At 41.6% G+C, this 1,153,433-nt stretch overlaps 4 protein-coding genes and 1 long non-coding RNA gene across 6 annotated transcripts; 3 read left to right on the forward strand and 2 right to left on the reverse strand.

Annotated features, from left to right (window-relative positions):
- Positions 1-52,400: 52,400 nt before the first annotated feature.
- FERD3L (Fer3 like bHLH transcription factor) lies at positions 52,401-52,895 on the forward strand. Its single transcript, XM_045003038.1, has one exon. The coding sequence runs from the start codon at positions 52,401-52,403 to the stop codon at positions 52,893-52,895; it is 495 nt and encodes a 164-aa protein (XP_044858973.1).
- Positions 52,896-76,877: 23,982 nt separating this feature from the next.
- TWIST1 (twist family bHLH transcription factor 1) lies at positions 76,878-79,138 on the forward strand. Its single transcript, XM_045006487.1, has 2 exons — positions 76,878-77,787; positions 78,499-79,138. The coding sequence occupies exon 1, from the start codon at positions 77,184-77,186 to the stop codon at positions 77,742-77,744; it is 561 nt and encodes a 186-aa protein (XP_044862422.1). The 5' UTR covers positions 76,878-77,183; the 3' UTR covers positions 77,745-77,787; positions 78,499-79,138.
- A 44,983-nt stretch (positions 79,139-124,121) lies between these two features.
- HDAC9 (histone deacetylase 9) lies at positions 124,122-783,473 on the reverse strand. The gene is made up of 29 exons (XM_045006744.1): positions 783,368-783,473; positions 782,034-782,209; positions 732,078-732,206; positions 664,042-664,176; positions 477,393-477,455; positions 410,978-411,219; positions 409,544-409,694; positions 407,573-407,699; positions 404,713-404,834; positions 378,533-378,664; positions 373,127-373,242; positions 363,814-363,936; positions 360,754-360,964; positions 360,115-360,332; positions 347,904-348,173; positions 303,390-303,567; positions 298,209-298,342; positions 287,770-287,890; positions 282,202-282,251; positions 262,180-262,287; positions 249,749-249,804; positions 249,420-249,507; positions 244,731-244,850; positions 244,320-244,417; positions 198,048-198,166; positions 151,645-151,778; positions 139,397-139,481; positions 133,640-133,793; positions 124,122-124,331 (listed from the first exon to the last, which is right to left on the reverse strand). The coding sequence occupies exons 3-29, from the start codon at positions 732,097-732,099 to the stop codon at positions 124,292-124,294; spliced, it is 3,417 nt and encodes a 1,138-aa protein (XP_044862679.1). The 5' UTR covers positions 732,100-732,206; positions 782,034-782,209; positions 783,368-783,473; the 3' UTR covers positions 124,122-124,291.
- Positions 783,474-865,986: 82,513 nt separating this feature from the next.
- On the forward strand, positions 865,987-1,031,844 carry SNX13 (sorting nexin 13). 2 transcript variants are annotated; one of them, XM_045006178.1, is made up of 26 exons: positions 865,987-866,197; positions 917,381-917,493; positions 927,442-927,544; positions 932,153-932,242; positions 943,126-943,247; positions 946,281-946,402; positions 946,571-946,672; positions 950,048-950,136; positions 950,939-951,022; positions 958,365-958,503; positions 959,180-959,268; positions 960,767-960,866; positions 962,231-962,424; positions 972,060-972,164; positions 974,004-974,136; positions 977,874-977,911; positions 984,335-984,404; positions 997,714-997,853; positions 1,003,280-1,003,387; positions 1,005,132-1,005,242; positions 1,007,118-1,007,279; positions 1,015,704-1,015,775; positions 1,018,931-1,019,076; positions 1,024,454-1,024,522; positions 1,026,797-1,026,909; positions 1,028,164-1,031,844. In XM_045006178.1, the coding sequence occupies exons 1-26, from the start codon at positions 866,186-866,188 to the stop codon at positions 1,028,409-1,028,411; spliced, it is 2,874 nt and encodes a 957-aa protein (XP_044862113.1). In that variant the 5' UTR covers positions 865,987-866,185; the 3' UTR covers positions 1,028,412-1,031,844. The 2 variants fall into 2 exon arrangements, with proteins under 2 accessions (XP_044862113.1, XP_044862114.1); XM_045006179.1 differs by lacking the exons at positions 984,335-984,404; positions 997,714-997,853; positions 1,003,280-1,003,387; ... (5 more) ...; positions 1,026,797-1,026,909; positions 1,028,164-1,031,844 and adding an exon at positions 978,691-978,821.
- Positions 1,031,845-1,032,250: 406 nt separating this feature from the next.
- On the reverse strand, positions 1,032,251-1,038,301 carry LOC123362950. The gene is made up of 3 exons (XR_006576656.1): positions 1,038,200-1,038,301; positions 1,033,642-1,033,728; positions 1,032,251-1,032,273 (listed from the first exon to the last, which is right to left on the reverse strand). It is a non-coding gene; the product is annotated as an uncharacterized LOC123362950 (long non-coding RNA).
- Positions 1,038,302-1,153,433: the final 115,132 nt, after the last annotated feature.

The following is a 1,153,433-nucleotide window of genomic DNA, read 5'->3' on the forward strand; positions in this document are numbered from 1 at the left end:
AATCAGAGACCCTAGGGCATCCAGGATCTGCAGGTCCAGGACAGCATACCAGGTTGACTGCTTCAGGTCAAGGACCCCCATGCAGAGTCCATGGCCCCAGGGCAGCCAACCATACAGACAGCCCCAGACCTGGGACAGCAACCACTTTCATAGGAAATTTCCAAATTTGGGGGTTTAATTCCAAATCAGAACAAAGCCATATTTTGAAATAGCAAAATCCTCCACAAGACAGAATACATCTCCTCCGCCCATCTCTGCTTTTGAGTGCTTGATTTTGCTATCTTAATAATAATTTTTTAACATAGCTGTTTTGGGTGTAATTCATATTGAAGGCCCCTAGTAGCATTTAGGAAACATGTAGACCCCTGATGTTGATTATCCTTCCTTTCTCCTCCCAAGGGGCCCGAGCCACCACCCATTCTCCTCTTCATCAGATCTCTCTTTCCGTTACCAAACCAAGCCCTCCTTACTTGCTGTAACTTGTCATCTGGAGGGGGAGGTCTGGTGGCCTTTTAATGTCCTTCCAAAAAGAGTTCTGGTGCTTTCCTCTATTAATTTTGGATGAATAGATCTGCGTGAGTAATAGGAGAAAAATACAAAAGACAGATGAAGCTCCATTAGATCTGATTCTGAAAGTTCTTCCAACTTAGGTGGGGGTGGAAAAGATCTCCAGCTTTGGCAAACCCAAGTGTTTTCACCGTCTATGTGTTTTGGCAGAAAACCTTAAGGTCTACTTGAAAAAGTGCTGGAGTGGGCCTGGGAAGATCTGGGTTCAAATACCAGCTCAGCCACTGACTTCCTGGGTGACCTGGTGGAAGTCACTTAACAAACCCTGTGCCTAGGCTCCCTCTCTGTGTAACTGGGATAATAATCCTTCTCTTCCTCACAGGGGTGTCAGGAGGTGAAATTGTTAAATCTCCTGATGATTGTGAGGGGCTCAGACACTGTGGTGATGAGGGCAGATGGTGGCTGCCCCTTACACAGCTGTGTGGGAGGCTGGCATAAGGAGCCTGGATAGGGACAAGCTGCAGTTCAAGGCTCAGTGCTCAGGGGAGTGCAGGAGCTGCTTTAACCAAATCACTCCCAGTAGTCCCCAGCGCCCCCAATGCTATGGGGAAGTGTAACGGGTTGGACTCACCCCTGCAGCGCCTCCTACTGGTTGCTCTGGGAATTAGCTCTCTGCAGCGCTGGAGCGCCCTCTGCAGGCCGGTGATCCACCTGTCTTCAGGCCCCCCGTGTCCCTCCCTGGACTCAGTGCCCTCTTACTCTGGGGCAGACTGCAGTATCAGCCTATTCATCACAGGCAAAGGGGTTTGGACCTGCTGCCTTGGCCTACCCCTGGGCTGCCCTCTGCAACCCCTAGTACCTATTGGCCCTGTGCTAGGCCGCAGCCTGGGGCTTCTAGGCTGGAGCTCCCCAGCTCCTCAGCCGCTCCCAAGCCCTGCTTCACCCTAGGTACCTTGCCTATTAGCCCCTGCAGCCAGGCCCTTCTTCCTCTTCAGGCAGAGGAAGACTGTCTGGGCCTCTCTTCCCTGGCCTTTTTATAAGGCCCTTGGCTCAGTTTGGGGCGTGGCCCCACCTGCAGCCACTCCCTCAATCAGCCCAGCTTTTAGAGCAGCAGCTCTCAAGCCCTGCCAGGCCACTTTTAAACCCCTCAGGGCCGGAGCACGGTCCACCCTGCTCCAGGGAGCGCTCTGCCTGCTTGGGCTGCCCTGCTGGCTGGAGGGCTCCCCCTTCTCTGGCTGCCTTGCTGGCTGGAGCTCCTTCTTCCTTTCCTGGGCTGCTGCTGCTGGCTGGAGTGCTTCTTCCCAGGACTGCTGCTCCTGCTACAACTGCTGCTGAGTGGGTGAGTGAGGGGTGGGGGGGGCCTTGCTGGCCAGCCCCCACTCCCCCACCTCTGGAGGGAGAAGCCAGGACCCCACCACCACCACTACAGCTACCACCTGGGGGGTCCTTCCTGCCTGGCCACCAGGGCTGCTGGAGGAGGGGAGGCTGCTGCTGCTGCTGGAGCTGTGTTTGTCCCGGGGAGCTGCTGGAGCCTGGAGGAGGACTGAGAAGACCACCGGCTGCTGGGAAGTGCACAGGAATCTGAAGACCACTGTGGAGGGGGCCTTAAAAACTGAGTAACTTTTTGACTGTGCTCTAGTGGTGGGGGTTTAGACTGTGTTTGTGGGGACATGGGGGTGTGGCGTGGAGCCTGCCCCCTGGTCCATCTGTGTCCCCCCCCCCCAACCCCCACCACCACCGCTGCCCCCTCCACCACCCCTGCAGTCCCTTACCATCTGCCTCAGTTCCTGCCTCTGGGACTCAGCTGCTCGCCTGGCCTGCCACGCCCTATTGCCACCGTTTGGGCCTCCAGCGGCAGCCAGCTAGCCATTGACTGTGCACAAGTGCTTGTGGGTGCACGCACCCCCCCCCTTCCCCTGGACTGACCCCTTCCCCTCTGCAACAGGCCCCCTGGCTTTGCCCCTTGTAGCCTTCCCCCTCCACCCCCCCGCCCAGCTTCAGTTTGTTTGCCTGCCCCGCCCATCTCCCTTTGCAGCTTTGTTTGTCCTGCCCCAGCCCTGGAGCCAGCCCCTTGGTCCCTCTGCCCCACTCCCAGCCTGGTTGCTCCCCTCCCTCCGCGACCCCTCACCCTGATTAGCCCCTCCCCTCATGCGCCCATAGCCCCATCAGTGCGCTTGTGCCTCTCCCCTGTTTAAGTTGCCCCTCTTGCACTGCACCCCCATTGCTCTTGTTTCCCCTCCCTCCCCTAGTGCAGCTAGAGGAGCCAGATTTCAATCCTCTGTCGGTGACTGACCCCCCCCCCCGAAGTCCTCGATAGTCCCCATATCTGCCCCCCCCTCCCTATTGTTGGCACCCTCCTCCCTGCCCACAGCCTAGCAGGGAGGAGTAGGTGACCTGTCCTTCCCCCCCGACCCCCTTTCTCTGGTGTTTGCCCTCCCTCCCCGTTCAGCATGGCGGGGGGCGCGGCGGGTGGGATTCCCAGGACAACGTCTGTCCCCCCTCCCTCGCCTGCTCCCCCCAAATGCCTCCCGGTCTCGACCTCAACCGCCGCTGCCGGACCACCTGCCACCACTCCCGCTGAGGCGCCGGCAGCGGCGACCGACGGGGTGCCCTCTGCTGCTGCCTCGTCCCTCGCCCCTTCCGCCTCTGGGGGAGCCCCCCCGGCCGGCGGAAAGGGTCGGGGCAAAAAGAAGGGAAAGGGCCCCGCTAGGACGACTAAGCCCTCCATGGCGGAGCCTGCCACCACTGCCGCGGCCCCGCCACCGGCCGCGGCGTCCCTCCCCGCTGTTCCCTCCACCAGCTCTGCGGGTGTCCCTCCCTCGGCCCCCAGAGCGTACGCCCAGGTGGCGGCGGCCCCCCCGCCCGCCGCTACGTCATCTCCCCCGACCGCCGCCTCCGCTACCATCTACAGCGGCCGGGGCCCCTTCCCCACCTTGACCCGGAAGCACGGCGTCCGTTGCCTCCTGGTGCCCGCCTCGCCCCACGTGGAGACCTACGTGCGGGCGTTGGCGAGGGTGGTGGGGCCCATGGCCATCGTGGTGGCCTCCAAAATGTACGGCAAGGCGGTCTTCTTCCTTGCCTCGGAGGCCGCCGCCCAGGAGGCGGTGGAGAAGGGCCTGGCGGTGGGGAGCGTGTTCGTCCCCCTGGAACCGCTGGAGGACCTGGGTGTCCGAGTGGTCCTGACCTCCGTCCCTCCCTTCCTGCCCAATGTCGCCCTGTTACCCGCCCTCTCTACTTTGGGGAAGCCCATCTCTGTGGTGAGCCCTCTCCCCTTGGGCTGCAAAGACCCCGCCCTCCGTCACGTCCTCTCGTTCCGCCGGCAGGTGCAGCTTCAACTGCCGCCGGCGGCGCGTGGCGGAGAGGCGCTCGAGGGGTCTTTTCTGGTCCCCTATCAGGGGGCCCAGTACCGGGTGCACTACTCCACGGGGGAGGCCCGGTGCTACCTCTGCCGGGCGACGGGGCACGTCCGGAGGGACTGCCCCTTGGCCCGGCTCGGAGGAGCTCTCGGGACCCCCGAGCCCCGGCAGGGTGCCGGCCCCGCCATCGTCGGTGCCCCTGACCGCCCGGTACCCAGAGCCGCCCCTCCTCCCCCTCAGTCCATCGCTGCTCCCGCTCGGGCCTCAGGGGTACATTCTCCGGGGCGCCCAGATAGGCGGGAGAGCCCCGCCTCCGCTGCCTGCACTCTGGCGGGGCCTGTGGAGGAGGGTGCGGCAGGGGTACTGCCAGGCGTGGGAGAGGGCTCTCCCCAGGGGGATTCATCCCTCCCTCCTGTTGTTCCACCAGTGCCTCTCCCAGCCCCCAAACTGTCTTCTCTGCCCCCTGACCCAATCCTTGTTGACCAGCCCGCAGGCGATGCCATGGAGGGCTGGACCCGGGTGGAGGGTAAGCGGGGTAAGCGGAAGGCTCGGGCTCCGCCCGTGCCACCTGAGGCGGAAGCCCCCTGTAAGACCAGACGGGGGGCCGCAGGCACCGAGCCTTCCGCCATGCCCACGGGGACAACCCATCTGCCGATGACGGCTAGGGCAGACGTGGCAGCGCCGGAGGGTACCACCATCCCTCCTCCGCAGTCCCTTCTTGCGGAGGCCTCCTGTTGCATCGCGGGAGCATAAACGGAGTCTGACAACCAAATGCGATCGTAAGCAGAGCCCGAGTTTATTCTATCCCAGCATGCTTTTATACAGAATTTGATTCAGCAATCAGGCAATAACAAATTGATTAATTAAATTAACAGAAACAACTGTAACCAATTGGGATAATTATCATCCAACACACCTGTCTAGTTATTTATCCTAATTACAGTTAAATGGTTAATGAAAACAAAACCTAGAGCCAGGTCTTCACATGCAGTTCCAGCACAGTAATTTATCTCAGAAGCCCAACAACCTCGGCGTCTCCTATTGCTTATCCCACACCTCCCCCCTGTATTCAAAATCAAAAAAAAAAGGGGAAAGAGAGAGGAAACATTCCCAACTCATAACAACATAACGCTATAACCTCTCACAAACAAAAAATTAAGGATTAATAAAATCAACCTGTATGACCATACAATCCTTAACATAATTCCAAAAAACATCAAACGAACAAAACACAGCAAACAAGAAAAAATGATGTAAAATCTGCAGGACCCCCCCCTATTTTCTATTGAAACATCCCTCAGCTGTCAGGTGATCAAACTGACACTGAGGGTGGGGGGTCTTAAAAAGGACACATCAAACCACAAGACAACACAACAGCGATTCTGGCCAGAAAACAAACAACACAAAACATAACAAAGAACACAAAACATAAATCTTAGTTCTAAATAATAATTGCATGGTACACTAAATACCTATATAGCCACACAAATTTTCTTTCAGACACAAAAAATCATCTTAAGCGAGTAACTCATTCACGGAGGATCAGACAGAAAAAGTCCTGGCAGAGCTAACAAACAGCTCTCCTCCGGGGGTTCTGGTTCCGCGGTGTCTGAACGTGTCTCGTGAGGTTCCTCCGCATCTGCCTGCCGTTGCTCCGGAGGACGCAGCCAAGGCCGGACCCACTTCGCCGGTATCCACCTGGGACCTGCATCAGTGGCAACACATGCATAACCCCTGCCCCATGTTAGCAAGTCAACTGGTCCTTTCCATATTTGCTGCTGGTAATCAAACCATTTAACCAAGGGTCGGGGGGCCACACCCTGTTCTTCCCCAGTCATCCCGCTGATATGTTTAATCGCGGGGGGCACCTGGCTGTTTTTACTAAGATGTAGCCAGTTAAGCACATAAAGAGCTTTCAACAAGCGAGCGGCAGGCGTCTTGTCCAAAACGTCTGCCCGCTCACTGCGAATCCCCCCTTTTTGTCTTAAGAGGAGCGCCTTCAGAGAGGCATGAGCACGCTCAATAATAGCTTGTCCAGTAGAATTGCCAGGTACACCCGTAGAGTGCTGCACACCCCAGTGGGAAAGAAACTGGGCAGTGCGATGTGAAACATAACCCCCGCCATTGTCAGTCTTGATGAGGGCAGGAACCCCCATCACGGCAAAGCATGCTTGCCAATGCTTAATCACATCGCGAGAGCCAGTAGAGGCTAATGCTGTCGCCCAAGTAAAACCAGAAAAGGTATCAATGGTAACATGAAGATTGCGCAAGGTGCCAAACTCAGTAAACGTGGTAACATCAGACTGCCAAACTTGAAGTGATAATAGGCCTCGGGGATTAACACCAGATACAAGGGGCAACACATGCTGTTGACAATCAGGGCAAGAGGCCACAATAGCACGAGCGTCATTAATAGAAATCGCAAACTGGCGTGCTAAAGCACGGGCAGACTGATGAAAAAATTAATGGGAAACCCGTGCCTGGGCAAATGAATTCGGAACATGGGCAACGCCAACTAAATGATCAATCAGTGCATTGCCCTCGGCAAGACCATCTTGTAATCCAGAGTGGCTCCTAATATGCATAACAAAATAAGGGCACCGTCGAGCATTTAAAAGATGCCATAACTGAAGAAGAGCAGTCCATAAAACAGAATTCGTAACACGGCCCAACAGAGAGCGTTCTAAACGTTGAAGCACACCTACAGCATACAGAGAGTCACTGACAATATTCAATGGGGTATCGGGCCATTTTTCAAAGGTGCGAACAATAGCACGAAGCTCTAGAACCTGCAGGGAGCCTTCAGCAAGAACGAACTCGTGGTGCCAGTGGTCGTCAACAAACCAAAGAAGTCCTGCACGCTGGGCACTACCGCTGGCATCGGTGAAAACGGTGAGACCAGCAACTGGACTAGACTGCAACATCAGGGCTTTTTCCAAAGGAAGCGCGGTAGCAAAAATTCGGTGCGAGGGAAAATGGCTACTGAAGTGACCGGCATAATCCATGGTGGCAAGTGCAAAGGAAAGGTGAGTAGCAAGCAACTGAGTCACAGTAACATCATCAAAGGGCAAATAAATGGTATGAGGGTCAATACCTGCAATGGCCAACAAACGGTATCGGGCCATGTAAATAAGATGAGCAATCGCATCAAGTCGCGTAGTCACAGTCGTGGTATAGTGCGAAGGTGGAAAAAGCCATTCAATGCCCACCAATGGATCGGAAAGGGCCTCATGCCATTGAAAAAGTAAAGCTTCCAAAGAGGCATCTTTAGAAAAAATCGCCAAAAAAATGGGCAAGTCCGGATAAACACGTCCCGAATAACGTGTTGCAAGTTTACCTGCAATATTTTGTAAGGCAACCTGGTGCTGATTTTGCAGAGAGCGAGGTTCATCCGGAGCACGTCCGCCCTGAAGCAGTTGAACCAAGGGCGCAAGATCCTCATTAGTTATACCACAAAGACCGCGGACCCACTGCAAATCGCCCACCAAGCGCTGAACGTCATGTAAATTATGAATGTCCATCCGAAAGGTCAAATTCTGCGGGCGTACAATCGAATCCGTAATTTCCATACCAAGATACCGATATGGAGCTTGCCGCTGAAGTTTTTCTGGAGCAATCACCAGCCCAGCCTTTCGCAAAACTGAGTCAATTTCAGCAATCGCCGCATCCATAGCAAAATGGGCGCTAGTAAACAAAAGATCATCCATGTAATGATAAATAATCCAATCAGGATGCGCCAATCGCAGGGGTGCTATAGACCAAGCAACATAAGATTGACAAATGGTAGGAGAATTTTTCATACCTTGTGGCAGAACAGTCCATTGATACCGTCGGGCAGGTGCAGCCTTATTTATAGAAGGCACAGAAAAGGCAAATTTCTCGCGGTCCGCGGGATGCAAGGCAATGGTAAAAAAGCAATCCTTAAGATCAACAACAAGTAGAGGCCATCCGTGCGGAAGCATAGTAGGTGTGGGCAGCCCAGGCTGGAGGGCGCCCATATCCTTCATTACAGCATTGACAGTGCGCAGATCTTGTAACAAACGCCAATGCCCAGACTTTTTAGGTATAGTAAAAATAGGGGTATTCCAAGGGCTAACAGAAGGTTCAAGGTGGCCCATAGCCAATTGTTCCTGCACAAGTTCATGCACCCGGGCGAGCTTATCTTTGGGCAGCGGCCACTGAGCGACCCAGACCGGTGTGGTGGTTGTCCATTCCAGTTGTAGGATCGGCCACCCCTCAGTGGCCGCTAAGCAAAAGGTGAATTTTGCAACACAACGCCCCACTGACTTAAACAGTCCCGACCTAAAAGCCAGATCGGAGCCGGCATTACATAGGGACGAACTTTTGCGCTCGTGGCCGGATCTTTCACATCAGCAATGGTAATGAAATTCACACTAATGCGAGTCAACTGAGTCCCACCAATGCCGGTCACAGGTGTGGCGGCATCCCGCAAGGGCCAAGATTCCGGCCAAAACCGAGCGGGGACTATAGTCACATCGGCCCCCGTATCCAACAAGGCTTCATGAATAATCTGCCGCCCATCGGACCCTTGAAGCCGAACAGTGCGGGTGGGCTTGCGCGAAGTAATGTCCATAGCAAAAGCGATTTGGGGAGGGCTAGTGGATCCAAATCCTCGAGACCCACGATCAATCGGGGTCGATCGGGGTACACATCCCTTGAAGGGTATCAATTGAGCGATGCGAGTGCCAGCAATTATAGTTACAGGGGGGCAGAGGGCGCGTACCATTATCCCAATGTTCCCCGTATAATCAGCGTCAATAAGGCCAGGCAAAACAAAAATACCTTGTTTTGATGTTGACGAACGGCCAATTAAAAGAGCACTTAGTCCAAATCCTAATGGGCCATCAGTATTAGAAGGAAGAACTTGAACTTTGTCAGTCTCTAGAACTATATCTGTTGCTGTGGCCAGGTCCACTCCGGCACTGCCACGGGTTGCTCCGGTGAGGTGTTCCAGGCAGCCGGGTTGGTAGGTGGAGGTACTTGTATCGTCGCGCTCCTCCGAGGGGTGCTCCGTGATCCGTTTCCCGGCAGCGGCGTTCCATCCTTCTTGTAACGCGCCCAGCAGTCAATGGCATGATGTCCAAACTTATTACATCGTGCACAAGCACCAGTTGCAACGTTAGGAGACATATCAGAGGTTCGCTGCCCAAACCTATTACGTCGTGTACAAGTGCCTGTTGCAGCTCTAGACGACATATCAGAGGTTCGCTGCCCATTTTGCATTGGGCAGTCCCGCCAGAGATGCCCGGGTCTTCCACAACTAAAACAAGGGCCGGCTGGCCGGGTCGATCTTTTAGCCCCCCACCGTCGCCCGAGCAGAGGTCGTAACGCCACGGCTAGTGCAGAGGCCTGTGCCTCAGCATGAATTGCTGCCTTATCCGTCTCCTCAAACATAGTGGCCTTATTACATGCCTCAATCATTTCCATCAGGGACGCAGTCTTGGGCAAGGTGGCTAAGATACGGCGGCAAGTGGAATTTGCATTCTGGGTGGCAAGATCAAGTCCAACTGCAGTCCTGGCTTCTGGCGTCAGGTTAGGGGATCTATCAATAGCCTCTCGGAGGCGATCCAAAAAGGTGGAATATGGTTCCGATAGGCCTTGTGTAATTTTAGCATAGGGAGGGTTCGGCTTCCCCATCTGGGTCACTGCCTTAAAAGCAGCCAAAGCTAGTTCCTGTGATTGCTGCAGGATCCGGGGTTCAAGACGAGCTTGCAAATGCGGATCAGCAAAGCGGCCGGCTCCCAAAAGCATCTCAGTAGTGGCCATGCGCCGGGGATCATCGTCCGGCAGATCCAGATTGCGGACAAGGGCCAAGTCAATTCTCTTGGCCCAATCATCTTTCCACAACAGTTTCTGCGTAGGTGTAAGAAGCAGATCAGCTAATTTAATTGCATCGTACGGACACATCGCCTGGCCCGTAAATACCTGTTCGATAAGAGACTGTACATATAGATTATCTAGTCCATAAGCCATAATCGATTTCTGCGCCTCACGGATCAACTTCCAATCCAAAGGGGCCCATTGTCGATGATTAGGATGTTGAGGGTCTGGCGTAATCACTGGAAAGGCCTCAGGTGTTAGCCCTTCAAGGATGGCTTCCTTTATGACCCCATGCCAACGCTGTACTGGGTCCGGAGGGTCCCCGGGGTCAGGCGGAGCAGAAGGGTAAGTCGGATGAAAACACTCGTGAAGATGTGACCGTGATGATCCAGCTGGAAAACCTTGTATTTGATTCAGTTTGTTAAAAATGGCCTGCAGTTGTCGACCCTGGCGCTCCATTTCCTCATAAAAGGCATCAGACCGAGTAAACTGAGTGAAATCAGAATATGGCTGTGATGGCACATGTTCCACCCGAGCCTCCTTTGTTTCCCCGCATTCATGACATCCCCAAGTCCCATGGACACGACATGACTTTGAAAGGGGTGCATATGGCGAAGTTGTCTCCATAGGCTCGGGTGTATCGGGGGGTAGCGGGACCGTAGCAGGATCAATCATGTCAGAGCCACTAGCCACATTGGAAGGTAATGGCATCGTAGCAGAGGCAACATCATCTATAGGGAAGGGGTCGGAAGCCAAGGGTATCACTGTGTCCTCACCACCAAAAAAATCCCTGGCCCCAACCGGTAAAACAGAAGGTATTCCGGGCGTTGGGTGACAAAGGTCAGATAGGGCCGCCTGTACTCCTGCCTCGGCTGCAAAGGCTTCCACTATCTCTGTTGTCTTCTTCCATACTGGACTCAGGGAGAAGGCTTCCTTGTTACCCTGAGCCACTGATTTCCAAAGTTCACAGCCCATCCGCTCCCACACAGTTTTATCAAATATTGTATTGGGTGAAACAGAAAGTCCCCTTGAACGTCCCCACTGTAGTAGGCAGGATAATGCATCAGAGGGGAACTTTTCTCCCAGTCGCTCCGCGGTGCGTGTCAGAATTTCATGCACCATCTTCTCCTCTGCAGACGCAGCGGCTCCCATATTAACTGCTCACCTCTAGGTTCAGGCGTGCCTCCCTTTTTTTTTTTTTTTAAACGCCCTGCAGCTTACCGCTCGGCGCTGGGCTTCAGGTGCGCCTCTCCTTATGGACGCTCTACGGCTCCCAGCCGTACAACTCTGTTCAGGTGCGTCCTTCTTCTTCGGACGCCCTGCAGCCGCCGCTTGACACTCAGGCGTGCTTCTCTTTTTCGGACGTCCTGCGGTTTTTTTTTTTGTTTTTTTTTTTTTTGCCGCTCGACGCTGAAACTTCAGGCGCGTCCCTCTTTTTTCTTATTATCGACTCAGGCCACCAACATTATCTTCATTAATCACATCGGGGTCACCATTTGTTGCATCGCGGGAGCATAAACGGAGTCTGACAACCAAATGCGATCGTAAGCAGAGCCCGAGTTTATTCTATCCCAGCATGCTTTTATACAGAATTTCATTCAGCAATCAGGCAATAACAAATTGATTAATTAAATTAACAGAAACAACTGTAACCAATTGGGATAATTATCATCCGACACACCTGTCTAGTTATTTATCCTAATTACAGTTAAATGGTTAATGAAAACAAAACCTAGAGCCAGGTCTTCACATGCAGTTCCAGCACAGTAATTTATCTCAGAAGCCCAACAACCTTGGCGTCTCCTATTGCTTATCCCACAGCCTCCGATGCAGCCCCTCCTGTCCCCTTGCCACCTGCGCCCCCCGCAATACCCGAGGCGAGCGTCGCCTCGGGTGCGTGTGGGGAGGACCCCGGGGTGGTGGGAGGTGAGCTCCCCTCCATCTTCGCGGAGATCGAGGCCCTGGGTCTAACCCCGGTCACCCTGGGGGAGGACGACCCTCTACCCACGGGCCTCAACTTAGCAGACCTCACCCCAGCTTCCCCTTCCCCGTGCTCCACCGACCCTCCCGCTGCGTCCGCTCCCGCCTCCGCGGGTCCCCTGGACTCCTCAGCCTGCCCGGCTGCAGACGGCACCCTGCTGCTGGCTGCCGAGCCTGCTGTGGCGACGGCCGGTGCCTCGTGGCAGGGTGATGGGCTACCGGGGGTGTCCCTCGGTGGTGCGGAGCAATCGAGTTCCTTCCCGGGTGGGGGCCCCCCTGAGGGTTCCACATCTCCCCATGCCGAGGCTGCTCTACCTGCCATTGAGCCCGAGCCCGGTGTCACTGGGGACCCCCTCCCTACCCCTCAAACCCCCGTACCTGGCCGCGAGGAGCCGCTTACCGATGGTCCTGCTCCTGCGGCCCAGGGTCCCATCTCTGTCCCTCCCCCCAACACTGCTCCTGACCCCAGCCCTGCCCCCTCCACCTCCTGTACTGTTATTGCTGCCCCTGGGGCTGTCTCCTTCCCTTTCCCGGAGGATGACTCCCAGGGAGCGGCCTTTGAGTTCCACAGTCCCGACCCACTAGGGGCTGCGCTCTTCCCTCCGCCCCCCCCCATTGAGCCAAGGTCCGGGGCGGACCAGGTGGCGCCGGTCCATCAGGCGCCACATCGCGGGTCCGCCCCTTGTTTACCCATCCCAGCGGGCCACGGGGCTGCGCCAGAGGCCCCACCGGTGGACCCCCGGAGGCCAGTGACCCCGCCCCCCCATACGCTGCAAGAGGAGTTGCGGGAGTTCTTGGAGGACGTCCGGGGCTCCCGCAACAAGGTCGTGCTTGCTCTCCAGCGCTGGGGGGACTTCCACCGGATCCTCCTGGCCACGCGGGCCCTCATAGGGGAGGGCAAGGGGACCGGGAAGCAGAATGTCGCGGCTTACCACCGGGCGCGCGGCTTCCGTGACTCCCTGCTCACCTTCGGGGTGGGCCACGGTTTGCTGCGCGGCCCAACGGGGGCCGTGAGCGCCCCTGCTGACGTGGATCCCCCCCAGCCCTCCTCATGGCAGTCATCACCTTTGCCACACTAAACACCCGGAGCTGTAGGGTGGGTTTCCGCAGGAGCCAGGTGCTCTCCTTCCTTCGGGAGGGGGGGTACTCCGTGGTTTTCCTGCAGGAGACCCACACGGATCCGGCCGCCGAAGCTAACTGGCGGCTGGAGTGGGGGGACGGGGTCTACTTCAGCCATCTCACCACCCATCAGGCTGGAGTGGCTACCCTGTTCTCTCCCGACCTACGGCCAGAGGTGCTGGGGGTCGCCGAGGCTGTGCCGGGCCGCCTGCTGCACCTCCGGGTCCGCATGGCGGGCCTTGTGGTCAACCTCATCAACATCTATGCCCCGGCATTTGCCCCGGAGCGGCTGCGGTTCTATCGGCAGGCGTCCGCCTTCCTCGGCTCCCTGGATCCTCGCGAGTGCCTGGTCCTGGGTGGGGACTTTAACACCGTCCTCGAGGAGCGGGACCGCTCGGGAACCGAGCAGAGCCCGGCCACCGCGGACGTCCTCAGGGAGATCGTCGCCCATCACTCCCTGGTGGACGTCTGGCGCGACCACCACCCGGACGACGCCTCCACGTACACCTATGTCCGGGTGGAAGCCCATCGGTCGTGCCACTCCCGGTTGGACCGCATCTATCTGTCCCAGTTCCATCTCTCACGGGCCCAGTCCTCCAGCATCCGGCCGGCCCCTTTTTCGGACCACCACCTCGTCCCCGTGACGGCCTCTCTCTGCGCGGAGAGGCCGGGGCCGGCCTATTGGCACTTCAACAACAGCTTGCTGGAGGATGGGGGCTTCGTGGCGTCCTTCCGGGAGTTCTGGCTGGCCTGGCGAGGGCAGCGGCGCGCCTTTCCCTCGGCGCGGCGGTGGTGGGATGTGGGGAAGGTGCGCGCCCGGCTCTTCTGCCGTGACTACACCCGGGGCGCCAGCCGACGGAGGGATGCGGTGATAGGGCAGTTGGAGCGGGAGGTCTTAGAGCTGGAGAGGCGTCTGGCCGCCAGCCCCGAGGATCCATCCCTTTGCGGAGCGTGCCGGGAGAAGCTGGAGGAGCTCCGGGTCCTGGAAGACCATCGGGCCCGGGGCGCCTTTGTTCGATCCCGCATCCGCCTCCTTCGGGAGATGGATCGCGGCTCCCGCTTCTTCTACGCCCTGGAGAAACGGAGGGGGGCCAAGAAGCACGTCACCTGCCTCCTGGCGGAGGACGGCTCCCCCCTCACGGATCCGGCGGAGATGTGCGAGAGGGCCCGGACCTTCTACGCGCGCCTTTTCTCCCCGGATCCGACCGATCCTGCCGCTTGCAAAGTGCTCTGGGACGGACTCCCGACGGTCAGCGCGGGCGACCGGGACCGGCTAGAGCTGCCTCTCACTCTGGCCGAGTTCTCGGAAGCCCTCCGTCGCATGCCCACCAATAAATCTCCGGGCATGGACGGGCTGACCGTGGAGTTCTACCACGTGTTCTGGGATGTCCTCGGCCCAGACCTAGTCACCGTCTGGGCCGAGTCCTTGCGGAGCGGGGTCCTCCCTCTCTCGTGCAGGCGAGCCGTGCTCGCTTTATTGCCGAAGAGGGGGGACCTCCGCGATTTACGGAATTGGCGTCCCATCTCGCTCCTCAGTACGGACTATAAAATTGTTGCAAAGGCCATTTCGATTCGGCTAGGGTCCGTGCTGGAGGACGTGATCCACCCAGACCAGACCTACACCGTCCCGGGCCGTACCATCTTCGATAACCTGTATCTGGTCCGGGATCTCTTGGAGCTTGGGTGCAGGGATGGTCTGTCGTTATCCCTCCTGTCCCTGGATCAGGAGAAGGCGTTCGACAGGGTTGACCACGGGTATCTCCTGGGCACTCTGCAGGCGTTAGGCTTCGGGTCCCAGTTTGTGGGTTTTCTCCAGGTGCTGTACGCTTCCGCAGAGTGTCTGGTCAGGCTCAACTGGACCCTGACCGAGCCGGTCAGCTTCGGGCGGGGAGTGCGGCAGGGGTGCCCCCTCTCGGGCCAGCTGTACGCCCTGGTGATCGAGCCCTTCCTCTGTCTCCTCCGCAGGAGGTTGACGGGGTTGGTGCTTCGGGAGCCGGAGCTGCGGCTGGTCCTGTCGGCGTACGCCGACGATGTGCTCCTCGTGGTCCAGGACCCGGGCGACTTGGCGCGGGTGGAGGCCTGCCAGGCCGTGTACTCGGCGGCCTCCTCCGCCCGGGTCAACTGGGTCAAGAGCTCTGGCTTGGTGGTAGGGGACGGGTGGCAGGCGAGCTCCCTCCCACCCGCGCTTCAGGCCATCCGGTGGAGCGCGGGTCCGCTGCTCTATCTCGGCGTTTACCTTTCTGCCACGCATCCCTCTCCGCCGGAGAACTGGCACGGTTTGCAGGGCAGGGTGGCGGAGCGGCTCCGGAAATGGACAGGACTCCTCCGGTGCCTTTCCCTCCGAGGGAGGGCACTGGTGCTCAATCAACTGGTCCTGTCCATGCTCTGGTACCGGCTCAACACCCTGGTCCCGGCCCCGGTGTTCCTGACCGACCTCCGGAGGGTGGTGCTGGAGTTCTTTTGGCCAGGACTGCACTGGGTCCCTGCAGGGGTGCTCCACCTGCTCCTGGAGGAGGGAGGGCAGGGCCTGAAGTGCCTCCGCACTCAGGTCCACGTCTTCCGCCTCCAGGCACTGCAGAGGCTCCTTTATGGTGCGGGTAGTCCGGCATGGAGAGCCCTGGCGCACGCCTTCCTGCGCCGCTTCCGAGGGCTCCGATACGACCGGCAGCTCCTTTATCTCGACCCGAGGGGCCTTCCGCGAGACCTCTCTGGGCTGCCGGTCTTCTACCAGGACCTCCTCCGGACCTGGAAGCTGTTCTCTGCGACCAGGTCCGTGGCGGCCACCGAGGGGGCAGACCTCCTCGCGGAGCCCCTGCTACACAACCCTCAGCTCCGTGTGCAGGTGGCGGAGTCCCCCGCGGTGCGCCAGAGGTTGGTCCTGGCAGAAGCCACCAGGGTCGGAGACCTCCTGGACTATGACCGGGGAGACTGGCTGGATCCCCTGACGCTCGGTCGGCGGATGGGGCTCTCCAGACCTTGTACTCCCCGGCGCGTACTACAGGAGGTGAAGGCCGCTTTGCCGCCCGCTGCTCGGGCTTACCTCGACCGGGTCCTGCGTGAGGGCACGCCCCGCCCACCCCCCACCCCGAGCCCTCCGGACCTCTTCATCGGGCCCCTGCCCCGTGGACCCGACCGGCCCCCCCGCCCCTTCTCCGCCAGCCGGCTGCACGATCTGCAGCCGGTCCGTTTCCAAACCGCGCCAAGGAAACAACTCTACGTGCTCGTGCTCCATACCGTTCACTTCCTCACCCTCGTGTCCCGCCCCAACACCAAGTGGCGGGACCTCTTGCCACCTGTGGAGGGTGAGGAGCCCCGGTGGGCCGGCCTGTACTCCACCCTGGTCCCGAGGCCCGCCGGGGATATCAGCTGGCGGCTCCTTCACGGGGCCGTGAGCACGGGCGTGTACTTGGCGCGGTTCACCCCTGTCCCGGACACCTGCCCCTTCTGCGGCGTGAGGGAGACCCTGGCGCATGTTTACCTAGAGTGCGCCAGGTTGCAGCCCCTATACCGGCTCCTCACCGACATTCTGTTACGTTTCTGGCTGCACTTTTCCCCTCACCTCCTTATCCATGCACTCCCTATCCGTGGCCTCACAAAGTCGCGGGACCTCCTGGTCAACCTCCTCCTCGCCCTGGCTAAAAAGGCCATCCACGTGACCAGGGAGAGGAGGTTGGCCGACGGAGACTCCTGCGACTGTGGGGCTTGTTTCCGGTCCCTCGTCCGCTCACGTCTCCGGGCGGAGTTCCTCTGGGCAGCGTCCGCTGGCTCCCTTGACGCCTTCGAGGAGCAGTGGGCGCTGTCCGGGGTTCTCTGCTCGGTGTCCCCATCAGGCTCCCTCCTTATGACCCTTTGACCTCACTCCTGTCCCTGTTCTTTTATTAGTTGTCCCCCGCACTTAGTGGGTTTCCGTGGCCCTGTGGATCCTCCCCTTAGGCTGGGGGGGGGATCCGTTAGCATGGGGCGGGCTTCCGCCCGCCCCCTCTCCCGGATAACCCAATAGTACAGGAGGAGGCATGGACATGACCCCACCCTCCTTTACACTGGCCCATAGAACAGGCTGCACTATACTAAAGCATAGTGAACTCTACTCATCCACTGTGCACCCCAGGGAACTCTGGGAATGATTGTGTTTCCCTTGGATTAGGGTGGTTCTGCACTATTGCAATGCAGGGTTGTCCTTTCACTGCCTGACCTGGCTGTAACTGTGTGGTGCTGACCAGAAACTTTTATGTTTAGAGGTCAGGACTCAGACAGTCTGAATTTGAAATGAAGTATTTAAACCTGGGTGTGGGGTGGGGTGGGGTGGGGTGGGGGAAAGGGGGAAATCACTGTCATCCTATAAATTCATGAAACCCCATAAAAAGTATTTACAAGTCACAGCTAATCTGAAGATAGCTTTTTTTGGCCCATCATTATAATGAAGTATATTTTTGGTTGCTTTATTTTAGTTTGCTTTTTTACAGTTAATATTTACCAAGTCCCTGGGCCCTGAAATTACCTCTGTCTTTTCCTTCAGGTCTATAGCTGCAGTTTCTTGCCATCACTATAGCAACGCTTGGAATGCAAGCATTGTGTTTGCTTTTCTGTTAGGAAAATAAGTGAAGTTAAAGTAGCAACTACTACCAGGAGACAGATAAATGCCTTTATAAATGACTGTAATTAAGAATTTAAAGTTGCATGGTTATGGGGAATACAAGAATGACTTCTGAGTACTTTTGTTATGCTAACAGGCATAAGTCAGCTACAACACATTGCATATCCTATCGTGCCCTCAAAATAGACATTCAGCTAGGTTTATCGTGTAAACATCAGCCAAGATTAGTTTACAGAGTTTGTACGGAAGAGAACTATTGGCCTTTCAGAAGTGACTAGTTATTTTGGGTTCCTCAATCTTTAGGTGTCCAATTTAAAAAAAAACTAAAAGGGAACTGAATTTCAGAGGGTGGGCCATCAAGTTTAGCCTCCAAAAATTGAGGCACCCAAAATCACAATTCACTTTGAAAATCTTTGCCCTTGTCTTTTTTCGGATAGAAAAATCTCACAAATAGACTAAAGCTTTTTCCCACTGAGCCAATAATCATATTTTTGGATCATGCCAAAAAGTGAGTTTGAAGGAGTTGAAATAGCTTGAAGTCCTGGAGCTGATAGGATTTTGCTCTGGATAGTCCTCTAGGGTCAATCACAATTTGTTGTTGTAGTGCCATATGACTAAAAGAAACTATGAGTATAGTGTATTGGTAATTATCAATGATGCTTTACTTCTTCATTTGTGTTGCCTTTGCTGTGCATGTATTTAATGTCAAGGCCAAGCAAATAATTTGTCAGATTTGTTATTAGTTGGACAGAGGAGATATTGTTCATACTTTGCATTTAAAACAGAGATGAACTAATTATCACATTTCTGTTGTTAGCATGGCTCAGCTAGTATCACTCTTCTCTTTGGACTCACAAGGTCATGGGCTCAAATTTGAAACCAGCCCTTGGACACAGTAAATGCTGACACTGTAGCACAGGGGAATACCAACCCCCTAGGAACACAAAATGTAACACCGACAGACCCCAATCATCAGCAGGTGGGATCGGACCTCTGGAGCTAAATGCATGAGCCTCTACTGCATGAGCTAAAAGCCACATAGCTCTTAGCTAAGGCTGTAGCAGACTCCTTAATCTCTAAGTGGTTCAGTGCCACTAGAGGGGACAGAGTACCACATCCAGGAGGTGTGTGGGTTACAAAAACACTGGTTATTTATCTAGTTTTGAATTTTAAAAAGCAGCAATGACATCTGTAAACAATCTGAAAATCTTGTGTCCATTTGATGAACCTGACTTGGGCTGCTTGAAGAAATGTGGAGACAACACCATTACATGTAGCATCACTTGGCCATATATAGAGATGGGCCTGAGCTGCAAAGCTGGCCACAGCACTTGCAACTTCCACAAAGTTCAAGGATTATTTGGATCCAAGGGATTTGTATGGTCAGTTACAGGATTAGGGGATCTCCACAGGTCAGATCTGCATCCAGATCCAAACTTCCCCATCGATTGGGGTTGTTTGGATCCAGAGGTTTGTTTCAGGCCCATCTCAGTCATATCAGCATTGGCTTTACCATACATACCAAACAGAAAGCTATCATGGCAATCAAACACGCAGGGCAGCACAATGTTCGGTAGCTCTTAGACTGTACATTTTTCTGGGAAGGGACTGTCATTTACTATGGGGCCCAGATCCTTTGGCGCTGTTGCAATACAAATACATAAATATTAATTGATAATAATTAATAATAAATGTTTAGGTGTGGGGCAAATATTTTATGGATTACTTACAACAGCATCTACAACTCTCTCAAAGCCACAGCATTGATAAGGGAAACAAAATTATATATTAGACCTCCTCCCCCTCCCATTAAGTTCAATGGGAGCAGACCTTAGATCTTTTACTTTATAACTACTATATGAAAGTAAATAACGTAGAATCATGCTTAATTCCAGGTGACAGCTTACTAGACCCCTATACTTTGCTGACAGGAAGCATAGAAAAGAGTTATTAAAATTATGTCAGTTTGCTTGGCATATCATGTCTTCATTCAAAAAGGTTGCAGAAGACAGGATGAGGAGCAGGGCCAACACACACACACACACACACACACACACACACACACACACACACACAGAGCTAAGTTCTGATCTTATTTACTCCATTAACTTCAATGGCATTACTTTGCATTTATGTTGGTGTAAATGAAATCAGAATCTGGTCTTGTGGGGCCATTGTTAATTAATATTTTTTTTTGCCACTGCTGGACCATGAAACCATTAAAAATTGCAAATAAGGTAGAAAAGAATTTACTTTCCCCATAGTTCCAGTGGGTAAGCATTTACATATCCATGCCAGCAAATAAATGAAAAAGGGAAGCCAGCCACAGTATTGAGTACTAAGTCAGCTGGATCAGATAATTCTGCACTCTATAATAAACCTATCATATGGGACTTAATTACCTATGATGCCTAAAGTACTGCCAGCCATACACTGATTCTAATCACCCTTTAACTTGGTTCCCAAGAATATTTTAAGAATTTGTTTTGTAATGTATAAGATTTTAGTTCAGGGGAAAAAAGCATACTAAGTCTCTTAATTTTCAGAGAGACAACGTAGGTGAGGTAACATCTTTCATTAGACCAACTTCTGTTGGTGTGAGAGACAAGCCTTTATATAACAGAGCACTTCTTCAGATCTGGGAAAGATATTCAGAGTGTCTCAGCTAAATACAAGGTGGAACAGATTGTTTAGCGTGAGCAGTTAACACATATTCTTAGAACCATTCAAGGTGAAGTGGCCTGTTAACAACCCTGTAGTCATTGGACAAAAAAGGTGGATTAGTGCGTTACAGATTGTTATAATAAACCATAAATCCAGTGTCTTTATTAAGACCATGATTTTTAGTGACTAGCAAAATTTATGAATTTAAGCTCCCAAGCTCATCTTTTGAAGGTGTTGTACAGGTTTCCATTCAGGGCTGAGGACTGAGAGGTCAGATATGGAATGATCGCTTTGTGAAAAGTTTTTCACCCATAGGTGATGTGATGTTTTTGTTTTTTAATAATTATTTCTGTGTGAGTTCATTCGAGAGTGTAGTGATTGGTTTCACCCACATGGTGGTTGTTGGGGCATTTGATGTACTGTATGAGGTACATCGCACATGTGATAGACATCTGTAGGACTCATGGATCTTGAAAGGTGTGTTGTAGGGAATATTGATCATTGTAGCATTGGAGATATGTCTGCAGGGTTTTGCATCTGTTTTTATGGGAGGGTCTGGTGCCCCTTTGAGTTGGTGGGTCCTGGTCTGTGGGGAGCTTGTTTCTGTTTATGAGCTTGGTGAGTTTGGGGGGTTGTTTGAAGGCCAGAATAGAGGGTTCAGAAAAGCTGTCTTTTGGGATGTGGTCCCTATCAAGTATGGGCTATAATTGTTTAATGATACCCCATATGGTTTCCAGAGGGAAGGTTGGTGACAACTAGGGGTGTGCAGTTGGACTGAGGGGCGGGGGCGGTTTCTGTATTGAAGCAGGTTCTCTTATGATACTTGGGTGCCCTGTTCCATGATGGAATCTACTTCTCTAGTGGAGTGTCCTTGTTTGATGAAGGTGGTTTTAAGTGTGTTAAGGTATGTATCCCAGACTTTCTCCTTGGAGCATAATCGATGTATCTGAATGCCTGGCTGTAGATAACAGATTTCTTGGTGTGTTTGGGGTGGTTAATGGATCTCTGAAGGTAGGTGTGGAGATTGTGTGTTTCTTGTATATAGATGCCTGGAGGGTTGAAGCTGATTGTGGTGTCCAGGAAGTTGATGCTAGTGCAGAGGGGACATGGAGGGTATGATCCTGTTCCCACTGAAGCCAATGACAAAAACCTCTCATTGATTTCAGTGAAAGCAGGATCAGGCCCATACTCTGCGGATGTATTTTTAACTAGATATCAGCTTTCTAAAACTTTGATGAATAATAAATAATGGGTAATTCATCTATATCTCCAAAATGCCATACAAACATTAATTAAATCTCACAACAACCTTACAACCCTTTGTGGTAAATTTTCTTACCTACATTTTTAGATGGAGAAACTGAGGTAGGGAGCTGATGTGATTCACCCAAGTGCACACAGTGAGTCAGTGGCAGAGCAGCGAGTAAATCACAGGAGTAATACAGAGAAAGATCAGCTTTATTAACTACCCCTTGCTCTATGGAAGCTCCATCTCCTTATTCAACAAGTAAAACTCCCAGAGTAATGTCTCCCAGCATGCAACAGAATTTAGGTAAAGCCTAGAGTGGCTCCTTCAGTGTTTCTAGCTTTGTTTTTCTAATGCCCTTGAATAGAACATAGTGGGGATCTTTCATACATCACACACTACCACAATCTCTTCTATCCTCCTACCCTGCGCAAAATGTCCCATTAAAAGTGGAGTCTGGTTCACAAAAACATGACACAGTGAGCAGAATATACCCAGCAAGCTTCAGCTGTCCTTGCCTCTAGATCTTCTTCCACTCTTCTTTGGTTCTGAAGCAAAAATCTTAAGCATATGAAATTCCATGCCTTTACACAGCTCCTTATCGCCATCCCTCATGCCTAGGAGCTTTGATTACATGACCATGTAGTGCTGATAAGTGGGATAAATGTTTATTTTACAAATATTCTTTAGCTAGGCCAAGAGCAGAGACACATTTCCTACACTAATTTTGGCATGTTATCAGATTGTACAGGTAAATTGACTTCTGAGAGGTTCCCTATCCAACAGTCCTATCTTAATATATATTCACAAGGGATCCAACATAAAGGTGATGTGGGAAGAGAGATGTAAGAATACTGATGGGGGGAGACCAAGGAGAGGGGAGAAATCTTATCTTTGAATTTCCTGACCTCTGCAGGGTTAGATCTCACTCTTAATATTCCATGCATGTAGCATTTGGAGCTGAATTTCCTTAGTTGTGCTTTCATTTTAAGAAAAGAAAATGCAAAATGGTGAGAGAGAAGGAAAAGATAAGAGAGCAAGCAAAGCAGAAGAAAGGCAATAGGAGAGAAGAGCGAGACTGATATCTTCCTAAGGATATATCTACATTGCAATTAAAAACCCGCAGCTGGTCCATGCCAACTGACTTGCACTTGCAGGACTTGGGCTAAGCAGCTGTTTACTTGTGATATAGACATTTGAGCTTGGAAAGCCAGGGCTCTAGCACCCTGGGAGGCAGGAGGGTCCCAGAACTCAGGCTGCAGTTCAAGCCTGAACATCTACAACTCGATTAAGCAGCCCCTTAGCCCAAGCCCCGCAAGTCCGAGTCAGCTGACGTGGGCCAGCTGTGTGTGTCTAATTGCAGTGTAGACATTCTCTAAGTGTTCCAGGGTAGAGCTACATGCCCTCTACAGAATGTACAGCTTTTTCTTCTGCTAAGGAATGGTCAGTATGCTTATCAATAGCAGCAACATTGGGAACCCTCTTAAAGGGTTACATCGTATTGAATTTAATGGCCAAACTTCCATTGGTTTCAATGGATGCTGGACTGGGCTTATCTAAGGTGCCTCTGCGTACCATGGCCCTAATTAGCCATTTTGTAGCAGTGCTTTTTTATAGCTAGCATTTAAAAATGTTATGTCACAGACATAACTAGGTGTGAAATTCCACTGTGATAAAAATCAATTTGATGAATTAAAATAGCCTAGGGAAGGTGCAGCCTGCTCCTTTCTCTGTGGTTGGCCAGTCTCCAAGGCCAGAGTAGAGAGGAGTGTTACGGTGTGTTAAGGCAACCCAGTGAGTTAAATATCAAATTAAGAATTATCTTTATTTTCCAACACTATAATTACCTATAAAATTGTCCGATGAATGATTGTCCCCATTTTCTCATTTGACACTTCAGCTTATGCCTCGGTCTCAAGAGACGAAGGTCTGAGCCCAAGTCTAGGTGCTGGGAACCTTTGAGTTTTAACACTGGTGAACCTCAGGCCTGGTCTACACTACGATTTTTGTCGAATTTAGCAGCATTACCTCGATTTAAGCCCAGACCTATCCACACGACGAAGCCCTTTTTTTTTTACTTAAAGGGCTCTTTAAATCGATTTCTTTACTCCACCTCCGACGAGGGGATTAGTGCTGAAATCGGCCTTGCCAGGTCAAATTTAAGGTAGTGTGGATGCAATTTGATGGTATTGGCCTCCGGGAGCTATCCCAGAGCGCTCCTTTGTGACCGCTCTGGACAGCGCTCTCAACTCAGATGCACTGGCCAGGTAGACAGGAAAAGGCCCGCGAACTTTTCAATTTAATTTCCTGTTTGGCCAGTGTGGCAAGCTGATCAGCACAGGTGACCATGCAGAGCTTATCAGCATGATGTGCACATTGCCAAGGCACATTGCCCGGCCCGTACTTTGTGAGAAGTCTACGTCCATGTCTATGTACTCATCACTCTCGTCACCACGCTGCTGTTGCCTCCTCGCCTGGTTTTCCTTTTGCAGCTTCTGGTTCTGCACTGAAAAAAGGCATGAAACAATTATTTCCCGATGCTCTGACAGAGGAAGGGGCGACTGACGACATGGCTTACAGGGAATTAAAATCAACAAAAGAGGTGGCTTTGCATCAAGGAGAAACACAAACAACTGTCATACAGAATGGCCCCTTCAAAGATTGAACTCAAAACCCTTGGTTTAGCAGGCCGTTAATTTCACAAAACAAATTGGGTCAATTTCTTGTTTTGATCCACTGCATCTATCTTTTACATCATAGGCTGGCGGCAGATGGTCAGTACAACTACTAGCCATTGTCATCTCCTGGGTGATCAGCAGAAAATGGGAATGACCTGGCTGAGTCACTCCCATGTCTGCCCAGGCACCCCTGACCAACCTCACCAAGGTCGGCTAAAAGAGCACCCAGGAGTACGACAACGATGGCTACCAATCGTAATGCACTGTCTGCTGCCAAAAGGCAATGAGCTGCTGCTGTGTAGCAACGCAGTCCCATATCTGCTAGCACCCAGGAGACGTATGGTGGCAGTGAGCTGAGCGGGCTCCATGCTTGCCATGGTATGGCGTCTGCTCAGGTAACCCAGGAAAAAAGGTGTGAAGCCATTGTCTGCCATTGCTTTCACGAAGGGAGGGAGGGAGAGGGAGGCCTGACAACATGTACCCAGAACCACCCACGATACTGTTTTTGCCCCATCAGGCATTGGGATCTCAACCCAGAATTCCAATGGGCAGCAGAGACTGCGGGAACTGTGGGATAGTTACCCACAGCTACCCACAGTGCAATGCTCCAGAAGTCGACAGTAGCCTCGGTACTGTTGATGCAGTCTGCCGACTTAATGCACTTAAAGCATTTTGTGTGGGGACACACACAATCTACTGTATAAAAACGATTTCTGAAAAAAGACTTCTATAAATTCGACCTAATTTCGTAGTGTAGACATACCCTTAGTGTTTAAACCTTTTCAGAATGAAATCATGGGATCCAATTAAAGTGTTGAGTTGTCACTTAGTAGATGCTGGCAACTTAAATCCCAAGCAGAGCCTCATCACTAATGCCAATGGATGAGCTAAAAGTTCCACTCTTTATTCGTGCAAGTAGAATGTTATAGAAATTACTGTGCAAGATTCCCAGGGCTTATTGTCTCCTAACTCTTAACAACTAAAAAATGGTCTTTGAAATACTTGCAGGGCCAGATATGCCAGCATATGCAAAGGTTAAGGGGTAGAAGGGTTAAAGGAAGGATGTCAACCGTATCATTGAAAAAAATAACTGCAGTGGCTCACCCGAAAGCGTTATGCTTGACAATCTCCATCATTATCTTATTTCTTAGTATCTCAGGCTGTAATTAGGGTACAGTTGCTGTGCTGAGAAATATTTTTCCACTGTTTACAGAAATCAGGGAAGTAGTCCTTCAAAACCTTCCAAATAATGGAAGTACTCCTTCAAAGGCGTCCAAATGTTTTATTCAAGTTACATGCTAATTTCCCTAGATATTTTTATTAGGAGAAATTTATAGGCTCTTAAAGCAATACTGTTTATTAGTATTCATGTATATTTCCATATTTATATTTACCAGTCTCAGCAAGACACAACATAGGTGCCACTAGGTAAGAAATATCATCCTTGTCTTGTGAAATACTGAAACTGCTCAGATGCAGCTATAAATTTGTTTTATGTGATGCACTATTTAAAATTACTTATTTGGCATTGAATTATAAAAAGACATATTTTATGTTACAGCTGGAATGCTACATCTTTGTTGTGGTCTTTCTACATTCATTTGCAGCCATCATTTTTGCCAGGGTATTATAAACCATTTTTATTTATATGAATATAATGTCAAAACTGTAGCAGCAGAAAAAGCTAGCCTAAAACACCTTAAAGCCCCCCTACAGTACAAGACATGAGATTTATAGTACCAGAGTGAGCTCACATAAACACATTTACCATATGAACTGTCTGACAAGCAGATAGTGTTGCCTAGGACAATTATCAAGGGGCTCCTTACATTTTTTTTATCATGTCCCAAACTGTATCATGTCTCACAAATAATGTAACCACAGCAATCCCTGCAGAGTCATTGAGACAAGAAAATAATAGAAGCAGAAAGCATTGGTAAATCCTTTCTGTAAGTTAAAAGTTTTGCAATTTGGCACAGACTTTACAAGCAGTGATATAATGAAGTTTGTACTTACATGATACATGATCTAAAAGAAAGTCCTAGAGTTAAGAGCCTACGTCTTTTCGGGGACTAAATTCCCAGGACTTTCAAGACTTGAAGAGAGAACAGCCCGACTACTGAAATGTGAAACTTAACATTATCATCAGGCATATCCATCACTTTTGTTTGTTAACCTATTTGAAATGACAGCAATTAGAGGGAGGAGTGGTGGTGAGCATCTGGCATGTACTATAGTAGCCTAGCCATCTTCAAAAGAACCAAATCCTGAAGAGAACATACTGACAGAGACAAAGTAGCATGAACATGAACTCCTTTCAGTTATAATTCAAGCATCAAGTGTCCAATTCAGTAAAACATGTGGAGTCTGTTTGTGCCCCTCTGAAGCCCTGATTTTAGATTCCAAGCTTACACAGGCTTTTGAGCCATGAAGACTCGATGTATTGGGCCAAATCCTCAGCTGGTGAAAACTGGTATATGCCAATTTATACCAGCTGAAAATCTGACCCAGTATTTAAAGAATATATGGGCTTGGATCCATGAGACATTGAGCACCTCCTGAGAGGTGCTTATTGCCCATAACTCCTACTGAAGTTGAGGGCACTCAGCACCTCGCAGGACTCAGCCCTTTGACCATATCAGAATAAACAGCAACATCCACATGAGCTGTTTGTTCTTTAAAGCCTGTTTAGTGATCATAGCAGAGAACACTTGACTTTCCAAGAGCTCTATCAGGGGCAAATCCAGCCCCAGTCCTCTGGGGGAGGCTCCTCAGGCTTTGGAAGTGGTCAGTGTCAGTGTATAGAGAGGAGGCTGGAAGTAGTAGTGCTCACCCCATGCAGTGTGAGCCTCTGCTCTATGCAAGCCCCTTGAGAAGAAGCATGAAATAGGTGGTGCTACAAAAGCCCCTGCTACAGGGACCCTCTGATCTTCTGCCCCACAGAGAAGCCATGGAAAGGCTTCTGAAGGCTAGACCAGCCACTGGAGATGTTGATATTACAGAGCTGGTCTCACAAGGTTTTGGCATCAAACAGCAGAAATCTCATTCCATCAGCTGAGCATGTGCAGTTTCTGCTGTCTTGAATTGGGAAATCACATGAGCTGTTTCCATGAGATTACTGCATCCTGGGAACTGCATCCATGCTAGAACCAGACAATAAGCTCTTTGGTCTGTATGGTCTGGGATCAAACCCAGAACCAAAACCATAAGGGCAAGTTCAGATCTAGGGATTCAAACCCAAACCCCCTTTGAATCAAGTTTCAAAGTGTCTGGTTTGGCTCATATCTAGTGCTGAGGAAGCCAGTGCTACTTTTGCTGACTCAGCAAAATGTTGATACAGCAGTAGTTGGTAGACTCATCAATTGAGCAATTAAAAGGAAAAGGAAAAGGTCAAGTAAGGACTCATTTATGAGTGCTTTGAACACGTACCTAAGCAATGACATTGTCAACAAATTCATAAATACTCTGAAAGTGAACCCACTTTATTTTACCACTTTGATGTCATGTGGCATCAAAACAAGGTTATACAGGTTGCATGTGTGATGGTTCCATGCTTTAAGTACATATTTTTATTGTTTCTGATGCCAAACATTGGGATGCAAAAGCAGCTGCTAGAAGTGTTGCTGATCAAAGCTAAGAAATATCATTGCCACTATTTTTGACAATAAATTGAAATCCAGAATAAAGAACATGCCAGAACAGACTGTCAAGAAACCATACATGGCCACTGGAAGCCTATAGAGTTTTTGCAACAAAACTGTACAGCAATTAACATCCTGCATCACCAACAGGGGTGGATAAAAAGCTCATATTGTAATTATGAATCTCAGTTACAAAATCAGGAGCTCAGATAGTGTGGGTGATGGGCACCATAGGAATACATTGGTGACCCTATTGAATGGTGAAAACACGTCACTGTTAGTCCTCAAATAGTGCTCCTCTCCTTCATTGGGATGCAATATATTTGATGTTATTGTTTTTATGTAGCGTATACTTCAGTAGTAACCAGAAGCAGAATCTGAGCCCCACATGTAAGGTGTCGTACAAACACACAAGAGACAGTCCCTGCCCAAAACAGCATAAAATCTATGATCATTTCCAGTGCTGTTACTTGTTGAATAATATTCTGAAGAAAAACATGAATAATGAATAGTTATGTGAACAAAAATGTTATTTACTTAAAAATTAAGATAGGCACCAAAAATCTAGCCAAACTAGTAATTACAAATTCCAACCCACCACAATGATTTACTAAATTATAACTCCTCCTTTTCAGAAACACTTAACAACCACAGCCCTTCAAGTAGATCTACGACCCATTAAAACTACAAATTTTTGAGTGAAAAATCTGAAAGGTTCGAATTTTGTCTTCAAGTCAAGACATTCCTTCCCAAGTTCATTCCTTCCCAGTGAATAGAATAGAAACCTTTCATCCACATCTTTATCTCAAACAATAGTTCTGTTTTCAACATCTGAAGTGAGAACCTTTTCTACATGTAATTTTATTATGCTTCTGACCCAGAAACCAAGCCATGGAAATACAAGAAAAATTATATATTGTTTTCTGTCCTAGAAACCTGGTTTTGGTTGTTTTATTTGTTTTTAAACTATCTTGGATCTAACCCAGTTTGTTTGTGTGCACATCATGGCAGAAACCTTAAGGACATTTTTGCATGGGACCCAAATTTCAGTAGTTCAATTCTTTTAAATATTGATGGGCCACTATCAAAAGGTCAAGAGTATGAGTCTGATTGGGATAAGCATCCAGAATTACAAATTCTTAACCTATAGGAACAGACTCCATATGGAGTCCCCTTCCTTTCATGTCACAAAAGCCACCTCCCACACAGGCCCTTCCCTTCTACCTGGGTCAGCCAATCACCAGCATAGTTCCTTTTTTCCTTCTTTTCCAGAGGGACTAAAGCACTTATCTTACAAAGCCACTACTTTAGCAAAGCAATGTTATACTCTTTGTGCTTTGTAAATTTGTTCTCTTCAGTTACCGTAAAGATGTAATTAATCTTCCCAACAGTCAGCATGATGTGTATTATGGTTTTGCACACTGTGCCAGGGTGGCATGCAGTACCCAGGATTCATTAGGCCCATTTCTGTGCTGTTACATTGCTGTAAATCTGGAGTAATTCCATTGAGATCATAGCTGATATCAGAATCCTGGCCCATTAATGCCTTATGAAACTATGGCAACTGAAAGCATTGCTCCTGTGAAAAAGCCAGTTCATTCTTGTGCTCTCTCTGTCTTCTTGCCACAGTATTCTTGTTGGATACATGTCAGAAGCTCACTGTAATGTGTTGGTTACAAAGAAAGAACCAAGTGCTTCTCACTGAATTTCATCCTGAACTTGTGTGCAAATATTTCCTCAGTTAACACATATCCCAATTCCCACTAGGATTAGATCACTGTACCTCTAATATTTCACAAGAATTCACTGCTGGTTTGATAAATTGAAAAGATGGCATTGTCTTTACCACAAAGTCCTTTGCCCCACAGAAGAACCATACTGTAATAAATAATAAATATACAGTACTGCTTCTGTAGCCAGATTCCAAGAATTTTATATGCTGTAATTTAATCCTTAGAAAACCAGAGGATATTAAATGAACTAAACTGTCTTAGCCAGAAATCTCTGATTTGGGCTGCTCTTTGATGTTGGTTTCTGAAACTCTTTGATGTCTTAAAATTGTTTCAGAAATTAGAAAAAAAATCTTGACTTTGTAAATCATTTTGGGATTACAGCAATGGCAATATGATGATGAATGGCAGAGAGTTTGAAAAAAGAATAATTTCTCTGAATATTATATTAAGCACAAAACCAAGACTGTCTAGCATTAGTTCCTGGTGACTTAGCGATTCTTTGGCATTCCAGATGCACAATGAAACAAAAATAGTCCAACTTTATTATGAGCACCTTTCCACATCTGCAGTCCTGTTATACAATAAAGTCTTGTTCTTTTGTTGCAGGATTGCACTGGTTCTTTATGTTTTTATTATCATTAATTTAAAACATGTGGGCAGAGGGTAATCCAGTAAACCATAGGCATTTCATATCAGAGCTTTCAGACAATCACATGTAACATCAACCATCTGGGTGGATAGCTAGATAGAGATTGTCTTGTATAGATAGATTGTGAATGATAACAAGGTAGACAGACAGCAGTGTTCAAATGGATATAGAGTATATATGTGTATTTAGTCACTTATATACATTTATTATTACATAATTATAATTCATTCGGACAATGTCCCATATATGAACAAACACTTCCTCTCTATTAAATAAAATAGCAAACACATTTATTTATGCACATAAACATCTATGATCCCAATTCTCATTTAAACTAAGGCCACTTTATGCTGTTCCAGCAGTATAAAGTAGTTTTAAAGAGGATGTAAATTACATTTCTACATATATTACACAATGTAAAAGGGAAAAGGCAAGGGAAAAGGTGTGTGTGTGTGTGTATACAAGTAAATTACATTTTATATATTACATAGTTAAAAGGGGATAGTCCTCTGTCTGTCTGTGGTCTGTGCATGTAAAAGAGAAAGAGATTCCTGTAAGCAAAATATTTTTATGATTGAAAAATAAATTCCCTTCTTAAAATTCCACAAATATTTGGATGATTCAGCTGACAAGAAATAATGCAATAATTTTCAGACAGGATCTCTGCTTTAGTTTTCAACAGACATAAATTATCTGTGTGAATACATTCATTTATCACCTATTTCCAACGTGAACTTCAAAATGACCAAAAACAAAAGTGTTTGGAACAGAGTAAAACAGTCATTATATCTGAAAGGGATAAAATGTATTTATCTTTTGCCTTTTTGCCATCACAAGATATCTTACAGCAAAGCCTTATGGAAAAAAATTAACATTTTTCTTTTATGATTGATAATCCTATTTGGGAGTTTTCTGAAAACCTGGTTAAAATTCAATAATTTACACATCAACTCAAAATGGACTAAAACTGACCATCAATACAGACATTTTCTACTTTAGTTATTTATAGTACTGTAAAATCCAGCCTGCAAGTGGGTGGAATACTGCATATGATTTTTAAAGGGCTGCACATTACAAGGTATGGAAAGAAAATTGTAGTTGTATCTGAAGATTTGTTCCTTGCTGAAGCAGAAAGGAAAAACATATGACCTATGAAGTACCTGCTGCAACATGGTATGCATTAGTGAGTTCCCAGTGTGTTTTGTAGGTAATATATCGTCTAGTCATTAAGGTTACTCCAAGCTGATGTGTTATTTTAATTTTGTATTTCAGATACTCCCTATTTCACTATGGGACCTGTGTCCATACTGGCACTTAAAGTAATGATCTGGACACTAAAAAGATTCTGGCTTGGGTGGTTGAAATGTTTGGCAAACAAGTCATCTCAGGGCTTGGCTACACTTACAAGTTGCAGCGCTGGGAGTTACAGCGCTGGTCATGCAGCTGTGGAAGGGCCAGCGCTGGAGTGTGGCCACACTGACAGCTACCAGCGCTGCAGTGTGGCCACACTTGCAGCACTTTCCAGCGCTGTATTGAGAGGTGCATTGTGGGCAGCTATCCCACAGAGCACCTCGTCCCGTTTTGGCGCCGTTTTGGCGCTGAGTATTGTGGGAAGGGGAAGGAAGTGTGCGGGTCATTCCGCTTCCTGTTTGCCAGCGCCCCGTGGTGCATCGCTTCACATCCCAGCATTCACTCTTTCCAGCAGCGTTTGGCGCCATTGTGAGTGTCTTTCTGTTACTCTCTGTGTGAATCGCGATTTCTGTGGCAAATGGAGCCCGATCTGCTGAGGACTCTGCTGATGAGTGTCACCAGCACAACACGTTTGGCAGTCCAGCTATTCCTTCAGCTCCAAAGTGACAGTGAGGATTCCGACGATGATATCAATATGGATTTGCCTGCCGCGTGTGACACTAAAGTGCTTGCGGCATTTACGGAAATGCTCAGCACCGTTGAACGCCGCTTTTGGGCTCGGGAAACAAGCACTGAGTGGTGGGATCACATCGTCATGGAAGTCTGGGATGACGAGCAGTGGCTGCAGAACTTTCGTATGAGAAAAGCCACTTTCATGGGACTGTGTGCTGAGCTCGCCCCCACTCTGCGGCGCAAGGACACAAGATTGAGAGCTGCCCTGACGGTGGAAAAGCGAGTGGCTATTGCAATCTGGAAGCTGGCAACTCCAGACAGCTACCGGTCGGTCGGGAACCAGTTTGGTGTGGGAAAGTCGACCGTGGGAATCGTTTTGATGCAAGTTTGCAAGGCAATTAATCGCATCCTGCTAAGAAAGACCGTGACTCTGGGGAGCGTGCAGGACATTGTGGATGGCTTTGCACACATGGGTTTCCCTAACTGTGGAGGGGCAATAGATGGGACGCATATTCCTATTCTGGCCCCCCCCCACCTGGCATCAGAGTACGTTAATCGGAAGGGGTATTTCTCTATGGTTCTCCAGGCGCTTGTGGATCACCGCGGGCGTTTCATTGACATTTACACAGGCTGGCCTGGAAAGGTGCATGATGCACGCATCTTTCGGAACAGTGGCCTGTTCAGGAAGATGCAGGCAGGGACTTTTTTCCCAGACAGGAAGATCACAGTAGGGGATGTCGAAATGCCCACTGTGATCCTTGGAGACCCCGCGTACCCATTACTGCCTTGGCTCATGAAACCCTATACAGGGAAGCTTGACAGGAGCAAGGACCGGTTCAACTACAGGCTGAGCCGGTGCAGAATGACTGTGGAGTGTGCTTTTGGGCGTTTAAAAGCCCGCTGGCGTTGCTTGTATGGGAAGCTAGACTTGGGGGAAAGCAGCATCCCCGCGGTTATATGCGCTTGCTGTACCCTCCATAATATTTGTGAAGGGAAGGGTGAAACATTCAGTGAGGCATGGACCACCGAGGTTCAAGTCCTGGAGGCTGAATATGCACAGCCAGAGAGCAGGGCTAATAGAGAGGCCCAGCACAGGGCTACAAGGATTAGGGATGCCTTGAGGGAAGAATTTGAGGCTGAAAGCCAACAATAATGTTTGCTGCCTTGCATGGGAGTGAATTGCACTGCTTACACTGTTATTCTATTATCCATAATAATAATATGATTTGTAGTGCCTCTTTCTTTACTGGGCTAAGGTATCTTTCACTATCTGCTATAATAAAGACTGTTTTCAAAGCCAAGAATTGTTTTATTGAAAAGAAAAAAACTTCCTTGACAGACAGACAGACACACAACATTTCATGAACACAAGAGGGCAGGGGTGTGGGTTGGTGAACTGTACAGTCACAAGTTTGCATATGCCCTGTCTGGATTGCTGTTTAATGAATCCTGCACTTCAGGGTTCATATACTGCATGGTGATGGGGGTTGAATGCAGAGGGTAAGGGTGGTGGTAGGTATCAGGGCTGGTTGGGGAACATACAGGTGTTGGAGGCAGCTGGTGGTGGTAAGAACCTGGATGCTGGGGAAAGGTGGTTTGAGCTGACATTGGGGCACAAGGCACAAAGGACGGGGCGGGTGGGGGAGTAGCACGGTAGTGCTCTGCTTGCATGGCAACGAGTGACTCTATAGACTCCGCTTGGCGCTCCAGGATGCTTAGCAGCCGCTCCGTGGTTTTCCTCTTGGCCACTGCATTTCTCTTGCGTGTCCTGCTTTCTTTCTCTCGCCAATCCTTCAAGTCCTTACTCTCTCGAGCAGACTGATTAAGAACAGTTTTCAGCATGTCTTCTTTGCTCTTTCGGGGATTTTTTCTCAAATTTTGAAGCCTCTGTGATGTTGAACATCTGGGCAGTCCAGTAGTCAAGGTCACTGTAGAAACAGAAATGACAACATTTAACACGGGCAGCATTGTATCCACTATCTCCAGACATGAATTGTTACACTGAGGGAGTGAGTTCTTATTTAAGCATTCTTTTACCCACACGCATAACACTACAGAAGCCACGACATGGTGAGTGAGCAGTGCTTATATGGGGAGAAGTGGGGCTTGGGTGATAGAGGGAGCTGGTTGCTTCGGGTAATCTGGAGTGCTAGAGGGTTTGAGTGAAATGAAGATGCAGATGCAGGGGTGATCTTATCTCCCTATCTCTTCACTAAAGAGTCTCCCAACATTTTTCACAGGACTTAATCCTGGAAGATGTTTCCCTACTGCGAGTCACTAGGGAACAGCGGGGGGCTCTTTTAGAGCAATGTGGATTCCGCCCGGGACCCTATGCGGCTTGCCTGTGTTCAGAAATGGTCCCCCCACCACTGGCAGAAGAGTGGCGCGGACGCGTCACCGTCACTGGGACAAGGGACACAGTGGCTCTGCCTATAAACCTGCGCAGGCATATTGCCCACGCTCTGGATGAAGCTTTTGCTGAGATAACTGAGGCAGATTACCGCGACGTGATAGACCACATCAACGGGCTATTCCACATCTAGAGGCTGGCATGCATGCATCCATAACCCCCCCTCCTCTCCAGAAACATTTCACCCAGAAAATAAAAGCCGCTTACCGGTAACACGCTCCTCTGCTTGTCCTTCTGCAACTGCTGGCTGCTGCGATTGGGTGCTTTCCTCCTGGCTTGAGAAGAGCTCCTGGCTGCATGCCTCCAGGGAATCTGCGGTTTCTTCCCCCATGCCAGGAGCTTCACTCGCGGTTTCCTCCCCCCCCCACGCCTCCGCCTCCGCCTCCTCCTCCTGTCCCCCAGCCTGCTCAGAAGTGTCCATCGTTATCCTGGGATTGGCAGTGGGGTCACCCCCAAGTATCTCATCCATCTCCCTGTAAAAACGGCAGGTCGTGGGAGCAGCTCCGGATCGTCGATTCCCCTCTCGGGCTTTGTAATAGGCACTCCGCAGCTCTTTAATTTTCACCCTGCATTGTACTGCGTCCCGATCATGGCCCCGATCCAGCATGGCCCTTGATATCTGCTCAAAGATATCGTAATTCCTACGGCCGGAGCGCAGCTGTGCCTGAACAGATGCCTCACCCCAAACACTGATGAGGTCCTGCAATTCACCAGTGCTCCATGCTGGGGCTCGTTTGCCGCGTGGAGGCATGGTCACCTGTAACTGATTAAAACTGATTGCACTCCACACCTGGCTGCAGCAAACAGGAAGGAGATTTTTAAATTTCCCGGGGCATTTACAGGGCGGGTCACCTGAGGCAAGAGCAGTAGAGTGCAAACTGATGTGCAGAGTGGCTGAACAGGAATTCTGGGATACCTCCTTATTCCCTGGAGGACAGGTAAAGCGCTGGTGAGTGTCCACACCTGCTGGGCAGCGCTGGATCACCAGCGCTGCACTCCTTATACCCCTGCCGGGATGGGTTTTCAGCCAGCGCTGCAACCAGGGAGTTGCAGCGCTGGTTGTGCCCTGCAAGTGTGGACGGGGTGTTGTTGCAGCGCTGGAAAGCCTCCACCAGCGCTGCAACTTGTAAGTGTAGCCAAGCCCTCAGTCAGTATCTGGAGACTTTTTGTCTCTCAAATGACTTGCTGAAATCATTATTGATTTGACTGATTTATTTATTTTTACTCATGAGCTTTGAACATTCAGCCCCAGCCCCCATAGAGAACACACAAGAGAGAAACATTTTAAAGAAGGAGTAAGGCAAATCACTTATGCACATGCTTAACTGTAAACTGTTATGGGACTTGAAGTTAATGGGATTACTCATCTGTCTATAGTTAAGCACGTGAATAAGTGTTTTGCTGTATTGGGACCCAACTGCTGTTTTTGAATCTCTGCTAGTAAAGTAGCAGGCACATAATTTTAATCAGTGTCAAAGCCAGTCAGGATTAGAACCCAGGAGTTCTTGGCTTCCAGCTGCCCCATAATAGATCTATGTATAAACATTCACAGTTCAGAATTTCCATCAATACCTAGGCACAAAGAGCCAGACCATCCCCACCCAGTGACTAACCCATGGGAGGAGGACAAAAAGGCTGGCAAACGCCTCAAGATTCACCATGTGGAGTTTTCTTTTAATGCTTCCCTCAGGAGGAAGAGATTAGGGGGTCCAGAACTTTGAAGCCCAGGAATCTAGAGGGAACATTAGCACTAAGTCTTGTGCAGATATCTGTCAGGAGGGCTCACACAGTGGAACGTGGCTGCTCTTGCCTCCCCGCTCTGCTACTTCCTGATCTACAGAGTTCAAGGCCATGTCTACACTTACCAGAGATCAACGCTGCTGTGATCAATGCAACGGGAGTTGATTTAGAAGGTCTGGTGAAGACCCGCTAATTTGATGGCAGAACGCTCTCTGGTCGACTCTGGTACTGCACCGGAACAAGAAGAGTAAGGTAAGTCGATGGGAGAGCATCTCCTGTTAATGCAGTGCAGTGAAGACACTAGGGTAAGTCAACCTAAGCTGTGTCGACTCCAGCTACATTATTCACGTAACTGGAGTAGCGTAACTTAGGTCAACTTACCACAGTAGTGTAGACAAGGTCCAAGAGGAGGTAGGGCTTCCATCAGTTTGGGGGCAAGAGGGTCATGCTCATCCTGCTATGCCCCTTTCACAAAGCCACCTGGTGGCTCCTCTCTGCTACATTTTTAAACTGTAGTACCCCATTATCATGCTGTCCTTGCAATCTATCATGTATTTATCCTCACACCAGCCCTGTAAGAAAAGCATCATTATCCCCATTTTAGATATGGGGAAACTGAGGCACTACCTGACTTGCCAAAGCACCCACAGGAAATCTGTGTCAAAGCAGGGAATTGAACCCATGTCTCTTGAGTCCCAGTTAGTGCCCTAACTACTGGACCATCCTCCCTCCCTTTCTCTATCATTGTTGGAAAACTTTCTGTTGTAACTGTGAATACTTAGCTTCTGCTGGTTTAAATCAGATCTTCTCTTGCCCCTACATTTTGACTCCAGCAACTTCAAAAGTGGAAGTCTAAAATTAGCTGCCCATCTTTGAATATCTTGGCCAGAAAACTTTGTAGTGGATTTTATCTGTGACTTGGAAAATATAGCAGGATATTATTCTAATGCTGGTGTTCTCATCCCTGTGCACATAAAAAATCAGGGCTGGTCTACACTAGAAACTTATATCGGCACAGCTACATCTCTCAGGGGTGTGAAAAATCCATATCCTTGAGAGATGCAGGTATGCCAGCCTAACCTTGGTGTAGCCATTTCTGGGTCAGTGGAAGAATTCTTGTAATAACCTAGCTACCACCTTTCAGGGATGTGGATTACCTATGCTGACAGGAGAACATCCTCCCCCCATCAGAGTAGGTGGTGTCTACACTGAAACACTACAGCCGTGCAGCTGCAGCAATTTAAGTATAGACTTATTCTCAGTTGCCAAAAGTCCTAATATGTGACCTCTGGATCTGTCATGGGAAATTATCCTGTATCCACTGATATTGGATGAAATATGTCACAGGGTATCTGTTTAATAATAGTATGCAACTTCCTAGGTTTGGGAAAGTTGTTTTGTTTTCCTACATTCATTAGTTTTTAACTTAATTAGTGATGGGATAATTGCTTTGAGTATTAAATAGCTTTTGACGAGGACCCTTTGTTCCACAGCCTTTTTTTTTTAAATACTCACTGGGTGTGTGACTTACAATAACCAATAAAATTAAATTAATACTTTTTATCAAATACATGATGTAATTAGGAAAAACGAGTGCATTCATTAAAATGTCCTAAAAAAGTTTCTTCTAGCACTAAAGAGGAGGGAAAAACCTCACAACTGATATGGATTGCTTCTGAATGCACTAAGAAACTCCCTTTCAACAGAGGCTTAAAGGAATGAGTCAAGAAATCCTGGAAAAAAATCTCTCATGGTACTAAAGACTAAACCATAACCACCATGGCTAATCTCTAATGTCCTAGGACACTCCCTTTCAATGAACAGTATGTACTCCTGTATGTCAGTAACATAATTCACAGGGCTGGTTTTATAAATGTACCTGAACTAAGCAGTGGGATTTCTATCCTCTATTTCTTCTTATTTCCTTTTCTGTTTCCCTTAACCCTGAAATGATTTTTTTCCATTTTTTCAGTCTTTCTGGAGCACCAAATAAAATGGGACATCTCATCCCCAGTTTCTTTTTGACTGGATCTGACCTCACTGCCAAAATCACATAATCTTGCTGAGATTTAGTACCTCAAAGGTACAAGTTACTGATTTCCACTGCAGTTGGCAGGTAGCATTGCCTAGTGATTAAAGCAGCAAACTAATATTCAGGAGCTAGTGATTCTGTTCTCAACTTTGCAACTAACTCATTTTGTTGATTTAAGGCATCATTTACCCTTTCTAGGCCTCAGTTTACCCCTTTGTAAAATGTATCATGTACAATATATAGGTATCACTCAGAGGTATTGTGGCCTTTATGGTCAGTTTATAATGTGCTATGAGATATTTGAATAAAAGACACTACAAAGGTGCAAAGTAATGTAATATTATTAAGCTATGTAACTATTTTTATACCAGTCATAACCAAAAGATTCCTATCCTGTAGTTAAGGCCCTGTGTATAATGTGATTCCACAATTATGTAAACTGATGTATAACTGCAGATTATTTTTAAACAACTGCATTGCACTGACATTCCAAAAAAAAACTTATAAGGGCTGGATTCTCTCTCCCACCGTGATCCCCTGTATCCCTGTGTCTCTTAGCTGGCCTGGAGAAAATCCCTTCAGGGCTGGCACTGCATAGGACAGCTGTAGGTTGTTTTACACAAAACCCCACAAACTATGGTGTGGGGAGTGTGCTGGGCTGGGTCTAGAGCAGGGGGAGCATGTCAGGGATGGGAGGGAATGCAAATATAGCGCTAGATTCTGGGACAGCTCTGGGTTTTGGGACTGCCCAGGGGCAGCACAAGGGAGGCTGCCATAACTTAGAGCAGCACATGGACTGCCTAACTTACACCAGGGGGCCATTTTGGCCCCCAACCAGCCCAGAATCTGGAGATCCTAAAGCTACATTAATGCCACTTTTGCTTGCCCTTCCCTGGGCTGCCTCTGTGTGCGCTGTGCCTCTTAGAAGGATAGCACGTAATCCCACCCCAAATCTCTAGCCCTTGTGGTTGCAGTGAGAACTTTTGAATTGTGAGCTGAGTGTAAACCGATGCAGCTATCTCTGCCTGAGCCTGCAAATGGCCTGAAACAATAGCCCTGAGAGAAGTGTGAACTGTTAATATTATGGCAATTCTCAACTGGCCCAATCAAATAATGGGGCAGCCCATTTTGCTAACTCTGTACAAACACATGGGAAGAGATGGTCCCTGCCTAGAGATATTATAATCCAGTGCAAAACAAGAAGCAGCAAGGGATTGAGATAGACAAGAGGCAAGATGGAGAGAAGACAAGACTAATAGTATTAAGATCAAGCGGTTACACTGGTGAGATATCTGTGCAGCTTGGTGGTCCATTTAAATACATAAATAATACTCAACTAAACACCAGTTGCCTCTCAGTCCGTCCATCACTATCTGTCTGATTTCTTGTAGGCATCACAGCAGAAGTGAAGAGCTCAGGGGTAGCTGATGAAGGAGAAGGGCATAGTGAATTTATGAGCCAGTTCAGGGAGAACGTTCCATGTATATGTGAAAGAAGCTTGGGAGAAAGCACAAAGATAATAATGGGTGGCCATCATTAGAGGACTGGAGGGGATGGGACAAAGCAAAATGGGCCTGGTCCATTGAGGATCCCATTGACTTCAGTGGGCTTTGGGTCAGCCCTAAAGAGACAACAGCAGATAAATTGGCAGGGGCAGGGCAAAGATGTGAAGGGTCTTGAAGATGAGGTCATGAAGCTTGAATTTGCCACACAGGGAAACAAGGAGCTAGAGGGTAGATTCAAAGAGGGGGTTAATATGGTCAGAGCGATAGGCAAGGCATATGATTTTTCAGATGCCTTTTGTATCTCAATGGACATTCAGACTGAAGTTTAATGCCAATTTAAACGCCACCATTAACTATTTCAATGCAGGTCATTGTAACAAAAATATCAGATTAGGGCGCTAATCCATCCTTGTTTGATGTTATGGCAGGTTTTGGGGCAGGTGCAGTAGGACAGCTAGTTGCTTGGAAGAATTGACAGTGTAAGGAAAATGAAGAATTCATATTCCCACAATAAACCATTTAAAGTAATCCCAGGTTTCCTAACTGGGAGAGGAAAGAATGAAATGTACCTCCCCACCAGTAAGAAAAGCTTCAGCTGCTTCCTAGATAACCAAAACCACCTCCCAGGCCTCTCAGTGCTAAAAGACTCAACTTTCCCCTACTCAGCTGTGAAGACTTCCAGCTTTGTCCTGGCAACTTCCACAGTGCAATTACTTGTACTTGTACTTTGTGCTTTTCAGTACGAAACTGAAGCACACTGCAAATTTAGAATTTGGCATAACATAAAACAGCAAACTAAATAACATGAGGGGCACTGTACTGATTGGACTGGAGTGGGGAGAAGGAGAGGTCTTAAGATGACTGTGCTGTGTAATTCCAGGGTCCTGATCCATAATTTAAGTATAATGTTCTCTGCAGGACATAGTGTATGAGCTATGCTAGTTTGCTGTCACCTAAAACAGAGGAAAATTAGAACAGATTAGACACTGTGTACTGTGTGGATTACAGTCAGGTGATTGGGAGGCAGTTCCATACGTTTTCCTTTGCTGAATAAATAATGCCACCATGGGGCCTCCAAATTAGCTAGCAATGAATTTGTAGGGGAAAGAAGGTGAAGGGAGGTCATGAGAGATGTAGACATATGAAAGTCTATATGTAAGTTCACCAAGAGATAATGAATCATGTAATGGGGCAAGGTGAGCCCAGGCCAGAATTTAAAAGAGCCTGATGCTCCCCTCCCCCCACCAAGTTTTCCCTCTTCCTTGTCCATCCCTGATGGTTTGGAATGTGGTCCCAATGCACATCCCTCCATTAAACATGCACCAAAGTGGGACTGGCCAATCAAGCCAGAGGGGATAAATGGCTCACGTGAAAACCAACAAGTCCAGGATCTCGCCTGGTCTACTCAATCTCTTTCTGTGCCTCAGGGGGAATAAAGGCAGCTCAGCTGGACTCAGAAAATACTACAGAGAATCCATTAAGAGGTTCATAATACTCTGTCTCAGACAGGGCAGACTCAAGCTCTCTATGTGTTATTAGCCTTCATTGTTCAATACGAAGAGACTCACACAGGATCTTAGAACATGGTCATAGCTTTCCTGAGTATAACACTGAGGCTAGGGGATGAGACTGTAGTGAGATTGAGAATGCACTAAAGAATGTGTGACAAATGGTAATGACAAGGTAGCCTGTGAAGCCATGAAATGGAACTCTTGCCCAACAGCACGGAGTTCAGCCCCCAGAGTAGTACAACCGGCAGAGCCCCTGCACCTGCATTTGAAAGTCGAGACTACTCTCACAAGAAGAATTCAGTCTGTTTTCACAAGCAAATAGCTCATGAGTGATATCAAGGCTCCTGCTGGCCTTCAGATCAGGGAGCAGGTTACAGCTCCCTGACAATCCCTAAACCCTCCCCTCCTGCACTGAGCAGAGCTTTGGCATGAGAGAATCAAACACCGCTTTTGGTCTTCAAAACCAGTTGTGGCACCAGAAGGGAGTGTGACCCAGGCTTACTGAGACTGACCCTGGGTGCAGCCATTATGTACTTTAATCCTTGAAGATTGAGCACTTTGCAGAATTCTTACACTGCTGCCACCTATGGCACAGGCCAGGAGGACAAATAAATCTGAAATAGAAATGAGACCATCTCACAATAAGGAAGTACACAATTTTAGCCAACAGGATTTTTTTCCCTGTTGTTCTTCTAGAATATTAGAGATCTAAATGGCATCTCATAACAATTAAGGAGAACTTTTCCTTCTTTGGCTTGACACACAAAACAAACCAACTGAAATGTGTCTTTACTATGACATCAAATTCACTGAACATTTCTTTTTTGTGAAAGGATTTGTCATACAATAAAGGTGTCAAAACATGTCACAATGAACTATCCTTGGGATCTTCACATACTTATTTTGTAAATCATTAAATAGATCACCTTGTCTCTTGTCCACTTGGTAATTCTAATCAAGTTGCAGAAAAGATTATGCACCCAAAATCTAATGCTTCTACTTTGGCTGGGATTCAATACTTCTTCTTTTTGTTATTATTAACAGGTCCAATTAAAATGAACACATTTCAATTTATATTCTTTATCGAGGAAAAGGCTTTTCTTGGCTAATCCAGATATATTAAGTGCATTTTATTTAAAAACATATTGTAAAACATTGACATATACCTATAACCTGTTTTCTGTGCTTTCCCCCAGGTATTACACTCAACTCCTGCTAAGTACCTTTTAACCTTACAGACAAAATATTTGTATAATCAGAATATATTAGTATGTGGGGTCTAATCCAAAAGTCCATTGAAGTCAGTGGAAAAGATTCCCCAAGGCTTTGGATGGGGCCTGTGGAGACTAACAATGATACAAATGTAGCATTGATTAGTCAAACATTTTGAAAACTACAAAGTCAGAAAGTCATGATTATCTGATAAAAGATAAATCCAGTACAAAAAATAATATACTTCTTAAATGTTGGTGACTTCAGTACAAGCTGAATGTATTACCAGAAGCATGTGATTACATACATACAAGATTGACTATGTTTCCATGGTTATTTTACTATTGCTAACCCAAACCAGTCAAATATTGAGTGTCAGTCAGGCCCTTCAAAATTGTGCAGTTGGCTTAAAGATCATTAGATTTTTTTTAAATAATACATTTGGGGGTTCTTGTCGTTTATCATCTTGGTTCTGAGTCTGTAGGGTGCACTTGGATAACATTTTCCAGCTTTTCTATGCAGTAATGAGGGCTAGAAACGTACTTTAACAAAAAGAAAGCTGAGATTCCCATGTATTCACATAACTCCAAGAGCTGGGGGCTAAATCCATAAAGGGACTTAGGCACTGTAAGGCTGAGCATTGCAATGCCTAACTTCTAGGTGTCTAGCCACACAGTGAAATCCACAACCCAGTGAGGTTCTCTATACAACACATGGGGACAATTAGGCACCTAAGAATGGGAGCTACAAAAGCCAGCACACTGAGCAGGGAGCTGGTTAAGCAAGCCAATAGCTCCACCCCTCAAAGGGACTTAATCACCTAAAGCCAGGATGGAGGGAGGTGCCTATCTTTGCCTGGGATTCCTAGCTGTGAACCCTCTCCTGAAATTAAGCAACTAAGCAGTTCCTTGCAAAAAACACCAGAGGAAGAGGAAGTGGTGCCTCCTCTTATAAGTTTTAGCCCAGTGGTTAGAGCACTCACCTTGGATATGGGAGACCTGGGTTAGATTCCCCCCTCTGTATGATGTAGAGAAAAGCTTAGTCTCCTCCTCTCTCAGAAGACTGCCCTAACCACTGTGCTATGGAATATTCTGCTTTTAAGCTCTCCTGTTGAAGCTGTTCCACCATATACCAATATATATATATATATATATATATATATATATATATATATATATATATATATATATATATATATATATATAATGCATTAGGCCATTGAGAATAAATGTATATCCCAATGGTCAGAGCATCCACTTGGGATATGGAGTTCTGATTCCCTTGCTCCAGACTGGGGCTCTGCAGGGGTGGTGAGACTAGGACTTGTGGACGAAGATACTGGTACTGGACTGAGAAGTCTGAGGAGTGGAGACTAGGACTAGCGAGGTGAGGTGAATGGGCCTGGGATGAAGAGCCATGCATGGGGAAGAGGCAGGATTGGGACAGGGAGAAGTTGCGGGGGGCAGGACAGAAGGAGGCAAGCTTGGAGGGAATGAGTAGAAAACCCTGTGCCCACTAGAACACAGTCCCCTCCAGACCTCATAATGGAACCCAAGATTTCTGAGTCTCGCCATTTGTGTGCTGTCAGTAAATGCTTGTGAAGCTCACTGACAAAGTGTCCCATCCCCCTCTAGTGCTGGTCCACTTAGAGGATAACAACCTACTATTACTATAATTTACTTCATTAGCTCATGTGCCAGAAGTCTGTGTAGTGGATCCTGTTGATTACCCGTGTGGGTGTCAATCTGATGTCACATAATGGAATTTCGGAGTGGGGGGCTAGTTTGCTTTTTAAAAACCTAGGAAATTGCACACACAAAACTATATTAAAAGACCTTCTTAATGTTGCAAAGTTAAATATTCAAAAGTTAAGAAACACCATAATTAAGGTTGCTTGTGTAACCTTAATTCAGTCCCCCTTCTCCTTTGTACATATGCATTATGATATTGTCTTTAATTACATGATCGCATACTATTTTTTCCACAAGTCCCTTGCTTGATTCAGTGCATAGGATGAATTTGTTCTGGGAATGAATCAGGGCTGTGTGGTGAAAGAGGCCATTGTCTGTAGGATCCCTGCCTTATTTGATGCAGAAGCTGGAAGGTATGTAGCGAATGAAGCAGGGGATATATAGGGAGAGAAAGAACAATTTCATGGTTAAGGTTATTGAATGCTGCCCTGGAGAATTAGATTCTTTCCCTGGCCCTGCCACAGAGTTCTTATGTGACACTGGGCAAGTCAATTTTCACAGATGGTCACTAATTATGTGTTCCTCATTTTCTGGGTGCCTCAAGGCTTTGATTTCCAGAAGTGCAGATCACTCATGGCTATAATTGAAGTTAATGGGAGTTGTGCATTAAACATATAAAGTGCTGCAAAGTACTTTGAAAAGTCAAGTCCTAGATGTGTCAGACTGGGCACCCAAAATTAGTGGATACTTTTGACAAGCTCTTGAAGCCTCAGTTCCCCATCTGTAAAATGAGGATAATAACACCCCTCCATCTCAGAGGCGTGTTGTGAAAAGAAATTACCGGTAATTAATATTTGTGAAGTACTCAGAAGCTATAGTGATGAGTGCCATAGAAAAAACCACTAGAAAATTAATAATTCTGTCTTCAGAGCAGCATTTGAATAGTGTGCAATAAATGGGCCCACCCACTGAGCAATGAGGATACAACAAAATATTGAATAGCTGCTCGATAAGTGCACTGGAATGAGGCATGGCCTGGTGGAAAAAACAGTATGTGATCATGTAATTAAAGACTATATCATAATGTGTATGCACCAGGGGACCAAGTTATGGTTGCACAGGCATCCTTAATTCTGGCATTCCATGGCGTTGAGTGCTTGACTTTACAATCTTAATTATATTCTTTTAGCATAGGTTATTTTTGGGGTGGGATTTTGGGTGGGGGGTTATGTTTATATATATATATATATATATATATATGTGTGTGTGTGTGTTTCAAGGGATGCTTTCAAGGTTTAGGCAGAGAATTTGAGCTATCTTCATTGCTATAAATTAATCATAAAGGTTCTCCTTATACAAAATATTTTTCTTTGAAAAAACAAGTCTAACGGTCCATTGTGAAGAAATAAAAACACCAAAACATAAACAGTTTCTTCTTTTGTAGGCCCTACAAAAACCAGTGTTATGGTGATCCTCTGCTGCTGCTGATTCAAAAAGCTAATACTATTCCCAAAGCAGGGTGAAAATTGCTGCTGGTTCTGTTGTGCATAGATTGTTTGGGACAATGAAGCGGTGACTAAGCCAAATGGGATATCAACCAATAACAGATGTCAGTTTCTGCTCCATTCAAAGCACAAGGAAAACTCCTCTCTGAGGCTGTTACTGTGATTTAGTGAACTGAATATCTACATCCTTAGGAATTGCACATGCATAATTGATGGGACAATCAAACCCTCTGATTCTAATTATTGCTCTGATACTAACTTGCTATGTGACCTTGGGCAAGGCTTATTCAAATGTGTAAGGTTGTAGGATCCCTAACGTCTCCGTGTCTGAGCCTCCCATCAGTAAGATGAAGATATGTGTTGATCTACCTACCTCCCAGACATTTTTTAAGAGTAAGCAATAATTAGTTAATGTCTGCACACTGCTTTGAAGATGGAAAGTGTTACGTTTTCCTACAATTATTTTATTGCAGGAGGGAAAGAAGCAAGATGGGCATGGAAAAAATATTTCCCAACTTCTAAGAGGGTATCATAAACAATGGTGAGTGAGACAACTGGCTGGCTCAGTGGTTTCACAAAGGAGATATAATCTTTGTGTCAAATCAGTTCAAATCCCAGCCTACTTTGTTAGTGGCAGAAAGTAAATGTCATGTGATGGATGATCTGTGCTCTATAAGAAACAAGCTTGTGGTCTACCTCCCTCTAGTTCTCTGTGGACAAGTCTCCATATCACACCAAAACAATAACATTGTAACTGTCATATGTGCAAGGACAGTCTCCGCAGAAAGTCCAGAAATTAAGCAGTTACCCATTCAGCCTAGAGATGGTCCTACCGGATCAAGGTTAAGGCACATTGGTAGGGTTGGTTGGTGAGTCTTGTTCTGCCAGTATTTATGCTGTACCTGATCTGTTTAGTAGATAAACAAAGGACTTCAGTCTCCAGAGCTTTCAATCTGGCATTACTCTCACATTCTTTCAATGGTAAGGAGAGAAAAAACCTATAAAGAAATAGTCATTTATATAATAATAAAATTAATGATTATAATAATGACATGGAGAAAAAACATTCCACTCTCCTAGGTAAACAATATATGTTTATATTACATTTCAGTTTCCACAAATTACAATATAGAGAAATCAAGATGAATGAAGCTATGTTTAAATTACATTACAGTTTTCACACAACCTGATAAAAAGCCAGGAAATTCAATAATACATGCCCTGTTCTCATTTCCCCCAGTCCCAGGTTACGGACTAAAGAATAAAGTGTCATTCATAAAACTGTGCACACATGATGAATCACATCACACCCCAACCTCAGCTATACCTTTAATATGTCTGTGATTTACCCCAAACTGAACTTTTGACATTCATTCTTGATCGTTCAGTCCCTTCTGGGGAAATATCAACAAGTATTTTCTTAAAACCTTTCAAATGCTGTGTAATAGAATTGTAAATAGAAATGAATTGAACATTACTGGCAGAATGCTCCCTGCTTTAATTTCTTTTACCCAGAATGCACATTTTGCCCCTAGTTTCCTATGTCAGGGAGCTGCACTGTAGTGAATGTCACATTTCTCAGGAAACTCCCGATCCTTCAATCTGATCTGTTCAAGCAGATGCCTATACCCTTATAGAGTCCTACTGACATCACACAGGTATGTGGTGGTCCAGCCACACAGTCAGGATTGTGGGATTATTGCCTAAAATGGTCTCAGGGATCAGACTCTGACGTCAGTAAGAGTGTTAACTTCTTTAACTTCAATGAAGTTATTCTGGATTTAGGCAGAGATCAGAATCTGTCTCCTGGGCTGAAACTCCAATAATTCACTAACTCTGAAAACAGATGGTGCTGAAAAGATATGTCATCAACACAAGGAATTTATACTGCATGTTAGGGTCAAGCTTTTGCAGAAAGCTAATCTGAATCTTGGGATTTCAAGAGGTCTCTTACAGATTCCAAGTTCCAATCAATCCAGTTCAACAAAAACTCTGGAATGGTTGCTTTTATTTCTTTCAATAAGTTGTAATGCTTACATACAATCTCCCAGGTCTGTGTCTCTATTTTGTCTTCCCCAGCTGGTGTAGTTAAGCAACTCACTTGGTGTGTGGCAGGAGCTTGCAGAGGGCTAGTTGCTTGAGGCCCGGCCCAGACAACTCAGCTCTCTCGCTAGAGCCCTATCTCTAGGCTGTGTCTCTAGCCTGTGTGCTTCTATTTCCATAACATTTCAAAGGCCTTTTCTGGCTCTCCAGATTGCAAAGGGCCTCCATCATCTTGCATCTTGATTTCTGCAATTTCCTTCATGCCAGCTACATTGTCTCCTTCAAATCCATTCAGAGCACTGCTACTAGGATCATCTTTCTGACCCGTTGCTCTTCCCACATCACCTGCAGCTTTTGGTCACTCTTGGCTTCCACTCCACCACTGGATCAAACACAAGCTCTTTGTCTTTGCCTTTATGATGCTTCTCCATTTAGCCACTTCCTATCTATCAGATCTACTAACTTATTAAGACATCAGCCCTCCCCTTCACTCTTCCAGGAATGCCAGCCCCAGTCACCTGATTTTCTCCATGCTGCCCTCTATGCACAAGAAAAGTTCTGTCAAAATCTGTGAAGCCGCCTTCTATCCTCATTTACATCTTAATGCCTACTCTGTGGTGATCCCTACAAATCACTCCCATCTGCCATTTGTAAGGCACGTGATGAGCTGAGAGTTCTGCTAGACTTTATTCATCATTTTATTGCACTCTCTAACTCACACCCACGCTGCTTGGCTGTTCTGTCCATCCGTTGCATTCTGTCTGACATGTGAACTGCAGACTCTCTGGAATAGGAGCTGTCTTGTTTATTTGTACATCAACCAGCACAATGGGGCCTCAATTCTTGATAGGGTTCATGAGTATTACTGTAATGTTAAACAACCATAGACAAGACAGAGACAACGGAGAAAACAACTGGAATATCTAGTGGAGACTACATCAGATTCCAAGAGCACCCCTGCCATTTGATATTCAGAGTCACAGATTGAGAGTTGCGTAAGACCTTTGGCAGCTCCTGGATCAAGTGTAGCCAAGGCTACTTTTCTCCCATGTGAGTTTAGGAAGAAGGGTGGGGCCTTTTCTTTGGATGCAGCTCTACCTACATTTATCCATGACTTTTTCGCTTTAAGATTAGACTGTTGTAATGCATCTGTGCAGTATTGCACCTTCAGAAACTTAAGTTACTGCAGAATGCAGCTGCCTGTCTATTAAATAGCATTTCACAGAGAGTGCAGGTTACATCAGAACTTTGGGATCGACACTGACTTGCAATTAGTTTCCAGGTAGAATTGAAGGGATTGGCTTATATCTATAAAGCCCATAATCTTGACATCTGGCTCTCTGAATGACCCCTCTCCTCCTGGTGTCACACTGTGCCAGTTGTGATCAGCAAAATGGCTGACTGTCAGCACCCTGCTTAAGAGGGAGGCAAAGGGGTATTTCCGAACCGGTGCCTTGAGCTCTAGAACTCATCCACCCCATTTATTTTGGTTCAAGAGACATCAGATTTGCTGTCTGAGTGAGCGAGCTGTTATTATTTTGTTGGGAAGCCATTTTTTTTGTAGGTTGGGATGGGTTGGTCAGGCAAGCCATTGTTTTGTTGGTTTTAATCCTTAATCCTGCATATCGTCAATGATTCATACAAGCACCTGGACTTGTGGGGTAAGTGCTTTTAAAGAAATGTGAATAACTAAATGTTTGCACAGCTCTTTGAAGATGTAAACCGGCTACAAGTGCTAGATGTTGTTTTTAAACTATGTGGTATCTGTGACTGAAAAAAAAACAACCTTTGACACACACAAGCTGAGGTTCAAAAATTAATGAGAAGCACTGACAAAATTTTAAGGATCAGAGTAATAATTTAAATGATCACTGAGCAATTACGCTCTGTCTGGTTAAAACAAACATAGAACATAATAATCTAAATCAACCACAGAGCTGTTCTGGGAAGGTTTCAAAGCAGCTTCTTAGAGAAAAGTATCTTCCTCCCCCCACATTATTTCAGCTGAATTGGAAAACTTCTATACAAAAGTTTTGCATGGACATACATCATATATTTCATCCCCTCTATTTCTCTCAACCTGTTACAATCTGATGCATTCAAAATGTGTTAAAATATGTCGGAAATGATAGCTCACTGAATTTACTTTATACTCCTTTGAAATAAGAAGAAAAATTTAGCTTATGTTCCTTGGAAAGAGCGAAAAACAACCTTACAGCTGAACAGAATTTGACAACACGATCCCCTTGGATTATAGCCATGTACCTTTTCCATTAGAACGTCTCATTTGTCCAATCAGAATACTATATTTTTATTCAAACCTTAATAGCAGGTGGACTCTGTAATAATCCTTCCCTGTGTATGTTACTGTATTCTGTTCCCATTGTGATGCAATCATAGGGTTTTGGTTGCTTCCTTGCTTGCTTTACTCTGTGTTTTGTTTCCTAATTTTTTTTAATTCAAAATTTGGACCAGAAACCAACAAAAACCTCGGAGAACATCAATCAGTGTTTGAGGAGCCTAGGCTAATCATCTGATACTTCTTCCGATCTATTTTAGCTTCATACCTTCAAACCATCCCGGTTTGTTTCATTTTCTAACGTAAATATATTACTGGTAAGGAACTTTGCAATGGAAATAATTTGAGGTCAGCTAACCCCCTTGCCAAACAACTTTAAACTAATTTTACTTGTGTATCTTTAAACAAAACAAACTGAAACTAGGTAAAATGAAAGTGAGCATGTGTAGTTCCTTTTCAGATAAATCGCCCTATGCGTTTAATTGCTCATCTTCCGGTCTTCAGACTATCCTGAATCATTGAACCCTTCAACTTCTTGTGTTAGTTTCCATAGTCCTCTGTGATGAGCTTGGTTTACAGCAAATGTTTACTTAATTATAAATAACCACACTGTCGTGGTACGCTCTCTCCTTTTTTAATGTAAACCCCCTAACCACGTTAGTGAGAGTGAACTGAATCTCTGTGTTATTTCTGGGTTTTTTATTATTATTAGATATTTAGTTAAGTAATTTAAATGCACAAAAAGCCGTTAAACAGTTGAAATAACACTGGGACTATTAATAATGCGGGTGTAATAAGATGAAGAGAGGTGCACTTTAATTTGTGAGTAAAAGGGCAGGATAAAAAAGCCAATGCACTAATTGATTTGAAAATGGCGTATTTTGCCTCTATTTCATACTGGCACTCAGACAGTGAGTACTTGCAGAAATGTTGCTTACCTGTTGGGTCGCTCATGAACGCGCCTAAGTTCCGGGAGCTGTCCAATGTACCTCTCCTCTTGTCAGTTTACCTTCAGGATGGGGTCCCAAACCAGGTGATCTACCAGACTCCTCTATTCTCTCCTGATCACATCTAACTGTGCGGGGTAGCTCTTTCCACTTTTCTCTGGAAGCCCTGGATTGCTTCATATACAAATGTAAGGAGGAGTGGGAGAGTCATGTAGGGGACATACTTCCAGCCTCATCTTTCGCAGAAAAAGCTATTTGGTTTGCACAGCTGCTCGGTGTGTTGGAAATGGGAGGAGAGCTTTGTCATTGGAAATGTTTGCAGTCCTGTAGCCAAACAGGAAGGATTTTCCCCGCTGTTTTTTTGTTTGTTTCTCGGAATTTTTTTTTTGGTGGGAGAGGTGTTGGGGTTTGAAGTTCCCGCACAAAAATTAAAGGCTAATTAGCCCCAAAGAGGACGTGGTGTGCTGATGATGCATGATAAGGATTAAAGAAATTACCGATACGTGTTTGTTTTTCAAAAATAAACTCCAGTCAAGGCCAAAAGGTACCTTGTGTACAAACGATGCACAGCAGGAAATCGATAAAGAGATACCATTCCAATTAAAGAATGGTGGGTCTGACAAATCATTATACCCCTAGGGCCAGTGTGCATATCTAAATACAGTAGGTGGTGTCTGAACTGCAAAATAAACCCTTCTGCCCCCTAAAAATGCTAGCTCGACACGTCGAAGGTAGCGGGATTCTGATAAAAAAAAATCGTATTGTTCTCATTGCGTGACTTTAGCTGGATTCGAATATGCCCAGGCGTTGATTGGGATAAAAGCCTACATTCGTCTCAAGTGCAGGAAGAAAGAGTTTCAGATCAAGTGCTTTGAGACTGGCTGAAACAACACGAGCTTTACAAGCCGGTGTTTTACTGCCCCGCTGGATAGATGTTTGAACTGTAGTTGGGGGGTCGGGGGGGGAGAGAGCCGATTCCAACAGTTACTACTGGGAATGCAATATGGGGTCCCCTACAATGCTTGCTTAGGCTAATGGAGGTCCTGTCATTCAGCTCTCCTTGCACTGGGATACAGGGTAAACATTCCCCCGGTGACCCTTTGCATGCAGGTCCCCTCTTCAGGACATCATTAAAAGCCTACATGCACTTGTCTGACATCAATTGTCAGGCACGGTCGCAAGGTGCAGAGATCCGTGCAGCGAGCAGGGAAACGAGCCCAGGGGAGAACAATCTTGGCCGCTCGGGCTTGAAAGAGGCTGAAAATCGTTTGGTTGCGGGGGTGTCAGAAGAGACAAAAGGGCGCAGCAGGTAAGAGCTAGGGACGGTTGCCAAGAAGGAACTGCCCCTGATCGCTGTGACAGGATTGAAGCCCTGGGGACCTCTCTCCTTGGAACATCCACGTGTCCCCGAGGGGCTGCCTGTCTCCTCTCATCAGCATCGCGGGGAAACATTTCATAGCCTTCCTCTTTGGTGCCGCTAATCCGGTTATCTGTTGGGTTATAAATATTAATGCCCTCGCGCCGTTCGGCTGGGGATGGTACCAGCCAAGCCCTCTGTGAAGTGAGATATCAGCCTCTTCCCAGCCCGCACAAGCCCTGGGAGAATCGATGAAATACCCAGCCGAGCCCAGCAAATGGCGTGTCAGGAAGGGCCGGTGGGCGCCTCGGTGCTGGACTTCGTGGCCGATCTCTCCCTGGGGTCTCCCGAGTGCCACCCCCGAGGGGTGCCCAGCCTGGACCTGTACGATTTCTCCTCCGGACCTCCGTTTGGGGAGAGAGCCCTGGCTCTCCGAGAGGGCATGGCCAGGGGGCTGCCTCTGGCCCCCTTTGGTGATGGAGACCCCGAGGAAGAGGAGGAGGAGGAGGAGGAGAGACTGAGGGGCACCTCTCTGCTGGACAGACCCAAGAGAAAGCGAGTCATCACCTATGCCCAGCGCCAGGCCGCCAACATACGGGAGAGGAAGAGGATGTTCAGCCTCAACGAAGCGTTTGATCAGCTGAGGAAGAAGGTGCCCACCTTCGCCTACGAGAAGCGGCTCTCCAGGATAGAGACCTTGCGCCTGGCCATTGTCTACATCTCCTTTATGACTGAGCTCTTGGACAGCTGCAACAAGAAGGAGGCGAGCTAGGGAGCCGAGGACGCAGGGCTTCTCCATCCAGGGATAGAGGCGGACAGCATCCCAGCCCGGGCAGGCGGAGGAGAAAGGACGGGGGCGCAGTTTAGCACAGGCAGTGCGCCGGGCTCTCCGGCTAGTGCCTGGGGTCACGTAGAGGATTCAGGGGATGATGGGATGAGATCAAATCAAGGGGCACTCCGGGAGGGCGGGGCAGGGAGGAAAGCGTCACCCGCTGTACATTCATTGGTATCTAATTGGGGCTTTTGGCAAGGAAAGGAGTGATGAGTTTTCTTTGTTTCTTTGTACTTAAAACTTTGCCACCTGCTGCCTTTGGGAAAAGGTCTGAGGCTTCCCCGCTCACATAGACCTGGCGGCTTTCAACGGGATTTTCCTGGGAGGCATCCCTGCCTCACAGTGACGAGGAGTAGATGCTTTCCACATGCCGCCTACTGAATACCTTCGTGTTAGCGGGGTTTGCCTTTCAAAAGTCCCTACTCTCTTCTTCTAGCCGGAAAAGTCAATCTAAAGCATCACATGACCCCCCCCCCACCCCCAAAGCGCAGAACGGACCGTTTGAACAGGGCTGGGAATTGGCCCGGGGTCTTCCAGCAAGTCCAACCCAGTTTCGTGGGAAAGGACCGGGGCTAGGGTAAGGTGTGGGAGCGAGTCCAGCCGATGTTGGAAAGTCCCGGAGTGAATGAAAGGGAACAGGGGCGGGAGGGAGGGAGAGGAGCCTGGGTGAGAGGGGAGAACGGCTCCCCGAGCGAGCGCTGCTCCGCGTGAGCAGGGAAACCCACGCCCGTGGGCCCGATCCCCGGCCTCCCCCGGGGCTAACCGCCGCTGAGGCGCTGCGCTGAAGGAGCCGGCGAACGAGGCAGGCCAGAGGGATCCGTCCTGCAGGGATCGCTGCTCCCTCCCTCTCTGGCTCGGCTGCCGAGGCCGGCCCGCCTCCCGCGGGCACATAGCTGGGCGCAGCGGCCGGGCGCCCCTAGAAACCCCGGCGCTTCCTCCATTGTGTCCCCTCGGCCCAGCCCAGGCTAAGTGGCTTTCGCTAGCTCGCTCGCTGCCGTCTCTCCGCCTGCAGGTGGGGGCGGGCGGACGCTCCCTCCAGGCCAGGCGAGGGGCGAGTTTAATTATTTTGGCATTATCTGAGAGCGCCGCCGGGGTCACCCGCTCCCATGTGCCCGGGGCCAGGGACGAGCTGAGCAGTGAAGGGGAAAAGCCCCGTCTCCTCCCAGCTGCCTCCGCTCCTGCTCCCCCCTTTGCTCGCGGCTGCTTTCCCCAGCAAGAGTTCTGGCCTTTGCCCTGCAAACTGAGTCCCCTGCCTGCAGGGGCTCCCCGGTGCTTTCTGAGCTCAGTTCTGGCCCGAGTCTCGCGCCTTATGTGCGTTCCAGCTCCTCTTCCAAAGCAATGGGGAAACTGGCAGAGATTAGTCACCCCTGGCAGTTTTTACATCAAGCCTGGATGTGTTTTTAAAAGATCTGTTGTGGGAATTGTTTTGGGGGAGTTCTATGGCCTGAGTTATGCAGGAGGAGGTCAGATTAGATGATCACAATGGTCCCTTCTGGCCTTGAAATATAGGAATCTGCCTAGTCTATTAGTATCACTGGAATTGCATGTGGTCTGGGGAAAGGAGGGTGGGCGAATTTTTTTTGGGGGGGGGGAGGAATGAAAATTTGACTCATCTAAAAATAAATTTGAGATTTTGAAAAGTTTTTTTAAAAAATTGAATAGCCCTAAAGGTGATTTGAAAACAGAAAAAAATAAAAAAAAATTTCATGTAATTTCCTCCCACTTTTTAAAAAATTCAAAATGTTGCAATTCAGAAAATTCCAAACACCTGTAATCTAAATCTGGATCATCCATATCTACACTGCAGCCAAATTTCTTTCTATCTATCTATCTATCTATCTATCTATCTATCTATCTATCTATCTCCACATACATTCTAGTGTTCCTGCTCCCTCTCACCTTCCTTTCTCATGGTTTTCCTTCAATTGATATGTTATTACTTCTTCTCCAGTGAGATAAATAAAACAGGTTTATTTACCCCCACCTTACATCAAAAGCATCTTGATAAACAGTTTAGGGCCTGAGTGTGCCCTCACTGAAGTCAGTGACAGAACTCCCTTTGAATTAAGTGGTATAAATCTGCAACAGTGCCAAACAAAAGAGTGTCTCTGGTTTTTTGCCAGTATAACAAAGATCAGAATCTGGCCCAAGTATCTATGATTTATAGTCCATGGTTTTGTTAACTCCCATAAGGATTGTTATTGCTCTGTCTCATTATGTTTATTATTTACTATTAATATTGCTATTAACATTTGCATTGCCAAACGCTTATTCCTTACCTGTGCTGACCTTCCTGATTCAGATATCAGTTGCTTTGCAATATATCTGCTTTATGAGTTGTTGAAATGTCTTTTCTAAGAGAGGGCGGTCTGGCTAATACAGCCCAAACCTCACTATAAAACTAGGGTGCTTCCTGTATTAGAATATATTCTGCTAAACATGAAAAATTTAACTAGAAGTGAAGATTAAACCTTTCAAATCAACAAATGGCCCACATGTATATTGTTGTTACCACTGTATAAAGAAATCAAGATGAAGACAGGGTCTTTAACTACTCTATATTATAATCTGTATATAACTGTGCTTTCCATAGAAATGCTGTGTATCTCTTCATGAGTGTTCATTTCTGTGTCATTGGATTAAATTAGGTCTCTATAACCCATTTTATTTTAAGTTAAGAGCTTCAAAATGTAAACATGTCTGTGTCAGATAATTCAAAAAATATTGGTTTTCTCTTTTTGGCTTAATAACAAAACATTGGAACATTTCAAGATCCAAATTGTTTTCATACTTGTGTTAACAATTAGGAAAAGGCAGAAAGCAATGTCTGTGTTTTATTATTTATGTATGACCCAAAATCCTGATCCTCTATAATTAATTATTATTAAAGAATTCACTGGAAAATTGACAATGGTAAGTCAGAGCTATAGTGAAATTCCTGTTTGAATCATTGATTTTGAAGAAAAAAATGCCACTACAGTTTATGCTAGGGGAGAAAATGTATAAACAGCGCAGGGCAAATGTCGAGGACCTCCACCAGTTTAAATTGCTATAGCACTATTGCCTTCAAAGGAGCTACTCCAATTCTGTGTTGGTTTACATGAGGGGAGGAGCTGACAAATGTCTTCCTACAAACCAACTATCTGGCTTTGCTTGCTTCAGTTGATTCATCGCTGGCTTGGATGACTTTATAAAAAGGACTTGGGGCATTATTTGATGCAATAGTATCCTTAGTGCAATGCTCTCTTGGGCTCCCATCAACAACGGTAATTAGATCTGTTCACCCATGTGGGACTCCACTGAAGGCAGTGGGATTCCACATGGGCCCATCTATCTGCCCCTGTGGATCAAGTTGCAATACTGGGGCCATGGTGTACCAGGCATGTAAACACATTTTGGAACCATATTGGGCAAGTTTCCAACTGCAGTATAATCCCCTCTCATTGCAATCAAATGTACAATGGGCCTGATTCTCATCTCACTTACCCTGGTCTGATTCAGGGGTAACACTACTAAAGTAAATGGAGTAGTATAAATCTGGTATATCTGGGATCAGAATGAGATCCAGTGAAATCCTGGCCCTATTGAAGTAAATGGCTAAACTCCTATTGACTTCAATGGTGGTAGGATTTTAGCCAGTATATTTAAAGGTTTCCAAAACACAGCAGCCACCAATGCACAAGCCACAGCAGCCTCCAATGCACAAGCTAATCACAGCTATTGAGTCTCCTAAAGGACCATGCCTTTATCACCGCATTAAAAAGAAAAACTGACAGTGTCAATTACTCCTGGGAAAAGATAATAATGGGGTTTTTAAAGTCTTAGAGCTGTTTGAACAAATACCATTTTTTAGATCTTGCTCTGAAGCGGGTTTGTTTATGTTCTCTTTGCTCACTGAAGGCTGCCTTTTGGTAGAAAGCTGAGTTCCCTCATAGCTATCGGGTTACTCTTAGTATTCAGACATGTAAACCAAAAAATAAGTCTAAATGAAATCATATTTGAAAGACATTACCACGCTTTCCAAGAGAAGGAAAAATAATCAAAAGACTTTACAATCTATATTCAGGCTGATCTTGTTTTACAACTACCCAACCTGAAAGCAGATTTAAGCAAATTAGTGCTGGAAACAGAACAAAATATTATGATAGCATTGAAAACTCCTGCATCCACATTCTGACTAGCTACTAAGGCCCCATGATTGGTGTTTATTATCACATTTGTCAGCATTTCCATTATAAACACACTAGTGTGGAGGGTTTATAACTCAGCTATAAAAATTCCCTCCAGGATGAAACTTGATAAGTGAGGTCTTAGCCCAACAACTCATTTTTTTTCCTTTTACAAACTTTAAAAGAAATTAGGTTTTAAAGTCACAGGGATACTAAGAATAGATGGGATGGGGGCTTTGACTTTTTTTGTTTGGTTGGTTTTGGTACTTCTTTTACTTCAGATCAGCTGTATTTCTTAAGATGATTTTCTCTGCAGCCATTTTGCTCCTTAATATGAACGTGAACCCTTTGGTGTATTTTTAAAATTGCAAATAGCAGAGATAATGAGGTTTAAAGGGTGACTGCTGCGTATATGTAGGACCAGTTTTCATAAGGATTTTTTTCTATGCATTGGCATTAGTGATCCAATATAATGAAAGTGCAGCAGCCTCAAGAGCGTTTCATATTTTAGCCCTGTGCGTTATGCCTGCACAATTGGTGACACAGGCTGCCGCTCAAGAATAGGACTTTTTAGCCACTCATGACACTTCAGCATGACACATAGGGCTTGTCTTCACGTACAGCACTATAGCGGCACAGCTGTACTGGTGCAGCTGCACTGCTGTAGCACTTTAGTGAAGATGCTACTACACCGATCACTGGCGATCTTCTCCCATCACTGTAGTTAATCCACCTCCCCGAGAAGCAGAAGCTATGTTGACGGGAGAAGCTCTCTCGTCAACATAGCATTGTCTACATTGGGGGCTATCTCAGTATAACTACGTCACTCAGGGGTGTGGATTTTTCACACCCCTCAACAATGTAGTTACACCTATATAAGGCTGTAGTGTAGATCAGTCCAATGTAACTGCTTTGGCTCTTGTACCATCATCTTTCGAGAAGGACAGTTGTGATCTAATAGGGCAAACCACGCTTTTGCTATTATGCATACACCATAACAGTTGCAAAGGCTGTTGGGTAGGCTGAAAAAGTTGTTAACAGTTCTACATAAAACTTTTTAAAGAACTGCTACATCTAGAGCATTCTCATTCAGGCCTTGATGCAAAAGAACAGACTGATCCCTAACAGCCTCTACAATTGACATCAACCCTAACAGTATGCCCAGGTAAAACTACCAGTGACTTCATGGGATCAAGAATTCAACTGAAATTGCCTTCAAGACTTTGTCTGTTTAAGAACTGTAGGATGGAGTCCTTCATGGAATATAGACCTGGTTGATAAAAATTCCTCAGGAAGGTCTTTGTGTTAACATGATAGACCTTAGAAAAAAGAACAGGAGTACTTGTGGCACCTTAGAGACTAACAAATTTATTTGAGCATAAGCTTTCGTGGGCTACAGCCCATTTCTTCAGATAAAAGTATCCTCACACCTCTTGTGAACTGTCTGAAATGGGCCATCTTGATTACCACTACAAAAGTTGTTTTTTCTCCTGCTGATAATTGCTCATCTTAATTAATTAGCTTCTTAGAGTTTATATGGCTACTTCCACCTTTTCATGTTCTCTGTCTGTTTATATATCTCCTTACTATATGTTCCATTCTATGCATATGTTGCATTCTAAGAAATGAGCTGTAGCCCATGAAAACTTATGCTCAAATAAACTTGTTAGTCTCTAAGGTGCCACAAGTACTCCTGTTCTTTTTGCAGATACAGTCTAACACAGCTGCTACTCTGAGACCTTAGAAAGTGATTCAGCTGAATAACATATGAATTTAAAATTTGTCTGAACCTCTTTACAAAGACTTTTGTTTCTCACTTTTTTCTCCCCTAATTTCAGAGATGACTCTCAGGTCTGGTCTACAGCAGGCTTTTATCCTCTAAATTTTTCCACTGTTGCTCCACTGGTGGTAAGAATAGTGAGAGTCCAGTCCAGCAATCCTTGGCCATTTGAAATTCCCATTGACTTAACCAAAGAATTCAAAGTTAAGGGGGTGATCCTATAATAACCCTTAGTCTTGGGACGTATAATGTTAATTTTCACATGTATATATACTTATAAGAGAACATATGAACTGTAAAGGTATCCAAATCTTTATGTATATTATCTTAACTCAGAATTGTTTGCATACATTTTAATGGTTTTGATGCTTTAACTGTAACATTCTGGCATTCAAATCATCTCCTCCCATGGCAAAACATTTAGGAGGAGGATATTTCTACAAAGATCCCTTCATGGAATTCATCCCCATTGCAGGAGCTTGAGCCTCACTACTGTGAAGTAGGCCAGGGGGGTTAATGATAAATCTGAATGATCTGAGGATGGATGGTTCTCAGAAACCCATGAGAGGCCAGGGCCATTCATGCCTCTGCACCAGCTCTGTCACCTGCATATTCTCCCTCCTTCCAGAACCCCACAGAAAATAGAGTAGAGCTTCATGCTGTATCACTTTTCTCACCTCAGCTCCTTGGGCCAGAAGGAGACAATGTGTGACCACTCCCTTTTCTGGCCCACCTAGTCTCTTCCCTCTAACCCTGCATGGACCCAGGACCCCAAAGGTGGGGACTGATGCTGTGAAGGCAGCTGACCTTTCACAGACTTATACATGGCAAGGGGGAGATCTATGTATAGAGGGTCCTTTTCCATGCACAGATCAGGAGTTGATGATCCGAACTTTGATATATATTTTTTCTGCTACATGTTACTTGCTACAGCATCCTTTACTTTGTTAATGGCTTTATTTTTTACATCTGGAATTTCATACACCAGAGGAAAAGGGGGACAACATTTCTTATTAATGATGACTGTAATATAAATATAGAATCTCAAAATCTCGAAGCAAGCCCCACCAGAGCTTCTTCAACAATTCTGATTTATCCCTAATATTGCAGATGATTCTTTCTCAATGGATAAACAAAAATTAGCCAAAATTTTCAAAGGTGACCAGTGATTTTGGGCGACCTTCATTTTTGCATGCTCAGCTTGAGACACTTTAGTCACTTTAGAAAATGTTGGTCTTTATTCCAAATAATGACCACCCTTCAGGCCCAAATGGATGTGTGCAACTGTGCTTGTACACTTCTGTATGTCTGAATGATATGCCCAGTGCATGTATGTAAGTCAGACAAATGCTGAAGTGTTCAAACGCACTGGAAAGTGTTGAGCTAAGAATCTGTGCATATTGAAGCTGATGTACATGTCTGACTTGCACAACAAAGATTCTGTGTAATCTAGTCAGCAGCAGCCATAAATCGTAGATACTTTTGCTCCACTGGGTTAAAGGTTATCATTTCTTCTTCACTCACTGTCACCATTCCCAACGTTTGCTGTTCAATTAACAAACATGTCCAGAGTGGATGGAATGCTAGCATGTATTTTACCTTGCCCTAATGAACTACATTAACTAACACTTCTACCTCCTCTGGAGATCAAGGATGGAGCAGGCATAGAGGTATGTGTAGGGTGGGGAAGAGCCAATGGCCACATGGCTCCTAGAACTAGTGACCTGGAATGATTTGAAATGGAACATTCCATCCTGCGTAGTTGCTCCCAAGCTCCACCTTCTCACCCACAACCCAACACAATGAAACAGAACCTTGGCCAGACAATATTTATGGGGGAATGGAGGGGGAGGGGCTTCTGCAAGCTCAGGGGAATCATACAGCATAGTCTCCCAGCTTCCAAGCTCTTGGAATTTTTTTCTTCACTGCTTCACTCCTCTTTATACTGTCAGCAGATGGGGTGCATAGAGCCCTGGAAGGGTGACTAACATTAATTCAAATAAATCTTTTTAAATAAACATGAAACCCCTTAGGGCTAAATCCAGCAACAATGCATGAGATCTCATGTTGCAACAGGGGTCAGATTTCTGTGAAAACTGGCACTAGTGCCCACATTCTGCCATTCAGCCCACACTATGTAACTCCATTTCCCGCCCCTCAATAAGCCAAACAAGTGATGATCTGAAATCAGCCCCTTCATGTAGCTGACAATCTGCCAGAAATATGACATCTTCCAAAACACAGAGATCCATCTGTTATCTGCTTCCAGGCAGGGAAGTGGATTTCCAAAGAGAAGTGGGTGTTGGCCCCGAATGGCTGGAATTATCCAAATGCTGAAGTTCTTCATAGGTTATCATGTTTTCGAGGTGCATTTGGACCCAGTCTTGGCCACCTAAGTTACAAGTGACGTCTTTTAGAATAATGTATATAACTGATCTGTGTAGCTAATGGAGCTGCAGAATACATATGTTTTTAAATATCTTTAAGCTGATTCAGAGATCCTGTGAGATCTAGGACTCAGGCCTATTCCCTGGAACACTTGGGAGTCCTTAGATGTATAAATAGTGTACACTGCTTGGCTTAAGAAGATTATTGTAATTATATATACAAAAGAAAAAAGTAAAGAGCCATAATAACAGAATATACAGAAAAGTTGAGAAACCTTTAAATCCCCATTTTAAAAGATGTGTTAGAATATGTATGAATAGCATTAATGAAGTGATTCCACAGTATCCTTCAATCTTACAGTGAGAATAATTAAATCCAAGAGAAGTTGGAGGAGGGTGAATAACAGGCAAGAATAAAGTGACTGAGAGACAGTTAAAACAATAGTTTTCAGAGGTCTTCTCTTGTTATACTAAGGGAAGCACTGAATTAATTCTATCCTGTGTTTGAGTTTTTTTAATTTCCAAGTCTTCTCAGATATCTTGAAGTATTGCCAAATTATCATTAAGTTGATATTTTAGCTCTTTATAAGATGCTATCCCATCCATACATAAACCCAATTCTTAATTGTGGATGGAGGTGGATTTCTTCATCAGCCTAACAATATGCCCGTCATGTCTCGTATTGCTAGAGCAAGCCTTGGTTAGATGCAACATATAGTTCAAACCCTTAGCAGTCTTAACAATATCAAGCTATTAGATCTAGGGATGTTTTCTCCACTATCCTGTCTATTCTTTTACCATGCCAGCCGTACATGCTTCCATAAACAGTGGGTCAGTTCTCACAATCATATGTTTGATACCATAAGTAACTAACAGGCTTTATGAAGGCCACATCTAATGTCAGCTCAACAAGTGGGCAAACATGGTACCTTGGAAGCTCCACAAGTTTCAATTCATGAAGTTTCTGAGTATTGCCTTTGTGAGTTTTTCTGCAGGAGGGCATGATCTGGCCCGGTATTACTGGCAATACACTTACAGATTTGAAAGTACCTCCACAATATCTGCATATCTTTCTTGAACATGGCTAAAAACATTAAAGTGTCATCCACATACAAGTCTCATATGCACTTGGGCTCAAATCCCCTCTCCAGTGCTGAACCCAAGTAGTTGACTGGGGATTTCTTTGGGGACAAGGATTAGAATTCTTCTCTCCAAGCTGTCGAACCAAAATGGATAGTTAGGAGCAGGGGCAGGGGAAGTACTGATACACATGTAGTGCCAGGCGCTCCAACCTCTTTGCAACCTCCACAGGGCCACTATTTGTGAATAGGGAAGGGCTCCTGACACACACACCCATGCCCTACCCCACACAAGCACCCAGCATAATCACAGTGGCTCCACTGGGTCCTGGGCCTCTGTGTCCATGGGAAAGGGTGGAAGGATTTGTGCCCATACTCCTGTCTTTTACTATAAATGTCACTAGCTCTGTTTTTCTCCATTTATTTGAACAAGAGGTGTTCTGCATAGAGAGGTTTAACATTTCTATTAGATACAATCCATTCAGGGCAAACCTACTGCTTGTATTGTGAAGATTTTTTAACCAATGCAGTGAGATTGTGAGCTACTTTGGCTTTTATCTCCCGCTAGCATGCCAGTGCTATGATAGTGTCATGTCATGCATATATTACGGAAGACCGGTAAACGAGTTCCCCTGAACCATGAGGATTTTTTCATGGTGTTTAGTCCAATCTTGACTTCAACCTCAACCTAAACTGTTTTAAAATATGTTTTAGCAACTTTTACTTGCAGCTTTTTAGCTATATAGTAATTTAGCTACAAACCTGAGTTAGAGGCAATGTCAAACCTCTTTGCTCAAGTGTCTGACAGACAGTGTCTGAAGAAATACCCTACTCCTGTAGCTTCAGGGACTATACAGGGAACGCATATGCTGAACTATCCTTTAGAATGACTCAGCCTGCTCCCCGTTTACAGTGAGCCTCTGCAGATGGTCAGCTTTGCACACCTGGGGTGAAGGGTATGGCCTGCAGAGGTGATTGGTTGAACTGGCAACCTCCATCCCACTGATCTGCATCCCACAAACGGGGTGGGGGGAGAGGGGAGATTTGCACTTTCATTGCCCCAGGTGTTTGCACAGAATGTTTAGGTGAGTATGAAGGGCGTTCCCCCCTTCCTTGCACAATTAAGCTAGGGTTAAGGACTATCTAGCCCAGTAGTTTTCAACCTGTGGTTGGTGGACCCCCGGGTGTCCACAGACTATGTCTAAGGGTCCATGAAAAATTGTTACTATATAGCAGTGGTTTTCAATGTGTGGTCTGAGGACCCCTGTGGGTACATAGACTCTGTCTAAGATTTCCAAAGAGGTCTGAACCTCAGTGTGAAATTTTTTAGGAGTCCACAAATGAAAAAGGTTGAAAACTACTGATCTAACCCATAATTTTCTAAACACAATTAAAATGTTTTTCAAACACCATCCCCGCCCCAATTTTTTCCCCCTTAATGAAACTTTCTGCCCACAATTTATTGTGGGTTCAAATGGAAACATTTAGATATTTAACTAGGTGACTTACTCAACAGATCAAGTAGTTTGACATCTAGATGGAATCATTTGTTCCTGCAATTAACTGCAGTGAAAAAACAAACAAGCAAAGAAACAAACAAAAACAGGCACAATTATTTAGGGTTGAAAAATTCTGCTTCCAAATTGGAGGCCAAATTCACCCTCCACTAAAATGCAGCCACCTCCAGAGGAGACTGCAGGAGATGTTTCACCATGCACAGCAACACGACACAGTAATTTAGGACAGGAAGTATAGAAAATTACCACAGCTGATTGAAATGTAAGCTAATTGGACCATACCATAGCTAAGCAACTATTGGTGCTAAATTTAAATAGACAAGCTGTATTATCCATCATAGAATTTGGCCAAGACATTGGGATTAACACCTTTACTCGTTCAAGGCTGCTTTGTGATTTTCAATGACCAAAAGAGATCTGCTCCTCAGTTTAAGATCTTGACTGATAATGGCTAAGTTGAGGGGTATTTGGGGATAGTTGAAATATATTTTAAATGGGATTGTATATTTTATCCCTTTCCCTCACCCTTCATATGCTACTTGCCTTTTTAGACTGTAAGGTCTTCCTCCGATGCAGACAGCACCTAACTGTGCACTCTACTATAATGCAAATAATATATAATCATCATCAATGGCACCTCCAGCACCATATATTCTAATATCATGTGAGAGCGTTGAATCAGCACTGACTCAGAGAGGAAATGCCACATCTACGGTATCATCTGCACCACTTCCTCAAGTCGTGTGGATTTTTACTAGAGGTCACCCATCTAAGTAGAGATCAGTCCTAACCCTCATTAGCTTTTCTGATCTTAAAAGATCACAACATGAGTTTGTATGGCTTCAAGCCATAGAAAGCTATTTGACCAGACAAATATTTCTCTGTAATGAATGATCATAGCATCATAGAAATGTAGGGCTGGAAGGGATCTCAAAAGGGATGTCCTCTAGTCCATCCTCCTTCACTGTGGCAGTACCAGGTATACCTAGACCATCCCTGACAGGTCCTTGTCTAACCTTTTCTTAAAAATCAATTAAGGGGATTCCACAACCTCCCTTGGTAACCTATTCCAGTGGTTAACTGTCCTTATGGTTCCTAATATCTAACCTAAATATCCTTTGCTGAAAATTAAATCAATTACTTCTTGTCCTATCTTCAGAGAATATGGAGAACAATTGATCACCATCCTCCTTATAACAGCCCGTAACATATGGGAGGATGGTTATCAGTTCCCTTGTCCATCTTCTTTTTTCAATACCAAACATACATTGTTTTTTAAAGATTTCCTCATAGATCAGGTTTTCTAATTTTTTTATCATTTTGTGTCCTTCTCTGCACTCTCTCCAATTTGTTCACATCTTTCTCAAAGTTTAATGCCCAAAACTGGACACAGGACTGCAGTTATGGCCTCACCAATCCAAGTAAAGAGGAATAATTACCTCCCATGTTGTACATATAACACTCCTTTGAGTACACCTGAGAGAGATATTAGCCTTTTTTGTAACTGCATCACATTCTTAGCTCATACTCAATTTATGATCCACTATAACACCAAGATCCTTTTTTGCAATACTACCACTTAGCCAGTTATTCCCCCATTTTGTATTTGTGTATTTGATTTTTCCTTCCCAAGTGTAGTACTTTACACTTGTCTTTACTGAATTTCATCTTGTTGATTTTAGATTAATTCGCCAATTTTTCCAAGTACTTTTGAATTCTAATCCTATCCTCTCCAAAGTGCTTGTAACACCTCCCACCCTAGTGTCATCTGCAAAATTTAGAAGCATACTGTCCACAAAAAGATGGAATAGTACCAGACCCAGGACAGACTGTCTTATTAGTTATGACTTTCACCGAATAATCAATGTTCAGCAGAAACTCCAGGAGACATGTTTCTTTCAAATTACCCAAACTTTTGGGATAAGGAGTAAAAATAACCAACATTATGATCCTAAGTCTGGACGAGGGAGACATTGAGGTAAGTGTTGGGAGGCTGGAATTTGGATTTATAATGGTTTTCTTTTTAATATGTGTATTGCTATCCACTGTGTGTCGCTGTGGGGAAAAGGATTACTGACCCAAGAGATGACATAAACTTCACTCTGCTTCATACTGGAACTCTTAGTACATTCCACTATAGATTCTTTACCTTCTAATTAATTGCATTTGCTATCACCGAGGGCTGCATTAGCCCATTTACAAAATGTGTAACAGCAAAGAATAACATTAAATCAGACAACAGAAAACTTCATAACCTGTCTGAGTATGAACACAGACATAAACTTGGAAATATTTCAGTGGCAGGAGAATATTTTGGAATGAAGTCCCTGCTCCACCTCTGGCAATCTAGGCCATATCTTACAATTTAGGGCCCAGCCCATACACATATCATTAAAATAACACTTTGCACTTACTTGACCAACATACTTTAAAAACAACGTTTTAAAGCACTAAGAAACTTGCAAGTTCTCAAGAGTGCAATTGAGCTAGAATTCTGATCAAATGAAACATTTTGTTCAATCAGAGGGAAATTTCATCAACTTGCTTTAACTAAAATTAAAATAAATATTAATGAACATTGGGTGAGTACCGAATGGACTAATTTGGGCCCTATGCTCCAAAAGGGACCTCTCCAAACATTTTTTTCACCAGCATCAGTCACCATCTATGAGCCCCAGGAAAGCCCCTGTTTCCCTGAGTGATACAGGCCACACGTCATTTTAATTTACCCATGTTAGGGCCTGATCTAAAGCCCTTTGAAGCCATTGGAAACACTCCCACTAACTTCAGTGGACTTTGGATCATGCCCATTATGATCACTGACAGCAAACGTCTTAAAAGGGAAAACAAATATTTCTTTGCTCCTGATGGTAACTATTTTTAGTGCAGCAAGGTCAGATAATGGATTTGGATATGAAAGTATGTTCAGTACAGTAGACAAATTTCAGGGTAGAATCTGTATTAGTATGCTATATATATAGTCACGCTGTCTGGAGTGGATCACAAACATGAGTGTCAACCGCACGGCAGACACCCCAAATTGGTTGTATGTTCTATAATTGCTAGATTTCATCAACCCAGTAACAAATGTGAACTCCTGATGCACTATAACAGTCTTACCATGGAATCACAGACAGTGGATATATCTACTCCAATTTATCTTGCCACCCAGGCAATCTGTACTGAGTGACAAATGGTCACTTGCACCAAAGAACACAAAATATTCAGGTTGCTCCCAGTCCTAAGAGATCAGTCACTCACCCCAAGTCAATTTGTACCTTAGATCTCACACCAAAGACAATGCTTGTAGCCAGTCTTGGGATTGTAGCCAATCCTAACTAAGGAGTTATTAACTAGGAAAAAGGAATTTGAGAGTTATTTACAGGTTAAAGCAGGCAACATATATACACAAATGAGTTACAGGCTATGGTTCCAATCTGTCAGCACCAAATGTCTTTTAGGGCTAACCCATGCCAAACAGCATGGGGATTTCTTGCACATGCTTGGAATCGTTGCCCTCAGAGTCCAGACAGACTAAAAGATGAAAAATGTTCATGCCAGCTATCTTTATTTCCTTCTTTCAGAATTCAAGCTGATGGGACAAGCTTTCTTGCAGGTGGCACCTTCATGGGTCTGATGGGACAATTAACAAAGCCTTTGCTTTGTGGCGTCCCACTATGGCCCATTTGGATTCAATAGTCCTTCCTGATGAGCTGGAGATAACACTTTTTGTAAGAATTCAGCGTTTTGCATTGAGTTAATAGTTTGGAACAAACATTTTATAGTTATGGAGCAAACACTTAAGTATTATCTTATAGCATTTCAAGCATTTCATAAAGTCTAAATACTAACAACATTGTTATAAGTCCAGTCCCCAACCTAACACATAGGTGAGCTAGACTGGTTTCCAACAATAAATTGGTCAGTGCTCAGCTGTGGCCTAAAGCCTTGACCAGAGCTGGAACATGGTCTGCCAGCATCACACGTATCTATAATGCTAATATGCCATCAGCCCTGCTAGAAAACATTTTCCTTTAACTCCTGTCGAACTGTGAGTTAGTGAAAGATGGTATCTCAAAACAAATCATTGTGGATTCATAACTCCAATATAAAATAAATAGAATGGATTTTTCATGCCCAGAATTAAACCATATTCATAAACGAGCTCCCTGTGCAAAGAAGGTTCCCTGGCTGAGTGTCTTTCAAGGACTGTCTGGAAGGAAGCAGGTTTTCATCATGAAATAATGTTTGTGTTTGTGTCTCTAAGATGTGCAGCACAGAACTCACAGCCAGTGGGGAAGGGTCTTTGTACCTTCAGTCCTAAACTGCCATGGGGGCTGGAGAGGCCCCTGGCCTTATCTTAGAAAGCCCTCAGGGCCTGTCTAAGTTACAGCAGCCTTCCCTAGCTGTCCTATGGTCACAGCACTGCCCAGGATCTCCACAGTACTGCATGCTGTGGCCCCATCACTGACATACCTCTCTCATCCCCCAGCACATCCCCTACGCGCCGGGATGTGTGAGGGTCAGGGGTAGGCAGCCTATGGCTGTCTTCTGCAGTGCATCTTATAGGAGGATCCTCCCCTGGCTTTGTAGCAGACTTTCAGGGTCTCTTAATGCTATTCCAGACCTTTCATAAAGTGTAAATGGGCCAGAACCAGGGGAGGGTCTCACCCCTTGTCTTCTAGCTGTGTACATCATCACAAACACTTAGGGTGAAATTCACCTCTGTGCAGAGGGCCAACACAAGGCAACCACTATTTTGAGGCTAGAGTGGGATTTAAGTCAGACTCCTTGCTCTTCCCACCCTGTCAGACACTGTGAAAACCATACTGCATCGAGGGGCTCTGTGATGGCTTGGACAATGACAGAGTTGCACTCTCCCATCCACAGAGACTTTATAGTTTCTCCTTTCCACAAAGGATATGTCTACCCTGGCATAAAAGGGGTATGTTAAATAGCCTGTTACCTAACACATTTACTCACACTTTAAAACCCTGGTGTAGACAGGCAAGTTGTATTTTAACATGTGTTGACTTGTGGAGGTGAACTCTGCACTATTGTTCCTAGAATATTAGAGGAAGGTAGTTTGTGGTCCCATAACTAAGTGCTGTAGCTATTCCTTGTGCTGATCTCCCACTGGAATCAACAGCAGCCTTGTATGTAAAGAGACTGCGGGATTGGACACTAATGTATCATGGTTTCATTTCTTTAAAAAAAAAAATCTGTGTTCAACTAATGATTAGGACCTGACCCTTCCAGGGACTGAGCGTGCTTACTCCCATTGATTTCAGTGGGATCTGTGAGCACTAAGCTAGTCACAAAAGCTACTTAGCACCCTTTGGGATTGGATCCCTTGAAAGGAAGGATGATATTGTGGCTAGGGCACTGCACAGGGAGCTGGTTAACACGGATTCTGTTACTGACCTACACTAGGCTTCTTGGGTGGCCTTGGGCAAGTTGCTTAATCTCTCTGCCTCCATCTGTAACATGGGGATAATAATTTTATTAACCCACCTCACTGAAGAGTTATGAGATTAAATTCATTCCTGTCTGTAAAGCACTTACAGATCCTTGGATTCAAGGTGCAACATAGCAATGGCAATTATCTATCTATCTATCTATCTATCTATCTATCTATCTATCTATCTATCTATCTATCTATCTATCTAAAGTTTTTACATTAATAAATAAGATTTCATACTTGATTAGTGGTAATTATTTACTCATAGAACATTTGATTACCACTCGTCTATTCTAAAGCCAGGCGCTATGTTTTGTTAGCATTTGGACTACAGCTGTTATAAATTTAGTCTCTGGCCTCCAATTGTCCAAGACTCCGGGACATTAATTCTGTATTCACTTACTACCATGGTTTATATTCTACAGCGCCCTGGTGGTTCAAACAGATTTAATTGGGTCCCGTATACTCCATGCTGGTTCAAAACACTCTTGTATCACCATTTGATTGATTAAGATATCAGCATGCTAAGGTAGCAGTAGTAGTAATGTAAACATCTCCTTTCTGTGTCCCTTTAAATTGGTGGCAACAGCAAAAGGAAGCAAGTGGCTGCACATTCCACAGCTGAACTATGAGGAAACTTGTGGGTATCACATTTGAACATTTCCACTGCAGCATTGAGCAGTGTGGCAGGGTTGCACAGGACACAGGAGAGCAGAAGTTTACATTTTGGTCACCCAATTCAACATGCTATCCTGTTGTCCAAAGGCAGGCAAATGAGATCCAGGACCATAAAGTGGTCCTGGATTTAGAAGTTATGCTCCATTGTAAAACCTCAAGGTGTCAAAGCAGAAGGCCCTATGCAGCACAAAATATTCATGATCTTTCCATCTACAGAAACCTGTTGATCCTGGCACTACTGTCCCAGGCAGACCTAAAAGAAAGGATAACCTGACACAGACACAAACAAAACCCCTTCCCTAGAGCTATTCTGGCCCTAGAAAGGAGTCAGGCTGTCCTGAGAACCAGGTTAACTGGGGAAAGTATGAGGTACATGTTCATTTTCAAAAGCTTTGACTTCCCCTAGTCAACTCCTTTCATCCACAGGGCTAGGATAATCTCCTTTTGTGGTTCCTGGGTGGGAGGAGGAGATGGATGGGATCCAACCTGGCTTCCAGTCAGCCAGAATTCCAGTCAGGAGAACATTGCCATTTACCTAGGAGAACATACATGTATGGTGTGACAGCCTTTCATTCCATCTCACTCACACCCACCTTCGCTGTCTGCTTTAGCAGAGGCGGGGACTCCACTGACTGGTGATCTGCTGCAGAGTCTTTGCAGTCACTGTCCTTTTATGGCCCCTTTCTTCATCTCTGTATCTCCCTACGCGCAGCTATCAGCCAGACAGAGAGACCCTTTGAGCAGCAAGTTCTTGACGTTCTCCCCCAGGTGGCTACTGTTGTGTCAGCAAGAGAAGAGACTTTCACCCTCACATTTTGTATGATTCTAACATGAATCCCATGGGCTCAGGGGGGAGTCACAGAATCTACAACTTAAAAGGAAAATATTTTGCAATGCCCTATCCATCATCTGTGTCTAAAAAAGAGAGGCTATTTTCCTCTATGGACGAGAAAGTAGCTTTGGTGGCTGAAAAGACCAGGAGTCTCATAGTGTTTCCATGAGCCCACAGCATTCTAGGATGGGGCCTAGAGATCTGAGTAAAATGTGGGAACAGTAAGAATACAGAAAAGGAAATATATGGTTTAACAGAGGTGGAAAGGGGAAAAATCCAAAGAGATTAAAATAGCAAATAAGATGCATTATCAACATAAATAACCATTTTCCTCTGGAACGTATAAACTCTCAGCAGTTAAACCAGCTTTTAATTGATACTCTACTAAAATTTAGGCATAAAACCACATACGTAAGGTTCACAACTATAATTAGGAGTTCTGCCCCAGTGTAATAACCATTGCCACAAGACTGTGGGCTTAATTGTGCCTGGCCCTGGGCTTGCAAGGGGGAGGGGGATGAGAGTGAGAAGATGTAAGGGGGAGAATGCACAAAGCCCAGGCACAAATGCGGTTACACACTAGGGCATTCTTCCCCACATAGCAGAGGACATGTGTGAGTGCATGCTCCCCCAAGGCTCCTGTAGCTTTGAACCCTGATACCTCCTGGAGTTGCACCCCCTCCTGCTGGATATGGCTCAGTGCCAGAGCTGAGTCCTGTATGTGGAACATAAATCAGGACTGATGGTCAACAAACAGCCCATTATCCTGGCTACCTGCTATAAGCAAATAAAAACAGAGGCAATCTACTATGATATGCTCTGAGAAATATGACAAACCAACATTTTGGGGTGGGGCTCTAGCTAACAGGAGCTACCATAGTGTTTTAAAGCGGGATATCTTCACCCGTAGGGAAAACAGAGCCCAACACAAATCTGGCTCTGAAAATACAGTGATTGGCTTTAAAAAAAAAAATTAAAGTCCCGGAGAAAAATAGAGCTCAAAACGGAAGGGGAGTGAAAGTGAAACAAACACTGTAAAAGGTAAGCACATGTTGAAAGGAAGTGATTTCTGTTCAAAGCAAGAGAATCAATGGTGCAGTAACATTCTATTCTGTGCTATGAATCCACAGCTAGTCAGAATTTTAGTGACTCAGAAAATAGATAGCAGAATTCCATATTTTTTTTAAAGTCCTGTTTTGTTTCTTTTGGCAGTTAACTAAATTAAATGACTTGATTTCCTTCAAATTTTCAACAGCTAAAAAATGACTTTCAGTATAAGAAAAATATTAGAAATGTCAGCGGTTCCACTGAAATGTAGAAGTGTCCAAACGCAGATGAAGAGCATGGAAATGCCTCTTAAGCAATCACTAAAGTCTAGCTGGTGGCATCATTCATTGGTACTTATAAGAAAAAGCGAATTTGCATTTGAAGAGAGTGGGAGTGAGTTTGTAGGACTAAGAAGAAATGGTGGTGGTGAATTAAAATGTAGCCACTCTGACTTACTGTACCCCTGATATTTTGATGTTCTTCAAGCCCAATGTTAATAGAAAGACAAAATACAGGATCTAACTCTGCTCTCAGACACACCTGTGTAAATCCTATGTAACTCCAATGAAATCAGTGGAGTTATTCTGGATTTACTCAACAGCAAAAAAGTATATTCTTTGTATCTCTTTATACCAACATTTTAAGTAGGAAAAAGAGATAAATTATTACCATTTCCTCCACTGATGTCCTAGTTAAGCTCTTCCCCAGCTACCTTTATTTAAAACGGGGTTCTATAGGAAATTGTGCCCTCTTGTGGTATTAGCATTACAGCACAATACCTTTGCAAGTAATGTATACTTACAACTGGATAAAAAAAATCACACACTTTGGAGACAGTGTCCCAAGTGAACACAAGTTGAACTCATGAGTCTTTGCTCCCCCAGAGCAGTCACTAGACTACCTGAATTTTAAAGTTTATATAGCGATAGTTTCTGAACAACAATAACAATGGAAAGACTGAAAGATGAAACAGAGTAAAAGAAGAAAGGGAAAAAAACTGAAAAATGGGATCTGTCATGTTCACTTATACTTTACCACATCCCTCTGTTTTGTGCTCCTCTGTATCTGTCTGTACTGTAGCATTATAGAATTTATGCACATTTTCCCTCTACACACTTTGAAAATAGTGTACAATATGAAAGTATGTGGGTGTAATCCAGGCCCTATTGAAGTCGTGGGACTTTTGCTATTGACTTCAAAGGACCACAATTTCACTCTGTGTCTTTAGGATTAGAATGTATAGGATTGACCACAGTTCATTGAAACCAGTGGAAAGATTTCTCCTGTTTTCGATTGGCTTTGGATCAGGCCCTAAATGTACAAAATATCAGGAAATTCTAAAATTAAGGCTTTTCACATCATCATTAAGGCAACCACCTTGTATGTGTGTCATATGTTGCATTACTGGACATCCTGTTAAATCTGTGCGTGTGTGTGTGGTAATGAGTTAGCACTGGTAGAAACATTACCTTTCTAATTCATTGTGTGTTTCAATCCGTATACTTTCTCACTGATTTTCATGGATTTAAAAAAAATGTAAACTAGAATTCTCATGGTCCCATAACTCATAACTGAACGCTGAGCCACTACACCTAAAAGCAGTGGGGTTATCGATTAAGCTAAAGGAGAATCTGATTTTATTTTTCAGTCTGGGGTAGTCCTACACTGGGTGGTGCCTAAATTGTACACGTTTCACAGACTCTGTTCCTTTTGAGGCCTTCCATCCAAATAACCACCCAAGACAGTTTTTAAAACCCAAATGAGCTCAAGGTCATACTGACCAGCACAGACCTGATCTTTCAATCATCAGGTTGCTGCAAACACAACTTCCACCATTTATTCATTTCAATATGCACTTACACATCTGTAATATAGATTTTAATATTACAGTGTTATAAACTACTGCCCAGATGACAGAATAAGGAAGTCATTGCTGCTTTGTGCTGAGCAGCTTACCCCATCTCAGTGTAAGATCCAATCTCATAAACGCCCAGGAACTGTTTCCTTCAGTCCTCGCGCAGGCAAACCTCCCATCGAAACCACGCGCTGAGGAATCCCAGTTGACAGGTTTTAAATAAAGACAGTTTCATGTTATCTGAGCACACAAAATGGCCAAGATATATTTTTGAGTGGAAAACTCTGCATTTCCCCCCCTGCAGTTGCATAATTCAAAAATACTGAACTGATTCTCTTTGAACTTTACACACACAGAGAGGAACCTCTCACCTTTGGGCCGAAATCAAGAGAACTTTCAAACTTCAAAAGGCTATTTTTGAAAACTTTCAGACCAGCTGAAAAGAAGGGTTTAGAATGGAAAGTCCTTCGCCGTTTTAACTAGTCTGCCTAGCAGCTCGCTTATAATACCTTTGCATGCTGTGAGAACATACATGCATTCGATTTCCAGACTTGTTCTTGTGCTGGCAATACCTTAAGGGACTTAGCTTAATTCTCTTTCTAGCAACTGATTTGTGGTTTATTAAAAATCAATCTGATGTCGATTGTTGGGTGGTTATAGCAGATCGGAGGGTATAAATTACAGATAATGCAACCGTTGGCTAAAAATCCCCTATGCGGTTAAGAAAACAGAGCATTTCACACGAGTTGCAATATGAAAATAACTGATCTTGGCACACGTCAGCAACCCCATAGTTAGGAGATTTTCTTTCTTTTCTTGACCATTTTTAACATTTATTCGGCTAGCTATGGCCATTTGCTTGCCCTGAGTTTTTCATTAGATAGAGAAGACTGACCCTAAAGTCCATCCATCCAAAAAGATCACTTTCTCCCTAGCCACTGTTTTCCTTTCCTTTGAGGTGGAAAATAAAAGAACGTTTGTTTAGGATCCTCACATGGGTTTTCCTCTCAACGTGTTCTTTGGATTAACGAATAACACGCAGACTAGACTCTCCTGCCCCATCCACTACCGCCATGCGCTACTAATCGCGCTCGAAGTTCAGTGCTCTGGTGAACGATTTGTGTCACTTCTTTCAGAACCAAGCCACGGAGATCAATGATTGCGAAGGCAAAACTGTTTTGATTGCATCCTTTTAGGCTACAGCGTTTTACTCTTTGACTAGCTTACTAATACTATGGACTCTCTGTCCCTCCCCCCACCTTCCTTCACCATTTTTTTCTGGTTAGATAATATTTAGATTACATTTTGCCCTCCGATACCACTCACTTTACAGTTTTACTACCTGTATCATAGTGAAAGAAAGAAAGAAAGAAAGAAAGAAAGAAAGAAAGAAAGAAAGAAAGAAAGAAAGAAAGAAAGAAAGAAAGAAAGAAAGATATGTCATTGTCATCCTAGCAAAGGTTACTCTTGCATTGCCAGCTTCCATCAAAGCAGAAGTACTAGATTACTACTGGGAGTTGGGCAGATACTCCCTTTGGGAACAAATGATAAAATAGTCCCACCCAGGCAAGCCCTCATTCTGAGGAAGGATGACCATGTCAAATGGGAAAGGCCTATTGGTCATTGTAGCGGGCCATATTCGCAAAGCCAATGAAATTATGACAACTAGCGCTTTGCACTTGCACCTTGCCAGCGTGTGCGAGGCAGCTCTTGGAGCTGTGTGGTGTCTTTATCACTCCTCAGTGAGTGACCCATCTGCTTTTCACACCCCTATTTATAAAGGATAGAGCAATTTTTTGTTTAAATCAGCGGGGGAAATGCAACCACGAGTCCAACTTCATTGTTCGGAACTATAATAATAAAATAACAACGAAGTAGCCAGTTCGCACAGTTATTTCTAAACGCCAACTAGAATAGTATCTATTATGCATGTCTACGATAAAGATTCAAGCCATGCAAAAAGAAATCAGGGCATTGGATTCCGATTTTTATCAATGAACGCTTCCCTCGCAAACGGCCTCGACATACAAGCGAACTACGTAAATTCGGGACTATCATGGTACTGTCCTGTTCTTTGACTTTCGACAAAGTGCCCAGGCAGACAGAGAACTCCACTCAAACGGCTGAGAAGCGAGATCTAATAAAGTGTTGTGTAAACCCTGCATTAAAGCCTCGCGCTCTCCTGAGGCAGTGATCTAAAATATTGACTGGTCGCATTGCAACTCCTCGCTTTCCAACGCAGGCTTTCTAAGGTTTGCAGCTGAGGTGTTAAAAAACCACAGCACCTGCGCTTTTCTGGTAGGGAACTGGGAGGGGAGGACCAAGACCTGTGTATGCAAACCTAAAAAAACCCAAATGTAAAGCAGATTGGCGCTCTGTTCACCCCACAACACATCTTTGAGAGAGGGAAAACTTACTGCCCGATCACCAGTAATGAAATCTCAGCGGTGAGGAGTTGTACAACACAGTCTCCTCACTGACTTCCCTCTGAATGCGAAGGGTTTGTTTGTCAGTACTATGTCAGTTATGTATTTCCCCCCCCCCCCAGGCAGAAGCAGCACTCCAGGATATGCGTGAAATGAGCTAATATCAGTATTTCTCCATATTTACATAGAAGAAGGCTTCCCCCTCGCAGATTACATCACCCTAATAGGACAGACCGCCCAAGAAATCCTTGGCTCCCCCGGAAATGCAGCCCATGCACCAGAGGTGATGGGAGCGAGTGGTGTGTGTGCCAGCACCGCACACTGCGTCTTCTTGTTCATTTCTTCTCCCTCCCTCAGTTCTGCAAGCCGCTGCCCATGCATGGCACGGGGGACATGGGAGAGGGGCAGAACGCCCCAGCTGCTCGTGCTGCTGCTGCTGCTGCTGGGACAACGAGCCCTGTGCAGCCCGAACAATAAGGGCCGAGCTCCCAATTATTAATGGGGCTCAGGGCGCATTGGCAAAGCCCCCCGAAGCGCCCGTGTAAACGGGAAGAGCCCGAGAGGAAGGGACGGACGGAGGAAGGGGGGTAGATCACTTGTGAATGGTTTGGAAACATAATTGGGGGAAGGGGGAGCGGAAACGTCCCTATAAAGCTCAGCAAAGTCCCTCCTCTCCACGTCAGGCCGATGACACCGCCGCTGCCCCAAACTTTCCGCCAGCAGGAGCTATAAGAGCCTCCAAGTCTGCAACTTTCTCCCAATCCCAGACACCTCGAAGGGGCTCCAAGGAGGGATCGGGAGGGGTGGGCTGTGGTGGGGTGTTTTTTTTCTCCTGGATCCTGATGCCATCCCCCCACCCCCCGAACTGAGGTCCTCCTCCCTCTCCTCCTCCTCCTCGCAGGCCCGCAAGCCGCGATCCAGGGGGAGCTGGCGGGTTAGGTGCCCCCCTCTTCTCCCTGCCCCCCTCCGGGCCCGCGTCGTGTGTCCCCCCCCAGAGATGATGCAGCAGGACGAGTCGAGCTCTCCAGTCTCCCCGGCCGACGACAGCCTGAGCAACAGCGAAGAGGAGCCCGACCGGCAGCAGCAGCCCAGCGGCAAGCGAGGGGGGCGCAAGCGGAGATCCAGCCGGCGCAGCGCAGGAGCGGCCGTCGGAGCCGGGGAGGAGCCGTGCAGCCCGGCCCAAGGCAAGCGAGGCAAGAAGTCCGGCGCCGGGGGAGGCGGCGGCAGCAGCAGCGGCGGAGGCAGCCCCCAGTCCTACGAGGAGCTGCAGACCCAGCGGGTCATGGCCAACGTGCGGGAGCGCCAGCGCACCCAGTCCCTGAACGAAGCCTTCGCCGCCCTGCGGAAGATCATCCCCACCCTGCCCTCGGACAAGCTCAGCAAGATCCAGACCCTCAAGCTGGCGGCCAGGTACATCGACTTCCTCTACCAGGTCTTACAGAGCGACGAGCTGGACTCCAAGATGGCCAGCTGCAGCTATGTGGCCCACGAGCGGCTCAGCTACGCCTTCTCCGTGTGGAGGATGGAGGGCGCCTGGTCCATGTCCGCATCCCACTAGCAGGGAGGGGCCCCCACCCGCACCCCCAGGGAAGGAGACCTAGGTAAGGCAGGACGCGGCCCGCGGGCGAGCCCATCCCTGCGCGCGTGGGGCTGGAGGAGGGGGGGATCGTGGGGGGAGGGAGCCCCGGGGCAGAGCTGGGAAATAGCTGGGCCTGGGCCTGCACCTAGCGAGCCCAACGCTGGCGATCTGGGAGGGCTCCGCTCGCTGGGTGCCCAGCGGGGGACGTCTCGAAGGGGCCTGCTGTTCAGCCAGTGCCCCGCCAAGCGGCCCCGGGAGGGGGCTCGAGCCGGGCACCAGAACCACTCGGGACTTTTGCAAAGCGTGGGCGGGTGTAACATACAGGCGGCTTCCGAGGGGGAACGCGGGCGCTTCAGCCAACGTTGCATGAGCGAAGGTGGGGGGTTCGGATGGTTTCCTGTGTGTGTGTGAGAGAGAGAGAGATTATTCCTCCACCAAACCTTCAGTGTAAATTCGCTTTTTAAAAAGAGGAATCGGTGTCTCTGGTACACTTCCCAGTGTGCGTTTCCCAATTCCTTTCCCCCTGCTATGGTCCCCCCGCTCACCCCACCCCCACCGCCGGGTGCTTTAATTCCTCCTGATTGTGTTGCTGTGCTAGATCACGGTCAGTTGTGTCGCAGGCAAAACAGCACCGCTCGCTCGCTCGCTCGCTCTCTTCCCTTCTGCATACATTTTTTTTTAAATAAAAAGAATCAGTAACAAACCTTTCCTCCCCCTCTCTGGGTTTTTGCAGATGACATTGTTCCCAAAGAAGGAGAAAATGGACAGTCTAGAGACTCTGAAGTTGGATACCATTTAAAAAAAATAAAATAATAAAAAATAAACTATGCCAAGGATTTTCTTGGAAGTGAGAAGAGCTATATCCAAATTCAAAGCAGGGCGTGGGGAGCACTTAAAGAAAGAAAGAGGCAAGGGTGCTTGGACAGTGACCACCCAGATAGGCATCTGCACAATCCACACATCTCTGCATTCTGATAGAAGTCTGAACAGTGTTTTGGGTTTTTTTTTAATTTTGACGAAGAATGTTGGAATTTAATTTTTTTTTGCATGCATGCATTCCCAAGAGGTCGTGCCTATGAGCCATTGATGAAAGGAAAATACATTATTGTGGACTTTCGCCGTTCTTGAATGGTCATAATGAAAAAACAAAACAAACGTTAGAGATGAAAACTTTTTAGGGGGAAAACAAACTGGGCTCAAATTGTTATACACAAACCTACCCGGTTCCTACTTTTTTATTATTATTTTTTCCTCTGAGAAAAAAAATAAACATTTTATTTATTTATTGATGACCCATGTTAAAATGCAGATAGATCCGGTGTCTAAATGCATTCATATTTTTATGGTTGTTTTGTAAATATCATTGTATATTATTTTTCTGCAATAAATAAATATGATTGAAATTTTAAGAACCTTAAAGTTTGGTCTATATGAAAAAAGCTGGGTTGAAGCTGGAGATAAATACCTGCTTGTTGAGCTGTAAAGACACCCAAGAGAGAGGGGGCACTAATATAAACAAACGGGGCGAAAAACGCAAATAAACTAGCTACTGACAGACACAGGCGAGTTATTTATAGAGACAGGTTTATTATTCTACTTTAGTGCTCATTGGACTTTGGGGTCGGATATTCTCTGTCTCTCCTTATTTTAATAAGAACTCCAAATAATGTTACATTAAGTGAAGAATGGAATTGTTTTAGCCACCGAGCTAAGTAATGGCATTCTTTTCCCAGACCATTTGCCTCCGAAATGTAAGCCAGAAAGATGGCACATGCCCCCTGCCATCGCTCTGTGCACAGCAAATTGTATTGATTTAACTAAAAAAGAGTCGAGGACAGGGAGCGCATCCGTTTTAAAGAGGCCCATAAACCGACAAGGGGAAGTCAAAAAAAAGGCTGGAATAAGAAACCAAATGGATATTTGGGTTTGATTAAGTAGGGGGTGTTTTAATATTTTAATTGCACGGTTTACAAGCCTTATTTTTGGTTGTAAGAGGGGGTGGGATACAATAGCCTAACGCTGTTTTCCTGTTCTGACTATAAACAGGAGTGCTTCGCCATTTAGGAAGCATCCTCGTCTTTATTTTTTTCCGCTTTTTATGGTTTAAAATCTAACGTAGGGTAAAACTACAATTGTAAAGGAAAATATATCTTCGGGCTTCAATGATCAAAATAATTGCGGAAGGGGCAGCTATTTAAAATACTAAAAAGAGCCAGTCTCTCTAGTATAGTCATCGGTAGCATTGTATTTGTATTGTATTCCACCGATTAATCTATATAGCTAGCTATAGCTGTTATTTCTATGTAAAGCAAACCACAACACTGACAAGCAATGCTTTGTTTATTTTATTTTGTAAATTACAGGTTGTGATCAATATGCTAATACTAACAGGAAAGTGGGCGGTCACTGTTTAGCTCCTAAATAAGACTCTAGATCAAATTGTAGTACTAACTTACAAAAGGCGTTTGGGTTGCAAACTATAATTTCCTTTTGCTGAACAGATTCAGTCAATGTCTAGGATAAATAAGAGGGTGTGTTTACTCAAAACAAGTCATGTTTGCTTAGCCCAGGTTGAGTTTACTTTATTGCCCGACTGTTTTTGTTTCCATATCCACATATTACCATATATTGCTGACATAACGGTATTATGAATTTAATATCGTGCATATTTTAGACCAGTGCGCAATGTTTACAGTAGAAAGCCTGCAGTGTTTGTTTATATTAAAGGATTAGCGAGGACTTTGACAATTGGATTGGGGTTGTGGTGGTCCCAGCACTAAGCATCGGAAAGAAGGGTGACATTTTTGTGTGTGCTAGAGAGGGATTCGCTATTTTCGGTGGTCCTACCAAGTGGATTTCTGACTGCCTCCATCAAGGTCTGACCGCTTGATATTCAGATTTCTTGAAAAGCTCCAGCAATGATGAGAGCCCACCATCAAGGAGAAGGTAATGCTTACTCTGCTACCTTTGCTTACGTAAAGGGATGGTGAAAAGAGGAATGTCTTGTAGCTTTTGCTTTTTTTCTCTTAGAGAGAGGAAGGTTCACCAGAAAATGTGTTGAGTATCATGACAAATGGGTGAAAAGAATAATTTGTCCTAAATTTGCAAAAGAGAGAAATAGGTAACTAACTGCTGGGTAATTTGGAAGGAAATGGGGAATTTACGGAACAGATTATTTACTAAAAATAAAAAAGCAGACAAGTGGATAATAACATGGGGGAGGGGATTCTGCTCGCACTTTACTGGTGAAAAATCCAGAATAAATCAGCTGAGTTGGATGTCGTTTGTCCTGATTGACACCATCATAACTGAGTGCATAATTTGGCCCAATCTACATCAACTCTTTCAAGCAACTTGAAATACGCTGAGGGGCGGGGGGAATCAAGTAACTTTCAACATTTTTAATTACTGCATATACTATCTTTACTTGCCTTGTACCTTTTTTAGGAGGAAATGTAATCTATCTTTTGCAGTGATCACTATAAAAAGGTGGCAAATACCATATACCCAATATGTGTATTGTTCCCATTAGAATGGGTCTGTTTTCTTTGTCTAGTATCAATCGTTATCTTTATTTAAAAAAAATAACGAGATGATCCTGATTTAAAACTACAAACGTGACCTTTCCCGTTTGGTATTTTGTTACTGTGTGGCCCCCTACACTTGAGCCAAGAGCTATTAAATCAGATTCAGCCTTATTGAAGAAAATATTAATTCGTCTTCTGGGAATGTTAAGCACTCCTGCGATCAAAAACTGACTCTGTCTTTGAAAGTTATGATTTCTGATTGATTCTTTTTGCAAGGCACAAAGCTGTACAGTTTATTTCCAGAACAAAATGTAGCATAGATGAGGTTCCCATACATAATGTTCCCATGTTTTGTTACCATAGCTATGAACAGACTAAACGTGGCCTGTTGGCAATTCATGGACAGTTGTGCAGGCTAACAAACCCAATGCTCGTTACAAGGAAAGCCAAGGAACAAGGGGCCGGATCCTGGAACCTTTACTCACGCCTGTAGGCTAATAGAGCGAGTACAGGTTCCAGGATTCGGCCCCAGATGTATAGCTTGTATCTCTCTGCCCAATGCAACAAGCTCACGGCTTCGCAATTTTGAGGTTCAGTTTATTCCATAGAGATTCTTAGGGCGCTACCCTCGGCCTTGTGCAAGAGAGTGGAGCATTTTGCACATTCCACGGTTTGGCAAGCTCAGAACTAGCTATTTTCTCTAGTCCGGTATCAAATTCTTCTCAGGCATATGATTTCACTTGAAGTCCTGCCCAGGAATCCTTCAAAGTGAGCGTTTGTCCCGCTCTCATGATGTCAGGCGGTTTCCCCTGCATCTGTAATTTTAAGAAAAACAAACAAACGTGCGGGGAACAAATGTGACGGAAAGCCAAACAAAATTCAGTAGAGAAAAGGGGTTCACCTGCGGCGTGGGTAAACAGCACTGCCCCTGCGTGTGGATAGGGAGGACCTGGCGGGTAAATACAGTGCCGATCCCTCCCACAGTTAGCAACCGAGTTAGCAACCGAGGGGGTGATGCTGTAGCTGGGACAAGCTCTCGTTAAAAAGAGAGACCAACAGACAGAGGATAAAAGATTGTAAAAGTTGGGGAAGGATCCTGGTCCCTTTGCCGTCAAAGGGCGTCCACGGGGAGCAGGATCGGTCCCTGAACCCCCAGAATGTATCGAAAGAGAACGGTAAAGAAACAGAGGCGGAAGCTACTTTGGGGCCATTCTCCAGGGTCCTGGGTGCTCTTGTTCGCACGATCAGTCACTTCACCTGCATCCCTGCGAGCTGGGGGCAGACCCCTGGTGAAAAGCGGGCTCTGCCATAAATTAGTATCTTTTGGAAGTCGGAGGGAAAAAATGACCCGAATCAACTGCCATGGGATGCATGTGGCTAACAGCGAAGAAGGCGCACACATTTAGCTCGCGCCAGAGCTTGTTTTATTTGCTGAACAACACAATCCGCCTGCAGTAAACATTGCACAGGATGCATTTTACATTAACTTCTGCGCCAGTTTCTTTAGACTTCAGTCCGCTTAATGTTCTTAGCAAATCAAAGCACGTGTCCTTTGAAGAAGGTGTGTAATTGGAGTTTAAGGCATGTATGGAATTCCCAGATGTCTATAAAATAAGAAAGAGCATTTGGCAGGTCACTTGAAGGTGGAGCAGGTTAAAATCACTTGCACGAATTCCCCCCTTGCCCTGTTTTTAAGCCTACCATTTAAAAGGGCCAAGTGATAAGAATTCTGGAAGGCTTTGTACAGTTATACAAAGTAGGAATAATAAAGAGCTACAAATAGTAACACACGTTTTAAAAACCCAAGAGAAAATAGCAAAATCGTTTGGAACAGCCCAGTGGGGAAACTGCAGTGAGACCCTGCCCTGCCTGTGTCTAATGTCCTCCTTGATAGGATTATACCGTTTTTATTTACATCGCTTTGTCGCATATAGTAACCAACACGTCGGTAATGACTTTTATAATGTGATCTGAAACTTAAAGGAACTGAACCAGTTGAACTCGAGCTCTTTGAGAACACCTACAAGAGACCGGGGTTGAGTTTCATTCCCAAAACATCTCGCTGCAAAACAAGGCGAAAACATTAATAACAGAATAAAAGTGTCTCGCTTTCGGATTTAGCCGATTAAGCTATCAACACCTGGCCTGCGGAGTGTTTCCGACAGGGAAGAGCGCAGGGAAGATATTAGCATACGCCAGAATTGCGGGTGTGTGTTTTGTTTCGAATTCCGTTGTTTGGTCCGGAGCAGAAACCAACGCACGAGTATTACACTGGGGTGGTGTGGGATGTTACCTTTGGTAATCCAAGCAAAAGATGGGATTGTTGGGGGGTCAAAGCTGGGGACAGGGGCGGGGGCGGGGAAGGGGGTTGGCACTTTAATATTTCACAGCAAGAATTTATTTTATTTTATTTTATTTTTTTGCATTGTGAGGAAAGAAACAAACCATCGGGGGAACGCAACGCACAAAGCAGCCGTGGGGGAAAGGGGAGCTTCAGAGGTGGAGGGCTTTTGACATGTGAAAAGTTAAGCAGGTACCTGAAAGAGGTTTATTTTGACCAGATGTTCGAGCTTTTAGGAAAACGTCACGTGAAGGGAACAGATGTACAACTCGCAAATGGAGCCACGCCTTCTAACTACACGGAAGGAAAATCGAGCATAAATCAGTTTTGCCTTCTTTTCCCTTTATAAATGGGCTTTATTTAAACATTGTTTGTTTGTTTGCTTGCGGAATGGAGGACGCCCATGTGCGATCCCGGTGTCCCTCTGTCTGAAGATTAGGAGTCTTTTAAACTCCACTTTCCCCCTTTGTTGTTGCTGGGGTTTGGGTTTTGGTTGTTGTGTGTGTGGGGGGGGGGTTATTCCCCCGCCCCTTTCAGGATCGTTTGATCCTGAGGAAAGTATCGGATCTCGGTTAGGAAAAAGCTGAGACTAATCAATTTTTTTTGAAGGTGGGTAGCGGCTGATAAGAAGAGTGGAGGAATGCCTCTCCGGACAGAGCCTAAAACTTCAAACTCCAGGGAGGAGACTCCTGGCTGGAAGGGATCACAGGCGGGTATGCTCCTTCCAGGCTGCAGAGCTCTGCCCATTTTGTCGCGCGTTTAGCCTGGCTGTCACTGCCTGCGATCTGCTTGCCAGGAGCAGATACATCTCTGGAGTGAGTGAACAGCAGGTCTGGGACAAAAGAAGCAACGCCACGACTATGCAGGAAATCAAAAGCTGCCCAGAGGTTGACACTATCAGTCCTTTGCCACTTGAAAGAAGCGCATAAATCCTCCGTTCTAGGCAGCATTCTAACTTTAAAAAAAATCAGGCATATTTTAGTGTAAAGGAGAAAGTCCTGTTAAACAGGCACTGTCAGTGTAATTTCATAGGGTTTATTACATCCTATGGATGGGGGGTGGGGAACCGCAGTTTTTTCAGTTGTTGTCGCTTTAAAAAGCGAACAACCTGCAAAGCCTAAAAGATGCGTCACTCTCAATCCCAGTGCAGGAAAGGAATCGTTCCCTAGGTGTGCGTGTTTTCAATAGGGCTGGTACAGCCGCGGCTTATCCTTTCGGCGCGTTGCAGAAAATGGAAATGAACTGTCCATACGCCTTATTTATTTCTGCATATATATTCATATACTCAGGCGACTATCCAGAGCGAGTCTATCTTCTGTCTTATGTATTTGGGGACAGACGCTCTGTGTAATGTGTGTCTCTATTAAATAGCAACAACCCTTTTGTTGAACTTCGACATCGGGGGTCTACAAAGGTAGTCAGAAATGCGCCCAGACTTACTGTGTCTTTTGAACGGTAACAAAAGAAAAGAAAAAGGTTAAAAAACGGTAATTGATCACATTAGCTTTAGGGATGACAATGTAGGTATGTATAATACCAGATGAATAGTCTGCTTTGCTATGCACTGTTTATAGTCTATAGCATCAGTCTAAAAATCCCTCGGGATTCTTAATCTAGATTTATTGCCTTTGAGTCTCTCTTATATGATCTCGTAAAAAGTTTTAAGCGAACGCACATACAAGATTTTGAAAATAAAAGATTAACTATGGGGTCTTTCTTCCCTGTTATCCACCGCATAATATAAATGATGCACTTCAGTTATGCAGTGACACTACTCCTTTCCGCGAAAGCCAGTTTTCCTTACAATACATTATACACTTGACAAAAATATGGGAGAGCAGCTTTTTTTTCTTTTGCCTTTTAATTTAACAAAGAACGAAGACCTTTTCTCGTGCGTATGTACCATACTCTCTCTTTCTCTCTTGGACCCCGGAGCTATCAAACATGTTTAGTGACAGGGTGATGTGCTGTCTATAAAGGAGTTGTTGATGTAGGGGCTAAATTAGTGTTAATTTCAAACAGGCGGCTAATTCTTCCATGGAACCTCAGCACTTTCAAAATGTGTTGATGTGCTTCAAATTTAATTTCTGTCGATGGAAAATATGTCCTTTTCCCACGTGGATAGTTACATGGTTAATTATTTAATTTTGTGGTTTTCTTTCTTTCTTTCTTTCTTTCATGCATCTCGGAGCACCTTTCAACTTTAAATTTTTTACACCAGTATAAACCAGAGCCAAAACAGAGACTCCCCCCCCTTCAGATCTAAACTTAAAACATATATCATAGATCAGTTTTCATCCAACGAATTTAGGCACAGTGCTCGACCTGTACTTTCAAAGAGAATCGAAGCTGGAGTCTGCAATATTTAATCCAGTCAGCTATTAAATGTCCTCCGGCTTGAACCAAGAATTTAAACAGGAATCTGTATCGGGGATAATGACAGTAAAAGCTGGGGAGGAGGGGTAGGATTGGGGGGGCCACAAAAATAAGACAACTTTTGTGCCTTTGATTTGGAAAATACCTGATTTTAGGAGACCTGTCAGACTAATAAAGAGAAAACATGAAAGAAAATCCTTTGTTCAAGGATATGGTTTTAATGAAAATAATTGTCCTATTAATACCTGACAATGCCTGCTTCGGCGACTCCACTTTCTTCCCAGCCCCCAAATTATGATAAAATACGTATTTGGTTTGCCCTCTTCCTCTCTATAAATATTCCGCTGCTTGGAATGCGTGTAACGGTGCGTTTCTCTGATCATTCCCTCATTTCGTTCCCATCAGAAATCCTCATCTGAGGCCTCGTGTTCCCTCTTCATTACTAGACTCATTTTTCATTTCCAAGGGGCTGCACCTTGAGCTCATCTTGGAGCAGTGTGGGAGTTAGCTGTGTGGCTGAAAGGGGCACTTTAGACCGAGAGGGCATTTTTTTTAACCTGGCAATCAATGTCTAGAGTTACTCTGAAAGATGATTTTAAGAATATGGGGCATTAATAAAATCTAATCAGGCTTCAATAGGAGGGGACTTAAAGGGGGACGTGGGAAAGAGGGCTAGGCTTGGTTTTTATGAAGCATATGTCTGCTCCTGCGGTTAAGACAATTAAAACTCTTTTCTGATCAAAGGGCTGCATAAATCACCAGAAGAAATGGATTGGAAAGAGGCATTTTGTCTGTGTGATTAGGACCCGGGTTCAGGCTTTCCTCTGTGCCTTTTGGATACTGCGTTTAACTTACACTGCCCTCAGTGCTTCTCATTTCCAGAGTGGATTTATGACACTGTTGTTTGTTTGTTTGTTTGTTTGTTTGTTTAAAAAACAGCAGCAAGAATGGGAAACCTTCCTGATCACTAGTGATAATAAGATCCTGTGTACAAGAAAGAAAAGAAAGAAAGAAAATTAAAACCGGCACTGTTGGTTTTTGGATAGAAGATAACAATACTGATAGCCAAGGAAGAAAATACACAGAAACCTTATTCCCTGGTCCCTTAGAATTAATACCTGTACCCTGAAATAGCGGGTATTCTCTTTCTCAGGAGAATAGTGCCATATATTTGGGTTACACTGAATATGTGTTAAACCCCTCTGCAGCAGCAGCTCTGCCAGCTTTGTTGAACCCCTCTCCCCCTAGAATAATTTTCTCCTGCCCCATGGAGGGCTTGTTCTTCCCCAGGGTGTTTTGATTCTCCTGGCGGGGTTGAAATCTAAGGCATCTTTAAAACGTGGCTCATCTGACCGGCACAGTGGTCTCCTCGCCCCGCTTGTGTCTGAGCACCAGGCTAATGGGTGGGAGGTGGGCCAAGGGTGAAGTGTATAGCTCTGCTGAGTGAATGCGCAGCACCTTCTTACCACCAAGATCCCTGCAAGGCGAAGACGAGTTCGCTGCAAGGTCTGTTCGCTGCTGGGTGTTCGCCAGCTTGTGGCATTTCCTAGCTCTGGGGTTCTGTGGCTGTAGGTTTCAGAGTGGTAGCCGGGTTAGTCTGTATCAACCGCCCTCCCCCATCTTTACTCAATGCACCCTCTCGATAAGTTGGCCTTTGCATCTAATAGGTGTTTATGGCTGGAGGGGATGCTCTTTGATCTAGGCATTTGGAGGTGAACCTCTTAGGGGTCTCAAGGCGCTTGTCTGACTTGAATGCTTCTCAGGGTGATTTATGGCTAAAGGCTCCTTCCTGACACCTCCAGATGCCAAACCTCTTACCTTGCAGGATGGGGGGACGGGGGGGCTGAAAACCTGTTTCCAATAGCCAGGGTGAGTGGTGGCTGTTGCTTCAGTAGCTGGCTGGGTTAACAGGAGGGGCAACAGCTCTGCAACAGATCACTGGCAGAAGTGGTCCTAGCAGTGTCTTCCAGACATGCTCGTGCTTGATTGGTGTCTCTCTGGTTAACACACACAGAACTGAACCTGTCCTCATGGAGCCATGAAAGACGGAGGCCCCTGCATGCCTAGGGTGACTTTCCCTAACGCTTTGTTCTGGGCAGTTCACAGCCCTCTCTGGGACCTGGTTGTGCATTTATGATTTTTCTCCTTTAAAGTATTTGAACCCCATGATCCCATTACCACAGGAGTTCCCAGGCGAGGCAGAGCCAGGCATTCTCCGCACAACAATCCCTGAGGATATCTAGTCAGTGTCAACCTGGGCAAAGGAGATGAAGGGGATCCACATGCATTCAGAAGGCACCAGGCAACATGAGGCCTGTAAGAATGCTAGAACTGCCCTGGAATCCCAGGAGAAATTGATTCTGGTTGAATTACTGATGACCCACTAATTTAACAGGTTTGTCCAATTGCAGTGAAATGGGCTAGATGAACATCCACAGTAAAACACTGCAGCAGCCCTGCTCTAATGCACTTCACACAGACAATGAGCAGCAGCTGCATTCCTTGTTCAGCCCAAATTCCCATTGATATCAATGGGAGCGAAGCAAGGGAAAAAAAACCCACTAAGTGTAAAGGACATCAGAATCTGGCTCAATATTTGGAAGCCTCATCAGATTTCTTGTAGTGGTGAAAAGGTGGGAGAAGATAATTGCCACCCACTCCTTGACTTCTGTCAAAGAGGAAGAAATTCTTTTGTCTGAAATGTAATGCATACTACCAACACCGAATAGATCAGAGACAACAAAGAGCCTTGGGTGTTGAGAAGAATAGCCCAGGAGGAGAGTAATAGCAATATACAGACACTTACAGTTAGTATTTGTAGTGGAAGTTCTGGGGCCTGAGCCTTTCCTCATTGAAGTCGATGGAGAGTTTGGTATTGGGATTAAATAAAAAGGTTACCAGATGATCTAAAGTCCCACACTGGTATCACCAAATTATTACAAAACTTAATGCTATAAAAGTTAGCTGGCCAGCCACCTAGACAGATATAACTACATTTGATGATAGCGTTCCAAATTCATATTACAAGCCTATGTAATGTAGCCCATGTCAGTTTACCTGTCATCAGTTTATCTGCAAATACACAGATAAAGTTTTCCTGGGTGGAAGGTAGAGAACAAGTTAGTGTGGGGAGGGGGACAAACACTCTAAATAGATTTAATTTTCTCTCAATATGCAGATGAACCTGTTTTTTCACCTGGAGGATGATTGAGGGACTGAGTCACTTTTTATCCGTTTGTGGCTAACAATGTAAAAACATTAATCATAGGACAAAAGCCAAGTAAATGTAACTAAAAATGGCGACTGGCCTTAAAGAAAAAGGCTGCTTCCCCCCACCCCCATCCCCATGTTTGCCAACCAGATCAAATGGCTTGGATCACTTTTGTCCTGCTGCATGTATATTTTCAAGAAAATTAAAAGAAACTCCCCTAAACTTCAAACCTATCGAATGTTTAGCAGCTGAAGGATATTCATCTTTAGGAGCTAGGCCAAAATGTCAATAACAATTTAATAATTTCTGAAACATATGGGAACACTTACAAGACCAAACCCGTGATAGTAAGTATTGATACTGGGAGGAAACTCAACAATATACTTTCATATTTGCTGGTCAAGACCTTGTCCCCCCAAAAGGCAACACAAGCCACTGAAATTGTAATTAATCCTGACAAGGCCTCTAAAGCTAGTACTAAAGATAGATCAGTGACCATGGGGGTTACCTGCATGCAGCTTAATGATAGATTGATGCTGAACATCTATGTGCAGGGAACAGCATGTGTTTAGCGTTTATTAGTATAGTCAATAGGAAAAGAATATTTGCATGGGTGAGATTCTTGCTGTCTGAAATGAGTTATCTCCTTTGTGTATGTGGGCCTAGGAAGAGAGTGAAACTTGGAGACAATCATTTCATAGTGGAATAAAAAGGAAGGACCTGGAGGAAACTATTTTAAAGTTAGAAATAGTTTCAGCATAATGATTTCTCAAAGGTATTGTCAAGCAGGGGATTGTTTTCCAAGGGCTGGATCTGATGGCTGTTGGAGTCTTCCACTGACTTCTATGGGTGTTGGATCAGGCCTCTGGAAAGTGACTATGACATAGCTGAGACAAGGCGTTAGATAAAGGAAAGAGTTGTGTAAAGTTCTTCTGGCTAAATGTAGGAGGTTGAGATAAAATAGTTTGAGAAGGCCTTCTCAACATTTTCATCTGTGAATTTTTACACGGCTGCTAGGCCTGCCATATTCTTCAGAGCCATTCCAATTCTAAAGGTTTCAGAGTAGCAGCCGTGTTAGTCTGTATCCGCAAAAAGAACAGGAGTACTTGTGGCACCTTAGAGACTAACAAATTTATTTCAGCATAAGCTTTCGAAAGCTTATGCTGAAATAAATTTGTTAGTCTGTAAGGTGCCACAAGTACTCCTGTTCTTTTTCCAATTCTAAAGAGTCACTCTTTCAAATTGAAGATTACAATCAGATTATACATGCCAGAATTAGCAGGAATAACACTACATACACATCACTTCTGTCACTGTTTTAACTCCTGTGTTTTAATAGACTGCAAGTAAAGGGGAAAATAGTAATATCACAACTGTTACAACATAGAAATTCGCACCAACACAACCCGCTTCCCCTTCCATCATGTGATGGAGATATCTATGTGTTAAATTGCAAAGCTGTGTGACAAATTGTTTTTAATCATCCTTCTTTGATCGTCTCACCTGCACTCTGCCCAATAATCTGTCTACACCGGGACTGTTTTCAATATTCCAAATACCTGAGTTGCTTCAAATAGGCATCATTACAAGCAAAAGAAAAACAAAACACTGCCAGACAAATGTGGACTTACCCTTTCCCTCACTGTCCCCCTCCAATCCCACAAACATGCCATCTAAAACCAATCCAAGACAACGGAGTGAGGTACAGTTCAGGAAATAATTAGGCCTGGAACAATGGCAGGTTTATAGTCTGTTATCACTGAAAAACACAGTTTGCCAGCTTTCCAATAGAATACAGCACTTGCCTCTAACCTGGCAGGTCCTGAAATAGTGGACAAATTGTGACATTATGTATGAAAAAAGGTTATTTTATTTAGTGTGTCGAGGTTTCTAACATTTATTAGCTATCCCCTTTCTCTTCCTTGGAGACCTGTACAGTTGGATTCATGGTAATTAAGGGAGCCTGGCTTCACAGGAGCTGCCTTAATTGCCAGGAATATGAAAAATAGCCCCCTTCCCAAATGTTGAAAACACTCTAAATTTTTTATTATTATTATTATTCCAAACATGTGGAATTAAGGATACATGATGGTCTGGTATGATAGAAAGGTTTTATTGATGCCCATTGTGAAGCCCTGCCTGAGTCACACATAGATTTGCCATGCCTGAGTAATGCAGCCATCCCAAGTTCATGCTAATAGAATCTTTATACTTTACCATGGCGTCATGTATTTTATGGACAAAGAGAAAGGATAATCTGGTATTTAAGGGAGAGAGTTAGGAATCACGGGATCTGTTTCCGCCCCCCGCCCCCAGATCTGCCATAGATTTCCTGCATAACACAAGCAAGTTATTGAGGGCAATAGTACTGATTAATCTCAAAGGATGACACAAGGCTTAATTCATTAATATTTGCAAAGTGCTTTGAGATCCTCAGCTGGAAGATGCTGTCAGTGCAAGATATTATTTTATTATTCTCTGTCTCAATATATACTACACCAGTGGGAACATAATCTATAGGCTTTATAACCTATAGGTTATGTACCACTTGTATATATTTAGCTAATTTAAAGCAGTCAGCTATTATGAAGATTCACAAGAGAAGATGACTATGCCATTCTGAATACTTCCCTTTATGTCCCCATATTATATAGAATTCTTTTTGTGTTACATTAAATATTTTTATTTTCTTCCTACACTCCTGTTTTGTTTCATTCTTTCTCATTTCCTAAACTGAAATGAAATCTAGTTCAAGCTGAACCAAATGTGTTGATGTTACCTTTATCTGTATTCGTTGTAAGCAAAATATAACATAAGGTATGAGAGGACAGTAGGGGGTCGTTTCGCTGCTTGTTTTATGTAGCCAGTCATGCAGCATGCTACACTTACCTGACCCTGTAGTGACCTCTTTACTCACATTGAGTAGCACCTCACTCCATAAATAGGCTAATCAAGCTGTTCATGGAGTCAGGTATTAGGACTGTCTTTTTGTTCTGTATTTGTATAGCACATAGTGTGATGGGGGCCTGATCCATGACTAAGGCTACTACTTGCTACAGTAATGAAAATAAATAACCAAATAATAATTCAATGTGGGTAGAGGTCTTGGAATCTGGCCCTTAGCATTTCTTGTTTCTATTTTTTTTAAAAAAAGAATTAAAATCTACAAGAAATGGCAGAAACTCGCATCTATTGAGGGCTTTTGGCAAGTCAGAATAGGTTTCCAAGGCAAGAGGGAAAAAATAGATTCACAAAGTAGAATGTGACTGGTGGAGTGATTTTTGTACAGCACCTTGCCAGTAATAACATGTCTTCCAGTCATAGTAATGATCTTGTAGCATAAAGTGAATAATTCTTGCAAACAGAGGGGTGGCAGGGGGAACGATGACCTTTTTACATTCTTTCCAACAGAAGTAAAAGAATAATTATGGGAGTTCAGCTTCAGCTAGGAATATTGGAACGAGCTCACATGTCATTATTTTAAAATGAACTGTTAATATTTCTAATTAACTTATTCATTTCTCCTGGGAAAACATTACAAATTCAAGGAAGTGGTGTTTGTATAACTCTTTTTTAGACTGGACATCACGCAGGCTCATGGCCTAAAGTGAGTTTGGCTTTGCAGATATAGATGGCCCAGATCCTCAAAGGCATGTAGGCCCTCTTTGTTGTGTGTAGACCCTCCTCTTGCCTTGAGACCATGAAGTTAGGCAGACTCTTCTGACCTACAGTATTACTTCACTGTAATACACTGTAAGGAAATATGAAAAAACAATGAATGTGACCATCCTCTGAATACCCATCTCTTCCCACTCTTTCACGGATGGAGTGAGGAAGCTGAATGTCCCTCTTGAACCCAGTCCACCAGACAGTTCAGCCAGCCCATTATTCTGTGGTTTCCCAGATTGCTTCCCAGACATATTTTGGATTAAAAACTAAGCTCTGATCCTGCTCCTGGATCACTGTGGGTGGACTCTGAAGCCTAGTGGAGCCCCTTGAAGTCAATGATTGGATGATATACACTTTATAAACAGGAAGCTTCTCTTTCTGGTCACAAATTAAGAGTAAATGTTTGTAATTGCTCAGCAAATCTATGATGTAAATAACAAAAAGAGCTTTTCAAAATGGCCGTGCGAACAAGCCCAGTGTGAATACCCTGCTGCAGATCTAGCTGTGTTAATTTTCCCCGCTGTTTTTGCTTCCTGAAAACAGTCTTGTGAACAAACACTCATTCTCCCAAATGTTTGCAAATAAGCAAATAGAAGATATTACAGGCACCAACAAAGTGGGTTTATTGGGCTTTACGCGCAACAGGTGAAATTCATCTAGAGCATGGAGGGCCCAAACAAGGTTCTCTGCACCACTGAAGTCCCATTTTCAATATATGCAGAAGGTCTGCTGACAGTGATTGCAGCAGGGATATCTGCCCACCCTCTATGCATCATGGCAAGAGAATGTTCAGCATTAGTTCTGCATGGGTTGACAGACCAGTTGTAGGTGAGGGGCAGGCGGGAAGAGAAGTTACTGGACATTTATACAGGTCCAGTAACTTGTTCAGTTGACATACAGGGGCTGAGGTCAATATTCCAGCCCAGTGGTTGGAATAGCAGCTGCAGAAGGCTGGTCCTTGGTTGGGGAGATAGATTTCACCACTTCAGTTCCCCGGACTTCACCCACATAGAGTTTGAATTCACAGGCTCTCTACAGGTGGAGTAAATTTCACCCAATAATATCAGTCAGCTCTTTGAAATCTCCATTCTCTCAGCTCTAATAAAAACACTCTTGCAATTTCAATTATGAATCTTGTTCTGTTTCCCTTCCATGAGACTGACAAAATATGGACATTTAATTATCTGGTAGAACCAAACAGTAATAGAAGCCTTCTCAGTTCTGTCTTTTCTTCATCACTTGACAGTAATAGGACTTATCCTCACTAGTCAGGATACATTTGTTATTCAGCAGCTCGTTTTTATGGTGTGTATGTATGGGAGGAGGGCAGTGTCTCCGATTGTTTGCATGTATGTGCAGCAGGAGACAAAAAGCTTTTGTACCGATAGGCAGAGATGATGTATTCGGTAATGTTTATTTGCAACTATGCTTCATAAAGGTATTAGTCATCAGTTCTGCACTGAACTTTCCTTTTCTATGTGTAACATCAAAGTCGAGGTTTAAAGCACTATAACCTTTTCTTGAGAAGTGCACTCTTGAGTATTTCTGTTTCTTGTTTTGCTTTGTGGTCACTAACCACAGGAGAAATTTGTCTTTTTTACATACGCTGGAAATAATTTACTGCCCTTAGAAATATTAAACCACAAAAGAAACCTACATTAAAGTAACGTTAAGGGTCTGTCTAAAACCCACAAAAAGCCAGGAAATTGAGAGTTAAAGCTGAAACTCTGCTCGGATACTCCAGCCTTAATTTACCTCATAGTGCCTAGGTACAGCTGGCATCTCAGGCCAGTGAGTGACTGTTGTCGTGTAGCATACCTTGTATCTTCTGCAACACCTAAACACAACAGGATAAGTTAAATAAATATTTACTCTTCATAACCCACGTATACTCCAGAGTAAGAATGTGAAGCACGCACTCCCTGCAGCCACTGTTAATTCCATTACGAGCAGCAGTAGCATCCTTAGCCTGCCACATAGTTTTGGCCAGCAGATCTGCCCATTTGCAGATACACAGGCTTCCATTCCAAATCCCAGCTCTGTGAGATGGTCAGAGATTTGCAGCTCACACCCAGAGAGCTTTGCTTCATTGCACCCAGGGAGTCAGCAATCCCCCTACATGGTCTGCCCATGCCCTGTTCTGTCCTGTGCAGGTTTCAGTGAATTTTGGATGTTCTACAATCCTTCCATGCCTGGGAAAATTCTCACACAAGGGTCTGATCTAGCACATTGGATACAGAACCTTCCAAAACATATCTGCTCAAGAAAGATGTGTACTGGGAGTGCACACACCACACCTCACTGTTCAGGAGGGTCAGTGGAATGTAAGGGCCAAACTAAAAACAAATGGGCAAAAATCCACTGCACAGCCTGTGGAGTTGTATGAGGCTAGGTGGGAAATGCATGACAATGAATCTAGTGCTCTGAAGGACAAATGTCTCTGTCCCCATGACACTTGCCCTTATCTCCTGCCCATTGCTGGCTCCATTTTGGGCCTGTCAGCCAAGGAGATGTCTAGCCTTGTGGTCCCTTCAGGAACTTCTTCAGCTTACTGACAGGATGGTCAGTTATTGATAAAAGGGAAGGACTGATCCCATTGTAGTTTGTCACCTGCTTTGCTTTTCCAGAAGAGTTGCATTTCTTACACCCTAATCTACATCATTAGCCCATGATTTTGATAACAAATGGCCAGTTTCTGGTTGATTGTTATTTAGTCTCTTATTGCATTTGTGATTTGCTAGACTGAGCCATTAGGCAAAGCTCATGTAAGAAGTGGCATGGAACTACTCCGCCCTGGGGGCAGCTTTGGGAAAGAAAGATAGACTGGTGCTCATCTTACTTAGCTGATTAGCCCCTCCCTTGTTTGTCCTACTAGAGTCTTGGTCCTCAGCTCTTGCTGTCTGGATACACTGCCATACGAGCCGGTAGGTAAGGGCAGGATGGAGAGAGCCTGTGTGTGTGTGCAGCCTTGCTTTTTGTTCTCCCCCCTAGTCACTGGCCAGAGTAGTTGGTGAGGAAGAAAGCGGGGACTAAGTTGCACCCTTTCAAGGTGCAAAGGGAAGAATTGTGCCGGAGAGGAGTATCTCTGAGAACTACAATCTCTTGGTCTGCTTCTGGGGTCGTGTGTCTTACTCACCAACCCTTGCTCAGGGCCATGCCTGAAAGCACCAGATAGTCCCGAACCTTTACAGTGCAATTCAGAGTGGCCTGCTACAGGGGTTTTCAACCTGGGGGATCATGAACAGGGCTCATAAGTTGCCACCACCCTCCCTTTCCCATGGGATAGAAATCCTGGGTAGACTGGCTAGGTAGAAAGGTGGTTTGACGGGGATCTGTTATGAAAAAGATTGAACCCCACTAGTCCATTACACAGGTTTCATCGTCTCAAACAGGATTATCCAAAAGGCACCTGTATGCTCCCAATCCTGCTTCCAGTGAGGTCAATGGCAAAACTCCCTTCAGTGGGAGCAGGCTTGGGCCAGTGCAGTGGAATTTTATAATGCCCTGCCTAGTGCTAATGATGGATATTTCATTCCCGAAATGAGTGGAGCGGGAGGGTTGGTAAGGTATGTAATCAATATTGAATATTTAAAATTACAGTGTGTTCTAACCCCAGATGCATTATCTTCTATAATACATTAGGCCACTAATAATGTTACCTCTGTGCCTCCTCAGTGTGGAAAGCTGATCTCTGCTACAGAGAGGCCACCAAGCTGTTGAATCTCCGGGTTCTAAACTTGTGCTGTACACAGATAACGGGCTTTATGAACATATCATGATTTTAACTCCTCCCGCTAGCAGTATCCTTTGGATTTTTTAAAAAGCTTTTGAGAGGCAATAATCCTAAATACCTCGCATGGAAATGATAAACTGCCTGTTGTGCCTTTACTTTGACCGAGTTCTCCTGCAGAGTATCATGTTTAAATAAATTGCCATTGAGTGCAGCAAGCAACACAATCATGCACATTCAGTTGGAGCCTTTTGATCATATTCTGCAATGCAATCAAGACTCACATGAGGATTCAAGTATACACCGGCCTCATTCTATGCTAAATAGGTGATAGGGAAAAAGGAGTATTAATTGTGGATTATGACTAATTGGCTGATGCATTAGAGTACATCTGTACCCATAGAACCTTAAACTAGTTACATATAGTACTATATAATTGCAAAGGGATCATATTCACAGCGCTGTACTACAAATGTATGGTCATTCACTGCTGAAAGATTATTAACATAGATTTTTGTTCTGTCTCAGTTAAAAAAAGGACTTGGGGGCTTTTAATCCACAAGGCACATTAAGGTCACCAATTGGGAATTGCTAACTGATGGATTAATTGAGGAAACTTATGGATGCTGTTGAACTCCAGCCAATAATTTAGCTGATGGATTTAAGTTGAGGCAACAGATGTGGAGTGGAACCTTTCAAGGAATGTACTGCATTGGTAGAGTGGTATCTCTGCTCTCATTTAAATTACAAATAAGAAAAAAAAATAGTGAGAACATGAGAACTGATGCTGTCTTAAAATATTACCTGCTTGACAAAGATGTGCAGTTTGGAGAACAAATTCTTTGCATGATCACATAGAGATAGGCTCTGCCGGTGATAACAGCCTTGTCTTCCCTGTTTGTCTGTCTTGCATACATTTCTTGGTGCATTTCTTCCATGCTGTCCTTTATGAATGGTGTGCCCTCCTGAACTGATCTGTAAGGCCACTATTCTCTCCTACCTCTCTTCAAGACCCACTTCTTCCAGGTTGCCTGCAAGAAGTTAGCCAACTAGCGCCGTCTTGGGTTGAGGGGCATTTGGAGACTGTTGATGTTTCTTTAATGTTTGAAATGGATACATTTTTACCTCATGTTTTATTCATCTTCTCCATCCCTTCCTTTGTCTTCTGAAGCTGTGAGCTTTTCATGGCAGGCTATGGGTCAGCTCAGTGGCATTGAAGTCCCATTGAAGTAAGTGGCAAAACTCCCCTTGACTTCAAAGGGGCTGGGGTTTCACTCTGCGTCTGGACAGCATCAAGCACACAGGGATGCCACGACAGCACAATTAAAGGAGTAATAATGGGCCCAATTCTACCACTCTTATCCACACTGAGTAGTCCTTTACTGTTGGATGGTGCTGGATGCAGGCATGGAGACAACCTTTTCTGGCTCACTCCTCAGTAGGAGGGGAATCTCTGCCATTCCTGTTCCTACTTAGCTGGGGACAAGAAAGGTTGTGTCTTTCACCATGCCCTCTCTCGTTGCCCTTCAGTGAAACAGATCTCACTCAGGCTCTCCCGCCTCTCGTGCTGAAAAAGGAAAATGGAGGAGGAAAGATTCTCTGGCTTGCTCAGTCTGGATCTTGTTTTCCTTCACTAAAAAAGATGGGCCAAACTTAGCCCTGGCATGAGTGGGTGCAGCTCCATTGACTTCACTTGACTTCATCCCAGCAACATGTAATCAGCTCTAACTGAAGGGATAACCATAGCTCTGCTTTTTGCAGAATCAATAAATAATTGTTTGCTATGATGGCTATACACTGCTTTAAACATTTAGGAACAGAAAGCATGACATGGAAAGACTTTTCAGCTATGTGGTATTTTTCAAGCATTATTCATGTGTGGGGTTCTCCTGGGCTTTACTTTTCTGTATTTGCTGGGTTTTTGGGGGTTGTTCCCCAACTCCCAGTGTAACCGCCACTATGGGACCCAATCCCATTGACATTAATATGAGCAGGATCAGACCCATAAACAACACTGTGTGCAACTTGAAACCCTACCTTCAAAGTGGAGGAAAGAAAATTGTCTTTTAGAAATGCATTACCTTGACTTCATCTGCATTTGGTTTCAGGAATGATCAGCAAAAAATTCTTGTGGTTCATGGGAAAGGCACATTTAGTGTCAGAGCTGTAGCATCTTTATATCCTGCCATCAACGCCAAGAGATAGGAGACATAGTTGAAAGTAAATAATGTTGTGCTTCTTATTGGTGGGGAGGAAGGAGTAAAACAGCTTGATTTTTTTCGTTAGCCTAAGAGAGATGTATTTAAATGTCTCTGTTGCTGAAGGCTATTTGGCAGGCCCACACTGTTAAATTTACATTTGTTCTTAGACTTAAAAGGGGTTATTTCATATTTGAAATATTATCCACTATTTCTTGAGCCTCCTGAGAAGTTTTTGTTAGATTGTACGATTGCTGTTTGGTAGGTAATAATTCTGCTGCATCTCTCCAGCAGTGAGGTCATTTTCTTTGTAATCTTTATTACATTTTTCTGGAAATTCTTAGCAAATCAGATCAATTCCCTTGTCTCTCTGTATTTCTGGAAACGCGTCTTCATTTCTTGCTCCATCTGATGAACTGATTATCACCCACATTGGACCTGTAGTTGCATGTTCTATGTATGTTAGGTACTAATGTGAACCCCTCACAATCTTTGATGCATTGATCTTGAAAACAACACTGTGAGCTAAGGAAGTGCTATTATCCCCAGTTCACAAATGGGAAACTGAGGCACAACTGGGCTGGAATTGTAAAGGTATTTAGGCACCTAAAAATCTTAGTGGGATTTTCAAAAGCACTAAAATAAGTTAGGAACCTAATCTGTTAGGAGCTTTTGAAACTCCCACTAGGTACACATTTAGGCACTTAAACACCTGGTTCTAAGTAACTGATCTGAAGTCATACAGGACACCTGTGGCAAAGCAAGGATTTGAACACAGCTTGGCCACATGGTAGTCTTGTACTCAAACCACTAGACCATCCTTCCTTTTAGAATCAGGAGAGCTTAACTTTGTAAAAGGCCACTTGTGCACACCTGCTGGTACACAGGGATGCATGTTTAGCGTACCAGTGGCTACCCTGTACATGGCACTGGTTTGCACAGTCCATCCTATTCCCGTCTCAAGTCTGCCTGCAGAGCAGGAAAAAATTGTTGTGTTTGGGTGGAAAGGGATGTGACAGGGCCTAAGCAGAGATTCTTCATATGCTGGATGCCAGAACTGGCTGCTGTTAGCTGGGACTCCAATATTTACTTCACCCGCACATTAAGCAGTTAAGTGCAGTTAAGCCCCCACTCCAGTAAAGCATTTAATTGTAAGCATGTGAGCAAGTCCATTGATTTCACTGGCTCATTGAGACTACTAACATGCTTACAGTTATGTTCAAAGGGGTTGCTGCATCAGGGCCTTACTTCTGATGGGAGTCAAAATATATATGAGTGTATTACATTTCCCAGATCACAGAAATGGGTACACAGATCCAAGGTTCCTATCTGAGCCCTCAAATAGAAGGCTTCCTAGAGACAGCTGGGACAAGCCCGTCAAATCTGCCGTCATATAAGGGGAACCCAGGTCAATGTACATGTGCACACATGGACTGAATGTGTCTGGCCTAAAAAAATGGGATGAAGTGTTTTTAGTTGCAGTCTTATGGCTGCACAGCACCCCCTGAACTGCTGCTGCTAGTGCTAGCTCTGGACTAGCTGATGGCAACCCCCCCCCCCCCACCCACCCACCCACCCACTTCAGTAGCTTTAAAAATTTGTATACCTATTACTTGTGGTGGACATTGCTCTTCTGACCTGGGGCCCATATAACTTCAGACTTCCTAGCCTGAATCTATTGGTCCTGTGGTATTGTTAGTTTTTTCTGAGGGGGTTCATCTGTAATATTGGGGAAGGGTCATTCCATTCTGACATTTAACAGTAGCCCTTTACCAAATGATAGCAGAGGAAACGTCTTGAATTTGAAAGACCCCAAAGAATAAAAACCTATATGGGTCTGCCAACCCATCTCCTGCCAGCTGCAAAGCTGTGGCTGGTGGAGGATACACCTTGTGCCGAGAGACAGAGTGAGAGCGCACACATCTTCCCTAGCCGGGCCACCCTCCCTCAGGCTTCTCACAGCCAGATGTGCAAATATTGAGCTTCAGAGTCTGATACCCTTGATCACATTGAGTAGTTTCTTACTCCACCATTAAGCCAATTGATTTATCACTCATGAACTACACATGTATGGAAATCTTGGCCTTTGGTTAGTTCTAGGACTTCTGCTGGTGGCGATATAGGTATACCCGACTCGGCACTGGGCTACTTGTTTATAAGGGAAGTGTTGTTTGTAGGGAGTGACAAATCCCTACAGGAACCCCCCCCAAACAAACAAATGAAAAAGCAGCACATGCTGAAGAACTCACCTGGTACTTTAGCTTCTGAGTCTGGGATATCACTGGTGGTCAGCTGTGAAGTTATTTATAAATCCACTTCAGATGACAAAGCCTTTGCTATATGAATGCAATAAACAGAATAAAAGGGAAATGCAGCAGGGAAAAGGTAAACAAAGATTTACACCTTCCCCAGCTCTCGCCAAATACCAAAAGTGCTTCTTTAACTGCTTTTTTTAAGTGCTACATCCATCATGCATCCAGCAAAATTTGGAGGGTAATAATTTGTTCCCAGCTTGATGTTAGTGATGCTAGAAGCTTTCTGGAAACTCAGTTTAAGGAAAGGAATCTCTGGGTGAAACAGGTGTTGAGGATGAATCATTTCACTTGACAACTTAGACCCCTGTAACCCTGCCTGGGAAAGTAGGATCCAAACAAAGAATAACACAACTCTAAATTCATTTTTTTGTTGGTTGCTGCCTGCAGGCTGGTTATTTGTTGTCTCTTAATATTTCCCTACCAAACAAGTAGTACAATGAAGAAGTGTCTCTTTTTGCTTGTGTCTAATATATATACAAGGGTTAAACTAAGGGGACTTTAGAGCAGCACAGATCCCGACCTCTGCTATAAGATTCCTTTCTTCTCCTGCGTTCCAGTAAACAGTGATCCCTCATAACTCCCCTTTTTGCTGCTACTGGTAGAGCTCCCCCTGCTGTTTCAAGCTAATTTAACCACTGTATATACATACCATGCTAGATTGTGTAGATGCACAAGAATGGGACCTCCCTTCTACCCCTACACTGGGACTGAGTATGATAAGAGTCCTGGGACTCACCTGAACAATGGTAGTGCTGCTACTGGCTCTAGTTGTTTTAAGGAGGCAAGAAAGAGGTAGGATCATAGTCCTGCCCCCACCTCTGTATATGCCGGCTGCTGAGGGATGTGTACAATGAACCTTTTTTAAAAGGTGGCACGACCGCCTAACTATGTTAGTCTTCTAACCAGCATGGAGCAGTGCCTACATGGCATGAGCCAGGCTACAGTATACAACATCCATGAGTATTTAGATTTGCGTGTGTGTGTGTGTGTTTAGCATATAAGGGTGTTTAGAACTTTTTTAAGGACTTATTTTCAATTTGGGCAGGAGCAGCTGAAAGCTTTCCTCAAAATTGTAGCTGGCCTAGAAAGCATGGCCCCTGTTGGATTCTGTCAGAACGCTTTCTTTTTCACTTCGCCTCTTTTGGGAGACACGTCACTGCATATTTTGCAGCAGAGCTGTTACTTTTTTGATCAATTGCTTGCATGGCAAAGCCTGTGTATTAATTGATCTCTAGTTGGCCTGAAGGTTTCTTGGCCCATCCCAGCTGTTTGCTGGGAAAGGCTCCTTCTCGGGGAATTCAGTTTGATAATAGCACTATCATCTTAGCTTCAGCTACAGTAACCATGAGTGTTACACTCTGTCCAAAGCTATCATTTGATCTATATTTAGCAGGCCAGATTCACCCTCCCAGACACAGGGGTTGCAATTTATGTTGCTGCCCCTTCCCCTCACACACCCATGGAGCTACTGCACTAGAGAAGGGATTCATTCCAGGTGAAAGCAGATCATGGAGCTATTATTGCTCTTCTCCATGGGCTTCTGATGCGGGACGAGAGCTGTAAATTCTAGCCTGGGCTCTTTAGGGGCCCTTCCTATGGAGGCTGCTTGGGAGTGGCATGGAGTGAGAGCATCTCCTGTCCTAGCTGGCCTGGGTTTCACCCGTCTTCTGCCAGCCCCAACCCATTTTGATGCTATGCAAGTCAGCCACAAGCCCTCTAGCAGAACTAGTGTGGTGTGTAGTTTACACCATTGTGCTTCTGCCCCAGGTGGATTTTCCATCACTGAGAGCCCAGAACATGGTTACCTCTGGCTTGGAGCCATGCAACCCCTGGAGTGAATCTGGCCGTGTTTCTGTTATCAAGCCATCATTTAATCACCTTCAAAACATTGCCAGACTGAACCGCAGTCTAAACAGGAAAGATGTGAAATGTTATGTGAGACATTCATCCTTTCAAGGACAGATTACTGTAACTCACTGCTGGATCTTCCACAATGTGTCACTGACAATTTGCTGAGGCTATGTCATGCTGCTGTGGTGCTGTTACTGGCTGTTGGTGATTCGGTCAGATTACTCCACCGGATCTGTGACAGCAGGAGAGAAATGGATATGTATGCACAGAGATCTGTGCAGGAGAACTTGATATGTGATATGGTCTGCAGTGTAGATCTAACACCAGATCACCCACCTCTATTTGCTGGAAGGGTGGGGTGAAGACTATAGCATCATATAATGGAATACAGAATTAGCCGGCCTATAAGCAACATGTTCAAATTAAGGCTGGCTTTGGAGCTTTAACTAGAAATGTCATGGTCTTTTGGGGACAGATCCTGGCCCCTTGTTGCAGCTGCTTGAGGTTTGGCTTAGCTGGCACCTCAAGTGTTCCTCCAACATAGGGGAAATCCCTGGATTAGCTGATTTAAGGCCACCTTCTCTTGGCCTCCAGTGTATGGGATAGTTCAGGAGAAGGGGCTGCATTCTGTGGCCATTACAGCTGAGTGTAAGCTAGAGTATCTCTGAGGTTGCTCTAACTTGTGTTGGAGGCCAAATTGGCTCTAGAATTTGGAGGTAAACAAAGCCCACATACCATAGCCTTTACCCCACCTTTCTTTGTGTCTCACACCAAACAGAGCTCTGCCAAACCAGAAAATTGAGACATTCGGTTTAAAATATCTACTTTAGTAAGAAAGGATATTTGCTGTAAGTTTTTTTGGGGGAAGTGTTTTTGTCTCTAGGGATTTTCATGTGATTTGGATAAAAAAAACCTGCCTGGATCTCTTATTCAGATCATATAAAGGCTTATTGCCTTTTTGCCATGTGGCATGCATTCCAAGAAGCTTGGAAGTCACATGAAGGGAGTGTGGATAGTGAATAGAGGTCAGTGATGACATATAAAGGGGGGGAAGTTGTCAACATGAACAAATTGCACGTATTTTCCCCTCTGAAAACATTCCCAAAATGTATGTGCCTAGGGTAAAAGCTTGAGAGAAGAAAGCAAACGATCCAGCACACTTTGTTTCTAATATCTGGCTTTCAAAGTAGATCCAGACGTTGGCCAAAGAAAGTCTATAAATTCTGGGTTCTATTCAGTGGGAGGTAGGAATCCCTTTTGGATTCATAACTCAAACTGAAAACCATCACTCATGGAATCGGCTCCATTTTGTGAAAAACATTCTTTCCATCTCTATTTTCCAAAAAAATATTTTAAAAAAGCTCTATCCTAGACCATTTTGTATTTACACACCAAGATCCATATGGATGGATTTGAAGCAGAAGTGGAACTAGTGAGCAACTATTATGCAGCTCCAGAGCTAAGAGGCAGCATACAATCTTGAGCTATCTTGATTTGGACCATAGCTTTGCTAGTCTGTCCTTATGAATTTGTGTAAGTAAATTGAAAATAGTCTCTTATGTTTATTTTGGAAAATGGAGTTGAAAAGAATTAATTTGCACTAAAAAGGAAGGCATTCTGGGAACTATTGTTTTCATCAGATAAAGTTTTTCTTGGCCACATTTAAGTAACACAATAAGCTTGGTCACAACACTAAGCATCACCTCACACCATAGTCACTGTATTTATTTAATTAAAATTGCTACTTTATAGGATATTCGTTAAAGTTAGCACCAAGCAAAACCACCATCTATTTCCAGAGACGACAGACACTTATGGGAATTTGGTCAAATTTTCTGAGTGACATTTTGGCACAAATGTTGGAGAGTTCTCTTCTACTTATCATCAAGCTTTGAAATTTCCATGGGCAATTTTCTTTCTTCTCTTTAATTCTCATTCTTGTTGGTCTCACTAATATCAGAAATCAATACAAGATAGAAAGATTTCAAATATTTGATGTATTAAATTCAGGTTTTTAAAATTGTATTCCAAGTAAAGATAATTTCTGGGTCAAGAGGAAGCTATAGGAAATGCTGACAAAACCTGGAGAAGTTTCTCAGCACAGTTCTGTGGAATACACATTTAATAGAATACTCCATGATATTAGAATATTCCACTTTATACAGTAAACTGCTCTGTAGCCGTATTTATAATAGATGCAAAAATGGAATTACAAGGGATGAAGTCCTGGCCCCACGGAAATCAATGGCAAAATTCTCATTCATGGTGGTAGGACCAGGATTTCAATATAAGGGCAGATCCTCAGCTAGCTTTGACTTTGATGGAGCTATGACAATTTACTCCAGCTGAGGATCTATCCCCTATTGTTTACATACTGTGATGGTCCAGATAGCACATTTATTGACGCAGTATGTACAGCTAGAGATAGGAAGACTTATATGGAATATTTTAGCACTCTGGGTCCCAAATAAATTGTCATGAATGTGGGTAGCTAACCTAAATGTGCCCAGGGTGGTCTGGCAGTTATCCAATAATTCCCAGGTTAATTTGCTTCATTTCCAAGAGAAAAGACAATTTTTCTAACTGCCAGACCTGCAAACTCAATTTTGGATCTGAAAGTCAAGCTGTTAGTTCTCCCATATGAATCATATATAGCCATAATAAAGAGTCGGCAACAGAAAGGCAGAGCTAAATTGCGACCCCTTTACTTCAACTGGTGAACAGTTACTCCCATGAGTTGTCCTACTGACTTCAATAAGATTGCTTGTGGGCTGCTGACCAGTGAAAATAAGGCATTCACAATCTGGCCCTAACATAACCATTTTGTCTATGATGCTTGAAGCAGTGTAGAACATAGTTCTGTCTCCCACAGATGTGTTGCTTCTCCAGGGCTGATAGGAATACATGCTTTTCAAAGCAGACCAGCACTTTGAAACTAATTTAGCAAACAGTTTCCCTTCAGAACACTTCAGGCTGGCTCCACAATCAGAAAGGATTAAAAACAATTTTATTTAAGGTACAACAGTTTCTACAGAACATCCAGCTGGATTTCTATTCTATTATCCCCACACTCTCTACTCACCTCATAACACACTTAACATCCTCACCTTCAGTTTACACTTTTAAAAACAGGTTCGTGTTAATTCCTTTGTGAAGCAACATTTGTACAAATGGAAAATGGGCTGAGTCTAACGTCTGCTCTTCAGATTTACTGCAATACATTACTGCAGCCAACCACAGTATGTCTTGAGGCAAAATAATGCATGGAGATATAAACAATAAAAACACAAATCTGGCACATCTGGGAATATCATATTATAGAGGGCACACTCTAATTAGACATGATGAAGAAAGCAGACAGCAAAGTGAGACAAAAATGATGATGGTGAGACAGAGTGTATAATGCAAGTGATACCATGACAGAAACAGGGCAATGGACAACAACATATATAGAAATACAAACAGTACTCCAGTGCATATTATTACATCCCCATAGAAACTTACATTGTATATATTAAGAGACTACACTTTCTCCTCTTATATGCACAAAGAACTCACCTACTTGTAGCTACAAATAGACATCATATTAGGAACCTTAGGAAGTTACTCAGGAAAAATATAACATGTTAAATTCAATTGACAGCTGCATTCAGTAGTTGTTAAGTCTTTCAGTAACCATGGAAAAGATAGACATCTGCATTTGGAGAGCCTCTGATCATTTGGGGCCTGATCCAGAGCCCATTGAAGTAATTGGAATAAGACTCCCATTAACTTTAGTGTACTTTGGATCATTACTGAGTACTGTCTCTAACAGTAAGTCTGCAAGCTCTTACCCTGGCACATAGCCCTGTTGAAGTCTCTGAGATTGTTTGCATGAGCAAGGAAGTTTCTGTCAGTCACACTGACTGCATTCAAGAAATGAATCAATACATAATAAGAATGATGTTGTTTACAGAAGTGGGCTAGTGTTACAGGTAATAGCAATACTCTTAAACACTCTCTTCTCTCCTCACTTGTTTTGACTTAACTGATCCTGGTGTCTGCAGCAACCATTTTGAAAATTGTTTGGGCAGCTGCCTGCTTCCTGTTGCCTGTGTTGGCTTATCTGTCTTTTCACCAGTAGTGACGTGAATGGGTGAAGTTCAGGATCAAGATCCATTTCCTTGTTCAAATACAGAGCAAGCTATAAATTGCTATGGGTTGTCTGAAGAGTGTGTCACTACTGCCCAGATCCTCAAAGATATTTAGATGCCTCACTCCCATTGATGTCAAAGTAACTTAAGTAAGAACATAAGAATGGTCACGTGTGTCAGACCAATGGGCCATCTAGCCCAGTATCCTGTCTTCCGACAGTGGCTGGTGCCAAATGCTTCAGAGAGAATGAACAGAATAGGGCAATTATCAAGTGATCCAGCCCATCACCCAGTCCAGCTTCTGGCAGTTGGAGATTTAGAGACACCCAGAGCATAGCATTGTATCCCTGACCATGTTGGCTAATAGCCATTGATGGACCTACCCTCCAGGAACTGAGCTAATTGTTTTTTGAACCCAGCTACACTTTTGGCTGCCACAAGATCTCCTGGCCAGAAGTTGCACAGTTTGAGTGTAAAAGCAGCAAAGAATCCTGTGGCACCTTATAGACTAACAGACGTTTTGCAGCATGAGCTTTCATGGGTGAATACCCACTTCGTCGGATGCAAGTAGTGGAAATTTCCAGGGGCAGGTATATATATGCAAGCAAGAAGCAAGCTAGAGATAACGAGGTTAGTTCAATCAGGGAGGATGAGGCCCTGTTCCAGCAGTTGAGGTGTGAAAACCAAGGGAGGAGAAACTGGTTCTGTAGTTGGCAAGCCATTCACAGTCTTTGTTTAATCCTGAGCTGATGGTGTCAAATTTGCAGATGAACTGAAGCTCAGCAGTTTCTCTTTGAAGTTCTCTGGTCCTGAAGTTTTTTTGCTGCAGGATGGCCATCTTAAGATCTGCTATTGTGTGGCCAAGGAGGTTGAAGTGTTCTCCTACAGGTTTTTGTATATTGCCATTCCTAATATCTGATTTGTGTCCATTTATCCTTTTCCGTAGAGACTGTCCAGTTTGGCCGATGTACATAGCAGAGGGGCATTGCTGGCATATGATGGCGTATATTACATTGGTGGACGTGCAGGTGAATGAACCGATGATGGTGTGGCTGATCTGGTTAGGTCCTGTGATGGTGTCGCTGGTGTAGATATGTGGGCAGAGTTGGCATCGAGGTTTGTTGCATGGATTATCAAGTGATAAGTGATAAATTTGAGTGTGTGGTGTATGAAGAAGTATTTCCTTGTGTTTCTTTAAAACCTGATGCCTATTAATTTAATTGGGTGACACTTGATTCTTCTGTTACGGGAAAAGGTAAATAACATTCCCCTATTCACTTTCTCTACACCATTCATGATTTTATAGACCTCCATCCTATCCACCCTTAGCACTCTCTTTTCTAAAATGATAATCCTCAGTCTTTTTAATCTCTCTTCATGCTGAAGTTGTTCTATACCCATAATCATTTTTGTGGCCCCCTTCTATATTTTTTCCAATTCTAATATATCTTTTTTGAGATAGGTGACCAGAACTGCATGAACTATTCAAGGTGTGGGCATACCATGGGTTTATATAATGGCATTATGATATTTTCTGTTTTATTATCTATCCCTGTCCTAATGACTCCCAACGCTCTGTTAGCTTTTTAAGCAGCCACTGCACACTGAGCAGATGTTTTTCAATAACTATTCACAATGATACCAAGATCTCTTTCTTGAGTGATAACAGCTAATTTAGCCCCCATAATTTTGTAAATATAGTTGGGATTATGTTTTCCAATGTGTATTACTTCACATTTATCAACACTGAATTTCATCTGCCATTTTGTTGTTCAGTCACCCAATTTTGTGAGGTCCCTTTGTAACTCTTCACAGTCCACTTTGGACTTAACTATCTTGAGTAGTTTTGTATCATTTGCAAATTTTGTCACCTCACTGTTTATCCATTTTTCCAGCTCATTTATGAATATATTAAGCAGCACTGGTCTCAGTCTAGATCCTTGGGAGACCAGCTATTTACCTCTCTCCACTGTGAAAACTGACCATTTATTCTTGCACTTTGTTTCCTATCTTTTAACCAGTTACCAATCCATGAAAGGATTTCCCCATGACTGCTTCTTTTGTTTAAGAGTCTTTGGTATGGGAAGCTTGTCAAAGGCTTTCTGAAAGTCCAAGTACACTATATCCATTGGATCACTATTGTCCACACGCTTGCTGAAACCCTCGAATAATTCTAATACATTGGTGAAACACAATTTCCATTTACAACAGCTGTGTTGACTGTTCCCCAACATATCATATTTATCTATGTGTTTGATAATTCTGTTCTTTATTATAGTTTCAACCAATTTGCCTGGTATTGAAATTACACTTACTGGCCTATAATGGCCAAGATTGCCTCTGAAGTCTTTTTGAAAAAAATGGCATTACATTAGCTATCAGGTCATCTGGAAGGAGGGTCCCAACTATGGGATTGTTTCTCTTTGCTCCAGCTTGATGGCCTCCTTCCCCAAGACTTTTATCCTCCTCAACAACACAAAGGCTGTCAGAATGGGATGGGACCGCTTTACTATGTCCTGGAAAGTCTCATCTATGTATCTCTGTCTCTCTTAGCTCTGGACGTTCAGCCACTCTGGTCTCAAGAGTCTCTGAGGGCCATGAGCTGCTTGCACCAAATGCACAAATATACCACCTGCCCACAAGGCAGGTAATCATACATGCTGCATTCAGTGCAGTACACTGGATAGCCCCGACTCTGCTGTTGGACTTGTGCCTGCATTATTTTGATTCTTGCAGGGTTCTTTTTGTTTGTTTGTTCTTTGGGGATTTTTGAGGTGGGGTTATTGGCCTAAGTTTAGGGTATGTTTGTTAGGTGTATCTGACTCACACTCCCTCCCTGAACTCTCTCGCAAAATTCCCCTGTTTCTGTTGCTCTTTGCTTGCTTTGTATAGCAAACAAGTCAGCACACAACAAACAATCTAACAAAGTCACCCCAAGGGTCATGTGGTTGCTCCTCATTCACTTGGAGAACGTCCTTGCAAAACTGCTCCTCTGATTGCTTAGGAGCTGGCTTTTTAAGCCTGTTCTCTCTGAGTTAGATCTGCTCCCTTGTCAAGGGATCCTAAAGGGATTAGGGATCAAAACATAGTGGGCTAGAGCCTCATTAGGAAGCTCTCGGCCTTGCCTAGCAGGTCACTAGGCTCAGCACACAGCATCCAAAACAGTCCACAATACAAACGTCAATCAAGGAGGCACGTGGCAAGCAAGCACAAAACAAACACATGGACAGGCAACAAATTCAGGTACCTTAACAGCTTTGAAGGTCTGGACCTAAGCCACCAAAGCTATGCAATGTATGCAGTTTTATAGCTGTAGTATCACCTAAAACAGTAGAAGTGGAAGTGATGTGCAGTGCTGGATCATCAGGAAGAGAGGTTTTAGGGTCAGGGCCTCCTAGCGTGGGGTGGCACCCACAGGGAGTATGTTCTAGCTTACCTTCATTTCTGGGGCATGTAGCTAGCAGAGTAAGGATAAGTGTAAATTGCTGATGTTGATTGATCTATAAAGAAAAAAAGTAGTTGTTTTCTTCACCAATATTTGTATTTGTTGGTAAAATGTGCAACAAGATAACTGCAGCAATACTTTACTCATTTGTATAATTTACAGTCACAGGTTCTGATTCATCTTTGCCTTAAGGTCCCTTAGCATCAGTTATCATTGATGCTAAGGGGCTGGAAAGCAAGTGTAAGGACCCTTCCTGTGAATACCATTGGTGCAGGGGATCTCCCCACCAGGCACAGAGTTGGTCCTGCCCATCGTGGAGAAGCTCCTAGCACAGGAGATGTCCCAAGGCAAATCAGGGAGAGCGGGGTATGTGTTAGATGTTTCTAGGGAGTTCATCTTAGGACTGTCCTAGCATCCAAAACTGTCCTCCACTGCATCGTGACTGGGAAGGTGCAAACCATCCTACCTCTGTCCCTGAAAGGCCTCACAGCTGGCTCTTCCCCAAGAGATCAGGAGATGGAGCAGCTGATAAAGTCATCCACAATGAAAAAAGAAAGTTACTCATAAACACACACAAAAAACCAGGCAATTCTCCTAGTCTTCATGTGTGGCAGAAGGAGATGGAATGAAAGGGAAATACAACACTTTGGTGTATTAAAAGAAGTAATTTTAAGTTGGTGCTAAGTTGAAGCAAAAGGCATAATGCCTAACTGAAACTATAGTTCCCCAATTTTGGAATTATCTTAGATGAAATGCAGCCAAATCCCTGCTGACTTCAATGAGAATGGGAGTTGGCCCAACATCACTCTGTAGTTGTTAAGAAACTAAATTTATTTTAGCACCAGATATGACAACCTTCTGTTTGTGATGGCTCTCTATAGAAGAGATTCCCGTAATAATAAGAGCTGACTTTGGTATTTCCATTCTAGCAAAAAGTACTAGACACAGTCTACATAGTTCAAATTGTGCTTAAGTCATTAAAAAAAAACAGGATACCACACCCAGTTCATAAACCAAGGATTCTTAACAAGCTACTCTTTTAGGCACTCAGCATGATTTTCACTATGAATACTGGTTGCTAGAAAGCAGTCCTGAGACTCCTTTTTACTGTTGCAAAATTGTACAATATTTTAAGAGGTTGAATATAGTGAATTGCGGGAATCATTTGAACATATTTTTGCTGCTGTTGCTATCAAGATGTCACCATACATAAAGACTGGTAGAAAATGGTAAACTAAGTGTTTCTAATTTTAGTTAAGGAAGTTTTGTTAAGGCTGTACCTGCAAAAATACACATACAGTACTGTACTTTTCACTGTAGCTTTCTCACTGAAATGATGAGGCTGAGATGCTGAATGGCAGCAGTATGCAGCACTTTACACAGCCAATAGAAGCCACAGTGTCCAACATAGTTTCATAGACTTCCCATTTAGCGTTTTATAAATATGCAGCCTGATGGCAAATTAATCTAGCATGATGAGCTGGTAAAGAGTTACTTGAAAAGGTAAATAGACATAAAAGCACTTGGAAAAGTGAGCCTTGTAAATAGTACTTATACAACTGCTTCCTGAAAAGATGTCACTTGGACTTCTCCGGAGCTCTCTTCTGGTTTTTTTTGGTGCGCACTTAAAGGTCTCATGCATTTCCCCAGCCAAAGCCTAGCTTTAAGCCATTTTAGTACTGCAATTTGAGGGCTGCCATAACATTAAATTACACCCACTTAAATAATTACATCTCTTGAGCTACAAATGATAAAATAAACGTATCAGGTTTAGTGCACACAAGTTGCATGCATTCATACAGCAGTTTACACATAACAACGTTCCCAAAGTAAGTTAGGGTGGGCGGGAGGGAACCCTTTTGGAAATCTTTACCATTCTGTTAACATATTTTATTGTGGGAAACAATTGCTCAAACAAGCCAAAAGTTTTGGTGGAAAAATAAACTAAATCAAATGGGAATAAGATACAGCTAAAAGGACAAATTTCAGTCAACATGCCCTTTATTTTCATTCGTAACCTCAATTAACTGTTTAAGGGCATCTGCTTGTTAAATGATATCGTCTGTTGACTTCACAAGGTTCGTTATACATGTTTGCCCTTTCAGGGCACATAAGACTGTCTCTCATTCAACTTTATACTTGGGATCATCATTCATTTTACTGAAATATGACAAAAGATGTGTGGGCAGGAGAAAGCAGATGGATAATTCGATGCCTGGCTGTAGTTAACAGATTTCTTGGTATGTCTGGGGTGGTTGCTGGATCTGTGGCGGTAAAGTGTGGTGATCTCTAGGTTTACTGTATATAGTCATTTGTAGGGTTCCTTTGCTGAAACTGATCATGGTGCCCAGGAATTTGATGCTGGCATGGGAGTGTTCTAGAAAGTTTGATGGATGGGTGGTGATGGTGATGGAAGTTGTGGTGAAAATCTATGAGGGAATTCCAGAGGATGAAAATATCATTGATATATCTCAGGTATAGTGGTGATTTTGTGGTGCATTTTTCCCCCCAGAAATTCTTCCTTGAGGTGGCCAATGAAGAGGTTGGCATTTTGAGGCACCATCCTAATACCCATGGCTTGGAGAAAGTGTTTGTTGTTACATGTGAAGTTGTTGTGGGTGAGGATAACATGGATGAGTTTGGAAATGTGTTTAGGGTGGATTTACAAGCATTTTACATTATCTTGTAGGTATTTGAGGCAGACAACGATGCCATGGTGGTAAGGGTAGTATTCAGAGGGGAAGGGTGGAGTTGGTGAAGTTGCAGTAGTGTCTTCAGGAAGTTGGCCTTTTGTGTGGTGAGTTATTTGAGGATGATTTCTGTAAGTTCTGATACTCCCTCAGTGCCATGGCCCAGATATGATAGGGCTGCCTTGGTTCCCTTGTTCGTGTATCTTGAGAAGCATGTAGAAAGTCCCTGGGGTGGGTTCATGTGGGATGAGGCTATAGAGTTTTTCATGGCATTGGATTTGATGGCATGTTTAAATTCCTGTGTGAACTGCTGTGAGGGGTCTTCTCTGAATTCTTTATAGTAGGTGGTGTCAGAGAGTTGTCCATTGACATTATTAGCATAGTTATTGTGATTAATTTTTTTTGTTATTATTAATTATTCTCTCCTATATTGTCCTTTCCTAAAACATATGCATATTATGGAGAGATTATATTGTTATCATATTTATGGTTTGCAGCCTTATTTTTAGTCCTATAACTTGGCTATGCTTTCCCTTTTCTCTGGGCCTTCAGAAACCCTTTTACCCCATGTACCTGGGCTTGGAGCTCAGCTGGTCAGGAAGCACCATCTGCTTGTACAACAGTCCACACTTCCCTCTGGACTGCTTCAATGCCAGTCTGCTATTCACACACAGGGTTAATGATTCATTCCTGGTTGGTTTCAGAGTAGCATCCGTGTTAGTCTGTATCCGCTTATGCTGAAATAAATTTGTTAGTCTCTAAGGTGCCACAAGTATTCCTGGTTGGGCCTGGCAGAGCATCTTCCTTTTCCCATAGATTCCTCCACACTCCTCCTCTGCTAGGGGATCATTCCAAGAAAATACTGCAAGATGAACTTTACAGAATTTCCTAGACTCTCCAATTCTCAACCCAAGTGTTTTACCACAAGACAGCAAGATATTCCCTTTGGAGAGGTTTGGTCTGAGGAGCCAGCTAGTACATAATATGGGCGGCTTAAACAAATGGCATCCTGAGAAATATACAATGCAAAGGAAGGCGAAACAATCAAAAACAGGCATGCAGAGGGAATTCTGAGAAATCAGCTTCCTACAAAGAGCCAGGGTTTTATGAAGCTCCTACGGGCCTGATCTAATTTCCAGAATCAACACTCATCCCTAGGGCCTTGCTCTACCGTCTACTATGTCGTGGTGAGCCATGTAGTTTGTAGCTGTTATGACTTGTGTCTGTGTGCTGCACCTTTAAGGGTAAAGAGTACCCCTCCCCCACCCCCACCTGTCTGCAGTGGCATTCCCCTTTAAACAGTTCAAGATGGGTGCTGTTACAGAGTGAGCCTTATATTGTGTGCTCTCTCATGGAGACCTTACCTGCTGATGATCTTCTTGCGCTCAATGTAAAATAAAGCCCCTTTCAGACTGAAAGGCTATAGTCTTGCAATATTTAGCCCAAGCTCCTGGCGTCATGTTATGAAGTGAGAATCTCAGCTTTCTTTATTAAAAAAAAGAAAAAAGAAAAAAAAAAAGCTACTAGCTGTAATGGCTGCAAGGAAATGATTGAAGATGTGAACTTTGAAAAGTTCAAAAACCAGAAGGCCAAATAACTAAACCGTTTTAAACATTTTTAAGCCACTCTTGAGATTTTTTTTGGGGGGGGGGATTTTTTTCTGACTCATGACTTTTGAATGCTTGGGGTTTGCCCACCTATGTAGATGCAAGTAGAGAGGCCATACAGAGGCTGCTTCCCCCTCCCCTCCATCCCTCAAGCTGTGACCCACCTTGTGGGAAAGCAGGAGAGGGGAGTAAGGCAAGTAACAGTCTTGCTCTATTCTGTAATTATATGTAGACCTGAAAGGATGGTGGTGATCCAATTTCCTTTCAAATCCCCATGTGCACTGACAGCAGCATCATAGGAGACCCAAAGTAGTTTGGTTGCCATTATTAAAAACAAAGGCAGTATTTAATGATACGTGTTTGCTCTTCATAACCAAAATTCAAACTATTCCTATCAGTTTATGTAATAAACTGAAGGAATGATCTAATTCAGTATATTTAATTCAGTTATTCCTGCATTTCGTACACAGCCCAAATAGCTCTTTTTTGGTTTTCCTGGAGGTCATTCTAAAAAGGTGGCAGTTAGAAAAAACAAGAAACTACAGGATATGATTCATAAAAATGCCTTCCCTATATGCTCTTATATTCTTCTTTACTCATGCACAAAAGCTTGTTGTCAATGTTCTAGTTAGCAGTTGGCTACCCTTGCTTTACATATCCAAGGGGGCTCAAAATGGGGAGCTAAAATTAGAGGAAGAAGAACATTCAGTGGCTAAAGAAACACATTTAAAGGCCCATATGACTATACTGGGGCAGAAGGATGGGCTAGTGGCTTAATTGGGCATTAGATTAGGTTTCAGGATTGGGTTAAGGAGTTTCCTGCATCAGCCACAGGCTGACCTTTGACAAGTCCCTTAACTCACCCTATTCGCCATCTGTAAACTGAGGCTAATACTTCTCTGCCTCATGGGTGTTGTGAGAATAAAAATCTATTAATGATTGTGTAGCACTTGGGCCGAGATCCTCTCCTGAGTTAGGTACCTAACTCACATTGAAATCAATTGGACTTAGGTGCCTAAATGCCCTTTGAGGGTCTGGGCCTTGGATAATACAGACTCGAGAGCCATATAAATTAATGTTCCTAAAATGGTGTTTTCTGTAAGTAAAAACATCATTCATTAAAAGTTATTGTAGTTAGTAATTAATAGTTGATAATTATTAATTTAGTTATGGTAGTGCTCACCACATGATGAGCGTTTGCACACATTAGAAGTGAGATTCTCTGCCTCAGAGAGCTCACAGTCTAAGGGCAAATAGGGCGATAGCTGCACAAAACATTGGCACCAATAGCCAGCTCTGCCACATAGAGAATCTCATCCCAGCCTTGTAGTTGCGTTTACTCAGAATCTGGCCCCCAGGCAGAGCCAACCCCCACATTGTCCCCAGACAAAGTGCAATAAGCATGGAACGTCACACATGGATCCTACATACCTCTCACTTCAAGCATCCAGGCTGCCTGTGGGGAAGGCAAAATGACCCATAGTGTCTAGTGAGGGGAAAAAAATCCTTCTCAGCCCTCCTTCTCTCTCCCCCACCACACACACACACAAAGATGATTGGCATAATACTCACAGAATCCCCAGAAATTTAGTGTCAACTCACTCTGGTTGGAGGGGAGGGGAAAAGCAAGTTATCAAACATGAATGTGCAATGCAGACATAAATAGCCCTTCAAGGTGGAGTGTATCTCCTCTGAGAAGAAAGGGGCCAAACAGCTCCCTCTACCCCTTGCAAAGCAGCCAATGGCTGCCATTGCTGAGAAGAAAACCTCTCTCCAGTTAGGAGGAATCAAAGAGGAGGCAGGGAGGAACTCACTCCCAGTGGCAGAAGGATCTCAGGAGTGTCTTTACTTCTGCCTGTCCACCAGAGTGCCTCCCTTTTTCAGACAGAAGAGCATTTCTGTGGCAGGTTGGCTTTAAAACAGAATTGGTGTCTGTTTGAAGTTTCTCAGAAGTTTGGAATGTTAGAAGTAGTCCCAGGGGAGATGGTCTAATGCACAGTGTGCAGGTGAGGCTGCAAAAGGAGACTGATGAATGCAATTTATCACATAGCACTGCAGTTTTTCATATGGATATCACTAACTACAGACAACCAGAGAAGCAGATAGATGAGACAGATAAGCTGTTTGAGGGCATGGAACATGTTTTTTAATATTCCATGTAAATTATAGGGCTACAAATATAAATGTTATATAATCATAATATGTTGTACAGGGCAGATTTCCCCCCACCCTCCTCATCAGAATGATTAAGAAGTAAAAAGGCTGAAATAAGGCTTTTTTTTTTAAAATGGCCTCTGAAATGGTGCTTGCAAAATTTCTATTTGTGTAGGTAAACAGGGATTTGCCTTTGCAAATCAGATACTTGTGCACCCAGCTACCCATTTGTATGCTAGATTTTCCAATTCTGTGAGCACAAAATACCACACACAGGAGCGGATTTCATAGCCCCAAATTCAGAGGCCACTTTGAATTATGTGAATATGATGAAAATTTATTCCAAGTTAAATATGACATTTTTTTATTTATTCCACCCTGGTCTTGAGCTCTAAATGAAAACTAGTATGCTATCATACAATAGTAACCCCCCAAATTATAGTAATATGGTAGTACACTGTAGTGTTTGTACTATTACTGTGCTATGCAGTATATTTCTTCCCCAAAAGGAGTAGGTTCTGAAGAGCTTATTTCAATAGGGGGAGGCTTGGGCCCACTGCAAGTTCCGCAGTGCCTCAGAACAATGAGCCAAATTAAGTACAGAATATGAGCTTGGTGTTTCAGCCTTAACTCTGAGTCTCTTTTGCCTTATGTGGGTTTTAGTCTGACATATAACATTACTTTTACATTAACGTTTGCGGTTCAGTTTTTTATGCACTCCAGCTTCATCACACTCAACCCTTTATGTTTTATTAGTCAAATTCCTCTGATTCAACCAGGGTGGCAAGTTCAGATGCTGAACGTCTATTTAATCCAGATTTTTAATAACAGAAGAAAAAAACCCCAAAACCAGAGCAGAGTATGAAACAATCTTATTTCAAATAGCCTTTATTCACACTAGAACAAGATTAATAGTCAAATAATTATACAAAACACAAGACAAAAAGAATTTTTACAACTTGATTGAAGTCTACTTATACCAGTCCAATGCCTATATATGTACAACCAACACATTTTTGGAGCACAACACTACTCAAAGTCACCCAATGGATGCTTTCAGATACAAAAATGTATCAGGACTAATAATGATCCACTGGCTCCTCTTAGTTGTACAGCAATACTAATATTAACCTTTTATTCTAGAAGAGTTTTGCACATTTGGAACGATCCCACTGCTTTCCAAACAGGTTTGGCAACTTAAATTTTTCTCAGCAGCTCCTACTTTAATGAAGCTGGAAAAACAAATGACAGATGAAACTTTTAATGCACAGCGAGCACAACGTATTGCTTTTATTATAGAAACAGATAGCAAACAACAATTTAAACTAAAAATTGACATTTCAACTGTGCATCTTTAGACCAGAGAAAAAAGCAGCATTGTTGACAAGCTTGTTCTGAAAGATTTAACAATAAATGTACTAGGTGTTGCTTTTTGCTGTTCTACTGCATCCTTATTTTAAAATGTTAAACCTAACAGGTAGTTTAACACAGCAATAAATAAAGTAGCAAGGCTGAGGCGTATGGAGAGGTTCCTCAGTCAAACTAGCATACTTGTTACAGGGCTGACTCAAAGCCCACTGAAGTCAATTGAAAACTTCTCATTGGTGTCAGTGTGTTTTGGGCCAGACCTCTAGTTAAGGTAGAAATGGTGCTTCATATAGAAATGGGCCTGACCTGTTCAGTTCAGATCTGAATCTGGTTCTGAACTTTTCCAAAGTTCAGGCATGTTTGGATCCAGAGTTTAGGTCTGGGTCCAGTGCAGCTTAATGGACCTCATCCAAAGCACATTGAAGTCAATGGGAGATGTTCCATTGTCTTCAGTGGAATTTGGATCAGGCTCCATGCAACTTTGCCTTTACAGATGTGCCTACAGGCAGCGAATATCCAGAAATACCATGGGAAGTACCTTAAAATTCCAGAAAAGCATTTGGAGATTTAGCAAAGAAGAATCACCTCTCACATAATATAGTGACAGAGCTCCTAAGGTTTATGGTCCATATTTCTCTAGACCTTATGCACACTCCAAGTACTACATGACTGGACCCACAGTGTTACAGTTTAATTATTCACATTCAGCTATTAAAACTGAGCAGCCTCATATGCAGAATACTTTATAAATGGTCATAAAATGCTGAGCTGCAGAATCCAGCTCTATGAGGAGGGACTGGAGAGTATGTACAATATGCAGTACCAGCTGGAAAGTTCTTTTCGTTTTTAGCTTTTCTCTAGTGGTGTGCTAGTTACTGGTGCCTAAAACTTCGCTTCTGCTGAGCTGGTAGCAAGATGCCATGGAACAAAAATCCCTCTTTCGGACCAAATGAAAATATTACATTGCTAGTCCCCAAATGGGCCATTTGTGAGGTTAGAGAGGAATGTTAGTTTCAAAGTCACAACAATCAGCAGACAGACAGTGAAATCGAACTAATAAAATACTGACTCCAGTTTGGATCTGTTACAAAACTAAGCATTTAATTGCAAATAAAGAAGACTGTTTATTCTGTGAGAAGTGACGGAGATAAGTTATTCCCACATCAAGCACAGAGGCTTCTGTCAGAACGAACAGATTTTGTACTCTGCAAATAAAAATATAGTTAAAATGAAACACATAATAAGTGAAGTGAAAAAGTAAAAGCTGAAGAAACAATGAAATCCCCAAACCCTTCCAATTCCAGGTAGCAGAGTTAAGAGACATTCTTTCCCAGCAGGTTTCCCCTATCAACATATTTATTCTCTTTTACTTCCATATGGAGTCTGAAAAAAAACAACCAACCAAACCAACACCACCACCCCCCGACACACACACACTTTACAGTGGTTCACCAGGCCCTATGGGTGACCTTTTAAAATAAAACAACTGTGCACTGTTATTTAGGTCTTTGGAAGGAGCAGAACCAGTGGAGCAGAACCTTCTATTTCTCTAGAGTTCTCACGTTAGACTGCATCTCTCCTCGAGGCTTGTGCATTTTGGGTGAGAGGGATGACTACATGGAGCACATTTTAAGGGGAGTGCACCTAATTGTCACTATTCTTTTTTTTTTTTTTTTGGAAGGGGAGAGGAATTTTCAGAGGTGTAGATGGCAGTTAGGCACTTTGCACTACAAGTTAATGGGAGTTAGGTGCCTAATTGCCATTTGTGCCTTTGGAAATCTTCCCCTGGGTTGCTAGTTCCAGACAGATTGCCCTGAAAGTGTTTAGCTGTATGTCTACACAAACTAGTCTGTCTCCAATTCTTGGTCTCTACAGTACCTCTGGAGTTGGCTGCAGCACAACCTTTCTAATATTTCATCTCCAATTATGCTTCCCAGCTTTTAAGGGAGTTTGTACTCAGACAAGATATCTGCAGGAAAAAAAAACCCAAGATATTCCAGACAGAGAATAATTTTGCCACCGTATCCTTAGCTGTGCTTTGTTGGTTTTTTTTGTAATATAAAAGACAAAGTAATCTTTGCTTATATAAGAGTTATTTTTATTCTCTAGTTATTTTATTAGTTTTATATAAGAAAGGTTAGTGGATTTTTCAGGTTTGATTTCCTCAAAGTAGTTTCCTCACTTTCATGGTAAGTAAAATTAAGTAGGTATGCAAGCAAAGGACCAATCCTGCAGTCCTCACACTGGCCAGATTTCTGTGGACTTGGATTACTTTTGTGGGAAGTAAGAACCACAGAATCAGGCCCATAATTGCTGCAGCTTGTACTAAAGCAAATTAGTACACATATGATTCCCACAAGAAAAGTCAGAAAATGAACCACAAGATACACTGAGTTATTAGCAGTTGAATATTCATCGTTATTTCCACCCCAGTCCGGTAAAGGTATTATAGTGGAGAAACACAAGTTGGCCTTCATATTGTGCTACATGCTTCCCCATCTGGTTTATCAGATACAGGGGCTTGGAATCACTATGAGTTTCTATTCTGAATTTCCTGCAAGGTCTCCCACCTGAACCTGGGGTTTACACCTATAGATATGGTGGGGGAGTGATTGTCCCCAAAACTTGCTGAGGTTCTGACTTCCATTGTGGGTAGGAGAATCACATGGAGGTCCAGGGCCTCTGTATACCTCCTTTGACTCCACCTTCTCCATGACATCATGGCTCCCGTAGGAATGTCCCATTGTATGACTATTTAGGCCCACATTTTCACAAGTAATCTAATTTTGTGAGCCTCCTTTTTTTGGTGGCCAACTTTAGATACTGGGGGCCTAATTTTCAGAAGTGCCAGTCGTGTCCAACTCAAGTCAATGGGTGCTACAAGTCTGCCATTCCTCTGTAAATCAGTTCTTAGGTGTCTAAACTTGGAGACTGAAAAATGGAGATACCTAAAATTAGCGAACACTTTTGGACATTTGGGCTTGATTTCAATCAAAAACAAGCATTTGTAAGTGGGTGGGTGTGATTATTGACCAAGAGATATGGCTAAAATCTGTGCTTAAATAGGAGAGAGTCTAACAGCATCCTATGGGGAGCTATTGTTGATAATAAAAATTTAAAAAAACCAAGGTGAGAATAAAATAGCAGCAAGTGAAACTACCCTCTGAGAAAGCACTGGTTTGTTTTAAAGAGAGTGTTGATATTCTCCATAAGCCTCAGTCATGTCCCACAGGGCTATGGTGTGTCTTGTAATGGTATAATCAAAAAGCAATGGTGCTCTGAACTTGCAAATACAGGGCCTGATCTTCCTTCCATTGAAATCAATGAGAGTTTTGTGATTGACTTCAGTGGGAACAAGAGCAGGCAAACGTTCATCTGTAAATAATCCTACGTGTAGTTTATCTGCACATTTGCTTATCCAAATGATTCTAACTGGAACCAACAGTGTACACTTATATTTGAATGTCTCTCTATAGGAAAGCATGAATGTGTGATTGATTTAATAATGTGTTTTTAATCCAAATGGTCTTGGAATTTGTAAAATGATTCCAATTACCAAGACTGACTTAGCTGATGCCTGCACATCCCCCCCGCACCCATAAATACAGAGTTACATTAGTGTAGATCAGTAATTCTTATTTGCATATCTGCTAGAAAATGCAAATAGATTTTTAGGTTATTTTTAAATCCTCCCAACTATGTATCCAATTAAAATATTACACATTGTTTTAAACCAGGACAAACTTTTTAAAATACCCAATCCATCAGCCATGGTTCTTGGTTTCCTTGAAGCATAGTTTCTTTGATGATTACTAGAAAATTGCAATAACTGACAGGTAAGATGGTTGTGACAAGCTCCTTTGATAATACAGGACCAAATCCTGATTGCTTTATTTATCTGAATAGTCCCATTCAAGTCAATGGACTATATTCAGCTTTGGTGTAATTCCATGGGAGAGAATTACACCCCAATGAATTTAGCCTGCTGGGACTATTTGCATTAGTAAAACAAGCAGGAATTAGTTCATAAAAGTGTGGGTAGAATTTTATTTTATTTTAAAAATTAATGAATGGTATATATCCATTTTAACATAACTCTTTCAAAACAGAAGTCTACTTCATGTTATAGGAAATTACATTCCTTTCAGATTTCCTATTTCAAAGAGTGCCTCAAATTTCCAAGATTTCCAAGAGAGTTTTTGTATGAGTAATAAAAGTCTTTAAAATTAAAATGCTAATTGTAAACAAACCCCAATGCATGAAAAATATAGTCTGACTGCATAACAAAAGAGAATTATATAATTCTATTTGAGTGAAATCTTTCATCTTTGATTTACAGGTTTGAGTCCCCTATAACTGAAACCATATTGTTCCATATCTTTCATATCATGGCATTCCCCAAAATCTTGTTTTAATTAAGGTTTCTTTCAGATTTCTGAATAAAAAGCATGACAGTCTTCACTTATGGCTTTAATATATCCTTTGAGTTTGGAAAATATATAAAAAATGAACATCACTTACTTTCAAAAGCAAAGCCAGCTTTCAAATACTGCAAGTAGAATTCTTCAAGGTAAGTAAAATAGCTCCCAGGGTTCATTGGCGGGGGTGGTGGGGTGGCAGGGAGTGGAGTTGTAAACAAAACTAAACTTGCTGTATCACAATTTGTGTTCATTTAAAGTATTCTACATAAATGCCCTGTTCCCTTTTACCTTCTCTGACAGTAAGGCAACATGTGTAATAGTTTAAGTGTTCATTATCAGGTAAAGGCACAATTCTATGTTACGCTCTCAAACATTAATTTTAAGGAGTTAAAGTCACTTTTCAAGGACATTTTGCTACTTTTAAGGATCTAAAATATAGACTAAACCCTTTGAAACTTTTTAAGCAACACTAACTTTTGTGGGTCTGCAGTAATGAAAATAATCTGTTTGCATTCAGATGGGGATGTAAAAAAAACCTCTCAACAAATTATCACTGCAGAAACACCTGAGCTTCCAATGAGCTGCACACAGATACTTAAGCTTTTTCTTCTTAAAGTCAGGCTGCAAAACAAACTAAAACAACTTTTGAAAAGTCATCCATTTTTCAGAGACTATTTGAGTCTCTAATGCACATATGCTGAAAGCTACTGTCAACTATGCAGAGTGCAGCATTTTTAAAAAGGCAGAAGATCACTCATTGTAGAGAACCTTGATTATGGTGTAATTGATATAAAATTATACATTAAACAGGGAGATAATTCTAGAGAGAGAGAAAATAAAATAAAACACCACTAAGCACAGTACTTTGGGGGACTGAAAGTACAGCAGGCAGTGCTTTCTTTTTAGCTAAAATTCCCTCATCCTAATTTGCATGTCTTTAATTTATCCAAACAAGAATTCAGTACATTGCCTTAAAAAGACACAGTTTATGAGCTATCCATTATTTCATTACACTGAGCACAGAAAACAAATTCTATTAACAATTTAACACAGTGTGAAAACAATTACCCAGTAAAAAGTGTTTCAGAATGTCAGGAAGAGTGATTCGTGGAGTTTCTCCAGAATTTTGCTGGATGTTGCAATTCTTGTAGCGATCAATAATCTATCATGTAGAATATTTGAATATTTCTATTTCGCAATTTATGTCAGTGAGTGGGTCACACAGCATATTAAAAGCATGCACTAGGCTCTTTCTCTCAAGCCTGATTTATTGTAACGTTAGAATTGTAGCGGTTACATTTAAGGAATCTTTAGGGCCCTTTCAAGTCCATCCAAAGAACAAGTGAAGCTGCTGTTCAGAGTTTTGTGCCCAGTGTTTATGTTCCATCTGATCTGTGCCACCCAAGCAGCAGACAAGACATGTCTGAGGGTGCTTTGGGGGGATACACAATGATGTCACACACAGGAAATATCAGGGAGGACTTGGCACTTCACAAGGCTGGCTCTTCTTCCATGGCCTCGCCAGCAGCTCTGTACAAATAAACAGGCAATCAGAATACAGCGCAAGAGTACACAATGACATTGTAGATTTTCATGCATAATCAAAGCTGATTTTTCAGCTCTCGCTGATGTTTATTTGTGTTATTCAGTTATCCATAAATAGAGTTTCTTTCTTAGGAAGTATAAACACATGTCAAGTGGAAAAACATTTTAGATCTAAGCAATCACTGCAAATGTTCCTGTTTATATTAAAATATGTCAGAATATTTTATAACTTTAGGTTCAGAAATGTACATGCATTGTGTCAGCAAAGTCAAATAATTTGATGAAAAAAATTAGCTGTGATACTTTTATTTTTCAAGCATTTGCAACTAAAAATAAATTATTATTCTTCAGATGGGACCATACCATTAAAACCAAATAGTTACCATGTAGTTAGCTGACATGCCAGTCCTCTGATTTTTGCTTCTGCACTTTCATAACTACAGTGGTTGGTTGCATGTCTTCCTAACATTTCTAAGACCAAATTCTTAATTTGATTAGCACATCACTGCCATACAGCAGGCAACTATTAATAATATAAAATCAGATTAGACACCTATCCTTTATTAGAAATCATCTGGGAGACATTCCGCTCAGGCAAAACCAAAACCGACTGTTAAAGATGTACAGCTGGTGTAAATTGCCATAGCTCTATGACAAGTTATGCCAGTGGAGGATCTGCCCCACTATCAGCATCCACTATTTAAGGGATTGTCAGAGATTATATTAGAAACCTCATTGTTGAAAGGCTTAAGAATTTGGACATGACCATTTTTTTCCTAAGAAATAATTTGACAAACAATATCTAAGCTTGGAACTTCAGTTGAAAAAAGAAAGGCAATTTAAGCCATTTTTTACATGAGAGGAGGGCTAAACCAAAAAGAAGCTTCACCAGTAAATCTCACTTAACGTTTGGATTCAATAAAGCCTCCCCCAGGAAGTGGAAGCTCTCATGCAAGCTCTAGAAAATTAATTATGTGGGGCTTGCGTAGCCATACATGGGTTTCTGCAGCAAGGAAGCCAAAGAACTTTAACTGAATCTGGACTTTATTTAAGGCTCCTTCAATGAAAATTCAGTAGTGTCTCTTTAAAGGAATTTATACAGGTTATTAATCCAATCACTAATCACTTCTGGTATTTTGAAAAAATAAAATAAAACAAGTGTGATATAAAAAAGCAAATGTCTTGTAACTAACTACTTTCCATAAAGATTTTTACAATGTGTTTGGATTATTAATCCATAAAGTGCAAATCCTTCCCCCTTCCCCACGCTGTGGAGGGTCTCATATGCAACGTAACCACTCACCTTCTGCTGCTCCTGGGAGTTGAAAGAGAATAGAATTTATGGGAGCTCTGCAGAAGTGTACACCCATGCATACAGCTCTGTGTAGGTATGTTTGAAAATGTGGCAGGAGCAGAGCTGGATAGGATTGGTGTATCTATTTCCAGACAAACTGACCATTGCCACTCATGGCATATGTCTGTGTTCATGGAAATTTTAGGGAAAAAGTAGGTTCCATTTTTCACTGGTGTTTTTCAAAAGCTCCAACCAGCTACGCAGCTGTTCTGTGGCCTGATGAAGGAGTCCCAATCCCCTCTTGAGGTCACTTACACATGGCTCACTACTCACTGTGGTGCACTGAATTCCAAGTGATAGGGTATAAATGCCCGACTGACTCCATGATAAATATGCACTCATTATAACATCTCAAAGTGAGTCATCGCTGCGTATACAACATGTATATTAAGGCTAACAGAGAAAATGTACAAAAATCAAGGTACAGATAGACAAATTGTCTTAGGCTGGTTGATTTGTGTGATAGAGTAGGGGTGTGTTGTATAACATAGGGCTTTCATAGCATTTGCCCCCAAGACTGCACATCAATTGCAATGGAAATGGGTCCCAGAACAGAAGCCTATCTGCTACCACTGGAGGTGAAAAGAGAGCCTCCCAGCATAACCTCTCCACAAGGCTTATCATAGCATTCCTATGATTCTATACTCGATGTATTGGCTTTTTTATGATTCTATGATTCTTGACTGTCTCACCTGAACTCTGCTAATCCATCTCCCAGGAGGATGCATCTAATATTTCAAACTTCTGAGCCATTTCAAATAGCTGCCATTTTGTGCCATAAACAGGCCAGCTAAACAAAACCATCTTTCTCCCAATGTATATTCTCCCATATTCTAATTTATCCTCCACCTGGGGGCTAATGTCAGAGTGTCTCCCCCTCGCCCCTGCTCCTGCACCCCGCTTACTCCATCATTGGAATTACACAGATTTCTCAGCTCAACATCATCACATTGAGATTAAAAATAAATGGATAAGGTATGTTTCTAGGCAACAGAGAACTGTCAAATGCTCAAAGAGCATAAGAACATAAGAACAGCCATACTGTGTCAGACTATTGGCCCAGTATCCTGTCTTCCGACAATGCAGGTGCTTCAGAGGGAATGAACAGAATAGGTAATCATCAAGTGATCCGTTCCCTGTCGCTGATTCCCAGCTTCTGGCAAACAGAGGCTAGGGCACTTCAGAGCACGGTTTTGCATCCCTGCCCATGCTGGCTAATAGCCATTAATGAACCTATCCTTCACAAACTAGTTTTTTTTTAGCCCTGCTATAGTCTTGGCCTTTACAACATCCTTTGGCAAAGAGTTCCACAGGTTGACTGTGCGTTGTGTGAAGAAATACTTCCTTGTGTTAGTTTTAAACATGCTGCCTATTAATTTCATTTGGTGATCCCTAGTTCGTGTGTTATGAGAAGGAGTAAATAACACTTCCTTGTTTACTTTCTCCACACCAGTCATGAATGTATAGACCTCTTTCATATCTCCCCTTAGTCATAGCTTTTCAAAATGGAAAAGTCCCAGTCTTATGAATCTCTCCCCATATGGAAACCGTTCCATACCCCTAATCATTTTTGTTGCCCTTTTCTATACCTTTTCCAATTACAAAATATCTTTTTTTGAGATGGGGTGACCAGATCTGCACACAGTATTCAAGATGTGGGAGTACCAGGGATTTATATAGAGGCAATATCATATTTTATGTCTTATTATCCATCCCTTTCCTAATGATTCCCAACATTCCGTTAGCTTTTTTGACTGCCACTGCACATTGAGTGGATGTTTTCAGAGAACTATTCACAATGACTCCAAGATCTCTTTCTATCCCCATTATTTGGTATGTATAGTTGGGATTATGTTTTCCAATGTGCATTACTTTGCATTTATCAACATTGAATTTCATCTGCCATTTTGTTGCCCAGTCACCCAGTTTTGTGAGATCTCTTTGTAACTCTTCTCAATTTGCTTTGGACTTAACTATCTTGAGTAGTTTTGCCACCTCACTTTACCCCTTTTTCCAGATCATTTATGAATATGTTGAATAACACTGGTTCCAGTGCAGACCCCTGGAGGACATTCTGAAAACTGACCATTTATTCGTACTCCTTGTTTCCTATCTTTTAAGCAGTTACCAATCCATGAGAGGACCTTCCCTCTTATCTCATGACAGCTTACTTTGCTTAAGAGCCTTGGGTGAGGGACCTTGTCAAGGGCTTTCTGAAAATCTAAGTACACTATATCCACTGGATCCTCTTTGTCCACATGCTTGCTGACCCCCCTCAAAGAATTCAGTAGATTGGTGAGGCATGATTTTCTTTTACAAAAACTATGTTGACTCTTCCCCAACAAATTATGTTCATCTATGTGTCTGATAATTCTGTTCTTAACTATCGTTTCAATCAATCTGCCTGGTACTGAATTTAGGCTTGCAAGGTTGTAATTGCTGGGATCACCACTGGAGCCTTTTTAAAAAATTGGCATCACATTAGCTATCCTCCAGTCATCTGGTACAGAAGCGGATTTAAATGATAGGTTACAGACTGCAATTAGTAGTTCTGCAATTGCACAATAGAAATGCATTCTCAAGAACATATTTTCTGGTGTGGTGTGGCTGTTTCTGTGCACAGCAGAATGTGGCCCTAGCCTAGCTCAGCTGTGGAGGATCACTACTGTGTAAAGGTGATTTCTGGTGTAAGGCTCTTATCTTTGCCATGGAATAGCAGGACAAGAGCGGTATGGCCAAAGGAAAGGGTTTGGCCAGAATACCTTGTGCCATGCCAATCCTAGAGTGTGGTTTCATCCCACTCGGGCTGTTTACAGCTGGCATAAATTAGAACAGCCCTCACGATGCTCTAACTTGATGCAGGTGGATTAGTCCTGCACAGAGATGACACTAGGGTCAAAAGAGTGCAAAGACCAGTGTTATGCACCTCTGCGTGTGAGCGTGCGCGTGCGCGCGCACACACACACACCCCATGACTGGCAGTCTATGAAAAACAGTTGCATCTCAGGATCTGGTCTTTCATCTTTCCAACAGAAATTATAACATGATGAAAATCCCAGTCATTAGTTCAGAAACCACAGAATCCTCTAAAATGGATTTTAATCCAACATCTAAGAATTACATTTCATATCTCATTTCCAGTTGGGTAAAATCTATATCCAGGTAAATCAGGGCCATGAAGTCAAATTCTTTTAAATGTATTCCTAAGATTTGCTTTAAAATAATTAAGTACCAGATAGCCCCTGCTCCTTTAAAAAAAAAGAAGAAGAAGAATCAAGGAGACTATTGTACTGAACTTTTTCAAAACAAAAGTTTTGTGAAACAACTGTTGGCCACTACAGAGCTCTAATCAGTTATATGTGTATCTCATTTTGATAACAATGTGTTGTGGTTAAACATGTTTATAGGACCATGCCTATTTATTTAATTGTCTCTGTATTTAAATTTGTATTTACATCATTCATATCTTCCCTTCTGTCCTATCCATAAATCACTTCTCCCTTATCTATTCTCTCCTGAAGTCTACAATTTAGGTTTAAATGTATACTAAAATGCATAGAGAATTTTAACAAAAAAAACACCAAGAACAAAAATAGCTTTTCATAATGTCTGCTTCACTCAGCATGTCAAGGCCAATCAAATTGAAACAACTGTCTACTTTGTGTTGTCATTTACCACCGCAAAAAAAAATAAAAGGGAAAGAAAGAAAGAAAGAAAGAAAGAAAGAAAGAAAGAAAGAAAGAAAACTAAAAAAAAAAATACTTAGAATGGTTCTTAGCCAGGAGCATTTTATCCTTTATTCATCGGTGGTAAATGAGTCAGATATGAGTTGGCCAGAAAATGAGCTGCTTTACCCAAAATCTGAGTTTAAAATGAGTCATCTCACTCCAAACACCAATATATCCTCCAACACAACTGGCAAGAGTTTCCTACAAAGAGACTCTCCTCCTATTGCTCTCTTCATCTGGAGGCCTGATTCTACACAGCTGAAGTCAATGGGATCTTTATCATATATTCAGTGAAGCAGGATTGAGTCCTTTGGATGATGCTCCTAGAAGCACAGTATAGCAGCTGTAGGCCAGATACGTGTGTGCATGCAGGGAGGGGATTTAAGCCACCTTTGCATCCTCTCCAGTTGCTCTGAGCTTTGGAAAGGCTCTTAGCATAACTTCTACAGTTCTGGAGGCCTGTCTAAGTTACAGCACCCTCCCTAGACTACCATGTGGACTGCAGCACTGTGTGCTTTGGCCCTGTGTTCAACATGACCTGGCACACCCTGTATACCAGGGCTTGCTTGGGGATCCTCTGATGGCAGCCTTACAGCTCTCTTCTTCAGTGCCAGTTCCAGTGCAATGCTCACTCAGCTGAAACCAGAGTTTAGAGGGGTCCTTTACATCTGGCCTAAAGGGCTGGAGCAGGGGTGAGGCCCTCCTCCTTGGTCTGTAATTGTTATATGTGTTACTGCCCTGTATGGGTCTGTCTCACTGCAGTGTTACTTCAGTTTTATGCTGCTGTACTTCACAGAACTTAAGGGAGTTAAGATGGTGTAAAATTGGAGTAGTGCAGTGGTAAATCAGGCCCTGTGTTTCTAATGCTGCTTTAGAGCTCCTCCATGTCTGTGCTAAGCGCACACAATTCCTCTCAGGAGGCTCCCAGCATCTCAAAGAAAGCAGGCCCTAGAAAGCAGATTTTAGAAGTAACTATTTTTGTTTGTCTCTGTTAACAGGAAGTGAGGGGTGGGGAGGAGGAAACATGGTGGACAAAACTACTGGAGAGCTTGGCTATCAGTTTGGTCCAACAGGATAGGTCCAAAGTTGCCCCGTCATTCATTTATGGAAAGGCTGGTTTTGAGTGACCACTGTGCAGGTTATGAATGTGGTAGTGGAATCAGCAATGTAGGTATGCAAAGGTTTTATTGCGCTGCTGAAAACCCTCTACAACACCCCAAAAGATATTTCAAGTGGAGCCATTTTTCCACAGAACAATTCATGCCAGATTCATTCCTATAACCATCCAGAACTGATGAAGTGTAGTGAACCTGGCAGCCAAATGAATTCCATTTGTATACATATCAGTACATCCGTTTTTCTCACACTCCCTTCAGCTGCACTCTCAATTCATTCCACGTCAAGAAGGGGTGGAAATTGCCACAGGTTATCAGTAGTCAGGTGATATATTTACATAGCATTAAGAATATACATTGTTAGCAGAAGTACTGCTTTATTGAATGACTATAGAATCAATTACTGTGAAGTGGCTATAATTTTAGATTAATATAGGTTTATAACATGACTTTTAATTACTGATTATTCTAACCTATGTCATTTTATATGCAAAATGAATTACATTTTATTTAAGAGAGCCTAAAACTTGGCTTTATTTCATCATATTAATTAGTTACTGTATCAGGGTGCTGGCTAGGAGAGCCAAGCCAGGTTCCTGTTAGCCCAGCTTCGCTTAAAAGGGGGATTAGTTAGGACTTCCTGGGGAGGCCACCCCCTAATCACCTGAGGGGATGCACCTGCAGGCCTGAGTGGCCAGCCTGCTATATAAAGCTGGCTGGGAGGAAGCAAGGGGAGAGACAGGAAAGGGAGGAGCAAGGAGCACTAGATCCCTGCTGGCAGGAGACGCTAGCGGTCTCCCAGGGTGTTGGTCTGTAAGATATGTAAATAGTAGGTGGTGGGAATATGCACGAACAATAAAAGAGCACTGGTGCATGTACTTTGGAGCAGTCTCTGACTGAGTTTGTGGAGGGGCCGGGAGCCAGCACCGCTACTGTTACCAAACCCTAAATTATAGTCCCTTTACATTAGCCCCTTACTCACATGTGGAAACGGTTTTTACATCCTTGGCTAACAAACAAAAGCACTAATTGCCACACACTTAGATTATAAACATTTGGGTTCATTCCTTAGCTGAGGGTTAATTGACAACGTTGTGGATCAAAAATAAGATCGCTCATATGGACCAACTGTTTGTCACTGAGAGAAAAAATGGTTCCTGCCTATGCATTTATTATTTGTAATAATAATAACAATAATCATAATCTATTATTTAAGTGCAGTTATAGTGAATACTCTACTCGCTAGATCTGTGTCTTTGAGTCACAGCTGCTTACTTTGCTGAAAAACCCAAGGTTTTACTCTTGTGCGAGCCAATACAACTACAGAAGATTCTATAATAGTCTGCTGAGTTCTATAGTTATCCCCCTTTTGCACAGGGCCGCCCAGAGGGGGGCGGAGGGGGCAAGTGGGGCAATTTGCCCCAGGCCCTGGGCCCCGCAGGGGCCCCCACAAGAGTTTTTCGGGGGCCCTGGAAGCAGGGTCCTTCACTCCCTCCGGGGCCCCCGGAAAGCTCTCGCAGGGCCTGGGCCCCCGGAGCGTCTTCCGCTCGGGGTCTTTGGCGACAATTCGGTGGCAGGTGGTCCTTCCGCCCTGGGACCCGTCGCCGAAGTGCTGGGTCTTCGGCGGCAATTCGGTGGCGGGGGCCTCCCGCTGCCGAAAACTCCAGTCCCCCTGAATCCTCTGGGTGGCCCTGCTTGTGCATCATCAGTAAAATTGTCAGCTGAATTCAGATTAAAACAGCCAATGCAGGTTTTGAAGGGACTAGAACCCTACCACTCAGCCCACAGGCAGCAACTGCCAGTACATTTACATAAGTCATGGATCCATTGGCTACATTCCCACTGCTCCTTTGGCCCACCCACAATTCCCTCCTCCCTTCAATGCTCCTGTGGAGAGAGCTGTCATGGAGCACAGCTTCACAGTGCACAGGGAGCTGAGGAGTCCCCTTGTATGGCCTCTCTGTCTCCAGCCCCTTTTTCTCTTGTCCAGTGGAATCACTGCATTTTTGGGTTTTTCTCCACTGCAGAGAGGCCGGGAGGTGGTGGTGCTAAAGGAGAATAAATAGGAAACTCCATAATGCAATTTTTATAGAGTGACTTTTCTGACTCCAACAGTTCCTTAAAGAAACATTGTACTGCATATGGCACTATTCAATAGGGATCAGTGCTTCATTTTGAAATACTGTATTGACAAAAGTGCATTAGCAGTTATTATTCCATTTTATAGAATTGTTAAATTCACGTCCAAGTCAGCCTTACTGGATCAGTGTGAAATGTCAGCTGACAGGCAGGGAAAACCAACACTCTTTATTTGATGACCTATCTTCATTGTGGTACATTAAATACACTGAGCCTGATTCTCCACTGTCTTACTCCAGTTTTACATCATGTCACACACTGAAATCAGTGGAATTACATTAGTGTAAAACTGAAGTAACACAGCGCTGATTTCAGTCTATCATTACTAAGTATAAGAGGGGTAGCCGTGTTAGTCTAGATCTGTAAAAGCAGCAAAGAGTCTTGTGGCACCTTATAGACTAACAGACGTTTAGGAGCATGAGCTTTCGTGGGTGAATACCCACTTCGTCGGATGCATCCGACAAAGTGGGTATTCACCCACGAAAGCTCATGCTCCCAAACGTCTGTTAGTCTATAAGATGCCACAAGACTCTTTGCTGCTTTTATCATTACTAAGTCTGTCTGAAAGAAGTTTAAATGCATTTTTTTAAAGTCAAATCTAAAATAGGTCTGAATGTCCTCTCAGGAGAAGACCATGATCAACTATGCTTTGGCAATTTGTGATTTTTCACATCAGTATTTTGCTTTTTAATTTAGTTTTTGAGGGGGAAAGGGGTGCATTTAGTAATTGTGAATCTTAATAAATATTTTACACAAATTTTCAAAGGTGATCACTAATATAGGGTGACTCTGGTTTTTGGATGCCCAACTCAATATACTTTCCTAATGGTCTCAAGCTGCGGAGTCAAAACCCAAAGCACCCAAAATTATCAGATACTTTTTAAAATATGAGTTCTGGTTCTTAAAACACCAGGGTACAAAATCTTGCCATCTAGGTTTCCAACAACATACACTTACCTGCTGTCTTCCTGAGAAAAAGACTGTTCAACATCCACTGACAGTGAGGCCATAGCAGAGACAGTCTCCGTCTCCTCTCTCTCTTGTTTCTGAGTCTCAGCCAGGGCATAACCCACTAGCACAGGATACGGCTTCACTGACTTCCAGTACTTGCCTAAAAAAAAAAATCACACATAATAATTTATGGGAATTTTAGCTACCATGGTGGTATAAGCACAGTAATCACTTTGGTCCAACACAGAGTGATTATAAGTTAAAATCACTATACTGTAAGCAGTTGTAATTGGGATTTCAAACTGCCACGATGAAGTATGTTTCTGGATCTAAGAATGCCAAATTGGCAAGTGCTCTCATTCCAAGGACTGTGTCACACCCTTCCCCAGAAGGTAATAAACTAAAGGAGTAACACACAGCCTAAAGAACTCATATTATCAGTCAGCCTGTTGGCTATATATATGGTAGGGGAAGGAAGTTCAGAACAGATAGGTATGATATTGCCTGGCAATAAGTGTATTTGTGACAAATGGGAATAGAAAAATGAAAATAATTGTACAAAGCGCTTACATAGCACTGACTTTTTGGGGGTGGGGGGAAGTCATGAATGCCAGCATGGCCTGCAGTTATGTCGCCAGAACAATCAGGTTTGTTAGTCCTGGATGTTCTTTCTCCTTCAACCTCAGGGTGTGTACTAGAACAATAATTTATTTAAAACATTCATATACGCACTGGCTTTTGTTGGAATGCTACTAGGTATTATAAAAAAGACATTTTTCTGGTTTTGGGGGTAAAAACACACCATTGGAATAAAAATGTGAGAGAGTTGTCAGCCTTCTGCCTGCAACAGAAAAGACTTTGAAAAGCTTCCCAAGTGAAGCAAAAAATAATGTGCAGGTGAGTAGGAATGAAAAATAATCACTCAGTAATATGTTATTCAAGAACTGGGGTCAATTAGTGGTAACCAGGTGAACAACTTAAAACTTACATACATATTCCTAATAGTATAATAATCCATAGAATTCTTACTAAATTCCAGGTGGATGCCACCTGGAAAGTAGGGGCTGGAAGGGGGCTGGAAGGGAGTTTGGGACCAGCACTTATCCAGTGGTTGGCAAGAGGCTTCCAGCAGCTGGGCCAGCGGCAGGGTCAGAGCACTTATTTGGGAATTGGTGGAAGGGTTTCAACAGAGGAGGGCTCAAGTAGGGGATCTTTTCCAAGGACTAGGAGGAAGATTTTGGCAGCTGGGAGGTGGGTTGGGTCAAGGTGCTTAGCCATGGGATAGCTGGAGGGTTTCAACGGCGGGCAGGCAGGGCCAATTGTAGTGCTGTGTATTCTGGACTGAGAGTGTTAAAAATTCCTCCTTTGATAACATGGCATATAACACCATTTCAGGCTTTTCAAAAGATGAGCGTTTTAGTCAAATGAGACAGCAGCTGTCAATAAAGATAGCAATAACCTTATTTAAAATATACTCAAAAGATGAAAGCATGAGTCAATCTCCATGATTGACAGGCAGCATGGCAGACAGGTGTTCCTTTGAATCCTAGTACTGTGAATGTTTGAATAGTTAGCAGGATCTTTAAATAATAGGGATTGGTGGGAGGGGGATAAAATCTAAAGTGTATTAAGTATCCTACAAAGTTAAGATTAAGTGTTAGAAGCTGGCTTTTCCTCCAGCTACATGCAGGGGCGGCTCCAGACCCCAGCACGCCAAGCGCGTGCTTGGGGCGGCATGCCGCGGGGGGCGCTCTGCCGGTTGCCGGGAGGGTGGCAGGCGGCTCCGGTGGACCTCCCGCAGGCGTGCCTGCGGAGGGTCCGCTGGTCCCGCGCGGCTTCGGTGGAGCATCCGCAGGCACGCCTGCGGGAGGTCCATCGGAGCCGCGGGACCGGCGACTGGCAGAGCGCTTCCCACGGCATGCCGCCCTGCTTGGGGCGGCAAAATGGCTAGAGCCACCCCTGGCTACATGAGAGCCATGGCTAAAAAACTGTGTTCATAACACTAAACCAAATGGCTGAGGCCTGGCAAATTCTATAAAAACAAGACAAACATATTCAATAGAGACCATATTCTCTAGTCATTAAAATAAAAAAAAATTAAAAAAGTTACTTAGGCATTCCATAATGTTCTCACTGCGGTTATATGTAAAATCAGACTGTGCAATACACATGCCATAATTTATGGGCTAAATGTTCACAAGTGGATGGGGTTTTCGCTGTAGAAACAGATGTGCAAGAAAATCAAATCTGTTGGTATGGGAATAATACACAGTTTTGCCCGTAAAAGAAATGAACCCACGTTCACTGCTTGAGTTTTCAAGGTCTCCTATTCATAAAATAAAATATTAGTAACCAGCCACTACTGTGCTGCTCTCCTGCAGCAACAATAAAACAGCATCAGAGAGGCCTGCTACAGCTCTCTCTCTCTCTCTCTCTCTCACACACACACAGAGTAGCTGCTCCTGTGCCTTTCTTCTAACACTGAAACTAACAATCACATTCAAGCATATCAGTTAGTGCTGTGTATCCATTTTACCTTCCACCCCATGTCATCATTCATTACCCTCTCCCCTTCCCTTTCCCTACACTCAATTAAAATTGTGAAAGGGGGTTTAGAGGTGGAGAAGAATTGCAGGGACAGGAAGCAGGTGGCAGTATCCAGGTAGCGGTCATAGTATCTAGGTATTGCTATCTGGGGGATGGAATGAGGATTGTTTGGGGAGGCAATTTTGAGTCCCCATTAGGACAGCATCCAGTTAGCAGAGGGTACACTAAAGAGGCTCATGGGCTAAATGCTCCCTGATACTTACAAGAAAATGTGAGAGAAATTTCTTAAAAACAAAATGCTGTATCCTATGCCAAGACAATTCTCTTTGGAAAAATGAGGATTGTAGGATTGTTTTTATAACAATGGCATGATCAAGGCTGTGCACAAAAGGCATGTGCAATGTATCACCTATTTTTCATGCACAACTACAACTGAATGTACAAATTGGGCCTCTGTGTATTTTCAACTACTGATGTGCAGGAACAGGCTCATCAGTTGTAAATGCATAGCGCAGGCAATTGCACAACTACTTTTGCTAGCAGCCCAAACTATCCTATGGATTAAAAATCCAGCTCTGTCTGAAACAAAAGCACCAGGAACAAACAGCTCACAACTGACAAAACTGACATTTTCACTTTCCAAGGCAGGAATGTGAAATTCCACTAAGCTTGTTATATTTTCTAAGAAGAACATTTGGGAGTTTATGAAGTGGGTTGCCGGTCCCAGACATGCGCAGTTTGTGGCATCGATTACTTCTAAGAATAAACTACGAAACCAAATAAGTAATCTAGGTATGCTTTTGTTTGATGCATAAAAAAGTGCTCAAGTCTCCAATAAGGCAATGGGAACATTTCCCATTCACAAAGGAAATAGTAACAGTGAATGTTTATATCACGTATTTTTGTTACAGACATTGCAAAGTACCCTTCCTTGAAGTACGTGGGAATGTTGTATGTGGCTTAGGCTGACATTTTCCCTGTATAAAGAGCTTGGTTGAGGGGTGGTGCCTAAGCGAGGGAGAACAACTTCTTTAGAAATACATATTGTATGGTTGTGGGGAATACTAATTCCAATTGTATCATATCCCCATAAATACATGATACCATTGACACAAACAAAGAAGTTTATACAAATTCCATTCTACTTAGAAACAATTTGGGTTTTCTCTTTGTCTGATCTAAAATCTGCAATTTCCAGCCTGTTTTTGAAACAGAGATGGAGCAAAGGCAATCCTTGGACTAAAACACTGATCAGAGGTTGTAACATTTAAATACTTGACATCAGAGCTGTATCACAGAAACAAAGCATTAAGTAATGCACATGCCAAAGCAGGATTTGTCAGTATTTTGTCCTGTCTAGTTTTAAATGTTATACGTGATGGACTTTCCCAGGTTATAATTCTACAGCTTAACACATTTCACCCACAAAAGTTGTCCCTGATATTCAGCCTATATTTCCCTTCATCCAATTGTTCCTACTGAAGTAATTCCCCCATGTAACATTCATACTCGTTCCTCTCCATCACTAGTGTTTACTCCTTTCAAATATTAGTAGACTGTTATATCCTCTCGGTCATCGCTTAGCCAAATTATGCAGATTTGGCTCTTTTAAGTCAATTCCTCCAATCACAGCCATCATTAATATGGCTCTTCTCTGAACTGCCTCCATTTTGTCAAGATTTTTCTGGTTATATGTTGCGCAGAACGAAATGCAAGATTCAGGTTGCATCAGAGATCTATAGAAAAAGACTATTGCCTTTGTGCTCTGTGATGAATATGGCACCTAAGTTGTTTTGATATTTTTGCTGCTATATTACCTTGTACATGCATGGCTTATTTTTGTCCACTAGTATCTCGAGGTCTCTTTCAGCATAACTGCATTCCAGATTTCTCTTTCCATTCAACCGTTTTGTTTTTCTCAAATATTTCTTCTCTCAAATTGAATTGTGTTTTGTTATTTTTTTGTCCAGGTTTCTAATCTCTCTAGCTCCCTATGTATTATTTCTCTTCCCTCATTAGCCTTTGCAGCTTACCCAATTTTGTATGGTATGTGATTTTCATTAACAAGCTGCTTACTGTCTCCTCCAGATCATCAGTAGAAGATATTAAAGAAGACTGAACCTAGCACCAGCTCCTGCTGTACTCCACTACACATATCTCCTCAAAACTGACACTGACATTTATCACGAATTCCTGAAGAAAGCTGATTTAATTGTGACATTTATTTACCTGAGTGCATAAATGGGAGCAGGGATAACTTATCAGTTATGTAGCTACACATGAGTTTTCCGATATCTTTTCGCATGTGAAGAAATATATGAAGAACTGACCAATTATTCAGTATTATTCACATTTTTAAATATGATGAATCTGCTTTTTTTATTCACCCAATACTAGCAGAACATGTGGTATTCAAACGAAATCTAAATATAAATGGCACCAGAGGGTGATGAGAAAGAACTGGCAAATGATAGGTAGGAAACAGGAAGCCCCCCCCCCCCACTTAGCCTGTCTGGAAGTAGCACATGGTGGCAAGTGGAGGAAGGTCTCTATAGCTGAGTTGAGGTAACTGGGAGCAGGGCAAAGTAGGAAGGTGTAGGCGGAAAACTTAGCAGTGAAAAGTGGGTAGCAGCAGTGGGCCACAGACAGTGTATGTAGGGGAGGTTCAGGACTGGTGTTGGGATACATAAGTGACATGCATAGGGAAGGGGTGGTGGGAGGGAAGCACTGAATATTTTCCCGTGTGGCAGCAGCCATTTTAAGTATCCAGATGTAGTTTTAAACTCACGTCTATCTCAACATGAATACATTGAAAAGGTATTTGTCTGCAATTTGAATCCAAAGAGACTATGTCATATCCCTAATATACCCACCATAGATCTACACTCCCCCTTCCCTCCCCACCCCACACACGTATTTCTCTCACTGGATTGCAAGACTAAAATGCTTGAAATGAGAGTTGTGCAAATGAAAGATTTTGGACTATATGGGAGTAGGAAAGCTTTGATTAACGTTAACAACTCAGCTTTCTAAGTGTTAAATCATCAGTGAAAGAAAAGATGTGCCAAAGAAATGAGCACAAGCATACATGTTATAAACATGTATTGTGTATATGCTCAGATATCATATTTTTGCTTATTCTTTACTCTGTAACAAAAGTTTAATCAGTTGTCTCTGACATAAATTAATAACAAGAGAAAAAACACTGAAACATACTTTGAATTTCAGTGGCCTTTTGTAAAGAAGCCATTGCATTCATATTAGGGGTTTGGTGCAGCATATCTTCTGGGAGAGGCTCCAGCTGCAAGAATAGAACAGAATAATATGAGCAGAATATTATGAATTTTCAATAAGACACATGGAAATAAACCAAACTGAAACAGCCTAATCCTCAAGAGAAGCTCAGCCCAAGAACTAGTTAACATTTTGCTGGTATCAGTTCTAAAACTATAGCCACAATTTTGTTTTCTGTTTTTCAGCCATGTAATTGAATTCCAAGGGGCTTTTCTATTGGCTGCAAGACTAATCTATGGAGTCTCTGAAGCAGGTGCATGTCTGTGTATTATTCATTAAAAAAAATGTTAGTTATTTGTGTAATTTTTGTAGGTTCCTCACAAACCAAATTCCATTGCGTCTGTATGTGCAGCTGGGCACTCCAAACAAAACCTTGCTGAAGCCGCATTGGGACTAAACAAAAGTGTGCACTCTATTATCTTTATTTTTCTAGTGTTATTACATCTAACCATCTTACACATTTCAACATTGTACAGTGGAAAATTATAAAACACAGCTGCTCTTAGTAGCCTTGTGTTAATTTCAAGTAAAGTAGTAGACAAAATCAGGGCCGCCCAGAGGATTCAGGGGGTCTGGGGCAAAGCAGGGGAGCTGCGGCGCTTGTACTCACCCGGCGACGGTCCGGGTCTTCAGCGGCATTTCGGTGGTGGGGGGCCTTTCAGTCACTCTGCGTCTTCGGCAGCACTGAAGGGTCCCCCACTGCCGAAATGCCGCCGAAGACCCGACCGCCGCCGGGCCAGGGCTCGCGGGGCCCCTGCAGGGCCCAGGGCAAATTGCCCCACTTGCCCCCCTCTCTGGGCAGCCCTGGACAAAATGCTTAAGCATATCAACAATAAAAGTCATATAAATTTTATTTGGGCTCCACTGTACTTTTCCTGGCTACATTTACTTTCAATACCCTTTAGTTTGTTTATGTGTTTGAGTTTGCACATGCATGAAACAAAATGCCAACATTTCCCCCTGTGATTCTATTTTCAATGGCTCTAACTAGTCTAAATGGAGAGCTAGTGTGGTGGTTAGGGGCCTAACTTGACCTTTATAAACCTGGGTTCAAGTCCCCCATAAACCACAGATTTCCTGTATGACCTTAAGCAAATCACCTAGTGTCTTGCTGCCTTGGTTTCCCATCTGTAAAATGGGAATAATAGTACTGCTCTATGTCATACTGATGTTGTGTGTTGCTCAGATAATACCGAAATGGGGATAGAGGGCTAATAAGTACCTTAGATAGAGAACCTAATATGTCAGACATGAATGGATCCTAAATTAAACACTGGGACCTGTGAAATATCAACATGTCATGATATTGAGCACTGACATGATGACATTGTATCATGATGCATGATGATATATCATCACAAGAGCCAAGCAAAAAAGGTAACTCATGTTCCATCTACATTCATTTCAATTTTTAGATGAATTCAGCTGTGCTCATGCCCCTTTCTGTACACCTTCCATTCTACACACATTAGGGCAATTAAGTTTTACTGGCACAAATGTTCACAGCCATCTGTGTGAGTTCTCATGGAAACAGCAGCTGCAATTTGTACATATAGATATTGATGCCAGAAGTATTTGCACACTCATCCAATCAAAGGGCTGGAATAACATCATGTGAGTCATCTGCCCAATCATGACTAAGAAACTAGCTCTTCTTTTGAATATTTGTAAACGAGGTAAACAAATTCAAAAATATATTTGTTGAATAAATTTGTATGATGAATACACTGGAGAGAATTTCAAACTTATATGGATATTCTGTGGGCAGAAAAAGAGGCAAACTTGGCTCACTAATTCATTGTCAATGATTAAATCAGCTCTAGTCATTACATCAAGGAGGTTAGCCTGGATTATAAAGAGGTGACAAACTAAGCAAATTTACCCAAAGTCCCAGAATTGCTGGGATTCAGGTAAAATGATCAGCACGGAAATATTTTAATGCTGATGAAATTCCAATTAGGCTTTTGGGTTAATTCTCATGAGATGAATGGCGTTATTCATACTTGTTTTTATCTGCCTATGGTCCTGCATTGGGAATCTACCTGGAAGATTTTCTTTGAAACCATAAGAATTAGCAACATAATTTATATTAAAGTAATATAAATGTTGGAATTCATCTTGATTGCCAGAAAAAGGCTGCTACAAATGTCAGCCTGTACTAATGCCATAAAACCACTGAGGATGCCAGATTGTAATGGTGGATTGCTGCTTTTTTAAATGATGCATTAAGACATGCCAATCCAGCTTTAGGATTAGAGCTAGTTGAATAATAAAAATCAAAGAAACTGATATGTTTGCAATTAACAAGTCAACTTTGCTTCACTGGTCTTCATAGGTCATAGCATTCGGTTATTTGCAAGAACTTGGATAAAAGCTGAGTATTTGTGAAAATGTTCATAGATCACTAATTTCACAGATTTTAGCCCAAGTGATTATTCATCTGAAAATTCATACCGGAAGTCTGGTATTTGTTAATAACCATTATTCATTTTTGTCATTCATTATTCTCTATTTAAAATGTTTCAGACATCCAACCAGGAAGCAGAAAAAATACTATGGGCCCAATGCTCAGGTCCAGCTGGGCTGAGCTCAGCACAGATCCACAGGCAGGAGAACAAAGGAGACTTAAAGCCACATTTTTACACTCTTCCAATCCTTATGGCTACTGGGACCGAATTTAGCTCCTGGAGTAAGTTAGAACAGATTCAAGGCTACTCTAACCTGCACCTCTGGGAGCCATTGCATAGGCTGTGGAAGATGCTCCAGCTGTGCTTTGTTCCACCCTCAACATATCCTTCCTGTTCCCCTGCAAACTCCTTCTACTGGATAGGAGTTGGTGATGTAGACATAGCTATTGTAGCTCTATGCCAACCAGTGTTTCTCCTAATCAAGGAAATCAAAGGGAATCTCATCAGGCAACTTTCATAAATTGGTTGGACTGGGGTCGAATGATATGTCCTTGTGTGATTTAGGAGGCCAATCACACACCTTAATTAACCGGTAATGAACCATTAAAGTGAAGAGTTCACAAATAACTCATAAGCTAACTCATCTAAAATGTCTGATCAATACTTATGAATAACAAATACATGCACAGAAATCAGGTTAGGTTCATGAATCAATCGCAAACAGAAAAAAAGGGCCAAATTTGCAATCATTATTATTCACGATGAACATTTTGGTCAGCTCTTGTAACAGACCTGTAGCTGACATGGATTTTCAGTGTTTGTTATCTAAACTTCCCCCCCCTCCCCACCCAAAAAACCCCCTCCCTGTAACTATTCTAGCTTGGTTTCAACTGCAGAAATGTTCTCTGTCTCCATATTCTTTGCAGTAGCCAGGCAGAATGCTGGATCCTGTTCCATATCAATAAAACCACATCAGACTCCAGACGTAAGTTCATTACATTATACACCCTGTTCAACCCTGATGCACTATTGTTACAAAAACACTGTAAAAATAAAGCCAGTGGATTATTACAGCTATTTCTATACTCCTTCTGCATCAGGGAAAATAATTTCTGTTGGCAGTGATCCACTTTTTGGATATAGCTACATAGACATAGGGGTGTCCCTGGAAAATATCAGGACACAGACCCAACAGTGAACAAAAGAAATCACTCTACACCTGACAGTCATAGCACCATCACCTTCACTCCTACACTTCTTGGCATTCAAATCATGCAGTTTATTAGATCTGGAGCCGAAGAGAATAGAAGTTGTAAAGAGCACTGGAAATACATTTGCAGAACAGAATCTTTCAGAGAGGAATGACTCAGGTCAGTCCAGGACCAACAAAGCCACTTAAGGGAGAGCTTGGATCATTTACAGAAGGCAAAATTTTCAAAGGATTTGCACCAATAAATTGGGCTTTTTTGTGCCCAAGGGAATGTAATGGAATTTGTGTCCAATAAGCATTTTCAAAGGAAAAAAGCAACTGTGCGCCACATACATTGGATAGTCAAAAGTTGCTCCAAATGAACTGTACTCCTATCAGCAAGTGGCATAAAAATACACTGCCTATCAAATTTTCACAGGCTTGGAAGGTGATGGTAAGGGTGTAAGCAGTTTGCCAAAATTTGAGACAATTGCCATCTCCAGTGGATGAGCAGCCCAGACTTGGCACCTGACTACACTGCTTCCTTAGCCCTGCCATGTTTTAAGGAGCAGAAGCTAGCTTTATTCATGGGTGTTGGTGAATTTGTTTAGAGAAAAAAATGACACCCAGGAACATTTTAGTCACCCTCAGGCTTAAAGCAAGGGTTCTGGAGAAGGAGATGGTGATGGTAATAGATATGGGGTCCACAGATTCCATGGATGCCTGAGAGTCAACCATACACTTCAAAGTGGGTCTACAGGCCATGGGGGCTTTATAGACTTACTGGAGATGGGATTTCTCTTGTACAGGTTTGACCTGATAACCATTCTACAGCTGTGTGAAGAGGAGCCAGAAGGGTTTGTGGAGAACTACACACATAGAAGCCATGACTGAGGTGGTCAAAGTCGCCATTGTTCTGGATAAGTCATAATAGCAGACTGTTTGCTGCCTCCAACTCCATTCAACAGTGTCTGTGAGCAACTCCCAGGAGTTTTAGTAATTATATTGGCTTCCCTAGGGGCAGACATGACCAACAGTAGGTTCATGAGAGAGATCTTTGACACTGCACAGCTCCTATTCCATCCTGTGCAGATGTTGACCTCTGACAATATTCCAGTGATCATAATTTTGCACTTTTGATAATTTAGCCCCTAAATATAGGGGAGGTATGCTAGGTGATAATAGAACTGAGTACAATATCTGCAGTGAGAATAAACACATTTTAAGTTCATCCCCTTTCAAATATGGAAGGCTTTTACCCACACATTTTTTTTTAAAGTCTGACTCTTAATCTCCACTGTTTCTTCCTCTAAAACTGCTCAAAGCTTCCCTTTGAGGTCCTGTTCCTTATACTACCCTTTATTTGGATACCTTTCTTTGCTTGAACCAGCTTTTGAAATATTAGAAAATCCCTGTATGAGCCAGGCTGGGCAGTAAGCATGTCGACATAAAGCTCTGCCATAACGATAGCTGTAGATATCCCCAAGTTGTATCAGAATTGGAACAATGCTTTTCCATGTAGTCTTTCAATGTGGGAGAGATTTCATTTAGGAGTCATATATCCTTCTTATTTTGAATGTTAGGAATTTTCTGAATATTTCTATATTTTAGGTTTATATAGAAGTATTTTTGGGTGGAAATTTTTCAGTGCTCCATAACTGATATGTACAACATGAATAAATCCATTTTCATTAGGGAGTATATTTTTAAAGGTCTTAAGGGTGGCTAGGAACATAATGCCCAAGGACAGTCAGTGGGAGTTAGGCACATGACTCCAATTTATGTGTTGGAAAATCTCCCACTAGTAATATATCACTTTTGAACCAGTTCATCTTCAGTCTTCTTGGCCAAGCCACCTCCTGGCTAGCACTGGCCACTTCTGGGACTATAATGTCACCCTATTGGTGCATACTTTGCATTATTGTAGACTCCTCCCACTGCTGACTTTCCATTTTGGAGCACCTTCTCCCAGGTTTATGCCAGCCAGAGTTGACATAAACCTCAGGTGAACCAATGATTGTAATTGTATTAATTATTTGGTAATAATGACAGATTCAGATTAACAATGAAGATATGGGCTGTGACCAGGCTTAACTTTCAATTTAAAATTGATCTCCGGCAATTTTCACTTATGTGTATGCTATTTGGGAAATATTTCCATTTTAGAGAGAGAGGCATTTACCTATTCTGGCAAATCACACACACCAACTCCTTTCTTTTTTAATGCAGTGTCTGCGTTCTTAGCAGAGCTCTTTGCATAGCTGGCAAGCTTCCCCAGATTCACACCAAATTCCACAAAAATGGGGAAATGCCAACTTTTCATCATCTGGATGAAAGCTGCAGAGCACTAGTTTTCCATTTAAATTGCCAAACACACCCAAACCCAAGATCCACTAATTGCAAGAAAGCAGCACATATTTCATACATACAGATTTTTAAATGCCCTTGGTAGCCAACCAATCACAATTTTTTGTCAGATTACCCTTCAGAAGAGTAATTCAAGCAGGAAGAATATTTACTAGAAGATGTTAAATTTAGCCATTTAAAAATGTTTTCCTACTTTGGGCCAAATCCAGTCTTGGCCAGCACAGTAAGAAAGAGTAGACACACTTCCTGATGTGTCCTCTGCTACAAGGATCCTGCTGGGTGGAATCCACCATGGACTACACTTTGCTGCTTCCTCTGAGCAGGAGGACATCTGGTAGTAGTTAGCACTTGCTACAGACTCTGGGACACTTGCTACAGCATATGGGGCTGGCTACTAGATACCTCCTTAAGCCTTAGACCGTTTCTTCTTGGGGACAAGGTGCATAGGGTACAAGTTAGCACTTGCTCCAGACCATGGGACTAATAGATAACTCACAGAGCATTTCTTTTGTGGGACAGGGTTCATATTGGTTTGGCTGTGTGCTATGGGGAGATCCTGCATGGCTGCTTACAAAGGGGATTGGGAAGGTTGTTGTGGAGAGAAGAATTAAGCCTATGACTTCAAACCAAAGTAGTCTGGGGAACAAAGGCTTAGCAGATATGTCACTGCACTGATATATTATTAGCCATCACCCACCAAGGCATGGTGGTGGAAGGGCCAGAGAGGCTATTCTAGCCCAATGACTGGAGTAGAAGCCATGGTGTGGGACCACTTTTACTTCCCAGCCTGGGCATAAGATTCTCACCACTACCACCCTCACAGAGATGCCCAACACCTAGTCCAAATACATATATAGTAAAGTAATACAATTAATCTGTGATGGAAAAATATGGATTAATTCAGGGGTGCCCAACCTACAGCCCGTGGACCATACACGGCACACAAGAGCGTTTCATAAGGCCCACGGCCTGCTTCAGCACAGTACATTAACAGTTGATTCATCAGCGTTTTGTCATCATGTTAACATCATTTTAGTTTACACAAGTGTGTATACAGACACTGCTGTACATAGAAACAACCTATCTAAATACATACAAAACAAGATGAACTTAAAATATAAATTGATACAGGTGACTTTAAATCTTATTAAAATATGTAGAATGTGTTTGGCCCACACAAGGTTTGTGCTTGGGTTTATGTGGTCCTCCTGTGTAATAAGGTTGGGCACCACTGGGCTAGTAACGGAAGCCAACAGGAAAAAAGCACTCTTCACAGAAAATGAGGGAGCTGAATTTTCAGTGCAAGGCTGCATCAACATCTCAACAGCTTCCTGGTTTAAAAGTAATTTCTCTTTTCTAATTAGCTAAAACCATCATTTCTTTTGTTTTGACAGGTGCCCATGTAATGGATGTGATCTAAAACCACTAACAGAAGACGTCTAGGACATTTTACAGCAACTTAACCTCATCCTTCTTTCTTTACCTGCATGAAGGATTTCACTGTTTTGATTTTGGATTTCAAGGGAATCCAATTGCTTAATCACTTCTCGCCTCTTCGGAAGATTTCCTTCCTAGGAGGCAACCCACGGTGCTTCTAATTAGCTTTGCATTTAGTTCAGTAAATTGTCTTTAAAAGAAATTCATGTTTTTCTTTTTGTGCACAAAGGTATGAATGATAAAAACTGAAATCTAGATACATTTATGTCTTTGTTTATGTCTACATTGTTGAATTTTTGCTTCATTTATTGTCTTTACAAATAAACAACTGCTATGCTAAGTGTTTCTGATAAAAAAAAAAGCCAATGGCTTTTATTTTGTAGAGTTCCATATATGTTTTTGTAGAATTTCCAAAATGAATGTTCACAACACTTCTGTGGAGAAGTTCAAAAGTATTCATCACACATTGATTGCCCTGATAACTCGTTTAAATGTTGAGATCTTCCAAGAAAAAGAGACCTTCTGAAATGGATTTTTTGGTTAGTCTTCAAAGTCAACATTTGTATGAAGGGACTTTCCTTTACCATGATCAAATTATTTAACAAAGGTTAATTCAATAGCATATTCTTTTCATATTGACCCAACTCATAATTATTAAGGGGAAAGTAAAAGCTATCTTCCTAAATAGATCACTTTCATGAAGGCCACATGTAATTAAAAGCAAGTTTGGGTTTAGTTTTGGGGTTTGGTTTATTTTGGGGGGAGGTTGGGGGTTGGTTTTGTCTTTTTGGGGTGTCAACTTGTTTTTCTTGCAGCGATTCAGAGACAAATTAGTTAAAGCAAGCATTTCTAGCTTGTAAGTCTGTTGTTTCATCTACGTCTGACTGGCTCCCCATGAAAGTTGGAAGTTACTGCTAGTTTTACGGTTACTCTTTTTGTTATAAGTTATTCTGCTGATAATAAGACATACGAAGCAGTGTATTGCTCTACTGACAGGTCCTGGCCAAGAACAACATAGGCAAGGAAAAAAGAATTTAAAAAAACCCTGCAAAATGTTTATGAATTCTAATCCTCAGCACATGAATAAATACAACTGACAAACTGCAGAGTACCTTACAAAGGCCTTTCCTGACCTTTCTAATTTGAGTTCAATTGCATGTGCAGTGTTTAGAAGCCAAAGTGGGCCTTGCCAGTGTTTTTAAACTACGGTTGCAGTACGTATCATTATTTGTAAAAGTGAAGTGCCAGATAATAAGTTATAATTACCCTATTAATCACCTGTAAAGAATTGCATTCAAGGAAGAATGCATCTTCAAATTACAATAATTGGTGACTTAAAGAAACCAATTTTTTCTGTCCTTGACTGGAGGAGACTTTGTACTTGGCTGTGCAAATCTACAAGCATTCTGTTGAAATGAGGCAGTGTACACCATATATATGCTATGGTCCATATCCTCATCTAGTATTGATTGGCATAACTCCATGGAAGTCGATAGAGCTGTGCCAATTTACACCAGGTGAGTTGTCTTTACAAATAAACAACTGCTATGCTAAGTGTTTCTGATAAAAAAAAAAGCCAATGGCTTTTATTTTGTAGAGTTCCAAATTCGGGACATCTGGTCACCCGAGGTGGGAGCATAGTTTCATTAGCATTATTTATCTCCCCACAAGGCTGCAAACGTGCATCTACATGCCCTCCCTTATCAGCCTGCCCATCTCAGCAATAGTCACCGATTTTCTTTGAGCAGTTTCTTATGGTGGTGATGATGACATAGTTTCTGAATCTTCCATCTCCAAAATTAGCAGGAGCAGTATATGCTCTCTCCTTGCGGTAACATTGTTCAGTTTTGGTTTGGAGATGTGTGTCTGCCTGTTTCCTGCATGTCCCTAGTTAGATTTAATACTTGGAAAATAAACATGCTTGTATTATAAATTATAATGTAAGTGTACATGAGAAGAATATTTATTGTGTGAGAGGTTTCAAGATCTTAATGTTCATGTCTTTCCTCTAGTGAATTATAATGCACATGCACTCACACTTGTCTTCATCTTCCATTATTAAAAGTCCTCCCTTCCATTTATTACGCTATATTTTGCAAACAGATAAACTCATTGACTCACCCAGCCTACTTTACTGGCCTCAGATTACTGGTCCCCCTTAAGAGCCAATAGAGTTAGGCCAATGTTTCAGTACACTCACGCATAACTCACAGTGAAATACATTTCATGTCTGTTTCCAACTGTAGGTATTTTTCTGAGAATGCAGAGGGTCAGCAGCTTTAGAAGCAGTAGCAGGTGTGAGCCAACATTAAAACAAAACGAGGCCTTTCTCACAAAGAAGCAACATCACTAAATGATCATCGTTGGCTGTGGAGAGTCAGGCCCCTGGCATAGTGGTGGGAGTAGGGCGACCAGACAGCAAGTGTGAAAAATCAAGACGGGGTTGGGGGGTAATAGGAGCCTATATAAGAAAAAGACCCAAAAATCAGGACTGTCCCTATAAATTCGGGACATCTGGTCACCCGAGGTGGGAGCATAGTTTCATTAGCATTATTTATCTCCCCACGAGGCTGCAAACCTCAGAGAGATATTACCTTAAATGTGTCCAAGCTAACCAGAGCCAAGCAGAAATCAGGCTGACACATCTCCAGTCTAAAGCTGGGCAGGGTTGCACTGTGAGAACATTGCTGTTGTGGCTGATTTTGAAGGAGAAGGATTCAGAGGATGTGCCACCATCACCATCACCACCACAGGAAACTGCTGTGTCGGATATGAAGTTCATGAATGATAGTGTGAGTGAGGATGGGCAGGAGGGCAGGCTGATCAGGAGGGTCAACAAAATTTTATGACTAAGATTTTCAAACAGAGATGCCTGAAGTCAAGCTTCTAAATTCATATTTCAGCACCCAAATAAGAGGCCTGGCATTCAAAAGTGTTGCTCCTCCTTCTCAAAAGAAGACGCTGGATGTTCAGCACTTTTGAAAACTTTTCTTTATAGGCCATATCATAGGTCACCCAGCATGAAACTCAAATAGGGCTGAATATTCTGTTATGGAATGCTTGTTCCCACAAAGTGCAAGGGGATGGGGAGAAGAGAGACCTTTCCAGCAACCCCAACCATCTTCACACAAGGTAGCATTTTTCTTTGCTCACCCCTCCACAGTAGCACTCCCTTAATGTATTAATTCCGACACCATCCCTGGTGCCTGCAAGGGAGTAGGCTGAGGAACTGTTTGGGGTTGCTCCGGGGAGTTTCTTTGCATTAATTTCCTGTTCCCAAGAAGCTCTATAGCTCCTTTTCCTGGAAGAGGTACCTTGTGCCTTCTGAATCAGGCTACTTGTTCTCAAGACAGGCCACTATGGTGCAGAGCCCATGTATGCAGCCTGTTGGGGTGTACTATGTTGCCATGTAAACTAAGTTCAAGACTTGCAGTACAGTAAATTTTCCTTAACCTGCAAAGGAAAAAAATAATGGGCTTGTGTCCTTCATTGCTTTTTTGTGATACATAAAGAAAGCCTGAAAGGTTTTGGCTCAAAGTAAGGGTGGAAAGGCATAGGACCACAAATTCATGTCTTGTCTACTTTGGAAGTTTCTATGGACACTGGAGAATTGGTGAAATTGAGACTTCACCAGAGCCAATAGCTTGAAAACTGAGCAGCTGAAAGGGGGAAAGGATTTTTAGATAAATTGTTTAAAATTGTTTGTTTTTTAACATGTATTCAACTCCAATGCTTGAAGAACGTTTGAGAGAAAAGATGTCTCAGTTAAAGGTTCATTACCAGTACCCTTTTGATTCAGGCCTGAGAACTCCCAATACACATCTCTGAGATGCTCAATAGGTTCTTCAGCAAAATTAGGGAAGGCCTCATGTGACATTTTTGTTATCTATAAAGTAGAACACAAGCAGAAAAAAACCCTTTCAGGCATTCTTTATGTATCATTAAAAAAAAAAGGCATAAAGGTCTTTTAAAAGTCCTTCATAGGTGATCTTATAGGTTATAAGCAATTTCCACTATAACAAACAGCACTTCACACCAATCTAATAGGCCTGAAATGGTGCCCTGAAAAGGAATTAGGAGACTAGTAAGCGAGTAAGTACACTAAAAAATACTGATTACTGGGGCTGTCAGTTTCCAGTAAAAATAATGACTTGGAACCCTGTTCCCCATAACAAGATTTCACAGACCATGGCATGAGAACATGAGACAAGGTCACAATTTAAGGTAAAGGTATGTTGCCTTTATGTATTTGATTTTTGTATGTGCCTTTAGCAGGTTTACCCTTTATCATTTTCACCACAGAGTGAGCATATGCAGAGAGCAGAGATTTGCCAGTGGACGGTGGAAAGAGAAGTATCAAAATACTGCATGAAAATGTGCTTTTGCTATTTTCAGTCCAAGAAATTACCAGCAATCTTGAGAGAAGAGCCTGTTTTCCCACAATAGCTCGCTCAAAACGTGATCAAGGATGAGCATCAGTGACCCCCACTGATGTCAAGGCAGGTTCTCAGCAGGTTCTCAGCACAGTGTATTGAGTCCTTCTCAGAATCAAGAATAGTTTTGCAAACCCTAGAGATTCATATAAACATCTGATGGTGGGGTGCTAATCAAAACCAAAATAACGTCCAACTCTTTTGTGTTTTGCTCATTACTAAGACATGTGCAAAAGGCACTTATTTCTACACACCAGGAAAATTAAAAGAAAACAAAAAGACAGAACTTTTTGAAAACATGGATTGTCCTCTGAAACCCTTGGACTTGTCTTTTACCTCATTTCCTAGAAGGGCATTTACACAGGCTTCAGATGCATCACAGATGGCAGTAAGGTCATGTCCTCCCTCCAGTGCCAGCACCACACGACCAGCTGCTAGCTTCAGCAACTGCTTCGTTAGGTGACCAAAACCTAACATGCAAAGACAGTAGTGCAAATTATTAAAGCAGAACAGATATTAATGACATATTTTACATCGGTTGTATCAGAAAGTAAGAAACATGAGGATATTGCACAAAAACATAAGATCAGAACCATAGTCCATCTATTTCAGTAACCTGGCTCCAACACTGGTCAGCCCTAATACTACAGAAGAAAGTGTAACCGTGTACCTCTGTATTCACACCCTACTGCAATGATATTTGTACAAAATATGCCTTGTGAGGTATCATATGAAAGCTAATAACACACTGGTTATTAATATCATTGTAAAATGATACACATTCACATAGTTATAGGTGAAGCTATGAATTCCCACTGGGTGATGTTACTAGAACATGTTTACAACCAGACAGGCTAGCCTAGGAAAAGGTGATAAACAAGTCTGTCCTAGAAAAGGCATTGCAGATTTACCACAGTTTACATATTAGCAGTAAACAAAACCATCAAGCTAAACCAGTGGCGTTTATCCTGATCCTGAACTCAAGAGGTAGAGATTTAATATGATTCCTGTACCCCGGAGACTAAATCCCCAGGAGGCCTTCCTAACTTTTAAATACACATACTATTGGGGATATAAGGAAAAAAGAGAGAATCCACCTTTGTCCTTCAACAAAGGAGGCAAACAACAACAACAGCCCAACAAGTGATTTGAGCTCTGTGATGGATCCTGGCCAGACTGGCTAGTAAAAGCTGAAAAGGAGCCTGTGGGTAAGAGATACTATCTTGATCAAAGACTGTATCTTGCTAAATTAAGTTTTAGACTCTTGGATACATTTTTTCGCTTTGTAAAGGGACCAGCAAAATGGACCCTGATCTTAATGCACTACCACAGTGTAAAAAATAAATCATACTATACATTACATTTTGGTGTTTGTTAAAGTCAGTGCACTAACAACACTCTCTGAAATCAGGCTTAGTGCAGGCTGGAACTGTTCAAGGTTTACCAGACAGTTCTGCTAGTGTTCCTCAAGGATTGATCCACAACACTTTGTATCCCTGTATCACAACCAGAGGCTGCCAATGGAGCTCCACTGTATCCAGCTTTCGGAGGGTATTCAACTCAGGTAACACCACTACTTAAATTTCATCTGAGATTAAAGTTAGGTGAAATTCTTTCATTTTTGTTTCATCAAATTTCATAAAAAGATGGATAATTTGGGGAGGACAATTTTGAAAATGGTTGTGTAATTTCCAAGGGCAGTTTTTGCTTGACCTCCCTTCCAATGGTTAATGGCAGGTAAGGCCTTGAGACTTTTTAAGTTAAATTCACAACACACTTGCAGCCTGAGTCTCACACTCTGTTCTAGTTGCTCTTCTGACAGTGGTCCCTACCAGCTCCAGAGCACGGCATGTCCCCTAGGTTTAATAAACAGATTGACAAGACACCCAGGAGGTTTACGGCTCCAGAAAGACATTTTTACTGTGCTCCAGTGAGAATGGAATGTAGAAATTTGACATTTCAATAAATGAAAAAAGTATTCTGGAGAAATGTTCTGAGGCACAGACTGAAGCCCTGACCCTGCAAGCATTTATGCAGATGCTTAAGAAGTAAGCACATGAGTAACCCCATTTACTTCAATGGGACATATAGTTAAGCATGGCTATAACTGTTTGCAGGATTGGGTCCCTAATTATTCCACATTTTGCCTAATTGTTCACAAAATTCTACTTGCCACTTGTCCCAGGGCTGATCCCAGAACCCTTAAAGTGAAATGTTAATTCTTTAAACCAACTTACAACCTAGTGTAGCTCTCTAAGAACTGCAGTTTTGACTCTACTGAAGCCACTACACTGTGGTTCAAATTACACATGGTTTGAAAAACAAGCAAAAATTTAAATCTCTCATTTAATGTCAACCTTCACTTGTAGTGGGGAGGGGGGAAAAGCTTTGCAAAAGACCAAATTTAGTAGGATAATAAAAGTGAAGGAAGGAGTGGAATGAGGATAACCTTTGATCATTAGCCAGTTTCCACTTTCTTTTACCTAGAGGATTTATTTCTGTCTGCATACTACACATGTGATCTTCAGACTCATATCAAGACAGTGCCAGCAGTGGTACCATGAGATGAACACAGAGCATTCAAAGGAAATGAAGAAGAATGAATAGTTCATGGGCTCCCCACATCCCCATACTATATAACTCTCCCTTCAGCTTTGTGAGAAGTGCAACTGGATTTTAAGATGCTATTATCCCTCACTTCACACAGCTTCTGTCAGGAAGGGAAAGTTCTACTGAATCCAATACCCTGCACAGTTTGAAAACAATATACGACCACAAGGGTCACTGCAGCCACAACATAATTTTCTGGCAATAAATTCAGAGTCTCTCCAAACAGATTTTTCTTCTTTTTGAAAATTGTACACAGTAATTGTGATAGAGATCATTACCAGGTTATTTCACCTGCTTGCTTTCCTCAAACTACTAGCAAATATCAGCATTACAATAGTCACTACTGGCTTACTAGGAGATGTCTATACAATCAGCCATACAAGACATACCACTCCCAGTACAATTCCAGGATGGAATTAATCGGACAATAAGAGCAAAAATCTGGTAACATGATAAAGGGTTACCAGATGAAACCATTATGGAGGGGGCTTTTCTTCAGCACAATTACCCAGAAAGTCAAGATGACTTGCTGCAGGGAGAGGAAATGACTTTAGCCAACAGTACCAATGCTTCTTATGACTGAATGAGTTATGGAAATTCTTAACAAAGAAACGTAGATCATGTGCCATTATAGCAAGCTTAGAAAGATATTAGCTTCCTAAAGGAAATTCCCTGGAGTACAGAAGTAACAACATGGAAATAAGGAATCCCAGTCAAGTATAGTTTTAAGGTGGGCTGAAGTTTATGCCAAATTAATAAGGGGAGTGGGGGAGGAAGGGGAAACAAGCACTGTGAAAAGAAGCAGTCATCTCTCCTGGTATAATGAGACTGAGCATGTCTCTGAATTCCCAAGTGACCAGGTACTTGGGGCAAGGAAGGGGTCAGACAACCATTTTTAATCCTAAACCTTCAAACTCACCCGAATCCTTAAAACCCAATAGCAGATTCAATTCTTGGCCTCGCTGCTAACATTGCTGACAATGGTGCCAGTTGTGATGGTGGCTTCAAAAACCAGTTTCAGTTCGGCCTTGCCATACTGTAAAAGGGTCTGCTTTTGCTGTGGTGTACAAGATTTACAGTATGGTAGAATTTTATGTGAACAGAACAGGTTCCGATAGAGGTTTAAAGTGGAAAATCACATTAAAAATACTAAGAGCTTGATTTGCAGTTTAGCCTTAAAGGGACATCCCTTTTTGAGCATGCAATTTGGTGGACAGAAATAACTGCAAGGACAACTCAGGCCATTTAGACATGTACATACATGAACTGGTGGGTACAGTCCATTACTTAGATGCGTAAATGGCTTAATTATGCCCACAATTACTTGAGCCCATGAGTAAGGGTATAAAAAGAGGATGTCATTTTGAAAACATCCAGCTTGATGGATGTTAAAAATTGATTGTTTCAAATGGCTAAATAATAAGGAAAAGATTAAACACAGACTGGTATTTCCCAAATGCTACTGTGAATGTGCTGCATCGGTACATTTCTTAATATTTACACAGCAGTAGCCAGATTTTTTTAAATAGTCTAATTTTTTTTTGTGCCAGGAAACTGTGAGCTTGGTTTTGTGCCAACAATTATTTTCGGGCACACTTTATATATTGAAGTACCTGTTTCCCTCTCAAGTCCAGTACTTAGATATCCAGGGTGTGGTTTGCAAAAGTGCTCAAAAATATAAAAATGTTGAGTAGGGGAACTAAATAATAATGGTGTAAACAGCAAATTGTAAATTTGACCCTGAAATACATGGTTAGCAACACAAATCAAGGATATGCACTTCATGGATATTCTTAACTAAAGACCCACACCTGCAATGATTTATGCACATGTTTAACTTTACACACTACAAGTGACCCCATTGACTTGAACTAAATGTCCATATTACCCCCCCCCATTCCCTCTCTCCCTTCCTGTCCCCCCATTTTCTGATTAAATATAGTACTGGTTGGAATTTTAACAAAATTCCAAATAAAAAAAATCACAAATTATTTTCCCTTTTCCCCCCACGCTTTATATTTTAAAGTGGGCCCTGTTAAGGGGTGCTGGATTCTACTGCACCAGACAGGATACAATCCTAGGCTGGGGTGAACAGCCTGCCATACTGCTCCCTGATGAAGGTCAAAAGCAGAGTATGCAAAGTTACCCCGGTGTGGAGACTTGCACAAGTGAACTAGCTACGTGGTGGTCACCCTCAAAGCACTCTGACGTAATGAGCTAGTGAGTAGGGAGTAAAAAGACAAATCATTTCCTAATGTTAACCAAATTAGCTCACCCATCCATAGGATAAATCACATACTTTTATGATATTGTATTCCTAAATGCCTTAAAGTAAAGTCTCTCCTATAGTCACTCTGAGAAAGAAATATTTAAGAATATATTGTATCATAAATTGTAACCATGGAGGAGACCATAAGGAACACTTGTTAATGCACAGTGTCTAGTGCTCCTCTCTCCAATCAGATGGGAGAGTCACATGTGGAGGGGCTGCTCGAGGCCAGTATTGTGCTACTTATGTTTTCCATAAACTGTAATATGCATAGTCTCTATTCTCTCATCAATTCACATGCAAAACTCATATTCAATAGGCTCATAGGTCCCAAGGCCAGAAGGGACCATTGTGATCATCTAGTTCAGGGATTAGCAACCTTTGGCATGTGGCCCATCAGGGAAATCTGCTGGTGGGCCGGGACAGTTTGTTTATCTGCAGCGTCCGCAGGTTCAGCTGATCACAGCTCCCACTGGCCGCGGTTCATGGTTCCAGGCCAATGGGGGCTGCGGGAAGCGGCATGGCCGAGGGATGTGCTGGCCGCCACTTCCCGCAGTCCTCATTGGCCTGGAACCATGAACCGCGGCTAGTGATTGGCCAAACCTGCAGACACTGCAGGTAAACAAACTGTCCTGGCCCATCAGGGGATTTCCCTGATGGGCCGCGTGCCAAAGGTTGCCGATCCCTGATCTAGTTTGAACTTCTATATAATACAGGCCATAAAACTTCCCAAAATAATTCCCAGAGCATGTCTTTTAGAACAACATGCAAAATTGGCAGTGATGATGAATCCACCCCAACCCTTCGTAAATTGTTCCAATGGTCAACTATTCTCAGTGTTAATAATTTACAGTCTGAATTTGTCTTGCTTCAATTCCCAATCATTGGATCATGTTATACCTTTCTCTGCTAGATTGAAAAACACATTATTAAATATTTGTTCCCTGTGTATGTATTTATAGACTGTAACCAAGTCACCCCTTAACTTCATCTTTGTTAAAATAAATTGATTGAGCTCCTGGAGTCTATTACAATAAGGCATGTTTTCTAATTCTTTAATCATTCACGTGGCTCTTTTCTGAATTTTTTCCAATTTATCAACATCCTTCTTGAATTGTGGACACCAGAACTGGACACAGTATTCCAGCTGCGGTTGCACCAGTGCCAAATACAGGGGTAAAATAATCTCTTTATTTCTACTCAAAATTCCTCTGTTTATGCATCCAAGGATTGCATTAGTCCTTTTGGCCATAGCATTGCACTGAGAGCTCACGTTCAGCTGATTATCCATCACAGCCCTCAAATCTTTTTCAAAGTCACTGCTTCCCAGGATAGAGTCCCCAGGGGCGGCTCCAGGCGCCAGCATGTCAAGCGCATGCTTGGGGCGGTAAGCCGCGGGGGGCGCTCTGCTGGCGCCGCGAGGACGACAGGCAGGCTGCCTCCGGCGGCTTGCCTGCAGAGGGTCCGCTGGTCCCGCGGCTTCGGCTCCCGTGCCTGCAGGAGGTCCACCGAAGCCGCGGGACCAGCAGACCCTCTACAGGCACGTCTGCGGGAGGTTCACCGAAGCCACGGGACCAGTGGACCCTCTGCAGGCAAACCGCCGGAGGCAGCCTGCCTGCCGTGCTTGGGGCGGCAAAATCCCTAGAGCCGCCCCTGAGAGTCCCCCATTAGAAACAAATCTGCTTGATGATTTCTCATTTACAATTAGATTTTGACACCTATCAGGTAGCCAGTTTTTAACCTTTTTAATGTGTGCCCTGTTAATTTTGCATCATTCTAGCTTGTTAATATAAATGTCATGCAGTACCAAGTCAAATGCTTCACAGAAGTCTAAATGTATTACCTCAACACAATTACCTTTATCAACCAAACTCGTAATCTCATAAAAAGATCAAATTAGTTTGACAGGATCTACTCTTCATAAACTTGTGTTGACTGGCACAATTATATTACCCTCTTCTAATTCTTTATTAATAAAGTTCCATATCAGCTGCTTCATTACTTTGCCCAGAATCAATGTCTGAATGAAAGGCCTATAATCACCCAGGTTCCTATTTTTCCTTTTAAGATATTGGTACAACATTAGCTTCCATCCATTCTTCTAGAACTTTCCTGGTGTTCCAAGTTGCAACTGATAATCAACATTAGCAGTCCAGTGAGTACCTCAGCCAGTCATTTTTTTAAATTTTGGATGCAAGTTATCTGGATGTACTGATTTTAAAATGTCTGACTATAGTAGCTGCTGTTTAACATCCTCTTGAGATACTAGTGGAATGGAAAGAGTTTTAGTTATTATATGATATGACTACATCTTCTGTTTTTTCCCAAATATGCAACAGAAATATTTATTGAACATTTCTGTGTTTTCTGCATTATTATTGATAATTCTACCATTTCCATCTAGTAATGGACCAGTACCATTGTCAGGATGCTTTTTGATACTAGTATCAGAGGGGTAGCCGTGTTAGTCTGGATATGTAAAAGCAGCAAAGAGTCCTGTGGCACCTTATAGACTAACAGACGTATTGGAGCCTGAGCTTTCATGGGTGAATACCCACTTTGTCAGATGCATGTAGTGGAAATTTCCAGAGGCAGGTATAAATATGCAAGCAAGAATCAGGCTAGAGATAGCAAGGTTAGTTCAATCAGGGAGGATGAGGACCTCTTCTAGCAGCTGAGGTGTAATAACCAAGGGAGGAGAAACTGCTTTTGTAGTTGGCTAGCCATTCACAGTCTTTGTTTAATCCATTGCTGGCATATGATGGCATATATTACATTGGTGGACGTGCAGGTGAATGAACCGGTGATGGTGTGGCTGATCTGGTTAGGTCCTGTGATGGTGTCGCTGGTGTAGATATGTAGGCAGAGTTGGCATTGAGGTTTGTTACATGGATTGATTCCTGAGTTAGAGTTACTATGGTGCGGTGTGTAGTTACTGGTGAGAATATGCTTCAGGTTGGTGGGTTGTCTGTGGGCAAGGACAGGTCTGCCACCTAAGGCCTGTGAAAGTGAGGGATCATTGTCCAGGATGGGTTGTAGATCCCTGATGATGCGTTGGAGAGGTTTTAGCTGGGGACTGTATGTGATGGCCAGTGGAGTTCTGTTGGTTTCTTTCTTGAGCTTGTCTTGCAGTAGGAGGCTTCTGGGTACACGTCTGGCTCTGTTGATCTGTTTCCTTATTTCCTCGTATATATCTTAGTTTTGAGAATGCTTGGTGGAGATTTTGTAGGTGTTGGTCTCTGTCTGAGGGGTTGGAGCAGATGCAGTTGTACCTCAGTGCTTGGCAGTGCTGTAAACCATGGATCGTGCGGTGTGTCCGGGATGGAAGCTGGAGGCATGAAGGTAGGCATAGCGGTCGGTGCGTTTTCAGTATAGGGTGGTGTTAACGTGACTGTCACTGTCACTTATTTGCACTGTGGTGTCTAGGAAGTGGACCTTCCATGTAGATTGGTCCAGGCTGAGGTTGATGGTGGGGTGGAAGCTGTTGAAATCATGGTGGAATTTTTCCAGAGTCTCCTTCCCAAGGGGCGTGAGTGGACGAGAGCTGAGGAAGTGTTGTTCCAGGTCAGCCAGTAAAATGTTGGCATATTGTGGGGCCATGCGGGTGCCCATAGCAGTGCCACTGATCTGGAGGTATATATTGTCATCAAATTTGAAATAGTTGTGTGTGAGGAGAACACTTCAATCTCCCTGGACACACAATAGCAGATTTAAAGGTAGCCATCCTGCAGCAAAAAAACTTCAGGACCAGACTTCAAAGAGAAACTGCTGAGCTTCAGTTCATCTGCAAATTTGACACCATCAGCTCAGGATTAAACAAAGACTGTGAATGGCTAGCCAACTACAAAAGCAGTTTCTCCTCCTTTGGTGTTCACACCTCAGCTGCTAGAAGAGGGCCTCATCCTCCCTGATTGAACTAACTTTGCTATCTCTAGCCTGATTCTTGCTTGCATATTTATACCTGCCTCTGGAAATTTCCACTACATGCATCCGATGAAAGCTCATGCTCCAATACATCTGTTAGTCTATAAGGGGCCACGGGAGTCTTTGCTGCTTTTTTTATACCAATACACTTTAAAAAAATTAATTGGAGCTATGTTTGCATCTGGGAGGATAGCATCTCTACTGTATACAAGGAAGACAGTCCTATCTTGTACAGGCATTGCTCCCTGCTAGTTGGGTAAAAAGGCAGAGTGAGATCAGAGACATGGTCCTATTCCCCCCTTCCTGAGGAGGCGGTTGGTGGAAAGAGGAGGGGACATTGCAGCCACTGAAAGGGTGGTGGAGCTGCTAAGTTACCCAGAAAACCTCCCAAGAGCTCCACTGCAGCAGGACTGTTGTGCACCTCCTCCCTCCCCCCAGCATAGGCAGTATTTTAAAAGCCACAATCTGACCCTAAATTACTAGCAGACAGCTGGTGATCTCCTCTGGCTATTCAGCACAGTACAGAAAGAAATACTCCCAAAACACAAAAACTCCACAGTCTCTGTCCTGGACCTACAGGCATGCATTTAACTATTATTTACCATTTAATCATGTCATTACTCTCTAATTTACTTGAGAATGTGTTTTCCTCTCATTAAAACTTTTGTGATGGTCACTGCCAAGAATCTACCCACCAGTGTTCTGCACTCTATCCTTGTGGTTCTTTCATGACTATTTGATTATTTTTCATTGATATTCTTCCAACAATAGCATCTAAAATTAAGTGGGTCAGTTTTTACATAACTTCCTGAGTCATCAGGCTACGTGTCCTAAATAAATATGTCCATACAGGAGTCAAATGATAGTTGACCCTTCCAGTGCTGGGATACAGCTAAAGCATTTTGCAAAGCTTGTGCTGTGTTAGGAGAACAAGTTATTCTTTTAGGGTTTGATCCTTACTTTTACTCAAGCAAAACTTCCTTTGAAGTCCATCAGAGGTTTGCCTGAGTCAGTAGGATCTGGACTTTGAGTGAATGAGGGAGAGGGATTCTCCATTTAATGCCAAATACATTCTTATGAAAGGCACTTTCCAAATGGCAGAAGTTCTTAATGCCAGTACTAAAATACCTGCGTTTAAAAGACAAATACTTAACCTCCAGGCAGAGCTGGTGACTTCATGGTTTTAATACCACAGAAAGAAGCTCGGTAACACTTTAAATTACATGTCTCAAGCAGGCATTTAATTTAGATTAAATTAGACAGTAATTGTTCATTAAATAAATACCAGCATTCTGAGAAATGTATTTTTTGAGGATTAACAATTTCTATAATAGATGTTTTCCTACACAGTTGTTAGTCCTACAGTAATATGTTTTTCATAATTAATTGGTTTTTAAGTACTACCATGTACCGATCTTACATTATCAAATCTCTATGGCATACATACTTCAGGAGACACAAGACACCTAACTGAAAGCCAAATAATATTGACCCATCTCACCAAATATGTGCTGGAATGAGGGAGAAGAATGGCATTAACCAAATGGCGAGTGCAGAAGCTAGCCTGCCCCATTGGGCATGATGGCTCAGGCTTCAGAAGCCACATGCACTGCAATACCCCAGTCTTTCTAGGTACTGCAATGGTGGCCCACATCCCCTGAGTGCTTGCTTACTATTCCTACCGTAAGGAGCAACTTGTGCACCTCTATCACAAGGCAGCCCCTTTTGGGTAGTGCAGACATGTCAGCCAACCTCTCTCCAAGAGACAAAGGTAATGCATGAGGGAAGAAGCGGTTCCCCCCACATCTTCCTTCAATTATCTTTTGCACTGTCTATCTCTATAATTATAATACAAAAAATTAATGGGAAGGTACAAGATAAGGGAACTATTGCACTTTTAGTGCTGTTATAACATTACGTTTGTAACTAAATACAGTGGAATAATGCAATGCATTTTATCATTGTGTAGTATCCAAAATACACAATAAGGCTACAATTTTCACAGAGATATTTATAGGGCTAACGAGAAAATGAAGGTTTTAAGGAAGTGTTTAAAGAGCAATTGCCTCAGTGGCTAAAAGAGAAAGAGAGTTCTAGGAGGATCAGCCAGAACAAGAGTGAGTGACCCTCTGAACAATGAACAAGGGTCCACATTCACAAGGAGGGGAAAGAGTTGCCAGGACAGGAGAACTGACAGGAAAGTACTGCAAGTGGCTATGAAGTCAGAGAGGTAGAATGGAAGGGATAAATGGAGAGGTCTAAAAACCAGAAAACCTGGCTTTGCTACTGACGTCAATAAATCTTAGGGCTAGATCTTGGATTTTATGCCTCAGCTACGTGTAGGAGGAAGTTCAGAGCCAGCCCAGACCAGGAGAGAGAAAGGCACACTAAGTAAAGTCATTAGGCTGGCACAGATTGCTCCACACAGTGAATTGGCTTAAAGGGTGGACTTCCGCCTGGCCCCTTTTCAGGTGAGTTGCTTCTCATGGGGACCCTGAGTGATGTCAATGGAGCTACACCAATTTACACTAGCAGAGGATTTAGCTCACCCAAATTACTGGTCTAATCCTGCAAGGTGGTATATATCCCCTGTGGCTTGCCAAGGGCTCTAGCACCCACTGACTTAAACTAGAATTGTAGACTATTATGATCAAGAAACGGCTAGAGGCAAAAAGGCATCTTTAAAAATTAGAAGTTAAATCGTACTGAGGAAAATAGAAAGAAGAATAAACTTCAGCAAGTCAAGTAGGAAAGTATAATTAGGCAACCCAAAAAAAGAATGTGAAGAGCAACTAGCCAAAGACTCAAAAACAAACAGCAAAAATATTTTAAGTACATCAGAAGCAGAAAACTGGCCAAACAATCAGTGGGGCCACTGGATGTTCGAGGTGCTAAAGGAGCGATCAATGAAGATAAGGCCATTGTGGAGAAGCTACATGAATTCTTTGCATCAGTCTGCACTGCAAAGGATGTGAAAGAGATTTCCACATCTGAGCCATTCTTTTTCAGTGACAAATTGAGGAACTGTTCCAGACTGAGGTGTCAGTAGAGAAGGTTTTGGAATAAATTGGTAAATTAAACAGTAATAAGTCACCAGCACCAGATGGTATTCACCCTAGAGTTCTGAAGTAATTAAAATATGAAACTGCAGAACTACTAGCTGTGGTATGTAACCTATCATTTAAATCAGCTATCATAAATCTTAGGAATACATTTAAAATAATTTGATGTCATGGCCCTGATTTACCTGGATATAGATTTTACCCAATTGGAAATGAGAAAAGAAATGTAATTTTTAGATGTTGGATTAAAATCCATTTTAGAGGATTCTGTGGTTGCTGAACTAATGATTGAGATTTTCATTATGTTATAATTTCTGTTGGAAAGATTAAGGCCCAGATCCTGAGATACAGCTGTTTTCCATAGAGTGCCAGTCATGGGGGGTGTACATGCAAAGGTACATAACACTTGTCTTGCACTCCTCTTACCATAGTGTCATCTCTGTGCAGGGCTAATCCACCTACATCAAATTAGAGCAGGGGCTGGCAACCTTCGGCACACGGCCCATCAGGGTAATCCACTGACGGGCTGTGAGACATTTTGTTTACATTGACCGTCCACAGGCATGGACCCCCGCAGCTCTCAGTGGCCATGGTTCCCCGTTCCTGGCCAATGGAAGCTGCGGGAAGCAGCGCGAGCCACAGGAACGTGTTGGCCGCCGCTTCCCGGAGCTCCCATTGGCCGGGAATGGTGAACCACAGCCACTGGGAGCTGCAGGGGGCTATGCCTGTGGACAGCCAAAGTAAACAAAATGTCTCACGGCCCACCAGTGGATTATCCTGATGGGCCACAGGCCGAAGGTTGCTGACCCCTGAATTAGAGCATCTTGAGGGCTGCTCTAATTTATGCCATCTGCAAACAGCTCAAGTGAGCTGAAACCACAGTCTAGAATTGGCATGGGACAAGGTATTCTGGCCAAACCCTTTCCTTTGACCATGCCTCTCTTGTCCTGCTATTCCAGGACAAGGATAAGAGCCTTACACCAGAAATCATCTTTTCACGGTAGTGATCCTCCACAGTTGAGCTAGATTAGGGCCACATTCTGCTGGGCGTGTGGCATAAAACAGCCACACCATACCAGAAAATCTGTCCCTTAGAATGCATTTCTATTGTGAAATTGAAGAACTACTAACTGTGGTGTGTAACCTATCATTGAAATCAGCTTCTGTACTAGATGACTAGAGGATAGCTAATGTGATGCCAATTTTTAAAAAAGGCTCTGGAGGCAATCCTGGCAGTTACAGGCCGGTAAGCCTAACTTCAATGCCAGGCAAACTGGTTGAAACTATAGTCAAGACCAGAATTAACAGACACGTATGTGAACACAATTTGTTGGGGAAGAATCAACATAGTTTTTGTAAAGGAAAATCATGCCTCACCAATCTACTAGAATTCTTTGAGGGGGTAAACAAGCATGTGGACAAGGAGGATCCAATGGATATAGTGTACTTAGATTTTCAGGAAAGCTTTTGACAAGGTCCCTCACCCAAGACTCCTAAGCAAAGTAAGCTGTCATGGGATAAGCAGGAAGGTCCTCTCACGAATCAGTAAGTGGTTAGAACAGACATGGGCAAACTATGGCCCATGGGCCACATCCGGCCCGTGGGACCCTCCTTCCTGGCCCCTGAGCTCCTGGCCCAGGAGGCTAGCCCCTGGCCCCTCCCCTGCTGTTCCCCCTTCCCCACAGCCTCAGCTCACTGCTCCTCCAGCGCAATGCTCTGGGTGACGGGGCTGCGAGCTCCTGGGGCAATGAAGCTTCAGATCCCGGCCTGACCCAGTGCTCTGTGCTGTGTGGTGTGTTGCATGGCCCGGCTCCAGCTGGACGGTGCAGCTGTAGCGCCACCAACCACCAGTGCTCCAGGCAGTGCAGTAAGGGGGCAGGGATCAGGGGGGTTTGGAGAGAGGGCATGGGAGTTTGGGGTGGTGGTCAGGGGTGTGTGTGATAGGGGTCGGGGTGGTCAGAGGGTGGGGAACACGTTGAATGGGGCCAGTCAGGAATGAGAGAGGGGGTTGGATGGGGCAGCTGGGGAAACTCAGGGGCAGAGGTTCTGGGGGCTGTCAGGGACAGAGATCTGGGGGGGTGGATGGGGCAGGGGTCCCGGGGGGCCATCAGGGAATGGGGGGGGGGGTTGGATGGGGCAGGAGTCTGGGGAGGGGAGGGCTGCCAGGAGGCAAGAAGCAGGAGGGGTTGGACAGGGGGTGGACAGGTGCCCACCCCTGGGTTAGAACACAGAAAACAAAGGGTAGGAATAAATGGTTAGCTTTCCACTGTGTGCAGTGGGGATGGGGTGCACTCAGGGGAGGGGGCGGGAAGAGCTGTTCTGCAGTGTGCAGGAGGCGCTGGGAGGGAGGTGGAGGAGTTGATCAGCAGGGGCCACAGGTGGGCAGGAGTGGAGTGGAGTGGAGGAAGGGGAGCTAGCTGCCGGTGGGTGCTAAGCACCTACTAATTTTTTTCTGTGGTGCTCCCTAAAGATTCTGACTTAAGCCCACAGCTCAGCAATTCAGAACGGATTGGTGCTGACTGAAAGTGGTCTATGTTATTCTGCCAAAAAGGCAGAATGGACTAGATACCTCCGGTCTGACCTTTCCACTGTGTGCAGATCTATCATTCTGTGAACTAAGGCTCTCACTTTGTCATATATTACCCAATCACAGCTACATAATGCATTAAATTCAGGGACAAATTCTCAGCTTGTGTAAAGCAGCGCATGCGTATGAACAGCAGCTGAGGATCTGGCCCCCATATGTAAAATCATGCACCATGATGAGATTATGGCAATACCTACAATGGGTACTTCAAGGATGGGTTTTCAATGAGCAGGTAGCTTCAGAGTTAATGTTGAATTTCCTGGCTCAGATTGGCACCCACTCTACCAGTGAAGCCAACATGAGTTGTGGGTGCTCTGCATTTCCTATGAGTTGGTCCCTTATGTTTAATAAACTCGATTTCCTACTAGCAAGAGGAACTCAAGGAAGTGCATTTCTAAGGGATTACTGGGTAGTTAGTCACTTTGTCTCTGGCTTTATGCCTTTGAACACCACCTGACACATATTATAATAACCCAGAAATGCACTGCCTGTCATTTCTTATTGCAGAAGTAATGTGTAAAATTCAGCAAAAGAGAGGAAACTGTGTTGAAACTGGATTTGGGTCTGATTAATCGTAATTTCCAAATTAAATACACTGAGCACCTTTCTGCTGTAGTCTGTTAAAACGATGTATGAGAATAGAGGGTCAGATTCTGCCTCATACAACAGCCATTTGTGCCTCTCTGATGGTTCAAAGGGACGGTAAGGATACACTGAAAGGGCAGGTAAGGAGTGTGAGGAAAACCATGGATGGCATATGAATGACATAGCTGGATCTATACCACCACCTCCCAGCTCTCCTAATGTAGGAGGAATCATGTCAGTGTCTTGTCAGGTATATTGTTATCAGACAGCAGAGGGTGGAGGAGCCCTGAGGCTGGCCTAACTTATGCTAGAGGCCAAACCAGTTCTCAGCTGCCCCAGTTTCTTCAGCAACAATAAAAATAGCTTCCTTAAGGGAAGAAAGGATCTTGTCTCTTGCAATCAATTACAACTAGAGCCACCGTGTCTCTACTGACTTTTACCAAGTAGGAGGGACAAGGACCTAGCTCACAGACCTGAAGGTCTCCAACAACTCCAGGACCTTCGTGAACAGCACTTGCTGAATTGTAGCAAAGAAGACTGCATTTGTGCCCTCCACAGACACAGCTCTGCAGCCACAGAAGCTGAAAGCTTAATCCAAAGCTAAACAATCCTATTTGTAAAGCACCTCAAAAATTCCTGGTATGGGAGAAGGGATAGTTCAGTGGTTTGAACACTGGCCTGCTAAATCTGGGGTTGTGAGTTCAATCCTTGAGGGAGCCATTTAGGAATCTGGGGCAAAAATCTGTCAGGGATGGTACTTGGTCCTGCTAGTAAAGGCAAGGGGCTGGACTTGATGATCTTGTAAGGTCCCTTCCAGCTCTATGAGATAGGTATAGCTCCATATATTACACAGCCATCTGGGCTCCAACAGAGGATCTGTGCCCAGGGCAAGCTCTAGCTTTTTTGCCACCCCAAGCAAAAAAAAAAAAAAAATGGCAGCCAGACTGCCAAAGAGAAAAAAGGCAGCTGCAGGGAGCGCGTGGAAGGTGGTTAAGTCAGCTCGCAGGGGGGTGAAGGGCGGCGCTGCAGCCGGGCGAGAGGGGCTCCCCTCTCCGGCCATGGGGTGCTTCTCCCAGCCGGGCAGGTGGAGCCCCCAGGGCTGCAGGAGGTACTGGCTCAGCTGCTCCTTTAAAGGCAGCTCAGCCAGGCCAGATTCAGAGTGACGTGGGAGGCACAGGCCGGTGCAGGCGGCGGAGAGTGGCACGTCCCGGTGAGCCCGGCGGCACAGTGAGCGGCGGGGATCGTTAGTTCCTTCCCCCCGGCTGGGCTGGGACTGGCGGAGTGCAGGGAGCTGGCTGGGGGCTCCAGAACTGCGGTCCGGGCTGCCAAAGAAAAAAAAAAAAAGGAACCATGGCAGGGCTGCCCCAAGATTGGCTGGAATGCTGCCCCTTACAATGTGCCACCCCAGGCACGTGCTTTCTCGTCTGGTGCCTGGAGCCAGCCCTGTCTATGCTCCACAGAGCCAGACCGAAGGACTGTAGCCAAGGTTCAGAATTTACTTCAGTTTATTGTGATTCACAGGCAGGTGAACATAGTAGAAAATGTTCTTTCTTGCTACTTCCTGAAGTAAAACATGGGATGCATCACCTCAGATGCTTTGGATTTTAGAAAAACTAGAGCAAGGGTTTTCTTGTTGTTTCATGCTGTAGATATGTACATGAGAATGAAATCCTTCCACAGAATATCCCTCGCCCAACCCCCAGTATGTGTTCTCAAATGTTTCATTCTGTGCACTACTGAAAACCAATGGCTCCAGGGACCACAGCCTGAGGATTGCTATTCTCAGTATTTAGAGCTTTGTCTGGAAATCCTCATCCATTACTTTTCCGGTTTTCCAAAGGGAAACTTTGAAATAGTGCTGGCATCCAGTTACATATACCCAGGGGACTCCCGCATGAGCAAGGCCTTGAGGCAGATGAGCAATTGTCTGACACTACCCACTGGGTCTCGCCACTTGAGTTACTGCATCTTCCCCAACAGGCTCTGCAGATAGGTTAATGGCCTCTATCTGTCTAGGCCCCTGTCACCATAGTATTGGAGTAGCATCACAGGCAGCTGACAGATCTCTAAAAGGAAATCAGTAGGGATGCCTAATCTTCATTCATCAACCAGAAGGATCAATCAACAATGCAGTTTCTGTACCATACCCAGGCCTAAACCCAAACAGTTTGGTATTGAGGTGACCTGAGGAATCTAGATATTGCTGCAGCTGCAACCCCACAGTCTTCTCAGTAATTCTTCCTAAAAGCAGAAGATTCAAGATAGGGCAAAAAACGGAGAGTTTCTCTGTGTTAAGATATAGTTTCTTCAGCAACAATAACAATAGCTTCCTTAAGGGAAGAAAGGATCTTGTCTCCTGCAATCAATTACAATAATAGCCACCGTATCTCTACTGACTTTTACCAAGTAGAAGGGACAAGGACCTAGCTCACAGACCTGAAAGTCTCCAACAACTCCAGGACCTTCGTGAACAGCACTTGCTGAATTGTAGCAAAGAAGACTGCATTTGTGCCCCCCACAGACACAGCTCTGCAGCCACAGAAGCTGAAAGCTTAATCCAAAACTAAGCAATCCTATTTGCAAAGCAACTCAAAAATTCCTGGCAGCAAGAAGTCTTTGACTCTCTCACTAGGTACAAACAGACAAGATCAACTGAATTGTTGTAAAACTGGAGCAGTTCCACAGATCACAACTTTTCAAATGTTCTACTGCATGCAGGGAAATTATTTTTCCCTTCTCAGTTTTGGCAGAATACTTAGTTTCTTTTTATGAGAGAGATAGACATGAACCAGAATTCCAGATCTAAACACCACCCTGCTATTCAGATCCAAATTTCACAGCTGGACCCTAGTGTCTATGTGTAAGACAGAGAGGATGTGGGTGTGTCAGAAAACGGATAAGTGTGTGTGGTGTGTCAGTGAATGAGTATGACAATGAATAAGTGTGTGTGTTTGTGCCAAAAAGACAATGTAAGCAAATAAGGGAGAATACTAGATATCTGAGTTCCTGTGTGGGTGAGCAACATTAGAAATGAATGTATGTATGGGGCCAGAATGATGACAATTGTATTTTCCTGTATATCCATCATGAGATTTGGAAGGATGAGGGAGCAGTGAGGGCTTAGAGATAAATCATTTCCCTCTACAAACAGAGGGGACCTAGATTCAGACAATCTCCACAGGGGGATGAATAAGGGGAGATGCTTTGGTAGCTTCACATGGACTGAGCAATATGTGTTTACAGGAGGTGGGCTGGAACAGGAGGTGGTGGAACCTGGGAAGGAGTCATGAGTGATGCTTTCTGCAACATTAGATCCCACAGGCCCAAGCAGCATCACAAAGCAGGAAAATGCTGACCCAATCCAGCACTATCTTGACAGTGTAGATCACTACACAGTAAATCACACGTTCTGAGGGAGAATTCAGGGGCAACAATCAGCAAGGAAGTCCATGGAGCTGTGCCGCCATAGAGCCTTGAGGTCAGTGTTGAAGTGTGGTGCTCCTGTGGATCTTGGAGGATGTGTTTAGGGGCCAACCCCCAGCCAGTTCCATGGGATGCGCAAATCCCACCTCCCATCAAGACAATTCTAATATAACCTCCAATGTAATCGATGAGGACTTGCCTATGAATAGCTGATGAAAAAAAAAGAAAAAATAAGCAGCAGTGTATCATTTCTAAAACTTTTATGCCAAATATGCAGCTTGGCTTCTGATTTTACACAGCAGAATATATTGAGCACTTTTCTTATTCACTTTGGAGGAGTGAGTTGGTATCAGTCATTATTACCAATTGTTTGCTCAACTCTCCTTGGTATGCCAACCAGTGTGGGGAGCGCTCCTAGACTTAGGGCTTGGCTCATGCTATCTTTGACCAAGTGTGAGAAAAGTCCTGATCAGATACATCCATTAAGTCTTCACTGCAGGGTTAGCCTGGGTGATCAGCACCAGGTAACCAGATTAGCCTAACCTGCGTCTGAACAGCCACACTGCAAAGTTATACCTGAGTCACTATGTCCTCACTGGTGCTGAGCGATCTTCTGTGTGAGTTGGCAGCACTACTGGGGTCATTGCCCATGGCTCTATGTGCTGCAGTAAGCTGAGTTGCTCTCTTTGTCAGTGAATTTTCGGAGAACTCGTCTGTCGTTCTGGGCACATGGGGGGATTTGGAGGACTGGACTATCAACACTTGAGTGGCTCAGCCTGCATCCTCACTGCAGAGTGGGCGAGTTACCAGCCCGAGTGAAAGTGGAACCTGAGTTCTAACCCACATCCCCAGCTGTGCCAATTAGCCCTGTTTCAAAGCATCTCTTAACTCAGGTGAGGGGTTAGTGTGTTGAGGGGAACACCTGAGAAAGAGGCTGCAGTGAAGACATAGCCTAATAGCCAGGCCCTTGACAAAGAGTATGTGGCCCAAGAGGAGATCTCACCCCTTGTCACTGCTTCAGCTATGTTTAGAATCATTGCTTTAGTCAGTGGGGGACAATGTAAATCTGGAGTAATCCCACTGACTACAATAGATTTACACCTGTGTAATGGTGGCAGAATTTAGCCCAATAATTGCAATATCTTCCCCATTCTTTAATCATCACAAAAATAACCCTAGAAATTGTGTGTGACATCTATGGTCAAGCCAAAAGGATAGAGATGCATGTTCTGGGAACCAGAATACAGACTATAGCAATCACAAGGCATTAAAGATTTTCATAAGCTTCTGTAATTACACCTAAACTAGACAAAAATCTTAATAGCATTCAAACTTTGGTCCTACAGTTCTGTAGGGCAGATGCTCTTTCAAACTTGTTATCATGTATGTTTTTACATATTGTTTTTTAGTTCTGATGTTTCATGGTATAGAAACTCAAACTAACTTTGATGTGTGTGAATCCTTGAAAGCAAGGGAAAACAAATGAAAAAAGAATTTTTTCCTTTCCTTGGTTGTGATTCAATTTGTAGGCCGGTTCCACCAGTACAGAAGCCCTCACGCACAGCTCACCTAGCCTGAAACACCTTTGAAGGTGAGGTAGAAGACTTTTTTTTAAAATTAGCCCAGTTTTTTGCACTTACAATAGTGCAAGGTGCTGCACTGTACATATCTCTTAAATGGTTTTGGTGCTGTGCTCTAGTAGGATAACATGAGTGAACACAAGTCTTTCCATGTAAGTAAAGAAAGAACTGGTTTTCAAATGAATAATGATTACTAGGAACAGTAACCACTGACAACAACACACAGCTATCTGCAAATCTACAATGTGCTTTATGGGACACAGAGTGAGATACAATTCCTGCCGCTTACAATCGAACACATATAGACAAAACATGAGACAACCTTGAAAGGGAAGTTTGAGGAGATCAGTGGTGCACTGGCCAATCCTGGAAAGATTCATGAAGGAAGTAGGTGTTGAGTGAGAGAAACTGAAGGAGAAAAAGGGCTTGGGGGTGGACAAATGCATTCCAAGTGTTGGGGGCAACAGGGCAGGAGGTGCAGGGCCAATATGAGGTGAAGTGAATAGTAAGGAGTCATGAGTGGGAGCAACATAAAAAGGGAGAGGGGCTGTAAGAGGAAGAAGCCTGTGGAGCACAGGGAAGGGCATGTGTAATTTGCTGGGGATTTTTTTAACCTTTTAGGCACAGCCCCACACTGGGACCACATCATCTTAGTGGGAGCTCACACCCTTGTACAGGGTACAGCACACTACCCCAGCCAGACAGCACCACTGGGTGGCTGGGTGGGTGGGTGAGTGTGTGTGTGTGCAGTGAGGATCTGTGGCTCTGTTTCCTCCCTGCCTCCTTTGGGATACTCTGTGTACTCAAGGAAGCAGGGAGGGAGCACCAGTGCCTGTGCTCTTTGAAGAGGGGGGGATTGAATTTCTTCCTGGTTCTTATGCACTCTGTGCTGTGGATATCAGCTCATTACTCACATCTTTGTCCTATTTTGCACCGGGATAAGGCCCAGACACAATTTTACTCTTTGATTTGAATATTATCAGCCCTGCAGGACTAGCACAGGTCTGGGAGAGTGAACTGAGTTATTTTCTGCCTTGAACATTATCAAAGATTTTTAAACTAAATTCCATTGGCAAGGCCACCTGTGCAGCCCTACTTTCACCTTCACATTATCACCCCACTCATATACGTGCAATCAGACTGTCTTCAAATTATGCACACAGTTAACCTGGTGGCCCCCACAAAAGCAGTACTAACTATAGTAGCTGCTAGTAGGAGAAGGCTGTTATCCTAGGGGAGGGAAAGACCCACTGATACCAAGTCCTGGTGCTGGTTGTGGAGGAAGCCCACCCCAGCTTTCTCTCCCCCAACCTGTAAGATGGAGGAACTCCTGCCCCATGTGATGCCCCAGAAGGGGGAAGGGATGCTGGGGCCCATGCTGAGTCTGCTGGTAGCTGGGGGGAACCCAGTCCAGCATTCATTCTCTCTCTCCCCTCCACTGGGAATTGAGGAAGCCCAGCCCCATGTGGTGTCTCCAGAGAAGTGGGGGCATGGGCCTCTGGGGCTGTGTGCCACTTTCTGGGGGAGCCTAGTTCAGCAATCTCTCCCACCCAAGTCCAGCTGCTCTGGCAACTCCCAGTGCAGTGTCTGCAGTTGCTGTTTTAGCGGCAACATAGGTCTAGCTTTAGGATGTTCATGGGTTTATTTTGCCCGGCTGCTAAAATTTTACTCAGGAATGAAAGTGGGAAAAGGGAAATGACAATTTTTAACAGTTATACCTCATCTGGTATAAATTGTCTTAGCTTAATGGATCCACATGTAGATCTCAGCAAAAGCTCTACAGAATTTTATGGGACAAACAAAAGGCATTTCCCTAGACTGAGGGTGTTTTTGCTGCCAGATATCAAAAGTCTGCTGCAACTAATGGAGGTGTGAGAGTTTCTCAAAGAAAAGGTCAGAGGAATCCTTTATAATGGAAATTGTTAGGCAACCTAAATAAAGAACATCACTTTCATTACACTGCTAGAAGTTGCACAAGTGCACTGAAGCAGTGATAGACCTCTCTGCTTGGGTACGGTTCTTCAAACCCTTACTAGAAAATTTACCGTGAATAAAAATCAGTATAAAGATCAGTGATGCCCACCAAACATCTCTAAGGGTCCAGGATCAAAAAGAATCTTGGGCTGTCCAGGGGGTTGTACATGGGAGAAGAGAGAAAAATTAGCTAGCACATAGTAAATATCTCAAAGTCTGCAATTCACCCTGAGATATACTAAAAATGGTCCCCAGCCTGACAGGCTTTTGTCCAATATGAGCTGAATGCTGTTTAAGGGCCCAATCCTGCTCTCATGGAAGTCAGTGGAAGTTTTTTCCCACTGACTCAATGAGAGCAAGATCATGCCTTAAATGACTACAACTCACTGAATGATTCATTTGAAAATAAATTATGCACCAAATTTAACTCTGACTTATGTTCATAAATCATTCGTGAATGTACTTGCTAGTATTTGCCAAATAGTTTGGACAAACTTCAAACTATAGGTTGTTTGCTGTTTGCTTTGACCATTCACCAGTAGTTATTCATGGCACATGGATGATCACCAAACTTACATCGTATTGTTTCTGCTCCCTGAGTAGGGTATCTGAAGCTTTACACACAGCAGACTAGGGACTAGAAAAGACAATAATAAATACAAATATTCCTGTTCACACACATACCCAGGTACTCATACAAGGAACAGCTGCTCCTCACACATTAAAGGGAACAAAAGTTTGTGCTTGTAACTCTTCTTAAATAGGAAATAAAAAAGGGGAAGATGGCTGGAAGGGACAGAGGTTTGAAATTCAAACACACGTTTGCTGACTAAACAAAGAACATTCACATTCAACCAGCTTTAACATTAACCCATGTCACTAGCCTCCTTTTCAGTCCACCACCTGATGAAACATAAAGAATGTGCTGATAAAAGTAAAGACAACTTGGCAGAAGAACAGCAAATGATAATTGTACAAGTAAATACTGTCTAACGAAGGACACACCAAAGGCTCCAGCATTGTGATTGGATACATGCAGGTGGACTGGTACACCCACATGGAGCCCTTCAATGCGGAGACAAGCAGATACGTCATTCCCTTTGAGTACAACAAACTGCAGGATAAGTTATGAAGAGAGTAACAGAAAAGGCATCTGTAACTAGGGTTGGTCAAAATGTTCCAAAATTTGAAGGCTGTACTGTTTGTTTGATTGATTGATTGATTAATACAAAACAAGGAAATTTTCACAAACATGTTTGTGTAAAACTTATCCCATTTTTTATCCAAATCTATCAGTAACCCAGCCTGGAAAACATATTTAAAACCTTGTTTTTAACTTCATAACTGTACTTCCATTCTTTATTTCAATATTTTACCCTGGCTATCAAACAAACCCTCGGCAAATTGTGATTTTAAATAGTTCATATTCACAATCAGACAAATCACTGAAAAGTTTCATTCTCTTCCATATGTTCCTTCCAAACTTCAAAATAGCTCCGATACCAGTGTTCAGACATATTCTGACTTCTCTTTCTCTATTTTTTTGGTCTTTACCATGGTGAAAATGCCATGCTTGGTGTAAAGTAAGATCAAACCAATACAGCTGATTTACAAAAAAAAATTAATTAATTAAAAAAAATACACCCTGAAAGGAACTGAATGCATAAAAAACAATTTGGGGGCAATGTGGGAGTTTAAACAGCACATTTATTTACATCTAATTTTTGTGCTGTCATATATCAGCACTGAAGGCCTGATTCAGAACACATGCAATTTCCCTTTGAAGTTTTGGCTGCTTTTTTAACAATGGCAAAAAAAGATATAAAGAAATAAAAGTACAACACAAATCCTAAAACTGGGCTTTCGTGCTCTTGATTTACAAACTGTTATTATTTCATATTTGTAAACAAAACAAACAAATAAAATAAAATATAAACACCACACCTTTATTCCCAATAATCTTTCACATGAAAAGTCACTGCTATACCTTTCTACATCAAATCCTTCTCTTCTGAATTTAGCTCTCTTCTTTTTTCCTCTGAGTCTTTCTGCTTTTATTTTAATTCACTGAAAACAGTTTATTGTAGTTTTCTGAAGACAAAAAAGGGACTAGAAAATCTGCAGGGTCTGCACATGTCAAACCCTTATTGTGTCAGTGTTTGCAGTACTCCCTGTACTGCATCCTGACTGAATTTGCAGGCTAGTTGAATGAAAGAATAGTGTACTCAGTTTTCTTGGTCCAGTTACCTAGTAGTGGCATTTTCCAAGGCTCTGCATGAAAACTGATATTTACAGCTATTCAGTGTTATTGGTGCTGGTTTAATGATGTCATCTATATGGCTTTGAAGCATAGCTACATAATAATAATCTATATGCCTTTGAAGGAAGAAAATTTCATGAAGGAAGAGGAATTATTGTTTAAGGAATATCTATGGAGATATAACTAGGAGCAAATTCAGAATAAATATTAGTTAAGTTTAAGTGGACCCGTCTCCCAAAGAAAGTTGAACAAGCACCATTACTAAAATAATTTAAAATTAGAATGGACAAGACAATCAGTAATATGATATATAGAGGAGGGAATAATGCTGCACTAGCAGAACAGATCTTTTCCTTCTCTAACTTCTTTGATTCTGTGATTATTTATGGTTCTTCTCCAAAGCAGTCTCTTACAAACATGAGTTTTTCTTAAAGAGTGATGCAAAAACGTGAGAACAACCAAAATCACATGTGGTATGGCCCTCCCACTGTAGATTTGATAAGGTACAGTGCACCTGAAACCATAACATGCTGACAGTGTTATTCATTGTCATAAACTAGGTAGAGATGAGTCAGGTCAACAGGATGAAAAACCAGACCTCCAAGGAAAAAGTGGGTTATTTAGGAAGTAGGGTAGGTGATTTAGTCTGTGGCACTCTTCCCTCTGAATCAGTATTGATCTAATGCCAAAGGTGTGCTGGAGGAGCTGTTACCTTCTGGACGAGATATAACAAAAGCCTGGACTATTAAAGCATTGAAAATATCTCCTCCCAGTTTTTGTTTAAAATAAGTGTATTTACCTTGGCATCCATTTTAATGGTAAGTTACTCCTCATTTCCTCTCTTTAAAATAATGCGTAGTGTGACAAATACAGATTGGTTGACATGTACCACCATAGAGGAGGTTGCTTTACCAAACTAGCCAAATGCTGTCTGTGTATTATGTGATATGCCCACTCCAGTATTAATTGAAGTCAGCTGCAAAACTCCCATTGCTTTGATGCAAAAATAAAGTCAGGTCAGTGGTCTGTAAAGCACTTTCAATGCTTTCAGAACAAAAGATGCAGCTTATCAATATTTTTTCTTTATTTACTATTGATTTCTATTTTTAACCATGAAAGTCAGACTATGTAATACAATCTGGGGATCTACTTGATCTTTAGTACATTGTTTAGAAGACAAATGGGTGATTCATTGTATGTTTTCAGTGTGTATGTGTGTGTATTTCCCCCCCCCCTTAAACTTTACTATGTCTGCGATAAAGCATTAAATGTGGTCAAGCAGATTTAATTTCCCGTTCTCTTTAAAAGCACTAGGTAAAAACTTATCTTCATTAAGTGCCACTGGGAGTCTGGCACCACATAACTAATCAGAGAATTCAGTAGCTTCATGTCCATGTGATGCCTCAAGTTCAAAGGGGACCAAGACATCCTGTTTGGTGTTTTGTTTCACTCAAGCTATTAAAACTGCCCAGGCCTCCTTAAGTGTATTTTTAAGGTAATCTTCTTTATTCCTCATCAATAACACTAACCATTATAAAATCCATTGTCAGCCTAGATAATTTTCAAATTTGCAACATGATTAAAAAAAATCAGTAACCATCAGTGGAATGGAAGGACAGAAACTCTTGATGCATGCTCCCATTTCTATTCTATTATTATTTTCCATAGAGCTGTAAGCATTTTGGTTCAAACTTTGTGACCCTGATGCCTCTACACCACGATGTAGGTGGGCATGCTGGGAAATTTGCCAGAGATGTGTGTTGTATGCAGGAATGTACACATCCAAGAAGGGTCAGGCAAAAAAAGATAAGCGTCAGTACACATACCCTCTTTTCTAAAGTGCTCTTTTAAAACAACAATTAGTGGTAGCTGATACAACTAGAAAAATAAAGTTTTTCACATAAGGTCACTTTCTCTTCATAAGGTATATAAACATCACAATTTTTATACACTCTTCCTTTGATCTAGTTAAATTAAATTATGAGATTTGAATCAATATGTTATCACTTGATCCATAGATTTACTTCACTCTGTTCCCATGACCTGATAAAGACTGTGTAGCTTTAACAAACTTGCTTACTTATTTATGTTTAGTTTAATAAGAAAATATTACATTTATCTTGTTTGTGTTAATTTTTATGGTATAGACTAAATACGAGATTAAATACTATATACAACTTTTATTTCTTACACTAAATGTTCCGAAATATTGGAGAAAATGGGTATGTACATTTTAAAGCAGCCCCCCAGGCACTGTTTTTTTCAAATCTTACTGAACTTGTTAGCATTTACAGAAATCACATTCAAGCAAATAACCTGATCTTAAACAATTTCTCCAGTGTATGAAAGTTCAAAAGTTCTCATTTGGAGTAAATTATGAACAGTATTTGAAAATAAAGGATTTAATTTACAAGGCTCATATCTGAGACTATAGGTAATGGTTAGCTTTCTAAAAAAAGAAAAAAAGATAGCATTAGTAACATCAATAGTTAGCTTGGAGAAGTTGGAAAGTATTTTCTGTGAAAAATCTTGAAAGAAACAAAAATTGCTCATTTTTTCAAAAGTTTTTTTGTGTGGAAATTTTCCATTTCTTTGGATGGAAAAATCAAAAGGGTTTTGTTTTCTTCACTGAAAAATAAAAATATTTAAAAGGAACTAAAATTTTCCAGGAACATTTTTGATTTGAGAAAAGGCCATTTTTTACTGAAAAAAAAATTCTGGATGAAAAATTTCAACTGGTTCTGGCAGCATAAGAATCCCATACAGAAAATTTTAAGTTAGGGTTTTTTCCATGCTTTAAACCTGATTTGGCATAGAGAAAAAGAACCTTAGAACCGGATTTTTTAAAGAAGAGTTGATGCAGAACTGCACACACACAATGTCTGTGCAATCACACATGTAATGTGCATGACTGCAGGCAGAAATTGGGTAATAGTATATATGCAAGTGAGTATCTGATTCATACCCAAACACAGTAATGACGTGCAAATTAGGCATGCAATTGTGCACCTACCACTTTTAAAAATCAGACACTTTATGTACAAGGAAATCATATAAATGTAGGACTGGAAGGCACTTCAACAAATAAATAAAGATATCCTATCTCCTAGAACTGGAAGGGACCTTGAAAAGTCATCAAACCCAGCCCCCTGCCTTCACTAGCAGGACCAAGTACTGATTTTGCCCCAGATCCTTAAGTAGCCCCCTCAAGGATTGAGCTCACAACCCTGGGTTAGCAGGCCAATGCTCAAACCACTAAGCTAGCCCAAGAGGTCATACAGTCCAGCCTTTCAAGCTTGAGGCAGGACCAAGTAAACCCAGTCCATTCCTGACAGGTGTTTGTCTAGCCTGTTCTTAACCTCTAATGATTGGGACTTCATAATCTCCCTTGGTAACCTATTCTAGTACTTAGCTAGTCTTACAGGTTTTCCTAATATCTCACCCAAATCTCTCTCGATGCAGATTAAGCCAATGACTTCTTGCCCTACCTTCAGTGAACATGGAGAACAAATTGATCTCTGTCCTCCTCTTCACAACAGCCCTTACAATAGCTGAAGATTTACTCTCCATTTTTAACGGTAACGTTTTGTGGGTTTTTTAAGATTGCAAAGAAAGTACAAGTAGAACTGAGGCTGCTTCACAAACGCATGAATCACCACGAATTTGCACTACCCAAAGGATGGTGTGTAGGCAGACGTTTGTTTGGAAGTTTTTGGCAGTGCAACCAAAAAGCCTTCCTTCCACGGTGTATCTAGGGGATGAGGATGAGAAGGCTACATGACAAAAGAGACAGAGGAAAACTCAATACATATCAATAATTAGTAAATATGAGTAACCAGAATGGAAGAGAACTTTGATGGATTGGAAATATTTAGTTGTTTTTGTACAGTATCTTATTCTTGGCTTGCTATTACTTTACTGAACAATCTTCCAGAAATCTGCCTTTTGGACAAATTTGTGCATGCTGTTTAGATCTCAATCAATGGGAAAAACTGAACATAAAAATGTGCTTCTTTTTTATGCATTTTAAAGTACACTGCTTTTTATTAGGAAAACTGCTTCTGCTTCTTCCAAGTTATCTCCATGAAACTGAGGGAAATATTAAATCATTTTAATATTTCTCATGTGATTTCTCATGTGAGAAGGAATGTGAAGTTTCCCGCCTATAGTGAATATTTATATATTATATTAACACTTACAAACCTGGTGCCTGTTTCTGAAATTATTACAGTACTCGTTTCAATTAAGCTTAATCATGTTGGTAGAGTAGTCCCACTTAAGTCAGCAGGACTACTCAAGTGAATAAGGATTTGTGGACTCTGACCGTACATTCTAGCACTTCCAGCAGTTTATGGTGGTTCATTGATAGAAGCATGAACAATTTCCTTTTGACAAAATGTATTTTAAATATTGATAAAAAGTAATAATTTTTATCATGTTCTGATATTGCCAACTTTCTCATTTTGTTGCAAACCTCATCAGATTTGATACTTATATTAAACTCCAGCGGCTGGAATGAAGAGATTGCATGAGAATTTCAGTTTTCCTTAAAAAGAAAGTTTCGAGTTCTCATGGCTGCAGAGAAAAGCTTGAAAATGTGGAGCAAGCGTATGTTAAGAGTTCACAAACAAGCAGACAAAAAAAACCTCCCGCCAAATTTCTTATTTTTAATATATCTAATGATTTTGGGGGACTTGACTCAAGATTTTTTAACTTTTGGACTGGAAATACTAGTATTCCATTTTAATTATTGGTTAAAATTCAAGCATAATGCACACTGTTGCACATAAGGTAGATTTCTACAACTACACTGTCCTGGATAGGATTGCAGGATTGGGCCCCATCAGCGAATGTTCAACCAAAACAACTCCAGTTATGAGTCCATGGGTTTTTCTTTTCTATTTAATCTCTAAATGGACACAAAAAACTCCTTCACTTTTGTTTTAAATTTGATATCTCTTTGATTTTGAATGTTTTACAAAAATAACAGAAAACAAGATAATTGTTTGGATCAAACGTAAATGAGTCTAGAAAATATCATTAGACAAATGAGGGATCCCTGGTGCTGACACCAATCAAGCATGAAGTGTACTTGATACTGGGACAGTGTGAAAGAGATGAGTTCACAGACCAGAAAACAGATGGCCCCTTATCACCCCCTGGGGCTAAACACACAACAGCAAACTTCAGAGATGCCTTTACCTTTACCCTGTCTGTCCCTATCAGGATAGGATCTGTTATATTAAGGGTTATTGCCTCTCTAGCCCTCCCTGTGATCAGCTTTTGAAGTCCATGGCCAAGAGGCCAGTGTGAGAATATCACCACAGATAAGAGGTGTTTGCTTTGTGAAATTTTCAGGACAAGAATCCATGGAACCCTTCATAGTCCAGCAGGAAACCACAAACTCAAGCTAATATCTTCTAATCCTCTGTTGGTTTCAGAACTACCCACCATACAAAGCCTAACTGGCTGTTTATTCGTGCAGCCAAGCGATAACATCTTAAAGTTACAGTCTGCCTTAAGTAGTGGGGATATGAAGCCCAAGAAATGAACCATCCAAGCTCATAATCAAAATTGTGTGTGCTCTCTTCTTCTCTGCCTAATGAGATGTAAACATTTTGGACACTGTCTTTTTTTGAATATTAATCAAATATAGTGGTCAAAAATCACAAAGGATAGCTCTGCCCCCAAATCAAATGTCTTGCATTGTAGTTTTTTGAAGCTTTGGACAATATGTTAAGAAATGTTCCCATGACACAGCCAAGTAAATATTTGTGGCACATTTCTATTTATTACAAAGAATACTTCAATTCTTAGACATAAGTCATGCTCTTCTAACAAAGGCTTCACAAATTCCCAAAGAGAAGCTGAATTCCCAATGCACCAATGCTGCAAAAGATCAGGCCCTTCCTTTTATGTAGAAATTCACATTTTGGAGACTTCTGTCAACATTTTCCTCTGAGAACCCAATCCTGTGGAATGCCAAGAAACTCATGCAAGTTGCTGAGCACCCTCAACACCCTTCAAACAGGCCCTAAAACTTTTATTGGTTTTCTTTGCCTCATAATTTTGTCAAGTTTAAAATATCCTGACTGGAACAAAATCCTTCTCCATCCCCCTCCCTCTTACAATGGATTACCCAAATCTTTTTGATATCCGGCAAAAGTGTGGATTGACTGAGTTTAAGTTGCAGAACCTAGAGAATATGCCACCAAAATATTTATTGCATGGGTTGCATTAGTTATTATCTCATCATCATTCAGTGCCTCTATCATAGCACAAAGGGAAAAAGAATGTGAGTGAGAGAAGAGATAAAGGAAGAGCAATGAGAGGGAAAAATGTTTCTTAATGGTGCAGTGGGTTCTCTTCCCACTGTAATCCATCCTCCGCCCTGTCACCAGCAAACTACCTTAAATCAAGTAACTGGCACCTGATGTATTCTGCAGATGGGTCAGCACTATATATCTGGAACACAGTATACAGGTGGTTTTTCACTTGTGCTTGTTAGTTAACTAGCTAGAAGACACATCTTCTATTTTTTTGGGGGGTGCGGCACTTGGAAAGGAAAATATCTCCTGGATGATTCACAAAAAGTAAGAGTAAGTGAAGGAGTAAATCCATTCAGTGTTTATCTATTAACATCATTTAGTTGTCTTCACTTCCTCCTTAGGCAGCCTCTTCCTGGAAGAAGTAAGTGACAGTTGCAGAGATAAATCTAAGTATATTAGTTAGCCAGATGAATTTTTGAAAATGTTGGACACAACAAAATCAGTGCTAAGAAAAGTTCTGTATAGTTCAGATACTCTTTGGATAAGCATCCAATTGGGGCATGTAGTACAACCACCAATTTATGAATTTCTCCCTTCCCTAGTTCTAGCCAATTGTTTACTTCCTTTACCTGAGGATTTCTCTTGCCTTGGCATATTAGGTAAAATATTCAGAAAAGGTTTGAAAAACAACTCCCCTTGATGCTGGTTCCTTTGAGGCTGGTTATGGTGGGCAATACAAACCATTAGCACCAAACAGATTGTGAACTGGCAGAATAAGACTGTATGTGCAGGCAAACTAGTCAAACATCTTTAAAATAGTCCAGCATTGACCTACATACAGGGCTGGCTCCAGGCACCAGCGAAGGAAGCAGGTGCCTGGGGTGGCCAATAGAAAAGGGCAGCAGTTCTTCCATTGTTTGGGCGGCACGTCCTGGGCGACAGCGGTGGTACTTCGGTGGCAGCTTAATCGGTCCACTTCAGTCTTCGAAGGCAATTCGGCGGCGGGTCCTTCACTCCATCTTCCTCTTCGGCAGCACTTCAGCAGCAGGTCAATGAGGTTCTTCTGATTTTTTTTTCTTTTTCTTTTTTTTTTCTTGCCACTTGGGGCGGCAAAAACACTGGAGCCAGCCCTGTCTACATATAATGGCATTTGTTTCTCAAAGCACTAGGGCCTTAGAATGAAACTTGTTTAAGAGTTCATATGTTCATAAGAGCTCTTATGTAGCATCACCTTGAAGTTTCTTTATATGGTATACGGTAAATCATCTAGAGCAGTGGTTCTCAAACTATGGGGCAGGCCTCACAAGGGAGGCATGGGAATGTGTCAATGGAGGTTCAAGCTTTGTGGTTTTGGGTTTTTTTAAGAGCTCTGGTTGTCAGCCCTGGGTGGCTGGGGCTCGTGCTGAAGGACCATGGACACGTTGGAAGTTGGTCTCTCCTCTCCTGCACCCCCAAATCCTCATCTGGAGGTGGTGTGGCTCCGGCTGTCAGCCCCAGGGTGGTAGCAGCAGCACAGAAGGAAGGGTGCCAATGGGGCGCTAAGTCTGCTGTGAAAAGTGATATTGCTGAATATCACTTTTCACATTGCCGCCCTTCCTTCTGTGCTGCTGCTGCTGCAGCACTGCCTTCAGAGCTGGGCACCCAGCCAGCAGCTGCTGCTCTTTGCTCTGCTTTCAAAGCTGGGTGGAGCTTTATGTGCTTAGGGGGTGGGGGGCTGTAAATGACTACAGACACAAAAAAGGGGGACCCGGTCAAATAAGTATGAGAACCACTGATCTAGAGAGGATCAAAACAGTATACAGCTAATTCATATATCAGTTCCACATCTAACAGAATAAATTTCTCAGTTCTGATACAGATAGAGTTTTGGAATCTTCTATATTTCAAATGTATTACACTAGAAATGCAGATTATGTGTCTGATCCTACACTCACGGAAATCAACGGCAAAGCTGTAACTGATTTCAGTGATGTAAATTCAGGCCTTAGAAATGGAAGATGTGAATGAGTGATGGAATGCTGCCAACAAGCTTGACAACTGCTTTGATGAGAAGAATCTACCACCCACTCTATCGCATGCAATAATTCAACCAGTATTAAAGAAATTGCTGCAAGAGCTCTCAAAAACTCCCATTGTTTAACCTCCCTTTCCTAAGCAAGCTAATGGAGAAGAAGCCAAAACTGCGATTATCCCAGATCTCTCTTGATCAAGCCTGGGTATAGTAAAGGAGCCAACACTTGTTGCTTTGATAGATAACCTTCTCTTGTCTGTAACAGGGGAAGTTCATCCAGGTGGGCCTCTGTGGAGCCTTTGATACCATCAGTTACCAAGTCCTCCTGACCCGTCTCCAAGAGGCAGCAGGAGTGAATGGAAATTCACTGGTGGAGCCACCTTTCTCTGAGATTGAGATTCACATTATGGACAACTGTCCCTCCATTTCCAAGTTCTCACCTGCAGAGTTCCACATCTCCTGTACATCAGAAGTAAACAACACTGTCTGCTTTCCAACCCAAATCACCCCTTAGATGAAAAGCAGCAGGCTAACAGGGAATCCAGAAAAAAAAAGTAATTCTGAACTCTCAAAGCTCATACTCTGTTGGGATGGCTGTTTGCTTGTAGAGAGAGGAAATATAATACAGCATCAGTGTGACACAATGGAACCCTACAATTTACATTTTTTTGTAAACTAGAACTGCACTTCATTCAACTGCACCAACATTCATTTTCTATGTTATCTATCATATATTTATATGGGCTTCCCTTGCCGGTCTCCTTTATAATAATATTATGATATATGTATATTACAGTAAATCCCAGAAGACCCAATCAGTATTGGAACTCTGTTATGCTAGGTGCTGTACAAACACAGAGAAACACATGGTTCTTGCCCTAAAGAGTTTACAGTCAAGCTAAGGTACTTGGTATCAGACTTTACAACATTCTCTTGTGAGCCCTCTGGACAATGCAAAGTACGTCAAAAAACCACAGAGGATCAGTTATCGGAATAGCCAAAATAGTTACTGAGAACAATTTATCAGTCCTGGTGAAAGAAAGCAGCAAATTCATGCTTACAGAGACAAGCCTGAGCAACTAAGTTTAACTCCAGATCAAATCTCCCCAAAGATTAAGGGCTTTAGTTCAGATCCACCCCTTTAAAACATATTACAAATCTAATGCCACAGACAAACTGAAGAGAACTTCAAGAGATGATGTAGCAATTTTGAACCTGGGAAAAAGCTTCAGGAGGCCAAAGATGACTGAAGAGACACAGAGAAAGAACCAAATAATTTGTTTTGATGTAAGACAGCAGCTGTAATGAGCACCCAACAAAAGAGCAAAATCCACACAAAAATATTATTTACTACCCCCTGAGACTTCATAGATTCTAATGTTATAAGAGATCATTATGATCTAGTCTGGCTTCCTGCATAACACATGCACCGTAGAATTTCACCAAGTAATTCCTAGAGCAAGTCCATAACTCCTGGATGGGCTAGAGCACACCTTTTTAAAACACATATAATCTTGATTGAAAGGGTTCAAGTAATGATGGATCTATCATACTAGATAAGTTGCTTCAAAACATGTGTCTTATTTCTAGTCTGAATTTGTCAACTTCAGACATTGGATTTTACATTAAAGACCCCTCTACTGGCAGAGCAGAAAACAGGGTTCAAATTACCCATTCTACCTCTGAGATCTGAGAAGCACCACCAGGACCCAATAAGGATGAGGGATTGATCTGCAGGATGTGTGCACAGCTAATCCAAGAAGTGGGAGCTGCAGAGCACCCCTAATTTGCACATTAAGTTTTACAGCAGAAGGCAATATGTCTCTTGGAAAAATATTGATGCTTAGGATGTTAGTGAGTCCCGTGCTGTGATTAATGAGGCAGGCCCTGTGCTGACATGAGAGGGTGCCCCATTCCTTGTGCTGTTATAGGAGAGTTCCCTATTCTCTTTGCTGTGAATGGTGGGATGTGTTCAGTGCTTTACAACTGTTTTCATTAGTCACATTAGAAGTATCCGATAATGCAATATTTATTTCAACAAGCTTAGAGAAGTCAATTTGACTTTCTTCAGGAAAAATGCACAAGAATAGCAAACCAACACATCCTGGGCAATATAATGTGCCTGCAGCACAATAACTTAGAGTGAGTTGGCACCCATGGATTCCATATACTTGAGCAACCGTGCATCACTAATTTGACACAGCAGTAAGTAAGTATCCAACCTGACACTGAATGATTTACTCTTTAAATGCCTGCAGTGGCATCTTTTCCTACTGCTAATTGTTGATCTCATTTTGCACCCTGGTGTCAAATAGTCTCCCTGGGATAAGAGAGTAAAAGGACAGGAAAACTTCAGCAAATCATTATAGCTCTTAATGAAATGCAGTTCTCAAAGAAGATAACAGACCCCAAAACATCTTAAGTCTTGCTTGACACTTCTGTTTATAGTTTTTATGGAATGATCACCATTTAATGACCAATTGCCAATAATACTTACTTAAGTGGTAAAATGGTATCAGGGACTTTACTGCAGACAGTATACTAAGAACTATACTATAAAACAAAGAGAAAGCAATTCACGTAAAGATATTACAGGAAGAAATTCTCTATGTATGATAGCTAAATTTGAAAATTTTCAGAGTGGTACCGTGTCTGTATCAGCAAAACGATCAGGAGTACTTATGGCACCTTAGAGACTAACAAATTTATTTGGGCATAAGCTTTCGTGAGCTAAAACCCACTTCATCGGATGCATGCAGTGGAAAATACAGAAGGGAGATATATATACACAGAGAACATGAAAAAATGGGTGTTGCCATACCAGCGATAATGAGACTAATCAATTAAGGTGGGCTATTATCAGCAGGAGAAAAAAAACTTTTGTAGTGATAATCAGGATTGCCCATTTCCAACAGTTGACAAGAAGGTGTGAGTAGGGGAAAAAAATTAGCATGGGGAAATAGTTTTACTTTATGTAATTGTTGCTTTTACTAGATTCAACAAACTGCAAATTTATGACCAGATCTGGCAGTCCTTTCTTAGATCTGTGTGTCTAGTATATTCAAATGGCAAGAAAATATGTCCTAGCACAGACTATAGAAATTAACTATAAAACAAAGTACAGGACATACCAGCTACATCTCAGCATTCCAGATAAGGCTCAGCAAGCCAACCCAGAATCTTAGAATATCATACACTCAATATCATTTCTCCTTCCTCTATTTCATCCATAATGGAGATTTTTCATTACTCCAATATCAAAAAAGATAATTTATGCTCATATATTTTTTATAATAAACCATGTATTATACTGATTTTTTTTATGTTACATTATTGAAAGTTTAATAAAAGGTTAGTCATAAAAGAGAAATACTAAGATTATTCAGTAACTGACATGGGCTTTCCCCTTAAATGTTTTTGGATTGTATTAAAATGAAGGTTCTTATATTACACTTGATCCACACAAAGAACTTCCAGTAATATCAATAGTTGCTCTGTATGAAGATCAAAGGCAGCAGTATATGGTCCTAATATTGGTAAATCTTTTATTGAGTGCTACAGTAAATGGCCAATGGAATATCCATAGTAGTACACTGTGTGATGAAAGGTGCTATGGAAAATGGTCCGATTGATAGATAACATGTATAAATTTATACAAACTGAATAGACAATCTATATATTTGTTTTGCATTTTTCATACAACTGTGTATTGTGCAACAAATTAATTTCATAAAGAGTCAGGCTTCAGTATTACTTTTCTTCAACCCAGTAATATATACGCACATACATACTTGATGGTGTGGTGTACAGATTTGATTGGCATGTACCCTGTCATCATCTCACTTCTAGTCAAGCTTTTGGGCCAGATCCTCAGCTGAGGAAGATTGGCATAGTTCCACTGACGTGGGGATACACCAATTCACACCTGCTGAGGATAATGCCCTTAGATGTTTGTGCATATATTTACAAGTAGCATCGTTAAGGAAATAATGCTGAAAATCTCTGCCTGCTAAGCCGGTAGAGGCTGTCAGCTGCATAGGAGTGCCATTCTATCTGGATCATGATAGCTTGCTGAAAGAACAGCAATACAGAGAGAGAGCCTCCCACTGCATAGGGCCTCTCCACAAACAGTTTTTGTAATTGATTTAACTCACCAGTGTAGATAGAGTTATACCAGTACAAAGGTGTTTTGCAAACTCTGCACAAACATTATGGGGTTTCACTGATTTAACCAATTAGTTTTTCTGTCAATTTAGTTAAATTGGTACAAAGGTGTGTGCAGACAAGCTCTTAGTAACTTCAGCATAAGAGTAGTGTTCAGATGTACTCCAGTTTGGGAAAGTACTAATGCATATGCTTAAGCCGGGGGTGAGCAAACTAGGGCCTGCTGGCCGGATCCGGCCCCTCAGGGCGTTGGATCCTACCCGCAGGTTTGCCCCCCATGGCGCTGTGGGCCCCACGCCACTCTCAGAAGCGACCGGCACCATGTCCCTGTGGCCCCCGGGGCGCAGGGGGAGAGGGCTCCGTACGTTGCCCTTGCCTCCAGGCACCGCCCCCTGCAGCTCCCATTGGCCGGGAATGGGGAACGGTGGCCATTGGGAGATTCAGGGGAGGTACCTGGAGGCACGGCAAGGGCAGAGCATGCGGAGCTCTCTGCCCCCTCTCCCGCAGGGGCTGCAGCTTCCTGGAGTGGCGTGGGGCCAGGGCAGGCATGCAGAGAGCCTGCCCTGGCCCCAGTGCGCACTTCTGCCACCCCGGAGCTGCTTTAGGTAAGCGGCGCCGGGCCAGAGCCTGAACTCCTCCTGTACCCTGTCCCCCAACTCCCTGCCCTAAGCCCCCTGCCTGCACCTCACATGCCTCCTGCACCCCAACTCCGTGCCTTGAGCACCCCCATACACCCCGCACCCCTCCTGCACCCCAACCGCCTGCCCTGAGCCCCCTCCTGCACTCCGCACCCTTCCTGCACTCCAAACCCCTTCCCTGAGCCCTTATACACCTCGCACCCCTCCTCTGCCCCAATGCCTTGCCCTGAGCCCCTTCCCACACACCGCACCGCCTCCCATGCCCTGCACTCCCTCCCACACCCCAACCCCCTGCCACAGCCCTGCATACAATTTCCCCACCCAGATGTGGCCCTCAGCCCAAAAAGTTTTCCCACCCCTGGCTTAAACCCATCCCAGTTCAGGAAAGCACTTAAGCACATATGTATGTATTACACTTAAGTTTAAGGCTTCAATTCTCTGCTATATGTGAATTCAGCTTGGAGATACTGTAGTAACAATTGTAGGGAGCTGGGTGTGGGTCCCTGATCCTCAGCTGTCTGGTCCCAATAGAAGCTAGAGAACTATATGGCCTACTCTAACTACTACTGCTAACACAAGATCCATAACAGACCCTATGCCAGTGGAGGATCAGGCACCATGGCTTCACCATGCCTCCTCCTGTTTTGTCACGTAACTGAACCACCCCTTTCCCTTTCCTTACCCTGGAGGTGGTGTAGCTGGTGCAGAGGACACAAACAACTTTCCACCAGCAAAGAGTTCCTGTGCTTAGAAGGAAGTACTCCACTGGTTATTTCCAGTTGTTTAAAGCCCACTTTGCACTAAGCAGACCAAGGAATCCAGCCATAAACTAGTGCAATGGGATGTAAGCATGTGTTTAAGTATCTTCCTGAATTAGAATCATGGAGCATGAGGAGCATTTCTGTGAGCAAGGAGACTTGAATAAAGTGGGACAAAAAAAGGCAATTCAGAGTGAAAAGGGGGTGAAATCTTGACAACTGGGAATGGATGGACTAGTTTGGTAACCTCCATCCAGCCTTCTTAATTAATCAAATCAGAATCTTTGGAGGACAGAGAAATTTAAGTTAAAGATCAATGTCTTTTGCTCGAAAGATTAAACAGTGAATGAAGGAATGTCACAATTAGTTGGGGAAGAAGGATTGCATGGGAAAGTAGGTTCAAAAAAAAAAAGGAGGGAGAAAAAAAGGAGAAAATATCAAAACCAAAATGTTTCAGTTTTTGTTTAAAATCATAACCCAAAATGTTTCAGCTATATCACAACATTTAATAGAAAATACTATATTTTCATTCAAAAATAGATTTTTTTTAAAAGTTAGGGCTTGTCTACACTTAAAACTCTATAGCAGCACTGAAGCGCTACAGCAACAGCTACAATTTAGATACTACCTACACTGACAGGAGAAATTCTTCCACCAGCACAGGTAATCCACCTTCTCCATTGACTTAGTGCTGTCTACACCCCTGAGCAACATAGTTAGGCTGACCTAATTTTCTAGTGTAGATGAGGCCTTAGATGAAAAGCCATTTTTCACCAAAAAAAAAATTGAGACAAATTTATTTATGAAACCTGTTGGGAGGAGGGAGGATTAAGATCCTTTAGGAGATGTTAGAAATATGGATAGTCTTCATGTAAGCATCTACTTTTTATTATATATTTATCCACAACCCACCCTTTGAAACCTTTTCATCACTGATTTGGTGAGGTAAAGGTTCCTTAGAATACATTTTAACTTCAGTTAGGTTGCCTACCTATACAATAAAAAGAATTAATAAATAAGATCATATATCTGGTCAAAAACTGGAAAAAAAATCATAATTTTTTTCTAAACAAAATTTTTAGTTCTCAAAACATTTCAACCAGCTCTCAGAAATTAAACTCAAATTATTTACAGCCAAATTTAAATGAAAATGGCATACGGAGCAATTGTGAATAGAAACTCTTTCTCACATTTTTTTCATTAGCAGCTTGAACCCCGAATACACAGCTGTATTGTGTTCCCATGCAACACATTCTATGTTGTGGTCCTGCATAAAGCCAAATCTTGACTCTTTGGCAAAGCCTAAGTAACAGGGTTTGTGCACCCCTCTGAGAGGAGTGGTGGATGAAGGAATCCTCCCTTCAGCAGCTGGCAAGATTAACTGGGGCCACAATTGCAGCCTCAAAACTGCAGAAACACCTGTAGCCCCTCTGCATTCTTTTCATAGAGTGTTTTTACCAGTGGATCCACATGGCCCACTGGTCATGCCACCTCTCTCCCTTATTGCCTTCAAAACCCTTCTATAGAATTCCACTTTATGGTACGGCTTCTCCATGGCTCAGACCCCCATGAACTGCAACTGTGCCACCTTCTTCCACCTTTGACTCCTTCCACATCCTTTCAACAGACTGCTGGATTTGGCTCATAAATACTTGGTAAGCTGACCAAAAAAGGAATAGCTCTAGCTGTGGACTGTGCAATAAGTTAGTCTGGTGACAGATCCTCCAGCACCAGCATTACTATCATCACAGGACTCAACTGTGCCTTTAAACTGCAGTGCTATATTAGGTATGGCAAGGAGCACCACCACCCCATGGGAATAACAGAGAGAGACTCTGCTTCACAGGCCATGCCTGGCATTGAATGGGAGCCAGCTGAAAGGGTATGGAGTAGTCGTTTGCTGCTGATGTATTCATTTACTGTTCAGAAGCTGGGACCGGGCAGTGGCCCAGACTACACTTATTTTAAATAAAGTAACATGCAAAAATGTGTGATTGCGTTAATAAGGGCTATAAATTAAATATGCTTCCCAAAATAAACAGATGTAACAGGCTGCATTCATTGGACACATAGCTGATGAGACGAAGGCAGCTGGGAGTCTAAGTGAGTTAGCCAGCTGAGTTCACCAGTGGAGGAAGGTTTTTTTATTTTGTTTTCTTTTTCCCCCCCTTCCCTTAACTTGCAGGTAACTCCACAAGGAAGAACCCATAATGGGAGAGAAATGATGTGTTCCCAACACCACTGCTAGCTCTTTCTTTTCCTGAACCTGTGGGGTACCGAGTCAGACAGGTATCCTGACCCTGGAGGCATCTACCAAGATCCTGGTTTTGACTTGCTTGGAATGCAGCCTTCATGTCCAAGTCAATGAAAGCCAGGCCAGGGAAATCACCTGGTGTGAGAGATGTCTGTTGGTGGAGTCCTTCAGGAAGCAGGTAAGAGAGCTGAAGGAGGAGGTGGCTCATTTGTGTAGCATCTGGGAGCATGAGGACTACATTAACAGGATGCACATGGAAATATCTGGGATGAAGGATTCTAGCCAACTACAGATGACTACAGCAACACCAGAGGAGGAAAGAGAACTGGCTGCTCTGTGTGGAGGAGATTGGCTCCCTGCCACCTAGGGTAGGACACAGTGCTCCATCCTCCACGCAAGTCTCATTTCCAACATGGTCAAGAACCAGTATGCTGTACTGGCAATGGGAGGTGACCCCAATGACTGAGGAGGAGGAGCCATCTGACATTAAGCCTGGGAGGCTCACAGCACCTAACAGGTGGAGTGCTGGTAGCTGGGGACTCCCTTATGAGGGGGATGGAGGCATCCATCTGACCAAGAAAAGGAAGAACATCTTAGCCCATCAACTCACTAACCTAGTGAGGAGGGCTTTACACTAGGTTCCAAAGGGGGCAGGTGACAAAAGCTTACAGATAAGCATAAAAAGGCAACCTTAACAGACAGATGTTGGGGGGTGGGAGATGGAAAATTACAATAGGGTCATAGGAGCGAAAAAATAGAAATCAGTGGGGGAATCTGCTCAACATCTTAGATGTCTATACACAAATTCAAGGAGTATGAGGAATAAACAGGAGGAACTGGAAGTATTAGTGCATAAGCTAATTTATGACTTCATTAGCATCACAGTGACTTGGGAAATCTCATCACTTCAGTATTCATATAGAGGGGTATATCTTGTTCAGGAAGGACAGGAAAGGAAAAAATAGGGAGGAGCTGTTGCATTATACATCAAGAATATACACATTTGTTCTGAGGTCCAAGGAAGGAGGTGAGAGTCAGACCACTTGAACGTCTCTGTGTAAAGATAAACGGTGGGGGCGGGGAAATAGGGGTGATATCATGGTTGGGGTATACTATAGACAACGAAATCAGAAACAGGAGGTGGATGAGGTGTTTCTAGAACAAATAACAGAAATATGCAAAACATAAGACCTGGTAGGAGTGGGGAAATTTAACTACCAGATGTCTGCTGGAAAAGTAATATGGCAAAACACAAAATTTCCAATAAGTTCTTGGATTGTATTGAGGACAACTTTTTGTTTCAGAAATTGGAAGACATAAAGACAACAGGACAGTCATTTTAGATTTTATTCTGACCAGTACATAAGAATGGGTTATGAATCTGAAGGTGGAAGGCAATTTGGGTGAACGTGATCATGTAATGATAGGTGTCATGATTCTAAGGAAAGGAAGGATTGAGATCAGCAGGGACAATGGACTTAAAAAAACCCAGACTTTAAAAAACTCAGAGAACTGATAGGTATTGCTGCCCAAGAAGAAAATCTAAGGGAAGGCGTTCAGAAGAACTGTCAGTTTCTCAAGTAAGCAGTATTAAAGGCACAACTTAAACTATTCCAATGTGAGGGAAAGAATCATAGAATGTCAGGGTTGGAAGGGACCTCAGGAGGTCATCTAGTCCAACCCCCTGCTCAAAGCAGGACCAACTAGGAAGAATAGTAAGAGGCCAATATGGCTTCATCAGAAGCTCTTTAATTACCTGAAAATAAAATATTAATCCTACGAAGAATGGAAACATGGACCAATTGCTAAGGAAGGGAGCAAAAGATTAGGACAAGCATGCTGTTACAAATCAGAAAGGCTAAGGCACAAATGAGTTAACCTAGCAAGAGACATAAAAGCCAATAAGAAGAAATTATTTAAATACATCTGGAGCAAGAGAAAGATGTAGGAAAGTGTGGGCCCTCTACTTAGCAGAAAAGGCGAGCTAATAACTGTCAACATCAAGAAGGCTGAGGTGTTTAATGCCTATTTTGCTTCAGTCTTCACTAAAAAGGTGACCAGATAATCAATACAATTAACATTGACAAGAAGGAGGAAGGACTGCAAGTCAAAATAGGGAAAGCACAGGTTAAAAACTTTTTAGATAAGTTAGATGTATTCAAATCAGCAGGGCCTAATGAAATTCATCCTAGTATACTTAAGGAACTAGCTGAAACAATCTTGGAACCATTAGCAATTATCTTTCTGAACTCATGGAGGACAGGTAAGGTCCCAGAGGACCGGAGAAAGACACAAAGAGGATTGGGGAAATTACTGACCAGTCAGCCTAATTTCAATAGCTGAAATGACACTGGAACAAATTATTAAATGATCAGTTTGTAAGCACGTAAAGAATAATAGGGTGAGAAGGAATAGCCAGCATGGATTTGTCATGAACAATTTCCTTCGGTGACAAGGTTACTAACCTACTGGATAGGGGAAAGCTGTAGATGTGATATATCTCGATTTTAGTAAAGCTTTTGACACAGCCCTACTTGACAGTCTCATAAGCAAACTAGGGAAATGTGGTCTAGATGAAATTACTATAAGGTGGCTGTACAGTTGGTTGAAAGACCATACTCAGAGTAAGATATCAACTGTTTGCTGTCAAAGTGGGAGGGCATATCTACTGAGGTCTTTCAGAGGTTAGTTCTACTCAATATTTTCATTAGTGATTTGAATAATGGAGTGGAGAGTAGGCTTATAAAATTTGCAGATTACACCAAACTGGGAGGGGTTGCAAGTACTTTGGAGGACAGGATTAGAATTCAAAATTATCTTGACAAACTGAAGAACTGGTCTGAAATCAACAAGATGAAATTCAATAAAGACATATGTAAAGTACTTCACTTAGGGAACAAAAATCACATGCACAGCTACAAAATAGGGCATAATTGGCTAGGCAGTAGTACTGCAGAAAAGGTTCTGGGGATTATAGTGGACCCCAAATTGAATATGAGCCAACAATGTGATGCAGTTGCAAAAAAAGACTAATGTCATTCTAGCGTTTGTTAACAGGAGTGTTGCATGTAAGACAATTGTTCTGCTCTACTAAGCACTGGTGAGGACTCAGCTAGAGTACAGTGTCCGTTTCTGGGTGCCACACTTTAGGAAAGATGGGTATAAATTGGAAAGCATCCAGAGGAGAGCAATAAAAATGATAAAAGGTTTAGAAAAACCAGACCTATGAGGAAAGGTTAAAAAAATGGGCATATTTAGTCTTGAGAAAAGAAAACTGAGGGGAGACCTGATAGTCTTCAAATATATTAAGGGATCTTATAAAGAGGATGGTGATCAATTGTTCTTCATGTCTACTGAAGGTAGGACAAGAAGTAACGGGCTTAATCTGCAGCAAGAGAGATTTAGATTAGATATTAGGGAAAACTTTCTGGACTATAAGGGTAGTTAAGTTCAGGAATAAGCTTCTAAGGGAGATTGGGGAAACCCCATCATTGGAGGTTTTTAAGACAAACACTGGTCAGAGTTGGTCTAGGTTTACATGGTTCTGCCTCAGCACAGGGAGCTGAACTTGATGACCTCTGAAGGTCCCTTCCAGCACTACATTTCTATGATCCCATGAGTACAGTTGAGTTACACCAGGGATGTATTTGGCCCAGTGATTTTCTCATTTGGATCATCTATCTTCATCCTTTTTCTCCCAGTTCTTCAGAACTAGAACTTGCTGGTCTGTTTACAGCTATTCCTCTGTGACTGTGCTCTGACTGAAGGCCATAAAATGCTCTCCACCCATGGTACAGCATCTCTATATTGCTTCTTTACCAAGTGGGGCAAATAGTCAAAGAATCAGTTTTCCTTCTTTGATGTATATGTCTTAATTCTCAAAGATTGTACTGGCTCACTGGAAATCAGGGAGACCAGTGTATTAAATAGGTGCAAAGCACTAAAAATATGTAAATGAAATGACAATAATAGTTTGGCTACAAGCTACAGTTCGGCCTGCAAAAACATGCTAACATTTCTCTGTGCACTTGCTTGTATTGTACATGTTTTACAAATCTGAGAAGTAATCAATGATATAACTATTTCTTCATGGATCCATATTTCGATTACCATTGTACTTCTTTAATATGGAGCTTGTCTCTCAAATGTTAGATGATTTTTTGTTATAGGCTGTACGCACTTTTCTCTACACCATATACAGTATGATATGCTCTAAAAACGTATGGTGGAATGTTGAGTATTTTGTTTTGGGGAAATAATAAATTCCTTTAGCTCTGTACAAAGAACTTTATTCATCCTTTAGATACGTGATTATTATCTGGGCCTATATTTGCTTTTCCTTTACTTTAAACAAGAGCCATTTACTGTAAATCATCTTTTTGTTTACATTTATACTGGTGTGTATGTGTGGCCTCTTGTACTAAAATTCTAAGATGATTTCAGGTTCTGTAAGAGCTACGTAAAGGAGGTAGAGTGGATTCAGAATGCAGAGTGAATGAAGAAAAATTTATCTGAGTTGATTTTAAAAAACAAGATATTCCTTTTCTTCACTCTCAGCATGAAATTCACTCCATTCTCCTTCTCGAGGTTGGGAGGGGTGGGGGGGGGAGGAGAAATAAGATACATCCTCCAATATAGTGGTAGGTTGTGGAATTGCTGCACAGCCCATCCTGCCTGGAACAGCAAGTGGTACCTCTCAAGCCCACTGAGCAAGGGTTCCTGGCTGTGTCATCCAGAGAAGTAAGGATCCCTCTGGACCAACAATTTTAGAGTCATTGTGAAGCCCTCTTGCCCTGCACACTGAGAGTGTTGAGCTCATGCAATCACAACTCTACCCATTCCCCTTATTTCTAAAGGATAATGATAAGGACAGTGTAGCATGGAGGGACGTGCATGAGTCCTCCGCCAAGGAGGGATTTCATCCCCGGTGCATATCTTTGCAGAAGAAATTTAGAGATATAAATTAAAGGTAATTTTTTATTTGCACTCTGCATGAATGTCACAATGCAGATAACATCTCAACCTTAAAGGAGTTGGCAGTCGAGCTTCTGTGGCTGGTCAGCTCCTTACCATGGCCAGGTTCTTGTTTCCCTTCCATTCCCACTGCAGATTAACACCTCTCACTGGTGTTCAAGGACTTATTGAGCTAACCTTTACACAGTGCTCCCTCCTTTGCACATCAACACACAACTTCCACTGACTCCTATGGAGTGCTTTTAAATTACACTAAATAAGGATCTGGATTAGAAAACAAGTCTGTTTTGTATTCCAGCATAGAATGCCAACAGTGTCATATATATTGCAAAGCTACACTGCACATTGCTCTACATGTTGTTATTGGGCCAGATTTGTAAAGGTATTTAGGTGCCTAAAAATGTAGCTACCTAGTGTAATTTTCAAAATCACCGTGTCACCTAATTCTTATTGATTTCACCTAGACTGTTTTGAAATTCCCACTATATGTCTAGCTGCATCTTTAGGCACCTAAATACCTTTACAAATCTAGCCCACAGGCAAGAAACAGATTTTGGCCAAGATTTTCAATAGTGGTTAGTGATTTTGGGGTCCCCGAATGGAGACACCTTAAAGGGGTCTAATGTTTGGAAGCTGGTGAGCACCCATCCTCTGAAAATCAGGCTCCTTCAGGGGCTTAAACTGGGCATCCAGAAACTGAGGCACTGCAAATCAGTAGTTTCTTTTGAAAATCTTGATCTTCATGAACAGTGGTATAAATCAGGAGTAACTCATTCAGTGGGTTACAGTGGTATAAAAACAATGTGAGATCAGAATTAAGCCTCCAAAATTTAACATGTTCTACACAGTTTAAAAATGACTAATTTATTACTGCATTTGTAAGTGAGGCTTGTTGAAAAAAAGTATGAAATCACTGAAAGGTTATTTGAATGCCAACAAAATAAAGAACAGGAGTACTTGTGGCACCTTAGATACTAACACATTTATTTGAGCATAAGCATGAGCTGTAGCCCACGAAAGCTTATGCTCAAATAAATTTGTTAGTCTCTAAGGTGCCACAAGTACTCTTGTTCTTTTTGCGGATACAGTCTAACATGGCTGCTACTCTGAAACAAAATACAGCTTTCAAACCTAGATGAAAATATGTCAAGAGGCTCTGCAACAAGGAGTGAGCTAGAAAAGCTAAGAAATAATTTTATTTGTATCACATTCAAGTGGTTCTTGAGAGTTCTATGGCTACCCATGGATTTTAACTAAAGGACAAATTCTTCTGTCAGTTACACCAGGGCAATCTCATATGCCTATAAATGAGGGCAAAATTTGGTTCTAAAATAAAGATCCATCCCAGAAGAAATTATCAAGCCAGAAAAAAATAACCACTTTATGACTATACATACATTTAGCTGTGACTTTGTACCCGCCTAATGGAGCATCGTGGCCTTCCACAGCATCAAATCCAGCTGATACTAGGACAATGTCCGGATCAAACTCATTGGCAATTGGCATAATCACAGTCCTGCAGAATAAAAAGGCAGCCAGTTACAAACTACAGGTCATACCTTCATGAAGCATACTGCTTGGCATGATCCCCAAAATCCACTATACAAAAACAAAAGTCTGGGCATCAAAAACATTAATGTCTTCCTTTAACTAAATTCATCATCATTATATGTAGTCAAAAAATTCTACTTTTCCCATCTCTGCTTTTGTTCTTTTTCTTTTCCAATTTTCTAGGATTTCTTTAAAGTACAGGTACATGTGAAAACTTCTAATATTACACACACATCTGTGCCTGTTTTATCCCACTGCCTATAAAAAGCTGTCTCTTCCAGGGGAGTGACTAATGGTTTACAGAGAATATTCAAAGCCTCAGTGGAAACCTGGACTGCTCCAGTGAGTGCGAACTTGGTGTAAATTTGAACTATAAATTTCTGTTGGGAAAATGTTTGCTTTCCAAACATTTTTTTTCTTAACATTTTAAAATGTTTGTCAAGGTGGGGGGTGACTCTAGCAAAGGAAAAACATGAAATTCCCTTAATCAAATCCAGGCTACATTGTCAAGCCTTTCCAAGGTCAAGCATAGCAGGAATGTGACAACCACAAAATAGTGACAGCAACCCCTGCTGGTTTCAGTCAGATAATTCAATGCTTCACATTCCCAAATGTTCTAGTTTTTTTAACCCTTTCCTTCACATAGGTTTTATCCTGGGTTAGGATTTTTATTGTTTAGCTTAGCTTTTATCAGCATTTAAAGATTTCTTTAAAGCAAATTTATTAAAGAAAAGGTAAAACTCAAGCTGGATTCACAAATATTTTCTTTCACTTGACTTTTCAGGATTCATGCTCATACGTTGGCTTAAAAATTACAGATTCAAACACTGATACTTTATTATTGTTGACTGTTTAATTCTGAAGGTCTTCAATAATATTAAAAGTCAATTGTATTAATTAAGATGTTAATCTAAATTCACTAACTCCAGAATTCCAGACTTCAGACTAAAAGTCTTCTTAAAATTAATATCTTTATATACCATGTATGATAGCACCTGCCTCATTTTAAATGACATGTGCATTCTCTTACTGATACTGCACATAGGAAAAAGAAGAGCATGTTAAGGAGCTAGACTTCATGTTAAATAAGTTAGACTGTTAACAGTTCTCGGCCATTCAGTGTGATTTTTGTTTCTGCATTTTAACTTCCTTTGTTTTGTTCCAAATTGCTCAATAGTACGCTTAACACTAGGGACCATATCCTGCACTCTTTACTCCCACAAAATTGAGTTGCAGTCAATCAGAGTTTTATCTAAATAATAAGTGTAGGGTCAGGACACTAGAGGATCAAATTGCTGTCATTTTAGCTCAGAAAAGAGGGTAGTTCAACTTTACTGCAGGTCTGTTATGCTTATTCCATTGATATTGCACTAAAGCAATACAATGCAAGTATACAGAAAATTCCATAAAGACACAACAGTTATTACATAATTACCTTTAAAGAAAGCTATGTTGAAAGAACGTTAAGTTTGTAAAGCAAGTAGTCAAAAGTTAGGAAATGCCTGGGCAGCCTTAATCCAGCCCCTGGTACATATTTATTATGATACAGTATTTAAGTCCATGATTACTGCTTCATTCACCACACACCTTCCAACTTCTGCAATAAATGAGGCAGGGGCCCTACAGACATCAGCCTTCTTCATTGCACAGCCCCAAATTCACCCTGAGAGCCTTGTGCATCCTGCACACTGAATGAGACAGGGATGATGTGAAGTCCCAGCCCAGGTCCTGATTCTAACTCCCTTCTCCCTCATACTCCCATCTCCTCAATCTCCTGCTCTTGACCTATAGCACTGCATCTCTCCTGCCACCCTATCACCACCCCGCTTCCTCATCCCTCTGCATTCCAGTCATATTCCTTATCCAAGCTGCCAGCCTGCCAGCAGAGGCAGCATTGAGAGCACAACAGAGAACAATTGCAGGGTAAGTCCTGCTCAGGCTCGCAGTCCTGCGATGGCACATGCCTCTGTGGGGAAGGTGCATGAGTAAAGCTCCATGTTCATCGCAAATGCAAAAAACACAAAATGAAAAAGAACATAAAAAATGGCATAAAATGAAAATGCACCCTACAGTAGCAGCTCCTGCAGCTCTTGTCCTGCAGGGCTGGATCCAGCCCTGCTCCGAGTGTTGCAACCTGGCACCCGGGATCATAGTGCTGCTCAGGTTCGCCCTGCCCTCTCTGATGAAGGGGCAGCCGGGTCAAACCTGAGCAATGCTGCGAACCCACGTCCAAGTCCAGGGTCGGCTCCAGGGGTTTTGCCGCCCCAAGCAGCCAAAAAAAAAAAAAAAAGCCGTGATCGCGATCTGCGGCAATTTGGCGTGAGGTCCTTCGCTCCGAGCGGGAGTGAGGGACCCTCCGCCGAATTGCCGCCGAATATCTTAAAGTGTCGCCCCCCCTCTGGAGTTGCTGCCCCAAGCACCTGCTTGGTAAGCTGGTGCCTGGAGCCGGCCCTGTCCAAATCACAATGCCAGGCGCGGGGAACTGTCTAGACCTGCAGGACAGGAGCCACTGCTACAGAATGAGTGTGGGTGGCCTTTATCTGCAACCACCTGGGGCCTCCCAACCCCCAGGTGCAGGACCTAACCCCCTTCCCCAGAGTTTTCCACCTCCTGCAGGCAGGACCCAACCCCTCACTAGGTCCCCCAACCCAGAGGACAGGGAAAATATATAAGGAGGAATAAGTGAGGGGTCCTCAAGACTAATGAGTGACCTGGAGAGCTGGGATTCAGTAGGGGAGGTGGAATATTTAAGGGGGGTAGGGAAGGGGTTTCTGGACCTAATGGGATTGGGCAGGCTGAAGGTCAATAGGACAGGGGTGTGACAGGGTGTTATCAGTAGCATTCTGATCACTGACATTACTGTAGCTTGGAGAAGGCTGCAGGCCCAGCTGAGGGCAATTGCATACTTTCTGATGGGGAATTGTGAGCACCTGGGTGACAATCACTAGGTTAACAAGGTAATTGGGGAGAATAGAAGGAGAGGAAACAGGAAGCCAGGGGAGCTCAAGAGGAGCTCAGAAGGAAGCACAGAGAATCAGCCTGGGCTGGGCTGGGCTGGGCAGGGCAGGGCAGTCAGGGCTGTAACCCTGTATTGCACAAGTATTGTTATGTAAGAGGGAAATAAATGCACACCTTGGTGAAAGATAAACAACCCAGTGTGTATGTTTGTGACGGCAAAACCATCTGAACTGCCCAGGCTGTGAGGTTCACCAGGTACCAGTGGAGGCACTCTGTGACAAGGAGAAATATATAGGGGGGCATGAGGGTGCCTGGATAATGGGTAAAATAAAAATAAATCCCTAAAACAAAAAAATATATATAAAAAATAAAAAGAATATCATGGGCTGTACACACGAGCAGCCTGGTCATCATCTAGTAGCTGTAAATGGATGGATCATGCTCACTACAGATTGAATCTTTGGAAAATTTAGCTTCCAAATTCTAACCAGTTTCTAGTGAGTGAGCATATGCAAACTGAGACTATTACTCAGGTCCTTATAACTTGACCACATTTGGTCACAGTTCCATTGGGAAGCCAATAGGCTTATCCCTGATATCAGGGCATCCCACCCCATCCCCTGACCAAATTTCAAGTCCCTGTTCCAAAGCCTGGAGACACTAAAGTGTCTCAGTGAAATGGTTATAAGAATTGTTTAGCTCAGGCAAAACGTGTTTTTCCCCAATCTTGTTCTCAGAAACAGCTCAATCGTTTTAGCTGAAACTTCCCAGAAAAATTCAGACTGAAGCAAAAATGCAGCATGGAAAATTTCAGCTCAAATGGTTAAATTATGGGAAAGTTATAAGTAACTGAAAACAGCATCTTCCAATGGGACGTGTCAGGCATCCATACTTATAGGCATCACTATTTAGCACTATCTATAATGGTAGTAAAAAATTTGTACAGAGAAGATATATGGAAACCTCCAGACAAAAGAAAGAGATGGTGATTACAATTATAGTAACTGGAAAGGTGGGAATGACATTTAGAACGGTTCCGTCAGTGATAGCTGAGATAATAAGGGTGAGTAAACATCTCAAAATGCTTTTCTGAACATTAGCAAAAAGAAAAAAAATGAGAAATTCTGCTTTTGAGAATGCAGATATAAAGCGTCAACTTGGATGAATGTATTTCACAACACAGCAGTACCGCCACTCCCTCCACAAAACAACAAGGTTACTTTACTAACTATGGCAGACTTTTGCTAGTATGATTCAGCTTATTGCACACAGAGCTGGCTTGTGAAGACCAGAAAAGCTATGTCATTGCTTCCTCTCCCTTTCATCCCTCCAAATTTGGGGGTAACTGGAATATCAGACTTAATCTAATTCATCTTTCATGTTTTAATAATAAAAATATATTTATAGTTCTTTTCTTTGCAAAATACTAAAGGAAAGTATAATTTGATTGCTAGGATAGAAAGTTAGTCCCTATTTCCTTCTAAAAATCATTAGTTGTTTATGGTTCTCACTACAGCAACCCAAGGCTGATCTTTGGCTTTCAAGAAAACCATGGCTACAGGTTCACTGATTTTTGGGAGGACCCACATGGTAATGGATTCCAGTGCTCCATAAACTACTACTGATAGCACTAATGTTGCTCTCCCCCTCAAACCTAGCAGCATGAATCTAAGCTGGTTCCTGTGTTGAACAACCAATATGATGTCTGTAAACATGAAGGGGCAGTTCATCATGAAGGTATAATGCACCTGGTCTAATGGACTACATGCAGAACTGAAAGCCAGGGACGTCTCCTCTCTGAGTCCAGCTCCGACAACAACTCCTTCTATGGCTTAGGCAAGTGACGGAAGATCTCTGCCTACATTCCTCCATCTATAAAACCAAGACTGTGACACTTTCATACCCTATGGGGTTGCTGTCATGAGTAATTTGTTTGACTTGAACATATAGATAATACATTTCACCAGAATGCACACCAAACCCTGTCGTCACAGTGGCTCTCACAGATCCCCAACTCCTTGGCTTGTCTGGACAACTGTCCTTTGCAAAACCTTTTAGAAGTTGACCACCATGCAGAGCCCTGTTCAAGCAACTGGGCTGCACATCACCAGGAGGCTGGGGGCCCTTTAAGATCCATCCCTTCCCCCACGCATACTTGAGGTTCAATTCTTCCCTGAACCCAAGTTTTGTTTAGCTAAGGGGAGAGGGAACAGTCAGAGAGCAGGTTACAGCTCCCTGATCCTGTGCTGGCCTGGCCAAGCATCCGAGAGAGCAGCCCTGGGACCTTGTGCTAGTGAAGGATCTGCATAACACAGAGAGCTCCACTATGACCTACCCTCCCTCAGGTACACCCATGACACCAGTGTGGGGTGGGGTAGTTGGCTGCTTCACTGAGTTTGCACCAGAGTGAGTTCACCCATGCCATGGCCAGCTTCAGCCAAAATATGTCTTGATCTGAACATTACAGAGGAAAAAAACCCAGTAAAATTACATTTGGGTGTATTCTAAAGAATCATCTTGTTAGCCATCCCTAATTCCTCAGGACATATCTATGCTCAATAGTATATCACATCTGACAGGTTCTGGTTATGATGAATGTCAAAACACTTTCTTACAGTCCCAACAAAAATACTCTAAAAGGCTCTCTAGACAGAGGCTGTATCCAAGATTAAGACTAAGGATAGTTATTATTTTATCTGGAGGGGAATTAAGAATTAGATCCAGGCAGTAGTGCCCTAGGGGCCAAATTCTTCTATCAGATGCAGTAGTGCAACCCTATTGAAGCCAGCTGGGCTGCATGGGTGTAACAGAACGCAAAATCTATTACTAAGATATTTCTGAGACTTTAGATGGAATTACCATTGTCTGACTAGATCTGACTTTTATATTTTAACTATTACTCATACCCTCCACTTCTTCCTTCCCTCGCTAAAGAAAAAAAATCCAAAAGAGAGAGTTATTTTCTGTTATCCTGTGTCATACAGAGCCATACTTATTGGATATAAAGTATTCACCTGAAAAGAACAGTAGGATTCTAGGGACTTCCCTGCTCTTTCTTTCCTTTTGCTGTGTCACTAATTGCATGTCACATTTTAAAATCTTGAGCGCTCGGCTCATGGCTTATATCACACCAGAGTTTACTTCACTCCATTAAGCCTGACAGGTATAGTGAAGCTGTCTCCTCTGACTCAAGACAATGCAGCCCCTCCTTTAGTTTGATGGCGCTGGAAGTGGACCATGTGACTGGGAATCTGAAGAGATAAATTTTAGATCCACAAAAGAGATTTCCCCATAGAATTAATGCATTCAATTTGGGCATGCTGCTGTCTGAAAAGAAGCCATGGGACAGCTTCCAGTTGGGTGTAATCCTAGAGAAAACATCAAGCATGTGTTCTTTCCCCTCCCCAGCAGTATGAACATCAGATGCAAGACATTATAGAGACTTTACCATTTACTTGATCTTATTCCTTTTATTCTTCTATTCTATTTTTGTGGTTTTACAGCACATGCGAAGCATGCTCCCAAACATTTGTTCTCCCAGAAGACATGCAGAGAAGTATCCAAACCAGAAATTCATCTGGATGTGCCACCAAACAAAGCCAAAGATCTCCAGAGAAAGGGCTAAGTTGACATAAATGACCACTCTAATTGGGCAGTATTTATAATTTAAGAGGAAGCAAGAAGGACAACCTACACAGAACATTGAGGATGGTAATAGGTATAACTGAAAGGGCAAATCTAAAGAGTAGCACTTTCCACCATCAGTTCTCAAAGTACTTTATACATGTTAACTAAGAAACACAATGGTCCACATCCTCAGTTGGTGGAAATCAGCATAGCTATGATCTGGCCCAACATTCCTTTAAAGTAAGCATTATTATACCCATTTCACAAATGAATAAACTGAGGCAGAGTGCAGGTAACTAACTTGCTTAAAGTATCACAGTGATCATAAGGAAAAACCTGGACAAAAAGCAGAAATAAAGAATCCAAGTCCACTGTTTTAGTTACTAGACAACACTAAGTATTATTTATTCAGTTTCTCCACTCCCACCTTTTGCTGAATATACATAACACATTAGTTCTAATATGCCTAGTTTTTGATCCAAGAGGGGCCCTCCCTTAATTTGAAGTATTATACTGCTATCTACTAAGACTCTCAATTTCCCATCTCAAAGAAACAATATCAGAGTTGCCTCCACGGGACTGAAAGTTACATATGTTCAAGTATGTTGCTGAACCCAGGCGCAGTGAATAGATCAGTGAAGCCCAGGAGGCTGAGCCCCAGCATTTCAAAGCGTATGCAATACTTGTTGGGAACAGTGCCTTATGGTATCTATTACTTTTATGCATTGTTTTCATGTATGTTTTAATGTAATATAATATCACGTAAGTTACTTACTTACATGAAAGAAAACTATGTTGTATTCCCACACACACAAACTTCAGGTTAATTTTTTCTGTATTATTAAGTACAGTTATATCTCCCAATCAATCTAGCTAATCTCAGATATGGCACTAAATCAGAATAAATGGGGTTTTAAAACCGGAATGAATCTCTAGCATAATTACTGGACTTTCCCTTCTTAGACCCCAATCCTACCAACAATTAAGCGAGTGCTTAACTTTATTACTGTGAGCAGCCCCACCAATTTCCATTGAACCAAAGGGTTTAAAGGCACCCTCAGCTTTGCATCTTTTATTGTTCTTTTTATTTTATTTTTTTCGCTTTTGCACCTTACATTTTTGAGCCTGAGATTATTATTCATAGGTTTCTTTTTAAATGAATAATGATTTAGGCATCCCGCCTGAAATTTTCCTAAGTTCTGTTACAACTGGAATTGCAACATCAACAGCAACCAAAAAACATAAAAAATATTTACTACAATATGTGCTGATCCTTCCATTTTTTAAAAATTATTATTTACAAAGGTGGTTTTCATGTAATTACCAGGGCCCTTCTATATTTGATCTATGGCATGCCTAAATCCGATCCACTGAATTAGTTAAAAAATAACCAAAGATGGGCAAAATAAATTAGCAAACAGAGGAAAGATTAGAAAAAATATTACTTTGAAGTTTTCAGAAACTACAAAGAAGGAGTTTATGGTATTGTCACACAAAAATATCCAACTTCTAAAAGCTATGACATACAGACATCCACAAAGAGAATTAATATCTATATTCAGATTTGCTTAGCAGTGTTTAGATATAGTGTTTTAAGATTGGCCCAATATGGAGTCAAATTTTAGGGAAGTTTAGATCCATAACCATGGCCAAGCTTCAGTGTTCAAATATGTGACTGTAGTTCAAACCGATCCAGAATTTACAGTTTGATATTGAACATAGACGTCCATCTCCGTACAGAAGTGATATGTGGACGATATCTGAAAAGAGGCAAAGAGAACATATACAGTAGTATGCCCCCTTAAAGAGCAGTTTTATTCTGAAAGGTCAGTATATAAAAATAGCACCTGCTTACTCAACAAGCCTGCTCCTGCATGTATTCATAGTTATATGTGTTTACGTATTTTAGTGATAGAAATATGTGTTTTCTGTCTTCTCCTCTGCAGAACCAACGCAGCTAAAAACTGATCACGCTGGATATCATTCCATCATATATATCATAAACAAAAGTATTTAAGTTCCTTTCAGCTGGAGACCATGGTATTGACAAGTGTGACTGCGGGATTAATTTGACCTTGACGATCTTTATTACTGGTGAAGATGCACAAGAAGCAAGAAATCCAGCTTAACTTCTAGAGTCTGTCTGCAAGGCTGGAGGTTAAAAAAACAACATTGTGTTACCTGTAAACTGAACACCATGAATAAGGAGAAAGATGATAAACATGAAACTTTATAACCACACTAACATACATCACGTACATACACACACACACCCTGAAAATTTTGCTCTCAGTAATATCTTAGGCCAGAATTTACTCCATGTAGTGTAACATGTGCCTATTGGAAACTCATTTACTGCCCATCTGTTATTACTTTATTTTTATATATATATATATACACACACACACATATATATATAATCCCTAGAAGTTTTTCTGAAATAAAACATAAAAGTAATAATAGGGATTAAAAAAGAGTTTTCTATTTTAAAATTTGGATGGAGTGCAATGTGGAGCTTAACACTCATATTTCACTTCTGTGAAATCTGGGTACAGTACAGTATATCCTCTTTGGTAGTCTTAAATAGCTATCAGTTTTGTCTTTCCGTTAAATCATTTCTTTCAATAGAATTTTATCACACAAATCAATGGACTTGGCCTAAATCTTTGCCACAATAAGCCAACAATACCACTAAAATCCCCACAGTAAACCTAAATATTACATACTAAACGTTAAAAAAAAATCAAAATTTATAATAATAGAAATAAGTAACTGGAGAGGTCAGACTTTATGGTAAGTAAATGTAGTGTGGTTTAGGAATGCACAAAACAAATGGCAGCTTGTCTATGGAATTGTTTATTTCTATGGAAAAATGTGTATTTTTTTCAATAGAGGCTACCTTTTAATTTAGTCTTTCCAAAGCATTTGACATCAAGAATTCCCTAACTACATAACAATCTAAGCACGGTACAATAGAAAGGATAATTTAGTAGCTAACTTACATGCCAGAAGAATATTGAATAGGTGGGTAGGGAGAAGAAGGACAAGGGTACTTCTTGGAATAAACTAAAAAACATTCTTGCATCCGACGAAGTGGGTATTCACCCACGAAAGCTCATGCTCCAAAACGTCTGTTAGTCTATAAGATGCCACAGGATTCTTTGCTGCTTTTACAGATCCAGACTAACACGGCTACCCCTCTGATACTTAAAAAACATTCTGCTTTCATGACCCAATGGACACTTTATTTGTTGCAGAGACTATACAAAGCAACAGTCCAAGCCACAACTTAGAGCCTAAAATTCCCAAAAGTTCAAAGAGTATTAGGGTAGGTCTACACTGCAGTCAGGGGCTGTAACTGCAGCTCATGTATACATACCTGAGTTAGCTTTAATCTAGCTAGCTTGAGTAGCGGTAGCAATTAAGCCATGGCAGCACGGGCTAGTTGCCTGAGTAATTACCATGGATTCTCGGCAGGCTTAATCCCAGATCAGGTTTATGGACATTTGTGAAAATATCACTTTTCACATCCACTAGTCAGGAACAATGTTATGCATGGAACTTAATCAGTTATCTTTTTACATTTTTTCCCCATATTTCACATATTCATTTTCCTAGATGTAATGAATGCTGAAGTTGGAAGTGAAGTGAAGTTGGAAGTGTCCTCATAGTTTATCTAGTCTGGCTCCTAATATACTTATCTTGGTAGTCTATCAATCCGATGATGACAAATCTGTGCAGATCATCTATTGTTGGTCTCATAGTGTGCCCTCTGATGACTGTACAAGCCAATTCTAGAGGCGCACATTTTGCTGCAGATGGTGCATGGCATAGCTTCTAAAGGTAGTTCCTCTGCTTCTTTTTTTCTTTCTTGCCTTTAAAAGCTCTTGTGGTAAGGATTTCACAACTTTCCTGGGCTGCCTATTCCATTGCTCACTTTTCCCTTGAACTGATGGAATTCAGAAGTTGCTTTTATGTGCTTAAGCTGATTTTGTCAACTCTTAAGAGTTATTACCTCAAAGGGAAGAGGTACGGTATGTATATGTTATTTCCTCCTACTTTGTCCTAATGTATAAAATAAAGCAATTGAGAAGAGTGACATGGAGATTTCCTTACACCCAGGCCAAATTCACTATGAGGGAGTCTTTCTGATCTACAGTAAGATGATGCTATTGTCCGGCTATACCAAAAGAAGGACAGAAGACACTTGATATGGATTTAATCAGGCCACAACTTTATTATTAGATGCCTGGGACTACCCAGTGGATAAAAGTGTGCAGTGCAGGCAACTCAATGTTCATTCAGATAACTACCCAGGACTTCCATCAGCCCTTCTTCATTTTCCAGCCAGGTCCCCCAGCCAACCCATAGCTTGGACCTTACCATCCCTCCTCCCCGCTCCTAGGAGGATTAAGGTGGGCTATAAGAAAGTGGGGTTTGCTCCTTGCCATACCAATCATACAAGCTCTGAACACTCTCCCCCCCTCCCATTCCGTTCCTTTCCTTTAACCAGCACCTTTTTAAAATTCCTTTACCGGGCCATTTATCTGGTCACTGGATGCCTTCCAAATGGAGTACTTGCACTGGACATCTGCCACAAGGAGGTGCCAGCAATTAGCTTGGCTGCTCCCCTCCACCCCAAACCCAGTCGGGTTCCCAGCCATCTCCCAATGGCCTCTTTTATAGCATCTAAACATGCCAGCTCCCAAGTCTGAGAGGTGAATCGCCATCCTCCCAAAATAACTGGGTTGCCCCTTGCACTATGCCAGGATTGTCGAGGACACCAGCAGCTGGATTGCCAACGACCATGTACTGCAACACCCGCCCATCTCTGACGAGCCATATTGGTGACTAGCATTCCAGATCCTGAAATCAGAAGAATTCATTAAAACTTCCTTCATAACTCAGCATGTGCCCAGAACCAAGGATCTCCATACCACTGACAACATCATACGCTGAGACTCCACAGTGCCAGCGGCATCTGCTCAGGTTCATTGCTAGCTCCTGGTGCAAGCTCCCGAAATCTGTGGAAGTGAAAATGAGACAGGGCATCTGCTATGCCATTATTCACCCCAGGCACATGCTTGGAAGAAAAACAGATGTTGAGTCTTAAACATTGTAGCACAAATACCCTCACTAACTTCATAATCCTGTATGAAAGGGACATTTGGTGACTGATACCACTGCCATGTTGTCACACCCAGAAGCACATCTTTTTATTAGCTAACTTTGGTCCCTAGATAACCACTGCAACTAAAATGGGGGAAAATTTCAGGAAAGTTATGCCATGCAATACACACAATAGACTGCAGGTTTTGTCGCATGAGTTTCTTGGCTCCTACAGCTCTCCTGAGCAATCCCAATAGCTCCTGAAGCTTATCCTAAGGGAATCACAACATGCTTTCCCGGGTGTCCAGCTCCATCCCCAGGTAGGTCAATGTTTTCTCTTCCACTAGGGGTACCCCCAACTGTTTAGCCAGGCCTGAAATGTATCCAACAGGTGAACACACTCATCTGACCCACCTCGTCCTACAAACAAAAAGTCATCTAAATAATGCACTACAGCTGCCCACACCACTGCTCAGTGCAACATTGTACTAAATTTTTCAAATGTTGAACAGGATACCGCACAGCTCATGGGCATAGCCTGGTCAAAATAAAATTGTCGCTCAAAAGGGAAACCCAAAAGGTTGAGGTCCAACGGATGCACTGGCAGCAGTCAAAAAGCAGAACTGATATCGCACTTAGCCATTAGTGCCCCCGGGCCACAAGACCTAACCATACGAATGGCTTCCCCAATGGAGGAGTAGTGCACAGAACATAGCACCAGGTCTGTTCCATTGCTAGAGAGCCACGTTGTGGGTACGACAGGTGATGAAGTAATCGGTATTCTCCGGGAGTCTTCTTGGAGACCAACCCAGGGGGAAACCCGTAAGTACTCTATATGTAATTGATTAAATGGCCCTGCCACTTTACCCTCATTTAATTCCTGTGTAATCTCTTTTTGAACAATATGTTCCATCCCAACTACTGACTTCAATTTTTTTTATATTACATGGATCCTACTTTCCGAAAAGGGGATCTGAAATCCCACAGTAAACCTCTGTCACATATACACCCCATCTGCTTTATTAGGGTAATCCCATAGGAGAACCATTAACACCTCCGGCCTAACTGGCATTGGTGCCCATGTCCATTGCACCGCCCCCGGCTTGCCTGCCCTCCCCTGCTTGTGTTCTGCATGCCATAACCTGCTCCAACCAAGCCAAACCTGAAGTTGGCACTTGACCCACCCCCTAATCCTGTTTCCCCCTTGCAACCGTCCCCAACCCCTCTGGCAAGAACGGACTGAAGCAGTTGAGAAAGGTGTCATGGAAATTTCCTTACACTTAGGCCAAATTCACTATGAGGGAGTCTTTCTGATCTATAGCAAGATGATGTTGATGCTACAGACAGTGTCAGTGTCTAACATGTCCCTTTTAAGAGATGCAGGATGGTTGGCTCTTCTCTATCTCAGCAGGGCTATGAACCTTTCACTGAAACCATGACACAATTTTGCCAAAGGAAAAAACATTACATTACTACATCCTTTTCCAAACTTGCATTTAAACAGAGCAGCAGGATTTCACACTCACAGCGCTACAGCTAGGATAGACGTTAATGAAGTACACAAACCAAACACCAGTTCTGCTAATGTGGGCTGTGCAGAATTCTGCATAATTAGACATTTCGTAGAGACACAGAGTCAGGTCCTTACCGTGATGTGCTGTAATCAATACAACTTTTTGGCCTCTGGTTGTTAGACTACATAAACCCCCTTTCCTTTGTTCATGGGACAAGGAGGAATGCTACAACCTCTAAATACTACACAGTGTTGGAAACTACTACTGATTCTGTAAAAGTTCCAGCTACTGTTCAGCTAGAAATCTGACCTCTTTTGGCTCTGAATAACACTGTCGTCCTGCTTTTCTCATTTTCTCTTTTTCCCCTCTCTCTTTTTGTTCAGCAAAAGAAAATAAATTATAACAGATCCCAAAGTAGAAGGGAAATTCAGTGTCAGTGATCACAAACCAGCTGAATTAGGTATATTAAGAAGGGGTGGTATCACAGACAGCCAAAGGAAAGCACTACACTTCAGAAAGGAGGAGACTGCTAATCACAATGAGCAATATCAGATTGCTGGCATATTAAAACATAAGTACACCATCCTGCAAGGTGTTGGTGGTCCTTGTATCTCACACAATGTGCTCACCATCTTAAAGGATGGGGTCCAAAAAAATAACTGGAAGGATGGGAGACATTGGCAGATTTGAGGCCTGTTTTTGAATAGTTGAAATAAATGGGAATTTTGCCATTGACTTCAGTGAAACCAAGAAATCAATCTTTATCACTGAAATATAAAAGATAGATATCTCGTATAGAAGGAAAGCCTGACTAGAAAAGAAACACTGTCACCAAAATAAAGTCTCATAAAAGTCCAATGTCATTCAAATGATTTCCTTAAAATTGTTATCTAAAGCAGAAAACAAGATAGAGGTCAAGAGATAAACTGGGAGATTATGAGACGCTAAAAGAAAATCAATGAAAACCTGTTGACTAAAGCAATGAATGGAAACTAAATGTTTTTCTCAAAGGTATCAAGCAGAAAAGAAAGAATGAAGACAAAGTAAGACCTCTGAAGAATGAGGATGGAGAGCAATAACAGAGGAATCAGGAATGGCCGAACTCCTAAATAAATATTCCCCAATTTTTAACAGGAAAGAACGGGGAATAGAGACATACACTGGGGAGCTCAATACAAGAAACAGGGAAAATACAGAGCTAAGTGGCAATAAAATGATGTTAAATAAGTATTTAATTAAACTGCTGTTGACTTCAATGAGATCAGTATTTCACCAAATGGGTTTTATTAAGGCTCTGCCAAAAAGGGAGAAAGAGATGCATTGCTAATGCATGGGGCCCTGTGGCATTACACCTGTGAAAGCTAGAGCAGACACAATTCTTCCAGAAGTACTGTGAGCTGGAAGCTTTGAGCAGCACCACCAGCAGATTCTGGACAGAAAGCCAGTACATCTGGCACTGGGAGGTTCACAATAGTGCAGTGGGGTGGCATTTGTTCTCCTATACAGAGTAGGGGAAAGTTCAGAGGAAAGGGACATGGCAGGATTTGGACAAGCATCCAAAGTCACTTTAAAAATGGTGTTGCTGAATTTGCCTTTCATTCATTCATTCACTCACATGGTCACTGCACTCCTCCTGTGAAGCCAAACTGCTCACACCTCTTTCAATCATTTTTTCATTCCTATTTGAAGTGATATATTGGGCAGCCCCTTTCATGAGCATTTTTTAAGTCACATGAAACAAGAAATACTTTTTCTACCATATGTTATAGTTAAAAAACGTAAAGCTGTTTCCCATTATTGGCTGGTCCATCTTTGTGTCGTCAGTTGCCTTGGGAACTGAGATTGATCATAATTTCAATAACATTTAAGAATGAATTGAATAGCATATTTCCTTATACAACGTGCAGTTATATTTATATTATATGTTGGAACTGTTGGCAGTGTATGCAAATAAGCATGATTTCCACTTTTACCTACATTTTTCACACACTTGTCTCCCGCAGTTATAGAGAAAATAACATATTAACATAGATTAGATACATGAATAAACGACTATAAACTTCCAGTAATTTATTGGGAAAACACCGTAAGGAGGATGTATATTCTAATTACACAAGACTTCTTGTATACCTGTTAAATCCTCATTTTCCAGTTTGAATATCTGGAGCCCGTGTTATCCAAAATCTTTATCTGGTCTTATGTCAGAAATTTTCATCGAAACCAAATTTGGTTTTATTTGGTTTATTTTATTTTGATTTTCCAAATATTCTGGAGGTCCTCCAAATTGGGGAATTACGTGAACACATACCCATCAGTTACATAAGTTCCTTCATAAACATTTATTAATCCTGAATGATGAGTTGTATTTAATAGGCTTCAATGTGCTTAAAGCAAACAGGAGAAAAGCAAGCATTTGCTGATTGAGACAATTTTGCCATTTTAAATCCTTTGCATGAAATAGCCAGTAAAGCTTGTAAGCTGTGCTGAAGAGCGGCAGTTTTCAAACTGTGGTTCATGAATTACCAGCAATCCCCAAAGTATTTGCTGCTGCTCTGAAAAATCCAGCTGCTGAAATAGAGAGCTCTTCATTTCCCTCCTGCCACAATGCATTTAAAGATAGGTAAAAATTCAATTCCCGTCTTGGATCAGTTCCTCAGGTGACATCAATGAAGCATTGCCAATTTGCACCAGCTGAGAATCTAACCCATGTATATTTCACTAAAATGATTTTTTTCAAGGAAAAATTACCATAGTTGCTACAGGGAAGTTATGCAATTACAATGAGTGGGAAGATGCTCTATGTGATCACAAATGGATGGGGAGATAGTCCTCTAGCTAATCTTGGTTATGGCCCACACAGTGGAAAGGACTGAGGACCTCTGCCTCCAGAACCAAGAATTTGTCAGCAGTTCAGGATGAATAGCTATAGATTTAGTTCTGTTTTACACTTTTTATTCTTTGTTGTATTTTTCTTTAAGAACAGTCCAGGAAATTATATTTTTTTAAAAACAAATGACCCTGCATATTTGTAAAATGTTAAAGGTAAAAAGATAAAATCGCAAAATCTTAGGTGATTAAGAGTTACAAACAGGATATATAATATGGCCAAGTTAAGGTTGTTTTTGGAGGGATCATATTACCATCTTCTGACTTTTGTGATTTAAATTTGAGCTGATCAGATAATATCCAGAGTTTATTTGATGCACTTTGCCTCTTAAATTATTGACAAATAAGTTTTCACATTATTCAACCAGCTGCATAAGCAGGTCAAATATTATTCATCAAGTGTTTTATATGATGAATTTTTTCCTATCATTAGTTAAATTATTTTGAATAGTTTTGATGTTTATTGACCAGTTTTAACTTTTCAAGGTATCTTTCACATTGCAGCAACACATTTTTTGCATTTGATGTACATCCTCATTAAGTAGTTAACAATCCCTTCACATTACTGTACACCTTGAGTTCAAATAAAAAAATGGAGCTGTTAAACCGTAAAGCTGGAACGTTAATGTCACAGTCCAAAGACAATTAGTTCCAAGACATTTGCAAAATCCTGGCAACTTATCAAACCAACTGGAGACCCACAGTCAGGAAGGAAATGGACATCTTTGAGGAGACTTGATTGGAGAACCTGAAACTGGAAAAGGCTTGCTTGTTATGAGTCAGAGCAAATCAGCATCATTTTCCCATCACCTTGCTGCTCTGTTTTGTTAGCTAACAAGGCAAAGATGGTGATGGTGATGGTTGTTAGCTAACAAGGGAAAGAGGAGTACCAAGAAGCAAACAGTACTTTAAAAGAAGCCTGTCCTGCAAAGACTGGTCTTATCATCCTCCCCTTGGCTCTTCTCCGTTCTCTTTAAATGTTATTGAATCGCTAAAGGTATGCTCTGCCCTGATTGTGGAGAAAAAAAATCTGGTAATTAGTGTGATGTGTTGGATCACAGAACCCCCCTTGGGAGCTGCCACCCGATGTGCCAAGACTACTTCTGCTCCCTGCTTTCTCTGCCAGCTGGGGACCCCAGCACCCTGTCTTGCTGAGCCAGACACACCGGTCTGCTCCAACAAAGACCCAGGGTCTGAATTACTTGCCCCCAAAGCTGCAGGTTTACCTGAAGACAGCTCACAGAAGTGTGCTTGTCTTCAGCACTCAGATGCCCAACTCTCAATGGGGTCTAAACCCAAATAAATCCGTTTTACCCTGTATAAAGCTTATGCAGGGTAAACTCATAAATTCTTTGCCCTCTATAACAGTGATAGAGAGATATGCACAGTTGTTTGCTTCCCCAGGTATTAATACATACTCTGAGTTAATTAATAAGTAAAAAGTGGTTTTAGTAAATACAGAAAGTAAGATTTAAGTAGTTCCAAGTAGTAACAGACAGAACAAAGTAAGTCACCAAGCAAAATAAAACAAAACACGCAAATCTATGTCTAATCAAACTGAATACAGATAATCTCACCCTTGGAGGTGGTTCAGTGAGTTTTTTTCTCAGACTGGACACCTTGCAGGCCTGGGCACAATTCTTTCCCCTGGTACAGCTCTTGTTCCAGCTCAGGTGGTAGCTAGGGGATTCTTCATGATGGCTCTCTCCTTTGTTCTGTTCCACCCCTTTATATATCTTTTGCATAAGGCGGGAATCTTCTGTCTCTTTCTGGGTTTCCACCCCCCCTCACTGGAAAAGCACCAGGTTAAAAATGGATTCCAGTTCATGTGACGTGATCACATGTCACTGTAAGACCCCCAACCCTTCATTCCTCCCAGCCTGACTCACAGGGAGGCCTGCAAGCAAACAGAGCCCCAGTCAATTGTCCTGGTTGATGGGAGCCATTAAGATTCCAAACCACCATTAATGGCCCACACTTTGCATAATTACAATACGCCTTCAGAGTTATATTTCATATTTCTAGTCCCAGATACAAGAGTGGTACATTTATACAAATAGGATGATCACACTCAGTAGATTATAAGCTTTGTCATGATACCTTACAAGAGACCTTTTGCATGAAGCATATTCCAATTACATTGTATTCACTCATTACCATATTTTTATAAAACCATATAGACTGCACAACGTCACAACTAGACCAAGTATTTCTCCAGAATCAAAAGTACTCTGCCACCTGTGACCTAAGCAGCACCACTTTTAGCTGTATTGTTGAGTACTGATGAAAATTTATCAAGAATGTCTTAGCAGGAATTAGGAGACCGTGCTATAGTTTTAAAAAGTGAAATACCACTAATTAAAAAGACATACAGTACAAATGAAAATTTAAAAAATGGAATGTGATATGATGTTGTTACACCAACCATAAGGTTTAAATGAATCTTCCTATTTGTCCCCCTCTTTAGGTGTAACTGGATTAAACTTCTGACCTACATTTCCTGTAGTATTGTTGTGTGCCCTTTACCAGTTGCTGCACTGTACGCCAGAGGTGGCTGCATTTTAACAAAGTAATTGTAAAGATAGATTACAAACGTCCTTGGGATTCTTTGGGCTAAAAGTCACCATGCAAATATAAATTATGATATATTATTAGGATACAGGAAATTACTCTCAAAATACATACTGTAATTATGAGACTGGCCTGTTGTGAGATAAAATAGATATTTGGTGTTTTGGATCAACTGCTTGAAAAAATAGGTTGTGTTTATGTAATTTATACATATGTTCAATTTTAGGTTCAGCTTAACTTCAAGAGGAAGTGTACATTAGCAAAGGACAGATCTCAAGAGGTTTGGTTTGAATAAACATGTAAATGTTTTGATGTTTATCTCAAGCTCATCTGTGAGGGGTCACCAATATCATCAGAATATCCCTCTCTCACAGTATCTCTGTTTCCGGTCCCAGGATGAAGAGGTTCACAATAGTTTTGTTTTAAGTTTCCTAAACTTTTTCAAATCTTGTCAAAGATTTGGTTCATTTTGAAGTCTGACTGAAGGTATGCTTTGGTTTTTATTTTATCCAGACTAGTTCTTCCATCCCTTGTGTAAATCAATGTGTTCTTGTCTCTCTCACTTCATTGGCTTTTTTTGCCTCCATCTGTTTTCTCTCATCTTTTCCTCTCCTTTCCTCTGTCTCATCTATGTTCTCCCCCTGTTTTCTCTCATCTCTTTGCTCATTACTGTTTCCCCACTCCTTACTCTTCTTGTTTCCCTTTTTTCTTTTCAAGTATCCTGGAGTGAATGAAAACGGAGGCCTCAATCCTGTAAGGTGCTAAGCACTTTCAATACCAATTGACTTCTTTTAATGACAGTCAGTCAATGACTGTCTTTTAATGACTGTTGCTTCAGTATAAATGAAGCATTTGAAGTAACTCATACTATGTAAAGTTAAGCATGTGCATAAATCTCTTCTAGATCAAGGCCTAAATATCTATATTAAATTATTGGTGGTGACCTAACACTGCAGGCCAAATTCTGCTTTATATGTCACCGATGCAGCACCATGTATGTTGTGATTTGGATGGCAGAATCTGTCCCACCAAAAATGTGCTAGAAATAATCCTTAATCTGAATTCAATCTAAAACCTAAATTAGAAGTCACTCTAACACTTTTTCGCTTTCTTTCTAAAGAAATACTATTAACTAACACTACAAAATCCTGCAACTGTCAATGGTAGCAGTAGGATATTGAAATTTAAGAAGCATAGATGTGATCTCCATCCACTCCATTTGCTATTTGTGCACCTCGCATTCACTCATGATATGCTGAAGATATCGTTTGAGCACCTACAACTCACTAGCTTCCATTGAGGTGGATGGGATGCATCTCAGGATTTGGCCCGTCATTTCCACTGGAAGCGAAGATTTCCCAGAGCATTACCTATATGTTTATATATCTCACTCCTTATCAGTAACTGAGCACCTAACAAAGCTATCACCAACACAGCAAGATCCAAACATTATTATTATTAAAAATTAGTTGTATTACCATAGTGCTTGGGAGTCCTTATTATGGACCAGGACCCCATTGTGCTAGGTGCAATACAAAGACAGAATAAAAAGACAGTCTCTGCCCCAAGGGCCAAACAGGGGCTACTTTCCTCTCTCCTTCCCCTGCAGCAGCTGCTGGAGCTTCTAACTGCATCAAAGGAGACCACCTGCCATGTCCAACAGCTAAAAATTTCATACAAGGAGCCAGTTTTTGTTTTGTGGGACCCACAAGCTCTGCTCTGGTGCCAGCAGTTTATATGAGTGTGGAACCTTGGCTCACTCGCACATGGAATCTACAAGTTCTGCAGATCCAAAGAGCACAGTCTGTGGACACCCCTGAGCCAATGGGGGCAGCTCAGAAAGCAGAAAAGCATGACCACTGCTTTGCTCTGGATGTTCTATCAGGCACTGCGTGCTTCCAAAATGTTCAGGGGTTTCCAATAAGGCTTTAGAAAGGAAACTGTTTATCTTGAACCTGGAGTTGCTACGACAGTTCCAGAATTACGAAAACTTTCAAAGATTTACCCCAGGGATACAAAGGGCCAACTTCTCCCATGTACAACTCCCACTGAATTTCCAAGGGCTACACTGGTATCAGTGGAAAGAGAAATTGACCGTATTAAATTCTACACAACAAAGATAGCTTGTTTCATTCCATCTTCCAAGGCACATCATATTATAATGAACACTAGAATTCAGTAGAAACTAGGGCTACTGCTAATTGTCAGTGTAAGCGTAGCTATTTGCAGTGGAAGCAGTGACAAGCATTTTAAATTTTCCAAGAGGAACCATCTGAAAGTGTCTCTTGCAATAAAATGTTGGACTCATGAAGTTGAGTGATTTGGCAAAACCCTATTTATAAACAGTTATTCAGGACAGCATTTTTGGAAGGCAGCCACCAGAGTGTACTGTATTACAGAATAAATCACACTAAAAAGACACTCTCTGTCAAGCTGCAGATGATCACAGAAAATCTCAATTACAGAACCCATCACATTTATGTGACTATTTCTATCTTTGCAAGTGACACAAGCTTATTTCATACATATCACAAGATCGCACATGATTTCCCATAAGATTTCACACTGATCACTGATCTTAGTTCTATTGGAAAGGACTTGTTCATTCAGTAACATGAAGTGTAACTAAGGCAAGATCTTCATTTGACAGATCCTATCTACCTCCCTGGGGAATGTGCTGCTGTTTAACTATTTTAAAAGCCCTTTATCCACCATTTCAGCTACTCTGAAACTCACATAAATATTATCAGCTGTGTGTACAGTCCCTTTGTGAAGGTATGGCTCAGCAATGGCTATAATGCAATCTCACCCCAAAGTTTTATTTTGTTCATTAGTTGTTTTAAGGTAGTGCCTAGTGGTCCCAGTCTGGATCAGGGCCCCATTGTGCTAGGTGCCATAGAAACACCCAACAAAAAGACAATCCCTGCCCCCAAAGAATGTACAATCTAAGTACCTGTCCCACCATTTACTTACTTCATCAATGACCTGAAGTGGTTGTCCTGCCTAGGTAAGGGAGATGGGTTAGGGTTAAGGTTAGGGTAAGGGAGATGGCTCTGTCCTCATCCCTTCCTTCACACTTGCTTACGCTTGAGCCTCTCCTGTTGGACCCTGTTAACTGCCCTCCTTTTAAAATATCATCCCATAATCAAAGGCACCAACTTCCACTGTTCCCAGTGGGTGCTCGACCCCCCCCCGCCCCTGGCCCCACCCCTGCACCACCCTCACCCCGTCCCCATTCCACCCCTTCCCCAAAATCCCAGCCCCTGCCCCACCTCTTCTCCCCCTCCCCCTTGAGCGTGCCACCTTCCTGCTCCTCCCCCTCCCTCCCAGCACGCCGCCAAATAACTGGCAGAAGCCGGGGGAAGCACTGAGAGGTAGGAAGAGGAGCAGGGATGCGGCGCACTCGGCGGGGAGGAGGTGGGGCAGGGGCTGAGGGGAGCTGAGGGGGCTGCCAGTGGGTGCAGAGCACCCACTAATTTTCCCCTGTGGGTGCTCCAGACCCGGCGCACCCACGGAGTCAGCGCCTATGCCCATAATTGTGCTCTAGAATCCAGCCATTCTGGTTGTGAAGTTAACCTTCAACATGTGGAGCAAATATAAACTGATGCAGTGATGTCTGCCCAAGTCTCCTGATGGACAGCCTGAAATATTAGCTCTGAGAGAAGTGTAAACTACTCCCATTATCTTAGACCTAGTTCAGGAGCATCCCTGTTCAGGACAGCAAGTTTGACTGAAGCACAAGCTTAAAGTTAAGACTATGCATAAGTATTGTCCTGAATAGAAATGGACTACAGCAAGTGTTGAAATGTTTTCCTCTATCAGGACCTAAATATAGTGTTAAATCTGAAGCCTAATGATCTCATTTACCTTTTTGGCCACAGCGTAGGCCTACGGGCTCATGTTCAGTTGATTATCCACCAAACCCCCCAAATATTTTTTCATAGACTTTAAGGCCAGAAGGCTAGTTTGGATCATCTAATTTGACCTCCTGCACATCAGAGGCCACAGAACCTCACCCACCCACTCCTGTAATAGACCTATAACCTCTGGCTGAGTTACTGAAGTCCTCAAATCTGATTTAAAGACTTCATATTACAGAGAATCCACTATTTACTCTAGTTCAAAGCAGCAAGTGACCCATGCCCCATGTTGCAGAGGAAGGCAAACCTCCCTCAGAGTCTCTGCCAATCTGATCTGGGAGAATTCCTTCCTGACCCCAAATATAGCCATCAGTTAGACCTTGAGCATTTGGGCAAGACCCACCAACCAAGCACCTGGGAAAGAATTCTCTGTAGTAACTCAGAGCTTTCCCCATTGAGTGTCTCATCTTCGGCCAGTGGATATATCTGCTAATATAGATGAGCCATATGCCTGGTAGGCAACCTTATCATACTACCCCCTCCATAAACTTATGAAGCTCAGCCTTGAAACACCTTAGATTTTTTGCCCCCACTACTCCGCTTGGAAGGCTGTTCCAATACTTCACTCCACTTCATCTAATTTCAAGCCTAACCTTATTGTTGGCCAGCTTACATCCATTTGTTCTTGAGCCAATGTTTACCCTTAACTTAAATAACTCCAATCCCTCCCTGGTGTTTATCCTTCTGATGTATCAATCGACAGCAATCATATCTCCCCTCATCCTTCATTTTGTTATACTAAACAATCCAAGCTCCTTTAATCTCCTCTTGTAAGGTAGACTCTCCATTCCTCTGATCATCCTAGTAGCCCTTCTCTGCACCTGTTCCAGTTTCTTGCCTGATGCATTCTAGAATTATATTGCCCTTTTTCGTGGTCACATCACACTGGTGGCTCATAGTCATCCTATGATCAAGCAATACACCTGGGTCTTTCTCTTCCTCCGTTGCTTCCAACTGATACATCCCCAGCTTATAGCAAAAATTATTGGTTTTAGTTCCTAACTGCACGATCTTGCACTTTGTACTATTGAATTTCTTCTGATTTCTATTACTCCAGTTTTCAAGGTTGTCCAAATCTTCTTGTATAATATTCCAGTACTCCTCCATATTGGCAACACCTCCCAGCTTTGTGGCATCTGCAAAATTTATTCACACACTCTCACATTTTGTGCCAAGGTCATTAATGAAACGTTAAATAAGAGTCATTGCTTCCCAGGATACAGGGAAGCAATGGCCTATGTTCTTTGTTCCTAAATGTATACATTTACATTTAGCTGTATTAAAACACATATTGTTTGCTTGAGCCCAGCTTACCAAGAGATACACACTGCTTTGTATCAGAAACCTGTCCTCATTATTATTTACTACTCCCCCAATTTTTGTATCAACTGCAAATTTTATCAGTGATAATTTTATGTTTTCTTTCAGATCATTGATAAAAATGTTAAATAGCATAGTGCCAAGAGCCAATCCCTGCTCGATGATTTCACATTTATAATTAAATTTTGACACCTATCAGTTAGCCAGTTTTTAACCATTTTAATGCATGCCATGTTAATTTTGCATCATTTTAGCTTGTTACTATAAATGTCATGTGGTACCAACTCAAATACATTCCAGAAATCTAAGTATATTACACCAACACTATTGCCTTTGTCAAACAAACTTATAATTTTATCAAAAAAGCTATCAAGTTAGTTTAACAGGATCTATTTTAAATAAACCTATGTTGATTGGCATTAATTTTGTTAACCTTCTTTAATTCTTTACTAACCAATTCCTGTATGAGCTGCTCTTATATCTTGCCTGGGTTCGATGTCTGACTGACAGGCCTATAATGACCAAGGTCATTCAATTTACATTTTTTAAATACTGGCACAACATTAGCTTTCTTCCAGTCTTCTAAAACTTGCCCAGTGTTCCAAGACTTATTGGAAATTGACATTAATGGTCCAGTGAACTCCTCAGCACCTCTTTTAAAATTCTTGAATGGAAATTGTCCAGATATGCTGATTCCAACTAACTTTAGTAGCTGCTGTTTAACTTCATCCCAAGATATTAGTGGAATGGAAAGAGTGTCATCATCATATTATATGACTACATCATCCGGCTTTTTCCAGAACAGAAACATTTATTGAACACTTCTGCTTTTTCTGCATTATTATTGATAATCCTACCATGTGCATCTAGTAATGGAACAATGCCATTGTTAGGATTCTTTTTGTTCATAATATACTGAAAAAAATTACTTCTTATTGTCCTTAAGTACTCTGCAAGCTATAGATTTTTCCTTGTGTCCCTTTGCTTCCCTTATCAATTTTCTGTGATTCCTATCTTCTCATTCATATTCATTACTATAATTATATATAAAATAGCTGTCTTTACTTCCCGCTAAACGAGGTCAGTGTTTCAATCCATACAGCCTTCTTCCTGGATGGGAGATTTTTGGGCATTTAGTAAAGTGTCCTTAAACAATTCCCAATTATCATTCACTTTTTTCTAAGTAAATTCTTCCTCACAGCTGATTCAGCTGATAATTTTTTCCAGCTCTTTGAAATTGACCCTTATAAAGAACCAAGTATACATATTACTGGTCTGGACTTTACTCTGTTTACACATTACAAATGTGATCAAGTCATAAGTCTGTGATCAACTCCTCTTTATCTGTCAAGACAAGATCTAATATAGAATCCTCCTGTGTTGGATGCAACATTTTCTGAGTTAGAGCAACAAGAAATTCCAATTCCTCTTCTTTGCTGTCCTGGGCTCCTAGCACTGTCATATAGGCAATTAAAGAATTGGGATTAAGAAATAATTTATTCAAAAGACAGCACACCATCCTGTTGTTTGCCTGTCCATTGCAGAATGTTCTTTCAATTCTCCTTTGTACAGAATCCACATCAACGATCATCTGTCTTCCTTAAATGGTTGGAGATCTCTGTGGGAAAGCTTGCTTTTCTTACAGGTTGGGTGACAGAATTGCTAGACAGCCAGCTGAGGCAGAAGTAGATGCAGGCTGGAGCAAAGGCTGGCTAGTGTGGAAACAGGCACAGGCTAGAGCGGAAGCAAAGCAAGGGCTGGCTGCCTCAGGAGCAGGATCAATGGCAGTCTATCAGAACTATAGGCAATAGGAGTGTTCCCATCCAGGTAGCGATGTTGAGTAGACTAAATAGACAGCTTCTCTTAGGAGCCTATAGCCTGCCTTGGCTCACTTGTGGATTGACTGAACCCTGGTTGAATAGTGTGGGGCCTGTCACAAGACCAGCAGATAACTGACTCTGATGTCTTATCACACTCTCTGGCTCAGGGAGAACTCATCTGGCTTAAACAGGCTTAGGTTCAGAGATAATTCAACGTTAGGCAGGCTCAGGCTTAGGCTCAGGGTAACTCAGAGATGAGTCATCACATCAGGCCAAACAGCTGTCAGCAGGTGTGTCCCATACATCTCTCCATTCCCTTGGATCAGCTGGATTTTGAGAGATATCTTCCACAGTTTCCATGTTGAGGACCTGGTACTGACTGTAAATTCCTAGCTGTGTAAAATTCCTCCTGGTCCTCCTTCCTCTGGTGGGCACAGCCTGACAATCCTTGTCTATCTCCAGCTCTGTACAATGCCACTTGGCCTCTTGCCTCTCGAGTTTATGAACTGCCAAACCTCCTCTCTGACTTCCTTTCTCTCTGACTCCTTGGTGCCCAGTTCTTTTCTTCCTTGAACTTGGGGTATTGATGTTTCCTGAACCTGGCTATTTAGGAACTTCTCGGATTCTCAGTAGCATTTCTATCTGCCTATACAATCCAAGATTCTTTTCTTCCAGCACAGCCACCAACATTCACTTCAGATACAGGAAGTCCCTTCTGGCTTTAGGCAGGAAAGAAAATATGGCACATCTGCTGAAGGTCACCACCGCTATTCCATTGCTGGCCACTGTGAAATCACAAAGTTAGAGCTGGACCTGGAGGGAAAGTCTCTCATACTTATATCTCCAAACTCCTTCCGAAACTCTCCTGTTAGCTGCTTCTGTTCATGGCTCTTGAGTTTGCCTAGCAAGTGCCTTTTTATACCCAATCTTCCTGCTTAGCTCAGCTCCACCCCACCCCACCCCTCATTACTAGGGAGCAATTAACCACTAAGAGATTTCAATCAGCAGAGCTGATCAAAGGTCTGAGGGTCATGGCGACATGGCCAAAGCCACATGGCCTTTACTAAGACACCAATAAAAAGACCTGTCTCAGCTGCTAACTTAGGGACCCATAGCCCAGCATACAGTCCATACGCAGATAACTAACAAACAGCAAACAAACATCCCACAGATGGACTCAATGCACCACTCCCCAAGTCCTGCTACCTCTAAGCACTGAGTCTGCAGCTATATCCTCCAAACTTCCCTTTTAGGTGCCTCTGTTTGCAGCTCCCAAGTTTGCCTAGCAAATTACTTATTATACTAAATCTCCATGTTTAGCTCAACTCAGCTCCACCCCTCACACCAGGGAGAAATTAATCACTCAGAGACGTCAAACCACAGGGCTGATCAAAGGTCCAACAGCCAGAGCCAAACAGACGTACCAAGACACCAACAAGCAGACCTGTTACTCCATCCTCTCTCAAGGTAGAGGGGGCATTTAGTAGCTGTGAAGCATGCCTGGGGTGAAAAATGGGCAATTCAATTCCTCTTCCCAAATATAAAGTTATCTTTGCTCAAAAGTGAAAGGAAAAGAGGAGGTGAATCCCATCCCTCAGATCAAATTCTTCAACTAGTTCCTGGGTGCCGAAAATAAAGAAATAAATAAAACATTTTCCTGAATGCTAGTAATATCATCTGTCACCTACACAGCTACTAAAAGCTTAGTTTCCTTTCCCTGATTTCTGCATGCATACATTTTCAGTTCAAAAATCATTGGTAAATCTGGGCAAGTAAACTGAATTTCATAGTGATGTAAATAATCAACACCAGGGCACTGGACTGGAAATGGAGTAGTGTTCTTTTAAATTGAGGATCTCTGCCACATAATTTAAGTCTTGTATGCTACATAGAACATAGGGCCATGCCTCAATGGCTGAAGCAACTATTAGATAAAAACTGGATTTACTGCTAATCTCATCTGAATTACTGTACTCTTTTTTTCGGAGGCTCAAGAGAGGACCCCTCACAAATGTAAACCATGGTTCTAAGTTAAAGATAGAAAAACAACATTTCCCATTTGCTAAGATTTTTTTAAGTGTAATAAAAATGGAATCTAATAGGAAGTCTCTTGTAATTTTTAGCTTCTTAAAGAAACTTTGAATTCCTGGATGTTTTCCTGAGTTTCATTACCGTACTATCAATCACTGCAGTTGTACATATGAATTAAATTAAAGAAACTCAGTACATTAAGAGAAAACACTGCAACAAAAAGTACCCCATGCTTTTTCTTAATCCCAATTTTGACCTTGTTAACAAGCAGGTGTGAGTCTTCACACCACCACTAAAAATAATAAAGAAGCATGCTATTCTTTAAACCACACTTGCTACCATTAGTTTTGTGTGATGTTCCCCATTATCCTTTTTTTTCACATTTACTGTAGTCAGGAAAGTAAAAATACAGTTCTTTGATCTCCTACATCACACAAAAGTAAGCTATGAGAATACAGCATGTGCCGTGGTATGAGAAATGTGTCCCAACGGAATTCCAGAGTCCAAAGTATAACCTAGCTAGAATATCCTCTATGCACGTTTTCTGTAGTGAATTACTCCCACTGCTATTACTGAGTACAGCAATGAAATATCACAGCCAAAAAAAGCCACATTTAATACATCAGCTAGATAATTTCCTTACATTATAGTAACTCTTTCATTCTCCCTTAGCAGCACAAATATACTGTTATTTTAAGGTAATTTGGAATTAGAACAACAGCTGAAGCATCTACACTCCAGTTAATTTAACAAATGGAATATTTTATTATGTTTTACACCTACCTAGAGAGGTGAATCAGACTGTGTGTATTAAGTGGTTTTCTGATTCAATTACTACAGGATACACTTTGACAATTGTGTATTTGGAAGGGGCACAATAAATATTAGTAATGCACTTCAAAGATAAAAAGTTCTAAGTAGATATAAAACATAATTAAATATACAAAAATCCTAATTAAGCACTTTACATGTAACATCACTGGCAGGTGTAAAAGAAGAATAATTCCACTGAAGTCAATGAAATTACACTGATTTAAAGGAAGAAGAGAAGCAAACCCTAAATTCAGAAAATGTAGGAAGGGGAACAGGTTGCTACATCAATACATAAAGTGAACATGGAACAAAAGGATTACTACAAATAATCACTTTTAAAACTACTGAAAAGTAGGCCATAAAGACAACAGTAATGTTTTGAGCATAAAGAGTAGTCAGGAAAACTATTTGACCTGCAGGAATCAGCATAGAGTTGATTATACTTCTAATCCTGGCTCGGCCAGTGATTCACTGTGTGGTCTGTTCAGTGCTTTAAACATACACAGTGTTACAGAAAGACTATTTTACTAATATTTTTATTGTACTTTGCTTTTCAAGTTGTAGTCTTAAAAAATGGTTTTTTGACAAAAATTGTTATAGTTGAAAACATGACTTAGTGAAGTGGGAAAATTATCAGAAAAGTGAGAAAATTACCACTTATATAATGAATGCTCTACTCATTTAAAAAAAGTGCTGTAAAGCTTGGAAATTAACAGAATGAACAATGGAATGCTTCATTATCACTCTACCTGACTTCTATCATTCACCCAGCCTTCACTTTGCCCCATAAAATTTGCAAAAATAAATGCAAAGGCAAATTAAATTACTAGTGGATTATAAAATCAAATCTCCTATTCAAAGGATCACTGTCCGATATAGTATAACATTAACACATACTACACAGACACATTCCCTAAAATCACATTAGTTGCTACAAAATACAGTCAATATAGTTAAAAGAGGAGACATGCAAAGTTTACATTCAATTAGACACACGCAACCTCCTCACAAACACATATCATTACAGCAAGCAGATCAGTTATTCCAATTCTATTCATAAAAGTATTCTACTTCACCGGTACATTACAGGACGCGTATGATCAGGCTTCTATCTGATTTTGTTAAGGGATTCAAACTGCATCTTACCTGGGCAAACATGAGTCCAGAATATGTTGGTTTACTGAAGTGGTAGTTTAAACTATCTCTTATATCAAGTATGGGGTCAAAGAGGAAGTCTCTTGCATTTTTTTATTTAGCCACTAAAATGAGAGCAAATAAAATCTGCTATTTAATAAAAAGCATAACATCTGTCCATCTGGAAATATTATCTATTCAAAATTATAACCATTCACTCTATGACACATAGAGCACATTTTCTCATCAATTATACTATTATTGTTGGATTGTACTGAATTAGAAGAGAAATCATTATATGCTGAATATTTTACTGCATTATCACTATATAAAGGGATATTTTGTCAGCTCGCTGCATAGAGTTTTACGTGCAAGTTGCTTATTAATAACAATAAAATCTCCATCAAGATAAAAAAGCTCTCTATAATGCTACCTATGTATTGAACATGCTACATGGTTGTAAGGTATTGATTAGACTCAGACAATGCTGATTATCTTTAAAGCATTATTATTTCAGCAGAGTAAGATGCATTAAAATTATAGAACATCCAAAGGGAAAGGAAAAAACAGGCTTCTTATACATGGGTCATTTGTGGTAAAATATTTTTCAGTTACAAGTAGCATGGCTGCATACAGAATATTTGAGGTATATCACAGAATGGCATAATTCCAAATTACAGTGTCTTGATATAATATTGCTGGAATAACAGAGGATCTATGCAATGTATACATCCCATCTCATCGATGTAACATTAGAACATAAAAAAATTCAATTCTTTCCCCCAATGGAATCTAAAAATGTTGAGAATATTAAAGAACCCAGGAATAACTAAGGGAGACCTTGCAATTCTGAGATCCACAATTTAGTTTGCACCCACAATTTTGTCCTTTCCTGTTTATCGAAAGACAATAATTTTAAGGGGCTTGGACAGTGTGTTATGATGAGATTTACAGTCACCAGCGCACAAGTTATCCTAACAGTAGCCCTGGTGCTCATTTGGCTGGACAGGGAGAATGATCACTGCAATGGGTGATGTGTCTTTGTTAGGCTCCACTAAAAAGACAAAATAGATGCCCTTAAAAGTGACTCTTCAGTCCCTTATAACTTCTTTATTTTTATGTTTCTCCCTTTTTTTTGTTTTTGTTTTTTTTGGTGGGAGGCGGGACAGGGGAGGAGTTTGGATCTGGATCTGAGCTTTGTAGTTTGGACCCCGCCTCCAATTAATATTGCTTTTATAACATGCCAGTGGTGGTAATATAAAATCTGGCTCAAATCTGCCAACAGGATAGACTTTTCTTCTTGAGAGGCCTGATCCTGCAAACGTTTATGCAGATGTGTAATTTTACTGATGCGAGTAGTCTTATTGATTCCAATGAGACTACTTGCACAAATAAAGTTACATACAGCTTAAGTGTTTGCAGGGCCCATTCCAGGCTTCTTAACTGCTGTCTTCCCATTGACCTCAATGGGCTTGGGACTTAGAACACTCTCCCTGCTTTGGTGTGCCAAGATCTGGACACTCATTGATTAGCATGAGTGCAGATCCTTATTTATCCAGCAGCTGCAGCAGCAGCAGAAGCAGCTCTGGGGCTAGGACCATATTCCAAAAGCAATCATCCTTGAAAGAGTAACTCACAGCTAACAGTGCTGAAATGCTGCAGTTGTTTTTGTGAGTTACAGTATTTCACTTTAAAAAGCACAGATGTGCTCTGCATTCACTGTAGGGGTGTTCACAGGATCATTTCTGCTTTTGCAGAACGCCTCTGCATCCCTTCATGCTACCCTGAAGATATCAGGCCAGATATAAGGGAGTTGGTTCTTTAGGGTGTCAGGTCTGCAAACACACCACAGGGGTTTCTTCACTTATTTCCACTTCAAAGAAGCATTAAAAATAATTTCACTTTATGACAGATTTTAACTAGATTTCTTTCCTCTGTGATGATTAATTAGGCATTTGTTATAATTTGCCATCTTTGCAGCCCTAAAAAATAAATGTCCCCTTTCGCAAATCAGGCACAAACAAAATGTTTTGAAAAGTAATCACTTGTTAAAAAAAATGGAAATTGGGCTTCTGTGTTGTTAGGAATGTACACACATAACAGAGTGAAATTTAACACTGGTAAATGATCTAACTACCTCAAAGTGAAGTTTTTGCCTTCCTACAGTGGCCTTTCACCCTGCCCTTTCCTCCAATCTGAAGAGAGCTGATGTTGATGGAACATATAATGGCTCCTTTCCTGTGTAGTAAAGTCAGCAATAAAGCTTAGTAATTAAGGTGACCGGGGAGGCCCAGCCCAGCAGGCTAGTGGTGTGGCGAACACTTTTAGAACTTCAAACAATATCAAAGTCACTGAGAAACGGACCTAGTTCAGGACTGGTTTGAATTAAGCCTCACTTCCACACGCACTTTTCAAATCCAAGCTCAAACAAGAAAGCCAAGGCCTTCTGGATTTCATTAGAGCCAATTATCTTATCTGTTTCATCTCAGGCCTGACCCTAAGGCTGGCAAACAGCTATTCAGTGCGTTTGTGTGGCTGTTTGAGAAAGCCTCCAGCCAGCCAATGGCCTGAGGAACTGCTAATTAAAACACTGTTGCCCCCTGCCTCTAGTGATTAAATATTTTCAAGCTTTTGTAAATAATTTTTCCATTCTTTGCCCCAAGCCTCGGAGGTCCAATACATGCAGTAATTTATTTAGTTTGTCAGAGAATACTGCTGGAAATCTGACTATACTACAAATTTAGGAAACTTTTATACCTCTCAACTTCTGAAAGTGACATTTTATAAATGAGCAATCTATGTATACTGTTTCTGATGTAATTAAGTCCTAATGACCTTATTCTGTTTGAAGTGATATAGTGTATAACAGGGCTTACATTTTGTCGATGATCATCATATTTCCTCAAATGTCAACATGATATCTAGGCTCAGGGGCTTAATGAGATCATACATATCCTACAATAGATACTGAGGTACATATATGGTCTTTAGAATTGTAACTAGAGGGTGGGGTCAGTGTTCCAAGGCCTGGCCTGGGAAAGATTGGATCCCAAGACACCATATTCAAACATAAAAATCTGCCAAGCTAGCCTGAGAATTCCTTATCCATTATTATTATTATTGTTATTACTTGTATTACCATAGCCCCTATGAGCCCTTCTCCTGGACCAGGACCCCATTGTGCTAGGTGATGTACAAACACAGAACAAGACAGTCTCTGCCCCAAAGAGCTTATAATCTAAGTATAAAACAAGAGATAACAGACAGATGCAGACAGATTGGGGAGTAAAAGGAAACAATAGGACAATATTGGTCAGCATGATAGGCAGTGGTATCAGCTTACCTGTGGCATAACCCTGGTCAACTTTTTTTTTTGTAGGCATCATAAGGGAAAGCTTTAAGGAGGACTTTGAAGGAGGATGAGGTGGTTTTGTGGATGTTTACAAGGAACTCCTCCTAAGCGTGAGGGGCTGTGTGGGAGTAGAGAGTCCACATATCCAGACAGTCCTTCAGTGAGAAAGGACTGAAGGACTATCCAGACAGTCTCACTGAAGGACTGTCTGGATATGTGGACTCTCTACTCAGACCCTATGCCACCAGCACTCCCAGCTATCTCCGTGACACCACTGATTTCCTGAGGAAACTACAATGCATTGGTGACCTTCCAGAAAACACCATCCTGGCCACCATGGATGTAGAGGCTCTCTACACAAACATCCCACACACTGATGGAATACAAGCTGTCAGGAACAGTATCCCTGATGATGCCACAGCACAACTGGTTGCTCAGCTCTGTGCCTTTATCCTCACACACAACTATTTCAAATTTAGTGACAATATATATAGCTCCAGATCAGTGGCACCGCTATGGGCACCCGCATGGCCCCACAATATGCCAATATTTTTATGGCTGACCTGGAACAACGCTTCCTCAGCTCCCGTCCACTCACGCCCCTTCTCTACCTACGCTACATTGATGACATCTTCATCATCTGGACCCATGGGAAGGAGACTCTGGAAAAATTCCACCACGATTTCAACAGCTTCCACCCCACCATCAACCTGAGCCTAGACCAATCTACACGGGAGGTCCACTTCCTAGACACTACGGTGCAAATAATTGATGGTCACATTAACACCACCCTATACCGAAAACCTACTGACCGCTATGCCTACCTTCATGCCTCCAGCTTCCATCCCGGGCACACCACAAGATCCATTGTCTACAGCCAAGCACTGAGGTACAACCGCACCTGCTCTAACCCCACAGACAGAGACCAACACCTACAAAATCTCCACCAAGCATTCTCAAAACTACAGTACCCGCACGAGGAAATAAGGAAACAGATCAACAGAGCCAGACGTGTACCCAGGAGCCTCCTACTGCAAGACAAACCCAAGAAAGAAACCAACAGGACTCCACTGGCCATCACATACAGTCCCCAGCTAAAACCCCTCCAGCGCATCATCAGGGATCTACAACCCATCCTGGAAAATGACCCCACACTTTCACAGGCCTTGGGTGGCAGGCCAGTCCTCGCCCACAGACAACCTGCCAACCTGAAGCATATTCTCACCAGTAACTGCACACCGCACCATAGTAACTCTAGCTCAGGAACCAATCCATGCAACAAACCTCGATGCCAACTCTGCCCACATATCTACACCAGCGACACCATCACAGGACCGAACCAGATCAGCCACACCATCACCGGTTCATTCACCTGCACGTCCACCAATATAATATATGCCATCATACCAGCAATGCCCCTCTGCTATGTACATCGGCCAAACTGGACAGTCTCTAAGGAAAAGGATAAATGGACACAAATCAGATATTAGGAATGGCAATATACAAAAACCTGTAGGAGAACACTTCAACCTCCCTGGCCACACAATAGCAGATCTTAAGGTGGCCGTCCTGCAGCAAAAAAACTTCAGGACCAGACTTCAAAGAGAAACTGCTGAGCTCCAGTTCATCTGCAAATTTGACACCATCAGCTCAGGATTAAACAAAGACTATGAATGGCTTGCCAACTACAGAACCAGTTTCTCCTCCCTTGGTTTTCACTCAACTGCTAGAACAGGGCCTCATCCTCCCTGATTGAACTAACCTCGTTATCTCTAGCTTGCTTCTTGCTTGCCTATATAAACCTGCCCCTGGAAATTTCCACTACTTGCATCCGAAGAAGTGGGTATTCACCCACGAAAGCTCATGCTGCAAAACATCTGTTAGTCTATAAGGTGCGACAGGATTCTTTGCTGCTTCTACAGAACCAGACTAACACGGCTACCCCTCTGATACCGAACTAAGGTAGTTCGACTTCAGCTACGCGAAGCGTATCTTAGTTCGACCCCCCACCCTAGTGTAGACCATGCCTTAGAGAAGTTATACAAAAAGAATCTGCAAGGCAGATATAGCCTAGATATAAGGACCTAGAGAGAGGTCAAGTCAAAGAAGACATATTGGTTAGGGGCCTGAATGACAGACAGAATGATGGTGTTATCCACAGTGAGTGAGAAAGGAAGAAATGAGGAAGACTTGGGGGGAATATTAAGAGCTCTGGTTTAGCTATATTAAACTTGAGCTGATGGCTAGATATCCATGAGGAGACGTCAGATAGGCCAAGATTTTAGTTTAGACAGAGGGAGACAGGTCTGGAGTAAAGAGCATACCATAAAAATGGCAGCTGAATTTGTTTGTGGATGTAATTACCCAGAGAGAAAGCCCTGTGGAACCCCCAGTGAAAGATGGAAGAAAGATGAGGAGGATCACCCAAAGAACACACTTGATTAAAAGCAATTAGAGAGGTAGGAAGAGAAAAGAATCACGAAAGTAAAGAGGGGACAAGATTTCAAGAAGTCTGTCAAAGGCAGCTAAAAGATTCCGTTCACCAGAGTGATGAGGGTCGAGAATGGAATTGGAAGAGAAGAACTCCAGATAGAGATCATATGCAGCGCACTCGAATTTATAGATGAAAGAGAGATGGGGCAGTAGTTGGAGGAGCAAGTGGAGTTTAAGGTAGGGGTTTTATGATGGAAGAGGCTAAAGCATACTTGTATTGTGAGGGGAAAGAGACAGAGGAGAATGAGAGGTTAAGGAGAAGAGTAAAGAAGGAGATGAGAGTAGATGTGAGGGAGATCAGATGGGATGAGATGGGGTCAGTGGGGCAACGAGACAGTTTAGAGGAAGCAAGTAGATGAGAAACTTCTGTGTGTGTGACAGGGGAGGTGGGGAGAGTTGTAAGAGCGGAAGGGGAAAAAGAAGACAAGCAGATGCTGTTTCAGAGAATTTAGTGAGTGGTTCCAGTAAAGAAAGAAATGTGAAGGGAAAAGGGTGGAGAGGAGTCTTAGCAAATACATCTCCATTGCTTAAAGGAAAATGCAAATGACTTGTTCTAATCATTTACATAGCTAAATAGTCAATAATATATATTGAAAAAATAAATGTTAAACCAGAGGGCCCGATTCTCCCTTTCACTTCAACTTTTACACTTGCTTTGGATTGGTGTAAATGACTGCATATCTTACTACCATTCTTATTCGGTAACATCTTACACCCGATTGCATGGTGTACATGACAGAGAATCGGCCCAGAATCTCCATTTGTTGAATGGTGTCTCTTTCAATGGCAGCTGGCATTTTGCTGAGCTTCCCTAAGCATGCACCTAATGGTGCAAAGTAGGAGTGAAATAATTGCCTTCCTTGTCAGTTACTGTTAGTCATCAGACAGTATCCCAGCCTTGTAAATTCTCTATTTTTTTTTCAGTTAATTTTTTGTTAGCATTGATTATATGAAAAAAATTATAGCAACAATATTTAAACTGTTGATTTCCAGGGTTATTGGTGGTTGATTAGTTTTTTGTTTCTTATTGAAGAAAAGGCCTCCATTGTCTGATAAATGGATATTGATTGTCATTTGCAAAACTGAATCAGCTTCCCCAGGGAGTTAGTTAGTGGTGGGGGAGGGGTGGGGTGTGCTGGTGCTCCTAAGCCCTAGGGAATCATGATACCTTATCTTGTGAGAATGGAAGGGGAAAGAGATTATCATATTCATGGCCACAGTTCCTTCATCCAGAAACCTCTTGCTGGGTATTTGTGAATAAACCCAAAGAGTTCCTTATCAGCCCAATAACTCAGGATCACTCAGCTAGGAGAGAGAAGTCAGTCAAAGCTAGTAGCATTTACAGTGCTACTGCTGTCTAATGCATTTTCTTTATTGTCATTCTTTTTTGACATGTGTGTATTTTTAAATGTATTGTTAATGTGCCTACAGAGACTAAGATAGGCAAATCATATAAGTTAAATAAATAATTAAAAGGACAGCCAATTATTTCAGCATATGTTGATGCAGGTGAATGCTTGTGCATATTTTTTTAAACTTTGGTTAGTTGAACAGTTGTTTAAACATAGCTAAAATAACCAATTTAAAGCCAGATTCTACCACCTTTACTCTGCAAGTAGTTCCACTGCTTTCACTGACATTAATGAGATTACTTCTGGAGTAAGGTGTTATTCGGTGTGAGTAAAAGTATCAGAACTCAGTCCTTAGAATAGATATGTATAGAATTTACTCTGTAACAATGCCTTCTTATGATACAGCTGATTGATTCAGTCTATGCCCTGATCCTCATGTGTGTAAAATTCTGCAGGTGTGTGGATAAAACAGAGGCCCAAGTTTGCATCATCAAAAATTGAAGATGGTAGCTTGCTGTCTGAGCATTCTTTTATTACTATATGTAAAAAAAACCCCAATTAAACTTTAAGACCTCATTCTAATATGCTACTTCACGCTGAGGAGCATCTTACTGTAAAAATAGTTCTATTCACTTCAATGGGGCTGTTTGTGGATTAAAGCAGTATTACCAATTTCAATAATCATGAGCCATGTGCCCCAAAAAACATGAGACTTAAAACAAAATGGGGTTCTCTTTTTTGTGGTGTGTTTATGAGCCCTTAGGGATCATGTTTTCAAGATTTTCTGCACAACCATATGGGCTACAAATTTATGTTAAAAAAATAAAATAAAAGCTGAAATTCTCACAATCACAGGATTCCAGGGGCTGGGGCTTTTAATAAAAACAGAATATATCATGGGACTCAGGATAAAAAATCACAAAAATTGGAAACAATGAATCAATTTCTTCTCAGCATAAGACAGCATTTTAGAATATGGCCCTTAGAGATTTATTCTTCCTTGGAATTACTGGACAGGCATTGTTCGTAGTGACCTGAGGAAGAGTTCTGTGGCGCTCTAAAGCTTTCTCTTTCACCAAACAGTTGGTCCAATAAAAGGTATTACCTCACTCACCTTGCCTTTTTCACGTATAGGTACTGAGTAGAATATCTTTTGTATGAAAAAGGATGGAATTATGGCAGGGTTTCTAAAAAGGGGTCGCCGCTTGTGTAGGGAAAGCCCCTGGTGGGCTGGGCCGGTGTGTTTACCTGCCCCGTCCGCAGGTCCGGCTGATTGTGGGTCCCACTGGCTGTGGATCGCTGCTCCGGGCCAATGGGAGCTACCGGAAGCGGAGGCATGATCGGTTGGACCTGTGGGCGGGGCAGGTAAACACACCGGCCCAGCTCGCCGGGGCTTTTCCTACACAAGTGGCGACCCCTGTTTGAGAAACCCTGAATTATGGTATGAACAATCCGTGACACCACCACTCAATTCCTCTAGGATTAAAAAATACAACCCCAAGATGTTTGTGCCACTCAAGCATTAGTACACCTATGTGCACATAGGAGTACACACACACACACACACACCACAGATGTACACACACTGACATACACACTGATACAGGTGCTTGCACACACTTCTATGCAATCCAAATCATGTTTTAATGGAGGCAAATACAAATTCCACTTCTTTTTTCTTCTTGAAGTATTAAAAAAAATGGTGATCTCATTAGCTAAACTAACTAAAGCAAATATGAAAAAGAACTATGTAACTGAAAGGCTTCTGTTGCTGCTGTTCTTGAAATAACACTTCTGTCTGGTTCTGGATAATGGGCTTTTAATAAAAATGTCCACCAAAGGAAAACAATTAAACAATACATAAAGCACTAGGGTGCAATCTAGTGGTTCTGTTACAGTCTGGAGCTCTGGAGCTGTTCCAGAGGTGAACATGTGTGTATATTTATTTATTTATTTATTTATTTACAGGCTATAGTATAGTTATCATCAATTATTATAAAGAAACACAATTTTAAATTAGGGCTGAACAATTACACAATAAGCCAGTCTTGGTGCAGGACTTTACATTCAGACCTGAGGTTTTGCCTGACCTAAATACCACAGATATTTTGACGATCAAGGAGAATCCTCTAATACCACTTTTTCTATTTAATTTCTTTAAGGACATATCAGGTGATATTTCTTACCTCTTCACCAGAGTATTCAAAACATTGGCAAATTCATTCACCATACATCCCTATTCTTTCATCTTTTTGGCTTGACAGAATTTGGAAAATACTAATAGTGCTAAAAAAGCTCAGGTACATTCCTGCACTTTGAAAACCATGGACATACATGGCTTAGGGTTTTAATCAAATAGTTTTTTACCTGAACCCCATAAACTTGACACATGCCATATTTTATTATCCTTTCTCCCCTACCCCCTAGTAGGCCATGTTAATAAAAGAAAGTGTGCAACTGCAGGAAAGTAAGCCGACACTAATTAATTTATATAATTAAAGGTTTCATTTCTGTAGTTCCAGTAAGTTACAGGAGCTTCATCGGCAATTTTAAAAAGCTAGTGCAGTTAGAGAGACAAGAAGATTTAGAGTGTTTTGGTGAGAAGTTGGGATTTCCAAATAAAAATACACAAGGAGGAAGAACAAGAGGTCACAGGATATAAGCACTGTTGCCACTTTTAGTTTTATGGTAAACTTGGAAGTACAACAAAATGATGAGAGGCCATTTTTGCACTGTTTCAAATGACTCCCTTCTCCTTTCCTTATCCAGAGCAGAAAAAAAAAATCCCTCTTCCTACCCACCAATGCAAATCTAGTGAAATGGCACTGGTCAGTCTGAAGTTCTTCTGATCCAGAGGAAATATCAGAAAACAAAGAAACCAGCACAGCTCCAAAATTTACCACTCACACTTTCAAAAAAGTTACTAGAAAATATCAATTCTCATTCAGGACAACTGAAAAGACCCCATTAGAAGCTAATACATTAAGCTGTTTTGAGAGAGATCATTCCAAACAAACATTTACATAGCAAAACAGCTATGCGTTTTAAAACTTTCTCTTTCGTAGATGCTTTGTCCAGTTACCTTTAAATTTTCCCCAAAATATTTTCTCTGGCAGAAGAACACACATGAGAAATTTCAGTTGAAACAGTTTTATTTTGATAACTATAAGAGAAGGGGGACAAAATTAGAGATGCAATGGAAAATTAGTTGCCACTTTTAACTTCTGAATCACAGCTGAAGTGCCAGAATACTGTACCTAACAACACACATTGCTTATGTGGCTATTTTCCCTTTGCACAAATTCATCTGCAAAACTCACTCCTGCAATGCCTTAGTATGATGATCCAGAAAGTAAGTAAATTACATATTTTTAGCCTGAACAGAGGTGCGAATACTCTGACTGTAGAGTTATTTGTGACACCTCTGTACTGTCTTTCTAATTTAGGGTTACATTGTGCAATTTACACACAAACCAGTATACGCATCGCATCTATTTATACTGTAAACGATTCAGGATTGAGACTATCTCGTACCATGTGCCTGGCACAATGGGGCTCTGATCTCAGCAGTACATACAACAACACTGATTAAAGGATATATAGTAATAATTTTCAGAAGAGGAATTTTCCTCTACAGGGGGATATCCATAGTGGAATTGATTACATGTAGTCACCATACCAATGTCCTAATAGTTCACTTTATTACTATGCTTCTAAAAATAGCTAGGGAAAACACTATCTGTTGTCTCATATTTTATTTTATTATTTTATCAGAAAAATACTCATTCTCAGCTAGCGATTTAAGCAGCATTGTAGAATGGACATACTACAGTACTTATTAAATAGTACCATAATAATATTGAAAATATTATAAAACCATTATATAAATCAATAGTACGCCATCATGTGGCATGTTATGTTCACTTCTGATCTCAAAGATGACATTGCAGAAAGAGAAGGGCTTCAGAGATGGGTGACGGGTTTTAGCTATATGGGTAATTTGAAGAGTCTGTATTATTTCATTACTGGGGTTAAAAAAAAGTCTGGCATCAGGTGCTAAATTTCTTGAAAGACCCATTATTTAATTAATTTTAAATATCAAACTAATTAATGGATTTACTTGTAAATTCTCAGAAAATTCAGTCTATTCTCAAAGAATAAGTGCTGCATTTTTAGGGGAAAATGCTATATTTCTCCTATCTAACAAAGAGGAGGGTGCCTGCTTTAAGTGCAAAACTCAGCTCAACCTTAAATCTGAAGCCACAAATGGCATCTCCGTAATACCCAGCTATGTGCTGGTCAGCCAAAAGGTCTGAAAAAGGTAGTGAAAGTACAAATATATGTACTTCATACTGACCAATAACTTAGAGCAACATTTCCCAAACATGAAAGCTGAACCTCACTCCACATATAGGAAAATGAAACCAATCACTTCAATCCTTCTAGGTTAGTAGGGTAACATGGAGGAAACTAGCATTGCCACTATTCCTCACTCTGTACTTTTGGAAATCGCTGTCTTAATGAGATTCTCTTCTTCCCATGAGTGAAATATCCGGAGAACTCTAGGGATAACAAAATTATTGATATTATTTAACACATGGGGCACATACTTTTAGGCAGTTTTGGAAAAATGAGGCACCCATGAAGTAAGAAACTACACGTATGAACGGATACAAACATCTAAGTACTATTTTAATAAACAATTAGCCAATTTGCATGTACAACTGAATAAATGAGAAAGAATGTTAGGCCTCATATTTATCAAAATCTGTCCCTCAATATTATTAACAGTTGCGTTTTAGTGGAGCCAAAACTAGCAAGCATAAAATAAAAACTACTTGGCGGAATGAAAACTCTGAATTACTTTCAATATCAACTTTCCTACTTGTGTTCTAGAAAGCTTTTTCCTTCTGTCTTTTAGCATCGAGCTAAATTTTCCACTTATCTCTTTGTGGTCAACAAACCAAGCACTTCAGTATGTGTTAAACTTAACATGAATAACCATACAAGCAACAGTCTTAGCAGAAACACAAAAAGAAACTAAAGGAAAAATATTTTCTTTTACACACTAGAGTATTACATTTTCAAGCTGGCTGCATACATTTAAAACTTTTGTTTGCATTGAAAAAAATATGTGATCTGAACTCTATCTATGCTGAAATGTGTTTTTGTTTTGTTTTGCACATAAATGAGTATCTGTCAGTTTAAAGAAGTGATAAAACAGCATGAAACCAACATGGCAGCCACAAGCCAGCATGGTGGTTTTTCAGAGAGTTCATAGCACTCCCATGGGAGCCACTCATCCAGCACACGTTTAAAGTGACTGCTCTGTACCAGGCTTCTAGCTCATCTGCAACTGGGTTCATAGGTTCTTATAAGTGGAAGGTGGTTTGTTTTCATTTCTTCTGCAAATACTAATAGGATTTTCCTAGGCTGCTTTAGAGGAAAGAGATTGAGATTTACTCTAGTTCAGCACAAACAAAACATATTAATTGGATTCATCTGGTGATAGATCAGCATATAAGATGAGATATGCATTTGTGGGTGGGTGTGAGTGTGAGTTCCTAAGAACAGATACCTACATAAAGCATTACACTCATGGCATTGAAAGTATCACTGAAGCCCAAATACCTGATTATAAACAAAAATCTAATAGAGGAAAAAAAGCTGGTGTCTGTTTCTATGGCCATTATTGTTTAGAAGGGCCTCTGTTGTGGTCAATCAAGCAATTAGTGGTCAATCAAGCAATAATGGACACCCTACGCCATAGTTGCCAACATTTCAAAAAATGTGCCTAGGGCAATTCTGGGAAGAAGCCAGAGCTCTGAGGGCTCTTTGTATTATCGTTATTGGAAGGGGATTTGCTTCTACCCTGTCACTGCCTTCATTCTGTTGGGTGGCACCATCTTGGTCCTCTGTGTTGCTCATATACCTCTTTTTTTTTTTCATTTGTCAACATCAGACCAGCTGAAAGCTGATGCCCTTTCTAGGTCCTCTTGGTCCTGGCTTTGGCCCTGTCTGTCTGGGTGTGCCAGCTGACTGCTGCTACTCCGACATTGCTTTGGTTTAATCTCTATCAATATCCTGAGTCTGTTGCTACTTCGTACAACCTGTCCCATTGTAGCTTGAATAGTTGCCTTTTCCCATTGCTTTTGGACTATATGACAGTTGGACTCAGACCTGCTCACTAGTGTGTAACAGCCTCAGGTCCTCGGCTTGGTTGTAGTGGACTACCCGCTTAACTTGGCATTCTCTTAACTGCTTCTGTTCACCTGTTCTGCACTAGTGGTTGGTATTGTTTTGATTCTTTCCCTGAGCATTTAGCTGCCCTTGCTATTTGGAGGCATTTCTCTAGGGATTTCTCTGTTTCTCTCAACAATCATTTCTGTAAGCTGAGAACTTGTCTTTAATTAGGGACTGTTTAATGTCACCAATGTGGATGTAACCTAAGAATGTATCCCCTCTTCTGCTTCGTGGTTTCAGGTAAAAAAAATCAGAATCTTTCTACATTCCGATCCTGTTTGGGTCACAGCACTCATCAAACACCTTTATCAGCTGTTCCAGTGTTTCAGGCATTATTCCAGGCAAAAATATCTTCGTGAAAACCTGGGACGCTGGGGACAGGCATTTGGGAAGAGTGGTGAATTGCTAATGAGTCTGGTTTACAATGAACCCAAGAAATCTTCTGTGGCCACAGAAGATAGAAATATAAAAGTAAGCATCCTTCAAGTCAAGGGCGGATCCAGGGACGGAATGACGGAGGCCAGGAAGACCATGCAGAACCTCATTTTCTGAGATATCTGTTGAGGCAATGCAGGTCCAGGATGGGATGAAGGCCCCATTAGCTTTGGGATTAGGAAATAATGGAGTAAAACACCTTCCCTCTCAAGTTTTGAGGTATCTCCTCCACGGCCCCTATCCATAGGAGGGTCTGCACCTCCTGGGCAAGGAGTTGCTCAGGAGAAGGGTCCATGAAGAGCGACGGGAATGGAGTGGGAGGGAGGGGTGCATAAAAATTGCATAGCATAACAAATCGCCACAGTATTTAGCATCCAGTGGTTCAATGTTATGCAGGACTATGCTGGGCTGAAGTGGGACAGTCAATCCAAAAATAAAGGGGAGGAAGGATCTGAAGCAGGAACCCTGGGGCACACCTTCTAAAGGCCTGCTTGGGCCCACCAGAGTACCTATGTGACCCTGACTGGGAGGTTGAGGTGGACAGAAGGGGTTGATTGCACTTGTAACCTCTCTCTTTTCTTTCATAGGGGTCCTGTCTTGGAGGTGGAGCTGAGAAGTATGGTGGCTGTTGGGGCCTGAAGTCCTTCCTCAAATCAGATGGAGCACACTGGACTCAACAATCTCAGCAGAGTCGATGGTGCCACCATGGGACCGGGGATGGAGGAATGGCCCAACGTGTGTCACACTCCACCACCTTCCCCTTGCTTGCCTTTCTTTGGCACCAGCGGGTTCCCTCTGTTGGTGCGCTGCTTTTTGTGCTTCTTCCTTGGCACCAGGAATGGAGAGCAGTTCTGGGATGCGCACAGTGGTGGAAGAGCACTTTGCACTGAGGCTGATGTGCTCAGTGCTGAATCCGAGGGGCTTAGTTCTGGAGCTGGTCTAAGAGCTGCTTCCATTAGGATAGTCTTAAGTCTGATCACTCTGGCCTTCTTTGTGCAAGGTTTAAAGTCCCAACAAATTTGGCAGCCATCTTACATGTGAGATTCTCCCAGACACTTCAGACAACTGGAGTGTTGGTCGCTCATGGGCATAAAAGGCACAAGAAATAAGGGGAGGGGATACAACTATCCACACTAAAAGTATTTCCAATATCTACACTAAAACTAAACTATGAAACAGGGAGTCAAATTTTGGGGCCTACCACCTTGATAATGTCCCTTGAAGTAACTGGCTGTTTGGTTAGACTGTTTTAAATAAGGCAAATGGTGTAAGTAAAATTAAAACCCATTTCACAAAAACAAATTGTGATTTTCTTAGCTATTTCTATGTTTGGGGTTTAGGCTTTGAATTTAGTTGTGTGATGTCTAAATACAAAACCTTCTCGGATACTGTACATACCACTTCACGGACCACCCAAGAATGTTACAGGAAAAAAAGTTTTATGTGTTTGTGGTATATTTGCTTTACAGTACAGGTTTAGAGGTATATATTTTAGATAAATCATTTCAAATTATAAGTCTTGACAGGGTCAGAGGTACAAGTTAGTGGTCTCACTGCCATTTTTGAACTGCAGCCATTACAAATTGAAGCCTGGTATTTCCCAGCAGTTACAGTTTGCCCAGTCTTGACTGGCTATTGTTCACCAAGCCCTTCCACAGCAAGAAGACAAAATGCATTCTGCTTTACTGTGAAAGGAAATGATATCTGAAATGTAGGGCTGCTGAAAGTGAGTACAGTAGGGCATGTTTTAAATAGGTTCTTCCTCCTCTGGCCCCATGAAAACAGATTATCAAAAGCCAGTGCTTCATGGCTGAAAGAGTGATCCATTTAGAATGAGATATTTCACTGATTTGATGTTTCACAATTACTTATTTTAAAGCAAATAACACCTTATTGTATTGCACAGAAGATACCATTCTTGGCCAAATCCATGAACTTTAGTGGGAGTTTTACCTGAGTAAGGAGTGAAGAATTTGGCCCAGATTATATTTTACTTGGTATTTTCTATACTTCTATACCATTACAATTAGGTTAAAACTAAGTATTTTTCTCATGCCGGGTAACATTGTTTAAATTTAACTTTAATAGTGGTAGATGTGAGGAGGTAGATGTAAAGTTGGTTTACTGTTATCATATAATAATGATGTTTATCAGTGACTGATTAAATCATCAAACATTTTCTTGTATATTTTGAGCTGATGGCCAGAACAAGTAAATAACTTGTTTATTAAATAACCTATAACATTTCCGAGAATCATGAATTTTATAAAAAGTCAAGTTTTATATATTTTGTAGTATATTTGCTATATAGTGCAGGTATAAAGTTGCATATTCTAGATATAACTTTTCAAATTCCAAGTCTTGACAGAGGTCAGAGGTAAAAGTTAGTGGTCTTGTTGCCATTTTACTTAAACAGTTATTTTAAGCTAGTTCCACCCTGGGTCGTTTTTTACGTCTTTCAGGATTACTATAGTTGTTACTTGTGTGAGCTTTCATTCTACTGCCAGTTTTGGCACTTTTAGAAGGAAACAAGTACCAACCTGAATGCTGTTAGGTACTCTACATCTCCCATGGGGGGATCCAAGCCACCTGTCCAAGCAATATTTACATTATATCCTTTGCCAAGGCCTCTTCCAACCTGAAAAGACAGGGGAAAGTGCCAAAGGAGGAGGGGAGCAGGAAAAGGGGAGACGAAAAAAATAAGAAAACATACAAATGTGTGCTTTTGAAACAAACATCAAACACCATGTCAAATCAGCCCAGTCTTGTTTGACAAGGACTGTTCTGGGTTATACACTTGTTCTCCACTGGTCCTCCAGTCCCTATGGACAATTTGGTAATCTGGTGTAATTTAAAGCACCAGCAAAGGACGAGAAAATTAGGGGTAATCATGCAAAGCAATTACCTGAAAGATGCAAATAAAAATGGGTCTCTAAAGAAATAAACCTAACCTCATTTGGGGCTCCACTGCCAGGGAAGAAGTTGCCTTCATCATAGCGATGGAGGGAAACATACAGGATGCTGGGGTCAGCATAAAAAGCCTGCTGTGTACCATTGCCATGGTGAACATCCTAAAGGGGAAATTAAATAGATGACAAATGCAATAATGTCCAATTCGATGAGTAGAGATAAGTTCTCTCTCTCTCTGTCTCTGTCTCTTCCCCTCCCTCCTCTTTTCTCTTTCCCACTCCCTCCACCACCCCTATACTTCCTGAACTTTCAGGCAAATTACTCTTTAATGCACTCATTTTTTAAACTGGCTTCTAAAAATCAGGAAACCACAGTGAGCGTGCCCTGGAGACTCCAGATGAGCAGTCATTGAGAAATCCCAGTCCTTTTGTACAATTAGATATTTATACACCGGCTCTTTGTACTCCTTGCCTCAGTGATGGAATCTAGCATCCTGTTTTATGGAGGAATTTTATGACTTATTAACTGCCAACAGTTCATAACCCCTCAGGCTTAATTAACTAGCCTCACTGGCCTCTGAAGAAAGACTAATGTTTAAACTACAAACTAGTATTTTGCAGAAGGATCTATGGTTTACAGAGCATTTTCGCAATTCTTGACAGAACACTAACCATAAGTGTGTTCATTGATTTGCCAAGTTCCACTACTGAGGTCAAAGGCTTTGCGACCAGCTGAGTAAATTGGCTCTCTTGAAACATTCAGTTCAGTTAGCAGTCCCTCAGCAGTTAGATCCACATCAAAAGATGCCAGATGCAGAAGGACTTCATACTTCATTTTTGCAAAATCATGACGGCAACAGTCAAAGACAAAGCAGTATGATCTCATTAGCTATTAAATCATCTGGCAGAGAAGAGCCAATAGTATGGTGCCTTCCACAACCAGGGAATGACCATAGCCAATTTGCATATTTCAAACATTATATAACAGCCCAAACACCAGTGCACAGGAAATCTCTTTCTTTAAATAAAATATTTAAAAAATATTTAGAGAATGAGCATGTGATAATGGATAATGGTTTAAACTTTTTAAATTTATTTTTTGTTTCTTCACAATTGTCTCATTGTACAATATATGGTTAGATATATACGGGGTTTTATAAGCGAAAAGGGAAAACCCAGGTGCACTTGGTGGAGGAAAACTGAAGTGGTTTTTTTTTCTAATCTTCCACATTGAAGCTTATAAGAGGCTGAAAGATTTTAGATGTTGATTCTACTTCTTTACTCCATCTGAGTAAAAATATAGATTTCAAGAAGCTATTCCGCAAGGAGAGTAAACAAAATATTTTGAAAAGCAACCCTAATGCCTTGACTGCATTTTCATTACAAGCGAGTGTCCTTGGGTCTGGGCTGATATATAGTCTTCAAAAATATTTTATTCAAAAACTCTCAACAAAATTGCCATCTGTTCATCATTCATCTATTCACTGTGATCTCTAGGCACCAGATACAAATGAAAGGAACAGAAAAATAAATTCTATAAAGGCCTGTGCTCTCCACTCCTAAATTGGCTTCTACTGTGGTAGGTTTTGATTTTTTTAATCTAGTCTTGCTCTTACGCTACAATTTTTAAATTATAGGAATTAAAATAGACACTTGGGACTTTTATATGCTTCTTGATCTTCTATACTGCAAAAATAATTTTCTATTGTAAACTTAAATTTTGCCAATGAAAATAGTCCAGAAATGCCATTGAGTAGACAAAGATACCTGCATGGTGAGGATAGTGTATTCTACTATTGATCAGTTATAATTTTTGTGCATGGGCTCGGTTCTGAGCCTATCCTTCTTGGATGAAATGTATGACTTATTCAGAAACTATGGATCAATCAAAAAATGGAGATTTATTCATCGGAAGGAATGAAAAAAGGAAAGCAGAAAGGGAGGTTTTTTTTCTGTGGTGTAGATGTAAAAAAGAAGAGGAAAGTTTCAAAATGAAAAACAGAGAAGTTAAAGTTATATATACAAACATTTCTGAACATTAAGGAATGCACTGGACTGAATTTAATTAATTAATTATTAATTAATTATTATTATTATTAGCATTTTTATTGCAGTAGCACCACTAGGTCTCAGTCAGATTAGGGCCCCATTCTGCTAGCCACTATAAACATATAGCCCTGAAGGTCAATTAGAAATCTCAGGGTACATCTACACTTGAAATGCTACAGCGGCACAGCTGCAGCACTGCAACTGTACTGCTGTAAGTATAGACACTCACTGCATCGACAGAGGGATTCTCCCATTGCTGTAGTTAATTAATCTCCTCAAGAGGTGGTAGCTAAACTGATGGAAGAATTTTTCCATAGACATAGCACTGTGTATAGTGAGGATTAGCTCAGCAGAGTAGCATTTTTCAAGGATGTTGATTTTTCACACCCCTAACATCTACGATTCTATGTTATCTTTCAGGTGAGACCATTTAGGCCAGTTCTCTTTTGATCTGAATGGACATTAGAGCTCTCATAGGTAATTAGTTACATTTGGATTGTGGCTTTGCCTCTATGTTCATAGAAGGAGCAACAGGTCGCAGGGCCGCCCAGAGGATTCCGGGGGCCTGGGGTCTTCGGCAGCAGGGGGCCCTTCCGTTCCAGGACCTGCCGCTGAAGTGCCCTGAAGACCCGCGGCGGAGGCCCCCCCGCCGCTGAATTACCGCCAAAGCGGGACCCGCCACCGAAGTGCAGCCCGGTCTTCGGCGGTAATTCAGCGGCGGGGGGCCCCCACCGCGGGTCTTTGGGGCACTTCGGTGGCGGGTCCCGGAATGGAAGGGCCCCCCGCCGCTGAATTACTGCCGAAGACCGAGCTGAACTTCGGCGGCGGGTCCCGCTTCAGTGGTAATTCACTGGCGGGGGGTCCTTCCGCCCCAGAGTGGAAGGACCCCAGCTGGCGAAGACCGGGAGCAGAAGAAGCTCCTGGGCTTGGCCCCACAAGAGTTTTCCAGGCCCCCCGGAGCAAGTGAAGGACCCCGCTCCAGGGGCCCCGAAAAACTCTCGTGGGGGCCCCTGTGGGGCCCGGGGCCTGGGGCAAATTGCCCCTCTTGCCCCCCCATCTGGGCAGCCCTGACAGGTCGTTGCATTGACCCTCGAGGAGATCAGAGACCAGACTGTGACTGTTCCAGGGGTGAAGTCATCTGTGCCAGCCCTCCGTACCAGCTCAGCTCAACATGTTTGTGGAGGAGAGCCAGAGTGGAGCTGAGCGTTACTTGCTATTCAAAATTCAAGCTGTGTTTCTTAGTGGAGACTGGTCAAATAGGCTTCATGTTTATAATTCTCTTCCTGGACTGGATGACTGTATCACATAAGCAGATATCCACTGCAAACATCCACAGAATCTAAACTTTGCATAGATTTGCTAGGAGTTTATAAACTTAAAATTTACTTCATGCTAGTAAATCCTAATCACCTGAACAACCCCAGTGAGCAAATGGACACAAAACACAGTGGAAGTGAATTTGTTCACAAATCCTGATGAGTTTCTGCAGAAATATGTTCACACTATTCTTTCTCTCCATAAGTGCATTCCTAAACCGTAGGGTAAAACTTCTGATAAATATTTGAAAACTATTCCAAGAATATCAATATTACTTTTATATTTATTTTAGCCATATATTTCTTCATTTGCTATTTCTCTTGTTCACACTCTCCCCCTCCCCCTCTTTTTCCTCAACTACTAGTATGCACACTTAACTGAACAAAAGTGCTATATGGTAAGGCCATGACTTCACAATAAGATTTAATTATGAGTGCAGATATGAACAAGATTTAGACTATTAAGCTATGCACTTCAAAAAACCTTTAACATATTTTGTCTTTAAATCTTTTATCACCTGCAAAAATTAATTAAGTGCAGATGTAACAGGTTAGGTTTTGATGCCAGGGTTCATTTCCTGTCTATGCTTTGTCAGACAACCTATTACACCTCCTCATGAACTGTAGGCAAAACAAAAATGGTGCTCATAAATCAACATTCAGCTTTCTTTGGGCTGTGTATTGGGCTGATCCTTTAAGTATGAAGCAAAGCTCCAATTCATTATTCATGAAAATAATATAGACAACATGCCAAATGTCATCTGTATTTAAATAAACCATCAGTTAAACAAATTAGAACTCTATTGTGTAAGAATGCATTCTATTAAAATACTAGATTAATCCAATGAAGTTGACTTTTAATCATTTCGCTCTCCTGCAGGGAATCATCCAAAGCTGGCATATATGATTTGAAAACTTTTCAGAGAGAATGACTTGTTGATTTGTTTTCATAATATCATTGTTACTCAACAAGCAGATGGGGGAAGTGGCCAATTTGGTTACCAAAGCAACAGCATTCTTTAAAGCATATCAGACTATTTAAAGTCTGAATTCTGTAGGGAAAAGTAAACTTGGGTTCTGTTGGGTTATTTTAACAGTGGAAGTATCAATTCATTTAAGGACCATAAATGTTGCCCTGATCTGTGCCTTCTTCTCATTAAATTGCAGTTAACACCATTAAAGTGAAACATAGATGTTTATAGTTTCAGTACTGCCATCCTGGCTTTAATGAGTTCCCAAATGCAAAGGAAATACATGCCTTTATTTCTTGTAAGTATTAAAAGCAGGAAAGCCTGACGTACAGATATAAATTCATTATCTTTTATCTAGATGCTCTGAAAGTGTGATGCTTGCCAAGAATACATACCAGATCTACAATCAATATCTTGCCTATATTTAGCTTGTCTCTCAAGTATTTGGCAGTAATTGCAACCGAATTAAAAAAGCAGAACCCCCTGTGGAATAGAGAAGAACAGAAATAAGAAAGCAAATCAGTCAGGAAAACAGTTATAAATAATGTTCAGGGCATTTAAAAAATGCTATAAGATCTCTGAAGCCATAAATCTGCTTCTGGGAGTACCTAGAAAGCCTTTTCAGTCATCTGCTAACAATTAGAGTTCTTCAGAGACATACACAGTGCAGGTGATTGCCAGTAACCCTAGCGCTCCAAGATGGGCAATATTCCCTGGTACTTACATGGCTGTTGATTCTTCAGCATGATGGCCTGGGGGCCTTACAACAGCAAAACCATTCTGTAAGAACAAGATAGGTTTTCAATTATCAGATTTTTTTTTAAAAGGTGGGTTTTCTGTGTAACACAGCACAGCAGGCAAACAGAATTGGAATCTACCAGAGGCTCTTGAGCACGTTTTGCTGCCCCCATTGCCCTTTCATAGAATTAGCAGAAACAATATATGTGATCACAGCTGCATATATATCATGACTTAAAGAGAAGCAAAGAGACAGGCTCTAATATAGCCAGGATAAAAATAAGATATTTTGGAGCTGGCAAATATACACAATAGCTATTGTTCTGTATGACACAAGCATAACTGATTTATTCATTTAAGTCCAGAATCCATAGCTGGTAGAGAGAAAGTATCACTGATCCACCCCGATGAACATTTGATCCAAATTAAATTGCTCCCTGTCGATCCATTTCAGACTATAAAACAGTAGAAAGGAAAAAAGCCTTGCTATTTACATACAGTGGTTTGGAAATGTTGGCTCTACCTTCTGCGTAAACTAAATGATAAAATTACACTCGCACACAAAAAAGGCAATTCCTAAGAGTAGAAAAGAAGGACAATGGAAATCTCATTCTTCTCGTCTATAAATTAAGCTTGGAGGCCTGCCAAAGCTTGCAACTTTATTGAATTCCCTCTGTCAATTTCTAACACACATTCTGGAGTTTTATAGAACATTTTCATACACAGCAGCTATCAGAAGTAGTGATGATCAAGGAATTCCTTAACCTACAGATTCACTGCAATGCATCATGTAAAAAAAATGAAGTTCCCCCCTACATGAAGCAAAGGAAAGATCTATAAATCCTTGCAAGACAGCTGCTGTTCAAAAATGTAGGCTGGATAGTCATGAACATAATTTGCTATCGTAAGGAAAAAACTGTTAATCAAAACCTGGGCCAAATTCCACTCCCTGTTATACCAGTGTGAATCAGGAGTAACTCCACTATTTCAGCAGATTTACGCTTGGTTTACACAGATGCGACTGGGAGCAGAATTGGACTCGTGTGTTCAACTATTGCATTATAACCATAGGCAATGGAGATTTAAAAAAAAATGACGTTCTAATCAATACATAATTCTGGCAGCCAAACCTCTATTTTACGTAGTCAACAAGGAGTGCCTCAAACCCCTCATACAAAATGCAGCAATAGATTTTAAGAAAATACTGTAGAGTACTGTTGAATACATATGCCTTTTATTGATAAATTATTCTAATTAGAACTAGAGAGACTAGTTAGGCTGCAGTGCTGCAGTCCTTATCCAGGAAAACAACTGTGCCAATGGATGGACCTGATTGTCATTTCACTTCCACAGGTGTAAATAATGAGTAACTACAAGTAAATCAAGGGAGTTACACTGGTGTATGTGAGATCCATTTTCTTAGACCAAAATGCCATTGAACATATAAATAGCAGTTGCCTTACTGAAGGCTAACTGAGCCGCCAAGCAATCCTTCAACAGCATCTAATATAACCAGGGGCGGCTCATTTTGCCGCCCCAAGCACGGCAGGCAGGCTGCCTTCGGCGGTTTGCCTGCGGAGGGGACGCGGGACCAGCGGACCCTCCGCAGGCAAGCCACCGAAGGCAGCCTGCCTGCCACTCTCGCAGCGCCGGCAGAACGCCCCCCGCGGCTTGCCGCCCCAAGCACGCGCTTGGCGTGCTGGAGCCTGGAGCCGCCCCTGAATATAACCTACTGTTAAACACAATTCAAGAAGCCAATTACAATATTTTCTAGAGTCTAGGCTATTGTATTATCAGTCTAAAGGGAACCCAAGGCAGCTGCAAAGGGAGCTGCAATATAGTGATCAATTCCACTGATCCTCATTTAGAAACTTCAGGGCACTCGGCAGTATCGCTCATTGTCATACCCCTCATTTGCATATAAATGTTCATACTTTATCAAAAAGAGACACACACTTCAAATATGTGTGTCAGTTCTTAGCTATATCTCCCTTGGCAATTGAACAGAAATTGCCTGTAGATTGAAGTCACCACCAATGAAAACCAAAAACCAAGGCAATTACAAAGCCATTCGAGAGGAATATCCAGGATTGCCTACGCTCAATGGGTTTGTTGTTTTTCATACAGCCTCAGATCTTGGAATCAGGTGATTTTTAAAAAAAAAAGTTTCTAGCCCTCATAGTTGCTAAGAAAAACTTGAAAATGTGACCTTTAAAGGCTCAAAGGCCAGATGGCAAATTAAAAGTACCCCAAATTTACTATTTTTTTAAAATCTCATCATTTTAAAGCCAATGTAATGGATTGTGGGGATCTGACTCATGATTTTTGAATGCTTAGGGTTGGCAATACTGAACAGCACTGGCTGTTTAACTTTAAAGTCATTAGTCTGCTGATTGTACTTAATATAGAGTATAGTGAATCAGAAGGAGGATGGGGGCATTTAGCCTATAGCTGTCAAACCGCATTTATACTGCTAGCTAAAATCTTGGTACTCTGCCCACATAGGCTTTTTGTGGCCTCGTTTTTCACAAAATATGTTTCACAGGTGAGTGTACCAAATTTCATTCTCATTCAGACAAATTCTGGGATGTGTTTCTCCCCTCTACCATTTGTGAAAATCTAAATAATATATACATTCAAGTACATGTAGGTAGAGAACCAAGAGAACACATAGTCAAGGAGACACCATTCATCAAATTATGACATGTGTATTTTGCTCTTTCAATACTAGAAAACAATTTGGAAATATCAGTGCAAGAATTATAGCTGCCCCTGCTCAGTTCACAGCTCATTATTATCTAACCCCTATCAGCATTCCCAAAAGATCGATATAATTAAGATGATTATCTCGCAGAGTACATCATGGGGGTATCTAAAGGGGAGAAAATGGGACACTTTCCTGTTTTTGACAGCATGACAGATACATTGTACACTCCTCTCGTCTGTTTCTTTACTGTAGCAATCCAGAAAGGCAAAGGGAATTGTCAGAATGATCTGTATGGAGATCTAGTTTCCTTACCAGTGGCTAATTTCGGACATCTTAGGGTAGTTAACCCTGTCAGTCCCCTATGAGCATCCAAAATATCTGTGTGACCCCTCTGGGGAATACATTATATATCCGTACATTACAGTGAAATTCAGTGCATTACAACAGGCATTTGGGGAAATATTTTTCTTAGGAAAAAACCCTATGCTGGTGATCAAGCAGTTAATTTAATCTAATCCATATTGAGCAACACTGAACACTGATTATCAGCTAACACACAGTATTAAAAAACAACATTCAGGCAACTGATAGAACTCCCTTCACAAATCCTTTAGTTTCAAGCTTTGCACAAACATATTAGCACAACTGAATGTTAACTAATTTATTTAGGCAATGTTTAAATGCCAAACTGTAAGCTCTGAACAGCTCTGGCTGAGGGTTAGAAGAAATGCAAAAATACACTGTAGAGATAGACAGACTAATGAAGAACAATATGTTGAAAATGAAGAGAACACATACATTCAAAACATTTTTTTACATACACCTATTTATACTAGGATACAGGAACCATTACATGTAAACTGACTGACATAAATGCACATTAAAGGAAAGATTCAGGTCTGTGGCATTATATACTTAGTTCTCTGGTTAAACCTAAAGATAAGGAGTAGAGCTGCAACTAAGATGGTATTAAAGCAGTGGCTCTCAATCTTTCCAGACGACTGTACCCCACTCAGGAGTCTGATTTGTTTTGCGTACCCCAAGTTTCATCTCACTTAAAAACTACTTGCTTACAAAATCAGACACAAAATACAAAAGTATCACAGCACACTATTACTGAGAAATTGCTTACATTCTCATTTTTACCATGTAATTATAAAATAAATCAATTAGAACATAAATATTGTACTCACATTTCAGTGTATAGTATATAGAGCAGTTTAAACACATCATTGTCTGTATGAAATTTTAGTTTGTACTGACTTTGTTAGTGCTTTTTATGAAGCCTGTTGTAAAACTAGACAGATATCTCAATGAGTTGACATACCCACCGGAAGACCTCTGCGTACCCTCAGGGGTATGTGTACCGAATCACTGGTATAAAGTCTACACCCGCTCGAACTGGGAATGACAGAGATGTCGTATATTCAAACTTCCAATTTACAGAAAAGATGCATTTTAGATCTAAGTGAGCCTGTCTCCTGGCTATTGGAGAGAAAAACAAGGAGAATTCATTATTCCCTTCCCATACTAATGTAAGTATTTTGCTCCCTCTCAATGATATACATGTGGCTGGATGCTTACTTTCCAAAGAGTAACTGGGAGATCAGTCATATATGCTAGCATTCTTTTCCTCTGTGTTTTATTTAATTCCTTGATGCTTTGAAACAGCACAATCAGACATCCATCCTGTTTCTGCTGAAATGGGCAGTTAAGGATAGTTTCCATCACATTATTGGGTTCTCTGCTGTTTATGTACTGGTTGTCTGCACTGATCTTCTATGGTGGATCCACAGCATAATGAGGTAATATAGGCCTAAGAAGCATTTTGCCACAATGTGAATTTGTCCATTCACAGCAATGTGTGAGAACAAGATCATGGTTACTAATGTTCTTCTCAAATATCCTGTACCCATACTCAATGATTCATGTGTTTATGGACACATTCCTACAAAGTGCTGAATGACTTCTAGAGGTGCTGGGCACCATTAACTCTCACTGGCTTCAAAGAGAGTTTAGGATGATTAATAACTTGTAGTCAGGCCCAGAGAGGGTAAAATTGACTCAGCAGTTGAAACCATTGCCAGCCAACATTGACTAGCTAATTGATAAATATAACTTTTGTATTAAAATGAATGGTATTTAGCATATTATGTCTTGTTACAAAAACTGTATAGCATTTGTAAAATATATCTATTATGGCAAGAAGCAAGGGTTCCTTTGGAAAAAAGATATCTAATCCTCTTTTGCTATCCTCAAGTTCAGTACAAAACTGGTACTGTATGATATTTATAAGCCCACTTGCACATTGACTGAAAGTACCTTTCAGATCTTTACAAATTAGTTTCACATGACTTCACCCTACAGGACAAATAAGTGATCCCTGGAAAGTGTTCCAGTCATTTGCAGTGTCATGCATGCCGCTGCATCCCAATGGGACCACTTGTGTGAAAAATCTAGCCCTATTGTTTTTGCAGACACAGCTTAGCTGTCTAATTTTGAAAATTTAGCCTTCGTTGTCTTTTATTTTGACTGTGTAAACAGGTAAAACAGTGTGAAGCTGGAACCTAATGCTTAACAATAGTAATATTCAAAGTGCCATTCTTGGTCATCCAAACATCCCTTTGACTTTAATGGGAGGGATTTAGTTCTGTTTTAACAAATTTTCTGGATTTTTACATAGTAATTAGGTGCACAGGGCTTCTGGATCAGGCCAATATTGACGTAAGACACTATTACATTTCTCTGTTTAGACTGCACTAGTTGAGTATATGACAAGTTCACCATGCTTTCATAAATAAAATCCTATACAGTAGCACACTTTAAATACCTTTACTTTTAATATAGTTGGCCTATGCGATTTAAAAAAAATAATTTTGTAGCCAGATTTGCAGCTGTGCAGGAGCTCCATTCAGCTAGCCGATGGGAGGAGGCAAAGGCGGCCTTAAGCCACCTTTGTGCTCCTCCAGTCTCTGACACTGTCAGCTCCCTGGCATAACAGGGCTGCTCTAAGTCCCACCAGCTTGTAATAGTCCCTTTGAACCTATTATCCTGGATGAGAATCACTGTGTTCCAATCATCCTGCTTCAGCATGACCCCAAGATATGCCATACATCATGGTGGAAGGAACAAGACTGTAAGAGGTGGGGGAATCTTCACATGTCTGTTTAGGGTAGCTTTAAAGGCTATTTGCCAAAGCAGGAGCTAACATCTGGCCCTTGGGGTCTAAAAATGCTGGGTACAAGAACCCATGATATTAACAAAGCAGTACAAGCAGCATGTAGATTTGCCAAGGAAACAATAACAAACGTGCGGGAATGCCATTATTTCTTACAAAAGAAGCCAGCAGAGGCCAGAAACACAAGAAATCACCATTAAACACGTAACTGTATGATAGAAACAAAGAGCAATGCACAGCTGCTTGTCTGCCTCTATGACGATTCTGTAAAGATGACAGCACTGGAGGAAACTGGAAACGTGGGACTTGTAGTCTAAGGAGGCTGTACCTGTGTTGCTTTGTCTAGCCATGTATATTAACCACCCTAGTGAAAAATCAAACAAACAATAGGAAGAGGAGGACAGTTGCTGTGAAGTTCAAGTGAATAATTCAAGTTGTATTGCTCTATAAAATAATAGCAATCATTTAGCTATGAACATAGCCATAATTACTAGGAGAAAACATCTAAGAGATGTTTTTGAATGCATTTTTTAAGAGACTAAAAGTAGAGCGCATAAAGGAAATGGTGTTTATTTAAAAAGCCATACTAGGCAATTATAGTTGCCAGCTTTTATTAAAACAATACAAACAATATAACAATAACTACCAGCAAAGCAATTATGATGACAGCAATTTACTCTGTTCTTGTCTTTTTTTTTAACTCAGTGTGCATAGATGCTGTTGCAATAGACACAGGGAGAGATTTTTCAAAGGTAAAAAAGACAGCTAAGCACCTAATCCTGAGTGTCAGTGGGAACTGGGCACTTTGCGCCTTTGAAAATCTCTCCTGCCATGGACATTAATTCATTCATTAGGAAGATGAGAGCTGGTGGCGGTAAGTCCATCTCAAATAAGTGGCTTGTGTTGTTGCACTCCCACAGAGCTGGGCCAGCAGAATCCCAAATGTGAGTGGGGCCACGGCCACTAAACTAAATCAGTCTCTCTGCTGAAAAGCCTCTGTTACAGTGGAGCTGTGACTGGATTTTAAAACTGCCATTCCCCAGCGGAACTCCTTGGGCAGAGTAGCAGTGGTATCACCATCTTCCTGCCCCAGTGGGGAATACAGCCTCTGGAACAGCGAGCCCAGGAGAAGGTGAAAATTGCATCTGCAGGGTAGAATCTGGCTCATTTTCTTTCATGCTTCATACCTTAACATTTCTTTCATATTTGGGCATTGTTCTTCATTTCCCCCTTTGCTATGACATCTGAGGTTGCCTTACAGAACTACTTATCAGTAAGAGAGTATCATACGAATACCTGCTAAAGTAAAGCATGAACCATGGAGAAGTTCCTTAAATAATCAATATATAACATACTCTATAACTGCATATGTAACACATTAGGAAGATTGGTACAGATTAAGTTAATTTGTCATGTTACTAACATGCGTCAGTCATTTTATGTGATATAACAAGCAAAAATAGTATAGTTCTATGTACCCAAATGGTATAACTTGTCATATTACAAAGATGAGAGGAAAAAATAAAAACATTTTCCCCAGTATCTATTATAGACACCAAAACACTTTTAGGTAACACCACTAATTAAACTCTTTCGTGATGATTGAAACAGTATGGACATTACAACATCCCACTCTATCTGCAAATCAGCTGGTACCCAAGTTCAGTGCTGGCAAAAAATATCTGACAAACTGGCACATTTTTTGAATCTCATGCACTTAATCTTGTCTGGCAGTATACTTTATAGACTGAGATGAGACAATGGTTCAGAAAACAACACCATATTCAGGCATCTGGGTCTAATCCAAAACCCACTGAATAGGTGGTCTCCAATGAAGTTTGAATCAGTCCCTATGTTCCTAGAATGGTCTTTTAAAGAAGTGTTTTTTCCTAAATTGTTTTAAGAGATTAGGAGTAATGCTCTTGTTGTGCTTCTCTTTAGCTTGTCTTGGACTGATTTCACAGACTCTTATAAAGATGCTTTGAAGCAGAGGCAGAGCCATATTCCAATCCATGTTCCGCCTATCTTTTGACTAGTAAATAACTATGCGGTCTTCTGCTATGTACAGACCTCAGTACCTTTCTCCCATGGTAAAGTCTGAAGCAACTTTTTGCATGCTTACCTAAATTGGATTTTAGCAATGCATCTGAACTGAGGGTATGGGCAATTTAAAAAAAAATCTTTAGAGAGGTGCATTATTGAAGGGGAAAATGCACAATATGTACATCTCCTTTTTAAGAGTAAGAAAGAAAGAGAATATTTTGGGACAAATTGTGCTTACCCTACTCACATGAATAATATCATTGATTTTATGGTGCTAGTTCCATGAGCATGGCAAGCAGGATCTGACCCGGTATGATTTGAACTTTGAGCAATATCAGTATCCAAACTTACTTGGAATGACAATTTCAAGTTCAATTCCAGTTATCCAGAAATAGCAGGGAAACAGCACAGTAACAATGACTGAATACAGCAAATTTATTTTGTTCCTGATGCATGCTGACATGTTGCAAAGCACCATTCCACAAAAGGATACCATTTTTGTTTCTGAGGATATTAATTTCAGACCATTTTAATTCAGTTAAATGATCCCTGTCTACTAAGAGGGTAATTACACAATACCCACACACCTGAAGATATGGGAAGGGGCTTGTGTTTGTTTTGGTTCAGTTTAACTGGATATTCAAGATAGTATCAGACCTTGTCATCTTTTAACTGATTTGGCCTTTTTCTTAAGTGTCCTTGTGCATAATTGACTCTTAACCCATGGAAACTTTTAAAACAAAAAAGAATAACCAGACAAAATCCACCAGTTCTTCACAGTTGATTGGAGAGGTCTCTTCTGTTTCATATTTGTCAAATTAAAAATGTATGGTGCTTATGTGTTTCTCGCACAGAATAGAATGTTGCAATTGACAGTGTTGACATACTTAATGGATATAAAAATAAAATGAAGAGAAATCGTCATTTTGAGTATTGTGCTTAAAATAATTAACTCCAACTTAATAGTACTTAATAGGGATATTGGAAACTGCAGAAAACAATATCAGAAATATTCCTGTAGATTCTAAAGGCCCAGTTTTGCAATATTACTCACATTGAGTAGTACTTAAATACAAAAGGCCTCCCCCAGAAGAATTTGTACCCAAATTAGGCAGTCCCTTTCTTCAGCTACATTAGCTCAAGAATTTACCCTTTTCACAGCTAGTAATTTTTGTGTCAATGGGAAGGTGTGAAGGGGTAGCCAAAAAAATCCAGGGCACCTTAAGTAACTGGGAAAGACACTAAGAGATTGCATTTTCACAAGACACTATCCAGTAAAATTAATATTGCAGCACCAAAAAGGTATTTTTTAAGAATAATATTATTATCAATCTGTAAACATAACCAATTATAGTATTAATTTACTTATTTTTATATACTTATAAATTAATTTTAGAGCCTTAAAAGCATTACTAATATAATGAATAAGCACTGACATAAATAATAATAGTAATAAAATATCTAGTTTTAAAAAGTTACCAGTATTAGTAATGACAATTTGTTTATCACTAGGGAAATATCAAAGACCCAAACACTACCACAGAAAGGAATTATTGGCTACATTAAGTATTAAGGGTGAAATTCTGTGCTGTGCCGCTAAGAGTGCAGTATAGAATTTACAACCCAGAGGAAGAAAGCAAAGGTGTTCCCTTTTGATGCTGGGCTCCTCCAGGAACTGGCGAAGTCCCGGACATAATTTAAGCTCTCTCTGGGGGCTTCTCTAAAAATATCTCTACACAGCAATCAGGAGTTGTGATTGCAGTATGTATAGCCACACCTGAGCTAGCTTTGATCTAGCTAGTTCAAATAATGGCAGCATGGGCAGGGGCATGGGCTAGCTGCTTGAGTACATACCAGAGTCCCTGGAAGGCTTATACTTAGGCAGCAAGGCCACACTGCCACCTGTACTGCCACAGCTGCATCACTATGCTTATTAGAGCTATCAAGATCAAAGCTACTCTGGATATGCATACATGTGCTGCAGTCACACCTCTGATTGCCATGTAGCCATACCCTGAATTATGGCAGCATTCCTGGGTAGTTCTATTAGTTGTAGCACTGCAACCCCACTCACAGCACAGTGCCCTATACTCACTCCCAGCATGCCTCTTCCCTCCTACTACAACAGGGCTTGCACTGAGGGAATGCTCCCTCTGCAGGACAAAGGTCTTCTTCCACAGGAATGTTTGGTCCCGTTACTTGTCTTAAAGGGCCCAGGACAGGGGGGAGGATCTCATCCCAAGAGCCTGATTCATCAATGAAGTCCATGGGCCATGTTTGATAAGATCTCACACATGTGAAGAGCTACACACAAGAAGTTATTTGTAGTGCACAACTACGATTGGTCCTAAAACCCCCATGAACTATGTTCCGTATTCTTGAGCACCATGTAGTGAACCTTATCTATTAATTATTTACATAGACATCTTTCATCTACAGAGCAACCTGTAACAATATTCACCTAGGTTTGACACTGGCCTCTGCTTACATACACCCAAGTTGAGGGTCCATAGCTGAGAAAAGTTTACCAGGAATTGTATTGTAGTGCCACAAGTCTCCACAACCTCCCCGCCACTAGGGGTCTACAGTCAGCCAGTGTAGTGCCAAAAGTTGATGGTGCTGAACAGTGAGAGGAATGGGGGATGCAGCAGGGCTGGCTGGGGAATGTGCTGATTCAATACATCTAAGGTGCAGACTTCATCAGCAGGGCTCCTAACAATTGCATTTTGTGTCTCTCAAACAAATATATGACAATGTTTTGAGTATCTGAATTCTAGACAAATGCAATTTTGAATTTATTCTTTAAAAAGTAATTAGCAGATTAGCATTAGATTTAAAATATTGACTTCCAGACTGCAGCCACTTCAATGGCAACTGAGGTCTTACAGTGGCTGACGCTTTATTCTTCTCAGCCACTCGTTACACACAGATAAACAACCAAGAAGAATCACACAGTGTGAAAGACCCCATAAATCCGTGGAGATAAGCAATAAAGGTCTTGCTGCAGATCCTGGTCATGTCAACTGCACATAAAGCATATCTGATTATTCTTATCTAGTCCTCCTTTTAAACCCTGTTAAATTCTGCAGGGCAACCTACAGTCAACAAAGATAAAAGCTTGCTAAAAATCCCTACAGGTCCCTCATTGGTCCCTCTGGCCAGGAACAATGCACTGTAACTGTATATATGGCACTAAACAGGGCCCAATTTTCAAACTTCTGTGCATAAAGGCCTGACATTTAGTCAGCAGGATTACTCTTCAACCTGAGTAGAGGGCTCCACAATATGGCCGTACGTTTGGGTGCCCCAGTTCTTCATTTGGTGCTTTAAATCACAAATACTTATTATTTAATCATTTATTTATATTATCAGACCATGTAGGAGCCCTAGTCCTGGACCAGGAACTAAGCATTGTACAAACACAGAGCAAAAGAGCTTACCTAGCCCACTCTAAGTAGAAGACAAAAGGCAACAGATGGATTCAGACAAACTGACAGGAGAGTACAAGGAAACAGTCAGAAAATACTCATGATTTAAGCACTTAACGTCAACATCCAGGTTTGAAATTGAGCTAAAAAGGTCCTGTACTTAAGTGAACTACGCTATATAGAGTATAATTGAAATACTGACTGAAGTAAAATTGAGATGAAGGAAATTCACCATAATTTAATTCCAACTTATATTGTTGGTCCTAAAATATTTACCTCCTACCTAGACTTTGGTCATAAGACTAAGTCCACCAGTATCTGGACAAGAAAATGTATACACAGTTGCATTAAGCCATGTTAGCTCCAGCAATATTTATTGGGGTAACTCTGCATTCAAGCTGCACATGGTGTACCTTAAATAGAGGTGTTAAAATACCAAATAAAATGTCAAAGTCTGTCACGTCTGGAGCTTTTATAAATTGTTTAGACTGGGAATAATTTGGGTTTTGTACATCATGCTTTTCAGATCATGTAGAAAAGAGAAAAATAAGGTGGGAGAAGAAGAACAATGAAGCATAGTCAGTTTGAAATTGTTTCATCGAAAGGCATACTCTGGATCATTACCTCCCTAATCAACAATTTCCCTATTCCTCCGTAACCTGCAAGTCCACTAGTTACCTTTCCTCTCTCTGGGTGGTATTCTGAGGTTACACATACTACTCAATAATCATATTAAAAATCACTTCAAAAGGGAATTCCAGTACAGCTTGCCAGATATGTACATACTATGAGTAATTTTAGCTTGGACTGTAGCTCCCTAAACACCTCTGTGTTAAAAAAAAAATACTACAGTATACTGACAGCAAACCCTTCCCCTGTGACCAGAAGGCTTTGAGTAATAAAATCTGCCAACTACCTAGCAGAGTATTTAGATTACCACACCTTAGTGACCATCTTTCCCACTCTCCCCTCTTCCACCCTCACCACAACTCCAGAAAAATAACATCTCTCTTTCAGCTTCTTCCCTCGTTTTCCCACACACCACGCAACCCAGACCTCACCTTCAGCTCTCCAGAGGCTACTTTGGAAGCCAGTTCGATGACACAGCCAACAGCCATGCGTGCAGCGCCGGACGAATGCAGCTCATTCCAAATGGTGTCACTGTCCACCTGAGCAAACAGTCGGCAGAGAAGGGGAGAAAAAAAAAGAAAGAGAGAGAGAGAGTATAAGAGAAAACAAATCAGTGAGGGAGGGCTGGCAGGGTGACAGCCAATGTACAATAACATTAGTCTTCCGCCTTGGCCAGCTGAAAAGGCCTTCTGGACATGGCTTTGCTTATACTTTTTCTCTACACTGACTTCTCCAATGGAAACACATTCCTGTCATGCCTCACTGCCATTCCCTGTTTAGATTTCTCATTACAAACAGCATTACATAGGCCGGATCTGGCCTAGTTACAGGCCCGTTAGACACCAGGCCCCAGTAGTAGATACAATATATGTTGAGGGCCCTTAGTTATACATGAAAATGAGTTTTGCAAGTGCCAGGACAAAGAATTTAAAAGAAATTTGTGACTACAGGCATTAGGAAAGCAAAAGCTTGTGTTATTAAGAAATCAGTAGCACATATTCTACACAAGACGACAGCTACAGTTCATATTCCTTAAATAAATGGAAGGAATATTTTAGATTTACTGAGCACACTCGGTAAAGCCATTTAAAAATCAGAAGAACTAAAATAATAAATCAGATAAAGAGATGCATCCTCGAGATAATCCTACATTTTTACAATCCCAATCCTATTTTCTATATGCTTCTTTGCTAGGATTTGGCTAGTGGAAAATAGAAATCTAATCAAATAGTTTGTTAGATTTCTAAATGCAACTATACATTTACGATTCATTTGATTCATGCTTGACATAGGAGCAAAATAAAGAAGAAATACAATGTGAAAAATTAATCTCTGGTGCAATTCCACTGAATTTAATGCAGTTATATCAGGGATGAATTTGGTCCAGTATGTTTTAGCTACTAACATTTAATTAAAGATAAACAGGATTGCTGACTCTTCAAATTATTTTCTATCATAAGTATTAAATGAGAGCCTGCCAGCTAATAAAAAAATAAGGGAATACAGCAGAGATGAGACAGCATAGATTAAGAACTTCAGTAAATATGTTTAAAAAGTTATACTTATTCAATACTTCTGTTTTCAATAATCCAGTAAATTGCATAAAGTAATGAATGCAAAAGAGAATGAAAATTAATGAATGAAAACAGTGAAGGGTTGCATTTACATTGTCTGATTTCATACCAAGTAGACACTTTAGTATGAAATACTTGAATCTGGCAAATATGCAGCCTTCTTTGATGTTGTATAGGAAGTACCTTTAAATGGGAAAAATATCACACAAGTCCATTATGAAAAGAAAAAGCTTTAGAAATGCCGATTTTAGGTGGCAGATCCTATTTTTAAAGTTTCCAAATACACTGAGACATGTTTTTAATCTGAACTTCTGTTCTTAATTTCTCAAAAACTAAATCAGGTACAGTAATTGAAAATAGATGCAACTGTTCCTTGACTCTGGAATTTCTGAGGAATTCTCTGATTAGTCAGTGGAAATAGAAAGAAGTTTGATCTTCTATACACCTGTCAAATGTCTTCACCATTGATGTTACATTACTATTAAATTTCAAGCTATCATAATGATCTCATTTTTCAGTGTATTGCGCCTGATTCCTCTTTCTCTTTCACCAATTTACATTGGTGTAACACAGCTGACTTCAACTGGGTTAGTCCACAGTCTCATCAGTGTAAGAGGAGAATTAGGCCCTTTGAATAGTAAGACTGGCATTTGCTTGTCAAGCTTAGTATAATGAAGATATTTTGTATTTTCATCTGAGGATGTCAAAGTGGAGGATGTGCACACATGAATTAAGCCTCACAACACAAGTAAGTAATGATTTATTATGCTTCTCTTACAGATGGGTAATATTAATTTTTAATGAATTAAGCAGTTTTTCCAAGGATACACAGTAAGTCAATGGGTAGATTGCGGAATAAAACCAACAAGTACTAAGTCCCGAAGCTTTAGCTATTAGACAACACTCCTGCGGCCTTTGTCTCTAATGCTTCATATGAAGCAGGTGTAATTAAAATCTATTTTAAGTCTAAAAGGGGAAAAAATAGAAGGTATTTGTTAAACACAATAGAGTAGGATAAACACCGTACGGTATTCACTTTGAATGCTTATTAACAGAAGGGCTAAAAGGGAGCATTTTCCTACCATGTGCAGGACTAGCAAATGAAGGTTAAAAAACCAAAGCAGTGGTTGATGAAAATGATTCAACTGCAGTTCAACGTGCCAAGGTACAAGCAGGCAGGGAGCCTGCAGCCTTGGAAGGGCTATGATTCATTTCCAGAGTTGCTTGTTGAGTCTAAAATTGTAACCACAGTTTGTGAATGTATCCGCCCTTTAAAATGGTTGTCTTCTCTAGAACATGAGAAAGGGATTGCTAGCAGCTGAACACTGTCCCTGTTGCCCAGACTATTTATTGTGTTAACTATTTTCTGTGTTCTACTGTGGATGAGGAAAATGAATTGGAACAAGGCCCAATATTTACCACTGGAAATTTCCCTATTCCCACGAGAGGGACTTGAGATATTAGTGGGAGATTGGAAAACAAAACAGCATGTCTCAAGGTATTTTCAAATATGACTAGCAGAGAGTATATGGGAAATTCAGCACTTTAACAGATGAATTGGGAATGGCACATATCATGCATTTGGATCTCCCAAAGCAGCAGGCGCACACTTCCAGCCGCAGAACTGTGTGTGCTACAAGAAGGGTACAAGAAAATTAACACACACACACAAAAAAAGAATGATCAATATGGGGAGATACAGCATTACATTTTACCCCTTAAAAATTAAATTCTGGAGTCCACACTCCTGCAAATCTCTATTGAACTCCATGGGAGATTTCCCTGAGAAACAACTAAAGAAGATATTGGCATATAAAATTTAATTCCCGATGTCAGGAATGGAAAAGATCTATTAGATAATCTAGTTCATCCCTCTGCCAGTGCAGAATTGTTTCTTTCCATATTTTTACTAGTTTTAAATACTAGTTTTAAATATCTCAGTTGCTTGGGCCTGAGACATTTTCTTAGAGGCCATTTACTCAATAGTTTATTCAGCAGCAGGCTATTGAACTACCACTGTATAAAAAGGCAAACATGTTAAAGTTCTGTCTGTTAGCTTTTTAGACATCACTCTTTAATTGCAATACACTGGGATGTAAAAGAAAGCAGAAGGTAGCTCTTTGTATCTTCTTGACTGTACACCATGGGCCAAATTCAGAGGTGTCATAAATGGGCAGGACTCAACAACAACCTAGTGTCTGAATGTAAATTTATGTGTGTTACTACTGTAAGAAATTGGAGAGGAAGGAGAAAGTTGTAATAGAAAAAGTAGCCAGGATGTAGGAGGGTGGGAAGCTTCTTTTTTCTTTTGTGCACCTCGTGTTTATTTTTCCTGTTCTAACCCCACTCTTCTGCGTGTATTAATGCCACCTACATATACTCACACCAATGTACTGAGAGATAACTTATACCACCATTTAAGTATCTTCTGAATGTATCAGTCTGAAAGAGGTATTTGAGGAGAAACAATTCTGACTAAATTGAAGGGCAATGTTTACAATTATTTTGACTCTACAAATAAATGATTATTTATTATACAGGAAACTGCTCCCGAGAAAATGTCTCAAATGCAATCCCCTGAAACATTTAAAACTACACAAATGATGTTGAATTTAAATGTTTTACTGGGTGTTGCCCAGTGAAACGTGAAGACAACCGGTGTTAAAGTCCAGTCAGGTATACAAGACCAATTTTTGTTTGCATTACTTGTACAAGATGAATACAACAGGACAACATATATGAATAAGTGGAGTAGGATTTGACTCTTTGTGAAGTCCATCATTACTTCATGCCTACCTCAGGTCCACCTCATAGACAAACTATATACTTAGTGCATAATACTTTTGCTAAAGATGTCATAGTTTCTGAATCATTGCTTTATGGAAAAGTCCTATAGAATTTAATAGAAAGTGATGCCTTTTCCATAGGTTTTTTGGACCATCCTATAGAATTTAATAGAAAATTTTATCCCTGTTAGATATGCCTACAGAATGATTTAAATTAAAACCTGTATTAAATTTAGCATTTTATACTAAGTTCAATTGGTTTCTAGCACAAGATCCTTTTACTTTAATCCCTATTAAATTGTTGTTCTTTTTCCATGAGGAACATATGCTTTGGATGTTTTGAAATTAACCTAGAGCATTCAGTATCTTGATAGAATAAAATATACATAACATAAAACTAAAAGGGGTTTTAATGGGATTTTGAAAGCACCAAAACTTCAGTATTAAAATGTAACTATACTCAGTGTTTTGGCATCCATGTTGTTATCATTTATGCAGCCCTTCAAAGAATAAGAATCATCTGTGATAATGCCGTGAGCCAGAAAACACAACCCCAATCTCAAGAGTAAAGTTTTTAAGACCCATATGTATTTATTTCATTCAGAGTTTTCTGAATGAACACTGTACATTGCAGGCTCTTTCAAGCACATCTATCATAGCTCAACCATTGGTATGTATAGCAGCACTAATACTCTGTAAAGCTGCAAATGATAGAAATTAAACTACTTATTCTTGAAGTGGATGTGGCGACATTAAAAAGGAAGAGAGAATGACTTAAATGAAAAGCATTTGTACTGTCTAAAAGCATCTAATGTTTCAAGTGTTGGATGCAGAAATACTATATCTTACACTACCAAAAGGAACTTGATAGGAATGTATTTCTTATGATCAATTTATAGCTGATATCTTGAGGCCTAAAACGAAACATCCCAAAAGCAAGCAAACAAACAAACAAAAAACCTCACAGCAACACAGAACGGTCCAGTTTATAGGGTACTTGTTACAACAGCAAGACTGGGACATTCTGTGTTAGGTTGGATTGGTTAGTAGCTGAAAATTGCTGTTACCACTATAAATTACTGCCAGATGCAGTGTGTGGGGGGAGGTGGAGCGGTGAGGGAAGATATATCTGAGTGGGGGGGGCTGTTTATGTTAATGGCTATTTTAATAACAAAACCCTGAAATACTATATGCCTAATACTGTAAATATACGCTCATATTTGGTGGCCTGGATCCTATCTGAGAGATGGGGAAAGTGATGAAAAAATTCTAAAAACAGTTTAAAAAATTCTTGCAACTTTTCTCTCTTCTCTCTCCCGCATCCATACCCCAGCCCCCACCACTGACCTCTATTCCAAACTCTCTCTCTCCTTAAGAAGGGTCCTTTCTACATCCTGGCACCAACTTTACTCTGTGGACATTTGGGATCCAGATTTTCCAATCATAATATAACAATACAAGTGTGTCATTTCCAGCGATCAGAGAGAGAGACAGGCAGGCAGGCAGGCAGAATGTTCTACAGCTTATCCTCTTCTCTGAAACTAAGCTCAGTCTCAAATTCACATATAGCAATAACTGGGAAATAATACAAGACAAAGGCAATGATCAGAGCCATTCTTTAGGTCCCACACATACAAGCGCTGTAGGTTCTTCTGATTCATCAAACAGAGTCAGAATTGCAGGGGCACAACTGCCACTGAATATTATCCTTTAAAAATCAGAGTGCATCCAACTCAAATTTTAAGGCCGGGGGGCTTGATTCCACTACAGCGTTAGCTTGAATTATCTACACTTGAATTAACAGCTCTTAAATTAGCCTCGCTCTAGTGAGAGCAGTCACACTACACAAACAACACTCAAGCCACTCAGAGTGATGGTAGCAGCAGTTCGGAGTAGCTGAGACCCTACTGAATTAGTAGGTCCTGCATCCGCAGCACTTGAGCTTGAACCCACACCCCGTGACAGGCCAGCTAGCTTGAGTTTAAAGTGTCACTTAACTGGAGCTATTTGTGTGTGCACAGGAGTTGGGTTAGGGGCAGGGGTGAGCTGCAGCGGGTTCGCACGGGTTCGCGGGAACCCGTTGTTAAATTTAGCAGCCATTTTAGAACCGCTTGTTAAGGGCTGCTAAATTTAACAAAAGTTCCCGCCCACTCCTCTCCTGCTCCGCCCCCTTCTCCTCCCCCTCCCCTGCTTCCCGCGAATCAGATGTTCGCGGGAAGCCTGAACAAGCAGCATGGAGGCAGCCAGCAGGTAAGCTGGGGCGCGGAGGGGGAGGGGAGGTGCGGCTGGCTCAGCAGCTCCCGGTCGCAGACCGCGGCTCCCTCCAGCCCAGCGCCGACCCGGGGAGTCGGGCCCCGCGGCTGCCGCCGAGCGGCCGGGCCCCGGTGCCGGCCCGGGGAGTCGGGCCGAGCGGCGCCGGTCGTGGTCCTGGCAGAGTGGACCCGGTCCCCAGGCAGTGTGGTAAGGGGGCAGGGAGGGGGTGGGTTGTGGGGGGGGGGATAGGGGTCAGGGCAGTCAGAGGGCAGGGAACAGGGGGATTGAATGGGGGCAAGGGTCCCGGGGAGCAGTCAGGAAAGAGCAGGGTTGGATGAGGTGGTGGGGGCACTCAGGGACAGAGAGAAGGGGTAGTTGTATGGGGTAGGGGTTCTGGGGGGCCATTGAGAATGAGAGGAGGGGTTGGGTGGGGCGGCAAGGGGCAGTCAGGGGACAGGGAAGGGGGGGATGGGTCAGGGGTCTCGGAGTGTGTGTGTTAAGGAACATGAGGGGTTGGATGGGGCACGACCCCCCCCCCACGGAGGGGGGGGGAAGGAGGGAACCCGTTGTTAAAATTTTGGAGGGAGGAGGGAACCCGTTGTTAAAAAATTGGCAGCTCATCACTGGTTAGGGGTAACATTTGAGTTACACCTTGAGCTAAAACTGCAGGGAAGGCAAGCTCTAGATCTCAAATGCAAAGGACTAGAATATCTTCTTGGTACCCTCTGACTCCTAATGCATCTCTCTCTCTCTCACTCACACATACACACACACATACACATTTTGAATTAAAATGTATGCAGCTCCCCGAGTAGGATCTTGTGACTTCCATCCAATTGCCAAATATAAGTAGACGTAATAATACACTAAATCTCTCATCCTATGTGCGATTCACTGTATAATAACTGCCATTAAAAAATCAAAATTTGCCAAGTGTTACCAAACAGTACTATCAGAGTTACTGCATATATTCCCTATTCTAAATATAGTAGGAAAAGTGGTATCTCATATGCCGGTCAGTGGGAACAGTTGGCAAAATATGACCTTTTAATGGCAGTTACTGTGTATTATATGCACAGTATCTTGGACAAAAGCAAAAAAGGGTAATTGTGGTTCAAAAGTAATAGCTCTTTGGAGTGATTTAAAGGGACTTCCCTCTCATCCATTGAAGCAGTAGGAGTTGTGCTAAAATATTCTCAGCTGGAAGTTGTACCAACATACATTTCAGGGGAAATCGGTAGCTGAACACACACTTTGGAGAACCCATTGCATCGATTGTATGTTGTGGTCAGACATAGTAAATATAAAGATGGAATGCAATAATGTAATATTAATTAGCTAAGTTATTGGCCTTCATGGAATGGTCCAACAGAAAACTGTAAGAAATACACTCGAAATCACAGCTTTCCCATGTGACCTTGTGATCCACAGGCATTTGTATATTGCTAAGTGAATTTATGTGCCTTAGCAGGTATAAAAGTTTTCAGAGTCTCACACTCTGCCACTTGCGCCAGAGCAAACATGTTTCCTTCACTGGTTTTTGTTACTGGCAAGTAAGTACCGTAGTAACTGAATATTTTCCTGAAGTATTACAGCCTCTAAAACTTGTGTGTGGCATTTTGATATGACTGCCAGCAACGAGCCTGTCATCATTGGAATGAGCTAGTGCCAAAGAGTGTTAATGCCCTAGCCTGCAACAGTGTGCCCAGTGCTACACTCCAGCTGCCATGCTAATAGTTCACGTCTCCTATCCATATGGAATCACTGGTCACAGTGATCATTCATCATATCCATGATTTCACTAGGAATCAAAAGATCCTCTGTCTTGCTTCTCTGCTTCTGTTTCATCTCACCATGACTAAAGAAGCTAAGGTGTGTACATCATAACCTAGAAACGATCCTTAATAAATGGCCTGTCATCCATGTCTCTCAATAGTGAACAAAGGAGAGAAAGTATGTGTGCCTGGCCTGGTGTTTCCTTCATAAATTTCACTTATCTGAAGTGTGCGAGTAGGATACTTTAGAAAGAATATATTCCAACATTGGCATACTGGGCTTCTTATAATATTATAATTACTTATAAAACTGCAGCAGTTTACTAAGATTTTGCTTTGATAATGGCTTCACTAACTAGTTTCCCTGATAAACAAGTACTCAGAATAGCAGCTATTCAGGAATGTACTTGTACTTCCAGTGTAATTCATAAGGAAATAATAAACATTATGCAACCTTTTGAATCTGAGCTGGGTAAATACCTCAAAATATTTTCAGTTACTTAAAAAAAACCAAACCAACAACATAAATTCACTTGGGCTGTGTTCACTCCCCATTTGTGTTTGCTCCCTGATAATATTCTAGTAAGTGAGTTTACTGGCTGGGAAAGTTAACAGAAACAGCAAATTTTAAGATGATTTTGGAAAATGTTTGCATTGTTGTAATAGCCTTGTCAGTCCCAGGATATGAGAGAGAGAAGGTGGGTGAGGCAAAATCTTTTATTGGACCAACCTCTGTTGGTGAGAGAGACAAGCTTTTGAGCTTACACATAGCTCTTCTTCAGGTATTATTGGAGAATATTTCCAGAGAGTGAATTTTGAATTTAGAAAGGCAACTATTTGACAAGAAATGTGAATATAATGGTATGTCTACACTGCAGTCAGAGGTGTGACCACAGCACCTCTAGAGGTAACTGAGCTAGCCTTGATCTAACTAGCTTGAATAACAACAGTGATGCCACTGCAGCACTGCCCAGGACTCTAGATTTGTATTCAAATGCCTAGTCCAGGCTACCACTTGTTCTATCTTGGTTTCACTGCTGTTATTATTTAAGCTAGCTAGATCAAAACAAATTAGCAAAGTCACACTTCTGATTGCAGTGGAGACATACCATAAGAGTATGGTATATATATTTGGAGCTAAGCCACTGCAAACAAGGAACTGAAAAAATGCCATTTTACCTATGCATCCACTAATCAAGACTTCTGAAGTTTGGAATAATAAATACAAATAATTAATTACTCATGAATGATCTACAGACCAAAATTTATGTAGAGAAAATATTTCTGCTGAAGAAAAAAAAGAATGTCCAGGGCCCTATTTTGCACTGTTATATTGGTAATTGGGCTCAAAGTTTCATTGTGAATTCAACTTCTGAGCCATAAATACCTTAAGAAGCAAGTTTATAACAGCAGCACTAATAGATCTTTAAAAGTGAATTGGAAAACATTTCATTTTTTTAATTTTAAATGATCTTCTCTGGCTTTCAAATCACTAACAAAAATATAGCTATATAAGTACAATAAAAGTATTAAAATAATGATATCTTTAAAAGAAATATCTGAACTTAATTACCCTCCTTAAATTCTTGCAAAGATTCAAGTTCAGGGTTCTATGTGTCTCATGCAGCAGCTGAAGATATTACAAACACCTAACAAAAACACAAATTCTTGAACCCACGTTTGGATGGATATAATGGTGATGCTAGGATCATTTATTTTGGGGAAAGGATAGGGTGAATTAGAATTGATTTTTAGAAAAAAGATCATAAATAATACATCTAGGCACAGATTAAAGTCTCAAATATGTGGCTCATATCACCAGATGCTTGTAAAAAAAGTTACTGCACTTGCAGACCTGGCCCTGAGTATTCTATTAATGTAACTCTATGTTTTCTTCAGTTTTTGGTATTGGTGTGCAAAAATCCATATGCAATTACTTCCCTGTATTTGATTATGCAGTTCCTATGATTTCATGTGCAAATTGATTACTAAATGTTTATTAAGCCATTTGTGCATGCAATCACAGTAACTGCAGATACTTACATGTAGAAACAGGCCTCCTCTTTGAAAAGTTTGACCTCTTACTACAGAGTTCATTTTTCTGATGCATCATGTTTCAGCCCTCTTCTTGGATGTAGATGATATTCTTTCTATTAGGAGTCACCATGGAGCTATTATGGAGCCTTGGTATTTTCTATGATAAAAATTACATGAAAAATACAAAAAAGTTCTTGTGCCAATTTTGGAGTCTAAATTTGATCACTGAAACATGTCACAGTGGAATTTCAATGTACAAATGCAGAAAGCTAAGGAATTTCTATCAAAATCTCATATGCGTGTGTGTGTAAGCTTGTTTGGGGGCCATGAACATGTGTATGTGTGCATGCATGTTTGTAAACCGTATGTAATGTAGTATAAAATTATTTATAATTAACTTACGTGTAAAATGTTCAATATCATCCTTATAAATAAGAGGGATTCTCTATTTTACATAATACTACTCTATACTTTGCAAGCTTTGGGTTACTAGATATTTTTGTGGAAGCCATAAAATGAAATAAAATCCTCAAGGGATTGAATTTGTGACACTTTATCAGCTACACAATAATTCTTTGTGTTCCACATGATGCTTGGTGTTTTATAATTTGAGTTATCTTAATACCTGTGAAATAGTGAATGCAATTAAGAAAGAGCTTCATTATTAAAAATGAGGCAAAAATAGATCTAAAGGGACAGATTATTTGCTTTACTGAGATTACACCAGGCAAAAAAGTTGTGTTGGAAAGGGTTACACCTCCTCAGTTTTCTGTCCAGTTCCCAGTCAGAGGCCTGTACAAGATTGAACAAATTGAATCTCTTCTAACTTTTACCCATTGGCAACAAAGCAAAGGGACTATCTGCTAGTTAAACAACACACGACATCTCTCACTACCCCCAGCATGACTCTGTGCTGGGGACCATGTGTGGGGAAGGGAGGTGGCATAGGAGTGTTACAGAGGGAGAAGAATGGAACAGAGTATCTGCCCTTAAACCTGTATAGACTGGTGAATTGTGCTGTGGGCAAGGCACTGCAGGTACAGTCTCAGCACCATCCATTCAATGGGGAAGAGAAACAGTTGTGAGATCCCAGACTCAGCAAATTTGGTCTATGTCCACAGGTTTGTCAAATGGCTGCTTCAGGACATGAAAAATATCAACATTATCCCAATTACAGATTCCTGCTTTGTGCCTCTACCCAAATGAGGTCTTACATGTACACAATTTTGTTTTCTTATTTTCTTTTTCATATAAATTTCACGCTTGAGAAAGATGCTAGCCTGATAGCCCTGAAGAGTGTAGTCCTCTATGTGTGGACTGCTTGAATTTGCACAAGTCCAGCCCTGTCCTACAAATAATTATTCATATGACTAGTCCTCACTAACAGAAATAATTCCATTGCCCTAAGAAAGCAAACTCACGTGAGTAAGGACTACTTACATGACCCAGGATTTTCAGAATTGTGCAGCTACCAATCCAAAATAAATACTAATAGCTATTGAGAAGTAAAACTGTATCACTGAGAGATAAGATAATACCAATCAGACCACAACATTAATTAAAACCAGAGACAAAAAGAACAATACCTAAATAAATTATTCACCCACTTGATTCAGTATTTTAAAAGATAGTAACTTTAGGAAAAAAGCTGCATGCATTTTTAAAAACGTATTTATATAAACACACACATCTCTATACTTTCTTCTTCTGGGTAGTCAGAGGGTAAAATTCTCCATTGGTGTAAATGAGCAGGACTCCACTGATATCAATGAAACTGCACCCATTTACACCAGCGGATACTTTGACCTATGGTTTGTATATATGAAAGCAAAGTTACATGAAATTCACTGTGCACATACAGAATAGCCACAAACCCATTGTGCATTGCAGAGAGTGGCTAAACTGATCAAACTACATCAATATTTAGTACATGGACTACTGTTCTGTTAGTCTTCTCAACATTGATGCTGGGCAAGTCTGATTTCATGCAGAGTATTGTTTTGACTCTTCCACAGCTCCTCCTCTTCCAATTTAAAGATCTGACTTTGCACATCGCAGGGTGGTGGTGGTTGTTTTTTTCCCCATATCTTGGTATTGGATGACTGCCCTATTTCATGATAAAAGTGGAATTCTCTTCTGTCTGCAGGGCAGTCCCCAGGGATCAAAGTATGAAACCCAAACTTAAATAAAATCATATCCTGTTTGCAAACATCATATTCCCTTTGCTAGTCACTAATCTGGACCCATAAACCCTAGCACAGCTTGAGAGCCCATTCCTCATCTAAACAAATGCCATAAGCCTCTTTATACTTTTACAGCCATGTCAGAAAATAATATTGACTGCCAATAGTGATGTGATCAGAGCTGCCTCCTCTGAGCTATAAAAGAAGTGGTCTGTTATCAATTTCTCTAAATGTATCAAGGGAACTATGGGTTGATTCAGTTCCAAGTTATAAATGACAACTCAAAAGCCGCAAAAGCTTTTGAAGCTTGGAGCCGATGATGACATTATCATAAAAGCCTGCTCTTCCTTACTTTTGTGGTTTTTTTGCCTATCAACTGGACAAAAAATATGGCTGAGAAATGATTTCAAGATTTCTTCACACAGCAGCAAGTCATATGGGCAGGAAAACAATCACTATGTTTTAGTGACGTACTGGAAAAAAAAAGATTAAACTTACCCACATTAAAATTAGTTTCTGCTTCCCATAATTATCAATTTCATAACACAATTCATAGGGAGGTGTTGTAATAAATCAATCACAGCTCAGGTGGCATCATGTAATGGTCAATCACATCTCAGATGGTGATATCCATGTAAAAAACTGTGGAACTCTTTGATAATTATCAGAGCCACAAGATAATTTGCATTTAGAATCCTCTTTTGGCCATCTCACCTGCACATTACTCATTTTTCCTGGTATACTCCTAATATCCTAAACCTCTGAACAACTTCAGGTAGTCATCATTTATTATCAAAACCACAGGCCTTAAAATAGTCTTTTTCTTTCTCCAACATGTGTAATTTCTCCCCAAAATTACAACAGCATGAGGTATGGAATTGATAATACTCAGTCCTGGAACAGTATAAAGTCCAAAAACTTGCATTTCTGAAGAAAAAAATTAGGAGCACCACTGGAAAGCGGAGATTCCCAGCCATTCAACAGTTTCAAACTGCTAGTCCTGGAAGGTCCTGAGATATAAAACCTTAAAAATTGAAATATTTGTGTGAAAGAACCTATTTCAGGCAAATTTTAAGAGGTTAGAATTCATCATCATTTTTCACTCCCTGTGAGACCTGTACAGTTTAGCTTGCAGTATAAGGCAGCCTGATTTTGTAGGAAGAGGAACAGATTTATTTCTAATACAGTTTCTTATAAAAGTCTATAAATAGCTTTAAAATATTTTGTTTCTGCAAAATATTTGGCACATACGGAGTCCAATTCACCAGTGACCTGTACTTTGTCTGATCGTTTTCACTTCAGGAAAGTGAGGGCAAAGTAGATATAAAATGCTTACAAAAGGTAGCATTTTATACCTATTTTGCTTCTGTACAAAAGATGCAAGACAAAGCTGAATCACAGGAAATATGGGCTTTATTTATTTATTGATTTATTAAATATGGCCAGTATTTAGACTGGCTTTTATTTTGATTATAAGATCTTTGGGACAGGTAGGGTGAAAAATGTGAAAAATCAGGACAGGGGGTGGGGGATAATCGGAGCCTATACAGGGCCGGCTCTACTGTTTTTGCCCCCCCCAAGCAGCGTTCCGAATTGCCACCACGGACGGTAGGGGCAGTCTGTGTGCCGTTAGGGCGGCACACGCGTTTCCGCGGTGGCGGTAATTCGGCAGCAGCTTTTGTCTTCAGCTGGAAGACAGAAGCTGTGTCGCCGCGGACTGCTGAACATAGAAGCTGCCGCCAAATTGCCGCTACCGCGGAAACGCGTGTGCCGCCCTAAAGGCACATGGACTGCCCCCGCCATCTGCGGCGGCAATTTGGGGCGCTGCTTGGGGGCAAAAACACACAGACTGCCACCCCTTGCAGATTGCCGCCCCAAGCAACTGCTTGGAATGCTGGTGCCTGGAGCCAGCCCTGAGCCTATATAAGAAATACACCCAACAATCGGGACTGTTCCTATAAGACCGGGACATCTGATCATCCTGGGGACAGGGCCTGTCTCTTACTATATCTATACATAGCACAAAGGGTCCCTGATCTTGGTTAGGATCTCTAGGTGTTGTAGTAATACACATAAGAATTTGACAGGATAATGTGTCATGAAGGTTGTACTGGCCCTCATTTGGGGCCATTTGTAAATAATCCAGGCCATCCCAAACTACTACTTCTTGCTTTAGTCCTATCTATATGCATCAGCAGTTTGAGTCACTCTTCGCCATTCCAGTCTGTCTTGAAGCAGTTCCCTGGAAAGTCTGCAGCTAATCATATCCTTTTGTATGACATCCATCCATCTAGTTTTGAGTCTTCCATCCCTTCTCTTACCCTCCACTTCTAAATTTAATGCCCTGTTTCCTACATATTCTTCCAATCTTTTCACACACCCAAACCATCTAAACCTGGATTCTCTCAGCTTTTCTACCATCTTCACATCACCCCTAATCCATTCATTCCATGGTCCATCCTTGTAACTCCAAGCCTCCATCTTAACATCTTCATTTCTACTATATTCAAGACCTGCTCCTGCCTCTTCCTCAGTGACCAGCATTCAGAGCCATACAAAAGTGAAGGCCTAATTACCATCTTGTAGATCTTAATTTTTAATGAGATAATTCTCCTATTGCAGATCACTCCCTCAATTCTCTCCTTTTAGTCCATGTCTTTCCTATTCTACTTATAAATTCATCTCTGAGTTCGTCATTATCCCATACTTTCAAACCTACATACTTAAACAGCTGTACTGTAGTAGTAGCTGACCCCCCAGACTTATAGTATTCTTTGTCTTCCTGAAAGGTATCATCGAATCTACAGACCACAAACTCTGTTTTATTTCTGCTAATTTTCATGCCATTTCTTTCAGTACACACCCTCATCTCGCTAAATTTTCTTCCACTTCCTTTTTGCTGTCCCACATAGCACAGCATTCTCTGGAAAGAGCATGTGCCAGGGTGCCACTCTCTGGATGTTTTCTGCTAGTGCACCGTGAACAAAAAGGGGCTAAGTACTGAGCACTGATGTACTCCAGTTCTTACTAGAAACTGTTTAGTTTCTCCATATGGCTTTCTAACTGTGGTAACAGCACCCTAGTGCATGTCCTGGATGAGTCTGGTATAGGCTATGTCTACATTTATGGCAGCATGTAGTGTACAGGCACTACACGTGTAGTAACATGCCATAGTAAAAGGCAGGCTGCATCAACACTTGCCACTGTGGTGTGTCACATGTCAGCTGCAAATCATAATGAACTACTCTGGCAGGGGGAGACAGTTTGGGAAGCAGTGGGGAAAGATTCTGGCAGTGGGGAGCCTTTCTCTGCTTCCTCCCCTGACCAGTGCCTTTCCCCACTGCCAGAGCCTTTCACTGTGGGGCGGGGGGGGGGGGGAAGGTTCCAGCAGACAGGAGGCAGTGGGATATTACACTGGTAAAATTAGCTGTGCAGACACAAAAGACATTGCTTAAGTGTGCAGAGAGCCTATGTATGGTACATACTCTAGGCATTCAGTTGTGTAGGGCACTTTATTCTCCTTGCCTCACCTAAGCATGCCAAGCTATTTATACCATGCTAGTGGGGCATTCAGTGTTTGTACTCTACATGCTGCCATAAATTTAGACATCCTTACAGTCTTCCGGTATCTGTTCCAGTCTCATAAGCCATCAGATGACTTCTCTCTGAATGTGGTCATAAGCCTTCTCGAGACTGATAAATACTACATACAGGGATTTCCTCTTTTCTCTATATGTTTCCACAAGCAATCTCAATGCAAAGATAGCAACCATTGTTGACTTGCCTGGCATGAATCCAAATTAATTGTTACTGACCTTTACTTCTGTTTGTGGTCTCTTATCAATAACTTTCTTCCAGATCTTCATTGTGTGGCTCATGAGTTTAATGCCAATGTGGTTACCACAGTCTTGTACATCTCCTTTTCTCTTTAATACTGGTACTAATGTGCTCTTTCTCCAGGCATCAGGCATCGTCTCAGTCCTCATGATACAATTAAACAGTTATGTCAATATGTTCATGTCAGTTGCTCCAGGCACTTCCATACTCTGCTGTATGCCACCAGGGCTGAGATTTTTCTTATTTTTCATGTGTCTCAATGCTTTTATAACTTTTTCTTTTAGGTCTGGTGCCATCAGACCTTGGTTTTGTTTTATCATTGGGCATAGTTCTACTAGTTTCTTTCCATTCATTAGCTTTTCAAAGTAATTTCTCCACTGTTCCTTAATCTGTTTCTCATTGATTAATTATATCCACTTTCATCTTTAATTACTTTGATCTCACTACTGTCTTTAGTTCACTTATCACAGGTATTTGCCAATCAATATATTTATTTCTCACCTTCCTTCATGTCAAAATGGGCATTTAAACCTTCCATGGCTTTAGCCTTAGCAGCTGCTATCTCTTTCTTTGCCGCCTCTCCTTTTTTTTACTTCTGAAAATCCTGCTGTTGGAGCATTGCTTGCCAAAGTTAAAAACACTTTTTCTTTTCCTTCTCAGCCTCTCGAACTTTCTCATTCTGCCACCAAATCTCACTGGGGACAAAGGCTCTTGCTTCTGTTCTCATTCTTGAATTTTGCTTGCAACATGAATCTACCATTGATGAATTCACATTTTCTTTTAAGCCTTCTAAAGAGATCTTCTCCAATACTTCCTGCTAACTTTGTTAAGCTTACACCACTTGGTTTTCTGTACTGCTTTGGACTGTTTTCTTCTAATGTACTATATGTATCCATAGTCAAGAACCAGCATTCTATGTTGAGTTGCAATGCTTTCCCCTAGGACGACCTTACAGTTTTTGATGGCCATCTCAAACTCACATTGACAAAAACTTTATATCACACCAAATCATCATATATTCCCTATATTTTAATGCAAGAAGAGTTTATAAACTTGATAAGTATCAAGACAACTTGATAATTTTCTATAATTCACTAACTATAATAACCCGATCATAGAATTAATAATTAAACCTGCACAAAAACAATATTTAACGTAATAGAGCTGGCCACTAAGGCCCCAATCCTACAAAAATGATGCACCTGCAGCATGTGCACAATTCTTTGCAAGATCAGGGCTTAAATTCCAAAAATACTACAAGGGGAGGTCAACAAAATTTGCATCTTATCATTTTCTCCCCTGTGCAAGGAACTATGCTTAAAAAGAGGTTATCCATATTATTATATTAGCATGGAAAAGAAAATCACATAAAAACTGCTAAGCACCCTGTGCATACTAGTACTAATAATAATAATAACAGAAAGAAAGGAAAAAAGATACCTTCTTTGAATAACAACACTGTGTATAATATACTTAGAATGAGCAAACTTTCTCTGAGCTAGAATCTCAGCTGGTGTCAATGGACTTCAATGGAGCTATTCCAATTGACGCCAGCTGACAATCTGGAACTAGATATTTCCATTTGCAAGTCATTTCTGATTATTTATCAATGCCCCAAACACAGAACAGAGAACTCCACACAGACGCAGAACTTTTTAAAGAAGGGGAGTCTTTCATATATTCTTTCCCACTATATTCTCTACTACAGGATACAGACTTGAATTTCATTTTCACACAAGTAAACAAAAGAAAACAAAGATCTGCTCACCAGCAAATGAGAAAACTACAAGCAAACTCATCCATCCCATCACATAAAACATTCAGACAAGAAGTATGCTGGTTTTACTGCTTTATGCAATACTATCCCCCTTATCCCAAAAGCTATAAAAAAACAGTGACCCTTCACTACTTCCACCCTTATAATAGAAAGAGCTCATTTTAACTAAGAGACAACTAAATTCAGCCAAAAAAAGGTCTCCTAAACTGACCATTTACTTTGGAAAAGGTCATAAACTCCTTCCTCCCTCTCTAAAAAGAGTCCCTAACCAAACACGAAAATAAAATAAAAAGAGGCAAACTAACTAGCGGTACACTAAATAGAGTGTAATACAACAACATATATTTCTGTTTATATGCTTCTTAGTCAGAAATGAGTCAAATGAGTTTGACAAAGTGCAGGTTCCTCTAAACATCTGAAAGAACAAAGGTTGGCTGAGTATTTCCTGACCTGTGTTAGCGGTAAACTTAGTGCAGAACAGCAAACACGCCTCTCATTTCTAGAAGCACTGCAAAGCCCCCCTCTCTCTCTCTCTCTCTCTTCGCTGATTTTTCTCATTGCACACATCGGTCAATATCTTGATGACCTATTTCTCAGAAGTAAGAGTTTTCAAAATTTTACCAAACAAACAAAATGTTTTCCAAAACATTGTGAGCACATGGCAACCTTTATTAGTTTCCCATGCTCTTGAGCAATCCTAGGTATCAGGTACCTCTTATTAACTACTTTTTGCTCATAAATGCAGACAACATCTCCTGAAGTTGTTCCTCATTTCTTGCTCAGTCCTTTCTCAAACAAAATCCCCAATAATTATAATGACAGTTTTGCCTCAATAGGACCTGATTTGGCCATATATATATATATATATATATATATATATGTGTGTGTGTGTGTGTGTATACACACACACACACACAACCTGAATATATATATAGAATGTCATTACCATTAGTCACTAGGCTTAAAATACTGGACCTGATCCTCAGCTAATATAGCCACAATGATTTACATGCTCTGAGAGTCTGTTCCTTAATTCCCATTAGTGAAATCTTTAGAAATTACCAAATAATAATAACAATTATAAAGTGAAATTGATTTTTTGTTAAAGCCCGTAGCCTGGATATGTTTTTTGTCAAGTTCATGCTTCATGATAATATCTCATAATAAGAAAAACCCACAGCAAAGATTCTAGTGGTATGGAAATTATCCTATGTGGGGGACAAAAGCATATAAAATGTGTTGGCAAGCTTCAGTAGAGAAAAAGCAAATTTGTAGTATTTCAATGGAAGTTGGCCTCTAGCTCCAATTGCACTCTAGAGACTGTGGTTTCACTCCTGAAGACAAAAACAGTGAAAGGGAGCTAGAACAAATGTGCTACACTCAGCCAGCATATCAATGGCCAATAATCTCAGCATTGCACCTTAATTTTACTGACAGTGATTGTTTACAGTTCCATTTAGACCACAGAACATAGGGTTGCTAAAGGAACCAACAGTGAAAAAAATTGTAGATGGAAAATCGTTTCTAACTGTTACGACCTTCAATAGTAAATAGCAGGAGAATGTTAACAAAAGTTGATAGAGCTCTCTTCTGTGAGGAATTTTTTTTTTAATTTTGATTCTTTTCCTAATATTGGAACAGTTTCTCCTAGAAATCTGGACCCACTAGCTCAAAATGTAGCAGAATAAATAGTTTCCATAATTTGGTATTAAAAAGCTTGGTCAAAAATTCTATTTAATATTTTATTAACAAAAATTATGCCCTGACATCTAGTAAACAATGCCCATTATGCAAAGTGCTATTTGTGTGTACTTTATTTTTTTCCTTTCTGTGGAACATAGTGCTGTATTAACTATTCAGTACTCTTTATCAGGCTTTCGCTATACCCAAGAACATTTTACTACAATACAGCCCCTCTAATTATCACATTACTTTTCTCAAAAACCCACGCACAAAAGAAAATATGTACAAGGACAGACAAGTAACATACCTCCTATTCAGGACAAAAATATTGCCCCATAATACTGCACTCTAAGATTATGAATATATTGCAATGCACAGTGTCTAGAAAAAATCAGTATGGCACTAAGACAAAAGCTTCATTTTTATTTTCTGTCATTGTATATTAGCTCCACAAGTGTAGGACCTGCTGAACATGAGTCTGAAGATGACAAATTACTTTAAAAATCTATTTATGTTGTACAGATTACATTGGAACAGCCTCTACTTACCCCAAGTCCCCCACAAGGCAACAAGGAAAAGATTTTTTGAGACACGCTGCCTATATGTTAAAGAGAAAAGACAACAATAAGCATAAAACTGGAAAAATAATCTTCATTAATTCAATCCTAATGTATTAATCTCTCTCAATAATTAGTCAGCTAAAATACTGTTTGCAGTGTTGCTGTAGCTATGTTGGCCTCAGGTTACGAGACAAAGTGAGTGAGGTAATATCTTTTATTGGACCAACTTCTCTTGGTGAAAGAGACAAGCTTTCAAGCTTCTCAGAGCATTTTTTTCAGGTCTTCCTGCAGGAGAAATCTGTGGAGCTGGAAAGCTGTCTTCTTCACCAACAGCAGTTAAACAAAAATACTATAACTTTAGAATAACACTGTGATTAGTACTAAAAAGATTAAAATCAGTCTTTGGATTTTGGGGTTAAATTTCGAAACACTAATAAAGCTGTTAAACTGGTTAGGCTGGGATTTCCAAAAAATGGGGGTTAGGCATGAAACCTCACTGAAAGTCAATATGAATGCTGGTACTCTTAATGGTCCAGACAATTACAGTATGAGCTCATTTAATGTGTAATTATATGAGTATTTTAATAGCTTATAATTAACATAGATAACTGTATACTTCAGCAGTACTATATGAATTGATAGCATTACTATACCAAATGGAATTTAGATAAAGAACATACAGATTACACAGTCTAATTTATTACTTCCCTTAATTTACACAATATACTACAATATGATGACTCAATATATCCTGAAGTTGTTACTTAGTTTTAAGTCAGTCCTATATTCAGTTTTTACTACCTCTGAACTCAGAGGTTAAAATTAGGTAGGAATCTTAAGATCTGACCCATTCATTGTTGGAGTATGTAATTTGGCTCTAGGAAAATCTTTGCAGGGCAATTGTGGAAGAGAACATAGATTTCCCCCAATGTACCACTGAACTAGTTTTGTAACTTCAACACAGAGGAAATGCTAGATGGTGGATCAATTCAAGCAGCCTAGAAAGTAGCAGTCCATTGCTGAGCAAGAGGCAAAGGCTAGAGGTGCTTGTGTTTAACTAGTATAAATGAAGTGTATAATGAAGATTCTAAACTATAGTCTTTCAGCACTGAGAGACCAGATTGGAAAGTTGGAAGAAAGTGCCTTAGTCTGATAGTAAAATCCAAGACACACTGAATTTGCAGCTATTTCTAATCAGCAGAACAGGGCATATTGATCAATTAACATAGGGTGAAAATAATACAGGTACAGAGGGACTAAACAAAGCCATCTGCACCAATTTAAGAGCTCCCATGTGGCTATGCAAGGGGACTGCACGTGCAGTAGCTGTACAGAATATTTTCTCACAATATGCCATAGAGGGATGATTACCCCAGATATACCAGGGTAGGTAGATGCTCTGGGGCATGCCAGAAAGGGGATATGGAAGGGGGTCATCAGGTCACTTGTAATGCAGATCCAGTGGCTGACGTGGAGGGCACTTTTTCACATTTTTCTGATGAGATGATGGAGAAGTCTGGGAAAGGGTGCTAAAAAAATACATAATTAAAAATAACAGGTTTGAGGTGCTGTCAAAGTATTAGGAGGGGGTGACTAAAGTTTCATGTAAAATAAAGGATGACATTTTGAAAACATTGTATAACTAGAATTTTTTTCAATAAATCCAGTGGCTAACTGATGGAACGTGAGAGAGGAAAGATGAATTCCCAGATATCTTAATGCTAGATGCATATAGGAATTGTCACAAAAAGAGAGCAGATGGTGAAGCAAGATGTAGAAATCCATCAACAGACAGTATTCAACACTGAAGTATCGACACAGGGGAAAATATGTACAAAGACTTTTCAACACATCAAGAAATTTACCAGAAACACTCATTCCCTATTGCACAATTGTCAGAGAAGCAGATAGCAAAGTGATAACAGAACAGGAAAAACATCAAGATCTCTTTGAAAGCACAGTATGAAAAGGTTTTGCTAAGAGGGAGTAGGACGGTCACCTAATGATCCTCACAGCAATGAAAGAGCCTCCAGCTTTGTTGACAAAACAAAAAGACAAAAACAAAAAAACCCCAAAACCAGCAGTAAAAATTTTCAAAATGAGACAATGATATTTGGAAATTATTCAAAAATACTTGGCAAATGCCTACTGCTTGATTTTTCACATAATGTATCAAAGGAAAAAAAAGGATTTGAATATATCAGATAAGGTGGAAGGAGAATGAAAACTTCATAGTAAGTTCTTCAGTCTTGCATCAGGACATGTCTTGTAAGATTGAGAGCCAAACCCTTGAAGAAAATGACCATCAGGCGAAGATCTGAGGGATATGGTGTTGGAGTGGTCTGCTCTATTAGTCATGGATACAATATGAGCACAAATAAAGGAATATTAAAATAGGAGAATCACAAAGGAAAGGATTCTCTGGTGAACTCTCATACAAAGGAAACTGTTTTGAGAAGAGGATTATGATGCAAAGTTAAGTGTCAGGACAGTAATCCACATGGATGCTGCAGTCTGTGTGAGTGATTCACAACGCAGGATTGAGGCTTTGGTGAGCAAAAAAATAGACAGCAGCAAAACATTACTTTGTGGAAAGATGGACAGTCTAGTAATACTGTATGAAAGCTTGTAGTACGCAAGGGAGGTTTGGGGACCTTAACTGTTTTCCAATATCAACCCTCAGATTGAAGAGGGTACTGCTGAGTGATCACATAGGAATGCACAAAAATTGTAACATACTTGCATATGCTGTCTAAATATATCTTTTTGTTCGACTTTAAATGAAGCATATAAACTGACAGCAAATTTTTCACATTTACAAATTTGTGGTAATTGGAAACTTACTTTTTCAGAAACATTTTCATAATGATGGCGGGAGAAAAAAAAATTCACACTGAACTTGCAGGATCTACATGGAAATGACTGATTGTTATGCATTTGTGCTCATTCAAAGAAGTTTCAAATAGTGTCATATTAGACCATAATATAATATGACACATCATCTCCTGTATTAATTTGCATCACATCAAGATGTAATGCAACATGTCTTGTTGTTTAACACACTGTAGTGAAACGTGAGTAATCAAAAGCTTAACTTTTTCATCGTGCAAAGTTACATAATTTCTAAAAGGTTACATAATTTGTAAAATGATCATTTGTAATAACTGAACTCCTAGGCCCTGATTCAGGAAAAATGTAACCACGTGTATAAATCCATCCCTCTTCAGGAAAGCACTTAAGCACCTGCTTAACTATAACCATGTGCTTAAATCCCATTGATTTATCAGGACATAAGTATGTGGCTAAGCACCCTTTTTGAAGATAGATGTTTTCCCGAATCAGGGCTTTAATATGTAATTTGTAAAACACACACTTAATTAGCAAATACTACATTTCTCATGCTAAATTTACCCCATCTCCTGTAAGTGACTTTTAACACTAGCGCCCTAAGCGGTTTCTTTTTTTATTTTTAAGTTACAAAGAAAGGTTTGGATATTTCTGAATATAAAATAGTTTAATGCAATATAAATCTGTTGTTTCCACCAGACCTACCAGCTGCGGTGTTCCACTGAAAAGGTCTACCATGCATGACTGTGTGCATGGTCAGTGAGGGTGGGGAACAAAAGACTGGTTGATTTTGTCAACCATTACCTTTCCTTTGAGTTAGCATGAGGCCAAATTGTAGAGCTAGTCAAAAATATCTCAACAGAACAGTTTTCTGTCCAAAAAATGCAGTTTTGTTTACATTGAAATGCGTTGCGGGAACTTATCAATTTCATGAAGTTTTCAATGGGAAATATTTCACATAGACTTTATAATCTCAATGTATTTTGCTTTGACATTTATATATTAATTAATTATATTACATTACATTAAGGCTTGGAAGGCATACATTTTTATCAGTGAATTTTAATAAACATTGGTTTCACTGTATACACACAAATAGATGAAAAAATATTTCCATCAATAATAATTATTTACAGGTAGGTAAAGTAAGAAAAATGATGCTTGAGAACTTATTAGAATTTGATTTAAGGATATTTACTTTGTATATGTTGACATGTGATGGTGACAATTCATGTTTTAATAGTTATAAAGCTTTAACATTTTGAATCTCCAACATGTTGTCTGACTCACCCATCGTGTGACTTTCCCCATAATTTCCCACAACTCTGAAAATTTAAATCAATAAAAATAAAGAAGCTTAAAAATAAACACAATTATCCATCAAAATTATAAAAAAAAAATCAAATTCTGGCAAGCCTAATTATATATAATGTTAAAAAATTGTGTGTATATAACATATTACAATTAATACAGTACAAAAGTCAAAACAAAATTGATCAAAATGACAAAGTCTCAGTGAAATATTTCAAATCTTCAATGGTCTAGAAGTGATTTTTTTGGGAATTTTTGTTTTGTGTGAAATTTCAAAATTTTGAATTTCATTCCAATTCGGACCAATTTTTTCCTAAATGTTCAAAATTTCCATTGTTACAAATTCGAGTTCCTGACCAGTTGTATCAAATTGTTGTCGTTTTTTATTTTTGCCATCCCACGGACCTGGCCTAATAAAAATATAAACGCTCACAAAAGATCATTGTGTTTTTCTTTATCTATTCTAGCGCCTCACTGCAGAAGCAGTTTATCAATGTTCCTGAAGAAATTATTAGCATCACCATTTCTATAGCAAAATAACTGTTCTATTTTAGTGTAGTTGTAGACATAGTTACTAATGAATCTCTGGAAAAAAAAAAGCTTCTGGTGGGAAGGGTATGTTATAAATATAAAGCTCCATGACTTATACTGTGTGAAATAAAAGTAGCTAAGAACTCTAATGTGCAACATTCACTATTATAGGTTTGTCAAGATACATTGCCTTGTGCACTACTTATATGAGTTTAGAATCTAACCCTACTGTTCCTAAAATTAAAGTATATGCTCAACACTGACCATGCATCCGAATATAATTCTTGGGACATATCAGTGCTGATGGCTTGTTTTTATTTTTACATATCCATTAAAAACCATTTAATACTTTAAATATGGTTTTATGTTACTCAAAGATATTCTACACTGCATATGCACAATTACACAAAGTTCAGTTATCAGCAAAATCTGATGAATGGTATCTATATTCAACCCGGCTGAAATAAAGATTAAAATAAATAAAATGAATGAGAACAGCAGAAGAACAGTTTTGACAAGCAAGTGTATTTTTAACTCTTATTTTTAGATGAAGGACATAAAGAAATAGAAGATCTACTGCATTCCAAATTTCCATAGTTACTGACTTCTAGCGGAAATGACTTAAAGGGTTAATATTAAAATGATGTAAAAGCAAATGTGGAGAAACTTCTATTGTTGTTTTCCAGCCAGTGCATTTTACTAATGTATATTGGCTTCCACTGTAACATTCTCATTTCACTTAGCAATGCATTTGGAAAAAGTGAATTTTTGTCACACTGCTTGCCAAGTATTTTAAACTGACACCAGCTATGACTAATGACAGTGCTGGAATGTGCTGTTCTCAGTAGAATAGAGGCCTGTACAGACCTAGGAGTTTCCTGGGGTCCAGCTTCTGTCTGTTCAGGGGGCTGGTGCCATATAGCAGTGAATGATGTTCAGAGTGAACCAGCTGTATTTCCTCCAGACTGGCTTTTCGACCTCGAATTCGCTGAAAGAAAACAGCAGAGGCCTACAATATTCCACTGACAATATTTGGGGGGGGGAAGTAAAGGTCCAAAATAACATTTAGTATGATTAATAATGGGCTGAAATTGCGTCATGCAGGAATGTGACACTGATTTGTTTATTAAAGTACACTAAAGATGAAAAACAAATGCATGTGTGGTTTATCACAAATGCTCTGGTTAAGTATTAACTTATAGTTAGCAAGATACAGTATTTCACATAACAGAAAAAAGAAGTCTCTCTCTCTCTCTTTTTACAAGCCAATAAGAGTTAGAAAACAAACATAGATGTGTTTTCTATAGTACTCAATCCACTTTGAATATCTCAGTATTAAAGAAAACAGTGTATTCACACCTGGAAGCCACAGATGAGTTTTGCTAGTGCCACTATTACTTACCATAGTGTCAATTTATTCTTCTAGAAAGGAAAATATAAAAGTCATACATTTAAAGTTAGCGAAAAGTACTTTTTTTCTTGAATTTAGGATTGGTCTCCATAGAGTTTCATTCTGCCAGACTCAGATTCATTTGCTGCCTCTTTTTTATTTTTATGGCTTCTTTACCTATTGTAACTGGAGTTTGGCCCTTTAAATACTTACCCAGCCTTTACCTGTCTGGTACCGCATTGTTAAACTTCAAGGATATTCTTCTAGCTCCATTAGTCAGTTAAAAAAACTGTAAAAATGACACTTGCTTACTCAACAGATCTTCTCCCTGTGTGTATTTAGTTATATTTGCTTACTACAGTGACATAAATAAGCATTTACTACTTTCTACTCCTGTTAGTACTGCACTCAGTCTATTCTGGTTTATGCATAATCAGCAGCAAGTTCTGATAATGATGTCTTTATTACTGTAGAAGCAGAAAGAAAACAATTCAACTTAAAAAGCCTAGGTTTTATTTGCAGTGTTGACAACTAGAAACCACATGGGTCAAATCCTCAGCTGGTGCAAACTGTCATAACTCAGGCTGAGGATCTACACCCATCAAATATGGTCTGTATGTAAGTAAATAGATATGAAACTTACTGAGGGACAATACACATGTAACCCCCATGATATTTTCATGGAGTCATTTTTCAAAGTATATACTTCCAGGATTTGGATGACTGTTCTTTTTGATAAATTTCATTTAGGAACTTATTTTTTCCTGGAGGTGACTTTCTAGCACTCAGTATTACATAACAACCCCACTTCCTACCACCACCACCACCACCATCACCACACACACATTGCAAAACACTAAACTTTTCTCTTCATCAGGGCACAAAAGCAACAATTACATATATTTAGTGCCCTACCAAATTCACAGCCATGAAAAACATGTCACAGACCATGAAATCTGGTCTCCCCCGTGAAATCTGATCTTTTGTGTACTTTTATCCTATACTATACAGATTTCACGGGGGAGACCAGCATCTCTCAAATTAGAGTCCAAGCCCAAAAGAGGCTCATGGAGGGTGTTGCAAGGTTATTGTATTAGGGTCGAAGTATTGCCACCCTTACTTGTGTGCAGTCTTCAGAGCTGGGAGGCTGGAGAGCAGCGGCTGATGGCCAGGCACCCAACTCTGAAGGCAGCACCTGGCCAGCAGCAGCAGTGCAAAAGTAAAGATGGCAATACCATACCATGCCACACTAACTTCTGTGCTGCTGCCTTCAGTATTGAGTTGGGACCCCTACAGTTACACCACCATGAAATTTCAGATTTAAATATCTGAAATTATGAAATTTATGATTTTTTAAATCCTATGACCACGAAATTGATCAAAATGGACCATGAATATGGTAAGGCCCTACATATATTTGAAGAGAGCAAGTTCTGAGGAAAAAGAGGTGTCTAGGGTGGTCCAACCAGACTGGGCATAATTTATACTAAGTTAAGCAGAGGCAAATTTTGCTGAATAATCAGAAACATATCCCTAAAAATTAGATCTAGAGGACTGTGGATTAGTCTCCCAAGGGAAATGGTGGAAGTCCTATTTGGTGCATAATTTAAAACTAGACTGGACACAGCAATGGAAAATAAAATTTAGGGAACAATCCATGGACTAAATGACAAGCTCTTTTTTCACCTCCAAATTCTCCCGGCCTCTCCAGTCTCACGTGAGACTTCGTAGCAGCACATTCACATCCTTTTGACACACTTTTCCACAATCAAAATCAGCACATTATGTTTCTTCATGGAGTCAATGATAAAAATATTTTTTCTTCAAAAGTGCGGTGACTGGTAAGATTTGTTTATTCATCCATTCTCTCTAAAAACTGTATATATTTCTATCAATTGTTTCACAACATATGTACACAATTCTCTACAGAGATAGGGAGGGAAGGATAGTTTTTAGGTCAGCTAAAAAAATTTTCTAATCTGATAGATAAACAGATGTGGTGTCAATGTTTTATCAGAATGAGCTTGGAATGGCTGCATTAGTCACAAGTGGCAAAGGCCCAAGTGCAATAAGCAGGTCATCTCAAATAAGTACCCATATACCCTTTACGCTGCATGTTCATACACTTAGATCACAGAGAGAGCTTGTCAACATGAACATTCAGTTTCCAGCAAGTCTGGGTATAAATCCACCCCACATCAGTCTGCCATGCAACAATTGTCCATGTGAACGCTGCTGCCACATACTAACAGTTCCTTAGGGTATGTCTACACTTACCGGTAGATCGGCACTGCTGCAATCGATGCAGGAAGTGTCGATTCAGCGGGTCTGGTGAAGACACACTAAATAGATGGGAGAACAATCTCCCATCGATTTGTGTACTCCACCTCCCCGAGAAGCGTAAGGGAAGTCGATGGGAGACGCTCTCCTGTCGACACAGTGCAGTGTAGCCACCGTGGTAAGTTATTCACGTAACTGAAGTTGCGTAAGTTAGATCAATTTACCATGGTAGTTTAGACCCGCCTTTAGTGCATTTTGATCTACTTCACTTTGAAACGGGACTAGACCACAGAGCACTAAAAAACTGTTAGTGACTGTCAGAAGATTCCACATAGTTAATGTGCGGCAAGCTAGTGCAGGGTGGATTTATACCCCAGCTTGCTGCTAACTAAATGTTCATCTAGACAAGCCCACAGATTACAGAAAAACTATTTTAGAAATATTTAAGAGGGTTGGGATTTTTTTTTAATTGCCATTAGTTGTCATAATCTTTTGCCTGTAGAGTCAGTTTCCATAGTACCAAAACTCCCACTACTCAGGATTTGGGTCAGAATAATGTCATGATTTTCAGGTCCAATATGTCAAGACCTAGCAGGTTATATAAGTAAATGCTGTAACCCCATTATAAAATTTGGAGTCTCTGTTTTTTCATTGGTGCAAAGTTCCTGTTTTAAGCCCTCATGGGCAACAAGAGGTCAGACAGCATACTGTAGGCATTTTTGTATCTTTATGTATACACAAGTATATATTTATTTGTTGGGGGGATAAACAGAGATGTGAACTGCTTTATCTGCGTCCCCTAATACTTTCAAGGGCTGAAATAGAGCCAATGTAATGTCCTAATTAGTTCTGATTGGCCCTGGAGGTATCTAAATTGTTTTTAAAGTGCCCATACAGATTTTCCTCCTGATGCCCTATCGCCCGCCCCCTTGTCTTTTGTGTCTTCTTTAAAGTGAGATTATGAAGACGGACTCTTTATTTCAAAGTTCAATAAAAATAATCTGGGAGTCTCAGGCCTCTTTAACAAAACTCTTTCTTTTCTCCCCTCCCCTCCCCTCACGAACTGGCCAACGCATCCATGCAGTAAGGCAGCAACAGCCACGTAAAACACCCATTAATCCCCCGTGAGAGCATTGCGGGTCACAGCGGGAGCTGAGCCAGCAGCCAGCGCTGGACCCCTGGGCAGTGTTTGTACGAGGCGGGAGGAGGCTACGCTCCCCACATGGGGCAAGAAACGCCGGATGCGGCAAAGCCCCCGCTGGGGGCGCACGCTCCTGCCGCCTTTGCAGCGCCGCGGCCGGCAGCTCTGGAGAAGCGGGGCCGGACTGTGGCTCCGCCCCGAGGCCCCGCTCCCGCTCCGCCGCTGCCCCCGTGGCCCCGCCCGCACTGCGCCTCTTCCCGCTGAGGCCCCGCCCCTTCCTGCCCCCTCTCTTCCCCCGCCCACTGCGCGTCCCCACTGCTCGCTCTTAAGGCAGGAGGGGGCAGAAAGGAGCAAGCGGTGGGTGGGGAGGGAGGAGCGGACAGGGGGCTTGGGGGAGGGGGTGGTGCCACTAGGGAGGACGTGGCCTTGGGCTAGAGAGGGGGCGGGGCCAAAGTCCACGCACCAGTGGCCCTCCCACTTTTTGGAGCTTCCCGCCCTCGCGCCAGCCTCCCCAAGCACAAGAGGTGCGGGCCGCCTGGGGCTGGGCTGCTACTCCCCATCTCACGCCGGGGGGGGGGGGGGGGGGGGGGAGTAGCTGCAGCCTTGGCTCTACTCCCCCCCCCCATGTGCCAGCCAGTGTAGCTGAGCCAGTACATGTGGGGATGTACTCTTCTGTGCCAGCAAAAGAGTTGGTACAACTTATTCTCCACCCTGGAGTAAATGGGAAGCAGGAATCAAAGCGTTATTTGTGAGTCACAATTCAGTCACTGTTCTGGCTCCTGAGACAGCACAATTGTGCACTGCCCTGATGGTATTAATTTTGATGGAATATACGGGAACAAAGAGTTAAAGGTGTCAACATGACCCTTTCACTGTCCAACATTAAACAGTTTTAAGTAAGGTTCAGGATTTGGTATATAGAGTTCTTAGGCTGCTTAGCACCATGGCAAGTATACTATTAACAATCTTCTTAGCTTTTTATAGTCTTTGGAAGGAAAAGACGCGCTAGTCTGACAGGCTCTTGGATGGTAGTAATTGGCCTTTAGGGGAAAAATAGAAAAAGTTAGTTGAGATGGGTTGGAGTTGTTATTAAAATCCAAACCTATTTCCTAGAACACAAAACAAGACAAACACAAGAGGGGAAAGAAAAGAATAGCACAGATAAAAAATGCAGCTTCTGTCTCTTGTGTTGACATTCACTTGCAGCCTTGCTGCTGGAATAAACACGTTCATGGCACACAGTTGTATTAGCCACTCTGAAAATTAGCAAATTTGTGCCAACATCAGGCTGTTCAGGGAATTGCTTTTAACTGCCTCTTTCATGCAGGCTTATAACAGTGTTGCAATAGATACGGTCTTGGCTGACTGAGTCAAACTCTTACTAGATAGAAGACAAACGGAGAAGGAAAGAAAAAGGAAGAAATAAGGTGGGTGTAATATTTTGAGGTGCAACCCAGACCGGTGAGAAGTTGTGTCACCGCCTGCTCTGTAAACCCAAGTGCCTTAAATGCTCTGCTGCTGTGTTCACAGCCTGTACACCATCAGCCAGTAGACAAGCATGTAGTTCCCTGAGTGTCTGTGTGTACTATGCAGCACTGGCTCAGCACTCTGACCCCAACAGGTTGCCTACAACACAACAGCTCTACCCTGGTCTCCAGCAGCTTCGGTGACTACTTGCAGGGTGACTCCAATACGCTCAAACTCCCAAAATTTCCATCTGCCTGGAAGTTTCGAGCCCTGTCCTGGAACACTCAGAGAAGTAGGAAGGTTCATTGAGCCTTAAAAGAGATAAAAGTGCACTTTATCATTTTAACTGGAGTGAACAATCTCTTCAATTCAAACAGGGCACTGAGCTGAATTATAGTAAAAATAAAACAAGTTTATTAACAAAAGGACATAGGTTAAGTGATACCAAATAGAAGGGATTGAAGGTAGAACGGGTCAACAAATGAACAAAAGTAAAAATACACTTTCTAATGACTAAGACCTAACTTAACATGGCTGACCAGATGCTCTGGCCAGGACCCAACACACGGACCACAAAGCGCTAGGTTTCTTTGTCTTCTCAGGTGTCAGATAAAGATGGAGTCTCTCTTTGACCCTTATGTTCCAAAGGAATTGTCTTTGTCCTAAAAGTCAGGAATGCCTTCTGGTGAGTCAGTCTCCTGTGTCTCTCTGGGATGTAGGAGCCATGTTCATTCTCTGTCTCTTGAGTTCAGTCTCAGGATAACCCCTGCTCATTTAGCTTGATGGCTTTGTTTCTACTAATATATGAACTGAAGTCAACCCACATTCCTTTGTTTATGACAAACCTGTTTGTTACTTTTACCTAGGTTAGGCCGTCTGGTTTTAAACATGTTCTAGTAACAGAGACAGAGACAATTCAGAACTTTACATATGATGTGGTTACATTCATTTTATAATGATATTACTGACCAATATGTTATTAGATTTCAAATGATACCTCACAGGGCACATTCTGTATAAATATCCTTGCAGTAGTGTGTAGTATGTGAATACACGGGTGCCTAGGTTCACAGTGGGGAAGAAAAATGACACATGAAGCGTGGCAATGACAAAGTTTCACATCCCAGGTGTGGTTTAGCCAAGGCCAGTGGATGTCATCTGGGTCCCTCTTTCTGGCCCGGCCTGGTCAGGACATCTTTCAGGATCAGAATGACAGAGGCCCAGCAGTGTTAAAGAAGATCCCAGTGTCCCAAGAGGTAGCCATAATGTTGAAGCTTGCTGCAGTGGTTGCTGGCAGACAGCTTACTTCTTCATTTTTCCCCAAAAATCTTTTCTTTTAAGATCCCCAAAGGGAGAAAGACTAATTCAGTCTTTTTTCTCCCATTTGCACATTTTCCCATCAACATTTATTGCTGTAGGCCTCTGTGTCATTTTATAAACTTTCAGTCACTTCTCATACACCTCTACCCCGATATAATGCGACCCAGTATAACATGAATTCGGATATAACGTGGTAAAGCTGTGCTCCGGGGGTGTGGCTGCGGATCAAAGCAAGTTCAATATAACGCGGTAAGATTTTTTGGCTCCCGAGGACAGCGTTTTGTCAGGGTAGAGGTGTAGTTGAGGCCATAATTAGGGTACATCTGTAGGCCCAATTATCAAAACATCCGTTACTTAGGATACATTGCAAAGTCCAATCTAGCAGCTAGGTACCACTCTGCAACTTTCAGTTGCCCTGTTCTGATGTATCACATGACACTTACTTGGTTATCCTGTGCTCGTAGACCTTTGTCAGACAGAGTAGGTGCATCAATAAATGCACAAGCAACAGCTCATCTTATATGAAAATATTATGTCAATGTGTTGCACACAAATTAAAGTCCCCAGTATTGTAAATGCTATATAAATTATTCCATTCTAACCCTCTGTTTTCAGTCACTAATAAAAACAACCAGGAGTCCTTGTGACACCTTAGAGACTAACAAACCTAATAATTTTCTAAAACTCACCATTCAAACTAAAATTTTCATGGCTTGGTCATGGGCTGAATGGGAATTAATTATTTTTCTTTAAGTTGATGGTAAAATGATCCAGCCATTTTGGAGTAAAAGCAAAGTGGAAGGAGTAAAAAACACTCCTGCTCCATTCAACAATTATTTTTTGTGTGCAAATCTTTATATGAACAGCTAAAATGTCTAAGGGTAGCCCAATGCTGCAAATGCTTTGTTAAATAAAGTTAGACTTAAGCATATGCTTAATGTTAAGTATGTGCTTAAGATGCTTTGCTGAAACTGGGCCTTAGAGTTCATGAAAAGTAAAAGACAGACTGGACTGTCAAATGAAATCCTCTCTTTAGCCAGAGAAAAAGTTCAAGACAAACACCTGCACTGTGCACGTCCCTACATCTCCCTATCGAAGCGCCTCAAACTTGTATCTCTTCAGCTTTCAATTTATTGGATGAAAAGGCTATTTTTATACTGGAACCATTAAAATAGCAATTTCTCAATAGTTTAAACAAAGAATATACAACAAGCTATGAAATTCCATTCATAAAACGTAAGTAAGCTTTCGGCAACCTCTGGCACACTGCTCACCAGGGTAAGCACCTTAGTGGGCCAGGCCAGTTTGTTTACCTGCCGCATCGGCAGGTTCGGCTGATCGCGGCTCCCACTGGCCACGGTTTGCCATCCCAGGCCAATGAGGGTGGCAGGAAGACGCGGCCAGAACATCCCTCGCCCGTGCTGCTTCCCGCCACCCCCATTGGCTTGGGGGCTGCGGTCCGCCGAACCTGCCGACTCGGCAGGTAAACAAACTGTCCCGGCCCGCCAGGGTGCTTACTCTGGTGAGCCGCGTGCCAGAGGTTGCCGACCCCTGCTGTATACAAAAGAAAGGAAACCATGCAGACCACCCATGATCAGTCAACTATTATGGCAGCTGCTCCAATAGTGTTTGTAAACAATAAGGCTTTTTTCTTTTAGATGTCTCTCTGATTATTTTTTACATGCTGCTTATTGCAGCTTCATGTAACCTGTTAACATGCCAGTTGCATTCTTCTGTACATTTTCTAGTATGGATCTGAACCACAAAGTTCCAGATCCAAATTTCCCAAAGTTTTAGAAGTGTTCAGATCCAAGTTTTGGGATTGGCTCTTCACAAAGGTAGATAGGGGCCACTCATAACATTTCTATCCAAACCCAAAGTTTCCCAGTGATTGGGAGTGTCAGGAATCAGGGTTTCAGTTTAGGTACATCTGTAATATAAAAAGTAACAGCAAACTCCAAGATATGCTGTTGTAATGAGATATGCTGTTGGAACTTCATGGGTTCTAGGAAACTACTGGACTACTGAATTATAATGTACCCCAGGCATGTGACACAGACCCTAAGAATCAATTTACACCACATTATAGGTGCTGCCTTTCCAAGATTCAACACAGTTTGCTGATTAGTAATGTCAGCTTCTTTACTGCAGAGATTATGTAACTAAAATCCACACTGCATCTTCCTTAGGTTCTTTTTCTGTTCATTATGACCCTGAGTCAGCAAAGTAATTAGGCCCCAAATTTAGCAAAGGGCTTAACTTTAACTTATTCCTTAAGCATATGTTCATGACCCATTGTAATCAATGGAACAACTCGTGCTAGAAGTTACATGTGTGCTCGAGGACCTTGCTGAGTCACAGCCTACTAAAACATTTTAAAAAATGAAAGCAAATGAAAAAAACAGCCTGTTAGAGTGTTGCCATCTAGTTAAATTAGCATATATAACAAATCCACTGCAGTGCTTGTTACATCATAGTTCTATGTGCTCAGTTCCCTACAGAGCAGAAAATCTCTGTGTATAGTTAGTGTTTCCTGAAGAAGTGACCTATAGTGCTAGTTCATGTGGATTTGCAAAAACATTAGTAAACAACACAATGTAATGTGAAAAACAGAGTATATGAGCTGAGGAAATGACTTGATCCTACAAAATGTAAGCACCTGCTAACTTTACTTATGGGAGTAGTGTCCATTGAACTCTGCTATGGCCTGCTCCTGAGAAGCAGTCAGCACCCTCAACTCCCAGGGACTTCAATAAGATGTGTGTTCAGCACCTTTCAGGAGGCATTAAATGCCTTGCAAGATTGAGCCCCTTGTGCGTGTTTCCAAGATTTGCAAAATGATGAATGGAGGCTGTTTTCAGTCCACTTTTAATTAACTTATTATGCTCTAATACACAATCATAGAATCATAATAATGTAGGGCTCGAAGGGATCTTGAGATGTCATCTAACCCAACCCCTGTTTGGAAACAGAACCAAGTAAACCTAGATCATCCCTGACAGATGTTTGTTCAACCTGTTCTTAAAAACCTCCTATGATAAGGATTCTACAGCCTCTGTTGGAAGCCTATTCCAGAGCTTAACTTCCCTTATATTGGACAATGTTGTAAATGTAAAGGAAATTAAAATATAAATACGTTAAATACCAAAGTTGCCCAGATATTGTCTAGAGAACTGGGCTTCAAGTGCCTTGATTTTCTGACCGAATGCCCATTTCACTCCTGGGACAATAAGAAAAGCTTATGAATGCAAGTTTTATATGCTGAAACATGACAAGGTGAAACATGCAATTATGGAGATAATGGAGATGATTAATAAATAACACAATGTTCTTATGCTGTTATGAAAGCGAAATTGTTAGCTGTCTAAAGAAACAAACAATGATCCTATTGGAAGGATTATAACTCCCTTTTGATATCTATCTATCTATCTATCCTTTACATTATCTCTCTCTAGGTATCCCCAGGTGAACACAACTAAAGTCTGGATTTCACGTTATATTACATGTAGAAGAAATTTACACAACTACAGGTGGATAAATTAATGTCAGTGTGCAGATCCCATTTTAGGAGAGGAAAGCAGGCATCAGAATGTGCAATATTTTAGTAGTCAACCAATCATTATAGAGACAATGTATTCTATTATTACGGAAGTGACACAGATTTAGGATTTATTAATTTGCCATATGAAGCTATCTGGTCTTTATTACCTCACACTTGTTTAGCAACCCAGTTTCTTGCAGCCTTGACCAGATGCTTTGTATTCTTCCAGCATGCTCAGGATGGTTGGCGTAGTTGCCACACATGCATTGGTGCTTCAGCATTAGACTGTCATAGACAACACCTTCAGCACAAAGACAATACAACAAGAAAATAGAAGTAAAACTGAAATACAAGGTATAATATTCTATACAATGCTTCCATCATGAACAGATTTTATTTAATACCCAAATTTACCAAAACCAAATTCCTAGCTCTTAACATCCCTTAACTTTGGGCATATCAAAATTTGGATCCCAAATGTGCATATTAATTATTATGACAGGACCTAGGATCCCCAGTCATAGACTAGCCCCCATTGTGCTAGACACTATACACAAACACAGAATATCTTGTCCCAGCGTAGAAGATAAAAGTAGAATCACTGAGGAATAATGCTACCAGACCACATAATCTGAAAAGAATGATATTGAAAAGTACTGTACCTTGTGAACAGTTTTTAATAGGTAGCATAATTCAATTGAATTACTGAATCCTTTATTTACAGTTTATTCAATTGATATTTTTGTGGCATGGCAAGGGCATATATTTATTGCAGAGTATGGGAAAATCACTCACACGACTCCTGAAAGCTTGATTCAATGTGTTGAAAAAGGCCCCTAAAATGGGACAGAACAAGTCCTTATTTTTGTTGTTCGAAAATAAAAGAAAATGTAGATTTTAAACCTGCTGTGTACGACATTTAAGTGAGTGGTACAAACACAGCAGCTGGAGCCAAAACCCTTCGTTCATCAAAGAAAAGAGTTATACCCTGCATGAATTTACGACTAAATTTTGCAGTCAGGTCCAAATGCAAGGCTCCCTTTGAATTTGGTTTACTCATATATCCAAGGCCAGAACAATTTAGCACCAAACAACTCTCAGTATCATGTCAGTTTTAGTTGCATCTTGGGAGCAAGAAGCTTTTAGGGTATTTTGGTCACTGGGCTCAATGCTAGCCTTTCATTTCAAGTCATGATTTAAAGCCAAGTCTAAGACACTGACAAGTCATTTTTATTTATTTATTTATTTATTTTAATTCTGGTGTTTGTATTTCCCTCAGAAATGACTGAAATAAAAAATATTTTCCTAACCATTTAGGATCTTTTTCATTTGGAAAAACTTTGTATTTTTTTCCCTCTTGCATTTGGATGGGACTGAAATTAACAACTTCTGTAAATTACACAGTTCAGCACTTAAAACTTCCCTCTTATGCACCAACATCACTGATTATGCCAACACATTTCTGGTAAAATGTATTAGTCTGCTGTTTCTGAACAGTCAGCCAGTGAGGAAAATATAAAATTAAAGGTCAGATTCAACAAAGCAATTAAACACATTCAGTACGTGTAAATTAATCATAAGCACATGCTTAAGTGCTTTGCTGAATCGGGGCCTGTTTGCACTATGGGTAATGCAAAGTTAAGGTTGTATTTAAAAGGTAGAGCATTCCAAATTATGGTGCTTCTGATACCTTAATTCTTCTATATTACCAATCCTGTGCACTTTAAACCTGATCCTGTGCTGGGAGATTTTCTATTCACTTCAATGGCTATGAATGTCGGATTTGTACACAAAATGATAATACGCTAGTAAAGTTTACATATAACATGAGCAAGAAAAACGACCTATATGCAACATGGCGAAATTTATGTTGATTGAGCATCCTTGGTGTAGCAAACTTAAAAGTGCATTAACGCTAACTTTTTGCATTGACTTACCTGGTTTGTTTTCTTTTAAAGGAAAAAAGGAAATCTGGAGGTAATCATCTAATACAGCTTAAAAGCTCTGCTGGCATTGCCGATTCAGTTTAGAATTTCTTTTCTCTACAGCTATTTGCATTGCACAGTTTACAAGCTTTCCTGCCTCATCATCGGGGCTTATAAATTCTCAGAACCAACAAATGCACACTTATGTAGGTGAATACTCATGTGTTATGCATCTCTCTTCTATGCCCATATAGCTTTATTTTTATGCTCAGTATACAACTTTCCAGTGGGCAATACTTGATTAAATAAAGCACATTTTTTTTCAAACTAACTAAAAGCATATGTCTGGTAAGTATTGTGGCTAGATTTTCAAAAGGTATTTAGACACCTCAAGATGCAAGTAGGTACCTAGTGAGATTTTCAAAAATCACGTAAGCAAGTTAGGTGCCTGAGTCCCATTGATTTCAGTGGTTCTGCTCACAGTGCCTAAAGCTAAGCATCTGCAAAGTCTTTACAGGATCGGGGCATATAAAACTTAGCCCTCGCTCCACCTGGGATTTGTCCTGATTATTCTAGTTCCCCAGAGGGTCTCCCAGAGTAACCCCAATTCTAATCAACAGAAATAAAAATACTATTAAAAGCAATTAAAAGATGCTGTGTAAATAGTTACTTTTTTGGAAATTATAGAGGCATATGTGGCTTTGACAATTTTGAGGCTGTTTGTTGATGATGCCTTGCAATGCAGATAACCATGCAAACATTACATTTTTAGAGGTGACAATAATGTTCCATTAGCATGTTCCCTAATACAGAGTAAAACAAAAATGTAATTTTTATGGTAATGGAGTTATTTTCTCCAAATCAAAAAATGAATTCAGCTTGGTTGAAGTAATGGGTCACTACTATAATTTTACAATGGAAACATCTACCCCAAAATTTTAAATGGTAAGATATTCACACCACCAAGTGCATAATTTACTTCTAAACAGGATTATTTGGTTTAAAAAGAGACTGAAATACACATTTTCATTTACTGAAAGCATCTAAATTGATTTAGGATGTGCAAATAATTCAGTGACACACAGCACATGTGTTTGGTACAATTCCACAATGCAGCAGCAGAGCTCACTGCTAAAAATAGCCTGTAGGATTTCCCCAACAGCCAACAGTCTCCCCACCCCCACAGAAGAAGAGACAACTGTTTTCAATTGCAGGCTGCTGTGGAACATTAGTAAAAGACGGTTACTCTGTCTTTCTAGAAAAAATGCCTAGGGCCAGATTCAGATCTCATATGCCTTTGTCTAAATCCACTGAGGCCAGTAGAGTTATTCAGGGTTTACACCAGTGTAACTGAGGTTAGCATCTGGTCCTTAGTGACGGAATGGAATGGTGACCTCACTCAACCATGCAATGATAGCTAAGGAAACAAAGAAATCTAGCTTTCATTTGGGTCAGAAAAGTTGAGTTGCTCTTAGTCAGGATAGAATGAGATTTATGCTATTCCAAAATTCCTTATCTGGATCAACTTTTTTAATACCATTTGAAAAAATGGTGGGGACACCTAAAATTGTGTCTAATAAATATCTTGATGACAATGTTTTCTATGAAGCTGCAACCGTAAGATGTCATTGAGAACAATAATACCAATAGCAAAGCCCAAGAGAAAGGGTTCTAATAATAAAACAGCATAACAATCTAAAAAAATGTCAGAAGTCTGATATAAACTGACTAAATGAATGTTCATCAGACAATGCTGTCGTTCCCCATCGTTAGCTCACAGCCGTGTGCTTGCATGACAGTATTCTGAATCCCAGGTTTTTGCTAATAGTGGTCTCTCCCACATCTCACAGACCAATGGCAGTTTTAAGTCAAGCATTCAAAGGTTTGGAAATGCCAAAATTAAGGTTGACTCTGCAACCTGAATTCGGCCCTCTTGTGTGTATTTATTATCCCAGACTCCATCCCTAGCAGCACCACCTATAACACTATCACCTATCACACCTATAGCACTACCAGCATTATCTATAATTACAACTCCCTCTTCACACTATTGGCATTTGCCTTATTGCAGCTGCTCATTGCAGGTTTATACGCATTTCTTTTGGGACATCTACAATCTTCTTACTCTCCGAGAGTGAGACTCCTATACCAACAGTATCTTTGGAGAAGGAAAAAAATGTTTAAATTGTGATTTTGTTTCTCTGAGGATGTTGTCTTGCAGTCATTAACCCATTCACCCACTTCCCTTTAGTTTTTACAGGTTACCTTTTTCAGGTATTTTTTCTTTTGCATCATTTTTCATTTTTTCTCTGAGGCACATTTTTTATATCATGCTGATCACCTCCAGTTGTCATTTCTCTCTGCAAACTTTATTTCCTGCATAGTCAAGTAACTGAAATATTTGGAGGGCAGTGACTACACTTGGCAGGCTGATCCGTGGTGGCCATTAAGGGGTCTGGCTCGCACTCTGTTCCACTACTGTGCCCTCAAGAATTATAAACTTTAAGAGCTAGAGTAGCTCTGCCAGTCTTATGCTAAGGAGCTATGACCCAAGAGAGAAACCTAAGAAATAATATTTTAAGAGAAGCAAAATTACAAGTCATTTTCCCTTTCTTCCTATCAGAATAAGCAAAGCATGATTTATCTCCCACCTGTAGGCACACACTGTATTTTTAAATTTATATTCCTATTGGTTAGATTCTCTTTCTTCTGATTAGCTGCAATTGGGGAACCAGGCTTTCTGTTTAAAACATTTTCTTCCTATCATTGGAGACTTTCAGGCCCCTCAATCTTTCTGTGGATCAAATACTTATGAGCTGCTCATTGAATGTCTGGAATAGATGGTGTCTGCCCAAGAAAACCTCTCCATCGATAGCTTTCACACAAAACTGTTAAAAGACTTGAAGCCTGTAGCCGATATCACTGTCCCGTGACTGATCACCTCATTTGTGCTGCCATTACTTTGTTTTTCATAGTGAAGAGCACACCCCTGCAGGACTGACTGATATTCCCACTGGAATCAAATGAAGATGTTGAGAATCATATCCCAGCCTTGCCACTTACTGGTGGTCTCTTTTCAATGCATTGGTGGTCTCTTTGCAAAGAGAACATGAACAAGAGAGGCAGAGGATGGGGAAATAAAAGAAAAAATTGTAAATGACTTAAAGACACCAAAAATGCACCTGTTGCTACATTGCCAGAGCCAGTGGACGATAATAATTTATGACTGTGTGAATATTAACCCTGTGATTTATCAGCTGCATTGGTTGATTTAATGCCAATAAAGCATCATAAAACCCAGTAACTGTGAGGTTAAAAATGAATGCATTGCTACAGGAGATATTCAAGGCATTTAAATCAGTTGAGCCCACATGAACAGTGCATTTACTCTGCCTATTAAAAGAGGTCCTTAGGGAATCCTACCAGTCATGTAGACAGGCTGGATGGGCCGGTCCATTGCTGGATGAGGTAATGTGGAAGCTGCAGGGGAAGACTGGGTCCTGGAAACAGGCCGATGTTTATCTAATCCTGCCATGCCAACTGTAGCCATCTGAGCCTGGTACATTTGCAACTGGTGGATACGCTGATGCTCCAGGATCTGCTGTTGCCAAGAAAACAGCACAGTAGAAAGAAATGTGAGAAGGGATCAAGTAAGACACTGAGAGAAACATGTCAACAAATTAAGTTCATTAGGTCAGGGCTGTAATAAACAGTGTGAAAAAAAACCCCACCTAAGACCTAGTCAATAAATCCATTCAACAGATGTTTTCACACTGACACTAGGGGCTGCCCGCATTGCTGAGTACTATGTGATGGCAGGCAATCTTTCAATTCTCACTGATGGAAAGAAACAGCTCTACCCACACAGAGTAACATTTGACTGAAGACTTTTCTAATAAGTTGATAATATTAAGCAGGCTCTGTACTGTTATAAGTCTATGTGAGGGAGAAAAAAAAATCTTCCTACAGTACCTCATTCTGAGAGAAGGATCCTAAGCACTTGCACTTAATTTGTTGAATCTAGTGGGCCAAATTTTACAAAGGCATCAATTTAATTTTCATCAAGATGGCTGGAAAATGAGAAACATTTGAACAGAAATTTTTGTGAAAAATTCAGGAATGTAGGAATTGCCATACTGGCTCAGACGTAAAGTCCATCTGGTCCAGTAACATGTTGCTGACAGCACCAGATGCATTAGAAGGAAGTGGAAGTACCACACAGTAGACAGATGTGAGAAGATAAGAGAAGGTAGATTTATCCCTTTTTTGTTTGTCAAAAAATGTGGAAACTCAAAATTTTTCAGTGCACTCTTGGGTGAAACTCTAGCCTTACTGAAGTCAATGTGAGTTTTGTCATTGACTTCAGTACAGCCAGAATTTCGTCCCAGGTCTTAATTTGTTATGCACATTCCTAGGCCCACAACTGATTGCTGATGCAAAACTGATGGTGTAAAACTGAGATTTTTACAAAAATATTTAGCTCTAAAAATAACTGAAATATAGATCTCCATTTTAGGGCTATAAGCTGCATTTTTCTTCACCAGGCGCTTATGTTTACTGATGTTCTTTGGAACTAAGCAACATATAATCAATGCATTGGCTCATTTAGTTCTGCTGCAGACCTGGGTGCAATAGCAAGTCCGGTTTGCCAAAGGTCTGGACTGCCATGGAAGGTATTTTTCAATGCTCAGAGAGCGGAAGTAGAGTTCAGTTTGTACACAAAAGCAGGCGGGAGCACACTATTTCCCCTAGCTAGCTATAGAATGAATCCAAGATTTCTGTGAAGTGTAAGTAGCGGTCCTGTGGGAGAGGGAATTAAAGCTTTTCCAAGCGACAGATACTCAAAAGAGGGGTATTCAACAAGAGATTAAATGGGAACCAACAGTTAACAGACATGAAAGCCCCCTCACCCACATTAATACCCAGAGTCCCCACTTCAGTAAGCTGTTGTTGCATCACAGAGTATAAACTGCCTAGTTGTATTGCCATAAAATGATGCAACATAGAAAGAAAATGCAAATAAATAAAAAGAGCTTTTACAGAAAGTTGCTTGGTTTTAGGTCATGAACTGTTTTCTTTCCTTCTTTCAGTGGTGGTGGTGTAGGGTGTTATAAATTCACAGTTACTTGGTAATAGCTCAAGAAATCACTTCACCCAACTCCTTTATGAACATATCACAGGCACCAGACACATAAAGGAATCCCCTTGATAGTATGTTGTTTTAATACACCTACTGAAGTGGCATAATGTGATAGTGAAGATATGTGCTGTGCACCAGATTGAATGTGTCTTTTGTAGCCATCGCTGTGTGAAGTGCTCATCGAATGGACGGAATAGTTGTGCATTGGCAGGATAAAGAGGAAACATTCTATCTGTGGAGGACAGAGGCAGACAGAACAGAGGACAAAGGCAGAGTCGATCTAAGTGAGTTTATTCTGTTCACATCTAGCTATGGTTTCCTGGGAGAAAGCAGGAGCAAAGTCTGAGAACTTGGATATGTGAATTCAAGAGGAGAGGGACATTGGACATCCAATATTTTTATGTGCTTTTAAATAGTTACGGTACTTTTGACCTTAGTGCACTCTATATTTGTGTTTGATCTACATGGGTATCTATAAAGGGTACTGTTTTCAGTTGTAGCCAGAAGGACTGATTTTTCTACGTGTACCACGCTGAGTGTATTGTATCTAACAGCTTGTCTACCAAATATTTTAGCAAGAGTTTCTGGTAAAATTTGCTGAAGACCGAGAGAGAAGCTAATTCCTGGGTTTCTTATCCTGCTAAAGTCTGTTCTCACATAAACCTATACAAGTATCTAGAAATTGCAACAAGCCTATTTGACGTAACCAGTTTAGAAAAGGAAGAGGAATCGTGGTAGGATATTCATTTTAACAGCCACTGCTCTACTGCTAGGTTAACACTAGAACTAATAATCTGTGCATAGCTTCTAAAATGTGTTAAAATAACTTGTAGTAATTTGTATAATGGGGATTCATTTTGGGGTGGATTATTCTTTCAAGATATCACAAAGCCCCTTTTACTTTAAGAATCAAGATTTTAGATACCGAGCGGATGTCCTCTTATCATCATGGCTTCTGTTTTAGGTTTGATTAGTTTTGAGCCAGAGATTTAGACTGAATTCCAGAATTAGGTTAAAGAACACAGCCACTGAGCTCTTTGATTTTTTTGATAAATAGCAGTGCATTCAGAAATTCCCCCCCCCATATATTTATGCCCTGAATCCGTGAATAATGCTGTATCACACTGGTTAGGGGTTTAATTGCTAATGTATAGAGTAGCGGTGTTAATTAACACCCATCTGGTTTCCCATAAAGTGCACCTGGACTTGGAAGGATGATGCTTAACTCAATACTGTGAATTCATCCTTGGATTCCCTGTGCTGTACCACTGTGAACATATGTCCATGTGTCCAGTGATAGGACAAGAGAACTGTCTGCACATCTGTAGTTAGTGATTTGTGTAAATATATCTGGAACATATCTTAGGTTATCTGAGCCTTGTCCTCCCTGCATGAAGCCTGTTTGTTCCAGGTGCATGAGATTAGTTCATTAGAGAAGATAGGCAATTAGGGCCTGATCCCACAACTATCCAAGGCAGTGAAAAGATATCCATTAAAATCTCTTGAGATTGGATCGGGCCCTTAGTAATTATTTTGAGGAGGATTTTCAAAGCAGTATCTAAAAAAGAGATGGGTCTTTTGGAGGTAGGTAAGTTAAATTCTTGTTGTTCTTCCAGTATTACTATAATAATTGTTGCTTGTAGGGAATCAATCTCAGTTTAGATTTGCTGTGAGTGCTCCCTGTAGGGGCTTATGTATTTTTTCCTAGGAAGGTTATATAAAAATGTGATTCATATCCATCAACCTAATGCTTTGTATAGACTATGGATTTCAATGAGAGCTATTTTCTTTGTTTCCAATGGGTCTAAGTTGCTACCTGATGTTCAGCAAGGTAAGTCAATTTTGTTGTTGTCAGGAAGTTATAATTTTCAAGATGAGATCAGGGGTTCCTTCTGTTCACTGTAAAACTGCTATAAGGTTTAGTACCACCTGCAGTAATTTCTTCTGCTCTGTTGATTATTTTGTTCTGTGCATAGTAAAAAATAGGTGCATTCATGCTCTTCTGGAAGATTGTTATTTCTTCACCTGGAACCCTACCAGCCTACTTGCCATTGTTCTAAACAGTTATGTAGTTTCTGTACTGTTTTATTTGTTCAATTTATCATGATACACCTCTACCCCGATATAATGCTGTCCTCAGGAGCCAAAAAATCTTACTGCGTTATAGGTGAAACCGCATTATATCGAACTTGCTTTGATCCCCTGGAGCGCTGCTTTACTGCGTTATATCCGAATTCATGTTATATTGGGTCACGTTATATCAGGGTAGAGATGTAGTTTTAGTCTACAGATTTGAGAACCTCCCCTGGTATATTTAGAAATAGCACAACAATGAGCTCAAATTTCTCTTTCCAATATTTTGTTTATTTTCTGATTATAATTATTTTACACTGAGAACTGCTTTTCAGGCTTTGCACGGGATTATTACTTCATTGGTTTTCAGGGAAACCTTTTTTATTTATATCCCTATAAAATGTTGAAAATTTGAATTTCCTAAGATTGAAATCAGTGTTAATGAATTGTATCAGAGGGGTAGCTGTGTTAGTCTGGATCTGTAAAAGCAGCAAAGAGTCCTGTGGCACCTTATAGACTAACAGACGTTTTGGAGCATTTGCTTTCGTAGGTGAATACCCACTTCGTCGGAGGTATGTAGTGGAAATTTCCAGGGGCAGGTATATATATACAAGCAAGAAGCAGGCTAGAGATAATGAGGTTAGCTCAATCAGGGAGGATGAGGCCCTCTTCTAGCAGCTGAGGTGTGAAAACCAAGGGAGGAGAAACTGGTTTTGTAGTTGGCAAGCCATTCACAGTCTTTGTTTAATCCTGAGCTGATGGTGTCAAATTTGAAGATGAACTGAAGCTCAGCAGTTTCTCTTTGAAGTCTGGTCCTGAAGTTTTTTTGCTGCAGGATGGCCACCTTAAGATCTGCTATTGTGTGGCCAGGGAGGTTGAAGTGTTCTCCTACAGGTTTTTCTATATTGCCATTCCTAATATCTGATTTGTGTCCATTTATCCTTTTCTGTAGAGACTGTCCACTTTGGCCAATGTACATAGCAGAGGGGCATTGCTGGCATGTGATGGCGTATATTACATTGGTGGACGTGCAGGTGAATTAACCGGTGATGGTGTGGCTGATCTGGTTAGGTCCTGTGATGATATCGCTGGTGTAGATATGTGGGCAGAGTGGGCATCGAGGTTTGTTGCATGGATTGGTTCCTGAGTTAGAGTTACTATGGTGCAGTGTGCAGTTACTGGTGAGAATATGCTTCAGGTTGTCTGAGGGCGAGGACTGGCCTGCCACCCAAGGCCTGTGAAAGTGTGAGATCATTGTCCAGGATGGGTTGTAGATCCCTGATGATGCATTGGAGGGGTTTTAGCTGGGGACTGTATGTGATGGCCAGTGGAGTCCTGTTGGTTTCTTTCTTGGGTTTGTCTTGCAGTAGGAGGCTTCTGGGTACACGTCTGGCTCTGTTGATCTGTTTCCTTATTTCCTCGTGCGGGTATTGTAGTTTTGAGAATGCTTGGTGGAGATTTTGTAGGTGTTGGTCTCTGTCTGAGGGGTTGGAGCAGATGCGGGTGTACCTCAGTGCTTGGCTGTAGACAATGGATTGTATGGTGTGCCCGGGATGGAAGCTGGAGGCATGAAGGTAGGCATAGTGGTCGGTAGGTTTTTGGTATAGGGTGGTGTTAATGTGACCATCACTTATTTGCACCGTGGTGTCTAGGAAGTGGACCTCCCGTGTAGATTGGTCCAGGCTCAGGTTGATGGTGGGGTGGAAGCTGTTGAAATCGTGGTGAATTTTTCCAGAGTCTCCTTCCCATGGGTCCGGATGATGAAGATGTCATCAATGTAGCGTAGGTAGAGAAGGGGCTTGAGTGGATGAGAGCTGAGGAAGCGTTGTTCCAGGTCATCCATAAAAATGTTGGCATATTGTGGGGCCATGCGGGTGCCCATAGTGGTGCCACTGATCTGGAGATATATATTGTCATCAAATTTGAAATAGTTGTGTGTGAGGATAAAGGCACAGAGCTCAGCAACCAGTTGTGCTGTGCCATCATCAGGGATACTGTTCCTGACAGCTTGTATTCCATCTGTGTGTGGGATGTTTGTGTAGAGAGCCTCTACATCCATGGTGGCTAGAATGGTGTTTTCTGGAAGGTCACCAATGCATTGTAGTTTCCTCAGGAAATCAGTGGTGTCACGGAGATAGCTGGGAGTGCTGGTGGCTTAGGGTCTGAGTAGAGAGTCCACATATCCAGACAGTCCTTCAGTGAGAGTGCCAATGCCCGAGATGATGGGGCGTCCAGGATTTCCGGGTTTGTGGATCTTGGGTAGTAGATAGAATAACCCTGGTTGGTGCTCTAAGGGTATGTTGATTTGTTCCGGTGTTAGTGTAGGGAGTGTCCTGAGTAGATGGTGCAGTTTCATAGTGTATTCCTCAGTGGGATCTGAGGGAAGTGGCCTGTAGAATTTGGTATTGGAGAATTGTCTGATGGCCTCCTTTTGGTAGTCAGACCTGTTCATGATGACAACAGCACCTCCTTTATCAGCCTCTTTGATAATAATGTCAGGGTGGTTTCTGAGGCTGTGGATGGCATTGCGTTCTGCACGACTTAGGTTATGAGGCAAGCGATGTTGTTTTTCCACAATTTCTGCCTGTGCACATCTATGTATAGGTCCAGACTGTCATTTCGACCCTCAGAAGGAGTCCATGTGGAGTTTTTCTTCTTGTGCTGTTGGTGGCAGGGTAACTGTGTATCAGTGGGTTGTTCAGTGTTATCCTGAAAGTATCTTTGAGTCGGAGACAGCGTAAGTAGGCTTCCAGATCGCTGCAGAACTGTATCATGTTAGTGGGGGTGGCAGGGCAGAAAGAGAGTCCCTGAGATAGGACAGACTTTTCTTCTGGGCTGAGTGTGTGGTTGGATAGATTGACGATATTGCTGGGTGTGTTAGGGGTACCACAGTTGTGGCCCCATGTGGCAGGTAGTAGTTTAGACAACATACAGTCCTTTTTCCTTTGTAGAGAGGTGAAGTGAGTAATGTAGATCTCCTGTCTTATTTTAGTGAAGTCCGTTTGTATGGAAGAGTGGTTATTTATGAGAGTCTCCAGGTTGGAGATGTTTTTGATGTTTTCCTGTTTGCTGTATAGGATGCTGATCAGGTGGTTCCTCAGTTTCTTTGATAGAGTATGGCATAATCTCTCACTGTTGTCTGTGTAGTATGTAGATAGCAGTGGATTTTTTACCTTTAGTCCATTTGGTATGATGTCCATCCGTTTGCATTTGGAAAGGAAGATGATATCTGTCTGTATTTGTGCAAGTTTCTTCATGAGGTTGATGGATTGCTGTCAGAAGTCAAGCAGGTGAAACAGGTTGCTTATGCCCATGCTTTATAACCATCTACAGCACCTTCTACGAATGTGCTTCTAAACACAGTGGTTATTTCAAATGGAGGCATAGACCCCTTTGGAAATCTTAGATATTGTTCCGTGGACCCCTCGGGGTGCCCAGACTAAGTTGAAAACCATTGTTCTAGCACATTGTGCTGAGAGCTGTAATATGCGTAAATGTCCATTAATCATGTTAGCCCTTTTTAAAATGTGATGGCCTCAGTGTTGCCAACCCTGCAAGTTCAAAACTCGTGATCGGCATAAAAATGTTTTCAACTCTGTGGAAATGGCCCCTTTTTGTGCACTGGGATTTCCAGAAACCACCTGGAAATGCACAGAACTAAATACATGCACAGGGTGGAGCCTCCTCCTCTCACTTCTGAGGGCTGATGATGACCCTGCTTCCCCTGCTGCAGGCCAGTCCCCTTCCCCTGGCCCTGAAGGCTGTTCCTGATCTCTGCTCAGCACCCTCTCCTCTTTCTGCCCTGGAGGCCTGCTTGCAGCTCCCTCTCCCTGCACACTGTGCCTGGAGTGGTGCAGGAGAGGGGTGCTAGTGACGGGAGGGTCTCTGCCACCCCGTGCCCCTTGGCGTCTCCTCGGCGCATGGAAGCCAGGAGGCTGCTAGGAGCTGCGCCTGCAGCTGGCCCACGCTCTGCACGGGCAGTGTGCGAACCCCCGGCCTCTGCTGCCCCCTCAGCTCAGGCTGCCAAGAGCAGCAGCTGGCGGCAGAAGGCGGAACTGCAGCACCCGTTTCGGGTCAGCCCGGAACCTGCGCGGCCGACAGAGGCAGCCCGACGGGCTCCGGCGGGACCAGGGGGCTCGCGGAAGGCAGTAGGACGAGGGGTGGCACATTGCGTGGCCAGGCTAGGCTCCCACAGGCAGCGAGGTGGTGTGGGACCAGCCCAGGGAGCAATGTCTAACCAGTTCATGCTTGGCTGAGCCTGGTGCAAAGGGTGTGCATGGGAGAGATGGGACTAAGCCCAACTGCCTGGCTGGGCTCTCTCCAGCCACCCTGGCCTGGCTAGTTTTACCATCACCAGATCAGAGCTTACGTGGTGCTGAGTCTTCGTCTCTGCTGTGTCCCGCGCCCCGGCTGTGGAGTTCAGAGCACGCACTCTCCCAGGCAGGGCAATGTAGGGATCACCTGTGGGGTGGTGAGTTCCACTCCTACTAGGGATCTTGGTGTGGTGCACCTGCATTTAGTAAGGAGAAGAGACCTCTTCTCTCCAGGTTCTCTGAAATGGAGGAATCTTATGCCCAGGTTTCCCAGGGAATGATGGGTGACTAGAAGACTGTATTTTTCTAATAAGTGACTGTCAACTTCTTTTTCCTGCTTAGGATTCAGAATGAGAAGAGCCGGAAACTTGTCCTGTCCATCTCCTTTTTGAGATTATATGTTCTTGCCTAGTGTAAAAACTAACACAGCTACCACTCTGAAACTTGCCAGGTGTGTTTCCTTTAAGTAGTAATGGAACAAGTTACTGATTAAATCAGCTGAGAAATCTGCGTTATTGAGTCAGGGAAGCAGTGTTGCTTGCAGGAGAGAGCACCAGACTGGGACTCAGAAGACATGGGGTCTGTTCTCAGCTCTGCCGCCGACCTGCTGTGATAGTGAAGTAACTTCACTAGCCTGTGCATCGGTTTCCCTATCCATAAAATGGTAAGAATGAGACTTTGTAAACTGATTTTCAGATCTACTGATAAAGAGCTAGGACTTATCTGTAAGAGCTAGGAATTATCTTCTCTTATACGGTACCCTATGTGGACCTAAGCCAAACCCCCAGATCTGAACAGCCCCAAACTTTGAACAAATATTCAAAGTTGGGGTCAGGTTACAATCCAGGACTTGGATCCAAATTTCACAGCTGAGCCCTATCTTTGTCTTTCCCGAAGAAAGTTCTAGATGCAGACATTCCTGAACAAGAATGTTTATTTAAAAAAAATCCTATTTGCACTTAGAAATTTTGCAAAAATAGTTTTTGTGCACATAAATAAGCACATATATGTTCACAAGTGAGAGTGCACAAATATTTTTCACACAAGTGACTTGTCAATGCAAAACTACATACAAGTGGAAACCCATGAGGAGCCTTTAATAATATAGATCTTAAGGTTACATTTTTAAGTTGTCCTATCATTTGAAAAACCACATGTAAAACTGCAAAACCCCAGCAATGCCACTGTAAAAAAGGAAAACAAATACAAAACTGCAAAGAAAACCTCAGAAATTAACCATTTAAAATGTATGTATAGCAATCCACACATCATTTAAAAATAAGTAAATAACACATTCACAAAAGGAGGGAGAGAACAAGATTGGGGCCCTGACCTGATGGATGTGAAGGAGTCAGGCTTTTGGAGAAATAAGGAACAGGACTCTCTGGTACCCTAACCCAAGAGAGGCAATACTTAGTGGAAATGGAGGAAACGTGTGTGGCCCTGACTGTGTGGAAAAAGGAGACAGCAGGAAAGAGTGGGACTGAAACAGGCACTAGGCTAAAGGAAGACTGGAATGAAGAGGAAAGCCACAGTGGGAAGTGATGTCTGGGAGTGACAGAGAGATCCTGTGGTAAGGAGGCTCCAAAGCCACCCAGGGCTTTTTTTCCATCCTGTTTAGTGTAAGACCTGATTTTTTCCCACAGGTGTAGCTGCAAGTATTTCACTTCTGTCATCTTTACCAGAATACCAACTTTACGGAAACTGAACACACCACGCACTCTCGTAAATGTGGTATTTCATCTAAGGTTGGATTCCTGACTCAACCGTCTCATAAATATTTTGACATTCTGGAGGTAAAAAACAAAACAGGGTGGAAATCTCATGAATAAAAAAAAGTTTTACAAGATTTTTGGTACCTTCTCAGGCTATATGTAGCACAAGGATCTCCCTCAGTATTTTGATGCTTTCCATACCAGAAACAAGATATGCAGAGATGCACAAAAGTGAACACTACTAGAAACTAATGTATCTCCATATTTTACATTCAATTCAAACTACACCTCTACCTCGATATAACGCTACCCGATATAACACGAATTCGGCTATAATGCGGTAAAGCAGTGCTCTGGTGGGGCGGGGCTGTGCACGCCGGTGGATCAAAGCAAGTTTGATATAACACAGTTTCACCTATAACACGGTAAGATTTTTTGGCTCCCGAGGACAGCGTTGTATCGAGGTAGAGGTGTAGAAGAAAATATATATTTAAGATGCATATACAAGGCTCTACATGCACTAACACATAAATAATATGGTCACGTAACCCCAGCAGCATTAAAAAAATCAGATAAGAATCTGGCCAGCCAACCATCTACAAAAGCCTCTTGTCCACCTATTCATGGTTACAGGAAGTTTATATCCTCCATGGTCTCCAAAAATCCTGTCAAACCTGTATGAGTGGGTTATTTTATCTGAATCACTTCATCCCTGATCATAAGCATAAAGCCCTTTCATTTTTGTTTCTGCTCAGTTAATTCATTTTTGGTATTATAAATATGTTTTAATAATGAGCACCATTTAAAAAAAAAAATATTTGGCCCTCATTCTGTGTAGAAAGTAATAGTCTATGGACTAAATTGAGCAATAGGCCACGTGCTCTGCTAATATACATGGCCTAATCCTACTTTTACTTTATTGCTTTCATACTGGTGTAACTCCACTGGCTTCAAGATTTCCTGTGATACAAACAGGAGAAGTCTCAAGCCCCATTGTATGAAGGAAATACTGGGAACTCTTTGTTCAATATACCGCCATACATATGAACACACAAAGAACCAGATTCATAGTTGCCTTAAGGGAGGCATAAGCCCCCTAGCAAAGATTCTCTTCTGTCCTGTGCAGAAGACTGCTATGCCAGAACTGCATCTCCTCTGTAGGAGCCCTCTGCTCAGAGGGCATTCTGGAGAGAGATAAGTGGCCAACACATTTTTACAGCTCAGCAATCCTGTGCCCTGGCCACTGCAACTGGAGCACAAACTCAGCCAGCCTTTAGGGCTGCCATCATCTGTACACAATTGTTTTCTGTGAATAATAAAGAAAGCCTTTTTTTTTTTAGCATGGTCTTACCTTGTTTTTCTGGAGGATTTTTTGCGAGTTTCAGATTCATATTGTTAGTTCTCATGCCCTACTTATGGTGGGATTTGAATCCTTGACAGACTTCCTTTCTCCAAAATATTAGTCATTGGAGTTTAACAGGGGGTTAATAATAACAAAAACACACACAATCCCGCCCCCACCCCACAAGGAGAATTTTAAATAGTCTGACTCAAAATCCCTTCCCCTCTCAAGAGTTCAACTTTCACCTCCTTGGCTTTTGTGATGTCATCACTTCACTAGTTCTTCAGTCATCATAAAGTCTTTCAGGACACAAGATCTGATTTTCCCCCCCTAATATAAATAAAAAACATACGGAGGGGGGACCCTTGAGAAAATAAAACTGAAAGCTTTCCAGACCTTCTCTATACATCATTATGAATGAAGAAAGAACAAAAGCCTGCTCCCCACCTTTTTTTTCTCACTTGTAACCACCAGCAAGTATCAGTTGATGGGTAGAGTAGATGTTTAACTGAAGTTAGAACAAAATTGTACTGGAAACCTTGGGGAGAGTTTAAAATGTTCACTAAAGACCAGGATTGTCTATTACAAGTAAAATCCTCAGGTTTCACTGTATTTAATATGAAGAGAAAATAAAACACTAGCAGAGGGGGTTAATTGAGGGGAAGGGGTGAAATCTATACTTGCTGATCTAGGAAAAAGTAGAGGATAAAAAAAGTTGGAAAATAGTGCTGTGTTAGCACATACTATATAACAGACTGCAAAATAAAGTGTAGTCTCCAATTTCTTGACTCTTCAACCGATCTTCGACCAAGGAAGGCAGAGTATATTTCAGAAATAATCATAATATTTATTATGTTGCATGGTAAGGATGGGTGAACTTGTTTGAACTTTGATCTCACACAAACATAACGTGTTTGACTATATTAAACATTAGTAGATGCATATTCCACTTAGGACAAGACTTAAAAAAAGACTAGGGGTTGACGTGAACCAGTGAGAGCAGTATTGCCAACTCCAAACATTAAAAAAAAAAAAGCCCCCACAATAATGAGATGAGCTTAAAAATCAAGAGATGTTTTAAAATTAATATATTTGGAGTTCTTTCTATTTGCCTTCTGTTGTTTGAGCCTTTAGGGTGCATTTGGGTCACCTTTTCAGACTTTTCTCTAGCTCATGGGGACAAGAAACTTATTTTTTATGTAAATGAAAGCTGAGTTTCTCACATAATCAGGCTTCTCAAAAAGGTGGGACTTTAGTAAATCCTCACATATCACAAAACTTTCATTAAAATCACAAGAATTGGCAACCATTAGAGAAGCTGAAAAGGAGCAAACTAGAGAAGAAGGAACAGAATATATATTTTTAAATATTTTAAAATACACACACACACGGTGTAAATCTAGATTAGCTCCATTGAAGTCACTAGAGTTACTCTGGATTTACACTAGGATAAGGAAGTGCAGAATTTGGCCTTTACCAGCCTACTCTTCAAAACAAAACCCACAAAAGAAAAGAGAGAGTATTTCTAAAGCCCAAACAAAGTTAGAGGAAAAATGTAATAGAGAATATTGCCATAAGTCAAAAACCACAATTTTAACTGCATATAGTAAAAGTGAAAAGAGCCTTAAAAACCAGTCAAAGCAAAATGTTAATTCTAATTGTTCTATTTAGTTGTCCTTGATTTGTGACAGGTTTGTTATTATGCAGATTTCCTACATGCCACTTTCCATGGGGGTGTTTACCAAGTGAAGTTATGCAGACGATTTCCCCTCGCATCTCACGTCTTTATTCCTAATTATGTTGGCCCTGTGTTCACTCAGGGTAATGTTACAGTTGTCCCCAAGTGTTCTTGATTTGGGACCAGTGACAAACTAAATCATATAGTTTATGCAGAATATTTAAATAAAAAATCATAAAAAGTAAATCCTGAGATGCTGAAAAACAGGGTTGGGCTTGCTTATTCCTGCCAACAGATGTTTACCTGTTTATTGGCATTGTTCCATTACATTTCTTAACCCCTTTTTGATTTTCTTGTTCTGTCTTTAGGATTTAGTTGTTCAATAATTTCACCTGAACTATGTTTCCTAATAAAAATGTACCTATATAACTACCGGCATGCTGCAGTCCATGGGCTGCAACCAGATTCAACCGGTGACAGCTAGACTGGGCATTATTGTATGCTATGGTATTTGTATTGCACTTGGATGTTCTGCCTATGAAAGTGCAGAGCTGGTTTTATTGGTACCAGCAGACCCCACTGGCTAATGTCTCACAGTGGACTGAAGAGTACTTAGTGTAGAGTGTCCTGAGAAGCCACCATGCCCATATCTGAAGTCTTGAATGCTGGAACAGATAGCCAAGCAGACTAAGGAATCACTGTGGATAGTGTGATGGATCAGGGAACTCAAACCAGGTAGTCAGGAGGACAAGGACTCATGGTGTGTATCTAGGATGCCAAGCTCAGACCTTCACCTGTGATTGCAGTCACTGGGCACTTGCCCATGAAAATTAAGGGAACAAAAATGATCAGCCTGATTGCCACAGGGATCTGTTACCAGTGTATGACCAGCACATACAGTATTAATCAATTCCACCCCTCGTTAGAGTGTGATTATTCAGAAATGTGTGCTTCTACTACTGTATTAATGGATGATGCTCTCAGGATCTTAGTGATCTCTGTCCATAGAGGTTTGGAATCCAGGATATAGTGGACATTCACTGCAATGTATTGTTTGTTTGGGAACTCAGTCATCTCTGGATTGGCTATAGGCCATGAGGACTCCAATCCCAAGATCACATACCGTGGTAGCTGGCTCTTCAGGTTTATGCCTTATCTGTTTTGCACTGCCTTGGGAAGCTAATGCCAATATCATTGGGATAATGGCCCTTAGAAAGTTATCAACTTTCAGACGGTTTTGTGTGTATGGAGCATAGAGGTCCATTAGGAATCTAAAGGAGTGGACAAGGAGGCCTCTGGAACCAAAACCACACTGCGCTTTTTTTAATGACAATAGTGGGAGGTGGGTGCAAAGGAAACAACCTGCAGGAAATAACTGGGCACAGTGGCTACCTCCTTCCCTCTGGTTATGGAAAGGGAGAAGGTACCAGTGGGTGCCAGGACGCAGACAAGGAGAGAAGCAGGTGGATCTTGTTCTTAATAAAAGGAGCTGCTGTGGTCTAAAGAAAGGTGGTAGAGAGATGCAGGGATAATGTTTACTTGGGTGAATGGTTCAAAGCCTTGGAGCTTCTTTGCAGGGCAAGAGAGGATTCAGATCGGAGTCCATTTTTGTTTGGTTTGTGTCTAGACTTGAGTCTGCTGAGAACTAAAATAAATAAATAAATAAATAAAAATATTCTTGGGGCAGGGTGGCCCAGTGAACAGAACACTAGATTGGGAATACTAAAACCTGGGTTCTGTTTGCAGCTGTCACTGACCAGCTGTGTGACCCTGGGCATGTCACTTAACTTCTCTGTGCCTTTGTTTCCCCTTCATCTGTGCTGTCAATTTAGATTGTAAATGTGTCAAGGCAAGGAATGTCTTTTACTGTGCAATTGTTCCATGTGTAACAAAGTGGGCTCCTAACCTCAGTTAGGGTCTTTACATGCTACTGTAATACAAATTATAAAATAATGAAAAAAGGATCTTTTTATTGTTGAACCCACCACCAAAAAAAAATGTGGTGCATTTCTCACAATTTGTTCCTGCACAAATCTTGGCCCTCCCACAAGAATTATCTGGGGTTATCTAGATAGGGCTAATCATATAATAGATATAAGAGTTAAAAAAAACCAGTGAGATGGAACTGAAGAGCAAGGTCAGTGGCGGAAGAGAAGTTAGATTGTTGCTTAGTACAGGTCTGACTGCAATATTCACAAATAATGTAGCTCCCATTGCTGAGAATGTGAATCCAATCACTGACTGTCTCATGTGACTTGGAAATCTTCCTTTAACCCAGTGTTGATGTGCAGGGTTCCTAGAAACAGGATTACTTGTTGTCTTGTTTTCAACTATTACTGTGAAACATTTGACTTCCTGATTAGAGACAGTATTCAAGGTCTTTCCTTTTTCTTTCTTTCTTTTTTTCAATCTGGCTTGTCCCTTCTGTAGCTATCTACTCGAAAAGTCAGTGCACGTTTTAATAAATGTCACTACAGATCCATGCATGGATTTTTGGCCTCCAGGTACTATATAAAGTGTTCTGAAGAACAGCCCCTCTGCCTCACTTCAACAAGTGCTACAAAAATCTTCAAACATAAACATTGAATAGCCTTAAATATCAGAGGGGTAGCCATGTTAGTCTGTATCCACAAAAACAACGAGGAGTCCGGTGGCACTTTAAAGACTAACAGATTTATTTGGGCATAAGCTTTTGTGGGCAAAAAAACCCACTTTTTCAGATGCAGCTGAATTGAATAGCCTTGTTCATTGCAATGTGATGCTTTCTGAATCTGCGGCTGGCTTTTTTCAGAGCCCCTGTTCTGATCTAGCACACCTCTATAACATGGTAAAGACCCGGTTTATTTGAAGTCTGCTAAAAAGAGACGGTAATTAAACTACCACAAACATAATGACCCTGTGACAATTAATAGTCAAACAGAATCAGCTGAGAAAGCAGAGCTGATTTCATGCTGACTGCAGCGCCCACCTATTGCTGACCACAATAACCTTTTTGGGAAAAGTCACTTCCATCCGCCAGGCCACTGCAGGGCACTGGCCGCAAGGCAGCAAAACAGTACTTGGAATAATTCTTTGCAGATGCCAGGAACCGGAAGTTTCAGGAGGAAAAATGAAAGCCATTCACTCTTCCAATGACACAGGCCTTTGATACCACAAAGTCATTTGGGCAGAGAGCTCCAAGGTCAGGAAGGCACGTAAAGATTGGTGATTAGAGAAATACTATATCAGCAAAGTGTGGCAAGCTATTAAAAGAAACTGTAGCTTTTATGATTGTGTTGCTGAAGCTTCCCCAGGGCTATTTGCATTAGATATTGAGTTAAGCATAACTTATTTAGTCCCAGCATTCCAGAAAACATTTTGATGTCAGCTACTGCAGGAAAGTAAACACGAGGCGAAGGAGGAAACAGTACTGATCCCAAACAGATAAAATATTGTAATTTAATTTTTTGAACCCATGCATTTCAGAGCATTAAGAATGAGGAATTTTTAAAAGGCTCTTTTAACTTTTTTTTTTAAAGCGTGGAGGAATGAGGGAAAGCTTTTAGACATTTTGTTGGGTGGGGGGAGAAGAGAGAAACCAAGTCATGATTTATCATCAAATGTACACTAGTATCTGCCAATACATTTACTCTTATGAAGGATTTTATGCACAGCTATAGATCTCTTCTAATTTTATATACTTGCGCACACATAGTATTTTTTAATTTCTTTGTCCAATAGCTCTTCTGCATGTCTGCTGATGGGGACATACAGCAAGTAAAAAGAACCTCTAAAATGGAATTGCAGTTTGGTGGAGCATGTATGAGGAAGGAGATCCTCCTTTTTGGATTGTGCTGGCAAACACTAATTGGACACTGTGTGCGGTACTTATAGAATAAGAACTAGTCCCTTACAATGTTGTGCACAAAATCTGGTTGGATTCAATGCACAGTGTAGGGGTTCTATCTCCATCCCATCTGCTTCATGCGGATACTCCCAGCTGTGCCACTCTTGCTGCCACCATGTTTTCTGCTGTTGGTGCCACTGCAAATCCTCAGCTGGTGGTATTAAAATTCTGGATCATTGGTCACTAAATTGAGATTAACTGCCATAGCCAAAAGATTGAACTCTCGGGAAAGGTGGTTATCCCACAGATTACCAGCTCCTATACTGCACCAGAGTTGATTTGTTTTAAAGAGGAAGACAATAAAGCAAACAAGGAATTTTGTACAGAAGCTCCCCGATTTACGCAAGTGTTCTGTTCCAGAACGTCTTGCGTAAGTCGAATTTAGCATAAGTCGGGAACGTATCACTGACAATTACACAAAGAAAAAAAATCTTATGGCACTTTTTCCGTAAATCCGGATTTCCGTAAATTGGGTTTGTGTAATCTGGGGAGCGTCTGTATATGGATTACCTATTGAATCATTGTTCTAGGATACCACAGCAGGGATATAAGGAAACCACAGTCTTAAATGGATGGTCAGATTTTCCTTGGATTGACCTCAATAACTGTATACACAAGAGGGGAAAAGCTGGAACCCCAAAAGCCATACATACCTTATGGCGAAGAATAGTCTCTCTCTAATACATTGGAGACACTGTTCAAGAGCAGTTTATTTTAACATAAAGACTGACCTTGCAGTGTTAACAACGCTTTGCTTACTTGCTATAGAATTGTTAAGGCCACAAGTTAAAGTAGTCTGTTCACCTCACTGATGTGTAGGATTTTTGGTAGCTTTGTGTTCATTCACTGGTGTTGCCTGCTCACGGCTGCCTCCCTTCTCTGCCTGTCTGTAAATTTACACACCCTCCCCAGACTCATCATTGTAAGCAGAAGTACAGGGTACAGAATATTAATTTTGCTTCAAGGGCCAATTAGAGTCTGATCTTGAAAGATGCTGAGCTCCTTCTCATTCGCTTCAATGGAAGATGAGCTATTTCAGTACTTTGTATGGAGTGTGCGGAACCTGGCATGATCAGTACAGTGCTTTGGGGAAAATTGTTCTTTTGTAACAGTGACCTCTTTTGGATCACTACAATCCTCATTCAGGACTGGAAAAGAAACCTCTCAGAAGAAGACCTGTACTTTGTTGGGGGCTGTTGTTTGGGAGATGTTTTATTTTTTTTCTGTATAGTGTGCTCTAACTACTTATGTAGTTCCTTTCCAGTGAAAATATAATTATAATCGCAATATCCTGATTCTGCAGGCAACATCTCAGTGATTAGTTCTCCCAGACAGAGGGTTGTATTCCACTTAGAAATGCAAATGCTTTGACTCCTGATTATCAACATCTCCATACAAGAATTAGTCAGCATATTAATTCCTACTACGCCCACTGCCTGGAAAGATACTGATTAATAAAAGGGCACCAATGAGAAATATTCTGAAATTATTTTATCCAATTTTAGATATTGCAGCTCGAGTAGAACCTCAGTGTTACTCCTTGGGAATGGAGAGTGTTCATAACTCTGAACAAAATGTTCTGGCTGTTCTTTCAAAAGTTTACAACTGAGCATTGACTTAATGCAGCTTTGAAACTTTACCATGCAGAAGAAAAATGCTGCTTTTAACCATCTTAATTTAAAAGAAACAAGCACAAAAACACATTCCTTACCTTGCCAAATCTTTTTTTAAACTTTTCCTTTATTTTTTATAGTTTACATTTAACACACTACTGTACTGTGTTTGCTTTTTTCGTTTTGTTTTGTCTGTGCTGCTGCCTTATTGCGTACTTATGGTTCCAAATGAGGTATAGGGTTAACTGGTCAGTTCGTAACTCTGGTGTTCTATTGTATACCCTTGCGATATTAAGTTACAATTATATGATAATGTCTTGATTGTAAGTCCTTCACTTTTAAAATACATTGTACTGTACTTAACCACTGATAAAAAGGAAACGAAAAAAGTATGGAACACTTCAGTAACTATAGAGTTTAAGTCTATTACTTTCAGAAAGTGCAACTGGTGGGTTTTTTGACTCAGTGGAGGCATATTTGAAATTGTTTACCTTGGAGGATATAGGTAAGTGTCCGTTTTTTGGTTTTGAGCAAGGGAGATCAGCAGGTGGGTGGCTTAACAAAGAGAAAGCAGGAAAGTTCTTCGCTCTGGAGCTAGAGTGAATTACTTCTGCTAATTTTGGATGACAGCTGAAGGATTTTCCAAGAGGTCGACAGGACATATTTAAGTTAAGTTCTCTTGTGTTAGAATTAGTAATGTTAAAGTGCCTTTCGGTTTTTTAGGAGTTTTTGCATTTTATAGTAATCTGGGGAAGGTAATACAGTCCCAGTTCTCCATTGTATATGTCACCTGTCTTGGTCCTCGTATGCTCATTGGGCTGCTTTAACTTACACTGTGGCTGCAGTTGTGCTCTGTCCTGCTGAGAATAGCAGTGTGCAGCTATTCTCTTCCTCAATACACCCCAGGTTCCTCCCTTACTCTGGAGGTCAAGAAGGGGCTGGCATAGAGCCATCCTGGGGAGGTTCACCATGCTGGTGATATTTGCCAGGGCCCAAATCTGGGGTATATTTTAGTTTTATTTAACTCTTCTGGTTTTTTACTGCCATGAATTCTTGTATGAAAGTTACACACTAACGGTCGGTAATGTGTGTGACTTGCAAATGGTGTTGTCTTCATCTCTGCTCTTATTTTGCTAGGCCCCTTACACTCTCCTCTTTTGGTCTTTCATTCCTAGGGTAGACTTAGCCTAGGCTACACACTCCGAGAGAAGCTAGACTGGTAGCTTCTGTCGGGCTGCTGCCTGTGGGCACCTGTATGGAAAGTACCATAACGTGTCTAATTCAGTATTTGAGGGCTGTACTTCATGCCACTTTTCCCCCCTTTTAAACAAGACTAACTACAGTTCAAGTGAAGGAAAAATCTGGAGCAAAGTTGTAAACGCAAAGGAAAAACTAGTAATGTATTTCATGTTCACATTCTTTAAATAGGAAATAAATTCTCCTTTACTGTTGAAAGATACTTGCCTTTGAAGATAAAATACCATTTGCAAAAACTGTAAGGCCCTCTCTAATGTAGCTTTCATTATCTTCTGTTCCCCTCTCTCTGAAAACCAAATGACTGATGTCAAGATCAAGGGAGCCAATCAAAGTAGATACACTCCAGGACCTGGCCAGGAAATAAATCACTCCTGCCCCTATCCAAGGTAGATACTAACTAAAGGAGAGAGTTTACGTGTTCACTATCCTGCAGGGGGAGGCCAAGTTTCTCAATCAGTCACCAATTGGGGTGCTTAGTATCACTTATCAAATGGGCTAATCAAAGTTTGAGATAAACCAGCTCTTGACCACTTCTTGCCCTTTGAACACTCCAGGGCCACCTCCTACCCTTAGACTTTTATCTCATTAAAGTTAAAGAGGGAAAATTAATCCATGGAAGAAAATGAGATAACAGCCACTGTAGCAGACCATCCTACAGACTGTTTGGCTTTCATCTATTGCTACCTGACAATTAACTCTTCAGTCGCACAGGAACCCTCCTTCATTAGACATGGATCTGTCCCTTAATGCAGCTACTCTTTGGTTTGTCTTTAACTCTGCTTCAGCTGTTTCATTTATTGCTCCACCCTGTAGTTCTTCGGACTTGTAATGGGTGCAGGTGAATAAAAAGGTCATCATTTATTCTGTGTTTCTCAAGCTTGACTTAGTGCTGTTTTCACTTACAAAATACAAAAGTGAAAACTGTAATTTATTATAGTACTACCAATTCAAGATATTTTGCTTGGATTCTGTGCTTGCAATTGGTTACCAACATTCCAGCCCCTCTTGCTATTTTTGGCTACTAGCTTATTGCCCTTAATTTCATTTCTCTCAATCTGCATTTAAAAAACAATTTAACACTTTGATTTTGTTTGGAAAAAATAGTGGTGTTCCCTTTGCTAATGCACTGCAAATTTTGTACTGTGGGAGTGGTTGTTTTGGTTTCTTTTAAAAGCCATTAGGATTCTGATGACTCTCAAAATCAAAAGACTCTTCCCTATCATCAGTTTAATTTCTCATCTACTAAATTTTTTAGCACAATGAATGTCAGAAGTGGATTCACTCTAGTAAAACTGCAGCAGTCAGTTGCACTGCTAACAGAGAGACCTGCATTTTATAGAGGACTTGGGAGTCCCACTGATTGTACTTGCTTCTCTTGGAAAAAAGTGCAGGCCATGCTGCTCTTACAGCAACACCTGCTGGACACTACACGGTGGTGTCCTGGGACTAGCTTCAGAGGGGGCTCTCTCAGTGGAAGTTTAGTTTATGTGAAACTGAAACGGCAAGGGAGAGCTATTTAACTTTCAGTCACTTCAAAGACATGACAGATTTGCATTTCCAACATCTTTAACAGGAAACATTAGATTATAAAATCTGTGGGGCAGGACACTGGGGCAAATTCAGAAATTATGCATAATTCCTCCTTACACTCAGACTCCCATCTGCCCACTGTAGCCTGTGATAAACTATATAAGTGGTGTCATTTACAGGCCGGGGAGCCCAAAGTGAGAGTTAAAGTAGCCCCCTCCTTACACCCACTTAAACTCCTGCTCCCAAATAGAAAACTGGTCTAATTTATACCGCCTTTTGCATTACTTCTGAAATTGGCTACTGCCATTTGTTTTTTAGTCTGTAGAAACCGCACCCGTCTATGGCAAAATAGCCAGTGACAGCCATTAAATTCCCCACAAAGCTATCTTTAATATTGTCCTTGACTTGTGTGTGTGTGTGTGTGTGTGTGTGTGCACGCGCGCAATTCCCCACACTTAGTATAGGGCACTAAATAATACAATTAATTACTTACAAATAGCCATTGTAAAGGAAATAAGGCTTGATCTACTCTCATCCAAGTCGATGGAAAATCTCCCATTGACTGAAACGCCTACATTTTAGAGAGATGCCCAAACTAAGCCCCTCTTCATGGAGCTACTCCGAACTTTGGGAGAATTTGAATCTAGTCAATATCTGAACTAATATCTGGCCCTTCTGTCTATAATGACCTGAACCAAAGCCCCCGATCTGAACACCCCCAAATGTCATAATGATGGCCTACAATTTTCTCACAGGCATTTAGTTAAGGAAACAAGATTGTTGCGACTTTTAGGAGTGAAAAATTAAGTCTTCTTAGCCATGAATTACTCCCTCTGTGAACCCTTTGGGCTACAAGACACCCGATAAGGAGTGGGAAGGAACTGAGGCCTGCAGTGAGGGGAGTATGTTTTACTTCCCAACACCCCGACCCCTGAAGTGGTGTAGCAGCAAGGCTATTTCCACTGTGTGCAGAGTTCCTCCTAAAGCATTCATTTGAATCGTGCAGCTCCACTCCACAAAATGTCTGTATCTTGAAGGCACAGTTTCTTAGGTGCCAGTTAGTGCCAGCTGTAGTGGTTTGTAATGTGGACAACTATCCACTAGGAACTGGACAAACTACATACTAGAAAACATCCCACTGAGAGCAATTCTGCACTGGCAGGGGATAGTTTCTATGTGTAAGGGGACTGTTGCCCCTTACTAACATTCAGTGGAGGTGTTTTGGTTGGCTAGCTCCCAGCACTAAAGGGGAAGAGTTGATGGGAAATCAGGACCCTGAGACTGACAGTCCCCAGGAATAATGGGGAGAGGCCAATGGTCCTGGTCAGCCTGATAGACAGGGCGGGCAGGCTAATCAGGGAGTCAAGAGGCCAGGGTGGGTCCCGTCCTCCTCCGTGTGAGCTGGAATTGCCTGCGTCAGAGAGAGTGGGTCCAAGCTCAGGAGAAAGCAGGGGCCCAAGCTGAGCTGGGGAGCAGAGCTGTCCCAGATCCAGAGGGGCCCGAAAAGCAGCCACAGAGCCAGAGACACAGCCCAGGGAGAGAGCAGATCCTGTGCTGGGAGCAGGGCTGCAGCCACAGAGCCAAGTGTGGTGAGCAACTGGGGCCAGCCAAGGGGGGACTCTGGGCAAAGGGCCCAGTGCAAAAAGACACCCCTAGCCAAGGGTCCTTGCAGGCCAGACTGGGAGGGGGATCTTAACCTGACGGGGGGCTGACGTTGGGAACAAGGGTCCCACCACCCAAAGCCCGGAGGTGTGTGGCCACCACCATTGCAAGTGTCCAACCCACAGTATCCCTGCATCACAGCCAGGGCCTGAGACGGAGACCTGGGGCCTACAAGGAACAGACTGTGAAGTGCCCTGGCGTCCAGAGACACTGTTTGTAATGTTCCCTGACACAGAGCAAGGCGATGTGTTTTCCTTTAACCTTTCCCATTTTTCCTTATTCTTTTCTTTAAATTAATTGTTAAGTAAACAACTTGTATTTGCTTTAAATTGTATGGAATAATCAGTGGGTCAGGGAGGTGCCCAGTACAGAGAGAGTACCCCGGAGTGGGGACACCCTAGCCCCTGTCCTAGGTGACCACAGCAGGGTTGGGGGTTGAGCCCCTAGGAATCCTGGGCCCAGCCTTGTTGGGGTTACGAGGACTCTGCCAGACAGGAGAGTGGAAGGGGAGTCCTCAAGGGCAGGGAGGCCTCTGGGTAAAGGAAGTGGGAGCGAGGACTCAGATTCTTTCACTAGCCCACTTCACCGGGGTAGTGCAGAAGCCAGGAAAGTTCCTCACAATAGTGGGACCATTCCCCCGCTTACATATGCATTCATTTTATATAGGCCACTGCACAGTTGGGTTATAACAGATCATGGTCACGATCCACAGATTTGAACCAGTGACGCAAAGGCGAAAGGTTCTGTATCCAATTACCAACCCCTGAGACATGCAGTCCCTCATATAGTTTTTATTTCAATAACTAAATACCATTAACATTCACAGGCTACACAGCAATGTTTTCAATGGTCCTGATTCCTCAGAAGTTCAAAAGGAAAGTGAAATTCAATCTTGCACTAGACTCCAAAACTTGGATGGAACTTCTGTTCCAAACAATGGAACCTCATTGATGTTTAATAATACCATTGTTCCTTATTTAAATGGGGGAAGAATAATAATAAAAGAAAAACAAGGGCTGGATTAGGATGAAATGTACTTAGAAATGTCTAAGGATAAGAGTTACTGTACTAGTGGAACACGTTATGCACTGGTCCTGTGCTGCTGTTCCCACTGTCTCATGTGACTGACCATTGGCGAGAGTTCTTCTGTCTTCCTTACTGGCAGTTCTAAATCTTCTACTATAATGCCACAAAGAATGAGAGTCTGAATTCCATCCAGCATCCTAAGGTTAACACTGACTTGGTCGTGATATTAGTAAGCATGATTAAAGTATTTCAGGATATATAAACTTAAACAGAATAAGGCTGGGAAGGCATAACATCTTCATCTTCGATTGAAAGATAAATTATTTTTGGTTATTTCCAAATTTATGTTAAATAGCAGTTGGAGGTCAGTATTCATGTTGGAGGTGGTCTAGTTCTTTTTTTTTTCCCTTTACCTACAAGCCAAGTATCGCTAAGCCAGAAACCACCAACCAGCACAGTCTCACAGTAAGAAGATATTAATAGCCCATGGAAAAATCAACATATAATTTTATATTATGCTACTTATTAGAGTCCCTGTATTTTTTAGTTCTCAACTAACTGTAATACTGGAAAAGGCAACAAAGTGACATGCACAAATCTGTACACACTTTATTTTTTAATATATTTCAAATACTTTAAGGACTTCCTTGTGTAATTTTTAAAGCACCCTTACTTCATCCCACAGATTACAGGGGGCTGTAGAGTTTTCTGATTTTAACCTTCCTCCCCCCCCACTTCAAATATTCAGAGAAATATGAAGTAAGCTTGAGAGTGTATAAAATAATTCTGAATTTCTGCCATGTCCCATACCTCCCTCTCTGCCTACATCATTAATTATATGAGCCTTATTCACCCATAAAACAGAGCTGATGCACATGGAAGTATTAAGTAAATACACGTGTTTTCATTGCATGGCAAATAACATTTGCATTATATTCTGGGCCCTCTAGGAAGTGACCCACATACGTACAGGCATGTAGGCATATCCCTAGTAGGTACCTAAAACACATTAGTGGTTTTTACCTTAACCATAAAATGACTGTACAGAGGTTTGTACATGTGGAAATGGCTAACAAACTAAACTTGTTTAAACCACCACCCCATGTAAAAAATACCCAACTTAACCACCTTCCTTACTACCATTAGTGTAATAGCATTTTCCAGAACAACTTTTACTGTTTTGCTCCCATGGGCTGATCATGTAGTACCAATAACTTGAAGTGTTCGGTTGCCATGTCCCCTAGTGGGGATTATGTGGATTAAACCTGATGCATTGTACTAAACATTCACCCCATGTGCCACAAATGTTTACAAAAACATATTTCTCGTTTGCTTTAAACTTTTGAATCAGAGCAGGCACTTGATATCTTTTGTTGGTGAAATCAAGTGAAAGTAAAGGACAGCTACAGAATCATTTGATCTCATTCATTCAATGCTAAATAGCAATAAGCTTTTGACTTGTCTGTCTCCCATCCCTAAAAAGACATGCACATTGATGCCTAGACTTTCAACCAGAGTCTGTGAATGGTCTATGCTTTGCAAGAATTCAAGCTAGATATGACGTGCAAAGGAGTTTCTCAATGTCAGGAGGAGTGTCAAAGAAGTAGACAGAATGCCAAGCGAGAGAGAGGGAATACAGACACATTCTTCCTGAAGACTCATCCCCAGCAATAAAAAAAGAGCCCAAATGGGGGAGTCCATTAAGCAAATGATTTACAGGATAAGATGTTACATGGATAACTCCATTCTCACAGGCAAGTCAAGAGTCACAGTTAAAGTTCAAAGATACAGCTCTAGGTTAGAGCAGAAATGTCAGGTCTTTCTAAGAACTGTAAGTCTTATTTCAGTTATGCCATAGAGTTCAAGGTACTTTTAAAGCTACAATATGTGGAATTGCAGCCTCGATTCATGATTATATTAAATATTTTGTTTCAGTTCATATTCTAATGCTAAAAATTCACTTTGAAACCAGACTAGGCAGTTGGAGAAATGTTGGGTTAATCTACTCCACAGGAATTCTCACTGGTCATCAGAATGGAGTGAGGTCCTGCTGAAAGGATTTAAAAGTAGGCAACAATATTGGAAACTAAGCCAAACCAGCAGTGTTGTTTCTGAAGCTCAGGACTCTGTTCCAAACTTATTGTCCCCACTTCTCAAGCAGCCTTGTCTAAAAAAACAGGTCCAGTTAGTTCTTTAACTACCATGATCTGGTGTCAATAAATCTTTTTTTAAGGTGATAAATCACATAAGCACCTATGAATTGATCTACTTCACAGCATCATGGAATCTGTTGTCCTATTTTTTTTCTACATACCCAAGTATTTCAATCTGTTCTTTTTCTAAAACATGGAGGATTTAGATTTCTCCCTCTCCCCAGATAGTTATCGTTGGCCATCACATCAAAAGACTTTTTAGTGAACTCTAGCCACAGAACAAACACACCAACCAAACCAAAGGCGCCTTATTCAAATCACAGCCCCATTTGGCAACAAATTCCTCTCATACCATTACATCCAGTGCAAACTATAAATCTTTCATCTTGCTACCTCAAGTGTGCAAAACTAGTTATTATAATTTTAGTAACATGATCAGCTGCTAGAAAGGGATTGTACTGAAGGTGTAACATTTCACAGGGTTTGCTTCATATAGTTTTTTCTGACCCCCCACTTGGTAAGGCAACTCCCATCTTTTTATGTGCTGTGTATTTATACCTGCCTCTGTATTTTCCACTCCATGCATCTGATGAAGTGGGTTTTAGCCCACGAAAGCTTATGCCCAAATAAATTTGTTAGTCTCCAAGGTGCCACAAGGGCTCGTCATTGTTTTTGCTGATACAGACTAACATAGCTACCACTCTGAAACCTGTACTTTTTTCTCTTTCCCAAAATGCTTAGAATGCTGCTCTCCAGAAAATTTCAAACTATACTTTGTGGGGTCTACTGCTACGTTCCTTTGTTAAATTTGCTTATGCTTTCTCCTCAGGCCCCTTTCTTTTTACAGCTATTTTTTTCCCCTATGACCTCTCACATCCTCTGTTGCAATTATTGTTGACCTCAGTGACATAGCTTATCATCCAAATGCTACCAGCAACCATGGTACAAGTTTCTGCTTTAGGAAAGAACACCACTGTCACTGCCATAGGTGAGATACAGATTTATAAACTCTGAATACATGCAACGGAAGTCTGCTCTGAATGGGACCTGAATTTGGTTCAATCATGTCAGTTGAATTTGGTCTAGAACCTGTTTCCCCAGGTTGGTGTAAACTGAATTCTTCATGATACTGGAGGGAAAAAAAGGCAGGAAAGAGAAGATCTCCTCAGGTATGATTCTCTGAAAAGTTAGGCAGTTAAGCTGTGTTCCTTGGCATCTTTATCACAGACAGCAAACTCCTTCCTTCCCTACTTCACTGATAAACTTTGGGTCCAAAGTCAGATCTGAAGCTCAGTTTACCACCACTGCCTATCTCCCACTCACTTATGCATGCTACAACCTGTAACAGAACTTGGGGTGCTCAAAATCCTGGAACATGGCAGATTGTACTAAATGAGGGTTTGGGTCACAGAGGTTGCGGTGGGAAGGACCTGTCACAATGATGTTCATCCCAGTACCAGTGGCAGAAGCTCAAAATACTAACACTGGTTCAGATCCAGTGCTTGTGGTAAGAAACTATACTAATTATTCTCAATAGCTTGATTGGTGATAATTTTGGAGAAAGTTACTTGCCCATTCAGGGCCTGATCCAAAGCGCATTGACTTCAAGTATCCCATTGAGGATAACTGAAAGTTGTGAATGGAATATGCTGCTGCTTTACAGAGGAGTGCTTAGGAACAAAAGAAGGTGAAAATCATGAATGCAACATAGGTGGAAGACCACAGCTACAGAAAAACCATTAAAATTAGTATTTCCTGACCATTACCACAGTTGTCTCTTGCAGTGCTTTGTAATTCTTGGTAAAAGTCAACTTGTAAATGGTAACTACTGTATATGTGGAAAGTTTTCTTAATCCTCTAATATGTTTGTTGTTATAAATGCTTTGTTTTCATATTCAGTGCCGTAAAAATCTGGATGTATTTATTTTTCACTGAGTCTTCTTCAGAGTGAGCTATTGTATTGAGTGACCTAAGTTCGGCTCTCATGTCCAGTACAGGGGGGGAATATTGGAGTAACTCCACTGAATTTAGTGAGTTTTTCTGGGAGGGATATTCCCTTCAACCATGGTCCCAGGTCCAGCCAGAACAGAACTCCTTCAGCACAAGGAACTGAGTAAAAGAGCCATCGAGTCTTAAAATGCCCCCTCCACAAACCAATGGTGCCATTGGCTACAGGGGATGGGCCAGGAGTGGGAGGGATCAGGCTTATAAAAGACTTCACTACAGTGATTATACGTGGTGCTACCCCTATAGGTGGTTTTGGCTTGAGCTACATAACATAGGTTACATTGGGCCCCCACAGCAGTGCAGAATTGAGAGGATACAAAGGTGGCTTAAAGCTACCTTAGCCTCCTTCCCCTTGGGCTAGGTCTATCAGGCACTGCACAAAACCTCACCATGTGCTGACACAGTATAAATGAGCACGGACTTTGTCCTTATTATATGTACTACATGCACAAACACACTCAGAGGACATTTTCACAGAAATACACGCCAACAGATTCCAAGTCTGAAGATTTGCGGCTTCCCATGACCATTTTATTTTAGTGTTCTCCAGCTAACCTTCCTCAAGGTTGTGGTGAGCCACAAACAGGGTGGAGATCTGTTTGCTCTCCATAAACAATCTTCAAAGGGAGGTTCAATCATATTGCATTAAAAAATAAAAATTGTAGGAACTCAAAGAAAGAAAAGCAACCCTCCCAGCCATTCTGCTTAAAGCAAAACACACAATAAAATTTTTACAGAAGAAACTAAACTCTGAAAACAAATTACGTTTGTTTAGACTAAATATGAGAGAGAACTTTAATAACATTTGAGAACTAGTGGCTTGTTTATTGTTCTTTGGCATATAATTGTCCACGTAAATCACCTGATATTGATTCTGTTCCCTGCTTAGATGGCTGTAACTTTAGAAACAGAATAACATAGAGTAAAGAATAAATACCCTTATATGTGTAGGATGCCACATGCTAGTGTTTTAAAAAATAATATCCAGTTGTGAGAATGTTCACAAACAGCGCAAAAAAAACCCCAAACCACAAGAGGCCCAAAATGTGGATAATATTCACCAATAGTTTCAAAAGTAATAGATTGTCTGTGCTTACTACTTATAGCTCAAAAATCTAGCCCAAAGTCATGACAAAATCACCTCACCATCCACCCAGGACTACTTAAATAAGAGCTGAAGTTAACAGACATTTGAAGCTGATCCTGTATGGGCCAAATTCTGCTGTCACACTGGTGTGCAAGGTAACGACCGTGGACTTACACTGGTGTAGCAGAATTAAGTCCTGTATGGAATGAATTCAGCTTCTGAATAAGTATTCCCAATCCTTCATCAGAACTACAGCAAATATATGACATCACCAACTGATAGAACTAAAGGAGCAGAATTGGTGCAATGATGAATGAAGGTTGAATGAAGGTTGTCCAGCAAGTTAAGGGTTCTGGCATGTGTCTCTTTAAGGCATATCTGTCTGACAATAGCATGAATGTGGTAATGTGTTATTTACTGTTTTTGAGTCATGTAGCAATCGTAGTGGCTCCGTGGTGCAGAACTGACTAAATTTGTGAGGTTCTCCCTACAGTTATGAAGGGAGTGTCTAGGTGAGTGAAAATACCATCACTAAGATTCATAGTGTTCATGCAGCCAACCAACTTCTCCTCCTTGCTGGAGGTGGAGTCCATGGCTCCTCCCCAGGAACTAGGAGATGTTAAGAAAATGCTGAACATGCCCAGTGCCTCTAAAGACTGATGGGGAAGGCAGGTTTCCAACAATTTACAAGGTGCTTCACATCCTTAAAAAAACCACTTTGGAGTCTCGGGCCTTTTGATTTAGAGCCATTAGGAGAGATGATGAGGTAATTGGCCTGTGGTGAACAAGCAGGAAGAGGGAGAAAGACCAAAGCTACTATTTATTTTTATGTCTACAGTACTTTCTGCAACTTAGTCTAAGAAGCCATTACTAGCATAGGTTTTCAGTGGGGAATGAACCCTAGACCATCAGCACTAAAGGCAGACGTCTCTGCCACCTAAGCTACAGGAGTGCCTCTATTAGCTTGCAGAAGTAGCACAGTCTCATCTATGGTTACCCAGCCATTAGAGGGGTACAAGAAATGCTGAAACAGTAGGTTACACTAGAATGAGAAGCAAGGGAGGCAGTTTAAGGGGAGGGCTGCTTCCATGCAAATCCCTTTCTGCAGCAAGCCATGATGCTCAGAATAAATTGGTTTGTGGGACACTGATTTAAGCAACAATAGGGGACTTACATAACCTGTATTACCACATAATGGAGGGCCAGGACTTGAAACAGGGTGTGACTGCATAACAGTCTGGTATGCAACATGAAATATGTCTAGTTCAGATTACTAAATCAAAAAGAATTATTTAACTTGCTTTTAGTATGAATAATCCGGCTAGCTAATAGATGGATTAGAGATACATTTTAAAACACAGGCATACTACACAGACCATTAAATACAAGTGAACATATATTGTAATTTCTAAATAGGTTAAATATTGAATATGAGAGCAGTGTAATACACTGATGGCCAGATTTTTGAGAAGTCAGGCATATAAAACCATGTGCAAAGATGTACTCAAAGACAATTCCATCCCTATTTATACAGTTACCACAACTGCATAGGCAAACCATTGTGCAAGTGCCTGACTTGCATATGCAGTTATGGTACTTGTGCATGCAAATTAGTAGTTCAAATGTAGGCACTTTATTTTCAAATGGTCTGGAGTTGCAGGAGTTTTGAAAATCAGGCCCTGAATATCTGTCACTTGTCCCCAAGAAGGTCCCTTGTTTCCAGTTCAAAAAACAAAAACAAAACACAGCAGGGACTCCCCGGATATGCCCGAAAGCACAACCACATCTCTGACCTATTGCTTGCAGATATGTCATCTCTTGACTTGATTAATGTAAGCCTTTCCTGTCTGACCTCTCTGCCTCGCCTCTTTCCCACCACCTATTCTTTCCAATATGACGCTGCAAAGGCAATCGTCTCTGCTGTCTCTCTCCCCAAGCTCCAGTTGCATCACCTCTCTCCTTGAATCACTTCATTGGTTTCATTTTACTGAATCAAGCTCAAGCTCCACATCATTACACCACAACAAAGTAATGCAGATTACCATCACATATTATTTTGTACAGGACTCCTGTCTGCTTGCGCACTTTTCCCCACACACAGTCGCTAGATCAATGTCTAGGTAAATGTACACACCTATGCACAGTTGTCAGCATAGTACCTCTATAATGTTCTATTTGCAATGACATGGTTTAACAGTGCATTAATGTGTGTTTCTAGGTAAATGGAAAACAAAGAGAAACACCTGTTAATATTGTGGGAAGTGGTGTCAGCCTGTAACTTAAACTGACTACAAAGCTACTAACTGTTGTCCTCAGTCACACTTAACTCGTTCAGGTCTGAAAAAATGTAAAATAAAAAGGCTTTCCACATATAGTAGTTTCTTAAATCAAGGAATTCACCTTGATTAAAGATGTTTCATGGAACTGACACTGTGAAAATTTGCTTTCTTTATTCTCTGTCATGAAAGATATAGGTCCCAAAGGCTCAGGTATGTATTACAAGTGATTTTCCAGTCTTAAATATCACTTAATAGCATTTACCATCTATGTAAATTCAAGAAAGCATTTACCATCTATGTAAATTCAAGAAAGCACCCATTCAGGATAGCACTGAAGCATGTGCTTAGATCCCGCTGAAGCTAATGGAACTTAAGCAGATGCTTAAAGTTAAGCACTCTTAAGTGCTTTCCTGAATTGGGGCTTATAAATGTTCAGCATTGTAAATGTCACTTTACCAAATTCTAGGATTTACCACACAGATTTTTGTTAAAGTTTGTGTTACACGTATTTCATATAACTTCTAAATTACTAAAGGCGTTTTATAAAGTTAGCCCTTATCAGGCTACTTGTGTTATGACTTGCAATGCAGTCACGCTTAGTTTTGCTTTTATAATTTCATCTTTTAAAAGAAAAACTGAAACCTGCACCCATCAAAACATGTCAGACAAGAACTAAATGCATTATGATGGAACAGTTATACATAGGACTTTTCCAGCTGCCCCACACTAAAAGCCAAGTCTGAAATAACACAATGATACATGTTTTAAGTTTCTGCTAACAAAGCTTATTTCTGACCAGGAAACTAGAGTATTCTTTTTTTGTATATTAATCCTCCAAAAGTGACAGTTCTTCTTCATATCCTTACTATTTCCTTTTCAGCTCACGAAGGCCAAAATGTCATCTTTTTTGTAAAACAAAAAATCAAAGCCAAATGGTAAAAAATGCAAAGTTTTGGTTAAACAAACAGTCAGTATTTCAGTGGTTTTATCTGCAGCCTCCAGAGCAGCTAAACAAAGCCAAGATATTGTCCATCTCTTTGACAGACAAAGAGCCTCAGAGGTCCAGAATGACATGCCCGAGGCTGGCACGTGATTGGAGTAATTAAATTAAATAGCAGGAAACATGTTTTCCATATGCCATTGCCTGGCCACACACAAACTGTAACAGTAAATCTTTTATATAACAACGGTTGGGGGAAAAGTGTAACCATTTTAGAAGTGCCCGATGCTCACAAAAATAATGTTAAAGTGAGAATAGCAGCATCTTCTGCAAGTTCCCTGTCTTTGGTCATTGTCCTCAAATGTTAAGTCAGTTATTTATTTTTAAAGGTGCAGCTCAAACTGCTAAGAGTATGTGAAAACTCAGGAATGTTCATTAAGATTTAAGATGAAAACAGGTTAAAGAAAAAAGAAATCACCACACTAAAGTCAAGGAAAATTTCAGGTATCGCCTAAAATCAAGGTTCTAACACATTTCTGACAGCATTTTATCCTAATCCAGAGCTCAGCATTTTATCCTAATCCAATACTTCAGAACTGAAAGATACTTTTCATACTTTTAGTAATGATGAGAACTTAAATTTTGTATTTTATGACACTTTGTCTGAAGGATACAGCACATTTATCTACAGCTTCATATATCCAGATGAACTGCACTTGGGTGGAATTTGTCACTCTTGGTTTTGGTTGGCACTGTCATTAGCACCATCTAGAATGCTAGTTTGGAACTAATATCTAGGAATAGGTTTTAAATAGATGAGGATGTCAGATTAGATCACTGGTGCAGTTTTTTGCATCAAAGGGCCAAGACTGAAAACGGGAATGGAAGGAACTATTAATGAATGATTGTCACTGTGGTTTAAATGTCTAGTCATCTCCTAGAAATGTCAGTGACTGATGAGAGGTAGACCATTTCCCATATATGATATTCTCCAAATTATAAAGTGTTTTTAACATAAAGAGGATTAAAACTCTGGGAAAATCCTACTTGGCACATCAATACCTGTCTTTTAAAATAATTTTAATGAAACAAGAAGAAAAATGTGCCCAATATCTTTTTGGTTAAGTATTTATGGTGTATTTTTGCTAAGATTTTAAACGTAAATGTGTTTCTGTAGCAGTTGGTCATAGCCTCAGCAGATATTTGAAGAGGTTTAGATTTCAGGATGGGCACTGTATTAAAGTGTTAGACTTAATAATTGATAATGATACAATGAAATCAGGGTACAGTCTTCCAGCTGGAAAAATAATAGTGTAAATTTGTATTTCATAAATGGTAAAACAGAGATGACAGGAGATTGATACTCTTGGCTCTGCCTCTGGTTATTATAATATGCACTCAAATTGTTAAATTGAGATTTAGATATAACAAATATAGAGACTAGAACAGAAGATAGTTTTTTTCTCTACTTCTTTAATCCTGTGCTTAGTGATTATAATCTCAGTTACTAGACCAGGAAAATTCTTGTTTAACAATAAATCTAACATCATTGAAGGAGTCACAAAGAATAGAAATGCAACAATCAATTTGGGTGTCATGCTAGGTAGCCATAAATAGTATAGTTGGTAGAAATTTTTTGAATTTAAACTTTTTAAAACAAAATTTCGTGAGTTTCATGAACTGACTCCCTGAAACAACTCAGTGAAAATCCGTGTTTTATTTATTCAACCTGCTATAGAGCTGGTCCAAATAATAATATTTTTGGGGGGAAACAGAAAAAATACAAAAAAAACCCCCACAAAATTGTACTTTTTAAAAAACCAGCCGTGATAAATAGTTCTCTAAACTGTTACATATAGTAGGTAAAACTCAAGATCCTCAGTCTTTATCTATTTCAGAACTTCCCATTGAAGCAGTGAGGTTATGAGGAAGGGGCAGAGGTGCTACAAATCAGTAAGTCCAAAGGGACAAAATCTGCCATCCACTTGGACAAGAGGGGATGCAGACCGGGCTAGAAAAGGTGGAGGGTGCTGTTCCTGTGCCATCTTCCTCTGTCCCATCCCTTTCTTCACACAGAATTTCCTAAGGGAGTGCAACATGAGAATTTTCCTGAAGAACTTATGGGTGGGCTTGGAGATGGCAGCAGGTGCTGTTGTCCTCAGTTTACCTTCCCACAGAAGTCATACTTATCTACTCAGGTACCTGGTACCTAAATTAATGCTGCGTGAAGCAGCAATAACTAGGGTTCTATGCTTGTAACCCTTCTAAAGAGGGTTTCCTTTGTGCAACAGCACATGCCTTCCAATGACCATGCAGTGAGAAGGCAGAAGGCTCAAGGAACACTGGGGTGGGTCTGATACAGCTGGGGACTTGTGAGGATATATGAACTGTTCCACTAAAACCATAGCAGGAAGCCAGAAAGGGGTGGGCTGGGGAAGTTTCTAGGCAGAAGCACTTCAGTGAAGCAGAGGGAAGCACATAATAGCTTTAGGGATAAGATTGTTCTCTTTATTCTGATAAAGTTCATGGTTAGAAAGCAAATTTTCCTGTAAGTATTGTGCTCTTTATCACCATAACTCTGAGGAACTCATGCTGCTTTCTCTGAGGAACACTAAGCCAGTTCCACAGTGAAGCCCCACAATCATCCAAAGGGACAGTTTGAAGAACATTTTGTGGAGTTTCCTTGCTGTTTTATCTCCCGCCTGTAGGTAACTGTGCAGGAGAGTGCAATTTAGTACTGCAGCCAATATTTAAAAAAGAAGTTCCTTCAAAACCTCTCTCCTTTGGTCTGTGATATTCTCTATGGTTTTCCCTCTCAAAATCTTATCAATCCTTTGGCCTGAGAACACTCTTCCCAATTCAAATCATCCATCCCTATTCCCCTAGCCAAAAACTTCTTTGACCCACCACATTTCCCCCAAAAGCTCCTCCAGAAGACTCCCCTACCTGACAGCTGTTCCTCACAGCAGCAGCAGTAGTTGTGGTAGGTGGTTGTCTTGTGACCTCTCTTTGTAGCAATGGTGGAAGATGGGTCGTACTATGGCCTCTGGCTGTGGTGTGCATGGTCGGATGGGGAGTGGGTCTTCTCCGATGGCGGGCTGGGTAGCTAGCTTGGGAGTGAACACCTGCTGCTTGATAAGCTACCAAAAAAAAATAATCTCCAGGCATACCTGTCATCTGCTAGTGTCTTGAATCCCTCTCAGATAAATATCAGGCCCCATCACTTGTTCTGGTGGATGGCCTTCTCCTTGCATAGATATGTGAAGTACAGCTATACTCATGCTTCTTGACCCCTCTGAAGCATTTGATGCTGTTGATCAACAAAAACTCCTGTTCCTCCTGCAGATTGAATAGAATCAGCCCAAAATGGCTTGTGTCCTTCATCTCAGACTGAGTCCAGAGCCCTTACCTGCAGAGTCCTACAAACTTCAGTCTCTCATCGATATTATTCAACATCTATACCAAAATATTGCTGCAGTGGGTGAGACAACATGGGTTGAAGTATCAACAGTACATTGATATCAACTACCTCTACAAGTACATCTGATGTTAAGAACACAGACACCCAGATTTCTCAATCCCCAGCTGAAATCAGCACCTGGATTAAGAGCAGCTGGCTAGAGCTGAACCCAGTAAAAGTTGAGGGGCTAAGGTCAGGAAGACAGAAGGGCTTCAAAGAACTTGCCTCCTCTGTAATATGGCCCTCTATTGATGTCACTGTCCTGCTAAATTGGTGCACAGCCTTGTCCAGTGTCACTGGATGCCCATATAGCCAAGGAAGTAAGAAAAAGAATCAGATGCCTATTTCCATCTGTGACTGGCCAGAAGATTTCACCTCATCCTATCAGATTCAGACCTTGCTACAGTGATCCACCTATCCATGACTTCTAGGATTGATTATTGCAATTCAAATCTAGGATTGAAACCATAAATTCTGAAATCATCCATGTATGAACAAAATGCAGCAATCTGTCTGCTTAGCAACACAAGATGTATGAATGCATCACCCCATAGCTCTGGCATCCCATAGAAAAAAGTCCAGTTCACGCTCTTTGTTCTGATACTGAAAGTCCTTTGCGAACTGGACCTAGCTACCTGAGCAATTGTGCTTTCCCCAGGATGATAACCTGCTATACAGCTACGTTCCATTGGAATAGTGAAACTGCCAGTCAACAGGGGGAAGTTTGAGAGTGCAGAAGACAGAACTTTCACTGGAGCAGCATCTAGACTGTGGAATTCACTGCCAGATGAGATGAGAATGAGCACTGGCCTCAGTGCATTGAGAGCAAGATACAAAACTTACTTCTTTGACAAAACTTTCTCGTACACCCCACTCCCCCATCTCTCTAAAGTGAAATAACTAAACTAACAAAGTTATTTCTTTGAAATGTTGGAGTAAAAGAGACATCATTGTTTCTCAATATGCAAGCGGAATCAAATACTATAAAGGTGGGAGACCATATGGGCACATAACTAGAGAGATCATGAGCAGCAACTGGCGCAGTCCCAGAGAGGGCTGAAAGTTACAAGATGCAGAGTCCTTTTGGGCAGGCTGCAAAACAGTATTTTCCTGCCCTTAAATCCAAATGTAACTGATTCCAGTCCACCTTCATCACACACCCAAGGGATGATTCTGTGGGATCTCTCTCAAATTTAACAAGTTTATTTTACATAAAGTGTGTGGTGGTGTAGTGTGCAGTATTCACCATCTCCTTCTGCTGCAGAAATGGTGTTCCACTGCTCTTCCTTTCAATCCTAATACTTGCTTTGCATTGGTTTTCAAGGCTCTCTGTGCAAAGAAAATCGCTAGAACTATAAAAAAAAGCCTATAATGAAAACTTAGAGTGTCCTTCATGGGGCACAAAGGACATTTCTGTTAGCAAAGGGTTTGTGCAAGTTGTTATAGTCCAAATCGCTTGCCTTACGGCAGAGGTAGGCAAACTATAGCCCGGGGACCACATCCAGCCCTTCAGACATTTTAATACAGCCCTCGAGCTCCAGCTGGGGAGTAGGGTCAGGAGCTTGTCCTACTCCACACATGCTGGGGCTCCGCTTGGCTCCTGGAAGCAGCAGCATGTCTTCCCCTCTGCCTCCTATGCTTAGGGGCAGCCAGGGGAGCTCCACACACTCCCCCACAGCTCCCATTAGCTGGCAACCATGGCCAATGGGAGCTGCAGGGGCGGTGCTTGCAGATGGGAAGACGCGCAGAACTGCCTGCCTGTGCCTCCGCATAGGAGCTGGAGAGAGGACATGCCACTGCTTCTGGGAGCTGCTTGAGGTAAGCATCGCCCGGAGCCTGCACCCGAGCCCCTCTTGTGCCCTTGCCCCAGCCCTGATCCCCCTCCCACCCTCTGAACCCCTTGGTCCCAGCCCGAAGCACCTTCCTGCACCCCCAACCCCTCATCCCCAACCCCACCCCAGAGCCCACACCCCCAGTCGAAGCCATCACCCCCTCCTGTACCCCAACTCCCAATTTCATGAGCATTCATGGCCCGCCATACAATTTCCATATCCAGATGTGGCCCTCGAACCAAAAAGCTTGCCCACCCCTGCCTTAAGGACATACAGTGCAAATTCTTCCCTAGAAATGAATAGATCTGAACTATTTGATGAAGTGAAGTGTACATGGAATGAGCAAGGTGGTGATGAATATAGATCATATTTAGTGTTATTTTCTTCTTCTATCAAAAATACAAAAGAAATTGCATTGAAGATATAAGGGTATGGTCAGGAATTCAGCACATTTAAAAATGTCCATAAGACAATCCATCACCCTACTCCACAAGAGATAAAACTTGAGCATTTTTCCATTTTATGAGACCAAAGGAAACGATCCAGATAAGAGAGTAGAAGAACTATAAGAGAATATTAGATAAAATTCTAGAAGACCGAAAGTAACCATCTTGAACAAAAGAGGAGGTTTAGAGGGACTGCTGATGGGATAAGGAGCCTTTCATGTCTAAACCACTGTTTCAGCCATGGACCAAGCCTGATAGTATCCAAAAGATGGTCTTGCTGGCTGCTGTTTGGTGGCATCTGTGAAATGAGTAGGCAGAATCAGCCTGGTTGCTAAGAGATGGGTGGCCAGATAAATAAAGAACTCAGCAGCATAATTAATGTTAACTGTCAACCTTACAGGCATTCTCAGCAGAGGAGGGGCTAGGTAAAGGCTGAACAGGCCTGAAGAGGCCCTAGAAGAGGTCCCTCCTAGCCAGGTCTGAGGTTTATTGCAGAGCAGTGTGAGGAAGCTCACCCTTTCAGCTTTGCTCAGAGTCTGATGGAATCTCATCCTGAAAACACCCATTTTAAATGATAACATTAAGAACAAGCACTGGGAGTCACTGCAGCACACAAGTTGTGTCATTTCAGGAGACTGACAATGGCCCAACTGTGCTGTCAGACGTGTAACCAAAACATCCCTGCTCTAGCTCCCCCTCATGGTGCAGGGGAGTTCTGAAGACGTGCTCGGAATGCCCTACACTCCTCCAACCCCTGGACGCATAATGGGCCCTAGGGGCCATTACTAGCTTACAGTATTCAGAGCAGCTTTGAGCTGCTCTAAGTAGCACCAGAGGCTGAACTGCTCCCAGGATTGAAGGGTCAGAAGATTAGTGTAATGCCAGCCTCCCCGCTTCCTGGATCTTGTGCGACGCAGACTTAAGGAGCTGGCCTAGAAAGAAGAGTAAGCTCATCATTGCTGAAGGCATTGAGTTGAGCTGGTATGCACTGGAGTTTTGTACCTACACTCTTCTGGTGACACAACATTTTCTCTAGAATTCTAAATACATTCAGAAACAGAATTAGGCCTCCATCCCGTCTTGTGACAATATTATTCTGAACAAGAACGGCAGTGCCACGTCTCTAAGGCCAAAATGCTGTCCCTTGCAAAAGGCATAGAAGGCTCTAAATGGACCAAAATAAGTGTGGTTACACTGTGCAAGTGGAGACTATGGAGGGGGACCTTTCTTGCAGGGCTTTCTGGTGGTGTGGCTGCGGAGTGATGAGGAGATTCAGTGCAAAGTGGATTCACAGGGATAAAACAACTGGCCTGGGACTGGGAGCCTGTGAAGAGCTGCTATGCGCCAAGCCAGTCACTTGATTGTGGAAGATTATTCCCCAGCCCTTCATAGAGCCTCCGTGAAAAGCTCTTTCTTCACACTCCATGTGGGGTAAATGAGCATTTGGTCTTAGGAGCTGTGGACTGCCCCCCTTTGACTGTTATTAGTGTGTTGACTCTGAAACCCAGTAACAACACTTAAATCTTAGCATTGTTAACTGTGTCTGCACACATCATTGTGACAGGCACATCTTCCTGCTCTGATTTATGGCTAGAGTTTGCCATTATAGGTGGTGCTTGGTTCCACACGCGTCCCATCCCCTCTCAAGTAGGGCATCTCATTAACTTGCACAGCACCCAGCACAATGGGGTTCTGAGCTTAACTGGCGCTCTAGGCACTACTGTGTCATAGATAATAAACTGGCCCTTGCATTGTACTGTATTTTTAGAAGTATAAGAACCATTCGATTTTATGATATAGAACAGAAAACAGATGCAGCTCCTAAGAATTGAAGTATACCATAAATGCCAGAAAATAGGGCTAAAAATAAATATACGCTCTATAAACATATGGCATAAAGATAGAGCGGCACAGGTAGGAACACTGTAGAGCTACTGGGCAAAATGCAGACCGGTATACTCTACCTTGGCTATGCATTTAGATCTGACAGAGTTAGAATAAAAAACAAAATAAAAATCAAGTTGGGCTGATTATACTGAAGATGAAAGGGACAAGTTCCATCAAATATACCGACGCAAGCCTATTACAATCAATGGGATTGTACCAGAATAAATAAGAGGATAATTTTACCCATGGTGAACTTCCCTTTTGCCTGAGGACTTCAGTGTACAGTATAATGCTCAAAACTATGATCCTCCAGCAAGCAAATGAGGTACTGACAAAGCTCTGCCATCCAGATGATGGGAATTGCATAAGGAAATCAGAAAGTAAACAAATAAATGAAAAGCAAACAACATCCTTTAAATGGATAAGTAGGACAGGCTGCTACTTGGACTGAACATAATACAGCAAAGTTAATTTTCTAAATAATTCTGGCTGCAAATTGTGGGGCGTTCATAGCCTGGCATTTTGGGACTAATGTTCATAAAAAAATTTACCTCAGAATGCCAGTGAAATAAAAACTGGGTACAGCTGTATTGCTCAGGATCGATACAAAGAGTAAATCTTAGCGATCCTGAAGATGATATGGTAATGATGAAGGTGCATGAATGAATTTCTGAATGGTAGAGATATGTGTCAGCACTGCCCAGATTACTTCTGCTCTGCTCAGAGATTCAACTTTTAATACTATTTTGTTAACACCAAATGATGAACAGAGATTAAAGGAACAATAACTGTATAACAGCAGTGTATGGCTTAATAGGGTTTGTTTTCTCAGAGTACATAAGTTATATGAAGCAATTTTACTAATTTAGAATGATTGGTCACAAATTGCTACATATACAGGCTTTATTTTTGACAACAGGAAAGCATAGGTGCTTATTTTCCAAAGAAGAGACACCTTACCTCCCAAAAAAATTACATGCAGTATTTATTTATGACTTTTGTTTCATTGCAACTTGCTTGGAAATTGGCAAATAAAGGAATCTTTTAGCTACACTCAGAAAATAAATGCTGTAAAATAAGCTCTTGGGTTATAGATGGAAAATGTTTTAAACTGCTATTCTGACATGTTTATTAAAACAACAGGCCTCATTTCAAAAAAATGTTGTCAGCAGTATTAACTACTTAAAGACTTCAATTTATATATGGGTGATCGATATGCTAAGTTGTTACAGCAGTATGGTTAATGCTAATTAACTTATTTAACTTTTGCAAATTACGCCTTTTCCCATTATTCTTTTTAGCTAGTAAGTATTTTGAGTATATCACTCATAACAGGGAAAAGTAATGCTCATACAATTAACTGTAATGAAAAACTGTATTTATGGAAACATGTTTATTCATATCTATTTATTTTACCTGAAACCATTTATTTTAGTACAAAAACCACTGGAAGTGAAAGAGTTAAGAGCCTAACCATTGCAGAGTTAGAGAAGATGGCTAATCATTCTGCCAGGCCACCTTTTCAATATCTGTTTTCTGGGTCCTTTATTTGCCCTTCACACATTTTTTTGTAGAAAAATTTCAGAGACTACTAACAATGAAAGTCGTTATGTCTATTGGAATGATATTTACCTTTGTAAAAGTTAAAGCAAAGTTAGGGTCCAACTCAGGAAAGCATCACCCACCATTTAGCAAAGCACTTAAGCATATGCTTAACTTTAAGCACATGCTTACAGTGCTTTTCCTAATCAATGCTGAAAACCACCCTCTAATTAGTCTGAAGTTCTCTCTCCAGATTTGTATTTATAGGTAAACTTTGTTTTAACCAAGGTTTCAAGAGACATCCAAAACTTTCATCAGTTTCAGATCAACAGATTTTAGGTTATATATGCATTTTGGAAATAGGAATGGAAATGATTTTCAAACAGCCCACACATTGGCTAATCAGGGGTCAGAAAATTTGGGTTTATCTGTACTTTATTTGTTCTGTATGGTACCATTGATGATCACATGTCCAAGACAAATGCCATGATGGGAAAATGAGCATGCATAGACATTACTTCCATTTGTTTTACAGTTTATAATGGCTGATGTAGGATCATATAACAGACCAAAATAGACTTTGTGTAATCATTGTAAAAATAGTGTAATAAAAAATCTTGCTCCTAAAAGCTTTAATGGATTTTTTCAACAATGCATAGCCAGCAGATTTGGTTATACAAAAAACAGAGCACCAACTAAAATTATCAACTTTACACAAAGCCAGATATATGAAAGGGGATCTTTTTAAAAAAAACTTTATTTGAGAAAGAAATAGACTTATATCAGAAGGCAAGAAAGGGAACATACAAACAGAATATATTTACAACACAAAACAAGAGATCACCTCCACAGGTGTAGATTATAATAAATACAGTAGATTTAAAATGTAAGAGACATTTATCAATTAGAAATATGGTTATTTAACCCAGTTTTCCTTTTCACTGGTTCCAGGTAGTTTCTTGATTCAATTCAGGGGCTATCAAATTTGAATAGAATTAAAGTCCACTGGCTTTACTGAGGTAACTCTCCTGAATTACACTATAAAAATATCTTTTGTTATTTGTTACACGTCTTTGAAACGATATTGTACAAAAGTCTTCTCATTTGCAAGTTCCTCTGTAAATAAAATGTATTTTAAAAGATTCACTATCCCTTTTTGGTGAGGCTGAAATTAGGCTTGGTAGGAAATGAAATATATACAGAATGGGAAAATACATATTTCCATCTTTATATGCTTCATTATGTTGAATGTGCATGTTATTTTCCCCCTTTGCATTTGGGGGCAGGGGGAGGGAAATATATTTAAGCAAATAACATATATTGTCAGTTAGCAAGTCTTTCCTATCAAAGGTGATGTTAATGTTTCAGGAGGCCTTTCTTTTACAGCAACTATTTAAGTCATTTAATTTGTTTGGAGACTTTTTAAGGAAAAGGATAATGTATCTTTAGAAGTTGCAACATTTTATAAGGGACTTTTATAATATTAGAGCAAAATGTAAACAACACATACTAATAACATATATTAGAACAATTTCTACATTTGGCAAAACAGCTATCTCTTTTGAAACAGGATACTGCACCTTAAAATACCTTAGCTTTAGAAATATAAATATTTTTAATAGGAAAAAAAAACTGACAAGGACTCCAAGTCAGTTTTGGATTATCCATATTAAAGAGATCTTAATACAATGAATCTTTAACTAGCTTAACAAAAGTAAACCTATAAAACAAGGTAAACATATCAAAAGGGAATATGAAGGAAATGTTTCACTGGAAAGCTTCCTTAACAATTTCCCTACTCGCTTTGTTATTTTCTTTGACAATAAATCAATTCATAGAGTGCCCTTTAAAAACAGAGTAAAACACTATCCATCCCTCCATTCCTTCCCCCCACCCCCTTACATTCCTCAGTACATGAATCACTTGGACTTCCTGTTTCCATAAGGCATTTCCTGTTCACCCCCACAGAATCACTTTTCTGCAGGAGAACAGCAGGGACCTGACAAAGTACTGACTTAAATAAACAGTGCCTTCTATTGCATTCAGAGTTGTTCTGATTTTATAGGGAAAAAGGACACCAGTGTTCTGAAAGTACAGTCTGTATAAGTGCATTTATCATTTAGCAATTGTTAAAATACTTTTTACCAATTTAAATGACCTTTTGCCACATTGGTGTCTTACATACACTGTCATTAATTTAGCATTTCAGTGAGACCCTAATGGTAAAGGTTATACAACATTATATGATTAGTCTTTATTAAAAAATATTGGCTAAAAGATGATAGTTCTGTGGGGTTTTTTTTCCTACAATTACAGATATACCCTAATATCTGATTGGAACACAATGTTGCATATCATTCCTTGCCAATATTTGAATCTGCTTCATTTGATCATGCTGTTGTAGATAACAATCAAAAAGGGAAAAATGAAAAATACACTAAGAAGTGCAAAAAGAAAAACCTTTTAAATAGAGCCTTGCCTTGTATGTTTACATCCACTTTGCACTCCCAATATCTCCATAATCATACTCTATACACAAATCTAGGACCCCTGGTACTGCTACCTGTATCTGCCTAATGGAGAAAACAAACCTACTCTTAACAGTGTTCAAGACTACAGTATGATGCATTATATACATATAGGTGAAAGGAAAAAGTCAAGACATCAGAAGAATTCAAAAACAGAGAAAGAATGTTTCATTGATCAGTTCTGGTCTCCAGCAACTACTGATCTCAACAAATTAGTTAAACTGAGTTCTACTTCCCTGGAACTAACTCATGTGATAGAGTCTAGAGTGAAAACAAGTTCTATGTATTATGCACTGACATGTAGAATAATTGAGTGCAGCAGGTATTTTCTCAATTAGTGGCCTTTAAAATGAGCATCACTATGTTTTAAGAGTGCACACAAATGCACCCACCTTTGTTAGATTCTCTGAACACTAAAATGAAATTAGCTAGATCCATGAATCAAAAGACAGTCAATCTCTTATTCAAGCCCTAAAAATGCATTTGATGTTCAAATAATAATTTTAATTACAAATCCTGGAGCTAAATCTTTGCCTATTACCTGTTGCATAAAAGCAGCCTGCTGCCCAGATTCCATTTGCTGGGTTTGATTATCGTCATCAGTGTCCAGTGGCTCCTCTTTCACTTTCACAGCCCCCACATGCTGTCCTATTCTGTCATCCACACAAATGCTGCAGCTGTCATCCCTAATGCTGTTACCACTAGAGGGAGCTCTTTCTTCCTGCATAGCATGATCTCCATGAAGCTCTTCTTCAGCTTCTTCTAGATGATTGCCAGGCTGTTTTAGCTGTTCAATGGATTTAGAGAGCATCTGAAAAAGAGAGAGCAAGAGAGAGAGAGACAGACAAATTAAAGTTACTGCCAATATTTCTCCACAAGTGCCACATGCTAAGGCTTACTATATTTGTATAGACAAGTGAGTCAAACCTTTCCTGGAAAAATGAGTTAATGATGCAACTTTGCAGCAGAAGTTTATCGGAATGAAGAATGTAAGCTCCACACTAACAATATCCTACCATCCTTCAATTTAGAAGATGCTATGTACAAATATAGCATTTTATAGTAATATTAAATGTAATAATAAATATAGCAACAAAGTTAACAGACGTGTTTATAAATACTTACATCTAGAATTTTTTTTAAATGATATTCTCCTTAAAATACCTTAGCAGTAAAACATAAATATGTTTTAATTCAAATATATGACTTGAAGATCAGTACATTTTACATAATATAGTTTGCATGGAAATTCTAACAAGCTTAACGTAATTAATGATACACAAAAATATAAAGAGGGTTTTTTCCAAATCTCCACACTCATTTTGCATGTACAGCTTGTAAATACTGAAAGGCTGAAAAACAGGGTTTCTGTGATATTCAAAATTTCAGCAGCTTAAATGTTAATATATTTTTCCTATCTATCTAATTTAGTCTGCACCTGTGGAACTAAATTTTGTGGTAAACATTTCCCCATTTATCTTCTGCATACCACAGAAACTTCTGCTTTTGTTAGATTCTGTGCTTTGCTGGGTTTCCCTCTTTCCTGTCATTGATGGAGCTATGCCAGTTTACACCAGTGAAGGCTCTAGGGCCTTTATTTTAAGTGGCAGTTAATATTTTAACAAAAAGATCTGCTAAAAGCTATCAGTATTGAAACATGTTTATTGATGATAGAAAGAAAAGAGATCATGATTTACTAGAACTCAAATAAGTAGCCACATTGAAGCTGCCCTAATAATGAAAAGGTTTTTTTATGTAGTGGCAAAAAATAATTTCCAATTTGCAAAATGTGACACAGGCTAAATCTTGTGGGAATCCTGGTACAGAACCCCAAAGTGAAGTGTCTATTAGAAGGGAAGAGGAGGTGGTACAAGGAGGTGTCTACCAGGACACAGACAGTTAATGAATTTCAAACAGTGAATAGCATTGATAAGGATATGCACTTTGGCCCAGATCCACAAAGGAACTTAGGCACCGAAACCCCAGACTTAGATGCCTAAGTCCCAGTTTGAGGAACCCTTGTGATCCTCAAAAGGCTGTTTAACCCTAAATGTTCACTGTAAGAGTTCCCTTGGTGTCTCTGTTTCTGCCTCTGAGTATGCACACTGCTACCCCACTCTAAGCATCTGCCTATCTCCTGCCTAAGCATCTGCTCAGAGACTGCCTACTGGAAAAGGTCCCATTGAAAACTGGTGGATAGGAAGTGGGGGATTCCCATTCAGTAACTTTCAATCCAGTGGTTAAGAGCACTCACCTGGGATGTGGGCACCCCAGGTTTAGTTCCTCCCTCTGCCTGCTGGGGAAAATAATTTGAATAGGGATCTCCCACCTCTCATGTGAATACTCCAACCACTAAGCTATGGAATATTCTGATGTGGGGTCTCCCTCAGTCTCTCCTATTCAGGGGTGGCTCCAGGCACCAGCATGCCAAGTGCATGCCTGGGGCGGCAAGCCATGGGGGGGCGCTCTGCCGGTCGCCGCGAGGGCAGCAGGCAGGTTGCCTTCGGCGGCTTGCTTGCAGGAGGTCCCCGGTCCCGCGGCTTCGGCGGACCTCCAGCAGGCGTCCGCGGGACTGGGGACCTCCCGCAGGCGTGCCGCCAAAGGCAGCCTGCCTGCCGTGCTTGGGGCAGCAAAATACCTAGAGACGCCCCTGCTCCTATTGAAGCTGTTCCGCTGTGTATAAATAAGGGGTCATTGGAGCAGGGGGACTTGACCTCTGGTCTCCCCATTTCCAGGCTACAGAGTCTCTCTCTGGCTCAATCACGCTAATTAATTATCCACAGTGGAACAGCTTCAACAGGAGAGACTGAAGGGGCCCCACCATCAGACTCTCTCATAGTTTAGTGGTTAGGGCACTCACCTGAACAGGGAGACTCCTCTTCAAACCCTTTCTCTCCCTCTTGTAGAGGATGAAAATTGAACCTGGGTCTCCCACATCCCAGGTGAGTGTTCTAACCACTGGGCTAAAATTTTTAAGGTGGACACCGGAACCACCAGCCCCATCACCTCCTCCAGCCATTTTGTGTGGAGTGAAGCTGGCCACTAACTCTTTCTGACAAGAAATAACTTGGTCGTCTAAGCCACCTGGCTCCAAAATGGGGGGAGGGTTCCTGGCTGTGGATCACAAGCAGAGATAGGTGCCTCCCAGCAGCTCAGACTTAGGTATCTATCTCTATGAGAGGGTCCCACTGGCTAGCTTAGGTGGCTCCTTGCCTAGCATGCTGGCTTTTGTGGAGAGCATTCTTAGGCACCTTTCTCTCCCCATTCATTGTATAGGGAGCCTAAGCACTTAACTCAAGCTTTGTGGATTGCTTTGTTGTTGCTGCAGTTTTCTAGGTTCTGGAAAGCTAGCCCTCGCAATGCTCACCATCACAATGCCTAAGTGTCTTTGTGGATCCGGGCCTTCCTATTTGTGCAGCTCACATGGAACTCCCTGTTGAAATTATAGTAAATCCTCTCCGCAGCAATCACAGAGCACAGGTATCAGTGAAAACACTGCCAGCCATCTGCTTGCTTAAATGTCTGCTGCAGTGTAAGAGGACTTGCTGATGCAGGAAGGTGTGTTTTGCACTTCCTTGTGGAAAGTGGTCCAGTAACTGCACCTCTAACTTGCTGGAAAAGGTGCAACTGGGCCTGAACCTGCAAGTGCCTAATCACAGGAATAGTCATTATTCATGTGAGCATATTGATGTGAAGTGAATAAGAGTTTACAGGATCAAGCCCAAGATTTATGGATAGAGAATTCTTCTGTGGTAGCAGAGTCATGTCTTTGGGGACAAATGTAGAATATTTTCAGATCTGCACTGGCTTGAATAGAGGTTGGCAGAAAATTTTCAGTGAAGAGTCCCTCTACTCTGGAACTTATTCTCCTTTTGGTGCAGCAGAGCCCAGAATGATATTTATTTTCCAAAGGTTTTTGGTTTTTTCCTCATAGGGAAGGCTTAATGCAATATGACTGGATTGGGAAGAGGAGATTTATGGTAGTTTGAGATATTTATCCAATAGCATTTTGTATAATGTTTAAAAACTTAAGAAATAATGTGCAGGTGCCTAAAATTTGGGAGTACTGTTTTTTATAAATGCAAAACATCCCTTTTAGGCTGTTGTCCACCTCCAGAATCATGGGTTGGTGTGAAAGAGAAGGATTTATGATGGTCACTGATTGAGGCAAGGGCAGAATTAACACCTACTTTCACCCATGTAGACATAGGATTTATGAGCAAAGTGCTGGAGGCCATAAAACCATCTTCTATCCTATTCCTAGATCATCTACAACACATCAGTCAGATTGTTTCTCATAAACATTAGGAAGCACTGAGGAGATGTAATTGAAACAAAGAGCTACACCTGATTAGGCACTAATCATTAGCACTAACTAGGGCCTGCAGCAGCAAAAAAATAATAATAATTTAAAAAAGTTACTTTACCATTGTTGATCCTGAACAAATTGTGTGTGTTATAGGGATAACTTGGGTTCTATTCATTCTCCCACAGTAGGGCAAGATTACCCAGGCAATTGAAGGTGCTGACCCTACAAGCAGGTGCATGCACCCGCTTGTGCAGCTGCATTTGCAGGATCAGTGTTTACATCTAATAGTACATCTATTAAAGAAAAATATGTCCATGATGCAAGTCTTCAGGCATGAGAGAGAACCCTTTCGGGTACTGGTACTGAAGGCCGCAGCAGCCCACTTAGAAATTCTCTCTGTTATGTTCTAGTATTCATCAATCACTTCAAATGCATCTTCAGTGCTGCAGGTGGCATCGTTATAAGCAGAGGAATCCCTGCTAGCGCAACTAACGCCAACTGACTCCTTATAGAGAAGAATCTGAAAAATTTCTCAGATCATACCAGTAAATCTCTTCCAGTTATTTCTCAGGGGCTAATGCTGCCCAAGAAGGCAGTGGAGCTAACTACATGTATTCACAATAGTAGACTATTCTCTGTCTTTTTGTTGAACATCTGTTGGTGATCCCGCAGCAAAATAAAATTAAAAAGAGTCTGGCTGCTGGCTGACTAGCAAGCAAACACAAGCTAAAACATCTGTGTGACAGATAATCATATACAGCTAGCGTGAGTCACTGATGCTGATCCATCTGTAAAACATTCCATATGCCAGTTGTTTGACATCAGGTGGGTTACTCGGGAGGAGAATCCAAGAGAGACTGAGAGCTAGTCCACAGCACAGTTAGGGAACATATTTCATTTCCTTATTGCTCTCCTTTCTTCTGTGCTTTCTCACTTTTATGTGGGCTTGTTCGCATTCATGCTACTGTATGGCACTGTTCCTGAAAGCTGACGAGGGCTACTGATGCAACCCCATTATGGAATGTGCTCAAATGCATTTTTGGATGAGTAGAGCGATGCAAGCACCTATAGGAGGAGTATTTTATTCTTAGACTACATTTAGTGGTAGCATGCATTTAAATCTGCAATATTGCTGTGTTAGGGCCTGATCCTGAATTACTGAAGTGAATTGGATATTTGCTAAAGACTTCACTGGGATCAAGGCCTTTGGAAGTAATACATTTGTGCCTTGTTTCATAGATCTCAAAGTGCTTTACCAGGTGGGTATACATTGTTTTCCCTATTTCTGGAGAAATAAAAATAAGGCAATAACTTTCCCAAGACCACATGGCAGATTAGAAGATGGAACCTTGAGTTTTCTTGAGTCCTAGCCACGTTCAGTCAACTAGTCTACAGCTACTTCTCCCTCCCTCCTTGAACTTTCATTTTATTAATGTGGTTTAAAAGATAGCTTGGCACTATCATATTATATTGACAAATATACCTGATACCGCAAGGCTCTTCTAGTCACATATTTTCATCATTAATGATCTGGATGATGGGATGGATTGCAACCTCAGCAAGTTTGCAGATGACACTAAGCTGGGAGGAGAGGTAGATACGCTAGAGGGTAAGGATAGGGTCCAGAGTGACCTAGACAAATTGGAGGATTGGTCCAAAAGAAATCTGATGAGGTTCAACATGGACAAGTGCAGAGTCCTGCACTTAGGACGAAAGAATCCCATGCACTGCTACAGGCTGGGGACCATCTGGCTAAGCGGCAGTTCTGCAGAAAAGGACCTGGGGATCATCAGTGGACGAGCAGATGGATATGAGTCAAAACTGTGCCCTTGTTGCCGAGAAGGAGTTTGTTACAGGAGTGGGTGGGTGAGATTCTGTGGCCTGCATTGTGCAGAAGGTCAGACTAGATGATCATAATGGTCCCTTCTGACCTTAAAGTCTATGGGGAAAAAAAAGGCTAATGGCATATTGGGCTGCATTAGTAGGAGCGTTGCCAGCAGACTGAAGGAAGTGATTATTCCCCTCCATTTGGCACTGATGAGGCCACATCTGGAGTATTGCATCTAGTTTTGGGGCCACCACTATAGAAAGGATGTGGACAAATTGGAGAGTCCAGCGGAGGGCAACGATAATGATTAGGGGGCTGTGGCACATGACTTACGAGGAGACGCTGAGGGAACTGGGCTTATTTAGTCTGCAGAAGAGAAGAGTGAGGGGGGGATTTGATAGCAGCCTTCAACTACCTGAAGGGAGGTTCCAAAGAGGATGGAGCTCGGCAGTTCTCAGTGGTGGCAGATGATAGAAGTAGTAGCAGTGGTCTCAAACTGCAGTGGGGGAGGTCTATGTTGGATATTAGGAAAAATTATTTCACTAAGAGGGTGGTGAAACACTGAAATGGGTTACCTACGGAGGTGGTGGAATCTCCAACCTTAGAGGTTTTTAAGGCCCGCCTTGACAAAGCCCTGGCTGGGATGATTTAGTTGGGGTTGATCCTGCTTTGAGCAAGGGGTTGGACTAGATGGCCTCCTGAGGTATCTTCCAACCCTAATCTTCTATGATTCAATGATACGTTGAAAACATCAGTTTACACTTTACTTCCTGATATTACTACTTCAACTTGTCTGATCATTTTGTTTCTGAATCTATAGTTAAATACATAGATTTGGATACTGAGAATGAATATGATGTTTGCTAGCATGAATATTTAGTAATAGTTTTGGAAAGAGGAGTCCTTAATTTGAGCTCTGAGACTATACTTTAAAATAATGATAAAGCCATGTTTCAGTTAACGTTCTAAATTAGAATTGTACAAATTGGCCTTCTCCAAAGCAACATGCATACATTTTAGAGTTATTCAAATTGAGACAGCAGCTTAGAGAATGACCTCAAGCTTCTGTAACCCATATTATTTCATTTTTTTGTTTTAAGGAAATTAAGCTGTAAGGAATATGCATAAGCATTGTATAATTACAAGAGTCCAACCAGAAAAGACATTAAAAGACAATTGTGGCTGCTTAGCTGCACAGGAAAATGGGGAGAGTGCATAAATAATCTGGCCATTGAACATAGGCCTTTTATAGCTCTTTCCATGGCATGCGTGTATCCTTTACAATGAATAAGCTGTTGTAAAATCCATAATTTCCTGATACTATTTAAATGAAATGTCTCTACAAACATACGAGGTACAAGGCGCCGAGCGTGAACCTGCAGCAATAGCCATGTACATTTATTTCCATCAGAACTTGATCACCTTATTTATGAATCAAGCAAACATTGGAAGAGGAGGGAAAAACAATTTTCCATAAGCATATACGTTTTCTGAATCAACGTATCCAGGCACTTAGCGAGCTATGCTTGTAAGCAGCTATGCTTGTATAACCAGTATGTTTGAAGACAGAAATTTTGTATTGAGCATGTACAATAGAAACTAAAGAGTCAGCTGTTCATTCAAAATTATTTTCCAAAGTAAGCATTGGTGCTAGTTCTCAATAAATAATCTGTCTATGGCAACGCATTATTCATTTATTGTTGCTATAGCCGTGTCCAAAAAAGCGTGATTAGAATTTTTAAAACAGGAAGTGTGTTTGTGGGGTTCCCTCCTCCACCCCTTGCTGGACCTGGTGATTACACATAAGGATATGATGGAGAGCCAGATCCTGAGCTGGAGTGAGCTCACTGGAGGTATGCCAATTTACAACAGCAGAAGATCTGGCCCAGACACAGTTTTAGCATTTTGCTGAACAGCTATTCATTTATTGCTTTAGTTGCCAAGAATCAGTTGACCACATTAAACTGCCTATTGAAAAACTCAGTTTCTTTTGTCAGCAAACTCATGTCAAGAACTAGAAACCTCCAAATTATTTCCCCTCTCTTTATATGCTTTATCTCAGTTATTATCATCATCTAAAGTACTCGCATTTCATTTCCCCATGTATTTTTCTTTTCTCACAGTCATGCCTAACCATTGTTTTCTCATCCAAGAAAAAGACTTTATGAACAGATTAACAGCCTGGAGTGAAAACTGAAGGTCAAGCCCTCCTTCTTTTATCTTTAAGTTATGAAAACAGCATTGGGAATGATAATGTATATTGCAAACTATCCCATAACTTGACTATTTAATTTCCCTCTCCAATACAAAGTTTCATCATTACAAAGTAATATTGAACACGTAGTACAATACAAATATGTTATGTAACAACAATATGGGGAAGTGCTCCTATACTGATGGGGTAAAGTCCTTGTCACATCAAAATCATTGGGAGTTTTTGCCATCAGCTTCACTAGGGCCAGGATTTAACCCACAGTCTGCACTGATGTAAACCACTTCTAAAGGAACAGAGCATGCTCATTTAATCCCCTCACTGCTTTAATTTCTGAGGTTTTCCTAAATTCAGACATCTGCCAATGGCCTTGTGTTTATATTAATTATGCAGAAATCACATCTTTTAAGTAGTAAGGTCAAGGTTCTTTAGATACTCAAACAACATAAGGAGCCAAACAGTAAGATTTTTGTTGCAGTGTCAGTTTTCTGGGACCTGCTACAATAAGTTTAACTGGGTTCCTAGACACGCTATTCCTTTTATTGGGTAAAATGAAGTTCTAAAATGCTGATCAAAGGACTCCACAAGGAAACAAGCTGTCATTTGGACAGAAGTGTATTAAATCTGACAACAGCAAAGCCTATCTTCCAAAAGAAAAGCCCAGTTCAGGTTTCCACACATTTGATTTTTCAAAAGCAAGGGCAAGGCTTTCCACCTACTTCTGGATGGGATGTCAAAATTTGCATTTCAGCTAGAATATTTTGAGAAGGTCAGTGTACTAGATCCCATAGGTATAAATGTCAAACACCAGTGAGGAGGTATACTATTTCCCACATCAAAAACCTGCCATCTGACAATTGACCAGAAGTAGTCCACAGGGGAATCTTCTCTTTGTTACTAAGGATAGAAGCACACTTCTTGGCTCAATGATTTGTTTCTTTTTAGAATGGAAATGATCCAGGGAAATCTTTACCTCTGGCTTGTTAGGTTTTGTTTTTTATCACTCTAATCACAGCCTTGGCTTGTGGCTGAAACTATATTCCTCTTACAAAGAAAAGGAACCATATTTTATGCCTGTACTTTTGCAAACTATAATGCTTTACAAATCATGCGTTTAGCTGTATAGCCGCTGTTTTTCCCTTGTCACTGCTATAGCTCGATTTTCCCAATTGCCATAAAAAGAGATTCCATGACTTTCAGGGGTTTATATCATTCCATAAAAAATTATTCCAAGCCGAAACGTCAAATATAGCATTTCCATTTGCGTTATTTAAAAAAACGTTGATTTCAAGTTTTAAAAATAAATGTCATGAAATACCAGTAATTTCCAGAAGGGCAGAGTAACAAGACGCAGGGGAAAGGGATAGTATCTTGTCCTGAGCTCACGACAACTGAGTGTTATTTTAAGTTTGAGCATCTTGCCATCTTAAAAATTGCTTTTCTGGCTTTCCCAGTTACAACTGCTAAGAAAATGCTTCAGAATATCTGATTTATTAAATAAAGCACCTTTTCATAAACAAAATTTAGGCAATAGAATGATAGATTTTTGCACATTTCACTTTACTGCCTTCTTACAGAAATGCAAAAGGATCAGTGGAAAAACATTAGATGCACATATATGCTTAGGACATGGAAAGAAGCTGCACTGTATTGTTTAAGAACCAAATAATTCAGCTTTGCAGCCATTTTTATTTTGCTTTAAATAGCCCCACAAACTAAAGTCATTAGTAGGGTATCATGAACAGAGAACTTTAACTTCAAGTAGGGAAAACTTTTAGCTTATCAACCCTATCCTAGACATTTGATTAATGCCTTTACAAACGTTTTAATCCAAAACAAGCTGACTACCTGGAGATGAAAAGACAGTTCTGAATTATTTCTTTTTAGCAAAATGTTAAGAGTGAACACAGTATACTCTGTGGTGAATAATTTCATAGTTCAAGTAAATATCCAAAGCTTATTGTAAGTTGTAAGTGAAGGGTTGTTCAATCTCAAGCAATCATTTAATAACACAATTGTATGTTTCCCTCTCATTCATATAACATTTTAAGTTACCACAGTACTCAGGATGATCACCCGCCTTCTGAATTGTTCAGTCATCACTCTCTTCTATAGCCTCACGGTGGCTGTCCTTTAAATTTCATTTATTTATACACATTCTTCCTTTAGCTACATAAAGATCACCTCTTACTTTGTGTAGGTTTGCAGAGGACAGCTACATAACTAGAACAAGAGCATTTTTCAGAAATCTCTCTAAGATGTACTGTTAAAAGAATGACCCAGAAATCATGGCCATAATCTCGTGAGCAGAAGGCCAGTAAAAATGAGTGTGACAAAGAATTTCCAAGTGATATTGGCCACTGAATACTATAGTCCTTGCTAATTTCTACCATAGATGTAAATCAGTGGTTAGACGGTGCTGAACATGGCACAGTTAAGGCCAAATCTTTACCCACAATAAATAAGAGCAATATTTCAGAAGCATTTATTCTCCAATGCCAATGAGTAATTAACTAATTAAGTCTATGTGTCTCAAGACATGATTAGTCCCCCAAATTTTGGTTTCTTTTCTTAAAATTGCATTTTAACCAAGAAAAACAACTTCACCACAGACTAAATACAGCCTTTACAGACCAGTTCCTATTGGGTAAAACATATGCATGGGTAAAATTAAAAGATTAGTAACTATTACTTCAGTATCATTCCATTCGGATGTTGTTTGATTCAAGTTTCATTAGATATATTTAGCATAGATGCACTTAAAGCTCACATTATTTATCCCTAAAAGCTACAGACAGTCTTACAATAGAATCACAGGTTTATCTTTCATACAAATATAGATCTGATTCTTCATTTTGTGAAAAAAAACATGATCATTGTTTGCTGTGGATACCCTTAAACAATACAAAGACTCAGTCCTTTACCCGGTAATAAAAAGTTCTCTTTTCTTTGGACAATTGAGGGCAGGTGAAATATTTTCAAACCCTGGAGGCTACAAGATGTACATATGCCATCTTGATTAAACATATGGAATGCATACTCAAAGAAAAGCCAACTGGAGTCCTAGTTGAGTAATCAAAACACCCTAGCTGAGAGGGGTTAACATGCAAGGATCAGCTCTGAACTTTGAAGTTTTCTGGTCTTCATTTTTCCTAATTAAGACAAGATTTAATAACCAAACCACTGTACAAACTATGTACTTAAACTCTGGGTTTGTTTCTAATTTTGTTGGGAATTCCTAACAGATTCCAAGGAATCAGCACCCCATGAGAGAAGTTCACCAGTGAGATGGGTCGATCCTTTCTCCGATGTACAAGGGCAACATGCCTGCTTTTCATCTTATTTTCTCCCATATGCCTGGCTCTCATATATACCCATCAAATAATTCTCTGACAAGATAGAAAAAGGGAAGATGCATGGATTCATATGTGCCAAAATTATTCAAAGCAGGCCGGTGAACACATATTTAACTTCAACTTGAATATGAGTATAGTACAATCAGTAAGATGGAAGAGTGTGCACTAAAAAGGTTCTCTTGGGATTAGATCATTTAATTACTCACATATCTCAGTATTGGAGTGTGGCATTGTTCGTGGCTACAACTTATCTTTTGATGAAGTGCTGGCTATCTCTTTTATAAAACTATATGGTCTCTGCTATGAATATAGCTAGATTCTAACACCCTTTGTTCATTCATCTCCAAGTAGTCCTATTGATTTCTTACAGAATAAGGTATTACTTTACATAAGAAACAGTGGTAGATTTGGGCCCCAAACATATTAGTAGCAATAGTTGGTTCTCCTCTGACATCTTTTAATCTTTTATCCTGACATGCAGGCAATGAACTTTTTGTTACTTTTCAATTTTATATGGAAAGCAGTGTCTTGATAGAAGGTTATAAAAATTTTGCTTTAGCTGATCAGTGAAGCCTCTAGATGGAAAAGGAGGCTGATTTTGAAGAACTACCAATGTATTGCTCACCATTAATCAAGTAAGCTTAAAATATGAATCACAGGTAGCAACACAGAATTGCCTCCCAACAGTGAAATGGGAAATGAAATAAGTCATAACCTTTTGAGGAATCATTTATCAGTACAACAGGAAACTGATTTAAAATGGTAATTTAAAACTTAGAGAGAATCTGGTTGCTGTTTCATTTAATAATATTTTTCCTGATGCCGATGCCCAGAGAACCAACTTTGGACAATCTTTAGGAACGATAGAAAATGGATGTCTAGTCTAACATTAACACTCACCCCACCCCTGACATGCCTATGCATAATGTGCACATGTAGCAGGGACTTGCATGCTGCTCAAGTACAGCACTGTACCAGATATCCACACTATCTTGTTAGTTTTTCATTCTCTGCGTGTATTGGAAAGGCTTTAGTTTGGGAGCTCACTTTGTTCATGTGAATCTGTTGCTGGTACTGTTTCTGCTTCTCCAGGAACTGCTGGTGCTGCTGCTGAATGACCAGCTGGGCCAAGGTGCTCTGAGGCAGAGGAGCTGACTGGGTTCGATTCAGGGGCCTATGACGAGGCAACTTGTGGGCAACTCTGATGCCTGGTGAGACTCTCTCCTTTGTTGCTAATGGAGACTGTGGATGGAGAGGAACCCCTCCTGCAAAAAAATGACATTTCAATCATCAAATCTGAGGATCAGTAAAACTAAGAAACCATAAAAAAGTCAGGGAGAGCTTCAGTGTAGCCAGCATACTGAAGAACTTTGCAGCAATATCAATAAACTAATACTCCTAGCACATGCCCAGCAACAACAGGAAGTTTGACAGCGCCAAGAGAAAGCTACTATGTTTTCTGTGATCATTTTACCCTTGGAGGCAGGAGCAAGAGATTGGAGCAGATCTCACTAGAAGCAGGGAAAAAAATCAAACACCACACTGCTTCCCACCAACCCCCAATGGCTGAGCACTGTAGCATTCATGTATTGCATTTCATTTTAAAATGAAGTCGCTCTCGTGTAAAACTCTAGGTTAAAAAAAAAAACCTCTAAGGGACACTCCAGTGAAGCCTTTGATAATTACCAGTCACAAGAAGCTTTTGCTGTCTCATTTGCTCCTTCAGTAACAAATGTTGCAGGAGAGCCTGATGGCTACTGTTAGGTTTTCCCTCTAGAGCAATATGAGGCTGAGCTGAAGAGGGAGGCATGTTTCCCCCATACAGTCCAGGAAGAGCCACTCCCTGCCTCAGTGTCTGGGTCTCACACTTCTGTTTTTCTTTGAGTGAAGATGAAGCCTGTGTCAAGACACAACAGAAACGTTAGCTGCTTTTCAAAGGGTACGTCTTCACTACCGGCCGGATCAGCGGGTAGCAATCGATTTCTCGGGGATCGATATATCACGTCTCATCTAGACGCGATATATCGATCCCCGAACGCGATCCTGTCGACTCTGGAACTCCACCAATGCGAACGGCGGTAGCGGAGTCAACATGGGGAGCCGCGGACGTCGATCCCGTGCTGTGAGGACGGTAAGTAATTCGATCTAAGGTACTTTGACTTCAGCTACACTATTCACGTAGCGGAAGTTGCGTATCTTAGATCGATCCCCCCCCAGTGTAGACCTGCCCAAAGACTTGGTCCCTTAGGTCTCCACATAATTAGCTCGGCTTTTTATACTGTAATTTAAAAGAAAATCCCCACCTTACTCTTTGTCTATTGACTGAAAATGGAGACCATGACAGTTATTTTAACACAGTGGCATCAATGCACAGGGAACCTGAAATAAAGAGGTTGTTCTTGAAGGGCAAGATTGTGACCTTTCCTTACAATGGTGTGTAGGGAAGTGTGGCCCTTCCTAGTCCCCTGCATAACTCACTCAAATCAACACTTTCTGTACAGGGGGAAGGAAGGGAACAGGTGCCTTGAATTCAGTGGGAAGCAGGTGAGCTTTGGCTTTTCACACATCCTTGTCTCACACAATAGATCAATCAGCAATACCAAGCCAAAGTGAGATGGAACATTAACTACAGCTGGTATAGAGCTGGTGAATGTTACTTCCCCCTGAAGCAATTCCTTCTCTGGCCTACTCCTGGGTAAGCACAATTATACACTGCCTCCTTATGCATGGTGGATTGTAAAGTAACAATCTGGTGTACAGGAGTCAATGGGAGCTGCTGGGCATTTAGCACTTGAAAGCCCCCTGATTCAATTGCCTAAATACAGACTATAGGACCTAAATTTAGGCATCCATTTTAGAAAATCTTGACCAATCATATCTGTGTTCCAGCTAATGGATGCCTACATTTTCACTGAAAAATATAAACTAGATTTTTAAAAAGGGCTGATAAAAAGTAATAAATAGCAATAATAAATATCTAATTGAGTCTTCCCAGGTTGTACATGGTTGCCATTCAGTTTGTAATAGTAAAAAAAGTCTATTCCCCGATTATCTGAATTCCAGATGTTCTAGTCAGGCAAACCCTAACTTTTTTCATTAAGTTTTGCATACATACTTTTTACTTCACACTCTGCCACTGCCATTCTCTCCTCAAAAAATACCACGGTGGGCTATATTCAATTTAAATTACACTATCTTATTCTAGCAATTGCATAAACATTACCTTGTAAAAATCAAATACCCTGTTTGTTCAATTTCCAAAAGTAGCATTTAGTGCTAACTGACCTCAATACAAGCTTATATGATGTTTGTGTGTCTGTGTGTGTTTTAAAAAAGCTTTTAATTTCATGTAATAAATTACTTTGATATTACTTACTACTTGTTCTCAATTAGACAAGACATTTTTGCAGAAAGGAAACATTATTTATAAGTAGTGTATTTTGGAATGTTACTCACTGTTACTTATGATCAGTATCTTAACTAGAATCATTTGCTTACAAGTGTCTGATGCAAGATTCCTAGAGAATTTATTTAGAGTTGCAAAATTTTCTTTTGCAAACTTCTCCAGGTATCTGATGTTAGAAAATAGTACCATATTTTCCCTCAGAAATTAACTAGATAACAATATATCAGAGATAAGGACATTATATTGTACTGAAACAAAAAACAGGTATGACATAAAACTAGAACTAGATTCAACATTCAAATTAAGTACTACCTTACTGAAAAACTATAATAAAGTGCATATTTAAAATGAAGCTTGCATATTATAAAGTGACACATACTCATTTATACATCTAGAATTTATGTAAATTCTACCAAATTCATAAGTCATACCACTGTGTCATAAATTAAATCTTAAATTGCAGAGATTTCTTTATAATATTCCATCTTATTGTACAGAGTCATCATAAAACCTATTGTAAATCCTTATTTGCAGTCAAACTGAACTAAGAAGTCCTAGGGTAAAATTTGGGCCCCACTGAACTCAATGGCAAAACTTTAATTTACTTGAACGTGGCCAGGATTTCACCCCTAGAATTTTGTGACTTTTTCTCAACCTGATGTTCTCTTTATGAGTAAACATGAAATGTCATTCATTAATTTAATTTCAACTGTATCTACATAGTCATGCACTTATTTTAACATTTAAATACAAAGAAATTTAAATACAAGGCACTTCTCCAAATATATTATCTCCAACTCAGCCTGAGTCAGTATTAGAATGTCATCTTAAAGACCATTGGCTTTGGAAGGGTATTTCTGGAAGAAATTTTATTGATGATATTAGTCACTGGTACAAAAGTAGTCCAAAAGGTCAAATTATATGACCCACCCAGGTACCTCTCACCACTTCTGTGGCTTCAAGCATTCGTACCTATAATTCAGAAATTGTGTTTGGTACATCTCTGTATGAGCTTTATGTTCACATTTGTTTATTCATTATTATTCTGTGTGATTATTTATTGTTTCAAGTAGTGCCCACAGTGTATAAAGTCCTGTATAACACAAATGAAGTCATGGGTCTTGCCCTGAATTGCTTACACTCCAAAAAGACAAAACAGACACAGAGATGGAGATGGCTTTCTGAGGGGAAAATCTAGAGTATGCTTGTATTGTGAGAGAAAGTAGACCGAAGAGTGAAAAGTTGAAGAGAAGGAGGTGGTGAAAGCAGGGATAAGGGAGGTTGGTCTTAAAATAAAAACCATGATAAAAAAAGGACACCCTTTTAAAGTGACAACTTACACTGAGCTGGGATTGTACCGCTGGAAGTCCCAAGGTAATGTTGGGCAAAGAAGGAGATGTATACAAACTCAACAGGTTCATCGATTCTTCATGAATCACAATATGTTGTTGTGAAACCAAGTGCTGAAACAAGAAAAAAAATCACCTCCAGATCTGTAACACTTATTTCTATTACCCTTCAGAAACAAAAGCCAGTTAGTTATTTATCTTTGTTAGTGTGCCTAAGATGCCAAATATTGGGGAAAAGTACTTCATTTCCTGATATACTGAGTATCCTGAGTACTGGGGCCTACTAATATTTCTCCAGCATAGCTCTGAGATTCTTTTCCTGAAATGGAGACATATATTCACCTGCCTACCATGCCGCCTTGGTTAATCAGTTAAATTCCTATGCCAAACCAAAATGTCAAGGATTCCCTGCTCCATTACCTCTTCTCACACCAACCACACATTCATTGCTATAGGGTCAATGGGAGTTTTGCTTGAGTAAATATTCAGGAAGGATTGCACGATATGTCTTATGGAACATTGATGATTCGTCTCTTAATGTATATAAGGATACATATATAGCTGTACTGGATATCATTTAGCTATGCTGAGGGATATCCTCCTTGCTAGAACTACAGCAGATAACCTATATGAGATTTTCACTAAAATGGAAGAAAAAGTTCTAAAGGAGTATAATTCATATGCTTTGCTGCAAAACTTCACCCACCATAATTCAACATTATTCATTCTGTGTATCTTATCCCCTTGCCACTAAATTACCATTAGGCTACAGTGTTTAATATGGATGGAGATAGTTTGAGTAAAAAGTGATTTAGGAAGCAAATGCCCTTTTAAAAAAAATAATGTTAAAAACATAGCCCCCATTCCTGTTGGGTGCTGAGCTGCCCTGTGAAGTGCTTAGCCTCCTTAACTCCCTCAAGTTTCAACACCTTGCTGGATAGTCCCCATACTTGTTTTGAAACCATATGATATAACAATTTATGAAGAGGACATATAATTTCTGATATGATTTTTTAAACCACCCTGCACAGAGAAACAGGTATTCTGAAAAGATCCCCCATAAGCACCCATTTTAGATTTGGTGGGAAGAAGCAAAAAAAAGGTTACATTATCACATGCTTACTGCAAGAGGAATCTTTTTGAAGCCTCCGCATTCTGCTTTAACGGTCATGTTTTTCAACATGTGGTCTAGTATAGTTGCTTGAATTACATTTTCTGTTTAACTCTTGCTTCCCTCCCAGAACTTTTACACAATAAGAGCTACAAAGGTCTTATTAGGCTTAGGAACTCTGGCATGATATGGTCCCCAAGGGAACAACATCCCTGAAAAAGAATACCCTGTGTAACAGTATGACACAGTGACTGCTTTCTTCCCAAACAAAAAGCATATGGGGCTCCAATAATAGACCACCTCCAAGAGGGATACTGCACACTCGGGCTTTGACTAAAGTAAATATAATAACTTGTCAAGCATGTTGTGGGGAGCAGTAGATTTTCCCCTGGACAAACCTGGGATATCAATTAACTTTGGAAAATACCTTGTGCTAATACAATGCAACTTCAGACTGTCACTGAAAACTGGTGCTGCACAAAAACACAGGATGTTATTCCAAAACATAACCTTCCTCATATAGTTTGTTTGGAAATAAGACCTATCACTGAGACAATAACAGTAGAAGTCTCTATGTGTAATTTTCTCTTGGTATCTTGGGAATGCTAGAAGATAATATATGAAAGAGAGGAGAGATATGGACTATATGGAATGCAAGTGTAAAGAAACTGCTTCATTTGTATATTACATTCATTTCCCATTAAATTGCACTTGCTTGATAACATCCAAATATGTACATGGTTAAAATGAAGTATGTGCAAAATACAAAAGTCTAGTGTGAAATGCTATAAATGTCTTACCAAAAGAGATGCTGTAAACATGTAATCCTCTTTTTAGGACATCATCAGACTTGTACTGGTTGCAGCATCTATGTGGTGCTGCATTTAAAAAATATACATGTTTCCTTTTTGGTTTTATGATACGCCACTGTTAAATTCCAAGGTGTGCATTGAGGAACAAGAGTCAAATGAGCAAATGTAAGGAATAAGTCAAGCAACTAAAAGGTAATGCCTTTTAAAATTGTTAAAAACTGAATCTCTCCTAATCTGTTCCATTAAGCATATGTAATAAGACAGCTGTGTTAAAAAAACCAATTGATTATTAATAACATTGGCACTGAAATTTAACAGCATGAATATGCCTCTACAACATAGTCATTGTCTTTTAATAATCAACTGGTATTTGTTTTACAATAACCCTCTGATTAAGCCCATATTAAGACCCCTATCCTGAAACGAGCTTTATGCTGACTCAGGGGGCCACTTGCATGGAGGCTACTGTGGAATCAGGGCCTGTGTGTGTCTTTGGGCAACTTAAAGTGTTACACTAGTGACAATTTACTAAGGCTTTGTCTACACTGCACAGCTTTTAGCAACATGGCTGTGTCGCCACAGCCGTACCGCTAAAAGTTGTGCAGTGTAGCTGCTGTTTGTTGGCTCTCCTGCTGACAAAAAACATCCACGCTGAATGAGCGGTGTTTGTGCTGTTCATGCTGGCACATGTTGCAGCAAAACTATTGTCTTTTGGGGTGGGGGGTGGAGGCTTTTAACACCTCTGAAAGACAAAAGTTTTGTCATTCAATTGCCAGTGTAGACATAGCCTAAGCTAATGGGGCATAGTCCTTTCCCCCACAGCATTCATTTCTTGAGGCAGAATTCCCAGCTTGCTAGTGTTTTAAAAGAAACAATCTATCAGTCAGGTTCACTTAATTCTTAAAATGTAAGTATAGTAATTAGATGTAGCAGTGTTTGGTTTTACTGTCTAACATCAACTTCTCTTTCCCGCTCTCCCTCTGTCTCTCTCTCACTCACACTCACACTCAGTGGAGGAAAAGGGAATATTTTCTTTTGGCTTTAAATCTTCCAAGTTGCAGACACAGTGTCTGAAGATACCATTGCTTTGAACAGTCAGAATAAGCGGAACTCAGAAGTAAGAACTACTTCTATTATTTTCATTAGTTTTAAAAATTAAGTAGATTCCCTTTTCATGTTTGGATTGAATTTCAATTTTATCATGCTGGCTAGAGACTTAAAAGTTTTGAAGACCTACTAAGTGTGCTCCTCAAAGCTGAGGTTCATAAACGAATATTATGAAAGATGGGTTTAAGAGACATTTGTACCATATGCATTTATTTATGTCCTCCATATAATAAGGCAGTTTAGTTTCTACTATTATCTTCAATATACCAGTCTCCAAAAGTTCTGTACACCAAATATAAGTGGATTCTATATGGGCCTGAATCAACGCCCATTGAGATGAATGGGACTTCATTGGGTTTTGGATCAGGCCCTCTCTGTGCTTAGAGTTAGCACTTACATTTGACTTGGGCCTTATTGAGGCAAGCTGTCCCAATGAAGTCATAGGAAATCCTGGCATGAGGAAGGCAGGCAGGATTTAGCCATGCACAGCATGTCATTTGAAAGTACAGTATATGGTTTGCTCCAACAGACAAATTGTGACCACAGTGAACCCTGAACCATCAGAGGCAAAACCTGGGTCTAATAAAAACAACTTTTATTAATAAGACGCAATTATAAGTTTAACTTTTAAGGCTCATATAATGACAGAAAGTCTTTTAACAGACTGGTTACTGAAATCACTATTGGAGAAATTGATAGCAAGGGATTATCTGCAAGGTTTCTTACTCACAGTGCTCTTCTGTGCTTTCAGAAAATTTAAATAAATGGTTACCACACTGCCTACTGTGGGTTAAGACACTTAAGAGACTGATATTTAAATGATTAAGGCAGAAATGTTTTAAAAGAATCAAAATTTCATTACTGATATTGCTCTAGTCACTAAAGTGTGATCATTTACAGTACTGACTCAGATTTTTACTGGTAAATGATTCTTCTGTCATCACAACCTGTTTTTCCCCAGCAAGAAGTGTTAATTTGCCGCCATGAATACCACGGCCATACGCCCACTCAGATGCTAATACAACACTTACTGCAAATGTCACAATAACTATTAGGAAACAACAGCAGAGTGAGTCATGCAGGGTTACGGCAAAACAAATGGCATTTTGCATGATTTTAGAACACAACCTATTATTAGAAACCTCTGTACTTTGTGTGTCTGACAAAAAATTGATTAGATAAATACCATTTGAGAGCTGGCAGCTAATGTTCAACTACAGAAGAAATATTCAGCTGTTTGGTTACTAATAAACTATCAAATAAAATCAAAATGTACTGATGTTGAGATCTATGGAAAAATGTTTGCACCCACAGGACCACAATATTAACAATCAAGTAACCAGTGAGGTAAAGAAGTCTCTGACTGGAGCCAGAAATGGAAGCCAGTGGTTTCAGCTTCCAAGTGTTCTGCCAAAGAGCTGAGTGAGTGGCTCCAGCACATAGAGCTCAGCTTTTAAAAAAGCTTTTTAGGCTCATTTCAGTGCTAATGATAGTAAAAAACTAATACCACTGTTGCATGGCATAGCAAGGGAAGATGATTTTGCAATGTAGTGTTCTATTAATGCACGGAATATAGTCCTAATGGTCCTAGAGCTGCAGTCTTCCCAAACCGCTCCTGAACAGAGACTGCCCATCACACCAGACTGACCAGATTTGATTGTGGTCAGAGGGGTCTGCTCTTCACTGATGAAGCTGCCGCAAATTGGCTTTGCAAGTTCCGCATCCACTAAGGAGACTACCTGATTGTAACCTGTGTCTGTGGTGGTTTAATGATATGAACAAGTGTTTAGGAGCTAGAATATTCAGAGTACCAAACATCGTAAATAAGCCCAAAGAAGCATCATTATTCCCTTTTGTATTTTGTGGTGTTAGCATTAATGGTAAAGTATTCAAGTAGCTGTAGTATCCAATTCCATATGATTTCCCATCTAATATAGCATTAACACCCTTACTATACCCCTATTTGAAGTTATGCTTCCCAAGGTGAAAATACACTGTTTTAATCCCACTGTACTGACTAGCCTGTGGTCTGAACTGAACTTTTTTATATCTTGCAATACATAATCTGAATTTCTTTACAATCCCATACAGAGGGCTATGAGGCAAAACCACATGTTAGCCATCAATGTAACTATTTTGTTTTCTTTGTGCCACAGAGAGGCTACTAATCAGTGTGCAGAGGTCACCCACCTGCCCTCTGGATCATAGTTCACACACACAATTAATTCATTATGGGGAAGAGTCCCTGCTGGAGGTTGAACTAGCCAATCTAGTTTTTTTGAGGTGAATGTCCTGCCACTGACCTGGAGAAATAGCTCCATTAGCCCAAACTCTGGTAAGTCACATTTCCTCATGCTCTTTTGTTTAATCAGTAGATAATATAAAACAATTAACAGCAAGCTAGGCCATCAAAGTAGTTATGATTCTGGGCATTAGCTGCAGAAGATAGGGTGCAGTACAAATCTTAGCATTGAATGAGATGTCCTTTTACGCGTATAATAAGGAAAAACTGCTTTTGGCTTGTGCATTAGAAATATTGTATGAGGGAGGAAAATAATAAATAATTAATACCTCTATTGTGCCTTCCATCTAAAAACCTCAGAGAGCTTTACGAAAAAAGTAACGAAGCCTCCTCACACCTTTGTTATGTTACAGAATTATTATACAGATTGGGAAAACGAGGCACAGAGAGACTGAGTGACTTGCCCAAGGTCACACATGATGTCTCTGAGTATTGGACTCCTGACTACCAGCCCTATGCTTTAGCCATAAGACCATCCTTCATTTAATAATAACTGATAACTAATAGCTTATTCAGTAATGCAGTGAGACAGGACTTGGCTTACCACAAGTTAGGTTTTCCAAAGGTCTATGGTGTGTGCGTGTGTGTGCGCTGGGAGCTATTTTTTTTTAATCCCTTTAAAGCCAGTTCATTAGAGGCCTGACTCAGCAGACCACTTAAGCACATGCTTAATTTTAAGCACCCAAATCAATCAGAGATCAATTAGACTACTCACATGCTTAAGGTTAACCTGGATTTAAGTGCTTTGCTGAGTAAGGGCCTTGAATACCCTCTGCCTAACTGCACAACACTCAGTGCGAGAGAAAAATGATTAAAATTCAAAATAATTTTAAAAAATGACAAAATAATGTTTATAAATAAAAAATGTCAGGACATTTCTGTCCAATCCCTCAAGCCTTTCCAGGGCTAGAAGTATATGCTAGATGGCCCACTGGGGAAACTAGGAAACTCTACTATTCTATAGCATTGAGCTCCTGTTTCTTGTTCTGACTGGTAACAAGATATTGAACTCTACACCCATCTGGAGTGATTATTGTCCATTTGGCTCTTAGGCCAACATAACTGGAGGTGGCGGGAGGGAGAATATTCACATTTTGAGGGACAGGGAACCACTTCCTTAGAAAGTTTATTTTTTAAATAATGCCAGGTGCTTGACATTCCTGAGACTTTTGGAATGTTGAAAGCAGTCCTGGGGCAATGGATTAGTGGGCAGAGTGCAGGTGAGGCAGTCGATGATAAATACAATTTGTCACACGGTTGTCATTACCACATTCTGGAGGTGTCAGTAGTGACTCCATAATTAAGGGTACGTTGCGATATACACTTGAAACAGGATTAAAATCCTTCTATTTCACTGTGAATTTTGTTTTTCAGATGACAATTGAATTTTCCATAATTATTATTATTAATTTTATTTATTTATTTTTGGTAAAGTATTTACTAATTTTTACATAGGAAATTTAAAATGAGCCCCTTTTGCAATTTCTTACGTTGTCTGGTCCTTGAAGCTAAAGGTCCAGGGCCACCACGAACACCCAGATATATGCACCAACCTTTTCGTGCCCCCACTCCATTTCCCCTTCCCATAGTGTCTTACTGGAGATGTTAACCTTTTGCAGTGGAAATCTAACAGACCTGCTCAGGTCTGCTAGATAGGGGTTCCACTCTCCAGATCCACAGGAAGCACATTGCCCCCCTAGCTCCAGGACCTTAAGCTGCAAGTCTCCTCCTCCTCTCCTTGCCGTTTGTTTGTAATAGAGACTGGGACATGATGGGAGGGGACAGGGAGAAGGAGAAAGTTCAGGTTATCTTATGAGTGGAGGAAAGAGTAAAGGTTTAATATACATTATGGAATCCATGGGAGCTCTCGCTCCATTAATAAAGCTATTAGCCCTTGTGTCTAGCTCGTACAATCTGCTCTTTGATTTTTAAAACATTTGTCAGAAGTTGGAGGGATGCTAGACCAAATATGTCTTACTGGATGTGTTGTGGTATATGTGTCATATCTGAAATTAAACTAAATACATTATCTCGTAAAAGGAATTTCTAAACATACATTCAAATATATGTTCTTGCAGTATGTCTCTTTAATTAACAGAGCAAAACTCAGACCTGGCCAGCTAGTTAAAACTATGATATAAAGCTATTTCACAGTTATGCTATCAACAGATTACAGCATTTCTCTTTTGTTTTTGTTTCTAATTCAGTTACTGGAGTACCCTGCCACAAAACACCCAGATTTATTGTTTTATTACCGCAGAGAAACATATAGAATCATAGAATATCAAGGTTAGAAGGGACCTCAGGAGGTCATTGAGTCCAACCCCCTGCTCAAAGCAGGACCAATCTCCAGACAGATTTTTGCCCCAGATCCCTAAATGGCCCCCTCAAGGATTAAACTCACAACCCTGGGCTAATGCTCAAACCACTGAGCTATCTCTCCCTTCCCTCCTTGTAGGAGAACAAATACATAAGAAAAACAGTAAATGTTGTCAATTACTATATATTACTTGGGGAGTTTATGTTACGTATCTGTGCTTTCTGATTGTTTGCCCACATTAAACAAGATGCAATACACCTGAGGTGTGCATATTGTAAGGCTGTATTTCTTTATTCACAGTTCTGGTGAGCTATGCTTCACTCCTCTGGTTTGTGTTTACATTGGAAACCATCATAGCTTCACTGTGCCACTTTACTGACAGTGAGTAGTGCCTTATTATACAAGCATTCCCATGGACATCAGTGGGACTATGTAACAGTATCTTGCCATTCCGCCACAGCTCCTGCCTCAGTTTCCTCAGAGCCTCGCTTTCACTGTTTAATGAGTTTAGCCCTTTGGCTAAACCAAAATGGTCCTATCCTACTGTGTAAGCAAAACAAGAATTCCACAACACAAGTCTGTGACTCTGGGCCTAGCCCTCTTTTAGGGTCTGTGTAACCCTCCTCTCTTTGAGGAGTATAACCATGCCCCTCTAGCTGACACCTCAGTGCCACAGGGGAGCTCATGCTTTGGCCCTAGAAACCCCAAGAGGGAAAGTGACTGCCCACTCCACTGCTTCACTTTCCCCTCAAAGCCGCCTCCTACCTTTGCCTTGCCCCCACAACCTCTTTCCCTGTATTCTACAGTATGGCTCCCCTGGGCCCCTTTTACTCCTCTTCTGGGTGTACCACCACTGGTCTTCAAAACCTGGTCACTGAAGAACCTCCCCAGCTAGCTGTACCCTGCACAGCAAGCAAAAAGGAGATCTTTTATATCCCTGGTGCCTTTCCGAGCATATTTTGTACGAGCCTAGAGTTCCCTTGTCCCTCAGGGAACTACAACTTCCAGAATTCCTCTGTTCCAGGCTGGAACTGAGAACAGGAATGGGTTGGACCTGAGCCAGCATAAACTGTAACAGACTACTTACAGAGCAAGGTCCTACTCAGCATGAGTGAGGGCTTGTCTACACATGGAATTATTCCGGACTGTACACACATGGAGTTAATCAGAGATAGTCAATCAGGAATAACTCCATGTGTAGACAAGCCCTAAGGCAGGTAAAATCTAGCCCTACATTTACATGTGTGTGGGATCAAAAAGCATTTTGCTGGAGTATCATTTGCTCCAAATAAAATTCCAAAGCAAAGAACTTTGCAGTATCCTGGATCAGTTGTTCATGTTAATATTTAGAAATGCTAGTGTTATTTCATGGGATTTGATTATTTCTAAGATGCCATTATATTCATTACTATATACCAAACAGTCATTCCACAATGTATCTCAGCACCATCATATCTCTTCCGTAGACCAGTTTCCACTGCCATCTGAAATACAATCCAGTTTCTCTTTCACACACAGTTACTGTGACTTCCAGGTGAAGGAAGGAAATCAGAAAGCAACTATGTTCTTTAAAGTGCTGTTTGGAATCTTTCCAGCTCTAAAAAGCTAAGCAATTAACTGGTCAATAAAGGGACTGAGTGTATTATTCTTACCTCAGCTTGAGAATTAGATGGCAAAAGTGAGGTTTCATTTTCTGTCACACTTCCAGTAGGGCCGTTGCTTGGTGAGCTGGGCCCTGTTCCTGGAGAACTGCTACTAACTGACGACTCTGAAAAAAGATTAAGCACACATGAATGTATAAGTAACACAGAAATCCAGCTGCGATTATGAAGAACAATATATTGCTTATGGCACAGTCTTTCTTTTGTTGAAGAATAGTTTTCCCGTATGAATAGACTTTTTACTGTCTTAAGGATTTTCTCTTAGTCCCAATTTGTTTGCAACCTTAAAAAGATAGATAGTTTCATTCTTTTCCCCTCTTGATCCCTTCTGCACAAAGGGGGAATTTATTACTTGAGTTTCCTGCAAAGATGGCAAGTTACTCAGTGGCAGGCAGAGATGTGCAAACAGAACTCCTAATGAGGAAAAAGGAAAGGAAGTACTTTTTATTGCATACTCTTCTGCCTCTGTGAGAGATCAAAATGACAGAAACAGTAGACTTGCAAAGGTCATGATAACATGTCATCAATTCATGAGGCCTACTGTCATTCCCTTGCTGTTTGGGAAGGGCTCCGGAGTATTCAGTTGTGAACTAACCTCTATATGAGTAACCAATAAAAAACAATACACCATTTGCAATACATCTCTGTCAGCAAGGTATGAGGGACTGTTTGTAGCATACAAAATCTTAAAATAGCATTTTGAGAGCTATAATTTACCCCGGCTTGGTGAAAAAACTCCCAGGAGTTTTGGTTAAGACGAAACGTAATATCAGTTTAGGAAATGATACATCTGCTATCGGTGATATATATACCATAGGAAGATATTCTGCACTTGTAAAGGAATGGACTTGATGATCTAGTTGATCTTCATCACATCTAACTGTTATAAATCCTATATTGATGACAAGAGTTTTTGTACAGAACAAGGAAAGAATATAAATAACTAAAATTAGTATGGTGTTAGCAGAGATAAGAATATTTTATAGAACATCTTTCATACAAACTATCTCAAGAAAATTAAGATAATTTAGATAATTTATTTAATTAGCCAGTTATCAAATTATGGCTATCTTTGCTCTCTTTTTTGGGTCAGTTTGTTAGGTCCAGCAGCATATTATCATCTAAGCCGACAAATTTGCAGGGGTGGCAAATTTATAATAGCAGCATTTTTGTAATCGCGGCATCAGTGATGCCATGATTCTACCAATCATAGCGTGTATTGAAACCACCAATGACGGCACAACGCCATTTAGTAAACATACTCGCAAGAATCCTAAATATTAATAATATGACTGGAAGGAAGAATTTAAGCAGTTAAAAAAAATTACAAAAGAAAGAAAGGGAAAATGAAACGATAGCAAAAATGCGCAAAATAGATTCCTTTGTTGTATCAGTTAGTGCCGACAATGAGACAGAAAAAATAGTTGAAAGTAGTAGTGAAGTAAAAAGTGAAAATATTGGTGTTGATATTGAAAATATTGACGTTTAATAAATTAATGTGGGGCCAGGAGCGGCAATTATTTCAGGACCTAGGGGCGGCAAAATCATTAATCCGCCACTGTTAGGTCCCACTCCTCTTGTCACGGAAGAAAATGGAAGTTTTGCTAGTGACTTAAAGGAGCCATTGCTTACTCCCAGCTAGAGTACATTTCTGCAATTCACTATCCCATCAATAAACTAATAATATAGGTCTAGTCAGGAAATGTTTTTGCTCAGAAAATGTTTGATCAGCTGTACTTTTAGCCAATTGGGGTCTATGTACAAAGTACATGGGGGAAAAAATCACAACCAAGTCAATGGCAAACTTGTAAAAAGTGAGTCCTGGGAATATACTTTCAGGTATATAAGCGATCATTGATAATGAGTCAGAGATAGAGTCAGGATTAGAATAGAAATGTCCCAACACCCAGGCATGTACTTTAACCATGACTATAGGTAATGCTCTCTTACTAAAATCATTACTGTTTTACTTTTACCCTCACTTGAAAATATATGTATCACAAAGGAATGGGCCACTCTAGAAATGTAGGCGTCAGTAAAGAGAGAATCAGCAATGAGCTGCCAACCCTTAGATCCCCCAACAAATTCAGCAATTACACTTAACACCAGTGTTTGTGAAATTAATTGGGCATATCTTGGTCAGATAGTAATGTTACGGAAAGCTCTGCATTCAGATACTAACTGGAGATTAGGAACAGGAGAATGATTTCTTTTACATTTGCACCCATGTCACAATCCCATAGTCTGTAATAAACACAGTGAAGAGCTGTCCTGAAAACAGCACTTATTGGACAGGGAACTTACTGTAATTTATCAGAGGGGTAGCCGTGTTAGTCTGGTTCTGTAGAAGCAGCAAAGAATCCTGTGGCACCTTATAGACTAACAGACGTTTTGCAGCATGAGCTTTCGTGGGTGAGTACCCACTTCTTCGGATGCAAGAATTCTTCGGATTCTTCTTGCATCCGAAGAAGTGGGTATTCACCCACGAAAGCTCATGCTGCAAAACGTCTGTTAGTCTATAAGGTGCCACAGGATTCTTTGCTGCTTTTACTGTAATTTGTTTACACTGTGTCATATCTACACGGTAATGTAAAATCAGTGAGATGTTCTGATTTAATTAAACCCTTCCTTGACTAATGGATGCAGATATATATAACCAGCTGAGCAGTAATCAAGTGCCCTTATATACACAAGGCCTAAATCTCATCTCATTGAAACAAGTGAAATCCAGGTGTGATGCCAATGAAGTCAGTGGAGTTGCACTGGTGTCAAACAAGAGCAAGTGACATCAGAATCAGGCCCAGACATTGTAGATTCTCCTGTTCTATTCAGATTAATGGGACAGGCCCTGAAAGCATCCTATAGTCTGCGTGTTCAGGAGTCTGGATTCCCATGTGCTTGCAGAGGGGACAATTCAAAGCAAAGTTAGCCCTAATTTTGTAAGATAACATATATGATAATGGCACACTAACACTAAACATATATAACCACTTTATGAGCATACATAATATGCAAAAGTATACACTATTATCCAAAGATAATTTGCCTCTTCATTTACGTAGTTCAAATGTGTGGAAAGGAACTCAAAACTAATTTTAATTAACCTAAAATATTTCAATGTACATTTTTTTCCTCTTTGCAACTTTTCTCCCTAAGGTGCAAAACTTTTATGTTATAACTGCTAAAAAATCCCTTCTAATTACTAGCAGCACCATCTGCTACGTCTGAAAAATGTGCCAATGAATATTTAAACAGGTCTGTAAATACTTCAAGTCACATAATACCTCAGTGAGTTCTTAAAATCAAAACCAATTAAGGTTGACATTTTCAAACAAAGGGAACCAGGAAGAGTGGTCAAACATGATTTCAAAAAGGTTGTGACGAGTTACCCTCATTTCAAGTTCTTTCTTTTGAAAACATCAGATCTCACTCATAAAAACTGTTAATCCAAGCAACACTTCTAAGGAATCAGGTGTCCTCCACCGTGTTTGGAATGATCATCAAGATGATATTTCTTATTTTGCCCATCTTGTTCAAAATGTTCAGACATTTCTCTGAAGAGATCTCTCACTTCAGAGAAAGCCTAACACAGGGAAAGATATCCCAAAGACTTAGGTTGAATTTCTAGCCTGCACACTCCAAAAGAAATGAAGCTGTCAGATCACCCCACTACAAACTAAGCTGGCAGATACATAAGACATAATATTGCCACTGAGGGCTATTGAGTATTACAGAACATTTATTTAAAAAAAAAAAAAAAGTACAAGCCCTCTCACACAGCATATCTCGGTTTCCTGGGAAAACACACAAAGCCAAAAAGCAGGTGGAATTTCAATTACTTCAGTGGAGTTGTATACAGACACATGCATTCCTGTCCAGAAAGCTTCATATGGTTTGTGGGTCCCTACACTTCAGAGGTACCATAAAGGCCATTCGGTCTCTAGCAGCATCCTCTGATGACTGAGCTCCAGAGTTCCTTCAGTGGCTGCCACTGTACTGCCTGCTTCCCTCCATTAGGGGATGCTGCTGAGAGCCAAGAGTCCAGTAGAGCATCCACTCCAGCTGCCAGATACTTCTCCATCATTCTAGCACTGACTGCATGCAGCTGGCATTTGACAATGGGGAGAGCTGCAGCTGGTTACTTCAGGTTGCAACAGGGGACCAGCCCTCCTCTTGACTTAATGGATGATTGGCCATGTGTGCTCAAGACTTGAGTATGCTTTGCATAGTCTTTAGTCAAGCAACTATAGATAAGTTAAATCTGTCTCTATTACCCATGCATTAATTAGAATGCTGTTATCTTGCTCCGCTCCTCTTGGTTAGAAGATCCCAAGAACACGCGAACACACACACATAGAGTGTTGCAAATAATGCTCTATCCTGTTTTAGTTTGAGAGAAAATACGTATTCAAGACATTATTTATGTATGTGCCTGAGTCCCATTGAAGATAATAGGATTTAAGCATGTGCTTAAGTACTTTGCTGAATCAGGACCTTAAATTGTATTGGCTTCAGAGCTGTTCGCAAGTTCGTTAAACTACTGCTTAGATTTGTTAAAATCTGTATACTGTTCATTATCTACATTCCTAAAGGTCTGCTTTTCCTGAAGAGATTAATCTGGGTTTAGCATTCCCTTTTTGGCTGGGAGTATGATGAGAGCTATTAATTCATTTCTTGCTCAAATTAAAGGGACAGGAATTTTGTTTATATTAAGTATTTTTAATCTATTTTTCTGATAGTGCAACCTTTACATAGTATAGATCAGTATTTAAATGGCATTTTTAAAATCCCTTTAAAGCATTATATGGGCTTTTCTGTCCCTTGCTGTCTTTTGGGAGGGGCTTGGACTGCTCCTGCCTCCCTCCTTCCTCTTCCACTCTGTACATACAGCTGTCTTTTCAGTTTACATTTCAGCTTTCCTGTTGCTACTACTAAACACCCTCTTACAGAGCCTGAGGAAGAGCTTGTACACTCTCCACAGAGCAGTACAGGAGAGTGATGCAAGAGCCCAGCAATGAACCAGCGACACTGACTACACACAAAGTGCTACCAACCCACACAGGAAACAAACAGGAACAACAGAGAATCTTTTTCCTTCTTATCTCTTTTTATCCCAACAATTCTAGGGGTTCCTTGTTTTGGTACTTACTATTATATGTAAGAAAAAGTGTCCTGATGGAAGTGTGATTTTTAAGTTGACAGTGCCCTTCTCACAAGTGAATAAAGCAAATTATTGTATGCAATTGTACCTTAAGTATTGTTGCTTTTCTGACAGAGAAATCTCTCTCCACACCTATGTTCAATACACAATTACGTTTCCAGTAAACTATTTTTCAGGTCTTCTAAGCAGTCTACTAGCATAGTAGTTTCGGCAGAATCGCTCCAGTCCTTAATTACCTGTCACTTCAAACAGTCTCTTCTTGAATGAACTGACAACATTTCCATCCTTCCGCCTGAGTAAGGGGCTGCTTCTCCTTTCTGTCACCTTCTGTTTTAACCTGGAACGCACCTTCAAGTTGGGCTCTGAGGCTGGGAATTAAGAGAAGAAAATGGAGAATTTAAAATTAAAAAGCCATTTCACCAAACAGTGCTTCCACTCCTTCAAGTACCCCTCCCTCAGCCCCCAGATGATCAGAGAAAAGAGAGCAATTGAATTACAGCTCCTCAGCACCCTCAAATGGCCCCAACCCTAAGATGGTGAATGGGACTGAGGCAGTTGCAAAGCTGCTGCTCCCACTACTGTTACCACTTCATACCTAAGATAGGACCTAAATTCTGAGCAGACCAGAGGGGGAAGGAGCAGCTTAAAATATGCTCTTCCCAGAAATTGTGCCATTCTAGAAAGCTACCTTAGCCATCCCTTACCCTAGCCCTGAGCCAACGGTAGGAGACAGCAGAGAAAGTAAGAGGGAACACTTTATTTTTATTTACTTTTTTTCTTCTAAGCAAAATCACTGAATCTCTCTTTTTTTAAAATTTTCAGTGGATATTATTCTGCTTGAATCGTATATATGTACCTCATGTATTAGGAGATGTTCAAAAGTACTTGAGAGATTTAGCAGCACAAAGCCCATTAAAAGTCAGTGAGACCTGTACTCCTAAAACCCTTAAGTTCTTTTGAAATTGCCTCTAAACAGATATGATTCCCCATATACTTCTCCCTCTCTTTAATTCAATGGAGTACAGACCTACCACACCGTCAAAGCTATTTATAATAAGAGTGGCATTTTGGTGGTTATGTTAAAGCAGGAAAAGAAAGAAATTTCACTAGTCAGCCACTGAGTTTATTTTTGTTTCCAGTCCTCAGCAAAATCCCTGCTATTTCTCTCTCTCATCCCAGCTGTGCTACAGAGAAAAGTATCTCAACATGAGGATAGACAACGTTTTCTATAGCAGTTAACAAACAGCAGAAATGTGGGTTATTAATATGCAGTTTTATCATTAAAATTATCCAGAGGCCAAGGAAAGCTTTGTTCTACTACATTCCTACTGTAGGTGAAAACTGGTAACAATATAGTGGGGAATCCCCTTCTGGGTTTAGACTTTGGTCTGATGGTAGAAATAGGAAGAAGCCTCTGCTGCGGCCTTTTGATTTCTTATAGGCATATAATTTATATCAAAGCCCACTGGGAGAACGTTTCTTAGTGTGCAGTTCTGAGCCCGAAACCTTCAGCAGTTCTGAGCCTGAAACCTTTTCTGAATAACTGCACTGAAACAACTGCATGTATTGCTGTACTCTGAGAATATTTATACATGAAAATATAAACTCAGTCTGAAAAGGAAGAAGTAAGATCAAATTCCAGAAATCCTAGGATTATATTTAATGCATTCTGGGCAAGTTCTTCCACCTTTTTCCTTTACTAAATGGACACAGTCTTTGAATATGAATGCTAGAGACCAGGTTTTGTAGTGTTTATTAATTTGTGGCATCTCTAATAAGAAAAATGTTTCATGTACCCATTTATCTGCTCTTCTAAGTAAGCCTTTATCAAACAGACTGTTAAGGATTAGTGCAGCCACCTGGCAGGTACATTTAGGGTAGAATTTGTTTATGTTTCATTGTCTGGCCATGCATCTTGGCTCATCAAAACATCTTAACATGTAGAAGGGTTGGAAGTTCTCTCTCTCTCACACACACACATGCACACCCTATCTCTCACATGCTTTCTCTACCGTGTGTGTGTGCACATGTGCACACACGAACAGAGTTAGAAATGGAGGAAGAAAAGAAGGGATGAAATCCTGGCTACCCTGAAGTCATTAGAGTTTCGGATCTCTTCTCACGTGCACTGTGAATACATTTGTTTCCTGTTGTTCCATTAGCTTCTACAGTGATTAGCACATTAGAAATGCCGGAGATAGATCAATGGGGATGCCAATAACTTATTATATTTAGCCTGCTCAAAGAGTGGTACAAAATGTTTAGTAAACTCAGGACTGGTTGGATTTGCAAAGTCTCTAGTCAACCTTTGTCATGCCTTTTCTCATGATGCTAAATAGTTCCTGAGAGAACACTGCCTCCTATGTGGTCTACTGTTTGTGCTGCTTTCAGAGGAACTATATAGCACCCTGATACAAAACTAGAAATCTTTGAGGAAAACTTTAAATTTAACTTTGATTTTACACTTTATCAGTCACTATATTAGTGATCAATGGCTCCATATTTAGTTGGCAGCTGATATCAAGTGGAGTGCCCCAAGGGTTGGTCCTGGGGCCAGTTTTGTTCAACATCTTAATGATCTAGAGGATGGTGTGGACTGCACCATCAGCAAGTTTGACACTAAATTGGGAGGAGTGGTAGATACGCTGGAGGGTAGGGATAGGATACAGGGGGACCTAGATAAATTAGAGGATTGGGCCAAAAGAAATCTGATGAGGTTCAACAAGGACAAGTGCAGAGTCCTGCACTTAAGATGGAAGAATCCTATGCACTGCTACATACTAGGGACTGAATGACTAGGCAGCAGTTCTTCAGAAAAGGACCTAGGGGTTACAGTGGATGAGAAGCTGTATAGGAGTCAACAGTGTACTCTTGTTGCCAAGAAGGCTAATGACATTTTGGGCTGTATAAGTAGGGACATTGCCAGCAGATTGAGAGATGTGATCATTCCCCTCTATTCGACATTGGTGAGGTCTCATCTGGAGCACTGTGTCCAGTTTTGGGCCCCACACTACAAGAAGGATGTGGAAAAACTGGAAAGAGTCCAGCAGAGGGCAACAAAAATGATTACGGGGGCTGGAGCACATGACTTATGAGGAGAGGCTGAGGGAACTGGGATTGTTTAGCCTGCAGAAGAGGAGGAGGAGGGGGGATTTGATAGCTGCTTTCAACTACCTGAAAGGGGGTTCCAAAGAGGATGGATCTAGACTGTTCTCAGTGGTAGCAGACGACAGAACAAGAAGTAATGGTCCCAAGTTGCAGTGAGGGGGGATTTGGTTGGATATTAGGAAAAACGTTTTCACAAGGAGGGTGGTGAAGCACTGGAATGGGTTACCTAGGGAGGTGGTGGAATCTCCTTCCTTAGAGGTTTTTAAGGTCAGGCTTGACAAAGCCCTGGCTGGGATGAATTAGTTGAGGATTGGTCCTGATTTGAGCAGGGGGTTGGACTGGATGACCTCCTGAGGTCCCTTCCAATACTGATATTCCATGATTCTATGATTCTTCTATATGACTCATCCATGGGAAAGCAAATGTGATTTATTTCTTTAGAGAGATACAGTTTTGATACAGAACTGTCAACTTACAATGTATGGTAAGATTACATTGGTGTACTAGGAACATATCTATGTGTGCTCAGACCATGAAGCTCATGTAGTTATGAATGCATTTGGAAGTAAAGTAACTCATATATTGTGCTGACTCAGTTTGCGGTTAGGGTTCATTCTATTTATAATTCTCCAAACTCCCAAGCTGCAGAAGAAATTTCCATATCAGTGACTAACTAATGTGATGTAAATCCTCTGGGTCCAGAGAAAGAGCTCTTCAACATTCACTGGGGAGAAGTTCCACTTGTATATGAATGTATTTCATACCCAGTCACACTGATTGCCTTTCTATTTTTAACCATGTTGCCATCACACTCTGCATTTCAATCAATCACATAAACAGAGAAGACAGTCTTTTATATGGATATCTGAGTTTATGCGCCAGCCAAGAAGAGAACCCTTACATAAAAGAGGAATCTCATTATCTAAATGAAAGCAATACATTTTCAAATGAAGAGGAAGAAAACCACCCAGTTTTTTAATATTCCAAATAAAAGATAAAAATTAAAGCTTTGAGGAGTATAAGGTTCAGAAACAGACATTCTTGAATATCCCTTGTGAAATGCAGAAAACAGAGCACTATGCCAGACAGGACTCTTAATGATAAGAGGTGAAAACTCAAATTTTACTACAGGGCTGATGGTTAGAGTATAGGGTTGAGGAAACAGTCCTGGGTTCTAATCCTGGCTGAGATATCAATTTGGTCGGTTACCTTGGAGAAGTCCACAGGGTAAAATCCTAGCCCTGCTGAAGTCATGACAAAATGGTCATTGACTTCAACAGGTAAGGATTTCACCCCCAATCTCTACAGGTCTCAGTTTATTCTGGTATCAAATGATTGTAACATCAGGCATCTATCAGCTGTTTTGAAAGCATTAAAGAGATACTGTCAGGTAGTTTAGACTCCAAATATAGGTTTTGTTCTTAAAAAAGGTTTATCATAGTTCAATATTAATATAAATGATTTATAGAATTAAAATTTTCATTGTTTAAACTGAGTGAAATGCAAACAAGTAAACTAAAAGCAAAAATAGGGAAAAGTAAATTATATGTTTACATTATTTCACTTCTGATATTCAAGCTTTTTTATTAGTAATTCATATAAGGATTTTTCAAAAATATACGATATAATTTTTAACATTTCATTGTCCCTTTATTTAATTAATGTTTATAAAGTGCTTGGAGATCCTTGGATAAAGATGCTAAAGAAGTATTAAAATTATTCACTAATAGGTTTTAAATGAGTATGTGGTAAAATGGTTTAACTATTGGTTCTTAGAAGTAACCTTTGCTATGCTCCATCATCAATCAAAAAAGACTTTTATGACTCCATATAGTGCTTCACTGACACATTAAGACCCTGATTCAGCATGGTATTTAAGCATGTGCCTAACTTTAAGCACATGAGTAGTCCCATTAAGTAAGGTCTACAGCTAGATTCAGCCTGGCTGGTACAGGATGGCGCAAATTCCACCTTCCTGAACCAGCAGTCCCTTACAAGCCAAGGAGGATGCATCCCTAAATCAGGGCAGGAGGTGTTTCCACAACTGCCCTTCATTGGGGAAGCTATACAGGGATAGGACAACTTAAGTTTCTCTTAGAGACTCCATAGCATCCCTGGTGGCAGATGCAGAAGTGGGATTACGCTGACTAAGAAGCCAGCATAAACCAGAGATGAATCTAGCTCATAGCTTGTAAAGAAATTTGCATCTGGTTCTCAGCTCCATCAAGCTTTTGCATGGCCAGTCAGCACAGCACTTTGAGCTAGATCCACAAAGGGACTTAGGTGCCTACATGCCTCTTTAGGCACCTAATGCCAACATTTAGGTGCCCCTGGTATTCACAAAACCTTCACTATCTTGCTGCCTAGCCTGTGGGTGCCTACATTTCTGCCACTAAAGTCCCCTAGGCACCTAAGTTTCTGCAAGTAGGCATGTGCAAAACCACCTAATTTCAGACACTGCTGAGTCATTTGGTGCCTCGCTCATTCCTAAGCGATGGCAGGATTCTCAAACTAGGTATTCCCCTGCCTGTCTCACATGCAGGGCCCAGTCTGGTAGGAATGCTCTGAGCCCCACTTAACCCTCACAACAGACAGCTGGGTATGAGACTTTGTGGGGCTGGCTGTGTATTTCCCATTATACCCAACAGCTCAGTGGTTAGAGCACAATCCTGGGCTGTGGGAACCTAGATCTGAACTCCCACCTGCCTGATTTGGAGCAGGAATTTGAACCCAGATCCCAAGTGTGTGCCCTAATGACCATTCTAGTGAATATTTTAGGGTGAGTTTCTCAATCTCTCCCTTTTAAGATGTTCCACTTGGTATAAATAATTAGCTATTCATTGGAGCAATGCCTTGAACTTGCCTTTCCCACATCCCATATGAGTTCCCCTAACTACTGGGGATATTTAATTATTTATATAAAGTGGAACAGCTTCAACAAGAGAGATTGAAAGACTCATCTCTGAATACGCAACAGCCTGGTGATTTGGGCACTCTCCTGGGAAGTGGCAGGCCCTGAATTCAAGTCCCTGCTCCAGAGCAGGGATTTGAAAACAGATCTCCCACATTCCTGGCTAGTTTAGGTGGCTTCCTTGCTGGCTTCTGTGAATCCCTTTCTTAGGTGCCTAACTCTTCCCATACAATGCATGGAGCCTGGGCACCCAGTTTGGGGCTGTGAATTCTACTGGGCAGAAGGGCAGGTAGGAGTCGAAACACCTAACTCCATTTGTGGATCTAGCCCTTTGTGCTAGTGTTGCTGGTATCTCCCCAATTTAAGGAAGGGAAAATGTATCATTCAAATTTGCTTTAGATAAAAGGAAGCAAAAAGAAAAGGTTGGCGGTAGACAGTTGGTGGAGTGTCAATGCACTGGAGAATCATTCTGCACATGCAACTCTCATTTGCAGTGTGTGTTCAGGTCTAAAATGTTATAGGCCATTTCAGTAATGTTGGCAGTTTAGCATCCCATTGCTATCAGTTTGCTTAGTGTCTACTGAAATGCTGACCATAAGGACCTCATTCGATATTACTTCTCCAATCTACTCTAAATGGGCTACACCAAGAAATCACGCAACACATTATTTTTAATTTAAACCAGGACGTAAGAATTATAGGCAACTCAGGAGGTCAGCTGAGAGCAATAGCAAGAGTGCTCTAGTTCCTTGAGAGAGGCAGGTCCTAGAGGAAGAAGGGTCCTAGAGGAAGAAGGGTGGGTTACATCAGAATGAATTTTTGGAATTTTGAGGTAGGTGGTTGTTGAGTGCTATTGCAGAAGATGATGTTACTACCCCTGCTATAGCCATTAGCAAGGAACCATTAGCAAGGAAGCCAGTCGCAATGGGGTGGACTCAACCAAATGGTAGGTTTAGGGGCGGCTCCAGACCCCAGCACGCCAAGCACGTGCTTGGGGCGGCATGCCGCGGAGGGCACTCTGCCGGTCCCGGGAGGGCTGCAGGCGGCTCCGGTGGACCTCCCGCAGGCGTGCCTGCGGAGGGTCTGCTGGTCTCGCGGCTCCGGTGGAGCATCCGCAGGCACGCCTGCGGGAGGTCCACCGGAGCCGCAGGACCAGCGGACCCTCCGCAGGCATGTCCGCGGGACCGGCAACCGACAGAGCGCCCCTCGCAGCGTGCCACCATGCTTGGGGCAGTGAAATGGCTAGAGCCGCCCCTGGGTAGGTTAAAACTTTGTGACACCCACCCCTTACACGGTTTCAAGTTGCTCTCTAGGGCAAGTTGAAATTTCCTTAATGGTTAGGTGAGACATACAATAGTTCACACTTAGGTAGCCAGTGACCTGTAGGGAGACAGTACTGCAGCAAAGAGCAACAAGCCTAATGTTGACATTAGAAAGAAAATATGACACTGTACATAAGTACAGATGATTTCACTGAGATCACCCCTCTTACTCAACTGTATGACATCCCAAGTAGCTCCAGTCTCTCATGAGTAGTGTGATGATGTAACATAAGCATGGGAGACAGAAAAGTAATACACTGAAATCATGTCACATATTACAGTGTTCTTAATTACTTGCAATTTACAGATACTGGCATTCCAGAATGCAGTCCAAAGACTGGATCACTCCCCAGTGTGCAAACAAGGCTGAGATTTCTTGGCTAGGATTATCTTGACTATTTCTTTAATTAAACATACTCAGATATTTAAGAATCCTGTTGGAGGAATAAAAACACCTAACATTAAAGGGGAAAAGCCTTATAAATGAAGGGTGTTTAACAGATAATAGTACACTGCTTTCTGATGATGCCTGGAAAACAGTAGTACTTTTGTATCAGAAGAGTATGTGCCAATTTCAAATCAGCATTTAATGAACCTAGGCAGGAAATGGGGGATGGGATAGGGGGTATAGTGAGCTGGTCCTCATCTTGAGGCTAAACCCATATATAGGAAACCTGAGGAGCAGAAAGTGAGTTTTTGTCAAGGCTTAGGATGGATCTATAGTGAAAGCATTTCCTTTTATTAGCTCATAGGCTGGTTTTAGAAAACCATAGGGAAGCAGAAGTAGTGACACTAAATTTGACAATAGTGACTGTTTAATTTTTTTAAAATTCAACAGGCAGCAACTTCTGTATGTTTCCAAGATTTGTTGCATCCTATGTAAGAATGTCAATTTGTTCCCTATAGCTCATGCTAAAATCACTATTCCTGAGTTCATTTAGAGAAATAATAATAAGGAATGTTGTGATGTGTTTAAGTCCACAAAGAGAAATACGACAAAAATAAAGAATTAGCATACTATTTAATAATTTTAATTGCTGGTTGGTATTTTCTGTTTATTTTCGGTTACAGATGGCCGTTTTATTTGGGGCCTGGAGGATCACATTTTAAGTTGATTTGAATATATTATGTGGTATTAACATAATATATTATATTGCATTGACAAAAAATTAAATTGCTGAAATGACTAGTAGTTGTATTACTAATCATTTAAATTGTTTTTAAGCTTACAGTGTTATATCTTAGAAGTATCAATAAAGGCAATAACATTTTCAAAGGCTGATTTTCAATAAGTAGGATGATGCTTTAGACTGGTACAATTTACCAGTCAATTACAGAAATAAAAAGGAAACCTTAACATAATACAAGACTGGTTGTAATATACTCTCATCCCTAAAAAAGAGTGATTTAAAATATCTAAATAAAAAGGGGATAAAGTAACTGTGGTACATTCTATAAAAGTGAAGGTCAGGGAAGATAAATGGACAGTCTTTTAAAAATATAGATCATTTTGGATACTGAGAGCCCCCAATTCCTCTCCTAATTCTTTGTTTCCACAGACAGAAGCCTGAGCCTGCATCCTAACTTAGGTATGTTTGTACATCAATATGGGTGGGGCAGCCACAGCAATACTTGGGGAAACCAAGGCTGCTTAAGACAGGGGACCGCTGCTATTTCAAAGAGCAGCAATCTGAAAACTACTGGGGGAAAGCATATTTGTCGCTTTCTGTCCCCAAAGGATCTGGGGGAGAGGCTGGGAAGAACACACATACACACTTCCCCAATAAAGGCAGTCGAGGGAAGAGTACCTGTGCCATGCCAAGAGTCTGTGGCTAAGGCGAGTGCCTCATCTCACCTCATCAGCATGCCATTCCAGTGAAGACAGCTGAAGAAAGAGGAGCATATTTGCTCCCCAAGAGTCTGGGCAGGCAGGGTGGAAAGAGGGCTCAGGATAAATGCACTCACACACAAACATCTCTGAAGTAGGAGGGACCAGAAGCTCCCAAGTCCTTCCCAATAACCTAGACAGCATAGAGAGCAGAAGAGTACCACACCTCTATTAGCGAGAAGGGTAGTTGATGCTATTGTGGGCTCCCCCCCGAAGATTCTGGGATGTCCAGGACCCTTCCAAAGATGGCAGAGAGCTGAGGGAAAGGAGTTCAGAGAGCAGGGTTGCCGGTTTTGAGCTTCCTGCTCCGTCAATGGCTTGCTGGAGAGCTGCCAGTGGCCCTTACTTTACTGGAGGTGTGTGAGGGTCTCAACTTCATCCCAGGATGCACTAGCTTCTGGGAGAGGCATAAATACTCACTGTTCTGTTTGGTGGTTTCTGGCTGCTGCTATTTTAAGCTGCCCCAGCCTCTTCAGCCACCTCAGAATATTTGTATTTATTAAAGGCCAATATGTGCCATTTAGTTCTCCCAACCCTTTGATTCACTAAGTGATCTCTGTGCTTAGAACGTCACTTTCCAACACAATTCGGTAATGGGGAGTTAATTCTTTGGATACTATGGGCATCTCTTATGGCTGGCACTCTGCAAAATGCCAGCACATTATACTAAAAGTTCACTGGCTCTTTAATTCTGGTATTTTAAAATGTCATTTCAGGTTGAAGTTAGATTTATGAGAGAGAAAGCCATTTGCACTATTTCCTCTAAAGTGTTTCCAAGAACTACACAGAACATCCATTCGGATGGGCCTGACTGTTGGGTGGTCCCAACAAGGCTAGAGCGTCACGTACTGTGGTGAAGGATGAAGATGCTTTATTTTTCTGGCTTGCATCACCTAATCTGTTTTCAGCATACACAGAAACTGTTTCCTGATCAGCCGCTTGGTTTAAAGGGAATGTTGATCACATGTGAAACCTTTTAGCCCTTTGCTTTATTTTAGTTTTGTAAAAGGTAAAATGCTTTATTTACTCAGGCTAAGGTAAATATCCAACCCCTAAATAAAAAAACAGGGTTAGTGAAACACATGTTAAAAACAGCTAATTCGATTAGAGGGGATATTTCAGCCCTTTAGCTTCCTTCAGGCTATGGAAGCAGATTTAACAAGGTTAGTTGTTTTTCATCTATAGCCTAAAGAAGGTTCAGAACTGAAATCTTCCCTCAAGCCCTTTTGTAAATTCCTACCATGCATTTTAGAATCTCCCTCCCTGTTTTTCTTCGTAGTCTACATATTAATGTAAAACCTGGTTCATTGGCCATCCCAGGAAGCATTAAGCTTGCCTAATGAAGTCTTTGCTGATTTAGGTATATATATTTTATATTGTACCATATCCTCTTGCAGAGAATTAGGTGCCTTTTAAATCTAGGGAGATGGAGCAAATGATGAACACTGGTTTGGATTCTCTATTGACATTTGGCCTCTTTGTGTCACTTGGGAAGCAAAGGCAATGGATTCTGGCTTCCAGCTGCCAGAAGAAAATTCTTCTTATGGGGAGCTCTTGGCATGTATGTATATGCCAGATCTGGGCCCTGCATCTGCCTTGACAAAATTCACATTGACTTCAATGGGGCCTGGATTTTACCTATAGAGCTTTAATACATATTATGTAGGATGCATAGACCACATTGTGTTTTGGGTTTGCTGGAGTCTTAGGCATTTGCATACCTAGCTCCAGGTTATTAAATGCCCTTGCCAAAGCTGAGGTGTCTCTTTCTTCCTTCTCCATACCACTCATAATTTGGATATATTTCAGCTCATGGCTTATGTACATTATGTAATTTATGCAACGGAGCTATTTGTTCCCATTGCTTTCACATAAGTTGGTATGTAACCACTCCATGTACTGGCCTCCAATAAAAGTCAATTTCAATAAGAACTATGTGCATGAAGTGTTTCCCTGATCAGACCCATAATTTTGGTGTTAGCCTACAGAAAAGTTTGTTATATTACGTTATGGTGTGATTCTATGACTTAATGGCTTATCCTGAATTTTCCCGTGGCATCACAGGGAAAGCCAGATTATTTATAATTTATTTATAGCCTTTCTGCTATAAGAAACAGAGGAATAATAGGTAAATAAAAAAACAGTCTTGGAATATGAGGGAGGAGGGGAGTCATTAAAACTTCATAGTGAACTTCCCCACTCCCTTACCCCTCAAATTTAGAAATTTAGACCCCACTTTAACATTATGGGAGGAAAAAGGTGCAGCAAGTCAGGCCTGGTCTACACTAGGCATTTAAATCGGTTTTAGGAGCGTAAAACCGATTTAACGCCACAACCGTCCACACTAGGAGGCACCTTATATCGATTTTAATGGCTCTTTAAATCGGTTTCTGTACTCCTGCCCGACGAGAGGAGTAGCGCTAATATCGGTATTAACATATCGGAATAGGGTTAGTGTGGCCGCAATCGACGGTATTGGCCTCCGGGAGCTATCCCACAGTGCACCACTGACCGCTCTGGACAGCATTCTCAACTCGGATGCACTGGCCAGGTAGACAGGAAAAGCCCCGCGAACTTTTGAAATTCATTTCCTGCTTCGACAGCGTGGAGAGCTCATCATCACAGGTGACCACGCACAGCTCATCAGCACAGTTAACAATGCAGTCTCCTGAGAATCGAAAAAGAGCCCCAGCATGGACCGCTCGGGAGGTACTGGATCTGATCGCTATATGGGGAGAGGATTCAGTGCTAACAGAACTGCGTTCCAAAAGACGAAATGAAAAAGTATTTGAAAGAATTTCTAAGGCTATGACGGCTAAAGGCCACAGCAGGGACTCCGTGCAGTGCAGAGTGAAAGTTAAGGAGCTCAGACAAGCCTACCAGAAAACCAAAGAAGCAAACGGAAGGTCCGGGGCAGGTCGAAAAACATGCCGCTTCTATGCTGAGCTGCATGCAATTTTAGGGGGCTGCGCCACAAGTACCCCACCCCTGACCGTGGATTCCGAGGTGGGGGTTGTAATCTCTGCCATGTCTGAGGATTATGCAGACGGGGAAGATGAAGAGGAAGAAGAAGAGGAAGACCTCGCAGAGAGCACACAGCACTCCGTGACCCCCAGCAGCCAGGAGCTTTTTATCACCCTGACGGAATTACCCTGCTCCCAGCCCTCACAAGCAACTATTCCAGAGAATGACGCCCTGGAAGGGAGCTCTGGTGAGTGTACCTTTGCAAATAGCAAACAGTGTTTTTTAAGCAAGCCTTTTTTAATGATTGATTTGCCCTGAGGACTTGGGATGCATTCGCAGACAGTATAGTTACTTAGAAAAGTTTGTTAACATGTCCGGGGATTGAGAGGAAATCCTCCAGGGACATCTCGATGAAGCGCTCCTGTAGGTACTCCAGAAGCCTTTGCAGAAGGTTTCTGGGCAAGGCATCCTTGTTCCGCCCACCATGGTAGGACACTTTACCATGCCATGCATGTAGCAAGTAATCAGGTATCATTGTGTGGCAAAGCATAGCAGCGTATGGTCCCGGTGACTGCTGGCATTCAAGAAGCATCCGCTCTTTATCTTGTTCTGTTATCCTCAGCAAAGTGATATCGTTCAGGATAACCTGGTTAAAAATCAGGAATTTAAGTAAGGGGGGTGGCCATTTTTCTACTGGGTTCGTGGAATGCAGCAGCTTAAAAAAAACACTTTCCTGCACGTAGCGAAGCGGGGGGAGGGGAGGAGTGAAATGCCGATGATCTTTTCTGTGTGGTCACCGGCGAGGCGATCTTCCCCAAGCTACCGGACAAGCAGTGGGTGGGGGGGAGGGGGAAGGTTGTTGATTAGCAGGGAGCTAGCGTGGTATTAGCCATGCGTTGGGGGGGGGAGGGGTAAATCACTGAGACAGTGGCTTACCATGGCCGCATGCAAGCTGAATCCTGATGCCTGGACCTGTGTCTGAGATCTGTAACCCCAGAGATGCAAGCAGTCACTATTAAGATGAAAAATGCGACCTTGTAGGGAAATCACATGTGCTATGTAACGTGAATAGTGCTTTTCACTGTGAAAGAGTATAACCATTGTTCTGTAAAATGTATCTTTCTAAATATTTATCTCCCTCATGCAGCTGCAAATTTTTCAAGCGTCCCTCCTCCATCCCAAAGGCTAGCACAGATAAGGCGGAGGAAAAAGAAGACGCGAGATGAGATGTTCTCGGATATTATGGAAGTTACACGCAATGAAAGAGCTCATCTGAATGAGTGGAAGGACGTGGTTTCAAATTACAGGAAAGAGGCCAGTGAACGTGAGGACAGGAGGGATGAACGTGAGGACAGGAGGGACAACCGAGATGAGAAGTGGCGGCAGGAAGACCGGCAGGAAAATCAGCGGTGGCGGCAGGAAGATCAGCGGTGGCGGGATGCAACTCTGGGGCTGCTGCGTGATCAAACTGACATGCTCCGGCGTCTTGTGGAGCTTCAGGAACGGCAGCAGGATCACAGAGTGCCGCTGCAGCCCCTGTATAACCACCCTCCCCCCTCACCATGTTCCTTAGCCTCCTCACCCAGACGTGTAAGAACGCGTGGGGGGAGGCTCCGTGCACCCGCCCACTCCACCCCCGTGGACAGCCCAACCAGAAGGATGCCGTTACTCTGAATTTTTTTTTAATGGCCTTCTCCATCCCTCCTTTCCTCCTCCCAAAGCACACCCTTACTTCTCTCCCTCTTTTTATAATGAATCAATAAAGAATTCATGCTTTTTAAATGAGAGTGACTTTATTTGCATAAGTAAGCTGTACTCGAAGGGGGAGGGGGAGTTGCTTACAGGGACTGAGTCAATCAAGGGGGTTGGGTGTTCATCAACAAACACAGCAGTCACACTGTACCCTGGCCATTGATTAAGCTCGTTTTCAAAGCTTCTCTGATGCGCACCGCTTCCTGGTGTGCTCTTCTAATCTCCCTGGTGTCTGGCTGCGCGTAATCAGCGGCCAGGTGATTTGCCTCAGCCTCCCACCCCGCCATAAAGGTCTCCCCCTTACTCTCACAGAGATTGTGGAGAATACAGCAAGCAGCAATAACATAGGGGACATTGGTTTGGCTGAGGTCTGAGCGAGTCAGTAATGTGCGCCAGCGCGCCTTTAAACGGCCAAATGCACATTCCACCACCATTCTGCACTTGCTCAGCCTGTAATTGAACAGATCCTGACCACTGTCCAGGCTGCCTGTGTATGGCTTCATGAGCCATGGCATCAAGGGGTAGGCTGGGTCCCCCAGGATAACGACAGGCATTTCAACATCCCCAACTGTTATTTTCTGGTCTGGGAAGTAAGTCCCTTGCTGCAGCCGTTTAAACAGAGTAGTGCTTCTGAATACGCGAGCGTCATGAACCCTCCCTGGCCATCCCGCGTGGATGTTTGTGAAACGTCCCTTGTGATCCACCAGTGCTTGCAGCACCATTGAAAAGTACCCCTTCCGGTTTACGTACTGGGTGCCCTGGTGCTGCGGTGCCAAGATAGGGATATGGGTTCCATCTATCGCCCCCCCACAGTTAGGGAATCCCATTGCAGCAAAGCCATCCACTATGGCCTGCACGTTTCCCAGAGTCACAACCTTTCGTAGCAGCAGCTTAGTGATTGCTTTGGCTACTTGCATCACAGCAGCCCCCACAGTAGATTTTCCAACTCCAAATTGATTCCCGACTGACCGGTAGCTGTCTGGCGTTGCAAGCTTCCACAGGGCTATCGCCACTCGCTTCTCTACTGTGAGGGCTGCTCTCATCTTGGTATTATGGCGTTTCAGGGCAGGGGCAAGCAAGTCACAAAGTTCCATGAAAGTGCCCTTACGCATGCGAAAGTTTCGCAGCCACTGGGAATCGTCCCACACCTGCAACACAATGTGGTCCCACCAGTCAGTGCTTGTTTCCCGGGCCCAAAATCGGCGTTCAATGGATAGAATCTGCCCCATTACCATCAGGATCTCCAAAGCGCCGGGGCCCGCGGTTTGAGATAATTCTGTGTCCACGTCCTCATCACTGTCATCGCCGCGCTGCCGTATCCGCCTCTTACTCGCCTCGGTTCGAAGGTCCTGGTTCAGCATATACTGCACGAGAGTGCGCGAGGTGTTTAAAACATCCACGATTGCGGTATGGAGCTGAGCAGGGTCCATGCTTGCTGTGCTATGGCGTCTGCACGGTTCACCAAGCAAAAAAGGCGCGAAACGGTTGTCTGCCGCTGTCAGGGAGGGAGGGAGGGGTGAGGCTGTACCCAGAACCACCCGCGAAAATGATTTTTGCCCCATCAGGCACTGGGATCTCAACCCGGAAATGCCAAGGGGCGGGGGAGGCTGCGGGAACTATGGGATAGCTAGGGAATAGCTACCCACAGTGCAACGCTCCAGAAATCGACGCTAGCCTCGGACCGTGGACGCACACCACCGATTTAATGTGTTTAGTGTGGCCGCGCTCCACCCGATTTTATAAATTCTGTTTTACAAAACCGGTTTATGCAAATTCGGAATAGTCCCGTAGTGTAGACGTACCCTCAGTTACCTCTCAGTACACCTGTGTGAGGGACAGCCCTCATTTGGTTAGTTAGGGGTCGGCTCAGGCTCATGGCTGGCAGTACTTGGTTTAGAGGAGATATCCCTGCATTGAATTAGCATCATCCCCACTTCCACCCCAGTATACCCAACAGTGCTAGCTGGGAAACTACACAAAGCTACCCTTTCTGTGGGTGTAACTAGCTAGTCCCACTCCCCATTGCACTCTCTCCTAACATCCATAGAGTCATTATACTTTACACAAGAAAAATGACTCTCTCCATTGCAGAAGTGCCAGAGCTAATCCCGTTACCCCGGCACTCCAAGCTTTTGCAGGGCCACAATTTGACCCTTTGATGCTTGATCTGTAGACTGCAGAATATTCATGCTCACGTCCTCTAGTCCCCACACAAGAAGGAGTTATTTAATATGATGATTAAATCCCAGGGATTTTAATCTCGGAAAAAATCCAACAGTGATAACTCATCTGATGGCCGGCAACAACTACAACACTGTATTTCACTAGCCTGCAGAAGCCCAGGATTAAACATCACCACCTTCTCCCCGAATTTAAAAGGACATTAATTTCCTCAGTAGATGAAAGCTCGGGAGGTCTACACTATCTAGGCATACTGCTTAGAGTTGTGCAAAGGTAAAGCGGGATGTCAGCATGTAGAGACTTTGCTATAACAGTACCTGATGCCAAGAAAACTAAACACAAAAAGCAATATGTCTTGATTTCAGCATGGATAACTCTGGGGCAAATTCAGCTCTGGTATAAGAACGTGCAACTCCATTGAAGTCAGTGGAGGCTGAATTTGGCCCTGAATATTTGTTAAACACATGTTTTAATAGCTCCTATGATTCTGTAGGTATGAAGGCTGATTTTGTAAAAGGAACTCTCATGTTAATCAAGGTGGGGGGGGGAGAAAACCACCTGTTTAAACTCTTAATTAGGCATAGATACTGCACATCCACAATGAACTTAATTAAAACAAGTTTACTTTCAGATATGCTCTTTTTGTTCTGGGATATAATTCCAGTCCCCTAAAACTTAATTAGCTAAATATACAATGTAACCTTCCATCTGGTAGAGTAATTTAACTGGAATAATTGTACACCACCATAACTCAACGAGACACTGAGGAAAAGCATTGAAATGCTATTTCCTTTCCTTTGGAAGAGAATTATGTACAATTTCAGCATGCTTTGCATTTCTAACAGTTAAATCCAACAGGGAGGTATCACTCTCATTTATATTACTTTCCCATGAGAAAATCAACAGCAAAGTATAAAGCTTGTGCCGTTATTCATGAACAACTCTGTAATACTTATTTGGCTTTAGCTAGAACATGTTATTTGGCAGCTAAAACCTTTAATTAGAGTTGTGGGTTTGAACAGATTTTTATTGAAACTATGTTTTGTAGGAGCTTAGAGAAGTATAATCTTTACTAACCAACATATTCTATTTTGGATGGGCTGATGTCATGTGACTTCCAGTATTCACCTCTCTCTCTTTTGTCACCTTTCTATATGCTTTGATTTGTTTTCCCCAGTTTTCAACTTTTCCCTGCCACTGGTACAGTAGTGGTGAAATCCCGGCTCCATTGAAATCAAGTGGATCTTTGCCATTGACTTTAATCTTGTCAGTATTTCACCCTCATATTTTGACTCTCTGGGAACTCTCTTATTTGTAGGGGAGAGATTTTCAAAAGCCCCCAAAAGATTTAGGAGCTCAAGTTTCACTCACCTTCCATGGGATTTGTGCTCTTACATCCCTAAGGCGCATTGGAAAATCTTCACCTATATGTATGTATTATGTGATCTATTCTACACCCATACTCAAGCCAGGTTCCCCTTGGCTTCAAAGGGATCTTTGCCTGAGTAGAGCAAAGGGGCCCAGTGTCTTCTGCAAAGCATGTTCATTTTTGGAAAGCTTTCTGTGTAACAAAATCAGCATGTATCATATTAAACACTGCACAAATGTAAAATACATAGGGTGCAGTTTTGACTATTTGTTTTCTACTTAGGAAACAAATTAGAGTGAGCTCAGAGAAGAGTATGACAACAGGGCTGGGAGGACTGATGTAAGAAGAAATGATTCTAAATATATTGCCATCTATACATATGGGTCTTTAGAGATGTGGTAACACAGTTTTCTTTGCAGAGGAACTTACAAATTTAAGGACCTGATCTTGCTGACGCTTATAGCTGTGCTAATTTTATTCATGAGAAGTCCAGTTGGCATCAGTGGCTATGTGATTAAAGGTAAGCATAAGTGTTGATCCTGTATCAGAGCTTAAATTAGATATCACTCAAAATACATTGTTAGCTGAGAATACAAGTTTCTCATGTGTATTTCCTATCAACTCAATCACTTAAAATCACTGAAGTAATATCCAAGCCAGCCTCTATTCATAAGACTTACCATCCAATCATCATAAAACTCTGCAGCACTCACAACCCAGAAAATGAAGGAGACAAAGGGAGCATTAAGAAGACAGTAAGGGACTAACTTTGCATAGCTTGGCTAAATGATGACTAATTGGGGACACAGTAATCATCTATCCACTAAGGAGGCAGAGGAATTATTTAGTGTAATACAAGGTGCTGTAACTACAACTAATGGGACTAAACTAAGAAAAGAAGATTTGCATTTAAAATGTACTGGCCAGAGGTGGGGGGGGCATCCTGAAAGTGAGCTAGAATAGTCATTTAAAGGGAACCCTTTTGTTTGACACACTGAAAAGTAGAGTGTACGAATAAAATACATTACAAAGAATGTCCCGCAGACAGAGGGATGAACTAAGGGTTTCATCCTGCTGGACTTGAAGTATGGATCAAATCCTAATAGGGCAGGTCCTTTCTGTGATGCTGTCTTTAGGTTTATTTTATCATATTGCTATTTTTGCGTTAGATTATTTTGCAGTGATTTACTTTTTACTCGGCCTAAACTGCAGCAACACAACATTTACAACTCTAACTCAGGTAGCTACAGAACATTAATAGTACCAAGTAGATTGCAACAGTATTATATTTCTTCAGAGCTATTGGGCTCCAGTACAAATTGATTGCAACTTTCCTCTAGCCTGTTCATTATATAAATCCGGAAGAAGCTGTTAACATCAGTTTGCTTCAGATTCATTCTTTAATCAAAAGTGAAAGTCTCCTCTGTTTCTCAAACCTATTATTACTAATTATGCCCTCCAAACTTATCAATAGAAACTTTAACAAGGCTAAAAATTCCACCTAGTAATTAGCTGTTACAGGAGAAGAAGAGTCTTGAAGCAAATGGCCTGGGAATCAGGAGATTTGACTTTTATTACCAGCTCTGCCAAAGATTTCCTGTGTCTCCCTGGGCAAATCAGTTAGGGAAAAATTCTCAAGAGTGTCTACTAAATTTGGCAACCAGTTTCAGGGAGCCCTGGATTCTCAGCACCTCAATGTCAGATCACAAATAAGGAGAAGTATGTTTTCTTTGCTGTATTTTCACTGTTTTAAAAACAAATATGCCCTTGCCATTTAATAATGGTATACACTGTCCTAACCTCTAAAAGTGTATGTATATGCCCAAAGAACCTGAAAATAACTCCCTTCTGGAAATCTGGTAATTGAAGATTTGGGCACTTTCTAGACTTTTTAAATGAAAGATCTGCAATTAGGAGACCCAGAAGAAACCTACAAATACAGTCTTTTCATATACTATTACTTCACAGGGGGGTGTTTTCCTAGAAAATGTAGACAGAGGCAGAATGAGGTGGGGGTGGGAGTCAGGAAGGAGAGGGAGAGAAAGACTTTCTCATACAAAAAGTTTTTCTTCTCAATTGCAGTCACTCCTATAGATTAATGAATCCCTAAGCATAGAAGAAACCACAGTAAGGAACAAGTTTAATTACTTTCTTAAAAAATACATTTGCTGAGTTCTGATACAAGAATCTTCTACCTCACCACAATAAAGCCAGGTTACCTGCTAAGACTGTGTTGTTAGTATGCTGCCTAATCAGGCTAGTCCAGTGTGGTCCCACTGTTATTGTGTTTGGAGCTTCACTGTACACAGCACACCTCTCCTCTCCTTTACCACAAATGAACTCTTTGCTTACTCTAAGGGTACGTCTACACTACGGGACTATTCCGAATTTGCATAAACCGGTTTTGTAAAACAGATTTTATAAAATCGAGTGCGCGCGGCCACACTAAACACATTAAATCGGTGGTGTGCGTCCATGGTCCGAGGCTAGCGTCGATTTCTGGAGCGTTGCACTGTGGGTAGCTATTCCCTAGCTATCCCATAGTTCCCGCAGCCTCCCCCGCCCCTTGGAACTTCCGGGTTGAGATCCCAGTGCCTGATGGGGCAAAAATCATTGTCGCGGGTGGTTCTGGGTAAATGTCGTCAGTCACTCCTTCGTCTGGGAAAGCAACGGCAGACAAGCATTTCGCGCCTTTTTCCCCTGGATTGCCCTGGCAGATGCCATAGCATGGCAATCATGGAGTTTTTTTGCCGTTTGTGACTCTCACCGTATGTGTACTAGATGCCGCTCACAGAGGCGATTCAGCAGCGCTACACAGAAGCATGCTTTTGCTTTTGCATGACAGCAGAGATGGTTACTAGCCATATTGCACCATCCAAACCCTTCCATAAATTGGAACTGAGGATGATCATGGCTACCAGTCCTTTTGTACCATTTGCTGCTAGTGCCCCTGGTCAATCAGCCAGGGGCGCAAAAGCCAAGAGTGGTTACTAGCCATATTGTACCTTCCATCGTTTTGTACCATTGGCTGCTGTCATAAGTGCCCCTGGCCGATCAGCCAGGGGCGCAAAAGCAAAAATTGGGAATGACTCCCTGAGTCAATCCCTCCTTTTTGGTATAAAAAAATAGAATCAGTGCTGCCTAATATAGGCAAGTGTGCTAGAGAACCACCTGCTCTGTGTCAGAGCCCGCAGAAATTATTATCTGTATGCTATTCACAGGGGGTGCTCCTGTAACAACCCCACCTGTTGATTCCGTTCTTCCCCCAGCCTTTCTTGGCTACCGTAGCATTGTCCCCCCACTTGTGTGATGAATTAATAAAGAATGCAGGAATAAGACACACTGACTTGTTAGTGAGAAATGAGTGGAAGGCAGCCTCCAGCTGCTATGATAGTCCAGACAGGACATTAAGCAGTGTGTAGGAGAGAAGCCCAGCATCCCACTGCTAGTCCAGGGGCAACTGAATCTTTTCTTTACACATGAAGGGTGGGGGCTGATGGAGCTCAGCCCCCTGTTGCTATGATGAGGATGGTTACCAGCCATATTGCACCATCCATCCACCAGAAAAAATTAGGGCCAATAGGCTGATGACGAGGACGGTTACCAGTCCTTTTGTACCATCAGCTGAGGCTGATGATGAGGATGGATTTCCATCTTTTTGCACGATCAGCTTATGCTGATGATGAGGATGGATTTCCATCGTATTGTACCATCAGCCGCCCATGACGGGGGGGAGCAAGGATGTTGGTGTTGAGTGCTGCACTATCGCGTCTATCTGCAGCATTCAGTAAAGATAGGGTGACATGTAAGAGTCAGAGGATTGTTTTACCTTTCGCTTCTGGGGGTGGGTGGGGGGTGGGTGAGTAGATTGCCAAGCTATGCCCTGACCCGCAGACACTGTGTTTGACCCTAGAAGCATTTGGAGCTCAGCCAAGAATGCAAATAATTTTAGGAGGCTGCAGGAACTGTGGGATAGCTTCAGTCCTCCAGTCCATGCGCATCCATTTGATTCTTTGGCTTTCCGTTACGCTTGTCACGCTGCAGTGCGCTGAGTCCCTGCTCTGGCGTCTGTCTGGAGATTTTTAAAAAAGGATTCTGAATTTCATCTTCTGTAACGGAGCGCTGATAGAACGGATAGAACGGATTTGCCTGCCCTTACAGCGATCACATCCGCATGGTCCATGCGGGAGCTCTTTTTTTTATTTTGATTTCGGACTGCATCGCCACCCGTGCTGATCGGAGCTCCACGCTGGGCAAACAGGAAATATTCAAAAGTTCGCGGGGCTTTTCCTGTTTACCTGACCACTGCATCCGAGTTCAGATTGCGGTCCAGAGCGGTCACTGGTGCACTGTGGGATAGCTCCCGGAGGCCAATACCGTCGATCAGCGTCCACACTAACCCTAATCCGATATGTTAATACCGATACTAGCGTTACTCCTCTCGTTAGGGAGGAGTACAGAAACCGGTTTAAAGAGCCATTAAAATCGATATAAGGTGCCTCCTAGTGTGGACGGTTTTGGCGTTAAATCGGTTTTATGCTCCTAAAACCGATTTAAACGCCTAGTGTAGACCAGGCCTAAGTTTTTATTTTCCAGTGTGAAATAATACAACAGCATCAAAACAGCACCTTGTGCTATTACTAACTAAATATAGTATCAGAGGGGTAGCCGTGTTAGTCTGGATCTGTAAAAGCAGCAAAGAATCCTGTGGCACCTTACAGACTAACAGACGTTTTGGAGCATGAGCTTTCGTGGTTGAATGCATCCGACAAAGTGGGTATTCACCCACAAAAGCTCATGCTCCAAAACGTCTGTTAGTCTATAAGGTGCCACAGGATTCTTTGCTGCTTTAACTAAATATACTGTTCTGAGTTTCATTTGTACACACTTCCAATATTTGGCTAGTAAGCCGCAAACGTTCTTAGATAGTACTAAACCACAGATGAAAGTTTGCAGTTAAGTCCACTAACAAAGTAAGGCACTAAAGACACAGAATCTAGACAGCTCCTTACAGAAATAGAAGTGTTGATCAGCAGCACTGGTTTTCAATGTCTGCTTCAGGTATTTGTGCTGTTGTGCAGTAGTTTTCAACCTTCTTTCATTTGCAGACCCCTAAAAAATATTGAATGGAGGTGTGGACCCCTTTGGAAACCTTAGACATATGGTAGTCTACAGATGCCCAGGGGCCTGTGGACCACAGGTTGAAAACCATTGTTCTGTGGTAACAACAACCTTTCATGGACCCCTTAGACATAGTTTGCGGACCCCCAGGGGTATGTGGACCACAGGTTGAAAACCACTGCAGTACAGCTATTAACTTGCAATTTATGCTCAGTGTGAGGAAAATAACCTCCAAAACGTTAGTCGTTAGCCCTAGCTAGTACTCAGGTGAAATACAGACTATCTATAACTCTAGCAAAATGAAAACATTACCCTCAGTAACAATTTCAAGGATAGCACCATAACTAACAGTTTATAAGAGCAACACACAATTTAAATATGAAATTAACATGCAGAGAGGATAAGAAGCTGCTATTAGAATGTTGCAATATAAAAGGTATTCAAAAGTCTAGTTTTTTGATTGCCAGATTAGGACTCCAACCCATGGTGATGTCCTCTGGAATTTCTTTCAACGAACGCCAAGAAATAATGCAAAATGAAGGCAGAGGCTCCATCTATAAGCAATGTTTTAAAAAGGCACATGGCTTTAGTTAAAACAGAGGGCTAATCTTCATTTGGAATTTACTGGCTTTTGCTGGTTTGCATCAATACTAGAGCATAGAAAGTGAAATGTTACAGTTCCAAGAAAATGCAAACATTCTGGCTTTATGCCACAACATTTTTGTATTGTTTCAACAAGGTGAAAAGTAAGTTTTGTTTTGTTAGAGAACAATTCTTCCCCCATGAAACTCATCCAGTTTGTTACATATTCATTTTCAAGGAGCCTAGTCTAAAGATAACGTCTTCCCAGTTAGACATACAGAGAATTATGGAGTTCAGCACCAAATGGCTCTCATCTAGACAACAAATGTGAATGCTGCTGTGCAAGGAGCTGCAATCCTTGGCCTAAAGCCCCAAAACTAGTGTCAAAGCCCTGTGCACTAGAACTGCACCACGTTTACTACACACAGGTCCCTCTACACCTTCTGGGGGATGAACAATACATGGGCTCACAGTCACTGCAGTGGTGTAATTACTCTGGAATCTAATGATAAGCACGTAAATATCAAGACTCCTAACTAATTAGCTACAATATCCAGTTATTCTGGATTTTTGTGTCTTGTAGGCAGAATTTGAGTAGGGTCATTCTCCCTTTTACAGTCTGACCTTTGAATACAATTGAACATATTTAGTAGCAAGACCTCATTTCCCTAGGATGACAATGGTGGGATAGGGAAGGGAAGGTTGGGGAAACAGTCTGCTGAAATAAAAAGAAGGAAAACCTCATGACTTACGTATGTTTTTTTCCTAATACTGTGTTTCTTGTTCACAGTTTAGCTGTTGGGATAGCATTATTCAGCTTTGCTTCTCATTCCTATATGCTGAATCTAAACTAACTAAATATAATCAAAAGTATCCTTTGAGGGCACCATGTAAATGTAGAGAAGAGAAAGACACCTCTTGACTTTATGTTAAGAACATCAATAAGAACTTGGGAAACAAATCAGAACTATTATTAAAAACTAACCCTTAATTTGGGTTTTAGGTATCCCTTTCTTAATGTTCAACAGAACGTAAAGGTTCATTTTCATAGCAATTGCTGACTGCATGCAGGTTCAGAATCACAGAATTTTGCTAGAAGCCAGTGGCAATAAGCATTCATAGCCCCAGGAAAAGGGAAAAAAAGGTTCACCCTGGTGGCAAAGGTCAGATTTCTGCAGGCAGAGAGCCTGTCTATATATATGAATGTTCCTGGGACATCTTTGTCTGATATGGTCCCATGAGGATGACACAGGCTCCACAATGTCCCCTCTGCCTAAGGGATGGCCCTATAGCCACCCAGATCAGTTTGGGGTCATTTGACTTGCGTTGTTCCAGTTCCTGTTGATTTTACTCTGAACCCGGGGAACAATCATTGGAACCTTTGTGGAGCTGTTGCTGAAGGCTTAAATTAAGACTCTTCTGCTACTGGGAGTGATTTAATAGGCAAACAAGATATTTGTAAGAGTTGCTATATTAACAGATATATAGAGCTATCAAATACAGTTCTTTCCCTAAGAAATGACATACTGAACGTATCATCTCTGTTTACATAGTAGAATATTTAAGTAAAAGTATCAAATAACACTGAAGTGACAAAAAAACTGCTACGCTAATGAATATATCATATCATTATTTGTCTATTTAGGTTGTGTGTATTTTTTTAAAGAGTCATATACTTATGAGTTCTATTTGTAACTGATGCACTGCATGCCCAAATATTTGGAATAATGTATGGAAAACATCTGCATTTAATTATATTATAGTCCTCTTATACAGACAATGGGAATTGAATTAAGGAATATTTTGAAACCCCCACAGAGATATAAAAGTATTAACAGCTGCACAAGAACTTTACTGTTACAGTGTTTGAAAATGTTTTGTTTTACAGATCAACAGTCTGACACATCATAAATATCAATCATACTATTTAAAATATGTAAAAACTGAAGGAAAATTAAAACCTGCATTTTCAAAATGCAGGAAAATTCACGGCATTTTAGAAGGTGCAGACTGTATTATTTTGTTTTCCAAACAAATGTAAACATATAGCCTGTTGGCATGGAAAATACATCTTGTACAAGGCCGTTAAGCAAAAAACTGCATAAGGGCTTATTATGACAGAATAGCCTGAGCAAGCTTTTTATAGGATCCTTATATTGCCACCATGGTGTACCAAAAGCAGACTGAATAATTCAGACAGAATAAATTAGCAGTTTGTTTTTCATTCTTTACAAAAACAAGCACTAAACTATTCTTGTGAAAACATTAGGGGATATAACATGAGCTGAGTGTCTGTCCTGAAGAATTAGATGTAGATTGGATTTTCTTTCTGGATGCTTACTGGTTTCAAATGCCACTTCTCTTCTATGTCAGTACCAGTTCTGCAGTTAGTTTTCAATCTCCCAGTGATTGAAGCACATTCAAAGGCAGTTAGCACAGCAGGGGGGTAGACTTTCTCTCAGAATGTAACTATATCACTCAACAGCAGCCACATGCAACAAGGGATCTAATGTTTTCTTCTCTCTTCTCCCTCACCCCCTTAGTGTCTCCCGGCATTCTTGGATGCCAGTCACCACACCAACAACCTGAGGAAAGGGGCACCAAGTCTCCACCACCAGCCCCTTAACACGCTCTATGGTGTAGTAGACAAAGTCAAGTCTACAGTTCACGTATTGTCAGGAAAAGAGGTTCAGCTAAAGCTTGTTTTCTAAGTGAACACTTTCTTCTAAAGCATTTCACATTGAAGGATTTTAAAATAGATATATTTAACCTTGGCAACCAGCCAAAGAAAATGGTCTGATATAATAATTATCTACCTCCTCCCAAAAGAAAAAGAACTCTGAAGACCTTAATGTAAATGCAGTATATACCGTATGTGAGAAGGAGAGAGAGAGCCATGATTGTCAAATTAAACCCAGAATTAATATTAGATTTATTAATAATACTGCACCAGTTCCCCATATATTGTGAAATATTAACAAGTACATATATCAGGACTGTACTAGCTGCAAACATTGGGAAATACTGGTTCTTGACACCACAGGTTCAATCTAAATTGGAAAACTATACAGTTAGCACCTTTGAACCTTTCCAATGAATCATGCGGCTGAATAGGCTTTGCAGGTTATGATATATACCTTGCTAAGTGACAGCCTGATTAACAACCAAGTGAGGCGGAATTGTGGGGTAGGGGATTAGAACAAACTTCTCTGACTCACCAGTTTTTCGAAGTGGAAAATCATCCTTGGCATCCTGTGCTCCTGGTAAAGTGTATTTGTATGACGGAGAGGCCCCACTCAGGGGTGGAGAGCTTTGATCCAGTGAGGTATGGTGGGCAGCCCTGAAGCAGACACAGAGAGGTCACGACTTAGCAGTAAGTGAGGTGACCAGCAGTAACCGTCTACACATGTTGTCCACATGTCTCAGCTGTGTTTATGTGCTTACTCCTCCAAGTGTGCACAAACCACAGGCTCATGTAACCAATTTCACTTTTACAGTAAGTTATGGAACTGCTCAGGATTCCCAAGAATGCCATTTTTGCACTTATCATAAAAGTCACAAAGGATAAGAGTCATGTTGGCCCACAGACAGGATCTGTACCAGATTGGGGAATTGAACATTTTAGGTTGTTGGTTTTTTTTAAGATGTACCAGCTGAAGCAAAGCCATTTGATTCCTGTTTATTAAATAAAAATATAAATTAAAAGTGGCCTTTACTATGGAGTTGTCATTTTTTGTAGGGCAATTACCCAATATTTTGAAGAGGAGGTGTTACTCCCCTGGAAAAATATAGATGAGTTTGCCAGGAGTTGTAAGTGAGAAAGCAAAACCTTGTCTTTAGTTTGGGCAGCAAATGAAACTTCATAACTGCAATACTTTGCAGCACGTAAAGTTAGTTTCAGCAGTGAAGTCCCATATTGGAGAGCTCTTTCTGACACATGGGCAATGCAAGAAAAATTGTGGGCAGCTCTTTCCAACCATAAATACCCAAGGGAATTGCATCATCTGGCTCAAGGACAACTTAATTTACAGAGCTTTTTTCTTGTGGGGCCCTTCTTGGAACCTCATATCTACCCATTTTACTCCTGACCTCTTTTACAGGCCTGTTGCAGCAACTCTCTCTGAAGTAGCAGGGCCCATCAATGACATTACATGCTTTTAGAGAGACAAGGTGGGTGAGGTAATATCCTTTGTTGGACCAACTACTGTTGGTGAGAGAGACAATCTTTTGAGCTTACAGAAAGCTCTTCAGGTGACCCAAAGAAGAGCTCTGTGTAAGCTATGTGGAAGCTTGAAAGCTTGTCTCTCTCACCAACAGAAGTTAGTCCAATAAAAAAAATATTACCTCACCCACCTTGTCTCTCTAATATCCTGGGACTGACACAGCTACAACAACACTGCATATTACATGCCTTTGTCAAAGGGAATTGCTAATGTGAAAAATGAAGTGCTTCCTTCCCTTGGGAAGTTGAGAATTCTATCCCTACAGCTTTCCTAGTTCCTGCTTATCTGAAGACCTTAACTTCAGATTTCCCTCTTGGCTGCTGGGCCAGAAATTTTATGTCGTTAGTAGAATAGTGCACATTATATAGCACAAGTACAGTACTGCCATTGGAAACAATGTAATTACACATTAAAACATGTTACCAGGATTCTCAAACTGTACAATACAGTGAAAACCCCAGAGGGAAACCTTTAATAACTGTTTAAAAAGAACAAACACCAGATCAAAATGTTTAATCAAGGGACATCTAGGTGTCTTGGTAGATTGCACAACAGACTATCTTGGTAGGAATCTTGAGTTTGCTCCTCAGGTCTCTAAGGAGGTGACACCAGCATGCTGCATATATTTCTCTCTATCCAGGCAGACTCAGGAATGGTGTTGAAGTCTTTGGAAACATGTCCATTATCCTGTTTGCAGGGTTGTTTTATATTGATACAACTGCTATGATAAGGATGGCAGAAAAGACTGGACTGAAATAGTGAAAAAAAGTGGACCAGAAGAATGAGTGTAAATCCTTAGCCATTGCATTGCACTATCTCAGTAACCCGAGAACCTCATCCTCATGGTTTCTCTCCGGGATCAGTGTGTATTCTTGGATACCTAGGGCCAACGACCTCAAAAAGAATGGTGAAAAAAGCTAAGAGATCTCTTACCACTTCTCAATATGCTAGAGAGTTATTTCTAAAATCCCACACATTGGACCGGAGAGCAGCATTCCACAGTATCTGTTAACTTCATCTACAATATCATGGCTTTGCATTATACCTGAGGCTAAAAGGAGGCTGTTTCATTGTCTGAGTCTTAATCTGAGTGACTCAAGCACAAAGCCATTCCCAATGGAAAAATAGGTCAGATTGCCAAGATCTCTTGAGATTTTATATAAATGATATAGCAGCAGAGGTTACAACTTCAGAAAAATTGAAAAGAAATCTCCACGTCTCCTAGATCCTCAAATTACATCAGCTCCCCTTTCTGGAAATGGGATGGCTCACCTGGAGTCTATCAATCTGTTATGCATGTTCTCCATGAGCAGGTGAACCACAAGGCCACAGCAAACTTCCATAACCAGGTCTAAAGCCAGACAAAAATTGCCTAGCATCATTATAAACACTAAACTTGGCCCAGGTTCACAAGCTTTTTAGCCAGCCTGAGTCAGCTTTTGAGTGAACCTGGGAAAATTATGGGTGTGGGTGGAAAACGGATGCATTCACATATTCTGTCTCCAAATGTGACAGTTTTGGCTGAGCTCTGCTTTGAGTTTGATAGGGGATGGTTTGAATGTGAAATTCAAAGTGAAGCACTTGGGACCTGAAATAGGAACAAAAATACAAACTCCTGTGAAATGAAACCACTTTGTTTTGAAAAGCTCTAAGTACATCACTTGGAGTACAGACTCTCAATACTACTATGTTCAGTGAGAAGTGTTTTTCTTTTGTTTCTTTATTAATGTTCTTGGGTGAATTTTTACTTTGGCCTGGAGACAGGTTCTCAATATTCCTGTTGGGGAGGAATCCGGGTGCCCACCCTTAGCAAGTATATCGGTGAGGCATGCAAACAGCTTAACACAGAACATACGTGTACCAGAGCTTGGGATGGCGGCTCGTGGAATGATTCTTCCCATTAGTTGGAGAGTCTTTTGTTGCTGATTTACTCAACAGGAACTCTTGTAGTTTCTGCTTCACTTCTGTGCTTGCCACTGCCCCTAAAACACAAAGATTGAAAGCTCTTCCCATTCTCTAGAATACTGGGGAAAAAAAATAAAAAAGAGCCAATAGCTTGTGGAAAGTGATGGAAACAGAAGGAATCCTGGTGGAAATCACAGTCAAAATGAGAGAGAGTCTAAATTAAATGTTCACTCTGCAGGAGACTTCTCTTTCAGGGCCTGAGCCAAAAGCCCATTGAAGTTAATGGGAGCATTTAAGTTGACTTCAGTGGGCTTTGAATCAGACCCTTTCTCCTGTGAATCCTTTCCAGGTGCAGAACCAGCTCTTAAATATCCCGAAATCATTAGGAAACAGAAATGCTGACAGAAATAAAATTATTGTCTGAGTCCCTTTGAGTTTGAGTTACCCACAAATAATGTCTTCAGTGAACTAAAGCAATGCCAATAGCACCTCAAACCCTCCTCTGCCTACTGCACTGCCTCCTAACAGAATGCTGTATGAAGCCCCAGAGCTAAGTCTTTGTTTTCAAGGCACTTACTGACCTGGGCTTGCGATGCTAAAAGATCACCTAATGATCCAAGATAAGGTTTGTGGTTGACAATTTTGCTCTTGAAAACAATGAAACTTTCCACAGCAAGAGTGAAGCTCATTTGTGCTGGAGACAGAGCTTCTTGGGGGCCACTTGGGACAGCAGAACAAACTGCCACAGGATATGGGAACTACCTTAAACCTCGCCCACCACCTTCCATTTCAAGTGCAAGCCACACTTTTTCAACCTGGTCTTTGCTAATAAAAACATAACATGTCATATAGTTATAAAAAATCCACATGCAATGTTTCCTGTGGGGTGGAAAAAGGAAAGAACTACCCATTGCTCAATGCACCACTGAAAGCCACTCTGAAACCACAGTGATGGGTGCAAAATAAGAACCTGAACAGAACAGAGGAAATCTTTCGAAAACAATTTCAGAATCAAATTTTGCCTTCAAACACTTGTATGCAGTTTCCACTAATGTGATGGGAGTTCCACTGAGTCTTTACTTTTTAAAACCTAAAACATATTATAGATTCCTCTGCTAAATGGGTACTATTTTCCTTATAAATAAAAAGGCTGAGGAATGTAAATCCTGCAGGCACCGTATGCAGATCTCTTCTGGTTTGCTCTTTGTGCTCCTTCAGCTGCACCAGTAGTAATACCTCCTTGTGGCAATTCCATTTGGAATCACTTCACATTTTTTGATACCTTGGAACAACCTGGATTTAAACTGACCTTACTGCGGGAATTATTTGTATCTGTCTCCCTCTAGTGAGCATCACATTCCAGCAATGTTCTTTCATTTGCATTAAAGCCATACTGGAGCTGGAAACGGAACTCATGGGCACATCTCAGGAAGCTGTGTCAGCAACACTGACATGCCCGTCTGAAAAGAACTAGTGATGTAACTAGAGCAGATGTGCTCACTTGAGATACTCTTAAATGCTATTTTAAGTTTTCCATCTTGAAACAATGTTCAAATGAATTTCTTTGCTAGCAAGCAGCCTGCTGTTTGGTAGTGCGCTCTGCACTAGGTAATAAAAAAATTATCTGAGAGAGAAGATCTCAGACAAAGCTTTGTGCTTTCAAACTACGTAGCATTTTATTTTTACAAAGGCAAGGTAAGTATCTGAGAGGAAGATTACGAGCATGGTGCAACCCCCCACAGCTGCATAGCTAACTGTGTGGCTGAGTTTGCAGGGACACCACTTACTCCTGTGGCTGAATATATAACGTTGAACAGGACCACACTTATTAGCTTGGCTCCTGGCCGTTACCCATTGCAGGGGGTGGGAGGGGAAGGATATATCATCTTTTTATCTTGAGTTCTGGTACAGTGGCTCTTACTTTCTCGGCCTCTTTCTTTGCCTCTGAGGGGAGGAAGTTGCTGTTCCCTGCGATGTCTCTCTAGCTCCTGCTCTTGCCTCTGCTGCTCCAGTTTCTGCTCCTTTTCAAGGAGTTCTTGCTGTTGTTTAATGGCGAGGAGTTCCTGTTGTAACTTGCAAAGAATAAAAGACATGAGGAAATGCAGTCTGCACCGCTGTCCGGGTCAGCGTTGGCCAAAATAACTCACTTCAATAGCTGAGATAAGAGCTTTCATCTGTGCTCATATTACTCCGTAACCCACTTTTCTATTCTCTCAAGTGGAATCCTGTGTTATTAGCTGCCATTAAACTCAGCTCTAATATCATACAGTAGCTGGCTGCATTTGGTTTTGCTGCTGCTGTTTCTTTTTTTTTTTTTTTTTGGTCAAACATGGGTATATAACCTGCACATTATTCTCACTCTCTGCCAATGCAGTAACAGACTCTAGACGCTATTCTCAACTGGATTTGTCAGTTAATTGCATCATAGAAAGGCTCACCACGTTAGCAGAGCAGCAGTCTAAAATATTTCAGAAAGAAAAAGAAAAAAACCCCAAGACCATAAACTCTCAGTCAAAAAATCTACTTCAGTGTTTCTTCCATGACAGGTTTAATCCCATAAATCAGTTTCTTTCATATTTTGTGAGCAGGGGTGGCTCCAGGCCCCAGCACGCCAAGCGCGTGCTTGTGGCGGCAAGCCGCGGGGGGGGGGGGCGCTCTGCTGGTCGCCGTGAGGGCGGCAGGCAGGTTGCCTTTGGCGGCTTGCCTGTGGAGGGTCTGCTGGTCCCACGGCTTCGGAGGACCTCCCACAAGCAAGCCGCCAAAGGCCGCCTGCCTGCCGTGCTTGGGGCGGCAAAATGCCTAGAGCCGCCCCTGTCTGTGAGGAAGCCTGGAGAAGGGCAAAGTGCCAAATTTGCAGCACCTGCCCCCATTTTTGCAAATATCAGAAGGCAGGCAGCCTGTTTGTGTGATTTGCAGACACACACTCAAGCAGCTGTAAAACAAAAAAAAAAACCCAGTCACATTTACTAGGCAGATCAAAATCGCTCCTCCAAGAAAGGCATCCATATTATAGGCCTGACTGAAAATTTGGTTAAAAATGTGGACTTTGATTGACTGAGAAGGTCTCATTGGAATGAGACAGAGTATTCTAATTCAGAGTGCCTTGGTTTGCTGCCTGTATAGTACAACACTGCAATAGCCTCTACCAATTATGCTTCTTTTAATAGCCAAATATTATCACCATCCAATCCAGTGTGGGTTTCCATCACTTCTCTATGGACAACAATAATCACTCAAACTACATCTTTAAATCACACAAAGACTTCCAGGAGAGGAGCACACCCCTTCCAGTATTCAGCTGAGAACATTCAGCTTACTGTGAAGGGGCCCCATGATAAATGAAAGATTTTGCTACCTTTATGTGCTCCTGGAGCTGGGCCTGGTGCTGTCGGGTCAAGTTTTCATGCTGTTTCTGAAACTCCGCAATCAGAAGTTGTTTCTGAATTTGCTGCTGCTGCTGGATCAGAAGTAGCTCCTGCTGGAGCTGCTTTTCGCGCATAATTGGGTCCACAATGGGCACCATCATCCTGAGATCTGTTCGCAAGTCCAGTGGTGTGATGGGCTCCAATGCCACAGGAACCTCTGACTTTACATCCACTATAAAACAACAACAAAAGGAAAATATATAAATGAATGCAGACAAAAATGAATTTATGCTGCATACTGGGGAGAAATAATTTAATTTCACCCCAAATTCCTTCAATGTATCGAGTTAGCAAAATGTCTGTCATAGTAAGCCATATGCAAAATCTAGTCATTTCCACTAGCAATCTAACACATTCACACACCATCCTATTACTTTCCTCCCATTTTTTAAAGAAATGTCCTCCTGTGGAATAATGAGAACCCAGCTCCTACAAAACATTGTGCAACATATCAGAACTTGCCAATTTGCTGACTTAGCATTATTTAGTTTACTTGGTGAGACATTGTGTAACAATACACATTGAGTATACTTGTGGTGTCTGGCATAAGATGGAGGCCCTGGAGTTGTGAGTGTTCTTTTTCTCAATGGAGAAAGCTTACATTCAGACTGACTGACTATGATTTTACACCTGTACAGATATTCTGCATTATGAAGTGAGAGCCATAAATGTGCTAAGCACAGAGGAAGACACACAGGATTATATGGGACAATAATGTGGAAAATACATTTTTAAAGTTTTAATGTGGTTGTTTTAAATAATGAACACTCACATGCTTATAGTAGATAGAATGTGGCACATACTATATTACTCATTATGGAATGAAAACATCTTGCTAAAAAGCTGTTTTAATTCATCCTTGGTAATGGAATAAATAGCTAACACAACACAGAACCAGGTAATGAAGAATCTCTTGATCTTTCATTCCCTGAATTAAATCCAAGGATATATACAAACTTAATGATTTTCACTATGCTACACAGCAGGGCCGTTTGGGTTTTCATACCAACTGTGGGGCACAGAACACAGATCTATCTGTTCCAAATAGGCAGAAGCACCTACCACTTGTGCTAAAAGAGAATCTCCATTGGTAGTTAGCAGTATAGGGTCTGAGCAGTTCTCACTGAGCAGAGTCTGGGCAGTGTTTTGATTCACTAAAGGGGAATTATAAACAAACACACTAGTTCACTATTTCTATTGAAAAAAAATTGAGTGGCTATAAATACAGTGTCTCAAAATGATGAGCTGCACATACTTCTATACATATTTTCTCTCAAGTTTTATTTACTTTTATTGTTCCCTCAGTTCAAAACAAAGAAGAGAGGGACAGAATACAGTAGAAACATTCCAACAAATAGTAGTAGTATGCTGGCTGTGAAAGCTAAAACTCACAGCCAACAGATTCAGCTGAGTTCTAAGCATATGCTAAAATCTGTTGGGTATACTTTGGCATCTGACACATGTGAAATAAAAAAACTTTTTTTTTTAAAGGAAGACATGAGGCACCATATCTTTCCCTTTTTATTATATTCGGTTTCTGTCAATAAACTGGTAACATCAAACATTTTGTTTTACTCCTTGAAACAGTGATTGTAAAGCTCAAAGCATAATTTGACTTCTTAACCTGCTATCCCAACAGAATGATTACGCCTAACTGCTTGCTTTTGTTCTGAGACTAATCACTAAATTGTAAAAAATCACCCTTAACTTACAAAAACTACTCTTGATTATAAATAATTGCCTGAGACCAGGAGAAAGCAGCAGTCAAGAACCCAGCCTTTCATCCAAATTATTCAGCTGCAATCCACATTCCATTTGTCTAGACTAAATATAGCAGCGTTTATACAAGAAATCAATAGTGCTTCCAGAGAGCAGAGCAGAGACATGAATATTTCATCAAACTCAGAGAGAAATGGCAATCAGCAAACTGACAGTTCTGTGTAGGTTGACTGGCCCTCCAGATAAGTCCCTGTTACTTGGACAATGGCTCATCGCCTGCAAGTCACAATCTTATCATAGGCACTGTTCTATTTTTAACATTAATTGTGTTGTAGGTGACAAAGGCTTATGATGTTTAAAGTGGAGAGATGGATTTTCTTACATCTTCTGTGACAGGATAATAAGCCTCACCAGGAGCAATAATAGTAACTAGAGCTGTGGAAACCCTGCGGGGTTCAGTTTGCAACAGTGTTTGCAAACTGAACCCTGTAGTTTGGTTTGCAGGCATTGGCTACAAACCAACCCCTGCATGTTTGCCTGGTGATTCAAGTCTGATTATAACTCTTACCTCCCAGAAGCATCCTACCTCTCTATCCCCAGAGAACCCCTATCTGGTTAGGGGGAGAAAGTGAATAGATTTTCTAACAATGGAATCTTCCCTCTCGCAATCGGCAAAATGTAGCAAACCTGAAACCCACACTCAGTTTGAAGGGATTCAAATTCTTGCTGCAAAGAATTCACACAGCTCTAATATTAACTGCATACTGATGGCTCCATTTCAGCAAGTTCAACTTACGACCCTCAACAATGGGGACAAAATCAATGAGTGGGTATTCAGAAACAGAGATTGTGTAAATCAGTATACAATATTTACAGTGGTCATTGTTAAAGAGTCAGCATTTTCCTACAAATGCTCATGATCTTCAGGGCGGGTGCAAGGATGTTTCACGCCCTAGGCGAAACTTCCATCTTGCGCCCCCCCCCCAAGCCCTGTGGAAGCTCTCCACCTCCCCTCCCGCCCTGAGGCTTCCCCCACCCCGCGGCAGCTCCCCCCCTCCACCCTGAGGCACACCCCCTTGCGGCAGATCCCCCCAGCCTGGGGAGCCATGCGGCAATTCCCCGCCCCAGTTCACCTCTTCTCTGCCTCCCCCACGAGCACGCTGTCACCGCTCCACTTCTCCCGCCTCCCACACTTGTGGTGCCAATCAGCTGTTTGGTGCCGCAAGCCTGGGAGGGAGAGAAGAAGAGTGGGGCGGCGTGCTCAGGGGAGGAGGCAGAGCAGAGGTGAGCTGGGCGGGGAGTGGTTCCCCTGCATGCCACGCCCCCCCTTACTTGCTGCAGGCGGCCCCCCCCCCACATCCCCTTGCCCCAGGACCCTCCGCCTAAATGCCGATGACGACTGGGGCGGCCGAAGATCCGGCCGCTGCAGTTGCTGCTGAAGGAACCGAAATGCCGCCCCCCAAATGCTAGTGCCCTAGGTGACCGCCTAGGTCGCCTAATGGGTTGCACCGGCCCTGATGATCCTGGAGACAATGCAGAGATACCTCTACCCTGATATAACGTGACCTGATATAACACAAATTGAGATATAACGCGGTAAAGCAGCGCTCCAGGGGGGCGGGGCTGCGCGCTCCAGCAGATCAAAGCAAGTTCGATATAATGTGGTTTCACCTATAACACAGTAAGATTTTTTGGCTCCCGAGGACAGCGTTATATCGTGGTAGAGGTGTATTTCCTGTCAAAAAGTATTGGTAACAATTGTGTTATCTCAGATACTACTGTGTGGTAACTGTTGGTACAGTGATACTGACTTTTTAATGGCAACCACTGTACTGAAACTGCATCCCTGGTAACAGCTAACCTCATCAACCAAAACCTCAGAATGATTCTGAACAAATGTACATAAAACCATTAATTAAACAGACTGTTATGGTGCTGGCTGTTGTACAGACCTGGGCCATTTTTATTATGGTTATTTCCTACCAATTCATGAAGATGACATAGAGGGAGCCAATCAGTGTAAAAGTGGAATAATGGAGTTCAAAGTCAAAGACAGAGTCTATAAGAACTTTGACATATTATGGTTGAGGTTTCTTTTTCCCCCCACCATTTAAATTTTAGAAAGATCAAAGAAGGCACAAAAATGTTTATTCGGCTCACGCTTCATGTGTTATACACAGCCACATCACACTAGAACACGTGCGTTTTTCAAGTGCACACAAAGTGCCTTAACATTCAGTGTTTGCAACATGTGCACATCTGAACTAGGAGTGGGAATTTTTAAACAACCCAAGAAATATTGGTTTCAGGTCTCCCATCTGAGGACTTACCAGAATCATTGGCGGAAGGATGGGGAGGATGGGCATAAAGAAAACAGTAAGCTTTGACATCCTGCTGTCTGCTGATGAGACAACTAAGATGTTACTCTAAGCTCCAGCGATTCAGGAACTATGCCAAAATGTTAGAGGAACAAACACTCAGCAAGTTGCAAAAACAAGTATATTTGTTTCCCTTAAGAACGTCTTTTGCCTCAATCTTAAAATATAACAGCACAAGGGTCACAAAAGGGTCTCTATACAGGCTACATTCAGTATATGAGCCTTACAGCAATGTTTTTGACACACTAGAGCAAATATTAGCAACACCTGCAAAACACCATGGTCAAACGTGTACATGGAGGCATGGAGTTTGCATATCCATGTATAACAATACAGAAGGTCTGATTTTAATCGGCTGAGGCTTTGGTTCTTGAAGCCACACTTACACATGGGCATCAGTGGAGGAGTACAGCTCCTTTGTTGAAGGATGCCATTTCAAGCTGTTTCCAGTGACTCATAGTTTAAATTTCCGCTGACTGGCCTATTCAAAGATCAGGGCCTTACTCACCATTTTTATAAGAAAACATCAGGAAAAAACAACAATCCGTGGCATTGACCACCATAGTCTCACAACAGGGACAATCTTCCCTTCCTTTGGCAATTACCTACCTTGGTACACAATTATGTCATTTTTAAATACAGGAACTTTCACAAGGGATGCTGTAATCTGGTGATCAGGTTACCATGTGTCTGCTATTCTTTATCTGAAATTTAATGAAGAATTCTAATAGGCTTGCTTACCGTAACTTGTTTGATGCATTTACAGTCAGTTCTGAGACTAGAGGAACTGTATAAGTGCATTCATTGGGAGTGTAGAAATTCGAGTTAACCCCTTCATCACTGAATTTTCTGGGCAGCAGGTTGAGTTGTTCAGATGGGAACGGGTGGCAGACAAGTTAAAGCAGCTAGGACAGGGTCAAGTTTTTTTGTCACCTTGTTGGGGGCGGGGGGTAAGAGAGAGGGTAGCTGAAGCATTTTAGAGTTTGGGAGTGGCTCTTCTTTTGTGGGGAGAGGGAGGGCTGCAAAAGCTGGAGAGCTAAAATTAAATGACCCATTGCAACAGGGAATATTCAGAAGACAACAGATGGCCATCCTTTTCCTAAAGCAAGCAATTTTAATGTTAAGAGGTAAAGGAGGATTTCTGAAAACTTATAAGATTTATTACAATCCCAAAGAAACAAACTTCAAAGAAAGGGACACAAACTATTCAAAATGTCAGCCCAATTTTGAGAAACAAGGTATAAAAAATAGACAGTCCTTTCTATAGGGCATCATTGGAAAAATGTTAGTGCTACTCTTTTTAATTATATTCTCCAAAACAAGTAAATCTTGAAATTATTATTACGTTGTGCAACACCATCCACAAGCATCATCTTCACTTTATAAAATGAAAACAAAAACAAACTATAACATAGTAAAGAGTTACAAACATCCAGAGAATACAGAAATCTTAAATTAAGATTCAAAAGTAGAAGAAAATGCATGTACAAAATTAATATTTTTCAGTGTGGAAATAGAAGGAATGGGTTGACCAGCAACAAATTATCACATGGCCATAACCAAGATGCTGGAGAACCCACAGAAATTAGTTTAAAATGGTAAGAGTGTGGTGGTAAAGCATAAAAAAAATCAATGACAATGCTTTGAACTTACTTCTTACTTTAACCCCTGAACTTTAGGATTCATGTGCAGAAAATCCAGGAGTTGGGACAAATCACTGAGGTAAAGGCTCGGGGAATTCTGCACCACAGTGCAATGCAGAATTCACACAGAATTAATGTTCTGTGCAGAACTTTATTCTTCCCTGCAGAATTGGTGCTGCAGAGCTGCTGGCCACCACTAGGGGCTGCTGGACCCAGCAGAGCCCAGCTCTCCAGCTCACAAATAAAGGACACTTCTGGGGGGAAGGAGGAGGGGAAGGGGGATCTGGAGGGTTCCCGGCAGCTGTAGTTCCCAGCACATCCTGAAGGAAGGAGGCAGCGTGCAGGAAACTCCATACAAGCCCGGGACCCAGCATCAGGCTGTTTTTCTCTCTGGATCCCTGGGCTCTAGGGGTAGAGGGATTAGTGTCTGGGATAGGGGGCACTACAGAGCTGGGCTCTGGTGGGTTGGGGGGGGGTGTTTGAGCTGCAGGGGCTCCCTGTGGCTGAGTTCCGTGGGCTGATGTCTGAGACTGGAGGGGCAGAGCTTTCCCCTAAGATGTGCCCAGCTGACACATGTGACACATCCAGACTGAGGTGCCCAACAAAAACATAAAAAGAGGAACTGGGTTGTCACACAGGTTTCTTTTAACTCTCTACTCCTGGGGGAATCTCTTTTGTTATCTGTATTCTTACAGACATACTTGCTGACAGGTATTTTGAAATAAAGTACCAAAATAATTGAAACTGGTGTGATTATGTAGTGTTATTTTGACAAATAAAATATGCAGAATTTTAAAATATTGTGTGCAGAATTTAAAATTTTTTGGCATGGAATCCCCTCAGTGCTGTGATGTCCTGAAGCAGTGTGTGGAGGGGGTAGGAGAAAGGGACCACTAGGGGGTTTCAGAAATGAGATATGGGGTACAATGGGGGGGAAGGTATAGGAGTAGTGGGCTACAAGTGGGAGTTGGTAGAACTATGGGAAGGTACAGGACAGGCATGTGGGGACGGAGCAAGAGAAGTAGGGTGAGGCAAGGCCACTGGGAGAGGGTGCAGGCTGAAGAAGATCTGCCCATGCAGGGAGATCTTTGCAATCATCCAGAGATAGAGTATAGGGAGGAGGTCAGGAGCTCAGAGCCAGTTGAGGAAGAAATATCTCCCTGTTGGGCAGAATTACAGGAACATTGCACACCCTGTAATCTAAGAGCAGTCCTGGCATGCTGATAAAGTGGTGTGGCAGGACCACGCAGCCAATGTAAATAAACAAATAATGGAGTGATGTGTCAGTAGTGAGAATACTGGAAAATTAAGTGAGCAACATGGTTTTGAACAGCCAGGGATAGAGGAAACACGGAGTCTGGCAAGAAAACTATTGAAATGGTCCAATGTGAAATAATTACACAATAATTCATCATTTTGGACCTGTTCCTGAGAGAAGCTGAGTGCTCACAACTGTCATTCACTTCAGGAGGAGCTATATGTGTTCAATGGCTCTCAGGACTGGACCCGTGCATTGCCGAAGGGGGCTACAAGTTTTGATTTTTTAAAGTATTGAATACATCAAGCCAGACAGTCCATGAGCAATGAGATATGTCACAATCTAAAGGGATGCCCAGCACCAGATTCTCTGCTTCAATGGAGCTAAGTTGATTTACCCCAGCTGAGAATCTGGCCCTAAGACCTTAGCCACTAGTAGTGGAATGACATGAGCCAAGATGGCCTGGAGAGAATCTCATTTTAGTTATCCTCCCAGGGACACCAGCATCCTCATTTAGGACTAAAGTGTAGGTTTTGTAAAAAAGGGTTTTACAAACTGTATGCTCAATAGGAATGATTCCCTACCATTACAACTGGTAAGTGAAGGCACTTGCGCTGGAGTGGTCACTTAACAGATTTCACTGTAATATTTTCACTCAGCAGTTTACATGAATTACATTCTCTCTATCGTAGTCTGGCCTCTGGACAGCAAAGAAAAAATGGAAATGTAGAAAACACGACAGTACACACAGAGGGAGATTTTCAAAGCACAAATGGCACGATGACTTTCAACGGGAGTTAGGTGCTCATTTGTGCCTTTGCAATTCTCTCTTCCTTTGTATTGGCCTGGAAGGGAAAGCACAAGAAATTAAAGAGCAGTTATTTTCTTCCAGAACATACATTTATATTTAGATCACTCTTAAAGGACCATTGTGAAAATGGAAATATAAATGAATTACCAAACCTGATGGGACACTCATCTGATGTTACAATATCAAGGAGTAGAGTAACAGAAATGTATTCCCCCTTGTTCTTCAGAAGGGATCTTACCATGATTATACCTTTTCTCTCTTTCTTTTAAGCATTTGCATACATGTCATAAATGAGAAGTAAAATAAATGCAAACAGCGTTCTGGGCTTTGATTTACCATTCTCTTATTTCCCAAGGGCCCGAAAAGGAAGCTCAGACAACCGCAAACTTCTAAAATATCAGTGAGAGGCCTTGAAATACCAACACTGAAATAAAAGCTAGCTGGCTGGCTGTTTTAAAAATCAAAGCCTGTATTATATTGATTTACTAAATTCAGACTCTTTCTCTGCAAATATGTTTTTGAGTTAAACAGTCATAGCAAACCATAACACAAACATGAATGCCACATAATTTATAATACCCAAGAAGTTCTTAAATGTTGTAGTGTTAGCTATTACTTCACTAGTGAGTACTTAGCAAAAATCTCCATTTATCAGCTTTCCAGTTTTCTTGCAAACATCAAGCCAACATCTTGCTGTTAACTAAAAGGGGTCAGAAGATTACGGGCAAATGCACACAAGATGTTACATTAAAATATGAAACAAATTCAAAATCTGTTAAAACCAAAACCATGATGATATGTTATCAAAGTCAGACCTGGGCTATATTTGGATTTCCATGTTGTTCTATTTATGCTTCAGCCAGTACTGTTCTTACCCACAGATTCTCTACACCTGCTGACAGATGGAACTGTTCATTTTTCAGAAACTGCCCTTTTCTTACAGGGAATCTGAATGGTCTTAATTCTAGATACTTCTCCTGCAGGCAAGATAAAAATATGCCAAAGATAAATGTGGATATATTTTAAACTGCAGAATCTCTCCCCAACCTTTGAACTTCTTCCACAGCTCCAATGTCCATGTTACACTCATGGTGACAACTAATTAATGATAATATAATATACACACAGTATAAATGCTATGTGTAGATACGTCATATCTGCATCTACCTGGCCAGATTGTGCCTGACTGCTGCATATGTATGCAAGAAAGGACAGGTGAAAATGAAAATGTAATAACAGAATCCTAGAAACGTAGGACTGGAAGGGACTTTGAAAAGTCATCTAATCCAGCCCCTTGCGCTGAGGCAGAACCAAGGTGTTTGACAGGTGTTTGTCTGACTTCTTCTTAAAAACCTCCAATGACAGCGATTCCATCACCTCCCTGGAAGTCTATTTCAGTGTTTACCTATCCTTATAAAGTTTTTCCTAATATCTAACTTAAACCTCCCTTGCTACAGATTAAGCCCATTACTTCTTGTCCGACCTTCAGTGAACCTGGGGAACAACTGATTGTCGTCCTTTTTATAATAACCCTTACCATAATTGAAGACTTTACCAGAGCCCCCCTCGGTTTTCTATACTCAAGCATTCTTCAACCCTTATGTCCCCCCTGCAATGACCAGACACAACTGTAGCCCTGTTTTCCTGTCTTTTCTTGATCATTACTGAAGACTGGATCTAATGTGACAGCATTGTCTGCAGCACTACATAGACATATATCCCCAACTCAATACCGTTTATCATTATCCTTGTTTAAGGTCATGTAGCCAGCTTTCAATCCATGTGACATATGCAACAGAGTTCTGAAGTGTGAATTAGATAGGATCATATAATTGGCTGTGTGCCTATGTATATACGCACACACAAACATTGATCCAAATGAATCCTTGGTGTTCACGCATGCACGCACGCACACACATATCCTGACGTATTTGCAAAAAGTAAAGGATAGCAGTGATACACTGGCCACATGCTTTCCCCAGCCTTCTTTCTTTCAAAAATATAAAAACTTAGACTGTGATTTCAGCAATCCTGCAGTTCCCATCTCAAACTATTGTGTGTAATCAAAGAAGGCAAAAAAACACTCTCAATAACTTTTGTTCAAAATCTAACTAAGAAGGATTTTAGCAAACACCACCTTGAAACTGTCAAATGAATGTAATGTAATTCCCAGAAGGTCATTTTTACTCCCAGTCATTGAGATTGAATAGTAAAAAAAATATGGGCCAGATTCTCTGGTTTGCTAAAAATAGGTTCGGAAAACAAAGGGATGGTTGTGGGAGGCAGGGTGAGGAAGGGTTACAGAGCTGATTACGGATCCCTGATTCTGTCACTTGGCTCTGATGGCTCTCAGGGCTCCAGTAGCCTGTGCTAGCTGCCAACACACCCAAGGGACTGTCTGCCAACAAAACGTAGCCAGAGCACACTATGTTCTGACACCTCCTCCTCACTCCACCATTGTCTTGCACTGGAGGATGTAGGAAGGCTAGTGGTTATAATGGCTTTCCATCAGCTGAGCACTTTCCAGCAGTGGGGATAAAACCAGTTTCCATCAAATCACAAAAGTATAGAAGAGGGGTCAAGAATTTTCTCCTAGAGCTGAGATCCCAAAGGAAGTATCATTTGAGTGGGCTGGTAGCTGTGTCCCCTAATACCATTTGCTACCAAATGCAGCTCATACATTAGGCAGACATGTGTGAGCAAGCTGTCCACAAATAAATTTGGTGCTCAAACATGGGCTACCCATTGTTCCCAGAAAATATGAGTGAGGGCCATGACAGGCAGCCAAGTCAGTGCAAACCTGTCAGAGGACAGCAGGTAACATAATTTAGAAAAAGTATATAAAAAACCAAGACCCTAGAATTTACGTTTCTAAAAGTCATACTTAGCAAGCCTCAGCCTTTTGAATTTCTACGGCTACATGTATGTCATTTAGATATGAGAATGCCCAGGTTTTATCACATTGCATAGTGTAACTTAATGTGCCACAACTCGCTGAGCTCACAACCTCTTGAGAAGTCATTAAACCCAGGAAATTAAAAAAAGACACTTGATTATTTCAATGCCTTTAATCAATGTTTTTGGAACACCCTGGTCTTTGAGAAGCAGGGGGCTAAATATGGTTTCTAATCACAGAAACAGAAAAGGGAGGGATTGAACTGAAGCTTCCTACAGAGGAGAAACAAAAATCCCAAGATAATAATACCCCTTTAAAGTTCTTTTGCAATGTGGGACTGGATAAACTGGTAATGAGATACTTATTGAAACCTGCACTGCTACCCAAAGAGTAAAGATCTTGTATATACAAGGTTGTTAAATACGGTTTATATTTATTAGTAAAAAATGATATATTTCATTGTATATTTTATCTCCCTCTTCCTCTACCTTTAATATGTTCCTTGTTTTCGTAGACTGCATGCTCTTCAGGCCAGGGACTTTGTGTGTGTGCGCGCACGCCACACCTAGAATATTTTGGGTGCTACCAGACCACAAAGGGATACAACATAAATGCAAAGAGACCACGATGAAAGTAGACACATGCCATGTCAGTTGCATATTTGTGTGTGTGTCTGGTAGTGGCGATGACACAGGGAAGACGAACGCATTGTTAAAGCAAACGAGGTGAGTGAATAAAGGGACAGGAAACTTTAGGGCTGGACTGAAGGGGGAAATGAAAGGGGGTGACTGATGGAAAGGCCTCCTGCACTCAGGCAGCACCAGTTAGGCACACCTGGAGAAGTGGAGTTTAGAAGGGTGAGACTAGCCACAGAAGCGGAGTGGGGGAGGGGAGGCAGTTTTCCTAGGAGCAGAGAGGCTGCCAAGGACTGCTAGTGAGCTCCGGTAGCAAGGGCAGCTCAGCTTGAGGCAGTTACTAAATTTTTCCTTCAACCACCTTGTTTGGGGCAATCTGACACAATAAGCTCAATGTGAGCGAAGGCCCTGGAGAGCTGCTTCTAGCCAGCAACGTGTGGTGGGTTCTGGGAAATGCCACCAGGGGCTAGATTCCAGGGGACTGTAAATTGGACTCGAAAAAGACCCCAGGAATGACTTGAACTCCTGGTGTGAGAATAAGATTGCTCAGGAAAGGGTGGTTCCTGTAGGGGACCCAAGGGCAAGAGACTCAAGCCACTATAGCTGAGCTGAAGCTGAGGGTTGGCTGACTACAGGGACTCAGAAGAAAGGGGGGGGAAAGCACAATGCGCAGGCAGCATGAGGCTTGGTACAATGAAGAGCTGCAGTTTTAGGAGTGGAGTGGGATGAAGGAGACAAACAACCAATGGAAAAAATATACATAGCTCAAGATGCAGAGCTGAGATGATTTTGATGCGAGACAGCAGCTACTACTCCAGTTTCCCCTGAAGAAGGGATTGGGAAGCTATTGGGCCTTGCTTCCTGGGAAGGTCTCTCTAGATCTGGTGAGAGGATTATAGAGCACTGGAAGGCCCTGACTTACCCACTGCACCGTCTCCTGCAGCTGGTGTTTACTTTGGAAAACAATCCTGGGTTGGCTTTGGGATGGGCTATATATAAATCAACAGATCTTTTCCACCACTGATGTTTATGATTATAAAAGAGGAGCTTCAGTGTGAGGGATTACACAAAATGACACACAACAGAAAGTAAAAAAGAAAATCAAGGAAGTACACATCAATCGTCATGAACACTTAATGCATGCCACTGCCTCCCAAACAAGAAGACATTTTGGTTTTTCAGCATCCAAATTCAAACCACAGCAATTTACAGAAAATAATCCCAAGAAAGTCTTTTTTCCCCTCTCCTATTAAAAATGACTATGGGGATTGCTTAAGGTAGAGAAGAGAAACAACACATATTCACAGTTCTACTCAATCAACATTTTACAGGACTCTTTCCACTGTAAACAGTGAGGTCTACTTGGCAAAGTCATACTTTGTGGGTTTGCTTCAAATATCAAATTACATTCTTGAGCTGAAAACAAAATTAAGCTGCTGAGAGATCTAATATTTAGTTCACACAATTATGTGACGTATCTAGCTTCTCTAATCTATTATACTGTGTATTTGAACTCTTCTTTTTCTAATTTGGCTTCTTTGAACACATGACATGGTTTAGATCTGACTTTGCTCATATATTTATTTATTTTGCTAAGGGTTCATTTTGTTTCTTTAACACAAAGTTGTTTAACTGTTCTTATTCAATTCAGAATATTCTGATGATAGACATAATGAGCACTAAAAATATAGTGATCCATCTGACACTCAGAGAGAAAATAGATATTGAGATCTTTTTAACAATGAAACCCAAAAATACTGTACACTATCAGGCACACTCAATATTCCCTAGACCAAATAGATATATGGATAACATCCACTGCAATGTAAAGCTATCATTTTAGCCACTAGAGGGAGTCCATTTTTAAGTCTATAAAATACATTTAGAATGAAAAGAAAAGAAAAGTAAAGAAAAGAAAAGAAAAAGGAAATAGAATGCAAACAGACTCCCTGGTTTCTGTCAAGATATATATGCATGGGCAATTTAATTAAAATCAGGTTGAATTTAGTCTTCACTTTATCAAAAATGAAGAATAATCCTGAATTGTTATTAGAAATATTTCCCAGGAATAGAATTCCTCTTAATACAATCTTTCATGTATGACTGTAGAGTGACCAGGCTGGTCTAGAATGATGTTCTAATATTCCCATTGTCAGAACAATACCCCAGATTTCCATTCAAATTAGCGTTCTTTCCTTATTTCTCTTAGTCCAACTGTTTTAGACATGCGCTGGCTCAACTAACAACTGTAAACACCGCAGGCCGTCTTCAATTTACATCTGATTAAGTCACCTTGTGAGCAAGCACAGTTATAGTTTTTAAGATGCTGGGTGAGAAAGAAATTAAAATTTCTCTTCACTTTGACAAACATTTGCCTTTGTAATTTTTAATCACCAAGCAAACAAACTACAGGATTTTTTTCATGATGGCAGCTTTCCAGGTACTGCTGCATTAGATAGGGAAACGACTCTTATTCTGAAAAATCACTGCAAAATGTTTGCATGTTCCATAATACTCCATAACCTAATTGACTAGACAAATGAATCACTTCTAAATACATACAGAAATTGGACCATTAGATGAAGTAACTACATAGAACAATTTTGTACAATTCTGCTAGGAAATAATAAGTAAAGCATAACATCACATCTGATTCAAAGAAACTGAGAAACAGAAATTATTACCCACTAATTGGTTTTCTGCATCTTAGCACATCAATTTATAAATAGTGAGTTGCTTCTATTTTCCTCTCATCTGACAGGTAACGAGTCACTCCAGTAAGAGGATTTTTGGTATCTTTTCCTCAGATTCTCACTAAAGATTCTTTTCCCCAGCAAGATTTTCCATAGCTGTAAGACTGCAGCAGGCCTGATTGTAAGGGACTTCCATTGCTTTTAGTAGGCTTTGGATCAGACCCAGTATAAACACTCAGGTTAGAATTTTCAAGTCTGTCTAAGGGAATTAGATACCCAAAATTAAAATTCAAGGATCCCAGCCTAATCAGCCAGACACTTAAAGAACTATTTACCACATTAAAACTAGTATTTCTAGGTTGTTTCTGGTCTCAACTAATAGTTACGTGGGCCCATCTTAACATAGTTCATTGCGAAAAAAATTTAATGGTATTAACTGAAATTGTAACCTAACTGAAGGGGTCATATTGTGATACGTAAAGACCATGTACAGGTAAGAATGTCTATTTCTGCACTCTCAGGATATCCTCTGCAACTGATGGGACCCGACTCACAATCCCTTATGGAATTATTGCATCCGATATGGTACACCAAGAGCTAAGTGAAGAACAAAGTGGGAGTAACTGCTCTAAACACCAGTCATCTAAAGGCTGTGCTGGCAGACATGAAGGAAAACTTTTAAAAGGATGGGGTTAAATGGGGGTCACAATTAATGGCTAGGCTTCAATTAAGCAAGAGGAAGGATGGTTCAGTGATTAGGCTGATAGTTTAGGACTTGAGACCTCGTTCTATTGCCTACTCTGCCACAGACTTCCTGTGTGACCTTGGGCACATTGCTTAGCCTCGGTTCTCCATCTGTAGAATGAGGATAATGAGAACATAAGAGTGGCCATACTGGGTCAGACCAAAGGTCCATCTAGCCCAGTATTCTGTCTTCTGACAGTGGTCAATGCCAGGCGCTCCATCGGGAATGAACAGAAGAGGTAACCATTGAGAGATCCGTCCTCTGTTGCCCATTCTCAGCTTCTGGCAAAATATTTCCCTACCTCACAGGTATGTGGCAAGAATAAATACATTAAAGATTTTGATGCACTCCAATACTACAATAATGGGGCCTATAAGTACCTCAGATACAAACCCAGCCATTACATTAAAGGGTCAATTTTGAGATGGGTTGATTGATGGTGAATTGGCATTTAAACTAGAGGGCTGAGCTCTTAAATTTTGGGTGAGGTAGTATCTCTAAAATTGTGTTTATTAATGAAATCCCATCAGTCAGCAAAGATACACCCAAAACCTTTTTTGCGATCACATTAAACCTTGATTGTAAAACGGTAGCTGATAGTGCTTAGAGGAAGCATCCAGAGAGGAGAGGACAAGACCACCTAGATATTTTGCAAGCCATATGGGCTGTCAATGAGATCAAGCCACGCTCCAGAAGTTTTGAGGAGGGAATCAAAGATGGTGAACAACATGTAGAGGCAATAGTTCTGGGGAGGTGAAATACAAGTGGTTTGTGAGAAAGATGATAGTCATAAAGGAGGAGAGGATACACTTGTAGAGTAGGAAGTCCTTGGACTGTTTCCAGAGGAATTCAGAGGGATGAAATTAGGAGCAGAAGATATGAGCTGTGAGCCAGGGTTGAGAGTCCATGCGATGGAAGGTGCATTGGGAGAGTGGTGGCAGAGGGAATGGAGTTGTGGGGACTGATTACAGAATAAATAGACTGAGGAAGAAGAGAAGAGGGCACAGAGCTCCAGGGAAGTCAGGGTTTAGATACTAGATTGATGGGTGGCAGTATAAAACCCTAAGATAGATACACTTCAGATACTTATCTAATTAAATCTCTAGCCCTTCTGAGGCTTACTCACATCATATAAATTACCCCAAAAATACACCACAAATAAAAAAGCATAGTGAAACCTTAATCTCTCAATCACTGCTTTACATCTCCAGAAGCCTTCCTTTGATTCACTAGTGCAAGGCTGTAGAATATGTAAAACCTGGTTTTAGAGCTTGCTAAAGGAGATTTCTGACAACTTTGAAAATCCTTTAGAGAAACCAAATTCAGTTCCACCAAAGAACCTCTTTCCCTAAAAGAAAAGACTGAGAGGGGACATGATAACAGATTTCAAGTATATAAAAGGTTGTTACAAGGAGGAGGGAGAAAAATTGTTCACATTAACCTCTGATGATAGGACAAGAAGCAACGGGCTTAAATTGTAGCAAGGAAGGTTTAGGTTGGACATTAGGAAAAACTTTTGTAACTGTCAGGGTGGTTAAGCAGTGGAATAAATTGCCTAGGGAGATTGTGGAATATCTATCATTGGAGATTTTTAAGAGCAGGTTAGACAAACACCTGTCAGAGATGGTCTAGATAATACTTAGTCCTGCCACGAGTGCAGGGGACTGGACTAAATGACCTCTCGAGGTCCCTTCCAGTCCTATGATTCTATGATTATGCAGGACCTGATCTTGCTCTAGCTGAAGTCAATGATAAAACTCCCATTGACTTCAGTGAGAGATGAACTGGACCACTATTCAATAGATACATGATAAAACTGAACTGCATGGGGAATACATTGAGAATGACCTTGAGCGTTGTTGAAGTTATACTGGTCTCAGGATATTAGGATATTAGAGAGACAAGGTGGGTGATTGTGAGAGGCTCTTTGGGGATAAATGCTTCTAGAACTTCAAGTGGGCATTTTACATCATATTATTTGCAGTTATACACCTCTACCTTGATATAACGCTGTCCTCGTGAGCCAAAAAATCTTATCATAGGTGAAACCACGTTATATCAAACTTGCTTTGATCCACCGGAGTGCGCAGCCCCACTCTGCCTGGAGTGCTGCTTTACCGTGTTATATCCGAATACGTGTTATATTGGGTCGCGTTATATCGGGGTAGAGGTGTATTAATTTTATTTTTCAGAAATGTGCTTTCCTTAGCTAGCTCATATTAAAACAACATACCACAGCCAAAAGATGTTAGATCTGAATTTGAAATCTTCACTGTCCATTTTGGAAAGTTTGGCAAAACAGATTTTGAATTTTGGGTGAACAGTCAAAAACCTACAGGCATCTAATCTTTCAGTCTTCACCTCATTTCAACATGCAAGCATGTTTGATAACTTCTGGAAACTAAAGTTAGTTTTCCAGCCAAAAAGCCATTGCCCACTGATCACACAGATTCTTTTGACAAACATGGCCTAAAGTGGAACTGCTGTTATTTAAGAGGAGCTGATTTTCCCTCAGGCATATTAATCTGTTCAAATACCATCATCAAGGAATTCGGTAAATAAACACATTACAGCAAGAAACTGCTTGAGTAAATAACAAAAGACATGTCGCTGAGCTCTGGAGCTTCCTTGCCACTGGTGGCCAGACAAACTGCAAGAGACACCTAGTGACCAGACATCCTGATGATATCGGGAACGTCCCAATATTATGGGGTTTGTCTAATATGGCAACTGTACCCCCATCCCCTGAAAAAAAAGTATCCTGGTTTTCACACTTGCTATCTGGTCACCCTACACACACCTTGCCCAACTTTTAAGCATTTTTCCTGATTATATTAATTAATCTATTGATTTTCAGCCTTGCGGTTTAAAAAGATACAGCAAAGTACTTTTCAGTAGCTTACATTTACTGTAACAATCCCAAAGCAATATTAAAATTGAATCATATTAAAGACATTAAAAACAAAATTAAAATAGTTCATTGTGGAATCCACAGTAACAATGGCTATGCTTTATAGGATTATTTTAAAATTATACATTGTTAATATTAGATTTATATTTTTTTAAATAGATATTTAGACTTTGGAGGAAGTTTACCAGTCAAGTTACTTATATAAATACTTATGTATAATCATTCCTAGGCTGAGATCATAAACTATTGCTAGTTTTAGCTAGTGTTACTTTAACATGTGCATCAGTTTTTTTCTCTTTAGTAATGTAAGCAGAGTCAGGATGAGCTCTACTCTGACATTTGGTGGTGAATTATGGGGAGTGTGGAAAGGAATTTCAGGTGTTTGCATTTGCACATCCACCCCGCCTAGCATAGCCCACAACAGCCTGGGATGGTTATTTTGACAGCTCTGGGATCCCCAATTTCTTTGTTATTGCGGCAGGAGGAATAAAGTGTTGTCACCCTGATTATGTGAATGAGGAACTATGAGACTGCTTTATGACAGAGAGTCTCACTATCAATTAAGTAGCACTTGCTAGACAAGGGACATGGGTGACAAAACCCAATGAACTGAGAGAGGTTGGGGACTGGTGTGTGTACCTGATGGTATGGGCCCCTTTTGAAGGCCTGGAACACCAATTGCACCTCTTCCTCTCTCCACTGTTGAAGAGCAGAGATAATTTTGATTCCATTAGGAGTTCATCTAGAGGCTGCTGAGCTGAATTCACTTTGGGCCAGTGGTGCACCAGCACTGGGGCTCCCCTACTACAAGCTGAAATCACTAAAAGAGCTAAACTTACTGAGCTGAGATCACTGAGTGCCATGTTAACTAGTGGGGGAGCCTGAAGATCTATTGCTAAGCAGCTGGCAGAGTGGAGCAGTTTGCAGCACGGTTGGAGCGGCCCACAGAACAGTGAGCAGAGCAGTGTGGAGTGGTTTGTGGGCGGTTGGAGCGGCCCATGGAACAGTGAGCAGAGCAGAGCGGAGCAGTTTGCGGGGATGGCTGGAGCAGCTCACGGGTCGGCTGGAGGAGCGGCACAGGTGGTGGAGTGGAGCCGGTCGTGGTGAAGGCTGCAGCAGAACTCCACGGAGAGGCGGAGCAGTCGGCCCCGGACCACGTAAGGTGCTCCTCAACACCCTGTGTGCCCCCCGCCCCATTTCCACCCAGGATGGGGGGGTAAAGCTCTGCAGATAAACTTTTGAACCCTGGGGCGGCACTGACCAGGGACAGAGACTTTTGGGTTGTTGGACTTTGGGGTGATTGGACTTACCCTAAGGGGAAAAGAACATTGCCAAACTCACTTGGTGGGTCTTTTGCTCATGGTTTATGTTATGAATCCTGTTTGTGGTGTTTCCCCAATATGATGCCACTTTGTTTCCCTCCTTTATTAAAAGGATTTTGCTACACTCAGACTCTGTGCTTGCGAGAGGGGAAGTATTGCCTCCTAGAGGCGCCTGGGGGGTGGTATGTAATTGTCCCAGGTCACTGGGTGGGGGCTCGAGCCGGTTTTGCATTGCGTTATTGAAACGGCGCCCCTGGATACTGAATCCGGCCCTTGTTACTGCCAACTAAGAGAGGCAGAAGGGTTACAGTAATATCTGATGACAATACCCAAGCCCATATTACTGCACTCTCATGTCATTTATTGAACGCAGAATTACTCACACGGTCTTCCAATCTAATAAACAGAATCTTCTGCTCAAAAAAATCCAATTTATATTTCCTCTCTTCTTGTGTGTCAAGTTCCATGGGTTTCTGGGCACTAACTACTGTCATAACTAGGGTGACCAGATGTCCTGATTTTATAGGGACAGTCCCAATATTTGGGGCTTTTTCTTATAAAGGCTCCTATTACCTCCCACCCCAGTCCTGATTTTTCACACTTGCTGTCTGGTCACCCTAGTCATAATAATGACATCATGTATCTTGATAATGACAGTCAGGCTCAGCTCCTGGTCCACCAAACTGAAAGCTCCGCTGGCTTTTCCAGCTGTGAAATCAAGAGTCTTAATAAGCTAAAATGGTCTATCAAACTGCCTTCCACAACTTCCTAGTGCAATTTAGCTGAAATATTTTTACATCACAAATTCCCCATTATCATTATGAGAAAGAAAAACCAAATAACCATTATTCATTCTGAAGCGAATGTCAGTCTGACCCAAGAAGTAAAACATTTTTATATAGTTAATGTTGCTCAGTTCTAAGGACTTGCATGATTCACTTCCTTTGGTATTTCAAGACAACAGGTTTTTTTAGAAGATATCTATTTATTCCCCGGCACATCTCACAGCTCCTGTTTCTACACGAGAATCATATTGACACAGAATAGACAGGCACAATGCAATAAAATGTACTCAGTCTCTTGTGAAAGTAGGTTTCATTTATTTATATGCATAGTGTTGGTTCTGTGGGTTCCAGGGATAGACAGCAATGCATTTAGCCTCGCAAATACTACTGAACATGCTGTGAGCTTGCCAAAATCAAAGATAAAAAATAAAATAGATATTTATGATGCAGTGAAACAGTAGCAATAATTGTGTGCATTATTTTACAAGTAATTTCTTACCTATACTCTGCCTGCTTTAAAACAACATCAGGAGATACACTTTCCTGGAAAGCATATTTGCAGCTATTTATTCTCTGATAGATTACTGGACCTTTGTTTCATGCATTAATGTCACATTGGGTTACAAAGAAACCCACTGGTATATTATGACTGATTTTTTTTTGAGAGAGAGAGAGAGAGAGAGAATAAATGCCACACACAGGTCAGAATGCATAGCACCAAGTCCACTCAGTATACAGCTATTACCCATCTCTTATTATGGATGAATACTATTTTCTACAGAAGCTAAACAACATATGTCCTATCTGATACAGCAATATCTGGAGCAGCAATGTATGCAAATAAACAATCTGACTGACAAAACACAGAGGATCACAACGCAGACAGTGCCAAAGGAGTGGCAATAAACAAGGACTTAAATGGACACCAAATTTAACCACAATTTATTGGATAATTAAAAATAAACTATTATAAAAGTTTCCTCCCATATCATGCTCTCTCTAAATCCTTGGCATCAGAATGGCATGTGAGCAACATCTCCAGCTACTAATCTGATTGTGAAAGCTTTGCTGCATCCCCCATTGTGGAACCTTATTGAGACTAGTCATTGATCTAGTTGTACTTGCTGGCCTGGGAAGGAGTATAGAGATGCTGTAACTCTTTCTTTCTGTGATTTCCTTTTCCACAATCGGCTACACAATATTGCAAAGTACATTCGAGACCAGTATAAACTTCCTGCTAAATTACTGTGGTTCCCAACTATGGGCACCAAGGACTGAACCACAGTCTCTGGAGTAAAGAAGTATCAACACACTTCTTCAGTTGCTGAGTAAAATGATTAACGTATCCAAATACCTGTATTTTCTAGCATAGTTTGTTCCTAATGGTTTTACTAGGCTTTTTGGAATCTGTAGCTTGCATTACTGTAAAAAAACCAACAAAAAAACCCCAGCCCACTTAAAGTTTCTTTTTGAAATACACGATTGCCATGATTTATATTGCACTGATTCTTTACATGCTATTAAAACTCGGTCAATTATAGTCTTCAGAGTGACTATAATTTTCTTTGGGAAAAAAAAAGCACCCTGAAAGCAGAATTCTTGAAATTTTTATTTTGTAATAAAACCTGCCACAAGCAAATAAACACAATTCTGAGCTAAATCTGCAGAAGGATTGGGTTTCAGTGCTACCATAAAACAGTCAGGCTGGGATGGGAGATGCTGAAAAGGAAAGCAGCCTCAGCTCAGCTACCAAAAAGACTCTCTAAGACTGCAATCCTGCAAACCCTTACACATGTTCACACATTATGCATGTGAGTGGTCCCATTGAATGTAAAGTTAAACATATGTGAAACAGAGCTGGATTAAGGCACAGGGAGTATAGGTCCCATGCCCAGGGCTGCAGCTCTGAGGGTGATGTGATTACACCAGAATCTTGTTTTCTTTCTCTTTCTTCTGTAACTTTCTAGCCTGAGGTTGTGAAGGAAAGGTCAAAAATGTGACCTAAGTATAAACAATGCATTAGCATCTGCCTGAGTCTGAAGAGAGCCTGAAACAACACCTCTGAGAGATGTGAACTGCCCCCATGCATCCCAGTGTAGCATCAGGGCCTTAGAAAATTAGGCCCCAATACTATGAAATAAATGGGAGCTGTGTGCACTCAATACATAGGGGGATTAGAATTTCCTCGGGCATGAATTTTGATCATTGTATGCTTTGCGTGGCTAAAAATACATTATCAACTACCTACTGTAGTTTTGTATTTGGCAGCAGCTACTTAAAACCATATTGCTGCTATCTTAAAACCTAAGAAGTTGGCTGGCCTACTGGCTTAGGAGCTCTTGCATTCAGGAATGATCTAATCCTTTCTACATTTGGCAGAGATCTGACATAGCATAGTAGTGACACACACTTCAGCCCAGGGGGTGGCACATCATAAAGGCTGATGACTGCTACACAATGACACTGCTAGTTATTTCATAGACCACCATCGTGAGTACTGGAAGATGGGGCCACAAAGTGTGTGGATGCTTCACAGTATGGAGGGGGCCAAGATCCTCAGGCCTGGTCTACATTACGATTTTAGGTCGAATTTAGCAGCGTTACCTCGATTTAAGGCTGGACCCATCCACACGACGAAGCCCTTTTTTTCCAACTTAAAGGGCTCTTTAAATTAATTTCGTTACTCCACCTCCAATGAGGGGATTAGTGCTGAAATCGGCCTTGCCGGGTCGAATTTGGGGTAGTGTGGATGCAATTCGACGGTATTGGCCTCCGGGACTTATCCCAGAGTGCTCCATTGTGACCGCTCTGGACAGCGCTCTCAACTCATATGCACTGGCCAGGTAGACAGGAAAAGTCCTGCGAATTTTTGAATTTCATTTCCTGTTTGGACAGTGTGGCGAGCTGATCAGCACATGTGACCATGCACAGCTCATGCAGAGCTCATCAGCATGATGTACACATTGCCGAGTCAATTTCTTGTTTTGATCCACTCCATCTATCTTTTACATCTTAGGCAGTATGATTGCTAGCCATCATCATTTCCTGGGTGCTCGGCAGAAGATGGGAATGATTGGGCTGAGTCACTCCCATGTCTGCCCAGGCATCCCTGACCAACCTCACCGAGGTCGGCTAAAAGAGCACTCGGGAGTATGACGACGATGGCTACCAACCGTAATGCACCATCTGCTGCCAAAAGGCAATGAGCTGCTGCTGCTGTGTAGCAACGCAGTCCCACATCTGCCAGCACCCAGGAGACGTACAGTGACAGTGAGCTGAGCAGGCTCCATGCTTGCTGTGGTTTGGCATCTGCTCAGGTAACCCAGGAAAAAAGGCGCAAAATGATTGTCTGCCATTGCTTTCACGGAGGGAGGGGGGGGGGGCTGACAACATGTACCCAGAACCACCCACGACACTGTTTTTGCCCCATCAGGCATTGGGATCTCAACCCAGAATTCCAATGGGCAGCGGAGACTGTGGCAAATGTGGGATAGCTACTCACAGCTACTCACAGTGCAACGCTCTGGAAGTTGACGCTAGCCTCTGTACTGTGGACGCAGTCCGCCGACTTAATGCACTTAGAGCATTTTGTGTGGGGACACACACCATAAAAACGATTTCTAAAAACCCGACTTCTATAAATTCGACCTAATGTCGTAGTGTAGACATACCCCTTTTAACTGAGGGTATAGACATGTAGAGAATTCTCACTGACCAATGTGTGGGGCAGTTAAACTGCTTTATTGAGCCTGGCTGCCACTGGGGTTCATGCAGATATTGAATATCACTCCCCTTCCCTCACTGCCAGAAAGGTCTCTCTTTCCCTGTTGACACACTATGGTCCCCTCTCTTCTTCCATTCCCTGCTGGATGTGCCTGGAAAGCAGGTAGCAGCTAAATCTAGCCAGGAAGAGACTGGTGGGTATGCAAGGAGCCAGTGCAGACCTAAACAGAACCCAATTGCCACCCTCCTCAACACACTCAATAAGGGTGTGTGAATGAGGTAGGAACCTCAGAAAGAGGGAGTACTTAAAACTTCTCATGCTCTTTAGCCTGTAAGAGAGAGGTGGTAGACGTGCACAGCAGAGGGAAGGGACAGAGAGGAAGGGAGGAAATCAGGCAAGAGGGATAGCTGGGATTGCAGAGAGAGGTAAGAGAAAGCTGCGAAGTGCTAGGAAGGGATAGCTGTGCCTTCAGAATATTGGGAAGGTCTGAGAGAAGTGGCTTGTGATTGATGCTCCAATCATCAGCATGAGACGGCATGTGATCTCCACCAGGGCAGATACTGGACCTTTTTTTTTTTTTTTTTTTTTTTTAATAAATGGAAGAGCTAATGTAACAAGGGCTGTTTCTCCATCTAGGGAGGGCAGACGAGGCTGCCTAAAAGAGAGAACAAAACAGTCTGCTGCTGCTGCTTCAAGCAGCAGCTTCCCTTGCCTCAATATACAAGAGACTATGGCAAACAAGGAAGGTGAGCCAATACCATATACAAAAAATCCTAATGACTTGGCAAGAAGAGATCTGAGTGGGACCTATGGGCTTTAAATCTCCTCCAGCCCATAAGTATATACAAACACAGGAACTGAATTTATTCACACTAGCCTTCACTTGTGATTAGTGAGATTTTTAGTTCCTAGCCCAGGGGTCGGCAACCTTTCAGAAGTGGTGTGCCGAGTCTTCATTTATTCACTCTAATTAAAGGTTTCGTGTACCGGTAATACATTTTAACATTTTAGAAGGTCTTTTTCTATAAGTCTATAATATATAACTAAACTATTGTTGTATAAAAAATAAATAAGGTTTTTAAAATGTTTAAGAAGCTTCATTTAAAATTACATTAAAATGCAGAGCCCTCCGGACCGGTGGCTAGGACCCCGGTGGCCAGGACCCGGGCAGTGTGAGTGCCACCGAAAATCAGCTCACATGCCGTGTTCGGCACGCGTGTCATAGGTTGCCTACCCCGTCCTAACCTCTGGCTTACTTACAACAGCCATTAACCTATGTAAAAGTATTTGGCCAGTCAAACTGACTGATCAGTCCAATAGCCACTGCACACTACTTTTGTGTTATGACCTCTGAGCGCACATCCAGGAATGTTACTTGGAAAAGTTAACTTTTTCTAGGCCGGATCCTCTCACAGAAAATCCTACAAGGGAGAAGAAGATGTTAAAAAATAGTCATGAGTTTCCCCTTTTCAAGTGAGCACAAGGCTGGGCCTACAACCCAACTGATGTGCCAAGATCTGCAAGAAAATCCCATGAATCTCACAGTATTCCTGCACAGCTTGGACATTTGAAAGGAATGTTGGGCTTTCCATGCTACTCCCTGATCCTCCCCTCCCTTCAGGCTCTTGGCAACAGGGCTCTATTTGAAGTCATATGACCAGTACCTTACTGCCTGCACCTGGCCCCCCTTCCTACTTCCACCACTCCTCTAGGGGATTTGCAGGCAGCACTCAAGTTTTGGAATCTCTCACCTGTGCACCTAGAGTTGAAAAAAATAGACCCACAGAAGTTTGCACATGCACAAACCAAAATCTGACTAAGCCCATAAGAAATGTCACCTTTACTACAACGTAATACATTACTTGGTAAGTGCATAATAAATTGGCATGTATGGAGAGCACACTCTCTTTTAACTGTATCTCTTGGTTTTGCACTGCATTTTTAAACAACTCATGGCATTTATTACTTTGTCACTTTGACAGTTTTTCTGGAGACTGTATGATTCTTTGACGTTTCAATAGCTACAATGCAACAGTATTTTTCATGCAACACTGTTATCATATAATGATATCTCTCGTGTAAAGACTGCCATATGATTTGGTATTGACATCATACTAAGTAATGTTTCACTGGATTAAACTTGATCATTCACTGTTTGTTATGCTGCTAGCAAACAGCTGGGTCATGGTAACTTCAGCACAATTTATATGTAACTTAGTAACATATTTATTACAGATCTTTTTAAAACTAAAAACACACCCTGAAATCTGAAAGTCTAATTTCATGTGGTATTTATTTATAAACACTTTAATCTGAAAACACTGGCATATTTGTCCATCACATTTGTGCTAGAAGTTATGAAGGTAGAACACAGCAATCAGGTCTACCACAAACATACAGAAATAGTAAAAAACAGCAGACAATATCTACTCATAGTAGTATGCATATAATATAAGCATGAATGATATGTTGGCTAAAACTGTCCTTCAGAGGGAAATGACCATCCAAGACAGGATACATTTCCCTCTCAGCATATATGAACAAATAGCTGTAGTACTCTTTAAGAATGTATTCAAAGAATCATCCTCTACTATTTCAGTTCTACTGGTGAACCGTGTATTTTTTCCCCTATAAATACTGCATGTGAACAACAATAAAGACAAAGATTTTAAAAATAGTTTACATGGATTAGGAACAAGCAGCATTGTGCAGGTGGGAATCACAGATCTCTGGTACAAGTGCATGTTGTGTCCATATTCGACACGTAGGAAGTCTCTACCAATATAAATCAGCTGTCATCACCACTTAGTAAATTCATGTCACTTCAGAGCACAGCACAAATCCTTGATGTTGCTCTGTTGTCTCATGCAACATATTACCATGTCTCGAGGGAGGAAAGAGTCAGGAAATATGAACATTTTGAATGTGGAATGTGATAGATAGATTTGTGATGTGTGCCTACAACCAGATAAGATTGCTTAGTACTGATCATAACAGGTAACAGCTAAGGAATACAGACACAAATCACACAGAAGAGATAGATTTCCCATTATTAGGAGAATAAGTCTCAATGGCTCAACACTTACTAAATCCAAACTAAACACTGAACAGGATATGGAAGTGCTCAGTGCCCCCAAAGACTAATAACTCCACAGCAGCACTGCTTACAGCTACACTCTCATGTGTCAGGTGAAAAGGAGGATTGTATGGCTGCTTTTGAGAACTTTCAGTTTCATGACCTTTGCTCACTTATTTACACCATTTCTGGAGGGGAATATACAGCAGAAATGCTTTGGCCATGACCACACCTTTTTTCAGAAGTCCCAATCTCTTTCCCAGTAGGCACCCGAGAAATGAACAACTCAGGCACCTTGCTTTCCGCCCCATTCCACAGATGCATGGGGCACAGCTTTTAGTCTTATGTCGCTCGCTCATTTCTTTGCAGTAAATGAGCAGATATGAAAATAACCCCATACTATCATTCTAGTCTTTACTTTCAATTGATACAGTGTTTCATAGAATATCAGGGTTGGAAGGGACCTCAAGAGGTCATCTAGTCCAACCCTGCTCAAAGCAGGACCAATCCCCAGATTTTTACCCCAGTTCCCCAAAGGGCCCCTCAAGGATTGAACTCACAACCCTGGTTTTAACAGGCCAATGCTCAAACCACTGAGCTATCCCTCCCCCCTTTCCATGCTTCCTGAAGGCAGATAGAAGACATTATGGCTCAATAACATGGAACAGCAGTGATGTGCTGCAGGGAGCAAGCTGCAGCTACTTATTAAAATGTTACCACCAGGGGATTCCTCCCATTTCTCCTACCTGGGTCAGTTAGCAAAGAAAAACGTATTAAAACCTTACTCCTATGAACCAACTGGTTGGGTTCTGTTCACAGTCAGAAGCTGATTACTCACTGCCTCCACTGTCCCTTTCTGTCCTCCACAACACAGGAGCGAAGGAGCAACAAGAATAAGGAAAGCAGAAAAGGAAAGCAGAAACTCCTCTTCCCCAGCAAATAACCTTAACTTACGACAAGAGTTTGACATAGCATAGGCCAACACAATCTTTTCCAATATATGCCCCAGTGCTTTTGCCCAATCATGGGCTGAGGCTGCCGCCCCTGAGCTAGAGGCTGCAGGACTGGGGCCCAACAAACCCGACATATTAGCCATTATACAAACAGTAATTCCCTCAAAATATAAACACAATTGTTTCCCAATACAGTGGAACACTCAACAGGTGCTTGCGAGGGGTACTGACCCAGGGATCCCAGACGAGCCCCCAAAAATGTAACCCTTCTGCCCCTCTGAGTTGGCAGCAACAAGGGCCGGCTTCATTTGGGAAAGGAGACCCAAGGGATGGATAAGAAACCATCGCGGGAGGGGGGGACTCTGTGAGAACAAGACAGTATAGAAACCCTCTGAGTGACAGGCACATTCAGAAAGAACCATGTCAGTAAAGACTCCGAAGCAAGAGACTGGATTCTGGAGCTAAATAAACGGTAGCATATTGATTGTAACTACTTTTTTTATTCTCCAATTTTCTGTTCCCTGACTTATTCCTCAGCCTGACATTTTTGTGGTCATTTTTGGATCCAGTCATATAAGGTGCTGAGCATGATCAATTCCAGGTGGCTTAACTGGCTCTTGTCACACTGCAGGGCAAGTCCCTCTGGGGCTGTCACGTTCTGTAGCACGTAACCACGAATGGTAATTTGAAAAACACCCAACTTGCTTGAATGGAATTTGCCATCCTTTCTATTGGTCTTCCAAGAACATTCATAGGAGTGGTGTTTTTTTCCCTTTAGAAAAAGAGAAAGGAAAAACTGTCTTCTAGTTCAGGCACTAGGACTCGCCTCAAGAGAATGAGGTTCAATTTCTCTCTCTGCTTTCTAATAAGAAAATGATAACAAATGTACAGAGCCTCAAGGATTCACATAGGTTTGCAACAATGCTATTCAAATGCATCCTAACAAAGAACTATGAACTGTTATTTCTAGCCAAGGCATATTGCTTTAATACAAAAATAAATCTGCTGTTAGAAAATTAAAATCAGCTCAAGGTTTTTTGATATATATATATATATATATATGAACATACACACACAAAAACATATGTAGAGATAATCATGAAGACTTGACTGTATAAAGACTTATTTCAAGAACTGAGGGGGTTCTTCTACTGTTTTAGAACCTTGGCCAGCATGCCACGCTGCCAAGGCTGTCCTCTCCTGGCACATAGTGGAAGGCATGAGTCCATACACATTAGCAAGTGATCAGATGCCAATGGAAAATCATTTCACAGTCAATTTACTTCATGAAAAAGAAATTTTCTGAATCAAATCAGCAGCACCTGCTACACTTTCTATGCCATTTTCCATAAAATCAGGTTTCTTAGATGTCTAAAACTATTTAAAGCCGTCTACTTAATGCAACACATTATGGTTGCCCTTTTATTTATTTTTGCAACTTCAATTCATTTAGATTAAAGCTACATAGAATCTGATTCTGTGGCCCTTGAGAAGCCACGAGACTTCTATGAGAAGCCAACCGGACTGCAGAACCTGAACAACAAAATTTCAAAATATCAAATTTTGAGGAACCATTACATATAGACACACACACACACAAATTATGTTAAACAACATTATAAAGGTTGCAAAGTTAGGAAATGTCAGAACTGAGGTTGGCTGTGCATATGCATTGTGATACAGTCTTTAGTTACATGATCAAATACTATTTTTTTCCATGGGACTCCTGCTTCCTGCCCTCTCTTCCCCCAACTAGCTCCCAGCCTCTCCCCCATCATTCCCTCCTTGGCTCCCAATCCCAATCTCCTTGCCCAGCCAGTCTGAGTCTCCTGCCCAGCCTCCCAATCCCTCCACTCGCAGTTCCTTCTCCAACCCGCCAGTCCCCAGTCCCACTCCTTCCCTAATTCCTTGTCCCAATCTACAACCCCACAAAGTTCCAACTCTTCTCCCGTCTGCATTTGAGTCAGGTAGCTTCCTCCTCCTCACTGCCTGGGGATCAGGTGGGGGGCTTTGAGAGTGCAGGAGAGAGAGGCTGCCTGCTCTCAGTTCCACCGCTCAGACTCAGCATAGCCCAGGTTATCCAGAAACTGCAATGGCAGGGAAAAACCTGTGCAACCTTGGGCTGGAGTATACCCAGCGCAGTTGGAATCTTCAGGGAACTAAATTACACAGCTCTAGCAAGTCTGTGCTGAGCATGTGAGATCTTTTTTATAAGGCCAAATTTGGGTGGATTTTCGTGGGAAAAGTGAACAGCATATCCTAGTACAAAGGCCACCCCTGCCAAATTTCAAGTCCCTGCTCTAAAGCATGAGGTGGTTGGGAATAGATCATCTTATAGAAAAATCTACCAGAATTTAACATTGGCAAAACAATGTATTTTCCTTAGCCTTCATATCGGAAATAGCTGAACTGTTTTGGCTGAAATTAAAAGAAAAAACACCAAGAAAACAAATCAGCCTGAGGCAACACATGGGGGGCATGGGTGAAATCCTGGCCCCACTGAAATCAATGGCAAAACTCCCATTGACTTCAATACAGCCAAATTTCATTTCTAGACTACAATGTTTTGAAAAATCAGGCTCAAAATTCTTCCAAAGTGATTTTGTCATCCAGGGTCTGCTCTTCCTCTTATTTAAATTAATGGCAAAAGTTTTATTAATGTCAATGGTGCTGGGTCTGGGTCAGGTGCCAAGTGCAGGACTAATTTCAAGATTAATCAAGGAAGGAGATTCATTAAACAAACTGTGTATTACAATAACTTTAACTGGTGAAGTATGATTGCAGAGAATAATAAACTGGAAAATTACTAGTGTACTTATATGAGCTACACTGAACCAGAATTGCAAAGGACTTCCTACATGCTATTTAAAAATAGAAGGAGATTTCTGATCATCCTGTAGTATAAGAGAGAGGTCAGGTGTTAAAGAACTTTGAGCTGGAAAAGTCTCATAAGCTGTCTATTCTATACCCATGCCAATACAGTTTCATCAACATAGGAGGGTTGTTTGTCATAATTTATTTAGCTCTATGATCATTTTGAGTTAATAGTATTCCTGAATCTGGCAAGTAAAGTGTTGTGAATGAGTCTTTGGCTAAGCAGAAGGTTTATAAACAGGAAACGAGTGCAATAACTTTGGAAGCTCAGAATAACTGAGAGGAGAATATAGCTTAGATGTCATAAGAGTCCAAGGTAGAGGGGATGTAGTGGAAGGATGAAGGTTAGTGTGTTGCCAAGCCTGTGTTGCGCTACAGCCAGTTAAATCTCTGCATAAGGGACGAAATGTGATAAACGGTGGGCTGGAAGACAAAGTGGGAGCAAAGATTAACCAGTATCAGGGCAAGAGTAAAATGCTCTACTTGGGAGCAAAATGCAAGTAACATGAAAAACTGCATCCCAAAATCTAGTAAATGCTTTTCAAAATGCCTGGAGGTAATGTAGCTTGGTCCAGATGAAAGTTTGACTTACAAAGTTCCTAGAATCCCCATGAATATAAATCATTTTAGAGTTCATGGCAATTTTTTATGTTTGTGCAAACATGTTGGACAATTAAACCAAACCAACGTCACTGTTTTTATCATTTCAGTGTTCAGTTCTAATAAATTATCTATTTTATATTAGTGCAGAATTCAATTAAATCCTTCTGGCATCCCCATTTGGTAAATGATGCTTCTCTTTAAATAAAACCTCTTACAAATGTTTTACTGTACAGCTGGAGAATAAAGGTAAGGTTTTAATCAATGTTACTATTACAGATATCTAAAGGATGTCCAAGAGAGACTACTCATTGGAGAAAGTGACAGATAGGTAGCACTTCAGATTATGAACGCTTGTTGAAATTCTACATTAGCCTTGTTCCTTTTTGGTGCCTAATCACACAAGTAAGATCACCTCTATTCTTCTCTGACATTCTAGTCTTTACTACCAGCAAATGCATTTCTAAATGTCTTTGACTAGTGAAAAATTCCTTCTGCCACAGTCTCAGGATGGTAGCTCAACAATTTAGACATTAAATGTAACTGACACATGAGTTTCAGGAAACAAGTTCAGAAATCCCTCTTTGGAGACTTAAAGGGCCTGATTCAATCCTGAGATTCTTTCCACTGATTTCAGTAGGTACTGCTGGAGCAGGCCAAATCCTGCCTCTTACTTTGCAACCACAGAGGACCCTGACTAAGCGGAAATAGTACCATTCTGCAACAAAATCAAAAGGCAGGATATGGGGACCTTATGCAGAAGGTTGACATCCACTGCATGACATGCAGCTGTAGCTCCTAGGCTTGCCTTTACTATATTCACAGCCTTGCCTTCATTATATTTGGCTAGTTTCATTATATTGAGCTGTCATGCAAGAAACCTATAGTACTCTGTAAGACATTAGCTGAAGCACAAGTTAGCATAAGTGTGGTTAAGTTGGCCATAACACTTGGCATAGGTCAACAGGTACATTTAGATTTTAGGAACTAAGGAGAGCTTGCTCAATAGTAGGAGATAGAATGTTCCAGTAAGTGCTACTGCAAGGAACATGGAAGTATTAACTGCAAAGTTTAAGCAAGGGGTGACAGATATGATCATGAGCTGAAATGGTAGTTACATGTATCAGTATACTAACCTATAGAAGGAGGACACTTCAACATTAATAGGATGATGAAATACAAATAAGGAAAAAGGGAAAAACCCTTAGTGAATATGCATTAGATATAGTGGTGTCAGCATAGCATAGTATAAAAGTAGGAAAGAGAGATGTAGCCCTTGGAAGGAGCCAGAACGATGGTCCATGGTTATAAGGAGAAAGGTGATGGTGATGAGGAAGATAGTGGCTAACATTTTAGGTCATCCTGCAATGGATGGTGTGAGTATATGGATGTGCAAATATACATTCTGTAGTCTCTCTAGCTACCTTACTGAGATAGAGTGTTTGTGACTTTGCTAAATGTATTAATAAACTATTTGGAAATATAGAAGAGTTCCTATAGTGTGAGTATTGCAATTGTGCACTTCAGGGTTCCCAACGATATAGTAATTTTAATAATACTGGGCCTGATCTTGGGACACGAATCTGTCAACGCTCAAAGTGATAAATGGAAATCTTTAGGTAATCAATATAATTAATACATAATCTTTGGATCAGGCTACAGAGCCCTGCTCCACAGAGGCTTCTTATGCTTTATTGCACAGAAGATTAGAGGAGTATGTGCGTGTGTGTGGGATATTCTCCTCTGTCCCCTAAGGCTGTAGTGGGGGTTATGTTCCATGTGGGAGAAGGGTTCTTTTACTCCAACTCTGCAAGGTTCTCCACTGCAGATCCCACCCATTTTGGTTGCATACTGGTTCCAGGACTTGGCCCTGTAAAGTTAAGCATCTCTGGACACTTAACTTTGAAGAACAATGCTGATGTATGGTTTCAGGTTTCTTTGTGACTGTATATATTCAAGTGATACCAACATCTACTGGTTGCATCTTCCATTTATCACCTCATTTTCTTTTAATATGTACTTAATATTTATTTTCCCTGATTGTGAGCCCTGGAGCTTGAAGTCCTCTGTTCATCAACAGAGTGGAGAGAGGCAGTTGCAGTGCAAGTTTTCCCATTTGAACTGCTTGCTCCTACTGCTGATTTCAGCAGTGTGTTCTACATTCTAGCCAATCTCTTGCAAAAAAAAAAAAAAGCCATGGGTATTAGGATGGCTCCACAACATGTCAACCTCTTCATGGGCCACCTTGAGGAAGAATTTCTGGAAAAACCAATGATATACCTGGGACATACTGATGATGATATTTTCATCTTCTGGACAGATAACCTAAATTCCTTCATAGATTTCCACCAGAGCTTCAACAACCATCACCCCTCAGTCAAATTCTCTCTAGAACACTCCTGCACCAGCATCAATTCCCTGGGCACCACAATCTGCTTGAACAATAGAACCCTACAGACAACTATGTACAAGAAATCCACTGATCAGCATGCTTAACTTCAGATTCAGTAACCACCCCAGACACTAAAAAAAAAAAAATCTGCTATCTACAGCCAAGCACTCAGATTCCACAAAACTTGCTCTGAAGAGAAACAAGGACACTCCACCAGAGAAGTAGATTGCATTATGGAATGGGCCACCTAAATACACTGGGAGAATCTACTTCTATATAGGGGGAAAAAAACCACTGACTACACAGCTCTATTTGTCATCTGCTACCCCACTCAGGAGCCCATACCAGGGATTATCAAAGAGTTACACCCAATACTCAATGGGGACCACATCCTGAAAAAAATCTTTCCCAACCCCCCTCTTCTGTCCTTCAAATAACGCCCCCAACCTTGCCAAGCTCATCATTAGAACCAAGCTCCCCACAAACTAGCACACACCAACTCAAAATGGCACCAGACCCTGCCAGAACAACAGATGCAAAACTTGCAGACATGTCTCCACTGCTACAATGATCCTCACCTCCCACAACACACCTTTCAAGATCCATGGGTCCTATATGTGCCTATCATAACATGTGGTGTACCACACGCAGTGCATCAAATGCCCCAATAACAACTATGTGGGTGAAATCAGACAATCACTATGCTCTTAAATGAACTCACACAGAAAAAATGATAAAAGACAAAAACTCCTGTGGGCAAACAGTTTTCATAGAATGAACACTCCATATCTGATCTTTCAAAGGAAACCTGTGCAAACACTTTCAAAAGGCAAACCTGGGAACTTCAATGTATAACTGCTAGACACCAAAAGCCATGGACTTAACAGAGACACTGGTTTTATGGCTCATTACAACAATTTGTAATACATCACACTGCCTGCTACCCTTAATTGTGCACTTCGAACTCTTTATGGATAACAATCTAACCCCCAATTCCCCACCTCATTTCAAGTAACTGCCTCCAACATGCGTATCTCCTCTGCTTAACAATCTGTCCAAACTTGTATTTGACTGATTTCCTTCCCCAGACCTGAAGAAGAGTTCTATATAGCTCAAAAGCTTGTGCCTTCCACCAGCAGAAGTTGGTCCAATAAAAGATATTAACACACCTATTTTGTCTCTCTCAACCTTTTCTAAAGACATTCTGCCTGCATGTCTTATTGGATAGACACTACACCTAAATTCAATCCAGGCCTTTGAATTAGTTACTGTCTCAAACTGCTGACTGACAGTGATCCCATGGCTTTCCTTTCAGGGTAGCCTCCTTTCTTTTAAGCTATGTAGGCCATTCATATCCTTTGTACTACAAATAGAACTGATACAGTTAATTGAAGGCTTCCCTGCTGCTGAATTTAGCTTGTTACTCTGTAGTTTGAAACTTCAGAGAGAGTTCCTATAATACAGAGCCAAAGGCGACTTCAATTTCCTCTGACCCCATTATGGGCAATAATTTTTTATAGTAAGTTTTGTGATGCAATAGCAAGCAGTGGTTTTACCCACCCAGCACTTTAGTGCATTACAGCAGTTACTGTCTTGTGCTCCCTTGGCTAGAGCTATAACTTTATTAGTATATACATACTGGTAGAGCCATTTTGATTCTCCAAAATGAGATTTCCACCTCAATCGTCAAAGCAACATAAACAAGATATATAACCATTCTAGATCAGATTTCTTAAAGGTATTTAGCTGACTAAATGTGCAGATAGATGCTTAGTGGGATTTTCAAAAGCTCCAATAGGAGTTAGGTATATTTCAAATAGGAGGAAGCAACATCATCCCCATCAGATAAGAAAAACGAGACACAAAGAGGTTAAGTGACTTACCCAAGGTCACACAACAAGTCAGGTGCAGAATTGGGAACAAAACCAGGGCTGACTCCCAGTTATGCTGCTCATCCTCTAGGCTGTGTTCTTTTTGCTTGGCCTTCCACTGCTGTAATTTAGACTCATTCTATACACATCCCATTTTCAGAGTTTCATAACTTATGTTACTGTACCATTTTGCCCCTAAGTGAAATGTAGTGCAAAGGTCTCAGCCCTAAATTTAACATAATTTTTTACCAAACTTGAAGAAGGAAAGTGGCTGTTTATAAACATTGCTGTTTTATATTTTCAAAAATACATTTCTTTTGCTCCTATGGTTCAGTAATGGCTTTGTCTCTGGAAATATTTTTTCCAAGCCATTAAATGATTAAGAGCAGTGCTGCCTTTCAGTAAAAAAGCACAAATTATAAATGACTGAGTTATTTCATTTAGAATATGCATTCATTGCTTCCTACAAAAATATCCTAAGGATTACAGAACAATATTACATCTGTATCAGGAAGGTTGTGCAAAGCTGATGAAGCCTAGCCTATTTTTTGAAACAGACCTCAGTAAGGATGTGCAGTAAGTAATAATGGGGCCTTAACTAACCCAAATTTGCCTCTGTAGCTGTGGGTCTTAGAAGTTTCCAAGAGACAAGGAGGAAACGGAGCCTCCACAGCAGAAGGCAAGTGAGGAAGAGCTGAGGTCTCTCCCCATCTCCCTGGTATGCAAGCTTCTCTCATTCTTGGCACTACACAAAGGTATAACTCCAGCCCTAAGACTAACATCTCTTATGGACTGTACTGCACTATCAAGGGATTTGTGGGGGTGAGTGGGGGGGGGGCGGGACTGAGATAACAGAAAGGTGAAGTGCATGGGAGTTATGGATGTTTTTATGTGAGCTCCCCCTTTCACCCTCCCCTGGACTTGAGCAGTCCATAACTTCTTGGACACAAACTGCGGGGGGGGGGGGGTTGGAGGCATTATTGCCCTCCTGCAGTAGGCAAAGGTCATAGAGTTAACTATGGGTATAAGAGGCTGATGGGAACTATAACCTTCCCACACTTGGACATCTCAGACCCATGCATAGGGTACCATAGGAACATCTTTTAATAAAATCACATTGGATATTTATGTGAATAAATATTATTCTGTTTATAAGCACCTACAAGCAGAAAAATAATTACAAGAATGAAATTAAATGCAAAACATGATGGGCCTGACGGTTGTGTCACAATGGCTTTACACAAGCATAACTCCACTGTCTGCAACTGAGTTGCTCCCAGTTGGCACTAGTGTGAGTAAGATAAGAATCATTACTTATTTACATAATGCTAAAATACCCAAAAGGCCCAAAACAATGACAGTAAAGTCTACCATTCACTGGAGACTTTTCATTTGCTAGGTCTTTTATTTTTCACAACAATGTGAATTAAGGGATGAATATAAATCACAGCTGTGCTATTTAGTTTATGGCCCTCTATCGCTAGTTAACATTATGTAACACAATTCATGTAGTTACTGTACTTAAAGGCAATTTGTCAACAGAAAAGTTAGCACAACCGGAGTCATATTATAAATACGTTAGCTGGGTATTTGTAAGTTATTTTTGCATTTATATAGAAAAACCTAAATAGACAGATATATTTTTATAATCTTCACTAAGGGAGGCAAATGAGCGAATCATTTTACTGTGTAAATAACATGTGCCGTAGGCCCTAATCCTGCTAAGAGATCCAGGCAGTGGACCCTTAGGCTTACAGTGAGTCCATTGACTCTCACACATGTTCGGATCCCTGTGCAGGACTGGGGCCTTAATCAGTGGCAAATTTTGGACAGAATAATTGTATTAGACCAAACCAACGAATCAGTCAGCTTCCTACTAAGATGCATGTGCATCCTAAATTAATGGAAAGGACAGCAAGTAAAAAGTGACAGAAGAGGCGATGGGAGGAGCTGAAGGAGCTTTGGATAATATTTTAATTCAGGTAGTATTATGCAACTATGTTATGCAAGCTCTTTTATTTTATTAGTAGTGCTCTTAAAACTATGTTTTGACATGGAAGGCCACTGGTTTTCCTTTGTTAGTATTGCTGGCACTCATCGGAAGTTGGCTTTATGCACATTTCTGATCAAAAACATTTCAGTCATCATCACTAGTGATACACTCTAAGGAAATAATAAATTATTTCAGAAAGAAATGGATTGCCTCCCAATGAGGAAAATTATTCTAAACATTGCTTTTTCCTCCTAAGACATCAGTTTTCCTATAACTGCATGGTATCCATTATTGTTCAAACGGCTTGTTCTCTCCTAATTGGATTCCACATCATTATTTTTGCCAAAAAGAAAGGTTTGCTGTGTTCTTAAAATAATTAGGCCTGATTGCAAATCAAATTATCCAATTTCAAAGCTCTATTTTCCTCTTTGAAAATGCCTGTTAAAGAAAGACTGCAGATGACTAAGCCTTGTGTCATCCCATGGCTTTATTAGGAAAATGTTCTAAGTCCTTCACTTTCTATGTAATCAGAACTATAATTTCTTCAGGTTATTTTAAGACCCAGCTATGGCTAAAGCAGGAAACTCAATTTTATTGTGCGCTCCAGACATGTCGACGCAGCCAAGCTGGGCTCCAGTTTTATAGGCTATCTTCTTACATAAAGCCTAACATTGGTATTAGACTAGTACCCCGAAAGATGCACCATGCTACCTAGTATCAGATAGCTTTCTATTCATGGAGCAAGACATTAAGGGTAGTACAATCTGCTTACAAGTCACTACTGTAGAAGTGAGATAGGCCCAACATGGCCACTGCCTTTCTCGCTTCTATTTATTTTTTAAAACTTTTAAAAACAATCCTGTACACAAAAGAGTTAGAAGAGCCATAGTAACAGAGATGTACCCTGAAACCATGGAACAATACACTCATGCTATTCAATTCCACTTAGTTCTTGCATATTGTTATTGGTATTTGTTTCACTATAATTCTAATAAGTTATAGAATTCATTCTACTAAGGCATCCTGTTCATTCTAAGACACTAATCATGCTGTAAATGGTTATATTAATAGTGTATACCATCACTTCATAACAGGTATAATCGTCCTTAAGAGTCATCTACTTTCAGCGAGCTAGTACATCTAACTACAATGCTAAAAAGAAATACAACAAACTTTTAAAAAAGAAAATCAAATCAAATCAAAGTGCAATGAATTGTAAAAGCAAATTAGCTGCGATACGGCAGCTACGAGGTCTTCTTGAGGCTGTGGAAAAAATAGAACATGGTTAGTACTACACTATTTTTCAACACCCTAAAGAAGGCCTTGCAGCTAAAATGTCATCTTCCATCTGATTTTCTGCTGCTAGGATATAAAGTAATTAACTCTTACTTCTTATTATTTTGCTGTTTACAGCCTATGTAACCCCTGCATTTGCTCAACTCCTCTATCTCCCCCTCTTCCCCCACAAAAAAAAGGATACAGATAGAAGTCCCAGATAAAAAAAATTTGACCAATGTCTCTGGGATTACCCAATTGCTTACATTTACATTACATTACCTACTCCGTTGCTCTTCTTTCTTCCCACTCCTCCACCTTTCTCATTTCACTCCACTCATGAATCTCACCACACTCTATCTATCCTCTTTGTCTTTTCTTCATGTCTTTTATGTTCCCTCCTGTTACAGTGCACTGAGTTCTCTCTCTCTCTCTCACTCTCTCTCTCTTTTTTTCATTCAAATCCATCCTCAGAACTCACTGGGAAGTACACAAACACTAACCCAGATTAACAAAAGTACCATGAGTCACCTTTCGCCTTCCCACCAGCAGAAATGTTGTTCTAAAGCAGAACCTTCAACTGGGTCCTCTAGGATGTTTTTGCCTATCTTTCTATTTAGCCTGCAAGTTCCCCAGGAAAGAGATTGTATTTTCTTCTTTTCAAACTACATTTTTCCCCCCAATTTATCAAACCTTTTAGATTGGTCAACAACTCTTTTTGTTTCTCTGGCCCATTCTGAATAATAATATCATCCATTTATACAACTATCATTAACAGGGATTGTATAAAGCTTTACAGAGGAAGGGCCAGACTGTATCTGGGATTTACCTGAGTGCACAAGGGACAGAGAAGAGCAGAACAGAGCTCTCTCTCTCCCTATACCATCCTTACCTCCCATGTGCAGTTCAAATTTGGAATTGCAATTGTCATTCACATCTGGAAGATTTTCTTCATCATTGCAAAGTTCAGAAACTTTTAAAAATGAAAATATTAAACCTGCAGTTTCTTTTCATGTAAGAAATGCTCATACAAGGTACTACAAAGACATGCCCAATCCATTTATACAGTTCCTCCAAATCTGTGTAAAAGTCAATGAATCTTAAAGGTACAGTATTTCACATAATGAAGGAAACATTCCAATCCTAGGAGCACTACTGGGTTTACAATGTCACCTGCCGTAGCACCAGGCCCAAACTCAGAAGGGGCCCCAGACTGCTCTGCTTGCACTGCACCCCAAGGCCCTGCCAGCCTGCTGGCTCCTGTCTTTCCTCTCCCCCCCCCCCCCCGCTGCCCACTGCTTGCTCCTCTCGGCCGGCCGGACCAGGGCTCCTCTCCGCCCCCCAGAGCGGCTCTGGCTCTGGCCAGTCTCAGCCAGTGTGGAGGGGAGGGGGCAGTGTGTGGGGCTTGGCTGGGCCCCTCCAGGCAAAAGGGTCCTGAGGGAGCCCAGCTGGGGTGGGGGCAGGCCTTGGCCTGGCTGATCGTGCTGCTCCCAGGGGGCTGGAGTGAATTCCCCGCCCAGGGACTGGAGCTGGCCCTGGCCACGCTGCCCGCTCAGCCCGGCAGACACAGTCACCTCCCAGCAGGACTGGTGAGTGTGTCCAGGGGGGCAGGGCATGGGGAAGTGGGGGTCTGTGGAGGGGTGCTGGGCTGTGAGGGAGCAGGGGGTGCTGGGCAATGGGAGAGGTTTGTATGTTTTGGGGTACTAGGCAGTGGGTGTCTGTTGGGGGGGCGCTGGGCAGTGGGGGAGATCTATGTGTGTTAAGGTGCTGGGCAATGGAGGGTCTGTGGGGGATGCTGTGTGGTTGTGACGGTGGCGCTGTGGGGAAGGGCACTGGGCTGTTGGGGAGATCTGTCTGTGTTGGGGTGCTAGGAGTAGGGGTGCTGTGGGTGGTGCTGGGCAGTTGTGGTGGGGCGTTGGGCGGGGGGCACTGGGCAGGGGTGGTGGTGGGCAGGGTGCTGTGCATTTGTGGGAGGGAGTCTGGGGGAGGGGGACTGGGCATAGTGGGTCTGGGGGCGCTGGGCATAGGGAGTTGGGGGGTGTTGGGCGGGGAGGGGGATGTGTGTGGTGCAGCCTGGGCCCACCTCTGAGGGGAAGGGGCATGCTGGCAGCACGGGGCCGGGCAGGCCAGCGTGTGTCTGGTGACCGCTGGTTTGTAAACGTGCCCTAGCACTGGGCTGGGCGAACCAGGGCCACTCCTGCCATGCCAAGCCCCATTGCCCCTGGCTGGCCACTCACTCTGGGGACCGACCTCCCCGTGCCATGCTCCATTGACCCCATGGGAGCCCAAAAATATATTTGGCGCTAGGCCCACAAAGGGTTAATCCATCCCTGCCTACGAGAAATCCTTCATAGGCCAATCTATTAGACCCCAGTTCAACAAGGTACATACATACAGGCTTCAGTGAGACTACACACATGTTTGAAGTGAGATATACGCTTGAGGCCTTAATTACCTGGAATAGCTACATATTTTATACAGGGCCGCCCAGAGGATTCAGGGGGCCTGGGGCAAAACAATTTCGGGGGCCCCTTCCATAAAATAAAGTTGCAATACTATATTTTTTACATTTCCAAATACATGATACTAACCAGTGAAATACATTCAAAAATTAATTTTTAATCATTTGAAAATACACGAAATACATTATTTTAAAACGTTAAATGCTTTAATGGTATATATACATTTGTAATTATATAATGGGCTGTCGCTGGGTGATGGTGATGGTTGGCGCCAATGGGCTGTCGCAGCCTGGGGGTGGCATTGCTGTTGCCCAGGACTGGATGGGGAGCTGGGCTCTGGGTCGAGGGGTGCCAGTTCACAGGGGCTGGTCTCGGAGCTGGGGGGTCAAGGCTGTGGGGGGGGGCAGTCAGGGGGGTGTCCGGCTCAGAGGGGCTGGGCTCGGAGCAGGGGGTCAGGGCTGGGAGGGGTCAGGGGAGTGTCTGGCTCAGAGGGGCTGGGCTTGGAGCTGGGGATCAGGGCTGTTGCGGCTCTGGCTCTGGCCAGTCTCAGCCAGTGTGGAGGGGAGGGGGCAGTGTGTGGGGCTTGGGGGGTTCCCAGCTCAGAGGGGCTGGGCTCAGAGCTGGGGGTCAGGGCTGTGGCAGGGGGGGAGGTCAGGGGGGCGTCCAGCTCAGAGGGTCTGGGCTCAGAGCTGGGGGTCAGGGGGTGTCTGGCTCAGAGGTCATTACCATGCTGCTTACTCCCGTCTCCACGCTCTCCCAGTGCCTCAGTGCGCCGCGTCCAGAAGCGGCCCTGGACAGAGCTAAAGCGGCCTGGCTCCACGGGACTTGAGCTCCTGCTACTCGGCCGCAGCTTGCAGCCCCACCCCCTTACCACGTGGCTCCAAGCGGGGAGGAGCTCAGGCCCCAGCGGAGACATGCCACTTTAGCTCTGTCCAGAGCCTCTCCTGGACGCGGCGCATTGAGGCGCCAGGGGATGGGGGAAGGCGGAGGTGGGGGGGAGCCTCCAACATTCTCGTGGGGGCCCCTGCTGGCCCAGGGCCTGGGACAAATTGCCCCACTTGCCCCCCCTCTGGGCAGCCCTGATTTTATATGTCACCTTTATAACAGGGATATTTACCATTGGCTTGTTTTAATGTTTTCAGGAAGATCAGAGCACAAGAAATGGCCACTGTGATGCTCAGAGACATCACTGTACCACACATTTGGTTAAATCCGATATTTTTTGCTGAGTTTGATTAATACATTTGTGAAATGAACAATGAATTTAAAGGGATATGGTATCAACCCCATACATGCGGACCTAGTTACATGTCAACTGCTGCAGCATCTCCATTCAGAAAGCAAACCAATTCTGAATAAGAAACAATACAGAAAACTGCTACACCCGAGCAAAAGAAAACATCATCTGACCTGATCTTTAGCAAACAATAGCAAATATTTCATTCAGTTTCCATTGACGCAAGGCCTGACACAAATGGGAATATTTCTGGATCTAGGTAAAACCTGAATGTATTGCCAGGGAAGATAATCATTGAAGGCAGTGAGCAAACAGGCCTTTTCTGCCCTCTACACAAATAGTAAAGAGACAGTTTATACTATAGTAGTAAACTAAGGTAATTTTTCAAAGGGAGCAGCTAAGCAAAATAAGGATGAAATTGTCTTCTCTTTCTTGTCTTTAATTTCTGCATGTTAGATGCCCACAGATCAATAGCATAAAGTGCAACACTGCAAATGTATGAAGTCTTTTGTCTACATGACAGCCCAAGCCCATCACAGAGTCACTCTGGGGACCTCTGTGGCTGACCATGAAGAGTCTTAAAGAAATGCCGGAACATTTTGAATCCCTTCAGCTTTCTCATGCTCAAAAATAAAGCTGTAAAATTACTGTACAATATAATAGCAAGATCTAGATGAGGTTTACATATCTGATTCACTCTGGGTTTGAAATAAAGGTGCAGAAATAACATTTATGTTTCCCCTTTACAACAAAGCAAGTTGCCTATTAGACAATTTATTTAAGAACAGCAAAAAACTATTGTACTTGTCAATACTGTGTACTTTTAAAGAACCAATAATGCAGCAGTATTCCTGATTAAGAACTAGGTGAACCCTGAAGGGTTTGGAACACAGGAAGGTTTACACGCTGAATTCTGCCATTAGGTTTGTCAGGGGGTGCCAGTAAACCAATCCCTTCAGGTTTGCTTGGAGGTTCAAGGCCGTAAACTTCGATTTCTAAGAGACGATTTCCTTCTCCTCAACTCAACATTGATCAACCCCCAGAATTACCCTACCTTCCATTATTCTCCTCAGTGGACTTAGGGGTCACCAGGGAGATCCTTCCCTGGACGTCTAGCATGCCTGAATGTCCCACTCTCCTATCTTCAGGTGTCACCAGGTAGGGCCACTATTCCACAATTCCAAGGGTTTTCCAGGGAGATTAAAAAGTATTCTGACCGCCCCCCCAGAGTACCAAGAGAGGGAGGACTTCCTTCTCATCCCTCCCTCTCTTGCAGTAGCAGCTCTGACCTGAGCTCATTGGCATTAAGTGCCTTTTAAGGTCTTGCTTAGTAACTCAAGAATGCTTGGAGGTTCTCCAACAATTGAATTTTAGCAATTAGAGGACTTTCCTTCCTAGTGCATAATCTCTAGATCTAGAGACTAGTGAACCTGTGAGAAGTCCCTGGATACTGTTCTAGAGTTTATGAAGAACTGCATATGAAGAGCTGCACAAGCAACCTTAGTTCTGGCATTTCCTACGGGCAAGTGCTTGATTTTGCTATTTAAATTATGTTCTTTTAATGTAGTTTTTGTGTGCGTATTACTACTATTGCTGGCTAACATTGGATTCAGTAGTTATATAAATGAGTAAACAACTGAGTAGTAAGGTAGAAAATTACCTAAAATACCACAAAATGCTTTGGCAGAGAAAAAGGGATGTGTTTTATTTGCAGGAGTTTTTCTGAGATCAGAGAAGCAGGTCAGGAAACTAATATTCTCTTCCATTTTCCAGAAATGCTACCAGAAACAAATAAAAATAATAATAATAATAGTTCAACAAGTACTGACATAATTCCCCATATAACGTTGTCTTCTGCCTCTGGTTTCTCTTCTCTTCTCTCTCTGTCTCTGTCTTTTGTGACTTCGTATCTAAACACACTGTAACAAGATCCAAACCAGTGATGTGCTGGAAGGGATGTTTATGACTCTCAGGAACCACACAACATTTTTGCCTACTTGAACAGAAAACTGGGGTAATATTCTCTGCCGTTAATCAAGGATACTCCTCTCTGGATATGGCTAAATAGTTCATGACCTTAGAAAAATACGTATGAAGAACAGATATTTTGTCTTTAAAATAAATCAAAACAAATTCAATATATAGTATACACAAAAACCTACATTAAAAGCCAAGCACTCAAAAGTCAGGAAATGCCTGAATTAAGGTTGTCTGTGCAATCTTAATTCAGCTCCTTTGTGTGTATGCATTATGATACAGTCTTTAATTACCTGATCAAATACCATTTTCCCCCACAAGATCCATTCTGCAGCAAATGAAGCAGGGGTCCTATGGACAATAAATTCCTTCATAATACAACTTCGATTCAACCCCAGAAAAGGTTTATTCTGTACACTGAATGAGGCAGAGGTCCTGTATGTTTTCCCAAATCTCCCCCCACCCCCACACCGGTTTGCACACATGCCTCCTTCTGTTTATACATTGATCACTGTGCTGTATTATACTAACAATATACTTGGAATATTTTTCAGGAACAAAGTATAAATGTTTCCATGAAATATATTTAATATAAGTTTGTTTAACAAATTATGTTGCCTCATGAGAAAGTTTCTGATTAATTTCTGTTTCAATAATAAAACAAAAGGTTATCCAGTCCCTCTTCTCTCTGCAACCATATGCTCCCCTGGTGAATAGGGTCTCCCATACAGTGCTGTTTACAAGCAAACTGGAGTGTGTTGAACCACAGTTATCACTGAGTATTCCACTCAGACCTGGTATGAAAGGTTTGGCCTTAATCCAAGGGAAACAGACATGCAAATACACTGCACTGAAGGAATGAAATAACCACAGCAGATGAATGAAATGTCATACTGGATCTTTTCCTGTTAACTGCTAGCTAAAACTTGGGGGAAATAGATGTCAACAATTGGACTTGATAATCTTTCCACCTTGATTTCAGAGACATCCTAAATTATACTCTTCCTTGCCAACTAAAGGGCTTGAATAATGTAATTCCAGGTAATTGATAGTTATGCAAGTTAGTTAGTCCCAAGCTCATAAAAGGGCCACTCCTGCAAGTTGCTGAGCATTCTCAGCTACCACACTAAAGTCAATTGTAACTGAGGCAGATAAGCATCACAAAGACAGTTCCAACAGTTATGAATAATGACTTCACCAAAGTCCCTATTCTGCTCCCAGTATTGTAAATGAGAGTTTTACCATTGATTCCAACAGAGGCAAAACTGGCTGCATGACCTGATATAACTTTCATTTACCAGAGTGCCAGATAAAACAACAGCAACCACAAGAAAAACTCTATTCCTCTTTTTCAGACTATTATGGGGAAAGGGAGAATAAGAATATAGCACTGTTAGTTGTCCTGGACTAGGTACTTTATATGGACCACTGTGTCTAACTGTGGTACTGTAGCCTTGTACAAAGATTCTGGATGTGTGATGCAGTAGAATACTATAGTCTATCCAAATACCTGATTCAAGGTTACACGTGGTCTGGTAAGATTCACTCCTATCTAAACAAATTCTCAATTCACTTCAGATACAAATTCCTTGTCAAAATGAAACCAGGGATGAGAGAATGTATTAATTAATTTCTCATCATGCAACAGGTGCCACTTCAAAATACTAATTTCTGCTTTAAGACAAATTATTTTAATTAAAACAATGTGAACAAAACAGCACTTTCACAGAAGTGCTTTTCAAAGGAAGAAAGAAACTCATCTAAGTTAGCTGACCCTAATGGAAAAGTCCCACATAAATTAATAAAATATCGTAAACTTGCTATAGGTTTCTGAACCATCCTACAATTTAATAGAAACTCATATCTTTGCTATAGAATTTGATACCATGGTTAAAAAACCTACAGCAAATATCTCATTCTCTAGAGTTGTTTCTATGGGACTCAATGACTTTTCTATAGGACTATGAGTATAAACAGGACTTTTCCATAAGAGGAATCAACTGAGATAAAGTCAGAAATGGTTCTTTATTTGTATAGTAAAGGGTCTCTTTGCTTCTATTTGCTGTCTTATGTTCAGTCTAAGGAAAGAGGCAACCTTAAGGCTTCATCCAACTTCCAGTGAAGTCAATGGGGAGTGTATATCTATTTTTGAAAACCTAACTAATATCTGTGTCATGAATATTTACCATTAGACTCAGATCCCAAGTATTTCCACAGTCAAAGGATCTGGGGACATATCCACTAGGTTAATAGAAAATAATGACTTTCATGACTTTACCATAGTAAATTCTCTGTTAGCAAATTATTATTACAAAACAACTATGCAGCACTTTAAATTTTCACAACATAAAGAGCTGTCTCCTGATCTGAAGAGCTTACAACTGAAAGACAAAAAGCTTTCTGCCATAATATACTTATGCAGTGTGGTCAAGTTACTGTTGCAGTGGTTGCCATTTCAAATCAGTAAGGGATATGGGGTTTGACTCTGCAAAGTGCTGAATGCTCTGGCCCCAGTCTAATAACGTACTTAAACACATGACTAACGTTAAGCACAAGAGTAGTCTCTTCGCTGGATCAGGGCTAGACTACTCAGCAGGATATTTCCCATGATGTACTAAACATGCACAAAACATTGTTTCACTCCTCATTTATTTCTCAGCCAATTCTTACAAAACTTAAGTTAACCATTCATTCCCCATACAAGTCAGGACACTGATTCTTCAATGAACTCTTCACAGGTTGACCCCAGCGCCTTCATTGAGCCCACACAAACTCCAGTGGAATAGGTAGCTCTGCATTGGCGCAGGGCTCAGCCCACATTAATTCCTATGGAATATGTAGATCTGCATCGGAAATGGTGTTAGCAGTGCATAGCTCTTTGAAGAATTGGAGCCTAGTTTTTAAAAAATTGGCATTTTTTCAGTTATCTCCAAATTCTCCAAAAGTCTGAAGAACATCTTAATATTTCATTTTATAACATTCTGACAACTAAACATTGGACAACTGGCTTTTACACACACACACACACACACACACACACACACACACACACACACACACACGATGTGAAATTTCAAGCCAAAGAGTATTTATCGGCACATGAAAATAGGGATTAGAATGAAGGTGCCTCCTTTAACCCCAGTGCCATATAATTTCAGCCATCAACTCATAGTTTATAGATTTTCATTCTGTAGAAGCAAAACATTTTTCAGATTATTTGGGGCAAGTTGAACACATTCACATCAGTGTTAAATGCTAATTAGGGTTCTTAATGTCCATCATTACTTAAGAATTCAAGGTACTACTGAAGAAGAACATAACAATAAAAACAAATATAGTGGACTGGAACTGGGGCCCAGCAAAAGCGGGGGAAAGAGTGTATCTACACATTTTTCAAGCAACTAAACATGTCCTTAGGATGTCTGGCAGAAATCTGAAATTGACTATTACCTGTGATCCTTGAAATTTGAGCTGATTCTGAAAACTGCATATGTACATAAAATGTAAACAAGTCATGACTCATATTTTTCAAGTTTTAAATTATTTAAAAACAGCTTGTTTGGTTGGTTCCCCCCAGCCCTTCTCCCAAGGACAGGTTTTATAACATGCAACAAAGCAGAATTCAAGCATTCAGAAAATGTAATTAAATCCCCAGCTCTGGATGAGCTGAAAATGAAAAAGGGAAAAACTGCAAAGAAGAAATATTAATAAAAAAGTTGAGTATCACTTCTTTAACTTTGGGCAAGGTCTATATGAAACAAGGATAATGTCAATCAAGAACATAAAATGAATAAACAAAATGATAAAGACTTTTACAGTATAAGACAGCTGCCTCTTGGCAGAGAAAATATATGAAAACATTTATGGACAGCTCATTCAAAATGTAATAAACACTAAATGATTAAATGTGCCAAGCAATGTGTCAGAAAACTAGATTATCATATTCATGCCATTTTCACTTATTTGAAACCTGTTGGGTTTTAGATCCCTTTGATCTAAAAAAGAAATATCACACTGGTGATAAAGCCCTCTTAAGATAGTTGGGAAATGAATCGTTTTGGTATCAATTTGATTTAGTGGCCAATACTTGTTAGTATCTGGGGGGAAAAAAAGGTCAGGGCTATCTACTGTAGATTTTGTTATTTTTTAATACACAGGGGCAACAACAGTAATAAAATTATATCTTACATTTATTTAGCACCATCCATGCCTAAAGATCCCAAAGCAATTTATAAAAACTTCTTACTTTCCTGAGTCACACAAGGTAAGTGGGATCATTGTGAAGCTAGCAGATTGGTCCTTGAATTCTCCTGGCAGTAGAGTGGCTCAGGGAAGCCAGAAGAGGAGAACAAACATACTCTGGAGAATACCTAACTGATCTTCCAAAAAGAAGCAGTGTGTGAAGTCCTTTCCAGCATGAGAGGCACCCCTTCCCCGCCTTAGAGGAAGAGAGGAGGAACCTGGTGATCAAAGACACCAAAGGGAACAAACAGATCTGTAGTGTGTCCTATCAAGGAAGAGAAACCCAGAAACATTCATTTTTTTCTATAGGCTGCAAGCATGCAAATGTACATTTTATGGAAATTAGATGTCTGGTTTCTTGATGGCCTAGTGTAGGCACGTATGGTCTCATCTGACAGGCAGGACTTTCCTCAGCACAGTTCCCTCTAACATCATGCTGGGAACTTGTGCATTATGACTAGGAGAGAACAGTACCACCTAGTGAATCACCAGCACACAGCACTACTTACTGCAGCACCTCCCTCTGAGATTCAATATATATAATATAGGGGAGGGAAATGGGGCAAATGACTCCAGGATGTGTGGTGTCCCTCTGGCCTTCCTCTCAGGGAGAGATGATAGGCCACCAGTGCTTGCACCATGTTCTCTCCCCATTACTGCTGCAGTCTGCTACATGCCATGGAAGAAAGAGTTGCCATCATTCAGCTTTCCTGAATAAGTAATGTGCAAAATAAAATGCCTCGGGTGCCTCTTTTGCAGAGGCAGAAAGCAGCAGTGGGGGAATTAAGTGACAGAGTGAGTAAACTGCACTCTTGGTCCACTGGAAGTTATCCGTTTTGCACCCACTGCTGTAGGCATTTTAGTGCTATTATACGCTATATTCTATTCTAGTCAACATAAAAATCATAGATAATGTCAGAATAATCTATTCATGTCACCCTGTCTAACCCCCCTCAATTCTGCAACATTTCTCCTTATGTTGCTCCACTTAATCCTGATCTCTTGGTGAATACCTGCAGTGATGGTTTTTCAGCCTCCTCCCTTGGCTGGTTATCTATGTCACTGCTCTCAATTGCTCTTACTGTTAGGAAAAAGTTCTTGCATCTTAGCCTAAAATCCTCCCCGCCTCTCCCCGCTTCAGGCCCGCATTCCTTGTTTCACCATCGTTTGAGAATAAATAATTCCCTCCCTTCATTTATATTGTTACCTTGAAGTTATTTATAGCTTGTGCCCATGGCCTCCTGAGTTTTCTCCTTTATAGGCTATAAATATAGCTCCCTTAATCCCGCTGCGTATGTTTTATCCTCCAGACTTTGCATCAGTTTTGTTATTCTTCTTTATAGTTCTCAGGCTTTTAAACTGTTGAGACTAAAGCTGTGCATTTGTACAGTGACATAATTACCTCACTAGTTTTAAAAGCTATACCTCTATAGTTTTGACCACTACAATTAAGGTCGAAATACAGCTTCTGTTTTAACTACTTTCCCTTTTTCAGTTGCTCTTTCTAAAACAAATTGCTTTGAGGGTAAAATTTCCCATGTTTTGTTTCAATCCAGAGACTAATCTTGTAAAGTTTCAGCAAAATACATTCAACCATTTTTGAATTATGTATGTGTGCAGAGAGAGAGAGAGAGAGAGAGAGAGAGATGCCCTTTCCCCATATGTTCTCTCAAACGTTATTCCCCACGTAACTCAACAGCTGAATCAATTTTGTTTAAACATGGCTTGTTTTGATCTTATTGACATTTAAAGAACAATTCAAGCTTGAAGAAAACTGGTTCTGTAGTTCTGCACTTATAAGCTTTGAATTTTTGTTATACATGTTTGAAAGTTTGTTATACAAACTTTGGGGCATTTGGGGCACTGGGTCAACAAAATAGGTCTAAAGGAGATAGAAGAAGAGCCTCAGCTAGAAAAATTGTCATAGCTCCATTGACTTCAACCCGCTTCCAAAAAATGTATCTGGACTTTCAAAAAACCTTTCACAAGATCCATCACAAGAGGTTATTAAGGAAACTAAGGACTGGGCTCCTATTAACTTTTTGGGGATCAGGCTTCACTTAGTCAGGGCTGAGAGTTAATGTTTTATCTTGGATCAGAAACTATTTTAGAGTTAAAAAAAGAGTAAGAATAAAGCATAGTACAAGGTAGACAGTGGCAAGCCACAACTTTCTGCAACAGGATTATGCTTTAATATATTTATTAACGACCTCAAAAAAAGGGAGGGAGAACAGTGAATTGGATAAAACTAAGTGAAAAAAATTATTTAGGATAGTCAAGGGAAGACTGTGAGGAACTCTAGGAGTCCTAACATGGCTATGTGATTGGGTAGCTCATTGGCAGATTAAATTCACTGTTGTCATGTGCAAGGTACTGCCTATTGAGAGGCTGTGACTACTTGGGAAACTTTCAGTACAGTCTATGAATACTGTGTGAGATTATGAATTCTCTGTATGTACCTTTACCAACCTGCAGTCTCCATTTTGAATGTTCTGCTCCTTTGCCTTCTCTGTTGGCCACTTCATGAAACTCCAAAGGCTAGTGGCAAAAGAATAGCAAAAGAGGGTCTTTGATATTAAGTGCTGTTCCTTTGAAATGGAATAACTCTAAACAATAGACAAGCTCCCAATCAGAAGAATTGGTTTGTCAGGGGAAAGTTCAGGAATTCACCTGCCAGAGGTCTCCAGTACCTGAGAAAGCTGCTCAGGACATCCCCTGACAGCAGGGGCTAAAAGCCATAAAAGGGCAGGAACAAACTGTCCATCTTCAGGGCCATTTTTTTCCTGCTCAAGAGGAGGGTAAAGCAACACAGTGTATAGGATCCAGATGAGTCAGGGGACCCTGACCCAGGCAGTCTCCTAAAGGAAGGGTGAGCTAGTGAGGGGCATTGCATTTAGGATGTTTACTGTGTTCTACATTATCTGTACTTTCTGTGTGATGGAAGAGCAATGGTGCTAGAATCCTATGAAAAGTGTTTCTATCTCTACGTGTTAAGTATTTACATGTACCACATGCTCCTTGAAGAGGTGACCAGAAGGTTCACACCTTTGAGTGAAGTTCCTGGGACATGATGTGCTTAAGTTACAGGGATGTTTGAGGGTCAACACTGAGTCCAGGGGCTAAGCAGCTGGACAACAGGTTCCAATTCTCAGAATTCTCTGCTAGACAGAGGGTCCAAGACTCAAGAGTGAGCCCAGGGACCCTAAATGGGGCCAGTGCCTGTGCTCCATTCTGGCTCCGGAGACTTAAAATACCTAGGGATCCAGTGTCTGGGACCCCTCACAGCAAGACCAAGAGAGGGCGCTCGACTGGACCCGCAACAAAGGCATAATTTGAACTATACCTTATTGGGCTCTATATTACTTTTAATCAAGACCTGGGTGGCACTGTGGACAAACTCAATGAAAACATCTGGTCAATGTGCAGCAGCAAGAATTTGAAAAAACAAAACAGAACAAAAAAAAACAGTATTGGGAAGTATAAACAATGGTATAGAATTCACTAGGAATAGAGCAGTTCCCTGTATATCAATATATCAATGGAACATTTCTGCTAGGAATACTGTGTTCAGTTCTGGTCATCCCAACTCAAAAAAGACAGCAACGATTAAAAAAAAGGTACAAATTGGATGAAAAATTTCTCAGAGACATGGAAAAACTTCCAGATGAAGAAAGAATGAAAAAACTATAATTCTGATTCTCATTTATACTAGGGCCTCTTCACTGCTGTGGCATGGTAGAGGGGCCTTAAACTGGAAATAAACATAAGAACAGTAAGAGGCCAATATGGCTGCATCAAGAACTCTTTAATGACCTGGGAATCAAAAAGGAATCCTACAAAAAGTGGAAACAGGGTAAATTGCTAAGAGTAAATACAAAGAATAGTATAGACATGTAGGGACAAAATCAAAAAGACTAAGGCAAATGAGTTACACCTTGCAAGGGATATAAAATGCAATAAGAAGTAGTTCTATAAATAAATGAAGAGTATAAGAAAGACGAAGGAAGTTGTAGGTCCACTACTTAGCTGGGAAGATATGCTAATTATAGATATCATCAAGAAGGGTTGAGGTGTTTAATGCATGTTTTGCTACAGTGTTTTCTAAAAACATTAATTTTGACCAGATGTTTAACACAATTAATATTAACAACAAGGAGGAAGAAGTACAAGAGAGAATACGGAAAGAACAGGTTAAAAACTACTTAGATAAGCTAGATGTATTCAAGTCATCAAGACCTGACAAAATTCACCCTAGGGTACTTCAGGAACTAGCTGAAGCAATCTCAGAACCATCAGTAAGTATCTTCAAGAACCTCTAGAGGATAGGTGAAATCCCAGAGGCCTGGGAGAGGGCAAACATAGTAGTCATCTTTAAAAAGGGAAACGAAGAGGACCAGGGAATTACAGACCAGAAGCCTAACTCTGATACCTGAAAAGACACTGGAACAAATGATTAAACAATCAATTTGTAAGAACCTAGAGGATAAAAGAGTGACATGGATTTGTCAAGAACAAATCATGCCAAACCAACTTAATTTCCTTCTTTGATAGGATTAATGGCCTACTGGATAGGGGTGAAGTTGTAGATGTAATAGATCTTGATTTTAGTTAACCTTTAGACACTGTCCTACATGACATTCTCATAAGCAAGCTAGGGAAATATGGTCTAGATGAAGTAACTGTAGAGTGGGTGCACAACTGGTTGAAAAACCACACTCAAAGAGTAGTTATTAATTGTTTGCTGTCAAAGTAGGAAGATGTATCTAATGAGGTCCCTCAGGAGCTTGTCCTGGCTCTGGTACTATTCAATATTTTCATTAATGACTTGGATAATGGAGTGGAGTATGCTTATAAAATTTGCAGATGGCACCAAGCTGGGATAGGTTGCAAGAAATTTGGAATTCAAAATGACCTTGATGAATTGGAGAATTAGTCTGAAATCAACAAGTAAAACAATAAAAACAAGTGCAAAACACTACACTTAGGAAGGAAAAATCAAATGCACAAATCAAAATGAGGAATAATTAGAATAAATTAGGAAAAGTATCTGGGGGTTATATGAATATGAGCCAACAATGTCCTGTGGTTGCAAAAAAGGCTATTCTGGAGTGTATTAATAGGAATATCAAACGTAAATGTGGGAGGTAACTATTCCTCCATACTCGGCACTGGTGAGGCCCCAGCTGGAGTACTGTGTCCAGTTTTGGGTACCACACTTTAAAAAAGAATGGGAGTAAAGAGGAAACTGAGCTCTTTCCTACACCAGGATGAATTTTTGAGCATATCACTAAGCTTGTGTTTCGATTCTTTTCTCACCCAATTCCAAAAGCAGGAAAAATTGCTATTGTTATTATTAGTTTTATATGTCTATGTTTTTCATTAGAGCTTTGGGAAAGCTAAGACAAAGAAGTGAGTGTTGCATTTTGTCCTGACTGTGGTTATGTCTGTGATCATCCTCAGCTCGTGTGGAAAGGCATTCCGCCACAAAAAGGCTCTGTCTCCAGCTCTGACCAGTTTAACACACTCTGCTGTGAGTTTCACAGGGATGAATATAACTGTCTTGGGAGGTCTTGTTCAAGGAAGACGTGCGGTTAGTAAAAGTAGTTTAGGCACAATCGACTGACAGCCTTGAAAATCAAGATTTGGGCATTAAACTTGACCCAATATTCAGCTCCAACAATTGGTGCACTACAGTAATATGCCCCTTTTGATCTGTGTTTGCTGATATGTGGGCTGCTGCATGATGCAATTCATATATGCATTGTTATTCAGTGCTACTCCAGCTAGAGACCATATGGGTCAGAATATTCATCCCTGCATTTTAGCTCTATTACTTTCCAGATTGTCTAGAAAGGTGGTGATACATATGGAGGGGAGTGGCATTAGCAGGTTAGAGAAGCTGAGAAGGAACAGGGGGATTGAACTGGAAAAAATGTCTGGCAAAAACATTTTCTCAGAAAGAAGCACATGTAAATAGAAAATGAGGAAGAAGATACACAAACTGATAATGGAGGCTTTTTTTTGGTACCAAAGTCCTACTTGTCCCTCCCCACCACTGTTGTGCAGGGTCTTGTGCTCCAGTTATCGGCTATCTCCACTATAGCTGAGATTATTGCAGTTCCATGAAGCTGATGTAACCCTCACTTTAGGGTCAAGTGGGCTATATAAAACTAAAGTCTTATTATAGTCTTTTCTTCTTACTGGGACATCCTGAAATTTAGCCTATGGATAATCAACAATGGTGCCTCTTTAATCAGGGCAGTATTAGCACACATTCCACTTAATGGGGAAGGGCCATGTGATTAAGTGGTGTTTAATAAGGTGTTAATTAGGTGTGACATACTAAGCTCTGTTCTTTTCATACATAAATTACCAATTAAAGTTTGAGGAGTGCTTTTTCTAGGCACTCAGGGTTTGTCTACACTTGAAATGCTACAGCAGCTGTGCCACTGTAGTACTTCAGTGTAGACACTAACTCCATAATCCACCTACCTGAGAGGCAGTAGCTAGGTTGATGGAAGAATTCTTCCATCAACCTAGCACTGTGTACACAGGGGGTTAGGTTGGTTTAACTATGCTGTTCCAGGGCTTTGATTTTTCACACCCCTGAATGATATAGTTAAGCCAACTTAATTTTCTAGTGTAAACTAGACCTCAGTCAAGAGCAACCTTGGTCAAGGGCAGCAGAGTTCAGGTGACTCGGTGAGATCTTCCAAAGGGACCATTCCTCAAAGAGAAGCAAGTTGTAAAGTCCTAGTTGAATACAAAGGAGTTTCTTAATACAAATCCTTCTCGGTTGAAGCAGACAAAATCTTAGACATAAGTGTGGCCAGCAGATGATGGAGTTTCACAATTGAGTAGAGTGTGTTACTACTGTATGCTGTCATCAATTTTGTTTCTCCTATAAAATAAAATATAATACCCCATCCCCGCCCCGGCCCTTCCCCCATTCCAACCCCATCCACAAAGTCCGCGCCCTAACCCCACCCCCTCCCTGCCCCTATTGGATCCCTTCCCCAAATCCCCACCCTGGCTCTGCCTCTTCCCCCAGCATGTGGCATTCCCCCTCCTCCCCCCTCCCTCTCTGCCCTGTGAATCAGCTGTGTCATGGTACAAGGGCTTGGAGGGAGAACAAGCAGGACGCCCGATATGCTCGCAGCAGAGGTGAGTTGGAGCAGGGGGTCGGGGCCATAGGGAGCTGCCGGTGGGTGCTCAGCACCCACCAATTTTTTTCCATGGAGTCAGCGCCTCTGGTTTGAACTACACAATACTTTTTAGAAAGACATCAAATTGTGATTTAAACATTGCCAGTAATGGAGAATCCATCACAGCTGCAGACTGAGAATATCTGCAAGTAGAGGGTGACTGGACAGAATAGTAGGTTTATGGTGCTTCCCCTCTTCCTGTTGACCTACTGAAGCCTACAGAATGGGAGAACTACCAAATAACCTTAGGAGAATCATTGGCCCCACTCACAAGCCTTAGCAAGCTTGTTTGAGCTCACCTAACCCTTGAGCTACATCTGCACTGAAGCCAAGGATGTGATTTGCAGCCCATGTAGACGTACCCATAATAACTTTAATTTAGTTAGCTCAATAAAAGGAGCAGTCAGGATGAGACAGCACAGTCTGCACAAGCCTGCCTTACCTCCAGGGTATGTAATCACTTGTGCAGCCCACAATGAAGTCCATGCTGCTATGTCCTCAATTCTATTTTTAGAGAGCTAGCTAGATTAAAGTGAGCATGGGTACGTCGATACAAGGTGCAAACCACAGCCCTGACTATTGTGGTGTAGATGTACCCCCCAGAGTCTCTTGCATGTCCATGAGCCTTTGCAAGGTCAGTATCACTACCATTTATTCATCTGCAGCATCACTCCTATTAATCTTAGTTACAGTAGCTTTCCTTATCTCTGTTTCCACTTTGCTCGTGGCTTCTCTACTATTGTCACTTGCAATTTCCTTGCTTCCTGCATAAAGTTTTCCGATTGCCTCAGTATTAGCCTTTATGTGTTGAAATCAGCATAAAAATAGCAAATGAGTGCAAAATTCTAACTAGCCAAAAAAGATGAAGGGGAGGAGAAATGAGTGTAAGTGTTCTGGTCTAATTCTATGTCCCCACAAACCTATGGAGAATCTGCTCTGTAGGTGCTCTATGAATGCCAAGTGCATTCCAAGAAGGAGCCTAGGTAAGTATCCCATACATTGTGACACCTGTAATGTCCCCATAGTCCTATGCACCCCACACTAGTCAGGTAACTAAGGGCTTGTCTAGATGAACAAATAGGTTCATGGTAAGATGGGGTATAAATCTATTTTACACTAGCTTGCCACACTTTAACTGTCCATGTGGACTCTGCAGATGTGCATTAGAAGTTCTCCCCTGAGCTTTCATCTACTCTTGTTTCAAAACAGAATAGATCAAACCACACTACTGAACTTTTAGTGCATGGTAATAGGGACCACACGGACAGTTAGTGTCCACATACTCATGTGAAGTAGATTTACATCCCAGCTTGCTGCACACTAACTGTTCATCTAGACAAGCCGGTGTTGTCCTGCCAAAACGCTATATGTGGTGGGGAGAGGGATGCCTCAATATTGGCTCAGAACTAATTGCTTTTGCAGCCTTAATGTACAACTGTTTGGGAGAAAATCAATGTGAGTCTGAATATGGCCCTTACAACTTTTGCTTATTTTATAGTGTTCTCATTTTTCCCTTGTGTTATTCATTATTTTCCATTTTTGGTATAGATCCTCTATTCTTTCAGTTAAATGTGGTTATTTCATAATAGTTTTCTCCTTTCTTATTTTAGGTTCCCTTTCCTGGATGGCTAATGTGTATTTCAATCTCCCTTTTCCACTTCCTATGCAATTCCCTTTCTTTTTCAGTTCTTTCACCAACCTCCCCGGCAGCAACATTTAACATTTTCTGGAGGTGCACTTATAATGTTAACCTTTTTGCTCCAATTACTATGTTTCTTAACCTTTCCCATCCTTTTCCAACCACTTTCCATCTGGGGTCTTAATCTATCATACTACCCGAAGAAATATACATGGGACCTAAATACTATTGCTGAGGAAACTATTCTCAATCTTTAAAAATATACATTTTTGTCCTTTCTCTGAAAAAAGTCATTGTATGGAAAATGTCTTAATGAAACAATGACAAGAAATGATGGCATAAACCCTTAAGGAAAATATGCTATACACCTGTCCTGCTACTTTTATTAATACAGACATATACTGGCAATCTTTTCTTTCTACTTCATACATCTTTTCTTGTGCTTCAAGATATTAAATCTCTCTGACATTAAATTATTCATCTGAGAATAAACTCCCCAAAAGCCTGTGTTTAAATGTATTTCATGTGTTTTGTTGTTGTAATTCATACATTTTCCGCATGCATTTTAAATAGTTTCAAGGTCATTTTTAATTTGACTGTCAAAAACAACAGTCTGGAAGATTGAGACTGGTTGTTTAGATTCTTTTAGACCCATGAAAATATAATATTGATTCAGTTCAAGGAAAAAGCCATGCCTTTCAAAATGACTGGTGAACCTAGGGATCACACAGGTAGATTAAGAGGACTAAAAAAATATTCTCAATAGAGAGTGGAGTTATGAAGGACTAAGTAATAAAGTCAATTTCTAATGTATTTACTGTGGGTTGCATGCAGGAGCAGCACAAACCAAACACAGTTACTGCATAACATTTGGCATTTAGAGGCTATAGTCCCTCATCCCTGCAATATTGTTACTGCTCAACACCAACAGGGCTCTGGCCTTGGGCACAAAGAAAGAAAAAGGAAACTTGGATTAAGAACAGAACAAATGGGGGAAATTATTAAATTAACATTAAGCTTTCTTATTATTCCATTCCAGGCTGCACATAAATTGAATAGCTATCATTCCTCCCTGGGGTATGCATACCTCCAGCTGCATGCACCATGGGAGAGAACAATAATCTTTGATTGTAAAAACATGATTTAGAAAGTTGGCATTTTGAAATAATTCATTTTGTACTTGGTCTTGTCTCATTTTGATTATATGCAGTCTCAATACAAGAAGGAATGTGCTATCATTAGAATGAACCATCCTGCATTTCAAGCACCCTCATCAAGAAAGGGCCTGAATTCTTGAAGCTCTTGTCATGTTTATACACTTCCCGAAGCAGTAAGTGGTTTATAATCAGGAGACACAAAACAACTAAAGCAGATGTATCAGCTATGTTCAGATGATAATGCCAAAGTAGCCTTAAAGTAATGTACAAAACTGCAGATCTGACAAAAACAAAGTACTACTTATCATATACTATACGAATTAAGCATTAATGCAGCACTGCCAGACCGTATCATGGATGCTACCATTTTTTCAGGTATTTTTAAACACTTGCATTCCAAAGTGGATATAGCCCAGGACATTTTGTTTAGTCAGGAGTGTGCACAGGGGTCACAATAAGCTGTTTAATTTGGGGGGAAGTTTGTTAGACTGTTATGATGATGCCCCGGATATTACTGCAGTATATTTCACCAGCTCCCTAAGCAACATGTACCTATAGATCTGTTACATTATCCTCATTCTTTCTTCTTACATTGCCTCCAAAAGCTACACTGAGCCTACTACTGCCCTTCGTTACACCTGTGCAACCACACTAACTTCAGTAGGGTTCTATGGGTGTAAGCAAGGGGAGAATTTAGCCCATCATAGTTATGACCTATAGCTCTTTATTTAGGATTTGAAGCTGTTCAGGTAAGTGTGCATGTTTTAGGGGCAGTAGGAAGTGGTTTGCTAAAATGTGTCAAAAACCGGAAGTTGCCCATTGTGTCTTTGCATAGAGAATTTCAGTGCACACTGGCATGTAACTGAATCGAAGACATTTGTATTGTGGTTAATGAGTTTTCACTAGAAGGGTCGATACTGGAGGAGCTGTGTATATGTGACATGTTCGCACTGAACACAGAGCTTGACAATGCTTACCCCTAAAAATAGAACCTGGCTGTCCCTTGTTGTCATTGTCAACTGAAATCTTGTGTTCTCTGTGACATGGTGCGTTAATTTGGACCCCTTTCTCTGCCTGTGCAGAAGAGAGCGCTATCCTAAGGCATCTCATTTTAGTTGAAGCGGTGGAGATAAACGGGATGTCGCATCTGCTACAAGCACACATTTTAAACGATATCATCGCCCCTTAGCAGGCTGTTATCATGTTGTTTTGGCAGCAGGAAGGAATCTGTGGTTTTTCTTGAATGTTGCTCTTCTTTATTTAAACTACTAGAAATAACCCAAAAATGACAGAATGCTCTGTCTATAAATAATCATTCCGGTGTAGAGTTATATTAGGAGGTAACTCAGATGGAATGATAACGCCTAACAGGCTAATCTTAGACCTGTAATGCCACAAGATGAAAATAACTAGGCTAAGAATAACTGACCCATTGGAGTCAGCCTGCTAAAGAGATCCACAATAGAGGGCATGTTAGATTTTCATCGATTTAACAATAAGCTGCCATCTTCTTTCCCCAGAATGCTTTTGGGTTGTTTTGTGTTTTTTACCAACAGAAACTGTACTAGTTTACACTGGGTTACCATGTCATGCCATTTGAAACATCACATGGGAAATACATACACATGCACAGACACAGACACACACACACACACAGAGATGTGTATTAATATTTGCATACTACATGGTCAGTCATTCTGCCTTCTCACAGCTTTTGCTTTCTCCACAAACACTGTGCAAGAGAAAGGGAAAGAATGTTTAATGCAGAAATGGAAGTTTGATTAAAGCTATGACAATGCAAATTGTATATTGAATGGGACAAATTCTCTTCTTGCACTCAGTGCATGAAATCAGTGTGTTCATACACAGGTATGATTTTGGTTCACACTGTCTGCTTTTAAGTGCAATACATACCAATCTATGAAGTAGAGCTGAAGATTTGAATACATGTAGCTAAAATAATATAAGGCAAAAAAACTGAAAGAGTTTAAGTCCTCCCCTATTGAAAGTTATCATGCACTGCACACTACAGAGAACTGTTGCTGGTATCAGTGAGTACCTGCAATTCAGTCAAGTAGCAGCTGCAATACTTTCAATGCCAAGCACTCAGAAATCAAGAGAATGGCTTAAAAGTTTTTTTAAAAAATATTACATATTGGATTGTTTTTATCTGAATCTGTTTTTTTCTTTTGTTTTTTGTGCCTTTAAGGGTTCATATTTTCACACTTTTCTCCATAGTCGTGAGAACTAGAAATTAAAGGAAAACTGAGATTTTCATATAATCTCAGGAATCCAGGAGCTAAGGCTTTAAGAAAAACACCAAATATCGCAAGACACATGATGAAATTAGGATTACTCAATTCCATACCCTTTTTTAGGAATGGTAAAGTCCAAAATCAGTGTCACTCAGAATGGGGCCAAGCTAGCAGGTGCATTCTGTTCCCCTTGGCTGTTCACACAGCTCACTGCAGTATCAATGTCCAGTCTTTCAGCCCTAGAGCAGGCAAAACTTCCACTGAAGTCAATGGAGTTTTCTCTGCATCAGGACTGCAGGATCCATAGTACTTTGGCTCTTCTAATTCCATTAAAGGTGATGGCAGGCCTCAGAATTTAAACAGCCATTACACTGAATAGATCCTATTTTCTCCCTTTGAGTCTGTGGGACAGAAATGGATTCCCCTGGCAGAAAAATTCTGGATGCTTTAAAGAGTTTCTGGGTTTCATACCTACAGCAGCAAAATATTCTCTGTTTCTTGGAACATGCTTATTGCTCAGTTCTTCTGCTTATCCTCTTTCCAGAGCTCTAGCGAGAGCCAAATAGCACAAGTTCAGGGAAACATCAGGTGTTCTCTCTCACAATAGTGTTTTAATAGCCACCGTGCCATTGCCTCAAGATAAGAGCCATACAGCCCCTTATCAGTGTAAAATGCTATATTGTATCTAACTGAAATGGACAAATAATTCAAGTTTTCCATGAATATTAGTGATGGGGTTCTCAACCTTTTTCTTTCTGAGGCTCCCCTCCCCCACAACATGCTATAAAAACTCTCTGGCCTACCTGTGCTACAACAACTGTTTTTCTGCATATAAAAGCCAGGGCCAGCATTAGGGGGTAGCAAGCAGGGAAATTGGCTGGGGCCCCATGTCACAGGGGTGCCCACAAAGCTACATTGCTCAGGCTTCGGTTTCACCCCCGGATGGCAAGGCTCAGGGGCCCAGGCTTCAACCCCGTGTGGTGGGGCTTCGGGTTTCTGCCCTGGGTCCCAGCGAATCTAACGTTGGCCCTGCTTGGCAGCCCCCTGAAACCTGCTCACGGCCCCCCAGGGGGCCCCAGGCCCCTGGTTGAGAACTACTGTATTAGAGCAAATCTTCAAATGAATTGGATTCAGCCATCCTTATGATCATTTTGCATTCACTGTGCAAGAACATTTGAGCAACTGAGTTTTCTTGGCCCTGGGAAGTGGATTTCAAAGTCACAGATGCTAGTGAAACAACAAACGTGATTTATTCCACCACTCACCTCTAAGCAACACAACTTGAATTTCTTGATCAAACCACAGAGTAAAATATTTGAAAATACATGCACTGACTAGATTTCAAGAAACTGCAGATATTCTTGAAGTAGATAGAGAGGCTACGTTAATCGAATAAGTCATTCTGAATTATTTTACGCCACAGGGAACATGCTTGCGAGCCTGATAAGTAAGAATTATTTTCCTGATTTTATGGGAAAAACTGAGATGTACCAAGTTATATAACTTGCCCAGGGCCAGCAAGTCAATGGCACATTTAGGCTTATAACTCAAGCTCTTTCTTGAGCTTTGACCAGGTTTGTAAGCACAACACAACAGTATAGGATCAGAAGAGAAGAAGTCTTTATCCAAATACAAATACAGGTAGAGTGTAGAGAGGAAGAACACAGGTGTCCATGTTGGAATATGGCCAGGAAAGCTGGACCAACATCCCTACCCTTCTTAAAAAATGGCAAGGAATATTTAATGACTATAAGGATTCATGATCTTGGGTTTACTTCTCAAAGCCATGTATCCTCAGTCCTCACAGCATGGTAAATCTACATCTCCCCTCTACACAAAGGCCAAATTAATCACTGGTTAAACTCCATTTAGTCCAATTATTATTGTTCACTGCAACTTTTTTGCCCTGCTCTAAAAAAGCTTAGTAGTAGTATTAAACATCAGTTATTATTGTTCTGGGCAAATTATTTACCTTGCTCTGTTAAGCTTACAGGCCTTTCACTAGAGATCAGTTTGACCCAACACACTTTTCCCATTTTTTGGAGGGGAAATTAACAAGACAAAGTATTTTTTCCTTAGAGAGAGAGAAAGAGAGAGAGAAAAGTTCACTTTCTTATCTATTAAATACATATTTAATACCATAATCTTAATCAATATTGTCTTGTTGAAGAAACCTGCCACTACTTAGTGCATTTCAGAGCAAAGAGCATTACATTAACATATAATACAGTCTTTTTCAAGATCGCTGATATTCTTATTGTCTGACATAGGGTGTAGGTGTTTGTAATTATATAGCTTCTCAATTTGGTGCCTATCTAGATTGTCTCATTCATGATTATACTTTTGATTGGTACCTATCCAGATCATCCCATTCATAATGTGATATACAAGCTGAAATGGAGGCAGGCAGGCAAAGCAGTAATTAAGGGAATACCAGAAGTGCTGTTTCACATGACAGGAGCATTTCATATGCCTAGTATTCTTAGAAATTCCTCAGACAGTTTGGTTTGCAAATACATATCAGATACCCATTGGAAGTGTCTCCTTTGGGGTTGACTCCATCTATCTTAAAAATAGAGCTGAGGAATGCATGCACAGTGAATCTGGAGAGTTGCAAATCTAAAAATCCATTAAGTGAGTGCTAAATTTGTGCTAATTCTTAGATTTCTGAAGGATTAAGAGTGCACAGTGTAAATATTTAGAGGTCTAGTCTCTTATGATAAATATGCGTAGCTCATTAATAGGAATGGACGTTACACATGTCTACATGAGAAAACAGATCACTAAGTTATTAGTGTACAGACACAAAAACACTACAATTAGCTGACATTTTAGCCACCTTAGCACAGCCATATAGCAAGCACCCTAGCAGCCTTAGAGGGGCAACTCCTTTCTCCTATAATCAGTAGAGCAGGCTCTGCTGACACAGATGTCTTTCACAAGTTTCAGAAATGGGAAGGGAGGGTGTTTTCATTTTAAATAACATTAAGGTACAGCAGGATCTCATTTGTTATTTGTTGCATAACAGTGTGATAAAATATTATAGAACAAAAGGGAGGCGTATTTCTAATTCAGAAATACATGGATCCTTAGTGTTTTATTAGATTTTATCTATTGTTGTGACATTTCCCATAAGTTCTGTAAAACATCAGCCTACATATGGAGAATGTCATGTACCAAATTATAGGGCCTGATTCTGCAAACTCCTGAAGTCAAAAGGTGTAGAGGTCACCCAACAGCACCACTGGACCTCTAGTCGCACATGAAATGGATTAAACTGCAGACTATGTAAAATGTCAACTAGATGTATTTTATTTGTGTATTTTAAAGGTCAGCATAAATACTGAAGAATGTTTCTGTTTTACACAAAGTAACTTTTAAAAAGCATTCACCTGGAAAATAGTCTTTTGTCTCCCAAATAAGAAAGGAAGAAATTAAAACATTATCTGTTGCTTCAGAAGAAGTTTTATATGTTACATGGCTCTAAAAATACCAGATAAAAATCAAACGTTATCTGACATTCTTGTTTCCAAGGCAGGAAAGTAGAGCTATAATCTCACAGAAAAGTACCAGCTCTTCTTGGGTTCCAAATCAGATAAATGCTATTATTCAAATGGTACTAACTGGTTGTTCAAGGCACCACGATGGGCAATGCACTAACTTTCCACCTCTGTAAAACTGGGTTCAAAATTGGCTTTTTTGCAAATGAAAATGAAAAGCGTGATCCTAGTCTGATCTCTAGGTTATGTCGGTGCCCATTACAAAACCACCATACAACTATTGATCTGTGCACAGTAGGCCAGCGATTATAACAACAGGTCTACGTTTAGGTGGCTTGGCAGAGTTGTGAGAAAGCTTGAGAGAAATTTCAGTGCCTAGCCACAGTCTGAGCCAGTGCTTAAACCTTTACATTATGAACAAATTTACCCCCAGATTTTTTTTTTTTAAACAAGGAACCTGATACCAGTGGTACAAAACCTATTCCCAAAACACAAAGAAACATCTTTGGAAATTCTTGAGGAGACCAAAAACTGAGTCACAATGAGAGGGAAAAAAAGCTTTACAACAGAGAAAACGGACAATATAAAGCAGTACTGGTCAAAAGTTCCCTCTCCCATTCCATTATCTCCAAGCTTGAGATTGCATTTAAGCAGTTCTTCAGTCTTTCATCACTTCTCTCAATATATAATTATTTCTAGGTGGCCTGGGTTTTCTGCAATGGAAATTATTTACTGTGCTGTTAAAACATGTATATGTCTTGGCTGAAAAGGCAGGCATTCCCAGTTGAGAAACTCTCACAACATTACAATTTATTTTAAGGTCTGAAACCATTATTCTGCTCTTCAGTTCCACCCCAGTACGAAACAAATACAACTCTCAGCTTATCCCTGTCCACAAAACAGGAAAGGAAGTAGATATCAAATATATATACTAATCATAAAAGGTTCAACAGGTGGACCAAGGGTATGACCATTAGAACAGGCACGGGTTCTTTCAGACATGCTCACACTTCAGAAAGTGGGAAGCACTGCCAAGTTTTGTGACCATTTTGGGGGGTTTTACTAAGATTTAAGTCTATGTGAGCAATTCACAGCACATTTCACATGCAGGTCTTATGCAAAGCCGACTTTACAAACTAATAAAGGAGAACCAGAAACAAGGGGTTGAAAGCGCATAAGGCAGATAACATTGTGTCCAAAAGTATAATGACGTTAAGCACTGTAAAACCAAAGCCAGAACCACACAGTGTTAACCAGAGAGACACCAAATTTGACTTGCGCTCTGGGTTCTTTTACTAAGTTATCTTGTTAAACTCTTGCAGCTTAATTCAATTTCAGTGCATCATTTGTGAGGTCTAAAACACAGATAATACAGAAACTAGAAAATACAAGGTCTTCAAAACTGGGAGATAATATCCATTATTCTGTAACTGCAGCTTTAAAACACCTGCTTTAAAAACACATCCAACTTACATTTTCAGTGACAGTGATTTTACATCTGACTGGCATTGCCAAGGTTCCCAAATATGTTTAAAGGTACAAACAGGTTTAAAGTAAAGTAATATGTTTAAAGTAACATGAGCCCTATGTAAGAAAGACACAGACTTACTTTAGAGTAATCAAAGATGACAGCATTATGAAAACAGAAAAGGACTTTTACAGAAAACTCTCTGTAAACCTGAGAAAAAAGAAACTTACAAATAGACCTATTCCTGCTTACAAAATTATATATGAACAAAACTGACTAAGATGGGTTATATGAATTGCAGCCTGCTGATAAAGTCTTGTTTGATGGAGTCTCGTTCTGACTGAACCTGCAATCATTGCAAGCCCCATTTTACCATCACAGAACAAGAAGAGAAAAAAAACCCACACTGTATTTTACTTGCTAGTTTTCTTTCTGCTTGGAAGCAGTAGCCTTAAAAGAAAACCACAACAGCAGCAGCAAGTGTCCAAATAATATTGTTGTAGAGATAATCATTTAATAAGAAGTGGAATAAAAGAACCTGAAATAGAACCAATTCTTTAAAGCAGAAGTGCTTTTCTGTGACAGTTTGTATTTCCTGAGAAAGTCACCCTCCAGACAGAGAAGCCTTCATTATTGAACTGCCTCTTACCTGAGCTGATCATACTGTGCATTCTTTGCTGAGCAAAGAGCTGTTCACGTCCAGAAACTCCATCTGAGGAAAAACACGATTCGCTCTCGTAAATTGTCTGCAGCATATTCCAATCAGTCTGTACTTCAGCTACATGAAAGATTCATCACTGTACCATACAGGGGCGTCAGGAGCGACCCTCTCTAATCCTACCTCCTTCACAGTGGGGTGGGAGAAATAATAGACTTTGGTAATCAACAGTATTTAAGCATTTGAATGAATATCTACTTAAAAAACAAAAGGACAATCCATTTTTACTCTGCCCCAGTCTGCTGCAAAATAATAAGAAGGACTCAATGGACTATGCACCTCTGAGTTGGAATAGTTGTGTTCTGGAAGCCAACAGCAGGTGGATGAAGAAATGTATTTGTGCTTCAGGCTTTCTTGTGGGGTGGTGGTGGGGAGAATAAAGCCACTTCAAAAAATAAAACCAAATAAGCACCGTTTCCAGGGACTTCAGCCCCTAAGGGCTTAGTTTCAATTACTCTCAGCCTTGACAAGTGTTTCTGTCTCTGTGCCCTCCTCCTTTCTCTCTCTCCTCTCCGTCTCTCCTCTCTCTCTATCTCCCTTGCTCTGTGTCTCTGCAAAGTTGGCTGAAGCTAGTGATAACTCATTTGCATATGAATCAACAACAGTGTGGCCCACAGGCAACAGAAATAGAACAATGGCCAGCCTGAGCCAAAAATAGGTCAAGCATGGCCCAGTGATTGGAGCCTGCATTAATGCACTTAAAAATACCACAGCAAACACAGCTGTCCAGTCTCTATCTTTCAAACTGCAATTCTCTTGCCAATCCTCAAAAGTAATTAACCCTTTCCCACTGTCAAACTTATTTGTGCACAAATGTATGTTTGTGAGCAGCTTTTCAAGCAAGAAAAGAAGAAGAGGAATATAAATTAAAATTCTAGATTTATGTTTGATTTCTTTCTCCTTCAATCCTCCACAGGAGTATTTTGTGAAAAGAGAACAAAATGAGAAGGGCTCTGGATTGGTTCTAAAATAATACTGGAAGCTTTTGCTCATAATGTGGTTTCTGCCTCACCCACGCACAGCAATCCTGGCATTCTATTTTTGTTGCCTGTTTCTCTGGCTACGCTGCACTTGGCTGTAGCACTAGAATCTTGCTGCTGTCTTTTAGTTTCAGGTCCTACAGTAAGCTCAGAAGCAGTGGCTTCTGAAACCAATCAGACTGTGGTGGGCGGGGGGGCATGTTAATGAGGGATCCATTTTTTCACTTTCATTATAAGCAGTTTGTTCATTTTTAGTATGATTGATGTAGTCCTAATGTCTGTTTTCAACTGCAGTACCGCATATTAGAGATGCACTATTCTAGTGATTTATTAGAATTTGGACAAGAGCTGCACTAGTCTGCCTCTCTCACAGCTTCAGCTCTAAACAATTTTTACTGCAGTTATCTGAGTTTAAAAGGAAACGTGGACTCAAAATAGCAGCTTTTAGACTTTCATAGAAATGTTAAAACTACATGTTGCTGTGCGTCTTGCAAGCTACTGTGTGATGCAATGTCAAGTGTAGCTGTTGCCTGATCCATTCTTACTCCCAAGAATTGTTTATTTGCATTTTAAAAGGTAGATAGGGGCAGATTATATTTGCTAATTAAGTACAAAGGTCATTATACTTGCACACACAGAAGTAGATAATAAGTCAATGTTACAGATGATATACTTGGTTTCTTTTGGTTCACTATTGCTATATAGAGTTTGCTATGTGTACTCAAATAGTGCAACATTGTTCTAGGCAAACCATATCAGTTTTTTAATAGACCATATGAACAGTATAAACTAGCCACAAACCTCTCAAGAGGTACGTCAGAATATTCCAGTTCTGAGAAGGGGAAGGCAACCACTGCAGGTTAGTAATTAACCTACTAGAAAGTCAAATAAGGCAGCAGATGCACATTTTCAATTGTCCTTATGAGACTCAACTAATCTCTGAGCCATTTCAACCATACTTCTTTTCTTTCTTGGAGGTGCAAGGTTACTAAACTGAATTATGGATTCAATTCTGCTCTTAGGTCAAGTGTAGAGAACTGAATTGTTTGTTACTGAACAAATAGGATAGAACGAGTTTCAGCACAGACAGTTCAATGCATCCACGCTAGTCATGTTGATTCGGTCTATAGACCATTATAGTTGTAACCACATATTTGAACTAGCATTGTTCTAAATGTTTCAGTTGCAATGCCTTATGGGTAACCATCCCATAGTTCCCCTCATAGCTCCCAGAAGTGGATTCTGGGACATTTATATAGGCCACAGATGCACTGAGGGTCAGTAATGGGAGGCCTGCTGGAACAATTTCATCCTGCATCCACAGTTTGGCTGCATTCTGGTTAACCTTGCTTTTAGGGTCCATACAAGGTTTTTTGTGTGGATTCTGTATCTCAAGACCATACATTTTAAGTATCTGTCCGATGATGACCCTCTATCACTGCTCAGCATATTGAAATATTGATTTTTCATTCCATCCTCACCACCACCCATAATCATTAAAAGAGTTTGCATGATTTGGGGCATACAAAATCAAGGCAGAGGAATTCTAATGATTGATATTGCAAATATTAAATACCTGCATTTCACTTAATAACAATAATTTTTGAGTAATAGGTGTACATGAGGATGGGAATTGGGGGTATAGCATGGACCTTAATTATCATTTTATATAGTGATCACTCTTTTTAATGTAAAAAATATTCAACACACACACACACACACACACACACACACACACACACACACACCCCCCAAAAGAATAATAATTTATGGAATCATTGGGTTAGCTGTGTTAGTCTGGATCTGTAAGAGCAGCAAAGAGTCCTGTGGCACCTTATAGACTAACAGACGTATTGGAGCATGAGCTTTCGTGGGTGAATACTCACTTCGTCGGATGCATGATTACTAGTGTTCTCTCTCATTCAAACTAAAGTTGAGTGTCTTCATATGAGTAATACTACTGACTTCTTATCATTGTCGTTTTCATCTGCAAATGCTAATGCTGATTTTTTCAGATCATTGCAACACACTACACCTCCTTGGCAAGCATACAATATGGTTGGGACTGTTACATCTGCATCTCATAGACTTACAAGGCATATCACTCTCACAAGAGTACTTGATTAACTTCAAAATATGTGGAGGAGAACATAAGAAAGACCATACTGGGTCAGACCAAAGGTCCATCTAGCCCAGTATACTGTCTTCTGACAGTGGCCTATGCCAGGTGCCCCGGAGGGAATGAACAGGTAATCATCAAGTGATCCATTCCCTGTTGCTCATTCCCAGCTTCTCAACAGAGGCTAGGCACACCATCCCTGCCCATCATGGCTAATAGCCATTGATGGACCTTTCCTCCATGAATTTATCTAGTTCTTTTTTGAACCCTGTTATAAGCAAGCATGACATTGTCTGGTACAGTTTTTAAAAAGAGAGACTTGGAACTGTCATTGTGGATCCATCCATACTGCATTGGATCAAGTGCTGGTGTCTCTGGATCTAAAGCACTTTTCCACACACATGCTTGAAGATGTACTCATTTTACATTTACTGTAAATGCTTCAGTTGTTAGTGGTAGGGAACTGAAATTTGGTGTTGACATTTGCCATTTTTTGCTGCCCATGATTTCTACCATGCTTCTGACATGGTGGCACAATTTGATTGTCCATAGCATGCAGCCATAAATTTCAGTGACATCAGGCATTGCTGCACTGATGTCATCCAGAAGAGGGAGGGAGCATCAAGCTCACAGAAACTAAAACATAGTGCTTTTGATGAGGCCAAAATAGGAAACTACGGTATCACCTGAGAGTGCATGAGCAGTTAACAGTCCTGGTACAAAGTTCTGGTGTTGCTTGCAGGGGCATGGATGTCTATTACAGCTCTCTCTTGTACTTGGGGTTCCAAAATCACTAAAGATGTTAGACTCTGTTCAAAGTAGTGGTGCAAGAATAAGACAAATATATCAGTGTCATCTGATAATAATGATATTCTCAATAGATTATGTTTTGCAACCATCACTCTTTGTTGTGCAAGAATGTTGTTGGCTTCCTCATGAGAGGTGGCCATATACTCTCTATTGATCACCACATCTCCCTGGTTTATTTCAGCTGGGTGTTGTCACTGCCTGTGATGACTAGCTTGTGCTTTAATGTATGTCACTAGTGAAATTTCTTGTCTTGTATGAATTTGGTACAAATGATCAGTTACTGTCAAGTAAACTTTCTGTGAAGGAAGCTGTGTATTTGTACTCAGCTGATGCACTCTGCTTGTTTCTGTAGCTCTGCTAAATCTTGTGCTGAAGTCTTTGTACCTGTCAAAGACAAGGTATGCATCACCTACAGTTGCCTTGTGGTTCAATGTAATCTCTGAAACTGGTTACTACCTCTTGCTGGCTAGTGTATTAGCCAAAAACTAAGGAACAGTCAATAATTATGCAAGTGACCTCTTGTGAAGTATGCTTCTATAGGTTAGACATAGCATGTATAATCCTTATGTCACCAGAGCCAGTGAACATTGAGGTTGATACAGAAGCCAACTCACATGACAAAATAGTCTTGATGTTCACCCCTGGTAAGTGTCTTGTAGCCTATCACCAGGGCCGCCCAGAGGGGCGGGCAAGTGGGGCAATTTGCCCCAGGCCCCGGCCACTGCAGGGCCCCCCATGAGAGTTTTTCGGGGGCCCTGGAGTGGGGTCCTTCACTTGCTCTGGGGGCCCCGGAAAACTCTTGCGGGGCCTGGGCTCGCGGAGCTTCTTTCGCTCTGGGTCTTCGGTGGCAATTCGGCAGCAGGGGGTCCTTCCGCTCCAGGACCCGCCGCTGAAGTGTCCCGAAGACCCGTGGCATGGGGTCCTTCTGCCCCGGGACCCGCTTAGAATCTAAGTCTTCAGGGTGATCCCAATGATGCCATTAGGGCTGTAGCCATATCTCGTGAATGTGGTTTCAATGTACGTCACTCCATATGCCATTTCATATTCCTGGAACATGGTGCATGACATACTCACCCTTCACAGACCACTCTAAGATGTTACCTGACATGGATTCCTTGGATCACAAGTAATTGATATGTCCATCTACAAAGATGTAAAGCAGCATCAGTTTCATGACTTCTAGATGCAGTGGCCATTTCCTTTTCTCTCTGCTCTTACATATATAATGTTGTCTTGGTTTGGGGGGAAAACTGTAAGCTATACAGTTTATACAGACACTAATATAGATATATCATCTATATCTCCTAGTTAATTCTGTTCCATAACAAAATATCAGTGTGAAGTTTTCAATAAAATAACTGAAATTTAATTAAAGTTGCTGTCATCTGACTTGTGAATTAGGAGGCGGTGGTGTTCATATTCCAGTGACAAAATGTCATCAGGGAATTCCTTTGAATTCAGGGTATTGAAATTCAGAATGCACAAAACATTGTATGGACACTAAAACAAGGTACTGCCAAAAACATGCATTAAGCTGCCAGACGACACTGGAAAAGAACAGTGCAAACTGACCATTGAGAGAGCAATGATTCTTAGACTTCTGGAAAGCAAGTACAATCCATTTTTCTGTGGAACACACGCAAAATGTATGGGGCACATTTGTGTGTGGGTGTGAGATGACTGACAAGTGGGGTTGGGAAACCAACATTACTTAGAATAGAAAATTTCTCTAGTGTAGAAAAAGCTTTTGTCACACATATGTCACAAAGCCTTTAAGCCACTCAGAGTATGTATATTCAGTGCCTCAAATCAGCAAATTCTGTATTACAGAATACCACCTGAACACTAAGTTAAAAACAGTATACAGTATAGAATGGTCATAATTTTCAAACCTAGGTGCCTAAATTCATATTTAGCTCCTAAACAAGTAGACTGATTTTCAGTGGTACTGGGCATTCACAGGTCCAGTTGACTTCAAACAGGAGTTAGGGAGGCTTAGTTAGGGAAAATCAGAATATTTTGTAGGAGTATAAATATGCACTTGAGTGCCTAGCTTGAGGCAGCCTTAATTTTTAGCATACATACATAAAAACATAAACATACTATGCTATCTAAATTATTATACCAGTGCTCATCACTGTTGTATCTGAGCATATACAAAAACACAGATTTTAAATTTTATATATAGAACTACATTAAAATAATGTTATTTATGGCAAGGTCAAAAAAAATTTGCAAATTCAAGTCATAAGTTAGGACTTTTGCAACCTTGATTCTTCCCCTTTGTGCATATGCATTATGGCTGTGATTAAGCAAAGCGAAGAATCATAGAAGTGTAGGACTGAAAGGGACCTCAACAGGTCATCTTGTCCAGTCCCCTACACTGAAGGCAGGACAACATAATAACAAGACCATTCCTGACAGGTGTTCACCTAACCTGCTCTTAAAAACCTCCAATGATGGAGATTCCACAACACCTCTAAGTAATTTGTTCCAGTGCTTAACTAACCTCATGGTTAGGAAGTTTTTCCTAATATCCAACCTAAGCCTCTCTTGCAGCAATTTAAGCCCATTGCTTCTTGTTCTCTCCTCAGAGATTAATGAGAACAATTTTCCATCGTCCTCCTTGTAACAACTTTTTATATACTTGAAAACTGTTATCATGTCTTGTCCTCAGTCTTTTGTTCTCCAGACTAAACAAACCCATTTTTTTCAATCTTCACTCATAGGTCATGTTTTCTAGACCTTTAATCATTTTTGTTGCCCTCCTCTGGACTTTCTCCAATTTTCTCCAATTTGTCCACATATTTCCTGAGATGTGAGACCCAGAACTGGACACAATACTGCAGCTGAGGCCTTATCAGCGCAGAGTAGAGTGGAAGAATTACTTCTTGTGTCTTGCTTATAACACGCCTCCTAATACGCCCCAGAACGAGGTTTACTTTTTTTTTTTTTTTGCAACAGCGTTACGCTGTTGACTCATATTTAGCTTATGATCCACTGTAACCCCAGATCCCTTTCTGCAGTACTCCTTCCAAGGCTGTCATTTCCCATTTTGTATATATGCAATTGATTGTTCCTTTCCAACTGAAATACTTTGCATTTATCCTTATTGAGTTTCATCCTATTTACTTCAAACCATTTCTCCAGTTTGTCCAGATCATTTTGAATTTTAATCCTATCCTCCAAAGCACTTGCAACCCCTCCTAGCTTGGTATCATCTGCAAACTTAAATAAATAAATGCTTAACTTTAAGCATGTGTGTAAATCCATCCCTTTTCAGCAAACATTTAAGCACATGCTTAAATCCTATTAATCTCAATGAGATTTAAACATATGTTTAAATACATTGCTGAACCAGCGCTTATAATACAATCTTTAACTATGTTGTGATCACATCATTTTATATACATCTTTTATAGCCCCCAAAGGGGAAGGATAAAGAGTTCATATATGAAGAAAATCTGTTTTGTATTTCTAAATCTATGCATGTTTCAATCTGCCTTTTAATGCAGGAACATGAGTTTTCTATTAATTTTTTCCCCCATGCATGTCCTAAACCTAGAGAGCTTGAATGACACTAGTCTTAAGAGTTGAAGTGTTGCACTGTTGAAGTGACGTAATAGTGATGAGGTGGCAAGACATTCAGCAACACTGAGGGAACTCCAAGGCACTTTAGCAGCACTGAGATCTTATTACAGTGATTTCACAATGTTGTTCTCTCTTTGCTCCTCTAACTTGAAATAAATAAATACACGTAAATTAAATTAAAAAACAGCATTAATGCCATATTAAGGTTGATAAACCAAGCACTCAAAAGTAAGGAAGTGTTAAGGTTTCTATTGCATGAATAACTCAGCCACATTGTAATTAAGTAGTAATTTTTTATTCCTGATTTCTTTGTTAAATGTAAACAATTACTGGTTGTTTTTTAATCTCCACTATTCAAGATACATGCTATTTTTTTAACATAGTTTAATTAATGTTGCAGTGTAGCCTTAACTTTTGGAATTTCCTTGTTTGTGAGTGCTAGACATCTCCGCCTTGATGTTCCATTAACATAAGTTTCACATCATATGGATATTACGTTTAAAAAATGAAGTTAAAAGACTGCTATTTAGGTTGCAAGATCATGCCCTCCGAAGTTAGGAAATTCAGATTTATGGTTGCCCATGTAACCTTAATTTAGTCCTCTTATGCGTCCTTCCTTTACACTGAATGAGGCAGAATTTCTGGAGAAAATAGAGTACGTGATCATGGAATTAAAGGCTGTAACATAATGAATATTCACAAGGGGCCACCATAAAATCTGGCATTTCCTAACTTTTGAGTACTCAACTTTACAATCTAACCAACCATCTTTTAATAAAGTCCTTTAGTGTGTAATTTTCTAAGACTTTTTTTAAAGAAAAAAGTTTTAAAACATTCTATCATGTGCAACTTTAACACCTCCTCACCCTGTTACACATCATTTGCAGGGTGCGAACCTAGCACCTTCAGCATTGCAGCTACCACCTAAGCTACATTAAGACTAACTACATTAGCTAGCATCAAGAGAAAGTTGTTTTCCCAGAGGGGTGGATGGGTTACTGGGTCAGGGAATCCAAGTTGGCTTGGTGAGCTCTCTTTCTCCCATCCTCCCCCTGCCTCTGGAGTTAGGGGAGCTCCTTCCCCACATAGTGACCCCCCATAGGTGTGGGCCACATGCGGGGTTTGCGAGTTGGGGCAGACCAACAATTCCCCCATTCTTTTTTCCTCTACAGCTGCTCCAGCAGCTCACTGGTGTCCCTATGCACTTTGTGCTGCTGCTACTCTTTGACATTGCCATGAGCCCAAGGTGTTCTGTAATTCTGGGATGTTGGTAATTTCTTACAAGTGAGAGAAGAGAAATTGTGATTTATAACACTTTTTATCTCAGTCATATCTGAATGGAATGTCCTGGGACAAAGAAAAGGCACTTCTGTAGCCTCAGGGGGCTGGATATTAAGTCTGCTGCAAACAGTGGAGGTGTGAGAGCTTCTCAATGAAAAGGTTGCAAGGATCCTTTGTAGTGGAAAGTGTTAGATAACCTACATATAGGGGCCTCTACCAGTCCCCTGTATAATAATATAGAGTCTTTTAATATTGTTGTTTTGTTACAAGATTGAATCATTTTGAATAAAACAACACACTGGAGCTTTTTGTAACTTTCTTGAAAATATCTATTAAATTTGAAAAATCAAAGCAAATCATCACCACAAAACTAAAAATCAGTGTTGTCAATATATTTACTGGACTGATGATAAAGTGCTTGAAAATCACAGGACAATGTTTTTTAAATCAGATAATTTGATACCTAAATAATGGCTAAGGCTTCTCACTTGCACTGCTAAATTTTTAAATAAACCAAAGGGTGTTTTCTATTTAATAATAATGATTAAAAATAGCAAACAAAAACAAAATATATCTTGTTAGGAAATACAATAATCCAGCTGAACAATTAACCAAGGGCAAATGGTTAACATAAAACTTTGAAAGGGGCACTGTTTAAATTGGTAGACCAAGAATGTGACCTACTGTACCAACTATATTTCAGATTGTAGTTACATGCATTCACATGCCACTTTTCCCTGCTGTGATGTTCTGCTCTCTGCTCTTCTTTTACAAACTGCATTTATTGCAGAGCAGACAAGCACAGAGAAATAATATTACACATGCAAACATACCTGTGATAGCAGAGACAAACTTAGCACTCACTGCTTTATTATTAAAAAGTCACATCTAGACCCTTTCAATACTTTCATTATGGGACCCCATGAAATCCCTCTGATTTTGGATATTGATAGAAATCTTAGCTTGGGTACTCTGTAAATTGTATTTCTCAAAATGTTTTCGTAATCCTGGATTCATTTTTGAGCTAATCTTGTCCCTCCTCATGGATTGTAAGAAGAGATTTAGGGGACAGATCCTCAACTGACATAAATTTTCATAGCTACATGGACAGTTGAGCATCTATCCCTTACTGTTTCATTCAAAACCAGGCAAAACATGAGGGGTGAAATCCTCATGAAATAAATGCAAATCAGCAGAGGTTAGATTTCTCCTGAGGAGTTCAGTAAATTTAACATTTCTTGTTCAAACCTCAGACAAAAAGGCTGAAAACCCCAAATAAAGCAAAATAAAAGTGAACACAAATCACTGAGATTTCCACAATTCTGGATAAAACCAGGGCAAAGGTTGCTTGTTTCCCCCCCCCCCCCCCCCCCGCAAATAAATCTTTAAATGTGCAGGCTACACAGAAAAAAATTACTTTTACTTGTAACATGCTGAAGACTAAATTTTGGAACTACCAAACAACAGCTTGGAGCAGCCTCTTGATCTTTTAAACATTTGTATTCAACATTTTAAAACTAAACTTAATAGCAGGCCTTATAATGCAATACCTAGAGAAATACAGAGAACTGAGAATTACAAGAGACTATGGAAAATAATGAATTACATGCACTGTATTGTCCTTGTTCAGACAACACTCCCATTCAAGTATCAGAGAGGTAGCCATGTTAGTCTGGTTCTGTAAAAGCAGCAAAGAATCCTGTGGCACCTTATAGACTAACAGACGTTTTGCAGCATGAGCTTTCGTGGGTGAATGCCCACTTCGTCGGATGCAAGAGTGGAAATTTCCAGGGGTAGGTAAATATAAGCAAGCAAGATTTATTTCTTCCTTATGAACTTTTCAACAATTGAAAGACACATTAACTCTTTGCAGTTCACTTTTATATTGTTTTTGCATTAATGAAAGTTGACATAGTACCTACAATAGGTGAAATCTTGACCCCATTGAAGTCAATGGGAACACTCTCATTGACTTCAATAAGACCAGGATTTCACCCAGTATGTTTTAAATATCTCAAGCCTGGTCTACAGTAGGCGTTTAAACCGGTTTTAGGAGAGTAAAACCGATTTAACGCCACACCCATCCACACTAGGAGGCACCTTATATCGATTTTAATGGCTCTTTAAATCGGTTTCTGTACTCCTCCCCGACGAGACGAGTAGCGCTAATATCAGGATTAACATATCGGAATAGGGTTAGTGTGGCCGCAAATCGACGGTATTGGCCTCCGGGCGGTATCCCACAGTGCACCACTGTGACCGCTCTGGACAGCATTCTGAACTCTGATGCACTGGCCAGGTAGACAGGAAAAGCCCCGCGAACTTTTGAAATTCATTTCCTGCTTCCCCAGCGTGGAGAGCTCATCAGCACAGGTGACCATGCACAGCTCATCTGCACAGGTAACAATGCAGTCTCCTGAGAATCAAAAAAGAGCCCCAGCATGGACTGCACGGGAGGTACTGGATCTGATCGCTATATGGGGAGAAGATTCAGTGCTAACAGAACTGCGTTCCAAAAGACGAAATGAAAAAGTATTTGAAAGAATTTCTAAGGCTATGACGGCTAAAGGCCACAGCAGGGACTCCGTGCAGTGCAGAGTGAAAGTTAAGGAGCTCAGACAAGCCTACCAGAAAACCAAAGAAGCAAACGGAAGGTCCGGGGCAGGTCGAAAAACATGCCACTTCTATGCTGAGCTGCATGCAATTTTAGGGGGCTGCGCCACAAGTACCCCACCCCTGACCGTGGATTCCGAGGTGGGGGTTGTAATCTCTGCCATGTCTGAGGATTATGCGGACGGGGAAGATGAAGATGAAGAAGAGGAGGACGACCTAGCAGAGAGCACACAGCACTCCGTGAGCCCCAGCAGCCAGGAGCTTTTTCTTACCCTGACGGAATTACCCTCCTCCCAGTCCTCCCAAGCAACTATCCCAGACAATGACGCCATGGAAGGGACCTCTGGTGAGTGTACCTTTGCAAATAGCAAACATTGTTTTTTAAGCAAGCCTTTTTTAATGATTGATTTGCCCTGAGGACTTGGGATGCATTCGCAGACAGTATAGTTACTTAGAAAAGTTTGTTAACATGTCCGGGGATTGAGAGGAAATCCTCCAGGGACATCTCGATGAAACGCTCCTGTAGGTACTCCAGAAACCTTTGCAGAAGGTTTCTGGGCAAGGCAGCCTTGTTCCGCCCACCATGGTAGGACACTTTACCACGCCATGCATGTAGCAAGTAATCAGGTATCATTGCATGGCAAAGCATAGCAGCGTATGGTCCCGGTGATTGCTGGCATTCAAGAAGCATCCGTTCTTTATCTCGCTGTGTTATCCTCAGCAAAGTGATATCGTTCAGGATAACCTGGTTAAAAATCAGGAATTTAAGTAAGGGGGATGGCCATTTTCCTACTGGGTTCGTGGACTGCAGCAGCTTAAAAAAAAAACCTTTCCTGCACGTAGCCAAGCGGGGGGAGGGGAGGAGTGAAATGCCGATGATCTTTTTTGTGTTTGGTCACCGGGGATCTTCCCCAAGCTACCAGCCACGCAGTGGGTGGGGGGTGGGGGTGGGAAGGGTGTTGATTACCAGGGAGCTAGCGTGGTATTAGCCACGCGTTGGGGGGAGGGGTAAATCACTACAGAAGCCGAAAGACAGTGGCTTACCATGGCCGCATGCAAGCTGAATTCTGATGCCCGGACCTGTGTCTGTGAGATCTGTAACTCCAGAGCTGCAGGCACTCAGTATTAAGATGAAAAATGCGACCTTGTAGGGAAATCACATGTGCTATGTAAGGTGAATAGTGCTGTTCACTGTGAAAGAGTATAACCATTGTTCTGTAAAATGTATCTTTTAAAATATTTCTCTCCCTCATGCAGCTGCAAATTTTTCAAGCGTCCCTCCTCCATCCCAAAGGCTAGCACAGATAAGGCGGAGGAAAAAGAAGACGCGAGATGAAATGTTCTCGGATATTATGGAAGTTACACGCAATGAAAGAGCTCATCTGAATGAGTGGAAGGACGTGGTATCAAATTACAGGAAAGATGCCAGTGAATGTGAGGACAGGAGGGACACCCAAGATGAGAGGTGGCGGCAGGAAGACAGGCAGGAAAATCAGCGGTGGCGGCAGGAAGATCAGCGGTGGCGGGATGCAACTCTGGGGCTGCTGCATGATCAAACTGACATGCTCCGGCGTCTGGTGGAGCTTCAGGAACGGCAGCAGGATCACAGAATGCCGCTGCAGCCCCTGTATAACCACCCTCAACCCTCACCATGTTCCACATCCTCCTCATCCAGACGTGTAAGAACGCGTGGGGGGAGGCTCCGTGCACCCGCCCACTCCACCCCCGTGGACAGCCCAACCAGAAGGCTGTCATTACTGTGAAATTTTTTTAATGGCCTTCTCCATCCCTCCTATCCTCCTCCCAAACCACACCCTTACTTCTCTCCCTCTTTTTATAATGAATTAATAAAGAATACATGATTTTTAAACGAGAGTGACTTTATTTGCATAAGTAAGCTGTACTCGAAGGGGGAGGGTGAGTTGCTAACAGGGAATGAGTCAGTCAAGGGGGGGGGGGTGTTCATCAACAAACACAGCAGTCACACTGTACCCTGGCCATTGATGAAGCTCGTTTTCAAAGCTTCTCTGATGCGCACCGCTTCCTGGTGTGCTCTTCTAATCTCCCTGGTGTCTGGCTGCGCGTAATCAGCGGCCAGGTGATTTGCCTCAGCCTCCCACCCCGCCATAAAGGTCTCCCCCTTACTCTCACAGAGATTGTGGAGAATACAGCAAGCAGCAATAACATAGGGGACATTGGTTTGGCTGAGGTCTGAGCGAGTCAGTAATGTGCGCCAGCGCGCCTTTAAACGGCCAAATGCACATTCCACCACCATTCTGCACTTGCTCAGCCTGTAATTGAACAGATCCTGACCACTATCCAGGCTGCCTGTGTATGGCTTCATGAGCCATGGCATCAAGGGGTAGGCTGGGTCCCCCAGGATAACGATAGGCATTTCAACATCCCCAACTGTTATTTTCTGGTCTGGGAAGTAATTCTCTTGCTGCAGCCGTTTAAACAGAGTAGTGCTTCTGAATACGCGAGCGTCATGAACCCTCCCTGGCCATCCCATGTGGATGTTTGTGAAACGTCCCTTGTGATCCACCAGTGCTTGCAGCACCATTGAAAAGTACCCCTTCCGGTTTACGTACTGGGTGCCCTGGCGCTCCGGTGCCAAGATAGGGATATGGGTTCCATCTATCGCCCCCCCACAGTTAGGTAATCCCAGTGCAGCAAAGCCATCCACTATGGCCTGCACGTTTCCCAGAGTCACAACCTTTCGTAGCAGCAGCTTAGTGATTGCTTTGGCTACTTGCATCACAGCAGCCCCCACAGTAGATTTTCCAACTCCAAATTGATTCCCGACTGACCGGTAGCTGTCTGGCGTTGCAAGCTTCCACAGGGCTATCGCCACTCGCTTCTCTACTGTGAGGGCTGCTCTCATCTTGGTATTATGGCGTTTCAGGGCAGGGGCAAGCAAGTCACAAAGTTCCATGAAAGTGCCCTTACGCATGCGAAAGTTTCGCAGCCACTGGGAATCGTCCCACACCTGCAACACAATGCGGTCCCACCAGTCAGTGCTTGTTTCCCGGGCCCAAAATCGGTGTTCAATGGATAGAATCTGCCCCATTACCATCAGGATCTCCAAAGCGCAGGGGCCCGCGGTTTGAGAGAATTCTGTGTCTACGTCCTCATCACTGTCATCGCCGCGCTGCCGTATCCGCCTCCTCCTTGCCTCGGTTTGAAGGTCCTGGTTCACCATATACTGCACGAGAGTGCGCGAGGTGTTTAAAACATCCACGATTGCGGTATTGAGCTGAGCAGGGTCCATGCTTGCTGTGCTATGGCGTCTGCACAGTTCACCAAACAAAAAAGGCGCGAAACGGTTGTCTGCTGCTTTCAGGGAGGGAGGGGTGAGGCTGTACCCAGAACCACCCGCGACAATGATTTTTGCCCCATCAGGCACTGGGATCTCAACCCGGAAATTCCAACGAGGGGGGGAGGCTGCGGGAACTATGGGATAGCTACAGGATAGCTACCCACAGTGCAACGCTCCAGAAATCGACGCTAGCCTCGGACCGTGGACGCACACCACCGATTTAATGTGTTTAGTGTGGCCGCGCGCAATCGATTTTATACAATCTGTTTTGCTAAACCGGTTTATGTAAATTCGGAATAATCCCGTAGTGCAGACGTACCCTCAGTGAGGATGATAAAGGAGGAAGTTGGCAAAACTCAGGCCACCATGTAAGAGGGAGTTCAGGAAGAGAACTATTTTTTTTTAGACGAGCAAAGGCTTAAACCCATAATTTGCAGCAGAGTCAAAGTGTATTAGAGATGGGCTTGAACCTCAGGGTGGTCAAAATCTGGTCAGAACTTTGTGGCTTGGTCCTATCTCTAACAGTAATGCAGGCCTCATGAAACAGGCCTCACTGTATAATATCATAATGTTGGTACTTGGTAAAAGCAGGTGGAAAGATATTGACAATACTGTCAGGAAAAAACACCTCTTAGGCCAAGCAGTCAGAGCTCTTAAATGCTCCAATCACACATTCAGTAATGTCTGAGGTAGTCTGCTTCTGAATTCTCTGTCTGCAGAGATGGTGCCTCAACTTCTTCCCTCATCCTCAAGTCTATTCTACTGCCCCACTGCTTGGAACATTTCCCTAAGGTCCAGCATAAAACTTTCCTTCCTAAGCTTCTGGCTATTGCTCACTGTTTTACCAGCTCCTAAAACCCATCCACTTACCCTTAGACCATGTCTACACTAGGAAAAAATAGGTGTGTTTTTGCAATGAGATAGCTCACATGCACTTGCTATGACACTGTAAAATCCTAGCACAGACCGGGCAAGTTGCAGTTTTACCTCAGTGTTGCTGGTCAAAGTGAAGCCCAGAGGAATGTGCAGTGTGTTAGCTGTCATGTATATCATTATGAAAACACACCGATTTTTCCTAGAGAAGACATGGCCTTACAGAGTGCTCATGGGATTTCCTGAGTCGCCCCTACTGCTGTCAAGATTCACTGTGGGCACTACCTTTACAGCAAATCAAGACACAAACGTTGTCTTGTGCCTTGAAAAATGTTTGTTTGGAATGGGTGAGGAAGTTTTGGGAGATGGGTGAACATGCCCAAAAGATGTCTATTGTTTAGTCTGATTGGGGTAGCAAAACCAGGCACCACTCTGACTAAAAATAAATGTGTTCATAACAGCAACAAGGCTGAAAACCACACAAGCAAATAACCTAGTGCTATGAAATTGGAACAAACCTGCAAAAGTTGTTTTTCACAGCACAGATCGTATGAATTCTTCTAAAAATAGCATTGTTATACTTTACAATTCATTTGCCTACCACTCCAGTCCATTTCTTTCTCTACTTTCAATTTGTGTGCATAAAACAAGACAGATCTTAGATTTCACAGCTATTGTCTGCAATACGATAAGAGGGCCAGGTTTATTCGGTCAAATTCAAATAAAATGTTATATTTAAACCTTTGAATCATGTCAGAGTCTTTATATGAGTACATATCCACATACCATTAAGGATAAAAATTTCTCTCCCCTACACAGTACATGTTCATGTACACCATGAAAACCATGCATTTTTAATCACTGGCATCCCAAGATCCCGAAGTTCTTATATAGACACATGAAATAAGAGTGTATTAAGGCCTGGATTTAGCAAGGTACTTAACCACATGCTCAACTTTAAGCATGTGAGTGCTTAAACACTTTGCTGAATTGGGGCCTAAAACATTACATTCACTTTTATTAGAGAATTCACAGGTGTCATAAGTGTCATAAGTTTTCAGACACTTCCAAATACAGCAGAGAGCCACTGACCAGCAGGACATTTTTATGTTTTATGTCTCATCTAGAAATGAAACTGCTGGCAAATATCAACTATCTAGCCTACAAACAAAGTTCCAAAACACATTACCTACCAGCAGACCTCACAGACTAGCAATATTCTTGGAATTGCTGCCAACAGAAATATCAATCAAAATCTTTTCCTGTGGCGTTATCCATTTAAGTGTCACTTTGGAATGCAGTGTTTCCAGGAAGGGCATGAAATAAATTGTGTGGATGATTCCTGAATCAGAAAGTAGCCTTGGCTCCAACCCATCTTGCTCTCATACTATTACAAAAACACAGTTTGTGGAAACTCCAAATTCTTTGCAGTATCTAATGACTGCATTTTGAGACTGTCCTTTCTGTTATGTGTGACACTGCTTCTTTCTAGGGAAGAATTTTAGAACTTTCAGCATCATTCCCTTTGGTCTCAAGGCTCAGCCAGCGTTAAACTTATAACTACTGCCTCAGTGACTCATCATTGTTCTACTTATTAGCATTAGAATTACAGTGACAGAAGTTCTAGTTATCTTTCATATCATTCTATTACATTGTTCTACTGAAGTTATCTTTAGGAGGCTCTAAGAGGATGATATTCTTTCTAGACACTCTATATGAGAGTCCCATGACTGTATAACAAATATCCCTTAAAGATTATAGCTCTTGGCGTATACAAGGCAAATATCAGTCTTTGTTTTAAAAGTTATGAGATATATTTAGGACAGGTTGCAAAGCATTTGAAAATCAAAGCCTCTAATAATCTCTCAAAATTATAATCATGGTCAGTTTTGATAGCACAGGTCTAAATTCAATTATTTTTCTTCATAATCATGGACCAATTATTTTTTTAACGTGGAATTTTCCTCTTCAATTCATTAAACATTTCTTACATAAGACCCAGCTCTGTACATCACAACTCTGCATATCCTATATTCCAGGTGTATGGAAAACAGAATGTAGGGTGAAACCATTTCTACTGGATTTTTACCAACTTTGACATTTCCTTTCTATAATTTCAAACTGATCTGATTTTCGTTGCTCTAGCTCACAGATCTCTCTCTTCTTCCCATTCTTGCTGCGCACACACACATAACATGTTTTTCTGCAGCCTGTAATTTTCCTGTCCTATGTCCTACAAGAGAGAACAATGGGAGCATACCATTTGTGCAGTGAGAGGACAGAGTGACATTTCAGATTGCGCTGACATCACTGGAAAGGCTGATAGACAATCTATACAATTTGGCTGCTTTGTTTGCTAAGCTTTATATTGATTTTTTTTTCTTTTTAGTAACTGTACAGGAAAAAGTGGGTAAACAAGAGGTTTTATTGTAAGTCACACCAGAGTTGTCGATCATCAGATTAATGAAGGAGTCTAGAATTTTTAATTTTTAATTTTGGATACAGATATGGCAGCATTCAGTCTGATTTGAAAGAGATTGGCCTGCACCCATGACAACTTTTCAAAGGCTTGTTTTTTCACGCTGAACAAACCAGCCTGAATGTGAGTCATTCTCCCCACCATTATCCTGAGCCAATGCTGTATTCTGGAAGCCAGGGACAAGGTAACATTAGTTACTTCACCTGAAGCAATGACAGTCTGTACTTTGTCAGTAAGTGCCACCTGCAGCAGTTTCATTTTGGCTGTGCCAGAAGGGAACCTTGAGTTCCATTCATATACTGAAAGGCAAATATCCACTAGTAAATTACTGGTTATTTTTACGTTTGCAAGCTTCCATTTTTCTTGAGTAACACAGGTAAAGAACATACAAAAATTGCTGTTGTTTCTATGTATGTTAACAAGGTAATGTAACTATCCTGAAGAGCCTATTTGGAGGGCACAGTTAATGACTAATATATTAATCATAATACTTAATATGAGAGAAAAACAGTCCAAGAGAGGAAGGATGATGAAGTGATTTGGGCATTAACTTTGAACCTGGAAGATGTGGGATCAATTCCCTGATCTGCCACAGAATTCCTGGGCAAGTTAGTCTTCTACATCAGTTCTCCATCTCTAAAATGAGGATAATAGCACTTCCCTACCTCTCAGGGGGTTTGTGATGGCAAATACATTAGAGATTGAGGGACACTCAAATATTGTGATAATGGGGGCCATATACATTCCTTAGATTAGAGTATAAAGCATTAACATCTCTATAGCACCTGTTATCCATTTATAATAATTTGTAACCTTCATTTTTGCCACCTAAAATTGGCAAATTGCAGGAGTTTACTGTAGCTATCATTGTCTTTTATTTATTTGCATTGTTGGGCGGTACAATCACTGTTGAAAAGAAAACCCTACATGGTCTCCCAGTACCACTGAACTAGGTGGCTTCTACTTAACAACATAGAGAAGGCATAAATAGCCTAGACAAGCGTTCCTTTTTTTTAAATGTTGTCCTTATGTTATACTTAATCCAACCTCCCACCCTTCGGAACATTTGAAGTCATGTTGTTCCACTTTATGAATGGGAAGATATCTAGTAGAAACACTGAGGGAAAAGATGCATCTCTGCTTGAGCATCAATTCTAAAGTAGCCTTTTAAAAACATTTTAAATTCATTTCCCAAATACAAAAAATATACCAAAAGATAAGATTCATCATAATTCATCACAAAGTAAGTAAAGAGGTTAGGACAAAGGGAGGGAAGGGGAAGTGACCTATCTATCTTCAGGGTCTCCGTTAACCATAGGCCTCTAAAGAGTCAGCCCAAATGGCTTTACATTTTTTGTGCAATCGTTTTCTGTGGAATGCTGGTGGTTTGTTAGCTGCGAGACCAGTCATATCACTGAGCCAGGCATCAATATTTGGTGAGAATCAATTTTTCCATTTTTGCAAGATTAATTTTTTAGTAACCAAAGCTGCACTTTGGAACCACACTATACCTTGTTACCAAGTGACCTCCAGGTATCAGGAATATATCCAAGAATGAAACTCAAGGAGGAGGGCTACAATTTACCATACAATATCAAGTTGGTCTTTTGACCCACCTCAGACCAGAAATTCTTGATCCAGGAGCATTCCCAAAACATATGAGCTAATGTAGCATGAAGGGAATTAGATTTTAAAGAGCTGTCAACATTTATGAGGCCAATTAACGTTAGCCTAAGTGGTGACTGGTATATTCTGAAAAGTGTCTTTTGGTGAATAAGCCATATTCTCAGATATATAGTAGGTTTTTTTACATTAGATACAATTCTATTCCTTGGGTCGGAAAAATTTCTATTCCAAGCAACTCTCAAATTATCAATCTTTGGCACAGTTTTTCAGGCCAGAAAATCATAATAGGATACCACTGGCTGAGAAAATCCTGGAAGTTCCCTCCAAAATAATAAAAGTTCTTGAGGTTCTCGAGCTCCCAATGCATCCAGTCCAAATACATTCACAAGTAAATGCTTTAACTGAAGATATTTCCATGCTCCGGAGCAGGGCAAGACAAATTGTTGTTGAAGATCTACAAATGGTTTAAATTTATCATTGTCAAGTTAGCTTCAACACAGTCATAATTCCTCTCTGCAGCCAATCCCTCCACATAAAGGTTTTACCACTGATTTTAATGATAGGGTTGCTCCATATGACTGCTTCTACATGGAAGAATGGACAGAAGCAGAACTATTTAGTCAAGTTTGACCAAGTTTGTCTCACAGCCATGATTGTGGGAGCTCCGTAATCATCAAATCGATAATAGTTTGATCCCACAGTGCCTGGAAGGAAGAGAGGGCATACAAATTCTCATTCAACTGTACCCAAAGTGGGGGTCTGTGTGATCATATCTAACAGCCACAAAGATGCCTGGCTTAACAAATAGGAGATGTGATAATTTTCCAAGTTGGGAAAACAAAATCTTCCCAGAGAGGGGGAGCTGTAATTTGTTTAGAGCCTGTCTAGGTTTCTTACCAGTGCTCCAAAGAAACATTCTGAAAATATTATTGAATTTCTTAAAATAAGTTTGAGGAATAGAAATAGGGAGACCCCTCTGGATATATAAAATACTGGGAAAGACATTCATTTTCAGTATATTAGTTTTACCTCACAAACTGAGGGTTAACAGCTCCATCCCCCCAAATCATTAGCCACATGGGCAATAATTGGTTCTATATTTGTGTTAGTGATGTCCTGAATATTTTTGGGAATCAGTATTCCTAAAAGTGTCATGTAAAAGGACTGCCTTTGAAAGTCCCAATTTAAGAAAAGGCCTTTGTGGACATATTTGTCAATGCCTAATATTTTCTGATTTACCCTAATTAATTTTATATCCTTAGAGAAGTCCAAACTTACTAATAATGGTTAAAAAGTTAGGAATGGTAACCCTGGTCTTAGATACAAATATAGGAGCAGCATCTGCATAGAGAATAATTTTGTGCTCTTCTTGGCCCACCCTGACCATGAATCTGTTGATTTGCTCGGATGGCAATGGCTAAATTTTCTAGAGCTAAATCAAACAGAAGAGGAGAAAGGGGGCAGCCCTGCCTCACACCTCTCTGTAATGGAAATGGGGCAGAAATAATACTATTCATAACTACCCTCAAATTCAGGTTACAGTATAAAATCTTAATCCAAATCTTGCTAACACATGAAAAAGTCCCTGGCTATGCATCTAAAGAAATGCACCTTTGGCATCTAAAGAAATGACAGCTATGAATCCTTCATAATATCTCAAGTGGCAAAAATACCAACCAGCTGACTCAAACAATCCAAACCACATCTATTACAAAGGAAGCCTACTTGATGTTTGTGTGTAAAATGTGAGAGAGATTTGTCCAAACGCATAGTAAGAGCTTTAGCTAAACTTTTAGCATCACAATTGATTAAAGAAACTGGGCTGTAATTACTGCATAGTCCAAGGTCTTTCCCAGGTCTAGGAATAACTGAAATTACAGTTTGTCTTACAGTAGGCAGGAGAGTTTGCTCATTCTTGGCCTCATTGAACATATTCAATAATCTAGGTGTTAAAGTTTGAGAACTTTTTGTAAAACACGCTGGGCTGATCCCATGATGAAACTCTTTGGCCAGGAATGGAAAGAATGTGCTCGCAACAAAATGGAATGGTGGACGGACGGGGACAAGGTGATTTTGAAATAAATTATCAAAATAATTGAAACTGGAGTGATTATGTAGTGTTATTTTGACAAAATGTGCAGAATTTTAAAATATTGCGTGCACTCCCACTCGTTGTCACAGTGGTCTATAGGGTGGAAACTGTAGATTTAATTTCAACAGTACTGTGGCCATCAGCTGCATTCCATAAGGCACCATTTTGTTTGCATAAGTGGGGGAGGCAGGTCTCCTCTGTCTTTTTGGCACTTTCAGATTTGAAATGGAAGATGCAGAGCTAGAGGGCATTTTGGGGGTTTCAATAGTCCGGCACAATATTTCTTGAGGTTGGATGGCAGGTTTTAGGATACAATGTTGGGAATTCCCTGGGGGCTGCTTGAGTTCTCAAGCAGCCTGCCTCTACCTCACAGCATCATATGATGTCCTGAAAGTAGCTTTCAAAAGTTATGATCAAGCAGAGAAGCCTTCTTACCCTCTGTCTCTCTAGCTCTCCAGTTTTTCTATTAGAAATCCGCCCCCATTCATAAAGGGGAACAACATGACTCAGAGGATCCCTTCAGTAAAAACTCATAGCAGGCAATGAATTCAGCTAATGGGCATATTAAATACCTAATATGCAAAAACAAAATAAAAACCCAACCTTTTTTATATCTTAGGTGAAAATGACACATTATTTTTCAACATGGGGGTAAATATCTTGGTCTTTAAATCTGCATCACATAATGACTTGTTGAGATTGAATGGAGGAGTCACTTTTGTTCCACTCAGCTGTAGCTTCCTTTGTGGTCATATGCACGTGCTCCGCTCACTTCATCTCCAACAAGGGCCTGGCATGGACTGCTAGTTTTCCTTCCATTTTGGTCTGAGGATACTTCAGCAATGATAGACCATGAGGAACTGCATCTTCTCCACTACATAGTTGCCTGGCCAACCTCCATCAATAGCACTACCCCTGACTCTGGAACCACAAGACATCTATCCGTACCAGGATACTTATTTCCAAGGATTTTTCAGCTGTCCATGGAAGATATTTTTGCATGGCTGGAGGCTCCAGGTGTCCCTAAACCTCCAACTGCCAGAAGCTAGGACTGGACAACAGGGGATGGATCACTCAAAATTGCCCTGTTCTGTATCAAGACAAAAATCCACCGGCAGATCCACTGGCCACTGTCAAAAGACAGGATATTGGGCTAGATGGACCATTGTTCTGACCCAGTATGACTGTTCTTATGTTCGTAACTTCATTGACAAACACAAATCAAAGTGCCATCTCTGTGTTGAAGACTCACAGATCCACTTCCCTACTTCAGACCTGTCTCTTTCTGTCCAAACTAAAATCTCAGCCTCTCTCTCTGACATCTCCTCCTGGATGCCCGCCCAGCCATCAGATCAAGCTCAACATGACTAAATCAGAGCTCTGAATTACACCCCACCCCGCAGCCTTCCCACTACCTCTTTTCTCAATCACAACCTCAAGCCCTACATCTCTGACTCCGACCTCTCTCTCTTTAAGTCCTCACATCCAGTTATATCTACATCTTGCAGATTCTTTTTGCATAACATTTTTAAGACATGGCCTTTCCTATCCATGCACACAGCTGAAACTCTCACCCAGGCCCTCATCATCTGATGTCTCGATTACTACAACATCTTTTTCTCTGCTTTGGCAAATGTAATCTTGCTCTGCTAATATCCATTCAGAATGCAATTCCAAAGATCATTTTCCTAGCCCATCACTTTGATCACCTCACTCCTCACATTGCTTCACTGGCTCTCCTTTCTCTATAACATTAAACAAACTGCTTTTCTTCACTTTCAAGGCCTTTCACAGCCTATCCCTAATCTTACCTATCATCTCTCATTCAGTATCAAAATGAGAGATTCCTGCCACCAATCAGCCCATGATGCCAGCCTCCATCACCTACTTCTTAAACTGTCAAACAATCACCTTAGTGCTTTCTTCCTCTGTGCTGCCCCTCAAAGTTGGGAGGAGCCCCCCATAAACAGCCACAAAGACACCTCATTATCCACCATCAAATCCCTCCTCAAAACTGTCCTTTGTCATAATGCCTACAAAAAACTTGACAAGTGCTACAATGCTGGTGTGCTGAGACCACTGTCTGTCATGTTGACCAGTGCTGTCTCATTGTTTCCCCATCTATCTTTCTGTATCCATCTGTAATCTTTTGTCTTCTACCTAGTCCCTGCCCCAAAGAAAACTTACAAGCTATCTTTTAGTTCTGTATTTGTACAGCACCTAGCACAATGGTCCATGACTAGTGCTCCTCGCCATTCCTGCAATATTAATAAATAATAGTCATGCTCGTTTATGTGTATTATTTGTACCCATCTGTTCCTGATACATAGAAAATGTGATCCTGTTACAGCCATGGCTCTTTAGCTCAAGTTGTAGAAACTCACACTTTTAGCTCTGGAGGTGTTTGGTTCAATCCCAGTATCCGCCAAGAAGGTATTGTCACATCTGGAATCTCCTAAAATTATGTGAATAGTTCCTCTACTCCATTCATCTGGGCTTTCTTACTAATGGAACAGGCTATCATCCAGCAGTATACCCAACTAGAGCATCAGGCACTGCCTGGTGTGTGGAGACTCCCCACTTTGATACAGATAGTCAGGGCTGGCTCTAGGTTTTTTGCTGCCCAAAGAAAAAAAAGAAAAAAAAGAAGGTGTCCCGAATGCCGCCCCTGAAATTGTGCCACCCCAAGCACGGGCTTGGTTTGCTGGTGCCTAGAGCCGGCCCTGCAGATAGTAATTATAAAGAAACTGTTGGCTATGCACAGATTGCATATGTGTTGTTATTCCCATCAAACAAACAGAACAGCCTGTTCTTAAAATAAAATTAAACCTGTGTTTTTTCATCTTGCTCTATTATCTGTGACACACAACAGGATTCCATCACAGAATCACGTATTGTCTCAAAACATAGACTAACAAACCTGTGAAGATCAACCTTTTGAACTGAGTTATCAAAAAAGTTCTTACACTTATTATGGGTTGGAAACCAGGAGGGTATCAAAACCTGCTGTCACAAATCAGTTTTTACTCCTCTACTCAGGGATATATCCAGGTTTATTTAGTTAGTTAGTTAGTTAAACTTTATTTTATTAAGAGAATTTGGTAGGCCAAAAGTCTGAAGCTGATTAGACTATATGTGCACTAGGTATATGCTAGTGGAAAAGAAGATAGATTTTGCAACATTTTTTTTTATGGTTATCAACATAAAATGGTCCCTTAACAGACATGAATTTAGGGATCATGGTTCTATAGCCCTTATTATAACTCCATTCTGATTACTGCAGCTTCAGTACTGCTTTGTTGTTAATTCAAAATTTCTGATCTACTCCCAAGAATACAATCAACTGCATTCTTTTGTAGGAAATGCTCATTTGGATGAATCCCAAATAGGTTTGGGGAGCACTGTGTGGTAATTAGAAATGGATTGTTCACTGTTTCACATAATTGAGACTTCCATGATCCCTGTCTGTGTTGAACTCCAGGAACAAATCCAGGGCATCTCTCAAAGAACAGCTGACACCAAATATATTTGTCTAGACTCCCATTGTTCCTGATAAACATCTTTCCTGCAGATTTCCCTTTCGCTTTTCACAGCTCTTTTCTCTCTCATGCTTGCTTTCTCTATTTTTTCATATTTGCCCCATTTTCCATAAAGTTCTTCACAATCCCCCCTCCCCAAAACTATAATTAACACTTCTCAATTCTGATCTTCTTAGCTGCCTAAAATTATCACCTATTTCAGAACAGTTTTTACTCTTTGATCCATTAATTCATATCTTACTTCCCTCACCCACTTGTTTCCATGTTGTACTCACACGCTTTCATCTTTCCTTATACTACATACATGCTTCTCTATGACTCAGTGTCTTTTCCACCTACTGATACTCCTCCTTTGAGCTCCCCAGCCAAAAAAAACCTTCAGTCACAGTCAAAAAGCACTTCTAATCTTCTTACTTCCTCATTTCTGGGTGGTGTATGACCCAAAAGCACCCTACACATTACTTTAATCTTTGTACAAAATATGCTTGTGAGATATCATTTGAAAACTAATAACTCGCAGGTCGATCATATCATGGTGAAATGTTTGTAGCAACATTATCTGTAAATTTATGAATTCCCCCTGTATGATGTTACTTGTTCAAAACAGACAGCCCTGAGTATGCAAATTTTGTTAAAAGGGTCTATACTAAGCAAAGGAATGTGTGTTTACCTCAGTTTACATATAAGTAGTAAACAGGATCATCAAGACAGCAAGGGGAGGAGTTAGCAGGGAACAGAACAATTTGCATTTCAGCAAACACAAGTGGGGGGGGGGAAAGAGCAAGGATCTTCCTTCACCACAACTCCTCATCTTCTTCCTCCCTACCTGAATAGACTTTGCTTGGAGGGGTAACCTCCAGAAGAATCCATTTCAAAGATTCACTGAACTATAAAAGAACAGGACAGAAAACCCCAACTATCTCTTTCACCTAAGAAGACAGAAGCCCCAGCACCATTGGGCATCTGCAAGAGATCCTGACAGAGGAGAGGTTTAGTCACCTTCTTGCTGGAAGACTGTAGGTAAGAAAGGCAATTTTGAACAAATCCTTAAAACAAAACTTACTAGATTCAATTTTAGACTTTGAGACGCATGTTTTCATGTTCATTTGCTTGTATATAACTTTCTATCTTATACCTGAATTCAGTTACAATCATATCTGCTGTTGTTAATATGCTTGTTTTACTATCAATCTAAACCAATACTGTTGTGTTGGTGCTAAAGTGAATGTCAGTTCCAGTGAATGTGCCAAACTGGTGGGTTTTGTCTCCTTAAAGGAGCAAACAAGCCATATTATGTCTCTGGACTGTCCAGGAGAGGGCTGGAGATTGCAGAGCATACAGTTTTGGAAAAAATTCATACTGGAAGTGTGTTGGGGGTCACCCTGCAAGTAGTAACCAAATCTGGAGGAAGCTAGAATGGAGGCTCTGGGGCTGTAGACAGGTTGCTTGGGTCAGAGTTGCTGACCCTGTCTAGCACACTGCCTGAGTGCTGGTAGGCTGTTTCTGAGTAGCCCAGGTTGGGATCTACAACAGCAAAGCATTGTGAGGCACCCAAGATTACAGGGCAGGCAGTGAACACAACCCCTCACTGGTGTGGATTGCACCCCAGAACATGACTGGGGGAAGGGGGATTGTGACATAATTTCTTTTTTGATTTTGTAGAAGCTACAATTTTGTGTCTCATCCTTCTCTGAGAAAATGTGGTTCTTCATATACAGCTGGAAGGGCCCGAAAGATCTTGACCCATTTGCCATCTACTCAAAGAACAAAGACAACTTCTCCTGAGTTGAACAGTTTTATTTCCCAAGCCAGTGTCATTCCAATGACCAGACAAGAGAAGTAGAAAACACCCAAAGGGCACCAAATCGGTATGTTTCTAAGGACTCAACATTTCAAAGAGGCTAAACATGCACTGAGAACATAACAGGAGCTTCGTGTACTTGATTTCCTTAGTTTGTGGTCATCTCTTTTTAGCCAGTTTCATTCCATGCCATTTGGAAAACAGACAGGGGTGTGAAAGCACTGTTTTTAATGGAAATTACACTAACTTAGGCTTTTTTTAATGAAAGAGGACACAGCCAGTCTTTCCCACAATACAGCATAAGAGAAGGGACAGGGAGCTGCTGAACATGTAGCAAAGGAGAAGTGATGAGGTAGTTCCCAAATAGAGACGGGTACTATGGAACTCTTAGAAACCCAGAAAAGCCTGCTAGGAAAACAAACAAATGTGGCACTTTGGGAAAAAAACTAAGACAGACCTAAATATGGTGGCTCCATAGCATATGATCAGCGTTACCAGACAAGACTCATCATGGATCTTAGCAATAAGCTTGCAAAAAATAAAATGAGACTCTGCAAATCCAACTGTTAATTAGTTTAAAATCTCTCTCTCTCTCTCTCTCACACACACACACACACACACACACACACTTTCAATATTTTGCTAGCTTTCTATGGACGTGTTCATGTTTCAGCTGTACCTTGCTTAAAAGGTGCTCAGGAAAAGCAGCAGAACCACAAGTAACACTGCTCAGTCACCTGATTGAGCAGATCCTCTGGCTGTCAACAGGGCAGCGTCTGCAACTTCTCTTTCCATTACCCTTTCCCTACCTCTCTCTCTCCTCTCTGGTATGCCAGCTGCCGGCCTCTTGTTGAAGGCGCATGCTGATTATCCATACACTTCACACTTTTACAGTCCCATTATTTGCTAGTTGATTCACAGTGACAAACGTCTAAACAAACCTTCATTGTGTCATTTCCAACTTAACTCCTCAGGGCAGGGCCCACATCTTCTTTGTGTCTGTAAACAGCCATGCACAACCGTGGTGCCATACAAATAACAACGGCCCTGATCCTGCAAACACTTAAAGCAGGCTTAACTTTACGTACGCAGAATTTAATGGGACTGTTCAGTGCATAAAGTTAAGCACACGCATATGTGTTTGCAACACTGAGTCCAGTATGCCCATTTGTTATTCATCAAATAACGCCATGCACCATTTAGCATGTCAGAAAGCATGAAGGAAGGAGAATCAATAGCTCACAAATAAAAAAGTAAAAAAAAATAAAAATCAGCACTCATCTCAGTGGCTCAGTCTGTGTTTACGATAAGCCAAACTTTAGAGAAGTAACAATAACAAATATGTGTGAGGTCTATCATTCTACGTGTAAGACGTGTAACACTAGTGTTTACAGGTGCCTTCTGCCAGCTTAGCAAAAATAGCAAAGAAATTACTAGGTTATATTAAAAGATGAGTTTAAAATAAGCATCATGAGCTTATGCAATGCACTTGGTTAAGTCATAGCTACAGTATATTATTGCCTTCAGCTCTGGCAACTCCTTTGCTGAGCTCTACAAAGGTGCTGGTAACGATATAAAGAAGAGAGTCAGCAATAACTATAACATCAAGTCAGGAATCTCTCACAACCTTTTGCTTTCGATATGTGATAAATATTGCTACAATTTCCTCTTTCTTTCTTGTTTTATAGAAAATTCTGATGCTTATGTTAAGGCAGATTATATCAAACACCCAACTGATTTCTTCTGTTTAGCCATGTGAGAATAGAGCTCAGTTAATACAACAGACTTCACCTTCCCAAGGCGTACTAACCCTTATTGTTCTTATATTAAATACATGGTTAAAAATGTGATGACTATTAGCCCCCTCCCTCTCACCACACACAATTTAGACACTCACAAAGGATGAAGTGGCATATCTAAAATTAGAAACACGTCACAGCTGTGGTGTTTCAAACACCGAGCCCAACCTTGAGAAGCGCTGAACGCCTTTGGAGAGGTGTCGAGGCACCCTCAAATCGCATTGTCTTCAATGGGAATACAAAATGATGGGATTTGAGGGTGCTCAGCACTTAGAGGATTTGGCTGAATGGGTGATCTAAAAACAATAGCAAAATGGGAGACCTTGTAGAATGAAAGGGGTTTTAGAATGTCCTATTGCCGAAGAGCACTACAGAGTTGCACTATAAAGTGCCATCTATTTATATGTAGCACACACTTGTCCAAGGCAACTTGTTCAGGCAACTATGACAAGTTCTCAGTGGCTGGTGCTAGGGTAAACCTGTCCTAAGTTATAGTGCTCTATCTTGACCCACAGTATGTGAGAACACCTATTCCCAAACTACTCCAGGATGCAAAATGTGAACACAATAGCTGTTAGAAAACGAAGGGGGAAAAAACTTCTAAACAAAACTTGTGGAACTAACAGGACATTTGTTAAACCTCACACCTTAGTCACCTTGCTTTTTGGTCCATTCCACTTTACATCCTTTTTCTCTGCACTTCTGGTTTAGAGGGCAGGATCCTTGTCTACATACCCACCTGTAAATCAACTACAGTTGAACCCTGTTATGTCGCCGGCCTAGGGGTTTGCCAAAAATAGTCCAGATAACCGATGATCGAGATAAACCCCTATCCACCCTCCCACCCCTGAACTCCCCTGCCCTCTCTCCAACACCCCCTCCCTGCCCTCTTACCGCGGTGCCTGCACGTGGCTGGATCCGGCGAAGCCGGACGGGGAAGCGGGCCGGGCGGCTGTGGACGGGGACCCGGAGCCGGGCAGCCAAAGAAGCGGGACCCGGTAAGCAGGCCGGGCGGCAGGCGAAGCGGGACCGGGTAAGCGGGGCCGGGCGGCAGGCGAAGCGGGGACCGGGTAAGCGGGGCGGGCGGGCGGCAGGCGAAGCGGGGACCAGGTATGCGGGGCCGGGCGGGCGGGCGGGGATGGGCAGGGACCGGGTATGCGGGGCCGGGCGGGCGGGCGGCGAAGCGAAGCCTGGCGGAGGGGCGGGCGGCAAAGCGGGGACCGGCACAGCGGAGCGGGGGGGGGTGGCGGCAGGCAAAGCGGGGCCAAGGTATGGGGGGCCGGGCGGGGACGGGCAGGGACCGGGTCTGCGGGGCCGGGCGGCGGGGCCGGGCAGGGACCGGGTATGCGGGGCCGGGCGGGCGGGCGGGGACAGGCAGGGACCGGGTATGCGGGGCCGGGCTGGCGGGGCCGGGCAGGGACCGGGTATGCGGGGCCGGGCGGGCGGGCGGGGATGGGCAGGGACCGGGTATGCGGGGCCGGGCGGGCGGGCGGCGAAGCGGAGCCGGGCGGAGGGGCGGGCGGCAAAGCGGGGACCGGCGAAGCGGAGCCGGGCGGGCAGGCGGCAGGCAAAGCGGGGACCAGGTATGCGGGGACGGGCGGGGATGGGCAGGGACCGGGTATGCGGGGCCGGGCTGGCGGGGACGGGCAGGGACCGGGTATGCGGGGCCGGGCGGGCGGGCGGCGAAGCGAAGCCGGGCGGAGGGGCGGGCGGCAAAGCGGGGACCGGAGAAGCGGAGCCGGGCGGGCAGGCGGCAGGCAAAGCGGGGACCAGCGAAGCGGAGCCGGGCGGGCAGGCGGCAGGCAAAGCGGGGACCAGGTATGTGGGGCCGGGCGGGGACGGGCAGGGACCGGGTATGCGGGGCCGGGCGGGCGGGGACGGGCAGGGACCGGGTATGCGGGGCCGGGCGGGCGGCTGGGGACGCGGGGAGCGGGCGGCTGGGGAACCGCGCGGCTGGAGAGCCAGGGAGCGGGCGGCTGGGGACGGGGGAGCCGGGCTCAAGATATTAGGGTTGGGCAAATCGACATAAGGGATAAGAAACCCATAAGATAAAGAGGGAGTTTGGCGGTTCCACTTGTAAAACCTCGAGTTAATAGGATTGGCAAGTTAACCGAGGTCGAGATAAATGGGTTCGACTGTAATATGCTCTGAGTGCTATATAAATAATAACTAATTAAATAAAAAGTGATAATTGATGATGATGGTGTTTGTTAAGGAAGAAATCTGGTATTTAACTCTAAATTTCTTTCAAAGCATGTTTTAACATTATTCATTTTTGTACGTTGTTATTTAATCGTCTATGGATTTTAGAACACACATTAGGTTAAAAAGAGGCAGGAGGGAAGTGGCACTGCTGTAGTATGAGAGATGAAACTTCTTTAGAAAAGATATCAGGTCAATGGAGTCATTATGACACAGACAAGATTTCTCGCTATAGAATGCAGGTTACTTTGCCTTTAAGGCAAGCCAGACTCAGCCTCACCTGTGAGCAGACAGCTATGCTGCAGCTGAAGATGATGGACACTGTTATAATGGCTGACCCCAACTATGAAGGATCAGAGAGAGAGAGAATGAACTACAAAAACTGAGCTGTGAACTGGATCTGTGGAGGAGAAAGTTTTCTTTAGGAAGGGCCTAGGGAAGCCAGGCTGCAAGAGGCTCAGGGGGCTCGGGCTCTGAGATAGGGACTGGAAAGAACAAGGAGGTCACTGATGTAAACTGCTGGAGTCCCTGGGGAAGGATGCATGGGGAACCAGTTGGGTAAGAGACAGCTTAGGAGGGCTAAGCCGTATAGTGCTCAGATAGGGTACATCTGCCCTTTGGGGGAGGGGGTGATTCCCAGCTGAAGTATCAGAGAGGTAGCCGTGTTAGTCTGAATCTGTAAAAGCAGCAAAGAGTCCTGTGGCACCTTATAGATAAGTGGGTATTCACCCATGAAAGCTCATGCTCCAAAACGTCTGTTAGTCTATAGGGTGCCACAGGACTCTTTCCAGCTGAAGTAGACATAGTTGTACTAGCTCTCATTGAACTAGTATGGTAAAAATAGAATGTGGTTGCAGCGGTCTGAGCTGTGGGACATACCCAGGGTCTTGGATGGGCACCTGCTTGAGGTGGTTACTCCTTCCTATAATTTGTTCTGCGGTGGTCACATTCTGTTTGTTAATGTACTAGGTCAATGAGAGCTAGCTCAAGAATGTCTTCTCAAGCTAGGAATCACACAGCTCCAAGTATCAGAGGGGTAGCCGTGTTAGTCTGGATCTGTAAAAGCAGCAAAGAGTCCTGTGGCACCTTATAGACTAACAGACATATTGGAGCATGAGCTTTCGTGGGTGTACATGCATCCAACGTAGTGGGTATCTTATCCGAGTGTTCTGTGGCCTGGCCCTCCCAAGCTGTTTCTTACCCAACAGGATTTTCCCACTGCCCCCTTCCCCAGAGACTCATAACCCATGCCTACATTAAAAGCTAGGGGTGTGATTTCCCCTGCTTGTGTACACATACTTATGATAGGTCTCATCAAGCTAGCGCAAGGATAAATAGCAGTGGAGCCAAGTTAGCAGAAGCACAGGCCTGGCTAAGCTGGGCTGAGTACAATCCTCCCTGAAACGGGGTACATACTTAACATGACTGAGCCACATCTGTTCAGCTGCTACCCATGCTACTGTGGCTACACTGCTAGTGTATGGGATGGGAGCTAGTGCAAGTGTGTGCACATGAGCAGGGACATCACACTCCTAACCTATAGTATAGATGTAGCCATAGAGATGGTCAGGCCCCGGAACACCCAAGGAAAGAAACAGAGAGTGAGGAAGTGGTCAACAGGTAGTACTGCACTGTGTGTCCAGGCATGAGGGGGCATCCTAGAATTTAGGGTGTGCTATAGCAATGCCAAGTAGTTGCTTGATCAACTTTGCTACCTTGATCGTTTCAACAGCTGTTTTGTTTAAAAATAAACAAACTATATTATATGCAATCCTCTCAGATAGGCTAGAAAAAGTTACTGAACTCTAGATCACTACTACTCAAAACACTTGACTCCAAAGAAGGATTGTGAAATGCTATAAATGTGACTTCATCAACATATAAAATACCGTGGGGTGAAATCCTGCTCCACTGAAATCAATGGGAGTTTTCCCATTCAGAAGGGTCCAGATTGCATCCCTGGCTCCTGCTCTAAGGAGCATACAGTCCAAATAACATGGAATAGAATAGCTATGTGAAACACACACACTTATCTAACAGCATAAGGTGTTGTAAAAAGGTATGTAGACATTCTGATTATTTATTGTGCTTTAATATAGCTATTAACCTTTAAAAGTGCAGCATAAAGACACCAGTTGCAATGTTTTTTATAGGAGTACTTTAAAACTCTACTAGCCTACTTACCAGTAGCAAGCAGTGTTCACTGGAGAGTGGGGCCATCAACTTCTGTAGAGTTTGAGCTCTCATTAAAAATAATTACATTTCCAGCTCTTATGATAGGAAGATACCCTTATACGTGTGAATTGCTATAACGCTGTCTTCCTGAGCCTATAGGAGAAAAAAAAACATTCCCAAGCTTCTGCTGCTGCATCATTGGTTCCCAAGCACAAGGAGGCTAAAACTGACAGGACTCTGGTCAATTTCCTGGGTGTTACTTAGACCCCTGGGCTGCTTGGATATTCACAGTGATGTCAGTTTATTTCTATTGTTTCCTGGGAAAGATGGGAGAAGTAGCACAGGCAAAAATCAATGGAGTAGAGGTGGTGGGGCACCCGGCAGGCTCAGGCTATGAGTACTACAACTTCTCAAAATGAAAAGGTAAATTCTTCACATAGGTTTCTTTTTCCCCCATCACAATCTGATGTACTATAAGACTTTATATGGTCTCTAGGTAACTCTCAGGAAATTGTTTACAGTTGCCTACAACTGATAAGCTCCATAAATAGAGTGAAACTGATTCCACAGGGTGGACTGGATTGGCTGAAAAAAGTAGGAAAAGAAAAACTTTATTTCCTTTGAAAGGTTATGAATAAAAATAGACTTCATTGCTTTACAGTTGGGTATGTCCAGTCCAAATGTTTTGTTTTCCCACCTGGAGATAGGAACTGACAATGCAATTGTTAACAAAATTAGTGCTTTGTTCAGAATGTCACTATAAATAGGCCTCTTATAAAAAACAGATGCACTGCCTATTACTGTTTTAAAGGCTTATCAAGCCACTAAAGGCCAAGTTGGTTGTAATAAAAACAACACAAGAATGCAGTGGCTAGATAACTTATTATCACAACTAACAGAAAAACATGTACAAGCCTGATTTATAACAGACGTATTTAATGTTAAAATCCCACAAACGAATCTATGGAGAAACCATGTATTTAGGTGGAAACAGCTGTTTTTGTCAGGTATAATCCTTTTCTTATTACTAGAAAATACTGACAAATGAGAACAACAATACTCCTCTGTTAGTGGGTGAAACAAGTCTTTTCACAAATACATTTTATTTTCTTAAGAGACAGATCACAATTTTCAACACCTTTGCCCCAAGTCACACTGAAACACCAATGTCAATGTCAGCTGTATTAAAAAATGTTAGCGACATGCCAGGGAATTAGTTCTGAATTTACACTCTTGACCTTCATACCAGTTGTAATCAGTTAGTAAAGTAATTTAAAATCACCCTGATGAGTATATTTCAATCTTTTGAACCAACTGTGTTTTTTACCTTTTTCTCTTGGCAAAACAAACCATTTGCATTGTTTACTGAATAGAAGCAATAATATTTTTACTAGCAGTAATCTAATTTTGCTACTTTTTCTACCACCCTAATCTAATATTCTATTTCTAGCATTTTTGTAACTCTTGTTTATTTTCTCAGTCTGGCATAACAAGCAGCGTAGCTGCAAATGCTAGCAAGGGGTTAGCAGTGGACTGTTTTGACTATTGTTAAAATAAATCCATCTTTCACTGGATTCATATAAGGGTTGATCCCTCATAAAAATGTCCTATTGGAACTTATGCATATGAACAGTTTCATTGTAGGGAAATCCCTTGCTGAAGTGCACAATGTAAAGATATTATAAACTGTTAAATATAAAAAGCTGTGACTTTTGCAAACAACCTGAGCTCTGATGTGTCATAACTCTACAAAATTACATGTAACTTCAGATAGGAATTGTGTGACCTGAATTGAAATCTAGTGAGACTGCTGCCAAAAGCAACAATGTTGATTTCTTTAAAAAACAATACATTGTATTTAAGTTAAAGGATGAGCACAACTGAAGCAGAAACAGGATACTAAACAGTGCTGTAAATGATGATGGTTTATGAAGAAGTTCACATACACTACTGTAGAAGTAAATTTCCTAATGCAATAATATATGGAGATATACCTATCTCACAGAACTGGAAGGGACCCTGAAAGGTCATTGAGTCCAGCCCGCTGCCTTCACTAGCAGGACCAAATACTGATTTTGCCCCAGATCCCTAAGTGGCCTTCTGAAGGATTAAATTCACAACCCTGGGTTTAGTAAACTAATGCTCAAACCACTGAGCTATCTCTCCCCTCTAACCTTCAATGTTTTTGAAGGTTCATGTTATTCAGATTTAGCATTTTATAATGTATCTTGTTAATGTGTGTGCACAAGTCTGATGCTACTTATCAAATGAGTAAGCAACAAACTCAGAGACCCAGATCCAAATGCTACTGAAGTCAAAGACTCTTGACTGGATTCAATGGGCTTTGGATCAGAACCTAAGTGTATATATAACTTTGGATGCTCAGGATGATCAAATGTGAACTACACTAGTATGAAGAGATGGGCCATATATAATTTCAGAAGTATTTTTCCATGGACTTGCAAAAAGGTGTCAGATTTGACTGATGACCTCAAGAATTTCATCAGTCATATTATATCTTTTTCTGAGAGGAGGAACTCCATTTTTTCCTATTCTGACATTTCAGTTTTATTGTTTGTTCTCATTTTGTATTGCAAATATTTCAATTAGAGTTGAGCCAGGAAAGTTGTTCTTGGATTCCACTTAGGTAGGCTAAATGTTTCAGAATGTGTGTTCGACAGTTAATCAAAGTTAGGGTTCAGGTTTGGATTTGATACCAAAATCTAATGATATTCTTGCAAGATTTTATCCCAAAATGGCAGAATCTTGTAAAAGCAGATAATCTAGTGAGATGTCTGCCAGCACAAACAGTAGCAATCATAACACTTTTGCCATCTTGGGTTGAAACAAAAGAGTATGGGTGAAATTTGAATTCAGTGGAAGTTTTGTCAATGACATCAATGGAGCCAGGATTTCGCAACCTGTATGATGTTCTGAGTTTTCATCCATATCAGAGCCAGCACAGAGGAAAGTCTTTTTCTCTTTTTGTATTTCATCTGGAATTCAAAAGGGATTGAGATTTGAAGTTCCTCTTTCAGCTATCTGTAATATTTCATAGATATGCAAACCCAATATCAGTACTATCAGTTTACCAAAGAAGGGCTGGTAAAACCCTGAGCTGGGGATCATAAGATTTCTCTTGTGCAAAACTTGTATTCCTAAACTTGAAATTGTGTAAGTTAAGTTTCTGATTGTATGGGGAAGTCTTTGTCAGAGTGACAACTGGATGGAAGTCACAGAGGAAACCTAAGTAAGATAGTGTAGGTAATAGGACTAGCTGAAACAGATGAGATTCAATAACAATCATACGAAGTCCAATATCTGGGGAGAGGAAATGAACAATACAGATAAAGACAGAGGGACAACCAAAAGAGACTCATAGGTCATGGATAGGCTATAGCACAGTAAAAATGATCTTGCAATGTGATGTCATTGCAAAAAACAGCCAGTTCCAGTTTCATACATATATTGCATATAGAGGAATAATATGTACTCATACCATATTTTATAAACCTGAAAAATATGTTCAGAATGGTTAAGGAAATGTGCACACAGAATATTTTTCAGTCTCCAAGAGGTTAAAACAATCACTCGTGAATAAAATGAAGCCACTGAGAAGATTTCAATAAAGTACCTACCATCCTGTCCTACAGACAATCTGAGATTAAGATGCACTAGACTAATAGTTGGGAGTAAAACACTGCAGCACAAACCATCCCCATTTATTTCCTAGCATCACCAGTCAGTGAAAGAAAAACTGTCCCCATATTACACTAACAACTAACGCTGATACCATGAGAACCCTACAGTTACCTAGTCCCCTCAGGGACAATGAATTGTATATTTATAGTTTTAACCAGGGAAGTGGTTGCCTGGTAGCAGGGATGTTCACACCTGTTATAAAACGATCTCAGAGAACCCCAGGAAAGACTGACTAAAAATGTAATACTAAAAGCTTTATAATCACTTACACTAAATTCACGGACATTCAAGATTTCTGCAGAATTTTTTTTATTTCAATTCATATTTACATAATTTTTGTATGCCTTGTGAATTGTTTTAAAACTATGCATATATGCCACCATGGTTTGTTATTGAGGGGGGGGATCTTGTTAGTGTAGTTTATATTGTGCTTAACATTGTGCAAGTGCATTTGTAAAGGTAGTATATGCCTGCAAATAATCAAGTAATCAGATTCCATGCAAGTAAAGCTAGTTCTCAGGGGGGAAAGATCATAGTCCAGAAAATTGTACTTAATTGTTATTAAGCACTGAAATCGCTGTCTGTACCACTGAATCTGCAATGGATACACAGATAATCCCCTAGGGTATTTTCCTCACATGTAACCCGCAAGTAAACAAAACTACATTTTAGCTACCCTCTTTTGGTCTCAGAATTACTAGATGTGGCTCCCATCACACATCCTTGCCAATTCTCACAATTTTATCATGAGTCTCACGATATTTGATGTTTTTCCTTCAAGCTCTGCCTCCTAGAGGTATGTGATGAGGTGAAATCTCAGCTTTTATTTTTAAAACAAGTTTCTAGCCCTCAAGGTTGCAAAGGAAAGCTTGAAAATGTGACCCAAGTGTATCCTAAAGACAGAAACCAGAAGGCAAATAAACAGAACCCAAAATGTATTTTAAAAAATAAATAATGTTTTAAATTATTTTTTCAACTCTCAATTTTTAAGCCAATCAAATGCATTTGGCAACACTGAGGCTGGCAATATAGCATAATTGCCCAGTAGTAGCATACCTTAACTGGACAACAAAGTCATAGCTGAGTGACCTGAGACATCGACATATACCTCCTCCCAGGAATGAGAGGAGAGTACAGGGCTGGAAATGGGACTCATTTCTCCTGTACAGCAGTGCAGGTGTGGCCAATAAGGCCATAGAATCATAAGACTGGAAGGGACCTCGAGAAGTCATCTAGTCCAGTCCCCTGCACTCATGGCAGGACTAATTATCTAGACCATTCCTGACAGGTGTTTGTCTAACCTGCTCTTAAAAATCTCCAATGATGGAGATTCCACAACTTCCCTAGGCAATTTATTCCAGTGCTTAACCACCCTGACAGTTAGGAAGTTTTTCCTATGTCCAACCTACACCTCCCTTGCTGCAATTTAAGCCCATTGATTTTTGTCCAATCCTCAGAGATTAAGAAAAACAATTTTTCTTTCTCCTCCTTATAATAACCATTTACATACTTGAAAACTGTTATCATGTCCCCTCTCAGTCTTCTCTTTCCCAGACTAAACAAACCCAATGTTTTCAATCTTCCTTTATAAGTCATGTTATCTAGACCTTTAATAATTTTTGCTGATCTTCTCTCCAATTTGTCCACATCCTTCCTGAAATGGGGTACCCAGAACTGGACACAATACTCCAGCTAAGGCCTAATTAGCGCGGAGTAGAGCAGAAGAATTACTTCTCGTGTCTTGCTTACAACACTCCTGCTAATACATCCCAGAAGGATATTTGCTTTTTTAGCAACAGCGTTACACTGTTGACTCATATTTAGCGTGTGGTCCACTATTACTCGCAGGTCCATTTCTGCAGTACTCCTACCTAGGCAGTCATTTCCCATTTTGTATGTGTGCAATTGATTGTTCCTTCCTAAATGGAGTACTTTGCATTTGTCCTTATTGAATTTCATCCTATTTACTTCAGACCGTTTCTCCAGATCATTTTGAATTTTAATCCTATCCTCCAAAGCACTTGCAACTCCTCCCAGCTTGGTATCGTCTGCAAATTTTATAGGTTTACTCTCTATGCCATTATCTAAATCATTGATGAAGATATTGAACACAACAGGACCCAGAACTGATCCCTGCGGGACCCCACTTATTATGCTCTTCCAGTATGACTGTGACCCACTGATTACTACTCTCTGGGAACGGTTTTCCAATCAGTTTTGCACCCACCTTATAGTAGTTCCATCTAGGTTGCATTTCCCTAGTTTATTTACGAGAATGTCATGCAGGACAGTATCAAAAGCTTTACTATCAAGATCAACATCAAGATATATCACGTCTACCGCTTCCTCCCTATCCAAAAGGCTTATTACCCTGTCAAAGAAAGCTATCAGGTAGGTTTGACACGATTTGTTTTTGACAAATCCATGATGACTGTTATTTGTCACCTTATTATCTTCTAGATGTTTGCAAATAGATTACTTAATTATTTTCTCCATTATCATTCTGGGTACAGAAGTTAAGCTGACCGGTCTGTAATTCCCTGGGTTGTCTTTATTTCCCTTTTTATAGATGGGCATCATATTTGCCCTTTTCCAGTCTTCTGGAATCTCTCCCGTCTTCCATGACCTCTCAAAGATAATCACTAATGGCACAGAGATCTCCTCAGTCAGCTCCTTGAGTATTCTAGGATGTATTTCATCAGGCCCTGGTGACGTGAAGACATCTAATTTGTCCAAGTAATTTTTAACTTGTTCTTTCCCTATTTTAGCCTCTTCCGGTCCTACCTCATTTTCACTGGTATTTACAACATTAGACATCCAATTACCACCAACCTTCTTGGTGAAAACCAAAACAAAGAAGTCATGAAGCATAGGACCAGCCAAAACAAAATCATTTTTCAAATCAGACAACAGATAATACTCTAGACCTTTAGGGAGGAAGGTTTACTTCCCCTTTCAGCTCCCCAACAGCTCCCCAAGTAACATGGCTTATACATTAAAAAAAAAAAAAGTTTGGTCCGTCAAGCAAAGCTTGAGCAAAAACACATTTGTCCATGTTAATTACCCAGTGGTTGGTAACAAGGAGCTTCTTCCAACCAGTAAACAGAGTCCAGAACACCCACACTGATAGGCCACTGACAACTACAGGGCACATGAAGAAAATGCACACATGGCCCATTCTTACCTATCTACCTGAGTTTGTAGATAAGTGTCTCTGTGCTGTGCATGCCTCCACTAGTTATGACTCAGCCAGCAGAGAGAGTTGCTCAGCTTCACATTACTAAATGCAAAGTCCATACTCTTTGATTTCTTCCCTGAGGTCCCCACATTTTCAAGCAAATTTATCACCAGAATTTCAATCAATTCCGGGAAACAGTTTTGTGCTGATAACTGTACAGAGATGTGCCTTTATCTCCCCTTTATTTAAATATGCATTCTCTCCAATTTATGCCATTGTATATCATTTGCTAGTGACTGTAGCACAGTTTCTACTGCCTCCTTCTTTCTCTGCCTCTTTAACTAAGAAGAAAATCAGCAGCAAGTAAAAGCTCACTTTTAATTATGCTAGGGTCAAGATGTAATTTAATTTAAACAATACACCTTTTCTTTTCCAAATCTCCTTTAATTCCCCATAGATATCAGTTGCAGTTTTTCATACACATCTATGAAAACCGCTAGGAAGAGCTCAAAACCTCTTTGCATTTCAACTCTATTAGCAGGACAAATAACTTCTGCCTTCTCATTTTCACTACATATGATGACAGTTTTCTGACTGTAAACCCTTCCTCCCTGGCCTTGATGCCAGCCATATTTGTCCTCCTTGAGTAAATTCTGCTGCTAAGATCATCTTCCTAGTTTATTACTCTGACCTTATCACCCCTTTCTTTTTATCCCTCCATTGGTTCCCCATCCTTCACCACATCAAACATAAGCTCCTTGTCTTTGCTTTTAAGGCCCTTCACCATTTACCACCATCCTACTTATCAAAGCGACTAGTTTATCAAGCCATCAGCTCCTGCTCACTTCTCCACCAGCACCTCTGCACTTTTTCCTATGCTACTGTTACACATGGAAAATTATCACCAAGAAAACTCACAAAATCTTTTCATGCAGACTGTCATCATGATTTCAACCATACATGCATGCTTGTATATATATACGGGGGGAGTGTGTATAATTTTATATCATTATATCACATTTATTCCTTCTTTTTATTATGTTATTTGCTTATTGAAACCATGAGAGCTTTTGTCATACTGATTTTTTTTTTGCTTTCTTTTGAGATTTAAAAAAAGATGTGCCACATGCTAACATGGAGAGCAAATAATGGACAGGGATACATTTTGCAGCACAGAAAGTAGTTCTGGAAATTCACTGCAATGTGTCAAACTATAGGGATTATCAGCGCTTCTCCCACTTCTGCAGTGCAGGCAAATGAACTGGAGTGAGAATGATCATAGACAGCATCTAGAGTGCAGTAGCAACAAACCTGAGGTTAATATCGTAAACCAGATTTTTGGCAATGACTTTAGGAAATGTTTCTGCAAAATGTAGACAACACCATATTAAAAAAAGGCTAAAAGCTATTGCTCTTTTAAAATATCAATAAATATGTATAGAAATCACCTTAAATTCATGCCCTTTTAAATAACTGCTTATATGGCACAATCATTTACAACTGTTGAAAAAATAAGGCTAAAAGTAAGGGATACTTTGTGCCCAGAGCTCTCCTCCAGAAGTCAGAAAACACTAAGCCTGAATCCTGTCTGCAGTGCGCATGGTTGGACACTTGCTCCCATGTGGAGACACAGAGATTCACATGGAACTCCATGTGTACGGAGTCCATCTGCACACATCATGGTACTAGATCAAGACCTCATCCGCATGTAGGAATTACAATGGTTTAATTTAAATGGGTTTTTAACTGATTTAGTTAACCTGGAGCAAATGTCTGTGACCACCCTTACTTTAATTCTATTTAAGAGTGGCTTATTTTGGTCTAGTTTAAATCTGTCCCAATAGACTTACGCTAAACCAAAATAAGACTAATTTAAAGTGAATGTCCATGCAGGGGTTGGACCTGGTTTAACTAAAGTGGTTTAAAATCATATTGTAAATTGGATCAGTGCCATTCCCTTGTGTGAACAAACACTATTTGATTTCCGTGGAGCTAAGCTGATTTACACCAGCTGAAGAGCTGGCCTATTTTAATTAATCAATAGAGGGATTGCTAGTTTTCCTAAACTATTCAAAAGCATGATTTTTGAAAAGAGATAAGAAAACCTGTCACCGGCTGGCTTTCTACATGAGTTAGAGAGCCTGGGGCTCAGCCAGCCCTGATTACAGTCTGGACTCCGCCTGAGAGAAATCAGGTATTTCTTGTATAAAAGGAGCCAGTTTTAAGTCCTGAGAGGGCCAAGGTGGGGAAAAGCTAGAGGGAAAAGACTGCAGGGAGGCTCCTGAAGGTCCCATGGGTATGTCTACATTGCAATAAATCACCTGCGGCTGGCTTGTGCCAGCTGACTCAGCTATAAAAGTGCAGTGTAGATGTTCTGTCTCTGGGACCCCATGAGAGGGGAGGGTCCCACAGCCCAGGCTTCACCCAGAGCCTGAATGTCTACACAGCAATTTAACAGCCCTGCACTTTGAGCCCCATGAGCTCAAGTCATCTGTCATGGGCCAACCGTGGGTGCTTGATTGCAGTGTAGACATACCCTGAGTGATCACGAGGCCTGGGGACCCAGCCGGCCAAGTGGGAAGTGGCCCAGGGCAAACTGCCATATGGGTAGAGGATTTGCCCTAGCTGTGCAGTACAGGGACCTGGGCAGGAACCTAGAGTCAAGAGTGGGACAGTGTTCCCCTACTGGCTCCAAGGAGGGGCCATACAAATCATTCACAAGATTAACTGAGCCAAGCAAAGGGGCTGCAGACTGAACATGACCTAGCAGAAGAAAAGCCCAGTGAGGGTGGAAGCCTTTTGTTTCTTTTAAAGTCAGTTTTGAACTTCACTTTGGACCAGTGGTGGGCAACCTGCGGCCCACGGGTTGCACGCGGCCCGCCAGGGTAATCCGCTGGCGGGCTGTGAGACAGTTTGTTTACACTGACCATCCACAGGCACAGCAGCCCACAGCTCCCAGGGGCCGCGGTTCACCATTCCCAGCCAATGGGAGCTGTGGGAAGCAGGTGTGGGCACATCATTTTCTATTAATGAAATGATGGACTTTCTATGAGCTTGTATTGTCTAGGAGGGTGCAGGACAGTGCAAGATGCACAATTCTGGGGACCAGTCTGGCACTAAGAACTTGCTGATCTCTCTCTCTAATATAATTCAGGCATGACTGGCACTTATATAATTCAGCTTGGTGCATTTTTTACATGCTAGAGGCTGTGGGCGAACATACAAGGAGTGGTTGTTCTGACAGAGCAGCAGTGTAAAAGGCACTCTGGGGTGGAGAGTTGACAGTGCACAGCTGTTTAACAGTCCAGATTGTATCCTGGGTAATGTCACACAGAGAAACTACCACAGCACTGGAGTGGTCATCAACAGGAGGCACTAGGACAGTGACGCACTGCTACTACTATGCACCCCTCCTGGCCAGGCACAGTGGAAGTGGACTCTTACAAATCCCCTCACTATTCAGGGAATAAACTACTTACTGGCACAAAGAACATAGTTTTCCTGCCTCACAAACGCTATTAATCCTCAATTAAAAGGAGAATTTGCACCTACGGTTAAGGCTACATTGTAGTCACAGGTATTTTTAGTAAAAGCCATGGACAGGTCATGGGCAGTAAACAAAAATTCACGGTAGTGACATGTCCATGACTTGTACTATATACCCCGACTAAATCTTGCTTTGGAGTGGGGAGAGACAGCAGGGTGCAGCCACGCACCCCCGCTGCCACTGGTGGGGCGCTGGGTGGCAGCACGCAGCCGGGGATCCCCACTGCTGCTGGGGTGGGGTGCAGCAGCCCGGGACCACTGCTGCTGCTGGGGGGCGGGGCAGGTGGTGGCGCATGGCCCAGGACCTTCCGCTGGTGCTGGGGAAGGCACGGGGGGGGAGGGGGAAGGATGCGGCGCTGGCTGCTGCAGAAGTCACAAAGATCCCAGAGAGTGACAGAATCCGTGACTTCTGTGACCTCCATGACGGACTCGTAATCTTACCTATGGTTTTCAACTGTTAAAAAATATAAATTATAGCTGATCAAAAATGTGCACTTGAGAAATTCTTTTGATGCCAAATGACTTTTTTTCAAAATGAAATATTTTGAGGAAACTTTCTTTTTGAACTTTCCTTTATTTGACAAAGAGTTGACAATTTTGGCCTTCATCCTGCTATGTCTGTAGATTTTTTTAAGAAGCAAAACAAAATACATTTGTTTCTTTCTAAACTTTTTGTGGAAAATATTTATCATTTTCCTACCAGTTCTAGTACAAACATTTATCCACGGCTGGAGGTTGAAAATAGCTGTAGGACTGAATGTTTTGTAATACACAGAGGCAAACTGTGTGCTCAATGTTTTCACTAGGGTTTTCACAATGCAAAGGAGGGCATCCTGTGGCTTACAGGTTTTTAGGATGGAATTGCTGAAAGTGTTCAGCATTAGTCTAACTCTGCTCCCTCTGAAGTCAAATCTATTTCAAGGGGAGCACAATTTAGGCCAGAGAATTTTTGAAAATGGCACCCTTAATGTTTTTGAAAACTGCTAGCACTGACAAAATTAAAACTGATTTAAAACTTTATTATTTTTTAAAAAGGCTTTTGGAAAATAAATTCAATTTTTTTTTGAACCTTGGTCTAAATACAAATAGATGTATAGCCAGATCCTGAAGCTCATGAGTTATACCAGCTTACATGAGCTGAGGATCTTGCTTGAAATGTTTAACATTAATCAAGCAAGCAGGCTATCCTTGAGTGAGAAACACTGATCTTCTAGCAACAAAAGTCAGTTCAACTCAATGACACAAACCAAAAAACTGCTACTGAAGAACAAAATAACATTAACTTGTCTATAAATGGCCTCTGGTTCAGGAAAACCTTCGGTGGTCAACAATGAGGTATGAAGTGGCAAAATTAAAGTAACTTACTCTAATTAGATTTAGGCTACTACTTAAAGAAAGTTTTGACTTGACACTAATAACTAATTTTACCTTCCGTGATCAGTGCAAGCTGATTATAGTTGATTAAGTACGTAATCTGTTGGCTGTGACATGATTGTTGTCTTAAAAACTGCATTATTCATTTTGCTGCAGCTGCAAATTTCTTTCTAACAGAAATGCTCAGCACACTGCAAGCTATTCTGTAACCCATATATTATGGGGGACTTTGGGTTATAAGGTTATCACTTAAGCTCTTCTACAATTTGAGAAATTCATTGCTGATCAGAGATTTCAAAAAAATATTGGTACTATTCATTATGGGCCTGATCCTGAGATGTGAGGCACATCTTCGGTTTCAGGGAATGTTCTCAGAGGTAGGGGGAGAGAGCAATTCAGCAGATTCAGGTGTCTGAAGTTCCCAGTAAATAATTCTATCTGAACACAAGAAATAAAAATAAAAGTTATAAAACTCTTATCCTTGAGCTGATAGATACTTTGGTTCCAAAAGGATCCAGTGAATAAAATGATATTGAGATTATCCATCCACATATCCCTCTTCATTCAGACCCTATTCCCACTCAGACCTAGCTACATGAACAAAGGGCATGGCAGGACAATACAAAAGGCAGTTTGGGATATTTATAGTAATTCAGTGGGGTCGACAAAGAAATATCCTATAAAGCCAGATTCTGATACCCTCGCTCACACTGAATAGTACCATATGCCACAAATGGTCCCATTGACTCAACATGAGTAAGGGGATCTGAATCTGGCCCCGGTGTTTTCCCCATTTAACTTACATGCTTGCTATATAGAGCTATTTGAATGTTGTTGTGATTAGTTAGCTAGTAACAACTTGGACTAGGTGAATGGTAGTAACGTGTACTGGTATTTAGAGAAGGTGGGGCCAAAATCTCCCTAAATTCCTGTGTAAATGAGATCTTCAATAGTTGCATTCAGTGTAACAGAGATGAGAAGTTGCCCCAAAATTTACATTCTAAAACTGCAAAGTCAAAATAAAATAAATTGGAAAACAATCATATAGACACCCCTCCCTCTCCCCATATATTTCTCTTTTGAAAGACACAGTCAATGAGATCTCATTAAAAATGTATAAGTGTAACACCTGTTCTCTATACACTGAGCTTATAAAGAACGTGTATTAAAAGAATCTTCATTGTATACTAACAAATTCAAGCATGAAATTTGACAATCATGTCTTTGTCCATGACTGCTTGAAAACTGAAAAAGACTTGAGACCTTCCAAAAACCGGGTATGATTCTGTTTTGTTGTATTCAGGTTTTTTTAGTAAAATTCCCCACCCTCCATACACACTTCTTCATTTTACAATGAACGACAGGCCTTTTAAATTATTCTTAAAGTAACTAATTGTCCCTGTTGGTGAAGTTCTAGTAAAATTGTCATCAGACAGACGTTCTGGGTTATTTCTTCATGGCTAGTGATCAACACTTGCAGATTTGATTTCAGGAAAATGTTCCTCTTAGAGTCTGTTAGTCTCCTGTCTGTCCATTTGCAGTAAATGGCTGATTTTGGGATACCCTCTGTATATTTATGTAGCATAAAGTCAATGTCAGCTCTCAGTGTAAGTCAGTGAAGTTGTGCCTGCTCTTACCAAGGACTGAATTTGGCATCTGAATGCGTCACGGAGGGAACATGAAGATCACTGGGATGGAAAAGCTGTTCTTATAGCCTTTTACTAGAACACTGAATTTTTCAAGGCCAGAGATCCTCCCTGTAAAGTAAACTCAGGCATAGGGCCTTGGCAGCGGGAAGTCTCCAAGGGAGAATTTGCAGCATCCACATTTCCAAGCACAGCCGGCTCTAGCAATTTCGCTGCCCCAAGCACGGCGGCACGCTGTGGGGAGCGCTCTGCCGCTCGCCGGTCCCGCGGCTCCGGTGGACCTCCCGCAGGCATGCCTGCGGATGCCCCACCAGAGCCGCGGGACCAGTGGACCCTCCACAGGCACGCCTGCGGGAGGTCCACCAGAGCCACCTGCTGCCCTCCCAGCAACCGGCAGAGCGCCCCACGCGGCATGCCGCCCCAAGCATGCGCTTGGCGCGCTGGGGTCTGGAGCTGGCCCTGTTTCCAAGGGGGCCATAGCAGGCCAGCATAGCCCCGAAGTACATGTAGCTGGTTGGGAATTTGTCAACAAACTTTTTTTGGTAGGAAAATGCAGATTTGTCAGGAAAAGTTCCTCAGGTCCAGGATGGAATTTCTGATTAGCACCACATAGAAACAACAAGCTGCCAGAACAGCCAATAGCTCAGTGATTAAGGCACTCCCCAGGGATATAGGATACCAGGGTTCAAGTCCCTACTCTGAATCAGATAGAGCAGGGACTTAAAGCTAGAGCTCCAACTCTCCAGTGAGTGCCCTAACCACCAGGCACCTGACTACTCGGGGATGGATCTGGTTGTGCCGTTTGTTTGTGACATTTTTTTTTAAAGGTTTTGTCCCAATGTACAATGGGAATTTTATTTTAAATCTCAAATTTCCCACCAGCTCTATTTGGAACAGGCTTGGGCAGGGCAGACAGCAGCGGTAATGAGGCAGCACATCCCCTCAGCAGACTCTGCTGATGGGGATCCTATGGAGCTGTAGTCATAAATTGAACATATTTTGTGGTAGAAAACATGAGGAAGATAATGGTGGCAATGCAGCCTGCCCTCCCCCAGGCTTTAGTGAATCTGTTCCACAGTTCATATTCTATATGCTCACACATATGCTTGTGCCTGTGTGTGTTTGTGTGTTGCTAAGAGGCTAGGGTTGCCAACTTTCTAATAGCACAAACCCAAACATCTCTATCCCTCCCCGTGCCCTGCCCCTTCCCAGAGGCCATGCCCATGCCTTGCCCCTTCTGAGCCCCACCCCCACTCTCTCCATCCCTCCTCCTTCTGTCACTCACTCTTCCCCACTCTCACTCACTTTCACTGAGGTTGGGGTGCGGGGCAGGGAAGTGAGGGCTCTGGCTTGGTGGGGGGGCATGCTCTGGGTGGGGCCAGAAATGAGGGGTTTGAGGTGCGGGAGAGGGCTTATGGCTGGGGCAGGGAGTTGGGGTGCAGAATGGGGTGCAGGGTCCCAGTGGCGCTTACCACAGCTCCCAGGAAGCAGCCACCAGGTCCCTGCAGTCCCTAGATGCATGGGCAGTGAGAGAGGCTCCGCAGCACTGCGCGCTACCCTCACACCTGCAGGCACTGCCCCCGGAGCTCCCACTGGCCAATGGGAGCTGCGGACCCGGCACTCGGGTGGAAGGAGCGCGTGTTGCCTCCCTGCACCTAGGGGCCGCAGGGATCTGGTGGCCGCTTCTGGCAGCTGCATGGAGCTAAGGCAGGCAGGAAGTCTGCCTCAGTCCCGGGCCCCCGCTGTGCTGTCGACTGGACTTTTAATGGCCCGGTCAGCAGTGGTGACTGGAGCCACTTAGGTCCGTTTTCAACCAGGTGTTCTAGTCAAAAACTGGACATCTGGCAACCCTATAAGAGGCTAGTGGTCTTCATTCATGTGCAGGAGCATACAGTAAGATATTTAAAGAACAGGGAAAGGACATCTGGCCAAATATGCCTGCTTTTTATGGTTTATTCAGTGCTGTGCAGTTATTTTTTATGTAGAGTTTATCATCTAGAATTTTCTGCAGCTGGTTTAATGAATATACAGTAGGATTATACAGGTCGTAAGCTCCTGGCCCAAACTGAATGTAAATGGAGTATTTCAATCATACCAGTAAGAATGGAGTATTTCAATCATACTCCTTCAGATTTATAGTGGTATAACTGAGGATTGAGCTCAGGCTCTCTAGGTCTGAATAATCAGACCCCCTTTGTTTGTGTCCCTTTTACTATATATTATAACTTCAGCGTGCAAGGCTGTTATTGTGGTTTTCTTCCTGTAGGGCACATATATTGGTCTGCAGTCTACAACTGAATTTACTGGGGGAAAAGAACTTTATAATCTTTTCTGACTAAACTCCAAGGTGGGCAAGTTCCATCAGAATTCATTCAAGTTTCAACTGGGATTTTAGGCAAATACAACATTCCAAAAACCACGTAGAGGACATGAACTCCTGCAAACTGCATGTGCTGGTCTCAGTTCAATAAAACTGGCTAAGTCCAAACTACTAATTTTCCTTTGCTAATTTAAGCAAGTACCTGAAAACTTCACCTGTTCACAAGCCTGTGTCATCTGCCACCTGCTGGAGCCCTTCATATTAACTCTGCAAAATCTGCCTGAACTTCTAAAAATAAATCAAACAATCTTATTACTATTAGTATAAGTAAATATACATCAGAAACGGGTGAGAATGGTGTAAGCTATTGTTATTCATTCTGATGACTTAGTATAGTGACCTCACTTATAGCTCTCCGTTGATCTGATGCAAAAATTAGGTCAGCATCCAAAATTATGAAAATAAATATGTGCCTCAGAAATGGTGTACTGAATATCACAGTAAAAGCTACAGGGCCAAATTGCAGTCTCAAATACAAGAGGGTATATCCAGAATAAGTCCCCTGTTGTCAACTGAGTTACTCTGGATATATCCAATTGTAATTGACTCCAGACTTTGACACATTCTTTTCCTGTACATTTTTAAAACAACCTGAGTGCCAAAATATTTAAAGCATGAGAGGCACATATTGTAGGAACCTATAAAAGTCATGTGCTTTGTAGGAACCTGTAAAAGGGGTCTGTATATATTAGACAAGCATGCAATTACCTTTTTAGAGACAAATTTAGGTATAGTATTTCCAGACATGCCATATCTCACTGTAAATTGAAAGAAACTTCTCTCCTTTGCCAAATGTACCAATGTGTCAGTCCTCATGATAGGCCAGACTCACTGCTGAATTATCATTGCCAGGGCAGGCTGCATATTGTAAACTGCAAGGATGGACAACAATTTTACTTAAACGACTAGACTTCCTTAAGCAAAGCAATGAGACCTCCTTACGCAAAGCTTACCTCCTCGCTGTAAGATGAGAAGAGACATTTCTAGACCCATGGCAGAGATGCTTACTCCCAAGACAACCAAAAAGGATATCCTTTTTACTGCTTTTGGGCCAGGCAGGTGTCTCCTCTGTGAAGTAAGGGCCTAGATTCTTGTTCTGAACATTTGGCACTCAATCCTGAGAAGTTACCAGTGTCTTAAATGGACGTTGGGGATGCTGACCACCTTACAGCATGGGGACTTTCGTGTCTGACCCTTTGAACCTGCATTCCCAAGTTTCTGGGATATTATAGATGGCACTAGTAGCAAAGACTATAGTTAAGGTTGCCCAATATGTTTCATTATATGACCATGGTTTTTTCATTTGATTATAATTTTGCCAAACTAACTATTTGGGCTGTAATTTTCCATGCTATGTGTCTGCCTCAGGCTGAATTTTTGGGAAAAGTTGCAGCTAAAACAGTTCAGCCTTTCCTGAGAAGGAAGTTAGGGAAAAATACATTGTTTTGCCCATATTAAAAAATTCTTATAGCAGTTTCACTGAGAAGCTTAAGTACCTCCAAGCTTTGGAACAGGGACTTAAAATTTGGCAGGGGAGCTACCCTATGGTCAGAAAGAGGCCTTTTGCCATTCCCAATGAAAATTCACCCAAATCTAAGACTTCAAACATCACTATTTGGACGTGCTGCGTAGAGGCTAGTCAGCAGGCAGAAGCTGGCAGTGAAGTTTCTGAGCATTTTGTCTCTACTGAGCATATTCCACCCTCACAGAGCACACTGAGCATGCACGCTGCAGGCCAAGGCTGAGACTTTTCTTGCAGTTGCACCTTTGGGCTGCAAGGACGTTCCATGGCACTAGACCTATGAGCTAAAGGATTGTCTCTCCTGTACTCTCTATGTGGAAGGGCAATATGGATTCATGTGATAGATTTTTTTCCAATTTGTGTTTAAAAATTTAGGAAATCACAGGCAAGAAATCATCTTAAAAGAATGTTAAGGTTGCAAGCTCAGGCACTGAAACGTTAGGAAATGCCAGAATTAAGGTTACCTGTGTAACCTTAAGTTGGTCCCCAGGTGTGTATGCATGATGTTGATACAGACTTTAATTTACAAGATCACATACTATTTTTTCCGCAGGATTCCTGCCTCATTCAGTGCACAGGACGGATAGTACTCAGGAAATGAAACAGCAGTGAAGTGAATGTTGCTGTAGAACCCCTAACTCATTTATTGCAGAAATTGGGAGGTGTGTAGTGAATGAGAAAAGAGACTGCAGGAAGAGAAAAGATAGTCTCATGGCTAGGGCAATGGAATGCTGCACTGGAAAACTGGATTCTATCCTTGCCTTTGCCGCAGAGTCCCTCTGTGTTGTTGGACAAGTCATTTAAACCAATGTTTTCTCAAGTGGCCACAGTGTATTCCTCATTTTCTGAGTGAATGACTTGAGATACTTGGGGTTCTGATTTGCAGAAGTGCTCAGCCCTCCGAATAGCATCTGAAGTTGAGTGGATGTTTCTATGAACATATGAAGTGCTAAGTACGCTGGAATATCAGACTGTAGGCTTCTAAAGTTGGTCATCCCAAATTCGTGGTCACTTGATAATTTTGGCTTTAATCTCCGAGTCTCAGTTCCCCATTTATAAAATGGGGATGTCATCTCACCTTTCAAGGATGTTGTGAAAATAAATTAACTAATCTTTGTGAAGCATTTAGATACCATGGTCCTGAGCATCATAAAAAAAATTGATAATTCTGTGTTCAATGCTGGGTTTACATGGTGTGCAATAAGGCAGCCTGGGGCCACACATTGACTGAGTAGAGTAAAAAGAAATATTGAATAGCAACCTATGCACTAGCACTGTCCATCCTGTGCACTGAATTAGGCAGAGGCCTTGTGGAAAAAATAGTATGGGATCATGTAATTGACTGGTACATAATGCATACACTCAAGAGGGGAGAATTAGCTTGCACAACAATTGTAATGTTTTAATATTTTTGTTACATCTTATATATGTATAAAGTCACACACATTTCATATATATGCATACACATATTTAAATGTATTTTATATATTTCCTCTATTTCTACTTGATGAGGAGATGGAAAAGGGGTACCTTCCTTCACAGTTTATATTTATGCTCTTAAGCCTATTTATGGTATTTATACCAGGTTTCTAAAAACAAACAAAAGCAAAAATCCTAATTTCCTCAGTTAGGATATTAAAGTTCTATTTATGTAGAGAGGTGCGTCATTAGATCTCATTCCGAACCAATTAGGCACAGAAGGTTAGCCCTATTTATAGATGGGGGAAGCACAAGGTTTTTTGGCATGAAGGTGTTAGAGTCCTCTCCTGATTTCAGATTTAAAATGACAGATAACACAGAGGAAAAATAATGTAATTATTCCCCTCAAATAAAGAAAATTACCTTTGCTAAACTCAAAGATAATCTGTTTTAATTTTAAAAGACTTAAACAGAAGTGTGTATGTACACACACACACACATGCACACTACTTACCAAAGATTATTTTAGTCAGAAATCCAAATGAAATTGGGGCTAACATCAGCTTTAATTAAAATCAGCTCAGTAAACCTGATACTGGATTTCCAGTGCTAAATGGAGGTTTACAGGGCTTTAATTAGGATATAAAGTCTCTGTTTCCAGTGGAATAGATCCTCTCTAAACCCCTCTGCTATTCCATTATCCCCAGCCCAGCATGCGTCATTAGATGCCTCTGTCTATTTTAGCCTTATTAATGTGTTTAGGCACATACATCAGTGAATTAGCTCAAACTGGTCTAGAGTTTCAGCACTGGGGAGTCAGACATTTCCATCGCATCAGCTTTACCTCTCACCCTTCCAGAAAAATAAATACCACAAGCCACTCCTGGTAGTTTCCTTAGTTAACTACTTTAGATATACAACAGGTTTCATAATAAAAGATTGCATTTCAGCAAAGGTTTATATAACAAATACAAAGTTTCTTTTAGAAGGCATATATGGACAAAATAATCCATTGGTATTCTGATTTACAAGAGAGACTTACTGTCAGGACATGGGATATTTCACCCTTCCAAATGAAAAGAAGTTCAAGAAAAAAGTTTACTTTTAAAATCAGAGTACCCTTTTCTCTTGTGGCTATAATTCCATCAGATAAATATAGAGCTACAACTATTTATCAGGACAGATGGAATTCTTACAAGAACTATTCTTAAATCGCTTCCTGGCTCACTTTTTGACCCAAAATACTCAGCAGGGACCACACAGCCTTTCTATGGGCAGAACTTTTCATTGACAGAATCTAATGTCTTTGCTAATATCCCAAGTAAGAATATGTTTGTTATCAAAAGTTATTTGTTCTGTATTTTCCAGAATGCCAAGTCTCATTTTGAATTTTCAAGATGTTTCAAAGCCCCTGGAACTCCAGAATTGCCATGCTCAAGTTACACTAATCAAGAAGAATCTTACTTTTGTTGCACCTGCTGCACTTGCTTTTCAACTAAACTGAATTTTGAAAAAATGGGAAAAATCACAAGATGCAACAAATAGACAGTAGATGTTAATTATTTAGCTGAACATGGCAATGATACACGAATCCCCCAAAAGTAATTGAACACACTTTACTTAAACTAAATGGACCAGTTTATTTTATCTTCAGACACACCAAATTAAGGGCTAGTTTGTATCATTAGACTCAGCCCTGAGTGAGGGGCAACACACAGCTGCACCATCCAGGAGGAGCTCCAAGGACTATGACCCAGTCACAAATCCTCCTGTTTCCCCATTGGTCTGAGAAGGCCAGGCAGGGGGAGTAAATTCTGACACAATTTTTCAGCATGGTTCTGTGTCTCCCTCAACTGCTCCTGGAAAGAGTATCAGGCTTGTAGCCCCTGCTCTTCCCACTTTTACCCAAGCCACATGATGAGTCCCTCCCTTAGTCCCACAACCACTAGTGGTACCATGGCACAGTAAATCTGCTACCAGCTGAACTATGGATAGCCCCTATGCACAGGTGCAAGAAGGAAAAATGTTCCTTGCCCCAGCACCACTACCAAACTCTCAGTTTTAGGTCAAATGCTATGCAGAGAAATCTATGACGTTGGAGGGAATTTTTCCTGAGTGGGAGAAAGAAATCCAGAATCTGGTCCTACATTTGTCATTTTAGAAGGAATTGTTTTTTGCTTTGAATGAACACGGAACACAGAACCAATCTCACTCACAGAGATAATCTGAAAACCACTGTAACAGCGAACATGTAATTACCATTTCTGCAGCACAGTATTAAGCATCATGTTTAAAATAGCTAGACTCTTGGGAATCATAGGTTCAGGTTCTGAGGGGGTCAGCTAAACCTTAATTGGTAGATAATCTGTGACATGCAGTTTTCTATATATGGACTATGTGTTGAGATCTTAAAAACCTAGTCCAAAATTTTTTAATTTGAGTGTCTCTAGTTAGGAACCTAAATCAATAGTTAGCCACCTACATAAGAGGCTTAATTTTCACAGGTCCAGCATACACAGAGCTTCCTTTGATTTCAGTGGGAGTTGTGAGTGATATGTAGAGTTGTGCAGATAGCTTCCAGCAAACCAGAAAATAAGTTATGGAAAAATAGTTTGGGGTTGAAGAAAACATTTTGTTTTTATTGTGGGCTTTTTATGCTTTAAAATATTTTTTAAAAGAAAATTGAATTTCTAAACAAAAAGTTATTTTGAATTAAAAAATAGAAACATTTTATTTCACAAATGTCACAGTGGAATTTTTTTTTTTAAACTGAAACAGTTTGGTGAATTTGACACTAAATCACAAAATGTTTTGGTCAACCTGAATCTGCATTTTTTTGCCCACAAAAGTTTGCCCAGCTCTAGTGCAGAGCACCTCTACAGTGAAAGCCACTCTTATTTAGATTCAAATACAGATTTAGCTACCTATCATTAAAAACCGAAGTCTGAAAAACTTGCCCTTACCATTTGTTTCTAGCTTTTCTCTGCAATTATCTTAAAGATCCCATGGCACTTTTCCTATGGGGTTTGCACAGAAGTCCTTGGTCAAAATGCCCCCTCACTGCATTGGCTGCTTGCCAGGCTCAACACCAAAGATAGCTGAAGTTCAGTGGTGGTGCATGTGTATAGTTTATAAAGTGTTTTGGGATCTTTTGGGATAAAAGGTGTATCTAAATATAAAACAGTGTTTGTGATCTTGTCAGTGCTGCACATTATTCTCCAAGCCACAGCTTTGTGTTCTCTCTGAAGAACGAACCATTTATTCAATCTGATAGTATGGAATTACTTCTGCAGCTATGATCAATAAATTCAGAAATGTTCATCAGATAATAGGCCAAATTCAGAGGTGCTGGGTAGAGTGGTGTAAGTTACACATCAATAAGAAACATTGGTTAGATTTATAAAGAACACTGTGTTGGCTAATCTTATATACCGAGGGGCTAGAAGTGACACGAAGGTATAAGTTAAACTTGAGGGATGAGGGGGCACTATCTTAAACCTCTCAATTGCTGCTAGATGCATGTCTTGTGGCCCCTTCTCATGGAAGTTACACCAACATAGACTCTACGGAACCCTCTCTTATGGACACTTACAAATCCTGTGAATTTGTTCCATAATTTCTTTGTTATCATCATCCAATTTCTCCATATTTCTTGAGAGAAACAGTGTATATTTGGGAAACCCAGTATATACCTGGGAAAGGAGATTTTGCTGCTTTCTGAAATGTCCTGTGACAATTTAGGGACGGGGCAAAAGCAAGGCTTGTCAGCAAGCCAGTTACCACCAAACATGAAGATGTCCTCAGGCAGAGTAAGGTTGTATCTCTAAAACCTGTTGAACACAAGCAGACGAATAGATGAGGGTTTGTGGAGCAGGTTAAAACCTACTACTATTAAAAATATTTGTGTTTGCGTCAATTTAAGATTTTGTTTTCAAATTTCATACTCTTTCCTACAGGAACAGAATGCCAGAGGCCCAAAGTATAGCCAGTGGTCCAAATTCTTCTACTAATAATGTAGGCTTCAATGAGACACGGGGTACCTCTGGGCATATTTTGGCCCCGTCACTTATTCTTCAACAGTATTTATAGTGTAGCTCACAACCAACATTTTGTGCTATCCAATTAAATGACTAAGTAAAATAAAACAAATAGTTGAAACTTTTTAATATATACTTAGATGTGCAGTTATATATTAAACTGATCCTTGTAAACTGGTTTTATTAGCAGAACTATGGTAATGCCTAGAGACCCCAAGTGAGATCAGGATCATATAGTGCTAGGCTGTACACACAGAGTGAGAGAGAGATTCTCCACCAAAGAGCTCACTGTCTAAACAGACAAAGAGAAGAAAGGAAACCGAGGCATGGAGAAGTAAGATTGCTTGCCCAAGGTCACTTAGCAGATCAATGGCAAAGCTGGGAATACCATCCCAGTCTCCTGAGTCCTAGTCCAATGTTCTAGCTAGTGGACCACATTGCCTCCGAAGGTTGAAGGTAGAAAGCAGGGCCGTCCTTAGGCATACACAGCTGCATAGGGCACCCAAAAATTTGGGGCACCACTGGGACCATAGGTGTCGACTTCTCATCTTGCCAGGGGGTGCTCGACCCCCCCCAACACACACACTCTGCTTCAGGCTCTGCGCCCACTGCACCCCTTCCCCTAAGCCCCCGCCCCACCTCTTCCCCACCTGCTCCCCTGAGCGTACCCTGTCCCCGCTCCTCACCCTCCCTCCTGGAGCTTGAACACCGTGAATCAGCTGTTCGCTGCACTCCAGAAGCACTGGGAGGGAAGGGGAGGAGTTGGTAAGCGCGGGGCCGCCGGCGTACGAGAGGTGCAGGGGGGGCAGAGAGGGGAGCTTGCTGCTAGTGGGTGCTCTGCACCCACTACATTTTCCCTGTGGGTGCTCCAGCCTTGGCGCCCCTACCCACGGAGTCTGCACCTATGACTGAGACAGCAGTTAAGAACGGGTCAGCTTCCGCACACGCAGCACATGCTGCAGTCTCCTTACTAGGCAGAAAGCAAGGGCTGTATTCACAGAGCCGACTGCATCAGCATAGGGGCACCAGTTGCGCCTGCATAGGGTCACCAGTTTAATAATACTGCGTAGGGCCCCATAAATCCTAAGGATGGCCCTGGTGGAAAGTGTTATATACAGTAAATTCTATGTATTATTTGCTGAATGGTTAAACATCAGCTTTTCTGTTGATCGGCCATAATCGTCAGATAGCATTTACATGATAAGTTCTGTGAGGACACAAAATAGAGAGTGGGCAAGGCAACTGGTAAACTATACATTTAATAATACACAGGACCAACTTTCTACAATTTCATTAGAGCAGTTTTGGTAACCAATCCATTTATATGGTATGAAATTACACTGAAAATTGATTGACAAACTCATCAAGAGGCTGTGGAATCAGCTCAAATCCCTCTACCTATTATCAATTCTGTCCCTTTATGAATCCAGGATATAAATGTGCTCTTTACTGTATTCACATAGGAAATAATACAAAAGGTATTATTTTACTCTAGCTACTCTGAGTGTGACAATGCATTGTATGAGTCTGAGAAGAATATCTGATTTGATGCATCATACTTGTGTGAAGTGGTCGACAAGACGTTATGAATATTCAATTATTGCCAAAAATCCATGGAATTTCAGACATTAATTTTAAATATTCTATTACCTACTAAACAAAAGTCTATTAGGATGCTGTCATGGCTGTAGAGACTGCTTGTTAGCTTTCCGGCATGGCAATAAAGCTTGGGCAATGAATGTAATTGTACTGGGGATCAAAGAGTTGAGCTCCTACTGAGAAGCAAGTGTATATGCTGCCAATATTTCATCATTTAGGGCCACCTTCCCTCCTCTACCTAATATGAAAGCTATAAAAACAAAACAAAAAAAGCCCCTGAAACTGTTATTGTTAAAGCCAAAATCTAATTAGTCATTGCTTCCCAAAGTGTTATGTGAAAAGTCGCTAGAAATAATGGGCTGCATTCTCAAATTTTATAGGTTTACTGAGTCTAGTGTTCTCTGGTATTTCCTGTTTCCCTTGCTAGGGAAGATTGAGTAAAGTTTACAAGTCATCTTGAATAACACACAAACCTTTCAATAAAGGCAATAATTTGTGGATTCATAAAGTGTACAGCTACTCTTGAAATAAAGACAAGGGCGGCAAATAAAAAAGCAATGGTTGGATTTTTGTTTGTTTTGATTTTAGTAACTAATAATGTCCAGTAACATAAACCTTCTTTAGACAGTAAATGAGTTTCCAGACTTGAGATTAGGTGACAAATTTAATAATTGTCCTTGTGAATATTTTTGTTTTTGATAAGAGTAACATTAGAATTTGATTAACAAAGTGGCTCATATAAGTTCAGACTGTCTACGTACATATACAAGCAACACTTCATAGCAATTCTAGACTGCTAAAAATATGTTAAATAATGAACCAAGAAAACTCCTGACACATTTGAGACATTTCATCTAAAAATCCCAAAGCACTCAAGAAGCTGACAACACCACATACTGAGACCACTTCACCCATATTTGAAACACACAACCTTGGCACTCATTCGAAGGATGTTCAAAGCCATGAACAGTGCATGAATAATGCTACAAAACAGTTAATAGCAGGAAGTACAGCATACCTTCCCTTCCAATAGAAGCTATAAAAGAACCAGGGTTAAATGTCATTACTCTTGAGAAAAGTACCATGGATGAGTGCAATCCTGACCCCATTGAAGTCATTGGGAGTTTTGCTGGTGATTTCAACAGTCAAGGATTTCACCTATGAGATAATTTAATGATCCCATGTCGTCAGGACCTTGGTTTTACATCTGAAAGACTCTCTAGCACAACTGTGAGGCAGAATGTTGTGGCTGGGCATTGGGTTAATGTTGACTCAAAGGGAAAAGGGCCATCTATTGAATAGCCAATAATAATTCTTCCAGCACCTGGGCCAGTGGACAAGCATGGCCCAAGCCTGCTTATGAGATCTAAAAAGATCACAGCCCAAGGGGCTCTGGCTGATACTGTTTGGTTCCTTGTTTTGTTTTTAACATTTCATTTTATTTTGCCTTCAGCTGCATACATTTACACAAATCTATGTATATTTTATGCAAATTAGGGGCAATGCTTGAGATCCTGACAAGTTGTCTACATGGCCATTGGTGTTGCAAAGAGTGTGCCCCTCTGATGTTGAATAAGTTGAATAAGTTGAATAAGTTAAGTCTCTTATTCCTAACCAGAACTGCCTTCATTTTGGGATCTGGCACAATAAGCACACTCTTAATGTGTGACAAAAAGTCATAGTCATAACTGTTTTTAACACAGAGAGCTTTTTGGTTTTAAAAGTTCATAAAACATATCAAAATATTTTTAGAAAAGAAATCCAAGATACCTGTTTTGAATAAACTGTTGTGTTCGGAGGTAATTGGATTGTAAAAACAAATATGAGTATTAATAAAAATGTTCCATCAGTTTAAGCCTGTTGTGTTTTAATAAAATACAGTATACCCACCCACTAATGCTGTGCTATAAAGTTACTTTGGACCTAATACTGATGTATTTGTGGCTGCAATCTCCATTACCGCCCATTTATTTGACCTCTTTGTAGCATGCACCATAATGCTGAAATTCTTTTTGATCCCACAAATAGTCCTGCAGAGAGATGCTGGAACTATTAATATCAGTTAAAGATGGGTGAGTTAATTCTGGACAATAAAACAGAAAAACCCACCTAGAACATGTACCTATGCCCCTAGCCAAACAATGATTTTTTTTCTTAATGGGGTAGAGATATTGATTTATCTAAGAACTTGCCTTTTCCCTGATTGTCAACAAGCCATAGACATAACTGCTTAGGGGTGTCAAAATAGAGGTGGTAGCCATTAAGGTTTAAAAGAATGCTGGGTAATACTAGGACTGCCACCAATAAGTTCACAGGAAGGATCCTGCCAGTTGTGGAGTCTCAACACTGAGTGATCTGAACAACGGTGGCAGCTGGTGTGTCCCTGAAGAGGATATTTCTACCTGGAGGATTCTCAGTGCCACAAACCTGAAGAGGAATGGGGAAAAGGCACTATTTGAAATACAACAGACCTTTTGTCCTTTCTACCTGTGCACCAACAGACGACAACTCCCTCCCCACTTTGAAAAAACTTGTTGCATCCAATGTTAAATAGAAAACTATTACAGCCAGTGACCTCCAGGGGAAATGTACAGTATGAAACTTTCATTAGCATGAAACAGGACCTTGTACTTCGGGGATAGTGTATGAAGATCACAGAGGAAATAAAAGCACTAGCTTCAATAAGTGTTTGTTCATGGACAAAGGAACAAAAGGAAGTGCAGACCTCATGGTAAAGAAAACCACGCCACATCCATGAGAAAACAAGAGTGCAATTTGGGTAAACCTGATAATTATTTCATAAGGATGATGATTATCTCCATAGATCTACCACTAGGTTACACACCCCATAAGTTATTGAGGTTTTCCACTGATGCAGCCTAATAGGACCATGGATGGAGTATTGCATAGTCACTCGCAAAAATAGGGTTAAAAATTAACTTGTCTTATCTTGGTTATTGTTTTCTTTCTCCTTATATTTGGCAGAGTGGCTATTTCTTTCTGGGCAACCAGGCTCAGCTTTATGTTGATTATAATTATTCTTCACATTCTTTAAAATGCCCAGATATGTTGTAAGTGCACAATATAAATAAATAATCCTCAGTTGTGTTCCTCACTGGAGGAAGAATGAAGTGACATGCATAGCCTGTGGGAATGAGAAGCACTGTCCATTGAGGTAAAAAAAACAACCTATCGGTTTCTTAAAAAGTATGTGAGAACAACCCTTGGAGGAGAATAATAATTAACTCTTATATAGTGATTTTCATCCCTAGAGAGGTTTTGCCAGGTCCTGATGGCAACTGCTTAATGACAAGAAGGACAGAAGTAAAGGAGCTGTTGTGCTGTGGACTGTACTATGGGAAAGGAATCTGTCCCATATGCCACCCTAAAAGAGGTGAGAACTGTCATCTGAAAGGAGGTGTTTCCCCAAGAGACTACTTCAATTAGCCCAGTTAATTGGACAGTGATCAGTGATTCACAAGTGAGAAACGGTTAGGGAGTGGCCCGGGCTGCAGATGACATGCATCTACCCCCAGTGGCCCTGTATAGTTCCCCATTAAAAAAAATGTTAATACAGCTCCAAGGTATAAAGTTAATACATCTCCACAGTCCAGATTCCCTTGTTAATTGGGGCCCTATAGGAAGCTGCTGGCTGCTTGGGTCTATTGGGAGTACAGAGACAAAATGGAGGCACAAGACATCTAGAAAAAAAATACCCCTAGTCTCCTGATGGATCTGGGAAGGTTTACTGTTGGGTCCCACAGCCTGTCCCAGGAGTGTGAAAATCCTGCCTCTCCCCACCCCCGCAAGATGTAACAATGGGGACACATATTGGCCAGGAAAACCTTACTTAATTTTCTCTCTGTTCCCATGGTGATTAGGCCCTCAATTTTTACTCAGGCAAATTCCGTTGCTTCCATGGGAGTTGTATCGAATAAAACCCAAGGAAAGAGCTCTGGCTTTGGTGGTTTTAGAGACATGGCAATAAGATGGATGTTGTGATGGGTCAATCACAGTACAAGGACACTAGTAGGAAACAATGTGTTTTTTTTAAAAAAGCTGTAGTAAATTTAAACAGCACACCAAATAATCAGGGCAACAAGCCAAGATCAATTGATGAGTGGTAGGACTTTCATTGCTCTTTCATTATAGATATATTTGGGGCTTGCTTCTGATAATGAATTTATTTTGTATTAACACAGATGTCATTGCCCTTGCATAAGAATTCAATTGTAGTACAGCACTCGTTTTATGTACTATTAGAAGCAGGGCTGCCCAGAGGGGGGGGCAAAGGGGGCAATTTGCCCCGGGCCCCGGGCTCCGCAGGGGCCCCCAAGAGAAGAGCGGAGGCTCCCGCCTCCGCCCCTCTCCTGGAGCCTCAGTGTCTCCGGCGGGGCCCCTGAGCCCCGCCCCGCTCAGATACGGTCCCGCCCCGGCCCCGGCCCCTTACCGAGCATGTCTCTGGCGGGGCCTGAGCTCCGTCCCGCTCAGAGCCGCGTGGTGAGCGAGGCGGGGCTGGGAGCTCCAACGGGGCCTGAGCCCCGCCCCGCTCAGAGCGCCGTGGGGAGGGGGCGGGGCAGCTGCCTCCGTTCGGCGTGGAGCTCACAGCCCCACCCCCTCACCACGCGGCTCTGAGCGGGACGGAGCTCAGGCCCCGCCGGAGACGTGCTCGGTAAGAGGCTGGGGCTGGGGCTGGGGGCGGGGGCGGGGAGCGGGACCCGCCGCCGCCGCCGAAGCGCAGCCCGGTCTTCGGCGGCGGGGGGCCCCTTCTGTTCCGGGACCCGCCGCATAAATGCCCGGAAGGCCCGCGGCGGGGACCCCACCCCCCGGCACCGAATTACCGCCGAAGACCGGGCTGCGCTTCGGCGGCGGTCCCGCTTCGGTGGTAATTCGGCGGCGGGGGGCTCCCGCCGCGGGTCTTCGGGGCACTTTGGCGGCGGGTCCCGGAACGGAAGGGCCCCCCCGCCGCCGAAGACCCCGGGCCCCCGGAATCCTCTGGGCGGCCCTGATTAGAAGTATAATGGTGATGTGAAAGGGAAGCTGAAGGACAACAAGATGAAAAGTCCTAGCTGAAAGGAGGAAGTAGGAATTTGTTTGGTCCACCAGTCAGGAAGCATAATTCAAACAGAGCCCAAATGACTGATTTTACTATTCAAAATGAAAGTGTTTAGGGAATGTGGATCCTGATTATGTGAGTTAACCCCCCTTTTCAACAGATAGCCGGAAAGGCCAAGGTTTTTTGCTTTGTTCATTTATTCATTGAAATAAGAATACAGGGAGTATCAGACATTCCTGTGTCATCTAGCAGCACATTTTACAAATAAATTCCTTGATAATATAAAAAAACCCTTTTAAAATCCATTTAGTTAAGCCCATGCAAACATCTAATTTAGATGCACCTATACTGATTTAATCCTTGTTTATAATGATTTAGGCTTGCATCAATAAATTATTGAATTAAGCTAAACCCATTTAAATAAAGCTTAAATTGGTTTAAGTGCATCTATACAGGCTTAACTAGTGTGATTTAAAATTGACTTAATTAAACCAGTGCAACTTTTCTAGTACAGACATGGCTAGGGGGGAGGGATAGCTCAATGGTTTGAGCATTGGCCTGCTAAACCCAGAGTTATAAGCTCAATCCTTGAGAGTGCCACTTAGGGATCTGGGGCAAAAATCAATACTTGGTCCTGCTAGTGAAGGCAGGGAGCTGGACTTAATAACCTTTCAAGGTCCCTTCCAGTTCAAGGCAATAGGTATATCTGCAAAGGCACTCTTCTGGCAAACACTTTTATACACAAGCAGCTTTATGCCTTTGAGCTCTACTCACATGTGTAAGTGTTTGCAAGAATGAGACTATATGGAATACAGTTAAAAGGAATAGTCTATTTTGTACCATTAGATCTAGTCAAGGAGAGTGCAAGTTTTTGAATAGTCTTCTTATTTCTCAGTCTATAAGCTAATACTTTGTTGGTGACACACTTTGAAACTGCTGGAATCCATTCAAAAATATTGGGTGCATTTCTAATTTCCATTGCCATGAGATACATGAAATCGCATAAGGAAAAAGAACATGCAGAAATTTCTTCTTGAGGGAAGGAACACAGTCATCTTTAGGGCTGTCTTTGCATCTAGTAGATACTTTTCTTTTTGATTCAATAGTTTATTCACTAGGTTTTTTTCTGATTTATGCACTGTCATAGTATATTATGTATTAAGATAGTGTTTTCTGTATTAAATCTCTGGAATTTATCTAATAGATATGTTTTGTCTGTTTTTTGGAGTCCTAGAAAGATCATGAAAAAATAATGTAGATTACATTTTTGTATTTATAAATAAATTATATGTTAATTCACAAGAATTCTTCTTTTCTTTCAATGTTACAGGAGCTGCCAGATATGTTATGTAATTTTATAGTTTCAATTTTGTATCGTTTAAATCAAAAAGTGATATGAAATGTATTACACAAGTGAATTTATTTAGCTCTGTCAGCTGCAATGAGCATAAATTATTCTACCCATTAGTTAAAGGTCTGTCTTCAGATCTCTGATTAGAAACAACCCATTGCCATATTTGTAATTATTAATAAATCTTATGAGGAAGTGAATATTGAAATCTTTCCAGTAACCCGTCTCAAATATCTTTTAAAATTCACATATAAAATTACTATTCCTTTACATGAAATCTGAATAATATTATAAAATGTTCATAAAAGATTTTACTGAGATTTACTGAGGAAACTACAATGCATTGGTGACCTTCCAGAAAACACCATCCTAGCCACCATGGATGTAGAGGCTCTCTACACAAACATCCCACACACTGATGGAATACAAGCTGTCAGGAACAGTATCCCTGATGCCACAGCACAACTGGTTGCTGAGCTCTGTGTCTTTATCCTCACACACAACTATTTCAAATTTAATGACAATATATATCTCCAGATCAGTAGCACCGCTATGGGCACCCGCATGGCCCCACAATATGCCAATATTTTTATGGCCGACCTGGAAAAACGCTTCCTCAGCTCCTGTCCACTCATGCCCCTTCTCTACCTACGCTACATTGATGACATCTTCATCATCTGGACCCATGGGAAGGAGACTCTGGAAAAATTCCACCACGATTTCAACAGCTTCCACCCCTCCATCAACCTCAGCCTGGACCAATCTACACGGGAGGTCCACTTCCTAGACACCACGGTGCAAATAAGTGATGGTCACATTAACACCACCCTATACCGAAAACCTACCGACCGCTATGCCTACCTTCATGCCTCCAGCTTCCATCCCGGACACACCACAAGATCCATTGTCTACAGCCAAGCACTGAGGTACAACCGTATCTGCTCTAACCCCGCAGACAGAGACCAGCACCTAGAAAATCTCCACCAAGCATTCTCAAGACTACAGTACCCACACGAGGAAATAAGGAAACAGATCAGTAGAGCCAGACGTGTACCCAGGAGCCTCCTACTGCAAGACAAACCCAAGAAAGAAACCAACAGGACTCCACTGGCCATCACATACAGTCCCCAGCTAAAACCCCTCCAACGCATCATCAGGGATCTACAACCCATCCTGGACAATGATCCCACACTTTCACAGGCCTTGGGTGGCAGGCCAGTCCTCGCCCACAGACAACCTGCCAACCTGAAGCATATTCTCACCAGCAACTGCACACCGCACCATAGTAACTCTAGCTCAGGAATCAATCCATGCAACAAACCTCGATGCCAACTCTGCCCACATATCTACACCAGCAACACCATCACAGGACCTAACCAGATCAGCCACACCATCACCGGTTCATTCATCTGCACGTCCACCAATGTAATATATGCCATCATATGCCAGCAATGCCCCTCTGCTATGTACATCGGCCAAACTGGACAGTCTCTAAGGAAAAAGATAAATGGACACAAATCAGACATTAGGAATGGCAATAAACAAAAACCTGTAGGAGAACGCTTCAACCTCCCTGGCCACACAATAGCAGATCTTAAGGTAGCCATCCTGCAGCAAAAAAACTTTAGAACCAGACTTCAAAGAGAAACTGCTGAGCTCCAGTTCATCTGCAAATTTGACACCATCAGCTCAGGATTAAACAAAGACTGTGAATGGCTTGCCAATTACAGAACCAGTTTCTCCTTCCTTGGTTTTCACACCTCAACTGCTAGAACAGGGCCTCATCCTCCCTGATTGAACTAACCTCGTTATCTCTAGCTTGCTTCTTGCTTGCTTATATATACCTGCCCCTAGAAATTTCCACTACTTGCATCCGAAGAAGTGGGTATTCGCCCACGAAAGCTCATGCTGCAAAACGTCTGTTAGTCTATAAGGTGCCACAGGATTCTTTGCTGCTTTTACAGAACCAGACTAACACGGCTACCCCTCTGATACTTAGAAGACTCTGTTTTAAATACCACTTACTTCTTCCAGAACTTTAAGCCAGCTGAGTTTATCTTTTAGGTTCTTGTAATGGGTCTGGGTTTATCAGCAGTACTGCCTAGTGGTTGGGCTCCTAGATCATAACTCCCCCGTGTCTCTAGTGTCTTTTGCTGATGGTCACTCCAATGCAGTGGTGATCTCTCATCTGGTAGATAGTGACTTGGTCCTCTGGCCAGGTAACCACTGAAGTCCACCCCTTTCCAGGGGAAAAGAGTCTAACAAAGTATAGAAGTCCAACATTCCCCAAGATAAGTTTCCAGACCAACTCTGGGCTTCTTGTAAGCCAACTTCAGGGCTTATAATGTCTTCATCTCCTTTATCTCAAGGGGGAGGAGAGTGTGCCAGCCTCCTGGCTGGTTGGTAGGGGAGCCTGGGTGCTCCCTCTCTACCAGGCTCCGACCCATGGCTCTACAAGTGGCAGCAATATGAAGCAGCCAGGAATGCTCCAGGCTGCCTCCCTGAGCCACTTCCTACCACTTACTTTCCCAGTCCAGGGTGCACTCACAGCCTCACAAACAGTCCAAGAAAGGAGAGGGAGAAAGATTCCTTAATCTTTAAGGACAAGCTAGTCACTGCTCCAGGGCCTGGGGTAACTGCTGCTGTGGAGCCCTTCCCTGCCCCCTGCTCTCTTTCCAGCTGTAAGGAATCCTGCTGTGCCCTTACTCAGGAACTCTCTAGGTAGACCCATCTCCCTACCCTATCTGCTATTCTCCATCTTTCTGAGCTGTCTGACTCTCTTTTAAACTCCTCCTCCAGCCAGAGAACACTCTGCAGGTATGATGGGGCGAGGCCACTTGGGCTCAGAACTGCTCCTTAACTCCTTTTATCCCAGTGGGATGTTTATATACCCCACCACAGTTCTGAAATAGGTCGAGCATAAAGCCAGATCATCCTCTCCCATGGTAAAACCCATTGGAGTAAAATCTATGTTAGGGGAAGAAATATATATATGTTGTATATTTTGGGGGTATTTTTCTCTCAATAGGTCCATTAGATTCAAATATTTTATCTATTTCTGTATTTTTCCTTTTCATTTTCTGAATATATGAGGAATAGGGCACATGAGGATTTGTTTAAATTATTTTACAGAGTGAGGTTAAAATCTCCAGCACATGTCAAAATACACAAAATAAATATCCTTAAATCAAACTCTAAATTCTCGAGCAGCCTTTTTATACTTTTCCTATTTGTAAATTTTGATTATTTTCAATGGAAAAAAATTTCTGTTGGTTTGTGTATGTACAGTAAAATCAATGTTTACTGACATTTACCGATAAATATCTAATCCTTCCAAGCCTAATTATACTATTTTGCATAGTCAGATTAAGGTAATTTATCCCCAAATGCTGGTAACTTTCAACATCATGTAACTTTTTTAGAATGGTTGAAGTCAGGAATAAAAATTGGTCACAACTAAAAATACCACTGGCCTGATCCTGCTTTCAACTACAGCAGTATAAACCAGGAGTAATTCTACTGCAATCAAGGGAGTTATACCCATGTAAAACCTGTTTAAGTGAGAGGAGAAACAGGTTTTGTACATATTTCTAGACAAAAACTATGTTAAAATGAAGTTAGAGTTAAGAACATAAGAATGGCCATACTGGGTCAGACCAAAGGTCCATCTAGCCCAGTATCCTGTCTTCCGACAGTGGCCAATCCCAGGTGCCCCAGAGGGAATGAACAGAACAGGTAATCATCAAGTGATCAATCCCCTGTCACCCATTCCCAGCTTCTGGCAAACAGAGGTTAGGAACACCATCCCTGCCCATCTTGGTTAATAGCCATTGACGGACCTATTCTCCTTGAATTTACCTAGTTCTTTTTTGAACCCTGCTATAAGCTTGGCCTTCAGAACATCCTCTGGCAAAGAGTTCCACAAGTTGACTGTGAGTTGTGTGAAGAAATACTTCCTTTTGTTTTAAACCTGCTGCCAATTAATTTCATTTGGTGGCCCCTAGTTCTTGTGTTATGAAAAGGAGTAAATAACACTTCCTTATTTACTTTCTTCATACCTGTCATGATTTTATAGACCTCTATCATATCTCTTTTAGTCGTCTCTTTTCCAAGCTGAAAAGTCCCAGTCTTATTAATCTCTCCTCATATGGCAGCCGTTCCATATCCCTAATCATTTTTATTGCCCTTTTCTGATATATCTTTTTTGAGATGGGGCGACCACATATGCATGCAGTATTCAAGATAGGGGTGTACCATGGATTTATATAGAGGCAATATGATATTTTCTGTCTTATTGTCTACTCCTTTCTTAATGATTTCCAACCTTCTGTTACCTTTTTTGACTGCTGCTTACATTGAGTGGATGTTTTCAGAGAACTTGACAGTCATTGTCAGTAATTTAAGGTAGAATGTACCACAGGGCTGTTGTAATTATTCCAGAAACAAACATTATAAATCCAGGAAATTCAGAGTTAAACCTAAAAGAAATTCAGACATGTTATGGTACAGAAATTCAAGGTTAGGATACCCAAACAACCTTAACTCTGCCCCGTAGTAGTTCCCTAGGGCAGGAAAAAGAAATGTAAAAAATCAAATGTGTTTGTAAAAATTAGTTGAATCTAATCTGGGAACACAAACTCTAAAAAACCTTGATCACAAGCAAATGGGTATTGCATCACCCTCCCCTCCCCAGCTCTGCGCAGCAGATCAGGAGGCAGGCTCCCAGTCCCAAGCAGCATGGCCAGAAGCAGCTTCACGGCGGGGGGAGGGGCAGTGGCAGTGCAGCAGCTGCAGATGGCAGCGAAGCAGGGTATAGAGTTGCCAATTTTGGTTGGACATATTCCTGGAGGTTTCATCGCATGACAGTCTTTAATTTGAAGATTAATCTTTAATTCCTGGAGACTCCAGGACAATCCAGGGGGGTTGGCAATCACAGCAGGGCAGTGGGGCAGCATCTTCCCTCCCACTGCAAACTTCACCCAGATGTGGTACCAAACTTATGAGGGAGAAGGGAAGGTGTCCCTCCTACCCTCTCTAAATGGTACTCCTGGGGAGGGCTCTGAGTTATACAGAGAATTCTTTCCCAGGTATCTGGCTGCCACGTCTTGCCCACATGCTCAGGATCTAACCGATCACCATATTTGGGGTTAGGAAGGAATTTCCCCTGGATCAGATTGGGAGAGATCTTGGGGAGGGGGGGTTCACCTTCCTCTGCAGCATGGTGAATGAGGTCACTTGCAGGTTTAGACTAGTGCAAATGGTGGATTCTCTGTAACTTGAAGTCTTTAAATCACGATTTGAGGACTTCAGTAACTCAGTCAGAGTTTATGGGTCTATTACAGGAGTGTGCGGGGGAAGGTTCTGTGGCCTGCAATGTGCGAGAGGTCAGACTAGATGATCACGATGGTCCCTTCTTGCCTTAAAGTCTATGAATCCATGAGCGTAACACTATGGTGGTTTTATCACTGTTTATGTCAGCATACAACAGTCATGTCTAGATGGAAACACACACATTCTCCACAACCAGCTTAAATCCATATCTTTACACAGTGGGGAAATGTCTGTGTTTGGCACCCAAAACATGCAGAGCAAATGATGGGAGTCATCTCTAGCTTGACAAAGAAAAATGATACATCACTGATAGGAAGGCATGGTTTTAACACACTGTAATTGCGCCACGTATATCATGAGGCACTGTGGATTTACTGAATAATCTCTCAATATCTCCTGATAATTTAATTTTTTTCATATGAACCAAATGGCAACGTCACAATACCTAATAACTCAACAGATAATTGAAGATGAAGATGAACCAAAACAATGGATCTGAGCACCTGGGCACTTAGGTGAAATTTGGATCTGAATCCAATTTGTGTGACTGAGGTCCATTCTAAATACTACTGAATAAAAAAAACAGAGCCATACCATGCATGAGACTAGATGGATGACAGCAGCAGGTACTCAGGAAATTCATAATCTGTATCAGGGTGTCAAACTCCTGGCCTATTTATTACATTTTATCTGGCCTCCGTGAAATATTCAGATTCTGTTGAAATGCAATCTTGTTTGATATAGATGTAATTACATATTAATTTATCTTCACAATCATAAGGAATATTATAAATAGAAAATATTCCTTGTGATTGTGATATATAATATTCCTTATGATCATGAAGATAACTTTCTAAATATGAACTGATCCAATACTATTGCAGCAACCTGAAAAATAGTTCTAAGATATACGTGAACTGCCCCTGCTCATCTTATTGGGTGCCTAATAAGGATATTCAAAAGTCATATTTTCAAATGTTCTTAGTATGCAATTATATGCGTAAGCTGTACATGTATTAGGGGCCAGGAGGCAAATAAACAAAAGACAGAAATCTTAAAAGAGTGCTGCATCGTTTTTTTCCCTAACTGAGTGAAGCTGGCTGTAATGACAGTTTTATTAAATTTAGAGACCAATGCTAATTTAGGACACTTACTCATGCTGAATAATACCTTATTCCAAAAGTAGAAAGGCAGAATCAGGCCATAATGGTGAGTTACTGCAGAAGGGCCGTAGCCTATCCTTCAGTTTTTGTGCAAGCCTCCCACGCTCACCACCAGGAGATCTACTGTGAATTAAGGGCAGCATATGGTCTTAAACTTTGCAGCCGCCAACGGACAATGATAAAAAAATGTCACTACTACTGACTACTCATCTAAATGGGTAAGGGAGAACTTTCCTAAAGTTCTTGTCCGAGGCTTCTGACTGCCACTTTTATGGTAGCTGTGAAAGATCATCAAAAGCCTCAAAAGGTAGAATGGGATCTCCATATTTCATGGTCAGAGCTGTCATCTGGTAAACTGGGTTAGCAAGAATAGGTCAGGCATGTCTATCCTCACTGAATCTTCGTACTTGAGAACTTCACAGATAATAGATTTTATGCAATAGAACTGTGAGGATGGATGAATTTACCTAGTAGATATAAAATCAAGATTTGTTTTGGCTTAACCTTGTCAGTTGGTGAGGTGCTTTCCAAATAATGGCTCATTCTTATATAAAATGGTAATTACACATTAATGAAGAGACCCAGTGAAAGTCACTATTACAAATAGTGAAAAAGCTGGACGCGGAGAGTTATATTCATGTTATTCAGGAACAGCAGGAGGGGCCAGAGAGAGAGAGAGAGAGATACACCCCAAGAGGCTTCAGATGTTTTCATCAAAAACTAAATCTGTTGTTCTGCAAGTCTGAACACAATTAATTTTTAAGTGCTGTGTATCTGGGTAAGAGACACCAGAGATTAGCATGGTATGTAGTCATTTGACAATATGTATAAAAGGTGCTCTACTTTGACAAGCATGACCAGTAAAATTTCTGTAAAGGCAAAGAATGTGCATATAGTGGTTGTGTGAGAGATATACAAAAGGGAATGGGGGACGTGCAGTGTCAGCAACCAAAACAAAGCAGTCTTTTTTGATACTCCAGGTTTCTTTTTTTAAAACTGTCTTGGGTGATATTTCTTTGGAAGAAGAATTTCAAATGTACTTGCTTTTGACGAGGTTTGGCTAGCATTAGCCAAACAAACCTAATTTTAGTGAAGATGCTCTAAACCATTCGACACACCCCCACACCTCTTTCCAGCCCCTTTCTTGCACTAATTTTTCCACCACTGTTAGCTGAATTATGCTTAGAAGCTAAAAGAAACTCTCACAGAAAACTGAGCATGGTATTTTTAGCAGCATGGAGGTGATGCATAAAAGGATAGAGTCTGTCTGAGGTTATTTGTACTACAAAAGAGTTGAAGCTACTGCTCCAAACACCAGCAACCAAGGCATGGAGGATTGATCTATTTAAAACACCTCTTTGATCTCAAAGATGTAACTGTCTTCACTGAATAGACTAAAGAACTGCAAACAGATGGATAATATGGAAAATAAGGCAACAATTCTGAATTTAAGTATTCTTGATGCTGCAAGAAGATTACAATGTAGAAAAATTACTGATTTTATTTTTATTTATTGTTTTTTAAATGGGTGAATGCCTGCTATCTTGGAAACAGTTTTTGATAAGTTATCATGTTCTACATCTGCAAAGATGAACCACATAACCAAATTGTTAGACCTTAGTATCTTATCCTACTGGCAAGCCAGAAACCAAAGACTATTTATTGCAAGATTACCTCAAGAATTTGTGTCGAAAGAATCCTAAATCTCTGCCCTAGCCTCAGATTTTATCCTGCACTCATTGAAGACAGCATAAACTTTCAGAGATGAGCAATAGCTCTGAGCATTAGGACATCATTCTGCTTTCTTAAACATGTCCAAAGTATTTGCTGACTGAGATGTCCAATTGTATACTGAGACAACAATGTTTGCAACAAAGAAATGGGAGATACCAGAGGACATTTCATTGTATGTGTTATATGCACCAGATATTTGTATGGAGTTCTATGCTTGGAGTCTTCCATTAGAGCTGCAAGAGCACTGATGAATTCTAGAGGCAGGATCTTAGCAGCCATGTGTTACTTGTTAGCATACTAGAGCTTTCCAAGCTGTACTTTGCTAATCATACACTTTATAATTCACACACACACGCACACAGAGTGCCTTCTTAGGACTTCTCAGAAAAGATTTAATAGAAGAATGATGTAGTGAAGTATAACATTACTAAACCTTAATTATTTGCACTACAATACATTTACTAATATATTATGTAGCATTATAAGTAATTAAAATTATAATAGACTAGTGCACAGATGTCTAGATAAATGATATGTTTGTGATTCATTGTTTTTTCAATGTTTATCCACTTGGGCTTTACTGGGCTTTAGCCAGAAAAATTCATACAAAAGACTCTCTGAATCTACAGTAACTCTGATGGATTTTGGTTCTTATTCACTAATATGCAAATTTCAATAATTAGCAGTAGGTCTCCCATTTATTAGTACAAATTGGGGAGGGACTCTCATGTTTGATCAAGAATTCTTGGCTATATATTGCTTTATTGTGTTTTCTCCAACATTTTAAGAGAGAACACCTGCAAACCTGGCAGCTCAGTTAGCGAGCACACACACAAGAGAGTGTAACCTTTAAAGGTCCAAATATTGATTGGCTGCTTCAATAATGCAAAATACATAAATAGTTTAATATAAAAAAATAGAAGAAAAATGGATGCTTTTCACGAACAAGTAAACAGTGTTTCACTGCCCTCTCATTCAGGGTCACTGTTCCATGAGAAGGATACACAGAACTTGAACCATTCTTCCTTAGATTAAACCCTTTGTTCCATATAATACATCACAGATGTTCTCTTGGGTGGATGGACATTCCCTTTTCAGGCTCATTGTCCCTGGTCTGGCTAACTCTGACCCTTTTGGGGATTTACACACACACTTCTTATTTGTGTAAGCAGAGTCAGGATGAGCTCTACCCTGACAGCTGGTGGTAGATTATGGGGAGTGCGGAAAGAAGTTTCAAGTATTCGCATTAGCATTTCAGTTATTTGCATGGGCACTCCCACCCCACTTAGCATACCGCAAAGCAGCATGGGATGGTTATTTTCATAGCTATGGGAGCCCCAATTTTGTTGTTATTGGGGCAGGAGCAATAAAATGTTGTCATCCCGATTAAGTAAATGAGGAACTACAAAACTGTCTTATGATAGAGGGTTTCATTGTCAACTAAATAGCACTTGCTAGACAAGGGACATGGGTTCCAAAAGCCAGTCAAGGGAGAGAGGCTGGGGACAGATATCTGTACTGGGTAGTGCAGGCTTCTTGTGTGAGCCAGAAGCACCAGTTCCACCTGTGCCTCTCTCCACTGTGGAATGTCAGAGTTAATTTTTGATTCCCTTAAGAATCTAGATACAGGTTACTGAGCTGAACTCACTGGCACTGGGGCTCCCCTACTATGAGCTGGAGTCACTAAGAGCTGAAATCACTGAAGAGCTGGACTTGCTGAGCTGAGAGCACTGAGTACTGTGCTAACGAGTGGGGGAGCCTGAAGCAATACCGTGGAGCAGAGCAACTGGCAGAGCGGAGTGGAGCAGTTTGTGCAGCCACTGGGTGAGTGGAGCCAAGCAGCTCGCGAGGACGGCTGGAGTGGCTCACAGGACAGCTGGTGGACCAGAGCAGCTGGCAGAGCGGAGCAGCCCACAGAGCAAGCGGAGCTGAGCTGTTTGCGGGGACGACTAGTGGAAGCAGAACCCCACGAAGAGGCAGGGCAGTTGGCCCCAAAACCACGTAAGGTGCCCCTTTCTACCCAGGCTGGGGAGGGGGACCTCTGCAGAGAGACTCTTGAACTCTGGGGCTGCACTGACCCGGGACAGAGACTTTTGGATTGTGGGACTTTTGGGACTGTGGGTGATTTGGGGGGTTGCTGGACTCAAGGGCCCAGAGAGAAGGACACGGCCCAATTTGCTGGAGTGGGTCTTTGCTCATGGTTTGATCTATGAACTCTAGCTGAGGTATTTTCCCAATTTAATGCTTGTTGTTTATCATGTATTAAACCTTTTCTGCTACACCAAGACTCTGTGCTTGCGAGAGGGGAAGTATTGCCTCCTCGAGGTGCCCAGGGGTCTGTGTAAGATTTTCCCAGGTCACTGGGTGGGGGCTCGAGCTGGTTTTGCATTATGTTGTGGGGAAGGGACCCCTATGTATTGAACCCGGCCCTTGCTGCTATCGTTTCGGCCCGGCAGAAGGGTTACATTTGTACAGCTTAGTGAGATCTAGATCAGATAAATGCATCGAGATATTTCTCAGCAAGAAAAACCCAAAGTGTGTTCTGTCCTTTTTATACATCTGAAACCAAAACCACAGCTAGAAATGGCCTATTTATTTGCTTCACAACATATACAGTGTTGAAAACAATGACTATTATGGGCTATAATTATTTGTAGATGTTATCTCCTGCCTACAAAAATTATACTGGCCCCAAACGTTCATGCTTTCTACGCTCATGAAAAACACATTTGTGGTGTAGGAAACAAAAGCGATATGGTATTGTATTTTTCTGTGGCAAGGCCCTTTTAAGATTTATGTTCAGGCATCTGATTTAGATATGGTTTAAACAAAAGAAATGACCCATTCAGCTTTTGCTTCAGCAGTTTAAGGCACGTTTTGCATGTGATTGCTGGTATTATTATCATTACTGAGATGACATTCATTTTCGGCAAACGGATTTCATCGGCCCTGAAACATCAGACGACAGCTTAGCTACACAGGAACTTTAAGAAAAAAGAAATGGAGGAAGTGTCTTGGTTGCTTTAGTTTTTTCTCGAGTAATTTAAGTTTGTCACGACTCTGAAATATGTAAATGATGGATGCAATAAGCCGTGTTATTTATGGTGTAAAGAATACTAATAACTGAATCATTCCTTCCTGTGGAAAAATACACTGGAAGACTTAAGAGTCTTGCCACATTCTCCTCTGCAGCAAGAAGGAGTTTTGGGGCCCAGCTTGCTAGTGTCACAAATCCTGGGAACCCATGGGGAGGAGAATTAACAGACGCATGAGTGGCCATACAGAGGGGCCACTTCTCCATACTATTACTCCCCCGCTGCAGGCAGCACGGTTCCAGCAGGGCCCACATTGCCATTGGTTGATTGTCCTAGCTGCAGTGTAGGGAACCTCACAAGAAGCAATGCTGCCTGAGGCACCATTAATGCCAGAAGATGTATCCCATGGGCCCAGTTGGGAGAGACGCCGTGAAGCGTGACTGGTGTCACCCCTTCCCTGCCATGATCTCTAGGGCTCTGTAGCATGACTCCACAAAATGTCTCAGGGAGGGACTTCCAGGGGGTTCTAAGGATGGAGTGACAATATCATGAATGAAGCACTCTTTCTCTGCCATACCCTAAAGGGGCATTTTGCCTAAGTTGGGTCTCCTCCGGTTACATAAAAAAGGGGATGATATGGGCCTAGGTCATTATTATCTGTCTGATACCTGCTACTCTGTTAATTTACATAGAATGTGGTGCTATGACTGGAGAGAAAACAAAGGCCAAGAGACATTACCTCTCACTAAGATCATGCTAGAAACAAACTAGTTAATCTCATTTAGAGACTTCTCAATTAAGTAAGTAAAAATGCAGCCATCAGATTTGTATTGGGGGGAAGGACGTTTTTAAGAATGTTTCTAATTCAATACAATTTAAAAAAAAACTTCACAAAAACTGCTTTGTAATGTTTTCAAGAAAAGCATTCCAAGATTTCAATTGTTTTAGTGCAGGGAAGGGAGCTGAATTTTTGAAATGTAAAGATACAAAGGGCTGTTTACCTTATGAAATGAAAAAAAGAGCAAATAGCCATGGACGGAGTCCAATTTCAGAAGCTAGACAGAATTCTAACAAGAATCAACAAAATCAATAATATATGCACTTGGGAACACAGTATGTCTACACAGAGAAGACGTTTAAGAAGACATTTTAAGACAGTAACATCGAGACAGCTCTGCATTCACTAAGAAACATTTCATTTAGCAGTTTGGAGAAAAATGATCTTCTAAAATATCAGTGTATTAGACAAATTCACAGGCAACTATATCTTTATTATCCCATTCAGAACACAGGTTTAGGATTCAACTGGGGATGATGTTTTCTCCTCTTCCCTTCTCCCCATTCCCCTTATGTATGTGATCAGATAAGTATAATTACTCCTGGGAAAAAAACATAATGGACATCATTATGATATTTTAAAGTTGCTATGATTGATCAAAATAAATATAGGCTTAGTGAACTGAATGCACACATTTCCCTGCAATAATATTTACTGATATTTAAAGAATATACATGAAGAGGGCACATTTTCAAACCCAGGCCATAGGGTTCAATTGTCCCTTTTTGTGGAAAAGTCTACTAGAGACCAAAAATATTCTGCAACCTCTGCAGGAGGAGCCTCACATAGGTCCCTTCAAGAATTCTGTGAGGAAACCAGACTGTATCCCTCAGGGATCCAGAAGCAACCAACTGGAGCACCCCTAGCTGAGCAGTGTGCCTGCAAGGGCTTCAATTATATTCTCCCTAAGTTGTTATACCACCCTCATCACCCCAGTACAGTGGTTCCCATTAGGCTTGCTCGGGCCCTGGGCCGAAGCCCCAGCCCCACCACCTGGGGCTGAAGCTGAAGCCCGAGATCTTCACTCCTGGGCAGCTGGGCTCAGGTTACAGGCCCCCCTGCCCAGGGCTAAAGCCTTTAGGCTTCAGCTTTGGCTGACTCACCCACCCGGTGTGGTGGGGCTTGGGCTTTGCCCCCTCTCCCACTTAGGTGGGCTCAGGCTTTGGTACCCCGTCCTGAGGTAACGTAGTATTTTTTGTTGTCAGAAGGGGGTCGCAGTGCTAAGAAGTTTGAGAACTGCTGCCCTAGTATCTCAGTGCCTTCCATTAATGTATTAAAGAGACAAGTTGGGTGAGTCTAATATCTTTCGTTGGACCAACTTCTGTTAGGGAAAGAGATAAGCTTTCGAGCTACACAGAGCACTTATTCGCTTGTCTCTTTCACCAAAAGAAGTTGGTTCAATAAAAGATATCCCACCTACCTTATCTCTCTAATATTCTGGGACCAATACAGCTGCAACAACACAGCAAACATTAATGCAGCAAGTCAGATGACTACCATCTAACTAAGAACTGTGTTCGACCCAGGGGAGAATTGTGCTTGCGATGCAGTGTTATGTTTTGCTAGGATTTTGGTTTTGAGGTTGGTTTGTTTGTTTTTTGAAGTGTGAACACTGTTGTGTGTTAATGTAAAAGGAGGTTTGCATTTGGAGCAGAAAGCAGTGAGAGTTATTTCCTGCGTGGGTCTGTTCCATAGTCCTACATTGGCTCTCAAGAAAGCTCTGTCTCCTCTACAGATACATTTTACACTTATGGTAGGACTTTCCATTGGGCTTGAGGAGCAGAGTTGTTGACCACAGGCCTCACTACAGAGCTGTAGGTGATCTTTTATATATCCTGGGCCCAGGCTATTGAGCATCTTGAAGATAAGGAGCAAGACCTTGAGCTTGATCTGATATTTTATGGGAAGCAAGGGTAGAATGGAAGACAGGGCTGATGTTTCATGGTAGTCCATGTTGCAGAGGAGATGTACTTCTGTACTTGCTATGCTTCTGTGGGTATGGGGATGTATGTGACAGTCCCAGCCTAAATTTCCACTTCCTTTTGTTCACCTCTGCCAGCAGAAAGTGAGGGGTGCCTTCAAAATTATGGACAAAATTATGTACAAAATAGCAGAAATTTAAGCTCAGAACTGATGGGTGCAGTTAGGTACCACGCTGCTTTTGTTAGGCCAAAAGAGGTACCACTGAGGCTAATTATTTTTCTGTGTTTCTGTCCATAAGCATTACACTTTTCAGTGTTCCCAGAGAAAACCCTTAGTTAATGAGATCCATAAAGTTTCCTTAATCAGCATATATTGTGAAAGAGTATTAGTCTCCACTTTCACAACAGGCACATGAAATATACAGTTTTATGATATATTACTAGCATGGGAACTCACCTTCCCCTCCCCCAAACCACCTGCAATTTTTAATAGTCATGTATCGCCAGGGTACCAGAAACCCATAAAAGTTTAACCTGCCAATTAACAGCTAGGTAACGTTCCAGCCTCGTACAACGTTTTGATTGATTCCTAGAGCTAGTCACAAAATATAGCAACGATTCCCTTCAAACCATCAGCCAAAGTTTTGATCTGATCTAGTTAATAAAATAAATAAATAAATAAATAAATAAATAAAGGAAAAACCCTAAAAGAACAGTCTCTGTTTATATAGGGCAACAAACCCAGCAGTAGATAGAAAATTGCCTCTTTTATATAGCAGGAACTTTCATTCAAATATTTCTTGTAGGTGGGATACACAAAGAATGGATAGCGTTCAGATGTTAGAGATCTCTGTTAATCACGATGTGAAGTACTGTAAAATACTTCTCATGCTATTGTTATAGATACACAGTACATCAAGGACACTAGAAAGAATGGAGAATAAATTGAGTTCCTAATAATTTGCTTAGTCCTGCTTTGTCAATTAAAACCATGTCAGTTTTCATGAGATGTGTTTTAGAGTTGGATAGGAAAGTATAGGAACATATCAGTAAGTGTAATCTAGCCAACAGGGCTCAGGACGGGGAAAATCAGGATTCCTGATTCTAATCCTGGCTCTGCTACTAACCTGCAGTGACCGTGGGTATCTAACTTTACTTCTCTCTGCCTATATTTTCCCTTTTATCTGGTTAGGGTGTAAGACCTTCAGAGCACAGAATGTTTCTTCCTGTGTGCTTAAACAGTACCTAGCACAATGGGACCTGGTATCTAGGGGTACTGAGAGGGTAAAAAGTCATGGTCCAGTCTCTCACTTTCTCATAGCAGCCTGCATAGCATAAGATAGCTGTGCTATGATAAATATTAGCCATATACTCTAGATCAACAATTACTTGGATTCAGGAGTCAAAAACGCCAATATAGGGAGCTGTATGCAGGTTACCATAAACTGGATTAATAGCTATGGAGATGCCCTACATACTCTGCTGGCAGGCTGGGGTGCATTCCAATCCCCCCCAACCCCATTTAGACTTTGCAGAGAGAAGATTCCCCATCAGATTATTTTATGCTATTTTTACTGATGAAGGAAATAATAACATTTACACAAGAGTAAATATCAGTGCTCCCAACTCTCACAATTTTATCACAAGTCTCGCAAGAATTGGTTCTTTTCTGATAGCCTCAGTTTTGGGGTCACTCTACTATATCAGAATCATGGCTTTCATTTAAAAAAAAAAAAAGCTTCTAGCCTTCCTGGTTTGGAGAATAGCTAAAAAACATGAACTATAAAGGGAAATATAAGGACCCAACAATTATTTGATTTTTCTATGTTAGGGGTTGGCAAGATCAAAATTGTGTGTACTCTGTGCTTTCATTAAAATCTCTTTTAAAAAAATTGTTTTCTCAGAAAACACTACCATGCTTTCAGCTTGCAGTGAACTACCATTACTATTTGACACCTCATGAAAGGAAATAACACCACAAATGTAAGGACTGACCACAAACTTATGCTCTCTTATCAGGCCATAAACTGAGTGAACAAACAGCAGTGCACTTCAGGACACATTCAAATATTTCTCCATCATTTTATTAACCAACTCTCTGGCTTTTTCCTGCACACCCATATTTCATAATGTGTTTTGTATCCCTTTCTTGCCTTATGAGCAGCAGAATGAAACCAACATTTCTCAGAGTGGTGGTGTTGTTGCTTTTGCAATACAGGAGTAAACAAAAACAAAAAAAACCTAGTAAAATCCATAGGCTAACCTCTAACCTTAGTTACAGGCTGTACAGCCTGACTAAAATCATTCTGATTCCATGTCATTTTTGTCTCTTCCTAGTTCTCACTTGCTTATTATTGGCTTAAAAACTCTCATCAGTTTCAGGATTATTTTGATTCAAGCCCCCTCCCCCCCCCCATAAGATAAACAGAAGCTACGATATTACTAGGGAATCCATTCCACCCTAATTCAGAGGATCACAAAAGAGTACACTTTTCTTGTTCACACTACACCATACTGTAGGAACATGCTCCAAAATTAGGCCTCAATCCTGAAAGAATAAACATATGCTTAAACTTGATGTACTGTGAGCAGTCCCATTAAAAAACTGAGCATAAGTGCAAATTTTTGCAGGAATAAAGCCGTGGGTAGGGCCCTCTCAGTTCTAAGGAAATGACCATCAGAGGACTCAGGGAAGCTGGGAACATGACTGCTGAGACAACCATGGTGCAGGGTTGGTGGGTGGGCACTGGGCCTCTATGCAAATGTCTGGGACTTTCAGAGTCCTGAGATGTGTGGGATTTCCCCACAGACGTTGCAGGATCTGGAATTAGAAGCGCTATGTGGTTGTGGTGAAGAAATGCACATAACCATAATTAAGTTATTTTTGGGATGTGGGAATTTGGAGGCTGGCTGAGGGGCTAGGCAGGTAATGAGAGAGGGGAACCAGTCAAATAATCAGACATACTCCATTTAAGACTTCACACACCCAGTGAAGAAAGTGTAACCAATGCATAGCGTAGAGAAAAGTTAGCAACTTCACTTGTCAATCCTCAGATTCTGTTATTGCAAGGACGCACAATATTAGAAACCAGGGGCTACATCCTCAGCTGACATAAACTGGCATAGCTCCATTGAAATCAATGGAACTACTCAATGGAATCAATCAACATAAGCAAAGCACAAATTATACTGTACAGCAAATACAGCCACCTTGCTTTTTACACAAACACTGTTCAAGAGTATCATGAAAAGGGCCTACAATATTTCCTGTACTAAATATATGTCTGATATTTAGTATGTTCAGACTTTAAAATCATAGAAATGTAGGGTTGGAAGGGACCTTGAGAAGTCATCTAATCCAGCCTCTTGCGCTGAGGCAGGACCAAGTAAACCAAGACCATCCCGGACAGGTGTTTGTCCAAAACCTCCAGTGCGAGTGATTCCACAACCTCCCTTGGAAGACTGTTCCAGAGCATAACTGCCCTTATAGTTAGAAAGCTTTTCTTAATATCTAACCTAAATCTCCCTTCCTGCAGATTAAGCCCATTACTTCTTGTCCTACATTCAATGGATGTGGAGAAAAATTGATCACTGTCTTCTTCATAAGAGCCCTTAACATATTTGAAGACTTATCAGGTCCCCACTAAGACTTCTTTTCTCAAGACTAAACATGCTCAGTTTTTTTTTTAACCTTTCCTCATAGGTCAGATTTTTTAAAAGCTGTTATCATTTTTGTTGCTCTCCTCTGGACTCTCTCCAGTTTCTCCCCATCTTTCCTAAAGTGTGGTGCCCAGAATCAGGCAAAGTACTCCAGCTGAAGCCTCTCCAGTGCCAAGAAGAGTGGGACAACTCCTGTGTCTTACATATGACTCTGCTGTTAATATACCCCAGAATGATATTTATCTTTTGTTGATTGATGTTCAATTTATGATCCACTATAAACCTCAGATCCTTTACAGCAGTACTACCACATAACCAGTTATTCCACATTTTGTAGTTCTACATTTGATTTTTGCTTCCCAAGTGAAGTACTTTGCACTCATCTGTATTGCTTTCCATCTGGTTGATTTCAGACCAAGGTCATATCCCTTCCCCCCGCCCCCCTCCCCCCAACTTTCATCTTTTTGGACAGTAAACTCTATGTATTAGTAGAACACCCGACTGGAGGCTTTGGGCTGCCCCAGTAATAATATTTTACATAAAACTAACTCTCCAGAATGCAGCTGAGCTTTTCTCTTTCTCGACTCTGAATCTACAGCCAGGAGCTTAATTTATTTGTTCATACTTTGGTAGCACCAAATCCACTGTGCTGGGCACAATGCAAACACATAGCAACACATTTGATATAATTTCTCCCTGCATTTTAATGTCCCAGTATCCTGTAGTATATTTAGACTTTAACTGTAATTAATGCACCATCAAATTTAATTTGAAACTTTTTTTATTATTTATATAGTGTGTGAACAGTATAATATGTACTTATATGTTGAAGAAAGGTCCTGGCTCAAGAAGCTGGCAGTCCAAATAATCTAAAAATGTGAAATTTTACAGTATTCATTTCGTAACTACCAAAAATCCATCAATAAAATCTAAATCAAGATTATAATTATTTGTGTAATACCAGCTTAATACATGTGAGATGTGCTACACGTGACACTAAGTAATAATAAAATGACATTCAGCTGCAGCCTCTGTGTTTCTACATTACAATGTGTACATGAAGGGAATGTAGGCAAATGTTACACAACTTAACATCCCCATTTTCCCCAACAAGATTCCAAACATGTTAAATCTATTAATGGGGGAGGAGGTGGGGTAAAAAGTCTCCCTAGGAACTCTGCTTCACTTTTTTGATACCTTCAGTTTCATTTCCAAGAGTACAGTACAGACCTGTTTATGCACGGATGGCAGGAGTCAAGCTTTCACGACCACATGTTAATGGACCGCGGGTTAAGAGGGCCATGCTGAAATATCTTAAGATAACTATATATACATGTATAATTATCTAGGATTATATACAAATTCACAGTGTCCCAAATACTGCAGGCCTATCTGTTAATGGCGCTTTGCAAGAATATAAATTCAAATGTCTAATCTAATAAAAAGATTATTATTACTACACGGGGTTAAAGTAACTCAGGACACTTAGCGGCACGGGGAGGGGGTGGCTCTGGCCCCCGGAAGGGGCAGGGCTAGGGGTCAGCATCCCCCAGCCAGCCCTTCTAGGCCGCCTGGTCTGCACCACCCAGGGTTCCCATGGCGATTTAAAGGGCCCAGGGCTCCAGACGCTGCTGCTGCTGACCCCAGGGCAGTTGCTGCCTCCCCCCCCACGCCCCCATCGGCAGCCAAGGGGGGGGCAAAAGGTGCAGGGGCCTTAAAGTGCTGCAGGGTCCTTTGCCGTGGCAGCGCTTTAACATTGCTGCCCCTTCCCTGCCCCCGTCGGTAAAGACATACAACATGTTTCCGTGCCTCACTTCATGTCGATTTCTATGTCAGTGAGTTAGTAAGCAAATCTGTAGCGCTACACAGTAAGTTCCTGTACCGCGTGTTAACGAGTCTCGCTTGTTAAATAGGTAGCACTGGGAGGCATGGCGCTACCGCGCATTATGTAGATTCGCGAGTAAACAGGTCTGTACTGTAATAATTACATTGGTCAGAGTCTGGGACAGATCCTCAGCTGGCATAAAGTCTCCTTCCTCCACTGAAGTGCAGTGATTGAAACTATGACAATTTACACTAGCTGAGGCTCCGCCACTTTGACTCCACCCCTAAAACAGGCATCATCTTAGGTAGCTAATTTCGGCATTACACAGACATTGGCAATGGACAAGAGGTAGCAGTTTCAATAGCTCCAGAGGAAGGAAATTTGGGCCAGATAAATAGTTCCCTTGTAGCTATAATAATCCCATCCAGTTAGTATTACTTACACAACACGGCAAATTAGGCATCAAAATAACAGCATCAAATATCAGCTCTTTTTCATATAGTTATAACATTTTTGTTTCATACTGATATTCAAAATCTATAATCAGCTGGATTCTTCCACACACTGCAGTTTTGATTCTGCAGTTGATTTATCTGGCTTTTTAGTTCTGAGGGGCACAGGAGATTTTCCTGTTTGCTGCACCTGAGAATGCCCTTTTTAATTTCATGTTTGCAGAGGAAAATGGATCATGCAGTCATACCATATTGTTTTACTCAATGTAGCAGAAATTAGCTTTGTCACACACCAGTGACCTCCCTAGTCATTTTTCAGCTTCATAAACAAGTCAAAAGGAAAGGAAATCTATTTTTATTAGCTAGCTTCTAAAACTAAAGCCATTTATAAAAGCTGTGTGCTTCACTCCATTGAGACCACTAGTCAAAGGAAAAGAAAGCCAACTGCAATAAGTTTACCAGTAGGTTGCTTTATTAAAATCTATAAGGTGAAATTTTTCAACACAATCAAATCATCATAAAATATGTTATGTATTTATGATAAATTAAACTGTTACTACACTCCTTCCTCGCTATGACACCACCCATGGGAGCAAAAGGATTTTGTAGGTTCCAAATGTGTTATTGTAAGGTGCTGCTCTAGTTAAGGTTAACTTGCATTTTCCATTATAAATGCTTATTTCCAGGGGTTTATTACTCAGCCATAAAAATCTGCTTGAGCTGTCTTTACATACCATATTTCAGCTGCAACAGCAATTTTTTTCTTTCCTTCTCGTTTTTTTTTTGCACTGAATTTAAAACAAAAGAGAAGTAAGAAAAGAAAACCTTAGTTTAGCTATTTTTAAAATCAGACAAGCATCAACAATTCCATACAAGCAAGGATCTGAATTGGGACCCAAAGTATGCTACTAAGATCCTAAGGATGACAGAGGTTGACAGCTCAGAGGATGTATTTTGTTTATTCACCTTGTGCCAGTCACAAGTGAATTACTCCACTTAACATGCTAGTAGTTCTGTACAGACTTTCTACTGCCTGAGCCTGCACACACTGAAGTCAGTGGCAACATTGCCATTGACTTCAGTAGTGCAGAATCAAGCCCATAGGCAGCAGGAGGAACATCATGACTTGCGTCCTTCAGCATGGTGGCAAATGTTCAAGAAGGGAAAAGGATCCCTTTTTTCCAATTTCTTTTTAAATAAATATTATTTTACTTTATTTTGCATTTGTATCACTCACACATTACTGTAGTGTCAAACAGGCAACTAACCCAAAATTTGATTTTATCACTTTTAATACTATGGGGGGAAAAAGTGTCCACTGTAGAGGGGTATTTTATTATGCATTTGAGTCCCAGAAGTTAAGAGGGAAAGAACTTTATGATGCAGTTGCACTGCTCTTGCATTGCTAGACTAAAGATGACAAGACCTATTGCATTATAATCCCATAATTTTCAGCTCATATAAATTTCTGGAAAGATTATTTTGAGCTGAAATTTCTCTAGTTATTCTTGATTGAAATAAGATTATTTATTTTTAGCATATGAAGTACAAATGATTCAGAGCCATTGTAGTCTCCTGAGTACATAATCTATATATGATTAGACACAAAACCTCATTATGTTAAAAGAACGTTATTAAAATTGCAAGGTTAAGCACTCAAAAGTTGGAAATGTGAGAATTAACGTTGACTGTAAAATTTTAATTTGGCCTTTTTGTGCACATACATTAAGATACAGTCTTTAATTACATGAACATATACTATTTTTCCCACAGGACCCAGCCTAATTTAGTACACAGAATGGACTACATTAATTTGAATACCTGCTCCTCATTTGTTTTTTCCTCGTTGTTCTATGTGTAGCCACATGCCTTAATTACTGCACACTATTCAAACTGTGCTCTGAAGACAGAATTATTAATTTTCTCATGGGCTTTTCTAGGACACTCATTGCTATAATATCTGAATGCATCACAAACATTAATTTATTTTCATAACACCTGTGAGATGAGCGGCTGGTATTATCCCAATATTACAGATGGGGAGTTGAAGCACAGAGAGATTAAACTCAAAAGTATCCAGTAATTTCAGGGGCCCAATTTGAGATGCCTAGGTCCTGATTTTGCAGACTACTTGGCATTATATAACACTTTATATGTTCAAGCCACAGCTTCCATTGACTTCATTTGTGGCTATGAGTGTTCAGAACTTCTGACAGCAAGTCAGAACCCAGGTCTGAAATCAGGAACCCAGAAAATAAGAAACACAATTAGTAACCAGTGAAAAGTTTGGTTTAAGTGACTTGCCCATCATCAGATAAGAACTTTCCAGCAGAGACAGGGATAGAATCTAATCTCCAGGACTACATTCAACTGCCTCGACCAAGAGACCCTCCTTCCTCTCCTTGCAATCCTCTGCCTCATTCACTACACACCTTCCTGCTTCTGCAACAATTGAGGGAGGGGGTCCAGCCGACAATAGTCGCCTTCCCTGCAGGTCTGGATCTCATCCCCCCTGCATTTGAATAAAGCAGCTTCCTTATCCATGCTATCTGGGCCCAACAGGGGGTCACAGAGAGAGCACAGGAGAGAGAGGTTCCCTGCCCTCAGTTCAGATGCCCAGACCTGGATGGGGTGCAGCCAGTGGTAGCCCAGAGCTGCAGCTGCAGGGAAAGTCCTGCTTAACCCTGGGCTGGAGCACATTCAGTGTGGATGGAATCATCAGGGAATTTAGCTGCTAAAATCTAAGATGTCTCTACTAAGCATGTACAAACTGCAATTTTTCAAATGCTTATAACTTTGCCAAAGTTGGGTGGATTTTCATGGGGGAAAGCACAAGTCATATCCCTGAATGTAAGGCCATCTTCTGCCAAATTTATAGTCCCTGCTCCAAAACATGAGGACACTAGAGCTTTTCAATGAAGAGGTTTGAATTTTTTTTAACATGGGCAAAACAAAATTTTCCCTAGCCTGATTCTTGGAAACAACTGAACTGTTTTGGCTGAAGGAGGAGAAAACAGCCTGAGGCGTATACCCAGCGTGGAAAATTTCACATCAAACAGTTAAAGTTTGGCTAAGTTATAAGTAACTGAAAACAGCGTCTTATATTGGAAAGTGCTACCAGTTCTGCCGCCTTTGATAAAATTCCATTAAATGTTATCTCTTCTTTTCTTCTCCCCAGTAATTTTGCTAGGAAGTTTAAAGTGAAAAGTATCTATATTCATATTAATAGTTATACATATGTACATATATAACATACATACACTCTAACTTTTCAATGTATGTGAATGCATAAATGTCAATGTGTGTGTAATATAATGCACGTGCTTGTAACAGGTCACTGAGTGAATGACTGACAATTATTTTCTATGGTCCCATGGAACTAATGTCTTGAAATTTAGCACATTTATTCATTTTGGTCGACTGAATTTAGGAAAAATTATAAATTTGAACTCTGGCCTTTCCTTCAGAGGTAATCAGCAATTTCTATCAGATTGTTTGTGGGACTGCTTAAATGCCTTTAAGGGGAAACTAGCATCAGGTGACAATTTACAAAAACTGCATTTTTATTTCTTCTGTGAGCCGTTGATGCTGGGTATGAGGCCTCCACTCTGGGGCGATGAAGGACATACGAAGTCACCGTTTCTATTTATGGATTTTAGACACAATAATTTCCATACAATGTTTCTGTGAGTTATTATGGTTGCAAGCCTTGATACAATCTAAATAGCAAAGTGTTCCGATTGAGAGGCTCTAATAGGTTGCATAGTGCAATACAAATATCACTTATACTTTGTATATCCTGGGGTTTTAGCCACTTGCACATAAGGTAAACACTGAGTGTAGATGTGATTTGTGCTGGTGCAGCTTACTCCAGTTTGGAACCATATGTTCACTAGGAACTGCACAAGTACAAATCATCTCTACAACACAGGTATGCAGTGGTACAGCTGCAGTGATAGCTAAAAGGCCAGTGTAGACAAGACTTTACTCTCAATGTTTTCTAAGTAGTATTTCAAAAGACATTTTCCTTTAGTACAAATTGAAACATATTGGGCTAGATCAGGGGTGGGAAAACTTTTTGGGGCGAGGGCCACATCTGGGTGAGGAAATTGTATGCAGGGCCGGGGCAGGGCGGGTGGAGTGCGGGATGTGGAGGAAGGGGCTCAGGACAAGGGATTGGGGCAGAGAAGGGGTGCAGAGTGTAAGAGGGGGTTCAGGGAAGGGGGTTGGGGTACAGGAGGGGTACGGAGTGCAGGATGGGGCTCAGGGCAGGGAGTTGGGGTGCACGGGGTGCAGGGTGCAGCAGGGAGCTCAGGGCAGGTGGTTGGAATGCACAGGAGTGCAGAAAGGGGCTCAGGGCAGGGAGTTGGGTGCAGGAGGGGTGCGAGGTACAGGCAGAGGGCTTAGGGCAGGAAGTTGGGGGGCGGGGGGCAGGAGGGGTTTGAGCTCCAGCCCGGTGCCGCTTACCTAAAGTGGCTCCGGGGTGGCAGTGGCGCACACCAGGGCCAGGGCAGGCTCCCTCATGCCTGCCCTGTCCCCACGCCACTCCAGGAAGTTCTGCGGCCCCTGGGGGGGGGGGGGCAGAGGGCTCTGCGTGCGCACATGGAGCCCTTTGCCTCCCGGCCCGGGGGCTGCTTCTGAGAGCAGCGCCGGGCCCGCAGCACCACCAGGGGTAATCCCGCGGGCCGGATCCAAAGCCCCGAAGGGCCGGATCCGGCCCGCGGGCCATAGTTTGCCCATCCCTGGGCTAGATTCTACACAGTGTGAGGGCAGCTTTGCCTCTTTGCTACTGCTACAGTACTTTCAAGCTGCTCTAATTCCTGCATAACGCTGACCTGGCACAGAGCAGCCCTGGCTTAAAGCTTCCTTTGCATTTTCCCATCCTGGGTCACCCAAGTATTCCTCAACCAGAGTTGAGGATCAGGGCCACAGTGTTCACTATTAATTAACTGTCAGAATGAACACGCACACGCACACACAGAGTATATCATGAACATGCAAGACCTCACAAACCACAGATAAAACTTTGCGTTATAGTAGTCATAATAGGAAGATTCTTCCTACTCCATTAACATACACACCCAAAATGTGATTTCAGGTATCCTCTTCTTAAAGGTTTTAAGGCCCCTTGTGAAAAGCTAAGTGGAGATTACTTAAAGACTTAAATACACAGAAACCTGACACACTCATTTTTAATGGGCAACCAGACTGTTTATTTAGTTTTTAAAAATCTAGTCTAAATTAGGCATTAAGAAAGAAAAAAAAGTCTAGGTTTCAATTAACAGATTGTCTTTCACTTTTCAAGGGATAATTTGAACTTGAGTGAAACATGTGTATGAAGTAAAAATAAAAACAAGCACTTCCTCAAAATGCATACTGCTTTGTATCAGTCCAATTATCTGTGGTTTTGTGTTCTGGTTAAAATGAATTTACATTCTGGTAAATGTAACTTACATTTACACTGGAAACTGATATTGTTAATAGATTTTTTTATGAGATATCAGTCAACATAAAACAAGAATGATTCTTATTAAAAATCACGGTCTAAAATCAATTGTCAAACCTTTTAGCATTGTCCAGCTTATTAATAATGCCCTAAAGAAATCAGAGCAGTATGATCGGAATAGGAGGAACAAGAAAAGTTTCCATAAGGAACATGTCAATGGAAAGCAGTGAAATCGAAATATTATTGTAAGAGAAAATTATGTCTCTTTGTAACGTTACTGTCAAATTTGGAAAAGCTCTGATTTCCACTATGCAAGTGACCTAGACAAGTACTTACTAGTGCTGGGAAAAATACTCTTAACATAATGTTATAATGAAAATACATTTAACTACAAAATCCTTGCTTTTCTCAAAACAAAAGCAATTTTTTTAAAAATTCAAAAACTTCCCACAATAAAAATAGTTCAAATTCTTTGGGCGAGACTCTGCCATTACTCGGGAGTATTATCTCATTAATAAGGCTATGATTTAGTCACAGGTATTTTTAGTAAAAGTCATGGGCTGGTCAGGGGCAATAAACAAAAAATCACAGCCCTGTGACCTGTCCATGACTAATACTATAAATACCCCTGAAAAAATCTGGGGGGGAGGGGTGCTTCTGCTGGAGGTGGTGTGCTCCAGGGGCCATGGCACCAGCTGCTGGGGGCCACTGAGCAGAAGCTGCTCTGGCCCGCCAGGGACCATTGCTTGGGCAGTCCCGGGGCTGCTCCAGCAGCAGCCAGTGCGGCTGGCTGTGGGGGCCACCTGAGCAGCTGGGGGCAGAGTTGCTCCAGCAGTGGCAGGTGTGGCTGTCTCTGGGGCCACCTGAGCAGCAGCCCCGGAGCCAGCTGCTTGGGCAGCCCTGAGGTCAGCCACACTGGCTGCTGCAGAAGTCATGGAAGTAGCGGAAAGTCATGGAATGCGTGACTTCCGCCACCTCTGTGACAGAGACGGAGCCCTGCTTATTACACACATAGTTCCATTGAATTCAATCCAACAACGTGCAGAGACAGGTACTGCTCAAGAAGAGTAAGGCTGTCAAAACATGGCCCTTTGTTATGAGGACTAGGAAGAAGGCACATTAATCATTGGGGGGACAGGGTTGGGAATTAAGGCTAGACTGAGTGAGATTGGTCTTGGGATACTGATTTTGATGATACTGTGCCAAGCCGCAATGGGCAGGAGATATGCCAGTTGTTTTGACTCATTCTCTGAGAAGTGGCATAAGAGAGGAGATGTGCACTGCTTTCTGTTGTAGCTACTCATGCACCTGAAATCAATCCAGGTTTTTAACTAAGGTTGTAGCCTTCTCAGGCTGGTCTCCAAAAACACTGGATGAAAGAGTGTTTCTCCACTGAAGACACAAGAAAAATTATAATAAAATAATAGCTTAAATTCCCCCTCCTTAAAAAGAACCCCTCAAACTGTTTGTATGTCTCAGGCGCTTAATAACATAGTGGGTTGGCATTAAATACAGTAAAGTGATTTTAAGTACAAAGCCACTGAAATGAGGTCCAGTCAGGAAACATGGAATATGAAAAATCTACTGATTCATAATTAGTATGAATGTTTTCTGTGATACAACCAGTCATAGGGTTTGCTTTACTATTCCTTTAATCTATTAAGATAAATGGGCCTAAACCACAAAGTTAAGATCCAGATCTGAACTGCTCATCTCTGGCTAATGTCTGCTCAGCACTTTTTGAGACAAAGTGCTAGATAATTGTTATTTATTATTATTCTGCTTTGGTTCAACATGCTGGGGGAAACCATTAATTTATTAGTTTGGTGAAAAGATCCTATGCAAAAGGATGAATGATAATTATTTGTTCAAGGTTTTTTGGGATCTGCATGTACATAGAAAATGTGGAGTTGGAAGAAGCCCTGGCTCTCCTGAAGCCTGAGAGCTAACAGGAAAATGTACAGAACTGAAAACATGCTTTGTTCACCTTTCAAACCCTGAAACTACAGCACTAAGGTTTTGGTACTGCTGATACATTTGTGTTAACTTGTAGGAAAGTGTAGTTATAAATTTGGAAACCATTTGTATATATAAAACAAGCTCAACTTCCTGTTTGCCTCCAATTTTAGGTTAAGGGTCAGAGGTCACTCCACTTGTTCAAGGAAAATGCTTTGTTGTTTCAGCTCTTTAAACTATCTTACATCCCTTCTAATTCCCTAGAGTCTCCATTTAGGCATTCACTTTTTTTTTTTTTTTGGTCTTGCTTTGAGGCCCCTTTCTTACTCCTCTAAACATTGTACCACAGCTTGGAAAATACCTGATTGCCCAGTAAAACAACAACATTTGCTGTATGTGGTTATCTCACCCTTCTTTAACACATAATCCTTACTGACATGAGTATCCCCATTCAGTAAGCCTGTGTGTTCTAGGGAGGTTTAAAAGAGAATCCCCCATTCTGTGGAGATCCTCATCTGAGTAAGATTGCAAGATCAGGCCTAAAATTCCAACATACATAAATGAATATTACACAATACCCTTCCTTACACTATATCCTCAGGAAGTCGCACCATCTTGTATATTACAATGAAAACTCTTGCCTCAATTTGGGCTACACTGTCCCTGGTCCTTGCTCAAGTGCACTCGGAGACTTCTCTGTCCTTTTGCATCCTACACAGGAGCCTGGAACAATGTGCTCAGGGAAGTCCAGAGTTGCTCTCTCCTCGGGACCCAACGGGTGCACATTGCCCCACATGGCACTCAGGCAGCACGTTGATTAACATGGCATTAAAAGTTAGCTAAAAAGCAAAGGATCAAAAGAAGCTAGGGTCATTTGCCTCACATGCGCTATCCCAGTGAGAGCAAGCTGCCTCATCCTGTGCCATGCAGATCGCAGGGAAAGAGTGTCCCTCCCCTACAGCCTAGTGTATCATGAACAGCCTCCATCATATCAAGCTGTGAAATAGTGTGCCAAGACATGCATAAAGAGGGGACTCTGATATGGGGGACCTTGGAGTTTCTGGTTGGTAGATGGAACTTACAACTTTGCTCAGCTTTGGGGCCCATTGTCACATGTGACTGCAATTTACAGCAAGCTGCAAAGGTAACCAGTGTCAACTGTGAACTTGTCATGGGATAAGTAGTTTCTGCTTGAACACAAAGACAACTGCATTGCCAAAAACTGATTAAAAAATCTAACAGAAGTTCCATTTGAAGGCTTAGTTTGCATACTAGCCAACTCCAACCTTTGCCAGTAGTGGCTCTGATGGCTTTGTAATCCAGTGCCCACAGCGAAGGGCTTCCTGTACAGAGATTTGCATCACTGCTGACTGGGCCTCCCTTCCCTAGTGGCCTTCTCCAAGTTTTAAGTCACATGAGGCAACAGCAACCAAAATTATGTCAGAAAACTGCCTGGGCTGGGGCAGTGGGCACCGGGCTGGAAGCCAAGAAGCACCGAGTTCTAATCACGGCTCTGACATTGACTCACTTTACCTCTCTGTCTCGTAATACTTAATTCACAGCAGCATGGGAGGGTTAAATTAGTTACTATCTGTACTATGGTTTGAGCACGTATAGCTCTAGGTTAGGGTGACTAGACAGCAAATGTGAAAAATCGGGACGGGGGTAGGGGGGTAATAGGAGCCTATATAAGAAAAAGACCCAAAAATCAGGGACTGTCCCTATAAAATCAGGATATCTGGTCACCCTACTCTAGGTAAATGCTAAGTATTGCTGGGCCAGACGGCTTCTGCTGTTCAAGCTAAGAAAAATGCAAAAGGTAAAATCAGTAACAAATTAGATTTACAAAATATTTTCACTTTAATAACTGAGGGTGCTATTTTATAGCATGGAAATAATTTTGTTCTTTAAACATATAGGGGCTGAATTCTCTGCCGCATCACAACAGCCCATACTGAGATGTCTAAGTCTCCAGTTACCTTTCCACTTGCCCTCCTGATCTGTGGCTGCCCTGCAAAGGTTATATGAGCCAGCACACCTGGCACTATTTCAGCTGAGGACTCCCCCTCATTGGGATTCCTCGCCTGCCCATTTAAGGCAGCTTTAAAGTCACTTTGACCAGTAAGGTGGCACAAAAGCCCAGAATTTGGCCCATATGATTTTCATCCCCACAATGTCCTTTTTAAAATTCTATTAAGACAGCTCAGCGGGATAGTAATGAGTTGGGAATGGAGAGGGTCGCGTGTTATGTTATGCAGCAGAAATTTTAATCAGTGGTGTGCATCTATGGTAACCAGTGATGAGTTCTACTGTAGATTAAGAAAATGGATTGTGTCTATAGGTCACAGTCCATCTAGGCACAAGACGCCTATGGCAGATCTCAGAAGCATTATGCACTTTAATACAGTTGATAATTGATTAGTGAGGCCTGGAATGGTGAGAGCCGAATGTGGGATTTTTTATAAGAAAGAAAAGATCTTTGAGTTAAAACTGAAATATTTTTCTAGCTATCTTTGGCTGTAAGTTATCTACTGTCCTACTAATTTATTGTCAGATACTAATGAACAAGGGCCTGATTCTGATCTCACAGGTTTTTTTCCAATGTAAATCAAGTGACTTCATTGAAGTTACACTTGATTTACACTAGCATTAGTGAGATCAGAATTAGGCCCAAAATCAGAGCTTAAATTCAGCCAGAGCTGTCCGGAGCGGAGCACCAGTAAATATTTTCAAACCCGCAGGAGCCTCAGTGCATCTTGATCCCTGGCACCACCCCCCTGCAGAACTAAAGCCCCGAGGAGTCCTGACCACTACCCTCCAAAGCCCCAATACCCCCTGCCCCTGAGCTGAAGCCTGGAGGCCTGAATGCAGGGGAGCTAAAGGGAGGCTCCTGGAAAGAATCTGTGAGAATTTAAGCCCTGCCCAAAATGTATAATGGCTTCAGAGTTACAGAATGAGCAGAAGATCAGCAATAAAAGACAAAGTACATGCGCACACGCACAAATTTATGACACTAAATAAAAGTTTGCAAAGAAAACAAAACAGCACTCTAGTTTTCTAGCATGCACTGGAAGGGAACAGTGTAGTCTGTGCTTGTAGCCAGAAAATAGAATTGAGCTAGCTAATACTTGCACATAACACATAAATCTGTGTGTGTCTCCCTCTCTCTCAGGCTACTGCTATACTGCACACCTCAGTGAAAAGCAGGCTGCGTCCACGCTGCTGTGGATGCAGTGTCAGTAGAAGGCTCTGGCAGGGGGAAACGGCACAGAAAAGTTTGGCAGTGGAAAGCTGCTGGAGTCTTTCCCCACTGTCTCTCCCCGCCAGAGTCTTTCACTGCGGGAGGAAGAGGGGAAGCAGGGCCAGACTTTGGGAAAATGGCGCCCTGGGAGAACTTATATTATGGTGCCCTGGCCCCCACTGCCTTCCAGGGTGCCCCACTCATCCCCCTATGGTCCCTGGCCCTCGCTGCCTCCCCAGCCCCCTGCCAATCTGCCCATCACCCCTGGCTCTCTCCAGCCCATCTCCCCCTCTCTCCTGGGCCCTGCTGCCTCTCTGGGCTCCCCACACACCCATTGCCTCGCCCTATTGCCCCAAGCTCCCTTCCATGGCTTCACAGCCCAGGTCAACTCCACTCCTTGACTCTTGACCACAACACCCTCCTGACCACAGCACCCTTGGGAGCCGCACGTTGCCCACCCACAAGGCCAGCCCTGGGGGAAAGGCTCTGGCAAGTTCCTGAGGTGGTGAAAGGTTCCACCAGTTCCCTGTGGCAGTGAAAGGCTCCAACTGCAGGGGGCAGCCAGAGCCTTTCCCTGTGGTTGGAGCCTTTCCCTGCAGCTAAAAATAGCAGTGTAAGCAGGGGTGACACTTGGGTGAGAAGAGATCTTGTAGCGTACATATCCCCAGAGTGTTCAGGCATGCCAGAGTCTCACCATCTACACTGCACCGCTTGCACAAGCAATCTCTGGTCACGAGACTAGCCCTACTGAAGTAATCTAAGTTGGGCAATAGATATTTTCTGAACCATGCTCATATTTTAGAGGAAAATTGTAGTTTGAAAAGAAACAGCTCTTTTTAAATGCTGTTTGCTCCATGAGTCCCTCCTCCCCTAATCCTTTGTATGCAGATTTCAGTTATTTTAATTGGAAACTGGACGCTACCACCTCAACAGCAGTGTTTCCAGTGTGCAGAGGGCTCTCTATAGGGTCTGTGGAAGGGGAGGAGAGGGGAGGGGATCTCACAAACGAGAGGGGAACTGATGGCAGGCCCAAGTGGTACACAGAAATTAGAGAGGAAAGATCATACAGCCCCAGGCTTTGGGATTCCACATTAAGGGGAAAAATAAATCAGCCCTGATGATGGATTTTAGGGGGTTGGGGGGAGATCTCCACAACAGCTGCAGAAGCCATGGAAGCCTGGCTCTATTTGAACTGCAACAGCAGGGAATGCAGTATCCGTCCAGGGAACATGGTCTCAGCACAAATGCCCCTGGCCTCCTGCTGATCACTAGTGATCCATGCGGTTTGTGGTCACAGTCTGTTGTTTGGGGCAGGCAGAAGCAACATACCTTCCTCACCTACAGTGTGACGATCAGAAACAAACCTCAGATTTTGTGCTCTTTAGTTCCCTCCAGCAACTTTTATTGCAGGAGGGGGTGATCAGGCCCATTGGTTTTTATTCTTTTAGGTATACCATTAGTTATGGGTAGAGTTCCTTACTTGTTAGACCAGTTCAAACAGAGTCAACTAAAAATATAACTTTATATACACATAAGACATTTAAATGAAGTTATGATAGTTATTGTACAATAGTGCTGGAAGTGCTGCAGAAGTCACACTGTGCCACAGAATGTTCTGCAGAATCCAAGCTGTTATTTAAAAATGTTTCTAGCCTTAATGGTTGCAAAGAAAACAATGGGCTTATATTTTCAAAGTTAAATGAAGCAGTGCTTTGTTTTTGAGTCTGCAGACAGCCAGCAGCAAACGAGATGAGAGGTATGAGCTGTCTCACTCATTTTAAAGGTGATAACTCTGAAATCTAATAATTACAACACTAATGCCAACACTGTTAATTGTTTCTTTATTGCTCATTTTCCTCACAAACATCCTTTTTGGGATTGTGCTCCTGTGATCCCAACCATACCTCACCTGGTGCCAAAAGCCCCAAGTGTCCTCTGCACAGCAGCCAAAACTTCCAGCTTGCTGATGACAACTCTTATGATGTGGTTATGTGTTGTCAATACAAAAACAATGGCACACTGAAAACTGACATTGCAGAGAGTGAAAAAATAAACTGAATGTAATGCATTGATCAAATTAGCACATTTTCATATATAATTTATAATGCTGATTTTTCAAGAATTTGAATCCACTACAATATTTACAGAATTTCCACTCGAATACCGATGAATCCAATGAACTTGCAAAAGAATTGCCTCAGAATACATGGGGCTTTGGTTATTTCTGTAAATTTCGATTAAACTTTTATGAGTCAGTTGAACTATCACATACAGGATCTTTTTCTTTACAGCAGGGTGGACATCTATTTCTAGAGGCCCTTATATTGTATATGGGACTGTGGTTTTAAAATATTTATTGTTTATGGCAGTGCCCAGAGGGCCCATCTGACATGAGGGCCACATTGTGCTAGGCACTGTTCAAACACACAGTAAGAGACAGTCTCTGCCCTGAAGAGCTTTCAATCTAAATCGACGAGGAAAACCAAGAGTGTGAGTATTATCCCTATTTTACAGAGAGAGAACTGAAACACCAAGAGATTAAGTGAATTGCCCAAAGTCACAGACAGTCAGTGGAACAGTTGTGTACAGACCTCAGAAAGCCCAAGTCCCAGCCAGTGCCTTCAACACAAGACCTTTTCTACGAATTCAAATTAAGTTATTTTCTTCTTTAAAATAAAAGCGTGAGAGAGCGTAAGTTTCTTCTTCTGCAAGTTGTTCCATGCAGGAAAACTCATGAAGTTAATGGGGCTCCATGCAAGTAAAGGAATCCATCTGTGTGGAACAACTTGTAGGATTGATTTTTGTTTTAAAATCTAAATGGGAGATAGATCACTGGCCAAAACAGCTCTACAATCCCCACCAATAGTCTGTTGAACAAAATGATTTGCTCTCCAGTTGCACGGAAGGACCCAGACTCATCCTTCCCTGAACTGTTCTAAATCTGTAAAGTAAAATCAGTTCCTATGCTATCAGCCTGGTATGTGCTACTGATTCAACTAAAACATTGTATCATATCACCTTCTTTTCTCCCAATCTTTAGCAAGACATAATATAAGTGTCACAGTACTTTGGTATTTCAGTAAAAGGCCATTGTACAGCTGTTTAAAAACGTCCCTAGAGACATAGTCTGCAACATACTGATCAGATCTGAAGTCCTGAGTCATATTCAGACTACACACTACCACAGTAATAATTGCAATATGTTAAGAAAATGTTTTCTATAATCCACATGGCATACCATTTTGTGCTGTCTGTTTTAAAACATCACAAATATCTGTGTGAACTACTGCAAAGCTAGTTGGATTGTCTAGTATTTAACATTAGTCCCTGGTCATTCCAGTACTGAGCCATATTCACCCCGACACTGTTATAGAATTAGTTAAATGTGTCAGTTGAAAGGTATTCTAAAACTTGACTCTTTGGAATACATTTTCAAAGGCGGGCACAATTAGTGCTCCGATATTGTACATATTGTACAACTGGGGCAACTGCATAGTCAGTGAGCTCGGTGTGCAAATATGTATATGTACATGTGAACTGCTTGTCTTTTTTACGTTTGAAAGTCTGCCTCATTAATGATGAGTCCCTACACACACACACACACACAATATATATATAATTACATACAAAATCACTACATTAAAAGATTTATTTAGGTTCCCTTCATGTACCATTCTTTATTCCGAATGAGGAAAAGCACCTGTGGAAAACTTAGTACGTAATCATGTAATTACAGACTGTATACATAATACATATGCACAAGGAGACAGAATTAAGGACTGGTGGGCAACTGAAATCTGACATTTTTAACTTCAATCTAAACCATGCTCTTTTTGTGTAATGTTTTGCATATAATTTCCTAGCAATGTGGGGGTGCGATGGGGTGGGGGGAGCATTGTTTTTAAGAAAAGGGTAAAAATCAAATCCTATTCTGTACAACCATAACAACCCCCCATCATGCATCAGTGTTTGAACCTAGCGCCTTCAGCACTGCAACCCACATTTCTGTCACATGAACTGCAGGACTAAAGACATTAACTGGGAACAGCAGAAAGCAGTTATCACACAGGGTGGGAGAATGGGTCACTGGTGTCATGTGCTGAGGCTGCAGGGATGTTTGGTGGGAGCCTAGTTCAGCTCTCCCCTCACTACCCCACAACAGGGCAATACATAATTTTTTGTCACGGTCCAAATTTTTGGTCAAGGTATAATCAAGGTCCAGACTCCAGAAAAAATAATAAAAAACCCAATAATGATAATAACGAAATAAAAAGATTTTGTGGTCCATTAAAAAGCATCTGGTAGTCCATATTTGGCCTGTGGTCTGCCTCTTGACTGCCCCACCTCAGGAATTGGGTAGCTCCTGTCTCATGTGATACTCCAGGGGGACTGGGTCGCTGGGGCCATGTGCTGAGTTTAGGGGTTAGTCAGAGGGGGAGTCCTGTCTGCCTGCTTCTCTCACCCCCACCACTGCTACAGCTGCTCTGGCAGCTCGCAAGAATTTCCACCAGTCTATTGCTGCTGCTGCTGCTTGGGAAGTGCAGATGCCAGTTCTTTAGAATGCTCTAGTTCGATGCATGCCACAGGAAGGAAATGGCAATTTTTAACTATTTATATTTTAGATAAACCTGAATAGAAATTCATGGGACAAACGAAAGGCACATCTCTAACCCCAGGGCTTTGTCCCTGCTGAATTTCAAAAGGTGTGCAGCAAACAAGAACTTCTCAAAAGAAGGTTGCAAGAATCTTTCATAATGGAAACTATTAGGTAACTTAACTATAGGGGTTTTCTACCAGCTCCCTCTATAATTATGTGTATATATGTTGTACAATGTGTATATACATAAACACATACACACAGTATAGACATGTGTATATCTATGCCCACAAATATATACACATACTCATGCTGAGTTTGGATGTTTTCTGATGGCAACTTCAGAAGAAACAACAGTCTTACATCCATAGTTTTGCCCCAGTGATTCTGAATATCTTTCACTCTTTTAACCCACCTAAAGTCATTTAGATCATTTTCAATTTAATTTTTACAAGTTAAAAAACAAGAAAAGGCTTAGCCAATGGGACCTGAATCCCATGAGCTCCATGATAATACCATGGCTCTATTTTAAAAAATTTCTGGAAATCCATAATTACCTTTCCAGTATATCAGAAATAAAAAAGGATTGTCATATACTGTTAGTGAGTTGGAAAAGCCAAAACAGCCCAGTGGGAGAGAGAAATGTTAGACTGATATGCTTATGAGTCAATGCAGTTTTGCTTGAATCATGGCCATTTATTTGAAAATCTGCTGTCCCAAAATGTTTCCTAATTTGCAAAACCTTTATTTTTTTAACTGGAGATCTTTCTATATAAATTTGTTTCCATCACTTTATTCTCAGGAATTTTTCATGTTGGCCCTTGTGTAGCATGATGCCAATAACATCCAAAACAGAGGGCTCCAGGATGTCTGCCATAAGAAAATATACTGGCTTTCTTTATTTTTAAATGTTAATACAGTTGGCAACTGTGAGGACATGAATGACATGATTTACAAGTTTGTGGGCCAGACAAAGAAGGATCAAAAGATTATCTGCAAGCAAAGAGTCAACGTTCCAAACGGAGGAAATAGAAATAGAAAAGGCCTCAACTGTACCCAGCCCAAATCTTTTCAACAGTCAAAGGTAAAACAGCAGAGATAGAGGGAAATCTTCTACTCTAGCTCCCTCTAAAGGAGTTAAAGCGTAATCATGTGGGAGAAAGAAGAAAATTAAGGCTGACAAAACCCTTTTTCAGATCATTCTCTGTCCAGCTAGGACACAGTGCAAAACTGGATACTCCTCTGTTGTCTGATAAATGAATAAAATTAAGCGGATGATTCCTGGCTATTATCTATGCAGTAAAATTGAAGTTAAGACAAAGTCTTCTGGACATAGATGAGTCCTTTTAACCTAAAAAAAGTTTGGCCAATCTTTTCACACCTCCCTAGTTTTAGTTTAGTTGTAAACTCATCTTTGCAGGAAAGAGTCACATTATAGCGCCTTTGTCCTCTGGGTCAGCATTTTTCAAAGTTTGGGTCACGACCCAGTACTGGGTTGCGGCATGTAAGGCACTGGGTCGCGCTGGTCAGCACCGTCAGTCGGGATGTTAAAAGTTCCGTGGGCAGTGCTGCCCAGCTAAGGCAGGCTAGTGCCTACCTGTTCTGACACCGTGCTGCACCATGGAAGCAGCCAGCAATGGATCCATCTTCTAGGCGAGGGGCCACAGGACAAGAGCCGTGCAGAGCTGCTTGCACGCCTCCACCTAGGAGCTGGACCTGCTGCTGGATGCTTCAGGTGCAGTGCGGTCTGTGGGGCCAGGACAGGTGGGAAGCTTTCCTCTGCATCCTGGCTGCGCTGTTAACTGGGAGCCCCCGAAGGTAAGTCCATGCCCCAACCCCGCTCCCCGATCTCCTGCCCCAGCACTGAGCCCCCACAAAACCCAGAGCCCTTCCTGCACCCCAAACCCCTCATCCGCAGCCCCAGCCCAGAGCCCTGAGCCCCTCCTGTACCCCAACCCCCTGCCCAAGCCCAAAGCCCGCTCCGACACCCTGAACCCCTCATTCACAGCCCCACCCTACAGCCCTCACCCCCATGCCCCAACCCTCTTCCCCAGCCCTGAGCCCCTCCCACACCCCAAACCCCTCATCCCCAGCTCCGTTGTGTCGCAGGCATCTACAATTTTCTTCAACTGGGTCCCTAGGAAAAAAAAAGTTTGAAATCTACTGCTCTAGGTCCTAGGTCACTGGTTTGAATACATCATAGGCTGGTTGTGACAAAGCACTGCAGGGGCTATTAATTGTCTTTGTCAGCTTAGTTATTTGCCTCAGTCTTGTTCCTAATGAACAGGTGTCCACAGGTACCCTTGCTTTCAATGCCTACAGAATCTGTCTGAAGGAGAGTTTTATATTACCAGTTCTGAAGAGGGGTGTGTATATTATGTATATTAAAAAAAACAATTCTGAAGAGTAATCTCCTCCTTCTTTCCAGCTACTTTTACAGATCTCCAGTCTCTTCTTTGCAATTAAGATCCTGGATACCTGAAGAAGCAGCTGAAACAAGGAGGAGATACCATCACTTGAGTAGCCAGCCTCTACATAGCTGCAGTGGTCCATGGACTATGGTTTGGGAACTATTACTCTAAGGATTATCCCTTACACTAACTTCTCTCTTTGACAGACACATCTGACTGCTTTCTCTGCTAACCCTATGGGAAGAAATATTTCTGTCATTCTCTCCCCTAGCTCAACCGGGAATGTGAAGAACAGTTTTTAGCAGGGGAATGAAAAGGAGAAAAAGCAGGAACTAGATCACAATGGGAATGGGATGGGATATTATGGGAATATTCAGCCAAATCAAATACCCTCTGGATATCATAACAGTGCACAAGTCCCAAAACCAAAAGTAACCTAATGCTGAATATGTAACCCTGCAGATTTTATGAGCTGTACAATGAGGATCATGCAGGTATCCCTTCAAGGGCACGTACCATTTATGAATATAGCATTTGAGCTGTTAAAAAGAGCCATTACAATATTACATAAACACATACTTTTAAAAACAGTTCTCCAAGTGGATTGGTGACGCAATACAGGACTCAACATAATATTTTTTTCTTCACATCTCCAGATTTCTCCTTTTTCTGTACCCAAAAGAACATTTTCTGAATGCAGTGATTGGGGAAACTGGTCTTTCCCCTGGAGCTCTGCAACCATTTATACAGGCAGTCCCATCAACTGAATAATGAAAGGTCTGTGTTTATGGAGAAATTGTTTCACCAGATGGGCACAACTCCAACCTGCAGCTCTCTCTACCAGCAAAGTCAAAAGAAGTTAAAAAAAAAATGAAATGGCAGAAAGTGAAATGGTTTTTGAACTGAAAAGCACCAGGTGCAAAAAAATTATTTTTTCACCCATCACAGCAACAGTTCTTCAGAAATACAGAAACTCATATTCAAAAGCGGAAACAGCCTGTAAAGAGTGGTGACAGTGACATGACACCTCCTAATATAGCTGATCAGTGGAAAGCAAGGGAGCTGCTGCATGTGACCCAAAGCCACTATTTAAAATATTCTACTCATTTTTAAATTAATTTTAAACACACATTATACATTTTTCACATTTTGTGGCATAAAATTAAAGGTAAATTCTGCCTTGGATGTATGTACAAGGCCACCATTAACTTCAAAGGGAGCTCAGTGAACACATCTGAGAGCAAATGTTCTTGTTTTATTCACTGCATTGTGAGAAGCCTTCAACAACAATAAACCACAGATGCAAAGGGATGGAGTTTTATAATATATTACACATGCATACCATGTGTGTTCAAATACACACACACTTATCTATCACATGGCTGTGAAATTTATCACATGGATATTATCTCCAAGTGTGTGTGTATTATGCACACATACATATGTGTAATACACACATATCTAGAGATGATATCCATGTTATAGATTCATTTATCACATACCTTTGACCACTTCACCAGCCCTCTACCCACCCATTTATCTGTTCTGGGACTACTTTGAACATTCTGAAATGCTGACCAATTTCAAATAGTCATTCATTTTATTTTTTAAACTCAACCTGCCATTAAAATATTTCCTTTTCCTCTCCATCAAACCATAGAAATTCTCCCACCTGCCTCCATGCACACACACACACGCACACACTTAAACTTCCCCATGACCCAGGATAGGAAATATTCAGCCCTCACCTTATAACAGATTTATGGTACAGCATCTATAGGGCTAAAAATGGGAACTTCCCAGCACTGAAAAATGGGAGACTCCCAGCTTCCCAATGAGACATAGAATCCATGATTCTAAATCCTGGGAGATTCCATTATGTTAATCTTAAATAGTCTAATATATTTATTGATAAAAAACTATTTTAGTTCAATTTAGATGGTTTTTAGGGCCCTCACTGAGCCCTACATTTGGACTCATGCTGTAACTGAGGCCTGGCCTGACATGAGTAATTAACACATGGAAGGAGGCCTCATTTCTTGGAGGACAGAATTAGGGAGATGAACAGATCGTTAGGCTGAAAAGACAGAGGGTAAGTCTACATAGCAAATAAAAACCCATGGCAACCAACTCAGGCTTGCAGGGCTCAGGCTGCGGGGCTGTTTCATTGCTGTGTAGCGTTGCAGGCTCAGACTGGAGCCCTAGCTCAAGGACTCTGCAGGGTGTGAAGGTTCCAGAGCCTGGGCTCCAGCCTGAGTCCACAAGGAATCATCCCAGCAGCCTGAGCCAGCTAAGATAAGACAGAACATCCAGGGAACCCGTTACTAACAATGGACAAGATACGTTAAGAATGTAAAGAGGAGGTGACGCATGGATGATACATGAACAGAGCATGCAGCACAGGGATTGTTTCCTGCAAAGTGACCAAGCCAATCCAAAAATGTGAGATGTAGTGTATAGTAAATGCAATGAGATCTGTAATTGTATATGAACTGAGAGGGTTTCTGTGTAACTTTGGATGTGTGGCATGCCCTATACCCACCCCCTACACTTGAGTATGATCAACCCAGCACAGCTTTGCTGTACACCAAAGAAAGGAACCTAAATCTGACAAAATCTGGAGTCAAACTGAGTTTTTTGGATTCTGGAGAACTAGATGAAATGTTCTCCCAGAACTAGACATGGTGTTCTGAATAAGCTGAGTGGAAAAGGTCTGAGATGGAATCCCAACACATGCTAACGCAGGCACCTGGGTTTTAAATAAGTACAAAAAATAGTTCTAATGATTAAAAAAAATGTATAGCCCACTAAAATTTGTAAAATAGATTTTGCTGTAATGTGTGTGGCATATACAGAACATATAGTAGGGTGGAGCGCTATAAAGGTTTTATTAGCTCCTTTTGTTATTAACTCACTTGTTGCTTTTCCACTTGTGAATAACGTGGCCATGCTCTGTCCATCCAGATAAAAACTCTGTTCCAAAAAACACACAATCATCTAAGGCCTGGTCTACACTAAGAAGCGGGGTCGAACTAGGGTACGCAAATTCAGCTACGTGAATAGCGTAGCTGAATTCGAAGTACCCTAGTTCGACCTACTCACCAGTCCAGACGCGGCGGGGTCGAACTCCGCGGCTCCCCCGTTGACTCCGCCATCGCCGTTTGCAGTGGTGGAGTACCGGAGTCGACCGCAGCACTTCCGGAGTTCGAACTATCGCGTCTAGATCAGACGCGATAGTTCGAACTCCGAGAAGTCGAACTCACCGCGTCGACCCGGAAGGTAAGTGTAAACCTACCCTAAGCCTCTTTCCCTCTCCCCACGCTCTTCTACAATATATGCACTATGTGTTGTTTATGTTCTATATCATACACACTATTCTATATATACATGCAAACACATTTTTAACATGTGCACTCTAATAAACTAAGTACAGATGAATGGATCTTATTTTTTAATTGTGAACAAAATACTCAAGTGAATTTTTATGCTAGAAACTGTTCAAATTGTAACTATTCAACTTTTCAAGTCAACTCATCCGAAGTTTTTATAGATGCACTGCTTTGAAAATCTCAATGGGCAGATGGAAGTGAATTATGAATAGACGTCTATATTCAGATCTTCCAGACACAACAGATACTGGACAAAATCTCATTGCTATTTGATTTATGCTCTTTTATTGCTTGGTTACTTTAAACAAATGTTTCAAATAATTTATAATAGATCATTGTGGGATCATTGTTCTTAATCATTTCATTAGTCGTTGTCTGCAAAAGCGATATATGCAATTTACTTTACCTTTTTGCAAACTCCAACAGAAAAAAAGGTTATTAAAATTAACCCAGCTGTAGACTCCTCTTCATTCTAATCCTTCTTAGTGTGTCCTTAACCTAAGTTTAAATGGTATGAATCTGACATTTGCATTAGATAAGAATCTTTCTTTCATTAAATCCATGCAGGAATTAAAGGGGAAAAAAGCAATACTACCAGTATATACACATATATTACTGTATGTACGTATATAGAGAGTCTACATGCTTATTTAGTCATCTCAGGAACGCTGTACACAATCCTTTGAGCATCAGTCTACTGGTAAAGAGGAAATCTATGTTTGCTTTCATAATAATGCATATGTCTAACTCTAGGGACATACCAAAATTCTTTATTAGTCACCTGCAAGTTACTATAATATATTAACCATATAAAAAACAAACTGTCTTTAACTATACAGTTTCATTTACAATTCCCTAGCTTCCAGTCACTAAATATGAACCAGCCACAGAATAAACAATCAAAACTCTACAAACATCAGCTATTCCAAACATAGCTTTGGTCTCTTTTTCCTAATGCTTAGATGTTAGTTGTTTCATTTTTGCTGACTGATCATTTAAACTCCTATCTATTATTAAGTCTTTAGGCTTTAGGAGTTTCCGTTCTAACTACTGAGGAATCTGAGATCTCCTTTAGGTTTCCTGGAATGAGAGGTTAAATATTTTTCAAGAGGTGTGAAAAATGAACCATTTCCTTTAGCCTGTCTGTGGATAACTCTTCATCTCTTACCAACAAAAGCAACAGGCTCAAGCTTCACCACACTAGCATATCATAGTCTTTAAAACTGAATTACACAACAAGGAAGTAAGAGGCTTTAGACTTTTAAAAATGCACATCTTGGTAGGTAAGAAAAAAGAACATATTGTTATTATCTGTTTTTTATCTTAAAGCTGTCTGTATACCCTTTCACTAGTATGTTCCGAGACCTACACACATGTTTCTAATTACAATGATGGATAGTTTAGTATAAAATATTCACTAAGAAATTAATGAAAGCCAAAATCTGAGGTTTCCCCCAAAATGGTCCAATTTCACACAAACAAAAACCGTTTAAAATGAAGAATAGGATAACATTAACAAAAATGTAATCATACTACTCAAAAATGGCCTAATTTTAAAGCAAAAACCTCATGACAGTTTAATTCAATTCAGAAGATGATACATTTTCTTTTTAAAAACATGTGCCAAAATTGAATGTTTGCATATTTTGGGGCCAAAATTCCATTTTATGAAATTTTATAAGAACATACAATTTTGTGGGCATGATATCATACAATTTCACAGCTGCAGTGAATGTTTGTCATGTGTGTATATTCCATCACGGAATATCTATATACGTATTATCATTTACATTATTTCAAGTTGCACAAACATGAGTATCAGGTCTAAAGAATTTTCAAATTCTCAAGGATGAACATATTCAATGTAATTCAATTACAGGCAGCACCTGCAGACATCCCACTGCACCACCAAGTTCTGATACCGTCACTGGGGTTCTTCATGGGAACGGCAGCATAGTTGCGCATTACCATTTGCAATATCAGAACCTCCATGTAAAAAATAATGAGTTCTATTAATTAAATTAGGACGTAAATCACACAAACCTTATTCATTTGGTTTCAACAGGACTCTTTGCATGTGTAAGACCTACTTTTACAAGTCAGGGCCACATGATCTAGCACTTTCATTGTACCGCTCCCCAATGCTAGAGATCTGTCATTAATCTGTAAAGCACCAGGCATATCTACTATACTGAATACATTATAAACAAATAAATAACAGAATTTACTATATAATAAATCACTGTGGGTGAAATCTTGGCCATTTAAAGTCAGCCACTGAAGTCAGTGGCAAAGTCCCATTGACTTTAATGGAAACAGGATTTCACCTGGTATGTTTATTTGCCTATTTGTTCCCTAGATCAAAGTAGCAGGGCTAATACTCAGTTCCTTTACACTGGTTTTGAAGTCTATGAGTGTAAAACGAGTGTAACAGAGTGGAGAATCAAGTCTAATAATTAATAACATTGATCAATTGTCACAATGTAGCTCAAATTCAATAGCCAACTGCAGAGGCAAGAAGAGTTTTGCACATAGAATTTGCAATACAATGACATAACTGGGTGAGTTAAGATGGAAGTGGATTATGAGACTCTTTCAGTAGAGGACTTAAGCTGTCATCTTTAATTCTGGATGTCTTCTGTTTTATGGCTAATTTTAAGTCACACCCTTGAAGCTTTTTAGCATAGTTTTTATATTCAACAAGATGAGAAAAAGACCAGTGAGTTGAATGTCTTAAATTCCAGTGTACTGGTTTTCATATTTTTTTTTAATGAAAGCATGTTGCACTGCAAAACACAGGTTGGTAGGTTTTCGCAGATTATAAAAATACCAAGGCTATAAATTTGTTTTAAAAAAAGTTACATTACTTACAAAAAGTGTCATGATCCTAAAACAAAGAATATATATACCATCATAACCTCATCCATAGATAACTGAAATTTCAAGGAACAGCTAAGGAATGTTAATGATCAGTAAAGAAGATTTACCTCACGGGATCAAAGTTGGAGAGTGGTATTAAATATATGTTCCTTGCAGAGCTGATTTTGTGTCACTTACGTACACTTTGGTTTTGAAAGGACTGGTATGACAAAATGACATTTCAATAGCACGAGATTGCATTTATTTGCCACAAAACTATAAAAGGCATTGCTTTTCCTAGAAAAGGAACTCACAGTCAAGAAGCTGTTGCAGAATGAAAGACAGTAGATAAAGAATTTCGGTGCCAATTTTAATCTTGCTTTAAAGTTTACTGACAGCAGTACTGGGGCTTGAGTAACAGATGAAGCATCTGTTTCCACCCTTCTATCATCCATAATGTAAACGAACAAGATCTATAAAAATCTATGTAAGTCTGAGACTCCCGGTCTGACACAAACACATAATTATGTCTGCAGCTACACAGATAGAAAGTTAGAATGCCTTTCTTAACTACATCTAGATATTGACACCCTGCTGTTAGTTGGTCCATTAGCTAACCATTAAGGAAAACTGGTCTGATTCTATCATCTTCCTCAAAATGTTCCTTTTAATTTTCTTTTTAAATTGATACTTTAAAATATTAAGGTCTATTTTGCCATATCCAGAAGAATTTCTTCTGTCCTTTTATTTCATTATCTATTTGAGAAGTACTATATGTGAGTCACATGAATCTGAAGAATCAATAAAACATGTAAAATAGTTGTTACTTTAGTGCCTAATCTCAATAATCTATCTAATAAGTACAGATGTTCCAAGCTCCAAAGTTTGGAACGGAGTCTGAACTTCTCAGAACCGAGGGCTGCTCAGATCTAAGGGTTTTAGCTCATGTTCATCTTTAGCAGCAGTGTTTTCTAACAGCTTTCTGATACTGAAAGCAGGTGAAGTACAGACCTGACATGAATGCCTTATATTCAGGTGCAGTACCAACTAGCTCCTTATACACCTGTCAGGCAAAATAATGGACTCAAAAAGAAAACAGTTTTGCTCTCCGAGACATCCATGCAATCCCATTGATGTTAATGATGCTGCATGGTGTTATTTGAGAGCAAATTTTCACCCAGCTTCTTAACTAGAAATACCAATACAATGAATCTCTCCCATGTCTAATTACATTATTTAGATACAGCAGGTTGCATTTCTGGTATTACATCTATCATGATATGCCTTATATTATTTCTGACCAGCAGAAGGGCAACCAGAATTTTCGTAGAGCTCTCCCTCTGCTGCCCTCCACCCAGCCCCACACACTTCCCTCTACCCCTATAGCTAAAGTGACCATACGTACTGGTTTTACCAGTACAGTACTGGTTTTTTGGACATTGGTCTGGTTAGTCGTGAGATGTAACCAGTACAGTTTAGGACTACAAAATCAAAAATTATTAATTTATCAAAAGATTGAGTACATCAAATCAATCCTTGATAAACCAGCCTAAGTCAATTTTATTAATTTATCCTAGTTTTAGTTTTATTTTACACGACGGTTCTTGTCATTGGATCTCGGCAATACTCAGCATTCAGCACACGCACTCTCACTATATTGTGGCCGCGGTGACTCTTCGATAATACTCCCGCGCATTACATACAGCCCGACCGTGGGAACTCGATGATGATGTCATCACACAGAGCCCCCCAAAATAGACCAATTTGGTGTTAGCTTCGGACTATAAAAGGCCCTCCGCAGCACAGGACAGGCACCAGTGATCTGGCATCTTCGGACTGTGACACTGGCCCTCAGAGCTCCGCGCTCTCTCGGTTACTCGAGCCTTTCGCTCCGCCGTTTTCACGGCGCACCTCGCTGCTTCGCCAGGACCCCTTGGACCAGGATCGACGCCTTCGCCCCTTTGGACCAGGACCGGCGTCTTCGCCCCCCTCGATCCTGGACCGGTGACTTCACCCCCTCGGACCAAGACCGACATCCAACAAAGTTTGTAATAATTGTTTATTTTTGGACACCCATGGCACCAAAAAGACGAAAGTGTGTCTTCAATGACGAGTTAAAATAGAAATATACATTCATCAAAGCAAGTACTAATAATGACAATAGTGAGGTGGAATGTGTAAAATGCAAAAGTATATTTTCTATTGCAAACAGTGGAAAAACCGACATTGAAAATCACATACAAACAGTCAAACATAAACGGGCCGTGTCTGCAGCAATTGCAAGTACGAGTGTGACATCATTTTTTAAGAAAAAACAATTTGAAGATGCTGAAAGAAAACTAGCTGCAGCTGAAGGTTTATGGGCGTACCACACAGCAATGCATAATAACTCATTCCGATCAATGGATTGTACCTGCAAACTGATTAAAACATGTTTTGATGCCAGGTTTACATGTTCCAGAACAAAATACGAGGCCATAGTTACCGATGTGCTGGTGCCTTATGCGAAACAGTTATTGGAAGAGGATTTAGATGCTGCAAATTTTATTTCTATTTATTCGGATGCATCAAACCACAAGGAAGTATAGTTGATTCCCATAATAAGAAGATATTTTTCATACCAGTCTGGAATACACGTCAAAATTTTGGAAGTAAGAGATTTGCCAGGCGAAACATCTGACATAGTTACTGATTATATTTTGGAAGTGTTAAAAAAGTATCGTTTAGATACCAAGGTACTTGGATTTTGTGCTGACAACACCAATACTAACTTTGGAGGAATGCGAAGAAGTGGGAAAAATAACATTTTTACCAAGCTGAAATCAAATTTGGGTGGAAAGACAGCTTGTGGGAATTGGTTGTGCAGCTCATATTTTGAACAATGCTATACAAACCACAGCTGACTGTGTACCAATTGATGTGCAAACATTCATCACCAAGATTTATTCATACTTTTATATATATACAGTGCGTGTTAATGAATTGAAAGAATTTTGTGAATTCGTGGACATTCTTATATTCAAAGTCTTGGGATACAGTGCCACACGATGGCTGGCGTTACGACCCGCGATTGAGCGCATCCTACAAATATATCCTGCCTTAAAATCATATTTTGCCTCAAACGAGAAGAGCCCCACAATTATCACAAATTATTTTGATAATTCAGAGACAGAGTCTTGGCTTTACTTTTTGCATAACGTGTCATCAATGTTCCACAATGCTATTTTGAAAATAGAAGGACAGGAGATTTCTATTATAGAAACTAGCAATATTTACAGTGACTTAAAAACAAAATTAGCTGACAGAAAAGCAAACGTTTTCTTGCCGTTACAGGTGCGGCAAAATTTGAAGCAGCTTGAGGAAGAAGGCATATTAAAACCTGCTATTTTCAAAGAAAAAGTGGTAGAATTTTATGACACGTATTCAATATCTAGAGGAATGGGAAGGACCTATTAAGCATACCGAAAAATTCAATGGAGTTTTGTTAAACACTAAACTCACCCATGACAACTTTCAAGTTTGCAGTGATTACGTTCTTCAGTATTTTTCTGAAATCAATTTAGTAGAAGATGAACTGTTTGATGAAACCTGCTTTGTCCTGCGCTACATTAGAGATGAAAAAATTACTCACTGGAGACAAAATTCTGTACCACTATCGAACAGATGGATTGAAATATTCAAAGCCTTCAGTGAAAATGATGTTTCCTACAAAAATATTGGCAAATTGGTAGAATATTGTCTCTGTTTACCAGGAACCAATGCACCTGCCGAACGTCTTTTTTCTTTGATGAACAATATCTGGTCCAGTGATAAAACTCAATTACATGTTGAAACTTTGAAATGTTTGCTAATTACCAAATATAATTTTAACCAAACTTGCATGAAATTTTATAAAAACATCCAGGAAAACGAATTATTATTAAAATCAATCCACTCTTCACAAAAATATAAGAAGCAAAATTAGGAATGTAGATTAAGTACTTTTGTACCAGTTTTTATTAAAACCATTTTGTTTTACTGCTACACTTGTTTCTTTATTACTTGGATCCCAAAATCCTAAGTATACAATTATGTACTAAACTACCCATATCAAATATTTGTGTTTTTTTGCGCAAAATTACTTTCATAATATATAATATAAATAAAAGAAGTACATTTTATTGTATTCTTTCACTTAAAGAAAAAAAAAGATAAGCATACTCCACAATATTTGTTCAACTTATATTCTACAACAGCGACTATTACTCATGCTGGCTGAACTATTTTAAATGTCCTGATTTTAAATTTGAAAAAAATGGTCACCTTACCTATAGCCACTGTACCCAGCCCTGAGCTCTCCCCATGCCGCTCCCCCATACCCAGCCCTGAGCTCTCCCCATGCCACTCCCCCTTACCCAGTCCCTGAACCTTCCCTCATACACCCACATCCACACACACTCCCCTGCCGCACACCCTGTCTTATGCTTTTCCCCCCCGCCCCACATACACATTGTCCTGTACCCCGCTCCGAGCTCTCCTCCCCGTACCCAGTCATATGGTCTCCCCTTCCCACACCCAAACCAGATCTCTTACCCAGAGAGGTGATGTGACAGGACAGTTTACCCCTGAAAGGCCTAATGGTCAGCCCACCACAGCATGTGGCATGGCATGGCCCCTAAGGGTTTGAAAGGTCTGATTATACATGAGGACCCAGGAGATATTGGGAGAGAGGAAGCAGTCCTGGGAGTAAGAAGTGTTTGGGAAGAAATCCCATTACTATTTCTTAAAGGGCCTGGGGCCCAGAAGCCTTGCAGAGAGGGTAGGGCAAGGTTCCCCCTCTCATGCCTACCAACTGGGGATAAGGTGGGAGAAAGAGACCAGCATAAAGGACCAGGACTGCCTCCCCTCTCAGAGTGGATACCAGCAGGGAAAGCTGGCCTGCTGAGCAGCCTGAAGCCTAAGAAAAGGGGCCAGCTGGGGGAGAAGCTGGTTAAGGCTGCACAGCTGACTAATCCACAACTCAGCTTCAGAGAGGAGAGGGGAGAGCTAAGGGCTCCTGTTTAGGAGAGACTAGAATATAAGAATGGCCATATTGGGTCAGACCAAAGGTCCATCTAGCCCAATATCCTGTCTTCCAACAGTGGCCAGTGCCAGATGCCCCAGAGGGAATGAACAGAACAGGTAATCACCAAGTCACCCATTTCCAGCTTCTGGCAAACAAAGGCTAGGGACACCATCCCTGCCCATGCTGGCTAGTAGCCATTAATGCACCTATCCTCCATGAACTTATCTAGTTCTTTTTTTAATCCTATTATAGTCTTGGCCTTCACAACATCAAGATAATCTGTTAAGAGAACTTGGGAGACTCCTGTGCGGGACTAACTAATACAGCACAGTTCCAGAGAGGAGAGCTGGGAACTCCTGCTAAAGGAAGGACAGACAGAAGTAACCCAGAGAAGGAAGTGAAAAGGGTTCCAGAAACAGAGAGTGTTTATATGCCCAGCAAAGAAGAGTCTCCTGAAGGAAGGTGCCAGAGTCTGCTATTTGGATGAAGTATGAGACGATGAATGCCCCAGGTGTAGCTGAGACAGCTTGTACTTACACTTATGGCTCTTGTAAATAAAGGAGACTCTTGGAAGGGTGCACTCTTTGATAAAAAGATCTGCCTAGACTTGTTTATAACTTGGGTGAAGGGAAGTGAGGCAGGACTCACATGCAGTACCACTCCTGACTGAAAGGGGGCACACCAGGGTGAACACAATGCCATCATAGGTGGCCAGGCTGAGGCTCACCATCCCCACCAGGGGCCAGGCAGTTCTGGGAGCCTCAGACCCCATTCTCCTTCTGTGTGTCTGCTTCCCCAGAAAGCAGCAAAAGCCTGGATCCAACCCTCGCCTCCTCCTGAGAACTGAGGGCTCTTGGTGTCTCGTGCTCTGCTTCTCTTTGATGGCTGGGAGTGCCCCGTGCCAATGGATGCTGGAAGAACTACAAAAGAATGTGAGGGGGGGCAAGGGTGAAGCTGGTCCAAGGGATAACAACGTCATGCAAATTTGACCCGACCGCCCTCTGGCACACCAGCAGGGAAGGGGCTCCACCATTGGGCACCCCAATCCAGTTGGCATCAATATTGTGCCCTTGCTGATCAGCTCCCTATTTAGCAAAAACTGACAACTCATTGAGACAATTCTTCTAGAATGGATACACAAAATGTTTGGGGGTGGGGTGTATTCCTGACCTATTTTAGGCTCCAGTGAAGCAAGATAAATAAGCACATGTTTAATGAGTGAGTAGTCCCATTGACTTATATAGGACTATTCAGAAGCTTAAAGTTTGACCCGAATATGTAAATTGCTAAATGAGGGTCTTAATATGTATTTGGACCAAAATGCAAAAACAGACACTCACATTTTTATATGAGCAAGGGAGTCAGATAACCTAGGTGCCTCAATCTGCAAGTCCTATGATCATTCGGGATGCATCTGTTCTGGTTTATTTATTCATTCCTGTGCAGTGAATGCTTTTTCTTTACCTTTTTTTTTTAATACAGAAGTTTCTTGAACATATTTTTACTCTTACTAGTACATCTGATTATTTTTAATTCCTCATACCAAACCTCCAGGCACCTTTGCAAAGAATATCTACAAACAGTGTTTAGCACAGGTTGAATACATTCTAGGCAATTTGTCGTAAGACATGCAAATACTAAGAAGTAGGATACACTCAGACAGATTCGTTCTCTTATTGAGGGGTGAGGAGAGGGTCCTGACTTAAATTAAAAGTATCCTCTGGAAAGAGGAGCAGAGAGTGTGGCTAAAGCAGTCTGCAGTTAAAATTACAAATCGTCCTGTTCTGGAGCCCCGAAATCCACGTTAGCCAGCCTCTTTCTGCAGCTCCTAACTTGTTTCTTTTTGTACCTCTACCTCCTAAGGTCCTTTAACCTTAACATACTCTTTTACCCATCCTCATACGCCTATTTTCTACATGCTTTTGTACAGCAATATGATACCAGCATTAGCCCAATGCAAAAAACATCCAGGAAAAAAAGTGATTGTTGAAATCTTTCCTTGTAGTAAGCTGAAATGCAATACAAGTAAATGTTTCAATTAGAAAATCTTTACAATAATAGTCTAACCATTATTCATTATTTTATGTTTATTGTAGCAATATTAATTATGACGGATAAATTAATTTGTTAATAATGAAGATGCCAAGTGTACTTCAATGGGATTCTTTTGTTCAGTATTCCTTAAAAGGACTATTATTTTAAAGGGCTTCCAAAAATATTAATACATAATGTTAAACTGAAATCCATACTTCAGTTATGTTCGTGAAGCAACTGGCGAGGTTTGCTTAAGAAATTTCATGCCCCAGCTTTAGAAGTGTGCACCCTAACCTTCTTTGACACATAATTCAAGATAAACACTTTCTTCGTGACAGACATTTCAAGAGATCAAAGAGTGGAACAAAGGCAGAGGGTGACATGAAGCACAAGTTCTGGACCATTAAGATGAATGGATAGATTAGCTGGAAAATTCATGATGACACATTGGGCTGACTGAAGTGGCTCTGTTTATGTAATTACAGCTTGGGTGCTTAGGGGATATGAAGCTCTAAACAACAATTTTACAGTAGTGCCTCTGTATGAGAGCTCCTGCAGTATTTCAGCAAGCCCGTCCATCAATGCCAATCAATGCAATTCACCTGACATCTCATTACAGGTTTTAAGCAGTTAGATGTCATCTAGCAGAGGACAAATAGTTCATTAGAAAAACTGTTATGGGACAAATACAACCTTTATGCACAACATTCCAAACAACATTCAAGTGTACTGCCAAATAGGGCTAAATAAAAGTCAAACAAGATAAATTAGCTATTATAGAGTGCGCTCTTTGTATAGCCCAGTCACCCAACTGGCCCATGTTTATGATTTATTGACAAACTGCAAGACATAATGTTCTGCTTGCTAAACAAAAATGTGTTTTATAACGCACATCCCAGATACAGAGAATGAGACTGGGAGCGTTGCTTTCACCTCTGAAGCTTCCTTTGTGATGTGAATAAGAAATAAACCAATGGCTTGTTTTGTCTGCTGAAGCTCAATGTGTTCAGTCCACCATCTAAATGAATGTTTTCAGCAACGTTTTAGACCATAAGACGGACTTTAGAGCATGCCATGACATCAAAAACCTGACCAAGACTTCTCTTTAAATGACAGTTCGAAAGGATATGTAATTAATTAAAACTGTGATTTATGAGATTCTAAGTGGAACCACACTCACTGATTTGCTGGTGATTACAGGAAGAAAGCTAACCATAAAGCTGGCAAAACCTACAGTGCCGGAATATAGAGATGGGGGCAGGGCAGGGAGAGCTAGGGTTTCTTAAACTTGTTCACAGGTGCCTTCCATTGCTCACTATCAAACAGCCTGCACATTTCTTTTCATGCTAGGAACTCCACTGCACATTTCTCAGAAAAGCAGGTCTCCTCTAAAGCCAAAAGTCCCTCCCCTAGAAATGAAAAAGCATAAGTGATAGGGAGCAACTCTGCAATGGCAGGAAGATGGACTAGCTCAGTGGTTCCCCATATTTTTCCCTATAAGGTCGATAACATGTTAATAGACAGATTTGTTGCCTATTTCCAAATACAGAGACCATCTTCCTTCTCACTCACAATCACAGCTTCCATGGCAAGAATAGCAATTGCTTACTTGGAAAGGGAATATATGAACAATAATGGGTTTTTTTAGATTCTTTAAATGCTATTTAACAGCTGGAAACAAGGAGGATAATCAGTACCATGTAGCCAACCTTGGAATGACAGTGAGTGCTCCACAGAGCCCAGTTTACAGTCTAGTCTAGATGTCTGCACAGTCTGGGAACTGTTGCACTAGATGTCCTCGTAGGCATTTCTCATTACTAATTTTTTATTGCTATTTTGTCATTGCGGGTAACAGCCACAACAATACAAAGCGAAGCATTTTACTACATTAGCAGGATTTAGGGGTTATAGTGGACAAGCAACTGAACATGAGCTCTCAGAGCAATACTATGGCAAAATGGCTGATGTGATGTTTTGCTGGAGTAGAAGTGTTATTTTACCTCTGTATACACCATTGGTGAGTATACTGGAATACTGAATACAACTCTGGTGTCCACATTTTAAAAAGGATGATGAAAATTTGGAGAGGGTGCTGAAAAAAAAACCCTCAAATTATATTTGTGGACCGGAGAAAATGCCTTTCAGTGGGAGACTTAAAGAATCTGTTTAGTTTTTCAGATAAAGCTAAACTTAAAAGGCGACTTGATTACAGAATATAAAAGTACCTTCATGGGGAGAAAATACTGGTATTAAAGCATTTTTTTAATCTAGGAAAGAAAGACATAACATGAACCAACGGCTGGAAGCTGAAGCCAGGCAAATTCAAAATACAAATCCGGCACACATTTTTAACAGTGAGGGTGATTAACCAATGGAACAAACTACCAAGGGAAGTGGTAGACTTTTGATCTCTTAATGTCTCCAAATCAAGACTGGATGCCTTTCTGGCAGATATACTTTAGTCAAACACAAGTTATTCGGCTCAATATAGGGGTAAGTGGGTGAAACTTAATGGTCTGTGCTATACAGACTAGATGAGCTAATGGTCCCATCTGGCCTTAAATTCTATGAATCTATACAGTAAGATTTAAAGCAAAAATGGCAGAACACTAGTTCCAAACACCAGTGTTAAACTGAAGTGACCATAGTTCTGGGTTTGATCCTGGGGCCACATTCCAGCTGCTTCACTGCAGAGGACAACCCTCAGCTTGGTGGATCAGGCCCCTGTGTAGAGGATGCCAGAGCAAAGGCTGTAGCCAGTATGAAGAGGTGATTGCCAGGCCTCCCCTACTCCCAGGCTCCCTTAGGAAGCTGAACCAACACAGAGCAACCCCAGGCATCTCTGCATAAATCCCTCCTAGCTGCACTGACTGCTCCTCAGCCATGGCAGGAAATCTGACCCTCTGTCACATCAAAAGCACACTCTCCTTCTAGAATGTACCCAGGCCACCCCTGCCCTTGTGTCCTACTACAAACCCATTACAGTTATATATTTTGTCAACTGCAACCATCTTACAATCTCTTCCAAGCTGTGCTCCAGCAGGCCTCACTGGTGTAACAGTTCCATTATAAAACAAAATAAATTAGAGTAACTCTTAGGCTGCTCTAACTAGTAAGGCAGGAAATCAGCTTAGAGCCACATATGCCTCCCCATGAGTTGTGTCAAGCATGACTGGCACAACAAAGGATTGCCCAGCATCTGTAAAGCACTTTGGGCAGCTTCAGGATAAAAGGTGCTATATGCTGTAAAATTAAAATATTATTTCCATCAGCATGAACATTTTTGTCCTGGAGAATCCACATTGTCAGGATTTGAAACCAAAAAAGAATGGATGCAAACACCATTTAATCACTTTATGTGATATTAAGTCACCATTACCATCATTCTGTTACTAGTATGAGAGATGCTAGTTGCACTACTAATGTTGATAACTTAGCATACTTTTTCTGCATCATATAATCACCCTGTAGAATGCACTGCCACAGGACACTATTGATGCTAGTTATTTAGTCAGATTGAGAAAAATATTAGACATATATATGAATAAGGAACAGCATTTGATGTTATTTTAGCTACATTAAAACATAAGCAATATCAGTCCTCATGCTTCAGGCCATCTGAGGTTAGGTAGGAATATCTTGCCCATTTCATAATTGTCTGGGTGCATTATGGGTTTTTTTACTTGTGACTCATCAGTATGCACAACTGGCTAGAGGCATACAAAAATAACATTTTAATATTTTGTGTAAAACATAATACACATTTAATTTGCCCAATATCATAGCTTTTCATTGTATAATATCCTTTAATACTCTGGTAAGTGAAACTTTTTGTTGCTGTAAAATCTAGGAAGAACACTGAGGGAACATGATAAATACAACATGTAATTTGGTAGTATCATACAGGACTCAGTTCATCATTCAATAGAATAAGTATACAGCAGTCCTAACAGTTCAGGATCATTCTTCACTGCAAAGTCAAACTGCATGCACAGGATTTTAATTTTCTAAAGTAAAACATTGGTCCATTCAATTACTTTTATCAGTACCATACCCTGGTGTTTATTCTACTTTTCCCACATTTTTAGACCAAATTAGCCCATAAGTAGCCCTCAAATTCACGAAAGCAAAGTTTACTTGGGAATTCTATGACTATACAATGCCATATATCCATCATTAAGTTTACCTAATTTACAATGATCCATGCTCCTGTTTTGAAAATGATAAAGGTTCTTCAATTTATAAATTGTAAAAATCCATCACTGCGCATGAAGAGACACCTAATGAAGAGGGATAGATAAAGCCTAGTTTTGTGCACACCAGTAACAGATTGTTTCTGTTTACATCATATCTGTATTTAGAAAAGGGGGAAAAAGTAAACCAGACCAGTTAGTAGTATGTAAGGTTTTAAAACAAACTGCGAAGAAAAGAATAATTAAATTAATGGAAGTAAACAGTAAAGGGGATGTAATTTAACTAAGGTAGATCATACCAAACTAATGTGATTTCTGTCTTTGAGAAAATAACTGAATTTTTAGATAAGGGACATGGAGTAGATCTAAGAGCTTGTCTATACTTAAAATGCATTTTGTAGTGCTTCAGCGACCAACAGAAGGGGTTCTCCCTTCAGTATAGGTAAACTGTCTATACCAGGGATTAGCTTGGTTTAACTGCATTACTCAGAGGTGCGGATTTTTCACATCCCTGAGTGACGCATTATACTGATTTAATTTCCTACTGTAGACCAGGGTTAATATACTTGGATTTAAGTAAAGCATTTGACACAGTACTACATTGGAAATTATTAGTTAAATTAAGGAAGATGGCGATCATCCCAAGCATTGTAAGGTTGATAAGGAAAATGTTAAAGGGGAGAGGGCAACAGGTCGTGAATTATCAGAATGCAGGGAGGGAACTAGCAGAGTTCCTCAAGGATCGGTCTTGGGATAAATCAATATTTTTAACGACCGTGGCACAAAAAGTAGGAGTGTGTTAATGAAATTTGCTAATGATACAAAATTGGGAGTCTTCATCAATACAGATGAGGATGGGAATATTACATAGTAAAATCTGGATGACCTTGAAGACTGGAGTGACAGAAATGGGATGAAAATCAATAATAGGATCTAACAATAAGAATTTCTGCTACAAGCTCTGAGCTCATCAGTTGGAAGTGACAGAGGAGAAGAGAGACTTCGGTGTGTGGGTCAAACACAGGGTGTCTATGAACCACCAGTGTGATGGCATTGTGGAAAAGGCAAATGCAATCCCAGAATGTATTAAGCAAGGCATTTCCAGTAGAGATTGAGAAGCATGAATGCCATTGTACAGGCACAGGTAAGACCTCATTTGGAATACTATGTATAGGAAGTACATCAGGGAAGATAAATTTAAACTGGAACAGGTGCTGAGAAGAACTAGTAGGATGATCAGGCGAATGGAAGACCTATTATATATGAGGAAACTGGAAGTGCTTGGCTTGTTTAGTCTAGCAAAAAGAAGGCTGAGAGGGAATATGCAGTCAGGAGGTTTATAGCAGGGAGGTTGAAGAGCTATTTAAGCGAAAGGACAATATTGGAATGAACAAATTCAGGCTGAAAATTAGAAGGTTTCTAACCATCAGAGAGGTGAGGTTCTGGACTAGCCTCCCAGTAGGAGCAGAGAGGTCAAACAACTTAATTAGTTTTAAGAAACAGATGGACAAATGTATGAATCCAACTGTATTGTGGGGTTGTTTCTGATGGTAGGGGGCAGGACTCAACAGGGCTCACTTCCAGTTTATGTCTTATATTCCTAAAAACTCATGCTTCAGCTGGCCACCTGCAGGGGTCAGGAAGGAATCCCCCCCCAATGTATTATGAGGGAGTTTGTTTTAATCTCTTTCCTCTGAAGCATCAAGGATGGCATGGCTGGAGATGAGCCATTGGATGGGGAGGGCCAGTGCTGTGAGGTGGCACTGAGCATTCTCCCTCTCAGGTTCTTGGCTGGCTGGTTCTTGCTCACATGTTCAGCATTAACTGATTGCCATATGTGGGGTTGAGAAGGAATTTTCTCCCAGGTCAGACTGGCAGTGATCTAAGGGGGTTGTCACCTTCATCTGCAGGTGGCGGTGCAGATCATTGTCGGGATTATCTGTTTATATCTCACTGAACCATTTCCTGGCCATTGCAGGGCCTCACACACTGGTGCACCTCAGTCCCTCCTATTCTCTGCAGTGGCACATAATAGTCTACTTTCCAGAGGGATGTAATACTTTGATCTAATTTTGGTTTGGGGTTTTGTGTGGGGTGCTGAGTGGTGTTGGCGGCCTGTGATATACAGGAGGTCAGATTAGTTGATCTGCTGGTCGCTTCTGTCCTTAAACTCTATCACTGTATGACTCTAACAAAATCAATCATTCACCTAGTGTCCTAGAGTCACAGGAAGCAGGTATGCTGGTCTGGTACACGACAAACACTGAGGGGCTAAGTAGCCCAAATTAAAAGGTTAGATTGTGCAGCAGTTTAACAAATCAGACTATTCTCTTGCAACCAAAGTGCATCAAACTAGAAGAACTATAGATCCTTTGGGACTTTGCCTGGAGCTCCAGTGGGTCTACTGATGTTGACTCCTGTAAAAGCAGGAATGCGCTCCAGCTAACTGAAGAGCTAGCCAATGCTGAATTAGCACTTGCATTTGGACCAAAGTAGAAGAGGAAGGGAGAGAATCTCTCAAGAACAACAAGAAAAAAATTGGCTGCAAGTTCTTTGCCTCTGTCAGTAAAGGACTGGCAAAAAAAATCCTCTCTCTCTGTGTAAAGTAGAAAAGACAATGCCACATTAAATATAGATATTTTAAAAAAATCTTGAAGGCAATATTTCTTTAAACGGCTTGAACTTAACTCTTCTGCTCTATTAACAGAGAAAAGTTCAGCTGAAAAACAAGACACAGGTCCCTAAGCCACTTAAATCTATATGATTCTATGGATCCTGAGTTCATTTACCTCCTTTTGAACACTGCCAGGTAGGCAGGCCAGAAACAACATGTGATTTCCTCTTCCCAGTTCAGAGGAATTTGAGTTAAGAGTTTGCAAAAGGTATAGCCGGAGGATTCTCATGCTTGAATTTGATTTAAAGACGCAGTTTAAATTTGCAGCTGTTGTTTAAAAAAAAAGGAAAAAGAGCTGACAGGCATAAACTCAATGTTCAGTGCTTCTGGCTAAACTTTCACTAGTGAGCCAAGCTCAGTGTTGCCAGGTCCTACCATGACAGCTTGTCTGCGTCCAGCCCTTCTTTCCAGTGACCGAGGAGCCAGTTGGCTTGTTAAACTTTCCATTACGTTAGGAACAATCTACTCTCCAAATCACATAGGTGCTGTAAGTGATGCCATTAATTTAGTCTGCCGTGCAGTTCTTTGCCCCCTGCCCTACTCCACTTCTATAGGCACTCAATGAAAAGAAAGACAATGGGACGGATTCTCCATTAGCTTGCCCCATATGTTGCCATTCACACCAGTGCAAAGTGAGTGTGGAAGACTGCCATTTTCATTTAGTAGTATTTACACCCACTTGGCTCTGGTGTAAATGACTGCAGATCATGCAGGTTAATGGAGAAATGGCCTATTTATACATTAAACTTCCTTTTGAGGAGTACGTTGAGCATAAGCTATTCTTTCCTCTGTTTAATTCAAGAAGACGTGTTGCTTTACATTCACTAGCCAATTGCTTATCTGATTTTAAAAGGTAATCCTTAATCAGAAAGGCAATAATGTTCTGTTATTCTTTACTACCAGTGGCAATATCCCCCAGGTGGTGAATTCAGGCACACAAGAAGTACCTCGAAAGATCCCAAAGGTGGATGGGAGTGGATTTAGGGTCACATAAGCTAAGCAAGGAGTCTCCACAACATTTGGATATACTTTAGCACCCAAAAGTTGAGATGTTTTTTACCTAAAGCAAATTTCATTTACAAGGGCATCATGCAAAGTCTATTGAAATGTTCACTTAGCTCTAGTTTCACTGAGTTATTGACCTATACATATTTACTCTAAGTTCGTTTTTTGTAGCCATAGACAGTTCTAAAGGAATTGTGAAAAGCAATCACATTTGAGGTGAAAGTTTTTACTTTAAAGGGCATCGAGGGCTTTAACAGAAGAGTGTAATGTTTCTTTAATATCTGTCCTTATAGCTAGCTTAATTTCACACTGAAAATTCCATGATCCCTATTATTCCTCCTAATAAAAAACAGTGCATTTCCCTCTAGAGGTAACCTGGCAAAAGGGCTCAATCTGTTGGAAATTCACCAAAATAAAAAAAATACAATCACATTTATTCTTTAAGTCTTGGAGTATTAGATTAGTAAATCACTGGTGTTTTCCAACTCTCCCTATAGGATTTTTCACTCTTTGGGAACCTCCTAATTTAAGCAGAAATAATAGCAATAGAAAGATAACACAAAATTGTCTCTCAATGATCTGATGCAGTTTAAAATTTTCCCTGCGATTTGTTTATATTTTAATTTATTAAAAGCTGAAGTTACATGGTCAATGGAGCTTGCAACACATATGCAACAGGTAATCCTCAAGGAAAATATGCTCCACCTAGTATCCTGTTTTCATCTGATGTTTATATTCATCATTACCATGCTCTATGTTTTGAAAAAGCATTTAGAGGACATTTTATCTTTAATGAATTTTTTTTTATGATCATGGCATTGCAGATACAAATAAGCCAGATACAAGCCACAACATTTAGATTTGAATGTATCCTAAGCTGAGGAGCGTGTGCTTGGATCTGGAGGTTTGGTCCATTTCCAGTTGTGGCAGCAAAGACAGCCATTTAGAAAAGGCACAGTAACACCTGTTGTCCAATGTAATTCCCTAAAGTCTCATTAGTTAGAATCTCTCAGTCTCTCTCATTCCAGAGTTAGTATGGCTCCGTCAGTGACACATTTGCCTCTGGGCTAGAACAACAGTCCTTAAGGCTGCAGCACTCTTCATTTTCAAAACACTTTCCAAACATGAACTAGTTACTTCTCATAACACCTATGTGAGGTAGGTAAGCATTAACCCCTTTTTACACTTATCTATCGGAGGCGGAGAGTTTGTGACTTTCCCCAAGATCACGGAGAGAGAGCAAGTGACAGTCAAGGTGAAAATTACAGGTTTTACAGCACTTTCAGGAAAGAGAGGATAATTCCATACCACATATTCTATATAGTACACTCAACTTCCATCTCTCCTCATAATGAACTGCAAGGTGGAGCAATGATAACATGGCTGCATTACTGTGTCGTGTAATCATGTATGAAAGGTATAAAGCTACTTGGCATCTTGCGGGTTATAATTCATAATGAAATCAAGCCAATAAGCTAAACAAGGGTTTAGCTTATTAGCCACTTTATTTTGAGTCAGTATTTTAGAAGACAAGGTTTCCTTTCATTTTCTCCATGTATTTATACTGTGAGTAACCTTTTTCGGCATTAAATCTGTGGATGGATGCATCATCGAGCATCACCCTCCCCAACTAAAGCCAAGAGAGAACCATCAACTGTTCCACAGACATTCATCTAGCACGATGCATCTGGCACCCGTCTGCACTAGCCCCCGCCTCTGCCTTTAGAATTCACGTCTGCACATTAGCTACCGTCAGTCTTTTCCTCCCACTTTCTAATAGTGTGAAGTGAAGTTTCATAAACAGTGAAGTGTGTTAATTCAAACAAAATACAAGACAGCAGTTCTTTCTAGGCGGTAAAGCCCTGTCTGCATAGTTCAGCTGTTGCATAATTGTTACCTTTAGCCCATAAACTTCAAGGTCAATTCAAGGTCAAGAAGAAGTGGTTAGCACATGTAACGGGAAGGAATGTAGCTAGAAAGAATACATTTCAGAAAGTACAATGATTATTTTTGAATTTTTATCAAATTTTCTTCACAAAATGTACAGTTATACAGTACTTCCAAGCAAAACATATGCATGTATATACTATTATATGTACAATACTGTATATCTAGAACACAAGATTAACGTATCATTTCTATGTGCCAGATTCTTTTACTTCCCCCTTTAACCTCCACATCAAGTGTTTGTTTTTATGGTTGCGGAAGGGCAGAACTCAGCTGGCCACTGAAACATGGGGCCATGTTTATTCACAGGGGCCATGTCCGATCATTGAGAGTCCTTATGAAGACAAAACACTATTGAGACTGGCATTCCAGACAAGTTCCTCCATATTGAAAAGGCTACAGGTGTTATGTTTAAAAGCAAGTACATACAATTTTACTTAATTTATATATCTCTCCATCATTTCTAAATGATGAATTCTATATGCCAGCTATAGCTAGGACAAACTTCTCATTACAATATAGATATTTGCTCCCACACAAAATAGCAGCACTACATATAATCATGAAGAAAATATCCCAAAATATTTAGAAGTATATTACTGCATACAATAGTGTGTGTGAAGTAAGTAATTGTTTAAATTTCTGCTAACATGGAAAAGTTGTTTCGAAAGTTGACTGTTTTTATGCTCCATTTTCACTTGCATGCTTGTTGATACCCAAGATATAGCAAATAATGTCATTAATTTCCTTACAAAGGATTAATTTGCTCCCTGGGAATAAAAGGTTGCGACAGTAGCTTTTGGATCACTCGACAACAGAATCCAGCATTTATAACAAGGTTCAGAAGCACAGAGGAAGGGGGGAAAAGTCATTTACTTAGCATTCTTTAATTCTTTGAGGTATAACAAGAATATGTCAGGATTTATGGTTGAATAGCACATTTATTTTGCTCACGAGAAAAACTTTTCATAACCTGCTCATTTCTGTGGCACTTTAGAGTTATGAGATCTAAGCCCAGTCATAAATGTGGTGTCCTGCTGAAAGCTAAAAGATAGCCTTTCCATTACAAAAAATAGTTGCGTGTACTGCAAGGTTTCTAAGTCTCTGGGTTAAAACTTATAAGTACCAGAGTTTGTAAGTATGTATCGAATGATCTTGTATAAAATTATTTATTGTATTACTTGTTTTTTAATATGGGGTCATTTATTTCTAATTAGGCATTTTTACCCTGATTTGATTATATAAAGAGCTAGGTTTGTAACACAATAGCGCGTGAAGGTCAGTATGGCTACAGGAGAAACCTTATATACTGTGACAAATCCAATAACCATCAGGGTATTTCAAATACCATATTTGGTTCATAGAAATACAGCATTTCTTAAAATATTTTGCTGATTTGCTAGGTATTGGTAGGCATTTTGCTGACTGTGGAGCCTGACCTTCATTGAAAGGCATATAGAATATAGTGAGGCTGTCAACAAATTTGCTTATGAGATGAAAGTTTGCACTTTGGGGAGGCCAAGGGTATATTGGCAGAACAAACAGACGTGAAGACACAGGGGCCGCTGAAAGAAAGGGAAAAAAATGAAAATCAGCTACTTTTGATCTCTGATTTCACATCTCTGTCTATTAGCAGAAACTGGAAAGATTGTGTTGGGCTTTCCCTTTGCTGGGCACCCTGAGAAACATTTTAGTGATGTTACATTTAACCTTTTTTTAAATTTTCATTAACTTTTAGAAAATTTAAAGGCAGTAAGGATGTTAATCGCCATTACATTTCAAGGAGTTAAAATGTGGTCGTGATCAGCAACATATACTTCAGTCTGTAACTTGTTGGTACAATTGAAAAATGTATTTAGATACAGTTTGTTTAAATCTCAAAACAAAAAATTAGGAAAAATACCATCCAAGAGAGAAACACACTAACTTATTCAAGAAATTAGTTTCAATTCTCTGTAAAAGTGTCTCACAGTAGTAAAAGCAAAGTTACCTCTCCCCCCCTAAAAAAAAATAATTGTAATAATAAGACTTTACCTCCCCCTAGAGGCTTCTAGTTTGTAGCTGGCCTTCTTTCCATTTATGTTGATTTAAGTTCTATTCCTTGATAAGGGAGAAGCATTTCAGATGCACTAAGCTAGGTTTCAAACGCTTATTGATTTCACATTTTTAGGTCATATGAGACTGTTAGAAGAATATCAAGAGATAGATGCAGTCAAAGTAATGTTTGTGTTAGCAAAAATAATTGTCACATCACTGTATTGTTCTAACCACTATAAAACAAGTTAACACAGCCTGATACAAAGGCATTTTCAGTCAATGAGATTCTTTCCATTGACTTAAAAAGGGCTTTAGATCAAGGCCTTACTGTTTTGCGTATCACAGCATGAAAGTGAGATAGGGGCATAAAGCCATTCACATTTACATATGTAAGGGCCAAATCCTATTCTTAGAGCACAATCTGGGGAGCGCCATTGCCTTTTCATGTCAAAGTAGTATTGATGTATACACTATAGATCCACTAGCCCAGTCCCTACCCCTACATTTTTCCTACATACTGGGCCCTGCTGCACAGAGCATGGACCATTTGTGTTGCTCTCCTAGCTCCTGCCTCATTGTGCAGTAGAATCACTCAGGTTCCCCTGTGTTCTCCAAGAAAAGGGCAAGTCAACAAGTATTTTCAGCATGATTAAAAACACTGGTTGTCATTATTCTAATGACACTTTTTACTTGCAAACGTACATGATTTGTTTAGTTTTAATCAGATTTCTGTACAATGGTAAAGCTTGGAAGACAGTCCAGTCCTCTCTAAACCACTGCAGCTCAAAGCTGAAAAGCAGGTTAAGAAGAAACATGCCAACAACAAAGCTACTGCATGCATGGTCATAGTACTTATGGGGATTAGTGGTGGGTCAGGATCCCATGGCTGTACCTGCAAAGCTTGACACTGTGATATTAGTTAATATCCTGCATAAATCATATTCCTTCTGTTTAAAAGCAAATAAAAAATAGCTGTGTGTGTTACTGACCTGTATTCCTGGGAAACCTGTGCAGTTTATCTTTATGGCAATCGACTATGCCAAACCCACCCCTTGTGGCAGGGCTTTTCCCTATTGCTTAAGTAGACCTGAAATTCAAAGCTCCCACCATTGATAAAGTGTTGTTTTTTTGTGGTTGTTGTTGTTGTTTTTGCTTGGGGCAGGTTGGGGTTTGTTTTGTTTTGTTTTTTTTAAGAAGAGGAAAAATCTAAGAGCATGAAATCAGAAAATTCAAAAAGAAATATATGGTTCACTACACATGTACTGTATTAAGAAATAAGGAGAAAACTGAGCTGTCCACCTGTTTAAACTGTTTGAATATTTTGATGTGTCAAATAAAGATATAATATACAACAAGCCAAAATCATAATGCTGGATTGGAAGGGCCTTGTGCCTTTGATCTGGGTTCAGATTATAAAGCCAGATCTGGATGTGAATTTCATCCTAACTCCTATTTTAATACTGGATTAAATAGGTCCAAACACCCATGAGCATAGTTGGATCGAAATTCAAATCCAGATCTTAACTAGTGGGTAATAGGCCTCAGCCACAGAAAGTATAGAGATGAAGAACTTATAAATTTTGTTTGCAAATCGAATTCTGTCAATTATTTCTCAGCAGCAGCTCATAAATCACAACTATACAGTGGTGTTTGTATGACAGTCATATTACTATATGGAAATAATGGTGATCAACGATCAAAATTTTTCCTTTCTGTTGACCTTTCCAGAATCAGTACTATATTGTTTTTAGGTCCTGGGGAAAAAATGGTCCCTCAAAGTATATCTGCCCATGATAGGTCATGAAATACTCAATCTAAAAAATAACATAATTCTGATCATCATGTTGCTTTTGTCTAACCTCCAATTCCAACATGATTTTAAGTAGTCAGTATCTGATGAATTGCTACATTTAGAGACTAAAATCTTGTTTTTTTAAACAAATCATGAATAAATTGGTTAACCATGCATGTGAATAGCTATATTCATTGTTACTTGTGCATGGAACATGATTTATACACCTGATTTGTTCAAAAATCACTTCCTTAGTGCTTTTTGTGACTTGAAAGATTTTAGATTGTATATTACAAAAGCACTGTTTTCTAGCTTTAGCAGTTCTGTTGACAGTACCTTCTAAAATTATATTTGAATTGAAATGTAGGAATGAAGATGCAAGAATGCAATCAGAATGGTATGGTTTTACCATCTTAACTCAAGCTTTTAGGTCTAGAAACAACTCTTAATTTACTGTTGAAAGATGAGATCTCCAGTTTTCCAGAGGTAGATAACAGTCATTTCTTGCCTTGATTATTTATGATATACCCAATGTTCAAAATGTCACTGGTCCCTTGGCATAAACAGAACTTTTTTTTTTTTTGGCACTGCTCTGGAATTCAATATAGCAAGTCCCTAGTCTGGTATCAGTTTCATTTGCATTCCATGATACTGACAGAGCCTCGTTGCCTTGTTTTTCACATGTAACGAGAAGACTGATCTCCCAAATTCTCTGGGATATGAGGGAAATGTGTGTTTTAATACGGACCTGATCTAATAGCTGAACCACATACAGACATGCTCATTGAACTCACAGCAGTTCTGTGCACAAAACAACTGCATAACTGGACCCTAACCCCCTATTGGGAGTAATACTTGCATTTCTGACCTTTTCATAACAAGGCCAGTTTATAAGAATGCAAATCAGTCAGAAATGGAACAGGGATCTACTTTCATTTTGACACCAAACAACAGAAACAGTAGGATAAATGGACAAAGAGCAGATAATATGCAAGTTAACCTAAATCAATAACTGCTAAATACACACAGGAAAATATTTTCTGTTCTTTAAATGTTCAAGGTAAATTAAAGTTAAGGCTAATCGTGGTGGGGCCACAGATATAAAATACTGTATTCTGCCTCCCAAGACAGCAGAGAATAGGGAGTATTTTTATTAGTACTGGGTTAATGAATAGCTAATAAAAACTGTATATATTTCTAATGAATTATTTTCTATTTGTATTACAGGTGCACCTAGTGCCAAACCAACACCCTGTACAAACACATAGCAAAAGTCATCCCTGCCTTGGGCTTTTATTCCAAATAGACAAATCAGACAAAGAGCAGGAACAAGTGGAAAACATACAAGTAGACTATTGGGAATTGAGCCACAGAGAGGTCCAGTGAGTGGCCTAGGATTTGACTTAAACCCTGTGGCAGATTTGGGAATATCACACAGACCCCTGAATCCAAGTCCAGTGTCTTAACCACAAAACCATTTCTCCTCCCTCTAGTTTATGGCGTAAATCAACACTGGATAGTAAAAATACAAAGAAGTTCTGCTGAGCAGAGACGGAGTCCACCTATTGAGGAAGAGAAAACAGCATCCTTGGATACAGACTGGCTAACCTAGTGAGGAGGGCTTTAAACTAGGCTTGATGGGGGCAGGAGACAAAAGCCCACAGGTAAATCAAAAAACATGGAGACTTAAGAGAAGGGTCAGAATTTTAGGGGAGCATGAGCCATTGCAGCAGTGATAAAGGAGAGACAAGAGGGAACACACAGGGGATATCAAATCAGTATCTTCAATGTCTGTACACTAATGCGAGAAGTATGGGGAATAAGCAGGAAGAACTAAAAATGCTAGTTAATAAACACAACTATGACATAGTTAGCATTAGAGATTGATGAGATAATATACATTACTGGAATATTGGTATAGAATGGTACAGCTTGCTCAGGAAGGGCAAGCAGGGAAAAATGGGGTCGCCTTATATATCAAAGATGTTCACCCTTGGACTGAGGTTGAGATGGAAATAGGAGACAGACTTGTTGAGTCTCTGGGTAAGGATAAAAGGGGTAAAAACAAGGGTGAAGGCATGGTAGGGGTCTACTACAGACCACCAAACCAGGAAGAAGAGGTGGATCAGGGCCGGATCTAGGCACCAGCACTCCAAGCATGTGCTTGGGGCGGCACTTTCCAAGGGGTGGCACTCTGGCCTCTTTTTTTTTCCTTTTTTTTTTTTTGCTTGGGGTGGGAAAAAGCCGGGAGCCGGCCCTGGCCAGAGCCCTGCCACTGGAGTGCCAGAGTATCGTCCCCTGGAGCTGAGCCTGGGCTGTGGCAGTGAGAGGGTCTCCCGGAGTGTGTGAGGAGCTGGGAAGGGAGGGAAGTGGGGCCCGGGATGCAGGGAGGGAGGAGGGGTCCTGCTGCCGCCACCGCTGCTGCTCTGAGTCTCCCCAGGGCGGCGTGGCATTTCCCCGCCCGAGTGGGCTGTGCAGGGCACCGCCGGGCTGGGCAGGGGGCACGGATCCCGGCTCGCGCGCTGATGGGGCGAGTGGCTGGGCAGCCCGAGCTGCCAGGGAGCTGCCTCCTCCTGCCCCCGGACCCAGCCCGCCGTGCACCTCCCCCGCCTCAGCCCCACGCTGCTTGCCCTGGGTGGGGAGAAGCAGAGCCCGGCTCCAAGCGGGGCAGGTGAGGATACTGCCCCGCCGGGGGACCCCCACGGCTTGGGCACCTGGGGGTCAGTGTCCGTCCTCTCAGCTCTGCCTGCACGGGGCTGGGGAAGCAGCTGTCAGCGCCTGCCCCTCTCAGCCCTTGCACCCTGCATCCCGCTCACAGCCCCTCCACTTGTACCTTCCCCCATCGCTCCTTCGCCGCACCCCTTCCCCTTGTACTCTCCCCCATCCCTCTCCTCCCTCACCTCCCCCTTCCCCTGCACCACTTCTCCCTCAACCCTCCTGATAACCCCTGTCCTCCTCCACCCTCCTCCACGAGTACATCACACCCCGCGCTTCTCTGCCACTGTAGACCCCCCCAAGCACCCGCACACCCGCTCCTCTGCCTGAACTCTCTTTACTAGATCCCCATCCCTTTCAAGGTTTGAGGGTTAGTCCCTATGCCTTCCATGTGCATTTGGAGCACTAAAGATGGGGTTGTGGAGGACGGGGCGAGATTTATACTAAAGTGAAATAAAAATAGGAGAAACGGTTTGATTGTAAGTGTAAATGGGGATTGCTGTGGTGAACGAGGAGGTCACGCTGGGGGGGGGGGAGTCCAGGGCTGGGGTGGCAGGGGGTGCAGTTTGGGGAAGGCACTGGTTGAGGGGGAGAGCCCAGGGCTGGGGTGGGGGGCAGCCGAAATTTTTTTTGCTTGTGGCGGCAAAAAAACCAAGAGCTGGCCCTGGGTGGATGAGGCTTTTTTAAAACAACTAACAAAATCATCCAAAGCACAGGACTTGGTGGTGATGGGGGTCTTGAACTACCCAGACATCTGTTAGGAAAATCACAGAGCAAAGCACCGATTATCCAACAGATTTTTGGAATGTATTGCAGACATTTATTTATTTCAGAAGGTGGAGGAACCTACTCAGCGAAAGGCTGTTCTAGATTTGATTTTGACAAATAGGAAGGAACTGGTTGAGAATTTGAAAGTGGAAGGCAACTTGAGTGAAAGTGATCATGAAATGGTAGAGTTCATGGGTCTAAGGAATGTTAGAAGAGAAAACATTGCAATAAAGATAATGGATTTCAAGAAGGTAGACTTGAGCAAACTCAGGGAGTTGGTAGTTAAGATCCCATGGGAAGCAAGTCTAAGGGGAAAAACAGTACAAGAGAGAGTTGGCAGTTTTTCAAAGAGACATTATTAAGGGCACAAAAGCAAACTACCCCACTGCGTATGAAAGATAGGAAGTATGGCAAGAGACCACCCAGACTTAACCAGGAGATCTTCAATGATCTGAAACTCAAAAGAGAGTTTTTCCACAAAAAGTGGAAACTAGGTCAAATTACAAAGGATGAATATAAACAAACAACAACCCTGTAGGGATAAAATTAGAAAGGCCAAGGCACAAAACAAGATTAAACTAACTAGAGACAAAAAGGGTAAAAGGAAAACATTCTACAAATACATTAGCAGCAAGAGCAAGACCAAGGACAGGGTAGGCCCACTACTCAATGGGGGAAGAGGGAGAACAATAACAGAATATGTGGAAATGGTTGAAGTGCTAAACAATTTTTTGTTTGTTTTCACCAAAAAGTTTAGCACAGATGAGACATCTAATATAGTGAATGCCAGTGAAAGTGAGATAGGATTTGAAGCTAAAATAGGGAAAGAACAAGTTAAAAATTACTCAGATGAGTTAGATATCTTCAGGTCTCCAGGAGCTGATGGAGGAGATATTGGAGCCATTAGAGATTATCTTCGAAAAGTTATGGAAGACAGGAGAGATTCCAGAAGAGTGGGCAAGGGCAAATATAGTGCCAATCTATAAAATGGAGAATAAGGACAACCCCAGGGAATTACAGACTAGTCATCTTAACTTCAGTACCCAGAAAGATAATGGTGCAAATAATCAAGCAATCAATTTGTAAACACCTAGACAATAATAAGGTTATTAGTAACAGCATGGATTTGTCAAGAACAAATCATGTCAAACCAGCCTGATACCTTAAATTGCAGCAAGGGTGGTTTAGGTTGTTCATTAGGAAAAAACTTCCTAACTGTCAGGGTAGTGAAGCACTGGAATAGATTTCCCAGGGAGGTTATGGAATCTCTATCATTGGAGATTTTTAAGAGCAGGTTAGATGATCACCTGTTAGGGATGGTCTAGATAATACTTAGTCCTGCCTTGAGTGCTGGGGACCGGATTAGAAGACCTCTCAAGGTCCCTTCCAATCCTACGATTCTATGATCTTGGATCCTTTCACTGAAGCACTAAAATCCAATTTTAATCAAGCAGAAGCATAAATGGGTCACAGGCTTTGTTTTCCCTTCAAAAATTCCTCTGGAATGGACTAAATAAATGTCTTGCTTGACACCTTCAATGCGCTAGTTTAACACAGGTCTTCTGTGAAAACCAGAGCAACATCTGACACCCTTCAAAATTCCAATCCATCCTCAGGCACAAATAAATTTTATTGGAAGCCCAGCAACTGTAGTAATTTATTCCTGTAGTAGTTTTATTGATAAAAACGAAGAGGGCCAGTTGCATTAGGGTTGTCTGAAATGAGAGCAGGGGATAAGAACATTAAAACCCTACACAAATGCTAAGGCCCCAGAGTGTCCATAAGACTAGGTTGTGTGCTACAAAACAAGCTGGCATTAATGCTTTGACTTACAGTACCTCCTCACTCAAGTCAAAACAATACACAGTGTGTTTCAGTCTTTCCCACGTGAACCTCTTAGTGCTGGGATCTGGGACTTTCTTTATGCAACACCCCTCAGCAAATCTATAATATAAAACAACAACAACATATACTGCCAGGAGTAATCCTTCATTCTCAGATAAATCAATTAGATGACATAATGCATCTTTTCCATCTCTAATTTCTGTGCTTGTTTAGTGTTTTGGCACTTAAAGGGTTCGTTGGAACCTGGGTTTTTCACAATATGTGAAGCATTAAGTTAAACCTGATGCAAAGTTAAAATCAGATTAGAATACTGTTAACACAACATGTTCTGGAAAGAGCTTCTAGTTTTAACACGCTTTGTTGAGTAAGTTCCATAGACAGATTAGTGAAATTAAAGATGCAGATTTGACATGATCTCCATTCCCACAACTAAAGCTAAATATAGTTATGGAATTTAGGTTCTAGGTCCTCAGACCCTTCTTAGACTACGTCCAGAAAAATCTGTGGATTGTTGGATATTGCCTTCTGTCTGTTCAGCTACAGAAAGGGAGGAGACAATCCAGCCTGCTGGAGAAGCAATGTACATGAAACTCCACAAATTGAAACTTGCGGAGTTTATGGCACCACAACCCCACCCCGTTTTTTTTTAAAGCCACGTAGGAAGCAATATGGGCCTAGAAGCAGAAAATGAAGAAACATTTAATATTTAAATGAAATGCAATCCCATGAAATACTACCAGTATAAAAGAAGGTAGCAAAAGGATGGAGTGGGAAGTAATACTAGGAACTGTAGAATTCTCAGTGCCTTCAATTCTTCGTGTTTAAATTTTAATTACAGTGTTAATGGAAATAGATGATTTTTCAGTGTTGTGTATGTATAGATATGCATACAGGCATGCATATAAATATATATATTCACACACACATATACATATACCCACTTATTAAACAAACATTTCTGAAGAATTCATTGAATTTTGTGCTTTTTTTAAATGATTTTTTCTAAACAATGTAGAAAAAATTACATCACATTGAGAAAAAAGATCTCCCTCTTCGTGAAACACACGAAAGTATTTAAATAAAGCTTTAATGCCTTTTAATACAGACAGTCACCTCCAGCACTTACTCATTTAGAACAGCTTTCATCTATTTTTTCCTCTTATATTAACAAAGATTTTCTAGCAGTATCAGAAGCAGTAAAATCTTATGAATATGTTATTATATTATACACTATAATATTAAACTTTGCTGTTCACTCATCACATCTCTAGCATAAATGATACTATACAGGAGGCTGCTTTAAAGACATGCTCAAGTAAACTATTTGGAAAACATTCAATAATATGGTCAGCAGGGGGAGCCATAATGCAAAAATAACTAGTCCAGCTGCAGAATAAGTGAATAGCATAATAGTCAGATGATATTTGGATTCATTTGGGTAATGTTCAGGCATCCAGAAGCAGTTATTACACTGCAACCCCTCAGTCCTTTCTAAGAGACCGTCATGCCCATAACCCAGGATACAGATATGTCCAACACAAACTCTTCTGGAGAGGTTTTTCAGTTACAAACCTCCCCTCCTGCTTCAGTTCACATTCCACATCCCATTTCCTCTCAAGCTCTTTAGAGGGTGGGGACTTTAAAATTAATTTTTTAGAGTTAGGAGAGCTCTTCCCCATCTCATAGCATTGACAGGCTAAACTAGCTTGTTGTGATGCAGCATAGACACTGTTTGATGGAGTAACAGAAACCTCTAGTTGTAACTAGCTACATCATTAAAGGTGCTTGGCTATCACATTTAAGTCTTTCTGGTGCATCTCTCAACCCCATATCCTGTGTAGATGAGGGGCTGGACTAAATGTCAGCCTCACAACTGCAGGGTTGGGTGTGGCAGCCTGGAGTTCTCCCAATATAACCTACCTGTGGCTTTTCAGGATGCTGGAAATTAAAGAAAGAGCAGTACATGGGAAACAAGACTGCCAAACCCATCTATCAGATCAAGCCAGCAAAAGTTCTTGGTGAGTAGAGGAGGAACATTTCTGACAATACTCCATGTTATATTCAATCTTTCATGAAAGATTAATTAATTCATTATAATCAATAGAGTAATCCAGGGCCATATATAGTGGTATTTTTTTTATTTGTGATTACCTTACTCTGACACACTTTGTGCAAAGCACTCTGTACAATTATTGCACCTGTTTTTAATTTGCACCATTCTAACTAAACCGTTGTGCTGCATTATTGCATGATTTCCTTTTTCAATTTGCAGCACTAAAGCCCTAATAATTAGGATCAACAAGACCCACATATAAAAGGGTAATTATGCACAAATCAGGTAAATGTGCACCTCACCATTTGATGATCCCAGCAACTTCACAGGCCAGCTGGAAACATGACCTTCTTCTATTCTGTTGCACTAACAGAAAAATATGAGAACCAATTCATCACCAAAATAAAATACCTGAATCCTCAGAGATGTTAACTAAATAATGTTTAGTCTAATGCATACAGTCTCTGCTTCATATTTCACAGATCTTCACAACTCTAGAGCAATGAGGGACTCAGTGGTATCATATGCAGCCCCAGAAGTGACATAAATTCTTCTTCTTGACATTACATTTTATTTATTATGTAGCGTCTTTGAACCAAAACACTGAGGAAGAGTGATAGAAAGATACTGCAATAAATCAACAAAATTCCTGCCCCACCCCCCAAAAAAAGAATCCACAACTGGTGGTCTTGAATGAGAGCAATATATTAAGTTTATAAGAAGACTACCAGGAAAAGAAAAGGACATTGTGCAGTAACTGTAATTCTTTGAGATGTGTTTCCCTATGGGTGCTCCCTTGATCAGAGATTTCTAGCTAGCAGTGTTCTTTTGGCCTGTGCACACACCCTAAGAGACTCCTTGTGGCAGACATCGAGGCTATAGAGGAGTGTGCAGGTGAAATACCCTCAGTTCCTTCTCTACCCAGGCATCCTCTCAGGAACAACCAAAGTAGAGGGGAAGAAGAGCACCCATAGGGACACACACCTCAAAGAACTACAGTTACTGCACAGGGTGAGTAATCCTTCCTTCTTTTTCAAGTAGTGCTCCTACAGGTGTTCTATCTCAGGAGACTTCCAAGCCATGCCCTCCAGAAAGAGGAGGGAGTTTTGGAACAGAGTCGAGAACTGAAGATAGTACTGCAGAGCTAATTGCTGCATCGGATCTAATGGCATGGAGCAAGGAATAATGGTTTGAAAAATGTATGGACTGAAGTCCAGGTAGTTGCTCTATATAGCTCACATACTGAAACAGTCTTCAAAAATGCAGTAGATGTTGCCTACAATCTGGTTGAATGTGCTGAGCACATGCAGACTCATAACAGGCAGAGATAAAAACCCAATATCCATTTTGAAAGTCTTGGAAAAGAGACAGGAGCCCCTCAAGATCTATCTGCGAAGGAGACAAAGAGTCTAGGTGATCTCCTAAACTGCTTAGTCCTATTCAGGTTGAAGGCCAAGGCCCTTCTAAAGTCCAGGGTATGGAAATAGGATTCTTAATGAGAACTACGACGTTTCGGAAAGAAATCTGGTAGATGGCTAGATTGTCTAAGATTAAAATCCAATGTCATCTTCTATACTAGGACTTTAGAATGTGGATATAAAGAGACCTTATCATTAAAGAACACTGTAAAGGGAGGATCTGCCATCAAGGCTCCAATCTCTCTGATCCTATGGGCCAACATGACAGCAACAAGAAGACAGTCTTCATAGATAAGTGAAGTAGGGAGCAGGTTGCCATTGGTTCAATTACATGTCTCATGAGGTGATTGAGGACCAGGGTGAGGTCCCAAGATGGGGTTTGGTGTCTAATCAGTGGGAAGAGGTTATGCAGACTCTTAATAAAACTGGGCAATACTGGGTGAGCAGAATGGAGTTGAGTTGCTCCTTCCACCAGTTTAGGGAGTTCTTTATGTGCAAGGGGCTCGTCACCTGTTGGTCCAAGATGACCCTGCTCGGGGAGTAGGTTGTTTTGAGCCAACTCTGGAAGCAGTGGAGGCATAGCCTTGAGTGACTGGCCACAAAGGTGCAAGCTGCCCTATGGCTCAAGAGTTTAAGACAGTTCCTTACTATGATCCGCAGGCGTCCCTGAATTGTCCCTAATGACAATGTCACAAATCTGTCTAAAGGGAGATATGCTCTGGTTGTCAATGAGTCCATAAACTTTATCCTTTGTACTGGTAGCAGTGTGGATTTCTTTACATTCAACTGGAGGCCCAACTCCTGGAACACAGCAAGGGCTGTCTAGGTGGAAGACAGCACTGTCTTGAAGGAGCAGCCCTTGAGTAGCCAGCTGTCAAGGTACAGGAAACCCAGGATCATTTCCTGCAAAGTAAGCAGCCATTACCACTAGATCCTTCTCAAAACACCCTTGGGGTAGAGGCTATTGGGGGGAGGGATAGCTCAGTGGTTTGAGCATTAGCTTGCTAAGCTCAAGGTTGTAAATTCAATCCTTGAGGGGACAATTTGAGGATTGCTCCTGCTTTGAGCAGAGGGTTAGACTAGATGATCTCCTGAGGTCCCTTCCAACCCTGATATTCTGTGATAGGCCAAAGGGGAGCACTCAATCCTGGAAATAATCTTGGCCTATGGTGAAACAGGTATTTCCTGTGTGATGGGTGTATAGTTATATGGAACTAGGCACCTTGTAGGCTGAGGGCTGAAAATCAATCCTCTTTCTCTATTAAAGGAATTATAGTTGCCAGGGTAACCATCCTGAACTTTTGAGGTTTTACAAACTTGTTCAACAGTCTTAGATCTAAGATCTGCCTCCAATCTCCATCCTTCTTTAGTACTAAGAAATACTTTGAGTAGAACCCCCTGCCCATGAGGGGAAGGAACTGGTTGTATTGCTCCTAGTTAGAGTAGAGAGTCCACTTCTTCTTTAAATTTTAAGCTCTCTAGCACATCTTTAATTCTAGCAGAATGCATAATTAAGTAGATGGAGGTAGCCAATGAGCTAGTTCAGTTCATCACTATCCTCATTAGCCCACTCCCAACACTCAGCCAATGACTGATCACAGTGTACAAATAAAACCTTAATTAAGGTAAATTAACCCTTTTCTTCTCAAGCTCCTTCTTCTGTGTTCCCTTAATTAAAAAGAAAAACATAAAAAGATCTCTTAGGAGCCCACCAGAAGCTACAGAAAGACTTACCTTGATTGCATACATGTCTAAAGCTATGACAAAGGAAATGTTCACTAACACTTCTCCTATTCAAGGGGAGCAGTCAGCAAAAATGTAGGTACATACTAACCACTCAGACCCCAGACTTACAACCCGTTCCTTTTGTTCTGTAACTAACTTCCTTGTTTTAGGTCCTGAATTGTGTATATTAATATGGTCCTGAATTGTGTATGATGCATTTTGTCACTAGGAAACTGCAGGAGGAAAAGAGCAGATACGTTTTAAATAAACCTGAATCTTTCTCTCCTATAACTTCTGTGTCTGCCTCTGCTATCACTCTTATGTTTGCCAATCAGCAGCAGCAGCAGGAAGCTAACATGATTATTAAAGTTTCATGCCACTCACAGGGTTTTGAATAGCAGGACTGAAACTGAGCAGTCTTGTAAATTTCACTCTGTTGCAGTAGAAGCTGTGGCATGGGATCTGCCTGTCTGAAGATAAAGCAAAATAATACTGTATCAGTTTATATTCCTGTCACAGTAGAAAGGGTTTCTTTATAACCACAATGGATAGATTTCTTTTTTAAAACAAACGGTTAAGTTCTGCAAAAACTGATATCTTAAGATCACACAATCACCTGGGAAATTTTGCCACTGGCAAGTAGATTTTTCTAACTCTGTTCTGTGACTTATCTAAGATCTTATATTAAACTAATTTTAGTGTGTTTACCACTTTTCGCATCATAACATTATTGCTGAGGATGATTTCACAGTCAGAGATTGTCAAAGCTCGATTCAGGCTTGTATTCATATCCACGACACTAATTTCTCTAAGCTTCTCCTTACCTAGGAATATTACAAAAGGTATGTCAACACTGCAATCCTGGGCTGTGCCTGCAGCTCATATAGACACAACCGAGATAGCTTTAATCTCGCTCGTTCGGGTATCACATGAGTGAAGGCACAGCAGGCTGGGCTCCAGCGTGATCTGAGTAATTATCCAGGGTTCCAGGTGGACTTATACAGCTTGCACTGAAGGCTATGCTGCCACGGCTTCACTGCTTCAGGACCCAAGCTAGCTAGTTTGGTATTGCAACTTGTGTAGATGTAGCCAAAGAGTGCTAACAAGCTCCTTATTACTTTTACTTCTTTCTTTTTTCTTCATCTGCATAATGGGCAGACATTTTATACTGGAGAAAAACCTCAATCCCAGAACGTTTTTTTTCTCTGTATTGGTTTGGAAATGTTTTTGGTATTTGCTGCATATACCGTCTACTTGGCTGCCTTGCACCACGACAGTGGCCTAAAGGAGGATTCAAAGTTTACAAGATTTAGTCCCTCACAACAGTGTTACTAGTGATTCTCCCATCTGTTAAGCACTATAAACCAGATCTATTGAGCTATGACAGTTTATACCAGCTAAGACTCTGACCCATGTATATTTGACACAAGACATGACATAAGAGAGGACATATTAGACAGTAATAGGATTTTCTTAAGAAAACACTCTACATAAAAGCCATAACATTTCAGAAGATTATCCATTTATTTAATTGGTTTTTTTGTGGGGGTAGGGGAAGAGAGGAAACATTTTGCTAGATCTAGGCCTAAATGCACAGAAATTACTACATTCCTAGTCAACAATGCAAACAAACTAAGAATCTGATTTAGCTTTTATTCCAATATTCAATGAAACATGATGTTCTGCCTCCCTTAATATAAGGTAATATAGCATAACTATTTGTTACTAAATATAAACACTTACACCACGATTATCAATTACCCAAATACAAACAGCGTGGAAATACAATACAGCCTTTGGTTCCTGAAACATGTGTGTATAATCTGAGCTGAATGAGACTCTCTATACATCCCTTTTCTATGCCACACACCAGTGGGCATGGCATCCCATTGACTGGGGTGATCTGGTTCTAGCCAGGAGAGGGCAGCAAAACACATACACCCAGACAATATATAACAACATACAGTACTGTTTTAGAAACAGAACAGTTTCTTAAAGAAACATTGCTGTATTTTAAACTACAGTATTTGGGTATGTGCATTTATTTTGAATAGATGATTGTGTGTGTGAGACTTCTCAGAGTGGTAGACTAACAGCACCAAGAAAATACACATGATTAGGTGAGATGTGCCAGACTCCTATATTTCCAATTACATGGCAGGTCTATCATTTGGAGTTCTTTATATTCAGTATGAAAAACTATGTTAATTAAATATTATGGCTGGGAATTAAAATGCACAAAAGTCATTATATTCAGACTTATAGTTCCCACAGCAACAATTACTCAGACCTTTTGTGCTCACACAGTAATATATGTTGTTAAAGGTATGCCTTTGAATTGTTTTTTAAATTTAATTATATTACCATTTATAAAACTGTGCCCCTCTCATGCCTCTAGATGCAGGTATAAACTCAATTTCTAAGCTACCCTCATCATTGTGGGGTCCTGACTCATGATTTTTGAGCTTTTGGGGTTGGCAGAACTGAGTGATTCACAGAGATAAGGGCCATCCACTGAGGATGCCCCATCTCCAAACCTACAGCATGCAAATCTGAGGACTGCTGGCTGAACTCAGCTACCATGTTTACTATCCATTAGACCCACACCAAACAGGACTAGATAAATCATAATCAACACTCTGAACTGCACTCACAAGCCAGCGGAGACTCCAGAGATAAATTTTAATATGTTCTCAACAGATTATACTGTTAGGTAAATGAGCAGTGTTAACCTGATCTAGCTGAACCATGTCCCCATTTGCATTCTGTGGCATCACACTCTGTAGTGGCAGCAGGAAGGTTAGGGCAGAGCAAAGGCATGGAGCGGGGCTAGCTGTTCCGAAGTTTAGCTGATGTACTGGCCGAAAGCATTCTAAAGTCCTATGTATGTATATACTTGCGAAGGGATCACAGCGGGCATGGACACTACTACAGAGCATGCTCCATGCTCCGCGGCTGTCACAGTGGAGGGGGACAGTTTCCCACTCAGCGTTCACCCCCAACATGAATTCCAACAGTTGAAGCATTTACATTCAATATCATTTCTGAGATTTCACAGGCCTCTGGATGTATTTTGCACTTTTAATCTTGGAGGAATCTCAGTAAAACCCAGGGTTGGTTATGGTGAAGGGATGGTTGTGATGGAGTGCCCACACAGGCATAGATGGGGTTAATCATGCCCTGACCTGGAAGGAGCAATGGGGTGAGTCTTTCAAGGCCCAGAAGTACAGCCAATCAGGGGGAAGTTGCAGGGAGCAACCAATCAGGACCCAGCAGGCTCAGATAAAAGGGAGCTGCAGGACAGAGTAGGGCCAGTTGCTGCTGGGAGCACAGGGAATAAGGACGGCATCCCTGGAGGGCTGAGAGAACTAACCACCTTGGACAGAGCAGTTGCTAGCAGTGACCAGAGGAATGAGAGGAAGCTCCTGGCTGAGCAGCTGAGTGCCCTGAGATAAGAACAAAGAAAGTGACAGATTTCAGAGGACCAGCAAGAGGTTGCTATTTACAGGGTCCCTGGGGTGAGCCTAGGCCCCTCCCCCACTTGCCACTGGGGAAGTGGCTGGACTGTTGGACAGAGATGCCCCCGCCGAAGGGGGAAACACAAACAACAATGTAGCCAGAGGGCTGAGTTGCGAAGAGGACGCTCCAGTTCTAGAAGCTGAGAGAGGAGCCATACGCATGAGCAGAGACAGAGTGCCAATGTGCAGACCACAGGCACAGGTGTTGGCCTTGAGCTAATCCCCAGCATGACGGGGAGGAGGTGCCAGTCTGGCAGAGAGGGCTGCACCCAGTGATAGTGGTAATCATGGTAATCCAATTCATACTCAACACATGGGAATAAAAACAAGAGGTTTTAAAAGAACTAGGAAAGAAAAATATTGAATAAAAACAAGACATGAATGAGCTCCCCAAAGACCATCCTCCCACAATGAGCATCCACTGACAAGCAGCAATGTCAATAGGCATCACCGCCAAAATGTCGCCGACAAGTAGCGTCAGCCACAGGTGTTGCTACCGAAATAACGCCAAAAATCGGTGGCATTTCGGCGGTGATGCCTCTCGATGACGCAGCTTGTCGGCGGCATTTCAGCGGATGGTCGGCCACTGGCCAGTACGCAGGTGCACTTAGATGCCATGGCGCCCGCAGGCACCGCATTGAGGATCCCTGGTATAGGGTATAGAGAAGGCAGTAACCAGGAGGAGATGAGGTTCAGGTCACAGTTGGAGGATTGAAGGTGAGAATAGGAAAGATATCTTAAAGAGATTGAGATAAAGGAGAAAGTAATATATGAATGAGAGGGAGGAAGAAGAGGTAGGAGATGAGGCTGGGGCTTGGGCAAAGGACATGTTTCATCTTCTCAGCCTTCTTGAAGAAGTCAGAAAGATATTGGGCAAAGACAATTATGTAGGAGTTAAAGAATAGTCAGTGGGACCTATCAATTTCTTCTCAAGAAAAATTGTTTTCCCAAGTTCCTCACCTCCAAGGCACCAAATAATGTCATCCTCACCCTTGTACTCTCTCCTTCTTTACTTAGATTGAGCATATTACTTCTGCAACGCATGATTTCCTCCACCCCCCACCCCTCCCACTGGCCTGGAAGCTCGAGTCCTAAATTCACTTCCCAACCCAAGTCTCAAACAAAGAAAGCATTTGTTTCTGGAACATGATTAGCTTTTTGATAACCACAGATCATAACAGCTAAAAAGAACACTTCTGAAAGCCAAAAAGAACTGAAACTGCTAGGGAAAAAAATCTGATATTAGCAGCAGTAGGTTTCAATGAGCTGATCTGGGAGAAGCTGGGGAACTAATTTTCCTTTCAACAAAACATTAATGCAGCAAACATTTTCAAATGTAAATATGATGAAATAGATACAATGCCACAAAGGACAGGCATTTCATGACTGCATATTTTATTGCTATCATATGACTTTATTTTGCAAGGGGATTTAAAAGAGTTGAAAGGGCCCTCAAGACAAGCTAGGACTCCCTCCCGCTTCTTTTCTTTTTTACATATTGAGCTCTTCTAAATAAAGCAATGTGAGATATAGGAAGTGCTTATCTCTCACTGTAGTCATTTTGGATGAAACCAAAATTTAAATAGGATATAAAAGCTACTTTAGAAGAGAAAAATGACTGAGAAGAAAAAAAAATAAGAGTTGTTTAGTTTACCATATCAAAAAAGAAATTATATCTGTGATTACTCTGCTGCACCCTTGGCTTAAAGCTAAGCAGGAGAGATCCTAGCTAGTAAACACCATCTAGCTCATTCTTAAGAGGCTTAAGAAATGCCATCATCAACATATTTTGATGTAGATTTTTGCACTAACTAACAAAATGCACACATGTTAAATGCATATTTTAAGTACTCTATTGGAAAATGTTATTTTAAACATTTGAAACTAAATCACTCCGCTCAGAGGATTTATTACCAAAATCCTTCAAGATACACCTTCGGACTATCCATATGGATAAGACTGTGGAGAATAGAGAGAAAAAGACTCTCTTCTTGTGATTTCCTAAATGCTGCATGTTATATGACAGAAATGGATTTAATAAAAAAAGAAACCTCAGTGCCTCAGTTTTCTACCAATAAACTGTTAGTTTTAAAATGACAGCACTGGATTTCTCTCTACAGCTGTTATTATTGCTAACAGTTGAATAGACATTAATTTCCTTATCAGATATTCAGAGCCTGGTGCAATATTTTAGTCATGGATAGCCATCAAAGATTATGGGAGGAATTCAGTCATTCAAAACTAGTTTATCAAACTGGAAATGATGATTGCACTTACACTCTGCAGTACTAAAAGGAGGTGAGGTTCAGGGCTCCCTTGATCTCACATGCATTCCAGTGGGAGTTGGGAATGCTCCTTAGGGGGCTGGGCAGAGAAGACAGAAATCAAAGATGGTACAGTGAAAGGTAGCTGAAGATGGCAGAGTGGGCCTACAGAGGAGAAGAGCCTGCCATCAAAGCACTGAATCACCGGCATAGAGTGCCACAACCCTTGAGAATCTTGTCAGAATAAACATCATTCCAAATCATTTAAACCCCCAAAACAGCTGAAATATAAACACTTATCCAACAAATACACTGAATCCTATAACCAAATTCTATACCCTTAATTCCTGTGGGCTCATACATGAACCAAGATAGAGCAGTCATAGCTTTACAATTGATTTTAAACACTGCATCAGATGTTATCCGCTACAGTACACATTGTTCTTTTTGTAGAACTAAGTATCATGTGTCCCAGAACTATGCAATCAATTTACACTAGAAAAATAACCAACTGTGTCCTCTAAAGATAGAGGCCAGCACAATTACAACATATTGGAAAATGGCTCAAAGGTGTTTTAAGCCAATTTCAGTGGAACTCCCTCTTCAGAGGGAGAGAACAAGTAAAGAAAGGTCACATTTTGTTATAAATAAATTGCAGAAGTATGGAAAAGGGACACTTGAAAGTTGGCTGGGTTTTCAGTTCCTCTTTAAAAATCCAGAAAATGTAATGTGGAAAAAAAAATCTAAAATAATATATTTTTTTAATGCTAATGCAACAGCTAGTCTTTTTATCACATTGCTTTGGTTTGCTGTCTGAACACTATGTTGATGTTAATACTGTACTGTACACCTTGAAATTACAATAGAATCAGAGTAAAGGGATTTAAAAAAAAAAATAAATAAATAAATTACCTGAATATTTTAATAGCCACTCTGATTATTAGTTTGGCCTTATCAAATATTTAACACTTAGCATAGCGCTTTTCTTGACTAGATCTCAAAATGTTTTACAAATGTAAGAAAGCATTTTCCCCCCCTTTTAGAGGGAACGGAGTCAAGAAGAGGTAAGTGACTTGACTATGGTCATATAGCACATCAGAGGCAGTGAGCTATAAGTCCCATGTCTCCTGGCTTTCAGGCCATGTTTACTATCCATTAGACCTCAGCTCACTCCTTTGTCAATATGCATTGGCAGAAATATCTAGTCTTCTTCCTTGAAACAAAGGGCTTGTCCACACAGAAACTTAGTGTGTGGCAAACCAGAGTGTGAATCTATAACGTGTGGATCCTGTTGCCTCACACAAAAAGCTCTGTGCCTTTTGACGTACTCCCGTTTGAAACAGCAGTATGTCAAACAGACTAGGGAACATTTAGTGTGCAGTAACAGGATCCAAATGGCCAGTAAGCTAGTGTGCTGTAGATTCACACATTGGCTGGTCGTGCACTCTCTCCATGAAGACCAGCCCTTAGTTTGCCAGCATAGCTTTACTGGCAAATCCTCCTATTGTAGATGCATCTTCAACGTGCAAAAGTGTGCTGGAAATGAAATAAGCTATATTGGCAGAAGCACTTTTTGGCTGGTATAATGGTATGTACATTAGGGCATTTGCAGGTATACAAATATAAAAAACATCAGATCCCAAACCAACATTATTACTGGCAAATGTTTCTAGTGTAGTCTTGGCCTTTATCTTGAAAATTTAATTTGCCTGCCATTTCTGAAATGAACACTGATTTATGCCAAACTGAACTTCCTAAAGTGACAGTTTTTCAAAGGTTATATTGTGCCAGAAATCCCTGTATGTGCATGTGAAAATATGTACTTGATGCACACAATGACCTAGCTGTAGGTGCAAATGCCAGTCTGCACAAAAATGCCAGTTCAGTGAGCATGCACACACATTTACAGGTAACCCTTAGGTGTCAACTTTTCAAAATATGGTCCTTAATTTTCTTAGTGATACTGCACGATTCAACAACACTTCTGTCATTGATTTCCAAAGTTTGTGTGAAGCCAAGTGGAATTAGTCAATGCTCAGTAGTTTTCATTGTTAGGAAATAGATTACGGAGAACTGAGACACCCCCCCCCCGTTTTTATTAAAAAAAAAAAAAATCACACCATGCAATTTAGACAGTATTTGCCTCCTTAGATTTCAAAGGTCATTGACCTGCGTGATCCTACACTATCTGAATATTTACTCTTACAAGCATGGAAAGTAATCTCTGCAAGATTTGTGAACTTCATTAACAAAGCAATTAAAAATAAGCAAATATAAAATCCCAAAACTCTAATAATGCAGGGGGGGGGAAATATGCACTATTCACTTCCAATATAGTGCTTAGAATTTTTTAACTTTAAACTTTAAAAATATATGTACATTTCTTCTCATTCCCCATCCCCTTTTTACTAGCTCTACTTCAAAACTTTTATATATGCAATATTTACTTTGATACTGGATCTGAGAATGTCTATATTTGTTTATTATTAATCCAATATTTCTCCTTTTGGGTCTGAGCCAGAACTGGAGTGGGATTTTAGTTAACTTCTTTCATAGGGAACACAGTTTTGCAAAAGCAACAGAACCACCTCTCTGAGTTATCCTAGTGCCACCCTTAGGATTTACAGAAAAGCCAGAGATAGTCTTGATCACATCTGTTCCCTTTAAGAAACCAAGTGCCTTATTTTTAATACAGAGAATGATTTTTGGACCTCTACCATCCTTTTCTGCTGCTAGAGAAGTGGAACCCAGCAGCTTGTACTGGGGTCTAACTCCACAAATCTCATTCACAAACTGCACTTGCTTTACTTATATTTTTTCCACACTTGCTTGCCTCTTCATCAGCAAACAAATCAATTTCTAGTGGGGTCCTGCAGGGATCGGTTCTTTGCTCTACACTATTTAACATTTTTATCATGACCTGGAAGAAAACAAAATCATCATAGATAAAATTTGCAGATGACACAGAAATATGGAGAATGGTAAATAATGAAAAGGACAGGTCACTGACACAGAATGATCGGATGCAAGCAAACAATGTGTTTTTAATATAGCTAAATGTAAATGTCTATATCTAGGAACAAAGAATGTAGGCCATACTTACAGGATAGGGGACTCTATCCTGAGAAGCAGTAACTGAAAAAGATTTGGGGATGATAGCCGATAATCAGCTGAACATGAGGTCCTAGTGAGATGCTGTGCCAAAAGGCCACTGCTGAAATAATGTATTTAGTTCTGGTGTCCACAATTCAAGAATGATGTTGATAAATTGGAGAGGGTTCAGAGAAGAGCCACAAGAATGAATGAAAGATTAGAAAAACATGCCTTACAGTGACAGAATCAAGGAGCTCAATCAATTTAGCTTAACAAAGAGAAAGCTAAGGGGTGACATGATTACAGACTGAAAGTACCTACACCGGGGAACAAATACTACATAGTAGACTCCTTATTCTAGTTGAGAAGGGTATAGCATGGTCCAATGGCTGGAAAATGAAGCTAGAGACATTCAGACTGGAAATCAGGCATGATTTTTTAGTGGTGATAGTAATTAACCATTGGAACAATTTACCAAGGGTCATGGTGGATTCTCCATCACTGATAATTTTTAAATCAAGATTTTATTTTGGGGAAGTTCTATGGCCTGTGTTATACAGGATGTCAGAGTAGATGATCATTGATCATAGTGGGCCCTTCTGGCCTCAGAATCCTTGAATCTTTGGGTAACCTCCTACCTCTGCTCTTCAAGGAACTTTTCTCCCCTGGAACAAACCATCATCCCATGATCCCAGCCCACTGCAAACACGGTAGCTCTGGTCCCCAAGAGCAAACCAGAATGCCTTCAGTTTCATAGAAATGTGATTTTCAGCAGTACTATATTATTCTTCAGCAGCTATGTGAAGCTGATGAAATTTAGAGGAAGAAATACTAAACACCCTGTTAAAAAAAAAGCGCAAACAATGCTGAAGTCATAAATAAGATATTTCCAACTACACACCCAGGACAGGAAATGCAGTTAGACTGCTCTTCTCTTAATACTCAGTCCCACCCATACCAAAAGCCATTAGGGATTATTAATAGTTATAATTAAATGGTTTTGGTCCGTCAAAGTCCCTTACAATAATTCTACTAACTATTTAATTACTAAAGACTCTTCTTGCTATTATGCTAACAGTTGAGATTAATAACAAAAGCACAAGATAATTAAACAGGGATATTTTAACGAAATGGAATTCATGCATTAATTACACACTTGGTTGCCTAACTAAAATTAGGCAACTAATATGAATATGATGAGAAATAACAACAATGAAAGAACAAATAAAAACGTTAAGAAAAATGCAATAATTTTTCTTTTTTTAGCCCGAAGTGCCATTTCTATTTCTGATTATAAAAGCGGCCTAATCTGATTTCCTATTTGGTTTATCATTACAGGCCAAAAGCAGAGCACACTGTTAATTGGTCAGCACAAACTATATAATTTGTTGTTATTTATCTCTGGCCTTTGATCTTAATTTCTCTTGTGCTTCCTGTCAGAATTGTTTGTCATATTTCTGCAAAATCCAAGAACCACAATGGATATGCTGAGCTTATACTGAGTCCTTTACTTCTGAGTAATCTTCCTATGTACTCTACTTTACATAGCTGTATTCTTTAGTGGGTTTTTTCCATATGGCTGTATTACTGAAGCACTTGCCAGTACAATTGAACATAAAAAGGTGTCAATGGCATCTGCTTTTGAGGGTTACAGTTTGCATACAGTAATGCTCCCTAAGCTAAAATCTGGCATACACCATCAGGTAATGCCTTAGAGAAAATTCATTTTACAAAATGTCAAGGGAAAATCAGTTTGGCTATTTTTAAGCTACAGGAATGCAAAATAAAAAATAGGAGTTGGTGTTTTCTGGAGCATTTGTATAACTCATGAATCTGGGTTTTAGTTAGGCTTGCATCTGTGTACTTCTGTGGATTTGTATCGTTGGGTTTTGGGGCATTCAAGAGGAAATGAGTAATGAATGAGCTGTTACACTTAGGAAAAAGTAGCTATCACATATGTGTAGGACGTTATGCCGGACATGCATACAGAAGAAGCCATCACTATTTGTTGCCTAATTAGAATAGGAGCGCTATACTCTTTATATATTACTATAATTAGTAAGTTCAGTTCTTTCTGCCCATCCTAATCACTTGATATTTTCAGGGGTGCTGGCACTTCCAATTCCTATTAAGATCAATGAGACTCTAAAAGGGTGGCAGGATCACTGTTAAAGTGGTTGTCCCATTCAGTTTTAACTGAAAGGGCTGCAGACTCCATCTTAGGTACTTATATGGCCACCATTACAGTGTGATCTGATTGGCTCACAACCTTTGGAGGTAGGGAAGTACTATTAGCCTTGCCCAAAGCCAAACAAAGTCTGTGGTGAAGCAGGGAATTGAATTAATATCTTCCAAGTTCCAGACTAGTTCTCTAACCACTAGAGCATCCTTTTTCTCACTGCAGATTGATTCTTCCTAACTTATTGGGTAAATGTGGATCATTAATGCCACCATGACATAAGGGAAGTTGGAAGTAGCCCTCTGGAAAAAGGAGCTAGGGCCTGGGGAAGAGGCTTGGGCTTGTTGTTTTGTTTTTGAGTTACCTTGTACGAAAGCCAAACTACAGGGGGTGGGGGAAGAGGAAGAGACAGTGCATGTGTTGTTTTTTTTTCCTGTGCAAGAGCAGGGCAAGCACACAGACCATACACAGGACCTGTGAGGATCTCAGCACCACTGAAAATTGACTGGGAAAAAAACCCTTAATATCCACACCATCAAAATCAAAACAACAAAAACCTGCCCATATAACAATGATCCTAATCCCCCAAAAATAAATGACACAGTAAACCCTTGAAATAACCGCCCGGCCTTCAAATCACCTCACTTCAAAATCTCAGGAAATAAACAGTTCAATTTGAAACTTGGGTATCAATTATTTAGGCCCTTTGTTTTGGTGTTTGGGAGGTTTTTATTTCAAAAGGAAGGCTGTACAAAACCTAATATGGAGAAATATTTTCAGAACATTTTGAAAAACATTAAATATTTTAAAAAGTTAAAAATTCCCCTGCACATTGTGAATGTGAACTCAGCAGCTCTGCACTAATGCATGAAAACTGGGAAGTGGAACTGAAACAAAAGAGAAAGTAAATACAGTATTCTTGAACAGAACAGGCTTGTTTCCCTGACCAATTTGAGGGAAGTGTGGAGAGCAAACAAAAAAGCATAAAGGGTAGGGCGACCAGATGTCCCGATTTTATAGGGACAGTCCCGATTTTTGGATCTTTTTTTATATAGGCTCCTATTACCCCCCACCCCGTCCCAATTTTTCACATTTGATGTCTGGTCACCCTAAATTAAAGGGTAAAAAGTAAATGAGATTTTTACAATTCTTTCTGTTTTAATCCTCTGTTTTAAAATATGATTTTTACATTGCTGATATCCTTCCAATAAGTGGTCTCAACAATCTATAAGCAAATATTTTTATTGCATCGTTTTAACTAACGATACAAGAAAAATGGGAAAAATGTAGTAAAAATAGGTTAAAATAACTTGAAGGGCTTGGTTTAAATAAATATAAGCCAGGAAGTGCAGTTAAGATTGACATTCTCGTCATCCTACTCTGTTGTGGCCAGTTAATGAAGCTTATATGATCCTCTAAGGAATAGGTAATTTTATATACGTTGGCAGCAATGACACATTAAGGAAAAGGATTTTAGTGTTTCTGGTTTCTGTCAGTTGAAGCCAGTTCTTTAAATACTATTTTAACCTAAGTTTATATGTGTGTGACTTTCTTCCCTTGTGTATGCATACTTTTGTACTGTTTGTTTCTAAGCTTTGGTGTTGTTAGGTTTTATTGGCAGGTTTTTCCTCAGTAAGAATGCGTTCTTCCTTTACTTTGTACCATAAATGAGCTGTTTGGTGGGATTTCCTTCTTGTTAGAGATTCTGCGATTTGAGGGCAGGAAGTCAACAATTTATTTTGTTCACAAAGGGTTTTGATATTTCATACCAGAAGGTAAACTTTGCTCACTTTACATTTTTTTGTTGTTGTGTCCAACATTATATACCTGACTCAAGAGAAATATATCTCTGCAGCTACTGAGCAATGAAAATAGCTCTATTTTTGTCCACTTACAGTAACTTAATACAAAGCAACCAAATGTACCACTGCTTAACCAAACTGATTTTACAACAGGCATCTAGATAATGCCAATTACACTGAATCCTGTAATACCACTTTCTCATATTCATATTATTTATCATTAGATTTAGTAATTAATATGCAAATTAGAAAAGGTAGTAAAGGATTCATTTAAATTTTAGAAATATTTTACAGTGAACTTTTCAAGGTAAAAACTGACTTCTAAATTTCTCCAAAATACACAAAATTCTAAGGAAGGCTGCAAAATGAGGTACTTTACAGATGCCACACTTGTATCACCCAAAGCCCTTGTTTATATTAAAACTTTGCATCATGGTAACATGCTTTAGTTAACAGAATGTTAAACACATTTTTGCCCACAAAACCAGTCATGTTTAAAAACATGTTAGCTGGTCATGGTTTCCCCTAAGGGTAAAATCACACTTAACACCGTGCTAGTTAAAACACATTAGCTTGTTTTCTAACATGATGCATTTAAACAGTATGGAACAAGCAAAAGTGCAGCCACTGGTAAAGATCTTAGGGTATGTCTGCACTGCACCTGGGTGCGAGCCTCCCAGCCCAGGTAGACAAACTCATGCTAGCAGGGCTTGCATCAGTACACTAAAATAGCCATGTGGACATTGTGGGACCCGTGAAGGCTTGAGATAGCCACCTCAGCTCAAGCCCACCTTACCTCCTGGATCCAAGCACAGGTGGATAACTCAAATCATCACCAGTGCTGCAATGTACGTACAGCTATTTTTTTGCAGCTTACACAGGCCCTGCCTGCACAAGTCTGTCTATCCTGTCTGGGTGGCTCACTCCCAGCTGCAGTGTTGACATGCCCCAAGGGTGGTGCAGGATCAAATTGTTGGAAAATCAATACAACCTGGTAAGGCCACTGACTGGAAATGCTATAGAGAAATGCTGAAGAAACAATCCCTGCATGTCAACAGCACAAAGGAAGTTTTTTAAAATATATATATAAATACACCCACCCCCTTCCATCCTTAGTCAACCACAGTGTGCCTAGGCAGTCCAGGGATTAGGGTTGCCAGGAGTCCCGTTTTTGACTAAAGGACCCTGGCAGCTCTGGTCAGCACCACTGACCGGGCTGTTAAAAGTCGGGCTGGTGGCGCAGTGGAGCTAAGGCAGGTTCCCTGCCTGCCCTGGCTCCGCGCAGCTCCCAGAAATGGACGGCATAGCTCTGCAGCCCCTAGGTGCAGGGGCAATCAGAGAAGCTCTGCGTGCTGCCCTGCCCCCAGTGCCGGCTCTGCAGCTCCCATTGGCCAGGAACCACAGCCAATGGAAGCTGCAGACACGGCACATGTGGGCATGGGCAGCGCACAACGCAGAGCCGCCTGACTGTGCCTCTGCCCTGGGGCCAAAGATGCTGGCAGCTTCCAGGAGCAGCAGAGAGTCAGGACAAGCAAGGGACCTGCCTTGGCCCTGCTGCCCTGCCGACTGGGAGCCACCTGAGGTAAGTGCCGCCCAGCTGGAGCCCGCACCCTGAACCCCCTACCACACTCCAACCCCCTGCCCCTGGTTAGAACCCCCTCCTAACTCCCTCCCACACCCAAAACCCCGCATACCCACCCGTGCACCAACCCCCTCCCACACCCTAACTCCCTCCCAGGCCCCGCACCCCAATCCTCTGCCCCAGCCCTGAGCCCCCTCCGGCACCCAAACTCCCACCCAGAGCCTGCACCCCAAACCTCCTCCCACACCCTAACCCCCTGCCCCAGCCCCAAGCCTCCTCCCGCATTCCAAACCCCTCGGCCCCAGTCCAGAGCCCCTTTGTGCACCCCAAACCTCTTATCCCAGCCCCACTCCACAGCCTGCACCCCAAGCCAGAGCCCACACCCCCTCCCACACCCCAACTTCCTGCCCCAGCTTGGAGCCCTCTCCCACACCCTGAACCCCTCATTTCTGGCCCCACTGCAGAGCCCTCAGCCCCAGCTGGAGCCCTCACCGCTCCTGCACTCCAACCTCCTGCCCCAGCCCAGTGAAAGTGAGTGAGGGTGGGGGAGAATGAGCAACTGAGGGAAGGGGGCAGGGTATCAGAGAAGGGTGTTTTGTTTTGTGCAATTAGAAAGTTGGCCAGCCTACCAGGGATCCCACAGCAATAGATGGATTCTTCCTGCCACAGGTGCTGTAATAACTAGAACAACAAAGAGTTGAAGATGGAGATCTTCATACAGAATTTAGGCCTTGAACCTGCAATGAGCTGAATGCAGGCAGGTCCCTGTGCTTGTGTGGAACCCTCAATGCACTGACCAGAGGGGTCTGCCCGGGGGGAGCTCACTGTAGGATTAGAGTCTGTTTTTTCTAGAGCAGTGGTTCCCAAACTTTAACAACCTGTGCCCCTCTTTCACTAAAATGTCAAGTCTCGTGAACCCCCTAGTAAAAATGAATCTTTCCAGGGATTTTCTCGTTCACCTAAATATAAATTATAAAAGCAGTGATCCTGGAAATATAAATTTTGTTTTTATGACATGCTTATTACACACTATTTATTATTAATTATTATTTATCATTACAGTATTTTATTACATTATGAAAACAGCAACACCCTTCCAAAATCTCACTTTCGTAGCTTGTATCACTTTGAATAAGCCTGTTATAAAACAAGGCTCCTATGTTTCATCAAGGAGTATCAGATGGGAAACAGCATGAAGGTATTTAAGAAGCCAACTCAAAGAGTTCTTCCTACACAAGCATTTAGGTCTTGAGCAGTCCAGGCAAACAACTCACATTACAACAAACCTTAAACTTGTTCTTCATAATAATTTTAAAAACAATACTAGCTGCCTATTTAATTTTAAAAACAGCAGAAAATATCCACCTCCCTTTCCATTTCTTTACAAAGAGTCTTGAAGTTTAAACCTCCTCAATTTAATAGATATGCTTGCTTTGATCTTCTAAGCTCTTGGAAGTCCAGGGGCTCCGGGCTGCTGGCCCCATGCTGCCCATGGTCCCTAGGGACTGCTCTGTCTGCCATTAGGGAATCTGTTCCCGAGAACCCCCTGTAACATTTCGCGAACTCCCAGGGGTTCACGAACCCCAGTTTGGGAACCATTGTTCTAGAGCCTTTTAAAAATGGAGGCCTCAGGTCTGTGCACAAATGTGCAAAACCTGTATTTTTGCACACAGTTAGCATGACTGCATGTGCAAAATATATGCTGCTGATTTAACTGAAGCAAACAAACTGAATGAGATATTAGCTAAAATATGAAATACAATTACAGTTGGGCAGTTGTCATACAAGCTAGTGTCAGTTCAGTGAAAGCTATAACAATTGTATTGTAAACCATTTAAAAATAAAGATTATAATGCAAACAAGTCACGGATCCCTCAGTATAAAAATGCACATGGGCATAATTATAATTAAAAATGTAATCCTGAACACATCCACTTCCACTCCGATTATCTCTACAATGTTTCTGCATTTTACCTACTCAATATTGCTATTCTCAGCAACCAAGGCTTAACATAGTGGAAGAAAACGCAGGTGCAGTCACTTTGCCTCATAAATCATCATCACCAGCCAGAGATAATGACAAAAATAATCTAATTCTGACTTTTCAGTGTTTGCTTTTATCTAAAAACTGCATTAAGTTAGAAGTAAGATCCAAGTGAAACCCAAACAATGGCAAAAAGAGTCAAATTACGGTTGAAATTAAATGTTCTCTTACATCAAGGCACAATATGCAGGCATTACATTCAGTACACCTTAACTCTGGAGGACATATGGTATATTTTTACCTTAATTTCAAATGGGTTTTAATTAGATCTTTAATGTTAAACTACAACTATTGTAAGGTAATTTCTTTTCATTTGAGTATTTAAAGGGACCAAGAATTTTTTTATGAACTTTCACTTTTATCATTTACATTCTCCTTGTTAGTAAAAGCCTTAAAATAGTTTGAAAACAGCTCTCTTTCGCCACTGATTTTCTTCTTTTCTAACTGAAAACATCACTTCCCCCTGTATTTTGAAGGGGGATGGAATTCTCATTATAAATTATTTCTGAATGCTCAAAATTGTGCTATGGACTTTAGAGAAACATCTGTGCCTCAAAATACTAAACTCTAAGGGTATGTCTACACTACCCGCCGGATCGGCGGGCAGCGATCAATCCAGCAGGGATCGATTTATCATGTCTAGACTAGATGTGATAAATCGACCCCCAAGCAGTCTCCCATCGAATCCTGTACTCCACTGCCACAAGAGGCGCAGGCAGAGTTGACAGGGGAGCGGCAGCGGTCGACTCATCGCGGTGAGGACACCACAGTAAGTCGATCTAAGTGCGTCGACTTCAGCTTCGCTATTCACATAGCTGAAGTTGTGTAACTTAGATCGATTCCCACCCCCAATGTAGACCAGGCCTCAGATCTGACCTGCAAACACTGACACTCCTGAGTAGTTCCATTGAAGTCATTGGGAATACTCATGGGCATGTTACTCACAGGCATGAACCTTTGCAGGACCAAGACCTAAGCTCTAATGTGATACAACAAAAGAGGCTAACAGGCAAACCCTGAAGAGGAAGGGAAGAGGGAGGACAACGGTTACCATAAAATCATGTGGTTACCTGATTAAGGCACATACACATCATGAGGTTTCTGGGATATTTTGGTTTATTTACATATAAGAACATGGGGTACCTCCCTGATTACCTTGGCTAATAGCCATTAATGGACCTATCCTCCGTGAACTTACCCAATTATTTTTTGAACCCAGTTATACTTTTGGCCATCACAACATCACATAGCAATCAGTTCCACAGGTTAACAAAGGTTCTTATATGTAAATAAACCAAAATATCCCAGAAACCTCAAGATGTGTATGTGCCTTAATCAGGTAACAAAGGTATTTACTCTTGTTTATATTAAACCTGATGCGTATTAATTTAATTAGGTGACCCCTAGTTTTTGTATTGTGGGAAAGAGTAAACAACACTTCTCTATTCATTTTTTCCACACCATTCATGAAATATAATGTCTTAATGCACTTTTCACACAACAAAGAAGTGAGTTTTTAGGGATGTGAATGAAGGGGTGAGAGTTAGAAAATCATAGAATCATAGACTTTAAGGTTAGAAGGGACCATTATGATTGCCTAGTCTGACCTCCTGCACAACGCAGGCCACAGACTCTCACCCACCCACTCTTATATCAAATCCCTAACCTACATCTGAGCTATTGAAGTCCTCAAATTGTTATAGGGTTGGGGAGGATTGTGTTTAAAAAGGCACAGACAGGAGGAGGAAATGGATGAAGAGAAAACTGAGAATGGTAGTGCTTGACGCAACTGTTTAATTGAACTGGCCCCATGACTTCAGCTTCCACAGAAACAAGGATTGGTGACTAACCTGGGTAAAAGAATGGCTACTAATCTTTCTGTAACTGTTGTTCTTTGAGATGTATGGCACATGTCCATTCCATGTTAAGTGTGCACATGCCACGTGCACAGTAGCCGGAATTTTTTTCCCTCAGTGGTATCTGTTGGATTAGCTTTAGTGGCCTCTGGTGCCATGAACTCATGAGCTGGTACAAGGGGTCCAGCTGACCCCGCACCTGCTCAGTTCCTTCTTGCCAGTAATGCTGAGAGAGGGGTAGGAGGGTGGTTCGTGGAATAGACATGTGCAACACATCTTGAAGAACAACGGAAAGGTTAGTAACCATTTTCTGGTCTTTGAGTGCTTACACATGTCCATTCCACGTTAGGTGACTCCCAAGCAGTACCATAGGAGGTGGGATCGGAGTTCATGGACATGCTGACTGCAACACAGCTTGACCAAAACCAGCCCAAACCTTGCTATGTGATGGCATGTGGCATGAAAATATATGTATCAATGACCAAGTCACGGCTCTACAGATGTCCTGAATCAGGACCTGGGCCAGGAACACCACTGAGAAAGCTTACACCGTTGTACAATGGGCCGTCACAATAGCCAGTGGTGAAACTCAATGCCTGCTTGTAGCATATATGGATGCACGATGTGATCCAGGATGAAATCCTCTGAGCTGAAATAGGAAGGCTACCGTGTGGAGATGTTGCTCCTGCTCACATGTGGTTTCAGGAAGAAACCTGGCAGGCTAATAGCCTGATTACTGTGAAATTGCAAAACCACCTTTGGGAGGAATGCAAGGTGAGGATGAAGCTGTACCTTGTCCTTAAAGATGACCACGTATGGGGGTTCTCTGATACCCTCTTGGCTGAAGTGATAGCCACCAGAAAGGCTGTCTTCCAGGAAAGGTACAACAAGGGGCATGTTGCCAGTGGCTCTAATGGGAGGCCTGTGAGTTTTGACAGGTTTAGGTATGGATTCCTGAATCTGTGGGTATAGTCTTTCTAAGCCCTTGAGAAAACAAATGGTCATCTCATGCAAGAAAACCAGTCGGTCATTCACTGGAATGGGAGAGCCCCCAGGTGTACTTTAACTAATAAATCACTGCCAGGTGTACTTTAACTAATGAAAATTGCCAGACCTTGCTGTTTCAGATGTCGCAACTACTCCAGAATGGTTTGCAGTAACAACCGGGCAGGTGAGAGACCTTTCTGTGAAGACCAAATGGAAAAGCGCTTCCACTTGGCAAGGTGTGTAGGCTCCAGTAGAAGGCTTCCTGCTACCTAGCAGAACCTGGCAGACTTGCGCCGAACAGGTCAACTCCTTGGCATTTAAGCATATCGCTCCCAAGCTGTCAGGTGGAGAGTGCTGAGGATTGGGTGGAGCATTCGACCGTGGCCCTGCGATATCAGATCTGGGAGGCGAGGGAGCATCATTGGAGTTTCTACTGAAAGACCTAGCATTGTGGCTAACCAGTGCTGGTGGGGCCAGGCTGGGGCTACGAGAATGACTCACACTCTGTCCTGCTTGCTCTTCAGCAGAACCTTGGGCACGAGACGAATGGGGAAAGGGGGGGAAGCAGTAGGACAGGTGCCTCATCCAAGGGAGCAGGAAAGCATCTGTGAGCGAGCCCAGGCTATGGCCTCACAGAGAGCAAACTGGTGACATTCCCTATTCTGCCTGGTTGCAAACAGGTCTAACTGGGGAATCCCCCACCACTGGCAAACTACTCTTACTACAGGTACCATTCGTGGTGACTGGAGAAATACCTGCTGAGGTGATCTGCCAGCTCATTCTGGGCTCCTGGAAGTTGAGATGGATAGAGTGCATTATGTAGAACTCCCAAAAGCAAATAGCTCCCTGGTACAGGGAGGAAGAGCAAGCCCTTCCCTGCCTGTTGAAGTAAAATATGGCTGCCATATTGTCTGTGAGCACTAGCATATTCTTGTTTGCAATGTGGGGCAATAACACCTGACAGCCAGGCATTCTTAGCTCCTTGACATTGATATGTAGGGAGAGCTCCTCTGATGGGGCAACAGAGCTGAGAAATGGGTGGAGTGCTAGAGCCTGAAGTGCTTCCACAAAGGTGCTGGGGTGTAGAGACCCAGGGGCTTGAAGGTGGCTCTGGAGTCTTTCAGGCCATGGAGCTTCGCATCCGTTTTTTCTGAGAAGGGCGAAGCACCTTCAAACAGAAAGTTCTGGATGGACTGCTGGACCTCTGTTGGCAGTCATGTGGACTGGAGCCAAGAGCATCTGCGCATGACCACCACAGAAGCCATGAATCTGGCCATCAAATCTGCTGCATCCAGCATAGCCTGGAGGGAAGCCCTGGCTACAGACTTACCCTCCTCCAGCAGAGTGTAGAACTCCTGCCTGGACTGCTGGGGAAGCAAATCCTTGAATTTCAACATCAACTCCCAGATGTTGAAATTGCACCTTGCCAGCAATGTCTGCTAGCTGGAGATGCAGAGCTGTAGACACCCTGTAAAATAAACCTTTCTACCAAAAAGGCCTAGTCTCTGAGTTTTTCGCCTTGAAGGTCGCTCCTTTCTGCCCTTGCCTGTCCCCCCTCTCATACCCTTGAGTGGGAACAAAGTACTTCTTTTCGACCTTCTTTGAGGTGGGAGGCAGGGAGGACAGGGCTTGCCACAGAGCTTTAACCATTCCCATGATGGCCTCATTGAAAAGGAGAGCCACTTTTGACGGGGCCGCCAGGGTCAAAATATTGACCCGGCTGTGGGAGGACTCAGACTACCTTCACTTCCAGCCCAAGGTTTGAGGCCACTCTTTTCAACAGCTCCCAATGAGTTCTGAAGTCATCGTGGGGAGGAGATTTGTGCACCCCTGATACTGCCTCATCTGAGGAGGAGGAAAAGGAGGCCTGCACTGGCAGGGGGTCCTCCTCCTCTTCTTCTGCACTGAGCATGTCCTGCAAGTCTAGCGTCCTGAAGGTCACTACCAGGCTCGGTACTGGAGTCCTGGTAGGGGGGAAGGAGGCACTCTCCTCTCCAAGACCATCGAGTATGAGTGCCTGGAAGGAGACCCCTGCATCAGGGAAAAACGCCATGCGTTCCAAAATGGCCATTGCATAGGCCAGTACCCACTGTGCCAAGTACTCGGGGAATACCCCTGCACCTAGATCCACAACCAGATGTGGGGGGGCAGATACTGGCTGGGGATACGACTCCACTTCTGAGTCCAATGATGAGCCTTACTCCGGGGACCCATCAGTGCTGAGGAACAGTGCCATGATGGGAAGACCTGTATCAGGGCATTATCGAGATATGCTCCCTTCTGCTCACCGGCGCAGATGCTGCTAACTCTTGTATTGCCGGCGACAGTGGTACTGAAAGCACCAACAAGTTCCTGGCCACAACAAATGCTTCTAGGGTAGACGGTACTGCAGTCCTGCTGGTGCCACTTTGTCCCTCCGGTGTCAAAGGTTGGTCTGGGACCAGACTCAGAGCCTGCATACAGGACGAAGTCAACAGTACTGTCCTCGGAGCAGGGGCAGAGGAGTGGCCAGATTCAGGTCATACTCCACTGTGACCCCATACTTGGCTTTCTTTAGAGTCAGGCAACACCCCCTCTCAGCCAGCTGCTTCTTCTGTTTTTTCCTTGGCACCAGTGAAGGGGAACAGTGCCAAGGGATGACACTCTGATGGTGAGAGGAACACTCTGCACTATGTCAAGGTACTCGGTGCTGAGTCCAACTGGCTTGGTTCCGATGAGGGTTGGAGCGCTGCCTCCATCAGGAGGGATTTCAACATGGCCTCCTGATCCTTAGCATGGGGTTGAAGTCCTGGCAGATTTGGCATCAATCCCTGATATGAGTCTCTCCCAGGCAATTCAGACAACTGAGTGCAGGTCGTTCACAGGCATAGACTTGCAGCAGGAGGCACAAGGCTCAAAGCCCAGAGATCGGCATGCCCTGGCACCCGGAGCAGATGAAGACTCTGCTAACATGGCAAAAAAATGCCAACTATATACAACAAATTGACAACAGTCCAAATAAGAAATAAAGAACTGGGATGAAAAAAAAAACAAAGGGAAAGGTGGTAATCTAAGACAACTTGAGCAGTTCCAACAACTGTCACAGGTGGTAAAAAGAAACTGAGAGGGTGTGGGGTAGGCCAGAACCCTTATGTTGATGCATGAGGGCACGGCACCATGGAAAAAAATTCTGGCGACTGTGCACCCAACACGTGCACACCTAACATAGAATGGACTTGTGCAAGCACTCAAAGAAGAACTAGCAGTTTTACTGTAGGTTAAAAATATTGTATTTTGTTGTTTGTGTTGTTGTTTAAAGTTCCCCATGCACCTGCACTTTCAGTGCCAAAGATAAAAATAGAAGTATCAGAGATACTAGGGAAAAAATATTTCTACCCTCCTGGTACTTCCAACCTCAATTCCAAAACATCTTACCAAAAAAAGAAAAAGCTATTCTCTAGGGGTTCCAGTTTCATTTACTGACCAAAGAGGTTTGATAAGTTTGAATAAGCTTTTTGAATGTTTAGTCAAACCAAATATCTGAGCCATTTAAGGCTCAGCCTTCATTACCTGTACAGCTTCTTATAGTGTCCAAAGAAAGATGTTTGGGTTCAGACATTGCCACATGAGCTGATCTCTTGGACTAAGTGTGTTCATTAACTCCTGCTGCAGAGAAAAATAATCCGATGAAGTGGGTATTCACCCACGAAAGCTTATGATGCAAAACGTCTGTTAGCCTATAGGGTGCCACAGGATTCTTTGCTGAGAAAAATAATGTATGTTTCGGTATACTCTGGGTTGCTGCTCCGACCCCATTTTGCAGCAATGCATTGTCAAATTAAAAATTAAAAGTAGTTAGGTAAAATTCCCTAATTTCTAATTATCAAATTATTACAATTATAAGGTTATTTGGATCTAAAAAACATAACTGTTCAGTATTGTTTAATTGGTCTGGGTTAGCTAAAGCTGATTTAAATGTAGTGGTGATGACAGATGCCTCATTGGTAGACAGAGATATAAAAGTTTGTTACAGGGTTTATTTTATTTTTCCTGAAAGTTAAGTCTTCATTTTGTTTGTAATTGAAGCATAGCAAGTTAGCGGTTTGTTTTCCAGTATTACGAGTTTAGTGAATAACTACAATTATGGCAGAATAGTTCTGAACATTAGAGAACTGAGCATCCCAGTTTAACGCAGAATGACTATATAATAATACTGACGCTGAATGATCTACAGCAAACTACCATGTATAGTTTTGGGGCAATCTTAAAGTGCCTTTCCATAAAATACACAGTCTATTCTGGAAGAAACCAGGGATTAAATATAACCAATTCCAAGACTTCTTTCCCTATGAAACAGTAGCAAAAGAATAAAATAAAACAAGAGCTTTCCCCCCTGCAAATTTAAAAGTTTTAGGGCAGCTGATTTAGTTTGAAAGCTTGTAAATTAAGGATATTTTGTTTGCTGTTTTGTATTTGTTTTGCTGGGTTTTTTATGTTCTACTCGTCAATTTACAATTCTTTATAGCAGTGGTGGGCAACCTGCGGCCCACAGGCTGCATGCAGCCAATCAGGCTAATCTGATTGTGGGCTGTGACACATTTTGCTAATGTTGACCGGTTGCCATTCCCAGCCAATGGGAGCTGCGGAAAGCGGCGGGCCGCAGGGACGTGCAGGCTGCTGCTTCCCACAGCTCCCATTGGCTGGGAACAGTGAACCACGGCCACTGGGAGCTGCTGGGGGCCATAGGTTGCCCACCACTGCTTTATAGATCTCTCTCCTCCTCCTCCAATACTTATTCTAATATAATTCTCTAGTCTATATGTATGAGGGAGACTGACTAGATTTCACAGTTCCACGGAACTTATCTCTCTCTTTCTCACAAGCACTGAATATTTACAGATTATGACTCTCAAATCCTGTACATAAAATTAAGAAATCTCAAGTCTGCTTTCAGCTATAAAGCTGTCCAAATAGAGCTGGAACAAAATGTGATTGTTAACACTGTTTTAATGTACTACAACACAAGTGAAGTCTGTCACATTACAGTCCCAGGGCGCTTTATAATTTTTAACAAAAGCCGACAAACCCTCATTCGGTTAGCTATGACATAGAAAACAGACATTTCTTAAGCATCATCTTGTATGCCAGAATAGTAGCTGGATCTCAAACAAAGGAAGCTCAAGATCACGGTAGCACTACAACTAAAACTATGAGACTCCCCTTCTCTTCCCCCCCAGATCTTAAATCTGGGGCTAAAAGCTCTCTTGGTTACCTCACGACAAAGGAGTTGGGAAGTGACCAATAACCTCAAAGAAAGTGTTCCAGGCTCATGTTTTATCCACATCATCTGACTGTTCACAGAACATGGTTAAAATTCATGGACTGTATGCCCTCTAATGACAAGAGCTAAGTACCAAGACACACGGATAAACTAATATGATCGAGACAGACCAGTGGATCACAACCTTTTTACCATTGTGGCCCGCATATGCAGCTCTCTGTGTTATGTGGGCTGCATACACCCAATATGTATATACTACCCATATGGCCCTGAGGATTGGCTGCAGGTGGGTGCTGATTGGGCCTCAAGCGGCCTGCAGGCCACAGGCTGAGAACCACTGAGATAGGCAGATCTATATAAGCAGCAGCAACAAAAGCATGCTATTCCACTTGCATATCATCCATGCTTTATGTACGTCTGGCCTGTGTGTATGTGTTGGCAGCTTTATATGTGGAATGGTCTGTGTAATATTTATATGGTCAGCTCTTTGGGGCAATGACTACACATTGGAGTCTGTTTTGTCTAGCACCAAGCACATATAAATAGATATAGAAGTTTACATATCAACAAGTTCATCTTTCTTACAAAGATTAGGGACCCAATCCTGTTTCTACTCATGTCAGTGGCAAAACTGCCACTAACTTCAATGAAATCACACTCAAAACCATATAGTCTCTATCCCCTAATAGTCCAAAGGAGGATTGGCAAGTTAGATATTCTCTTCCCAGACTTATACAAATGATAGACAATAAAATTTGCAAACCCTTTAACTCAGAGTCCAAAAACTGATTTGCAACTATGTATAAAGGTTACTTTGTGCAACAGTGAAATGCACTTACCTTCTGAGTGAAAGATGAGAGTTCTTTCACAGTTCATAGCAATACCAGTTAACAGTTCAGGACAAAAGTGAAGAATCCAGTTAAAAGTGCAAGAGGCAATTTAGATATACAGAACTTAACTATGCATTTAGAACTGCACCTTCTCTCTCAGACAGAAATGTGTGGTAGATATGCTGAAGCTATGTCTACACTACAGCCTACGCCAGCACAGCTATAGTGGCATAGCCCCATAGCGAAGATGCAGCCCGATGCAGCCCACACCAACAGAAGGAGTTTTTTGGCTGGTGTAGGAACACCACCACTCCACACAATATTAGCTATGCTGCTGACATAAGCAATCTTCCATTGACAAAGCTGCACTGTGGGGATTTTGTTGGCATAGCTATGTCAGCCGGTGTGTGGTTTTTCCACACCCTTGACCAATGTAGCTGTGTCAATTTAAGTTTTAAGTGTAGCCCAAGCCTGAATAACACTCCAGTTTCTGAACCACTGAAATACTCAAGTACTAAATAAATGTAGGTTGGTGACAGATTATTTGCGTTCATCCTGTTTTGTTTGAGTGTTTTCCATGTTAGTTCAATCATAAATTACTGCCTTTGGCAATTTCTTGTCTCTTCTTCCTCAGAACAAGAAGTTTTAAATTTCAAACTCAGGAATAGATACACACACTCACTCCATATGTGCTTTACACAATTATTTAATCTGCTAATTAAAGGGTTATGCACTTGTCATAGTGTATGCACACAAGCTAAAATGGAGCCCTCATGAGCCGTTCTGCTGCTATTGTCTAGTACAGTAAAGGTGATTAGCTCTTGTAACTAGTGTTGCAGCCCCAGGGTACTCAAATGTTTTCAGAATAGGCCATATCATAAAACAAAGAGATTAGCCTTGATTCTTGTGCAAATGTAGTGGCAAGCAGGGATGCATGGAGTTGGTTGTGGTTCCCTGCCTTAAGGCTGCCCAGGGCCCTCACAATTTAGAGCAGGAGGAATCTACAGTGTTGGTGTCCGGATAAGAAGCTCAGCTCTGTCACATCTCCCTATTCCTGACACACCCTCAGCCCGCACATGACACTGCTCTTTCTTACATGGAGCGGAGTGTGGGGTCCTCTACCCTAGCAGGGGAATTCTCTGCTGGGAAACTTCAGCCAGTTTAAGGCCACTTTGTACAACATACATGTGAAGCATAAACTGGCCTTAGCAGAATAGAGAATTTGGGTCATTTTCTCTTGTATATCTCCTGTCCAATGTATGATCACACTTTCAAAACACCAATCAGAAGGGAAGTGACCTAGAATCCCTATGGCAAAGACAGCAATTATATGGCAAAGTAATATTAGGACAGTATTTAATTCACCTTGAGATTCTTTTACTGTGACTTAACAGCTGGAAATAAGGAAGAGAGATGATACTGTGACTATCCCTACAGGCCACCAGCAAGATCTATGTGGTCCACTAGTGGTCCATGGAACACCCCATTTGGGAATCACTACTCTTTTTGTTCTGTGTCTGTACAGCACCTAGCACAATGGGATTCTGGTCCACGGCTAAGGCTCCTAGGCTCTGCTACAATACAAATAACAACCACCACCACCACCACCTGCATCTGTGTTAATTATATTAAGACAGACTAGTGCAGAAAAGTAGCTGGGGAGCTACTATGATGCTGGCTTTTGAAGATGTTTAGTCTGTTTTTATCTTGGTGCTACCTGGAAAACATATCTTGGTTTAATCAAAGTTTCAGTGATGAAATCCAAATGGGTGATCATCATTCTTTGATTCACAGCAAGCTGGTTAAATACTGTTTTCAACTAGGAACCTAAAAAAATAGTAGGCACTAAAAAGGAAAAAAATATCTTACCAGCTGGAAATGTTAAACTCCTCTTTAAGTAGTAAGATAACCATTGCAAGCAGAAGTATTTAAATCTATGCCCTACTTTTGGAATGAATCCCAAATAAGAGACTCAAAACTGCAAAAATATGCTTAACCTAGACCTTTATACCAACAAACTTCCAGTTAAGAAACTAAGGGGCTTGTATTAAAATCTTAGGTCATGAGGTTTTGAAGGCAGCTCTCTTTTCCTGCATTTGCTCATTCAAGAGTAGAGAAGCTGGTTTAGTTTGGGATCATGTATTCAGTTTTTGGCGTGTGCATGCCTGGTATCTGTAAAACAGTAGTGCTCCTGAAACCTTCATCCCACCTCATTTAGCATATCTATCTCACTCAATCATTGTCACAATATTGTAGTAGTTCCTGTCTGGATCAGCTCTAGGGGTTCTGCTGCCATAGGCAAGCCAGGAATGGTCTGCACCTATTATAACAAGTTCACATGCTACAGACAACTGATACTATCATTATATAATCTAATGCACATGTAAAGCTAAGGCCCAGGACTAGACTCCTTGTACTTCTGCTACGAAACACAGAGTTCTGCCACTCCTGAGCAGAGTAACTGCTATAGCTCCTAGCAGTAGGTCCTCTATTGTTTTTGTGGACCAGCCTCCAGAGGGCAATATCAGGGCATGTCCACACTACTCGCCGTATCGGCGGGTAGCAATCGATCTATCGGGGATCGATTTATTGCGTCTCATCTAGACGCGATAAATCAATCCCCGAACATGCTCCCCGTTGACTCCAGAACTCCACCAGGGTGAGAGGCAGAAGCGGAGTAGATGGGGGAGCCACGGACATCGATCCCGCGCCATGAGGATTCTTGTAGCTGAAGTTGCGTGTCTTAGATCGACCCCCCTCCCCAGTGTAGACCAGGCCTAACTCACTCACAAAGCCAGTACATTACACTGCCAGCCTGCACAGTTTGGAAACATTTGCTGCCCTAGGGTGTATGTGGTTAAAGCCATGCTGATTTCTGCAGCTCCCTATAAGACAATGCAATGGCATCTTCCACAATAATGATAGCTCCACATGGTAGGGAAAGAGAGGTAGAGTGGCTCCATTCAGATACATACACTGAATGCAGAAGGCAAATAGCTACGCTGGAAGACATACTTTATGGAGCCACTTTCACAGAAGAGTGAATCTGGGGAACAGAGGGGATGGAAACATTTACACAAAAAGCAACCAACATTTTTTTTTAATTTAGTTTTTCAGTATTTCAGGTATTGGTGTTTGTTCAGCGTGATCTCCCACCCAGTTCTGCCACACCTTCAATCTAATCCTGCACTGAAAACAGAAAACAATGTCTGTGACCTCAGAACACGTAGACATGGGAATTAACTATTAATTACATGGGGCCAAATTCAGATATCCTGTAGTAAGCAAAGACCAACTTGAGTAGAAGGAAATGAGCCATGAGGAACTCAACTCGTGATCAAACATGTATTTTTGGATCACTCACAAACCCAGCCTTCACTCCATAGCCCCACAGCAAAAAAAACCAACCACCACCAAACAAACAAAAAACACCCTAAAAGGTGATCAAATTTATTGTTAAAGCTGATATAAGTGACAGGGTTCTATGTTGTGAAGTTTTTAATCTCTTAATAAAATTAATTATAAGAAATGTTAGGCAAAACATTTTTAGAAAAATATCCTGCTCAGTCACTGATTTGTTCTACATGCAGGCAGATTATTTAATACATAGATTATGCTTTTGATAGCCGTGGCAAGTCTTCTTCCCCTGAGCAGCTGATTCTGAAATCCTTTTCAAGAGAAAGGTCCAGATTTTACTTCACTTAAACTGGAGTAAATCAGTAATTCCACTGACATACACTTACACTATTGTTACAGTGAACAGAATTTGGATAAAGACCCCTTCACCCTAGTAGACCAGGCTGTCAAGGCTACATGCAACTCACATTTCAAAAACTGCCAACTGTGAACAATTACTACCAGATTAAGTAAAATAGATTTGAGATGCACAGGACCAGATTCTGATACCCTTATTCATGTGGAGTAACACCTTACTGCATGAGTCATTCCACTGATGTCCAAGGAACAGCTTTTTGAGTAAGGTGTTATTCAGCACCAAGAAGGTTATCAGAACTTGGCCTTTTCTCATTTCATCCTGATCTGTCAAGAAGGGAAACTATAATAGGTGATGTACTTTTTTTTGTTTGTTTTTAAAAGTACCAGCAGCTAACATGAAGAGCAGTCAAGCCATATATACGTATTTCTACCCGGCTGGAGTGAATGCTTCGTTTACTTCTCTCTTTAGCCTGATGCTGTTCATACTGTCTGAGATGGACAGTTTCAAGATTACACAGTCTTGGAGCCATTAATGCTGCATGTTTGTATATTTATATTTGGTGCTCAATAATAGGAAGCACATGAAAAGCTTACCAGAGTATTCCATTGAATTTAGACATGCTCATGTAATTTTACTAATTTCTGTAGCGTCTAACAGAACAAAAGAGAAACATTTAACCAAATACTAAACAAAACGCTTTGCATCATTAAGTCCCCCACGCAGCAATCCATTCCAGTGAAGGTCACTGTAATTCAATGTTAATAGAAGGTATTCCTGAATTATATAGAAATCACATCATAGATGGTGTAAACATAGCCCCTGCCAAATAATTCCCTACCAACAGACATCATTCCAGAAGCAGCCAGAACTTGGTCATTACAATGATGGGCACAATTAAAAAATATCTACGTTAGATACAAATAGGCTGAGTCACAGTCAGTTCACCTTACATTGATCCTACTTCAGAAGCTCTGCCAATTCTCATCTCTTTGAAGTGTGCACGATAATGTTACAACAAAGTTTATTATAAAGAATGGCTTTTGGATAACATCATTATGAGCTAACAGTTATTGGTAGGTTCAGTTTAATTCCAGGGTCCATTTCTGGAATGTCTGAGAACATTTAGAACGGGGCTCAACTGTCATACACAGTAAGTGCAATAAATATTTCATTCTGTCTTAGGACACAACACTCAGAATCAAAGAGAACAAAGAAAAGGAAATCCTTTAAACGGGCAGGTGATGTGGTGAGTGCTAATGACCTTTAGTACAAGACAGGAGAAGAATGCAGCATGCAAACTACAGGTCACATCAAAATCATCACGCTTACAAAGAAAAGACAATTACCAAGAGAGTTTAAATAAGCATTCAGGTCACTCTCTACCTAAATACATTATTTATTTATTTTTATAAACGGGACTGCCCTGAAGTCAGATTACAATTAAAAATATTGGCTGTCAGTCCAGCTAATATTGCTGCTTTGCAGCACTTTATCTGGTTCATTTTTATATGACCTGGAATGCAAACAGTCGCAACAAAAGGCAGTAGAAGTAGATCACAAAAGACAAATATGGGTCTTCAAGCAGGATCCTTACGTTGTATGTTTAGGGTAAAGGAGTTATGAAACCTGGACCTCTCAGTATTCTTATTAAGCTGATCTCAAAATATAATCTCTCTTTGCAACCTAACAGACAGCTAGAATCCAATGTAACATTGACTTATGAAAGGCATGGGTCCAAACAAATACTAAAATGTATTCTGTATGGTTGCTGGTCTGTTTATCTTACTTCTGTTCTCAGGTCCTTTTTAGGGACCTGATCAAAAGCTCATTAAAGTCAATGGAAAGGCCCCCATTCACTACGATGCCCTTTGGCGCCTACTGAATTGCACTGAATGCACACTACAAAAACAGCTCTTGCCTCATTTAAAAAAACATCAGTGTTATCTTGGAAAGGGGTCTAAGTGAATGAAATATACTAACACTCTTGAGTATTTCTTCAGCCCTTCCCAAATCAACTCCTGGGCAGAACTGGATGCTTTAAAACCCTTCTGTTTGCATATGGCAAACAAAGCTGTGAAGCAATGGCCAGGCAATAATAAGATAAAGAGATGAAGAGAGGTGTGTAATACGCAGCAAGGTCTCATACCATCTACCTTGCCACAGGCAGGAAGTTCACTCTGTCTTTAAACAACAGTTCCACAAATAGATACAGTCTTCTTGCCTTTTCTCAACAGCGTTTTTAGTATGTGGTTTAATACAGTGGTTCTCTGAGCAAACAGATCTGGCACTTACAGCAACTAGCAAAATACCATTGAGTATCTTGTTGAATGTAAAGCTAACCAAATAATACAGTTACCAAATATTCTACTATTTTTTCCAAGTCTGCCAGTGATAGATACTACTTCTACATCACCCTGAAAACAGTGCTCCATTCTTTTATTGATTTTTCTTCAGCTTATCAAACCTATCGAGAGAGAGAGAGAGAGAGAGAGAGAGAGAGATTCTCTCCACGCATCAGAGATGGGCTGCTGGAGAGCTGTCTACAGCTACCTGATTCTCTGCCCAGATATAGCCGCACTACTGGGAGCTGCTCTAACGTGTCTTCTGGCAACAGTCGCTAAGGCCTTGTCCTCACTTGGGGGGAAAAAAGCTGTGTTTTTAACTCCAGTTAGCTAACTTGAGGTAAGTCCTAGTGAAGACAAGGCTGTTTGCAGTTTTCACAAGAGTTAGCAGATCTTTCACTCAACTTTCTAACTTGTGCAACAACTGCCAATGGTCTTGTCTTCACTAGGATCTTACCTCAAGTTAGCTAACACACCTTTTTTCCTAAGGGATTGTGACAGGTCCCCCCCCCCTTTTAATATGCCACCTGATATACTGGGATACCATTGAGCCCACTTGTTGTGCCAGCCTGGGCCCCCTTTACCCAGTCTTGCTGAGTCAAGCTCTTAAGCCTCCTCTAGCACACACACAGGCAGGGCCACACCCAGCTGCAGAAAGACAGACACTGAGATCAGCTCTGGGAAAACTCAGCTTAAGGCACTTGCCCCAGCACTTAAGTGCCCACCTCCCTTGGAGTGCAGACCCAAAGGTATATTATCTTGCACTGTATAGAAAGATCTGCACGGCGCAAGCTCATAAAAATTTGCCCTCTCCCTCAATGTGAAGAGAGATATGCACAGCGTCTTGCCCTCCAAGATATGGATTGCACAAACTGGGTTTAATAATGAATAAAAACAATTTTATTAACTATAAAAAGTAGATTTTAAGTGATTATAAGGGATAGCAATCGGAACAAAGCAGATTACCAAGGAAATAAAACAAAACATGCATACGAAGCTTAGGATCTTAAAGAAACTGGTTTCAAGAAGCAATTTCCCACCCTAAACGTTATTTTAGGTAAGTTGCAATTTCAGTAGCTTAGAGTTCCAATTATTTCTTCTTACAGACTGGATCCCTGTCTCAGTCTGGACTCACCCCTTCCTTTCCCTTCAGGTTAGTTCCTTTGTCCCTTCAGGTTCTTTCAGCAGTCTTGCTTCTCGGGTAGGAAAAGGAGGAGAGTCCAGATCAACCCCCCATCCCCACCCCCAGCCCCCCAGTCCTTAAAAGGGATTTACCTAAGGCGGAAATCCTTTGTTTGATCTCCATCCCCCTGTAGTAGAAAAGTACCAGCAGTGTCCAAGGTATTTTTCATCAGGTGAAATTATCACCTGACCTTGTAGAGGCCATGCAGCATCCCAGGAAACTCCTCAGGAAGGTGGGAGATTAGCATCTTCAGAGTTCTATTGTCCTTCTTAAATGGGCCATTCAGGAGGATTGCCTACTGTCTGGTTGGTGTTCCCTCCAAGTACACACACAGTCGTAATTGTTACATAGTCAATATTCCTAACTTTAGATACAGAAATGATACATACATGCAAATTGGATAATCACATCAGTAAATCATAACCTTTCCAATGATATCCTACATGAGCCATCTTGCATAAAGTATATCTTAGTTATGCCATATTCATATCATAAGCATATTTCTATGACGTATATGGGGTGTAACATCACAGGGATCATCCACCACTGCGGGATAGCTGGAGCACATCAACTTCTGGCAGTTCCTCCTTCAAACCATGACACTGATCTTTCTGTCCTAGCGTGCTCCCTCCACTCGGGGCTGCAGGAAGGAAGGCATAGGAGCTGGCTACATCAGCTCTACATCTGCTAAGGACTCCCCTACACCAGGGAGATATGGGTAGTTTCTACATCAGTGGTCCCCAAACTTTTTCTGTCATGTCCCTTACCTGTAATGGAATCTGTCTGCACCTCCTCCCCGAGGAGCTGCAGCCAGGAGCTGGGGCTCTGGTTGGGAGCCAGGGACAGGGCCGGCTCCAGACCCCAGCGCGCCAAGCGCACGCTTGGGGCTGCATTTTGCCGGGAGGGCGGCAGGCGGCTCCGGCGGACCTCCCGCAGGCATGACTGCGGAGGGTCCACTGGTCCCGCGGCTCCGGGGGACCTCCCGCAGACGTGCCTGCGGAGGGGCCGCTGGTCCCGCGGCTTCGGTGGAGCATCCGCAGGCATGCCTGCGGGAGGTCTACCAGAGCCGCGGGACCAGCGGATCCTCCGCAGGCACGTCTGCGGGAGGTCCCCCGGAGCCGCGGGACCAGCGACCGCCAGAGCGCCCCGCACGGCGCGCCGCCCTGCTTGAGGCAGCGGAATTCCTAGAGCCGCTCCTGGCAGGGACTGAGGCTAGGGCTGGAGCTGTGGCTGGGGCAGGGAGTGTGGCCTCAGCCAGGGCCATGAGCTGTGGGCCTCAGCTGGGGCTGGGTGCAGAGTCCAAGGTTAGAGCTGTGGCTGCGGGTGGGGCTGGAGCCGGGGGGTGGGGCAGAGTGGTGCTCTCTCCCTGCCTCCCATGTGGGCTGGCCCTGGTTCCTCCACATCCCCCCCGAACAGTCCTCCCCGCCCAATAGGGAGACACACCCCACTGTTTGGGGACCACAGCTCTACACCCTTTCCTGTAGAGGGGTGCTAGGGGAGCAAAGGCAGGCTTTAAAATTCCATCCACTGTTCACTATAACAGAGAGACAAAAACAGGTTGGCTTTCAACAAGGTGAGTAGGGACCTAGCAGCACAAACCAAAATGACATTAAAGGGGGTCAATGGAGTGAGACTCCAGTTCATGTTACATTTGCTATTCTCCTATCACTCACTCGTTTTTCATTCTACAATCTTCCTCAACATGGAAAATACAGTTTCCATTAACTGTGCCTTCCATTGTGATTTGTTTGTTTGTTTATTTAAATGGAACAATTTTCTAAAAGGGAATACTACCATCTGGGAGAGTCTCACACTTAACTCCAAATTTTTGGCAGATCTCTTTATATAATCAGGGCAGCACCACTTTTAGCAAATTGGCAGTTCCTCCTGTAGTTACCATATTGCAGTTCTAAAGCCCTCATTAGAAGGTTAGGAAATTCCAGTGAACTCAGATTATAAAACCGCTCTTTTCTTCTTATTTCTGTATTTTTGGGATGCATTTTATCTCAGAAGGATGTGAATAGCCAAAGGAAACAAAATAAAAAGACCAAAGCTGTCTAGAATTGCAGTCCCTCCCCACTAAGCAGAACCAAATATTTAGCAATTTCTGCAGCAAATATTACAGCATGTAAATCTGATTGTTAGAGGGGTCTGTTTCTGACATGGTGGGTGTTAGTAGCTAGTCCCAAATCAGGTGACAGACTGAATTTTGGGGGCATTGACACTTTTTGACCTGAAGAGCTCGTCAAAGTTTGAGTCTGTGTGTGTGGTTCAGTTGGGAATAGAAATTGGTGGCAGCCAAGTATTTTTTCTTTGATGCAATCTTATTTATTTACAAGGAATGTACAAAGTCCTGTGTCTGAATGTAGAAGGAACCAAGAACAAAAAAGAGCACTTTCTTAGCTTACTGGTGCCCAAGCCTCTCTCTCTCTAGCTTTTTTTCCAGCGTTACATAGGGGTCAGCAACATGTCCGTACACGGACACAAGTGTCCATGGTAAAAATGTTGAGGTCCATGGTAATTTTTCAAGAAATGTTGAATGACGCAACCCTCCCAATGTCCGTCACTACATACGGTAATTTGGTCAAAAGTGTCCATTGCGCAAAATGGTGGTGCCAACCCCTGGTGCCACACTGTGCTTCCGGGCTCCTGATTGGATTTTTATTGCCTTTCTGTTCTTGTCTGTGATTTTGACATCAGTATCTGCACAATCTCTCATTTATAGTTGTGCTGAAAGACCAGGATCCCAAAGATCAATCTAAAAACAGTTCCACAAGGGAATGTCTTATCATAAACAGGTCAACTATCATGTAACACTTGTGCAGTTCATGTTTACTGTAACTAAGAAGTCAGGATTTGTATAAAAGCTACTGGTAATGAGTGTTTGTGGTGTGTGTACAAGTGAAAGGCATGTTAAGTACCTGTTTTGACACTTGTGGCATGCCACAGAGGCTATACAATGCCTCGTGGTTTTAGAGTGGGTAGTCATCATCAGTACACAATCAAAAAACAGGAGACAAGTCTATCACCTCCCTAGCATACCTGCCACATATTGGTGAAACACTTCACCTCTTGGATGAAAAATTTTCATTGTGCTGTATACTCTTGAAAGAAGTTTGAGAACACACAGCTTTTTCATTCCCAAAGTCTAAAGCCTCCAATAATGAAGGCAAATTAATTTTCAGATATATTTCTTAGTTAACACAGACTAAATGATGATTTTAAGTTCTTTCTTAGTCTAACCCGGGGTAGGCAACCTGCGGCACGCAAGCTGATTTTCAGTGGCACTCACACTGCCCGGGTCCTGGCCACCGGTCAGGGGGACTCTGCATTTTAATTTAATTTTAAATGAAGCTTTCTAAACATTTTAAAAAACATATTTACTTTACATACAACAATAGTTTAGTTATATATTATAGACTTATAGAAAGAGACCTTCTAAAAACGTTAAAATGTATTATTGGCACGCGAAACCTTAAATTAGAGTGAATAAATGAAGACTCGGCACACTACTTCTGAAAGGTTGCTGATCCCTGGTCTAACCTCTTCAAGGTGGATGTAGTCTTCCTTTGTGTGTCTGGAGAGGACACCTCATCACTGTGCCCCAATCCTGATTTAGCCCTCAGAGTTCAATAGAAACATGAAAATGTGGCTAATTTTATTTATTTTAAAGAAAGTCTTCAAGGGGCTGTCTCTCAACAGCATAGGCCCAGACTCGGGCCAAGGTTACGTCAGATTTTTCAAGGGATTATCCCAAGAGACAGGTTCCAGGGTGGACAATCTGCGAGAACAGGTTGTGGTTGCAGAAAATAGCTGAAATTAGCTGAAATTTCCCCTCCATCAAGAGAGCAAGCTTGGCCCAAAAAGCTGGCAGCTCCGCTATGGGGAAGGGGCAGGGTAACTGGAGAAAATGCAGAGTCAGAAGCTTCCACCTAGGCTCCTTTGCAATCTGGACAGAAACTTAAAACTCCTCCCCATGGTGGAAACGCAGAGGAAGGACAGATGGCAGCAACACCACCTACCTTCTGTCTAGGTTAATTCTCTTGGAGTGGAGTGGACATGAGAGCTAAATCCAGACTATTGTACTCTGCCTCCTATTTCACCACTGTCTTCTGTCCAAGCCACACAAATCCCTCCACACTTCAGGTCCTCCTCTCACTCTCTCCTATTCCACGCAGAGTCATGCCCTGTGCTCACAACTCTCTCCTAGTCCCACTCCCCTATGTCACCACCTCCTCCTCTGTGTCTACCTATGCAACTGTGTCCTCCCCACTGCCTCTTCTCCACTCCCACTCCCAAATAAAAGTCTGTTAAGCATCTAGCAGATGCATATACATACAAATAGTAATAAATATAAACAGTGAGTTGCAAGATAAGGTCCCTTATTTGGTTTTGTTGCTACTTTAACTATTGGCACACTGTGTTTCTAAGGTAGGTTAAATATTTGTTTGCCCTGTGATTAACTGTAGAGAGTAATCATACATAGGAAAGAACAGCGTTTTAAAGCTTCAGCTGAATAGATAATCTCTCTTTCTACAAATAAAGCTTCATGTCTTTGTCTGCTCTATTCAGATCTACTGTATTGTGCAGATTGTGTTGTCAAGCCAGTTTGAAAAGGACTTTAGTTTACATGCAAACCAATGAAGGGGACTAACATGCAGAGCCATCAAGTGCTATGGCAAATGAAAAACAAGTGAAGGAAAAATCAAGTGCAAGACTTCCTTTCCCTTGCTTAGATTTTCTATTTCATGAGAGATATTGTCATAATGCTTTGAAATTATATAGCCAAAAGTACAAAGATTCCACTTCAAAACCTACGTTGCAGGACTTCCTTTGGTTTCAAAGAGCAGCTACACAATGCCATAGAACACTTCACAAAATTTGACAGAAATAAAACCACTAATAAGACCACTAATTTTAAGGACAAACAATTTCAAGGCTTGCACAACACTCCAATTTAGTCATTTTTGCCAGTGTATAAAATGCAATCTAATGCAACCTCTTGGCATGTCCCCATAGCTGTTAAAAGTCATAGAGATTGAAACATAACTAAGCTGAAACAGTGGCAGCTAAAGAAAACTCAGAAAGAACGGCTAGAAAAAGAAACTCAGCACCCCCACTCTACCACTCTATCTCCACCTCTTTGTCTTTTTCCCAGCCTTCACTCTCCCAATGCCTGGAACCCTCTTCCTGTGTTGAATCACTATGTTGATTCACTTAGCCTACTCCAAGTCCCTTCTGAAAAAGCATTTCTGCCAAAAGGTCTGCAAATCCTAATCCTCCATGAACAGAAGTGTTAAATTAATGAGAGAGAGAGAGAGAAAAATGCCTCTCTTTCTGAAAGAAAGAGAAAGAAAGAAAGAAAGAAAGAAAGAAAGAAATCACCACAACTGAGCCTCACAGCTTTTCAACATCCCTTAGTTTCTACATAGATTATTTAGATGGTAAACTCTTTGAGGAGAAGATCTTGAGCCAGAGTCTGAACTGGTGTAAATTGGTGTCCATTGATCTCAGTTAACACCTTTGCTGGGCCTGACCAAATATATTCATAACTGACTGTAAAGTACCTAACCCACTGCTAGTGCCATATACATAATACATAATCATGTGAATTGGTTATGTAAATATTACATTTCTGAAATGTCTAGACGAGACTAATCTCTGTAGAGATACTTCTTTTGTTCTCCACACTGAACAGTGTCTCCTTTTACCTTTAATAATGCCTCCAACCACGCTAAAGAGGTGTCCTGAAAGTGCACTGGATGGTAGACAACAGCACTTTTTTCCAGAGCTGACATCTCAGATCACAGTACAATTGGTTTACAAATATACAGTGTAATTCACGGTGGAATGACAGTAAAAATTGTCAAGTGCAACATCATCAGCTAATGAAAATTAAAGTTTTAGTGGATGGACTGTAGTTTAAGTACACCTCTACCCCGATATAACGCGGCCCAATATAACCTGAATTTGGATATAACGCAGTAAAGCAGCGCTCCAGGGGGGCGGGGCTGCACATTCCGGCGGATCAAAGCAAGTTCGATATAACAGTTTCATCTATAATGCGGTAAGATTTTTTGGCTCCCGAGGACAGCGTTATATCGGGGTAGAGGTGTATTTGGCATTTTAAAAACACAGTATCTCTCTCCCCCAAGGAAGTACTATCATAAAATAGCTAATAAAAATGCAGTACTATCAAGAGCTTGCAAACTTGACCATGATAAGCACCTCTTTTAATATTAAACCCATCATCATGATGTCTGTTTTTCTACAGTAGTTTCTATCTCTGGCTACCATTCAAAGAGCAAAACATTTTATCCATTTTGTTAAGAACATTAGAAATTTCTACTAAAAGTCTGTGTATGCAGTCAAACTTCAAATGCATCAGATGCTTCACTGCTTTGAAACATTCTAGCTAACTTAAAGCACTGGTTAATGGTTAGGAAAAAAACTGCAAAAGAGCAATGGAGGAAAATGGAAATTCTGTTAAAGATACATTAAAGTGACAGGATTTTTACAAAGCTGATTTCCATGACAGCCTTCTGCTCTTAAGTGATGAGATCTATCACATATAAAGCAGTATTGGGACTCTGAAATACAGCTGATTAAGTAAATTGTACTTCAAACTGGAAAATCCTCTCTCAGTAAAAAAGGATTGGTCATTAAAAACTATTGACTTCATTGCATAGTTCAGTAACAAACACTGAATATCATAGGTCAAATTCATCTCCAGTGTACTGTACTTCCAACAGAGCTAACAGAGTCATACTAGGGTAAATTTGGCCCTGATTTTTCAGCAGGTCAAATTAGTTTAAACCATTTTATTTTTAAGAGTTAAACACATTGTTCAATGGTGAAATAACTGCTTTGTATACATAAAAGCTGAAAAGCATACCACAGAAATGCAAAGTTAGGATGACCTTATTATCCTTGTTTATTCAGACTACTCCCTCAGACTATTTCAGAGTCTATAGGAGCTCCACAGATAAGATACATCCAAATGTATAAAATAAAAGGTCCATAAGATGGTATAGAGACCTCTTAAAGAATTCCTAAGCATTTGCTATTATTAGCTCATCTAGGTTCTAGATTTGGGTGCATTAGAAAGAGGCACAGACGAGGAGTCCTTATCACCACTTCAGTTACACTCAGACAGCTGACATTTATAAGAATATTGTGTACTGTAATGTGCGTTACAGTAATGACAGAGTGCTGTCATGGCAGTGACTTGTGGTGTATAGGTACTTGTGTTAGGACATCAACCCTTGGAGTCCAACACTGAAAGTCAATTTCTCAATCTATTTAACAAAGGTACTTTTAGCTTTTACTGTGTCTGTGCGCACGCATGTGGGCATGAGAGGGAATATGTGCATATACATGTGCACAGTATCTAGAGATTAGCACACTGTTCCCTTTTTTCATTGGGGGAAAAAAAGAAACAGTACTGTACTTTCACCTGCCTCTACACCACCTGCAGGCTTCAGGTACTGTTAGGAGTCTCTACTGGGGTCTGGGTGGATACCATTTAAATCTATTACCATAAAAACAAACAGAAACCTGACATTCTAAATATTTTGTCTGAATTTATGCCCAACGTTAAGAAAGCACCTACTTCACTTACAAATAACGAAACTATAGTAACTTTCTCAGAAATAGTCTGTCACTAATCATTTAATAACACAGGCACAAATTGTTTCCATGCAGGAACTGATCCAAAGCCCACTCAAATCAACAGAAAGATCCCATTGACTTCAATGGGTTTTGTTGTATTAGGCCCTTAATCCTCACAGATTTTAAATCTGAGGGCAAAATTTTCTGTTTTACGGTGTATTACTATAGTGTGTGAGCACCTATCAAAAATTTTAAAAACTGAGCATCACAACATGGCTATGATATACACACAACAAACACACACACACCCCAGGGTGTGTATAATTAATTCCATTATACCATTAGGGAAACTGAGGTTAAATGACTTGCCCAAGGTCACACAGGACATCTGTGGCAGAGCTAGGAACAGACTTTTGACTCCCAGTCACACATCTTAACCACAAGATAATCAGTTATCGCTACAAGAGAAAATGACATTTGTTAAAATTCATTCAACATTGGGTTCTTCATTGTTCCCCATGCAACTTCACAAATGCCAATGAGGTTGTATGAATAGGCAGAATTTGGCCCAGTGTTTTGAACTAATTACTGTAAACTCTCTTGGTTAAATCAAAATAGCACTAATTGGGTAGGACTGGCTGGAAAACAAGAACTCTGTTTCATGAAAAAGTTTTGAAGTTTCTAAGTATGTTTCTGAACAACACTGGAAAAAAACCCAAGCCTTTCTTGAAAATTTGGACCAAAACAAACAACAACAACAAAAAAGAAAAAGAGGGAGGGACACACACACACACATATATACTCCGCCTGGGGGTTAGATTATTCACCCGGGATGGGGCTGACCGAGGTTCAGCCTGATTGGCAAATGCCCAAACCACCGGGCTAAAGAGCTGTCTAGTTTGCATAAGTAATTAAATATTCATTGGGCCAACAAAATACTGACTCTATAGCCCAGTAGTATGGGCACTCACATGAAATGTGAACTTGAACTTGTGTCTCCCACATTCTTCATGGGGATGGCTGAGTGCTCCAGCCCCTGGGCTACTGACTATCCTGGGGGCTCGCTCGCTCTCTCATTTTGACTGGAAATTCTATCCTGGACCTTAGAACCCATCTCAATAAATCAGATTTTCTAATTAACAACATTTCATCAAAAAATTCCCAACCAGCTCTACTCATTGGGACAAATTCTGCCTTGGCTTAACTTTACTTCCACATGGAAGTCAATAGACTTGGGCAGAATCTGGCCTTGCAGTGCTTATTGGAGTGTGGAAAAATACATCCACTATTATACTTCAAGAATAAGTAATAAAATCAAAAACATTCTAAAAATAACAAAGGGGGAATTTTTTTCTTGCTTATGGATCCATACATCCTTTGCATATAGAGCAATAGCCCCCAAGATCATCTTCTCTTGTCAAAATATTGTGACTATAAAAGATATGCAGCACACACAGCAATCAATGACCAAAACAAGCCCTAAGTTCCATGCATTCCACAGTATCAGAGAAGCATCTGAATGTGATGTTTTCAAAGATAAGATTACATCTAACTCTTTCCAATTTTTTTCTACTTCAAAATAATTTTGAACTGAGATTGAAACATTTTCCCATCTGTCAAAATATTTTAAGTAGAATAACGCTGGTGGTAATTTGTCAAAATATTTAATTGCTGATAGTATCTAAAATTAAGCAAGCAGCTCCCTGAACTATTTAAAATGAATAAGCTGTCAAAGAAACAAAGCATTTTTAGAAAAGTTTGCAGGATTTTACTGCATATCTAATAAGGTTATTTAAACTGACTGGAAAACTGATGAGAGTAGTAAAATGTATATAGAGTGAATGCTGTGCTTCATTTTCTGCCTGGAGGTTCCAGGCGCTAGATCACCATATATACATTAGATAATGAACCTTACTGGAGAAATGCTCAGGGGAATGGATATGTATCACCAGAGGAACTTCCTTGCTGCTTTCAAATCCTCCATTTAAAGTAAAATCCTCTTCTTCCATGAAGACTTTCAAAAAATAACGCAAAACCATCAAAAATGCACTGTTTCATGGCTCTACTTTCAACCTACTGATTTTATATGTATTTTATAAACACACAAAAAATTGTTAAAAGTCAAGCACTCAAAAGTTAAGAAAATGCCAGAATTAAAATTGCCTGGACAGCCTTAATTTTCCTCCCTTCTATGTATGCATTATGATACAGTCTTTAACTAAATTATCAAATATTACTTTTTCATTAGGGCTCTCAACTCATTCAGTGCACAGGATGGACAGTGCTCAGTTATTAGGGCTGTCAAGCGATTAAAAAAATTAATTGCAATTAATCGCGCGATTAAAAAAATTAATTGTGATTAATCGCGCTGTTAAACAACAATAAAATACAATTTATTTTAAATATTTTTGGATGTTTAATATATTTTAACATGTATTAGTTTCAATTAAACACAGAATACAAAGTGTACGGTGCTCACTTTATATTTTTTATTACAAATATTTGCACTGTAAAAAACAAAAAAAAATATTTTTCAATTCATCTCATACAAGTACTGTAGTGCAATCTCTTTATCATGAAAATTGAACTTACGAATGTAGAATTATGTACCAAAAAACTGCGTTCAAAAATAAAACAATGTAAAACTTTAGCACCTATAAGTCCACTCAGTCCTACTTCTTGGTCAGCCAATCACTCAGACAAACAAGGTTGGTTACAATTTGCAGGAGATAATAATGCTGCCTGCTTCTTGTTTACAATGTCACCTGAAAGTGAGGACAGGCATTCGCATGGCACTATTGTAGCTGGTGTTGCAAGATATTTATGTGCCAGACACGCTAAAGATTCATATATCCCTTCATGCTTCAACTGCCATTCCAGAGGATATGCTTCCATGCTGATGATGGGTTCTGCTTGATAACAATCCAAAGCAGTGCGGACTGACGCATGTTCATTTTCATCTGAGTCAGATGCCACCAGCAGAAGGTTGATTTCCTTTTTTGGTGGTTTGGGTTCTGTAGTTTCCGCATCAGAGTGTTGCTGTTTTAAAGACTTCTAAAAGCATGCTCCACACCTCATCCTCCTCAGATTTTGGATGGCACTTCAGATTATTACACCTTGGGTCAAGTGCTGTAGCTATTTTTAGAAATCTCACATCGGTACCTTCTTTACGTTTTGTCAAATCTGCTGTGAAAGTGTTCTTAAAATGAACATGTGCTGGGTCATCATCTGAGACTGCTATAACATGAAATATATGCAGAAGACAGGTAAAACAGAGCAGGAGACATACAATTCTCCCCCTTAGGAGTACAGTCACAAATTTAATTGCTGCATTATTTTTTTTAACGAGCATCATCAGCATGGAAGCATGTCCTCTGGAATGATGGCTGAAGCATGAAGGGGCATACGAATGTTTAGCATATCTGGCACATAAATACCTTGCAACGCTGGCTACAAAAGTGCCATGCGAACACCTGTTCTCACTTTCAGGTGACATTGTAAATAAGAAGCAGGCAGCAGTATCTCCTGTCAATGTAAACAAACTTGTTTGTCTTAGTGATTGGCAGAATAAGAAGTATGACCGAGTGGACTTGTAGGCACTAACGTTTTACACTGTTTTGTTTTTGAGCGCAGTTATGTAACCAAAAAAAAAATTCTGCATTTGTAAGTTACACTTTCATGATAAAGAGATTGCTCTTCAGTACTTATGTGAGATGAAATAAAAAATACTATTTATCATTTTTACAGTGCATATACTTGTAATAAAAAATAATACGAAGTGAGCACTGTGCTCTTTGTATTCTGTATTGTAATTGAAACCAATAGTGAAAATGAAGAAAAATCCAAAAACATTTAATAAATTTCAAGTGGTATTCTATTGTTATAAGTGCGATTAATCGCAATTAATATTTTTAATCGCGATTCATTTTTCTGAGTTAATTGTGTGAGTTAACTGCCATTAATTGACAGCCTTATCAATTATTCAATATTTTGTTTTCTCCTCATTTTTCAGTGTGTGGCCCCATATCTTATTCATTGTACACTATTCAAACTCTGCTCAGAAGACAGAATCCCTCTGAAATCCTCATCTAAATCCCAGTCTTTCCCCCAGTCCCAATCTCCTTGTCCAATCTCAGTGTACCCTTCCCCAGCTAACCTGTCCCAGTCTCTTTGTGCAGCCAGTTCTACTTCTCCCCCAATGTCCCAGCCCCCCACCATTAGGTCTGTCTTCCCTTTCTCCCCCAACCCTACTGGTTATCAGTTCCAGTCTGCTTGTCTAGCAGTCTAGCAGTCTCCCCAACTCTCCGTCCCAGTCTCCTTGCCCAGCCAGTCCAAGCTTCCCTCCCCTCTGTCAGCCTCCAACTCTTATCTCCTCTGCAATCTAATCTGTCAGTTTCCTCCTCCATACTGCCTGGTCCATTGAGAGTGCAGGAAAGAAAGGCTCTCTGCTCTCAGGTCAGGTGCCGGGACCTGGTATAGCACACAGCAGTCCAGAACTGCAATTGCAGGAAAAACCCTTCTCAGCCCTTCACCAACCACCAACAAAGGTGTTGAAGGCTTAACTCATTCATGTTGATAAAGTGCTTTGAGATCATTGGAGTGAAAGCACTACGTAAGTGCACAGCAGTATTATAGCGATCAAATGCGCACAAAGAGAGATTCTGTAGTATGTACAAGGCATCGTCAGTGGGGATTTGCAGGAGACTTCACTAAGAACAGGATTAGGGCCATAATCCATGGAAGCTACATTTTAGCTAGTACTATCCCCATGTATCATTTTAATAGGTAGCTTCCACAAGGTGACATTTTCAGTACTAGTAAAATATCACTGGTCTATAACAATGACTATCTTTTGCATGACCTTCTGAATAGAGCTAAATTTTTACTACTTCCTTGCTTAGGTATATAGAGAGTTAGACAAATGCTGTTTTTCTTCTAGACGTCTCTCTCATGCTATTTTCAGATAGCCAGATTTGTATGTGTTTTTATAACTGTCTGGATTGAAAAGCAGCATTTTATGCCAACAGGTTAAATTTTTTAAGCTCTCAGAAAAGCTGCTTAAAGCTGTATATTTGGAAAAGAAACATATACAGAAGTGAGGCTAGATTTTCAAAGAAACTTAAATTACTTAGGCACTTACATAACTGGCCAGATTTTCAAACGTCGTCAGCATGTTGAGCGCTCTCTTTTTTTGAAAATCTAGCTCTAAATGTCACAATGGGAGCTGCTGGCTCTTTTAGCTGTTTTGAAATTCTATTCCCAATTGTGAGCACTGAGCACAAGAAAATGTGGGCCTGATCTATTTTGAAAATGCGTATGTTTTCAGAATACCTACAATATGCTATGATGGAGCTACTACCATATTCTGTGACTAACCTTTTATCAAGCTAAAAAAAGCCACGTGCACTACTTTCACTTTCTTATATTATATAATGAGTATTGTGGGTGTATACACACACACACACACACACACACACAATGCCACTCTGTAACTCTCATTTTTATGTTCTCCTCCTTGTTTTAACCTGAGAACTAAAGGAGGGAAAAACTCTGGGAGCTGTGGCCCAGGGTAAGTTGAGGAACTCTGTTTTTGTTGAGCCCTTAGCAAGCTGGGGAGAATCACTGATTATTATTGACATTGTGGACCCACATTGACAAAAAAGGTATGCACAACATGGATAATTTTGTACCAACAATTACACACAAAATTTTCAATGAATGATGCTCAATAACAAAAACAACTGCATGGGTAAATGAAAAAAATCTATAAATTGGTGGCCCTTGGGTGATTCCAGCTATTTAAGAGCATACGTGAATTTTATTGGTAAGGAATTAGGAATTACTGAGGTGCACTCCAAGCAACTGTTCTCTCTCCATTTCCTACAAATCAAGTTACTGAGCAATATATTTGCTTGTGAATGGATTGAGAAAATATTTTCAGGTAATTTATAATACAAGAAGTTTGTTAAAAATTCAAAATTCAATCATAAAATAAAATAAAATAAAAAAAAACACAAAAATACCCAAGAATAAGTAATCAAAAATGAAATATTATAACAATGCAGAAACAGTAAATTATTCCCAACATATACCATACAAAATCTTTACTCATGTCTATTGTTCTCAGTGTGAAATTTGATGTATTATCTTGCAGTCCAAGTAAATATGAAAATGTGCCATGTAAATACAAACCCTCTCATACGTGTCCATTGTAGGCCTGATCCTACATTCCTGGCTCTGCCAAAACTCCCACTGAGCAGAATGATAGGTGACGGTGCTTAGCACCTGGCAGGATGGGACCCTAATTTAACTGGACTGTGCTACTGGTCAGCCAAAAAAAAAAAATCTCATTTTCAGTTGCACTCCTGAATAATTTCCCACAATAAGAATGGGAAAGTCCTATAAAAAATTAAGTCAAGTATTTCCTCTGAACTAACTGCATTTTAGAAGAGTTTGTCTTGACAAGAGTTAAGGTGTAATTTGATAATACTGCAGGTATATGCTAGAACAGCAATCTCACACTTTGCAGTTGTTGCTGGAGAATTGTGTAGCTTCCAACTTTGATATAGCCTCAGCATGCTTATGTAATGACAACTTATTTCCTCAAGTGAAACACAACAAATCTGTTGTCCAGAATAAATTTTCCTACATATCCAAAATTAGCCGATCATATTTGAAAAGCTCACTCATATCTGCACATTTACTTCTGCCCAATCTAGAAGCACCCTTTGTTATTCTCTGTGGTATTTGTGAGCAAAAAAGATTAATTTATAAGATCCCCATCTCATTCTAAGCAATTAGCTTGGGACAATAAAATGTTAGTAGTGACAGCTATATTACTATTTTAAAATATAGTAAAAACAAGCAACAGAAAATTAAAAACCATCAACACTGGACTAATTTTTTTAAACTTGCTTCATTCATTCTCATTACCAAGCATGAAATTGTTTTACAGTATGGATGAATGATCTTGGAATACCATATCTTAGTCTCAGAGGAGAAAATCCAATGCAAAGAGGACAAATATATTTGTCAAACACTTGTGCCCTGTGTTAAAATGTATGGGTAATTGTAAGCAAGTATTTACATTACTTACCATAGCCCCAGTGTCTATTCCAATACATTGTGGGGGATACTGTAGAAAGACCCCTCTGCAGGCGTCCAAACCGTTCTGGATACGTAAGATGCTTCTCATAAGAGGCTTCTGTAATGCATCCCAAACATTTTCCATCTAAATCCATTTTAGTGCAAAGTAAGAAAAACACTAAGTACAGGAACATGAAACGCAATTTTGATTACAGTCAACTTTCTCTACCTGAATGAACAGTTGACATTACATTCCCCTGAAGGCATTTTAAATGTAGCAGCCTCTCATGTAAGTCCATAACAATAGCTATTATGCAAAATAGTGGCTATGCAAACAATGGCTGCACAAAATAAAACTACAAAATTCAATCTTGTGACTTTCAGCTCAAGAGAGAAAATTATTATTTTGACCATATACCACACTGGAAAATAATACATTGAAGAGATTGTTCTTAGTGTTTATTTGAATTACTTACTACAAATTAGAAGTGATATCCTTGTCAAAATTGTATTTCTTGTCATAAAAAAAATTTCAGAAAACACCTACGAGGAAACATAGAGCTTGTCTATACACAGAGCGCTGCAGTGGTGCAGCTGATAAGATTGCCAATTTTGGTTGGACATATTCCTGGAGATTGAATCACATGACATAATCTTTAATTAAAGATTAATCTTTAATCCCTGGAGACCCCAGGCCAATCCTGGAGGGTTGGCAACCCGAGCAGCTTTATTGATGCAGTTGTACTGCTGCAGTACATCTGGTGAAGCCACTCTACGCCAGTAGTGGGCAAACTGCGGCCCGTGGGCCACATGTGGCCCATCAGGGTAATCTGATTGCGGGCCATGAGACAGTTTGATGATGTTGACCGTCTGCAGACACAGCCCCCTGCAGCTCCCAGTGGCTGCAGTTTGCCGTTCCCGGACAATGGGAGCTGCAGGAAGCAGCGGGAAACGGGAAGGTGGCCGGGAACCACGAGCCACAGCCACTGGGAGCTTTGGGAGGTCATGCCTGCGGATGGCCAATATCAGCAAAATGTCTCGTGGCCCGCAATCAGCTTACCCTGATGGGCCTCAGGTTGCACACCACTGCTCTATGCCAACAGGAGTTAATAAACCACCTCTGCGAGAGGCAGTAGCTACGTCGATGGGAGAAGCTTTCCTGCAAACATAGCGCTGTCCACACTGCTGCTTATCTCGGTGTAACTTATATCGCTCAGTGGGTGGTTTATTCACACCCCTGAACAACATAAGTTATGCTGACATACGCTGTAGTGTTGACGTAATTTTTGTCTTTAACTGTAGTGAGTTAACTGTACCAGTATTTAAATTGACATTGAAAACAACAGGCATATTTCTTTAATTGGGCCTAATTATTAAATTGACACTATTGTTCTAAGAGGGCAGTGTTGGCCTTTTCTTCATAAATTTTGCCTTCTTGTTTTAATCAATCAGGCATTAAAACTTTAGACTTGATGTCAAGTATGATAACCATTCACTATAAAAAATGCTGCCACTACAAACAAGACTGATATTTTTATTCATACAGTCAAAAAAGCTAAACTAAGCTATGAGGTTTATGTGCCTCTTAATGGAAATTACAGTTTGCCTTTTGCTGCTCCATAAGCATCTAAGGTCAAGAAGCCTGGGATCTTGCTTTTGGTTTCAATGGCTATCTCTCTTGGCAGCAAATATGCAGAACCAGAACAAGTACCTCCTTACACATTCCAACCCAGGAGTGGAGTCACAGGACTGGTTTACATTGAACAGTGAGGCCTGGTCTACACTACGCATGTAAACAAAATTTAGCAGCGTTAAACCGAATTAACCCTGCACCCGTCCACACAACGAAGCCCTTTATATCGATATAAAGGGCTCTTTAAACCGATTTCTGTACTTCTCCCCGACGAGGGGAGTAGCGCTGATATCGGTATTGCCATGTCGGATTAGGGTTAGTGTGGCCGCAATTCGACGGTATTGGCCTTCGGGCAGTATCCCACAGTGCACCATTGTGACCGCTCTGGAAAGCAATCTGAACTCGGATGCACTGGCCAGGTAGACAGGAAAAGCCCCGCGAACTTTTGAATTTAATTTCCTCTTTGCTCAGCGTGGAGCTCTGATCAGCACGGGTGGCGATGCAGTCCCAAATCCAAAAAGAGCTCCAGCATGGACCGTACGGGAGATACTGGATCTGATCACTGTATGGGGAGACAAATCTGTTCTATCAGAGCTCCGTTACAGAAGACGAAATGACAAAGCATTTGAAAAAATCTCCAGGTTATGATAGACAGAGGCCAAAGCAGGGACCCAGCACAGTACTGCATGACAAGCGTAAGGGAAAGCCAAAGAATCAAATGGATGCTCATGGAGGGAGGGAGGGGGTACTGAGGACTCCAGCTATCCCACAGTCCCCGCAGTCTCCGAAAAGCATTTGCATTCTTGGCTGAGCTCCCAATGCCTGAAGGGTCAAAAACATTTTCCCGGGTGTTTCAGGGTGTATGTCGTCAATTTACACCCTTCTCCCCCCTCCCCCGAAAGAAAAGGGGAAAAAAATGTTTCTCGCCTTTTTTCAATGTTACCCTATGTCTACTGCATGCTGCTGGTGGACGGGGTGCTGCAGCGCTGAACACCAGCATCCCCTTCCCGGTGGCAGATGGAGCAAAATGACTGGTAGCCATCATCATCATCAGCCCGTGAGTGCTCCTGGCTGGCCTCGGTGAGGTCGGCTGGGGGCGCTTGGGTAAAAATGGGAATGACTCCCCGTCATTCCCGGCAGACGGTACAAAAGGCTTGGTAACCGTCCTCATCTTAGCAGCTGGAGGCTGAGCTCCATCAGCCGCCCCCCCTTTCATGTCTAAAGAAGATTCTGTACTCCCTGGACTATCATAGCAGCGGGAGGCTGCGCTCCTCTCCCACACCCTTTAATGTCCTGCCTGGACTATCATAGCAGCTGGAAGCTGCCTCCCCCTCATTTTATCTCACTAAAAACTCAGTGTTTCTTATTCTTGAATTCTTTATTACTTCATCACACAAATGGGGGGACACTGCCATGGTAGCCCAGGGGGTTGGGGGAGGAGGGAAGCAACGGGTGGGATTGTTGCAGGGGCACTCCCTAGAATGGCATGCAGCTCATCATTTCTGCGGGATCTCTGGTGCTCTGACCCGGAGTGGCTGTGCTCTCTGGTTCTGTAGTAGACTTGCCCCATATTCTAGGCAGGACCAACTCTATTTTTAGACAAAACATAAAGAAGGGAATGACCCAGGGAATCATTCCCATTTTTGTCCATGCGCCCCTGGCCGACCTCAGCGAGGCCAGCCAGGAGCACCCATGACAGCAGCAGACGGTACAAAAGGATTGATAACCGTCATCGCCAATTTACAATGGCAGACGGTGCAATAGGGATGGTAACTGTCTCTGCTATCTTGCAAAGGCAAATGAATGCTGCTGTGTAGCAGTGCAGTACCGTGTCTGTCAGCAGCATCCAGTACACATACGGTGACAGTGACAAAAGGCAAAACAGGCTCCATGGTTGCCATGCTTTGGAGTCTGCCAGGGCAATCCAGGGTACAAGGGCGCGAAATGATTGTCTGCCGTTGCTTTCACGGAGGAAGGATTGAGTGACGACATTTACCCAGAATCACCTGCGACACTGTTTTTGCCCCATCATGCTTTGGGATCTCAACCCAGAATTCCAATGGGCGGGGGAGACTGCGGGAACTATGGGATAGCTACGGGATAGCTACCCACAGTGCAACGCTCCGGAAATCGACGCTAGCCTCAGTACATGGACGCACACCGCCAAATTAATGTGCTTAGTGTGGCCGCGTGCACTCGACTTTATACAATCTGTTTTAAAAAACCGGTTTCTGTAAAATCGGAATAATCCCGTAGTGTAGACATACCCTGACATCTGCATAGCAACATCTCTCATGGGTTTGAAATATCCACACCCGAGAGACATAGTTAAACTAGCCTAACCCCCATTGTTGACAGCAGTAGGTTGACAGAATAATTCCTCCTTCGACCTAGCTACCATCTCTTGAGGAGGTGAATTACATATAGCAGCAGGAGAACCCCTCCCGTCACAAGTCTCTATGCTTACAACACTACTTCAACACAGCTGCAGCTGTGCCACTGTAGCATTGTAAGTGTACACTATAGCCTAGAATCTACCAAGGCTAATACAGATTTATTTGAATCATATTGGTGGTTGGTAGGTCTACCATAATGTAATAACCAATACAATTCTTCCTTGGCTGATTTGATATGGAAGAAATTTTAAAAAGGTCCTCAGGCTCTTCACAGTTGAAAGTTTGGAAACAGAATTAGAGAGAGACAACATGGATGAGGCAATTTCTTTTATCAGACCAACTATTGTTGGTAAGAGAGACAAGCTTTCAAGCTTATACAGAGCTCTTCTTTAGGTCTGGAAAACATACCCCTCTATCCCGATATAACCCTGTCCTCGGGAGCCAAAAATCTTACCATGTTATAGGTGAAACCACGTTATATCAAACTTGCTTTGATCTGCCGGAGTGCACAGCCCTGCCCCCCTGGAGCACTGCTTTACCGTGTTATATCCGAATTTGTGTTATATCGGGTCGTGTTATATTGGGGTAAAGGTGTACTTAGGGCATATCTACACTAGAAAATTAAGTCAACATAACTTACATCAGCATACAGCCGCAGCAGTAATTACATTGCTTGTGTGTGTCTATACTTTGTACTCCTGAGGGAACTGCATGCCACAGTGCAATGCAGAATTTGCACAGAATTAATGTTCTGTGATGAATTTCATATTTCTCCACAGAATTGGTGCTGCAGAGCTGCTGGCCGCCACTAGGAGCTGCTGGACCCACCAGAGCCCGGCTCTCCATCTTGAAATACAGGACACTGTTGAGGAGAGGGGGAGAGTTCCCAGCACCTGCAGTTCCTGGCACATCCTGAAGGAAGGAGGCAATGCCGTGCAAGCCTTGGACCCAGCATCAGGCTGTTTCTTTCTCTGGAGCCCTGGGTTTTAGGGGGGCAGAGAATGTGGGTGTCTGGGCTGGCGGGTGCCCCACAGCTGGGCTTTTTGGGGTGATGGAGGTGCATGTGTCTGGGATGGAGTGCACCTCATGGCTGGGCCCTGGGGGGGTTGGGGATGTGGGTGTCTGGGCTGGGGGGGGGGCACAGCTGATCTCTGGGGAGTATGGAGTGCAGGTGTCTGATACCAGAGGGGCACCTCCAAAACATGCCCAGCTGACACATGACATACCCAGACTGAGGCATCCAACAAAAGCGTAACTGGGAAACAGGAACTGGATTGTCATAGGGGTTTCTTTAACTCTCTATCCCTGGGGGAATCTTTTTTAGTCTGTGTTGTTGCAGATGTACTTGCTGATAGGTATTCTGAAATAAATTACCAAATTAATTGAAACTTGTGTGATTATATTGTGTTATTTTGACAAATAAAGTACACAGAATTTTGCAGAATTTTAAAATATTGTGCACAGAATTTTTAATTTTTTGATGCAGAATTCCCCCAGAAATAGCCTATGCTTCTTGTGCAATGCACATCCTCCCCAGGAGCACTTGCACCAATTGAACTGTCAGTGTCAGACATCATGGGATTACTTCTGAAAGACAGCAACAGTCAATGTAAGCAACACAGTGTCTATTCAGACACTGCATCGACCTAACTACATTGACACTGACTCTACACCTCTCATGGAGGTGGAGTTATTAAGTCAGTGTAGTGGGCAAATTATATTGGAGTGAAATTTTAATGTAGACACTTAGGCTATGTCTACACTGCAATTTTGTCATTAAAATTTTGTCACTCAGAGGCATGAAAAAACCCACCCCCTGAACGACAAAGGTTTTAATGACGAAAAGCACCAGTGTGGACAGCCCCTCATTGGGGGTGATTTTATTTTGTCGTCAAGAGAGCTCTCTCCTGGAAACAAAGAGTGGCTACTCTGCCTACCTTACAATGGTGTGGCTGTGCCGCATGGTTGTAAGGTGCACAGTGTAGACAGCCTTAGAATTAAGTTGACGTAAGCTGCCTTGTGTCGATCTAACTTTGTAGCATTGACCATGACTCATATTGTCAAGGCTAAATACAGGATGGAACAGATTGTTTAGCCTAAGTATTTAACACATATTTCAAGAGACCATTCAAGGTGAAGTGGCCTGTTAACACTCCTCCAGTCAAAGGGGGGGAATAAAAGTGGGAGGGGGAGGCAGCTGGGGGGAGGTTGTTAAACAATCTGCTTGACATTGTATTCAGCTGTCACACACCCTATGTTTTCCAGAGCTGAAGAAGAGCTCTGCAGAAGAGGATACTGCTGTCAAAAGCTGGTATAGCACATCAGCAAACTCTATTTCCAGGTTCTTAGTCAGTGACTTCCACTAGTTCAGTGGTCCGACTTTCTTTAAAAACTTGGAAGAAAATATGTACTGCTTAATATTATTTTTTGTATTTAATTTAAATGATTTAGGCCTTAAAATGGGTTGTCAAAAGTAATTTAAACCCGATTTTTAAAAATAAACATGTCTTTTATTTAACTAAATAAATTAATTTAAATTTAAAAAAATCCAATTTAAATTTAAAAAATTGATTTTTATGCTCAATGGTGTTCGCTTATGAGCTCTCCTTTCCCAAGCACCTCTGCAGCCCACTGATGTGAAGCTGTGTGGTTTTGATTTTACCTTTTGTGGCAGGCAGACTTTGCCTCCGTGTCAGTTATCCTATCCATTTGCAGAGGTACTACTTTTGGTCTTCTAGGGCCCTACTAGGGTTGCCAGTACTAATAATATACTACTACTGGAACGCCTGATCGAAAAGGAACCCTGGCAGCTCCGGTCAGCACTGCTGACCGTGCCACTAAAAGTCCGGTTGGCTGCCCAGTGGGGCTAAGGCAGGCTCCATGGTATGTCCTCCCTCTGGCTCCTAGGCTCAGGGGAAGCCAGGAAGCCCTGTGCGCTGTCACTGTCCCGAGTGCTGGCTCCACAGCTCCCATTGGCCATGAACAATGGCCAATGGGAGCTGCAGGGATGGCGCCTGTGGGCAGGGGCAGTGCGCAAAGATGCCTGGGCATACCTCTGCCTAGGAGCCACAGGGACGTACTGGCCTCTTCCAGGGAGCTGCCCGAGGTAAGTGCTGCCCAGAGCCTGCACTCTGCACCTCCTCCCATGCCCCAACCCTCTGCCCCAGCCCTGACCTCCCTCCTGCACCCAAATTCCCTCCCGGAGCCTGCACCCCAACTCCTGGCCCCAGCCCTGAGCCCCTCCTGCACCCCAAACCCCTCATCCCTGGCCCCACCCCAGAGCCAACAACCCCAGCCAGAGCCCTCACCCCTCCCACCCTTCAACCCCCTACCCCAGCCCAGAGTTCCCTCCCACACACTGAACCCCTCATTTCTGGCCCCACCCCAGAGCCCGCATCCCCAGCCAGAGCTGCCACCCCCTCCTACACTCCAACCCCCTGTCCCATCCTGGTGAAAATGAGCGAGTGAGCAAGGGTGGGGGAGAGTGAGCAACGGAGGGAGGGGGGATGGAGTGAGCAGGGGCAGGGCCTCGGAGAAGGGGCAGGGCAAGGGCGGGGTCTCAGGGAAGGGTGTTTGGTTTTCTGCAATGAGAAAGTTGGCAACCCTAGGCCCTACACATTGATACTCAGCTAACTACAGCGTGTTATGACCTCCTAAAAAAGTAAGTGAAAACTTGTCTTTGTAACAAAAAGAGACTGATTAAGATTTACTAAGTCATGCCATCTGACTTCAAGGGAAGGCCTTTTTTCATCAGCCAAACAAAGTTTGCTGATAAGGTGCCCCCAGTTGATAGAAAGTAGTATTATTAAAATGTAGTATCATTAAAGGCAGGTCTGTATTTGAGGGCTAAATTAGGCAGAAGGAGTGAATAAACTATATCTTTAAATGTGATAAGGTCCATTTACACTCCTAGATGAGATTACTTTTCTCTACATTACCCAAAGGTACTTGCAAAACAGAGGGAATATATTATGCTGGTGTTAAGCAGAACTTTTTTGTTAAGTAGGTCAAATTTTAAAACAAAACCTTAAAATCTTATGCAGTGTTACCAAAAAAAAATAAATCTTGAGAGCTGTACTGGCAAGGTGCTAATCACTTTTTAAACTATAAAAAGACTTACTTTTGCATAAACATTAAATGTAACGCTTTAAAATGCATAGTCACACACCTAAGGCTGTTCTTTCGCTGTCATTTTAATTTAGTGTTTAATAACCAACTGAATTTTAATTAACTCCATTGTTTTATTCATTTATATTTCTTGAACTTCACAAAAGATTGACTTGTTGTCTGACATCCATGTTTTCTGTTATCCAATAGCCCCCTTTCCCCAATAGTCAGAAAGGGTTTGGACGTTGGGACTGGTTTAGTTCTTTGGTGGGAAAGAAATAAGTGTACTTTAGATTCAAGATAATTGCTGCCTTGGTTATTTTTATGTACAATATGCACCTTGCTCCTGTTAAACAAAGATGGAGAAAACAGTAAAACTAGCAACAAAACTGAAACAGCAGCAGCACCACTGCCAGAGCTCCAGAAAACACAGCTCTAGCTTCAGGTTCCATTCAGACAGCACTTGCACACAGATTACTGTGCAAACCCAGACACACATATATCTCTTTGCAAGAACATGTGCTTGGGCCATCACTCCAATGCCTGGTCAACACCAGGAAATTTACCCATTGCTAACAACATGGCCTTCTCTACATTAACAAATTTCAGAGCCATAATTCACCACTGGTGCAATACATTCAGGCTCAGATCCTGCAGCATAGAAGTCAGTGAAAATTTGCCATTTACTTCAATTGAAATAGAATCAAGCCCTTACAAGACGCAGTGTTAAACCCCCGCTCCCCGCCCCGCCCCAAGTCCTTTCTATATTACAGCTACTATTGGTGGGACTCCACCAGTGCTGGATTATGACTATAAACTTCACTAGCATAGACAGGGGTCAGCAGTGGATACAGCTAAATCAGTTCTGAAAACAGTCAGTTACTTAGGTGAGACAAGACTTATTTTCAGAGAAATTTGATGGAAAGAAGGCGGCAGCGTACTGAGAGTGTAGGCGAGATGAAGCGCAGCAATAGTTTTAGTGTCTATGTCCCAGTACCAGATGAGATTTAGAAGGGTCCAGTGGGAAGTGATAGCCATAATACTGTCAGTGTATCCTTTAATACTGGACAGGATGGGAGAACTGAGATACCAAATAGGTTTGGACCCTTGTGCACACCATTTCAGGAAATATTTATCAAAAAAAGGAATGGGAACAATTTTTTTAAAAAAATATGTGTTTGAAATTTGTCCCAAGTAATAAGTAAGAGAAAATGTTTGGATGAGATAATATATTGTCACAATAAGCTTCTGGATCTATCACAGATTCTAAGGCCAGACGGGCCTAGAACTTCTCCAAAATAATCCCTACAGCAGCTCTTTTAGAAAAAAAACCAACCTTGATTTAAAAATTGTCAGTGATTGAGAATCCACCATGACCCTTAGTAAATTGTTCCAGTGGTTAATTACCATCACCATTAAAAATTATGCCTTATTTTGGTCTGTTTTTGACTAGCTTCAACTTCCAGCCATTAGATTGTGTTATACCTTACTCTGCTAGATTGGAAGAGCCCATTATTAAATATTGTTCCCCTTTAAGTAGGTACTTAAAGTCAGCCCTTAACATGCTCTTTGTTAAGATGGATTCAAGGAGTTCAATCTAACACTGTAAGGCATGTTTAATAATTCTTGAATAATTCTTGTTGCTTTTCTCTGAGCTCTCTCCAATTTATCAACATCCTTCTTGATTTGTGGGCACCAGAACAAGACACAGTATTCCAGCAGCAGTTGCACCAGTGCCAAAAACAGAGGTAAAAGGAAAATTATCAGGAAAAGTAACACATTATCAGTCAATAATGCTAATGTAGAGTTTGGGTCTGGTTATTCTGAAGTAGGGGCTAGTTTGAAAAAAAACTTTTTTACCTCAAGTTAATTGATTGCCATTTAACTCAAGGCACTTAACATTTTCCATAGACAAGTGTGGGCACTTCCCAAGTGTTTAATATCGGCTACAAATTGACAACTAAGGGCTGGTCTACACTGAGAACTTACACTGGCAACATCCACACCCCTGAGAGATGTAGCTATGTCAATTCAGCCCCCCATGTAGACAGCACTAGGTTGACAGAAGAATGCTCCCATCACCTAGCTACTGCCTCTTCAGGAGGTGGACTACTTCCAGTGACGGGAGAACTCCTCCTGTCGGCGTAGGTAGTGTCTTCACTGGAGCACTACAGCTGCACTGCTACATCATTTTGAGTGTAGATAAGCCCTTACTAACTAGAGGTAAAAAAAAGTCCAGAGTAGATATACCCCAAGTTTTGTCATTGACTTCACCAGAAGCAGGACTGGTCTCTTAATTTAATAGCTACACTAACAACTCAATAGATATACATCACATGTTAGAAAGAGATGGATACAGGCTTGATCGTACACAAAAAAAGAATTTTCATAGGATGTTTGTGCTTTGTTCCTCTATAGGAAAAATATGGACTTGGCGAGGATGCCATTAATTAAAATTCTTGCCAGAGGAGTTTACATAATGATACTATTTGTACATGTCTAAATTTAACTGTTAATCCAAACCGGCTGACTAGATAAAAGGATAATTGCACTTTACACAGTCAAAAGCCTTATCGTAAACCAGGGAAAGCACCACCACATGAATAAAATTGCTGGACAAAATCCTGCCCCCACTAAAATGAGTCAGTGACAAAACTGCCATTGGCTTCAGGGAATCCAGGAAAAACATCCCTAATCCTGCACTGTCATAGATTTTAAGGCCAGAAGGGACCACCAAGTCATGTAGTCTAGCCTCTTGTTCATCACAGACCACCAACACCACCCACCACCACCCACTAAACCCAACAACCAGAATTAGACCAAAGCATTGCAGCCCTCAGGAGACTAGACTATTATGTGCCACTGGCAGAAAATAGGAGTGTCTGAGGTGCACCAATGTCCAAGGCCCCTGAAATGGTAGGGAAATGATTACGTGAGATATATCCAGATAAGCCTGACAAGTGACCCACACCCACACACTGCAGAGGAAGGAGGAAAAAACCCAAGGTCACTGCCAGTCTGACCTGGAGGAAAATTCCTTCCCGACCCTACATATGGCAATCAGTTTGACCTTGAACATATGAGCAAGAACCACCCAGCCTACCAGCTGAGAGGCAGAACATTCTGTGCAACCTCAGAGCACTGCCCATCCCATCCAATATCCCATCTCCAGCGATGGGCATCTCTGAGGCTTTGGATAAACACACACACAAATCTTGGCACCAAGCACTAGAAATGGTTGAATATTATTCATAAACAGTATTCAGCAAATGTTGCTGTTTTTCTTTAAATGATTTATTTGATGATTTTTTTAAGTATTAGATCAACTCTATTGAGCCCTGAAGCACTTGTTTCACTTATTCTTATCTATATATTTGTAAAGAATTGCACAGAATTTGCAAACTGGCATGGTGTGAAACAAGGGATACAACCTTAGCAGTCTCCTAAATTAACAACAGTAATAATAATCACTTGGATATCTAAGATTTGATAATTTTTAAAAGAAAAATAAAACTAAAACTAAATAATAAACTACAGTAACAGGATGGTAAATTATGATGTAGCAGGATTAATTTCACTTCTGAAGCCAAAAGTAATCCTGAAAATGAAATAACAAGAGCGCCAATGTTAACAAGAGCGCTTGGTTAAGAATATTAAATGAGTAACAAAGCTAAGCACAATTTGAAGATTTCAACTGCACTAAAGGATGGGAAGAGTGAAAATAACTATCAGCATCTGCTGTTTCATTGCAAGATTAAAAGAAATATATCCCAAAATACAAAGCTGCTTAAAGCTTTCTAAGTTATATGCAGTATATTGCCTGCTCTATCTAATTTTGACTGGAGATGCACAAAGTTTGGGAATCATCATTCCCAGAAGTACAATACTTGCACAAAAGAATCAGGAATGGGATTAAAGTGATTACCCAACACTGATATTTCACGAGTGATACTGTTCTGGAGAGGAGCTCAAGTAACAGGATAAAAACATTGAAACCTCCACTCTAGAGCAACCTCAAGTAACTATTTAAAACATACATACACACACACACACAACCATTCCTGTGATTCAGACACCTCCGGATTGGTTTATCATACAGCACACCTTTTGTTTCCCTAGAATTGGATAGGAAGTGACCCAAAAATGAAATATATTTGACCAATCATGCTAGTCAATCACCAGTGTATTTAACTCTCTCTACTGGCTCTTTGCATGTTTATTGCCAGATTACTCTGTTGAAATCACCTTGATTCTCTGGGAGCTTGCTTCCAGCTGTAGAAGTATTCAGAAAAGCTGTAATATTCAAAATATCTTTTCTAAGCTGCCACTCTACACACTATAAAACACCTAGGGACATGACACTGGAAAAATATAGTCAGGCACTCCCTTCAGTTCTTACCCTCAAAAAAAAATTACATTTACACTAAGATACATATAATTTGTCTATGTTACACTTGCATGCAGTCTTACACTCACAATTAGTTGCAAACTTGTACTTGTCAAAATGAAGGCCAAGTCTGAAAAGCAGGCCCCACATCTGGGCTTGGAAAAATAGGTTTTCCATATCTCAGAAGTAAAACAATACCAAAAACTTGGTAAGATTCAGAAAGGGATAGGATGTTTATATGGATAACACGAATATCCAGAGTTATACTTAATAACAAAAATTCTGAAAGGGATATTATACCTCACGCTTCAGGGATTAAGCTAATACCTAACTATTAGAGATCAGGATAAGATCTAATGCATGGGGCAGACAACCTTACTAACAGTTCTGATGCCTTCCTCTGAAGCTCCTGGTACTAGACACTGTCAGAGATAGGACATTGGCTCTGATCCAGTATGGCCATTGCTATATTCCAAAAGAGATTAATAGTGAGCTGCCCTAAGGAATAATACTAGGTTCAGTGCTGCTCAACTGATGTATTAGTGATGCTGAAGTGGGGGGTGCATACAGTATTGCCGAACCCAACCATGAGGGCTAGAAAAAACTTATGATTATTATTATTTTAATTAAAAACTCAGATACTCAAATGATTCCAGCTGGGGCTTTGGGAAAAAACACCAACAGCCAGATCCTTAACTTGGGTAAATCATCATAACTCAACTGAAGTTAATGAAGCTATGACAGTTTATACCAGCTGAGGCTCTGACCCCAAATATTGCAGTAGTTGCAACACTGTGAAGAATGAAGAGTCAAAATCTATTTATGACACACACAATATTTTGGGGGATTAGGGACAACCATGAAGAATTCCAGAAGGAACTAACAGAAGTAGATAACTGGGCAAAAGAATAATAAAGAAATTCAATGTAGATACACACAAGGTAATGCACATTGGGTGTATCAATCTCCCCTCAAAACAGGCCAGATGAGCCAGCCAGTTTTGATTTGGGTGATAGCTCAGCGTTAAATTATTTTATGACAAGACTGCATGTCTCTTCACTTAACTCGGATGACTGAGACCGATGACCTTAAACAGCAATGCATTCTGCAGCCCCTGCTACTGCATAACTTGTTTACTATAAGAATTGTTATCACAGTGTTTTGTTCCCTTACCTACTGGATTTAAAATTTGCTTCTTTATGGCAGTGCCCTCTAGTGCCATTAATGTTAAAGATACTTTACGATTAAACTTATAATAAAATATTGGTTTATTACAATGCAAGAGACCACTATTCTATAGCTGGCATATAATATTTTGCTCTTGGCTGAAACTTGATACACAAGTGCCCACATTTTGTCTTGTACTAACCTCTGTTTAAATTATTTCCACAATTTTTTCAGTGAGAGAACAGCAAGCAAAGCAAGCATATTCAGTGGTTTCAGATGCTGTTTTCCCTTCTGTACTACAGCTGTTTGTTTTCATTAAGTTTCCAGGTGATTTAGTGGAGTGCTTTCACTATTTAAAACAAAAAAGCCAAATATAATCCAGTCAGTTATTATTTTGGGTTTCTTTTGCAAGTGATCACTGGCAAAAGGAAGAAACTACTTTGAAAAAAAACGGAGGAATCTGAGTCAATGATGAAATAACCACACTGACTATAGAGCTTAACATCTGTGCTCACATACCAACTGAAGTGACTTCAGGTTGGCATTACCACAGATGATGACTCCTAAAAAGCCATCCGGGTTTTTTTTCCCCACACACATTTTTGATAAAGCCTTTCCCAGGAACAACACTCATAATTAAATAAAAATCATTGATCATATAAATTGACCCATCCCTGTAAACCAGCAGCCCAAGACAGAACATGCCATTTATTTTGAATTTGTTTGCTTTTTCATAGTTTTGTTTGGGGCTTAGATACTCAGATCACAGGTGCCTTATTAAAAAAACCCAGCATGAAATAAAATATTGTTACAGCTGAAACTCCATTGTCAATACTTGTGTTTGTGTACTTAGGAACCAATCCAATGCCCACTTAAACCAATTAAACTTAGGATCAGGGCCTTAAATTGCAATGGTCTCCAAATATTGGGTAAGCCTAATGAGGTAAGTTAAGATCAGAGTTTCAGCCTTAACTATTTAAGTCTAAAATAACATTACTTCAATTCAGGTTATTTAGTGCTGGTCTCACCCTGCCAGCTTGAGTAGACAGACAGACATACAACTAACTCCGTTCAAGTTAGCATGCTAAAAATAGCATTGTAGCTGAGGCAGTATGGGTGGCAGCTTGGGTCAGCCACCCAAGTATGTACCCAGGGAATCCAGGTGGGTTGCACTCAGACAGCTAGCGTGAGCTGCTACCCATGCTACCCTCCCCTTGACAGGTGCTAAAAATACCCCTTTGTCTAACCATGCTGGGGAGCATGCTCCCAACTGCTGTGTAATCATACCCCCAGAGAATGAAATCCTCATCAACAAGGTACACACCAGGCAGGAGTACTAGTGTGTTCTATCTCCACCATGGATGGGGTAAGTGAATGGTTCAATATCCATTCCGCGGCCACTGCTTAGACAAGCTACAAGTTTTCAAATTACAATAGAACCTCAGAGTTACGAACTGACTGGTCAACCACACCCCTCATTTGGAACCGGAAGGCAGGAGCAGAGACACACACCAAAAAAAATAAATAAAAAAAAAATAAAAACGCCAATGCAATACAGAACTGTGTTAAACAAACTACTAAAGAAAATAAGGGGGAAGTTTAAAAAAGTTTTGGTAAGGAAAGGAAATTGTTTCTGTGGTGTTTCATTTAAATTAAGATGTTAACAGCAGCATTTTTCTTCTGCATAGTAAAGTTTGAAAGCTGTATTAAGTCAGTATTCAGTTGTAAACTTTTGAAAGAACGATAACCTTCTGTTCAGAGTTACAAACATTGCAGAGTTATGAACAACCTCCATTTCTGAGGTGTTTGTAATTCTGAGGTTCCACTCTCGTACCAACTGTGATGATGTTCCCTGCTACACGAACACATCCAGTTCCTAGTAAATAAGGAGACCACCAATTAGACCTAGCAAACAGCCACCAAATGGTTACAGGAATAAATGAGGCTGCATTCAACCAAGTGACATGGAGGCAAAGGGCTGCATACAGTAAAGTACTAATACTTAACATTTACATAAGGATCTACATTTTCAACTCACTGCAAAAAGATCAACTAATCAATTAATCTCTTTATCATCTTCTCTCCCCAACTCAGGATTGCCCCCCCCCCCCCACTTTTTGGGGGGGTGTCTTAATACTTTGAAGAATAAACAGTATTAAAAAGAATCAGTAGTTAAATGGACATTTCCTCATCCAGGGAAGGGGGACCTAGGTGGACAGCATGACCTCCCTTTAAGTCAACTTGTTATTTTAGCACCTGTGTCCATCTGATCTGCATTTTTCTGCATAATACAATCTGTTATACCGTATTTCAAATGATTACCCAAAGGCTGCAACTAGTAAAACCTAAAGTTTTTAAAGTTTTAAACATTGCACTTAATTTCCACTTTAACCTTCCCCTTAGATCTTAAATAAAATTAACTTACCGGTCCGAGTGTACATTTGTTTCATTTATATAGCTCACAGTGGTTTTGAAAACTAGCAGGGCTCTGCTAATATTATAACTGACATAAAAAATTACAAGTAACAATGAAGGGAAGTGGTTAGTCAACTAGCTGTTTTTATTACTACTCCCTCCCACTGCAGCAGTACCTGATGCTGTAGACACATCATTCAACTTTCCAACTAAGTTCCTCCTTTTGGTTGTTTTAAAATATAACTGGTTTTCAGGGGGTTATATTCAGTGCAGGTGTTACATGACTATGGCCATGATATGGCAGAAGAAACTAGATACAGACTGTAAAAGGCGACAAAGTGTCCTGTGGCACCTTATAGACTAACAGAAGTATTGGAGCATAAGCTTTCGTGGGTAATACCCACTTCATCAGACGCATGCCACAGGACTCTTTGTCACTTTTTACAGATCCAAACTAACACGGCTACCCCTCTGATACTAGATACAGACTGTCCAAGCAGTACAAAGCTTCAGTTTCTCAGGATATAAGCTAGTAAATTATCTGTTAAAGTACCAATTTATAGAGTTATCGCTAATAGTATCCACCCTCTTTGCTGCTTAGAATTTATGCCAATAAAATTTGGACCACTTTAGGGGTGGAAGAATGTGATACTGTGTATTATTTGTTACTGTTCAAACTTTGGAGTCGATACAAAATTTAAAGACCAGCCAACAAGCAGGAACCCAGGCAGAGTAAAAGAATGACCCCATTTTCAACATCACATACAAGATTGTGTGCTGTAGCATGGAAAAATCAGGTATCGCTCTTGCACGCCACAGAGGACAAAACTGAACCCCAAGGATCAGGTTCAGTTATGTAAATCTCTTCCTTTTACACATGCAGGTCAGCATTTTGAAGCAAGAACTCTCTGTCCAGCTGTATATTCATATTACCATGGGGAATACTGATATGTATGTTTTCTGCTGGGAGCTTTAAGAAGGTGGGGATCATTTTTTGCAGGAAACAATGTATTGTAAAGCAGATTTTCCATCATTTCCTGCAGAATCTCAAATTCTCCTCATGCAAAGTCATAATCCTTTGCAATCTAACAATCAGTTGCTGACAATGTTATTATGAAATCAAAATGACAAAAAGAGGATTATTAGTTAAAGCAAAGGATAAAACATGTGAGCAGTTCGATTTCTAAGAAGCAGAAGTTTCTTACTCAGAATAGAATGTGTGACTCTCCCCTGCCTTGCACTTAACGCATGTATGCAAAGTGGGTGCAAAATGCATTTTACACCCATGTTAACATAGGTATAAATGAGTACTGTAAGTGCAAGGCAGGGGAGAGTTGGCTCAGAAGATGCACAAACAAATTATTTCTGAACAGAACATTTTTCAAAGGTTTCTGAAAGCCACCTTTGCACACATCTTTCCTGAGCTGCATTGTGTTCTCCTTGGCTTCCGCCCACTATATCTTAGCAAATGCACTTTTAGGATTAATATGCAGTTTACTTTAGATCATTTTATGGCATTAATTCCGAGACTATTTACTCACAGGATAACATCATACAGTGCAATTCTCCCTCATACATGCCCTTTCCCTGCCCAGCTGTGCCGCTCACTGAACTCATAGGGCTCTTATGTTGAGACTCTGAGCACGGACTTCCACACTGTAGCTGGAATGGTGAAATGGTGGCACTTTGAAGGAAAGGAGCTGAGCCTGATAGATTTGGGGCTGTTTTAGAGGGTCTTCCCTTATTTTCATTGCTTCTGCAGCAAAACTCAGAGTGGATAAGCCAGCCCTTAGCCAGGACGCAGGCCCCAAGAAAGTTTGTTCTTTTACCAGGTTGCTCATTTTTTTAAGACGTTCATTTCTAAACAGATTACTGCAGTGGTGCACACTATGAGCCTCAGTCAATTTATAAAGCACCATTGCTGTCATATCTAGGTGCCACATATACAGTTTATGAAACAACCATCATCCAAGAAAATGCTATGCTCCTTTCTGCTTTCAGATGTAGGTGGTCAGTCAGGCTTTTTGCATGCATAATGGAGAGCAGAAACTGGGCCTCTGTGTTTTTTTCCTCTCTTTTTATATTTTCTGCCATGTGACTTTTCACAAATATTTTCAGGTTCTTATGTTTACTGAATCGAAATAACTGCTGGTTCATTAAAATCTCATACAAACAATTGCCATTTAGAGATACATTAGATTTAAAATACATGTTCCTACACACACAAAATTTCCAAGACGTGGCACATTACGTAAGTTATACCTAGAAGAAAAAGAACAACAACAAATTCAGGACATCTTGAATTGCTATTTTCTGAGTATCTGTTATTCACACTGAGCAAATTTTAGTCTTCAAGACAAATGTTTAACTACAGTGCTTGATCTATGCTTAAAAGGCTAAAAATACTGAGTATTGCACAAGGTGATGGTTAGACAGGAAGGTGTTTAGAGTACAATTCAACAAAAGCGAAGCTAATTTGACTGTTAAGATGTACAGTATAGCCAGAACAATCCTACACCTGCATTTTCTTCAATGGAATAAATCTGGTGTAATGCTTCTATATAAATTATATATAAACACAGAGTCAATCATGTCAGGAGTTATCTACATCAGGAAATCATCCGGCCTTATTTACTTTCCTCCCATGTTTAGCAAATAGACCAGGACTTCAGCTGTTGTGTTTCATAAAAAGAAGTCCAAAGTCACTTAAACTCAATGGGCCAGATCCTCAGCTGATGTAAATCAGCATGACTTCATGGAACTGCAGTGATTTACACAAGATCAACCCTTATACCGGTATTTCACAGGAGTATGTAAAATAGGTTAAAACTGAACAGTGCATTGACCACTATTCAGTGTAAAATTTATTGCCTTAGGGGACAGTGAATTAATTTGCACAGTTTACGACCTAATCTAAAAGTAAGCATGACTTGGGTGGAGAAAAGCGGTGAACATCATGGAAGCACAATACTTTTTACATCATTACTCCTCAGCTGCACTTCAACAGAACTATCTACGAGCATATCAACTGCTGTATCAATATCACCATCACATAAGTGCCACAGCAAGGCATATATACCTACTAAATGTTTCAAAATGTCAGTTAAGAGGTTCTCTCAAAATATTTCCCCAAATGTAAAATGAAAAAGACCCAGCAACCCATTAACCCCAGCTATCCTCCACAGAATATAAATAGCCCTCAGGTCAGCTCCCCAGCCATAAAATAAATCCCTCTTCAGCATCCACACCAAAATAATCCCCATCAAACTCTCTCACCATGAAAAACCCAAGACTCTTTCAGAGCATCCTGAAGATTGCCAAATCTGGACATTTTTGAACCAAAGAGAAAAGCAAGATCCAGAGCATGAAAATAATCCACCCTGAAGGCAACTAAAACAAAGTAAATAATGTTCCAGGACTGCATCCATATAAACTGGCTGCTACCTACTTCTTAACAGGAGACAATAAAAAGTCCTCAACACCAGCTGAAATCCCAACATTCAGGAAAACCTAGGAATACAATATACTTAGTTGCAGCAACTTTGAAACAAAATACATATGTATTCCACTCATTTGGGGATACTGGGATAGCATAATGACTATCATTTATTCTACTTCAATATACAATGTAGGGTCAATATCTCAACATCCACCAGACAGTTCATGTTCATATTAGTATCACAGTGTTTATATCCATCCCCTATCTATGCCATTCAATATAAACCCATAGCTGCATTGATTCCACTGTTTCTGTTCAGTTAATAACAATGTCACAGAAAAGATTTCCAGACTTTTTAAATTTAAAATAAAACCCAGTGAAAAATAAATATGTTTGCCATTTTAGGGCTGTTTAATTTTTTTATTAGATAAATAATTGTTTGTGGTGCTGACATAAGTAACATATAACCCTATGATTTCAAGACAAATATCTAAAAATTGTTTCATTTGCTCTCTTAAGAAGCCATTACATGCTCCTTCCTATTTAAAAAATTAAAAATAAAGAAAATAAAAATATCTCAACTGCTCCAATCCCTTTTTAGACCAGTTGTTATGCATTGCTGAAATTCCTTGAGGAAGTGCAACTTTCAGAAGTTTGGACAGCTTGTTTCATTTCCCCACGCTGTTTCTTTTTAATATCTTTGCCTAAGGAAAAAACAATTTTTTTTCAAGAGACAAATGTCCACGTTCACAGAACATACATTGTCTTTTTAAAACTGACCTTTAAATATTACTAGTAAATCAAACTACTATAAAACAATTACGGGGAAAGAGATAATCACCATCCTATTTTAGTGTCTTGCTTTCTAATGTACCAGGAGAAGGTTCCATGGTTTTTGTGAGCAAAATTATTTTACAATCTGTTCCGTGTATGGGGCAACAAGCAGCTGTGTTGCTCCAGAATCAGACCAGGAAAAAGATTGTGAGAGTCACAATCTACTTCCTATTTTTCTTCTTCTTGGCATAACACACCCTGTGCCATGGCACCTATATCTAGGACAGTGCACATCTCCCACTGCAGCCATGTTGGCTAGTGAATTGTGGGGAAGGAAGTGGAGCTGCTCCTTCTAATTCACACTCCATCTACCCACATGTATTGTCTGTCTTCCCTATTGTCTTATCCCACCCCTATAACTTCCCTGTGAAAATTTAAATTGATAAAAATTGGAAAAAAGCAAACCCCGTAATTCTGCACAACTGTGAAAAATAAAATAAAACAATAACATTGTTTTTGAAATTCTTAAAAATGAAAATTGATATTATCCATGGAAATAATTTAAAATGAATCAAATTCTGCCAAACCTATATACAATTATCAAGGTAATATTAACGGGCCTGATCCAATAAGCAGGCAGAACTCCCATTTGCCCATCACGTATCAACTTACAGCTGAGATGGCTAAAAACTATTATAACAGTTCCTGCTGTATTTTGCACTTGCCCCAATCACAAAGTCAGAAGGAGTTTTTGCAAGATCCTATAGAATTTGTACACCCTCCATTCACAAGTGTACCAGAGAGACAGCTTTAGTTGGCTTCATTGTATTTTGTGGGAAAAGATATTTTGAGCCTGATTCTTATTTACACCAGAACCCCTATACTCTACTCTGGCAACACAAAGGGGCCTTAAAACCTGGGCGAGATTCTGTGCTGTGCCTCTAGAGTCTGGGCATGGGCAGGACGCCAGCGCTAAGAGATTCCAGGAAGCTCTGCCATCCATGGGGCAGCCTGGGGAAGCGTTAAGCCACCTTTGCAGCCACCTGATCCTGGGTTGCTCTGGGAGCTAGAGAAGCTTCCAGTGTAATTTAGATAGCTCGGGGGAGGCTGTCTATGCTACAGGAGATTCCTTAGCTGTTGCCTGGAATCTCTGCAGCCCTGCGCCTGCCATGCACAGGTTTGCAAGGGTATCCTTAGAGGGCAGTCTTACAGCTCTCTTCCACAGGGTCTGCACCAGGAAAATCCTACCCAGCCAGACATGGGGCTTTTAAAGCTTCTTTATGCCACTCCAACTGTTTAATACATAAAGGGGCCAGAGTGGGAGCTGTGGTGTAAAGGGCCACTGCTGTAGATGAGGATCAACACTCCCCCTTTTTATTCTTTCACTTTACAGTTTTCTAGTATGTTCAAATTTTAGTGAAGTTTAAAGAAAAAAAAAGTTCCAAAGGTTACAAAAATAAAACACCCAGTCTCTGGGTCAGTGCTAGCAGCCTAGGTGGAGCCTCTCCATGAGCATTCAACACTGCATGCTCCCCACTCCCCCAGTAATCACATTATGCTGTTATTGCCATCCCTATGGATTGAGTAGAGACCAAATTTCCCAGTTCTATGTTCCTATAACATGGACTGACTGTGTTGGAAAAGGCAATGAGAATCTCAAATCTTTGCAGACTTTAAGACGCCTTAATTTTCTCAGCAAATGTCTTTTCTCATTATCTAACATCTCTGCATTTCCCCGTGTGATCTGGTCCAAACTCCACAGCTGGATTTAGAAACAGGAGATGAGTAGAGCACTAAATGTCAAACTGTTATGAAAGGTTGCACATTTCAGTAAAACGCTTCAAGTGCTACGTACTATCAGGAAGACGCTAGCACACTTTTTCTGTAAATTAAGATTCTGAACATAGACCTGTCAAAACTCACTGAGATCAGCATCCATTGATGGCTAAAGTTTAATGGCTTTCCTATCTGCTGTGCAGTGCTATCTCATTTACAGGAACGTTTACGTAACGAAAAGCCTCAGCTTCACAGTTTTCCACAGGCATCTGAAAATGAAATGATAATAAGATCTTTTGCAGCATCTCTTTCTTGTTCACATACCTTCTATACTACTTTCTCTCTATTTTCAATACTCTCGGTATGGAAGAAGACAGGTTGAACACTAAAGACTGTATATAATTCCATTACTAAAATGACTGTTGGAGGCTACCTGGTATGAAAGTTTATAAATTACTAGAACCTCGAGGATGAGTTCTCTGAAACGCCCCCCCCCCCCATCTTGGACATCTCAGAATTTAAAAGGGCCAACAGTGGAAATGGGCCAAAATCAAAATAGCTATATTTATAAGTCAGCTCTGGAAAGCATTTCCCACCAAAGGATAAGAACTTGAAACTAGGTCAAACAGCAGGCTAAGATAGGTTGCCAACGGGCCTTTTAACTTTCCTTTAGCTTTTAGAAAGTAAATTGAATTTGAGGCGAAGTATGAAAAGTGGCACATTGGACAGCAAATCTAAAACATATAAAGTACTAGTGGCCAATATTTTCAAAAGTGACTAGTAATTTGGGGTGCCTCACCTGAGATGCTTTAAAGGAGTCTGATGTTTAGAGGGAGGGTGCTCAGCCCTTTGAAAGTGCCTCAAGTTGAGCACCCAGAATTCAAGGCACTGAAAATCACTATCGATGTTTGAAAATCTTGGTCCAGTATATTTGGGAACATATAGTCATAAAATAAAGAGTGTGGGGTGGGAGTTTTAATTCAGATTGGGTCTGCTTTTTAGTATGAGATGTGGGTGGGGAAGGACAAGTGCTGCTGCTGCTTTGATTGACTGCATAAACTTCTCTTTATTGTGCTTTTAATGTATGTCACGGGGGCTCAGGGCTCAGGATGAGTGGTCTTTGGGATCTAGCTTTTTTAATCTAAAATTAAATAAATAAAGAATAAAGTATATTATAAAAAAAGTGCAACACAGTAGAAATTGGAAATTTCTGTGTGGAAGAAACATCAGACACTGTGATCACTCCTATTGTGTGCCCTCTGCATACCAGACAGACCCAAGGAAACTCCACTTTCCCTCCATATCCAGTATCCAAAATGGCTCATATTATCTGAGGAGGACAGCACTGCATGGAACCAGCCTTGAATCTCATCAGTTTTGTTCTTTAACTGTCCAGAGGTCACTATTGGACAGTGTTGTCTAGTGGTTAGAGTAGGAAAGTGGAGTTCCTGGGCTTTATTGCCAGCTCTGCCAATGACTCACATTGCAACCGTAGGTAAATTACGTAACTGCTCAGTGCCTCAGTTTGCCCTTCTGGAGAACACTTACCTCTCAAAAGCGAGTGAGGCTTCATTAGTGCTTAGATGAAAGATGCTACATAGATGTAATTTAGGAGCTGAAATCAAGGCCTGCAGAGCTGGGGAGGGGGGTAGAAAAATCAGGACCGAAATCAAACCCAGGTCACCAGCATTAAAGCCAACTGGCCAACCATAAACAAGTAGGTTGTTTAAATGAATATTTTTTCCTTAAAAACAAATTAATTTTCATTTTGATTAAGGCTTATTTTTCTCTCAACAAGGCTATACAAAAATGAATGTGTAACACAGCAAATATGAAAATGCTAAAAGTTCCTGGGAATGCACTAAGGTCACCTTAAACACTACTACTGTACTTCTTGTGATTAATAGAAAACACCAAAAGTGTACCAGATGCTGACTGATCAGTGTGCCCCCATCCCAAAGCATTAATAGACATAAATAAGGTATTCCACTTATCTCCTGTATGTTCTTCTTTGGCAGTATTTAATACAAGAGAACCAGACCTCCCTTTCTCAGGGAATTATAAACAAAAGAGCTGCTGTTGTTACTACATTTACCTTGCCTCCTGCTTTTTTCTCTTTACAGAGAAAACTTTGGGGGGGGGGGATTTCCTGGTGGGTATATTTTCCCTCCACTCTCTTCTAACTTCTCAAACATTCTTGTGCTGATTTTGTGGAATTTTTCTTCTCTCCCCACTATGTTCCTCTACTACAATCCTGCCAAATAGCAGCATCACACGTGGTTTACACCAGCTACCAGCTAGGTTCTAGCCTCAAGGATTTTAACAAAAATAAAAACACAAAAGGCAGAGTGGGGATTTTTTAATTATGCCACTTGTCAACTGAATTTTCTCCCCCCAGATTTTCTTCAGACACCCACATGACCGCTATCTCTTGCCAACATCTCTCCCAGTTATGGTACATGAGCCCTGCATGATCATCTATGTCAGTGGTTCTCAAATTTTTTTTTTGGCGGACCACTTGAAAATTGCTGAGGTTCTCGGCAGACCACTTAATGATCTTTCCAAATGTCAGTTGTACCATTAGCTAACTATTGTAAAGTATTTTGGATAAAAGCACTATATAAAAAACCACCATAATAATAATAATAATAATAATAATAATAAACTTTTTTTGTTCTACAAATAAAAGTACACAACTCATATCAGTAGTCTTACCTTTCTAATGTGATGGATGTGCCCTCTCTCCCCTGCTGCAGGCAGCCCCTGATCTGAGACTGGGAAAGAGAAGGGTCTCTCCCTCTCTCCCCCGAGCAAAGCCACAGAAAACGGGCAAAAAGCTGTCCCTTCAAACCATTCACATTTTTCAACCTGGCACTAAAATCCTCTGAAAAGCACATTCTAAAAACTGCACAGTCGGTGAATATTTTATATTATTCAGCTTCTACTGTTATTAAAACTTTGGGAGCATCAGACAGGGCTTTATGCGGAATAATCAGACCTTAAAAAGCAGAGCAGTCTGTAGCTGAATCTCATTTAGAGGGGTTTTAGATTTTAAGCAATTCTAGTTATAACCATTCTGATTGTAATTTGATATCTTCAGTGCCTGTATTGCTCTGGTGTAAGACATATGTAAACCAGCTCTTTAACTGGTATGCTCTGTAAGAGGCTTAAAAGGATGACTGATCAGTTAAACATAAGGATTTTTAGAGAACAGTGTGCACACTCATGATGGCTAAATGGATAAAGGGATTGGTGGCTATTTGTCCCTTATTTACTCCCACAACAAGAGAATCCCAGAGCTATAGTGTGCTGGAACATTTTGCTGAAAGTAGAGCACTTTCTATGGTACTCTATGGAAAGAAGTCTTTTAATCCCCAAAACACTGCTTTAATCCTCAACGTTACTGTAACACGAGCAACTTTGCTGCATTCAATGATCTCTCATCCACTGAAGTGCACACTCCCTTTGAGCTGGGTCTCACAAGTAACTATGACAGCGAGTGTTTTATCTTCTAAAATCAGGGTCTCTCAGCCTGGTGGGTTGGAACCCATAATTGTGTTGCCAGAATGTTTCAGAGGGTCACGTGGCAGCCCCTGTGACTCCTGTCTCACAGAGCTGACTGGGCTTGCCTCCTGGCTCCAGGCACTGCTACCTCCAGGGTCCCAGCACCACTCAGCTTTCACCAAACCATCATGACAACAGGAGTCCGGGTAGGCCAAATTCGAATGAGTAGCACTGCAATCCCATGAGCCTGGTCACAACTCCACTCACACAGATTTGGTCCAGTCAGAGAGGCGGGGCCAAACCGGAGCATTACTACAACCGTGGAGATTGCAGCACCCAGAGCCGAGAGCCAAGCCCAGTCAGCCCCACAGCAGAGGAGCCACAGGAGCCATTACTCTGGGATGAATGCCAGGCAGGACCCAACCGAAACCACCCAGACTATTTACTGGGTTGTGACAGGCCATAAACATTTACAAATGTGTCCCTGGCCCAAAAAGAGAGAACCACTGTTCTAAATCACCAAACTCTCTGTTATAAACATTTCTTTTAAACCTTCCCCTTCCTGTCCTGGCCCTCCTTTGATTTAGCTCTGAGATCTATATAACTACCTGTCTTACTGGCTAATAAATTTCTGGCAAAGCCTAAATTCACAACTGAAAACTGAATATACACATACACACTGACTAAATCACTTTATAATAATTAAATGTGAAAATGGTTCTACTCAGAGATCCTAATTTTTTTCCCCTTGCTTGATTCCCAGCTAAACTGTTAAATGCTCAGTTCTGACATTCAGTAAGAAGTATTTCACTCCAAATCAGAATAAATTACATTATGGTAGACACTCTTCTGTGTCCTCATTTCAGAAAAGCACCCATATTCAAAAAGGCACTTAAGTCATTCCTAAGCCCCCTCTATTTCAATAGGAGTTAAACACATGCTATAATCTAACACTGTTCAGGAAAGCATATTAAGCACATGCTTAAGTGCTTTCTTGAACTGGAACGTAAGTAGGGGTGCCAATTTTGGTTGGATGTATTCCTGGAGATTTAATCACATGACATAATCTTTAATTAAAGATTAATCTTTAATTCCTGGAGACTCCAGGCCAATCCTGGAGGGTTGGCAACCCAAGACATAAGAGCTATACAGTTGCATTTGATGACATGATCTGAACATGAGGCAAATACGGTGTTCCACAAAACAACTTTTGTACAGTTCTGTAGATGATAACTATGCAATTATCACTGTATTGTCAAATCTAAGGAGAGAGCCATTCATTTTAATGTACCAGCAGGCTATCAAGTATGTATCTCTAAAGCAATGCAATATCTTACATCTTTAAATCCCCCCCCCTTTTTTTAAACTGAGACAACATTTAGTGACTGCTTCTAGAACAGAACTTAGAACACTAAGCTACTGATCCTTCTCATCTGAAAATTTATATTTAGATAAGCAATTTATTTTATCTGTATACCAGTTTCTCATTATTACAGAACATAAGTTCTTCCTCAAAATAACTTGCTATTTTTATATCATCACTCAGCCACATACTTCCACAAAGCTGCAAGTGTTACTTCAGATAAACTTATTGGGTTTTTGACTAGTTTCCATATTACTTTATACCAACTTTACTGACAAGGAGATTAATTTAAGGAGGCTTGTTTCTGGTACATCTTCCACCATTACTTGAACTGAGAAAGAATCAAGAACTGATTTCTTTGTCAGTCCTCAGAAGAGCTTATGCAATATATGAGTTTTGTGTGCATTTTCCCCTTATGGAAATGTAAATTCTTGGATGAAAATAACTCCAACGTCAAAACCACTCATCTGGCTACCTTTTATTGCAATGCAGAATGTTTTCTGGATATAGGATGATAGTGTTCCCAATAACAATATTATCCTGTCCTAAGAAGCAATTTAAAAGAGTGCTAAGAAAGAGTTAGAACGCCTAACAAAATTGTTAGTGTAAAGTTCTGACAAATGTTTTTTTCTAAATCTGTGTTCCCCAGTTGATTTTTCGGTCATGCATTTAGCTAGAGCAAATATTTCAAATTTTAATTCAGTGACCATTTGGCATTTGAACACCAAGAAGTCAGCCAGTGCTACTTTAACAAACATACACCCTCTCCCAGGTTTAGGATCCACAAAAACTCTGAACAGCAACCCTCATCATCAGTGAAACATTTTATTTATTCATTCACAAGTATCATGGTGTGAGATATAACACTGTGGCAATGCCAAAAAGAAAGTTAAGGTTCCCCAAATCTCACAAAATAAATATTTGCAGCCCAGTAGCATTCTTCTTTTGTGACGCTAATTTTTTTTATTTAAGACTGTCCTACACATCTTATAGAAGCAGTAGCAGCTATATATTTCCACTATTCTTTACAGGAGATACTAACTTGTCTTACGTTCAGGTCCTCAACATGAGTCTCTTTTGATAAAAATGGACTGCATATGAAAATCTCATTGAAATAAATAGGAATTGTGAACTCAGACTGACAGACATCCTGCACAGTGCCACTTACAACTATCATGACTGATTTAGATATGTACTGATAAATAAATGCATGGAAACAGATTATCTACAAGCACCTTACTGTACAATAATCTTTTTCTTCTTTTCTCTTCTAAACTATTCTAAATAGCAAATACAGGCATATTCACACATTTCTTACCAACTATGCACTTCTTTATTTATATAGTTATCTTGGGCCATATCGTGCAATCCTTACATAGAGTAACACATACTCATACAAAAAAAACCTTATTAGTTTGAGGAGACCATTCACCAATTCTACACAATGTGAGTAAGGATTACAGAATCAAGCCTTTATTATTTAGGCCTAGAAATAGTTTGAGAGCTAGAAATAGCTGGTAATCACTTAGTGAAGAATCTTGACTCAAGTAATATACTGAATACAGTGGAGCTCTGATTTTGCACTGTTATGCTTTCTCAGCTTGTGCTGAGAAAGCTGACCATGTGGAAGATTGATGACTTACTTTCTTTCTCTGTAGCTCTGCTCTGTGAAGAACAGTAAGATCCCCAGGATCAGGGTTTGAAGTGTGTACCTTGGAGACAGAACCAACCTTCGATTAACGGTGAGTTTTCATTAACCAGAGTTCAGTAAGTCAGGATAAAACTGTGCAAAACCAAACTGCTTTTCAGAGCTTCAGCTCCCATTAAATTCAATGGAGCTGTGGTCCTTCAGCAGCTCTGAAAATTCAAACCCTGTATGCCTTACAAATTGCTGTTCAGGGTAGGGATTGTTTTATACTATGTGTTTGTTCAGCATATAGTACAGGGGTCGGCAACCTTTCTGAAGTGCTGTGCCGAGTCTTCATTTATTCACTCTAATTTAAGGTTTCGCGTGCCAGTAATACATTTTAATGTTTTTAGAAGGTCTCTTTCTGTAAGTCTATAATATATAATTAAACTATTGTTATATATAAAGTAAATAAGGTTTTTAAAATGTTTAAGAAGCTTCATTTAAAATTAAATTAAAATGCGGAGCCCTCCAGACTGGTGGCCAGGACCCAGGCAGTGAGAGTGCCACTGAAAATCAGCTCGTGTGCCGCCTTCGGCACCCGTGCCATAGGTTGCCTACCCCTGATATAGTGCAATGGACCCCAATCCTATGGTAGCCCACAGACACCACTATAATACAAATAAATAACACTGAACTGGAAAAAACAAACATTCTTGTAACTTTTGCTTACACATGGTTTATTACTGTCCTTTATTTTTATTTCTATACCTAGTTTACCAACTGTTCTCTCTGTTTATCAACAAAAAAAAAATCTTTCTTCTAGATCAAATTCTGTCCTAAATTACAGATAAAGTTAAATATTACTGCCCAGGTATAACCAGAAGCAGACTCTGTCTCTCTGATTTTAGTACACGAGATTAATTGAATCTATATACTTAGCAAAGGAGGCAGGAGGGAGTCTCTTTTTCAGGGTTTTACTGCAGAGGGTGCTGTTACAATAATAAAATGGTTTGACACATCCAGAGAATAAAAGGGTAAACTCCTAAATTTAAGGTACAAGCTATTTCTTTAATCACCAGGTACGGAATTCTACTTTTTAAAAAAAAATCCCACTTGTTAATACCAACTAGTTCTTATTACTAATATCTTACCAAGTTCTTATTAGTAAGGCTAGGACTATAATAGGGTTCAAAAGAGAACTAGATAAATTCATGGAGGTTATGTCCATTAATAGCTATTAGTCAGGATGGGTAAGGAATGGTGCCCCTAGCCTCTGTGTTTGTCAGAAGGTGGAGATGGATGGCAGGAGAAAGATCACTTGATCACTACCTGTTAGGTTCACTCCCTCTGGGGCACCTGGCATTGGTCACTGTCAGTAGACAGGATACTGGGCTGGATGGACCTTTGGTCTGACCCAGTGTGGCCATTCTTATGTTCTTATGTTTATGTTAAGTAGATGCTCATATAGCATTTTCTGTATTCTCTCGTGATTCCCTCTAAGAGCTCTTCCTTTTACACTGCCCTGTATGTCTGTGACCCTAGCAAAGAGAAAAATCCAGTGATCTGTAATTTATTAGCATCTGCAAGACTGAGTGCACACTGTGATGAACGTGAGCTACACAGAAGCCAGTAATCTGCCTCAGGAGAGTGTCCCACATCTCCCTAATAGTTCTGGAAGGTGCAAACAATTCACCATTAGATTATTTACACCCTACTGTTCACAAATATTAGCACCACAAATACAATTTAGTGCAAGAGCAAAGCTACTGAGCTGGAGGTGCAGTTTTATCAACCTGCTCATCTGAATATCTGTTGCACTTGATCTAGGTTTCCCAGTGCTGGTTGTTATTTAATTAGCTAAATCGTAGCCTATTTCTAACTAGTCAAACTCTACTCTGGAGTTCCACTGGCCTGACCCAAGGGACACTGAAACCAACAGAGTGACTAGGCAGCATTAAAGTTCACCAGCAGCACCTTGCCCTTCTGCAGAGAAAGGGTCTCGGAAAGATCTTTTAAACAAATTATTTTAGTTCTTCATACAAATGCTAAAACTCTGTTTCTTCAGTAGAGGAGAAAGGGGGTCAAGTTTAAGATAGCTTTATATTCAAGCATTTCCAGAAATTAGCAGAGAATAGGCCATATAGACTCTGATCTTAAAGAAACAAACCTGCAAGATTACTTATTAAAAATAACAATTTTCTAATTAAAACTGCAAGCAGCTGAGAACCAAGTCAAGGTTCAAGACAGCCATATCCTGGGAATTCTACATGATGTTGATCTTGAGTCCATGCCATAGAAAACTCCATACCAACTCCTAAACTTGTACACTCCACTGTGGAGAGGAATTATGAAATCCTACACTCAAAACAAAACAAGAGAGCAACAGAAGCAGCACTATTACTACAACCTTGTCTGACACAAGTGGCGGGGAACAAATTCTGGAAACGTGTTAGAAATAGCCATTTATAAAGTTCAAGGTATTGTTTTTCTCTTACCTGCGCACCATCACAGAAGCATATCAGAATGAGTTTGCACCTCTGAAACTGGCATGTGAACATCCAGAAGTGCAAACAGCTATATTATTCCCTGAAAAATCCTGGGTTATCTACGAAGAAAAATTCTTCGAGCCAGGTTCTCAGCTGGTGTAAATCAACATAGCTCTGTTGCAGACAATGTTGCTATGCTGATTCATACCAGCTAATAATCTGACTCTACGTCTTCTGGGACATTAATTTGCCTAAAACTGTAGTGGTAGAGATCCAGAAAGCCAGCCAATTCTGCTTCTTGGAATTCTCCGAAGTGGAGGGCTACATATATGTTAATGTTTTAATCACATATACACTACATATATGTTAATATTAGTCAATATAGAAGAGATGTGTGTCTGAATTCCCCTGTTTACCATGCTCCTTACCCCTACTGAATTTGCTGTCCATCCTTCACTGGAGTGCCTTTGATTTTATAATTGTATTCAGGTGGCACTACACAAAGTGAAAGCTAACAGGGCAACTTTAATGGATCCTAACAAGACAACTTCTCAGGTTTTATCAAAGGTAGTTTACCATTTGACCCACTGTGCTATAAAAATAAAACCTCTCTCTTTTTGGACAAGAATCTTTATTGTATTCGCTAATTAACTATGTATGTGATATAGAGATATAACCTAGGCTTAACCTTTGTAGTTGTATGTGTTATTCCTTTTTTAAAAATCTGAATATGACACATTACAATATTTTATATATAAATTGACAAAAACTATTTAAGAATATAAATATAACCACCCTCAAAGGAACCTTGCTCAATGATCCTACATTTGTAATATGACACTGCAAGTTTAAATGATTGAATCATACAATTGTAAACATTTCTAGCAGCATCTGACTGAAAATCTGTATATAAAAAGCATATTATGTATGAGCATTTAATTTCATAAACTGGATCATATTTCAGTATATTAATTCAAGTTCAAGGATATTGCTGGATTGTCTTTACATTTAAGGATACCATGGAAATGGGCAACAAATAACTGCTTGTAGTAGTAACAACAACATCATCATCATTATAGTTCATTTATCCGACATGCAACTTCTACCAACATTGCAGTCCTGTCTGCATCTGCACTAAAAATAAACTAGTTTCAAAAATGGTTTCAGAGTGGTGTGCTAATTATGAAGTAGGATAGAAAAGAGAATCAGAAAGGAGGAGACAATGCCATGTACTATACCCCATATCAAAGGGTTCTGAACTGAGAAAACTGTTGCAATCCTAAAATCTTACTGATATTGAAAACATGGTGTGTTGTTTTTTTAAAACTAGCAGGCAAACCAAAAGATTAGTCAACTATGAAAAATTTACTATTTATAATATCATCAATATTGACTCTAGTCTGGAAAATTTGGAAGTCGTCTAGTTTGAAATGCAAGGAGATATGAATAACTATACAGTACTTGTATATATTTAAATGCTAATAGAAAAGATGGATACTTAAGGCCCAGTCCTGCCATTATGTGGAAAAGTCCATGAGAGAGGAAAAAAATCTCACTACCAGTTGCAAGTAATAAACCTTGCAAGATATTCAGTATAATACAGTATGTGGAATTTATATGTAAAAGGTGAGCCTATTCATTTTACTTGTATATTTGCATATCACATACTAGAATTTCTTGTCTAATTTCTGGAAAGTTAAACTATTTTAACAAGTTTGCTACACTCAGCTTATTGTTACACAGTATCTAATCAATACAATTAACTGTTACTACACTCTAGGATTTTTTTAAATCCCCATTTCCTATCAACGAAGATGAAATAAAATAGCAAACCAAAATCCAGAATTTGAAACCGGGATTAGCAATATTAGTAAATTCTTGGAAATTAATAAGTAATCTTATCTCTCTGAGCGCCCCTGGGACTTGCTGAATGAATGCCTACGAGGTATTTGCATTTCTTTTTCCTCTAAATTGTTAACATTTCCACCAGATTAGAAAACCTGAACAGGAATTGAAAGATATGGAAACTCAATTCCTATGAAGCTATTTCCAACAAAATCATTTTAATTTATTCAGGATAGAAATGCAAATAAATCTTTTGAACACATACCGAGCACAGAAGATTGCCCTGAGACTTAAATATAATTATTCTGACATGAGGGGAGAAAATTGAGAAAAGTATTAGCATGGCAGCTTAGAAAAGAAACATTCAAAGCATGTAGTTCATCAGATAAGCACTGACACAGGTCACATTGCCACCAAATCAAAGAGTACCAGCAGTAGTTTTCAAACTATTATCAGAAATCCTAGAGAAACAATAGAACCCTTTAACACAAAAGCTTGACATGCAAAAATGTAGGATAGTAAAAAAAAATAATTTCATAATGTTTTTATATGGAGGTCTGAGGGCTGGGTTGGACAGTCTTATCTTCTTCCTTTTTAAAAAAAAAAGAAATGTGCTTTTCTCACGTAAATTTGAGAGACTGTTTTATCAGATGAATTAGGCACTTTACTTCCACCTAGGAGGAACTGTGATAATGATTAGCTATTCAACTATTTTGACCTTTATATATAGCTTATTTTCAGAGATAGAGGTAAAACTGCAGCATAGTACATTGTGGAAATGTTCGTGCCAATCATCAAAAGACCAGTGAAGATCAGTTGAGTTTTAACCGGAATATGCCTACAGAAGATTTAAACACCTAATATGCCAAGGAAAAGGCAGAAAAAGCTGACCCTTTTCTCTTCTGCATCTACCATCACAACAGTCTTTGGTCATTAGAATAAAAAGATCCCAGAAGTAACAAAGGAAATAACGTAGACTGTTTCCAACAAGGTGACATTTTGTTATTTATTATAACATAAAAATAGCTTTGTCCCAGGAATTCCACACCTTACTATTAACAAGGTGCATGGATAGGATTACCAGATAGCAACTGTGAAAAAATGGGATGGGGGTGGGGGGGGGTACTAGTTGCCTATATAAGAAAAACGCCCAAAAAACGGGACTGTCCCCTTAAAAAATGAGACATCTGGTCACCCTATGTATGGAGGAAGAAATAAATTCAAAATTACTTAGGAAAAGTATATTTGAAAGCTTCATCAGACTTTGACTCAAATTATTTTGAGATAAATTTGCCCACATAATACAGTATTAGATATTCTGAATACTAATTACTACCTATTTGCCTGATTTAATTTATACTAAAATTACTTTGTTTGTTAAATTTTAATCTGAGCTTTTGTCTAATTTCTGTATGCCCAGAACTCGGCCATAAGATCAGCATCACTTCTAACAAAGAGATGAGAACAAAAATTATGGGAAGCCATGTTATAATACTAGCAGTCACTTTAAAGACCTTGCAGAGGCCCAGAAACAAAATCCTGCAGATATCTATCCACGTACATAGATATTGAATACAAGGTAACTCTATGGACATCTCTTATTATAAATGATATAAAATGTCAATAGTTCACTAGAAAGGGACTGACACCCCCAGTTTATTTTTTATAGGTCACCAAAAGGAAGCAGATGACAATGACACTGTACCTCTACTAACATTGGCTAAAGTCAAAGCAGAGAGCTAGAGGCGAAAAGACACCGTATTCCAGTATTACCAATCCCCTAAATCTGAAAGGGTCATTAAATCCTAATGATGTTTAATAAGAAATACAATATTGGATTTTACATGAAAATGGACCTTTGAAAGCCCTAAATCCGTCAGACTATAGTGAAAAGATAGAAGAAAGTTATAAATGTATTCCATTTGTTCAGTCATTATCCTTCTCTAAATTTAAGGTCTGGAAGCAAACTTGTGTGAAAATTATTGCTAATGACAAATGGTAAATCTGCAAGAGGAGGAATCTAAATAACTGTGAAATGTGTAAGTACAGTTGATGTTTAGGAGGGGCCAAGTGTTAAAAAAAATTTAAAAAGACAGTGCAGCTGTTCTCAGACTTGAGGCTGCAACTCCAAGATGGGTTATGAAACTGTTTTCTGGGTGGATAGGGCAGGTGCAAAAATGTTATAACTTGAAATGATTTGTAATAGATATGTTCCTATCCTAGCCTACCCCACCTGGTTTCAAAGAAACTTCCAAAGGGAACTGGGATAATTGGATGTACCAGATTGGGGAATATGCAAAACATTTTCAACCAAAATATACAGGGTGAATCTGTGCCGTTTGGACAAAGCCTTTTGTATGGGGAGGGAGATGGCACCACACTTCAGGGAACCTCAACAGTGAGTGTGCCTCAGGCGCAGTTACTCCTAGGGCTGCTCCATGTACACGGGGATGATGAAAATTGCTCCCCTGGTACATTGGTCTCACTGTGTAGGCCAATGTGGAAGGAACATGGGACCGCTGCCTCACCTTCTCTCTGCCTCCTTTTTGGTTAAATTTGGGACAAGAGAAGGAACAGTAAAGACTGAGGAGTCCCTTTCTGTGCAATCACAATCTGCCCCGTAATTCATACTCTTTTCCCCATATATATATTGTAAATAAGATACAACATTAAATGCAGAGGGCCAGTCCTGCACACAGTTACAATGCTGTACATGCAGAGTAATTCCGTTGACTGTAATGAGGTTACTCTGGATTTCCAGAACTGTAAATAAATGCTGAATTTGGTCCCTGCATGTCTGTACCTATGATACATGGCTCAATGAGCTTAAAATATTTAGCATGTTATGTGTTCTAGCACTTTTAGAAATCTTGACTGACATATTGCAAATGATTCTGGGAAATGGGATCATGGGAGAAAATCCTGGGTGGTTTTAGGAGTACAAATATTTAGTATCTCTGCTGTCATGTTTAGAGTCTTCAGAATTTATCCCAAATTACTGCAAAACTTGATATTTTTTAGAAGTGGGACATTTAACTTAAAACTAATCATATTTTTAGAAAGAGAGCACAGTTTGTTTGTATTAAAAGGGAGACAAATATGCATTTCTGGTAGAATAATAAAAGAAATTTCATTCTACCAGTTTAATATTTCTTTTTCTGTTTATCACTAGAAGGAGGCTCAGTCTAAAATCAGTTAAAATATTCAATATGCAGAAGTGCCTGGACACTTATTTTTATGTGGAAATATAGAAATCTGTGTTTCTGTTGAAAAGTCTAAATTTAGCTGGAAAAAAAGAGGTAGTGCAAGTGTGAAATCTGTGGTCATCTTGGAACTTCCACAGCATTTAACTTCTTTCCTTGTCTAGATAAGGGTGTAAACGGGGCGGCTCTAGGTATTTTGCCACCCCAAGCACGGCAGGCAGGCTGCCTTCAGCGGCTTGCCTGCGGGAGGTCCCCAGTCCCGCGGATTTGGCAGCATGCCTGCGGGAGGTCCGCCGAAGCCGCGGGACCAGTGTACCCTCCACAGACATGCTGCCGAAGGCAATCGGCAGAGCACCCCCCGTGGCTTGCCACCCCAGGCACGCGCTTGGCGTGCTAGTGCCTGGAGCCGCCCCTGGGTGTAAACTTGCTTCAGACATGTACAACACAGAAATACTTCAGTTCCATTTGCAAACGTGGGCAAGCTGTAAAATACTCAACGCTGATTTGCTACCTGCAAGACGCTCCAGAAGGTATAGTTCATAATAGTTCCTAAGACTCAGGAGCGCTGCCAGCTTTTTTGGCGCCCTAGGCGGCAGAAGGTCCCGCCCCCTAAATGCCGCCCCCGACAGAGGCAGCGGAAGGTCCCGCCCCCTAAATGCCACCCCCGATAGAGGTGGCGGAAGGTCCTGTCCCCGAGATACAGACGATGACCGGGGCTGCCAAAGATCTGGCCGCCGTGGTCACCACCCCCCAAATGTTAGCACCCTAGGCGACCGCCTAATGGGTTGCGCTGGCCCTGCTAAGACTTTGCATAGCAAAAAAATCACCAGTGAGAAGGCAGAGATGCACCAGGGATTGGGAGGGAGTCTGAGTAGTGCTCAATTCTGAGAACTCCTTCAAGGTGCTGGACACCCTCAACTTCAGCGTGATCAAGACCATATGTCTTAAGCCTGATGTTGCACTGATTTAGTTTAATAGGGGCAACTGTGTGGACACTCCATCAATTTAAACCTGGCTTACCGCAGTTTGGCATGCTGCCATTTCATAATGGGGTCAGAGTCACAATTCCTTCCCTGTTCACAGATACATAGATTCCCAGAAGGGACAATTATGATCATCTGGTCTGACCACCTGTATACCACAGGCCATAGACCTTCCCAAAAATTATTTCTACAGCATCTTTTGAAAAAACAGCCAATCTTGATTTTAAAATTGCCAGTGATGGAGAATCCATCGTGACTCTTCATATATTGTTCTAATGGTTAATTACCATCACTGTTAAAAATGTATAACTTATTTTTCCAGTCTGAATTTGTCTAGCTCCAGCTTCAAGCCACTGGATGCGGTTATACTTTTCTCTGCTAGCCTGAAGAGCCTGTTATCACTTATTTGTTCACCATGGGGGGTACTTATAGTTTGTATCAGGTCACCCTTCAACCTTCTTTTTGTTAAGCTACATAAAGACTCAAAGAGCACAATCACAGTAAGGCATGTTTTCTAACCTTTCAATCCTTCTTGTGGCTTCTCTGAACCCTAATTTATGAACATCCTTCCTGAATTGTGGACACCAGTAGCCCAGCAGCAGTCACATCAGTGCCAAACACAAAGGTAAAATAACCTCGCTACTCCTATTCAAGATTCTCCTGCTTATTTATCCAGGGTTTTGCATTAGCCCTTTTGGCCACAGTGTCACTCCGGAGCACTTGTTCTGCTGATTATCCACCTCAACCACCAAATCTTTTTCAGAGTCCCTGTTTCCCAGGATAGAGTCGTTCCTCCCTCCCCCTCCCCCCTCATCCTATAAGTATGGCCTACATTTTTTGTTTCTAGATGTATACATTTAGCCATATTAAAATACATATTGTTTGCTTGCGCCAAGCTTCCCAAGTATTCCAGATCGCTCTGCATCAGTGACCTATATTCTTCATTATTTATCACTCCCCCTATTTTGTGACATCTGCAAACTTTATTAGTAATTATTTTGTTTACTTCCAGGTCATTGATAAAAATGTTAAATAGCACAGGGCCAAGAACCGATTCCTGCAGGACCCCACCAGAAATTGCTGCTCAATGGCAATTCCTTGTTCGGTTACATTATGAGACCTATCAGTTAACCAGTTATTGATCAATTAATATGTGCATGTAGCAGGGTGATCATCCGCTCCTGCCTGGGAGGGGTTAAAAGTAGCCCTGGGGAGGGCTGTGGCTGGCAGAAAGCAGCAACTAGGCTGATTGGGGAATCAGCCGCAGCTGGGCCATGCCCCAATCAGGCCACAACTGGCCCTATAAAAGGCCAGTGAGCCAGGAGTTGGCAGAGTCTTCCTCTAGCTGAGGAGGGAGATGGACCTAGCTGCCTGAGTGCTAAAGGGTACTGGAGTGAAGCAGGGCTGGGGAAAGGCCAGGGGAGCAGGGGAGCTCCACCGGGCTGCAGGGCCTGGCCCTAGGCCCATAGAGGTACTGGAAGGCAGCAGGTCTGAACCCCCTTGCCTATGATGAGTGGCTTTTACACTGCAGTTTGCCCAGGGAGTGGGGGCTTAGTGATGACTGACAGTAGCCCAGCTTGAGGCAAGGTGGGGATTTGAGGGTTGGGGGTTTCCCAGAGAGGGAGACCCATAGAGACTGGTGGGGGTATTGCCAGGGGGCAGCCCCCAGGTAAAGGGGTACTGGGGTCTGGGAAGGACCTGAGGGCCAGCGGCAGTGGGACACTGGCCTGCGGAGGGCACTCTGGAGCTAGAAAAAGAGCTAATTCCCAATGACCAGCAGGAGGTGCTGCAGGGCTGAGTCCTGTACTGTTCATTTTACATCTTTCTAGTTTTTAATCATAATTTTATGCAAGTCAAATGCCTTACAGAAGTCTAAGTATATTACATAAATACTATTACCTTTATCTCATTTTAAAAAAGATCAGTTAGTTTGGCAGGATCAATTTTCCATAAACCCATGCTGATTAGCATGTATTATATTGGCCTCCTTTAAATCTTTATTAATTGAGGTCTTGGATCTGCTGCTCCATTATCTTGCCCAGTATCAATGTCAGACTGACAGGCCTATAAATTAGCCAGGACATCATATTTACCTTTTTTAAATACTGACAGAACATTAGCTTTCTTTTCTTCCGCAACTTCCCTGGTGTTCCAAAACTCATTGAAAATCAATGTTACTGATCCAGCAAACTCCTCGGCCAGCTCTTTTAAAACTCTTGGAGAAAAGTTATCCAGCCCTAATGATTCAAATATGTCTAACCCAAGTAGCTGCTGTTTAATATCCTTCTTAGATACTAGTGGAATGGAAACAGTGTTATCATAAAATATGATTACATCATTAGTTTTTTCCCCCAAATACAGAACAGAAATATTTACCTGCCTTTTCTGCATTATTGAGAATTCTATCATTTCCACCTAGTAATGGGCCAAGACCATTGTTAGGATTCTTTTTGTTCCTAATAACTGTAAAAACTCTTTATTGTCTTTAACTCTGCTGGCCATAGATTTCTCCTTATATTCCTTTGCTTTCCTTATTTTTCTACCCCCTTTCTTCCATTTGTGTTTTTTTTTAAATAGTTGCCTTGTCCTCTAAACCTGTCAATTCATGTTACTCAGATATGTGATTGTGGCTTTGGGGGGCATTTAGTAAAGTGTTCTTCCATAATTCCAATTTATCATTCACTTTTTTGTGATTAAATTCTTCCTCCAAGCTGATTTGGTTCATAATTGTTTTCTACTTTGTGAAAGTGGCGCTTTTAAATCACCAAGTATATAGATGACTGGACTTTATGGTGTTTGCACATTATAGGTGAGATCCAGTCATGATCACTTGTACCTAACCTATCATTAATTTTTCGTTCTGTGTGCAGTTCCTTTTTGTCTGCCAAGATGAAGCTAACATTGAATTCCCCCATGTTAGATGTAACACTGAGCAGGAAATCATTACTTATAACATTCCCTATGAAGTAACTCACTGCAACTACTGAGTGCAGCCTACTTTCCTCCTGGTACTGGTTCAGGTCTGTAGGCCAACCCATCCAGAGTAAATGCCAGTTTCATCACAGATGACCGGTACCTGCTGACAGAGCGTGTGTGTGTGGGGGGGGGAGATGACAGAATGAGTGTGGCAGATTCAACAGATGTTTCTGAGCATGCTCAGTCCATGTGAGCTTGGTCAGTATAAATCAAGCAGCAACTCTGAGGGGGCATGTAACCCCTGTACCTGATGTATTGCCTCTGATTTCCATCTACTTGTCTAGTAGAAACTGTAGTTGTGGCACTGTTAGTCTTTTGAGTGAGGATCTGGAGTAGAAGGAAGGAGTGAAGATGCTGGTTGCTGAACATAGAGGCACAGAAAGTTTTAGGGCAGGAGGAGGAGTATTTAGGTCTTAATGAAGTTAAATGCAATAGCTAAAATTAATTAAAGCAGATAGCAAAAGTTAGGGCAGAAATTGCATTCCAAACATCAAGAGTAAAAGGAAACTGAACATGAGATGTAAGAAAAACCTTAATGCTCTAACAAAACAAACTTTCAAAAAAAATGAAAGGAAGTGATGGGACAAGGGTATGGAAAGCATTTAATATCAATAACCTTCATTTTCATACACATGAAAATGTGGTAGTATGCCTGCTCTGTGTATTTTACATCAGCGGTCTGTAAAGTAGCAGAAGGGCTACTTAATTAGTATTGCTTATTCAAGCCTGTAGTGAACTTTGCTTTCTTTAAGACCCCTATCTTTGAACCTTGGACATAAAGGGTATCTGTGTTCAGATACTATCAATGTTTCAACCAAGTGCACAGTTTGGCTGTTGCCGTTATGGCTCCTACAATAAGCCACTTGCTTCTCCCCAGGAATGTGTCTTATTCCATTTCTTTTCTTTAGTTAAAAACAAAACTGTTTGTTGTAGAGGTTATTCATTCTTTGACCATCCTTGGCTCCATAGTATTTCACTTTTTTTCTTTTCCCATACTGGGGCCTGTGTGATTCATTATATTTGTTAGATTGTGATTTGGCTTATTTTAATCTATTTTACATAGTTCTTATGATGTACATTACCCTGAGTTCTTTGACAGTTAGTTCTAAGTGTTTGATAAAGCAGAAAACTATTCAAATCTGTACCTGCAAGTACAATTACAATGTGATGCTCATCCTCTGCACAGAGGAACATTTGATATAATACAGCATTCGGATTAGCCACAGAGGAGTAATGAAACATGTTTAAACTCTTTGAGACAGAGAATTTGTGTATGTATGGCACCTATTGTTTGAGTTGACCACCAGATGACAATTCTATTTCATTGCAACTTTTGAAATCTGTTTTCATTCCACACCTATGAAAATGAGAGAGAGACAGAGTCAGAGTGACTGACAATAGCTGGGTGGTGTTAGAGTCCTGGCCTGGGCTTTCCACTATATTTTCACTGGGACAGTCTTTGGGATAGGTCCAGAGTGGGAGGGAGTGACTACAGGTGGGTGGTTTGGATATCAACCTGTGATGTGGGAGACCCAGGCTGAAGTCCATGCTCTGCCTGATTCATAACGAGATTACCTTCCTAGATCACTCCAAATCAGGGACTTCAATCTTAATCTCCCACATGGCAGGCCAGTACCTACCCACCCAACTGAGTCTCTCTCAACTCTCTCTCTCTGTTGATCTGGACCCAGAAATCTTCCCAACAAAAGTCTTGTGGAAATTGCTAAGTCTCTGTGAAACATTTCAGAAAAAAAAATGTTCCAACTAGCTCTACCTATTACAATGGGGACCTGATCTTGATTAGGATTTTGGGGCACTATGCTAATATAAATATTAGTAATTATCTTAGGCAAGATTCTGATACCCCTAATCATGCTGAATAGTACTTTACTCTTAATACCTTACTCCCATTGACTTCACTGGGACTATTCATGGAGTAAAATATTATTCTAAATGTGCCAAATTTTGGCCCATTGCAAATAGGGCTTTTCTTGTGAACATATATAGTATGTTCCTATGAATTTAGCATTAGAAACCATTCTTTGACTTACCCATGTGGAGAAAGATTAAAATAAATTAACATTTTTACTGGCTCTCTAATTGGTAGTGTCTGTTCTAAACAAATATGTTTATCAAACAGTTTGACTGGCAAAATATTACTATAGCTGCAGTTACCCAAATTACATGCTGTCTAAAGCAAAAAGGGCAAAAGCCATCTGGCTCATATAACTTACATTTTCTAGACAGCTTGCAGCTGGTTCTGATTAAGCAGCATCTCAAAACTCTCAGATCTATTTTTATCTCTAAGTTTATTTTTAGGGCTCACACATCCAAGGCACATGGTGTTTACATTAATAAATGAACAACCGCCTACAGTTAAGAAAAGGTTTGTGCAATTCTTGTGGCACAGTAACTGTTCAAGATGGATAGAAGGCTGAATAAAATAGCTTGTGTCCCAATTAAAAGACTTGTCTGTTCCCTGGCTCTTTACAAAATTGCAAAGAGTGTCTGGAGAACTGAACACTGAAGGAAGCAAAACACTTGTGAAAAAAATTGAGTTTGATAACATGTATTAAGGCCTTTCTCCTCCCCTCCTCACCCCCAAAAAGATCCTCATTCATATAGTTTACCTCAGTAGTGAAAATGGATTTGGTTAGTTGGTCTTTGTCTCCTTAAGATATTGGTACCAAGCAGAAAACTACTGGTCTGTTGAAGACAAACCGAAGAACTGTAAGGGCAAGGGTGTTACTTCTCAATCTTTACTTGAATTAGCAGACCAATATGCAGAGACCTATTAAGGCTTTCCAATACTATCAGGCCTTAATTTTCATGCATACCAAATGCATGCAGAAGACGAACATTCAAGCCAGGACATTGAATTTTGTATTTATTGCTGCAAAATACAGACACACAAACTGACCGCATCATTATATATTCAAAAAACTAAGCAGACGCATAGCTATAATATCAAATGCAGCTAGAACTAAAGTCAGCAACTCTGCATATGCAATATTATATTGCAATATTTGTTTCCTTAAGAGCAGACTCTTTTCATAGAAAGAAATTGGTCTGTGGCACTAGAATATGCAGTACATGATGGAAGAGTGAGCAAAACACATAGAAATAAGTAATCACGATTAAGACCCTACCTGAATCACAATATGATCTTCAAATAATTGTGGCTGAGTTGTGGACAAGACATGAAAAATTACATAAAATTAATAATGGACCTTTCTTAATAGCAGTAATTTGGAAAAGCCACAGTAGACCTATTGGTTTATGAAAAATTTGCTAGAATGATACTAACACTCAACTATTATACTATGCTGCCAAATTTTCTGATAACCAGAAAATTTGGTGCAACCATATTACATTCATTTAAAAAAAGTGACAGGTTCAATATAAAATTCAGAAGACAAAGTCTAAACACAACTGCTGTAGAAATTGAGTCTAGTCACTTACACTAGCATTCAATGCCTGTAACCTTGTACACCGTGCTACAGTGGTCTCCTTCATACCCTGTCTTTGCTTTGTGAAGATTTGGCCGTACCGAGATACTGCACACTCAGCATCCACAGACTTAAGTAAGATCGATAGTGGTTGCTTTGCTGTCTCTGCTAATTCTGGAAAACGTAGAACTGAAGGAGAATCCCAAAACTCTCCAAGATCATTTAATGTACTAATGAGGAAAAAAGTATGTGTTGCAAACTTCAAAATGTATGCAAAATTGTGCGCTGTGCAAAGATGACTAACGTGGAATCTGCCATTTCCGCAATATCGCAAGTGAAGTAGAACATTAATAGTGATTTATTTCCTTCCAATACATGATAGAGTAAAACTGAACTTAATCTTTTAGTAGTTCAGTCTTCAGGTTTTAAATTCCAGTCTGTTTCAGTTCTGGACTGAACAGCAAATGGAAGTGATAAACAGCCCCGTACAACAAGAACTGTTGAGATGGAGTGAAAAGTCCCTCCCACAACAAACATGAATTCTGAAGCCCAACTTGTCAGAAAGCCTCCAGAAATCCTCAGTCCTAGCTTTTTTTTTTTTTAAGAAAAATTTAATTTCTTAAATCTGCCCCTCTAACTGGGTTTATTGCAGCATTCAAATTGAGGAAAAGTGAAACAGCATGTTCACATTTATGCCTTTTCTCCCCTATTAATTTTTTTTAAATGCATCATTGAAAAGTGTTGGTATAGCATACTCAACTATCCCCCTAACTTAGAGAATTACAACTTCTAGATGTTGTTGTCCTTTATGCATTAAGCAATTCAAAGAATTATATGATGACAAGCTAGACAGTGCTAGTCATGCTGTATATTATGCAACTGAACCAAATCAAGCAGCTTATTCCCGTAAGATGCACCTCACTTTAACTTTCATGTACTTTCACTCTACTGGTAAATGCCTTCCCTAATACATCATTCCCTTCTATCCCTTTGATGTGCATTATTATAATATTGTTATATAAATCAATGGTGCGGCTTCATCTAGAATACTGTGCAGTATTGGTCACCCACTCCACCTCAAAGATATTGCAGAATTAGAGATGGGCAACAGAAAACCTCCCTTGTGGAAAGAGATTGAGATTGTTTACCTTTGAAAGAAGACAAAAGGGACAAAGTAGTTTGGGAGCATCGGTTAGCGCAACATCAGGATCTACTCTAATTTACAAGGGTCGCCCACAGCTACCAATAGGCTGCTCTGCAATCCAGAACTGATGGAGCACAGAGCATTCTGGTCACTCCCACTCTTGGCCCCAGTCACACTGCCATCCAAGGGGCTGTGATAGGGTGTGGGGGGCAGCATGTGGGTGAGCAGCACTGCCCCAGCACTGAAGATATTCCCTAGAAGCCAGTCATTGCAGCTTTGCAGCTGAGCTATGATAGTCACCAAAATGGCACACACATTGGGCTTTCTGTGCCGAAGGGAGTCTTAATTGGTGCTGAGGTGTCCAGATGAAGGTGTAAATTGCACCAGCTTTGAGTCCCTCGTTTCAACTCGGATCTCAGTTGGACCCCATATTAGCCAGTAAAGTATTTTGAGCGTTATTCTCTTTCCTTGCCTCCTCTTCAGAAAACAAGCCTAGCCCATGCTATTACAACCCCACACCTGTCTTCAGGGATCAGAGCTGACCCACAATCCAATTGCCAGCTGCTGCACCATGAGGGAGAATGAAACCGTGCGCTCCTGACACCCAGTAATGCTCGCTGCCACTGCATGGAAGAATAGCCACTCTAAGAAGTGCTGCAGCATGGAAACAGAAAGCAGAATATGGCTTCCCACTGCTGACTGAGAAGGTGCCATCTGAATACCTTGATCTCTATGGTCTTCAATACAGTTACAAGTTAACAATTTATAGTACATTATGGTAGGGGAGCAATCTGAATCATTAATCAGTTTTTTACTTCACTGGGATCAGGATTTCACCCTCTGTGCTGCTCTTCTAGGAACGTGAGCTACTTGGTTACTCTGATGCCCTCACAGATTTCCTTATTTATGACAACAGATTTTTGACCACTACAGTCAGTGATGTAAGTATGCTCTGTAATGGTTTTAGAACTCTGGACACAAATTAAGCTCTCTTAACATTCGGCAATGTCATATCCGTGTTACTGTTCATGATCTCAGTGAATGCACAAGTTTAGTATTTTAACCTTATTTTACTTTAAGATCCAATGTCAGTGATAAGACACTTCAAGGGTTTATTATTTCTTGGGTAGATAAAGATCTCCATGCTTTTCAGCATCACCCAGCAAATTAAATATTTGCCTATATATTGCAAGTTATGCACGTTGCTTAAGAATACCAACGAGGTTTAGCATTAGAGTACAGTATTTCTAAATAACGGAGGTGTACTTGATTAGAAAAAAAAATGTGTCACATTTTACCATTAAGGAGTCACTTTTTGGAGACAAATATCAGGAACTGGTATTTTGGGGTTGGGATGGGGGGTTATGCAGTTCACCAACCAATCTATGACTTGTTCTTTATTGCTTGCTTGAACAATGCATGTTAAAATCCTGATATTTAAAATGGGTTTCACAGGATATGGCAAAAACAAGGTCATCACCGATGCAAGGGTGTGTTTGCTGGCTGCTGTGTTAACTTGCATTTGAAAGATTCTCAAAGTCTGTAATAAAACTGTTTTCCTAAACCTGTTCTGCATGGAACATCCTGCAAACTACCTAGCAAACATCTAGACTATAATTTGAAGGAAACCCCCACAAAATCCCTCCTCTCATATGGATGGCAAATCTGCTTTTAAGAACCAAAGAACACAGGAATGGCCATACTGGATCAGACCTATGGTCCATTTAATCCAGTATCCTCTCTCCAACCATGGCCAGCACCAGATGCTTCATAGGAAGCAGGGCCAGCTCCAGACCCTAGCACGCCAAGCGCGTGCTTGGGGCAGCATGCCGCGGGGGGCGCTCTGCCTGTCGCCGGGTGGACGGCAGGCGGCTCCGGTGGACCTCCTGCAGGCGTGCCTGCGGAGGGTCCGGTGGAGCCGCGGGACCAGTGGACCCTCCACAGGCACGCCTGCGGGAGGTCCACCGGAGCCACGGGACCGGCAACCGGCAGAGCGCCTCCCGCAGCATGCCGCCCTGCTTGGGGCGGCGAAATGTCTAGAGCCGCCCCAGATAGGAAGGTGCAAGAAACCCCATAGAACTGGGATAATTTGCCCTGCATGAAAGTCTCATTGTAATATCTAATAGTTAGTGACTGTCTTAAGACCTGAGATTTTTATTCCTTCCAACAACCTCATCATTTCAGTGAACATCTAAATGCCATCTCAGTTGCAACAGCATATACAAAAATCAGAAAGCACTTTATTAAATAGCTGCTAAGATTGTCTCATCCAACCTAGTCCTTTTGAGCTGCCTGCGCAACAAAATGGGGCTGGAAGCTAGCTACAGCGAGCCACCTGAAAATTCATCCAGCGGAGAAGCTGTGAGTTGACAAAGTCAGCATACCCAGCTCCTATACTGCTCCCCCACCCAGCATAGAGGACATGGCAGGGTGAGTCTCAGAGAGAATCTGATCAAGGACTTCTCATGGCATCAGTATCTGAGGGAGATTGAGGCATTTCCCCATAGTTAGGGCCCTAGCAAATTCACAGCTAAGAAAAATGCATCACGGGCCATGAAATCTGGTCTTTTGTGTGCTCTTACCCTATACTATACACATTTCACTGGAGAGACCAGCTTTTCTCAAATTAGGGGTCCTGACCCAAAAAGGAAGTTGCAGAGGGCAGAGCTGGGTGGCTGGAGAACAGCAGCTGTTGGCCCAGTGCCCAGCTCTGAAGGCAATGCCCCGCCAGCAGCCCCACAGAAGGGTGGCAATAACATACCATGCCATCCTTATTTCTGTGCTGCCGCTGCTGGCAGCGGCTCTGCCTTCAGAGCTGGGCTCCTGGCCAGTAGCCACTGCTCTCCAGATGCCCAGCTCAGAAGGCAGCACTGCCGCCGTTAGCAGCAGCAGCGCAGAAGTAAGGGTAGCAGTACCACAACCCCCCCCCCTCTCTCTTTCAAACACACACACACACTAACCTTGCAACTCCTGCACAACTCCTTTTTGGGTCAGGACCCCTACAATTACAACACCATGACATTTCAGTTTTAAATAGCTGAAATCATGAAAATTATGATTTATAAAATTCTATGACTGTGAAATTGACCAAAATGGACCATGAACTTGGTAGGGCCCTACCCATATCTTTTTACTCTTGCCTGTGTGTGTATTTCAGTATCGTCCATCTCTCGTCTTCCTTTCTCTTTCTTCATCTATTTCTTTTTCATCTCCCCCCCCGACCACACTCCTCCCTCATTCCATTTTTTCAGTCTTTCATTTGTCAGCTCCTCTTGTTTTCTGTTTCAAATCTGAGTTTTCCTCCTCCCCTGCCTTCTTCCATTCCTCCGTATATTTCTTTGCTGTTTCTATCTGCCTCAGAGGCCTGATCAACACACAGATTTTGCACCAATATAACTATTTTGGTTAGGGTGTGGTGTTTTTTTTTAAACCAAGATCATTATACCAGTACATCCCCTACTGTTTACATAGTTATACCAGAATGAATGTGGCTTATGCTAGTACAGCTTAATCCCCTTCTTATACAGTGGGACTAGAACAATTTGTATAGTGCGGATGTTGAGAGCCACTGAACCAAACTGTAAACCCTGTATATAATGGAAACCACTTCAAAACAAAGGGTACAGCAGCAACCCCAGTTCCAGTACCTATGTTCTCGTATGAGAATAAGCTGTACCAGTATAACTCTGCTATGGGGGGGAGAAGGGATGTTGTACCACTTTATTATACCAGTATAGTTAAAGCAGTGCAACTTGTGTACACACCAGGCCTTAGGAGGAACAGACAGTGGGTAATGCTGGGTACTAGCATGAAAGCACCATGTATGAGTTAAGTGTTTCCGAATTCCTCCCTCTGCTGCTATTCTTCATGCTACTGCTTATCGGGGGCTTGCCCAGTAAAGACTGTTAGAGCCACTCATGAGCTTCTCTGGGGGCCAGGAACCATGTCAGGGACACTCAGTTTAGTGGGACAACCACCACCCATATGCCCTCTACAGGAAGCTGTGATACATATTTATGTAAAGACAACAGAACTCAATCAGAATTTCTGAGAGGTAAGGTTTTAGGGTGAAATCCTGGGTTGACTGAAATTAATATGAATTAACTAGATACAGCTTAATAACCATCAGATTCTGCCACCCTTATTCACACTGAATATCTCCAATGAACTACATCCCTGGAGTCTTTATTCAGGCACAAGCCCCACTGTGCTCTATGCAGGTTGTAGCTGAGTAAAATCAACAGGATTTGCCCAACATTCTTGGGAGGGAAAAGGACTACTATTGTAGTCCTAGAACAGGGGTCGGCAAAATTCAGAAGTGGTGTGCCGAGTCTTCATTTATTCACTCTAAGGTTTCACGTGCCAGTAATACATGTTAATGTTTTTAGAAGGTCTCTGTTTATAAGTCTATAATATATAACTAAACTATTGTTGTATGTAAAGTAAATAAGGTTTTTAAAATGTTTAAGAAGCTTTATTTAAAATTAAATTAAAATGCAGAGCCCCCCCTGGACCAGTGGCCAGGACCCAGGCAGTGTGAGTGCCACTGAAAATCAGCTCGTGTGCCGCCTTTGGCAAGTGTGCCATAGGTTGCCTACCCCTGTCCTAGAAGTTAGTGAGCTGCTTGTTTCCTGAAATAGTTAACATTTCTTTTTTGATTAGCAGTGACTGACTCATAGAACACAGAGGCAACAGGACTGTGCACCTACATAAAATGCAGCATGTGTTTGCCACATCACTTTCCCCAGCATTAGTCATTCATAAATCTTATACTCTTGCTTGCAAGTCTAGTGTTATTATAATACTAGTGGTATTATGTTACTCTGTAGTTTTACTTCTGTGCATTTATACTTTCTGAAAAATTCAAATTCTGCTTCAACTATTACCTTTCCCCAATGCTTTGTGAATGATAAACAGTTCAGTTCAGGTCCTAAGCTTAGGCAATGAGTACACTGGAAAATGGGCCAAACACTTAACCCAGTTTAAAAAAAAAAAAGTGATGGATGTGCATATGTCAATTATCTCTTTGATAACTTCCTACACAACACACAAGATTCCATAAAGGCACATGAGAACACAACACCAAAATGTGGCTTTTGACAGACATGTTAATGCAAAGATCTTACAAGAGTGAAATTATTTTCCTTAATTTCCTTCACATAAAGAACCTTCTGCAACAAATTTAATGTTTCACCATTTATGGCAGGTTTTATCTTTGCCCAAGTCACCTCATGTGGCTAAAACTAGTTATAAGTAACAGTTCAGAGGTAGTATGCTTAAAATTAACTAATAAGCCAGCATTCAATGTCACCTTGAGAATATGATGCTCAATACGTTTTGTATCCTTTTACACTATGCTGTACAGTTTTAAAATTTTTAAAACTTCCACATCAACGTGCTACAAAATAGCCCCACTTTGAGAGTTAATCTGTAAATTACCTGTTATAAGTATTCTCATTATCATTACAGAATCACTTATTCTGCAGACACATCTGGGCTGCCAGAGACAAACTTAAGAAGTGGTGTGTGGGTGGAAAAAATTCAAAGTTGTAAAACATACTTTCTTTGGGTGTTCAACATAATCTGTTATTCCAATTATTCCTCCTGATATTTATGCAGCTAAACTAATGAATTCAGAAACTACAGAAAAGTTTGAGATGCTATAACACTCTTTACTTTGTATTTTAATTTAGGATGTTTTGTGAAAGTTCCTGTGTAAAATATCTTATTTCCACAATTATCTGTAGAAATATATGTACACTGCCTATGTGTTTATGACATCCATGTGCTGAACTGCAAGTCCCTGTGATTAAAAAAATGCATTCTGCACGCACATTTAGAAGTTTTGTGGTGGCTGGAACCTTATGAACCTTGTAGGATGCGTGTGGGGTCTAGAACATTCTGTGTAGCGGAGTTCAAAGGACTTGTCACTTGGTAGCTGCTGCAATTGTGGGAAAGGGAACCCAAGAATGAATGAGGTAGTTTGTAAACAAAGACCCACTTACTGGGCCATCAGACACTTCTCTTTTTTTGTTACTGTATTTTCTTGCTGTTAGTCTCATCCGTTAAAAGACTTTATAGTTAGTTAAAAGGGCATGATTGGCTTAAAAGGATGTAAAGATTTAATACACTTCATGTGCACCTTGCCCATTGGGATTACCTGTAACATGCCACAACTCTGAGCAGCATCAAGCAACTGGCTCCTGCTTTTTCTTTTAAATAACCTGCCAAAGACATGTTTCCTTCTTCCACCCTCCTCCATGATCCAGGGCAGGCAATATTCATTCCTGGTAGCTCACAGCCTATCTGGGATAGGAGCTCTGTAACGCTGGGCAATTCCTAGTTCTCTTTCCTGGTTGCAAGAAACCTCACAGAGAAAGTTAGCAATACCAAGCATCATTGCCAGGTCCTGGGCTTGACTCCACTGACTGACAAGAAATCTTCCCAATAAGATAGAAAACAGGATGAACACTGACCTGGGAGAATCCTTGGAAGTTGGATACTGCAAAAGCAGCTCATCCAAGGGCAGATGTCAAACCCAGCAGGTACAGAGGACAGTTGAGCTATCAAGTGAAACTTTGTCAAAGAAAAACAGCTTGAGAAGACTGAGCTGTAGCTTAGAGACTGTCATAGAGACTGACCATTAAGGTTAAAAAAAGTAAAAGGGTCTTGGAGAGCCTATTATGGTACTTACCAACTGTAGTGGAAAACAGAGAAACACTACTCAGGCACATGGACAGAACTGGACAGTCAGGGATGCTAGAACTGAAGCCACAGTGGAGCTATAGCAACCAACCCAGCCCAGAGTAGCCAAGAGCCACCAGAGAGAGGTGTAATTACTTCAGGGGAGCTTCAGTACCACAAAAACTCTAATGGGCTTTATTATGGTTTGCAAAATCATTGCTCCAAGATCCAAAGGAAATGCTGAAACCAGTCCAGAGAATGTAAAGCCATCCACAGATACAACGAGCAGGAGCCAGAAGCCTCGGGGCGGGGTGAGACAGAATACAGAGGGCATTTATTCCAGTGGGTCAACCAGGGACCAAATTCCAGAGGGGGTAGTATTAGACCCAAGATATCCTGGACCAACAGACAATAAAAACAAAGTACCATTTAGGAAAATTAATGTAGTTCTGAAAAAAAATTTCAAGTTACATTTTTAAAGGACAAATGTAAGGATTTTTTTTTTGTTTAGTTACAGGTAACTACAGTACCAAGGGGAAACTGTATGGGTAGTTAACATTTGCTTCATCTTATTAACACAAGAGGATTGTTTCAACAAAACAAAAATGTTTTTGCTTAAAAAAAAAAACCCTATGAATTTGCAGTGCATGTGTGCAAAAGTCAGCTTGCTGGGAATCAGAAGCAATATTTATCAGTTTTTAAAAAAAAAAGTGCGTGAGAAAGAACATGGGACAATTGGAGCTGGCTGAATTTTTTTTAATGCCAGAATTAAAACAATTTTGAATATGGGTCATCACCGTCCATTGTACTAGCATGCCTTTCTGGTGCTTCCTCTCACCCCCGCACAACCAGCTCCCTCAGTCCCTGTAGGGGTTCTCCTATCCACCGGCATGTAGAAAGTTGGGTATATGTTGCATTCTTATGGCAGGACCTGTATCAGCCTATTACCTCACAAACCTTTAAACTCTTGCTTGCTACATTCAGCAATAGATTATCTAGTGAATCTGAATGCATTTGGGACTACTTTTGGATTGGAGACCTAGTACCTGCATAATCATGTGACAACTTTGGTGCCAAGCTCTTCTTTGAAATGACCTTCAGTGTGCCGATGAGCACATAGTCTCTCTAAGACCAATCAGAATGGAACTGGGTGAATACAGCACTATGGGAGTGTGCAGACAGAAAGCATGCCCTGTTAAGGCTCAAAGAAGTCACTTTCCCAGTCCCCTGACTTGGTCAGGCTTCTTCGTGGACATGGCAATTTCCTGACCAAGATGTGATTTAGTGCAGTACCACAAAGAGCTATTGATTTTAGTGGGTTGAACATCAAAGACTTTGGGATGCACTGTTTAATCAAGTTGAATACCCTAGTAGCTCATTAAGATCTGTGGCAAGGCGGTCTGCTGCTAAAATAAGTATATGCATGCCATCTATTGCCCCGCTGCAGTTTGGGAACCCCATTGCTGCAAAACCATCCATTACGTCCTACACATTGCCCAGAGACACATCCTGCATAGCAGGGGCGATGAATGGCTCTGCACATTTGCATGACAATGGCCCCTGCATTTCCCAACTCCAAAATGAATGCTGACTGAGCAGTGGCATTGCAGTTTTCCACAGTGCAACTGCCACTCACTTCTCAACTGTCAGGGCTGCTCTCATTTTGGTGTCTCTGTCCTGGAGGGCTGGGGCGAGTTCAGCACACAGATCAAGGAAGGTGGCCTTACACATCTGAAAGTTCTGCAGCCACTGCTCATCATGCCAAACCTGCATGACAATGTGATCCCACCAGTCAGTGCTTGTTTCTCTGGCTGAGAACTAGTGCTCCACCATCTCCTCTGTGAACGCCACCAACCTTGAATGGTTTCATTCTATGTCCCACAGCAATTTAGCCTCCAAGAAACTGTCATGCATTAAGTATGCATTTAAAAACTGAAAAATGAGCATGGAAATCAATGGTAAGGAATCTATAAGCATGCACCAAAATAACCGCACAATAAGGGCAAGGAGTAGGAGAATCTTACCGTTTATTTGTTTTCTGTGAAAAAAAATATCTGAATTGTTTCTATATGGAAAGGGAAATGTAAATGAATTAAAAGGTCAATTAAATAACTATTGATAATGTGTGTGCATGCATGTATTAGGTAAGCAGGCTTCTAGTCATCTGTTTGAAAGCTGCTAAAATACTTCTATGGGAATTGAAGGGAAAAAGCAGCTGAACAGACATAAATAAAATGCAACATCTTGAACCAAATATTTAATTCATACTCAGTTAGTATTCAGGTAAACTCCCACAATGTCTCAGTAAAGACTTCAGGATTCAACCCATTATGAGAGAAAAAGAAAAATACTCTATAAACAGCAACTTCTTTCAGACCTCAACAAGGGACAAGTCAGATCGGACAGTCAGACTAAGGCTATTTTGGATGTCTATAAGGAGATTTGAAAGGTCAAAACACTTGAGTTGTGCTTTGCATTTAAAGTTAAAAAAATGAATCTTCCTTTCACCTATTTCAATCTGCAGGAGCTTACAGAACTTATTTTCCTATTAATATACAATGCAGATGCAATAGCAAGCCAGACATAAATTCTGTTAAGCCATGATAAGCATCTATTAATTCTGACAATTACTGTGTCAAATTCAGCGCTGGTGTAAATCACTGCAACTTCCTTGAGTTCACTTCTCTTACACTAGGATTAAATCTGGCTCAGGTTTTATCCAAAGATACTTTTGCATTCCACCTCAAAATGAAAACTCATGGCAAACCAGAAACACATTTGGTTTCCTCAGTGTGCAGTTAGGCCTCAATTCAGGAAAGTGTTCAAGCACATGCATCAGTTATATTGACTGCAATGGAACTTGCAGCACATATGCAATTGTGCTGTATATGTTCTGCGTATTAACAGAAGACATCATTCTCCAGTTCCATCCATCAAGCATCTTCTGTGAGCGCTAAATTCTCTGAAATATTTTCCAAAGTGAGTGAAGATGATTACCTGGGAGAAGGCTATATTAAAAAGGGGCCATATGCAATCTGTCCCTCAAACTTCCTCTGGCTTCATCTGTCCATGGTGTCTGTTGCTGGGTCTGATAGGCTGGAGTTACCCACCTCTACTACTGGGATGTTCTCCTTCCTCTACTGGTGAATGTTAACATTGGATTAAGGTACATTTTCTACAAATTTAGGGACCATGAAAACGATTTTAAAAATAAAAGCAAACCAGAACAAGAAAACAGGCAAGGACAGGAAGAGAGTCAACAACTAAGAAACATGGGAGTGGGCACTATGAGGAGGAGATAAAGTCAAGCTATTTTACAAAAGGAACACTACATAGAATCAAGACTGCCCCCAGAGTAAAAGAGCAAGATAACACAGAGGAGCTGCAGAAGTGGGAAGAGGAAGAATTCAACAGAGGCCTTCTGTCTGTTTTCATAGTCCATCAAGAAAGTCAGATTCTGATGAACTCTTGTCACAACAAGAGGCTCTTGCAATGTATAAAAGCCTTTGAAAAGTTCACACTGTTACTGGAGAACAGGAAGGAAATGTGGACAAAAGCACTAAAGAGGAGGAAGACAAGAAGAAACCCTAGCCAGACATCAGGGACTTCTACATGTTGTTCCCAATGTTGTACCTCCAAGGGGTGTCACTGTAAAACACCCTGCTTGTAAGTCCTTCTATACCAAACCTGGAACACAACACACACAACAATTACAGAAACACGAGACTTTGGTCAATGAGAAACTGTGTGTTTCAACAGTTTGTAGTTTAAGTCATGGGGAATTTTATCTGATGGAAAAATTTACTTTCACTGTTTAAATAGCTACTGATATCTCATTAAGTTAGAGAATGAGAAAGTGAAAGGAAGTAGGAGGAGGAGGAGAGAAAGAAAAGAACAGTCACAAAGAAAAAAGCCAGGAATCAGGAACTGAAAAGCACCACAAAAGTGTAGGTGGGACAAATGTTAAAAAAAAACAAAACAAGACCATCCTATAAACAAGATTATGTGAAAGCATTATCTGAAAGGGGGAAAAAAAACAAACACCAGCTGCATTTTAAATGCACTTTAATTTGGCCTACGAGAAGCAGGCCCCAGAACCAAAGAACAGCAGGGGAGGGATAACTCAGTGGTTTGAGGATTGGCCTGCTAAACCCAGGGTTATGAGTTCAATCCTTGAGGGGACCACGTGGGGCAAAATCAGTACGTGGTCCTGCTAGTGAAGGCAGGGGGCTGGACTCAATGACATTTCAGGGTCCCTTCCAGCTCTATGAGATAGGTATATCTCCATATATTCTAATAGCATGAATCAGTAAGTATGGCTTGAGAGAGAAGTATTAATGCTGGGGCGGGCAGGTAATCATTGTACTGTATTCTACCACTAAACTAACAGGCATCACTATAAAAGCCAGATTCTTTGTGCCACCTGTGGACTGTTCCCTGTTGTTGTGGCTTCCATGACCAAAAAGGAATCTAAACTAGCAAGCTAAATAGGGAATAGGCTAGTTTTGCTTTAACTTAGAAAAAAATAAAATGGAGAACAGAAAAACAACACACATGAGCATTATTAAGGCCACTGCCTTTCAGTGAGGCAAGAGATGGAGGAAACAAGCTGAGCAGTACACAGATGGGGAAAAGTCTGCTTACTCTCATAGACCCTTGCCTAAAGTAGAGAACAATCACTGCTTCCAGACTGGTGAACTGAGGATGCAGAAAATGCAGCTGTTAAGGTTAAAGTCTACTTGTAATAAAAGCACAGAAGAGAGATTAGAACTGCCACACTAACTGTGGGCTGGGCTGTGCCTGGGATGAGGTTGTACTGGAGGGGAGGAAGCCTGCGCACAGTCAGAGACAAATGTAACTGATTTTGAATGCAGACATAAGAACAGAATTGCTTCCTATAAAAATAACCCATCTAAATTGTTCAAGAGGCCATATTTCAAATTTCCTTTTCCCCCTCTAACCTGAATTAGCAGATTTGAAATATAACTGGGGGCATTACCTATTAATCACACATGGTGACAATGTGTGGCAATGACAACCTTTCATGTAACTCTGGATAGACCAGCATCTCTATGCATAAAGGAAGGGTGCTCAGCTTATTTCTAGTTAAATACAAAAACTATGTTAATGGAATATCGAGACTGCTCAATTAATAGGCATCAGGTTTAAAACGAACACAAGGACGTATTTCTTCACACAACATATAGTCAACCTGTTGAACTCTTTGCCAGAGGATGTTGTGAAGGCCAAGCCTATAACATATCCCAAAAAACAAACAAACAAACAAACAAAAAACTAGATAAGTTCATGGACAATAGGTCCATCAATGGCTATTAGCCAGGATAGACAGAGATGTAAAACCATGTTCTGAAGTGTCCCACACAAGGTCAGGAAATGTTAATATTGCAATATTAACTTAGTCACACTATAAATCCTGTTTGTCTTATGGGTTATAACACATACAAGGTGGGTCAGATAATATATTTTATTGGACCAACTTCTGTTGGTGAGAGACAACAAAAGTGGGTCCAGTAAAAGACATTAACTCACCTACCTTGTAGCCCTGTCAGTCCCAGATATTGGAGAAACAACAACCCTGGGTTATAACACAACAATATATGAAGCAATATATTTAAACAGAAAAATAGGAATACAAAACACTACATATTGAATGTGTTTTGTAAACATCTTATCATTGCTACTGAAACCTTAACTTTTGCATTCCCTGAAAGGAATTTTAACTGCATAATCTTAAAGTTGCATCAATGTAGATTGTTTGCATTTAATTATCTTTTAATTGGGGGAGGGGGGAGAGAGGAGAAATGCTTTATAGTTTTAACATGCTTATTCTTTATTGTTATTGTGGGTCCCGGCCTGAGGTGTGCACTCAGGCCAATGTCTTGGCTGAGTACTGGCTTCAGCTTCTTTGGTCTTGGAAGGAAGTGTGTGGAATGAGGATCAGACTCTTCTGGAAGCACATAGCAGCACATGACCAGCTCATCTCTGCTTTACCTAACACATGCAGCAGTGGTACAGTGTTTTCAGAATACCACAGAGTGATGCAGAGGTGAGAAGAATGGTCCTAAAAGATCCATGACACTGTAAATTGGAGCTTTATTTAGGTCCCAATTCAGCAAGCAACCTCTTGACACACACACTTAAGTTAGGCCCATGTTTATGTACCTTGCTGAATTATTCGGTGTGATTTTTAAATGTACTAAGTCTTTTTCACAACTAAGTAGCTATGCCATGGCAGTTGCCAGAGGTCCACACTAGAGTAAGTATAATAGTTCAGGCTACTAAAACTTTTAACTGTTTCAATATTTTAAAATGTCTAATAACTGTTCTTGGATTTGTTTCTTTGCAAAAGGAACTAGGTAGATTTTTTATTTAATTATTGATGCTATAGGTTTGGTTTTTTTAACATTAATGCTAACTGTTAGCAAAAGCTGTACTGATTTAAAATCCTAACTGATAATTTAGAAGATGTTTCTCCAAAACTGAGGCCAACCATTGATGCTGCTTTTAGGCTGATAGGGACCATAGGAGGGAGAGCACAAAAGGGAAGGAGGTACTCAAGACAGCAGCCTAGTACTCAAGCCATTTTTCAAAATTTCTCTGCTGCGCATATATAAAAACTGTACATGTGTTTTGAACATCTTCCTTTCAGGCCTACTTCTCAACATTTGCCCACAGGCTTTTGGGAAAGGGGCACGGTTCCGGGAAGGGGCGGCTCTATGTATTTTGCCACCCCAAGCACGGCAGTCAGGCGGTTTTCAGCAGCTTGCCTGCAGGAGGTCTGCTGGTCCCGCACCTTCGGCGTACCTGCCGCTGAATTGCCACCGAAACCACAGGACTGGCGGACCTCCCGCAGGCATGCCGCCAAAGGCGGCCTCACTGCCGCCCTCACGGCGACCAGCAGGCCACCCCCCGCGGCTCGCCGCCCCAGGCTCGCGCTTGGTGTGCTGGTGCCTGGAGCCGCTCCTGGTTCCGGGGGTGTAGACAAACTTTTATTAATCATCTCATTGATGTATTGATCAACAGCTTTCAGATGTATTACAGTGAGAATAAAAAAAATCTGTTTAGTAAATCCACTGTGAAATTGGATAAGAAGTAGTCAGCTATATATTGAATTGTGCTATGAGACACCTTACCCACTTTTCAGAAGTGACTCCATCCTATCCCCATCTTCTCCTGGCCTCTAAACAGCTCCAAACCTTTTTTTTTTTTTTTTTTTTTTTAAGTTTCCTCATAAAACTGATGTTTTCATCACTTCCCCTTTTTTAGAACAAAGTTTTCATTCACGGATGGAAATTAGGGCCACTATTTCTAATATCATAAAACTTTCAAATAATATATTATGCGGACGTAAAAACTTTGAGTGACATACTGGTTCAAAAAAAATTGGGGACACAACAATAAAATCTACTGGGGGAAAAACTCAATATTTTTACATAACCCTAATTTTTGCAGGCATATTGGAAGTACGTTCCTTTTTGCAGGTGTGCATATTTCTTTCCCTTGAAAGTTTGGACAACTGCATTTAACATGAAATAACTAACTTTTTCATTGTCACCCAATTTTATTAAAATGTTCTCCTGAGTCTTATAAAAACAGCATGTTGGCAAGAGACAAAACCCTCAAACTGAACTGGTATTCATCTGATATAAACAAAGCCCCAGCCACAAAACCATGGATTATTAAAAAAGAGAGTCGGCTCTCAGCTAATGACTATGTATTATGAAGTAAACAGACACCTCTAAGCATCTCTTGCCATAAAAAACATCCATGTATATATTAATCCACCACTGGGGTTTTGCTTATTTAACCACTAGTAGCAGGCAAACAAAGGAGGAAAAGTTTTCCACAAACAATACCAAGTTAACCACACCCTTTAAGAGCAATTTTTTTTTTGTCCAACACTTTCATGTACATGGATTGGTTAAGAATATGTAACAGCAACAGGATGTAAACACTTCCTTAATGATCTTACAGTTTATAACAACAATCAAACACAGGCATTTTACCCCCTACTGGGATTCAGCATTTACTTTATAGCTACATGAATTAGCCACTCATTTAGCCAGGGCCTGGTCCCTAAAGGTTCACAGAGCTGCTTTCAACTTACTGGGTTACGGTATTGTTGTAAGTAGACGTTGCTACACAGGAGGCCTATTTATTGCATCATGCAGTGTAAGGAAATATTTATTATGTGTATTGGTGCTGGAAACAAAACTTACCCAAAGAGGTTCCTTGGATATCATCTGGATAAAACATGTACAACTGTTGCTTGGTCCACATCTGTTCTTTCAATGGTTTTTTTGGACAATGAGTTTACAAACTCAGTATAAAGGGAAGCCTGTTAAAATACAGCTTGTCTAAAGAAAGTAACTATTTCCTCTACTTAACGCTCCAGCCCTCAAAGTTTCTAGCAATACCGACGCCCAGACCACTTCCACAGCTCATGTTCCAAAATTATAAATGAGTTTAGCAGAACATTTTACACTTGAATAAAATCTGAAATGATGTTAAAAGATTAATAAATAATAAGTATCCCATCTATAAAATGGATCATCATGAAACATTCACTTACATACCAGTACCACTTAAATGCATAAAGGACACCACAGGGACAAACTGGTATTTCACTTATTATTGCTGTCACCTTCTGTGTAAATAGCATGTGAGTTGTTATTTTTATATAAATAAATGAACTGGTTGTCCCCAAGATAAAATGTAAACTCAAAGGGTTATCATCAACTTTTCTCTAAATCTACACCAGTGGCCCAAAACACCACCAATTCCAATAGCATTCCTGCAGTTCTTTCTAACCATGTGTGTAGGGTATGGTAGATTTGTTTTCAAATGAGGGAGCATTCCATTCCTTCACAAGGGAAAAATAACAGTACTGTAAACCTGACAGATTAAGTCCAACAATCATTCCCTACTGAAAAGTGATTTAAAATCCTCTTCAACTTCTGACTCTATTTCAGCATAGCCTTCCCTGGTCAGATGTGGGCCCCTGGAAGCATCAACACCACCAGGCATGGTAGTGCAATGGGGCAAGCTACCTGCAAGCCCTGTGCTAGCCTACCGTAGCCTGATTCTACATGCTTCCTGTGAGCCTCTGCCAGTCAAACAGCTCTGGAGCCCCTGACAGAAATTAAAAGCGGCCTCCTCAAGGTGCAACTGCCAAGGGAGGGAGCCGGTAGTACTACTGCTGGCCCTCCCCAGGGATGGATTTCTCTGCCAGTATAGCTGCTCCCACTGGTAGAAGGGGATGCAGTACAGCCTGTAACAAAAAGAAACATGCTCCTTCCACTTCTAATACCAATATTGCCAACCACAAGCCAGTCAAAAATCATGAATCAGCCCCCCCCCCACTCCCAAATCATGAAATTGATTTAATTTTATTTGTCTTGTGACCTTTGAGCCTCTAGGGTTGGTATTTTCAAGCTTTTCTCCACAACTGTGAAGCTTCCTTTTTTCTTTTTCTTTTTTTTTTAAATGAAAGCTGAGGTTCTTTCGTATTCCCAAATTCGCCCCATCCTCTCTTCTCACCTCACTGATCCCTCCCACCTACCCCCTATTCCCACCAAGGCCACCACCTCACCTTATATGTGCATCTTCTCCAGGGTCCAGGCACCTAATTAGGGAAGCCACGCCTGTGCAGCTCCACTAATTAGGTGGGTGGCCCTTCATTCTCTTGTGTGCAGCTGCCCAGGGGTGCACCTTAGAGGGAACTATCTGTGGATCACCTGAATGGAGCTCACAGACCACAGTTTGAGAACCTCTGGTCTAGGAATCTCACTATTACCTTATACTCCCACTGCTCCACCTGTCTTTTATATCCAGCTGTTGTCTATCATCTTAAAACGCAGTCTGTAAGCTCTTTTGGGCAGGGACCGTCTTTCTGTTATATATTTGTATAGTGCCTTCAATAGTGGGACCCTGACCTCCAGGAGCTCCGCCAGTAAAAAATACAAAATATTTGACCTAAAGCAGTCAGTGCACCTGTATTGTCTAGATCTGGAATCTGATCACATTCACAGTACAGGAAGAATGATACCTGCATAGCAATTATGGCCCAGAGTCCAGAACAGCAGGGACACATGTAGGGCCAGTTTGTGGCTGGCCTGCCACGTAGGTGGTAGAAAGGGTGGGAACAATAGAGGTAGGCTGGTTTCCTTTCCTCTTCCTCTACCTCTACTCCATCTCCTTGCACAGAGACAAGTACAAATCAGCTCCCTCCAAAGGCCCCTCAGAGAGAGTAGCCACACAACGGTCAGAGCTGTCAGCCATGCAGCATTGTATCTACCTAAGCAGCAGCAAGTTCTCACAGTAGACCTGGCACACTAGGAGGAATCACACCTCATCCTGCATCATCCAGTGAGCATGTGGCATGCCTTCACCTGTCAGGGACCTGATTAAGTGTAGACTAAGAGGCAACTTGAGCCTGTGGATAAGAGCCAGGACATCTGGGTTCTATTCCTGGACCTTCTGCATGAACTTGGATAAGCTATTTCACCCCTGTGTGTTCTCTCTCCCCTTCCCCCTCCCTCTCCCACACCATTTGTCCACCTTGACTATTTAGATTGCAAGATCTATATTTTTATACACCATCTAGCACAAATAGGGCCCTGAGCTTGACTGGAGACCCTAGGTGCTATAACCAGTAATAGAAAAAATAATCTTTTAACTCCCACCAAAGTCAACAAGAGTCTTTCCAATCACCTCAATGGAAGTTGGATTAGATACTATGTATGTGCAATTCTGAAACTTGAGGCCCATGGACATTTTTATTAACAATAGTTCCATAGGATAAACTTGGCAGTCTAGTGGCAGCACAAAGCAATGCCATAAAAAGATACCCATTTCGGTCTCCAGCACCAACGCACACATGCATTGTAAAATGTAATAGCACTATGGTTCGCTCTTTTTTTTTCCCCCTCTCTGAATTAAGAAAATTATATTTCCTGAACCATCTCCAGGGTGACAATTTGGGACAAATGAATAAAGTATATTTAAAAAGTGTATTATAGGCAGGGCTAGTAGTTCTGCCATTATTAATGATGTGTGATACTTCTCATTGTAACTTTGCCAAACTTTAACCAGTTGGGATGAAATTTTACACACTGTGTGTCTGCCTCAAGCTGAATTTTTAATTTTATTTGGGGGAAGGGGTGCAGAGAAGAAACCAGCAAACAGTTTGACTGTTTCAAGAATGAGGCGGGGTGGGGGGGGCGGGAAATATTTTTGCAGACTGTTTCTGCTAGGCTCTCAACGATCCCCTGCTGAGCCCAGATGGCATGGAGGAGAAAGCTTTCTGAGTCAAAGCAGCGGGGACAAGTTCCATACCTAGGTTTGGGGGCCAGGGAGCGGGCAAGGAAGTAGATTGGGACAAACAGACTGGGAGTGGAGGCTGGACGGAATGTGTAAAGAGAGGGAAACTGGAAATTAGTTGGGGGGGGAAAGGCGAGACAGATCTGATGAGGAGCCAGAGTGCAGGGGAGAACTGGATCTGGATGGGCAGAGAGTGGGAAAGGGACACTGACATTAGGACGTAGTGGGGACAGGGAATGTTACCGGGAGGCAGCACAACTAGAGGCAAGGAGGAGCGAAACAGATTACATGGGGCGCTGGGTGTGTGTGGGCTGGGACTGTTGCACAACAAAACTGGGGACAAGGAGCTAGGGAGAAGTAGGAATGACTGGGCAAGGAGACTGGGATTAGGATGAGAAGTGTGTGGAATGGAAACTGGGACTGACTGAGGTGCGGAGAATGGTCCTTGGGACAAAGACCAGGAAGGGAGATGAGACAGATGGGGAGGGGACAGCACAAAGGAAGTTAAGCTTGGGGAGAATGGGCAGAAGAGTCTATCCATTAGAGCAGAGACCCTCCGAGTCTGGAATGTAACCCAAGTAGAGGGACCAGGTGTGTGGTTTTCAACCGGAACACCTGATCAAAAAGGGATCCTGGTGGCTCCGGTCAGCACTGCTGACCGGGCCATTAACGGTCCTGTAGGCGGCACCACGTAGTGGGGCTGACAGGCTCCCTGCTAGCCTCTGTGTCGCGCGGCCCCTGGGAAGCAGCTGTCATGGCCCCTCTCTGGCTCCTAGGTGTAGGGGCAGCCATGCTGCCCCCGCCCCAAGTACTGCCCCCAGAGCTCCCATTGGCCAGGAACCATAGATGCCTGGCTGCGCCTATGCATAGGAACAGGAGGGGGACATACTGCTGCTTCTGGGAGCTGCTTGAGGTAAGTGCCACCCGGAGCCTGCACCTCTGTGGTCCCCTCGTGCCCCAACCCCTGCCCCAGCCCTGATCTCCCTCCTGCCCTCCAAACCCCTTGATCCCAGTCCAGACCCCCCTCCTCCACCCCAAATTCCTTATCCCTGGCCCCACATCAGAGCCCATGCCCCCAGCCAGAGCCTTCCCACCCCCCTGCACCCTAACCCCCTGCCCCAGCCCTGATCCCCCTCCCGCCCTCCAAACCCCTTGGTCCCAGCCTGGAACATCCTCCTGCATCCCAAACCCCTCATCCCTAGCGCCACCCAAGATCCTGCACCCCTAGACGGAGCCCTCACCCCCCCCAGGCCCAATCCCAGCCCAGCCCTGATCCACCTCCCACCCTCCAAACCCCTTGGTCCCAGCCAGGAGCATCCTCCTACACCCCAAACCCCTCCTCCCTGGGACCCACCTGAGAGCCTACACCCCCCAGCCAGAGACCGCATGCCCTCTCACGTCCCAACCCACTGCCTCAGCCTGGAGCCCCCTCCCACACTTTGACCTCTTAATTTTTGGCCCCACCCTAGAGCCTGCACCCCCGGTCGGGGCCCTCACCCCGTCCTGCACCCCAGTCCCCTGAGCCAGCCCGGTGAAAATGAGCAAGTGACTGAGGGTAGGGAGAGTGAGTAACAGATGAAGGGGGGATGGACTGAGCAGGGGCGGGGCCTTGGAGAAGGGGCAGGGCATGAGTGGGGCCTCAGAAGAGGGGCAGAGCAAGGGTGTTGGGTTTTGTGCAAGTAGAAAGTTGGAAACCCTAAACCCAAGATTCCTAAGTCTCACAATTTCTCTGCTATCAATAAATATTTTTGAAAAACACTGGCAAAGCATGTTGCATCCCCCTCTATAGCTAATCTACACGGAGGAGGATAACCTACTACAGCTATCAGTTACCTCAAGTGGCAGAAGTCTGTGTGGTGGATCAAAAGGTCCCAACCCTGCTGTCGTCTCATGTGGGTGTCAATACAGTGTGTCATGTGGAATTTCGGTTTGTTTTTTTAAAAACCTAAGAAATTACATACACTCAAAAATCCTATGTTAAAAGGACATTAAGTTTGCAAATAAAGCATTCAAACGTTACTAAATGCCACAATTAAGGCTGCCTAGTCAACCTTAATACAGCCCCCTGATGCATATGCATATGAAAGTCTTTAATTACATGATCACATGCTATTTTTCACAGGACCCCTACCTCATTCAGTGTACAGAATTGACAGTGATCACTTAATAAGCAGCTGTTCAATATTTTGTTTTCTCATTGTTCAATGCAAAACCCCATGGTGTTAAAAAGATACTGAATGAAATCCTGGCTTCATTGAAGTCAATGGGAGTTTTGCCACTAACTTCAATGGAGCCAGGATTTTACCCAATGTAATCTCCAATATAATCTTTGTTAAAGCACAAGAACTTTCCCGTGGATGAGGCATGGATACATTAAGGTGACAGGTACCTTAGAAATACCATGGATCAAATCTTGCCTCCATGTAATTTTACAGTATTGTACACAAGCTAAAAACAATGTGATATCATACCTTGCAGATTTACAATGTACAAAGATGAAGATTAGAATGAAACACCACAATTTTCAAATGTTCCATATATAAGAAGGTAAGAAAGAATTAAACATTTTCTAGCCTTCATTTGGAATAAGAACTGAAAACACTGAAGAGATCATCTAATCTATTTATACACAGAGCAAGTGCACTGAGTGGTTCATACTGTATTTCTTGAAGAAGTCAACTGAGAGATGCACTAATTGTTCATTCAAACCAGATACAATCCAGCCTGTTACTCCCAAGATTTTGCAGCATTTTTTGTTTTTTTTCCCCCTCATCTTTTTATTGTGTAGCCCATCAGGAAAAGGAAGGAAGCTATGCAACTTGGGGTTATAATAATTGTTAGATATGAAACTTTTCCATTTTTTCCACTTTCCAGTAGAATGCCATAACTGTGGGCAGTGGAGCATGACTGGTAGTTTCAATAAGTCGTCCACAACTTTTGAAAACCAGACCGTGCCTTTTGGGTACTCTACAGTGCTTGTACAGTACACCCTTGCTATAACACCCTTCATTATTACCAGCCTTCAGCTATAATGAACCTGGTCCCTGGATACCTACTACAGTACAATACTGTACTGTTAAAAAAAAAAAAAAGTTGCACATGCACAAATTTTAATCTAGCCTCATACGTTGGGCTCAAGGGCAGAAACTAAGGAGTTGGCCCAACCCCTTCTCCCCCACCTCCCAGGGCTGAAGCCAAAGCCCCAGGCCCAGCCGTCCAGGGCTGACAGCCTGGAGCCCCAGCTCCAGCTCCGCCACCTATCATTTTGATTGTCCTTTCGCTATAATGAACAAAAGGCCTGGGTCCTGACAGGTTCATTATAGCGAGGGCGTATTGTAGTAAGATTAGTGCTGTTTTAAAATCAACAGTGATTCCATTTTACAGATAGCTGTTTTTGCCACAAAACAATTTTACTGAATGACCTTCAACACAGACTAATTACAAATGGTTAGAGAGACTAGATTACCATACTGTGACTTCACATGCAATTTTTTATTAAAAAAAAATCTCTACACAGAATAGAAAGGTTTCTTTATCTTAGGGGTGGGTACAAACACCAACCACTACCCAAGAACAACTATTTCTTTTAATAAATCAATCAGAGTTCCAGTTATAGTCTATTGGGGTAAATACTCAGTATGAGGCACAATCATAAACACACAACTTTTAATGTTAATGGAAGTCAGTTAAAGACCCACTGGGAACTGAGAGTGCTGGACACCTAGCAGGAATGGACCCTACATACAGAACTTGTATCACTACTACCCTGCTCATCACACTGAATGTGTCTCCTTTATGGCATTTGGAATGACAATAGAAACTTGAATGGGCACCCATAATCCTCTTCCTCCTGGTAACGGGGGTCAATTTGACACCTTGCATTAAGAGCCAAATCATCTCCAACTGCAGTAGAGAGTTACACTGGGAATGAATTCAACTCAAGATCAGCAATCTACAGTAGAAAAGCACCATGCAAAGTGGGGGGCTGCAACAGGTACAGCATATGAGAAAGGCACGGTAATACATTATGTCATATTTGTTGCCAAGGGGACACACACACAACCATGAGATGACAGAGCCAAAAGCAGAGCACAACTCCTTCAGGAAAGCAGAATGGGAAGTCAACAACAGCCTTAATGTTCAGATCATCTAGTCTTCTTCTACAAAATTTGTTCTACTCAGACCCAGAACTGATTTTTAAATCAGGCCTCCATTATCGGAGGCATATTTTGTATCCACAATAAATTATGTTCACCGGTTTTTACCGCAGGTCTTTCAAGCTTTTTCCTGACAATTATTGCAGATGCAAAATTGTGTTTGCAAAAATGGAGACCAAGTTTGAAATTCTGGCCACTTTTTGAGACACTAAGGTGAATACGGTTATTCCTCATTTCCAACACAATATATCTGCAATTTTATATATATAAAAACTGAAAAACACTCCGAACTTGAGCTGCATGATATCCCACAAAAAAAATTCAATTAAGAGCCCTGCTTATTATTTCAATTTCTTTCTTGATGTTTTATGCTAATTATTTTCACAAAAGCCAAAGCAGACAGAAATAAAATCACCTGTACAGAGTCAAGTTACCAAAAAGACAATAAATAGATATTTTTAAAGTGGGGGTGAACTGGAGTGTGGGCTAGCTGGGACATTGTGCAGATTTGACTTAGGGATTCTCACTCCTTAAAGCAGTGGAGAGTAGGCGTGTTCCATATGTAACTTTTCTTTCTCTAGAATGATGGGTATTGGCTGTACTGCTCACAGTTCATCTCCTGCCAGCTGAACCAGAACTAGCTCATTCTACTGACATCAGATAAAGCAGGTGCTAAGACTTATATTAACTAAGCATGTGTCTACAAAGAGACAAACATAGCAGAGGATGACTGCGTGGGCAAGTATCCTTCCACCATAGGGATAAGAAGGAAGGGACAGAGCAATGCAGCTCAAACTCAGACTGTTCAAACACTGCCATAATGTAAAGGTGCACAATAAATTTAATGCACAAGTATAAAAATATTAAGAAAGAATACAAATATGTTAAATATGTCTATTCATGTTTCACTAGGATTATTTGGCTCCTAATCAAGTCATATGGAAAACATTACCCAAGAATTACAGAATCATTCAGTTTGTAATCCAACTGAGATAAGATATCCACACAATATAATTTCTTTATGCATACTCCTGTATTTCATTTTATATGACAGTCAAATCTTATTAGATGAACTGGCATATGGGTCACTTGCCACCTCTATTTTGGCTTTGAACACAGACACATTGAAGAATTCTGCAAAATTACAACATATGTTAATATTCTGTGACATATGAAAAAACTGACCTGGCTGTGTTGTGGAGCTCATTGTTGTTGATGAAACGATAAATTGTTAACAGATCGAGACCAGATCTTGGCAGCAGTAGACCAGATTGGAATGTTCTGGCCAAGATGAGGTGAATCTGAAGATGCAATCTAGAGATGAAAAACATAGACCTGTGCATTAACAATATACTACCCATGCATACTTTAACCCATTCTTATAAACAAAATTTCTTCTATAAACATGCTCTGTAGGTTCAAGTAGCTATGGCCCCTGAAACCAAAACATTATAACTAAACATCCTCAAATTTTAGGAAAGTTCAAATCCAGATCTAAATTTGCAGCTTAGGCCCATCTCTAGTTTCAAAAGTAGCTTGGAAAAGAAAGTCAAAGGGATGATTTCTCTTACCATGAGGTCAGAGGATTAACTGTGGAAACTGAAAGGCCTGAAGGTAAAATAGGTGGATTACTATCTTTCAGTTAAACAATGGCTAATTCACAATCTATTTCCTAATTTAGGCTTTTGGTTTCTGAAACAGTTTCACATTGAGAACTCTTTCAAAAAAATATACAGTCTTAATTTCTAATGTTACCTAGGTTAGAAATAGACAAATTTCCTTGTTGAAATTTGTAGTATCACTGAATGGATCACCCACTAACTAACTAACTAACTAATGAGATCTAAGATACTGTCAAGGGAATGCTGCTAGTAGGGTGGGTTGGTCTGAGAGTAGGTCAAGAAAGTTCTGCTGTTAGACTGAATTTTTTCATACCCTTCTGGAATATTACAGTCAGAGCAAAAGCAAAAAGAAGCAATGCTTTTGTAATACTTTACCTAATAAATACTGAAAGTTGCAGCTATATTACACTTTCAGAGGTATATTTTCATTCCAGCATGATACAAATAGCATATCTCCAATTTCAGTGCTTTGTAACTGTGACTACCTTATTCAATCAGTGTTGTAAGTAGCGTCTGGATAGTTGAAGATATTTTAATGCTGTATCTTAGCAGTTTTTGTCAAAATGTTTTTTTAGACACCAAGTGGTTTCAAGTAGAGCTGAGATGAATTTCAGCTAATAAATTAGAATCACAAAATTTGGTAATTTTGGATTATCAACGTTAGCTATGGGAAGAGGGCAAGAATCACTTGTTTAGATGAAGAACCTGTATTAGTGTCACCATTAAAGACACATCATTCCCACAGATCTGATACTTGGATATACCTAGCATTCAGATATCTAACATTCAGATAAGGTGGTGGTGAGGAGGATTCAGCAGAATGTTATGAAAAGCTAAAACTTTACAAAATTATATTTGAATCAAAATTCTTTACCATGACTCACATCAACAGTCAAGTGTCCTCAACTCAATGGAAGCTGCTACTAAACCTGAATAGACTAAGATTAGTCTGAGCTGTGCATTTTTTCCTCCATTTACAAGGCTAGAGTAAATACTACTATGGGGAAATCACTGTACTATCCAAGATCGAAGGTTTCACACAAAACAGAAAGGTTGTGTCTTGGATTAGAACAACTATTATTCAATTCATAGATCTCACAAGTATGCTAGAGGCTCTGTAGCAAAGAAAGAAAATACAATTCCTGCCTCAGAAAACTAACAACTTAAGCATAAAATCCTGCAAACACTCAAATATGAACTCCTACAGCAAATACTCCTATCGACTTCAATACAACTGCTTAGATAGCTAAAGTAACATGCATAGATGTCTACAACATTAGGCCCTAAATTTCAGACAAACAAGGAGGGGACAGAGCAAGAATGAATGAGGCTTACAGCAATTATGGTTAAGAGTCGGTCACAGGTATTTTTAGTAAAAAAAAAGTCAGGAACAGGTCACAGGCAAACAAACAAAAATTCACAGATGCCCACAACCTGTCCCTAACTTTTACTAAAAATACTCGGGGGAAGGAGGAACACAAAGAGAGCGCTGCCAGGGTTTGTGGCTGCTCCAGCCCACCGCTGCTCCTGCAGCGCTACTCCAGCAGCCGCCGGTCAGCTGTTCTGGCAGCCCCAGGACTGGCAGCTGCTCCAGCCCTTCCCCAGAAGAAGTCATGGAGGTCCTAGAAGTCACGTGCCCGTGACTTCCATGATAGAATCATAGCCTTAATTATGGTTACATAAGGATTCATTTTAAGTGCATGCATATCTTAGTAGTTTAGATAATGTTTCTCTCTCTTGGGGAAGGTTCCTTGAAACAACCACCATAATGGTATAAAATAGTAAAATTTTAAATGACTCATTTACTGTAGGCATTATCAACAGAGTCCTGGATATGGTGGCTGAAATAGTGCTTCTGTAGTGTTTTCAAGGAGGGATTTTAAATCATGCTTTGAAATGAAATAAAACATTTGGGGGCTTTTAATTTGCTCCAAATGTTACAAAAGCACTATTTCAGCCACCATATCTAGGACTAATATGTTAAGTTTTATATTATGTGCTGTCCTGACCCTGCTTAACTCTTGGGGGAAGGCTGCCAGAAGTCATGTTTTTAATTCAGTAAGTGACACAACTCCACCTTGTTTACAAGAAAAATGCCATCCAAAGAGGGAAAAAAGTTTACCAGAAATCCAGACACCATTTTGGTTATTGTCAGCTGGGAGAAAAATGCCCATCAATTCAGAATGATGGATCTGACAGGCCTTTCAATTGCACCTAATATTAGAGGCAAAACCAAAAGGTGTTTGACTTTTCCCACCAAAATAAGGTTAAGCTACTTTTTGTATTTGAGGGAGTTTTACCATTAGTGGCAATTTACATGTACTTTGTGACTCCCAATTGTTTAAGTATTAAGTTAACATTCAGTGCTCCATCAATAAAAGTTAACAAATTAAAGTTACTGCATTCTGGATGCCATTTCCCCGATTTTCATTATTAAACTGCTTCTTTTCAGGTCCTTGATATGAAATGGAAAACCCTTGAATTCCAAGATACTGATAAAGAGAATCAGCACTGAATATTTATTGGGGGATAGATTTGCTGAAAATAACTCTTGTATAACTACCGGTAAGTATTTTGCTGGGATCCTTATAAAATACCTGCATAGAAGTCTTTTATAAATTCTTCTCCACTGGTAATATATTTTACAAAATGACAACAGGCATCCTGCCTAAAGAGACAGTGTATTTCCATTTCTTTCTTTCAAATACAGAGCTTTTATTTCTAATATAGTAAATATTTAGTTTGAAGAGTTGTTAATATCAAACTCGAACAACAAGATTCATATTTTCAGAGCTCCCATTCAGTCCCATGAAAAATACTATCCCATCACATACAGAAGTACAGATGCAATCCAATCACTCTCATTCAAATACACTTACATTTTAAAAGCAGATATACCGGTACTTCATTTCTCTTTGTGAGATGGGATGTTCAGAGAAATATTGGAGGGAATATAAAGTGCAGCTCCAGATGTATTTTAGTGTTGTGTTTGAACTGAAGAGAACCAGAATAATGCTGGCATTAGGTCAAAATTCTAGGTGGGGCACTCTAATTCTCCTTGAAGGGTAATTCCATCTCCCCAACTCTTCCGCACCACCAAGTAGAGGTGCAAAGGTCCTGACCACAGCAGAACCATTAGGGTTCCATGTGCAAGGAGTAATTCAGGATCCTGTACAGATGATCTGCACGCCACATGCCCCAGGATGGTGGATAGTGGTGAAGGGTAGCGCAATGCAGGCCCAGTGGATTCACCAACCATTCCCTTCATAGAGGGAAGAGAGAGTGGGGCAAGTGCTGCAAAAGGTTAATGCCTCAGAGGTGACAAATTTCCTTTTTCCGTGGTCACCATAAAGCGGAGATGCTTCTTGTGACTATAACTAGATACAACATTTTTAGACAAAAGTGTGAATTTCAAGTTAACATTCCTTTAAGCACTATCGTCTTCTTTCACCCCAATTCCCCAGACAACTCACTCACTCCATTCTTTATGTTGTGCTTATATTGCAAAATTTCTGAGAGAACAGGGTTGCTAAAAGAGATGCACTGAATAGAAATGAACAGAATTTAGATAACATAGACATTTCATTCCCTCCCACCCCCAGCAGATGAACTTGTATGTGTGCACACTTTCAAAATGCACCCAATGGCATATATTTTTGCATTATTTTCTTAAGGAGGAAATCTCCAGATCCCCTTCCAGAAGGATTTTACAACTTTATCTAAAGTACCTCCCTTTGAAAAGTGTACGGGGAAACCATTATGCATAGATTTACAAATAAAATATGGTATGCTGTACTCCTTGAAATTATAAACAGGTTGGCATCCCTAATAATACATTAAGTAATCAGACATCTTTGCCAGCCTTTTGGCTTTAAGAACAAACAAACCCTACCCTCTTACCATCTTCAACAGCAACTATCCCTCCAGGGCAGCAAGAACAGGCCTCTTCAACATAAAAACTGACTTATTCCAAATTATGGAAGTTTACACCATAATTATGAAGAGGTATCAATGTCATATACAGTGGAACCTGCTCATAAAATACTCTGATACAGTGAAAATCCATTGAAGATGGATCAAACTAACTGGTACATTGTATAGCAACAGAAAGACTGCAATTCAGGTTACAGCAAACATCAATGATCAATTAAGGTGGGCTATTATCAGCAGGAGGAAAAAAACCTCTGATGGTATGGCTGATGTGATTAGGTCCTATGATGGTATCCCTTGAATAGATATGTCCTTCGATCCCTCACTCTCTCAGATCTTGGGAGACAGGCCAGTCATCACTTACAGACAGCTCCCCAATCTGAAGCAAATACTCACCAGCAACCACACTCCACACAACAAAAACACTAACCCAGGAACCTATCCTTGCAATAAAGCCCATTGCCAACTCTGTCCACATATCTATTCAAGGGACACCATCATAGGACCTAATCACATCAGCCACACCATCAGAGGCTCATTCACCTGCACATCTACCAATGTGATATATTCCATCATGTGCCAGCAATGCCCCTCTGCCATGTACATTGGCCTAACCGGACAGTCTCTATGCAAAAGAATAAATGAATACAAATCAGACGTCAAGAATTATAACATTCAAAAACCATTCAGAGAACACTTCAACCTCCCTGGTCGCTCAATTACAGACCTAAAAGTCACAATTCTCCAACAAAAAAACTTCAGAAAAAGACTCCAATGAGAAACTGCAGAATTGGAATTAATTTGCAAATGGGACACCATTAAATTAGGCTTGAATAAAGACTGGCAGTGGATGTGTCATTACTCAAAGTAAAAACTATTTCCCCATGCTATTTTTCCCCTACTGTTACTCACACCTTCTTGTCAACTGTTGGAAATGGACCATCCTGATTATCACTACAAACGTTTTTTTTCTCCTGCTGATAATAGCCCACCTTAATTTATTAGTCTCATTATAGTTGGTATAACACCCATTTTTTCATGTTCTCTGTGTACATATATCTTCCTACTTTATTTTCCACTGCATGCATCTGATGAAGTGGGGTTTAGTCCACAAAAGCTTATGCCCAAATAAATTTGTTAGTCTCTAAGGTGCCACAAGTACTCCTCGTTCTTTTTACTGATACAGACTAACACGGCTATGACTCTGAAACCTGTTTAGAGCAGTGGCTCTCAACCTTTCTGACAACTATATGCTTTCAGGAGTCTGGTTTGTCTTGTGTACCCTCAAGTTACACCTCACTTAAAAATTACTCACTTATGAAAATCAGACATAAAAATACAAGTGTCACAGCACACAATTACTGAAAAATTGCTTACTTTCTCATTTATACCATATAATTATAAAATTAACCAACTGGAATATAAATATTGTACATGCATTTCAGTGTATAGTATATAGAGCAGTATAAACAAGTCATTGTCGGTATGAAATTGTAGTTTGTACTGACTTTGCTAGTGCTTTTTATGTTGCTTGTTGTAAAACTAGGCAAATATCTAGATGAGTTGATGTACCCCCTGGAAGACCTCTGCAAATTCCCAGGGGTACACATACCTCTGGTTGAGAACCACTGGTTTAGAGCACTGGCACTAGCAAAAAATAGTTGTTTTAGGGAACTGGAAATGGACAGGCAAATTGAACTCTTTGGAACAGTCTAATAGATAGCAACAGACACAAAACAGAGTGTTTACCCTTGGCTTATCTTTTCTATCAAAAGTTTAGAAACTTTTTTTTAAAAAATTGAAAAGCGATTCTTCAGATGTTAATGAACCTCAATGAGCAGTGTGAGCAGCTAACATACAGCCCAGGAAGAAGGATGAGGATATTGAGATGACATGGTTTTTATTTCATGAACTCCTTATTCACTTTATTCCTTTGACTTAAGAGGTAGTTTTTTAATTATGTATTTTATTACATTGTACTGTGCCTGAGCACTTCAGCAAGAGGACTATGAACAACAATTATAAGAGAGTCAATAATGGTTCCAATTGTTGGTTTTTGTTTTAGTAGTTCTTCCTCACGTGTAATAATCTTTAGTGTTATCTTGCTTTATACTTCATTACTATCGTGTGCCTTTTTTCCCCCCACACTATCCCTGTTCCCTCCTGAGTTGTTAAATTTAATATAGAATTTTCAGTGCTTCCATTTACATTGATTTTCAGAAGTGCTCAGGTTTGGCCTAACTCTGCTCCTTATGAAGTCAACAGAAGTTTTACCACTGTGTTCAATAGGAGAAGAGTTAGACCAAGGCTGATGGCTTCTGAAAATCCCATGTAAAAGCATAAAAATATATATTTCTCCAATTTCAATGTGACAACTGTAAGAATCTTGAAGTTCATTAATAACAAACCAATGAATGAGAAGGAATAAAATTTTAACAAAACAAACTAGAGAACATCTTTGGTGAACTGCTTGCACACAGCCCAGTGGCATTTGCATCTCCAAATACCTATGTTCATAATACTGTCCTTTATGAGGGAGTGTCCCTAAATTATGATCTTCTACAAATCTCTCTCTACTAAAACAACAGCTACATTTTATATAGCTATTTACAGAGCTGTGCTAAATTCAGTGGTCTTGATATGCAAAGGGTTCAATATATTTTTGGAGAGGTTAGCAGGTTCGTGTGCATTCACACTCAAGTTTTGCCTTGAATTTGGAGTTTAACTGAACTCCAGAACAATGTGAAACAAGCATATCTGCCATGGTTTACACAGTTGTTTGTCTGAAACCATGATACACCACCAAGCTACTCACTGTTTGAATGAAACCGTTATTATTTCTATTAAAATAGTGCCAAGAATGCCCACCAACATTTGAGCCCTAAACCAGATAAAGGATGTGGAAATTGGAAGTTTTAATATCACCATTTTACTGTGGCATGGAATAGTTAAGTCAGAAGTCACACAGGAAGCATATAGTGGAGAGAGGAACTGAAGCCAGGGCTCCTAAGTTCCAGTCTTAAACACAAGGCTACCCGTTCTCTCTATAAATCCAACATGAAATGTCATGAAGAGGAAGGGGAGATTTCATTTTATAATATATAATCATACACTGGGGGGCCTGCTGTCTGAGGACTGAGGATTAGTTTTCAGAAGCAGAAAGGCAAAGTAAGTTGAGACTCATCTTTAGCAAACATTTCAAACTGCCCTGCCTCCTCATTAAAGGAACCGTCTCCAGTCCTATACACAGCATCCCCTCCACAGTATAGAACAATATTTTTCAAATTTAACCTAATTTAGTTTGGTATGATTGCGTTTCTTTGTGGCTTCTGGGAAGCTGGAGGCACATTTATTTCAGCTGGATATTACTGCTGCTGTTTCAAAGAAAACAGAACATTTCTGAATGTTGTAATATCAATATACTGTAAAATCCAAACTGACAAGTGAGTATTTGAATTTATGATTCACTGGATTTTGTTCTTTTCATACTGATAATGCGTGAATCCCTATCTAAGATGATTTATATCATATTAAAAACACTCAGGAAAATAGTTTGACATAAAAGAAAGCAAAGGACTCAGAACAGAGTCCTGTGGGACTCCCAGAGAACGATGGAATTAAAGAAGCTGACATGGCTACAGGGCAGAAACTGCTTGCACAGATAGATACATTGTGAAGCAAGAAAGAACAGTCTGATACAAGCTGTCGTGTCTCAAGATGTTTACCAAGAAGTGAATGGTCAATTACTTTTATTTTCATATTACAGTAGCATCTAGCCACCTCAACTGTTATCAGGGCCTCCATTGTATCAGGTGCTGTACAAACACATAGAAGAGGGAGCCCTTGCCCAAAAGAGCTTACAACCTAAATAGACTAGATAGACAAAGGGTGTGAAAAAGGGATACAACAACAAAAACCAGAGTAGTCACAGTGTTTGCTGTCAAATGTCATCTTAAATGTATGTTTTTTAAATGGTGACTTTGTTTTGTTCTTAATGTGTGCTCTAAAAAAAATATGGGGAGAAAAGTAAGAGATGGGTTAACAGGATCAATGAAGTGGGGTAAGTCAAAAGGAGAAGATGGACATTGAATAGAGGGAGAAAAGATGAGACAAAAAATGATAAGGAGCTAAATCCCGCCTCCAAACTATGGGCACATACAATTCCCTTTGACTTCAATAGGAGTTACATACAGGTAACCCATATGGGGAATTTTGTCCCAATTGTCAATCTTAGAGGAATGTTATTTCATATGCTGTAAACAATCACCAATAGCTACTAGTCAAAGTATTTCCCATTGACGCTTTTATTTTAATGGAAAACGGGTTTTTGACTAAATGACAATTTTCAGAAGAAAGTGGGGTGGGTGGGGGGGGTTATTTGTTTATGAGGAAAGCAATGATTACTTGGTCAACTAATTGAAAACTCAAAACTTCCCAAATATTTGGTTTTCAAGAGTTTTCAGCCAAAGCTGTGGTTTTTGGTTCCTGAAAATGACAACATTTGAGGGGTGGGAGGTTTGACAAAAAGTAGAAGTTTATAGGGGAGAGAGAGACACATTTTCCATCCCACTATATTAGAAATGCCTCAGATTATTAACAGTTTAAATTTTTAAAAACTCAACCACTTGTCATTATATACGCTCTGTGTTTAATTCATTAATTTCTCTAAACTTGGAGGATGAAAAGCTTTGATGTCAGCTTTTATTTATAGTCATTTTCACTTTTGGCTTCTCAGTGCTGCAACATTTGGGTTTCAAACACTGCAAAGTTTAAACTTATAAATAGTTGTGGTATAAACACAACTATTTGCATACAATTTGTTTAATTGTAGAAACACGTCTGTTGGTCTTATTTAAAATAAACCCTGTTTCTTTGCAGTAGTTGGCTTGTGTCTGAACTGTAATGTTACTCTAAGCATGGGCCTCAGGTATCACAGGCTGGGGATGGCTGTGCCTCCTCAAACAAACAGCCAGGTATGGCCTTGCCCACACTCCACCCTTAGGCCCCCTCCGACCAGTTTCTCTGTCCCTGTGACGTGGCCCCAGGTAGGGCTAGGGGCCGCACCGCCTGCCCTCCCAGAGCTCTGAGGGCTGGGGGAGCTGGGGGCCATGCCACCCACCCTCCCAGAGCTCCGAGGGCTGGGGGCTGCTCTGCCCACCCTCCCAGAGCTCTGAGGGCTGGGGGCACAAGCCTAGGGCAGGGGCTGGTGACAACTGCGGTAGGGGGGTGCTATGGGCTTTCCAGTGGGGTGGGGGGCACAGAAGGGGTGGGACCTCAGGTGGAAGGGGTGCAGCTGGGGTCTAGCTTCCCCCAGCTGGCAGTTCACGCTCTGCCTATGATTCTAATATAATTTACTGTATGCTAATGGCTACTTTGGCAGGCATTAAGTAACACAGGAAGAGTCAATTAATGCTTTGGCATGCAAGCCATGGAATATAAGCAAAGAAAATCCAAATTCCAGCATCAGGTGGTTAAACTGATTTCACTGAGAGATCTGGAATAATGCTTTCAATACAGAAGGAAATTTCTGTGAATTCACCCATGTGCATATTAATAACATTATTTAGGATTTCGATATTTTCTCATAATTTACAATTTATTTCTGGAATATTGCAGACAAGGTAGCCTTCAGTCAGCATTCATTGACTTTAATGAAGTATCAGGCTCAATCAAAAGACTCCTATTCACTTCAATGGGTGCTGGATCCAACAACTGAGCAGAACTTAAATGGAAAATCCTGTGCCTCTGCCACAAGTGCAAAAGGGTGCTTTGGCAGCGTTACTAGAGTGGGGCAAAATAACAGAAAAGCACATGTTGGATTCAATAAAAAAATTAAAGGACAGGAATATACTTAATGCCAGTAAACACGGTTTTATGGAAAATTGTCAAAGTTGGTTTCATTTGTTGACAAGATTATAATTTTGGTTATGTGACAGTATGCGCCTCCTGTTAGTTGGGTGCGAACCTGCACTCTGTGCTCACAGTGGCCCTACAGAATTGGGAACTATACCCTAGAATACAGAGACTCAAAAAGAATTTAGGGGTCATAGTGGACAAGAAACTGAACATCAACCCTGAGAGCAATGCTGTGGCAAAAGGGGATAATGCAATCTTTCAATGTATAAATAGGGGAGTAGTGAGTAGGAGTAGGGAGCTGATCTCACCTCTGTGTACAGCACTGGTGAGTCCAATACTGGAATACTGCACACAATGCTAGTGTTCATATTTTAGAAAGGATGTTGAAAAATTGGTGGCTATGACAGTGAAGAAAAGAGCCACAAAAGTTATTCAAGGGCTGAAGAAAATGCCTTACACTCAGAGACAAAGAGCTCAGTCTGTTTTACTTATAAATAAAAAAGGGAAAACCAAGAGGTGACTTGATTACGAAGTATTAAGTACCTCCACAGGGAGAAAATACAAGATATTAAAGGTTTCTTTAATCTAGCAGAAAAAGACACAACAAGAACCAATGGCTGGAAACTGAAGCCAGACAAATTCAAAATTAGAAATAAGGAACAATTAAAAAAAAAAACAAAAAAAAAACCCCACCACTGAGGGTGATTAATCAGTGGAACAATTTACCAAGGTGATCGAGACTGGATGCCTTTCATCCAGATATGTTTTATCCAAACAAGATATGCTTGATATGAAGATACATTGTAACCAAACAAATTATGCTTTAGTCAAGCATTTGTTATTGATCTTAATACAGGGATAACTGGATGAAATGTAGTAGACTGTGATACACAGGAGGTCAGATTACATGATCTAATGGTCCCTCTTCACCTTAAACTCTATGAATCCATTCTGTTGTGCACCGGGGTGAAGGAAGCAGGAGAGAATGGAACAGACCGTGCAGTGGTGCACATTCCCTGCATGGCACTAAGCGCGGCTCTGCAGAGGCGCCTGGCGTACCTGTGCAAACTGGGTATTAGGAGAAGGCTAATTAGATCCTCAATTCTGGCCTCTCAGAGCTGGCCCACTCCCACTCAACTACTGAAGTTCAAGAAGAAGATACATCACCCAAGTCCCACTTGCTCAGGCTGGTTGCCAGATTGGCAATTTGCTCACAAGTTATTCCCCAAATACAGCTGTTCATCCAAGAAATACTTCCATTTTAAGTATTCTTATAAAACCACTCGTTTGTATTATCTCAAGTCATAGCCCCTGGAAGCAAAGCTCAATTAAGCTGTGCCCACAAAATTTCATTTCATATATAATGAGGAGTCTTGCCTGTAGTAAGGATTCCTGCATCTCAGTCCACAAATATGAAAAATACTAGGCTATTCCTCTTCCTATTTCAAATGAGACAGACAGATATTTTGGCATTGACTCAGTTTCCCTTCCTGTTTATACTAGGACTGTGAAAAAAATAACAGTTTTTCATTGCAAGGTTTCATCTGCACAATTATTTCAGTTTCTATCTATATGGGCTTGTTCCCCTCCCCCAACATTTAATTAAAGGTTAATAAAACATAAAACCTCAGAAAAACTCAACTAAAAAACTGACAAGATGACAACTGACACATGTTAACTACAGCATGTACAGTCTATTAGCTCCATTATGACTATATTACATTCTGATCTTAATCACTCATGTGAATTCCAAGTAATTCCATTAAAGTGAATGACCACAGCTCAGAACGTGAAACCAATAGTAATGGAGTTAAATATTGGTATTAAATACATGGTAATAAATGATTCTCAGGCTATTGGACTAGATGACCCTGATATTCTATTATTCTATATATTCCTTTTTGTTCGTAACGACAGCATATTTGCTTTCCTTTTTAAACCAGTTTGTTTTGTAAAGCATTTTATAGATGAATAGACAGAGGCACAGGAAGTTAAGTGATTTGCCCATAGTCATTCAATGAACCAATGGTACAACTGGGAATAAACCCAGCCTCCTGACTTATAGTCAGAGGCTCTCCCTTTGGACAATGCTGCATCCAGTAAGAAACGGCTCTTCAAGTATTGGAAGAAGTGGCATTTCATACTACCAAATGTAAATATTAAATGTAATTAGCAAACTATAACCATATAACCACAGCTGGTGCCTCAGATACATAGGATGAAGTTTTCAAAGGGGCCGCAACCTAGCCCTACAACATTTGTAGGTTTGCAACTTTACACATACAAATTGTTTGTATGTGCATCCATTTGTTCTCCATCACTTAAATGCACACAGAAGTTAAAATGTATACATCTGAATTCCTTTAGTGCTCCTTTGATGCTACATGTATAGAAAAGTGCATGTGTGCATGTATAGTAAAGTGCCCAAAACATGCATGCACCAATGGAAGCCACGTTTAAAAAATCTCACCATGGTGTTCAATTATAAGTCACTTTGAATGCACACAATAGCAAAAGCAGGTGATGAAAAATATCCCAGAAATTCTTCCAAAGCAGACAAGAAGCATTAGAAAAAGCAACAATTAAAAATATACGAATGCATTTAGATTTTCATAGCCTACAGTCAAGGCTTGTAGAAAATCGATTCCAGTTGCACAACCAGGAACAGATTCCACACTATTTTACTCTCAGAGCTCCAACAGCCTATTTCATAGTCTATCCAGCTCACACACTGATCTTACCCACACTACTGGATATCTACCACTGTAGGGTGACTGTTACACACAAAGGCTCTTGGGGGAGGGGCCAAGCCATTTTGTGTTTGTAGAGTACCCACTACGTTGTAGATGCTACCAGAAACAAAACAATAATTCCATAAACAGATGTTTCATCATCATGGGGCTCTCACAAACACACAGAAAAATCACAGACACAGCTGGTACACATATATCACACCTAAGCATTTGCTAATGTTGCTAGCTTTGTCCAATCCTAACATAGGTTATTGTAATATGATGATAAAATCCCTTCTTGACCTGACAGTGGGCAGCTAGCCTCATGTTCAGATTACCATAATTCAAGCCAACTCAAACATATCTAATAAAAAGAGCACACAAAACATTACAACATATAATTTTTATTAGGGCTGTCGATTAATTGCAGTTAACTCACGCAATTAACTAAAAAAAATTAACTGCAATTAAAAAAATTAATCATGATTAATCGCACTGTTAAACAATAGAATACCAATTGAAATGTATTAAATTTTGGATGTTTTTCTACATTTTCAAAATATATTTGTATTCTGTGTTGTAATAGAAATCAAGTGTACAGTGCTCACTTTATTTTTATTACAGATATTTGCACTGTAAAAATGATAAACAAAAGAAATAGTATTTTTCAGTTCACCTCATACAAGTACTGTAGTGCAATCTCTTTATTGTGAAAGTGTAACTTACAAATGTAGGGTTTTTTTGTTACATAACTGCACTCAAAAACAAAACAATATAAAACTTTAGAGCCTACAAGTCCACTCATTCCTACTTCTTGTTCAGCCAATTGCTAAGACAAACAAGTTTGTTTACAAATACAGGAGATACTACTGACTGCTTCTTATTTACAATGTCACCTGAAAGTGAGAACAGGTATTTGCATGGCACTTTTGTAGCTGGCTTTGCAAGGTATTTACGTGCCAGATATGCTAAACATTCATATGCCCCCTCTTGCTTCGGCTGCCATTCCAGAGGGCATGCATCCATACTGATGATGCTTGTTAAAAAAAATGTGTTAATTAAATTTGTGACCGAACTCCTTAGGGGAGAATTATACATCTCCTGTTCTGTTTTACCCACATTCTGCAATATATTTCATGTTATAGCAGTCTCAGATGATGACCCAGCACATGTTCATTTTAAGAACACTGTCACAGCAGATTTGACAAAACACAAAGAAGGTACCAATGTGAGATTTCTAAAGATAGCTACAGCACTCGACCCAAGGCTTAAGAATCTGAAGTGCCTTCCAAAATCTGAGAGGGATGAGGTGTGGCGCATGCTTTCAGAAGTCTTAAAGGAGCAACACGCCGATGCGGAAACTACAAAATCCGAGCCACCAAAACCTTCTGCTGGGGATATGTGACTCACATGACGAAAATGAACATGCGTCGGTACGCTCTGCTTTGGATCATTCTCGAGTAGAACCCATCATCAGCATGGAAGCATGTCTTCTGAAATGGTGGTTGAAGCATGAAGGGACATATGAATCTTTAGCGCATCTGGCATGTAAATATCTTGCAACATCAGCTACAACAGTGCCATGTGAATGCCTGTTATCACTTTCAGGTGACATGCTAAACAAGAAGCAGGCAGCATTGTCTTCTGCAAATTGTAACCAAACTTGTTTGTCTGAGCAATTAGCTGAAGTAGGACTGAGTGGACTTGTAGGTTATAAAGTTTTATATTTTTTCATTTCTGAATTCAATTTTTTTTTGTACATAATTCTACATTTGTAAGTTCAACTTTCATTATAAAGAGAATGCACCACAGTATTTGTATTAGGTGAATTGAAATATACAGTTTGTTTTTTACAGTGCAAATATTTGCAATAAAAAATAAATATAAAGTGAGCACTCTACACTTTGTATTCTGTGTTGTATATCAAAGGCACAAAAGAACTTCCCAAGGCTCACATACACAAATCACAAATGCACTTTATATGGCCTCACAAGAGTGTGGTGAGAACCATTTGTAAAGAGATAGTAGTATGATTTTTTTTAAAACAGTAAGTGACCCAATTTCTTATAGGGAGGCAAGGAAAAAGTTCCAATTGTGGACAGTCAAGGGGAGAGATGAGGTCAAAGTTACAGAAACAGAGCAAATGGGAAGGAAAGTAAGTGGATATAAGGTCAAAAAAGTTCACGAGAGTAAGTGTATGGAGAGAGTTAAAAAACAGAAGGCCAATTCTCAACTGTATTATGAGACAGGCCTCCAGCTGAGATAGTCAATGACAGTGATAATATAAGAGGACAAGGTAGAGAAGCAGGGAGTAAGACTTTAAAGGTGTTCAAACATGAGGAATTTTCATTCACAGATTAGAGGATCTTCTAGCAGGTGCAGGAGAGGAGGAAATTAGTGGAAAGGGTTCATGGCAAATTGTACAGTAAGTGAATCAAAGCATTCATGGTATCCTGTACCTTTTTGATGTTAAATGGAACAGTACAGCCAATGTCTCAGTGTTCATTGATGAGAAGACTGGAGAGAAAAGTGTTTTCAGGAAAAGCAGAAGTAGAGCAGGTCAATAATCTGTTAATGTATTAAGGCGTCATCCTATGCCCATTGAAACTAATGGCGAAGCTCCTATGACCTCAATGGTGCAGATCAGAGCCTCAAGCACTATCAGTTACTAGTACTCTTATTTCTCAAGAGCAGTTTGGACCTCACAGTCTACAGAGAGTTTATAAAATAGGGAGCTGAGTTAGCTATAATCCCAGTGGATGGTGATCTTCAATTGCCCCACTATCTCTCCAAACACCAGAAGCTGAAACTGAATTCATGGAACTGGGCAAATAATAGCCAAAAGATAAGGGATTTGGGAGCAAAGACATAAAACGTAAATCAGTGTAAATGCTACAACCCATAGTGCTTAATGCTTCAACACACACTGAAGCACATGAAAAAAATAAAAGGGAGAATATCGTGTTAAAAATCCTGTGTTACAATATTTTAGATTAGAGCCAGGGACTGTAAAAACATAATTTACTCTTTTTAATGCTGCTCATTTCTCCCAACTTGAACAATGAAAACAGATGAGTTAATTTCACTTTCAGCTTCTCTTACAAAAAGCTGAAGCTTATGAGTTGCAAATACTGCATGCAGAAGAATGTTCAAAAATTTGTTTGCAATAGAATTTAAAATTAATGGAAACGTTTCAATTGGCCTTAGATTTTATTAAAAAATTATTTTCACAAAACCTAAGTTTTGGACCAAGTTTGTTCTGAGAATATTCCTTTTATAAAGTCCTGATTATTATGAATACTTACAGCTAAAAAGCGTTCCATATTTCAGATCTCCATTTGACAACAGTCTATAAGAGCTTTGGCTACAAGTTGCATGCCCCTAGTGCAATGTTGCAAACATACATTGTCTTGCTTTCTCAACAAAAGGAAAAAATTGGGTGTAGGCATTGGGGATGTGGTACCGCTTTTAGTCTATTAGTAAAGTTAAAGCAGTACCACCTCCACGCCCCAGCTAATATAGGTAAAGTGACACACTTGGTAAGAACGGGGGCGGAGAGAGGAGAAAAAAACACACGTCAGTAATTAACTAATAAGTATACAACAGCATAAATACAAATAATTGCACAAGTTACCATGTAACCAAATTGTGTGCCCATTTTAAGTGTTAACTGACACAAGAATTATGGACAATAAGGAATGAGTACTGTTTTCTTTATCCAATTGTTTCATTAAATATGAGGTATTATGAGAAAGAATTACCCCACTACGAATAAAGAGACAGGAGTTTTTGTCCCCTTGTTTTCTTCCCTGTCCTCTCCTCTTCTCTCCCCACCACCCTGCCCTGCCATTAGTAAAATAAAAATCTTTATGGAGAAGTACTTACAACTGAAAAAGCCAACAAGCTGAGAGAGAGAGAGAGAATCTCGTGGTTTTTTGTTTGTTTTGGCAGTCTAGTGAATAGTGAACAATTAGGATTGTGCCAGGAAAAAATTACATAAATAAAAAACAACAGATATTGAGAACTTATTTATTTAAAATAATTTTTCCAGATGCACTAGGAAAACTACATATAACAAAAGAATTCAATTAAAGGCTCAGAAGTAAAAATAATAGATGATTAATCTAAAATAGGAGGCCTTTTGTAACTCAGAAATAGCTTGTTAAATCTCTGCCAATAAGCAAGACACCTTTCTCACAAGATGGAGAAAATTTAGTGACCTATATTTAGCAATGGAAGTCACAATTAAATCTAAGTGTCTGCCAGGAAAAAAAAATGCAGGAAACTATAGCAGCTGCTTTGATGAAAAACACGTTTTATTACTGTTTCCCTGCCAAAGCTAAACCTGGGTTCAGATAAAGAGGCAAAGCTACAACTCTGTTTTCTGAAAATGAGATCAGCTAAGTCAGTCTCTTATAATAATTAAACTATAGACTCCAGAGCTTATTTTAACACCTCCATTTGGAATTTTCTTCACTAGTGCTTTGGATACCAATTAGCAGAGTAAGAAATAAATATTTTGATCTTTTATAACATTTCATTAGAGTATCTTAAAACAGTAATTTAGCCCAACACCTATGTGAAATAAGAATTACTAAATTCTCTTGAGAGGTGGGAAATATGAGGCAGACCAGAACTAGAAAACCCTATCTGCCTACTACATCACTATAGTTTCTGAATGCCTCACAATTTGTATTTATCCTCACAACATCCCTGTGAGCAAAGGAAGTACTATTATCCCTATTTTACAGATGGGGCACTAAGGCAGACAGACAAAGTGGTTTACCTCAAAACACACAGGCAGTCTATGGTGAAGCAGGGAATCGAGTTCTGTGAGTTCCAGGTTAGCACCCTAACCACTGGACCACTATAGAAGTCCCTAGAAGTCAGAGACCCTGGTACAATGGCTGATTTAGTTGTGAAACACACACCCCTTTAAAACACCAGGTGATGCAGATCACCATCAGCTGTAAATCAGGTTACTAGATTATGGGCCTGATCCAACACCCTCATCTTAGACCTTAGTTCCTCTTGTGCCACTGACATGTTTAGTCCAGTTCCTCCACTGATTATGGTCTCTCTCTAATTGTGATACTTCTTCCCAAGTGAAGACAACACATTCATTATCCTCTATCACAGTCTTTTGCCAGTTCTTCCCTTGGCCTGCCTCATTTTCTCTTTCCTCCTTCAGATGCCCAATTCAATAACATGCCTCCAGTCTTCCATACAGTGTACATGTCCCAAAACACCTGAGCCTTCTTTTTCTGATTATATATTTTTAATATGTCCTGCTCCTGTCAGCAACCTTACTCTCACATTTATTATTTGGTCTTTCCATGACATGTGTAATATTTTCTTCAGCCATCTGCGATGGGCAGCCTCTTTTTGTTAGCCACTGTGTAACACAGTGGCACTCCTCTTCTGAGCACCCCCTGGCCAGGCGTTCATCTGTACCTGTCTGTCTGTGGTGATCCCTATCTGTAGTTTCTCAGGTGGTTTCAGTGACTGAGCCCTCCGGCCAAGTCACACACAATCTGTGTGAAACAAACAAAGCAGACCCCTTCTGGGGTCAACAGTCCACGGGGCCTATCACAAAGCCTCTCAGTCTTTACACAGTCCCAGCCCTGGTGTGGGGCCATGCCCCCAGGGCTTCCTCCCAGAAGGCAATGGTTTTGCCCTTTCTGGGCCCTTCTGGCCCCAGGTAGGCAAACCACAGGTCAGGTCCCCTTCTTGGGGATGTCAAATTCCAGTATTCAGACTACTTCCCCAGGCCTACCCACTACTCCATGTCCAGCACAGGGATCCTATGAATAGCAGCTTCCCCCTGCATCCCTTTGACCACTCATGATGCTGCTACATTTCCCTGGGCCAATTCCCCGCAGCCCCAACCTTCACCAGTGCTTTGCCCTTACCATAGGGCTCTTCTATCTTCAGTCCCAGAAGCCAGCCAAGAGCTCCTTCTTGGTTCCCCGGTCTCTGCCAGCACTTCTCTGCATCTGTACCTCCCTTGGGCCAGCCAGGAGCACCATCTGCACTTCTCTGACTCCAGCAAGGAACTTGCTCTCTGTACCTCTGCAGCTCCTTTAACATGGCCCTCCTGAGCTATGATTGGCTGCTCCCTGCAGCCTCTCTCCAATTGGCTTCCTCCCCCACAGCCTCTTTAGGCCGCTTGAAGGATTTAGCTCTAATACTCCTTCTAGGACAGGATGTTGAGGCCTCCAACACCCTGTCACACACCTCCCCCCTCACAAAGGATTGGGGTGGTGGTTCTGCTGCAGGTAATATCCCTTCTTACCCAGCCCTTTTGCCCCACTCTAGTGGGGTCTTCACCCTCCCTCTCTCTATCTGGAGAGCTAGTGATAGTTTCTATGCCCTTTTCTAGCAGGGCCCTTTTTCTCTCAGGACTCTCCGTCTTGAGAGTTCATCTTAGTCCTTGCCCCCTTTTTAATCCAAGTGCTCTCTCCCAGACCAGTCTTTGCCCTGGTCTCTCACGGTCCACTCTCCCAGGCCTTTCTTACCTGGAGAGCATGTCCGCAGTTCCTTGACTCACTTTCTTCTCCTGGATTTTGGGTTCCCTCTATGCTGAGCCTCTAGCTGTGTCTCAAAATCATATACCCCATGGAGCAAGTGCTGTTTTTTGTCCTCAGTGAACTGGAGATTTTTGGCCAGCTGTTCCTTATGGAGCTTTAGTTCCTTCTCTGCTGCCTCAAGTCATTTTGCCAGGCCATAATCCCTTAGGAGGGAGCTTATAAAGCCTACCCGCACTACTCTCGTCCATGTCCTAATATTCTGTTCTCTACCCCAGCCATTCTTTTTCACCTCTCCCTGTTGGGGAGATTCTGTCTGGGCCTCTGTGCTAGTTAGCAAAATGGGTATTTTAGCCTGGGGTCCCACAGTGTCCTGCTAAACTCTGAAATCTGTCTGGGTCTCTGTTGTAGCCCTCTGAGTTTTCTCCCACCGGGCCTGGGCCAATGCTTCCTGTAAAGCCATGCATTGTTTTCTTTGCACTTCAGCTTCCACCTGTACTCAGGCCAACTCCTGTTCTACCTTGACTAGCTGGCCAATGATTTTCCCTCATGAACTGTTAGCCTTCTCCAACTCTCATTAGCACTTTCCAGCTGTTACCTAAAGTCTTGGTTATTCTGTTATCACCTCTGGGCTCTTTTCTGGGGTTTCTTTACCCTGGCTCCCAGTGCCTCTGTTTCCTTTCAATCACATGGTATAATCTGACCTTTAGTTTGGTATGGACCTTTGTTTCACCAGATGTTGTTTATCCTTCCAAAAGTAGTGTTTGCTTTTCCCAATCTTGTATGAATATCTTTATCATAGCCACCTTCAAATGTCACCACTCCCCAGATAGCATCTCTCTTCTTCCTGTTTGATTTCTTTTCCATCCTTTGCACCGGTCGTCCAGTTTCCTACCTTCATTATCTCTGTTTTCTCTGCATTTATTTTCAATCCAATATTCACTGCTTCCTGTCGCTAACAAAAATGATTAGGGGTATTGAACAGCTTCCATATGAGGAGAAATGTTTTTAAAAAATACTGGGATTGTTCAGCCGTTGACACCAGCTATGTTAAGGTCATGCGGCCTGAGGTAGGCTGTAAAGAGTAGTGCCCTGGAGGTGTCAGAGCATCCATAGCTCTGCTAGAGCTTGATACCAGTTGAATAGCATGTGGATGGTGAAGTGATGTCCCTCACTAACACTGGGTTTATCAGGATTGGAGACTCCGGATCTGTAGATTGCCAGGTCCTTGAGCAGGGCATGCCAAGGTTTAGCTAGAGGAAAACAGATAGAGTCTGGTCTGGGATCCATCGGTGCAGGCTTGGGAGCATACTGCTTGTGATGCTGGGGCTGAGCAGTGTTTAATGTCCTTGCATGCTTTGGTTGGCAATTTTGGAGCACAGGAAGATCCTGGCTTGTCGATGCCTGCCTGCATTCCCTATGAGCTCCAGGCACACCAGCTCCAGAGTGTGGAGTCTTGCTCAGTCCTGAGGGAAAGGGGGAAGACACTCATCATTGATGGGATTTGTCTGACCTCTTACGAAGGTGCATCTCCTTACCTTCATCATGCTTCCACTTCATGGAATCTTTGGGTCTGCTAGAGGGTTTCAGCAGTGCTGGCAGGGCACTGCTCAGCTGCTCCGGCTGATGAGGCGGGTCTCAGATCTGACAAAGGTCTCATAGTGAGCTCCATTAGGTGTCAGCAGAGTCTGAACTCCCGAGGCTGCCTAATGCAAAGGGGGAAAGAGCAGCAGAACTTACAGTTCAATGGGATGTGTGATTCCCTGAGGCAGTTTTTGTCCAGGTAGCTTACCAGGAAGACCCAGGTGCAGGCAAGACAAGGCTTGAAGCTGGAGACCATGGGCATAAGTGCCATAGCACTGGGAGAATAATGCCAGGAACCCTCCAAACTCCACTAACCACACTAAGATTGCTAACTAACTAGGTACTAAAAAGTACTAATTAAACAATTTACAATATTTATAGGGAGTAGAGTTTTGAACACGCTAGAAAGTACGGACACAGAAGGATTCCATCCCAGCCCGCAAGCAGTAGAAGAGGAATTGAATAGAGGTGGACAGTCCATACTGCCACTTATGCTTCTGGTTTGCAGCACAAAGCAGCATAGCGTGCAGGTGCAGACCAACGAACACTGGCATTGAAAAATTTCCAGTACTGGGCACAGAGCACATGTGCACCCCACAGCGAATGCCCAGAAGACCTGGCACTTGAAGAATTGCACCTGCAAAATATCCAAGTACAGCCATTATAAGTGCACAATCCTTATTTGTAAGTACAGAATAAATATCTGAAAACACAAATGATGATTTGCATTCTCAATTACCCAATATGCATGGGCTAAGTGATCGTATTCATACATTTGAAAGAGGCAATTAATGGGCCTGCCAATTACATTTTTTAATTATTATATTAGCTATTGGGAAGAATTTTTCAATGCCTAAAAATAAGGTTGCTATAAGAAGTGAGTAATATAGAGGGGAGGATTAAGACATGACAAGAAAATACTGGCCAGATCTTGTTCTCCACTGTTTAGGTAGTTTTATTAAATAGAATATGCCACTGAAGGAAAATTTTCTTCTAACCCACACACTGAAGCACTCAACTGCTTATTTACTGGTTTTTCAACCTCATATTCCCACCCTCTTTCCCCCAGTAGCTTTCAATCTTTTGGATATTCTTCACCCATCCCATACCTGTGTTACAACTTCTACTCATGGACTTCTTCCAGCATCTTGAATCCACTAGAAAGTTACCTGAAGCCTCTAGCTTTTGATTCAGCTACCTTACATTCTCAGGGATAGATTCCTGCTAAATGACCCACAGAGTGCGATTTTCATAAGCACTCGGCCTTGGCTGAACTGCTGCTTCAGTGGGACCTGAATTAAGCTAAATGCTGAAGCGTTTTTGAAACTCCCACATACAGCAGTTTAATTTAAAGACCCCTTGACAGCACCTCTCCCCCCGCTTATTTTAAGTAGTTTTACTGTTTATTAAAGATAATGGGATTGACAATCCCAAGGACAGAAACTGCTTATTTTTTACACAGCGGGGACAATATCAGTACAAGCATCTCTGCACTGCACTGCCCTGACAACATGCCTCAAACTTAACCTGAGGGGACCATCCCTAAGTGGTAAGAAGCTAGTTTAGTCTCCATGGTGATTCAGCCCTCGGTATCCGGGCTGTAAATGCTAACTGATACTGAAATGACGTTGGCTTTGTGATGTGCAGCATTAGCCACTCAGAACAGGACTGAGACCATTAATAAAAATAATTTAAATTGCATACTACTATGACTTTGCTCTTCTATAATCCCTCCTACTTCAGCCCTCTGAAGAAGAATTATCACAATTTTACAACTTGGCAGAGAGTGGCTAAATGTCTTACCCAAGATCACACAGCAAGTCCATGTGGAAATAAAACCCAGATACCTGACTCCCAGTCCATTTTAGTAGTAAAAGCACAGGACTTCCTCTCCTACAGCCAATATATTGATATCCCTTGACGAAGCTGTCAGATGGTGACAAGTTTCAGTCACCACCAACTGTACTCACAACAGCAAGCTTAGAAGTAATAACTATGTATCCCATCTACATTCAGGGGGATATCTTGAAGTCCATGGAGTATGATACTGCATCATACTGGAATTTTGTCCCTGTTGTCAGCACTGTCAGTTGTCATTGCCAATGGAGCTAAACACATAGGCTTATTTGTAATATCCTATTATATTTCATTACTATACAATGAATATTGTAGCAAACTACTACAGACACCTGTATATGACTGATATTTTATCATTATTGTGCTTTCAAACTAAAATTAAGACAAAATGCATGAACAACATTACATGCTCTCTTAAAATATAAAGCCCAAAGCTCCTAGCTGCTACATAAGTTCAACTGTGGAATATACATTTGAAGTTCCAGAGCAAGGTTACAGAAGAGTGACATGCTGCTAAAAAAATTCTTTATGCTTGAAGAGTAAAGTATTTGTTCCATTTTAAAACATAGATATGGGAGAGGAACTCATTTTTTCTATATTTCATTACCAGGATTTTAAAACCAAAGTTGAGTAACATCCACCAAATCACTCTGGAGTTAAATACCCACTGACCCCCAACTCTACTGTAATATCCATCTATAACTCCCCCATACAGCACTATGACCAAGAGATTTCTTTCAACCCTAAGGTTAAATTCAATCAACTCTTGATGTAGAGTGGTGCTCACTTAGGGTATGTCTACACTATGAAATTAGGTAGATTTAATAGAAGTCGATTTTTTAGAAATTGATTTGATACAGTTGATTGTGTGCATCCCCACTAAGCGCATTAAGTCAGCGGTGTGCGTCCACAGTACCGTGGCTAGCGTTGACTTTCGGAGCATTGCACTGTGGTAGCTATCCCACAGTCTCCACCACCCATTGGAATTCTGGGTTGAGCTCCCCATGCCTGATGGGGCAAAAACATTGTCACAGGTGGTTCTGGGTACATGTCGTCAGGCCCCCCTCCCTCCCAACTTCCGTGAAAGCAACAGCAAAAAATCATTTCTCGCCTTTTTTCCTGGGTTACCCATGCAGACGACATACCACGGCTAGCATGGAGCCCGCTCAGCTCACTGTCACTGGGTGCTGCTGGCAGACGCGGTACTGCAGTGCTACACAGCAGCATCCCCTTGACTTGCCTTGCCTTGCAAACGGCAGACGGTGCAATATGACTGCTAACCGTCATTGTCGTCCCGGGGGTGCTCCTGGCCAGCCTCGGTTAGGTTGGTCGGGGGCGCCTGTACAAAAATAGGAATGAATCCAGGTCATTTTCTTCTTTAAGTTTCGTCTAATGGAGATTCAGTCCTGCTTGGAATATCATGCCAGCTGGAGGCTTCTGTCTCAGGCTGCTCTCCCAGCCAGCAGCACCGCGCAGTCGCACCTATCCCAGCCAACCCATGGCTCATGAAGCCTGGACAGTAGTAAGTAGCAGTTCAACTATAGGCTGAGCAAGTGCATAATGGTGGTAGAATGTGCCTTTGGACATTTAAAAGCTCACTGGCACAGTTTACTGACTCGGTTAGACCTCAGCAAAACCAATATTCCCATCGTTATTACTGCTTGCTGTGTGCTCCACAATATCTGAGAGAGTAAGGGGGAGACATTTATGGTGGGGTGGGAGGTTGAGGCAAATCGCCTGGCAGCTGATTATGGACAGCTGAACCTGGAGAGGGATAGCTCAGTGGTTTGAGAATTGGCCTGCTAAACCCAGGGTTGTGAGTTCAATCCTGGAGGGGGCCATTTAGGGATCTGGGGCAAAATCTGTCTGGGGATTGGTCCTGCTTTGAGCAGCAGGTTGGACTAGATGACCTCCTGAGATCCCTTCCAACCCAGAGATTCAGTGACCAGGGTGGTTAGAAGAGCACAGCAGGGCACACTGTGCATCAGAGAAGCTTTGAAAACCAGTTTAATGACTGGCCAGGCTACGATGTTACAGTTCTGTTTGTTTCTCCTTGATGAAAACCTGCCCCCTTGGTTCACTCTACCCCGATATAACACTGGTTCGCGAACAATGCAGTAAAGCTCTGACACGCTGCTCTGAGCAGCGCGTTAAGGGTGCCGGGACGAGGGGTTGGATAAGGGGCAGAGGGTCTCAGGAGCAGGAGCTGGGGGGGGCAATTTTGGGGGGCCTGCAGTCCCAGAGTAGCCTGGGGGATTAGTGGGGGGCCAGGAGCAAACTGCTCTGCTTCCCTCGCCCCAGCCCCAGCTGTGTCGCTCGGGGGAGGGGGCTTGAGGGAAAGGATCCCCCCCTCACTCACCGGCAGAAGCGGAGCAGCCCGGCCCTAGCCCACTCCACCAGCTCCCAGCCGTGGTGCTCCGCTTCCTGCCGCAAGTGAGTGCAGGACCTTTCCCCACCCCCACTCCCCAGTGACATGGCTGGGGCCAAGGAAAGGAAAGTGGAGCGGGCTGGGGCCATGTCGCTCTGCTTCCTGCCACAGGTGAGTGGATAGGGGTCGGAGCAGACAGGGAGCACTGGCAGGGGGGTTGGGTAGGGGGCGATTAGGGACAGGGATCTCTGGAGGGGGCGGTCTAGGAACAAGGAACGGGGGAAGGAAAGCAAGTTCAGTATAACACGGTCTCACCTATAACACAGTGAGATTTTTTGTTTCCTGAGGACTGTTTTATATCAGGGTAGAGGTGTACTTCCCTGTAGAATCATAAAATCACAGATTAGGGTTGGAAGGGACCTCAGAAGGTCATCCAGTCCAACCCCCTGCTCAAAGCAGGACCAATCCCCAGACAGATTTTTACCCCAGTTCCCTAAATGGCCCCCTCAAGGATTGAACTCGCAACCCTGTGTTTAGCAGGCCAATGCTCAAACCACTGAGCAAGCCAACCACCCTTGATCTCCACTTGCAGAGGCAATAAAGTCATTGTTGTTTCAAATTCATGCATTCTTTATTAATTTTTTACACAAATGGGGGGATAACTGCCAAGGTAGCACAGGAGGGCTGGGGGAGGAGGGAAGCACAGGGGTAGGGTAATGGTAGAGGCACTCCCTAGAATGGCATACAGCTCATCATAGAAGCAGCATGTCTGGGGCTCTGACCCGGAGCAGCCGTTTGCCTCTCTGGTTGTTTGGTAGGCTTGCCTGAGCTCCTTACATTTCACACGGCACTGCTGCGGGTCCCTGTTATAACCTCTGTCCTTCATGCCCTTGGAGATTTTCTCAAATATTCCGGCATTTCATCTTTTGAAACGGAGTTCGGATAGCACGGATTTGTTTCCACATACAGCGATCAGATGCAGAAGCTCCCGTTTGGTCCATGCTGGAGCTCATTCAAAAGTTCATGGGGCTTTTCCTGTCTTCCTGGCCAGTGCATCCGAGTTGAGAGTGCTGTCCAGAACCGTCACAATGGTTAGCTCTCAGAGGCCAATATCATCAAATTGCATCCAAACTACCCCAAATTCGACCCAGAAGGGTGATTTCAGTGCTAATCCCCTCATTGGGTGGAGTAAAGAAATCGATTTTAAGAACCCTTTAAGTCAACAAAAATGGCTTCATCATGTGGACAGGTGCAGAGTTAAATCAATCTAACACTGCTAAATTCAACCTAAACTTGTAGTGTAGACCAGGGCTTAGTAATGACTTGAAATTGGCCCCAGCATGCAGAGTCTAGTCAAGAGTTCCATGTTTTTACAATGACATTGGTTATATTACTTGACCAGTAATAATACTTATATTATTTATAATAATATAAAGGTGTTAAAATATTAAACAGTTGTAACAGGGATCATTAATACATCCACAGCATGTGTAGCAAGTCATCAGGAGCTGACTCCAGCCCCTATTTATCCAAGTCACAGGCATCTTCCACATGAACTAGAGGAGTCTCTCCCTTGGACAAGAACAGTAATAAGTTCTTATCTACCATATGGGCCAGCCACTAGGTGAAAGACAACATGTGGTGGAAGCTTAAATCAAGACAGGATATCTTTGTAAAAAATATCCTGTAGTTTGATCACAAGTAATGAGACTTGATGCTGGAATTACTAAATGAAATTCTATGGCCTGTGTTATGCAGGGGAACAGACTAGATAACCACAGCCTTCTAGCCTTAATACCTATGAACACTTACAACGCTATACTTGTATAGGACTGTTGAACAGCTTCCTAGAAAGGGAAAGTGGTGAATATACTGCCTCTTTATTAGGTAAAATATATTAATTGAAGTTCTTCTCTGAAAAGTGATACTGAAAATGCATCGTAAGGTTGTTTTTTTTTATTTACCATCTCTCAGCTACTTTAAATCAAATTTGCTAAGATTCCAAGGGAAAATAAGAGATTTTAACTATCAGACCTATAAATTCATCCTAGGATCTGGGAGTCAAGCTAGGTTCTTTTTGGCTCATGCATCATTCATAGGAATAATGATTCTGTGGGCAACAATCTATCCTCCGTTATACTTGTGCAACCCCACTATGCCCACACAGATGTGAGTGAGAGCAGATTTTGGCCCTGCAATTGAAATTTGGTAATTTCTACTGATAATATGTAAATTTGAATAGAATATAGTGTATCCTCTCATGTTTGTATTCACTCTTAAGTACAATTATATAAAATATATTCTTGTCACTAAAATAAGCAGATAAAGCTCAAAGCACACACAAAGACAACAGGCTGAGCAAGAAAGCATCATTTTTGCAATTCCCTCCTCCCACCCAGTGCCTTCTTGTTTTCAGGACACTTGATAACAAATTCTGAAAACCTAGGTTATGTCTAATTTATTCAGCAAGTTATGAATAAAGTACCAAACTATTCTGATTTTTATTATAAAAAATATTAAGTTAACTGTACTTTGGAAAGCACCTTGTCAACATGTTCATCTGGACTACTACATACATCACACTACAGTCCATTTTTATTCTCTCCCCTGATATATCTGCTTGTGTGACTCACTCACTGCCTATATTCAAATATGGGAATGTGGCTGCAGTGCAATAGTCTTTGGAACAGCAAAGACTCCAATCCTCCAAATATTATGCACAAGCTTAACTTTACCAGTATGAATATTCCCACTAAAGTCTATGCCTATAGATAACTGCATTAGGTTAAACCAACCTTAAGTCTTCACAGAATCATTGCATGTAGAGGCCCTAAGAACAAAACTTGAGCAGCATCAGTGAAGTTGTTAAGGGTCTTCATAGAGAATGCCAGGTCCAAAGGAGAGTTACCACTCAGAAGAAGTGACCTGTTACTTAATAGGGCACAATATCTGGGCTCCACCCCACTCCCATTTTAATTAGTTGATAGAAACAAAATAAGAACCTAATGAATGCAGTTGTTAATGTCCTTCACAAGACAGGCATGGAGGAAAAAAAATCCTCTCTTTCCATATCACCATGCTGACATTACCAGCTTGCACAATCATGGTCTTCAGTCTACACCTTTATTACCACTTCAAGCACTTTCACTGTTAAGGCACTGGTCTGTCACAGTGTTCTTTAGCCTTATTCGATACTGAGGCTCAAAGGAAACAGTATAAGGCATAAAGGAAAGTTTAAATTCACAAAATCAATCTTGGATTTTTGCTGCACCAAATTGTTGTTGATTTTCTTCAAAACATCTTTGTAAATTGTATATATACACACAACACAATTGCTCAATACCTACAATCTTTGCTCTACCATTTTGTACCAAAAGGCTAGTTTTCTGTCAGGATTCTTAAAGTAACTGTGTACATGAACAGTTTGCTTCATTATATAAAAAGTAAAATTACTTTGGGTTTCAAACACTTTGGGGAAAACGTTCAAAGCATTGCACCAGGTTTGAGCTGTAGGACCCCAACTGACTATCTGAAGGGTTAAAAACTGCACCCCAGGCTTCTTTGTGTACATACCTGTTTACAACAGATACAGTACTACTTACACTGAAGTGTTACTTGCCTAATGTTCCAAATCACTTTCAGATTCACCCTTTATGGGCTCAATTCTTGGTTTCAATGGGGCTACCTGAGTGAGCAAGGGTTTGTGGAATCAAATCCTAAAATATTAATTTGTAATTATATATGCATAAGGAAATTGGAACACTTCAAAATATAAGTCAATTTCAACGAATACACACACTTTGTATATATGGCACAGTAATATCTTATTATGGAATTATGTATATCAATAATACTGCTTCTGAAGTTATATTGATAGAAATATTGTAAAAAAAAATAGTTATTTACATTTCTGATTTACAAAAGTGGTTCCATTGTTCTCTCCAAATCTAAATGTGAATCTTACTTAAATTCTCCAGTTTACCTTTAACATAGTATTTGATGTTATCAGAAGTGAATGAAATAAATCCTGATCTTCTGCCTTTACATTAACAATAGCCAAATAGGGGGCTGGGGAAGAAAAGATTGTTTGGTGCAGAAAGACTTATCTAAATAAAATGCAATTAGACTCCTAGAACAAAGATTAGCTACTGTGTGTTTCAGCAAACAGAAGATCTTTCCTTTCAAGCTGGGAGTGAGGAAACTGTTAGCTTGTTTTAAACTGAGAATGAAAAAAATATATATTATGGCAGTAATAAAAGAGCTACATAAAGCCATTTTGTTAGGCCAAGTAAAGCTTGAAAATGGAGGTGAAATAGCTGTTATCTGCAACTGAACTGCTATCAGTAAAGTGATGAGCAATCACTTTTGTTGTCATTGGTGTTGCTTAATTAGACTATTACGATTCTACAATAACTCAGTGCTGCTATCCTTAAGTGAATACAACTCCCACTGAAGTCAATGGAATCTGTGCACGTAAAGACAGGATATATAAAGGTGGTTTTAAATATGAAAAATTCAGGCACGTATAAGCCTGACTTCACATCCACATCAGAGTGTGATGGGGAATAGCAAGTAAGAAATCCTCCACTGCTTCTGGAAGAAACCTCTAAAGCACTGATACTCAGATCTCAGTGATTCCAGAGCCAAATCAGTGATCAATATTACCCAAAAGAGCCAGAGTAGTGTGAATTTGTTGATTCATTTACTATTTATATTACTATACTATATAGATATAATGTATTATTTTATCTACTACAATTGGTTAACATCATAGTAAATGCATCCCAATTGGTTAATAATTAAAATCACACAATGTTTTAAGATAATGGGCTACTAAGAGTCACAGGAGACACATTAAAAAGCCACTTGCAACTTGCGAGCCACAGTCTGAGTATCACTGCTCTAAAGGTTTGGCCCTTTGTGCTCTTAATGTTTTAAAAATTACTAAATCTAATGTTTGTACTTATTTCTTTTTGGTCAGCTTGACTGCTCTACTGAGTAAGAGGCTCTATTTTCCTCTCTGAAAATTCTGCTCCGTGTTAACTTTCTAGAGTATATTTGAGTGTGTTCTCAAGTGGGCTTTAATTTTAATTCATTTTGTTTCTATTTTCCCACTGCAAGGTATTTTTATGGTGCACTTAGATTCCCTCTGTTCTGTTAGCAGTGCGCTGTCTTTCCTTTACGTAAGTTGTGCATTTATTTTGCTGTGTCCTGATTTTGTCCATCCAGCCTGTTGTTTGTAGAAGAACAATACAAATAAAACAGAATAGCAGCTGTAACGGTTACTATGCATTTTGAACAGGCTTCACTTATTGTATTAGTGTACACAGTACAGGTCACTGTGCTATGTACTGAAGTACAAATACCTTCCCCTCCCCCAAAAAAGGGGGTTTATCCACAAATTTCCAGGATGAAAACGTTAGATTGAATTCATGTTGGTGCTGAATCCAAATATAAACTAGATATAATCTCCCAGACAAACCCTCACTTGGATCCTATTTGCCATTCACAGTGCCTCCTTAATTCCTATGAATCCCTACTGGTCAGGGAAGAGAATAATTTAAAATGTATTCTCCTTGCAGCACTTTTGCCCCATAGATGCAACTCCTACCTGACACCCACTACCCCCATTTTCATCCCATGATTCCTACCAGAGACTGCCTAGGCCTGCAGTATCCAGCATCTGGCCTTTTGGTAGCCTAGTAAGGATCTAGCTGCAGTTCCATTTCCCAGGAAACCATGGAAAGAAAGCTTGACTTAAATAAATCTGATAATTGTTGATCTCTTGTGCATAACCCCACTTGATAATCAGACTTGAGAAAGGAAGAAAAAAATGTTGCTAAACAACAAAGAAAAAAATCTACAGACAAGAAGTCAAGATGTAGAACAATAGCATCATCATATGCGATCGCTCGATTTGAGGATGATCGCTACCACTAATTTACACGCGAGTCCTGAAATGACTCAGGAGTCTGATCCTGGAACCATAGATCCACCTACAGTAGGTACAGACAGTTCCTGGCAGAAAGTTCTCTCTTTTTCTTTCCTTCTCTCTTTCTTTTCAGCTTTGAGGGCAAGGCGCTTCTCCTCAAAGCAGGCCACTGCCTGATGGAGGATGTGGCGCCACTGGGGTGGGTTGGTTGCTTGCTCCTCCCAGCTTGTTATGTCCATATCAGTTTTCCTGAGATACGCTTTCAGTGTGTCTTTGTAGCGTTTCCTCTGACCACCATGGGATCTCTGACCATGGATGAGCTCAGAGTAAAGGATTGTTTTGGGAGGAGAGAGTCTGGCATCCACACACAATGTCCAGCCCAGCGGAGTTGGTGCATGAGGATCATTGCTTCAATGATGGTGACATTGTCTTCAGTGAGGATTCTGGTGTTAGTGCAGCGATCTTCCCACTTGACATGAAGGATCTTCCGGAGGCACCATTGGTAGTACCTTTCTGGATTCTTGAAGTGCTCTCAATAAGCCACCCAGATTTCACATCCATAAAGGAGTGTAAGGATAACAGTTGGCTTATAGACTGGATCTCGGTGTCCTGCCATAGGTCATGGCCCGTGAAAATAGGTTGGAGCAATTTCTCCAAGGAAGCACTTGCGCACTGGATCCTGTGGTGGATCTCACTGTCGATTTTTGTGTTTTGGGGAAGTTGGCTACCGAGGAAGCAGAATTGTTCAACTGTCCCCAAAGTCTGTCCCTCGATGGTGATTTCTGGTGGGTCATGTGCAAGGCCTGAAGCAGGCTAATAGAGCACTTTAGTCTCATCAATATAGAGTGAGAGTCCCAGGCTTCTGTAAGCTTGTGCAAAAAAAATCCAGTGTGGACTGAAAGTCATTCTCAGGGTGCACAAGGATGGCACAGTCATCAGCATACTGAAGATCAGTAATGGATACCTTGAAGACTTTAGACTTTGAGTGGAGACATCAAAGATTAAAAATATGTCTGACAGGAAATATACACCATACTATTCTGATTTAATCTTTAATCAGACCATATACATACACAGAGAAACTATGCACCAGCAATGGTGTATATTTCCTGTCACAGACATATTTTACTATTTACTCCTGGGGGAATCCTGTGCCACTGTGAAAGCACAGAATTAATGTTCTCTGCAGATTCCCCTCTCTCCCAGCAAAATAACTGATTGCGACGGCGAGGCAAAGGGAAGCTGCAACTACACCTTTCGCCCATCAAGGGCTGATGTGGCACCAGAAAAGAGGACAGCTGGCTCACAGGCTGGAGCACCCAACTGCGGAGGCAGGGGCACAGGCTGCCTTCCTCACAGCGCCCTGCCCATGGAGCCAGGTGAGGAGGCATGGGATAGACAGAGCGGGGCACACAGGACTGCCCAGGGAGTCACACTGACTGCAGTTCAGAAGGGCTAGTCGCGGGACGGACTGTGGTGGGGTCATAGGAGCTAGTGGGATGACAACATTGAGCCAGGGGCTAAATGGGAGTGGGGATGCCGGGACACATGGGGATGGGGAGTGACTGAGTGAGGGTGCAGGGACACATGGGCACAGGGGCAGCTATGCCTGGTTGAGTGAGGGTGCAGAGATACATGTGGATGGGGCGGTGGGGGTGCAGGGACACACGGGGATAGGAGCAGACGTGCCTGACTGAATGGGTGAAGCTAGGGATCAGCCAGGGTCTGTATGGGGGAGGCTCCCCAACTCCTTAGCTACCCATTCCTCCCTCCCCCACCCCCCCCAAAAAGTTTCATACTTCTGCTACCAAACCCAACCACCCTCCAGGTTCACTCCCAGGCTCCTCCCCAGCAATTACTTCTCTCTCCCTCAGCTCCTCCATTACCCCGACTCTCACAGTCCTTTGCACTGCTTCTGAATGGTGCAGGAAATACATGTCTATATTGTATTTTAAATGAATTTTTACTCAAAGTTCTGTATTAATATGCCTAGTAAGGAATCTATTAGTCAAAAAACATTTCCTGAATCTTCTTTGTTGTCTGTATTATTTCAGACATACTTGCTGACAAGTATTTTGAAATAATCTACCAAAATAATTGAAACTGGCATGATTATTTTGTGTTATTTTGACAAAGTATACAGAATTTTGCATAATTTTAAAATATTTTGTGCAGAATTCCCCCAATTATTGCAGAATTTCTGATATAACACTGACACAACACAATGGATGAAAGATTTATGTTTCATGCAGCCTTGAGCAAAAATTTCATGTCATTCACAACAGAGTGCCTCCTGAAAAAACCACCAAAAAACAGAGCTGTTCCAAATGAAAAGTTTTTCCTCAAAAACTGACCTTTAAAAATTGTATAGAGCTTATTTTCTTGATTTTTTTCATCTCTTGTAAATTTTATCATATTTGATTTCATAAAAACAGTTACAGAAATGCTTCACTTACCAAAAGAAAAAAAAAAAATCAGATTTAATGAAAAAACAATTTTCAGTAACATGGAAAATTTCAATAGCAATTTTTAAAATGGGTTCAATAACTTTTTATAAATATGTCAATTAAAAACGTGTCCACAAATTGGAAGAAAAGGAAAATAGAGCAGTTTTGAACCCTGTGAAACAGAAATAATTTCAAAATTTCAAAGTTTACTCGTAATTTTTATTCTCATTTTTGACCAGATCCACAAAACACTATTTAAACATCCTGAAACACCAAAAACAAAGTCACCTGTTATTCAACATGCTTGCTTCACTGAATAGTATCTCAAAATAATAGTATGGCCTAAATGAGCCCTACTTACCTCCAGGTCCTCAGGTAAGAGCAAGGAAGTGATTTATGGGGGTTGGGGGGAGAAACACAAAAAGCAAAACAAAAAACCCACAAAAAACACCACCACCACTGCATTCAGCATTCACGCTCCTTCTTGCATTGAATATGTAATTTCCCTTTTCTTAGTCTGGTCTCTTCCAAAACCGTAGCAAAGAAAAGTGCCCCAATGTAAATTAATACATATAAATAAACAAATTTGCAACTTGTTGGGGGCGGAGTGACGATACAATAAATTCTCTAGAATGGTATAGGATAAAGAGATTACATTCATTCTAAAATTGCTCTGCACAATTTGGGCCTGATCATGCTCCCTTTGACTTCTATCAGAAAAGAAGCAACCCCACCTTTGTAAAGATCTCAGGGCTTGATCCTACACTATTAAAACCAATGGAAATTGCACTAATAAGGTCAGTGTTAACAGGACCAAGCCCTAAAACAGAAGCTTCTCATATAAGCATAGCCAATGGAAACTAAAAAACATGAAGGGTGAAATACTAATGCCATTAAGTCTATAGGAGTGTTGCCACTAAATTAAATGGGGCCAGCATTTCACACCAAGTCTATAGAATAGCCACTTTCCAGATCACACAAAGAACAAATGCAGGGTCAGATAGTCCATGGACCTCACTTTTTTAATATTTGAGAATATGGCTCCTTAATGGATTGGCCTGCTGAAGCTCAAAAGAGCCATCTAAACAGTATGGAAAACTACAATATTAAAAACACTTCTTACCGTGAGTGCTGTATACAAAACAAAGCTTTTGCAAAGAACCCATCAAGGATCAGATAAACTGCCATCATAGAAAGGACTGAGTTTGCTATCACCCCCAAGATCTGTAGGCAGCATCTCATATAAAAGCTCTGTTAAAGGTTATTATTAATGTCAGTTAAATCCACAATTCCATGAATAGAAGTGAGAAGGAATCATTTCAGCTTCCAACAAACAGTGAAGCATCTCAGTTCTAAAAACAGAATCCTCTCTAAGAGAATCCTCTCTTTTAAAAGGCATTTCAGTATTTTTTTTAATTACTCAAGTAAACCATCCTGCTTTATTTCATAATCTTCAATAACAAGCCTTACAAGCTTCTTGGATGTAGATACTGAAGTGCAGTACCACCTATCCCTGGCATGGTCAGATTCTGAGCAATAAAACTCACAGCACACCCAAACAAATCACCTAATTACACCATTTTTGCTGTCTGTATATCAAATTAAACAGCATGATTGAGGCAGCTTTTGAGAGAAACAGAAGAATTATCTTAAAGGTTTGTTATGTAATAAAGGCAGGGTGGATTTGATTTAAATCATGCTTTAAATAACTAGCCAGGAAGACTCGATTTAATCATGGATTTCTACACAAAAGTGCTTTTAGTTGGTTGTTATAACCTTAATACATATTCTTCACAACTCAGAGATAGATGTAGGTTTTATTTTTAGAAGATACACACTATACATTTTTAAGTGATTTATTTTGAAAACTTTTCAGATTAGTTTTACAGCTATATCAGAAAATGAATGATTGTTTGGTTATTTCATTTACCAAAGGTAATTGAAGCAGATATTTATGAAGTCATTGGGAAGTGAACTATCATTAATATTTGGACGATTTTCTTGCCATGCTCTATTAGGAGGAGAATATCACCAGACAGACATTTAAATTGTTTTATTTAACTAAAACAACGCTACGTATTCTGGATTTTTCTTCTTCAATGGCAAACATAATATTTTAACAAAACAAGCATATGAATTTTTGAATTTAGTTAAATATTTAAGTTTTATAAAATCAGGTTTGTTTTTGTTAAAATATTTTTAACTAAAATAGTTAAATGAAATATTTTAAAAGAAACAAAAATTAAATTGACTATGTCAGCCAGGTGAAAATGAGAAACATAAAATATTGGCTTCTGCAACTAACTCAGTCGTTTTCACCTTCACATTCCTGTTTGTTCATAATCTGGAAAAGAAAAATAAACTTTCCTGCTTTTTCAGGTCCCAAATGATTTCTCAATTTGGAATGAATTAGTCCAAAGGAAGAAAATATTCTTTCTACACTGGCAGAAGAAGCTATTGCTGTTAAAAGTGAGATTATCACTTCAACAGTCTCTGAATCGAAGTGCTTACGTGACTTCCACAAGTTCACTGGTGTTACTTTCTTTAAAACATCATCATCAAGAACCATTCAAGAAATATGTTTATTCCCAAACTGGGTCTCTTTTACAGACTGCTGCCATTATAGGTTTTCCCTTCTTGTGAGAGAATGGTATGACAGATCTCAAATCAATGAAGGCTACAGTCAGAAAGACCTCAAGACTTCTGGAATACACTGCTCAAACAGATTCACTTTTGTTTCTACTGCCTGTCCCTCCCTTCTCACATTTATCTCCAGACTTCTTCTCCTTATCCAGATCTATTCCGCCCCCAACAATGTTCGATTCTCTGAACTTTTTGAAACTTTTCACTTTTAGGAGAGAGGTAAGGAATTGACTCTGTGTACAGAAATTTGCAGAGGGACAATAGGGTTAAGGTCTGTTATTTCTCACCTCTATATATTATTTATTTAAAAACATTTTTTTCTGTTAACAAGCATGTTATCACTGGAGACACAAATCCACAGTTTGAGAACTGCAAAACTAAGCACCTCTGATGGTGTCTTCTAGACTGAGCACTGAGTCCCACTGGGTAGATAGAAAGATTAACCTAAATAATCTATACAGAAGCCCCTGGAACCCCGTAAGATTGGGTCCCTAATCCATGAACTATTGGAACTCATTTAAAAAACTTTTCTTAAACATTACATGAATATATTGTCTCATACTATAGAATTAGAATGTATAATCTTTGAGCTATAATGTATCTATCTTTAGATAGGTTTTTTCCTCAAAAGGCATTTTAATAAAAAAAAAATGTTTTTTTTTATTTAAAAAAAAATCATTGATTTTTATCCACCCTGAATAAAGGCCACACTTTCTGCCCCTAGTTCAGAAGAAGGCTGACCATCTCAGATATGGAAGTTTATTCCTTAGTCACAGAACTCAGTGAAATCCATCTCAGAAAATTCAAATATCAATTTTTGTGTGGGTGGGGTTTTTGAGACAATGAGGCTAGTTCACCTCTGTTGAAACTGTGCAAACACACATCACCAAGTACCATGGATAAATTTTTCAGAAGTGCCTCAGCACAATTTTAAAAAGGTGAAAGGCAACAGGTCTTAGAAGCCTAAGTGTCTATCTCAATTTTGAAAATGAGATTTAGGCACTTTGGAAAATTTTCCCCACATCTACAAAGTAAAGATAACAGTTATTGTACACCCAGTGCAAGTAAACTCTGAGTGAAGGGAAGGTAACTAAATCCAGCTGCCAAAAATGGAACCCGAGCATGAATTTCTGAAACTATGGTAATCACATCCATCACTGTGGATGGACACAGAATCAAATTATTCTGGATTCATGGGATATTTTCATACTTCTTGCTAGACCTAGAGAAGTTGCACTGCCATTAGTGATTTTTAGAAATAATATTTTGGGGCATTGTAGCATACTATGTGTTAGAAACTAGATATTGTGATGGAATTAATGGACTTGTGATGCATTTGGAGCTTCTCTGTAATAATTCATGAATACCGTATGTTGACCTGGTTATTGGCCTGTTTACTGTACAAATATATTAGTTTAGTTTAATTAGGGGCTGTTAGAAAAACAAGCAGGAAGGGAAAGAACAGCTCAACCAAGCCTCAGAATACACAAGAGTTGTTAAGTGCCAGTGGTCCAGGGCCTGGTCCAAGAATGGGAGTTTTATGGAATTTCCACTCCAGGAAAGGTGAAGGCTTTATATGACTTGTGTTCTCTATTTACAGCAGGATGAGAATGCCACCAGCTCTCATACACACTATTTTTTCTTTGCCAACATATTCATCATTCATTGCCTGAACATCTCACCGATGTGTTATAGAACAACATAAAGTTATTTTTCCCCTTCTACAGCATGGAGGATCCTAACTCCCCAGGAATTGCCCAAGGGATAGTGGTAAAATTTGGAAACCCTATAACCAGAGCCATTTCACCATACACCAGAGAACAGGTCTGCAGTGGTTCTATAAATTCTATCAAAATGGATTTGGAAGCAGGATGGGGACAGGTGGATCTGATTACACAGAACCACTAGCTATTATTTCTTGGAGTGCAGTAAAAGCAAAAACTAATGTTGTATCAATGCAGACTGACCATGCATTCCCCAGCCATCTCCAACCCAATTACCCAGACTGCACTGGCCACAGGCTTTAGATGATAGTGATCAAATGCAAAGCCTCTAGTTTGTTTTCCCTCTCTCTCCCATCTTTTGGAACATTTAGTTTTCTTTTGGGTTGCTCTTGTAATGATGTGTTTTGCAGCTTTTATTATTCTGCAAACAGTTCTTTGAATAGCAGTCACACATTCTCTCTTATGCTATAGTACTGCAAGAAAATGCTAATAGTTGCTATTAATATCCCTGACATGTTGTAAAAGAAAATCAATTAACTTACTTTGAAATATCAGCATTAAGGCTTCTAAAGGTATTATTAGGAAATGAGATCCCATTGTGCTAGGTGCTGTACTAACATGCAGTTTGTGGACCTAAGTGTTTCCACACCTATTCCAGTTAGGAATGATCTTTTACATTCTCCTCTCATACTTATCCCTGTTTTAATTGGCATCAAATTTATCAGTATGGAAAAATGATTTTTCCAAGATGGAAACTAAGTGAAAAATGGTATATGGTATATGGTGTTTGAGGCTTAACTTCAATGATTCTTGAGTACATTCACGGTATTAAAATTTGGCCCCAAACAAGTGACCCCTGCAGAGGGTTAGACCCACTTAAATTCTGAGAGAATGATTTCCTTTAGCTGAATTTTGCAGGAAAGGAGAACATACCATTATGCTGTGTGGTAGCCAACACTCACCCTGATAGAGCAAATTTAATCTGGAGTACTTCTGGAGCAATACAGCAAAATTTGGCCATAAGGATACTCACAGCTAACAGTCCACTGTCATAGTAAATATGCAGCTATGTTTCAGGTAATGCTGATTTAGTCTGTCTAGACAGACAGGGCTTTGCTTTTAATTCAATAGAAATTTACATTATGGCTGAGATTTTCAAATGCTGCCTATGGGATTTAGAAACCCAGTTCCCATTAAAAGTAAGGGCATTTGTATGCTGAATTTCCATAGGCAACTTGTAAGATCAGAAAATTGAAAATTGTATGAGTTAGACAACCTATGGCCAAATATTCCACAGCTTGGATACAAGAGAATGGAATATAAGCAGGAATGAAAACAAAATGGAGATGATGCAGTGACACCAAGGGACGATTAACAGTACCAGCAATGTTAGCCAAAAAAAAGGCAGGGGACACACGAGTAACTTTATGCATGTGTACGTCCCATGCAGTAAAATTACTCATGTTCATCAGTGTTTTAAGGATCAAACACTACGCACCCATGATGGGTGGGGGAGTTGTGGATTTGACTCCATCCTACTGCCCTTTGGCATAAATCACATTTGATTTCACAAGGAGTTTACAGTAAGATAAACAGTTTAAAGCTCAACTCTGTCCTTAGATATGTGCTTAGAGCTCCCATTGACTTCAGTGTATAAAAATACACTTATCTGATGACAAAATTTGGCCCTTAGTATCTTCTGTTTTACATGTCTGCATCAAGAAGGTGGGTAATTACATAGCATTCTCTTTCTCAAAATGCATTAGTATAAAATTATACTATAGAAACCACAGCAATAGGCACCTTAAAAATATCTGAAAGACAGAATCATCTGATACTTTAATAAATACTTTAGCCTCAATATCTTAAAGCGAACCAATTTCATGCAAGAAAATGGGCTTTCACCAGAATAAGCAAGGAGAATGTGCCCCAAAGAGGTTTTAAAAATCTAATTTACTTTTCACTTGTTTGCCATTTATATTTCTGTCAGCCTCAACCACATGAAAATAGACTTTTACATTCTCAGTGCTGCAGTATTTGGATTGCAAACACTGCAGGGGATACAGATTTTTTTTTTTAATTTATGGAAATATTCCTATTGCTCTAACCTGTCATTTGTTTGTAAAACCTAAACTACGATCCAAATTTCACTACTCTAGTCTCTTTTTCCTGGCATAAAGGAGCCAGAGGACAATGAGGATCGCATCCCTCCCCTCCCCCGCCCCCCAAAAGTGTGAAATACTGACCCCCTTTAAGTGGTAGAATGTCCATTGGGTGAAATCCGGGCTCCCATTAATCAGAGTCTCAACATTAGAATTATACTGTTTAAAATAATGTACTGGGTAGCAAGTTACTAAAAACACTGTAATCCATCTGGGTATTTTATAGAATATAAACTGCTCACGTTAACTCACATACAGATTTCTCACCTTATCACCTTCCTCTGTAGCTTATTTACCTATCAACAATATACATTAGGCCGATAAAAAGAGAGGGAAGGTATATCCGTTATTTGAAGTGCTAGTGGAACAAATCTTATCACAGCTATGAGTCCAATTCACCACTGGTGGTGCTCCAGTTTTATCCCAATGCAATTCCACCGAAGTCCATGGATTTACACCAGTATAAAAGCTACAGTAATGCAGTGATGAATCACACCAGCCCCACATCTCTTTCTCTACCAACAGTTCCTAATGAAAGCCTACTGGTCCAAATAACACTACTAACTTTCTTTCCTAATTTAAGTATGTTTGAATCTTATTGTTCCGTTATAACTGAAGCATATTGAAATTTAGTGATAGTTTAATATCTAGTGATCCTGCTCTTCTTTCAGTTGGAGAAAAAGGGTATATTTAATGGACACTTGTGGTGAAGGAATGATTAAAAGTAAAGTCCAAGTGCAGAAACTCTCTGTTCCTCCATCTGACTATTTACATATTAATCTGGTCTTAAAGAAGAGTTATTTTTTCCCCTAGATGTTCCTTGGTTTAAAGCTCTTGCTAACATGAGAAACATAAAGCTAACATATTTTCAACAGTTGGAATTAACATGCCTAAAAACTATACTCAATTTTTCCACGTTACTTCATATCAAACAGTGCTATGTGTTATGCAAAAATCATCCACCCTAAACTAGGAACAGGTTCATGCAAGCCAGACCCTGCTTACAAAATGGAGTACATTAGATGATTTAGCTGAAGGCTAGCCTGAGATATATAATTAAAAAGTGATTATGGCTTTCAGCAATTTGGACTGAATAATTTGAACTGAGTAATTTGGCTCACCAAACTTCACTAGGATTTGTACTGCTAGTGTAACAGCATCTGTTGGGATTGAACCTGGGGCTTCTGAAGCTTAGTGCATGAGCTTCTACTGTATGAGCTAAAAACCATATTGCCTTACCTAAGGCTATAGAGTAGACTCATTAATCTCTCTCTAAGTGGTCTTCGTACCACTAGATGGGACAGAGCACCGCACCCAGGAGATGTGTAGTTTACACTAGCTCAAGGGCTGACTTTATCTGATTCATGGTGTTGGGGGGGTTTGGTATATGTAGTTAAATGGCACTTATTTACCTGGAAAAATCTCTCTTTGATATCAATAAATATCAGGTCAATTCTAAGTTTAAGGACTGCAGTGATTAGCTGTACTTTAGTCAAGTATTACGTTGTGGAAGAATTGACAAATAGAGCCAATCATCTTCATGCCTTCTTGCACACTGCTTCTTATGCCTGGAACTTCCTTCCTGAATAAAACCATAAACCTTATACCTTCTTGTCCTTCAAATCATTCCTCAAAACGCACTTCTACAATGACACATACAAAACATCCAACCAATAATGGTTTGGTTGTACTTCAACTGGGGAATCATTTAAAATTACAAACATACTCTTGAAACCATCAAGCCCCTTTTAGCTGTGCATATAGCTAACTTTGTAACTATGTGAACTTATTCTGTTATCCTCATCCCCCTTCCCTGTTTTCTCCTTATGTCTATCACACACACACACACACTTACACTTGTGTGTCTTTTCTCAAAGGACAATCACTATCTGCCTTTACATTTCTTAATACAACAGAGCCCTGATCCCAACTGGGGACTCTAGGTGATACTATTTATTATTTGTATTGTAGTAATAACCCAAAGTTTAAAGTGACTAGGCCTACTACCATACTACATGTAGCCAAACTACATTTAACATTTGTTTAAAAAAAATAAAAAATTAGTTTATCTAAGACTGAATTATTGTAGTGTCTGTTGGTGAGAACTGAAAGTGAAGTCAGCTGACAAAGAAGCATATTCTATCCCCAGTGATCCACATATGAATCAAGGAGAGTATAAGGCTCTATCGGACTTACCAGAATGCAATAAGGAGCACTTCAGTCAGGGGAAGAAGGATCCCCACAGCGGCTAGATGGGGTTAGGTGTGGAGGCAGCACACTCATCTAGGGAAGGCTGAAGCCACCCCAGCTTACTTCAAAAAAACATTCAGATTTAAGGGGAGTTTCTGTTGGCATGCAAAAGTGAAAATCATCCCACAGAAGGGAGACAGTAGACTGAATCTGGGGTGTAGTTCACTTGAACTGGTTTCAAATTTAGCCAGCTTGGCCTACATTGACTGAATGATTCATGAACCACAGCACACCTGAGCTGTGCTTGTGATGGAGAACAAACAGATGGCTACATTATGAGCTATTACCCTAATTAGGAGGACCCAAAACAGCTTCTTCTCTCCTCTTTGGTACAAGTGGGGGATGGGATAATTTAAAAGTTAGCTTGACTTCATTTACATGTTGTAACAAGGGGAAAACATAAATTTCCCCTAAAGATATTTAGTTTTTTCAGAGAAAAAAACAAAAACAATTTGATTTTTGAAACACAAAAACATTTGGGTTTTGGCAAAAATGTTCATTTTCAAAAACTGAAAAATTTAAACTGATTATTATTATTATTATTTCAGAAAAAGTGTTTTAGTTGTTTCTGGTTGTTATTTTTTTGTCAAAACAAACCAAAAGTTTGGCAGGGATCATGCCTGTAAAAAGATTGGGAACCACTGCCATAGGGAAAGTTTATTCCTAACCCTATCCATTAGTAGTTGTCTTATATCTCAATGTCTAAGGATTTATATCCCTTAAAAAAAATCTTTGTATCCTATTTAATGTAACTATGAATATCCTTATTATCCATATAAATATCGAATATATTTGTAAGTCCTGTTAAGCAATTCAATATCTTGTAGAAATGAGTTCCACGGGTTAAGTATATGTTGTATATGGAAGTATTTTTGTTCATTAATTTTATATTCATTGCCTTTTACTGTCATTGAATGCCTCCTGTTATTGTATTATGAGAAAGGGTAAATGTCCCATCTTTTTTTGTCTTGTCTCTAACTAAACACTCCAGTCTGTCATCATAAAGAAGTCTCTCCTTGGCTCTAACCATTTTTATTACTGGTTTTTAAACCTCTTTTGCTTCTGCTACATACACACAGGTTGACTAGAACTGAACAAATATTCCAGGTGAGGACATGCCATTGATTTAAACAACAGTATTATAATATAATTTGTATTATTTTCTATCCCTATCTTTAATCCGAATATATCCTAACATTTTCTTTGGGTTTTTGATCACCAATGCACACTGAGCAAGGTTTCATTAAATTGTCTAACAATGGAGCACCCCAGTGTTTTTGCCATGATGAAGACTCACCATTTATTTCTACTGTTTGTTTTAGATAGAACCATGTTCAGCTGGAAGAAGGATGGCCCACTGGTTAGGGGCACCAGCTTAGAATATGGAGATCGAGGTTCAATTTTCTGCTTCACCACAGGCTTTCTATGTGACATTGGGTAAGTCACTTAGACTCTCTGAGCCTGTTTCCAAACCTGTAAAATGCAGACAATAGTACTTCCCTACCTCACAGTAGAACTGTGAGGCACTCAGATACTATGGGAAGAAGGGCCACATAGTTATGAAAGATGGGGTGCTGAATGACTTGAATGCTTATTTCAGGGGTTGGCAACCTTTCAGAAGTGATGTGCCGAGTCTTCATTTATTTACTCTGATTTAAGGTTTTGCGTGACAGTAATACATTTTAACTTTTTCAGAAGGTCTCTTTCTATAAGTCTATAACTAAACTATTGTTGTATGTAAAGTAAATAAGGTCTTTAAAATGTTTAAGAAGCTTCATTTAAAATTAAATTAAATTGCAGAGCCCCCGGACTGGTGGCCAGGACCCAGGCAGTGTGAGTGCCACTGAAAATCTGCTTGTGTGCCGCCTTTGGCACATGTGCCATAGGTTGCCTACCCCTGGCTTATTTCCTTGCTGTTTGCACTGATGCAATATGCAATCTAGAAACATTAATTCTGTGTTTTAAAAGAAATATTTTGGGAATGAGTAGGGAGGGAGGATTATACTAGCTATATTCTGACAACCAAGACTCCTTGCAATCCACTCTACAAATCCCCTTTAAATGATACAGAACAAAACTGTTCAGTTTTCCTCAAATGATTACATGCTGCCATCAGCTTCTATTATATGCATCTATACTCTGATGTAGACTAGACACAGTTTCCATGTTTCAGAATATTGGAAATTACAATAAGTAGACAGTTTGCAACTGCTTCTCTTATACCTGCCTTCTCATAGGGCCTCTGTTTTTTTGGAGATTTAAGAACATTCTCTTAGGTAAAAGCTAATCAGTAAAAAAACAAACGGAAATCTTAAATCTTGTAGTCATTACTGAACTATTGAATATTATTTCCATTTGGATTCACTGATCCTTTCATTCATATCATCTTTGCAGAGTTTATTTAATGTGTCTATACTGTAAATTCAAAAAGAACCTGGTGGTTTCAGTATAGAATACCTAGCTTTCAGTTTAAGGAAAGCATAATCTGGTTTGTTAATCCATATTCGTTATAGGATCTATAGAATAGGGATGGCTGTAACGTTAAGGTAGTAATTATACCTACAGCATACTGCCAGGTAACAAATACTAAACATTTCTTTTAAATCGGAATAACTATAGAGCCTGTGGAGAAAACATGATTAAACAGCGCAGACTTTATTAAGGGTATGTCTACACTACAGCAGCACACCTATGACACTTCTGCTGTGCAGCTGAAATGTAGACACTTCCTATATCAATGGAGGGGAGTTTTCTGCCAGTGTAAGTAATCCACCTCTCTGAGAGGTGGTAACTAGGTCAACAGAAGAATTCTTTTGCTGACCTAGTTGCATCTATAGTGAGAGTTAGGTAAACCCAACTACGCAGCAGAGGGTATGAAATGTTTCACTGCTCTGAGTGATGTAGCTGGATCAACCTAAATTTTAGATGTAGACCGGCCTGAGGAGGAGTGCAGGACTGAAGAGGTTCAAATTTTCTGTGCATACACTGACAACTGTTTTCAGGTGTTACTGAATCAAACAAATTAAATATCAGTCATTTCATACCCATTTTTTATTTATTTAGTGCAATTGGTTTGTGCATGCCACGTGAGCCATATTTATAGCTGCTTAACTCCAAGGTTTGCTTCCTATTTGGGATTTATACCTCCAGTATTTTTCCCCATCCGTCTTGGAAATATTATACTCTTGCCTCAGGCTAATCCATCTCTCTGGAAAACAAAGCTTGAGTTTAACAACTTTGCCTCCTGGGGGCCTAATGATAGATGTCAAAAAAAACCCAACCCTTAACAATTAGGGTTTTGTTCAGTTAAACACCAAGGCTTACTGCAATGTTTGTGTTATTCAACTTTCCTGTTCAACTTTTATAAAGAAGTCATAGTACTGTATGTAAGGAGCTTCAAAATAAAATTCCTATGTCACACCACCTCATATTACAAGGTAAAATGATTAAGGAACCTTTGCATGCCAAAAATTATCAGTGCATTTGAGTTTCCTGTAGATAAGATGCACAAACAAGTTCTCCAGTGGAATTTATGAACTTTTAAAAGCAACTTTATGGGTTTCAAAGAGCTGTTGTTTTGATCAATGCCCTATTGGTGCATTATCTTGTAGCAAATTATTAATCTATTTACTACTTGACATATTCATCAATGAATGTGTACATGATTTTTTATTTTAAATGTATCGTTCATGTATAGCAGGGGTAGGCAACCTATGGCACGGGTGCCGAAGGTGGCACGCAAGCAGATTTTCAGTGGCACTCACACTGCCTGGGTCCTGGCCACTGGTCCGAGGGGCTCTGCATTTTAATTTAGTTTTAAATGAATCTTCTTAAATATTTTAAAGACCTTATTTACTTTACATACAACAATAGTTTAGTTATATATTATAGACTTATAGAAAGAGACCTTCTAAAAATGTTAAAATGTACTACTGGCACGCGAAACATTAAATCAGAGTGAATAAATGAAGACTTGGCACACCACTTCTGAAAGGTTGCCAACCCCTGGTTAAACCAACTGTTAATCAATTTACAATGAACCAAAGTAATCTGGGTTCACACTGAAATGAGTGTCTATACTGCTTTAATTGAATCTATTTTTTAAAAAAAAATTAAAAAACACAAGTTAAATGAGTGCTCAACTTTCTTTCAACAGGCAGTGTAACCTGAATAGAGCACTAGACTGGGACTCTGAAAACCTGAGTTCCGTTCATAGTTCTGTGACTGGGTACCATTGGGCATGTCATTTCCCTCTCTGTGTCTCAGTTTTCCCTCATCTGTGAAGTACAGATAATACTTACCTCCTTTGTTTTCAGACCTACTTATAAAAAACACTCTATAAGAACTAGGAATTATGATTTCTTGTGTAGACAAGGCTCAAGTTTCAAAAACATCACAGCACCAAATCCAAGCACACAAGAAGAGTTGCTCCAGAAAAATCTATGAAGGACAGAGCAGACAGGAGAGACCTGAGGCAGGCTATTTACTCTTGGGTCAGTTACTCCCTCCCGCCTCTAGACAGCGCCAGAAAGAACCTTCAGATAACAGAAACTTTGAACATTTGAGTATGTAACAGCATATGTCATCACCTTGCACCCCTTTTGCAGCCCAGTCTGGCAATGTGGGCATACCCTGTCTTAATTTCCCTCAGTTGGAGCAGTAATAGGGTTTACTTGAACAGTCCAGGGTAAGGAGAAGCCAACACACTAATAAAAAAGCCTGTCCTGTTTTAATAAGATTTCAGGAGAGGAGCAATGACAATAAATACTTCATAAGAGCCTCACCTCAGGACCCTGGTTCAGAGCTCCCAAACTTAAAATCCACAAAACAAAGTCCCTGAGTCTGAGGGACTCTCCTGGACTCTCCAGCAAATCGCCTGGAGACACAGAGAAATCACCACTCATTGCACCTTGTATGGCTTCTACTCCCCTCTCACTTGCTCAGCTTCCTGTTCAGCCTCTGGTGGCACTCGGGGAATATCAACCACCCTAGGCTCTACAAACCTAGGTTCTAGATCCCAGGTCCTTACACATACAAAGTGCTCTTCCAGTTTAAATAGCTCAGCTCTAAGGCACGGCACAGCATCCTTGATTACACCCTAGAACAGGGGTCGGCAATCTCTGGCACGCGGCTCACCAGGGTAAGCACCCTGGTGGGCCGGGCCAGTTTGTTTACCGCAGGGCCAGCTCCAGAGCCCAGCGGGGCAAGCACCCGCCTGGGGCGGCCCTTTCCCGGGGGGGCGGCAGGCTGGGCCGGCAGACCTGCCGCAGTCATGCCTGCGGGAGGTCCACCGGAGCCCCGGGAGCAGCGGACCTCCCGCAGGCATGACTGCGGACGGTTCGCTGGTCCCGCGGCTCGGCTCGACCTCCCGCAGGCATGCCTGCGGCAGCTCAACCGGAGCCGCCGGACCAGCGAACCGCCCGCAGCTGCGGGAGGTCCAGCCGAGCCACGCGACCAGCGGACCCTCCGCAGTCATGCCCGCGGGAGGTCCGCTGCTCCCGCGGCTCGGGGGCGCCTCCCGGGCATCACTGCTTGGGGCGGCCAAATTTGTAGAGCCGCCCCTGGTTTACCGTGTCCGCAGGTTCGACAAATCGTGGCTCCCACTGGCTGCGGTTCGCCACTCCAGACCAATGGGGTTTGCGGGAACTGGCACGGGCTGAGGGATGTGCTGGCCGCGGCTTTCTGCCATCCCCATTGGCCTGGAGCGGCGAACCGCGGCCAGTGGGAGCCACAATCGGCCGAACCTGCAGACGCGGCAGGTAAACAAACTGGCCTGGCCCACCAGGGTCCTTACCCTGGCGAGCCACGTGCCAGAGGTTGCCGACCCTGCCCTAGAATGTTCCAGCCATAAACCCAGCCTATCCCTTAAAAGGGGTAGTACATTCCTTCACAAAGTGTTTCTTTTGTTTTCTTTCTTTCCTTGCCCCAGGTTAAGCAGGAGGTAACTGTGGGAGCAGGAAGGCAGGAGAACAAGAAGTGATGTAAGAGGGCACCTTTAACCTGGCTTACCATAAGGAACTGACAAGTCATGGTTACACTGGTAGCAATAAGGTCAACTAGGTAGAGTTTATATTTTTAAAAATGGAACTAACAATAGCCAAGTAGAATGGAAACTGTAGATACTTTGTAACAATACATTTTAAAAATGGAACTACCAAAACATTTGACAGTGATCACCCCCATAATTTTGCTTATACAAAATATTCCTTTCCTTTATCCTTCCGTTTCTTGGCTTTTTAGATTGTAAAATCTTCAGGTCAGTGACTTTGTTTATTTGTTTTGTGAATCATCTATTGTGCCTTCAATGAGGTACAAATAATAAGTAATCAATTATTACAATTTTTCTCCTATATATTTGTGCAGTTGAGAGATCATCCATATCTCCACGCAATTTCTCAACATTCTTGCTCTTTAAAAATAATACAATTTTTATTATAGTACTGGATGGAAGTTTTCAGCAACATTCTAAAATGTGTTATATTGCATGAGTACTGTGTGTGCTGTGGGCTTGTCTATGCTGGGAAAAAGGTGTATTTTTTAATACATTAGCCAACGTATTATAGTCCCAATGAAGACGAGGCAGTTGTAGTGCTAAAAAGTGTTATCTGGTCAAGATAAATTGTAGACTCCCCCATAGCTGGTCAAGGTAAAACCTGACACATGTTAAATCTATGGTTGCCTTGTCTTCATTAGGACTTTAACATGTTAACTCATGTTTAAACATATACCTTTTTGCCTAATGTAGACATATACCTTTTACATACAAACAGGCTAACACTAGGGATGGTCTTCTTCACTCAAGAGTACACAGATTATTTGCAGAGGACTCAAAGCAGAAGTTGGAAGAGTCACCAGAAAAACATATGCATGCATGATATTTTCATCAGTTGTTTTATATTCTACTCCCCATCCTAGTCAGCATACAGTCCATTATTCTCTATTGCTGTAATTTGTTTTTCTTTAGTTCTGTGAAGGTTATTCACAAATGGCAGAGGGACAGTGTAACTTTAAGCTAAAGTTTGGGTTCCATTTTTTAAAAACTGTATTTTTACATAGTTCTGAGAATTCCAATGAAAACCAGTCTGCTGGTTTTTAAATGTAGCCGTTACTCCTGCAGTACTGGACTTCCAGACACAATGGGATTTTCCTATGCAGAGGTTCTTAAACTTATTTTCATAGTGTGGACCACATTTGCATAGAGATTTTCCAGTGAACTGCCTCCATAACCATCCACAAACTGTGACAGTTACTTTTCCACCTAAGTAATATAAAGCAGCAATGTATTCTATTTGTCTTTAAGTATGATTTAGCAGCTGGATAAAAAGACAGCACCATGTGACATGTTTGCTCTCCACAGACCACCAGCAAGTGCTCCATGGACTGCAATTTCAGAGCCACTGACTCTGTTAGCATATGGGAATCAGAAAGTTAAACTGACTAAACAGCCCAGTCTAGTTTCACTGTACCAACTGAGTGAGTTGAAAAAAAACAACATAAATCAAAGTACCTCATTTTGAATGATCCAAGATAGGTATCTATTTTATTTTGACTGTCATTTCAGTGAAACAGAGCTTTCCCGTGCCAAGACACTCTTCTGCAGTGATATTGGTGAGTCCTTCCACAGTTTTCACCTACAGATGGAAGTAGATGCTCATCTTCTCCTTCACAGATCAGACTGTTTTCCTGGCAGACGAGGTAACCATCAATGTTGTCCTTCCCGTGACTGGTCTACGCTGCTCCAGAGGTAGGTCAGCTTAACTACATCACTCAAGACTGTGAAAAATGTTGTGCCCTTTGCAATGTAATTAAGCCAACCTAAGTCCTACTGCAGATGCCGCAAGGTCAGCAGAACAATTCTTCCATCAACCTACCTACCATCTCTTGGAGAAGAGGATTTACTACAGGAATAGAAGAACCCCTGTGTTAATGTACTATTTCTAGTGCAGACATATCCTTGGAGTCTAATTCCTGTATTACTGTTCCAATCCCAAACTCCATGCCATCTACCTGCGAGTTAACAATCACTCCTCTTCAATTCCTGTGCCCCAATTCCAGAGCCTCCACACCTATGGCAGTTCTTCATGCTTCTTGTGACTTTTTCCATAATTCACAGTTCAAGGCTTCTGCAAGAGGGCTCCCCACAATGTTCCACCTCCAGGCCTCCATTGCCTGCAAGTACTACCTTTGCTAAGTGGTTTCTCATGGGAACCTCCCTCTACAAAAATATAACCCTCTTTTTTCTGGGCTCAGCCTGCCCCAACTGGGCTGATTCTCCTGCTTTACCCAGAGGGAGACATGAGACTTCTACTCAGTAGGTTCCCCACCACTGGCCAGTTCTCTCAAACAACTCTCAGCCACAGTACTCTCCTATTAGCTCTCTGCACTATTACCTCAACTGCTGCTCTCTCAGGTCTCATACAGGCAACTCCCTATAGTTCCTCCCTGCTCCCCTTTCTCAACTGCAGCCTGAGTCTTTACAGAAGCCAGGTGCCCTCTATCAGGCCCCATTGCAAAGCAACTAACTAGCCATAGATTGAACTTGTTCCCACTTACAAGGGCCAATCACCCTTTCACACAGTGTATTAGCAAACAAGAGGAAGATTTTGCTTCTTTCTGCAAAATGCTCCATGCTGCACTCTGAATGCACTGACTTAAATAGGAACTTTGCCTGGGTAAGGAGAGCACTCTCAAGCAAATCCTCTTGCCACTGCCCAGCCTGGGTAATCAGGCCACATTGCGAAGAGGTCCCTGGGTACCCTGTTAGAGGGGAACAGACTCCTCCCACCAAAGACAACAGAGCGACAGATGAGCAGCTCTATTGCTAGTGGCCAATATTGCTACCTCAAGGCTGAAGAAACCAGAGGAGAAGCAGGTGAATCTGTGTAGTCATGGATCCACCAGCCCTGTAGCTGCTGCTGCTCCCTGAAATCCCCTTGCATGTGGTAGCATAGGGGAGCACAGCTTGGCACTGTAGTCCCCTGTGTGGTGTTCAAGGCCTTTCATGGCCACAGGGCAGGTGGTCAGCATTTGCCTAGCACTTAATCCTGTAGTGTAAACTCAAGTAGTACCACTGATTCAGTGGGCCCATTCATGGTAGTAAACACTATACCTTGCTATATATAGCAAGTAAGAGCATGTCTAGGCATGGAGTTGTTCCTGCTTAACTGTTCCTAATTAACTCCATGTGTGAACACTCCTATTCCACAATAAGAGTGTCTTTTCCTGTTTAGCTTAACCCAGTGGTTTAAGATGAACAAGAGCAAGGCACTCTTATTCTGGAATAAGAGTTAATTGGGAACAACTCCAGGTGTAGACAAGCTCTTAGTGCTTAGAGGATGAAACCCTTAGGGCCCAATAATATGTGGTGCTGAGTGCACTTAGAGAGGCACTTGGCTCCCTAAACATTCATTAACTGAAAGTAGTCATCACCTCTCAGGATCAGGACCTTTACAGGTAAATCCTGTGGAGGGTATATATCAATGTTATTACCACTGGGAGAGCAAGTAACAAAAGAGTGTGCAAAAGTAAAACAATACTACAAAAACTGTAGTTTTCAGATTTCAACTGTGAATATACTAAATTAAGATTGCCATTCGAAAATACCAATTTGATTGTTACTTTTCTTTATGAATTTAAGCTTTTATTAAACCTTGCTGTATTCACTCCCAAACTATCGTGGTCAACAAACATTTTTGTTTTAGAACACAAACAGCTGCCAACAATCTAACTCAAACATTAAATATGAACAACAGTTGCCATTCCTTACCTGAAAGCAATAAATATAAAATGACAAGTGGAAGTTGGCAGGATTTGGCCCTGCGCCTTGTGAAGATGTGCAGTTGTTCAGCAATGTTGTGTGTATCACTTTCATTTACAATGTGTAGTAATATTCCTGGAGGAAGGTTTTTTCTGTTGATCATTTCTTGCACATCTTCATTTTCGATTTCTTTATTGCCATTACCTTATTTTAAAAGGGCCTGATCCAAAACCCACTGAAATTAATGGGAGGTTTTCTAATACTTCTATGAGTACTGGATCAATCTCTAAAGATGTGGGGTTGGCTGTTCAGCTGATATAAATTGTCATATCTCAATTGACTTCAGTGGAGTTATGATAATTTACACTAGCCGAAGATCTGGCCCTGAGCTGTGTGTTGGTAAGCAACTCCTGTGAGATAATGCAGCAGTTCAAGGAGCTACTTAAGAGACTACATGGCCAATACCTTGTTCCTTTATTTCCTATCTTTGGAGATCCCTGGGTTATATTCCAACTGTCCAGATTTTTTACATTTCAATCATTTCAGTAAATTTAACCTCTGTGTTAAAATAAGGCTTGATTCATTTCCAAATTAAAATTCTCCTATTAAAAGAAGTTAAGTACTCCTATCATTTTTATTCACTTGCAATGATCATATTATTATAAATGACCATTAACCATTCACACTACTATAAGTGCTTGAATTTGATCGTGATTCTCTGCATGTCAATTATATTCTTTAACAATACCTGAAACCTTCAATTTAAACTAATTAGGGTGCTGGGATAAGCAACTGATAATTATTTCTCATTATTATAATGTTCTGATGTCCTAATAGATAATTTCTTTGAAAATGACCTTTTTTATATTATCCCCCCTCAGAAATTTGAAATGTTTTAGATATTTGACCTTAAGACTTTTCAATTTTATTTTTCATAATGTAATGATTTTTTTCCATTTGCAACTCTAAAAGAAACATCTGTATCAAACATATAAAGTCAAATCACTAGTTGACTTTTGTTTTAGAACTTTCGTGACAGATGAAGGAAGGCGGTGGTAGTAAGTTGAAGGCAACTTAACAGGAATTACGGTTACTCCAGTCTTTGCTAGTGGAGTTTTCACTAAAGCCTGCTTTTCATTTGTGGATAAGTGCTAGTTTACAGAAGGTGAACAGGAGGCCAGGAGCCATGGTTTCCACAATAGCCATGGGTATTTTAGTCTGGATGAAAACCTGCATCTCTGCGTGCATTTTTAAATGATCAGAATGAAATGGAATAGGAGACAGAGACTAGTGTTTGAGTAAGGTTAACCTAGCTTTAGTGCTGTAAGTGAGAGTACCTTGACAGCAGCAGAGGTAGAATTAAGTGCTTTTCCCTGCTGCTGGAGCCTTTCACTATGGGGAGGAAAGATTCTGGCAGGCAGGAAGCAGAGGGAAAAGGCTGAGTCTTTCCCAGTGCCTCCCCTCTGCCAGAGCCTTTCCCCATGGCCAGAGTCTTTCCCCGCTGCGGGGAAAGGTTTCAGCAATGAGGAGCTGACAGAGCCTTTCCTCACTGCAGGAGTATTGGAAGGGGTCTAGTATCAGGAAGCTGACAGAGACTTTCCCAGCAGCTTGCCCACCACCAGAGATTTCCCCCACCACCAGAGTCTTTTTCTGTGGTGAGGAAAGGCTCCAGCAGTGGAGAGACAGTGGGACACTACACTGCTAAAAAGAGCAGTGTAGACAGGGACGCACAGATTGGGCCAATAGAGAAGCATGTAGGTTATGTACTCGAGTACAGACCCACCCCTTCAGGCATGTCCTTACTCACCTAAGCTGCACCTCACCGTCTATGCTGCTATTTATATCCATGCTAGGTAGACTATATATGTATGTACACTGCACGCTGCTGAAAGAAGGGTGCAGTGTAGGCGCACCCATAGAGCAGAGATATTTCAATGTGTACATGAGGGGGCTAGCACCAATGGCAGGCAAAATACAGCTGAGAACACTGCACCTTTCCCCTGCAGTAAAGGCATGTTTTTCCTATGGGTTGGAACAGGTCTGTTTGCTCACACAGTCAAAAGGAGGTGTTAAAATTGTGTATTGTTGTAACATTAATTTTACAAATGTGTTGATTGCGTTATATATACACTTGTGAACTGTATAATGTATATCTGTAAAATGATACAACTTTTCTGTGTGAGGGCTGGGAATTTCCTTCCAATGATACTCTGGTTCTGTGTTAGAGCATGATTCTGAACTAAATAGGAGTTTTGGGTACAAAGCAAATGTGGGACTGGGCCCTTCCGAAAGGAATGGGTGGGCTTGTCACAGAAAATTTAGAAAACAAAATGGAGTAAAAAATAGAGTTTTACAACTCTCTCAGGCAGATCAAGGAAGATGGTGCTGAGAGGAAAGCGTTGGGAAAGCCTTAATATAAATTGCTTTTCCTCTTTGCTCATAGAGTTTATGGTAAAGCTTGCAAGCCCTTGTACTTCAAAAATGTATTAAAACTGCTTTCAGTGAATGTCCCAAAACTGTTCTTACTTCTGTCATTTCATCATTTGATTAAACTAAAAGGATCATAAAGTAGACAAACAAATATATATGAATGTCTCGATTTATGTTATAATTTTATCTGTGCTTTTTCTGTGTTGTTTATGACAAAGAATCATAACAGCTATTGCATTAGAAAAGAGCACTAAGACCTTTTCAAATGTCAAAAGGTTCCCATAACACACCTCATTATTGCACTATCTATTTTAGGCTTGTTTTAAATATTCCTTCCATAAATTCATTTCATTCTCATGTATTTTAATAACACCTTTAAGTTTTGAAACTGCTACATGGCTCTAAAACTACAAACTCCATCATGATGAACGTATATCTTTGAAGGATGGACACATTTTCTGCAGTATTCACAATCATAAATCCTATTTTTCTAAAGTAACTTGAAGCATAAATTATCAAGTATTACCATTTATCATCTATTTCAGATTGTACATTAATATACAGGAAATTTAGGCACATTTACACTGTTTGCAAAATATCAAAACAATTTTACCTTTTATTCTAAAGAGCCCAAACTAGTCATTCTAGGCTTATTTCAGTTTCTTACAAGCTTTTGGGATTTGAAGTCACTCAACCACTTAGTCATAGAAAATAAAAACTCACATCTTCCTGAAATTAGGAATATAAGAGTCATATATGAGGATTCAAATTAGCATCAGGAAATGCATCTCTAGTTTTCCTATCACTTCATCATCCAAATACTTCTAAAATAGCTACATCTGGCCCATTCCTATTATTTAATGAAATGTCCCATTACACCAAGAAAGCACACCTTAAAACAAAATCCCTACAGGTTGTAATGACTGAAAAACCGCTTAATGCTGTGCATACAGACAGAGCTCTTCCACCTGTGCAGTGGGTAGCAAAACATCTCCCACTGTGACACCCCAGTGTAGGTTTTAATTAATACCCAGTTAACCTTAACAAGCATATAATTTACTATTCACCTTCCACCGGCCTAGAAATTATTTTTGTCAGCTCTTGAACTTTCGTGAAAACCTGGCTGTTGTATTAATATTGTCGCTGGATAGGGCACTGCAGAGCACAATGACAGCCGCTGCTGGAGAGGGAGGGAGGCAGTCAGGAAGATTTCCCTTCCAGTACAAAGTATATTATTAAAACAAACTTCTCATTATGTATCTGCTCTCCAAAGAAATAGAATAAAAATGTGTGTTGGAGAATAATTGTCTCCAGCACTAGATCCTCATCCCCTCCATACACACACCCCTCCCTCCACACCATCAGCACCACCCTAACATTAAAGAGCCATGCAAATTGCCCACCAGGCTTGACCCAACCAAGAGCTGAAGTTCGGACAGCCCAGTGAAAGGGTCCTACACATCCAGCTGGCTTGGCAGAGGGGCGAGCCCAGGGACCGCCTGCCAGGGCGCAGCAGGGGAGAGCTAGCCCTCGGCTCTCAAGACGGATGCATCAGAGGTTTCTGCAACCTGGCTAACAGGAGCCACCCAGCACTGAGCCCCCGCCGCTCCCTGGCATCGATGCCACTCACCTTCCCTGCCGCTGCCTCTTACCGCTCCGCTCCCGGGCTGCAACTTCCAGCCCTTCCCCAAACTGCCATCTTCCACGGGCGCGGGAGGAGACGGGAAAGTTGCCGCGGCTGCTGGGGGCTAGCGGGGCATGGCCCGGGCGGCGCGCAGGCGGCAGCCGGGGCTGGCTCTGTGTGTGCGGGGCTGAGGGGCGGCAGCGCGCGGAGAAGGAGGGCGGGAGCGAGGGAGGCAGCCGCGGCTGCAACCAGCGAGGGGCTGAGCGATGTGAGCGCAGCCCGTGGCGACACAAGGAGGATTTGCTAAAAATAGCCCCTCGCTACCGGGAGGAGGAGAGGCCGGCGGGCTGAGCCAACCCGCCCCGCCGCCGGGGGGGCGAGCGCACGGACGGGGGAAGGGAGGGGGGAGGTCGGGGAGCCCGGCCCGGGCAGGGGGGAGGGAAGAGGCGCCCTCGGGGGCTAGGGCTGTGCAGAGGGGGCGGCTGCCCGGTGCCTGGCTTTCTTGCCAGGAGAGCTGGGTCCCCGGCGTGCAGCCCTGGCTAAAGCCCAGGCGGCGGTGGGGGGAGGGTTCTGTGGGGGTCCTTGGCTGGAGGCACAGCCCAGTGTCGCAGGCTGCTCCCGAAATACAGTGCCCCGTCCCTCCCATAGCCCCTGGGGTGTGGGCCTGCCTGGCCCTGCGGACAGCCGGGGTGCCTAAGGAAAGCCCCGGGCTGAGGGCAGGTGCACTGGGAATGGAGCCCCTCCTTTGGGATATCATCCCATCCTCCCACATCAGCCTTCACACTAGACCCTGTAAAGGAAAGGGAGGGCGCTGACCCAAGTGCCGCAAAGTTCTCATTAACCTCCCCTGGGAACCTGATTTACCTTGGCTTTTTGTTATTGTTTTTTAAATCTGACCCTCTCTTTGGTGAAGTCTGACACTCCACTACCTGCTGGCTTTGTCTATGCTGCACTTTCTCTTCACCTATACCTTGGTGGTGGTACCCACAATGAGAGCGCTAATGTAAACAAGGCACCAGCAGCCACCCTGCTTTCCCCTACTGCCTTATGTAGACCTGCACTTTGCAGGATTACATGGCATGATTTGCAGCACTGGCAGCTGACCCACATTAGCCCTTTCACTAGTGCCGCAACTGGTGGAGCTGTGACAGTGGGACATTTTAGGGCTAGAGCGTGATGAAGACACCAGTCGCCGAAGGAGAAGTCACCTCCTGGGTGGTGTCTTCCACTGGTTCTATCCATCTCTGACTTTCTAGTTATTAAAGAGGCACCCATCTTAACCAGCTACTTTGCCTTCCACTACAGAGTAGATAACTTCACTCCCCTAGGCCTTTACGCCTGTAGACCTTTTCACCTACCACTTTTGCCTCCTTTTCTCAGGCTCAACTTTATTCTTTCTGCCAAACTGGTATGTTTGGAACAGTCTTACTATCTTCATCCACAAGATGCCTCTCTTCCTCAAAAACTTTTCTTAAATCTCTCCTCTTCTAATAATTAATAATCCCCACAGCCTCTCTCTCCTAAAATATTGTCCTACGAGCTCTTCAGGGGAGGGAATGTGTTTTATTTATATTTATATCTTAGCCTCTCTTTTGCCTAGAAAAAAAGCAAGATTCTACTTTTTATTTCTTCCCTTGCAGGAGGAGGATAGCCTCAAAGCAGTTTGGTCCTCAAAAATTTGAACAATCCAAAAGCGCCTCAGATTTTTCACTAGTCTCTGCCCCCATACAGACTTTGGAATTTTAATTTGGATTTATATTTGTTTGGTTTATTTCACTGAGGAATTCTCAAGTTCCTGAGAAACACATTTTATCTACATATTCATGTTGATGGTTAGAAGAGAAGTTTAATCTATTTTGGTTGTTTCTATTTGATTAAGAAAACATTTATTCTTACTTGTTTTCTTGTAGCTTGTTTTCAGTTTTTCTTTCTTTCTGTGGCAAAAATGTTAAAAACTTCTTGCTGTACCTTATTCTTGTTTTTGTCTCTGATTCTGGCTGAGAATTGGTTCAGACTATGAGGTAACCCCTAGTTGTAGAGAAGGGGAATCTGAGCTTTTTGGCATGAATGTCCATCACATACACACAAGCCTCCAGTGGAGCTCCCCTGGCTGGCTGCTCAGCAGGCTGGGGCCAACCTCAGCTGAGTTCTGTATGATCTTTTAGCTTCCTGAGCAGAAGCCAGGCACTGTCTCTCACTCTGGGTCCCTAAACAGACTCTCGGGGTACAGATCCTCTTCTAGCACCCCCATCTGAGAGTTGAGATCCCCACAGTCGGGGTGAAACAGGTGCCGGGGCTCAAGCAATTTGCAATTTTTTTTACATTAATTGATGCAGCAAGCCCAGATGTGCTGGGGCTATGAACTGCCAAGCATAGAGGGGCTGGGGCAAGCCCTGGCACAAGTTAAGCACTAGTCCATCTGCCCAGACCTAAGTCAAGAGCTGGCTTGTAAGAGATGCTATTCCAGCACATCCCTTCGTAGAGGGCCATGGCAATACAGCAGCTCTCTGCCTCAGCTTCCCCCACATGGTCCTCAGCCCACATTTGCTGTAGATGTGACTTAGCCCTCTAGTCAAGTTGCTTCAGAGAGTTCAAACTCAGCTGGGGTAACTGAGGCTATGTCTACACTACGCACCTTACAGCAGCACAGCTGTGCCACTACAGCAGTGCCACTGTAAGTTATGCAGTGTAGCCGCTCTTTGTTGGCAGGAGAGAGCTCTCCTGCTGACAAAATAAAACCACCCCAACAAGGGGCGGTAGCTTTGTCAGCGGGAGACCATCTCCACCGACAAAGTCCTGTCCACACCAGTGCTTTTCATCAGTAAAACTTTTGTCAGTCAAGGGAGTGTTTTTTTTTACACCCCGACCAACAAAAGTTTTAGTGACGGAAGTGCAGTGTAGACATAGCCTGAGTTTTTTATTCAAAATTCAGCAGTGGTTTCACATGAACAGAGTTTGTGATAGTGTTCCACCTAGCATTTTATCTATTTGCTTCCCATCAGTTATGACATCTCCATTAAGAGATCTGAGAGGAGCAGTCTCCTTGACTGAAGGACCTGTTGCTTTCTTGATTTCATATAACATACCTCTTAGATTTCCAGTCTCAAAGGACGTTTGTATCTTCTCGCACAGATCGAGACAGTATGACTCAGCATATTGCTTTGCTTTTCATTGCAATGTGCTCTTGGCCATGCTGAGGTTAGCAAATGCTGCAGGAGAGGGGTTCATGTTGTGGTGGAGATATGCTGTGCATTTTGCTTCAACAAGCTGCAAACCAGTCTGTATCTTCTACAGTCTTTTTACTAAAAGCTAAGGTTGCAGCTGTATGAATATTCATTCTGAGTGTGTTCCATGCTGCATCGGAATTCAGGGGAGGTACAGTCGATGACATAGCTTCCCTTAGATTCATAGTGAATTGGAGACATCTTCCTTTATCTTTTGTGGTGTCGATGTTAATGTGTGGGCAACAGCTTTATTTGAGCATTTTGGGATTTCTGTAGTGAAAGTCTTAGTTTTCAGCATACAAGTGTGCTGTCTGTGTCACAGTCTGCACTGTGAAAACTAAGCGTGTGGAGAAGATCCTGTGTTTTCTGCAGGTGGCAATTAAATCCAGTTGGTGCCAGTGTCCAGATCTGCACTGTCTCCATGAGGCCTTCCAGTGATGACAGCCTTGGAAGTAGGTATTGGTAATGCACAGTCCTTGAGAAGTGCAGCATTCCAGTAGCCTTTGCCCATTGTTGTTCATTTTCCCATCTCCACTGTGGCCAATGCATAGTGCCCACATCTCATGATCTGAGCCAACTCTAGCATTGAAAGCTCCCAGTAGATACAGTTGCTCACTCGATGGTAGCTTATTCATAATGCCATCAAGTTGCTGATAGAACAAGTCCTTCTCTTCAGAGACAAAGGAAAGTGGCGGGGCACATGCACTGACAATATTGGCAACACCATCTGTAGTAAATATTTTTAGTGACATGATATGTTCTGATGTTGCAACAGAACATTAGAACATGAGTGCTCATGAGTATTTTGAATGCAAAATGCACCCTGTGTTTACACAGTGGTCTTTCTGCATGCCAGAAAAAAGTACAGTGAATCTTGTGTATAGAGCCTGTGTCAGCTAGTCTCGTTTCAGAGAGAGTGGCTACATAAATGTCTAACTTCTCCAGTTTTCTATCAATGTTGACAGACTTTCTAGAGTTATTGACCTCCTCTAGATAATTTGACACACCAGTGAACATTGTCTTCACATTCCAACAAGCAACATATGCAAACCTTTGGCATGTACACCCAGGCAGAGAAAACAAAGAGCCAGATGCTTGCCTTAGGATGAAAGCCCTCCCTTTTGTGGTACCGACTTACCCCAAAAGCTTGGAGACCAAGACATTTGGAAGTCAGCATGGCTGCAGGAGATGCTGGAGGACAGAGCTGAGTTGCAGTGCTGAATACCTGACATTTTCTCTGCAGTGGATTTGATTCAGGATTTTCTCCCCTAGCCTTTGTTCAGCCAAGAACTACCTGCTGTAAGGCAGCAGCACCAGATGGAGTCATTCCTTTGTGGATATTGTTTTTCATTCCAATGGGTATCTGGTAGGAGGTTCATGGTTTAGTTGCCGAGCGCCTGACCCATGGGAGGTTGTACTGGGTTACATGATACCAGTAGCAGACTTACATGCTGACCTTGTTTGAAAATAGCCACAACAGACAAGGAATTAAGGGGGAAGGCATATAACAGAGTGAACAGATGCAAATGTCATGTTAGTTCCACAATTTCTGTTGTTGCTTTCTTTCAGTGTTCTTGTGTTGTTTAATTTGTGTTTATTTATTTATTGGGGGAAGGAGGTTGGGAGGGGTATTAGCTGAACAGTAAGTCTAAGAAGTCGGGCCAAGGAAGATAAGGGAAAAGAAAAGAATGATAGAAGGGAGAATGGAGATAGGTGGAGTGATGCTGAAAAGACGATGCAGGAGGGGATAGGAGGGAGTTGGAGCCAACGGCTAATCTGCAGGGGGAGAGAATGGCCTAAGTAACTCCTGTAAAATGCAGTCAGGCACTGCTGACATAATCAGTGTCTACAGGTCCCTGCACGACTCCTTCGCTCTGCTCCTGCTGGCTCAGTTTCAAGAAGGCCCCTTCCAGAATTGTTTCATCCATGAGATCACATGGCTGGGAGGAGTGGTGGGTCCATATGTGGCATGGTGTCCCTGGAGAGGGTCTCTCCCCTGCATAATTCAGTGTCTTAGAGTGAGGGGTATCCCTAGCTTAGTCGTGGCTCCCCCTGCCAAGTAGAAGCTGTTAACTGCTGCAGTTGTTTGTCATTGCTCCTGCTGGCTCATGCACAACTTCCTTTGGCTTGGTAGTGGTGCCTGAGTAAGGACTGCAGGATGTTTCTCAGGAGTAGAGCTGGCTGGAAATTTTCTGACAAAACTGATTTGTAAAAACAAACTTGTCACTGAAAAATATTGTTTTTGACAAACCTTTCATGAGAAGATTTCTCAGATTTAAGACTGACTTTCACGTGAGCAAGAGAACCAATCCTATAGTAAGGGCACTCACCTGGGCTGTGGGAGACTCAGGATCAAGTCCCTGATTTGCCTCATTCGGTGCAGGGACTGTAACCTGGGCCTCCTTCATGTCAGCTGAGTCACCTGACCACTGGGCTATAGAGTCAGTTTTGCTGTAGCCCAGTGAGTATTTAATTACTTATTCAAGTGGAACAGATCCAACATGAGAGTTTGACTCTATAGGCTGGTGGATGGGACACTCAGATGGCAAATAGGAGATCCAGGTTCAAGTTGCTGCTCTGAATCAGGGTCTCCCACAACACAAGTGAATGCCCTACCCACTGAGCTATTGGCTATTCTTGGGTCTCTCTTGCCCTCATTTTCAAAAAGTCTTGCTTTCATTCTGATGTAGAACCACACATTTTGAAACTTCAAAAAAATTGTGAAATTCTTGTTTTCCAGCCAGCCCTACTAAGGGCTAGTCTACACTTACCAGCCGGGTCGACGCGGTGAGTTCGACTTCTCGGAGTTTGAACTATTGCGTCTAATCTGGACGCGATAGTTCGAACTCCGGAAGCGCCGCGGTCGACTCCGGTACTCCACCACTGCAAAAGGCGGTGGCGGAGTCGACCTTGGAGCCGCGGACTTCGATTCCGCGGCGTCTGGACGGGTGAGTAGTTCGAACTAGGGTATTTGCGTACCCTAGTTCGACCCCGATTCTTAGTGTGGACCAGCCCTTAGTAGCATTAGAGGTCTGAGCTGTTTAAACAGCTCCCCACATATGGCTCCAGTTTGTAGGGCAATTTGGTATGAACACTAGTACTTTACAAATTCATATATATTATTATAAGTTGATGTGGATAATGAAAATGAAGTAATTGGAATAAAAAATTGTTATGTGATCAGGTTCTGTTTGAAAAATAAGGATTTCAGCTCCCCTTTGGAACTCACCTACAACCACCAACATAATATTATTTACTGAAGATAATCAGTTCCATTTACATTTTATCTTGAAAGGAAAGATGTTTGTGTGACAGTGAGTGAGAGAAGGAACAAGCTGTCATCTCTGTTTTTTGTGATTACTGCCCACAAATCTTATCACTTTTTACTTTTCAAAAATATTGTTATAAAAATATTAGTACTAATAGTACAGTATGCATATGTTGTTAGAGTATAAATAGTTCAGCTCAATCTTTGTAGTCTCACAAGCTTGCTAAGGGCCTAATTCAATGACTTCAGTAACATTTGTGGATGCTGAACAACTCACAGGAAGCACTCAGCACATGCAGGACTGAGCAATATATTAAAGGCCTAATCAAAGGATGTATTAAGCACCCTCATCTCTCACTGAATCCAATGGGAGTTCTGGACCTCAGCACCTTGCATCATCAAACTCTCAGTTTTCAAATGCCTGTTGAAAAGGAGTTCCTTTTTATGTTGCATTGTGCCACCACTCTAGTGAAGGTATAAAACACCACTTTCAGATTGTTCATACAGTGGCCACAAAGTGTCTGCTGCCTTTAACTCCTTACCAGATTCCTTTTTATTACATGATGTTTTAAAGAGGAAATTAATCAGATAAGAAAAACAAACACACACTTTTAGTCTGTACTAGAAACAGGCCTACACTTAAGTAGTTCCTGAGTTCCCAAAGGTAATATCAATAAATGCCAAAACTTACATACCACATTGCCATCAAACAGGCACCAATAGTTTAATAGCACCAATAGTTTAACATGCAATGCATCACAAACTCAAAGCTACAGTAAAAAGCAGGCTACAGACAATTCTTAGAGATCCCCCAAAAATGTTGAAGATGCCTGACAAATGCAGGCACAAACAGCTGAGAGGAGGCCAAAAAACTAAAGACTCTCAAAGAAAGTTCAAGATCAAAATTAACAAAGGGTATCTTTTACTTTGACAGAAGTCTCGTTGATATTTGAACTATTTAAATATTGAATAACTTTGTGTGGTTCAGTGTGTAGTTTTTGGTTTTTGTTACAATTACTATCTCTCTGCCATAAGAGTTCAGTTTTCAATTCAGTGAATATTCCTGGACAAGAACCTCTGATTCAGCTTTTATCAGCCTTCTGTATACAATATATTCTACACTAAACTGAATAATGGTGTAGAGGTCACACGTCCTCATTGTACTGCATGAGTGCCCAGTTTCTGAAAGATTTCACAAAATGTAATAGGCACTTTAGATTAAAATATATATATATGCCCCATTGAATACCACCTATTCAACTGGAGTAAAACATTCAGTGTGTGTATGTGTGTGAGAGAGAGATGCAGATTCAGAATTATGTCTTTGTTCATGCTAACCCTTATGTAACACTGTATTATGCATTGAAGGTTATAAAATAAAATGTTATAATACTGTTTTATATACCTATACTGTGTGCAGCTGATAACTGCTTTGTGTGCGCATGTGCATGTGTGTGAGATTTTACCTCAACAATTATTAAAATTCCTAGAAGAGGAGGTTTAGGGTTACATGGAAATTCACCTTGTGAGTAATCTTTGATGTCTAAGAGATTTTAAACTTTTTCCATTGCACTGAATTACAGTACTCAAATTATAGGAGAATATGAGAGACTAGAGAATCCATTCTCTCTGTATCCCTGTCTTTTTCTTGTCAGGCAGCTGAACTATGAGCCCAATCTCGAGGTCCTTTATTCAGGAAATAATTCTATTGAGGAGGTGCCTGAGTACAAATGTAAGGTCTTCAGCAGGGAGTTCATTTGGAAAAATAAATACCAGTAAATAAGCAATCGGGTTGTTAAACTCACATTTTCCCTGTACATAATCTGTTCAGATGAAACAAGTGTATATTACTCTATTCATAAGAAATAAAAACAAGAGATTAAAAGCTCGAAAGCTGACTTCAAATAAAACTCAGATGGATTCACTGGTGAGCTTTTAGAGAAAACATAGTATTATTGATTTTGATGTTTCTAGTTATTTACATTTATAAAAGACTCTTTAGACATCCATCTATGCACTGAGTGTCCATCCCATATGTTTAAAATGTATATACAAAAATATATACACAAATAATTACACAATCTAAAAATGTGCCTATCCCATCCTGACAGATAAATATTCACTAGCACATATATAAAATAAAATCAAACTTCTCTGGTCCTTAACTCACTCTCTCACCCCAATAAACAAGTCTGGGCACGTAGATTCCAATGGTGTTTTTGATGAAAGATCAGTTGCCCATTGTACTAACATGGCACATTTTACCCCTATTGCTAAAACCCAGCAAAGACTTTCTTAATATTGTTAATGCTGATCTCACTTTCACAACCTGATTGTAAGATACTGTCAAAAATACTTGTGAGCAGACTACAAAAAGATATAGGCACTATAACCCCTCAAGAGTCAACAGGATTAATAATGAAAATATTTGAAGCTGACTGCATTAGAACCCCATTGGTTAGAAAGGAGCTGTTCTCATGCATTGCTTTACCTCTCAATAACTAAAGTGTTTGATAGTGTTGAATTGAATCATCTTTTTAATACAGTATAGAAATATACACATTTAATACAATCCTAGAAAAAATGGGTTTTTATGCCAATTTTATTGCTTGTGTCCAAACACTATACAATAACCAACAGGAATCCAAACCCACCAGTTCAGGTATTGCAAATTCTTTGAAGATAACTAGAGGCAAAAGACAAGACCTCTCCTTTCCCCCAGTATTGTTATTGTGACCCTTGAATTTTTGGAAACAACTGTATAAAGTAAGCTTCAAATTCAAGCTGTGAGTGGTCAGCGTGATGGTGGGAGAATACTCCAATTACATTTGTCCTAATAGCTTCATGACATTTTAAAAAACAAACAAACAACAAACAACAACAAAACACTTCTGAAACCATTATATGTCCAAGTTTTGTGCCAAAGAGACCACATAAAAATTAACAGAAGAGGGCTTGGAATTATAAATTACCTTTAACAATGTCCTATGGAAAGATATTAATTAGAACTTATATAAAGCCTTCACTAATATAAGCGGCAGGGACCTATCCAATTCAAAATCCTAATGTAACTGTATAAATCAATTTTCCTTTTAGAAGACACTGAAGGCAAAATTAATCAACTCAGACAACCAGTGGAGATGTAGTACTAGTCCTAGGTGCTTACACCAACACTTTAAAATATAGGCAGATAGAATTCAGCAGTAAATCTACATTTAAGCACCTAAATAAACATGGTCTGTCCCGGCTAGTGACTTTACAGTTCCTTTTAACTTCAGTGGGAGCTATGAGTGCTCAGCATATCTAAAATCAGGCCACTTGTATATAGGTGCCTAAAAGTGGAATTAGAATTCAACTCAGTGAAGAGCAGGTCCTGGTTCCAGAGGGCTCTTGCCATGGATTCCACCCTCTCAAGAGCTGATGTCAGGGAGACAAAGGTTAAGGTAGGGTGAGGTGGTATACTCTCCTCCCCACAATGGTAAGGCAGCCTCCAAATGACCTCACATGCCACAGAAGTGATGTCAGAAAGCCTGGAGAAGGGATGTTTTTTACATTTCCCCTGCCCAGGGAAGAGCATAGGTTGGCTCCAGATGGCCTCTACCAACAACCTGACCCTGGGGAGCGGGGATAGATGCAGGGAATTATAGCCTCCTTCTCCACAGTGGGGAGTGGGTGCCTGCTTCCAGAACACATACATCTTTCCAATTTACGAACAGTGAGGTGGGGCTTTTGGATTTAGTAGAGTTTGGATACCTCTGCATCTGTATACCTTAATTAAAATCTTGTCTATGCTGAATGACCATGTGTGAGCCTAAAAGCCCTGCAATGCCAACTGGCAGAGGGTTCACTGTTATGTAACAGCAACACCTATCTGGTCTGACCAACTCACTACACCTAACACAGCTGTCATGGTATTTATCTACAAATAATATTGTGGAAGGTATCAAACGAATACTTATGTCATGTTGGTCATCATGATAATTGTGTGATGTATGTACAGACAACAATTAAATGGTTGTGTGTTTATACTGAATATATATTTAAACCAAGCAAACCAAGGAGGGTTGATAAGCAAAGGTTTCCCAGACAAAGGAATGTTGACTTCTCTGTCTGCCCAAGTCTTAAATGTACATAGAGCAGGGTTAGCCAGAGATAATGGGAATTATATTTGCATATTGAGTCAACAGGAAAATCAAATAATTCCTTGTTTAGGCAGTAACTCTCCCACTGCATTGTATAGGGACCCTGGGTGCATAAGTCAGGGTTGTGAATTCCACTAGGAGGCAGGGTGCCTGAAAGATAGATATTGCATTGCTCAGCATTGCAACATTTAAGGGCTTGTCTACACATACAGTGCTGCAGCAGTGCAGCTGCACCACATTAGTACTTTAGTGAAGATGATACTATGCTGATGGGAGACCATCTCCTGTCAGCAGAGTTAATCGATGTCTGTGAGAGGCAGTATCTACATCCCATCAACATAACTCTCCTGTCAACACAGTGCTGTCTACACTGGAGATTAGATCAGTATAGCTACCTCACTCAGGGCCATGGATTTTTCATACCCCTAAGTGATGTAGTTGTACCAATGTAAGTTTGCAGTGTAGACCTGGCCTAAGTCTCCTTGTGAATCTACCAATAAGTGGGGCTGAAACTGTAAAGAGATTTTCTCTTTCCTCACAGTCCACATCACAATCATATTTGTTGAACACTGGGTCTTAAACTGTAGAATTAGCCGATAAATACGCCAGTGCCAAATCTATGATTTCTATAACCACTTCTGAAGTCATTAATCTTTTTTGTTTGTTTTAAACACACACAGAGGAGGTTTCTCAGGAGAGCAAACATTTTGTAATAAATTATTTATAACAAGAACTCATAGATTGAATGGTTAAAAAGGAAACAGAATATCAAGCAGAATTTATTTACATACAGGGTGGTTGAACATTAAATAAACTTCTGAAGTCAATAATAGACAAAGGGAACGTGCTATAAATCAGTTTGATCAGTTGAGCAAATCAGAAGAGATTAACGTGGTACATTTTAGCAGATTGTAGATAGGTTGATTTGTATATTTCTTAAGAGGTCTGTGGTCTTCTTCCCCTTAAATATTCCTTTGTAAAAAGTGAATTGATCGAAAGAAGGATGACTGAGGGCATAAAACCCCACGTTCAGCCTTTGTAAGGAAACCCCAAGGTGCAAGATGTCAGTCCATGTTTCAAAACAGTATTTGAGTAGAGTATAAATGAATTAAGTCTGTTGTTTCCCCAAATGAGGCAATAAATGCTGATGTCTTGAGAAACATAGAAACAGTACATTTGTTTTCACATTTGTGAAGTGGTAAGCATTTAATTGCATGTATGTAATTAGGGCTAAGTGAATGGTCTGTAACCAAAACAAAATGAAAAAAAATCCCCAAAAATCCCTCCCTTCAAAATTCAAGGGCTTTAGTTGTCTGAGCCAAGATAGAACTTCATAAATATTTCTGAATGTTTTATGATCTTTAGGAATGAGCATGAGTGTATCTCTCTCCTAGTTATATAACACTATCACTTCTATGAAGGTAGAAAGTACAAAACTTCCGTGCTACAAAAAGCGTAGTCCAACTGCCCACAATGTTCCAGTTTTGGGGCTCCATTCTCCAATGCACAGAGCACTTTAGCCCTGATACAGCAAAGGACTTAATCGCCCACTTAATTTTAAGCACATAAGTAGTCCCATTGACTTCAGTGCAACCTGGCCCTCAAACTATTGTCCTACTCTTCAGGATGTAGCCAACTACTTTTAACTATTTAGCTATTTTTAAAATGTCTGATATAAATACTTCAGCTAAATAGTAGGACCACATTGTGAGACCTTGATGCTATATATCATCAATGACCTCCCTATTTCCCTATTTCTGTTAAATGGTTGAATTATACTTATCTATCTATTTCACTGGGTTGTTGTGCAACAAAATTAATTAGTACTAGACCATGGCCAATCATACATGAATTGTGCAAGGATTGGGAAAAATATGTAAGGATCCTTCCCCCTGCCCATCCCTGTTCAGGGGCCTGTCTAGGAATAATTCAGGTGTTAGAGAGTATTGTTAGCACTTTTTATAAGTAGTGGTGACCCTAGCTTTACAAAAAATGAGGTGGGGTGATTGCAGGGCTCCACCTACTCTTCCAGCACTGGATAACAGAACTGGACTGGAACAGGTTGGTGGGCATGTGCTACGTTCATTTAAACTGGAGCAGTGATGTTGCTCCAGCATTTGCTCCCCAAGAGTCCCAAAGACAATTCTAGCTGTCTCAGCCAGAATTCTTTCTGGGGTTCCACAACAATGTGACCCCCTTTGTCATGGTTACAGGGAGATGTGCACTTTAGACCCCTTTTAGACCTTCTCAAGTGCAGTCCTTTGGAGTTATATTTTGCTACCTTGTTGGGTGGAACCACCTGGTCCTACTACTTTTATACTGGATCTCTAGGCTGCAATTTCTTGTTTACCAACCATGTTAACCTGACAGGCCCAAATATGTTTGGCACCTGTAAGCCCTTTTCCACCAGGAGCATGCCACAGCAGCTGATTCAAGTGACTCAGAAACAACTTCTTCAAAACACAGCATTATTTATTCATCCAGAGGTACATAGCAAGCAGAGCAAAGGGTAAAAACAATCTTTAAGATTTTAGCATGCCTTTTGACCAGGCCTGGGAACAGTAAACTTTTCCAGCCTGGTCAGAGACAGGCAGAAACATTCTCCAATTAATAATTCCCCCCATTATTCCCTTAGGGAGTCTTCTCTGTGTCTTTGTTTAATTTCCTGTTTGCTTCCTCACCTTCCTCAACAGCTCCCAACAACCTCCTTTGATTTAACTCTAAGTAGCCAGGTAGGATAATATCAAACAGATAAACTGAAGGGCATATCATACTCATAAACAGTACTGCGGATATCTCCCTCCTGCTCCCCACTCCACTTCACATGCTTCTCCCTGCCATCCGTTGACTTTTTAGCATAGGCAAAGGTTTAAAATCCATCATCTGGTCTGTAATCTTCTCAAACAGTTTGATATTGTCAGATGAAAAATGCTATATGATGCACATGGTTATTATTAATTAATTATTATTATTATGTATAGTTACAGATCTGACATGATATATGGGGGCTAATATATTATTCCAGCCTCTGTGTACATCACGAAGCTTCCTCCTTCTCTTTTTGCTGTTTCACTCACTGTTATTTGCTTTCTTGCTGTCTATCCATCCATGCATAATATGACACATTTTCAACTGTAATCTCAGTATGAAAACACTCAGAGCTTTAAAACTTTCATACATCTCCAGAGCATTGTAGGTTACTTTTACTTCAGACTATGCTCAGATGACTGTCATGAAGAACATTAAAGTGAAACATCAAATGCTGTAAGTATCAGGAGCTGCACATGATAGATGCAAGATTCAATGCACAAAGTAACTCCCTCTTAATAAACAAGCAACGGTTCATTGTAAGGAAAATTTCCCCGCATATGAAATTTAACTGCCAACCATCCACATCCTACACATAACTGTCATAAAGGATGTCTAAATCTGTCCTTGTTTATAATATGTGTTGTGACAAGATTTGACAGTTTCTGAAAGAGCTATAATTGCTACCTAAACATCCAGCATTTTGTCAACTGTGATCATAGTTAGGAAAAGCATTTATTTCACTTAAACACACACACACACACACACCAATTTTTTTCCTTCCTGGAAGATGACAAATTTTTTCTCTTCTCATTAGTGGTTGCAAATCAGGGTTTTTTTTCTGTGCAGTACTTTTCCAGTGAAGGAAGTTGGAACTTTTAAAAGAGGAATCCAAAATGAGCAGAAACTAATATAAATTTAAAAAAATTTAAGAGGTACTTCTACAAAGATACTGGTACTTCTGACAGTTAATTGGTGCCTTTTGATCTGAGGAGCTGATTTAGGCAGGTGCTATGCTGCCTATCACAGGAGCAAGGGTGAGAATGGGGAAATAATGTCTCAGTATTTGCCATTTTGATAGACTTGAACGACAGGTAGGTATCAAACCCATGAGGATTTGGAGTGGGGTTTGGTGTTTTTTCCACCCACTTACCAGTAGATTATGATACTGTTGTATAAGTTTTACTCAAATGTGAAGAGTTATTCTACATATACATTCATTGCTACAGGGTTGAAAGTTGTTATTGCAGGAGTTGGGTTTTCCTGCTAAAGGAACTGTGATGTGCCTCGCATGCAGTAGTTTTTTCCATAGATGAGACCTCTATTAATCTAAAGCTTATAAACTTTCATTCTATCCGAAGTATTATAGCAGAGCACCAGCTCTGCTAGTGTTAACATTAAATCTGTTTAAAGGACAATTCTTCTACGTGCTCTAAATATGCATGCTTACTTGGATTGGCCTGACATTTGATTTGCCTCATTAGTAGTGTTAGAGGTATAAATCGGGGGGTCATTTGAGCAATGGATTCCTGAGATACCGCCCTACAAAAAACAGCATTTTACAAAATCAACAAGTCCTTAATTTTTTAATTTTTATTTGCACACACCTGGGTTTCAAACTCTGGCTTTGATGGTCCACCCAACTGATCTCAGTCAGTTGACCTTTACCTCATGTAGTGCATGGCACCCACTGCCCCTTTCGGGAAGCAATATTGAAAGTGTTATTAAAGGAAGTGTATGACTCTCATGAATGTTATCTGCCAAACACTCATGCACCAAAGAGATTGAAATGTACATATGTAGCAAGACTAGGTAAGAAGGTTTTTAAGCAGCCTGTCAGCATAGTAACTGGATGGCTCAATGGGACATGTTATCATTGAATCTGAGCTGCTACACCCAGGCACAGTAAATCTGAACCTTACCCTCAACAGAAATCTGCAGGCATGTTGCTACTATCTGCCTCTGTTGGTTTGTTTGTTTGTTTTCTTTTTTTGAAATGTGCCCTGATAATTTATACAACAAATTTAGAGAGCGCTGTTTGCTGAAAGATAATAAATTACACATGCTCTGGGCAGATATATGAGAATGATGCTGGGCATGTTGATACTTTTCCGCCTGGAGCCAGCATTAATTATCTATAGAACAGATGAAAGACAGGATAATGTAATCATGTTTCCTGAGCAATGGGATTGAGTGGGTTTATGGTCAAGGGGTTCCTGAAATACAGTCTTCTGAGGTAGTCAGAACACTTTTAGATTTTTATAACTTTTTTGGTGCAGAGCTGGGGAATACGGGGGACCAGTGCAGTGAGGAGGAAATGAGTGTGTGTGAGAGAGAAGTACTGTGGGTGTGGGAGTTGGGATAGTGCAGGGAGGAGAGATTTGGAGGCCAAGGAGAGGCAGTGCCTAGGGCAGTGGTGGGCAATCTGCAGCCCACGGGCCATACACGGCCAGTCAGGGGAATGTGCTGGTGGGCCGGGAGACATCCTCAGGCACAGCTGCCCGCAGCTCCCAGTGGCCACAGTTCGCCGTTCCTGGCCAATGGGAGCTGCGGAAAGCAGCGGCCAGCATGTCCCTGCAGCCCGTGCCACTTCCCACAGCTCCCATTGGCTGGGAATGGCAAGTTGGATAAAAGTGGATGGATGGTAGGGGAGCAGACAGTAGTTCTGGAAGGCCAGGAGGAGAGGATGGGGGAGTAGGAAGGACAATGAAGGGGAGGTTTAACTACTTATCCATCAGGCTATTTTTCCAATGAAATGCAATGTTTCACCTTACATACACCAGCTGCAGAGGTGAAGTTCAAAACAAATTTTGTGTCAACATTTTGTAAAGTCATCTTTTTATAGTCACAAAACCTCAGCTCCCCTGTATTTAAGAAGAATAAGCAACCTTAGCTGCATTCTCTGACGTGAAATGGCTAAACAGAAGGTAATCCTGGTTTCAAATAGCAGCTCAGTCATACAATAATGGGGAAAAATAGATTTAAAAAAAAATACAAACAGCTTGGTGAACTACAACACTGATTCTTTTCCTGATAGCTTAAATGCTTTTCTTATACACAGATAAGAGGTTTTTTGGCCTTTGTGATGATCCCACTTGGTAGCATTTGGAGCATCCGCTGTTCTGATGCTACATGATGTCAGGGTTCAGTTCAGCTATTAGTTGAATTGGGATCATTTTTCTCTTTCCTTCCCCTTCCAAGAGAAGATAGTATATGGTAGGGAAGTTTAGGTAGGGGATGGGAGGCTAGGATATGGTGGTTTCTTAAGGGAGGAGAGAAGGGGATATGGGTTGTATTTAGGCAAGGAGATTGCAAAGACTGATCTGAAGATCTCTCAGAGAAGAAGTCCATTAGGAGGTCTATTGAAAAGAAAGTTATATAGAGAGGAGAGATGGCATCTGATGGGTCTTTATAGGACAGTAGAGTACTGAAGGATGTGAGGGAGGAGAAAATGGAATCTAGGTGGATCTCAAGGGTGGAGAAGATGTGATCTGGAGTGTACCTTGTAGGTAGAGGAACAGGAGAGGAAGTAGACTAGGGTCTCATTAATGGGGAATATTAGGGGTTGGGCAGAGGCACCATTTCAGATTTACGTGCGGGACAACTTTAACTGTGATTCCAGGGGCTACTTAGCCACCTGAAAACTCTAGGGTTTTTTTGGTTTTTTTTGGTTGGTTTTGGTTTTTTTTGTTGTTTGTTTTTTGCAGATAATAATTTAGAAATTAGCTGTCAGGAGCAGTGTCTAATTCCTCAGCAAGACCTCTCTTCATAACAGGATAGTAGACACCAAACTTTATAAATTCTTGAGAACATCATGTGTAGATGACTGACCCACAGGGCCACCCAGAGAGGGGGGGCAAGTGGGGCAATTTGCCCCAGGCCCCGGGCCCAGCAGGGGCCCCCATGAGAGTTTTTGGGGGCCCTGGAGAAGGGTCCTTCACTCGCTCCGGGGGCCCCGGAAAACTCTTGCAGGGCCCGGGCCCCCGGAGCTTCTTCACTCCCGGTCTTCGCTGGCCGGGGGTCCTTCCTCTCTGGGATAGAAGGACCCCCCACGCCGCTGAATTACCGCCGAAGCGGGACCCACTGCCGGAGTGCAGCCGGGTCTTCGGCAGTAATTCGGCGGCGGGGGGGTCCTTCCATTCCGGGACCTGCCGCCGAAGTGCCCCGAAGACCCGCGGTGAGGGCTGCACTTCGGCGGCGGGTCCCGCTTCAGCGGTAATTTGGCGGCGGGGGGTCCCAGAACGGAAGGACCCCCCCGCCGCCGACTTACCGCCGAAGCGGGGCCCCCCGCTGCCGAAGACCCCGGGCCCCCAGAATCCTCTGGGCGGCCCTGCTGACCCAGTGTACTAGAAACAAAAAACAAGGCCAGCGTGGAGGATATTTTCTTAGGTTTTATAGCTGTGCTCAGCAGTTGTGACTGCCTGACCCGGAATAGTAATTTCAAGTTCCTTGGCAGTGATTTCAGCTTCACCACATAGCTCCTTCCATTTGCTTTCAGATGTTCTTGTTTCTTTAAGAGCAACAACATTGCTTGCTATTAATTCCATGACACTTGACAAGTTCAGGTTTCCATCTTGCAGTTCTTCTGAAGCACTATTCAAAATCTTGAATATTCTTTACAAAACCAAGAGCCTCAACAGAAAGGAATAGCTCTTTATCCTTGCCATCAAGCCCTTTGCAAGGCTAGCTGATGGTCGATCTCCTCTCTGAACTGTAATGGGTTCCAGTGTTTCCACTACAGTGTCATATCTTACATGCATTTTTCGGAGGAAGTCATACTGGGACAACTAGCAAGTTTCACATAATCTACTTAGCTCAAGTTCCTTCTGGCCTAGTTCCTGCTGTGCCTTAACAAACAGTTCATGGTGCTTGTAACTACGGCTAAGTCATTAATTAGAGGAGTGTGTGGTCTTGAGGGTAGAGTAGCAGAATGGGAATCAGGGCTGAGATACATTTTCAGCTTTAATACTAACATGCTCTGACACCTTGTGGCAAGTCACTTAAGCAACACTGCTTAGGCTTAAATTTCAATGTATATTCTTACTTTGTTACTAACTCTTGAATACAACAATTGAAACAATTGTAGAAAAATCTAGATTACTTTTTATCATTTAGGCTGCTTACTTTTTGCAGTTCACCAAGTTTGCAACAGATCATTTAATTTTTGGAAACATCCTACTAGGGCAAGGCCCGGTGAGTTTATACTGCACCTGTCTGGAGCTCTAGAGGGTGTTACCCTACTACAAATAATAATAGACTAGAAACTGACTTTAAACAGAAGTAAAACTGACACTTTCAAGTCACTTTCACTTCTGTTTAAAGGCTAGTCACTTTCCAGAAGGCTCTTACACACAACACTAGAGTGACTGAGTTGCAGTTCTTACAGGAAAATTTTTAAAACCAAACATCAAGAAAATTCCACATTTTAAAGCTGAGAAAAAAATTAAGTCTTGTTTATTATTTAGAGTTTGTATATATGTTTCTTTAAAGTACCATTCTGTGTTTGGACACTGTGTCTCAGTTCCCACTGCTGTAAAATAGAATAATAATACTTTCCTGCCTGCCATATGGAATTATAAGGATTAGATTGAGATCTGTTGAGTAGTGTGATGGGGTGGGCTAGCTCTGGAGTCCCCCTGCTGGAGGCCTCATGGTCCTGCCTCACCCTGCCGCAGAAAAGAGCAAAGGAAAAGTCCTCCAGGCAGCCTGGAGTGGCTGCAGGGGAGCAGCCAATCAGAGGGGTTGCTGGAGCAGCCAATCAGGGGCCAGAAGGATCTTATAAAAAGGAGTAGCAGAGGCAGAGTAGTTAGTTGCTGCCTGGAGCTTAAAAGGGGAGAACTATGCACCTGGGTGGCTGGAAGAGCAGCAGGACTGTGGACAGCTCACTGCAGGCAGGACTGAGCCCAGGAAAGGCTACTGAAGACTGGCTAGTTGGAAGAGCAGCAGGACCATGGACAGGTCAGTGTGGGTAGGCTAAGCCCAGGGGATTGAGCCCAGAACCTAGCTGGACTGGGTGAGGGTACTATAATGGGCCCTGCTGGTCTGGTTGAAGACTGAGCCCAGGTGAGGGCTGCTAAATGACATCAACCTAGGGTATCAAGATGGGTCCCACTGAGTGATTAAAGAAAGCAGTGGTTCTGGAGAGGAACCCTTAGAGCTATGGCCTGATACGAGGGCTGTGAGCAAGAACTAGAGACAATAGGGGACAGTGCATGAGACTCAGTGCGTGAGGGTTGAGTCACTGAAGACCTGCCAAAAGAACCATTGGCTAGGGTGTGGGCAGGCACTCATGAGAGGCAGGTGCCACTGCATTGTAAGAACTGGAAAAAAACAAGCTCACAAAAAAGTAGGTGTGCTTGTCCTGCTTATTGCTCCAAAGCTCTGTAATAAAGTTATTTTACTAAATAAATAAATAAATAAATAAATATATAGCATACATTAAATATATATATATATAGCATACATTAAATAATAAAACAAATATACTATATAATAGCAATATATATATGTTCATTATTAAAACATATATCACTCAAAACTGAGTGATTGAAGGTACATATCAGCCAGAGAGGGGGTGCTCATGAGGCAAGTGCTGATGCTGTTATAGGCAGGAACTGGGCTATCTTGATGGTTTATATGGTGCCTAACACAATGAGGGATTCCTACTGATTAAGGTCTTTGGGCACTACTGTAACTTAGTCAGCTGTTGAGATGCCTGATGGTAGTTGAAGGGACCTACCTGGTGTGTGGGACATTGGTGGAGTACAGGTTGATCTCTGTGTTGGCCAGCAGCCCAGCCCCCATCCCCTGCAAGCTCAGCACTTGCTGGTAGAATTTGCAGCACAGGATAGATCCACACCTATCCTTGAAGCTGCAACCACTAGTGCACATGATGGCTCTGGATCGGAAGGGTCTGTCCCTGGTCTCTTCCCAGGAAGAGATGAGGGTGTTCCCTGCTTTTTGGAGAGCAAATGGACCCTGAGTACCTCTTAGCTCCTCCTAGCCCCCACCCTTCTTCAGCTCCTGTTCCCTCAGGATCTTTACCCCAGGGATTGTTCCTCCTCAGTGGCTTCTCCCAAACTCATTGCCCCTCCCTCAGGGCCAAGCCCTATGCCCTCACCTCTCTTCCTTTGGGGATTGACTCCTCTTTCCCAACCTGCTATCCTCCCAGACTCCAACAACCCCCCTGCCACTAGTGCCCTATGCTCCCCCTCTTCCTACTGCCACCATGGGGGATCCTGTACTCCCACTGCCCCCCCACCCACCACCACTGGGACACTCTTGTCTTCCTTCCCATCTGCGGATCCTGTGCTTCCCCCTTCTACCCACCACCACTGGGGACCTTATGCTCCGCCTACCACCCTTCCCTGCCTAACCCACTGTTAGATTACTCAGGGTACAATCTGGACCAATGAATAGCGGTGTCCCCATAGTTCTTGAACCAGGAGTGCCTTTTACATCGCTTCACTGTGAGAGCAACTACTCCTGGGCCTCCTCTCACACAGCCTCCAGCATGTAAGTTTTATTCTCTGCTATACTGTATGAGTGCTATAGCCAGCCACTCCTGAATTACGCTGCAGAGCAACCCCAGCAAATACCCAGTCACAAACTTTCCCCAGAAATTTACATTTTGTACTGCCCTGCTCTCTCAAGGACAACACAAGCTCATATAAAGTCCATCATGTTATTAATAGAAAACTATTTGCACAAATCCTGTTATTCCAAATGGAATTTCCCAAACTCTTCAACACAAACAGAAAAATCAGTAAAACAAGTTTATTAACTACAGAAAGATAGATTAAGTGATTATCGGTAATGAGGCATAAAAGTCAGAACTGGTTACAAGAAAATAAAAGTAAATTGCAACTAACTTAACAAGCTAAGTGAAGTCAAAGCAAAGGTCTCTCTAAATGTTTCAGCAATCTTACTGACTGAATCTCTCAGTTTGGATCTCTTCCCCCAGTCCAAAGCTGTTGCCTTTGTTCTTCGGGTGTTGTGGATGCTGTGGAAAGAGAGAAAGGGAGACATAATTTGGGGCATTTGCTCACCCTTCTTATAGCTCTCTCTTGGAGAATCATCTCCAGCTGAGGTTCAGGAGACAGTCTATGTGGGTGGGAATGCCAAGCTGTTTCTTTTTCCAGGTGTAGATTTTTTTTTCACACATACCCTCTTTCCTTCCAAAGAGTGGCCACTTAATCAGGTGATGGTACATTTGATTTCATTGGCTCTTGACTGAGGCATTGGTTAGCCTTTTGTCTCTAGCGAACTGGGTTTGTGACTGCTCTCCAGATGTGGAACATGTCTTAGTAATATCCTGCAATAGAATCTTAATCTTGCATACAATGTTGCCACAGATTTTTACCAGCAAATTGAGTTTTCAATGATAGCTCACAAAATCTATCATAGTCCTGTAAAAGGGAGTGAACAAAGGGGTCTAGACTATCACCCGCACCCCGAGAGGCCCTACTTACTGCCCTTCCCAGGGGCTGACCCCCTTCTTTTTGCCCCAGGCCAGTTAAGTCATTCTCTGTCCTCTCAGCTGCTGACTGGGGGAGGCAGATGAGGGGGTGGAGTGGGTGAGCTAGCAAAATGGAGGAAAGTGACCATGGGAGCCATAGCTGGAGAACCGCCCCTCCTGAAGGAGGGGACCTGGCTGATGGTGCTGCCAGGTAAGAGCTGGGGCATGTGTCACAAGCAGACCTCCAGTATGAAACCTTTCCTCCTCCCTCCCCAAATGGCATCCATAGGGTTGGGGGGCAGAGAATGCACAAGTCTGGTCAGATGAAAGAATGAGGAAGTGTTAGGCTTAGATCAATGGTGGGGAAGAGAGAGAGTCCCAGTCAAGAGGGGATATGTCTAAAAGAGAAGAATGAGAAGTGGCATTAAGAGGGAGAAGAACTGCTGGAAAACCTCTTTATTGGAGCTGATAGTGTACATTTTTGTTTCTTTTAATGCAAATTATCCGCTTTCCTAATGTTACTTTTCCAAGTCAGCAGTTGATGTACTTGCTGCAAATGGCAAGGAAGGTTGCCTGCATAATTGGCTTGTGGATCACTTACCCTCCTATTTGGAAGCTATCAAGCATGCAATCCACACAATGAAAGAGTTGAGAACCTCTGATTTTAGAAACAGCTGTGGAAATTTCCACACTTCTGTAGTGGACGGGACAAAGGACTGAGAGTCAGGAGACCTGGACTCTATTCCCAGCTCTGCTACTGACCGGTATGACCTTGGGCAAGGCACTGTACCTCTTTGGGAGGGAGAGGCACAACATTTCATATCTATTTAGAGACTGTCCCCACCTGAGGAGACATTCTCATTATGTTTGCATAGTGCTGACCACAACAGGCCCCTAATCAAAACTGGAGCCTCTAGGTGACTATATTAGGAGATCCAGATCTGAGGTCCCCCTGTGTGTGTGATAGGAAGGAGGTGCATATGTAGCAGTCTGCATCATTTCAATACAGAATTGTGTAGGTTGTCAGTAGCTGGACACTAGGGTATTCTTGCCTTGGGTATTGTCAGTAGTGAGGTGGGATACAAGAACCGTCTGTGGATTTAATGATGGGTCAGGGAAAGTGTAGGTTTAGGTGGTATCCTAAGTGTGAAGGGGCTGTTAAATCTTACAAGTATAGTATTCTGTTGGGGCACTAGGCTCAGTGTTTGAGCAGAGAGCAAGGGTAGGTAGTGCCTGTCCATTTACTGTGAAAATGGAAAGTATGAATGTTATGGATGGCGTTGGGCATTGCTCAAATAGGCCAGAGTTAAGGGTGCATAGACATGTATTAACTTTGCATTTCCAGAAGTTTGAGTTTTGTTGAATGAGCTATTACTGGGTAACCTTAACTCTGCATTAACAAAGTTTTTGCCATTTAATTTCCTAGTTTGTCTTTGTTTTTAAAAAAAAGTTTGTAGGTGTTAGTGGTCATTTAAGCAGTTGTACTTCTCATCTAGATTTGCCACTGATATGCTACTGTGGGCAGGTAATAATCAAAAGACCTATGCTATGTCTACACTGCAGAGATTATACCACTGTCAAGAATTGGGGTCTACAACAGAGCTATTGTCCAAGCAACCTTGTCAGTACAGTTGGCCTGCCGCAGGCTGCCTGATTGGCCAACGGTGCCAGCAGACTGGCTCTTAAGATAGCAGGAGCTCACTGCCTGTTCAGTGTTCATGCCCACCACTGTAACTGCTCCTGTGTTGTACCCAGCCTTGCTTTGGTTCTGCCCCTGCCTTGAATCCCTCCTTACCTGCTACCCTGGTGGCTCCAGTGCAAGACTTTCACTATGACCCATGGCTCTGGCTTCTAACTACTGCCTCTGGCTAGACCTTCAACTCTGGTATCCAGTTCCTGCACTCTAGTTTGAGCCATGGCTCTGGCCTCTGACTACTGACTCTGGTTCTGCCCCTAGTCCCTGGTTCTGATGCTTGGTTCCTGGTGCCTGCTCTGACCACTAGGATAGATCACCCTCATTCTGGTCACCTGACAACCAGCATAGCTATTCAGGCATAACCTGTAGTATAGATCAGTGGTTCTCAATCAGGGTACATGTAGAGGTCTTCCATCAACTCATCTAGATAGTTGCCTAGTTTTACGACGTTACATAAAAAGCGAAGTCAGTACAAACTAAAATTTCATACTGACAATGACTCATTTATACTGCTCTATATACACTGAAACATAAGCACAATATTTATATTAAAAATTAGAAAGTACACTATTTTTCAGTAATATTGTGCTAGGACACTTGTATTTTTATGTCTGATTTTTGTAAGCTAATAATTTAAATGAGATGAAACTTGGGGTATGAAAGACAAATCAGACTCCTGAATGGTATACAGTAGTCTGAAAAGGATGAGAGCCACTGGTATAGACGCATCCTACACCAATGGAAGGGAAGTTTCTTTTGGTGTAGGAACACCATCTCCCCAAACAAACAGCTACATTGGTGGGAGCATTGTTCCACTAACATAGCTCCAGCTCCATAAAAGGTTGGTAAGTGTTTTGTGTGTTTCACACCCTTGACTGATGTAGTTATGTCAACCTAGCTTTTTAGTATAGACCAAGCTATAGCTTTTATACAGTGCTTGTCATTCCTAGATCTCAAAGAATTTTACATCCTTATCCCACTTTTACAGATGGAAAACTGAGGCACAGAAAGGTGAAGTGACTTGCCCAAGGTCAGCCAGAGCTAGGAATAATCCCAGGCCAGGGGTCTTTCCAGAATGCCCTGTGGTTACTATGTGTTTCCTCAATGCTCTTCCCTAGCTCCTGTATACTTTGTTATAGTAGAATGGTGATATGGCTGTGCTTTGAAATGCTTGCAATGTGTGGTTGGTAACAGGGCTGGGGAGAGAAATCTCATCTGTGGTCTATATCCCCAAACCTGGATGCCTTTATTACAAGGTCATTACAGTTACTTTAAGCATGTGAGAGAAGACTGGTGTGTGTCTCTCTCCTTCTCCATCCCCTGTCCCATCATTCCCGCTGCCAACATTTCCCACTCCCCTTCTTGTCCCATTAAGCCATTATTTGGCACAGTAGATGCCATTAACATGTAAGTAGAGTCCTATGCCACATCTGTGGATGTGGATATCTGTGGACCATTTTTGTAGATAGCTGCTTCGCAGGGACATGGACTAAGGGCTGCTCGGGGGCCCCCCCGCCCAGGGCAGGTGAAGGGTCTGCCACAGCTGCCCACCCAGCTCTCCCTAAGCCAGCTCTGGCTGTGGGGGAGGGGCTTGGAGCTGCAGGCCAGCCATGATGAGAGCTGGGCGGGCAGCTGTGGGGAGCCACGGCTCCCCACAGCTCCCCACAGACCCTCGGCTCCCCACGGCTCCCCACAGACCCTCCACCTGCCCTGGGTAGGGGGCCTCGCAGCAGTGACCAGTGGTGCCAGAACAGGAATCGGGGGCGGGGAGGGGGCTTGCCCATCCACTATTTACAGGGGTGGACCCGTTTCCCTCTTCTTCCTCTCAGGGCCACCCAGAGGATTCAGGGGGCCTGGGGCAAAGCAATTTCGGGGCCCCCTCCCATAAAGAAAGTTACAAAACTATCGAATATTATATACTCGTGGGGGCCCCTGCAGGGCTTGGGGCCTGTGGCAAATTGCCCCATTTGCCCCCCCCTCTGGGCAGCCCTGCTTCCCCCCTCCCCTGGCCAGGCCAGCTGGAACCCGGACAGGGAGCTGTGGGGAGCTGCAGCAGACCCTCCACCTGCCCGTGGTGTGGGGAAGGAGGGGCTCAAAGCAGACCCTGGCAGTGTCTCCCCTCCACCCCCGGCTCCCTGCCCTACCGAGGGAAGGTTGAAGGTCCATGCCGGCTCCCCGCAGCTGCCCACATGGCTCTCCCCAACCTGGCTTTGGCAGATGGGGGTGTGCCTTGGAGCCTCAGCTCAGCCCAGCCATTGTAAATAGAGTCCTGAAAATCCGCAGATATCCATGTGACCTGGGGTGCCTGGGGTAGCCCTCACTGGAAATGACACGGTCAGGGCAGACTGCAAAAGGGAGAGCAGATGCTTCCAAGACTGGTGGGAAAACACTGAAGTTCAACTCCCCAACCAGTCACAAACTGTGCTTCTGATCCCCCAAACTGGTCATCAAGAAGCCCTCCCCCCCCCATCACACAGCCCCCTTATTGCACTCCAGTTCTCTGGCTCTCAATCAGCACCTAGGTCCAGTACAGTGAGAAGTTATTAAAAAGCTCTGCTCACTTACACAAAATGTTCTTCTGACCCCAAAGGGCCAGCCACATTACCAGGTCAGAACAGGTTTGGATCTTGCCCAAATACCACACTTCCAGCCAATCCTTTAGTGTCTAAAACTAAAGGTTTATTTTAAAGAGAGCACAAGAAGAGTTGTTAAATGTTAAAACAGTCACATACATACAAAGACTTCAAAGTCCATATATCAGGTTCCTGGCAGTATTGGTGAGTTTGCTGGCTTGAAAGTCCCTCTGGAACACATCCACACAGCTTGCATGGGTCATTCAGTCCTTTGATCAGAGCTTCATTTGTAGAAAGATTACTCCAGAGGCAAGAAGCAGGACGGAAGGCAAGAAGCGGGAGATGCAGCTGCCTTTTATAGTCTTTTGCCATGCAGCTTGATTTCCTTGGTTTCAAACACAAGCTGGCCAGCCCATGGCCTGGAAGCCTTAGAGTTCTGTTCATAGGCATGTCCCCTGCATGTCTTGCTGAGTCATAAGGTGTTTCCCTTGCCTTCTCTCAGTGGGTCATTTGTATAACTGATGAGCCATCAAGTAGGTTAGGCAGTGCTAATGCCAATCTGTCTGGGGGTGTCACCCAGATGCACAGCACAAGTTTGAAACTACAGACATACCATACATATAACTTGCAATACAAAGGTGGTACAAACACCATAAACAAGATCATCATATTTGGCAAATGATAACGTTTTTGCAGATACCTTACATGACATATCAGGCACAACTCATTTCAATTTTATAATATTGATATTCATAATATCCTCAAGTGTCCCCCCAGATCCTCAGTGTCACAATCTGCATCTGTGGATATTCGCAGACAATTATGGCAGATTGGATGCGGATACACATTTTTGTATCCGCACAGGGCTCTACATGTAAGTAGCTGCTCCTTGCTATCTCCTGTCCTATGCTATTGAGTACACACATAACAGGCAGCAGCTTACTGGAGGGCTGTATGCTACATTGGTTATGTAGCCTGAAATGGGCCCTCTACTCCACCTACCCACCCTAAGCTGGGACTCCTGCCCTTGTTTCAACCAGATGTCCCCTCGGCCCACCCAATCTGTCCCTTCCCTCCACTGACTAGCTCCACCACCACTAACACATCATCCCTGGGTGTGTAGAGATCTTAACTACTCACTTTCTGGATTTCAAATGTTTAAATTTGTGTTGCCTTCACTCATCACCTTAGATCCCAGCTCACATGGGAAGAGGGGCTCAGATACCCTATGAGGAGCAAGGTCCCTAGATCCCAGAACACACAACAAGCAGGGAGAGGGACTCAGACCCTTGCAGAGGGGTAGGGCTCCCCAGATCCCAGCACACAGGGAAGGGGAGAATTCAGCCCCTCCCAATCGCCAGCTTCCTCTGCTACCCCTCACATTCGCCAACCTCTCCCATCATCTCCATTCCCAATCCCTACCCCTTCCTCTTACCTAGTGATTCCAAAACTTTTGCATTGGTGACCCCCCTTCACATTTAAATATAAAAGTGTTTTTAATTTGTCTCCAGCATTTATAATAGTCATAAAGCAGGATTTGCAACCCCCTCATAATATCCCCATGACCCCCAGTTTGAGAACTCCTGCTCTTACCTGATCTCCCCCAACCCTTCTTTCCTCCCCTACCACCCATTCCCATTTATGCACTTCCCTAAATACTGTCCCTTGCAGCAGACCCAAACCTCTCATCCCCAATTACCAGCTACTCTTACATCCCTAATTATCCTTCCCCTCCCAGTGAGCATTCACATGTGTAATGGTTTTCAAAAACATTGAATATTCTGAATATTCTGATGTACTCAGATTAGATTGCTTTTAAAAAACACACCCATCACATTATGAAGAGGCAGATTTTTTTTCCCCTAATGTTTACAGTTCATTATTAGATTTCTGCCCAAGGTAGGTTTCAAACTTCAAAGTTGCTAATATCAGGGTGCACTTAATGAACCTGTTCTCAGAGCTGTATCTCTGGAACCCCTTGCTCAAAGGACCCCACATTTGGCATAGCAAATGTCAAGACAATCCATGTAAGCATATAGATTTTTAGATTAGTCATCCTTTAAACAGGACAGGCTTCCCCACCTTAGCTAGAGAAACTGGTGCTCTTTTATAATTATGCTTGGCAGAATTCTGTTATAAATGTTAATTTTTCTATTATCACTTTAAATTCTGTTATGGGAAACTATAGGAGAGTCAGACAATTGTATAATAGATATTGAGATTCAAAAAGTTAAAGCTTTGTAACTGTTAAAATACAAATTGTCAACCTCACATGTCAAAATACAGAGTAAATAGCCTTAAATCAAACTATAAATTTTCAAGCAGCATTTTTCACTCTTTGCCCATCTGTAATTTTTTATTATTGATGGAAATATTTTTCCTTTATTTGTGTGTACAGTGAGATTGATGTTTATGGACATTAACTCATAAAAACTGAATCTTTCCAAGTCTCATTATACTACTGTATGAAACTAAAAGGAGAATGGAGCGGAGGGTCTCTATATATCCATCAGCAGCTTAGCAGACTTTGAGATGAAGGGGACACTTCACACCTCTCCATGTGATATTCTCAGCTGAAAGTGAATACCCAATGGAGATGAATATAGCCTGAAACACTAGATCTGAGATATGAATTGCTCTAAGTCAGTGGCCTTTCTCCTCTCCCCTCCCCAGGACTGTAGAGTTTCTGACATGCCCATTCTTGGCTCCTCACCCCTCTCTCAGCAGTGTGTTCTTGGGGCATGCTCTGAGCATGCCTGTTCTAAGCTTCCCACTCAGAGGACCCGGGCTTCCCCAGCTCTTGGGGCCCACCCAGGGGATAGTGTGGGGGCAGAGCTGGCACTTCCATTAGGAGACCCTAGGCGGTCGCCTAGGGCGCCAGGATTCAGGGGGCGGCATTTTGTGCGCTCCTCACGGGGCGCATGGGAGCTTCCGGTTCTGCTCCCGTCGCGCCGCCGAAGAAGGACCTTCCACCGACGTGCTGCGGAAAACAGTGGCAGGCAATTGAGCAGCTCAATGACTGTCGCTGTCGCCTGCGGCATTTCGGTGGAGGGTCCTTCTTCGGCAGCGTGATGGGAGCGGAACCGGAAGCTCCCACGCACCCTGTGGGGAGCGCACAAAATGCCACCCCCCGAATTCTGCCTAGGGTGCCAGAAACCCTGGTGCCACTCCTGTGGGGGGGGTGAGGCAGAGGGAGGTCTCAGACAGCTCCAGAAAAACCAGGGCCCCCACATATCCCTGCCCTGATGTGAGACAGATTAGCAGGTCAGACTGCCACAGATAGGCAGCCCCCCCTCCCCCCCGATAGCCTGGCATGAACCTAGAGGGAGATGGAGACTCCTACTCCCAACTTGCATAGTAGGGGTAAAGAGAGGGATTCAGACCTGCCTCTGACAGGCAAGCCCCCCCCATAACCTGGATCACATGAGGGACCACACCCCTGGAGATGAGATAGGAGGGGAAAGTGGCTCCAACAAATGTCCTGGCCCTATTTTCCTCCAGATTCCCTGCCATTCACTCCCATGTACCCCTTCCCACTCCCCATCACCTGATCTCACAACCCTTCTCCCTCATTCCCACCAGCTGTTCCCTCCCAATCATACTCCCCTCCCAGTGAGCATTTGTGTGATCTATTTTGTTTTCAAAAAATAGTTTCAGCACCTTCCTAATATTCTGTTGTACTGATTACATCTCCCCAAAATAACCCCCCCTCAGACACGCAGCTTGGAGGAATATGTGGGGTTTTTATTTCAGATTTCTTCCCTGGGTTGAATTTGAATTCAGAGTTTGGGGTGGGTGGATTCAATGCCATGACATATCTCATAGCCCTACACCTCCTGGGATGTCAAGTACTTTTCCAGATAGTCTCTCTCTGCACATGTACAGTATAATCCACTAGGTGTACAAATAAGCCCGAGTCTTAGAGCTGCTTGGTGCACACCTCACCAGAGAAGTAAACTCTCTTTTTCAAACACTTTAATTTAATTTTCCCCCAGAGGGCTTGGTGGGTGATGTGCATTCTTTTGGGGGTAATGCTCAAACTTCTGAGACTCTGGTGCAATGATTAGAGCCCTACTTTGAATTCTATCTGGGCACAAAAAGGTTGCCAGAATGTGTCAACATTAAGCGGTTTTGGGAGGGGGGCTGTATCTCAGAAATCCCTTGGTCAAATGGCCCTTTAACAGAGTGCACTCAGCACTAGGTACCCCCTCATGGCCAGGTGTGGCATACTAGCTTTCACAGGGCTAGCACCCCCTGCCAATGATTTGTATGGCACTGTGGTGTATGTGGTTTTGCTTCGTAACTCAGCCATTGAGCTGTGACTTTAGTCTACCCTCTTTAAGATCACAACTGCCCCAAACTAAAAGTCCAAGAGTATCTTTAACAGAAACAAAATTCCTTCTGCCCTCTCTGGGGCTCTTCCTCAGCATGTTTTCAGCTCAGCCTGCTGGGCAAAACAACCCTTATAGGTGGGGCTTACTCTGTAATCAGGTTGGCTTAGCCCAGGATCTCCAACTCCCAAGGCAAGCCACCCTGTTACAGATCCCCAAATTTGGATCATTGACAGTACCTCACACTTCCATGAGGCATGCCACATTTCAAGGCAATCCAAGTAACCAAATGGATTTTAGACCTCTTAGAAGTATCACATTTTAAACAGGAAGCTGGTCTTAGTTCAACTATAAAGTTATTGCTCTCTTATATAGTGATGGATAGTTCCAACATACGACCCTCCTCTAGCAAACTGCCTTTTCATGACTTTTCTAGACCAGTTGAATGTGGAAGTTATAGCTGAAGACAGATAATATTGCCCTTTTCCCCCATCCTGAGCCCAGGTTTTCTCTAAATTCTTTCCCCTTTTCTGCATTCTTGACAATGCATTGCTTCATATTCCCTACACCTTCATTAGGTTCTCTGATACCATGGCAGTATGACAAAATAGATATTCCATAAAATTCCTCATGTGCCTCATTCGAGCTTTAGTCTCTCTGATGAATTCTGTGGTTTTCAATTAAGCATTCAAAATCTGTGCTCTCCCACACTTCACGTCCATTCAAATATTAATAAGTGACTCTCATTTAGTTACAGTACATTTTAAAAGCAAACAGCTATGGACTCCTCCCTCCCTCATTTGGCATCTAAACTCCCAGACCCATTTTGCCATTAAAGGAACTGGAACCAGTGAATTTAGTTAATAAATGTGGTTTTGAATTAAAGTTTACGGTAAACTTACCTTAAACCAGATTTCAAATATGCCACCTTTTCATGCTGATCTCTGTAGAACAGTTTAATTGCCTTTGCTTCATGGAAATGCCTGCCACTGAGGAATAGCTTTTTTAAAATCTTAAATGCAATATTATTGTTGGTGGTTTTAGTTTAACACTTGATTTTTGAAGAGTAAAAAATACCACTGGTATTTACTTTTTAAAATTCCATGGTTAGTGGCCCATCCTGACTACCCAGTGATAATGCTGCATACGCCATTCAGACTCAATCCTGATATTTGGTCTCTGGGACAGGAGAGATTTCCTGAAAAGAATTTACTACCCAGCTTTGCTCAACAGTGACACCTCCGGGTAAGGACATAATAGCATTGTCAGACTCCAAAGGGTAGCCTCCTGGAAAGATGGCAAATGATACAGGGAGGGAAATTAAAGTGGGAAAACAAATCCATTATAAACATAGGCCTGGTCTACACTACAGAATTAGGTCGAAAGCCGCCTTAATTCGACCTGTTAATGTATGTGTCTACACTAACAGGTCCTTTATGCTGACCTAACTCACCTCTGATGTCAACTTCTGTAATCCATCTCTGCAAGAGGCATAGCACTTAGTTTGATTTTTCATGGGCCAACTGCGAGGTAGTGCAGATGCAGTGTGGTGTAATTTGACTTAATTGGTCTCCAGGTGGTGTCCCACAATGCTCATCTGTGACTGCTCTGGAGATCATTCTCAACTCTGCTGCACTTCAGCCAGGTACACAGGAACTAAAGCCCCAGGAACTTTTGATTTCCCATTTCCTGTTTGATCAGCATTGGGAGCATGCCAACTTGAGCACAGCTGATCATGGATACTACACTCCCCAAATGTACTCCCTCCTGGTCTGCACAGAAGGTGGTGGATCTCATTGCTGTGTGAGAAGAAGAGTCTGTGTAGGCAGAACTCCGATCCAGCAGAAGAAATGTTGACATCTATGCAATGATCGCTTGTGGAATGGGAGAGAAGGACTACACGAGGGAGACACAGCAGTGCTGTGTGAAAATAAAAACTTTGCCAGGCTTAGCAGAAGGCAAGGGAGGTGAACAGTCATTCTGGTGCTGAACCCTACACGTGCTGGTTCTACAAGGACCTGCATGCGATTCTTGGCAGCCCCTCAAGCAACTCACAGGTGTGTGATCTAGGGGCAACAGGGAGGATTATATGGTAAGATGAGGAAGATAATGGGAGACAGGTGAGTGGTGGATCCATTCTCCCTGAGAGCCAGGAAATTTTTAACCCTGGGGCCCTGTGGGTTGCAGGACAGCACAGTGGCTGACTGTGATGCTGGGAAAGGCACCCTTGGTGAGTATACAGTTAAAATGAAAGTCCAGTTAAGCTTCAGCGGGCACGCACATTCGGTGGTATTGCATGTTTACTGTGAAGAAAAAGCAAGGTGCTGTGCTTCTCTGCTTACAATAGGCTGCTCCAACTACACAGAGTGGCCCCTGGAAAAGACTGTTCATGTGGACTGGGATAGCCTGGGTATCCTCCATGGATATCTCTAGGAAACTTTCATGGAGGTACTCTGCAATCCTTTGTAGGTTTCTGGGCAGGGCAGTCTTACTTCTTCCACCATGGTAGGACACTTTCCCACACAACTCCTGAATTGATTCTGCTGGTATCATTGTGGTACATAGCATAAGGGTTGGGTCTATACCCAGATGCTTGCAGCATCTCCTTCCTTTCTGCCTCTGTTACCCTCAGGAGACTGATATCACATAAGGTCGCCTAGGGGAAACAGGGGAAGTTCTCATTAAAAGTGCTCTTACATGGGGGGCGGGGGAGAGGGCACATTCAAGATCGCCAAACCACATGGCCACTAATGTGCCTTTACTGTGCTCAGCATGAGTTGGCAAGTAGTTTAAAGTGGCTGATAGGGGACTGGGGCCCCACATGAGAGATTCTGTAATTTGGGAGTGAAAACATTCCCTCCTTCCCCATGCCGTGGTGCTATGGGGAGGGGCCATTGTTCAACTAGCTACCTGTGCTCCCAACATAAGCCTGCCATAAATTTCATTAAAAGTGTGGTCAACCATGACCTGGGGGGGCGCTCACCTTGGCTGGAGCAGCAAAGCGGCACAGTGAATGGTTACAGATTCTGATTATGTTATGGCTTGCACCTAGCATAATAAGGGTTTTTTATTTATGAAAACAGCCTTGCTATGGAACATTTTATTCATGTCCAATGGCTCCTTTATTTCTTCCCTGATTGACAGCTGGAAATGTGTCCTTCGGCAGGTCACCAACACCTGAAAGCAGACTTTTGCTGATTAGAAGAAGTTCACCGAGATAATGAACACCTCCGGGACAATTGACTCAGAGCTGAGAGTGTGGAGGATTTCGCTGTCTGAGAAGTTAGACATGGACATGAAGAGCAGGAAAGCTTCAAATGAGCGAGAGGGTGCGGCACAAGACGAGATGCTTCAGATTATGAGGGACCAAGCAGACATTGACATGTCTGGTTGAACTGCAGGAACAGAAGCAGGAGGGAAGAGTCCCTCTGCAGACCCTGGTGGACAGCCAGTCAGCATTGCCTGGTGCAAAATCACCCTCCCACAAGTTGTTCTATGATGTGTCGGTGAAAAGTCCATTATCCCTTTCACTTAACTCGGGGTGGGAGGAGAAAGTTCAAGGAACAGAAGGCACCCATTCAGACCTTTGATGGTCTGTAATGCAGTGTTATGTTACACAGCTGAAAATGTTTCTCCTGTCCCCTTTTCCGTGAGGTTACCTTTTCTTTCTACTCTCCCTCTTTACTTATGTTTGTTAAATAAAGTAAATGTATTCGAGAAATGTTCTTTATTGAGTAGAAGCAGTAGGCTTGGGCAGGGGATTGGCTTTACAGGGACCGTGATACAAGCCAGGTAAAGGTTTGGGAAAGCACAATGCCAACAAGCAGCTCACATTACTATGACTCATTACTGAAACACCTTTTCAAAGCCTCGCAGATACACTGCACCCCTTGCTGTGCTCTTCCTATTTCCCTGGTGTCTGGCTGCTCAAAAATGACTGCCATACCATCCATCTCAACTGCCCACCCCTGCAGAAAATCCCTCCCTTTCCCCCCCGCCACAGATGATATTGAGCACACAGCAGACAGCTATAACCATGGGGATGTTCTCCTCACTAAGGTCCAACCTTGTTAGTAGACTTCTCCAGTGCCCTTTCAAACAACCCAAAGGCACATTCAACCACCATTCTGCACTTGCTGAGCCTATAGTTGAACCATTCCTTACTGCTGTCCAGACAGCTCATGTATGGCTTCATGAGCCATGGGAGCTAGGGGTAGGCTGGGTCCCCCAAGATAACTATAGGCATCTCAATGTCACCAATGTTAATTTTGTGGTCTGGAAAGGAAGTTCTGGATTGTAGCTTTTTTGAACAGACTCAAGTTCCTAAAGATGCGCATGCATCATTAACCTTCCCTGACCATCCTACATTAATGTCAGTGAAATGCCCCCTGTGATCCACTAGCACTTGCAACACCATTGAAAAGTATCCCTTTCGGTTTATGTACTCTTTTGCAAGGTGGTCTGATGCCAAGATGGGGATATGTGTGCCATCTATCATCCCACTACAATCATAGGCACAGACTTTCCCCTCTTTCCCGAGGGTGCTTGACAACCTCCCCCCCCCCGCTCCACCTCTTCCCCAAATCCCCACCTCTTCCCCACCTCCTTCCTTGAGTGTGCCACAATCCCACTCCTCCCCCTCCCTCCTGGCATGGGCTAATGCTGCCAAATAGATGTTTGGCAGTGGCTGGGCAGGAAATGCTGGGAGGTAGGTGGAGGAGTGGGAACATGGTGTGCTGGGGGGGGGAGTGGGAAGAGGAGGAGTTGGGGTGGGGGGTAAGGGGAGTTTGGCTGATGGTGGGTTCAGAGCACCCACTAATATTTGCCTGTGGTGCTCCAGCCCTGGAGCACCCACAGAGTCAATGTCTATGACTGCAATTAGGGAACCCCACTGTGGCAAAACCATCCACTATGTCTTGCACATTTCCTAGACTCACTACCCTTCTTAGCAGAAGTCAATGGCCCTGCACACTTGGAGGACAGCAGCTCCCACAGTTGATTTACCTACTCCAAATTGATTCCCCAGGGACTGGTAACTGTCTGGCATTGCAAGTTTCCGAACAGCGATCGCCACTTGCTTCTCCACTGTCAAAGCAGCTCTCATTTTTGTGTTGCTGAACTGCAGGGCAGGGGACAGCTCTCCACAAAGTTCCTGGAAGGTGGCCTTCCTCATTTGAAAGTTCTGCAGTTCCTGCTCATCATCCAATACCTGCAAAATTATGTGGTCTCACTAGTCAGTGCTTGTTTCATGGGGCCACAAATGGCACTCAAAGTGCAGCTGCTCTGTGACTGCCATCAGTAACTGTGAATTGGTTTTTTTTAAATGGCTTGTACCAGGGCTGCTTGCAGGGGAACACTATGTTCCATGCAGCAGACCCTACTTCAGCTCTGGAAATACTGCAGAAGGCATGAGTTCTATGAGATGCTCACAGCAAGAGTGCACAACTGAGCAGGCTCCATGCTTCTGGGCTTAAGGCATACGCGTGGCAGTTTTAAAGCGTGAAAACCACTGGGTTGTTTGTCATTGATGTGAGGAGCACAGTGCATCATGGGATGCTGCCGCAATGTTCCCATTCTCTGCTGCAACAATGTTTTGGTCACATGAGGCACTGCACAAACTTCCCAAAACACACTGTGGCAATAGCTTTAGGATAGTTACCCATGATGCACTGCTTGGTGCATTGATGCAAGTGCTGCTATTGAGGATGCACTACATCGAGACAATGAGCATGGTGTGGCCACGCACAATCAACTTCATTAATTTGGGGGCTTGAGGTCAAATTAGATAAAGTCGACTTAATTTTGTAGTGTAGACAAGCCCACACTTCCTGGAAGAGGACCCCCTTGGAAAGGTCACATCAGCAGGTGTGGAATGCTATCAAGCTTTGATATATTTATATGAATAGAAACAATCTTTTTTTAAAATTTTTGAACACAACTTGATAGGCTAATTAGTCATGCACTACAGCACTGCCCTTCAACAATTTATTTCCATCAACAATATTAATCACTGCAAAGCAGATGTATTAGGGACAACCCAAGGTTAAAACAAATGATACAAAATAATGAACTAGAGCACAACATGATAACCTGGAGAACTTCTTGATTTATTATTCTGCAAGAGTCTGCTGTGGGCTTCTGCAGCAACGTTATGCAAGCCTATTTCCCTTTTAATCAGATAGGATCACCATGATCAGAGCCTTACTTTGCATTAATTTTATCTGCCTTTAGAGGTAATGTAACTGTGATAAGAGTCAATTAGTTTTGCACCATCAAGGAGGACAATGAAATGTGACTTGGCAAAATGAAGATAAAATTAACCATTTGCCTAAATGGGGCTATTCATTGTTTCTCTTGAAAAGCTTATTCTATATATGTTCAGCTCCATGAACTAAAGAACAGCTGAGGATATGCAAGCTTACTCAAAGAAACATGTTCTGGAATTAACATGACACTAGTCTAGTAGTAACAATGTCCAGTAATTGAGGGCTAACTTTCCATAAGCCATTAGATCTCTGCCTAAAGATTGTATTTCACACACCTGAATGTCTAAGTAGCACAGTGAGAAATGAACTAGCATTTCAGCTTTTGTAGTCTGGACTTCTTAAGTGAGAAGTGAAATTAGCTGAATGGTCTCAGTGAATTTGGGGGGGGATATAACATAAGCATAACAGCATCCTCTTGTCACAACTGTCAATGTGCAGTCACTGCTTCAGAGTGAGCCTGTACTGGAATTGCTCACCAGGGTGAAGCAAACTGAAACTGTTTGGTAGACAAAAATGAAAAGCTGTTTCTTATACTATAGTGATACTTTGCACCACTACAGAACCTAGAATATAAATAGTTTAACATAAACCATGCATCACAATGTTCCTGTGATGTAGATAATTGCTACCCCTGTTTTATAGGGGAGAAAGGCTCATTTTAGAGAGTTAGCAGGATAATAATATGATCATATCTCCATGATCATAATCTGTACTATCTTTCAATAAGAGAAACCCTTTCTAAGTCCTTGTGACATTGATTTAAGGTAGGAGTTTCCAGTGAAGTCTATGGCAGTTTGGTGCCCAATGCCTATTGAAATTCAGTGAGATTTGGATACCTATGGCGCCTTTGAAATTTCCAGCCCAAAATTCTGCTGCCATTAGCTTCAGAAAAATCATCTTCTGAAGTCAGTGGAGTTACTCCAGATTTATACCAGCATAAGTGACAGTGGAATTTGACCCACTTTTTAAAATGGGGTTTTCCTGTGTTTTTTTCATAGGTCTAAATTCTTACTGTTGGCTCATAACTTTTGCTAGTAGCTATCATTTTATTTGTTTAATTAATTAATTTATATTAATTTCATTATTTTTCATTTATATTAATTAATTTTGGATTAGGCCCTTAGTGAGAGGTCATATGTGCCTCTCTGCTGCTGTTTGGCTATAGTTCCTTTCTTGAGGACTTCTTTGAATCAATTTACATAACTAATAATTTCATACATCTTAGGGTTTTGCACATTCAAAGCCCTCAGTGAAACCACTGGGAGTTCTGGGGTTGTGAAGAATGCAGGATCAGGTCCAATAACACACTGCAGTTGGACAGAACATAAAGGACAGGTAAATGTCATTTATTTTAAAAAAACCACAAAGATTTTCATCTTTAGCAAAAAGATGAAAATTAATCATTTCAGATATAGAAATTTTCATCCAGTGACCTGATTAGGTCTGCTAAATAGTATTGTTTCCATAACAGAGTACAGGATTAACTGCAATGGATAGCCTCAGACTAAGAATACTGATCTAGGTAGAAGATAATTGTTTCTCAGTCTAGTGTTTCTGTACTGAAGTGTAAGCAAGGAGTCCTTCAGGTTACGAACTTCCTTATTCTCTTATAATCAAATCGATTTTCTCTGAACTTCTTTTAGAACCATGGACTATGAGACTATTAGAGAAATGGGATATTTTACTAACCCATCTAGATATAAGTTTGGGGATCTGCACCTTCTGAGACACTTCACAACATGGAAAAAGGTACTGTGATACTTGAAGTAAATTATTTTATTTGCCTGGATGCTTCTATATAGATGTCAATTCTAAAACACACTCATCCAGCTGGTGCTCAAATTCTATAGTTCGGGCATAGAGATAACATGATGATGAGACACATCAGAAAAAAACAAGATAGAAACTTAGACACATAAGATATTTTTAAATTGCCATGTATAGTTAAAATTAGCTTTTCTATGGAAATCAGAACCCTGGTTGATCTCCCCTCATTTTAAAATTTGCTGCCTTCTACATGTGGTATTGAACTGGCACCATTCTTTTCAAAAGCTGAGTAAATAGAAAGTTTTAAACTGCTTCAAGCAAAGGCACCCGCAGTGGCACTGAAATGGTGAGGCAATCTTAACAATTTAATATTAATACTTATAACAGTTTTCATCTGTAGATCTCTTCAGTGCTTTACAGTGGTTTGTAAACATTATTATGTCCATATTACAGATGGGGAAAATGTGGCACGAAGTTAAGGTGTGAATATTCAGCTACAAGTACCAAACTCTAGGTGCCTCTGATTTTGAGCACTCAACTTCAGAAACCTACTGTAGGGCCAGAATTTCAGAGGTTGCTAAGAATCTTCAATTCCAATTAAAGTTGATAGGCGCTCCATGTTAATAGCAGCTCTCAAAATCAAGTGCATTAGTTGGGGGCACAAAAAAGGAGAACTCCAAAGTGAGTGAAAATGTTTGCATCATTGATTTAGCCAAAATCAGAGTGTCAGGAATGGAACCTCAGTCTTCTGGCTTCAAGCCTGTGCTCAGTCCACTATGTCACAGTCTTGTTCAAATCATCTTGATCTCATTTTTTTTCCAGCATGACATGTGCATGTATTTAAGTGATCTGAGGGTTGAATACCAGAGTTAGGGAGAACTGACAAAACACTGATTAAAAGATACATCATTTATAAGAGTGTAGGGGGTGGGAGAGTTTTTTAAATAGAGAAAATGAGAAAAAGAACAATCATTGTGTCCCACCCTATGGAAAACTCTGAAAGCATTCAAGCCAAAATGTACAAACCTGGGATTTTTAAAGTTTTATGCAACTAAGCTCTCATTGGGTTCAATGGAAGCAGGCTTAATTTGTGCCAAGGCTGAGCCCTGGCACCTCTAGGTTTGGCAGTTCATAGCCCTGGCACCTCTGGGTTTGCTGCATCAGTTATGAATGTAAAAAAATTGCTTGAGCCCTGGCATCTCTTCCATTACAAATTAAGCACTCAGGTCTTCCATAACTAGTCATAATCCTCTGTTTCTGACATTCCAGTTGGTTGCAGTGGAAAAGGATTGATTTGGGAGGGGAGGGAGGAGGGAAGATTAATGATCTCATGTAATAAACAATAGGAACAGATGATATGATTCTGCTTTCATGCAAATGATTTTAGCATTAGAGTACAAAAGGGAAGAAAGCAGAAAGTGTTTTTTCAAAGCTTTCCATAAGACATCAACACTCTTTAAAGACTTTTTCTTGAGCATCACAGAGACTAAGGCCTTGTCTATACCTAAAACTTAGGCCAACTTAGCTATGCCACTCAAGAGTGTGAAAAATTCACACCCCTGAGAGATGTGCCTAACCCCACCATCCTATATAATGAAAGATAGATATGTAAATAGCACAGACTGGTAGCTTGTATTCCCTCAGTCTGGCCCTATATCTACTTTATTTCTTAGGTTATTTGTATTTCATTTCAATTTGACATGAGTAGTGGGTTAGATTTTTATGACTAAAGAAACAATAACTCTGCATTTTTGGAGCTCTAGCCATAACAGCTGCAAAAAATAAATTACTCATAGTAAAAACTGTCATAACAGAATATTCATGTGTATTAACAAATTACAACTTTTAGAATCTTCACTTCAAAGCTAAACAAACTTGAGAATTACAGGTCACTGACACAATACATTAGGTCTGAATTATTGTCCCATGAGAAATTCTTCAGTTCCCTTGTATAAGTTACAAATGTTCCACTTTGCAACAGAGTAGTATATTGGTTTAAGCATTTTCCTCTACCAGGGTAGACTCTGACAAACTTTCTTTCAAGCTTTGTGGTTATGTGCCATGAATATTGAACTAAGCTTTTATGTTGTCATGAAAATTTGGACATTGCTTTCTCACCCTTTGTGAACACTTTTTTTTATTAGATACTGAAAGAGCAAATCCTGCATTTATTAGCCTCTCTGTCAGTTAGATATAGGTGTTTTGCTAGCTACTGAACAGAGCACTGCCTTATCTTCAGGAAAACAGCATGGGTACCGAAAATACTCTCAGGTAATCTAGTGCAAAACCACATTACCCAAAAATGACTGTCTCGGGTTGCATGAACTATTGATTCAGAATTTCTGCTTTAGCACAAAGGATAAAAACACAAGCTTATGGAGAGGAGATACTATTATACGAAGAACAGTAAGCAAGAAAATAATGCTTAAGTCTATGCTGTGGATTCATCCCAATCAACTATAAAGCAAGCAATTAGCATATGGTACAGCCGGCAAATGGATAAGGTTTATGGGCCCGATCCTGCTTCTATTGAAGTCAGTATAGGTTTTGCCTATTGGAGCAGGACTGGCCTATTTACTAACTAGTCAGCTAAAAGCAAAACAAGCCAGACTATGCAGAATGCTGCTGCTAAAAGCCTCTTTCTCTCCTGACATTCAGATCATGTTACTCCCTTCTTGAAACCTCTCTTCTAGCTTCCTCTTTCCATCAACCTACCACCTATGTTCTTCCTAAACCACACTCCCAACTATTCATTTCATATCTTTCCAGCCAGCTCCTAGGTTTAGGTTCTGGCTCTGTATGCCTGAACTGTACTGAAAATGCAGTTTAGAATATTACCTCTCCTGGACAGCAACTATATCTACATGTACCAAGTACAAAGTCATCGTTCCATAAAAAGCCAGTTTTGATAGGGCTGTTGGCTCATCCATACTTTTACACCCAGAGAGAACGGTCCCAGCTGACCCACTTCAGTTCTAACAATATACTCAGTGCTTAAGAGTGTCAGACTCTATATTTGCTTTCTGCCTACAGCACAAAGCTGAGTAATCAGATTCAGACAAATTCATAGATTTCATTTTTTCAACCCAGAAGGGACCATTATATCATTTAGTTTGACCTCAGTTGTCTGTAATGAAACATTTGCTTTACATTTGGGGTAACCAAACTGTTTAACATTAGTTGGTCTTTATTTCATTTTGTATTAAATAGCTAGTTTAAATTTTTTTAGGGTGTGGGCCATCTACAGTAAATATTGTAGGCATTTCCCTCGCTGATTTTCTCTGTGCCAGGTTGTCTTTTATTGCTGGTCCTCAATTCATATATTCATCACTTGAGAATTCTTAGAGAAATTAGAGATTTCAAAGGAAAGTCCACGCTGGGTTTTTAAAAATGGTAGCTCTTTTCACTTTTTTTCCTCCCCAAAATGGCTTATCTGTGGTATAATTTTATTTAGATTTTTACAGAAATATTTGTGCATTTTAATTCTTATGCCAATGAAGGATTAGAAAGTAGCTCTAGTTATTCAGTTTTCATCCAAGTATCCCCATGTAGAGGCAAATCTTATGGCCAAAATCCTGCAGAGTGGGCAGCAGCCATGCAGCTGAATGAGCATAAAGCATGTCCAATACCAGAAACATCCAGGATACCACAGGCGGAGCCTGTTCTTGCAAAAATACTCAGATGTTCAAGTCTTGTGTACAGTACAGTTTCCAAAGGCAAGAGCAACATGTTCACTATAGTCATGGCAGCATATGTGGTCACAGGATTTTGGCTTAGCTCTATCCATTTTTCCTGAAACCATGCACCTAGTAGACATTGCGTGAATGTCCAGACACGCTGGTTAGGAATTTCTGCTAGTGCTCCCTAACAGGATTCTCTCTGGCCAAGTGCACTGCAGCTGGAGTGCTGGCTTTATCTCTTTGCACAGGTGCAGAAGGTACAAAGAGGGGATTGACATAAGCAGGAATTTATTCACACTGACTGTGATATATGGAATATGGGTGACCACTTATATTATCAATACTAATATTACAAAATTGCAATAAATCCTATACCAGATATGCCATGTAAGGTATAATTGAAAAATATGTGATTTGCTAAATATGATAAGCTTGTTTATACGTATTTATTATCTTTATATCATGAGTTATAAATGTGTGGTATACTGATATTTGATATCACAAACTTGTGCTGTGTATCTGGGTGACAGATTGGCATCAGTGCTATCCAGACTGCTTGATGGCCCATCCAGGGGAATCAGCTGGGACAATGAACTCATTGAAAGAAGCTAGGGGATACAACTATGAGACAGCTGTGACCTATGTGCTGTGAGTTTGTGTTTAGGACAAAGGATGCACAAGTCCGATGGCAAAGGATAGAACAGGGGTCGGCAACCTCTGGCACGTGGCTCGCCAGGGTAAGCACCCTGGTGGGCCGGGCCAGTTTGTTTACCGGCCGCATCGGCAGGTTCGGCGGATCGCAGCTCCCACTGGCCGCGGTTCACCATCCCAGGCCAATGGGGGTGGCGGGAAGCAGTGTGGGCGAGGGATGTGCTGGCCATGGCTTCCCGCCGCCCCCATTGGCCGGGGACGGCAAACCGTGGTCAGTGGGAGCCGCGATTGGCCGAACCTGCCGATGTGGCAGATAAATGAACCGGCCTGACTCGCCAGGGTGCTTACCCTGGCGAGCCGCATGCCAGAGGTTGCTGACCCCTGGGATAGAAGAAGGAAGCTGCATCTTCATTTTATCTTCAATCCTATTTCTCACCTCCTGGAGTAACTTTTCTACAGACAGAAGCTTACAAGTCTGTAGGGGACTAGGGGCCTTGCTAGTAGCATGAGGTGCAACTTACACCTCCAGAAAGTCCCTTCTGTAAGTAAGAGTAGCCCCTATTGTGTGCATCCTATAAGAATACTTGACCTACACTTCTTTAGTGTATGCTATAAAAGTTAAGATGAGGTTTTAAATTACAGTATTTACATTATCTGCAAATGAATACATTTGAGGACAAAAACTTAAATCATTTAGTTCAATAATATATAATTATGGTACAAGATTTGGCTTGTGGTTGTCTTGAATATGCATCATGGTATTAAATCTCATAATGCTTAAAATAACATTTGGATGCCTTACATGTGACACTTTTTCTAGATTAAACAAAGAAAACTTGAGTTAATAGAAAATATTAATCTTAAATGAAATCACATTTCTCTGAGACAAATCCATTCCTCCTGTAACCCATTTGCTTCAAAAACATTACACCAGAGATGAATTTAGCCATTCATCTATAAAATCAAGATAGCAAATTGGTGTAAGATTCTAGTTTTCTTTTTAAATATTTACATTGTAATGCAAAAGCTTGTGAGTCAATATTCTGAAGCCAATGTTTGTTTCACAGAAGAAATGGAATAAGCTGCCACCTAGAGTTGAGGCCTAGGATGATACTAATATTGTGTTATCGTGTTATGACAAGTCCAGCATTAGGATATTTCAGGAGCTAAGTGCCACTAGTCAGCACTAGGCTTTGAATATTGGCAAAGGGTTAGAAATTTGGTTCTGTGCCCAAATAAATGTGAGTTTGATGTGAGTAATTTCTTGACTGATATCAATCTGTTTCAAAGGCACTACAGGATTGGGAATTATTTTTTAGAATCTATATTTCTCAAACAGTTTGGATTCCAAATGTAACAGCTGATCAGCAAAATGAACCAATATTTTAAAAACAGGCAGTCATTTTTCATTTCTTGATTATGTAAATTTCAGTCTAGTGAGATTGGATGTACAGGTATGTCAAGACCTGACAACTTCATCAGCTGCTTGGTTTTTGTTTTTTTATTTTTTCCCCCCATAGGTGAATTCTGAAGCAGAGATAGTCCTATTGGCTTCTAAATCTACTAAATAAGAAATCTGAATATATATATATGCATTCATATGTAAATGAGACATTTATTAATTATGATGCTAAAGGAGAGGGATTATAAGAGTTCCCTACAGCCCACAGAGGTTATGACAATTGATTGCAGTTGGAAAGTGCTGTATAAATTGAGAAAGTCACCAGAATACACACAATCTTCAAGTAATGGGAGGAGCTAGCTGCCTCCTGAACCTCAAATTTTTGGACTATTATCACATGCAAAATGATTAAATAAAGATTCAAAGTGGGCTTGATGCTTGGCCTGGGTGTTTGTGTAACCCCTGCCTGCTTGGTGTAGTGCTCTGTCCCCCTCTAGTGGCACTTAGCTCAGCTAGAGATTAAGTCTGCTACAGCCTTAGACCTGGTCTACACTGAGGTGGGGGGGGTCGATCTAAGATACGCAACTTCAGCTACAAGAATAGCATAGCTGAAATTGACATATCTCAGATCGACTTACCTCCTGTCCTCACAGCGCGGGATCGACAGCCATGGCTCCCCCGTCGACTCCGCTTCCGCCTCTCGCCCTGGTGGAGTTCCAGAGTCGATCAATCACTGCCCGCTGATCCGGTGGGTAGTGTGGACGTACCCCTAGCTAAGAGACAGGGCTTTTAGCTCATGCATTTAGCTCCAGAGGTCTCTGGTTCAGTCCTGCCCACTGACGACCGGGGTCTGTCAGTGTTACACTTACTTCCTTTTAGGGGCCTCAGGCCAGAACTCCTGGGAGAGGGCAGATGGGGTCCTATCCAATGGACCATACTAAAGTAAAACAAGCCACAGCTGCCTTCCATTCATAGTAGCAAGAAAAGATCACAGATTGATCGATACATTTCTTTGAAATGTTCTAGAATTTATATACATGAGATACTTTGCCCATTTTAAACAAAGGTGTTTTACAAAGATGGACAAGTATTATCTGCATTTGTGGAAAGGGATACACAGAGTGGTTAAGAGACTTGCCCAAGGTCATACAGCAAATCTATGGTAGAGTGGGAAACAGGCCCCAAGTTTCCTGAATCTCCCTTCTCTGCTCTACCTACCAGAACAAGCTGCTTTTCTGGCCACAGACAATAAGTTTATTATGGACACCATTATAAGTAAAAAATGGCTTTTAATTCTTTTGCCATTTTATCAAACAGCAGCTTTGGACTGTTTGGACCAATTAAATTCAAAACAGCCTAATTCATAATCATATTCTACCAAGAGTACATACAAATCATAGAGTTTGGTGTGCATGGTATATAATGATAACAAAGTGTGTGAAATCGAGTGAAAAATTGTTTGTAAAGAAGTCATGCCAGCAAGGAAATGAATGAGGGACCTTTTGCACCAAACACAGGACTAGTTATTGAGCTAAAAGAGAATCTGTTGTCTTCTGTAAGACTTGTAATCAAAGGCCATGGAGGACACCAAAGAGTATACTGGTGCTCTAGGAGTCCCCTCTGACAGTTCATTAATGATGAATTGAAGTGTATATGCCCTTAGACTATGGCCTGTGAGTTGGAAGAGTGATTACTTGTGCAGGGGTCAAAAAGGGCTTTCTAAAACAAGTATTCTTTTTATACTTTTGGGGGGAGCAATGTGCTTTGCTCACATATTTACAGAAAATTGTTGTTGTGGCACTTTTTATTTTATTTAGAGAACTAAATTATAAAGGAAAACTATACAGAATGAGCTCACAATGATTAGGGCACTCTATCAGATTGTCATCCTGGTTTAGTATCCCAGTATACTATTATTATGATAAACAATAATGCCTCCTATTTAACTTTAGTCTCGATTGTACTTACAATAATCGATAAAAACAAATCTAGGGCTTGAGCCAGACATTCTAAGTCAAACAAAGCTCCCATTAATTGTCATCGGTGTAAACACTATAATATGAGACCCGAACTGGCTTCAGGCATTGTACAATAAACTGTTTATGGAACTAATAGCTGTGTCATCTTTCTCCCAAATCAATATTCTTTCTTTTTTTTATATTGTCAATGACTGTCTTTTTGTGCACGTCTCTATCATTTTACCAAGCCTAACATGAATAGAAATGTTCACGATTCTTAAAAGAAATTCAACGAGAACACTTTGATTCTTGTTTAGAAAGTACAAAAAAGAATGCTTAAACAGCAGCATTGATCTAATACATGGATCCACAATGTGAACTGACTGTAAACCAGAGTGTAACTGAGCATTCTGGGACAAATTCTGCTTTCATTTCAGTGTATGTAAATTCACTGACCTTGACCTTACTTTCAGTGTCCAAATGCAAAAAATTAACAATATATAATATAAGTAAATTTGAATTTTTCAAATGATTGATGTTTAAATAATCGAAGTCAGTAGTTTCCAAACTTTTTCCATTGTGGATCTCTACAAAATTTCAAATGACGGGGCGGACTCCTTTGGAAATCTTAGACATAGCAAGTTGAAACCATAGAAAGGTGGCTAAGACAATCTTACACGGACTTTTGGACATAGTCTGCGGCCCCCACAGGTTGAAAACCACTGATCTAAGATGTTGTTAAATGTAGTGATATTTACAAATTTATGAATATTTTGAATCTCTCTCAGACCCATTATTATTTATCATTCTTTAAATTTTTTATTGTAGTAGCATCTAGAGACCCCAATCCAGATGGTTGCCCTATTGTGCTAGTTGCTGCACAAACGTATAGGATGACATGGTCCTGTCTCAAGGGCTTTATACAGTAACTCCTCACTTAAAGTCATCCCGGTTAACGTTGTTTCGTTGTAATGTTGCTGATCAATTAGGGAACATGCTCATTTAAAGTTGTGCAATGCTTCCATCTAACGTCGTTGGGCAGCCACCTGCTTTGTCCACTGCTTGCAGGAAGAGCCGCCCATTGAAGCTAGCTGGTGGGGGCTTGTAACCAGGATGGACCGGCAGCCCCCCATCAGCTCCCCATATCAGTTCCCTGCTCCCCTAAATTCCCTGTGCTGCAGCCACCCAGCAGGCTATCAATCAGCAGTTCAGCTCTCCCTCCCCCCACTGCCATGTGCTGCTCCTGCCCTCTGCCTTGGAGCTGCTCCCAGAGACTCCTGCTTGCTGTGCGGGGGGGGGAGGGAGTGGGGCTAATGTCAGGGTGTCCCCTTCCCCCCTGCTCCTGCACCCCACTTACCCCTTCTCCATATAGAGCAGAGAGGGGACATGGATGGAGAGAGCTTGGGGCAGCAGCTGCTGTCTCAACTTCCTGATCCACTTAAGAGGGGGTCAGCTTACTTAAAGAGGCAGTGTGCATCTCTCTCTCTCTCTCCCACACACAAGGTGTGTATCGGTTTCTGTCTGCTATGCTGTCTCCCCTCCCTCATGTTCATGCTGCCTTGTGTGAGAGGCTACATTAACAACAATGTGTTAACCCTTGAGGGCTCAGCCAAGCACTAGTTCATCATTTAGCAGCAAGGCATTCCCTGGGAAATATCCCTCACTCTTCCACCCTCTAACTTCACCACCTCAACAAAGCTTCACAATCATCATAGCTGTGAACAGTATTAAATTGTTTGTTTAAAACATATACTGTGTGTATATCTATATAATATATAGTTTTTTTGTCTGGTGAAAAATTTTTCCCTGGAACCTAACCCCCCCATTTACATTAATTCTTATGGGGAAATTGGATTCGCTTAACATTGTTTTGCTTAAAGTCGCATTTTTCAGGAACATAACTACAACATTAAGCTAGGAGTTACTGTAATCTTTCTGCCTAAAGGTCAAGGAAACACAACTTATTTTCTTATGGAATAGTTTGTGATATTCTTTGGCCTGTACAGGGAATTGAGCTGAGTGAACCTCTGAAGCTCAGAATGAGCTTACTTTGCTAGGGTGAGTGTGTAACCTACAACCATGCAGTATAGCACTGTAGTGTTGGCTGAGCCATCTAAAGGGGTTGATGAGCCTCCCAGTCTTGGATAACAGGGGTGGACTTTTTTAGGTCAGGCACATAGAGCCTCATGCTTTTTGAGCCAAAAGTCTCAGGTACATGCCCCACTGCTGACAACCCACCCAGAGAGATTTTATTTAACACTTAGATTATTTTTTTATTTATACATTGCATAATGCTAATACAACAGGCTGTGTTGACTGCACCTTGCAGCTCCCTGCCTTCCATGACATAGAATGGGGTTTGGTCTCTGTAGCCATACCCCACATCCTGATGTAACAATGGCAGCTACTCTGTGCATTTCTCCAGTGCTCTATTAGTTGCTTCTTAAGCACACAGTTCTACTGCTTTTCAATAGAACTTGTACTCCTAAGTACTTTGATGCTTTTGAAAAGCCACTAGATCACTGCCAGCATTAAAGCAACTCCAGAGGTTTGTATAATGAGTAAAGTATCCAATTTCCATCCAACATACATATTATTCAATACCTCTTTACAGTCAAAAATACCTTTTGCTACTTATCTTGCATTTCTGAGTGCAAGAGTTGAGTAGAAAGATAGTAATGAAAACAATGGGACTGACCAACCCCCAGAGCTCAAACCCATGAGTTAGACCTCCAAAAAATAATAATTGTCTCAATCAGAGCTTATTTTTAAAAAGAAGATCATAGTGTGGTTTTGGTTGTTCCTGCCCATCCCCTGTGTGTATTTGTGTGTGTGTATTAGTGCTGTCAGCGCTCCCAATTGTATTGAGTATAGTGAGTTTAGCTCCTGCTGCAGGAGCTCTCACTGGCTGCCAGCTTATCCATAAACTTCAAAATATTAATTAATTTTGTGTCTTCCCCACCTGACACCTGCCTATCCTCCAGTCAGCAATTAATTCTGTTCTCCCAGAACCCACATCAATTATTCTGCCTCTATCCCCAAACCTCCACATCAATTCTGCCTCTGTATCAATTCTACCTCAAAGTTGCCACATCTTTTTGTCCCATTCCCGCCAGCCCTTCCTCTGCTCCTCTTACAACTCCTGGGGCCCTGCAGGGCTGGGGGGCAGCTGGAGAGGGTTCACTTCTCGCCTTTCCAGGGTTGGGGGGCAGCTGCAGGGCTCTCTAACCCTTCTCTCCCTCCTCAAGACAGCTCCAAGGGCCCTTCACACCTGCCCCAGTGTTGCAGGGAGCATGAGGGCAGGGGACCAGCACTAGACACAACAGAAGGCCACAGAGCTGTGGCCTGCTGACTGGAAGATTGAATGAAGAGGTTATAACAACACTCTTACCGTTAAACCTTTTTACTGGACTGTGCCTAAGGGCTGGGTTAGAAACTGTCAGTTAATCTCTTTATCATTCTTAAAGCAGTTGAGCCTAGGGTATTTGCACCTCCTATTTCTGGCAGCCCTAGCATAGAAATTCTTTGTTGTTTCATCATACACACTGAATCTTTTAGGAACCCACTGGAGGAACTACAGCCTGTAGAACCTTGTGCTTGGAGTATCTACAGCTCTTGCCTCTGAGCTTGTGTTATACCAAACCATGTCTAGTTGGCAGCCGGTTTCAAGTGGAGTGCCCCAAGGGTCGGTCCTGGGGCCGGTTTTGTTCAATATCTTCATTTATGATCTGGAGGATGGTGTGGACTGCACTCTCAGCAAGTTTGCAGATGACACTAAACTTGGAGGAGTGGTAGATACGCTGGAGGGTAGGGATAGGATACAGAGGGACCTAGACAAATTAGAGCAGCGGTCCCCAACCTTTTTCGCACCAGGGACCGGTTTCGTCCTGCCCCCTAGGGCGGCATATGCCGGACCCTCCGCAGTCATGCCTGCGGGAGGTCCAGCCGAGCCGCGCGACCAGCGAACCGTCCGCAGTCATGCCTGCGGGAGGTCCACCGGAGCCCCGGGAGCAGCGGACCTCCCGCAGGCACGCCTGCGGAGGGGGCGCTCGTCCCGCGGCTCGGGTAGACCTCCCGCAGGCATGACTGCGGACGGTTCACTGGTCGAGTGGCTCGGCTGGACCTCCCGCAGGCACGCCTGCGGAAGCTCCACTGGAGCTGCGGGCCCCGCCAGAGACATGCCGCCTAGGGGTTGGTTCGCGGCCCGGTTCCTAAGAGGCCGCGGACCGGGGGTTGGGGACCCCTGAATTAGAGGACTGAGCCAAAAGAAACCTGATGAGGTTCAACAAGGACAAGTGCAGAGTCTTGCACTTAGGACGGAAGAATCCCATTCACTGTTATAGACTAGGGACCAAATGGCTAGGAAGCAGTTCTGCAGAAAAGGACCTAGGGGTTACAGTGGACGAGAAGCTGGATATGAGTCAACAGTGTGCCCTTGTTGCCAAGAAGGCTAATGGCATTTTGGGCTGTATAAGTAGGGGCATTGCCAGCAGATCGAGGGATGTGATCATTCCCCTCTATTTGACATTGGTGAGGCCTCATCTGGAGTACTGTGTCCAGCTTTGGGCCCCACACTACAAGAAGGATGTGGAAAAATTGGAAAGAGTCCAGCGGAGGGCAACAATAATGATTAGGGGGCTGGAGCACATGACTTATGAGGAGAGGCTGAGGGAACTGGGATTGTTTAGTCTGCAGAAGAGAAGGATGAGTGGGGATTTGATAGCTGCTTTCAACTACCTGAAAGGGGGTTCCAAAGAGGATGGATCTAGACTGTTCTCAGTGGTAGCAGATGACAGAACAAGGAGTAATGGTCTCAAGTTGCAGTGGGGGAGGTCTAGGTTGGATATTAGGAAAAACTTTTTCACTCAGAGGGTGGTGAAGCACTGGAATGGGTTACCTAGGGAGGTGGTGGAATCTCCTTCCTTAGAGGTTTTTAAGGTCAGGCTTGACAAATCCCTGGCTGGGATGATTTAGTTGGGAATTGGTCCTGCTTTGAGCAGGGGGTTGGACTAGATGACCTCCTGAGGTCCCTTCCAACCCTGATATTCTATGATTCTATGATTCTATGAAAGGGGCTAGTACACCACAACACTCATGACCCCCTGCAGTGGGGTTACACTGGTGTAAATCTGGAGTAATTCCATTGATTTGTATCAGTGTAAAGCAACAGAACTTGGCTGGCATTAGAATTATTCAAACACAGAGATTTACAAACTGTGGGGTGTGCCCCCTTAGGGGGCATGGAGGAACATTCGGGGGTGGAGGGGAGTGAGTGAGCGGCAACACCAGGCATCTTGGGCCAGCCCTGCTCAGGGACTGAGCGCCACCTCCACCCCTGACTCACCTCAGCGGGCCACCCAGCCTGTGGGTCAGTGTCAAAATCTGCCGCAGCTGTGCTGATTTCTGCCCCCGGCAGCCTCCGCCCCCAGTGCTAGCTCTGCCCCCAGAGACTATCGCACACGCCTTCCCCCACCCTGAAAACCTGAGAGGGAGGGCCAGGTATTAGGGGATGGCAAAACCAAAAATTGTAACTGAAAGAGGGAGGGGGGGGGGACTCAGCTCAAAGTTTGAAAACTGCTGTTCAAACAAATCTCTCCGTTATGGTTTTTAGAAGTAATACACATCTGCTATGCAGTCATCTACAGTTAAAATGTAATTAACATGTTCTAACCACACTATCTAGTTGTCTCTAAAGCATTTCAGTTAGAAAGAATAGAGCCATTTTGATGCATTCAGCAAGTTACTATATAAAAAACCTCTGCAGAGGAAGACAGGATGTTGCTATAGATCAGTGATCATGGTTTGTGTAGGCTTATGATGTCATGCTCATCCAAGCAGTAAATTACTTTTTGGACAGAATTAATCACCTCAGAGAGTTGTACCTCTTTTTGAAATAAAATTATTGACAGCTCACAGTGTTGGAAGACACATTGCAGTTCGCTTTACATCAAATATAATTATTTTGCATTTGATAGCTATACATAACAATGACAAATGATGGCTTCCTTACTTTTACCGCACTCCTCTACTATACTTTTCAATCTGTTTCTTCCCTCTCCCACGCGCTTACAGACTACATATTCTTACACTCCCTTTAATTTTATATAAACTGGTGACATCAAAAAGAGATTTGAAAAGCTGTTGGCAGATAATAACATCTCATACATTTGGAAATGTTTGTCAGGTTTCATTGCTTATCAATGGCACATTTTTTAAAAGTAGAAGTAGTATTATAAGGAAATGTTTCTTCTGTCTTTTTAATGATTAGTTTAAGGCTCTATTCTGCCTGTTAATTGTACCTATGCAAGGTTGGCATAATTTAAATGTAATAAAGGTGTTCTATAACAGTGGTTTTCAAACTTTTTTTCTGGTGACCCAGTTGAAGAAAATTGTTGATGCCTGCGACCCAACGGAGCTGGAGATGAGGGGTTTGGAGTGTGGGAGGCGCTCAGGGCTGGGGCAGAGGATTGGGATGCAGGAAGGGCTGCAGGCTCTGGGGTGGGGCTGGGGATGAGGGGTTTGGGGTGCAGGAGGGGGCTCTGGGTTTTGGTGGAGCAGGGGACTGGGGCGTTGGGTTGGGGTGCAGAGTTACCTTGAGTGGCTCCCAGTCAGTGGCACAGTGGGGTGCTAAGGCAGGCTTCCTGCCTGTCCTGCACTGCGGACTGCGCTGCACCCTGGAAGTGGCCAAAAGCAGGTCCGGCTCCTAGGCGGAGGTGCGCAAGCGGCTCCACATGGCTCTCACCTGCAGGCACGTGCCCTCCCCCCCCAGCTCCCATTGCCTGGGAACCGGAGTGTGGAGCTGGTGCTTAGGGCGGGGGTAGCGTGCCGAACCCCATGCCCCCTGCCTAGGAGCCAGGCCTGCTGCTGGCTGCTTCTGGGGTGCGGCGTGGTGTAAGAACAGGTAGGAACTAGCCTGCCTTAGCCGGGAAGCACCGCCCACTGGACTTCTAATGGCCCAGTCGGTGGTGCTGACCAGAGCCACCACGACCCAGTACTGGGTCACAACCCGCAATTTGAAAACCACTGTTCTATAAGGTATTCTTCTAAGAATTATGTATATTTAATCTGGACTAGGAGCATGTGGGTCTTTGTCCCTTTCTAGTGTCTGGTTCACATAGTGTGTTTCCTGCTAACAGTCATAGCCCTCAGTTACAAAAGTTATGCTCAGTGTGGATGCTGAAGTCCAGTAGACCTCAGATATTTGGAACAAACAGCCCCTGGTTAGGGAAATATGTAAGCTACACAAGGAAAGTGTGGATCTTTGTCCTCCTCTAGTGGCTGGTCCACATAAATTTTTTAATTTTGCTATGGCTTCCACCTGAAGGACTAAGGCCAGATTTTTAAAGATATTTAGACACCTAAAAATGCAGATAGGCTTCTAGTTGAATTTTCATTGGCACTAGGTGCCTAGGCGCTTTTGAAGATTCCACTAGGTGCCTATTTGCATATTTAGGTGCCTAAATACTTTTAAAAATCTGGCCCTAAGTCCATTAGCTCACATAACAGACTCTCATATTTTTAGTTATGTAGGGTCTGGGTTCAGCTCCTACTGATGAGCCAGATGGTGTTGGTCCCATAAACATCCTGAGAAATTGCCGGGTGTGCATAAATAGATGTTTATTTTAAAAGGGAAGAGAAGGAAGTAAATAAGGATTCAAAGGGTAAACGGATTCAAATGACCAAGTCATATATAGGGCCACTGTCTCCTCCCAGTCACACTCCAGCAACACTGCTTACTTTAATGGAGCTACAGTACTGTCAATGGAAGGAAAATTTGGCCCATTCTCTATGTTTTTTGAACTTTCAGAAAAATTGAAAGTGTACATTAAATCTGCTTCCAGAGAGATGGAGGAGGGGAGAGGGGGGAAGAAGCAGAACTTATAAACACACAGGGTTAAATTTTGCAATCAATTATGCTTAGACCTGCTCAGGAATTTTCCAGTGGAATGATTTCCCAGTGGGAAATGAAGTTGCCCCAAAACCAACATTTTTATTTTGCTGAAAATTTTCAATCAAATGAAACATTTCATTTTGAGTCCATTTGACATGAAGTGGAATATTTAGGTTTTTTTAACTGACCTATTAAATTTCAAATTAGCTCAACAAAATATTAAACTGCATTTTTCTATCAGGGTACATTGCCTTACGGTTGTAGTTCGACCCGTTTGCTGCAATGGGCTGAGCTCCTGGAGGACTACATCTCCCATAAAGCAATGCACTGATTTCTCTCTGACCAAACTGTAATAGATGTCACATGACTTTGGATGCATTATGGGAGATGCAGTACTGCCAGAGAGACTGGGCCATAAGGATGAATAGGAGCATCAAAGTCTCGAACTACAGTTCTGATAAGGCAATGCACCTTTGACATGAATCTAAACAAAGTTTTTTGGATCACTTCAGCAAACTGAAACAAAACATTTCAATTTTGGGAATATCTAAATATTTAATTTTGATTGAAAATGTCAAAACAAAACATTCCAGCATTTCTGTACAGAATTTTTTTGAATTTCTGTTCTGCAGAACATTTTGACATTTCAACTTTTTGTTCCATTTCAGGATAAAAACAAATGTTGAAATATCAGAATGTCCTGTGGAATTAAAATTCCAAATTTTGTATAGTTCTAGTAGTTATGCTGGTGTCAGTTTAGTGCAACTCTGCTGAAGATATGAAGCCTTTATGGACTCACACACCATTATAACTGAAAATGTGTCCCTCTATTTGCCAAACACACAGGCTGATGCTTACTTGTCTATAAACTTTTCTTTGCAAGCAAGAGCCTGGCAGAAAGCAAACATGCATGTGCAATTAAGGCATAAAAGTCTATATACATCCCTGAGTATTTACTTCAAAGTTCAACAAATGAAAGGGAAACATTACAAAGAAAATTTCATCACAGAGAATAACATCTATTCCTGCTTCATTTTAATAGTTTATAAATAAAAACCCTAGCCATATGTACAGTACCCTAAAACAATTACTGTGTTACTAAACTTCACATATTGGGCCAACTTCATCATTTATCTCCCACAAAATCAATGTGACTTCAGAGATGGTCCTGTGTGGAACAGATGCTGTTGTATAGTATGGATACAAGATGTGTCTGCAAAAGGTCAAATTGGAATTTGGGACTCTGGGTTGTTACCACACAGCATAACAGAAAAGCTGCAGGCTGAAGTCAACAGCAGGCCCTGGTTCCTGGTGCTAAATTTATATAGTTTTAAGAAATTAATTTAATTGCCAAAGAAAAACTCTCTGCTTTATTGGGAAGAACAAGGTACCCAGTGAACCAACACATACTTCTGCTTTACAATTTCAAAAGTCTATTTAAAAAGTACAATTAGTTTGTGTAAATAAGCCCTTTCTTAAGGGGCTAAGCAAAGAAGCTTTTGTATCTAACTTCACAAGGCAGGACAGGATCTGTTTTCCAAGCATAAAGTAGTACAATGTTATCAATTAATAATAATATTAAAATTTTGTTGGAGTTCTTTCTTAAGCCTTTAAATAAAATAAACTATTTAACTGTAATGAGTAATTTAGATAAACCATGCTCTGATTGTCACAGAATGGGAGAAATTAGATACTACTTGACGTGTAATCCTGATGGTACAAGGCAAGACTTCCACAAGGCAGACCAGGAAAAGGCACCATAGGCCTGATTAAAATGGGAGGGAGGGTCTTTCCATTTCCACATGCCACACTTTACTGTCTCTCTTAGCAGGAAGATGTACTCCAGAAACTGATGAAGCAGTGTAACATTGAAAGTAACTATATGGTGCTCTTACAGATTATCCTACATGTTTGACTGCATAGGTTGTTAGGTTTTGGAGCAACTGCTTAGTAGTAATGAAATTCTTTATTGGAAGCTCAGCATATTGCCAATTGGTTCTCCCTGCCTTCATCCCTCTGACTGAATCATTTAGTAGGAGCAGAGCTGCTGCCTACAAGTTCCACACAAGCAAACAAAGCCTGCACAGTACATGGTGTCAAGTTGCATATAGACTAGCCAGGTGGAGGAAGGGTAAGTAGATACACCTTGTCATTGACAGATGGGGACATGGTATATTAGTTAACTGTAATTTTCACACTATCCTGACTAGCTATTTGTGGGTGGGTGGGTGAGGAGGAAAGTGGTGAAAAAATGGCCTTCTAAATCTTCTGATTGTGCCCCATTTTGCACCAATGCTGAATAGGGCAGAATTTAGCCCCAAAGTAGAGAGTTTAGGATAAGTGACTCTGTCCAAAATGTCATAACAGGAAGAAATCTTCAGAACGTATGAACATATTTTTGTATTATTGTAATTAGTCAAATCTGGAAACAATGGAGATAGATTGTTAACTTGTACATTATATCTTATTATAAAACAATTCTGTGATAACATTAATTTTGCTAACCCACAATTTATTTGGCACTTCTGCAGGAGGCAGGAGAAATTAGTCTGAAAAATGTATAATTAGATTTAATTATCTGTATTGTTGTATTAAAGAAGGAAGACAAGTCTTATGTTTTGGCACATTCCAAAATGGAATATTATACACTGAGGAAATACATTTCTTCAGTACCTTACTAAATTGGTTACTTTTTGCTGAATTGCACACAGTAAATAGATCAGATGTCATTATAATTCATAGCCCCTATTAAGGCCAACTTTTTCTGTGAAGCCTACAAGAAATTAGCCATCTACGACTTTGTTAAAAATAAAAATCTACATAATACCTTTGATTCACCTTGCTCTGCAGTAGCTCTCATTCAGTCACTATTATTTTATTGGTGGTACCTCTTTCCTTCCTCCTCCCTTCTGTCTTGTTATTGTCCTCATTTAGAGAATGTCAGAACTTAGGCTTGGTCCACACTACATGCTTACTTCAGTATAAATATGTCACTCAGGGGTGTGAAAAATCCACGCCCCTGAGCGACATAGGGTATGTCTACACTACCAGATTAGTTCAATTTAACTTAATTTGAATTTGTGGAATCGACCTTACAAAGTCGAATTTGTGTGTCCACACTAAGGACACTAATTCGACTTTGTGAGTCCACACTAACAGGGCAAGCATCTACATTGGAAGCGGTGCACTGTGGGAAGCTATCCCACAGTTCCCGCAGTCCCCGCTGCCCATTTGAATTCTGGGATTTCCCCACAATGCATGCTGGGGGGAAAAATGTGTCGAGGGTGGTCTTGGGTAACTGTTATCATTCAATGTGCTTTTGGACGTCTCAAGGGGAGCTGGAGGAGCTTACTGACTCGCTCGGATCTCAGCAAAACCAATATCCCCATTGTTATTGCAGCTTGCTGTGTGCTCCACAATCTCTGTGAGAGCAAGGGGGAGACCTTTATGGCGGGATGGGAGGTTGAGGCAAATCGCCTGGCTGCTGATTACGCTCAGCCAGACAGCCGTGCAATTAGAAGAGCCCAGTGGGAAGCGCTGTGCATCCGGGAGGCTTTGAAAGCTAGGTTCCTCAGGGAGCAGGGTAACCTGTGACTGTTCAGTTTCTTTACAGAGAAGCTGAACCTGCCCCTGCTTCAGTTACTGTTGACTTTCTTCTGCGGTTACATACCCCGTTCACCACATTTCCCCCCTTCCAACACACGTTTAAAAATAAAGTTAATGGAACATTGTTAATTAACAACGTTTTCTTTATTAATGAATTCGCATTAAAGGGTTGAAACAGGGATGCAGACTGTGGTGGGTTGGGTGTGCAGTGATGTTAACACCGCTTCTACACTCGAGGAATGATAGGCTCCTGCTCCTAGAGCGGTCTGCAGTGCCGGACTGGTTGTTTCAACGGAGCCTGCCATCCCTCCTTTTCGGGACTCTGTGTGCGGGGGCTACGTGACCTTGTGGCGGGGGAGGATGGTTACAGATTCCCCTGGTGCGTGGCTCTGTGGTCCGGGACAAGGACTGCTGCATAAGTTCTGTAACCGCCCTCCCATGCCACAAAGTCACATACCCCCCACCCATACAGAACATGGAAAACACCTCCCAGACCGACCAGGGTGCCTACTGACTGCACTGTGTGTGTGACCTGCTGTTGATCCTGCCCCCGTGTCTGTACCCTGGTAAAGGTGACTGTCCTATGCAATTAACAACCCCCTTCCCCACCCTTCACAGACAGTCTTCTGTAGAAAAACTTGACGGAAATAGTAATTAACAGCAAACTACTTTTAATAATCAACTACACAGTTAGGGGATGAAACTGGGATTGGGGCTTCGGTGAGCCAGGAAGGGAAGGACTTCTCAACATTTAGGGAATGAGAGCCTTCTTGTATTTGTGCACTCTGCAGGGGTGCAGTGACAGTTTTCACGGCCCCTGTCGCCCCTCCTTCTTGTTACTTTGGATGAGGGGGGGTTGGGACTTTGTGGCGGGGGAGGGCGGTTGCAGATACAGTGCAGGGGGGCTCTGTCCTCCTGCCTGCGGTCCTGCAGAACATCCACAAGGCGCCGGAGCATGTCAAATTTTCCCTGGGCATTTCCTGTGTGGCTGGTCAGAACATCCAAGCTCGGACTGCTGTCCAGAGCATCAACAGAGTGGTGCACTGTGGGATAGCTCCCGGAGCTACTAAGGTCGATTTCCGTCCACACATAGTCTAATTCGACATAGCCATGTCGAATTTAGCGCTACTCCCCTCGTCGGGGAGGAGTACAGAATTCGAACTAAAGAGCCCTCTAGGTCGAACTAATTAGCTTCCTGGTGTGGACGGGTGCACGCTTAAGTCGAATTAATGCTGCTAAATTCGACATAAACTCCTAGTGTAGACCAGGCCATAGTTATACCAACCTTAACCTCCCGTGTTGAAAGTGCTATGTCATCGGGAAAGCTTCTCCCGCCTACATAGCTACCGCCTCTCGCAGAGTTGCAGTTATTAAGCCGATGAGAGAGCTCTTCCCCATCGGCTTATAGCATCTTCACCAGACGTGCCACAGTGGTGCTGATGTTAATTTGTCGTGTAGACCTGCCCTTAGTTTGGAAGCTCCTTGGGACTGGAATCATAGCTTTTATCTGTATTGGGAGGTGTCCTTTGGAGCAGGGAAAGATGTGTGGGTTTTTCAAAAGCACTCAATGCCAGCCTAACTCTTCTCCCATTGAAGTCAATGGTACAGGATTTTACTTTCAGAGAAGAGGGCAGGCAAGATCATTTTGAGGTCTGATTAGCAGCAAGGGTCTTCAAGTGACTGATCAGTCCAAGCTGAGCCTTTGTGGCTTCCTGCATAATAGAAGTGGTACTATAGAGCATTATGCTAGCTCCCCAATCCTTGGACAAGACATTACCCAGCTTGCTCAATAGATATAGTAACCAGGCTCTTAAGAATTATGCTCAGCAATTTTAAAGGTGTTACAGAGGCTGAGCCATGAGCCATCTGTTGTCATCCAGGGTGGCAGAGGGATAGTTCAGTGGTTTGAGCATTGGCCTGCTAACCCCAGGGTAGTAAGTTCAGTCCTTGAGGGGGCCATTTACGGATCTGGGGCAAAAATCTGTCTGGGGATTGGTCCTGCTTTGAGCAGGGGGTTGGACTAGATGATCACTTGAGGTCCCTTCCAACCCAGATATTTTATGATCCAGGGGATGCACAGAGGGAGTCAGTGTGGCCCTAGAATTAGAGGAAGTCCTCAAATAGCACAGTCCCCAGCCCAATGGGAGTGTACAGAGAAATATGAAACAAAACTCAGGAGTATCACTATGAAAGCCTCAGCTGGTATAATTAAAGAGCCACCTTGCCTCTGACATGCTGTCAGTAAGAGAACTTCAGAGAATTTCCTAAAAGGACAACTGGACACTTGTATACCTTTGTAACCATTACCAGGGCAACCTGGGACAATGAGCATGAAGAAAGAGCTCTTCATCTCAGATGTTAGTTGCTCTTTACATTTTAGGATGGGCTGTGGGTTTTGTCCTTCAACAGATGCTGATGAAACCCAATGCCCCATTTGTGCCAAGTAATTCTAGAAATACATAAAGGAGAATAATTGTTTAACAAATTCAACCAGAAAATGTATAGTAATTCTGTTATTTAGTTATTGCTGTCTGTTTGACAGGTGTTAACTCTGTTAGGTATAGACTTGGTTGCTATTAAATAATTTTACAGATGTATGCACGTATTACTAGCTTCCTCATTTGCTTGTATAGATTTTTATTTTTAATTTGTAGTCATTTCTTAAACTAAGCAATGAGGGTAGTCATGTTACAGAGGATTTAATACCCCAAATTAGCTCCCTATGGGCTCACAAGGGAAAGGGAAAAAAGGATAAATGTGACTAATAAAGGAAATTCAGACAGAGTATTGTACAAGTTGGCACAATAAAGAAGCCTGAGATATCACTATATTAATGTTGGAAACATGGGAAAGCAGCAGGAACGGCTACAGGTTTTCATGCATGAAAGCAATTACAGTTCAATTGACAGAGACACAGTTGGATAAGTCACATCACTGCAATGCATATATCATTCCATGCTCCAGTCCAGGACAGCTGGGCCATGGACGTGGCTGACTGACTACATTACATGGAGAAGATCCGTACACAATGCGCTGCTTATGTGGCTAGATCTTGAGTATTTCAGCAGGCACAGAGAACTCACTATTAAGAATGGTCTGTATATTTGTGACTCTTCTTTGCTTTTGGTGCCCAGCCACATGATTGGTGAATGCAAAGCAAATACTGCTTGTGTGAAAATTGCAAGTTTTTCCATGGGCAAAACTGTGTGTTTAGGTGTAAAGACTGGGGCTTAATTCTCCATTGTGCCTTCTTACAGTGGTTTAACTTCATTCATTTACTTCCAGTAGAGTTGCATCAACTTGAAAGGCTCATTGGAAGTGAGGTAGTGCTAAATTTTATAGTGCAGGAGCCTTGCAGAAATAATCTCAAAATGGTAATTCTGTCATCTGAGACAGTCTACAACAGTGGTGGGCAACCTGTGGCCAGTCAGGGCATGTCACTGGCAGGCTGCCAAACCATTTGTTTACATTTATATGGCCACCCACAGATCCCAGTTGCCGCTGTTTGCCGTTCCAGGCCAATGGGAGTGGCGGGAAGTGGCGGCTAGGCCTGTGCCACTTCCCGCAGCTCCCATTGGCCAGGAACAGGTCTACAAAATCTATTGTTTGTGTGTGATGCCATCAGAAGATTTTGGAGACTATTATATGCATGACAGAACTACCAACTTGAGAGTTTTTGTTTTGGGCTGTGTTATTTATTTTTTTCTTTTTCTTTCTTTATTTAGGCATACCTATTTTTGTATTACTATTCAAACAAGTGATTAAATATATCTATATAAAAATTCCTGTTAATTTCTTCCCTACAATCATTCACAGTGTCTTTCTAAAACTGGATCTATATTCCTTGTTCCATTCTGATTTTTTTAGCTGAAAATATTAAAAATTTTATTTGCAAAGTGTCTTGACAACTCACTTCATTGAAATCTCAGTGGTCAAAATGTAGCAAATACTTTAATAATATGTAACGTATCATTTCCTGTTTAGTGCACGCCCAATAGTTTGTTTACAGTGGGATGCACAGAAACAAAGAACTACATAACAATGTCTGATCATGGGTCCCAATCATAACAACATTATGCATGGGAGTCAAGTTATTCACAAGTAAGTATTTGCTGGACTGAGCCCTTATATTTCAGACCTTTAGGTGCAGAGACCATATCTTTATTTATTTCTGTGAAGGATTTAGTGTACTTTTGGGGGCTCAAAATAATTACTACAACAAAAATATACCTTTAAAATTCTAAAGTAAGATTAACAAGATGGAAAAATTGTCAAGTGAATGTTTATGCCTAAAGATCTTGAGAGTGATCTTTTGGAAACAAATTACAATCATGTACAAGCCTATGGGAGTCAGGGGCGGCTCCAGGCCCAGCACGCCAAGTGCGTGCTTGGGGCGGCATGCCGCGGGGGGCGCTCTGCCGGTCACCGGGAGGGCGGCAGGTGGCTCCGGTGGACCTCCCACAGGACCCTCCAGGAGGTCCACTGGAGCCGCGGGACCAGCAGAGCCCCTCCCCCCCCCCGGCGTTCCGCCGTGCTTGGGGCAGCGAAATGGCTAGAGCTGCCCCTGATGGGAGTTGTATTTTCCCTTGATCATCTTAGTTTAGGGCCTAATCCAAAGCATACTGAAATCAACGGAAAGCCAAAACCCACAGTTTACCTCATACTCTAGAAAGAAGAGAATAAAAATGAAGCTGGAATGACTTCAGGTTTTTTATGGCATTCAGCAGAAAATAAACATTATTACTGAAGCCTTTAAAATAGTACAGGAAGTCATAAAGATTCTTAGGCTTTCTCACAGTCTAAAATCCTGCAAATTACTTTATGTAATTATAGTACTAGGCAAACACACCTGAATCTGAACCACCAAGCTATTAACTTAAAACTGTTAAAATTAAATGTCATTTCTAATTGGCTAAAAAAACCCACAAAGTGCCACTCAAAGGACTAGTTCACTCTGTTTGTTCAAAAAAAAAATGCTGCTTCTAGCTCCCCACTCTGCAATCTTTTAATCAACACCTGAACTCAATGTGATAAGAATATTGACTGCAAAGAGACAGAAAATATTTTATCATAGTAGCAGAATTTACATATATTCTTCCTCATTGTTTGCAGCATTGAGGCCAGACATTTATTCAGACAATATATGCAGGCTACTCACAGGCATAAGTATTTATAGCATCAGGCCTTTGTGGGTATGACAGGAAAGATTCTGAATGCGTTTACAAAGATAAAGACAGCTAGTGTGTACCCAACTAAATGGTGACTAACGTAAAACCAGGATTTCACTTACAACATTTTTACCTACCTCAGGTAAGAAAAGAGTATTTTTCTTTATGTAGTCTCAAAAATAAATCACTTTGGCAGTCACTTGCTAGCAATTGTATTACAAATTAGGGTCCTGATCTTGCAAGATGATTTACACAGCCAAAGTAGATGATCTTGTTAGGCCAGGGCCTTAGTTTTACTAAAAAGCTGCATATGAGAAAAATCATGGTTTAAATATGAAAGAATAAATATAGGAAGAAAAGCCCATCATTAGATCTCATTAGAGAACCTTTGCACCAGTTCTTTGTGGGCCTGATTCTGTACTGCCTTCCACCTTGTTCATAACTTCTGCCTGTGGATTCAAAACAGTGGAGATTCGGCCCTTTATCAACAACACCTTTACAATGTGAGACTCTGCTTGGAGGAATGTGTGCATGTTGCACTGTAAATCATCTCCCTTTACTGTCTATTTTATATACATATTAAAATTATTAACAAATGATTCCTTTGTGTTCTGGAAAGCCCTTTATTTCTGAGAAGAATATGGATTATTCACCTTTTGAAATGCTAATCTCTTTGAAGAGTACTGCGTGCCCAAAACATACCAATCCAGCTCTAATCAGTATAAAGATATTTCTAGAGCAGGGGTCGGCAACCTTTCAGAAGTGGTGTGCCAAGTCTTCATTTATTCACTCTAATTTTAGGTTTCGCGTGCCAGTAATACATTTTAACATTTTTCAAAGGTCTCTTTCTATAAGTCTATAATATATAACTAAACTATTGTTATATGTAAAGTAAATAAGGTTTTTAAAATGTTTAAGAAGCTTCATTTAAAATTAAATTAAAATGCAGAGCCCCCCGGACCGGTGGCCAGTATCCGGGCAGTGTGAGTGCCACTGAAAATTAGCTTGTGTGCCGCCTTTGGCACGTGTGCCATAGGTTGCCTACCCCTGTTCTAGATAAATATATTAAACTGCATAGGTCCTAATGCTACAAACGTTTATGCATGTGTTCAATATTATTACTGTGAGTAATCCCAATGTGGTAGTAAAATTAAGCATTCTCATAAGTGTATTCAGGATCTGGACACTAGGGACTAACAGAGACACATAGCTGTTGAATCCAGGGGGTCTTTCTGACCCTGCTCAAATCAGTACAGAAGAGCTTCAGTATTGCCAACCTTCAGTGTTCAGAAATCATGGGTCAGCCCCTAAAAACACGAGATTGGCTTAAAAGCCATGACATTATTCAAAAATAAGTTTTGGGTCCTTTTATTTGCCTTCTGGTTTTTAAGCCTTTAGGATTCACATTTTTAAGCTCTTCTCTGCAACCATGAGGGATAACAAGTTATTTGTTTAAACAAATTGAAGTTGAGAATATCACATAATCACATGACATAATGAGCTGGAGTTTAAGAAAAAAACAAATATCACAAGACTTGCTCTGATGTGAGTTGGCAACACTGGCCATAGTTTTGGAAGGAGCAGGGAGGACATTTCCTCTCTCAATTTGGGCAGAGGGAGACAATAGTACTTCCCCTTGAATTAGAGGGAATGGGAGAGAGGTCAGAGGCAGAAGGGCAAGGGCAAAAGCAGCTCTCGGCACTCTTTTATCCCTGGAAATGAGACCTCTCCTCAGCCAGCAGGGGGAGACAGGAGGCAGAGGAGACTTGAGGACAGCTTCCCCCACAGAGCCTGCACCCTACTGGGGAAGAAAGAGTAGAGACACTGGACAGAATCCCTTCCCAATCCAGGGGAAGAGAGATACGTCTGTGAGGGGAAAGGGGGATAGCTTGCCTTATTGGGGGGACAAAGATGGAACACAAATGTGCAGTGACTGAGGGAAGAAGGGGACCAGAACAGAAGTAGAATGTTAGAGGGATGGGAAATGCAGAGTCCCTGCCATAGAAGTGGCAGAGAGGGCAGGAGATAGATGCAGATAGCTCCTGGCATGGAAGAGGGACTGGCCCCTGGGGGGAAGGTAGATGTGCATGCTGGGGGACACATTTAACCTCTGATGTGTGTGGGACAGGGAGACAGCGTAGTGTATGGTATCTAAGTGATACCAGAAGAAATGTGTTTAGTTTGCAGCTTTGCAAACTCACTCTGGGCATTCAGAATCCAGAAGAATTCTACTGCAGGCCAAATGTCATCTTCACTTACTCCTAATCAATTCCATTATCTCCAAACAATGTCAGCAGTGTGATTGCAAAGGTGTAAGTGAGGACATCATTTGACTGCAGCATCTTTATTTCTTGAAATGATGGGTGAGAAGTAAAGATCCCAGGCTGAGTTTGCTGGGTTAGTAAATACAGAAGAACCTCAGTTTATTATTAAAATGAATGGATTTGATACAGGAATAGCAGGACACTAATACTGAATCTTATAATGCTATTTTAGGGTAAGTCTTCACTGCAGACTGTGAGCAGCCACACTTCAAAGCCCTACCTGAGATACTCTGTCCTCAATAGTACTGTGTTCCTCTGTCTGAGTTACCACCTCTGGGGCATATCCCATGGTTCTTTATGCTGCAGTAAACTGTGCAGTTCTATGATTCTTTACCAATAAATTGTGGGAGAACTTCTCTGCCCTTCTGGGTACATAGAGAAAATTGTACAAAGACACTAGAGGAGTGGACAATCAGTAGGCTTGGAAGGATTAGATTTTTATTAGTAAATGTCAGTAAACATTGATTTCACCATAAACACACAAACCGACAAAAATATTTCCATTGGTAATGAAATTTACATAGGAGCAAAGTAAGAAAAAATGTTTCTTGAGAACTTCTTAGAGTTTGACTTAAGGATATTTACTTTGTATATTTTGATGTGATGTTGTCAAATTGTGTTTTAACAGTTAAAAAGCTTTAACTTTTTGAGTCTACTGTCATTAAATAATTGTCTGCCTCCTCTTCCCCCATAATTTCCCACACCTGAAAATTTAAACAGGGCTTTGGAGTGGAGCCCATGCTGGATCATGGAGCAGCTCCGGATCGGTGGAGCTGCAGGTTTTTGCCTGGAGCCGGAGCACAGCTTCAAAGCCCTGAATTTAAATAGATAAGTGACCAGCACTTGTTGTAAAACATCTAGTGTAGACAAGGCCCTGGATACTGCATAGATCTAAGTAAACAATCCACAAGTAATTTGCTTTCAGATAGGTCAGTGACTATCGTTGCAGGACAGTCTTTTCCCTAATTTATTGCAAACTGTCACCCAGTTCCAGATTTGTCTCTTAGGATTTCCAGAGGCTTTTTTGATAACTAAACTTACAAACAACTCGGACATTATTATTATTTTGTCTGTCTTTATTGTGATTTTTTGGCATAAATTCAACCTTGATCAATTTTTGCTAATCGTGCCAAATGGGAGGGGTATCAAACCCATGGGAGAACAGAACCAAACTGCAAAGCGTCCTGAAAAGAGTGGAGAAGTGGGAGGCTTGAGGCAATAAGGGAAGATACAGTACAAATAATAAACTTCTTTACTTGGAGTCAGGAAATAAATAGTAGATACACACAGAGGGGCTTACAACCAATCAGCTATAGTCATCACAATTAGTGCTGCCAGTTCTCCAAAGTTTATTGCAACTCTCACAGTATTTAGTGTATTTTTTTTTTAAATACCAGATCCTGGAGGTAATTAGGAGACAGTTTTTCCTTTAAATGAAAGCCAAAACGAAGTTTCTAGCCCTCATGGTTGTGCAGGAAAGCTTGAAAATGTGGAGGAAAGCTTGAAAATGTGACTTGAGTGAACTCTAAGAGGTTCAAAAACCACAAGGCAAATAAAAAGTAAAAAAAATGAGATAAAAAAATAAATGTTATGACCTGATTAATGATTGGTGAATGTTTGGGTTTGGTAATGCTACAGTTAGAAAGTTTTTTCATCTTGTCTACTTAATACTGTCCTAATAATACATTTTTTTGCACACAGGAGGCACGATAGTTGTCACAGGAAAGCTGTGGATTCTAGATTAGGAGTTTGGGATAGGAGGTGACCCATGGTATAAGAAATCTTGAGAGTCACTGGAATGGATTAATATTTTCCTTTTCCAGGATGATGAATTTATATTCAAGGATGCTAATCCTCTACCTCAGGCTTTCTTACTTAAACTCATTTTTAGCTTGTTTCCTAATTAAGAAGACTTTCTGATGCAGTGTCAAAATGATGAGATTAATTTTTCCTTACGGTTTTAACAGTTTTCAGGATGGTGTTTATAGCTGATCTTGCATAACAAGGACCTTGTCCCTTTCTGGTATAATCAGGACTACTGGGGTGAATCATGCTCCCCAGTCTCCATTTCCTTCTCTAAATGCATAATGAATGGCTTGGTTCTCCGCTGTCTTTTTTCCCCCACTGATCCCCCATTGTTAAACCTTTAACAACCATGGCTATTTTTCTACAGCTGTTCCTAAGCAATATTTTAATAGTAGTTTGGTGTAAGAATACAGATACTCTGATTTGGATTTTGCGTCATCCACAAAGCTTAGATGACTATCAATGTATTCTCTTTTAAGCTGCCTCCAGAATACAACCAGTTCCTCTGTTCTCGGGCCTTGCCTCTTTTCCCTTTCTACTAAGAATCCAGTGTTTTCCTTTGAAAATGGTAAAATAGAATATTTGGAGTGGTTATATATTTTACCAACTTATTTTATTGATATGTCTCAGAGTGAGGCTATGTCTACACTAACACTTATGTCAGCAAAACTTGCATCGCTCAGGGTTGTGAATTCCCCCACCCCCCTGAATGACATAAGTGGTAGAGTGCACAGCGCTATGTCGGTGGGAGAACCTCTCCCACCAACATAACTACTGCTGCTTGTTGGGGTGGTTTAATTATGTCAACATGAGAGCTCTCTCCTATCGGCATAGAGAGGCCTTACAGCGGTGCAGCCTTGGGCAGCGAGTTCCATACCCATGTGGTGCCTGGGCACCAGCAATATTCAGAGACAAGGGGCCCAGCTCCACCAATGTTTGGGGCCGGGTCTCACCCCCGGCCCCACCTGCTGCCCCCCTGCACCTCCCCTGAGTGTCCTCCAGCCCCGCCTTGCTGGCTCCCTGCATGCCACCAGGGCCCGGACGGAGCAGAGCATCCCTGCCTCTTCTGTGCAGCTCCATGCTGCCTCCCTGCATCAACTGCTGCTGCAGGGTGCTAGTGCCCCCATCTCAACTGCCAGGGCAGACTGACTCTGAGCCTGTCCTTCCACCTCAGACCCTTCGCTTTTCCGGCAGGACCCTCCCCCCCCGCAGTGTCCGCTCCTGCCCCATGCTGGGCAAGGAGGCAGTCCCATCCCCCACCCACAGTGAGGATACAGTCAGGGGCAACAGCAGGGGAGCAGGCGCACGCAGCACTCCCTGGCACCCACCATGGGGGAGGCGAAGGAGATTCCTGGACCTGAGAGGGGCCCTAGGAGCACATGAAGTGACAGTGGTGGGGGGAGTGTGCTGCTGGGGGAGGGGGCGGGAAAGGGTAGCTCCTCCCCCAGAGCTCGCTGCTTCTGGTACGGAAAGGGCTGGGTGGGGAGTCCTCCTCTCTGGCCCCTGTCCTGGAGCAGCCTGCCTGCACCCCAAACTCATCCCCAGCCCTGCCCCACCCCAGAGCCCAGACCCCAAGCCCTCACCCCACCACACCCTCAATCCTCTACCCTCGCCCTGAGCCCCTCCAACACCCTAAACACCTTATCCCCAGTCCCAGCCACAGCCCTCATCCCCCTGCACTCCAACCCTCTGCCTTAGCCCTGAGCCCCCTCCAACACCACAAACCCCTCATCTGCAGCACCAGAGCCCTCACACACCCCCTGCACCCCAACCCTCTGCACTAGCCCTGAGACCCTCCAGCACCCCAAACACCTTATCCCTGTCCCAGACAGAGCCCTCATTCCGCTGCACCCTAACCCTCTGCCCCAGCCCTGAGCCTCTCCAATATGCCAAACCCCCCAGCCCCAGAGCCCTCACCCCCTACACTCCTACCCTCTGCTCTAGTCCTGAGCCTCTCCAACACCCCAAACCCCTCCTCACCAGCCCCAGCCAGAGCCCTCACCCCCCCCACACTCCTACTCTTGCTCTGAGCCCCTCCAATACCCCAAACCCCTCATTCCCAGCCCGACCCCTCACCCCCTACACTCGCCCTGAGCCCCTCCCACACCCCAAGCCCCTCATCTCCAGCCCCAGCCAGAGCCCTCATCCCCCTGCACCCTAACCATCTGCCCCAACCCTGAGCCCCCTCCTGCATCATGAACCCCTCATCCCCAGCCCCACCCCAAACCCAGCCCCACTCCTGCACCCTCTCCCTCCCCCAAACTCCCTCCCAGAGCCTGCACCCCCTCTCTCCACACCCCCTCCCATCCTCAAACTCCCTCCCAGCACCTGCACCCCAGACCTCCTCCCCCACTCAAACCCCCTCCTAGAGCCTTGGGCAGGTGGGGGGGCGGAGTTTTTTTTTGGGGGGGGGGAGTTTTGGGCACTACCAAAATTTCTACAAACCTGCCGCCCACGGGTGCAGCTACATCGCTTTGGCCATGCCACTGTAAACTCCCTAGTGTAGACATAGCCTAAGACACTTTTTCTTTTGGCTCCTTCTATCATTGGGTCATTCAGCCATTAATGCAACACTGTCCTCCTTTCTTTGTCAAATGTATTACATTGATTCAGTTTTTCATTCCCACCCAAGAATCTCCTAATTCCTTTAGAAATCCTGAGTAATCTCAACCTACAAAGCACCACATTACAGCACCTTTGTGTGTGGCCTGTCACCTGTGCTCTCTATGTTATACAGAGGATCACTAGAGACTCCCCACAACCAGTTTCATGACCTGCTGATATCAGTACTGTGGCCCCATACTTTATTTTAATAAATGGTATTGTCCATATCTTCATAAGGAGAGGGGTGCATGTTACAAAGATTCAAACAAATCCTGCTTGCTAACTACTGGAATAAATAAAGCCCATCCCTAACTTTAGCACCTCTGATCACTGACAAAAGAAATAGCCTGAGCAAGCAAATATAGGCTAAAATGTGTTCTAAAAATGGTCACGCTCAAATGGAGCCCAAGAGGAAGCAGCTGGGGGCCCTTCATCCACAATAATCTATCAGCCACCGGTAGGTGTTCAGACCTTAAGACAAAGAGGAAGAGCATTCAAACATTTTACAAGAGGGCATAGGAGAGACATCACTCAGACAGACAGCTCAAAGGTCACTTAGATTTGTATAGATAATACCCAATACCTTGATGGGGACAGGACGCATTTGCAGAGCACAGAGATGTATTCCTGTAACTCCTGACCCACTTCTGTGACATGTGGCCACATATTCCATACTAACTGGAAGTCTCTGAAGTGTCTGGCCTTCAAGAAGGATTTCACTTTAAAATGAAAGCAAGCAATAAAAAATGATCTTTTAAAAGTCCATTTAAAGAAAGAAATACTAATAAAAACAGGCCAGTTAAAACCCCTATTTTCCCAAACATGCTGACTACTCTCTTTCATTTACTTGTTGCCACAGCAGCAACAGCGTGGTAAGTGGCGCAGGAAGCATTCTGTTTGCATGCTGTTCAGATAATGAATGGCCAGAAGCTGAGTGACTGATGCTTGCGTCATTGTTCTGAAATGATCTTAGTCACTGTCATTACAGACTAATGAAACGATTTAATCTCTAAATTATGCTGTCTCCATAAAAATAAATCCATTTTTCTAAATGCAGAAGTATAAAAACTAGCTCCTGAATGCTCCAAATAAGTAAAAGTAGTAAAGAAAATCTAAAGCCCTTGGAGTAGTCCAGCGTAGCATAATGGAGGTGACAAATGTATGTGTAACTGTAGTGAACTCTATATCAGGGAGGAAAGGCCAAACATGATGAAAGGCACTTCAGGCCACAAAGAGCAATGATAATTCTAAGAAAACTGCTAAAATATTGACAGGAAGGGTGGGCATCACATCCCCCTCACAGTGTAAGAAGCAGTGATAACACCTGTCATTTCCTCAAGATCCTTTCCCCTAACTGCCAATATCAACCTTGTCTGGATTGATCCTTTCATTCATGACCTCTTGTGCTAAACCAGTTATTTTTCTTCTTATACCTTTCCTCAGCTAAACAGTGGGAAACCAAGGAGATGGAGGTTTCTCTATTCAATAAGAAGCTGTAGAGCTGAGTCTCACTAGCATACTGATGGTAAAGCAGCCCAAAACATCTTCCAGTCTTCTCTAATGGGCTCATATGCACACTAAGCAGAAATGGTGGCAGGAGGGAATCCTGTGAGATTTGGAATATGAGCGTCCTGGGGTAGAAGCAGCATCACAACCCTCTGGGTCCTCTTTGAAAGAAAAGCACAGTCACTTTAGGCAATCAGATATTAGCAACAGTATCAAATCTTGAAAACTGACTCACATCAACAGCTATTCCATCACATAAGGCATTTGATTTGCTATGTATAGATAGACATTTTTCCAACAGACTGCCAGGAAGGGTCACGAAAACAACAAAGGTGGCTGAATAATTGAATCAAGTCAAACTTGGATCTATCCATTCCTAAACTACACTGTCAAAATAAAGAGTGAGGCTGATCAATAATATGTAAAAGTAGGGAGAGGTTCTTCTACCAAGAAAAGTGGGAGATTTCAGATTTTGTTTTTGCTGATTTTTTTTCAAAATTAGAAAAAGCCTAATAATTATTAAAGCAAAGAGCTGTATAGAACAAACTTTGTCTCCTCTTCTTTTCCTATTCTCCACTTTTCTTTTGTAGACCCTTTTCTTTGATCTGGCCTTCTCCACCTCTTGCTTTTAGTGTTTTTCTTCTCCTGCCTCCTCACTGTTCAGATCTTTCCCCTTCCCCTTGGTCTTCTCTCCTGTATTTTGGACCTTCTGGGATGGAGCTGGAGTATATGCCCTCTCCAAATGCAGATGATCAGTGATTCGCTGAGTTTGTTGGTTTTTGCCTTCCAGGTGGGTTGACAGCCCTGCAACCACCACTGTCCTCCTTTTAGTCTCTGAAAAATTAATACTTTCCCGTCTGTTGTCTCATTTTCAGGTCAGAGCAGCATCTCTTCCCTCTACTGCTGCATCTTTTCTATTTGATCTCTTTCTTTACACTCCCCCGTGTTCTTCTATCATCTTCCTTCAGTCTTTTTTGTGTCCTTCTGCCCATACCCGAACTTTGTTGAGGGGCAGTTTTCACAAACGGTAATTTACCAGAATCACTAGTAAATTTCACGTTGCATCCAGGGGTGCACAGCAGACCTAAAGGAACAGATGGGCAGGACTCTCAGATTCTCTGTTCAGCTCTGTCCTGGTGGTCTGTGTGTAGGCTGCAGGCTTAGAAGCAAAGTTCACCAAGGAATAAATTAAATATTGCTTTGCAGAGTCTCAGTGCTGCAAAAGTTCAAAAAAAAATCTGGGATTGTCCTTCAGGCAAGCTTGGGTCAGGGAAAGCTGTGGATGAGCTGGTGTGGTACACCAAACCCTTTTGGTGATATGCAAAGTGTACCAAGAGTTGAAGAGCTTTAGGGTCTTCACATGAAAAGCCTTATTGGCTCCGACTGTAGGTTTCTCAATAAGCACTTTATGACATTTACTAGAATCTGCAAGAAAGAATAGGGTGCCCAACCTTTTATGCAGTGATGAGCTGCCAAAATATTAACAACCGGTTCCCTCCTCCTCACCCCATGAGGGGGTCATGCCCCCCTCCGGGGACTCCTGCCCCATCTAACCCCATGTTCCTTGACAGCCCCCCCCGACCCATGCCCTATCCACCCCCCTTCCCTGTCCCCTGATTGCCCCTTGCCACCTCATCCAACCCCTTCTCTCATTCCTGATGGCACCCCGGGACCCCTACACCCCATCCAACCACCCCTTCTCTCTGTTCCCTGACTGTCCCTGGAATCCCTACCCCTAACTGCCCCCCACTGCCCCATCCAACCCCTGCTCCTTTCTGACTGCCCCCCCGGGACCCTTACACCCGTTCAATCCCCGTTCCCTGCCCTCTGACTGCTCCGACACTAATCCACCCCCCCAACTCCCCTGCCCTCTTCCACCACCCGCTCCCTGCCCCCTTACCACGCTGCCTGGAGGCGGGGGCCGAGCTGGGCTGGGGCTGGGACCGGAGCCACCCAGCCGACGTCTGTGCCGGACCCAGGGACCGTGCCGGACCCGGGGGCCGTGCCGGAGCCGTGCCGCCCGGCCGGACCCGGACCTGGGGGCCGTGCCAGAGCTGCGCCACCCCGCTGGACCCGGACCCAGGGGCCGGGCAGGAGCCGCGCCGCCTGGCGAGGTCGCAGCTGGACTGGGGGGGCAGGAGCCGCGCCGCCCGGCCCCAGGGTCCGGCCGCGACCTCGCTGGGCGGCATGGCGCCTGGAGCCCTCCTCCCGCTGGTGCCCCCACCCCCTGGCCCCAGCTCACCTGGTGGAAGCCTTCTCAGCCCTCCCAGGCTTCCCGCGCGAACAGCTGATTCGCGGGAAGCTGGGGAGGGGGAGGAGAAGCCGGAGGAGCTTCCGAAGAGGAGGCAGAGGCGGAGTAAGGTGAGCTGGGGCCGGGGGAAGGGTAGAGAGCTGCTAGAGCTTTTGTTAAATTTAAAAGCCCTTTTGGAACTAGTTGTTCCTCCAGGAATAACCGGTTCTAAAGGGGCTTCTAAATTTAATAACCGGTTCTCGCAAACCGGTGCGAACTGGCTGCAGCTCACCACTGCTTTTATGTAAAGTTTTATTCAGTTTGTTACAGTTAAAACTATACATCATACGCCCTATCAAAGCCACTTTGTAGCTGTCCAAGGACAATTACATAGGTGATCTTCAAAAAGAACAGGAGTATTTGTGGCACCTTAAAGACTAACAAATTTATTTTAGCATGAGCTTTCGTGAGCTGCAGCTCACTTCTTCGGATGGTGATCTTGGCACTTTTGTGAATGATTCATCAAGCCTAGTATCAGGATTGTCCCTTGAAGTTGATCCCTGTTGAAGAGCAAATAAGTGTTTGGTCCTTGGGTTTTATGGGACAGGGCTTGATCTTATCTTTGGTGGTTCTGTTGAAGGGACCATCCATATTGCCATCCTTTTATCTAGTATGAATGGCCTTGTTTCCAGACTGGTTTATACTGGAAAAAGTGTGCATAAGATGTGCAAATGTAAATTTCTGCATTCCAGGAGAACCTCACTACACAACTCCTCATAATCTACCAATGACCCACGCAAATGAAGCTCTCTCGCTTCCTTACACTTCAATTCTAATCTCAGCAGGCCTTCCTCTCCTAATCCCTCAATTTCTACTCCGCTATGAGACCTTCATTTCTCTTCCCCACTGCACTCTTCCACTGCTGCTCCATGTTAATAACTCCTCTGCTAGGCTGTTTCCTGTTCCACCGTGTAAATGCCTTTGTGGTCCTGCCCTCCCTTGCAGCCTCCTTCCTGCTGTTTGCAGCCACATTATTCTTCCCTTCTGAAGTCAGACTACTAATAACCTAAAGTTAGAATACAATATTATAACATTCACAACTAATCATTTTTGCATCAATATTGATGTTTCACATCCACGGGATCCTTCTGAGATATAGGGATAAAGACCAGTACTGAATACACTATTCAGTAGCTTCATTGCACCAGTACAGGAATGCTAGGTGGTTCCCTGCACAGCATGTTGTCTGGCATTGCCAGCTGTCAGGCAGAAGTAGGGATAGGTCTGAAGAAGTCAGGCATAAAGTATTAATTAGGATTTGTTTTTAATGACAAGAAAAAAACCTATATGTGTATATAACTGAACTTAGCTTGAATAATTTGAAAATGATACATGTTGTGTTGAGGCCAATTCAAGCTTCCCATCTGCACTGAGTTCAATCAGGAAGTGCTACTTGTACTATGAGAAGGAAGAGGAGTGGAAGATTGAGTTTGTTTGTTCAACTAAACCAAGATTATGTCATCACTGGCAATCTCTGAAGTACATTTCCCTGTGTGTGCATAACATATCATAATATACACATTTAAGAGGGGAGAAAAAAAATCTTACCATAAGGTAAGAGCTGTTTTTGTTCCTACCCACTCCCCCTGCCCCCCACACACAAAAGTTCAAGGCTAAGAATACTGTTCCAGAATTTGGGACATTTGACACAGTAGCATGTACAGTTGCCCAGCCTAATATTCTACTCTTGTAACATTGACAGTTGGGATTTTCAAAAGTGCTTAAATAAATTAGAAGCACAAGTTCTGTTGACTTTCAAATGGATGTTTTGTTTTATAAGAACCAATTGTCCCTTCTTTCTGCACCTAGCACACTTAAGAAATTAGAGTGGGGTTCTCAAAAGTGTTTTTTCTTCTTCAGTGGGACTTATGCTCCTAATTGATTTAGGGTTTTTCTGAAAATCCCACTCTATGCTCTTAACGGTGCTCAAGATGCAAAAAGAGGAGATAATTGATTCTTATCACAAAATATCCATTTTACTAGAACACCATCTATGATTCAAGTACAGCAAAACACAATGAACCTTTCTCTATATATGTTCACTTACCGGTAATCCCTATAGTTGCAGTTCCTATTTCTCTCAGGATTTCTCCCTAAATTTTATAAACAGTAATTTATCTTATCATTTGGATAGTTCTATACCTCACCCATAGAGAACACACTCATGGCAGCCTGTGGATGTTAACTAATTTGCGTACAACCAATATAAAAATAGCTATGTGACTATGTGCTCACACTCGTTTTTGCATAACTACCCAACTGATGGTTTACCAAGCACTCTGGTATACTATTGCTCCCTTTAGAACTGTCTCTGAGCACGGTGCAGGTAACTGGCTGAATGCAATTAGATATGTGATGAAGACTTGAATGTTGTGAATGCAGACTTACTGCAATGTATAATTTTTTTAGTTCTGCCAAACAAATGTCCTTTGTGTGAAAGAAAATTACGCTATATTAATTATTTTATATCCTTTTTTATAATATGCAAAGAAAATCCAAATCCCTGATGCAGTGGAATACCTATTGTTAGTTTACAGCTTTCATGGCAGAATATTTTTTAACAATTACTTTATGAGTTTGTTGTAATAGCTACAAAGCAACAATAACATAGGATGTAACAGTCTAACAACCATTTTGTTTACTAATGTTTTGGGCTTCTCTGAGGTATCCACTCAGAGACGGTATTAACAGTAATTGCCAAGCCCTAGCATTCAAAAATCATGAAATGTGGCTTAAATAATGATTAAAAAAATCAATAAAACATTTTGGGTTTTTAATTTGCATTCTGGTTTTTAACCTGTACAGTTCACCTTTTCAAGCTTTTCTCTGCAGCTGTGAGGACTAGATTTTTTTTTAAATGAAAGCTGAAATTCACATGACTCCAGGAACTGGGGCTTTAGGACAAAAATAATTATAAGATTCATGATAAAACTTGCAAGAGTTGACAACACTCTATTAGTAAACCTTAATGTAAGCAGCAGATGAGTTAAACTTCTAGACTCAGAAGTCCTAGGGGAGTTCTCCATTACTCACTCCCACTCACCCCTCTACTATAAAGAAAACACATCTCCTCCCCTTCCCAAGTCCAAACTAGATCAAATATAAAGTCCCCTGAAGTCCATTTCTGGTTCCAGGCTTTTGCTTACAACTAACTTCTACTACTACTTCTCCGTTCATGCACATCATATGAGACCTGTGATGCAATAAGCCTTTATCCACTCCTCCCTACACTTCACTTACCCATGCCTAATTTCATACTGCTGAAGATCTGCCAGGGCTCATGGAGTTTTGCTTTCAGAACAAAATGAATGCTTTAATCATTTAATTTTAGTATATATAAAACTGGACGAATACTGAACTGTCTAGACAGATTCCCCTGTAAATTGTTTGAAATTTAAGGTCCTGGTTCTGCAAAGACTGATGCACGGAACTCCCATAGACTTCCGTGGGACTATTAACGTGGGCCAAGTTAAGCATGTGTGTATTTTTGAAAGAGCAAGATATCAGTACTTTTATACATTTATATTTCTGCTTTCCTAATAATGCAGAAAAATCTGTGGAAGTTTTACACAATTTACTCCCCGCCTCCCGAAGTGTGCTGATCATCTAAGAAAATACTTGCTGCCCTAAAAACTGATGCCAGAGAGCAGTTAACCCCATAGGAGGTCTGATGTCCTAGGCGTTTCTCAGCTCCAGCGGCACCTGGAGGCAGCAGTGAGCTACGCGAGCAAGCGAAATTCAGCGGGCACAGGACCAAACCCACCAGGAGCCAGCTAGTAAAACAAAGACCAACTTTCTGGAGCGCCAGCAAGCCCCCAATCAAACCACCCCCACCAGCTGCTGACACGTGGGACATTTCAAGACCCCCCCATATACCATCATCATCCACGAAGTTGTTTGTATTCAAGCCCTGGGCTGGGCTGGGACGAACACGGCGCTGCTCACTGAGGTGCATTTCCCAGCGCAGGCCCAGGCTCCAAGCTGGGTCCTAAGTTCCCCGGCTACTGCTGCTGCCTCAGAGCCACTGGCCATTGCCCTGACTGACTAGCCCAGGCTGCCCCGCACGGGAGCGACCCCTATGGGGGCTGCTGCTCTAGTCACGTCGCGCCCATGCCCAGGTGGGGAGCGCAGGGCCAGGCCCGGGACGGAGATAGGCCAGGTGGGGGCGGCTCCCCGTCTCCGCATCCTGCGGCCCCAATGGGCGGGCGCGCCGGCGGCGGCGGCGGCTCACGTAGCCCTCCCAAGATGGCGGCCGCTCCGGACCGAGCTGCGGAGGCAGCGGCGAGGCTGAGGGCAGCAAACGGCCGCTGAGGAGGGCAGCAGGGAGCCGGCAGCGCCCGCCGCGCAGCGGAGCGGGGGAGTCTTTCCCGGGCTGCTGCGGGCACCATGCAGCGGGGCTAGAGCCGGGGGAGTCCGCAGCGGGGCAATAATGTTAGCAGAGGTAAGAGCCCAGCGAGGCCGGGAGGAGCAGCCCCCTCCCCATCTCCCGCTGTGCGGGTCTCCCCGGGGCCTGGCCCCCCAGCGCCGGACTGGGCTGGGAGCCCATCCCAGACAGCGGCTCCCGTCCCCTTGCGCTGCCCGGCACGGGGGCTGGGCCCCCTCACCATCGTTAATCACCTCGGGAACCAGTCACGGCGATTAGTCCCTTCCGGCTGGGGGAGGCTCTCGGAGGAGCCGCTGGGCCGGCCCCGCTCCGGCCGGGGTGTTGTCATGAAGTGCAGCCGCCCCTGCTTTGGGCGTTAGTCATTCCAGAGGCCCAGGTCCCTCAGCCTAGTCTGGACAGAGATCGAAGTGCCTCCCCCAGCCCCACACGACTGGCCTTCAGCTTGAGTAGCACCCCATCTCTGTTAAGCACCCTGTGTCACTGGGATCCCTGGTGCACTGTGTGCTTAGTTCACGCTTTGCCTTAATTACTTCTGTATTTATTAATTGGACATCGAAGATGATTGGGGTAAAGGGCTGAGAAGCAGGAATTCCTGGGTTCCAATCCTGCTCTGCTGTTGCCTTGGTGGTATGGCTGTAGGCACTTCCTGTAACTTGTCTGCCTCAGTTTCCCCATGACAATTTGGGGAGTTTTGCCTTCCTTACAAGTGTGTTTTGACGCTTAAGGTAGTGTTGTATAGCACATAAAGTATAATGTAAATCCAAAGTATCCAATGCCCGGTCTACACTAGAAAATTAGGTCAGTGTAACTACGTCGCTCAGGGATGTGAAAAATCCATATCCCTAAGCAGCATAGTTAAACCACTCTAAATCCTCATGTAGACAGTGCTAGGTCAATGGAGGAATTCTTCCATCCCCTAACTACCACCTTGCAGGAAGGTGGATTTCCTATGCTGATGTGTAGGTAGTGTCTATGGTGAAGCGCTACTGTGGAGCTGTGCTGCTGTAGAGTTTTAAGTGCAGGCAATCCCTGAGTGTCATTAGTGTGCTTGGTGTTGTATATAAGACAGAAAAGATATGACTGCTGCACCAAGAGGCTGGGAGTGCAATGTGATGTCTGCCATAGTTTATCAGATGCCTTAAGTGATATGGGTTTCATATGTTTGTAAGTTTCCTTTCTTTAAAGGATTATTGATTATCTGAATGCCAGCAATGTGCTTAGTGTACAAACATATATAAGGCATGATCCCGCTCCATAGTCTCTGTTCATATTCTGGTCTGTCATTTAAGTACACCTACCTGCAAAGAAGGGATAGATCAGGGATCTCAAACTCAAATCACCATGACGGCTAGTATGTTGGCCTGAGGGCTGCATCACTGACACCTTTTCATATAAAGGCACAAAAGCCTCCCTCTTCCCTGCCTCCCCCAGCCCCGCCTCTTTCCATCCCTTCCCCGCCCTCATTCCAACCCCTTCCCCAAAGTCCCCCACAGCTGTTTGGCGGCGGGAAGTGCTTGGAGGTAGGCAGAGGCGCGGGGACGTGGCGCGCTGTAGGGGACGGCAGATGAGGGGAGGTTGGCGGCTCCAGGAAATAACTCGGGGGGAGCGCGGAGCTTGGTGGGATGCAGCAAATAACTCTACAGGCCGCATGTTTAAGACCCCTGGGATAGAGGCTAATTCCTCTAAACAATATATAGTTTTGTCACATGTTGTTATGGGTGAGGGAAAATGGTATTAAAGGAAAGTGATGCTGCTTTTGACACCTGAAGCATCTGATTTTTATTGGTAATGAAGGAGGACATTTTAAGCTTCTGATTTGCATATCCTTTTATCTCATTGAAATATAAGTTCCTGGGTGCAGAAGGTGTAGTGCAGTATTTGTGGGAAGTGTTCGTGTTAATGTAACAGGACAAAAACTTGCAGACTAAATAATACGTGTAAAATAAAAATCTTCGTTTGAACATGAACTATTTGGTGGTATTTTGTTTTGAAGTAAATGGACTACTTTGAGTAATGGTCAATAAGTATTGTGTATATGTAATACTTTATGTGCAGTATTTCAGCAGTAAAACCATATCACCTCAGATTGTATTTATTTTAAATTAGTACAGATTTTAACAATCTTGGGTGAATGATTAGTACCAAATTCATATTTAGCATGCTCTTATATCCAAGGGGTTTTATATCTAAAAGGATTGCTGAGGAGTTCCTATAATAGCAGTGAGCTGCTTTGAGGTTGAAACTTGTTCTGTTGATGTTCGTGATATCTCTTGGTGATACTTCAAGGTACATCATCAGAATTCATACTAATAGTTGCTTAAATATTTTCCAATTTGAGTTGTGAAGTGAAGAATGCTACCCAAAATGAATAAAGATTACCAGTTTTTCAAGCTTTGGGTTTAAATTTGATTTATTGATTAAAATCCTATCAGCAAAAGAGTTATCCACAAATACTGTATACTAAAAGAGATTCATACAGCTCCAGGTTTCCCCACTGGCTGCTTTATCCTGCTTATAATCAGTTGCATAAAGAGGCCATTGCTGAAGACTTCTAACTGGAGAGGAAATCAGTAAGTGACAAATGTTTTGTGCCTTTTTATTTGCCAAAAGAAACTCCCTAAAATTTTCAGGCGGTATCAAAAACAGGGAACTTCAAGAGTAGCTCACCTTAAGTGAAGTTAATGTGTAAAATTAAAAAGTATAAATTATTTTGCTAAGTAAACAAAACATAACCTTTGAACCAAACTTATGACTTGATGTTGGGGTCAGAGGAGATATTTGTAAGTGCTATGTAGATCAGGGGTCAGCAACCTTTCAGAAGTGGTGTGCCAAATTCACTGTAATTTAAGGTTTCCCGTGTCTTAACGTTTTGTAGACAGTCTCTCTCTGTCTATATTATATCAATAAACTATTGTTGTGTTTAAAGTAAATAAGGTTTTAAAAATATTTATCTAGCTTCATTTAAAATAAAATTAAAATGCAGATCTTATCAATTTAGTGTGATCCTTCCCTGGGATTGTTGTCTGGGGTTCCAGCCACCAAACCCGCTCAGCCCGCTGCCGGTCTGGGGTCCAGCCACTGGTCCTGCTCAGCCCGCTGCCGGTCTGGGGTTCCATTTACTCAGCCGGCAGCGGGCTGAGCGGGCCGGTGGCAGGCTGAACAGGGCCAGTGGGGGGCTGAGTGGCTCAGTCCGCTGCCAGTCTGGGGTGCCAGTAGCACTCAGCCTGCTGCCGGTCTGGGGTTCCGGCTGTCGGCCCCTTGCCAAATGGGGTCCCAGCAGCTGGCCTTGGTGAGCAGAACCCCAGGCTGGTAGCGGGCTAAGGAGGGCCGGCGGCCGGGACCCCATCTGGCAACGAGGCAGCAGCCAGAACCCCAGAGCAGCACGTGCCATCAAAAATCGGTTTGCGTGCCACCTTTGGCATGTGTGCTGTAGGTTGCTGACCCCTGATGTAGATGATTCATCTTGATCTTCGGTTGATATTTTTTTGTAGAAGCATCATTCCTCCTTCAATTTCAATAGTCCATAGTTACTTACATTTAATCAAAATAACACTTTTAAGGTTCAATTTGCATTCATATACTCATGTTCTTAAATAGTTTTCTATTATTCTTATAAGTATTATCAGCTTGTCAGTGAGCACCCTCTTCTCCACCCTACTTCCCCCAAACAGACCCACTTTAAATTATTGTTAGCGTTGCTCTTTTGTTTCCTTAACATTTCCGGGATTATGCTACACTCATGATGCTTTTTATAGATGCTACTCTAAAAATATGATTCTTTATGTGGCCCAAGTATAGTATATCTCTTCTTAAACAGACACTAGATTCTGCTTTATAAAATGCGTTTCACGTGGATGCTATTTAGACGGTCATGTACCCATATGCCTTTTCTTTTGGGAAAACAAATATTCTATATAGTTTGGCCTAGTAATGACAAATATAGTCATGCTTCTGTAAAGTATTTGACTTGATACTGCATCTCATTTTGATAAAACAAACCTAGAAAGATATAAAATTAACATGGCGCACATTAAATGGATTAAAAACTGGCTAACTGGTAGGCCTCAAAATTTAATTGTAAATGGGAAATCATCATAGAATGGGTGTTTTTAGTGGAATCCCACAGAGATTGGTTATTGGCCTTCTGTTATTTCACATTTTTATTAATAACTTGGAAGAAAACAAAATCATTACTGATGAAGTTTGCAGATGACACAAAAAACTGGGGGAGTGCTAAGCAATAAAGAGGGACAGATCACTGCTACAGAGCAATTTCAATTACTTGGTAAACTGGGTGCAACAAAACCATATGTGTTTTAATACTACTACCAAATCTAAATATATACATCTAGGAACAAAGAATGTAGGCCATACTTACGGCATGGGGGAACTCTATCCTGAGAAACAGTTGTGGCAGACTGACAACTTCCTGCAGTATCCTGAATGAACTTTGTTGAATTATTAAAAATGCAGTGGTCTGTGGTGTTGTGCAATTGTATATATTTCCATGGAAAGATAAAAAGAACAGCAGGGGGAGATTAAGGGGAGATGTAGTAATATCTTCAGAGAAGAGCCCTCTACATCTGCCTCACACTTCCTGAAAGATATGCATATACTAGTTCAAACTGGATTCTCCAGGGACCAACAGACACCAAAAGCATTTTTGGATAAATAGCCTGGATTTAAACTGGTTCATGGCCTTCTTCCTGATTAGACAGGATCTCTTATCCACACAAGACCACAGTGCCAAGGGTAGGTTTGGAGGATTGGGCTTACTGAGGCTCAGGAGACTGAGTGCTTGTTTTCAGCTCAATCTGTGATGAAGGAGTATTCCTTCTATTAAATCTGTGCTGCAGATATCTTAAAATGTATTTAATGTTTGCAAGGAATCCCATTAGATGGGGGAGTTGAAGGACTGCTCCTGCTAGGCTGACCATATGGGCTATTTTGCTGTGAACAGTTCCTTTTTTAAGCCCTGTCCTGGCCGTCCCCACTCTTTTGGCAGAAGTGAGTGTTTGTCCTGTTTGCTCTTGCTGACTTGATCAGTTGGCAAGAGCAAATGGGACAAATGCCCACTTTTTTTTAAATTTTTTTTTATTTTAACACACAAGTGGTGTGCGGTGTGGAGGAATATGCAGGAGGGGGATGAGCAGCCATGTCAGCCCCGTGCAGGGAGAGAGGCAGGGCTGAGGTAAGCAACGATGCCAGCCCCAGCCTTATGGGTGGTGGGGGGGAGCGGGAAGCAGAACTCGGACTAGCTACATGTCGGGTGGGGGGTGCCTTCGGACCAGCACTGTGCAATGTCCCATTTTCCCTTTGGGAAATAGTCATCCTAGCTCCTGCCAGTCTTTTAGAGTTGGGGTTAATTCTGGTAAGCTTATTAGCATGCATGCACATTCTTTTAACGTTTTTAATGTTTTCTTGGTAATGCTTTTTAACTTAATAAAATCAGCTTTCCTAGGAAGTGCTGTGTGGTTACGTTTTCACTGTAGTGAGTACAAGTGCTAACAGTCTCTGAAGAGAAAGCAAGCAGGCATCCCTGGGAAACCTGTGCTGGGAAATACATGGTGAAGGAGGGAACTGGGCAGCCTGGAAATAGCCTGATGACAAGGGAGAGGAATGCGTGTCTCCACTCAAGAGAGGCAACAGCTGCGGAGCTGGAAGCCTGAGAGTGGGTGACCTGGCTGGTCCACTGAGGGGAAATAGAAGTGCAGTTGCCCTCAACTGTGCCAGCAGACTCTGAAAAAGATTTGTGGTCATGGTGGGTAATCAGTTGAACTTGAGCTCCCAGTGTGACACTGTGGTCAAAAGGGCTAATGAGATCCTTGGATGCATAAACAGGAATACTGAGTAGGAGTAGAGAGGTTATATGTGCCATTGGTTCAACTGCTACTGGAATACTGTGACCAGTTCTGGTGTCCAGAATTTAAGAAGGATATTGATAAATTGGAAAGGATTCAGAGAGGAGTCAAGAGAACAATTAAAGGATTAGAAAACATTCCTTATAGCAAGAGTCAGCTCAATCTATTTATCTTATTAAAGAGAAAGTTAAGGGGTTACTTGATTACAGTGTAAAATATTTAACAATTGGCTCTTCTATCTAGCAGAGAAAGTATAACAATCCAATGGCTGGAAATTGAAACTAGACACATTCAGACTCAAAATAAGGCATACATTTTTAACAGCGAGAGTAATAAACCACTGGTATAACTTACCATGGGTTGTGGTAGATTCTTCATCACTGGCAATTTTAAATCAAGATTGGATGCTTTTCTAAAAGCTATGCTGTAGGAATTATTTTGGGAAAGTTCTATGGCCTGTGTTATACAGGAGGTCAGACAAGATTATCACAATGGTCCTTTCTAGCCTTGGGATCTAAATGATGTAGACTTAAGTGTGTTAGCTCAGTTTTTTTCTTCTATTAAATCTGTGCTGCAGATATCTTAAAATGTATTTAATGTTTGCAAAGCACTATATAATTTGTAAGTGCTGTGGTGAGAGCAGCAGTGACTAGAGTGGCTCCAAATCCCGCAAAGACTTGCATATGTTTGAATTTCTGTACTGTGAGTAGCCCCATTGTCTTAACTTTATTCAGTAATAAGTAGTCCCAATTAAGCATGTACATATGTCTTGACAGTTTGAGCACTTCAGTGGTTTCCATTCCAGTCTCCTTTATAGTTTCTTACAACTTTCTGAAACTCTTCATTATTTCAGGATGAAATTTTCCAGGCTTGGGTTCTGCCAAAAAGGGATCCTTTATTTAAAGTTTGTGCAAAAACAGATGAGCTGTTTATTGAGTTGTGAAAAGTGTGTGGGCGTATGTGGGGTTTGACGTTACAAATTCTTGATAAATAATTTTTGAACAGCTCTTCAGCTGAAACACCTGGGCATAGAAAATTTAAATGTGGCTGAAAATAATGCTTTTTGAGAAGTGCTTTTGAGTGTTCTGGTGAAGATTTGGTTTGATTTGACTGAATTATGATACTGAAAATTGCATGCTTCTTTCAGGGGTGAGCTGCAGACGGTTTGCAACGGTTCGCGCGAACCGTTTGCTAAAATTAGACGCCGGACAGAGAACCGGATGCTAAAGTTCTCTGTCCGGCGTCTAATTTTAGCAAACGGTTCGCGGAACCGTTGCGAATTCTGCCTCCACCTCCTGCCATGAAGCTCCTCCTTGCTTCTCCTCCCCCACGGCTTCCCGCGAATCAGCTGTTCGCGCGGGAAGCCTGGGAGGGCTGAGAAGCAAGCAGGCTTCCCCGGCCCAGGAAGACGACCCTAAGGTAGGAAACTAGGGGGGGCGTGTGCCCCGGCCGGTCCCTGGCCGCGGCCCGTCCCCGCCTCCCCGGCCGCGACCCTGCCCGGCCCCGCGTCCCCGACTCCCCCCGAACCCCTCCCCGGCCGCCCGGCTCCGGCCGCACCCCCCCCCGGCCCTGCTGTGCCCCCACCTACCGTCCCCGGGTCCCCGCCCGACCCTCCCTGGCCGCGTCCCCCCCCCCCGGCGTTCCCGGCCCCGCGTTCCTGGCCGCGACCCTGCCCCGCCCCGGGTCCCCGCCCGACCCTCACCGGCCTCCCTGTCCGCGTCCCCCCCCGCGTTCCCGGCCGCGACCCTGCCCGGCCACCCGCCCTCCCCGGGTCCCCGCCCGACCCTCCCTGGCCGCATCCCCCCCCCGCGGCCCTGCCCGGCCTCCCCGGGTCCCCGCCCGACCCTCCCGGGCCGCGTCCCCCCCCCCCGCGGTCCCAGCCCTGTGTTCGCGGCCCGGCCCGGCCCCCCCCCGTCCCCGGGTCCCCGCCCGACCCTCCCTGGCCGCATCCCCCCCCCCCCGCGGCCCTGCCCGGCCCCCCCCCCCGTCCCCGGGTCCCCGCCCGACCCTCTCTGGCCGCGCCCCCCCCCCGCGGTCCTGGCCGGGACCCTGCCCGGCCACCCGGGCCCCCCCGTCCCCGGGTCCCCCCCCACGCGTTCCCGGCCCCGCGTTCCCGGCCCTGCCCAGCCCCGCCCCAGGTCCCCGCCCGACCCTCACCGGCTGCGGCACGGCCCCGCGTCCCCGAACCCCCCCCCCCGGCCCTGCCCCGCGTCCCCGAACCCCCCCCCCCGGCCCTGCCCCCACCTACCGGGATGCTCGGCTCTGGACACGGCCCCCCACCTCCAGCCCGGCCTGGCCCTGTGGCTCCAGCCGCCCCTGCTGTTTTGCCAGGGGGCCTGGCTCCGGCAGCGCGGGTCTGGGCGTGGCAGCGGCCCCGGCTGCCCGGCTCCAGCTCTGGCCGCAGCCCTCCCTGGCTCCACCCGGCCAGCCACCTGGCTCCGGCCACTGGGCTCCTGCCGCATCCTCCAGCTCCGGCCGCGCGACTCCTGTCCTGGCCCAGCCACGTCCAGACAGCGCGGTAAGGGGGCAGGGAGGGGGTGTTGGAGAGAGGGTAGGGGAGTTTGGGGGTGGGGGGGTCAGAGGGCAGGGAACAGGGGGATTGAATGGGGGCAAGGGTCCCGGGGAGCAGTCAGGAAAGAGCAGGGTTGGATGAGGTGGTGAGGGCACTCAGGGACAGAGAGAAGGGGTAGTTGTATGGGGTAGGGGTTCTGGGGGGCCATTGAGAATGAGAGGAGGGGTTGGGTGGGGCGGCAAGGGGCAGTCAGGGGACAGGGAAGGGGGGGATGGGTCAGGGGTCTTGGAGTGTGTGTGTCAAGGAACATGAGGGGTTGGATGGGGCACGACCCCCCCCCCCCGGAGTGCGGGGGGGAAGGAGGGAACCCGTTGTTAAAATTTTGGAGGGAGGAGGGAACCCGTTGTTAAAAATTTGGCAGCTCATCACTGGCTTCTTTGTGTGCTTCACATTTTGCACAAGGTTTCTTACTAAGCTTGTGAAGTATGCAGCTATGGAAATCTTGCTAGAATCCCAGGTAGGGACCAGGGGTTCAACGGTTCTTAACTTGGGGTTACAAATGAGTGTAGCTGCTATTCTTCTAACCCTGGGCTTGCATTGCAGTGTAGATATACCCTTAGGGCTTATCTACACAGGAAGTTAGGCCAAATTAACTAAAGCAGTATCTACACTATGGGACTATAGTGGCATTGTTAGGGTGCCCTAGCTATGCTGGCATATCCCTGTAGTGAAGTACAGCGACGGAACTGACTTTTCCATCACTGTAAGAACACCACCTCCCTGAGCAATGGTAGCTAAGTCAATGGAAGCATTCTTCTGTTGACCTAGTTGCGTGTACACCAGGGGTTAGGTCAGCATAACTATGGTGCTCAGAAGTGTGGATTTTTCATGCACATAAGCACAATGGCTATGTCAACTTAAATTTTAAGTATAGACCAGGCCTAAAGATGTGACTTCAAAGTGTATTAGTTAAAGTACATTAAACTCCTGAGTGGATGATCTCATTTAGAAGTAAAGGCCTTAGTTCACAAAGGGCTTGTCTACACTGGCACTTTACAACGCTGCAACTTTCTCGCTCGGGTGTGTGAAAAAACACCCCCCTGAGCACAGCAAGTTTCAGAGCTGTAAAGCACCAGTGTAGACAGTGCACCAGCGCTGTGAGCTACACCTCTCGTGGAGGTGGTTTTTTTTAGAGTGCTGGGAGATAGCTCTGTGCTGCGACTACACAAGCCACGTTAAAGCGTTGCCAGTGTAGACAATCCCTAAGTGAATTAAGCTAAAGCGAAGCCCTTAGTTATTTAGGTAAAAGTGTACTGGAGGTGCAAAGGGATCTAGCAGAACTGCTGCTCTGAAGCACCTTGACAGTTTCACAATAGAGCAATGCACCATTCCCAGTTATGCATCTTGAAAGTAGAAGGGGACTTTTGTGGACCTCCTAAGTATGTGAGAAAGTTCCCATCACAACAAGCCAAAACTTCCAGAATATTCTTTAAAGCCAACTTTGCTGTGGGCTTGGCTACACTTACAAGTTGCAGCGCTGGGAGTTACAGCGCTGGTCATGCAGCTGTGTAGGGCCAGCGCTGGAGTGTGGCCACACTTGCAGCACTTTCCAGCGCTGTATTGAGAGGTGCATTGTGGGCAGCTATCCCACAGAGCACCTCGTCCCGTTTTGGCGCCGTTTTGGCGCTGAGTATTGTGGGAAGGGGAAGGAAGTGTGTGGGTCATTCCGCTTCCTATTCCAACGCCCCGTGGTGCATCGCTTCACATCCCAGCATTCTGTCTTTCCGGCAACGTTTGGTGCCATTGTGAGTGTCTTTCTGCTCTGTGTGTGAATCGCAATTTCTGTGGGAAATGGAGCCCGAGCTGCTGAGGACTGTGCTGATGAGTGTCGCCAGCACAACACGTTTGGCAGTCGAGCTATTCCTTCAGCTCCAAAGTGACAGTGAGGAGTCCGATGATATCGATATGGATTTGCCTGCCGCGTGTGACACTACAGTGCTTGTGGCATTCACGGAAATGCTCAGCACTGTTGAACGCCGCTTTTGGGCTCGGGAAACAAGCACTGACTGGTGGGATCACATCGTCATGGAAGTCTGGGATGACGAGCAGTGGCTACAGAACTTTCGTATGAGAAAAGCCACTTTCATGGGACTGTGTGCTGAGCTCGCCCCCACTCTGCGGCACAAGGACACAAGATTGAGAGCTGCCCTGACGGTGGAAAAGCGGGTGGCTATTGCAATCTGGAAGCTGGCAACTCCAGACAGCTACCGGTCGGTCGGGAACCAGTTTGGAGTGGGAAAGTCGACCGTTGGAATCGTGTTGATGCAAGTTTGCAAGGCAATTAATCGCATCCTGCTAAGAAAGACCGTGACTCTGGGGAGCGTGCAGGACATTGTGGATGGCTTTGCACAAATGGGTTTCCCTAACTGTGGAGGGGCGATAGATGGCACGCATATTCCTATTCTGCCCCCCCCCCCCCCAACCTGGCATCAGAGTACGTTAATCGTAAGGGGTATTTCTCTATGGTTCTCCAGGCGCTTGTGGATCACCGTGGGCGTTTCATTGACATTTACACAGGCTGGCCTGGAAAGGTGCATGATGCACGCATCTTTCGGAACAGTGGCCTGTTCAGGAAGATGCAGGCAGGGACTTTTTTCCCAGACAGGAAGATCACAGTAGGGGACGTCGAAATGCCCATTGTGATCCTTGGAGACCCCGCTTACCCGTTACTGCCTTGGCTCATGAAACCCTATACAGGGAAGCTTGACAGGAGCAAGGACCGGTTCAACTACAGGCTGAGCCGGTGCCGAATGACTGTGGAGTGTGCTTTTGGGCGTTTAAAAGCCCGCTGGAGATCCTTGTATGGGAAGCTAGACTTGGGGGAAAGCAGCATCCCCGCGGTTATATGCGCTTGCTGTACCCTCCATAATATTTGTGAAGGGAAGGGTGAAACATTCAGTCAGGCATGGACCACCGAGGTTCAAGTCCTGGAGGCTGAATATGCACAGCCAGAGAGCAGGGCTAATAGAGAGGCCCAGCACAGGGCTTCAAGGATTAGGGATGCCTTGAGGGAAGAATTTGAGGCTGAAAGCCAACAGTAATGTTGGCTGCCTTGCATGGGAGTGAAGTGCACTGTTTACACTGTTATTCTATTATCCCTAAAATGATCTGCAGTGCCTGTTTCTTTACTGGGCTAAGGTATCTTTCACTATCTGCTATAATAAAGACTGTTTTCAAAGCCAAGAATTGTTTTATTGAAAAGAAAAAAACTTCCTTGACAGACAGACAGACTCACACAACATTTCATGAACACAAGAGGGCAGGGGTGTGGGTTAGTGAACTGCACAGTCACAAGTTTGCATACGTCCTGTCTGGAGTGCTGTGCAATGAATCCTGCACTTCAGGGTGTATAAACTGCATGGTGATGGGGGTTGAGTGCAGAGGGTAAGGGTTGTAGTTAGCAGGGCTGGTTGGTGAATGTACAGGTGTTGGAGGCAGCTGGTGGTGGTAAGAACCTGGATGCTGGGGAAGGGGGGTTTGAACTGACATTGGTGCACAAGGCAAAAAGCTTTGGGACGGGGTGGGTGGGGGAGTAGCACGGTAGTGCTCTGCTTGCATGGCAACGAGTGACTCGATAGAGTCCGCTTGGCGCGACAGGATGCTTAGCAGCTTCTCTGTGCTTTTCCTCTTGGCCACTGCATTTCTCTTGCGGATCCTGCTTTCCTTGTCTCTCCACTCCTGCAAGTTTTTACTCTCTCTAGCAGAGTGAGCAATAACAGTTCTCAGCATGTCTTCCTTGCTCTTTCGGGGATTTTTTCTCAAATTCTGCAGCTTCTGTGCTGTGGTACATCTGGTCAGTCCAGCAGTCAAGGTCACTTTAGAAAAAAAGAATTGACAACATTTAACAGGGAAGCATTGTGTTCATTATCTCAAGACTGAAATTCCCACACACTGAAGGAGTTCTAGTCCTCACTTTAGCATTCTTTTACCACACACATAACACAGCAGAAGCCACAAAATGGTGAGTGTGGGGTGCTTATAGAGGGAGAAGTGGGGCTTGAGTGATAGAGGGGTGCTGGTTGCTTTGGGTAAGCTTCAGTGATAGAGGGTTTGAGTGAAGATGCAGCTGCAGGGGTGATCTTCACTATCTCCCTATCTCTATCACTAGCTTCACTAAAGAGTCTCCCAACATTTTTCACAGGAGTTAATCCTGGAAGATATCTCCTTGCTGCGAGTCACTAGGGAACAGCGGGAGGCTCTTCTACAGCAATGTGGATTCCGCCCTGGACCCTATGCGGGTTGCCTGTGTTCAGCAATGGTCCCCCCACCCCTCGCGGCACAGTGGCGCGGACGCGTTAGCGTGACTGGGACAAGGACAACAGTGGCTCTCCCTATAAACCTGCGCAGGCATATTGCCCACGCTCTGGCTGAAACTTTTGCTGAGATAACTGCAGACGATTACCCCGACGTGATAGACCACATCAATGGGCTATTCCACATCTAGGCTGGCATGCATACAGCCCTAACCCCCCTTCCTCTCCAGAAACATTTCCACCCAGAAAATAAAAGCCGCTTACCGGTAATCTGCTGCTCTGCTTGTCCTTCTGCAACTGCTGGCTGCTGCGATTGGGTACTTTCCTCCTGGCTTGAGAAGAGCTCCTGGCTGCATGCCTCAAGGGACTCTGGGGTGTCTTCTGGGGTGTCACTCGCGTTTTCTTATCCCCCCCCCGCCGCCGCCGCCTCCTCCTCCTGTCCCCCACCCGGCTCAGAAGTGTCCATCGTGGTCCTGGGATTGGCAGTGGGGTCACCCCCAAGTATCGCGTCCATCTCCCTGTAAAAACGGCAGGTCGTGGGGGCAGCTCCGGATCAGCGGTTACCCTCGCGGGCTTTGTAATAGGCACTCCGCAGCTCTTTAACTTTCACCCTGCATTGTAGTGCGTCCCGATCATGGCCCCTATCCAGCATGGACCTTGATACCTGCTCAAAGATATCGTAATTCCTACGGCTGGAGCGCAGCTGGGACTGCACAGCTTCCTCCCCCCAAACACTAATGAGGTCCTGCAATTCGCCAGTGCTCCATGCTGGGGCTCGTTTGCCGCGTGGAGGCATGGTCACCTGTAAAGATTAACTGATTGCACTCCACACACACCTGGCTGCAGCAAACAGGAAGGAGATTTTTAAAATTCCCGGGGCATTTAAAGGGCGGGTCACCTGAGGCAAGAGCAGTAGAGTGCAAACTGATGAGCAGAGTGGCTGAACAGGAATTCTGGGATAACTCCTTATTCCCTGGAGGACAATTAAAGCGCTGGTGAGTGTCCACACCTGCTGAGCAGCGCTGGATCACCAGCGCTGCACTCCTTATACCCCTGCCGGGATGGGTTTTCAGCCAGCGCTGCAACCAGGGAGTTGCAGCGCTGGTTGTGCCCTGCAAGTGTGGACGGGGTGTAATTGCAGCGCTGGAAAGCCTCCACCAGCGCTGCAACTTGTAAGTGTAGCCAAGCCCTGTATCTAAGGGAGTGAATCTCATTTTTATGTGGATTTGTCTTTAAAAAATAAACAAAAAACCTTAGAAGTCCCTATATTACACTATATTAAGTAAATGTTAAGCTTTCAAAATTAAGTGTTCAGATCAAGAAATGCCAAAGTTAGGGAAGCACAGTAGTTTTATCAATTCTCAAATATGATAAAGGACTGTCATTGCAAAACTGTCATTCCATAAATCTATGAAAAGCCTTAGGGTCATTTATAGTTGGCTCCTGTGTAATGGAGTATAGGATTTTGACCCTGGTATTTTGATGGCTTTAGATATTTATTGTGAAATAATTTATATTGAACTGACAACAATTACTGTGGGACATTTCCCCATAAATGTGTGTTTTTGCAATATTTACCATGTCAGCCATTTTTTGCTGTGTCAAGCAACCAGCCTTATTGCCTATTAACTTGCTTTGAAATAATCACCTTTATGAATATGTTGCAGTTTACCACCGCACTACTATAATACTAGCTCGATTCAGAAATATTCAGGAGCAAGTTTAATGTACAGACTTGTTTAATTTCTTTTGTATATTCCTTGATTTGTAGCTATGAAAAGTTGAAGACCAGGTTTTCGAAAGAAGGCTTTGAAGTTTGACATCATAATTGGGTTATAAATTGCTGGTAGATGTAGGCGTGGCTTGACATGAGTAACTGGACATGGGTGAAGCCTTATTTTTCTTGAGAGACAAGATTAGGGAGCTAAATGGATCAGCAGGTTGGAAACAGAATGTCTTTAGGAGCTAAGATAAGGGGAAAATATTGCACAATGTTCTATTTTTTGTCACGGTTATTAAATTTTACCAATCTGAACTTACCTAAAAGATTGTGCCCACTAAAATTTAGTAAAATATAATTTAAAATTGTTTTAAAAAAACTTTCTAAACCACAATGTTTAAAAATGCGTAAGACTGGTAGCGTTGGGGAGTAGATACATTAGAAGAAACTTAATAGGATCAGCACAAAACTAAACTGTTTAAAACCAAACTGACATAGAAATGCTGTGGGAACATAAACAAGCATTTCAACAGAAGATAACGACAAAAGTAGTGCATCCACTGAATGAGCAAAACCAAGGAATCATTAATAAAGCTTGTTAAATGCATATAATAAACATAACATTGTAACAGTTTTTAAAAAGTATACTATTAACATAAGAACATAACATAATGGCCATACTGAGTCAGACCAAGGTCCAACTAGCCCAGTATCCAGTCTTCTGACAGTGGCCAATGCCAGGTGCCCCTGAGGGAATGAACAGAACAGGTAATCGTCAAGTGATCCATCCCCTGTCGCCCATTCCCAGCTTCTGCCAAACAGAGGCTAGGGACACCATCCTTGCCCATGCTGGCTAGTAACCATTGATGGACCTATCCTCCATGAATTTATCTAGTTCTTTTTTGAACTCTATTATAGTGTTGGCCTTCACAACATCCTCTGGCAAGGAGTTCCACAGGTTGACTGTGTTCTGTGGAAAAAAACACATTCTTTTGTTTGTTTTAAATCTGCTGCCTATTAATTTCATTTGGTGACCCCTAGTTCTTGTGTTCTGAGAAGGAGTAAATAACACTTCCGTATTTACTTTCTCCACACAAGTCATGATTTTATAGACCTCAATCATATCTCCCCTTAGCCGTCTCTTTTCCAAGCTGAAAAGTCCCAGTCTTATTAATCTCTCCTCATATGGCAACATTGTCAATAAGTTCTAATAGGAATATCGTGTAGTATGTGAGAGATACATGCTGTACAAAGTAAAAGTGGCCAAGTTATACGAAGCAAAAAAACTTAACTTTTCTGTGGTGACAAAAGGCAAAACTTTGGTGTAAGAGCGGTAATGCCAGTTGATGCAAGGTAGGAAAATTAACAAGGGTCCAGTAGCATGAAATTAAATGTGAAACCACTGTAACCCATATGATGTGGAAGAAGTTTGTTTTCTCTCAAATACTGTTGTAAGACAATGCAAAGTCTGGAAAGCCACAGCCTTGTACTGCCATTTGCCCCTGGGGGACATTTACATGTGCAGGTGTAATGTCCTAGAGACAGATTCTGGCAAGTGGGTTCACGCTGGGGGAAACAGTCTCCAAATTTTACAGTACAGTTGAGATATTGGGTGTTTGTAAAATAAACATTGCATATGCCGGTGATAAGTATTCTGTGATGTCTGAAGAGGGCCACTTCTGGTATGGACCCAGGGAATGTTATTTTAATTGGCCTATCCTTTCTTTCACACCTTAATTTCCTCTAGAAAATTAAAGATATTTTTAGCATTTTTTTACATCATAATAAAAGCAAAGTTAAAATTATAGGAGGATGCTTTAAAGGCAGTGCAAGCTTATAATGTGGAATTGTACCCTGGCAGGCTATATCATAGGAGGTAAGCTTGTACCCCCTAGTTTGTACTTTAAGCCTAGTATCTTTGGTGGTTCAAATAATTACAACTACTGTGATCTTGGGAATGTGTTGCTGGGCAGTGAACTTAAAAAAGAAAGCACAGAAAAATAGATATGCTGCAAATGAAACCCATGCTAATGTAGAAAAGAAAAACAAAAGCAGTGGAATGTAGGCCTGGCTTGACATGAGTAATTGGAAGTGGGTGAGGCCTCATTTCTCGGGAGTCTGAATTAGGGAGGTAAATGGATCAGCAGGTTGGAAACAGAATGTCTGTACTAGCTAAGATCATTTATGGTGGACAAGATAACAATGGATAAGATAAGTCCGGAATGTAAAGATGAGGTAAAGAGTAAGTTATACATGGACAGAGCATGCTGTGCAGGGATTGGTCCCTACAAAGTAACCAAGCCAAACCCAAAACATGATGCAGTGTGTAGTAAGTGCAATGTAATGTGTAAATGTATATAAAGGAAGAGGTTTGCTGTGTAACTTTGGGTGTGTGATATGTCCTATACCCATACCTTACGCTTGCATCTGATCAACTCAGCATAGCTTTGCTGTATGCCAAATAAAGGACTCTGAGTGATGAGACTGAAGTCGAACAGAGTTCTTGATGAACTGAGTGGAAGAAGTCTTGGGGGAACCCCAAGACCCCAACAATAGAGACATCTTAGAGTATGAAAATAAATCAGTTAGGCTGTGATTCTGAAGTCATAGGCAGAATGACCCTCTGTAGAATTTCAGTGACTTCCATTGGGGCTTTGTGCAGCTTCAAAGATCCACTTGTGGAGATATGATTACAGAACCAAGGCATTAGTTTGTAAGCTCTTCAGGGAAGGGAGTATCTTTCCATGGGTGTTTGTACTGGGCCTACCACAGTGGGACTCCATTCCTGATTGGGGCTCCTGGGCACTACCTTAAGAAGGATTTAATGATTTTGTCTTCTGTAAACTGCCACTGGATTCTACAGTCCCATACGTTCTACCATTTCTTAGACAATTTTAAGAAAGGTAGAGTTTTAAGTGTCCAACATAATTTACATCCTTGCAACACAAAATGTTAAAAATATTTTACAACTGTATTAAAGTACAGTGATTGAAATCTCCAAAAGAATAGCCCAGCATAGATAGTGGGCCTTAAAATCATTTGGTTGCAGTGTAGCCACCTTGCTGCAGATTTTGCACTTGGCCTTACTGCACAACACAGATGAACTAAGTGCATACAAAATAGCTTATAAGCTATACAATAAACATGGTATTTTGATGTGTTCAGATTCAGACATGACTGGTGTAGTAGAACAACCTATATGTATAGCTTGTGATACCCATGAAGAAAAAGCAAATGTAAAAATTGAGAAGTGGACTAAAATGGTTGTTAGTTCAGTCCGATGGGAGCAAATTGATAAACCTGTCTGAACCATGATTCCAGGTGGTCTGTAGCACTGAACTGGCTCCTAACAGAGACCTTATGCCTTTGAGCCTAATTTTTGCTCCTCTCTTCCCCTCCCCACACAAAGATGACGTAGCATGCTGTGTTAGCAGAGACCATGAGGAGAGCTGCTTGTATTAGCTTTAGCTTTAGACACAACATACTAGTAGGAATTATATTGCTGGTAGCACTTAAAGCACTGGCTAATTAAAGTACTTCTAGTATCTCTCACTGTTGCTTGGGTGGAGGTTGCAAGGTTGGTATGGTAGCGAGATCAGCAAGTAGTAAAGGAAAGAGATCGGAAATAGGAGTGAGAGAGTCCCAAAAAGCACTGTTCTTGGTTGGAAATATTTGATTTGTAGGTCATAGGTTGGAAGCACTGCCTCTAGAAAAGTTGTTTCAGGTGTTGTGACATAAGGAAGGGTTGAATCACCTGACCTCGCTAGTGGTAAAGCAATTGGTATCTGAATCTTTTTTGACATTTTGATCCCTATCTTCAGTGTTGGGATGCTGTCCCACTTCGAAAACATTTTGAAATTTACGTTGGCAGGGCTAGTATGGATGCTCTCACATAGTTGTTAAATTTAATCATATAAACACACGAGAGTTTAAAAATGACCACTATTTCAATAGCATGATTGTGATCTTATTATGGATAAGATTCAGTACTTGCAAATACACACCAAAACCAAGCATTGTGAGGTAGCATAGATGAATAGGCATGTTGGGCAAAGTTACCTTTTTCTGTAACTAAATCTTTGTTTAGGATAATTTTCAGAGCTTTTTTGTACCATGTATCTGAGCATTGAAGGATATCTATGAATCAGTTGTCTTGTTTTTCTTCATGTTTTATGTAGCTGTTAACTAAAATTCCCAAGTATGTTGCCACATGGCAACACCAAGTCCTGTACGGTTTGTGTTAAGCAGCTGCATGATTTTTTATTGTGGTTGAAATGTAACCTCAATGCTACAGTTCAAATAACTGGACTAAATATAGGCCCCAAAGTTGTTGAGTTTTTTTTTGTATTATCATCATGTATATAGGCACTATGCTAATATGAAATAAAGACTGTCCCTTTCCCCCAAAGAGCTGCAAACAACTGTTCCATTCAGATTGAGCCTTAATGGGGTTTTGCGCAGGTGTAGTGATCAATCCAGGCAGAACACATTATAGGATCAAGTCATAGTGAATAGGTTAGTAGTTCCTCATATTGGAAACTACAGGATTGACTGACTATACCATCACCATCAATTTTGTCATACTTAAAGAAAGTGTGTGCCAAGGGTTGAGAAGGGGGTTAGAACAGTTTCTGATACGGAAAATTGTTGGGGATCATCAGGAGTTGCTTCATCTTGCCAATTGTGTATATGTAAACATGAGTTTTGTCAGATGACTTTTTTACTTCAGGAAACATGCCTAACTGCTGTTGGTATAGTGCTTTTTACATGTGTTCAATAGTTAATAGTGAAAGTGATGGATAATACTGGATGATAATCCTGTTAAATGTTCTTTATGTCAATATTGGCTGTGTCATTAGATTCTTAAACACTTCCTTATTTTTTTATGGTTAACTGTAGATTTTTGCATCCGTGGGTAAGGAAACTATACTCAAAATTTTTGCTTTCTAAGAGCATTTCTGAGCTTGTGACAATTTTTAATGACGTTTAGGAAATCCTGCAGACGGGTTTGGCTTTTGCATTTTCCCAAGGTTATGGGAGTAAGGCTTTACTGGAGTATGTTTTAGAATAAGCTCTAATTCTAATATATTTGTGGTCACAGTCATGCCAGTATTCTTTTAAATTCCATCCATTTCAGACTGTGCAGCATATCCCTCTAGTTTTAAGGAATGAGCTGTACTAAAGATTTTTGCTGGTACCTTAAGGCCATTCCAGGTTAGCAAGTCCATTGTTTTTGCCGTAAAGAAATGAGCTTCAGCAGGAAGTTTGAAGTTGCTACACATCCTTTAGGATTTTCTGCATTTCCATGCATTCTGTTGACTCTCACAGACATGGATTGGCTGCAGAAAATGCTCAGAAGTTCATTATCAGACTTGTTGCGGATGACCCACTGGCTATTGTAGTAAGAGGAGGCCCTAAGATATAAACCTTGGTATCAAAGGCCCAGTATGAGGCCTGAGGCCTGAACTAAAGTAATGGTCAAGACTTTGCTAACATAAAGCAAAGTTAAGCTGTGAGCCAGAGGTAGGCCCTGCTCACAGAAGCTGGCAAGGAAAGGGCTGATGCTGCAAGAAGATCAGTACCTTTTAGGTACGTAACATTCACATACTTGCACATTCCACACAAATAACAAGGAACAGGCTGGCCCATCCCAATGACAGGGGCAAAAGGGTAATATGATGGATAGAGTTGTTTTGATCGAACCAACATGTACAAGGTGAGAGGCGGCACCTTACTACGTAGAGGGGTTGTACCGTGCTATGTAGAAAGGTGGCCCCTCAATACGTCAGGTGTGATGTGTAACTTGTTTGTATCTGGGTATAAGAATGCATCCCTGGGGAGGTGTCTTTGTCCAGCCTAGGGGGCAGTGGAAACTCCCGCCACTGACTGAGCTGGGTCCATTGCCAAGAGGCACTTTCTCGTAGTATGCCCTGAGTTAGGCTAAGAAACCTACAGGGAACTGCCATTGTGTCCGAGGTCGCAATAAACCTAGTCGACGTGACTTTGCATCTTACTGGACTCTGTGGTTATTGGGGGTTCTCGTCGGGTCTGCTGTGTCAGCTATCTGCGCAGAGCTGGGGCAGCACACAGAGGGAACTCACGCACGCAGCCGAGTGATATCAACATTGGAGAGAGCAGAGCACCATACCGGTACCACTCTGACAACAGCTATGATATAGTGACTCAGACTTCTGGATTGAATTAGGTTCTAGAAATCTTAAATGTAGGGCTGGAAAAGGGACCAGCTCTTTGTGCTGTGGCAGGACCAAGTAAACCTGGACCATCCATGACAAACCTCCAATGATGGGGATTCCACAACCTCCCTTGGAAGTCTATCAGAGCTTAACTATCCTTCTAGTTAGAAACTTTTCTTAATATCTAACCTAATGCAGATTAAGCCCATTATTACTGTACTTGTCCTATCTTCAGTGGAGAACAATTGTTCATCATCCTCTGTATAGCAGCCCTTGACATAGTTATTCATTGGAATGGGTTTCTTTTATACATATCTAAAATCAGTAGCTAAATACAATGAGAAATAACAAACTATTATGTTTCATGTTGGTTATCATGCCAATCCAGGTGTGAAAGTTTGGCACATCAGCTCCTTATTGGTATGTTAAAATCAGGTAAGGCTGAACCCACTGTGAGAATAAGCACACTACCTTTATTATTGTGGAAGTGACTGCTACCACAACAGTACTGTTGGGAGCTGCATGATCCAGTTGCAAGAAGGATGAATTCTCACAGCAGAAACCTCTCTTCAGATTTTGTTTTTGCTGAATTTTTTCTGTTTGTTTCAGATAGAAGGAGCATAACTGTCTCCTCTTTCCCTCCCTCACCCTCTTTCAAGGCTCTGCATGGCTTCTTCCTCCAGCTGGGGGTTCCCTAAATAGCATAGCAGCACTGCTGCTTCGGTTCCCCAGAGTGTATGGATCATTAGTGATGCAAGATGTCCCACCTCTCACTCTAGAGACAGAATTAATTGACTCTACAGTGCTGACCCACAAAATATGGACTGCATTAGTTCCATACTGGTGGTGCTTCCACTCTGCTGATGGTGTAGCATTTCTGTTTGTACATCCAGGGCCGTCCCTAGGCATATGCAGCATACACGGCATATGCTGCGTAGGGCACCGGAAAATTTGGGGCACCATTCCCGTCGCTGGAATCCTCTCTTCTCTGGCCCCTTCCCCATGCTGGGCTAGCAGGCTTCTCCCCAACCTCACCCCCTTCCTCATTTGCTCCTCAGCTGGCTGGCTGAGGGCTCCAGCCTCCAGCTCTGCTGCCCCTGCCCGGGTAAGCCCGGTGCAGCGCCCTGGCCCACCACCCAGAGCGGAGTCCCTCCCTGGACCCTGCCTGCCTGCGCTGCTTGGTCTTGGGGCCAGGACAGGAGGAGCAAAACTTCCACGTGAGTCAGTGGGGGGCTGTGAGGGGGTGAGGGAGGGAGGACTTAAAGTGACAGTATGCTCACTGTCTCTCTCACTTCCCTAACACACACACACACACAGTCTCTCTCACACACAGACTGGCTCTCACAGCCACATACACTCTGCCTCTCATGAGTCACAGTCCCCCAATACAGATTGTGTGTGTGTGACAATCTCACACTCCCCAACACAAATTCTGTCTCACAGTCCCCCAACACACTCTGTCTGTCTGTCTGTCTCTCAACACACATGCTCTCTGTCTCTTACACGCACTGGCTCTCTCACACATACACACGCTGTCACGCGCACACACATGCACACATACACTTGTATTATTGTTGTTGTTATTACTGCTTAGTACTTCCTATCTAAATGCTCGTGGTGAGCCAGCAATGGCTATGGGCTGCAGGAGGGCCATGGGCTCTGTCAAGATGCAGGCCCCATGTGACAAACCAAAGCCAGCCTTGAGCCACTACTGCAGCATCTGCTGAGTATGAAGCTCGGTGTGTGTCAGCAATGCAGGGGGAGGTTTCTGGGGGTCTGTGGGCGGGGGTAGAGGCTGTGGCCCCTCAACACACTGGGGTCAGCGGTGCTGGCTGGAGTGGAGACGGCCTTCAGTGGAGCATAGGGGCGCCAGTTTAATAATACTGTGTAGGGCCGCATAAATCCTAGGGAAGGCCCTGTGTGCGTCTCTCGCCACCCCCCAGAAGTTTTTGTTTCCTCTTGTTTTTTTTTCCTTCTTTCCTTTCCTTCACCCAGGAATATGGCAGGAAAAGTTGCAGAGTGGAAATCTTTCGCTCTGTTTAGTCAGTTTCCTTTAACACAGCAGGATGAGCAGAGTGGAGTATCTCTGAGTGTCCCAGCAGTTGCAGGAAATTTCCTGTTTGACTCTGCCAGGTTACTATGCCTGTATAGTTCTGAGGGAAATTAACTAGAAACATTGCTGGGCAAGCACTGTGGTTGAGATTTTTAAAGATACTCTGTGAACTGGCTGTCCACACACATTCCCTTTAATTTTAAGGGCAGCTAGAGCCCATATACCTTAGGTAGCTTTGAAAATCTGTTTGTGCCCCTAAACAGAAGTAGCATCACAGGCATAATGTTTGACTGCAGGTGGCATGGGGAAATGCATTATTCGTGATCTTTGACTGAATCTGCATCCTTGGGAGAGGTATAAGGCCCAGATCCTGTGAACGCTTACACAGCATGAGTAATTCGTTCCATTGAGTTAACTGGGACTGCTCGCCTGTGTAATGTTACTCATGAGCATGTTTGCAGCTTTGGGGCCCTTAGTCTAGCCCTCTCATAAAGAAGAGGGGAGATATGAGTTCTGTTTGTTAGATAATATTGGTGCCTGGCAGTCTAGGAGCAGTGATTGGTTCTATTCATAAAGATGACCTTGTTATCATTCTTCAGCAATATGCCCAGTGTAACATTTGTTACTATTTGCTCAGTTTTTTTCAACCAGGAATTTTTGATTGAGGCACAGGAAGAGGTAAGAGTTTCTTGCTTCATATGTTTAGGAAACATGATGTAGATAAGTGGCACGTACATTGCCACATTTGTAATTAAGTATTTAACTTCAGTAAAGTGAAGCTGATGACAGCTAGGAACCTAGATAAACTCTTAAGTACGTGTGTCCTATTAGTTAACATTAATGGGATTTTTTTAAATCATCCATGAGGGGATAGTAGGATTCTTGATATACATTTAAAACAAAAATAAAATAATAAATAGTAAAACAAAAATTTTAATTTTTTGGGTGTTTTTGAGAGGGGGTACAAGGAAATGTTTGGTGACAAACAAGATGCGTATTGTCAAGGCTCACTGGTATACTTCTTTAAGGAGAGAAATGGGTTGCAATCCAACATACTCTCTTCCTCTCTACTGTGCACTGCCCCCATCCCTTTAAAGTGTATCCAAAGAAGACCTTGATTCATCAAGTTTCTTACGCATGAGTAGTCCCATTAAAGTCAGAACCTTATTAATCAGAGCACAAGTCATTTTGGCAGAAGGAGAATTCTGTTGAAGGGCTGCTGTCAACATAAGTTCTTGCTGGACTATTTCAAGAGGTCAGTCAGAAGGATTTGGGAAGAAGGAATACAAAATGCTTCTTTCTAGGAGACAGTGATGGATACAATCTGCATCTGTACCTAAACATGGGGTGGGTGAAGATAATAGACTACAATTGACATGTTACTTAATGTGTGCTTTATTTTTCTTTGAAATGTTGTGGGATTTTGGGATGTTTCCTCTAAATGTTTTCTTTACAGATTTTTACTTAAAATGTAGATATAACCAAAGAAAATTTCACTAGAAATTGAACATTTAAAAACTTGAAAGCGACTGCCCCCTTTGAATCGGTACATCTCTGAAAATCAGTCATTGTTGATGTTTTGACACAGGTGGTGAAGCCAGTTATTATCTTGTGGGCACATCTTTTAGCTCTTGCAGTGGAGGGTGATAGGGCTGTCTGATATCAAAAGCAGTCTGTCTCGGGGCCTCCCACAGAGTGGGAGTTGGCTAAATATATAATCTGAACTTCAGAACTGAGGAGTGTGAGAATAGTTTACGAAGTTGCTTACAGGCCCTCTTACACTTGAAATAAAATAGCTTTTTAAAACTGTTTGCCTTTAAACTGATTTTTGCAGTATCTACTTAAAAATTGTATTACATATGCATAGCTAAGCAGCAAAATCATTTAACAAGTCACACAAGAATCTTTACTAATCCTGAAACTAAGAGGTATGTTCCCTACCCCTCAGTTTTGAAGTCTTCCTGACTTGTCTTTATTTGTTGTTTTAAGCAATATTTTGTGTTAGTGTTGTAGCTTCATTAACACACACTATTGCTTCATTTCTCCACTTTGATGTATTTTTCATAGAATAAACAAAAAGTAACAAGTATAGAGCATTCTCTCTTAATAAATTTAACAAGTTCCCAGAGACAACTGGAATTCAGTAAATTTGTCTTTTGTATTTCCTTAGTACAATATTCTCCAGTTGAACATAATTATTCTGCAATTTTTTAATCTTTTTCTTTTCTTGCCTTGTATTATTTCTCGTCCTATGACATGTAGAATGTGTGCTGGTTGCAACTATGACAGGTTTCAGACATCATTAAATCTTAATGTGTGTGATGTTAGTCCATTGGTAATATTAAAGTAAATATTCTAGTAAGACTTAATACACATTTACCTCGATATAACGCGGTCCTCGGGAGCCAAAAAATCTCACCGCCTTATAGGTGAGACCGCGTTATATTGGGTTTGGTCCAGTACGGCGTACCGGCAAGAGCCGGTACACCGTGCCAGACTGGACTGGCTTCCCCGGCGGGGATTTAAAGGTCCCGGTGCTCCAGCAGCTGCGGGGAGCCCAAGTACCTTTAAATCCCTGCTGGAGCTCTGGCAGTGGGGCTCAGGTGGGGATTTAAAGGGCCCAGGGCTCCCCGCTGCTTTACTGCATTATATCCAAATTCGTGTTATATCGGATCTTGTTCTATCGGGGTAGAGGTGTATTTAAAAGGGCTGTATTCTAAGGCATGTTGTAGAATGATGACCACAGAGGGTTGAAGTCTTCATTCTACAACATGGACCTCAGAAGTCTCTTCTGGAGCTTAATTACCCTGGTACTTAAGTTTTTCTTAATATCTGACCTAAATTTCCCTTGCTGCAGCTTAAGTGCATTACTGCTTTCAGTGGACATGGAGAACAATTGATCAGCATCCTCTTTATAACATCCTTTAACAAATTTGAAGAGTTATCAGGTCCCCCCTCAGTCGTCTTTTCTCAAGACTTAACATGCACAGCATGTTTAACCTTTCCTTATAGGTCAGATTTTCTAAACCTTTTATCATTTTTGTTGCTCTTCTCTGGACTCTTCAGTTTGTCCACATCTTTCCTAAAATGTGGTGCCTGGAATTGGACACAGTACTCCAGCTGAGGCCTCACCAATGCTGAGTAGAGCTCCCCCCGCCTCTTACATATGATACTCCTCTTAATATACCCCAGAATGAGATTAGCCTTTTTCTCAGCTGCATCACATTGATTCATATTCAATTTGTGATTCACTACAACCCCCATATCCTTTTCAGCATTACTGCCACCTAGCTAGTTAATCCCCATTTTGTAGTTGTGCATTTTTTTTTCCTTCCTAAGTGAAGTATTTTGCTTTGTCTTTGTTGATTTCATCTTGTTGAAGACAAGTGCCCAGTACATCATTTAGGAAGGAAAAGTCAAATACACAACTATGAAATGCTTTTTCTCTCTGGGTTGTGAATGACCAGTATAAATAGAAAACTGGACTAGGTAATGGGCTACAGAGGGTAAAGAGTGAAAATGACAGTACACAAAGTGGTGTCATATGGACATAGTAATCTTTGAAGAAATAGGTATTTTTATTTACTCTCTCAGCTAGAGGAATCTTGTGTATCTATTTTTAGCAATAGATATAAAATCTCACTTAATTTTTTTTAGTTAACTGCATCCCTTTAAATTCATGTGAGAAGGTCATGGCTTTCTTTCTTATGTTTGTTCCTGAGCGTCCTTTGTCTTTTAGTGTGGGTACTCTGAATTTCCATTTGACTTAAATGAATACATGTTGTTTAGCTTGGTGTTTAGTTAAATATATTTTTAAGCCATCCCCTTTGTTGGTTTATTACCCACTGTAAAGTGCTGCAGTACTCTGTAAACAGTGTTGTATACACTTTTACTGTAAACTGTTGAAGTTTCAATGACCTTTTAGGGGGGAAAGGAAAAAAAAAAGGTTCAAACAAAAGTCCTCACAATGAGACAGGATTCTTAGTACTAAAAGTGACCATACAGATGCTACCAGGTACTTAGTTTTCCATAGTGTGATAATCTGGACAATTATTGTTTGCATTTCAGACATTGAATACTTAACTATGTTTGACTTGGATTTTATAAATTTCATTTGGGAGCAAAACCTCTTGCCTGCTGTAGTATAAACATTTATTACCAACTACAGTGTTTACTAGTGTCAGTGTCACTGGGTATGTCAAGATATACAGTTGGGCTTGCTGCTGCTGCTTTTTTGTTTTTGTTTTTTCTGATTTAGCTAACATGACTTGAATCCCTTAACACCTAGGCTACAACTTGACCAAATAACACCATTGTAAAGGTGTTAAACTATGTCTATCCTAAGTGTTAAGGGTTGTTTCAAAGACATGCTGGCTAACATGATTAGACAATGGCATTGAAGCACTTTACTCTGCAAAGTAAGTGTTTGTAGGACTGGACCCTTGTTCCACTACGTAGTGGAGCACATAATTATTTGAACTGTTAAAACATAGCATCTAATATCCTATCATAGAACTATTATCCCTTGAATGTATTTTCATAGGTGAATGAACTCGAAGATATTTTTTAAATGTGAAGTCTGCAGTTACCACAACTAAGCACTAGTTAAGTCAGCTATGCCTGTGGATGTGATAATAAATGAATACCTCAATAATTCAGTTTTCATTTGACGATGTTTCAATTCTGGTAATTGCTTCTTGAAGTAACAAGCAAATTGGATACTAAAGAAATAAAACAGGACTTTCACCTAATGTAGTATTAACCAGTAATTAAAACCAAGATACTTAAAGTAATAGACGTAATTCATGAATAAACTTTTTGCAGCTTACCATCTTAAAAACTAAAGATATTGTAGTACAGGTGTTGGCAACCTTTCAGAAGTGGTGTGCCGAGTCTTCATTTATTCACTCTAATTTAAGGTTTTGCGTGCCAGTAATACATTTTAATGTTTTTAGAAGATCTCTTTCTATAAGTCTATAATATATAACTAAACTATTGTTGTATGTCAAGTAAATAAGGTTTTTAAAAAGAACAGGAGTACTTGTGGCACCTTAAAGACTAACAAATTTATTGTAGCATGAGCTTCCGTGAGCTACAGCTCACTTCTTCGGAGGTTTTTAAAATGTTTAAGATGCTTCATTTAAAATTAAATTAAAATGCAGAGCCCCCTGGACTGGTGGCCAGGACCCGGGCAGCGTGAGTGCCACTGAAAATTAGCTTGTGTGCTGCCTTTGGCACATGTGCCATAGGTTACATACCCCTGTTGTAGTAGCAGCATTTGCATGGGGAGCTCTGGTTCACATCCACAATAATGTTTTCTGGCCATAAGAAACTGTAGATCTGGCTTTAGATTTTGATGATTTGTCAATCTAATATTTAAAAGAGAAGCCTCTTGTAAACAGTTTGAGAGTTGTATGCTAAAAGAATCTTAATCACAAACCAACAAATTAATTGAGATAGAATGAAATGTCTTCTATTTTAATGTTCTCAAATTTATGTAAAATTTTATTTGAATAAATCACTGAATTAAACATAACAAGGTATTCTGGAGCATTGTATCTTCATATATGATTTAAAAAAGAGGCACTGCACTTCTCTTGTGCTGTATGCAATTTTCCAATTTCCATAATTTTACTAAAAATGGAAACTTCATACTACTTCAGTGTCCCTGTAAATTTTTTCACAATTCACTGTCTGACTTTGTGGGACTGTCACTTTCTACGATTTTAGGAGTTTTGTAAAGAAAATGTCATGTCAACTTATTAACTTTTTTTTTAAATGGGAAATTTTGTAATGTAAAGTCTTAAGAGGATGAAAACATTAAATAGTATTCTCACTGGTTTACTTGACTGGCATACACGTGGTTGTGAGGGATGTTATCCACAGCATAGATTGTAACTAGCTATGTGAAACACAGCAAAACACATCAGGTACAATAGAAGTGTGTGTGTGTGTGTGTGCACGCGCCTGGTATTCTAAATAGCAAAGCTATAACTGGCTGCAAAGAACTGGAGTACTCGCAGACGTGGAGAAAAACCTTTGGTCATATTGGGTTAAAATTCTAAATTTGCAACTCTATAGCCTAGCAGCCTAATTTTACTTTAAATAATATTTAAAATTCCACAGAAACAGGTGGCTTAGGCTTTACACTCATCAGTAGTGACTGGGGATTGTTAAGCCCTGGTGGAGGATTTTTTTTTAAGTTTAAAGAGACATCGTCATCTCTCTGTGATCCAAAGGAAAGAAAGCTATAGCAAAATAATCATTGGAAATACTACTTATTCCTTGGACAATACAGCTCTCAATACATTGTGTGTCCTTTGAGGCATGCAAAGTATATATTATTAGCATAGATTAAACTATTGACTGTGCCTACCATTGTGTAGAAATAAGATAAAATTATTCGTACCTGGGAATTTATGTAACAACTTGCATATAGTAGCTAAGGCTGTTTACCTTCTTAAAAGCAATAGGAGTCATCTGCACTAGCTACACTGTTGCTAGCAGGTAGTGTACACTGTTGAGGCAATTTATAAATCATCATATCACTGTCACGGTGTATAGCAGTATAGGATATTTTAGATGAAATAAGAAGCAGCAAAGAATCCTGTGGCACCTTATAGACTAACAGACGTTTTGCAGCATGAGCTTTCGTGGGTGAATACCCACTTCTTCGGATGCAAGACATCCGAAGAAGTGGGTATTCACCCACGAAAGCTCATGCTGCAAAACGTCTGTTAGTCTATAAGGTGCCACAGGATTCTTTGCTGCTTCTACAGAACCAGACTAACACGGCTACCCCTCTGATAGATGAAATAAGTACATCATTGTTTTGGTAAACAGCATGTTAAATATCAATAAGATAGATTTTCATTTTTGTAGTGCAGCTTGTCAACTTTTACCGAATCATCTGGGTTGACCTGTTCAAATAGCAGGTAAGTCAAGTCTCCTCCTCCCTGGTCACCTGCTTCTTTATCATTTCAGTAATTGTGCTGGAAACTATGATAAAGTCTGGCTCACGCTGTGAGAAAGCAAAGCATCAAGGTTGTTGCATTGAAGTTAGGCAGCTTGTGTGCCGTGCCAACATAAGAAATATTTTTTTCCATATTCTTATGGCATTGTAAATTTTTCTTTCTAAAGAAGAGAGTCTGTAAACTTAGAAAAATTCAAGTTTAAGGGGACCTGCCAACCATCATTCTCCCCTCCCCCCAGGAATTGTCCATATTCTGTACCCAGCTGGTTCCCCATATATCTAATAACTTGTCAGGGAGAGTGTGGACTGATAGGGCAGTATGCTGTAGAAATGGGTTCAGAGAGCAGGTGGCTATTGCTACTAAGCAGAAGGGTAAATGAGATGTACAGTGCAGGTGTGTTACAGGGGAATGAGCTAGTTTGCTATTGGCATTCCATCCTCAGGGCTCATTAACACAAACATAACCAACATTCGTTTTACAATGCCACTTTTCATCTTCAAGAAGTACAGCTACTAAATTATGAAGAAAAGTTTGTTACAATTGTAAGTCATCTTGTATGACTGCTGGTGCTGCTATAGTTCTGACTGAGCTTAGCACTCAAGTTTTAAACCTGGTAGAATACAAATAGTCTACTAGAAATTATTCTTGTAAATGAAGGCTGACCTAATGAATTGGTGCTGAATTGAATGTTGGAAGATGCAGGCTATAATCATAGAATATCAGGGTTGGAAGGGACCTCATCTAGTCCAATCCCCAGACAGATTTTTGCCCCACATCCCTAAATGGCCCCCTCAAGGATAGAACTCACAAGCCTGGGTTTAGCAGGCCAATGCTCAAACCACTGAGCTATCCCTCCACCCTAACCAAGCTTCTTCTATCTCATAGAACTGGAAGGCACCCTGAAAGGTCACTGAGTCCAGCCCCCTGCCTTTTCTAGCAGGACCAAATACAGATTTTGCCCTAGATCCCTAAGTGGCCCCCTCAAGGATTGAACTCACAACCCTGAGTTTAATAGGCCAATGCTCAAACCACTGAAGTTTAAGTGGCTCAGACTGTCAGGACTGACTAAGAAAATATAGGTGAAATAAACTATTAAGTATCAGAGGGGTAGCCGTGTTAGTCTGGATCTGTAAAAAGCAACAGAGAGTCCTGTGACACCTTAAAGACTAACAGGTGTATTAGAGCATAAGCTTTCGTGGGTGAATACCCACTTTGTCAGATGCATGCCAGTAATTAATACAGAATTGCAATATTATTGCAACATGAAAATAGTAGTTTCAAACATATAGTTGCTTTTTAAGCAGAACAAAGCTTACTGTTGGCAAATGTGGCTTTTTTGTGTTTTTGTTGTAGGAAATGTAGAAATAGCCATAGTATTATATTTACTTGAAGAGTTTTATGTTTTGGGAATTGTATTTCAGTGCAGAACCCGAAATAGATGTAATCTGTTTATCCAAAGGCCAAATACAGAATAGTTCAGGTACAGTACAAGTTTATTCTATTGATGTGAACTCAGCCTTGAAGTGGGAGGATCACTATGTTATCCCACGCTGAGTGGGTGGGTAAACTTTCCCCATGCTAGTGCAGTTCAAAATACTTTGACTCTTTATACCCCCATTAATTTTATTTATTTTCTTCCTGTTTTCACCTTTCTGATTTAAATCACCAGGTGGAAAGTCCTGATTTAAATAATCAATTTTAACAAACTTTTCCATTTGTACTTCAGTTAGAGAGGTGCATTCTCAGTGGCTGTAACATTGATTTACAACTAAACAGTCTTTACACTAGATTTGTTATCTTTTTGCTCCCTACGAAGGTACGACTATAACTATGTACATTTATTTAAGCAATTATATAGTTTAATATTTTCAGACTTGTATTGTACATTTTAGTATGTTAGAAAATGGTGAATGATATATTGCTTATTTATTAATTAAATTTTGCTCATGATTTGTGTCAAGCAGCATTAGGATGGTAACTGGAATTGAATTAAATGCATACAACAGCAAGCAAAATTTATTTTTATTAAAAACAACAACCTTAAACGTTTTGGATATATATACACCGCTACCTCGATATAACGCCACCTAATATATCACTAATTTGGATATAACGCGGTAAAGCAGTGCTCGGGGGGGGGGGCTGTGCACTCCGGTGGATCAAAGCAAGTTCAATATAACACGGTTTCACCTATTGTAGAGAAATCTCTGTATTAACTATCTCTATAAATCTTTATGACATTGCATTGTGTTATTTTGTATTAAGTATCTTTCTATATTAAGTATCTTTATGGCATTGCATCTTGCATAATGTTATTTTGTATTTCATATGACTTGGCATTGTGCCTCTCTATTTTCATACAACTTTGTATTAGATCCCTATATAGAAAATTGTTAAAAAACTTTGTATCAAATGTTATAGCCCCTAAGGATAGTATAGTTAAAGTAAAAGAAACATGTGCCTTTTGGCTAGAAGTAGAATAAGATCTCTCCCCCCCCCCCCCCACTCTGTAATCAATTGCCCTATTGACTGAATGAGGTGTGAATGAGTGAGGCTTGGAAGACACCCACCTCCAGACAGCTACAACAGTTGCAGAGGGAATGGGAGCCAGAGCAAAGGACAATACAATTTGTCAAGTGGGCCCAATAAAGAAGAGCAGACATATTGACGGCCTCAGGGATTAGAAGCAAGCACCTTCTTTAGAAAACACCCTCTTTGAGCAGCATTGGGACAACACCCAGAGAAAAGCAGCACAAAGACCAACGGACACAGACCAATGGACACAGACCCAGATTTTGAATCTGGTCTAGATTTGCATAAGAGGGAAGCTGCTATAAATGTGAGGTGTCTTGCAGGAGGACCCTGGGTCTCGTCTTGTCACCATCGGAGCATCGATCCGGATCGGCAGAAGCCCGGCTCCACCCCTCCCCCATCTAACTCACCTGGCCAGTGCAGTTAAGGGGAGCAACTAGTTGGTAACAACAGCAAGATGGAGTGTGTTTGTGTCTGTGTGTGTGTGTGAATGCATGACTGTGATATATATCTCATGTGCATATCATAGAGTATTAATTGATACCTGTATTACTAATAAATGTGGCGTTTTGCCTTAATCCCCCTGAAAAGATCCTGTATAGTACTTTGAGTACAACACTATAACGCGGTAAGATTTTTTTGGCTGTCAAGGACAGCGTTATATTGAGGTAGAGGTGTGTGTGTATATATATATATAATTTTTTTCTGATTAAAACGTATTTCTCATTTATAACTAAATGATTTATTAAATAGCGGGAAAAACCGTAGACAGTGAATTAAACTGATTTCAGGTCAGCCTGGGAAAACTTTCAAATATGCCTATATGTGAAAGTGACTGGAGCTTAAGTCCCTATTTGCCAAAGTCTCTTGAAAATGAGACTGTCACCTACAAGTTACTTAGGCTGTCCTTCAGTCTTTGAAAGCTAGTAGAACTCATCCCCTCCCTCTGCATTTTTATGCCCAGACTGGAAGGGAGAGACAAGTTTTCCTGCTTTTTCAACACCCAGTTGATTTCTAAACATTGAGTTAATTAGTTCAAATGAAAAAAAAAACTCCTTTTGTGTCTACAGAAGAGGTTACTGCTTTCAAAAGCTGGTTTAGCACTTCAACAAACTCTGGTTCCAGGTGCTTAGCTAGTGACTTCCACCAGTAAGGTGGTATGACTTTCTTTTAAAACATCAGCAAACATGTTCCTCTTGAATGGTTCATTTCCAGCCCTGAGAGTTGTTATAGTTTGCATGGTTGATGGGTGATTATTAGATGTTCATGTGCAACAGCAGCATCTTCAGCTGCTAAGCATCTACCTTGGTACTTTGTGTTGAGAATTTTGACATGAAAGTAAGGTGCAGTACAGTACTTGATCCGTCTGCTTCTTTACCACCTTCAATTTAACTTTATTGTTGGGTATTCCTTGGAATGTCTCGAAGTTCTTTCCAAATTTAATCAAAAATACAGTAGCAGCAAACTTTCTGCAGTTTGTCAAAGTATATGGAAATAGATTTTAGTATATTCACCATATCTTCTGCATTTTTCTTTATCCAATGTTGAGTACTTTGGCTTTGATAGTTTCATATATTTTGTCATGATTTCTTCACAAATTGTCATTAGAATAGGCCACTTTTTAATAAACAGCTCAAAACAGTCAACCACTGAATTACATTGTACATCTTTGGGAGAATTAGTTTCTTCCTGTTCTCTTCAGTGAAGCTGAAGTGAAGTGGTTGTTAAAGTATTTTCCAATTTGAACAACATTTTCCCTTTATTTTTGCAGTTGTACTTAACCCTTTGGCTAAAAGATGCATTAAATGAGCACTGCAACCATTTGTTATTAGTTTCAGGTTCCCTTCGTTATCTTCTTCTAGATTTCTTCTTATCTTAGCTTTGTCACAAAAAATGTTGCAAATGTAGCAAAGTGCTTGAAACTTGAATTTTTGTTCAGTTTGTTATAACTTTTACTGCTAAACTCAGTTTTATAGGGAAAATAATAAATCATAAAGATTATCTAAATCTATTTTAAACCTGATCTTTAGCAACATACCAAACAGCTTGGTGGGGAAAAAAACTTTTTTAAAATGTTACAATTCATAAATGGCTAATAATGCTTTACTTTTAAACAGGAAGTCTTCACCTAGCATGTTTGATTATACTAAGCAATAAAAAATAATTTCAGAAATCCAGCAATAATAGGAAAATAAATTTACTAACCAGTTGATCCAGATTGTTCAGACATGTCCATGTCGTCGTCGTCATCTTCAAAGTTATTGCCTTCTAAAGAGCATTTTTTATAATATTGTTTCATTCTGACAACCAGGCTTGCATCTCTTTGTTGCACTGGTTACGTTTGGCACACGCTCCCTTTTTACCCAGAGGTACATGAATTTCTTGAAAATACCCCAGATTGGATCTTTTTTATGACCTGCAGCCATGGCAGTTTTTTCCCACCAGTTCCCAGGTGTTGAAATCAACACTAAAGGTTGGACTCTGAAGAATAGTCCAGTTTTCCTACAGTGTCCTGCTTTGACACCAGTATTGCTCATTTCTTGTTTCACACTCTGCTCTTTCTCCCTTATTATATAACTCCACCACCCTAACCTCACTTCCAGAAAAACAAAAAAGCTAATAGCAATCCAAGACTTCTGCTTGTGTAATTCTCATGCCTTTTGCACTGCAGTATTTTATTTGTTTAGAGACAGAGAGGGGAGGCAATTGAGAAATTAATGCATTTCTGTTTGTTTGTATCTCTACAAGGAGACAAAGCAAGGCCATTTCCCTGAAGTGCCTAGAATCCCAGAAGCAAGGGCTTGTAGTTACAGGGCAGATTGGTGTTTTTCCATGAGTTGGCGTGTACATTTCCATGCTGGGTTGAATCAAAAATATTAATAATTTGCAATGATCAGAGCTCAAGTAGGGAGAAGATATTCCTACTTTACATGAGACCACCCAGATGAGATACATGATGGTGTCTCTTGGAGTCAGAGGCTGGGCCCCAATGTCTGTCATGACTAAGGCTATGTTTTAATCGCGAGTATTTTTAGTAAAAGTCATGGACAGGTCACTGGCAGTAAACAAAATTCACAGGCCCATGACTTATTTTTATTAAAAATAGCCCTGACTAAAACGGGGGGGGGGGAGGGGGCGGAGAGGGACTTGGGGAGTGCCATGGGTGCTGGAGCATGCTCCTTACCCAGCTCCTGGGAAGCGGTGGCCCTAGCTCCATCTGCTGCCTCTGTTCTGCCCCAAGCTCCAGTTCTGCAGCTCCCATTGGCTGGGAACTGCGGCCAGATCGCCGGGCAGTGATCGATCCAGCGGGGATTGATTATCGCGTCTAGTGTAGACGCGATAAATCGATCCCTGAGTGCTCTCCCATCGACTCCTGTACTCCAGCTTGGTGAGAGGCACAGGCAGAGTTGATAGTGGAGTGGCAGCAGTCAACTCGCCACAGTGAAGACCCTACAGTAAGTCAATCGAAGTATGTTATTCACGTAGCTGAAGTTGCATAACTAGATCGATTCCCTCCCCCCCCCCCATTTTCCTTTGCAATATGAAAAACGTAATGAGAGAATTGGGTTATTGTGCATGCCTTGCTGTAATTTTTCATAGCTTTATAGCTTCCTAGGATGAGAATGGATCACAGAAATGACTTTTAAAAAGACAAACTGTTAAATCTTGATAGTTATATCACTACAGATTAGCACAGTTACTAGCCTCTCTATGCTACTAGGAAGATGAGAATAAGTAATTTGCAGAGCTGTGACTTTGCAGAGCTCCACCTGACATCATTTTCATTTTGTTGTCAAAATCTTAAGTCATCTAGGTGTAAAGACTTCAGCAGTTTATTTCATATATTATCATTGTTGTGTCTCACTGTTTTTCTTTTTTTAAGTTATATGCTGTCTGAATCAGAATTCTAGTTCCACCTACAACATTCCAGATTCTAGTTATCATCCTAGCTGAAGTACCGTAGTTTGAATCCCAAAATAATTAAGTGTCTTAATCACTAAAATGACCTCTTCCCTAATTATATAAATTATATAAAAATTATGTATACATGCACAAATTTCAATTGCTCTCAGAATTGTAAACTAAAACTTAAAAGGCAGATGAGTTTGGAATTAAATTAAATAAAATATTTAAACTCAAGTGTATAGGTTAGTTATCATACAGTGTCTGATAACTACTGTATATGCTATAACTTACCCATCATTGACAGTTTTCTATCACTCCAGCAGTGATACTAAATATATTAAGCAAAATTTAGCACTGTATTTCTTATTTAAAAACTAATATACTGATTTGATAATTCTTTGTGTAAACTGAGTAGTTTTGTAATTGCTCTATAGTAGCTACTCAAACTACACTAAATACAACCATTGTCTAAATGGAATTTAATTTAAATATTATAATAGAGCTGATTATATGAAATAAATGATTGTTATGTAGGTGTTTCAGAGAAACACCCTTGCTGCCACCACTCTGTAGTGAGTAGACACGTCTTTCCTGCACTCTCTCACTACTCCACTGCACGGAAAGGAGAACTAGCTACGTGAATCAGTCTGTTTCTTGTTGGTGGCAGGACAAGTCTTGGGTTACCACAGCTGTAATATTGTGGGAGTAACCCATTCTTAAAGTCTTGTGGTTCAGGTAAATGATTCTGGAACTGAGTCTTTATGCCGACTTCCTTTAGATTTTTGTTTCCCTTTATTAAAAAAACCAACAACTTAGAGATGCTATCAACAAAATTCATGCTTCTGTCGGAAAGATTTTTTTTACTCTATTATAAGTAATGCCTATGTTATTAAAATGACGATATCAGGGATTTTCTTTTCCCCTTTCCCTGTACATCTGACAGTTCTTTCCATGTAGGTGGTTTCATTTCCCCATTTCCTCTTTTAGTATGAAGATGGCCATCTCAAACTACTCTATGGGCACCTAGTTGCTTACTCTCCCTTTGGCAATGCAAGAGTGTGGAACAGTTGCAGAAACATGGAGTTATTAATATTTCAAAATTTTGATAGCTGCCATTTTGTATGTTAAAAAAAATTCTTTTATAATGCCCAAACATGTGCTGGGTGTTTTAGACATAAACAGATAGGGGAAGGGATGCCATCATACAAGCAAATAACTGAAATAAGTCCACAATTTTTGTAGTTTTTTTCTTCCACCCCCCACATCCTGTCCCTCAAGCCCCTGATCTTTGATTCAATCTTATATTTGTCCTGCAACCCTTGATCACTTGTTCACTACCTGCTTCCTAATCCTCATGCCCATCACTCTCCACTGACTCGTAGCAAAAGAAACTTTAACTCAGTATTGCCAACAACAGAAAATTTAAAAAAAAATCATGAGTCAGATCCCTCAAAAATCACAAAACACTTTTAAAAGGCTTTAAAACATGTTTTTGGTTTGATTATTTTTTAAAATTCCTTCTACTCACCCCCAACATGTAGGAGACAGCTAGTCTTGTCAACTGTCACAAATTTATCGATTACAAAATGTGATTTTTTTGGTCCCTGTTGCAGGATCCTCATTAGTAATACAGAGGCATCCAGTCTCTCATAAGCATTACTGTTACATCTTTGAGACTTGCTGTTTGGAAAAGCAAGTTTATTAAATCACAATCTGAACTTCTTGGAGCTTACACACGCAGAGTCTTCCATTCTCTGGACATAGGCAAAATGTCTCTCTCAGTGCTTTGCATCTCAAATACTCTCCAGAATGGTGCCACACCCTATCCTTAAAAGGGTAGCTCCAATTAACTAAAACACAAACAGTAAAAATACAACAGTAATATGAGTAGTATCACACCATTCAATTTCATTTCTAAATACGTTTTGCAATATGAAATCATTCCAGCAACTACTGTGGGGTTATTACATTAACTGTTTATATGATATGTATATTTTTCCCACTCCCACGTGGTGGATCATCAGCAGAGTTTGAACGGAGAGCTGTCAGATCCACAGCACAAACCTCTTCCCAACAGTTACTCTTTTAGCTGATGTGGAAGTAAGCATAATACTGTTCTTTATGTGGACTAGAGCTTAACAAGGAGACATGTTTTGCCAGGGGGTTAAATGTGTTTGCAACAATGTTTTTGGTAAATAGTAAATACACTGAAAAATGCATTTAGTTTCAGTCAAAAAAAAGTTCGAGTCCATTCAAAATGAGCCGGATTCTTTTTGGGATTTTTTTGTTCAGCTACAAAATCAAAACATTAATTATTCTCTCGGCTGTATTTGTGACACAGCAGTATACTCTGTGTAAGGCAGGGGCCAGCAAACTTTTTGGCCTGAGGGCCACATCGGGTTTCGGAATTTGTATGGAGGGCAAGCTGTGCCTCCCTAAACAGCCAGGCATGGCCTGGCCCTGCCCTCTATCCGACACCCCCACCCCGCTTCTCGCCCTCTGACGTCCCTCCCCAATCTCCTGCCACGTCCAACTCCCCCTGTCCCCTGACTGCCCCCTGCCCTGCATCCAACCCCCCCTTCTTCCTACCCCAGGACCCCTGCCCCCATTCAACCCCTGTTCCCTGCCCTCTGACCACCCTGACCACTATCCACACCTCTGCCGCTTGACCTCCCAGCCCGGGCTCTGCAGCTGTGCTGCCCCAGGAGATCATGACCCTGCCACCCAGAGCATTGTGCTGGTGGCGCAGTGAGCTGAGGCTGTGGGGAGCAGGGAACAGTGGGGGAGGGGCTGAGGGCTAGCTTCCTGGGTCAAGAGCTCAGGGGCTGGGCAAGAAGAGCCCACGGGCTGTAGTTTGCCCACCTCTGGTGTAAGGCATTGTGGGTCTCAAACTTGAGCCTGCAACAAACACCGCCACTCTGCCATCCATCAGAAGCAGTAGCCAACTCTTGCTCCGTTACCCACAACCTGCTGTGGACACAGTCTATGGAAAGTCCCTCCTCAAGGGGTCTGACAGACAGTAAGTAACCTCATGGCTCCTGATTGGCTCCCTGCCCTATATAAACCCAAAGGGTGTTCCAGAAAGTGTTTAGTCAACAGCGTAGGTGTCCTTTAGTTGCCACGTCCATTCCTGCTTTTGCTCTTGAACTCTGGGCTCTGACCTAAGCTTGATTTGGACCTCGACTTCTAACTTGGACTCTGATCCTTAGTATTGATCCCAGGTTGGAACATGACTGCAAACTTTTCCGCTACTCTTGGCCTCAGGTTTCACCCTGCTTTGACTCTTGGTCCCAACTGCCCTTGTCAGGATCCTGTCAGGATTCTTGGTCTTTTTTACTTAAGGGCTTGGCTACACTTACAAATTTGCAGCGCTGCAGCAGGGTGTGAAAACACACCCTCTCCAGCGCTGCAAATTGCGGCGCTGCAAAGCGCCAGTGTGGTCAAAGCCCCAGCGCTGGGAGCGCGGCTCCCAGCGCTGTCCGTTATTCCCCACAGGGAGGTGGAGTACGGACAGCGCTGGGAGAGCTCTCTCCCAGCGCTGGCGCTTTGACTACACTTAGCGCTTTAAAGCGCTACCACGGCAGCGCTTTGAAGTGCTAAGTGTAGCCAGAGCCTAGGTCTAAGAGTAGAGTGTGGTGTTAGTAGCTAGGCAGCATAGCTGATATATCTATGCTCCTGTGAAAGTTGTCTGTGGGGAGCAGGATGTAAAAGCATGAAACTGTTTCACCTGAGTGTCATGAAATCATGTGAAGGCTGAACCTTTTGCAGTCTTCCCAAGACCAATTGCAGCAGGGTCCAAAATCACATTATCTGTGAGTTGGCAACACTGTTAACTACTTGGCTCATTTTGAATATGGCAGACTCCCTATCCACTTAGTTATTTCTTTCCACACCTTCTAAACAAGCCTGTCTCTACCCTCAGAATCTGGAACTAGTGGAATTTGAGAGCTGGAACAAATAGCTGATGCTGCTGAGTCTTTCTCTCCTGAAGGAAGCAGGGCTTTCCTACAAAGCTTCAGGTCCAACTGAATTTATGTAATTTAAAAATATGTAACTTGTAAAACACAGTTTCAAAATTGCTGCTTTATATGCCCCCCTGTGATCATCTTTGTGCAGCTATTTAAAGAGAGGAAAGTTCCATTTCAAGGTGCACTTCTCACTTAATACGGAATATATTCTTATAGTAGCAGAATATTCAGTAATCTAGTCTGCCATTTTTGTGTTTCAGTTTCAGAATTACCTACTCCCACAGATATGGAAAAATAAAAACTCCTGTCATGGGATTTATGCCAATCTAAAAATGTAACAAAAAATTCTATTTTTACATGTACATCTTAAAATATCCTTAGGTATGCCTCTGAACTTGCTAGTTCAAAAATGTGGAAAACTAGTATGTTGCAGAAAAAAATATATGTTAAACATAATTGCTGATTTTTACTAGTAACTTGTAACATGAATCATTCTGCAAATCCAGAAATTCTTATATTCAGCTTCTAATACAAGGAATATAATTTTCACAATGTACTTTTTTAAAAAGTTTGGTGCATTTCCCTTATGACCCTAAAGTTTTTGAAATATCCTTTTTTGCAATCTAGCTATTTGGAGATTTCTGAGAAATGAAGTCTACCACTTTGCAGTGGTATTAAACAAGGTCTTAATGTGAGTATTTTATTCTGCTTTTCTGAGAACAAAACAATAAAAAGGTACTTTATCCTAAGTGCCCATTGCCCTTCCAAATTTTTTAAAACTTAAAGATGAATCCAGGAGCAAACTCTGTGTAAAGCAATAACTAAACTTAACCGTGGAAAATTGAGACATTACATCTGCCAAATATTGTCTTAAGCGACACTGCAAAACTCCCTACCCAAAATACTATGTAAAAAGGTGTATTTTGCATTATGCTATGAAAATTAACAAATATGGGCTGTTTTGGAGCAGATTCTGAATTCAAGGGTCCATCATGTTAACATCATCTTCCCTTTATATTAAGGGAGTCTGGCTTGCGTACCTCTGCTGGTTTAACTGTGTCATTCTGGCACAGGAAAAGATAGTCTCTTAAGAAGGTGTGTGCAAAGCCATTACTGGCTTCATACCATAGGCCATAACCATCAACTTAAATTCCACCTGGAAACCTGCAGACAGCCAATGCAAATTATGGTGCCCTTTTAAATAACAAGTTCATGGTGAGAGACCTTGCTTAAATGGTAGAGAATGCACCAGCTCAGTCTCAGTTTCCAAAAGAATTTAAGATGTAGCTCCCAATAGAGTGCATTGCAGCAATCCAGTTTTGTGGTGACAAAGGAATGAATCATGGTAGCAAGAGAGAAGGCCACAACCTCCTAGTCAGAAATTGGAATCTCTTTTCACCTAAATGACACCCCAGGCAGGATGCAAACCATACAAGCCTTTCATGGGCAAGAGGGAATCCATAAACGAGCTCTGCTATTATTCTCTAAAAGGGAAGTAAGCACAACCCCAGCTTAATCAGTTTCATGAGACTTGCACCTGTATATCACATGCTTTCCTTCTCCTAGGCTAGCTACCCAGTGTAAAAAGCACAGCTCTTCCCACCCACTAACCTCTTAGTGAGCATCTTAGTTTTATACTAGGAGAAAATAGTACCAGTCACCATTCTTATCCTTAAAAAAGAAACATGGAGTAATCTGACCAGGAGATGGAGCTGAACTATTAAGGAGTGCCTCTAAACAGTCCTGTCCATGCCAACGATTAACCTGGCCTGTCCCTTCACATGTCTATAGCAACTTCACCCTTATTTAGCTTATTCACTATGTGGAGAGGAGGCAGGTATGTGGAGGTGAGGGAAATAGGAGGGGAAACAATTTGTTTCCCCTCCCTTACAAATTGCTGATGGAGCCAGTGGCAGGATGTGTATGCCTTCTGTACTTTTAGGAAGGAATTACTTATCTATAATTGCAAAACTGACCCATCTTCCTTCCCTGGAGAGCTGGATCATGCTATGTTCTTAAATTGGGACCCAGAAAAAGAGGAAACTGTAGAACAATACAGAATTATGTGTAACTTTGAGCTATGTGGCAGAAATAATCTTTATGGAAACCCCCTTTCTGTAGCTGAGCTGTGACTTTTTTCATAATTTAAATTTAAGTTTCAATCCCACAACCTCATTTTCATGCTCAATATTAAGCAAGTGAGTAATCCCACTGAACTGCTTAAATTAAGTGTGTTTGAGTCTTTGCAGGATTGAAGCCTACATTATATACTGAAGTCTAAGTAGCTTTCTATAGGAGTTACATGTCTATAAAAAAGGTACAGTAAAAATTCTGTTAAAAAAACAAAAATAAAAGAACCCACCCTGCATCAGCGAGTCATAGAGCTTGGATCAAATGACTTGGGCTCATGCTATGGAGCTAATAATAGCAATGTAGATGTTCCCATTTGGGCTGGAGTCCAGGCTCCGAGACCTGGTGAGAAGGGAAGCCTGGCTTCCAGCCTGATTGAGAATGTCTACACTGTTATTTTTAGCTCTGTATCGTGAGCCCAAGTCAGTTTCCTCGGCTCTGAGATTTGCTGCTGCAGGGTTTTTCGCAATGTAGATGTACCCCAAGACTCCTAGAGAAATGCCTTCACCTAACAACCAAAGCATACCCTCCTTTTCTCAGGGAATCAGTTCACAGATCCCTCTAGAATGAATAATTTTCTCTTTAAAACTATAGTAGAACTGGAAACATTTGAAAAATCTGCAGAATTGTAAATTACTTTGATTATTTTTTATAGCAACATTAGCAGTAATGTCCATCTTCAGCATTTGGGTGTGAGTTGGAAAATACTGACATTGGAATATTAGCTGCTTATGCTAAAGTAAATAGTTCTACAGCATTTTCTACTAAGCTGGTATTACGTGTTTGTAGCAAATTCTCCTGGAGTGTGACACCTTATGCTAGCCCAGTAGAATTATGGACTTTCCTTGCATTAACTCCAGGGTGGCCAACCTGAACCTGAGAAGGAGCCAGAATTTATCAATGTGCATTGCCAGAGAGCCACAGTAATACACCAGCAGCCCCCCCATTAGCTCCCTCCCAGCACCTCCCACTCACTGGCAGCCCCACTGGTCAGCACCCCCCCATTCCTCCCCACATCTCCCGATCAGCTGTTTTGTGGTATGCAGGAGGCTCTGTGGGGGGTAGGGAGGAGCGAGGGCACTGCAGGCTGAGGAGAGGGGGTGGAAGGGGTGGAGTGGGGGCAGGGCCTGTGGCAGAGCCAGGGGTTGAGCAGTGAGCACCCCCTGGCACATTGGAAAGTCGGTGCCTATCGAAGGAGCCGCATATTAACTTCTGAAGAGCTTCATTTGACTCCGGAGCTACAGGTTGGCCACTCTTGCATTAACTCTTATAATTTCATTAGCTGATATATAAATTTAAAAAAAAAAACAGATGTAGCTGTGAGTCTTAATTGCTGCAGACTTTGTCTAAAATTGTTCTTGGGCATTCCATTATCAAGAAGCTTAAATACTTTTCTAAAGATTAGCTTTTTTGAGTAGCTAGAAATCAATAGGATTATGTACCATTTCATAAAGTATAGAAGAATTTGGGTGAATATCTCAGCTAAAATTAATACAGTGGTACCAAGTAGTGAGAGAGGTATACAATTGGGTCAGTTAAATTTTAGTCTTAAGAAAGCTTATTAAAATGCCTAATGAGATTTGACTCTTTTTTTGCAGCTGTATGCTAAATTACCAAATATGGTATGGGGTAGAGAAGTTCACTGTCCTGGCTACCCAGAAAGTTTTGAGGGAGATGTATTTGATAATTATAGAGAGAGTCTTTTATCTTCTCAATGTGAAGTTTTTCCCCGGACTTCTAAGATTAGATCTTGCGATACACATTTAATAAAGCCTCAGTATAAGCATTATGTATGACTTCAAAAATTATAGAGAAAATCTAGTGTGATTTTTTTTGTTTATAAATTTTGGTCCTCATATACCCTGACTTCAGTCTGTCATGTCTTCCCTTGCCCTCTCTTGTTGTTGCTTAGACTGTAAACTATTTGGAGTAGGGGCCATGTCTGTTTTCTAGTTATGGCACCTAGCATGCTTTTGAGGGCACAGTGAATACATTTTGTTTTCTGTAAATTTGGAGTACCTAGAATTGGAGGAACCTTGTTTTGTCATATTGTGTAATGGAAACTTTTGTTTTTGTGCTCTTATTTTTAAGACTTTTATTTCTCACTTTGCTGCTAGGCCATAATGTTTTGCCCAAAGAGAAAACAATTACATCTTGAACTGATTTGGCTAGAAGAAGATTCCATGATTAGTTAGCATCAGTGCCCTATGTATTATGTGGCCAGGAAATCTATTTCTTGTCACAAAACTGTTCTGCAAAATTTGAACTGTCATATTTTGTGAAATATTATACCACCACTGAAAACATGTACAGGAAGATTTATACAGGAATCATGAGTAGAAGAGGCAACCAAATCCTCAAGTCTGTAGGTGACTGAAGTTGAGAATATTGGCCAGTGTTTTTATCCCACAATCCCAGTTCAGCTGCCAAAGGCCCCAATTCCAAAACGTGGCAACTTCCATGCAAAAATACGAGGTGTATTGAAATATGATGACATTGTAAAAGAGAATTTAATATAAGTGAAAGTAATACAGGAAGAAATTAACAAACCTCTATTTTTAATTAAATGAAGCTGTTGTAAAATTTCCAGACTCCTGCATCTGTGATACAAAATTTTGGTCCACCTTGCTATGGTGCACACAGGAGCTTGCTTATAATAAGGGCCATTGGAAATGCCAACTTTTAGGGTGGCAGAGATCTTCGGTATTTGTTGTTTTCTGCAGAATTTAAGCTTTTGTAAAAGATTCTAGTCTCCTGACACAAGACATTCTGTAAGGTGAGAACTGCAGTAACATCAAAGCAGTTCACAGCCAGAGACAATCTCTAGCGATTTCAATTTTCAGCTACTAGATTTTAAATTGTATTAATGTTTTAATTAATATTTATCTATAAAAATCTCTGATGTTAGAAGGAAAAATGTCTTCCAGCTCTTTAGCCCCTCTGCCCTCCCCTGTGCAAATGACTGCATTTTACTATGGATATTGGGACACTTATTTAGGGGACTAGCCTCTCTTTTAGGAAGAAACAAGTAATTTTAACCAATAGGAAAGCAGAACTTCACTCTTAATATTCCAATAGGATTTAGAATCACATATAATTCTTTATATTTTATGATAGGATATATTGCTGGGTGAGTAGGTATGTCTCAATCTGAGAGGTGAAAATGTTTTATTTTTTCCCCCCAGAAAGGCACAGAGGCCACTTTATTATATCTGTTCCCTTGGGTCATATGGCTTTTGACTCTTCTAAGGGTCTAAATACCTTTTCTAGAAAGTGAGCTTTCTGACTCCCATGCATAAGTCGAAGCCAAAGTATGTAAGCTCTGAATATTCAAATCACTCCTTTCAGAGAATAAGAATTAAAGGTAGACTTTTCATCACTCTCTGAGAAGAGCTGGCTGACAACTTAGTGCTGGATCTCCTTTTGTTTTACAACTGTCAAACCACGTTAGAAGACAAGTACATTAAATACTTAATGTTATTCTTCCATGTAAGCAATTACAGGAATTCCCACAGGGATGTTATTTAAGAACTAGCAGGAGAGGTGGTAAATTACACACTCTGAGATGTAGTCCACACCAAGAAAAAAAATTGAGAACCCCTCAGTATTGCAGAACTCTTGGAAGACCTCTAAATTATTGCCTGTATTAATTTATTTCATGCTTGGGATCAGGTTAAAGCATGCTTTCCATATTCTGCTGTAGACTGGACTGAACTATCCTTTCACTATGTTCATAGGCCATCTTGTAGCATTGCAAAAGTCATGATTAGTGTAGTACAGTTTGTAGAGTCTTGTGTGGATGCAAAAATTTGTATCCACCTCCGATTCACATAAATTAGCTGCAGATATCCGCAGATATCAGCAGATTTGCAGTGCTCTACATAAGAGTTCCACATGTCGCCATGCAACAGTGATGCAGAGTTGTGCCAAACCCCCAACTGTCTCCCCACCCCCTACTTCTCCATTGAGACCTCCCACTGTACCTCCTTCCCCGTTCCGGGCAGGGAGGCTACATTTTGGGCCCTTGTGTGTGGCACCACCCTCCCACAGGGTGCTCGGCAGCTCTTACACACACTGTGCTTGGCTCACTGTGCAAGAGCACACGGTTGTGCTCCCTTCTGGGAGTTGTCATTTACCTCCTCCATTTGAGCAAGCTGTGGACTATATCACCCAGAATGCTCAGGGAGCTATTGCTACTGATTTGTGATTCAGAAAGCAGAGCTGCAGCCTAACGGCTGGGTGACAGCCTCTCTGTTCTTGTGAGTTTGTGCTGCAGAGCCCTGCGTGGATACAAAATTTGTATCTGCATCCAAGCTGTGAGCTGCAAAAACGGTCTGTGCATATATCGTATATATCCTCAGATTTGCAGGGCTCTACTGTTTGGTCCTATCTCCACTGTTATACTGAACTTTTAAAACTGTATCTGGGGGCTGCTTTGTTGCTGGAGGATCCTGGATACATATTACAAATTACAGTGTAAATACTGATTGAGCATTGTGACAGTGTAAATCTCATTCCACTATTCTGGCAATTTCATCATACATAGTTCAGTAGACAATTCTTCACCTTTTTCTGGTGAAGAATTATCCATTGAACTATGTAAAGTAACTGTCTAGAATTTACTCATCAAACTCTCATTAGATTAATAAGCTAGGCTTCATCTTACAATGCGGTCAGCAGATCATTTGAACAAGAATTAAAATTTTCCGTCTTGAGGGGTCACACTGGAACACAAGCAATGTAACAAAGTAATATGTAGGGTATGTCTACACAGCAGCTAGACACCTGTGGCTGGCCCGAGTCTGAGGCAGCTGACTCTCAGAGCTTGGATTGCAGGGCAGCATTTGGACTCGGGGTGGATCCTGGGCTCTGGGACCTTCCCCCAGCCACACTCCCCACTGTCTGAGTCTCTGCTGTAGTGACAGGTCTTGTGAGGTGGTGGTTGAAACATACGTCCCTCAGCGGTTTATTCACAGTATATTCATTGAGCAATTTCTCATAATACTGCTGCCACTTCCAAATGACCTCTTCCACCAGTACTCTTCTCTTTTCATCTTTGGCATACTTCACAACTCCCAAGTCCTTTGTGCTTCTTTGCTTGATCTTGGCTAATCTATATATTCCTTTCCATAGTTCTATATATTCCCCACCCCCCAAAAGAGTTTTCATGGTTGAGGTGAGTTTCATGCCCTAGAACAGTGGTCCCCAACGCAGCACCCGCGGGGCATTTATGTGCACCCGCCTAGCATCCAGCAGGGGAGAGAAGCCACGGCCCCACACCTGCCGGAGAGAGAGCTTCTCTCCAGCTTCGAAGCCGGAGAGAAGCCACGGCCCCGCCCCTGCCGGGGACAGAGAACTCCGGGGCAGCTGGCGCGGGTGTTCTCGGTCCCTGGCAGGCGCGGGGCCGCAGCTTAAGCCAGAGAGAAGCTGCGGCCCCGCCCCTGCTGGGGACAGAGAACTCCGGGGCTGCAGGCTTCATTCTGTGTTAAAGTAAGAATAATAAATATATTTGGACCAGCAGTTCAACAATGTTTTACTTTTGTAAAATAAGATGAAAACTGTTTATGATGTTTATTTTGTAAAAACTCCTTAGTTATTCTTAGAAGTAGATAAAAAAGAGCAAATTCACATGGTAAGGTGAAAGAGTAATTGCCAGATAATTTAATTAATATCTTTTACATGTAAAATTATCCTTTTTATCTTATGGATTCATATATTATGTAATATTAAATATGTTGTTTTTTGTATTATTTAATGTACAAATACAAAATAAGCCTTGAAAAATTGTTGGCATCCGCCACACTCTTCTGAAAACATGAATGTGCTACTGGCCACAAAAAGGTTGGGGACCACTGCCCTAGAAAATGTCTCATGCGGCTGGTATAATATGTATATCCTCTGACAAATAAACTGCTACCACTTCCTTTTTGTGGCAGACTCGTTCTTAATTGAAAGTGGGGGTGCAAAAGGCGGGTGTCTGGCGCCTTATAACCAGACTGCTCCGGACAGATGAGGCTTATAAGCTGTGGTAGGAACTCTGATTTCAAATCAAGAACATCAGGCCTGGCCAACTGCTTTATAAAAGTTGTGCCAATCACACATGCTCTATGAGTATGTCTACACAGCCTATGGAAACAAGCCTCCCAGCCCGGGTCAGCAGACTTGGGCTAGTGGGGCTAATGCTAATGTTCTAAAAATAGCTGTATAGACAGTGTCTTGAACTTGCTGCTCGGGGTGGGCCTTGGTCTCTGAAGCTTAGGGATGAGGGTAGGTTTCAAAGCCCAAGCTCCAGCCAGAGCTGCAGCTTCAAAGCATTGTCCACACTGCTATTTATAGACCACTAGTGTGAGCCTTGCTAGCCCAAGTCTGTTGATCCAGGCTAAGAGCCTTGCTTCCATAGACAGTGTAGACATAATCTGTGGGTCTTCATATTCAGGGAGTATATCAGTACAAAACTAGGGCATTCTCCAGAAATGATGCACAACTGCTTTGTCTGATGTCTGGGGAAATGGGAAAATGCTACTGCATTCCGGGTGCATTTGGCTAAAGAAGTGAGCCTACCAACTATATTTGGCTTCCCTGAATGTTGGAATGATGCCTTGGAAATGAAGAGAAGTAGATGAGATTTGAAAAGGAGAGTGCATGTTTTCTGCATACAAGAGACAAAATGGAAGGATAAAAATCCATGAACATCAGGGTGGGTTACAAGATGATATATCATGGCTCAGCAGCAAGGAGGAATAGAGTAGGAATAATCATATCAGAAATATTACAGGATAAGGTTGAGGACATCCAGAGGAAGAGAGATTTGCTGGTGAAAGTTAAAATAGCACCGAGCAGAGAACAAATATTTAATGTTGTATGCAGATAAGGTGCTGCAGGTTGGTTGTATGATTGAGGAAGAATGAGGAATTCCAGATAGCGTTGAACCTAGTGATAAGTGAAGTACCGCAAACGAATTGATTGTTATAGCAGATCTCAACAAGCATGTGGGAGAACACAGTGAGGGCTATGACAGTTGTCATGGAGGACAAGCCTTTGGAACCAGAAATGAAGCTGGTGAGGATATGTTAGAGTTAACCAGCCCATGGCCTGATTGTTGCCAATATATACTTCATAAAGAGGGAGGCACGCCTAATTACATACAAAAGCAGTACCGTCAGGTCCCAGATTTAGTACTTCCTGACAAGAGGAGGAGGTCTAAAAATGTGAGAATATAAAGTGATTTGGGGAGAGCATATTGTGGAGCAACATAGATTGCTTATAATGGACTTCCATGTGGGTGGTATTGGTGGCCTTTGATATACAGAAGGTCAGACTAGATCTGTCCTTAAATTCTGTGACCCTGTCATTGAGAAATTGACACACACAATTAACTTAACCCTCCAAATAAGCCTTCAACAAAATGTTTGATGCAGCTCTTGGCCAATGCAGTGGTATTAGTGGAGGAAGGACCATTTTGTATTGGTCTCTAGTTTAGTATAATTCCTTCTGTCTAAATGAAGGAGCAGCACTTATTGACTATGGAAAGTCGTGCACACGTGGAAAGATGGTTATTGTGTGACCTGAGCATATACTTCTTGTGACACAGACTCCTTGGCAAAAGACTCACCTCAGACCTGACAAACTTACTCAGCCAAACATATCTTGCGGAATATGTATCCTTAAGGTATCTACAGAAAGCTGGTAACTTGTAATGATTCATAATCATTGCAAGATGTATGGAGGATAATATTTAAGGAAAAAGTATTTTTAGTGAAAGTATACTTTATGGACATGGAGTAAAAATTAGTCTCCAGGATAATTTGTCTTGGTGATGGCCTATTCAAGCAGGAAGGAATTGTCACCCTGTCCTGGTTAGTTGGTGATATAATACAAGACTCAATTATCTAGCATTGTTCCATCCCAAGACTTTCAATGGAACACCACTAGAGAAACTGCAAACAGTCAAAATCCACTGAGATCATATTGTCTAGCAGATCAAGACTTTTAGAATACCACCTCACAAGGTATACTTCGTACAAAACCTATCCTAATTACATGACCGTGGTGAATATTGGGGAGCCAGGGTGTCACAAGGGGTTTTTCTCATGAGTTTGGATCCTGGTTCCTGTGAAGCCAGTCAGCTCTGCAACAGATTGAACTTTATGCGTGTCGTGGGGGGAGAGGGGAGCTCACTTTATTAGATGGAAAAATTAACTATTAATAAATGTAGATCCAGGTTTGCATTTTATTATTTTGTTTTGTATTATTCCCATTTGTTTCCACTGCACTCTCTTGTTTCCAGTTAAATTGCCATTCTTTCTTAAATAAACCCACTCTTGTTTTATTATAAGTGCTCACAAGTGCTGTGTGATTTTACAGAAGCAGTGATTTAAGGAAAACTCTGATGTACACTGCTCCTTTGGGGGCAGAGGATCTGGGACTTCTGAGTAGCCAGTGTTGGGCTGGAGATCACAGAAGAACACCTCAAAGAGACTCAGGGACTGGAGTGCACCTATTTTTAATCTGCAAGACGAAGACAGAGCTGGCATAGCCACTCATGCTCTCCCCTCCAGGCTAATATCCAGCCACCATGGCCAAGGCTTCCTCTTGCTGGAGGCAGGGGGTGACTCATAGTCCTGGGTTACCTGAGAATCATCACACTTCCCTTCTCCAGAAAGTCTGAGACGAATCAAAAGAGGTGTAAAGACTGTAACAGAGGAGTAAGAAGTAGAAAGTTACATGAAAACAAGAGAAGTGCACAAATGCATAATCAGAGTAGGGGTGACAGTGTGTAACGGACGTGTAATATTTAATTTTTGCATAGAAGGGAGAATTAGTAGTTGAAAGAATCGTGCAATCTGATTGTTGGCTAAATGGGATTGTTAGCCCAAATATATTCAGTTATAAAAACGTCTTTTCTGATATTTTGGAACCTCTTCTCTTTACGTAAACTAAAACTCTGAAAACCAAATCAAAATGGGCAGTCATTATATCTTTTAAGACATTACAAATATGTTAATTTTAATTTACTAAAAGTTCTCCAAAATGTACAAATGCTACATTAATTATTCCTGTTCTGTTTTTTGTTTCAGACCAGTCTTTCCATATGGGGATGGGGAAGCCTTGGTGTTGTGCTCTTTCTAGTAACTTTTGGACCCTTTGCTATATTTTACTTTGCGTTTTATATCCTCTGCTTTGTGGGTGGGTAAGTATACTCTACTGTGGATTATAGTGTGTTTTGTAAATTTAATTTACCATTAAAAAAGAACACATGAGAACTAAAACTGAGGGAAAAGGGTAGAAGTACACTAATAGGAAGCTATCAAGACATGAAGCATATCCTACATTTTCTCAGATGCTTCATGTGTTCACAGCAGAGTACATTTCTTTGATCTAGCATTTTTTCTTTGGCTAATGCAAAAAGTATCCTACTTCTCTTATTAAATAAGTGAAGAAAATAAAATTATCCTCCGCTTGCTGCTTTTTTATTTACTTTATTAAATTTTTACTTAACATGTAAAATACTGTATCAGACAAGATATTTATTTCCTTTCTTGAAAATTTCTGAAATAAAAAGGGAAATTGGACATAAACAAACAGAACTTTATTATCCACTGAATGGTGCTTTTTACAATATCTCCACCCAAGTTTGAGCAGTAACCATTTTTTTTTTGACTCATGACTTGTCATATTGATTTCTTACATTTTAGCAATAAACTGAAAATAAACAGGCATGCAATGACTGACTTTACTATCTTCAGTTGATCATTACCTTCAATTACTGTACTGATTACTTGGCCAAGAACCAGGAGATAACTGTACTTTGTCCATTTCCCTTATCAAAACCCCATTTCCCTGTTTTTTTAATGTATATGCTAGTTAACTATTTGAATGCCAGTCTTCCTTGGCAACCACACTTTCAGCTGCATATCCAAAGAAATGGCATGAGGGTGTAATTTTGTATGAGGTAAGAGCAGGTGATATTTTAGTTGTGTTTAGCTCCAGTATTATAGCGTGTGATATAATTAAGGTTGCAATTTGTTTTTATTTCTATACTTGTATGTAAACCAAAATTATATTATTTGTTGTTAATGTATATCCTAAACTACATAATACGTGTTGTGGGAGTAACTTTATCTGTTGTAAATAGCCAGGAAATTCTCCCTTCCTTTTTCAATTTATGATGCTGCATAAGTGCTATATTTTTTTTGTGCTTCAGTATGTATTGAGTTTTAGTCTGCTTAGCATATTATCAACTCTAGTAATCTCTCTGCAGGATGTTATGCCAGCAGTTTATATTGCCAGGTGTAGTAGCTTCCGAGAGGGTGCTTTAGTGGCTAGAGTAGTTAAAAGTAGGGCACTGTATTTCTCATAACCATTTTGGAGTCTAGACTCTTTGAGAGCCCATAAGGGTCAGTTTTATGGAGTTGTACAACCTGGTTAAAACGGAATTATTCCTGGCAAACACTTCGCTAGAAGGAGTGGGGTTTTAGACATGTATGGCTTGGGTATTTTTTACTGGTACTTCCAGTTGAGCGATGATGTAAAGAAGCTAATATTTTAAAGTTTTGTTATGGGTTCACTGCTCAATTCGTAGGATGATATGAAAACTTCTTTGTCCAGCTATACAGAAAGGACAGGAGACACTTGATATGGTTTTAATGAGGCCTCAACTCTATTAGATATCTGGGACAAACTGTCAGATAAAAATGTACCTGAGGGGCTTCTGCCAGCCACCCCTCTTTTTCCATTTCCATCCTGGTCCCCCAGCCAACCCATTGCTGGGACCTTACCATTCCCCCCCCCCCCCACGAAGGTTAAGGTAGGCTATAAGGAATGCCGAACCATTTGTAGGAGCCCCCAAACCTCTCCCCATTCTGTTCCTTTATCTAACGCCTCCATTTTAAGTCCTTTACCAGGCATTTATCCACTCGTATACCTTTCAATGGAGTACCTGCACTGAACATTCGCTCCATGCTTATATAATAAGTTGTGACATATAGCCTAACTCCCTTCATGCCTCAGATCAGCAAAGCCCTCCCTGAACCTGCTGTTGGGCAGGTGAACCACTCCCCCCTCCCTCCCCTGCCAATCTGGTGGTAAGAGAAAAATTCCTTCCCAGCCCCCTTAAAAAGGGGTGGCTAGAGTAATACCCACAGCAGGTCCTGGTATATTGCCACCTAACAGGGAGGGAGGGGGAGTGCTGCCTTACCTGCTCTGTGGAAAAGGGCTTCTTCCGCACGGGCTTGCCTCTTTTCAACTCTTCTGGTCCCAGGGGATGAGTCAGCACGGCTACACTGACCCATTTCCCCCCTCTTGCAGCAGCTTCTGACCTTTCCCCTCCCCCAGCCCCCTGTAGAGCACTGTTCCCTTTCCTTTGGTCAGCTGGACAGCATCCTCCCCCTTAAAGGTATGGCGCGGTCAATATCTTAAATCTGTGGTCTTATCAATATTAAGCATGTTGATCCAATGAGTATGTGTTTTCCTGTGGGCCAGTACTTCTTAAAGTGTTGTATGGCTCCTTCACTTGAGTAATTTATCAATATTTTGAGGTAGCATGTTTTTGCTTTTGACAACTTTATCTTTGAAAGTGTGAAATCATGTAGGTGCCAGCTTCCCCCTTACCACTGATAAGGTGAGCACAAAATGTGTAAACTAGTTCATTTAAAAAAACTACCTGCAGCATGTTAAAATGTTTATAGACAGAGTTCCTTAATTTATTACCACTTCCTTATTACAATGTAGTCTAAGAAATTCCCATGAATTCTATTGGAAACTGCACTAATCTCTAGTTTGTGTTCAGTTTCAGCTCCCAGGCTGAATTGCTTGGCTTGTCAAATCTATCAGACTGAGGAACCAAAGACTACTCCTCATGTAGTCAATTTACCATCTTTGATTACTCATTATGATAGGTAGCTTGGCTGCTACATCTTGTCCATTTCACCAAGCCTCATCAATATCTGCCTTAAGCTAATTTCATTTTATGGTAATATACACTATACTTTTATAGCAGATTTTCCAGCCATCCTCCTGTTACTTATTTATTGATGTTGGTAGATGTAAAATCTCAAGTGGAATGTTATTATTTTGAATATAACGTGCATGAGGTTTCCTGCCTTCCTTCCTACCTATCACTACTTAGTGCTGTTAATCTTTTCAGGAGCATGATACTTGCTTACTCTAAACTGTATCAGTGTGTGAGGAACAGAGCTATGTGTACGGAACAGGTGAAGCTAGGTTGTATCTGAATTGTTCCTGTCTGATTAGTGAAGAAAATACAATCTATCACATTAATCTGATCCAAATTATGTAAGATTCCAAATACTCTTCCTCTGATACAAAGGTATGTAAGTACTTGTCATGATTCGTTAAAGCAAACAAAGTTTTAAGCTGATGTTTAAGGTAAATTACTCGTCTATACTTAGCAATTAAATAATATGCTGTGTAGTATATCTACCTTTATACCAGACAAACAAACAAATCTTAATACTTTGAGAGGTCTCCCTACACCCAATTCATCTTTATCATCCTGAACAAAACAGGTGTAGCACTCAACAGTTTTGGCTATGGATCTTTGCTTGATACCTGTATGTTTATATCTGTGTTTTTTCCTATTTGGCATGAACGGTCTTACCAGTTTGTGTCGTTTTTTCCTCACCAGTATTTCAAAGCCTATATATTTAAGCAGTGCCATTATTTATTTTATGTGTTCTTGTCCCATTAATGTTGATACCAGAACAGTATCAATTTGTCTATTTCTTCATTGCATATTCTAGTCAAACAAAAATGCTTTGTTAAATCATATGGAAATAGTTTCCTTTTAAATGTGATAGATATACTCTAGCTAACTGCACATTTGATTTTATTTTAGTATGCTGTAGTAAGCTTACAACCGATGTTCTTCAGCACGTGTGTGGAATGATATTGGAACTCTTATTTTTATACATGTGCATAGCTATAAGTCTGAAGTCTAAAATCCTTTTCTGCTTGATATTTATTTTTTTTTATTTGCAGACTGATTTACAAACATTTAGGGTTTTTTTTTGTAGTACATCTCTTCATCAATTCAGGATCAGGTAAGCTATCACATTAGGGAATTTGGAATTTCCAGAAGCAAGAGGCAAAATATTGGTATAATTTATGCAAGTTATATAACATAAAACCATAGACCATCTCAGTTTCCATTAAATATATTTTGCCTATACTTCAGGTATTGATAACTCTTTTCATCTATGTGCTGGACCCTAATTCTACCACCTCCCCTTTCTTTGAACAACATGTGAACATCTTTACTCCTGGAGGAATTGTGTATCACTGCACAAACGCAGAATTAATATCCCTGCAGATTCTCTTCCCCCTCCCCCCCCCGAATAATCGATTCTGACGCGCAGGTAAAGGGAAACCGTGAGAGGGGTCATACTGTAATTAAACCTTTCGCTCACTAGGGGCTGGTGTGGTGCCAGAAGAGAGAGCAGCTGGCTCAGGGGCTGGAGCATCCAGCTGCAGAGAGGGAGGGGGCAGAGAGGGTACCTTTCTCAGATTTAGGTGAGGAGGCACAGGATATGGGGGGGGATGAACAGAGCAGGGCACACGGGGTTGCTGGGGAGTCACAGACCGGGCTTCAGAAGGGCTAGTTAGGGGATGGCAGACTGGGGAGGGGGCATATGAGCTAGTGACAACATTGAGCCAGCGGCTGAATGGGAGTTGGGAGTACAGGGCTACATGGGGATATGTGCAGATGTGCCTCAATGGGAAAGGCTGAGGTCAGCCAGGATCTGCTGGATCCCCAGCTCCCTAACAGTCCCTCCTGCCCCTCCCCCCAAATAAAAACTGTCCCATACTTCTGCTACCCACACTCAACAGCCCTCCTAGTTCATGCCCAGGCTTCTTCCCAGCAATTCCTCCATTACCCCTGATCTCCTCAAGCCTTTGGACTGCTTCTGAGGGGTGCAGGAAATACATTTCTGTATTGTAGTTAATATAAATTAATACCCAGAGTTCTATATTAGTATGTCCAGTAAGGAATTTATTTGTCAAAAAACATTTCCTGAATCTTTTTTGTTGTCTGTGTTACAGACATACTTGCTGACAGGTATGTTGAAATAAATTTCCAAAATAATTGAAATTGGTGTAATTATGTTGTGTTATTTTGACAAAATATGCAGAATTTTGCAGAATTTTAAAATATTGTGCACCCAAATTTTAATTTTTTGGTGCAGAATTTCCCCAGGAGTAACATCTTTCCTCATTTTTTTCCTTTGGATCCTAAGTGGTGCTAGGCAAAATGGCAGTTATTTGCTGGAATTGAATTTTAATCGTGTAGCCATAGAGAATAGGCTTTGAAGGTAACATCTTAGATTTCTTTTGCTCACATGCTTAGACCATCTGACTCTTCCTTTGTGGATGCAGGGAATATCTTCTGGCCTGTTATGCCTACCTATCAATATCTTATCAATGTGTCCCTTTTTGTTGCTGGGATCTTAAATTACAACTGTTGTTTGCCTACATTTTTAGATGCAGCCCAAATTGGGAATGATGCTGAAGCTGCTTTTGATCCTTAAATAGTCTTAATTTGTTGCTATCACCTTTAGGGCTATAATTCCTTAAGGGAGAGATTAGTCCAGATAAATCTGGAGCTCGATGGACGAGAACTTCAGCTCCCATCACTATTCTGTTTTAAACAGTTGCCTGTATGACAGTGTTACAACTCTCTAATACTTTCGAATGTAAACAAGCCATAGGGTCTCCCCTTTTGTATTCATCAGTGTGTCTTTTACGGTGTCTGTTAAGGAGTTGAGACAAACATTACTTTTTACAGTGCATCAGTTAGTGTCCTTTTTGACTTATGTAAAAAGGTAGCTGTTTCGTATTGATAAAAGGCTGAAATTATCACTCTGCGTCTCTAGTAACACAGTGTTGGCACTTTTGAACACCATTTGCTGTCCCCAGCTAGGTGGGCATGTGAACCTCTACCTTTGCTGTTAAGGTTCCAGCTGCTGTGGAACAGATGAGTTCCCTTTTCTGTTTGAAAAGAAAAGACAGAAACAGAAGTTACCAATAGTTTGTGGTACAAATGCTCTTTCATAATCCTTATTTTCCATCTATTGCCCACATGCCTCTCATGCTTGAAGTTTTTAACTGGGAAGCACATTCAACTTAGTCACATAGGAGTTGTCTTATTGGATCAGGACAGTGGTCTTCGTAGTCTGACATTTTGACTGCCACAGGCAGTTGCCAATGCTTGATGCATCAGAAAAAGATAAGAATGCACATCGGTGTGCACCTAATTGATTTGTTCAGCACTTCATATAGGTGTGAATAGACATGATTTCTTTCCAATTCTTTATCTCATTTTCTGAAGTTTGAGATTTTAGCTATATATATTATCTTAACTTCTAGAAATGTGTGATAAGAGTATGTTTGGATGAGTAACTACAGTCTACTGCATCCTCCTTCTGGTACAGTACGTAGGGCCAAATTCTCTAAAGCTGTGGCTTACCTTCTGAGAAAAAGAAACAAGACAAATTTGCCTGAAGATCAGTATAAAAAATAAACAAGAGGGGTGGTCTGTGTATATAGCAGCTTTCATCTGTGAGGATCTCAAAATTCCATTACAAAAGTTGATGATTATCCTTAGGTGCCTGTAAATTCAGAAATATTCAAGCGGTCTATATTTGCTGCTAAAGTTTTTAAAGAAAGGCAGGCCACTGAACTGGTAGAATTCAGTGGCCAAGCACATGAAACCAGTGTTTCTTGAAGTGCTAACCCAATTTTTGACAAGTTTCCTCTTCTGCTGGTGCATAGAGAACATGTTCTTCATTTCCGTTTATTCAGCTAGTTGAGTGACAAGTTCATTCAAACTGTTTGGAATAGAAAAAAATAGAAAAACTTGTTTTCCTCTTCTAATGTACGAATAAAAACTCTGTAAGAGATGATATCTACTAGTTCTAATATCTTGAAGGACATGGTCACCAGAAAGTCACTTCAATTTACTAAATACTTCCCTTGTTTTAATAAATCAGTTAGTTTTAATTACAAAAAATGTTTTGCATTTAACTTTTTTCTCCCTTATGTATCCCAGTACATTTATGGTAGTTTTAATAAATAAAACTAATGTTAAAATGCTGGTTTTTTTTTTTTACATTTTAATTGAATTCCAATTTCCATCAAAATGCAGCTTGATACAAATTACAAATAAAAGATTGATAAATACATCATTTACCATTTTTATCATAAAGTAAAAATTAAGGATTTGAATAAGTATAAATCAAGCTATATAATTGCTTAAATAAATGGGTAAATATATAGTGGTAATAAAAGGTAATAAAGGTAATAATTGGAGATATACCAATCTCCTAGAACTGGAAGGGACCTCGAAAGGTCATTGAGTCCAGCCCCCTGCCTTTACTAGCAGGACCAATTTTTGCCCCAGATCCCTAAGTGGCCTCCTTAAGGATTGAACTCACAACCCTGGGTTTAGCAGGCCAATGCTCAAACCACTGAGCTATCCCTCCCCCCAGTGGATCGTCCTCGTTAACAAAAAGTAATACCAAATTATACCAGCCAGCGAGAATCCAATCTTTCTTTAGGAAAACAACTAAAAAGTACAATGAAAAACAAGATTACAATCAATTATTAAATCAAGGTTTTCTACTTGCTGATTTAAATCATGATTAAAATCACCTTGATTTAAATTAATCTACCTTGCTAAAACATGTAGTATTTCTGGGTTTAAAAATTACTATAATGTGCCATATTGGATTTTCTAACAGATTTGAAACAAAGCTATAATATATATAGTTTCTGTTACTTCCGTGCATGGAAAACTGTTAATTTTGATTGTCTTTTGATAGAGTATAACAGAGAAATTAGTTATTTTTGAAGTTAAAACTAGTTTATCATGCATAAAACCTTATATGCATCATCTTTAAAAAAAAACCAACCAACCAAACAAAAAAACTAGTTGGTTCCCTTCCTTTATAAAATGTTGCTTTAAAATTCATATCTGCAAAATTGTCTTTTGGAGAGAGGATTGATAATGGATAACTGATGATTAATCATGATTGGCAAAAGTTGTCTGTTTATATAGTTTCATTTCAATTATGCTGTGAAATTTATTTTTGGGAAATTGTTTTAATATAGTCTAACACATTTGGGAAAGTGCTAAGAAAGATATTTCAACTGCTAATTATGCTAATTGTCATTGACAGTGGCTGTAAAGTACAGTTCTCTGAAACTAACTCTGCGTGCAGAAAGCAAGGCACTGTAGAGCTCTTTTTTTTTTATCGTCCCTCAATGATTTCCATATCAAATATGCTTTCTTTGGGAGTAAAAATATATGTTCTAACTGCCAGTGCTGCTAACTCCACCTGGGATCTATAAATCAAGCTATGTTCTGCGCCCCACCCCTTGTATCATCTACAGTAATAAAGGTTCTACATTGCGAAATATCCATAGTTATGCTGTGCAACTGTGTGGTCCTCCATGACTTTTCACAAGTGTAACTGATTGGAATTTAGTAAATCATCATATTGATGATCTGCAAAAAGGGATAGAATCAGTCTCCCTGCTTCTTAGTTATATTGTTTCTGGAGTGCTTGCAGGAGGAAAAAGTCTTACAGTTTTGGGATTAGAACCTGCAAATAGCTCTGCTTCAGTGTACCCATGTGTTCAGACAGATCCATTTGTACTAATCAGACCCTATATTATTAATAAAAGTAAGCATACCATATGTGACCGAACAGGGAGCAGATCTGTTCAATAATAGTATGCTATTTTTGATAGTTACATTTCAGTGTAGAGCAGCAGTTCAGGTTGTCCATATGGCCATAAAAGGCATCCAACTAGTTTACCTGAAATTTTCAATTTGCCATTAAAACTCTGTGTGTATGACTAACATGAGCAATAATCACTTTCACCTTCTCATTTTCCTCCAGCTTAATTCTTTTTCAAAGGCTGCTTTTTTGCTTTCACCCATTCCGAAGTGGAAAGAGAACATACAATACAGCTTTTTGGGTTTCATCCACTTCCTATCAAAAGCAGAAGTGTTTTTCTTTCTGCTATCATCCATCAGGGTTAAATAGTTGATTCGTCATAAAAAGCAATTGAATTTGTCATAGTCACAACTGAAACCATTATTTTTTTTCCTGCCGTCTTCATTTTTACCAGGATGAAAATGTGCAGTAATAAAATTAGTTGCACTCCTATTCATCTTATTGTAGAAGCTCAAGAAGAACCAAAAGTTAATTTCTGATAAAATCTCCTTTTCTGACAATCCTTCAAAAAAGCTCTACAGTGTTCTTTTCATTGATTAAATTGTATATTTAAATAAAAAGAATAGTAATAAAACCACTTGCTTACTAAATTCCTTCAACATAACCTTAGGCTTTTAACTTAGCTTTCTGTTCGTATCCAAGCTACCTGATAAGACTACTTGTTTGACCTTACATCTTATCTTACTGCTCCTTCCTGTTTCAGCTGTTGTTATGCTAATTTAAGTAATCAGTTCAGTGTTACTATAGCATAATATAGTTTCTTCCTGGTAAAAGTTATTATACAAAGAGTTCTTTTCATACATGAAATGTTTGTGTGTCCATATCTTATGCTTTCATGTTGCGGTTTGAGTGCATTTCTAAAGAGCTTAGTGCTTTGTAGAATTTAAAGAAAATATATACATAATATATGTATTTATTTATAATGGCTTGACTGCCTCTAAACCTACTTCATTTTGCTAATATCTTTGTGAACATAAATACTATGTGTAAATTTACCATCTTTAGTTCTGGTCCTGCATCAGGATCCACTAGTATAAAGACCTGCCCTGTGCAGAATCCCCATATGGAAGGGATCAGTACAGATCCTAGTGCTGGATAGGGGCTAAAGATTTTACCAATACAAAGTATACTGGTGATATTAAACAGGATGTTACACGGAAGTAGAGTTTTCATGGGTTTTTTTTTCTTTTTTTTAATATTTCCTGAAAAATATAGAGATCCAGCATTGTATATGGTGAACAACAGTCACCTTTGGCAATGTGTGTAAACGTTTGCTAGAAAATATTGCTTACCAGATGCCTTTGAATTTTTATGTTTTAGATTGTCGTTAAACATTTAGAATATGGAATCTGATTATTTTATTTTTTTATCTTTTTTAGGGGTTTTGTGGTTACTCTCTTATTTGGAAAAACAAATTCAGAAAAGTACCTTGAACAGTGTGAACACTCACTTCTTCCTCCTACGTCTGTTGGGATTTTTAAGGTAAGCAGCATAAGGAAAATTTACAAAGCATTATAGCTTCAAGATCAGAATCCATAAACTTCAGACTTTCCCATGTGAGTCTTTCAATATGCTGTACTATAAAAAAAAAAATTGAAATGTATCAGTTTAAGTGCATATTTCCCAAGATAAACAATTCTATTCTCAGAGTTCAAGCCAGGTTTTCTTCTGCTACAAAGAAATGTACTAAATGGGCAAACTCTGCACTGGCATCTCAAAAAAACATTTTTAGGAAGTGTTTGCTACTTTAAAGAAACAACTTATTTTGATTATATTTCTCTGGCTACAGTGTGAGAAGCAGAATAACCTATATACTAAGTAGTTTCTTCCTATCTGCAATCTGTATAGTTTTTCTCTGATTAACATTTATAGTTTCCTATGTATTCATTTAATAAATGTTTGTGACTTAGTCTGCAGAAGTGCTGAGACTGAGGCTCCTCACTCACTCACCCCAACAAAATGACCGTTGCTGTTTGGGATTTTTCCATTCCTTGCGTCTTCCTCTCTGCCTCTTCAGTTTGAGTCCGTCTGATCAGAAGGGCATTTGTTAGCCTACTTTTCTTGCCTAACTAAGTTGAGACTCTTGCTGAAGATTGGGTATGGAAAGCTTGATAGAATGGGAGTCTGTCTTGGCCAAGTCATAGAAAGCAAACTGGTAAATGGGTTACAACTAGGGAAATAGTTAAACCATCTACTCAGCTGTCATGTTTCCTGAAGATAGTGACCTTTCTTTGCTCTGTTTAACAACCTGGTCTTCTGGTTGTGTGATCCTCCTTTGAAGACTCTTCACTGGGTAGATTTTTGCACTTCCTTACCTTGAAGGTAATGTAACACATACCTCAGTCAGAACAATGGAAGAGGTATTTCATGCTCTCAAGTAGTTCTCCATATTTGATCTTCCATAGTGACAAAAACTAAGATCCTGTCCACCTAACAAAGATACATCCCTTGAGAGTTTGTTCCTTAAGCGAGGCATGTTGAAGCCTGGGCCTCAAAAATGTGTTTAAATTTATCTGCAGCCTTCAGGGGACTGGATTCTCTTCCAGGTTTCAAGGAGAGGCATCTAGGCTTTTGTATACATTACGGCCAGCTGAAGACGTGTAAGGCCACCGAAGGAAGTTCATTGTCTCATGAGGTTTAGAGAGTCCATTCCATTAGAGCCAGAGCCACTTTCTGGGCTGAAGAGGGACAAGTATCAGTGGGGAAGCCTTGCAAAACTGATACCTGTTATTCCATGCTTTTACTAGTCACTATTTGAATGTGCAGGCACCTACACATGCTATTCTACAACGGATGAGTGCTTAGAGCAGGGCATCAGTTTATCATTCCTTTGAAGGGAGTGGGATATGGGACTAGAGGTTACCATTTCCTTTGCCTCGGGCTCGTATGTCTAATTCAGCCCTCAAGCTCATGGTTTTCTATTGCAAACTGAGCCACAGAAAGCATTATATACTAACTTATCAGTCAACTTGCTTTTTGTGGCTCTGGCAAGAGAGTGAAGGCTTCCACCATACCAGGCCATCCAAGGCCAGGCTTCAACAATAGATTCTCCTTTGTTAAGGAGGTAGAGCAGACAGATTCCCTTTGGGTCAGAAGGAATCAAACTAGAGAGAGTGATGAGTGAGCCTCAGAGAGTGGGAGAATCCTGGGTAGTGATTGGTTGTCGTCTTGTTTATCAGAAGGAATGAGGAGGAGGAACCCCAGAGTCTTTGCTGTCTTGACTGAGAGACAGAAAACAATTAGCTACTAAAAATGGGCCTTAAGTATTGCTATGTCACTTCTATACTTTCAAAAGTCCTTCTACTGCTCTAATACTTAGTTACTCCAAAATTTCTTTCTTTGGAGGTGATTACTGACTTTTGATGTTGTGCAATGTGTGTTTACATTCAGGTTAATTTTGTCTATTCATTACATACAGGTTAGTCAAAACTCTAGGCTCTTGTGTGTTTGTGTTGAGGTATGTTTTAGTTTTAAAATAGAACAGCCCACACAACAAAGAAAGGAGAGTGTTTATGAAATTGCAGAATTTATAGTTCCAATCTATACAACCCTAGCCATCTTCTTTTCCCCCAAAATGTTTTCCATGCATTGCACAGGGTTTACAGCAGGAGTTGCTTTTCTTCTTTCCTTTCAGAAATTTTTAGGCAGATTGAGTGGATTGTGATACCAGGTGTTCCCATCACTGTTACCCTCATCCTCCCTTTTCCTATTCTTTTTTTCTTTCTGGTACATGCGCTTGTTCTGTTTTGTCTCTAAACCAAACTTTGTGGGGCAGGAGCTCTCTCTTAGCAGGTGTTTGTATGGTATCCAGCACAATGTCTGTTCAGTCTGAATGCGGTCTCTGCATGCTATTGTAATGCAAATAATGAGAAGCAAACCAGAACATATTGTAAATGGCCCTCAGATAGTACAAATATTAAGTATTTCTTGCCTCATAATGCTTAAAGCCATTGGTCTCATTGGGTCAGATGCCTAAACGAATCCCAGCCTATTGATTGATTGTGTGCACTTCAAGACAGAGAAGATCCTTGGTAACCCAAAGGCCTCCAGCCAAATTTAAACAACCTGTGTTTAGCTCTAACTCCTCAGTTTGAGACAAAGACATGGATCGCCATTCACATCACACTCCCTATCAGTGCCTGGGCTGGGGAGCTAATGATTCAAACAGCAGACCAAATTCGGTGATGAATCCTGGTTATGTGCCACCTGAGGCATGTTGCTCACACACTAAGAAGAAATCTGAAATGGCTGCTGTCTCCTTGTTCCTCTTTGACTTGTCCTTTCTTATGCCCAAAGCTTCAGTGGAGAGACAAGCTTATTCCATGGCTATCGAGATTGCACATTTTAAAAATAAAAAACTAGTTGTGGGGTTTTAGCAGGTCTTTGTTTCGAGGGTATAAACTTCTGTTAGCATCTTCAGAAGCTGGGTTGTTGGCCAGTTGGTTGCTTATCCTCTTGTGGCAAAGTTATTTAAACCTATGGAGATATCATCTGAAGTACAAGCTTAGTGCTCAGAGCTCTGTGTGTGTCTCCTGTTTTTAGCCTCTGTTCAGTTTCCATGAGAATGTTAAACCATGAGGTTTTATTTTTAGTTGCTGCTGTTGCTGAAGGACAAATCAGCAAATTAGTGATGCAGACCTCTCAGCCTCCCAACAAGGTGTTTCACTAAGATAAATTGGTTTCTGCCTAGTTCCTTTGTTTGTTTCTAAATATATTTTATCTGAACCAAGACATTTTGAGTCTCCTGCTCCAATGATGCAGAGATGTTTAGATGTCAGACTATGAAGTTCTGTCTCAATAGAAGTTTAGAGAGACAGGGTGGGTGATGTAAAATCTTTTATTGGACCAATACAAAAACACGGCAAACAGTCGTTAGAAGTTTTATGTTTATATTACCAGAGGCTGAAAAAAGGGAAGCTCTAATGTTTGAGAGTGCAGAGTTGCTGTCTAATCTTCAATGCATATACTGTATGGTATTGCGTAAGCAATACCTCTGCTTCTCTTAATCTGGCTCTGTGAGCAGATTTTTGAGAAATTCTGCCTTCTCTGATCTCACCCTCAGTTTTTTGTTTAAATTGCTACTTTGATCATTATATGTGTGGACTAACCTGACTTGTAGAGCACTTCCCCCTCCCCTTATAAATGACATTTCTATGACTGAAGTCTGGTCAGTCCTCACAACCTTCCCTGATGCTTTTACTACTGGTTTATATATCGGTTGGCTGTGCATATATGTCCTCTTATAATCTGTTAGCTGATCTGTGTACTGAAATCTTGTGGTGCAAAGTTTATATGCATTTTTATAGTACCCTGTTTAACAAAGACATCTTTATTTTTGACTTACAGGCTTTCCGGGGTTTGTTATATAATAGTTCAACATTATTTTAAGTAATTTTCCAAATAAGTTTAGTTTTGTGTGCTCAACACACTACAGAGGGTGAAGTGATTTGCACAAGGTTGCAGTTTTAATGGTCAGGTACAAGTCCCAGGTCTTTACTTTCAGTCCTGTCTTAACCACAGACTATCCTCTCTCCTTTGACTATTATAGCAGCAAAGAGTCCTGTGGCACCTTATAGACTAACAGACGTTTTGGAGCATGAGCTTTCGTAGGTGAATACTCACTTCGTCGGATGCATGCATCCCACCAATGCATGAATACCCACCAACGAAGTGGGTATTCACCCACGAAAGCTCATGCTCCAAAACGTCTGTTAGTCTATAAGGTGCCACAGGACTCTTAGTCTGGATCTGTAAAAGCAGCAAACACGGCTACCCCTCTGATATTTGACTATTATGACATTTCAAATAAACCAAATTTTTTACCATATGGGCAGAGTTTTTCTAATATTAGTCCCTCAGCTCGATTCAGTATGTAGTACAAAGGGTGGGAGGGTGTGTGTATATGTATATTTATATAATATAAATAAACATTTTCAAATTATTTTATGTACTATATAACTAATGATTATAAGGTAAATACTGTAGTGTAGGATTCCTCATTAAAAAATATTCATATACTGTGAACAGTAGATGCGACTATTTTTATTCAGTGAAGATCTGTTTAGTAAAATTGTCTAATCTATTTTTAAGTGTACAGAAGAAATGAAATGTGAAGCCAGGCCCATTAAAATTGACAGAAGATTGACAGGTGCCAATATAATTGATGAACCTTTGCAACAAGTGAGTTTTAATATAAAATATTTGATTTTTTTTTCATGTATTGGGTGTGGTATTTTTGTGGCCTTCATGACTAAAATATTTACATGATCCACAAAATGGGAAACTGTATATGAATTGCAATAATTGAATACTGCTTTAATATAAATTGCACAGTGCTAAACCCACTTGAAGACTATTCTAAATAACTCTAACAATTCTGGCCTCATTTACAGGTTGGAAAGCTCACTTGTAAAATATCAAACATTTTCTGTGTGGAAGACTGAATTTAATTTTATACTTACGTGGTTGCAGAATGTGTTAAATCCTTAATTTTTACTTGAACTGTGTTACTTATTTGACAGATTTTATTCAAAATGATGAATGTGGACAAATTCAGCATTTTCAGTTGTTTAGAGTCTTTTGAGTAGTGGTTACAGTCAACACAGTAATGACTTGCAGGTTGAACATTATTCACAATATTTAACAAGAAACAAGTCTAAGAGGTGTTCGGTTGAGCCTCCTTTAACGTTTTTGTTTACTTACAGAACAAATATGACATGGGCGGTGGCATTTTAGGTTTCCCTACATTGCCTTGCCTATATGCCTATAAGAGGAAAGACTAAAGGTTGAAAATAATTCATTTAATCACCATAAGTGATCTAATCTTGGTCTCTTCAGTGAAGACACCTGCATTTAAAGTGATTTTATTATAAAAGAATTACAGAATTATGTGCATTTCACTTTTTAGAGTTTAGCTAAAGCAATGTTTTCTGCCCCAAAGAATGCTGAACATATTTAGAAAATATACTTGCTATAATAAACCTGAGGCTATCCTTCAGGCATCAGATTACAAATATCTCGAATTCTGAATACAAACTCTCTGCTACAAACCCAGACACTCAAGTGAAATAGTTGTTCTAACAATATGTTAAATACTCAGAATAAGGTTAAGCCTCTAGCATAACTACCTACATAATTAACAATTTCATTTTCAGGAGGGTGTGTTTTTTTTTTTTTGTTTTTTTTTAAGGTGACATTTTAAAAATGTTTGTTCTCCCAAAGTAAATGTAATGATAGCTGACACAGCCTGGGTATAACGTACAGCTCTTCAAAAGTTTTGGATCCTGTGCTAAATATTGAGTAGAAGCAATAGAGGAAAAAAAGGTGACTGATTAAAAGTTTAGTTTTTACTCTTTAAAAAAAAAAAAAAGGGGATAGAACTGGTTTTCAAACCCCAGTACTAGCTCTCAAGCTCTGTGCAGCAAATAATTCTCAGAGAGTACTTATGTTATCTATATCCATTCCTCCCTATAACTCATCTTTTAATGGTTCTGTACAACTCACCATTCTCTGTCTAAATTAGTACAAATTAGGTATTATGTATAGTACCAAACTAGTATATTACAAGACACAGTTAAAAGTGTCATCCTGATCTCTATCATATCAACTATACCAATTATGAGCGTGTCTCTAATTTTGCCTTTTTTGCAGAAGGTTGAGAAAGCGTGAGGCAACTTTGGAATAATTTTGGAGTCCAAGTTCCATGATTTCTTTCTATCTGGCTTTCAGCCAGGATGTGAAGCATTTTCTCTAACTCCTTCTTTCCCCATCAGTCCCTGCCTCCAGAATACTTTTGATGACTGGTTCTCTACTCCTTCCCAATCATCCTTTTTTTTTTAAATGTTCCTTATCTGTGAATATCTCTAGGGCTTACCTCTACTGCCCACAGTCATCTCAAACCGAAAGAGTGAATTTGATACTGTTGTGTGTTTCACTCCTGCTCAGAATCTTTTTTTTTATTGCCTGGGAAGTCTTCTGAACTGCCGAACAGGCACTAGAGTTGTTTGCCTTCAGATTCAGGAAGGCAACACTTAATCTGTTTACACTCTGTTTGTATTTGGACATTATCTTTGCAACTATGTAGGCTTAGGAACCTTTTCATTTTTTTTTTAAAGCTTAAATTTGGTGTAAATTTACTTAGTTCACCTTCATTCCCCTATATCCTTTATAGGAGCTGATAAATGAGACTTAATCCCTGTCTTCCTCAGCTGTTGACTGACCATGGAGAAGTTCACTTGCAACAAAGCAGTCAGGAAAAATTCACAACTTGGATTCTTTGTATGCCAGATCAATAAGTACTCTCAGAACTCTATTCCCAATGCTTAGCTTTCCATTGACAGCAAGGATTGTGTGCAACAGATAAATTGTATATCCTTCTGCCTCCTCGCTCTGATCTCCTTGCAAAATTCAAATGAACCAAATTGCAGTTGAACCACTCTTCAGTAATTCAGAAAGCTGCTTAGAAGGGAAAATTTAAGGGAGAGCTATTACCACCCTCACATATATCTAACAGCTCTTCTTCGAGTGATTGTTTACGTCCATTCCAATTAAGTGTGCGCGCACCGCATGCACGGACATCGGAAACTTTCCCTTAGCAGCTCCTGTTGGGACGGCTAGGGAGCCCCGTAGAGTGGCACCCTTATGGTGGTGTATATATTACCCTGCTGGCCTGACCCTCCCTTCAGTTCCTTCTTACCGTCCGTGGCGGCGTTGGAACGTTCTCTCTCTCGCTCGCTTGAGAGTGACCCCTTAGCCTTCCAGTCTTCTAGTTAGAGTTGTTCTTAGATAGTTATCAGTTAGCTAAATACCATTGTTTTCTGGTTGCTACTTCCAGCACCAACCTTGGGCTGTGGGGCATGCCGCAAGCCCAGGGTTTTAAAGCTTGCACCACGTGCCGCAAGTCTGTGCCTAACAGCGACCCCCATGACTCCTGTCTCCGGTGTCTGGGAGAGTCTCATCAGGCAGAATGCTGCAAAATCTGCAAGGCCTTCAAGCCGCACACCAAGAAAGAAAGAGACTTTTGCTTTCAGCAGTTGCTCATGGAGGCCACGTTACAGCCACTGGCCCCTGACCGACTGGCCCTGGCTTCCTTGGTGTGAAGTGCCCCGGCATCCGTGTGTGACCCAGCACCGCCCAGGCACCATAAATAGCCAGCACCAAGACGGGACGACCAACCTTGGCGCCAGTTGACCTCTCCGGCACCGACTAAGCGTCACAAGAAAGGGGAAGAGGGTGCTCTCCCCAAAGAGCTACTGAGCCGCTCAAAGAAGCTCCTGCCACACGAAGACACATTGCAGGCCCGAGCCAAGAACTGGCACTGTCAACTCTGGAGCCACAGGCCTCATTGGTACCCAGCGATTCAGTGCCAACGAATGTCTGGAGGAGGTCTTCGAACACCCCTCCACCAGACACTTTCGAGGCAGCAAAAGACCTCATTGAGTTGTCAGTGCCAACCAGCATGGCAACCACAATGGCCTCCTCCAGGTCAGTGGCCATTCTGGACCCCATGGGCCTACCACCAGCAACAGGGCATCTCCTCTTTCCCCATACGACGGTGGCAGGCATATCAGTCTCAGGGCCACCACCAATCAACCACAGGGCTCACCAGGAGCTACTCCGCAGGATCTTCCTCAATATGAGCCTCCAGGCGGAAGAAATGGTTGAGTAGGGGATCTGATGGTGCATATCCTGTTGCCCGAGGGTCCCTCCAGAGTCGCGCTACCTCTCATAAAGACCATACAAATGAATTACAAAACTATATGGCAGACCCCGGCCTCCATCATGCCGATGGCCAGGGGGGTAGAACGGAATTACTTCACTCCTTCCAAGGGCTACGAGTTCCTGTTCTGCCATCCAACTCCCTGTTCCCTAGTCGTTTCAGCAGTCAACAAAAAGGAATGACAGGGTTAACAAGCCTTGGCCCCAAAGGCCAAGGAGGTCAAGCGTTTGGACCTCTTCGGTAGGAAAGTTTACTTCTCCAGAGGCCTCTAGCTACGCATAGCCAACCAGCAGGCGATCCTTAATAGACATAACTTCAACTCTGGGATGGCCGTGTCCAAGTTTAAGGATCGCCTTCTCCAGGACTCACTCTGAGTTTACGGCTTTAATCGAGGAAGGGAAGGCAGTGGCTAAGACTTCGCTACAGGCCTCCCTTGATTCAGATGACTCTGCGGCCAGAGCCATTGCCTCGGGGGTAGTCATGCGATACTCTGCATGACTCCTGGTATCAGGCCTCCCTTCAAAGGTCCAGAATACCCTCCAAGACCTTCCCTTTGAGAGCTCTGGCCTTTTCTTGGAGCAAACAGATTCCAGGCTGCATGGCCTTAAGGATTCTAGGGCCACCCTGAAGTCGCTAGGGACTCTGCCGGCAACCCAGAGAAAACCCTTCAGGCCTCAGCCTCTGTAGCAGAGGCAGTATCAACCCCAATGCAGGCAGGAGACGTATCGCAGGTGGGATAGGAATAACAGGCATAGACAGAACAACGCACATACCCAAGGCCAGAATAAACCCCAGCCCGGAAACAAGCAAAGGTTTTGAAGGCGTGCCTGAGGACAGTGTACCAACCCAGTTCCTGGATTCATCCCCACAGTTTTTAACCGGCTATCCCACTTCTACCATGTGTGGTCCCATATAACATCAGACGGCTGGGTCCTACGCACAGTACAGGTGGGATACTCCAGTTCTCCTCTTCCCCTTCCTCCCTCCCACCCACCTTCTCTGTCCCTCTTCAGGGACCCCTCTCATGAGCAACTCCTTATGCGGGAGGTACATTTGCTCCTTGAGATAGCTCCTGTGGAACCTCCTCCACCGTACCTAAGGGGAAAAGGGTTTTACTCCCATTACTTTACTTTCTAATCCCCAAGACAAAGGGGGTGTCTTTGACCCATTTTAGACCTTCATGGACTCAACAAATGTATGGTCAAACTCCGGTTCTGCATGGTCTCCCTAAGCACTATCATTCCATCTTTTGGATCCGGGGTATTGGTACACTGCCCTTGACATGAAAGACGCATACTTCCATATTGCCATTCATCCGGCGCACTGATGCTTCTTCCGGTTTGTCGTAAACCAGTACCACTACCAGTTCACGGTTCTCCCATTTGGCCTGTCCACTGCCCCCCGAGTGTTCATGAAATGCATGGCGGTGGTGGCAGCCTTCCTGTGGAAAAGGCAAATTCTAGTGCACCCGTACCTTGACAACTGTCTACTTGCAGGTCGTTCCAAGGACGAGGTCCAATCCCACGTGATGATGGTCATGGACACGTTTCACAGACTGGAACTCCTCAGTGTACCCAAATCTTCTCTCATACCTACCCAAAGGATAGAGTTTATAGGGGCAGTCCTGGACTCAGTACAGGCAAAAGCGAGCCTTCCAGAGCCCAGGTTCCAAGCCATAGAGCAGATTGTGAAATCATTGCTTCAGTATCCCACCACCACGGTCTGGTGTTGCCTGCAGTTAATAGGGCATATGGCAGCATGCACGTACATAGTCGAGCATGCCAGACTGAGACTAAGACCCATGCAAGTGTGGCTCGCACTGTTTTACCATCCATACAAAGACCGCCTGGACCTTGTGGTGATGATCCTGGGACAGGTCCCAGAATCCCTGCGCTGGTGGCTGGACCAACCAGTGGTCTGTGCAGGGGTCCCCTTCGCCAAGCCCCAACCTTCTCTGACATTAATAACAGACGCGTCAGATCTGGGCTGGAGCGCGCACTTGGGGAATCTGAGGACACAAGACTTGTGGTCGAGGAATGAGATATCTCTCCGTATCAACTTGAAGGAGCTCAGGGGTTCATCTGGCCTGCCAAACCTTTCATACCACTTTGCAAGGTCACAGCGTGACAGTCCTGACAGACAACATCGCTCCTCACCTCTCTGCCGAGAAGCTCCTCTTCTCTGGGACTTCTGTATAGCCTATCCATTCAGTTCGAAGCATCCTACCTCCCAGGAGTATGGAACAAGCTGACGGATTTCCTCAGCAGGTCATACCACATGCACAAGTGGTCAATCAGATCGGACATCATACAGTCAGTCTTCCAAAAGTGGGGTTATTCCCAAGTAGACCTCTTCGCCACCAAGAGCAACAGACAGTGCCCTCAGTTCTTCTCATTCCAAAACCACAGTCCGGGCTCGATTGCAGATATGTTCTTAATACCATGGGGCGAGGGTCTGAAGTATGCCTTCCCTCCTAGCCCACTTGTCTGCTGGGTCCTCCTCAAAATCCGCAGAGACAGGGCAATGGTAATCATGATCGCCCCGCCTTGGCCCCCCAACAGCATTGGTACACAACCCTCCTAGAGCTGTCCGTAGACGCCCTGATTTCCCTGCCCTTCCACCCAGACCTGATCACGCAGGACCACAGGCGTCTCCTTCGCTCGAACCTGCAATCTCTACACCTCATGGCGTGGAAACTCCATGGCTAAATCCCATGGAGAGCCAGTGCTTTCAGTCGGTGAGACAAGTTTTCCTCAGCAGTAGGAAACCTTCCACTAGGGCTACCTACCTGGCGAAATGGAAAAGGTTTTCCTGTTGGTGTGAACCCAAGCGCTTTCAACCACTCCAGGCTGCCATCCCAGTTATTTTAGACTAACTCCTGCACCTTAAGCATCAAGGTCTATCCCTTTCCTCCATCAGAGTACACCTGACAGCCATTTCCGTCCAGGAGAGTCTGGGCACTTGGTGTTTTCTAATCCCATCGTGGGGCGATTCCTCAAAGGGCTGGAGAGGGTGTTCCCTTATTCTCTCCCACCAGTCCCAACCTGGAATCTGAACCTGGTCCTCTCCAAATTCATAAATCCACAATTTGAGCCCTTGGCCACTTGCTTTTTTGGAAGGTGACATTCCTGGTGGTCATTGCATCAGCAAGGAGGGTGTCCGAGCTGAGAGCCTTCACCTCCGAACCACCTTACACGGTGTTTCATAAGGACAAGGTGCAGCTTAGACCACTCCCTAAATTTCTCCCCAAGGTGGTCTCCCAATTCCACATGCATCAGGACATTTGCTTACTGGTGTTCTTTCCAAAACCTCACATGAGCCCGAGACACCGCAACCTACACACGCTAGATGTCTGGAGAGCCGTGGCATTCAACATGGAGCGCGCAAAACTTTTCTGCAAGTTGACCCAATTGTTCGTTGCCATAGCTGACAGAATGAAGGGTCTCCCAATCTCTGCACAACACATATCATCCTGGATCACAGACTGCATACGCATGTGCTATGAGCTGGCCAAGGTCCCAGCCCCAGCAATTACGGCCCATTCAACCAGAGCGCAGGCATCTTCGACAGCCTTTCTGGCTCAGGTCCCTATCCAGAAGATCTGTAAAGCAGCCACCTGGTCTTCAGTGCACACATTTACAGGCCACTATGCTGTCAACCAACAGAGATGATGCAGTGGTCGTCAGAGCTGTTCTTAAGTCAATCATTCCATGACTCCTATCCTCCAATGGTAAGCTTGGAAGTCACCTAATTGGAATGGACGTGAACAATCACTTGAAGAAAAGATGGTTACTTACCTCTCGTAACTGTTATTCTTTTTATGTTTTGTTCACATCCATTACAATTCCCACCCCCCTTCCCCTCTGTCAGAGTCAACAGCAAGAAGGAACCGAAGGGAGGGTTGGGCCGTCAGGGTAATGTATACAGCGCCATAAGGGCGCCACTCTAGGGGGCTCCCCTGCCATCCCAACGGAAGCTGCTAAGGGGTAAAGTTTCTGACGTCCGTGTATGCTAATTGTAATGAACATGAACAACATATCTCGAAGAACAACAGTTACGAGAGGTAAGTAACTGTCTTTTCTCAAATGTTGAGCCCAGGCTCAAGGCTGTCTTCACTTCCCCTTTCCATTGTTTGTCTGAGATTTTTTTATATCTATATTAAACCCTGCTAAAAGTGTCTGTGTGTATGAGTGAGAGCGAGAGAGAGGGGAAAAAAGGTTTTACAAGATTATTTGTGACCCTGGAATACTCATTTTGAAACTGTATTTATTGCCAGCTTGCTGTATTTTTATACATGTAAAATAGCTGTGAGAATGTAATTGTTGAGACAATGAAATAGTTCTTGAATGATAATGCATTTATTAAAAATCATACTTGTATATTTCATAATATTTGTATTTATAGTTAAGACTAAGATTTTGTCATGGATATTTTTAGTAAAAGTCAGGGACAGGTCACAGCAATAATGAAAAATTCACGGAAGCCCGTGACCTGTCCCTGACTTTTACTAAAACTATCCATGATAAAATGAGGCGCCTGGACAGCGGCGAGTGGGCTGGGAGCTCCAGGGTCCCCCTCTGCTGGTCGCTCCCAACTCTGGGGGTTCCCCCTGTCGCCAGGGATGCCAGGAGCTTTGGCGGTCCCTCCTGCCTGAGAGCTGTGAGGGTTCCCCCTGCTGCCTGTGGTGGCAGAGAGCTCCGGGGGCTCCCTGCTGCCCATGGCCAGGAGTGGTGGGAGGACCCTGCACTCCCAGCCAGGGCTGGTTGAAGTCATGGAGGTCTTTGGAAGTCAGAGAATCTGAGACTTCTGTTACTTCCATGACTAAATTGCAGCCTTATTTATAGTTTATGGATTCATCCCCATCGCAGTTTGACTCCTGGCAATCTCTCTCCTTTGTAAACGTGCAAGGAGTCAATACCATCAAAAAGAATGGTGGTGGCTGCCCAGCAAAAGTAAAAGTAGTGTGAGCTTTGCAAGAGACACAAATGGGTTGCCAGCTTTGTTACTGAGTTTTTTCATGCAAAATCCATTACTTGCTATAAATGCAGAGCTGACAGTATGAAAAGAGGAAACTTGCCAGTTTTTCACTCTCTTTAAATTTATCATTGAAATTGATATTATAATCCCCGTTGACACAATTTTTGCTATGATGATGCAGGGCAAAATCATACACTTTAGTTCATGTTAAATCTTGTGCGCTTGCCAAGTACTCCCCTAAGCATTATTTGAAGATTTAAAGATTACAGCATGTCACGTTGTCTGCAGTGGCTCACAACTGAGCGTGCCTACCTCCGGGCAGACACCACCAACTGGTGGTATGTCACAAATGCGAACTCCTGGATCACTATATCAGTCTTACCATGGAGTCACAGTCAATCTTCTTAGACTGGAGAGTCTATCTTGCCACCAAGACAAACTCGACTTACTGATAAATGGTCGCTTACACCAAAAATGACACAATATTTCAGTTGCTTCCAGTCTCAAGACTCCAGTCACTTACCCCAGATCAGTTGGTACCCTAGATATTACACCAAAGACAAAGCTTTTAGCCAATCCTGTAATAAACAGTCTGAAGTTTTATTACGTATGGAAGAAAAATAAGAGGGGGGTGTGTGTGTGTGTGTGTGTGTGTGTGTGTGTGTGTGTGTGTGTGTGTCTAGGTTAAAGCAAGCAAATATGCACAAATGAGTTGCAATCTAAATTCTAAGAGTAACAGAGTTGTAGTGATCTTTCAATTCAAAGTGTTGTTCAGGGCAGACCCAGGGGCTGCCCTGGGGATCTCTGGCTGCAGTTTGGTGTCTCTGACCCTGTGAGTGTTCAAACCACAGAGACGAAAAATCTTCACGTCAGCTATTTTTATTTCCTTCTTCCAGCATTCAAAGCAATAGGATGAGTCCTTTTGCATGTACTTTTCCATGGTGGATGAAAGCTTTTGTCTGATAATGGCTCACTTAAATTTTGATAGTTGTCCTGGATGGTCGGAAAGGGGATGGAATTCCCATGCTTGGGTTCACAAGTTCAGAGCAAATATTTTCAAAGCTATAAAGCAAAATTTACATATTTTCTTATTGCATGGAATATGGACATTAGAAGTGAGATTAATGCATGCAGAAATTTACAAGCATTTCATAGTTTAAACATTAAGTACATTCTTATAAGACTAATACCTATTTTAAGCAAAATTAACATACAACTGAACTGATCTGGTCTCCAGCTATGAATTTTTCAGTTCTAGGTAATGCCTGCAGTCTTGGCAAGAGCCTCATCTGCCAGTGTCACACCATGCCTTTATCCATGTCTGCAACAGAAAGGTCACAGAGAACAAGAATTATGATTTGCAGATGAAATATTCCTCCACCTTCCTGCATCCATGTGGCATGGTACTTATATGTCTGAGCCACAGTTGTAATTGTGATGAGTAGAGGTTGTGGTTTGCACATCCTTCCTTTTTGTGGTCAGTAGATATCTATAGTTGGTAAATCCACTGCGGGAACATCTCAACACCCCATTGCTCAAACAATATGGAGAGAGTAGCTATTTAGTTCCAAGGAACTGCAGAGTCACTCTGCATAGCTTCTCTGATTATCATTCCTCCCAGCCAAGCAGTACAATGGTGTTTCACTGTGTTTGGGGCCTTCCACAACTGCAGGAAGTCTGAGGGTATGTCTACACTACCCGCGGGATCGGCGGGTAGCGATCAATCTATCAGGGATCGATTTATCCCGTGTAGCGTAGATGCGATAAATCGATCCCCGATTGCTCTCCCATCGACTGCTGAACTCCAGCAGTGCGAGAGACGGAAGCAGAGTCGACGGGGGAGCCGCGGCTGTCAATCCAGCAGTGCAAGGACACGGAGTAAGTAATTTTAATTCAATGTCAGATACGTCAACTTCAGCTACGCTATTCTCATAGCTGAAGTTGCGTATCTTAGATCGACACCCTTCCCCACCCCCTCCGTGTAGACCAGGCCTGAGAATTTCATGTGGTTGTGAGTAAATTTGCATAGTCTAAGGTATGTTTCATGTCTGTATAAGCATAAAAATATATTGGTAAAAGCAAAGATTTCAAGGATTGTTTTTTGATGATCAGCCTTGTCTCTGTATGTTTTGAAATATGCCTTGGCGTTTTCATCATTGTAACAATAGAGAAGGGTGAATGTTAGTCAACTGTAGGGAGACTGAGTTAAACATAAACAACGTTGAGGTTTAGTTATCTGTATAGCAATGTCTCAATCACTGTGATGTAAAGGATATGAGAGAGCATTCTTTATCACATTAACTTTAAATGACACAGCCGTTGCATCACATGCTAAAAGCTATTTTGTATCCTTTTTTTTAAATTTTAGGTAATCCAGTTTTCACTGAGGGACTATGTCCAGTACTGGTATTATACACTAAGTGATGATGAATCCTTTCTTCTTGAAATCAGGCAGGCTCTTCAAAATGCACTTATTCAGTTTTCTACAAGGTAAGACTGTTTGTGTTTATATAAACATAAGTTTAAACAAGTACAAAATATTATGTGTAGATTGCAGTGTAACAGCTGGAGTTTATATATTTTTTTTAAAACTTCAACTCTTAAGCATAGTACAAAAAGAAGTATCTGAATTTTGTGGAAAAAATAATAGTTCAAGACAGTTGCAGCCATTGGACCATCCTCTAATCTGAGTAAACCGAGTGGAATATTGTTAAATTTTAGCAATGTCATTGCCAGAAAGATACTGGGTAGATAGCAAGCTGGAGCAAGTTCAGATAACAATGATAGAAAGAATCAAGTGGTAGTGACAATGACTTGAGGAAAGATTAATAATTGTATTTAATTTGCCAACATTTCAAAAGTAAGGGTTTTATTTCCAGTTACTCCTGGGGAGAATTCTGTGCCACTGCACAATGCAGAATTTTGCAGAAATTAACATTGTGCGTGCAGAATTTCCTTTTCCCCCACAGAAATGGGCTGCAGTGCTGCTAGCAGCCACTAAGGGCCCGTGGACTCAGCAGAGCCCAGCTTGGACATGGAAGACACCCCTGGGGGGGGGAGAGAGGGAGCTAGAGGGTTCCTGGCAGCTACAGTTCACAGCATGCCCTGAGGGAAGGAGAGGATGGTGCGCAGGAAACTCTGTGTAAGCCTGGGACTGAGCATCAGCCTGTTTCTCCCTCTGGATCCCTGGGCTCTGATGGGGAGGGGGACGGGTGTCTGGGCAAGGCGGGGGGCCTGCAGCTGAGTTTTGCGGGTGGAGGGGGTGCAGGTATCTGGGCTGGGGAACCCCTGCAGTTGGACTCTGGGGACGAGGGGGGTTGGGTGTATTGGTTGTGGGGGGGCCCCCCGCAGGTGGACTTCACAGGGTTGGGGTTGTGTGTGTCTGGCCCCCAGCTGGGCTCTTGGCGGGGGAAAGGGGGCAGAGAAACAGGGCCTGGGTTGTCATAGGGGTTTCTCTAACTCTCTACTCCTGGGGGGGAATTTTGTGTATGTATTGTTACAGACATACTTGCTGACAGGTATTTTTAAATAAATTATCAAAATAATTGAAACTGGCATGATTATGTAATGTTATTTTGACAAATAACATTTGCAGAATTTTAAAATATTGTGTGCAGAATTTTTAGTTTTTTGGCACAGAATGCCCCCAGGAGTAACCAGTGAAGGTGAAAAATAATGTAGGGTGAACAGTGGAATGTAACTAGAATAATGGGTGAAATAGATGCGGGAAAATTAGTCTTAATATCAAGAAGACGTCATACCATTGAAATCTGTTAGGCTATAGGATAGTGGAAACTTTCAAATGCTATCGCTTGGGACACTTAAAACTAGACTAAGCAACACGGGAGGCTGTGTACTGTGGGAAATATCCTGCATTTGCAGGAGATGGGCTGCTATTTGCTTCCATCTTTTAATTACTGTGATTCTGTGCAATTACTTCATTTGTTTATTTTTACAGGGATGGAAGAAATTCACAGATTCTTGAGTGCTATTTAGCTATAGGCAAAAAATGTAACAGCTTATGGGAGAGCTAATGAATTAGTTATAACTAGATTGACCTGTTTTGACGTTAAAGTAGAATTTGCTGTCCTTGTAAGATTAAGAAGATTGCACTTCAAAATAAAATATGAATAAGAACTTTATTTTATAGAATTGGCACAAAGCCATCAATAGGCTGTAACTCCAAAAAAAAAAAAAAAAAAAAAAAAGGCTGCTCAAGTTTGTTACAGTGGTTATAGCTTGGTATACAGCTGTTGTAGGTAGGTGGATTATTTTTCTTCAGAATTCTTTGTTTTCTTCTTGGGAGATGCTTGTCGGAGGAATTAGGTAAGGCTGCCACCTAGTGTTCTTTGTGTGATTATTAGGTATTTACCTCAAGTGAACAGTTTGGCTTCTGAATCATAGCTTTGCAATACTCTACAAAGTGTAATGCTTTCTATTTATCTTTTCCCCCAAGTTCATGCTTCTAGACTAGACTTTGCTATAGGCTCAACCATTTGTAAAGTTTCTTACCTATTTTGGCGGGAAAGCTGTTCAGAAACCAAGGTGGTTTTACTTATGAGTATTGTAGTGGGGCCCTTTTAGGCAGAGTAGATACCAGAGTGGTTTACTCTTCTTTTTCAGTTAAGAAAGAACCTGGAATGGGAATGCCTAGCAAGAAGGAGGAGCTGTGATTGCCTGCCTCCTGCTTTACTAAAAGCAAAAGGGAGGAACACCCTTCAGTCTACACAGTTAGAAAGTGTTGTTTTCCCTAAGAGCACTAATGAAATGTTGATACATAAGTATAATAAAATGGTGGCCGCTATTTTACCAAATGTATATGTCATCAGTATAACTGTCTTCCTCACAGTTCATGTGATTTTTTTTAAATGATTGCTTGTTTAGATACAAGCAAGTGCAATATTCTAATGTGATTTCTAATATGATTACATATTGCAAGGTGTCAGAAAATAATTTGGTTACATATTTTCTCACAAGTAATGTCACAAATCTGAGAGGTCTATTAGTATTATATTGAGACACTACAAATGTTAGACCTTTGTTTTCTTATGCTTAATACAATTTATGAAAAATGCAAATATGCTCATTTTTAACATTTTGAATGCAAATGTTGAAATTACTGTTGTTCGATATACTTTATAGTTGATTTTGTAAATTCATTTATAGTATGTAAGAAATCATACATCTTTTAAGCTTTTTCTCAATCCTCCATGTGTGTTGTTTTTGTTGATATAAAGCTTTTTAGTGTTGTACGAACAAACAATCTCAACATGGAAATGTGTATTTGAGTGTGTTAAAGTAACCCTTTTGTGTAGTCTTCTGTAGACCTCCCTGAGCTGATAAGTTACAACAGGACCATACTCTTGATTCTTCATACAGTAATTGTACAGGCTTTCAGAAATATAATACCAAATTATAATTCTCAAGTCCTTAGATAACTACTGTTTACATTAATATTAAAATAAATTAGCATTTTATTCTGCTTTAAAAATTTTTGTTGATGTATAGTCTGTTTTCTGTAAGGTCAAAAGAAATGGACTGGCAGCCTTATTTCACCACACGACTTGTTGATGATTTTGCCACTCACCTTCGAGTATTCAGAAAAGCTCAACAAAGGATAACAGAAAAAGATGATCAAATGAAAGGTATTGCCATAATTTAAAATGCATTTGACTCTTTTGTTGTTGACCCTGCGTAGCAAATTTCTCTATTCTTCACTTCATCCAAACAATTTTTTTATTTGTATTCAATTACTAGTGACTTACAAAAGAGTCTTTCATGTACACAAATATCTTCTAATGTCTTTTGTGTAGGTACAGCAGAAGACCTTGTAGATACATTCTTTAAGGTTGAAGTTGAAATGGAGAAGGAAGTCTGTCGTGATCTAGTCTGCACTTCTCCCAAAGATGAAGAAGGTTTTTCTAATAATTATTTTCTAAGGGTTGTGTTGCTACATTAAGTTTTGTTAGTTACGGCATCAGCCAATAACATGGAAGAGATTCATAGCTAAGCTGTTAACTTCATTGCAACCAGTTATGACATAATATTTCATATATTTCTTGATTGGTGCATGTCAGTATTATACTTTTAGTGGTAGTGACAATATATGTAATATGTAATGAGGGCTGAAAGAATTTCACGGAAATGTGACTTTATTCAAGTTCATGGTATCCCTTTATAGATGGGGGTGGGAGGAGGGAGAGGCTAGTTAATTCTATATCTAACATCAGACCGTCATCTGGATGAAGAAACAAGGATCTGTTTTGTTTAAAAAATAAAAAATCAATAATAGTTACAAGAAATTTTATGTAATTAATAGTACAGTTACTGCCTGGTTCAGAGCAGGGACTTGAGTCTGGGTCTCCCATGTGAGTGTCCTAAATGTCATGCTATTGGCTTTTCTGGGGTGGGTCTCTTTCCTGTTGGAACCATTCCACTTGGAATAAATAATTATTCATTGGGTTAGAACGAGAGAGAGAGAATTTGACTGTGTAGCCCAGTGATTAGGGCACTTTTGGGTTGTAGGAATCAGAGAATCGTTGAGTGGAAGGGACCTTGAGCGGTCATCTAGTCCAGTCCCCTTCACTCATGGCAGGACTAAGTATTATCTAGACCATCTCTGACAGGTGTTTGTCTAACCTGCTCTTAAAAATCTCCAATGACGAAGGTTCCACCATTTCCCTGGGCAACTTACTCCAGTGCTTAACTATCCTGACATTTAGGAAATTTTTCCTAATGTCACACCTAAACCTCTCTTGCTGCAATTTAAGCCCATTGCTTCTTGTGCTATCCTCAGAGGTTAACGAGAACAATTTACCTCCCTCCTCCTTGTAACATCCCTTTATGTACTTGAAAACTGTTATGTCCTGCCCTCAGTCTTCTGTTCTCCAGCCTAAACAAAACCATTTTTTTCAATTTTTCCTCATAGGTCATGTTTTCTAGACTTTTAAAATAATTTTTGTTGCTCTTCTCTGGACTCCAATTTGTCCACATATTTCCAGAAATGTGGCACCCAGAACTACTCCAGTTAAGGCTATATCAGCATGGAATATATTCCTGTGTCTTGCTTATAACACTCCTGCTAATACATCCTAGAATGTTTGCTTTTTTTGCAACAGCGTTACACTGTTGACCTGTATTTAGCTTGTGATTCACTGTGACCCCCAGATCCCTTTCCACAGTACTCCTTCGTAAGTGGTCGTTTTCCTTTTTGTATGTACTGTCATCTGTTTGGTGAAAACTGAAACACAAAAGTCATTTAGCACTTCTGCCATTTCCACATTCTCTATTGTTGCGTCCCCTCCTCCCCCCCGCCCTTGAGTAATGGACCTACCCTGTCCTTGGTGTTTCTCTTGTTTCTAATGTATTTGAAGAATATTTTCTTGTTACCTTTTATGTGTCTAGGTAGTTTAATTTTGTTTTATGCCTTAGCTTTTCTAATTTTGTCCCTACATACTTCTGTTGTTTGTTTATATTCATTCTTTGTAATTTGACCTAGTTTCTACTTTTTGTAGGACTCGCTTTTGAGTTTCAGATAATTGAATATCTCCTGGTTAAGCCCAGGTGGTCTCTTGACAAACTTCTTATCTTTCCTATACAGTGGGATAGTTTGCCCTTAATAATGTCTCTTTGAAAATCTGCCAACTCTCTCTTGAAATGTTTTTCCCCTTAGACTTGCTTCCCATGGGATCTTAACTACTCATTAAGAATTTGCTCAAGTCTGCCTTCTTGAAATCCATTATCTTTATTGTTTTGTTTTCCCTTCTACCGTTGCTGAGAATGGTGAATGCTACCATTTCATGATTACTTTCACCCAAGCTGCTTTCCACTTTCAAATTCTCAACCAGTTCCTCCCTGTTTGTCAAAATCAAATCTAGAATAGTCTCTCTCAATAGCTTTCTCCACCTTCTGAAATAAAAAAAATTATCTCCAATACATTCCAAGAACTAGTTGGATAATCTGTGCCTTGCTGCATTATTTTCCCAACAGATGTCTGAGTAGTTGAAGTCCCCCATCACCACCAAGTCCTATGCTTTACATGATTTTGTTAGTTGTTTTTTAAAAAAATCTCATCCACCTCTTCTTCCTGGTTAGATGGTCTGTAGTAGACCCCTGTTATGAAATCACCCTTGTTTTTTACCCCTATTATCCTTACCCAGAGACTTTCAACCAGTCTGTATTCTATTTCCATCTCAACCTCAGTCCAGGTGCGTACATTTTTGATATATATGTCAACACCTCCTCCCTTTTTTCCTGAGCAAGCTGTATCCTTCTATACCAATATTCCAGTCGTGTATTAATCTGTGATGCCAACTATGTTTATTAACTAGCATTTTTAATTCTTCCTGCTTATTCCCCATACTTGTCGCATTAGTATACACACATCTAAGATACTGATTTGATTTCCCCGCGTGTTCTCTCATATTTCTCCCTTATCCCTGCTATAATGGCTCATGGTCTCCCCCACATTCAACCCTTCTCCCAGGTCTCCATGTTTTTTGACTCACCTCTGGACTTTTGTCACCTGCCCCCATCGAACTTAGTTTAAAGCCCTCCTTACTAGGTTAGCCAGTCTGTATCCAAATATGCTCTTCCCCTTCCTTGGTAAGTGGACCCCATCTCTGCTTAGTGTAGTCCTTTTTCCCAGAACAGCATCTCATGGTCAAGGAAGCCTAAGCCCTTCTGTCAACTCCATCCTCACAGCCAGGCATTCTCCTCCAGGTTCACGTCTCTGGTCTGTCTGATTGAGCAGGGATTTGAATCAGGGTATCCCACATGAGTGCCCTGACCACTGGACCATTAGCTATTCTGGGTCTTTCTCTCTGATATCCTGGACCTGAGAAACTTCCCAATGAAAGTTTTTAATGGAAACTGATTCATTCTTATGAAGAGTTTGTTTCAACTAGCTTGCCTTTTCCAACAAAAAACTGTTTTATTGAAAAAATCCAGAAGTTCTCTATGCATAAGTATGAAAAAAAATACACTGAAGGGAAGTAGCTGCTTCTGTGAGAGTTAAGACTGTGCACACATCCATCCATTCTAGTCAATATATATAAAATCAGTAAAGTCATTTGCATTGTAAGATTTGAAGACAGTTGCATATGTTTGTATAAAGTAGAAAAACAAAACTTAAAAGTTTGAGAATTATTGAAAAGTATATTTAATGCTTTCAAATTCAATCCATAAACTAAAGCTTTTTTTTTTTTTGTTATATCAGAATAATGGGAGGGAACATGTAGTGTTGTCACTACTCTATATTGGATTAATATTTTGTTGTTGCTTTTCCGTAGGATTCCTAAGGGATCTGTGTGAGGTGTTACTGTATTTATTGCTACCTCCTGGAGACTTCCAGAACAAGATCATGCGATACTTTGTCAGGGTAAATTTAAGATTTATATTTTACCCTAAGACTTCCAGTCATATATATTATAAAAGAGATTTAGATCTAGGTCATTGATTTTGTATGTTTTGTATAAAATGCAATCATCAGCTATTATAGTAATGCCAGATGATAGTTTTCAACATAATAGGTTAGATACATGTTTTCATACAGAGGTGCTGACTTTTTATATGACATTGGTGAACAATTCTAGATGACATTTGTTAGAGATATGAGTGACTTTTGGATGTGCAATAGTCACTGTTAAAAAGTCAATATTTACCTACTGATATCACTCAGTGGTTTTTGTGATACTGTAACTCTGATATACTTAAAATGGGAAATAACTGAGACTGCAGATATTAAGAAGGTAAATGTTTTCCAGTGGTCACCATTGTATTCTTGTCCAACTAATACTAAAATTCTTAAAATCTTATGGGGATGAGAGTTTCATTTGTAATATTTCTCTAAGGTTCCTATCGCTGTGATATTTAGGTTATCTTCCTTGAGGTCAGATGCCTAGTTTCTGTACTGGGCACACAGCGGACTAAGAGAGTTAACATTCTTTATTTATCACAAGAATTTACCTTGGGTGTGGAGAGCGAGTTCTGAGAAATCTAATTTTTGTTAATTTTTGTTTCAGAATTTGTTTTTAAGTTCTTAATATCCTTGAAGTTTCACTTGTTACTCAAATAGAAGCTTTACGTTGAATTCATAGTAAAAATTGATAGTTTTTTTGAGTAAACTGTCACTTTTTAGATATAGAGGACAGATTTCAATTGTATTACATTTCATTTTTCAGGAAATCCTCGCACGAGGAGTTCTTCTTCCATTAATAAACCAGCTCAGTGATCCTGATTATATTAATCAGTATGTCATATGGATGGTAAGCTTTTCAGTGCTTCAGTAGTATTTCCAGAATATTCATCTGTAAGCACATTCCTATTTTATTTTCCTGTGCTCTCTAAGCATGGGTTAGTTTAGTGGAAATACAATTTGTAATAGTACATCAATAGAGTAAAAGTGGTAGTGATGCTATCATTAATGTTGCATGAGAATTCCCATTCTAATCCCCTGCTTTGGTGGCTTTATAACTTTCTCAAACTTTGTTTTTTCAGGATGATAGTTTCTAAGCTTGCTCTCTACCTGCAGGTGAACTTTTAAAAAAAGTTTGAGTAAAAATTGAGTACAATCAAATTAAGGAGGAAAGTAATTTGTCTTCAGGAATTAATTTTTTTATGATTTTATAGTGAAGTGCAGGGGTCAGCAATGTATCTGTACATGGACACAAGTGTCCATGGTAAAAATTTTGAGGTCCATGTTAATTTTTCAAAAAATTGAATGACTGAATGACATCCCCCTCCCCCCCACGTCCATCACTAAGTAGGGTAATTTTATCAAGAGTCCGTCGTGCAACATGGGGTGCTGACCCCTGGTAAAGTGTTTTGAGGGGTCTAGTTCTGCAGTAGTCAGTATTTCTTATGGAAATGGCTTCATTTGAAAAATGCTTGTGAGTTGTATCAAAAATTTAGTTTTGGGTTGGAATAGACATGACACATCTTAAATCACACTTTGCACATGCACAGTACTTTCCTAATCATGATGCACAGCAAAGAAAGTTTGCACTTGCACACAACAGAGTGAAACATTTAGTTGTGAGCTGATGTATAATTTAACATGCATCCTGCCGTAAGGTTAAAGCTGCACAGTTCCTAAGGCTCACAGTAGAGAGGTCACCTAAATTATGCACAAAAGGGCAGAGATAAAGTGCATATGCAACCTTATACTTTTTTGTCGCCTGACTTTTAAGTGTTTAACTGCAACTTGAATGTTCTCAATCATTTTTAATGGAATGAGAGTAGACAGACTATATTTGTAAGAATTTTGGGAATTGTTTTAGCCTTACGTGGAAGATAAAAACAGTAACAGATAATACTATGATAAAGATGAATTCAGTAACATTATTAACATTTCTCATAGTATGCCTCCAAATGAAGTAGTTTTCTTAAGGGCTTTAGGAATGACAGATGAAACAAAAACTAATAGCAGTTTAAGTACATTAGAAGCAGTCAGCCTGCAAAACAATCAGTGGGGCCACTGTACGATTGAGATGCTGAAGGAGCACTCAAGGGAGACAGGGTCGTTGTAGAGAAGCTAAATTAATTCTTTGCATCAGTCTTCACTGCAGAAGATGTGATGGAGATTTCCACACTTGAGCAATTCTTTTTTGGTGACACACATGAGGAACTGTCCCAGATTGATACATCTTTCAAGGTGGTTTTGGAACAAATTGATAAATTAAACAGTAATAAGTCACCAGGACCAGAAGTAACTCAAATATGAAATTGCAGAACTACTAATTGTGGTATTTAACCTATTGCTTAAATCAGCCTCTGTACCTGGTGACTGGAGGATAGCTAATGTAAGGATGTTTTTTTTAAGAATGCTAGAGGGGCGATCTAGGCAATTACAGGCTGGTAACCCTAACTTAAGTACTAGGAAATTGCTTGAAACTATGGTAAAGAACAGAATTATCAGATACATAGATGAAAACAACACATTGGGGGAAGAGTCAACAAAGGAGTCCCTTTTGTAAAGGGAAATAATGCCTCACCAATATCAATTCTTTGAGGGTATCAACAAACATGGACAAGGGTGATCCACTTGATAAGATGTACTTGGACTTTCATAAAGCCTTTGACAAGGTCCCTCATCAAAGTCTCTTAAGCAAAGATATGATATTACATCACACCCCATGTCTCTTATGGTCCTCTTATGGATCAGTAATTGGTTAAAAGAGAGAAAATAAATGATAGGAATAAATGGTCAGTTTTCACAATGGAGAGAGATAAATAGCATGGTCCCCTAAGGATCTGTACTGGGATCAGTGCTGTTCAACATATTTATAAATAATGCGGAAAAGTGGTAAACAGTGAGGAGGCCAAGTCTGCAGATGATACAAAATTACACAAGATAGTCAAAGCTGACTGTAAAGAGTTACAAAGGGATCTCACAAAACCTGGGTGACTGGGCAACAAAATGTCAAATGAAATTCAATGTTGATAAATGCAAAGTAATGCATATTAGAAAACATAGTACCAGCTATACATGCAAAATGATGGGGTCTAAATTAACTGTTACCACTCAAGAAAGAAATCTTGGCGGCATTGTGGATAGTTCTGTGAAAACATCTTAGTGTGAAGCAGCAGTCAAAAAAGCTAACAGAATGTTAGGAATCATTAGGAAAGGGAAATACAATAAGACAGAAAATATCATCATGCTACTATGTAAATCAAGGATACTCTCCATTCCTACTCAATATTCTCTTGTTTATGCATCCCAGGACTGTATTGGGTATTTTGGCCACAGCATCACACTGGGAGAGTTCATGTTCAGTTTATTTATCTACCATGACACCAAATTTCTTCAGTGGCACTGCTTCCCAAAACATAGTTTGCCACCCTATAAATATGGCCTTTATTCTTTGTTCCTAGATGTATACATTTACAGTTAGCTGTATTAAAATACACATTGTTTGCTTGGTAAACTGGACACAAGCAATCAAAAGTGCTCTGCATTAGTGACCTGTTCTCTTCATTATTTAGCACTCCCCCAATTTTTGTGTTATCTGCAAACTTTCAGTGATGATTTTGTTTTCTTCCTGGCAATAGATTAGTATGTTAAATAGCGTAGGGCCAAGAACTGATCCCTATGGGACCCAACTGAAAACGCACCTGCTCGGTGGTGGTGATTTCCCTGTTTACGATTACTTTTGAGACTTATCAGTTAGCCAACTTTTAATTCATAAAATGTATACCATGTTAATTTTATATCTTTCTAGTTTATCAACATGTCATGTGGTACAAAGTCAAAGTATGTCAACACAATTAACTTTTTCAATCACATGTAAAATCACATTAATAAAAATCAAGTTAGTTTGACGAGCTCCATAAACCTATGTTGATTGACATTAATTATATTAGCCTCTTTTAATTCTTTGTTAATCGAGTAATGTACCAGCCACTCCATTATCTTGCCCAGGATTGATGTTAGGCAGAAAGGCCTATATTATAGTTGTCTGAAGTCAGACTCTTTCCAAATAAGTATTTCCAAAAAATAACTAGATGGCATGCTTTCTGAGAAATTTTGCTTTGTTTAGATTCAAATCAGGTTAAAAAGATGAATTTCCAATTTCTGAGACCAAAGTTGTGCTGCCCACTTTCTAATAAGGTTAGAAAGCCCATCCATGGGATTTTATTGACTTCAAAATGTTTTTACTCTGGATTATGATGGAAGTTCATGATGGATGTTTCAGTTCCACTTAGTAAGGTGTCATCTATGAAGACAGATTTAAATGAAAATCTTCCTTAGCTTGTCTTCCATGCTACACATATGTTACTTACACACACACACACACACACACACACACACACACACACACACACACACACACACACAACTACATAAAGTCAAGCACTGAAAAGTTAAGAAATGTCAGTATTAAGGTTGCTTTCATATGGATTATGACAGTTTTTAGTTTCATGATCACATATTATTTCTCTACAGGACCCCACATAACTCAGTGCAGAATGGATGGTATTCACACCTATGTAGCTATTTTAATATTTTTTAACTCCCTGTTCAATGCATGGTTCCATGCTTTATTTACTGCATGCTATTCAGAACCTGTGCTGAAGTCAGAATTATTAATTTCCTCATGGACTTTTCTGTGGTGCTCATCGCAAAAGGATTCGAGTGAATCACAAATATTAATTAATTTCTTTTCACAATACCCTTTTGAGACTAGGTGGTATTACTATCCCCATTTTATAGATGGGGAGTAGCTGCACAAAGAGATTATGCTCAAAAATAGAATAGTTTGGAATGGAAATTCTGGTTCCCATGGGAATTCTGATACTTTGAAAGACATCTCATTTTGATTCAGAACAAAAATCTGAAATTTTTGGCAAAATGAAAATTAAAAAATGCAATTAGGGACTATCAATGTTTTGTTTAGTGTCAAAATACATGATTTCAGTATTGTCATTTTGTATAGACTTTCTATATTATATTTAGTATTTGACTATAAAATAAAATTATAATTTGAAACAAAAAATAAGAACAGCACTGTCAATTGCAAACATTTTGCCTTTTTCTTGACAAAAATTTTCAGTCCTGCAAGATGTTTCAATCTCAACTAACGGCATTTTTTTCAAAGTTATCAACTTCCATTGAAATGTTTTTGATCCACTCAAGTCAAAAGTATCCACTAATTTTGGGGGCCCAGTTTGAGACACCTACAGCCTGATTCTTCAGAAGATGTAGCACTTTATATGTTCAAATCACAATTCCTATTTACTTGAATTGTGGCTGTAAGTACTTAATACTTCTGCTAATCAGGTCCCAGGCTCTCAAGTCAGGCACCCTAAAAACAAACGACTTACAGTTAGTAACAACCTGTTCCAAGTTTCTTTAAATGACTTGCCCAGCATCACACAGGAACTCTGTGGCAGAGGCAGGGATTGAATCCATTTCTCAAAGGCAGTAAGTATTAGACTGCCCATTGTCTGCTTTCATCCCTACTTTAAGGTTGCTCAATTTATGGTGCGCGGACTGTGCATCGCCCACCAGAGCATTTCATAAGGCCCATGGCCTGCTTCAACACATTATATGAACGGCTGATTCATTAGCATTTTGTCATATTTACATCATTCTAGTTTACACAAGTGTGTAAATAGACAATGTTTCTATGTACAGTAATCTACATATGAAACAAGCTGAACCTAAAATATAAATCAGTACAAGTGACTTTAAATCTTATTAAAATAAATTAATATCTTATTAATGTTGATTAACATTAATTATATTATCCTCCTTTAATTCATTGTTGTTCGAGTAATGTACCAGCCACTCCATTATCTTCCCAGGATTGATGTTAGGTTAGGTGACTTTAAATCTCATTAAAATATGTTTGGCCCACGCAGTTTTGTTTAGGTTTCCTACGGTTGTGCTTAGGTTTATGTCGCCCTACTGTGTAATAAGATTGGGCACCATTGCTTCATTCACTATACACCTTCCAAAAAAAATTCATCATGCAGTTGAAGACTATCATAATGCACACACACAAGAGGGCCAAATTAAGGTTTTACAGTGAACCTTCATTCTGGCATTTTCTAACGTATGAGTGCTTGACTTTGCAACTTAATAATCTTTTAGTATAGTTTTATTATGTATTGTCATAGGTAAGGATATGATTTAATCATGGAGGTCATGGATTCCATGACTTTAATGAACACCCATGACTTTTTTGGCTTCAGCTTCTTCTGCAGCACACTCCTCCCCCACTTATTTTTAATAAAAGTCACAGACAGGTTGCAGCTTCAGTGAATTTTTGTTTTTTTGCCTGCAGCCTGTCCCTGACATTTACTAAAAATAACCGTGACAAAATCTTAACTTAACTATAGGATTTAAAAAAAGCAAAGTAAAACAGAAATTCCATCATGTCATGTTGATATTCAGAAGTAATCAGCAGCATTGGAACCTACTAATCTTTCAGATCGTCAGCCACTTGAGGTCATGGTGTAACTGGTAGTGGTAGTAAGTTGTCATCTATGTGGAACAGCACTAGATGGGGATGGGTTTTGGAGATGTTTGCTCACAGCAGAGGAGTAGTGAAACTCAGGAATCTTAGATTCCTTTCCAGGATGGGGAGTATTGCCACAGACTTTTCTGCCCATTCCCTCCAAGTTCAACTCTTTTTGCTTCCCCCAAACCTGTCCCCAGTCCTCACTCTTCCACTCTCCTCTCTTCTTTTCATTTCTTATCCCAGTGAGTGCCACTTTCATCACCTTGCCAACCCCAGTCTCCACTCCTCAGATGTCTCATCGTTGTATCATCCCACCGAACTCCCCATCCCAGTCTCCTTGTCCAGCCAATCCCAGTTCCCCACATATCTTGGTTCCTTGTCCCCAGACTCCTTGCCCAGCCATACTCCCAGACTCATTTTCTGCCCGGCCCCTTCTGACTCCTTGTCCCAGTCCATTCCCCTCTTATTCCTGCAGGTCTGGCTCTTGTCCCCTCCACTTTCTAATCAGGCAGCTTCCTTCTGCGTACTGTCTGGGGCCAGCAGAGGGATCATTGACAGCACAGGAAAGAGTCTCCCTGGACTCAGTTCAAATGTCTGGACTTGGCACAGCAGCTCAGAGCTGCTTAGCCTCAGGCTAGAGCGCATGTGCAAAGTAGACAGAACCTTTGGGAAATTTAGCTGCTGAAATCCAAGTTCTCTCTACTGAATGTGCTCAAACTTTCATTTTTCAAGACTTATAAGTTGGTCAAATTTAGGCAGATTTTCACAGACACAACCCAGAGCACATCCCTAAAACAGTGTCTGTTCCTGCGAATTTCAAGTCCCTGCTCCAAAGCAATTGTAGGGGGCATGAGAGATTTTCAAAGAAAACGTCACCAGACTTTTTTAACATGGTGGCTTAAAGGTGCCTTGGCTCACCCTTCCCCTGAACTGCATGTTCTCGGTGTCTGACCTTTTGTTTTAGCATGTAGAGAGACCTCTAGATCTGTAATATCCAAGAAGGGGATTTTAAATGTGAGGTCTTAAACTTTCAGAATTTTTGTCTTCTAAGGTGAAATATGTCTTGGTTGTCCATGGGACCATTCCTGTCTTAATAAACAATTGTACACATCCCCACTCCTTAAAGTTCTGACCTTTTTCCTTGATAGAATGTGGGAAAACCCTTAAATGGTGTATGGTCTTTATATCATTCCTGATGCCAGGAACCACAGATCCACACTTGTGTTCTGAATTGTATGTGATAGCAAAATGACAGAATCTGTTGCTTTAAACATGGCAGGCACACAATTAGTGTGGGCCCCCACAGTCTGGTCTTTGTTTCTTCTGAACAGAAGGTTCTTACAGTTTCTTTAAAAAATTAGCTTTTAATTTAAAAAGTCTACAGGTACAAATAGAAGTTTAGATGTTTAAACTGCCACAAGGATTTATTTTCCCATAGTTGGCATAATCCTAAGAAAGCAGTTTGAATTTCATGGCTGCCATGAACTGTGATGCTTTTAAAGTGATGGCACTATACAGTATATATTAAAATTACAATTTTCCCTTAATTGTCAGATTCCAGTTCACCATGAAGAAGCATACACTATGCATAGATTTTTCTCTTCTGCATAATTTGGGTTGTTTCATTTTCTGGCTATTTCAGATTCGTGATTCCAATTGTAACTATGAGGCCTTCATGAATGTTATTAAATTAAGTGACAATGTAGGGGAGCTGGAAGCGGTAAGAGATAAGGCTGGAGAAGAACTGCAATATCTTCGATCCTTAGATACAGCAGGAGATGGTTAGTATTTTTAGTTTAATGAAGAAATAAAATAGGCAAAGCTAACAGTAAGATTTTTTTTTTTGTAATTACAGGAAGTGTGTTAAAATGTGAACTCTTACCTTACTAAATTGTGTTAATTATGAGTGCTATTAAAAATGTTATATGAAAGATTAAAACCTGAGTTTTATTTGATGCTTAAGATCGAAGACTGATTGCCTCCATCTGTATTCCCCTTTCTGTGGTGGCCATTATCATAGTTTCTAACAGTAATCATGTGTCTTGATAGGTTTTGTTCTAACAAAATTAATGTTTTAATAAAAGTCAAATGTCCTGGTTGAAACCTGCCTGGCTGGTTCTGACTTTCAGTAGTGTTTCATCTGTTGATGATGGATTACTCTCAACTTTTTAAATAACTGAAAGTTATATTGAGGACGGAAGGAAAAAGACTACTGCAGTTCAGTTCTTCCAGTAGAAATTAAATTGAGGGAACCCCCCCCCCCCCTTCACTGTAAATATTGACAGTGATATCCATTCTGGTAGGTTTCCTTACATAAGAACAAAACAAGAAAAAATGATATGTATCTTTTAAAAGTGTGTTTAAATTGATAATATACTTCAAATCAATTGTTTAATCACTAGTTTGTTTCTACTTCAGTCCTCTTTAGTCTTAGTTCTTGTAATGTTTTGTTTTCAGATATCAATACTATAAAAAATCAAATAAACAGCTTATTATATGTTGTTAAAGTATGTGATTCAAGAATACAGAGGTTGCAGTCAGGAAAAGTAAGTACTATTTTTCTTTTAATACTCTTTCTGATGTTTGTTTTAATTGTAAATGATGTGAAATTGTTGAAGACTTTCTAGAAATTGTCACAATATCTCTCTAGTTCATTAAGGGAAAAATATGACTCTAGCCCTTGAGTTTATACTGTTTAGTGAATATATACTGAATATAGTGAACTGTATACTGAGTAATGGTGTAGCTAAAGTTGCACCTTCATACTTTTAATTTTATATGGAAAATTCACCTACCAAAGCTTCTGTTAGAAAATGTTATGTAGTGCTATATTTATAAATATTTAGCCATTATGCTACATTTAACTATTACATATTTCAGATTTATTTTCAAACCTTTCAAAATCTTGAATATATTTTTAAATGATCTTGGTTTTAAACTCTTCCAATTAGAAAAGAACTGAAGTAAGCTGCATAGCTGACTAATGAAGTTAAGAATTAAGAGAAAACAGTTTCTTGACACATGAGTTCAGCCTCCTGGAATTTAGCTTCTCTGCATCATCAGTTGAATTCCTACCTCTGATTAGGAAGTTCATGCAGCAAGCAGCTCAGTCTGGAGGCCCTTAGATCAAGTCCCAGTTTTTCAACTGTAAGAGTTCATAACGTTTCTGCCTATTTATTGGTGGTAGTGTTCTCTTTTTGAAGTACAGTTTGTTACTCAGATAGTCACTTGTTTAAAAGTACCAATGGTATTTTGCACTGCTTGGAAGTTCTTGTGTGTCAGAAATTCGTCCGACTTGCTTCCTCTGTTCTAACAGCCTCTCCAGTTGCCGCCTAGTCTCCAGCCTCTACTTTTTGTGACATTTGAAAAACTTCCGGCATTCTTACTGTAGCAAATCTGACTTTGTTCTGTTTCTTGGGACTCCGTTAGTTGAGCTTTAAGCTTGGATGGGGCATAAAGATGACGTGGGTTGTGCTTATTGACCAACACACTACCTAACAAGTAGGGCTCTGGTCCATGACTGGGGCCCCTGACACTACTGTAATACAATCAATAAAATAACTAATGGAAATCTGATATCAATGCAGACAGAGCTATATCATATTATATATCATGGAGTGCTGCTGAATTGACTGCAGAATTTGAGATGGTGTCAGATCATTTTTAAGATGGCTCTAATAATTTCTTTAGAAAATATTTCCGAAGGTTGTGATGAACATTTTCTTATCTACACGCTTAGTGACCACTTGTGAACAGTTAGGTTTAAAATGCTTGCCCACAGGAATTCTGTGACAGGGGCAAGGGTAGAATCCAATTCCCCAGAGGGCATGAATCATCTATGCTGTAAACAAACACTGTTATGTAGTTGCACAAACAAAAAATTGTGGCGATAGCACTGATCCTGTAAACTAGCATTTTTAAAACCAAACCAGTTTGCTATAGTTAAAGTAAATCTGTTTACATTATGTAAACACTTTTTGGTAGTAATTTTAAAAATATAAAATAATATATTAACTTATCAATGTTGTATCCTATATTGTACAGGAAATAGATACTGTGAAACTGGCAGCAAACTTTGGAAAACTTTGCACAGTCCCTCTGGACAACATTCTGGTAGACAATGTTGCACTACAATTTTTTATGGGTAAGAAACTGCTAACTTTGAACATGTATATGAACTAATATACATTTTTGTCTTGTGCCATAAGTATATATGATCCTTTTCGGAGGTAATTGAAACTTAATCTTTGCCATGATGAGTCCAGGATTAAACTGATATTATTCTTTATGTTGAAGTCAGCTTGAAAGAGTTTTCAGATATAGAGATTTAACCACAAGACTGATTCGGTGAATGTTTACAGTGGTGTCACTTAAGTTTCTTATGAAAGATTCTCTGTCTGGAGAGTCCTTCCCTTTGAAATAGGAATATTGCTGGCACTGGTAATATCTCTTAAATTGAACAAGTTTCTTAAATTATGACCACATTGCTTCTGAGATGACTGGTACCTGCTGATAGTGGTGGGGCACAATTTAAAGGTTCTCTCCCGCCCCCTCAACAGTTTGAGTCACATCCCTTCTTACCCTTAGTGGCCCCTCCCTGCAACTCCCAGGTGTCTTCTGCTGCCTCTCCCTGTGGAGTTAAAGTAGTGGCACCTCTCTGCAGTTCCCAACTGTTTTGCTGCTGCCTTTCCCCATGGAGCTGCCACACACGGAAGGGGCCCAACCAGCTAAATTTTGGGGGGATGGGACATGACCCCACATGCATCTCACGAGTCACCTCTGCATTGCCTCATATTCTAAGTAGTCCTATTGAGACTATTTATGGTAGTATCCACTATGTCAGAATTTGGAGGATTGCAGGACTTGTAGAAATCTCCAAAAATGTCCTTGTTTAAAGATACTTTTTAAACGTATAAATATTAATTTTAATATCTCTAAAATGTATTCATATGCAAGAATAAGAATGTCTGTCTTTAGATTGTTGGCATCTTCAGTAAATCACAAAATTGATAAAGGAGTGAAGTTTATTTACAAGTTTCACATAGTGTCAGTGTATTCTGTTGTGCCCTGACATTGCAAGGATTAAATAAAAGTTAACATTTAGACTTCTGTGAAGGAACCCAATTTTACCCCAGGCTCAATTTCCTCTTGGCTTCTACCATGCTGCGCACAGTCCTATTATATCTCATATGGCTGTGGCTACAATTAAGCTGTGATGTGCTCATTTTTTAATATAAAACACAGTCCTAGTTCTATACTTTCCTCCAGACTTTGCTTTTTGATGAAGTCTTATGAGTATCCTATTGGGAGTGTTGAGAGGCGTTTCTGACAGTGACTCTGAGTGTCAATGTTATAGTCTTATCCAAAACCATAATCAAATCCTGAAGCTTATTCCTAATTTAGTTCATGTTTCTGATCTAGTCATTTTTTACATCAGGATGCGTGAGTTCTTAAGATGTGTTTTTATCCTAACAGGTATAATTACAATAATGATGATTGATTTTGTAGATTACATGCAGCAGACTGGAGGCCAAGCACATCTCTTCTTCTGGATGACAGTGGAAGGGTACAGGGTTACAGCACAGCAACAGCTGGAGGTGTTACTAAGCCGGCAGAGAGATGGAAAACATCAGACTAATCAAACCAAAGGCCTATTAAGAGCAGCTGCAGTTGGAATTTATGAACAGTACTTATCAGAGAAGGTAGGAATATTCTTCTTTGAAATAATTTACTAATTTTTGAATTGGTAAGTATTTGTGGAATGTTTTAAAATGTACACTGCAGTGTCAGAACTCTTAGCTTCTGGTGGTTCTAAACTCAACTAACTTCTTGTGAAATAGATTTGGTGAAAAACTTGTTACAAGAAAACAGATGTGTTGCAATTGAAACCTGAATGATTTCACTTGCATCAAGCTTAGGGTAAATAGTTCCTGCTGGCAGGTCTGTAAAGGGATGCTGGCACTGATGACTGCCTGTCCTGTAAAACACAATGCATATAAGGTACTCAAAAGTTGGTTGACTTAAACAAAGAAAAACAAATTGAAAACCTAAAAGCCGGTATCCTCTGCTCATTTGAGTTCCACCCATAACCAACTGGGTGGTAAGCAAGCATTTTGTGGGTGTGCTTGAGGGTGACACAGCCTGTGTCCTGGATCCTGCTCCCCATTTTCCAGCCGTCTGTCCCCCTTCCTCCCTGCCTGGGCCTCTATAACATGACCCACCTGTCCAATCAGCACAGTAGCAGGGGGATATACTCTCCAGTTTATTTCTGTCCCTCCCACCCACCCTCCCCGTCCCTCTTCAGGGACCCTTCTCACGAGCATCTCCTCGTTCAGGAGGTGCAAGGCCTTCTGCAGGTGGGAGCCATCGAAGAAGTTCCACTGCATTTAAGGGACAAGTATCTCAAGAAGTTAAAGTTTCATATGGTCTCCCTGGCCTCCATCATTCCTTCCCTGTATCCAGGAGTCTGGTATGCTGCCTTCAATTTAAAAGAAGCTTACTTTCACATATCAATATTCCACTCTCACAGATGGTTCCTACGTTTCATAGTTGGGACCACCCACTACCAATTTGCGGTATTCCCATTTGGCCTGGAAGCAACACCAAGAGTATTTACGAAATGCGTGTCAGTGGTGGTGGCCTACCTCAAGTGTAGGGGTATCCAGGTTTACCTGTACCTTGACGGCTGGCTCATCAAGGGCTGCTCCAAGGCCCAAGTCTAACACAGCATTGAAATGCTGCAAGCCATTTGTTGGGCTCTGGGCCTGCTGAGAAACCAACAAAAATCAACGTTAAACTCTATCCATTGGACCAGGACTATCAGGGCAGTATGCACCTGAGCCAGAGCATTTCTGCCAGAGGCCACGTTCAGTGCAATGTCTCATCTAATTGCCAGTGTCACAGCATATCCACTCACCATAGCCCGGGTCTGTCTCAGACGATTGGGTCACATGGCAGCATGCACTTGGGTCATCCGCCATGCGAAGCTCAGACTGCGCCCCTTTCAAATGCGGCTAGCGGCAATGTACTCCCCAACCAAACATCACCTCCCTTTAGTTCCTACCCCTCGTCAAAGGTAAATCCATCAGAATCTTGATGGAAAATATGGCTTGCATGTTCTAGATCAACAAATGGAAGATAAAGATCCCCTGCCTGTGCACTGAAGTTGTAATATTATGGAACTGGTGTATAGCCCATCAGATTCAGATATCAACCATTTACCTTCCTGGAATCCACAATGTCACAGATGATATGCCAAGCAGGTGCTTCTCTCAGCACTATGCACGGGAGTTGAACTCTCAAATCCTTCTGGGCTATCTAGAGGTGGGGCTTCCACAGGTGATCTATTCACCACATCCAGCAACAGGAAGTGCCCCTTATTCAAGAAGGCATGGATTTGCCTCTCTTTGGGAGAAGCATTTCTCCTTCTTTGGATAAAGGGCCTGTTCTACATTCCCTCCAACACCACTAATTCGAAGAGCGAGGAACAAGATTAGGCAGGAGTCCTCCATCTCCAAGCATGGTTCCTAGATGGTTCACGGGAATAGAATCCACCTGCTCGACACGAGTAGAACAAGTATTACTAAACATTAGAAGGGAGTCAACTTGAATTACTTTCAGAAACGGAAAAGGTTCAACCACAGTTGTCACCATCACCACCATATCCCTGAATCTTCTCTGCTCTCAGCCGTCTTGGATTATCTGCTGGATTTAAAAACAGCCAGGTTTATCAGATCTATTAAGGTTCATCTTGCCACAATATCAGCATTTCATTCCCCACTAGAGTGGTTTTCTATTTTTGATCACCCTATGTTCTTGAGACTTACTAAGGATCTGGGGAATCTTTACCCTCAGGTTAAGGATACTACTTACTTGATCTCAGCCTGGTACTTAGGTTAAAATGGAAGCTCCATAAGGTATCTATGTCGACCTACTCCTTGCTTCACATATCTATGAAGACAGCTTCTAGAAAGGATATCACGTCAGCCTGCAGGGTTGGAGAAATTGGAGCTTTGATGGCGGACTGCCCACTTTTTTTTTTTCTCAAGGACAGCGTCTCCCTATGACCTATCCAAAGTTCATACTTAAGGTGCTGTTTGATTTCCATTTTAACTAGTCTATTAATCTACTAGTATTTTTTCCTAAACCACATAAATCTCAGCAGGAGATGTACCGTCATACAATAGATGTAGGCTGGGCATTGGCCTTTTATCGGGATAGGACCAAAAAATCACCTAAATTTTGTCTGCATCACAGATCAAAAGCAACTTCCACAGCTTTACTCAAAAACATTTCCGTATCTGAGATATGCAGACCTACTACATGGGCTTCGATGCATACCTTTTCTAAACACTATACCTTGGTCCAGGCCATCAGATCTGATGTAACACTTGGTTCTGTTGTACTGTCTTTAGTCTTTGACTTGATTTCAAGCCTCCCTCCCTCTCTGAGGATACAGCTTTGGAGTCACCTGAAATGGAGCACCCATAGGTATTTTACTTGAAGAAGAAAAGGTTACTCTACATGTCCTTCAAGGTGATTAACCCTGTTGGTGCTGCACTACCCACCCTCTTTCCCCTCTGCTTTGGACTGTTCTTGTTGGATGTTCAGATAAAGAAGGAACTGAGGGTGGTTCACCCACATAGCCCTATATACCCTTGAAGTGTGGCACAGACTAGTATATAGCGCATGCATGGGCTGAATGGACATTGCTAACAGAAAATCTCCAATCAAGGGCTTGAGGCACCTGGGCAGCTAATATGGAGCACCCATTGAGGGAGGGAGAAGGACATATCTTGAAGAACCAGTTACTGCACAGTTATCTTTCTGGGTACAGAAAGATAATGGAGCAAATAATTAAGAAATCAATTTGCAAACATCTAGAATATAATAAGGTGATGACAAATCCATGCTGATGGTTACTTAAGAACAAATCATGTCAAACCAACCTGATAGCTTTCTTTGACAAGGTAACAAGCCTTTTGGATGGGGGGAAGCAGTAGATGTGGTATATCTTGGTTTTAGTAAAGCTTTGATACTGTCTCACATGACCTCGTAAACAAACTAAGGAAATGCAAACTAGATGAAGCTACTATAAAGTGGGTGCAAAACTGGCTGGAAAACCGTTCCCAGAGAGTAGTTATCAGTGGTTCACAGTTATGCTGGAAGGGCATAATGAGTGGGGTCCCGCAGGGATCAGTTCTGGGTCTGGTTCTATTCAGTATCTTCATCAATGATTTAGATAATGGCATAGGGAGTACACCTATAAAGTTTGTGGATGATACCAAGCTGAGAGGGGTTGCAAGTGCTTTCGAGAATAAGGATTATAATTCAAAATGATCTGGAGAAATGGTCTGAAGTAAATAAGATGAAATTCAATAAGGATAAATGCAAAGCACTCCACTTAAGAAGGAACAGTCAGTTGCGCACATAAAAAATGGGGAATGACTGCCTTGGAAGGAGTACTGAGGAAAGGGTTCTGGGGATCGTAGTGGACCACAAGCTAAATGAACGTCGACAGTGTAACACTGTTGCAAGAAAAGCAAACATCATTCTGGGATGTATTAGCAGGAGTGTTGTAAGCAAGACACGAGAAGTAATTCTTCCAATTTACTCTGCACTGCTTAGACCTCAACTGGAGTATTGCATCCAGTTCTGGGCGCCACATTTCAGAAAAGATGTGGACAAATTGGAGAAAGTCCAGAGAAGAGCAACAAAAATTATTAAAGGTCTAGAAAACATGACCTATGAGAGAAGATTGAAAAAACTGGGTTTGTTTAGTCTGGAAAAGAGAAGACAGAGAGGGGACATGGTAACAGTTTTCAAGTATTTAAAAGGTTGTTACAAGGAGGAGGGAGAAAAATTGTTAACTGGAGAGTATAGGACAAGAAGCAATGGGCTTAAATTGCAGCAAACTGTCCAGGTGGTTAAGCATTGGAATAAATTGCCTAGGGGTGTTGTGGAATCTCCATCATTGGAGATTTTTAAGACCAGGTGTCAAGGCTGATTCTCCACTCTGGCACTTCAAGTGCAGAAGGTGGGGCCCGCAAGGATTTTAAAAATTAATACTTGCCACTCCAGGCTTGTATTAAACTCCCAAGGTTACAGCTTCTCTCTGACCTTGGCTTGATAAATGCTGCCACCACGCAAATGCAAAACCCGTTTTGGAACCCAGGAAGACGCACTTGGACATTCCTTTCCTGTGGGGTACCCTCAAGCCCTTTCACTCCCGCTCCAGGGAAGAGCTTAGAAAGAAAACAAAGGAAATTAGCTATTGCCACAAGCTAGTTAAACAACATATGCACAAATCTCTTAGGACACCAAAAATCCAATCCTGTTCTTAAAAAAGTTAAATTTTATTAAAAACAATAAGAAAGAAAATACATCTGGAACTTAAGGTTTTGCTAGATTTTAAGAGAGCAATTCCAAAAATCAAGCACCCAAAATAGCTTTCTTGGGGGTTCAGCTTAAAGGTTACAAGCAAACAAAAGCATCTGAGTTTAGCACAGAGGAGTCCATAAGCCAATAAGAAATAAAAGAAATAACCCTACTTGCGTCTTTCTAGACATTCCCTAAGTTACTTACATATCTGAGGCTTCAGGTAAGTAGGTTCGAGGTATGAATTGATAATCTATAATCATACCTGGCTTAAAGCTGTTTACAACATTGCTGCTCTGTGTCTCTGCTCTCCGGAGAACCACAACACCTAGACAAAGGGAAGTTTTTTCCCAATTTTAAGAAGTTCTAGCCCTCTCACTGGCTCTTTTGGTCAGGTGCCCACTCCATTTCCTTTACCTGGGGGGATTTTGTTAACCATTTACAGATAAAGCAAGCAGAGAACAGCCACCAAGAGGGACTTTATAGCTAGCTGGCTGGGTGTCCATAAAAGCTCCCCCCACCCTTTTCATTTATCACAGCAGGTTAGACAAACACCTGTCAGGAATGGTCTAGATAATACTTAATCCGACCATGAATGCTAGATGACCTCTAAAGGTCCCTTCCAGTCCTATGAGTAAACTCTTATGTGCTCATACAATTCACTCACCCTATCTCACACAGATGTCTTCAACGAATTTCTATCCAAATCTGTTGAGTAATATTTCTTTATCAGCATATTTTTCCCTTCAGTTATATAATGAGTCTTCACTTGTTTTAAATACGTGCCAGGTTGGTGTTGACCAGAAATTGTTGTCTTTTGAAGCTTAGGGGCAGGTATGGATTGGTAGCTTTAGTCCAGGTTGGATATACACAAAAAATACCTCTGTTATAATTAGAACCCTTCCATGTAGAAATCATTGATTGAATTGACTTGAAGACTGTTACTCTTTCCTTCAGAAGTGAGACACATTTTTTCTATAGGGTATATTTGTATTCTTGTTGACCATGTTGTACAATAATTAAGAAGATTTCAGTTTCCTGTATCCTCCAACTGAGATATTTCACAAACAGCAAATTCACAAAAAAACATGAAAACTAATATGTATTATTTTAATTTTTTTTAAGTATGTCTTAGTATTACTTTACTTTTTACAAAAACATTTTGAACGCATTCAAATGTATGTATGTAGAATCATAGACTCATAGGACTGGAAGAGACTTCAAGAGGTCTCTAGTCCAGTCCCCTGCACTCATGGCAGGACTAAGTATTATGTAGACCAGGGGTCCCCAACCTTTTTAGGTCCAGGGACCGGTTTCGTTTGCCGGACCCTCCGCAGGCGTGCCTGCGGGAGGTCCAGCTGAGCCGCGGGACGAGCGCTCCCTCCGCAGTCGTGCCTGCGGGAGGTCCGCTGCTCTCGGGGCTCAGCTGGACATTCCGCAGGCACGCCTGCGGGAGGTCCACCGGCTCCAGTGGAGCTTCCGCAGGCGTGCCTGCGGAAGCTCCAGCTGAGCCCCGGGAGCAGCGGACCTCCCGCAGGCACGACTGCGGAGGGAGCGCTCGTCCCGCGGCTCAGCTGGACCTCCCGCAGGCGTGCCTGCGGAAGCTCCACTGGGTCAGTTCGCGGCCCGGTTTCTAAGAGGCCGCGGATCGGGGGTTGGGGACCCCTGATGTAGACCATCCCTGAAAGGTGTTTGTCCCACCTGCTCTTAAAAAATCTCCAGTGAGGGATATTCCACAATCTCTCTAGACAATTTTATTCCAGTGCTTAACCACCCTGACAGTTAGGAAGACCGTATCAAAAACTTTAGTAAAGTCAAGATATGCCACGTCTACCACTTCCACCCATCCACAAGGCTTGTTACCCTGTCAAAGAAAGCGATCAGGCTGGTTTGACACAATTTGTTCTTGACAAATCCGTGCTGACTGTTACTTATCACCTTATTATCTTCTAGGTGTTTGCAAATTGATTTCTTAATTATTTGCTCCATTATCTTTCCGGGTACAGAAGTTAGGCTGACTGGTCTGTAATTCCCCGGGTTGTCCTTATTTCCCTTTTTATAGATTGGCACTATATTTGCCCTTTTCCAGTCTTCCGGAATCTCTCCTGTCTTCGATGACTTTTCAAAGATAGTCGCTAATAGCTCAGATATCTCCTCAGTCAGCTCCTTGAGTATTCTAGGATGCATTTCATCAGGGCCTGGCAACTTGAAGACATCTAACTTGTTTAAGTAATTTGTAACTTTTTTCCCTCTTAGCCACTGATCCTACCTCATTTTCACTGGCATTCACTTAGATATCCAATCACCACCAACCTTCTTAGTGAAAACTGAAACAAAGAAATCATTAAGCACTTCTGCCATTTCCACATTTTCTGTTTTTGTTTTTCCCCCATCATTGAGTAATGGGCCTACCCTGTCCTTGGTCTTCCTCTTGTTTCTAATGTATTTGTAGAGTGTTTTCTTGTTACCCTTTATGTCTCTAGCTAGTTTGATCTCGTTTTGTGCCTTGGCCTTTCTAATTTTGTCCTACATACTTGAGTTATTTGTTTATATTCATCCTTTGTAATTTGACCTCGTTTCCACTTTTTGTACGACTTTTTTTTATTATTATTTTTAGATCATTGAAGATCTCCTAGTTATGCTAGGGTGGTCTCTTGCCATATTTCCTATCTTTCCGACACCGTGGGATAGTTTGCTCTTGTGCCCTTAATAATGTTTTTCTTCAATTGTTTTTCCTCTTAGACTTGCTTTCCATGGGATCTTACCTACCAACTTCCTGAGTTTGCCAATGTCTACCTCTTGAAATCCATTGTCTTTATTTTGCTGTTCTCCCTCCTACCATTGCTTTTGATTAATGAACTCTGCCATTTCATGATTGCTTTAGTTTCACCCAAGCTGCCTTCCCCTTTCAAATTCTCAACCAGTTTCTCCCTATTTGTCAAAATCAAATCTAGAACAGCCTCTCCCCTAGTAGCTTTCGCTACCTGCTGAAATAAAAATTTGTCTCCAATACATTCCAAGAACTTGTTGGATAATCTTTCCCCTGCTGTGTGAATTTTTTTTTTTTCCCCCAACAAATGTCTGGGTACTTGAAGTCCCCCATCAACACCAAGTCCTGTGCTTTGGCTGATTTTGCTAGTGTAAAAAAAAAAAAAAAGCCTCATTCACCTCTTCTTCCTGGTTAGGTGATCTGTAGTAGACCCCTGCCATGACATCACCCTTGTTTTTGCCCCTTTTATTCTTACAAGTTTATTTCAACAAGTTTGTCTCCTCTTTCTGTCTCAATCTCAGTCCGATTGTGTACATTTTTGATATATAAGGCAACACCTCCTCCCTTTTTTCCCCTTCCTGTCCTTCCTGAGCAAGCTGTACCCTTCTATACCAATATTCCTGTCATGCGTATTCTCCAACATAGTTGTGTTTATTTACTAGCATTTAGAGTTCTTCCTGCTTATTCCCCATACTTCTTGCATTAGTATACAGACCTTTAAGATACTGATTTGATTTCTCTCCCCCCCCCCCCGCATTTCTGTCTTGGCCCCGCCTTATCCCTGCTATTACAGTCCATGCTCCCCCCAAATTACGACCCTTCTCCCAAGTCTCCATGTTTTTGACTTACCTGTGGGCTTTGATCACCTGCTCCCTTCAAACCTAGTTTAAAGCCCTCCTCACTAGGTTAGCCAGTCTGTATCTGAATATGCTTTTCCCCTTCCTTGATAGGTGGACCCCATCTCTGCTTAGCAGTCCTTCTTCCTGGAACAGCATTCTGTGGTTAAGGAAGCTGAAGCCCTCCTGGCAACACCTTCCATGCTGCCAGGCATTCAACTCCAGGATGCATCTACCCTTGACCGGAAGGATCGAAGAGAACACCCCTGCACTCCCAACTCTTTCATCCTTAGTCCAGAGCCCTGTAGTCACTTCTGATCTGCAGAGGGTCATATCTTGCAGTGTCATTAGTGTCCACATGAATGAGTAGCATGGGGTTCTAGTCAAAGGGCCGGATGATCCTTGACACTCCCTCTGTCTTGGATATGGGCCCCTGGCAGGCAGCATGCCTCCTGGGCTGCTATGTCAGGGCGACAGATGGGTGCCTCCGTTCCCCTCAGAAGAGAGTCACCAACCACCACTACCCTACATTTCTTCCTGGGAATGGTGGCTGCGATCCTCCCAGCCTTGGGGGTACATGGCTTCTCCACCTTTTGGGGGTGATTCCTCATTGCTCGCTGCCATGGCATCATAATGGTTTTCCATCAACGTGGTGGGTGGGTTGGGAATAGGGATGGAGTACTGCCTGATGCCAGAGGTAATCAACTGCCAGTGTCCTCCCTGTGACAGAGCCATATCCTCCTCCCCCATGGTGTGACAGCAGTCCTCTGTAGCTGGATAGCTTCCTCAGCCTTGGATGTCTCCATATGAATACTCTCAAGGAATTGCTCATGGGCATGAATGCTCCTCAGCCTAGCCACCTCCTAATGTAGCTCTCCTGCTTCCTGAGAGATTCCACCAGCATCTTTCACACTGGATGGTCCCTCCCAGCCTGGCTTTCTGAGAGTGGGAAATGCAGGCCACAGTCTCTGCAAATCCACACCAGGATCTGGATAGAGGCATCCATGGTTAAGCTTCTGTCTGGATACAGGTGCAGGTGGAAGAGACAGGAGCAGCGTTGGCGATGTAGCCCGTCTTAACCATAGTGATTATATTACGTCTTCCTCCCTCTCAAACTCCTCTCTTTGTGATCCCCTTCATTCATATAACTCTCATTAACTGAATAGCAGCTGTATGCATGCATCAAAGAGTAACATGCTACAGGGCATTTTTATGTTTGATTTCATTACTTTGTGTGTTTCTTATTTATAGCCCTATTTTGTATTAAGGCTGGGGTTTAATTTTTTCAAATGGTGTGGTGGTGGTTTTTTTTTAAGTTAAACACTACATACATTGATTTAGATCTCTGTGACAGGCATCTCCAAGAGTTAATATTGATGACTCCTTGGTAGCAAAACTGGCAGAAACATTGAACCACGAGGAGCCAACACCTGAAATCTTCGATGACATTCAGAGAAAGGTATAACATATGCACTCTTTATTTAATAGAAATTATTGAGACTCATTACAGCAAGGTGGATTGATTTAAATCAAAATTATTTAAATTGCTGAATTTAGTAATTTAAATCAGCAAGCAGGAAACCTTGATTTAAATAGTTGATGTTAATCATGTTTTGTATTTGTATTTTTTAGTTAAGACGAAAACAACAAAAAAGCACCTTGATTCTTATTTGTGGTAACCATTAATACATATGGACTTGCAATTGAATGCAGCCTTTACACTAAATTTGGTGGTACTTGTTACTAACCAGGAAGATATATTTTATCTATACTCATTTAAGTAGCTATGTAACTTGACTTACATTTATTCAGATTCTTAATTTTGGCTTTTTTTATTGTTAGAAAATGGTGAATGATTCATTTTTATTAATAATTTTTTTTCCTGTGTGTGTTTGTCAAAACAGCATTTTAATTTGTTGAATTAAATAAAACTACCTTAAATATGCTGGATACATAAAAGTTGATCAAAAACTGATGTATTAAAGGAAGTATTATCTGTAGCTAGTGAATTGAACTGATTGTTTCTAGTCACCATGTCCTTCAAGATTTTAAGAACTAGTTAGCTTTCATCCTCTTGGACCTAGTTTTTTATTCATAGAATAGAATAAGAAAACAAGCATTCCTGCTTTTTCAAATCCCAGTTGGTTTCTTAACTTTGAATGGATTAGTCATTGAACTGAAGTAGTTGAAAAATCTGACATGAAGAAAATATTCTTTCTACCCTTGCAAAAGAAGCTAGTGCTGTCAAAAGCTGGTTTAGCCCTTCATTAAAGGCTGCTTAACTAGTGACTTCCACCTGTTCAGGGGTTTGACTTTCTTTACAATTGAGCAGCAAACATACTGCTTAATATTTATTTTTGTATTTAATTTAAATGATTGTAATAGATTATAATAAATTTAGGCCTTATCAAATTCAGATTTAATTTTGAATAACTTTATTTGATTAAATAAGCCTGTAATTTAATTTAAATTAAAAAATCATTGATTTTTTTTATTCCCTCCTGCCCCACGCCCCCACCCTTCTACCGGATTTATTGGCAACAATCAAACTTTTCTTCAATTTTCATTTAAAAAATTAGTCACTCCAAAGTATCTAAGATTCAACATCCTAGGCTGTTTTACAGTTCCAGTACACAGACCTCATAACTGGTTCATTGTTTTAAAAGCAAGTGGGGAAAAAAGATGTACATATGATAGTAATTTTTGGCATTGTTATAATTAGGGTGATATTGATACCTGTGTGTTGAAGCTCCAGTTTAGGAAAGCATCCTTATTGAGGACCACATTTAAACATGTGCTTAAGTCCCACTACTTTTAATAATGTCATCAAGGTAAGGATGGGTTAGTAGATTTTTGTGCCTGAGCTAGGAAATTTTTAGGCAAGTTTTTTTGCCAAGTATGTTGCTATTGCAATGAATAACTTCCAGAAACGCTGTTAAAATATTAGGGAGCTATTAGAAAAAAGGGAAAATATATATACAACAAAGGGGGTGACATGTTTTAACCTTTTTACTGGTAAACAAGATTTTATCTGGTTGAGCAGATATTCTCTATATTTTCAAAGGGAAATATTATTAGAACCAGTAATATCACACCTTGTTTTAAAAGTGCATTGTTAACTGCTTCATGTGAACAGTTAACAATGCACTTTTAAAGAGAACCTCCCAAAAGGGAGTGCGTGTGAGAGAGATGTTGTATTCACATAAACAGCTTGTTGTGTAGATTTTAATAAAAATGTGTATTTAGAAACTTATGTTAACTATTAGCTTTGGTAATCTTGGTATTTTAATTCAATAAGGTGTATGAATTGATGCTGCGGGATGAAAGATTTTACCCTTCATTCAAACAAAATGCTCTGTATGTGCGCATGTTAGCTGAACTGGATATGCTGAAGGATCCTAGTTTCAGAGGATCAGATGATGGGGAAGGAGGTAAGGCCATGAACTATTACTTTCCCTTTTTTGCTTTGTGTTTCCACTTAAATATTAAGCAGGCAAGCAATCAGAATTTTCAGTCTGACTTTTCAGTCAAACAGTTCACTGCTCCAGGCCAATGGGAGCTGCTGGAAGCGGTGGCCAGTATGTCCCTCGGCCCGCGCCGCTTCCAGCAGCTCCCATTGGCCTTGAGCAGCGAACCGCGGCCAGTGGGAGCCGCGATCGGACGGACCTGCGGACGGGGCAGGTAAACAAACTGGCCCAGCCCGCCAGGGGCTTTCCCTACACAAGCGGCGTACCAAGTTTGGGAAACACTGTTCTAGATTATACAGATTTAGCCCCATTTTTCTCTTACGATTTATACAAAATGATACAGGATTCGAGGATAACTAAACTTACATCGTGTTTTATCCTTACCAGTATAATTGAGGCTTTTAAAAAAAACAATCTAGATGCTAAAATGTATATACATATAAACAAAGTAGAGAAACAGCTGAAGATGAAAGATGTAATTGTTCTGCCCTCTAGTGGTGATCTGTAGCAATGTCTGTAGAAGAATAAATTGGAGACCTGTTTGATGTCATCATTTATACTTCTGCCAAAATAGTTTTTCACTATTGTCCAGTGTTTGTCCAGTTTTAAATAGCTCAGTTGACGGAGCTTTTCCTACTGTCTTTGAGAAGGTCATGTCAGTGAAACACAACCCAGGGTATTCTGTCAACTTTTCTGTTTCATCCCCAAACTATTTGACATACCCCTTTATATCTGCCCATTCTTGTGAGTTAGAGTTTGCATGTTTATTATATCCTTTTTAGTTATTTGACCCAGCTTCACAATTTAGTTCTTACAATTCATATTAGTGACTCTGTTCCATTAATAATTTTGCTTCTTCAGAATTCTCTTCCGTTTGTGGACATCTCTCTGTTATTGAAATGCTCCATGAATGAATGTAGTGGTCTAGGTGTTGTCTTACCAGTGCCATATAAACAAGGAACTATGTTATCTCCAAATTTGATATTGAATGCAGTTTTGCTAGCATTTTATTCTTTATTTTGATATTTCTCATTATTTTGTATCAATAAAAAATAGTGATAAAATTGATTACCACACCTTAGTTCCATTTATGAGAGAAATTGGACAATACCATGTTTATATTTTTTCTATGGTTCCAGAATAAAATTCTTTATTTTAAAATCTTTGTTTATTTGTAAGCTCTATAATGATAAACAGATTACAGAAATTTCCTTTAACTGATGTCCTGATATTGTTTTGGCATTCATTGAATCACATTCCGTGTTTGGTTTTTGCTGCTAGTTGACTGTTTGTTTGTCCAGATATTTCATAATGAAAGCCAATTTGTGGCTTTCTCATGGTACAAACAAGGTGGCTTTTTTTGTCCTTTTATGATGAGGCAAGAATAACAAAGTAAAGAAGAACTAACATTTCCATGTAGACATGAGTGTGGGACTTCCTTTGTGTGTATGCTAGCTCCAAACAAAATCCTTTGTTGGTGGGATGTGCACTTAGAAACTTTAAGCAAACATAGTTTTTGCATGAAGTAAATAGCAGGTTAATGCAACTTTCAAACACATGCCATAACAGCCAAACATCACATAAATCCAAGTGCGTTTGGCTGTTCATGTTCATGATTAAATCCCTTGTACTTCTAACATATAACCAACCACAAATGTGCATGTTAAAGGGAGGCTATAGAGAGGGTGTGTGTGTGGAGAAGGGATGGCAGGTAAGTGAGGAATGGGGGAATTTGGGCTTTATGTATGAAAAGGGGAAGTGGTGCTTTATGTTGGGTGACAGGTAAAGGATGAAAAAGGGAAGAGGAATTGCATTCTGAAGCCAGGTCTACACTACAAACTTACATTGGTATAACTATGTTGCTCAACAGTGTGAAAAATCCACACCCAGGAGCAATGCAATTATACCAACCTAACCTCCAGCATAGACAGTGCTATATCAATGGGAGAAGCTCCCGTCGACATAGCTACTACCTCTCGCAGAGATGGATTAATTACACTGATGGGAGAAGCTCTCTTATCAGCACAGTGGCATAGTCACTGAAGCACTACAGCAGTTCAGCTGTGCTGCTACATGGAAGTATAGATCTGTCCTGAGAAACTACTGGATATTTGAGTGAAGTTTCTCTCTGCATCTCCATTCCAGACCCCCACTTCAAATCTTGCTTTTTCCCCTGTAAACCCCAGCTTCCCTCTGAACCCCACCCCTGCCAGTACTTCTGTTTGCTGTTGTGTGGTGTACCTGGGGAGCTGACATGAGTTTGTGAGCATATGGGAGGATGGGGGTTGGGAGGAATGGATCAGCAAAATTGGGGACTTAAAGGATAGCCTTATCCCTAAGTTCTCAGCCCCCCAGCCCTGTTTCCTTGCTCTATGCTACCCTTGTAAGAATGGTGGCCTAATGCATAGGGAACTGGACTGGAACATGGGAGATCAAGGTTTGATTCCTGCCTCAACCACAGACTTCCTTTTGAGACCTTGGGCAAGTCACTGAGGGCTTGACTACACAAACAATTAGTGCGTGAGAAGCTGGGGTGTAACTCTACCATAGCCTGCTGCCATTTGATCTACTGCCATTTCAAAACAGAACTTTAGTGTGTGGTAGCAGGGTCCACATGGACAATTAGCATGCAGCAGGCTAATGCAAGGTAGTTTTACACCAGAACATGTTATGCACTAATTGTTTGTAGAGACAAGCCTTTAGTCTTAGTCACCTCTGGTACCCTGATCCTCAGTTTCCCATCTGCAAAATGAGAGGAATACCTTCTTATGTCACTACGCTGTTGTGAGAATAATATCCATTAATGCTGGCAAGGCGCTCTGATACTACAGTAGCAAGGACTGTATGAAAACCTAGATAGAAGCACCAGAGAAATAGTCAGTCAGTTTTTCCCTCTGCACCAAATCTTCAGAATTATAAGAGCTACTCCTGGCGCTGCTGTCCAGTGCTTCTCAGAGCCGAGGCAACAGCAATGAGCATTGCTTCTGTCCCCCCCTACCAATAGGTACCACAAAAGCTTCACGTATCTCTCACTCCTCAGCATCTCTGCTGAGCAGAACTGGTAGTAGCCACCAGAATATTGGCTTTTCCTTAAAATCGGATTGGTTATATCAAACAAGGGAATGATTCTTTCTGTGTTTAAATTTTAAAAGGGGCCTGGATTTGATGTATGATAGGAAGGTATATGGAATATTTGGAGATTCTAATGACCGATTCTTCAACTGGAACTGACCAAAAAACGTTTTTTATGCAAGTTAGTAAACATTTGACCAAAGAAAAGCAGCTCTGTTGTCCCAAGCAAAGTTAGTATGTTATGTTTGGAGACTAAATTCAATAGTTAAGGTAAAATATATAGGGATTTTAGTCAAACTTAAGGTTACTTTCATATTTGCATTTTTAATGCTTGAGCATCTATGATGCCTCCATGTGATACCCTGAACCTAAAATCACAAATTGTTCTGTTGTGTATGAATACTCTGTTCTTTTCTAGCTGCAGGTGCACACACATTTTCATTTAGATGTTGTGGTTGGAGTCTTTAGGAGCTTAGACACTTGGAATTGGGTGTGTGCCACAAATTATTTATTTTTCTTTAATGTTGTGTTTCAGCTGAGATAATTTTATTTCTATTGCATGACTCTTAGATGCAGCAACTGTTTTAGAAAGTATTTTCTGAATTCTAAATTGATTTTTTTCCCTGCAGAATCTTTTAATGGGTCCCCTACAAGCAGCATAAATTTGGTAAGTGCCTTGGGCTTTTTTTCAACATTATAGAAGCCTTATAAAATAGTTTAAAGTATGTAGGCATGAGGGTTTTGATTTTACTGCAGTTGCTTTTCTGAAAACATAAGCCTACCTTCCTGTTGAACTGATTAAGCAAACCTAATACTGTTCATTTATCCACAGAATACAGATTTACTTTTCAGCCCTTTCCCTGTGTTTTAAAACATGAACAATTTATTATTCCATCTCTCATGAAATGGGACACATTCATCTCTACAATTATTTTAATGTATGTAGAAACATACATTCATTCCTAAATGATTTCCTAAATAGGTATGAGCTTAGGTGAAAATGAAATACTTTTTACATTGATGGAGCACCTTGAAACCATGCAAATCTACAAGGAATATTTTTTTGAAAAATAATACACTTATGAAATTGTAAGGTTGCTAGAGATTATTAGCTTTCAAGATATGGCTTGAACAAATTTAAAAGTTTATAAATTAAATTCTTAATTGTGATTTACATTAGTTATACAAATAATTGTTCAAAATATATAAATCTCAATCTTGCAGATTTCAGTAGTTTCCTTTTAAAATAAAAGTTTTGAAATAGTTAATCAGAACTGAAGAAGCAGTTCAATTATTTGACTCCTCTGTAATTTTTAATAAATACTTGTAGCTATAAAGTTTGTATGTGTTCCCACATATGTGAAGGTAATAGTTATATGATAAACTTGTTTATCATACACTTTTGAGCGCCTTACCTGCCCTTTTGCCACTATTTTTTTCCAACAGGACTTATTCTAACATTCGAAATCCCTAAGCACATTCCACAGCTTCAATCCACAGCCATTTAAAAAAAGAAAAATCAGCCTGCCCAAGTATGCTCCCTTCTTTTCCTCTCAGTATGTTCCCCTAAATTATACCTGGCTGAGACCCGAGCAAGATTCAGCTGTGCTCCTGTGACCGTTTTCTGTACCTAAGTGTGACTTTGAAGCCCATCTCTGTTCTCAAGGAAAGAGATGGGAACCTTATACACTGGGGCTCAGCCCTTACTTTAGGTCTGGAAAGGCCTGAAATCTGAATTTGAAGGCATTATTTTCATGCCTAGCAAATGTTCTAGGTTGTTCTTTAGGGGATTCTTTGACTCTCTCTGAGTCTCTACTGTGTGATTCATCATAATCTAGTTACCTGGCTCTAAAGGCAGAGGGATACAAACACTAGTCCCCACAAGTAACTTGAAAGCTAGTCAGTTTTAACAAATGAATTGAAAGTAGTTTATCATTCTACACATATCTTGGAGTTCCCCTGACAATTTTTGTGGTTTTGCAATCATATTTTCTTTCTTCTCATCTGTTATATAAAACACACAAAAACAGGGGAAACTGACTAATCAACTGTTAAAAGGAAATGGTCTATATATAAAGTGCCATCAAATACATAAAATAAAAACTAGAGAAAAATAGTTCAGCTGAAGTACTCTTACTGTACCGTGTACAGTATAGGTTATAAAATTTCACACAACTGATTTCTATATTGATTCTTTTAAAAAAAAATAAATCAAACATTTCCTCAATAGTTTTTCTGTGTGGTAGTGGTGGTATTATTTTATTAATATTGGCAAATCCTGAATACTTGAGGGGGTAAGGAATGGTGAATTTATTAGTCTTTATGCTTACCTGCATAACTTAATCATAGCTTCCCCAACCATAATTAGTGCGGCCATTCCAAACTAAAGCAGGTATAAAACCTTGATAGCTACACAATTATGTGTTATCTGCATGTATGTGAATTTGGTATTAAACTTTTAAAATATCATTTACTCTTTGATTACCACATTTCATAATCTTATTGTAAAAATGATTTGCTGACAGTGTGTAAAGGACATGTTAGTGGTGGGATATGCTATTTTAAAAAGGTCTGCATATGTGGAGGAACTTTTTACTTTCTTAGGTTTGTAACATTTAATGTTATTTCTGGTCTGCAATGCTTGTGCAGGTATTTGAATATCAGTGGATTTTTTTTCTGGCTGAGTTCCATGTATGGAATATATGTCTACTCAAATAATACAGCTCCCTTGTGTCACTTAGTTATGTAACCCTTCTGCCAGGCCGATTTGATAGCAGCAAGGGCTGGGTTCAATACATAGGGGTCCCTTCCCTACAACGTAATGCAAACCAGCTCGAGCCCCCACCCAGTGACCTGGGAAAATCTTACACACATATCCCTGAGCGCCTCAAAGAGGCAATATTTCCCCTCTTGCAAGCACAGAGTCTCGGTGTAGCAGAAAATGTTTAATAACACGAGATGAACAACATAGCATTAAATTGGGAAAACACCTCAACTAGGCTGTCTCCTTTTCCCTGGGCTCTTGAGTCCAGCAACCCCAAAATCACCCCAAGACTCCAAAGTCCAATACCTTAAATGTCCCAAGAGTCCAGCAACCCAAAAGTCTCTGTCCCGGGTCAGTGCAGCCCCAGAGTTCAAGAGTCTATCTGCAGGGGTTCCCCCCACCCCCTCCAGCCTGGGTAGAATGGGGCACCTTACGTGGTCCGGGGCCGACTGCCCTGCCTCTCTGTGGGATTCTGCTTCCGCCTTCCCCACGAACTGCTCAGCTCCGCTCCGCTCTGCCAGCTGCTGTGCTCCACCAGCCGTCCCTGCAAACTGCTCAGCTCCGCTCGCTCCGTGGGCCGCTCCAACCGTCCCACAAACTGCTCTGCTCTGCCAGCTGCTCTGCTCCACCAGCCGTCCTGTGATCCACTCCAGCCGTCCCTGCAAACTGCTCGGCTCCGCTCGCTCTGTGGGCACTCCAACTGTCCCACAAACTGCTCCGCTCTGCCAGCTGCTCTGCTCCGCAATATAGCTTCAGGCTCCCCCACTAGTTAGCACAGCTCTTTAGTGATTTCAGCTCTTAGTGAGTTCAGCTCAGTAACCTGTAACTTAGATTCTTAAGGGAATCAAAAATCAGCTCTGATATTCCACAGTGGAGAGAGGAGGAGGTGCAATTGGTGCTTCTGGCTCACACAAGGAGCCCACTCCCTTGTCTAGCGAGTGCCACTCAATTGATGGTGAGACTCCCTGTCACAAAGCAGTTTCACAGTTCCTCATCCACACAATCAGGGTGACAACACTCCACTCCTCCCGCCCCAACAACAAAGAAACTGGGGATCCCACAGCTGCCAAAGCAACCATCCCAGGCTGCCGTGGGCTATGCCAAGCGGGGTGGGTGTGCCTATGCAAACACAATCAGCCCCTGAAATTCTTTTCCACACTTGCCATAATTCATCACCAGATGTCAAGGTAGAGCTCATCCTGACTCTGTTTACAGTTACATAAAGCAGAACAATCTATGAATAGGAAAAAAAGTTACTTCTAAGGTTGCTGACTTGCAATATTTTGTAGCTCATGGCAATATATTAACTGTCTTGGTGACAAAAAATTTTTTGCATTTGGATTAATTTGTGCTTCACTAAATGTAATTTGTATTAAAAGTTTTTATGTAAAACTACTTCTAATTTTAAATGTTCTAATATCGCTAACAAAAAACCCAAATAACCCCACCAACACACCCACACCTTCTTACCTATTGTGGTAAATAATCATAGAGTAACAATAATGTGTTCGGTTTATTTTCATTAATCAATGCACTTCCCAGCATGGCCAATCTAGTTAAGTGATTGCTACCATTTCCATTATAAAACTATGTTTTTAGCAGTTTATAGCTTGATCATAAGAATGTATTTCAGACTTACTTGGAGGACAGTCTCAGCCTAAGAGCTTATTTTTGTAAATCAGTTGTTTTAGATTCTAGATGGTTAGAGCAAAGTATATTTTTGTACCTTATGTTTAAGATAATTTTAAAATACAATACTGATGTATCTTAACTTTTTGCAGTTGATTTATATTGTAGATGAATCTTACCTGATATATTGAAATATATTCTAATGATTTGAGATGATGTACAGAACCGTTGCAGTACATGCACAATAACTGTTTTTCAAATTGTTACACAGATATTATCTAAATGGGTCCATAATACAGAATTTACACTGGTGGTGGTAGTGGTGTTTTTTCACATCATATCTCTTCCAGAAGTGTATGATCTTGTGTCTATAAAAATTGCACAAATATTAGCTTAATGGGACTGAATCAGGTTTCAAAGTTAGGCATATACAGTTGTGAACATAAACTAAATATCTGTGCACACATAAAGCTGTTCAGAAGTTAACTGGTTACTAGTTTGTATAAATGAATAATATGCACTTACACATGTACACCTAATATGCACATTTATTAGTTAGGGATTTGAAATCTAGACATAATGTCCAAAGGAGGCAAGGATACCAATACATGTAAATACCTTTAACGTACTGTTTGTCTTCCCTATTTTTAAAAAATACAGTAACATTAAAACTTAAAATGTCTAGATTGACATTCTCTTTTTTTGTGAACACAATTGTCCCCACACGTTTTGCACTTGCAGATAATTTGCAGCCCCAAATCTAGTTCATTAGAAATCTATCCAAGAATAAATAAGTTAACTGGGTAATACTAATATCAAATAGCTGTAAAATAAAAAATCCAAAAAACATGGTATGATGGAGTTCCCTCTCCATTCATGATGCCTCCTGCTGGTCGCTCTGACAATTAGCTCCGTCTTGTGCTGTGCCCTTCTCTCTGTATGTGGCCTCTCACACTCTTGGTACTGCCGCTTCAGGTCCATGGCTTGGTCCTCCAGTCAGGTCACTATTTCCTTCCCCTTCTAGGGAAATCACAATCTTTCCAGACCAACTGTCTGTCTGTCTGGTGTCTCCAGCGCCCTGAGTCACTACCCAGTGGCTGGTAAGGGAACCCAGGCCCACCCTCTACATTGGGTTCTAGTCCAGGGACCTGATAACATGCAGCCTAGGCCTGAACTGCCTTTGACCTTGCTGCTGTTTCCCTGGGCTTTTTTCTACCTAACTGTTTCTCCCTTTCTCTGGGTTTGCCAGCTTCTCCACTCCCTCCTCTCAGAGAGTCTGTGCAGCCTGTCTCCCTGCAGACTCATACACTCTTCCCCCCTTTCCAGAGAGTAACTGCCCTTCCCTAGCTGCCAATCTCTACCCTCTTGCTAGCTACCTGGCTTTCTACAGGCCCTGCCTGTTCCTGGCCAGGTGAGCCCATTCCTCCTCAATTAGCTCTGTGGCTTGCAGCCTAATTAGTAGCTTGGGACCCATCTGGCCCCACCCAACACATGCAAGGCCATTGTGGGATGTATACCCCAATACACATGGGCACTTTTGGGGGGCACAGATTGGGAACTGGGAGACAACGCATCAACCCAACTGACAATGTACTCCTACATATGACATAAGGGAAAAAAATCTCTTGCTGAAGAATATTTTGTCTACTTGTGTTCAACTAAAAGGATGGTAATAACTGGAGATATACCAATCTCCTAGAAGTGGAAGGGACCTTGAAAGGTCATCAAGTCCAGCCCCCTGACTTCACTAGCAGGACCAATTTCTGCCCCAGATCCCTAAGTGGCCCCCTCAAGGATTGAACTCACAACCCTGGGTTTAGCAGGCCAATGCTCAAACCACTGAGCTATCCCCCCTAGTTTACAATCATGTGAAGTAACAGTATATAACATTTATTAATTCTTGATACCAATAGCTACTATGTTTATAATATTTTGCATTTGCAAATGCTCTGTAAAAAGAGGATACACTTAGATCAGATATAAGGCTAAGATTTAATGGGTATTTTTAGTAAAGTCATGGACAGGTCATGAGGAATAAACAAAAATTCACTGCCCAATGACCTGTCCATGGCTTGTATTGTATACCCATGACTAAATCTTGGGTGTTCTGGGGGGCTCCGGGGCATCCGCTGGTGCTGGGTTGAGTGCTCCAGGGCGTCCGATGGTGTTTGTGGGTAGTGGCTCTGGGGTGGAGGCAGTACGGCTAGCCCTGGGGGGCAGTACAGCTGCCTCTAGAGTCAAGCGCACCAGCAAACTGCAGAAGTTATGGAGAAGTTATGGAGGTCACGGAATCTGTGGCCTCCGTGACAGACTCACAGCCTTAATCAGATGAAAACCTAAATCCTAAAACCTAAATGTTAATTTTTTTTTTTTTTGCAAGGAATAAGGCTAGTAGATGAAGGTGTGACAAATGTAATGGTGGTGGTCATCAAATAGTTTTTTTGGTTTGGTTTTTTAAGATAGCGAAGATCTAATAGAAATTAGTAGAAGTGAAACTTCTAAAATAGGGGCTCAACATGAAAACAAATTATAGTTGTCAGATGTTGGAAATATTTACAGTTTTAATACTATTTATATTTATAAAACTGTTCCATTCAAAACCGTGAATTAAGAGCTTTAAAATTAAATGAGTAAGTGAATAAGCAAAAATGTCTTTCCTAATAGAGGGATATACCATGATCTTTTTCTTCCCTCCAGTCCTTAGATGACCTTTCAAACGTCTCTTCTGACGAGTCAGCACAACTACATGCATACATTTCAGATACTGGTAAGTGATTTTATTGTAGTGATGGCTTACTTCTCTTTTTTTTTCCCCCTGTAGTTTTTGAGCTTCTGCTATTTAATACAAATTTTTTATTTTAATTAATTCTAGTGTTCTAATGTTATTGAACTAATTATAATCCCCCTTAAATCCTAATCCTTTCTCTTTCCTTTCTGTGTCTTAAACATTTGTTTTCATGTTTGTTGCTGATGAAATCATTGTAATCCAGAGCCTCATCAAATTCATATTGTAATTGTAGACAGTGCACCTAATGTACTAAAATGGGAGACTTAGTTGTGCAGCATATCATACATTTCAAAGTCTCTCTACCACTAATAATTAGATTGTCCATTAATTTTAATTCACTGGACTAATGCACAGTACCTTACTACTCTTGATTTGATTTTAAAATTTAATTTATCCACTTCTAGCAGTTGTCTTTTTTTCAGTCAAGCAAATCCTGTTCTCAAGTATTCTCTTCTGTACTATAACATCTTCAGCAATCTTGCTGTAAAGATTAAGTGAGCCAGACTTTTACAGCTACAGAAGGAGCTAAATCTTATGCTGCAGTAAGTGTTAAGAATGGTTCTCATATCAGTGCTTCAAAAATTAATGAAAGTTTAATTGCTGTTGCAATAGGATTGCTCTTTAGTGGTATCAAATAAGAGCTTCAAAAATTAATGAAAGTTTAATTGCTGTTGCAATTAAAATGTAGGTGTTCAATAGGATTGCTCTTTAGTGGTATCAAATGCATCATATCTTCTGTTCATGTTATGCTACAGCGGTAAGATTGTCATTGTTTCTTCATTTGATCTTATTACAATACTAATATTTGATTTTTGGCCTGGTAACAAGGTGCTATTGGGAAAACTGTTAGTATTTTATTCTTTCTTGATTATTATTTTATTGCAGACAACCGTTCCCTCAGTGCATTTGATGGTTTCACTATATGGATACTAAAACTTTTGCAGTGTGATATCTTTAAAACCAGAGATGAGAAGTGTGTATCTTTGTATGCCTTTTAGACTTTGTTATTGGGTTGGGAGGTTTTTCTGTGTGCCTATGTAGACTTTAGTGAGACTCCCCTTTTATTATACCAGAACACCAGCTCCACTATAGTTAGAAAAATATCTTTTTCTTTTACCTCTTGACTTCTTTAAGTGCTCTAAAATCCTCACAGTTACTCAGATTGCCTTGAAATTTTGTTTTCCTCATGGGGGGAACAGGGATTGGTCAGTGACCCAGTTTGGAGGCCATTTGAAAAGGGAGTTCCTGAGGTACAGCCTCCTGAAAAAACAATTTTTCTTAAAGTGGTCATGTTTTAGTGATGATATTTTTGTGCACGGATAGAGATAAACTAGGTCTCCATAGCACCAGCGTCCCAAACACTTGAGTTACTCCAACATAGTGCATGCCACACCTAGCCATTTGGGGAAAATCAAATTACAACATTATTACCCAAAGAGTTTGGTTCTTGGACATGTCATCTATATAAGCACTTGGTGGCACACCACAAAGATTATGCTGTGCATGCAGAGAGAGCGAAGCTAATTAACTTGTTAATGCCTGAGTCACAGGAACTGAATGCCTCAAAGGGGAATGTTCCAACCATCAAACCAGGCACTGAGAGTTCAAATCCAACCATTGGCAGAAATCTTAAATTGTTAAAGGAGGCATCTGGTTCTATCGAAGTTTTTGTTTTGAGGAAATGTAGTCAAAGTACAGCAGGATATTCAGAAGGTGCTGAAACTGTTTTTGAAACAAAACTAAATTACATGTGCAAATATTGCTGGGAGGGGAAAGTGACGGGGTGGAAGAGTTTTGGGGAATGGGGGGAGGAGTATTTAGAGTGCAGCAAGGAGAGGGGGATTATGGGGAGGGGTTGGGACACTGGGAAGTGAGAATGTGAGGGTTAGTGGCTTGGGGAGAATAGGGATGGGGCACCTGTCATCCTGACATTTCCCTCCTATGTGTGCCAGGATCTGGGGTCAGTATCACTTGAGGTGGTCTGAGCTGTTGAGTGTGTCACAATCTTGGAGGCCCTAGCCCATGTAGAGGGGATCTGACCCCCTCCACACACACACACACCTCAGTCTTCCCACATGTGAGCCTCAATATGGGGGAACTTAACCTCTTGGGGGTGTCAGCAGTTCTCCTTGATCCACCTCTGTGAGCTGGGGTCTGGATAGTCCTGACTCTCAGTGGATCTCTGAGCCCCTCTCCTTGCCCCTATATAAGCAAATATTTTGGGAGGGAAAGGCTGAAGGTGATGCAGATTTAAATATCTGAATTCTAGAAAATGAGCAGTTAAGATGCATATCCACCCTATGTCGGGTGGGGAGGGTCGGACTGGGTGGGCCTGGCACATGGCTGGGGAAGCCTGGCAGAAACAATGGCAGGAGTGTCCCAGCTAGGGTGGGCAGTGGGAGTGAGGGGCCTACCTCAGTGTGCAGCTCAGGCGACATAGCCAAGATAGCTTGTGGTCCTCCAGTAAATTGCTCTCTGTAATGTGTGTACACAGTAGCATAGGGCAGGGGACAGCAAGGAGGAACTTCTTAAATGGTAATAGCTTCTAGAGCAGGGGTGGACAAAATTTTTGGCCCAAGGGCCACATCTGGTTGGGGAAATTGCATGCAGGGCCATGAATGTAGGGCTAGGGCAGGGGGTTGGGGTGCGGGAGGGAGTGTGGGGTGTGGTAGGGGGTGCTGTGTGCAGGAAGGGGCTCAGGGCAAGGGGTTGGAGCAGAGGAGGGGTGTGGGATGTATGAGGGGCGAGGCAGGGGATTGGGGTGCAGGAGGGGGTCACAGTGCGGGAGGAGGTTCAGGACAGTGGTGCAGGGAGGGGTGCGGAGTGTGGGAGGGGGCTCAGGGCAGGGGGTTGGGATGCAGGAGAGGTGCGAGATGCAGCAGGGGGATTGATGGGTTGGGGTGCAGGAGGCGTGTAGGATGCAGGCAGGGAGCTAAGTGTGGGGTGCGGGATGGGTTTGGCTCAGCGCCACTTACCTGGAGTAGCTTCAGGGTGGCAGTGGTGCGCAGTGGGGCCAGAGCATGGCCCTGGTTAATGGGAGCTTCGGGGGAGGTACCCACAAGCAAGGGCAGTGCGTGGAGTCCTCTGGCCCCCCCCCCCCTCAGGGGTTGCAGGGACGTGGTGCCAGCCACTTCTGGGAGCAGTGAGGGGTCCGCGGCGCCACAGGGGTGGCAATCCCATGGGCTGGATCCAAAGCCCTGAGGGGCCTGATCCAGCCGTTGGGCTGTAGTTTGCCCACCCCTGTTCTAGAGTGCCAACTACTGGTTTAATGAGATGGAAAGGTGAACTGGAATTGAGGATGGGGTGTATGGTGGGGGAGGAGATATAAAGGAGACAACACATCAGTCTTCTCTCAGTTCCTTAAAGTTATTGCAACTGTCATGTAATAAAACTATCAAGGTTTTGGGACATACACTATGGATGAGATTTCTCCCACTGTTCTTGTTAACAATTACACATTGCAAACATTTCAAAGCATAACCATTATCCCTTTTTCACTCAAACAAAAAATACAGGATGGGGGGAGAGTACTGAGAAATTACATAGCAACAGTGTGGACTGGGACTATTACTAGTTTTGTCACTGGCCTGCTGGATGACCTGGGGCAAGTCATTTCACCTCTCTGTGCCTTTGTTTCCCATCTGTAAAATGGGGAATGATGTAAAATTCTTTGTGACGTACTCATGAAAATCATTATATTAAATTACTCCTGCAGGAATTCTGTCTCACTGCACGTGCGCAGAATTCTTGCCCCCCCGCAGATTTCTTTGCTTCCCTGCAGAAAAATGATTCTCTGGTGGGGAAGCAAAGGAAGCCACAAAAGCAGTCATGTACCACTTCTCAATAGCATAGGTGTGTTGTTTCAGGCGTCCAGAGCAGCCAGCAGAGAAGTGAATCACTGTGGGGAAGGGAGGGGATGGGGCGCCCCAGCCAGTGGCTCCTGCCCTGTGCCAGGCTCAGCTGGGCTGGGGAGGATGGGACTTCCTCTTCCCACCCCTCTCCCCCCAAGGAGTGACCAGGGCTGAGTCAGACCCATCCCAGAAACCTCTCCAGCTGCAGGGAGCTCCATGCTTTCCCTCCCCCCTGCTTCTTGTTCCCATCACTCTTCCGCTGTCAGGGGAGGGGTCACTATACAGAGCTACTCCCCCATCCACCCAACTCCTGTGCATGTGGACCCACCTCATGCCCAGATCACCCTGCCAATCCTCACCCCCTGCACCCAGCCCCCCGCCAAACCCCGCATTCAAACCCCCCCCCCAACAAGCCCCACACCACCTGCACCTGGACCACCATGACTCGCTCCCCTGACCCCACTGAGCCCCAACAAACCAGCATCTAGACACACCCCTGGACACCCCCGTCCTTGCTGAGCCTTCCAAACCCAGACTACCCCTGCTGAGCCCTAGCCACCTTCACCTGGACCCCCCTGCAGAGTCCCGTTGCCTCTGCACTCAGAACCCACCCCCCAACAAGCCCCTGTTCATTCAGATTCCCCTGCACCCTCCATCAAGCTGCACCCAGATAGCCCCATCACGCCACACCCGGGTCTACCCACACTAAGCCCCTCCACACTTAGATCCTACTGGGTTGAGTCTGCCTGCCTAGTGTGCTTGGCATAGAGTCCTGTGCTCCCCACTGCCATGCCGGAGCCTCCACATTTATTTATTGACAAAATTTGCAGAATTTTGCAGAACTTTAAAATATTGTGTGCAGAATTTTTATATTTTTGGCACAGAATTCCCTCCAGAGTAGTAATAAAGCTAAGAATTTTTTCTTATTATCTCACCACAGTAGCATATTCGCAACAAACTAGGTGAGAACTACAGCTGCTTAAATGACCACTGACTCCTACCAACAAACATTTCTCTTTCTGTTTAAAAAGCTAGTAAATTCAATGGCAGAAAACATCGTTAACAGAGAGTTTAGGTTGCTGAGTGATAGGTTGTGCTCTTTCAGAACATCAAGTTCAGAAAAACTCAACCTTCTGAAACCTAAGTACTCATAACTGCAGCTGAGGTCAATAGAAGCTCTGTCCTGAACATATGAATTTCTATAAAATGTCAAATAACGTTTCTCAAGTAGAGCACCCAAAATTAGTTGACACTTCTGACAATATTGGCTTTAATCTCAGTGCCTCAGTTCCCTGTTTATAAAATGGGAATAATACCTCCTTATTTCACAGCGTTGTAGTGAAAATACATTCACAATTATTAAGACATGAGGAAAGAATTTCCCATGAGGAAATTAATATTTATATATTCAGAGAAGGGTTTGGATAGCGTGCAGTAAATAATGCTACACACTGAATGATGAGGATAAAAGAAAATATTGAATAGTTTCCCATTCAATAAGCACGTCCTTTCTGTTCATTGAATGAGGCAGCAGTCCTGTGAAATAAATAGTATGTAATCATGTAATTAAAGACTATATCAGAATACATATACATAAGGAGGCAAAATTAAAGTTGCAGGGGTAACCTTAATTCTGATATTTTGTTGCTTTTGAGTGCTTGATTTTTTGCGACCTGAACATTCTTCTTATATAGTTTTTAATCTAATTTCCTCATTTTAAAATTTTAAGAAGAAACATCATCATGCGGAAACATATCAACCCTTGTATGGGCCTTCAGCAATGTTGGAATCTCTAGATCCACCACACTGTTCTCTAACACTTGGGGTAATGGAATACCTGATAGCAGTAGAATGCTGTTGTCTTATGTGTGTACCTGTTACTAAAGTGGGTTGGAGAGGCACCATTTGCCAGTGGATTTCTCAGCTGTTTTCTAGACAGCAAAATAATGTTGAGACTCGGGAATAGTATGTTCAAGTCCAGGTTCTGCAGGGGAGTGTACTTTCGTGGTAGTAGACCTTTTGCTCCTGTCTCTCCCCCCTCTTCACCCAGCCTCTCCCTCTCTCCTTTTGCCCCTGTCCCCAGGGCAGTTCCTGCCCTATCTCTGCCCCCCTCCTACCCTTCCACCCCATTCCCCCCCGCCCTTCATTGAGAGCACAGGAAAGACAATCTCCCTTCTCTTAGTTCCTGTGCCCAGTGCTACAGTGGCTCCTGGCAGCTGTGAGGAGCAGTTGCAGGATAAGTCTTGCACAGCCCCTATATTCCCTGGATGGGGCATACCCATTTATTCCGTGGGAATGATACATGTGCAGTTCTTAGGCCTGTTGGGGCTATGAGGGGATGGAGCACATGAAATCATACAATTTAGCTTCCAAGCTCTAACAGGTTTCTATTGATCATGTATGAACTGTGATTTGTTTTAAAGGCCTATGACACAGCCAAATTTGGGTGAATATTTGTGAAGATAACAAAAACTGCTTCCCTGGCACAAGTGCTACCCCCTGCCAAATTTAAGGTCCCTGTTCCATGGCATGGCAATGCTAGAGCTTCTTGATGAATGGTTTTAAGATATTTTTTTAACATGGTCAAAATATTTTTTCGCTACCTTTGTTCTCAGACTCAGTTGAGCTATTTTAACTGAAACTTAAAACAAAACAAAGTTCCAACCCAGATTATCTAAGTTTTTGGCAAAGTTTATAAGTAACTGAAAACAGGATCTTCTTCTTTGAGTGCTTGCTCATATCCATTCCACTTAGGTGTGCGCGCGCCGCGTGCACGTTCGTCAGAAAATTTTTACCCTAGCAACCCCCGGTGGGTCGGCTGGGTCGCCCCCTGGAGTGGCGCCACCATGGCGCCGGATATATACCCCTGCCAACCCAACCGCTCCTCAGTTCCTTCTTACCGCCCGTGTTGGTCGTTGGAACAGTGGAGCGCGGCTTAGCTGTCCTCCACTTCCCTAGCTACTCCTTATTTCTTTGAAAAAAGAACAGGAGTACTTGTGGCATCTTAAAGACTAACAAATTTATTGTAGCATGAGCTTTCGTGAGCTTCATCACTTCTTCGGATGCTGTAGCTCACAAAAGCTCATGCTACAATAAATTTGTTAGTCTTTAAGGTGCCACAAGTACTCCTGTTCTTTTTGCGGATACAAACTAACCCGGCTGCTACTCTGAAACCTCTTATTTCTTTGCTATCTTTGTTGTATATAGTTGGTTTTATATATAGTTATATAGTTACTTTAATAGTTCTTAAATAGTTAGTGTATATAGTTCAGCGGGGTTTGGGCATTAGCCCCTTCCCCACACCCGGTGCTGGGGTCCATGCCCGGTTCACCGGGGTTCAAACCATGCTCGGCCTGTCATAAGCCGATGCCCACAAGCGATCCCCAATGACTCTTGTCTAAAGTGCCTCAGGGAATCGCACGTTACAGATAAGTGCCGTATTTGCAAGGCATTTAAACCGAGGACAAAGAAAGAGAGACTTTCGCCTAAAGAATCTCCTCATGGAGGCAGCTTTGAACCCTCCGTCCTCAGCACCGACCGCTGAGCACACTGCTACCAGTGCTCCTCCAGCACCGGACCGTGCCGGCACCGCCAATACACCGCGGCACCGGCCATCTCCGGCTCAGGGTCCTGCTCTGCACCAATCTCTCTCCCCGAAGCAGAAGAGGTCGAAGTCCTCTACCTCTGCGCCCTCGGCGCCACAGATGCAGCCCCGTTCGGACCGCCCGGCCACCTGCACCTGCTGCGGCACCGACTGCTGCAGTACCGTTGACTCCGGTCCCGCGGGGGCCGTCGAGTCCGGTCCCTGAGAGCTCCCCGTTGCGGCCTGTGGTTGAGCTTACGGTCCCCTCTACACCGGAGACATTCTCCACAGCCAGGGACCTTATAGCCATGATTGAGTCTGTCCTGCCTCAACCCCCGGCACCGCCGGTGCGGGTATTACACTCCAGAGGCAAGCCAGCCATAATGAGGCCTCCTTCAGTCGGCTCAGCAGACCGGCACCGATCATGATGCAGGTCCCGGCACCGTTCACGGTCTCATTGACGATCACGGTCCCGACGCCGCTCGCAGTCACGGCACCTCTCGCCCATTCGGTACCGGTCGTACTCGCGGCATAGATCGACATCTCGACCTCCGGCCGTTACTCTTGGTACCGCTCCAGCTCTCGGCACCGCTCCTGGCACCGCGACTCTCGCAGCCGTTCCCGCCGCAGACCTTCGAGATCCAGGTCGACCTCCTGGCACCGCACCAGTCGCAGGTCCCGGTCTCGCTCTTGGCACCGGTATGACTCCAGATACCGTTCCCCAGTGCCAAGGAGATCACCAACGGCGAGAGAAAGGGGCTCGTACCAGGGTCTTTCAGCTCCTCCCTGGCCGTCCCGGCACCCATCCGTGTCTTCGCAGGCGGACAGTGCGTATGCCCAAGACAAAGACGCCTATGTGCCCGTTGCGATATTCCACGAGCCCCAGGCTCAGGATCACGGACCTCAACCGTGGGCATTCTGGACACCTTGGGCGTATCATCAGGCCCAAGGTGCGCATCCAGGTCCATCGCGCTCTGCCACATCAGAACACCGGGTGCCGGAAGCCATGATAAGCCGCCACCCTCCTCCTGCTTCGGAGGAAGTGTTGGTCCAGCCTCAGGATTCCCAGATCCCAAGGGAGACAGAGGCTGTCCAACAAGAAGAGCCCTTGACTGACCCACTTGTCCCAGGTCTCTCCTCATCCTCCTCCCCTGACGAGGCAGTAGTCGGAACGTCGTCTGTAGGCCCTCCACCAATCGACCTGAGGGCCCACCAGGACCTCCTCCGGCGTGCAGCACAGAATATGAACTTGCAAGTCGAGGAGGTCCCGGAGGTAGAGGACCCAGTGGTGGACATCTTATCATCTGATGCCCCCACGAGAGTGGCCCTCCCCTTTATATGGATGATCCAGGCCAATGCCAACACGATCTGGCAGTCTCCGGCCTCTGTCCCACCTGCTGCCCGCGGAGTGGAATGTAAATATATGGTGCCCTCCAAGGGCTATGAATACTTATACGTCCACATCCCTCCTTGCTCCCTCGTTGTCCAGTCGGTCAACGAGAGAGAGCGCCATGGCCAGCAGGCTCCAGCCCCGAAATCAAAAGACGCGAGGCGCATGGACTTGCTGGGACGCAAAGTCTATTCTGCAGGGGCACTCCAACTCCGCGTGGCTAATCAACAAGCCCTCCTTAACCACTATAACTATAATACCTGGGTGGCGGCGGACAAATTCAAGGAGTTGCTCCCGCAGGACTCCCGACAGGAATTTGCGGCCATCCTGGATGAGGGAAAAAAAGGTCGCTAGAACTTCCCTCCAGGCTTCCCTGGATGCCGCGGACTCAGCGGCCAGGACCTTAGCCTCCGGGGTTACTGTGAGGCGTATCTCTTGGCTGCAAGTCTCAGGCCTCCCCCCGGAGCTCCAACATACAATCCAGGACCTCCCCTCTAAAGGGCAAGGGCTGTTCTCAGATAAGACAGACCCTAGGCTGCAAAGCCTAAAAGATAACAGGGTCATTATGCGCTCACTAGGCATGCACACGCCAGTGACCCCAGCCCAGGCCCTTCCACCCCCAGCCACACCGCTCTTACCCTCAGCCCAGACAGAGACAGGACTTTGCTAGAAGGTGGGATAGAACCGGTCGCCGGAGGCAGTCAAGCAACCAAGGGGGCCAGAACCAAGGTTCCTCCAAACCTTCCACAGGGCCAAAACCGTCCTTTTGAAGGTGCGCCCAAGGGCGTCGTACCAGTATTGTCACAGGATCCGTTTCCTCCTTTCTCCAACTGCCTCTCCCTTTTCCTCCCTGCATGGTCCCGGCTAACGTCAGATCGCTGGGTCTTACGCACGCTGGAATTTGGGTACCACCTCCAATTTATTTCATGCCCCCTCTTCCACCCCCCTTCCTCGTCCCTCTTCAGGGACCCCTCTCACGAGCAGCTCCTCCTCCAGGAGGTGCAGATGCTCCTTGCCAAAGGAGTCATAGAGGAAGTACCAGAACACGAATGGGGCACGGGGTTTTACTCCTGCTACTTCCTAATCCCCAAGGCAAAGGGGGGTCTCAGACCCATCCTGGATCTGTGGGAACTCAACAGATACATGATAAAGTTGAAGTTCTGTATGGTATCCCTGGGGACCATCATCCCATCCCTGGATCCTGGAGACTGGTATGCCGCCCTCGACATGAAAGATGCGTATTTTCACATAGCCATCTACCCACCTCACAGGAGGTTCCTCCGGTTCGTAATCAACCGCCAACATTTTCAGTTTGCGGTCCTACCGTTCGGACTCTCTACAGCCCCAAGAGTATTTACGAAATGCATGGCTGTAGTCGCTGCCCACCTCCGCCGCCGTCGGATATACGTTTTTCCGTTTCTAGACGACTGGCTCATCCGAGGGGCCTCCGAGGCACAAGTGATCCATCACGTCGGCATTGTCAAGGACCTTTTCCTACATCTAGGCCTAATGATCAATGCGGAAAAATCCACTCTGATTCCCACTCAGAGGATAGACTTCATAGGAGCAACCCTAGACTCCAACCTCGCCAGAGCCTGCTTACCGCTGCCCCGGTTCCAAGCAATGGTGGCCATCATCCACAGTCTGCAAGCTGCTCCGTTGACTTCGGTTCGCACTTGCCTCGGTCTCCTGGGTCACGTGGCAGCCTGCACGTTTGTGACAAAATACGCCACACTACGCCTCCGTCCCCTCCAATCGTGGCTCAACTCAGTGTACCGACCAGGCAGGGATGCCATAGACATGATCGTCACCATTCCCCCGAGCGTCTTAAGCTCCTTCGAATGGTGGCTGACCCCCTCCCTGGTGTGTGCAGGGCTGCCGTTCCATCCGCCCCAGCCCTCTGCATCCCTGACGACGGACGCATCATCTCTCGGTTGGGGTGCTCACCTCGGGCATCTACGCACTCAAGGCCTTTGGTCATCTCAGGAACTGACCTTGCACATCAATGTCCGGGAGCTGAGAGCAATCTGCCTTGCTTGCCAGGCGTTCCATCAGCACTTGCAAGGCCGTTGTGTGTCAATATTCACCAACAACACAACAGCCATGTACTATATAAACAAACGGGGTGGGACAAGGTCCTCGACCCTTTGTCAGGAGGCCTTATGACTCTGGGACTTTTGTATAGCCCACTCCATAGATCTCATAGTGTCCTTTCTCCCGGAGGTTCGGAATACTCTGGCGGATCGCCTCAGCAGATCCTTCCTTTCTCACGAGTGGTCGCTTCGCCCGGACGTTATTCTTTCAGTCTTCCGGAAGTGGGGATTTCCCCGTGTAGACCTCTTCGCGTCCCGCGAGAACAGGAAATGCCAGATGTTCCATTCCTTTCAAGGCCTCTCACAGGGTTCCATAGCGGACGCCTTCCTGATACTGTGGACGACTCACCTGCTATACGCTTTTCCACCGTTCCCACTCATCCACAAGGTCCTGCTGAAAATACGCAGGGACAGAGCCCGCTTGATCATGATCGCTCCAGCGTGGCCCAGGCAGCACTGGTACACCATGTTGCTAGACCTGTCAATAGCCGACCCTATCCCACTACCTCTTCACCTGGACCTGATAACCCAGGACCATGGCAAACTGCGTCACCCAGACCTACAGTCCCTCCATCTCACGGCATGGCTCCTGAGTGGTTGACCTAGTCTGAGTTGCGTTGCTCTGTCCCAGTGCAACAAGTACTCTTAGGTAGCAGAAAACCTTCCACTAGAGCAACATCTGGCCAAGTGGAAGCGTTTCACATGCTGGTGTGGAGAGCACAACGTTCTTCCCGCCGAGGTCTCCATCCCCACCATCTTGGACTACCTCTGGTCTCTTAAGCAACAGGGCCTAGTGGTATCATCTTTGAGGGTGCACTTGGCGGCCATCTCTACCTTCCACCCAGGGGAGAAAGGCCACTCGGTGTTTTCGCATCCTATGGTATCTAGATTCCTCAAGGCCTTGGAGCGCCTATACCCCCAGGTACGCCGCCCCGCCCCGACCTGGGACCTCAACCTGTTTCTTACCAGACTTATGTCGGCCTCATTCGAGCCATTAGCAACTTGCTCCCTTCTCTACCTGTCCTGGAAAACCGCCTTCCTCGTGGCCATCACATCGGCAAGACGAGTTTCCGAGCTTCGGGCTCTCACGGCGGACCCTCCATATACTGTGTTCCACAAGGACACGGTGCAGTTGCGACCACACCTGGCCTTTCTCCCCAAAGTGGTATCGGCATTCCATGTTAACCAGGAGATCTTCCTTCCGGTCTTCTTCCCAAAGCCACATTCATCGCGCAGAGAGCTTCAACTGCACTCCCTAGACGTCCGTAGAGCACTCGCTTTTTATATCGAGCTGACGAAGCCCTTCCGCAGAACCCCCAAACTCTTCGTCGCGGGGGCAGAGCGTATGAAGGGCCTACCCGTTTCCTCACAGAGGATTTCATCCTGGGTGACATCTTGCATCCGCACCTGTTACGACTTGGCTCATGTTCCGTCGAGCCACCTCACTGCCCACTCTACCAGGGCTCAAGCCTCATCTGCTGCTTTCCTGGCTCACGTGCCCATCCACGAGATATGTCGCGCAGCTACCTGGTCCTCGGTCCATACCTTCGCCTCTCACTATGCCCTGGTTCAGCAGTCCAGGGATGATGCAGCCTTTGGCTCCGCAGTATTACACTCCGCGACATCTCACTCCGACCCCACCGCCTAGATAAGGCTTTGGAATCACCTAACTGGAATGGATATGAGCAAGCACTCGAAGAAGAAAAGACGGCTACTCACCTTTGTAACTGTTGTTCTTCGAGATGTGTTGCTCATATCCATTCCAAACCCGCCCTCCTTCCCCACTGTCGGAGTAACCAGCAAGAAGGAACTGAGGAGCGGTCGGGTCGGCAGGGGTATATATCCGGAACCATGGTGGCGCCACTCCATGGGGGCGACCCAGCCGACCCACCGGGGTTTGCTAGGGTAAAAATCTTCCGACGAACGTGCACGCGGCGCGTGCACACCTAACTGGAATGGATATGAGCAACACATCTCGAAGAACAACAGTTACAAAGGTGAGTAACCGTCTTTTATAATGGAAAGTGTCAAGCAACTTTATCTATAGGCATCACTATCTGCACCCCGCCTATAATTGCATTTCATCACGAGCTACTTGACTCCTTAGCTTGAGGCGCATATATATACAATGTATAATTTTCTTCTAAGCTAAAGATTCATGATTACACAATATGGGAGTCTCTGGAGGATGCCATCTACAGAGGGTTTATTGCTTGCATCCATTTTTGTGTCCAGGTCTGTCATTTCAGATGTTTCCATTTCATGTCTCTTGTGTCCTTTCGTCTTCCTCCTTGTTCTGTGTTTCTCTTCCCTCTTCGTTTTTGTTTTAAATTACTAGTCTATGCTGACTATAACCCATATGCTGTGGCAGGAGTATGCAACGACCATGGCAAGACATATGCACTGTATGCGATCACTGTACATCGGAGAAATCCAACTAGTGAAGAGATATGGAAAACGTATCGTCGCTACAGTGACTTCCATGACTTCCACATGAGGATAACTGAACAGGTAACTGGTCCCATAGATACTGTTTAATCTTATGACTGTTTATATCTTTGAAAGGCATGGTTGTGTCTTAGCAGCCATAGCATTGTTTTAGAATTGGCCACTAAAAGTTGATAAAACTTTGTCATTTGTGTGGCCTTAATTCAGGGGTGGGCAAACTTTTTGGCCGAAGGGCTACATCTGGGAATAGAAATTGTATGGCAGGCCGTGAATGCTCACAGAATTAGGGTTGGGCTGCAGGAGGAGGTGCGGGCTCTGGTTGGGGGTACGGTCAGAAACGAGGAGTTCAGGGTTCAGGAGGGGGCTTCTCGGGTGGGGGTGCAGGGTGTAGAAGGGGTGTGAGCGCTCTGGGGGTGCGGGCTCGGGGGTGGGGCTGGGGTTGAGGAGTTTGGGGTGTAGGAAGGTGAACTGGGTTGGGACCAAGGGGTTCGGAGTGAGGTTGGAGTGCGGGAAGGGATGCAGTCTCCGGCTGGGGGGGTGGGCGCTGGGGATGAAGGGTTTGGGGTCCAAGAGGGTGCTATGGGCTCGGATTGAGGGGTTCGGAGGGCGGGAGAGGGATCAGGGCTGGGGCAGGAGGTTGGGGCCCGGGAGGGGCTCAGGAGTGCAGACTCAGGGCAGCGCTTACCTCAAGCGGCTTGTGGAAGCAGCGGCTATGTCCCCACTCTGGCTCCTATGCGGAGCCATGGCCAGGGAGCTCTGTATGCTGCCCCAGCCACAGGCACCGCCCCTGCAACTCCTATTGGCTGCAGTTCCTGGTCAATTGGAGATGCGGGGGCAGTGTGAAGAGTGGAGCCTCCTTGCTGCTCCTACATATAGGAGCCAGAGTGGGGCCATGCCGCTGCTTCTGGGATCCACGTGGCGCGACCGCTGATCCTGCTCCCCGGCTACGGTGCCAGAACACAGCAAGCCCCAGACCCATGCCCCCCAATATGTTGGTAACATATTGCGAAATTTATTCTATAGCATGAACACCATTTCCCTAGCTAGTCAGGCAAAACAAGTGTTCGTCAAGTAGGACTATTGAAAACTTTTGAAAATTGTATTAGATAATGAATTTCAATTATTTGAATTTGTGCTCTTGTGTAATATATAATTACATTTTCTCATGATTAATGTTAAGGATTTGCACTGAGCCTTATACTTTTATATTTTTTAAAAGGAAATAGTTTTTTGTATATTAGTGATTGAAGCCTTTTTTGTATTTGGTCAAGTAAAGAGATGCTTTTTATAAGTGTCTTTAGAATTAACCACCAAAGAATAATGAAAAAAATTGTATTATCTTCAGAATTATTTGGTTGACATGTTTTGATACTTAACTTTCTATAGAAAAATTTACGTTCACAGTGGAAGTGTAGTCGGTATGGAACAGTTCTTTAGTTCATTTGTTGCATTTGTTACAGAGCTTAAGAAATAAAAACTGAGCTTGGGAAATGGGCCATTTAGGTTTTTAAGTGAAATGCTAAGGATCTGTGAGGTCTAGGAAGGGGACAGCTGTTGGCAGTTATATATACTATTAGACAATCTGCCTTTTATTGCTTTGCCTGTATTCTCATACTCTTAACCCCCATAAAATAAAAGAAAAAAAATGCAAAGACTTGTAATTCACCAGCTGGTACAAAGTAGAACCTGCTCACATGAATAAGTGTTAACAACACAATGCTTTTAAAGGAGTCGAATGTTTTTGAACCACATCTTAGTAGCAGTTGAGATTGTTGACTATATAAATCCTTTAACTATTCATAACTGTTGCTCTGTAGCATACATTTACTCGATTTTTTTGGTAACAGAAGTGTAAATAGGTTTAATACTCCTAATGAGTTCTCTGTTGCCATGTCAGGCTTTATAGGGTCAAAATAACATTTTAAAATGGAAATGACCAACTTCTTGAAGAGTAAGTGTGCGTGCGCACGCACACACACACACACACACACACAATGTAAAAGTGTAACTGGTTAACCGATAAGCTTGATGCTTATTGGTTTCAGTTAATGATTAAACTCAACTGCTGGCCCTGCATGCCTGGGGTCCCAGCTGCTGGGACCCCATGTAAAACTGCTGCAGCACCCCCACACCTCTAGTTCCCTGGTTAAACCTTTGATAGAATTTTAATCACTTACAAAGTTACTTTTTTTACATACTATTTACATCCCTAATATACATATACTGTACTCATACAACGTATATTTAATAATTTGTAGCTGTACATAGGTTAAATATTTTTTTAGATTATAAAAACTGTTATAATCCAACAGGCTTGGACAACTCTGACTCACTGACTAGCAGGGGATGTAGAATAATATATTTCAGTATATCAATTTTGCACCCATTCCTCTCTGCAGGATTAATATCTATTTAAAAAAAAAAAAGACGTAACACACCCTGGAATCCATGAAGCTGAAACAGCTGTGTTAGGTTTCTTACAGCAGGGGGTAAAGATGTGTAGTTGATGTTGTCCCCATGCTGATAAAATGTATTCTAGAAAAATGTAGTTTGTACATATAGAGACACAGATTAAAAGCCCTGTGAAGTCAGTAATAGCCTTTCCATTCACTTCAGTGAGTTTTGCCTTAGTCTCTAGATCACCATAGTTTGGGCTACAGTTTAAAGCAACAATATTGACACTTATAAATTCTTTATTTTTTAATTGAGTTTCTTAAAGATGCAGATAAATGTAATTTATGGAAGTGTGTACAGAACAGGCTGTAAACCTGTTCAATGCTATTGTGTATTAAAGTTAGCTAACAAATCTTGCTCTTTCACAGAGTATTTCATTAATCTGCATATCTTCCAATTTTATAAACTATAAATATTTGCATACTGTGGCCTTTCTTTTGAATCCACTTTTTAACCTTTTATAAATTATGTATTATCTGTTGGTGTTTTCAAGATCTAAAATCTTGAATCTACAGATTTAAAAAGCAAAACTACCATGTATTACCACACAGTGAAATTTCCTATTTTAGCCATTTGGAAAAAGTGAGATATCTTAGATGCCATTGTGTGGTAAGTAACTTGTCAGTACCTATGATGCTGATGTTTCTCCTGTGCTCTTCAATATAGAAGTATGCTACGAGAGTTCTATTACAGCTACCCTCTTAGGCTAGTGAAGGTTCTTAAAGGACTTTGCAACAGTGGCATAAATTAAAGCAGCCTCTCAGGTGTTCTCACTTGTGTAGGGGCTTGCCAATGCTAGATCAGGGAGCCATAGCCAGTGACTTGCAGCCCCCCTGCACCCTGATTCACAAGCACAGCTTGTACACATAGGAAACCTAGTCCTGTGGCTTTTGTTTTTTTATATTTAATTTTTAGCTAGCAGAAAGAATCACCACATTATTAATAGAGATGCTCTAAAAACAAATAACATCCAGAGCCGGGGTTGAATAGTGAGGAAGAAGTAAAGCTTTAATTATCCTGAGACAATTAATCTCCTCTGTAGTGCAATGGTCTTAGCTGATTCAGAGCAGGGTAGCTTTGAATTAGGCCCATGTGGTAGCTTTGAATTAGGCCCAATATTTTATTATAAATAAGAGCCCAGAAATGAGTTATAAGTATTTGTGCCGTCATAAAGGAGGGTTGGGATGTTTGGTAACTCTTTTATTTTTCTTCAAATTTCACAAAGCTGGCTTGTGGCATTGGTTTCAGATTGAGCAACCCCCACCCTAGAAGCAAAGGGCAAAGGATTTGTATTGGGTGGCTGGACAGGAAGAGGGAGCTCAAAATTCTTCTGATACTGAAACCAGCTTTTCCGGGTGCATTAACAAGAACATCATCTTAGACCAATAGGGATAGTTTAGGTGTCTGTTTGAAATGTAACTAAGTGGTGAATCAGAAAATTGCTGTACATGAAATACAAATTTATAAAGATGTCTTTGTTTTTAAAAAAGTGCTTAAAGTTCTGATCTTAATTTAAAACAGTTTGTCAGACTATAAAATAGTGTAGATATTTACTTTTTAGTGGTTTTTTTGGGTTGAGCTTCTGTTAGCATTTTTTGTTTTCTGACCTTCCTGCTGCATCTTGAAAATACTATAGGGTTGCTTCCAGTTTCTAGAAGTTAGTGTTTTAATAAATTCTGAGAGGTGCCATTGAAACCAACTAACCATGCTTGGTAGCCTATTTTCCAATTCCAGGGCTTCTGATTAGTCTAGTTTTAACAGGGTATTTTGTGTCTGCCTCTCTAGTAGTTTTTCTATGTGACACACATTTTTAGAGTGAACTAGACTTAAAGCCAAAAGAGAAAATGGTTCTACACAGCTCTTCCTACACATTGTAATTAGCTTAGAGCTGTGGGAACCTTGCAGGGTTTGGTGGTCTTCACAGACTAAACCCTGGAGTTCACTTTGCAAGAACTGGAAATGAACCAACCTTTCCCTGTTTGATTGGACTCTAGAGTTCACACATCCTGAAAACAGTCATTCCCTCACTCCCACAGGTGGTTCTTAACTAAATTCCACTTACCCCTTCAGAAGGCACAGGTTCCTACCAACCTCTTAGATGTTTCTAATGGAAAATCTGGGTTTGCAGAGCATGAAGAGCATTGTCCGAGTCTTCAGGTTCTATTTTTACAACCTTGAATATCTAGGGTATTGCCATGGGAAGACACTATCTCCCTAAAATACAAAGTCTTTGCGGAGGAGAGAAAAAACCTCTCCTCCATTAAAAGAAGTGGGACAGAAAGGCACTTTAGCCTCACCAATATGTGTGCTGCTACCCTAAGCCCAAGAGCAGATGATTGGCCTCTGAGGTTTAGTGCGATAATGAAGGGTAACTCTGATTCCCAGAATCCACATGCTAAGAATTGAGACTTAATTGCCTAGCATGTGAATGCTAGAGAAACCGTGGATTCCTTTGCATGTGTGCTGTGTGTTATGGTTATGCCTATCTTGCTCTGGGTTTAATGCGACAGTGGTCACTTTCAGGTGTGGGGCTGTTTCACTTCTCTAACTGGTGTTGCTCCCCCAAAGATACAGTATGCAGTCAACTATGTGACCTCCCAAAAGACGGTGGCATAGGCCCAGACAGTTACAGAGTGGAAGCAGCAGTAGTAGAAAGGAGGCCACTTCCCCAGAAGACTACAGTGGTAAGCAGGGCCTCTGAGGACTTGTGGAGAATGCCAGCAAGCTGGCTGACTTGGAGAGGAGGCAGGAGGATGTTTTGAAGGGGTTTGCAGATGTTCCCAATGTGCAAACCATATTTTACCTCCTTCTGACTAATTCACAGAATATTAACTCTTAAACCCAAGCTCAGTTTGAGCAGATTTTATGATCTATTCTATGTGAATATTTTGTACAGTTCTAATTTAAAAATAAGTGGGTGCTTCAAGTTGACACGTTATGCAGGAGTTCAGAATAGATGATATAATGGGTCCTTCTGGCCTTCCAATCGATTAAAAAAACACAATATTAAAAAAAAAATATTTTTTTTTTTCTAGTTTGAAAACCTAGCAAGTATATTAAAGCTTCCTGGCAAAAAGACATTTAACAACATGGACAGAGAATTTTTAGAGAAGAGGAAAAAAGATTTAAATGCATATTTGCAGGTAAGTTCTTGACTAGTCCAGTTTCAAATTTTCCTTCATGCTTATGGCTGTCTGCCTGAACTAATAGTTCTCCATCAGCTATTCAGTAAATTCCACTAAATGTTAATTCAGTCACCATGAGATTGTCTTAATAAAATACCCTGTTTTGGAACAACACAAGTATGTTGTAAATGTCACAGCTGAAGGTAAATGCTAAATTTAACTCGGATCATCTGTGTTTCAGTGACCAGAACTTAAATAATTGAAGTATAAGTGGGGGGGACGCAGATGCTTAGTTTTATAAGGTGTTAATAACCCAGTTTTGAGTTGGATTAACTGAAGTAGTTTATCCTAATGACTGAAAGTGGTTTACTGCTTAAGGAAGAGTATCCCTCCTCTTATACTATAAATAGAACAGTAAAACTTTATTCTAGTTGTTAAATTTTCCCCTCTCACTATTAGCTCAATATCCTTCTTCATTTTCCCACTCCCAGCTCAACTTTCAGACTTAGTCTACATCTACACTGCAGTTGGGGGTGTGATTTGTAGCTTGTGTAGATGTATCCATGATACCTTTCTTTTAGCTATCTTGCTAAAAATATCAGTGAGGACATAACGCAAGCTGCACAAGCCTGCCTGACTCCCCTGGGTATATACTTGCTTGTGCTGCCTGCATGAAAGTCCACACCATCCTATCCTTGCTGCTATTTTTAGTGAGCTAGCTAGCTTTAATATAGCCTGGTACATCTACATAGGGCTGCAAATCACACTTCCAGCTGCAGCGAAGATGTAGTCCTGGTAATTTTGCTCAGCTTGACTGAAACAATATTCTTGTCTTTTGGTCATTTTTTTTAAAGTATTTAACCACTCTTTTCTTCCATTATTCTGATGTTGAGTTCAGTTGTGTCATTTCTAAGTGACTCACTGATAATACTGATCTCTAAAATTTTTGGCTCAACAGGGAACAGTTGTCTGAGAAGTTTTTTTGTTTCAGAGGGCACGTCTTTACTACCACGCTAAATCAACACTGCTGCTATTGATGCAGCAAAGTCAATTTTGCAGGTCTAGTGAAGACATGCTAAGTCGATGGAAGACCTCTCTCCTGTCAATGTCTATAATCCACCTCAACAAGAGGCGGAAGCTTTGTCATCAGGAGAGCGTCTCCCATCGACATAGTGTAGTGTGGACACCACTGTTAGTTGATCTAAGGTATGTCAACTTAAGTTACATTAGTTACGTAACTTAACTACTGTGCCCTAGATCGACTTACAGCATTAATGTTGACCAGGCCTAAGTAAAATTCTAAGAGGGAGTGAGAGTAAACAAAATGCTATGAAATGTAACAGCTGTTCAGATTGTCTAACAACCTGCATTTGTAATATGTATGGTTACATATTTTATTTCAATATTTTTCCTAAGTGTTGATTACAGTGTGACTACTAATTTTAGACACTAGTTTCAAGATAACCAAAAAAGATGCCTTTTACAAAATAGTGTGGGACTGATAGATCCTTCTTAAGCACTTCATAATCAATTTTTTTTATTTCCCTCTCTGTAACGATACTCATCTTGAAGTAATGTTTAGAGAGAGAATGAAGAAAATGCATTCAAAACTGCCACTTCTTTGTACAAATATATAAATTTGATTGCTGAATACAGTATTAAAAACCTTTATCATATGAAATGAAATTATATGACTTGTTTCTAAATATGATATGTATTTTGGAAGAAGCTGAAAGTTTACAATTAATCTTTTCTTTCTTAGTTGTTGTTAAATCCTGAAATTATGAAAGCTTCCCCAGCTTTAGGCCATTGTGTGTATGACTTTCTGGAGAATAAAGCTTACAGCAAAGGAAAAGGAGATTTTGCTCGAAAGGTAAGAATGGCATTTAATATTTAGAAGATTTTAGTGATGCATTTGGTGCCATAACTTAGTAAATGAATTGAACATATCAGTAACTGACTGCAGACAGTTATAAACCACAGTGTTTTATTTCATGTGCAAGCAATTTTTGAATTTGCATTGTATTAATAATGTGTGTTGTCAGAAGGCGACAGTAATATATCAGGAAATAAGACTAGTATAGAATTAAGAACTTAGCCATTTTTAAGATGTCTTTATTTGTAAGTCAAGGAAACCAAAATTCCAAGAAATGAGTGGGTGTTGTATGTGCTACAAAAGGCTTTTTAATTCTGTTGTTGACAAGTTAACTTCCCATCAAAGATTCCTGTTCTCCCTTTCCTTTTCCAATCTCCCACCCACCTCCAACTCACCATATGGCTGCTGCTATCATGACTTCCACTCTCCAGTCCAAAATATATAATGCATGTACCTTCTAAGACTGCTGTTAATGCTGTTTCACTTTCAGCCAGCAGGGAATACACGGAGCTAAGCACCAAAATAGTTCATCACTGTTAAGCGTGCACAAAACTCAGTTGTGTTTGTGAAATTGGTGTCTTTGCAAATAGATACTTCAGTTTACAATTGCCCATTTTGCATGGGCAGCTGCTTTTGCAAATTAGGTCCTACTTGTCATTCCCAAAATTCCAGTGACCTGACATGGGCAACATCTTAAACTATTCGAAAAGTTACTTTTTTCAATTATCTAAACTGTGTTCTTTAAAAATTTATGTCTGTAGAGCTGACTGCAAAACATCATTCTGAATTTATCCAGCTTTATGTAATGTCCAGAAAAGAATAAAGATTTAACGTTCAGCTTTCCAAATGTATTGGATCTTTCATAACCTTATCTTTTCCTATTGTAGACTATTACACTAGATGATGTGCTTTTGTTACTTGCACTGTACTTTAAAAAAGTGTACATTGAAAATATCAGAACACTTTAATTAGTCTCCATAAAATATTGTACTAAAAATAATTTAAATGTGTGTGCCTAATGCTGAACATGTTAGACTTAACATATCATCATCATGATGACATTTAGGCAAGACAGGGACAGAGTCAAGTAGGAGATGAGATGAGAACAAGGGAGGTAGTGCTTTGGGAAGAAGTGAGTTTGGAGGACAATTAGTGGGCAAAAAATTGAAAACCCTTCAAAGCATAAGGGAGTGCTAGGAATGAAGGTATAAGCTGAGATTGACAAAGGAATAATAAATGAGGATTAGATTGGTGTAGGCAGAGTGGAACTGTGAGGAAATGGAAACTGTAATATAGATCAGAATGAGGCTAAAACATTCTCTGAACTCAGTGAGAAACAAACTTCAGCACTTTAAGCAACATTTCTATGTCTTGCCATGAAGTATAGTTTAGATATGCACACAGGGAAACTTTTCCATATATTAAGATACGATACAAAGGTATCAAACAACTGTGTATAGATTTCTCAAACATTTCAAATGTACATGATAGTTAAAATGCATTCTGTATTTATTTTTTACAAATAAGTCTTGGGGCAGAACCTTGAAGACCTTTCAGTAAAACATGCCTGATATCTGATTTCAGCTGGTGAAATTCCTTATTCTGTGTTTATCACATTGTTCCAAAATTTTAAGCGTTGATAGCTAGATAATTTTGGTCAACATTAGATAGTGTTTCCAGTATGTCTGAGTGAAAATCCTGAAGTAAAAATACTTAATCCAGTGCTTGTATGAATTGAATTTTTATATTCAACGTAAGAGTTGTACTATACATTAGTTTATTCACTAGAACAGTGTGACTTTTTTCTTACTGGATGATTGTACTAGTGTCCTCCATAGGTTATGCAATCGTGGTAAATGTTTTCCCCTTCAGATGGACACATTTGTAAATCCACTGCGTAACTCTATGAGAAATGTTTCAAATGCAGTCAAGTCCCTGCCTGACAGCCTGGCAGAGGGGATGACTAAAATGTCAGACAACATGGGCAAAATGTCAGAAAGATTGGGACAAGACATAAAGCAATCATTTTTCAAGGTAAGAATGTATTGGTGAGGTAATATATAGTAGAGTCTAACAGGAGATGACATTCAGGTTTGGGTCCCCTTATCTAAAAACAAATGTTAAAAACCCTATTGAATAGAAAAGGCTAAGAATAGGGCAACAACTATTATGCAAGGGTTCTATTGTTAGGGGTTTGTTATAGAAGTGGATGGGTAAGATTCTGTGGCCTGCTTTGTGCAGGAGGTCAGACTAGATGATCATAATGGTCCCTTCCGACCTTAAAGTCTATGAGTCTATTTACTTTGGAAAGTTGAAGAGTAATAGGAGTTCCAAAAGAAAGCAATACACAAGGTAATGAATGATATAGAGAAAATAAAACAGACACCTAGTTTACTTTTAAAATAAAGTTTAAAATTTAAAGGCATCATATTTCAAATTGAGGGAAATATTGTGCAAAAAATTACATATTGCCCCATGATTTATTTAGGCCAACAACTCAGCAAAATCTGAAAAAGGAGTAGACCCAAAGCACAACTGGCATCCCATTTTTTACTGACACTCTTCGAAATAAGGATTAAGGTAAATGTGCTTTTAAAGACCCAAACCAATTTTTAGATGGCCCTGATTCACTCTTGCTTCCTGTTTCTAGGAAGACCCTTCCCCACTCCCCCCCCCCCATGCTGAAATTGCTAATGAAGTCCCTCAGCAAGGAAGCAGCACTTGCTGTTTGAAGAGAGGAGGCAGGAAGTTGCTATTGCTTCAAGCAGAAAATCTACAGGGCAACAGGCGATCCTCTGCCTTTCTCCCCTACATTTGGCAGCTGAGCATCAGAAAAGAGGTGAAGAAATCCTATGCTCCACAGATATTAAAAGCAGACAAGGGAGCATTGAGTCCAGTGCTGGCATTCCTGCTTCTGCTGCCAGGTTTTATGATAGCTGCCTGCTACCTTCACCTAAGCTGCTGGCTCTGCTCTCTTCCCCACCAAATCTTTGGTGTTGCTGGGAGGGAAGAAGTAGTGGTGGTGTTCTTCTGTATATCACCCACTCTTGACCAAATCTCCCATCAGGCATGCAAATGATTTTTCTTCCTCAGAGGGGCTGCCCTGACAACTGAAAGGGTGGGAATAGAGGAAAGTATTCTCTTCATCTGATCCTGCACTAGACGTGGGAAAACTCAACAGTGATTTCATTGCCTTGTGCTTGCTGGCATTGGTCCTATCAGGGCTCTTTCTTTTCCTTGGCTAGCTTATATCTTTTGATCATTTAGACTTTTCCTGATCTCACCCACCCCTAGTGTACCAGATATCTAAAGTTTTAAGGAGAGACCGGGAGCTCCACTTCCTTCTTCAACTGATTGCACATGTGCATTCCACTCTTGGTGTGTGCACATCCCAAACCACAATAGTAGGAAAATTTTCCCTCACTATTACCTGTCAGTGCAGCTTGAGCTCCTTCTGCTGCTGTTCACTGCTGTGTATAAAGGGCACAGATGATTCACCTCCCCACGCACACTTTCATTCTTACCATATGTGACTAATGTTGGAATCTGTTGGTCTTGCTTTAGCAAGTGCTCTCAGCATGTTTTTTTTTCTTCATGTATGTAGTTACATATTTATATAGTTATTAGGGTCAGTTAGCGTTTGAGTTAGTTTTAGTGTCTTAGTTTTGCCCCATGTTTGGAGTTTCATTATCAGTACTGAAGAATGCCTTTGGCAGTATCTTGCCTGGCATGCTTGAAGCCCATGCCTGTGAGCAACCTACACTCTAGTTGCTGGAAGTACTTGGATGAATTTCATATTAGGGATCGATGAAAGAACTTCAAGCCTCAGACCAAGGAAGATTGAGAAGCCAGGTTGAAGTTTCTTTTGATGGAAGCCATTCTGAAACCACCATCAGAACTTTCTTGGTCAGAGAGGGTATTAAGTACATCAGAATCTGAGAGACGTCTGCCTCTGATACAGATTGCTATGTCCAGGAAGAAACTGCTGGGACAGGCAGCTTTTCAGCCCCGAAGTCTGCCAGGTAAGGGGACAAAGTGAGTAGAATGCAGTCAGAATCGAAGCACTCCTCCACTTATTCATCAGCTAAGTCGACTCATTGACTCCTGAACTTGAGGCAGGCACTGTCAAGTCTGAAGCCTGAAGCAGTCTCTTTGTGATTGTGGCACCATCTAAATCTCTTGCACACCGGTCAGAGACACTCCTGGTACCATCCATGCCAGAGACATTTCAAGCTGCAGGGGACTTGCTAAGCTTTTTGGCGCCAGTGTCCCCAGCGGTGCAGGAGATCATTCCTCCTGTACTGGTAAACCACTCGGCACCAGTGGAGTGCCCAGCACTGAATCAACCTCCTGAGTCCTGGAGTTATGCTCTCCTGTACTGTCAAGAGAGAAGCCAGCAATGATGGCTTCTCTTTGCTCTTTCCAGGACTCTCAGCACCAGTCCCTGGCACTGACTGGAATGGTTACTCCATAGTCAAGAGAAGGCAATTCTTTTTCTAACTTGGGGTTGCCTCCTGTGTTTCCCAGCTGCAGTGTGTCTTGCCACTCCCTTCTTAGATCTTATCTCCTGGGGCAATTGTGAGACCCTGTGTCAAGTGCTGTCCTGCATATGTGGGCTGCATGACATTGGGCTCCAGCATCTTTTCAATGGCGCTTCTGCAATCTGTGAGGGTTTTCCCCTGTTTCCAGATCTTCACCGCATCAGTAGCATTCAATTTCCCTAGGCTTGAAGTTGGGAGTCAGATTGTTGCGCACCTCCTGATCCCAAGCCTGGTACCGAGCAGGAAGATGATGTTCAGGAGCATTCGGTGGGACAGCTAACAGAGGAGGCTCATCTACCTGAACCTGTGCTAGCTTCATCTTCCACCTGGTCCAAAGGAAGCAGTTTCCTTGGGGGTGTCTTTGCCCTGTCTGATGATTACAGAGCTCACCAAGAGTGCTTAAAAAGCACTTGGACATTCAGGTAGAAGAGGTTAGGGAATCTTCTCACAGCCCTCTTGATATTCTGGCCTCTGCTGCTCCATCTCTGGTGGCACCACAAATAAATGAGGCAATTTTAAAACCCATCAAGGCTCTCTGGCAAACTTCCTCCTTTCTCCCTCCCACATCAAAGCAAGTAGATGTTTTGCATGGTCATGCTGGCTTCCATTATTCTCATCCTGGAGACTTGAATGCTGTCCTTAAAGAACCCCTATTTCCATGTGGTGATTTATCAAGGCCACAGGAAGTATCTCAGATTCCTGATAAATTAATCTCATTACCAGTTTGCAATGTTGCCCTTTGGCCAATGAGCAGCTTCCCAGGTTATTACAAAATGTCTGGCAGTGGTAGCTGCCTTTCTGAGAAGGTTAGGAATACATGTCTGTCCCTACCTGGAAGACTGGTTTGAGAGACACCATTCCACAGTTCAGGTACTCTCCAGTGTGTCTTTTGTCCAGTCAATTTTCAAGTCACTGGGTCTGTTGATTAACTCAGAAAAATCTATCTCTTCTCACCAGTTCAGAGGATAAAATTTATAGGAACAGTACTGGATTGTATCCAAGCCAGAGTTTCTTTCCAGAGTCAAGGTGTCAGACAATTTGATCCATCATTTTAGATCTTAATATTTACCCAGTCACAACTGCACAGACTTGTATGAGGCTTCTGGAATATATGGTCTCTTGCAAGTATGTGGTCTGGTATGCCAGATTGTGTGTCAGGATTCTACAAGCTTCTCTGGCCTCAGTATTTTTGCTGAGCCATCACCATTTGAACACTGTGCTCAGAGTGCCCACTCACATTTTACTCTCTAGACTGGTGGACAAACCCTGTCAAATTTCCATAGGAGTTCCATTTGTCCCTCCTCAACAATAGCTAATGCTAATAATGGATATGTCTGCCCTGAACTGAAGGGCTCATCTGCATTCCCTTCTGTCATAGGGGTTATGGTCAACAAAGGACATGACTCTTCACATAGATGTCAGAGAGTTGAGAGCTAGCCAGCTGGCGTGCCAGGTTTTCCCAACCCATATAGAGGGGAAAAAACCTGCTCACTCTCACAGACCACACACAGTCAATGTTCTATCTCCACAGACAAGGAGGGGTCCGCTCGTCCCTGTTCTGCTATGAGGCAGTTATCTATGGGATTCTTGTATTGACAACACAATCAATCTCAAAGTCTCTTACCTTCCAGGGATGCAGAAAAAGCTGTCAGATCACCTGAGGATGGTCCCTTCATCCACTGTAGCCAGGTCTATATTCCACCTCTGGGGGATTCCCAAGTAATTCTGTTTGCAATGAGGTACAACAGAAAATGCCCACAGTTTTGGTCCCCACAAAGTCAGTCTGGGTTCCCTAATGGATGCTTTCTTGTTCTCCAGTCTTTTTAATCTCTCCTCATATGGAAGCTGTTCTGTGCCCCTAATCACTTTTGTTGCCCTTCTCTGTACCTTTTCCAATTGTAATATATCTTTTATTAGATGGGAGCAACCAGAATTTCACACAGTATTCAAGGTGGGGGTATACCATGGATTTATGTAATGGCATTATGATATTTTCTGTCTTATTATCTCTCCCTTTCCTAGTGGTTCCTAACATTGTTAGCTTTTTTGACTGCTTATGCACATTGAGCAAATGTTTTCAGAGAACTATCCACAATGACGCCAAGATCTTTCTTGAGTGGTAGCAGCTAATTTAGATCCTATCATTTGGTATGTATAGTTGAGATTGTTTTCCAATGTGCATTATTTTGCACTTATCAACATTGAATTTCATCTGCTATTTTGTTACCTAGTCATTCACTTTTGTGAGGGTCCTTTGTAACTCTTCACAGCCAGCTTTGTACGTACTTTGGGTAATTTAGTATCATCTGCAAATTTTGCCACTTCACTGTTTACTCCCTTTTCCAGATCATTTATGAATATGTTAACAGCACAGGTCCCAGTATTGATCCTGGTATTTATCGCTTTCCATTGCAACAACTGACCATTTATTTCTACCCTTTATTTCCTATTTTTTAACCAGTTACTGATCCATGAGGAGCCCTTCCCTCTTATCTGATGTATGCTTTGCCTGGTCGCCTGCTCCATCCAAATCTGAAGGCACTCCATCTAGTGGTGTGGATGCTCTATGGTTAGAGCTGGGAAGGAGTCATGTTCAAAAAAGCTTCTAGATGTGCTGTTGAATAGCAGAAAACTATCTGCTAAGTTTACTTCCTTCTCTATCTGGTCTCATTAGTCTGGAGTTTTGCCGATATGTTCTTCAATCCAGCATTCTTGGACTATCTTTTGTATCTGAAACTGCAAGTGTTGGCCGTTAGTTCCATCAAGATCCACTTAGCAGATATCTCGGCCTTCCATCCTCAAGTGGATAACAGTCTGTCTTTTCTAATAGAATATCAATAAGATTTTTGAAAGGCCTGAAAAGATTGTACCCTCAGATAGGTTTCAGACTGGTAGCCGTGTTAGTCTGGATCAGCAAAAACAACAAGGAGTCCTTGTGGCATTTTAGAGACTAACACATTTATTTGGGCATAAGCTTTTGTGAGCTAAAACCCACTTCATTAGATGTGGATTTTAGCCCATGATGAAAGCTTATGCCCAAATAAATTTGTTAGTCTCTAAGGGGCCACAAGGACTCCTAGTTTTTACCCTCAGGTACAAGATCCTGTTCTTCCATGGGACCTAAACTTGGTATTGTCAAAGCTTGTGGGTCCTTCTTTTGAGCCTTATCTACCTGTTTACTGCATCTTTCAATGAAGGTAGCATTTCTGGTGGCCATTGCTTCTGCTAGTAGGGTAGGTGAGCTGCGGACCCTGATGTCTGCTCTGCGTTATACTGTTTTCTTTAAAGACAAAGTTTACCTGTATCCTCATGCGAAGTTTGTCTCGGAAATGCTATCTAACTTCCATATCAACCAGGTGATTTACCTATCTTTGTTCTTTCCCAAACTACACTTGAATAAAGATGAGGAAAGGCTGCTGCATACTCTGGATAGTAGGAGAGTATTGGCTTGTCAGGTCCAAACGGTTACATCAGTATTCTCAGCTCTTCTTGACAGTCAGAGACAGTGTGACGCAGCTCCCGGTTCCTTCTCAGAGAGAGAATCTTCGATACCCTCATGTATTTTCTTGTGCATCCGTTTGGCTAATGTTATCTCACCAAGCAGTGTGACAAGCAGCTTCTGTGGCCTTCCTGGCAAATATCCTAGATATTTGTAAGGCAGCAACTTGGTCTTTGGTGCACATTTGCTTCCCATTATGTTATCACTCAACAAGCTAGAAATTATGCCAGATTTTGGTGAGTTGTCCTTCAGTCTTTGTTCAGATAGGCTCCAATCCCATCCCTTTCATGGCTTCTGAGTCACTAAGAGTGGAATGCACATATGCAATCACTTAAGAAACTGTTACTTACCTGTTCTGTAACTGTTGTGCTTTGAGATGTGTTGCATGTGACCATTATATGACCTGCCCTCCTACCCCTTTGCCTGGGAGCTTTTCTGACAAAAGGAATTGAGGGATTTTGGAGCCAGCTCCAGCCTTCATATCTACACGCAGTAGTGCACGGCAGTGGAATGCTCAAGTTGTCCCAACAGGAGCAGATTAGTGATCATGTTTTCCACCCTAAACCCCATGTAATTTCAACCTCATGGAAGAATATTCAAAAGGGATAAAATCAACAGGATCTTCTATATGTTTTAATGAGGTTCTATAGGAATTACTCTAAAAACCTGTAGAATTTAACAGTCGAAAGATGCTTACTGTAGAGTCACTTAAAGTTTCTATATTATTTTTATCAGAGATGAGGGTGACCAGACATCCCGAAAAAATTAGGACTGTCCCAATATTTAACCTGATAATGTCCTGTTGGATGTATGACTTGGACGCCATTTGTCCCGATATTGTAAGGTAGCCCGGCGGTGGCTTCTAGTTGGTATGGGGCTGGCAAGCTCCCTATCTGGCTCTGTGCAGCTCCCTGGAAGTGGTGACATTTCCCTCTGGGTCCTAGGCTCAGGGATGGCCAGGGTGGCTCTGCATGCTGCCCCCCGTTCCTGGCCAATGGGAGTTGCGGGGTGAGGCAATGTGCAGAGCCGCCTGGCCGCACCTGCGCCTAGGACCCAGCGGGAGATGTTGCCACTTTCAGGGAGCTACCTGAGATAAGCACCAGCCCACACCCTCTCCTGCACCCAGACTCCCTCCCAGAGTCAGCACCCTGAACACCACCACCCCCCGCCCCAGACCTGAGACTCCCCCCTTGCAGAAGGGCCAGAGACGGGGCCCTGCGTCCCCCACTGACGCATGGCTTGCGGTGGGGCTGCTGTTGGGGCTGTGCACCCCCGACCTACAGCTTCCTTGGGCTGTGTGCTCCCCTTCCCTATGACTCCAGTGGGGGCTGTGAGCCATGTATCTCAATATTTTATTTTTGCCATCTGGTCACCCTATCAGAGAAACAATTCTATATTAAGTTTAATACAGGACTTTTCCTTACGTTTATGTTGCTGCTTCTGTTCTGCTTTTGTTGGAACAATTCTTTCCCCAGTTTTCCGCCAAATTCCTCTTTATTTACTCCTGTTCACACCTGATCTAATACCCCTAAAATATAGCACATTTTTAAAAGTATAAATAAAAACTGGAACAAGATGAATGCCAACCATAAATCCTGTGAAAATGTGTTTCCCTCTTGCATCCTTATCCTTTCTACTCTCACTTAATTTTTTGCCCCTTCCCCCCCCCCCCAAAAAAAAAAAAAGATTGTTAGCTCCTCAAAGCAGATACTTTGTGCTTTTATGTCTGTAAGGTTCACCTCTAATATAGTTGTAGCTATACCAATAGCTGAGGTGATGGCCCTTCTTCCTCAAAACAAGAAAGGGAAGAGTGAGTCTGGGGTCATATAAAATACAAAACTATTACTTGTAAAAAAACAAAGATTGGGCCTCACCCTGAGCCTCCCTTTTTGGAAAGCTTCCCAATTACATGAAAAAAAGATAACACAGTTATACTCACAAAGAGAGATCTAGGATTATGAATCCTTATGCTTCAGGCCTGAGATCAGGAAGAAATGTCCACTGTTGGCTCTACAATATGGATTGATGGGTTTTACATCTTTCTCTGAAGAATTAGCCGTTACCTGAGAAGGGATATAGAACTAGACAAACCATCAGTTTCTTCCAGTTTGATACTTCCTATGATAATTTTTAATATAAATGTGTATGTGGGGTCTTTTCTTGAGAATATTCATACAGTTCTGATAACTATATTGGGAAACATGTTTCAAGCTCTGCTGGAAGATAATTCAGTATGCAACCATTGATGTATCTTGATATGTCACTAACTTGGAATCAGAATGCTTGATAGTTATGAAGATTGTATCTGAAATTTTGAAATTGGTTCTGTTGTAATTAGAGGTTCTCTTTAGTGGTTTCCTTGAGACCTGTAATTTTCCCCTCATAATCATGTCCCTTTTTTTATTATTTTGAGTATAGGTGCCTCCTTTAATGCAGAAAACTGATTCAGATCCTGAACACTGCCGTGTTGCTGCACAGCTCGATGACAATGTGAGTCTGACTTTTATTTTAGATTTGTTTAGCTGCTTAATTTTAAAATAGCAATGTGTATTTTGTTTCAATATGTATTATTTACTTGTTCTATGCTATACTGTTTGTTGGCATGAGAAATTACACTAGAGGGAAAATTGGAGTAAAAAATGAAAAATGTTCTGAAATAAAATTGACACATTTCATTCTAAAATATTTAGAAGCTGTTTTTAATGCTAAATGGTTTGCATGGTAATGTGGTAAATGTTACCTTAACTATTATTACTTCTGTGGCTATCCACAAAGATAGAATAGGGTTGCAATATTAATAGTATTCAGCTAACTCTGATTCTGAGCTCTTTAAAACTAGCAAACATTGTCAGTATTGGTGATCAGAGAGAATTGTATGAAAGACAACTTAAAAAAAATTGCTAAACAATCACTGTTCAATCTGTGGACCCTGAAGTACATAAAGGAAAAAATATTAGAAATGTGATAGTTAAGTTTAAAATGTTAAGCTCTTGATGTTCTCATAAGCTATGGTATTTTCCCAGTGTTCTGATTGATACACTGATCATATGTGTGAAACATAGTTGAATAAAATCTTTTATCCGTAACTAGGACTGAAGGCCCTTAAGATTACTAGTGATTATATGCGGATTTGTCATGGTCATAAATCTGCACCTGTTCCACACTTCACATTTTTATTTGTCACATCAAAGCATTCCAGTTTGTCTTCATGTGCATAACTGCTACTAGGGCTCTGGTAAATGCCGTTTTGCTCAAGTAACATAGGCTTCAGTTCTTTTGTTTTGCAATGAGTTCATCTAATACAATTGTTTGTGTAGATTTTGATTACTTTTGAATTCTTGTATTCTGAGACACTGAGCTCAGCCAAAACAGATTAACATAGAAAGTACATATATACCATTTTAGCACTAAAATGAGCAGAAGTTAGAATTACTGTACATCCCTTTTTCTGCAATTCAACTTTTCTGAAAAAGTATAGCATCTACTTAGTCTTAAAAGTTCATTTTAAAAGAGTAGTGTTTGGACATTTGAATTTTGGACCATATTTCAGGATATTTTACATTTAGAACTTTTCCTGAACTTCACACAATGCCAGGAAATTCATTGTTAAACTTTTAGATAATATAATTTTACTACATTTCTCTTCTGTTAACATTACAAAGAATCAATAGTATAAGGAAGATTTAGTTGGCCTATATCTCAGTAACAGAATTGTGAACTAAGGCTAACAGTTTTAAAAAGAGACACTTAAAATTAGGCTTCAAAATCTATATTTAGGTTCCTAAATATGTGGCCAGATTTTGAGCATCCAACTTCAGTAATTGGTGCTGCATCCTGAGCACTTTTGAAAATCTAGCCATTTACTTAAGGATGTCCATTTAGGCTGGGATTTTTAAGGGATCCTTAGGGAGTTAGGTGCCCAAATCCCATTGAAATTCAGTAGGAATTGGGCACCAAGTCCTTTAGGCTCCGTTCAAGTATAGGGAACTATTTTTCAAATCTTGGCTTTAGTTCCAATTGCATGTGGAAATTCTGCTCTCAGCTATAGTTGTGCAACTCCATTGTTGGCAAATTATGCCTTCTGAAACACCTTTACTGTCTCATTGAATATAATGGAGTTGCACAGGTAAAAACTGTTTGTCTCTGAAGTTAGAACCTTGTGAATTAACTTTTCCCATAGTTATATTGACTCTGAAATTGACTCTTACAGGAGTAAAATATAGTAATGTTGTAATATCAGTTAAGGAAGTAGATTCCATTTTAGTCACTTTTTAGAGTAAAGCCTTACTGTAAGATATTTAAATGTGACTGAATAGTATGCTTAGTTTGAAATTTTTGCCTGAAGCAAAGTGAATTCACCCCTTACATCAGAGATTTACAGAGGGCTCAATAAGTTTTCTTAGACTTTTCCTATGTTTCGTGTGGGTACAGGTTTGTTAAAACAATACTAAGTGGCATAAAAACCAAGAAACTCAGTTAATATTTGTGTGTGGATTTCTTTTGTTTTTTAATAACCACTTCTAGCTGATTCACAATCTAGCATGAGTTGATTTAATATATTGAAATGGCTGCCCTAGATAAGTTATTGTCTTACATGTAAATGTATTTGATGAAAATGAAGTTATTTACCTAACAGTGTCAGTCAATCTGTAAACTTATATTTTGGTATATGTAACATACAACACATGGATAACAGACCCTACTGCTCACCTATAAAGAGACATTTGCTATCAGATTTTTCAGATTGTTTTTGACGTGGTCAGATATTAGAGTGATGGATGGATATTAATATAAAATGCTAAGATAAACATTGAAAAAATCAATATAAAGATTAACAGTTACCGCAATTTCACAATAGCCTCTTAAGTTAAATATCTAGTATTTGGAGCTATAAATCTTTCTGCAATATCTCTGTAAATATAGTGTCACTGTAAAATAGCAGCCTATGCAACTTTTAAAAATAAACAATTTTTACTACAGAACCACAGTGAAGCATTTGAAGACAACAGAACTTTCTCTCTCCCCACCACTGCTAAGTTAAAAACACAGGTCCCGTAGAATCATCTAACACAGACAGCTTACTTCTGCATCAGGCTCAGGTTGAACTCAAAGCATAAAAGTTTGGGTTCTGTAGCAATGGAAGAGTGGTCTGCAATTGGTCACCTTCCTTTCAGAGCTACTCTTGCTACTGCTGCATTCAAAAGAAAGGGTATCCAGACAAAAGCCACCCCTTGAGTTTCCCATTAGCTCCGCTCTTGGAAGCACTGTTGCTATCTGAAGAAGAGAAGAATAAGAAACCCCTCTAAGTGATACTGCTGCCACCTTCTGAATCTGTTTCTGAACTCTACCATCCTGGTCTCAGTAATGCAGTAGATTCTGTTTCAGGACATATTTTTAAGAGACCATACTTAAACCTAGTTTAATTTCAAAATTAAAAGCCATGAATGATTCCATCCTGGGAACGAGAGATTTCAGACCATAGGAAACTCTTAATTATTGACTTCTTTCAGAAAGACAGTGCATGTGACTTAGTGTGGAAGCACTAAGACTCTTAACTTGAACAATTGTGGTAGATGCTACCTTAATTGCCTGAGCTGGAATACAGGTTTTCTGTTTATACTTTGCCTTTTACTCTACATGTCTAGGTGGATGACAATATCCCTCTTAGAGTAATGCTGCTGCTTATGGATGAAGTCTTTGATTTAAAGGAGAGAAATCAGTGGTTAAGAAGAAATATAAAAAATCTACTTCAACAGCTTATTAGAGCAACATATGGAGACACAATCAATAGGTACCAGGGTTTTTAATTCATGCTCAATAGCTGTATGAGAGTTTGTGAATCATGTCTAGAAAATTATCCTCTATTACTTAATTGTAATGTTCTAATCATTGTGCATCTGCAAATGTAAGCTCACTGCTTGAATGCAGTTTTTTCTTTCTGAGATTATAAACAAATCGTTAAAGATGGAATGAGATGGAAACATTTTTTAAAAGGTCATTTTTAGTGTCTGTTGCATAAGACATGGAATGCATCTTATTTAAACTTCTCTAAAAATTTGTAATTTCCAAGAAAATATAAGCTCTTACAGAAGTATGAATTCATTATATTAACATATGCAACTATCAACTAATGTTGACATTGTGTAAGCTTTCTGTAAACTTTACTTTTTATAGTGTGCAACTGTTTATAAGATTTATTACTTCTTGCACTATTAAACACTTGAGTCAATCAAATGGTCATAAAACTGAAGCCCTACAATCTACCAGACTGGATGTATTGTACATAGTTATACTGTATGTATTAGAACTGGTGTCAACAAGATGTTTTTTGTTGGAAAATGCTGATTTGTTAAAGCCCAAACTTTTCATGAGAAAGGGGTAGTTTTGATAAACTTTGGGACTCACCGTTTTTTTGGAAAAATAAATCATAATTAACATTTCATTTTGATGCTTTCAAAATGAAAAAAATCCAGTTTTCCCATATTAAGTGACTGTTCATTAAAAAATTAATATAGGAAAAATTTAATATAGGAAAACAATTAAATGGTTGAAGTCAAAACAAAGTATTGAGAAATTATAGAAACAAAATGTTTTGGCCCAAACTGAAAATGTTTTTAGATTTTCCAATCATGAAAGTATGAGATTTTGACTTTTCGTCTGATTTGAGATGGGAAAATGTCCAATTTTTGTGGGATGGCAAAACTTTCCCTGTTAGCTCTAATAAGTAATGATATGGGAACTTACTGTATTAGTTTTTCTATTTCAGCATTTTAAGCAGTTTATTTAAGACCATCAAGACTTTTGATTTATAATTACATTAAAATGTACATGAACTGTTATACTTCTTTTAAAAAGCATAATCACTTTAGAGACAAATGCAGTTCTGTTTAATCCGTATTCTGTCTCGCAAATGGTTTCAAAGATTGGGGGGGAAGTAGCACTATTCTAATCTCCCATTTCCCCACCCCACTAATAGAACACTGTTACATAATTCCATGAATCCACCCAGAAGCAAATTGTAAATTATTAATCTTGTATAAGGTATAACTTCACTTACCCTCTTCAGCTAGAAAGGAGACTATAGCTATCTCCAAATATTTTTATGTGCTTGGAGGTAGCAGGACTTGGTGAGTGATGTTTGTTCTCTGCCTCTCAGCTGCTTAATCAGGGGCGGGGGCCCCTGATTAAGCAGCTGAGACAGGTGTGTTGATGCCTTGGTAAGGGCTGTGTGCTTTGACCCTTGGACCTTTGATCAGCCCTGCTGTTTGAAGTCTGAGTGGTTAATCACACCCTGGTGTTATGGAGCGGAGCTGAGCTAAACAGGGAGACTTAATATAAAAAATCACTTGCTAGGCAAACTTGAGAGCTGCAAACAAAGGCAGATAAAAGGAGAGTTTCAGAGGAAGTTTGGAGAGGGACCGTGTGAGGCTTTCCTTCCAGTTACAGCTCTATGTATGATTCCACAATGGCCAACAATGGAACAGTGGTGGTGACCTGCAACAGATGTACCATATTTTCTTGTGTGCCTGAAGCCAGGAGGTACTTTCTCTGTATGAAGTTGGTGGTTATAATGGAAGAAAAGATTCTTGGATTGGAAGGTGAAATAGAAATGCTACTGAGAATCAGAGAAGCTGATGAGTTAGCTCCCAGGTACAAGATTGGGCAGTTCATAACCACCAGAAGCAAGGGGTCAAGGTGGCATTCTATGCAACTCCAGACAGATGAGGATGGCAAGCAGTGGCCACCAGAGAAGAGGACCAGGAGGAATTTCACACAGCTAGAATCAGTTGGACCCTTCTAGCTGTGTGGAATCATCCTGATTACCTTCTCTCTGGTGGCCACAGCCTGCCATCTCATCTGTCTCCAGCTTTATAGCATGCCACCTTGACCTCTGGCCTCTGGTGGTTATAAACTGCCAAACCTCCTTTCTGATTTTGCACTCTCCAATTCCATAGTGGCCAGCTCAGTGTAGAAACTCTGCAGTGTATCTCTCAAAATCCAGCTGATCCAAGGAAATGGAGAGAGATGGGGGGACATGGATGAAAATCTGTAAGAAAATTAAGCTTGCCCACAGAGATCACCAACCATCTAAGCAACACAAATTATCCTTGTTGGGGATTCAGTACTCAGAAGAATTGGAAGCACATTCTGCAAGGCAGAGGTGGACTATAGGATGGTTTGCTGCATTCCTGGAGTTATGATAGGATAGGCTTTTGAAGTCGACCAGCAAGGATCCATTACTGATGGTTCATATCAACATTATTGACACTATGTCGCAGGATATCTTGCAGATAAGATGACTTCAGTGAACTCAGAAGTGTGGTAAAGAAGAAGAAAGGGGGAGATATGAACACTCATTACAAAATTGAAATGCTGAGAACAAAATTAATTAAGGAATCACAGAACACAAAGAAAAGAAAAATTTTAATTGCTTGGGCACCAAACCTAGGAGCCTGGATAGCGAAAAAGAGGAATAGAAGTTGCTCATTTGTGAGCATAAATTAAATGTAGTTGGTATTATTGAAACCTGGTAAGATGATTCACATGACTGGAATGTTAAAATCAATCACTATAATCTAATTTAAAAGGATTGAGTGAGCAAAAGGGAAAGAGGAGTGGCACTCTATTAAAACTGGTATTATTTGTTTCCGTGTCCTGCCTATAATATGTGGGGGGAGAGGGGCGGGAAGCTGCCCCCAACATGCTACAAAAACTCCATGGCCTAACTGTGTCACAACAACCATTTTTCTGCATATAAAAGCCAAGGCAGGCATTAGGGGGTAGCAAACTGGGCAATAGCCTGGGCCCTATGCCACAATGGCTCCTGTGAAGCTATATTGATCAGGCTTCGGCTTCGGCCCCACACGGCAGGGCTTCGGCCCCACACGGCAGGGCTTCGGCCCCACACGGCAGGGCTTCGGCTTTCTGCCCTGGGCCCTAGCGAGTCTAATACTGGGCCTGCCCTGCAGCCCCCCTGAACCCTGCTCACAGCCCTCCGGGGGGCCCTGGATCCCTGGTTGAAAACCACTGCTTTAAAGGGGCCAATTTCGCAAAGCTGAAAATAATTAAGCCAAATCAATTTGGGAGGAAGAATTTAATCAGAAAAATTTAATTGATGATTGGGAATTGTTTAAGGACACTTTAAAAGCCACAGTCCTACAATCAAGAAAGAAGGCTGTATTGGTTAAAACGAACCAGGTTTAGAAGGGAATGGAAGGCAGCTATAAAACATTAAAAAGAATTTATAACAAATGGAAGAAAGGGGAAGTTGATAGTAATGAAAATAAATCAGAAACTAGGAATTGTAGAAAATTGGTAAAGTAAGCAAAAGGACACAAGGAGATATCTGTGGCTAACAGAGTTAAAGATGATAAGGAGTTTAAGTATATTAGGAACAAGAAAATCCTAACAATGGTATGAGTTAATTACTAGATGGAAATGGGGGAATTATTACTAATGGAGAAGAGTCAGAATTGTTCAATACATATTTTTGTTCTGGAAACAAGCCAGATGAAGTCATACTGTATGATAACACGCTTTCCATTCCATTGGTATTTTAGGAGGATGTTAAACAGCAGCTACTAAATTAGACACTTTTTAATAAATAAGGAGGTGCAGGGAACTTGCATCCAAGAGTATTTAAAGACCTTGCTGAAGAGCTTTCTGGATGGTCAATGTTGATTTTTAGTAAGTCTTGGAACAATGGGGAAGATCCAGAAGACTAAAAAAGCTAATGTGGCATTATTTTAAAAAGGGTAAACGGGATGATCTAGGTGTATTCATAGGCCTGTCAGTCTGACGTCTATCCCAGACAAGATAATGAAGCACCTGATATGGGATTTGATAAATAAAAAAATTAAAGGAGGGTAATATAATTAATGCAAAACAATTTGGGTTTATGGAAAATAGAACGTGTCTATTTTTTGGTGAGATTACTAGTTTGGCTGATGTAATAGACTTCTGTAAAGATTTGACTTGGTACTTCACAACATTTTGATTAAACTAGAACAATACAAAATTAATATAACACAAATTAAAACCAGTAGTTTAAAGCTGGCTAATTGAAAGGTCTCAACGTGTAATTGTAAATGTGAATGATCATTGAATGGGTGTGGTTCTTGGCCATATGCTATTTAACATTTTTAATCAATGATCTGGAAGAAAATGGAAAATCATCACTGATTGTTTGCAGATGACATAAAAATTGGGGGAAGGGGCAATAATGAAGATAATGGGTCGCTGATACAGAGCAATCTGGACGTTTTGTAAACTGGGCACAAGCAAACAATGTGTGCAAATGTAAACATCTAGGAACAAAGAATGTAGGCCATGCTTGCATAATTGGGACTCTATCCTGGGAAGCAGTGACTCTGAAGAAGACTTTGGGGTTATGGTGGATAGTCTGCTGAACATGAGCTCCCAGTCAGATGGTGTGGCCAATTGGACTAATGTTATCCTTGGATACCTAAACAGGAATTTCGAGTAATAGTAGAGAAGGATGTTGATACATTTGAGAGGATTCAGAGAAAAGCCACGGCAATGATTTAAGGATTAGAAAACATGCCTTAATATAGATAGCCTTCTCTTGATAAGATAAATAGATTGAGCTCCTTGAGTCTAAGGGGTGTCTTGATTGCAGTCCATAGATACCTTTATGGGAAACAGAAATTTGATAATGGTCTCTTCAGTCTAGCAAACAAAGGTATAATATCGAGTGGCTGAAAATTGAAAATTCTTTAATTGCTCTCTTTTCTGCATCAATATAATGTAATGATCTAATGTTCTGTTTGTAGAATGGGAAAGAAGGTAAACTACCTAATGGCAATCTGGGTTGTAGGCTTCTTCTGTTCTCCACCTTTCTTCAACCTTTTTCTTTCCTACTTCTGTTGGGGTAAACATATTTAACTTTGGAAGTACTCAAAACGAGGAAGGAAGTGGATGAATTTAAACCTTACTGAGAATGAACACTAGGCTTTCTGGTGTGATAACTTGATATAATTATCTGTGGAATGATGAAAAGGAGAGATGATGCACTTTTTTGTTTTTCTTGAATATTGTTTGAAGTTTTAACTACTTTAAAGCACTCTTTACTTAAAGAACTCTGCTTCCTGATGCCCTTTGAAAAGTAAAATGAGAGAGATCACTGATTCGTCTCACTTTGATTTTAGAAAAATAGTTGATCATGTTGATTCGATGACGTCTCCTGAGCAAGTAGCAGATGCAGTGAAACGCTTCAGGTGTGTTTATATATATATATATCTTTTTTATTGAAAAAGTATATAAACTGATACCCGCGTAGGCCAACTGATATTTAATGATTGTCCTTCTGCCTTAGCAGTGGAATCAGTTTAAGCTGTCAGAGACAGTAAGTCCACTTCACACCAGAAATTTTGCCTCTATACGAGATTCAGATAGGTAGTTTATATCCTGCTTTAGGATATATAAATTATTCATTACTTGAACAGAGAATATTCTGTGGCTAGTCTCTTTTTAAATTTTTCTTTTTTGGAAAGGAGTAAGTTATTCAGTACCTGTTCTAAACTGTTGCAAAATTGTTGTATACTTTTAAACAGTAGTTAAGTTTCATTCCAATGATGAGTGAAGTGGCTTGTTTTTGTTCATGCAAGTGTATAATATGCTGTAGCAGGAGCAGCAACAATTACTGTAGTTAAAAACTTGCTACAGGTTATTACTAATATTTGTCTATACCAGGGGTCGGCAACCTTTCAGAAGTGGTGTGCCAAGTCTTCATTTATTCACTCTAATTTAAGGTTTCGCGTGCCAATAATACATTTTAACGTTTTTAGAAGGTCTCTTTCTATAAGTTCTATAACATATAACTAAACTATTGTTGTATATAAAGTAAATAAGGTTTTTTAAATGTTTAAGAAGCTTCATTTAAAATTAAAATAAAATGCAGAGTCCAACGGACCGGTGGCCAGGACCCGGGCAGTGTGAGTGCCATTGAAAATCAGCTTGCGTGCTGCCTTTGGCATGCGTGCCATAGGTTGCCTACCCTGGTCTATACATTTGTAACACTTGAACTTTCTTTTGGAACTTTCACCCCATCGAGTAATCATCAGTTTTTAAAAAAAGTATGAGCTAAAGGGAACTGTTTGTACTACATCACTTTTAGAATGCTGTCCTTGTAGAAGCGTCAAGAACGCGCTAAAATAGTCATAAAATAAGTAGGCTATGCTCTTGAGAAACATGGTTCACAAGATTGCCTATTTAGCCAAGAAGATGGATATCTGACAGGTATTTTCATCTGAAGAGAGAAATACCTAAAGATGCAAAGGGTAGTACTAACAGACCCCATAACAAAGGGTCTGTGACATTAGTCTTCTGGGCACTCTTCCAGTCTGTATAGATATGGACAAGACTATATGTGAGGATGTTGCAGAGGTTTCATCTCTCACTGGAATTACTGAGTAAATTTCATAGTTTCTCCAAAGGTAGAATAGATCTCCAGACTATGATCCATGTTTTATGTGGATGAGTGGAGTTATGTATCAAATTGAAACTGCTTTGCCAGCAAAGTAAGAGCTCAAAATGTGGGTTTTACATTGTTCTGACTCTAGTCATTAATATATGGCGTGGGCCCAAGTGGGAGACTCTGTTGAATACCTTTCCAAAACAGTAGTTCCAAATAAGTAACTTCAGTGTTTGTCATTTATCCAACAGAGCAATTGCAAATAGACTAGATAGAGTAAAGGCAGATTGGCTAGCCAGACAATTGCAGAGACTGGAACTTTCAGTCCATACGTTTCCTTAAATAATGTACATGTTTGAAACTAAAAAGTTATTAATAGACAAAATTTTAAGGCAGTTTTCATTGATAGGAGAACAGGGGTTGTCTAAATTTTCCTCATTTCTCTGCTTGAATTGTCCAATTAAGAATACTCAGTCTATATGTCCTTTAATTGTGTTGGGGGGGGGGGGAAGCCCAATGTTTGGACCCTTTTTAAAAGTAAAAAATGCAAGCAGCACTGTTGTCACACAGATCAAACATTCCAAAGCAAGTTGTCATCTTGAATCTTACTACCAAAAAATTTGAGCCTACGTTGTTATTAAAAGAGAGAGAGACTTATTGATAGAAAGTGATTTGTAGACAAGTTACGTATGGCTAACAATTTCAGATGTATTTGGATGTTTTTGGCAGAAAAGGTGTGGTGTGTAAATTTCCCCACGAGGCTCAAGCAACAGACTCCCATACTGGAGTACTTAGAAAGTAGTATGCAACTGTTAGTAACATTGCTGAGTTATGTTCCTTTTTAAAAAAAGAATTGACAAGCAAGAAATTCTTATTTCCTTCTTCTACCAGTTCTGAAATACACCTCAAATGATTAACAAAAGCATTTTGAGTATTAAAGATTTGTGCATGTCAACGTAATCTCTGAATGCCTTCAGTTTGTTCACCTTATGCTATGAGATAGCTCACAGAGTTTAAAAATTGGATAAATTTTTTTAAAGAACTTGTTTTGATAGGCTTGTTTTTGTATTTGTTACAGAGATGCCTTTTGGCCCAATGGCATTTTAGCAGAAACTGTTCCACGCAGAGACAAAGATATTAGAATGCGAACAAGAGTGGCAGGGAAAACTAAACTACTGGAGATAATGCCAGGTGACTGAGCTTTGAATATTTTAATATTTTTACTAGTATTGTACATTATTGGATTTTATATTGTTACTAAAGTTGAAGTAGGGGGGTCCCAATCTTTATTTAAAAGTGAAAGAAGCTAAAGTACTGAAATTAATATCCATGGAGTAATTAAATGTCTATTTAAACCAGGGGTGGGCAAACTTTTTGGCCCAAGGGATACATCAGGGTTTCAAAACTGTATGGAGGGCCGGGTAGGGAAGTCTGTGCCTCCCCAAACAGCCTGGCCCCCTCCCACATCCCGCCCCCTGACTGCCCCCCTCAGAACCCCCGACCCATCCAACCCCCCACAGCTCCTTGTCCCCTGATCGTCCCCTCTGGGACCCTCCACCCATAACCGCCCCCCATGGACCCCACCGCCCTAGGCAACCCCCCGTGCTCCCTGACTGCCCCAACCCCTATCCACACCCCTGCCCCGACAGGCCCCCTGGGACTCCCACACCTATCCAACTCCCACCCCCATTCCCCATCCCCTGACCCACCCACCCCTCCTAAACCTCCGCCCCATCCAACCGCCCCCTGTTCCCTGTCCCCTGACTGCCCCCCTGGGATCCTCCGCCCCCTTACCATGCCAGAGCCAGCCATGCTGCTGCTCTGCCCAGCAGGAGCAGCGGGCCAGAGCACTGGCGAAATGAGGCGGCTGGTCTGGGGGGACAGCAGGGGAGGGGCCGGGGACTAGCATCCCTGGCTGGGAGCTCAGGGGCCAGGCAAGACGGCCCCGCAGGCAGGATGTGGCCCACGGGCCGTAGTTTGCCCACCTCTGATTTAAACCCATATCTTTAACTGATTATCATAAGATTGAATATTTTTGGTTTAGTCTGACAGTTTGAGATTTCTCTTAGAATTAGTTCAGTATTAATTTAAACTAAAGATTTAATTTTTAAGTCTTGGACTTGCGTACTGCATGTAGATACCAAGGAACAGTAAAATGTATAACAACATTGTTTTGCATAAGTATGACCAGTAAATAAAATTGCACGTTATATTCAGAGATCTGTACTACTGTAATGAAACAACTTTTTTCTTTATGGTGCTGTTTTATTCTAGTTCTAATTTTTTTTTGCCTCCAAGCTGCATTCCTTTTAAAACCTTTTCTATAAGATTCTGTCTCAATATTGCAATGGTTGATTTACAAGGAGTTCTACCTTTCCTATTAGTTAACCTATATGTACTTAAAATATGTATAAAACTACTTTATAACTCTTGTCATTTGTGTAGATGAACTGAAGCACATCATAGGTGCTGAGACAACACGGAAAGGCATTCTTCGGGTCTTTGAAATGTTTCAGCACACTCAACTAAATAAGAGAATGGTATATGTCTTTCTGGAGGGCTTCCTGGAAACCTTATTTCCACAATATAAATTCCATGAGCTCTTCAGCAAACTGCATTCACGGTCAGAGCAGATGCAGAGATACAAGCAGAGACTACAATCTACTCAAGCGCCTTCCTTACAGAAAAGGTGACACTCCAAACTATTAAGCTGGTGTTTCATCCAGGACTAGTGGCAAAGGCATATTCTCTGGGGCTTAAAACTCACATGCTGTTGTTTCTGCACCAGTCTTTTAGTGTCACATATTAGATTATTAATACATCCATAAGACATGTGGATCTTTTCATCCTCACTTATATTGCAACCACTACCACAAAGGGATTTGTGTCTCAAATGATTTGGTGGATCTTCATGCAACATTGAGAAGAATATTGGCCAGTTATGTAAGGAGTATCAGTTTCTTCCATTCCTGACTGAATCGGTGATTGCAAGCAATGAAAAGTGCCAGGCTGTATTTGCTGAGGGCTAAGCAAAGCACAACTACAGTGACAATGAGGGATTTGGCTAGTTTACCATTGGGAGATTGTGCAATGTGTGAGAATCAAGTGGGGTTTGTTTTGCATTATGATTGTTGAGGCATTGTGGGTCTTGATCAGCATTCGTGTAAAGGCTCAGCTAACAGGAATAGAAGTCTTTGAAACAGCTGGTTCTGGAAAAAAAGCATTACAGTATGTCCCAAAAAGTACATTCACTAAGTAGAGGTTGAGCTAACATGGCTTTTACACCTCAATTAACTTCACCTTCGTTTATTTTTTCAAAATAAACTAACATTGTACCTTGGTTGGTTTTGTTATTCAGTGGTGCAAGGCAGAGGTGCAGTAAAAAATAATGGACCCTTTAGTCTGATGAATTTGTAACTTGAAGGGCCCTCTTCTGTTCTTATGGCACATGGCATACAGTTTGCATGCAATTTAAATGGAAAAGGTGCATACAATATTGAAATTGTGCAATTGGTATAATCTTTGAAGCATATCTCAAATAGGGTGGCAGTGACAGAAGGATGGGATACATGCTCCAAGCAAGATAGACACCACACTAAAAGAGTAGAAATGTGCAGTGAAAAAAGCAAGTTGCACACTACTTTTCCCAATAAAACTAAGAATTGTTTTTAAAAGCCCACTGTACTTCATTTAAAATAGCCCTAGGATAGCTATGTACCCCTCACATGAAAAGTTGCTAGAATTTCTTGGTGCCTGACTTACACAAGATTCCTCTAGAGACTTCATTAAACAGTCATGTGCAAACATTTGGAAATTCCTGAATGCATCACAATGTATATATGAAAATAGAAAAAGGAAACACAACTACAATATTTTTTTAAATAACAATCTTTTTTATTTTTTGCATAATGTAAATTTTTAATAAATAAACCTATTCTACACAAAGGCCCCAAGTCTATCCATTTACTTCCATAAAAATTAATGTCTGATTAAGAATAAAGATTAATTACACTTATTTGGCCTTAGTATATGGCAGAGTTTGCATCCTCCTATTTGGACTCCCCTTCTGTCTTGAGCTCCACCATCTAGGGCAAAGGATGGGAAACATACACACTCCATTGTCTATTTTCCATTTTTTAAAATGTTAAAAAATATTTTCTAAATACTAATCTTTTAAATAGGATATTTAATGGATCACTGAACCAAGGTTCTCAAGTAGCAACTCACACCCAGATGAGAACAAAAGATGGTTCCATTGTCTGAGGGATGGAGAAGGGGACTTTTACGGGAGCATTCGGAGGGGAGGATCCAAACAGGCCCTCAAGAGTTGGATCTGGAATCAAAACAGATCAAGTTTCCATACTGATTTTCTTTTTTCTCTTAGATTCCAATCATATTTTTTTCATCATATTTCTCTTGTAGTGGGTATCACTGACATTTGTCCTATGGTATACATGTGCTCAAGTGCACTTGTTTTTCTTTTTTGCAGATCTACATACTGTAAATTAAGTCCCTTCCCTTATGATTTCCAGGAAGGCAAAGACAGCACATGTGGAAGATTCCTTCCCCATTGCCCCATCTATGTATATTTCACCAGGTTCTAAAGAAACATAGTAATTAAGTGCTGTTGGAATTAACCATTTTTCCTCACATTTTTATATAAGGTAATAGATATGGCCATGATTGAAATTCCTGTTGCTTACATGTCAGTCTAAATCTTATCCCTATGTCAGTATGTATCAGCGTATTTGAAATCTAAAGGACAAGATATCATTCAGGCTTTATGTTTGATGCTCCACACAATACATCAGCTATTGGAAGGTGATGTACGTAAATACAGACTAGAAAAGAGACCTTAGAATTTGGTATGGTTATATAATTATTTTTATTTTTGAGTTACATTTGTAAATCACTTAATAATTACATATAGTACTTTGAAATCAGAAAGATAATATGGTAGTCTGTGAAATTTGTGGTGCCTCTTCTCTACGGGCACCCAGGCAAGACTTCTGGAAGAACAATGGTCGTGCTCATATTGTAGGAGATTTTACAATTACTTGGTACATACATCTGCAGGAACATGAATTGTACATTATGTACCAGACTTAATAAAGTCATTACACTTAATGCACTTACTGCATATACATATATATATATATATATATACACATACACACACGGCTTTGGTCTTCTACTATTTTATTTCAGAATGTGGTTCTTAACTGTAGGCAGGAACCATCAAAGATAAATAATTTTTATCAATGTTTGTGTGTTTAAATGGTTTACATGTTGACCATTTAAAATAATCAACCCTGCCAATCTATGTGATATATTACCCTGTAAATGCCCCAAAATTGAATGTTAAAATACTGCACTTAACTGGCTAGGTCTATCTCCTAGCATTTGCGAGCTGCTACTAGCCGCTGAAAATAATTGTGCCATTGTCCAACAAATGCACTTATTTTAGCCTTAATTATTTTTAAGAGAAAATGAACAGTTGAACATTTCAGTTGATTCATTTTAAGCTTGTGTTGCTGGTGTTTGCTAGAACAAAACAGTTAACTTTAATGCTACCAGAATGTGTACCAAATTTTTTAAGAAGTAAAAAAAAATTCCACAATCTAAATTTTAATTTTGTGCAATATTTTCATTTAATGCATGTGTATTTGAATAATTGTAAAATAAATGCATTTTTAATGTTCCAAGGTCTAGGTTAAGTTGTCTCCTTAACCCAACAACTTAGTCTGTTGTGGTTGCATCCGTTTATTTAAGGACTTGTTTTAAAAGTCTTGTTTGACACTCCTTGTAATCTCTCTTGTTATCAGTGATCTTTGCTCAACTGAGCATGGCTCGTATAGTACAAGGGAAAATGTAAAGAGCACATCTTATGAATATAGCTGTAATAAATGACTTGTGCATATCATTGTACAGTAAGTGTCAGATGTGTGCCTAATTGTTCTAATGATATTCCTCTCCCCTCCTTTTGGCTAACAAGAACATGAATCAGAATGTGATGGTCATTTTTACTGAACGGCAAAGGACTCTAAATTTTTATTTGGAGTTTGCAGTATGCTCTGTCCAACAGAAAAGCTGAAAAAATATTACACTAATAAAGAATTAACAATATATTTTGCTGAGTCTGTAATTGGTTTGTTTCAAAATAACTTTCCCATCAGAAAATGAACATTATATCACGTCAGGTCTGAAAACTCACTACTCAGTACTGTTTTACCTAGTAGCATTAGGAGCCTGAATAATTTGTAAATATCTGCCAAAGGAATATTTTTGCTACAATTGCAAAAGGTAGTACTGAAGAAGTCTGCAAAGTCATTTCCATTGGTAAATACTGGGTACAGATTCAATTCTTAAAAAAAGTTCGTCACAGTTACATTTTCGCACCTGCATTATAAAAAGATTGGAGCAATAAAGCCATGTGAGATACAAATAACTGCAGGCCTTCCTCAAACTATTCTACATGTTTGGACCTATACTAGAAAAAAAAATCTTTACACACTTTGGCTTTTTCCCTTGGGTTTATTTTCACAGCAGCTGAGTCTGAAACGGAAGCACAATTGTTACCTTTGAGATTATGTATACATATTCCAGCTGTTCCACATTCATCATAAAGATGTTCTGAGATCTTGAAGCCACGAAGATATCATTTGTTTTACCCTGTGGTAAACTATTTACTGTAGCTATTTTCAGCTAATTTACACTTTTGCTACAGAGTATATGTACACTTCAGGGATTTCATTAACTGGGAATTTATATGCATGTTTATTTCAGCCACCACTACTGGTAGTAATACTTCACAGCAAGAATTTTAATAATTTTAGGTTACTCAAAATCAAAAAACTTGCCCAAGAATTGTTTTCTTTAAAAAGATATTCCTTCTGTTGAATCTACAAAGTTATGCATCTGCTAGTTGCTACATGAAGGTGGTATATGTCTGTATTTTATTTAGTTTTTACCCTCCAAGATATCATAGTATGTCTAATTTATATGGTCTTTTATCTCTGGCAAAGAGGGAGGGTAGCTGGTATTTATATTATGCACTCATCCCTTATCTTGACTTTTCTAACGTCAAACTTCTTGCTGTAACCCTCAGAGAAAAGGAAATTAACTTATGTAATGAAAACAGTGTAAATCTACTTTTAGTAAATATTTCAAAACTAATTAAGGTTTAATTTCATGAAACGTTCCATCTGTACTATTTTAGTTTTTCCTCCCCAATGCTTTAGTATTTAAGTATCTCCAATAACTATTTCTCTTGCAAAGCTTTTTTAAAATTACTATGGTCCATTGAGGTAAGGAATTGTTCACATATGACAGTTTCATAGACTAATTTTTTGTTAATCATTTTGATACCCTACTTCAGGAAGGGCTAACTGGAGTTTTCACTTGACATAATTTTAGGATCGGAATGGGGAACAATTTAATTCCAAAGAATAGTTTTAATTATACAATTAAATCCCTGTGTTTATGCAGAATTGCCAATTCAAAACACTGAAAAAATCATGAGTCTGGCACAAAATAAATAATGAAACTGGCTATAAAAACATGAGGGTTTTTTTAAAGTGTAAGTGTTGACAAGAGGGAATATTGGCCTGCAGATTTTTTTGAGCCTTTAGGGAGCACTGAAGTCATGTTTTCAAGCTTTTCATTGCAACCATGGGAGCTAGAGATTTACTTTGCTTAAAGGAAAGCAGAGATTCCCATAGAATTACCAGGGCTACAAGACAATACCCAAATATCATGAGATTCATAATATTGTGGGTTAGCAATGCTGTTATGTTCATTAAGAGTTTGATCCCACATGTGCCCTCAACTTTGAATGACATCTTGTTTTGCTGTATCAAATGCACAGAGCATAGGAGAAAATGATATAGGATACAGATATAGGAACACAAACTTCAGGCAAACCTTTAGCTGGAGGACTCCTTAGAGGAGTAGTGAACTGGAGTGGAAGTTTTCTGAGCCTCAGGTGAAGGAGATGGAGGTGTTTAGAATCTTTATAAAAGAGAATATTCTCCTAAGTCGCAGGAGCTTAAATAACAAAACATCTATTTATTTATTTAGCAGAACATTGTCTACAAATCCACTTTCCCTCTCCCTTGCTCAGATTTCAGGTCTTATGCGGTCCTGCAGGGATAAACAAGGCCTTAGATTTCTAATGTAGAAACAATAGAAAAAACTTGGACAAAATTAGGTGCTTCATTCTCTGTTGACCTCCACCTTGTGTAGTCATTTACACAAGTGCAGGGTGGGTGTAGGATACTATCATTCTGACGTGTTTTACACCCATTTTACTCTGGTATGCAGAGTGTAGGGCAACAAACAATTGGGTCCCAGACACATACCACACACCAAAGTGTAAAAAAAAAAACAAAAAAAAAACCCTCTCCACTTGGCAGTAGCTGTTAAGTGATCCTAAGAATTCCATTTTATCCAGTCCTCCTGAGGATCTGTTAGGTATTATGTCCCAAACATTCTGCTAACGGTAAATGCAACCAATGAAAGAGAATTTCACTAGCAGCTGGCTACCCAGGAAAAGTTAGTGCGAGTCCTCCAGAAACAAGTGAATCTTCAGAAACAAAATGTGTGAGATGAGTCTGTTTTACGACGGCTAACTTCCAAAAGTGCCTGATCCGTTAAACTAGTCAGACAACAGAGACACGTCACATTTTGGGAATAGATTAAAGGCAGCAGATTTTTAGCCTGGGAGAAATTACTAAAAGGGCAAAGGGAGATATTCAGTGACAATGCTCACCACTCCTGAGGTGTGGGGCAAGCAAGGTATTTTAACATCAGGTGCTTGAAGAACTAAGAGTCCAGCCAGATGGTTCAGGTATGTGTCTGCTCAATTGCCCTTTTTGATTTTCATTAGGGAGTCACAGCACATTGTCCCAGAGTAAAATCAGTGAGTTGGGAACCATAATAAAACCAGGAATTTAAGATATCTGAGCTTTTTTGACTAAGGTGGCTTTGATAAACCTGTTTCTAGTAATATTCTCCACCTCTCTAGCACTCTTCAACGTGAAGATATTTTTTATGGCTTTTAGGGAAGTCTCAAAGTCCCTGTGATGTGGTAAGTTAATAGTTTGGGGGAGAGAGTTGAACTTCTTCCCTGTGGAATGATGGAATCGTTTGTCCATTGGTCCACAGACTGCTTACTATGAAAGGTACATTATGCATTTATGTAAATAATGCTGATAGTTCAAGGAACAGATTCTTGGAGAAAACAAAACATAATGGGCTTAGTGCAGTGGTTCTCAAACTTCTGTACTGGTGACCCCATACACATAGCAAGCCTCTGAGTGTGACCCCCTCCCTTATAAATTAAAAAAAAATTTAAATATATTTGACACCATTATAAATGCTGGCTCCAAAGTGAGGTTTGGGGTGGAGGCTGACAGCTCGCGACTCCCCATGTAATAACCTCACGACCCCCAATTTGAGAACCCCTGGCTTAGTGCATAGATTAATTTAGAAAATACCATAAGATGCACAGGGAAGTGCAAAGGTTGAAGAGCTAAATAGCTATTTAACCAAGCCTCTGACTGCCAGACACTGGGACTGGATTAACGGGATTGATCACTCAATAATTGCCCTGTTCATTCCTTCTGAAGCACCTGGCATTGGCCACTGTTGGAAGACAGGATACTGGGCTAGATGAACTATTGGTCTGACCCAGTATGGACATTATGTTCTTATGTTTTCATTTGAATCAATTTCTAGTTTCATGGCTGTCCACCTGATAGGAAGGTCGGAACTGGCATCCACTGTCATATAATGAATGCTTAGATGTAAGAAGCTAATCCAGGCAAAGGCTAAAGTCATTGCCATTGGTATCTGTTCTGCCAGTTGCTTATACAACCATCTGGCAAATGGAAGACTGATGTAAAGAATTAAATTATTTGTCTAATTGTTAAACAGAAAGCACTCCAATTCTCTTAATACTTAACTAAATCAAACTTTTATGTCTATATTAAAAATAATTTCGTAATACGGATGAGGGAAGAATTTTAATTTAATTTATTTACCTGGCTAGACAATGATTTGAGACCTCTGTGTAATTTGCTTGACATAGTTTCTCATCCACCTGTGTTGACATAACCTAGATTGTAACTCTCTAGGGTAAGGACTGTCATTTTTATTACATATCCACAGTGCTTAGTACAATGAGACTCTGATGCTTGATCTCTTTTGGTGCTACCACAATACAAATATTAAATGATGTATGAATGTAGCCTCTACCTGCAGAATGAGGTTAAATATGCGGCTCCTTATTTTTTAAAATTTAGTCATTACTGTCAATAGTAGGTGGATTGTTTCCTGATTGTTATTTCAATGGACTGATCACAGTGAGATCTCTGTATGTTTCAGCTGGTTAGTTTTGGTTGATCAGTGAGATCAATCACATGATACTTCTCATTAAACGCAAATGGTCATGCGTGTCATTTTGAAACTTTTGTGAGCATTCATGACAGTCAAACTTGATCATACAGATGTTTGTGGAAAGTGAATAAAGGACTTGCAGATGGCTGAAGCAAATTCATTCAGCCAGTGAATATTAGTAGGCTGTTTTTTTCAATGCCCATCTCAATTCTATAATATGTCATCTGTCTCTTACAAAAAGGTAATGACTAGAAAGGGAAGAGTATTAGTGCCATCTCTAACACTGGGAAGTCCCACTCTGTTATGAAGGAAAAGCAGGCTCATGCTAATTAAAGGAGATGGTTTCCTAGCAAAATCAATAACGAGTATTGGTTGTTTTGACTTAAACATAACAGAACCATCTTACAAAGACGTAGACACTTCTGACATATATTCGAATCACAACTGTCAAACAGTGAAACCAGCAGCATTCTCAGAAACAGATATAACCAAGCAGCAACTGAAACTCAGAGCTAAACAATAGACCATCTGATACACAAGTATCTGTATCACATCCTTCCCTCCCTGAAAGCCGGGGAAGATAGAAGAAGGGATTTGCAGCATATCCTGGTTGTTTGAACCAACTGGAATAGTGAAACCAGAGAGAGCCAGCCTTGGAGGTGTTAACCTCCTCTTATAAACCAAGAGGCCTCCAGTCCTAAGCACCTCTGCTGGAGGAAACTGCTGCAGGTATCACACGGGGAGAGAGGCACTCGCTCATTGGCAGAACCAAGTGATCTAGGGCGTATAAGGCCAAACCAACAGGCAGCCAGCACTAGAGGCATCACGTGTTCCTAACAGAAAACATCTGCAAATAAATGGGCTGAATGAATTAAAGAGGCAGCTCCATGCATAATTCATTACAATACTCTGTGCTGAGCGAACAAAAATGTATCGACACTAGTAATCTTTGTATACAAACTTGCAAATGCCCAGCTAGACACAGATTGAGGGGAAAAATCTCAAACTGGCTACTGCTACTAACCTGATCATCTCAACAGCTGGGGATCTAGCCAGGCTCCTTAACTGGGAACCTGAGTAACAAAAGGTGGACACATGCAACCCATGTCAATGGAAATCCTCGCCCCATCTTCCAGTTGTTTCCCTCCATCCTACCAGGATCTTTTATCCAGTCTGGACTGTAGCCAGCTATGTCAATTGCAGTTGTATATATGGTAAGACATTAAGTGAATCAGATGGATTAGGTCAGATTAATAATGAGTTTAGCATACCGAAGGCCCCCATAGATCACATTTCCTCACTAGTTCTTCTAGCAGCCCTATATGTGCTGGCTAAGGGACAGACCAAATAAGAATGTCCTTAAGGAGGAGAAACAATTGCACAAAACTGCCCTTTGAGGATGCTCAGCAGGAAGGAACAGAGTCATCCCAAAGCCTATACATTCACTCCTGCTGACATATGCAAGCAAGTCAGCTATATCTCGACCAGTTGTCAATAGGAAAAGGTAGGTCGAATACTGGCCAAGGTTTCCAAAAATGGGTGTCTAAAGTTAATTGCTAAAATCTATTTAGAAAAATCAAGCCACTTATTTTGGTGCCTACAAATGGATTACTGACTGCAGCTGCTCATTTAAAAAAAATCTTTGCCTTGATCTTCATCCAATGTTTAAAGTGTGATGTCTGAGCCCCAACAAATAAAAACTCTAAAGAGCAGCCTGGGTTGCTGAGGGGTGTGTATGTTTAGTACAGCCTGGGGGGAGAAACCCCTCTAGATTCTTTCCCTGCTTGCTTGCCTCCTGGGGATGAACAGCGAGTCAGGGCTGCTGCAGGAAGTATGCAGAGTGCTCTCCCGGTCCCTCAGGAGCAGACCCCCTTCTCATGAGAGGCAGGAAAGGAGAAGGAGAAAGAGCTCAGCCTCCTCTGCCCTTCTCCTGCAACACCCATCCTGGAAAGCAGCAAAGCGGGGGACCCTACTGCAGTCCACTCAGGCTGGGAGAGAGGGATGAGGGAGCAGATGCGAGTCTACGAGGCAGAATTAAAGGGGGAGCTGCAAGGAGAGGAATAGACGTGGGAGCATAACTTACCAGGGAATGTGATTTCACAGTTGGGGCAGAATTAAATGCTGGGCAGGGGCATGGGCAGCTTTGGGGGGTGATGAGGTACCTCCACTTTTTTTCAGACCACTTCTGTAATCTGCAGCAAGGAAGAGAACATTCACCATTGTGATGCGTGTAACCCCCATACCATTCTCATCTCAGCACTATGACTGAACACTAGATACTGGATGTTGTTTGGTTGCACTGTTAGGGTCAAGCAATAGTTTCCTGAGACGAAGGCCTAGCCCACTCTAAGAGAGTCATTATTGTCTCTAGCAACAATGGACCTATGTCTTTCCCACTGGCCTTCGACATCCAATAGATGCATGGGTTGGGTGCCCTTGGTGGAGGTGAAGGTTCTGGCACAGGATGTTCCCAGTGTTTCCAGTACCTTGGGAGCAACTCAAGCAGAGCAAACTTAGCATTTTCCCCTTCCCATGGGTGCAGAGTTCATTTCAAATCCACCTACAACATGACATGACATTTCCTCAAAACAGGAAAGAATTGAACCCATTGGGTAAAGAGTCTAAATTAACCTGGCTATCCACAACCTGAATCAAATCTGTTGTGAGGTTTTGTATATGTGACGGAGGGAGACATGTAGAATAAGATGTTGTTAGGGGTGGGTTTGTGAAATAATGGACCCAAACCTTTGCCCCAAATTCAAACTGGATCTTTCTTGGCATTGAAAATGATCTTGGAGGGGCATTTGCTTGCCCTTGTTCTAGCTGAAACACTGTAATGCAGAAAAATCTATAGGAGACAGAATTCAAGCTTAAATTCACAGGCTCCAAGTAGTATGAAATGGGTCAGACAAATTACCGAACTTTCGGATTCTTTACTGATCTTCTAAATCTTTTGAGGTTTGCCCACCACTAATATGAAACAGAATTAGGATCTACAAGCACTGAGTTCAAGTATTTGAGGCTAACACTTGCTGAGTCAGAAATTTTAGGTCAATAGAGTTCCTAGTTTTTTCAGCAATGTTATTATGGTTCTGTTAGACATATTCTACATCAGAAAAATATTCAAGATTAAGTATTTCTTGATTGATTTCCCCCCTTTCTGCCCCCCCCCAAAACCCCAACCCACACACATTTTGGGTTGCATCGTGTTTAAACACACTTGACATTCAAACATTCTGTCATCTGTTTTCAGGCCCAAGGACTCTTCAGAATTACTCTTGTTGATCATCTTGAGGGGGATCGGTTAGAATTGCAACTCAGTTGGCCAGTTTGGCTTTCTTAGGTGAGCAAAGTTGGTGTCTTTTCATGAGAAATTAAGATAGTAAAGAGTAAGCAAGATATTTAAGCCTTTGCCTCTGACAAAATACAGTTTTTCTCTATAGTATATTTTCCATTGCTTTTTCCAATCAAATAACTCAAAAGACAAGGCTTCTATCATTCTCCTGTTCCACAGTCAAATGACTTTTTTTTAAAAATTCAACCCAAGTCCGTTATTCTCCTTCTTTGATGTTCAGTGGAGATGGTAGAAAAATGTCAATTATTTTTCAAGGGAAATTAAAAAAAATATTTTTGTCAATTTACTGTGTTTAAAAAAAATTCAGCTTTAGAATGGAAAACCAGAATCCTGAACAATTTTAATGAAGAAATATGGTTTCACTTTTTTATTGAAAAAACCCCCCAGAAAATACTCTCAAATGAATTTTTCCACAGACGTTTTGTTTTTGACAGGAAGCCATTTTGTCTACATTATTTTTTATACAAATTGACTAGTCCAGCATTTTCACCCCTCAGATAGTTGTTGAGTTATCTTAGCTGTTTGATCAAGTTCTACACATTTAGGGTTTTTTTCCCCTTCCTAACAAATTCCTCTTAAAAAATTACAGCCTCTATGTGAAGGAGCTGAGCACCCAACTCCCCTAGGCCCCTTTGACAATTCCAGCGTAAACATTTATCTTGCCTTTCCCTGAATTGCAGTTCCTCACCATTTCTCTGGTTCTGAGATAATAGTAATATCAAAATACTAAAAAAATGCAGTATTAATAGAAATAAGACTTGTTAAATATTTCCCATACTTATTTTTGAAAAGAGTGATTTAATGGACTGACAAACAGTAGAACCAACCATTCCTGAGTTTTAAGCCTGATTCTGATAGCAACTTCGCCTTTTGCTTTAGTCAAGTCACTTACCACTTTTCTGCCTGTTTTCCCCATCTGTAAAATCAGGGCAATACCTCACAAGAACGCTGAAAATGAATACTGTAGTATTCGTATGGTGCTTTGACAATAAATTTTTAAAAAGCTATGAATTACTTTGGTGGTGTCTGGCACTGTACAGGATATCTAACAGTATGCCTGTGCTTCAAGTCACGGTGTGATTGTAGTGCAGGTAGGCATATTTGTGTTAGATTTAATCTATGCCTACCTAGGCTAATATGCCTACCTGTGCTACAATCACAGCTTTGTTTGCAATCTTGACAAATGTAATCTCACTGATCTTGTATATTCCCCCATAATATGGGACATATTTTTATGTACTCAATCCAAAACTGGCATGGTATTTGGCATCTATTCACTGACCTTTCCACCAAAGTTTAACCCGCTGTCTCTGATGGCACCATTCAAAAAATTCTTGTTGGATTTATTTGCCATCAACCCTCTGACTGTGCTGTGGTATCACCTTGGTCAGTCTGAGCCATTCCTCTCTATATACAACTTTTTTGACCTAAGAACAGAGCATGATCAATAACTTTTTAATGATAACATAAGCAAAACATTATTTTGGCATGTCATTCTTCGGGCATGTATATGGGGGAAACTATATTTAATACACATATATGTATATATAACAAACAATTTTGAAGAGATCCCTATGTTTTACTATAAAATTACGGTATTTTATTGTCTGCTGAAAGTGACAGAGCTCAGGAATGACACAAAATGATGAATTTTCTGGAATACTTTCACAAAAACCTTACAGTGGTTTTGAAACTCTTTGCCTGCAAAACTTGCTCTTGAAGCCTGGGCATCAGACATTTTCATGATTAGTTGTCATGCATTCATATATTTATTAGGGCTGTGAAATTATTTAAAAAATCAATTACAGTTAATCATGCAATAAAAAAATTAATCATGATTAATTGCACAATTTAATCGCACTGTTAATAGAAATCCAAAAATATTTAAATAAATGGTAGTTTTCTACATTTTCAAATATATTCATTTCAATTGCTACCCAGAATACAAAGTGTACAGTGCTCACTTTATATTTATTTTTTTATTACAAATGTTTGCATGTAAAAAAACAAAAGAAATAGTATTTTTCAATTCACATAATTCAGGTACTGTATCTTTATCATGAAAGTTGAACCTACAAATATAGAATTATGTATAAAAAAACTGCATTCAAAAATAAAACAATATAAAGTTTTAGAGCCTGCAAGTCCACTCAGTCCTACTTCTTGTTCAGCCAATCGGTCAGACAAAAAAGTTTGTTTACATTTGCAGGAGATAATGCTGCCTGCTTCTGAAAGTAAGAACAGACGTTCTCATGGCACTGTTGTAACTGGTGTCACCAGATATTTAGTGCCAGATGCGATAAAGATTCATATGTCTCTTCATGCTTCAACCACCATTCCAGAAGACATGCATCCATGCTGATGATGGGTTCTGCTTGATAACAATCCAAAGCAGTGCGGATCAACACGTGTTCATTTTCATTATCTGAGTCAGATGCCACTAGCAGAAGGTTGATTTTCTTTTTTGGTGGTTTGGGTTCTGTAGTTTATGCATCTGAGTGTTGTCTTTTAAGACTTCTGGAAGCATGCTCCACACCTCGTCCCTCTCAGATTTTGGAAGGCACTTCAGATTCTTAAACCTTGGGTGGAGTGCTGTGGCTATCTTTAGCAATCTCACATTGGTACCTTCTTTGCGTTTTGTCAAATCTCAAGGGAAAGTGTTCTTAAAATGAACAACATGTTGCTGAGTCATCATCTGAGACTGAGTTCAGTCACAAATTTAATTAATGCATTCTTTTTTTAACAAGCATCGTCAGCATGGAAGCATGTCCTCTGGAATGGCGGCTGAAGCATGAAGGGGCATACGAATGTTTAGCATATCTGGCAAGTAAACATCTTGCAATGCCGTCTACAAAAGTGCCATGCAAATGCCTGTTTTCACTTTCTGGTGACATTGTAAATAAGAAGCAGACAGCATTATCTCCTGCAAATGTAAACAAACTTGTTTGTCTTAGCGATTGGCTGAATAAGAAGTAGGACTTAGTGGACTTGTAGGCTCTAAAGTTTTACATTGTTTTTGAGTGCAGTTATGTAACCAAAAAAATCTACCTTTGTAAATTGCACTTTCATGACAGAGATTGCATTATGGTACTTGTATTAGGTGAATTGAAAAATTCTATTTCGTTTGCTTATCATTTTTACAATGCAAATATGTTATCAAATAATATACACTTTTATTTCAATTACAACACAGAATACAATATATATGAAAATGTAGAAAACATCCAAAATAATTAATAAATTTCAATTGGTCGTCTATTGTTTAATAGCACAATTAAAACTGTGATTAGTCGTGATTAATTTTTTTGCGTTAACCGCATGAGTTAACTGCAATTAATTGACAGCCCTAGCATTATGCTATTAAGCAACGGATCAGCTGCAAGATGGAGAGGTTTTCAGAGAGAGGGCGTGGGAAGGTTTTATGAAAGAATTGGGTTTGGTGGGTATGTCAGGTGTTCAAGCAATGAAAAGTGATAGGCTGAACCAAATATATGTGGTGGTAAGAAAAGAAGAAAGAAGTCCAGCATATTAGGAGAAGACAGTGATCTCATTTCAGTATGGTAATGGTGGTAAGTACAGAGAGTGAAATCCTGTCTCTATGGCAAAACTCCCATTGACTTAAGGAGTCCAGGATTTCACTCAGTGTCTTAAAAACAGATTTGAGCATGTTAGCACAAACTGAAGAGTGTCAGGGAAGTCCTATGGATTCCAGCAGGTCATTGGAATGCATTTTTCTTTAATCAGTTCAGGAAAAAGTCTAACATTTGGTTGAGATGTTTGACTTCTTGCTTCTTAGCTTTATAAAAACTAAATATAGATAGATTGGAGAGGCTTATGATATACTTAGTCACCTGCCACACAGGACAGGTGCTTTTTTATGATATCATGGCACTTCTTTCAGACCATTTTAATTTGCTGAGAGGTTAAAGTAGTGAAACACTGGAGAGGGCTCCTTACCCAAGATGATGTGTGCTCACTTTATATACTCTTTGTCATGTCCAACTGTTCATGCGATTGTAATTTTATATTCTGTATGAAAAAAAGCAGGAATCTCTAGCCTTGTCTACACTTGAATGGCTTTGCCAGTGTGGTTACACCAGCCTAGCTATACCAGCAACACCCCTGATGGAGAGACAGTTTATACTGACAGTTCTTCTGCTGATAAATTGACTTTTTGCTCATATAACCACATCTACACTAGGGCTTTTGCCAGTATAGCTATCTTGGTCCGGGGTGTGACTTCTTTTCCCTCTCCCAACCAGCATTGCTATGCTAGTAAAACTTTGTAGTAGCCTATGTGATGTCATAGTGTGGACTGAAGGAGGGGATAGGTTGATGCGGTGTCTGGTTTTTGACCAGAACACCTGGTTGAAAAGGGACCCTGGCACCTCCAGTCAGCACGACCGACCAGGCTGTTAAAATTCCAGTCAGCGGTGATGTGGGTCTAAGGCAGGCTAGTCCCAACATGTGCTGGCCCTGCGCTGTGCCCCAGAAGCAGCCAGCAGGTCTGGCTCCTAGCCAGGGGGGGTCATGGGGCTCCCTGCGCTGCCCTTGGCCAGTAGCCCCGGCCAATGGGAGCTGCGGAGATGATGCCTGTGGGCGAGAACAGCATGCAGAGCTGCCTGCCACCCCTCCACTTAGGAGCTGGACCTGTTGGTTGCTTGTGGGGTGCAGCACGGTCTGCAGTACCAGGACAGGAAGGAAGCCTTGCTTAGCCCACCTGCTGTGCCACTGAGCCCCAAAGCTCTCATCCCTGGCCCCACCCCAGAGCCTGCACCCCCAGATGGAGCCCTCACCCCCCTGCACCCCAACCCCCTGCCCCACTCCAGAGCCCCCTCCCACAGCCTGAACCCCTCTGCCCCACCCCAGAGCCTGGAGCCCTCTCCTGCACCCTGAACCCCTCATCCCCAGCATCACTCCAGAGCCTGCACCCCCAGCTGGAGCCCACACCCCCTTCTGCATCCCTGCCCCAGCCCAGTGAAAGTGAGTGAGAGTGGGGAAGAGCAAGCCACTAAGGGAGGGGGAATGTAGTGAGCGGGGGGGCAGGGCCTTGGGGAAGTGGCAGGGCAAGGGTGTTTGGTTTTGTTGGATTAGAAAGTTAGCAACCCTAGGAGGGGATGAGGGAGGAGAGGGTTCCTAGCATTTTAACCCCTTTTCTTTTCTCCATTTCTCCCTCTCAGAAACCTCTTATACTCTTAATTCTTCTTCTACTTCAAAGCTAATTGCCTGATGTAAACCTTCAATGGTCTCACTTATACACCTGACTTTTTGGAAAACATTCCAGGTTTTTCCATAAATAAATCAATGCTCTGAGCACACTTATGCCAGTTTTCTGGTACCTTCTCCTCTTACTTAAACATTTTTCCTATGGTAGAGCCCAGCCAACTAAAATAGGACTGAACACTTATAAGAATATATTGCAGAGAACAATCCTACATTGGAGAAGTCTAAGTAAACCACTTGGTTTCTTCCATCGCTAAGTTCTGTGATTTGAACATGGTCTTACTGAAATTACCTGCACACAAAACTTCCCATTGAGAGCAGCACTGGATAAGATGCATGAGAAAATGCTTTGTATATTTTTTGGAGTTTACGTAGTCTGGATTAAAGTGGGCAATAAATTGTTCTACAATCAATACCGCAGTATGTAATAAACAGTTTTGTTAACCTAAGTACATTTCCCAAAATATTTATTTCACTTGAATTCTACCTAAGTTATACCTAAGACAATGTATTAAAAACTATGGTTTGTTTTAGTGAATTTGTTTAAAACTCATTATTTAGTCTCATTTACCCTGGGGGTAAATGTTGTTTTTAAATGAAGTAGCAAAGAATCCTGTGGCACCTTATAGATTAACAGACGTTTTGCAGCATGAGCTTTCGTGGGTGAATACCCACTTCTTCGGATGTTGTTTTTAAATGGTGACCACTGTAGTACATTTCAAAAAGCTAATATATTCTGAGGGCGTTTACGTCCATGTTACCACTCTAGGGTTTGGCTGGCTCATGTGATGATGCTCTGTTCTTGCAGGCCTTCAGCTTACAGTGTATAATGTAAGGGATATAGAGTATATTTCTAAATGTCTAACCATTGAGAGCAATTGTGAAAGGGAATCTTTAAGACTGTGTAGGAATCGAAGTGTGAACATTATAATTAAAACAGAAATGAGTCAAAACTGGAACTTCATATGAAACACCCTTTGAATTATAGGGGAATGATTGGGCCTATTTACTTCAATTAGATTGTTCACATGAGCAAACGCTGCAGGATTGGACTCATAGATTTTAAACCATTACTATCACTTAACATAATGCTTGTTCTGATTGGCCGTCTGCATTTTATTCCCCAACTTAAGGTTGTCTTTAAAGTGGAAGGGAGCAGTTACTTAGGAGCCAAGTCCAATACTACTTTAAAACATAGTGTTTAGAACTACATAGTGCTTTGCAGCTTCAAATAGTTTGAGTGTTAACTAGTTCAATCCCCCTGGCACCCTGCAAGAGAGGCAAGAAAATGTTACCCTCATTTTCCAGGAAGCGGAGAGCTAAAGGGACTGATCCAAAGCTCTCTGAAGTCAGTGGTTTGTCCAAGGCTGAATACATGAACAAGATAGCTGGGAGTTCACAGTATTCTTGGCCATTAGATTGCACCTCTAAATATTTACCAGCCTATTTGTCGATTTTTAGTATTTTTCCTCTCTCCCCGCCCCCCAGCACACCACTCTATTGCTATGTTTTGGCAAATGTAATAATAAGGCAAATAATGATGTGACTTTACCAGCAATTCCTCAGATAAAGCCAATTTCATCCTTTTCAAAAGAATTCATTGTTACCAACCCAGCTCCACAGTAGTTGGGATTTTTCTCATTTTACTCCTATGGAAAATCTTATAGCTGCAGGTGTTTTTCCTTTTTCAGGAGGGGGGTGGGGGAAGCAGTTCATGGAGGTCACAGAAGCATGAAATCTGCCCTAATTCAGCTTAGCTGCTAATTACATAGAGAGAAAGGAAAGTGTGACTGAGTATTGAGTAAATGTCAGTTGGCACCTGTTTTCACCATCTCAATTTGTTTTTCTTCTCACAGCATTTTACACCTCTTAATTTAATTTGTGACTAACCTTTTCTCCTCCCAGCTGTCCCTGGCTATAGAGCACACATTCCAGCTGGTGTTATCAGGGGCTTAAATGGCCCATGTACTGAGCCAAGCAAATTACCAAAGTGGCACAGAACCTTGGGGTCCCAGCGTTCACGGCCTTATCTCACAACAAGCTGGTAACTTGAGTCTCGGGATCTGAAATGGAGTAAGCATATTTCAAATACCTCCAGAAAGTCTTTCCCATCCTAACTATGTTGTTTTGGGATTAAAAAAAGACTTTAGGTAACAAAGTGGCCCATTCAGTGGCTTTGCAATAATTACAATGCTAATGTTGATTTAAGTTTGTTTTTTAAACATAAGGGTTCCTAATGGAATTTGCAGAATAGTTCATCTGAGGAGCAGGCTGCTTTGCAGCAGCACTGTTGAAATGTGTGGCGTGTAAGAGTTACATTTGACACGTAAAAAAAAACAAAACAAAAAGCTGAAGGTCTGGAGAAATGGAACATTCCACTCTAGTTCCCCAGGAAAGTTTAAGGCAGTCCCAAAGTGAGATACAGAGCAGTAGCAAATTTAATTTCTTGGGCCTCAGGCTGTGATAACTTAATCCCTCCTCTCTACCACAGCTATCTTCCAAAGTAAGATGTGTGACTGTCTGGAGAGGTTAACAGATGGAAGATTGAAAGATCATGAATTTGCAAGTTACAGAAGCCAACAATATCCCCTAAGCTTTGTCTGTGGAGGTTCAGAGCATTCCAGGCCAATAGCGGACAAACTAGCCTCACTCTGTTCTCTTTCTGAGCCAATGTTCCTGATGTGCTGTGAGTCCTGTGACTTTGCAGAGATTATGAAGTTTATAAGCAGCAATGGTTCATTAAATAGGTTGCTAATTTGTCTGCATTACAAAAATAAGTATTCTGTTTCAAAACCGACAGCTCTCTCTGTCACAGCAGCCAAATAACTTGCTTGGGATATTTCCATTGTGATGGGCCTGTAAAACAGCATTACATTATTGTCACTTTTATAGTGGGGTGGGACTTGAGATTTCTGTTATAGAAATTAATATGCAAGCCCCCTTTACGTGACTTCCCCCCCCCCACACACACACTACATCTATTACCCCTGTGCAGTAAATCATCTCTTTTCCTCTGTAAAATATACATTTGGCTGATATATTGCATACAGCACCTGCTTTTGGAAATGGGCCCTGGACTGATGAACTGGGGGAGAGATGGAGGGTAAAGATCTACTGCAGCTTCATGGGGAAACTCTGAGAGGCATTCAGTTTGGCAGCAGCTCCGTTGAGTCCATTCCCTAGTCGTGGGTGGTGCTTTCTGTAAGGCAGAGAAGTCAAGGATTGAATGGTCATGACAACTTGGGCTTCAGGTCCCACCAGGTGAGGAAGCATGTAGTTTGGGGAAGCTGTAATGCTGAACAACTTGTCCTCCATAAAAAATGAGAATCCTGTTTATATTAGAGGGAAGGAACTAAATGTGAAACTTGAACACAGAGTAGGGTCCATCTTTCAAACCCTTCTCTCGCCATTTCAGTTCAGGAGTGTTCAAATTTGATTCTAGTTTTCCACTAACGCTCCCCCTGCCAAGCGTCAGGGTGTGTCGGGAAGTCACTACCATTCTGCTAGCATTTAATGGACATAGTACTGATATGTGCGAAGAACCTTGCAGAAGCCTCTTTCAAATTAGAAAGGGAATGTGAATCTCAGCTTGTCTTTCCAGATGATGATGAATGGTGGAGTGAGGAACTATGCACCAGGAAAAAGTCCTGTTTGTTTTTGTTTTTTGGAAAGTAGTTTTTGTTTTGTCATACCACTAGTGAAGCCTTAAAGGGAAAAATAAAGTTGCTGGGAGAGCCTATATGCAGGACTGCAGTGTCTGAGTCTTCAAGACATTGGCATATGTGGCCTCAAAAAAACCCAAAGCCTACCACCACAATTGGATTTTTCAGGTAACAGATCTTCCAAGTATATTTTTTTGAGCATAAATTCGGTACATTTATTAACAGACATTTCTCTAAACCAGTCTGGAATTAGGGATTCTGATAACCAAGAGAAGTCTATATAATTCTTGAGTGGGTGGGTATCCAGCCGTGTATAATTAATAGAGACCAGGGGTCATCTACTCTGTCCCTTATCCACTGTGTGAAGGCATTTGAGGTCCATTTGGGAAGTGATAAATGATCTTGCTCATTGCCTGTTCATTGTTCTGCTGCCTCCTGTCTCACATTTGACCCCAGCTGTTTGATTGTGTGCTTCAAGTGAAAAATCAAAATTACCTCCAAATTTGAAATCCTGAGGAACCCCTCATTCCAGTGAGTATTTACAAAATAGAGCTAATGGGCAAGGGGGTATTTGAAAAAGTTTGGTGAACCTTTTGTTCACCTATATTTTCTTGTGCCTGTGATTTCTGGTTTCAGCTAGAAGCAAAAGTACCAAAATATCACAAGAACCTGATTGCAGCTGTCATGAGTCAGGAATCTCATGAGAACAGCATCTTTTGAAAGACTTCCAGTCAGATTCCTAGAGCTAAAAATTTTGCATAAGGTGCTGAAGCAAATTTGGGGGGTCATCTCCCCCCCCAACCCCTACTGCTTATTTTAATCCCTTCAGTGATCCTATCCCTTCAAGAAAAGGCTTGTGAGTTGGTCTAATTATATATTTCTCATACTGCAGTAGTCAACTGCTGATGACAGAAGTGTCTGGGAAAACTCCAGCAGATGTGGTGCTTAATTATGAAAGCAGCTGAATTTTTCCTTCATTTGTCTCTTAGGAGGAGACACTGCTGTGTAAGAGAGTGTCACAGCAAGACAAAAGATGGAGAGACTAGAAGTGGGGGTAGGAGGGAGGGAAGCATTGGGAAAATGCATTTGTTTAGTCAGTATTCACAAGAGCTCTGGGGTCAAAGGTCACTCTAGCTCGTGGCAATGTTTTAATTTTTCTAAAACCAAAGATGGCTGTAATAAAGCCATATGATTAAGGAGTAAGCTTTCAACCCTGGCTCAGAACTGGGACCACCAGAAACTGATGACAGGACTTTTGAGGGGAAAAGGAAGTGTTAACCCCTTGAGCACACGCCAAAAGCATGCTTCTTCCAGAGAGGTCATGATTTCAAGTGCTGCTGTAGTTGTCAGAACAGAATCTGGCACAAAGCACTGCTGTATCCTTTTAACGTGGGAGAGGAAACATTCACTTGGGAAGAGTCACAAGTTCAATGAAACAGATAGTAAACAAGAGGTTTTCCGTACCTGCATGTACAGCAAGGTTTTGCAGGGGACAAAATACACGTCCGTCCCAGGTGCCAATAATTCAGGAAGCTCTGGGTTAAGTACATCAGAATCTGTTTTCATTTACCACCCCACTGCCCCACCCTGGCCGAAAAACAACAACAAAACTTGAGCATGTGACTTGAACATAATCCCTGCAGCGATGTCTGCTCGAGAGGTGGGAGCTGCCCATGTGTCTCAATGGGTTGTTAACACAAAGCTCCACAGCTCTGGAGGACACTAGCCATAGCAGCCCAGCAGAGGACTCGGTGTGGTGGGTGGGGAATAGTGCAATGGACTTGGTTCATCTCAGCTGCTGGGATCTATACTGTGGTTCCCTCAATGGCTGCTCCTGAGAAGGAAAAGGGACCCTTATGCTTCTGTCCCTGCCTCCTTGAAAGAGAGAGGGAGGCTCCTTGCCACCTTTAATGCAAGTGGGGCCTGGCCATAATGCAGGAAAAATGGGTGGAGCTGTGCAGGGGGGACCCTGTGCCATGGTATGCCCAGGGCACCCAATTGTCTTAATCCAGCCCTGTGCCCACTTGGGGCTCTCTGAAGGATTGAGGCCTAAAATTGTTAATTACTAGAGGCCTGTTGGTAGCTGCAGCTTGTTGTTGTTGTTTGTGTCTGGTGTTGCCTTTGGCATCTTCAAAACCCACTAAAAATAAGATGCTAATTTTAAATATCCCCCTTGTTTGTAAGAAAAGGAAAGAAGGTGTCACATTTCCTTTACCGGCTGGGCCTTGGCAAACAAAGTCCTAGGGCTGGCCTACACTACAAAGGCTTTGCCAATACAGTTATGCTGGCTAAGGGTCCTAGTGGAGACGCAGCATGTACTGGCTAAAGGAGTTTTTGCAGGATAGTTAACCTCCCTCCCTCTCCGCCCCCATCCCCCTTAACAACATTAGCCATACTGGCAAAAGAGCCAGTCAACTGTCTGTACACATAGTTTTGTGGCATAGTTATGTCAGTTGTGCGGGGGGGGGGTGGTTTTTTCACACACACCTGGCCAACATCACTATGCCAGCGACATTTTGTGGTGTAGCCCTGCATGATCTGCTCAGAGCAAGATAAAAATCCCTAATACACTCTGATCTTCATTGAAAAGAACACTGTCAACCTGAATTCTTTTAAAATCTGACTCATTAAAAAAAAATCCAGTTTCTGACAGAACCCCTTTTCCAGAGTAGGTCCTGACTGGTAGTTTTAATTGCCAATTTTAGAAAAAGGGATTTTCTGATCCCCCTAAATGATGAAAGTTGACTGCACCTAAAGTACAAAGTGACCAGCTGTCACCTTATGTTACTTTTAACTAGAATGGATACAGCATTTTCAGATGCAAATGAAATGTTCACTTTAACTGTATCCCTTTAATCCAGCATAGCACAGAAATAGATATTTCAGGTGAACAGTAGCTTCTGAGTCTTTTAAAACAGCAACATGCTTGGTGGTTACCCAGAAACAAGGGTTTTTTGTTTATAACAGTGTTTACATGGAAACTAAAAATAGGGTAAAGTTATAAAAGAAACATTTGAAAAGGAATAAGAGAAATAGGAAAATACAGTGTGTGTCCCCCCTATTGATCAAAAAGATTAGAGGAACTTTCAGGGCACAATCTTGTCAGCCTGCTAAGGTGCTATCAATAAATAACGATGATGGGGTAGTAATGTTTTGTATTTCAGTGTGTCCTTCCATTTGAGTATCTCAAAGTGCTCTGTAATGTCATGACTGATGCCCTGGTCAGGTAAGTAAATATTAATCCCATTGTACAGATGAGGAAACTGAATGAAAGAAAGATGAAGACCCCATTGCTGCAAAGACTGGCGTGCATTGAGGTAAGCAAGCACTGCACTGAATTCATTGGGACTCTCACTTTGGAAAATCAGGCAGTTAATCTCACTGTCTCACATTCTCCATCTCTAAAATGTGGCTAACAATGTTGATTTACTGACAGGGTGTTGAGGATGTTAGGCCAGTGGTTCTCAGCCAGGGGTATGCAAACCCTGAGGGGCACTCAGACATCTTCTAGGAGGTACATCAACCCATCTAGAGATTTGCCTAGTTTTACAATAGGCTACAAAAAAAGCACTAATGACATCAGTACAAACTAAAGACAATGACACGTTTATACTGCTCTATATACTATACCCTCAAATGTAAGCACAATATTTATATTCCAATTGATTTATAATTAGATGGTAAAAATGAGAACGTAAGCAATTTTTCAGTGTGCTGGGTCACTTTTGTATTTTTATGTCTGATTTTGTAAGCAAGTCATTTTTAAGTGAGGAGAAACTTGGGGTACGCAAGATAAATCAGACTCCTGAAAGGGGTGCAGTAGTCTGGAAACGTTGAGAACCACTGTGTTAGGCTGTTCTGGTGTTATCCTGCCTGGATGCTCTTTATGATGATCAAATTAGGGTTGGATCCATTGCAACCCACACCACAGTCAGCTCTTTGTCAATTCTGTCACACATGAGCTCTGGGCTGCTTCAGCTATTCAGGTCTCCACTTCATACATGTGTCGTAATCCTAGTGTGAGACAGAACCAATTGAAATGACCTGGAATTCATGGGCTTCCCTTTGATCATCCAATACATAAACTAATGGCAAGAACAGCTACATATGTGCATTCCAGCAGCCAACTGCACCTTATAGTTGAGAGCACATGGTAAGTGTGGAGAGAATCCCTTTTTAAATTAAGTTGTGTGGTGTTAAGAGTGGGTTCTGCTCTTCAAGAAGGAAACTGAGAAATAATGTTGATTTCTTATAAAAATTCAAATGGACAGTAATAAGATATTAAAATTGGCCAAAAATTGAGTCCCACAGTCCCTTAACTTTTAGGTACAGACAAAATTGGGGTGGAGACGGAGGGACTTTTTTCTTCCCACACTGTTTTTTTTTAAGTATAGATTTAATAATTAGCCAGGCATGATGTGATTTCTTCTGCCAATATTTTTAATATGCTATACTTAGTGCTGATAAAATCTGCTTCTGGCAGCTTATGAGTTCACCAGCACCACTGAGATGTTTTGTCAGATTGTAACTCTGAGGCATGTGGTTTGTTTTTATAACCCAGATAGAACATGCAATTTAAAGGAAGGCATTTTCCTAGCGGCTGTGACAGGCATCTTTGAAATGCCTGGCATCATGGTAGTACCCCTAAAGTGTATCCTTGCAGCGTTTGTCATCAAAGCCACTGGGTATGCAGAAAGACACATCATCAATTCATTTTTGTCTGTGTTAACGAAGAGGGAGGGTTTATAAAAGTAATCATAACAATCTCAAGCAAAGGGCATTTCCTGATGAATTGATGACTGGCTGGATTTAATGACCCTCAGCTTTGCCTTGGGTCATTAACTCTCCCAGTTAGTTGTTAATCCCCAGAAAATGCCCTGTGCCTCAATGATCATTGCTTAAAGACAAGACACACTCTTTTCTTGCACATATTTTCCTATGCAATGTCCAAAATACACATCCAACTAAATCTTTTTCCAGTCCAGATGTCCCAGTGTTTTTCACTCTTAAGGAGAAAAATCTTCCTTTATCTCAGTGATTTATGTTGGCTTGACATTGTGATGATTAAAAGTTGTCACTAATAAACATCTGAGGCAGATGGAGAATATGTACACCCCTCAGTCTCTTGGCCTTCAGTCCCAATTCATTAAATAGCAGCTAACCGGTCTGTGCAATATAATTTATTTTTTGCTCTGGAATGTGCGATTTATCAACATCATTCTCAACTCAGTCCCATGTATTTGATTGGCTTGCACTGATGTGGAAAACAACACCCACTCTCATAGAGGAGAGACTGATACTATTGCAGACTTCCTAATATCAGCCAATGATTCATCCAGTCCTATGATATTTATTGGGGCAGGTGAGAAGAACTTTTCTACTTTGCCCTGTTGAGCCTAATGCAGAGTAGCTGGTTAAAAATAACCAAGATTCTCATTTTCCATTGGTATCATTTGATTTTCTTTAAAATCTGAATGGTTAAAAAGCATCTCTTAGCCTCAATTTTCTGCAGATCCCCATTTGTACTACAACAGAGAAGTCTGCTGGGAGTCAGCAGCTGAGGATCTAGAGAAAACAGCCTGTTTCAGCTGTCACAATTACAGATGAATACATGCTTTAGCATTCAGAAATCTTGACAATAAGTGCATTTAGGATTTCCTAGCTCTATGCCCTAACTGCAAATGCATGAATACTCAGTTAGGGGAAATCTTTACTACTGCTGCCAGTGGACTAACCCTTGATCATTGCATAAGAGGACAAGAAGGAGCAAGATACCTTATATAGTGAAAAGGCAGAATAGTTTCTCTCCTTAGAAATTAAATGCCCTATTTTAATCTCCTGCAATTTAAGGCAGCTCTAATCAGGTTTATATGGGGTCTGATCCTACAGATTTCTACACAAAACTCCTATTGAATTCAAATAGGATTTTTTCATACAGAGGCCTATATTTTGTAGCTGACATCTAATTTGTATTCAGCGTGCCTCATAAATAGGCAAAGAGGTATGGGGTAAATCTGTGAGCTATCCCTAGGGAATATTCACTTTTGACCAATGTAACTATCCTAATGATGTTCATGTCACTCAAATGTTCCTAGAAGTGCCGCCTTCTGATATTTTACTCTTAGAAGAGGCAGTCTGATGATGACACGTTTGGCTGGTTCAGTGCTCCATTCACATGACTCTATCTGCAGGCTTATGGAACAATTCCAAAATCCTATATTTAATTATGGAGGTTGGTGACGGCAGAAGAGCTGTCCCTGTCCCCCTCCCCCCCCCCCCCGTGCTGGTAATTAAAGAGTATCAAGGTCCATCATAGTTGAGCGATATATGCCTATTTCTTTCCATTTCTCTTGGGATCCAGTCCTAAAGTCTTTTTCTCAGGCAAACCTTTCATATAACTTCAGTGAGAGTTTTTCCCTGAAGGTGCAAATTTACCACTACTATTAGCAGATACAGGGGTTGGGATTTGGCCCTCAGAGAATGAATACTAATGTATACTCCACCCTTTCCTGTACCCAAGTGGGAGAGCGATTATCACCTATGCTCCTACACATATTGGGTTGCTGTGTTATAGCTGCAAGCTATACACCAAGTCTTTATCTAGTACAGCAACACTGATTACATACCTTGACTGTGAATGTGCACAATTGTGAAACAAGAGTGCCACCTCCTGGAAAATCCAGTGATGTTGTAGATGATGTGGGTGAGGTAATATCTTTTATTGGACCAACTTCTGTTGGAGAAAGACACAAGTTTTCATAGGGACCTTGAGAAATCGTCAAGTCCAGCCTCCTGTTCTGAGGTAAGACCAAAAATATCCATCCTCAACCCTCCCTGACAGGTGTGTGTTGAGCTTACACAGAGCTCTTCTTCAGGTCTGAGCTAGCTTGGTAAACACTGTGCCACTGGTTGCTAGTTAATTACTGATTTATGTTGCTGACTGATCCCGAGTTTCCTCTACAAACTCAAAATGTGTGGGGTGGAGCCTCGGGGAGAGTCATGGGGTCCCTGTGTCATGGTGTTAGCAGGGCACCCACTTGCTTTAGTCCAGTCTTTGTGCCCATTTGGAGCTCCCTGCAGGATCACTGCCTAAAATTGTTAATTTAGCCTGTTGGTAACTGTAATTTGCTATTGCTGTTTGTGTTTGGAGTTGCCTTTCTTGGATTCTTAGAAACTCACTGAAAGTGAGATGCTAAATCTTAAATATCCCCTTTGGATATAAGAAAAGAAAAGTGTCTCTTACATCTCCTTCACTGGGTAGGCTGTGGCAAATCAAACAGTGGCACATACCTTGCAGCCAATTTTTATCTAAAATAACTACAAAATGTGACATTTGTGTAATAAATAAATAAATCTATGTAATCTTTGTCATCTACTTGAAGACAAAGGCTGTTTCTGATGCTGGTACAACTCAAAGGTGAATGCTAAAGGGCAATAAAAAAGAATGTACAGATAAGCAGATACAATCTTGGAATCCCTATTCAGCCCTGACTCAGGCAAAACTCTCAATGATTGCAGTGAGAGTTAGGCTTTGTCATTTCAGTCCAAGATTGCCAGTGATGATGATGAGGACTGTACAGCCAGACAATCTTAAGCACCTTGCCAGGGATTCAACTGGGTGAGGTGCTCGATTTACAAGGAGCATACATCTCTTTGGGATTTGTGGTGATGATGATGATGACTGATTGAACTGATCCAGGACTGAAATCATCATCAATGGACCAATTGGTCTGGTATTCTGCCTCTGACTCAGCCCAGTCGAAGAGGATTCAGAAGCAGATGTAAGCTTCCATAAGGAGCAATGAGATGGTAACTTACCCATTGCTGACATTTCTTGCTAATCATCTGTATTTGATGCTTGTTCTGAGTTTGCCTGAGCCAAAATGGAGTAAAGGCCTTAGTTAGGTCCACTGCACATAAAACATGTCTTCTAACCTGATGCACTTGTGAAGAGGCTATTTCAAATTTAGCCACATCTCATTTAAAAAGCACTGAGCAGAGGCTCTTTTAGTAGAGAACCAACTGTGGACTCTTTGTCATATTTTTAAAATTCATCTTAGCAAACAGACAGGACACCCTGATGCTAAGGGCTAATACAAAATTTATTTATGGAACTGTACAGAAGGGAGCTCTGATACAATTACTCAGGCCTGGCTTTTGCTGCACTGATAGCCCCATGAATAACTTGCCAGAAGCCCAATGACTACCGTCTTCCACGTTCATGAGCATACTTTTAAAGTAAAACCAATGTACACAACCACACTAAATCACATTCGTATTTGCTGCTACACAGTGTGGACAACCAATGGCTTGTAACTTTGTAGCTGATTATCTTTTCCCCTCACTCTGTTAGTACAGAGAAAGGGTGAGTGCAGGGATGGGAAGCAGGTTAGAACTCCACAGGCCCCTGTGCTACTGTTGGGTTGCCCTGAATATTCCCCCCCCCAAAAAAAGTTGCTCTATTATCTTTTAGGGCCAAACTTTTTGCCAGCACTGTTTTTATAGCTACCATTATCTGCAGTTCCATTTTAATTTGGAATGCTGCTTTTGCCACTTCACACTATGCATACAGAGCTTCTTAGGTGACATTATTCCCGGTGCCTAAAAACTGGTGGATAATTTTAATTTGTGCTGCATTTACTTTGTTGTCTCTCGCTCTTATAGGGATGTAACATTCATGCTATTGTACATGAGAACACTTCTTTAGATAAATCTGTCTGTGGGAATAAGCCACACCATTTCCCATGTGACAATACAGAATGAAACTTGCCAAGATGTTGCTATGTAGTAATACAAAATTATAGCAAGAAAGAACATGTTTGTGAAAGAAACCTGTTGAACATACACTTTCCTTATGGTCTTCATCAAAGTGGAGGCAGAAATAATACCAAGGGCCCTTATAAATCTACTACCTATTAAAGAAACAAAAACAATAAAGCTTTACAGAGTCAGACATTTCCAATGCTCAGTGATAGCCTTGAGTCAGCAATCTGTGTAGCTGCACCTACGAAAGCCTTGTCTAGAGTAAGATTTGGAAGGTTTATGTGTAATATCTGTTAAAGATCCAATGCCTTGTCTACTGAGATGTTGGCATGTGCTGGCTAATGTGTGTTAGCTGACACCTTCTAAATCTAACACACAGTAGGTAACATGTGCTAGCAGCTTAATGTAGGCAGGCACTATGCCTTTAAAACATGTTAAACATCTGTCATTGGAAAGGTTATGATTTACTGAATATGATTATCCTATTTGTAAGCACGTATCATTTTTGTATCTGAAGTTAGGAATATTGGCTATGGGAATGCATTTACACATGGGGAATGCGTTTACACCTGGGGAATTCCCACTCGACAAAAGGCTCTCAGTCTAGATGACTGGCTGGGAAGGGCCCATTCAAGTTGTTAAACCATTAGGGCTAACAATAGGCCTTAGGAGAAGCTTCTCTCTCACCCAGGGGAGCCTTTCCAAGGATGCTGCTGATAGCCTCCGAATAATGGCTGCTGTGACACTACAGAGACATGTGACCAGGTCACCTGGTGCTGGACTCCATCTTGGGATGTCAATATTTTTCCACTGACTGGCGTGGGGGCCAAGCTTTGAAACAAAGGGTTCCCGCCGTATGCAAAAGCTATATAAGGCTGGCGAATGACATCATTGTGGTTCTTCACTGACTCCCCGCCCAAACTGACTCCTGGAAACACCTGAGGAAAAAAGACTGAACTGGAGGAAGTGCTGGACCCAGTTTAAAGAGATTTTTAGCTTATGAATGGAATACTTGGTGGTTCCAAGCTGGAAGCAAGCGCAGTTTGCCTCTTAAGAATTTGCAATCTGCTTGTATCATCCCTTAGGGTGAGAATTTGCTATTCATATACAATCTCTTTAGTATATGAAGCGCAGTTTGCATTTTTGTTTATTAGCTAGGTAATCTGCTTTGATCTGTTTGCTATCCCTTATCACTTAAAATCTATCGTTTGTCGTTAATAGATTTGTTTTTACTTTGTCTAAAACCAGTATGGGGGAGTCTTAACTCGGGGCAGAAAGCTGCTGTATATTCCTCTCCACATTGAGGGAGGGGGTCAATTTCATGAGCTTATGCTGTACAGTTCCCTGTGCAGCGCAAGACAGTATAAATTGGGGGTTATGCTCCAGAGGGGGGTGCGTGCCTGAGTAGCTGGGAAGTTCCTTAGCTGCAGCCTTCCCATGCAGAGCTGATCACAGCATCTCCATGAAACTGTATGTGTGCTGGAGAAAGTGCAGACTGGTCATAGCAATACAGTGTAAAGGGAGCCTAGGGTGGTGGGTCAAAGGGGCTCAGTATTATCCCAGTTCCAGGTGGCATCCTGGGGAGAACCCATCTCAGTATCTTCTCAGTGAGCCTCAGGTATCACTCATAGTTGGCATGACAGCAAAAAGGAAAAGTAGCTGCTTCTCTTATCTGCGTATGGAAGTATTCAGGGATAAGAGAAGGCAATGCAATTAAATGGTGGCAACCAGTGCCAAGCAATATGTCCATGAACTGGAACAAGTGAACTACATTTTTGTCCTATTTGCCTTCTCCTCCTGTGCTGCTCTCCTGGAATCATTGTAGTAAGTGGAAAACTATCTCAAATGACATAAGGGTAGGTGGGAGAGCCTCACCCAGTACTATGCTATGTGTGACTATCCTGAACAGACAGTTACCATACTGAGCCTCAGATTCCATCAGAAACACACACTGTGCCAATAAGGATCTGTGCCAAAAACAACCCTGGAAATTATTTAAAACCTATTTTTGTACATTTCTCCCTCTTAGGCCCTTTCCTCACCCTGGAGAACTGGCAACTGTAGTTAGCAGCTTTGGGGTGACAGCGGCTCTCCCCACGCCCTGAGCCTTTCAATAAACTCAGCTGTATAAACCAAAACCCACAATTTTAAAAAGACGTCGAATGTATTTTTATCACAGACTGAAATTATACGGATTTGGATTCTGACCTGTCTGTTACAAAGGACCAGACCCTGACACCCTGATACCTTTGCAGAGTGGTACCTTACTCCTTGAGTGGGCCTATTGATGTAAATGTGTAAGTATAAGGATTTCGCAAGCTGTCCTCAGATAAGTGAGGTATGTGCAGAATTGCTGGTGCAGCAGCACAAGAAATGACTTGTGTATATTGTCACCAATTAATGTGGCAAATTTGCTCTGCCGTCCTTCGTGGGATAATTTTGTTTTACAGAGGACTGCTGGTTTATTCAAGGAAATGTCTGTAACCAATGGGCAAACATTTAATGGACTTTAGTGTACAGATGGTTTATGCCACAAGTACATTGTGAGTTATGCAATAATACTTTTTCAAATTTCTATTGTGGTAGCAATTTGGAACTTTCATCTGCAGATCTCAAAGGAGGTAAGTATCATTATCTGCATTTTACTGATAGTAAAACTGTGACACAGAGGGAAACTGAACTGCCCAAGGTCACCCAAGAGGCCAATGGCAGATCCAGGAATAAAACCCAGGTTTCCCAGATCGCAGTCCATCAACCTATCGGTTAGACCACACAGCTTCCCTTAGTTATTAGTAATTTTCCTATTTGAAAAGTTTTGTCATGTGCACAGAGAGCAGAAACAATCCCATGTGACCCTAGGTGACAAATTCCAAACAGCTAGTGTATGAAAGACACAATCGAACCAAGCTGCCTGTGACCAGTGAATGGAATGACCGCAAACCACTTCTAGGGGGAAGAAAAGTAGTTTAGTTTCCATGTCTGTTGAATCCTTGGCCTCACTACAGATATGCCAATGAGGCTTTTGTGGTAGTTTGCAGACATTTTTCTATGGCCACCCAACCAACTTTGCTAATGTCATTACTGGCATCTTGTAGCTATATCAAGCACATCACAAAAAGGTAGATTTTCCTTCCTTGTCCTTGGAGAGCTTTAAATTAGTGAATTAATGCCTATTAAATTAAATCTCTTCTTTTCCAGGATTTGTTAGGTTAGACTGAAGAACGAACTTCTGTGACATGCAGACCCACTCAGTATTACTGCTTCTTTGGATTTAGAAGCTTTGGCGAAAGCTGCCAGCTAATTAACACAGACCAGCAGCTTAGCATTCCTGCCGAGTTATGACTCCACTGAGAATATTGAAAGAGTTAGTTCTAAATGCCATAGTGTTCTGTGTCTTTTACTAAACTTCAGAAATGTGAGCAAGGAATGAACTGGAAAAAGCACATTCCAATACATATTTTAAAGGAACTTAGGGAATGCTTAAAGGCACCTGTTCCTGGAAATATTAATTTGTTAAAAAAAATCAATAACCGGGAAAACCCTAGGAAATATAGAATAGTGTCCTTCATTTCCAGGGTGAGTAACTGGATGATTTATTGAGGGTATTCCATCTCTATTATTCTAAGATTCTGACAACTTCTTAGGGTCTGATTTTTAAAAGAGCTCAGAACCAGATTTACTCAGCTCCCATTTAATTACCTAAATAAGGACCAGAGTTTCATAAGTGTTCAGCAGCCAATGTGCTAAACGCTTATGAAAATTTGGCCCCAATAATCAGTCTGGGACCACATGTAATTCCATAGGCACATTAATGATAGAAAGGTAAGGGAGGTGTCATCTGATCGGTAAAGATCTACAGAATCATGATTTCAATGATGTCACCATCTGCAGAGCGGCAGGGGGACTTGCTTCCTCCACTTCCCCTCCCCCTCTCCACCATCCCTGATTCCCAGCTCCAGGTCCTCTGATTGTGGGGATTTATGATAAATACAATGTAATTGGGAATTGGTCAAGTTCAAAAGCCCTTTCTCCCACGAACACAGTGGTACCAGACATGACAAACTTAGAACTATTACATAGCTACATATTTAAGAACATGTTTTAAAATCAACTTTTTAAAAATGATGCTTTAACACAGGCAACTTCAAAAAGATCTCGCAAAACTAAGTGATTGGGCAACAAAATGGCAAATGAAATTTAATGTGGATAAATGTAAAGTAATGCACATTGGGAAAAATAATACCAACTATACATACAATATGATGGGGCTAATTTAGCTACAACTAATCAGAAAGATCTTGGAGTCATCGTGGATAGTTCTCTAAAGATGTCCACGCAGTGTGCAGCGGCAGTCAAAAAAGCAAACAATGTTAGGAATCATTAAAAAAGGGATAGAGAATAAGACAGAGAATATCTTATTGCCCTTATATAAATCCATGGTGCACCCACATCTTGAATACTGAGTACAGATGTGGTCTCCTCATCTCAAAAAAGAGATTATCCAAAGAGTTATCCATGGTTCCGCTAATCAAGAAGAACAGACTAAAGCTGTGCTTGAATGCAAATAAGAAAGTCAGAGGGATGGTGGCAGGGATTATTACAGAGCTCACTGCAGACGTGTCAATATTTGCTCATCTAGTTGCATGCAGATCTCAGCATAACGTTGATCTACATGAGATTGTGGGGAAGTACAAGTTCTCTGTCGTACCACGATAAATGTTCAAATGCAATGGAACACAGCATATGTGCCAGATGAAAAGCAAACTAATGCATATCTTGCATGATCTTCCTAAACCAGCATCTATTAACAATGTGACTTGCATCTTATGCCAGCAGAGGCCTTTCAGCATAGATGGTATGGCCGAGGCATAAACTCTCAACAAAGCAGAAATTAATACCTGCTGAGATTTGGCTGAACACTTAGTTAGAAGGCTACAGAGAAAATACTGGCCCTATGGTGAAGCCCATCTTGTGATTGACATGTATGCAGAGGAATCAACTAAAAATATTACCAGAAAGATGAGACTCCATGGTATTGCACCTGTCTAATACAAAAATCATTGATTCCACACACATCTCCAATATCGCGATGAAGAAGCTACTGTCTCATACTCACACGAAGGCTGAGTTAACTCACACGAAAAATGTTCCAGCATGCGAAGAATTGCTAAAACAATGTAGTCATTGCATGGTGTAATGAAGCTGCTACCTCCCACTGTTCAGTGGAGTTTCTTTGTAGTTCCCAGGAGGAGGCTGACACTAAAATTATTATGTATGCCATCAGTGCCGCAGAGAGAGGTGCTGCTAAACTCTGGATTTTTACACCAGACACAGATATTCTAGTGTGACTTGTGCAAGACTCTGTGTTTGTGCCTGCTGCTGAGGAACAGAATTGCTGTATATCCAGAGGTGTGTTCCCATCACTCTGATTATTAAAAGCCACTGCACTGCCAGGTTTCCATGCCCTTTCAGGGTGTGACACTACAGAATGGATGGCTGGAAAGAACAAATTATCTTACTGGAAGGCATTTGATTCAGCCTCTGAAGACTCTCTTCATGCTCTGAAGATGCTTGGAATGGCTGAGACAGTCACTGATGAGGTTATAAATACACTGGAGACATTCATATGCCAAGTTGAAGATGAACATTACAACACTTACAGAGCTACTATGGTGGATGTTTTCTAATTAGCAGATAAACAGAAAAATTGCCACCGACAAGGAGTGGATTTATTCCTAGCAAATTACCAAGCAATGGAATGACTCTGGGATGATTGAGCACATCCAAAACTACCCTCACCTACTGCACATGGATGTGTCTTGGAGGATGGATTAATCACACTGGTCGGGTGAAATACCAGGTGCTCCTGAGTCAATCCTTCAGCTAATCAAATTCTCGTGTGCAAAGACCAGATGCTCCCAACCCTGTAAATGTTTGCCCAGTGTGACAATGCATCTAGAAGTGGTGCCTTAGATAGAGATGACACTCACTGATGAATAAATGTTTTCAGTCCTATCTGTCAAGGCTAACTTCCCTAGGATTACCAAAGGTCAACGGCTTTTTGATGTAAATTATGCGGCCCTGTGTTTAAAGTACAATTATAAACCATTGATTTTTTTTTAAAAAATGTTCTTAAATATATATCTAGGATTGTTCTAGGGTTGTCATGCTTGGTACCATTGTGTTCATAGGAGAAAGGGCTTTCAAATGATTCCCAACTGGACCCATTCCCAATGACACTGTGTTATCAAAATTTCCACTAACTGGAGGACCTGGAGCCAGGGGGGGAGTCCCCCCGCCACGCTGCAGAGAGTGACACCATTGAAATCATAACTCTGTAGATTTTTATGAATCAAATCACCCATGGAGTGAGATTTTACTACATTATACTCCCAGACTAAATGAGTGCTGAGCACATATGAAACTCTGGCTCATGGCGGTCTCCGTGCAGGGGCACTGGAACAATTTGTATAGTGGGGTTGCTGAGAGCCATTGATCCAAACTGTAAACCCTGTATGTAATGGAAACCACTTCAAGCCAGGAGATGCGGCAGCAACCCTAGTTCTAGCACCGGCATCTCTGAATGACAGTAGAACTGTCTTTTGAAAAGTGTGTGTGTATAAATTGACAGTTTTTTTCCATGACACATCAATTAGCTATGAATAGTGATCTCCATAAATACTTACAAACATATCCTCGCCCTCCCCAACAACATCCCCCAGATTCAAGCTGCTCAAGCCATATCTGCATTGACATTCTGTCTTCCATTCATCATGCCCCTGAACGTGCCTCACTTCTTGCCTTGATTTCTTTTTTATTTTTATTTATTTGGTTCTAGAACCTTTTACTATTGGTTTTAATTTCCCTTGCAAGGTCCAGCTCTGCTTGGCTTTTGTCAGTTCTCAGTTTAGCTCTATACTTTTTGACTGTACTGATCCATGCCATCTTCCATTCCTTGTAGGCTTTCTGCTTTCTCTTCATAACCTGTCTGAGATGCTTGCTCATCCAGCTTGGTCTGTAACCCTTCCCTACAAATTTTTTCTTGTACTTGGGATGCAGACTTCAGATAGTTTCTCTGACTTTGACTTAAAGTAATTCCAAGCCTCCTCCACATTCTGATCCTTGAGTTTGTCATTCCAGTCCATTTCCCTAACTAATTCCCTTAATTTTTTTAAAGTTTTCCCTTTTGAAATCAAGGACCCTAGTTGCAGATCTAGTTTTGTTTAGCTTTCCATTGAATTAGCTCATGAGCATTCTAACTAAGGTTAAGTATCAGAGGGGTAGCCGTGTTAGTCTGGATCTGTAAAAAGCAACAGAGAGTCCTGTGGCACCTTTAAGACTAAAGGTGCCACGGGACTCTCTGTTGCTTCTAACTAAGGTTGCCTCCGACAATTAGTTCTTCTCTGAGGTCCTCACTACTCACGAATGCGAAATCTAAAATGGCATCACCTCCTGTTGGTTCAGTGACTATTTGGTGACAAAATCTGTCTATCACACCCAGGAAAATCTGGGCCCTACTATTATTAGCAGCACTTGTCCTCCAATCTATATTTGGGAAGTTAGTCTCCCATAATTACACAATTCCCAGTAGTATTTACTTCATTAAAAACATTAAAGACATCTCTATCAATATCCAGATTGGACGTGGGGATCTGCAGCATACCCCAAGTGCTATCCCAGGAGAACCTCTGGAAGCTTTCTTCCCCAAAGTGATTTTGATCCACCCACAAAAACTTATTCTCCAGTAGGTCTGTTAGTCTATAAGGTGCCACAGGACTCTTTGTTGCTTTTTACAGATCCAGACTAACATGGCTACCCCTCTGATACTTGATCCAAACAGACTCTTTTATCCATGCCATCACTTGTAATTTCTTTACAGTCTACCTCATCAATAATAATGCCACTCCATCACCTTTACCTTTATTTCTGTCTTATCCCTGAGCTCTCTTGAGTGACACAGGTCAGCAGAGCCTTATTATACAATCTATTTTGTTACATATTTTAAACAATAACCAAATGACGGCTAACAGAATAGGCATCACATATTATAGTTCATTCTGAATAACTGAGCATTCAACAGTGGGATAAAAATGCCATGCTTATGCAGGCATTTTATATATATTTTTTTCAGGATTGTCTTAATAAGATACAAGTGTATAGTGTGTGCTGCTTAAAGCCAAGGTTCAAACATACTCTTTTTCAGGGCATTTCCCCAATAGGCTATGTTGGATCTTATGACGTGTGAATTGTATCACCAAGATTTGTTTTATATGAGATAAAGTGATTTATATCCTGCTTGATTATAAATGACATTTGTTGTTTGAACTTATTTGGTCTTTTTGAAGTGCTGCTCTTTTGCTGAAGTGTTTGGACAAAAATGACAAAATATTGAGAGAATTAAAATGCAATGGATCAAATCTCGCTTCACATTTCAAAAAGCCACAGCAATTTACAAGTGAAAACTTGATTAAAAGAGTGTTTTTAAAAATCGGCTAGGATGTGATTTATAATCTAATACTGCCACCTAGTGAGCACTGAAATTAATTATCACATTTGTATTAAACTGTATTTTGAAATTTCTTAGGATAATTTCTTCCCTCTTATAATTCAAGATCACACCTTTGTAACCTTTTCAAAAGTTGTTTTTTCCTGGGCAGTAAGCTAAAATAGTTTTAATGACCGACTCAGTACTCGGTGCACCGTACCACTACAAAAGGGTTCTTCTTTGGCTATTTGGATATGTACAACAAGGTGATAAATATAAGAGCATTAGGCATATGACTCTCAGTGAAGTCAATGGGAATTACAGCCTTTGAAAAGTTACCCCATCTATCTATGAAATCTGTTTTCTGCTACTGTATGTGCATTTGTTCTTCTTCAAGAACACTCTCTTCAATCTCTTCAATACCAGAAGTCAAGGCGAGGACAGGTGTACTTTAAAAGGAACAGCTCTCACTGCCTGACACAGGAATTCATTATAACCAATAGTTTATCAATTTTTTTAAATAAATTGTGTGCCTAATATATTAATATATGTACACTCCTGGGTTAAGTTGTATTTGTCACCTCCACACTGAGCACTTATCTCCAAAGTGACATTAACCTAGAGATCAGAAACAGGAATAGTCATTCTTATAAGACCGATTTACAGTCTGATATCTTATAATCTATCTTGGCTAATTGTGAAATGCTCATCTTTGCCGGTTAGAAAGGAATTTACAGTCTCCACTTTGTTCCAATTATATTACACTGCAGTTAGGTACATAGTGGAGTTTTGTATTTTGAAGCATCAGGTGTTGATCACTGCCAGATGCTTAATCTTTCCCGCTTTCTTTCAATAACACCTTCTGATTCACTGGACTGTCAAAGAAAATAGCTCTTTGATGATGGGTTGCTTTAGAATACCTGTGCAAATGAACTGGTCTTTTAACTGTGTAAGATGAAATTGGAGAGAGGAGGGGAATCACGTCACTGTGTTTCTCTTTAAACATTTATCTATTCACAGTTGGTCTGATTTGATAAAGTATGTGAACCATCTGAAACAGGAAACCATCTATGTAATGTCAAAAGTTATTGAAAACAGAAACGTACCATCAGTAACTTGATCTGTTGTGTAGTTGGCCCCCGTCTTTGATATATTTGTCTTTCAACCCAAAATGGATACCTGATGGAGCAAGTAAATATTCTATGGTTTTGTTCGCCTGACAGGGTGAGAAGTCATTTTTTTCTTTTTGACGATTTTTGGTGATAGTAATGCTTATTTTCTGCCATCCTGCTTTTCCCCTTCTTTCTTACCGCCCCCCCTACCCCTCCGCTTCCCTCTCTGTGTAACCTGCATAGAGGAAAGGTAAGTCTAAGTTTGTATTGGTTGCAATTTACTTACCAATTCTGTGCTATTTCCACAGACCATGAATTTGTATCCTTGCGAGGGACTACAGCTGGATTTTCTATAGGAACTCTCTAAATGCTAAAGGATAGAAATTAAAATAGGATTCACTGTCCCCTCTCACCCCCATTAGGAATCCTGTGCCAGTTTTTATCATAAGAAAGTTAGACACATACAATATTAGCAGTTTCACATTTTTTTTACTGAATAACACTGTAGAAAATAAACCATTACTGTACATCAGTTATAACACACCCTAGCTAGACTAACATCTCTTACTAGAGATTTTGTTGTTTTCCTTATATAAACTTCACAAAATAAATACAGGATTTGGGACGTTTGACAACTGAAGGTCTTTTGTTTTCACGTCGGCTCACCCTGGGTATTATACTGACAACTAGATAAAATATTTAGTTGTCCCACAGAATCACTTGTTTCAGCATCTATAATGTTGAGCACATACACAACTTCTAATGAAAAAACCCTGACAATTTATGTAACTGTTAGACTCACATGGTTTCTTTGGTTCAATAATGTGACAAAACTCTCAAAGACATCCAGCCACCTGTCTATGATTTCTCCTTTATGGTGGTTTCTCACTCTTAATCCCACTGATTTCTGTAAAATTACTGGAAACTGCATCAAGATTGAGAACTGTACCCACAGATTCAGTCTCCATTACCCCTGGAAGCTCTATCATCTTCATGCGGGGCAAGGTTGGATCTTACTGGAGTTCAACATGGTTATCAGTTTTGTATCTCCGATAGAACTCGCCACTGATTGGTCAGGAGCTTACAGTTTATAACTAAGGGTGTAATGTGTGTACAGGAATGTCTGCCCTTAATGAAAACTTCTGCAGTGCCTTCAAAACAGCTTCTGAGCATGATTAGCAGCTTCCTGCACTCCCTCTAGTGTGCTGAAATAGCAACTACTTGTTTGCCGTCACTCAAGCCTTTATACTGCTGTCTTGTCTGGGAATGTTTCCATATCTACTCAAAGCAAATACATAAGAACATAAACATAAGAACGGCCGTACCGGGTCAGACCAAAGGTCCATCTAGCCCAGTATCTGTCTACTGACAGTGGCCAATGCCAGGTGCCCCAGAGGGATACAGCTGCTATAATTACAACAATAAGGCTTTTGACTGAACACCAGAAAAAGGGTGTGGTGTGGGGTGGGGGGACTCTTTCTCACCCCACAAATAACCACTGGCCTTTGCAGGCAGTACAGTGGAAAAAGAGGCTTCCTCATGGCACAGTATATGTTATCTGGGCCCTAATCTGAGACTACTATGATTTGATGGTCTATTATGCAAACCTCTTTATTCATCTCAGGAAGGATCCCCCTGTCTGGTTTTACTGGAGTTTAACAAATTGTAATCGCAATGTTTGGCATGTCCAGCTCAGCCAGCAGTACTAGAGAAGTACTGCACTCCCTGGATGCCTTCAGAAAGCACTTACAAACCACTCTGAACCTCTTTCAAATGAGGGCAGGGTAAACTATTCTAAAAGGAAATGCAATTAAGGAACCATCAGCCTGAGCATTTAGCTGAGACTCCCCAGGAAAGCCACCCAACACCACCACCAGCATAGTCTGTCACTGATCTCCGAGGTCACAGAATTGCACAATGTACAGCAAAATACTTTGGTGACTAATGGAACTCTTTAAATGACATCCTTTCCCTGCCTGGGAGAGATGCCCCTTACAGCTTCAACAGAGAGCTAGCTTTACATTTTATAATAGCCCTGATACGTAACTACCAACTTTTTTGGGAGAATAAAAAATGAACCATTCAAAAGGGATGCCTATGTTTTAACTCGTGTGTGTGTGTGTGTGTGTGTGTGTGTGTGTACAAAATAAAAATGGAAGAGCTGGCGGGCACCTTTTTTATGAGAACATTCTATTTAATGCAATAAATCATATGCTGCCAGGTTAAATTTCAGCTGTTAAACTCACGTTCAGAGTTACTGTGGTGACATTACCAGCACCCTTTGTTCATACTGTGCATGTGTTATGAAAGCAGGGTCTTTCGTAATGGGATCATATAACAGTAAGTAATGTGACTTACTTCTTCATTTTGTAAGCGTGACCCTTGTGTGGTTCCTTTCCCCTCCACTGTGTGTGTAGGTATTTAGGATGGCAGAAGAGAAGGATTAGAAGTTTTTCACATTTGTTCAATGGTGATATGGCAAAAAGGCTAAATTAATGTGATTTTTTTTCTTCATTTTTTTCTAAAGAAAAATTCACTAAAACTCAGGTTTCTGTGTTTGCCTCATAACATCCCCAAAGGGAATTTCATGTCCCCTTGGTGTCATAAAAAATGGTGAGGGTCTGTCCCGCACCTTTACGAAGTGCGTGACCTTCCTGACCTGGTCCTTATCAAGCTGTGATACGTGTTGACTTTCAGTCAATGTTTTTCATGCTAGAGGCTCAGAAATTCTCTCAGGTTTGGATACCTAGAGTGATTTCAAGTGGTGCTGAGGGTCAACAAATACAGTGCCCATATCAATGCCTAGATAGATGGCAGAGAGACCAGGTGAGTGAGGTAATATCTTTTATTGGACCAACTTATTTTATTTTGTTTTTCTTTTATTGGACAGCAATTGGGTCAGCACAAGCCCACTTAACTGCAGAGGGTTAATCCCTTTCCCAGGTGCTTTGTGTTTTAAGCCAGGAACTGTTAGAGGGTTGTCTAGTCATGCACAGTTTTATTGACACATCTTCTTACACTTATTCTAACAATCAGTTTTTTTCTCTAGAAACAGATGTACGATTTGTATTCAGATCCATAATGGATACTCACCTGGGGGGGGGAGGGGATGTTAATTATATACTACACATGCTGAGACCAAGCAAATCTCAAGTGCTTTTATGAACATAGCCTCCTAAAGGAGAATTACTGCCTCATGTCCGAAGCTCCGCGATCTGGTGATTTATTATGGGATGGATATGTGCTTTTGAAACAATTTTCCTGTGTTGCAGCATGATTCTTGACATATTTGGGGTGGGGGTGACTGGGTGGAAAAGATGATTCAGCGGTTGGAGGAAGTGACTTCAAGGTGGAATCAATCATCCAATCACATTTCACAATGACCTCCTGTAGGCAAGAATGATGAAGCAAATACAAAAATGCATCTCCCCTCCTTCCTAAATTTGCTTCATTTTGATAAAGCAATTTTACACCAGAAGCATGAGGGGAAGAGTGTGCCTTTAACTGAAAGCGCCTTGGCACAACAGACAGACTTCAAAGTGCACTAATATTCTCCAGAGATCAGCCAATGTGATTGATATAGAGTCTGTGGGATTTTTGTTTTTTTGTGACTTCTAAAAACAAAAACAAGTTTTATATTTAATGTCTAATTTGTTCCACATGGTGGAACATGTATCAATATGTTCCTGTTAATGGACAGCTTATGAGCCCCTTGCTCATGCTGTTCAGTATCTTAGGCCTGGATCCACATGGGGTCTGTGGTGGGGTGGTGCTCAGCAATGCAATGCCTCAGTTTTGGGTGCTTAGAAAGTCAAAGGAACAATGGCTGGAGGAAGAATTGGTGGTGGAGCTGCCCACTTTATTGCTTTTACCCGAGTGATTGGAGCCTTCTCCTGAGAGGTAAGATTTAAACAGGGGTTCCTGTCTCCATCTTAGCCAGAAAGGGGTATTGAACCAGGGTCTTCAACATCCCAGGTGAGCACTCTAACCACTGAGCTAAGAGTTACAGACTTGGCACTGCCTCCTCCTTCTGGACAGATTTTGAATGGGACCTGATCCAGTAGATAACTGTGATGAGTTAGACCTCCCCACCCCCATCCAGGATGCCACCAGATGTGCTGGGGTCCCACTGGTTCCACCCATTCCACCAGCTTGGGTTTCCTCACCTTGTCCTAGCTGTGCCAGGCCCTTCTCTGGCACATACGTAAGGCAACCCCCTGCTGCAGACACAAGACTGAATTCAGCTCTGTGTGGGAGGAAGCAGCCTGGGGATTCACCCAGCACTCACGTGCACATCCCTTTTGGGGAGTAAACCCAAAATAATATTGTCTTGCACTGTATAGAAAGATCTGCACAGTGCAAGCTCATAAAAATCGCCCTCTCCCTCAATGTGGAGACAGATATGCACAGCTTCTTACCTCCCTCCCCCAGATATGAATTTCACAACCTGGGTTATGTTATAAACAAGAAATAAGTTTATTAACTATAAAAGGTAAATTTTAAGTGATTATAAGGGATAGCAAAGAGAACAAAGCAGATTACTGAGCAAATAAAACAAAACACACAAACGGTTTAATACACTCAAGAAACAGGTTAAAAATGTAATTTCTCACCCTCAATGTTGTTTTAGCCAAGCTGCTGAGTTTCTGTAGCTTAGAGTTCCAGACTCCTGTCTTAGCCCTGGTCTACACTGGGGGATCTAAGTTACGCAACTTCAGCTATGTGACTAACGTAGCTGAAGTTGACATACTTAGATCTACTTACCGCGGTGTCTTCACTGCAGTAAGTCGACATCTGACGCTCTCCCGTCGACTCTGCCTGTGCCTCTCACTGAGCTAGAGTACAGGAGTCGACGGGAGAGCGCTTGGGGGTCAATTTATTGTGTCTAGACTAGACATGATAAATCAATCCCTGCTGGATCGATTGCTGCCCGCCGATCAACTGCGTAGTGTAGACATAGCCTAAGGCAGGGGTCACAAACTCAAATAACCACAAGGGCCACATGAGTTCTAGTGCATTGGCCCAAGGGCTGCATCCCTGACACCCCCACCCTCACAGCCCCAGGCCCCACCCTCACTCCACCCCTTCCATGAGGCCCCACCCCGCCTCTTCCCACCCCTTCCCAAAAGTCCCTACCCCAACGCTGCCCCTTCCATCATCAGGGGGTGCAGGAGGGGTGCAGGGTGTGGCAGGGGCTCAGGGCAGGGAGTTGGTGTGTGGGGTGCAAGAGGGGTGAGGGTTGCGGCAGGGGGTCGGGGTGCAGGGTGCAGCAGGTGGCTCAGGGCAGGGAGTTGGGTGCAGGTGGGGTGCGGGTGTGGCAGGGGGATCAGGGCAGGGTGTTGGGTGCAGGAGGAGTGCGGGGTGCGGCAGGGGGCTCAGGGCAGGGAGTTGGGTGCAGGAGCGATGCGAGGTCTGGCAGGAGGGTCAGGGCAGGGAATTGGGTGCAGGAGGGGTGCGGGGTGTGGCGGGGGAACAGGGCAGGGAGTTGGGTGCAGGAGGGTAGCGGGGTGCGGCAGGGGGCTCAGGGCAGGGAGTTGGGTGCAGGAGGGGTGTGGGGTGCGGCTGGGGGCTCAAGGCAGGGAGTTGGGTGCAGGAGGGGTGCGGGGTACGGCAGGGGGCTCAGGGCAGGGAGTTGGGTGCAGAAGGGGTGTGGGGTGCGGCAGGGGGCTCAGGGCAGGGAGCTGGGTGCAGGAGAGATGCGAGGTCTGGCAGGAGGGTCAGGGCAGGGAATTGGGTGCAGGAGGGGTACGGGGTGTGGCAGGGGGATCAGGACAGGAGTTGGGTGCGGGGTGTGGCAGGGGGCTCAGGGCAGGGAGTTGGGTGCAGAAGGGGTGTGGGGTCTGGCAGGGGGATCAGGGCAGGGTGTTGGGTGCAGGAGGGGTGCGGGGTGCGGCAGGGGGCTCAGGGAAGGGAGTTGGGTGCAGAAGGGGTGTGGGGTCTGGCAGGGGGATCAGGGCAGGGTGTTGGGTACAGGAGGGGTGCGGGGTGCGGCAGGGGGCTAAGGGCAGGGAGTTGGGTGCAGAAGGGGTGTGGGGTGCGAGCTCTGGCCCAGCGCTGCTTACCTAGAGCAGCTCCAGGATGGCTGCAGCACACATTGGGGCCAGGGCAGGCTCCTGGCCCCACGCCGTGCCGCGCTGCTCCACTACAGGAAGCTGCCAGAACCATGGCCCCTGGGGGAGCAGGGGTGGGCACAGGGCTCCGCTGCTGCTCCTCCAGGTTCCTCCCACGAAGCTCCCATTGGCCGCGGTTCCCTGTTCCTGGCCAATGGGAGCTGCAGGCGGCAGTACCTTGAAGTGAGGCAAAGCAGGAGCCCTCTGCCCCTTCCCCTCCGGCCCAAAGAGATGTGCTGCCAGTCGCTTATGGGAGTGGCGTGGGGCTCACGGCGCCACAGGGAGCAATCCCGCAGGCCGAATCTGGCCTGCAGGCTGTAGTTTGCCCACCCCTGGCCTGGAGGCAGGCAGAGGGGTGGGGGGGTACGGGGAGCTTGGCGGGCGGCACAGAAGAGCCCCGCGTGTTTGAGACCCCTGGCCTAAGGCCTGTTCTACATTGGGGGGGGAGGGGATAGACCTAAGCCACAACTTCAGCTACGAGAATAGCATAGCTGAAGTCGACGTATCTTAGGTCAACTTACCTCCCGTCCTCACGGTGCTGGGTCGACTGCCGCTGCTCCCCTGTCGACTCCGCTTCCGCCTCTCGCTGCGGTGGAGTACAGGAGTCGACGGCAGAGCGATTGGGGATCGATTTATCACATCTACAATAGATGTGATAAATCGATCCCCGATATCTCAATCACTACCCGCTGATCCGGTGGGTAGTGTAGACGTACCCTAAGTCTGGACTCAGCCCTTTCCTTTCTCATCGCTCAGTTCCTTTGTCTTTTCAGGTACTTTCAGCTGTCTTTCTTCTTGAGCAGGAAGGCAATGGAGAAGAGTCCTGTTTGCCTTCCTGCCCAGCCTTAAATAGAATTTACAGAAGGCGGGAAGCCTTTCTTTCCAGTGGAAAAGTACCAGAAGTGTCCGAGGAGGTACTTTTTACCAGGTGACATTATCACCTGACCTTGCAGTGTCAAAGCAACCATGAAACCAGGTTTATTTGCAATATCCACAGGAAGGAACTCCAAGAAGATGGGGGATCCACATCTTCAAAGCCTCATTGTCTTTTCCCTAATGGCCCATTAAGGCTGACTGCTTACTGTCCAGTGGGCATCTCCAAGTATAACCACAGTTGTAATTGTTACATAGTCAGTATTCCCAACTTCAGATACAGAAATGATACATGCATACAAATGGATAATCACATTCAGTAAATCATAACCTTTCCAATGATATCTTACATGAGCCTTCTTGCGTAAAATATCTTAGTTATGCCATCGTCATATCATAAGCATATTTCTATAAAGAAATGGACTGTCATGTCACAGTGACCTCTGAGCATGCCTACTAGCTTGGGCACCACAGGTGACATAGGTGCTTGTCCACCTATCTTCTCCCAGTTCATGGGTTGCAACGGGGGGCGGAGGTGGGGGGATAGACAGGGGATAGGCCTAGAGTTGAAGGTAGCTGTGTGCATGCCCAGAAGTGCTTAGGGACCTTTTACAGAGAGAATGAGTGAGTTTAGGTACCGTCAGGGTTATGTGACAACTAAGTGGGGGTTTTGTGGATCACAGTTGTGTCTAAAACTGGGACATAGGTGCCTAAGTCTGGGTTTAGGTTCCTAAGTACCTTTTGTGGATCTGAGCCTAACTTCTCAAATTGTTTCACTCAAGTCAATGGGAACATCTATAGAATAAGGTGCCTATTCAATATGAGTAAAGTTTTCAGAATCTGACCCTAAATTAAAATTGTGTCCAATAGCTGTGTTTAAAAATAAATAAGTTGCTGGTCAGGTTTTTCCCTCATTGGTCTTTCCCATTAGTATTTCTCTTTTAGCCAATTTAGGGAATATGAAACTATTCATCTTTCACTCTGGGGTTGTTAATATTACATTTTACTATGGCAGAAGGGGTTCTAACTGTATCAGAGCTATCCAGTCTATATTTCCAGTGCCAAGGTTTCTATAAGTGGCTCCAGAGACACAATTTCCCTGCCTCTGAATACAGTTTAACTATGGCTACATTACAGTCCAAGGTGTGATTGCAGCTTGGGTAGACATAGCCATTCTAGCGTCACCCATGCTAGCATTGCTAGAAATAGTAGCGTAGATGTAGTACAGGCTTCAGCACAATCTGTACAAGCCTGTTGGGGACCCTACAGTGCATACTCACATTGCTAGCCTGTGCTGAAACCTTTGCCACTGCTTCTACACTGTTATTTTTACCAGTACCTGCATGGATATGTCTACCTAATAAGGGGAGGGAATATGATAAAGGCCTATAAAGTCCATGACTCGTGTGGAGACAGTGACTAAGGAAGTGTTAGCTATCCCTTCACATAATACAGGGACCAGGGGTCACCTGATGAAATTAATAGGCAGCAGGTTTAAAACAAACAAAAGGAAGTACTTCTTCACACGACTCAGTCAACCTATGGAACTTGTTGTCAGAGGATGTTGTGAAGGCCAAATCTGGGTTCAACAAAGAACTAGATAAGTTCCTGGAGGATAGACTCATCAATGGCTATTGGCCAAGATGGTCAGGGATTCAATTCCATCCTCTGGGTGGCCCTAACCTCTGAATGCCAGATGCTGGGACTGGGGATGGGATGGATCACCTGATAGCCCCATTTTGTTCATTCCCTTTGAAGCATCTGGCATTGGCCACTGTCGGAAGACAGGATACTGGGCTAGATGGACCATTGATCTGACCCAGTATGGCAGTTTCTATATTCTTTATGTTCTTATGTACCTGAGATGCAGTCATACCTTGGATTAAAGTATAGCCATACCCTAGGTAGGTGATACGTCTTCCCATGGGTGGCTGATACGTGCATAGAACTATGAATGAATACAGTTCTACTGCTGTCTGCACTTATTCATAACATGAGTCCCCTGCTTCGTGTCTTTATTTCTGTTTACCAAAAAAAGGTGGGTGAGAGACTTTTGGGGGTTCAAAGATGAGTTCCATTTGGCTATTTCCAAGGTAGTTAAACTCCAAACCCTTATTTCATCTATCAAACAGCACTGGCTGGGGTGCACTGGGCTGTTACTGCTGGGCGTTTTCATTTGGTGCAGACAGCTCATGTTCGTAAATGCCTTTGTCATTTGTGCCAACTCTTTGTTATCTTTTTCAGGAAAACCCCCAAAAAACCTAAAGTTGAAAGGTGTATTAATGTATTTCCTTCCTTCCTGTATTAGTTCTCCAATATTATTTGCAGCACAGCTATAAATTGTTAAATGGGAAATGGGTAAAGTTTCCCTCACTCTTCTGTGCGTAGCTGTTGAGTGGCACTGGCAGCCAGCCATAGCTTGAGAAACTAACTCTGAGAATTGTGATGGTGCATGAGGTTTTGTGGTGGCATGTCTGGACTGCTCCCTCCTGGAGAGCTGCTGACCTTCTGCCTGCTCTGTCCCCCTCACACAGCAATTCCTGTCAGTTTTGAGGACACAACTTTTTCATATTTACTTACATACTTTTCCTGTAAAAGCCCATATGAGCTGTGCCAGCAGAGCTAATGCTTGAAACAACTCAGGAGGGACTTTTCCTCCATAAGCAAATATATACAGTGGTAACTGAGTGAACAGAATGAAGGATGTCTTAGCTTTCCTGCACCTGGCTTGCTGTTCCTTGTCAGAGACTTCCTATAGAGGTCAAATGGAAGATGCAGATTTATAAGAACCAAACAATGAACAATGTTTAACAGTGGTTTCCCCCCGTTGTCTGTGGATCGCAGTACAGTTGCTGGTGGCCTGAAGAGGGCTGGTTAGTCACACTGTATTGGCTCCCCTCTGTGCTTCCAGCTTTCAAATTACATTAAAAGTCAAGGTAAAATATATAAATGAAATACTTACCTAATATTCCATGCAAGCAGTGCTGTAACGATGATAAAGAGTGTATGTGGTCATGAAAGGATGAGATGTTCCATGTGATTGAGAATGGTTTGAAGGCCATGACTATTCTAGGAATTAGACCCCATTCTGCTATTATTGGCCAGAAAATGGAGTTTGCTATGGCTACGCCAAGCATAGACCAGGTGACTTGCACAGGTTGAGATTAGCCATTTCAAGCAGGGATAAGGCCAGCAAGTGAAAATCATTGCTTTCCTTGTCTACAGCTGGAGTTTTCGTTGTCACCCCTTTGGGTCGGGGGAAGGAGGTTTTTTGTTCCATATCTGTACAGGGTCTAAGCAAAGTCGGTCTGGCAGCACGGAAACAAATGCCATTTAGCAGTAAATATTACAGGAGATTTGTTTACGAGCAATACTGTAACACACTGATTTAAAAAAGGTGTTAATGAGCTGACATAAGACCTGTTGGATTTGTGTTCATAAGCCCAGCTCTTCAAATGCAGTAGTGTGAAATTCCTAGTATCCCACAGTCAGGCTGCAGTTCAGCTTGGAAGGGTTGAATCAGGCTGTATGCTTTTACCAGCTCTCCTTAAAAAAAACTAGAGAGAAGAGGAGTGTTGCAGGAAGTATTAATGGATATGTGGCTGCAGTGCTAATGCGTTGCTGCTGGGTTAATACAACAACAGTTATATTAAGAAATTATCAAGTTGTAACTTATGTGTCAGAGTAGTTAAGCTTCCAGCAGTCTCACTCCTGAGACTATTTATTAAAATAATAAAAAAAATCAGATAATGAAAAGTGCCAGATAAACAGCACTGGAAATGGAAATGCGCTCTCTCTCCCTCTCCCCTCACCCGCCTTTTGCCGCTGCATAATAGGAGCAGTTCAGACCATTGCTATTCTGTTCCCTAGACATTCATTGTGCCTTAGCTTTGATCTGCAGGGGTGAAGTCATTTCCTTTGCCCTTTTTAGACTCCTATTCTGCAGTGTACTGAGCATTTCCTGAGAGGGGCTCAGCACCATCCAAGTTTGTTGGTCACCTGTCAAAGATTCTTGCACAATTGAACTTACCGATCTCTGGACTGAGTCTCCCAACAAGGGTATCAACTGCTGGATTTCGTGCTCCGGACCCCTATTTAGTAGAACACAACTGAAATCACCAACTCATTTCACACAGCCTCTTAAAAAAGCACTTGTTGGACAGTAAAGGCTCTCTACCTAGTGTTTCCAATACAGTGACTCTTCCAAACCAATCACTGAGAGTCTGAGATGAACTAACTGAGGCTAATGAGGTATCACTTGCAAAAATATGTTCTTTAATTCATAGTATCTAGTGGGAGTAGTATGGTCATTCTAAGCCCCGAGTATTCATAAGGATTTGAGTCCTCTGCAATTGATCTGTATTTTTAGACAAGTTGTGAAATTAGCATTAAAAATTTAATATGTTATTGGCCTAAAACTTACCGATAGACCAAAAACTTAGACCTGTAGTTCAGCAAAGCATTGAAGCATGTGCTTAAGCCCATCCCTATTCAGCAAAGCACTTAACACGTGCTTAACTATCAGCATATGCTTCAAGTCCCATTGGCTTTGGCAGGACTTCGCATGTTCCTGAAGTTAGGCATGCTTTGCTCAATAAGACCAGACTGTTGAAATGGAACCATAATATATATCTTGGGCAATTCCATTACTCTGTCTGGGATTGCACAGGTTGTAGATCAACACAGGATTTGGACCCAATATATGGCCTGACCCAGACTTCAAGGAACATGAATGTTATTCTAGGGGTTCCATGGGAAATATCATCCATTCCAAACTAAACATGATCTTCAGATTAATGATGAGATATAAATACTTTTGAAAGAATAAAGATTGCATCAGCCATAACAGACAAAGGAGTGAGAGGATTTTTTCACATGAAAAATAGGATCTTAGTAATGATGAAATTAATCTCTTGGGAATGAAATTAAAAGCCTCATGAGACTCATAGACAGGGAGAGTGTGTAGTGAAGGATCCAAGCCCATCAGGAATCCATTAGAATGAAATCCATTCCCATTTCCTGTCTAGGATAGCAGATGGCATTTTAAATCATAGTCTTGATTTAAAATTCCTTAAAAGTTCCCAGGCTACAAAGAGTTAAATACAAAGATGTTTTCATTAAGTGTATTCCCCCTCTGGACTTTATGGTTCCTATATCAAAGAGTGATACCACAATGAACCAAATATTTTGGAAGATATTTTTCCTCTGGGAGCGAGACATTTACAGAAATTCCGGACATGAAAATGTCAAATGTTACTCATCCTCTCTGTGGCTTTTTTATTTTTTCCCTAGGAATGTTTGCTTCCACTTGTTAGCTCGGGGAATCATTGCTCACTGTTTGATATCCAATGCTGGGGCACACAAAAGGGTGACTAATCCTATTTACGGGAATTTTACTGTTTTCATCAAGGCCACAGTTTCCATTTCAAGCTTTATAGTAAAAGCAAAACAACAACTGGGAAATCGACTTCTGTTGTTGTAGTAAATTAATCTGGCTTCAGTGTTACAGAAAAAGAAAGCTTTTTGATAGCTACTTTGGAAATCAAAGGAAACTTTTTTTTTTTAAAGGAGAGAGAATTTATAGTTATTATACAGTACAGAAGGCTCCTTGTCCATTTCCAGTCAGTGTAGGCTAGCACTTGCATGTGCACTCAAACACACACACACATCCCTCCCTCCCTCCCTTTTTAATTTCATGGTTTCAAAGGACCACAGATTAAATCTAGTTTGAAATCAACAGCTAGTAGTTTAACCCCATGACTTCTCCTCCCGCCAATGGGAATCACAGGGCTAAAACTCTATACGGCACTTGGAATAACTTTTCCCCCTTAATGTTCAGCAAAATCTCATTTATTTCATGGAATGAAAAACTAATCTTTGAAAAAAGTTTGTCGTTTAAGATTGTCCCTACAGGAGCCTTTTCTCTTTCCATTTTAATTGATATTCCAGCCACTCTGAGTTTGCTTGCATTCTGCAAGGGTCCATGCGGCTTACAGCAATTGGTGGTGCAGCATGTCTATAGAAATAATACGAGCTTATGACAAATGACCGTTTGAACATCAGATTTTAAAAAAAAAGGAAAATCTAGTATATTTTGGTTCTTGATATGTTTTCCTCTCTGGTGGGTGGTTGTTTGCTTCCACCCCTGTACTCAGTCCTTTCCACATCATCTTCTTTCTGTCCTTCCTCCTCTTCCTATTCTCATCTCCTCCCTCTCCTCCCTTGCTTTCTTTTCTTTTCCTATCCCCTTACTTCTATTCACTCATGACTTCTCCCTTCCCACATTACACCACCCTCCCTTATTTAGCTACCCCTTGTTACACAATCTCATGGTCTCATTAGTGGTTATGGGCAAGTAGGCAGAGTCCCTGGAATAATGACACATACATGAGCCCAGTAAAAACAGATCCCCATCTAACAGTTTTGCCAGTTCTCTCATGGTTTTATCATGACTCTTGTGATATTTTTGAATGACTGAGGTTGGCAATACTTTTGTCACTGGAAGAAGGTGCCAAAGCGATTCCCCTACTTGAATCTTTCTTTCTCAGGCAGGAAGAACAGGCATACCCATAAACTCTCTTTCAGAATTATTTCCTGGGATGAGGGGTACTTCCCACCAGAGAGAACCTGCACATTTTTAGGGCTGTTTGTGGGTGTACCATGGACCAGCAATTCACCTCATCGACACAGTAACACTGTTACTTTATCTCTTAAAAAGAACAATTTAAAAAATGTGGAATTCACATGATACTTGTCATTCTCCCTAATCACTCTGCTTGCATGTTGCATCCTTTCCTTCCCCCCAGCTATTTTCTATCTTGCCTGCTTGGGACCACCTCCTCACCCAGTTTCAGGATCTAACTCTAAATTACAAGCTCTTCAGGGAAGGGACTATCTTTTATAATGTGTGTATAGATCCCAGAACAATGTCCTGCTTCTGATTGGAACCTCTGGGCACTATAGAAACACAAATAACAACAGAAGGCTCATTACCAGACTGGACCATTGAATGCTTGTGCTCTTTGCACAGCTTGCCAGATAAGTTGACAATTAGTCCCAGCTATGTTGGTGGATTTGGTCATGTTCTCTGGGAATAGTACTGAGATCAACTGCCTTGCATTTTATTTTGATGTTAGTAATGATTCTTTCCCATATAATGCCACTTCCTTTCTTGCTTCATTCTGCATCAAAAACAGGTCAAATCCTCAGCTGGTATAAATCAGCACAGATGCATTAACTTTACACTGGCTGAGCATCTAGCCCAGAATTCTAGGATAGAGAAATCACATTCTCTTACTGTACAAGTGCCTGTAAACTCATGGAACTGGATTCATCAATGAGATCATATGGAGAAATTTTAACAAACAATGGAATTCCTATTTGTAAGTTACATACTTTAGACTAGAATTCTGATAATAAATACCCTATTGCTCTGTTTATAAGTAGCAAAGTTCTCTATGAACTGCTAGTTATCACCTATACATGCCAGATTTTGTAATAAAAGTCCCCCAAAGTACTGTTCAGTTCAGGGTTGCTAGCTAATGAAGTTATTGCCATCCATGATGGGTTCATGGTTGAGATCCCAAATCTTACTTGTATAACCATTTCTGTCCTCCTTTTTTTGGTAACCTTCTTTTCTAATAAGAGTCTAGCTTAGCCAATCAGGGTAATTCTATACTTGTAAAAATTTGTGTGCTGTGCCAGGGTGTTTTCTACCAACTGAACTGAAAGAGAAGTTGAATTTTCCTGTCTCATGCCAGTCTCCAATCTCTCCCCCTTTGTGTGTTTTCATCATGTTTTGTCTTAAAATCTGATTGTTTCTTCTGAACAGCAAAACTTGAGATCTGTAACCTACAAATTCCTGTTGCTTTTCCCCAGCAAAGTCATTTAATACCTTCTGACTAGACCTTCTCATTTAAAAAAAATATTTTGAGGGGAAACTTCGAAACTTTTTTTTTTTTTAAGATTCCAATTAAAAAAGTAATTTCAGGTCAGTTTTTGATCTCACTGGGCCTCCTTGCAGTTTAAAGCACTTCTCAGTGTGAGTCACTCTCTATTTGTAAAATGTGAATATGGCCAGGCCATTCATACAGGGAGATTTTATTTTAATACACAGAACTTCCAGTTAGAAACAGGCATTTTAGAATCTGCGAATAGGCATGTATTGATTTTCTGTTTCTACTTTGAGTGGACTTTGTGGTTTTTCCATTCCCAGCTTCTCCCAGCAGGTGTCATTGTAACAGTGCTGCTCAGAAAGTTTTTGAGGGATACTTTAGTAGATTAAAAAATAAATGTGTGAAAAGGGACCTTGACTTCATGACCCTTATTTGCTTTCAGTGGCAATAAGCTAACTCCAAGTAAATGAACATAAAAATATAAATAATTAAAAACATTGGTAGGGGAATATAAAGTGGGAACATCAACGTTTTCCAATAACTTGAATTTACAGACTACTTGGGCCCCATAAGATCCCATCAGAATCCATCCTCTCATTTTCCATTTTAACGGGTGTGAGAGTATGAAATCACCAAAATGATAGAGCATTTTGAAAGCATAATTTCTTTTAATGCATGGACTGTGTGTACATAAGCATGTATTTGAAAAGCAAGTGTGTGACAGTGAAACACAGTTGCAAATTCAGAGCCAAACTGCACACTGGAAGGGTCATTTTTCTTTTACATGTGTGAAGTAGGGATTAAAGAAAACAAGATTTGATTGGTTTGCAGGCTTATGCCATGTCAATGAAGTATGCTCGCAGACAGTTAAAATGCCATTTGGCAGGAAGTATTACTTATCCTTTCTTCTCTAATGTTTTAATTCAGTGAATTAATCATATGTAAGTGCTGGATCATTCCTTTTATATTTGACAGACTCACACTCAGCTGGAGTAATTATGACTTTTTCAATGTGCTATCCACCAGAGTCCTTCACCAGCTGCCTATTTTGGGGCAAAGGATTTGGATCATTTGAGCTAGTATGATGACAAAAATCAGTCTTACTGGTCACAGTACTCCGCACAGCAGATCACTAAGCACTGCCTTTGTGGGGAAAAAAAAATGGAGCTGTCATCAGTACCATGACAAATATTGTAAATGGAGGGTGGAGTCTTCCTGAGAGCGAGGAAAATGTTAAGGGTGCTAGTTAAAAAATGAATAGTTGGAACAAGTCGGTGATAGGAATAAAGCTAAAAAAACTCCCTGCCCTTAAATTGCACAGTTGATGAATTAAAATTATTTTGAGGCCTATTTTCTTCTGGTTGCATAAGCATAATTCATACTCATCAATGGTAATTCTGAGCTCACATCTGGAAGAGCAAATACTTGCTTGGACAACCACCTGCTTCACTTCCAATCAAATAATTTGACATTGCACAGGGGAAATGTTAGTTTGCAATTCTGATGATGTTCTCACACACATGCAAAATACTCATAATATAGTAAAAACAGCTACAATGTCTGGGGGGGGTGGGTTGCATTTGTGAGTGGATGAACATCTCAGTTAGGAAAATTTCACTGTTCTGCAGATACTGTTTTTTTATTTTTAAGTATGAATGAGCTTGAGTCTTGGTGAAATTGTGCCTTTTATAAACTATAACAGGCTTTTGATTTAAAAACATGAGAAAACTCATGCTTTTGCAAATTTTCATGGTGAAAAATGACATTTTGCAAAAATTCCAAATAAAAGGTAAATTTGAAAAAAAATTAGAAAATTGCAGGGAAGTTATTTTTATGAGTTTATGAAAACTGGCACTAAGAATGTACAGCATTATTTATTCCTGTTTTAAGGCACAGCCATTCATAATCCCTACAACTAGAGTGTGAGCACATTTTACATTATTTGCACAAGTCTGGATATGAGGAGTCCACGTTATTTGCCATGCACTGGGCACCCAACAGTAGCTAATGGGATCCAGTGGATATTGAGGACCCAGTTCATTCCTGATTTACACTTGACAAAGTTTGTGGGCCCCTGATAGCAGAAAGTTTGTCTGAAATAGCAGCCTGGAGCCATAATCTATCTGCAGCCCCAGCTTCATCAGAAGTCTCAGAGCTGCCAACCAGCACAACCCAGAATATGGACAGAGTCAATCACAAGATGACATGGCCAATGCAACTGGGACATATCCTGGTTTGGCATCTCTCCAAGGCAGCATCCTCTGGCAGAGCTTTGATGGAGTTTAAAGCTGGCCTCCTCTTCTGGAACCGACAAGACCTATTGGATTGCTCTGTGCCTGTGGGGGTGAATTAAGCCCTCAGTCTGGATCCACAATTCTTCTAGCCATTCTGCAGAGGTCGGCAGAAGGGAGGGACCCAGGGATGGCTGGAAGGTGGTAGCTGGGCCAAAAGGAAGGAAGAAAGGAGGCTAGGCTCTAGGAATGGGGTAGAGGGAGGAAATGGCTGACAGGAATGAGAAGGGAATTGGACTTGGCACACGGTTGGATGGAAGGAAGAAAGGACACAGGCGGGGAAGGGTGGAGGGCACAGAGGTCATTTCAGCTATGCAGTCTTAGCTGTAAAAGTCTGAATCAGATTTAACCAATGTGTTGACAAATCCACGCCGAATCAAATACCTTGTTCTGAGTCTGCAGGCATGTCCTGAACATGTGGGCAGGCGCTTTCTGTGGAGGCATTTGGAAATGGGTTGTTTCCCTGTTCCCTGCTATAGTACTGAACAAATGAAAAAGCCTCCCATTGTCTTTATAGTTTCTAAGTTTCTGCTTCTGAAAGCATTTAATGAAAATAAATTGCCATTTAAAAAAAAAGTATTTTCTTTTCCCTTTAATTTTAGTCTTCAACAGGGCAGGACTAATGGAATCCATGTAGTTACTGTGCGAGATCCTAGTAAAGTGCTTTATCATTATACCATAAATAACAGAGAAGTAAACCTTTAGACTATTAATTTTAAATGAGTTACGTGTTTTATAATAGATTCCATAATATCGATTTCAAAATTTATAGTAGTTTAATCACAGACAATGACTGTATCTTGCCTTCCTTCCTATGTAATTCAGCTGCTCCTTATTTTCTTCTGCAGCTTTATATGTTTTTTGAACATCTGGCTTGAAGGAGTCAATTTATGTCTGTTTGCCTTATTAGAGAGTTTGGTAGTTGAGTTTTCCAGCTGAATGCCAGAATCCTGCCTTTTGTTTTTCTCAGTGACGTGCACAAAAACTTTGAGGTGGTGTAGGAACAGAGGGGGTCCCAGGCTAATAAATACTTCATTTAAATGGAAGAGTGTTTGAATTGGGCTGTTGGTCTTGCTGGGTTTAATTCTAACCATAAGGAGCAATAACCACAGCATGCTTTGGGTAGGAGAGGACATCAATCACTGTCTCTTCAGTGGGCCGGGGGTAGGCGTGGGGAGAAGCAGAGTAGAAAAATGGTGCTGGATTTTAGCTCTCTGAAACTGCCACTAGGAATTCATTTAGGAGCTAAGTTAACTCTTAGGTAATCAGAATCTAATACTTGCATCTCAAACTGTCTTTCAGTGGTTTTATTTATCTTACTGGTAGGTTAGATAGGGTATTTAATACTTTTATCCTGAATAGGGTTGGGTATTATATATAATAACTGGTGATTACTTGTATTATAATAGCACCTAAAGCCCTCTCTGTGATTGGGGCCCACTGTACTAGGCATTGTGTGCTGGGGATCATTATTGCATTTTCACTTTAATGGTATAGGAGGCTTTCCCATATTCGAGTTACTTATCATTGCTGGTGAGCATTACTGCTAGTGTTTTGCTAAAATTCCCTTAAACATTTGAGTATATGGTTAAGTGATTCCTATTTAAAACTGAGTACCATTACCAGCTCATATGTCCTTCTCAAGTCATCTTGTCATATCTGAAACCGGGCCAATAGCACTTTAAAGATATTTAATCTACTCCATCCATTTCCCTCTACAGCTGTAATGAGGTCAGTGTGAGAGGAACTATAGGCTTCCTCTCACTGATCACTGTAGTGCTCTGGGCAAAATAATTTGACAAAGGAACAGCTGCACATTTCTATCAGTGCTAACCAAATGCTAGGTAAACCAACCCAGGGTTGGTGGTTTATGTGATTCCCCTCTGCCTTTCTCTTTGTCAGTGTGAGCTCCAGAATTTGAGATGACAAAATTTTCCAATTAAAATTTGTTTTTGGTCAAGAAATAGGGTTTAGTCACAATGATTTTTTTCAACGGGAAAAATGTCATTTTTGGCAATAGTTTGATTTTCAAAAAAAATTTTAAAATGGAAAAAAAATTGGATAGGAAACTGAAAATTTTGGATTTTTTTTCCAAATTTTCATTTTGAAATTGTGGGTTTTCCCCACTTTTTTTTTTTTTACTGTTTTCCATCTTTTGCTAATTGGCAAAGAAGTGTTGAAAATGTTACTTTCAGAGTCACACTTTCTTCATATGTTAATTTAGCACTAAAAGTGAATGTTTTTTTTAAACCGAAAAAAAAAATCCTACTTCCCCCACATTCCCTTGCAGTATCCCAAATGGAAAACATTTGGAAGCATAAGGTACTATGGGGGGAAACCAAACAAAACCAAACAAAAGACACTTTCCATGTATTTGAAGTGTCCCTGAGGAAAACGAGAATCCCCAGTTGGGGGAATTGCTAAAAGGGGATTTTTCTGACCAGCTGTTCTCAACATATTTCCACTGTACTGTGGGGCTATACTTCATGCTCAGGATGAAATGAACATAGATTCGTAGATTTTAAGGCCAGAGGGACCATTATGAGCATCTAGTCTGATCTTCTCCATAACTCCATAAGGCCATGGATTTCACCCAGTGCATCAAACCCAACAACTTGTGGGAGCTAGAGTTTCTCTTGTAGAAAGACATCCAATCTTGAGTTAAAGAAGTCAAATGATGGTACAAATTACTAGACCCCTTGATAATTAAAATGTCTCTGAGTACATGAGTGTTTTTTGTTTTGATCAATTATCTGAAACATCACTGTGAGCAAGCAGCCTAACATAGGCAAGCATGGGAATTTTGTACTGGGGCCATGAATTCACCTAAATTCTCCATTACACTTTGTTTCCTTTTAATTCTCTTTGTCAAAGTTTCTCAGCACGCCTATTGGTTCATTGACACAGTTCCTTTTTATCTGGCAACGTGATACACTGTGTCTTCATCAACAGCATTACTGTCCTCGTTGACATGAAATAGATTTGATGTAGTGCCTTCCTGTCTCTACCCATTGCCAGCGGAGCAAAGAGGAGATATATATGTCATATTTGTTTAGGGGGTGGCATTTTCAAATGAAAAGTTTCACTTTCTCAACTATATTGGCTACATTTGCTCTGTCTTGCAGATTATTTTCTACCACTTAGAAGTTGCTGACATTTTTAAAACATGATTTATATTTTCCCTCTATTTTTGAAACTGCCGTCATATTTATAGATGAATTACTGCCTCTTCTAAACTTCTCTTGGTGTTTAATTTCTTGGAGTGCCATCTGGCTCACTTAATGATGTGGAGTAGATGATCTACTTTCACTTGACCACTATTTATTAATACATACAGTCCAATTTAAAATGTAAATTAGAGATGATTTTGAATAAAGTAAGAACTGACACAAGCCTTCCATGATCCCGATCCCAAATTCAATTTTTCAGTTCATTTAATTGTTTTCAATTTTTGTCACACCTCTCCACCTCCTAGTGGTTAAATCAGCCCAGAAAATGCATTGACCCCTTTTTAAAAAAACAGGAGTGCAATCCCCTTCCTACTAAAATCAGTGGGAGTTTTGCTATTGACTTCAATGGAGCCAGGATTTCATTCCGTGCTTTTATTCCATGTAAAATTAAATATCCCTTTTAAATACGTTTCTCACAAAAATGTTGGGGGGTGGGAGGGAGGAACAGAGAAAAAAGGTGTTACTTCTTTTTAACAAAAAATGAAATTTTTGACAATCAACAGTTTTTTCCAGAAAAAATGTCTTTTGACAAAAATGCTTTTTGTTGATATTTTTCAGATTATTTCTATTTAGTGTGACTGATTTTTCTTTCACCTCCCATTTCCTTCTTCCTTTCTTTTCCCTCTCCATTTCTTCAATTCCTTCTGTTCTTTTCCATCTGTTTTGTCTTACTATTTCCCTTTGTACTTCCTTTCTATTGTTCTCTTCTTATTTCACTCCTCTTCCTTGCTTTCAGCCCATGTCTCTCTTCCTCCATTCCATTGGTTTCCCCATCTTTATCTCCCTCTGACTTCCCAATTTGTTGTCTCTTCCTTTTCTCACTCAAACAGTATCTCTTTCTCTCTTCCTATTCCATATAGCTGCTGCCCTATAGGACAGACCTGGTCCTCAGAGTCCAGCTCTTCAAGATATCCTGTTCCTCTATCTTCCTCACAAGTCTAGGTTTCTGGCCCACCCACCAGCTCAGAACCAGATTTTTGAAAGCAGTTAGGCATTGCTGGGAGGAGGAGTAGTTACACTGAAGGGTAGGGATAGGATACAGAGGGACCTAGATAAATTAGAGGATTGGGCCAAAAGAAATCTGATGAAGTTCAACAAAGACAAGTGAAGAGTCCTGCACTTAGGATGGAAGAATCCCATTCACTGCTACAGACTAGGGACTGAGTGGCTAGGCAGCAGTTCTGCAGAAAAGAACCTAGGGGTTACAGTGGACAAGAAGCTGGATATGAGTCAACAGTGTGCCCTTGTTGCTAAGAAGCCTGATGGCATTTTGGGCTGTATGAGTAGGAGCATTGCCAGCAGATCGAGGGATGTGATCATTCCCCTCTATTCAGCATTGGTGAGGCCTCATCTGGAATACTGTGTCCAGTTTTGGGCCCTACACCACAAGAAGGATGTGGAAAAATTGGAAAGAGTCCAGCGGAGGGCAACAAAAACGATTAGCAGGCTGGAGCACATGATTTATGAGGAGAAGCTGAGGGAACTGGGATTATTTAGTCTGTAGAAGAGAAGAATGAGGGGGGATGTGATAGCTGCTTTCAACTACCTAAAAGGGGGTTCCAAAGAGGATGGATCTAGGCTGTTCTCAGTGGTAGCAGATGACAGAACAAGGAGTAATGGTCTCAAGTTGCAGTGGGGGAGGTTTAGGTTGGATATTAGGAAAAACTTTTTCACTAGGAGGGTGGTGAAATAGTGGGATGGATTACCTAGGGAGGTGGTGGAATCTCCTTCCTTAGAGGTTTTTAAGGTCAGGCTTGGCAAAACCCTGGCTGGGATGATTTAGTTGGGGATTGGTCCTGCTTTGAGCAGGGGGTTGGACTAGATGACCTCCTGAGGTTCCTTCCAACTCTGATATTCTATGATTCTATGATTGCACTGCTCAGCAGTGCAAGTCCTAAGGGATTTAGACGGCTAAATCCCATGCACTTTCAATGATACTTAGGTGCCTAAGTGACAAAATAATTTTTGGAAATGGGATTTAGCCATATAAATCGCATAGGCATTGAACCACTGAGCAGGGCAATGCTTAAATACCTTAAAAATTTGGGCCTATATCCAGCAAGCAAGCTAGGTTGCCTCTTCCTTAGTGGTTCTTTCAAGTAAGTACTGACAAGGTTAAACAAAACTATTAATATGCTTATAAATTTGCAACTTGAAAATATAATACTCCTCCATCCTTATACTGCAAAAATGTCATCATCTATATATTATTGCAGATTAGGGATGAACGAAATAATGAGATGGCATCAAGGTAGCTGAAAGGGAGCCTAAAACATATTCTTAGGTGTTGCTTGGGAACATTTTTGGTATTCCAATTCATCTGAAGTTTACTTGTTTTGGTATATTTTCCACAACCTCTCCCACCTAATTTATTGGATTGGTTTAACAGTGTAATTTTGACAGTCTTTCAATTCAGTGTCATTTAGTTTTAAAAACACCAGTTCTTTTACAATAATAAGGAAATTAGTCTTGGCATCTGAATTACTTCCACCTATTCCATACAGGTATTGTCAAGTGATTAGTTCAACTAATTCTCTTGCAATTCATGTGAGTTCCTACATATTTTTTAATCCTGTTAAGAAGAGAATAGTGATTAATTTGTTAAAGAGTTCACTGGAAAAATGATCTAAAGCTCATGCTGAATCACTAAACAAAGCCTCTAATTGAATTATTTAACACTTGGGAGGAATTTCTGTGCCAGGTCTAAAGGGTCAGTAACTAACAAAATTTCAAGTCTCTAATTTTGGTCATGAACACAAAGAAGCCCCCTCCCACCCTTTTTTTTTTTTAACTGTTACCACTGAATAAGGTTCAAAGTTTGTGGTTGGATGGGCTCTATAAACAAACTGATTCCCCATAGTATTTCTGTTGAGCAAAATGAAGTTACATCAGGGATTAATTTGGTCTCATGATGTAGCCTGTCTTTATGGGGTGTGATTTTTAAACGATCTTAACATGGCCTAATATTGCTCTTATTAGAGTAAATGGTAAAACTCCTATTGACTTCAATGGGAGCAGAGTTAGGCCATCACTGAGTGCTTTTGAAAAATCACACCCTGTACAGAAATACACCCCTGCATATACATACAGATATATATACACACATGCATGTGTGCACACATAAACACCTTAGAGCTTCTGCTTTTTGTCATTTAAAATCCTCTCCATGGCATGTCACAGAATTCATTAAGAATTACAATACTCAGCCATGTTTCAGGGGGAATTTGAAAATGTTCAGTACCATGGATGTGACTTCACTAGAGGAGATCTGAGTATTATAGTTCCCTTACAGGAGTAATATGCATACACACACTCAGTTACAAATTACAAGTCAGATCTTGCTCAATTTACTCATGTGAGTAGACCTAATATGTAGATTTAGATTCTCCCCAAGAAACTCTGTCTCTTACTTTACAGGTTTGCTCCTTCAACTGGATAAAAAAAGGAGTCTGTTTTCTTAAATGCACAGTTTACTCCAATTGTGTGTACAACTGTCCCTAGAAGAAGCAGATTTGTGACCCTTCCAATAATTTTTTTTAGTGCCTTTAAATTGCCTATAAACCAATGCTGGGAGCCTGTATAATAAACAAGAGGAATTGGAATTGCTCATTTGTAAGCATGAAGTCTACCTGAGAGGTATTACTGAAACCTAGTAGGAAGAGTTGCATGAAAGGAATGTTAAAATCAGTGGTTGTAACTTATTTAGAAAGGTTCAAGTGAACGAAAGAAGTAGGGGAAAGCACCCTATGTTGAAAAGGCATCTTTTTCTGACTCATTGACCACTCAGAAGCAAGTGATTTTGAATGCTTAGGATCAATGTTCTAACATACAAAGCACAAGACTACTAAATCACACTGGAGAACAGGATGACCCTCTCCTTAAGCACTCATCTATAATGTATAGAAAAAAAACTTATCATGAGGTGCATTTTTTAACCTAAAAGCAGCAAAGAATCCTGTGGCACCTTATAGACTAACAGACGTTTTGCTGCATGAGCTTTCGTGGGTGAATGCCCACTTCGTCGGATGCCATTCACCCACGAGAGCTCATGCTGCAAAACGTCTGTTAGTCTATAAGGTGCCACAGGATTCTTTGCTGCTTTTACAGAACCAGACTAACACGGCTACCTCTCTGATACTTTTTAACCTAAGTGACATATGCTGGAGATCTCAGACTGCCAGTACTAAAACATTCTTAGAATTTCTAAATATTATAGATGAAAATTTCCTAACTCAAAAAGGGTTGCATCCAACATGAGGGAATTCTATATTAGTCCTCTTCTTGAAAGATAAAGAGGAGTTGATCACAGAACTAAAAATTAGTGGTAGCTTTGGTACAAGGGATTTATGACTTGATTACATTAGCTATGTGAAAACAGAATAAAGTCCAAACCAATATATATAATGTGTGTGTATGCTGATGTATTAAAAGGGCCAATTTCACAAAGCTGAAAATGATTGAGCCAAATCAGTTGGGAGAGAATGTAAATTATAACTTGGAACTGTTTAAGACCATTTTACTAGATCTCTCCTCCCAACCCCCCTTCCTACTCCCCAAAAAACCACAATGGAGAAAGAATGCCACACTGGTTAAATGGCACAGAGGGGAAGTGAAAGCAGCTGTAAACTTTTTTAAAGTCTATATAATCATTAGAAGAAAGGGAGAGTTAATAGTAATTAATACAAATTAGAAGCTAGTAATTGTAGAAAAGGACATTAGGAGAAATCCATGGCCAGCAGAGCTAAGGACAATGAGAAGTAGTTTGTTTATTGGGAAGAAAGGAATCCTAACAATGGCATTGTTCCATTACTAAATGGAAATGATAGAGTTGTCAATAATAATGCAGAAAAGGCAGGAGTGTTCAATAAATACTTCTGTTTTGTATTTGGAAAAATGCCAGATGATGTATTCATATCATATGATGATCATGAAATACTTTTCAGTCTGACAATAACTCAGGAGAGTGTTAAACAGCAGCTACTCAAGCTAGACATTGTTAAATCAGTAGGTCATAATGATTCCAAGAGTTTTAAAAAGATGTTGACACTTGAATTGCTCTCGAAGGGTCTAAAATTTTGGGTGAAATAAGAATGGAAGTTATTGAAGCTGTAACAGCAAGTAGAAAAACCAAAATGTATGCATTAAAAATAGGTTTGGCTATAGGTCTTAAACATTAAGAGTTTAGAGTGAGGCCTAGAATTTAGGCCACAAAATATGTATCTTGTGATAGTTTAGCATTGCATCTTCTGATAAATAGGTAATCGACGAATTGATAGATGGTAGCATCTTAGGGGCTTTTTGCATTAACAGCTAACTGCTTTGACATACCAAAAATATTGGGAAAGGACTGACATGAATGATTGGACTGTCAAAAATGTAGTTAAGACCAACTGGAATAACATATATGGACAACCGAAACCCTAAAACTGGTCTCCTGAAATACCAAATATGAATAGGGGACTGAGACTTGGGACCATATCTGATCAAATGCATATGGGTGGGATGACAAAAAGGTGTGTAAAAGATGGCCTAATTGGGACGTCAGGGATGACCGAAGCCTGAGACCCGGGAGTCTGAGAACAAATTAGCCCTCTTGTGGTGAGCTCCACTTACTTTTCCTTCTATCTTTGTTGTTACCAGTCTCCATAAACTTGTAACTATGCACAGGTTTGTAAATATGTCAACATTGGGGAATTGCTTTATCTTGTGCCAGCCTAAGGCTGTAAGTATGCAGGAGATCATTTCACTGTACTTATACTTACCTTGCTTTCTTATATTATTCTATTTCAAATATATTTGTCTGTATTACCTAAACCATCACAAAGTCTCTGTGTGTGCTCCACTGATCTCAACTCAATATAATTTCTGACATAGCTGCCTGAGCAAAGAATCTGTTGTTATCTAAGGCTACAGAGAGATGACCCAAGAACATGAGTTTATAGAAAATAGAATTTTGGGAGTGAGATTAAAAGTTTGGTTGATAAAGGTAATAATGCTAATGTAATATATGTAAACTTCTATAAGGCATTTGACTTGGTATTGCATGATATTTTGATTAAGAAAACTGGAATGATACAAAATCAATATGGCACATATTATTGGCTTATCCAGAAGAAGGTTAAGGGTTGACTTGATCACAGTCTATAAGTAGCTACACAGGGAACAGAAATTTGATAAGAGAGCTCTTTGGTCTAGCAGACAAAGCTATAACGAGCCACGGGCTGAAACTGAAGCTAGACAAATTCAGGCTAGCTGAATAAGATACACATTTTTAATAGTGAGGGTAATTAACCATTGGAACAATTTACCAAGAGTTGTGGTGGATTTTCCATCACTGGAAGTTTTAAAATTATGATTAGATGTTTCTCTAAAAGATATGCCCTTAGTTCTAACAGTAATTATTTTGGGGAAGTTCCCTGGACTGTGTTATACAGGAGGCCAGACTAGATGTTCACAATGGTTCCTTTTGGTCATGTAATCTATGAATTTATGAGAGTGGAAGTAAAAATCAAGAAACTCACAAGGTATGGGAAAATATCTATCCAGGTCTGAAAACACTGCTGCCCATGTTACAGCTTTCAGAGCATATGGAGAGTTTTACTCTAATTTAACCCATCACTGCAAAAATGGCACATATGGTTATACTTTCTGTTCCTTATACAAACTTTATAGCAATCACTGTAGAGTGCATCTGGGATTTAAATGCTGCAACTTAAAAATAAAAAATTAACAAGTGCTCCTGATAAAATCTGGCAGAGTAGTGGTTGGAGGCAGAGATGAACTTGGAAAACAGAACATTTTCTGTTTCCTGACCATTTACAGCTAAGCTCCTCCCTTCTGCATAGACACAAATGGCAGAGAGATATATACAAATGCATATGCATTTATACTGCATACAAAGGAACACTCTGAAGAAAAAAAATTACTCTAGAAGATATATCCTTTCCTTAGTTCCTAATAACACATTAGATAACTAACACTGAAGGTATTCTAAAAAATGCAATTTACATTTCATAATTTATGTTGCTTAGTTTTTTAACATTATTTAACTGCTTATGTAGTGAAAATATCGGATCCTGGGCTTGATCCTGTCCCGCTGCATTGTTGTATTAATTTAGATGGGATATATACGCTAAAGTTGTTACCAAAACTTAGTTACTATCTAATATTAAACAAGGTCCAGGGCTTGGCATAGAGAGACTTCAGCCTGCTTAGAACCATGTCAAACACGTTAAAAATTCTTTTAAATGTTTATTAAAGATAAAGAAAAGACGGGAAAACAGTGGAAATGTTTGAAATGTAAAGTATTAAATAAGGTTTTTATTTTAACCACATTTTTTGTTCCCTTTCCTTTGAGCTGTGAGAAAATTTTAGCAGGAAAACTCCCCTTATTTGATAGTCTTTTAGAGGGCATCAAAGATGGTAATAACTGTCCTTTTGGGAAAAAGATAAGAAGTTAGTAGATCAGATGGCCTGGTGATGTTGCTGCTGTTGTTAAAGTCTAACGTTAGAAGGAAAAGCCTCCTTGTTTGACAGTCTCTTAGGGGGTAGTAATGGGTCATTCCAGGTGGTGCTTGGGGACTCCATGGGTCGACTCCATGGGTGCTTTGGGGCTAGAGCACCCACGGGGAAATATTAGTGGTGCTCTGCACCCACTGGCAGCCAAACTCCCCTCATCCCCCGCCCCACCTCTTCCTCCTCCCCCTCTGAGCACGCCGTGTTCCCGCTCCTCCGCCTACCTCCCAGCGCTTCTCCCTGCTGGGGGAGGGAGGAGTGGGAACTTGGTGCGCTCAGGCGGGGCAGGAGTGGAGATTTGGGGAAGGAGTTGGAATAGGGGCTGGGAGGGGGCCAAGTTGGGGCAGGAACTTTGGGGAAGGGGTTGGAATGGGGTGGGGAAGGGGGCAGGGCTGAGGGTGGGGGGGGGGAGGTCGCGCACCCACGGCAAAGAGGAGGGGTTGGTGCCTATGCTTGGGACTCAGCTGGAGCTGGTAGGAGTGGCAGTGTCATCTGGGTCTCTCTCTCTCTGGCTCATTCTGGTCAGGGCACCTCTCAGGATCAGGATGATTAAGTCCCAGCTCCTAGGAAACGGTGAGAGTTGGATCCTTGGTGGTGAAGCTTGCTTCAGTAGCTCCTGTTCTTCCCATTGGTGGCAGTGATGATGGTTTTTCATATTTTCCCCACAAAATTAAAGGGAGTGATGGATGGGATAGCTCATTCCCTCATTACTTTGTCTACTAACTAGGCCTAATATCCAGTATACCAGTTTTGGCTTATTAACTTCCGGCTTGTTTTTAACGAGCATAATTTCAGCACAGTACTTAAAGTATATTAATGTAGCCTTTTTGTTTAGATTAATTCAGTTATTCTGTCTTCCTTTTGTACTCTTTCTCATAAACATTTGTTATTGTAAGTTAATATTGCAAAAACTTTTACATACTTTTTACGGTTGAGCTCTCAATTCAGGTAAATTTGCAAGCCCAGTTGTCATAACAGCACTCAATAGTAGTTTTTCTACTGGCTTCTGTAAGAGCAGGTCAGGCCTTAATTTCACTTTTGCTTTGCAGTCACTTTCAATTTCTTGTTCTCATGCATTAGTCCAATGAAGTTGGGCCTAATTCTCATTTACGTTAAAGCCCCTTGTACACTGCCACAGAGGTATAAAAGGGGCCTTAGTGTAAATGAGAATCAGCCCAGTTGTGTTTGGATACCTAATACTGCAGGGAAGTGTTAAATTCCTCCAAAAGTGTTTACATTGGAGGTGGGTGGACTTTAAACACTCTTGTAATCATATTAAATCATATAACTCATCCCCTTTCTATTTTTACATAACCTCAGTTTTGGGGGGCATGGAGAAAACCTCTTAACACCATGTCCATATGGATTTAAGAGTGAAAAGTGTGTCTTAGCATTTAAATAGAGTTCTTGATGGGAGGAATTAAAAATGGCTGATCTTCACTATACCCTGTAGCTGTGAAAAGAATTGGTAAATGTGAAAGCTTGAAAAACTGTTCTGTTTTTCCTTCTGGGACGCCCAGTCCAAACCCCTTTTAAGTCAATGGAAGCTTTGACGTGATGTAACTTCCTACTTTCCTTTAGTTCCTTTGGTTAGTCACAGTAATAGCAGAGACTTATTACAGTTTTCATTAGGTGACTAGGATGGAATAGAAATAATTTCAGACACAGCAAAGGCAAATTCTTTTTGTTCAGAAGGAAGGAGAACAGAAAGAGACTGAAGCAAAGTCTTTTTCCAGATGATTTTGGAAATGATTAGAGCATTTTGAAACTCTATTAAAATAAATTATAGATAGGTAAATTAAGATCAATTTTTATAATCTTTTTTTCTCCCTCTTGCTGGCAGGTTGCTGGGGTGTTTCAGACTCTTTGCCCGTGGGGTAAGAACTCAGGAAATCACATCCAAATGTGAATAATTTGTACTTGGACTAGAGCTGGGTATATCCAGGGAAGATTTAGTACCTTTTGGCCAACTACACAGCTAGGTTTTATTTGGCTTTTTAAGGAGAAAGGAAAGGGAAATCTTTCACGGTGTCTAGTTAAGATGCAGGGGAGCTTTCCATTCCTTCACATTTCTCCTCTAATTTCCTTGTACTTCCGTTTCCTGGTTCATCTTTGTGAGAGAAATGTACTACAGCTCGAACAAAACTTTATATTTCTTTAAATAGTAAGTGATTTTTTTAAAATACTCGTAAGAGGTGCTGGATTGAAAGCCTTCAGGACTGAAGTCCTTTTTCCAGTCACAGAGCGGGAACCATATGGGCTGTGATGACACACACACAAATCAGCTAATATGTTTCAAACCTAACCTGGAGACCCCTCGAGATACAAAAGTAAATGACTCTAAACAATCTGGCACACACTTTGCCTCAGCTGAGATTGCTAAGAATTAGTGCCGACTGTGAGGGCAGCTTTTGTGATGTGAAGTTCCTGAGCAGGAACTGAACTACTAAGTGGTCAACTCATTTCACGTGACTTTCAGACTTTACCAGTCAAAGGCTGATTCACCTCTATGTCACCAATTTAAAAGATTCTGCATCCAATTCTCTTTCCAGCGAAGAAGCCTTGTCTGCACCTAAAACTTAAGTGGGACTGACTACAATGCTCAGGGCTGTGAAAGATTTCATTAGCTGTGCAATGTAGCTAGGTCAACCTAACCAGCACTGTGGACACTGCTAGGTCTACAAAAGAATTCTTCTGTCAACCTAGCTACAGGCTCTCTTGGAGGTGGATCTACTACAGCAATGGAAAAACCCCTTCCATCGCTGTAATAAGTGTCTACACTACAACTCTACAGCAGCAGAGCTGCAGCATCACTGTAGTACTTGTAGTGTAGACCCAGCCTGAGCAATTTAGTCCCTTGTTCTGATAAGACTTTATACATTTCTAAATTCTAACTTTAAGTCTATTGCTGCCATGGGACATGCTGGCACCTTTTCCCTTATATATTTTAAAACTCAACTTCTAGACATAACACAAGGCTGATTGTTTAGTTTACAAGAGATACAGTTGTGCGAGCCCGCATATGAAGGAATCAATGAGCCTTAAATGTCATAAAACTTATGTACATAGCCCAGAAGGGGAAGAATGCAACATCCTTATTTAGTGGTAAGTTGGTGATGTACATAATCAATATTTTACATATTACTAATTTGTTAAATACAGGGTGTGGGGTTTTTTTTCATTAATTGAGAAAAATCTCAAACATTGCTATCATTATTGACCCATCACTCTCATTAATCAAGACTACAGGTTGTTGATTAGAGACCTGGTACATGCCCTTGGGGTCAAGGGAAACTTTCCATTGACTTCGATGGACACTATATCAGGTTCTTAGAATGGTGCTCTGGAAACCTACTTTCCATGCTTAGTTCACCCAGATCAGTCAGGTTTCCTAAAGAATAAACAGCATAAGCCAGCATCTCTGTTCTGATATAAAAGCTGATTCACTGGATGCTCTAGTTGTAGCTTTCTTCATGGGGAAAAATAATCTGAGTACATTCAGAAGTATCTCTTTCAAATGCTGGAGAAATTTAGTTTTGGGGAGCAAATCAGAGTGTGAACACAGTTACTGTAAGAGGATTAATGGTATTAATATTGCCTACATAAGAAGAACATAAGAATGGCCATACTGGGTCAGATCAGCAGTCCATCTAGCCCAGTATCCTGTCTTCTGACAGGAACCTATGCCAGGTGCTTCAAAGAGAATGAATAGAACAGGGCTATTATCAGGTGATCCATCCCATTGTCCAGTCCGAGCATCTGGCAGCCAGAGGCTAGGGACACCCAGAGGATGGGGTTGGGTCCCTGACCATCTTTGGTAATAGCCATTGGTGGACTTAACCTCCATGAACTTATGTACTTCTTTTTTTGAACCCAGTTATACTTTTAATCGTGTGCACTTGGAAAAGTTTCATTTGGCCAGGAAAGCCCCCTCTTCTGCTTCAGTTACTTCTGCCAATAGAATTACTATGTATTACAGTTCCTCTTATTCTAGAATCCAAGGAAATTATTCTAACAAGCATCTTCAAAAAATATGGCTATGTCCAGATCATTGGGCATTTGTCAATCCCAAATCTGGTTAAGATCATCAACCAATTTGCCTGGTACCAAAGTCAGGCTTACCATCCTGTAATTGCTGGGATCACCTCTAGATCCCTTTTAAAAACTTTTTAAGCATCACAATTTTATATTTGAGTTCCTTCAGAACTCTAGGGTGAATACCATCTGGTCCTAGTGACTTATTATTGTTTAATTTATCTATTTGTTCCAAAACCACCTCTCACGACACTCAAATGTGGGACTGTTTACTCAGATATGTCATCTAAAAAGAATGGCTCAGGTGTGGAAATTCCTCACATCCTCTGCCAATGGCCAGTGGCCCCAAAGATTGTTTAGCAGGCTTCCTGCTTCTGAAGTACTTAAAAAATATTGCATCCGACGAAGTGGGTATTCACCCACGAAAGCTCATGCTCCAAAATGTCTGTTAGTCTATAAGGTGCCACAGGATTCTTTGCTGCTTTTACAGATCCAGACTAACACGGCTACCCCTCTCATACTTAAAAAATATTGCTGTTACTTTTGGAGTCTTTCGATAGTTGCTCTTCAAATTCTTTTATGGCCTGCCTAGCTATGCTATATGTTTAATCAGAAAGACCCATTTCTCCTTTGCAAGTGAGTGTCTGGAGCTTCCGTAAAGCTCATTTTAATATATTTTCTCCATTCACCAGAAATCTTTAAATACTTTATCAAATTTGTTGAAGATGTTTTCCAATATCTAACGAGGAATCATTCAGGAAAACTAATTTATTTTAGGGTTTATAATTTAAACAGAAATATTACCCCAGAGGAAAGGCTGCATTGCTTTCCTTATATCTAATTCATGTTGGATTGACTTTAGCAGTTGACTGAAATATTTACTCAACATTGGGGTTACATCAGTGTCAGACTGATGTAATAAGAGACCATAGAACTTGGCAGCATTGCTTTTGATTTGCATAAGTGTGAGAGGAGAGATGGGACCCACGTGCCCAGTTCTAGTTGTTCCATTAAGAAGTTTACAGTTGCAGTACAGGGATGTCAGGTTAAATATATTCACCAGACTGCTATGAGTTCAGTCAACTAGCAAATTTCCAAAGCTACTGGTGTGTGTACTTTGTTTCTGGCGTTTGTTTACCTTGTAGCTTTGGATTGCCATTTCATCCGATTTGACATAAGCCATTTAGTTTTGATGAAAGCTTTGATCACTGATGGAAGAAAAAAAGCTTTCAGTTATCCGATTTAGAGAATGACGTGGCAATAAAGAGAGTGTGTGTATGTGTGCGCGCGCACAAATGCTAGAGGGAGATAGCTCTTATTCCCTATACTGGTTTTTTCAATCCCAGTTCAGTGTGGTTTGGAAAAAGAATTTAAGCTGATAATGCTCAGGATATCATCTCTGGCACATATGAAGGCCTCAGAACCATAGAATCTGTATTAGGGACAATTAAATATTTCCATTCTGGAAGATTTTAGAAGGTCTAATGCTGTGAAAGAAATATGATGGTAGTAAAATGTCAAACTTTCCTATAAATGATAAGTACATATGACTATGGTAACGTAAGGAGAGATGACTTAATTCAGTAAGGATCCTCTTAATAATGGGATCTTCCAAAGAAACAGATGGAAAGTGCCTTATGTTTGGATTCCATTACTGGTTGGCAGCAGGTAGAAAACACTGCGACATGACGTTTTGCTCTTTTCCCTCACAGCACTCTGCTCTCTTGGACATGTTTCCTTTGAAGCTCACTGCTAACTCACAGTCAGTCAGCCAGCCAGCCAGCCAAACAACAGCTGATACAGTATACCTTAAATCACGTTGCACAGCCAATTGCTGAGGGGTTGCAGAGATCTGGTTTTTGCATAAGCAGACCATGTAATGTGCTTGTACTATCTTGATGCATTATAAACACCGAGCAGTAAACCAGAAAGGAAAGTGGGCATTAGTTTTCTCAAACTCTTAACTTGACATTTCACTTAAGAGCGAGAGCTAAAATTTTCCCATCAAGACCAGAGCCACACATAAGTGAAGAAGCAGTGGTCTCACACAGCACATTGCAGGTTATTTTAAGATGTCTGAGAAGCTTAACTTTAGAAAGTAGCTGCAGAGCATATGCAAGAAAGAAGCTCTTTTCCCGCAATGGATTTAAAACTTTGTCACAGTGATGTCATGGCAATAATTTAGCAGAACCATAGTTACCTAGGACTTCACAGCTCTGTCATTCCATGTCAGGCCATCACCACTCAATATTTCACAGTGACACTGGGGAATTGAATTCAGATCCTCTCTCTCCAAAAGTAGAGGTTCTTACCACTTCAGCTGAAGGACAATCTCCTTTAGCTGTACCAGAATTAGGGTTATGACATCCAGTTGAGCTGTTCTGATTCATTGGGGGAGAGGGGAGCTATAAGATGCACATACTCACAGGTATATATGGTCTCATTCCAGCAGAGGAGCTCCCAGCACTACCTATCCTATGTAAAAGATTAATTTTACTAGTAAGGCTTAAACATATGAACAGATATAGATATTTTGTGCACTACTTAAATCATGGCATTAATGTCTGAGTTGGAGACTTTATGCTGGTTTTCAGGATGTTGACTCAGGGCATATCCATTATCTGAAGAGCTGAACAGCAGGAGAATGATAAGAGGAAAAACTGCCTCTGTGTCCTGATTTCTCAGCATAAGCCCTACTCAAATCTTTATGGGTAATTGTAAACTTTAAGTAGTGTCTATTTTCTACTCACAAATCTTTCCTCCAAAACCTGACTTCTCCTTTCCCTCTATCTGACCACAGCTATTTCCCTCCTTGCTTCTTACTGACTCTGGAAACAAAGGCCATTAATTCTTTTCCTTTGTGACAACATAGCGATCAGCTGCCACACCTATGCACTGACTGATTAAAGTGTTTTCAGGGCTGAAGTTGCATTCCATCCAGCTGCTATTGATGAACACAATATTTTACTAGGTGAGTCTAAGGATTTTATGGGAGAAGGAATAAGTGAATTGTCAAAGGAAATCCTGGTGTTGGTTTCCACTATTTCCTTCCATTGTTCAATCTTCCATATGCTGAAGTAATCCCCACTGAGCAGGGGATCCCACATCTACATTTGTGCATAGTTGACAGTTAAATCATTCTGCCGCCTTATTGGAACAGATGAAATGTACAGTGGTATTTTAGACATTTTTCTAAACAGACAGAAAACTCTACTCTTTGCCCCTGCCATAGCGCCCTCCCTTATAAATAGAATTTAATAGAAACACTGAACCTTGCATTATTTTTTGACCAATCATGTAGAATTTGATAGGAAATGTTGACCAAAAAATCCTGTAAGAATATCCTCTTCCTCCATTAATCATAGAATTAGAACCTTATTAATTTTCTATAGAATGCTGTTGATTCCATTCCTATTAATTTTATAGGAGTTTCTATAAGGCCATCTACCAGCACTGGAACATTCATGGAAGTATTGTCCCTGATGGCAATACTTCTGAGAACAGGATCCGATTTGTTTTCACACAGTACCTTTCATATTCAAGGTTTTAAATCTCATTACAAATGGATATTGATAATGCAGTCATTATATAGGGAAACAGATGTCCTTACTCGCTCTTCTCACATGGACTTCAGAGTATGTTTTATTGAATGAATGTTGATCAGGACAATCAAGAGTGATTTGCAGCTCTCTTTGGAAGTTGCCATGGTATGATTTGGTGACTCTCCAGTTAAACAAGCAGAAAGGACACAGATTTAGTCTGCTAGCCAAAGGCCCAAGGGTGAAATGTTGTTGTGGTTGGCTACTGCTATTGGTTAATAACCTACAGTGGCAGTCATAGAATCACAGAAGATTAGGGTTGGAAGAGACCTCAGGAGATCATCTAGTCCAACCCCCTGTTCAAAGAAGGACCAACCCCAACTAAATCATCCCTGCCAGGCTTTAAAAATCTCTAAGGACGGAGATTCCACCACCTCCGTAGGTAACTCATTCCAGTGCTTCACCACCCTCCTAGTGTTTCCTAATATCCAACCTAGAACTCCCCCACTGCAACTTGAGAACTTCTTGTTCTGTCATCTGCCACCATTGAGAACAGCCTAGCTCCATCCTCTTTGGACTCTCCCTTCAGGTAGTTGAACTCAACCATCTCATGGTCACTGCTGTCCAGGTTGCTACCCACTTCTACTTCCCCTACCAATTCTTCCCTGTCAGTAGAGAGGCAGCAAGCAAACACCAGGCCTAGCACTAAGAAAACACTATAGGCGAGTTTGCCATGCAACGGGCCAACGCCCAGTGGAGAATTCCCCTGTTGAAAGGGAACTCCCTGCTGCTACAAGGATGCTGGCTGTGGGCTCCACATCTGTTCCATACTCTGTGCAGTGGTGGGAATGAGGAAAGGGTGTGATGAAGGCCCACTCCACTCCATCTATCCACAACTGCTGTAGGGTCCGTTAAGGACCCTATGTTGATAGCAGAACTTAGAACTGCCTGGAAGCAGTTGTAAGTATGATAAGCACTGGGACTGGTCCTGAGACTCAGGGAACTGGGAGCAGTTCACTGACGTCCCTGCCTTCTCCTGGCCAAAAAGCGTTCTGGATCACAGTTTTGGACCAGATTGTGCTTGGCCCACATGTAAGAGGGTGCAAGGAGTTTTCCCTTCCATTTGTGTCCTCCTCATAGGGCCTGCCTCACTTCCTGACCCCAAGGTCTCCTGGACAAACTCAGGGACTATTAGTGCTAGAGGGCCAAAGGCCACCCAAAAAGATGGAGAGGGGCCAGGTGGAGATACAGAGAGGAGAACATGATACCTCCTCCTAAGATCACAGAAAGAAAATCTCTTGTGACTTAATAGCACAAATCTGGCATTTTATGTGGATGGAGTTGCTATACTTTGCATTTCAAGGTTGTTGGAAGACAGGAAAAATTTATCCACAGGATTACTTGCTATTGTTCTGTAGTTATGCACAGGGTCTCTTCTGAAATCTCATGATTGTCTCAGGTAGGTCTGGTTTCTGTGAATGGCAATTAGATACAGTCACTGTGCACTCTTGTCTGAACGCAACAGAGAAACTTAGAATGGTCAGCTTGTAAAGGATACATTAGGACACAGCTCCAGGAATCCAGAGAAAACTGCCTAGGCCCAAGGTGATCCGCTTTCACAATAAGGGGTAATAAGCACTTTACAAAGAAGGTCAGTATCATTACCCCTGTTTTACAGATGGGGAAACTGAGGCATGGGTGGGGGAAGTGACTTGTCCAAGGTCACCCAGCAGACCAGTGCCAAAATTAGGAATTGACCACACATCTGCCAAGCACTAGGTCATACTGTCTCACAATTAAATATCAACATTTGTCTGGAACAAGAATTTGGAAGGCAAACAAAGGGCATCTTCTAAAATCAGGGGCAAGTACAAACCCTGAAACCACTGACTATGTTGATTCCTGCCCCAGTGTTACCTTCACTATTATTAATGCAGGGTGAATTTCAAGCAGGCTTAGCTGTTTAGTTCACTGTGCATACGCAGCACCAAAATGGATCTGAGTTATCCTAGCCTTTGGAAGCTTGTGTGAATAAGCTTTCCCATGAGATTCCCAATACTCCTGCTCCAGGTTGGGTAGGGAATGTCATAAGCCAGGGGTAGGCAACCTATGGCACATGTGCCAAAGGCGGCACGCAAGATGATTTTCAGTGGCACTCACACTGGCCACCAGTCTGGGGGGGGCTCTGCATTTTAATTTAATTTTAAATGAAGCTTCTTAAACATTTTAAAAACCTTATTTACTTTACATACAACAATAGTTTAGTTATATATTATAGACTTATAGAAAGAGACCTTCTAAAAATGTTAAAATGTATTACTGGCACGCGAAACCTTAAATTAGAGTGAATAAATGAAGACTCGGCACACCACTTCTGAAAGGTTGTCGACCCCGGCCATAAGCAAAGCCTTTCTTGTAATCATATCAGCATTGTGATTCTCTCTGGAATCAAGCAGTGAACGGGATGTGAAAGTTAAAGAGAAAAAAGAACTTTTTCAAATTCGAAGGGTTAGGATCCATTTTGGTTTGAAGATTTGGCTGAAGGCTCTGGTTGGTTATTTTATTCAAACCAGTGATCCATCACTAGTTGTTATAGCATCATTTCCTCCCTGTGGAAATGTCCGTAAACTTCTCTCTGTGGTGTGGAAGTTTATTTTAGTTCAGATGTGCATTGAAACGTTTGTTTACCTGAAACTTGTCCAGCTATGTCCTGGTATGTAACTGTATACAATGCACTGTCTCTCTTGCTCTTAAAACTATGCTGAAAAACTCACCAGAACATGATCCTGTGATAATTTTGTGTAGTAGAAGCTGCTTAATTGGGACATGTAACCACACATTTTAATACTCCAATTCATGCAATGGAAGCCTGTTGTAACCTTGAACCAGGGTAATAGCACTTCTAATTGTAATTGACAACTAGGATAAATAGACAAAAAAATCCAGACAGAACAGTTTGAACAATTATGATCATCCTGTTAGAGTGACAGAACACACATGGAATTTTAGAGTTCTTTGATGTCTACCCAGTTAAAGGAGTTTTCTCAATTCATTATCCATGACCCATTCATTAACCTCAGTTGTAATTTTATTACTAGTGAAAACTAAGAAATCCTGGCTTCTTATTTCTGGTGAAAACTAAGAAATACTGATTTGTTGTTGTTGTTGTTGTTAAGCAGAACAAATGAATTTTTTTGAACATCAAAACCTTAGTTTGGGTTTGGACAAAGTTTTGAGTGAAGGTTTAGGTCGATTTTTAGTGTATCCAAAGAGGGTCACCCATTCTTTTCTTTTTTTTTAAGCTACATGGATAATTTGAGTGGCTCAATATAGAAATGTAAAGTATCCTTTAGCAAGATCTCCTGGATTCCTTCCAGGGTTTGTCTATGATGGGAAAATGCATTGTGTTAGAAAACAGGGTTAGTGCGTTAACATGACTGTTTGGCCCACCTAAGGGCAAAGTAATGTTTAACATTGTGCTAGTTGTAAAGTTTTTAATATTATGCAGTTTCCCAGCATAGAGAAGACATCAGTGGTGTTCGCACTTAACAATATTTTGCCCTGATGCTTCTTCAAAAAGAACTATTTAAAGAGAGTTATTGATAGTGTGATAAAAAGTTATTGATATAGTGAGTGGTGTAGCTCATTTAAGTTATCCACTGTATTTTTTATCTATTTTCACTTATTCTGATTCATTAACAATTGCATCTTGATACTGTGATACCATAGGTTCATGGGTACTGCAATAATCTATGCTCTGAGCCTCTACTTGATACTAATACTGCATGTCACCAGGCCTAAACTCGCACCTGTTTTCTCTGGGTGTTTTATACTGCATTATTTCTTTCTCAGAATCATGTCATACATATATCGTTGCTGAAGTGTGTATCTCAAACCACAGGTTCTCTAATATTTTTCCTTCCAGGCCTGCTGACAGCAGCTTAGATCACTTGTTAATTTCCACCTGAATATGGTCATGGAAATTCAAATAATTACATGCTTTGCACATTCTTCGTTTGGAAACAAAAAGGGTCAGGAAAGGTCACTGGAATCAGAGATGCATAGACAGTCACATAATGAAAAGGGGCATCACAATCTATATGGAAGGATAAATGGTATAATTGGTTCACTTGCACGGTGAGAAAACATTCAGCAATAAAATGGTATCTGGTATCTATATCTTTATTCTCTCCCTTCCCCCCCCCCCCGCCTTCCCCTCTCTCCTGTTTACAGAGCAGTTCATCAGAAAACAAACCATAATGGGGCTCTATGGCTATTACACTGAGGAATCTGTCAACACTATAGAGTATAAAGACTGATTTGGGTTTACTTCAAAATGTGTCATTTGCAATACTGCTACTGAATTTGGACCAAAGGATTGAGAGAGAGATGTGTAAAGTTAGGCACTGCCTGATCTTCAGAAGTCCTCAACCCCTGCTATTTCTATTGAGTTCAAGTGCTACTTGTGTGATTGTATGCCAGGATCTGGAACCTCCTGCTTCTTACAGACCTGAGGGCCAGTGTGAGTATGTGCATATTGAGGCATATACGAAGAGGGTAGAGGGAGGGTGGTGTGGGAAATCTTTTCTTTTTAACTTTTTGCCTTTTCATGGTGGTTGGTGGAATCCTGTGGGTGAGAGTGAATGGGTTGTAAAAAGAGGTGAAGAGCCTGTACATTTCAACAGTTGTGGTGCTGGCAGAGTAAAGGTATGTGTCTTAATGGGGAATATTGGGGCATTGCTGAAAGAAGGCAGGGTTAAGGTTGCCCAGGCAACCTTAACTGTGCATTTCTTGGTTTTCAGAAGTTTGTCTTGCTCAACTGATCATTCTGCGAGGAGACGACCTACTCCCAAGCAATCTTAATTCTGCATTTATGTAGGTATTTTTTGCCACTGAATTTTCTAGCTTTTTGAATAGGAAAAGACGTGTCGCTGGGAGAAGTTAGTAATCATTTAGGCAGTTGTACATATCATGTTCTGTAATTTGCATACCCAGCCAGCCTGCCTCCCTCCCACCCACCCACAGACATATCAGCTGGGCCGTACCAGCTCTGCTCCAGCCTGACCCATTCACTAAATTCCCTGTTCCAAGCTGACCCCCTCCCTACTACTGTACCCAGGCAGCACCCTCAACCCCCACCTCCCAGCAGGGAGCACATCTCTCGGAAGTCTTCACTCCCTGATATAAATGTTTTTATTGCTGTTACTTCCTCCCCCCGCCCCCTGCCTTATAATCCAACTCACATGCAGTGCTTGGAGCAAAGGACAACTCATAAACTTTAAGACCAGTGGGGACCATCATGATCATCTAATCTGACCTCCTGCACATCACAGGCCACAGAGCCTCACCCACCCACACCTATAATCTCTGTCTGAGTTACTGAAGTCCTTAAATCATGATTTAAAGACTTCAAGTTACAGAGAATCCACCATTTATTCTAGATCAAACCAGCAAGTGACCTGTGCCCCAGACTGCAGAGCAAGAAAACTCTCCCCCGCATTTCCGCAGGGTCTCTGCCAATCTGACCTGGGGGAAAATTCCTTCCTGAGCTCAAATATGATGATCGGTTCGATCCTGAGCCTTGGTGAGACCCACCATTCAGACACCTGCGAAATAATGGTATTGCTGGTTGTGTTTCGGAATGGTTGGAGGATGCGTTTGTGGCAGGACTAGTGAGAGAAATCACAGACAAGGTTTCTGTTCCAAAATACTGGCCGTTTTATGTTTGACAGAAATGGCAATTTTTTTTTTCAGGGCTTATAGCTCTACAACCCCTAGCTCAAATGACCCCAAATTTGGGTTACTAACCTTACCCTGCACTCTCTTGAGGCACACCGTATTTCAAGGAATCTGACTAAGCATGTCAATTTTAGAGGATTTTAAAAGTTCGGCCTTTTATAGTAAACACCACTTTACTATAGTGGTGCTGCCATGCATGGCCCTGTAAAACTGAAAAATCTACTTTGATGAAAAGCTACCTTAAGGCACATAAAAAGCTATCTCCCTTCATCCTAAGATTCGAACAATGTAGTGAAGTCACATTTCTTTTAAAAACATTATTAGATTTACATTGGGCACTTATTATTAATTAAAATGTCCACTTTGGCGCAAAGTATTTCTTGACACAGAAAAAAAATGTGCTTAAAGGCTGAAGTAACAGGTTTTAATGTGAAATGATTAATTGTTTAAAAGCAGCCAAGAGGTCGCTTGTGGACTGTAGTAGTAATTTTACCATTTTCCATTGCATATTGAGTGACACATGCCATACAATACAATATTTTATGGATATTTTGGTGCCTGGCTTCTTCCTGAGCCAGAATGGTGTTAACCCTTCCAAGTTCAGTTTGGAAAGGGTTGTGAATTTTTGCAGAAGATCTGTTTCCTGAAGTGATTGTATGCTTTGTAGTTAAAAAGAATGGACCCAACTTCCCCAGCGCCTGTGTGAACTCTCAAATTGTGTCAGGGTTCTCTGGTTTACCAGAACCAGAAATAGGACTAAGCCTTATCTGAGATGCCCAAAGCAGAGCTCTGATCTCAGGGAAACAAATTTCCCTTTATAAAACTTGCTCATTAGGATATGAGCAAAAATATAAAACAATGAGAGAATTCATATTAACAGGAAATTGCAGTAGGCCATAATGGTATAAAGCTTAACTTTGGTACCCAGAAAGTTAATGGAATAAACAAACAATCAATCAATTTGTAGGCACCTAAAAGATAATGAGGTGATAAGTAACAGTCAACATGGGTTTGTCAAGCACAAGTCATGCCAAACCAACCTAACAGCCTTCTGTGACAGGGTAACAAGCCTTGTTGATGGGGGGAAGCAACTGATGTGATATATCTCGACTTTAGTAAGGCTTTTGATACTATCTCACAGGACCTTTTCTTAAACTAGGGAAATATAGCTAGATGCAGTGGTGCTGGAACAGTTTTTTGGAGTGGGGGTGCTGAGCTGCACCCCTCTTACCCCTGTCTGTACCCATCACCGCCCCCTAAAATTGGGGCTGGGAGCAGGGCTATGGCTCCAGAGGAGGGGGATGTGGCAGGGGTAAGGCGGCGGACGCTGGGATCACAGCTAGGGATGGGTGCAGATCGTGGGTGTGGGGCGGATGGCTGCAGGGCTGGCAGCCGGGCATAACCCCAGGCTGGCGGCCAGGACCCTGCATGCGGGGCTGGAGGGGAGGGTGGTGGCTGGGACCCTGGGGCCGGCAGCCGAGTCACTGGACGTGGGGCCAGCAGCCGGACAGTACCCTAGGACAGGCAGCGTAGAGTTGGCCTCAGCTCCACTCCGCCCTCAGCCCAGCTCTGTCCTCATTCCCACTCCACACCCAGGCCAACTCCGCCTCTAGCCCCAGCTCCTCTCCAATCCCTGGTTCTGCCCCAAAATGTTTCACTTTTGCCAATTTTTTTAGTGGAGACCTGAGGAAAGGGCTATCTACACTAGTTAGGCAGAAGGGCTGGTGGAAGATCCCAGGAGTAGAAAAGGCCAGGCAGGAAGCCTGGCTTTGAGAGGACTGTGAAACCCAGTTGGAAGTTTTGTGGTGAGTAGAGTAGAACGGTTCTGTTTTGTTAAATATCCTGTTCTTGGAGTCTGGTCTGTTATTGAAACAGGTGAGGTTACATGCATTTTGGGGGAGCTGAGGCTGCAGTCATGACCAGATGACCCTGTAATAGTGCAATTTAGAGATTATAGATCAAATTGCATTCTCAGTTAAACCGGTGTAGGGGAGAGTTATTCTGGGTTGTTACTGGAGCAATTTAGAGCAGAATCAGGCAAAGGAGGTGACTTCATTAGTCTGTTTTTGGCAAAAATTTCCCACTGTTGCTAACTTCTGAGTCCAGGTGGCTGCCAGAATTTTAAGGAGGTCTATATAATGTGGTTTGTAGGGCTTTGTTCTACACTACTGCTCCAATAGCTGCTATTGCTAGTGAAGCTGAAGTGGTGGTTTCTGATGAAAGTGTTTTGCCATAAAACCCTACTATAGAGACGGCTGATGTGCTAAAATGTCTGCCACATACAGATAATTTAGAATGATACCAATCACCCAGTGAGTTATTTTTTTGCATCCAAAAAGAAAATGTGGGTAATGCTGATATGTGAATATGTGGGGAACATAATCGGAAATCAGGTTTCAGAGTGGTAGCCGTGTTAGTCTGTGTCAGCAAAAATAATGCAGAGTACTTGTGGCACCTTAGAGACTAACAAATTTATTTGCGCATAAGCTTTCGTGGGCTAAAGCCCACTTCATCAGTTGCATGCAGTGGAAAATACAGTAGGAAGACATATGTATATGTATATACATACACATACACACACACACACAGAGAACGTGGAAAAATGGGGGTTGCCATACAAACTCTAATGAGCCTAATCGATTAAGGTGGGCTATTATCAGCAGGAGAAAAAAAAACATTTGTAGTGATAATCAGGATGGCCCATTTCAAACAGTTGACAAGAAGGTGTGAGTAACAGTAGGGGGGAAATTAACATGGGGAAATAGTTTTTACTTTGTGTAATGACTCATCCACTGCCAGTCTTTATTCAAGCCTAATTTAATGGTGTCCAGTTTGCAAATTAATTCCAGTTCTGCAGTTTCTTGTTGGAATCTGTTTTTGAAGTTTTTTTGTTGACTCAGAAATATAATGTTCCCATTAAAATAATCACTGCTGTTCCAAAGGTGGATAAAAAGCCTTTATTTCCTTGTTCATTTTAAATGAACAAATACTACAGTTAGAAAAAATGATTAAGATATTATGTTAACAAACTTGATTTTTGCCAATAAATTTAATTACTTTGGTAGTGATTTCCTGAACATAGTCTGTTTAAAAATTCAGACTTTTTTGGCATAGGATTTTTTCATGTTTAATTAGACTGTTTGCTTCCTGCTAAAATAGATGGTCTGATTTTACAAGCCCTACTCACAGTGAGACGTATTTACACAACAAGCTCCATAAGACTAATTGCATGAGTAAACACTCAAGTTGAACTACTTACACACTCCCCTCCCACTGCTGAGCCTCCACCTAACTGAAGGCCAGAAATCTACTACTTTGACCTATTCTACCTCATCTACATGGAGTATTTCCTCCAACATGCAACATTTTTGGCTTGTGAACCACCAATCAAGCATGTTTTGTCCACAGCTTTGGCTCTATTATCCACCATCTCCTATAGGCTAAGATATCACCATTTTGTATCTTGCCTCTGATATACAGGCTAAACTAGAGACTTAGCTTTTCTTCCAATGCAGAGATCTGATATGGATCATTTATGCTTGTGTAACATGTATGTCTTTTGTATTCAGAAGAATTAGACAGAAGCTAATCTTACAGCTTGTATATTGCAGGTATCTTTCTATGAAAGGTTTCTCTGTGTAATCTGAACATAGAAGGATTAAACCTAACACAGTTTTGATGAAGAGATAAACATTTTTAAGACTGGGATCAAAGCAGTTAACTAACATCTGTTAGGAAAGCTGACCTGTAAGAAAGACATTTTCTTTAATCTCTTTAATACAAAGTATAACACACAGGCATTTTCTCAGGCACTGTAGGCTGCATGTTCTTTTTGTTATTTACAGAGTGAAAAAATATCAGATGGAGAGCAGACAGAAAAGGCATGATAAGTGTGAAGTTTAACCCCCTTTGGTAAGTATCAGGGGGAAAGCCACTGGAATACAGGGTAGTTGTGCAAATAAGAATTCCTCCCACTAGTCTTTCCAAGGATTTTTCAGAAAACAATGGCAGTTCTGTACAGTTGTACTGTGCATATATCTGAGTACTGCATACTGGCTTTCAAGACTCTTTTCAGACAAAGCCTTATTGTTTTATTAAAATATTTCAAAAGCCCTTATTGTGAGACTAACAAATCTCTTTCTTCTCCAGAGCCCAACAGTGTTCAGGGTACGACTGGGAATGCATATTCTTGTCAATGTTAACTAAAGAATAATTTCCCTGTAGCGTGTGCTAAAAATCCATTTGATTTTAATGTCTCCTCCTCAAACTCCAAATGACCTGTGTTGTCTTGTGTCAAAATAAAAGTGGACACTGACTCTCTGTTCTGGCCAAGCCATACTCAGTCTACAAATGGTGGGGAAGTAGAGACAAAAGTAGCTTTAAGGCACTTTTTCACTCTCACTGTTTTCAGTGAACAGGGTGGAGCAGCCTTAGGGTGGCTCTAATTCACACTCAGCTATAATGACTCTAGAAATGGTTGTGGCACCCCTAAGCAGAGGTGCTGGAACTAAGGGTGCTGGGGGTGCTATCGCCCTTCCAGGCTTGAAGGGGTTTCCAGTATATACAGGGTTTCCAGTTTGGTTCAATGGCTCTCAGCATCCCTACTGTACAAATTGTTCCAGCACCCCAGGCCTTGAGTGACTGTAGCAGAGTGACACATACTGTCTTCCAACCATGATCCTGTTAGTCTTCTGTGCTTGGGACTGTGAGAAGGGTGGCATAAAGCTATTACACCAGGTCTCTGTCATGGGATTCCACCCATTTTATGCTGCCAGAGTGAGATAAAGGGGCTGCAGCATAACAGAGTTGGGACCAGTAATCTCCAGGCTACAGTCCTTTTTGTATAGATTTGTCATGTCACCAGTCTACAGTTTAAATCAGTGAGATTATTTACATGCAGCTTTTCAAATTTATATTTCTGTATGTTAGTTTAAGTTAGTTATTACTTGTGAGCTGGACAACCACATACAGTATGAATGCACCAAGTATAGGACTTCAGGCAAAATTTGAGCTATCACCATCAATTTTGCTCAATTTCCTGACAGTCAGGGTTAAAAGCCTGTGTGCATGGGCAAGCGTGGTTTATTCATATGCACAATTAGTTTGCACAGATTTAGAGGCCAGACTGAGAATGGCAAAAAATGTTGCCTTATATTGATTATTGCCACACAATAACTAGCTGTGGCCCCGATCCAAAGGCATTTGACTTTAATGGGCTTTGGATCTGGCTTTGTGTGACTAAACCAGGGATCTGGGCACAGTAAGTAGAATGTAAGTATTTTTTATGTTATTGAGGCAGATCAGCAAATTCTTGAAGATAGTCCACAATATTTTCCAGAAAATAGACGGGCAAGGAGCTCAGACAGTTTCACTATATTTAAGACAGATTATGTTTTCTTTAAGAAAATTATTTCTATTCATGCTTTAACTATTTTCCAGTGTTTTCTGATTGTTTCCAATTCTGTTAATATCTGGAGCCATATCATTTTTTGTTGTTGTACAAAAATAAAGTTTATTGTGGAATGGAAAAACCATTCTACTAAAGGTAACATAATTTTTACTCTTTACTTTCAAGTAGAAAAAATAAATTAATCAAACTAGATAAAACCTATTAGTAACCCACATTGCATTTTTTAGCATAAAGTTTAAACAAAAAGATATAGCAAATCATGACAAAGGACAGAAAACAAAGTGGATCTAGGATAAATATTCAAAACAAAATGAATGGTTTTGCCTTTTCTCCTAAAAGGAACATAAACATAAATCAGGATTGTTCTTCTGAAAAACCACAAAGCCAATGCAAGCACTTTCCAAAACAACCTTTGGGGTGAAGAGCCCAAAATAAACAAAGATTGCCCTCAAAAGGAGTTTCTGGACCATCTATGCATTTTCCATTTCTCTTCAAAATGACAGCTGAGAATAACTTCCAAGAGCCATGGGTACACACAACATATCAGAACAGGAATGGTGCTGTGTATCCTATCCAAATGTGACTATCTGAGCTCTCTAGGTTCATCACTATACGGCAAATGTTCATAATCTAAAGCTGGACACATCTCAATGTGGCTTAGTTACTGCCAACGTAAAACTCTCTGTCCTACCATTACAATGAACATATGAGAGGCCACTTGAGAGAAACACATTGCCCTTAATCTACCTGATTGTTAATTGTCACGGGGCAAAAGTGAAGATCAATTCAAATCTAACATTCTTGGTTTTGTAAATTGTACCCATGTGAACATTAGTTATCTTTCCTTTGTATACCAAACATTAGTGTCTAATCATTTAAACTAAGAGTCTTCCTCAAAATGCTTTCAGTTACACGTCTTAGTCACAGAGCTCCCCCAATTTCCTCTCCTCAAGCCCATGAAGGCAGGAGAGGGGGATCTTAATCTTAATCTTAATAGGGGCCAAGAGTTTTTCTTTTCCCTTCTGGCTGGGCAGGAAGGGGACATTGTGGTATCTTGAAGATGTTTAATAAAACACTGCAGCTTTGTTTTTTGTGTTCTAGTCACACACATCCCCACCACAAGTGAATCCCATTAGTGCAGCCTCATAGGAATCCCAGGCTTCTGTACAGTATATCCAGATGGACTTGAGGCCTCTTACATTCAATACTTGTATTTTGCTCTCTAAAGGGAAACAAAGTCTTTTCCCAAAATTTAAACCATCATTTAACATTCCCCGTAGCCCAAATAGCATAACTGGCATGGTTTTCAAAAGCAAATCATCTTTAACAAGCAAATGAAACTTCCTCTGGATTAGATCTGTGTAAATGTAGTAAAAAAATTTTTTTTCCATGGCATTTTTACAAAGACTCGCCACGTTTGGGGGTAATTTTGCAACTGTGAAAAATGTAATAGTAGTGGTAGTAATAAATTGTATCCATTTATTTTGATTTCAGTCTAAAAGAAGCTCCTCTCCAAAGAGCACTGCCTCATCAAAGAGCACCCTTAACTTTCATTTTCAAATACAGTAACACAAGAATTCCATACATAACACCAGATAAAAACTCAGCCCTCTTTTTCCCTCCATCCCATGTATTGTTGCATCCAAATTAAGGGACCACTGCCCTTCCCCACCAGACAGCAATCTCCCCCTCTCCTTCAATGCCCACTCAAACAGATGGGCTTTGCAGCCTATGTGGAAGGTCAACAAATTGAGATTTGTTGGGAAGAACCTTCCAAAGAATTATGGCCCTTTGGGAGAAAGCTCTGCCAGCAGCCCCTTGCCTTATACCCCTATAAGAAATAATCATTATTTTGGTGTACTGGATTTTTCATAGGGAAGGGGAAGAGAGCCTGGCGTGAGGTACAGATGAGCTGTATTCTTTGATTACTGAGGATTGTAGAAATTTATTCATACTTTGTCTGTATCCTTCTGCCCACCCAATCCATGCCATCATAGAGCTCAGTCCTGCAAACATGGACTTCCACTAATGCAATGAGAGTGAGTTTGTTCCCAGCCTAATTTTTCAAAATTGGTTACAGGCGAGGCAGTGCGGTCTAACAGACAGGGCACTGGATTGGTCATCAAGTGACTTCAGTGCTATTCCTGGCTCTCTCACTGACCAGCCGTGTGACTTCAGGCAAGTAACTTACTTCTCTATTTCCTCTCCCAGCCTTTGTCTATCTTGTCTATTTAGATCGTAAGTTTGTTGGGGCAGGGATCATCTATGTCACTGCACTCTGTGTCTGTACCATGCCTAGCACACTGAGGCTTCAATCTCATTTGGGACTTCGAGGTGCTGGTGTAATCAGTGGTTGATTATCCAGTGGGCCCACGGGGCCCATGCCAAGGGCCCCCCGAAAATGGGCACCCCAGCAGAAATCCACCATGGGGCAGCATAAGCCTGGAGCCCTGGCAGAAGCCATTGGGTGGCCCAGTGCCCCAACCTTGGTCCCCAGCAGCAGTGCCAGGTGGGTGGGGAAAACCCCAGCACCTGAACCATGGCCCCGGCAGCAAAGTCAGGGCTGGAGGAGCTCTCACTCCCCACTGCGGGGCCGTGGCTGTGGGGGACAGAGCTTCTCCGGTCCTAGGGCTGTACTGGAACAGTGTGGGGACAGGGCTGTGAGTGGAAGGGGTGGAGCAGGGCCACAGGTTCCAGCGCAGGGGGGCCCCCTTCACTTGATCTGGCCCAGGGCCCCAGAAGACCTTAACTTAGAGAACAAACACTCCTCTGCTTGCATCCCCAAAGCTCTGGCATCACAAGACTAACAACAATTAAGCAGTACTTGAAAGACTGAATGGGGCTCATAAGCTAAGAAACAAAACTTGTAGAACTATGTTTAATGGCACCATTTGCTGACTATTGCCACAACAGTACTTTATTACTCCAGTCACAGCAACTCCCAAAAGAATATAATATGATATTGTGATAAATAGTTGCCGTCATATTGATGTACAATAAGTTACTTAGGCTGAAGATATACTATGGGAGAAATCCCCTGCTTGTCGCTTCCTTGAATGAAATGGACTTACTAAGTGGTGTTTCATGAGATGTCACCAGGTAACAGAATCAGGTCTGCTGTGTGGTGACTGATGTTATGATCAGGGGAGCAAATGCCAGAAATGCCAGAGACTGTACCTCGACCTTCTGTGCAAAAGCAGAGGAGGGTGAGGAGTCTTTCTCCACCCTTGGCTAACCTGTCCATACAGACCAGACACCGTTTCAGTCCAGTATCTCTCCTAAGCACAGGGACTGGTCTCTGCTAGCATCCTCTGAGGCACTAACTACCCCAATAGGATGAGGATGGCTGAGGAGACTGCAGGGCCATGTCTGCACTAGTCAATGGAGCAGGGTGACTGTGGAGGGGAAAACATGCTGCGCCCACCTAATACAAAGTGCAGTAGATATGCTCATAGTGCTCCTCTAGGGATCTCAGCGAGTTATTATGCTTCCCTTTGGCACAATACCTCCCACAACTTCTCCTGGGGTGGTGTGCTTTCCCACTGACCCAAAGCCAGGTCAGTAGCCATCAGCAGAGTCTGGGGTAAAATGTACATATGTTTAGCTTGCAGACTGATGCTTGTTGCAAAAATAATGCAGTTAACATCCTACCCATTCCTCACATTTGTTTTAACAGTTTATCTGAAAGTATCTGAAATGCTTCATCCATGATCCCTTCTGTCTGAACACATTTGGGCCCAAACCCACAGACCTTTACTCATGTGAATATTCCTTATCCATGAAAGTACTCCCACTGAACACGGTGTTACCGTGGCATGTGTAAAGCTTCCAGTTAAAACTTTGCAGGATGGAGGATTTTTTATTAATGCCTCCTAATCAGAACGATTAAAAAAAAGTGTAGCTTTTGTTTGCTGGCTAAATCCCACCTCCTCCATCACACATGTACTGTACTTCATCCTTTACACAACTGACCCCAGTAGCCAGTGCTAGTACTTATGTTCTCAAGTCTTTTTTGGCTAGTGATATTAAAGATCAACAGCACTGGATCAACACTGAAAGGAAGAGTCATTATTTATTATCCTGTTTAGTTAAAGGTTCCAAATTGCAGTGCAATGACAGCTGTGAGGATATCCAAATGCTATTTTCTCTCTTTTTGTTTAGTTGAGGACATTATTTAGTTTGTCTTGAAGCTACAGATTTAGTGCCAACACTTTGCTACTAAACTTGTTGTTTAATAAAAGAAAAATTATTTAAGATTTTCCCTGGAGATTCTTTTCTCAGCATCTGACTTGAGAAAGTCTGGTTTAAAATGCTTATATGAAAGGAGAAGTTAGCCTGTTTGAAAAGAGAACTGGAGAGAGGGTTACACTTCTGCCTGAAAACTGCCGGTCCACTTTCACTAGTTTTAGCTTCAGAGGCTGAAGCAGTAACCACAAGTTCATGATTCACTTCCTTTTTAGGGATTTGCACAATATAGATAGCCAAAGAAATGAGTGTATGTCTTGTATTAGCTGGTAAAAGGAGAAGGACTTGCATCTACCCCCTCACCTCCCACCCCTCATGTTGTTGTACTAACTCTGACTCTGTGGCCAGAGCAAATATTTCCTTGTAAAATGAGAAAATACAGGAAGTATTCAAAAGAATAAATTCATTGGCTCACTGTGATGTCCATCACTGGCAATGTTTAAATTGTGATTGGATGTTTTTTTCTGAAATGTATGCTCTAGTTCAAATGGGAATTAATTCAGGGAACTCCTATGGCCTGTGTTATACAGGAGGTCAGACAAGATAATCACTTTGGTCCTTTCTGTCCTTATAATGCCTGGCTATATAGAATAGTGTGTGAGAGAGGGAGAAATCCTATTAAAGCTGGGATCATAGTTTTTACTGTAGGTCTCCAGTAGCAAATCAATGACATGATTGTATTCTGCTTTGCGTACTGGTATGGAAAATGGAAAGGAAGAAAAGAAGAAACGTTAATTATTTCATGGACCAGAACATGCACATTTCTTTCTAGAAAGAGGAGGATGGGCTGCATAGCATCTTACCCATGCATAACAGCATTACAGAAATGTTCTAGAATACAACACAGCAATTTAAAGTACCCTAAGTTAACCCACACTTACACAGAGTGGCTTTTTTGTCCTCCTTTAGTGGTTGCACCACTGATGTCTGAGTTGCTGGCTTTGAGCTAACAGCTGAATCTTTTAGCTCAGTCAGCAGAGGTTCATGCTTTCAGATCTGGAAATACCAGGTCCAAACCCTTCTGCCAATGGCCCATCCGGGGGTGTTGAATTAAATTAGCCTGTTTACATCCTAGCAGGGGTTTGGTGACAGCCTACAGACAGGTTTATCAGGTTTATCCAGCACAGGTTAGTAGTAACCAAAAATCTTTATTGTGACTGTTTTGGTAGCTTATATAACATGAGTTAATGATCTCTATTTAATTCTTCATCAGCAGGTGTCTGCACATATTGACCATCAGCACTTTTGCTGGTAGTCTCAGCAGAAAGGCTAAGGTCTGAACGGCCGGGGAGTCATAGAGAACCTGTAATAGTGTTTCTTCCTGATAAAGAATGGGATACAGGCTAGGGAACATGCACTGCCTGTGATTATTATACCTCTTCTGTGAAAGGAGAGGATTTGGTGCTGTCAGTCTAGCTTCTTTCACGTTGATTTAGATTAGAAGAGCATGTGGCACCATCTAAAAATAAAAAACCCAGGTGAGCAGTCTACAGTCTCACTGCTCAAACTTTTCATGCAGATTATGGGAATGTGAAATTAATTTTCCAGGCACCTGTATTTATTTTACAGCAAATCAGCATCATTCGGAAGCTGCTTCTAGATGGTACAGGAAAGAACAATGGAACAACCTATTGACAATATCTGAGGAACTGACAGCAGCATCTGGGAACTGCATGTCTGGTAAGCCGCTTTGGACATGGCCTGTAATGTTTCCAAGGTGTGAGGTTTTATTTCAGTAATCAAAGAATATCTGATTAAAATCAAGTGTAACACTTGATCAGGAGTGGTATTTTTGTGGTCTTGGCTACCAGAGAGGGCTCCTTTACAGTATAGCTGCTACTGCTGGGTCCTGCAGGGTTGGGAAAGGGTAGGAGTGAGAAGGGAACACTCCACAAATCCTCCATTGGCATTGGGTTCATTAAGGGCCATACCTCAGTGGTTATCTAGTGTAGATGTAGTTATGCCAGTACACCCTGCCCCCAACAAGCCTACCATGCTACGAGTGGGATGGGGTTGAAGAGCCACAGAGTGGGATTTGGCTCAGCAATGCCCAGCAGAGTGTTCCCTACACCGGTGAATTTTCTACTGGTCATTTGCAGCCAGATTATGTCCCCATGATGCCACATGAGTAATGTAAAGAGACTATAAATTCACCAGAGAATATGACCCAGAATGTTTTACTATTGGATTAGATTCCATGAGGTGAACATTCTGTTTTACCACTCATTAATACACACAATTCTGTGTTCTTTTCTGCTCTCTTTTCTCCTCCACCTCCCCAGCCCTGTGCTTCTCTTCAGGAAATCTGGTCTTGTTTATTTTTACATTATTATCTAACAGGCATTAATTATAGCTCCGCATCACTTGGTATGTCTTTAGGGAGCGCATGCAAGTTGTAGAAGCCAGCAGCAAGATGAAAAACACAAGCTCTCTTCAAAGAAAGCAGCCTTTTTACTTTATGGCCTCTGCATATCTGCTGGGGGCCTATATTATTTAATTAGTTATTTATTTAATTTGTTTTTACAGCTTGGCATTAGAAGGACCTGTTCAAAGAACAAAGCCATTCTGGAGTTAGTTTAAAGGACAGTTAGAACACTAACATCTAGTAGAAAAGCTGAAAGTGTTTAACAGTAAAGACATCTTTGCCAAAATACATTTTCAATCAAATAAATATCTACTTATCTTATGTATAGTTGCTGATGAAAAACTGGTATTGTAAGGCTAAATGAGAAGATCATTGAGTAAGTGTTTGGACTTGGAGAGTCAACAATGACAGCACTTTAAAAAGAGATTGGAAACAGGAAAAGAAAACAATCAAGACATCCAAGTAATCTTCCTGAAATTTGTGGAAAGTGGTGAACAAAAGGAAAACCCTGTCTGGATTCAGTATTTTATTCAGATATGTACAGCTTCAGCTCCTGTACTGGAGAATTAGGCTCATATATACATAGGCTCACCTGAGTGTGGTGCTCAATCACAGATGCTGAGATGTCCCTCAGTATCAGAGATCCTTATCTGGCCTGATTTCTAAGGGCTTGTCTACACAAGGACACTCATGAAAATTAATTGTTAAAGTGGATTAGTTAAACTTCATAAAATCTCTGTGTGGACACACTCATTCAGAATTAAAGTGGCCTTACTTTGGTTTAGTTTAATTCACTTTGGAAATGAATTAAAATAAACTGCATTAAGGCCACTTTCATTCTGAATAAGAGCATCCACACAGGGATTTGTTTAACTAATCCACTTTTTAAATTCTCATCTTTAATTAATTCAGATTAATTTGTGTCCTGTGTAGATATGCCCTAAAGCAATAGATGCATGAGAAGACTAACTACTACAATCATAGTCAGTGAGAGCCAGTCAACTGGCTTTGATGCGTTAAATCTCTGAAAAATTAAGGTTTGAGAGCAACTTTGGAGTGTTGCTGCCTGCTTAAATTGTGAAGGTGGTGAATATCTGAAGTTCCTCCTCCAGGCGGGTCAGTAGAAATTCTGCTAGACTTCTCGGCTATTAACGAAAGTGTGCAATGCATGTGTGTTCATGTGTGGTTGATCCATGCACTTGGAACTTTAGCACAGAATCATGGCTTTATGTAAGATGACTAGTAAATTAAAAACTGTTAAGAGCTAAACCCCAGAAGCCATTTGTAGAGCAGCAACAACATGAGGAGGTTAATTGGGACCATCATAGGTCTCTAGAATACTTACCCAAGGCTTGTCCTAACATCCTGGAAGATTGTATCAAAGACCTGAACAGGGGCCTGATTTTGAGAACGTCTGAGCACCCAAAACTTCAGTTGAAGTCAATAGGAGATGCATTTATTCAGCACTTCCAGAGATCAGACCCATGATCAACCTATTGTATTGTGTACCTGTATCCCTTTGAAATGAGAATTCATAGAATGAATATAGATATGGGGACAGAGAAGGCAATGGGGTTTGTCACAGGGATTGGTTCCTGGTTTAGTGTTTCTGTGGTATGGTGTATAGTTGCTGTTGAGTATTTGCCCCATATCTATTCTAGCGACACCATCATAGGACCCAACCACAGTAGCCGCACCATCAGAGACTCATTCACCTGCACATCTACTAATGTGATATATGCCATCATGTGCCAGCAATGCCCCTCTGCCATGTACATTGGCCAAACCGGACAGTCTTTATGTAAAAGGATAAATGGACACAAATCGGACATCAGGAATGGTAACGTACAAAAGCCAGTAGGAGAACACTTCAGTCTCCCTGGACACTCAATAACAGATTTAAAAGTAGCCATTCTTCAACAACAAAAAAACTTCAAAAACGGACTTCAAAGAGAAACTGCTGAGCTACAATTCATTTGCAAACTTAACACCATCAATTTGGGCTTGAATAGGGACTGGGAGTGGCTGGCTCACTACAAAAGCAATTTTCCCTCTCTTGGTATTGACACCTCCTCATCAATTATTGGGAGTGGACAACATCCACCCTGATGAAACTGGCCTTCAACATTGGTTCTCCACTTGTAAGGTAACTCCCTTCTCTTCATGTGCTAATATATATTTTTGCCTGTACCTGTAATTTTCACTCCATGCATCTGAAGAAGTGGGTTTTTTACCCACAAAAGCTTATGCCCAAATAAATCTGTTAGTCTTTAAGGTGTCACCGGACTCCTCGTTGGTTTTGTGTCTATTCAGAATCATGTCTGCTCTAAAGTGACAATCAGTTACACCTGACAACATTAGAATTGTATATTTGTCATAGAAGGCATAATCTGAAGCCAATGGGTTTGCACAGATATAAATGAGGGCATAAACTTGACTACAGAATCTTTATTAGCAGTGATAATGCATGAGAGAGAACTTTTTTATTCTCATATCTTATCTGATTGGCTTTGCAGAGCTGCTGGTTAGACCCCCAAACTCCCCACCTCTCCACACTCTTTATATTGCTTGTAAACTGAGCATAGTTGATCTGGACTCACTGCGTGACAGTAAACATGGAACCCCCTGTGATGCCAATTTTACAATTACTTCTCAGGGTAGAACCGCACTTTAAGGAATAATGATTTATGTAGCGGGTATTGCCTCACAATTCATGACCAGTAGAAGGAGTTGAGGGTCCCAGGTGAACCTCATTGCTCTTAATCCAGATTTTCATTAAAGGCTAGGAAATACCCAGTCCAGAGGTAATTATTGCTATTATAAAAAATATAGTTAGTGAAGAAAAAAATATAAATGTTTACTATTACAGTGCTGGAAAACTAGAGGTTAAATCGCACAGTTTCTATGCTTTGGTTTATTGAAAACTATTCAAATTACAAACTTGTCACTTTACATTTCAGGGTTTCCTGGTTCAGCTTGTAGGTTAGGGGGCTCTATAGGGAAGTGGAAGATCTGGGCCTAGCAGCAGACAGACAGATCACCTAGAGTAGGGGTGGCCAACCTGAGCCTGAGAAGGAGTCAGTATTTACCAGTGTACATTGCCAGAGAGCCACAGTAATACATCAGCAGCCCCCATCAGCTCCCCCACCCCGTTCTCAGGGCCTCCCACCCACCAGCAGCTCAGCCAATCAGCACCTCCCTCTCCCTCCCCGCACCTCCCAATCAGCTGTTCTGTGGCGTGCTGGAGGCGGAGGGATGGGGGATGAGGGCACTGCAGGCTTAGGGGAGGGGGCAGGAAGAGGTGGAGTGGGGACAGGGCCTGTGGCTGAGCCAGCGGCTGAGCACATTGGAAAGTTGGTGCCTGTAGCTCTGGTCCTGGAGTTGGTGCCTATACAAGGAGCTGCATATTAACTTCTGAAGAGCCGCATGTGGCTCCAGAGCCACAGGTTGGCCACCCCTGACCTAGAGTAAGGTGGGGGTGAGCTGTGCCTCTCTGTTTGAGGAAGCAGCCTGCTTGTCTTGCTCTATTTTGGGATTCTTGTGTGTTATTGACCTGAACCCTAACAAACAAAAGCAGTGTTATGTTGCAACAGTCTGGCAAAAGTATTTGTTTTTATCTAATGATTCTGTGTGTATGCTGTGTACACAACACATACCGATCTTTTCCTTGCAGCTAAAGACTGATACAATAACCAGTTGAAAAGTAGAACAGCCTGATGGCTCCAGTTCAGAAAAGAATTCAAGCATATGCGTAACTTTCAGCGTGTACTTCAATCCCATTGACACCAACACATGCTGATGAGCTTTGGTGAGTAGGGATGGACTGCTAAATCAGAGCCTATAAATGTGCCATTAAACTGATAATTGAGACCAAGACTAATAAACATGTTAAAATATCATTGTTCTATCAATAAGCCAGAAGCACAAGAGTTCATCCTTAGTTTTTTCTTAGTGGTACTTATAAATCTTGGAAAAATTTACAAGACTCACTTTCCAACATTAACAGAGAACAGTTCCCCTTTGTCTCAGGTTATGAATGTCTCTCATAAACTTTTAAGCCTTGTGGGTGGGATGCTGGTAACTGCTGCTGCATGGAAAAACATTTTACAATATGTGGTACTATTGTTGCTTTGTGTTATGTATTAAACCATTTTATCCACTCAGCCATAGAAATACAGATCTTTCAAGTTCTACTACTTCAGACCTTTCTAGCTGCTCCTTTGAGCCCTCTTGGATGGTTCAGAAGTTGGAAAAAAAGCTTAATGAAAAAAAATACCATTTTGAACTTGCTTCCATTTAACATAATTAGAATTAGAACTTTTTTTTACTTTGTTCTCAAAATATTTTTTCTAAAAAATTTGAACAGTCAAAATTTTAATTTCCCCTTTTTGCTCGCTTTTCTTTTTTGTTTTTTTTTAAAAAGGAAATGTTTTTTCTGTCTAAAACTTTCAACCATCTTTATTCAGAAGTTTTCTTCAGTGTCTCTTTATGCTGCCTCTGCTCTCCACTATTTGTGGGATTCCATTTCCCTCCACCCACAGCTGTTTTGGAACATTCCATTTCCTTCTTTCCACAGCTAATCATCATTTTGAGAGTCTCCTCTTCAACTATTCTGGACCTCTCTGATTGTCTGGCCTCTGCACTTTTTCCATTCCTCCTTCCCAGACGCTGTGGGCCATTGTAATATGAAAACTGCATCCACTACAGGCCCATTCAGATGTTCTTTTCAAGTGTTTAGGGCTTTTCTGATCTTCTTCTCTCAAAAACTATAATGTAAGGTGAGCATCTCAGTGTCTTCAGGCTCCTACTGCCCTCCTGCAGTAAAATCCTCTTCCAACCTCTGGCTGCCCTTGAACACTTTAATCTTCCATAACTGTAACATTTCCCCCATATTCCTAAATCTATTCCTGGATGTATACAATCTCCCCTTAACTGCTATGGGCCATTCCAATTTTAAGCACCTCAGCCTACCTCCTTCCCCTCTAGCCACTCCTGGCAGCCAAACCAAGTTTACTGAGCCTTACTAGGTATATTTAATTGTGAAACAGTTATACAGTCCAGCAATAAATGGGATATCCATGCCAGAAGATCTACAAACAGGATTTACTTGGCTCTTGCAGCAATGAGGTAAGAGGATTAAATGAGTTTGTGGTCACACATAATCAGACCACCATCAGAGACATAAAAGAAAGCTAGGCCCATTGTACTAAGGAAAATATTTAGATAGCTCACATTAAGAGAAACATCTCTGGCTATTTATAAAAACAGCAGTTTCTGAGCTTTATTCCTGGAGGTTAGCATCTCACTCCCTGTGAGATGATAAATTATATGTCATTGCAAACTAGCAGGAGAAATCTATGGCTTGTGTTCTGCAGGAAGTCAGACTAGATGATCCTAATAGTCTCTTTTGGCCTTAAAATGTATGAATCTATGAATTTCCATACAGCTTTAAAACTGATTTACCAATAAGCAGAACTTTACTGCTTAATGGCTTCTTACTGAAGTCAATGAGAGGGATGAGTTCTCAGCACCTCTCCCGACCAGGCAAAATGATCGATGTAGTTTCATTTTTGATTTTGAAAGCTGGTTAAATCAAGATGGAAAGTGGTTTGCATTATTTGACACTGATCTTCTATAATGGCACTGTCACATGTCATTTTTCAGCAAGATGCTGTAGTCGTAATATCAGTGAAGGGCTCTAACTACAACTTTAAAGACTTGATTCAACAGTTAATGAATTCAATGGAAAGACTCCCCTTACCATCACTGGGAGGCTGTAATGAATAACTTTAGACCAAATTCTTCCCACATTTACTTCTTCGTACTCCTCATTCATGTCAGTGTGACAGCACTGGCCTGAGATCAGAATTTGGCCTTCTATTTATATAAATGGTACATAGGCCTTGAAGATGTAAAGCACTATAGAAATGCAAAGTGATGTAACTTACTGTTCAATGTCCAAGAAACTTTTAGTTAAGAGATGATTCAAACCACAAATTTTATCCACTCTTCTCCTTCCCCAATTCAGCTAAAATGTAATTTGCGTCCATTAGTTTAGAAGGACCAAAACAAACATGCTTGTTTAGAGATTGGACAACCCTGGAACCTTTTATGTGAGGCCTCCAATCCATCTGGAACGATGGTGGCTAATTTAAAATGGAGTGCAGATTCATTAGAGGCATCCCAATTTTTGCCCATTTCTATTTTAAACTATTTTAAAGCTATTACTCCCCATATACACTGGCGTAACCATTAGCATTTGGACTAATATACCAATGGTAGGACTGTGTGTCTTGTGCCAGTAGCAAACACAAAGGATGATTCTCAACTGAGACAAGTTTGGCATCACTCTCTTTTGGTACATCTGGTAGAGCTGCTGACTTGAGGATTCTGATTTGAGTCTCAGCTGTGGTAATATTCAGGTTGCACATACACATTGAATCCAACCCTCACATTAGGGGTTCTATGGCTTGGTGCTGGCTTTAATTGCTGGTCAGACAAAAAGGCACACCAGAGTTGTTTGATACAAACTGAGGGCAGGATGAGGCCCAGTGTTAATGAAAAGGAAGAAATGGTATTTATCAAAGTAAAACTCCAGGGCTCATGTTCACTGCTGTTGTAAATGAGTACAACATCGTTGCCAGAGCCATAATCCATATGTGATTTATAAAAGCTTGCACTTCTGTTTAAACTATTTATCTTGGTGAAAATAGGGACAAACACACTGTTTATCAAAGGTTACAAAAGTGAAATCCTAAGGCACTGGCATTTGAAAATATCTCCTTTGTGACTAATGACTGATTCTGATGATGTATCTCTTGCAGAAAAATCCACAAACCCGCAAAGCTTATGATAATCCAATCTTTGCCTCTCTGTTTAAATATTATTCCATGCTTCAGGCCAGAGGACTGGCCTTTATTTGGAACTATATTTTGTTTCTCTCAGTTATCCCTGGAAGATGTACTTTGCAAACGCAAGTGTTTCTCTTCTTTTCTTTTAAATATATAATTGTTTCCTTACACTTTGGTCCTTGCATGTGACCTGTGGTTTTACCTCTTCTTTGTATTAGCTAGTGAATAGGATTTTTCTGACTTCATTCATTTATGTAGCTTTAGGCAAATGTAACTGTAAAGCTCAGGAGACTGAATCTAGCAATCAGCATAGAAATTATTAATCTCGAACACATTAGTCCAGATCCTCTCACTTAATATTAGTGAGCAATCCCATCAAAATCACTGACACTAACTGTGAGAGTAAGAGTTGCTTGTGCGAGTTATCTTGGTCGTTATCTTGATTCCTAAGGGTGACACTTCCTATACTAGTTTTTGCTTCTCAGTATTTGGACCAGGTCCTGAGTTGGTGCAAACTGGAGTACTCTCATGATGTCAATAGAGTGAAGCTGATTTATGCCAGCTGAGCCACCTTCACCCCAATCATACATACACTTCTTCCCTCTTAGCTTTCAACAATCTACTATTTAGCGAGGGCCTCTAACCATATAGCTATATTATGGTAGGGGCCTGAGTGGACTTTTTGAGCCATAAATTTAAACTAATACACTATATTAAAAATTAAAGCTATTTAACTTTGACTTTTACTGCTTTCTTCAAGCAAGAATCTTTGTTGAGGAATGTTATTAACATAATTTAGATAAACCCATGACATCCTGTCTGGAAGCAAAGGCTCTCTCTCAATTGTCAAGTGGAGAAATGTATGTCAAGGTTTCAGTTTCCATCTTGTAAATGAAGCAGTCTCAAAACGTTTTTTAGCAAAGGTCACTCTCACCTTCATCTCTACTGCCTGCTGATCAAACATTATGAAAGCTGTGTCACATGCTGAGCTGAAGGCAACTGTGTTTATTGAATGTCCAGGTCAATTATAGCACAGTGATCAGCCGAATTTTTCATGAAAGGCAGCTATTGATAGAGCAACTTAACCAAAATAAATAGCTATTTTTAATATTTAAAATTACAGATTTTCACCCCCTAAAACCATGTATAAATAACTGCCTTTGCAAAGTAGTTCATTTTAGCATTTGACAGCAATCCACAATGGGGAGAAAGAGTCCTGGAAACCTGGGAAAAGTTCCAGTGGATTTCATTCTGCTATAATTTAGAGCCTGCTGGAAATGCTGAGGGATTGATTGCTTTCTATGGAGTATTCCAATATAGTCCATTTGTGTGTGTTGTTTCAGTGCTTTTTTCATTCTTTGGAGCATGCTGCAGGAAAGGGAATTTCTCAGAAACACATGCTGTTCCAACTTCACAACATCCCCCATCTCCCCCACAAGCATTCTCTGTTTGTTGTGATGGGCCTGGACCGTCAGGAAGAACTCCATAGTGGTTGCATGGTCCACAAGGTGTAATTTGGGAATGACTCTTTAAAGTCAAAATAAATATTGAAATTCCAATATATTAATTTCATTTGGCAGTATGGTTCTCTTCACCTCTGGCAATACCCATTTGATAGGCATTTAAAAATTGGAGTAATTTTAAAAGTACAGTTCTTTGAAAAAACTGCTGGAATTGCAGTTCCTTAAAAATTCAAGGTTAGGCTGTTAGATTGGTCTTAAATTTGAGAATATCCTAGTTCAGCTTCGATTTTGAATGACTAGTAGAAGGGGTCAAAAGGTAGGTCACAAATAGTTTCATATTAATATGAGTTCACTATATGTGGTCCTCTGTTATTTGTAGTCAACAAGTAATCAGACAACTGCTGGTCTGTTCATGGAAAAAGTCAGCAAAACCTGAAAGTCTGATGAGTTTTATCACAAATTACTATCCAGCTAAACCACATGCTGTAGTTCATTGCTCACTAGTCACTTGTCATTGTTTGTTAATTAGTCATTCTCCTGTTTAAAAAAGTTGGCCAGTCAGGAAACAGAACCAACACCATATGATGTAGGTGACCATTCACACACTGTGAATAGTGAACAGCCGAAGAACACAATCCTGCTCCACTAAAGCCAGTTGCAGCCTTATCATTAACTTCCATGGAAGGAGAATCAAGGTCAGTCAACCGTTTGCAAACAACCCTCAGGTTGAAGTTCGATACAGTTGCAAAATACTTAAATAGAGCAACCACATTCATAGAAATCCAGATCAGTTTTGAACAATTCAAAATGTGAAGAAACCCCAAAGTTTGCTGAGTAAGTTGTTCATAATAAATAACGTGCCCAATTCTGCTCATGAACATAAAATGGAAAATCCTAGCCTGTGGCTACATAACTGTAATCAGATGCCTCAGTTTGGCAATAATGCCTATAATCTATCTTTCCATATCACAGATTTCTTGAAGAAAAAATGGGGCTAGACAAGCCAAACAGTCTGAAGTTACTTACAGGCCAAAAATATGAGATTACAGTAGACTTCAAACATGTGGGGAAAAGAACTCATAGTTAGCAGCAGTCATATTTAGTTTAAGGAAGGGCAAAGGCCACTGCAGTTGGCCTGTGTCTTGTCCTGCCTTGGGGAAAACTCATCTGGCTCTTTGCTATGTACATTTTGATCTTATCGGTTTGAAAAGTACAACTCTAGGAGAAGTGCTTATTTCCAGATAAATTAGCTTGTCCTAGGTAATGGACACAAAGTCAAGCCCCCCCCAGTCCAGGCACTCCTTTCACCTCAAGTGCAGGTCACAAAATGGATGCTTGCTCACCTCTCTGTGAAACAGAAAACAAAAAGTTTCCCTTTAAACCATTAGAAACCAAACTGCCTTACTCTGTTCAGAGTAAATTTAAACTGTACTAGGAGCAAGGAGGAAAAAAAATAAAGACATACCAGTTAGTTCTAGCCTTGGAATGTTTTCACTGTATGCTCAGGGAGGAAGCCAAGCTAAATATTTACATTAATCCTCCTGAGAGTGGCAGAAGAAAGTCAAAGATTGATCCTGCAAACTCTTACTAACATAAGTAGTCTTGGTGCATGTGAGCAGCTCCACTGACTTCAATAGAACTGCTTGTGTGAGTAAGAGGTTGCAAGATCTTGCCCTTAATAGTCAATGAAAGCAGATCATTAAAGGTTAGAATGAATGATGCAGGAGTCCAATCCTATGAGGTGTTGAGCATCTCTGGTAACTTGCTGAGCTTCCCTTCCCCCATGATTTCAAGTGTAAGCTCTTTGGAACAGAGACTCTCTTTTACACTATATCTAAACTATGCACCACCTGAAGCTGGGAATAGGATATATGGGGCTTCACTGGGGAGGCCATTTGTCCAGTTTACAACTGGACAGTCCTCTTTTGGGCACTGAGACAAAACTGGATGTGGCTTCATCTGGTATTGGACGGGGAACGCCATTTTGAAGAGCCTACTGCTGGTCTGGCCTTGTATGCACTGTTTGTGAGAGGTCATGCTGCAGAGGAGGTGGGGGAGCAGGACACTCCTTAAAACAGTGTTCCACATGTAGCATGACCTTACATGAACTGTCCGAGAGGTCATGCCAGTGGGGGTAGGCCCATGCTATTCATAGCAGTACCTTTCCAGTACATCCTACATTAATGTTCATGAACCTGCCTCTGTGGCTGACCAGCGCCTGCATAATCATGGAAAACTACCCCTTTTGGGTTTATGTATTCACATTATCCTTGCAGCGGGCAAACTATGGGCACATCAGTCCCATCAACGCCCTGGTGCAGTTTGGAAAGCCTAGTCTCTCAAAACCAGCCATTATTTCAGGGGCATTGTTTATGCCCACCAATTTGGGGTGAATCACAGTCCCAATCACCTCAAAAACTTCCACCACCACAACCCCAACAGTGGACTTGCCAGTACCAAATTGGTTAGCCACAGACCTGTAACAGTTTGGCTTCCAGATGGCTATAGCAACCCATGTCTGCACTCGTTTGACCTCCCTCATGCACGTGACCTGATGCTGAAGGGGCAAAGCAAGCTGCTCTGGCCATGGCAGGTCTGGGCCGAGGCTCAGTTGGGCCCGGGGGAGGAGCACCTTTCCCCGGGCTGGGGGAAGGGTGCCTCTCCCCTGGCTGTGGCAGGTCCGGAGTTGGGTTGAGGCTGGGGGAGGAACACCTCTCCCCTGGCTGTGGCAGGTCCAGGGCTCGGTTGGGGCTGGGGGAGGGACACCTCTCCCCTGGCTGCGGCAGGTCCAGGGCATCTCTCCCCACCCTGACTGAGCCCTCAGAAGCCTCTCCCCACCCAAGCCTGAGCACCTGCACGGTGCTTAATAGGCTGCTGTGTGGCCATGCAGCTTAGAGGGAACTTAGCTTGTTGCCCTGCTCCAAAAGCACCATTCTACATATGGGGAGTCTGTGGCTATGGCAACAGGCATATGCACCATCAACTGGGTGGTATCTGCCAGGTTTATATCACCCTCCAAGAGGTGCCTTTAATAGGACAAACACCACCACGAAATGTCCACCAGCATTTCAAGAGTGCTCTGCCTGACTCCTGAAATAGGACTGAAAGCACAAGTTCTTCCATCGGTGCTATATCCATGCTGCTGGCTCCAGTTGCTGGGAGCGTGCAGACCCAGAAATGTCTCGACTGGGTGTGTCCATAGAGCTTCTCTCCTTCCTGCCTCACAAACCCCCTTCCAACTCCCTCTTGGGGGACCATTCTCACTAGGTGATTCTTCAATGGAAGATGGAATCCCTCGTACACAAAGGGGCAAGACACATCTGCAGCTGGCCCGGGTCAGCTGACTCAGGCTCACAGTGCATGGGCTGCCAGGCTGTAAAATTGCTGCTTAGACATTCAGGCTCGGGATGGAACCTAATTGGCTGGGACCCCATAAGGGGGCTGATCCCAGAGCCCAGGCTCCAGCCTAAACCCAAATGTCTACACAGCAATTTTTAACCCTGCAGTCTGAACCCGAGTCAGCTGATCTGGGTCAGTTGCGGCTGTGCTACAGGTCTTTTATTCCAGTCTAGATGTACCCATAGTATATTCCTGGATGCAAACTCTTTGTCTAGCACCATTCCTTGGGATGTGGGACTCTGCAGTCCAACTGCCCTTGGCTCTGAAACCAGTGCCGAGACCCCACAACCTCCCCAGTTCCCTATGTTCACTGGTTTATAGTTTAACTCTTTGGGGACCACATGGCAAGTAAAAAAGAGGAACACAGGATTTGCACAGGATTTTCTTAACCACAATAAATGTTATCCTGAAAACATACCAGAATTACCAAACAACAAAAGTCTCTATGCCGCCTCCACAAGTCTATGCTCACCCTTGAGAGTCCTAGGCCAGTTGGTGTGTCAGGTAGCTAGGCCCCCTCCTTCAGTCATTCTGTGTCAGGCAATGGTCACCTAGCAAGAGAGAGGGAGAGTTCTGGTCAAGAGATCAGCTGGGTAGTCCCAGCCTTCCTGGAGTTCTGACTGCGAAAACTGATCCTCTTCAACCTGGCTCTTCTCTTTAGAAAAACTAGTGTTCTAGGCCCCCTTGAGTGGAAGATAAGCACAGAGATGACTCTTCTGTCAGTCCTTCAGGTTGTTGTTACACATTACAATAAACTGGTCTTGGTCTGTCCTTTACATCTCCAAGCAGTTAAAGCTACATTCTGAATGTGTAGGTCACGTTCTTCAAAACAGTGGTTAGAATGTCAATTGAAGATCATAGTTTGGTACAGACATATACATACATATATCAATCCATCACAGTATATAATCTAGGATTTGTAAGCCTCTTGGGGTAGGGGGCATGTCTCAGTTACTCTGTGTAAAGCCCATGTTAGTAGATTTGCAATGCCTACAGTCCCCCCCTGGTAGATTCTGGCCCCCAAGCAGGCTTTGCATTTGTGTCCCAGCATACTATTTTGCCTCTGTTTTGGGCTTCATTTAATATTTGCTATCTGAAATGATGACAAGCAGCAAGAACAAACTCTACAAAAGCACTTATTGAGTTGTTCAAGGAATCTTATAGTATGTCATTTTTCACAAGATGGGGGTAAAAATATAGGTGCTAATGTAATCTTGATCTTTCAAAAACGAGGAAGAAGGGATGGAAATAAATTAAGGTACCCTCCTGCAAATATTTATTTTTTAAAGTACTTTACAGTTTCTGGTAAGGTTTGCTTTCTTATGTGTATGCTCCATGGCTAGCTGGTTCCTATCACTTCATGCAGGGGATGCACAATTCAGTCTTTTGTGTCAACAAGCTGTGCAGACAGTCATGACAATGTCTACACCAAGGGTAGGCAACCTATGGCACGCGTGCCGAAGGTGGCACAGTAGCTGATTTTCAATAGCACTCACACTGCCCGGATCCTGGCCACTGGTCTGGGGGGCTCTGCATTTTAATTTAATTTTAAATGAATCTTCTTAAACATTTTAAGACTGGCACGCGAAACCTTAAATCAGAGTGAATAAATGAAGACTCGGCACATCACTTCTGAAAGGTTGCCAAACCCTGGTCTACACTATCGTGTGCCTCTGTTCTTTGTCTGCCTTAATTGATATTAGTTCATTTGCACAAATCCTCTTATATAATAGAGTAAATATGATCCCATTGCATAGCCTCTGATTGATATTAGATATAGCAATTGATCACGTTTGCATTCCTATAGTATATAGCTGTCTCACATGCAGGAGATGTAGAATAGATGTACGCAAAAGTAAGACCAGCATCTCTCTGGTCTGTGCCATTTGGTTCTCAGATTTTGAGGCTGGCCTTCCTTTTCCAGGGGAAAGCAAATTAAAACAGCTTTATGGTAAAAGAAAAGAGGAATATTTTTTCCATCCTTGTTGGATTATTTTCCCTTGGGGCTCAGGAAAAGAACAGTGTACTACATATGGAATAGATGGTTCTGCTATTGCTAAACCACAGCTAGGCCGCTAAAAATCTTCTAAAAAGCATATTTAAAAAAAACCAAATATATTCCAGCAGATGGCTGAGGGAAAGATTTTTTTTTTTAATGGCCCAGTCCAAACACCATTGATACCAGTGGGAATCTTTCCACTGAAGTCAATGGGCATTGGCTCAGACCTTTAAAGAGTCATTCTTGAGTACTGTACTGGGGCTACCAAAACCAAGACAGAGGGGGATTTGTGGCAAATCTAAATATAACTAGGGCATCTGGTTTTTGGTGAGTGCAACAGAACCCAATAAATACCCACTGTATTCTGTTTGAAGACATTCATATATAAGAATTGTAAAAAAAAAAAACAACCCCAAAACCTAAGGTTGCTTTGTTTTTCTGCCTTGGAGGATTGTTAGCCCTTTTTCTGACCGTTCTACTCAAATTATGTCTGTGGCATCTTTGCTCTAGCTTCTCTTTATGCAGTCTCTTCAATACCAGTCACTTCATTGCCCCTGTACTCGTACTTTCTCTGTTGTGTTAACTTCTTTGCTGCTTTTTGAACTCCTTCAGGCGTAGTGGTGCCAGCCCCACAGACCTCTGCTTCCTCTTCCTTCTTCCTGTGATCTCTGAGGTGCCAAATCCTCCTCTGAATCCTCTTCCTAAATTATCTCTGCCGTCAGCCCTCTCTGTTCTCCTCAGTTTCTTCCTGTGATCCCTGTAGTGCCAGTCCATTCACATCTCTAGTTCCAAAGGTGCCGGCTTCTTCACTATTCCTATATTCTCTCCTATTCCCATAGTCATGGTTCTGATCCTTTACCTTAAAAAAATTCCTTTACCTCCCTGCTAATATTTGCAGACAACAAAAGTGCTAGGTATAATTAGCTAAATATAATCCACCAGACGTGGAGCTTAAAAGTTGTTTGGTTCTATATTATATAATTTTCTTCTTGTATTATTAAAATGATACCAGAGCCATCCCTAGGGTATGGTCAATTGGAGCAACCGCCCCGGGTGAGGCAGGAGGTGGGCAGGCGGGGTGAGGAGGTGAATGGGAACGTGAGTGGCAGGCGGGCAGGGAGCGAGAAGCAGCCCTCCCTACCAGAACCTCCCAATCCCCCAGTGCCTCCTACCCACCAGCAGCGCCTCCCTCTCAGTGCCTACTGAGGATCAGATGTTTCATCTGCGGCATCAGGAGGCACTGGGGGAGACAGGAGAGGAGCGAGGATGCAATACACTTGGAAGAGGGGGCAGAACTGGGTGGGGAAGAGGTGGGGCGGGGGTCGGAAGAAGCAGGGTGGGGATGGGGATTTGAGGGAAGGGGTGGAGTTCAGGCGGGGCCTGGGCGGAGCTTGGGGGAGCACCCCCTCGGCAGATTAGAAACTTGGCACCTATGTCCTGGGCCCCGCACCCCCCTAAGGATGGCCCTGGATGATATAATTTAGTATTCAAGGTTTAATAAAAGGAACATTCAAAGATCATCCCTATGTAAGGACATTTTTGCATCCTGCACACCTCATGCATGTGTGATTCTGACACTTGTGCTGGCATGGTATGTTTATTTTCTGTGTTATCATATCAGTGTTATCAGGGGACGGTATGGATCAGCATTCACGTCGCACTCCCCATCAGTACCCTGCCCGGGCTGGGGAAGATAATGGTCCAATCAGCAGACCAAATTCAGTGATGCATCCTGGTTACCTGACACCTGAGGCATATTCACATATGCTCAGAAGAAGTGTGGTGGAATTGATGCTTAATTACAAACATATAAACATACCATAGGCTAATATATCAGAGAATACATAGAGAATAACACTGTTTGATAAAAACATACGCTAAGGCCTAGTCTACACTAAGAATTTACATCACCATTGCTACATCTTTCAGGGGTGTGAAAAATCCATACCCCTGAGAGACGCAGCTATACCAACCTAATTTCCAGTGTAGACAGTGCTAGATTGATGGAAGACTTCTTCCATCGACCTAGCTACCGCCTCTCATGGGGGAGGGGGAGCGGGTGGATTACCTATGCTGACAAGAGAATCCCTCCTGTCGGCATAGGTAATGTCTACACTGAAGTGCTACAGCTGTACCACTGTAGCCTATTAAGTGTAGACAAGCCCTTAGGGTCTATCAGTGAAAGTTCAGCCCAAGGTAGCAGGTGAGAAGACTGAACACCTACCTCCACCTTCTTGCTACATGATAGGGCCATATTTCAAAGGGCCTAAGTCTGAGATGGTTCTAGACATGGGGATCTTAGGAGACCAGCTCACTCAGAAAAATATATGAAAGTAAAACATAGTTTTCACCTGGAATCTGTGTGTCATGTAGAGCACTTAATGTAACAGTGTAAGTATTTTCTGAATTCCACATAAAATTGCACTTTGGGGCATCTGTTACTGTGCATGTTTCAGTAGTGCCAGTCATAGCCACAGCAAGACATCAGGCACTGAACTGAACAGCCTGTCAGACACAGCAGAAGGCTGAAAAGCATTTTCAAAGATGCTGTTAGCCTTGCATGCGTTTGCTAACTAAGAAACAGCTAAATAGTTTTGACACAGTCACCAGTGATCTCCATTTTGTGCATGTAAACTTCACTCGCTCATTCGGACTCTATATTTCTTTTCATTGGTTCCCTAACAACTGCAGTGGATGATCTTTGCATGTTGTGAGCCGAAGCAAAGGAACAAAACTGTAAAGGCAGATTTGATGTAGAGCCACCAGCAGCATGCTTCAGTTTAACTTTTACCACTGACTTCAAGGGGTCTAGGATTTCACTCCTGGCATCGAGCTCATGGTGACATTTGGGTGCTTTTAGGATGCCCAGAAGATTGGAAGGCTTTTAATAGTGGGCACATTTGAAATATGTCACTATGTTTTTGTAGGTCTATTCTATAGATCGTTCTATATGTGAAAGCTGATCACAGGAATAGGTTATATAGTATCTTTCCACATAGACAAATAAAATTGATTTATTCTTAACTAACTATTCTAAGCTTTTGTTTTAGAGAATAATTTTTGATCTTCAATTTACGCTTCCAGCATGCTAGCAAAAAGAAAATTCTTGTGGTTCAAAAATAAAATGCGGTGAGGTTTTTTTTTTCATATGGATGCAATAAAGACTATTTCTGGTGGCCCAGCCATTACACACACAAATAGTTTTTGACAGGGAAAATAATCACAGATTAGGTTGGGTTTTGGCAATAATCCAGTAACTGAAACCTTTTTACAAGGCAGTTGCTTTAATGCATATTTTTTCCACAGAAATTGCCATTTAAATTATGTTAATGTTTTTCTGTTTGAATATACTGATTGCTTTCTCATTTCTGCATTACTTATTGGATTGATTATGCTGGCATTTTCTCATGATAATTTTTGGGGGGGAATGGGAAGAATGCATTTGTCATGATGAAATAACAAAAGTCATAGCATTGTGGATAAATAAAGAAAATTAAAAAATTTGAATGAAATCAGGTGTACTTTAAAAAGTCATTTAATCTATTTTTTTTCATTCCAATGTTATTTGAAATAGGCCTATGTAAGAGTATGGAGAAGCTACTGTAGCTCTGCATGTCTAGTCTAAGGGATTTATATGTCTCTATTGCCATAGTATATGAATGCCTTGCTATTGTTAATGTATTATCCTGTTAATGACCTTGTCCGGTAAGGAAGTATCATCCCCAATTCACAGATGGGAAACTGAGGCACAGAGCGAGTAAATTTCTTACCCAAAGTCAAATAGGAAGTTTGTGTTGAAGTGGGGCACTGAACCCAGGCCTAGTCCTAGATTAGTGCCCAAATGGCTGGCCCTTACGTCCTCTCCTGATCCAAAGCCCACTGAAATCCACAGAACAAATCCCATTGACTTCATTGTATTTTGGATCAGGCCCCATACAAAGGCCTGCTCCTGCAACTTTTACCTATGTGAAATGTCCTTTCACAGGTGAGCACTCCCACTATCTTCCAGGCAAGAACTGCAAGGTAATATCTTAACATGCCATAAAAACTGACTCAAACAGAATCCTTTATTGGATAAAGCATAAAGAATAGACCGAAAGGTGAAAAACAACATCTCTGGCATCCCAGATCACTTGAGAAATCAAGGAGACATTCAGATGATGCAATGTTCAAGGAGTAGTCTATCTACAGCAGGGTTTTGCCAAACAGGGGTTGCCACTTGTGTAGGGAAAGCCCCTGGTGGATCAGGCTGGTTTGTTTACCTGCCCTGTTCACAGGTCCGGCCGATTGCGGATCCCACTGGCTGCGGATCGCTGCTCCAGGCCAATGGGGGGCTGCTGGAAGTGGCGCAGGCCGAGGGACATAAGCGGCGACTCCTGTTTGAGAAACCCTGGTCTACAGAAAGCTTTATTTGACAGAGAAGTGCTAATAATAGTAATCATGGAGCTGGGCCCTGTCACCACTTCACAGGAAGGAGAACATGGAGGAAAGGCAGTGATGAATTTCTGGCCCTATTGTAGTCAATGGCAAAGCTACCACTGACTTCAGCAGGGCCAACATTTCACCACAGATTTACAATTACAAGGATCTGTGGCCACAAAACCCCCTAATTGGGCTGTGTTAATGCAAGTTAATGCAAAAATAGCCACCACCCATTAACATGGATTGCAAGCGCTTTAGGACCAGGGTTGTCATTTACTATATGTTTGTATAATTTCTGGCACAATGGGGCATGTCCACAGGCAGTGCCAGTGAGTACAATGCTATGAATTTATTTAGTGTTTATGTATGTGCTTGTTTATATAAAAATTGGCAAAAATGGATTATTTACCGTGTTGTAGCTATGTTGGTCCCAGGATATGAGAGAGAGACAAGGTAGGTAAGGTAATATCTTTTATTGGACCAACTTTTGCTGGTGGAAGGGGATTAATTGTTAAGCATTAGTCACTTAAATTGAAGTGGGCAACTGAGGGTTAGATTGTTATGCATTTGTTTTCACAGGATACAGGTGACTATTTAAAAGGAAGTAGGCAATTAAGAGTTAGCAGGCAGTGCGGTGAGTTTCAACTTCATAGAATATCAGGGTTAGAAGAGACCTCATAAGGTCATCCAGTCCAACCCCCTGCTCAAAGCTAACTAAATCATCCCAGCCAGGGCTTTGTCAAGCCAGGCCTTAAAAACCCCTAAGGATGGAGATTCCACCACCTCTCTAGGTAACCCATTCCAGTGCTTCACCACCCTCCTAGTGAAATAGTTTTTCCTAACATCCAACCTAGACCTCTCCCACTGTAACTTGATGTAATGAAACGTAAAACCAGCATCCCTCTTAAGTCCATGGTATTTTTGTGTTTAGCAGAATTATGAATTTAAGTTCACAGGCTTGCCTTTTTGAAGGTTTTTTTGTTTTTGAGGATGTGTAGACATGGAGTGATCACAGACAATTATTCAGGAAAGAGGTTTTATGACAACAACATCGTGGTGCAATTATATGAAGAGTTGTAATTTGTTAGCGAGAGGAAATTGTGTTCTCAAGCTGAAACAGCAACTTTTTAGCACTTGTCTAAATTTATACATTCTCAGGGACATACAAAAATATGCACTTTCTGGTTTATGCATAGGAAAATTTGCAAACTAAAGTGATTTTTCACAATGCAAATTGGATATGCAAATTGCTGTTTCTGAGGCAAATCGCTTTTGAGAACTATGTAGCTAAGGCCAATTTACACATCCAGGTAAATGGTCTGTACGCTGGCAAATTTTATGAGGATTAAAGGGATGAAATACTCCCTCACTATCTCCCTGCTGCTCTTGTGAAGCATCAGCTTCTGTACAATAACCATCTCTATCTGCTTTATTCTTTCTGTATCTAACCCCGAGTTCCATAGAAGAAGCCCCTGTGGAACAGTGTTGCAACACATATGGGATGAAATCCTTGACCCACTGAAGTCAATGGTAAAATATGCATGGTCTTCACTGGAACCAGCGGTTCAGACACCCTATATAGGATGTTGTGTAGCCTCCACTGCATTCAATGCACATGGAGGGTGAGGTGCAGCATGTAACCCAAACATGTAAGAACGGCCATGCTGTTTCTTTGACTTTGCATTCGGGGCTTCAGCTTTTGCTCTCCATGTTTTCCAACCAGTAGATTTCCAGCAGCCTCTTTTTTCAGTGAAGCCAAGTCAGAACTTTTCAAAAAGGTGAATGAAACAGTTAATTGAAAATGCATCAGTCAGAAGCCAGAGTGTAATTTTAGTTTTTGATCCTGGCTCAGAATTTACATGATTGACATGTGGCAAACTGTTAAATGAACTGGAACAAAAGTGCTTGAAATAAATTTTACTTTGACCTGATTTCCACTTGACTGAATTTGTTGTAGTAAACTGGTGACACATAGTGGATAAGCAGTAACACATGTCTGCATTTGAAAACAGAGAACAGATGGTAAACATACTGATATAAGAACTGTTATACACGAGCATTCTGTATTATTCAGAAAGTTCAAATCCCCTGAAAGCTGAAACAAGTTTGGTAAGGGAAAGGGACTCGTTGAAGGGAAGCTAGAGAGGAGACGAGTGAGCCAGCTGAAGTCGGTATGGCTACCTGCAATTTAAAGAGCTGTAGACAAACCAGGCATCCTGCCCATTTGCTTCTCTTTTAAACCAGCCCTATGAGTGTGATTGTTTTCAGCGGTCCTGGCTCTGAAAGGGCTGTTGCCAGAAAGGACACCCTCATCTCATTGGTTGGTTGATTCTGTGCCATCATTCCAAAAAGTACTGCTGGTGGTATAACAACTGGTTTTATCTGGCGTGGAGCACTTATGGGCCTTACTGAAATGCCCCTTGGTCTTATTGGGCCATGGATTGCCCCGTTTGACCTATCTGCTCTCATTGGTTAAACAGCATCATTGGTTAAACTGGCTTAGGGTTGGTACTGCATACAGTGCTATAGAGAGGCGGGATTGGAAAGGTGTCCCTCTAGCTTATTGAGAAAGCATCACTTCCACCTTTGATTAGTAAAAGGAAAGGAGGAGAGCTCATTGTGGTTGATGGCGAGGGAGGGCTCATTAACCCAGCAACAAACAAAATATAACAGGTATGTTGAAAGGAAATGCTATGGGTATTATGTATAATTTTCTCAGATTTATCTTGTAGTAGAGTTCAAAAAGTCTTAACTGAGCTGGCTCAGAAATGTACCAAAATACATCTGAAAAGTAAGACAAAATAAGAAGTAATCTAGCAGAAAATGTGCATTTGCACAGAGTATAAAGAGTTTAGTTTTTAAAACCATTCAGTGATTCTTTTATTAAAATGTAAACCATGATATAACAGTAATCTTCTTTTAAAGCCGAGTCCTACAGTTAAAAATATACCTGGAAAAAGTATGGTTCATGAACCATGTTTTTTCAATCAGTTCTTGGCAGCAGGCTTCAAATTTTAAATTGAAGTTGCTCCATTTAAGGACCCCCAGAAAACTGAAATGGAGTGAAAAATGAAGTGCTGAAGCCAGACATGTTGAATGCTCAGTGCATATCTGTTTTCAAGAATTAACTGTGCCAAAGTCATTTCACTTGTGACTTATTTAACAGCTGTCTGCAATTGGAGATCTGAATTTAGTCTCTTATCAGAACTTTTCTCTGGGGGCCACTCATTCCCTTAAAACAAAAATGGATCCAGGTCAAAAGCTTTTTCATACCACATGGGATTGTTTATATATGATGGGGATTTCAGTGCAGTGGAGAACACTTCCCTCTGCACCAGGGACAATGGGCCAAATTCTGCTTAGTTATGGAAATGTAACCAGTGTGGAGAACTCTTCTAAAGAAAACAGAGTCCTAGACCATCCCCTCAGATGGGATGGGTGGGAGAGGGGAGGCTTGTGGAGGGGTCTCAGAGGAGAAAAATGCCATTCTAGTTCTAATGTTCCCTCCAGTCAGTCTATAACAGCCATGGAGCCTGCAAATGGGTGGATCCCTCTTCATTGACTGGCATCCAGTGGGCCCTCTCCAACTATGTCCTTAGCTGTAGTTGTTCTTGGGACCCCTGGAGGAGGCTGCAAGGGTCTCCATGCAAACTATTATAGCTCCTGACTGAATTACCTTTCTAGGGATAGATAGAGATGGGAGGGGAGGCTGATGTGTGACCCATCCAGGCCCTCCCTTGACATGCTCATTCCTCCTCCTCACCTGCCTACTTTCTACTCCCTCTGCTGTGCAGATCCTGTCACGCAGGGTCCTGTAGGGCAAGGGCAGTGGAGAGGGGAGATTCACTTGTAGAAGATTCCCCTAGCATGTGAATATAAGGGGTGGAATTGCCAGGGCCATGCCTACAATATGGCCCTGGGTCCCCAAATTCACCTTTCAGTCACTTGTGGGTGGCTACTTCCTTGTATTTTTATTGCTCCACACTCTTATCTATATTTTGCCTGAAATGTCAAACTATGTTCCCCCTCACTTGTCTTCATTAAATACTCCTCTACCCCGATATAACGCCACCTGATATAACACGAATTCGGATATAATGTGGTAAAGCAGCGTTCCAGGGGGGGGCAGGGCTGTGCACGCCGGTGGATCAAAGCAAGTTTGATATAACGCGGTTTAACCTATAACGCGGTAAGATTTTTTGGCTCCCGAGGGCAGCGTTATGTAGAGGTGTAGTCCAGTCTGCTATTTTTTGCAAATATAAGGGAATTAGTTCCTGTGTCCTGGCTAAAATCTGGGTTGAGTAATTACATCCAGCCAATCTGAGTTCAGTTTCAATGGGAGATAGAGTATATGGTATTACATTTTTGCTGTTGTAAATGATTGTGGAGTGTTGCTGTGGTTTGTTACAAGGCTGCTACATTCTATTCCAGGAATGGCTGCATTTCAGTGATGGGTGAGGTGATTTATTTTGTATCAAGATGGTAGAATGATATTTCTCAAATAATTTATTCAGTTAAGATGGTGATATTTTCCCCCTTATTCACCAGGCTTGTGGAACTGGGGGACTCATTTGCAACTATGTGAACTGAAAAATTTAGTCAAAAACTCTTGTTTTTCATGATTTCCCTAGTTCTGCTTTCATAGGGCTCAGTCCAACTCCCACAAAATCAATGGAAAGACTCCTATGATGTCAATGAGATCCCCCCGCTGAACAAACAAGGTGCGAGTACTAACCTGGGGGTGAGTGAGTTTGTTGGACTGTTTGTTTTTCTTTTAGGTTATTTCAGTTACAGGGTCAATTGGGATTGTGTGTTTGGGGACACTATGAGCCCTCTGACTACTACCCTATGCTACTTATCCATGTGGCCACTAATGACACTATGAGGTATGACCCTCAGCAGATCAGAAGTGATTACAGGGCTCTGGGAGTAAGGGTGAGGGATTAGGAGCACAGGTGGTGTTCTCTTCAGTCCTTCCGGTCAATGGTAGGGGCCTCGGCAGAGACAGATACATCCTGGAGGTGAATGCCTGGCTGCGAGGATGGTGTTGCCTGGAGGGCTTTGGCTTCCTTGACCACGGGATGCTGTTCCAGTAAGAGAGACTGCTAAACAGAGATGGGGGTCTACCTATTGCGGAAGGGAAGGAGCATATTTGGCTACAGACTGGCTAACCTAGGTTCAATGGAGGCAGGTGACCAAAGCCCACAGGTATGTAAAAAACATGGAGACCTGGGAGAAGGGTCAGAATCTGGGGGGAGCATGGGCTGTTATAGCAGAAATAAAGGAGTGACAAGACAGAATTGGGGAGAGAAATCAAATCAGTATCTTAAATGTCTGTGGACTAATGCGAGAAGTATGGGGAATAAGCAGGAAGAGTTCTAAATGTTAGCAAATAAACACAACTCTGATATAGTTGGAGAATACGCATGACTGGAATATTGGTATAGAAGGGTACAGCTTGCTCAGGAAGGACAGGCAGGGATAAAAAGGAGGAGGTGTTGCCTTATATATTTAAAATGTGTAAACCACTTGGACTGTGGTTGAGATAGAAATAAGAGACAGATTTGTTAAAAGTCTCTGGGTAAGGATAAAAGGGGTAAAAACAAGGGTGATGTCATGGTAGGGTTCTACTACAGACCACCAAACCAGGAAGAAAGGGTGGATGAGGCTTTTTTTTTAAATAACTAACAATCATCCAAAGCACAGGACTTGGTGGTGATGGGGGACTTCAACTACCCAGACATCTATTGGGAAAATAATGCATGAGAGCATAGATTATCCAACAAGTTCTTGGAATGTATTGGAAAGGTGGAGGTGGAGAAAGCTACTATGGGGGAGACTGTTCTAGATTTGATTTTGACAAATAGGGAGGAACTGGCTGAGAATTTGAAAGTGGAAGGCAACTTGGGTGAAAGTGATCATGCAATGGCGGAGTTCATGATTCTAAGGAATGGTAGGAGGGAGAACAGCACAATAAAGACAATGGATTTAAAGAAGGCAGACTTTAGCAAACTCAGGGAGTTTGTACGTAAAATCCCATGGGAAGCAAGTCTAAGGGGAAAAACAATTGAAGACAATTGTCAGGTTTTCCAAAGAGACATTATTAAGGGCACAAGAGCAAACTATCCCACTGTGTAGGAAAGATAGGAAGTATGGCAAGAGACCACCCTGCCTTAACCAGGAGATCTTCAATGATCTAAAACTCAAAAAAGAGTTCAACAAAAAGTGGAAACTGTCAAATTACAAAGGATGAATATAAACAAATAACACACGTATGTAGGGACAAAATTAGAAAAGCCAAAGCACAAAATGAGATCAAACTAGCTAGGGACAGATTTCTAAAGCTAGATGAGCAGCTATTTTGATTCAGGAAAGGACCTTTATTCATGACAGAATTTAAGCATGAGCTTAAGTACTGTACCAAAAAGTCACTGGCACATAAACATGTGCTAAAACTTGGCACATGCTTAAGTGCTTTCCTGAACTCAAGGACCTTTAAGATTAAGAAAGTTTCTACAGCCACATATAATATCGTTAGTGTTTGTTTATTGTAAGCGTTTATACAATAATAGCATCATATAATATTATTAATATAGTAATTTATGAAAGCTGGGAATTTATTGTGATATCAGATGATATCCTGAGAGTTGCTCTTTCAGAACTATTTATTCATTCTCTCTCTAAAGGTCCTCAGTGCTCGGTAAAGTTTCTAGGAGTTTGCTCTCTGCTTGTAACAGAAACTATGCACCTTGTTTCTCATTAAAGGAGGATATTTTTAGGCTTCCAAGTTTTAAAACATAGCCTGGCAAGATATGAAGTTTCAAGACTGGCATGCATTTAACAGAGGTTTAGCTATTCCATGAAATCAGAAAGGGATATGCAATTGTATGACTATACATCTTCCATTAATCTCTGCTGTCCTCCACAAGAAATGCCATTCTCTATGGCTAGATTGAATTAATTATCATTTTTAGTTTACAACAGGAAGCATTACAGAATTCATGCTCAGTCTCACAATGATTTTTTCCCCTGCTGCTACCTCCATCCAACATTCATTGATTAGTAGTAAAGCCAGACCAACATGGGCACAAAGAGGAGGGAGATCTGTGAAGGCACACAGTAATAACTGGCATACCAGACCAATGGTATGCTGTCTATTCCAGTGTCACAAATGAAAGAGAACAATGCAGAAGGCTTCAGATGAAGATTAAAAAGAAGAAAAATCAGGCTCCAGGTCCTGAGCTGTGGCCAAAGAACATTTGGGGTACCTCTGAAGTCAAGGTACAGAAGGAGCCTTAAATCGCCTATGTATTCCTCTGATCCAGGACTTATCTCAACTGAGCAATTAGAGCAGCCTATGCTGCTCTACATAACACCAGCTGCCTATAGTTGCAAGTGTTTTAGTACTTGGAAACTGCTGGGGTGAGAGAGAATACAGCCTCCTTGGGCCATGTTGTCTGAGGCTGGTGTGGGAGCGGTGATGATGGCTACACATCATCACGGGGTCCTTCTACGCATAGGTCCTCTGGAGCCACTTAAGGCAAACTTGGACTAGTGAAGCAGCTAGCACAGCTGAGGAGGTGGTAAATTTATGCCTTAAAGCATGTGAATTGATAGTCCCTGTAATTTTGTTAATCCTGGTAGCTGTAAATACTCAGTTTATTAATGTAAGATGTACCTTATTTATATGTAGTATAAAAGAATGAAAATGTTGTACACCAGAGCCATATTTTCCTTATGAATTAATCTGTAGCACAAGTTTACAGCAGCTGAGGATCTGGTCCAGCTGTCTACAGTACAGAGCTGCCACTACAGTATGTGCTCCCAGGGGGCCTCAGAAAGAGCGCTGGATGGTAATGCAGCCTCTCTGGATCTCTTACCCTAAAGCAGGGCATAACTGTGCAAAATTTACTGAGCTTTAACTACTGTGTAACACATGTATCTAGATCAGGTAAGGGCTGAGTACAGGTAACACCTTCAATAATGGTTCTAGCCTCCACCCACCGCCACTTCCTGAAGGTCCTGGATACATATCAGTGCATTCCTAGCCTGAAAAGCCTAATCCTAAAAGCATTAGACACCCAACCCCAGTGAACATCAACGGTTATTGAGTATTTGCCTCAGTTAAATCCCTTTGAAAATCTCAATCGCCCATTTTATCTGCCCTTTCTTGATAAGTGTTAGAGACAAATGCATTCTGAGACAAAAGGGAACACTGTACTATTCAGGTTTTTATATCAACACTCCTCCCCTTTGCCCTAGTGTCTGAGCACTTTCCTGAAGTGCATAAAGTGGTGTGACTCGCATTTATTACCCTCCCCCCCTTTTCACCTTCTTTCTTTCCAAGGGGAAAATTATGTGAGGGATTTTACGTCCGCTCTGTGTGTGTTTGTTATGGAAAGACCGGTCAAAGAAAAGCACCTTGCACTTGGAACGGAAAATGGTGAGATTGGAGGCAGTTCATAGGTCCTGTAGGAATTAAGTTCATAGCCCTTGACTGCCCCGATAAAGCTTTGTCTCCTTCACAGACAAGCTTAACATTTCCATAATCACCAGTATGCTACATGTAAGCTGGTGTAGAACAACACATGGAAATACCTGATATTTAAACAACAAACCAAAACATAAGGGCTAAAGTCACCACACTCTCTGTCATCCTCTGACTTGACCCATGGAAAGTTGTTGCTGCATCATATCCTCTTTTCAAGTAAAACTTTAAAATCGATTGGGACTGTTCTGCTCTTCATCTCATATTCTACAGAGATCCCACTCTAGAACGTCCATGGCTTTCAAGAACTGAAGCAGATCATGTCATGTATACAAAAGCAGTTGAAGGCATATCTGATACATACTACATCCAGAACATACTGTACCAGCAAACACATTATACTCAGTATATTTCAGGAGCTCCTCTGCAGCAGTTGCCTGTCTGAGTTTATCATCTCTGGAACTATGGCCTCAGATAATGATGCAATCATAATTCAACCTATAAAAATGGTGGCTATAGCCACATACTATGCCTGTATCACAAAAGACTATCAGAATTCATCATTAACTTCATGCATTTAAACCCAAACCATTGCATGCCCTGTGAGACTAGCGTTTATGATTGATATCATGTCACAAAAGCGTGTACAGCTTTGCATGACATCTAATGCAGGTCTCCAATAATCAGAAAACATCATTTCTCTCATTCATAGATTTTAAGGCTAGAAGGGCCCATTGTGATTGTCTAGTCTGACTTCTTGCTTCACATCCAATAGTTGTGCTTGATGAACTAGAGCAATATATTTTAGAAGACCATCCAATCTTAATTTAAAAGTGTCCAGAGGTGGAGAATCCACCACAACTCTTGGTACCTTATTCTAATTGTTAATTACCCTCACTGTTAAATGTACACCTTATTTCCGGTCTGAATTTGTCTAGCTTCAATTTCCAGTTATTGGTTCTTGTTATACCTTCTTCCTCTTGGCTGAAGAGCCCTCTCTTATCTATTTCTGTTCCCTGCGCATACTTATTCATTGTGATCAAGTCATCCCTTAACCTTTGTTAAGCTAAATAGATTGTGCTCCTTAAATCTTTCACTGTAAGGCATGTTTTCCAATCCTTTAATCATTGTTCCCATTGGAAGTAAAGGCATCCTTTGAATGGTTTTCTTGTAGTGCATTTTCACCCAGTATAACACTGTGAGATGGAATGGCCCCAGATGGATAATCTGAGGGCTATAAGACTTTTAGCAGAATGTTTTCTTATTAAAAGAGTCATTTGGAGGCAGCCTTTGGAGAGTGTTTTCCTATGAAATGAGAGGTGTGTCAGGGATTCAGCCCCTCCAAGTGCAAATATCAAATGAGCATTGGTGGTAAGTAACATAGGCAATGGCAGGAATAGCAATACAGACAAGTCCAAGCTCAGTAAAGTATATGTGGTCTCTACTCCTGCATTCATCCATTCAAAGTCATTATTTGTTTCTGTCAAGTGAACTTGACAGTGTATAAAGTAATATTTTCAAGCCAGCCTCTGCCATTTATCAGTGCATTGGAGTAATAGGACATCACACAATGTCCAAGGCAGTAACAGAATTGGAGAGCATTTCCCAGGCATTGTACTCTATGGATTTTTAAAGACCAGTAGCCATTTATATTGCATAGGAATACAGTGCTTCCACTAGCATTTATGTCAAACTTCAAAGGGGTAGCCCCTAAATTTAAGTTGACAGGAGGCTCATGTCTGAGAATTCAGGGTCTCATTTTACCAATATTCTTGACTAAACTAGCTATATGCAGTCTTCAAACCAAAGTGTCTTTGAGAACAAAAGAAACTAAACTTCAATAACATTGACCAGGGGTATAAATAATAAAATACCAACGCTTGACAGAGGTGGCAGCATTGCTTGATCCCCAGTTTAAGAAATCTGAGAAAACTGAAGCCATACAATAGTTGTAGACATTGATTATGGGAGAATGTGCTTCTGAACAGACTGTTTCTCTCTCACTCCCATGTTTGGGACACAAACCTCAGGAAAAACAGTTTCTGTTCAAACTTTGTGTCCATATAAAAAAGTAAGATGATGCTGATATTACTGCCTTAGAACACCACCATCACAGCCACAGTGCATAAGAAGGTGTGGGAATAATAGTGGTGATTTGAGGGCATGATGGTAGAATAATTATATACACTTAGAATTAGCCACTTTGCAACCAGTACCTTCCCATTAGAGAACACTGGAGATGTACACATCTGATATAAAAACTGACCAAATATATATATATTTAAAGAGGTGATAATCTCCATTTGATATTTTAAAATTTATTGTTAGAATAATATCTTAGTATTAAATATTAAGGTATTTTCTTACAAAGTCAGGAATTTTGATATGAATATACACTTTTCTTCCTTAGATATTACACTGCATGCATAAGTCTTCATTAGGTGTTTGATCTAGACTTATCTAGCTGCAAAAATTATATAGTGGGCTTCAGAGAGAATGGTCTTCAGTGAATTTACTACTATTCTAAATTCTCTCTTTGGAGATATAAAAGATGCCCTGGATATTTAATTCACCTGCTTTGAAAAATGTCTAAATTCCACAGCTTTCACAAATATATTCTCATCTTGATGAGCTCTAAATCTTGAACATTGCTCTTCCATGGGATCTATGATCCTATGTATTAAGAGTTCTATATGAATCTGATCTTGCATTCCTTGCATATCCAAAACCCCCACTGAATCACAAGGGCCTTGATTCTCTGCTACACCTATGCTCTATTTATGCAGTGCAAAGTGACTTCAGTGGATTGGAAACTCCAGCCCAGGGAATTCTAGATCAGACCTGTAGTTGTAAAGTGGTAGTGTTCTTACTGGTTCACAAGGTTTCTCTATAGTGCTTCCAATAAACTGTGGTTATTTGGGACTCATTGCTGTAGCCAGTTGCCAAGTATATCATCTTTGTCGTCTCCTCTGACATATTCAGTAACCCTGAATACTATTATGAGTTTTCCCACTTCATTGACTATATTTTATCTTGTGTAACATTATTTGGAAAATCATAATAAAAAAAATAAGTGTAAACAGAGTTTCTGACTGTGGCTTTACCTTGATATCCTTACTCAATGAGGGGAGCCTAGTACAGGAAAAAAGAAAAAAAAATAACTAGGCTTGAAAGTTATTTGGACAGATTTGGGAAAGATTTATTGCAACACTACATAAAAAGCCTAAAAATCATGTCTGCAGGAAATTAGCTACGCATTCCAAGAGACTTTTAATGTGGAACTTGCTCTTTGGTCTATTATTCCATGACAATACAATGCCAGAGAAACTTCCTGTCCTGTCTCCAATTCTTCTAGAAAACTGGAATCTTGACAGAATCTTACCTTTAATCTTCACCTGTAGTAAGTGTGTTGTAAAGGACTATGTGAAGTAATTAACGGGTGATCTCACCATGCTGTCTACTTTGCCAAGTTTCTAGGAAAAGTGATATGTAGGTGTCTGAAGAGATAAGGAGAAATTTGGCATAACTTACCATGGTTTCTTCCAGTACCTTATGATACTTGCACTGGACTGGATTGTGAGTGGGTCTTGCATGTATATGTAAGAAAGACATTGCTCGGCCACAGTTGATTCCTTTGAGCATAAGGGCTGCTCCTAGAAAGGGAAGGATAAAGGTGCTCAAGATTATAGTTCTGAGTGTGAACATTTGTTATTGTTTAGTAAAAGATCAGAGATTTTAGAGAAGGAACAAAATAGAATCAGGGGAAGGAAGGCTTGTCGGAAGGAAAGGGGCACTAGGGAGAAGAATGGGATATAGAGAAGAGGAGTTATCAACAGGTTTGAATAACTGTAAACACCTGATTTTTCATGGCCTACACAAACCTACAGTATTTAGGTTTCCCCGTGCTGATGGAAGGCAGTTGTGAATAATTGCCTTGGCCAGGCTGTTTGAATGCAAATGAAATACTACCTTCAAGTCAGTGTTACTGTAATTATGGTGTCCAACTGAGTAACAACAATAACAACAGACAATGGATTAAGTCTAATGTTTATTGGAATGCAGCTACTTTCTACTACACTCTAACTAGTTCACTTAACATTCCTCTACCGCTCAAGCCCCTGTTAGTGTATCCTGCAGTAGTGTAACTGAGATCAGAATCTGGCATGAAGCATGCAAAGATACAGCAAAACCTCTCTGTTATTGGATTCTTCACTTCCCTCAACAACAAGAAAATCTCTGGAAAACCTCTCTGCCTAGCAAATGTTTTCTAGTTTCTTTATTTACATTCTCCTTGTGTATGTGGAATAATCAGTGCAAACATATTTTTCCCAGGTTATCTAGGTGATACTTAAAATTGCAGCATAGAAAGGACATACTTACCTTCCCTTTTCAGAATTTCTTTATCAATTTCTTGTGTTATAACAATTATGACATACAACCATTAGCAGTTACCTAAAAATCAGCTGTTGGAGGAGAAATGAACTAGTAGTGAATCCTGATTGTTGATGATTGTTGATCTCTTATTGTAATCTATCAGAGCAATCAGTTTTCTGTCCCCCCACTGCACTAATTCAGAGTGCACTTCACTGTCTGTGTCACACTGCTTAGAAGCAACACATTATTCTTTCTTGCAGGCTAAACATAGATGGGAATCTAGGTAACACACTAGCCTATAATTACAATGATCTTACATTTCTACATAGCATTTTTCATAGGCACCGAGTCCATGGGTGCTCCAGCCCTGGAGCACCCATGAAAAAAATAATAATAGTGGGTGCTCTGCACCCACTGGCAACTCCACAGATCAGCACCTCCCCCTCCCTCTCGTGTGTCCCACCTGCTGGTGGTCCCACGGATCAGCTTTTCCCCCCTCCCTCCCAGTGCCGCCCATGGATCAGCTGTTTAGCAGCATGTAGGAGGCACTGCGGGAAAGGGAGAGGAGTGAGGGTGGTGTGTGCTGGGGGAAGGGGCGGGGGGGGGGGAAGAGGCAGGGTGGGTGGGGATTTGGGGAAGGTGTGGAGTGGGGGCAGGGCCTGGAGTGGAGCAGAGGTCGAGCACCCCCCCAGCAACTCATACAATACACCCTATGGCACCTTTAGTCAAATACATAAACTGTAGAAGGCTACTCCCGCCACCATAGAAACACAAGAGAAAACATTGTTTAACAGCACACTGTAACAACACAGCACAATTTAAGACAAAGTCATATCCACTAGAAACAACAAGGGAAATTTTAGACTGGCAAAATGGGTTAAATTCTGGTTCCCAGTACAATGTCCCGAAAAATCATCCTGGGGAACTGATGCAAAGCTGACTCATTAGTAGGTGTCACTCAACACTCAAATCCCCAACACCAACGTCACTTCCTTCCAACCATTTATCTATCTTTGTTATAGTTGCACCTAGATGCCCTAGTTGACTGGACTTTCTCTGTATGCTGACTTGCTGTTGGATCCAATTCTCCCCCTCCCTCAGAGCCCCTTCATTTCAGCATCACTTGCCCCTCTTACGCTTCTCACTCCACTTCCCTTCAATATTCCTCTACCTTGGAGTAAGGGGGAAATAATCACGGAACTACCATGAAGTTTGCCACCACCACACTGTTCATTCTGCTTCTGTGATATACCTCTTCCCCACCCTGTGGGTGGCTTGTCTATTTAGATTATAAACCCTTTGGGCGGCAGATTCTCTTTTTGGTCAGTACAATGGGGTCCTGGCCCCTCCTAGGCGCTATGATAATGCAAATAATAAGTAATATTGGCCCTGCCAAAGACTGCTTAACATATGTGAGCTGACAAGATCACAAGCCAAGGTAGTATAGATAATCTCAAATAGCATTCTTGAACGGTTTTAGAACAAGGGGGTAGTGGATTTAGCATAGAATCTTTGGAATTTTAGGGGACTGGATAAAGTATAAGTAACTAATAGAAGATTATTGGAATGTATTAATACATTAAGTGTGTTAAACTTCCATGCATTGACTCACATGCATTTGTTTATGCTCTATTGAGAAATTCACCCAGTCAAGGTATGTTGAAGGCAGACAGACTTTTGGGGCATCTGTTCATCTGGCAGAATGCAACATTTGTTTCTTTTTCAAAGATGAAAAGTAGGTAACCAGGTTGCAGCCTGCCTTTTCTGGCATTAGCGAGTTACTCTGATTCTGTGGCATGGCATGTTGATTAACAGCGCTATCACTGCCAAAGTATTGTCTCTGTTAACTTACCCCCACATAAACGTTAAGCTTTGTTAGAATTATATGCTAAACAGGGAGCATAGATTTCAGAGTAGCAGCCGTGTTAGTCTGTATCCGCAAAAAGAACAGGAGTACTTGTGGCACCTTAAAGACTAACAAATTTATTTTAGCATGAGCTTTCGTGAGCTACAGCTCACTTCTTCGGATGCATAGAATGGAACGCACAGACAGGAGATATTTATACATACAGAGAACATGAAAAGGTGGAAGTATGCATAACAACAGGAAAAGTCTAATCAATTGAGATGAGCTATCATCAGCAGGAGGAAAAAAAACGTTTTGAAGTGATAATTAAGATGGCCCATAGAAGGTGTGAGGAGAACTTAACATAGGGAAATAGATTCAATTTGTGTAATGACCCAACTATTCCCAATCTCTGTTTAGGCCAGAGTTAATTGTATCTAATTTGCATATTAATTCGAGTTCAGCAGTTTCTCTTTCAGCATAGAGGCTGTCATCATAGGACTTTGATATTATCTGAACTGATATGGAAAAGAGAAATACGTAGCTTTTCTGCTCACCTGGTAGACAGACTACCTCAGCAAAACGCAGACAAAAATTCTACAGTAATGTGCAGATGCAATGAAGCAAG

Source organism: Mauremys mutica, chromosome 2, assembly GCF_020497125.1.
Source record: "Mauremys mutica isolate MM-2020 ecotype Southern chromosome 2, ASM2049712v1, whole genome shotgun sequence".
Classification (NCBI taxonomy): domain Eukaryota; kingdom Metazoa; phylum Chordata; order Testudines; family Geoemydidae; genus Mauremys; species Mauremys mutica.

What these genes read in the sequence shown, in the direction of transcription:
- FERD3L (XM_045003038.1), top strand. Translation starts at nt 52,401, where the DNA reads ATGGCGTGTCAGGAAGGGCCGGTGGGCGCCTCGGTGCTGGACTTCGTG.
- TWIST1 (XM_045006487.1), top strand. Translation starts at nt 77,184, where the DNA reads ATGATGCAGCAGGACGAGTCGAGCTCTCCAGTCTCCCCGGCCGACGAC.
- HDAC9 (XM_045006744.1), bottom strand. Translation starts at nt 732,099, where the DNA reads ATGAGCTCCACAACACAGCCAG. An exon ending in AAAGGCCACTGAAATTCAAA is followed by an intron (nt 133,794 to 139,396) that starts GTATGTTTCAGT and finishes TTTTTTTTTTAG; the next exon opens with GCAAGTACTGGAAGTCAGTG. An exon ending in TTTTCTCAGGAAGACAGCAG is followed by an intron (nt 124,332 to 133,639) that starts GTAAGTGTATGT and finishes TTATTTGTACAG; the next exon opens with AGCTGCTGGCGAGGCCATGG.
- SNX13 (XM_045006178.1), top strand. An exon ending in AAAAGATGATCAAATGAAAG is followed by an intron (nt 946,403 to 946,570) that starts GTATTGCCATAA and finishes TCTTTTGTGTAG; the next exon opens with GTACAGCAGAAGACCTTGTA. An exon ending in AAGGAGATTTTGCTCGAAAG is followed by an intron (nt 1,005,243 to 1,007,117) that starts GTAAGAATGGCA and finishes TTTCCCCTTCAG; the next exon opens with ATGGACACATTTGTAAATCC.